Source organism: Emys orbicularis, chromosome 2, assembly GCF_028017835.1.
Source record: "Emys orbicularis isolate rEmyOrb1 chromosome 2, rEmyOrb1.hap1, whole genome shotgun sequence".
NCBI lineage: Eukaryota > Metazoa > Chordata > Testudines > Emydidae > Emys > Emys orbicularis.
Window position 1 is genome coordinate 88,099,806 of NC_088684.1, and position 1,001,734 is coordinate 89,101,539.

General features: G+C 41.6%; 3 protein-coding genes across 3 annotated transcripts; all 3 read left to right on the plus strand.

Annotated features, from left to right (window-relative positions):
- Positions 1-24,283: 24,283 nt before the first annotated feature.
- On the plus strand, positions 24,284-25,180 carry LRRC30 (leucine rich repeat containing 30). The gene has a single exon (XM_065397710.1). It carries the CDS (start codon positions 24,284-24,286, stop codon positions 25,178-25,180), a length of 897 nt encoding a protein of 298 aa, XP_065253782.1.
- A 144,491-nt stretch (positions 25,181-169,671) lies between these two features.
- On the plus strand, positions 169,672-882,174 carry PTPRM (protein tyrosine phosphatase receptor type M). Its single transcript, XM_065399529.1, has 35 exons — positions 169,672-169,819; positions 352,904-353,026; positions 442,542-442,813; positions 453,130-453,208; positions 458,606-458,721; positions 492,127-492,301; positions 503,715-504,008; positions 590,559-590,867; positions 595,400-595,509; positions 602,069-602,270; positions 609,553-609,655; positions 637,843-638,116; positions 639,251-639,287; positions 644,390-644,464; positions 668,462-668,594; positions 675,512-675,541; positions 747,249-747,400; positions 751,619-751,693; positions 751,940-751,966; positions 756,422-756,433; positions 757,259-757,446; positions 805,014-805,101; positions 812,803-812,879; positions 816,010-816,046; positions 843,814-843,911; positions 856,488-856,604; positions 861,030-861,184; positions 861,486-861,621; positions 862,189-862,338; positions 862,859-863,032; positions 865,655-865,786; positions 870,717-870,842; positions 873,156-873,319; positions 875,293-875,428; positions 882,121-882,174. The coding sequence occupies exons 1-35, from the start codon at positions 169,672-169,674 to the stop codon at positions 882,172-882,174; spliced, it is 4,578 nt and encodes a 1,525-aa protein (XP_065255601.1).
- A 53,771-nt stretch (positions 882,175-935,945) lies between these two features.
- On the plus strand, positions 935,946-976,249 carry RAB12 (RAB12, member RAS oncogene family). The gene is made up of 6 exons (XM_065398745.1): positions 935,946-936,189; positions 955,410-955,470; positions 968,995-969,133; positions 969,676-969,765; positions 972,545-972,649; positions 974,139-976,249. Exons 1-6 carry the CDS (start codon positions 935,961-935,963, stop codon positions 974,250-974,252), a joined length of 738 nt encoding a protein of 245 aa, XP_065254817.1. The 5' UTR covers positions 935,946-935,960; the 3' UTR covers positions 974,253-976,249.
- Positions 976,250-1,001,734: the final 25,485 nt, after the last annotated feature.

A 1,001,734-nucleotide genomic window follows, 5' to 3' on the forward strand; every position in this document is an offset into this window, starting at 1 on the left:
AAGGAAGACAATTTCCGTATCAAATTAGCTTTTCTTTTCTATGATTCTCAAGAGGTTGAACATCAGACACTTGTTCACAAATTGCTTTTGGAGAGGATCTTACAGCTCCAGTTATATTGTGAACTACAGATGACTGCACAACATCGATCTTAGCAAGATTACTAGGAGCCGTATGTGACTATACAGGTAAGGCATATACAAGTATTGCACGAAGTATCAAGCAGTAAGTTCACATTCTAACACATGAACCCCAATTGGTACCAGCAATACATCACAGAAGATTCAATCTCTTCTTTGCTTTGGCTGTCATTTTTCTGACTTGTGGTCCAAATCTTAGTTCTGTATCCAAGGTCACTCCAAGGTATACTGGATTCTTCTCAATGTCAATACATTCTCCATCCAATGTCAGTTTCAAACTGTACTTAAATCTCCTATGATTTGTGGTAAAGTAGATTGACTTTGTTTTTGCTGGATTCAGCTGAAATGTATTTTCCTTTGCCCATCTAGTTACAATTTCTAAGTCCTCATTCATTTCATTTTCCAATACATCTATTTGACAACCAATGATACGAAGCACCATGTCATCTGCATACATGTATACAGATGTTTTCAAGCGGCATGACTGTTCAAAGGAGGACAGCAGGAAAATAAGAGACTTTAAATTGAGTCCTGTGGAATGCCTCCCTGAGTGGCCTTGTCTTCAAAAAAGGAACATTTAGTCTATTATTTTCCTATACTATAGGAAATCTTTTATCCAGAGGTACATTTTACCAGATTCTCATCTCACTGTGTTTAACTAAGAGCTTATCATGCCAAACTCTATGAAATGCTGCACTGAGATTCAAAAAGACTATGGTGGCTTTTGTTGGAATCCATCAATAACAATCTGACAGAAGGCCACCAACAGACCCTTAATTAAGTGCAAGGGCCTGTATGCCATTTGGGTAGGTTTTATTTTCTCTTCTTTTAAAGGCCACCACAGAAGCCTTGATTGTACCATTCTGGCTTTAGCCTTCTTCCCAAACTGCTTTATCCTATGGCCACAGACGAGGCCCAGCCCAGGGGTTGTAAAAGGATTAAATATATATGTACTAGTGTAAACAAAGAAGATAAAAGAAACAGAAAACAGCAGCATAAGCACAAAATAAAGCTATTCATTATCACACAATATCATGTACTTGAGATTATACATAGAAATGTTTAAATTCAAAACAGACAAATAGGAAAAAATCAGTTCAAGGACAGAATAAGAGTATAAACAAAATTCCTATGCCTGCTATAAAATATTATCAAGGGCATTTAAGCCTAGGAATAAATAGTGTTCAACATCTGTCCATTTCTATAGGCCAGTCATTTACTAACACCAGGAACTTCTTACATTTCAGTGCAGACATGAAGGAGGAAAGCAAAACATCCGTAGAAAGAAAAGTCAACAAATTTCCAGAAGAAAAGTGTCATATGTCTTAAAATCATAGAAGTCAGGCTAAAGAATCCTCTGTGCAGGGCCATAAGCATCAGTTGGGGGCCAAGAACAAAGGACAAAATGTTGGTAAAGGAAAGAGGAGCATATGTGCAACACAAAGTCCCACCTGGTCACAATCCTAAAATATATGTTAAATGGATTTAATCTTCTCCCCAAAATTCCAGCAGATTGAAGATTGATCTCTTAACTGCTATAATAAATGAGTCCCTGTTTCTTTTTCTTTTTAATTTAATGGCCATCACAACATTCCAAATGAAGCTAGCTACTGCATATTGAGACACAGCTCAGAACAAAACCATCAGACCTGTTACTGTTTTTTAACTAAGCATCTGTGTAAAAACCCTGCAACTGGAGAGTCTGGTCTGAATGAGTATATTTGTGTTTTTCCCCATAGTACACTGATCCAGATCAAATTTCCCTTGAGCATTTAGCTCTATTTAGATTAAAAACATAACATGTTCTATATCAGGGATCGGCAACCTTTGGCACGCGGCCCATCAGGGAAATCCGCCAGCACATCCCTCGGCCCACGCCACTTCCCACAGCCCCCATTGGCCTGGAACGACGAACCGCGGCCAGTGGGAGCTGCGATCGGCTGAACCTGTGGACGCTGCAGGTAAACAAACCGTCCCGGCCCGCCAGCGGATTTCCCTGATGGGCTGCATGCAAAAGGTTGCCGATCCCTGGTATAAAGTTAAACTGAGAGGCCAAGATTTTAGCGCTGGTCGTGTAAACATGGCCTTCAGTGGCATGGCTGCATAGACACTGCCTACATTGACAGAGGGTTTTTTCTGCTGAGTAGGTAATCCATCTCTCCAAAGGGGGGTAGATAGGTCAATGGAAGATTTCTTCCATCAACCTAGCCACGTCTACCCCGGCTAGATCAGCTTATTACAGTGCTCAGGGGAGTGCTCTTTTTCACACCCTTAAGCAATGCAGGCGAGGTCAACCTACATTTTAAGTGTAGACCTAAATAAGTGGGCTGACTTTAGAAAAGTGCTGAGCACTCTACATCTCCCATTGATCTCAGAAATTTTGAAATCTTGTTTTTTAGATTCCTGAATATGCACTTGGAAGCTTAATTTCATGCTTCTCTTCTTGAAAAATTTTAGTAATCAAATTTAAATGAAAGAGCCTATGTAATTTAGGAAAGAATGACATGTTCATAAGCCTAGCAATTTTTGAATTATCTTAATTAATGTTTCTGACTCTTGCAAAAAGTTCCTTGCTCTCGTTTAGGAAGCCATCACCCCCATCTGGCTTTTACCATTTCAACCTTTCCAAGCATTAAGTCTAGAGATAACAAGAGGCTAACTTAAACTTCATCTAAAATTTAAGGGCTAAATTGGCTTCCCACAGTAAGGGGCAGTACAAGGTGTTGTGCCCTAGTGGGAGCTCCTGGAAGCGTAATTCTAGTACCAACGCTAATTCTGCTCCCTGTACCTCACTAGTTCTCTCTATATAGGCAGAAGACCCTATCTTCCTATTCCCCCTCCCTGAGGATACAACTGGAGACCCACTCATACCTCCACAGATGTAAGAAACCCTAGTGTGAGCCAACAGCTCGATCCAGAGACCTCCTTGTACCCCAACCTCCCCCCATACTAGTTAGACTCCCTTTTCTGACCACAAGCCACCCAAATAGGTTGGAATCCTCAGTAGGTTGCTCATCCTCCCTTGTCCACCCCTCAATCTACCCATATCCATTCTCCTAATTTGAGCTGGATACCCCTACCCGGAGGACAGTGGGGATTTTATTACAATGTAACAAAATATTGTCAAGGGACAGAGTTAAGGCTGGTGCTGGAACTTTAACTAAAGCTTTCTGGACTTTTTTAACTTTTAACTTTTTAACCTTAGCTTGCATTACTACAAGCTTATGATGTAGGAATACTGAATTAAATTCAGGTCGTCTGTAGGTGTATTCATTTAGTAGTGCATTGAAGAATAACCTGATTGTCAAAACTGTAAAAAATCAGATGTGTCCTTCATAGAAAATAAGAATTATGAGAACAGAGTTCATATAAAATCCTTTGTCACTTGCTAACATGTGAAATGGCTATTTACATAGATTGGGGCTGATTAGCATTTTACATTGCCTTTGCATTGTAAATAAGTACACAAGGTGCAGGTACACAAGTGGCCAGTCAATCCCAAATTCTATAGATTCAGAACTGTTTATCAGTTGAGTCAGAAACTATTATTAATTACAAAATTTTACTGGGGAGAGGGGGGATTGAGAAGTTGGAATTGCTTAGGTCCTAAATTGTCTCACAAGAAAGACAGCCCTGTCCTTACAATGTTGTCAAAGTAAATATTACACAACTGATGGATGGGTTGATAAGATGGCTTTACTCATTCATGAAGATAGTGTTTCCATGTAAACCAGGTTGTTAATTAGAGGCTTGTTCTGGAGAGAAAGATACACAATGGAATCAGTTTGAGGGGATAACTCAAGAGGTGGGTTTTCTACTTGGGGATTTATCAGTGATTCCATCAGGAGATGTCTGCAGTTAGACAAGTGAAAACATTTTCAGGTGTTTGTGAATTATCTCTAAAGGCATGTCAGCTGTTTGTTTACCATGCAGAAATTCCTGTAACCTTAATCTTAGATAAAGTTCCTGAGTGTACACTTCTGATTTGCTCTGACAAAATCTGCTGCTTCTAGGTGTGGAGGAGCCATAGGTGTCATCCTCAAGGCAGCAATTAAAATTCTTCCCCCTCTAAAAACCACAGCTGTACTTCCCTTGGGCACTTTTCCTTCCATCCCCATGCACCTGAAATGGTCTAATCAGGAACATGGGAACTTCAGTTAGGGGCACCATCAACTTGAAAATCACACTTGTGCCTGAACAATTCTGTTCTGACTGTAGTTACAAAAATATTTTCTCTATTTTTTTAGTTTATTGCATCTGAGAGCACTAAATACACAATCAGTTTCACTGTTTCTTCAGCATAGTTAATTAAGTAGTTTTTCTCTTACTTAAAAGACTCATAAATATCAGTGAGGAGCAGGGAGAAAAGAACTATAAATATTGTTACAGGAACCTAAAAAAGGTAAGAACATACTAATTAAAGATGTTGTGTCAGACACTGATTTTTTTTAAATTAGTCACTTCCAAAATGTTCAAGTTGTTGTAATGTCAAGTTTATACAATGGTTCCTAGTAAATACTAATTATATTGTATAGACTTTATAGTGCCTTTCATCCTGAAGAATTGCAAAATACCATAATGCATATAGCTCAATTAGCTGTCCAGAAATGCATCCACCACTGGGATGAAGCACAGCTAGAAACACAGGAGAGAAAGTAAAGAATAATTATGCTGTAGAGATAGAAGCATACTGGTAGCATGTGACTTAAGAAATTTCCTCATTCTCATTTTTAGCCGCAGTTCAGTTTTCATTTTCTGATCATTGTAGTTAGGACAGCTGTGAAAAGTCTGTTATGGTGTATTATTCTTCTGCTAGCATAAAATATTTTATTTAGTTTCAATTTCCAGGTCCTGTGTTCTGTTTCTATCCACCCTGGAAATCTTATTAAGCATATAATTTCTGAAGATTTTGGAGTCTCACACTAACAAATTCAAAGAGTGAGTGCATTCTGGGAATTTAATTCTGCAGTTATTTTAAATGTCCACTAGATGGCACTATTAAACCGTGGCCTTAAAAGAACTCTTCAAAATCTTTTTCAAAATAACACCTGTACCTGTTTTACTGAAATAATCATAACTAGATTATTAACACACAAATTTCAAAATCCACTTACACATAACTGTCTAATTTTGGTACTTTTTGCAGCCTGGGCAATGAAAATCAATGCAGTCAGCTTCATTTTTATTGACAGGACTTTAGGAAGTGTCACATTGGCTCAGAACCATCTAGTCCAGTATTCTATACCTCATCTCTGACAGTGGCCAGTTCTAGATGCTTCAGAGGAAGATGAAATCATGTTAATGAAAAAAAATAGGAATTTGCTTGACTGAAGGGGAGTTTTCTCCCTACTGAACAAACATTGTTAGCTGATGTCCTAAGCATGAGGTCTATAACCTTTGTGCATTTTTTATCCAGTCTAATGTAGCTCATCTTCAACAAATGTTCTCAACATGCACATGAATGACTAAAGATTCAGAATTTGGAGCACTAGCTCCCCACAGAGTGTCAGTCTTACTCTGAACGCTGTTCAGTGGGATTGCATCTTTGTAAGAAACTGTCCCGTGAAGGTGGAAGTAATGCAGATGGGAGGGGAATGTGGATGGATGTTGTAATTAATGTTCAAAACTGACAATTACTATTTATAACATGGTTTCAAATAACATGCTAAAGCTTATGGAGATGCAGTATCTTTTGAAACCAGGTGCTTCCTACCTGCTGAGCAAATAGTCACTGCCTTCTTTCATGTGCCACTTTACACATATCTTCCTGCATTGGTGCTGAAGCAAGAGGTTGGTTATAAAATAAGAATGATTTAAATATAACGATTGTTAAACTGAATACACTACTGTATTCAAAATATGTTTACTGAAAGCTTACTTTCCCAGGGAACTGAATATTTTGTGTCTCAGTAAGTTTCCAAATGGAATCATCTTTTGTAAATAGCAAGCTCTCAGCCATAGGGCAGATGACACTGACAAAGTTCAGGCAACAGTTTTGGCCCCCCGTTTTAAGCATCTCTTAAAGAAACAGTAAAAAGGACAATGTACACACAGTTCAATTTCTTAGATCGATTCCTCCAGCCAAAATAGCAATGAACAAAACAAAACTCAGTGGGGCTTAAGTCACTCAGATGATATTAAAAGCCCTAGCCTTAGTAACAGTCTGATTAGAGGAACTTTTAACTTTCAGATATTTGGGTAGTGTTCGAATTCTCTGAACTGCACTTTCCTGAATTATTTATTACCCGCTCCAAACCTTATTTCTTCCCACCATGATAAACACTGAGCCATAGCTCTTCCTGAAAATGCAGATCGTTGACACATTTTTAACCACGTAATAATTATTTTGGATACAACATTATTAGTATCATACTTACATCTTGTCATTAGATTATATGACTGCACATATATTTTAGCATATGAAAGTAATTGTTCTTAGATAATGTTTCACTCACTCCTTTGTGCTCCTCTGGGGAACCAGTGCTGTAAAACAGAAAGCATTCTGAAAGAAATTGTCAGCTCCAGAATTTCACAAATGCTGATGCTTCTACTCGGATGGTATCGTTTGCTTTTAAAAATCCTTGAATAAATGAGCATAACACTTTTATGTGATATTTACAATGTCATTTTATTTCCTAGATTTAGTCAATTAGTCAGAAATTTTCAATTAATAAATGAATAGCATAAGTGCATAGACAAAGTGGGTGAGGTAATATCTTTTATTGGTCTATGTAAGCTTCAAAGCTTGTCTCTTTCAACAGCAGAAGTTGGTCCAATAAAAGATATTACCTCACCCACCTTGCCTCTGGGACCAGCATGGCTAACATTGCAGGTGCATAAATGAAATAAGTTTAGCAGTGCATGGAAATCTTCATCCAACAAACAGATGTGACTCATAAGCCCCTATCCTTGCAGTCTTCCCTGCCACACCAATTCAATGGGTGTTGAATAACTCTAAACTATCAAAAATGTCATTATTGTGTTAAAATAAGAGGAAAGCAGCTACACAAATGTGATTTCTATGTTATCAACAAACATAGAGCAACATCCCCTTCTAGTGTCAGAAGTGTGGAAGTGAAAGCTTATTTTAACAGATACCAATCTGATGACTTAACTGTAAGAGCTTGTGATAAAGTGCCTAGGTTTTTAACTTGGAGATTGTGAATGTTTTTTTGAGATTCAGATCATTGGGCCAATTCAAACCTGGTGTAAACAGATGCAACTTGAAGCATCAAATGTGTGATACCTGTTTACATTGGTTCTGAATTTGTTTTTCATACCATGAGCCAAGTGGCTGTTAACTCAGGAATCAGAACACAAAATGCCTTAATCCAACCATGGAGTCCTCAGCCTACCTAACAGCAAGGGGTTGTATTTAAAAAAAAAAAAAAAAAAAAAAATCTCTGAATTGGTATTTGATACTGGAACAAAGTAGCATATTTTAACTTCAGGATCAAGGAGAAACTTGGCAGTGATTTGAGTTTGCACATTAGACTTTTTCTGCTGGAGATATGCGTTCCCAATCAGTCTCAGACAAACAGGTGAAAATGAATATAGTGGATCTCATCCTAAGGGCAGATTCATGCACTGGTTTAGGGAAAGACAGGCAGCTTGAATGTTCCCCATTCAGGGATTGGTGCAACCCCTTGCTTCATTGTCCCTACTCTACATTGATGCAGAATAGCCAGCATGCATATCTGCCTTGGCTATGCCTCATCTTCTTCCCTCCTGTGGCCCACCTCTGCTCCTGGTCAGCTTTGGAACATCTGAGGAGGTGGCACAGAGAGCTAGAGAGCTTTCCTGAGTCGTTTTATGTGTGCTATGCATTGTCAGCATTGTCTAGGTCAACAACGAATCAGGCCTCTAATCTTTATTTTCCACATCACATCATTGTGAGTACCTGCTCAAGGTAGTTACATGATTAAAGTAATGGGAATATTGTAGGTTAGGATGAAGGTGATCTGGTGGTGTGTCTTGTGAACATTGTGCAGTGCTCATCTATATTCATAAGCTAGAACTACAGTCTCTTGCTTTCATGTCGCACTAAGGGCTTGCTTCTGAGAGGTGCCGAGGGCCCCAACTCCCAGTGAAATTACAGGAATCTAAAGTGCTCAGAACTTTACAAGAATACTTAGCATTGTGCAGAATCAAGCACCCACCAACTAAATAAAACACTTAAATGTTCAGTGACTGAAGATCTGGAGACATGGCCTCAAGCTGAAAAATGATGGAAAAAGAGAATGACTTTCAGCAATAATGGTAAAGTCACATTAAGTGAAAATCATCTGAATACAAGTGTTCACACCTTGCAAATTAGTTATAGCCAGCCAAATAAATGGTTAAACTTTCCATGCAGCACACATCTCATGTACCTGAAGCACTTCAGAAATATTGTTATCCATATTCTTTTTCTTTCAAGCTTGCTTTTGGATTCTGGATGCCTTTCTGTGCGAAAGGAACATTGTCACACTAAAAAATGTCTTGTAAACAAGAAACAAATACCTTTCTTTAGTTGTGTTACTGAAAATCCGTAGATGATCACAACTGAAAAGTTTTAAATCCACTTAGGGTTTTTAATGCTTTATTTATTCTTAAAATTTCTCTATACTTGAACAATGAAAATCAATGAAATCAGTTTAGCTTTTTATCATTAATTACACTCTCAGCATGTCATCTCAGCCAACATTATATTTGTTTAAAATGTGTAATTTAGAGAGAGAATTCCTGATGCCCTGAGGTCTTTCTAAAACTCTGTGATAGATTCTGCCGCACTTACTTATCTGCATGAGGACCTTATTATCCAACTGAACTACTTAAGGAATATGGTATTCTTCAACATAAGTAAAGGTATCAGAATCTTACAGACACACCCTTTTTTCTTTTTTCAAAACAAAAGGCGAAATTTTTAAAATTTAAGAAAATCTGCCTATAAGTAAAGCAACTAAATAAGGACACCTATGCATCTAATTTTAGGCACCCACAGTGGAAAACTTCAGCCTAAATTTCAGGCCAAATTTCAATGTATAACATCATTTTATGATGCAAAGATCTTTTAGAGTCTTGCTAAATTTTTGGCCCTACTATACTTATCCTAAGTGTCTATCTAGTCCTCCTTTCACTTCTTAAGGAGTTAACAATTTACTGCAGCTTTTTCAAAATACAAACGTTTCATCTTATTGAAATGTTGATTCCAAGCAGTTATTATTGCTCTTGAGTGAGTTTAATTTGCAAGATGGTTCAGATTTCTATAGTTCACATTCACCTTTTCCCTCTCATTCAGCTATGCAATCTTGTTCAGCACAAACATTCTACCACTCATATAGGAATGGGCACATCCTTTGACTTATCATCATCTGTGATTTTTCCCTTGACAGGTGGAAAAATGTGAAACCCTATTTTCTTGAATGGTTCCCTTACCATCTGAGGCTAAGGCTTTGTCTACACTGCCAATTGAAGGACAAAACTTTTGTTGTTCACAGGTGCTTAAAAAAGCGCCTCCCTCCCCCTGAAAGAGAAAAGTTTTGCCGTGGCAACTGGAAGTATAAACAGCTTGTTGTCCGCAGGAGCAACAACCCGAACCCCGCTCGTAGGGGGTGGAAGCATTTTGTCCACAGAAGTGCCAACAAACAGCGTTTACACTGCCTGACTTTTAGCGACACAGCCATATCGCCAAAAGCTGTGTAGTGTAGACAAAGCCTAAGTCTACTCAACCATTCATTGATTCTGGAAGCAATGGTAAGGCCATTAGTTGTGTCCACTTAGACTCATAGACTCATAGACTCATAGACTTTAAGGTCAGAAGGGACCAATATGGTCATCTAGTCTGACCTCCCGCATGATGCAGGCCACAAAAGCTGACTCACCCACAACAGAATCTTCCAGCCTGCGACCCCTGCCCTATGCTGCGGAGGAAGGCGAAAAACCTCCAGGGCCTCTGCCAATCTACCCTGGAGGAAAATTCCTTCCCGACCCCAAATATGGCGATCAGCAGAACCCCGGGCATACAGGCAAGATTCTACAGCCGGACCCTCATTTTACCCGCGATGGCCCGTTAATGCCTGTTTGACTAAAATCACATTATCCCATCAAACCATTCCCTCCATAAACTTATCAAGCCTAATCTTGAAGCCAGAGAGGTCCTTCGCCCCCACCGTTTCCCTCGGAAGGCTGTTCCAAAATTTCACCCCTCTGACGGTTAGAAACCTTCGTCTAATTTCAAGCCTAAACTTCCCCACGGCCAGTTTATATCCATTCGTTCTCGTATCCACATTACTACTAAGCTGAAATAATTCCTCTCCCTCCTTGGTATTAATCCCTTTGATATATTTAAAGAGAGCAATCATATCCCCCCTCAGCCTTCTTTTGGTTAGGCTAAACAAACCGAGCTCCTCGAGTCTCCTTTCATAGGAAAGGTTTTCCATTCCTCGGATCATCCTAGTGGCCCTTCTCTGTACCCGTTCCAGTTTGAGTTCATCCTTTTTAAACATAGGAGACCAGAACTGCACACAGTACTCCAAATGAGGTCTCACCAGCGCCTTGTATAACGGAAGCAGCACCTCCCTGTCCCTACTAGAAATACCTCGCCTAACGCATCCCAAGATCGCATTAGCTTTTTTCACAGCCACGTCACATTGCCGACTCATAGTCATCCTGCGATCAACCAGGACTCCGAGGTCCTTCTCCTCCTCCGTCACTTCCAACCTATGCGTCCCTAACTTATAACTAAAATTCTTGTTAGTCATCCCTAAATGCATCACCTTACACTTCCCACTATTAAATCTCATCCTATTATTGTTACTCCAATTTACAAGGTCATCCAAGTCTCCCTGCAAAATATCCCGATCCTTCTCCGAATTGGCAATACCTCCCAACTTTGTGTCATCCGCAAACTTTATCAGCCCACTCCTACATTCGGTTCCGAGGTCAGTAACGAATAGATTAAATAAAATCGGACCTAAAACCGAACCTTGAGGAACTCCACTGGTGACCTCCCTCCAACCCGACAGTTCCCCTTTCAGTACTACCCGCTGCAGTCTCCCCTTTAACCAGTTCTTTATCCACCTCTGGATTTTCATATCGACCCCCATCTTTTCTAATTTAACCAGTAATTCCTCGTGCGGCACAGTATCAAACGCTTTACTAAAATCTAGGTAAATTAGATCCACCGCATTTCCTTTATCTAGAAGGTCTGTTACTTTCTCAAAAAAGGAGATCAAGTTGGTTTGGCACGATCTTCCTTTCGTAAACCCATGTTGTAATTTGTCCCAATTGCCATTCACCTCAAGGTCCTTAACTACTTTTTCCTTCAAAATTTTTTCCAAGACCTTGCATACTACAGAAGTTAAACTAACAGGCATGTAGTTACCCGGGTCACTTTTTATCCCCTTCTTGAAAATAGGAACCACATTAGCTATTTTCCAGTCCATCGGTACCTCCCCCGAGTTTACAGATTTATTAAAAATTATTGCCAAGGGGCTTGCAATTTCTCGCGCCAGCTCCTTCAATATTCTAGGATGAAGATCATCCGGTCCACCCGATTTAGTCCCATTTAGCTGGTCAAGTTTGGCTTCCACCTCTGATACTTTAATGTCAATTGCCCCTCCTTTATTCCCCTCTGTCCCGCTCCCTCTATTCCTAAGCCCTTCATTAGCCTTATTAAACACCGATGCAAAATATTCATTTAGATATTGTGCCATGCTTAGATTGTCCTTAATCTCCACTCCATCTGCAAGCTTCAGTGGCCCCACTTCCTCTTTCTTTGTTTTCTTCCTATTTATATGGCTATAAAACCTCTTACTATTGGATTTAATTCCCCTCGCGAGGTCCAACTCTACACGGCTTTTGGCCTTTCTCACCGCATCCCTACATGCTCTGACCTCAATAAGGTAGGTTTCTTTGCCGATCTCTCCTCTCTTCCATTCTTTGTACGCTTTCTGTTTTTTCTTAATCGCCCCTTTGAGACGCCCGCTCATCCAGCTGGGTCTAATTCCCCTGCCTACACTTAAGGATGTTCTTATAAAACCTGACATGCTTATTAATCACAAATTTGGTACACATTCTGCCTCAGTCTTCCTAGGGTCTGCTGTTGTTTCACTTACGTTGTGAAGTCAGACTTTTAATACTTTCAGATCAGTATTTATGTTGTATATTATCGCAGACCATGTTTAGTATTTCCGTATTAAAATTTGTGCCCATGGAAAAGTACTTGGTTCATTTCCATTTGTATTATATATAGTTCACTCCAGAGTTAGGTAATGAAAAAATGAAGTTATGCAAGTTCAAGATGATGTGATGAACAGACAGGGTTCACTGGTCCTAACAGTGGCTTGAATATCCTATCTACAACTGTAGGAAGAAATATTACTCCAGCATCATCACACCATTATTTGATGGTTGGGGAAAACAAAATCCTCATAAATATTTTTCTCTTGCCAGTCCATACTGCCACTCTTTTAAAGTGATGCTGATAAGATTTGTAGGCCTGAAATTAGACCTGACTTAACTCTTAGAATGCTGGTGTTTGCCGGGCTGCTACCTAATGAAATGGGGGCGTTCAGCATTGTGTCAAATTGGCCTGAATAAGGAGTATGTAATGACCCTAAAACTCAGCCCAGGTTCATAGACCAGTTCACCAGAGTTCATGAATGTTGAGCAAATCCAAATCCTGTTTGGAGTGAGACTTCTCCTTTCAGGATTTTGAGGGGGAAAATCAACATCATTCTGTTTATAACTTCTTCTTTTTCCAGGGATGATCTGTATTTGTTCAAACCCAGAAACTAAAAGTGAAACCCATGAAAGGGTTTCACACAAATCAGCAAAATGTGCACATAGTATGCTGTGAACATAATCTGCTGTATTTTGCACAAGGAAGGGAGGGAGGAGTCGGCTTCTGTGTAGGGAGCAGGAGAGGTGGATCAGACTTTTGCCATGGCTGGTAAATCTTTCATGACAGATGCACAGGAGCTTCCACTAACACACAGGCTGGCCCTATTTTATCATTTCTGCTGCAAGTATTTCATGAAGTCCTTCTGAGCCTAGAAAACAAATGGAAAAGAAATCCTCTTATTTTTGTATGAGTGATTCATCCTTGGTTTTCGTTAAGTGACATTCCTGTTCCTTTTAAGCAGCACGTTCTTTTTCCCCTTTTGTGTAAAAAAACAAACAAACCTTGCCTTGTTGTTGGTTGACCTGGTTACAAGTTATAGCTCTTGAGACACCTATTTATTTCCAAGGCTGTTGAATGTACTGTTCCACCTCCGCTAGAATCATTAACTATAACATATCTTCCAAGAGTCCAGTCACTCTAATGAAACTCCATTGACTTATGCCACAGTTAATCATTTGTGCTGTTTTGCTGCAGAACAATTTCATATTTTATTTCCTCTCTTAGGAAATTGCTCATTTAGATGTTCTTTAAAAGAGAGGACCGTTTTGTACAGGCCTTCCTTTTACTGTACTGGTTTAAGATGTGTTTGTTATTTTTCCTTTGATTTTTACTGTTCTTGCAAGTTATTTTTCACATTCTTAGGCCATAGTCTTTCTGCCTCTGTTAGGTTCAGAGTGTCCTCACCTCCCCTAACATACATCAAGAGTTAAAAACACACCGCACCTTGCACGATCAGTCTCTGTATAATTTCATATAAGACCCCAACTCACATCATGAAATTTCAAATATCAGTGTCATACCACTGACACTTAGATGTATTGCTCTGCTGATTCCTTTAGAACTTCTATTTGCTCATTCAAACCTTTTGAAGCCAAGTACTGTAGTCAATGTGTTTTTCTTAAGTTACAGCTCAATAATTTAAAAGTCAAGTTAGTAACTGTCAGCATTCAGTCTTCAAAAAATGGCCTTTCATTTGACAGTGTCTCTGATAAACCAGAACTGAATTGGTGGTATGCATTTTAGGGGATTTTAATTGGATTCTGTTTTGGCATTTATCAGGCATATCAAGGTAAATGCATTGAGTTCCTTTTTATATCTGTAAAATGTGTATAACATATGACTCATTAATCTGGGATTAATGTTCCACAGCAGCTTTGAGTGAATTAACTTCTTGATTCTTTTTATAATCTTTGTTGTAATGTATTGGAATTGTAGTTGGAACTTCCTAAACCCCTTCACACTGGGTCCAATTGATTTACAGTGCTGGCTTCCCAGTTTTGATCATGGCTACGAAAAAATTCTGGGTTTCTCAATTTGAAAAATATGCATTTAGTTTTCAGTACAATAGCAGTCAGAGCCAGATGGCTCATTTGATATTTTATTTAATTTAATCAAATACATCACAGCTTCTTTTCAGTCCCTAGAGACATTACGGTGTATGGTAACATTTTCAAAAGCACTTAAGCAATGTAGGAGCCTAAGCCCCATTTTCAAAAGTGATGTAGGCACTTAGCAGCTTAAGTCCCATTGACTTGCACTAAGGGTATGTCTACACTACGAAATTAGGTCGAATTTATAGAAGCTGATTTTTTAGGAAGCAATTTTATACAGTCGATTGTGTGTGTCACCACTAAGCGCATTAAGTCGGTGGAGTGCGTCCACAGTACCGTGGCTAGCATCGACTTCCGGAGCGTTGCACTGTGGGTAGCTATCCCACAGTTCCCGCAGTCTCCGCCGCCCATTGGAATTCTGGATTGAGCTCGCAATGCCTGATGGGGCAAAAACATTGTTGCGGGTGGTTTGAGGTACATGTCGTCGGTCGCCCCTCCCTCCGTAAAAGCAACAGCAGACAATCGTTTCGCGCCTTTTTTCCGTGTTGGCGCCATATTGCTTTCACCAGATGGTGCAGTAGGACTGCTAACCGTCGTCATCAAACAACCGCTTCCGCTGCCACTCTGGTCTCCTGCTCTGGCCGCAGACAGAGCAATAGGTCAGAAAAACTGGCATTCCAACCACTGCTTCTGCTGCCATTCTGCTCTCCTGTCTCGATCGATAGCGAATTTCTCCATGTTGGCTGTCATGGGCTCCCACTTCTGCTGCAACTCTGCTTTCCTGCTCTCATGAATCCACCTCACAGGTCCTCTCGTCGTTCTCTATAAATATCTATTCTCGTGGCATCTCTCTCTAAATATCTATTCCATCATCCACCGCTTCCGCTGCAACTCTGCTCTCCTGCAGATGCCATACCATGGCAAGCATGAAGCCCGCACAGATCACCGCGGCAGTTATCACCGTTGTGCGCATTATCCTGCAGTATATGCAGAACCAGAACCTGCAAAAGCAGGCGAGACGACGGCAGCGCGGTGACAAGATGATGAGGACATGGACACAGACTTCTCTCAGAGCACGGGCCCTGGCAATGTGGACATCATGGTGGTAATGGGGCAGGTTCATGCCGTGGAATGCCGATTCTGGGCCCGAGAAACAAGCACACACTGGTGGGACCTCATAGTGTTGCAGGTCTGGGATGAATCCCAGTGGCTGCAAAACTTTCGCATGCGTAAGGGCACTTTCATGGAACTTTGTGACTTGCTTTCTCCTGCCCTGAAGTGCAAGAATACCAAGATGAGAGCAGCCCTCACAGTTCACAAGCGAGTGGCGATAGCCCTCTGGAAGCTTGCAATGCCAGACAGCTACCCGTCAGTCGGGAATCAATTTGGAGTGGGCAAATCTACTGTGGGGGCTGCTGTGATGCAAGTAGCCAACGCAATCACTGAGCTGCTGCTATCAAGGGTAGTGACTCTGGGAAATGTGCAGGCCATAGTGGATGGCTTCATTGCAATGGGATTCCCTAACTGTCGTGGGGCGATAGACCGAACGCATATCCCTATTTTGGGACTGGAGCACCAAGGCAGCCAGTACATAAACCGAAAGGGGTACTTTTCAATGGTGCTGCAAGCACTGGTGGATCACAAGGGACATTTCACCAACATCAACGTGGGATGGCCGGGAAAGGTACATGACACTCGCATCTTCAGGAACTCTGGTCTGTCTGAATGGCTGCAGCAAGGGACTTACTTTCCAGACCAGAAAATAACCGTTGGGGATGTTGAAATGCCTATAGTTATCCTTGGGGACCCAGCCTACATCTTAATACCATGGCTCATGAAGCCATACACAGGCACCCTGGACAGTAGTCAGGAGCTGTTCAACTATAGGCTGAGCAAGTGCAGAATGGTGGTAGAATGTGCATTTGGATGTTTAAAAGTGCACTGGCGCAGTTTACTGACTCGGTTAGACCTCAGCAAAACCAATATTCCCATAGTTATTACTGCTTGCTGTGTTCTCCACAATCTCTGTGAGAGTAAGGGGGAGACGTTTATGGCGGGGTAGGAGGTTGAGGCAAATCGCCTGGCCGCTGATTACACGCAGCAGACACCAGGGTAGTTAGAAGAGCACAGCAGGGCGCGCTGCGCATCAGAGAAGCTTTGAAAACTAGTTTCATGACTGGCCAGGCTATGGTGTGAAAGTTCTGTTTGTTTCTCCTTGATGAAAACCCACCCCCTTGGTTCACTCTACTTCCCTGTAAAACAACCGCCGTCCCCTCCCCGCTTCGATCACTGCTTGCAGAGGCAATAAAGTCATTGTTGTTTCAAATTCATGCATTCTTTATTAATTCATCACACAAATAGGGGGATAACTGCCAAGGTAGCCCAGGTGGGGTGGGGGAGGAGGGGAGGAGGGAAGGACAAGGCCACACTGCACTTCACAACTTATTGAATGCCAGCCTTCTGTTGCTTGGGCAGTCCTCTGGGGTGGAGTGGTTGGGTGCCTGGAGCCCCCTCCCTGCGTTCTTGGGCGTCTGGGTGAGGAGGCTATGGAACTTGGGGAGGAGGGTGGTCGGTTACACAGGGGCTGAAGCGGCGGTCTCTGCTCCTGCTGCCTTTCCTGCAGCTCAACCATACACCAGAGCATATCAGTTTGATCCTCCAGTAGCCTCAGCATTGCCTCCTGCCTCCTCTCACCACGCTGCCACCACCTCTCCTCTTGCTCCAGCCATCTATCCTCTCGCGCGTCCCTCCTGTCCTCGCATTCATTTTGTGCTTTCCTGGACTCTGACATTGTCTGTCTCCACGCATTTTGCTGGGCTCTTTCAGTGCGGGAGGACTCATTGCAAGTGCATTTTTTTCGCCTTCTTATCTGCACTAGCCTCTGGGATGGAGATGATGGGGGAGCATTGAAACATTTGCAGCTGCGGTAGGAAAAAAAAGGGAGGGTAGTATTTAAAAAGACACATTTTAGAGTACAAGGTTGCATTTTGCCTCTTATATTGAGGGCCTGCCGGTTTGGTGTGAGAGATCACACACGCAGGGCCAGGCAACAGAATTCGGCTTGCAGGCAGCCGAAAGCCACAGTCTTTTGGCTTCTTTAAGTCTTCAGGGCAAATTAATCATTAAATATTCTTGCTTTTAAACCATGTATTATATTTACAAAGGGACACTCACCAGAGGTCCCTTCTCCGCACTCAAGGTCCTGGAGCCCGCCTTGGGAAGGTTGGGAGGGTATTGGCTCCAGGGTGATAAACAGTTCCTGGCTGTTGGGGAGAACGGTTTCTCCGCTTGCTTGCTGTGTGCTATCTTCAACCTCCTCCTCCTCCTCATCGTCATCCTCGTCCCCAAAATCCTCATCCCTGTTGCGTGAGACTCCCCCCTTGCAGGAGTCCATGAACAGGGGTGGGGTAGTGGTGGGGGCACCCCCGAGAATTGCATGCAGCTCATCATAAAAGCGGCATATCTGGGGGTCTGACCTGGAGCAGCCGTTTGCCTCTTTGGTTTTTTGGTAGGCTTTCCTCAGCTCCTTAAGTTTCACGCGGCACTGCTGCGGGTCCCTGTTATAGCCTCTGTCCTTCATGCCCTTGGAGATTTTTTCAAATATTCCAGCATTTCATCTTTTGGAACGGAGTTCGGATAGCACGGATTCGTCTCCCCATACAGCGATCAGATCCAGTACCTCCCGTTCGGTCCATGCAGGAGCTCTTTTGCAATTCTGGGACTCCATGGTCACCTCTGCTGATGAGATCTGCATGGTCACCTGTGCTGATCAGCTTGCCACGCTGACCAAACAGGAAATGAATTTCAAAAGTTCCCGGGGCTTTTCCTGTGTACCTGGCCAGTGCATCTGAGTTGAAAGTGCTGTCCAGAGCAGTCACAATGGAGCATTCTGGGACAGCTCCCGGAGGCCAATACCGTAGAATTGTGTCTGCACTACCCCAAATTCGACCCGGTGATGTCGATTTCAGCGCTAATCCCCTCGTCAGGGAGGAGTACAGAAATCGATTTTAAGCACCCTTTAAGTCGACAAAAATGGCTTCGTCGTGTGAACGGGTGCAGGGTTAAATCGATCTAAGGCTGCTAAATTCTACCTAAACTCGTAGTGTAGACCAGGGCTTAGACTACTAAGTGCCTAAGTCACATTAGAAAATGGAACATAGGCTCCTAAGTCATTTAGGCTCCCTTGAAAATTTTTACCCCCAGTCTAGTAAAATGAGCATGGTGCCAGGAGTTCTTGACCTGCAGTGTGGTCTTGAGATAGTTTCTTAGCTTTTCCTTGACTTGATTTCCCCATCTAAGCTATGGGGATAATGCTACTTACCTTCCTCACAGCGGTTTTGTAAGTTTACTAGTAAATGTTAGTATAACACATTACAATGTTAAGTGTTGTTTTTGTGATGCCATGCATGTGTGTGTGAGGTCTATCTCAGAATATCAGCTCCAGCAATGCTATATGCCAAGGAGACCTACATCCCTCAACAGGAGCAGGACTGGCCACTGGTCAAACAGCGTCTAATGTGAGCCAGAATTCAGAATGCACATAAAAGGCACTTTGCTCAAAATATTTATACTTTGTTCCTCTGAAAAACCTACTGAGTATTATGACAAGAGTTCACCTCCTCCATAATGTGGAGTGGAGACTACTAATGAAGGCAAAGATTTTCAAAAAGTAACTACCTGATCTTGAAGGCTTCAATTTTTGGATTTCCAACTTGAAACTCTTCGAAGGAGTCTAGTTTTCAGAGAGACGGGCTCAGCACTTTCTAAAAATCAGGACTCTTTAAGGTATCCTAAGTTGGGCACCAAAATATCAAGGCCTTTGATACCATTACTTACTTTTTACAATCTTGGTTGAAGATATTCTATGGAGCCTAGGGAGGGGCCTCTCCTAGAATTTTTTTTAAACCTGTTATTTGGTGCAGCCTGAAATTCCTTTTCAAAAGTATTATAATAAACAGAGATAAAGCATCTATGGCAGGGATGATGTAGCAACATCCAGAGAATGAGTAACTATACCCAATGCAGGGAATTCACTTCAACATTACCTTCAACTTGGTGGCCGAATTTTAACAATTGTGTCCTGGAAGTTCCACACCTGTAAGTTCTTAAGTACTTTGGAGTAAGATCTTTTAGTCTGGTTTCCCTGTTCCTCTACTTCCTTCATGGTCAACTAAAATTCTGTTAGTTCCCATATTTTAACAAGGAAATTGTTCCATCCCTATGGTATCTGTTACATTTTCAAAGCAGATGGGAAAACAAATAGTTCTAATGACATTTACTAATTTTATATATTTATTGATAACAGGCAGGTAATATAGTACAGTTTTTTTCACAAATATGGGCATTCAGTAATTATAAATATTATTTCAGATTTCAATAGCTCTTCCACATGATGACCTCAAATCACTTTACAAACAATAATGAATGCATCTTCCCAGTGACCAAGGATGGGCTGTACTAATAGCCCCACTTTACATGTGAGGAAACTGAGGCATAGACAGATTAAGTGGTTTATCCATGGTCATGCAGGATGGGAATTGAACTCAGATCTCCTGACCTACTGGCAGTTTAATATTTTTTTTGTTTTACTTTTAAAATGCTATTTCAAATTTAAAAAAATAGAAACAAAACTAGCTGTTATTCCCTGGGATGGAAGAGGCATTGTTGGTACCTTGGTTACCTGGAAGAATAGTGCCTTTGGCGCTATACAGAAGCTCATTTGGATTTATTCTGTAGTACATATGTCCTGGATAGTCTGAGCTTAACTTCTGTTATGGCAGCGAAAGACTTGGGTTGTCTACCAAAGCTCTTGTTAAATGAGCCCCTACAAGGGAACTCATTCACCTCCAGTTCCAATTCTTCATGTGTCAGGGGAGCAGCCAACTTCCCATGGGATCTTACTAAAACATTCCAGTAGAGATCCATAGATATACAGGTGATAAAGGATCTCAGCAGCACCACAATTAAAAACAAATTAACAGGAAATCTGAAATTGCCTTCAAAGTTGTTCCTTTTTTTGTGTCACCTCTCATAAATTGCAAATGGCCTTTGAAATGCGACTGGACATTCTGAATAGCTATAATATCGACAAACCACTGTAAAGAAGTCACAGAACTTGTAGGTGGCTGTAATTCCATTTTTGGGATCTAAGACTTGAGGATAGCCTTGGCTGTAATAATTGTGTTGTGACTTTAAAAAAAATTATTTAGTGAAATGGAAAACAGGAGTACAGTTATTCAGTGGTTGCTACTGTGTTTATTATGGACACTTTCCTATTAACAATCATTGCTAGCATAGGCATTCCCATGGTACAGCATTCCTAGTGGACCTGTAATGAGCAGGCAATGTTTACCTGAAACATTCCGTCTGGTAGAGAAAGCAGAACCTGTTTAATCCTGACTTATTGAGATAAGATAATGAAGGAAGGTGAGAGTGGATCTCTAGAAACAGAGGATCTAGAGTGTTGGCTGAACACTCATGAGGTGGGAATCCTAGGAACAACTGAGCCTGTGGCAAAGGCTCAAGCTGAACTTCAGGTTATCTTATTAATGTATTTGTAAGGAACTGGGTGAATTTTTGGCTTCACACAGAATGTGGACTTTGCTTCAAAGTAGGCTGAGAAAGGCATAAAAAAATTAATATGAAAATACTACAGAGGTGGAGTATGGTTTTAGCACAAAATGTATAGTATTGAAATTTTCTTTAGAACATTGGCCTTTACTCTGTGTTTCAAACTCTCATAGTTTTATCATGTGTCTTTATTATGCTATTTAATGTTTTACTTAAAGCCCTGGCTCCTGCAGACAAGTGATTATGTGAGAATCTCAGCTTTCATTTGAAAACTAAGTACATTTTTAGGTCTAATGATTCCAAGAAAAGCTTGAAAATGCGTCTCAAGTGAATGCTAACAGCTCTGAAACAGAAGGCAAATAAAAAGAACCCAGCATTTATTTTTATTTAAAAACAAGCCTATCTTGTAAGTCAGTCTCAGGATTTTTGGGGAACCTGTCTCACGATTTTTGAGAGTTCAGGGTTAACAATACTGCTTATTTTTATTGGATAAACAAGCATATCCTAGTTACGTACTATGTCACACAGTCCCATGATCGGGGATTGTCTTGGTATGCTCTTATTTGCCCATCAGTTACTGAGATCTTTATCAACCTTTTTTTAGCATGTTCTTACATCATAAGGATTCTTAAACCCAGCAAGTTTTGGGACATTTCTTCTTCATGTGTTGATATTTTTGTTTAATCCATAACTCACTATGGGCTAATTCCTGCTACTTTATTTATGCACAACTTTCATGGATAACATTCATCCTTGTGCAGAGGGCTAGCATAAGGCCTGTAGGTCATTTCAAGTGTATTTTAAGAGGTGTAAATAGGTGATAAGTGATATAGACCTAGGGCTGGCCTTCTCAAGAGGGGAGAATTTCACCCCATACGAGTATCCTATGTAAGTAAAAGTATCCTTGCTGTTGATGTGGAATAATGCATTAACCAGATAATGGGTGTTGAAGCAAAGAGGGGTTAAATTTGACCAAGTCTTTCTTCTATTAATCCCAGAAGGCAATATGAAATTCCTCAAAATCTTTTGACTAGGACATAATAGTTTCCCTCCAATAGGAGGCGTAGACTTACTCCTTTCAAGCATTGACTTAACCATAATGCAGAAGAGGGGAACCAGGATCATGTCTGAACAAAAACATTAACAGGCAGGAGACAATTCTGACTAGAAATTCAGTTGTGGACAATACAGATGTGGCCAGTGTTTTCTTATCCTGATCTCAAGAAAAGAGCTTAATTCAGTTATCTATGAGTTTCCTGTCTCCCTGACAGTGAGAGTGCACTTAATTATCTATGGTTCTGTTGGAGAATACAAGAAAAAAGATTATCATTATTATTATTGTGTGCAGTGGTTATATGACATTCAGAAGCAGGAATAGTGCTGGACAATGGAATCTGCTGAGGTGGATTCTTTTTATCCCCGCTGCTGCTGACTGAATGGTAAATAAAGGTTCATCAACATCATGGCAGGAGTTACCGTGGGAATGAAGTAGAACAGGGATTATAATGGGATTGAAACAGGATGGTGAGGTTCTTCTGTTGACCCACTGTGTTAGGTGATGGTGGACCTGTGTGTGCAGCTGCTCACTGAGCCCTGAACGCTTCCTGGGCAGGTAGGTGCCACAGACTGGAGATAAAGGAGAAGGAATTGGCTCTCTGATCAAAAAAATCTATGGGGTGGAGCAATTTTAGGCCTGTGAGGGATGCTTGGACAGTACTTTGTGTTTGTTTTGTATTCGTTTTTTAATAAAGCCGAGCTCCAGGAAGGGATGCGTTTTGATCCCACACTGTCTCTTGATTATTTTGGAGCTGGGTGGAAATGCCACTTGCGTATGCAATTATGAGTTGCTGGTTCAAACTATTTGATTTGGGCCCAATTAGTAGTGAGGGAAAACTATTACTTACCAAATGGTAACCTGTGGATCATGTAGAATTATGGAGAAGTTTCAGTCTAGTGCCTAGTGTACAAGTTTCCATATTACAAAATCACTACCAGGGCACCACAATGTGCATCCTCGTTGGCAGTCTCAGTAGAAAGGACAATGGCTGAGCAATGAAACTGAACCACTCACTCGCCCCTTCTAGGGGGTCCATCCTGTTCAAACTTCAGCACATTATTGCAACACTAAGAGTATGTCTTCACTCCAGGGTTAATCCGGGCTCTTACTTGGATGTTGTCCATAACCCCACTCCGGTCCACACACAGCGCCTCTCGCCTGAGTTCAGGGGTGCTTTCAACCTGAGCTACCTGGCATGGCTGGATTAGAGACAGGTTTCACTTTCACTCAGGCTGGTAATCCATCCACACAGGCTAAATCACTCAAGTGTTGATGTCCTCCAATGCTTTCCCACAATTCCTCCTGTGTGCTCAGAAAGACAGACAAATTCTCACATAATCTTCTGGGAAAGAATCAGAGCGATTCAGCTTACTCAAGCACAAAAGAACCGTGGGATATGTCCCCAGAAGTCCTAGTGACACACATGGATGCGTGCAGCACCAGTGACTGCACAGTAACTTGGGTAGGAGTTTGACCCCAGATGTGAGTAGCTGTAATGCACCCAGGTTAACTGTAGTGAAGATATATCCTAAAGGGCAGCTCCACTTCTGCTATGCATTCTGTACCCTTTCTGTGGATAAAGAGAGGACTGTCATCACCATAGAGGGGAAATAGGCCAGTAACTTTCACAAGCACTAAATTCATTTTAGAAAAACAATAGAAAGGAAAACAAGATGTGAAGATTCTTCACCAGCCCTTCTGTGGAATGTAAAATTTGCTACAGGGTTCTAAGCTGTTTAATGAGGCCAGTAGGAGTCAAAATAACTGCTTCTCATCTGAATGAATTTGGTTGAGTTTTCCCCCCCTTCCCTTCTATGTTTATTTTATTTGGTTGGTTTGTTTGTTTGTTTTTTAAAGTCACTCTTGTTAATTATCCTGCATGCACCAGATATCCAAGAAAGCTGACATAGTAAAGTTATATACAGCAGCTCAGTGACCTCTTTGCAATGAAGATAATATCTGTCCAATAAAGCCTCGACAAAATGACAGTGACAGCTGCACTGTGGTATTCAATTTGAATTGAACAGGTCTGTTCAGCAGTGTTGGGAGCAAGTCTTTCATTACAATCTGCAGCACCAAGAAAAACAACTTAAACCCATCCTAAAAAAGTGAAAATTTCCCTCCGCAACTGCAGAAGCTGGTTTTGGTAACCAGAAGCAGGTGATCTTCATAGTCTTCTCTATATCTCTATGGTTTGATTTTTTTTACTGTCTTCAAAAGGCTGCAATCCTCTCTTCACTACTGATTTCAGAAAGGAAGGAAACCTCACTTCTTTCAAAAGCAGCAGCAGTCTGGAGTGTTATGGGAGCTGAACACTCGAAGGACAAGCATCAGAGAAGAATGTTTTTGCTGAGGAAAGGTCAGAGACTTCCTGCATGGGAAGAAGCTCTTATCTCAGGAAAAGATCCAAAGTCACTGCTGAAGCGTGGATTGCGTTATGTCAGTGTGAGCCTCATAATGAAGGGGATGACAAATGTGCCTGATTTTTTGTGGGGCTTGTCAGAGGTGCAGAAATTGAACCTTTCACACAACCAGCTGGTGGTTCTTTCTCCGGCTTTGGGGAAACTAGACAGATTAGCAGTGCTGAACTTGTGTGGCAATCGCCTCAAGTGTCTGCCTAACGAGACCGGGCTACTCAGAAACCTGAAGGTTTTATTTGTCGATATGAATTGCCTGAGTGAAGTGCCAGCAGAGCTCAGTCTGTGCACAAAGCTGGAAGTTTTGAGCCTTTCGCACAATTGCATCTCACAACTCCCTTCAAGCTTCACTGATTTGACAAACCTAAGGAAGCTGAATCTGAGTAACAATCGTTTTGTTCACATCCCCTTATGTGTTTTTGCATTGAGGGGTTTAGATTTCTTGCACTTAGGCTCCAACAGACTTGAAAACATTGCAGAAAGTGTCCAGTACCTGGTAAACTTGCAGATCTTTATTGTAGAAGATAACAATATTCGCACCTTGCCACGGTCTCTCTGCTCCATCACTGCACTTGAGTTACTAAATGTAGCTTACAATTCTATTCAGACCCTTCCACATGATCTCTATCTGCTGCACAGATTGCCAAAAATTGCTTGGAATCCAATGGATAAAGGGCTCCATATTTCACATAACCCATTGTTCAGACCACTGCCAGAGATTGTAGAGGGAGGACTGGATGTGCTCTTCAACTACCTTAAAGAGAAAAAGCAACACAACTAAACTTGCACTGTGTTTGGGATTAATGCTGTCATCAAGACTCAGTCATGTCAGTGCACTTTCTTAATCAGTGGTTTCCATTTCATAACACAGGAGACGATAAAGACTAAAGATGGTTTCAGTAGTTTGCTGAAAGCATGTGAAATCTGACTATCTAGTTTAACGGTGCATAGAGTGTATTTTCTAAAACATCGCTCTCTGTAACTTTTTCAGTATTTGTTGTGTCTTTTAGGAAAAACTGGTCAAAATTTTGCTCTTTATTATAAATAAACAAATTAATGCAGGCCATTAGCATTGTAAAGGGTACATTTGTCATCTTTCAGACTGCAGTAATATTAATATAAATGGGATTTTCTGTATGTGGTGTGCATTGCACTTTAATTCGTGTTCATTTCTTCCTACACAGATAAACCACTCCACAAACATGCACTGCAATCTAAGTGACTTTCAAGGGGGAACATTCAATTTATTCACAAAAGAGATTTGCTAATATGTCCCAAACTCTATTAACGGTCAGGCATTACATTATTGGTGTGGTTCAACACCATATGGCTATTGGCCAGGATGGGCAGGGATGGTGTCCCTAGTCTCTGTTTGCCAGAAGCTGGGAATGGACGACAGGGGGTGGATCACTTGATTACCTGTTCTGTTCGTTCCCTCTGAAGCACCTGGCATTGGCCACTCTCAGAAGACAGGATCCTGGGCTAGATGGACCTTTGGTCTGACCCATTATGGCTGTTCTTAAGTTCCACTTTACAGCTATGAGCTAATCACTATAAATTACAGGTAAAGTTTGAAGGCAATTGGGGGATCTCCCAGTTGTTCAGATCAAATGTCCTCACAGGTAAACAAGTCTCCCACCCTCCCCACCTCCCAACATAAAAACTTGCCCACAAAGGCTCCCAGGGCCCCTACAACAGTATTATTACAGAAACCTGGACCATCAGAACTTCTAGGTGGAATTTCACACATGCTTTCATGAGATATCATCATTCTACCAAATGAAGATTGTCTGAATAAGATGTGACTAACATTACTAGATGAACAACTGCACTTTCCATACTTTCCATACTTTCCTGCAATTTGAGCCATGAAGTAACTTTATTCAGGAGACAGAATATATTTTAGGTGAACTGAAAGTATTTTTCTATCGGGGAAGCACTATCCATCCAATCATCAGCTTGTGAGAGCCTCAAAACCAACTACTTCTGTAATTTTCAGCATTAGCAGGGAGCATAAAAGTCATGTCTGATGTAGTTCTATATATTGATCTTTTGTAAATGACCTTCATTAAAATTTCATACTCAGTAAGAGCAGATAATACACAAGAGCTGTTAAAAGTTGTTCAACCTAATTCTCCTCTCAAACCAGTATAAACAGGCTTGGCAGAATTCAACTTTAATTTTTTTATATAATTTTGACAGAATATCACTTATTTTTAAGCAATTTTTCAATTTTTATCTATTTAAATTTTCAGTTGCAGGAAGTTATGGGGGGCATCAAACAATAATTATTTAATGACAGATAGATTCAAAAAGTTAAAGCTTTATAACCATTAAAACACAAATTGTCAACATCAGGTTTCAAATCATACAAAGAAAATATCCTTCAACACTAATACATTCACAATTCTCACTTAGCCTAGCTGTAAATATCTGTTATCAATGGAAATATTTTGTCATTGGTTTGTGTGTGTATGGTGCATTGGACATTTACCGATAAAAATCTAATCCTTCCAAGCCTTAATATAAATCTGGAGTAACTCCACTGAGGTCAGTGGAGACACACGGGTATAAAGCTGGTAAAAATGAGAGAAAAAGCAGGCCTACTGTTTTTTAAAAATTTAATTAAGAAAATACAGAAAAACTTTGAGAGTTTCACTTCTTATGTCAAATCTCAGAAATCACTGGTTCTTAAATTTAATTTGTTCTCCATCTGTAGTTGTGGGGGGTAGATCCTGCCCCCCCAGTAAAGTTAATGGAAAACAACTGACTGCTGTGAATAACCATTTGTTTCGCTGGCAGCAGGAACGGCCTAATATCAACAAACAGTTAAATAATTTGTGGATACATGCAATGTACTTTGTAAGTTGTGAAGCCAACAGCTTCAGCTGTTACCCTAGTGCTGAGGTACAAATGCAGTATTGAACATAAAGCTAAAGATTCTGCTATTTAAAGGGATGAGAACTGGTTACCATAATTTTTGATGTTGGTATGGTTTGCATCTCACGTGGTTCTATTAACAGAGGAATTTCAGCGCTATGCTCAGCAATTGCAGTTTTCAAGTGTACAATTAAGGATTAAACCCTATGTTGCTAGAGAAGGGAGAAACCTTTCTAAAAGGCACTTCGGTTTGAGGAGTAATACAAGAAAATGAACAAACCTGCTGTGTATCAGACAGCAAAATGTAGTCATTACTTGATTTGTTAATGTAAAATAGGGTTGATGAATACGTTTACTGCATACCCAGGCTTTACATTTATTTAGTTTTTTACTCAAGTATCAGGATATATAGTAAGTTCTGCTTTTTATGAACTTTTATTGAGCATAAATTTTTGTTTCATACAGTGATAAGTGAAGCAATACTGCAATTATTAGTAATGAGAGATAAATATAACCCCTGTTTTTATTTCAGGCATGCATTATTATACTTTTAAATGTCCATTTCACAAGCTCTAAATCTTCCACTGCATGTGAGTGTTGATAGCCTTGCATTAGAGGTCTACAGGAAGGTTAAATGCCTGTGACATTAACCACCTGGAAAGCCCCCCTCTCCCCCCACCGTGTATCAGTAGGCAAGGATACTATGACACTAATTTATACATGAGATGAGTTGACTGGGATCGCTATTCACAGTAATTTATATGGAAGGTGGAGAGACTGGTCAAGATGTTTTGTGCCTGAACTACAACTCCCATGAAGCATCACAGTGGCATTTCCCCAAATAGACATTTTTGGATTTCAACCAAAAGCTTTTAAATTTCAACTGAAAGGTTTTGGATTTGGGTTGAAAAATCTCAGCATTTTCTGTCAATTTTTTGTTTTGTGTTCATCAAAATTTTTCTGAGCAGCTCTAGTATATATATGCAAAATCACATGGCCTTATTCATTTTAAACTGTGCTAAGGTTTGAATGGATTGCGTTCAGTTCCAATTATTGTACTGTAAGTAATTTAATGAAAAAACAGTAAACAACAGGCTTTTAGACTTTAAGGCCAGAAGGAACATTGTGATCATCTAATCTGACCTCCTGTATAGCACAGCCCATAAAACCTCACCCACCCACTCACCTAATATGCCCATAACCTGAAGCTAAGTTACTGATGTCCTCAAATCTTGATGTAAAGAATTCACATTACAGAGAATGCACTATTCACTGTAGTTCAAAGCAGCAAGTGACCTGTGCCCCAGGCTGCAGAAGAAAGTGAACTCCACTCTCCCTCCCATGATTTCTGCCAATCTGACCTTGGGAAAATTCCTTCCTGACCCGAAATATGGTGATCAGTTAGACCCTGGGCATTTCACAAGACCAGCTGGGAAAAAACTGTCTGTAGTAACTCAGAGCCCTCCCCCTCTGGTGTCCCATCTCCAGCTGTTGGCTAATTAGCTAATAGTTGCAGATGGTCCATATGCCATGGTAGGCAATCTCATCTTATCATCCCCTCCATAAACTTATCAAGCTCAGTCTTGAAACAAGTTAGGTTTCCACCCCACCACTGCTCCCCTTGGAAAGCTGTTCCAAAACTTCGCTCCTCTGATGGTTAGAAACCTTCTTCTAATTTCACGCCTGAACTTATTGATGGCCAATTTATATCCATTTGATCTTGTGCCAGCATTTCTTCTTAACTAAAATAACTCCTCTCTCTTTCTCTAGTGTTTATTGCTCTGATGTATTTACAGAGAGCAATCATATCTCCCCTCAGCCTTAGTTATGTTAGACTAAACATGTCAAGCTCCTTAAGTCTCCTCGTCCTGTTGGTATCCAGGAAGCTCCATCCGCCCACTGCTAAAGGACCTCCCCACAGCCTAAGGGGAGGATCCACAGGTCCATGATACCAAATAATTGCGGGGGACAACCAATGAGATAACAGGAACGGGAGTGAGGTCACAGGGCTAAACGAAGGGAACCTCGTGTAAGATAAGTTCTTCATTCATCTGATCATTCTAGTAGCTTGTCTCTGCACCTGTTCCAGTCTGAATTAATCTTTCTTAAACATGGGAGACCAGAATTGCACACACAGTGTTCCAGATGAGGTCTCACCACTGCCTTATATAATGGTGATAACACTTCCTTGTCTCTACTGGCAATACCTCACCTGATGCATTGTAGGACTGCATTTGCCTTTTTCACAGACTCATCACATTGGCAGCTCATAGTCACCCTGTGTTGACTAATACACCCAGGTCTTTCTCTGACAGTCACTTCCAACTGATACATTCCCAGTTTAAAGCAAAAATTCTTTTGGTTAGTCCCTAAGTGCATGACTTGCACTCCTAAATTTCATCCCATTTCCTTTACTCCAGTTTTCAAATTGTTCAAATCTTCTATTCCTCCTTCCTGTTGGCAATACCTCCCAACTTTGTCATCTGCAAATTTTGTTAGCACACTCTGACATTTTTATTGCCATGCCCTCCCATTCCCACAGCTCAAAGGGGAGGAAGGGGAGGGTCAGGTGATATTGGTTCTGTGTTCCTGGGTTGCCCTGCTGGAGCCAGCTCTAGGGAAATTGCTCCCCTCACCCACCCAGGGGGGCAGGGGTAGAAGCTGGAGGTCACATGATGCCTCTACAGTGGCGGGGGGGGGGGGAGGGCTGTGTCCCTATGGAGCCCTGCGCCGGGTCATTTGCATTGGTCCCTCACCCTGCGTGTGGGAGGAGAGGCTGCAGGTGTATTGCAGCTGCTGCAGGAGCACATTGCTTTTTGTGTCCAATTCCAGCTTCTGGTGGGGGGACAGAAAAGGCTTGTGAGGCCTTAGCCAAGGTACAGCCAGCATGCTGGCAGGAGCCACTCAGCGGGACCCAGGCAGAACACCCATTCCCTTCTGCCACATCCCTTCTCCCCCACCCCTCTGAGGCAAGGCGGCAAGAGTCGGGGCGTAGGTAGTAGGGTGCCTTCTTGCAGGCACAGGAGGGATCCAGCCCTGCCCTAATGGAGTCTGTGATGCTGGCAGACCAGGTGCCAGCTAATGTCCAGGACCCTGGGCCTCACTAAACACAGACAAAAGCATAGCTGCAAACCCGTGTGTCACTATTGTTAACATAGATATTAGAGTTACAAGAATGTGGTTAGTGTTTTGAGTTTCAGAAGCTACCCAGAGCATATGCAATGTTTGGACTTGTGGGCACCCTATGGTGCACTGGGCCCACAAGAGGGTAACCAGGATGGCAGCCGGATCTCAGTTGGGCTTCAGGACCGAAGCTGTTCTCGTCCAGAAGAGGCATTCAGTGGGATCAACCCATTGCAATCGGCTAGAAGTTCTGAGGAATGATGGCATACACCTGTCGGATGGAGATGCTGACGTTCAACTGCAGCATGTGGGCAAGTGTTGTGATAACAGACAGTGCGGCTGGGTGAGAAGTGACCAAGCTAGTCACTGGCACCTCCTGTGGTCAGTTCCAGTGCGGTTAACATGGAATATCCGTAGCCTTTTTTGTATCTATAAATGCTACATTATATATAAAATCTTTTTGAGCGCGGGATTGTTTTCTAGCTCCACGAGGAGGGTTACAGGGTTTCCTCCAAGATCTAAAATCAGTGCAAGGCTTTGGACAATTAAACAGCTCCAGAGAAGTACCACCTTTGGGTGGACAATTATTGGCGTTTGAGCAATCATCCACATTGCCTAGGTCCCTAGAATTTTGTGGACCCTCTACACCCCCTTGGTGTATGCTGGTATCACCTGGTGTTCCGGTAAAACACCAGATCTTAATGAACTAAAAGATGTCCACTAAGAGATGTCCTGCATCACTGTGGAGATGCCTTGAGTGTTGGATGTAGAGGTTTTATGAAAAGTTACCATGCTCATGCAGGATTATCTCCAGTGCAATACTTCAGGAATCACGAACTAATCCCACTGTGAGGATTGAAGAACACCCAGGGTTAGGCCAAGGTGTCCCTAAATTCCCTAGTACCAGCGTTGGCAAAATAACCCTAACTCCCATAATAACCCTGGACCTTCGAGTGGGCGTGCCCCTCAACAGGGTTATGCGTTTGAATCCCATGTAGGGGCCCGGGACCGTGTTCCTTTCTTTTCAGATACCGCACAGAACAATTCACGCCTGCAGAGACCCATGTCACCACTTCCCAAGTCAAAAATGAGGACTCAGTTGTAATGAGGTTTAAGCAGACACTTGAGGCTCAACGATGGGATATCCGGAAATTCGACCCCACGTGAATGAGCTAATAATGGGAGGCCATGGCCCGGCACCCTCAAACCGTCCAGTGGCCTCCATTAACTCATTTCCTTCTCTCTGGTGGACAGCCTCCAGGGAGATAGAAGGAAAACCTGTAGATTATTTGTCAAATTACTCGGCATGACACCAATCGGCCCCGAGCGTAGTCATAGCCCCTTTAGGCAGGGATACAAGCGGGAGACCCACAGTATCTGCAGTGGTAGGGGGCTGCCACAGGAATTTTATTATAGATACTGGGGCAGCAATTAGCATTATCCATGTTAAGGCTCTTAGATCCTCTTCTCTGTCATTAGGGCGTACAAAAACACTTGCAACTTTTGCAAGTAATCAGGTTGTTACCACACTTTCTATACCCATTGAAGTACAGATAGGTCACCTAAAAAAAGTTCATACCTTTGCATCAATGAAATTAGCAGACCCAGGAAATTGCCTGTTGGGAACTGATTTCCTATATAAACAGGGATGTGTTCTTGATTTGGGTAACCAATCGTGTCTTACTGTAGAACAGGCAAAGGATGACTCAACAGTAATCATACCTGAGTGTGACATGGCATCTCCAGTGAAGAACTCTGAACCTAAGGGGTATGATTTAAACAAAATAGTGGCTAATCATGCAAACCAACCTGAGTTACAGGCGTTACTTCACAAGCATGTAGATGCCTTTGCTAAACACAAACATAATTATGGATGTGTGGCAGTCACTATTGTTATAAAGGGAGATATATCAGTCCAAAGACAATATCCTTACCCAGAACAGGCAAACCCATACATAGAAAAGACTATCAAGTCTTTACTGACACAGGGAGTATTACGTAGATGTATTTCCACTGCCAATTCCCCTATTTGCCTGTAAAGAAACCAGATGGTTCTTGGCGTCTCACAACTGATTACAGATGCCTGAATCAGGTCACACCCACTTGTGCCCCTACAGCCAAGATGCCAAATTTAATCAAGTCCTTTGATCCAAAGGCTGTGTGGTTTACTGTCCTTGACATCAGTAAAAGCTTTTGGACATTACCATGGGCACGCATTGCACAGTACTGTTTTGCATTTAGTTTCCAGGGAGTCCAATATTCCTGGACATGTTTACCCCAGGGGTATAAAATTCTCCAGCTTTATTCCATGCACAAATGAGGTGGGTACTGTCGCAGTTTTCCAAACCAACTGTTTTATTTCGATGTGTAGATAACCTGTGTTTAGCAACACAGACCAAAAAGGAGCATCTGGAAAAGCTTAATGAGCTCCTACAGATCCTAAAGGAAGCAGAGCTAAAGTGCAATCCGGCCAAGGCACAGCTAACAGCCAACCGTATCTCTTTCTTGGGTCTCACACTGACAAAATGGGGTAGGACCCAGGCGCAACAGAAAGTAGATGCAATCCAAACATTGCCTTTACCACAGGACCCTTTAAAATCCTTTTTTGGGTTTAACTGGGTACAACTAGGGTGACCAGATGTCCCGATTTTATAGGGACAGTCCTGATTTTGGGTCTTTTTCTTATATAGGCTCCTATTACCCCCCCCCCCACCCCGTCCCGATTTTTCACATTTGCTGTCTGGTCACCCTAGGTACCACAGGGATTTCATTCTCAATTTTGCTTCCATTGCAGGTCCCTTGTACCAGCTATTAAAAAAAAAAAAAAGGGTGTCTGTTGGAAATGGACTGAGAAACACACGGAAGCAGTATCCCAGCTGAAACCGGCCATTGTCAAGGCTCCGGTGTTGATCATTCCAAATCCTGAGATACCCTATAATCTGGAGGTAGTGGTGAGTGTTAATGCGTTAGTGGCTGTGGCGTCACAAGAAAGGCAAGGGGAAATCAAACCTGTGGCCTATGCCTCATGTTTAATGTCATCAATTGAACTTAAGTATGACAATTGTGAAAAGTACCTATTGGCAACCAGTTGGGGCATACAACACTTTTCTTTTCTAATTGGCCTCACCCCGATCATATTACACTCATCGCACACTCCCCTTCAGTTCTTACTGTCCAATAGGGTAAAAGATGAACAAGTCTCAAATGCTTGCCTAGCCCACTGGACATTGCTACTGCAAGAAAAAAATATTGCAGTAAAACCTATTAGGACACCACCTTTGCTACCAACTACCCTACTGTCTCAAGGGGAACCACATGTGTGTCCCAATCTTGATCAATTGGATCTAAGGGGGGAGGAAAAACAAAAGCTTTTCCAACTGTTGATCCAGGAGACAGATTCTGTTAATTGGTATAATTTCTTTGTTAACGGTTCTAGTTATTACCATCAAGGTAAACTTCATACCGGATTATAAAGAAATGCAGAAATTGGATAAAAACATAGTGAAAGTGATCCTAGAGCTTTCCAAAACAGAAAGAGAAGGGTCGCTAATAGTAGATCCTTTGTACAAAAGATATGCACCATTAAAATCTCAGGTGTATGAAGGTCCTTGGATGGCTTTGCAGATTGACTTTGTAGGTCCTTTGCCAAGGACTCAAAGAGATAACCAATACCTATTAGTGATCGATCCTTTTTCAAAGTGGGTAGAAGCATTTCCTCTTAAAGCCAATAGTGCAAAAGCCACCGCCAAGGTCCTAGTAGAGCAAGTCTTCTCTCGATGGGGGATCCCTGCAAAGGTAAAATCAGACCAGGGATCACATTTCACTGGACAGTTCTCTAGGGACTATCTTAAATTAATGAAAGTCATGCAGAGACTACACATCCCATACAGACCATAATCATCTGGGATGGTGGAACGAACCAATCGGACTATAAAAGTGATGTTGAGGAAACTGGTTGATGCCAATGAATGTAACTGGACACTCTCATGCCTCTAATTTTAATGGCATTGAGAGCAACACTGGCTGCATCTACTGATAAAACACTCTTTGAAGTGATGACAGGCAATGCAATTACCAGAACATTTAATTTGGCACACCAGTGGCACTCAATTAGAGGAAATAAAAATGGGTACCTACTTGCAAAATCTGTAAAAACATTTACATCAAATCCACAGCCAAACTGGGAAATCCAAAAGAAAAAGGCAAAGGCTTACTTTGACAAAACCAGAGAGAGAATACTTGGGAAGTTAAAACCCAGTAATGTTGTTATTGTATAAATCACCAAAACATGGGCTGTGTACCCAATGGATCAGACTCTTCCGAGTCATCGATAAACTCAGTTCAGCAGTGTATAAGATTAGAATAACTGGAGGCAAGCATAATAGAGACAAAATCTATCATATTAATCAATTAAAGCTGTATAGATCATCCAGGTCGCAGGAGCAACTTCCTTCTCAGGACTTAAGTGAACAGCATCCGACAAAATCGCGACAACTGCAGCAAATTGCAACCATGAAATGGACATTGATATTTCTGATTTGCTACACCCTTATCGTTGCTCTAAGGGTAAGACTGAGCCAAAATCACAACTTTGGGACTGAACTATTACAACCCCATGAAACCAGACGACATGGTTGTGCTCAGTTGCCTGAGCACGTGAAACAGGCCATACCAACACAAAAGGAACGGACTATTATACTCAACCCAGGACTTATCCACAGGAAGAGCAATTTACTTTTTATAATATGTATGACATAACCCAACTGTTTAATAAGACCCAAGGTAAAATTAATCAGCTGATCACTTTAAACAATGATCAGCACAGGGATCAACATTTAGGAAAGGAGATTATATGCTCTGTATATGGGGAATACGTCGTAAATGCAATCACTGATGCATTATGATCCTTAAGAATGGGAAAGGTTCCTGACTTAATTAAAAAAGAGCAACTGTTAAGTTGGTACTGTCCCAAGTGTTTTCAAAAGCTGGAAAAGGAACGAGCCACATGTTTGGATTCATGACAGCATTTGTCAGTGGGTGCGATGAGAGAGATAGGATCTGTGACACCTCACCCCAACCAAGACGGTTGTTTTTCTTTCTAAAGATTGTATGATGGCACAATCCTTGTATGTCTCATTCACAGTTTGTTACCAGTGTTTGACCCAGACAAGGATGTGTACAGACAATTGGTTGCTGTCCATTTTATAGGTTACCTCGAAGATGACATCTATTGGGAATGCATTAATGCACCTCCCCTGGTGGTCTATCACATTCCAATTCAGACTTGGAAAGTGCCCCAGATGTTGCTCTGAAAAAAGGGCCTCAGTACACCTGTAGGTGTAACGTGTTTGAAACAAACACTGTTCTGTGTGGACTGCAGGGAGAGAAAATACGGAATTCATCATCGTCATGCCTGATGAGGCTGACCAAGTGGAAGACTCCGATAGAGAGGGTGACCTATGCTGGAAATAAGCAATTTTGCATGGTTACCAACCAAAAAAGGTACCAATATAGGCCCTTGGAGTGTCCTGTCACAGAACCAAATTTTTGTTTTACTCCAAAACAACCTACTTTGACAGGGAATTAAGCTATTTCCCCATTCCCACTTTTGAAAACATTACTATTATTCAGTCTGACCCAGCCTATCATCTTTATGAAAATGGCATTAAGACTGTCCCCATAAATACTTAACCATCCTACCTGTGTGACGGGGTTCATTGGTGCAAACCACCCCGTCAAAGGGGGGCGTGTAGCCATTAGGACTAACCTGCTTGCTTGCATATATATATATATATCTTTTCTTATAGTTTAAGTATTTGATATATTATAATAGGTTTATAGATTCATATAAAAAATAAGTTTGGCTGTAATGCAAAGGGACCTACAGGCCATATCCTGTATGTTAAGCTAAGGCAAAGTTAGCACATCTATATTAAGACTTTTTACCCAGAAAGTAAAGTTGACCTTTATCTTGTTACCTAAATAGATAAGTACCCACGCCTATGTCTAAGACCTTTTATCTAGACCAATAGACAATGGAGAATGGCATAGGGGGGTTTTCAATGTTGTACCCACAGACTTAACAGGTACACCACAGGGAAACATATGTGCATAGATACATGTCATCAATACGCACATACATACTAGCCTATGGAGTAAGCGTACCCTAACATTTTGTGGGTGAGGAATGAAATGTGGGCGTAGGAGGAAGGATTTCCGGCACTTGTGCCCTATAAAAGAGGTGACCCACCTCGCTAGAGTATTCTCACTTACATTCTATTTCTACTCTATCTCTCTCTATCTATTCTATTTATCTACGATGACTACTATTATTAATAGGCTATACTTGTTCTTCTTAAACTTTAAGTTTCAAGGGAACTAGGCTAAGCTTGGCTTCCCTAAGTTTTTATTCTTAGTTTGTTTATTAGGTTTTGATTTTAAGTTTGTTAGTCAAGTAAACCCTAAGTAGCATTAGCTTTTTCTAAGCACTGCATCCCTCACTCAAGAATTGAGAAACCTGAACTGCAAGGCTGGTCCTGTGTCTCTTATCACCAGGTTAGCAAGGAAGGGTGTGAGTATATTAACCAAAGTTTTGTAGCATATAATACTATATTATCATATGTATCTTTTGAATAGCAGTAATGAAATTGTAACTGATTATTTTACCATTTACTTACTATTTCATTGATTTTAATAAAAAGTCTTTAAGGCTATATCTGTCTCAGTGTGAGCTTCCTGTCATACCCCCGAGGGTCCTTTGTAAATTCTGTGGGGCCTGATTCAGGACAAGAACTTTTATCTTCTGATCAAACAGATTGGTGAGCCAAAGACCCATACTAATTAATATTAATGATTAATTATTAATTAACTAAATTAAATAAGAATTAAATTGATCAATTACATTGATATTATTAGTGCACCCTAAATCAGGCTACAGGCACATCTCAGTATAATAGTCTATTGAATTTTCCATGATGCCAAGATCTCACATCTGTCACAAGGCAGAAGCAATACGACAAAATATTTTAGAAAAGACAGGGATCTACTTTTTCATCACTGGGAAGGAGCTAAGCAGGCCAGTTAGAGCCATGAGGCAACAGCATCCAAAAAAACCCCAACTGCTGGCCTGATCTATGTGCTGCACATGGTCTGGGACTTGATCCCACCACCATTAGACACAACTCTGCCTTTGGCTGACTTTCTGCTCTTCAAATAATGGCTCCTAGCCTGCTGGCTAGGTGACCTGTAAGCCTGAGCAGCTTTTCCACTCGCATCTGTCACTCGCACATGCTGTACAAAGGCGGTTGCTGGGTATATGTCAGCTGGCTAGCAAGCAAAGAAGTGGTGCTAAAGTGCAGCAAACCAAAATGGGAACCTGATCCTGTAAGCCCCTCATCTGTTGAACTCCCATTGAAGTCCATGGGTATTTCATGCACCTGGGGGGCATGAATCAGCGTTCATGTTGTGCTTCCCATCAGTACCCAGGCTGGGCCAGAGAAGCTAATGATCCAACCAGCATACCAAATTCGGTGATGAATCCTGGTCACATACCACCTGAGGCATGTTGTGCATATGCTAAGAAGAAGAGTGCACCTGAAAGGCTCCCAAGATTGGGCTCAAGGCATATACAGCATGTTGTCAGATGCTACCGGTGTGGTGCTCTGCTCTGTTCAATGTTGATATCAATCGGCTGCGTGCGTGTGTTCCCTCTGGGTGCTGCCCCAGCTCTGCGCAGATAGCTGACACAGCCGATCCCAAGAGAACCCCCAATGACCACAGACTCTAGTAAGGTACGAAGGCACGTCGGCCAGGTTTATTGCCTTTAGAGATACACAGTCTCCAGCTCCTGGACAAACGAAGTCCAAGGTGCTGCTAAGGTGCGGCTAGCCAGTACATATGTGCTCCCTTGACAATGGACTCAGCTCAGTCAGTGGCGGGACTTTCCAGTGCCCCCTAGGCCGGACAAAGATATCCACTCAGGGAGGCATTCTTATACACAGATACAAACAAGTTACACATCACTCCTGACGTATTGAGGTGCAACCCCTCTACGTAGCAAGGTACAACCCCACTACGTAGTAAGGTGCCGCCTCTCACCTTGTACATGTTGGTTCGAACAAAACAACTCTATCCATCATATTCCCCTTTTGGCCCTGTCATTGGGATGGGTCAGCTTGTTCCTTGTTGTGTGTGGAATGTACAAGTATGCGAATGTTCTGATATCTAGTGTTCAGTACCTTTTAGGTATGTTAGGGCTACCATATGTCAGGATTTCCCCGGACATGTCCAGCTTTTCGGTCTATAAATAGCCGTCTGGGGGGGATTTTTAAAAATCTAAAAATGTCCGGGATTTCCCCCCCCCCGGTCGGCTATTTATGGACAGAAAAGCGGCAGCCAAGGGCCGCTCAGTAGCCAAAGCCCCTTCCCGGCTCCCCCCATCCCCTGCAGCCCCTGCAGCCTTACCACGCCGTTCGGCCCCGCAGCTGTCTTCCCCCTCCTCCCCTCCCCTGAAAGCTCCGCCCACCTGCTCCTCCCCGTCCCCTGCTTCCCGCGAATCAGATCTTCGCGGGAAGTCTGAAAAAAAGCAGGGGCAGGCGGGAGGCAGCAGCAGGTAAGCTGGGGCTGGGGCTGGGGCGGGGGGGATGCGAGGAGGAGAGCTCTGGGGAGGCGCGGCCCTGGCCGAGTGGCTCCCTCCGGCCCGGGCCGAGCGGCCCCCGGCAGCCCCAGCGGCTCTGGCCCTGGCCCCAGCGGCTCCAGCCCGGCTCGGCTCGGGCCCCAGGGCACCGGCCCCGGTTCCGGCTGAGCGCGCCGGCCCCAGCCCCAGAGGCTCCGGCCCGGCTCGGGCCCGAAGGCGGCGGCCCCGGTTCCGGCCGAGCGTGCCAGCCCGGCCCTGGCTGAGCGGCGCCGGCCGAGCACCCCCGGCCCCAGCAGCTCCGGCCCGGCTCGGGCCCCAGGGCACCGGCCCCGGTTCCGTCCGAGCGCGCCAGCCCGGCCCCGGCCGAGCGGCGCCGGCCAAGCACCCCCGGCCCCAGCAGCTCCGGCCCGGCTCGGGCCCCAGGGTGGCGGCCCCGGTTCCAGACGAGCGCACCGGCCCTAGCCCCAGCGGCTCCGGCCCGGCAGGGGCCCCAAGGCAGCAGCCCTGGTTCCGGCTGAGCGTGCCAGCCCGGCCCTGGCTGAGCGGCGCCGGCCGAGCACCCCCGGCCCCAGCAGCTCCAGCCCAGCTTGGGCCCCAGGGCGGCGGCCCCGGTTCCAGCCGAGCGCACCAGCCCCAGCCCCAGCGGCTCCGGCCCGGCTCGGGCCCCAAGGCGGCAGCCCCGGTTCCGGCCGAGCGTGCCAGCCCGGCCCTGGCTGAGCGGCGCCGGCCAAGCACCCCCGGTCCCAGCAGCTCCAGCCCAGCCCGGCTCGGGCCCTAGGGCAGCAGCCCCGGTTCCGGCCGAGCAGACCGGCCCAGCCCCGGCCGAGCACCTCCGGCCCAGCCCCAAGCCCCGCAACCCCGGCCAGAGCACAGCCTGATTCCTGCGCTCTTTAAAGCCGGCGCTGGTCAGGGGACAGGGAGGGGGGGTTAGACAGGTCAGGGGTTCTGGGGGGGCTGTCAGGGGGGCAGGGGTGTGGAGAGGGGTCGAGGCAGGCAGGGAGCAGAGGGGGTTGGATGGGTCGGGAGTTCTGGGGGTCCTGTCAGGAGGCGGGGAGCAGTTGGATAGGGCATGGGAGTCCCGGGGGTCTGTCTGGGGGCGGGGGTGTGAATATGGGGTGGGGGTGTGGATAAGGGTCGGGGCAGTCAGGGGACAGGTAGGGTCCTAGGGGGGCAGTTAGGGTGGGGGGTTCTCAGGAGGGGGCAGTCAGGGGACAAGAAGCAGGGTGGCTTAGATAGCGGGTGGGTCCTAGGGTGCAGTTAGTGGCAGGGGTCCCAGGAGGGGGCAGTCAGGGGACAAGGAGTGGGGGGGGTTGGGAGTTCTGAGGGGGGCAGTCAGGGGGTGGGAAGTGGGAGGGAGTGGATGGGGCGGGGCAGGGCAGGGGCGGGGCTAGAGCGGGGCTCCTCCCCCCCCCGTGTCCTCTTTTTTTGCTTGTGGAAATATGGTAACCCTAGGTATGTATCTTCTTGCCGCATCAGCCCTTTCCTTGCCAGCTTCTGTGAGCAGGGCCTGCCTCTGGCTCACAGCTTCACTTTGCTTTATGTTAGCAAAGTCTTGACCATTACTTTAGTTCAGGCCTTAGGCCTCATACTGGGCCTCTGAGAGCAAGGTTTATATCTCAGGGCCTCCCCTTATTACACAGCACATTAAGACATGTTAGGAATTTAATTTACTCTCTCTGGTTGCCTGTTCGTATCAGAATCAAATGGGGCTGGGGATAGTGCTCTCATTAGCTATTGGTAGTCTAGTTGCAGTATGGATCTCACTGAGGTTGCATAAGCCTTTGCACTTTGGGGAAGAATAGAAAAGCTTCTATTCACACACCATGGTGAGACTTCTGATTTCAGAACCCTTTCAAGACTCAGAAATAGACCTGAACTGGTTATTCACTGTCAGCTGAATTTCCTTCCAGGCCCAAGAGAATAGAATATAAATTAAATCACTGTTTAATATAATAGAGGAAACTAAGGAAGAGCCATGCTACAAACAGTCTAGCAAATAACATGACCAGAAGGGTAGTTTAATAAATTATAGCAGTAACTTGGTAATTTGCTGTCAAATATATGAAATATTAAACAAGATGTAACAATCCCTCCAGTAACGTAAAAATGATCACATTTGTTAAACTAAAGGTTTCACTGTTAACACAGTGCGATGGTTCAACATGCTGGAAGGCTGCTTTCTAAATCAGTGTCTCCTGTGGTAAAAGAAGGAGGGATCTCAGACATCATGGAAGGAGCTCTTTTGTGTTCTCCCTAGTGGCATTTACATTTTAGCCCTGCAGCAGATTGAGTCACTCTGCTGCCTCACCCATGATACTTCCTAAATTAACGAACACTACATTTAGGGATTCCTGGAAGGCTTATCTCTTGTCTAATATATCATTAGCTGAACATATAATTTCTGACATAATGTGCACAGCCCTTCTCAGAGAGCAAGTCTCCCACAGGTTAAATATGGCCTCATAGTGTAATTTTGTATCTGCACAGGAATTACAGCTAAATACAATAGAAACTATTTACCTCAGGCCCCATAGTTTCTGTGCTTTCATCACCACAGGCTCGTGGTGGAATTGCTGGTCCCTTTTGTCATCATTTCTATTTGATACTATAAAAGAAAACACCCCCACCTTCAGATAAGAAAGCTGTTATTTCAAAGTTAGGATACTTGTTTCTATATCCAAAGCTCTTCTGGCTGTTTCAAACACCTACCTTGTTATTACCTCCAGGCCAGCCGCGCATCTCCATGTCACCGCTCAGCATAGTGACAGGAAGCAAAGCAAAGAGAAGAGCTGCTGATAGAACAGTTCCCATTGGAAAGTAGCTGCTCATTTATATGCTTTCAAACAGTCATATTTTGGTCAAAGGCGTTTTCAATATTGAAAATCAACTACCTTTTCACCTCCTAAGCCTTTTCCACACTAGAAAATTTGACCCATTGCTGATGAAAGACGTGAGCAACTGGTGCAGCTGAACCAGTACTGATGACGGTTGAACCACCACCATAGGTAAGTTGTGCCCAGTTTTATAAATCTTCCTTGAAACTTGGCCTGAGTTCACCCATTGCTCTGCTTCTGAAATAGAGCGATCCTGTTAGCACCAGGATGTCAGGCTAGATTCAGGTAACACCAGCTTCTGATGACTTAATCCCAGGCACAAGGCCACAGCAGCAGAAAGCTGTGTTTAGAAAAAAGCATCCTTCCCTTTCAAGGGGGATTCATGGAGACCAACACAGACCTTAAGGCGGCAATGCTGGCTGAGGAGGCATAGCCGTAGCACACAGGGGCTATAGTGATTCATCACAATGCAAAGGCAACCTCCACCATTGGGGTTCCTGTGGAAATTTTAAATTGCTTTCTCCTAGCAGAATTACTGGGGAGTGAGGTCGTGCAAATGTTGATCCCCGATCAGTGGGGAAGTATCCATAGTCTGCACTTCCCAGCACAAGCAAGAGTTATTTGAGTCCATCGGCTGTCAGGTTAGCCCTGGGTAAGAAGCCATGTCACCATCCCCTCCCAGCTGTCTAGCAATCAAGAGGCAAATGAGGCAAGCCATATCCTCTTCTTATCTTTCCTGACTTACAGGGCTGGTCCACACTAACCCCCCAGTTCGAACTAAGATACGCAACTTCAGCTATGTGAATAACGTAGCTGAAGTCGAAGTTTCTTAGTTCGAACTACAAGGTACTTACCGCAGGTCCACACGTGGCAGGCAGGCTCCCCCGTCGACTCCGCGTACTCCTCTCGTGGAGCAGGAGTACCGGTGTCGACGGCGAGCACTTCCGGGATCGATTTATCGCATCTAGACAAGACGCGATAAATCGATCCCAGAAGATCGATTGCTTACCGCCGAACCCGGAGGTAAGTATAGACGTACCCACAGAGGAACATCCTTTTTTTTGGAGGTGGGCGGGGAGGGGAGGCTAACTTCCACCTGCAAAGTTTTTCCATCTGCTGACCTAGGTGACAAGCAAGCAAATCCATTTACAGGGCTTCCGTTACCTCCTTCATGAGTGGCCACCACTGGCTTTATGACCATCTTAACAAAGACGTATTGAGCTAAATTCAATCTTAGGGCATGTCTACACTGGCAGAGTTACAGCACCGGGAGTTACAGCGCTGCTCAGAGAGCGCTGAAGGGAAATCACTGTTGTGTGTTCACATTGTCAGCTACCTGCGCAATAGCATGTTCACACTTGTGGCACTTGCAGCACTATTCGGAGCAGTGTACTCTGGGGACCTATCCCACAGAGCATTTCTTCCTCTTCTGCTGCTTAGGGTTGTGAGAAGACGGAGGGGGTTGCAGGGCATCCTGGGTCCTGTCCCAATGCCCCGTGATGCACTGCTTCGCATCCCAGAAATCTCTGTGCTTCCGTCCGCATTTGGTGCCATCTTTCAACGGTTTGTGTACTGCCTGCTCTGCCTTTTTGGTCTGCAGGAATGGATCCCGAACTGTTGACCAATATGCTGTTCACTCTGACCAACACATCACGGGTGGCAGTGGAGTTATTCCTTAAACTACAAAGGCAAGAGGAGTGCGACATTGTTCTCACCACGAGTATTAGCTATGACATGAGATTGCTTGTGGCATTCACGAAGGTGCTGACCACAGCGGAACGCCGCTTTTGGGCTCAGGAAACAAGTAGTGAGTGGTGGGATCACATGGTGATGCATGTCTGGGATGACGAGCAGTGGCTGCAGAACTTTCGGATGAGGAAAGCCACATTCATAGGATTGTGTGATGAGCTTGCCCCAGCCCTGCGGCACAAGGACATGAGAATGAGAGCTGCCCTGTTGTTGGAGAAGCACATGGTGATTGCACTGTGGAAGCTGGCTACTCCAGACTGCTACCGATCGGTCGCCAACCAGTTCGGAGTGGGAAGGTCAATCCTTGAACTCGTGTTGATGGTAGTGTGCAGGGCCATTAATCGGATCCTGCTCTGAAGGACCGTGACTCTGGGCAATGTGCGAGACATTGTGGATGACTGCACAAATGGGCTTCTCTAACTGTGGAGGGGCGATAGATGGCACCATATTCCAATTCTGGCACCAGACCACCTAGCCACCAAGTACATTAATCAGAAAGGGTATTTCTCTATGATTCTCCAGACACTTGTGGATCAGCATGGGCATTTCACGGACATTAACGCAGGCTGGTCTGGACTCATGATGCACGCATCTTTCGGAACAGTGGCCTGTTCAGAAAGCTGCAAGCAGGGACTTTCTTCCCAGACCAGAAGATCACCGTAGGGGAAGTTGAAATGCCCATTGTGATCCTGGGAGACCCCGCCTACTGTGGCTTATGAAACCATACGCGGGGCAACTTGACAGCAGCAAGGAGCGGTTCAACAACAGTATGAGCAAGTGCAATGAGCAAGTGCTTTTGGCCGTTTAAAGGCCTGCTGGTGCTGCCTCTATGGGAAGCTGGACCTGGCCGATGACAATATTCCTATGCTTATAGCCGCATGCTGTACCCGCCATAATATTTGTGGAGGGAAGGGTGAAAGCTTCACTCAGGGCTGGACTGCAGAGGCTCCGAGCCTGGAGGCTGAGTTTGAACAGCCAGAGACCAGGGCTATTAGAGGAGCACAGCGCAGGGCCATAAGGATCAGGGATGCCTTGAGGCAGTAATTTGAAGTTGCAAGCCACTAATATTTGTTGCAGTGCTGTAAGACTAGGAGGTGATTGTGATTGGTGCAGACGATGCAATATGAAGGTTTAACATAATTGTCTGTTGTTTTGCAGGGCTCTGTTTGCTTTCAATTAATAGAATAAATATTGCTTTCAAACCAACACAATTCTTTTATTAAAAAACAACAACTGGAGGAGAGAAACAAACAAACAAACAAAAAAACATCAGCAGTGAGGGGGATGGGGGAAGGGAAAGTCCCAGGAGGAGGTGGGGTCCTGGAATGGCTAAAGATTTGTGTATGTCCAGGGATCATATCCAACCTTCTTCTCTGGATTACAATGCAGCAGGTACTGTACTTCAGCAGAGCCAAACTGCAGAGGGAAGGGTGTTGAGTGCAGTGGGTAGTGGGAGTCCACAGTGCTGGACTGTGAGAGGGGAGGAGTCGAATGCTGCAGGTACAGACTGGAGCCAGGAGGTTGATAAGAGTGTGTTGATGGTGTCTGGGGGGAGCATGGGAAAGAGTTTTGAGACAGCGGCTACAGGGGAGTGCGGGCGCGGAGGTACTTGGTTTGCAGAGCTAGTATCGCCTGGAGCATGTCTGCTTGGCGCTCCATAACATTTAAGAGCTGCTCCATGACTTCATTCTGGCGTGCCGTGTTCTCCTTGAGGTCCCTCTTCTTGCTGTCCTGCCACTCCTTCAATTCCTGTTTCTCGGCGGTGGAGTGCATCATAACATCACACAGAAAGTCCTCCTTAGTTCTTCTTGGCTGCTTTCTAATTCTGCACAGCCGTTCAGCCGCCGATAACAAAGAGGGAGGCTGGGCTCCCAAGGTCATCTCTGTGAAGTTTAAATGCAACATTTTACAGAAGCAGTATTGTTTGCAACACACAGAACACTGATTCAGTGCTTTAAAACACAGCCAGTACTCACACGCCTGTCACTAACTGGCTGACCCCAGGCAAGCACACATGAACCACAAGACCCCAAAATGGTGAGTAGCCACAGGGGCAGGGTAAATCACTCTTCCTGGACCCTGCTGTACACTGGGCATGTGGCTCTTGGGGAGAGACAGCACTGTAGGGGGGCCTGATAATCATTCCTGTCCCCACATTTTCCACAGGAGGTGATCATTATGGAAGATATCTCGCTGCTGAGGGTGAGCAGGGAAGCAAGGGAGGGTCTTCTCCAAGACTGCGCCTTCCGCTCTGGCCCCTTTGTAGCTTGCCTGTGTGTAGCAATGGTCCCGTCCCCTCCCCGTGATGGCACAGTGGCGCGGGAAAGTTACTGTTAATGGGGCAAGAAACAGAGCAGCTCTGCCAAAGAACCTGTGGCAGCAGATTGCCCAGTATCTCCATGAGAGTTTCCTGGAGATCTCTGAGGCAGATTCCTGTGAAGTGAGGGAGTCAATCAACAGCCTGTTCCGCCACTCAGACTAGGCATGAAGTGGGAGACAAGCCTGCTTTCTGCAACCCTCCTGCCCCCAACAACTCGCTTCAGCGATTCCCAAAATCAAATCCACTTACCAGAGGCCTCCTCTCCTGTTTGCGCTTCGCCAGCATCCGACAGCTGAGACTGGGTAGCCTCTTCTGGGTTAGAAAAGAGCTCCTAGCTACATGTATCTCTGACCTCCAAGTCATCTGCCTCTGGGTCCCCCTCCCACTCCACATCCTTGTCCAAGATTTCCTCCTCCAGGCTCGGTCCACTCTCGACTGGCATGCAAGCCAATGAAGTATCCACAGTGGTCTTTGCAGTGGAGATGGGGTCACCACCAAGTATCGCATCCAGCTTTCTATAGAACCGCAACTCATGGGCGCAGCACCAGAGTGTCAGTTTGCCTCCCACGCCTTGTGGTAGGCGTTCCGCAGCTCCTTCACTTTTACCCTACACAGCAATGTGTCCCGATCATGGCCCCTTTCTGTCATAGATCGTGAAATCTGTCTGTAGGTATCATAATTCCCATGGCTGGAGCGCAGCAGGGACTGGACAGCCTCCTCTCCCCAAATGCTGATGAGGTCCAGCAGCTCGGCATTGCTCCAAGCGGGGGATCGCCTGGTGCGTGGAGCAGGCATGGCCACCTGGAAAGTTGCGCTGAGACCACTGCATGCATCACCGAGCAAACAGGAAGGGGACTTACAAAATTCCAACGGAATTTACGGGGTGGGGATGAAGGTTGGTCACCTGAGGGCAGGGCAGTAGAGTTCAAAATCTCAAACCTCTGAAGATACCCATTACCAACAAAGCCTCCCATTGGAGACTTGTGGGGTTTGAAACATAACAGTCTGTCATCCAAGTAAATAATTGATGTGAAGCCTCAAGATTTGATAGCTACTTCAGTCTAAAGGAGTTAAAGAGACCGAGATATTGTCATATGAAAGACAGTCATTGGAGGTATTTTTGGTACTTCCTGTAAGGCAACATATGCTGAGTCTTCATGTCAGCCCTTGTTATCTAGTTGATATGCATAAAAATGGCTGTGATGCTTCCCGGGGGTACCCAGGGTAGTGAGGCACCTCATTACCATCTGCCCTTAGCATGAGGAAGCTTTCTCTGTGCCTACCGTGAGTCAGCTCCCTGACTCTCCAAGCCACAGGCAACACAAGCACTCCCCTCTCAGCCCATGCAGGCTTTGCTGTCCCTCTGCAAGTAAGTAATAGGCACACACCAATCCTTGAGCACTCTGAGCGTTTTTATGCCCTCTGCCAGCTGGCACTGGGTCACAGTGACACCATGAGGTAATGCATTAGTTATTATCACCTGCAGTGACCTTGAGTCAAATCCATTTGGCACCCAGATTAAAAGTGAGTTTGATGGTCTTCTAGTTCCAGATGGCTATTTCTCTACATCACCTAAACTTCAGCAAAACAGGCAGCTTCTCCTCCATATGAGGATTCCGTCTGTTCAAAACCTCTACTAAAAGAGTCATATACACAATGTGAGGCCTTTAAAGCAGTCATTGTTTTATCTCTGAGCAACTGGGGCATCATGCCACTGAGAAAATTAAATTAAAGTAAACTAAGTTTATCTTCATCCCAATCCTATGTGTCATTCACAGCTGTTAATTTAACAGTGTAGCACTTCTCCTATCTTCCCCATGATCCATCCTGGGGGGCACTGTTTCAGTGTCCCAGACTGTGGAGTTCAAAAACACTAACAGAAGCAATGCCATGGGGGCATCCACACTTCACTAATGAGTCCACCAGCAAGAGCAAACAGAGAGGACACACCCAAATGACGGAGCAGACTGCAGATTAATAGAAAACTGAAGAGCTTAATACTCGTAGTGGAAATGTCTCAGGGCTCTTTCAAGTCTACATAATGAATGAGTGCATGTACAACTGTTCATGGTATCAAAAAGAGCAGGTATCGGAGGACATCTAGATTACATCTTCTGGTATCCCTTACAGTGATTTTTAAATAGGGCTGTCCAATTAGTGTGCATAGTTTAGCAGGATCTATTGAGTTCAACACCCATTGTAGCCAAAGATGCAAGACTACGCCTACTGGAGGTGTCTTGCATTCTTGGTTACACTCATTGTACCCTGTCCATGCCAGTGGAACTACTTGGGAAGAGGCTCGGGAGCTGGTTTTGACATTATCAAAACCAGCTCATTTTCCTAAGATTCTGATCAAATTCCATTACTGTTTGAAAGTAGGGAGGTGGTTTAAAGTCCAAGGAAATGGGAATTGTTGTTGTTTTAAGCAGTAGGAAAAGACTGTTTGCAAACTTCTTTTTAGCAACAGCTAAATCAGCTGAGAGTCTATACAAAACTAGTGTATCTCATGAGTCTGGACAAGAGGAAAGAGCTCATCAGGGATAACAAGTCATCATAACAAAAGCAATAACATGCTGGAGAAAATTTGGGTATTTAAGCAAATCAAAGGGAGCAAGTCTAGTAGTATTTAGAGCCCATGACTGGGAATCAGGAAGCCTGTGTACTATTCTAGCTCTGCCACTGATTCTCTATATGATCTTGGGGAACTCCCTTAAATAGGCAGGGGTTTGAACTGAAACCCAGAATACTACTCCCCTAGAGTTCAAGTCCAAGCCCAAATCAAATTTTGTGGCTTGGGCCAATCTCTATGTCTAACCTCCCCATGCCTTAGTTTCCCATGTAAAGTGATAATACAGACATTTGAGGAATGATGTGAGACTTAATTAATATTCACAGAGTTTTGAGGGCTGCAGATAAGTATCATATTCATTACTAGTTAGTTTATGTAGTTACAAGACAAAATAAGGTTTTCTATAATTGTTTCAGGACATGTGTGATGGGAATGGATGCCTTACAGGCCCTGAAGGGATTAATGTGGGCCTGAGAAGCCAATTATGTTACCTGGCTGCACCTGGAGAGAGATCCAGGGTTAACTAAACATGAATAACAGATCATTTAGATCTGTGGTTCTCAACCTGTGGGCTGCTTGTGGCCCAATCAGCACACAGCTGTGGCCCATGTGACATCCTCAGGGCCATACAGGTAGTATGTATAGTGTGTGAATGTGACCCACATAACATATAGAGAGCTGCATATGTGGTCTACAATGGTAAAGAGGTTGAGAACCACTGATTTAGATAATACTTAGTCCTGACATGAGTGCAGGGGATTGGACTAGATGACCTCTTGAGGTCCCTTCCAGTTCTATGAAACCCAGCTGGGCAGGAACAGGCTGGTTATTATAAAGAGAATAAGTCTGGTGTGGAAGTGGGCTGTAGAGAAAGGAGTCAGGAGTTGGACTCTGGGAGCAGGAGGTGGTGAGAAGGAAACCCAGGGGGAGAATAAGCCCTGGAATTCTAGCCCTGAAAGAAGGGTCAACTCAGAGAAGTTGTGGGGAAGAAAGTCTGAAACTGTGGGTAGGAAGAGGCATGGGGAAACAAGAAGAAGAATTAGGACTGTGCAGACCTTGGTTGCTGGTTGTAGGCTCCCTGGGCAGGAACCCAGTATAGAGGAAGGGCCTGGGTTCCCCTACCAGGTGCTGGGAAAGTCGGCATAAAGCCCCATGATGTATGGGGATAAGGACATTCAAAGTCCTGAACCAAGAAAGTGCATAGACTATGGGATCCAGAGTTGAGTCTGAAGACCAGTTGTAATAACCTGGGACTGTTATTTGTGGAACTTTGTTACCCTGGAAGGGGAAGACTGTATAGTGACCTGCCTGGAGGACTGAGTCCTCACAAGCAGTGGAGAGAGAGAGAGTAGCTGATGGAAGAGGTTGCCAGATGGGGTTAAAGCTAATTTCCTAGAGGAGGCACTCCTGTGGTAAGTGAACCCCTTTACAACGTGTAACATACATAAGTGCTCAGATACCATGGTGATATAAGCAGTTTTTATGCATTCAAGTAAAATACAGATATAAAATAGCCCCAGCTTTCCACTGTTTCTGAAAACAAAAGCTACCCCCTATTACAAAGTGACAGAGTTATGGAAGTGGAAAGTGGTTGGTCAGCAGTTGTTTGGTTATTTGTGCAATTGCTGGTATGCCTCTCTCTGAGGTGCTAATTTCTGGCTAAATTGTATTTTGTGAGGATCGTGTGTGTGTTTTGTTTTGTTTTTTGTTTTTTTAATACACCTAGGGAAAGTAATTCACTTTCATTAATAGACTATTGTTATTAAAGACACTCTTTAAAAATGATTTCCATATAGATTCAGCGTCTTATAAAACCCCAAACGCCTACAGTAGGTGAGCCCAATATAAATTACCATGCAACTGCCAGTGGCTTGACCCTGCCCTGCAAAACTCAGTGTAATTTATTGCTATATCATCATGTCAAATTAGCTACTGTAAATGCACCCAAACTGTTATAGCATAGCATTAAAATCTGCCTTGTTCATATAAGTTTGAGCAGCAGATGGTGCTCTTGTTTTAGGAGTCCTAGTTCATACTGTAACTGTCTTTTTTCCTTTGTGGGAAGTTTTTCCTTTTGGGGTTGTTGGTCTTTGTTTTTCCCCCTTGCCAAGAGTCTACTCCATTTTCTTTAATCAGGTTCATTTGCAATCCTACTGTGCTGCTTTACTCCTGGAATAGACAAGTCTTTTTTGTGTGTGCATGTGCTTTTCTATGCACTAGGGTGGAGATTCACTAGAGTGTTTGGCTAGTACTACATTGATTCCTAGCAGTTGCTTCATGTAGTGAAAACATATTTGCATAATTTATTCCCATTGGTTTCCTTGTACGCCCAATTTAATTAGTTTGTAACATTTCAGTAGTGGTTTTTCTTGGATGTTAATAAAATGCTGGGGAAGCTGGGCATGTTTCTCTCTCTCTCTCTTTTTTTTTTTTTTTTTTAACCCCACCCCCCCTTACAATGCTACCAGACATTTATCTGGTTCCATAACTTTGTTTCAGCACATTTCTTCATTTGGAATTTTTATTTCAGAAGCTCCTGATGTTTATCTCCATTCACTTTACAATTCTTATGCACAATACTTTGAAAAAAAGGGCTAAATTTTCTATTCTTTTGTTTCCTTTCTCATGAATCATTTTAAATGCTAAATTAGTTTGTTTTCTTTGGTGTGTGTTTTTTTTAATTGGAGAGATTGGTTTTGTTTTATATTGATCACATGATCCAGTTGTGGGGACCAGAACCACTGACTGAAGTGGGGGTACTCAAATAATTAAGAGTTTTCAGGATCAGGCCTGAAATGGTAGAGATCTGTGGTGCTCTTTTGGCAAAACGATTCCCTGTCATTCTGTAAATTCTGTCCTTTTGTCTTTGAGTTAACTGAAATAGAATTTAGAGAGGGACTGGATGATCTAATTTCCCCATCTTCTTGTAAGTGCAGGGTTGTTATCCATAGCACACAAATTGGTACATCTGTTAGACTGAACTATTGTTCCTTTCATATGTTTCCAATTAGTTCCTTCAGCATAGGAAGGGTCTCAAATGTGTGTGGTGGGGAAAAGATTACAAAAGACACATGAGGCCAAAAGGTTTATACTGAGTTGAACAAAATTAACACTGTGGGCCAGGTGCTGCAGTCCTGACTCTCTCAAGTAATACTATTGACTTCACTGGGACCTCTCAGATGAGTAAGGGATGGAGAATCAAGCCTGATACCTTTATAGACATGCTCCTTGATCAAAGAGGTGGAAAACAATGCAGTCTTCAATGACATTTGTATATTAATATAAAATGTGTAGTCTCTACTTCTCTAATATGCATGAAATGAGCACATCACTCATGGAAATTAACCAATAACATCTTACGTGAACAAATAATGCAATGAATATATTAAAAAATAGGGATAATGTCAGTTGGCTAGAACTCTACCATAGACATTGGCCTTTATTTGTGAAACAAAAAAAAATATAAATCAGTGCTGTAGCTGTGTTGGTCCCGGAATATTAGCGAGTCAAGGTGGATGAGGCAATATTTTTTAGTGGACCAACTTCTGTTGGTCAGGACCTGAAGATGAGCTCTGTGTAAGCTCCAAAGCTTGCCTCTTTCCACAGCTGAAGTTGGTCTAATAAAACATATTGCCTCACTCATCTTGTCTGTCTCATTGTTTGCTATAGCACTTTTGAAAAGTTGGATTCTGATTAACTTTGAAGATAAACTTGTTCTCTGTTCTAGCCACTAAAACATCACTTGATAGGATTTTTATGCATTGGCTATACCTTTCTGACTAAGGTGGCTATTTAAGAAGTTAGTCATGACAACATATGATCTGTCCACATCACCACCCACATATTTCATCTATAATGTCTATACAAAGGGACTAAAATATTATTTTCAAGCCTCAAGAAGAGTTCTGTAATGTTTGGTTCCAAGGACAGGAAATAGTCTGGCTGGTTCTGATTTAATCTCAGGCAGTTTGCCCTTCTCTTGTGGCAGGAAACATTAATATTTCTATACCTCTCAAGCATACTGGATTTTGCGGGATGTTCTGTATTTTTGCTGAATCAGGTTACCTCTTCTACTTAACTACAAAGTCAGACAATGTTCTGCAGAGAGAGACAGACGGAGGCCCACAAATTACCCTGTAGCAGAAGGAAAGGTACACTTGAGCTGAAAGCCAGGCGAGCAAGAGTCTTTAAACCTCCATTCTACAGACTGCTGTTTCTATTTGCTTGCCTTTTGTTGCAGACAAGAGCTTGTACCTGCAACCGAGAAGGCTGTCCAATATTGCTCTTGATTTTACAAATAAGTTAACAGATTGCACAAGGTTACTTCTGGCAGAGCTGGAAACAGAAACCTAACTGTAAAATTTTCAAAAAATCATGAAGTGACTTAGAAGCCTAAGTCCCATGGAAAGTCAATGAATCTTTGGGCTCCCAAGTCACTTTGACACTTTTTTAAAAATAAATTTTATCCTGTGACTCTTACATTTGACACATTCAATCTGAAAGGCAGTATGGCTGACTGGATAAGATTTGGGTTTCCAATGTATGTGTTTTGGGTATCCTATCTCTAGCTAAAAGACCACAGTGTCCCTGCAGACCTAGGGATAGAACCCAGGTTTCTTGGTATCCTATACCTGTGCAACCTATTGGCAAGTATGTGTCACATCCATTTCAAAGGGTCTGGCTCACAGAGGATAGCAATTACTCCTATAACTGAAATGACTAAAAAAAATTGTGCTAATGATCTGAAGAACTATGGTTCAAACTGTACTGAGGACTTATGAGGGGCAGGGGTTTATGGTTGCATATGATAGAATTTTTGCTTTCTTTTTAAGAAAGTAGTTCAATTCATGCAGTGACAACATCCTTTAAAACAGGTTTTATAATTAAAATCCATTATATCATGTGGAACACCAGTATTTTGTTGCATTGTGCACCATAATTTACATCAGCCATTTGTCTCACATTTTGATTGCTGGTGCTACACACTGGGAGAGCTGTAGGTTGAGGTGTGTAGCTATTTCTATGTGGTAGGGACCTCTCTTTCTTCCATTTCTTAGTTTGAAATGTCACTGGCATATAAGGTGTTTGGAGGATACTCTTACATCATGGGATGCATCCTAAAGAACAAAACAGTTTAGCAGTTATGATTTGTATACATGTGACTCACTTCAGGGATATGTATAGACTATATAGGATTAGATTCACAAGGGAGAATTAGGTTCCTAAAGCCAACATTTAGGCACAACAGGCATTCATAAACTACCACTCAGCGGCTGCCTAACCCTGTAGGCACCAAGGGACTTCAGGCACTTTAGTTTTCACTGTTTGTCCCTGGAGTGGGGCACCTAAATGTTAACAGCTGGGAATACACATAGCCAGCTAAGTTCTGACACTGCCCTGCAGCTTAGTGCTTAACTCACAGCTAAACCCCAGTGGGATTTACAAATTGGGCATTTCCTCACTTATCTTGCCTACTGGGTCTGATCTAGTAGGTGTGCTGGGAGCATACCTAACTGTGCATAAAGGATCTCGGAGGAGGAGCAGCCTCTCTAGTTATCCAGCAATTAGAGTTCTCAGATGGGATGTTGGAGACCTTGGTCACATCGCTGCTCTATATCAGGCAGAAGGGTGGTGCTGTTTAAACTCAGGTTTCCCACATGCTACGTAAAAAGGCTAACAATTGGGTTATTTGGGAGGTACCATGTGAGTCCCCCAACCAGTGGGCTCTGGGTATTGTGGAGCAGATTTTTCTCATTTCTCCTATTGAAACTGTTCCATTGTATATAAAGAATTAATATTCGTTGGAACAGGGCCTGGACCGTCCCCCACCCAAGTGTCAAAACCACTTAGCTATAAAGTCATTCTCACTCGAAGAGATAGGTTCAAGTTCCTATTCCACAAAAGGGGACTTTCCCACATCCCAGGCCAGTGCTTTAACCAGTGGGTTATTGTGTATAACAGTGGGAAACTCCGCCTCGATATTTCCCCCCACACACAAAATCCCCCACATTTACTTGGTTGAAGGATCCAACTACAGAAGAACGCTCACAGCTGTGAATTCTGAATGGAGTGCAGTGCCTTTCTCTAGGCCAGACTTAGGTGCCTAACCCCCTTTGAGGACAGGGTTTAGGCTAAATCCCTGTAGATGGCATTTCTGACTGGCTACTGGAGGTGGCTCCCTGTTCAGTGTACTGGTTCCTCTGAATGCCTTGTGTTTAGGCACCTAACTCCCACTATGCCTGGGCACTTAACTCAGGCAGTCTGTCTCCAAGTTGAACAACCCTAAGTCCCTCTTATGAATCTAGACCTATAGTCTTCCAAATATAGTTAATTTTTTCATAACCTTCAAGATAGCTTTCCTAAGCAATTTCATGATCATGTTGTCCAGTTCCATCACCATCCTAGTGGATTCCCTGGCCTCTATTTAATGTTTCAGTCTAAAGTGACTCTTTTAGGAACTGTTTCCCCATCATGCTTTTCCTGAGCTGATCCTTTAAATTTGGCAGAACCCAGCAATTGCAGCTCTAAAGTGGCCATTTTGCAATTAGGTGTTGCTTGCTGCCCCCCCTCTCATTTCCAGGTGGTATATACTTGTGTTTTTTCCTTTTATTGCTGAGGAGGTGGAACACTCCCAGCACTTTATGGTTAACTCTCTCCCTCTGGGTTGTCCTCTTCTCTTGTTGCTCTTGGTTAAAACTTTCAAAAGCGCTTGAGTGGTTTAGTAGGCCAAGTACTATTGACTTTCTGGCTCCTAAATGCCTACCTCACATTTGAAATGCAATTTAGACTTCTAAGTCACAGCTGCTTTTGAAAATGTACCCCTTGTTTTAACTCAGTACCTGCCCCAAGGGGATACAGTCTTAATTTTCCTTGTAAAACATGACACAGCTGTGGCATTGTGTAAGAAATAACTAGTAACCTTCTTAATGTCGGGTTTTGTTCCCTTCAACTCACTTTTACTTTATCTTTATACATGATGGGTCTGACTTCATTTGTAGTCAGATTACAGTATTAACTGCAAAATGCAGCCTTGATTTGGTCCAAAGCCTAATATTATCTGAACAATTTTGACAGCGAATGGGCTAAACTCATCCCATTGATTTCCATTGGCCTTCTGACTTTGCTGAAACTTTTGCAGCAATATTAGTGGTGACATTCCATTAAGTCCTCTGCTTCTATGTATCTTACTGCTGTGTATCAGTTCTTTCGTTATCATCTATAAATGTCATAAATGAAGTTAATAATTATCCTAACAAAACTGGAATATTTCTCATACACCATGATGTGTAATAGAGCTTGTTTTTCTTTCAGATCATATTTAGAGATGAGCCCACACCAGAATTTTGGTTCTGAACGTCCCCAAACGTTGGACTAGGCTCAAGATCAAAACTTTCTTTTGGGATGCAATTTTCATGATGGACCAAAGCCATGAATCTTCCCCAAAGTTGAGTGGGAAGGTGGAGGGAAAGTTCAGATTTGAACTTTAAGGCTCAGGCTGCTACCTGTTTATAGTACATGGAAGTGTTGGTAGAAGGCAATGTGCTGCTAGAGGAGCTGTATTTCTACAGGATATAAAACTTGCGCACCTGTGGTCATTAAAGATGCTGGCTCTGTTGGCCTTGTAAATTTCCAACTAGGTATTTACTAGTGCAAACACCATGTACAGGAGCTTGCCAGAATGAAGTTGTTTTATTTAACAACCAGAGTGAAACAAGCTTGCAAATCTGGGCTCGGGCATTCACACAGCATCTACTGGCAGCCCACTTCAGAGCCACATCTCTCCTGGCAAGGCCCCTTGGCCTCCTCATATCACCTTTTGATTTAGGGGCAGGAGTGATTCAGTGTTCCTGCAGTAACAACTTAATACGCTCATGTATGCTCCTAAATATTTGTTTGGTATTGATAGACTGTTGCCATGCACTCCCCAGACATGGTTCAGCATTAGACTGTAATCTTCTACTTAGGCACTGAATAGGCCCACCACAGGCAGTGGCAGTGCAAGCTAGAAGTTACTTTGATTGAAAGGTCAAACACTTAACAAAAGAAGTCCCAGTTAACAAGCTGCAAATGTTTCTCAATCTTTTATCTTCACTACAATACATTCAGAGTCCATCTTTATCTACTAGGCAGCGTATTTACTTGCATAGTAAATTGAACTACTTTAAACTTTTGTGTACCCTGGGGAGTTAAAGAAATATGGTCTGTGTCACCAAATGCTTGATCTACTAATGCCCTCTGGCTTTGACAATAAATTACCTTAAGTTTGGGCTGCCAAATGCATGCTTCTCTTAGCACAAATAATTGTGTTCAATCAATGTGCTAATTTGCCTGTTTGTATAAGGCGCATTGTTACAAAATATTCTATTAGCTTGTTAGAATTTTCAGAAATGTGCATTAAATCAGGCAATCTTGGGGTAAAAAGATGTGTTCCAAAGGGTTAATAGCTGATTGTACCTGCAGTGGGTGTCTGCTCCAAGAGAAGACAGTTCTATATGAAACCTAAATGGCATCTCTGTAATTCACAAAATGTGACTTTTCATTTAAAGTATGTCCTTTCCTCTTATGTACTTCAAAAGATAATTTGACACATCTTTCTTAGCAGAGGTCTAAGCCTATCAAAAGAGGCTGAACCTGAATAGTGATAAATTGACTTGTTTTTTTTTAAATTGCTCCATCACTGGCCATCAGTGGAGTTCTACTTCATTCCTGTGTGAAAGTTTCAATCAATTCTGAAGGTTCATTAAGTCATCCTAACTCATTTTTTAATAATAAAACCAGTTGTACTAACATAATGCGCAAGATAATCCATGTGAGTTAAGATGAGTCCACTGAGTTCATTTTAGTTCTAATTAGAATCTGGAAATACATTTTCCACAATATGTTAAATGGGTTAATCTTTCAAATTACCTACTCAGACCATATTAGTTCTGTATTATAATTGTGCCTTTCATATAAATATCAATATAAAAAGGATTACTAACTTTAGTCGTTTATCACAAGCACTGATCTGGTACCTGTGGGAGCGATTATATTAAAGCTATTAAGCATATAGGGGGCATAAAGCTGCTTCTATTAAAATCAATGAGTTTTGCCACTAACTTAAATGGAAGCAAGATTGGACCTATGATCTAGGTAGGTAAGATGCATCCTTATAACTCTAGTGAATATTGAAAGGACACTGTCAGTAGAGAGCCAGTTCCTCCCTTCGCTTAACACAGATGCCACTCCCACTGAGGTTTTTTTTTTTTTTAATCTCTCACTAATAGAGCTAGGTGAAAAATTTATTTTTATTTTTTTTTTTTTTTAAATTCACTGGCAGGTCCAAAAGAATCAATTTGGGGGGGTGGGGGTCAAAACAAATCCACTGAATTTTTGGGGCAGTTTTTTGAATTGAGAAAAATCAGGGGTTGGGTGAAATAAATCAACCTGAAACAAGTGCGAGTGGCTTCCGATTTATGTTTTAGCTTAGTGATTAAGGCACTCACCTGGGATGCAGGAGACGTGGGTTCAATTCCCCCTTCTGCCTGATGTGGAGTGAGGATTTGAATGGGGGTCCCCCACATGCAGGAGAGTGCCCCAACCATTGGCATAATCTGGTTTGGATCTTTCTCAATCTTTCCTGTTGAAGTTGTTCTGTCATCTATAAATCACTAAATGGTCACTGGAGAAGGGACTTGAACATGTTTCCTATATTGTAGGTGAGTTATTCTAGTCCCCGCTGACTATTAATGGTCACTGGGAATGATTATGTGGCAAGGGCACTCTCTTGTAGTCAGGTTGTTTTGTTATCTTTTGCATTTTCTCTATCTTGGACAATGAAACTTCATTCATATATTCAGTTGCCTTTCAATTTCCTGTTCTCATGCATTAGCATAATGATGCAGTGGTTGGATTTTTGAAGGGGATTTTTTTTTTCTGAAAGCAAACAAAAAAGAACCTTGCCTGTTACCTCTGGGATTAAAAAAGAAAATTCATGGAAGTGTTTGTATTGGTTTTAGACTTCATAAAAAAAACTCAATTTGGGGAGTAGTCTGGTTTAAAAATATGCAATGACCAAATGAAGAATAGCCCCATATTATAGTTATATTAAAAAAAAGAAAAAAGTGCTTGTAGGATGCTTAAGAAAAATCAACATCTTGTATACAAATACCAACCTCTATCAAATGTATACTACATTTGTCATGTGTTTTCTGTTTCTATTCACCCCCCCCCCCTTTTTTTTTTATCCTGCAGGTGTCCCCATGTATGTTGCATTGTAAGCTGATTAATTTCATCCATTTTGGCACAAATCAATTTACAACTCCATTTGTTTTAGTATTGTATTACAAATCTGTTTTTCTGGGTAGGAAGGGATTTTAACTCGTTTTCCTCCTCTTCCCTCTCCCCCGTCCCAAAAAAAAAGCTGCCTACAGCTTTTAAACATATAATCATGCATAGACATGGACTCGCTATTTTTTTTTCAATCAAATGCCTAAAGCTGTCTAATTTTGCATAAAAATCAATTATTTCCATCTCAACTTTTGTCTTCTCCCTCAAAGGAGTAGGATTTAAAAAGCAAAAAGTATCCTCAGCTGATGTTGTCTTTGTTTTCAGTTCCTTTCTTTCTTCAAAACCATTTACATCTGCAGCTTGTAGCATCTTTATCCCCACCTTTCAGAGACTCTTACTGCTATCTCTGGAGGTTATCCCTGGTTTCACTGTGGGAGAGTTAAAAGGTACAGGAAATCATGTATCATTAGGAACAATACAAACTTTTGTTTACTGAACACTTAAGAAAAGTAAGACTGAGGGGGAGGATGCTCTCAGCCACTCCTCCTGATATCCCAGAAGAACAATGGAACATTATTGAGCATAGACTGTACATGGTGCATTCTAATTACATTGAAAGTACTGCCGAGGCACATAATTTTTTTGGCATTTTCAGGCCTAGGGTGTAAGTTGTCTATTGCTTTTAGGAACAGCTTTGAGATATTTGGCAAATTGATCAATCCAACAAGTTGTGACTGCTGCTTCTGAGAACTGAATATTATCACAAGAGCTGCCTGTTTCATACTGGTGATGTACAGTAGAAACCTTGGGAATGGAGGTTGTCTGTAACTCTGAAAAAGAGGTTATGGACACAGCCACATGAGGGGTTGCAGCTGCAACCGTGGGGAAGTGGCGGGGGGGCGAAGTCGGGGCTTCTGACTCTCCAGGTCGGGGGCTCAGGGCTTCTGCCCCAAGGGTGCACTGGGGCTCAGCGTGTTAGACCTGGGGAGAGTTCTGGGGCTCGGGGCTTCAGCACCGTGGCTCTGCTCCTGGCTTCTGCCCCATGGGGGGTGCTGGAGCTCAGGGCTCCCCAGGTGTGGAGCCAGGGCCCCAGGGCTCAGGGCTTTAGTACTGGGGCTGAAACCAGCACTGCCCTCTTAGCTAATGCCCTGAGCCCCAGCACCTCCCGTAAGGCTGAAACTTGGAACAGAGCCACGGGGCTGAAGCCCTGAGCCCCTGTGCTCCCCCCAATCTAAAGACCTGAGCCCTAGTGCTCCTGAGGGTGTCCCGCCCACACCCAGAGCTGTGATTCCTCCCCACCCACCCTGGGGCTGCAGCCCTGAGGCAGTACAGTATTTACTCTGGTGTTTGTATCTTTGAGGGTCTACTGTTTTTGTTTTTGTTTTTAAGAGTAGCAGCAAATCCTACAACCCAACTGACTACTCTGTGGAATTGTAACATAGCTATTGTCAGAACCAGGAGCAGGCTTGCACAGAATTCTTCCCCTCTTCTCACCACAATTGAGTCCCATGGTCATGGCTTTCACAGGGGCAAAAAGGCCAGCCCCAGGGACTGTGAATAACCTGATTTTTTTTTTTTTTTTTTTAAGTGATGGTCTTCCCATACTACTCAACACTTTGTCGGTTTTTGTTTTCAAGGTTGCCTTTGCAATGGAAAGGGGTAGACACTAATTTAGATCGATAACTAAGATTCTCCTTTGTTTCCGCAAAATGGGGGAGAGGTACCTAGGCACAAGCTTTGAAGGCACCAAGAAGCCAGCTCTGGCTATTGTTGATTACTGCAAATAGACAATAGCTTTTTTACCCTTAGAAACCACAGCATTGCTTTATTTAGTTTTACTCTTGAGTTACAAAGAACATTGCCAGTAAGTGCCTTGTACCAGTGTGGATGTCGAAAAACTTAGCAAGACTGCTGTAACCATCCTTTTTAAACCATAAAAGGACTGCATCATCAGGACAAAGCAGATCCATTTAAAAAATAAAGAAAGGAATGTCACTTCCTTGAAGACCTAATAAAATTAGCCATGTGACACACAAGCAATGTCCAAACAAGAGTCTATTGTTGCAGCTGCTGGGGATACATGTGTCACTGCTCTGTTAGACTTACATGTGGGACTACAGCAAATTGAAAGGAAAATTGGATCAGGTTATGCCAAGTCAACCAAAGAAATGTATTGTCTCCTTAAATGCACCTTTTCTCTGCCCCACTTTTTTCTGAATAGTATACAGATCCTTTGTTATACTGTCAGCAATGTCTGTATTATGACTTTTGTAAGCGTCATGGTTCCATTGTGACATTTCATCCCTGTGAGGAACTCAGATGAGATTTAGCTTCATAAAGTTTCCTGCTTCTCTAGAAGGGGAGTTGAGTTGTGTATAACCTCCCCCCGCCTGCATTGAAGGGAGCTTTGAAGGTGGACATTAACTTGTGCAGCTTATCATTTTGTTGACATTACCGATATCTTTACCAGTGAATATTTCTGTCCTTAACCTTCTATGGTTCTTCTGCTTAATGTGACTTCTTATACCATTTGTTGCATCATATAATCAATATTGTGCCTTTTTGTGTATTCCCATTATAAAAATTGTTCAGCATTTATTTTCAGTCCCTTTCTCCAATTGTGTACAGGGAATTGGCAACAGGGGATGGATCATTTGATTGCCTGTTCTGTTCATTCCCTCTGAAGCACCTGGCATTGGCCACTGTTGAAAGACAGGATACTGGGCTAGATGGACCTTTGGTCTGGCCCAGTGTGGCCATTCTTATGTACAGGCTAGAGAATTTTAAACTATGTAATTTCATGAGATTATTTTAAAAAATGCCATTGTGGTGCAAACCGGGAATTGAGGCTGTCATATTTGGCTGAGGGAGGTGATGGTATGATGTAAAACAGAATCAGCTCAATAAGGAGGGGTAGAGATATGCAGAGGCTCGAGCGTTAGGATAAGAAGCTTTTGAATGCAATGCATTGCAGAAAAGGAAACTGCAGACCATTCCTCCCCTGACAGTAAAAGCCCAGCTCTTCAAGGTGAGCAGCTCCCAGGATCAAAGTGTGGGGAGAGGTGCAGTCTACATTTTTCAAAAATGATCCTGCATGCTTTGACTTTTGGGTGCCCAAATTAGACACCAGAAAATGCTGATCATCCACCTTCTAAACATCAGGTCCCTCTAGGTTGCGTCTAGATGGGGACCCAAAACATGAAGAACCTAAAGCCGCAGGATATTTTTGAAAATCTAGGGTGTGCATGCAGTGGCCACAATGAAAATATTTCCACCAGTTTGTACGTTTTAACCTGCTTGAAAGATATTTCCTGTGTATATAAAACAAGGAATATCAGTGGCAACAGTAAAAACTTTCAAATGATGTAATCTTTTGTCCACTGTGCAGGTGTATAATAGACAACACAGGTAGCAACATCTATAGTTATGGTTGCCCAATACTTTCTATTATGACACTGTTTTCAGTTACTATTAACTCAGCCAAACTTTAACCTTTCAGGCTGAAATTTTCCATGCCAGCTACCTGCCTCAGTCTGAAACTTTTTGGAAAGCTTCAGCTAAAACAGTTCAGCTGATTCCAAGAATGAGATCAGAGGAAAATGGTTTTGTCCACTGTAAAACAATTCTTAATTGTGTTGTTTTGAAGCTCTAGCACCTCTTTGATTTGGAGGAAGGGCTTGAAACTTGCCACGGGGCTCATTTGGTGTAAGGCATGTGCCCTTTACCATCCCTGTGGAAATTTGGCCAAGTTATAAGCCTATGAAAAATAGCAATTTGTACATGCTCAGTTTAGCTGCGGAACTAATTGATTCTCTGCCATCTGAAGATGTTTCTACTACTGAGCATGCTTCAGACAGACTTTCCCTGCAATTGCTGCACCCCATTGACCGAAATATCTGTGGCCCTGGGCACAGGAACTGAGAGCAAGGAGAGGGTCTCCTGTTTTCCTCAGTGTTCACCCTGCTGGCACCCAGGCAGCATGCAGGGGGCGGAAGCAACCTTGAATGCAGATAGTGTGAGGAATGGAGTGGGGAGGAAGAGTGAGGATAGGAGCCATGTGGGGACAGGATTGGGGGATGAGGAGTAGAGGAAAAGTGTTGGAGAGGGGCAGGAGCCAGGGAAGAGAGATGGGAACATGAGCAAATAGCTGTGAAATCCACTGGCAAAGTGTCTCCATCCCCCTTTAGTGTCTGAGTCACAAAAAGGATAACACCCTTCTCTACTGCTTCAGCAAACAGAGTAACTGGTAGCAGTAGAACTGTGCCTCGGAGCTAAAGATCCCAACCCTGCTAATGACACATTGGGGGGGATAGGGGATGGTGATCAGTATGGCTTCACATGGAGGCTGTTTTGTTTTTTGTTTTCAATGTTTGAGGTTTTTAAAAAACTTTTTAAAACTGTTAAAAGAACACTAAGGCTGCAAAGTCAAGCACTCAAGTTAGGAAATGCCAGAATTAAGGTTGCCTGTGTAAACTTAATTTGCCCCCCTTGTGCATATGTATAATGATAGTATGTGATCATGGAATGAAAGATTCTTTTCCACATGACCCCTACCTTATTCAGTTTACAGGATGAAGAGTACTCATGGAAGGAATCAGGGTATGTGGTGAAGGAGACTGTTATCTGTAAAAATAACAGGAGTACTTGTGGCACCTTAGAGACTAACAAATTTATTAGAGCATAAGCTTTCGTGGGCTACAACCCACTTCTTCGGAAGAAGTGGGTTGTAGCCCACGAAAGCTTATGCTCTAATAAATTTGTTAGTCTCTAAGGTGCCACAAGTACTCCTGTTATTTTTGCGGATACAGACTAACACGGCTGCTACTCTGAAAACTGTTATCTGTGGGAGTCCTGCCTGATTTGTTGCAGATGTTGAAAGATGTGGAATGAATGAAACCGGGGACTGCAGGAGGGGAGAGGATGGCATCATGATTGCTGCCCTGAAGAAATGGATTAATCGGTCTCATTGTGTTTCTGCCACAGAGTTCCTGTGTGATGCTGGGAAAGCCACTTAAACTTTTCACAGGTGGTCACTAATTGTCTTCCTCAATTTCTGGGTGCCCAATTTGAGACACCTGGGCCAGACTTGCACCTCTAAGTGCTTGGTGCATCTGCAACTGAAGTCAGTTGGAGCTGTGCTTTGAACATATACAGTGCTATAAAAATGCAAAGTACTCTGAAAAATTGGAACCTAGGCATCTGAATTTGGGCACCCAAAATTAATGGACACTTGACAGTTTTGTATCTCCATTCTCCAGCTGTAAAATGGGGAGGATAATACCATCTTATCTCACTGGAGTGTTGTGAATATAAACTCATATTTGTAAAGAACTAAGATGATACAATGAGAGCAACTTAGAAAAGCCCATGAAGAAATTAATAATTCTGTATTCAGTGCACGGTTTGGATGGTGTGTAGTAAATAATGCATGGGGCCACGCATTGAATGATGAGGATAAAAAGATTTGTGAATAGCTATCCATTCAATGTACAACAATTGGAAAAATAGTGGAAAAATAGTATATGATCAAGTAACTAAAGACAGTAGCATAATGCAGATGCACGAGGAGGGCTGAAGATTGCACGGACAACTGTAAAATTGGCAAATAACTTTGGAGTGCTTGATTTTTTGCAACCTTTGTTTTTATGTAACTTTTTTAATATAACATGTATACAATCAATCCATATAATTACTTCCTTGGTAGATGGGTATGGGGGGGTGTATATAATTTTTTTAACACAATGCAAGTATTCATCACATCCACTGAACAGCCATGACCTTTGACTTTCAATGTCAAAAATGTAATAGTCATTCAGTAAGTGTCCAAAACGGAATTTGGAAATTCTGTGCCTTCTCCTAAGTATGACATAATCTCGTATTTGTCTCTCCTGCGTTTTTCACTGTGCTTTGTCATGACAGTCCTTTTTATATCTGTTTACTTAATATAATTTCAGCCTTCAGAACTCAGTTGAAGTCTGACCACTTTAATTTCATTGTTTTCTCTCTCTAGTGACCTAAATGTCATTAGTTATTTTGTTGTTTTTCTGGGTTACATTGCAAGAGGTTAACTTGTAGCCAGACAATTTTATATCTTCATAGCATCCCCATTCTGTTTCTTTTGTTTCCTCTGAGCATGTCATGAGAATCTTTTATGAAAACTTTTCTTAGCTCCATTAACTTGTGAGTGACAAAGAGGTATGTTGTGAAATATCATTTGTTACTTTAGGAATAATAAGCCCTTCCAGAAACAAATGGAGGTTGGTGCTGTGGAAGAAAAAAACGATTTAATAATGCTTAGCACTCCAGTTCTTAGACTCTCAATGTCTAAAACCATTCAGAATGGTATATTTAGAAATGCCCAAATGATTATACTTTGTGGTGTATTGAAAACTGTTAAAATTGCAAGCTCCTCAGGTTTCACCCTGATTTTGCAGGCTAGGGGGTTCCATAGGTAAGTATGTGATCAATCAGTTCTGCAGACAGCCTAGAATAAGATGGCATGAGCTCTCTGTTTTAAGGGTTCTTGAGCAGTTGTCTCTAGCAAAAACAGATTAGCATTTTCTGTCAAAGAGGAAGGATTATTTTAGTAAACTGGTTTGTTTCTCTTTTGGGTTCGTGTATTCTAAGAAATATAGTATTACATTGACATCTTGTGTTTTTTAATGTCTGTGTGTGCACTGTGAACTTAACACAATTCTCCAGAGATGTTGTCTGTTTCTCACTGTCTGCTCCCTAAGTACACATAGCACGGAATCCTTGGCAAAATTTACTAAAATAATCCGTCCTCTTTGACAGAAAATGCTAATCTGTTTTTGCTAGAGACAACTACTCAAGAACCCCTTTTAAATACCTTTCATTATCTATTGGAGAAAACATGGCCAATCTCTTGTAACTCCCAGGGTGGTAGGATTTCATGGTTTATAGACGGCAATGTCCTGGGAGAGCCAAGGGTCAATCCCATCTTTAAAATGACAGTGTTGGAGCTGAGGTAGGAAAGATTGAACATTTCTTAATAAAAATCAATCCTGTTGAGGAGTGGGAAAGATTGAGGGTGATTTTTCCCAAACTGGGTATCCATTAAGTGCTTTAATACATGTTTGTTGTACATATTCTCATCTCATTTACCCCCATATAATTCCAGAGTAATTCTGATTTCAGTAAAGTTGCATTAAAAATACCCCAGTGCAACTGAGGAGGATGTCTCTCTCTCCAGAATAACAACAAGGATTACTTTAATGAAATGATAGACAGAGTGCAGTGTTTCTGATTATGCTAATACAAAATTGAGCGAAATCCTTCAATATCACATGTACATGAGCAGCGGAACAAAATTTCTTACATGCATGTCAAACAGCAATTTCTTTCCTTTCTCTTACAGACAGGTTTAAAAGGAAAGATGATGAAACAAAATGACAGCTGAATCTGTAATGTCTGCATTACCCGTCATTGCAGCAGTGCCTGTGTACTAGTGATAGGCATATTCGAAATGCCTCGATAGATGAGATTGTATATTTGTTTTTATTTACCCAAAAACATGCTTGGTACCTTATAAAAGCAAGCTAAGGATGTAATTTCTGCCCCAAAGATATCTAATTTATGTCTAGGTACTAGAACAGCCTTCTAAGGGGAGTAGTGGGGATGAAAATGGAAGGGGTGGTATGATGAGATTCCCTGCAATGGCATATGGCCTATCCATGACTGCTATTAGTAAATATTTCTAATGGCCCAAAATAGGACACTAGATGGGGATGACTCTGAATTTACTACTCTGAATTTACTACAGAGAATTCTTTTCTACGTGTCTGGCTGGGGGATCTTGCCCACATGCTTAGGGTCTAACTGATCACCATATTTGGAATTGGGAAGGAATTTCCCCCAGGTCAGATTGACAGAGACCCTGGAGTTGTTTTGCCCTTCCTCTGCAGCATGGGACATGGGCCACTTGCTGGTTTGAATTAGAGTAAACAGTGGATTCTCTAACTTGAATTCTTTCAATCAAGATTTGAGGACTTCCGTAACTCAGCCTGAGGTTATGGGCCTGCTACTACAGGAGTGGGTGAGTCAGGCTCTGTGGCCTGCTGTGTGCATAGGCGTGCGCAGCACATTTAATTAAGGTGTGCACCCAGGGAGCCCTGCCCTAGTCCCGCCCCCACCTTGCCCCCATCCACTCCCTCCTACTTCCCACCCCCTGACTGCCCCCCTCAAAACCCCCAACCTCCCTGCTCCTTGTCCCCTGACTACCCCCTCCAGAGACCCCCCCAACCCTCCCTGCTCCTTGCTCCCTGACCCCTATCCACCCTCTGCTCCCTGTCCCCTGACTGCCCCACCCCTTATCCAACCCCCCTGGCCCCGGACCCCTTACCATGGGGCTCCTAGCAGCATGTTTGGCTCTGCGCAGAGCCAGACATGCTGCCCCGTGGGAGCTGGCAGCCCTGCCCCTCAGAATGCTACGCGTGCAGCAGCATGGCTCCGGATGAGCAGGGAGCGTGTCTGCCTCCCCGCGGAGCCAAACACTGCCCCGCGGGAGCACGCAGCCCCAGCCCCCAGAGCGCTGCGCACATGGCTGCATGGCTCCAAGGGAGGGGGGAAGGCAGGGGAGGGGCCGGCGACTTGCTGTGCTTGGCCGGGCGCTCCGGCTCAGAAGCGCGGACCCCACGGCTTGCCACGCCAGGAGAGTGGGGCCATTTTCCCACCTCTGCATTAGGGTATGCCTGGGCACACCCGGCACACCACGTGCGCATGCCTATGGCTGTGTGCAGGAGGTCAGACTAGATCAGGGGTTGGCAACCTATGGCACGCGTGCCGATTTTTTTTTTCAATGGCACGCTGCTGCCTGCCAGGGTCCCGCTCAGCCTGCTGCTGAACCCTGGCAGCAGGCTGAGCCGGACCCCGGCAGGCAGCAGCATGCCATTAAAAATCCTGCCGGACCTAGCCCGATCTTCTCCGACCCCCCGCCTACCGCTCTCTCTGGCGGGGGAAGGGGGCAGAAGCAAGCTTGGTCCTGCCTGCTGCTGCTGTAGGGCAGGCTCCGCCAGCAGCCAAGCTTCCCCCTCCCCCGCCTCTTCCCCCAGTGTGCTGCGTCGAACCCTGCCTCCTCTCCCTCCCTGCAGCCGATGGCCCTTGCGAGGGAGGGGAGAAGAGCAGCCTGAGCGCCCTCGCTGCTCAGACTGGTAAGGAGGCGGAGAAGAGGCAGGGGGAAGGGGGGGGGTAGGAGCGAGGCCTATCCCTCCAGCCCCCTGCCGTGAGCCGCTCAGGGGGCTGGGAGCACCCCCCTGATCCCAGCCCTCTGCCCTGACCCCTGCACCCCCCTTGCACTCCAGCCCCCTGTATGCCCCCCACAACCCCATCCCTGACTCCTGCACTCCCCACACATACCCAGCCCTCCCCCCCCAAAGTCCCCTGCCCTGACTCTTGCATCCCGACCCCCCACCCTGAGCACCAGGTTGGCAGCGGGGCCAGCGGCTGGGACCCCAGCTGGCAAGGGGCTGGCAGCCAGAATCCCAGACCGGCAGCGGGCTGAGCGGGGCCGGCAGCTGGGACCGTGGCTGGCAGGAGCCAGCGGACGGAACCCCAGACGGGCAGCAGGCTGAGCCGGTTGGCCCGCTGCTGGTCCCGGCCCCCGGCCCCGCTCAGCCCACCACTGGTCTGGGGTCCCGGCCCCCAGCCCCGCTTAGCCCGCTGCCGGTCTGGAATTCTGGCGGCCGGCCCGGGGTTCTGGCTGCCGGCCCCTTGCCAGCCGGGGTTTCGGCCACAGGCCCCGCTCAGCCTGCTGCTGGCCTAGGTGAACGGAACCCCAGACTGGCAGCAGGCTGGCGGCTTAAGATCAGCATTTTAATTTAATTTTTAAATGAAGCTTCTTAAACATTTTGAAAACCTTGTTTACTTTACATACAACAGTAGTTTAGTTATATTATATATAGACTTAGAGAGAGAGAGAGACCTTCTAAAAAACGTTAAAATGTATTACCGGCATGCGAAACCTTAACTTAAAGTGAATAAATGAAGACTCGACACACCACTTCTGAAAGGTTGCCGACCCCTGGACTAGATGATCATGATGGTCCTTTCTGACCTTAAAGTCTGAGAGGTGAGCAAAACATGTTGAGACCATTCACTCTGGCCTGGCGCTTGCCCCTTTTTGTGTTCTCTTCCTACTGACCTTGCCTTGGAATGGTGGAGCCTTACTCATACCACTTATAACGAATGTATTTTAAGCTTCATGCACAAATATGTGTACTAGCAATGGTGTATTTTATATTGGATAGGAGATAGGGAACCCAAATCCACTCACTAGAGTCCTTGCACAGGCAATTAAATGAGCCAGACAAGGCTCTGATCATACCTCTTGCAGCCAGAACCATGTATTCCTATACACTTACTGTGTGCAAATATGATGAGACAAAACTAAATCCAGACTCAGCCAGTTAAATCTTAACACAGCCTATTTTTTCTAGGAATAGTGCCACAGGCAAGGCTCATGTGTAGGGCTCAGTGTCTTCCGCGACCTCCATTACAGTCACGGATTCTGTGACTTTCTGCAACCTCCGTGACTTCTGCAGTGGCCGGTGTTGCTGATCCCGGGGACAGCCACACCAGCTGCTGCTGGAGCGCCCGGGCAGCCCCGTAGCCAGCCGAGCAGCAGTCCTCGGGGCGGCTGGAGCAGCTATTGCTGCCCGACGGGCCCCCGGGCAGCCGGCCAGAGCAGCCCCATGGCACCCTCGCCCCCAAGATTTAGTCACAGGCATTTTTAGTAAAAGTCATGGACAGGTCACAGGGATGTGATTTTGTTTGTTTTTGTTTATTGCCCATTACTGTGACTTTTACTAAAAATACCTGTGACTAAATTGTAGACTGAGTCATGTGTTCCAGTAGGAAAAGGATTGACATCGTCTAAAATTCCTAGTGCTTTTTTTACTTGCTCTCTCTAAACTGGTAAGGCTCCTTTAGCTATTCAAAGCCACAGTGGCTTCTGTAAACCCTCCTTCTGATTAGATGAGTTTTATGCTAATCCGGTCGGGGAACAGAAAATAATACCATGTGACTCTTTTATGACCAATGACAGCTAACAGCTCAAACATGGAGTATCACTCACACCAAAGTGTTCATGATCAATCATATGGAAACATTTATTTGAGTAATTTAAGGTAATACCTTAACTGGGGAAAACTGCAGTCTTTTCGCAGATTTTCTGCAAATAGAAAAAGAAGTTAAGTTGATCCTGCAAAGATTTATGCAAGTGCTTAGCTTGATACATTTTGGGTAGTTCATTGGAGTTGGCAGGACTATTCAGGATCTGGGCGTTAATTTATAAATTATTAGCTCATGCTAAATCTTAACCTGTGCTGGTGAGAGAACAAAGACACTCTTCTTCCAAAGCCTGCAGGCTCTCCCCTTAGTAGTTAAACAATTCTCTCCTTTGATTCTCTTAATGGCAGCCCTCGCATTACATCCCAAAACAAATATTGTTTGCAGGCTAAGCAGATCATTTCTCCACCCCTCCCCACCCCGACCTTGTGCACGCATACACATAGCTGGCTAGTATGTATGCTACAATCAGTAACACATGCTGACAGAGTACGGGATAGAAGATTTAGGTGGAAGTGAAGTGAGCTCGACAATGTGTTCCATTACCTTGGCTGGCTGAATTTCTTCACCAGAGGATGTACTGGCCAACATCTCTGTTCTCCTTCACTGCAGAATTTAGCTCATAATAATCAGTTTTTGTATGTTTTAATACAATATTGACAGTCACATTTCTATACAACCAATGCAAATTATCATACTACACCATTTCTCTTTCTCCAAATTTTTCTATTCTCTTCCTCTACTGTTCTATCTTTCCTTCCATGTCTTCTTGCCTCAGTCATATTTTTGTCTCTTATCAGTAAACTTTTCTACAGTATATTAGTGTCTTTAACAATGTCAGGGACTTTTCCCTCTAAGATTCTTTTAATTTCTCCAGAACACATTTCTCTCTTATTCTCTCCATCTCCATTACACACACCCTCACCCACTTTCTTTTATTTTTCAGTCTGGTTTAGTTAAAACTCCTCTCCTAGGGTAAAGAGGGGGGGAAAGTTTATCTGTTTCTGAATCTCACCTGTCTTCCATGCTCACTCTCAACCCCCTCACAATCTCACTTTTAATCCTCCTTTCCCACTCTGCCCTGCTGTTCTTCTAATAGGTCCCCATATTCCTACTCCTTTTGTTCTCAGTTCCTCTTTCTGTCTCTCTGCAATCTTCTTCACATCTTTCTCTGACCCTTTCTCTCTCTGCTTCCAGTCCACGATCTGCCCTTTAGATGGGTGGCAAAATCTCCTTGACTAATGGGCTGTACAGTGAGTGCAGATTGAATTTCTGGACCATGACTTTCAAAGAAAGCTGCTCCCTTCTCTAGCGGATAAAGGTGTGCTGTTGCAGGTTTCTGCCATCTATTATACTTTTAATCACACAGCCTGATTTGGAGGTGACAGTATCACTTCTATTTCTTTAACTTGCTGTTTTTCGTCCTCTCTCATGGCTCGATCCTGCAGACACTCAAGCTTGTGCGTAACTTTCCTCATGAGTAGTCCCACTGAACTTATGTTTGTACGTGTTTACAGGATCTGGTGCTTGGCTACTTCCTCATGAAGACAGAAGATGCTGTTGGTCACAATCAAAGCAAACAGAAGGTCTCTGCTTCATGCAAATGACATGGAAAAGATTACTTTTTAAAGGATAAACACAGACAAATGTAGAACTTACTCCCAGTACACCTCTTACATGGGCACAGTACAGGTGTGGTGGTTTTTGTTTTTTGTTTTGAGTGGTGTTTTTTTTTTTTTTTTTTTTTTTTTTTGGTAAAAAGGTAAAAAACCTGCAATCATTGACAGTGTCCTTTAACTTCTTTACCAAAACTAATAATAAAAAATAGATTAGCGGGGAGGCTCTCAAAGCTCTTGGACACTGAATAATAAATCGAGAACTGGACTGATGTATCCAATCACATGTTCTCAAACTTTGGGATCTGGATTTGTTGCTTGGGCCCATCTCTATTAATAATAATTTGCACTTGCATTGCATTTTTCAGCCAAGGATCACAATGTGCTTTACAAACGCAATTCCATTTTACAGGTGGAGAAACTGAGGCAGTTAGAAGCTTCTCTGCATATCAGGTTACATAGCATATCAGAGTCAAATTGGACCCAGGACTCCTTTAAAAAAGACACTTTCACATTATCTAGCAACCAGTCTCAAATCTGTGCTAGCCAGTTCTGGGGGAAAACCCTCGAGATTGAGAACTAAGAGTTTGGCTAGTAGTGTAAATATGCTATTTCTTAGATCAGTTAACATTATTGCTGATTACTTGTATCACAGGAGTCTTTGGCTGGGCCTCTGTCTTAAGTGCTGTACAAACACCATGAGCGTCTCTACCCCAGGGGTTCTCAAACTTTTTTTTCCTGGGACCCTCTCTGAAAATATTTCAGTCAGGGATGACACCCCACCAATACCATGCCACCCTTACTTCGCTGCTGCTGGCAATAGCGCTGCCTTCGGAGCTGGGTGCCCAGCCAGCAGCTACCACTCTCTAGCTGCCCAGCTCTGAAGGCAGTACTGCTGCCAGGCCCGCCAACAGCAATTCCAGGCCCCAGGGCACAATAGTCAATGCACCCCCACGCGCACATAAGCTGCACCTGTGTAGACGTGGTCCGCCTGACATTTGGGCGGTGCTGCACCCACACTGGCTGGTGCCTACGCTCTTCCAGCACTGCCAGGGCTTCCACATGCCTGCCTGGGTTGCCAATTGTCTAATCATGCAAACCCAAATACCTTTGCCCTGCTCTGCCCCTTCCCTAAGACCACACCCCTGTCCTGCCCCATCTCCAAGGCCCCACCCCCTGCTCACTCCATTCCCCCTCCCTCTGTCACTTGCTGTCCCCCACCTTCACTCACTTTCACCAGACTGGGACAGGAGGTTGGGGTGCAGGAGGGGGTGCGGGCTCTGGGAGGGAGTTTGGGCACAGGGTGCGGGCTCTAGGCTGGGGCAGGGGGTTGGGGTGCAGGAGGAGGTCAGGGGTTGGCACTTATCTCCAGCAGCTCCCGAAAGTGACCAGCACACCCTTCTGGCAGCAGCTCCTAGGCAGCGGGTCCAGGGGGTCTCCACGCACTGGTGTCCGCAGGCACTACTGCCCACAGGCACTGCCCCCACAGCTTCCATTGGCATTGGAGCTTGGGGTGAGGGCAGTGTGTGGAGACCTCCTCCCCCCCCCCCCCCAGGGGCCACAGGGATGTGCCGGCCGCTTCCGGGAGCAGCACGGAGCAAGGGGAGGCAGGAAGCCTGCCTTAACCCTGCTGCACTGCCGCCGGTGGCTGGGGGCCCCCGGGCCCTTTTAAATCGCCCAGGCCCCATGGCAATTGCCCCCTTCTCCCTGCCCCCATCGGCAGGCCTGGCCGCTTTCAGCAGCAGAGAAGTAAGGGTGGCAATACCATACCATGCCACCATTACTTCTGCACTGCTGCCAACAGCAGTGCTGCCTTCAGAGCTGGACACCTAGCCAGCAGCTGCTGTTCTTGTGACACCCTCCCCCACACACAATAGTCTTGTGACCCCCCCCTTTTTTGGGTTTGGGGTCCCTGTTTGAGAAACACTACACTACCCAGAAGTGCTTACAGTCTAAATAAAGGATAGTGCGAGGGGAGATAGGCACAGAGATGAACAGACTTGCCCAAGGTCATACACCAGGTCAGTGGCAGAGCTGGGAATAATACCCTAGTCTGCTGACTCCTAGTCCATTGTCCAGTCTAATAGACCTTGCTGCTTCCTCTAGAAATGCTTTATTTCAAGCACTCATTTGCTGGTCTCCATGCAACTGACAGGACATAAGTGATTGTTTTTCTTCTCAATGTTCTAGTCCAAAGAATCTCACAAAATAAAAACAGCTTTCAGTCCTGCGGCTAAGGCTTCTTAAGTAATACACAGCCTTTATACAGAATGACAGCTTCCTGTACGTGCATGCTGCTAAAATGTATGAGTGAAAGATGACTTTGGAGATCCTCAGAAGGAGTAGCTCAAGCAGTTTGTGTCCTTCCACAGACAGAATGAGAAAATTACATAGTCAGGGACAAGGTGAAATCAAAACTGTTTTTTATTTGGCTCTCTCCTCTATTGTTAGGATTATTATCTCTACTGTCTTCAAACTGTAAATCTGGCTCTCCCCTTAGCCATGTCATTACAATGTTGGATTTTTTTGCAGGGGAGGGAGAATCTAATTTGGGCAGAACAAAATGACAGACCAATATAATTGGTTTAAAGGGGAAAGGTTCCTTCCTTTAAATAGTATATTTTTAGGAAAATAATGTATGGGGACAATCAAAAATGTGTGGTGGCTTTCTGGACTAAAAACAAGGGTTTAATTAAATATCTAACCCGGAACATATATTTGTTCCCTGCTTATAACAGTGTAGTTACAGGGTTTATAAAAATATCAAGATGCTGTAAAAAGTTTCAATTCAGGCTGCAATTTTTGTCCTCCCCATTCTGTGTAATTCCAGGAGCAGCAAAACCTGGTACTATGGTATTAAAGGATATTTATACTGGAGTGACAAGTTTAAAAACTATAATTAGAGACATTTGGGTGATAGTATACAGTGAATCCTACCAGCAGTGAAATGACATATGAGCTTATCTTTGCTATTGATGGCAAAACCATATAAAGAGGAAACTTGCAATGTAACTCATTAAGGGGAAGATTTCCAACTTGAGATGATACTGAGAGCCACAAACCAAGCTGGCACCTTCATGGTCTGCATTACAGATTTTCTATTTAGCTGGACAACGGGAATCTGCTGTTACAATTATGTCCACAATTACAACAGTCTTGAGTGTGCATTGCATTGTAATGTACTTGTTTACTTTATCCTGTGCCTCTTGCTTATGGCAATAGTATATCAGTATGGCCAGGAGCCCAAGTCTAAGTAAATCGTTGTGCCTCATTATTTGGTAGAGCTGTCCTTAAGATAGATGTAGGTGAGAGTCACAGGAATTTAGTTTCCCTTCTGAGATCGTTCCACTGTAACTCAGATATCTGTCTCCAAAGAAAATCCCCTTTCAGCAGAGCTCTATAATTCTATAGCAGATATGTCTGTACCTCAATCATTTAGTCTGTTGAGGATACTCAGTCACATTTAGTAGCACAGTCATAAGCTACACAATACAGCAGAACAGACTTTTTCCTCTCTTTGTAGAAGATGAGTTGAGAAAACTAACCGCACATTGCTTATATTTTTCCTATCCTCTTTCAAAAATATGTGAATCTCTAAACAAAACTGTCTAGTGTTCCTATGATAGGTGCAATCAGCTAGGACTTTGCATCTCTCAGTTCAGTCTAGCAGAAATGTGCCAGCCATGAAATGGCCAGACAATCCTGGAACTTTAAAGGAGAGCTCTTCAAAGGCACAAAAGGGAGTCAGATTCTCCACTCCTATGGAAAATAAATAGGAGCAAGATGCCTAATTCCCCTTTGCGCCTTTGAACATCTAACAGTTCACTTGTCCTGAAGGCTGAATACCAATAAATACATCACTTTGTGCAAGATACAGTCCTGAAAATTCCACCAGACGTATAGAAAAGGAATGTATGTGGAGGGGACTCTTTCCCTTTGAATAGTGGTCAGCATCTCAAAGCTGGAAAGCCATGAATGTGACTTGATCATTCTGCTGAATTATTTATAAAATAAATTGTGCAACCTTCACTTTGTCTAGTTCGGATCAGAAAGTAGACCAGACAGGCCATGGGACAGTAGCAGGATGGCTACTGTGCAGACAGTGGAGGTCTACAATGTGGATAGTTGCTAGACACAATTCCAGGCAAAGCAGTGGTTGGCATACCAGTTCCCCGTTAGAAACACTTTGTGAATATAAGGTGGTAAGGGGACCACAAGGTGATTTGGATGCTCTGTTCCTCAGCTATAGATCATATCACATTGTGAGGCATATATGTGACTATCTGTCACTACATGATAAATGTTAAATGAAATTCCTATTAATATTTTGCTAAAATGTAATAGGAAAGTGCTGTTTTCACATAGCTGTATTCACTCTAAACTGTTACTTAATGTGTCATTAAGTCGGATCAAAAGCAAGTGTACATTAGTTTCCCTAACACAGCTTATATTTGACTGAAAGCAACTGGAGTACACCTCCTCCCATCCAGCCATGCCTGTTATCACTATTTTAGGGCTATTAATTCACTGCAGTATACTTTAATGTGCTATATGTGCTTAAATATGGCACTTGGATGTGCAGTAGTATTTTGCTTAATTAACTTATGGTCCCCATCAGTGTGAGCATTTTCAGAAGTAATATCAGTTATGCTATTTTCAAGTTACATTTTTTGTTCTTGCTGATAGGATGCCCTTTTCTCAGATATTAGTAATACCCATTGAATCGTAATAACACCTTTGTAGTCCATACAACACAAACATTATAACTAAGAGATGAGCCCAAACCCAACCTAGTTACCTTAGACCTTAGTCCATCCCATGCTTTGCTGCTCATTGGGCTACCCACATTTGCCATCCTTGCCTGTCAACTGCCCTTCTCTCCAAATCTTCCCATTTCATACTGAGGTGCTTGATGTTGTTCAGAACTGTTTGTTTCCATGTAATTCGCAGTCTTCCTCTCTTCTTGCCTTTTCTGGTTTCCATTCAAGGGCGGTATTTGTTAAGCGTTCTTTTTCCATTCTTAACACGTGTCTCAGCCACTGATCTCGTCTTTTGTAGATTATTTGAGAGGGTGCCTTGTCCAATAATTTTTCTGACTTCATTCATCTTCCTAACTCTATATGTTGTTCCCAACATTATTTTCAGACATTTGTGGTGAAATGCATCCAGCTTTTGTGTCTCTTTCTTGGTAAATTGCCATGTCTCTCTGCTATATGTTGTGATGGCGATAACAATTGCTTTGTACATGTTCAGTTTTGTCTTGAGGGAGATGTTTTTGCGTCTTCCAAATGCAGCGTTTGCCTTCCCGATTCTTCTTCTTATTTCCTCATTACCCAGATAATGATGTCAGTCTTAGGCAGCAAACTCTTGCTATTCCAAACCGGGGCTTTCCTGAGCAAAGACTTAGGTTCCAAAGTATGTGGTGGTTTTGAATCATCTTGACTTTTATTGGGAAGTATACAGATTCATTTCTAGGATACTGAATTCTTTTGGCATTCCTTTCAGCAGCAGTTAGTTGACAATGGCCCCTTTGGTAGGAGCTTGAAATTTAAGTGGGTTCTGTGTATTCAGAATATCCCAGACCAAATTCTGAACTCACTTACTCCTGATTTGAGTAACACCTCTGAAGTCAGTGGAGCTATGGACTTCACAGAAGGGTAACTGACAGAATCTATCCCTCAGTAGATCTAATGAGCAAAATTTGACTCTTAGATCTACACACTGGATCTAAATTTTGATATTCTGCTCTCTCAACACTACTCTTGACACCAGAGCAGAATATCATTGTCAAGATCCACCATGCAGTCTGAAAGGAGATTTCATCTGCAAGGATTTGAAACACGGGGGGGTTCAACTCTGATCTCTCTTACGTAGGTATTTTTAATGCGTGTCACTCCATTTACTTAAGTGGAGATCCTCCTAACTTCTGATCCTAAGAGCAGAATTAGACCCAGTAAGTGAAAATATGCGCTCAGTTGTTCAAGCATAACTCTTATTGACACCTATGGGAATTGTATGTGCACATCTGGTGGTAGAATTTGGCCCAGGGTTTTGAGATCTTAATATTTACAAAACAGATTAAGTGCATGTCACTGACACAAATATATAGTTTTAATACTGCAGGGTTTTAAAAATTTATGTTCATTCATATATCAGTAAAAGTGATATATCAGTAAAAGTGATGGAAGATCTTCCTAGTTACTGTGCTTATTTTCAGAGAACAATGACATCATTCAGAAAAACACTCTCATCTGTGTACCACTTGCACTGACTTTCATCCAGCACCACAAAGGTTTTCAGGATAATATGTTCTTAATTTGCCCCCCTCTCTATATTTTTCTGATCTGTGGCTGGTATGATCAAACAATTGTGCACACACTTTTCTGTCACCTGCGCTGTAAAAAAATATTTTCTATGTATTTTTTTTAAAAAAATAAGCTTTAATGTGTAACCAAGTTTGTGCTCTTCATTCTAGATTTCCAAGAAAAAAGTACATGTAATGAGAGGCCAACACTAATATTAAAGAAAGAAAACAATATGAGATACATTGTCAGCAAAGTCTTGCTCCCAAGTACACATGTAGAACTCTGAGGAAACTCTGGGGTTGCATTTGTGTAACTGGGAGCAGAGTTTGGCTTAAGGGATTCATCCCATTACTAAAAAAACTATAACGATTTGATCGTACATAGCACAAATGTGGAGTATTGCATGTAGATGTGGAGATGCAAGATAAAAAGTGATAAGCTGCATGGGGAACATGGGAGACTACCACTGGATGGCTGCCAAGTCACTCCTGCCTAATAGCAGGAGTAAGGTCCAAAAGGGTTGTTGGTGATCCCTCAGCGTTCGAGAATGATTGTCTTCCATAAAATGATAGCCAGTGATAACTGGCGGATCCTCAGGTGGCTAATGAGACTGATCTGGGATCCACAAAACTTGTCCCAATTGGGGAAGACATTTCCCAATGGAAGGGGAAGATCTCAGTTGTTGAGTTGGGTTGCGGCACGTTCTTTCCTCCTTTCCCGTTTACTCTGTTAGATCTTGAAATACTGAGATCCTTGCCACAAGGTCCTTTTTCCATTTTGGTCGGTCAAGGCCTTGGGTTTCCCATGAGTTTGTCAATATTGCACTTCTTCTTGTTGGCTGTGAGGGTGTCTTTGAAGCACTTTTTTGGGGGGGGGAGAGTGCCCCTCGTCCGGTGGCCACGCCTTTGGGAGTCAATTCTCTGGCATTCAAAGAACATGACCAGCCCACCGGATTGGGTGGTGGATGATCATAGCTTCAGTCCTGGAGGTTTTGGCTTGGGACAGAACATTGATGATAGTGTGTCAGTCAATAGGGTAATACACAGCCAAATGCCTCATTAGCATACTGATGATAATACTTAAGCCAATATGTTAGGGGTCGGCAACCTTTCAGAAGTGGTGTGCCGAGCCTTCATTTATTCACTCTGATTTAAGGTTTCGCGTGCCACTAATACATTTTAATGTTTTTAGAAGGTCTCTTTCTATAAGTCTATAATATATAACTAAACTATTGTTGTATGTAAAGTAAATAAGGTTTTTAAAATGTTTAAGCAGCTGCATTTAAAATTAAATTAAAATGCAGAGCCCCCCGGACCGGTGGCCAGGACCCGGGCAGTGTGAGTGCCACTGAAAATCAGCTTGTGTGCCACCTTCGGCACGCGTGCCATAGGTTGCCTACCCCTGCAATATGTCCTCAGACGTGCCTGTTCTTTGGCCACTCTCCTGTTTTTAACCCTGAACACTTGTGAATAAAGGCATGGGTACACTGGGATCTGGAAATTTACTGCCACTCCTTGTGAAGGACTACGCTCAATATTTAACTTCACTTGTACTTATGTGCACTGAAAAACAACATCTTTGTGCACCATGTAAAGATCTGAGAGGAATCTCAGATTCCTGAGGTCAGATAGTCCTGAAGTTATGGCATTAGACGGGAACGTGGGAAATTTGGGTTCTAATATATCCTGTGCCATAGATGTTCTGGGACAAGACACTAAGGGTACCGTTTTCTATTGCTCTGCGCCTTGTGTAGTCATTTACATCAGTGCAAACTGAGTGTACTATACTGCCAAACAATAAAGGTAGTACTTTGCACTGATGACTACACAAAGTTCAAGACAATAGTGAATGGGGCCCTAAATCTATTTCTGCTTCAATTCCCCATTTCTCACATGGGGCTAATACGTCACTGTCTCTAACAGGGATTTAACATTTGTCGTTTAGATTATATAAGTGCCTTGGAAAACATTATATATTAATGAGTTCCAGGGTCAAGGTTCAGGATCTCATTTAACAGTGCCAGTCATAGATTTTTTTTTTAAATAGATCATGCATCTTCACATTTCTCATAACACACTTCATATGTTTTGTTTTGTTCTCCCCCCCCCCCCGCCCCCCAAGGTTCACTTGAGCTGCCACCGCTCTATTCTTCCCTCTTCTAATTTTGTTCTCTCATCTCAGTTCTTTTTTCCCCTCCTTCACCTCTCCTCCCTTTTATCACCCACTCTTGCCTATGTCACCTTTCACGTCTCTTTTCCATTTTCATGCTTCTCTTCTTCCCATCACTCCATCTATCACTTCTGAAAAGCCTGCCTCATGTCCCTTGGGCTGGCCAGTGAGTTCCACAGCTCCAGGAAGGTGACCTAGCAGCTGTTAAATCTGACCGAAAATCTCCAACCAATGTAAACATGATTGGATTTGTGATGTTTTTTTTCTTAAGGATTTGGGACTCAAGCCCTTAGCTGTAATGCAGCATATATGTATATGAAGAGGGCTGAATCTTCAGATAAAGTAATTCAGCAGTGTGCCCAAAAATAGTGTCTTAAACAGTGTAAAGTTATCTGTTTGCTAAAGTACCATAAAAGAGTATACTCCATGGATTCTGTAGCAAGTATAGATTTGAGCTCTCTTGGCTTATTGGAAAAAGGAGGCAGAATAATAGAATTTGTTCTGTCACAGAAGAGTCTCTTGTGCTGCTAATCAATTTTGTGGCCAAACTTGCCATTGTGATCTGAGGCGTTAGCTCTGCCAACTCTTCTAATTATCTCTTTCCCTTCTCCTTTAGTAGCTTTTTCAAAGGATATGAGTTTTCACATTGTCAGATTATGCAATGCGGTGAATACCACACCATAAATGCTTTACAAACATAATACAGCATAAATGTGTTACAAGTGCAGTCTCTTGCAATGGTAAGTGAAAGGCAAAATATGGATGTTCTTAAGCTTCAGAGTTGTGGTTTCGTTATGTAACCCTTTCCTCCCTTTTCCGCACAGGTTATGAGGTAGCAACAGTGCTTAATTTGTAATGAAAGAGATGCCAGGGCTCAAGTAATTAGGTCCCAGGGCTCAAGCAATTTTTTTACATTCATACAGCAAGCCCAGAGATGCTGGGGATATGAAGTGCCAAGCCTAGAGGTGCCAGGGCTTAACCCTGGCAAGCCCCAGAACAAATTAAGCTCTGGGTAGCAGATTTTGTGCTCTATGATTAGGTTAAGAACAACTAGAACATATGAGTGCCATCATATCTCTTCATATCTTCCACTGACAGGTAGCATAATAATCCAAGACCAGTTAGAATACTTTTACCCATCATGCACTCTGTTATATTTCCCTGAAACAGCACTTTTCAGAGGCTCTACTACAGGGGTGGGCAAACTACAGCCCACGGGCTGTTTTAAGCCAGCCGGCGAGCTCCTGCTGGGGAGCGGGGTCTGGGGCTTGCCCCGCTACGGTGCTCTGGCTGGGGCGCTGGGTCGGGGGGCCACACCACGCGGCTCCCAGAAGCAGCCTCATGGCCCCGTTCTGGTGCAGGGTCGGGGGGCCGCTCCACGCGGCTCCTGGAATCCACAGCATAGCCCTGCTCCAGCTCCTATGCGCTCCAATGGCCCCCTCCAGCGTTCCAATGGGAGCTGCAGGGGCGATGCCTGTGGACGGGCCAGCGTGCAGAGCCGGCTCACCATGCCTCCATGTAGGAGCCAGAGAAGGGACATGCCACTGCTTCCGGGAGCCGCTTGAGATAAGCACCCCTGAGCCTCTCCCCAACCACCTGCCCTAGCCCTGATCCCCCTCCTGCCCTCTGAACCCTCGGTCCCAGCCCAGAGCACCCTCTTACACCCCCAACCTCTCATTCCCAGCCCCATCCCAGAGCCCGCACCTCCAATCAGGGCCCTCACCCCCTCCCGCATCCCAACCCCAATTTTGTGAGCATTCATGGCCTGCCATACAATTTCTATTCCCCGATGTGGCTCTCGGGCCAAAAAGTTTGCCCAGCCCGCTCTACTAGATATAATGGCAAAGCATCAGCCAGCAAGCATATAACCAAACTCTTCGAAGTTCTGTCCCCTGGGAGCAACACTTCCAGGATTAATCAAAATATAGCAGTACCTATGCACTGATGGCAGCTATCTAAGTACCTACTCTACCTGTGGGCCAGCATGTGGTGGTATGATTGACGGCACAATGTCTGCTTTGACTAAAGGGAGATATAATGTATGTCTAGAAACTAGAGTTCTAGTTTCAGAGTTCTGTTTTATACATCACTGCAGCATAGCACTTGGGAAACACAGAAGTAACACGCTACAAACCTAAAACAGCACTTTTATTGAGCAAAGAGATGATTCCCAAGAGAATCTGATGATTAGCTGGCTAAGTCAGGACATCTGCAGGATGTAAGAATAATAGAAGGAAGCTGGGGTTTTGGCTACCACGTTTATAATTAGCAATTGTAATGCTCTTAGTGGCGTTCTCCTGAAAGAACTTGAATATTCATGTTGAGGCATAGCATTATGTTTCAGTGCTTTTTGTAACGATAGCCACTTGCATAGAGTCAAGCACACACTCATATTAGGAAGTCAAAATGAGTGTTCCAAATGCTTCCTGTTGAAAATTGTAAGGAAAGAGGTTGTTTGTAAGAGGGGGGAGAGAAGCATATCATCCAAGAGCTCACTTCGGCAGTTAGTTTCCTAAGTAATAGTGCTGTTTGTGTCCCATTTCTCACTGTCTATGAAAGGTCATGCATTCATCCATCTCTTGTTGATTGGAATTTCATATGTAGCTAGTTTTCAGTCCCCAGTTGAGACTGTAGCTCATACAAGCTGGAATTGGTACCCCACTGAACTATGATCACTTTAAAAAAAAAATCTCAATGCCTTGTTTAGTTCTATTCCTTTCACAATTTAATAACATGCATATCTTGCTCCCTCGATCAGTGCCTCTGCCCTCTAAGTTTGTCATGCAGGAGAGCAAAAGTGTACAAGATGCACCCCATGTCCCTAACAGCAAAAGAAGGTACATTAAATAGAAAGTACCAGTTGTGCCTCTGCAAAGCAGTGGAAAGGTTGCTCCCCTATCTGCAGCTTTATTGGGCATAAGCTTTCATGGGTAAAAAACCTCACTTCTTCAGATGCATGGATTGAAAGTTACAGATGCAGGCATTATATAATGACACATGAAGAGAAGGGATTTACCTCACAAGTGGAGAACCAGTGTTGACAGGGCCAATTCGATCAGGGTGGATATAGTCCACTCCCAATAATAGATGAGGAAGTGTCAATTCCAGGAGAGGCAAAGCTGCTTTTGTAATGAGCCAGCCACTCCCAGTCCCTATTTAACGGTGTTAAATTTGCAAATGAATTTTAGTTCTGCTGTTTCTCTTTGAAGTCTGTTTCTGAAGTTTTTTTTGTTCAAGAATAGTTACTTTTAAATCTGTTATAGAATGTCCAGGGAGATTGAAGTGTTCACCTACTGGCTTTTGTATGTTACCATTCCTGATGTCCGATTTGTGTCCATTTATTCTTTTACGTAGGGACTGTCCAGTTTGGCCAATGTACCTGGCAGAGGGACATTGCTGGCACATGATGGCATATATAACATTAGTAGACGTGCAGGTGAATGAGCCCTTGATGGTGTGGCTGATGTGGTTGGGTCCTCTAATGGTGTCGCTAGAGTAGATATGGAGCCAGAGTAGGCAACGAGGTTTGCTACAGGGATTGGTTCCTGGGTTGGTGTTTTTGTGTAGTTGCTGGTGAGTATTTGCTTCAGGTTGGGGGGGTTGTCTGTAAGCGAGGACTGGCCTGACTCCCAAGGTGAGTGAGGGATCGTTTTCCAGGATAGGTTGTAGATCACTGGTGATGCACTAGAGAGGTTTTAGCTGGGAGCTGTACATGATGGCCAGTGGTGTTCTGTTACTTTCCTTGTTGGGCCTGTCCTATAGTAGGTGATTTCTGGGAACCCGTCTTGCTCTGTCAATCTGTTTCATCACTTCCCCAGGTGGGTATTGTAGTTTTAAGAATGCTTGATAAAGATCTTGTAGGTGTTTGCCTCTGTCTGAGGGATCAGAGCAAATGGGGTTGTATCTTAGGGCTTGGCTGTAGACAATGGATCGTGTGATGTGTCCTGGATGGAAGCTGGAGGCATGTAGATAAGTATAGCGGTCAGTAGGTTTCCAGTATAGGGTGGTGTTTGTGACCATCACTTATTTGCACTGTAGTGTCCAGGAAGTGGATCTCTTGTGTGGACTGGTCCAGGCTGAGGTTGATGGTGGGGTGGAAATTGTTGAAATCCAGATGGAATTCTTCAAGGGCCTCCTTTCTGTGGGTCCATATGATGAAGATGTCATCAATGTAGCGCAAGTAGAGGGGCGCTAGGGGACGAGAGCTGAGGAAGCGTTGTTGGGCCCCAGGCAGAAGGTACCACAGCATAGTTAACTGCTGCCATTGATGTATTCCTAACAGCTGCAGTTATGGTTGTCCATTGCTCTTATACTATTTATATATGAGAATTCAGGATATCGTGCACTCTACAAGAGGGATTCATTATCCGAGAATGGAAGGGTACCAGGAATCCATACATCAGATATAAGAACATGTGGCCTGACTGTGATGAAGAGGTATCTGATGCAGAACCAGCCCACTTGTTAGTGCCATCTTCAGTGAGTGTTACTGGCATCCATCTCACAGTGCAGCCAGGGTGAGACCCATCTTACCAGTTGGCCATACTTCCTATGGCATTGTGAACCTACTGGTCCTGTCTCCTGCACGCAGTCAGCCAGTAGAGGGATCTCCATCTACAGCACTAGCCATATGCTGATACTATCTTTGGTCCTGTGTTGTCCAGGGAACTGACTATATCACTTGTGGAGACTCTCTTCTTTATAAAGAATTTGACATGGAGCACTCTTGCTAACCATGCTCACGGAAGTCTCCATGCTTCCATTTAACTGCCAATCTGTATTTGTATGTCAGGTTCATCACCATGATGTGAGTGCCTATCATGCCCTGCAGAGTGTGTTTTGGGGAGACTCTAAGGATCAACTTCTTTAATATTGTGAGCATATTTTTGTGTGCATCTTTCTCTCCTGACTACGTGTTTGCTCAAGTGGATGAGAACCCAATATTTTGGTTTCACTTGTTTTTGTCACAGTGAGCATCACCTGCACAAGCATCAATTGCAGACTCTCTTTTGGCTGGGCCCTAATGTGAAAGCTGCTCAAGATGGGATCATTAAGCTCACTCTTTTAGCCATATTGTTTTTCTTAATATGTGTCTATGGATACTTGGTGGCAAGAGAACAAAATACCAAACATATCCTCTGCCACCCTCTGCAAATGGTCTGACTCCTTCTGAAGCTACTGCCAATGATGCCTTGTAAACTAGACAGCCATTGCATTAGCTTTGCTGCTCCTCCCCAACTCACACTCCAGTCTTTGGTCTGGAGCTAATGGGCGTCACCATTAGGATGCTCCTTAAGTCCCATCAGTTTGAGGACCAGAAATCTGAAGGTCCACCCTTGCTCTGGGCTGGCCTCTAAGTCTACAGCACTGTGGTTCTTTTTTCATTAGCACACAACATGTCTATTCTAAATCCCTCTGTCTTTCTCCAGTGAGTGCTTTATCATCACACACAAATGTCACAGGGATGGCTTTTCCCCTTGCCATTTGTACAACCGTATATTCTCCAAGATTCAATTAAAATTGAACTTCAAAGCATACTGATACAGACCATCAAACCTACTTTAAGTGAGGCAAGATCTGCATATGCAGAAAGGTTAAGTAAAACCAAGACAACATAATGACAGTTGAGGGTGTTCAGCAACTCTGAAAATCAGTCACTTATTTAAGGACCCAGTTCAGCATGTTCAGTTTTATGCATGTGAGTGTTCCCATTGGCTTCAAGGAGATTACTCGCAATTAATTTGCCACATGGGTAGATGCCTTGCTGAACTGAGGATCCTGGTGCCCAACTCTATTTAGTTGCCCAACTTTACGTACCAACATTTTAAATTTTTTTGCTTCAATCTTTTGAATGTTGGCTTGAGTTGGGATTATTTTTTTAAAGCAGCAACTTGAAATCTGTAGCTTTACAAATCCACTTTCAAAAGTTTGGAAAGGAGACACGAGTGAAAGGAGGGGAAAAAGGTCATTTATTTTTAGGAAAAGAAACTGTAGAAAAAGCATTTTCTCCCAGCATATAAAAATCAACAGCTCATACTTGTTCAAATTCTAAACATTTGCAGATAAACATTAGCTTGGTGTTTGTTCAAGACTTACCTTTAATTCTAAAGTAAAAAGGACTTAACATTGAACAATATTTAAATTTTGGATTGTGTTCATATATGCAGATGTGCAACAAGTGAAACAGTTTCCATCCTAAATAATGGGATGACACTGGAAGAGAGAGAGAGAGTTCAGAAACAACATGGCCAGATTCTCTCTTACATAGAATCTAACAATGTAAACAAATTAGGAAGTTAGATTTTTTTTTTCATTCAGATGAAATAACATTTGCACAGAAGAAGAAATAATCCAGAATTCTCATGGATGGCAAAAGGCATGTAAAAAATCATTCTTGCCAATAACCCTCCTAGGGGCTAAGCCAAGACTGTTGGGTGTAGCTGGAACCTCAATTACAACTGCTGGGGAGACTCTTCTTTCTCAGACAAATGCTGGCTGGGGGTTGGTGGAAGGAAAAGGAGTGGCATCCTGTCGGTGTGAATTTCCCCGAAAGTAAAGCAGTGATGGCAGAGCCAGGAAAGATGCTTTTCTATGATAGATCCAGTGTTTATTGTTTTGTACAATGTGGTTAGGATTCCTAAACACATCATTCATGCTGAAATGCATTGTCTTATAGAAAATGTTAATACATGGATTTGAGTTGATAAATGGGTTTGCTCATGTGTGGGGGAGATGAAATAATTCCCAGAAGATGCTGTTCCATGTGCAGGAACATAGTTCAGAACTGACTATTTCTATGTCATTTGTATCAAAAAGCTGCATAGTACTGTTGTGTGTACCTAAGACAGCTTCACTTAAGGAATAAGGATGCATTTCCCAGTTCCAAATAACATAAAGACTGCAGCAAATGTGGTGTTAGATTCCTTTCTATCAGTATGAAACAGACAGTTGCCTCTTTAAAGTATACTATGCTTACAGGTTTTGTTGCTGCTTACACTCCACTATAGTTCAAGTTTGAGGAGAGAGGAAAAGCAAGGGGAAAAAGTGATATCAGGGCCAGTTTGTTACAAGTAACTCCCAAATATTTGGATACAACCAAACCCTGGTTTGGCAACCCATGGGTAGAGAAGTATCTTGTAAAAACACATACACACTACTTACATATACAGACAAAATCATACCCTCTCTTCACTGGAGCTAGCTAAAACAGGATTTTCAGTTTGCAGGGAATTTTGAAATTTAGGTAGAACTTGCAATTTTTCAACAATTTGTTCAACCAAACTATTTTCATGAAATATTTTCACCTATATAGTAGCACTTTGACTAATGAGTGAAAGAGTGCATTGTGTAGGTAGGGACCAGGGAGCATAATGGTAGTAGTCTGTGTGGAGAAGCGGAAGATTGTGCTTTGACTCCTGGGTTGCCAGTTTCTTGCTCCTTGAACTTGCATGATCTAGGAGGAAGAGAATGCAAAGGGAAAGACCATTTCACATTGCCCAACAGCAAATTGCCTCTGTTTATCTGGGAGACTATTTCATAGAAAATAATTTACTCAATACATTTACCTATTTTTCTATTTGAAAACTGTCCACAAAAAAATCAATTTTTCACTTCTCTTCAATTATTCAGTGAAGAACTTAGTGTGCAGATCATTCACAAGCAGATAATTGTTAATTTTCTATGTGTGGATTTTTAGCTAGTTTGATTGGGAACACCGATCATAGTACATTTCCTTTTCTTGATTGAGCACAATCCTTTGAATCAGGTTTCTGTTATGAATATTCACAATTATGCATCTGAAATTTGCTTTCCACTTAGGGTGACCAAGTAGCAAGTGTGAAAAATCAGGATGGGGGTGGGTGGTAATAGGCGCCTAGACAAGACAAAGCCCCGAATAGTGGGACTGTCCTATACAATCGGGACATCTGGTCACTCTATTTCCACTAATATTCTGCGATACTTGTGTAAAATAAGCTGTTTTGGCAAATGTTCCTGCCCAATCCTGTGAGACTCTTCATGGATGTGATAACAAAAGAAATGCAAAGCAAATTTAATTTAAAATCTCAAATGTATATTTATGGGAAAATTTTGCAGTGTTTGCCTAGTTCTGGAGTCCAATACTGTTCCAGGGTTAGAAGAATATTAGCCATGATGTGGTACTTTCAGGGAGTGGTCAAACACAGAACATAGGGAGTTCTCAAGGCTATGTCAGGGCAAAAGCAACATCTATGTTCTGTTGGTCGTGTTACAAAAATAGCTTTCAAAAGTGATGGTATTTCATTTAATATGGATTTTTTTATTCTAGCTGCTATTCCCTGCATATTTTTTTTACAGAAGTAATTGTGGATTTGTTTCTGCATTTGAATTCTTTTGTATTCATATTGTCTCTAATAGTACGTTTTCCAGAAGAAACATTTTAGAGAACTCTTCTGTTAAATAACTGACAGTGAAGTACACTGGGTAAATATCAAATTCAAACATGGGGGAATCAATACTTTTTCTCCTCTCTGCTCCATATGTGGCTCCATGCCTAACTTACTCCACACTCTTCAAACTTTGCTCTGAATACAGATTTCTTGATCTTCATGGGTTTTTCTATTATGCTTATCACTATAGTATCTGAGTGCTTCACAAACATTAATAAATATATTCTCAAAAAGTCCAGTGAAGTTAGGGGGATGGAATTATCCCCATTTTACAGATGGGGAGATGGGGCACAAAGATTAAGGTCAAAAGTATTCCCCAATTTTGGATGCTCAATCTGAAATCTAGGACCTGATTTTTTTTCAGAGTATTTGGCTTTATATAGCATTTTGTGTTCAGAGCACAGCTCCCACTGACTTCAGTTGAAGCTGTGAGTGCTCAGCACTTCTGCAAATCAGACTCCACGGTTTCAAATTGGGCACCTGGAAAATGAGGAACACACAATTAGTGACCACATGTGAAAAGAGTTTGGTATATGCAACTCGCCTTGCATCACACAGGAACTCTGTGGCAGGGATAGAATCCAATTCTCCAGGGCAGTATCCAACTGCTTGATTGACTTACTTATTTACTTCCTAGCTCTCCTCATGGACCAGGACCCCCATTGTGCTAGGTGCTGTACAAATACAGAACAAAGAGACCAATCTCTCCCCCAAGGAGCTTACAATCGAAGTATAAGACAAAAGATGGATATAAGCGTTTTGAGGAGCAATTTGAAGGAGGATAATGAGATTGCTTTGCACATATTTACAGGGAGAACTGCCCAAGCATGAGGGACAGCCTAGGGGAAAAGCACAAAGGTGCTTGTATGAAAATTTAACATGTCAGACTCTATTGCACATCGTGTGCCAATTGGAGGTGCTTGATGGCGAGTGAGTGATAGGGTGGGGATTGACTGTGAAGGGCCTTGAAAGTAATGTAAACAGCTGCTGTCTGATGTGATAGACAGCAGGAGCCAGTGGGAGGCAGGGCCGGCTCCAGGCACCAGCCTACCAGGCATGTGCTTGGGGCAGCACCTGGAGGGGGGCGGCGCTCCGGCTAGCCGGGGAGAGCGGGGCTGCCCTCCCCCGGCGCTCCGGCCGGTCGGGGAGAGCGGGGCCCGTGGCGGGCTCGCTGCCGGGGAGCGCGGAGCCGTGGCTGGCTCGCTGCCCTCCTCCCGGCGCTCCGGCCGGTCGGGGAGAGCGGGGCCCCGGCCGGGCTCTCCGCCCTCCTCGCGGTGCTCCTGCTGCCGGGGAGAGCGGAGCCGCGGTGGACTCGCCGCCCTCCTCGCGGCACTCCGGCCGGTCGGGGAGAGCGGGGCCCGCGGCGGGCTCGCCACCCTCCTCCCGGCGCTCCTGCCGCCAGGGAGAGCAGAGCCACGGCGGGCTCGCCGCCCTCCCCCAGGCGCTCCCGCCGCCGGGGAGAGCGGGGCCCCGGCCGGATCTCCACCCTCCTCCCGGTGCTCCGTCCAGTCGGGGAGAGCGGGGCTGCAGCCGGGCTCGGCGCCCTCCCCTGCCGCGTTCCCCACCGGCGGGCAGGGGGGGCGGCGGGAGGCTTTTTTGCTTGGGGCTGCAAAAAAGCCAGAGCCGGCCCTGGTGGGAGGCATGCAAAGAGGAGTGACCTAGTCAAGGTGACGGGCTAGGAAAACTCTTTTCAGTGGTTTGCTGAATGGATATTAGCTGGACAAGACTGCATTTGTCAAGGCCAGAGAGAAGAATGTTGCAGTAACTGAGTGTAGCGTGGTGGTTACCCCGGTCCTGCCTGAGGGGTTTAAAACAGCCCTGACAGAGGACTGGGGCAAAGGGAAAAGCTACTGGGCTGATTGGGGAAGTAGCCACAGCTGGGCCATGCCCCAATCAGGCCCCAGCTGGCCTGTATAAGAAAGCTGGGAGCCAAGAGCTCAGGAGTCTCTCTCTGCACTTGGAGAGAGAGAAGGGCCTGGCTGCAGGGAGCGAGAGACAGAGTACCTGAGTGGAGCAGGGTTGGGGACAGGCTGAGGAGCTGGGGAGCTCCAGCCTGGATAGCCCAAGGCTGCGGCCTAGTAGGAGGCCAAGGGGTACTGGGGGTTGCAGAGGGCAGCCCATGGGTAGGCCAAGGCAGCAGGTCCAAACCCAACCTTACCTGTGATGAGTGGCCTATACTGCAGTCTGCCCCAGGGAACGGGGGCTAGATGATGACTGGCAGTGGCCTTATTCTAAGGTGAGGTAGGGATAGTGGGTGGGGGTTCCCCAGGGAGGGGAGACCCTAGTACTGAGGGGTGTACTGTCAGGGGGCAGCACCTCAGATAAAAGGGCACCGGGGTCCGGGAGGGACACAGGGGCCAGAGGACAGGTGGATCACTGGCCTGCAGGGGGCGCTCCAGGACGCTGGAAGAGCTAATTCCCGAGACGACCAGCAGGGGGCGCCGCAGGGGTGAGTCCGCTCTTCTACACTGAGGTACAAGATAATGAGAGCTTTAGCTGTGTGGATGAGTGGGAGAGGCAGTACCTTGGAAAGGTGATGCAGAAAGAATCAGCAAGATTTAGATATAGCCTGTATGTGAGGACCAGATCAAGAATGATGCCCAAAGTACGGGCCTGAGCAACAGCCACGATTGTGGTGTTGCCCCCAGGGATTGAAAGAAAAGGTAGTGGGAAGGGTTTTGGAGGGGCAGAAAGTGTGGTGACAACCCTGATTCATCCCAAGATCTGGTCTATCCCATGCACTGAAGGAGGCAGGGGTCCCGTGGGGGAAAAATACTATGTAATCATGTAACTAATTATGTATAAGGCTAAGATTTGTCATGGATACCTTTAGTAAAATTCATGGACAGGTTATGGGCAATAAAGAAAAATTCACGCAAGCCATGACCTGTCCCCGACTTTTACATAAAATATCTATGATAAAATGGGAAGGGGCTGGGCAGCTGCAGGGTGGCTGGGAGCTCCCAGGCCCCCATCACCCTGGGGACTCAGAGCTCCAGGGCCCCCTGCCCCCACGACTGCGGGCGGCTGCGGAGGTTCCCTTGCTGTTGCCGCCGTGACCAGGGGGCCGTGGGGGTCCCCCGGCTGCCCATGGCAGCTTGGAGCTTGGGGGCCTGCTGCCTCAGACGGCAGGGGTACCTCATAGCTCCCTGCCGCTCTGGGAGGCAGCGGGACCCTGCAACTCCCAGCCACTGGGGATGAAGTCATGGAGGTCTTTGGAAGTTGCGGATTCCGTGACTTCCGCAACCTCTGTGACAAAATTGGGCACCCTCTGTGAGGTGGCATATGCACAGTCTTCTCACACATAAGAGCTGAGGGGAAAAATCTTCCCCCAAGGTCATTGCTAGAATCCCAATTCTTCAAGTCCTAAAAAAAAAGACGCTTCTTGTCTCACCTAAACTAATAGCAATCTGTTCTTGTTAGTCTGTCATTCTTCTGCGAGGAGCCTTGCAACCTCTTCATTTTATTCCCCTTTCTCTCACTCCTGAAGAAGTAGCACATCCTCACACCAGGGAATCTGCACAAATCAATTTGTAATGATCCTCTTGTCGGTCATTCTGGCTGCTTTCTTTTGCAGCCTTAAAATTAAGTAATAGCTAGCCTATTATAACTTTAAAGGGAACTGGACAAGGAACTGGATTGGAATGCGATCATCTGAATGCTGTGTGGGCATATTGTGCCTGATCCTGCTCTCATGTCAATGGAAGCAGGATCAGTAAAACCTTAAAATCAAATCCTAGCCCCATGGAAGTAAAAGGCAAAACTCCCATTGTCATCACATGGGATGAAATCCTTTGCCCCACTGAGGACCTTGTCCTGCATGGAAAGGGGGAGTCAATGTCTCTGCAAGCAAATTCCTGGTCCTGTGGAAGGCTTTTTGTGGGAATGGAGATCCATAGATGGGGAAAGGGGTGTAAGGGGTAGTGGGAACAAGTGTTCCTGTGGTTAATACATTCATAATAATTCAGGGTTGAAGCCCCTCCCCCTTCACAGGTGGTTTTGGGGCCTGCTGACAGCTGGGGAAGATCTCTTCCCCATCCCCTTCAATAGAGGAGTTTGGAGGAATCTGTGAAATATTGCAAATGTGTCTCTCCTCTGCCTCCCCACCAGTTGATATTTGTGTGGGATGAAACACTGACATATTGAAAGACAAAGGTGCACATTTTGAAAGTCACTTTTCAAGGAGGGGAGAAATCTAAACCTTTCTCCCTTTCCTTGCCATCTTGATGCTTATTCAGAAAAAACAGTCTGCCTTTTTGAAGTTTACCTTAATAAATAACTGGTTTCTAATAGACTGAATCATGCAATAGGTCTGTTCTCTAAGCCATGTAGATGGACACTGACTTCCAAACTGCTGCACTAATATCATCCAATAAAATGACTAAATTGCTGTAATTTGGTGTTATATAAATTGTTATAGAACATAAATGCCTTGACATCAGCTGTTTTAAAAATTAAATGTACTATCTCTGTCCCCACATGTTTTGTATCAGAAACTGTTACTTTGTGACAACATTCTGTTCCGTCAATATCCTCTTTGTAAGTACATCCTAAAGGTGTGAATAAGCGAGAATTGCCTGGTCTAGGATTCTGATATCGTCCTGGGCCTGATTGATCCTGAAGTTCTGGGGGGGAGAGGAAACCTCATAATGTTCTCACACCATGATTAGGGGGATGGGAGGAGATTGGATGGATTTTATCCCCAAAAGGTCAGTGTTAAAGTAACATCACTCATTGTTCTGTTGGACAAGCCCCTCTCTCAGCTCACCCAATCACTGGACAAACAATAAGGAGGATTCTGAGAGAAGTAACTTAACTGGGTGCACACTAAGAGCAGAGATTGGCACATGAACCTAAGAGTTCAGTAAGAATAAATGGCAGAAATGAACTAGTCAGTCAGGCCTTCCTTGTTCTTTTGCTTGGACTACACAGTGATGAATAGCAGGCAGACCCAACACTTCATTTTAATTTAAACTTTTCACGGGTGAGTTTTGCTTGATGTCAGAACATAACTCCCACTAACACTATTCAGAGTTATGCCTGGGCACCAAATATGCCCCTCACTGTCCACCAGATTGGTTTACTGCAAGAAAACAACATACACAAGCAAATCTCTCAAATGGGACAGGCTCCTAACAGAGCTATGAATTCTCTTAACATTCAGAAAAACAGCATTAATAACCACCACCATAAACTAAACCTAAAAACTGCAGAAATAATAATAATAAAAAATATTTATTGAGGGAATGCATGAGCTGCACTAGTAAAAGACCCTTCCTTCAGATCATCAGGTCATGAGTTTTGTGAGCCTGAATAATGGGCACATATCCAAAATAATAACAAAATCACATCACACCGTCACGACCATTAGTTTTCCCCTGGCATTCCTAAAGGTGAATTGCAGCAAATATACACATTTTAATATGTTGCAACTACTATGTCTTCTACTATGAAAGGGAGTGAATTTCATAATATTGACTGGAAATCATTCTTTATTTTAAATTAACTTTAAAAAATGGTCATAGCAAATGGACCTGCCACGGTATATAGACAATAGCATGGTGCTTATTGACACAACACCACAAGAAGAATAATCTGCCAACATTGGTGTCAGTAACATTAGCTGGCTAGCAGTGCCTCCATGGTCTTGACTGGGCAGCAATCATACCCAAGAAAATATAATAGCGTGCTTAGCAGTCTAATCATCCACTTTGCATTATTGAAATTCTGTGGAAGCAAAGATTTAAGTCCCCACTTCACCCTCGCTGGTCAATTTGCTCTTTAAGTCTTGTGAATTAGATGCATTGAATACCATGCTTTCAGATGGGACCTTAATAGCAGACATAAGGAGCCTGATTCACCACTGATTGCTCCTTGCATAGTCATTTATACTTGTGCAAAGTGGGTGTAAAATATTACTAATCCACATTCTCCACTCCCACCACTGGTACCATCTTATCTCTGCTTTACACAGGTGTAGGACATTCAAGTGGCAAGTAGCTGAGAACCAGGGCCCTGTTATCTCTTCTGGGTGGACATTAAAGAATCCATGTCACTTTCTAAAAGTGTAAAAGTTTTTTCACTGGTAGCCTTGGCCAACATTTTCCCTACTTCCCAAAATTGTATTGAGGTTTACTGTTAATGTTTAAAACACACATTACTGTGATGCCTAGAGGGCCCAGTCAGGCTCAAGGCTAGATGTTTTACAAGCATGTTCAGATCAGAGTCACAAAATTTACTCTCTAAGGAGATGAAATCTGTGAAGAAGGGGAGAGGAAAGGGAGGGAAAGCAGTTAAATCTACAATCCAAACAGTTTGTGCGCATTTATCATTAGTATAATAAATAGACAACCATGTACCAGCTAGCTCAACCTGGACATCATTAACTGGATTCCCTATAGGTGTCATGGTAGAGGTGGATCTTCAGCTCTCTCAAGGCAAAGAGGGTCTCCCTGATTGCCACCCTTCTGCCCCAATGGTCAGAGAAGTTGTCCCTTAATATTTATTGAAGTAAATGGAGTTTTGCCATGGATTTCATGAGCTTCAAGTCAGGCCCATAGTTTGTAATGTGTGTTGAGATGAAAAGAGCTATATAAATGTCATTACCATCATTTCTGTTTTCTATGATTCTGGAAATCACCCGGAATAATTATCATTGAACAGGAGGATGCAGTTTAGATTTTAAAATATAAATTGCGTTAATTGCCAATAATGTGAGATTTGCTTCCTTTGATAGTAAATTATTTAAAAAATAGTACAGTTCTACTAGGGAACCAGTCCTGAACTTTGGGGTCATTCAGACCAGGATCTGAACTTTGGGGTTTAGGGCTATCACTAAATAACACTAAACAGAAGGTAAAATAACACTATAAACATGAAAGAAATACAAAAACAGCAACATATGGTACATAATGCAATCACAAAGCGGACCCCCACAAATCCCTAATCTACCCCAACAAGAGAGCCCCAACTGACCTTTTAATAACGACACAGTGAAAAACAGGATATTTTGTCTGATCCACTTTGAGGACCTCAGGGTTTGTTAGTAAATCATCAAACAGAAAAACTATTACCAACACTTGTACATCTAAATGTAATTGTTTGTCTTGTTTAATGCTTTAAGTTACTATTTGTAACACCATATACAGTTCTAGCTTAATTCCCAAACTCAGACCAGGCAGTGTGGCCAAAATCAGATGTCTGAAGAAGTTTCTGTTCCAGTGCATTCAAATCATAACCTACCCTCTCCTTTAAGAGTATATAAGAGGTGAATTAGAACAACAGGAATGCTGTCATTAAGGATTTAAGAAGGTAACCAAGAATTAGATATTCATTTCCCTTTTTGGTTATTTATTTAGTACCAAGCTGTAAAAATGTCAGATGTAGACAATCCTTCATTTGACATTTCTTCACTTTGTTCCCTGGTGAGGAATCGATCCCAGCAGGGACTTAAACCTGAGCCCTTTAGATCCCCAAAGTAGTAGTTCTACCTGCTGCGTTAAAGGAGTATCTTGGGTAGCTAAAAGCAATGGAAAGTGCTGTCATCTTCTTTCAAACATCAGGCCATAATAAAGAACAGACCATTACACCCCCCCCCCATTTTCCTCCGCTACAACAGCAGAATGTTGCACTTTGCTGCAGCTCATGCACTTTATTTGTCCAGGGCTTCATTTGCTATTTTCTTTCTTTGGTTAACATCACAATTTACAAGCAGGTGCTCAGGTACAAAGTGAAAAGGTAAGGAGAGTCTCTGTTCTTTGACACTGGGAGCCGTGATCAGCATCCGTATGAGTTGCAACCATAGGCAACGTGTCTCGTTATGGAGAGATACTAATTCTCCCTTAACTAAGGTTGAAGCTACGATCCATTATGAGCCCAATTTTGAGCCATCTAATATTTTGGCTAAAAACTAAACCAAAGTGCCTGAAACTCCATTTGCAAGATCTCATGTCAAAATAATTTTTTTTCCCCTGGAAAATCCAAGGTATTTTGGAGATGAATTAAAAAAGCAAAATCACCTTGCAACTTTGAACATTTACCTTTGTGTATTTGTCTTAACTGCAAATCAGCCTGACCAATTTGTTTCAAGCTGCTTGCCTTGGTAAGGACTGGTATTTCTTGGGATGGGGAGTGCTTCAAGGTAGAATTATTTAGTTCTTAGGTCATCTATACCAAACTTAGGAGCTTTGCAGAGTTCTCAAAGCCACACATTAACTCTTGGAGCTTAGGCAGCCTAGAATAGCTGAATGCAGGTTTCCTAGTTTTCTGTGATGATGCATGCCTATCTTTGTCTAACTTTACAGTGATGAAATGGCATGTCCAAACAGATATGTACATAGACACATTGTTTTTCTTGCATAACAAGCAGGACACTGCAGGATTTTCAACAGGCAGAGCTGAGCAGAGGGTGGTGTTTCTACCCACCATCACAGACCACACAATTCCCTTGAAGTTTGGAACCCTAAGCTACCACATCTCAAGATCTCCATGGACATGAGTATGCCTTCAGAGGCCCACTGACTTCGAACAACTGCCCTCCTGGCCTCTTTCCCCAGGCAGCATGATTCCTTCAGCTAAGCTGCCAATAATTGCTTGCCCGTGCAGCTATGCTGTATCACTTGCAAAAGGACATTGGATGGAATATCTGCAATATCTTTGTCAATATTACTGGGGCAATAGGAGTCCCAATCCTAAATATGTAAATCTCCAGTGGCCAGAAGGGGACGGGCACAGGCACAGAGATACATGCTGCAGAATGGCACTCATCCATTCCAGTCCCTCCAGCTGGATTCCAACTTCTTCGTCTCTCCTCTTTGCTCACAGAAGCAGAGAGGAGAATCTGTTCCACAGAGACCTGTGAGAAAGAAGGACAGAATACAGCATTACTTATGAGTGTACTTCTCCCTACCCCAGCCCTGGAATTTATGGGTCACTGACCTTGAAATAAGGAATACAGTATTTCCCGTATTGTGCCTCTGTTACTGACAGATGTCTCCACTTTTCTTTTCTGTGCCTCCATTAGTCCCATACCTGTGCCAGTGGCCCCAGTGGTTTAAAAGCTCTCAGGTTCCCTGACTCTTGGGGGGCGGGTCCAAAAGAGAAAAGATATAGGTAGCAGCAAAGATGGGTGCAAACTAATGGAGGGGGTGAAGTGGGAGTATGGCCCCTAGTCCTGCTCCTCTGGGTACAGCTGAGTGGTGGCACAGAGGAGTTTTTCCCCACTGCTCTTTACTGGTAGAATGGAGCAGGGGAAGTTTACCCATGTTTTTCTGCTCCTGACCATCACTGCTACCCAGCTATAGGTGATATTTGCCTGTGCTCTGCTCCAGTTGCCACTGCTGCTGTTGCCCAATGATGGAAACTTAAAAAAAAATACATGTAAATATCCACTGGTGGCATCTGGAACCAGCTATACAAATAAAGTTCTGCAAGGGGCCACCACCAGACAGGCTAATGTTGACAGATAGTTGGATTCAATATAAACAACTCAGGCATAGGGTCCAGAAAGTAAACATGTGTGCTCTCCTGCTTCATGTGGGATAATGAGGAGTACTCTTAAAAACTTGAGTGGTTTTTTAACCTGGGAAAATAAATAGTTAAGGGCTGTGTGAATGCCAGCAGTATTGCCTTCTGCTTCCTTTTACTTACTATAAGACACATCTTGAATAGCAAAATGAAGTTAGTGAGTGTTCTAAGACCAGTGTATACTTTTATAAGGGTGATCACTGAAGTTGTGTCCACACTAAGGAGGAAGAATCCCTCATCACTTTGAGTTATGCTTATTTTAGGCCAGGAGGGTAAGACTTGTTTTGGGCCTGGGAACTTATCGTTGCTGTAGGAGAAACTCAGATCCCTGAATCTCTGCTTGGCAAGTAAATATGTGCCGTTGCTGTGTGTGTATGTGCCCCCCAGACTCATCAGGCTGAGAAGCAGCAGAAGAATGGGGCACAAGTTGTCCACTTATTATCTTGCTCCACCCCACAGTGCAGTGACCCCACTCCAAAAGTCCTCTGTAACGGGAGCCATGGAGGGGCCTTTGGGGGGTTGGTTTTAGGGGCCACCAGGGCTGGTTCTATGGTTATGCATGTACATTCTCATTTCAGTCACACTGGTGTCAATCCAGAGTAAATCCACTGAAGTTACCCTGCATTGTCACCAACGTGACTGAAATGAGAATCTGGCCCTCTGTTAGCTCCTCTTTTGAACCATTTTCGCCATAATTTCTGAGATTCAGCTCATTTTGTTTTAAGAGGTGATTTGTCATTTAAAATAAGCATATATAGTTACTGATTTGGGATTTTAAGCAGTTTTATAACATTTTTTAATAAAAACTGTTCAGTTTATCTTTAAGCAAAATCTTAAATTCCTTTTTGAAAGGATTAGTTTGTTTTATTTCTTCTTTGGGTTGGCTGATTATTTCTGGTGATAGCTGGTTATTAGCATTAAAATAAACTTCAGATACAACATGTATTATATTCTTTATCAAGCTGCTTAATCTGTACTTTAACAGCTATACACTGGCATCTCTTTAATAAAAAAAATTAATGGAAAAAGTAGCATATTAGTCTACATTAACCCTATTAGAAGAAATATGATAAAACTGAAAAACATAGCAGTTGTGTACGTAAAAGCAATTTCATAGCTAAGTGAAAAATAATTACATTCAACTATATTAAAGTTGTGCTATGAGCTAGCTCTTCATATATTCAGTTCTAAATACACTAATACATTTTTGTGGAGTTAGCAGTCTGGATATCATTGGAAATCAAAGGTATTCTCATTTACTTTTCTGTATTTATGTTTAACTCATCTGCAGACTTGTATCTAATTAAAGCAAAAGCAGTTATGCTGTAAATAAAATTGTCCCCCTACCCATTCCATTAGTAAAGGCATAACACGAAAAATATTACACAATTGTTTAGAAAATATCTTACGTGCATTGCTATAAACCTGACTTATTTTCCTTGTATAAAATGAGGACTGTGATGTTACTTGTCCTTCAGAACACTGGATAAATGTATTAAACTTGACTTCAATGTCCCCCTTTAATAATATTCCTGTTGCTAGGTAACAGACCCCACAAGCCCTATCTTTGGGATTCTATTCATACTCTACCCAAAGCCCCTGCTCTGGCATTCGTGAAATTTTGCTTACATTTTTCATTGTTTTTTCTGCTATTTCCCCCATTTGTTTTTGCTTACAGAATCCAATTTTGCAAATGAGGTGGTACATATCATGTAACTAACCAGCTGTATAAAATGGAGACTTCTTTTAAATGCACAGCCTTGGTGTATACCCAAAGGTATTGCTGGAATAGCTTTTTCTTTTTTAGTATATGTCTCAGAGTAAGTGTTACTATGCATGTGGTTGCATATGGTTGGTCACCATGTGTTAAGCATTTACATACATTGCTGTATTCCTATGTACAATTGAAGAGTCCCCCCCCCACACACACACACACACCTTCATTTGACACATCAGGTATTCACTACATTCCATTTATTGCAAGGCTGTGCCTAGTTGACAACTTTTATTACTTTATCTGATGCTAATTTAGATGATTCAACTGTATGTGTGAGACAACCCATGGATTTATTAGGGAGGGGGAAAAAGGGAACTCTGTGCTCTTGTTTATTAGGATTGTAACTAGATTGCACAGTATCCTGGGGGAAAAAACTAGTAAAACCAAAATGATAATTATACTTTTATAATTATATAGCTATGGCCCTAGCTGAGCTTATCACCTCTCGAATATAGAAAAAGATACTTTAGAATTAATGAGTGGTTTTTGATCTGTCTGGTTTTACAAAGCACAAGTAAGTAGGTTCCCTCTAAAAGTCGTGAAAGGTGGTAGAAAAGGGTGGATTCAGCATTCTGCTAGAGGAGGTGTTCTTCAATATCCTCCAAGGAAGTTTCTAAGAAACAGGATTGAGATTTAAAAAAAAAAAACAAAAACCAGAAAAAAAAAAACCTTCTACGCTTACCCTGTTTAACCTTTCACATATCCCTGATTCATCACAATCTACAGAATGTTACTGGGATGCTTTTCCCTTACAGTATCAGACTTCTGACCTTGCAGTTGCTGTAAGTCAATCACCCTGACATATCCTGATGTACCATGTTATAAATAAAGGCGACTTGCTCATCCACTGTCAGAACTGCCAGTACCATTTACCCTGATTGTGTAGTTCTTACCTGGGCAAGATTACCACAGAGTTGTGACTGTTTATCACTAATGGCCTGATTCTCTTCACACTGACGATGGTATAAATCAGGACCAATGCCAGTGAAGTCAATGAAATCACACTAGTACAAAAACAAGTGTGAGTGAAGAACCAGGCCCCTAGCAACAAAAAATAATTTTTTTTAATTTTTTTTTTAATCTGCTGATGTAACCCTGTTGACCTCAGTGGTATTCTGTCAGCAGAGAATTTGGCCCCAAGTGTCTGCAGACAGTGGGAATTATGCCTGAGAGAGAACTACAATATTGGTTTAACTGGCAGAATTCCTGAAGAATTTTCAATCCTAACCTACCCACATTTTACATGATATTATTGGCTTGTTTTTCAGTTCTGCATGTTGGTTCCTTAAACTATGTAATATTACATTTAATTGTATCACAGAGAGGGCATTATTCAGGCCTGTAACAGCTCTTCTTCCCACAAAGAAAATTCCACTGAAAAGATATAGTTTTGAGTCAACATCCCTGATAGCTCTTGCTATGGGAATGTTCCTATTGTTTTGAAAGCAGGATCCTGATTTTTCTATTCCTGGTTATGGGCCTCAGATTAATCATTATTCAGGAGCTGAAAAGCTTGATTTATATCACTAATAAGTATGTACTTGTGTTGCTGCCAATGCGTGCTGTTCAGAATGTACAATGGAGAGGCTGTGAATTGATATACACAAACTGTAGATCATGCTGAGCTCAGAAAGGGGACAACATTGTAAAACAAATCCGCATCTCAGAGTGTGGTGCTGATATGCAAATCCCAGTGACAGTGATAACTGCCCTTTGCACAGTAGAAATTGCCCAGCAAGTTTCCTTCATCCAGTGTTTGACTGGAAAACACAAGCATTTTGTCATAGATCTTGCAAACAAATCAAAGCACCACCTGAAAACCCTGGCTTCAGAAAAGACTAATTGCTCCATTGATATGGTTTGTGTTTGGGTGAGGTTGTTGAGGTAGCAACATATTTATAAGCCAAATTCAAATACAGATTTAGGCAAAGTTTTTGTTTCCCATGGAAGGGCTGATCACCACTTCGTCATTGGAATTAGTGTGACTGTCATTCATTAAAATAGGAGTACCTGCTATTTCACTCTGGGCCCAGTGACAAGACTAACTAGCAGCACGAAAAAAAACTGAGATACACTCCAGCTGTCCCTTGCAGCTCCTCCCGTACTAAATATAACTCTTCAGCAGTTTGAGTTTTCAAAAAGAATAGAAAATGCCAAGCTTTACATAGGGTTAACAAATTTAACTGGCAATTAAAAAAAAAAAGAGGAGGGGTCTTGAAAGAGGTTGGTTTTCACAACACAGCACAAGGTACAGCATTTGAGAAGATGCTTCTGTGCAGTGAGTTAGTAAGAAATTTTACAGACATAATTCAAGAATCTTTTTTGCTATCCTCTTTCAAACTCTTGGTGTGATGCCTACAAAAAACTTAACAGTTAGGTTGCTGGTATGCTGGGGCCGCTGCCTGCAATTTTGACCAATATAGTCTCATCATGTCCTTGTACTCATCCCTCTGCTTATCCATCTGTTGTCTCTTGTCCTATAATTAGATTGTAAGCTCTTTGGGGCAGTTACTATCTTTTTGTTCTGCATTTGTATAGCCTCTAGCACAATGAGTCCCTGATCTGGGGTAGGGTTCATAAGCACTACAAGAATACAAATAACTTTTATACCCCAAACTCCTGTTGACTTCAGTTGGAGCTTTGGATAAGCAAGAAATGCAGGATTTGGCTGCTGGAAATTTAAAATTCCACCTGTTTGTGTCGAGGGTTTCCTAATTTGTAAGGTGAACTTCAAGAAATATAATTGCGTTTACCAAAACAAAACTTTATTTTCTGCAGGGCTGACTTGTTTTAAGGTTCCAGGACTGTAAATGTGATTCAAGCGCATTGTGGGTGTGGTGGTGTTGGCTCCTCCCAGACCTTACTGAATGAGCAGCTGGGCCCACAATGGAGCCACACCGATCACCAGTTCCATCTGCAGGATGACCCTGTGCCTCCACAGCAGCTCCAACCCCAGGTGTTCCTCTGTTCATGCAAGCTCCACTGTGCAGCCCACTGAACTGACGCTCAGCCCACAGAACTGACACTCTGTGAATCCATTGCTACCTAAAGGAAAGGTCCAGTATTCTTCCTGGTCAAGTCCCCTTGATGCCTAGGTTTCTCTACAGCAATTGGGATACATTGCTGAGAAGGAGACAGGCTGAGAGAGGGAGATGTATCCATTCTCTTGCAACGCCACGGGGAATTTTTAGGAAAGTTGATATGGTTAGAGATTGTATCAACTTCCCTGCAGAGTCCCCTGTATGTTACCGCTCCTCCCAGTATAAGGCCTCAGGGCTCTAGAACCCAGGCCTGCTGCTGTCATGACCATTCCTTGCTCCTAAACTCCTGACTTTGACTTTTCTCTTGATTTTGACTTTGCCTTCTGACTCAAACCCTGAAGCCTGAGTCAGATGCTGATCCTTCGTATCGACCCTGGCCTGGAGCCTTACTATGCACATCTCCACTATTCCCTGTCTCAGGTTTGCCCCTGCTCTGACCGTTGATCCTGACTGCCTGTGTTGGGATCCTGACACCCAGGGCAGAGTCATCCCAAAAGTGTAGCTCTAATGAAGTCACATTGCATGGGAGTTGAAGGATGGTCAGGGAGTCGCAGACCCTGGGACCTAAGTGCAGATGGCCCTGAAATCCCTGGAATTAGGGGGTAAATGCTCCTGATGGGAGAATGCAAAGGAAATTGCCAGAGGAACCATGCAGTCACCCTCCTCCGAAGCCTTTTTCATAGGGGCATGAACTAATGCTGGAATGGTTTGCAGCTATCTGCACGGACACGCCACCTCTCTCATATTTACTGTAATAAAAGAACAGGAGTATTGTGGCACCTTAGAGACTAACAAATTTATTAGAGCATAAGCTTTCGTGGGCTACAACCCACTTCTTCGGATGCATATAGAGTGAAACATATTCAGTCTATATGCATCCGAAGAAGTGGGTTGTAGCCCACGAAAGCTTATGCTCTAATAAATTTGTTAGTCTCTAAGGTGCCACAAGTACTCCTGTTCTTTTTGTGGATACAGACTAACACGGCTGCTACTCTGAAACCTGTAATAAAAGAAACGCCCATTCCCTGTGACTTTACACTTAATTCTGGTGAGACTAGTTTTCACTTTCCAAAATGATTATAACTGGGAGGTTTCTGGTCCTCAACTAAGCCAAAGTGTTTGTCACCCTAAAGGTATTAGGGTCAAATAGGTTCTGCCTTCAGATTTACATGTGCAGTGTCCATTTTTCTTTTCCACACTGCTTTTCTGGTAGTACAGATTCTGCCAAGCACCCTGCAGCGAAATAAATACAGCTGGGAGCATCAATTAATGCAGCTTGCAGGAGTACTAATTTAGGCAGCATAATTGTTTGGGGGTCTGATGCACAGGAGGGTGGCTTTTCTGCTTTCCGTTCCTCACCTTACCTTCAAAACTCTGGAAAATCCAAACTCCATTTTGTACCTCTATAGGATCTGTTGCCCTGTCAGGTGGGAGTGATTCAATTAAGCCAGAACTTCTCCTCCTCTGATCCCCCTGGGTTAGGATTCACCCTGTCAAGGAGAATCTTCTATAAACCCTGGACCCGACTCCTGAAAGTTTACTGGCTTCTTCAGTGGACTATTTTTCTTGTCCAGTTGAACACAATTTTGTAAAGCAGAATAATTTTGGTTCTACAATCCTAATTCTCATTTCTTTTGATCTTTACAGTTCCTTCCTATTGTGAGCCAAATAGTAAAGATATTAAAAGCTTTTCATCAGCATTCAGTCATTGGGAGCTTTGAATCTTACAGTGATAAAAGAAATCAACACAATATAAAATAGCCTCTTGCTTTTGCCTCTTGGCTGTCTCAGTTGAATAACCTATTACTCAGCAGTAGAAAAGGAACCCCTGGCTTTCATCTTGGCATCGATACTTATGTAAACAGCCCTTAGGACAGATCATTAGATTTTTTTTTTTTTTTTTTTAACTATCTTGCTGGCTGTTTCGCTATCGATTTGTCACTTCATCCAAATTCAAGGGAAGCTGACCAGTCCTGTTTTCACCATAAATTCAAAGCTGATTACCTATTCAGGGTCATCAAAAGCTACAGCTCTGAACCTGATGTTTTCCTGGAAGATGGCCTTATTATTTTCTTGGAGGCTCTTTGTCTGTGGTTATTACTTTGGCTGACTTAATAAATAAGAGCCATCTGGAGGCATGGTTGACCGAGTTTGCACCTGCGTCTACATCTGCACTGTCTGGCCAAGTCAGGTGCCTGTTCACTTAAAAGATCCATCTCTGTTTTGAAAAAAAGGAAAAGAACAGGAGAGGAAGGACATAAGACTATTATTACCACCTCATTGCAACAGCAGGTGCACCAGATGGTTCACAAAGTAATCAGGGTGAAGTGGGAATGTCAAGACTTCGGGTGGTGTGGTCTGTAAATTATCAAATCAAACTTCATGAAAGATGGAGTTCTCTCTCCATTGGCAAATCAATACACATTTAAACTGCACTTCTGATCCATTTCCTTACATGTAGGAACCTTGCAGCCCGTGAAATCTGGTCAACAGACCACACTTAGTAGGCAACCATCTGTCTTAACAGCCAGCCCCAAAGTACCTCCAGGCCTACTGAGTACAGTTATACTCCACATTTATGAGAAGACCATCTCTACTAAGTAACATTTTTTCAGTTCCTTATGTGGTCAGTCAGGACAAATTTCATTGTACAGTATTTGTGGTAAACTGAACAGAGCTTTCTAGCAACCTAGTTATCTAACACCACAACATAAACCCCAGCCTAATTTCCTCCCCAAGCTTGATTCTTCCTACAGTTTCCCTTGGGGTCCTCCTCTGACTAACCTTTGTTAGGTTCGAAAGACACACAATGTCCTGCTGGGAGCCTGCTGGACCCACCTGCCAGCATGCCAATCTCAATGTAAGGTTACAGCATTTCAGCTTCGGATGACTCAACAGAAGAGCACTGCATTCTCACACAGAACACTTGTCTGCCACCCTGTTACAGGCTGACACTACCCAGCTATCATGTGTCCTTTCCCATATCCTGCCTTTTTTGGGGAACTCACCCAAATTAACCATTCTAAGCCATTCGATCTTCTACTTACCTCTCCCAAATGCTCACATACCCAGCCCATGCTGACTTTGTCCCACATTTCAATTCCTCCATCACACAAAAGTCCCTGGTGGCTCTGCATTACCTAGAGCCTGATTCTTTCCCTTGTGGCAGTAGCAGCTCCAGCAGAGCCCCCTGGGCTCCTAGGTCCCCAAGCATTACTGGAGGGTTTGATAATAGATCCTAGACTCTTGAACACTTTCATCAAGGAGATCAGAAAGAGCCCCACCCTTACTGATTGCAGATTATGTTCTGGAACATAACTCTTTGCTAGAGTGAATAACCATGGTAGAGTAACAGCACACACACTCAAAAGTAGCAGCCACATGTATGCCTAGAATAGGAAGGAGCTCAATTTCTAACACTATACTCAGAATTATCTGCCCACAATTAGATACAGAGTAAGATGGAGCACCATCTGCCAACCTGGGCAACTCTTATTTTGTTTTTTGTACAATGCTTAGGAACTACCATGATAGGTGCTTTAGAAAGACTTACTGATAAATAGAGAGAGAAAAGTTTTCATGATGGAAGTTATGTCTAAGATGGATGAACTATTAGCCTGTTGATATTTAATACAAAACTTCATTATTGAAAATAGTTTCACTGTCAGCTTATCTGCCAAATGATCTCTTGCTACAGTACACACAGGAACACGGTACTTGTAAAAGAGCAGTTATATGGTCTTGAGATTTACCTTGCCAAGTTCATATGCTTTGCACAAGCAGAATGTAATAGCCACCAAATGTAGCAGAACCCTGTTTGCTATGAGATCCTCTGACTGGTCCAAGTAGAGGTTAGACATCTAAAGGTTTCAGTAGGCTTACTCCTAACTCCATGCTAAAAGATACTTTAGGTGGATTGTAAATGCATTCCTATGCTGTTAGCTTAATTATGAGCCCTGTACATCTAAATAAGGGCTTAAGTCTCATTTCCTACTCCTTGCATCTATTCAAATAATGGCTGATTTTTGCGTAATTATCTAATGCCCTAATTAAAATTTTGAGTAGGCAGTCAGATAACTTATGCGTGCACATTTCCTATGTCCTGGTGGCTATCCACTGGGATGCTTTTTTGCTACACTCTAATTAAGTGGAGCCAATTTTCACCACAAGTACTTCTAAAATTCCCTTGGCAAACTCAACCTAAGCAAAGTCTTTCCCCCACCCCCAAAAAAAGTGGGTAGGGATACAAGATGCTTTGTATCCCATAGTTACTCATTTTGGAGTCTGCACCAACCATCAAACAGGAGTCATAAAATGTTAACTTGAGAAAACAATACGTCTTTGAAATGTCTTCATAGTCATTTCCTTGTAAAATATGTCTGAGGCAATTCCTTCAGTCTCTGTGAACCAGTTTTTGAATTTTTTTTTTAGCCTTTGTTTGTAGTATCTTCATAGGAACTTGAAAATACAAATTTTCCCTATTGCTTTTGACTAATTCCTTTGTAAATACTGAAGTTTTATGGGTTTCTGATGTAGCAGAAGCCAAAATGATTTCCTGTCCACAAGCAGCATTAGTGATATCAGCAGGAAGGGAGCATAAGCAGCACTGAGAACAGTGTTTTTAGTCATCTATGGCTATTGAGAAGAAAGGGGAATTCATACATTGCAGTTATTAGTCAGTGTAGATAAACCTGTAGTTAAAAGTAAGAAATGGGCCAAACCGATTCAAATTAAAATTGCTTAACTTTTGGCTTTGTTCCCTAAAGTTAACCAAGGCTGACTTTGCACTTCTTTAGTTCTTTTTTGTTTGTGTTTTAAAGATTTGGGGTTCTGCTTGTTCTCTTACCTTAGATATAACAGGAATATCTAATTTTAGCTTCCATGGGTTCCCCCAACAAAAAAACCCATGGGAGTACTAGAAAACTGGGCTGGGAACTATTTCAGTCCTCCGTGGAAGAGGCACGGAATTTGATTTGTAACAAAGAAAGCTTTGGAGGATAGTTCCATCAATGGCTTTAGCCAAGATGGACAGGGATGGTGTCCCTAACCTCTGTTTGCCAGAAGCTGGGAATAGGCGACAGGAGATGGATCACTTGATGATTACCTGTTCAAACAACGAGGAGTCTTTGTGGCACCTTGTGCCACAAGGACTCCTTGTTGTTTTTGCTGATACAGACTAACACGGCTACCACAAAGTGCCACAAGGACTCCTCGTTGTTTTTGCTGATACAGACTAACACGGCTACCACCCTGAAACCTGTTCTGTTCATTCCCTCTGGGGCACCTAGCATTGGCCACTGTCGGAAGACAGGATACTGGGCTAGAAGAACCTTTGGTCTGACCCAATATGTCCGTTCTTATAATGTTTTCTCACAAATGTTTGTTAGAAGTTTGAGTTAAACAAAAGGAGGCTAGATTCACCCTGGAATGCCTGGCTGTAAAAACTGCAATCTGCAAACAAATGGAATGAATAAATTATTAATAATGAAATATATTTCACTTGGCTCTATTTGACAATGTCTCTTCAGAACACATGATTTGACTAATCTATTCAATATTGTTCCTACTTCATTGGGATCAAATCTTCCTACTGATGCTTAGATGGCCTCTATCACTATAGTATCTAAGCACTTTAAACACTCATGAGGTAAGGAAGTATTATTTATCTCCATTTTACAGGTGAGGAACTGAGGCATAGCGAGAGTCAGATCCCTGCTGCACTACAAATATTTATGTATTTGCTTAATGTCACTCATGTGACTAGTCTCACTGAATTCAATGGGACTTCTTATATGAATAATGTTAAGCATACAAATGAGCCTTTGAAAGATCAGAGGCAAAGAGACTTGCCTCAGGTCAAAGAGAGAGACTATGGAAGAACCCACTGTGGCCCAGTTTAGTACTTTAACCATAAAACTACCCTTCTTCTCTGACTTCAGTGGGAAGCTTTCCTGAGTATGGACTGCAAAATCAGGTCCTTATAATGTTATCAAGAAAATACACTCATTGAAAAATAACTCCTTTACTAATAAGTGAAAAATGTAAAAATCATATTTCCTTTTTTCCTGCCCAAGGGCCCTGTTTGCTCTGCATACCTCACCTGAAGATTCTGTACCCTGTATATGTGTGGGACTGGACAAACTTAGCAGTGGGACAGAGCTGATGTCATTGCGAGGCCTGATTGGACCAACAACAGCTCAGCAGGCCAGTGGAAGCAGAGCTGATGTAATAGAACTGAAACCCAGGTAGCTACTCATCAGCATGGGACCTGGTGAAACAGTTCTCTCTGGGGTGAAGCAGACTAGTGGAGGATTGCCATCTCTTGACCACCACTGTGTTAATTAGACCTGGGAGTGGGGCTTGTGGTGTGACAAAGCGCTCTAGACTTCAATGAACCAGACAATGATTATTTCAACTGTGGGGCTCACCCAACTCCTGATGAACTGCTTGGGTTTTTCCCCAAATAAAATTATACTTGTGGTTCCAGGTTCCCTGAGTGCTCATGAGTAGGGAAGAATCACTGAAAAGGTGACGAGGGAGGTTTTGTTTCAATTTCCCATAATTTTGTTTTTAAGTACCTGTATTGGACCTCGCCCTTGTTGCTTCCATTGACACTAGTCAGGAGAGTTGTATAAAAATATTTTGAATTTTACCTCCATTTAGATCTTCCTAAATGTTGTTATACTATATCCATTATTCTCTGTCTCAGTTATGCTGATCGGAACTGCCTAGGTGTGGGGGGGGGGGAAGTAATGTTAGTCAAAAAAAATATGGTTCTGGTTTATAGAGTAACTATTCATGAAGAAAAAAGCCTTGAAACATTTCCAGAACTGGAGGCACACAATTTATTTTTCCTGCTGGAACCCAGAATAACTACTGCTTTGTGTCATCGTTTTATAATCCTTATGTCAATAAACATAACTGTGGCTAGCAATAAAAATGATACAGGCTCAGTCAGGCAGTGCTACTCTGGTGAAACAAACTTTTAAGTTGGTTAATATTTTTAATCGTGTTACAGAGATGATCTCAAAACCCCAAATATTTATCTGACCCTCTCTCTTCTCGAACACTGTGTTCAGGCTGGTGGGATTCAGATAAATAGAACCTGTATCTGAACTGTGCCTGGTCTTGGTCTGGAACTTGGAAAACTAAAACTCAACCAATGTGACTTTGCAGAAACTGAGAAGCTGCACTTGTACAGAGATGGGCCAAATGATATTGCAAATTTCAGAGACCTGTTCACATGACAACATAAAACCCAGGAAGTATGTCATATTTTTCCAGTCTGCACATCGATCACAAACTACTGATGGTCCAAATCCCTCAGAACACTAGTCCAAATTGACTTCTAATATTGAGGACACAAGGGGGTGAGGTAATATCTTTTATTGGACCAACTTCTGTTGATGAGAGGGACAAGGTCCATTCCGTTTAAACTGCTTCACAAACTTCTGTAATTGTCTGGTCTACAGTATCTATTACACATACACGATACACTGCATTTTTACTTTTCACTAATTCTTTTTATTTTTTACTTGTAAGATATGGCAATGGCACTGACTGCTGATTAGTTCCATATTAGTAGTTCATGTTTGGGTTATTAATTTTGGCAAATATCACTTTTTAGTACTATGTGTGTGTGGTTACTGTGGAATGCCAGATAGTGAACAGTTGTTTTGACTTTTGCCCCTACCAACACAAATTTGACTGTTAATAGCATGTGATGGGAATACCAGCTCTTGGGCAATTGACAGGGCACATGCTTCTGCCTTCTTTTTAATGCTGTGACTAAACTGCCTTATCTTTGTAAAAGGTGTTGAGATGTGTAAAGGCTACCAGCTGCTGCTTAAGAAGGGCAATTACTGCTCCTGGAGAATTAGGAAGATAAACATATATGAACCCTCACTGTTTTAAACCTCGGTCATATGGGTTCCCGGGAGATGAAATCCAGTTGGAGTTCCTCCCTTTCCACATTGTCTGGGTCTGGGAGGGCAGCTGAGGTTAGTCTGTAAGACAGCTCATTAAGACAGGTGGTCTCTACTACATTAACAAGCTCATTAAACCAGCTTCTAAAAATAAAGGGAGTGGAGGCACAGGGACAACAAAGTGACCCAGATCCACAGAGGTATTTAGGCTCCTAACTGCTATTTATTTCAATAGAAATTAAGAGTCTAAATACCTTTGTACCTCTGGGCAGTCTCACTGGTCCAGCGGGTCTTCTTGTTTATGAAAATCGGATAAGCAAATCTTGTCATGGGTTCCACTGTTTGTTTTACCACTAATTCTAGTTTGGTGCATGAGACAGAACGATCCTCTGGACAATCATCCTTGGAGTCATAAAAGAAAATAATTTAAGTCCAAAGAAGAGAGTTTTTTTCATGTCAGCTATTTGTACAGTATATATGTTCTTGGACTCTGATGCAGACCCTAACCTTCCACATTATCTTGTATTTTTGATTAGACTAAGTATTACATCTAAAAATGCCTTATACGACACATGGATGTGTCTGGAGACTGTTGGACAGGCAAACTGAAATGGTGCTTTTTAGAGATGGTGTCAGTTAATTGGTGAGGTTTGTGATGATTATTTAGGAACTGGGGTGTAATTAGCTAAAGTGGTGGATAATGGAAGATTACCGGATATGTGAAAGTATATTTAGGTACCTGGTCAGGTGGGAGAGATGGATTGAATTTGAGCACTCTCGGGCCCAGATTTTTTATTTTATTTTTTTTAAATTTAGGGATGTTAAGGACTTGCAGCCACCAATGAAGTGAGTCAGAGTTGTGTGTGTGCTCATCAGCTTTGAAAATCAGGACAAAAGATTCATTTTTAGGCTGTTATATGTTTTTAGCGTGTGTATTAAAATTAAATTAGGAACCAAGCATGCTGCTGTACATGAAATTAGATTTCTGTGACTTTTTGTAACACATGACTCTTTCTGCATTGCTTAAAAATGGATGGGGACTAGACGGCATTCACTAGAAAAATTAATGTGCCTGAAAAAGTTTTTAAAAACCAAGTTTCCATTCCATCTAGAAAATTAACTTCAGGCAAATAAATGTTAGGTGTAATAATAGAACACCAACTATAGCAAGAATATATCATTAATTTTTAGTAATTATAATGTCTCTCTGGGTTTGATTTGGAAGAACCCTTACGAGACTTAGGAGATAAGATCCCACGTTTTAGATGAGCATAGTGGAAAGGCACACTTAATTAGCAATGCTATAGTCTGAAGTCTAAGGATAACCAATCCTTACATTTTGTTTTCTTACATTACTGCAAGAAGGAGGCCATGCATGATTTTAATCAGTCATGATGCTATAGGCTAATACAGAGCAATAGAGAATCCCTGCACTTTTTACCCCATATAACATGCAGGTAGGCTAGCAAAGAGAGAACATAAGAATGGCCATACTGGGTCAGACCCATGGTGCATCTAGGCCAGTGTCCTGTCTTCCGACAGTGGTCAGATTAAACTGATGAGTTCTGACTTCTTAGTCACTGTCTGAAATTAGAGACACTGTCAATTTAAAATCACACTTCCATCTGAAAAGATTTGTTTTCTGAATCTGAAAGCACTTTGTGAATCAGTTTCACCATTTGCTCCGTATAGTCAACCTGTGTCCCCTGTTGTTCGTGTGGATTTTTCACATAGCAACAGGAAGGGGGCGGAATTAAAGAAATAGGAAAACTTGATTTCAGAAACACACAAATTTAGCCAGTGGGTTTGGTGATGTCTCCTTAAGAGATAAGGGCTCTTATCAATATCACTTTTTGCTCTGCTGGGCCCGCAGAGCTGACTGGGGGAGCAGCCAGTAAATCAGAAGAGGGGAAAAGGAGAGAACTGCTTAAAGACGTGCATGCATCATACATACAGCCTGGACAAAATGACTGATGCAGTTTTCTTCAAAATCTGTTCCTGAAAGAGCAAACGTTTTCCCAGTTTGATCAGATTCCCCATCTTCAGTTCAGGGTGAGTTTCAAGTTTTACCTGTGCGCATTTCCCCCCCGCCATATGTGCTTTTCTGTTTTCTTTTTTCACTTGCTAGATCGTTCTTTGTTTTCTCCTTTTGAACATAACAGTAGTGCATTCAAAGGAAAAAAAGGCAAAAAGAGTGAAGACACCAATAAAATAAAGAATACCTCATTGAGTTTTTGCTTTCCGTTCTGTAGAACAGTCCTTTTCCTTATGGTGAAAGCTTCAGAATTAAATTGAGGAGGACCACAATCGGAGTGTTACTGAGCAGGCATCCAGATGGAGACAAAACTTAACAACTTCATACATATAAGCTGATTTAGGCCCCTGGTACATGAGCTCTGTCCTTCCCTCTCCCGCACAGTGCATGTAACCCTGGCTCTTGTTACACCGACTGTCCCAACAGACAGCTTGACATTCATTTCACAAAATGCCACCCCCAAAACACATTTTCAAAACTTTATTGATGATTAGAGAGGAGAGCTGAAGACTTAACATTTGAATCAAACTAAATAGCTCTTTACTGGGTTCGCCCTGAGCTGTCATTGTCGATGAATCTACTAGAAGAGTCACAATGGGTAATCTGAGGGAACCAGTATGCTGCAGGTTTTATGCTTCTGCAGTGTCTCGCACGCAGTTTAGAACTAATCTAGGGCATCTTTTTTTTTTTAAATAAATTAATGTTCTGTGGGATGTTCACTCCTTGATCAAGTTTAAGGATGGAGTGATAGTTATGGAGTCCCCGGGTCTACGCATTTAACAGAAACAGTGCCACAGATTTCATCATGTGGCTCTGTTCATGTGCCTTAGTCCTAATATGGAAGGACCTAGGCTAGATGTGTGGAAATAGCTCATCCTTCAGATCCATTTAGACTTTGACAGGAAGCTCTTGGTTGAAACTGTTCTTTGTGAACTGGACGCTTCCACTCAGTGCACATATTCAGTTGAATAATCCACCATTGATAACTTGTTCTCTACTGGTCTGTGCTGAATCTGAGCCACTGACTAAAAAGTGAAGGGTTACATAATCCACTACTAATCCCTATTCTTTTGCATGAATACCTTTGTTAGGAATTCTGTACAAAAGATTTTCAAAACTAGGAAACTGAAGCTTAATTTAGGCTCCTAAACCCATATTTTGGTACCTAAAAGAGTGGCCTGATTTTAAAAATTGCTTAGCACAGGGGAGCCAGTGTGGTCCAGTGGATTGGGCACTGCACTGGGAGTCAGAGGACCTCGATTCTATTTCTAATTTTGGCATGGCCTGATTCTGTGTCTGTGCCTTGGTTTCCTTTTCCACCTTTGTCTGTCTTGCCTATATTGTAAGCGATGTGGGTCAGCATTTGTCGCTTACTATGCATTTGTATGGTGCCTAACACCTTGAGGCCTCTAGTTGTTACAGTATTACAAATAATAACTTAATTAGATGCCTAACTGTGGGTGTAAAAACTTAACTTCAGTTCATGATTCAAATTTGGCAGGGAGTGAAGGGTATTACACAAAGCTCTGCCCATCTGAGTTGGCAAAATGAGATGCACTCACAGTAGATTATACAAAATATAATCATGCATGCTACTGTCTCACATGCTTTCATGAGAGTTGAAATAATTTACAATGTTGATATTTGAAAATATCATCTTTGACACCTAATTTCACACCTTTCAGAGCCATAGTTTCAGGTTTTCTGCGGACTCAGGTAGATGTTACTGCATTTAGTTCACATTGTCAAGGTTTTCTTTGCAACAGTAACAACTAGAAGACTTTCTTGAAAGCGGAGATTCTGAAGCACAAGGTGGCAGAATGGAAAAAGTGTCAGTATCCGATACCTCTGCATACCGGCCCAATTTGATCCCAGATGGAGTTTCCTATTTTTTGTTAGATATTGGCCAATAGTTTTAAATATTGTGTTATTAATCAATAAATTATTTGTTCATATTATAACTTATGGATGTAAATATTGCAACTGAGGTAAAATAATCCAAAACAAAAACTGATGTGCAAAATCATAATCTACCTTCTGGATACCTTAGAGCAATAGTGAGAAACATCCTAATAAGAAAAGGGGACGCTCACGCATAGAATTCACGTCACTGGAAACAATATGAAGTTGTGCATTTATACTCGCAATAAAAATTTGTATACTGGACATGTTCAATGTGGAGAGATTAAAGAAGAAGGATGTATTACAGTTTAACAACCAACGGTCATTAAAATATAGTATGGTTTTCTGCAAGGTTTTCCTCACAGAATTCTGGCAATTTGAGAATGAGGGAGAGAGGAAGGAACTTTTTGTATGGTTGTAGGCATAAGTCAGTGTTCATAAACATACTGTTTCTATTAAAAGGAAGAAAAGATTAATAGTTCTAAAATGGCAAATTTTAAATGAACTATAATATTAAATATGAATTTATTTCTAAATACAAAAAGGAACCATAGCATTACAAACATTCTGAGATCTCTTACTACTACAGGTCATCTTGTACTAATAACATTGCTTAGCATTCAAATTCTAGTCAATATTTACTTTCTGTACTTCTAAAAGTACCAGCAGGTGATTGTTTTCTGTGTATATCTCTGGAGATTTATTTTTAACAGCAAACCACATTTCTACAAATAAAGATTACCTAGTTGCTCTTTACATAGACACTCCAAATATGAGCAGTCATGCAATAAGGTGTTATTTTCTTGGTGTAAGTACCATTTAAACGTAAATTGCCTCTGAAGAGACTTCAGTTATGTTTTTCTTCTTGTAAGGTAACCTTCTAATTAAGTGGATGTCCTTTAAAACATGATGGTAAGTGTTACCAGACTGCAAGGCACATCAATAACATGCATCTTAAATTGAAAACATCTGTTAGTCTTTAAACAAAAATAAAAAAAGCACCGTTCATGGCCATCAGTGCTATCAGGTGCTTGTTTACAGCTAATATCCTTAAGGAAAACTAACTGAAACCTTGACACAATGATGGAAACTAAAATAGAAAACTGACTAGCTGCCTTACTTCATTTCCGGTCTAAGTGGCTGGAGTAGCAGCGCTATTCAAAGCATCTTCCTGTGTGATATAGTCAAAACTTAACAATGGTGCATGTGGAAAACATTTAAACAATTTTTTTATAGTTTAGACTATACATGTCATTCTAAAACAATGTTCAGCTATTTGTTGTTCTTGTTTGGCAGATCTTTTAAAGTAAAGTTCAATAACATGCCTGCATGATAATCAGTGTTTCAGTAGTTACAGAAGTTATACACATCAAAGATTATTTTGGTGTGTGGGGGGGGGGAGTTTATGCCCCTGGTTTCATTTTAAACCCAAAGTCATATGAAAGCAAATTCCTCCATTATATTTTTCCTCAGTGTTGAAGGGGAAGCCAGGAGGAGGAAGATTGTCAGTTTAAAACATTGGGAGAATGTTAATGTCATTCCTTTACTTGTATAGCAAACATCTGGAACATCAGGACTGTGAGTATTCATTGCAAGAAGATCTCAAACAATTCTGTGAAATGTCTATTATAGAATACTGTATTTGGAGTCTATACTGTAGCTGTTTGAATTCATGAGTGACTGACTGAATTATAGCAATCCTGGTATAGTTAATCATTGAGAGGAGCAAAGTAATTTTGATAATAAAATGGGCTGCGATATATTGCCATGCTAATGTGTAAGGCTATGTCTACACTACTCTCCACTTTCGGGGGTTTGTAGGGTATGCGTAGCTACACGCTGCAGTGAAAAGCAGGCTGCATCCACAATGGGGATGTGTAGCTGCACATGTCCGTAAAAGGCTCTGGCAAGGGGGAGGCTGAGCCTTTCCTTGCTGCCTCCCTCCTGCCAGAGTCTTTCTCTGAAGCCAGAGTCTTTATGGGCAGCAGGGAAAGGCGCCAGCAGGAGGAAAGCAGTTGGGAAACCACACAGCTAAAAATAGCAGTGACTTGGGAAGGCGTGGCTTGGGCAAGTAGAGAGCTGGGTGGGCTGTGTATTCAGCTACAGTAACTCCCCACTTAACATCCTCTCGCTTAACGTTGTTTCGATCTTACATCCCTGCTCAGTTACAAAACATGCTCCATTTAAAGTTGTGCAATGCTTCGCTATAACGTCCTTTCGCTGCCTGCTTTGTCCACAGCTGGCAGCCCCCCATCAGCTCCCATACGGCCCCCCACAGTGCCTCCCGCCCACCAGCAGACCCTGCAGATCAGCGCCTTCCCCCTCCTCCCCTGCCTCCTGCCCACGGCAATCAGCTGGCTTGCGGCATTCAGGAGGGAGGGAGGAGGAGCGAGGACTCGGCATGCAGGCTCCCCCTCCCTCCCCTGCCTCTCGAACGCCGCAAACCAGCTGATTTCTGTAGGAGGCTGAATTTTGTTGGTTGTCATGGGATCAGCCATTAATTAGTATCTTTTGTTGTTGTAATTTTATGATGAGGGGTCTAGTGTTTGAATAGGCAGCCTGGCTTTTTTTCTGTAAATCAAAATAAAAAAATAGAAGTAAATGGGAGATATGTACATACATAGAATCATAGGGTTGGAAGGGACCTCAGAAGGTCATCTAGTCCAACCCTGTGCTCAAAGCAGGACCAATACTCCCTTTTTTAATTTATTTTCCTCCCAAATCCCTAAATGGTCCCCTCAAGGATTGAACTCACAACCCTGGGTTTAGCAGGCCAATGCTCAAACCACTGAGCTATCCCTCCCCCCATGAGAGAATAGAATTTGGTCCATATTACACAGACAACAGTTTAAAATATCCATGGTGATTACTAGAATACCTTTGTGTGTCACACTGTAACCTTTCACTAAAAACTGGAAAATGGTACAGTGCTCAAACATAAGGGAGGAAAGAAATCTTCACTTAATGATATACATTGTAAAATATAATTCGATCTGACAAAGCAGCACTGACTTAAAGACAGCAGTGTTAGTGAGGATTCTCTTGGGTGATGTCAGAAGATGGTGATTTTGTGGAGTATAAAATGTGATGGAGGTTAAATCCTTCTGGTCTTACTCGTGCAAAATGCCACTCATATCAAATAGGAGGGTTGTATGAGTCAAGGAAGCAGAATTTTGCCTGGAGAAAGTAAGGACTTCCTGCCTCCAGTGAACATATATTGACTTCAGCAAGAACTGGATTCGGTTTAAAAAAAAAAAAAGTCACAGCTGGTTAAAAAATAAAGATACAGAAGAAGCAATTTTTGCCTTAAAGATGACATTTCTTCAACTCCAACCAAATACTTTATCCCTGTGCTAAGATAAAATACCAGCTAATCTGTCTAAGCAGCTCTCCTTGGTTTAACCTAAGCCATCTTTGAATATGTAGCATGATTGTTCCAGTTTTGTAAACAATAACAAACCAATACAAAATGCTTCCCACCAGGATATATTTTTCACCTTAACATCACTAAGCAAAATGCTCAAAGCAGTTTTTCCTTTCAGTTTGAAAAATTAAAAAGCTGTTTGCTGTGTTCTTTGGTTCCACACACTCCTTTAGTGTTTTCCTCTGGTTCTGCATGCAGCAAGTGCTTCCTGCATTGCCAGCTCTACTTTAAGATGTGTGCAATGAAGCTGCAAGTTCCCCTTGCAATTTGTGACCTTAATACCATTCCTGGCATTGAATACACAGTTCGTAACATAAAGAGAGGGAAGAGTCCAGGAGTGGACGATGTTTGGCCGGAATATCTCAAAGCAGGGGAAGATACTCTCTTCAGACCGTTGGTGCAACGGTTCACGTCAATAGCAAGCGTGTTCCAGATGCATGGAAGAAATTAAAAACAATACTATTGATGAAGAAAGGCGATCCAAAAGAACTGAGCAACTACCATTTGATCACACTCCTCTCACGAGTGTATAAAGTCTTCACCCGCATCATACTCAATTGGATTAAGAAGGATCTTGGAATGCAGGAAAGCAGAGAACAAGCTGGTTTCTGCTCAGGGTATTTGACAATTGATCACATCTACTCAGTTCAGCAGCTCATCGAAAAATGCTAGGAATACAAAGTACCATTGTGTATTGCATTTGTTGACTACCAAAAGGCATTCAACGTGGTCGAGATTAACGCTGTACTCAACATGCTCAATGAAATCGGAATTGACCGAGGTACATCAACCTACTGGAAGAAATTAACCACAATTGTTCGACAGAGATAACATTATTCAATGTCCTCTGCATTATTACTATATGCAGAGGAGTCAGACAAGGTGGCACAATCGCACCAAAGCTGTTTGCAGCAGTACTGGAGTCACTGTTCAAGAAATTGAACTGGGAAGAAGGAATCAGAATTGATGGAGAACAGTTAACTCATCTTCTCTTCGCTGACAACTGTGTAATACTGGCAAAGGACACAGCAGAACTAGAGAACAAATTGCAGCAACTGCAAACACTTTTGCATGATATCCGGTTGGAAGTGAACACGTCGAAGACGAAGTGGGTGCAGAATGGGCATTGTGCAGAAGGAATCATCACTGTAAACAGGAAAGAAATTGAGGAGGTCGACAAATATATTAACCTGGGTCAGCAGCTGAGCAGAGAGAACTCATTCGAAGGGGAATGCAGTAGGAGGCGAAAGGCGGGGTGAGCAAGTTTCAACACAATAAAGAGTCTCTAACCGATGATGAGCTGCCCATGAAGAAAAGGAAAGAACTGTTTGACTCTACTGTTCTGCCAGCAATGATATATGGAGCAGAAAGCTGGTCAACAACGAAAGCGGAGGAAGAAAAATTGGCTGTTACCCAGAAAGCAATGGAAAGGCGAATGTGTAAGATATTGCTCCATGATCATATACCAAATGAGGAGCTCAGAAGGTGTACAGAAGTGACCAATGTAATGCAGGCAATGTACGATGCAAAGCAAAGATGGGCCGGTCATGTAGTCCACAGGCAAGACAATAGGTGGACAACCCGCATCCCCGGAGACCACAAGCGACCACTGGGCAGACTGAAAATGTGCTGGGCCGATCCTATGACAAAACTATTTGGCCAGAAATTGAAAGAATGTGCTCGTAACAAAATAGAATGGTATGGCGTCGACTTGCGTTCGTGGAGGGACAGACGAGGACAAGCCGGACAAAGGTGAATGCCTTTCCTAAGCACTGGCACTTCAGGCCTGGGAGATTGCAAAAATGGAATTGCTAGATGTTAACCCTCTCATTAGCCTTGACAAAAGCACTGACCTCCACTACTAGCTTCCTTAACATGGTTGTCATCAAACTAGACTCCCCTACCGACTGGCCGAGGTATCTCACCATAGTCACTCCCTTATCTTCCTGCCTGCTTGATTCTTTAATTACAGTATACATACCAAATATATACTTCTAACCCCCCAGGTCCCGTTGCTGGTTCTGACACATTTCTCTTTACCTATCCTGCCTGCTGTACCTCTTGAGAGACTGTTCTCTATAAAGCCTGGGGTTTAGCAGTGGGGGTTAGCATGAACATTCTAAAAAGTTTCTTGCCACCAAAGTTATGTGAAGCTCTTGAGGCATTTTTCTGTTATCACACTAGTCAAAGTACTGAAACAGTAGCCTCAAGGAAGGCTTTCCTTATCCTTGCATCAGCCATTATTTCTGCTGATCACTGATATTCTTTCTGAGCCTGGCTTCAATATGCTGGACACTGTTCCTCCTGGCTCGTGCTTGTCCTTTGACTGCCATCTGACCATGGTCCCCCATAGCTTTCAGCTGTGTTCATCCAAATGCTTTTTCTAAAATGTAAAATGCTGGCCTCCAGCCAGCATGTCTCTTACTTGTGCCATGGCCCAGACCTGAACCACTAAAGCTTTAACAAAAGCAGAAGAGCTCTGTCTCAACTGGAATAAAGTGTCAAAGTTTTCCAGAATGGAATGCTGGACCTTTTGGGGGCAAATCTTAACTTGTACTCTTCACCAGTTGAATATTAACCATTAAAATTTAAAACAAGCTATGTTCATGGCAAGGAAGGAAATGCCTTTTGTGAGGAAAAATCTAAACAAACTCTAGGAATAGTGTGTAATTTTTTCTTGTACTTGATTTTATTTTATTAAAGCTACATATTTTTGCTGAAAGACTAAAGCAAATTATATTGTGTATCTGATGGGGCGGCCTTTCTGCACTTTTTAGTGTTGTTCTGGGAACATGGCATAATGACAGCTGCTTGCACTTCAATGAAAAACACTCCACATGGCTTTTAGTTGTAAACCTGTAATCAGCCCCCCCGGCTCCCCAGGGCAGAAGGGGTTGTTGTGAGTTCTTCCGCACGTTTGTAAGACTCCTCTCTATGCAAAGATCTACATGCCCAGTGGAATGTCTGGCTTTTGCAAATGGTGTATACACAGTGGCAAAGTGTTTGCTTTTGATGTTCAAAAGCAGAGCCACCATTTTAACAAACCACTCTGCGATAAAACTGTTATGCTCAGGGGAATCTGCTTCATAAAATCCCGTTGAGAGGGAAGGGGGATTGAAAGCCAATTATCTACGTGCTTATTACACTGTGAGATTTTGCTTGATATTGCCATGAATTTACAAGTGGAGAAACTCAAATGAGACGGGGTGTGTGAGGTAAATTCTTTCCCTCCCCTTTCCAAATGACATCTTTACTGCAGTATTTTTATATACAATATTCCTAGCAAGCTTTTACAAGTATAAAGTGCTGCTCAAACATAATGATGATGACTACAATTTCCTGTCTTTGGCTCACAGAAATTGGAGAGTTAAAGGATCTCTGATTGGGTCATTTGCATGCTGGGGATTGGACCAAGGTGGATCCCTACACTATATGGTATATTAATTTTTTTTCCTCCCTGTGCAGTAGTCATCATGAGTTCAGTGTGAATGCGTGTACCCATGGGAGCAATAGGAGCGTGTGATGCATAGATTTTTTTTTTCCTATTTGTGGGGGAAGGAAGTACTAGAGGTATCATTGAAAGAGAGAATTCCGGGGGATTCATGGAAGAAAAACTTTTCTGTATGAATATGACATGCATGTTTACAACGTGTGACATAGTAACATGGTCCGACTGGATGAATATGATTTAAGAGTAGGTAGTGAATTTCTCCCTTGACCACTTTGAGGAGGGAGACTGTTTTATGTTTTTTTTCCCTTTCCTTGCAACGCGCTAAGCTTTGCTACTTAGTTCTCAGAAATATCTTGTTCAACATACAGTGGACCATAGTTTGTGAACCATTAGTACAGTAAGTTTAATTCATGAAAATGTAATTAAATTGGTTAATAATTATTCTTTAAGATTTAGTTTCATATAGTGTTTGTGTATAAAATTGGACCAGTTCTTTTCTCTTCCAGGCTCTTAGATATTGTCATATTTGATCAACTCTATATTTTATCTCCCTCTCTTGTATGGATTCTGGCACAAGCTTTGGAAGCTGCAGCTCTGTTGGTGGAGAAGTTGATCTGTTGACTCCTGCATAACCCTCAAGATGTTTCAGTGCATCTTAGTTAGCAACTTTGGGTCACAAATGTTGGCATTTCATATGATGTTCAAGGATGATCATTAACGAAATTGAGGAACCTATTCCTGGTGCCAGGTGTCCAACACTGTCAGTGGATGAGGAAGGGAATAAATGTGTGGATACGTGAAAGAAGGCAGGTAGATGACGAAACATTTGGTGAGTGGAAAGGAATAAGTGCGTGAGAATGTAAAGAGAAATATAATGGGCAGAGAGAGAGACGAGGAATAGAGCTCACACTGAATAGAAATAAAAAGAGGAAGGCAGAGGATGTGAAAGCAAATCAGGTAGGATACAGAACAGGAAATTGTGAAAATACACTAAATTAAATGTAAAGGCATTGGGCCTGTAGGGACAGGGAATACATAAATATAGATAAAATGCATAATTGTGTTTGTATTAGGATATAGGTGATCTTCAGAGTTCACTCATGGCTTCTCAGAACCCCTGATGTCAGACCAGTTAACACTCATTTGTTATCTGGGATGTTGTCTCTTGAAAAAATTATTGATGTGGGGTAATTTCACCTGAGACATTTTCAGTGGGAACCAAAATGTTCTAAAGTATAATGTTTATAATATAGCATTCCTGCTCACTGAAATACCTTAGGAATATTTCTTCCTATGATAACAAGGTAAGAATGCCCTGAGAATTGTTTTTAGCAGCATTTCATTCAGTTCCTGACTAATAAAGATGCAGATGAAATTCCTCACAGTACAATCTGGACTGTTGGACAGCTGTGTCCCCTTAACTCTCCAATTAGGGTGTCTTTAACACTGATTTGCTGTGAGAACAACCACTCCTTTATACCTGCCTCTGGAGATTTCCATTACTTGCATCTGAAGAAGTGAGGTTCTTACCCACGAAAGCTTATGCTCCCAATACTTCTGTTAGTCTTAAAGGTGCCACAGGACCCTCTGTTGCTTTTTACAGATTCAGACTAACACGGCTACCCCTCTGATACTTCACTCCTGGTCTGTTTACACACAGCTTCTAGCATTCAAAATCACTCCCAGATGAATTATATGAGTGCTTCTAGCTAGCCACTCCCGAATTATATTGCAGACTGACACCAGCAAATTCCCAGTTCCAGACTTGTCCCCAGAAATATGCATCTTGAACTGCCCAGCTCTTAACATTTGTGCAGTACAAGCTCATAAAAGATCCATCATTCCATTAATAGAAAATGATATGCACAAACCCTGTTATGTCAAATGGAGGTTTCAAACACTTCAGTCCAAACACACACTGGTTTAGATAAAACAATAAAACAAGTTTATTAACTATAAAAGATAGATTTAAAGCGATTACAAGTAATGAGGCATAAAAGTCAGAATTGGTTACAATGAAATAAAAGGTAAAACACAAATTAATATCTAACTTAACAAGCTAAGTGAATTCAAAGCGAAGATTTTTCTCACCATAGGCTTGGAGCAGTCTTACAGGCTGAAAGCGTTCTAGCCAGGACCCCTCCCCTGGTTTAGTGATGCTCCTTTTGTGTTTCAAATGTTGTTGATGCTGTGAGTAGAGATGAGGGGAGAGAGGTAATTTGTGTCCACTGTTCTTCCTTCTTATAGCATTTCTCTTCTTGAAGAATCATCTCCAGCTTGGGTAGAGGCAACAGCAAGTCTGTCTGCCAAGATGTAAATTTCTTGCTCACACCCTTCTTCCTGCCAAAGAATGGCCTCTCAACCCAATAATAGTTCCATTGATTATGCTGATACGTGGCTGAGGTACTGGCTAACCTTTTATCTCTGAGGAACTCGTTTGGGCTGCTTTTCTAAACTTGGAGTACGTATCAGCATTGTTGTACTGTAAATCTTACACACAGTGTTGCTACATACATTTTACCAGGACAATAATGTTCAGTAGATTGAGTTTTCAAATGATACCTCACAAGGCATACTTTGTACAAAATGTATTACAGTCTTGTAAAAGTGGTGAACATAGGAGTACAATCTGTCACACCAGAAAATTTATATGGAGTGAATTTTGTTTTGAAAAGTGGGTCTTCAAGAGGATTTTGTACTATCTGCAAATTCACAATTAGAATGTGTGATTTGTCAGGGGCAAATAAAAATAATGGAAACAAGATTTCAGTTATATTGTGGTCACAATACTTCCTTCTCCCAATTTTTTGTTCTATTCACTAATACATTCTTCTGACACTAGTTCCTCTCCGCTATAAAACTTTTCTTCTCATTTTCATATTCATACTGTTATACGCTGACTCATTATCTTCTCTGACAATACCATGGTCCTAATCTGGTGTGTCTTACATAAAACCTGGCTGCACTAATAGGGATCCTTAACTAGATGCTTTAATAACTACAATAGGAGAAGTGTCAAGTACAGTATAAACAGCACAAATTAATAACAGCATCCGTGGTGTTAAGTCTCTTAAGTCTATTTTCCAAGCATTTGATAATCTTTTCCTGACTTGGACAACATGACTCAGGAAAGTCACACCAAAATGCATGATAATGAGTTAGAGAAGGAGGAAGCTAAGGAAACAGCAGATTTAAAAAACAAGGCTGCTTATGAATGTCATATGTTGAAATAAACAACATTGAAAAAACAGAGAATGTTGTGCTAATCAAAGAAGATAGCAAAATAACTATCATTCAGGGTGTTTCAAACATCTTTTTATAGCCACTCTTTTTCTGCAGTGATTCATTGTTTTTTTTCCTTTGATTAATAGAAAAATATGTTCAGTGCCTCATGCTTGTGGATGAAGACTAATGCAATTAGATTTATTTAACCACTGAGCACTGAAGAAGCATCTGAACACAAATTTAATGCTCAATTGAAAAGTAAGAAAACATATAGTTAGACCAGAACTAGATCCTGTTCCAAAGAGCTTATCACTAACTCTGTATTAAACATTAAGAATAATATCTTTGAGCTAGATTCTGCCATATTGACTCAAAATAAATAATAAATAAAACTGGTTTGTGAATTTTTTGACAACCTTTTTTTTTACAAAAAAAGTGCCAATTCATTAAAACCAAAATTGTTCACAAAACGAGATCAGTTTTGATTAGTTATTCAACTAAAATAAATGTGGGGGGGAAATGTGGAAACATCCAGTTTTGACATTTTTGAATTGGAAAGTTTCAGTTTTTCAAATCAAAATGACTTTTCATTTTGAGATTTTAGTAAATTTATACTAAAGAGGGTTAAAAAGAGATCAGAATATTGTGTTTTCATTTTAAAGTAATCAAAATGACACATTTTGATTGACTGAAAGTGAAATTTTTGGATTTTCAGTTTGTGAAATTTTGAGATTTTGACTTTTTCCATCCTGAATCAGGACAAAAATTTCGATATGTCGAAAGTCTTCCCAGCTCTAAAAATCTTACTCCAAAAGAAGTCCCACTAAATGCCTGGGAAAACTTGTGAAGTAAGGCACTACTCAGTCTGAGTAACTGTGGCAGAATCTGACCAATATTAGCGAAGGTTTTGGAGATGCTATTTTTTGATAACTTAAAGATACGTAGTTTCTAAAAGAACAATTTGATAGGTGTGTCACTGTGAATTTGTGAAAGGTAAATCTTCCCAGACAAATCAGATTATTTTAATGAAATAACTGTAGGCCTAGGTAGAGGGGGGAAACCAATAGACTTAAAGTATCTGGATTTTCACAAAGCTTTAGGAAAATTTACATGTAATGTCTTGTATCATAATCCTTTCAAATAAGGGTCAGATAATAAAATAAAACGGATAAGGAATGTTGAGATCAAAAGCAGTTGAAATTAAAGGACCTCGACATTTTTGAGGAATGGAGTCCAAGAGAATCCTATCGTGCGACCAATAATTTTAATCATTTAGACAATGCTATATATATATATATATATGATCTTTAAGGGTCTGATCCCATTGAAGATAATGGGACTGTTGCCACTAACTTTAGCTGGGGCCTGATTGTACGTCCAATCTGCAGATGATACTAAGAGAAGAGCAGTGGTAAACTCTGAGGACTGTAGTTGTTTTAGGATGATCTTGATAACATAGGCAAAGCAGAGATGGAATGTGAGATGAAATTTAATATCTCTGAACACGTAAATGATTCACTTTACAAATAATCTCAGAGTTAAGCATAATTAAAATGGCATTTGATTAGCTAATACTGTGGAGGAAAAGGACCTGTGTGTGTTGATAGATCTAGCACTTAACATTATGGTCTGTTATGCAGAAACAACCACAAAGAAAGCTAAGAAGTTGGCTTTAGTAATTTATATATGTCCAGCAATCCTGTCTAAAGGCTGTATGAATATAGAGCCAGCTCTTCAGCTGATTTATAGCAGTTGAGGATCTGAACCCTATTGTCCAATTCTGATTACCTGTTAGCAAAACTGAAATTTTTTTTCTCTTGAGAGGAAGCTATTAAAGTAACATGAATTAAATATTTAAACTAGATATGAACTAAATAAAATTAAGCTTGATACTTGTAGAGGTTTTTGGACAGATCTTAAAAATCTGAAAGGAATTTAGTTTAAACAAGTTGAGAGGGAACATATGTAACAAGCTTAGAGTTATGTTGTTTTACAGATGGTGTGGTAGAACAGACTTGCAGATCAAGTGCAGGAATCAAGAACTTTTAATATTTTTAAACAAAAGACTCATAGACTTTAAAACCAGAAGGCACCATCGTGACCATCTAGTCTGACCACTTGCACATCGCAGAATCTCACCCACCCACTCCTGTAGTAGGCCTATAATCTCAGGCTGAGTCACAGATGTCCTCTAATCTTGACTGAAAGACTTCGAGTTACAGCGAATCCATCATTTACTCTAGTTCAAATCAGCAGGTGTCCCATGCCCCGCGCTGCAGAAGAAGGCAGAAAATCCCTAGGGTCTCTGTCAATCTGACCTGGGTGGAAATTACTTCCTGACCCCAAATGTAGTGATCAGTCAGAACCTGAGTATGTTCCCACAGTCAGAGACCGGGAAAGAATTCTCTGTAGTAATTCAGAGCCCTCCCCCTCTAATGTTCGTCTTTGCTTATTGGAGATATTTGCTAACAGCAGTCGTGGATGGTGCACAGGTTATTGTAGGCAGCCTCATCATACCATTCCCTCCATAAAGTTTTTATAGTTCAGTCTTGAAACAAATTAGGTTTTTTGCCCCAACTACTCCCCTTGGAAGACTGTTCCAGAACTTCACTCTGATGGTTAGAAACCTTCGTCTAATTTCAAGCCTAAATTTATCGATGGCCAGTTTATATCCATTTGTTCTTGTGCCAAAGTTACCCTTTAATTTAAATAACTCCTCTTTCTCGCTGGTGTTTATCCCACTGATGTATTCATAGAGAGCAATCATATCTCCTTCCAGTCTTCATTTTGTTAGGCTAAATAAACCACGTCCCTTAAGTCTTCTCTTGTAAGGTAGGTTCTCCATTCCTCTGATCATCCTATTAGCCTTTCTTTGCACTTGTTTCAGTTTGAATTCATCTTTCTTAAACAAGGGAGACCAGAATTGCACACAGTATTCCAGATGAGGTCTCACCAGTTCCTTGTATAATGGTACTAACACTTCCCTGTCTCTACTGAAAATACCTCACCTGATGCACCCAAGGATTGCATTTGCCTTTTTCATGGGCGCATTACATTGGTGGCTCATAGTCCTCCTGGGTCAACCAATATTCCCAGATCTTTCTCCTCCTCTGTTGATTCCAACTGATACATCCCCAGCTTATAGCAAAAATTCTTCTGGGTCGCTAACTGTGTGACTTTGCACTATTACATTTCATCCCATTTCTCTTACTCCAGTTTTCAAGGTTGTTCAAATCTTCTTGTATGATGTTCTAGTCCTCCTTTGTATTGGCAATACCTCCCAACTTTGTGTCATCTGCAAATTCTATTAGCATGCTCCCACTTTTTGTGCCCAGGTCATTAATGAAAATGTCAAATAAGCTTGGTCCCAAGACTAATCAATGAGGAATTCCACTAATAACCTCCCTCCAGCCTGACAGTTCACCTGTCAGCATGATCCATGGTCTCCCCATTAGCTAGTTCCTTACCCACCTTTCTATTCTTGTATTAAGTCATAGAATCATAGATGATTAGGGTTGGAGGAGACCTCAAGAGGTTATCTTGTCCAACCCCCCTGCTCAAAGCAGGACCATCCCCAACTAAATCATCCGAACCAGAGCTTTGTCAAGCCGGGCATTAAAAATCTCTAAGGATGGAGATTACACCACCTCCCTAGGTAAGCCATTCCAATGTGAAATAGTGTTTCCTAATATCCAACCTAGACCTCCCCCAATGCAACTTGAGACCATTTCTCCTTGTTCTATCATTTGCCACCACTCTGAACAGCCTAGCTCCATCCTCTTTGGAATCCCCCTTTAGGTAGATAGCTATTATCAAATCCCACCTCACTCTTCTCTTCTGCGGACTAAATAAGCCCAGTTCCCTCAGCCTCCCCTCATAAGTCATGTGCCCTAGATGCCTAATAATTTTCGTTGCCCTCTGCTGGACTCTCTCCAATTGGTCCACATCCTTTCTGTACTGGGGGGCCCAAAACAGGACGCAATACTACAGATGTGGCCTCACCAGTGCCGACTAGAGGGGAATAATCACTTCTCTCCATCTGCTGGCAATGCTCCTACTAATGCAGCCCAATATGCCGTTAGCCTTCTTGGCAACAAGGGCACACTGTTGACTCATATACAGCTTCTCGTCCACTGTCATCCCCAGGTCCTTTTCTGCAGAACTGCTGTTTAGCCCGTCAGTCCCCAGCCTGTAGCAGTGCATGGGATTCTTCTGTCCTAAGTGCAGGACTCTGTACTTCTCCTTGTTGATCCTCATCAGATTTCTTTTGGCCCAATCCTCCAATTTGTCTAGCTCACTCTGGACCCTATCCCTATTCTCCAGCATATCTACCTCTCCCCCCAGCTTAGTGTAATCCGCAAACTTGCTGAGGGTGCAATCCATCCCATCATCCAGATCATTAATGAAGATGTTGAACAAAACCGGCTCCAGGACCGACCCCTGGGGCACTCTGCTTGATACTGGCTGCCAACTAGACATTGAGCCATTGATCACTACCTGTGGGGCCCGACAATCTAGCCAGCTTTTTATCCACCTTATAGTCCATTCATCCAATCCATACTTTTTTAACTTGCTGGCAAAAATACTGTGGGAGGCCATATCAAAAGCTTTGCTAAAGTCAAGATATATCATGTCCACCACTTTCCCCATATCCACAGCACCAGCTATCTCATCATAGAAGGCAATCAGGTTGGTCAGGCATGACTTTGCCCTTGGTGAATCCATGTTGACTGTTCCTGATCACCTTCCTCTCCTCCAAGTGCTTCAAAATGGATTCCTTGAGGACCTGCTCCATGATTTTTCCAGGGTCTGGGGTGAGGCTGACTGGCCTGTAGTTTCCCAGATTCTCCTTCTTCCCTTTTTTAAAGATGGGCACTATATTTGCCTTTTTCCAATTGTCCAGGACCTCCCCCAATGGCCACGAGTTTTCAAAGATAATGGCTCATGGCTCTGCAATCACATCATCCAACTCCCTCGGATGCATTAGATCTGGACCTCTGGATTTGTGCATGTCCAGTTTTTCTGAATAGTTCTTAACCTGTTCTTTCACCACTGAGGGCTCATAGATCATAGAATATGAGGGTTGGAAGGGACCTCAGGAGTCATCTAGTCCAACCTGCTGCTCAAAGCAGGACCAATCCCCAGAGAGATTTTTACCCCAGTTACCTAAATGGCCCCCTCAAGGCTTGAACTCACAACCCTGGGTTTAGCAGGCCAATCCCTCCCCCCTGCTTACCTCCTCCCCATACTGTTCTGCCCAGTGCAGCAGTCTGGGAGCTGACCTTATTTGTGAAGACCGAGTCACATCTTCTCCAATTTAGCTAATAATTTCCCATGTGGGACTATATCAAATACTATACTGAAATCTAGGTAGATTAGATCTGCTGCATTTCCTTTTTCTAGAAAATCAGTTGTCTTCCTAAAGAAAGAGATCTGGTTGGTCTGGCACAATCTACCTTTTGCAAACCCATGTTGCATTTTATCCCAAAAACTGTTTACTTCTATATCCTTATCTGCTCTCTTTTTCAAAACTTGTTCTAGGACCTTGCATACAATTTGAGGTCAAACTAATGGGCTTGTAGTCTCCTGAATCACTTTTTTCTTTCTTAATTATAGGTACTATATTTGTAATTCTCTAGTCATAGGGTATATTCTATATTCTATATACTATATTCTGTAGTTTACAGATTCATTAAAAATCCTTGCTATTGGGCTTGTAATTTCACGTGCCAGTCCTTTTAATATTCATGGATGGAGATTATCTAGGCCCTCTAGTTTGGTCCCATTAACCTGTTTGAGTTTGGCTTCCACCTGAGATGTAGTAATTTCTATTTCCATATCCTTGCTCCCATTAGCCACCCCACCACTGCTCCCTAGCTCCTCATTATCCTTATTTAAAATCTGAAGCAAAGTATTCATTTAGGTGTTGGGCTATACCAAGTCTATTTTTAATCTCTGCATTGGAGGACTATGAAATTTCATGTATCAATTAGGCATTGAGATCCATCCTGTGAGATGAACATCCTCTGAAGTGTTGAGAATCCTTAACTTCCATTGATTTGATTAGGAATTGATGGAGAGTACCAGCACTTGAGTGATCAGACACACATTCAGTTTTGTGCTTTGGACTTGTCGACCAACTACCCTTTCTTGAGGTGTAATGTCTCTGCTCTTTAGAGATTTAGCACCTCGTGAACTGCTTGAGGAAAATGCACTTATAACTTCTTTTCAGCTTTAAGTGATGAGAATTGTGTAGATATGGCATGTCCAGTTCAAATGCTGGGTGTAAGTTGTATATTCTTTTTCTTCTTCCCTCTCTCTCTCTCTCTCTCTCAAATTTGCACACAAATTTCATTCCCTAGAATGTTAGTACAACAGCTGTTTGCTGGTGGAGCAAAAACTCGATTAAAAATCTACCAATTTTACAGCTTATTACTGGACACAATGAGAAAAAATTAGTTAGCACCCTCTATAGAGCAGCTTATAATGACAAAGTGGTCCTTGGCTGCACAGAAAGAAATAGAGGACAAAAATACTAAAGCAGTCACTTAAAAATACAATAATTTTGCTAAACTACTGATCTTCACACACACACACATATCTGGGGGTAAGCAGCCTTAGCCACCTCTATAAGTACTTCATTAAATTAAAACAAGAATCATGATGCTGAAAAAAAATTGCTTACGTTTATTTTAATTAAAATTAAAATCTTCAGTAGCAAAACAAAAATATAGAAGTACTGAAAATAAACATAGAATGTTTTCTTATATAATTCCAACACATTTTAAAGGTAACTTAAATAATGTTAGTATTACATGAAAAATGACAATACAGTTTAAAAATCTGATTGCATTACAGATTTTTTTAGGTTAATAGGCACACTTAAGGGAACAAGTTCTGTAAAACTCCATTGACTTTAATGGGACCAGGACTTGACCCAGTGGAAGTTTTCGTTGAATAATGAATGAGTAAAGAGCACAATGTAAGGCTTTTGATTAACATATGTGGTGCTCATGTGGGAGAATGCTAGTTAGCATAACATAATTTTTAAAAACACTTCAAATATCTGTGCATATTTCATAGATGTGTCTTTGTGTTCGTTGTATTTCTTTTATAACAAGCACCATATTGCATGGTGGGACGTTGCCTTATTTTCATTTATTTTGAGATCTCTAAATGTTTGCCTGTTAAATTGTGCATGTATAACATTTGCAATTCAGTTGAACTCTCTCAAAACATTGCCTCAGTTTATCCCACAAGAATGCTTCGGCAAAAGTCTGAGTAAATGGGTAAGATCTATGCTGTTGCTGAGGTCAACAAACTCCAACTTTGGTCAGACAGCAGCAGGATTGAATTCTGGATATTAGAACTCTCCCCTATAACCTCCGGGTCTACTGTCCCCCAGATTTTGAATACCGAGGTTATTAGTAGAAGCACCCAGAGGGTCTCTCTGAGAAAACTAGGACCCAAACCATGTTACACACCAGAATCGATATCATGAATTGCACCTGGAAGTGAAATGGGAATCAGTGTAGCCTTTGGAGAACAGCTCCTCTTAGCTAAAACAGTTTCCCTCTCCTGGAACATGCTCCCTATCCCAGTGCAGCAAATGCTTGACATCTCCTTTTTTTCAAATCCACCCTCAAAAATCACTTATTCTACAAAGCCCACAAATGTAAATAACATGAGTAAAATTATGACCTATCCATTTGTGTATATAATTTAAAGATGACAACAAGAAAGAAGTACTCAAATATGGAAACATTCCCCTGTCCTTCTAATGTGGTTTTTTTTTCAGTGTTTTGATTTACCTATTCAGACTGTATGTTCATTGTATTGCTTTATTTGTTTAGGCTGTAAGTTCATTATGCCAAAGACCATGTCTTCTTCTCTGTCTTGAACAGTGTCTAACCTGAAGCCAATGTTAAATGGTGCTGGCTGGGATTTTCAAACAGGCCTAAGGGAATTAGGTTCCCAACTCCCATTGACTTTCAATGGGAGTTGAGCACTAAAGCCTTTAGACTTCCAACTGCTATCATTATTAGTTTGAGGGCTAGCCATGTTCTACAGTAGCTTAATCTGAATAACTTTTGAAGTTAGCCCTATGTAGTTCCCATTGCAGACAACCAAGATGGAGGTCCCAAAGCATGGTTCAATATGGGGTTCGTTACATATTACAAAACTTATCAGAGTAAAAGGAATGTGTGGCTAATAATGCTACCTGATTTTCCGGTGTAAATGTAGCTCCAGAAGTAACCTCTGTTTGCAGAGATTGTTACTAGTAAGGTAGGTGCACTCTAATCACAAGGGCAAATACACTTGCTATGCCCTTTATGATCTCCCAACCAAATAGCATCACTTCTTCTTATCTAGACAGAGTTTCAGCCAGCTCACTCTTGTCCGTGCTTTTATCTTGTTCAAGTACTGCAACAGCCAAGAAATCTCACCATCTGGTCTGATATGGGGGAGAAGGAGGTGGCGAAGTGGAGGTTATCAGTATACTGCTGGTACTGAGGCCCAAATTGTCTCTGTATTCCTCTAGTGGCCTTCTCTGTGTTAGTAGACATCTGTGGGATTGCAGGATAGGAAGGATGAACAATTGTCCAAAAAGGTCTTTGGGAATTTCTTTCAGAATGGAATGAACAGAACCACTGATGCACGACTAAGGAGGGTGACTTAAGTCTATAAATGTTAGAAAGGTGTAAACATTACAGAGGAAGATGCCCTAGCTATGACAATAGTAGGTGGGGGATAATTTATATTAATTTTCTATGGTATTAATTTTGTATTTAATTTGTATAAATTTTCTAACATCAGAAAATAAGTCTTTCGGTTGGGACGTTCCTAGAAGATTTGAAGGTGGCTTCCTATACCATAGCATTCCTTTAATCATTTTATGTTTATTTTATTTCTTAAGATTGGTGTTTGAAAACAACTAATAATAATTTTCTGTTAGTATCATCTCTGTGGAAAGAATTCTCACAGTTTTTAGTGATCACTCCAATCCTCAGGAGAGACTTGTTGGTTCATTTCCTTTTCCCAATATAACCTCATACTGTCAATATTGCCATGTAGTTCTTTAGGAAAATGTATATACCTATTTGTTTTTAATGGAGATCTGATTATCTTATAATATCCTTACACAGCCCTCAATTGAAGATAAATCTAGTTTAAATTGTTTTTATTTCTTACAATTTTGTAAATAGTATCATCAGTACAATATAAGAAAATAGAAAAACATAATTGATATTTTTCTTGCAATTGTGTGAAAGATTTTAATTATTTTAATCAAATTTCTTATGTATTTTAATCTATTTTCCCCATAATTCCCTTATTTTTTGTGAAATTAATATCTGATATACTTTAAATGGTGATCAATTAAAGGGAGATGCCTATTTAGGATCTTTATGAGTGCAGCCAATAAACATATTTAATCACTGTTTGCAAAAACTTATATTATTACAGAAATGTGGTTGAGAATAAATTGAGATAAATGGAATAATTGCATTAATTACAATTGAATTATTTGATGAAATGACAAGTGGGATAGATTTTTGTTAAAAAGCCATTGACCTCCCATAACCAATTACTTTCCTGCTTCAATGTGCTCCTTCATTTTGTATAACAAACAAACACTTTCTTTTATGCTTATATGAGAAAATGATTTGTATTATCACAAACTTTTTGGTAAGGAAACTTTTTTTTATAATTAAAACATTGCTTTGTCTCTTGGAAAATCTACATTCTGAGAAATAATCCATTAACATGGCTTTGACACTCATCCAAATATAAACCCAGTGAATGCTTTGAACATAAAGCCAGGCTTTATGTTCATTACAGCATAGTAAGTTTGCGATTGGCTTTCTTTTAAAGCCATAATATTCCATCCTGTTTCAGATGCATTTGACTGAAATATCCTATCCATGATTCATAAAAACGTTTCATTAACTGATTATAGATCTCATCTCTTCCACAGGAAAAATGAGAAGTGCACCTCTTCTGACCTAAAACTCCCATTGCACAGATTGAGTGATACTCCAAGTGTTACTATTCCCTGTGCAATTGCTACTGAATCTTAGAGCTACACAACTGAGAAAGGAACATTCTTTTTTAACCAAGAGACAACCATACTTTAAACAGAGGCTTTTTCCTAGTCCTCTTGAAAAACAGAAATGTTGGGATGTTTTTAAATGTACAAATTGCTATAAATGGACTGATTTTCTAGGTAATCGCATTACAGAGCAAACAGATTTACATTAGCAGGGACGCCTGATTATGAACCTCCCATTGGTGAGCAGCTATTCATATGTGTATTCCCACTGAAGTCCCCAATGGGAGTAAAGGATTCACAGTCTGACACACATTGGACATTATGGGTTAGGCTGGGAGTTGAGACAGCCCTGAGCAAAAGGTGCTAGCAGCACCAATCCAGGAGTAGCCCCAGGAGGTATTGTGCTGTAGAGATACTCCTCTGAGTCATAACTCCTTCCCTGCTTTCTCTTTCCTCCCTGGGGTAAAGGGGTAGTAATTTTCTGCTGGCCTATAGAAGAGCTAAATTACTAATCACCTAGCATTCAGTGCTGGCTCAGTTACATAGATCTAAGATCTTAGTCACTGATGTAAGAGTATAAGCAGGGGGCAGGGGAGAGGTTCTTACTCCGTTGTCTCTGTATGTAATCAATCAGACTCTTCCCCTTAAAAATTATATAGGGCCAGATTCAGCCATCCTTGCTCAGCTTGAGTAGTTCCATTGATTGTCAATGTGGTTACCTGTGGACTAAAATACTACTCAGCATGAGTAAGGGTAGCAGAATCTGGCCATATGTATGAAACACACATTGTATTTTTAATCAGTCCCATTCTCTGCTAAGCTAAACCCTCTGATACAACAAAACCAGCTGGGTCCAAAATGGTTGCACTTTACTGATGCAACTAGGCCCACTCCATGAGTAGTGAGTGGATTTGACCTTAGTAGTAGACTTTTTAAAAACTAGAATCCAAAATCTAAACAGACAATAGGATCTCACAGCTGCTTATAGCTATACCTGTCAGCTCTGTGTTTACTTTAAAAGTTTCCTTTTAAGTTTCCTGCTCTGTTACACCACTGCAGCCCAGTTTACTTCAACAGAATTGCACCAGTGCAACTGAGACCATTTGACCGAGTGTTACTAAGTATTCTCAGTGAGATGACTGAGGGTCTCGTTCATACACTAAAAGTATGTAGCTTTTTCTTTTTTCTTTTAGAAGCCAAAGTGAATTTTAAAAATGGAATGGTTTCTTGGTAAATGTTTTGCAGACCATTTTGCCCCGATTAGTTGTTATGACCTTGAAGAAACTAGATGAAACCACAAAAAGACAGACTATTCAATCTAATTGTTACAGTTCCTGGAAAAATAGCTACTAAAATGTTGCTTTTTTTAAAATCAGGAAAAAGGGAACTGAAATGTATAACATTATACAAAACTAAGCATTGCTCCTATCCTACGCAAGTAAGTACCAATTACTTTCAATTGATCCTGAATCAAATAAGGACTGCTCTTGTATGTCTCATGCCAAGAATTAGATAAGGTTTTCTCTGCCACAAGATCTCATAGGCAAAGTACTGTAGAAGTGCTTTCCTTCACAAAAAAAGGGACAGACATGTTAAAACTGTGAATACAAGATGAAAAGAGGCTCATGAAAAAGGAATATATAGGGAATAGGCATTAGGCTTAATATCTGTAAAGCAAGCAAGCAAATGAAGTGCTAGTAATTAAGGATGGAGACCAGTGGTTACATATGATAAATTATTTGGCAGTGGCTATTTGCTTTAAAACTCTCCCCCTGAAAGGGGTGTATTTATTATTCCAGAAAGCTTATGCAGGGTCAAGGAGAAACTCCAGCTGAAGGTAAGATGCAGTGACTGGAACACTTCCCAAATGATTTATTTTGCAAAGGCTACATATTATTTCCAAACTGTTTGTTTTATAAATTACTGGTATAATTATAATACATACTAAATTCATAATTGTTTTGTGTATTTATTTTGTATACAGTGGTTTCCCAGTATTGATTTAAATCAAATTCTGTTTGACTTCATATTACAAATTGTTATTGTATAAACAGTTGTTTAAATTTTTCAGTTATGAATAAAAATATCAGATGGATCATTTAGCTGTTCCTACTACCTGTAATTCAAATTTACCATACTTTGAAACTGAGTCAGCAGTGATACATGAGACAGTCCATTTAAACTCATGTCCAGTTGCCAGAATTGTCCATTTACTGAGCAGTTAGAAAGCATTCACAACTCACTAAGAGCATTTCTTTATCTTTATCTTGAGATGACATCCCATTAAATAAGACTATTAAGAGGTACTTTTTTCATTATATTGCAAATAAAGTTTGGAGGTATACTGCATCTTTTCATTGCTATGACTAAATCCAGAGTAAAGGTAAACATACAAGCTAATATTTCCAGCTGAGTTGACTACCTCCTAATTCTGTCTTTCAGCTAGGGAACAGGTACCTTCCCAGTAAGATCAATTTTAGGATACATTAACACTAATCATCTCAATAAAACCATACTCAAAGTCTATAGACAAAGCAATACTTACCAAAAAGGTATTGCATCTTATGAACTTCCAAATTGTGCATTTAAATACTTACAAAGCTATTTGCACACATGTTCCATTTGTAACATTCATGTTCCATTATGGCTTCATGTTTTCTCCCCCACCCCACCTTACAATCATTTCTCATATGAGAGAAAGGCCAGTTTCTTAATGGGGGGGGCGGAGGTAATATCTTTGTTGTTTAATCTATAGAGGCCCCTGATTGATGTTCTCACTCTGCTTCCTGACTGCAGGTAGAAGCTCCACTCACACCCTTATATAGCAGCACTCAAGGCCAGCTTGGCTAGGAGCAGCTGCTGGAAAAGGCTGCAGTAACTCTAAGGCCTGGTCTACACTACGACTTTAATTCGGATTTAGCTGCTTTAATTCGAATTAACGCTTGACCCGTCCACACAACGAAGCCATTTAATTCGAATTAAAGAGCCCTTTAATTCGATTTCTGTACTCCTCCTCGACGAGAGGCGTAGCGTCAAAATCGGTATTGTTAATCCGAATTAAGGTTAGTGTGGCCGCAATTCGATGTTATTGGCAATTAGATGTTATTGGCTACCCACAATGCAACGCTCTGGAAATCGATGCTACTACGGTAGCTTGGACGCACACCACCGAATTAATGGTGCCTAGTGTGGCCGAATACATTCGAATTTATAAAATCGGTTTCCTAAATTCGAATTATATAAATTCGGATTAATCCTGTAGTGTAGACATACCCTAAGAAGACACGGTGAGGATAGCAAAGATACATGCACCTGTATCTCCTTGACTCAAATTGGCTTAGAAGAGAATTTTTATCCATCTGTGCTGGATAAAAGAGGCAGTTTTGGAGTGCAGAGAGTAAAGCCCAGGCAGCACCAACCATAGCTTTCTCCCATTTCTGGAAGTGGGAGTCACAGCCTTAATTTTCTATTGAAATATAGTAGTTAGGGCAACTCTTTTGTCAACGCTCATTGCCTGTTTGTTCTTTCAACTTCTTCCTTTGTGTTGGCCCACCGCAGCCTGATGACCTCCTCGCTTGTTGGAAGCAGATACTTCTGTACTTGCCTCTTGATTGAGAGTGAGAGAATAATTTTCCCTACAGCACCTCTCGTCAGAGATTTATAGGGCTTTTTTTCTCTCTGGGATGTCGGCATGAAATTACTCATTCATTTTTCGATTTCTTTCATCATAAAACATAATTTACAGACACACCCTAGATCCTCTGCCTCAACTAGTTCCATCGCTATTAAATTCTGTAATTTCATAATGGTTTATTCCCTACTTCTTACAAATAAAACTAAAGAGGAAAAGGTTTGATTTTTGAAATATTTGAATAATTTGAACATTTGGTTAATTAGAAAAGGGTTTTTTCACTTTAATATTCTGCTTTTTAAAAGTGGGGAGGCAGAGATTAATGTGTGTTGTGCTTTTAAAAATAACATGTAGAGCTGTGTCTAATTTTATGTGACTGGCACATTGGACCTCAATTCTTTTAATTTTCTCTTCTCTTCTCTTTTCTCTTCTCCAGTACCACATTCTGCAGTAAAGAGAAATGTCTATATTAACATTTGTGAAAGGAAAGCTAGTCATAAAAGACCTAAGAGTTTAGGCACTCAGTTTCCCCTAGGATCAGGTCCCAAATTTACAAACACAGACCCTGATCATTCATTCTTATGCAGATGCTTAACTTTATGTATTGTGAGTAGTCTAATTCATGTGAATATGTATTTGCAGGATTGGGTCCCCATCCTGGCTCTTGAAACTTGCTCCACGCTGGGAAAAATTTGCAGTAATGTGGCCTGCAGAAAACCACCCAGGAAATCATTAATAGAATAAACTATTTAAACTTCCTTAGGTTTTTCTTTAACATTCTTGAAAGAAGAAACTTGGGAAGGGAGGTACTGTTACTTTTTCCTTGTTTGCCTTGTTACCGCTGGGGAAAAAAAGCTATCAAAATGTTTAAAATTAATGCATAATCATACAAGATGGAAAACCTCTTTTAAAAATAAAGCTGTTAAGGAATCCAATGTAATTCACCCATGAGCAAAGTGAAAGGTATTGACCCCCTTCCACATGATGTTAAACTGGGGTATATTCCCAGTTATGTTTTGTAATTCTGAGTAACAATCGTAAGCGTAAGTCTGACTGTAGACTAAACTTCATCTATGGATGTCTGGGTAAGACTCCCTTGGAAGTAGAGTGACCAGATAGCAAATGTGAAAAAGGGGGATGGGGGGTACTAGGAGCCTATATAAGAAAAAGACCCAAAAATCGGGACTGTCCCTATAAAATCGGGATATCTGGTCACCCTACTTGGAAGTCAACAGGGAGCTGTGTTTATATCCAAAGGCCAAACTTTGTTCTAAGGACAGTTAGTTCTTCAGCATAAGGCACTCTGTGGTTTTAATTTCAAAATGAAGGTGAAGAATATTTGGCCACTGTAGAGATTTGATTGGTGGCTTTAATAGATGCAGATGAGTAACCAGCATAGCATATACTACATAATTGTCTATATGCTTTTTGTTTAATGCAGGCAAATAAGATGATACAAATGTAGCTACTAATTATTTTTCCAATAACTGAAACAATTAAATTAGTCTGTCTCTTTGATGGTTAAGATGGATTTTTTCCCCCAAGGCTATATTAGTTTGCCAGGATGTACATCAAAAGAAGTTCATGAAGTCCAGATACTATATTTATAGACTTTATAAGTGAGGGGGACAGTCACAATACACATGGCAAAATCTCAAGTAAGCTATGATACCCCTTCCCCTTTTGAAGGGGTAGTGAAGATAAATATACTATCTCAGATCTCACTATGTTGAGAGTGAGATGTAAGTGCCATCTTTTTGCTATTGTTGTCTCACAGTTGCAAACCAAGAATAGATCACTATGGAAAGACAAGGGCTCTGTCTGCAACAGGGAAATTTTAACATTTCTTATAACACCATTGAGCGTAGATGGGCTGATGATTTTTTTAACTGTGTATTATGAAACACTGTTCAGAGCAAATTTAGCTGAAACAATGGTAAAAATGGTAGCAGTGGCCTGCCTATGCTAGGGTTCTTAATGTTGCTAACATAGTAGAGTTGAACTGGTTTTAGCAATGGTGGGAAGTTTTTTAAAAAATTTCCTTAGCATATGCAGGATCACAGATAAGGAAAGTGAAGAGGACAAATAAAAGAAACTGTTTTTGGGGGGTGTTTAAGACCCTGAATTAGTGCCCTCCATAAAGGGGATGGAGATTAGTCTTTCTGAATAATTGTATGTTTATATTATAGGTTAGTGCTCAGAAGATGTGAATTTTAAATCCATGGATGGATAGAGCATGTATGTTGTTTATACAGTAATTACCTTATCCTAAGTCGACTTAAAGAAAATATCATAAAAATAATATAACAGTGATACAGATATCAAAACAAATCCAAGAATTGTTGATGATGATTGGACTGGAAAACAGGCCTTGAAATTTAAAATCTTATTATCCCTATCACAAGGAGTTGTCCAATGCTGTGAGTCATCTAGAGCAGGGGTCAGCAACTTTTCAGAAGTGGTGTGCTGAGTCTTCATTTAGTCACTCTAATTTAAGGTTTTGCGTGCCAGTAATACATTTTAACGTTTTTAGAAGGTCTCTTTCTATAAGTCTATAATATATAACTAAACTATTGTTGTATGTAAAGTAAATTAAGGTTTTTAAAATGTTTAAGAAGCTTCATTTAAAATCAAATTAAAATGCAGCGCCCCCCGGACCGGTGGCCAGGACCCGGGCAGTGTGAGTGCTTGCGTGCCATAGGTTGCCTACCCCTGATCTAGAGCAATCTTTTTAATGTTTTGGACAGTGGTGTTTTTGTCTTTGATAGTGCAGATCTGAAGGAGATAAACTAGTTTGGTTTCTGGTTGGAAAATGTTCAGGATTAGTAAAAGACGCACATCATGGTGGATCCTTCAGAATTTGCTTCTTTCGAAGGCCTTGAATTAAGCAAATGACTCCTCATGAGCAATGCTCTTGGATCAACACAGCTTCTAAAAATGTATGGGGCACCCTTTTTCCAGGGTCTGAGCAGACTGCCTCCATAGCAAGCCAGCTCTTGTCAACTAGGGACTGAGTTAAGACCCAAACTTTGATCCTTATGACCACCCACAATTGTAATGTAAAGTTTTGTAATCCTGACTATTTATTTTAAAAACTTGCACCTAAATAGATTAAAAATAGTACTAACATACTAGGAATGAGATCCTTTACACCATGTAAAAGTGCCAGAGAAGCATAAAGGGGGCCCTAAAAGAGCTGGTTGTGGGTTGGGAATGATTGCTTATATACAAGAACTGCAGTAGACAGCTGTAAGGCTGGCCTCCAAGGACCAGCCTGCAAGTCCTGGACGGTAGAGGGGTTGTGTCAGGGACAGGACTGGGGACAAGAAGAATGGGTTGGGGCAGAGCCACAGCACACAATGCTGCTGAAATTCTGAGTGGTGCTGTAGCCTATAGGGTAGCCCTGGGCGGATGCAGTCACACAGACCGCAGGGCTTTAGTCAGGATTGGGATGGTTCAAAGTCATCTTAGCCCTTGCTCCCACTCACGTGCAAGTTCTGTGCTGCGCCTCTTAAAGTCAAGCACAGTCTCTCACCCTTGGGCCCCAATCCAGCAAAGTACTTAAACGTGCATAATTTAACGCATGCATATAGTCCCATTGTCCTTTGGAAACTGTACAGAGGCCACCAATTTATTTCACACAGACCACTAAACAAAGAGCAGATGATAGTATCTAAAATTCAGCCTAGACAAAGAGATGAGTCTTACTGCCCTATTACCAGTTCCCTTAACTCTCCAGTCCCCCAGCATCCTGTATGTTTCTCTGGTCCCTTTTTGATTCTCACATACTTTTCAGTATACTACTGTTGTAATATGCTTCAGATCTGATACATAATTTTCATTCTACAAATCAAATTCAATAGGCTGTTTGGCCCACGCGGCTTCAGACTTGTTGGTTATTTACAAAAACTATGCATAATTAAATTCTGTCTCACTTTAAGCCCCATTTTACATATTCAGCTACTGTTGTCAGGTTCCTTTTCATCCACCACCTTCTTATCCTTTTTTCCTTCTTTCCCTTGTTTGTTTCTCTTTCATTTCCCCTTTTATTTTTTTCTGTTCCCTTTGAACCTGCTTGTCCCCCTTGATCTTCACCCATCTTCTGTTCACATTCTTTTCCATTTCACATCTTCAGGTACAAACAACATATGTTTTCACACACTCTCCTCCTTCAGCATGCTCCCACTTCTTCAGCTGAGTCAAACCTCATTCACATGGTGCCTGGTCCTGTTCTTCAGTACTATTTACACTGAACACTAGACACAGTATCTTAATGAGATAAATTCAGATGGAAACAAAGCATATGGTTGGAAGGAACAGTGTGAAAATGTGGTTATGAAATCATCAGTATGAAAATTAATTTAATTACATTATTCTTATCATTCTATGTTCAAAATGATCATTTGCCTTGAGAATAACTTCCCCTCCGCATATATGACATTCCTGACATATGCTTAATACATAGGTTTGTGTCTCACATATGGAAAATCTTTGATTTTGTCATGAAAAACACAGAGAGATTAGCTAAATGAAGTCAGAACAGAACAGCAGAACAGTTACGTGAATAACGTAACTGAAGTCAACGTAGCCTACACTGTGCTGTGTTGACGGGAGACGCTCCCACGCTGACTTACCTTACTCTTCTCGGGGAGGTGGAGTACACAAATTGACAGGAGAGCTCTTTCCCATCGATTTAGCATGCCTTCACCAGACCCTCTAAATCGATGCCGATTTAGCTCTGTAGTGAAGACGTGCCCTAACAGTGAATGATCCTGCCAGGACCTTGCAGGTCACATCTATAGCCATCTGTTTTGCTTACACTCATATAATATGTATTTGTGCATGTGTATAATGTGAGTAATGCACACATGAATCTGTGTTAGTGCTGTTCATAGGTGTTACACACAACTAGCCCTGAAACTCACTCTATGATCACCAGTCTGTTGCAAGTGGACCCAGTCGCTCAGTCCCACGTGCTTCCAAACCAATTGGGTAGAGTCTAGTCACTGTTTCTAGCTCAGGGACTCTAGGAAACACTCCTGGGCTCCTTGTCTGCAGCCCCTCCTCGGGGTACGGGAGGCTGGACAGCGGTGTCCCTAGGCGCTGAAACCAGTGTTTGAAACCTTCCTATACCCCCTTCCCCAATGTCACTTACACACACTTCCTTGGAGCTCCATCTTGGTTGTGGGCTCTCTGGGCTTATGTCATAACTATAAAGGGAAGGGTGACAGCTCTCCTGTGTACAGTGCTATGGAATCCCTCCTAGCCAGAGACTCCAAATCCTTTTACCTGTAAAGGGTTAAGAAGCTCGGGTAACCTGGCTGACACCTGACCCCAAGGACCAATAAGGGGACAAGATACTTTCAAATCTTGGGGGGGGAAAGGCTTTTGTGTGTGTCCTTTGTTTAAGGGGTTGTTCGCTCTTGGGACTGAGAGGGACCAGACATCAATCCAGGTTCTCCCCATCTTTCTAAACAAGTCTCTCTTATTTCAAAATTGTAAGTAAAAGCCAGGCAAGGCGTCTTAGATTTACTTTGTTTTCTCAACTTGTAAATGTACCTTTTACCAGAGTGTTTATTTTTGTTTGCTGTACTTTGAACCTAAGACAGAAGAGGGGGGTCCTCTGAGCTCTTTAAGTTTGATTACCCTGTAAAGTTATTTTCCATACTGATTTTACAGAGATGATTTTTACCTTTTTCTTTAATTAAAAGCCTTCTTTTTAAGAACCTAATTGATTTCTCCTTGTTTTAAGATCCAAAAGGGGTTTGGATCTATATTCACCAGGAGTTGGTGAAAGGAAGGAGGGGGGAAGGGTCAATTTCTCCTTATTTAAGATCCAAGGAGTTTGGATCTGTATTCACCAGGGAATTGGTGAAGGTCTCTCAAGGCTACCCAGGAAAGGGAATTAGCTTTGGGATGGTGGCAGCGGACCAGAACTAAGCTGGTAGTTAAGCTTAGAAATCTTCATGCAGGCCCCTACATTTGTACCCTAAAGTTCAAAGTAGGGATACAGCCTTGATAGCTTATTTAATCTATTCAGAGACAACACAGCAGGAAAACAAGGAACACAGGTTTAGGAGAGAAATTTCTTAATTGCAGGAACTTTATACTTAAAACCACTCGAGAGTTACAGATCTTTGAAAATAACAAATGTCCTAAAACACACCATCCCTTCTGTGAATTTGTGGTTCACCAGTATTTCAGGCTGGGCAGAGTCCTCCCAGCCCTCTCATCCTGAATGTTGTTATGAGTGGCGATGGTTGGCAGAGCAGAACCAGCTCTTAAATGGGGCCTCCAGCTCTGAACCATGTGCTCAAATGGGGAAGATACAGATCCACTAGTCATGATTAACCCTCCCTCCCCTGTGTAGAAACATCATTGTTCCATAGGGGTGGGCCAGTAGTTCAGAATCAAAGTTTATAGGCTTGATGGTTCTTATGCCTCTAGGAAATTAGGTCGGTATAACTGAAAAATCCACACCCTCTGAGCAATGCAGTTAAATCAACCTAATCCCTGGTGTGATCTCCTTTGACCTAGCTAACCCCTCTTGGGGAGGTGGATTACCTATGCCTAGGGCCCTACCAAATTCACAGCCATGAAAAATGTGTCCTGGACCATGAAATCTGGTCTCCCCCATGAAGTCTGGCTATTATACGGTGTTGGAGTATAGCCACCCTTACTTCTGCACTGCCTTCAGAGATGGACAGCCAGGGAGCACTGGCTGCTAGCCAGGCACCCAGCCCAGAAGGCAGCACCACCCTTACTTCTGTGCTACTGCTGGCCGCAGCAGCACTGCCTTCAGAGCTGGATGCCCACCCAGCAGCCACCACTCTCCAGCCACACAGCTTTAAAGGCAGTGCTGCTGCTAGCTGGTATGGTATTGCCAGCCTTACTTCTCTGCTGCTGCTGTCAGTGGTACTGCCTTCAGAGCTGGGTTCTTGGCCAGCAGTCATCACTCTCCAGCCACCCAGCTCTGAAGGCAGTGCAGAAGTAAGGGTGGCAATACCGCAACATCCTATAATAGCCTTGTGACACACACACACCCTGTGACCCTCTTTTGGGTCAGGACTCCCATGGTTTTAAGATTTAAATATCTAAAACTGTGAAATTCAAGATTTTTAAAATGCAATGATTGTGAAATTTACCAAAATGGACCATGAATTTAGTAGGACCCCACCTATGCTGATGGGAGAAGCCCTCCCATCGGTGTGGATAGTATCTTCACTGAAGTGCTACAGCGGCGCAGCTGCAGCATTTTAAGTGTAGACAAGACTTTCAACAAGGTGTCAAACCCCTTTGTCTGGATGGCTGCATAATAGCCTTCCCTTGGGCAAGTCCAAACTAGTCCATTCCCTTCAACACACAGTATAAACAGACTCCATGATTTAATATAGTTATAGCCCCACCCTCTCATAATACTAAAAAAAAATGTTTTCCATGTGCTATAGAGATCTTTTGTCCTGTTTATGCACTACTTACATCCCTTTCTTAATATTGAAAGTAATTTTCTGCAACCTATTTTATTGGTACATGAGGATGTCCATAAAATTTAATTAAGTATATAAAATAGTTTTATTTAACACAATTTAATACAATAATCAATATAAAAATGAGTATTGTGCACCCATAACACATGATGGTTCATCTTTATTATGACCCTCACATTTACCTTTAATCCTGAGTGGAGCCAAGAGAATGCCACTGGGGTATTTGTCTATTTCTCTCACCTTATGAATTCCCTAAGTTCTTTAAGAGAAATGTTATCATCAGAGAGCAGCAATCATATAATATATATAATCAGGGTTTTCTGTCCATTATGTCTGGCAGGGTGTTCTCTAATAATTTTTTCAAATGGTCTGAGTTCAAAAGATCTATTAAATGTTAAGGGGGGGGGACAAGGGGAGGAATTATTTCAAAAATTCTTTTAATTACAGTAGCTTCTAAATTTGCATTGTTCTGTGTCAGTCACATCTGTTTCATGTCCCCCCCCCTTCTTTATTCTAGGCCTTTGTTTCATTTCCCCCTCTGTCATTCATCCCTCTTTGATTCTGTTTCTGTCCCAACTAGTTCCTGTGTCAAGCACTCTTGCCCTTGGTTTCTGTGATTCTCTTCCCCTGCTTTATTTCTTTCTCTTTGGTCCTTACTTTTCTCTAGTTTCTCCTTCTTTCCCCACCCCCACACCAGCTTTGTCAAAAGAAATGAAATCACTGAAAAGAATTAAGAAAAATGAGACAAATTACTCTCAAGGGCATCAAGAGCTGCCCAGAAAAAGTTCTTTCTTTGTAAAAACTAAATTGTTCAATGAATGTGAGGGATGTATTCACTTACATTTATCTGAGATGGATATTACTAGTATCGCTGGAGCTCTGCTGTTAGCTTAGAAGGTCTCATGGCGATGTGACCAGAAACAGAATAAAAAGGCATAAGAACATTTAGGTCAAAAAGGCATTTGTAAAGGTTAAAATACAACTTATGTAAGCTTTCAGAGAAAAGTCTTGCATTTGGTTTGAAGAAAGTAATTTCTAGTGGGCAAAAATAATCTTATACTATGACATAAGGTACGGGTTACTTTGGTTACTCTTTCAACCTGCAGAGCAATAGCTTTTTATTACAAAGCTCAGTGGCAGCCATTATGTTGACTATGACAAGCTTGTGACCTAAAATAATACCTATTCACCTCCTATCTTATCAGTATTTTAAATAGTAACTGACATGGTGTCATATGATACACAAGTTGGGCTAATAAAAAACTATTAATCTATAAAATTTCAATCCTCTTCCCCAACTATTCCCAAATCCCATCTGATAAAAACATAAAATCAAAAATATCCATGTATACACCTCTACCTCGATATAACACTGTCCTTGGGAGCCAAAAAATCTTACCGCGTTATAGGTGAAACCGCGTTATATTGAACTTGCTTTGATCCACCGGAGTGCGCAGCCCCCCGCCCCCCACCCCCACGGAGCACTGCTTTACTGCGTTGTATCCGAATTTGTGTTATATCGGGTAGCTTTATATCGAGGTAGAGGTGTACAATATAGATAATTTACAGGTATTTTTTGGTAAGTTGCTAATAGGACCGCACACAAGCAAAATCTGAACTCAGATCTGACCAGATTTAAACAAATCAGATGTTTCCTTTTGATACCCACATAGTATATGCTTAATCATGTTACTACAGCAAGCATTTTAAAACTTGCTTTTACATTTTTTGCATTTACAAACAGGTTCTGTCCTCACTTTGAAGGACATAACCTGTTTGTAAATGCAGAGAGGCAGGAATCGAGATGAAAGGCTAATGCAGATAAGACTCAGATGGGCTCAGGCCTTCAGGGTTAGACAATACAGTGATAAAATGCCAGAGCCATGTCTACATTAGAGCTACAGCCAGCGAAGCTGCATTCTCTATGAATTATGAGTCTGAAAAATCCTAGTGTAGACAAGGTCTTATCCCACTGGGGAAAACTACACATGCAAGCATGAAAAAAGGAAAGTTGTCTGATTTCCCTTCTCAATTTCTTTATAGTTTCTTCACCTCACATATTGTGTCCATTTTTTAAAGCCTTTAAGAAACTTATCTAAACAAGGAGAAAAGTAGAAGCAGCTAAGTTCTGGTCCAGATTTGATTTTTCTTGAGGTGTTCAGATCAGAGAACTTCTAGTTCAGATTTGCTTCTATTTTGAAATGAAGATTTTTAGCTTACATTATCTGGGATCTGATTATGACCCACGAACATAGGTTGCCTAACACTTGCAATTTTAAAAATCCTTCCAGCTATATTCTGAAGAGCTCTAGTATCTCCATGGCTTGCAGCAGAACCTTGAAATTTGTCAGGGGGATAGTTCTGGGGTCATGGAAGTGACTTTTAAACCGGCAACCTTAATTCAGATGTTTCTTGACTTCTTATAGGTAGCTTGATTTTGAAATTTGAGTAGCATTCTTTTAGTGTCTCTTTTTCTGTAATACAATATATAGTTTATAAATAGACTGGAGTTTATGGTGACAACATATTGCTTCTTGGGTATAGCACCTGCCACTCTCTGGAAATAACACACCCTTAGCTTATGGCTTCAGACAATAGCTGGTCCGGTTTTGAACACGAGACAATAATTTTCCACAGTAACCCTCAACTCTGTTGAACATACCGTTAAGAAGAAAACAGAATTGTTTCAGTTGCCACTGAGGTTCATCTCTCTGAGACCTGTAAATGATGGCAGAATTTGGCCCTTTGATTCTAGTTTGCAAAGGCTGAATGTATCTTAATAGATTTTCTTTATGCTGGTTCTGACACATGTGTAACTCTCATTAATGCTAATGTGAGTTATACTTGCTTATCAAGAGGAAATCAAAACACCTACCACTCTGTAGCCTTCCTGTGCACAGAATTCCCATTGACTTCAATGGGAGTTCTGCCAATAAATGGCTGCGGGATTAGTCCCAAGTTTGAAAAGCGAAGTAATACTTAATGATTTGCACATCTGCAAAGCCTTCCTGGCTTTTATTTTGTATTTTATTGGTGTTTGGTATTTTATTTAGTAATCACTCTTGTTTCACTGGAGTCGTTATTTCAGACTGAGAGGAATCTATACTAGCATTATGAGTTTTAGGGCATACATTTGTATGTATCATAACTCTTAATTTATACTTAATAAAATAATTGAACCATTATTATAAAATCAAATATTAAATAATAGGGTTTTTTTAGTATTGTTAGTACCATAGTGAATGCAGCAGGAGAGTTAATAGCATTCATGACCACAACAAATTGCAAGTTATCGTTCCAAATGGCTTTGACAAATCAGTGGAACAGCTGAATTCCTACTAGTTTTGTTATTTATAACTTGTTAAAAATTTTCACTGCATGCAAATACTGAGCACATTTCAGTTCTTGTCTTCTCCTGTGTAACACCTCCTTGCTTACTCAGAGCCATACTATTTAAATAAGCTCCCATTATTGTCGGTGGAATGACTTCCTATAAGGAAATATTTGTGTCCCTTCATTGGACATCTGCTGTTGGTACTAAAGCAATCAAGGGGAAAAAATGACTGCATGAAGCACATTTAACTTTCATGCCTCTTCATCCTCCCGCACAAGTGAACACCAGGCAGTGCTTCAATCAAAAGTATTATGGAAGGATTTTCCCTTCCTACCCTAAAAAAGCAGTAATATAGAAAAGGAAGACAAAATGGCATATATGAGGATGATTGATTTTACATTAAGACAATTCAGTTCCAAAGAGCTTTACCCATCCTTCACTATTACCGTTTTGCTTCCAAAAAACGAAATACTTCCAAATGCAATGATCTTTTCTTTTCGACAAAACCGCACCTGACACAAATGGCATAATTTGAGAAAACCACAGGGTTTACATCTTTAACCTCTAAATTTATCCCCTCTCAACTTCATAAACCTTTTAAAATAAAATATAAAGTCAGTGCAGGTGGTGGGATTAAGGGTTGTAGTGACACCTGTGCTTCCTGCATTTCCTCTTTCGTCACTGATGTGTCTGCTTGCTCTGAGTTGTTTTAGATTAGATGGTTCACTCTATATGCATCCGAAGAAGTGGGTTGTAGCCCACGAAAGCTTATGCTCTAATAAATTTGTTAGTCTCTAAGGTGCCACAAGTACTCCTGTTATTTTTGCGGATACAGACTAACACGGCTGCTACTCTGAAACCTTAGATTAGATGGTGGCACAGTGCTTTGCAACGGTATGAATTGTTGTTAAAGTAGTGCTCATGGAAAAATCAATGTTTTCATGAAAGATAGGAACAAGATATAAAGTGCACTTCCTTTACTGTTCAAATATAACAGCGAGAAACAAAACAAAAAAACCCACCTACTTCAAATTCCCATAGGACCCCATTTAATTACATGTCATACATCCTATGAAATGATTGCATCAAACCAGCTGTAGAAACAGGTCTAACGGTGGTGTTGACAACATGAACGTAACATCTCTGGAGAAGTGTTAATCATGAAAAAATTGAAGTAACTTTCATTCTATTTGCCACAGAGTCAACTTTTTTAAACAAAAGAGAGCGAGAGTTAGGAAGAGAAACAAAGTAGCTGCATATTTTACTTCTTGTGTTTCCTAGAATTCTAATTAACCTGCAAGCTGTACTTTTTGGGGGGGGGGGAACACCATCTTATGCCAGGGTACATAGGCTGATATACAATGCTAGTTTAAAGCCATAGAAAAAAATCTTTAGAAGTAGACAAACCCTAGACAAGTCCATTAGCTGAGTGCTAACTAATTAGACTAAGTGTGGCTGCTTAGCTAGCTACTGCCGTTATACATCTTAAATAGAATGAACCTCAGACAGAGACATTTTTTTCTCCTGTCTGTGAAAGGAAAGAGTCTGAAAGTGATGGAAACCACTGCAAAGGTAACATCACTGTGTAGCAGGAACACAAAGACATTTGGGAAGGCAGTTTTCTTGCCGCAACTCTGGGTGTTACCAATTAAGGGAAGTGTTCCAGCCATTAGAAAGCTGCAGAGAACTCACCCTTAGATATAGGGATTTTCTTCATGGAGATATAGACTACTGTAGCTATTGCAGAATAATTATGCTAGTATAGCTATACCAGTACAACTCCCTGTGTGAGCACTCTGTTCTGGAATAAAAGTGACTCCGTTCCAAAATAATGATTCTGCGTTGGAATTTTGAGAAGTCTGTTTGTCTTATAGTGCTAATTTCCCAAAATTATATTCTTTTCAGTCTTATTGGATGAGATAATTGGAGGTAGAAACATTGTTAAGCAGTGACGGTGGCAAACCAAAGCTCAACTAAGTAGAAACAGGCAGAACAATGTAGAGCTTTGAATGTGGTGAAAAAAATTTACATTTGTTGTGGATGGAGACCTGAGGAGGAGATGAAAATAGGTGAGTGACATGATTTTATCCATAGGCAAGGTTATGACATTAGGGCCTCTATTTTGTATGGGCAATGCCTGTGCTTGGGAAGCCAGACAGAATATCAGACTATGGTTCTGTGATATTTTTGAGAATGTAAAGGACAATAGACCAAGATTGGACTCTCAGTCTGTGTCATGATAAAGTAGTTTTAAATAAAAAGTAAAAACCCACAAACCTGTTCAACTTTTGTAGACAGCTAAAGGGGCTAAAGGTCCTGCCTTAAATGTAGGACATCAGAATGAGAGAAAGGATTTGAGTTGGCAGTGGATGCAGCTTCCCTAAAACATATTCAAGCAGGATCTGGTGTAAGGTAAATTTCTTCCATCTTCATTCATGGGAATATATACAGGGGTTGATTGAGGCTACACTAGACCTGGATCAACCAAAAGTTTGCTCTCTAGCTGAGTTAGTCATGAAACTACCAACTGCTGTCTGCTCACACCTCACTCAAACTCACCCATGTTCTCTCAAGTCACATCATGACAACCCCTGAGATGATGAGTTGTTCCATGGTGCATTTCCTCTCTGTCATAAGCCAGCAGCAAACAACAGTGCTCTGTACCACCTGCTGCTCACTGATCCACTCCTGCATCTGGGCCCTGTCTTAGGTCTCAGACTGTAAGATGTTGATCTCCCCTGAATATTTCAGCTCTTCTCTCAACTAATTTGTCTCCTCTCCCCCAGAAAACTACATATTGGTAACAAGGAACTCCTAGGTTCCCAATGAGTCAAAGTTAAAGGTTGTTCCTCCTTTTCCTTTTGGAGATTTTTCTTAAAGGGACCTCTATTTTTCACTTCAAGATCCAGACATAGTTTAAGAATAAGTAAAGAAATGACGAGTAGGATTTTTCTAAAACATTCTTAGGGGGTTGGTTTTTCATTAAAAACAAACAATTAAACCCCGATTTGTTCCTATCATCCCCACCCCTCACACTGCTCACATACCATCAAGAGGGAGTGAATAGGGAAAGGACTCTTTGGTACAATTATGTCTTTCATTTTGCTTGCACAAATCATCATCGGTACCAAGAAGGCATCCAGTCATGTTGCACATGACAATATTTCAATAGATTTGGCAAAGCTTGCTGTGGTTTGAGCACTGCACAGCCAAGTGAGAGACTTTGGAACAATTCCAATGCCAGCAGGCCCTGGTAGCAATAAGCAGGAAATATGATCAGCCTTTGTGGGTGATGGAACATCTTGCATCACTCTGCAGTGATTCTTTTAGATGAGCGAGGAGGGACCTTGGACTCCAAAAAGTGTTCAGTCTAGCATTCCACATACAGGAAAAAAGACGGGGCCTGAGGATGAAGATGATTTTTAAGAATCCTTCAAAAAAGAGAGACTTCACTATATTTGATACTACTAGTAGTAGGCTTATTCAAAATACTGAGCACTTATTTGAATCATCATCTTCATCATCAAAACACTTCACAAATATGAAGTCATACTCACTACATCTCTGGATGTATGTAATTTGAGTACAATTCCTCTAGGATAACTGGGATTTTATTTTAAATGAGCTGGGTGAATAACAGATTTTTCAGTTTATTGGCAATTCTGAAGAAAACCGCAAAAATGTTTGAACAAAATGTTTCTTTGTTTTTAAATGTTTTTGAATTTTCTTTTAATAAAATTAAAGAAATATTTAAACATCAAAACATTCCATTTCAAAAATGTCAAAACTATTTTTATTTTTTCAGTTTTTTAAGGCCTTTTTTATAGACTAAAACGATTAGGCAAAACTGACATGAATTTGTGAAACATTATGATGTTGCTTAATCTGCATTTTTCGATGAAAAAAGATTTGGCCAATAATTTTGCCCAGCTCTAATCTTAATCTGGGGTTGGTTAGGATTTTTATCACTGCATCATGGTAACACATGGGATGAAAATCTGTACTATTTAGACCTTTTTTCCATCAAGGTATGTCAGTATATGCAGCTGCTACTAAACATCTAACCGCAAAAAATGAAGTGGGAATACTCTGTTTACCAGTGCTATTCTAGACCCCTGCCTTCCCATTCCTTCTTCATACTTTGCACTGTAGTACCATCTTAAGAATCAACCAATTACTGCCCTTCCATAAAGCAATTGTCACACAAGGTGGGATATGATAGTGAAAAGAAGTCTCTCCTATTTGCCCCACAGTGTGCAGAATAATTTAGGGCTGTGTATGTGATGCTATCTGCCACGGATCTAAAAGATCAGGAGACAGTCCTGTAGATTGCTCTCCTGACCACTTGATCAACATTGTCATGAACCAAAAAAAGGCCGGGGGATGATCCAACATAATGTTTGGGCCTTCCTCCAATATTTGAATAAGAATCTCCAATTTTCTATTTGTGTTGTAACATGAGCAACAAAGAGTTCCTGCTTCATATCTTTATAGGAAGGGTGACTTCACACTATGATCATGTGGGATGGCCTTGATGTCTTATGGGATTTGAGATATGTTTATTTGTTCTTGTGCCAGTGGCACAGAAAGGATAGTTGTATGTGAGTATCCTTAGCACCTTAAAGGAAAACTGCAATTGGGTATAAATAAATACATTCAAGATAAATATTTACAGTATAAGCATGTGTCCCGCACTGAAACCTGGGAATCTCCCCTTCCTGTTAGTATCAAGCACCTGTTTCTATTCCTGCACTGTTGTGAGAAATTGGACCGTAAGTAGTATATACCTCGATAGTATTCATCACCATGTATTTTTGACAGGTTCCCGTGCCCCATTTTGGGCTTATGTCCCACCCTCCATTCCCGTTTCCGTTGGTGTTGAGGTTTGGCACCATCGGCCATTTTTAATTTTATTTGTATTATTTCTGTGTTTGAATAGGGGGTATGTTGCATGCTTGTGCTTTGATACACTTGATTGTTTAGAGAAAAAGGTTGAAAGAATAGAGTGAGAGAGCTTAAAGGAAAGGAGGGTTTTTTTAAAAAAAGAAAGCTTTGGTTAGGTTTAGTAAGGAGAGATGATTTTAAAGGCCTAGTTTGGCATGTTATTAAAGAATAGAAAGAGAGAACTTAAAGAAAAATAAAGATTTTTCTTTTTAAATACTTAGTTTGAAAGAATAGAGGCAAGTTATTAAAGAAAAGAGAGATTTTTGGTTAGGTTTAGTAAGGAGAGGTGTTTTTAAAGGACTAGTTTGGCATGTTATTAAAGAATAAAAAATGTTGAGATAAATGTAAAAGGTGTATTAAATATAAAGGTAGGTTAGAAAAGAGCATTTCAAAATATTAAATAAAAGAGAAAAACATAAAGATAGGTTAAAAGAACACACATGGCAAAAAAGGAAATTTTATAAAGCAGAGACTGTTTAGTAAGCACATGGTAAAAATATAAAGGAAGGTTAATAGAAAAGCATTTAAAATATTAAATATAAGGGTAAATTAAGAAAAGAGCATTTAAAAAGAGTTAAATAAAAGAGAAACATATAACAATAAGTTAAAAGAGAGAACATGGCAGGAAAAGGGAAAAGAAAGCCCCTTTGCAAAGGGCAAAGATAGGCAGCACGTGATTGAATCAGAGAGAGAAAGAGAGATCTTACCCATGTGACTGTTCCTGGGGAAAGAGGGAGCTCTCAAGGCTCACAACCCCTCTGCCTAGTTATCTCCGCTTTTGGATCAGACCAATCAGATGCTGTTCTACAGCTGCGTCATAGAATACATTTTCCTGAACCAATCCTATAGTCCCAAGATTTGTAAACAAGAGCCATCCCCCTCCCTTCCTCTCACTCGCCCCGTCCCCTTTAACTGCCTTATTCTTATCTAAAAAAAAACAGACCCCAAGCATCTTTCCTGCCATGTAGCACTTTTACACAGGTGCTTTAAGAAAGGTTAAAACCATAAACCCTTAGTAACAAACAGTTTTTAAAAGTTTTTCCCTATGCTTTTGGTGAGGACAATTTGAAGCTGCAGCCAAAGCAGCGTTGTTAGCCCGTGAATTAGAGATAAAGAAGGCTGTTAGATGTCCAGAATGTAGCGATAAGAAGTTTTTCTTTTTAAACTTTTGAACAAAAGCACGTAAAAGTTATATTAAGTTTTGTAAAGGAATAAAGCTCTATTTTTATAATCACTTGAAAAGACAAGCCTATTTGAAGAAACAGCTTTTTATTATAGTTGTTTTAAGAAAAAATGAGCACGCAGAAACACCCCAGGGTTAAAACCACAGTCAACCAGTTTATCAAAGTAATTTATAGTAATAAAATTTTTTTCACCTATGCTTTTGCTAACATTGGTTATTTTTTAGTGAGGACAATTTGAAGCAACCTTTTTAAGTTACTGGATTAGAAAAGAAGAAGACCACTTTCAAAGACAAGCCTATCTGAAGAAACATCCCTCCATTCATAGGCGCCGGCTACGTGGGTGTTCCGGGGCTGGAGCACCCACAGGGAAAAATTAGTGGGTGCTTTGCACCCAGCGGCAGCCAAGCTCCCCTCCCCCCCCGCCCCATCTCCTCCTCCACCTCCCCCCCCTGAGTGCGCTGTGTCCCCACTCCTCCGCCTACCTCCCAGCGCTTCCCGCCTGGCCACTGCCAAACAACGTAGCAAGCTCCAGGAGGGAGAGGGGGGAGCAGGAATGTGGTGCACTAAGGGGAGGAGGCAGGGAAGAGGCGAGGCCAGGGTGGGGATTTGGGGAAGGAGTCGGAATAGGCGCAAGGAGAGGGCGGAGTTGGGGCAGGGACTTTGGGGAAGGGATTGGAATGGGGGCGAGACAGGGCTGGGAGGTAAATGTTATCTCTGCTCCACTGCGTCACAGATGCTGTTTTTGCTAACAGTGGCTTTGCTGCAAAAGAATGCTGCTTCAAATTGTCCTCATTAAAAAATGACCAATGTTAGTCTAAAACATAGGGGGGAAACTTTTTTATCACTATAAATTACGTTTATAAAGAGTTTGTCCATGCTTTTAACCCTGGGATGGTTTCTGCGTGCTAATTTTTTATTGAAACGCATGTGTAAAAGTGCTAAATGAAAGGATATGTCTTCATATAGGCTTGTGTTTTAAAGTGTTGATTCCTTTACAAGATTTAATATAACTTTCACGTGTATTTGTTTTATCTTTTAAATTTATCTCAAAATTTTTATTCTTTAATAACATGCCAAACTAGACCTTTAAAAACATCTCTTGTTACTAAACTTAACCAAAAATCTTTCTTTTCTTTAATAACTTGCCTCTATTCTTTCAAACTAACCCTTTAAAAAGAAAAATCTTTATTTTTCTTTATTTTCTCTCTTATGAGGGCAGGGGACTGGACTCGATGACCTCTCAAGGTCCCTTCCAGTCCTAGAGTCTATGAATCTATGAATCTATATATTCCTACATTTAAAAATAAAACAAAAAACTTGCATTTAGGATTGCTCAGCTGCATTTCCTGTCAACATAATTAGAATCTAGGAAATCAACAGTTAAATCAACATTCCCATTCACCTCAATCTCATCTTGCATTCCTTACCATCCAAGCAACATATTACTGTTACCCCTTTTGAGTTGACTCAAGCAGTTAGCTAAAATTCAGGGTTTTGTGGGTTGTTTCTGTTAGGGGTAGCAAATGATGATGAAATCAGGTATTTCTTTGATGCAATCGTGTTTATTTACAAAAAATGTACAAGTCCTGTTTCCCTGAACATATTAGGATTCAAAAAGCAGGAGACATTTTCTTTGCTGACTGTTCCAAGCCCCCTTTTAGCCAGTATTTAACCCAAGCTTTCTCTATTAGCTTTTGCTCATGATCACACTACCAATGCTTCTGTGACCATATCTGGCATTTCCTTGCTGCCTTCTCTGGGTATGTCTACACTACGAGAGTAGTTCGATTTTACTTAAATCGAATATGTGGAATCGATATTACAAAATCGAACGTGTGTGTCCACACTAAGGACAGTAATTCGACTTTGTGAGTCCACACTAACGGGGAAAGCGTCGACATTGGAAGCGGTGCACTGTGGGCAGCTATCCCACAGTTCCCGCAGTCCCTGCTGCCCATTGGAATTCTGGGTCGAGCCGCCAATGCCTTCTGGGTAAAAAATGTGTCGAGGGTGCTTTTGGGTAACTGTCGTCATCCGTCCGTCACTACCGCCCTCCCTCCCTGAAAGCGCCGGCGGGAAATCAGTTCGCGCACTTTTCTGGTCAGTGACAGCGCGGACGCCACAGCACTGCGAGCATGGAGCCCGCTGCGACCATCGCTGCAGTTATGGCCGTTGTCAACACCTCGCAGCTTATCATCCACCTTTCCCAGAGGCAGATGCAGAGAAATCAGGCGAGGAGGCTACGGCAGCGCGGTGAGGACCTGAAGTCTGAGAGTGGCACAGACCTGTCAGAAAGCACGGGACCCAGCGCCGAGGACATCACGGTGGCAATGGGTCATGTTGATGTTGTGGAACGGCGATTCTGGGCCCGGGAAACAAGCACGGACTGGTGGGACCGCATAGTGCTGCAGGTCTGGGATGAATCACAATGGCTGCGAAACTTTCGCATGCGGAAGGGGACTTTCATGGAACTTTGTGAGTTGCTGTCCCCTGCCCTGAAGCACAATGACACCCGGATGCGAGCAGCCCTGACTGTCCAGAAGCGAGTAGCCATAGCCCTCTGGAAGCTTGCAACGCCAGACAGCTACCGGTCAGTCGCGAACCACTTTGGCGTGGGCAAATCTACCGTGGGGGTTGTTGTCATGCAAGTAGCCAGCGCAATCGTTGAGGTACTGCTCTCAAAGGTAGTGACCCTGGGAAATGCGCAGGTCATCATAGATGGCTTCGCCGCGATGGGATTCCCAAACTGCGGTGGGGCTATAGATGGAACTCACATCCCTATCCTGGGACCGGACCACCAGGCCAGCCAGTACATCAACCGAAAGTTTTCAATGGTGCTGCAAGCACTGGTGGACCATAGGGGACGTTTTACAAACATCAACGTCGGATGGCCGGGCAAGGTTCATGACGCTCGTGTTTTCAGGAACTCAGGTCTGTTTAGACGGCTGCAGGAAGGTATTTACTTCCCGGACCACAAAATAACTCTTGGGGATGTGGAGATGCCTATAGTCATCCTCGGGGACCCAGCCTACCCGCTAATGCCCTGGCTCATGAAGCCCTATACTGGCGCCCTGGACACTGAAAAAGAACTCTTCAACTACCGGCTGAGCAAGTGCAGAATGGTGGTGGAGTGTGCTTTTGGCCGTCTCAAGGGGAGATGGAGAAGCTTACTGACTCACTGTGATCTCAGCGAAACCAATATCCCCATTGTTATTGCAGCTTGCTGTGTGCTCCACAATCTCTGTGAGAGCAAGGGGGAGACCTTTATGGCGGGGTGGGAGGTTGAGGCAAATAGCCTGGCTGCTGATTACGCCCAGCCAGACAGCTGGGCGATTAGAAGAGCCCAGCAGGATGCGCTGTGCATCCGGGAGGCTTTGAAAGCTAGGTTCCTGAGTGAGCAGGGTAACCTGTGACTTTTAAGTTTGTGTACAGAGAAGCTGAACCTGCCCCCGTTTCTTTACCCACTAAATGTTCAGTATCCTCTCCAGTTACATACCCCGTTCCCCCCCTTCCAACACACGTTTAAAAATAAAATCACTTGAATTTTGTTAATGAACACCGTTTTCTTTATTACTGTTTTCGCGGGAAAGTGTTGAACCTGGGACGCAGACTGTGGTGGGGAGCGGGTGTAGTGTAGTGATGCAAATGACGCTTCTAAACTCCAGGAATGACAGGCTCCACAGTGGTGGACTGGTGGTTTCAACAGAGCCTGCCACCCCTCTTGTTCGGGACTCTGTGTGTGGGGGGGCTATGTGACTTTGTGGCAGGGGGAGGACGGTTACAGATCCCCTGCTGCGTGGCTCTGTGATCCAGGATAAGGACCGCTGCATAAGATCTCTAACTGCCCTCCCCCGCCACAAAGTCACAGAGCCTCCCCCCCCCCCCCCCAGAACATGAAAACCACCTCCCAGACTGACCAGGGTAATTAGTGACTGCAATGTGTGTGTGCCCTGCTGCTGAACCTGCCCCCGCCTCTGTACCCTGGTCAAGGTGACTGTCCTGTCCAATTACCAACCCCCTTTCCCCCCTTCAGATAGACTTTCCTCTAAAAGAACATGATGGAAACAGTAATTAACAGAAACTTATTTTTTATTAGCAACTACACATGAAACTGGGGGGTGAAACTTGGACGGGGGCTTGGGTGAGGCGGGAAGGAAAGGACTTTTCAAATTTTGGGGAATGAGAGCCTTCTAGTACTACAGCAGTCTGCAGGGGTGGAGTGAGAGTTTTCACGGACTCTGCCGCCCCTCCTTCTTTGGACTTTGGGTGAGGGGCGGATGGGACTTGGTGGCGGGGGAGGGCGGTTACAGATAGACTGCAGCGGGGCTCTGTCCTCCTGCCTCCGGTCCTGCAGAACATCCACAAGGCGCCGGAGCGTGTCCGTTTGCTCCCTCATTAGTCCAAGCAGCGTTTGAGTCACCTGCTGGTTTTCCTGCCGCCACCTCTCCTCCCGTTCCATGTGTGATCGGTGCATTTGGGACAAGTTATCCCTCCACTGGGTCTGCTGGGCTGCCTGGGCTCGGGAGCAGCCCATAAGTTCCGAGAACATGTCCTCCAGTGTCCTCTTCTTCCTACGCCTAATCTGCGCTAGCCTCTGGGAGTGTGATGCCAGGCTAGGTCGGGAGACAGTCGCAGCTGTGGGAATGGGAAAAAGGGAGTGAATTCCTCAGAAAGATAAATTTAGTTGTGAACAAAGAACATAGTCTTTCTCTGTGAAGAAGACCATGCACAGCACCTATCACATGCGCACTCAGGACAAGGTCGAATTTTCGGCCTTTGCATTCAGTGCCTGGGGTCTTGCAGTACAGATCAGAGAAGCGGGGCAGGACACCGGAATTTGTGTAGCAGGCCGACATGGTAAGCCGTAGACTTGTGGCTGCTTAAAACTTTAATAGTAGCACTGGCCTCCTTTCACATTGAAAGCAATGCCAGTCCCTGCTGCCAGCAATCCGGCAAGGATGAACGCTGCCCCTGTCCCACCCCCTCGCGGCTGTCCCAGGGAAAGATCCCTGTATGCTGCCCCTCTCCCGCCTCCACCGCGTGGCTGTAAACCGCCGGTTACAGTTCTGTAAAGGAACAGGCAAGCAGTCCCAATATTAACATTCCCCTACCTAATTCAAAGCAGGTCACCATGAGCGACATCACTCTGATGAGGATTTCAGAGACGGAAAAAGAAAGGATGCTTCGGGAAAGCCTGCAAAGACCAGGGCCGTATGCCGCCATGCTCTGCAGGGCAATGATCCCGGAGTACTTGCTTGTCTCCTGGCGCGGAAATGTTTCCTACTACGGAGGACACAATAAGGCCGCTCTCCCCAGGAACCTGATGCAAAGGCTTTCCAATTACCTCCAGGAGAGCTTCGTGGAGATGTCCATGGAGAATTTCAGTTCTATCCCCGGACATATAGACCGGATTTTACTGTAGCTGCACTGGCAGGGACTAAACAGTAGAGCGGCTTGGGCAGAACAATCATGCTAAACCGGACATTGTTAAATTTTTTTCAGTAGTTGCACTGCCAGGGACTGAACCGTTAAGCGCCTAGGGCAAAGTAATCATGCAAAACCCATTGTTAATATTGTTAATATTCCTGTTCTGTTAAAAATAAATGTTTACATGTTTAAAACACTTACTGGCTGATCCTTCCCCTGATTCTGTGTCCGGGTTAACGGCTGGGGAAGGTTGGTAGGGGATCTCTGTAAGGGTGATGAAGAGATCCTGGCTGTCGGGGAAATCAGCGTTGTAAGCGCTGTCGACTGCCTCATCCTCCTCATCTCCTTCCTCATCTTCCCCGTCCGCTAACATGTCCGAGGAAGCGGCCGTCGACAATATCCCATCCTCAGAGTCCACAGTCAGTGGTGGGGTAGTGGTGGCGGCCGCACCTAGGATGGAATGCAGTGCCTCGTAGAAATGGGATGTCTGGGGCTGGGATCCGGAGCGTCCGTTTGCCTCTTTGGTCTTCTGGTAGCCTTGTCTCAGCTCCTTGATTTTCACGCGGCACTGCGTTGCATCCCGGCTGTATCCTCTCTCTGCCATGGCTTTAGAGATCTTCTCGTAGATCTTTGCGTTCCGTCTTTTCGATCGCAGCTCGGAAAGCACGGACTCATCGCCCCACACAGCGATCAGATCCAAGACTTCCCGATCAGTCCATGCTGGGGCCCTCTTTCTATTCTGAGATTGCATGGCCATCTCTGCTGGAGAGCTCTGCATCGTTGCCAGTGCTGCTGAGCTCGCCATGATGTCCAAACAGGAAATGAGATTCAAACTGCCCAGACAGGAAAAGGAATTCAAATTTTCCCGGGGCTTTTCCTGTGTGGCTGGTCAGAGCATCCGAGCTCGGACTGCTGTCCAGAGCATCAACACAGTGGTGCACTGTGGGATAGCTCCCGGAGCTATTAGCATCGATTTCCATCCACACCTAGCCTAATTCGACATGGCCATGTCGAATTTAGCGCTACTCCCCTCGTTGGGGAGGAGTACAGAAGTCGAATTTAAGAGACCTCTATGTCGAACTAAATAGCTTCGTGGTGTGGACGGGTGCAGAGTTAATTCGATGTAACGGCGCTAAATTCGACATAAACTCCTAGTGTAGACCAGGCCTCTGTCTCTGTCTATCTGCATCTACTACACACACATGCAGACCCTTTCAACAATCAATAGCCAGTAACCTGCTTGGCCTGTGTTTTTTGGGCAGCAACTCCTATATATGCTGTATTGAAATCTGTTTTAAAATAAATTACAAACTGTCACATTAAATTTCAGGGGGTTTCTTGCTCCTGCTCCCAGTCTATTGGGGTCTGTAGGGAAGTGTGCAATCTGGGCCTAACCCTAGTAGCAGAATCAGTCTTTACACAGACAGCCTAGAGCAGTGGTGGGCAAACTGTGGCCCGTGGGCCTCAGTTTGCCAACCACTGGCCTAGAATAAGTAGGGATGAACTGTACCTCACTGTCTTAGGGAGCATCCTGCTTTTTCTCTCTCTCTCTCTGTGTGTGTGTGTGTGTGTGTGTGTGTGTGTGTGTGTGTGTGTGTGTGTGTGTGTGTTTTAGGTGCCTATGTGATATCATTCTGAATTGTAAAAAGTAAAGCCGTGTTACATTACAACCTTCCAGCAAGAGTATTTTATGTTTGTATCTAACTTTTCCTGTTTGTGGAACAGAAAATTGTTGTTTCAAAAATCTATTCCATAAAAGAGCTTGTTTCTTACATTTATCCTGAAACAAGGGAGTCAGTTATTCTCACCATCTTCAAGGCGCTTTAACCCAACCCCAAGCATTACATTATCAAACACATCTCATAAGAACGGCCATACTGCGTCAGACCAATGGTTCATCTAACCCAGTATTCTGTCTTCTGACAGTGGCCAATGCTAGGTGCTTCAGAGGGAATGAACAGAACAGGTAATCATCAAGCCCAGGTTAGGGACACCATCCCTGCCCATTCTGGCTAATAGCCATTGATGGACCTATCCTCCATTAACTTATCTAGTTCTTTTTTTGAACTCTGTTATAGTCTTCACCTTCACATCCTCTGGCAAAGAATTCCACAGGTTGACTCGGTGTTGTGTGAAGAAATCCTTCCTTCTGTTCGTTTTTAAACCTGCTACCTATATTTGGGGCTTTTTCTTATATAGGCTCCTATTACCCCCCCACCCTCTGTCCTGATTTTTCACACTTGCTGTCTGGTCACCCTACTTCCTTATTTACTTTCTCCACACCAGTGATGATTTCATAGACCTCTATCATATCTCTCGTTAGTCATCTCTTTTCCAACCTGTAAAGTCCCAGTCTTATTAATCTTTCCTCATATGGAAGCTGTTCTATACCGCTAATAATTTTTGTTGCCCTTGTCTGTACCTTTTCCAATTCCAATATATCTTTTTTGAGATGGGGTGACCACATCTGCACGCGGTATTCAATATGTGGGCGTTCCATGGATTTATATAGAGGCAATATGATATTTTCTGTCTTGACAACTACCCCTTTCCCAATATTGTTAGCTTTTTTGACTGCGGCTGCACATTGAGTGGATGTTTTCAGAGAACTGTCCACAATGGCTCCAGGATCTCTTTCTTGAGTGCTAACAGCTAATTTAGATCCCATCATTTTATATTTGGGATTATGTTTTACAATGTGCAGATGTTTTGCATTTATCAACATTGAATTTCATCTGCCACTTTGTTGCCCTGTCACCCAGTTTTGTGAGATCCCTTTGTAACTCTTTGCAGTCTGCTTTCGACTTAACTATCTTGAGTAGTTTTGTATCATCTGCTAATTTTGCCACCTCACTGTTTACTCCTTTTTTCCAGATAATTTATGAATATGTTGAACAGTACTGGTCCCAGCACTGAAGTCCATAACTATTTCAGACCTCAGCTAGACTGAGAGAAATTACCTGTAGACATATGAGAAATGGCCTGAAATAAATTAGATGAAATTCAATAAGGACAAATATAAAGTACTACACTTAGGACGGAGTAATCAATTGCACGAATACAAAATAGGAAATGACTGCCTAGGAAGGAGTACTGTAGAAAAAAATCTAGGGGTTATAATGGATCACAAACTAAATGAGTCAACAATGTAATATTGTTGCAAAAAAAAGTGAACATCATTCTGAAATATATTAGCAGGGGTATTGCAAGCAAGATGTGACCTGGTATGCCTGGAGCAACCCTCACTGAAAATGCCAAGGTCAGGGCAGGCTGCAAAAAGGAGAGCAGATATTCCCCAAACTGGTGGCTAACACTGAAGTTAAACTCACCAACCAGTCACAAACTGCTTGAGATCCCTCACACTGGTTATCAAGAAGCTGAAAAAAGAAATCTCACAGCCCCCTTTATTGCATTCCAGTTCTCTGGCTCCAAATCAGCACATAGGTCCGGTACAGTGAGAAGTTATTTAAAAACTCTGCACACATATACAAAATGTTCTTCTGACCCCAAAGTGTCAGCCACGTTACCAGGTCAATATTAGTTTGGATGTTACCCAAAATACCATGCTGCCAGCCAATCCTTTAATGTCTCAAATGAAAGGTTTATTATAAAGAAAGAACGAGAATTGTTAAATGGTAAAGTAGTCAGATACATACAGAGACTTTGAAGTCCATATATCAGGTTCTTAGCAGTATTGGTGAGTTCACAGGCTTGAAAGTCCCTCTGGAACAAATCCAAAGCTTGGATGGGTCATTCAGTCCTTTGTTCATTGCTTCATTTGTACAAAAGTTACTCCAGAAGCAGGAATGAAGACAAAATGGAGAAGATGCAGCTTCCTTTTTCTATCCGTTGCCATGTGGCTTGTACTTCCTTTGTCCCAAACACAAGCTTCACAGCACAAGGCATGGAAAAGACTTAGAGTTCTGTCCATAGGCATGTCCCTACATATCTTGCTGACTCATAAGGTGTATCCCCTGGCTCTTTTCAAGAGGTTCATTGTACAGCTGATGACCCTTCATAGGGCATCAAACAGGCTAGGCAGTGTTGATGCCAATCTGTGTGGGGGTGTCACCCAGCAACCCAGCACAAGTTTTGAAATACAGATATATTATACATATCTATAACTCACAATACAAAGCTAATACAAACATATAAACAAGATTATCATACTTGCAAATCATAACATTTCACTGACACCTTATATGGCATACCTAGCACGATTTACTGCAATTTTATCATATTGGTATTAATAATATAAATGGTCATCCATATTCCATACAGCATCACACAAGACATGAGCACTGATAAGGCCTCAACTGGAGTATTGTGTCCAGTTTTGGGCACCACACTTTGGAAAAGATATGGACAAATTGGAGAAAGTCCAGAGGGGAGCAACAAAAACGATTTCAGGTCTAGAAAACATAATCTACAAGGAAAGATTGAAATAATGGATGTGTTTAGTCTGGAAAAGTGAAGACTGTGGGGAACATGATAACATGATAACAATCTTCAAGTATATAAAAAGTTGTTATAAAGAGGAGGGTGATAAATTGTTCTCCTTAACCACTGAGTTCAGGACAAGAAGTAACAGGCTTAAATTGCAACAAGGGAGATTTAGGTTAGATATTAGGATAAACTTCCTAAGTGTAAGGGTAGTTAAGCACTAGAGCAATCTATCTAGGGAGGTTGTGGAATCTCAGTCACTGGAAGTTTTTAAGAACAGGTTAAACAAACACCTGTCAGGTATGGTTTAGATAATACTTAGCCCTTCCTTAGTGCAGGGAAGTGGACTAGATTACCTGTCAAGATCCGTTCCAGTCTTACATCACTATGATTTTATTTGCAGTTAGGTTAATTGTGTGTAATTTGCATATGATTAGGGTGAGGTCAGAGTTAAGATGGTGTATCTGAGTTTGATTTTGGTTGGTCATGTGTTGGAACTGAAAGGGAGCAGGGTGGATTGATTTAAATAATTGATTTTAATCATGCAAGCAGGAAACCTTGATTTAAATAACTGATTTGAATCTTGTTTTGCATTTGTACTTTTAAGTTATTTTCCAAAAGACAATTTAGTCTTTTTGGTGGTATAACCATTAGAACATGCTGGTTTGCAACCAAATATAGCATTTACACCAAATTTGATACTTCTTTTTGCAAACCAGGAGGATAGGCTGTATCTATACATATTTATTTAAGCAATTATATAGCTTAACATAAATGTATTAAGTTTTTTAGTTTTTACATTTTTATGTTAGAAAATGGTGAATGGTACATTTCTTATTTACTAGATGCTTTTTAAAAATCATGATTGGTATCAAGCTGCATTTGGATGAAAACTAGAATGAAAATTAAAAATGTACAAAATTTATTACAAATAGTTTTATTTAACCAATAAAACAATCTTAAATGTCCTGGATACATATTTTTTCTCTTATTAAAACCTATTTTTCATTTAAAATTAACTGATATATTAAACAAATGAAATATTAACTGCAGTTAGTGAAATAACACATTATTTCTGGTCAACATGGGCCAGATTTTCAAAGGTATTTTGGTGCCTAAAGATGAAGATTGGCAATTCTGAAAATACCACTAGGCCCTAACCTGCTTAAGTATCTAACTCACATTGAAATCAATGGGAGTTATGTGCCTAGACTGTTACAGGGCTTTTGAAAATCCCACCGACCACCTATCTGCGTTTTTAGTTGCCTAAATACCTTTGAAAATCTGGCCCCATGTCCTTCAGAATTTTGGAATTAGTAGATCTCATATTTTCCCACCTGGTTTTAATTTGGTGCTTGGAAGAGAAAAACAAACTTCCACGCTTGTTTCCTCATTGGTTTCTTGAGTTCGAACTAGTCCAAATGAGTGAGTAGTTTGAACTTCACCTGTTAGCTAAACTGAACCCCAAAATAATTAAGACAAAATCTTTTCTGCACAACAGAAAATTAAAGTAACTACATTTGGAAAAAAATGTAAATACCAGCATTTGCTCCACTGTATAGAGTGAGAATAATATAATTAATGCAGTATATGACATTGTGACATTTATAAAGGTTGAGTAGATTTCAAAAGATAAGGTTTCTCTCTCGTTCTGTATGTAACTGTATGTAAAAAACAGCACCCTTTAACTCATTACAATTTGAGGGGGACTCATTGATGCAGCATATTATTGTTTTTATTTATTTAAATGATTTTTAATAAATGTTAGTTTTACCCTTAGCATAGGTTGTCACAGTTTCCAATTTAATTTAAAAAACCACAGTGTACTTAATTGAAATTTTAAAAGTCCAGTTTAAATTTAAAAGATTGATATATAAAAAAGTCAATTTTTATCCACCCAGACAGGGAGTTTGCTGTAGAAAGGAGGCGTATAAGTGTGCTTGAGTATTATGAAATTAAAGTGGTGATGAATGCAAGTTTAGGTCAGTGTAGATGAGAGATTGGATTAACAGGTGATTTCCTGGATTTTAGTGATTCGGTTGATGTTAAATTCACTCAAGATGCATTTGCTTTTAACTTAAAGAACTTCTTTGCATAGAAATGTCTTGTTGTTTTCAATAGCTATATACACAAATCAAAATACATATGGAAACAAGGCCAACATTTTCAAAAGAAGCCTTTCCTTTGGGGTTTATGATGTTAGAGCTGTTTCGCTTTTGGAGCTCAGAACAGACAGGATCTTTTTTGCACAACTCCTAAACTAAGTAGGACAGGTGGGTGAGAAGAACAGTGGTGTCTAGACAAATAGTCCAAATTATAGAAGCTACATGTGCTATTGCCAATTTGCTCAGAACCAGCCAAACATCAAAGTTTTCAGGAATGAACTGTCTTCTTTTTTAAAAGCTAGGAAATTCCATACAAATAAGTGAAGAAAACACTCAGAATTCAGTTAAACACTCACATGCCAGGAACTGGATACAATTAATGTTATTCTGCTGCCTTGTGACAGTTTTTCAGTTAACTGCCTCTTCCCCTAAAATCTTAAATGCTACCTAGGGAATGTATTGGACAAGGAATTTGTCAATAACGATATACTGAGCCATTAATTGTGACAATTAAATTAGTTTATGTATAAGAAAATGGGAAAAATGCAAGGTAGCACAACTACACAAACTTGTAGACAAAACTGTATAATATAGTCAATATTACATGAACATGTAACTAAAATATATTGTAACCTGCAATACACAAGGGGACAGAATTAAGGCTTCATCTGCAACCAGGGCCAACCCTGCTAATTTGCATGTAAGTGACAATAAAATCAAGTCTAAGTGTGAATAAAATTATACATATATGTTTGCTGGCTAAACCTTTTTTGACTTTTTAATGCTTAACCGTGGAACCTTAAAGAATCTGTGTGAATTTAAATTTGGCACATTTAAATTTTGTATAAAAATAAAGCTTCTATAAAAACTAGGACCAATAAACATGTTTCCACAATAAAAAAAAATTAAAAACATTTGTATTTAATCAAACATCTCCTGTGCAATGTTTGAAATCTAAATAATACATCAGGGAAAGTGAAACTGACTATAAACAAAATAACCAGATTTTCATTGTCAAAGCTGAGAGATATGCAAGAAATAGAGAATGAATAGTGACCGGTAAATTGAATTTTAAAAATTATTTCATTTTTAATAGTACCCAATCTTGTAAACACTTAAGCAAGCACATGCTTAATTTTACTCTCATCCGTAGTCACACTGAAGTTAATGAAACTTAGCTCCTAGGGGCAAGAATGGTCTTTTTGTGCTGTGTTTTGTACAGCATCGCTCATCATGCTGGTCCATGACTAGGGTTCCTAGGTGCGATGGTCATTTAAATATTAATAATAATACCCACTAAAGAAAAGCACCTGCAGAAATGGTTCTAGGATTAGAGTTTTAGCAGCAGCCTACATTAAAAAAAAATGTTTACAGTCTGGCGTTTTAGTACATGGAAACATATTTAAGACGTTTTAATTTCTTTTTGAGAAGGACTCTTTGCTCTACTTAAAGGCTGGCATCCACATTTGCAGTTTTCCTGTTTTTACATAAAAATGAGTGGCCTGGAACCAATTTTTCCTGCTGCCAGGATCTCCGTTTAAAAAAACCCCACTAGTTGTGGTCGCTTCCCCCCCTCCCCCCGGGCTTTTGGTGCCTCGGAATAACACCAGGCCAGTGCATGTGGGGAAGGTGGAGACTGGCTCAGCTGTCAAAGGGCCAGAGCTTCAAAGAAACTGCGCAGCACAGCAAGGGAGTGCGGATTAACTACTGTGTGGGATGTGTCCCCGGCTCGTGGTGTGTTACGCTGTATTAATCATTCGCATCTGTCTTCCGCTGGGGCGTTAAGAGGAACGAACCTCTCCGCACTTTTCCCTGGACGGGGCCGCGGCTGCCCTGGCGAGTGGCAGCCGAGGAGCAAGTTAACGAGGGTTTGGGGCCGTGCTGAACCGCGGGCTTCCCAATCCCCCAGCTGAGGAGAACTTTTCAAGCCTTCCTGCCGGGCACCCAGGCGCACAGCACCCAACCCGGCTTTGGGGAAGGGGGAAACCCCCACGCGTTTTCCTTCTCCTCCCCCCGCAGCCGCTCAGCTCGCCGCCCAGCCCCGGAGCTGCAGCCCGGGCGGCACTCGCCCTCTAGCGGGGGCCAGGCGGTGCTGGCGGCTGGGCGTGACTTCAGCGCTGTCTTTAGCCCGCCTGCCGGGGGCACCGCGAGGCAGAGAGGGAGGCGAGCGAAGCGCTGGGCGCCGAGGCTGGGGCTGCGCAACAGGACGGAGAGCGGCGGGCTGGAGGAGGCGGGGACGGGACTCCTAGGCAAGGGCAGCGGCAGGACTGGGAGGCGGCTCTGCAACCCCCCCTTCCCCCGAAACAGGAAAACAGCGCCCCAGAGCCAATCCCTCCCCGCCGCCGCACCCCGCCCGGCTCCAGCCTGCCCCCGGGAGCCGGATGGGTGGGAGTGGGGCGCCTGCGAGCGCCCAGCGGCTTTGCACCTCGCGGAGCCGCGCGCGGAGCGGGGGAGACATGGGGAAAGTTGGAACTTGCCTGCTGACTTGGGCTGGACTTTTGCTGGCAGCTGGAGCGGAGCCCTTCACAGGTAAGAGGAGCCTCCTCTTGCGGCTCCCCCCCCCCCGGTGTCCCGCTGGCTGGGAGGCTGCGGTGGGGAGCTGGTTTGCCCGCGGGGTGTGAGCCTAGGAGCGGTGGTGGACGCGAGCCCAGCCCCGGGAACCAAGAGAGGGGGAGGAGGGGAGCTCAGCGCCGACCGGTCCCGTTAGACCGGCCGCTTCGTGCCCCGGTGGAGAACAGAGAGGGGAAGGCGCTGAGTTGTTTGGAGTCAAGCGGGACGGAGCCCCCCCGGCGCACCGCACCTAGAGGCGGCAGGGGAGCAGAGCTGCGGGCACGCGGGGGGGGGGGGGGAGGTACATTATTTTATTACTGGGGGATCTTCTTTTCCTTGGAGTCTCTCCAAGTTTCCTGCCGCCCGGACTTACTTGGAGGCGGAGGGGGGTGAGCGGAGTGCAAACGGGCTGTGTGTCTTCCTGGGCACATCCTGGCCGGGCACGAGTGCTACAAGGTGACAAGTAAGGGTGCAGCACGCTGCGCTTAGCGGAATGCTGGCAGCCGGCTGGGCTGGGGCTGGGGCCGGGGCCGGGCTGGGAGGGAGGCGGGTAGGGCTTGCTTGTGGAGTGGGTTGGAGTTGGAATGGACAGCCGAGCAGTCGCTGAAAATTTGGGAGAAAGAGAACTTTTGATATCCACCAGGCAGGTCTGAGAGCCGCCCCCTACCTCCAGAAAACAACGGATAGACGGGCAATAGCAGCTTCCCAGCAGCGCGCTTCTCCCCCCCCGCCCCCCGATCGCTCTTCTTCCTTCTCTCCCATCAGTTTGTCCCGTCATCAAAGCTGAAGCTTCATTATTAACTCTAAAAATTAGCACAGCGTTTAAGTGCGATTGTGCAGTGACAGTGGTTGATCAGTCTAAAAAGCAGGGGACGGCCCCTTTTAAAAGCACAGAAGAGTCTTCAGCCTATATTGAAAACCCTAGGAAAGGGGGAAAACTGCGTGTCCTAGACATTCTAGGTTTTTACATCCACGGTGCAGCTCCAGAAAATAACTCCTCCTGATGCATGCCCTTTTTTTGTTTTTAATTGCAATTTTAGGTTTGCCCTTCAACATCATCGGTCTATGTTTTTCCTCACCCATCCATAACAAAATCCATCATATACTTTAAAATGTGTATTAAATAAACCTATAATTCTGGGTGGAAAGTTGGGTTGTGAAACAGTTTTGTACATTTATTTAGCACGAATGAGTAACATCAGTTTTCTTTTTTTTTTTAACTTGAAATTAGTGCATCTAAGACATCTGGCCTTCACTACATGCTAAATGTGCTTTCTGGTGGGGAGTAGTACTCTGCTTGACTTATTTCTGAGGTTGCTGGGTGGTTTGTATTTTGTATGTTACATGTTGCTTGCATGCAGCCCATAGTACAGCCAAGTTTTGTGCTTAAAGGATTTTTTAAAAATAAACTTATTCTGGTTCAGTGATACATTTCCAGGACACTATATATTCAGGCTGTTTTTTCTCTAATTTCTTTGGAACATTTGCAGATAAGCCGGAGGGTTCTTTAGTGGGGGGGAGGAAATGTTCCCGAGGATTGCATTAGGAGAATATCTCTTCCAGTAATCTTGTTAGGATGAGGCTATCCTCTGCAGTGAGTTATAGAACTGAACTCATGTATATTAGTGCTATAACTCCATTAATGTTGGAAATCTAGTGTTCGGACTTCATAGAATCATAGAAGTGTAGGACTGGAAGGGACCTCAAGAGGTCAAGTCCAGCTCCCTGCGCTGAGGCAGGACCAAGTAAATGTTGACAACAAATCTCTCTTTATTAAGATAAATCCATAATGTGCTCCATACCTGCATGGTCTTATTACAGTTTGTTTAAAGGTAAACTAGGGCAACTATCCTTTTGTTGGATTTTTAATTTAGTTGCATGCAAGGATGTGTTAATACTTGCATTAGGGTCAAAATTCAAGTGCTGTTCATCATGCTTCAGTACAGTCCTGCCTTAGTCTTATTGTTGTTGCTCTTGGTTATAGTATTAGTTTACATTACCACATGCTAAGAAGAAGATTGTGATGTGGAACGCAAACTATTCAGAAATGTCTTTGTTGCTTTAATGTCCTATCTATAGAGTTAGTTCAATTGTATAGCACTCTCCGTGAACTGGCTGGGTTTTGGAGTGTTGCATGAAACTTTTTTTTTTTTTTTTTTAAAAGCTTAATGGGCCAGTGGATATAACTGAGCACAGAATTTGGCCTACTCTATATGGTTATTTTTTGTGTATATGTAAAGGTAATGCATGAATTACCATACACTTACTAAGAACAAAATTGATGATTTTTTCCATTGTGATACTGCACCATAAAAAGTGTCTGGGCGTTATTTTTGCTCTTTGTATGCCCTGGGAAAAAATGGTTGCTGTTATTTTTGTTAAAAGCTTGATGCATCAGTCCCATTGACGATACATTACAGTACAGTTTGTCTATGAGTTGTGTAGTTGCCTATCTCCTGCCACAAAAGTGAACTATGTGGTCACGTTATTAAAAAACCAAATAAACCATATTTTAAGCAAAGAATAGCAATGGACTGGAAAAGTAATCTTTGCAAGTAATTCGTTCATCTTTATTTTTGCACTGACTTATTTGTACAGAAGTTTGTTCTGATGTCTTCTTCAGTGTTCATCTTCTTATCTGGGAACTAATCACCAGGAAAAAGCAAATCTTTTTGTTATTTAAAGTCTTGAAGCTTTCAAGTAATCTTCTGAAATTAGCTTAACAGTTAATAAAAATGGGTTTTTCTGTGCCGGTCTTAATTGATGAATCTGAAATTCTAGGTTCATCAATTCAAGATGAAAATGATCGTAAGAACTAAAACTCAGGAAACAATAATGAAGATATCTGATTTAAAAAGAAAACATTGGTTATTTGGAGCAGTTAAAAACAAACAAACCTAGGATTGTTATTCAAAAGCATGATGTAAATTGTGTATTAGTCCTTACAGTAGTCTTTTTTCTTTTTTGAGAAGCACTTTAATTTTTAAAATAATTACTTCCCTTAATAATTTAACAGGTTTTTCTTCTTCATTTTAGTTTGACTGTGTATTTAATGGCCCTATACGAAGACTGATTTCTAAAATTACAAAAGTTTGTAAACACCGAGACGTAGGATTATTGTGGTTTATATGAAATCCTAATTTGAATTCATAGTATTTCTTTTTTCGTCTCTTTGGTAGATTACTCAGACTAGAAAAAACAAACTATTTCTGAAAATGATATAGGTCAAACAAAAATATGATGCAAGCTGTAGAGTTACAAAGGATGTTGTAAGCCTAAATGTCACCTTTTATATAAAATGAAAGGTCTAGACATGATGAGCTCTGTCAAATATAAAAATGCTTAACTGAAATTGAAGGTAGAGACATGTAATAGAATTCAAAATCTATGCATTTTTATAAAAGCATCACATTTCTCATAAACTTAAATACACACATCCTTCTAAAATTGGTGCTTTTTGCTTATAACCCAAACTTGTCCTAGAGAGAGGCCTATTATTAGATTGTACAGTTTTTTTGTTATTATTGTAGAAATTGACTGTAAAGTTGTATGTCAACTAATTTTTTACCCATAATTGTTTTTTCACCTCTGTCTGATGAGTCCAACTGCAATTTAAAACAACAACAACAAAAAGTCTGGCTGAAAGGTGCGTGTAAGTAGGTCAGGGGTAACTTATCTGGTGCCAATACTAACTCTGGTTATGAGGAAAATAACCTGAAATAAAGTGCCTTACAAAAATTGGAAATTATTGCCTTGCATATCACATTTTCATTTCTTTGGGCAGGGACTATGTAAATAGGAATCTCATATTTTTCACAATAAAATCTGCAACAACACACAGTAATCAGCACTTACAAGGCAACAGTTGACTCACTGGGCTTTAAACTTCATAGGGATAGTACTGATGTTTGGTCATTGAAAAGAAGGAAGATATACTCAGATCCATAGGTGCTCTCTTAGCTGAAATGAAAATTCTGGTACAGTGAAATATGTAGATGTTGATAGAACATTAACCTGATTTAAGTTTGTTTTTTGCTTTCGTAAATCAGGCCAGGCCTACACTTGGAAGGCTTTACTAGTATGCTATACCTGTACAGCGCTTCTGCTTTGGATGCAGCTTATACTGGCAAAATTGCACTTCTGCCAGTGTAACTTATTCTAGTCCAGTGCCCGCCTGCCCCTCTTCCCATTCCTTATAGGTGAAATAAGCTATACCAGCAAAAGTGTAGTTCTATCAGTATAACCGTGTCTACACTAGGGGTTTCTGCTAGTTCAGCTATGTCATTCAAAGATCACGTCTCACTACATACACCCTGGCCAACACAGCTATGCCTGCAAAGGTTTGTAGCGTAGACCAGGCCTCAGTAAACCAAACCAAAGCCATTGCAATCTAAGGTCCTGCTGCTGTTATCATTTACACATGTGACTCCTGAGTTATCTCATTGATTTCATTGTGGCTACTCATGTGAGTAAAGTTGCAAATGTATGTAAAAATTTGAAGGATCAGGCCCTAAGTGCATAATTATTTAAAAAAAAAATTGAAATCATAAACAAGTGATCTTGAGTGATATAAACATAAACACATCTTTTGCTTCCCTGTAAACTGAAACAATGCTTGTGATGTTTCATATTAAATAATTATTTAGGTATTAAGCTTTAATGTTTTATGTGAAAGAGGTATTTCTACAAAAATAAAGTGTTCATATTTTTCTAACCATTATTGCTATTCTGACCTTGTGTGCCTATCATAAGTTAGTAATAAAACCACATCAGTCTAAGTTTTTTGTGTTACTTATTAAAAATTAAAGCTTTTCTATTAAGTCATTGATTAAGATGGTGGTGTTATTATGATAATAAATGGGAGAAAGTATACCCTACAGGATATTACAAGGAGGTTATGACATTGAAAAATTCCTATAATGTCTCTTTGGTCTCACAGTTGAATCATCAGAATCCATGGGAACAAAAATTACAGTTTCTTGAAACAATCTAGCAGGATATAATATTTTTGAAAATAGTATTTTTTTTTAATGCTCATGGAAGCTGCTGGATTGACAGCAGTAGGGACTGAATCCTCTGTCTACCCACAGAATATGTGCAGGGTGAATTGAGTAAACTTCTTCACACCTCTTCCAAGTCAGGGTCAAATTACATTACTGGGATGTATTGAAGGTAGTTCATTTTCCATGCGTATTCAATCATCATCGGGGATAATGGATAAGTGTGCCAACCAGTTGTGATGCGTGCACCTGCCCTGCTCACTAGAAATTGGACTGAGACAATCCGCTCACGTCACATAAATCACTGAGCACGCATCTGAAGATAACTGGTATGGATTTGATTCCATGGACCTGATCTAAAGCCTATTGAAGTCAGTGGGATCAGGGCCCATAAACCAGTCCTCTAAATCACTTGTAATTTTATATTAATGAATCATTTGAGAGAATTTTTTTTAATTTAGGGGCTATTGCCAAAATACTCATTTGATGTTTTAATAATCTTGCCTTGGGTAATGACAAACATCTAGAACTATGAGACTTCCTAAATGTGACATTAGCACTAAACAGTTTAAAAGATACACCTCTACCCCTGTATAACGAGACCCGATATAAGACTAATTCGGATATAACGCGGTAAAGCAGTGCTCCGGGGGGGGGGGGGGGGCTGGGCACTCTTGTGGATCAAAGCAAGTTTGGTATAACGCGGTTTCACCTATAACATGGTAAGATTTTTTTTGGCTCCCGAGGACAGTGTTATATCGAGGTAGAGGTGTATATAGCTTTGAAAATTCTATCCATGGTAAGCTATTTGTGTACTGTTATAATAAAATTAAACCTTGATATATTTTTTTTTCTTTTTCAGTTCACTGATAGTGTAACCTTACCAATGCATATGTTAAGGACAAAATCTTTCTGACAAGTTTGGATTCCTTTTGAAAAATAATTCATGTTAATAATAATTCTACTGTTTTACTTCTCCCACCCCATTATTTTCAGTTTCCCCCCCTCCCTTTTCTGATTTCACCCATGCAAAATTACTGGTGTTTTTAGTTGTAGTGTTTTGCCTGCTGTGATCTGTTGCTGATCACTAGGTGTAGCTGCATCACTAAATCCACTTTTTCCAAGCAAAGAAAGATGAAGGATTGTAAACTGGGTTTTCTGAGCTAGCTCGAAGTGTAGAATACTGTGTCTTTGTAACCATATAAAACTCTGATTTGACAGAAATTTGCTAGCACAGGTTTGAGGTTATACAGGTTAGCTGTTGGTTAATTTTGCAAAAAGGCAGCTTTCTTGGAGTATGTTCTAGTGATATTCAGCATTTGACTCAACAGAAAGCAGAGAATGGGGAATGAATATGCCCGTGTAGTAAATGCAGTGCTTATAATCAGATTACAAAAAAGTGCTAATATTTGCTAGTGGCTTAAATGTAGAAGTAGTAACTGACAAGAATGTCTTACAATACTTCCCTGGCATACATGTAAGGTTACATTTTATGCGTCTGGATAGATTCGTAAATCCATCTTCAATAACAGTTTAAGTATTTGCTCAAAGTTACTTTTTTTTTTTTTAAAAGGTTGATGTCCTGACAATTGAATTCTAAATTGATTTTGGAATGGCTGTGGGGTGAATATTGAGTGTTGTATGGGGTTTTAGTCATGTGAGTTCCATTAAGTTTACTAAGAATCACATGGGTAAATCCCTGCCTGTACTGTGCAACAAAAAATGTAGAGAGAAATATATATATTTTTTCTCCTGTCTATGTAAAGGATTGTTTATTGACATTTCTAAGGCTAATAGTAGAGCAAATCCAAAAGACTATTTAAGAGCTTTATGGAACTTGAGTATCTGTTAGCTGCAGGGAATGGGAAATAGCGTCTGTTACTCTGCAGTGACCCTTTGCAAATTAAGGAGTGATGTCCTGGTTTACTGAGACAAAATAATGGTCATGTTAAAGGGGAGTTCTACAGACAGTAGAATTAGAGTTATGAGGTTGGGGGGAGGGGGGAAATGTGAGATTTCCAGAGCTTTGTGAAGGAATAGGTGAGATCCACTGAGGGTGAGGGAGTGTATAAAAGATCTCTTATATCAGGGGTAGGCAACCTATGGCACGTGTGCCGAAGGCGGCATGCGAGCTGATTTTCAGTGGCACTCACACTGCCCAGGTCCTGGACACCGGTCCGGGGGCTCTGCATTTTAATTTTAAATGAAGCCTCTTAAACATTTTAAAAACCTTATTTACTTTACATAACAACAATAGTTTAGTTATATATTATAGACTTATAGAAAGAGACCTTCTAATAATAATAATAATAATAATAAATAATAATTAATGGAGATATCCCATCTCCTAGAACTGGAAGGGACCTTGAAAGGTCATCAAGTCCAGCCCCCTGCCTTCACTAGCAGGACCAAGTACTGATTTTGCCCCAGATCCCCAAGTGGCCCCCTCAAGGATTGAACTCACAACCCTGGGTTTAGCAGGCCAGTGCTCAAACCACTGAGCTATCCCTCCCCCCCTTTAGAACGTTTTTAACGTTCTAAAAACGTTAAAATGTATTACTGGCACGCGAAACCTTAAATTAGAGTGAATAAATGAAGACTGGGCACACCACTTCTGAAAGGTTGCTGACCCGTCTTTTATATAAAAGTATTAAATAACAGCTAGAAAACATGCCTTGAAATGTTTTTTTTATTATACTTTTTACATATTTTTATTTTCTTAATTTTGTACAGGCCTTGTCTTTTTCTTAGTATATAAAATAGTCTTGAGGATTAGTCAAAACTTTGTTTTGCAACAGCTTTACATAGTAGCAGTTGGTTGGTTTTTTTGCATGTCATTGTGTGATAATGTTAATGATTAATGTGTAGAAAGCCATGAAAACAATGTCCTCCTTAAGCGCCTTATTTTCTGCACACAGTTGGACTCTGTTTCTGAACTTGGGTGTCCTAATGCAGCACCACAAGCTGTAGCTACCTGAGGGATTTTTTTTCTGCAGTATGCAGCTATTCTTATTATAACTGTCCTTTATGACATTCTTTTGTAAGGCAATAGCATGACATGTATTTTTGCTTTCAACTAAGTAATATCTAATTACTTGTTTCATCACCCTAGCCATCTATTTCGGTGTAATTTCTCCTACCAATTGCTTTATCTCTTAATGTACTCCTATATGAAATATAATACATATTTTTTTTATCAGCAATTTGTACCATATTTATTAAGAGGGAGACTTCCTACCGGACTTGTGCTTCTGAAGTCCTTAGATGCTTTGGAAAATGTCCCTAAATTACTAATTAATATAATTCTTTGGCTTTATTAAAAAAAAATGGAGAGAATGGATTTGACTTTAAAGACCTTTTGAAACTTTGTGCTGTAACTATACTTACATAGATTCTTTATTTATAATAACCATTTGCAGTCATGCTGATTTTAGGGTAAAATTCTGCCCTTGAAATAAAAATAGGAAAAAGTCAGAGAGTTTCAGCATACTTATGCACCCCAAGAGAATAACGGAATTTATAAAGTATTCTGCCCTGTGATATTTATCATGGATCTGGTCTTGTGTATCAGCCTGTGGTAATGAAGAGGCTAGGTCACTGACTCAGAGCGATCCAGATGGTTTGGTAAACTGGGCACAAGCAAACAATATACGTTTTAATATGGCTAAATGTTAGGGACAAAGAATGTAGGCCATACTTGCGGGATGGGGGATTTTATCCTGGGAAGCAGTGACTCTGAAAAAGATTTGGGGGTTGTGCTGGATAATCATCTGACCATGAGCTCCCAATGTGATGCTGTGACCAAAAGATGTTATCTTGGGATGCATAAATAGGGGAATCTTGACTGGAGTAGAGAGGATATTTTATCGTATATTTGGCATTGGTGCAATCATTACTGGAATTACCGGTTCTGGTATCCACAATTCAAGAAGGGTATTTATAAATTGGAGAGGGTTCAGAGAAGAGCCACGAGAATGATTAACGGATTAGAAAACATGTCTCACAGTGAGAGACCCAAGGAGCTCAATCTAAATAGCTTAACAAAGAGAAAGTTAAGGGGTGACTTGATTACAGCAAGGATTTGGAGCAATCAAATTTTTGAATTGCTCCGCTCCGGCTCCACTCCAGCTCCGGGCAAAAACCTACTGGTCTGCGCTCCAGCTCTGGGCTCTGCTCCAAAGCCCTGGATTACAGTCCATAAGTATCTACATGGGGAACAAATATTTAATAATGGGCACTTCAGTCTAGCAGAGAAAGGTAAAACATGATCCAATGGATCTGGAAGTTGAAGCTAGACAAATTCAGACTGCACATAAGGTGTGAATTTTTAATGATGAGAGTAATGAACCATTTACCAAGGATTGTGGTGGATTCTTCTTCACTGACAATTTTTTTTAATCAAGATTGGATGGTTTTCTAAAAAGATGTTCTAGGAATTATTTTGGGGGAAGTTCTAAGGCCTGTGCTATACAGGAGGTCAGACTAGATCAGGGGTCGGCAATGTTCGGCACGCGGCTCGCCAGGGTAAGCACCCTAGCGGGCCAGGCCAGTTTATTTACCTGCTGACGCGGCAGGTTCGGCCGATCGCGGCCCCCACTCGCCGCGGTTCGCTGTCCCGGGCCAGTGGGGGCCGCAATCGGCCGAACCTGCCGCGTCAGCAGGTAAATAAACTGGCCCGGCCCGCTAGGGTGCTTACCCTGGCGGCCCGCTAGGGTGCTTACCCTGGCGAGCCGCGTGCCGAACATTGCCGACCCCTGGACTAGATAATCACAATGGTTCCTTCTGGCCTTAGAATCTGATTGGCTTTGACTGAATAATTAATTTCCATTTCTAATACATATATTTCTATACTTTATAGATCATTGTAATCCATCCCCTGGTTTAGAGACCCAGTTCTTCTAGAAATAGTGCCTGGTTCACATTTTCCCTTAAGGCAATATTTTGCATTTCCCTTGATATAGCTGAAAGCATTTTGGGTTTTTTGGAGTTTTTTTGGTGGTGGTTTTACTTGTTTAAGTCATTCATCTGAACATCTAAATGAGCTGATCCTTATAAATTATTCTACAGTGGTTGGTATTAGTTTGTTATCACAAAATAAACCCACAATCACCAATTTGATGATGTATGAATACATCTTCAAGTTTTGGTGTAAACCATTGTCTTAAGATCAAACCGTCTGTTTTTCAGGATTTACCATATGGAAAAAAAATATTCAATACTGGAGAAAGGCAGAATGCTGGCTGATGATGATTTAAATGCAGAAGTTGATGCCATCTCCTCAAGATACATACTGTCCTCCATCTGCATTAGTACTCCCACTGATGTCAGTGGGAGTTCTTTAAGTGGGCTCAGGGCAGCATGCTACTCTCAGATGTGTGGCTGCTTCCAATTTTAATGAAGTGCAGTTCAGAGCTGATTGCCACCAAATTGTGCTAACTTAAAAAGTATGGAATATTATAAAGGTTGATAGGCCACTTTTTATATCTGGTTGCAATGTCTGTTCCATCCTCTTACCTGCAGTTTTGCTTCATTCCAAAATACAGATTTCAATATTACCCATTTCCTCCTCTGTCCTCTGACACATTAAAAATAAAATAAATTAAAAAAGGCCAGAAGCACAGCACTCACCAGCAACTCTACAGTCTGTTTATAGAGTGCTTGCGAAATAGAGAGAAAATATTTGTGCAAGGTTATTTCTTTCACCTTGGACTTGCGGTGTGTGTGTGTGTACGTACATGTATAATTTAAATTATGGTTACCTTGATGTTACCATCAAATTAAACACTAAAATGCAGTATCTAAAAGTTGTTTACTAGAGGTTTTTTTTTTGGAAGTTTGAAGTGCTGCATGATAAATTGTATAATCCCTTTTGTTTTATAGTTTAAGATATAATGTGAAATCCTGGCTCCATAAAGGCAATGGGAGTTTGGCTATTGGCTTCAGTGGGTCCAGGATTTCTCACAGAGTTCATAAGCAATCCTAGAAATTTTGTACTTATGTATGGGGAAATAGGAAATAGAAGAAGGACAGACTGACTCAGACATATGTAGGAACTAAAATATTCAGTAGATACCCTCTAACATTTGAGAATTACTCTAGTTCTTTTTCTCCTTTGCCTACTTACTCTGGTTTTTTTTCAGTAGATTTCAGGAAAAAAGGGGCTTTCAGCTGTCCCATTTGAACTGCATTTTCCCTTTGACTTCTCCTTCAGCAGTGGTTACTAAAACACAAGCCAGCCTTTCATTACAGAAGATGGATTTAATGGTGTCTTCTAAGGATAACTGTAAGGCCGGGGTAGTCAAATTTTTTGTTGTCAAGGTTCAAATTTCTTCATCGAGGTCCAGGCTCCAGAGAAAATAATAATAATTAATACAAACAATAATGGTAACAATAAGTAAATAGAGTTCAGGGTCCATTCAACAGTAGTTGGTGGTCAGGATTTGGCCTGCAGTCCTCTTATTGACTAACCCTGCTGTAAGGAGTTCTGCTGTTGATGCCCTTTTTTTATGTATCTCAAGAATATCCTCTTTGTGGCATGCATTCTTTTCAGCACTGTCCCAGAAGACAAAACACAAGGTTGCTTGCACTTTTAAAACTATTGGTTAGGGAGGTTCCTGCTAATGGTTAACAAGCAAGTCCGCCCCTGATGTCTCTTTAAATTAACAAACCAAAAACCCCACAATGAATGAGCAAGTATTTATTTAAAAATGAAAAGTTGAAAACAAGAAGTTTAGTGCATATCATAAATTGTATGATATGACTGTACTCTGTTTATGGGGACAGTATAGGACATGGATTGAGGACGGCATACAAGGCCCCCGAGAGGTTTCATTTGTTTTTACTTTCAATACTGTCATTGAGAGTTGCATACGTATACCTAGGGCAATAAGGGCTTTATGTAGATTAGGCTGACGTTTTCAGTTTTGGATTTTGAAGACGTTAGTCCCTGCTTTGATTTACACTACGGTGTCTTTAAGAAAAGGTAAGTCCTTTAAAATAAATATACTGTACATTGAAACATCCTGAGGTCTAGAAGCAGTGGTGGATTAGCCAATTGGGGACCCCTGGAAAAATGGGTGCCCCTGTGCCCCGACTTGCTCCACTTGCCTGCCTGGCGCTCCTGCCAGGGAGCGGGGCTGGGGCACGAGGGCTTCCCCTACTGTGCCCACCCAGTGCTCCTGCCAGGGAACAGGGGAAGCCTCCGCATCCCGACTCCACTCCCCGGCAGGAGTGCCGGGCCGCAGGGGTGGGGCAAACCCCTGCACCCCGACCCCGTTTCCCTGGCAGGAGTGCTGGCGGAGTGCAGACTGTAGGCGGAAGGGGTGGGGAGGGGCCCCCATTTGGCCTGGACCAGGGCCCCAGAAACCCCTAATTTGCCTTTGTCTAGAAGCCCAGGACTAATAGAAGTGTGATCTGGGTGAGTAAGATATTGGCTTTCCTGCCTGCTAGACAAGGGCAATAGGGGAGACTAGGGCAGGCTGTCTTGACATCAGGCACAGCAGTATTTAGTGGGCCAGTCAGAGAGAATAGTGGCTTTTGGGGCTGAGAAGGAGTGGAGCAGAGAATTGAGCTTTCAGGTGTAGGAGAAGCTCAGCAGAGCAACAGAAATCAGCTGCCAGTCAGAAGAGTGAACAGGAGGCGGAAGGGCTGGGCGGAGCAATAGAATTGAAATGCCAGTCAGAGGAGAGGGAGATGTCCTATGCACAAGTAAATGGGGACAGTAGGAGCAAGGACAAATGTGCTGCTGAGTATTCCTGAGGGAGCCTCAATTTTAGTGTGTTTTTCGTTAGTTCACCAATCAGAAGTCTGTGGTGACTGCGGGAGGGGAAAGATTGAGGTTGAGCTTTCAGCTAGTCAGGTAGCTATCCTTGCCAGAAAGTTAGGCAAAAGTTTAATTTGCTATCAAAGCCAGAGTAAGTAGTAAAATAAACTACTGTCTGATTTCCTGCTGGTGCAAAACAACCGGATTGATTTTTAGGAGGGAGGTGTCCTCTTTCTAATACTTTATTACAGCCTTTCCGTTGAAGACATAGCTGCTGATGTTTGTGCAAAAAAAGATTACTTTTAACATCAGTCGTCAATTTGTCCACTAAGTATCATACATGTTGTTGTTACACACAGACTGTTTTAAACACAGACTAGATGATCATAATGGTCCCTTCTGACCTTAAAGTCTAGGAGTCTAATACATGTGTATAAAACGCACTGTTGGATGATTTTTAAAATGAAGTATTGAAAAATGTTTGGAACATATCAATTTACCTAAACAAATATGGACTTGAATCAATGGAGGATATTACTGAAGTCCTGCAAAGGAAGCATCAGGAGCATGACAAAGGAGAGTATGTGGGTAACTTAAACATAAATGCATTTTCCACAATTACACAAACATTTAATTTTTCATTAATTTGCAGTAATGTATAGGAAGTAGGAAAAGCTTTCTGGTGAGGGCTGGTCTTTTGTAAGTGGATAGTACAATAGCTTTAGAATTGATCCTTTACATGTATGTGAACTCACTGCTGCTAGTGTGGCAGCAGAAAATGTCTTTATCCACCAGAATCTCATATGACTAGATTGCTCTATGAAATGAAACGTCTGGAGAACTTAAAGTGTACCATCTTATTTTGTGTCTGTGTAAACCAGGGGTAGGCAACCTATGGCACGCGTGCCGAAGGCGGCACACGAGCTGATTTTTTCAGTGGCACTCTCACTGCCTGGGTCCTGGCCACCGGGCCGGGGAGCTCTGCATTTTAATTTAATTTTAAATGAAGTTTCTTAAACATTTTAAAAACCTTATTTACTTTACATACAACAATAGTTTAGTTATATATTATAGACTTATAGAAAAAGACCTTCTAAAAACATTAAAATGTATTCCTGGCACACGAAACCTTAAATTAGCGTGAATAAATGAAGACTCGGCACACCCCTTCTGAAAGGTTGCTGACCCCTGGTGTAAACCGTTTTTAAACATGATTTCAGCTTGAGAGATTTTTTTTAAATACTCTCCAGTTTACAGAACACAGTTTTCCTTAATGGAGTCTGATTTCAAGATTAACACCTATGGAGTGAAATACTCTACAGTTGCTTTCTATAGTATCTTAAGGCTTGTCTATGCTTGGAAATGTACCAAAATAGTTATTCCATGATAAGTCCACATAGGAATTTATACTGAAATAATTATTCTGGACTAACTATTTTGGTACATTTCCAAGTGTAGACATGCCCTTAGGAATGAATACAGAAAGTTAAATGTATGACTGTTGGCTGATGGATTCACTAACAGATCTGTTGCTGAACAATGATCCGTGTACATTAAATTTATTCAGGGAAGGAAACAGTTATTTTCTTTGATGTATAAGACTCATAATCTGGGACAACTGATGGTAATACCCATGGGGTTGGAACAGCTTGAGGTGCTGTGAACTTCAGAGCAGCAGGGCCGGCTCTAGACCAAATGGCACCCCAGGCGATGAGCGCCTTTGACGCCCCCCCTCCATTTGTTAAACTTTTTAATACCTTATTTTTTTATTATATTTGTAGCCCATTTCACGACTTTGATGCATGATTTGCATGCATGATTTATCCCTTTCATATAAGATAAATTTGCACACTAGGATCTGTAAATCTGTATTTATTCATGCCCTATATAAGCAACTAAAAAAATTGTTCCCTCTAAGCTTATAGAAACTTTTTAATTTCAGGAATAACTGAAATGTAGTAACATCAAGAATTTGAAATGAGCACCAACATTGGGTGGACCAGTATTAAATAGTGTTATAGTAGGTGACAGCCTCAGAATGTTAAGGCTAGTCCTTTAGTTCAAAATTTTGCTTTTCTCGTCTTTGCCCTTATGAACTGAAGCACTGCATCAGAGAGATTCAAAGCGATAAAATAACAAGCAACGTCAGTCTCTCATCGGCCATCATCGATCGAAGATATGTTTTAATGAGCCCGAGCTTTGAAAAGCTGAGCTCACCACTCACGACTGTGACCAGCAGTGTGAGCAGAATTCTCAAAGCTATCCACACATTAGGAAAAGTGTCCTTCAGCTCTGCATCATGAATGAATTGGAGAACATGGAATGGAGAGTGTTTCCTGTGTGGCAAAATGTGATGGAGGTTGTCCAATTTGATATAGAGGTCTTTATCATTGACGTCTGAACATTCCCCATGTGTCAGTCTCCGTTGAAAGTCTGTACAATTGTTCAAGAGTGTTTTCCTGTCTGCTGGCAGCTTTTGAAGGCCATACAATCCCCATCCCAGGTCTTTTTGTGGTGCTTCATTTGTCCAAACGTTTCTTCGATGGACACTTGAACAGTGTCAATGAGCGTGCAAAAAAACTCCCTCTTGAATTTTTCTTCTGAGTTTCCCATCGCCTCATCTCTGCCATTGTAACCAAACTGTCTCTTCTTCCGATGAATACACATTTCCTTGAAGACAGGCACAACTCTTAAATGTTCTGCCATTTCTTTGGCAGCAGTGATAGCATCTTCAACTTTATCCCTGTAGGCCACAATGAAATCAAGGCAGCTTCTCATCAAAATAGTAGCAGTTGTGATGTCCATCAACTGAGTTTGTAATGCCTTGCTTACAACATTTACTTGTAAAGGATATCATGCCAAACCACAATTGAGACTAGAAATTTGAAGTCCGTGATCTGGTTTGTCAGGCTTTGCGCCTCATGTTAGATTTTGGCCTTGGCTTTACTCGACTGCACCAGTTCCATCAGGGTGTTGTAAACCTCAATCACTTGATACCTCACTGGCCTTACACTGGCAATGCGGCTTTCCCAGAGAGTGTTACTTAGCGGCTTCATGGTCAGCTTTGTAACCTTGTCCGTGAGGTTCTTCCACCTGATAGTTGATGCTGAAAACAGGACGTATATACTTTGTAGTACTCCGAAGAGAGATCCTGAATCTAAAGAAGATGACGCTGCATCTGACACAACCAGGTTGAGGGAATGGCAGTCATAAGGCACTAAAAAAGCTCTTCAATTCAGCGCAAGGATCCTTGCCTGGATGCTATTGTTCATGTTCTCATCGTTGTTGTATCTTTGGCCGCGGCAGTCCCGAAGCTTTATTTAATTCTTATTCAAAACGTTCATAAACAATTCTGTTAGGACTTTTCCAGTAGAGTCATCTGCAGACTGGAAACAGAAAAGTGTTCCTTTACTTGGATACAGCCATCCAGGTCATCAACAAATCCTACTGTAAATGACGTCTTTTCACTGTGACTAATGTCAGGCGTGCAGTCCATTATTACGGCATGGTACTTCATTTTGCTGAGTTGCATCAATATGCAATATGCATCAATATGTTATCAATATGTTATGTTATATGGTCGGGTGACTTTTCATGTTGCTTCAGAGCATCAGCTAAATTATGCCAGTAACTGTACCCAGAAAGTGCAAGGAATAATTTGGCATTCTTGTCAAATATTGTGCAACAATAACAGAATACTTTGAGTTGATTTTGAGTAAATTAGCTAACACTGATTCAGTTTCTCACCATTCTCGAGCACTCTTTCGCAGTGGGACTTTGAGAAGTGTCACTTCTGCTCATTTACTGGAATTGTCATATCTTTGGTTTTATGGTGTGTGTTTCTCCCCCCCCCCCCCCAGCCCATTCAAAATTGTATGATCAATATCGGCAGAGTTTAGGATCGCCGGTCATAAAGCTGGATCTGATGTATCGATTTGTGGTGTGCAATTTTTCTTAGTGCTGTTTCTGTTATCATGCAAGACTAATTCATCTTTATCCTTTCTCCCCTTTTCATGTAAACCAGATTTTTCTTTGTCATTATTCTCCTTTTCATGTGAGCCATGTTCTTCTTCATCACTCTCCTTTATGCCACCAGGAAAACTGGACGATTCTCCATCACTTTCTTCACATTGCCATTCCTTATCTTCAGGTAAATATCTGTTAATTCCTTAGTAATAGGACTTCCATCATTTACACTTTGCGCCTCAATTTCTTCTGCACTGGGATGATCACTACTGCCTGATTTAACTTCCAGAATTAAACTAAACTGAATAAAGGCCACTTTAATTCTGATTAACAGTGTTCCTCACACCAGGGTTTAATGCAGTTTAACCAGTCCACTTCAAATTCACACCTTTAATTCATATTCATTTTCCTGGATGTCTCTGTATAGACAAGCACTGCGTTTTATTTTGAAAATTTTTTTCATTTGTTTCTAGGTCTGAAAAGATGAGGGCATCTACAGACTCCTTCTGGTGCTCACTCTGAGCTATTTTGGAGGTGTCAGCCATGTCTGCTGCATTACTTGTTAGGTCAGAACACTGAAGGCAATGGCCTAAAACTATTATTTGCTTGTCAATCATTGCCTGGAACACATTGCAGAAACTGAGTCAGTAGCTGATGGAGCCTGAGTTAGGGATGTAGTTAAGGAGATTGACACAGGCATATTTGTCGATACATTGTGTGATGGGTTGGATCACAGAAACCCCTTGTGAACTGCCAACTGATGTGCTGAGACTACCTCTGAGCCTGTTTTCCCTGGCACCTTGAGACTTCAGTACCCTGCCTGGTTGGAGCCAGATACGCTAGCCTGCTACAAACACAGACCCAACTCTGAGGGGGGAGGGATAGCTCAGTGGTTTGGGCATTGGCCTCCTAAACCCAGGGTTGTGAGTTCAGTCCTCAAGGGGGCCACTTGGGGATTTGGGGCAAAATCCGTACTTGGTCCTGCTAGTGAAGGCAGGGGGCTGGACTCAATGACCTTTCAGGGTCCCTTCCAGTTCTATAGATAGGTACATCCCCCAAAAGCTGCAGGCTTAACTGAAAACAGTTCCTGTCTCCAACACTCAGATGCCAAGCTCCCAATGGGGCCCAAATCCCAAATAAATCCGTTTTACCCTGTATAAATTGTTTGCCCTTTGTAACACTGATAGAGAGAGATGCCCAGCTGTTTGCCCCCTCCCCCCCCAGGTATTAATACATACTCTGGGTTAATTAATAAGTAAAAAGTGATTTTTATTAAATATAAAAAGTAGGATTTAAGTGGTTCCAAGTGATAACAGACAGAACAGAGTGAATTACCAAGCAAAATAAAACAAAACATGCAAATCTAAACCTAATACAGTAAGAAAATGATTACAGATGAAATCTCACCCTCAGAGATGTTCCAATCAGTTTCTTTTACAGATTAGCCTCCTTCTAGTCTGGGTCCAGCAATCACTCACACCCCTGTGGTTACTGTCCTTTGTTCCGGTTTCTTTTAGGTATCCTTTGGGGGTGGAGAGGTTACCTCTTGAGCCAGCTGAAGACAAAATGGAGGGGTCTCCCAGGGGCTTAAATAGACTTTCTTTTGTGGGTGGAGACCCTCTCCTCTCTCTGCAAGCTGGAGTTTTGGAGTCACATGGGCAAGTCACATGTCCATGCATGAGTCAGAACTTTACAGGTGGCAGCCATTGTTCACATGCTACCTTGAACGTCCCCAGGTAGACTTCTTATGTGGATTGGAGTCTTCCAAAGTTCCATTGTCCATTAAGTGTTTCTTGATTGGCCACTTAACTTGCAAATTCCTTTCTTAAGAAGCTGACCAAATGCCTTACTAAGGCTGCTTAAAATCAAACAAGTACACAGCCAATATTCATAACTTCGAATATAAAAATGATACATGCATACAGTATATTCAGTATATCATAACCTTTGCAGAGATATGTTGCATGGCATATGTAGGATAAAACATATTCCAGTTATGTCATATATACATTCATAAGCATATTTCCATAAAGCATTATGGGGCTCAATGTCACACATTGTATTTTAAGATGGGTTTAAATCACCATTGTGACTGAAGTCTCTTGATGTTTGAGGCTTTTTAAAAACTAGGAAGTGCTCTTCTGGAACTCACAGCAGTAAAAGATAATCCCGGCCCTTATGTCTCTGAATTTGAAGGAGTACAGATTTCTGGATCTTCAGGGGCAAAGCTACCGAAAAATCAGATCTCTATACGTTAAGCTGTCATTAAACAAATGGATGCCAGATTCACCAGAAACCCCCATTCTCGTGATTTCAATACTTTGACTCGACATAGTGGTCTAGCAACAAAAGAAAGAATTGGCCATTATAGCAATCTGCTACAGCACTGTACAGTGGTTTTGTGGGGGTGGAGCGAGGGTTGCTTCTAAAAGTGTGCTTTAATACCATCTAATCCCCAGCAAATAACATGTACATTTAACATAGCTGTTAGCCAGCAGGCCATCTTTTAAGAATATACTGGGTAAATGCCAAGTTGTGTGCAGCTCAGTGTGTCTCCTATCTCCCCTAGCTCCCATTCCCTCAATCTGTTCCCTTCTGATCTTCGCCACTGTGCTAGCAAGTCATTTGTACTGCTTCCTCCTTCTCAAGCTTGTTTGAATGTGAGTCAAGGTAGCAATGAAAATAGAAGAGGCAACCCCCCTATGCCTTCAGTGCTGGTGCTCTGAGCTACATTTAGCCTCTGGCAAATGGGAGGAACTGCAGGAAGGCTGTAAAGGTCTCACATCCTTCTGAGTGTGTGAGTCCAGTGACTGCAGGAACGCCTGACCGTACCGCCAAGTAAGTGATACTTGGTTACCCTAGTATCCCTAGTGAAAATAATGTTCTATCGAGTAATACCACAGTGATACAGCATGGTTTTTCTACAGTGAACTTAAATCAAAACTTAAATCAAAACAAGCACATGCAAGGATATGATGCAGGTGCAAGACTGTATTCTTATTCTTTATTATTTGTATTCCCCTATAAACTAGGGGCTCTAGTCCTAGACCAGGATCCCGTTGTGCTAGTTTTTTTAATTGCTTGAAAGGAACACAGCCCAAGTGAACACTGAAACCCAACAGCAGGCAACACTAGTGGAGCACTAGACTAGTTACTGTAATGTATGACACAATCTATGGACATTATTGGTGGTGATGCATTTTATTATTATTTTCACTTGAACGTGAAATAAACTGACATACTGACGTGCAAACTCAAGATTGGTGGTAGTGGCATTTTTAATGGACACTAAAGCAAGCACAAAACTAAGCATATAAGACTCGAGTGAGAGTCGGACACACTATAAACAGAATAAAAAAATGAGGAATGCTCACAATAATCCTAAACAAAGCATGTGTAATGCAGAAAAATATCTCTAGACAATCACAGCAACAATACTATTTCATTCTAATAAACTTGTGAGGATGATAACACAGCCTGAAAATTGGGACAGCTACATTTTTTTGGACATCCACATTTGGAGTCTTAGCTGCCTGGGAACAAGTGATCAATATTTTCCACCCTTCTCAACCTGCATTGAAAATTCAGTCAGAATTGATTTCTGAGGACTAAAGTGGTGGTAAGTAATATCTGTCTTATCAAAGTTTGGTAGAGGTGACCATTGTGGGCTCTATAAAATGGGATTTTTAGTGTAACTTTTTATTTTTTCACAGAGAGGCTGGTGAAAAATCTAAGATGGACATACCTACTACTTACTTTTGAAAATGTATAATAAATTTTATATACAGACAATTAAAAAATTGTTACATTGTTACTTAGTTTTTATTTATGTATTTATTTTTGCAATATTACAATTGGATTTCTTTTAAGGCTAAAACCTCTTAGGTTACTTTGGTCTGTGTTAGTAGTATGATTTTAAAACTGATTGTTACGTCCGTTAGTAATACGTTCCATATTGCTGTTTAATTTGAGAGAGACCTTTTTACAATATGTATTTTGGCCAGTTCAAGCCGTTGCTTTGATAGATGGGCTTGGGAGTTTCCAGTTTCCATGCAGTATAATCCAAACTGTTAATGTTTCCCATCATTAAATGGTAAGTAGAGTAACAGGAGGAAAATATTGCTTCACAATATTCTTTAATTGTAAAGATATTCATATCTGCCTGTGCAATAGAGGGAGCAATCTATTGCAGCATTCAAGCTTAAACTCCTTTTTGAGAGCAGAAGATTTCCTCTTAATCCTCATATTGGCTGGTGTTTCTCTGGAATTGTCTTTGCTGGAGTGTTAATGGACTGGTTAATTTGTGAGCTACATTACTAATTGTATTAAGGGTCTAAACCTTATTAAGCCTTTGCGTAGAATTAGATCACAGAGCTTTGGGAAGTTGAATACTGATTGGTCGAAGAATGGTGGAAAAAATTAGCGAGCTTCTTTACTCTAATCAATGTAACAGCTAAGAAGGAACACGAAGGGAGGTTGCTTAAAGACGCTGCAGTGAAACCACAACATAGAAACACTGTCTTATTTTCTTAACTGAGTAATTATAATGTAGATCTCTCTTAATCTTTTTTTGGGGAGTAGGAATGGGGTTTAAACTGTATGGAAAGGGGTGGGGAAATGAGAGACTACTATCCCTGAGGCTACACGATGTTGGTGTCAGTCTACACTGAAAAGATGCTATGTAAAAAGTGGCACCTTGTGTGTATTCAAGTTTCACTTTAATGATGAGGAAATTTTACTACCATATTTCCTGTAGAGGTGGCACAGCTCTGAGAGAGCTAACTGAATTCTTTTGTTGGCTCACATATTACTGACAGAATTGTAAATTCCAGTTGCAGGGAGACTTGGAATTATTTTCAAAGTGAACTCTGTTACCTGTGCCACCCCACAGAAAGCAAAAGGCTTTTCTGCATTTAATTGAGGGCAAATTTTGAATACAGAAGTGTTGCACAGATGTCACTTGGGCAGTATTTGACCTGCAGAAGCTTTGGGCTTGTCCACATACACGCGCACACACTTTGTGCAACTTTTATATATATGATTGTTCACTGCCCTACTGTGTATGCAGTTACATCAGTAGAAAGGTGCTTATACTGGTATCACTTGTACCTGTAAGGGAAGGGAAATAATCTATATTGGTATGTGGCACCTTTATACCAATACAGTAACTCCTCACTTAACGTCATCCCGGTTAACGTTGTTTCGTCATTATGTCACTGATCTATTAGAGAACATACTAATTTAAAGTTGTGCAATGTTTATAATGTTGTTTGGCCGTGGGGGCTTCGAACCAGGTTGGGCCGGCAGCTCCCCTCCACCCACTCCCCCAGCGCCTCCCGCCCACCGGTGGCCCCGCAGATCAGCATCCCCCAGCACTTTGGAAAGAACAGCAAGAGGAGCAGCTGGACGAACCACCCTCTGACTCTACTGCCTCAACCAAGCTTCACAATCATCATTGCTCAGCACAGTATTAAATTGTTTAAAATGTATACTGTATATGTATATAATGTCTTTTATCTGGCAAAAAAAAGTTCCTTGGAACCTAACCCCTCTCCCTCCCACCCCCCCCCCCCTTTTACATTCATTCTTATGGGGAAATTGATTTACTTAACATCGTTTCGCTTAAAGTTGCATTTTTCAAGAATTAACTACAACGTTAAGCGAGGATTTACCATATAATTGTGTCCAGAGTTGTACCGATATAACTGTTTTGGTAGATAATCATGCCCCTGTGTGTAGACCAGGCCTATATGAGTGGTGACAATGCATAAACCAGAAAGAACATAGCTTGATTCTCAGTCCCATGTGAGTTTAAAGACCTAGCAGCTAGAAAATACATTTGTACTTGATATGAAAATTATTGTTGTGCAATATGTGGAACCTGAAAATGCAGAACCACACTTAAACCACTGAAGTTTTTTCTGAATTACTTTAGTTTGCATGCTAGAGACTTGACTGTATTATATGGTGCACCTTACCATATGCTGCTTTGAACTTGAAAACAAAATTTTAGAATATTTTTAAAAAGACTGGCCTGTACTTTCTGCATTTTGAAATAGCATTAATGAAATCTGCATGTGAAAATTCCAAGATCAGGCAGGGCTACTGTGCCACTGATACACGGGTGTAACTTCCATTAATGGTGTGCATGCAGGTTATGCAAGAGGGAGCAATCAGGACTCCTCCTTGCCCCTTTCTACAATGAAAAGGTAAGATGCAGCCTGAACAGCATCAGGCTTTACTAATGTTACAAAAAGATAGGAATAATCTATAACCTGTTCTCATTTATCTAAAATTATCTCAGTCCCACAAGCATGTAATACTTTTACTGTTGCAAGTTACTGAAATTAATATGCGGCGGCATTAAATGAAAATAATAAACAATGTAACTCATGTTAAATGAATTCTACATCTTCTTAAAGCTTCCTATAGTTATTTTGTTCTCAGTTTAGGCGTGCCTGTGGTGAGAAAGGGAAATGAGAAACTGCTTGCATGAAATCATTGGTTGGTTGGTTCGCTTTGCCCTTGTGTTGGTTCTGTGAACTACAGACAGTACATTTATACAACTGTGGGGATATCAGTGTGTTCTGGGAGCTCTGAACCAAGTATCTTATGGCATCTGGCACAGCCAGCTTGAACGAGGACTTCTGAGGAACATCCAAAATGGGTGTCCTAGTGAAGTATTTTGGAAGATGAAGGACTTTGAAATATTGTAAAGTTGCCTAGACTCCTTGTTGTTTTTGTAGGCTTAGTCGCTATTATTTCCTCTGCTTGCATGGACCACTTGTTGGCCATGACTCTTACTTACGTGAAGTGCCAGTTTTGGATCTGATCATAGTGTGCTAGCTTGTGGGATGATGTAGACTTGGGATCCTGGGGTGTGTGTGAATGCTTGGAGAATATCTGAATGTTTAAGGTTGCCCTTTACTATGTCTGTGTGAGGTATGGCTAGACTGTATAGTGAGAGTCTACCTTAACTGATCTGTGATCCTCCTGGACAGGTAAACAGAGTAGAGCACTTACTTAGGCTTGGTCTACACTAAACCCCCAAATCGAACTAAGGTACGCAACTTCAGCTACGTGAATAACGTAGCTGAAGTTCGAAGTACCTTAGTTCGAACTTACCTCGGTCCACACGCGGCAGGCAGGCTCCCCTGTCGACTCCGCGGTACTCCTCTCGTCTAGCTGGAGTACCGCAGTCGACGACGAGCACTTCCTGGTTCGACTTATCGCGTCCAGACAAGACGCGATAAGTCGAACCCAGAACTTCGATTGCCAGCCGCCGAACTAGCGGCTGGGTGTAGACATACCCTCAGTGTGAGGAAGTCTATTGCTTAGACTGTAAACTAAGCCATTGTGCTAGAGGTGTATATAAAAATAAAACCCTGTGAAGGCATGTTACTGTGTTTAAAAATACCCCTGAGATAACAGAAGAGTTTGAGAATTAATATACCTTCCCCAAGTATAGTGAAGCTTTTGTAAGAACATGTTTTTCTGTTTTCTGTCTACCATACAAAGCACCGGAGTATCTTACCCGGAGATCCTGATACCTCATTGTGAGGCAGCTCTGATGGATCACAGAGGCAAGTTCTTAGGCTGACCAGGCAACACAGATGAAACACATTTTCAGTGACTCAGGCTTATATAAAAGCAGAAAGACTCTTTCCTACCACAAACCTTAAAAAATTACAAAGTCTCTCTTCCTACTAGGATTCTTAGAAATCTTGTTTATCCTTTATTCTTTTGGCTTATGATGTTAAATGTCATTGTTGAACAGTTAAATGTGCCTTTCGAGGCTGCAGATGAGGTACATGCTTTATAAAGCATGATGATGATGTTCCTTGTGGTGTGTGTTTATATATATTTGTGAATCAAAGGGAGGAAGACTTTTTCAGGAAATGGGATGAGCAGGTAGAAAGGGGCTACTAAATTTCACCATAGAGAAGCACCAGGGATGAAGGAATCATTTGCTGCTGCTAGTCTCAGAAAAAGCAAATGTGATAGGGGATGCCGTATGCCTGTATTCTGAGGCTGTAGTGGAAGAGGAGGAGGGAAACTGTTCACTGACATCCATTGTCAATAGTAGCTGCTCTGGGCAAACAATTAAGCAATTTGTTAATTGATTTTAGCTAGCTTTCTGATTATGTATGCTTGATTATCACATCATTCTTGGATATTGAGAGTGGGGCATGAAACTGCCTGTGGAACAGTAACATTATAAGTTCTTTTGTATTACCTCTCTTTGACATTCGTTAAAGCATTTCAGCTATGATGCATTTTACTCTGTAAATGTGAGACAGATTTGATAATGACTAACCTTGTGCTGAAAATGGGTAACACTTTTCTAGAGCATTTGGATGAGGTCTCTTAGATTCAGAGGGAGAAATACTTTATAAGTTGGACCTATTGAGTTTTTGAAATATCTTATTAATATATGCCCTAACAAAGGGTACGGGGGAAAGTACAGGGGATAGTGGATAGGTTGAGGGAGACTAGAGGTTGTGAAGGGCTTAAATCAGTAACTAGATTGGAAAGTACTTTACTGAGTCTGGCAGAAGGAAGTGTTAGGCTGCTGTTCCTGACTGTCCCTGCTCTATGCAGTGCTGTTATACCTATGTTGGTCACAGGATGTTGGAGTGAGGGTAAATATCTCTTATTGCAGTGGCTCTCAACCTTTCCAGACTACTGTACTCCTTTCAGGAGTCTGATTTGTCTTGCATACCCCCAAATTACACTTCACTTAAAAACTACTTGCTTACAAAATCAGACCTAAAAATACAAAAGTGTCACAGCACACTGTTTCTGAAGAATTGCTCACTTTCTAATTTTTACCATATCATTATAAAATAAATCAATTGGAATATAAATATTGTACTTGTACTGCTCTGTATACTGAAATGTAAACAAGTCATTGTCTGTAGGAACTTTTAGTTTGTACTGACTTCGCTAGTGCTTTTTATGCAGCCTGTTGTAAAACTAGGCAAATATCTAGATGAGTTGATGTACCCCCTGGAAGACCTCTGCATACCCCCAGGGGTACGTGTATCCCTGGTTGAGAACCACTGTCTTATTGGACCAACTTCTGTTGGTGAGGAGAGAGGCAAGCTTTTGAGTTTGTCCCTGTTGGTCTTTCTCATGGTGGCTTGGAATCTATAATGAGCTTGATAAATTGAGCCTGGATTTTCAGGGAAGAGGATGTATAAAACACAGGACTGGGAGCTGGAGATGGGTTCCATTCTCAGCTCTCCCACAAGCTTCCTTTGTGACTTTGGGCAAGCTACTCAAGGCCAGATTTCAAAAAGTGACAGAGTTTGGTTACCTCAGCTTTTGGCTGCCCCAAAATGGAGGTGCACAAAATTAATGTTTACGTTGAAGAAATTGACTTTACCAGATGTATGCTTAAGGCTGCTCATCTGTAAAATACATTTTTTCATAGGGATATTGAGGCATTAATGTTTGTAAAGTGCTTTGAGACCTTTGGTTTGAAGAATACAAAGTATTACTGTCACCATTCACCTCATACTATCTAGTGTTCCATATACTCATAGCTCCTTTTGTGTTTGTTCTCCAGCTACAGACTGCATTCTCTTTCTCCGTATTTACCTTCTACATTTATTCTCTCTGGGCTTGTCTATGTGGTATGTTAGTGCACACCAGTTGGGGTGTAAATTCTAGTGCGCATTAGTGTGTCATACATTAACTGTCTGTCTGTGTGAACCCTGCTGGTGCGGACTAAGGGCAAGTGCACTAGGGAATTTTTAGTGTGTGCCAATAGAGTCCACATGGACAGTTAGTATGTGATATGCTAGTGCCTGCTAGAATTTACACCCTAGCTGGTGTGCACTAATGCATACTGTAGATAACTTTTCCCACCCCGCCCCCCCGCCCCGCATCCTTCTCCAGAAGATTTTGCAGTCGGTCTCCTCTCACCCTGAGTGAGCTGCAGCACTGACCTTTTTATCCCCTGAATATTGTGTCCCTTGATGACTTCTTCCTTAAATTAAAGTATGATGAGTTTCTCTTTTGCTCCCTTAAAACAGCTGTGGTGGTATGGGAAAGGATATAGTGGGAGGGGGTCATCAACAACCTTCTCATTTGGCACACTGGTCTTCTATGATGGCAGAAATTCAGAGAAAGGGCACACACAGTTTTATGATAGCTTTGAACTGCTTAAATGTTGCAAGTTTGGAATGCAGCTGTTTAATACAGAGATAGGGCTTTACAGAGCTCTGTTAAGTGCTAGGTTTGGAAAATCAATAGTAAAATGCTGTGTACGTATTCCTAAACTACATCAAATGGCAGACTGTTTCATTCTTGCCTGTAGCAATTGAGAGGAAAGAAGAGGAAAACAAAAATGCAGGCCATTATGGTAATTAAACTCTCTCCCCATGCCCCCTCCAAATTATTTTTTTTTATTTTTGCCTCCATCAGAAAACTAGAATTTTGTACCTCACTGGTGAGAATTTCAATTCATAAAATAATGTGTGCCACCCAATAACTCAGTTTTCCATAGACTGAATAAGTTTATCATCCCTATAAAAGTAACTGCCATTTAGTTCCTTATATGGAGGATCCCATGTCTCCAGCCTGATTGCAGTTATCTTGTTACAGTCTGCTGACTCCATGACTCTTCTTAATCCTGTCCTGCACCATTCTCCTCCTTTTCAGAATTGTAGCAGCTGTTGATATCCTGGGTTGGCTTGCTGAAGGGCTTATTTGCCAATGTAGCCCAGCATTTCATGGAAAGGGCAGGTGATGTAGACAGCTCTGGAGTCTGGTTCTTCTCTTGGATTTGATCTTGTTCCAGTACTGCTTAGCACTATAGTTAGTGCTCAATTGTACAAACTTCTGTGACACCACATTTTAGGTCTGGTTGCAGACAAAAGTGAGTTCCACCTGTGTTGTTTGAGTTGCTTCAGATCCCAAGCTGATCTCGGATTAGCCAAAGGTCAGTTTGAAGCTTGAGTCAGTTTTTTTTCCCCCTCCACTGGAGCAGGTGATGGAGAAAGCAAAGGCTGGGGATAACTGACATTTGAGTTAGGCCATCTCTCAGAAATGGTTGCTGACAACCAGGTGCATACTGTAGCTATAGGAAGCGCTGGATGTTCTATATTAGTAAGGCACTTCCTATTGTCACAGGCAGAATTGCCCCATTGGAAGTCTGATGCAGAAGTACAGAGTGCTGAGAAGCCCTGGCCTATATTGCTCACTACAGAATGCAAGGCTCTGAATTATGAGATGAAGTTGGAAGGACTGGCTGAAGCAGAGCTGCTGTAAACCATGAAGCTTCGCATCCATGCTAGGGGAAAAACCATTGCAGGCTGTATTGATTCAGACAGAACTGAGCTAAAGAATTTTTGTTCTAGGAGTTTTCCCAGAAACCATTATAATTGACACTTGTGAAAGCTAGGGACAATTTGTATGTGGACACACAGCACCATAGAAGCATTGCAAACTAATCGCTTTTCAGACAACATTGTGTTGTAATGACTTTTTGCCTAATGTAGACATACTTGTTAGTCTTTATGCTACATTTAGACCTTGGGATGCTGTGAACTGTGGTCTTGGGAGGGAATAGTTGTAAAATTTAAAAATAAATGGCTGTTCTGCTAAATGAATTTTCAAGTGGCATTCCGGAGACAGGCATTCAGAGACCGGAATGTTTGGGGATAGACGTGATAGTGCAGCAGAGCTACTCCCTCCCCTTGAGGCTTTTGGGCAGGATGGAGAAGAAGCAGTGCATCCTGAAGCCTTGTTTATGGTCTTTCACTTACTGTTAATAAAATGAGGATGTTTTAAAAGGTTTCCATAATTAAAATGCAATCCTTGAGTATGGCGTATGTTCAGAATAGTCTAAAAACCAATTGCCTTTCAAGTAGCTTAAATCATTATTTATAAGCAAATGCTGCAGTGGACTTGGTATTTTGTCTCTCTGGTATTTTGAAGCTGTTTTTCATTCAGAAAGATGTTAAAAATGTTGGATAATGAATAAATGAAAGTAAAACTTGTGGTGAAGCTGATAAGTGTACAAATTGACTGTTTAGTGACTAATTACCAGTGCGGAGATTTTTGCTGCCCTCTTTTTTCTTAATTGGCTGAATATTTATAAATTCAGTTTATTTCTGAGACAGCAAGCTTTAATGGATTTACAGAAATTTATCATAAAAAGCTTCAGAATTAACATAATAAATAATTATTGCTTCCAGGGTTTTTGTTGCTAAGATAATAAAATGTTAAAAAGCAAACCACTTGAGTAGAAAGTAATTGCACTGACAAGCACCACACAGCTAGCATTCACAATAAAGTAAACCTTCCCTCAATGTCAACCTGATTTGCTACCCACATAAATGCTTCCTCACATTATGGAAATGTGCTTTTCCTATCAACAGAAAAGAATAAAACTCCGGGCATCTAATTAATCTTGTCTGACGTTTGATTTCATACCCAGGTTAAAGGCAAAAGGCAGGTGGGTCTGTGTGTCTCCTCCTGCCCTCTCCATGTGCATGACCACAGGCAAATCTCTCCATTAATGTCAAACTGCATCTGTGTGTCTCTGTGTCGCTGCCACATGTCAGTCATTAATGCATTAGTGTTACTTGTATTCAATTCATATGCACTGGGTTTTTTTTTTTTTTTTTGTCTGGAGGGCTTGGTAAATAGGGAACTACAAGCTGCAGTTATACATCACTAGCTTTTCACCTTGACTCTCCCTGTAAAAGAAGAGGGACTCTGCTCCTGAATAAGAGAAGGATTAGAAATTGTAATTTATGGCAAAGAAAACTAAGTTTGTGAGACTAAACAGAGAAGAGCAACAAAACCAATTTAAGTTTTGTCATTTTCATTGACTGTACATTCTTGCGCTGTATATGCTTGAGAACATTTTAATATTAGGTAATTCTGTATTGCCCACAGTGTTTAACATGATGTTGTTGAAAGGAAGGATTTTATTTTGAGTATATTACAGCATTGGACAACTAGTCAGATATATTAAGGCTATTTTGTCTTATTCTGAAACATCAGTTAATAGTCGTTGCCAGAGGAAGGATACCAGATTTGAAGGGCCAGTGGTCCTACCTGGTATGCTAAAATCTCTGCACCTCTGTTGTGAATTACTAGATATTTATTGTGTTATCTTAAAATGACAATGTCAGGTAGTTAAGTTCCAAATTATAGGCTTTGTCTGTTTAAAAAGAAATCCTAATATTAAATGTCTTCATTATATTTAAAATAAAAAAGCTTCAGTGATGAAGATTTTTCGCATTAAAACATTCCCCTACAGCGTTTGCAGCCCAAATGCTACAGTATTCTGCTATTGCTTAAGAAATCTGAAAGTGACCTAGCAACAACAAACAGCTGAGTTCCACTGACACTTTTTGCATTTCATCCAGTAGAAGAAAGTGGCATCAGTTGTGAAAAGTAACTTAATTCTTTAACATACTTTTATTTGTAATAATCTAATATTACTCTCTAATATAGGTAAGAAAAGTGTGTGCGTGGGTATGTGTAATCTTCATTTTACTAGTCTGCATATAGACACAATCCTGTTTTGCAAGAGGTGTGTAGTCCCCTAAATTTGCATTAAAATCAGTGAGAACTGAGGATGTTCAGCATCACGTATCGAGCCCTTACTCAATCTGAATACAAATAGTGGATGTATGGGGTTGTCTCTGACAGGATGTTGAGGTGTTGGAAAAGGTATCTGGAGCCAGGCTAGGAACTGGCTTGCCTCGGAGGGGTATAATGAGGAAACCAGGGAGTATGTGGAGGGAGGTGATGGTTTATGACTATATTAGGGAAGATGTGTGTGGGAGAGGGCATCTGAGGAACTTAAAGTCAAGCAGAGGTAGCAGGGGAGAACCATTAAGTAGGAAAAGGAGTCCCTGAAGCTGAGGAGGCATGTTAGGGTGGAACTGACCAGTGAGCTGAAGAAGATAGGTGAACTCAAAGGTTAGTTAGCTGAGAGATGGAGCAGTAGGCTTGGTTTGGAGCTGGCATGACAAGAGGGGTGAAGTTCCCTTAAAGAGACTTGAGAGTAAATGGCATAGCTAAAACAGCATAGGATTTTTAAAAAGATTTGTTCTATTTAAAAACAAAATATATGGGAATCACGTTCTTCTGAGAGGTGCCAAACTGAATCAGATTCAGTGACTATTACATTCTTCACACATCTGCTGAGATGGCCAATAAGAATGCGAGTTGTGGTGTAAATTTTTGTGGTGTAAACACCATTATCCCCTGAGAATTGAGACCACCAGCTCATTTCAGTGAGGCTATATGCTAACCTTCAGAGGATAGTTTTAGATGTCTCTCTCTCTCTCGGTTCTTACATGGTTACCTTCACCATAGTAACTGTTGACCTGAGCTGTGTTTGAGCCTTGGATCTACCTAGAGTTCAAAGATTCTCTATCTCATTACCAACCTCCAGAACCAACTAGTGCTCACCTGTTGAGTTTCTATTAAATATTTATTCTAGTGTGAACAATTTTTAGTGTTCAGTTTTAGGACAATAAATCCATATCTGGCTTATTGTTTTGATATAAAGTACTATTTTATTGAGAAAAAAGATTCCAGCATATGTTAAAGCTAAAAGTAAAAACCTCAAGGATTTGTTTGGATTCTGAGCATCTGTTGTGTTCAATATATATAGCAATGAGCTCGTTCTTAATAGCTTTTTCCAGTGCTCATAGAATTATATATAAAAGCCCTAAAGGGTGCCAAAAAGTTAACTTTGAAGTTTATTTTTTCAGTCTAGTTTTGTTTGGCATAAATATGTCTTTACTAAAACCACGTATTATTGTTTGAATAATGAATTGATGACGTGTCTTCTGTAAGAGAGTATTCATTGCAGAAAGCAGATTTTAACTTCTACATTAAAAAAACAAACAAACAAACAAAAACCCACTTTGAGCTAAGGCATATTTTTGCTTCTGAAGAGCAAGGATTCTCAGATGTTACTAATAGCAGAGTATGTGCAGAGGACCACTCCAGAAATAATATTTTTTTGGAATACAATCTTTATTGGATAAAAATACATTTAGAAAGTAAACCAGGAACAAATAACAAAACCCTGAAAAAGAGAAATATGCGCGTGCTCCAGAGGAAAATTGGGGCATGGAGACCATGGACTTCTAATTTATTTTTGCCTGTATTACACAAAGGCAAGGAAAGAAGAGGGTTTTTTTGGTCACTGTTTGCTTTGGGACTTCTACTCTGTGGGAGAGATTTAAAAAAGAGCATTTATGGCTCTGGACAGGTTTTGTAAACAATGGTATAAATACATTTTCCCCTGTCACAGCTGTTCCAGTCAAACTAGATGATGTTAAACCATTCCCAAACACTTTTTTGTAATGCCATTAAATATTCTTGCTACAATTGGATTCTTCTCACTCCAAGAGCGAGAGAAGCCTAAACCTGCCTCTGTACGTTGAGACGAGATTATTAAAATCCCAGAGAGGCAGGCCTGACTAGACTTTGTTCAGATCCCCGGCACACTGGACAATTCAGGGATACTAATTAATTTGGGGCTACTCCTTCTTTTGTAATTTTTTTTAAACGGTCTCCTTTCTCATCCACTTCCTTTTGTTACTACTTTTCTTCAGTTCACCAATCTCCTGGCTCACCTTCTGTAGGACATTTGTTTCTCACCTAGAGTGCATCCAGTGATGGCACAGACTATGCACTTCTAGGGGATTAAAATTTACATTTTGAGAACTCTTGCTTTTAGAATTACTGTAAAAACATTTTTCTGGTAATCATTGAACAGTGAAAAGGTTATGGGTTATCCCACATTTAACTTAATTACCATGACAGATTTCTAATTAGGAGTTGGCATAGTAGCTGAGATTTCAGGAATGAATACAATAAATTAATACAGCCTTTCTTCCTTTCTAGAAGCTCAACAGGGTCTGCAAAACAGACATGAGTATCAAAATCTAAGATTGTCTGTTTTGCTTCTAAAATAATGAATATATTAAAGAAATGTAGTGAGGACACACCTCAAAACTGAGCAGTGCAGGCTAGTTTATTTTCAGAGCTCTTTTAAATATTTTAAATTGGCTCTTCTCCCACCCGCTATCTCATGCTGCATATTTTAAGTGTGTCCAACATTTTTATCTAATAAACATATAAAATAGAGATGAAATTATTACATGGCTCTGCAATTTATTACGTGGCTAGAAGTGGCATTGGGGTGGATGGGTATGTGAGAAAATTTTATATTTGCTTGACACAGTTTTGTATACTGTCAGTGCAGTGCAAAAGTAGATTGGTTTTGAATATGAATTTTATACTCGGATAAAGACTGGATTTTAAATAATAAAACATAAATTAATTTTAAATACACATAGAACTTTGAATCAGATAGGGTTGCTACACAAATAAGTTAACGCACAATTTTTTATTTCCCTGCATATGTAGATTTAAACCATCTTGCAGTACATATTCTCTTCTCCACCCACCCACAGGCACATACATTGCCATTACCAAAACTACAACACTTACTGCAACTTTAACGCTGCTTCCTTCAAGATGCCTTTCTCCAAACACCCGGTTATCAAACTATTCTCTTCTAATGCTATTCTGGTATGTCTCCACAGCAGCTGGGAGAGTGCTTCCAAGCATAGGCAGACAGACAGACAGCCACGAGCTCTGCTCAAGCTAGTATGCTAAATATAGCAGTGTGGCTGCAGTGGTTTAACTGCATCATCCGCACCCCTGAATGACCCAGTTAAACCAACCTAACCCCTGATGTGAACATCTCCACGTCAATGGGAGAATTCTCCCGTCGACCTCGCTATCACCTCTCGGGGAGATGGGTTACCTGCACTGACAGGAGAAGCCTTCAGTCGGTGTAGGTAGTGTCTTCACTGAAGTGCTACAGTGGCACAGCTGCAGTGTTTTAAGTGTAGACAAGCCCTTAGTGTGGGAAGGGGAATAAGCTAAGAAAATAGTCAACATAGGTTGAATGTTCAAAGCAACTTAAGATGGAATTACAAAGTTGGAAACTGTAAAGAAATCCTTAAAAAAGTTATACTTTCTTAAAACAAAGGCAAGAGTTAGCTTCTGTCTTCAGTGGACTCTCAGCCCAATTGCTAAGACAGAAAGCCTCTCTTTTTTTTATTTTTAATTTTCATTAGAAGTACTGAAGTAATTTTTGTGTTAAATTTATAAATTACTTTAACTCCCTTGTAGTAGAGAGCCAGATAAATTGTGAACCATTGATTTCTTGATTTGATCATTACATTGTAATATGATTAGTTTAGGGAAATTAGAAGTAAATTAGTGACATTTCTCAAACATGTATTTGATATTTGTTTATTCTTTTAATAAATCCATAAAAGCACACTGAACTGGTTCTTCTCTCAAAACTTCAGTATGGGGAAAGAACCTATTTAGAGATAAAGGTAAACACACTGAGTAGCTCCTGGCCCTGTATCTTAATTATTGGATTAAAATCCTATTACCACAGTGAGCAGTACTGTGAGGAAACAAACGTATATTTTCCCCATATTGTCTTCAACGTCTATTATTTGGTGTGGGTGGGAGAGGGGGAGAAATTGAGTGAAGCAAGAAAGGAAAAGACCTAATGAAAGTAAGAGATGCAATATGTTAAAATGTTTAGTTGTAACATATTTCAAAGTTTGAACAGCTGTTGTTTTTTTTCCCCTCTGGGAAGACATGGTGACACAGGTATTTTTCATTCTGGATAGTAGGCTTGGTCCTGAGGCTAGTAAGTGTTAGGCCAATTTTTCAAGCACTGGTCTACACTTCATTTTTAAGAGGACATGTTCCGCTATTTGGTGACAGCTGTGAATATTTTTGTTTTTAATTTAGAATTAGGGAATACCTTACAGAAGTTGGAAAATGGTTCCGATGCTTTTTTAAAAAATCCTTTTAAATTGGGCAAACACTTTTTTTTTGGTTTGCCCTGACCCAACACCCTATTCATGGTTTAATTGAGCATGAAATTAACATGCATTTCTTTACTTACTTAGTTTGTGTCCTCCATGCTATCAATAAGTGTAACACAGCACTGGGAACAGATTGTTAGTTGACTCTGCATTTTTTTTTTTATTATCTAGGCCCACCATAAACTAGAGTGATTGTATCTTTTTTTTTTTTTTTTAAAGGTAAAAAGTTTTAAAGGGGGGGGGGGGGGGAAGGCATTCAATCCTGTGCTCAGTCAAGTTGATATACATTGTTTACAGGCGAAATAGCAGATTTATTTTTTTTCAGGGTAATGTGTCATTTGTATATTTACCACCTTTCTATTTGATTTCATAGAATCAAAATATATTCTTCACTATAGCTGGTGAGGAAAATGCCACTTCTTGTGGGCAAATGGAAAAAAAAAATCTCATTTTCATCAAAATTTCCTCTTAAAAATAATCGCTTTTTAAAAATGAAAACCTGAAACTAACCTCCTCCCCCCCAGAATTTTTAGTAACCTTTTTGGTTTTCAATTAAATCAATATCATCCCAATTTTTGAAAACCAAAATGTTTGCCAAAACTTTAGTGTTCAGCCTTTCTTTTAATCAAAAAAGTTCCCAGTTGCAATTTTTAATCTTCATCAAAAGTACTTTACAACATATTTTCCACCAGCCACACTAGTCTGTTGTAGTTAACCTGTGTGATCTGAGATGTTATTTAAATTAACTGGCACTTTAATGGCATCAATGAAAGAAAGATGTCAGACTTGTCTTTGAATTATCTGATTTAACTCTTTTTCATACTTTAGTTATTTTCCTATGGTTTTCATTTCTGATTTAATTTTATTTTGGAATTTATAAATAGGATGAAAAGTGGTTTGTTTATGGACGGTTATAAAATATGTGTACTCTTTCTGCCAAGATAAAAATACAAAATTGAGTAGTGAAATCAACTGTTGATATACTTGCCAGTCACAGGTTGTTTCCAGCCTGAAACAAACTGTCAAACTTCAGTCCTGAGTTAAAATTTTAGCAGAATTACATCCCAGCCCCTCAAAAATGTAACATGTAGTAGAAATGTAAAACGCCAAAGTGGTTTCAGTTAGAATCATAAAAATGTAGGGCTAGAAGAGACCTTGAGGTCATAGTTCATCTCCACCTGATCTGAGGCAAGACCAACCATTCCTAGTCCATCCATGACAGGTGCTTGTCTAACCTGTTCTTAAAAACCTCCAAGGTAGCGATTCTGCAATCTCTGTACATAACCTGTTCTAGTGCTTAACTCCCTTTACAGTAAGATTCTCTCCTCTCCCCCCCCCCCCCATATCATGCCTATATCTCCTTTGCTGCAGTTTAAGCCGATTATTTCTTGTTCTACTCTTGGTGGACATGGTGAAGAATTGATCATCTTTCTCTTTATGTATTTAAAGAATTACATCTCCCCTCAACCTCTCCTCTGTGGACAAAAAATGCCCACTGCTTTCAACTTTTCTTCATAGGTCATGTTTTCTAAACCTTTTCTCATTTTTGTTGCTCTTCTTTACACTCTCTTCAGTTTGTCCACATCTTTCTTTAAAGAAGGTGACCAAAACTGAACACTGTACTCCAGCTGAGGCTTCGCAAATACTGAGAAGAACAGGTCAACTACCTCCCATGTCTTACGTATGACACTCCTGAATGACACTTGCCTTTCACACAGCTACATCACATGGTTGACTTGTATTCAGTCTGTGATCCACTATAATCTCAAGATCCTTTTTTTGGAATACCACTGCCTATCTATTTATTCCCCATTTTGTAGTTGTGCATTTAATTTTTTCCTTCAGAAGTGTAGTACTTTGCACTTGTCTTTATAGAATTTCATTTTGTTGATTTCAGACCAGTTCTCTTAATTATCAGAATAATTTTGAATTCTAATCATGTCCTTTAAAGTGCTTGCAACTCCTCCCAGCTTGGTGTCATTTGCAGATGTTATAAGCATACTTTCCACTCTGTCACACGAGTCCTTAATGAAAATATTGAATAGTACCAGATAGATGCTTGCAGGATCCTACTTTATATGTCTTTCCACTTTGACAGGGAGCCATTGATAACTACTCCTTGAGAACTGCCTTTAAATTAAAGTAATTTAATTAATTTAATAGACCATATTTCCCTAGTTGTTTTATGAGAATGTCATGTGGGACTGTCAAAAGCCTTACTAAAGTCTAGATATAGCACATCTTCTCTTTCCTCCCTATCAACTAGGTCGATTACCCTGTCAAAGAAGGAAATTACATTAGTTTGACATGATTTTTTTTTCTTGACAAATCCATTTTGGTGATTCCTTCTTATCTGCTAGATTTGAACAAATGGATTAATTGCCCTGTTGTAATTTAAGGAAGACCTATATTATTACTTTGCATATAGTTTGTAGAAGGCAAACTCAAGGAAAACTGTTTCACTCTCATGTACGATTGTATAAATCAAAGAAAAAACAACTTTGTGTATATATAGTCAGACTATGGAGGCTGCCGGTAGCCCTTCTTACATTATGTAGTCTGACATAGCAATTAACTACTTTCTTAGATGGAGTTCATATTTTCATTGTACTGTTAGCTGATAATATTGCTGACAATGAGTGAAACACATTTTTGGGTTTCACATGGATGACTGTATAGTGGAAGTTTTTTTACTTGCTCTTCATTCCTCTGCAACGGCACATTAATCTACAGCATTATAACTGGTGTGTTTGATGTGAGTGTGGTATTGTCCTTTAATGGGTACATTTAGATGAAGTCAATTATTTGCAGGCAGAATTCTGTGTTTTGCAGAGTATCCTTTGTATATTATGAATAAATTACCTTTTCATTTAAAATATTTATTAAATACATTGGTTCTGATGCAGATGCAATGGTACCAAGAGCAAGTAAGACTTATCTTAGAGAACTCCTCTGTGTATATTTGTACATGTGTGCACATTCTATCGTTTTCTCATGCCTATCTTGGCCTCATTTCCAGCCTTAGAAGAATCTTCATCTGTACATAATTTTTGAGGTACAGATGTGAAATTGATGATGATGATGATGAGTGAGGCAAAAGCATTCATTCGCATGCCACTAACATGTCTGTTCCTTTCTATTAGTGTGTTTCAGCCTCTTATGAATGTGTCCAAAAGATTATTTCCCCTTAAGATTGTTTTAATCTGCTCAGCAAAGAGAACAGGTGAATTTGAATCTCCAGGTTTGCTGTGACCGTGGCTTTGTTATTCACCAGGATAAAGATAATGCAGCAGTTTCTCCTGAAAACTTTCTCACCTTGTAGTTTGGCCAAAGTGACCTTCCTTCCTTTGACTCCTGAAATGAGAGAGATGTCAGAAGGGCTTTGATCATGTATCAGAAAGTGACCTTTAAACTAGAAGAGAGACAAGGTGGATGAGGTGGTATCTTTTTATTGGGCTAACTTCTGCTGGTCAGAGAGACAAGCTTTCGAACCACTCAGAGCTCTTCTTCAGGTCTGGGAAAGGTACTCCCAGCATCAGAGCATACTTTGAATGGTCCCTTACAATGACACTGGGAGTTCCTTTCCCAGACCTGAATAAGTTCTCTGTGTATCTCAAAAGCTCATCTCTCTCACCAACAGAAGTAGGTCCAGCAAATGATAATACCTCACCCACCTTGTCTCTCTAATATCCTGGAACCGACATAGCTACAGCTACAAACAAACTATAAGGTAGTTCATGGGTACCAAGAAGGTATTGAAGACTTCTAAGAGTCTCTGCCTAGTCATAAGGATGCTGTTGGCATACTGCTATCTGTGCGGTGACAACCTCATGGGCTTAAAAAATGGGAAACCTCGCCCTAAGCCAGTTGTTTACGTGTCCCTGAATGCTTTTTTCCCCTGTTACTATGGATTTGATGTGGAGGAGCTATAGACCTCACAGACAGATAATGCATTCTAGGGTTCATCAGGATTTCAGTTTCATTTCATTCTGTGTTCTGGGGTTTGGTGCTTCTGGTGGGGTTAATGCTGTCTGTAATTGTCAAGGCTCCTTCCCCACTCTGAACTTTAGGGTACAGATGTGGGGGCCTGCATGAAAACTTCTAAGCTTAACTACCAGCTTAGATCTGGACCACTGCCACCACTCCCAATGTGCTAATTCCCTTCCCTGGGTAGCCTTGAGAGACTCTTCACCAATTCCCTGGTGAATACAGATCCAAACCCCTTGGATCTTAAAACAAGGAGAAATTAACCATCCCCCCTCCTTTCTCCCACCAACTCCTGGTGGATCAAGATCCAACCCCCTTGGATCTAAAAACAAGGAGAAATTAACCATCCCCCCTCCTTTCTCCCACCAACTCCTGGTGGATCAAGATCCAACCCCCTTGGATCTAAAAACAAGGAAAAATCAATCAGGTTCTTAAAAAGGCTTTTAATTAAAGAAAAAGGTCAAAATCATCTCTGTAAAATCAGGATCGAAAATAACTTTACAGGGTAATCAAACTTAAAGAGCCCAGAGGACCCCCCTCTAGCCTTAGGTTCAAAGTTACAGCAAACAGAGGTAAACACCCTAGCAAAAGGTACATTTACAAGTTGAGAAAACAAAGATAAAACTAACACGCCTTGCCTGGCTGTTTACTTACAAGTTGAAATATGAGAGACTTGTTCAGAAAGATTTGGAGAGCATGGATTGATGTCTGGTCCCTCTCAGTCCCAAGAGCGAACTCTCCCCAAAACAAAGAGCACAAACAAAAGCCTTCCCCCCCCCCAAGATTTTAAAGTATCTTGTCCCCTTATTGGTCCTTTGGGTCAGGTGTCAGCCAGGTTTCCTGAGCTTCTTAACCCTTTACAGGTAAAAGGATTTTGGTGTCTCTGGCCAGGAGGGATTATAGTATGGTACACAGGAGGGCTGTTACCCTTCCCTTTATAGTTATGACAGTGATATTGGAGAAAAACTGTTTATTTTCTGTATCCCATAATATATCATCCTTAACATCTCGCTTCATTTGCTGTAGTGGTAGCAGAGCCAGGAACATCCTTAGTATTAGATTTTTGTAAAATATTTACTGTACTTTGTTTTCCTTATGCATTTGTGTGGGATTTGCTGATGCTTTACAGCGTATTTTAATAAGTGTTTCAAACAGATTCAAAGTACTTATTTCATTTTATTGTGTATTAATTATATTCCGCTTCACTTTTGGTGTCGTCATTTCCCATGAGGATTTGAATAGAATTTGTTGAGCTGGTCAGGCCTGCTGGTTGTGGTTTGTCATGTCATAGTTTTCCCCCCACAACAATCTGCATTTGTTGGTTGGAGGATTGGCTGGAATTGGCATATTATGGGATTGGAAGAAATCAAGTTAGTAGAAAATAGTAGAAGTTAGTAGTGATTTATGTTGCCAAAACATCAGTCCTTTGGAGGAAAATGCATAAACATTACAGAGTACAATCATTCTGTATTTTTTCTGTATTAAATTAAACCTTCCAAGAATACCTTTTTCCTTCTTGATATTATGCAGTCCAATGCTGATCTCTTAAATTCACATGAAATTACCTGGAATTAGGTTGTTCACCTCTTAAAGTACCTACCTTTTATTGTACCCATTAATCTGATCTTCAGATGTGTATGGGTAGAAATAATATTTTTTCCCCTATTTAGTTCCTCTGAAGACCTCAGAGTGTTTTGTAAATATTAATTAAGCCATGGCATACACCTGTAAGGTACAATAATTGATCTATTACAGATTCAGAGATGGGGTAACTGAGGCACAGAGAGGCTGTGACTTGCACACTGTTACACAAGAAGTTGTGGCAGAGCCAAGAGCAGCATCCAGGCCTCTTGCCTTCAAATCTAGCACCAAGTCCATCTGGTTTTTGCCATATACATTTTTTATGAAGGCTTCCGTATAGTCACTTTTATCTGAGGATCTCCAGCACTTTGGCAAACATGAATTAGTTAAGCCTGTCGTCATCCCCCAATATAAATGCATTGTTATATGGTCACAGGTAATTCCTGCTTTATTTCATTGAGTGTGAAGGAAGCACACATCATCTGCATAATTGAAATGATTCTGTGATCTGTTCCTTTATAAATGCATTACTGGATGCAAAGGAAAAACAAAACATTTTCTCAAGATGATGATGATGTGGGTCAAGTAGAATCTCCTTAGGGATCACTGCAAAGATCAGTTTCTAATATTGATAAAACCAGGTTTAAATTATCCTGGCTGTGCTAATATTAGCCCCACCAAACTGCTGGTACATTATGTATAGTTTTAAATCTTCATACAAGTTGCTAAAAATAAGTGGCTTTTTTAGGAACAGTTCTTCTAGTAAACCGTGTCACAAGTAGCCACCACTGTGTTTCTTCTAGCAAATTCTAGGTGGTTTTTAATTCAAGTATATTAATAGGCTCTTAATGCTTAAGATAGGTTGTTTATTTCAATTTCTAACTAAATTAAAAATGACCTATCTCAAGCTTCAGGTACTTTTTAACAATAATTGAAAATACACACTATGTAAAAATGCAAATCCAGGATCCAGTCCTCCTGCTTTAACAAAATTTAAACAGGCCAGAATTGTACACATTGAAAATAGTATATTCTCCTGGATAACCGCACCTAAACATTCTCTTTCCCTCTCCCCAAATCCTCGCTTAAAACCCAGGGGAGACAGAGGTACGCAGAGATTTGGGTGCTCATCTGAAAACCTATGAAACCACTCAAAGGATTCTGTGACTTCTCACATGGACATACTTGTTTGAAGAACGGGATGTGTGATTCTTGATAGTTACTGCGCTTGTACAGGTGAAGGGGGCCGGTAGCCAGCTGTATACCTCCAAATGGTTTCCGTAGAGGTGGGGACCAGGGCCCATTTGTGCTTCTGGAATCTTTAGCTAGGATGCAGGACTATTCTCATTCTATCATCTTAAGGGGCCACCCATTCTTTTTCCCTTATGTCTTTCCTCTAGATGAGAGAGTGAGTTTGGGTATTCCACTAGCTCCATTTAGTTTATTCCTTGTCTTGTTTCAGTACTTCCATTTCCCTTTTCTTCCCTCATCTTGTCTCTGTCCACCTGTGCGTTCCCTACTTTCCGTCATTCACTGCAGGAGAGGAGACATGGATAGTGTGTGTGTGTGTGTGTGTGTGTGGCTGTTTTTCCCGCTGCCACTCTTCCATCTCTATGGTCCAGTCTTCCTCTCCAGCAGAGGACAATAAAGCTGAGGCAGGGAGAATTAATAAATTAGGGCTATGATTTTTTTATGGAAATTTTTAACACATTTCATGGCAGAGGTGCGGGGTGGAGGGGAAGATGAGTCACTGAAACGGGAGGAGCAGCGGGCCTGGGGGTGGTGGGAGTTGGAGAACAAGCTTTCCCTGCAGTGGCAGCTCCTGTTCTGCAGGGCTGGTCCTGGCTTCCTGCTCCGGGTGTTACAATCTGGCAGGCATAGTTAGTCACAGTGCCACTCAGGTTTAGGATATCTGCCCCAACATAGATGGAGATGCAGGTGTGGAGGGTCAGATTTGATTGGCATTGCAATCTAGCTTACATGGTCGCAGTGCCACTCACATTTGGCCCTCTGTCTCCATCTATAGAGTGGTGGATGTGCCAAACCTGAGTGGCATTGTGACCATGTGGGCCAGGTCACAATGACTGGAGCTGGTCCCAGCTCCGCAGGACAGGAGTTGCAGCTGCAGGGTCATGGACTTTATTTAAATGATTACTGTAAACCCAGTGAACTCCACACCAAGATAGGCAGTAGTGTTATTAAAGCTTGACCATCTTAAAGTTTGTTATACCTTTCATCTTGAAAGTTCAAAAACACTTAACAAACCATACATTCAGGACTCATTTAGCACTCTACTGAGACACAGTTCCCACTCAGGTGAAATAGGGCAGCTCTTTCTGTATTACAGCGAAGAGCAATGTTCTATTTATACTGGTAGCTGTCCAGGTTTGGAGGAATTACAGGTGGAATACTATTACCACGGTTATAAGATAGCCAGGACACAGGGGCTAACACCTCAACTATAACAAGGAATGTGACTGTAATAACTATGACTATAGACACTGATAGATCACAACCACTTTCTGATTGGCGGGCTGGGGCTTTTTGATGATATTGCATTTATGCATAACCAGCAAAGGTGCACCGCTGGGACCTTATCAGTGAAACATATAAAAACAATCTGTGCCAATTGAGTTAAATGGGGTTAAATGTGATGATGGAGTCTGGATCATAATGTATGCTGTAGAGTTGGTGAGGAGGTACAGAGTAAGGGATTGAAGGAAAACGTGGAAATTTTAAACATTTAAACTCCTTCCCCACAGAGTTCCAGATCTCAGTTTCAGCAGCAGTTTGTAGTCTGCCAACCACTTTTAAGTCACTTTCTAGTGTAAGACCTAAATTGTAAGGTGTTCCAATACTCCAAATTTAGGAAATTTTTATAAAACAAAATGGTGCTGAATGGGTAGCTAGATTTCTGGTTTTGGGGGGTATGTTGTGAAACCCTAATGACGAAGACCTATAGAATTCTGTAGCATGGTTAAACACTGTAGAAAAACTGTTCATTGTTATTTTCTATAGATTTTTATGGATACCACTCTACTAAATTTCTGTAGTATCCTATAGTCAATATTTCTATTATACTCTATTGGACTTTATTTTATTGAATAGGGAAACAGTCCAGTTAATGTAGGGTACCTTAATTTTTTTTAAAAGCCTTACAAATATATTTGAAATAGCAGGAATTTATAACCATTTCCCTGTTACTTTCCCATGCTTTTTTACTGGAAGTTACTTTTATAGAGGAAGGTTATGTTGCATAAACCCTCTCAAAACATATTTTTATTTATTTTTTAGTTGAAATCTGTAATGAATCTTTTAGAAGTATGTTTTTAAAAAAAATGTTCTAGGCAGGTGACCAGATTTTATGGACCTCTGTTGTGTTCTGACAATTTTTGTGTGTGTGCTGGATTAAACTAGAAATGGTATGGGAAGGACAGTGGTGGAATTTTTCTTAGTTTTGTTTTAATTGGACAAGTTGTGTTAAGTTGGCTATAAGATTTTTTTTTTTTTTTTTTACAAGCCTAGTCCAAAGTATTTTGCTCAATATTTTTACTCTCCATGTAGCTAGTGTGAATTACTAATCCAATATAATAATCATTCCTTATTGGCAGAAAGTCCTGACAAAGAGATAACAAGGCTGACATAACTCAATAAGAGTGTTGGTTTTGTACATAGGAAGTGCTTATCCCATATTTACCTGGTGAAGTTCTGGTTTGCTTAAGAGGATTTTTCTATTTGCTGAAAATAGTATATGAAAGCAGATACTTCTTGGTGTTGAGCACATTCTAGAAGTTTAAGATTAAAGTATTTACAGTTGGACTTGATTAAATAATAATGTGTGCAAAAATACACTTTTTTCCTAATATAGCTAAAGAATATTTCTTCCTTCCTTGTTTTGTTCCTTGTCCCACAATATTAGTTAGAACAAACAAAACAAAAAAAGTTAAAGAATTGTTGGCTTCATGTTGGATTTATTTTCCTACTGAAAAGGCTTGTGAAAGCTCCCTTTCTACCTTAATAGGGCTAGATTAGGAGATTGCTGAGGTACCCAAAGCTGGAGATGGCTGCTCTTTTATGTAGATAAATCTGATTAAAGTAATAAATATTTCAGGAATGGATTTTGAAGCCATACAACAGGGATTCCATCCCCCCCCCCCCCTCCATGCATAGTTAGTGGGGTGACCATACAAATCCTGTAATTTGGGTGCAGTTGTATCAGAAGTAACTTCATAGAGTACATTCAGAAGGTCACAATGTTTTCTCTATTGCAGGAGGGGGTGGGGGCTATATATTTTATAGTACTGTGGCAGGGAAATGCTCCAGCAGCTGGGAGGCAGAGGCTAACTAAACTGCTAAAAATAGTAATATAGATGGGGAGGCGTGGCTTGAGCGAATAGAGATTTAGTAAATAGTGTGTGTTTACTTGTCTAAGTCATGCCTCACGGGCTACACCGCTATTTATATTCATGTAAGGGGGCTTCACACATATGTACACGACATGCATATGCCGCTGAAAGAAGCATGCAGTGTAGATGTATCTTAAGTATTAACACCATAAAGTAATTTGTCTTTATTGGGCTTCTGTATGAATGTAGATAGGATGATCTATTACTAATCGTATTTTACCTGCATGGAGAAGCACGGCTATATTGTACACTTACTATCGTCAACCATCAAGTTGTAGGAATAAACCATGTCCTAGGTGGAAAAAATGTCTTGAAGCAAGAAGGACAAGTTTGATTGTTTTATTTTTTGGTCAGGTTTTTTTCATTTCTTCTGGACATTTTAAACCTTTTCAATAAAGGAAACTAAATAAAAATTATTAAGGCTTAGACTGGAAAATGCCAGACATCTCAGAGTTAGTTTCCACTTCACCCCATCATATTTAATATGTGATGCATATGTATTGCAGCACTCACTATACAGTTTACTCTATCTTAAGACCGCTGCAGAAATTTAGCACAACAGCAGCAATATAAAACCTATATTTGGTCCACTACATGAAGTGTAACAGAACAAAAAATGACTAATTATTTTTAAGTGTCTTGACTTGAATAAAAAGAAGAATAGCAAGTTTTCAGCCCATGTCTGATCGCTTAAAATAGGAAGGAGAAAATGCAGACCAAATGAATACTGGAGAAACCCAAGGCTCTCAAAGTTGCTTTAAGGTCTGTTGTGTTTTATGCTCAAATTAACAGTAAGCAATTGTTAAGAATGTAAGTATAACTATATTTGTAACTTGTGCAGAGGTCTTTATAAAATTTCTATTTTAAATTCACTCTAAATAAAAGGCTACACCATGTTACCTATTATTTAAAAGAAATATAACTTGCTTCCCAATAACTATGGAAATGTCTTCAGTTCCCATGTTCATTTTCTTGGCCCTGTTTTGGATTATTAGCCACTCTCTTGTTGGGGAGCATTGTTAAAATGGCAGATTCCACTGAAACTATTCACAGCTATGAAGAATATGGAAGAGTGACAAAAGAATTTTTAAAAACTGTTTTGACAATTTGTGATCTGGGAGAATGAGCATAGGGCTGGAAGTCAGAAGGTCCTTTTTAATCCTGGGCTTGCCACTGATTTGCTGTCCACTGTTGGACAATCCAGTACACTTTTCTTCCTCAGTTTCCTGAACTGTTAAATGTGAATAATTACCCAACAATCTCTCACAGAAGTGTTGAGCATGTTGTTAAATGCATGTACTGTGCTTTGAATATGTGCAGTTCTGTATAAATGCTAAATATTAACTGTAGGGTTACCATACGTCCGGATTTCCCCAGACATATCCAGCTTTTTGGTTGTTAAATGGCCGTCCGGGAGGAATTTTTAAATATCTAAATGTCCGTTTTTTTCAATATTTAAAAATCCCTCCCGGCCGGCATATGGATGCATGGTAATCCTGCTGGAGCAAGCCTCTGAGCGCCCGTCCCAGGGACTGCAGGGCTCGGAGAGGTTCGTCGCCGAGGAGCCGCTAGGGGTTCTGTTGAGCTCGGCACCACGTTCACAGCTGGGCACTCCTTGAGCCCGGACCCATCCGGGGCCCCCCGACCCCAGCCCCGGGTGGGGAGTGCCAAGGCCCTGACGCCCTGCCCTGCCCGAGCTGCAGCTGCGCTGGGGAGTGTCCAAGGGCTGCAGGCAGCGCTGGAGCCGACGGGGCTGCCGGAGGATGAGTCGGAGCTGGCCCCGCACCAGCGGGCTGAGCGGGGAGTTGTCCCGGGAGACGTTTCCCTGGGCACCCAAGTCCGTAACCTCCCTCCGTGTGGCGCCGCCAGCACGGGTGCCCTCGGGTTCCCGGCTTTCTGCCGGCCGGAGTGGAGCCTGCAGGAAAACTTCTCCCGGGACAACTCCCTGCTCAGCCCGCTGGTGCGGGGCCGGCTCCGACTCATCCTCTGGCAGCTCCGGCGCTGCTTGCAGCGCTCGGACACTCTCTGGCGCGGCTGTAGCTCGGGCAGGGCAGCGTGTCAGGGCCAAGCCCTCACAAAGGAGGCTGCCCGGCGAGGGGGGGGGGGGAACAGGGGGTTTCCTCCCCTCCCGTCCGGCGGCCGCATCGCGCCCGCCAAGGCTGCAAGCGGGACAAGGGAGCCTCCCACAGCCACGGCAGGAGGGAGGGAGGGAGATTCCGGGAGTGGCGGACCCTGCAGCCCCTAGGGCCAGGTGCAGCTCCCCAGCTGGAGCTGGGAGGGGTTGCACCAGTGACTTCAGGCAGGGTCGGGGCTTCCACTCCCTGGTACCCCACACAAGTCAAGAGCAACTCTCCCCTCCCCCCTTTAGTGAAGCAAGGGCAGGGGCCAAATTTAAAACTGGATCCTGCCACATCTTGTGTGGTGTGGGACCAACCCTCTGCCCCTCTGTTGTGTGGACAGAGAATATGGTGGGGGCAGTTAGGGTGGGGGGGGTCTCAGGAGGGGGTGGTCAGGGAACAAGGAGCAGGGAGGCTTAGATAGGGGGTGGGGTCCTGGGGGGCAGTTAGGGGCAGGGGTCCCAGGAGGGGGCAGTCAGGGGACAAGGAGCGGGGGGGGGGTTTGAGGGTTCTGAGGGGGGCAGTCAGGGGGCAGGAAGTGGGAGGGAGTGGATGGGGGTGGGGCTAGGGCGGGGCTCCCCCCATCCTCTTTTTTGATTGTTGAAATATGGTAACCCTAATTAACTGTCCATTTCTTCGCTCTCCTACATTCCATCCAGCCTACCATTGAAGTTAATGAGACTGTATGTGTTGCAAGGGAGATCAGGATTTAGCCCTAAGTCTCTAAGGTATAGCTAATCACTACAGTTTCTATTTAATGTGGATATTCTTTCTTTTGTCATCTCAAGTACGACCCTTAAGGTATCACCAGCAGTGTTTTGTCTTCAACACCGCATAAGATTATGGCAACATTTTAAAAGAATAGTTTTTGTAATTCTACCATGAGGCTTCTCTTGTCAATTAAGGTCTGTTGCAACAGAAAGTAATTATCCTTTTCCCCCCCAGTCAGTTGATACTTGTTCTGAACTCTTTCTTCAACATTACTGAACTTTTTGTTGACAGAAAATGTGGACTAGAAGATAAGTATTCTTACGACATATTCCATTCAGGGAGTGACAAAGTGACTGAATTCTTGAAAAAGCTTAATAATGTACATGGATATGAGTTAACGTGGCAGAAAAAATTTTCACTGCTTTCTAAAGCATGTCTAAAGATGCCATCTTCAATCTTCCAGTAGTTGATTTAACATTATATTGGTTGCATAAAAGAAAAGGTTGGAACAACTAGTATTTTTACAGCCATATATGCAGTTTTGTTAGACTTGTTCTTCAGTGATAGGTCAATTTTGTTTGATTTATAAAGTTACTTATTGACAGAAAGAAATGAGGAACAGCTACTTTGGCTCACCTTAATCACCCCCTAGGTCTCTCCCCAACATTACTAAACTTCACTTTTGTGAAATCTCTAATGTGTATTATACAAAATATAGTTGTTTGCTAACCAGCTCCATAGACCTTATTAGGCTTTTCTATTCTGCAGAGGCAGTAGCTCTGAAATACAGAAACAATTGCATTAAATCCTTGCCTGGCAATTCTGTGTGGGATTGAGTATTGAAATGCAGCAAAGCAAATAATGAAGGCATATGTTTACCTATAATTCTTTTTACCTTGGGAGAAGGATTAAATAGGAACAGTTTGGTTGTTGTCAAATTCTTAACAGTTGCTTTCAAGCATGAAACAGTCCCCAGGCTCTCGGAGGATTTACTTAGCAGTTTGAATAGAGAGGTCTTTACTGCTAATGGAACTGAGATGGCAGGCTTAAGCAATGGGGTGCTTTATAGCCTCTTTAGCCACTTGAGAAGATGTAACATCAAATAGCTGAAATCATCCTGGTCTCCACTGGTGTTTGGGAAGTTGCACAAAGATTGTTGAATAAATAATTCAGAGTTGTAAGAATGTCTGGATGCCAGAGTGTTGCAAGTATCTAAAAGCTTGGCTCACAGAAGAGGTAGTACCAGGGGACATTCTGTAGTTTTTACTTGAGCTTTGCCCGAGGGAACATTTACTGATGATTTAAAAAAATGAAATAAAAAAAACTCTGTTGGGATTGACTGAGGTTTGTACAGAAGTATTTCGCTGGGAACTTTCACTTTCAAAAATGGTCTTCGTTAAAAAGAATATTTTATCTTTTGTGCAGATGGCTGACAATTACTGTATTTTTCAGTTTTTATGTAAAAAGGAAATACTGAATACATAGCGTATAAAGTACGGTATATTAGCTATTAAATTCCTGTTCTATATAATGACAAACGTAGTACGCAAATTGTAATGAGCTCTTTCATAAAACATCCAGTAATGTAGGTAGATAAACTGTGATCAGGTATTCATACCTGATACCATCTGTAAATCCGATTTCTACTTGTTTTAACCTTGCAGTTCCTTATAAATATTTTTGTGCATAGTTGGGGATCACAGTTCTGTAGAAGCTTTAATGCAGGAACTTGCTGGGCAATTAATTTGAGATTACTTTGGCCTCCTACTTTGGAAGATTTGAGAGAAGGTTACATAGTCTCAGATAACCTCATCTTTTTCTCCTGATAACTCCCGTGTTCATACTCTGATCTTATGCCAGGTGTATATTTTAGCTTCTCTGGTTCTACCCTAAAAGCCATCAGGTCTCTGCTACTGACGGGGTATTTCAGTGAGGCGAATATGTTGTTTCATAGGTTCATAGATTTTTAAGGCCCAAAGGGACTGTTATGGTCATCTAGCCTGACCTTCTGCATATGCAAGCCATAGTATCTTGAGAGCTCAGTAGACTCTGCCTCAAGCTCATAACTTCTGTTTGAGCTGTAGCATATACTTAGAAAGGTATTCAATCTTGATTTTAAAGACTCCAAGTTATAGAGAATCAATCACATCGTAGGTAAGTTGTTCCAGTGGTTAATTATCGTCATTGTTAAAATGTATGCCTTATTTCTAATGTGAATTGGTCTAGATTCTGCTCCCTGTCACTGGATCTTATTATGACTTTTTGCGCTAGATCAAGGGCATCAAACTCACTTCATATGACGGACCTGATCCAATACCCTGCTGCTTGGCATAGGCCAGTGGTCGCCAACTGGCCGATCGTGAACGACTGGTATCGATCCTACAGGAACTCCCAGTCGATCGCGATCTCCAGTGGTGCAGCGGGGCTGCCGTTAAGGCAGGCTCCCTGCCTGTCCTGGGGCCCCACAGTGCTCCCGGAAGTGGCCAGCTGTCCCCGCAGCTCCCATTGGACAGGAATGGGGAGCTGTGTCTAATGGGAGCTGTTGGGGTGGTGCTTGCAGAGAGGGACAGTGCACGGAGCCATGTGCTCCCCGCCTCCCTCCCCAGGGGCCGCAGGGGTGCGTTGGACCTGTCTGGGAGTGGGGTGGGGCTGGGGTAGGCAGGGAGCCTGCCTTAGCGGCAGCCATGCTACACTGTGGACCGGGAACCACCGTAGGTAAGTGCTGCCCGGCAGGAAGCCACACTCCAACCCCCAGCCCTTAGCCCCCTCCTGGAGCCAGTACTCCAAGCCCCTTCCTGCACCCCGAACCTCCTCCTGTACCCCAAGCCCCAGCCCTTGGTCCCTCTCCCAGAGCTCGCACCCCTCACCCCCTCCTGCACTCAAACCTTCTGCCCCAGGCTTAGCCCAGAGCCTTCTCCAACACTGCGAACCCCTTGGCCCCAGCCTGAACCCCTACCCCAGCCCGGTGAAAGTGAGTGAGTGAGGGTGGGGGAGAGCGAGCGACGGAGAGAAGGGATGGAGTGAGCGGGGTGGGGCTTTGGGGAAGGGGCGGGGCCTCAGGGAAGGGGTGGGGTAGATCCTGGGTTGCCCTTAAATTCAAAAAGTGATCTTGAGCTGGATGAAACTGTTCTGTTGGCCGTATCTGGCCCACAAGCTGTACGTTTGACACTCCTGTGCCAGATTAAAAAGCTGTCTATTGTCAGAAATCTCTTCCCCAGCTAGCTACTTGCAGACTGTGCTCAAATCATCTGTTAACGTTTTCTTGGGTAAACTAAATAGATTGAGCTTAGGTCTCTCGCTACAAGACATGTTTTCTAGACCTTGAATCATTCTTGTAGCTCTTCTAAGGAAACCTCCCTCTCTTTCTGAAAATAGCAATCTTCAGTGCACAATCTACCTACCTGAGGGGAGTGGGGGGAAGGAATTTCATTTGAGAATTTGTCTGCCTCTGAACTTCAGGGATGCAGTGTTGACAATCCCAAGTGTTCAAAAATCATGAGTCAGAACCCCCCAAATAATGAGATTCTCTTGATTTATAAGCCATTTAAAATGTTTTTTTCTTTGCCTTCAGGTTTTTGAGCCTTTAGGTTATACTTGGGCTATGTTTTTTCCATTTTTTTTGTCCACAGCCACAAGGGCTAGAAACATAATTTAATTTTTAAGTGACAGTTAAGAGTCTGACTCCAGAAGCTGAGGCATTTAGGGACAACTCCAAATATTGAGCAGAGGAGTGATAAAATCATGAAAGTTGGGAACATTGTATCTGGTATAGGCACTACTCAGATGTTGAACAAAGGCTACATCCAGTGTTTCCTCAGGCCTGGCTTGTTTCACCTAATGTGGAACTTTTGCATGCTAACTTTGACAGAAATTGAAACCCAGTATCAAGTTCTGGCATCCTAGTCTCTCTGCCAGGATTTATCCAATTACTTTTTAGCAAAACTTACCTTCTTGGGAGCTGAAGCAGAGGTAGAATCTATAGTAATTGAAAAAAATTTCTTCCCTCTGAGAAAGGGCAATATTGCCTTAGGGGGGCACCCTGAAGAAAAGGTGAATGGCTGCCTTAAAAGTTGTTGAAATCATTCATTTCTCAAATGTCGAACACTGCATGCACTTTACACTGCAAGGGCCCTGTCAGAATGGTAGGATAAATTAAAGGCCTCTGTGCGGGAGTGGAAAAATAAAGTCCTTCTTCCAGCGCCTGAGTCTCTAAGAAGTTTCTGCCTTTGTTAGCTTTTTAGTTGCATTCCTATATTTTTGTGCCTAAAGACAACCTTCGATTAGCGATCCATTTAGTGGCCTTTCACTGTGGAAGGAATGGCATCTTTGTTCAGGTCAGCAGACCTACTCCTGATATGTTGTTCTATTTACTTGTCTTTTTAAAAATTAGTATCTCTTCAGGGGTATTCTTGCCCAATCTTTGAAAGATTTTGCTGAACCTAAGGATTGCCTACTTTCTGTTATCCAAGAAACATTGTTCCATGCATGTCTTCCGGTCACAGGCAACTTTTACGGGCTTTTCTTCTCATTGTAAAGATACAAGGGCACAGTTTTCCAGGTCAGCCATTCCTTTTTCTCATCCTTTAGATGAGGCAGAGTCTCTTAAAGCTCACCAAGTATAAAATGGGACAGACTACCTCTCTCTGAATCTTTTGGGAGCCATACAGTTACAGAAAGTCTTACTGCCTGCCAGTATTCCTGTAAAAGGAACAGGGTGAACTGCTTGTAATGACATCTGTTTGGAAGGGGATTGGTAAATTCTGGAAAAGAAATCTAGTGATAAAGTGCAGGTAAGTTCTTACGTGCCATACATTGTTTTGGAATGGAATGCTGTGAGGCTGCCCAGGACCAGTTTGGCCTGAAGTAATTTAGAGCAGCCTCCCATCTTCCCTAAATTTGTCACTTTGTAATGGCCCTCTGGCTGAGGTTCAAGGTGCTGAAGTTCAAGACCACCTCTGCTGCAGAGCAAGGAGTGACACAGAACTACTCTGCTTCAGCCCAGAATCCACTACTTCACAAGACTCCTTAAATGGCCAATTGTTGCAGCTCTAAATCCCCTTTTTGCTGCTATAACATTGCAAAGGGGCCTATGCATAGATTAGTATCTGGCCTAGTTTCTGGATATAAATGTTAAATCCCTAGTAGAATGGTAATAATTTAAATTGATTGTTACTTCAGTTTATTGCTTTTCCATAATATTATATGTACATTTACATTGAGACTTTCTTAATTATTATAAAAAGCCATGCTTCAGTAACTACCCTCTTTGCAGATTATTTTTTATATACTACAGGGTAATTTTTTTGTTACTTTCTCTGCATTTTTTAGTTGTGCAGTTTCCCAAGTTAATTGACTCTCTCACACAGGGCTTGTTTTATTGTAGAGACTAGCAATGTTTCATTCCTAACTTTACTTCCTTTATAATGTTTTGGATGCTGTGGTGTCTTTCTTCCAGTCTGGGATTGCCTCAAAAAGGAACTATTTGTTAGTAATATGATTATTAGCAGATATTAGGGAAGAGTGTGCATTGCTATTTCATAGTCCCATATCTGTAAAACCTGTCATATTTCAGCTCCTCTTCAAGAATGCCTAGGATGCTCCCGAACCTGATTCTTGTGGATGCCTTAAAGACTTAATCCTGTGAAGTATCTGTGGAATACAGTTATTAATATAAACAGGATTTTGTGTAGGCAGAAGTATAAGGCCTGTGTAATTCTTTTTGCCATATCAGGGCCTTAAAATTAAAGGGAGTGAAGTAGTCTCCTTGTTCTGATGTTGAGTGGCATTCTTTGGTGTAACATCTTTTATTGTTGGATCTGAAATTTCTACTTTGCTGAGGGTTTTTGAGGTATTTGTGAAGGTATTGGATTTTTTTTTATAATGTCAGTTCAGTTGGTCACTTAATTTTTTAGAGAAGTATTCTTTTGAATCATCTCATTACAAGCTAAATGCTGTAATGTCACTTCCAAACCTGTGTGCAATATTATAGAGACAAGGTGGTTGAGGTAATAACATTTATTGGACCAACTTCAGATATTACTTCCAAACCTCTCATTCTCTCAAAACTATTGGCTACTGTATAAATGTGGTAGGTAGCTGCATTATGCGGAAGTAGAAATTGTATCTATTTTCACTTATGATAAACCATAGTATGTGTACGTGTGTGTTGACTTTAATATGTCTTAGTGATGTATCTATTACCTGACTCTCTAGTTAAATCTGACGTAAATGTTTAATTCTGGATAAGTGAATACCAGTTGGATGTATCTGAACTTCCAAAGTTGCCAATTTAGGTCCATTTTTATTTATTTGTGTTGATTTAACAGTAACCACTCTCTTTTAATTGTCTTTGTATCACTGCATGTTATGTCATGTGTGTTTTATAGCGCTACTATAGAAGTCATGTGTGGACCTTTTGTTTAGGAAAGACAAGGTCCGCTTCCAGATTGCTGCACTGGGCAGCACAGTATGGGGAGGAGGTGAGCAGCCCTGAATAGTGAAAGAATAGGTTAAGGACTATTTAGAAAAGTTGAACATGCACAGGTCCATGGGGCCAGATGCAATGCATCTGGGGATGCTGAGGGAGTTGGCTGATGGGAATGCAGAGCCATTGGCCATTATCTTTGAAAACTTGTGGTGATCGGGGAGAGGTGCCGGACAATTGGAAAAAGGCAAATATAGTGCCCATCTTTAAAAAAGGGAAGGGGAATCCAGGGAACTACAGACCAGTCAGCCTCACCTCAGTCCTCGGAAAAATCATGGAGCAGGTCCTCAAGGAATCCATTTTGAAGCAGTTGGAGGAGAGGAAGGTGATCAGGAACAGTCAACATGGATTCACCAAGGTCAAGTCATGCCTGACCAACCTGATTGCCTTCTATGATCAGATAACTGGCTCTGTGGATATGGGAAAAGTGGTGAACATGATATACCTTCCCTTTTAGCAAGCTTTTGATACGGTCTCCCACAGTATTCTTGCCAGCAAGTTAAAGTATGGATTGGATGAATGGACTCTAAGGTGGATAGAAAGCTGGCTCAACGGGTAGTGATCAACGGCTTGATTTCTAGTTGGCGGCCGGTATGAAGCGGAGTGCCCCAGGGGTCGGTCCTGGAGCCGGTTTTGTTCAACATCTTCATTAATGATCTGGATGATGGGATGGATTGCACCCTCAGCAAGTTTGCGGATGACACTAAGCTGGGGGGAGAGGTAGATACGCTGGAGGGTAGGGATAGGGTCCAGAGTGACCTAGACAAATTGGAGGATTGGGCCAAAAGGAATCTGATGAGGTTCAACAAGAACAAGTGCAGAGTTCTGCATTTAGGATGGAAGAATCCCATGCACTGCTACAGGCTGGGGACCGACTGGCTAAGTGGGAGTTCTGCAGAAAAGGACCTAGGGGTTACAGTGGAAGAGAAGCTGTGTATATGCGTCAACAGTGTTCCCTTGTTGTCAAGAAGGCTAACGGCATATTGGGCTGCATTAGTAGGAGCATTGCCAGCAGATCGAGAGAAGTGATTATTCCCTTCTATTTGGCACTGGTGAGGCCACATCTGGAGTATTGCAGCCAGTTTTGGGCTCCCCACTACATAAAGGATGTGGACAAATTGGGGAGAGTCCAGTGGAGGGCAATGAAAATGATCAGGGGGCTGGGGCATATGATTTATGAGGAGAGGCTGAGGGAACTGGGCTTATTTAGTCCGCAGAAGAGAAGAGTGAGGGGGGGATTTGATAGCAGCCTTCAACTATGTGAAGGGGGGTTTCAAAGAGGATGGAGCTAGGCTGTTCTCAGTGGTGGCAGATGACAGAACAAGGAGCAATGGTCTCAAGTTGCAGTGGGGGAGGTCTAGGTTGGCTATTAGGAAAAACTATTTCACTAGGAGGGTGGTGAAACACTGAAATGGGTTACCTAGGGAGGTGGTGGAATCTCCATCCTTAGAGATTTTTAAGGCCTGGCTTAACAAAGCCCTGGCAGGGATGACTTAGTTGGGGTTGGTCCTGCTTTGAGCAGGGGGTTGGACTAGATGACCTCCTGAGGTCTCTTCCAACCCTAATCTTCTATGATTCTATCAAGATGGTAATCCGATATTATGAAAACTTGATTTACTGGTTAGTTTTCTGCTGTAGCAACTCTCTTCACTCTATGCAGTTACCCTTTAATTATGACAGCAGATTGCTCAAAAAAACTTCTTGGCTTCAAAAAGAAATTGAACTAAGACTAAGAGTCTAACTTGTCCATTAAAGGCCAATTTCCTTCTTTTGTTCCTTTCTTCATTTTCAAGAGCACCTAATCTGGATTTTAGGATTTGGAAATTGTTACATAGATTCATACGTTAGGAAATCAGAAGGGACCATTGTGATCATGTAGTCTGACATCCTGCATAACACAGGCCATAGGAGAGTCCACCTTGGTAAATTTGTTCCAATGGTTAATTACCCTTGCGTTTGAAATTTGCCACTTCTAGTCTGACTTTGTCTAGCTTCAGCTTTCAGTCATGGGATCGTGTTATACCGTTTGTTTGCTAGATTGAAGAGCCCTCTGTTTGTGTTCACAGTGTAGGTATGTATAGACTATGATCAAGTCATCCCTAACGTTATCCTTTCTAATCTGAACAGATTGAGTTCCTTGAATCTGTCAGTCTAAGATGGGTCTTCCAATCCTTTATTTGTTCTTGTGTGTCTTCTCTGAACCCTCTTCAGCTTATCAATAACCTTCATGAATTTGTGGAGCACAGAACTGATACTGTATTCCGGAGATGGTCACACTAGTGCCAAATACATAGGGAATAACCTCTCCGTTCTTACTCAAAATTCCCGTTTATACATCCAAGGATTGCATTGGCCCTTTTGGCCACAGGGTTGCACTGGGAGCTCAGATGATTATCCATCATGATGCCCAAGTCTTTTCAGTCACCACTTCCCAGGATAGTTAATCACCCTGTATGTAAGGCCTATGTTCTTTGTTCCTAAGTGTATCACTTTACACTTTGGATGCATTAAAAATGCATATTGTTTGCTTGTGGCCAATTTACCAAGCAATCCAGATTGCTTTGCATTGGTGTCATGTCCTCTTTGATATTTACCACTCTGGTAACACTAAAAGAACAGGAGTACTTAGAGACTAACAAATTTATTAGAGCATAAGTTTTCGTGGGCTACAGCCCACTTCTTCGGATGCATATAGAGTGGAACATGAGTGTGTGTGTGTGTGTGTATATATATATATATATATACACACACACACACACACACACACACACACACACACACACACACACAGAGCATGAACAGGTGGGAGTTGTCTTACCAACTCTGAGAGGCCAATTAAGTAAGAGAGAAATACTTTTGAAGTGATAATCAAGATAGCTCAGTACAGACAATTTGATAAGAAGTGTGAGAATACTTACAAGGGGAGATAGATTCAATGTTTGTAATGGCTCAGCCATTCCCAGTCCTTATTCAATCCTGAATTGATTGTATCTAGTTTGCATATCAATTCCAGCTCAGCAGTCTCTCGTTGGAGTCTGTTTTTGAAGTTTTTCTGTTGTAAGATAGCCACCCACAGGTCTGTCATTGAATGGCCAGACAGGTTAAAAAGTTCTCCCACTGGTTTTTGAGTATTATGATTCCTGATGTCAGATTTCTGTCCATTAATTCTTTTGCGTAGAGACAGTCCGGTTTGGCCAGTGTACATGGCAGAGGGGCATTGCTGGCACATGATGGCATATATCACATTGGTAGATGTGCAGGTGAACGAGCCCCTGATGGTATGGCTGATGTGATTAGGTCCTATGATGATGTTACTTGAATAGATATGTGGACAGAGTTGGCATCGGGCTTTGTTACAAGGATAGGTTCCTGGGTCAGTGTTTTTGTTCAGTGATGTGTGGTTGCTGGTGAGTATTTGCTTTTGGTTGGGGGGTTGTCTGTAAGCGAGGACAGGTCGGTCTCCCAAGATCTGTGAGAGTATAGGATCATCTTTCAGGATAGGTTGTAGATCTCTGATGATGCTCTGGAGAGGTTTTAGTTGGGGGCTGAAGGTGACAGCTAGTGGTGTTCTGTTATTTTCTTTCTTGGGCCTGTCTTGTAGGAGGTGACTTCTGGGTACTCGTCTGGCTCTGTCAATCTGTTTTTTCACTTCAGCAGGTGGGTATTGTAGTTTTAAGAATGCTTGATAGAGATCTTGTAGGTGCTTGTCTCTATCTGAGGGATTGGAGCAAATGCGGTTATATCTTAGAGCTTGGCTGTAGACAATGGATCGTGTGGTGTGTCCTGGATGGAAGCTGGAGGCATGTAGGTAAGTGTAGCGGTCAGTAGGTTTCCGGTACAGGGTGGTATTTATGTGACCATCGCTTATTAGCACAGTAGTGTCCAGGAAATGTCCCGCTTGTGTGGATAGATCTAGGCTGAGGTCGATGGTGGGATGGAAATTATTGAAATCATGGTGGAATTCCTCAAGGGCTTCTTTTCCATGGGTCCAGATGATGATGTCATCAATGTAGCGTAAGCAGAGTAGGGGCGTTAGGGGACGAGAGCTAAGGAAGCGTTGTTCTAAGTCAGCCATAAAAATGTTGGCATACTGTGGGGCCATGCGGGTACCCATAGCAGTGCCGCTGACTTGAAGGTATATATTGTCCCCAAATGTGAAATAGTTGTGGGTGAGGACAAAGTCACAAAGTTCAGCCACCAGGTTAGCTGTGACATTATCGGGGATACTGTTCCTGATAGCTTGTAGTCCATCTTTGTGTGGAATATTGGTGTAGAGGGCTTCTACGTCCATAGTGGCCAGGATGGTGTTTTCTGGAAGATCACTGATGGATTGTAGTTTCCTCAGGAAGTCAGTGGTGTCTTGAAGATAGCCTACTTACCGCTACACTTACCTACATGCCTCCAGCTTCCATCCAGGACACACCACACGATCCATTGTCTACAGCCAAGCTCTAAGATATAACCACATTTGCTCCAATCCCTCAGATAGAGACAAGCACCTACAAGATCTCTATCAAGCATTCTTAAAACTACAATACCCACCTGCTGAAGTGAAAAAACAGATTGACAGAGCCAGACGAGTACCCAGAAGTCACCTCCTACAAGACAGGCCCAAGAAAGAAAATAACAGAACACCACTAGCTGTCACCTTCAGCCCCCAACTAAAACCTCTCCAGAGCATCATCAGAGATCTATAACCTATCCTGAAAGATGATCCTTTACTCTCACAGATCTTGGGAGACAGACCTGTCCTCGCTTACAGACAACTCCCCAACCTAAAGCAAATACTCACCAGCAACCACACATCACTGAACAAAAACACTGACCCAGGAACCTATCCTTGTAACAAAGCCCGATGCCAACTCTGTCCACATATCTATTCAAGTGACATCATCATAGGACCTAATCACATCAGCCATACCATCAGGGGCTCGTTCACCTGCACATCTACCAATGTGATATATGCCATCATGTGCCAGCAATGCCCCTCTGCCATGTACATTGGCCAAACCGGACAGTCTCTACGCAAAAGAATTAATGGACACAAATCTGACATCAGGAATCATAATACTCAAAAACCAGTGGGAGAACACTTTAACCTGTCTGGCCATTCAATGACAGACCTGTGGGTGGCTATCTTACAACAGAAAAACTTCAAAAACAGACTCCAACGAGAGACTGCTGAGCTGGAATTGATATGCAAACTAGATACAATCAATTCAGGATTGAATAAGGACTGGGAATGGCTGAGCCATTACAAACATTGAATCTATCTCCCCTTGTAAGTATTCTCACACTTCTTATCAAACTGTCTGTACTGAGCTATCTTGATTATCACTTCAAAAGTTTTTTTCTCTTACTTAATTGGCCTCTCAGAGTTGGTAAGACAACTCCCACCTGTTCATGCTCTCTGTATGTGTGTGTATATATATCTCCTCAAAATATGTTCCACTCTATATGCATCCGAAGAAGTGGGCTGTAGCCCACGAAAGCTTATGCTCTAATAAATTTGTTAGTCTCTAAGGTGCCACAAGTACTCCTGTTCTTTTTGCGGATACAGACTAACACAGCTGCTACTCTGAAATCTGGTAACACTGTTACCTTTATCGGCCAATCTTGTAATCTCATTTTTAAAAACCTTGTTAGTTTGACAGGATCTGTTTTCCATAAATCCATGCTGTTATATAAATAATATTCTTTCGTTCTTTATTAATCCAGTGCCATATCAGCCATTCCATTACTTTGCTTGGGATTGATTGTCAGGCTGACAGGCCTATAGTTACCCAGGTCATCCCATTTACCCATGTAAAACATTTGCACACTAGCTTTCTTCCTATCCTCTGGAACTTGTCCCAGTGTTCCAACGCTTCTTGAAAATCAACACAGACACTCCATAGGGCTCCTCAGACTGTTCTTTTAAACCTCTTGGATGTATGTTCCAGACCTGCTGATTTTAAAAATGTCTAGCTTTAGTAGCTCCTCTTTACCATCTTCTTAAGTTACTATTGGAATGAAAAGTGTATTATCTTCATAATATTAATACATCATCTGATTTATGTAAGATAGTTTCAATTTCCTATTAAGATTGAAAATAGAGAAAAAGCTGGCAGAGCAGTTGCAGAAACTAAAATATGATCTGTAAAAACGAATTCGATCAACTTTTATAACTTGGCATTATGCTGTTACTGATGTTTTTGCTTTATTTGCTTCAATAAATTATTCTAATCTCTGGTGGTTAAAATTTTTTTGGGCAAATTCATTGGTCAAATTCTGGCTTTATTTCCACCAATGTAAATCTGAAATAATTTCATTAACTTTAGCCAAATTCCTCTGGATCAATACTGCAGCAACGAAGATTAAATACATGGAGGTAAATGAAATTACTCTGGATTTATAGTGGTGTAACTGTATCAGAAATTGTAACTGGAATCTGCCTTAGTCTTATACCCTATTGCCACAAAACAAATTTACTTCTTTATTTGAACACAAAGGTCAGGAAATATTACACATTATTAAGGATTATATTGGATGTAGTGTCTTAAAATAAATCTTGAGATGAGAGAGAATTTGAGAGTTAGAATAGGCATTCTATTTTTTCCTAAGTTATCTTTTCATATAAGGGAGATACTGAAAGTGAGATGCTTGCTTTTCAAAATCATGCAGTAGAGTTGTCTGGTCTTTGATATCAAAGCACTCTAGCACTTCATTGTTGTTTGTTTCTGTCATAACTATAAAGGAAAGGATAAAAGCTCTCCTGTGTACAGTACTATAAAATCCCTCCTGGCCAGAGACTCCAAAATCCTTTTACCTGTAAAGGGTTAAGAAGCTCAGGTAACCTAGCTGACACCTGACCCAAAGGACCAATAAGGGGACAAGATACTTTCAAATCTTTGGGGGGGGGGGGAAGGCTTTTGTTTGTGCTCTTTGTTTTGGGGGTTGTTCGCTCTTGGGACTGAGAGGGACCAGACATCAATCCAGGTTCTCCAAATCTTTCTGAATAAATCTCTCCTATTTCAAACTTGTAAGTAAACAGCCAGGCAAGGCGTGTTAGTTTATCTTTGTTTTCTCAACTTGTAAATGTACCTTTTACTAGAGTGTTTATCTCTGTTTGCTGTACTTTGAACCTAAGGCTAGAGGGGGGGTCCTCTGAGCTCTTTAAGTTTGATTACCCTGTAAAGTTATTTTCCATCCTGATTTTACAGAGATGATTTTTACCTTTTTCTTTAATTAAAAGCCTTCTTTTTAAGAACCTGATCGATTTTTTCCTTGTTTTTAGATCCAAGGGGGTTGGATCTTGATCCACCAGGAGTTGGTGGGAGGAAGGAGGGGGGATGGTTAATTTCTCCTTGTTTTAAGATCCAAGGGGTTTGGATCTGTATTCACCAGGGAATTGGTGAAGAGTTTCTCAAAGCTTCCCAGGGAAGGGAATTAGCTTTGGGAATGGTGGCAGCGGACCAGATCTAAGCTGGTAGTTAAGCTTAGAAGTCTTCATGCAGGCCCCCACATTTGTACCCTAAAGTTCAGAGTGGGGAAGCAGCCTTGACCGTTTCTTTCACAATTTTTTTAAAATATATTTTTAATATTAAGAATTAAATTAATCAATGATAGGGGACATTTTTTTTAAAGCTCTCTGATTTTAGTAGATTACCATTATTGAGTTAATACCATTATTTAGTTTTAATGCAGATTATTTTTATGCCATGCTTTTTGTCCAAGATCACTTGCCCCAGGTAGTAACTTGAATATGGTCAGCTGGTTAGTCTGTCTTCTCCTATTTTTGTTTTTTGCTTTTGCTTTTAGTTCTAGCTTAAACCAAAAACAGGATTATTGAGTTGACAAAACATGCTTTTTATGGTTATGGAGGTCCAAAAATCAATAGAGAAGAGAAGAAAACAAAATACACAGCAGCTTGTTTGTGTTTCTGTTCAGTTACATTATTTCTTAAGACTTTCCTAAAATAAGACCCTAATTTGTGCATGTAAGGAAAATTTAGAAATGTTGATGGATGTGCATTTTTTAAAAATACGGACGAGAGCTCCGCTTTAGGCAGGAGAGGAAAAGGTCATGTAGCTTTGCTTCATAAATGAGTTATTTGGTGCCAGCAAGCTGGGCAGCAGCTATAATGAAACTCTCGGATTAGCCTGAATTGGTTCCCTCTGTTTCAGTACTTCAGGTAATGTTGAGTAAAAAAGAAAAATCGAGTCACTTAAAATGCTATTTAAAAGGTTAGCATTTGCAGACCGCTACTATGCAGAGATATCTGAGATGCCATAGCTTCCCACTTTACTTAGAATAGTAAATAAATGTGGTGGCTGTGTGGCATCAAATGGAAAATTTAGACTTTTTAATGGTGAGCATTGTAAAATGCAGAGCTAAAACTCTGAAAGTTGCGAGTCAGTCATGTTCCATACCCCAAAGAGATTACAAAGGCCTCTACTTTGCTTCCAGTCTGCCATCGGCATGTCCATTCCAGTTCTTTACCTCAGAGAAAGGGGGGGAGTAGCTGGAGTATGCAGTTTGAAGAGGCCCCTACTCAAGGGGAATTCTCCTGTTAATCTGGCCTTAACTCCTAAGAGGTGTGAGGACAGATTCTCCAGAATACTGGATTCACTTTGTGCTGTTTACGAAGTGCAAAATCATCTTAAACTAGCTGGAGATCCCCACAGAAGAATTCTATCCAGGAGAGGGACTCTCTGCTGGTGTGAAGGTGGCCTGCATTTCTTACACCAGCTTCCTTCTCCAACCCCTCCAGTTGAAGCTGGAGGAAAGGGGGTGGGCATGGGAGCTGAGAGGGACAGGGTTTAATGCAGCTGAACTCCAGTACTCCAAATCTTACGCAGGCATAAGCTCCATTATGCCACTGCAGAAGGTAGAGTAAGCCTTCTCCTGCTCTAACTTCAACCAGGGTTGGGAGGCTCAGTATCAAGGAGCTACAACTGCCTCTGTGTACAGGCTACTCTCTGCTACTTCTGAGCACAGTTCAGACATAATGGCCACTTTCTCACCTCATCTGTTCTTTCTGTAGGCGTTCTCTTCTCCACAGACACACAAATATAAACATTTTAAACTGGTTGCTAAATTTTTTAAACTGAAAATTTACTGATTTAAGAGCAGGTTCTCTTAGAACTTTGCTAAGGGCAGGGCTGGCTCTAGGCACCAGCAAAACAAGCTGGTGCTTGGGGCGGCACATTTTTAGGGGCGGCATGGCCGGCCCCAGAATGCCGCCCCTAAAAATGTGCCCCGGCCGCCCTAGCTCACCTCCGCTGCTGCCGCTCGCGCGCCGCTGCTCCCCCTCCCTCCCAGGTTTGAGAGCCTGGGAGGGAGGGGGAGACTCCGAGTGGCCGCGGCGTGCGCGCCGCTTCTCCCCCTCCCTCCTAGGCTTGAGAGCCTGGGGGGAGGAGGCAGGGATGGGGATTTGGGGAAGGGGCGGAGCTGAGGCGGGGCCGGGGGTGGGGTAAGAAAAAAACGGGGGGTGGGGGGCGGCCAAAATTGTTTCTGCTTGGGGCGGCAAAAATCCTAGAGCCGGCCCTGGCTAAGGGGTTGAAAAAATTATTTAATTGTATTCCAACCTTCATTCTATCCCTTCACTTTTCTAAGTATTATTATAGCTCAAAACCACCACAGATAATATGGGGTAAATCTTTCTCGCTTGAAAGGCTGTGAACGTAGTGGAGTGGCTGATGTTCTGCTGAGCAGAGGGTGAGGCAAGGTGTGGGGAGCTTGTGCAGGACTTTTGGTAGACAAGGCAATGCACACAGATGCATAAGAAGATTCCTCCATCTGACCCCTGTGAAACTGCAGTACATGCAGCCCAGGGCTCACTCAGTGTTTAGGATTTGAACCAAAAAAAAGAAACCAATCTCTTGCCTCAATAGATGATTCTCAAAGGAGATACCAGTATGCAAAATTAAAACAGCCAGGGATTGCATTCAATACAACATTTATTTTCCCCCCGTTACCACAGTCTTGATTAGGAAATGGTTTAAAATAAAATTACAATAACATTAGTAAATACTGTTACATCCCAATAATGTTAAAGATACAACTATTTGCAATATTAGTATACTGTGAAATATATACATTCTAGCAGTTCAATTTGTAAATTCTAATTTATAAAAAGGCCAATACTTCAGTGCAAAAATTTAACAAAAAATCCCTACTGAAATCCCCCCCCCCCCCAAAAAAACCAAACAAACTGCAAACCCTGTCTATATTTTAGTACTTTTGCCTTTTTATATAAAGACTGGAGATTTGAAATGAATTCATTAACAATTCGTCTAAAACAAATTTTGAGCTTCTTCCAATAGCAACTTGGTTGATATCAAATTAGCTAAGATTGCATTTAATATAATTGCATATGTTTCTTGTTCATGTATGTAAAACTGTACAGAATATCATATAAAGGTCTGCAAAAAAAAAATTATGCTGACAGGTCTTATAAAAAATGTGAGCATATTTCTTATTTAGCAGTTGCACTAGGGAGTTGATCTGTTTAGATTAGTAGCTGTATAGTGAAGTATGTACTGTATTTTCCCTGTATAATACACTTTCACGTAAACTACTAAAGCAGAATATGTATAATATAATAAAATAAAAATAGCTGTTCCCCAAATATATGTAAATTGCAAGATGTATATAACCAGCTTTTATAGAATCAACAGCAAGTTCTCTATTTTGTATCACCAGTATGCCATTTTTCTGCTTCAATATGCTGTTCTAATGCCATTTCTGTTAAGGACGTACTGTAGCCTCTGATGCATCATGCTAATCCCAAGGTTTAAACAAATGATTCTCCATTATCTCTTGCTCTTAGAATGTGCTGCATCAGAAATCTGTTGGATTAATGAAACACTGGTACTGCTAATTGCTGACATAGGAGTATTCGGGGCACTGAGGCAATCATAGGAATGGGGAAAAAAAGTTTTCATAGCTTCCATGTGCAGTGTATTTAATCAGTCATGCTAATTTCTAGAGTAAATAGTGCATGTCTCTTGTGAAAGATCTCTTAAAATTGTTCGTTCTCACTTGGTCTCAAATATAATATGCTTGTTCCACATTAATGGTTGTTCAGGTTAACAGATGTACTAAGCAAAAAAATTGAAGCTTAAAGGGGAAAAAGGGCGAAATGTTCTTATATCCATTTCCTGTTACAGTATATTTAACACAATAAGAGTAATGCCGTGTAACTGATGAGAAGAGTCCTCAGCTGTAAAAAGTAGGGAGCCTGATCCTGAAAACTTTGGGAATATTTGCATGAGTAAATTTTCAGGATCTGGCCTTTGGTAACCATTTGTCCAGAGTAAACATCTAAAGTTTTCCTTTGAAATGAAACAGCATTTTTTTGTTTAACCTGCATACTTCTTGAAAGGCACTTCACCTTACCAAGGAGTGTAAATCCATATGAGCAATTTTGGTATTTTACAGGATCTTTTAGGAGAGTTTATATAGGGTTAAAATATGTGTGTGTGGTGTGTTTGCACGCATGTACGTATTTATGCTTAATAATTATAGGCCAGGACTTTCAAAACAATGGGTGCCTGAATACAGGCTTTTCATTTAGGGTTGCCAAATTCCTGTTGGCACAAAACTGCACGCCCTAGCTCTGCCCCTTCACTGAGGCTCTGCGTGCCGCTCACTACGTTCTCCCTCCCTTGGTGGCTTGCTGTCCTCCACCCTCACTCACTTTCAATGGACTGGGGTTGGGGTGTGGGCTCTGGGGTGGGGCCAAAAATGAGGGGTTCAGTGTGCGGGAGGGGGCTCCGGGCTGGGGGGGTGGGACCAAGGAATTTGGAATGTGGGAGGGAGCTGTGGGTTGAGGCAGGGGGTTGGCTTGTGGGAGGGATGAGGGCTCTGGGCTGGGGGTGCTGGCTCTGGGGTGGGGTTGGTGATGAGGGGTTTGGGGCGCAGGAGGGGGTGAGGGCTGGGGATGGGCAGAGGGATTTGAAGTGTGGGTTCAGGTTGTGAGAGGGAGCTCTGGGTTGGGGCAGGGGGTTGAGGTGTAGGGGAGTGAGGGCTCTGGGCTGGGGGTGCAGGCTCTGGGGTGCAGGAGGAGGTACAGGCTCTGGGCTGGGGGATATAGGGCTCCAGGTTTGGGGGGGCTCGGGCTGGGGGTTGGGGTCCAGGAGGGGTTACAGGCTTGGGGATGAGGGGTTTGGGGTGCAGGAAGGGGCTCTGGGTTTGGGGGGGCTCGGGGCAGGGGTTTGGGGTGCAGGCTTACCTCATGCGGCTCCCAGTCAACGGCGCAGCAGGGGCGCTAAGGCAGGCTGCCTGCCTGCCTGTCCTGGGGCATCGAACTACGCCCTGGAAGTGGCCAGCAGGTCCGGCTCCTAGGTAACGGGAAGGGGGTGCAGGAGGCTCCGCAGTGTGTGCTGCTCTTGCATGCAGACACCAGCTCCCCAGCTCCCAGCCAGTGGGAGTGTGGAGCTGGTGCTTGGGGCGGGGACAGCACGTGGAGGTCTGTGTCCCCCCAGGAGCCGGACTTGCTGGCCGCTTCCGGAGCGCAGCGCAGTGCCCCAGGACAGGTAGGGACTAGCCTGCCTTGGCTCCTCAGCACCGCCAACCAGACTTTTAACGGAGCTGCCAGAGTCCCTTTTTGACTGAGTGTTCCGGTCGAAAACCAGACACCTGGTCACCCTATTTTCATTCCATACCTAGGACCTTAAGTGTCCTGATTATCAAAAATGTCTCAGAGGCTCTCGTTGAATTTATCACGTATGTGCATTTTTTGGGTGTCTAAATATGGATTTAGAAACTTAACTTTAGACACCCATTTTTTTAAAATCTCAGTCATGATGTGTGTCCACTGTATGCAAAATATATATTACACACCACATAGGCGAAGATGAAATACATATGATGAATTGCAAAGCCATGTAATAAACACATTGATCATGTACCTCTCTGACTCTCACTTTGCCTCTGCCCACTAATTTATCTCCTCCAAGACTGTCTTCTGATAATTTCAAATCTGGCCACTTGAAAACTTCTGCCATTTAAAAAAACAAAAACAAATTAACATTACCAGAAATATTTTCTCCCCGCCCTCCCCTCCCCCATTCCAAACGTGGGATTGTCCCCAAAATTATATTAGGATGGACGAAGTTCAGACCTCCACCAGTGATAGTTTTTCTAGACGATAAAGATGCCATGATGTTTTTAACTAAGGATAAGTATATGCCCTAAGTGGTCCTGGTATGGATTATGAAAAATCTATCATGATTCTATAGTGCTAGAAATGGAACTGTAAAACAGATGTGGCATGAGTGCTGATAAGTGTGATTTTCTTGGGGTGGGGGTGATCCCCTAATCGTACAACATGAAATCAGAGTTACAAAAGGGTATATTACTGTCACATAGCCTTGCACAGTTGGATTGATGGTAAATTAAGCATCTGAGTTTACAGGTAGAGGGATAGAAAAAAACAACAGTATCAGTGAAGTGTTTAAAGCTCTCTAAAATGTTCCTACAATATTTTTCTGTTATATATGTGGTATATTACAGGGGGAGCTGGTGGCAACTCCTGTATTTAAGTTGCCGAATACTTTCCATTATAAAAGTTACTTGTAACCTTTTTATTTCTTAAGCTCTTACACCTTTATTGCTTCCCACAGACCTTTGAAATTCTGCAGTCAGAAAGCTCTTGAGGACGATAGGGGTCTTTTTTCTTTGTCCCATGAAATTTTGTCCAGCTTTTGCTGAGCTATAAACTGTTCTCTTGTGCTATTCAGGAACTTTAAGTACATGGTCACATACTACCTTTCCACGGGACTGTTGCCTCATTTTATACACAGGATAGATGAAAAAAGGAAGAGGTTGCACAGGTAACCTTAAATCTGGCATTTTAGCTTTTGAATTGCAACCTGACTTTACATCTAAACAGTGTTCTTCTAACGTAGGTTCTTGTTATGTGATATAGAATATTGAATGACACTACAGTGATTTCATTGGCACATATTTTGGATGACTTGCATAACTTATTCTAGACTTCATCAGTTGTGAATAATTTTTGAATACTAAATTAATGATTATAATGGGGTTCCCACTCACTGCTAGTGTGCGTCCCCATGTTTAGGTCTGAGAAAGTAGCCCTCAGCATCAGGTGCTGCCTTCTGCTCTCTGGTAGCTCTTCAATAGTTTCTCTTCTGGTAACTTGGTAGTCTGGCCAGGTCACTGTTTAGTCCACCCCTTCTGGGGTTACCAAGTCCAACAGGACTACTGTCTCCACTCCAGACAGTGTTCAGCCCCAGCTCGGGGCTCTGTGCCACAGTACACTAGTGCCCGTTGTACGAGGTTCTAGCCCAGGAACCCTATAACCAGTAAGCCAGGTTTGCTCAGTCCCATCCCTGTTGCTGTTCCCCGGGCTCTGTCCTACCCTGCTTCTCTATCTTCTTGCCTGTTCCTGTACCAGTGGAGCTTACTCTACTCCCCATGGCTACTTCACTCCCTTGCCAGACTCCTCACTCCAGGGTGGGATCGCTGGGCATACTCTCCCCCTGGACTTCCTCCTTGTCACTCTCTACCTCCCTCCTCTCAGGGAATGACTGAGGTTCCTTCTCTTGCAGCCCCCTTCTGCTTTCAGTGCCCTTCCCCAGCTGGGCTTTGCTCTTAATTTACCCCGACTCTCCCTCTCACAGATGATGCCAGGTGACCTAATTGGTCTCTCAGGCCTTCATTAACCCTATCTGGGCTGGTGTGGGGTGCACACCCCAACTTAATGATAGAATCTTTTTCACATCATGTATTCTCTTTATATAGGGTGTACTCATGTATCCACGCACACTATAATACTGTGTGTGTAGATAGGTAGCCTGTGTGATGGGTGTGTCTCCTCTGTCATTCAGGCAAGTTGCAGCCAAACTGGAGCCAAGACATGCTTAGTCCTTCCTCTCCATCAGGAAGACAGTTTTCTCCCACTTCCTCTCATGCCTCTTGCTTGAGAAGCTGCAGCTAGTGCCCTTTCTGTTGCGTTGTCCTCAGTATCTGGGGCCTTATGGAGCAGAAGACTCCTCTAATACGTTGGGTTTGAGGGGCAGAAATTGCACTACTGGTGTCTCGCGCCTGTTGTCTATTGCAGGTCTGCATTAGGCAGCATGCCCTGCTACTGCCAGGCCCAGTGGGAATATGAATGGGACCAGAAGTGATGAAATGCTTCAGCCACTTGTGAAGCAGCCAGCCACCACCAGGAATTGGAGTAGCACAGCCCAAGAGGAGAATATCAAGAAGACCCAGTGGATTTAGACTTTGAAGGAGAAATCAGCCTTATGGAGGAAAGAGAAACCAAGTGTCTTGGTCCCTCTACCTTCTTGTGGAGAGAGGTCCTCCGTCTGATGCCATAGCATGGATCAGTTTTATGTTTGCTCATTTCCCCCCATCCCCCTCGTTAAGCAATCCCTTCATTTTCATTCCGTTAACACCCATCTTTGTTGACCTCTGCCTTCCCTCACTCATCTCCAGAACAAAAAAATAGCTTCTCCATCTGCCCCTTGCCAGGGAATCTCCATAGGAGGAAGTATTATACCCAGATTCTGATTGCATTTCCTCTCGCATTTTGCCCTCTTTCTCAGTAGAGCAGATGTCACAAGAGGATAAAGCCAGTCTCTTCTAGCTTTCCTAAAGAGAGGTTCATCAAAGCCTCCAGTTCATTGATATATCTTCAAAATGGGCATGGTAATGGGCTTACCACTCCTGCCCTTCTTATAGAGTTCCTGCTCCCTCTTCTCACTCCTCATCCCAGCCATATCCCTGTCTCCCTGGGTCTTCAGAAGAAGGGTCATGTGCTGCATCACATTTTGAGATAGGAGCCATCTCTATCTCTATCCTCCTCAAATTCCCCTTCTCGGGGACCATAGTTAGTTTGGTTACCTCTGACGTGCTTTCTCTCTCAAGAGTTTAGATACCTCGTCTTTCTCTCTTGGGGGGGGGGGCTGCAGAGGGGAAAAGGCCACTGGATGTACCCTTACCCACTGGATTAGAGTATTTATGCAGCACTATTAGTCTTTAGTTGATTTTCCGGGCCCAGAAAACCTTATAGTGCACCAGGAAGGTGCCTTCCCCCCAGGAGGTAGTTTTTTTTGATTTTTGAGCTTCGCTGTGTGACCTTACGGTGCTCAGTTTGCACCTTCTTTAGACACTGCCAACTAGATAAATCCATGCTGAATTACACACTTTTTGGCTTCTATCACTTTGGTTTAATCTCTTAATATTCTCCGTTTTTTAAGTTTCCCACTCAAGGTATGGTCATTACTAGTCAAACTCATTTTATATTCTGATGTCAGCATCGTCAAAAAAGAAAACATTTCTAACACATTCTGGATGTTTTCTGTATACCAGTATGTATACTCACCCAGGACATCCCAACTGATGAAACATGCTCAAGCAAAGTGGCTAGCTAGCTATGATTGTAGGGCAGTCTTACTAATTTTTTTTCCAGGTCTGGAAGTCGGATAAAGTGGTCTAGAGCAAAGAATTGGTTTCCTCCTTTCTTGGCTCCAGATAGGTTGCCACCTTTCTGCTAGATGAGAGAAGAGACACATCTTTGTAGATAGTAAGTGTTCCCACTTCATGAAAAATGAATTTCTTTTTAGAAACTAACCTAGATACAATTTAAATGTAAAAATAATACTATTAATGATTAAAACTTGGCACAAAATTTGAAAAAGCTGCAGCTCTTGACTATGGACTGACAGCTAGTTTAACAAAACCTTTAAAGGTTGACATCAAAACTTACCTGCTTTTAAAATTGTCTTTGGAGATTAGCAGTCTACAGCTAAAAAAAAATGTCTATGGGCCAATTTTTTCTTCCTTGTACAATTATCTGAATATACACAAATCCAGATTCTTGAAATTTTAATCACTGGGATCCTGACATAATAATTTTTTCCACTCCATGTAGAATTGACTAGTTTTATGTCTTTCAAAATCACTGATCAGCCAATCATGTATTTTAATTTAAGCAGTGACTTGAAATTTGGATCAGAATAGCAACAAGGAAATAAAGTAACAGAATAATTGGGTTACATGGTAAGGGAATAATTTTTATTTCTAAGTTACACCCAGGACAACTTCCTTCTTGAGTTCAGACCTGAGCTGTACTGGCTTGCAATTGACAAATTTCTTTAACTCTTCCACACAGAATGTTCCAGATGTTAAAGGTGGCACACTCATACAGTTGCCACAGTAATTTAAAGCTTAAATACCTCACAGCTAGTTCAGTTCCTCTATTATGGTTTGATATGGAAAATCTTCCTGATGGTGGTTTTTCATGACCAAAAATGGCTGAAATTCTGTGTCTTCATCAGTAGTAAATTACGTCCAATATTCATATAGTGGTACTGTAATACAAAAGTCTAATTTTGGCGATAAGCACATTTTTCTGAGGTTATATTTATTTTTTATATCAGAAGAATGTTGCAAAGGTGATATTAAAGGAATCTATTATCCACGTTCAGTATTCCACAATAGAAACTTCATGTTGCTTCTTGTTAGTGTTTTTTAAGAGTTCTTCAAAGTGAAACAGATGAAGTGAAAATATCTGCTAACTTAACTCGTCTACGGATGAAAAAGAATAAAGTAACTAATGCAGACACAGAAGGCCCCATATGTTGTTTTTCTGATCTGTTGACTTCTTTGTTGTCTTTGCTCTTACAACAAACACCTATACTAAAATATTGCTTACATCTGTTTTTACATATCTATTTTCCCATATTTTGCATTGTTCCAATAATGCAATCCCATTTGCTTGTTTCAATATCAATGAGATTTCATTTTTAAATAATAGCTATTGCAGGATTAGAAGATATTGTCTATAGATTAAAAAGTGAATTGATAATTTGTTATGAAAAAACGAGAAAGTACAATTACATGTTGTGTGACAGTTTTTTAAATGTGCACTCCTGTAGGTTAAAGAAGAACCTACAGGATTGTAACTTCATTAGGAATGTTCTCCATACTAAAACTGATCCTTACATTTTTGTGTAGTGAAATATTTTGTTTTTTAAATATGGCAATTTATGAAATCTCATAAATGTCTGAAAATTAAAATTTGGGAATTAATTGATGTTGTGGAAGAAATTTTCAAGCAACTAGAATTCCAGAAGCCCTACAGGTTGTAGTCCTATTCTGCCAGTGAATAGCAGGCTGCATAACTTCTGATGTTCATAACAAGAGATTTGCTCGAATGCCAAACCCAGTGAGAAATATTCCTGAGTTGGACACAACTCCGTTAGTACATTCTAATCCTATTCTCCCAACACTCCTGAATACCAGTCTTGAGCAGAGAATTCCAGTTGTATGGTGAACTGGTGAAATGCACAGTGGGTATAACAGGATGGTACTACTAGATCTGTATGTCTGAAAGCAGTTTTCTAAAGGTAAAAAGTGAACTGAATGCACCACTCAAACCCTGGTCTATTTTCTACAAAAACTACTATCCATGCAAGCTTGGTTTATATGACATAACATCAAAAAATGAGCATTTTCAATCGATTAATGGAGTAAGAAGAATACAGTGGCATAGCCCCAGAAAGTGAAATAAACCTACTTGTCTTTCATAGAAACGTCTACTGCGGGCCTTTTTATCATTTTTCTATCTAAAGTGTAAATCTCATGACTTCTAAAATATTGATAGTACAGTTTTGTTAGATTAAATTTTGGCAAACTAGACAGGAAATAAACACAATAGTACCGTTAAAAATTGCTGTGTTCTCTTTGGTGCTGCAACTTTTTACAAAAAACGGGGGAGGCGGCAGGATTCAGTAGATCAGCTATTAGAGAGAGTCAGTGTGTGCGGGGATGTTTCCTGTTTTAACATTGACTAGTGATTTTGATGTGTGACCTTAGGCAAGTCACTTGCCCTCACTATATGATAGGGGTGATAACTTTACAAATTGATTAATAAGTATTTTGAGATCTACAGGTGAAATGTACCATATATTGTTAAATATACTTTGTGCTGAATACATTATAAGGCTAATAGCAGAGGGAGAGAGCAATTTAATAATATAGGCCAGGAGGAAAATATCCCTTGATTAGGATTTAAACAGGGATGAATCGAGAAAGTAAGGTTCTTCCTTATGGCAGGAACCAGTGGAGAATAAAAACTCCTGCCAGCAATGTCAAAGTTGGGGAAAAGGATATTGAGGAGGCCTGTGCACAATGGGTGGTAGGGGAGAGATCAGATCTAAGGGGCAGGATTGAAGCACTACATGAAATATTTTATAGACTAGGCCAACTTTGAACTGGATTGTGATGGTAATGGGGAGCCAGTGAAAGTATTTGAAGTTGGTATGAAAATATCATATTTCCTGATATGAGAAGCAAAAAAACAGTAACCAGCATTCTCCACATGTTGAACTGTCTTGGGCTGGTAACCTAGGAACATAAAATTAGCCATACTGGCTCAGATCAGAAGTATATCTTTTCCAGCATCCTCTCTCTGACAGTAACTAGAACTGGATGTTTCAGGGGCTAGCATGGGACTCTACAGTAGACAGACGTGGAATAATCTGTCCGCCCTCCCCCCACACAGGTTTCATGCTGATCTCTGGTAGTTACTGATTGGCATAAGCCTTGAAGCACAAGGTTTATATCCATTCTAAAGAGTTGCCCTTTTGGTTTTTAAGTATCGTTTGGCTACGGAGCAGGTGAATCACAGGCCATGGCTGAGCAAAGCTAGTTGCTCTTCATAGGGAATTTGCCTCAATTTCTGATTTCTATAGTCCAGGTTCTGAGCCCATTCAGTTCATGAGCTCTTTACTAAATCTGCCAAAAAGGATGCCTGTTAATTTTTTGTGTATGATGTGGAACTGGGCAGAGAGTACCAGCTCTCTTATCATAGGTCACCAAACAGCTCATTGGGTGTTAATGACTGTAGGTCCTCATTGACCTTTGTCAGGCTAGGTTTCCAATGGCCATTGTGAATGGTAACACACTTCTCAGGCCGTACACTAGCTATAAACAGAATATACAGGCTGTCTCTTGTCACCAGTTGTTACATCTGTCTGCCTAGAAAATTATAACGGTTGTGATTGCAGTAGTTCAAGAAGTGGAGATGATTTGTTTCTGTTGTGTTGCCCTTTATTAGCAGATCCACCGCTTGGATGGTTCTGAAAGGTATGTGTCATTCAGGACAGTGCTTGTGAAGCAGTTTTGATGGCTGTTCAGTTTCCAAACTCTGAAGAATTGGGGAGAAAAATATAATAAAGCATCTGATGATGTTTTAGATGTACTAAGTATTTATTTGAAAAAAAAGAAACTGCTTATGAAGATAGTCTTTTGCACATCACCCATCTTTAAAAAATATATTGGAAGTCAGACTCCAAGTGTTTTGGTCCATTTTCGAACACTGCTAATCACTTTAATAAATGCATACAATGTACTGGACTATTTGTCTCAGAATTAGTCTCATTCTGATTTTTAGTGTAATTATTTTATCAGAGAAGATTTATTACAATTACTTGCTGTGGGAATAATTATAGTGGCACAAACAGAATTATAAGTTCAGTGCATGACTAAGCAGGCAGAGGTTCGTTAATGGAGACAAAATAATTAGAAATTCTCAGGAAAAAGAATTAGAAAATACCTGAAAGAGATGGCCTTATGTAAAGTCTCATTTAAATAAAAACTAGTTGACAGAGCAAAGGTATTGTAATTCAGACTACTTAATTAAAATGGGGTGCTTTGCTGCTTTTAGAAACGTTTGTCTCCTTTTCTTTAGTTTATTTTTCTATTCAACAAATAAATTAGATTAACATTCACAAATCTACTTCTGCATTTCTGGTAAACTTTCCATCTAATGTAGTTCTTCTAGTAATTTCAGCTAGAATTAATATCCAAGCATAGGAAATTGCTCTTTGCAAATAGAGCAGATTTTCAAGGTTCTTTATAATTTTATTAAAACTCCATTATTTACCATTATTCCCTTTTCAGGCTTTCTATCTTTTCAAACCATGCTCTAAGGGGGAAAAATACCTATTTCACTGGGAAAAACATATTATTTCTTCTTGTTTTTAGTACTACTCCCAGATCATATCTCCTAGTAAGATTTAGAATAGCTATTGGTAGTGTAGTTTCTAGTTCCAGCTAGACTGGCTGCATCATGATTTGTAATAGCTTGTGCGTGGAACAGGGGCAAGCCACTGTTGTTGTTCAGCTGTACTGAGCCACTAAATGTGCATGTGAGTCTTCAAATCTTTAGCCCACTAAAGCTTTTGAATTATTTAAAAATTCAATTGAATTGGTTGAGGACTTCTATGTAGTGTAAATCTTTGAATCTCTAGTCTTTGTTTAATTCTTTAAATTAGTATTGCAGTATTAATGCTTTCATTATTTGGACATTAATCTGCTGATTTCTTGTTGATTTAGTTTTATTAATGGATGCATTCAGTGCCCCCAATTAATGACTTTTACTATTGACTCATTTTTTTGGGAGATGGTGGGCAAACCACTCACTGTTTTTTAGATTCCTGTGGAGCTTTCCTTTAGACTCTCTCTTGCAAACTTATGCATTTGCTGGTGTTTTATGAAATACAAAAGTCTGCCCATTGCAGAAAAGAATATTATTCCTTTTCAGCAGCAAATTAAACTGCACTTTTATTACTGGCACTCATAACCAGGTTGCTTGTGTTTAATGTTTTTTCAGTTTTTTGACCTCTCTGTTCTGCCATTTTGGTGTTTATAACTTCATTTAAATGTTTCATTTTTATCTGCCCTTTCTCCTTGACATGCACATTATATGCTGCTCTTGTGAATGTTCTGTTGTTGTTACCACCCCAGTATAGTGATATACTAACGTACTTCTATGCTTTGTGAGCTGCACTGGTTGGCGTTTGATTTCCAAGAGAAGTTTAAAATTGTGGGTCTGACCTATAAAGCGCAAAATATTTTTGCACTTGGTTACTTGATAACCGCCCCTCTCTTCCTGTGTGTTACTGTAGCAGGGCTTTTCAGTGGAGAATTTCTGAGTCTGCAATGGGTTGGGTTTCCAGAGCCCCAGGTTTGGTGACCTTTATGAAAAGCTGCAAAACACTCTAGTCCTCCCAGGCTTTTCCTAGGGAATGAGGGCTTATCTGGGAATAAGTAGATCAGTGGAAAGGGCTGTGCCTTTGAGCTGGGAAAATTTTCTTTAGGAGGTCTGTGTTTCTATGATTTGAGGTCTGTTTAATTTTTGTATATTAAATGTTTGTAATGCACATAAAATACTGGATAGGCACAACCTGGAATAAAGACTCTAAACAAACAGTAGCACTTTCTTCTGGATATTTCCTGTACTGGAATTTGGTTTCCTAACCTATGGTTCCTGGAGGAACAGAGCTAGTCAATATAGTTCCCTTGCTTTCACTGCCTCCTCCCAAAATTCAGCATCTAATCAGAAGAGGGAGTCTACCTCCACAAAACGGCTAGAATTTAGGGATGCCTCTGTATATGTATGAGTGCATTTACTACTTATACTCTCTCTGGTTTTAATGGGACCAACAAAATCTGTTTAAATTAAATTGAGTGGAACCTCTCTTTTGCCTTTTGAATTCATTGACAACCATATAATATGCTTCTGCCCCCTTTAAACCATTTGATTAGAAATAATGGAACCACTTCTACAAAGTTATGGCTGATGGGAGGCATATATTATTATTATTGATTGATTGATTGTAGAGATACTCAAATTCTCGATCAGAAGTATTTGTACAGCATCTGCCTCAATGTGATCCTGAAGATGCAATCCTTGTAATCTAGGAAAATGTGAGGTAAATTTGTGAAGGAAGTTTACGGTCTCCAACATAGGCCTCCTGGTGCACCATCCAATAGAGAACTTGCATATTCCCATTGAATAAACAGAAGCACGTGTCTTACTCCAAACCCTGTATACCAACATCCATCACAATGATGGCATAGCTGCCTGCCTCAAATATTTACAAGAGAATAGATAACCCTGAGAGATTCACCCCAAACATATTGCCAAACTCATCCATTTCATCCGCACCATAACCATTTTATATTCGCTGGTCAGTATTGTCCTGATATAATGTGTGGCAACATTGTATGTGAAGTTATAAGATTCCCCTGTATGATGTTATTAACACATGTTCCAAACTCTACAACACTGCCCAAACAGAAGTGGGCAAACAAGTCTGTCCTAAATAAAGGAATGCGTAATTTCCTTATTTGCATTTAAGCAATAAACCGAGTAATCAAGCAGGGATGGAAAACAATGAAAGTTCAAACAGGTGGGGAAAAAACAGGGAGAATACCTTTCACATAGACTCTTTGTCTCCTGGGTCTCAGCTGGAAATGTTTTTCAAGAGGGGGACTGAAACTATAAAAAGGAGGGACAAACCTCCCAAGACACCCTTTTCTCTCCTCCTGCCTATTGCATTCACAGCACCTGAAGAGAGACAGGAAGCAGCCATTGGACTTTGTGCTAGGGGTCCTGACCTAAAGAATTTTGTCAGTAAGACTGCTGAAAGCATATGGTGAGAGAACTTTTTGCTTTGAATCTAAGGCCTGGTCTACACTAGGAGGTTATGTTGAATTTAGCAGCGTTAAATCGAATTAACTCTGCACCCGTCCACACAACGAAGCTATTTAGTTCGACATAGAGGTCTCTTAAATTCGACTTCTGTATTCCTCCCCAACGAGGGGAGTAGCGCTAAACTCGACATGGCCATGTCAAATTAGGCAAGGTGTGGATGGAAATCGACGGTAATAGCTCCGGGAGCTATCCCACAGTGCACCACTCTGTTGACGCTCTGGACAGCAGTCCGAGCTCGGATGCTCTGACCAGCCACACAGGAAAAGCCCCGGGAAAATTTGAATTCCTTTTCCTGTCTGGGCAGTTTGAATCTCATTTCCTGTTTGGACATCGTGGCGAGCTCAGCAGCACTGGCAATGATGCAGAGCTCTCCAGCAGAGATGGCCATGCAATCTCAGAATAGAAAGAGGGCCCCAGCATGGACTGATCGGGAAGTCTTGGATCTGATCGCTGTGTGGGGCGATGAGTCCATGCTTTCGGAGCTGCGATCGAAAAGACGGAATGCAAAGTTCTATGAGAAGATCTCAAAAGCCATGACAGAGAGAGGATACAGCCGGGATGCAACGCAGTGCCGTGTGAAAATCAAGGAGCTGAGACAAGGCTACCAGAAGACCAAAGAGGCAAACGGACGCTCCGGATCCCAGCCCCAGACATGCCGTTTCTACGAGGCACTGCATTCCATCCTAGGTGCGGCCGCCACCACTATCCCACCGCTGACCGTGGACTCTGAGGATGGGATATTGTCGACGGCCGGTTCCTCGGAGATGTTAGCGGACGGGGAAGATGAGGAAGGAGATGAGGAGGACGAGGCAGTCGACAGCGCTTACAACGCTGATTTCCCCGACAGCCAGGATCTCTTCATCACCCTCACAGAGATCCCCTACCAACCGTCCCCAGGCGTTAACCCGGACCCAGAATCAGGGGAAGGATCAGTCGGTAAGTGTTTTAAACATGTAAACATTTATTTTGAACAGAACATTAATATTAACAGTGGGTTTTTCATGATTTGTTTGCCCTAGGCGCTCTACTGTTTAGTCCTTGCCAGTGCAGCTACAGTAAAATTCGGTCTATATGTCCGGGGATAGAGCTGAAATCCTCATGGGACATCTCCATGAAGCTCTCCTGGAGGTAATTGGAAAGCCTTTGCATGAGGTTCCTTGGGAGAGCGGCCTTATTGTGTCCTCCGTAGTAGGAAACGTTTCCGCGCCAGGCTATCAGCAAGTACTCCGGGATCATTGCCTTGCAGAGCATGGCGGCATACGGCCCTGGTTTTTGCAGGCTTTCACGAAGCATCCGTTCTTTCTCGGTCTCTGAAATCCTCATCAGAGTGATGTCGCTCATGGTGACCTGCTTTGAATTAGGTAGGGGAATGTTAGTATTGGGACTGCTTGCCTGTTCCTTTACAGAACTGTAACCGGCGGCTTACAGCCACGCGGTGGAGGCGGGAGAGGGGCAGCATACAGGCATCTTTCCCTGGGACAGCCGCGAGGGGGTGGGACAGGGGCAGAGTTCATGCTTGCCGGATTGCTGGCAGCAGGAACTGGCCAACGCTAGGAGCATTGCTTTGAACGTGAAAGGAGGTCAGTGCTATTATTAAAGTTTTAAGCAGCCACAAGTCTACGGCTTACCATGTCAGACTGCTACCCAAATTCCGCTGTCCTGCCCCGCTTGTCTGATCTGCACTGCAAGTCCCCAGGCACTGAATGCGAAGGCGGAAAATTCGACCTTGTCCTGAGTGCGCATGTGATAGGTGCTGTGCATGGTCTTGTTCACAGAGAGAGACTATGTTCTTTGTTCACAACAAAATTTATCTTTCTGAGGCATTCACTCCCTTTTTCCCATCCCACAGCTGCGACTGTCTCCCGACCTACCCTGGCATCACACTCCCAGAGGCTAGCGCAGATTAGGCGTAGAAAGAAAAGGACACGGGACGACATGTTCTCGGAACTTATGGGCTGCTCCCGAGCCCAGGCAGCCCAGCAGACCCAGTGGAGGGAGAACATGTCCCAAATCCATCGATCACACATTGAACGGGAGGAGAGGTGGCGGCAGGAAGACCAGCAGGCGACTCAAACGCTGCTTGGACTAATGAGGGAGCAAATGGACACGCTCCGGCGCCTTGTGGATGTTCTGCAGGACCGGAGGCAGGAGGACAGAGCCCCGCTGCAGTCTACCTGTAACCGCCCTCCCCCGCCACAAAGTCCCATACCCCCCTAACCCAAAGTCCCAAGAAGGAGGGGCGGCAGAGTCCGTGAAAACTCTCACTCCACCCCTGCAGACTGCTCAAGTAGCAGAAGGCTGTCATTCCCCAAAATTTGAAAAGTCTTTTCCTGCCCGCCTCACCCAAGCCCCCGTCCAAGTTTCACCCCCTAAGTGTGTAGTTGCTAATAAAAAATACGTTTCTGTTAATTACTGTTTCCATCATGTTCTTTTAGAGGAGAGTCTGTCTGAAGGGGGGGAAGGGGGTTGGTAATTGGACAGGACAGTCACCTTTACCAGGGTACAGACGCGGGAGCAGGTTCAGCAGCAGGTCACACACACATTGCAGTCACTAGGCACCCTGGTCAGTCTGGGAGGTGGTTTTCATGTTCTGTGTGTGGGGGGGCTATGTGACTTTGTGGCGGGGGAGGGCGGTTAGAGATCTTATGCAGCGGTCCTTATCCTGGATCACAGAGCCACGCAGCAGGGGATCTGTAACCGTCCTCCCCCTGCCACAAAGTCACATAGCCCCCACACACAGAGTCCCGAACAGGAGGGGTGGCAGGCTCCGTTGAAACAACCAGTCCACCAGTGCGGACCGCTCTAGGAGCAGGAGCCTGTCATTCCTCGAGTTTAGAAGCGTCCTTTGCATCACTACACCCGCTCCCCACCACAGTCTGCGTCCCAGTTTCAACACTTTACCGCGAAAACAGTAATAAAGAAAACGGTGTTCATTAACAAATTTCCAATGATTTTATTTTTAAACGTGTGTTGGAAGGGGGGGAATGGGGTGAACGGGGTATGTAACTGGAGAGGATAGCGAACTTTCACTGGGTAAAGAAACGGGGGCAGGTTCAGCTTCTCTGTAAACAAACTTAATAGTCACAAGTTACCCTGCTCACTCAGGAACCTAGCTTTCAAAGCCTCCCGGATGCACAGCGCGTCCCGCTGGGCTCTTCTAATTGCACGGCTGTCTGGCTGGGCGTAATCAGCAGCCAGGCTATTTGCCTCAACCTCCCACCCCACCATAAACGTCTCCCCCTTGCTCTCTCAGAGATTGTGGAGCACACAGCAAGCTGCAATAACAATGGGGATATTGGTTTCGCTGAGATCAGAGCGAGTCAGTAAGCTTCTCCATCTCCCCTTGAGACGTCCAAAAGCACACTCCACCACCATTCTGCACTTGCTCAGCCGGTAGTTGAACAGTTCTTTTTCACTGTCCAGGGCGCCTGTATAGGGCTTCATGAGCAGGGCATTAGCGGGTAGGCTGGGTCCCCGAGGATCACTATAGGCATCTCCACATCCCCAACAGTTATTTTGTGGTCCGGGAAGTAAATACCTTCAGGAATACCTTCCTGCAGCCGTCTAAACAGACCAGAGTTCCTGAAAACACGAGCGTCATGAACCTTGCCCGGCCATCCGACGTTGATGTTTGTAAAACGTCCCCTATGGTCCACCAGTGCTTGCAGCACCATTGAAAAGTAGCCCTTTCGGTTGATGTACTGGCTGGCCTGGTGGTCCGGTCCCAGGATAGGGATGTGAGTTCCATCTATAGCCCCACCGCAGTTTGGGAATCTCATCGCGGTGAAGCCATCTATGATGACCTGCACGTTTCCCAGGGTCACTACCTTTGACAGCAGTACCTCAACGATTGCGTTGGCTACTTGCATCACAACAACCCCCACGGTAGATTTGCCCACGCCAAAGTGGTTCGCGACTGACCGGTAGCTGTTTGGCGTTGCAAGCTTCCAGAGGGCTATGGCCACTCGCTTCTGGACACTCAGGGCTGCTCGCATCCGGGTGTCCTTGTGCTTCAGGGCAGGGGACAGCAACTCACAAAGTTCCATGAAAGTTCCCTTCCGCATGCGAAAGTTTCGCAGCCACTGTGATTCATCCCAGACCTGCAGCACTATGCGGTCCCACCAGTCCGTGCTTGTTTCCCGGGCCCAGAATCGCCATTCCACAGCATCGACATGACCCATTGCCACCATTATGTCCACGGCGCGGGGTCCCGTGCTTTGTGACAGGTCTGTGCCACTCTCAGACTTCATGTCCTCACCGCGCTGCCATAGCCTCCTCGCCCGATTTCTCAGCATCTGCCTCTGGAAAAGGTGGATGATAAGGTGCGAGGTGTTGACAACGGCCATAACTGCAGCGATGGTCGCAGCGGGCTCCATGCTCGCAGTGCTGTGGCGTCCACGCTGTCACTCACCAGAAAAGTGCGCGAACTGATTGCCCGCCGGCGCTTTCAGGGAGGGAGGGCGGGAGTGACGGTTGGATGACGACAGTTACCCAAAACCACCCTCGACACATTTTTTTCCCCAGAAGGCATTGGCGGCTCGACCCAGAATTCCAATGGGCAGCGGGGACTGCGGGAACTGTGGGATAGCTGCCCACAGTGCACCGCTTCCAATGTCGACGCTTGCCCTGTTAGTGTGGACTCACAAAGTCGAATTACTGTCCTTAGTGTGGATACACACGTTCGACTTTAATGTCGATTCCACATATTCGATTTAAGTAAAATCGAACTACTCTCGTAGTGTAGACATACCCTAAGGTAATTTGTTAGGCACCTGTAAGCATTTTATTTCATTTTTCTTGTAACCACTTCTGACTTTTATGTCTCATTACTTAGAATCTCTCTCTTTGTAGTTGTTAAACTTGTTTTATTATTTTATCTGATCCAGTTTTTTCATGTTGAAGCGTTTGGGATCTTCACTTGGGGTAACATATTAATCCCTTAACAGACTCAGTATATTTGTACTGTGCAGGAGAGGGTTTGGCTGTACAGGACATATGTTTCTGGGGAGAAAATCTGGGACTGAGTGTGTGTTAGGGTCATGCTGTGGTAATTTTTAAGATTGGTAAGAGTCAAGGTGTGGCTTGCTGGCTGCAGTACGCACAGACATAGCTGGAAGTGATTTACATGCTGGAGGTGTTTGTGAGCAGTCCAGATTGGAAACTACAGCAGCAACTCATTGTAAAGGGTGCCCCAAGTTACAGGACAGGGGTGACCCAGCTACTGATTGGTCTGGATTGTACCCTGCTATGTCACAGGGGTGAAAGCATTTCAGTGTGTTAAAATTAAATTGACAGGGTTAATATACCAATTTTATTTCAATATTAAACTTTAATGATTTCTTCTGTTGTATTAACCAGCTATAACTTTATTTATGAGGAGTTCCTGGCCGAGGCTCTCAGGGCAGTACCTAAACTTTTAAACAAGTACAGTAATAATAACATCATCATGGAATATACTTTAAAAATCAGAGGGGTGCTTTCCTAAAATCAGGCTAAGCATTTTAGGCTCTTGCAACCTAATCCTGCGAACACTTACTGCTGGGCATAATGCTAATGCATTTGTGTTTTCAGGATGGAGCCTTTCTTTGTAGCACTCATACTGCTAGAGTCACCAGTTTAATTTATGCAGTTGCCATTTGGCATTTAAAAAGTGTGTGTGTGTGTGTGTGTGTGTGTGTGTGTGTGTGTGTGTGTGTGTGTGTCTGTATTTATATTTTCATGACTTATTCATGGTAAGAATGCTCCTTTGGGGCTTTCAGAGTGCTGGGCTGAATAGAACACTGGCATTTCTCATTAAGATTTTTTTAAAATATAATATCAGAATTAGTGAAACTTCTTTGCTTTCAAACCATTGTGTTAGTTTAAAAAAAAACCTTTTCTATTAAAAGAATTTTGCTGCCTAGAGAAAAATGGAGGTATCCACCCTAATATTGCTGAATTTAGAAGGAACCACTGAGGAATTTGCCACTTAAGTCTTCTGTGGCTTTCATCTTCTTGTAAATTATTGTTGTCTTCTAAGATCATTGCAAGTTGACATTATTTTAAGCAGTTTGCATGTGGTCAGTCAAGCACATGCTACTATTAGAGAGATACTGTTATGATCAGATAAGGCTGAAGCTCAATTACTTTTACATTTGGGATGCCATTTATGCGTGTAGTAATAATCCATTAAATGAGAAACAATTTTAAAATGTGCGTTGAGAGTAAAGCTCTCCGGCTAAGAAAATCTTTCCATCTCTTATGGATGGTGAATCAATAATTTCCTGCCATATAAAAAGTGTTCGACAAAGAAGTTTCCATTTTAGTAGAGTAAATTGAGAGAATCCCTTCTCGGATAGAAATTTTGTGTGATCAGTCTCCAAGCTGCTTCCTCCTTCCCCCCACATTTTTGTTTCATTTAAGGCATGGAGTCAAGAAAGAAAGAAACTCCTGAGAATATCCCCAGTTTCAGATTTTTCACAATCAGGGAATCCTCTTAAGTTTCTTCATATATAGAGGTACTTTTTTCAGAAGGGTGTCCTCAGGTTTGTAATCACACAATTTGTACCCATCTTTTTCTATTCTGTTCTATTGTTTGAGTTTAGGATCTTATATGAGGTGCACTCTGTCTCTTCAGTCTGGAAGTACACACTTTTTTTGGTCAGAAGAAAACTTCTATGTTAACAGAGGACCTAATTTAATTGGGACTACTGCAGGATTTAAGATACTCCATTTCATGAGTACAGGTGGCAGAATCCGGCTAGAGAAAGGTCAGGTTTACATCCTGTATTAGTCAACTCACTCATCTAATATCTCCCACTATACCCCAACTTGTTATTTCATAAAGGAACAGCAAATCAATACTAACATCTAGGAGTTGGGTGTAAAATGTGCATCATTGGGTGTTCAGGCCCAAACTTCCTTACAGGTAGATTCCTGGGTCACACTTCAGGTCATCCAAGTTTGAGAACATGGTTCTCTGTATAATAAGGAGGTTTTTCAATTAAGTAAAACTCTCTTCCATCGAAGGTGATATGATTTTCAACAGAAGCTTTCTTTTCCATGCTGGTGAAATGTAGCTTTACTTGTAATGAATTTATCTTAATCTGCAGAATCTTAAAATTAAATAAAATATGTAGAATGGGTAAGGAAACTGAACCTGAACTCCACTGCATGCAGTATCTTTAAGGGAGGCACCAGAAGAAGCAGCGTAGGTCTACCAGCCTTTCCAGGGCTTCCGCAGTAGATTATTTAAAATTCAATAGCTGCCTCAGAACAGGTGTGAATGTAGATAGCACAAAATTCCTGCGTAGAGCTTTATTTTTCTGTGTGGTGACTGCGGAGGAGAAACATTGGAATAGAAGATTTCATATACAGCATTTGCTGTGGACTTGGAGTAGGTGGGATTCCTCTGTGATATGAGAGTGAAATTGTGTGGTCAGTGCTTGTAGGAACCAATCCCTGCACAACAAAGTAACCCAGCCAATCTCAAAATATGTGATGTAGTGTACAGTAAATGCAATGTAATGTGTAAATGTACATAAAGGGAGAGGTTTATTGTGTAACTTTAGATGTATGGTATGGCCTATACCAACCTGCTGTGCTCGAGTCTGATCAACTCAGCAATAGCCTTGCAGCATGCCAAGTAAAAATGCCTGAATGACTATTCAGTCAAACTGAATTATTGGGAAGCTGAGTGGAAAGAGCTCTTGGAGGGAATCCCAACACATAGCCTATGATTCTTTAGCTGCTTGACTGATATGATCAAATAATAGGGATAAAATTATTGGGGGGGGGAGAAGAGAGAATAATAAAATAAAACGTTCTGTATTACCCCCCCCATTTTAGAATTTTGAAGCTCCTACACTTGAATATATGTCACAGATCCCTCCACTGATGTACCTGTTTATAGGTGAAACTCGTTGTCCTTGTCTGTGTATGCCTGGTATATAGGGTGACCAGATGTCCCGATTTTTATAGGGACAGTCCCGATATTTGGGGCTTTGTCTTATATAGGTGCCTACTCCCCCCGGCCCCCACCCCCGTCCTGATTTTTCATAGTTACTATATGGTCACCCTACTGGTATACAAACAGTACCTTTGGAATATTCCAGAAAGAGAGCCCAAAGAATAAGACAGTACTCCAATAACCATTTTATCTCCTGTGTATTCATTTGGGGGGAAGGAGGGTGGTGGTTCATCCTGCAGAAAAGCATGCAAAAACATGACCTGTCTTGCGAAGTGACCTTATAGGAAAAATTCAATAGACTCATTGGTGACAGTATCAGATTTAAAGTGACTGCTTTTGCCAGGTCACCTGTGCCAACAAACAATTAAGATTCTGGAGCCTATTCAAAAATCCTTTTTAGCTAACAGCCATAATTCTAATAACTGTATACTGGAGGCCTGTTGACTTTTGTCTGGCTGCCTGCTTAAAGCATCTGGTAATTGGATATGAATCACCACAGCCAGAGCATTCATGTTTGTATTTTCAGCATCCATGTCACCTTCTTTGTTAAAGTGCCAGCATATGTTTGGGCTTCAGTGGGTTGATGCGAGATTGGAAGATCACAAATTTTGCACCAAACTAGCAACAAGCTTTATAGTGCCATCATCTCCAGTCATAAATAAATGAAATGTAAAATGCAACATGAACACAATGAATGATATGTGCATAGACAAATCTTAGGTTATTTTAAGTTTAAGATTCCTGTAGCAGCCAGAATTCATCCCACTCATGCATGTGTAGGATAGGATTTTCCAAAGCTACCAGTGTTGGCCTAACTCTGCTTCCACTGAAGTCAATGGGAGTTTTAACATTGACTTCATTGACAGTGGAGTTAAACCAATATTGATTACTTATGAAAATCACAATCTATTTTGTGTTGTTGCATATAGTGGGGACTTCTACACTTTGTGCACGTGTGTGTGCACAGTATGTGATATTGAGCATAACTTTTAAAAATTCTTGACTCTTCTGTGTTTAAAATGTCAAACTTTGTTTCATTTAAAGTATTTTCCCCCTCGATATTTCCAGAATATATAAATTGATTGTACATTATGTGCATTATTTGCATGAGTTGAATATGTATCCAGTTTTAATGAACTCACAATCCAAACTTTAAATCCAGTTGGACCTGTTGAGTTTCACCTGGCTTCACCTCACGTTAAAACCATGAGAAACTGCACATCTACACAATTTCAGTGCAAGACCACATTATTATCCAGAATCCTTTAAAAAGTTAGTGTATGTATTTAGGCAACTTTTTGATAAATCTGGTTTGAGATTTGAGTTTGTAACTGAAGATGAAAGCAGGTTAATTTCTCTTGTGTTGGTTATTATTTCAAACAATTCACAATACTTTATATGCCTTCTCTGATTTGCATTATATTCACATTATGGCATCTTTGTAGACTTGTACTTCTTGCACTTAAAAAAACAACAACCCAGCTATAAAAAATGTTTAGAATCAAACAAACAAAAACCAATAACACCCCATTCTCCAGCTTTAAATCTCTTTAGGGTGTAGGTAGTGGGGGTGTGTGTGTGTGTGTGTGTGTGTGTGCGCACGCGCGTGCTCCTTTGCTGGGTATAAGATTTCTGAATTTAGAATTCTCTTCAGGGTGTCTTCTATTTGCCATGTGCTCAAACTTCCTCTTCTTCCCACCACCATTTTTTAAAAATAACTCTTCAGCATCACTAGATGTACCTAGCTGAGATAAGATGGTTGAGATACCGAACATGTCAGTGCTTACACGATTTTCAAATGCTAGTACACCACTGGCTTTTTAATTAGCATTGTCTTGCTTCCCTGTGCTACAGTATCTCTTTGGACCATATAAAGCATACAATCCATTAGTTCTCCTCCAGCGTATAGTCTCTGTCTACTGCCAAGGAGACCTAAACTGACATGACAGCAACTTTACCTTGTTTCAATGTCACTACTTTTTTTTATCATCTTTAACTATGTCACTGTAAGCTTCTTTTATTCCAGTGCTATGGCCATTTCCCAGGGTGACTGTGAGAATGGTGAAGGCACTCCTGTTTCCATATTCTTTATATTTACATTAGGACTTCCTTTCACTTTCCCAGCCCATATTTTTATTTCATGTGCAGATGGCCATTTGGGCCAACCACCTCTGGTTAGTCTTTCAGCCATCACAAGTAGTTTAAAAAAGAGAGAAATGGGGCAAACCATACTCAAATATGTACCCCCCTCCCATGCTTTTATCCCTCTAGAAAATGCCTGTTCCATTGTTTATCACTTATAAAAGTGTATAGCCTATATTCTGAAGGCTATAAGTCACATCAGATTTCAATATCTGAATTTCACATTGACAGGAGGCAGATTGCAGTGAAGACCATAAACTGACAGTTTAGGGCAAGCATGCTATTGCCTCAGGCAGTCAATGATGTAGCCCACTCCATCCTTCTGACTTAGGTCATTCATCCCTCCTGAGGTGCCTTGTCCTTTCTGATGATAGATTGAGAAAGACAAGCAGCACATGGGTAGACAAACACCTCACCCGGGCACTTGGTGCCATTTAACAGTTTCCTCCTGCTTTTGACATTTTCATTTCCCTTCTTCACCCCTCTCATCACTAGATGTTTGTATCTTATTTTCTATGCACAGCACTAATGTAAAATGACAGAATACATATACAAGCTCCATTACTCATGTGCTTTATATTCTAACTAAATTACATAGTGAGTCTTACACTAGCTGAGCCATGAAAGCAGCATTTTACAATTTTAATTGTACATTGGCTTCATGTAAGCATCATTCAAAATAAACTGAAATTTGTATAAAACATAGCTGGTCAAAATATATACAGGTATTCCAATCATTGCTTCCATAGCTCTGTTCTGATCTTAATTACTATCACAATATGCTTTATTTGAACACATACTAATCTTACAAGTTATCATTCCCTTGTTTATTACATGTAATTACTGTATTTGTATCCAGCTTAAGTGGTACAGTGGGATTTTAATGGAGAGATAAGAAATTGCAACGCAAAACAAATTCCTTGTACGACTTGAGACATGAGTTTCATGAATTTTCAAATGTAACGTTCTGTTGTGGATCACACTTGCTTTCTCTGAGGTCTCAGATGTAAACTCATTTCAGTAGTTGCAGGTGTCTTGAAGAGCATATTTTTGCATGCTGCTTTTTTTTGGTTTTTTTTAAAGATATGCATCAGTTTACTAACTTTATTTCATTAAAGTGGAACATGCAAAGCAAGGCTCAGTTTTTTGTTTGTTTGTTTGTTTTATCAGCCATCTACTATCCATAGACCATAAGAAAGGTGGTGGGCTGGGCCACCAACAAAGTCTAGGGACAGTGCTTTGGTGTGAAGCCGGTACTCATAGTTTTCTTAGGAAGTAGCTGCAGAGTGGGGAAAAAACTGATATAATTATGGTCCGTTTCACTGGTACCTACAGGGTTTGATAAGCAGCAGTAAAACTGGTTAGAGACTTCAGCTTCACTCTGCTGCCACTTGGGAAAGCCTTGAACATCAGCAGACAAACTGGAGGTATATGTTGATTAAAATCAGAGTGCCTCTGTTCATTATTTCACGTATGGAGATTTATCTTTTCATCTTATATATTTATTTTTAAAGGAAAGCTTAAATTCTGTGGAAACTGATGGTTTAGATCAGCACTCTCCAGAGAAGGTTTCCTACTTCACAGTATCAGGAGGTAGCCGTGTTAGTCTGTATCCACAAAAACAACAAGGAGTCTGGTGGCATCTAAAGACTAACAGATTTATTTGGGCATAAGCTTTCGTGGGTAAAAAACCTTGTGAGGTAACTCCCTTCTCTTCATGTGTCGTCATATAATGCCTGCATCTGTAATTTTCACTCTATGCATCTGAAGAGGTGAGGTTTTTTACCCACGAAAGCTTATGCCCAAATAAATCTACTTCACAGTGTTGAGGGTGAGTACATTTTCTCCCGCCCCCTCCATCCCCCCAAGAACTGATCCAGAGACGCACGGCTATTGTTGGGAAAGAAAATAATACTGATCATGGCTCAGAGTATTTGAACCACACTCCACAAAAAATTTCAAACGTCATTAGTAGTTGACCACTCAGTCTGAATTCTAAGAAAATGGAGGCTTTTGCTCCTGTTTTCTCTCTACAGCTCTTCTCTTCTTCATTTGCTGAAATTCATATTGTGACAAAGTTTAGATTGCTTAATTATCTGCTCCATTATCTTGACTCACAGCAAACATCTGGCCCTCAGGCTGCATGTTAGGCACCCCAGGCTTTTTGGGGAAACTTAATTCAAGCTTCTTTAAAACACTTCAGGAATATGTATGATCACATTTTATAGCAATCAATTTGCAGACATCTAGAAGATAATAAGGTGATAAGTAAGAGTCAGCATGGATTTGTCAAGAACAAACCATGTCAAGCCAACCTAATATCTTTCTTTGACAGGCTAACAAGCCTTGTGGATGTGGGGGAAGTGGTAGATGTGGTATATCTTGACTTTATTAAGGTTTTTGTACTATCTTGCATGACCTTGTCATAAACAAACTAGGGAAATACATCCTAGATGGAGCTCCTATAAGATGGGTGCATAACTAGTTGGAAAACCATTCTCAGAAAGTAGTTATCAGTGGTTCACAGTCAAGCTGGAAGGGCATATCGAGTGGGGTCCCACAGGAATCAGTTCAGGGTCCAGTTCTGTTCAGTATCCTCACCAATGATTTAGATGATGGCATAGAGAGTGCACTTACAAAATTTGTGGACAATACCAGGCTGGGAGGGGTTTCAAGTGCTTTGGAGGATAGGATTAACATAACAATGGCCATACTGGGTCAGACCAAAGGTCCATCTAGGCCAGTATCCTGTTTTCCGACAGTGGCCAATGCCAGATGCTTCAGAGGGAATGAACAGAACAGGTAATCAAATTCAAAATGATCTGGACAAACTGGATAAATGATCTGAAGTAAATATTATGAAATGCAATAACGACAAATACAAAGTACTCCATTTAGGAAGGAACAATCAGTTGCACACATACAAAATGGGAAATGACTGCCAAGGAAGGAGTACTGTGGAAAGGGATTTGGGGGTCATAGTGGATCACAAGTTAAATATCACAAGCGCAGATTAGGCCTCAACTGGATTATTGTGTCCAGTTCTGGGCACCACATTTCAGGAAAGAAGTGGACAAATTGGAAACAGTCCAGAGAAGAGCAACAAAAATGATGAAAGGTCTAGAAAACATGACAATGAAGAAAGATTGAAAAAATTGTTTTTTTTTAGTCTGGAGAAGAGAAGACTGAGAGGGACATAAGTTTTCAAGTACATAAGAAGTTGTTATAAGGAAGAGGGAGAAAAATTGTTCTCTTTAACCTCTGAAGATAGGACAAGAAGGAAAGGCTTAAATTGCCACAAGGGCAGTTCAGGTTGGACATGAGGAAAAACTTCCTAACTATCAGGGTAGTTAAGCACTGGAGCAAACTATGTAGAGAGGTTGTGGAATCTGTCACTGGAGGTTTTTAAGAGCAGGTTAGACAACCTAAACCACCTGTCAGGTATGGTTTAGATAATATTTAACCCTGCCATGAGTGCAGGGTACAGTACTAGAAGACCTCTGAATGTCCCTTACAGTCCTATGTTTCTATGATAAAACCCTGATTGTCTTCTCCCTGTGAATGCAAGGTGAAGATGAAGCTGATCAGCTGCAGGTTTCAGTTGCTGGAGAACTCAATCAGTTTCTGAACATCTTTTCAGGGATGTGAGAAAAAGATAATTTTGTTAATTTATTTGTGTGTGTATACACATATATACATGTACATAATATAATATGCATGCAAATTATGTGCATCCATAGCTCTCCTGCCAAGTGGGCAGTGTAGCTTTAAGAACATGAATGGCCATACGGGGTCAGACCAATAGTCAATCTAGCACATCCTGTCTTCTGATAATGGCAAGATGCCAGATGTTTCAGAGGGAATTAACGGAACAGGGCAAATATTGAGAGATCTATCTTGTCACCCAGTTGCAGCTTCTGGCAGTCAGAAGTTTAGGGAAACTTGGAGCATGGGGTTGCACCCCTGACCATCTTGGCTAAAAGCCATGGATAGACCTATCCTCCATGAATTTATCTGATTCTTTTTTGAACCCAGTTATACTTTTGGCCTTCATAACATACCCTGGCAATGAGTTCCACAGGTTGACTGAGAGTTATGTGATGAAGTACTGCCTTATGTTCGTTATAAACCTTTTGCCTACTAATTCCATTGGATGAACTCTGGTTCTTGTGTTACGCGAAGGGACAAGATGCATGTAGATACAGTCATATAAATTAGCTCATTTTCAGTGATGCTAAATTAATCATTGAATTAAATAAGAATGTTTTACCAACTTGCAAAAAATGATCAATGAAGTTTTCTTCCTCCATATATACCCCAGGCAGGACCAGATTATGTCAAAGCCTTAAGGGGAGGTGCTTTGGGATGAGAGGTTAAGAAATATAATGGAGGTTAGTACATCCATTGGGTTGCCAGTCATCTCTTACGTTGTTGTGGCTATGTAATCCCTCTGCATACTGACCTGCTTGTGAAAGAGATTGTGAAAGTTTGAGAAATGCTACAGTTAGGTCTGTATTGCATAGTGGTTTAGTGTGCCAGGAGGTTCAGCTGTTATACATGTGGATGATGTGTTCATTTATTTCTAATGCCAAACTCAAGAAATATTAGTTTCTCACTATGATGAAGCTGGTTTTGGTCAGTATGGTATCCATTTTATCTTTTTGTAGAAATTGCTTGTAAGATTAAAATTCAAACACATTCAGACGATGCTGCTAATGTACTTTCAGTATTTATCTAGAAAAGCTGCTTGTTTAAAGTGTGCGAATGAATGACTTGAATATTTATAAGCATTTCCCTGTGTGTTAAAAAGGAGGGATAGATAGCAGGATTGCTTCAAGGAAAAAAAAAACTATTTGAAAATTATTTTTTATAAGAAAACATGTCACTTATACATTTTCCAATTTCTTTGCTATTTGGCTGTCCTACATTATTTAGAACATAAAAGGTATTAATTTTAAAAGACTGATCTCTAGAGAGAGCCAACTATCCTTTCTAATAAACCATAGTACAGTGTGCCTAGCAGGAGTGTTTGCAGATAATATTTCTGATTTCATTAAAATGATTGCTGAGTTCAGGTAGCATTCATACAGACACTTGCACTATTATGTAGACATGAAGCAAGATATTTAAGTTGAAGGATTTAAACTTCATTAACAAGTCAACAGACATGGCTGTTTATACCATGTCTAATACCTTTACTAGTGTTGAATAGCACCTTACTCTTTTTTAGCATTGTGTTTTATGGAGTAAGGTACTACACCTCTACCTCGATATAACGCTGTCCTTGGGAGCCAAAAAAATCTTACCGCGTTATAGGTGAAACCGCATTATATTGAACTCCCCCCCCCCCACCCCCCGGGAGCACTGCTTTACCGTATTATATCCGAATTTGTGTTATATTGGGTCGCGTTTTATCGAGGTAGAGGTGTACTTGGCGTGGGTAAAGAGATCAGAATCCGGTCCTTAAAGAGTTACTGCTAGCCTAAGAATATTTGTAAGATTCTTTTCCTTTGCTTTGTTACTAATACCAGTTTAGAAAATGTTTCTCTTTCCCATCAGCGTTTGACTTTTTCCTGCCTTGAAATTTGTTTCTCTTCCCCACAAATATTTATGAAAATTGAGGCACCTTGTATATATGTCCTGATATTTGTCTATTCTTAGGTACTACAGTCATGCTCATGTGCTGCTCTACAATCCTAGAGCATATGTACACTTTTTTTAAATCATTTTTTTCTTCTTTTTAGATTGTGAATGGAAAAAAATCCAATAGTTGCTCTGTTTGTTAGATTAATATTATATTTAGAGTGTATGGGAAATACTAGCTCTCCTGTGGAAAATGTCTTCAGAAAAGGTCCTTGAGGAAAACTCAGATTTTCTTCCGTTGAGGAGTTCACCCACAATGCATTTGCTTAGTGGTGGGGAAATTTGATGCCATCCTCCACCCTAGAATAAGTAGCAGGTACTAACCCCAATCATCGTGGCTCCATCTAGATATCTGTGGAACTTGGACAATCCACTGGATGCTCTGTGCCGGCACACCAGTATTTCTTTGAAATTCCGTTGTCAGGACCTCACCTGCATGCAGCTGCCCTGCAACTCTCTTTAAAGGAGGGTTCATCAGTGTGGAGGAGGCACTTTCCAAATATTAATGCAGCTTTAGTCCTTCCTAAATGACTCTCTGCCTCAGTTTAGGACTAGTGGGCTCTGGGTTCCCTGTGCTCCTTGGGCTGATGGCAGGTGTCAGCCTTTAGCTTGCTGGCTGCTGGAGTTGTATTGGATTCTTAATGTACATTGTTGCCGCCTAGTGGCTATGTGAATAAATTAATCTACATAACCTATGCTTTCTAGGACTTGTAGAATTAAAAGGAATCTGGAACCATTCTCTTTCAAAAAGAAACACACTGCATCAGGGAATAGTGTTGTGTTAAAAGTTGGGCTAGGAATTGGGTAAAGAGGAGAAGATGGGTGTCAAGAGGAACAGATAGTTACTAAATAAACCCCACAACGGTCACCAGGCCTCCCCATTAAAAATGTACCTTCACGTTACTGAATATAAACAAGTTGGTGAGGCTTGGAAACACTTCTCTTCCTCTAGATATGGAGTCTGGGGGGTTCTCACTGTTGAGATGGGTTTGTGGCTGGTGATTGCTTGGCTTCTCTCTCCACCCAAAGTCTTCTGCAACCAAGCTGTTTCAGCAGTAGCTACCTGGTGGGGACACTCCCAGCTGGGAGATAGAGAAGAATGAGCTGCATGTTGCCTGGGAAGAAGCCCAGCTGGCTCTGTAGAAGACCAGAGTACTGCAGTATTTGTTTACACAATCAGTGCAGGGATGGAATTTGCTAACCAGGCCATCTCTTAGATCTGCAGCTGATGAAGACTTTAAGGCAGTCTCAGATTTCAAGCTCTTGCCAGGTTATGAGAGGCATATGCTGTTACTCTCTGCTTCTTTTGCAACCAACACAAGACTAGATTTTAAAATTATTTTATCTGTGTGATGACAGATTGTTCAGGGGTGGTGGAAAATTGGTGTTCCAATGGCAAGCTAAGTACCATCTGTTTCTCTTGTCCAGCATAAGTTGGACTTCAGATGTTACATTTTTCCCTTGCAGTTTCAGATCAAAATTAGGGAAATGTATACATCTTTTCTTGGCTCAGATAATGCGGCTCCCTTCATGCAAAACTGAACCCAATGCATCTTGAAACATCCCTTGCAGTGGATGGTGCTGTAACTTCTGAGTTAATACAGAGCCTAGTGTATTGTTGGTACTGTGAAACAACAAATAATCATGTTTTGGAGAAGAATCAGGAATTTAGGTTTGATATCAGAATTTTTAGTTCTAGTCTGAGATAATTTACTATTGTAATTGATAAATATTATTTCTGGGTATATATGTTGTATCCAAATCATTCTAATCCTGCAGTGGCCTGCTGTGGGTTCTGCACACCTGGGGTTGGGGTAGCTTTATGCGCCGTAACCATAAGGTAGCTTTATGCTCTGTATCCATTGGCTACTCTGAGTTTTATTGGTTTGAGCCATTGTTGGCTGGGAGTTTTCTGGAACACAGTGTTCTCTGGTCTTGCCCCTTCTTGTCTTGACATGTGGCCTATGCTAGGAGGGGCTAATTACCAGCTGAGGATACCCCAGCATGGGGGAATCATCAGGTGCCCATTTAGCTGGGAAAAGCACAAAAGGAGGGGTCTAAGCAAGGAGCAGGATTGATCTCTAAATCTGTTATATAGTATGTTATGGATTTGCACTGGAACACTCTTCCTCATAATGCTCTAGTTGTCAGACTTTTGGTACTAATCTTGATCGATTTTTTTCTTGCCCTTCCTTGTCCTCCCTATTACCGTATACAACTTTGGTGTCTTATATCAGATTTGGGTGCATTCATGTTGTTGTATGAGAATATACACTTTTTTTATTTAAGGAGAATTTTTATCCTCCTTCAGTTTTCAAGCTTAATCTGCATTGATTTTTTTCAGACTGTATGCTTCAGGATTGGGGGATGCATGCTTTTGCCTTTTTTTCAAGAAATGTGGCTTTGAATTAACATGTTTTCATGTAGTTCATTTGGCACGCACAGGGCATAAGGGCCCTGATTCTGCAACTAGTTTGGCATGGGAGGGCCCCTAGAGTCATAATTTCTAACCAATTTAAGCAAATACCAAGGCATGAGGTCCAGCAGCTCCCATTGGCCTGGAGCAGCGAACCGCGGCCAGTGGGAGCCGCGATCGACCGGACCTGTGGACGCAGCAGGTAAACAAACTGTCCCGGCCCTCCAGGGGCTTTCCCTAAACAAGCGGCATCCCAAGTTTGGGAAACACGGGTTTATAAGATCAGATGTTTATTTGTGCAATCCTTATCTTAGCAAACTGTGACTCTAGTCCATTTCACAATCAGTAGAGGCAAGAGGGAACTTTTAGAGGTAGTAGTCTTCCAAACTTGAAGATTTTTTGGAAAGGAGGATTAACAATCTAACATACCTGGAACTTTTATTTAGGATGAATACCACTCCAAACCCTTTCCCAGCAGCAATAATGCTTCCTAACTTTTCAACTTGTTTGCTGTCTTCTTGTTTATAAAATCTGGTTTTTATTACATATTCAATAATTAAGAACAGCAGTACTGTACTGCTCTGAACAAGACTGTTTGTTTTTATCTGATTGGTTTGGAATGGTAGGCAGAACCAAGTCTACTTAATATTTAGCTTAGTCAGGGGGCTTCAAAGGTATAAAGTTTCCCTAAGTGGGAGTCTATTTCACCGTGAGTGGCAGACAGAGGTTGGGCCTCAAAAGGCAAGATGCTTGTCTCAATCAGCCAAAATCCCGGGTAATAACATGTTGAGGATGTTCTACTGGCAAATGGTATTACAGTGAGGGAAGAGATATTGCCCCAGTTTGGACTGGCCTCATCTACTGCCTTCCTTCCTATATCCTGTGTTAGGGAATCAGGCACTGGGTTTCAGAGCCACTTCATCCTGCATGAAGGTGCCTGAATAGCATTTCTTTTAAACAGTGTCTCTAGCACATCCAGGCATGCAATGAACATAACCTTTACTCGTTGTGTTTTTGGATAGTTGCTACAAAAATCAACAACCTCAGCCTGAATTTATTGACCTTCTGGGCATGTTGCCAGGCTCGTCTGCTCAACTGGACATCTTTGGAGGGCAGAAGCTGTTGGAGTGGGATTTTTTGCCTGTTGAGAAAATGAGGAGTGGATGGAGGAAGGAAGAGTGCTGCTGTTTTCATTGGGTTTTGTTTGTAATTTTTTTGTGCAGTATTTTAATTTTTATCAAGGACACCTCAGGGCTTTGGATGGGCATTTTTCGGCATATGTAGCTTAAATCAAATAATAAACAAAAAACCAAATTGCAGGTATACATTTGTTAATTTGACACAATTTTGAACCATAAATAGAGAATTTATACATGAAAACTTTAAATACAATGTTTCAGAGACACTTGTCCAAGTTCTCTGTTTATACAGCAGTTCTCTTATGGTTAAGACTTGTTTACTTATGTTCTAATACAGAATATGGCCTGTTTATAAATATGTATGCTAGGCTTAAAGCAGAAGAATGTTTTTATTCCTCTTGTATACATGCATAGTAGCTCTTTCATTTTGGGTCAAAAGTAGAACTCAAACTGTCTGCACTGCAGAAAAAGAGAAAAAAGATGATTTTCTTTTTAGTAATTGCATACAGTACAATTTTGTAGCAAATGGGGTTTTCAATAGACAAATGGTATTAAATGGTTCTAATGAGTGTGTGCATTCTGGCTGAAAATAGAATTTTGAAACTGATTCAAGTTTCTGTGCTTGAAATGATGCTGTACGTTATCTATGTAAACTAATGCAAAAATTCTCTGCAAAGCACATTTTTGTTTCAGCAGGATTGCTCAAAATAGTTTCAGATTTATGCTATATATCATATTAAATCCACTGTTGGAAAAAAGATATTGCCTTTACCAGAATTCAGTTTTAATGTACAAAATTACAAAAATGTAAACACTGTAAAGATCAATACATACAGTAGTTAGCCAATAGCTCCCAAACTGTAAAGGAAGTTTGGAGTTTCAGTACTTTCATGAATTATTGAATGGTACTTGGAGAGGCAGACTTAAGTAAATTAAAAATATTTGGCCTTTTTTCATAAGCTTTTGTTAACTGAGTGAGACCCTCAGTAAACCATCCATAGGCTGGGAAGAAAAGACTGTTTGCATAGAAGTCACTTACCAGGCAAAATGTGCCCCAGAATAATTTGGAGCAATAGTATAATAAATGCATGGACTTTCAGAGCTACATACAAACTGCATGCAAAATGAATAATAAATGTATAATAAATTATTCATAACAGCCCAAAGGTATAATTATTCAGTGAAGTGAAAACTAAGAAAATTAGTTCCTTATTAATATTTGTTTATGGTGATGATTATTTTTATTTATTAATTTTTATGCAAGATTTTAATCCTAAAATCTTTGGGGCCAGTTTCTATAGAGCATATTCATAACTTACATGTATTTTTCCTCCACGTTATTGAATACAAAAACATGAAAGACGTATAAAATATATATTCAACATTTTTGAACAAATTACATATTTTATTTCACTAGCACCCTGTTTAATCTTACATTTTCAAATAACCACCTCATTTATCTCAAGTGAGTGGAGAATAAAGACTTTCCACATTCTGTCACATGCTGTAATGCATAAGGGAACAGTAGAAAAGCCATAGGTGAAAAGGTTGATGAAAGTGAGGAACTCCAAACTGCAACATATAAAATGTTAGCATAGTATATGGAAAATAAAAAATCCTTTGCATAAAAAGCATGACAAGTAGCACAATATGCCTTTAAGGTCTGAACCTGTAAATACATATGCAGGTGAATAACTGACTGACATGAATAGTCCTATTGAATTACATTAATCACATGTCTAAGTGCTTGGAAGTTGAGCCCTATATCATCCACACACCAAAAATTACATAATTTACTATAGCGATTTCTCTACTGCATGTCAGGATCCAGGGTGAAGGTGGGCGGGACTAGTGGCAGGAGGTTGGTAGGCAGTTCAGAGTCAATATCAGGATCAGTAGTCGGAGCTGGAGACAGGTTGGAGATCAGGCTGAGGGTCAGTACTGGGTATCAAGGTCTGTGTGGGTATTGTGGGGTTCAAGTCCAAGTCAGAGCTGAGGTCAGTGCTGGGTGGTCAGGAATAGAGAATGCACAGTGGTTGTGGCAGTTAGCTAATGATCCGCCTTATTGCCTGGACAATTCTTGGAATACCCATTGGGGTTATATAGGGTGGGGAGCCAAGCAGGTGCCACGAGGCTGCTGCTTGTTGAACTCCTTGAGGTGGGACTTCCTGTAGTCTGTGTCTGCAGTGGGTTGTGGGTAGGGGAGCACAAGCTGGTTACTGCTGGGTGGCAGTAAGAAAGTGTTTGTTGCCTGGCAACTCTGCAAGCCAGTGTTGTCACTGGGATGCCAACCTGAAAAGCAGAAATTAATTGTCAACATTCAAGGTTTTGTCTTAACTTTTTTTTATGAACAAAATGTCAAACACAAGCAAGGCCATTAAACTCAGAGGACGCATTGAACAAGAAAACATTCTACAAATACATTAGAAGCAAGAGGAAGACCAAAAACAGAGTAGGCCCGTTACTCAATGAGGGGGGAAAGACCATAACAGAAAATGTGGAAATGGCAGAGGTGCTTAATGACTTCTTTGTTTTGGTTTTCACCAAGAAGGTTGGAGTCGATTGGACATCTAATATAATAAATGCCAGTGAAAATGAGGTAGGATCAGAGTCTAAAATAGGGAAAGAACAAGTCAAAAATTACTTAGACAAGTTAGATGTCTTCAAATCACTAGGGCCTGATAAAATGCATCCTAGAATACTCAAGGAGCTGTCCGAGGAGATATCTGAGCCACTAGCAATTATCTTTGAAAAGTCATGGGAGATGTTCCAGAAGACTGGAAAAGGGCAAATATAGTGCCAATCTATAAAAAGGGAAATAAGGACAACCTGGGGAATTACAGACCACTTAGCTTAACTTCTGTACCCGGAAAGATAATGGAACAAATAATTAAGAAATCAATTTGTAGAAGATAACGAGGTGATAAGTAACAGTAAGCATGGATTTGTAAAGAACAAATCATGTCAAACCAACCTGATAGCTTTCTTTGACAGGGTAACCAGCCTTGTGGATAGCGGGGAAGTGATAGATGTGGTATATCTTGACTTTAGTAAGGCTTTTGATACTCTCACATGACCTTGTCATAAACAAACTAGGGAAATACATCCTAGATGGAGCTCCTATAAGATGGGTGCATAACTAGTTGGAAAACCGTTCTCAGAAAGTAGTTATCAGACTGAGAGACGACATAACAGTTTTCAAGTACATAAAAGGTTCTTACAAGGAGGGAGAAAAATAATTGTTCTTAACCTCTGAAGATAGGACAAGAAGCAATGGGCTTAAATTGCAACAAGGGCAGTTTAGGTTGGACATTTAGGAAAAACTTCCTAATTGTCAGAGTGGTTAAGCACTGGAATAAATTGCCTAGGGAAGTTGTGAAATCTCCATCATTGGGGATTTTTAAGAGCTGGTTGTACAAACACCTGTCAGGGATGGTCTAGAATTAATACTTAGTCCTGTCTTGAGTGCAGGGGACTGGACTAGATGACCTCTCGAGGACATATGATTTTATGAAGTCCTGGATAGGACCGAGTTCTTTTCCCAAGTTATGCTCGAGCAACCTAGCTGACTTTACTGGTTTGAGACTCTCTAAGCCTTACACTACCCAACAAATGGTATAAAGAAATATTTCATCGTCACTGTTCTTTTATTAAACATGAGCAGAAAACAAGGCCACCATGTATTAGGAAATAATACTTAAAATTAATTTCAGACACTTGAATCTACAGTTTCCCAGCATGCTTTGTAGTTCTGGCAGTAAACATCTTTTCACATTTTCAAGTATGACAGAAAGCTAGAACTTTATTTTAAATAAGTGTCTCTACAAATCGGAGTTTTCCTTTCCTTTGTGTTGTTTTCTTCTATTTGGGTATAGCATTCATCTGTATTTCACAAAAAATGTGCAGCATACTGTTCTAGCTGAGAGAAATCAAGTTACATTGATACACATGGTTGTGTGTGTGTGTGTGTGTGTGTGTGTGTGTGTGTGTATATATACGATATATATATATATATATATCGTAACCAATTTTGATTATCCCACTCATTGGTCCTTTCGCAAATCAGGCAACTACTATATTGATTCTAAACAGGAAGGCGAAGTCTCCCTTATGTATGTATGTAATATAAAAATAATTTTCTTCCTTATGCCAATGACTCTACACAAGCCCTCTGAATCCATCCACGGATTGTGGACTAATGCCCATCACTATCTTTAATTCTGTAAAACATAAATATACCAGTGCTCTTTTCCCTTTTCCTTTTCCTTCACCTCGGTTAGCTGCCTTCCTCCTCTGGTGGTTCATTTTTTAGGGCACCAGAAAGCAGAAAGATTTAGAAGCTTAGCCTTTAATTATTATATGATGTGTAATAACACAGTTGTTGCTGCAACAGTTGTATGTTCATATTTGAGAATATTGAGTGATTATATATGTCAGGGGTGGCCAACCTGTGGCTCCGGAGCCACATGCGGCTCTTCAGAAGTTAATATGCGGCTCCTTGTATAGGCACCAACTCCGGGGCTAGAGCTACAGGCGCCAACTTTCCAATGTGCTGGGGTGTGCTCACTGCTCAACCTCTGGCTCTGCCACAGGCCCTGCCCCCACTCGACCCCTTCCCGCCCCTGAGCCTGAGCCTGCCATGCTCTCGCTTCCTCCCTCCCCCCGAGCCTCCTGCACGCCACAAAACAGCTGATCGGGAGGTGTGGGGAGGGAAGAGGAGGCACTGATCGGTGGGGCTGCCGGTGGTCAGGAAGCGCTGGGAGTGGCTGAGGGGTAGCTGATGGGGGGGCTGCTGACATATTACTGCAGCTCTTTGGCAATGTACATTGGTAAATTCTGGCTCCTTCTCAGGCTCAGGTTGGCCACCCCGATGTATGTAATTACTCCAGATTGTCATTAACTAAAATATCTGTTTAATAAAGATGAATAATTTGATCAGTATCACCCATAGTTATATGTCTGACTTGCCATAAGTCACTTCTATAAATCAGTTGGATGAAGTTGCTATATCTGTTGGTCAATTATTATTTCAGATGCATAAAAAAAAATTGTAAAGAATTTCCTTCCCACAAAAATGCTTGTTTGAGATTTCAAAAATGTGTCTGAAACAAAGCAACTCATTGAAAAATCTAAATTTTTAATAACAAAAAACCAACACATTTTACAACAACTTTGATTAACATTTTGAGATGGGATTTTGGATTGGTCAGTATTGGTTGTGTCAGCCGACCTGCAAATGAAAACCACGTAAGAGTGGCAGAGCCAATTTTGAGTCAGATCCTAGGGAAATGACCCTGTGCCCAGCTTTCTGCAGAAATAGGAGAAAGAGGGTAGAAAGATAACAGAGAGAAGGTTTTGAAATTTTCTGGTCCCTCTCTCAAATGCTGCCTCAGTGCCCAACCTGGAAGTCACTGAAACTACTTGTTGGAACAGAAATCCATCACCAAATGTATTAGATGGGGAAGAAGCCTCCTGGTATTTCCCTAACTGAAGAAAACATCAGTTAAGATTGAACAGGGATTGCATGGTGTTAGAAACCCATATGGCTTGGTGGGGGATCTTCTAGGTCACAAAAGCATCCAAGCTCTTTCCAATGTTCCACATAATTAGATTTACTTGTACTTTGTTTATGTTGAAGCTGACTTAGAGTTGGTCTGCTTCTCAATCAACAAGTAACAATAATGGCCATTATGGCCTTATCCTTAAATTTTCTTCCCTTCTGCTGTATAGCAAAAAAATCTGTTATGAAGTTATATATCTCCCTGTGTGGTTAGTGTAGGATCTGATGTAGATCCCTGTGATGCTTCTGGAGTTGGAAGCAAAGCATATGGAATTCTGGTCATTTTCATTCCCATACTAACCTCCTCTCTCTCTTTGTTCATTTGTATTTGCGTCACTATTAGATTAATTAAGAGATTATTAATATGTCAATATTAGAATTATATATATTATTTTCTCAGTGGTATTCTGTCCTTCCCTGTTTTCCCACCACAAACCAAATTGTCCTTAGAGGACTCCTGTTGCACTTAAGAATTAAATTTTTAATGCAAAATAATTTCATTTTAGATGTGAAATTTGGGAGCTCATCTGTAGAAGTAGTATCAGAAACTTACTAAATCCTAAATTTTGGGGACTCAAATTATATGAAACTTGTTTGCACAAGTAAATTCGCCAAACTTCATGACAGAATTTTCAGCAACTTCAGCCAGCCCAAAATATCACCTCTAAGTTGTATAAATACCCCCAAAGGTTCACTGTGAGAAATTTGTCATTTATCTTAATATCATGACCTGAGTGCCACCAGCACTAAGAAAGTTGATGAGTGAGAGATTTAGATTCTGTGTCCGCAGCTATGGTGACATGGAATACTCCATTCTGAACTCCTTTACTTTTCAAGGACTGCCTTTCAGAAACAGTACAATAGTACAAGACTCTTTTCTTATCACTTGACCTTTAGTTGATGTGCTGTTTCCCCCCCCCCCTCTGTTTCACCATTTTACAGAATTCTAAGTTTTTTGGTGAAAGTTCAGTTTCAGCAGCCTTTTGTGGGCAACGCACACACGCACGGTTGGATTGTATTTAGCTACATCTCTCCCACTTTCTGTAACTCTTACTTTTGTTTTTGCATTTAACTCTGCAGTGTAATGAATCTTGTTCCCTTGTATTTCTTATATCAGTGTAGATGGACAGCATCCTTGGGAGGTTATGGAGTCAATCTGGCATTTAAAATGACTGCTTAATGCTAGAGACATATGTATTTTTCTTGCCAAGGCTTTGCTTTTTTGGGGGGGTGGGGCACAGAGCGTTGTTAGTCATGCTGACTATTTTGATAGATACACTTAAGAGTTCTATTGTATACCCAATATCAAACAGGCTCAGTGTGTTGAGGATAGTGTTGCATGAATTGTGCTTCTGTCAGTTTTTCTTGGTCTTTTGGCTAAAATCCAGCACCTGGCTCATGAGACAACTCATGGTGTCTGACACCATCAAGTGGTCCAGAGACATCTACACGGAACACATCACGGGACACTGCCAGTACCAGGTCGAGTAACCGAGACCACCGACCAGGGAAATAATCCACTTCCTTCCCTGACGAACCAAGGGATGCACCCCACCCATGTACTTATTCTCTACACCAATATCGACTTGGACTCTTAATATATTCCATGGGTGGCGTACCCGAGCCCAGCTATCCACTGACGCTTTAAAAACTCCCACACCCCAATCTGGATCTATGCTGGTTATGTATGTACCTCGTGAACCTTGTAACCGATACTCGCAATCCCCCATAACCCAAGCCCGACCCCAGATGTACAGTACCTTCCCTCTTAACTTGTGTAAATTTGATTTCAAACATTAACTTTAATAAAAATTTTAAATCAGTTCAATATCAGATTTTTTTTTATTTATTTATTTATTTATTTATTTATTTATTTATTTATTTACCAGGGAACTGTATCCTCTATATTGCAAGGAGGTGGACTCAATGATCTAATGGGTATTTTCCAATAAACTATATTCTGGTCTTCTCTGGCTCCCAAGAACAGTTTTTAAAACGAAAACCCAAAAATTAGGAAGCCAGGGTATACTGTTCTATTTGGGATATAGCTTCATGAAAAACTGTATTCTGAATTTCAGCCCTGTTCCAAAGTCCACTGAAACAAATGGGAGTTTTTCCATTGACTTCAGTGGTTTTGGATGAGACTTGTTTTATGATGAAAAAGGGAATCCTCTTACACTTTACATGTAAATTACATGTGAAATTCAAATAATGTTAGAAATTTCACCTTTACTCAAATGTGTATCTGCATGAATTAGGAATGTTCATTTAAGATCTCTGAATGGAACAGACTCCAAGTTACATATTTTTTTTCATAAACCAGAGCCTTTTAGGAAGAAAACAGACATTACAAAAGTAAAAGGTAAACTAACTGACTGTTTCTGAAGTTTAACTAAATTTGAAAGCAAGTCTTAAATTCTTACTATGTTGCAGTCTGGTATCTTTCATTTGTTGACTTATTTTTCTTTCCCCTTCACTTTAACAAGTGATCACATGCGCACCAGCTAAATGTCTAATAAATCTCCAGGCAAAGCTGGGTTGTCTTGTGTGGGACTGACTTTAAAAATATTTGATGGAACATTGCTTCAGTCTCTGAATACTTGTCAGGTTGGATTTATTACAGCTGCTCCCATTACAAAGATGTGCACTTTGGTCCTAAGGGATCTTTCTCTTTTGGTATATAGTCCTAGCATTGTGGTGTCACAGTCAATCAATTATTCACTTTGACACTCTCAATCTGGCAGAACATTAAGAGTCACTTTTCACAGTAACTTTACTTTCTTATTTTTTCTTGTATATAGAAATTTTTCTCTCAGTGCAGAGCCCATTTACATTTCAAAGTGGGCGGGTGCCTATTACACTGTAATAATTGGAAATGAAATCTCAAAGGCTTTTTGAAGAATCAGACAGCGTATTTTGAAAGAAACGAATAAATCAAATGTCAGGTATTTTTTTTTAATATGTGTAATATCTAGGTTATGTTTGTGGTATAGTAATACTATGAAAATATTTTAGTTCAACCAGCAGTTCAGTTTTATGTCAGAAATATGAAGTTGGCTTAGTAGAAGAAATAGAAAAATAGTGCCTTTGACCATATTACTGTCAGATCTTTAAAATGGAAATGGTTGGTAAGCAAAATTATGTTGGAGGTGAGATGAAACTCTCCCTGTTAAACTTTTCTCTGATTCACAGCCTAATTATATGTATACACAGATGGCTAAGTATATAGACTCATAGACTCATAGACTTTAAGGTCAGAAGGGACCAATATGGTCATCTAGTCTGACCTCCCGCATGATGCAGGCCACAAAAGCTGACTCACCCACAACAGAATCTTCCAGCCTGCGACCCCTGCCCTATGCTGCGGAGGAAGGCGAAAAACCTCCAGGGCCTCTGCCAATCTACCCTGGAGGAAAATTCCTTCCCGACCCCAAATATGGCGATCAGCAGAACCCCGAGCATACAGGCAAGATTCTACAGCCGGACTCTCATTTTACCCGCTATGGCCCGTTAATGCCTATTTGACTAAAGTCACATTATCCCATCAAACCATTCCCTCCATAAACTTATCAAGCCTAATCTTGAAGCCAGAGAGGTCCTTTGCCCCCACCGTTTCCCTCGGAAGGCTGTTCCAAAATTTTACCCCTCTGACGGTCAGAAACCTTCGTCTAATTTCAAGCCTAAACTTCCCCACGGCCAGTTTATATCCATTCGTTCTCGTATCCACATTACTACTAAGCTGAAATAATTCCTCTCCCTCCTTGGTATTAATCCCTTTGATATATTTAAAGAGAGCAATCATATCCCCCCTCAGCCTTCTTTTGGTTAGGCTAAACAAACCGAGCTCCTCGAGTCTCCTTTCATAGGAAAGGTTTTCCATTCCTCGGATCATCCTAGTGGCCCTTCTCTGTACCCGTTCCAGTTTGAGTTCATCCTTTTTAAACATAGGAGACCAGAACTGCACACAGTACTCCAAATGAGGTCTCACCAGCGCCTTGTATAACGGAAGCAGCACCTCCCTGTCCCTACTAGAAATACCTCGCCTAACGCATCCCAAGATCGCATTAGCTTTTTTCACAGCCACGTCACATTGCCGACTCATAGTCATCCTGCGATCAACCAGGACTCCGAGGTCCTTCTCCTCCTCCGTCACTTCCAACCTATGCGTCCCTAACTTATAACTAAAATTCTTGTTAGTCATCCCTAAATGCATCACCTTACACTTCCCACTATTGAATCTCATCCTATTATTGTTACTCCAATTTACAAGGTCATCCAAGTCTCCCTGCAAAATATCCCGATCCTTCTCCGAATTGGCAATACCTCCCAACTTTGTGTCATCCGCAAACTTTATCAGCCCACTCCTACATTCGGTTCCGAGGTCAGTAACGAATAGATTAAATAAAATCGGACCCAAAACCGAACCTTGAGGAACCCCACTGGTGACCTCCCTCCAACCCGACAGTTCCCCTTTCAGTACTACCCGCTGCAGTCTCCCCTTTAACCAGTTCTTTATCCACCTCTGGATTTTCATATCCATCCCCATCTTTTCTAATTTAACCAGTAATTCCTCGTGCGGCACAGTATCAAACGCTTTACTAAAATCTAGGTAAATTAGATCCACCGCATTTCCTTTATCTAGAAGGTCTGTTACTTTCTCAAAAAAGGAGATCAAGTTGGTTTGGCACGATCTTCCTTTCGTAAACCCATGTTGTAATTTGTCCCAATTGCCATTCACCTCAAGGTCCTTAACTACTTTTTCCTTCAAGATTTTTTCCAAGACCTTGCATACTACAGAAGTTAAACTAACAGGCCTGTAGTTACCCGGGTCACTTTTTATCCCCTTCTTGAAAATAGGAACCACATTAGCTATTTTCCAGTCCATCGGTACCTCCCCCGAGTTTACAGATTTATTAAAAATTATCGCCAAGGGGCTTGCAATTTCTCGCGCCAGCTCCTTCAATATTCTAGGATGAAGATCATCTGGTCCACCCGATTTAGTCCCATTTAGCTGGTCAAGTTTGGCTTCCACCTCTGATACTTTGATGTCAATCGCCCCTCCTTTATTCCCCTCTGTCCCGCTCCCTCTATTCCTAAGCCCTTCATTAGCCTTATTAAACACCGATGCAAAATATTCATTTAGATATTGTGCCATGCTTAGATTGTCCTTAATCTCCACTCCATCTGCAAGCTTCAGTGGCCCCACTTCCTCTTTCTTTGTTTTCTTCCTATTTATATGGCTATAAAACCTCTTACTATTGGATTTAATTCCCCTCGCGAGGTCCAACTCTACACGGCTTTTGGCCTTTCTCACCGCATCCCTACATGCTCTGACCTCAATAAGGTAGGTTTCTTTGCCGATCTCTCCTCTCTTCCATTCTTTGTACGCTTTCTGTTTTTTCTTAATCGCCCCTTTGAGACGCCCGCTCATCCAGCTGGGTCTAATTCCCCTGCCTACTGACCGTTTCCCCTTTCTCGGGATACAGGCCTCGGACAGCTCGTGCAACTTCAGCTTGAAATAATCCCAGGCCTCATCTGCCTTTAGCTCTCTAAGTATGTTAGCCCAATCCACTTCCCTAAGTAGTTGCCTTAATTTATTAAAGTTGGCCTTTTTGAAATCGTAAACCTTAGTCACAGTCATAGTTTTATTTCTGTTAACCCTTCCATTTAGTTTAAACCAAATTAGCTCATGGTCACTCGAGCCAAGGTTGTCCCCTACAACCATTTCCTCAACGAGGTCCTCACTACTCACCAGCACCAAATCTAAAATGGCATCCCCCCTCGTCGGTTCAGCTACTACTTGATGAAGGAATTCATCTGCTAGCACGTCTAGAAACATCTGAGCCCTATTATTGTTACTAGCATTTGTTCCCCAATCTATGTCTGGGAAGTTAAAGTCCCCCATGATCACACAGCTCTTATTAGTTTTTACTTCCTTAAAAACATTAAATAGTTCTCTGTCCGCATCCAGGCTAGATCCCGGCGGTCTATAGCACACCCCAAGCAGTATCTCAGGGGAGGCTCTAGTAGTTCTTTTACCCAGTGTAATTGTTGCCCAGACAGACTCCGTCTTATCCATTCCATCACTTATTATTTCTTTACATTTTAGCTCATTATTGACATACAACGCCACACCCCCACCTTTACCTTTTTTCCGGTCATTCCTAAACAGCACATATCCTTCCATACCTGTACTCCAGTCATGACTACCATTCCACCACGTTTCGGTTATTCCTACGATATCAGGTTTCATTTCTTGGACCAGGAGCTCCAATTCCTCCATTTTGTTACCTAGGCTTCTCGCATTGGTGTATAAACATCTTACCATATGCTGTCTATCTTTTCTCCCATTAGTTGTGCACTTTGGTACGGACCCCGTAGTGTCCATCCGTCCCCTCCTTCTTATGTCCAATTCCCTACCCCTACCTATATCTGTGCTTTTCTCCTCGCCCTCTTTTTCAGTGTTGGAATCTGGCGTGGAGATCAACTGGACATCTCCCAACCGTCTCCCCCAAGTTCCTAGTTTAAAGCCCTTTTGATGAGATGAGCCAGCCTCCCTCCCAGAAGTCTATTTCCTTCCCTACTCAGGTGAAGTCCATCCCGCGAGAACAGCTGTCTGTCCCCGAAAGCCTCCCAGTGGCCATACATCCCAAAGCCCTCCTTATAGCACCACTCCCTTAGCCAGCTATTTATCCTCACAATCCTGTCTGCCCTTTGCTGTCCTTCTCTAGGAACAGGCAGAATCCCACTGAAGATAATCTGAGCCTCGACTTCCTTAAGCGTCTTCCCCAGCCTGGCATAATCTCCCTTGATTCTCTCTAGCGAGAACCTAGCCGTGTCATTCGTTCCTACATGAAGGACGATCAAGGGGTTCTTACCCGCTCCTTTTAGGATCCTTTTCAACCGCAGGTCCACATCCCGTATCTTAGCGCCCGGCAGACAGCACACCCTTCTGTTTTCCGGGTCCGCCCTGGTCACAGGCCTGTCTAACCTCCTCAGTAAGGAGTCCCCAATCACATAAACCTGCCTTTGCCTTTGTTTTACAAACAAAGTCATTGAGAGTTGGGTGAGGGGAGAGGTGGAAGATCATCTAGAATAAATTAAGAGTTAAGATCATAAAATAAGTTAAGATCATAAAATAACTGAACTTGGCTTTTGCTTATGAAGATTTCAGCATAAAATTTAGGATGATTCTGTATAAAATTACCGCTAGTATGCCATATTGTTTTAGTAATTATGATTGTAAAACTATTTTTTAAGTTTTTTTTTTTTTTCTTTTCTTTCTGTAACCAGTTCCAAAATCTCAGCTCAGACTGATATCAGCAGGAAACAGCAGTTTTAGTCAAATGAGTGGAGTGGGCCCTCAGAGGGGATTTCTCAGTAGCAAGCAGAAGTGATTGTATTCATTGTGTGCAGTTACTTAAGTAGTGTTAAGTGACTAATATATACATTAAACATCTCTCTAAAATCTCCTTCCAAAGCACATGCATTCACACACAGTCAATGTAATTCTTTGTATGTAGAAACTATTTGCTCATTTTAGGGTGAAGGCAGTATATGCTGTTTAAATTTAAAGCAACATTATTAAACCAAAAGACGCATGGGAGCTTATTGATTTTTTGGTTTTTCTACACTGCCTCATAGTTGCAATTACAGAGATCTATAGCATGCCTACCAAAATGCTGCACTGTAACTTCCTCATGTGGACACTGTGGGTTCAAACTAAAAGGTTCCTAGTTCTCATAAATGTAATCTTGTTTAAAGAGGATTGCATTAATGCAAACTAGGAAACTTATAGTTTGCACCCGCAGCATTCATACAGGGGAGTTACAGCACAACACTTTGGTGCATGCTGCTATTCCCACCCCCGTAGTCCAAACTGTGGGGCTGTGTAGATATAGCCTCTGTCTGGAAAAAAAATAGAAGAGCTAATTTCTTTTCAGGGTATCTACTGCCACATTTCATATCTTAGGAAGTCTCAAAAACAAAAGAGTCTCGGCATGGTTCAGGGTCAAATATGAAGTAAGCACGTTTGTTACTATCCGTAATAAAAAGGATATGATATGAGACAAATGTTACATAAAATAGAGGGCTGTTTTACTTCCCCACCCCCAACACAAAATTCTTTTCTATGCTTTTAGGCTCCAGAGTAAGGTCAAAACAGCAGAATCTTTCAGTGTTTGTGATCAGTGATGGTTTTTAAAGTTCTTAAAAGTGGAACCATGCAGGGCTGGTCATTTCCCATTATAGAGTGGACTGACTTAGCACCGTGAGGTCAGTCAAATGTTCTTTCACTAATTTTCTTCTGTTCTCTGCCTTGGGGTAAAAAAAACAAAAGTTGACTTCTTCCCAACCCTTGTCAGGCATATCAGTGCTGACAAGCTTGAAAGCAATTATGATCATGACACACAGCACTGAACCTCCTCTGCTTCATGATCAACTGCGATGCATATTGACCCACTTTCCCTTTGGATGGCAAATCCCTCATTTCTTGCTCGTAGTCAGATAAGTTAAAGTTTTGTTTCAATTAAACAAAAACCTCTCTGCTGAACTACTCGAGTCTCTTCTGGAACCAAGTGATTTTGATTACAAATGAATGAGTGTATTAGTATTTTTTTTTTCCTTTTGCATTTATAAAAGCTTCTGTGGGTAACCATCCCAGAAATGAGAAAAACAAAATAAAAACAACAATACAATATCAATAATTGTTCATCTCAGCTTTACTAAATATTCATCAGCAAATATAATGATAAACCTAAACCCCTCCAGCCCTCAATGTACTTCATCCCAGAATGTGCGGGGAAAAATGCTGATTTCTACATCATGTACTCTTGGCCAGAGCAACTATGAGGCTGTCAAGGAGCCGCACAGAACCTAATGTACCTATGCTGCACACCTGGGTTTCAATGGTGGTTGCACTCCCTCTGTAAGGGGCACTGGTGTATGAGCCACCAGCTCTTACAACTTCTTCCTACAACCTACCAACACTATCTCAGACTTGTATTGATTCAAAGTTAATGTTGTTCTAATATGTTTGCATTTCTTTTTAAATTTAAGGAAATGCATGGTTGAGGCATCTAAATAAGCTTAACTGTTCTGTAGTGATGCCATTCAATAACCATATGATTATAATTATGGCATTTTAGTATTTGTAGTCTGAGATTAGGTTAAACTATTTGCTGCCTTGATTTTTTTTTTTTTAATCCTTTCCCCCTGATAAAGTCACAACAGGGCAGAGTTAGGGTGGTTCTTAGTGCCTTAACTGTGTATTTCCATACCTCAGCATGTTTGGATTTCTTCAAATGTAACAGGTTTCAGAGAGGTAGCCATGTTAGTTTATATCCGCAAAAACAACGAGGAGTTTTTTAGCCCACGAAAGCTTATGTCCAAATAAATTTGTTAGTCTCTAAAGTGCCACAAGGACTCCTCGTTGCTTTTAGATGTAACATTAGCTTGGATAACGCACACAACCCACTAAATTCCAAACACACCTTGCTGATAAACTTGTTTCTCACCAAGCATTTACCCTTTTTTATTTGCAATACCCAGTCTCTAAGCATCTGCGGACCAATGAAACTGTTGCAGTCAAGTTACATATACCATATATAGCTGCATAAAGCACAGTGAACATGTTTTAAAACATCTCCACCTGCTGAACGGCTGAGGTTTCTCATATCCTCTATCTGTGATATTTAATGTAGATAAAGTGCTTGGGATAGGAGGGCAAAGTTAAGATTGTGTGGGCTATTAAATGCTTGGGTAGGGGAGGTTGTTGTTAGCTTGTTGGTTTGTTCTGTTTTAAAGTATAACCTTAACTTGAAAATTTCTGGTTTCCATATGTTGGTTTATTTTTAAAATAACATTCTATTAAGGTTACTTCTCTTAAAGGGATATTGTAAACTTAAGAATCACACCTCTGGCTGCAAGTATTTTACCTACTATTGTTTAAACATAATGCCTTATTAAAAATAATGCATTAAGACAAGTATGATGGAAAGAGATTAGAGAAAATTTTGTTCCGTTTATTTTGTGCATTTAACAGCACTTTATATGTAGCCAGTCCCACTATTTCCTGTGTATAGTGTTAGGTTTCCCTTTTGTTTGTGTGAGTGCTTGAACACCACATTAGGGCACAGATAAAATCTTTTTTTTAAAATGATTGTAAAACCACAAAAGCAGGCATTGAAAGTCAGGGAGAAGTGCTATTACCTAAACCTACTCTAAACTCATTTTTGTTATTTGCCAAATTTCAAGTTGACAATAACCTTCTAAATTATTGAGAGATTTACAAGCTGAACTTCATGTAATGAAATTGGGAGCTAGGGGGCATTTTGCTTCAGAGAAACTTTATGATCCCCTACTATGCATAGATGCACTTTTTCAGGTAGAAAGCTCATTTTGCCCAGTTCTAGGGCTGTCACCTTTTCTGGTATGGTTACATTGTATACTTAGTGCATCTCATGTGGTAACAGGAGGCATTAAAAACAGAAGGTTTGCTGTGCAACTAATCAAGAACTATGTAGGCATATGGTTTTTTTTCCTTGCAAAATGATTTTCAAGAATGTTGAAAGACTCCCATTTTTAGGCATGCCCTAATATTCTCAACATAAGTGCTCCATATGTGGCAAGCACACATCAGACATATTAATCAACAGCAGTGTCTAAGAGGTTTTTTTTTTTTTTACTACTACTAAGTATATTTTGGACTGACTCTTTTTACTGCATACCCTCATAATTAATCTGAGATTAGAATATTTAGAGCATGTTCTTTGCTGGAATGACTCATTAACTTCCTTGGAGTTACACCATCAGAGAATCTGGCCCTTAGTTTTTAACTTTAATAGAGTGTCATATCAACTTGAAAATCACACAGCTGAACTATGGTATGATGTTGATATTTCTACTGCTGTTTAATTTTCCATTACGATTTTGAATAAAAAGTTACACTTACTATATTTTTGTAAGCTTTACTATTGGTCATGGTAAAGCTATGCCTTCAAGCTCATTCATCTTTTTTCTCAAGTGACCTTAGAGTTTCTGCACCATGTGATCAGGCAGTACAGTGATGAGTAAGGCTACGATTTTGTCAGATATTTTTAGTAAAAGTCAGGGACAGGTTATCGGCAATGACCAAAAATTCACAGAAGTTGTGACCTGTCCCTGACTTTTACTAAAAACATCCCTGAGAAATGGGGAGGGAGCTGTAGGGGGTCTCCCACCTCTGGTGGGGGGCTGTGAAACTCCGGGGGATCCCTCCCGCCCTGCAGAGCAAGGAGCTGGGCGGGGGCATCGCCCCCAGTGGCTGGGAGCTGCGGGACTGGGCTGCTGCAGGGCCACAATGTCACGGAGGTCGCAGAAAGACACAGAATCCATGACTGCCAGCCAGCCTGCAGTTTGCTTCTTTGAGGTTCAGTGTCTGTATCGTATATTCATTTGGATTGGAACGTTCATAACTGGGGCATCTAATTCTTTCCTTCCTCTGCTGCAACACAGTAGCAAGATTGATTTCATTCTGCCAAACCAGAATCCCTGACAGATAAATATCAGATTCGGCCTTGCATATGGCAACAGATGTAATTGTTAAAGGTTAGCCAGGAAAAGGAAATTAAAATTTTCTCAACCGGCCAGGTGACTCCCATGAAATGTGAAATACACAGCATAGATCTATTGGTGTACACAAATCTAAAGATAAAACTGTTCACGGTTAGATACTGCAAATTTAAAATGCCTAAAAATGCATGTGTGCGTGTATATAGGTTTCTTTTGAGTCCTGGGACTATTGCATTATTTTTAAAATTACTATTTCAAATCATTGAGGGACATTTAGAAGTCCCTGGAGTACTATTAGCTGTCCCTGCTTATTTCATTTTTTGCAAATGAAGTTAGTGATAAGCCAAGAGGGACAATCACAGAAATTATTTATACAACTCCAAGATTTAAAGTGGCATTTTTCACTAACCAGCAAATGTATTCTAGACAGGCGAAGTTCAGTATACTAGTCCAATTGCTTTCCTGTTTCTTCGTTGTGAAAAGCAAATGCAGAAAGCTTGCTTTTTCAACTTGGCAGAATTTTATTTTTATTTTTTATGATTTTGACAGATAATGTCTGTCTAAGCATTTTTTCTGATTTTTATCAATGTATATGTTCAGTTATGCAAAATTATGGGATTTAAGCATTTTAATTTTTTTATCTAGTTAAATTTTCAAAGCTACAGGAAATTATGGATGGGGTCAGACAGTGGGGACATCATACAATAATTATTTAATGATAGTAGATGTTGAGATTCAAAAAGTTAGTTTTATAACAGTTAAAACACAAATTTTAACATTACATGTCAAAATATACAAAGTAAGTATCCGTAAACTCCAATAAGTTCTCAAGCAGTATTCTTACTTTGCCTATTTGTAAATTTGTATTTTCATTGATGGAAGTAATTTTCATCAGTTTGTGTGTATGGTAAAATTGACATTTACCAATAAAAAATCTAATCCTTCCAAGCTTTTTACACATTTGTAGAAGCAAGCTGAAGTAGATAAGCATTCATCTGCTACTTGTTTGAAATTCCATAGGTTCTCACTCTAGTCCAGGGGTAGGCAACCTATGGCACGCGTGCCAAAGGCGGCACACGAGCTGATTTTCAGTGACACTCACACTGCCTGGGTTCTGACCACCGGTCCGGGGAGCTCTGCATTTTAATTTAATTTTAAATGAAGCTTCTTAAACATTTTAAAAACCTTATTTACTTTACATACAACAGTAGTTTAGTTATATATTATAGACATAGAAAGAGACCTTCTAAAAACATTAAAATGTATTACTGGCACGCGAAACTTTAAATTAGAGTGAATAAATGAATACTCGGCACACCACTTCTGAAACGTTGCCGACCCCTGCTCTAGTCTCTCGTGCTTATGCTTTGTGGGAAATGTTGACATTTTGCCATGTGATTTTTACTTGAAAACCTGTACTATTAATTTCATAGATTTCATGGCTAGGCTGATTCAACATTCAAAAATAGCTTATAGTTTAAAGTGCAGATCAGTCCAATGCTTTTAAGAAGATGAGCACAGCAAATGATTAAGATTACCAACCACAGCATTTTGGGCTTGATTTTGATCGGAGAGATCACCTGTGTTGCCCCCAGTGTATGATTTGAGGATGGAGCTGAGCAACTTCTGCTTAAAGTAGCTGTGACAAGAAATGTTTGTCCTCCAAAACATGTCTAATATACCTGGAAAATGGGAAGGTTCATCTTTGTGCATCAGTGGTATATTCCTAGTAAAAACAAATGTAGCTGGTGGCACATCTTGTCTCCTCGATTAAAAAAAACAACTAAGGATGTGATTAATTCATGATTTTGGTTTTTGCCATCAGACAGTTAATGACCCTGACATTCCCACACGACAATACTAAAATAGTAAGTTTTTCTTTGAGTGCTGGTTCGCACATGCACTCCATGCACCTGAGATGAGAGAATTTGCAGGTAGTGTCTGTTGGTTGATGGCTGTGCCTTGGCACGCCATGAGCTCAGCACCGAGAGTATAAGGGGAGGTGTGGACCGACCTCCTCACCAGTTCCTTCTTACCATCGCATTGCCTCAGTCTGAATCCTCTGTGTCTAAAGTTGTTTTGCCATTTTATTATCTGTAAATATATAATAAGTAATTCTTAGTGCTTTACTGTTTTAGTGCTTTAATAGTCTTATAGTTTAGAGTAGCTTCCCCTCCACTTCCTGGGACCCTTCCTGGTGACCCTTCAGAAGAACTACTATGCCCAGCATTCCAGGGTTTAAGAACTGCATCTCCTGCCCACACACCACCTTGGTCAGCAATGCCCAAAAGTGCTTGCCTTTACTGCTTTGGCGAGGTTTGTATCTCTGCCAAGCACAGCGTCTGCTGCTCCTTACTCCAAACCCAAGAGGGACGAGAGCTTCACTGAGGAAGTACCTCATGGAGATACCCCAGTTGGATCCATGTCTGGAGGATTCCCCCCTTGTACATTGGCTTGAGTCAACAAGTTGCACCACGCTGAGCATGCGCCCCAGAGCTGAGGCCAGAGTTGTTAAGCCCAAGGACCCATTATGCTGGGCCTCTCATAAAAGCAATGGTCACTCTCATAGGCACAAGACTAGGTCCCCTTTCATATCTGCTCCCACAATAAAGGTTCCCTCCCTGACTCCTTCCAAATTGGGTGAGTTCCCATGCACAGGTCCTAAGGACTTAGGCCCTCCCCCGCCTCCTGAATATGAAGGTGCGGCCTGTAGGAGAAAGGATCTGGCAGTACTGGCCTTGGTATCAGCTCATAAGCCAAAAGATTGGCACCCACTGGCACCGATCAAGAGTTCCAGATAGGACGACTCTTCTCTGATGGTACTGACTTGGCAACTAGGTGGGGGGTCTGGGTCTGGGTCCCTTCCTTCCCTACCCCCAGCCCAGTTGGGACTAGCAGTTAAGCCTGGTGCAGGGTAGAACCCCAGCCATGGCATCCCCATCGTGATTTACCTCTCTACCCGCTGCTCTGGGCACCCGAAATGATGTGCCCGTGCTGCTGGGGAGGGGCACGTAACCTCATTTTTCTGTAGGGAAGCAAAGAAATCTGCGGGGTACATGAATTCTGCATGTATGCAATGGCACAGAATTCCCCCAGGAGTAATCCTATGAGAAATGCCTGGGCTTATTTCTCAGCTACAAGGAACTCTGTTTTAAGAAGTGTGTATCTCTTTTGTACTGTTAAGAGGGGAATTGCAAAAATACTGGGGAGAAGAGTTTATGGGGAGCTTTTAGTTACCTTGAGAGGATACTAGCGACATCGTAGACTATATTCTAATTAATGTTAGCCTTTTGAGAATAATTTAGTACGTGATCAGCATAGAACTCTCTCTCAAACTGAACATATACTTGTGAGTTTGGGGGTGGGTGACTCTAAAAATTTGAGTGGGTGGTATTTTCACACATGCTTGGGGGAAGGAGTTTTATAATTTAGTTCAGGATTTGGTTGTGTGCATACTTTTTGTGGGGGGGGGGAGTGAATTATTATTTTAAATCTGTGACCGCAAGACTAATGACTATTCCTGGTCTCTCTCAAGTTCCTATAGAGCCCCCATTGGTGTAGAATCTGAGCATCTTCCATTCTTAACATATTTATCCTCACAACACCCTGTGAGGAAGAGTAGTACTGTTATCCCCATTTTACAGAGCCAAGGCAGAGAGAGACTAAGGTCAGGTCAACACTGAAACCTTTTTCCAGCATAGCAGGGTCAGGTAGGGGTATTTATTTATTTATTTATGATGTTTCTATGTTTGCAAAGGCCCTGCTGTAGAAGCAGTTCTTCGAGTGCTTGCTCATGTCGATTCCAAGTAGGTGTGTGTGCGCGCTGCGTGCTCAGTCACTGTAAGGTTTTTTCCCCTGGCTCAGGAGCCTCCTGGAGTCGTGCCTTCATTGTGCTGCATATAGGGCCCTGACGACCCATCACCTTTCCAGTTCCTTCTTACTGCCAGTGATGGTCGTTTGGAGCGTTCTTTTCTTTCGTTTCGAACAATCCCCTAGTAGACTTTTAGTTCCTACCTGTAAATAGTTTAAATAATTTAGTTAATAGTTTTTAGTATAGTGTAGTGTTTGAACCCCCCTTGTTAGCTGGGGTTCTCTTCCCCATTCCCTTCCCCTTGCCGGGGCATACCTCGATCCAAGGGGTTTAAGCCATGTGGGGTTTGCCAAAAGCCAATGCCAAAGGGACTCCAGACTGAAACTGTTGCTGATGGGAGGCAGCCCTGCAGCCGTAGTTGGAGTCGAGCCCTGCGGACCTGGCATCGGGTACTTTGGCATCAGTGAGTAGCACAACGGCTTTGATCAGGGAGGTTGCGGCACTGAGGAAGGTCTCTGGAGTCAGAGAACCTCAGCACCGGCACTCCCCAGCACCAAAGACTTGCTTGTGTGCGGAGGCCCGGCAACGCTTGCAGTTGCCAGTGCCTTGCAAAAAACACAGGAAGACAAACAGGGCGCTTGCCCACTTGAATGACTGAGCATGAGCCTGCTAGCGGAGTGCGACCTGTGCTGAGCCCGCCGCCCTATCCGTGCCTAAGGTGGTACCATTGACTCCAGGCCCACAGAGGGGTCTGTCGAGTCTGGTGCCAGTAGAGGAGGGTCAAGTGGAGGACTTAGATCTCCCTCCATGCCAGAGACCTTTGAGGCTGCCAGGGACCTCATAGTTCTAATGGGCCCACACTCTCCTGACCAACGCGAGAGGTCTTCAGTCCTGAAGCCTCCGGCACCACAAAGACCTCCAGTGCTGTCCAGGGGTGACGCAGCACTGCTTGCCCTCACCCCAGCACCAATCCCCAGCATTGTCCAGCAGCGCACCAGCATGGTCTCTGCACTTGGACTACTCAGAAGCAGAGTCCTATGTATCTAGGAGGAGCTGGCACAGAGAGGAACGGCATCCCCAGAGGTCAGAGATGGGATAGTCTTTCCCTCCTGTGCCGTGGCCAACGCAATGTCAGATGGCAGCGCAGAGGCCATTTTGGATCCCATGGATGTACCAGCAATCACAGTCCGGGCTCACTTGCAGACATGTTCCTCCTTCCCTGGAAGGACCACCTGTTCTACGCGTTCCCACCTATTCGGCTCATCCACAAGGTTCTACTCAAGATCCGGAGGGAAGGAGCCTCAGTGATACTGATAGTGCCCATCTGGCCCTGCCAGCACTGGTGCACCATGCTTCTGGAGCTGTTAGTGGACACCCCAATCACCCTACCTTCCATTCTGGACCTGATAATCCAGCACCATGGCCAACTCCAGCATCCCAACCTTGAGTCTCTCCACCTCACGGCTTGGAAGCTGCATGGTTAAACCTGGTAGAGCTGACATGCTCAGAACCTGTTAGGGAGTTCTCCTTGGCACCAGGGCGACCTACCTGGCCAAGTGTAAGAGATTCTCAATCTGATATTTTCAGTCGTACCTCTCCAATGCAATCATCAGTACCCTTTGGCCTGGTCTACACTACAAGTTTAGGTCGAATTTAACAGCATTAAATCGAATTAACCCTGCATCTGTCCACACAACGAAGCCATTTTTGTCGACATAAAGGGCTCTTAAAATCGATTTCTGTACTCCTCTCTGACGAGGGGAGTAACGCTGAAATCGACATTGCCAGTTCAAATTAGGGTTAGTGTGGACGCAATTCGACGGTATTGGCCTCCAGGAGCTATCCCACAGTGCACCATTGTGACCGCTCTGGACAGCAATCTAAACTCAGATGCACAGGCCAGGTAGACAGGAAAAGCCCTGCGAACTTTTGAATTTCATTTCCTGTTTTCCCCAGCGTGGAGAGCTGATCAGCACAGGTGACCATGCAGTCCTAGAATTGAAAAAGAGCTCCAGCATGGACTGTAGGGGAGGTACTGGATCTGATCACTGTGTGGGGAAACGAATCCGTGCTATCAGAACGCCGTTCCAAAAGACGGAATGCCAAAACATTAAAAAAAAAATCTCCAAGGCCATGATGGACAGACTATAGGCTGAGCAAGTGCAGAATGGTGGTTCACTCTACTTCCGTGAAAGCCAACCGCCCTCCCCTCCCCCCTTTGATCTCTGCTTGCAGAGGCAGTAAAGTCAGTGTTTCAAATTCATGCATTCTTTATTACTTCATCACACAAATGGGGGGATAACTGCCAAGGTAGCCCGGGAGGAGGGAAGCAACGGGTGGGGTTGTTGTACGGGCACCCCCTAGAATGGCATGCAGCTCATCATTTCTGCGGGATGTCTGGGGCTCTGACCCGGAGCGGCCGCTTGCATCTGTGGTTCTTTAGTAGGCTTGCCTGATATTCTAGGCAGCACTGAATCTCTATTAGACAAAACTTAAAGAGAATGACCTGGGGAGTCATTCCCATTTTTGTCTAGGCGCCCCCGACCTACCTCACGGAGGCCGGCCAGGAGCACCCATGACAGCAGCAGATGGTACAGTATGACTGGTAACAGTCTTTGCTAACCTGCAAAGGCAAGGAGCTGCAGCTGCTGCTGCTGTGTAGCACTGTAGTACCGGGTCTGTCAGCAGCATCCAGTAGACATATGGTGACAGTGAAAAAAGGCTGAACGGGCTCCCTGGTTGCCGTGCTATGGCGTCTGCTCGGGCAATCCAGCGAAAAGGGCGCAAAATGATTGTCTGCCGTTGCTTTCACGGAAGGGGGGATTGACTGACGACATTTACCCATAACCACCCACGACAAATTTTTGGCCCCATCAGGCATTGGGATCTCAACCCAGAATTCCAATGGGCTGTGGGAACTGCGGGATAGCTACCACAGTGCACAGCTCCAAAAGTCGATGCTTGCCACGGTTCTATGGACAGATACCACCGAATTAATGTGCTTAGTGTGGACGTGTGCACTCGACTTTATACAGTCTGTTCCCAAAAATCGACTTCTGTAAAATCGGAGTAATTTCATAGTGTAGACATACCCTTTATCTTGGACTGTCTGCTACATTTAAAGCAGCAGGGCTTGTCGATCTTGTCAATAAAGGTTCACCTGGCCACCATTTCGGCATTCCACCCAGGAGTGGCAGGCCGCTCAGTCTTTGCTAACTCGATGGTGAGTTGTTTTCTTAAAGAACTGGACAGGTTATACCCGCAAGTTCAGCAACCGATCCTGGCTTGGGACCTCAAGCTGGTGCTTTCGAAGCGGATGGGGCCTTAGTGACATGGTCATTACTCTATCTGTTATGGAAGGTGGCTTTCCTGGTCGCAATAACTTCAGCTAGTAGGGTGTCTGAGCTCAAGGCCCACACATCTGATCCTCCTTACACACTGTCTTTTACAAGGACAAGGTGCAGCTTCAGCCTCACCTGGCATTTATCCCTAAAGTTGTCCCTCAGTTTCATGCCAATCAAGACATTTTTCTTCCAGTCTTTTCCCTAAGCCTCACGCTAACAGCTGGGAGCAGAGGCTCCACTCCCTGGATGTTCGGCGGGCATTGGCCTTTTATATCGATCGAATGAAGCCATTTGGTAAATTGAACCAGCTGTTTGTCGCAGTAGCAGACAGGAAGAAGGGCCTCCCAGTGTCCTCCCAAAGAATCTCATCATGGATCACGTCCTGTATCTGAGCATGTTATGATTTGGCAAAGATACCTGCCCCATGCTGACAGCACATTCTATCAGAGCACAGGCCTCCTTGGTGGCATTCCTGGCCTGGGTCCCGAGCCAGGAGATCTGTAGGGCAGTGACGTGGTCCTCGATCCACACTTTTACTGCTCATTATGCCATTACCCAGCATGCCAGGGACGATGCAGCGTTTAGCAGAGCGGTGCTTCGATCAGCGAGTGTATGAACTCCGATCCCGCCTCCTAGGTAAGGCTGGGGAGTCACCTGCTTGGAGTCGATATGAGCAAGCACTAGAAGAAAAAATGGTTACTTACCTCTCAAAATGCTGTTCTTTGAGATGTGTTGCCCATGTCCATTCCAAGACCTACCCACCTTCCCCTCTGTCGGAGTATCCGGCAAGAAGGAACTGGAGAGGAGGAGGGTCGGCAGAGGCCTATATGTGGCACCCTGAAGGCATGACTCCAGGGGGCGCCTGAGCTGACCCAACAGGTAATGCTAGGGGAAAAACCTTCTGGTGACTGTGTACGCGGCGCACGCATACCTACTTGGAATGGACATGAGCAATACATCTCAAAGAACAACAGTTATGAGAAGTAGGTAACAGTTTTTTATATGGACGTAAAAGTGGTTTTGCCAATACAGCTTATTTCATTTGCTGAAATGGTATAAGCCAGTGGTTCCCAAACTTGTTCCGCCACTTGTGCAGGGAAAGCCCCTGGCAGGCCGGGCCGGTTTGTGTACCGGCCGCGGCCTATGTACTGGTCACCACTTCCAGCAGCTCCCATTGGCCTGGAGCAGCGAACTGCGGCCACTGGGAGCTGCGATCGGCCGAACCTGCGGACGCAGCAGGTACACAAACCAGCCCGGCCCACCAGGGGTTTGCCCTGCACAAGCGGCGGAACAAGTTTGGGAACCACTGGTATAAGCTATATCTGCAAAAGCACTTCTTTGCCAATATGAGCTGAGTATACTAGGAGAGTTTTGCCTGTATAGCTATACCAGCAAAACCTTTTAAGTACAGGCTAGGTCAAAGTGAGTTGCCCAGGATCACTAGCAAGTCTGTAGTACAGCAGGGAATTGAGCCCTGGTCTCCCAAGTCCCCAGATAACACCCTAACTGCTGGACCATGCTTCCTCACCCTGGTTCTCTAAGTTGTTTGGCAGACCTTGAACCTCTGAGAAATGATGGTATTTGTATATAAAACAAATATTTTGTGTTATCCCTATAAACAACACACAGTCTTCCCTAGATTCATAGTCAAAAAGGAATTCTTTGCATACACATCTTTCACCAAACTGTGAGATCTAAATTTAAAATCCAGTACTCAGGGATATCATGTGGATTTGTACGCTCTCCAGAGGATTGTGTTCCATAAAACAATGAAGAGATTACGCTTATCCATGCTTATTCCATCTGTGACAGATGTAATAGTAATAATATTTTTATTTAAGTCACCCAAGTATAATCCAATGCAAATGACTAATACAGTAGAAATAGTCTTCAGTTTATTTTAATATTTCAGAATACCATGTGTGAGAGAACAGAGCTGAATGGAAGTCACTTATAAAAATTAGAGGTTGTTGAGATAGCAGCACTCGTTTTGGCATGTAGCATGACTTTCACTGAAATAAGACATGTCAGAGTGATTCATCCGTTGATCCACGTCACAGCCTTGGTGGCATGTCTGCCAAATAGTCAGCTTGCAATATGCCTTTTACTTCGTACTACAAAACATGTTAACTGCAAAAAACTGTACAGTGAGGAGGGAAAAGAAAGGCACAAGACTAATCTCAATTCCCACTGTGTGAGAAATCCTCAGTAGGTGTATTGTTAGCATAGCTGTCTCTACCACCACCTCACCCCCAGTACGCTTACCAGGATTGGAGTCATGTTGGGGTAGGGAGTGTGCCCTAGAGCACAATGTGCTCCAGCTGTCCTCAGTTGGCTGATGGCCCTTGGTATAGTTTAAAACAGGTGTAATTTAAAGCTGGTGTAGAACCCTTTTCTCCATATTTTGCCAGCTATGCATAACCGAGTGTCTGGCCCATGGTATTTCTTGCTCATACATGTGTTTGGTTAGCAGGTTCAACCAAAGATTTTTTTGTTGGTAATGCTAATGTCAGTCACTATTGGTTTATGCTTGTATATGTTTCAGTCAGTAAAGAAATAGTTTATAATCCCTATTTTGGATTGGAGCTGGTAGAATGAGATGCATGGTGAACAAATGCATGTAATACAAGAGTACTGTATTCTGTGTATTAGTTAAATATAGAGCATCTTAGACAGTAGTATAGGTATTGACATCCCATTATTGTTATGTAAATAATTTATTTAGTGTCCCAAATTTCTTCATTGCTTTATAAACATAGTAAGGCACATTTCTTTATCCACAGCAATGTCCAGATAAAATGGCAAGATAAATTGTGTATATTGTGCTACCTTTATGATTTTAAAGAATATATCTTTTTTTGCCGTATGATTTGCTTCTCTATTTGGGCCTTTTCCTAACAGAATTCAGATTTGAACCATTCATTATATTTTTTGTATGTTTTGTAAAATTAGCATGATTAATAAACAATTTTTTTTCACTTATGGCTAATATTCTGATCTGAGAGTTTGGGTGTCCTATTGTAGGTCCCTTGTAACGGGATTATGAAAATGTATCGAGAATGCGTTAAAATAATCCTATTTCTGTCATTTTGCAACAAAATATTAATTTAAAAATAAACATGTGTCTAACATACATTGAGTTGACAGTTTTATGGGTAAGCTATCATCATGTAATAGCATTGTACCAAAAGCTGCTTTTCTTCATAAGCCCTTATATTTAATCCCTTGAACCAGCAAGCAACATGCTGCCCAGGGAATTAACTTCAGATTGAAGATAAAGAAGAGGCCAAAGTTAATGACATCTAGAGAAAGGAACTGAAAGATGTAATATAATTCCAGTAGGAGCATGACAGTTTTGTAAAGCAAATATTGTTTTGCAAAGAACAGCTAGTGTAGAATGAAATGTGTTGTTTACACTCTACCAAAAAAATATGGTTTTGTATAATATGACCGTAACTAATGCTACCATAAACATATTTTGAAATCAAGTTATAGTGGTCATGCTGAGAGTGATATTGGCCAAAATGTTGCTGTTTGCACAAAATTGTTTAAACCGATGATGCAATCTAAGGCTAATACAAAATAATTACAGTGGAGGGACTTATATTTTCCACTTCATATTGTGAGGGTTTTTTAAAAATAAACAAACAAAAGCAACCCCCCCCTCCCAAACTATAGCCTTCTGCTTTACTAGAGAAGTACAAAATAAATCTAACTTAGGTTTGAAATTTATGGTGTCAGGTACCATATTATAAACACAAGAAAAATGTTAATATAATTGTCCCAAGAAAATATTCTAAATTTTAGTAAGTATTCTGTAAACTGTGTGAACTAAAATTTAAAACTGTTGTTTCATTGCTTTTCGATAACATTTGATTAAATATTTCATTTACATACTAATCTCCTTTTGGTTCCTAATAATTGATTTGATGGCTGCAAACCTGCTAATAGATAATGATGATAAATTGTGGCAGAATCTCCTATTGTCTTAATTGCTTTAAGAAACCTTTACAATGTTGAGTTTGTCTAGAATAATTTAATTTCAGCCTGATTGTTGCTAACACATGTAGCCTTTAAAGATGTTGAAGGACTGGCTAGAATGGCTAGCTCTTACAAAATGGTTCATTTTAGGTTTGCTTTGTCATAATTACAGATTCTGCTCAGATATATTTTTTCCTAACTGTAAATAAAAGAGAACATATTACATCTCTCTTTTTTTTTACATTTATCAAGTGTAGCGGGATGAAAAAAGGTATGTGATTCCACTGCTACCGCCTGAGGAATCCAGAGCTGCTGTATCCTACAATGTGTGCTAACAAAAACTGGACATCTGCCCAAAACAGAGAGTGCTATCTCAGCCTCTTCCTCTTCTTCTGCTCCCTCATCAGTCAGCATCACTTCTCTTATCCAGACTAATCTGTCAGTTTGGTCCCTTCCAAGTCTTCACTACTTTTAGATATTGGGATCCCAGCATCTGGATAAATGGGTATCTCCCACTGTTAATGCTAAAAACCTAAGTTCTTTGGACCAGGGTTGGGTTTTTTTTTTTTTTTTTTTTGGTTTTGTGTAGTCCTTAGCATGCTGGGACGCAAACTGCTATTGGGGTTCCTAACTGCTGCTGCTAATACTATTAATCGTACTGTCTTCCCCAAGTGGACATGTATGCAGAATAATAGAATGAAGCCTTTCAGGCCCTCAGCTTTACTTTTACCTCTGAGGCGGTCGTTTCAAGTCCAGGTCTTGTGGAAAACTTGTGCAGAGGTGATGTGTAGATTGGCCTGTTGGGGGTGGGGAAGGAGAGGGGCTCAGTCATTCTCTCCCTGCACCTCCCCACCGCATGTTCGGCCGCTCTCCCTGACAGCTGGGTGGGGAGCAGGACAGAGCTGATTCTGCCTGAGAGAGCCTGGCTGGGAGACAGGCTCTCTCAGGCAGAAGCAGCTCTGTCCTGCTCCCCACCCAGTTGCTAGGGAGAGCAGCCGAAGGTATGGGGGGGAGGTGCCGGGAGAGAAGATCAAAAAAGCCTCCCCCCCTCAGGTAACGTGGGGTGAGGAGAGTGCTGCGGTCCCGGGCTGGGCGCACGGTGGGGGGGTGTCACTGGGCAGGGGAGACACATGGGACAGTTACATGTCCTCCCCTTTAGCTTGTCCCTCCCGCCTCCCAGTATGGGGAGGCACCTGTCTATGAGCTTGTCTACACTTCCCCGCAGTTTGTACGGGAGGGTTGTGAACAGCAGTGCGCACCAAAGTGCTCCACCGTAACTCCCCTATGTGGATGCTGCAGGTACAAACTTAAAGTTTGGAAATGTGGGACTGTTTACGTTTGTGGCCAAAGCATCCACACAGGGGAGTTAGTGCAACACTTTGTGCCTGCTGTTCACACCCTTGTAGTCTGAATTGCGGGACAGTGTAGATTTGCCCTAAGATTGCCTTTGCAATGCAGAGCTATTGAGGTCAGGAGTAAGACAGCTATTTCCCCACAGTTAGTATTATTATTATTATTATTTTATTATTGCTGAGATGATAGGCAGAAGAGACCTTGGTTCATCTCTTTGTTGTCAGGGTAGAAGTTAAGGATGTGACGGCACTTCTTGACAATAGTAGATGACGACCTTGGTATCCTGGAAACCTGCTTGACTACTCCAGTTCACATATACCAGACTATGTGTGAGCTAAAGCTTTGGTTGATGTGTATTAATTGTGTTTTGCTTGTATGGGTTTTGCATTACTGGTATCTGCTGTAAAGCATTGACCAGTAAAGCATTAGGGGATACAGTGAGTTTAAAAAGCACTATGCAAAATCAAATTTTAATTCTAAAAGTGTGCACAAAATCCAGAAGTATAGTAAAACGATTATATAAATACTTAAAAATATTAAAGTAATGCAGCTGTCAAGATAATATTCTAGATAGCAAGGCAAGAAAAGACAGTAGGATCATCCCATTCTCATCCCTAAAATAATAATTTTTTTGTCCATTCAGTTTTACCTTTCAATACGAGAACTTGACCCTTAAAATACATGTATACCATATTTAAACTAGTAATAAATCCTGCCTGTCTTCCCAATGAAACGAATAAATGAGTACTGTATTTTGGTAGGAACTGTCACTGTCAATGAATGCTGTATACTAAAGTGCCCACATTAGGAACATTGATTTTAATCTACAAAAATGTTACATACTTTAATCAACACCACCTAAATCTCTTTTGATGATAGATCTGCTACAATATTGAGGATTAAGTAGGACAGTTTATTAAAACACAGAGTAAGTGATCCATTGCGAGCTTTTTCAATCTCAGTCAGTAGACTAGAGCTGGTATAAGTACTACACAAGGGAACAGTTTAATGACAGAATCCTCTTATCTGAGGAATCAGGCAATAAAAATAGTTATTGTCTGGATGCATCTAGTTTAGCCTTGCTGTTAAGTACCATGAATAAGAATCTGCCTTTTTAAAGAATAACTAACTTATTGTTTAATGTGATAGGGCTAAGAGAGTGGGAACTGCTGCTTTTTTTCTTTTGGGGAAGGTAGCAGGGAATGCCTTTTTGGACATACCAGCAAATAGTTTATCAGACATTAGAGTGGAAAATGCTATGGTTTGTCTTAAAACAAAATTTTAAAAATTCTAAATATATTGGAGTAGACCCCATTGTGCTGAGTGTTGTACAAGCACATATGAAGATATAATTGCTGCCCCTACGAGTTATCCCACAAAAAGCCCACTTGTGAAGTGCTGTATTCCAATAGCACAGAAGTCCCCAAACTATGGGGCGTGCCCTCCTAGGGGGGTGTGGATGAACATTGGGAGGGAGGGTGTAGCAGGGCCCCTGCGCCACGTAGCTCCGCTCTGCCTCCAACCTTGGCCCCTGACTGCTGTCCAGCTGCAACTTCCGCTCCTGGCCCCGGCTCTGGCCCCAGCCTTGGCCCCTGCCTCGTCTCTGTTCTGGCTCCCGACCCACCCCCAACCTCTGCCCTCTTGCCCCTGTCCACACCCCTCCCCCCCCGAGCGAGCCGCGGCCCTGCTCCCCGACAAGGTTCGGGGGGGAGGGGAGGGGTGTCGCAGACAGCGGTAAGGGGAGGCACGACATGAGAAGTTTGGGGACCACTGTAGTAGCAGCATGTTATTTATACCAGTGCTCCTGGGTCTGTAATAGCTGCCTATTTGTGGTAGAGCTGGGTGAAATTTTTCAGACAAATAGTTTATTCACTGAAAAATGCAGTTTCGGATCAACTGAAACTAAACGTGAATCTGACACACATTTGCCAAAGAGCTTTGGCCAAAACATTTGGAGAGGGGGCTAGATTCACAAGGGAACTTAAGTACCATTCATGGAGGAAGAGAAGGAATTAAATATTCATTGGAGCAGGGACTTTAACCCAGATGTTCCCACTCCTAGGTATGTCCCCTAACCACCACACTATACAGTTATTCTCTCTCTGTCTTAGTCACTATTTAAGTATTTATACACAGTAGAACAGCTTCAGCTGGAGAGAATGAGAGAGACCCACTCCAGAATATCCTGTAAACCAGCCACTGACCTTTGGAGGTGGGTGACTCAAGTTCCAATTTCTGCTCTGTATTAGACAGAGTGGGGCTTGAATTTGGCTCTCCCACATCATGGGTGAATCCTATCCTGGGTCTCTAATCCTTTTCTTCTGTACCCATTCCTTGCAACACAGAAAAACAGATTAGTAGAATATTCTGGGTTAAATAAAATCATTTTATCTCTAAAACATTCTGCACTTGCATGCTGCTAGTAATGACAGCAGTCATAGTACATTCTCTTCTTTCAGCTTTCTTTTAGGGACATAGTTCTTGCCAACAAATTCTGTAAAATTTGAAGTTTGTGAAACTTCAGGCAATCACTCCATCCACGTCGTCCTGTTTTCATTCTATTGGGGTAGCCAGTTTTTAAGGCATATCTGTTTTACATACACTAGTTACTCTCATAACATTTCTGTTTGAGCCAGAAGACAGGAAGGCTCCCAGCACACAGAAGAGGAGCACGACTGGCACTAGGATCCAGGAGGTGGCGTTCAGCCGCAGAGTCAGTGGAGCTGACATGCAGCCTCCTTCAGCTGGGCAGCTCTGCGCTTGCAGAAATGAGGGGGGCAGTTGCATGTATACCTGTGTACCCCCATGCCCTTGCTTCTGGGGGGACAGTCCCCCCCCAAAAAAAAACTGTACCTATGGTTGTTCCCCCGTGGTTTCCCTTTGCTTCCCTGCCGTTTTCTGTGGGGGGCAGGGTGTTTTCTGCAGGCATGCAGTCCCGCAGAATTCCCGCAGAAGTAATACGCGTGTAACCAAATTAACCTGTAGTTGCTAAATCCTTTTCATGTCTTGTAACTCTATATTACCTTTACATTAGGTATGCAATTATACTCAATTGACATTAGATCAAAAGGCATGTATTTAGCATTTAGGTATGAATTTACTTATTGGAGAATTGTTTGGCTATCACATTGTGTTTACAAGACCTAAGCCTTAGGGCTGAAGCATTCGATCTTCAAAGCAAGTGCCATTGGGACTTTTCACAGACTCAAATATCTATTCTTTGTCAGAGGAAAGCACATGCTAGGATGGGGTTTCTGTGAAGACACCTGTCAGCTTGCTTTCTGTGTGAGAGAGCTATAAATATGGATTCATGAGACTGATCCAACATCTCTGATTTGCTGAATTCTAAATGGGCGGAGTTAGAGCCAATGGAGTGAGATGGACCAAAAAAAAAAGTTTTTGGAGGGACTTTTGGAGAATTTAGCAGACATTATATCTGTGCTGACAACTGGATTGATTCTGATTCCACAGTAATGTATTTTATCTGCTTTGACCTTTTAATAACTCTCATTTCTTTTCTTCGTTAATACGTGTATAGTTTAGTTATTAGAGAATTTGGCTACAGTGTTGTTTTTGGTGAGATCCTGAACATCCAGTGCCTGGAGTGAATGACTGGTCTTTTGGGACTGAAAGAACCTGATGTGTGGTGTTTTTGGTTTTAATGACCTTGCATCATAAAATCCAGTTTGCCTAAGTAATAAATAGGGGCTGGAATGCCAAGGGGATTGTCTGTATTCCATGGTAAAACTAGTGTCATGATTCAGGAATACACTTCATTAATGGCTTGGTATATTCTACCATTAGATTCACCATCAGTTTGGGGTTGTCTGCCCTATTTTCTGATAATCTGTCCTGAGTTTGGACTTTCGTGGCTGTAAGTCACTCCAAGCACCGCAACAGTGTATACTGTGTGCATGTAAAGAGTGCAAAATTGAAGAGGTCGTCATCATCATCATCAGAGCTTATCACTTCCAAACTGCAGCCAAAATCTGGTGGTGGTATTTGAGATAAATAGGTCCTCAGGAGTACAGGATGTTGACAGAGGGCACTGCATCAGGCTATATTCAAGTGTTTGACTAGGCTCTCCACATTCACAGTTGGCATCATTCCTCAGCTTCCACTCTCACTTGATTTAGAGTAGACCACTGTTTTTGTTTGAGGTCAGTGCATGGAGGGAGTTGTCCTTCAGGAACCAGATTCTCTGAGATCATTGGCATTTAACCACCTCTTGCATCTGAAGAAGTGAGGTTCTTACCCACGAAAGCTTATGCTCCCAATATTTCTGTTAGTCTTAAAGGTGCCACAGGACCCTCTGTTGCTTTTTACAAATTCAGACTAACACGGCTACCCCTCTGATACTAACCACCATTTTGTTACTCTGTAGACTTCCACAGTGATATTTTGGGCTAAAGGATTTTCAGAGGCAAAGTAGTTTCTGGACTTCAGCATCTGGATTGGTGGGATGTATCCAAGCAGTGGGTGTTTTGGATCACGTGCCTGTTTTTTCATCTCACCTTTTTACTAAAGCATCATGCCTCATTGGTGGTGGTGCAATCCCTGCAAGGCAGTATAGCAAGAGTGTAGGAGTCAGTTTCAAAGACACTGTGTGATGATCTTACAAGATCAATTAAGTTCAGTATCAATTTTGTGTGCATGGCTCCAGTGTGACCACACTGGGACACAGTACTTTGCAGCTTAGGACTAGTCTTGCCCTGTGTTACTCTAGTGTGAAGTGCCCCAGTGTCGTCATGCTTCAGCCAGTTAAAAAGGTAATAAAAAGGCCTTTATGAATTGCAGCAATTTCTGTGCCAAATTTTAATTGTTAACCCAACCTTTTTGGTGCCAGAATGTTTTTATTTTTAAAAAAGCTATTAATTTATTCCAGGTCTCTCAACGATCTGCCCTGTATACTGTCTATGGAGGCATGTTGTTAACTTTAACGCGTTTTTAGGAGACATTACACTAAATATTGATGGGGATGGGAGCAATACTTCCTTATAAGCAATGTAAATATAGCTGTCATTTAGGTTCCTGATATTCTAAACCACTTGTTTCATCTTTGGGCTTGATTGTGCTCCTCCTGAAGTCAATGGCAGAAATGTTTGTTATGGGCTGGACCCCTGGGATGTCACCTGGTGTGCTGGGATGACACTTGAGTCAGACTATTCTGCCAGTCTGGGCCCCCTTTTACCTGGCCTTGCTGAGCTAGGCTCCCCTGTCTATTCCAGCCAAGCACACAGGCAGGCCACACCCGGATGCACAGAGAGACAGAGATCTGCTCCTGGGAAGGCTCAGCTTAAGGGACTTGCCACAGCACCCCTTGGAATGTAATTGAATGAAATTCATCTCTTCCCTCAATGTGGAGGATGGTATGCACAACTTCCCTCCCTCCCACCCTCTGGGTTAGAAATCACATAAACTGGGTTATATTGTAAACTAGAAATTAATTTATTAACTATAACAGGTGTATTTCAAGTAATTAAGGAGGAAGCAGACAGAACAAGGCAGATTACTAATAAAATAAAACAGAGCACGCAAACTAAGCTTAATACACTGGTTACATGGAAATTCTCACCCTAAATGTGGTTCTAATATTCTTCACAGGCCAGATGCACTTCCAGTGTGGGTCCAGTTCTTTTCCTCCAGTTCAGTCTTAGTTGTTTCCAGCAGACACCTTGGGTGGGGTAGCAGTGGAGAACTGAGGACCTGGATTACCTCACTCCCCACCCTTAAATAGGATTTGCAGAAAACAGGAGTCCTTTGTTTCCCAGTTTGAAACACCCCCCCACCCCCCAAGCTTCTTGTGGAAAAATACAGAATTGAAGATGGGTTCCAGTATCAGGTGACATGGTCACATGCCTCTGTAGGGCCCCTGTAGCCATTCTTCCCAGCTGACCCACACGTTCACAGGAAGACTAAGCTCTTTTACAGTCCATTGTGTCTTGCTGATGGGCCATCAGCAATGTAGGGCTTTTTCATTGTTGTACCTGAAGTGTTAGCAGGGGGTGTCACCCAAAGTAACATAGTTGAAATATAGATACATAATCAGTATTCCTAATTTCAGATACAGATACGATACATGCATATAAATAGGATAATCATATTCAGTAAATTATAACCTTTCCAATGATATCTTACAAGAGTTATCTTGCATAAAGCATATCTTAGTTATGTCATATTCCTACCACAAGCATATTTTCATAAAGAATATGGAGTATAATGTCACAGTGTTGTTTATTTTTAATGTTTTAAATGAAAAATGGCTTGTGCTGACTGGTAGGTTCTGAAAGTTACTGTTCAATGCTTCAGCTTTTATGTCACTGTTCATAATGAAATTTGATAGTCTAATTAGCATACTTGTGTAATTTATGGCAGAACTCACATCACTAGGTAATCATCATCATTATTTGATATCTTCACTGAAACAAATTAGCGTTGACAGGAATATTGACACAGCTCCTATCAGTGTTTAAGACAAATATGAAATACTGATTATTTTTTTAATGTAAAATTAGTTCCTGTATACATTCTTTTCCATATCCCGCCATACAACATTATTGATACATTAAAATTCCAGTGTCGGCAATAGTCTTATACTGATTTAATCATTTTAATGGTTAACTTTGACATTTAACGTGATCATTTAAATATCCCAGGAGAGTGTTTGATCTTCTTGAACAGATTTATTTTTCAGTCTGGAAACTATGCACATCTTTTAAAATATACTGTTCTAGGTTTGGCTAGCCTAAAATCAAATAGGTGGAGCTCAAGCCTTTTTTAATGAGAACAATTTAACCATTTTTTTTCATAAACATCTTTGAATATTTTGTTTAATTGGCTTATAAAATTACTGGTATGTTTAGTTTGCAAGCCTGATTTTTCCTAAAAGGAATGTTAATACCCATCTTTGCTTGTCAAGACTTCTTGGTTTAAGACCAAAACTGCAAAATGACTAAACTTTGCAGTTTTGGTCTTAAACCAAGAAGTCTTTAATTTTTCAAAGCAAGAGATTTGTGTTCATATACAATACCACATGAGATTGATAACGTTGGTAATTATATGAATTGTTTGTGTTTTATGGTGTCATGATGATAATGTATGGAAATGTGTAGCTTCATCATCGAATGTAAGAATATAAATGCACTGTGTAGCTGTGATATCTTTTTTCTCATAGAATACTGTATTTCCATATTTATCCTGTTTATGCTAATCATACTGTTGCCATATTTTCATTTTAGCATATTTCTATTCAATGCCCATACATGTGGCTGTTTTAACTTTGAAGTCTTTATGTTCGCAGGTGATCCATAGAAATACAAACAAGGCATTGTAGAGGCAGTATTTCATTACTAAAACTGAGAGGTGTCAGGCATAATTACTTAGACTAACATCTGGAATGATTTATTGTAGGGAAAAATGCCATGACGGTTAGCATATACAAAGCTGTATTATCCATATGTGTAAAGCTTTATAATTATTGCAAGTTAGGTTTGTATTTGTAAGAAAAAGGCATAAAATCTAGCAAAGATAGTTTGAGTAGATCTGCTGTAATGATCTTTTTTTAGTTGAGCTCCATAGAGTAGTTTATCAGAAACAAAGTAATAAGCATCATCCATCTGTAAAAGTGTTTGTGAAAAAAGGTACAGGTGTACTTGCATTGGGAACTAATTTTCACAAGTTCTCCAAAGAGCTACCCTCTACCCCGATATAACGCGACCCGATATAACACGAATTCGGATATAACGTGGTAAAGCAGCGCTCCGGGCGGGGGGGGGGGGGGTAGGCTGCGCACTCCGGCGGATCAAAGCAAGTTTGTTATAACGCAGTTTCACCTATAAAGCGGTAAGATTTTTTTTTTGGCTCCCAAGGACAGCATTATATCTGGGTAGAGGTGTACCTGTTCCTTTGGCCTTCCTTTATCCACCGGAAAAAAAATAAGCTAGTTTTTACTTTCACAATTTTGGGTGCAATACAACTCAGGACTCTGTTCAGAAGAAAATAGATCTGCTGTCAGTGTGGGGATGGAGAACTTAGTGGTGAGCATTCCACTGAATTAACCAGGAGAAACCACCTCCATTTGTGGAGCCATTTTTTCCCAGCTACATGATTGTTTACTGTACAGAACTATTTGTAAGTAGTGAGGCCTGTTGCTAATGGGTTCTTTGCCACTAAGGACCTGTTGTCATGATCTAGAAAAATTAATTGACCTTTTTATAAATTCTAGCCTATACAACTCCAGACAGTTGTATGTAGTTCCTCACTACCGGCATGTGGGGACAAGGATATGCCTAGGGATTCAATGTTAGATTGCAACAGTGATCCATCTTTTCTGTTTACTTGACGCAGGGTATGTGGGTATTGTCGCAGAGAAAGAGTGGAATGGTAGCCCATAAACAGTGTTCTATGTGCCTAGAAAGGAAACCCTTTTTCTTTCCTGAATGAGATTTCCAGTCACTGTATCACAGAATTCTGTGCAATCTGAGTTTCTATTGAGCAAAGGCCTTGCATAGAAGTGTACTTCTTTCCAAAATCAGTCCCCAACACAATAAAAAAATATGTACTGCCCTGTGTTCTATATAAGCAGTCTCTTCTCCCTTTAATGGCAAGGGATTCACATTGGCAACTCCCATTAACAATAATGTGATTATCCTCGTAAATCCTCCACACCCCAAATGTGTACTTAGCAGCATCTCTTTAAAGCAGTTGGATTAGGTTAATAGGTTATAAGTAAGAGCATTGGAGGGATAAATTGGATATTTTAAATAATGCTGCTGTTTTTCCTCAACATTAGTTAAAAGATTTTTATTTTATCCTGCTTTGTTATTTACATCAATATTGTCACAGGTATTCACTGCCTCTTGTGCTTTTTTCGTTTGGATTCTTGATCTGCAAGATGGCAAACTGACAGGATGACCTCAAGTACTTACTGAGGTCAAATACTGGTTAAATAAGAAGAAAAAAAACTGGCAATCTTCATTTTTTAAGTGTCTGCTCCATTCAGCTATTAATTAATTTATTCTCTTATTAAATTCTATGAGGTTTCTTTTCAAAATTTGCTAGTGACAGAGGACATGGAGTGTTATGTCATTCCTTTGGACTCACTCCAGTACGCACAGGGTGATACTGGAATGTATATAAATTTCAGAGTAATATTTGGTCGCATGTGAATTTGCCAAATCAGCTTTCATAAAATTATAGAAAAATTATCTCCATTCATTTTTTATTTGAAGTATCTGAAATATTCATATTGTAATTTAACATGATGTAGGCTCACTGAGTATAGACGAAACATTTGTACTGAAACCCGTATGTTGTCTTTGAATGTTGCTGTGAGTTAGCAGTTAAATAGTTGTCCCAGCATCCTCCTGTTTTGATCTCTACTGTAAACGCATGTTTGCAGATCTTCCCTTAGCAGGGGTTTAATTATCAAACACAAATATGTCACTGGGATAACTTCATTTATTCCATTATATATGGACGGGCTAGAGCACCACACAGCATTTCACATGGGTTCCTCACTTTCACCTATTTCGCTCCCTTTAAATACATAATGGGACTTTCAGTGGTTTTTCTAAGAAAACATTTGTATTCAGTAAAGAAACAGAAGAGCCTTGAAAAATCTGCAGTCTTTCCAGTCAAAGACACGAGTGCTTTCTAATATATTGAGAAATTCATGTCTATATTGTAATTCCCAAATACACAACTTCATTAAAATGGAATTAAGGTTGTTAATAGGCCATTAATTTAAGACATAGTAGAAAATTGTACTGTTTAAAAAAATTGAATTTCTTGATGTTAAATGACAAAGTCAAGCTTAAAAACCAGTTTGAAACTGAAGTACTTAAAAATATTCTCCTCTCCTCCTCCCTGCCCCCAACCAAAAAGCTAGAAACTCTGGACATAGACAGACATTAGCTCTGCCCTGTACTCTTGCCTTAGAAGTGGGTAACCCCCCCCCTACTTTTCACATGAAGTAAATTGTCTTCCTTGTTGCATGCATAGATCATAATACTGTGGTCTGTTTGATGAAATAATCTGTACTTTCCTGGCCTATATGAAATGCAGCATTTCCAGGTTTCTCTTGCAGAGGCTTGTTAGGCATTTCAGGTCTTCATGTGTCTATATTCAGGAAAGTACTGGAAAATTCAGTCTGTGGCCCATATATTGAATGTGTTGTCTGAATAGTTTTGGGAATATGAAAGGGATAGTTCTTTCCCTCAGTAGAATGGTGGAAAGGAGAAAGGCCTAGGATGGTTGTCACATTCTGGGTTGCAATCCAGACCTGTGAGGCACCCTGAAAGTGTGGTTGCCTCGCTATGCTTTGCTGTTGTAGCTCCCAATCTGGGCTGTTCACAAACTTGTAGATCGTGTGTGTGTGTGTGTGTGTGTGTGGCTGTAGCCCTGGTCCAACAGGTCTGAACCCAGGAGCCTGTCAGCAGCACATCAGCCACACTCTGGCTTCCACCTGCCTTGGTTACTACTTGCAAGGTGACCCCAACACACCCCTAGTCTCGAACTTTCCCAAACATTGTGTTCTGCACTGTCCAGCCCTCTTCTTGGCGGTTCATATATTAAAGTTCATTGCTCTTGTATGGAGTCGATATTCAACAGTTTGTTACTTAACTGGAGTTATCAAACAGTTCAGTTTGAGCACAGCACTGGATTGGTTTAGATTAAAAAATAAAAAGTTCATTAACAAAAGAGAATAGGATTTTAAGTGAATACAGGTATAAGAGATTAAGTTAGAAATGGTTACAAGCAAATAAAAGTGAAAATTTACTAGATTAAGTTTTGGGTCAATGCTTTATTTATGATGGACTTTCTCTCCCATGGTCTTCAGATGGTGACTGACCCTTTCCTTGGTCAGGATCTCTCCCAGAGGCCCAAAGGTGCTGATGCCTTTGTCTTTCTTAGGTCAAAGAGAGAGAATTTGGGGTTTTATGCCCCTTTCTTTTATAGGTTTTGAAGTGGATTTTTCTGAAGATTACTGCTCAAAGCAAACTTGATTCATACAGTGAGGCAGGTGACATGGAGTCTAGTGATGGAGGCTCCATTGTCTTTCTCCCCACCTGTGTTTGCTGAAATGCAAGTTTGCTCTGTCTCCTGCCATCTTTCCTCCCCTGCTGTCTTGTTGGCCCTGTTTACTACTTATGTGTAAAATTCCTTTGTTTAGGATAGACTTATTTAACAGGCTTTGCCTAGGCAGGGCTGTGGTTTTGAATAGTGCTAATATCATATAGGGCGATTTCATAACTTTACATATAATGTTGCTACATACATTTCACCATGATATTTTTGGCAAGTGAGTTATTAGTTTTCAAATGATACCTTTCAAGGCATATTTTGTACAAAGACTATTACAATAGTATGTAAGGTGTGAATACAGAGGTGCTTTTGGTCACAGTGGTTCATATAGGCAGGTAATATGTGCGTAGTACAACTGGTGTGCCCGGTCTGTAGTAAGAAGAGCAGTATACATGAAGGTATGTGGCATTTTCAGTTTGATAATGGTGATCTGTGGTGCAGAGCTGGAAGTAAGGAGTAGTTAAAGATACTGTTGAGATCTCCACAGAATATTTTCAGAAACTCTGATGTCAAGTTTTGTGAACTATGATCTGAATTCCTGCGAGTCCAAGAATTACAGTAGCTACACAATGAACTCTTGGAAGATGTTTATCAATCACTGGCAGAAAAAATGGGGGTATGGAACTATGGCAGAATCAAAAGGAATTCAGTGAAGACTACAGTCTAATAATTTGACCAGAGCTTCCCCTCTTTCAATCCACACAGTAGAAAAAGAATAAGTAGAATGAACCCTTGCTTTCAGAGCAGGTGAATCCCCTTTTGCTGAAAGGCTTTCAAGGATAAAAATGCTATTTCATTCCAGATGGGTGAATTCAAGATAGAGACATAATTGATGGGTTAAAAAAATATTTTTCTAAAAGGAAAAAGTACTCTTACTATAGTGGAACATTCAAGTGGAGGAAAAACAATCTACGTTACCAACCAATCAGGACTGCAGTTGTTCTGAGAGCTGAACGAGCTAATATATTTAGCCAGACCAGAGTGCTTTAAAACTTTGGGAAATCCTCGATGGTAGTTGGGTGGGAAGAAGATAATCATTTATGAATACAATGTAACCTTGATTTTTACAAAGGTTTTGGAGATGAGGTGGAATGAAACATTTATAGTAACATGGGTTTGGATAATTGGAATTCAGTCCTGTAAAGCTCTGCAACTTAGTTTCAGAGTTCCATAAAACACAGGCTCCTGCAGGAGAGGAGTTTCAATCATTGCAACCACAAGGGAAATAACTGACCTTCAGTTAACTGAGGAGTGGAAAATTAGAGCTGAATTTTATGTCAAATTACATACACCATTTATAAATAATCACAGCAGCTGTAAATAATTGGAATGCTCTGTCCCTAAATCTGTACCTTTGTGGTGGGCAGAAGCGGATTCCAAGCTTTGAAATTCTCCTCTTTTAGAGGTGCACCACAACCTGTTTCCTGGGAATTTTTTTTTTATATGGTACAAGACAGATTTAAAAAAATTGGGACCTGTTGCTGGGGTGGTGATGTACTTTTTCCATCAAGAGGTGGAAGTGCAAGAGAACAGGGCAGACTCAATTTTGTCCCCTTGTAAATTTTGTAATCTGTTTTCATGTTTATAGTGTAGTCTCAGATATCACAACCACAGGCATATCTTTCTTAAAATGTAGTACTCAGACTCTGATATTTTTTTCCGAACATTTCATTTTTTTCTGTCTCTTTATTGTCATGGAAAAAAAGATGAGATTATTTCATCTCATTCATGGACAGTCTCCATGGACAAAAATGCAGTCCATCGTGTGGCTGTTTAGACTTGAATCTGTATTTTGAAATGATACAAATCCAACAAGTTTGTTGCCCACAAATTTTCCTAGACAATTAGAAGGCTCAGGTTAAGAAATTTTTATTTTTATTTTTTTACTTATTATCAAAAGTAAAGAAGAATGAAAACAACTCTCCCAAAAGCTTAAATAAGACCGGCCAAATACAAACTTATCACTTAAACGTCCAAACAAAATTAAAAAAAAAAAACCCTCTTTAATAACCTTCTTGTAATCCTTTAATCCTGTATCTTGGGCTTTGTGTATATTACCAGAGCAACTTTCTTTGATTACAGCATCATCAAAGAATAGCATTCTGATGTTCTATAGTACATAAGGGACATTAAGGAAGTGGGGGGCTTATATTAATCTTTCTCTTGCTGTCTCTGCTTGGGCTCTTGTAAATAGTAGGTCCTTTTCAAATGTACTAGGAGGCAAGAGAAGGAGGGAGAAAGAACTAAGAATGGATGTTTAGGGGTTTAGTTATGAGAATTTTGGGACTCGCATATCTTATCACTTCACCAAAAAGCTCTTTAATGTGGAATAGGATTGAATTCTGGAAAAATGTCTTGTAAATCCAATCCGTTCAGCTATAGTCTGAGAGAGCTTTTCTCTTGGGTGTGATGGGACACAGTACAGTAATGTTGATCTATACCAAGTTATTGGGAATGCAGATAGTTGGAGAAATGAGAACATTTTCAGTGAAATGAAAGAAATTGTTAAGAAATGTTCTGATTTTTTTTTAACGTGGAAACTGTGTTTATCATAGGTACTGGATTTTTGGTACTGAATGCTTGTTTTAAGCGTGATGGAAGCACTAGCTTTGTGACTATAGTAGATTGAGTTCCATTTTCCCCTTAAAGCAGGGATTCCCTCTTTTTTTGTTTTGTATTGAAAAATACAGCATGTCCTGCCTAAACTTGTAGCACTGTCAGATTACAGAATGCATTTTCTAATGATTCACAAGTAGACAATAGGATTGAGACCTGAAGGTGAGAGCTCTCTGGGAAGAAGAGTAACTGCCAATCATGATACTCTGGGACCTGTCCAAGAGGAAACACAAGCAGCACTTCATACATAAGTGTTAGTCACTAGTTGGTCTAACAGTGTTGGCATGTATGGCCTGGCAAGATCATCCATCAGTGCAGCCAGCACAATCTCCATACCATACTCAAGTCTGAAGCCTGGAAGGGGTCTAAAATGTTGGGTGAGGTGAGGTGTTACTGAAGTTAGTTCAATAGTCCCTGGTGTGGCACTTTCCTTCAAGGGGTTGTTGTCAAGTATATTAATATCAAGTGGTGGTTTCTTGAGTGCTGCTTGGGCTGTCGTGTTTAAAAATGGTCAGTAGTTTTCTCTCTTTGAGAGCAACATGAACTATTTACTACAGTGAATGCATCACTGCTCCTGGACTCCATACTGACTTGAGCTAACAAACAGCTCGAGGAAATGGCTTCATTTCTTTCAGAATCCTAATTTGCATTTCTGGGCTCAGCTCTTTCATATAGGGTGATGGGATTGTCCCCTTCCTCCTTGACTTTGTTTTATTGAAGCTAGAGAGACTCCCTTGAATTGGTTATTCTTTCTTGAGAAGAAGGTTGAAAGCTCCTCCTGATGGGATAGATCTTCTGAAAACAATCCAGGTTGATTAGGTCATTTGCTGACCCTAGCAGTTCTGCAGATTGGGAATTTTTAAAAGTCATAATGGAGGAGAATCCCTCCTTCACAGCTCTGACATACACTTACTCTTCCATAGTATACAATACTCAGAGAATGTCTCACGTTGTCTTCATTCTACTTTCTTTCCTTCCGATTCATCTGTCTTAGGTCACTGTAGGGAGACTGTATGTTTTACCCTTTTGTATTCTCTTCCTCTATCAGTGGTTGTGAACAACAGATAGGTAATATTCTACCAACCTGTCAGTGAAGTACTGGTCTCGTGGTTGGACAGCTGTTTTCACCAAAGACTTCTGAAAATCCGCTGGACCCAGGAGTTTCAGAGGGCAGACTAGTTTCACTGTGGTTTCACATTCCAAAAATGAGGGTGTGAATATCCTTACATATGTTAAGAAAAAAGTGATAGTAAGACTAGCAGGGGGTATGATTGTGGTAACCCCAACATCTACATGTTGAAGATCTGTCCATTGTGTGTCCAGCTGTGTACACGGTCCATCTGAGACAATCCTATGGCTGCCATTAAGACCATGACACCCTCCATCTACTGGTCTGAGACCTCATCCAAATAGATATTAAATTCATCCAAAGCAATGAGGGGCAGATATTCAAAGGCACATATGGTAATTAGGTGCCTGATGCTAGACACCTAGGTTACTGACTGCCATTTGTGCCTTTGGAAATCTTTGTCTCAGTGTTGGAGATTTCAGTATTAGGGCTTGTTTAAAGGTAGCGTTAGTGCAGGGCAAGCTGGGGTTGTAAATCTACTGCACGCTCACCTGCCGTACACTGAGTGGCTGCGTGGATGCTGCACCACCTTCCCTGCTCTGTACTGATTTGGGCTGCGCTCCGTCAGCTGGAGTGAACTGTGAGAGTGCAGGCTTTTGCGAGATGACCAGACGGGTGCTGGTGATACAAACACGTTGTTCAAGATTAGATAATAGATGGTGCTTGTTTTATTGATTAACCTTACAATAATCAATGGGAGCCTAAGTGTTTTATGTTGTTCTCCTGTTGAAGTGTTATATGTGAAGTGGGAGGTTAATGCCAGTTTCTGCATCCTTGTCTGGGGGCTGCTCCCTTCCTGGAGTGTCTTCTCATGCAAATTGTGGTGAGGTCACTGAGGAGTGTCTTCAGTTCCCACTTCTAGAGTGTTGATCTCTTGGTCTGCCATAGCCCAAATACAAGAAAGAGATGTTTAAACTTTTTAATTTTATTTCTCAAGAACCTTTTCAGCAGTTGTACTCTATTAAATTTTATAAACATTTTATTTCCTTTCCTGACCCTTACGGTAACTGAAATGAAACAAAGTTTGGATTCCTAGGCTTTGTTTGATATACCTTTGTGGCCACAACTCATATACAGGATAACCGGCAGTAAGGAAAGCCCTTGTGAAAATGAATGTGCTTCCAACTTCTTCATAATAAATTACCCTATTCTAAAAGACTGAAAACTAATCTAGTTCTTTCTGTGTAATTTACTAGAGATTACAGTTTTAAGAGAATAACATCCTTTGCTAAAAGGCTTTTAACACATTGTTGACATAAATTGCACTTTCCATCCTTTTGAATTAAAGTTTCAACCTAATGTTACCTTTTCTGGGCTTTTAACCTGTAAACTATTACAGAGACAGTGTAACGAGTATTGAAACACATCCAGATTATTCAAAATGGGATTAAATTAACTGTGGCACCTCACTTGCCCTTAAGAGGCAGGGGAAAAGTCATGTATTAAATGTCTGTGTATAGTAGAAAGATTTTTTTCAATGGTAATAAAGCCCACATTATATGGGTTGGTGCTGAGAGTACAATATGATTAGTTTAGTTCAAGATTAAAATAACTGAGATATTAGTGCATTTCCATGATAGGCTTTCTAGCTGGAAAATGTTCACTGCTGCTTTTTATATTTTCTGTTCCTTCATAACAACTTAATTTTTGAGCAATCTAAGCTTATATTCAGTTTTATTGTCTCTAGTCAGTTGACCTTCTCCCCTCTTAAGTTTCCGTCTCAGGAAGAAAGGATGTAAGGACTCTTTTTTAGCATCTCTTGACGCTTGAGTTTAGCCACAGCAGAAGTTAGGTTGCTTAGGTGAACTGATGCAAGAAGGGTGAAACCTTGCCCTAAATAACAATTGAGATAAACTTGCTTTGCAAGACCTCAGACCCATGTTATTTCTAAGCTATCACTAAATTTAGCACACTGTTCCAGGGATTCATTTTAGTTGCTCCTTCACCATCTGATTAATTCATTGAGGATACTGGGCCTTCAGTATCAGGGAGTAGGCAGAGTTCTAGTCCACAGTTGGATTTGGGGTGGGAAGTAACATAAATGTCACTCAAGAAGCGATGAGATATTCCAGCATTTTCTGAACTTTTTCAAATAGCTGTGAAAAGTAGGGATATGGCATATCCCTCTATCACCTACAATTTAAATACTGGTTCCGGTTACACAAGTGTGGTCAAAGATAGAAATGGTACTGTGGTAGCATGATACCTTAAATAGATAACCAGATCTGTGGCTACAAAACTTCCACACACATACATTGCATGAGAAAGTCAGGTGTCGACTGGTCTAGAGAGGAGATAATGCCAGATGTTTGTCATCAGTCCTCTATTCTTCAAGCAATCTTGGCAAGTGAAAGAACAGCTTTGGCCAGTAAGCAGTTACAGCATATAGTCTGGAAAGCATTGTGTTACAGGCTTGAACAGCAGCCCCTTTTGCTTGTTAGCAATTATTCTCGGTTATTACTGCCGGGAGGGAAAAAAAGTTGTGCTCATTGGGTGGGTAAAGGTTCACAGTAGCAATTTAAGCCCCAGTTTGGTCCTCAAACTACTTCGGTCAGTGGCCCTCAGGATCCATCAATTAAATTAAATTGCATGTTCTTACTAACAAGCTGCTATATGTGCTGCCCCCTTTCCCCCTCAAGCTATTGTTCTTGTAAAGCAAGTGGTGAACTTGACCCTTTAAATCTCATTATAACATATGATGCTCACAAGAGTAGAAGTACCAAATAAGCTTTGTAAGTGTTTTGTGTCCCTTAACTGGATATATTTATCCCCTTTGATAGTGACCTATAAACCCATTACAGGTGCCAAGGGAACTTTAAAGTCACTATGACCAACATCAGCCCCTCAAGTCTCTGATTCAATGCTGTGCCTGAGCTCCACACTCCAGTTATCAAGTAGCATATCTGGAGTCTCTCCATTCATGCTGCTCTTTATTTCCTGGATAGCCAGACTGTCAGTTTTCCTGGTCACTTGTGTCCCAGTTGACAGTTGCTGCCTGTGCAGTGAGATTCCAAAGTAAAACTTTGCTGCTAGCAAGTTTCACTTTGCCAGAGTCACTAGCTCTAAAGCAGCATGGAGGAGAGGAGCAGAACCATGTGTTCTCCTGTGCTGTGAGGCAAATTGAGACCCACTAGTAAATTACTAAATTTTACTTTGCAATCCTACTCTGCAGAAAGGCTAGTAGGCTGTAAAGCACCTCCCAGCTGCCAATCAGTTGCCCACATTTCCCCTGGTCCATCTAATGGCTAAGCAGAAAATAGATTTGGGGGACGGGGACACATGCATTTTGGGCTTCTCTGGTTCCCTGCTGTCCAGTGAAAGGTCGTTCCCTGCTAAAGTTGGTCAGAGGACAGTGGGAGGCTGAGGGAGTGATAGAAGGTAGCGGTGAGGTGTGGAGGAGGGATGGAAGAGAGAAGTGGGAGAAAAGGCTGCACAGTTTGGGGAAGCAGGAGGAAGAGAGAAACCAGAAAGCTTGACAATAGAACAGAGGGCCTGTTCCAACGATATTTCCAGCTCCTACTGGTGGTGTGGTGCCAAAGTGGGAAGTCAAACGCTGCTCTAAGGAGTGCCCTAACACATGTTTCTTTATTGACCCCCCACTCTGGCCATGTTGATCTGTTAAAAAGATTCATTATCAAATGCTATAGTGCAATAAAAACTGTTACTCCTATTTTTCTTCAGAGATTTTTTTTTTACATAGTTAGTGTAGGCATGATTTTGAATGAATTTTAGCTAATCAGAAAAAATGCTGGGGTGTATCCTTTAGTTTTTTTTCCCTCCCCCTAAATATCAAGGAAGTAACAATGATGAAATCGGAAACATTTATACCCAGTATAGGCTCAACTACTTAGGGTAAAGTAAAAAATACAGCAATTTTTTGAGATTGTTACACTACGTTCACATGTTGATTGTTCTATATATTGTTGAGGGACCTATTCTGTAACATCTTTGGCCTTCGCCACCTTTATCATAATTGTGGGATGTCAGAATCCCACGTTTATCCTTTATCATAATTGTGGGATGTCACGTTGTTCTGATGGAGATTGATTTAGAACAATTGTTGATTGGATGTTTTTCATGAAAACAGGGAGATGCATTGAAATACAGTAATGTACATAATTCATCTATCATAATTTAAGAAGTGGAAAAGATGAAGACAAGCTGCCATCCATCATATCTATTTAACTGCTCTCATGAGTGAATTAAATTGTATTTAACAACTTTTACCTTAACTGAGTTAGAGAATAATATAGAATAAATCACATTGCCTTCATCCACTTATTACTTTCTGTTTATTGATTTACAGTGGAGAAACTTGTTACAAAACATTTCATTTGTGGTAGAGGGGTTTTCAAAAAAACAAATTAAATTTGTAAGTGTGGAGATAGTTTTATATGTGTAACTTATGAATAACCGGAACAGAACATGGAAATCAGGAGCAGTAGTATTGTAAATGCAAATAAATAACTGAGGGCATCCTAGAAATTTACAAAAGTTACTGTACAAAGATGAGGCTTTTACAGCTGTAAAGACCAGGACAAATTTTACTAGGCATAAGATAGTGAGCTTTATATCACGTGAAGTTCTGCTGTTTTGAGAGTATGTAGGGACCTGAATTCAACTTTTATTTTAAATGAAAAACATTTTAATTAAAGTGTCATTCTCCCCTGAAAGGTGACAGTGTTTTTGTACCCAGCAGATCTGCTTCCATGTGATGCTGACAGAGAGATCTATTCATTTCTTCCGGGCAAGAGGGGGGGATGTGGCCACCTGATTGGGTGCGGGGTGGTGCTCTACAGCTTTCTGTATTTTCTGCAGAGTGGGACTGAAAAATAGAACTTAGTCTCAATTTGTCTTGCATCTTGCGGTTCTCACAGCACAGGAGTACACCTGGTTCTGGTCCTCTCCCCTGTGCTTCCAGTGCCACCAGCTCTAAAGCAATGTGAAACTTGCTAGCACCCACAGGGCAGGCAGCAACTGTAATCTGGGGAAGTAAGTGACAGGGAGAATTGACAGTCTGGCTATGCAGGATATAAAGAGCAGTATGAAGGGAGAGACTCCAACTATGCTGCTTGATAACTGGAGTATGGAGCTCAAGCAGAGCACAGTATTCATCTGGGAACAAAGCGTATAGGCCATACTTAGAGGATGGGGGACTATCCTCGGAAGCAGTGATGCTGAAAAATATTTTGGGGGTCAGGGTGAATAACCAGCTGACTATGAGCTCCAAGTGTGATGCTGTGGCCAAAAGAGTGAATGTGATCGTGAGATGCATAAACAGGGGAAACTCAAGTAGTAGAGAGGTTATTTTTAGGGCTGTCAATTAATCGCAGTTAACTCAAAAAAAGTAATTGCAATTTAAAAAATTAATCGCGATTAATCACACTGTTAAACAATAGAATACCAATTGAAACTTATTAAATATTTTTGGATGTTTTTCTACATTTTCAAATATATCAATTTCAATTACAACACAGAATACAAGGTGTACAGTGCTCACTTTATATTATTTTTGATTAAAAATATTTGCACCGTAAAAACAATAAGCAAAAGAGTATTTTTCGATTCACCTCCTGCAAGTACTGTAGTGCAATCTCTTTATCATGAAAGTGCAACTTACAAATGTAGGGATTTTTGTGACATAACTGCACTCAAAAACAAAACAATGTAAAACTTTAGAGCCTACAAGTCCACTCAGTACTACTTCTTCTTCAGCCAATCACTAAGAGACAAAGTTTGTTTACCTTTACGGGAGATAATGCTGTCCACTTCTTAATTACAATGTCACCTGAAAGTGAGAATAGGCGTTCGCATGGCACTGTTGTAGCTGGCATCGCAAGATATTTACGTGCCAGATGCGCTGATGATTCATATGTCTATTCATGCTTTGGCCATCATTCTAGAGGACATGCTTCCATGCTGATGATGCTTGTTTAAATAAAAAAGTGTTAATTAAATTTGTGACTGAATTCCTTGGGGAAGAATTGTGTGTCTCCTGCTCTGTTTTACCCACATTCTGCCATATATTTCATGTTTTAGCAGTCTCGGATGATGACCCAGCACATGTTGACCCAGCACATGTTGTTCGTTTTAAGAACACTTTCAATGCAAAATGCACAGAAGATACCAATGTGAAATTTCTAAAGATAGCTACTGCACTCGACCCAAGATTTAAGAATCTGAAGTGCCTTCCAAAATCCAAGAGGGATGAGGCGTGGCGCATACTTTCAGACGTCTTAAAAGAGCAACACTCTGATGCAGAAACTACAGAACCCAAACCACCAAAAAAGAAAATCAATCTTCTCCTGGTGGCATCTGACTCAGATGATGAAAATGCGTCAGTCCGCTCTGATTTGGATAGTTATCGAGCTGAACCAGTCATCAGCATGGATGTATGTCCTCTGGAATGGTGGTTGAAGCCTGAGGGGACATATGAATCTTTAGGGCATCTGGAATGTAAATCTCTTGTGACACTGGCTACAACAGTGCCATGCAAATGCCTGTTCTCACTTTCAGGTGATGTAAACAAGAAGCTGGCAGCATTATCTTCTACAAATATAAACAAACTTTTTTGTCTGAGTGATTGGCTGAAGTGATTGGACTTGTAGGCGCTAACGTTTTACATTGTTTTATTTTTGAATGCAGGTTTTTTGTATATAATTCTATGTTTGTAAGTTCAACTTTCATGATAAAGAGATTGCACTACATTACCTGTATGAGGTGAATTGAAAAATACTATTTCTTTTGTTTATCATTTTTACAGTGCAAATATTTTAAATCAAAAATAATATAAAGTGAGCACTGTACAGTTCGTATTATGTGTTATAATTGAAATCAATATATTTGAAAATGTAGAAAAATATCTAAAATATTTAAAGGTATTCTATTATTGTTTAACAGCACAATTAATTGCGATTAATTTTTTTAATCGTACGATTAATTTTTTTAATCACTTGACAGCCTAGTTATTTTACCTCTTTTTGGCACTGGTGCAACCACTGCTAGAGTACTGTGTCCAGTTCTTGTGTCCATAATTCGAGAAGGATGTCAGTAAATTAGAAAGGGTTCAGAGAAGAGCCACAAGAATAACCAAAGGGTTAGAAAACATGCCTTCTAATGATAAATTCAAGGAGCTCAATCTATTTAGCTTAACAAAGAGACGATTAGGGGGTGACTTGATTACAGTTTGTAAGTACCTACATGGGGAACAAATGTTTAATAACGGGCATGTCAATCTAGCAGAGAAAGCGCTAACATAATCCCGTGGCTAGAAGCTGAAGTTAGACAAATTCAGATGGGAAATAAAACGTAAATTTTTAACGGTGAGAGTAATTAACCATTGGAACACTTTACAAAGGGATTTGCTGTCACTGACGATTTTAAAATCAAGATTGGATGTTTTTCTAAAAGATATGCTCTAGGTATTATTTTGGGAAAGTTCTGTGGCTTCTGTTATATAGAAAATAAGTCTAGATGATCACAGTGGTCCCTTCTGTCCTTATCTGTGACTCTGTACATTGAGAGGATTTCTTATCTTTTCAATATAGAGCAGTGGTCTCAAACACATGTGGCCCGTGGAGTTATTTTCTGAGGCCCGCCAAGTTCCCCGCCCCCCTGGAGTTATTTCCTGTGGCCGCCAAGCTTCCCTCACCCGCTGTTCCCTTTCGCCCACAGCGTGCTGCGTCCCTGCTCTTCTGCCTACCTCCAGGTGCTTCCTGCCACCAAACAGCTGTTTGGCGGCACTTAGCACTTTCCAGGAGGGAGGGGGGAGGAGCGGGGAGCCGTGCGCTCAGGGGAGGAGGTGGAGAAGAGGTGAGGCAGGGGTGGGGATTTGGGGAAGGGGTTGGAATAGGGGCAGGGACTTTGGGGAGGGGATTGGAGTGGGGGCAGGGAAGGGGTGGGAAGAAGTGGGGCAAGGGTAGGGCCTCATGGAAGGGGTGGAGTGGGGGCGGGGCCGGGCGCAGAGTGGGGGGGTTGTATCTTTATATGAAAAGATATCAGTGGTAGGCCCTTGGGCCAATGTACTAGTCCTCATGTGGCCCTAGTGGTGGTTTGAGTTTGAGATAGCTAAAATGGGGCTTAGCTGCTGCCTCCATTTCCCTTTTCTGTGCCTGGCCAAGCTAAAAATCCTTCCCCTTTCAGTGTAAATAGAGTCCACGAGAGAACAACCCAAGCTAAATAGAGGGACATATATGTCGGGTAGCTATTGACTATTTTTCTTGATTTGTAGAGATCGTCATTAGATCCACATGTCAACAGGCCTTAGATAAGTTAAGGCATCTTCCCTTGTTCAGGCACTGCAGAAGATAGTTGACACTGACAATAGTTACTGCAGTTTGTCACCTCTGAATCCCAGGCCTTACCAATATATATTTATTCATGTATATAAATTGCAGACCTCATCATCCACAGTGGGATACACTGACAAGGGAGAGTAACACATACTACCGAGAGGTTACTACAAGAGAAACCACCCATATTAGCTCTGCTGGACTACAGAGGAAACCCCACATCAGTTACTGGAGTTAGCCCAGCTTGTGGGCTGACACACTAGAATAACATTGCCAACTACAGAGTTAAATCTTAATCCTGTGGCCATGTTAACAGGATGTGAAACACAACAAACATAAGAGCTCCCAGGCTTTCATCTTTAATCATTGGAATGCAGCCCTATGCTTAGACTTGGAGACCCACCCGTAATGAAGAATTTGAAGGGTCACATATCTATTGGCACGAGTCTATACTTGGCATGTAGGTAAAGTCAGTCAACTGAACACATTGTCTTGAAGGCTAAAGTGTGATCAGACCAGGTTGTGTGGCGAAGCTGGTGACTCAGATGTATAATTTGTTCTTAAATATTAATTCTTGTTAAAGGTTGCTTATACAGAAGTGAAAAAAGAAGGGAAATATGAGAATTTTTGTACTGGATGTTTCAGTCTATCTCTGCAAGCCAGTCAGGATGGGATTATGGAGGTCTTTAGGCAGAAGCTCTGCAGTGAAGCAAATGGAAACACAGACAGAATAGCTGTAGGGATAATCCTTTTTTCTGTATTCTGATAAAGTCCCTTGTTTGGTGTTGTAAGGGAGTGACTTTATGATATTTTATCATTGTCATGGGATAGATCTGCACCTGGAGCCATATTTTAGCTTGTATAAATCTTATAGATCAGCATAGTTTTATGGATTTCAGTGGAGCTGTGATGACTTGCACCAGCTGAGGATCTGGCCCTTGAAGTTCTAGGTGGAGCTACATGTTCACCAACCATAATGCGCACAGTTTTGTTTCTAAAATGCTGCAGTTGAATTGTGGAATGGATTCATAAGTTATGATACAGTGCTGCAGCGCCTCTTTTATATTTTGGTCACGATGCAGAGCAATCTCTACAAAACATACTAATTACAAGAGTAGAGAATTACAACTTGTGGGTATTTAAGTTCCAGTTTTTCTTGATCCTAACATTATCTCAATAAACTTGAATTAACATAATTTTGTTTCATCTTAACACAATAATACCATCCCCACAGACTTGCATTGACATCGACTTAGGGACTTTACGTTATTGTCCTGTGTCATTAAACTGAGTGCCGAACGAGCATTGCCATAACAAATATATCTGTATGTGAAAAGTGCTTGTGCATTTTCAGTAGATATTCATGAAACCTTTTCTGGTGCTCTCAAAACATTTTTACAAAACTTCAGGCTCTTTGTATTAAGAACCTGATCCTTCAGTATCTTGAATACGTTCATCTCTGGTAATGCAGTGGAAGTTGAGTGCTCAGCTCCTTGCAAGATCAAGCCTTGTGTACTTATTTTTTTCCTTTGATAATTTAAATGTGCATTTAGTTACCCTGAAAGGAACTGGATTAAGAACTCCAGAGTGCCATGCAAGCTTTTTGTTCCTCTACCAGCATTTCTCAGACCTCAACCAGAAGCTCCACCATTCCAGGTGAGAGGGTTGTTCAGTCTTCATGCTCATTAAATACTGTGCTTCTCTGCTGAGGCTGAAATAGTGTCTCTATTTTGGTGGTAATTTTAAAAAGTTAAGACTTGTAAAGGAAAATATTTGTAAAGGTCTCCAGGAAATTTTTTGCCTCTAAAATTAATAATAAGCTTAATGGTTTTAATTTTTTTTCAAAAACTGATTTTAACACAATTTTTTGAAATAGGTTAACTATTACATCTTGAAAATGTATTCCCATTTTACTATCCCCAGGCTATTGTGACTAACGCCTCTCTTGGTCATCTACCTCTGTCCTTTCACACTCTCTTTCAGTGAGTCATCTTATTCTCCTCTCCCTCTCTTCATAGGGATCCCATCTATACTTCACTTCTCTTCTTCTTTTACATCCTTTTCCTGAATGATCTCCTCTGCTCCTCCTTCCACAACTTATCTTTATGATGGTGACTCACAAATCCATTTCTCCACTTCTGTCCTGTGTTCCTCAATCCAGTCCAATTTACTGTGGCCAAAATTGAACTCATTATCTTCCTTACCAAATCCTTCCCACTCCCCACCTTTCTTGGTTACTGTTGGATACCCCCATCCACCATGTCAGTAAGGCCTTGTACATAGGGGAAGGGTCAAAGAGTACCCCTATCTCGTTCCATACATCCAAGCTATCTTCAAATGTTGCCCCTTCCTCCTCTGTAACATTAAGATCTGATATTTTCTTTTTGTTCACAAAGCCACAACTCTCATGCAGCCCTTCATTATTTCCCATCGTAATTACTTCTCTGATACCCACTTCACTTCTCCCTAGTCCATTTAGAACTCTGCTCTTAAGGTCGTCTTCCTTTCCTATTGTCCAAACGATGTTACCCCTTCTCAATTTCAGATTCCTCCACTTGTTGCTCACTGCATCAAGTTCAGGCTTCTTCTCCTCTCCTTTTAAGTCCTGTCACAGATTTGTCCCTCCAACTTTGTCTCTTGCTGCATCTCTCTAACTCTCTTCCCCCCACTTCTTCTCGGCCAGTGACGTTAGCTTTGTCTACCCACTCTTGGTTCACTTCTCCAAAATTGTCTTTGTGACTCCTTCCATGCTGTATGGAACGTCCTCCCTCTGCTTATCCTGAAGGACATTGTTTCAAAAATGAAAAACAAAAATCCCTCCTCAAGACTGACTCATTTGTGATGTGTTGTATTTTATCCAACTGAATAGGTTGAGGGACACTCAGACATAGTGTTATAACTAGAATTAACAGAGCGCCTATGAGCCCTAGTCATGGTCCAAGACCCCATTGTGCTTGGTGTTGCATAAATAAAGAGCAAAAAGATGGCCCCTACCCCAAAGAACTTGCAATCCAAGTATAAGTCCAGAGACAACAGATGGGATAGTGGAAACAATGGGACAGTATTGCTCAGCATGATAGGCAATGGTCTCAGCACATTTGCAGCCTGTTGTCAAGTTAATTGTACACATCATGGCAAGGAAGAATTTAAAGGAGAACAAGGAAGTGGGCTTTACACTTCACCCAAACATGAGGTTAGGAATGGCGGCATGAGGAGGTGGAGGTGGTGTTGGGGACAGGTGTGGGACATGGAGAGGACAGGGATGGATGGAGGGAGGGCTGGGGCTTGGGCAAATGTCACCAGAGATATGAAGGAGGGAGTGAGATATCTGGATTTGTGCTGGTGGGAGATTGAGATGGAGAGGGGAAGAGGGGCAGGTAGAGGGGAACATTAGAGGGGTGAGGGTAACAAAGATGGAGTTAGTGTGGGGGAGGAGGAGGATGGATGCCATGATGCAGAAGAGGAGTGTGGTGAGAGCTCATGGGTCAAGGACACTCTCTCTCTCTCTCTCCCCCTCCCCCCCCCCCCCTCATGTAGCTAGAATGCATTCTTACCCTGCTAGATATGGGCAGTGGTATAGCTGAATGGATTTATTTCTTTAGAAAACAACCCTATATATATAAATCTATGAATTATATAAAATTTGCTTCCATTGTATGCCTCCTTTCTACCCTCCATAAGTTGCTTGTTTCTTAAGGCATGTTTACATTAGAAATGTAAGTCAACGTATATTAAATCAACTTACAGCAACCGGAGTAATTACTTTGGTGGTGCATGGCCACACTACCCTCCTTGGGTTGTTAGTACGCGTCCTCAGCAGGAGCCCTTCCACTGATCTAAGAGGGTTAGTGTGAGGAGCTGAGAGCCTGGTCTCTCAGCTCTGCTGGCAGTTCCCTGCTGGGAGCCCAGCTGCCCCACACGCTCCTGGTGGGCTGTCCTCCACGCTTCCCATTCCCTGCCTTCAAATCAGGGCCTGATAGCTATTGTACATGACATGGAGTCCTGACGATATCTTAACAAAGGGATTGGTTTGTCCCAGCTAAGATAATGCTGGTCAACTGAGAAAGCTTTTATGTATGCCATGACCAAATACAGCCATTGGGCTCTTCCGTGATGAATAGGGACATTCCTCAGGTCAGCAAGGAAGAGCTGTTTTTGCCATCTATTTGTCTTAATATGTTTATCTTTATATTGGTGATGTAAGATAGAGGATAGGGGATGGTATAAATATAGGTCTTCCTGGCCTCAGGAACAGATCTGTCATTTAAGAGCAGTGAAGGAGCAGACATGGAATGGAATACTTTCCCCCCCCCCAAAAGTATTTAATATAGTAAAACAATAGGTATTGGTGCAGTAGCAAGAACCAACTGAAAATGGACCAAAACACACACTTTACAGATTGGAAGGATAAAGAATGTCATGTGCATAAGGAAAGGATAACCAACATTAGCACAAGAAAGTGATTGCTTCACCCTGTTGACACTGTTTTTTATTGCTGTTCATTTACTTTAGTGCATGTACTAAGGTTAAATAAAAGTAGACAGGAGCAAGTGTTGTTAAACCTCAGGGAGCCCATGAAAATATGGCTGGCTGTGTGGTTTTTTTTTTTTATTTATTTAAAGGCTCCCATGGCAACCTTGAGCTTTCCTATGAATAGGGCAGCCTACCTTAGACAGGATCCATGATGATGCAGCACATTCACACCTGTGAAGGTCATAGATATGTTTTGCTAAATAGGACTTAAATTTATGGAATATTCTGTTAAAGTTTAAAGTACCACTGAGGTAGCATTGGTGGTACTATCAGAACAAATAAAGTGGAAATTGGCAACGTTTCTGTAACTGCTTTTTTCAGTTTTGTAGAACAGAAACTTAGTATAAATCTTTCCTGAGAAAGTTTGCATGTAGGAAGTTCCTGTCTGCATAAATGTCTGCTTAGTCAGTTATTTATTTTTGTCAAGACCCATTGTAGTTCTGATGTGCATTGTTTGAAGCTCAGCACATTTATAAAGAAATGTTTCCCAGAAATACTGTTAATTAATTCTTACTACAGATGAGTTGGTTGCGAATTTTTTTCCACAGAATTTTTTTTAAAAAATATGATGTGGGGTAGGATCAAGAGGTCACATAATTTTAAGTAACAACAAATTGGCAATTGTTGAGATCAGTGGGGGCACTGAATAGGAGTCACCTAGTTTGGCATGGAGGGCATTCTCTTCTATATACCCTCTGCTTTGGAACTTACTCTCCTTGCCAAATCCCAAATGAGTTTCCTTTCCAGGCATTATGCGACACCCTCTTTTTCCTGAGGCATTTTGGGAGTGGGGGGGACTGACAGGTTGGGATGGAATGAATAGTTCTGCTTTGGTGTTTTGGCTGTTGTGTGGGTAGTTTCAGAACTGGTACAATTGCTAGTGAAATACTGTCCAGCTTTCATATGTTGAAAAATTGGAGAGGGTTCAGAAAAGAGCCACAGGAATGATTAAAGGATTGGAAAACCTGCCTTATAATGATAGACTCCAGGAGCTCAACCTGTTTGGTTTATCAAAGAGAGGGATTAAGATTTTTATCACAGTCTGTAAATACTATGTGCTAATTACTTATGCTAAACTATCTGTTTGATCTTATATTTAGCTGTGATACTGAGTGTCTTTCCGAGACCTGAGGAAGAGTTCTTTGTAGCTCAAAAGCTTGTCTCGCTCACCAACAGAAGTTGGTGCAGTAAAAGATATTACCTCACCAACCTTGTGTGTCTACCCGGGGAATAGAAATTTGATAGAGGGCTCTGCAATAGACTAGATCTAAGGCACACCTTTAACAGTGAGGGTAATTAACAATTGGAACAACTTACAAAGGTTGTGATGGATTCTCCTCTGATGAACATAGAACAGCTATGTAATAATCTAAGAATACTGAGATGTAGTAATTTTATCAACACTGTGTGACCTGGCTGGTGATTTTAAGGTTCTGACTTTCATGTCTGAATGTTTAATCTGATTTAGTAGGGGGTAATTTGAAAAACAAGCAGGAAATGCAATAGCTATCAATCAGTAACCTCCCATTGAACGGGTGGAGGGGTGCAAGTACAGGACAATGACATACTCCCAGGCCAAACTGATATTGTTCTGCCAGTGCTGGGAACTGAGAGATCAAACGGTCATAAATAGTTGAAAAGCCCAACACAATAGAAATATGGGGGGAGGGGGCAGGGGATCAAGTGTCAGGAGCTAGTTGGGGGCAGGCTGACAGTGAGAGTTTAAAGAAGATGGGCCTTCTCCCAGAGCCAAGGAATGGTAAGCCTTAGGAAAAGTGAGGCCTGAGTATAGACTAATTTATTATTTCAAGAAGCTTTCTTTGAAATGCTTTTGTTCTAAATAAGTAATACTTTGCTTTAAGAAGGCTGTTTGGTTAACATAAGAACATAAGAACATAAGAAAGGCCGTACTGGGTCAGACCAAAGGTCCATCTAGCCCAGTATCTGTCTACCAACAGTGGCCAATGCCAGGTGCCCCAGAGGGAGTGAACCTAACAGGCAATGATCAAGTGATCTCTCTCCTGCCATCCATCTCCATCCTCTGACGAACAGAGGCTAGGGACACCATTCTTACCCATCCTGGCTAATAGCCATTTATGGACTTAGCCACCATGAATTTATCCAGTCCCCTTTTAAACATTGTTATAGTCCTAGCCTTCACAACCTCCTCAGGTAAGGAGTTCCACAAGTTGACTGTGCGCTGCGTGAAGAAGAACTTCCTTTTATTTGTTTTAAACCTGCTGCCTATTAATTTCTTTTGGTGACCCCTAGTTCTTGTATTATGGGAATAAGTAAATAACTTTTCCTTATCCACTTTCTCAACATCACTCATGATTTTATATACCTCTATCATGTCCCCCCTTAGTCTTCTCTTTTCCAAACTGAAGAGTCCTAGCCTCTTTAATCTTTCCTCATATGGGACCCTCTCTAAACCCTTAATCATTTTAGTTGCTCTTTTCTGAACCTTTTCTAGTGCTAGAATATCTTTTTTGAGGTGAGGAGACCACATCTGTACACAGTATTCGAGATGTGGGCGAACCATGGATTTATATAAGGGCAATAATATATTCTCAGTCTTATTCTCTATCCCCTTTTTAATGATTCCTAACATCCTGTTTGCTTTTTTGACCGCCTCTGCACACTGCGTGGACATCTTTAGAGAACTATCCAGGATGACGCCAAGATCTTTTTCCTGACTCGTTGTAGCTAAATTAGCCCCCATCATGTTGTATGTATAGTTGGGGTTATTTTTTCCAATGTGCATTACTTTACATTTATCCACATTAAATTTCATTTGCCATTTTGTTGCCCAATCACTTAGTTTTGTGAGATCTTTTTGAAGTTCTTCACAATCTGTTTTGGTCTTAACTATCTTGAGTAGTTTAGTATCATCTGCAAACTTTGCCACCTCACTGTTTACCCCTTTCTCCAGATCATTTATGAATAAATTGAATAGGATAGGTCCTAGGACTGACCCTTGGGGAACACCACTAGTTACCCCTCTCCATTCTGAGAATTTACCATTAATTCCTACCCTTTGTTCCCTGTCCTTTAACCAGTTCTCAATCCATGAAAGGACCTTCCCTTTTATCCCATGACAGCTTAATTTACGTAAGAGCCTTTGGTGAGGGACCTTGTCAAAGGCTTTCTGGAAATCTAAGTACACTATGTCCACCGGATCCCCCTTGTCCACATGTTTGTTGACCCCTTCAAAGAACTCTAATAGATTAGTAAGACACGATTTCCCTTTACAGAAACCATGTTGACTATTGCTCAAGAGTTTATGTTTTTCTATGTGTCTGACAATTTTGTTCTTTACTATTGTTTCAACTAATTTGCCCGGTACCGACGTTAGACTTACCGGTCTGTAATTGCCGGGATCACCCCTAGAGCCCTTTTTAAATATTGGCGTTACATTAGCTAACTTCCAGTCATTGGGTACCGAAGCCGATTTAAAGGACAGGTTACAAACCTTAGTTAATAGTTCCGCAACTTCACATTTGAGTTCTTTCAGAACTCTTGGGTGAATGCCATCTGGTCCCGGTGACTTGTTAATGTTGAGTTTATCAATTAATTCCAAAACCTCCTCTAGTGATACTTCAATCTGTGACAGTTCCTCAGATTTGTCACCTACAAAAGCCAGCTCAGGTTTGGGAATCTCCCTAACATCCTCAGCCGTGAAGACTGAAGCAAAGAATCCATTTAGTTTCTCCCCAATGACTTTATCATCTTTAAGCGCTCCTTTTGTATTTTCATCGTCAAGGGGCCCCACTGGTTGTTTAGCAGGCTTCCTGCTTCTGATGTACTTAAAAAACATTTTGTTATTACCTTTGGAGTTTTTGGCTAGCCGTTCTTCAAACTCCTCTTTGGCTTTTCTTATTACACTCTTGCACTTAAGTTGGCAGTGTTTGTGCTCCTTTCTATTTGCCTCACTAGGATTTGACTTCCACTTTTTAAAGGAAGTCTTTTTATCTCTCACTGCTTCTTTTACATGGTTGTTAAGCCACGGTGGCTCTTTTTTAGTTCTTTTACTGTTTTTCTTAATTTGGGGTATACATTGAAGTTGAGCCTCTATTATGGTGTCTTTAAAAAGGGCCCACGCAACTTGCAGGGATTTCACTTTAGTCACTGAACCTTTTAACTTTTGTCTAACTAACCCCCTCATTTTTGTATAGTTCCCCCTTTTGAAATTAAAGGCCACAGTGTTGGGCAGTTGAGGTGTTCTTCCCACCACAGGGATGTTGAATGCTATTGTATTATGGTCACTATTTCCAAGCGGTCCCGCTATAGTTACCTCTTGGACCAGCTCCTGCGCTCCACTCAGGATTAAATCTAGAGTCGCCTCTCCCCTTGTGGGTTCCCGTACCAGCTCCTCCATGAAGCAGTCATTTAAAGTATCGAGAAATTTTATCTCTGCATTTCGTCCTGAAGTGAAATGTTCCCAGTCAATATGGGGATAATTGAAATCCCCCACTATTATTGGGTTCTTAATTTTGATAGCCTCTCTAATTTCCCTTAGCATTTCATCATCACTATTACTGTCCTGGTCAGGTGGTCGATAATAGATCCCTAATGTTATATTTTTACTAGAGCATGAAATTTCTATCCATAGAGACTCTATGGAACCTGTGGAATCGCTTAAGATTTTTACTTCATTTGAATCTACACTTTCTTTAACATATAGTGCCACTCCTCCCCCTGCACGGCCTGTTCTGTCCTTCCGATATATTTTGTACCCCGGAATGATTGTGTCCCATTGATTGCTCTCAGTCCACCAGGTTTCTGTGATGCCTATTATATCTATATCCTCCTTTATCACAAGGCACTCTAGTTCACCCATCTTATTATTTAGACTTCTGGCATTTGTGTACAAGCACTTTAAAAACTTGTCCCTGTTTATTAGCCTGCCTTTTTCTGATGTGCCAGATTCTTTTTTATGTGGCTGTTTATCATCTGATCCGGCCCTTACATTATACTTTTCAGTCCTCTGCTCCTGACTATAACCTGGAGATTCTCTATCATCAGACTCTCCCCTAAGAGAAGTCTGTGTCCGATCCACACGCTCCTCTGCAGCAGTCGGCTTTCCCCCATCTCCTAGTTTAAAAACTGCTCTACAACCTTTTTAATGTTTAGTGCCAGCAGTCTGGTTCCACTTTGGTTTAGGTGGAGCCCATCTCTCCTGTATAGGCTCCCCCCATCCCAGAAGTTTCCCCAGTTCCTAATGAACGTGAACCCCTCCTCTCTACACCATCGTCTCATCCACGCATTGAGACTCTGAAGCTTTGCCTGCCTACCTGGCCCTGCGCGTGGAACTGGGAGCATTTCTGAAAATGCAACCATAGAGGTCCTGGATTTCAGTCTCTTCCCTAGCAGCCTAAATTTGGCTTCCAGGACATCTCTCCTACCCTTCCCTATGTCATTGGTACCTACATGTACCACGACCACCGGCTCCTCCCCAGTACTACACATAAGTCTATCTAGATGCCTCGAGAGATCCGCAACCTTCGCACCAGGCAGGCAAGTCACCATACGGTTCTCCCGGTCATCACAGACCCAGCTATCTACATTTCTAATAATCGAATCTCCCATTACTAACACCTGCCTTTTCCTAGAAACTGGAGTTCCCTCCCCCGGAGAGGCAACCTCAGTGCGAGAGGCAACCCCAGAACCATCTGGAAGGAGGGTCCCAACTACGGGAAAGTTTCCCTCTGCTCCCATTGACTGCTCTACTTCCCTGGGCCCTTCTTCCTCCTTAACAGCACAGGTGCTGTCTAAGCGGAGGTGGGACAATTCTACAGTGTCCCGGAAAGCCTCATCAACATACCTCTCTGCCTCTCTCAGCTCCTCCAGTTCCGCCACCCTGGCCTCCAAAGTCCGTACATGGTCTCTGAGGGCCAGGAGCTCCTTGCACCGACTGCACACATACGCCACCCGCCCACAGGGCAGGTAATCATACATGCAACAGTCGGTGCAATAAACTGGATAGCCCCCACTCTGCTGCTGGGCTTCTGCCTGCATTGTATCCTAGTTAGTGAAAGGGTGGTTTACAGAAGGGAGTTTTGGAATGTGGTTTGGTTTATAGGTTTTAGGGGGGGGCCACGGGGATGGGGTTACGGCTGGCGAGGGACTCCCACTCCCTTCCCAAACTCCCTTGCGAAACTCCCTGTTAGCAGCCCCTGGTCGCTTGTGCGCGGCTTTATAAAGCCCTGGCCTGAGTGAATGCCCCGCCCACTGATTAAGGCTCAGCCAATTACCAGAGGCTTCGAGCTTTCAAACCTGCCTCCAACTGCCAGCCAGAGCACACGGTCCCTCAAACAACCAAACACAAGCTCAGCACACAGCAAGTAACCCCCAAACACAAACAAACACACACTACAGACAGTCACTTACCCCACAGATGCTGTATTAGCTCCTCCTTCACCTGGAGAACTCCCTTGCGAAACTCCCTGTTAGCAGCCCCTGTTCGATCGAGTGGTTACTGATTACCACTGCCATTGCTCCCAGAAGGAACAGAATTACAGGGTCTGAACATAAGTCAGACCTGCTGAGGTAATCACAGTTGAGGATTACAGCCCAGGACCCAGGCTAAGAGTGGAAAACCACGTGATTCCACCTCAAGAGTGGAAGCCCGAGACCTGAGTAGAGTGCACTCAGAGATCAGGAGGGGTTAGATGTGCAGATAGCCTGTTAACTGTGACATCTCCATCACTTGGCAGTTTTTAAATCAAGAGTGGATGTTTTTCTAAAAGAGATGCTCTAGTTCAAACAGCAATTAATTGAGGGAAGTCCTATGGCCTGTGTTATGCAGGAGATTAGACTAGATGACCACAATGGTCCCTTCTTGCCTTAGAATCTATGAATACCTCATAGTTTATTGCATATATATGTCATATGTTGGACTGAAACTTAGTGCACAAATTGTCAGCACAAATTCAGTTTTCTAACCCTCTCCATCTTTTTTCCCCCTTCTCAAATAAAGATCAGACAAAACCAAATTGTCATTAAGCTTTTAAAAATTGTAATGGGGAAAAATGCATCTCACTAACTTTAGATACATTTTTGAAAAGAAAAGTTTAAAAAACAATAAACGAATGTTGCCTTTTCTTGCGTAAAGTTGTGGGACGGTTATAGTTAAGTGGAAAAGTCTGTGAGTTAGTATAAATCAGATGGTATAAAACAATGGAACTATGCTCATTTACATCAATTGGCAATATGACCCTAAGGTTTACCAAATAATCTTGTCTAGTGAGTGACATTTAGGAGCCCACATAGGGGGAAAGGTGATGGAGGACATGGCCTTCCAACCCCAATGATGTCATGGGGTCAGTGAGGTCATCCTGCACAACACCTGATTCTTTTTACAAAAGATCAGACCATTAGTGATACTCTCCTTGTCACCCCCCGGGTCTTCCCAGTAGTGTGGTATAGTGGTTGCACTCTGTCCTGCCATGTGGGAGATTCAGTATTTCATTCCTTGGGCTAGCAAAAGTGTCAGTGTTGCGGGGAGGGTGTATTCAGAGTCTCAGGTTCACATGCATCTCCTAGCTGTCCAGGCACTGTAGAAATATCAAGAGTTTCCTAAGTTAATTCTTACATATCTCTCCAGCAGATTAAAGATGAAGTAAAGTATAATTATTACCAGAGATAATGCATAAGAATGAAAAACCAGCAGCAAACTAAATTGAAAAATAGAATGTTATTTATACCTGTAGTGCTGGGGAAGCATGTTGTGCTGACTGATTTAACAAGCAGACTTGGAAATCTGCTTTGGGTCTGCAAGAGACCAGAGGTGGTATTGATGTAGTGAACTAATTACAAGTGTGCTGAAGTTGCCTAGTGGAGGTTTTTTGAGTGTTTCGTTGTTGTGGTATCTCCTGCTGGTTAATTCATTGAGTAGCAGAGGTTGTGGTGGGCGTTTGCTACAGACCACTGGACCAGGAGGATTAGGTAGATGAGGCTTTCTTCGGACAACTAACAGAAGTTTCCAGATCACAGGCCCTGGTTCTCATGGGGGACTTCAATCACCCTGACATCTGCTGGGAGAGCAATACAGCAGTGTACAGACAATCCAGGAAGTTTTTGGAGAGTGTTGGGGACAACTTCCTGGTGCAAGTGCTGGAGGAACCAATTAGGGGCCGTGCTCCTCTTGACCTGCAGCTCACAAACAGGGAAGAATTGGTAGGGGAAGTAGAAGTGGGTGGCAACCTGGGCATCAGTGACCATGAGATGGTCGAGTTCAGGATCCTGACAAAAGGAAGAAAGGACAGCAGCAGAATACGGACCCTAGAATTCAGAAAAGCAGACTTTGACTCCCTCAGGGAACCGATGGGCAGGATCCCCTGGGAGGCAAATATGAGGAGGAAAGGAGTCCAGGAGAGCTGGCTGTATTTTAAAGAAGCCTTATTGAGGGTGCAGGAATAAACCATCCCGATGTGCAGAAAGAATAGCAAATATGGCAGGCGACCAGCGTGGCTTAACAGAGAAATCTTCGGTGAGCTTAAACACAAAAAGGAAGCTTACAAGAAGTGGAAACTTGGACAGATGACTAAGGAGGAGTATAAAAATATTGCTCAAGCACGCAGGGGTGTAATCAGGAAGGCCAAAGCACAATTGGAGTTGCAGCTAGCAAGGGATGTGAAGGGTAACAAGAAGTGTTTCTACAGGTATGTTAGCAAGAAGAAGGTAGTCAAGGAAAGTGAGGGACCCTTACTGAATAGGGGAGGCAACCTAGTGACAGATGTGGAAAAAGCCACAGTACTCAATACTTTGTTTGCCTTGGTGTTCACAGACAAGGTCAGCTCCCAGACAGCTGCATTGGGCAGCAAAGTATGGGGAGGAGGTGAGCAGCCCTCAGTAGTGAAAGAACAGGTTAAGGACTATTTAGAAAAGCTGGACATGCACAATTCCATGGGTCTGGATCTAATGCATCCAAGGCAGTGGTAAACTTCAGCCGGTTCGCACCGGTTCGCAAGAACCGGTTGTTAAATTTAGAAGCCGGTGTAGAACCAGTTCCTAAAGGGGCGGGCAGGTGAGCAAACGCCAGTCCGCAGGCCACATCCGGCCCGCGGGACTGTCCTGCCCGGCCCGCCTGAGCTCCCAGCGGGGGAGGCTCCCCCAGCCCCTCCCCCACTCCCCCCCCTCCTCCGCAGAGCCCCAGCATGCCGCACTGCCGGTGCCAGCGCTCTGGGCAGCTCTGCAGCTCCTGCCGCTTTGAGCGGCATGGTAAGGGGGTGGGGCTGCGAGCCCCAGTGGCCACGTGGCATCCTTACACAGCAGCATGGTAAGGGGGCTGGGCCAGGGCTGGGAGGAGGGGTTGGATAAGGGGCAGGGAGCGGTTGGAGGGGGCAGAGGCTTGGGGGGGGCGGACAGGGAACGGGGGGGAGGGGGTTGGGTAGGCGTGGGAGTTCTGGGAGTCTGTCAGGGTGGTGGTGGATGGGGTCGGGGCAGTTAAGGGACAGGGAGTGGGGCGAGTTGGGTAGGGGGTGGGGTCCTGGGGGGCAGTTAGGGTGGGGGGTCTTGGGAGGGGGTGGTTAGGGGACAATGAGCGGGGGGGGGTTGATGGGTTGCGGGTTCTGACGGGGGCAGGACGTGGGTTGGGGTTGGATGGGGGTGGACAGACACAGGCACGTGGGGCTTGTACTCACCACGCGGTTCCCTACCGGGTCTTCGGCGGCACTTCGGCGGCGGTCTTCAATCGCTCCGGGTGAAGTACCTGCCGCCGAAATGCCGCCGAAAACCCGGAGCGAGTTAAGACACTCCCCCCCCCCGCCGCCGAACTACCGCTGAGGACCTGGTAGGGAACCGGTTCTTAGGATTTTGGGAGCTCATCACTGATCCAAGGGTGCTGAGGGAGTTGGCTGATGTGATTGCACAGCCATTTGGCCATTATCTCTGAAAACTCATGGCGATCGGGGGAGGTGCTGGACAATTGGAAAAAGGCAAATATAGTGCCCATCTTTAAAAAAGGGAAGGAGGAGAATCCTGGGAACTACAGACTGATCAGCCTCACCTCACTCTGTGGAAAAATCATGGATTAGGTCCTCAAGGAATCCATTTTGAAGCACTTGCAGGAGAGGAAGGTGATCAGGAACAGTCAACATGGATTCACCAAGGGCAAGTCATGCCTGACCAATCTGATTGCCTTCTATGATGAGATAACTGGCTCCGTGGATATGGGGAAAGCGGTGGACATGATATAGCTTGAGTTTAGCAAACCTTTTGATACGGTCTCCCACAGTATTCTTGTCAGCAAGTTAAAAAAGTATGCATTGCATGAATGGACTATAAGGTGGATAGAAAGCTGGCTAGATCGTCGGGCTCAATGGGTAGTGATCAACGTCTCGATGTCTAGTTGGCAGCAGGTATCCAGCAGAGTGTCCCAAGGATCGGTCCTGGGGCCGGTTTTGTTCAACATCTTCATTAATGATCTGGATGATGGGATGGATTGCACCCTCAGCAAGTTTGCAGATGACACTAAGCTGGGGGGAGAGGTAGATATGCTGGAGGATAGGGATAGGCTCCAGAATGACCTAGACAAATTGGAGGATTGGGCCAAAAGAAATCTGATGAGGTTCAACAAGGACAAGTGCAGAGTCCTGCACTTAGGACGGAAGAATCCCATGCACTGTTACAGGCTGGGGACCGATTGGCTAAGCGGCAGTTCTGCAGAAAAGGACCTAGGGATTACAGTTGATGAGAAGCTGGATATGAGTCAACAGTGTGCCCTTGTTGCCAAGAAGGCTAATGGCATTTTGGGCTGCATTAGTAGGAGCATTCCCAGCAGATCAAGGGAAGTGATTATTCCCCTCTATTCGGCACTGGTGAGGCCACATCTGGAGTATTGAGTCCAGTTTTGGGTGCCCCACTACAGAAAGGATGTGGACAAATTGGAGAGAGTCCAGTGGAGGGCAATGAAAATGATTAGGGGGCTGGGGCACATGACTTATGAGGCGAGGCTGAGGGAACTGGGCTTACTTAGTCTGCAGAAGAGAAGAGTGAGGGGGGATTTCATAGCTACCTGAAGGGGGGGTTCCAAAGAGGATGGAGCTAGGCTGTTATCAGTGATGGCAGATGACAGAACAAGGAGCAATGGTCTCAAGTTTCAGTGTGGGAGGTCTAGGTTGGATATTAGGAAAAACTATTTCACTAGGAGGGTGGTGAAGCACTGGAATGGGTTACCTAGGGAGGTGGTGGAATCTCCATCTTTGGAGGTTTTTAAGGCCCGGCTTGACAAAACCCTGGCTGGGATGATTTATTTGGAGTTGGTCCTGCTTTGAGCAGGGGGTTGGACTAGATGACCTCCTGAGTTCTCTTCCAATCCTAATCTTCTATGATTCTAAAGCCTCCAGATAGGAGATATTGTTCTCTTTTCAGCCAAGAGGTAAAGTGCTGTACTGATAGCTGCTACTAAGGGAAGGTAACTTCATTCTTATAGGCAGTTTGGATACCTAGAGTTGAGGCATAGGGCTGAATAGATTTGGGATGTGTCTATGGGAGCCCTTTAGTATCATAGTCACAGAGTGGAAAGAAACATACTTTTCAATTTAAAAAGCAAAACTAAATATAAAATACCCCTTTCCCCTCCCACCCCCCAAACTAAATTAAGCCCTACAATTGGGTAAAAAAGTTAGGGAGGGAACCTGTAGATTAAAAATTATATCTGTATTATGCATAGTGTATTTCAGCAGGCTTTTTGTTTTATTTCTTTCGGTGTATAAAATTCTCAGATTGGCACCCGTTCTAATGGGAAAGGGGATGGAGGGCACTATTCAAAATAAAATTCGTAACATACATTGTCACCTGTTCAGATACAATGGGCTGCTTACCTCACTTCAAAAATAGATTAAAATACCCCCCACCTCCAGCAAAAACACTAGTAATAAAGTATAATAAAATAACAAACATAATGGATACCAGTATTTACTGTAAACTTTGTTGATTTAGAAAGTATATTTTATAATATATTCTGTTTAAATTTGGACATAAGAAATATAAAATACATAATGTTTATAATGTATTTTATATTTCTTATCATTTATAAAAGTATTTTAAAACTGTAGCACCCTTACTGTGGAAGGGTTTACTGTTTGTTTTTAATTGTAGGATAATTGAAAACCCTTATACTAACAAAATTAATATTGCTTCTTTACTTAAGACTTGAAATGCATTCTGAAATGGTCTGGATTTCTCATCCCAGATAATATGCTGTTATCTAGCAGGATGCACTGAGTGTTCTTTAACAACTGCAAAACTCATCAACCAAATGGAAAAGATTACCCGTGAAATCAAGCTTCAAACTTTTATTTTCTCACAATCGATAGGAGAGTAATGCACTTGGATTTATTATGATATCGAGATTGACTATTTAAATCCTTTTTAAAGTTCAAAGCATGAAACAGACTGTGTGTACAAGTGAGCCGCTGTGGAGCTTCTAAGCAGGGGCTTAGAAATTGGGTTAGACTGAAATGCCCCTCCAGTCCCATATGGGTTTAACGGGAAGATTTCAGGCTCAAAAAGACAGGGTTTGGGGAAGCATCAGGCATTGGTTTCAAATTACCTGAGATTGCTTTGTGGATTTTGTCTTCTGGGAGACAAGAAGACAAGATACTCCTTAAAGATGAGCAGCACTGTAGAGGGTGATTGAGCATCGAGTACACTTGTGGTTTTTAGCTTGAGGAGTTTAAAGATGAAGATATCTGTTTTAAAAGCTGATCTAGCAGATGAAGAGGAATACTACCAGGTTTCTCATTGAAATACCTTATATATGTATTGTGACAGGGTCAGGCCAGATGGTTACAGGAGAGTGGTAGAAGGCAGATATATTAACCTCAGATTAAGCAGGTCCCTTTTCCCTGGGTAAGGTAACAGGGGCCGTTCCAGAACAATCAGGAACTTGCTGGAACCAGTTAAGCCAGGCAGGCTAATTAGGACACCTGGAGCCAATTAAGAAGCTGCTAGAATCCATTAAGACAGGCAGACTAATCAGGACACCTGGTTTAAAAAGGACCTCACTGCAGTCAGTGAGGGGCGTGTGAGGAGCTGGGAGCAAGAGGTGCGCTAGAAGCTGAGAGTGAGTAGGCGTACTGCTGGAGGACCGAGAAGTACAAGCGTTAGCAGACATCAGGAGGAAGGTCCGGTGGTGAGGACAAAGAAGGTGTTGGGAGGAGGCCATGGGGAAGTAGCCCAGGGAGTTGTAGCTGTCATGCAGCTGTTACAGGAGACACTAAAGACAGCTGCAATCCAGAGAGCCCTGGGCTGGAACCCGGAGTAGAGGGCGGACCTGGGTTTCTCCCCATCCCCCCAACTCCCTATTTGATATAAGAGGAGTTGATCTGGACTGTGGGTTCCCACCAGAGGGGAAGGTCTCTGGCCTATTCCCCGACCCATTAGGTGGGCCAGCAGAGACTGCGGGGGGATTGTTCTCCTTTTCCCCATGCTGGCCAGTGATGAGGTTAGCCGAATGAACGCAGGTTTGTGCCACTAACAAAAGGAGCCAAACTGAGGACTACCGAAAACCTCTGAGGCGAGTGTCGGAGCAAATCTGCCAGAAAGCACAGAACCCACCAAGGCAGAGGAGGAACTGTGTCACAGTAAATAAAAAGAAAATTCATATAGTGTTTTTGACAACAGCAAAAAAAAATGGATTCAGTTCAGAATGTCCCGTGTGTGAATGAAATGGCTGAAACATCATCTTGGATTTGATAGCATTGCAAGCCCTTAGTTCTTCAGTCTAGTGAAATCAGAACCATAGCGAGAATGTGAGAGTATTCATGATGTAAATGAATACAGATGTTCAGTGGAAAGATGATGTATGTCATTATAATTACTGAAGGACAAAGTGCCATTGATCTCCACTTGAATATCATGACTGACTACTATATCTGACCAGAGCCTAACATGAAAGTTACCTTTCCTCCTCACTTAGCTTGTAAACAGCACCAAAGAACAGTTGCACCCATATTGTACTTTGAGGTGAACACATTGGTGTGCTCTTCCTAAATAAGCAGGAGATGCAAATTCGACATGATTTTGCAGTTAAACACAAAATACATACATACACACAGATACACCCACAATTTGAAAAAAAAAATTCCCTTCACCTTTATTATTTGGTTTATCTTTTCTCATCATTTTGTTTAGACTGTCCTTGCTGTATTCTGATTTTGGTGCAGCCACACTGTATTACGTAGGCTTCATTTTCTTTTCTTTCATTTGACTTTATACACCTCATTACATTTTGGACGCAGTTACATTCTATAGTGTTGGATTTACTTTGTTCTTTTTCAGCTCCTAAGTTTTTGTTTCACTTCGTAATCATTCACATGACTGATGGATGGCAGGAGAGAGATCACTTGATCATTGCCTGTTAGGTTCGCTCCCTCTGGGGCATCTGGTGTTGGCCGCTGTCGGCAGACAGGATACTGGGCTGGATTGACCTTTGGTCTGATCCAGTATGACCATTCTTATGTTCACTTGTACATTGTAAGCCTCTTCTATACGGCTTTAATAGTGGGATTTAATAGTTCTTCTGATCCCAAAGGGCCAGCCACACACCCAGGTGAGTATATAACTCAGATCTTATCCAATAATCACTCTGTTGCCAATCCTTTAGTATCTAAAATCTAAAGGTTTATTTATAAAAAGAAAGAAAGGTGAGAGTTAAAATTGGTTAAAGGAATCAAATACATACAACAATTGCAAAGTTCTTGGTTCAGGCTTGTAGCTGCTGGCTTAAGTCAAGTCTCTGGTTACTTCCAAATCATTGGACGGTCCTCAGTCCCTTGGTTACAAGTCCATAGTCCAGAAGTTTGAGCAGGAAAGAGGCAAAGTGGAGGTGTTTCCAGGGCCTTTTATAGCTTCTGCCACGTGGAGGGAAATCGATTGTTTCAAACGAAGCCTTCAGCACAGCTAGTGGAAAATTACAGGTAAAAGATGGATTTTGGAGTCACATGGAAAAGTCACATGTCCATGCATGATTTCACTTAGGGCTTGTCTACACTGGCAATTAACAGCACTGCAACTTTCTCGCTCAGGGGTGTGAAAAAACACACCCCTGAGCGCAGCAAGTTGCAGCGCTGTAAAGCACCAGTGTAAACAGTGCCCCAGCACTGGGAGCTACGCTCCTTGTTGAGGTGGGTTTTTTTACACTCTCCCAGTGCTGCGCCGCGACCACACAAGGCACATTAAAGCGCTGCCGCGGCAGTGCTTTACGTTGCCAGTGTAAACTAGCCCTAAGTCACAGAAGAAGCCATTACATATACCCCAGACAGAATGTTCATAGGACACTCCATTCAGTGTAGATGGGTGTTGTCCATTGTGAGTTAAGTGTCCTTTTGATGAGCCACTTACCTTGAATAGTTCCTTCACAAGGTGCTGGCTAAACTCTTTGTTGGTGTTTCCCAGAAGCAAACTCTTTAGAAATACAGGTACATAGTTAATATTCATAACTTTATATACAAAAGTGATGCATGCATGCAAATAGCGTAATCATATTCACCGAATCATAACCTTTCCGTAGACATCGTACATGCCACATTTTGTACAAGATTTGTTGCAATTATATACTGGTGGAATCTCCTTCCTTAGAGGTTTTTAAGGTCAGGCTTGACAAAGTCCTGGCTGGGATGATTTAGTTGGGAATTGGTCCTGCTTTGAGCAGGGGGTTGGACTAGATGACCTCCTGAGGTCCCTTCCAACCCTGATATTCTATGATTCTATAACAGTGGTAGCAACAATGATCTACATAGTCATAGTTTAATCAGATAATGTCACAAGCTGCTAAAGTTAGACTTTTTAAAATCAGCAGGTCTAGATAATTTGCATCCAAGAGGGTTTTTTGTTTGTTTGTTTGTTTTTTTAGGATCTGGCTCAGGAGTTCACTGACTGTTAATGTTTGTTTTTTTCCTATGTGTCTTGGAACACTAGGGAAGTTCCAGAAGACTGAAAGAAACTTTTGTTTTGCCAATATTTAAAAAGGGCAAATGGGATGACCTGGGTAATTATGAGCCTGTCAGTCTGATACTGATTCTTGATGAGATAGTGGAGTGGCTGATATGTTACTCAATTACTAATAAATTAAAGGAGGATAATAGTAATGTCAATCAACGTGCATTTATGGAAAATAGATCTTCTCAAACTAACTTGATTTTTTTAATGAGATTACAAGTGTCGTTGATAAAGGTGATAGTGTTGATGTAATATACTTAAACTTCTGTAAGGCATTTGATTTGGTAGCACATGACATTTTGTTTAAAAATTGGAAAGAAATTAAATGGATTAAAAGTTGGTTAACTGTTAGATCTTAAAATGTAGTTGTAAACAGGGAATCGTCAGAGCATGTGTGATTTTATCATTGGGTTCCTGCGGGTATTGGTTCTTGGCCCTAGACTGTTTAACATTTTTATTAATGACCTGGAAGAAAACAAAATAATCACTGATGAAGTTTGAAGATTACACAAAAATTGGGGAATTGGTAAATAATGAAGAGGATAGGTTACTGACACAGGGCTATCTGGATTACTTGGTAAGCTGGACCAACTAAAAATGTGTTTTTAATATGGCTAAATGTATACATTTAAGAACAAAGAACGTAGGCCATACATAAAGGAAGGGGTGGGGGAACTGTATCCTGGGAAGCAGTGACTCAAAAAGATTTTGGGGTCATGGTGGATAATGAGATGAGCTTCCAGTTTAATGTTTTGACCAAAAGGGCTGATGGGATCCTGAGATGCATAAACAGGGGGATCTCGAGTAGGAGTATAGAGGATATTTTACCTCTGTGACACTGGTGTGACTGCTTCTGGAATACTGTGTCCAGTTCTGGTGTTCACAGTTCAAGAAGGATGTTGATAAATTGGAGAGGGTTCAGAGACGAACCACGAGAATGATTAAAGGCTTTGAAATCGTGCTCGTAGTGATGGACTCTGGGAGCGCAATCTATTTATCTTAAAGAAGGTTAAAGGGTGACATGATTACAGTCTGTAAGTATCTGCATGAATTATTTAATATTTAATAATGGGCTCTTCAAGCTAGCAGAGAAAGTTGTAACATGATCTAATGGCTAGAAGTTGAAGCTAGACAAATTCAGACTGGAAATAAGGTGTAAATTTTCAATGGTGAGAGCAATTACCCATTGGAGCAACTCACCAAGATCTTAGAAGATTCTCCATTATTTAAAAATTGTCAATCAAGGTTGGCTGTTTTTAAAAAAAATATCTGCTCTAGGAATTATTTTGGGGATGTTCTATGGCGTGTGCTATACACGAGGTCAGACTAGATCATCATCTCTGGCCTTGGAATCTATGAATCCATAAACAAGCAAAACATGCATGTTTACATGCATGATTTACCAACTTAGCCTAACATTTCTCCAATTGTAATGAATGGGAGAAGAGATCAGCACTAACCGCATCATTTTCCTCACTTTTCCTGTTTGTTTGTTAAAGTGAGATAACAGTCATACACAATTGACGGAGTTGGGGAATAGGAAGTAGCATTATCCAGTGGATAGATTTCCAGCTTGGAAATCAGGAAATCTGGGTTCTATTCTTGTTACTGACTCATTCTGTTATTTTTGTCAAGACACTTAATTTCCCTGCACCTCAACTTTGTACATTTGGGGTAATATTTACCCATCTTCATAAAGCACTTTCAGATCTATTGATGGAGAGCTGTATAAGTGCTAAATATTAGACAACTCAATGATAATTATTATATCAAGACTTCCCCTAAATGTGGGGGGATGGATTATGTACTTCTTACATATGCTTTTGTCATATATTGCCTCCTGGTATTTGGTTGAGGAAGTTGGGTTTTCCAGGAAGGGAACGAAGGAGCAGGTTTATGGGATGGGCTGGAGAAGCATGATCCCTGATTTAGTGAATGACTGCCTGTACATGGAGGGAATCCTGTTGTATTGAGAACTGCTAGCCTAGAACTACTATGCACATAGTCCCCTAGCAAAGAAAAATAAGTCATTACATGGGGTTGAAGCTAAAGCATCACTGAAATGCATGTATGTATAAATACAAATAGCAGATATGTGTAGTTCTTGAATTCATGGAGTTATGAATCAAAAAGGTTTTATGTGGAGTTTCATTGTTCTTGGTCACTTTATTGAAACCAGATATTTAGGATCATCTTCTTGATAAAATCCTTTTAAAGGAATCGTAAAAGATCAGAATCTTCTGTTGTATTTCTCGAATTGTATAAGGCTTCCCCCCCCCTCCAACCCATGGCAGAATATCTTTTAACTTGTGAATTCTATTTTGAAGACATTGCATGATATTCCTCCTCCAGATATTTGTAGCTTAGTGTTTTTGGTCTAAGCAATTGAAGCAATTTATGTGAAAGAGCTTTTGGTATCTGTGAAATATGGCATTGTCATTTATATGTAACAAACAAGATACAAAGCATAAGGAAGTTTGACTTTGATTTAATCATTTTGTAGAATTTATCAGAACTGAATATTTTTGTAGTTTGGGACCATTCCAAAACATATGTTGATCACTTGCCTCCAGTTTGACCCTCTTATGCATGATTGATTGATTTTTTTTTTAAGTTGCCTGTATGGAGGGGTTTTTGTATCTATTTATCAATTAATTATATTATATATAAAATTTTGAAAGCTGATCTGGCAGAAGGTGTGAGGCTTTGATCACCATTTCTTTTCCTTGTTGTTCATTTTGATTATTTCAGTTTGTATGTTCTTTGTTATGTATTACAGTTTATGTATGTTCTTGCTGTGCTTTGTTTCTTTCCTTGTTTTTATTAGTCTCAATGAGTTTCTTATTTTACGTTTGTTGTGTATATTTTATATATAAATTTAAGTTGTTTGGAGATCAATTTGTTTGACAGATTATAACTTTTACAACTTTTAAAGTAGTATTAGTTGCACTATATAAACAAGTAAAATAATTAAAATGATATAAAATGGAATAAAGTCCTAAAAGGCTATGATGGCTTTTGTTTTGTACCAATAACTTATCTTTGTTAATATTAACTTGTAATTTTATTAAAAACCTACAAACTTATGTTAATAGCTAACATGATAGCCTTTCATACTATTAATCCATAAAACTCTGAATAGATCCTGCGAATATCTGTGTTTTTAATAATTCTTTCAATACTAGGAAAAAACCCTATAAAGTTCTTTATGGATTTGAGGATCTGTCTGTTTATTTTGGTGCATGTTCTGAAAAACCCTTCAGGTCTGACTACTTAATGGAGGATAGGTCTATCAATGGCTATTAGCCAAGATGGTTGGGGAACAACTCAGTGCTCTGCCAGAAGCTTGGACTGGATGTCAGATGATGGATCACTCAATAAATTGCCCAGTTCTGTTCATTCCCTCTGAAGCATCTGGCACCAGCCACTGTCAGAAGACAGGATACTGGGCTAGACAGATCATTGGTCTGACCCAGTATGGCCATTCTTGTGGCTGTAATATACAGCTATTACACACACAAAATTGTCAAAACAACTTAATAATGAAGGCTGAGAAGTCAAGCACTCAAAGTTGGGAAATCCAGAATGAAGGTTGCCTGTATGCAACCTTAATTTGGCATTCTTGTGCATAGGCATTCTGATACATTCTTGAATTATATGATTGCATATTATTTTTCCCCACAATAATTCTGCCTCATTCAGTGCACAGAGCTCACTTAGTGAGCAGCCATTCATCATTTCCTTTATCCTCATTGTTCAGTGTGTGGCCCCGTGCCTTATGTACAGCACAGTATTCAAACCATCTCTGGAGAGGGAGGCTATGTCTACATAGCCCCATGTTTCAGACGGCAGGGGTCTGAATTGCTCTAGTGTGCTGCACGGAAACTCCCCCATGTGGATGCTGTGAGCACCAACAAAAGGTAGCTAGTTCGCATTAACATAGTACTCTTTTTAAACATTGAGGGGGGGGGGGGGGTTACAGTGTAGCATGTAACCATGCACCGTAATTCAAAACCCCTTCAGTCTGAACTGTGGGGCTGTGTAGACAAGCCCTAAGTTAATCATTTCATTATGGGTTTTTCTGTGGCACTCATCACTACAGTAGCTGAGTACTTCACTTAATTTATCTTTGCAACACACTTGTGAGGTAAGGGGGGGGGGTATTATTTTACAGATAGTGAGCTGAGACACAAAGATTAAGGTCAAAAGTTTCCACTAATTTTGAGTGCTCAATTTGAGACCTGGTTTTTCAGAGTACTTATTATATAGCACTGCATATGTCCAAGGCACAGCTCTCACTGACCTCAGCAGCAGCAGCTGTGAGTGCTCAGCACTTCTGCAAATCGGACTCTAAGGTATCAAGGCACCCAGAAAGAGGAACACACAATTAGTGACCACCTCTGGAAAATTTGGTTTAAGTGACTTGCCTAGCATCACACAGGAACTCTGTGACAGAGGGATGAATAGAAACCAGTTTTCCTGAACAGCATACAACTGTCTTAATCATTAAACCATCCTTTTTTCTTCCTGCAATCCCTTACCTCATTCACTGCACGCCTTTCAACTTGTGCAACAAATGAGGAAGGGGGTCCTGCATAGAAATAGCCTCCTTTACTATCTACTCCATCACCAGAGTAGATTCATCCTTTGATCTGGGTGAGGCAGGAGTCATGTGGAAAAAAATGCATGCACACAAGAGGGCCAAATTAAGAGGCAACCTGGCAGTTTCTAAAGTAAGAGTTTGATTTTTGCAACCTTAATAATGTTCTTTTAACTAGTTCATGTATAATTCCCTAGTGTGTGGTGTGTTTTTTTTTTTTTTTAAAGCAAACAAACTAATTTCATCATGGGGTATCATATTGACACCCACATAAGACATGGTTCATAAGAGGGGACGGAAACATTCGATTCACCAGACCGACTTCTACCCCTTGAGATTATGGAATAACTGATAGCAGACGTAGGTTGTTATCCTGTATATGGACCAACACTAGAGAGTGATGAAATACTTCACCAATGGGGTTTACAAATATTTGCTGATAGCAGGGGAATGGAGAGACTCAGGAATTTTAGTTTCCTTTTCCAGACACTGGAAAAATATTTGTGCAGTGGGCATAGACTCTTCTGCCTGTTTGCACCAAGTCTGATCCCTTCTGCCCTGCTCCAATTCGTTGCATCACGTCTTGTCTCTTTTCCACTCCTGGTTCTTTGTCCCAATCCCATTCTCCTGGCCTCCCCTAATCCTTAGGTTTCTTGTCCCAGTCTCCTTGCCCAGCCAATCCTAGTCTCCCCCTCTGGATTTCCTCTGAGTCCCAATCTCACTTCCCCCGTCCCCAATTCCCAGTCTTCATGCCCAGCTAGTTGCTGTTCCCCCTTCCTGGCTTGCCTGTCTCCCATTTCCCTCTCCTCACTGGCTCTCAGGCCTAGTCTCCCTGCCCAGGTTTCTCATCCAATCTTAGTCTTCCCCGAACCCCTTCTTTGGCTCCACCCAGTCTCCACCATTCCTGGCTCTTTGTCCCAGCCTCACTAGATTCATTAGTCCAGTCAACTCCATGACCTCCCCCTGAATCTATTCTTTTGTCCACTCTGCATTTGAATCCGACAGTTTCTTCTCCCATGCTGCCTGGATGCCAGCATGAGAGTCATTGAGAGCACAGGCTCCCTATTCTCAGTTCCAGGGCCTAGCCCATCCTGCCCAAGACAGCCATTACAGGGAAAGGCCATTATAGGCAAAGGCCAGCTTCACCCCTGGGCTGGAGCATGGCAGATGCACTGTGGGGAAGGTGCATTCAATCTGGTCAGCACTAGGAGCTGAGAGAGCGTACTCAGTGGTTTGGTAGCATGGCACATGCAAAGTCCAGTCAGCAGATGTGAGGGGATGAAGTATGCTTAGTGAGGGTGCAGTCTTCACAGATTTTAGTTGCTAAAACTCATGAAGTCTCTGAGCATGTGCAAACTGATTTTTTTTTTTTTGAAGTCTTATAGTAACTTGGACAAATTTGGGCAGATTTTCACAGGGGCTTTATAGTTGGTTGGAACATTGCTGAAATACACTGTTCCTTAGTTGAAATGTTTTGCAGAGACATATTGGTTTTGACAACATTTTGAAAGGGGCGGAGGGTGGGAGAACAGACAGGACGGCAACAAATGTTTGGAAATTCTGGGTTGATTTTGATGCTCTTTAATGAAGCATCAAAAATTGGATTCTCCACTCTACCAGCCACTATGTGAAGCTGCCAAAACCTTTCTACAGCCCCAGAACAAGTCCATGCCCACACACTCCCACCCACACACCCCAGTGCAACTCCCTAGCATCTCCCAGCTGTGAAAGTCCTCCTGCACCCCTGAGGACAAAGCTTTCCACATCAACAACGGCATCCCAGGCTGATAAAAACCCTTCCATGCTCCTAGGACAGCTTTTGTCCCCACCCCAGTCCCGCCTTTGTCAAAACCATTCCTGTACTCATGCAATCCTACACGTACACAATACGAAGAAAGGTGTCCCAATTTTTCATTTGAAAAATCTCTCTGCCCCATCACCCATATCCACATTATTCACTCACTATTAATCTAGAAGTAATCAGGCTTTTATTTTATGCAACAGATTTCTTTTCAGATTCTATAATCAGTAATTTATATTAGAGTATTGTTAACAACTCTGGACATTAGCCCGATATTGCAAATTAAAGTCTTTGCATATTTTGAAAACCCAAAATAGAAGTGGTTATTTAGTTTAAAAAAGGATTGCTGCACATGCTTGAGACCTCTCTTGCAAAATGTTTATAAGGATTTTTTTATATGCGTACTTCATTGCAGACATGTTACAGTTGTATTGACACATTTGAGGCTGTTGCAGTTTGTTGTGACAATTATCTGTGAACTAAGACATCTGGAAAGTCCTTTTAACTTGATAGGCTATAATAGCACTGAAGGAATATATTGTTTTGTCAAAAATCTGCATTCCACGTAGGTCAGTAAGCCACATGCCTAAATACAAAAGTCTGTTGAAAATTGCCCATTCACCTAGCCTTAATTAGGACAATCTAAGGGCGATCATTGTCTTTGCAAATTTGACTAATATAAATAATTTTGAATCATGTGAATTTTGTCACCTCATCCCTTTCTCCATATCTTAAATAAATATATTAAACAACAGTCCTTGCACAGAACCTTGGGGCCCTGCACTGTTGTTTTGCTATGTTGAAATTGGCCTTTGATTTCTGTCTCTTAGCCAGTTTGTAATCTGTGACAGTACTTTACTTTTCACCCCATTATTGCTTAGTTTCCTAGGGGCCTTAGTTATTCTACAATTCCACAGTCACAGAATTTGCCACACAGAATCCACCATATGTTGCAGAATGTTCTGCAAAATCTAAGATTTATTTATGTATTTAAATGAAAGTTTCTAGTCCATTACGTGTGCAAATAACCCTCTAATCTTAAAAATGTCAAACAAATGTAAAGCAGTGAGTGTGGCATTGTCTTGTCTCCCTAAGTGGGGAATCCTAAACGACAACTGTGAGGTATGATTTGCCCTATTCTCTTCAGTAGAGCTTAATGATGGCACTTTGTCAATATTGTTAACTGTTTCCCTGCTGTTCAGTTTTAATAAATTATTCAATTAATGTTTGGTCCTCTCTGTTGAATGTACTGGTGGATATTGGGACAGAGAGGAATGGGTTGCTGTCAGAAGTTCCTGGGATGGTGTAATGGGGGACACTCGCTTCTTGAGTGCTTCAAGCTGATGCAGGGCTTTTCCTGCTACTGGTGCCCTGGGTAGGTTATCAACCTCATTAGGTAGGTCTTCAGTGCTCATCCCTCCATCTGGGTCACACAATCAAAATGCTTCTTAGGTAGCAAAAGTCCAAGAACAGTCTGTCTGCCCTTATGAGGGTTTTCAGCCTCGGCTCAGGACCCTTTAAATTCAGGCCTTCACTCAAGCTTCCAAACAAGCCTGGTCCCCTTCTCAGGCTTTACACCACTTAACCAGTGGTCAGTGAGGTACACAGGCCCACCCACTACTCCGGGTTCCAACCCAGAGGTCCTATAGACAGCAGCCACATACTGTTTAATTAAGTTCATTGCTGCTACTTCCCTTAGCTTCTTCCCACCTGGCCCCTTTAATCCTGAGCTAAGGAGTGAAGATAAAGTTCTCAGATCCCCTCTCTCTCAGCTTAAGCAAATGCAGCCAAAACCAAACTTGGGTAGTCTCTTGAGCTTCTGTGGCCAGCAATGCACACCCTGTTTTGCCCCAATGGCCCTAGGAACTGAACTGCTCAGCCCCTGCAGTGCCTTTTATCTGAGCCTGCTGAGCTCTGATTGGTTGCTTCCATGCAGCCTCTCTAGGCAGGCCTGGAGGACCCAACTTTGCTGTTCCTTTCCTGGTGTGGGGTGTAGTAGGACTGCGGGGACTCCAGCAGGGGCTGCAAAGGCACTGGGCACCCCATCACAGATAGGATTCCCTTCCCCTCTGCCCCCCCCCCAAAAGTCCACTGGCTCTGCGCGCCTGTCACTGAGGAAAGAGGAATTGCTTCCCCTCCCCATTACCAAAAGCCACCAATACCTCATGGGTGCTAAAAGCTCAAATTGTTTCTCATGTCTTCTCTTCTGCCAAAAGCCCCAAATATCTTTGAACCAGCTGTTAAACCTTTATCCCCTCCCAACAACTTCTACAGTGTAGTTGTGTTTCGACAACACAACATCTGTGCCACATTAAACATTGAAAATTTGAGGACAACAAAATGTAAATTAAAATTAATATCAACTAGGACATAAATAATGCTTTACTTGTATTATTCATGTACATGTTTAATTCAATAAACTGAAAAACTGAGTTTACCGGTCTCTGCCACAGAATTTTCAGTTTGCTTTTCATAGAAGTGCTGCAGAAACCCAGAGGGTCTTACAGTGAAAATTGGATTTAATTTGCCACAGAGTATTTGGGTTCTTGGTTATGGTGCATTGTGTTAGCCTGCATATTTCCCTGGCAAAGCAACTAACATTTAAGGCTGATACTCCTAGCCATAACATGTCCCGTTACCCTTACATTTTGTAGCATATATTTGGATAGAACACCACAAAGAGGTCTGATATCCCTGCGTTATGTAAACACAGCAGGAACAAGGCAAAGTGTCTGGCTCAACTTTGAATTTTTTTATTTTTTTAGTTGGGTTGTCATATTCCCAACCTGAATGCCTTTTTAACATTCAATATTATGTTGTATCCTGCTATACAATAAGCCTAATGTAAAATATATACCTTGAAAAAACTTAATTCTTGTTGGAAAAAATGAAGTCAGTAATAGCTTTCATTTTATCTTAACTTTCTGGCTGAATCCAACAATGTATTCAAGATCTGCAATAAATTAGCCATGTAAAAACAGAAATTTTTTTCTCAAGAAATAAAGAGTTCTACAGTTGCACAGTGGCATAAAGTGAACCGGATGCAACACTACAATTACTGGGGACAATTTTATTCATTCTGAATGCCACAGCTTTTAATATCTACAAGAAACAATAAACCCTTTGTCCATTAAATTTTTCTCAAGAATCCACAAATGTGTATAAAAGCAGTACAAACCAGAGAACCTTAATGAAACAGACACATCCTATTTTCTTTAAAATATTTCAGTAAGTCTAGAAATAGTACTTTTAAAATATAGTTCAGCTTGTAGACATTTTAATGCCAGGGTAACATGGGAAAATTGCTTTGCTTGATTAAATTATATAACTTTTAAAATAATGTTTCTGCTGTGCTCAGTCACCAAATGTGATGTGATTAAAGTTAGGATGCATTTTATACACCTTTATCATTTTTGTCAAACTCAGTTAAATAGAACAACAATGATTTTAAGTAAAACATATCAAACATCCTCTAATTTGTTGGTTGCAAGTGTTTTTCTAGAACAGTGGAAGAAACATGAGGAACTAAGGTTGTTTGGGAATATTGATGCATATTTTTCCTTGTTGTCTTGTCTATATCATGTACAATTTAATTGAACATCAGTGCAGAAGGAAAGCATTCAGTTTTCATTTTGTGCAGATAGAAACCAAGTATAGTAATAGCATTGTGCCAAAACAGGGAGTAGAAAGATGGAGAGCTTGACTAGTAATGAGTGTAAAGATACTGTTGTCAGCTGTTTTGGCCTATTTATGAACAGCTTCGCCACATTTCTAACTAAATTATATGTGAATATCAGAATTACCTGCGAACAAATAAAAGCCATTCCGACTGCCATGGTTCTTGATTGTCAATACTTTGTTCTCTCATTCAGTTATGCTCTCCAGCTGTTTCCCAAATATTTTCAGTGTTTTTAGTTCAGCCTATGAAACTTCCCCTGCACCCAATATACATATCTGACGCACAGTTTTTTAATCTACAAAACACTTCCTAATAAGTCAATTTTTGTCTAACTCAATTTATTAATCTATGTCTTAGCCTCTGCATTGGTTTGCAGCTGGTAACATGGGTTGACATCTATGCTATGAAGGATCTTATGTACTTCAGTCAGTTGTCTACTTACCTGACTATTTAAGGCTAGACTATCTTCCAGTGTGATAATTTGGTCACTATGGCAGGGTAGAATGTAAAAGTTCATATTAAGTCTTCCTCTTACATATAGTCCATGTGTGAAGATTAGATTAATTTAACTTTTAGAAGAGCTAACCATATATAAGGTGATGACTGTCAAGTGTTTGGGTATAAATGCCAAAGATGAAGAGCAGTTATTTGGGGGAACACATACGGTCAGTAATGGGGGGGGGGAAACAATAAAAAAATCAGACTTCCTGATGTATGAATTTGCAATAGTTTAACAAGAGAAATGAGAGAAAACAGTAGAAAATATATGGTGAGGAACGCTCCTGCATTGGCAGAGAAAGATGGCCTGGATGGACTTGTAGGTCTTTCCCATCTTCTTCAGTTCTGTTTATCTATATTTATATGAACTTCATAACTGGAGAGAAGGGGAGAAACATCTAATGGCAATATGAAATTCACAAAATCTTCACTTTCACAAGTATTGGACTTTGTAGGAGCTCTGTTTTTATCCTGGGTTTAGGAAGAACGAACATTTTTATGTACCATTTCAATTCATAAAGACCTTTTCATAATGAAGAGAATTAAATTGATATACCATAAATTTTTCAACTGTAAACCCTAATGTAGTGCTAACTTTTTATTTGGTCTCATGTATTCTTCCAGGATTTACTTTGTAAATCGTCCCTTGAACCATCCCTGGCTTTCCTCTGGATCCCTTTCTGAGGGACATTCCCTATAAAAATACATGTATATTTTTCTCTTCAAATAGTGACATGCAAGGTCAAGTCTGCTTTGCTCTGTGTCTGAAACTAGGCACCTAGACGAACTTTACTACAGCAAGTAATATTTATGCAAACATTGGAGCATATGTCCTGCAAATGACTGCATAATAGTTTAAACCTTCCCACCAAAAATGTTAGATGTCGCTTAGTATGCTTTAAACAAATCTGTTTTACTTCTGAATTTGTTAAACTTGGTAAGAGTGACTTAAATCTGTTGTTGTCAAGGTGAACGATTGTGCTGTAAGTTCTTTAATGAGTTTTTTGGTCCTAGTGGAATATCTAATTTAGACTTGTACTCCTAAAAGTGATACAGAAAGATACAGTGTCCATTGGTGCTAATTTCCTTGGCATACCTAGAGCTAATGAATGACTCTTCTACATGGCATGGTTTAGAACAGCGTAGATTGACCTATGCCTCTGAACTAGGGCATACACAATATGGTAAGTGAGATTCACAATAAAAGGAAAACAGATGGCAGTATTTAGGGGGGGGGGGGGAAGAGAAGCTTTATTGACTGTTCATTAATGAAAAATTAATTTTATAGTTATAATTCTCACAAAATGTGTCTCATTTCTCAGTTATGAGCCAACAGTATGTAATAGGAAGGCAGTAGTGCACCTAGGCTCTTCTTGCGGGTTGTGGGAAGACTGTTTTGCTTATGTTTTGGTTATTTTTTCCATAACTCATTTATTTCCTTCTAAAGTATTTTGGAAACTCTTTAGTCATGGATTTAATTATATTGTAGGAGCAATTTAGGGACTTCTTTTTAAGGTTTTGTATCTATATTTTGTTTGAAGCTCCCTTTTCAGTGAAGCTTGGCAAATTTAGGTCTCTTATGTCTGTACAGACTGGTCTCAAAATTGAGGAATAGCCCCAAAGTTTAGTTTCATATGAACAAGTGCATCGCCTGTTTTAATGTGGACTGAAGTACGCACGACTCAGGCTGTATTTTTTTTCCACAAAGTTTCATTTTCGTGGAGTAAAATGGCAGACGTCAGGGGGCAAGATAGCATTTTATAAACACATTTTAGTGGCCTGAATGGACAGAACTATGTTAAGAATGCTTACACACCTAAGGAAAGAAACAAAGAATTTCCATTTCCTTTTGTGGTTGCTGAACCCTTACTGTGTTCATAATGATGTATTCTCTAGGAGGTTGGGAAGTGAAACAGTACTATTAACAAAATAAAGCTCTAGCAACTATAAAAGTGATCAGACATTCTAGGTTTTCTCTCTTCTATAAGCTTGATATTTTATTTTCCTCTGCTCTGCCTTTGAATGGTATAGTCCCCTGAAACAAAGATCCTGCTCTGATGACTGGACAATTGAGGAGGAAGGGAAGGAAAACACAGAAACAGTACTGTTTTTTGGGGGAAATTTTTTCCAGAGCCACCAGTATTTTCTTCTCCCCTGCTTGCTCTCAAAAGATGTGATCTTCAGGTTCAGGTCTGTTGGCTCCAGCCAGTGCTCAGTGCTGAAGGCATGTGCCCTCAGATTGTTTTTGATTTGCATACTTGGAGTTCTCTTCTACTTTTTTTTTTTTTTTTGTACTGGACAACCAAATAGTAAGTGAAACATTGACTGAAATTCTAAATTTCATGTTTGTCCCCTCTGAGATTAGTTTTCCACAGCAAAAAGTCCGTTTCCTATTTTCTGTGAATCTATCATGACCATGAAATAGTCATATGATTATTTATTCTAAGAAAAACTCAAATTCAGCTTGGTATCCAAGTGATTCGGAAAGGAAATAGAACTCATCTGATATTTGCTTGCTTGATTTAATTTGTACCTGTGCATTTATTTTACAGGAGGTTGTTCCTTTGATGAGCCATTTAGCTCCTGTGGATATAGTCAATCTGATGATGATGATCTTAACTGGGACCAGGTGAACACACTGTTAAAGCCCTCATCTGATCCATGGATGCCATCAGGTTTGTTTGCAGTTGAAACTCCTTTTCTTTCATTTTAGCTTATAGCACTGTGTGACAGTGCGATTGATAAAGCAATGTTCTATCTAAATCTTATTGCAATTGTAGTACTTAGCTCTTCAAAATGATTTGGTTAACTGCAAAATGAAATTCTATTTTGTTATGCTTAAAACTGTAGGCAAAAAGTTTCAAACTTTGATACCTGTAATTAGGGAAGAGAGAAGGAAACTAGAATGAAGGAATAAAAATTAATATATAGTAGTAGTAGTGGAGAGAAATCTTTTAAAAAGGAATATTCAAAGGGGAAAAAATCTTGGCGGGAAAACAAAAATGGTTTTAAGTATTTAAAAAAAAAAACAAATTGAAAGGTAATGCAAACTGTTTTGAAGAGAAACTCAAAAAAAAAAAAAAAAAAAAAAAAAAGCCTAAATAAGGGGCCAGATGCAAAATACTGAACAAAGTTCTGCTTATTATATGTGCTGTATGCACACAGTATTTAAAAAGCATTTTGATTGTGGTATCTCATGAAGGCAATGTGCTGTGGCACAATGGGACCAAATTTCACAGCCACAATCCCTAAATTCCAATGCAATATTTATTTTATTCTATTTCCATGAAATACTCTTTTGCCTGTATCTCCTACCCAACATGTAAGCATTCAGAACTGTGCCTCAGGGTTGAAAATATTCATGGATATAAAATTCATCACTGATTATTTTCAAGGATGCCCTCCTCTGGGTCCCAACTGTACTCCCTGACTGCCAACTCCTGTGATGTTGGCTGGGTAGCTTGGCCCAGAATCTCCTTTTCCTTTTATATACTGAGACTTCATGTGGTGATTGCTATCCACCTACGAATGCCAAAAATAAAAACATCACCTCCTGAGTGCAGTGGTTTTAACAGTACAGCACTTCCTCTGCATTAATGAACAACACCAGCTATTATATATTATCCTCATACTATATTAAGAAAATTATTTCTATTTTAAATATACCCAGATGGTTTGATAGCCTTTCAGACTGTTATTTCATTAATGTCCAGATAATTTAGTGCCATAACGTCTCAGTACTATACCCTAGGGGTTGAAATCCCATTAATAGTCTTCTCTTTATAAGAATAAGAAAGTGCTATTAAAGTGTATTTTTAAAAATAAATAAAAACTATTAAAGCAATCACTGCATGAGCAAAACCTGAGCATACATAAGTCCTTTAGTACACACATCTGTTGTTCAAAGACCCCTTCTTCAACCTATCATAATAATTTGAATAAGAATAATTAGACCCTTCTTCAACCTATCATAATAAGTGATATAAAAGGAGAGTTTAGAGTCTAATCGACACTGCTGATTCTTAGTATGTTTATAGCAGTGGTTGTCCAATGTATTTAATTGGCCAGACCACTTTATCAAAGAGAATTATCTCGTGGGTCCTAACTTCCCATCCAACATTACAATTCTGCACTGCTTGGTTCCAATGCTTCATTCAGTGTGACAATGGATGTGTAAAGTATGTGCTGACTTTTGGTTATCTACCATGCACCCTTCCCTAAATAAGTCCTCAGAGCTCACCAAATACGTGAGGGGATGGAAAATACTATCAGCCGGTGAGCAGGGGGTTGTTGGATGGAGAGAAGAGAGTAGGAAGGGCTGGGGAAATTTGAGGGGCAGATGTAAGTGATAGTGTTAGTTTACTCTGTGATAGAAATGCACGTGGCTGGTTGAGGGAAGGGGGGAAGCATCCTTAGGAATCTTGCAAAAACCTGGGATTTTGGATCTACAGCAGATATATGGATCTTCTTCCTAGAAAACAAGAAGCAGGGAAAGCCAAGGTGCTCTCTGGATATATATCTGTCACTGCCACTTATGTATTATTATGGACAGAATCAGATCTGGTGTTGACACTTGCACTGAAATGCCTTTCCACTTTCCATTCAGTTTCCTATGTCTAAAGTAGAACTCTTTAAAACAAATGCTCCTGTTGACTGATTGACTACTGGGATTTGACCTTCGTGTTAGATAGAGTTCATCATACTTGTTTAAGGATATTTTAGAAGATTCCTTATAAAGTTGGTTCTTGTCCACTAGCCCTGCCACTTGCTATATAAACTTTCTGGAGCATTTCATTAATGCATAGTACAATTTCTCAAACAGGTGCTAATGCAAAGGAATCAATATCTGAACACTTGAATTGCTTGCAGTACAAACCATATATTGTTGTACTCAGAGTGGTCATGTTGCTAACAGTTCAACATCTATTTGAGGGTTTCTCCTCAACTCTCCCTCTTTCTGTTTGTGTAGGGGAAGAGATTTCAGGAAGTTTCCCCAATTTGGAGGTATTTGGAACACCTCAGACAGGTTTTTGCTCTCCTACAATTTGATGAATGTACTTTTCAAGGTGTTCAGTTTCCAAGGATAAGAATCTAGTTAATGTAGTGTGACAAAGTTCCTCCTCTATCTTGGTGGGTCCTGCGCTTATTGGCAGATTTTCTTGCCTCAGAGATTCACCATGTGGGTTGGGGAACAGCCCAGAGACCTTCCCCTCTGGAAGAACCCACAGCCTAGGTCAATTGGGAGGTTTGGGGGGAACCCGGGCCCGCCCTCTACTCCAGGTTCCAGCCCAGGGCCCTGTGGACTGCAGCTGTCTATAGTGCCTCCTGTAACAGCTGCATGACAGCTACAACTCCCTGGGCTACTTCTCCATGGCCTCCTCCAAACACCTTCCTTATTCTCACCACAGGACCTTCCTCCTGGTGTCTGATAACGCTTGTGCTCCTCAGTCCTCCAGCAGCACACCCTCTCACTCTCAGCTCCTTGCGCCTCTTGCTCCCAGCTCCTCACACTTGCACCACAAACTGAAGTGAGCTCCTTTTTAAAACCCAGGTGCCCTGATTAGCCTGCTTTAATTGATTCTAGCAGCTTCTTCTTATTTGGCTCCAGGTGTCCTAATTAGCCTGCCTGCCTTAACTGGTTCTAGCAGGTTCCTGATTACTCTAGTGCAGCCCCTTCTCTGGTCACTCAGGGAACAGAAAACTACTCATCCAGTGACCAGTATATTTGCCCTCTACCAGACTCCTGTACCCCACTGGTCTGGGTCTGTCACATATCTCCCCCCCCCTGCTCAACGCCAAGGGGTTGGGCAGCTTGGGACGCCAGACAGTGCACACGTGACAAGCCATCGGCGTTGCCATGACGGCTCCCTGCTCTGTGTTGCACACGGAACTGGAAAGGTTGGAGGGATAAGAACAATCTGATCACCCTTGTGTTCTTCTCCTTGTTCCACTGCATCCATTGAAGAGGGGCATGGTTGGTCACGAGGACAAATCTGCGCCCGAGCAGGTAGTAGCGCAATGTTTCCATGGCCCATTTTACAGCGAGGCATTCTCTCTCCACCACTGCATATTTTTGTTCCCTTGGAAGGAGTTTCCGAGTGAGGTATAGAATTGGGTGTTCCTCCTCCCCGACCATCTGTGATAGAATGGCCCCCAACCCTACTTCCGATGCATCCGTCTGCAGGATAAACTCCTTGGTGAAATCAGGGGCTATCAGTACGGGGTTACTGCAGAGGGCAATCCGTAGGTCTGTGAATGCTTCCTCTGCTGCGTCAGACCATCTCACCAGATCAGGTCCACGGGCTTTCACTAGGTCTGTCAGGGGGCTTGACCTTGTGGCAAAGTGGGGGATAAATCGTCGGTAATACCCCACCACACCTAGGAACGCCCGGACTTGTTTCTTGCAACTTGGTCGGGGCCAATTTTGGATGGCCTCTAACTTGTTCACTTGGGGTTTTACCAGACCTTTTCCCACAATGTAGCCAAGATATTTGGCCTCCGTAAACCCTACAGCGCACTTGGCAGGGTTTGCTGTAAGGCCAGCTTGCCTGAAGGTATCGAGGACTGCCTCCACCTTCTCCAGGTGGGTTTCCCAGTCTGGGGTATGAATGATCACATCGTCCAAGTAGGCAGCAGCATAACTATTATGCGGGCGTAATAGCTTGTCCATGAGGCGCTGGAAGGTAGCTGGGGCCCCATGTAGTCCAAAAGGGAGGACAGTATATTGAAAAAGACCCTCTGGTGTAGAGAACGCAGTCTTTTCCTTTGCGTCTTCTGCAACGGGAATCTGCCAGTACCCCTTTGTCAAGTCTAGGGTAGTCAAGTACCGGGCATTACCCAGACGGTCCACTAGCTCAACTATGCGAGGTATGAGGTACGCGTCGAACTGGGATACTTCGTTTAGTTGCCGGAAGTCGTTGCAAAATCTTGTGGTGCCATCAGGTTTGGGCACCAGCACAATTGGGCTGGACCACTGACTGTGGGATTCTTCGATGATCCCCAACGCCAGCATTTTTTTTACTTCTGCTTTTATTTCCTCCCTTTTTGCCGCTGGCACCCGATAGGGCCTCATTGTTACTCTGGCCCCAGGGTTCGTGACCATGTGGTGATATGTCTCAGTTGTTCGACCCGGTTTTGTTGAGAACACATCTTGGTTCTGGAAGTTCATGTCAGACACCTCATTCTTCTGGTCTGGTGTTAAATCGGGAGACACTCTCACCTGTTTGGAAGGCTTGTTTTCCTGGGTTAGGTCTTTTTGGACTATTGTGCATGTCTCTTGTGCATGCCAGGGTTTCAGAAGGTTAACGTGATAAATCTGTTCTTGTTTTCTGCGTCCTGGCTGCCGCACCTTGTAGGTTACTTCCCCCACGGGTTCAACCACCTCATAGGACCCCTGCCATTGGGCCAGAAGCTTGCTTTCTGCCGTGGGTACCAACACCATAACCCGATCCCCTGGTTGGAACTGTCGCACTTTTGCCTGGCGATTGTAATGGGTTCGCTGGGCCTCCTGGGCCTTCTCCAAACGTTCCCGTACAATAGGGGTAACCCGGGCTATCCGATCTTGCATCTGCATTACATGCTCTATTATATTTCTCCCCTCATTGGGTTCTTCTTCCCAGATCTCTTTGGCGATATCTAGTATGCCACGGGGGTGACGCCCGTATAATAACTCAAAGGGGGAAAACCCAGTTGAGGCCTGTGGTACCTCCTGGATAGCAAACATAAGGTAGGGTAGTAGGGTGTCCCAATCCTTCCCGTCCCGACTTACCACCTTCCTTATCATAGCCTTGAGGGTTCGGTTAAACCTTTCTACCAACCCATCAGTCTGCGGATGGTAGACCGAAGTTCTCAGGGTATGTATATGGAGCAGCGTTCAGAGGTCCTTCATTAGCTTTGACATAAATGGGGTTCCTTGATCGGTTAATATCTCCTTCAGTAGCCCCATTCGGGCAAAGATCCCCACCAGCTCTTTGGCTATAGTTTTAGAGGCCGTGTTCCGCAGGGAGACGGCTTCTGGGTAGCGAGTAGCATAGTCCAAAACAACAAGTATATATTGGTGGCCCCGAGCTGTCTTCTCCAGGGGTCCCACTAGGTCCATCGCTATTCGCTCGAAGGGGACCTCTATGATGGGAAGGGGTACTAAAGGTGCCCTCAAGTGGGGATGGGGACTGTGCAGCTGACACTCCGGGCAGGAGGCACAGTACCTCCGCACTTCTTCATGTACTCTGGGCCAGAAGAACCGTCGTAGGACTCGTGCCAGGGTCTTCTCTACCCCCAAATGCCCCACCAAAAGATGACTATGAGCAAGACTTAATACAGCGTTCTGGTGTTTTTGAGGTAATAGGATCTGCTGTACCTTCTGCCCCTGTACTGGTGCACCCCGGTATAAGAGATCCTTCTTCATTATGAAGTAGGGTCCTGGTCCCTGGGTTTTTCCTTCCATGGGGACCCCATCTATTTCAGTCACCTCCTTCCTAATGTTGTCATACCTTGGGTCTTCTGCCTGGTCCCATCCAAAATTTCCTCTCCAGGGGCTAATCTGCCCAAGATCTAGGGGCCCAGTCTCTGTTGCCTCTACTGGTTCAGAAGCATTAGGGTGGGGGTCAGACTCAGGTGCGTCTCCCTCCTGCGTGGCCTCCTTTTCAGCTGCACGGGTCCGCCTACCTACAAGAGCAACCCTCTGGCTTTGGGTCAGTATTCGGGTTCCCAAGGCCTTAGCTGCCCTTCTTTCCCTTTTTGTCTTTTTACCCTGTCTGGGAGTGGAGAACAAATCTGGGGATATTTCAGAGAAGATTGGGGGTTGACAGTCTGCTGTGGATGCCTCACCAATTTTAGGGTCCCCATCTTTCTCCAATCCCCCTACTGGGAGTAAGTTTCCAAACCCTGGGAAGTACCTCCCTATGAGCACCGGGTATGGGAGTTTAGGGACTACACCTGCTGCTACCTCAGTAGTGTTCCCTTGGATCTCGATTTTTACTGGGATGGTGAGGTAGTAACTAACTGTCCCATGGACACATGTTATCCCCGTACGTTTAGCCTGCAGCAGCTGACTACGCTTCACGAGCTTCCCTGAGATAAGCGTGATAGCACTCCCCGAATCAACCAGTGCCGTGGTCCCTACCCCATTTAGTTTCACTGGTCTGGTATACATATGTGGGGTTAGTGAGACCCCTACAAGGTGGATTAGGGAGCATGGATCTGCCCAGTTCCCCAGGTTACACTGCATAGGCTCCTCAGCATTGGGACACTGTGCAGCTATGTGTCCCCACTCCCCGCAGGCCTAACATCTGTATGGAGCCCTAGGCGTTCCCCGGTCTCTTGGTTTGGACAGTCTAACATCACGATCCTCTTCTCCCTCAGTGCTCCTACTCTTTGTGGCCTCTGATGGGCCTTCAGCCTCTCTCTTTTTCCACCTGGGCCCTCCTGGTGGCCCAGTCACCTGAACTTTAGGGCTTGGTGCTGCTAGTTTAATCCGGGGTGCCTCTTCCTTAACTGGTCGGGTCAGCTCCCTCGCTGTCCTTCGCCTCTCTACCAGGGCAACAACCTCGTCATAGGTGGAGGGTTCGTTCTGGCTTACCCAGGCACGAAGGTCTGGTGGTAGTCCCCTCATGTATCGGTCGATGACCAGAACCGCTAGTATCTCTTCCGGACTCCGGGACTCTGTTTGCAACCACTTTCGTGCGAGATGGATGAGGTCATACAATTGGGACTGCGGGGTTTTGTCTTCCTGGTACCTCCAACCGTGATACTGCTGGGCCCGCACTGCTGTCGTTACCCCAGATCTGGCCAGGATCTCTGCTTTCAGCTGGGGGTAGTCTGCCGCAGCCTCTTCAGGTAGATCATGGTAGGCCTTCTGGGCCTCCCCACACAGGAATGGGGCAAGGATGCCAGACCACTGATCTCGAGGCCAGGCCTCCCATAGGGCTGTCCTCTCAAAGGCCAGAAGGTATGCCTCTACATCATCCTCCCGTGTCATTTTCTGCAGCCAATGGCTGGCCCGTATGAGCCGCGTCTCATCATGTCCGCGATTCAGCTCTGTAAGGGACTTTACCTGGTTTACCAGTTCCCGCAACATAGCTCGGTCTTGAGCAGCCTGGTCCATCAGCAGGCGATTAGTCTCTTGCTGCAGCCGCACTGCCTCCTGTTGGGCGGCTGCCTGGATATGGGTAGCCTCCTGCTGGGCCGCCGTAGCTTGTATCAGTGCCCGCACTACATCATCCATTGTGGTGGGAAAAAAATAAACCCTCTCCTTTTTTTTTTTTTTTTTAAATCACCCTCCTTCTTCCGCCGTGCTGTGCACCCCAAGATCCCACTCTTGACACCAGTGTGACAAAGTTCCTCCTCTATCTTGGTGGGTCCTGCGCTTATTGGCAGATTTTCTTGCCTCAGAGATTCACCATGTGGGTTGGGGAACAGCCCAGAGACTTTCCCCTCTGGAAGAAACCACAGTCCAGGTCAATTGGGAGGTTTGGGGAGAACTCGGGGCCGCCCTCTACTCCGGGTTCCAGCCCAGGGCCCTGTGGACTGCAGCTGTCTATAGTGCCTCCTGTAACAGCTGCATGACAGCTACAACTCCCTGGGCTACTTCCCCATGGCCTCCTCCAAACACCTTCCTTATTCTCACCACAGGACCTTCCTCCTGGTGTCTGATAACGCTTGTGCTCCTCAGTCCTCCAGCAGCACACCCTCTCACTCTCAGCTCCTTGTGCCTCTTGCTCCCAGCTCCTCACACTCACATCACAAACTGAAATGAGCTCCTTTTTAAAACCCAGGTGCCCTGATTAGCCTGCCTTAATTGATTCTAGCAGCTTCTTCTTAATTGGCTCCAGGTGTCCTAATTAGCCTGCCTGCCTTAACTGGTTCTAGCAGGTTCCTGATTACTCTAGTGCAGCCCCTTCTCTGGTCCCTCAGGGAACAGAAAACTACTCATCCAGTGACCAGTATATTTGCCCTCTACCAGACTCCTGTATCCCACTGGTCTGGGTCTGTCACAGTAGGTAATGTTATTGTTAGAGAAAGGAAAATGACTTGTATGTAATATAATTTATCATATGTCACTTGACTTGATTCTTTGTCCTCCTGCCTTCCTGTCAGAGTGGGAGGTGAAAATCCTTGATGTTTTAACTTTCTGGTTATCTAGTTACATGGATATTTAATTTGGGAATAAATTATATTGAGAGATCAGGGAGCTCTTTTCTCTCCATTCAGAAAGGAAGTGAAATGTTCTTGGAGTTTTGGACAAGAACATGGACAATTGCTCTCTGGAAAGGACATACATACCGATGCTTCGAAAGGTCAAAAACCCCTTTGAGAGCGGAGGAATTCTCATTTGCCAAACAATAAAGGCAACAGATTCAAGGGCAGAGATCCAGTCAAGTAGTATCAATTTTTTCTCATCACTTGGTGTAGAATTTTTTTCTTTTCTTCTTGTTCAAATTGTTTTCTTGACAATTTTAATTAGTTTTCAGTTAGCCTTGAACCATGAGTTATGCGAAACATTAAAAAAATGGATTTGAAGTAGTTTGTCAGCAGTTTCTGAGCTACATATTTTAGAAAAACTAATTTCTGATGGTAATGAATAGAACTTCTTAGATTAATGGTTTGTGGGGAATTCTTGGCTTTCACAGCAAAAAGCTTTATGCAACAGTATAAAAATACTAGACTAAAACAAGTACACTCAGTTCAGTAGTCCCTTGGCAACAGCAGAATTAATGTATGTGACATGGCTAATTTTAGGCAGTATGCTTCAGTGAGTGAGTTGATGTCAAAATGTAACATTTCATATTAATTAGGTGGCAGTGGGGGGAAGCACACCATTTAGTTCTTGAATTAGGTATTTGATTTATTTTACTCCACAGAGACTATTAAAGGTTAAGATAGCTCTACTTCAAATAGATAGCTGTTAGCTTTAAGCAGTAAACTATTTAAATAGGACCAAAAATAAGAAGTGTTATATGGCAAAAAAAAAAAAAAAGAAAAAGGATTTTTAGAATTCCTAATATTTACCAAGATTCTTTTCAGATGTACAGTGTTTGTTGTAAGATCTTTCTGAACTGTATTAAAAATAAAAGCTGGAATAAAACCCTAGCACAATGGGGTTCTAATCTTAATTGGGGCCTTGGCGTGCTACTGCACTGCAAACATAAATAATGAATTAATTGTTACTAAAAGAAATAGGTGCATTCAGTGCCCTGTTTTATTTGGAAACTATCATCAATTTACTATAGGGCTTAATCTGAAAATGCATAGAACAGACCAAGAAAGGAATGAAATTTGTGCATTTATACACAAAATTACACTGGTCTACAATTTTTGAGAAGTCGCCTGCTTCAGAGATAAAATGTGCTATTTATTATGTATTTTGATGTGCTGAATTCAAATATGACGATTAAAACAACTGATTGGCTACTGTTTCTAAGATATTTAAGTTTTTACATTTTATGTCTATGTATATTGTGTAGATAGTAGAGTTTTAATCATAAATTGTAAACCTAGGTCTTTTCATGTGTTTATGGTTGCTTTACATGATAATATTTCACCTGTCCTGTTTATGTAACCCTTTAAAAAATTAGCAAAAGGGTTATATAAATAAAATTTATTATGAAACAAAAGGCAAAAAACTATTATGTACATAGTTTAGTCCTATTCAGTGTCTACTCGGCGCTTCTTGGCTTGTCTCTTGTATTCATTAAATGGAGCATCTCTTGTCACTGTCCAGCAATAGTCTGCAAGCATTGATGGGCTCCATTTGCCCTGATAGCGTTTCTCTATTGTTGCAATGTCCTGGTGAAATCGCTCGCAGTTCGGTGGAAAAAAATCTAGATGAGAGTGCAAAAAATGTATCTTTAGTGACATATTGCAACCAAGGCTTTTGTATGCCTTGAGGAGGTTTTCCACCAACAACCTGTAGTTGTCTGCCTTGTTGTTTCCGAGAAAATTGATTGCCACTAACTGGAAGGCTTTCCATGCCGTCTTTTCCTTGCCACGCAGTGCATGGTCAAATGCATCATCTCGAAGAAGTTCACGAATCTGAGGACCAACAAAGACACCTTCCTTTATCTTAGCTTCACTTAACCTTGGAAATTTTCCACGGAGGTACTTGAAAGCTGCTTGTGTTTTGTCAATGGCCTTGACAAAGTTCTTCATCAGACCCAGCTTGATGTGTAAGGGTGGTAACAAAATCTTCCTTGATTCAACAAGTGGTGGATGCTGAACACTTTTTCTCCCAGGCTCCAATGACTGTCGGAGTGGCCAATCTTTCTCGATGTAGTGGGAATCTCTTGCACGACTATCCCATTCGCAGAGAAAACAGCAGTACTTTGTGTATCCAGTCTGCAGACCAAGCAAGAGAGCAACAACCTTCAAATCACCACAAAGCTGCCACTGATGTTGGTCATAGTTTATGCACCTCAAAAGTTGTTCCATGTTGTCATAGGTTTCCTTCATATGGACTGCATGACCAACTGGAATTGATGGCAAAACATTGCCATTATGCAGTAAAACAGCTTTAAGACTCGTCTTCGATGAATCAATGAACAGTCTCCACTCATCTGGATCGTGAACGATGTTGAGGGCTGCCATCACACCATCGATGTTGTTGCAGGCTACAAGATCACCTTCCATGAAGAAGAATGGGACAAGATCCTTTTGACGGTCACGGAACATGGAAACCCTAACATCACCTGCCAGGAGATTCCACTGCTGTAGTCTGGAGCCCAACAGCTCTGCCTTACTCTTGGGTAGTTCCAAATCCCTGACAAGGTCATTCAGTTCACCTTGTGTTATGAGGTGTGGTTCAGAGGAGGAGGATGGGAGAAAATGTGGGTCCTGTGACATTGATGGTTCAGGACCAGAAGTTTCATCCTCTTCCTTATCTGACTCAAGTGAGAATGATTCTGGTGCATCAGGAACCGGCAGCCCTTCTCCATGGGGTACTGGGCATATAGCTGATGGAATGTTTGGATAATGCACAGTCCACTTTTTCTTCTTTGACACACCTTTTCCAACTGGAGGCACCATGCAGAAGTAACAATTGCTGGTATGATCTGTTGGCTCTCTCCAAATCATTGGCACTGCAAAAGGCATAGATTTCCTTTTCCTGTTCAACCACTGGCGAAGATTTGTTGCACAAGTGTTGCAGCATATGTGTGGGGCCCACCTCTTGTCCTGATCTCCAATTTTGCAGCCAAAATAAAGGTGATAGGCTTTCTTAACCATAGTGGTTATACTGCGCTTTTGTGATGCACTTCACCACAAACATAGCAGAAGTTATCTGCACTGTTCACACAAGTACGAGGCATCTCTGCTCACTTTGGCTAAACAGAAATGTGTCCCTTTGCAAAATCAAACACTGACAAATAAGAGAGCACGACACTGTATGATTTCTAGAGCTGATATAGGGCAATTTGTTCAGCAGAGTGATGTAAGCTTCGTTATGATTGCATCATCCATGACTTCTAGGAATAACATGATGCAATTCATATCATGTATGATGCAATACCAGCTTCAGATTGCATCATTCATTGTTTTGCCTAAAAAGCAAGTACTGTCCAAACCCAGTCATAGATTTATTCATAGATCCAGTCAAAGATGTATTTTAGTCATTTCTGGTTTAAATTGAGATCCCTTCCCTTTATAACTCACTTATCCTCCGCCATTCCCAAGTTAAGGGTCGTATATACTGACCCAATAGCATATCTTGAAAACTAGAGCCAATCAACAATTTTAAGCATCATTTTCGTTCTCAGTGACCCAGAATTAGTAAAGTTTGACTACATTTATTTCAGAAGCATTTTGGCTGTAGAGCAGTGTTATATGGCCTGAATATTTATTAAGCCTCCACCATCTGTTTAAAGTGTTGAGTCAAGTGTATGAGGAGTCAGCTGGAATAAGCAGATACTTCAGTAACTTATTTCAGAAAAGATGTTATTGTTCACAGGATGAAGATAAATTAATTTAAACTGTAAATTTGACTTCACAATTAAATCATCTTATTCCTGCATTTTAAAATGCTATACCAGTGGTGGCCATTCCTTCTCTCTAATCCTCCGTCTCTCTCCTCACCTTCTTACTTTATGAACTTTTATCTATTATAAATGATATTAGAAAACCAGATTTGATTAATATTCAGTAGTTACGTCTATGTTATACTAACTGCATAGCCCGACTGAATTCCTGCCCCTTGTTACTTTGACATAATGGCACGCATACCTTACTGAAAATTCTACAAACTATTAAATCCTGTTATAGCTGCAGGAAAACGTATGAAGATTATAAGAAATTATTTTGGACCAGTGATCAATATCTGACCTCTTACTAGCAGACTGGGTTAGGAGCAGTTTTCATTTTAGGTTAGTTGTCCCTTGGCTGGGATTCCTGCTAATATGTTCCCTAGAGATGCCACCTCCTCCCCCCAGTGTGTTTGTACTATATAATGAAATAACGTTCTTTCTTCTACAGCCTTTCTTTATCCAATTACAATCTGCTCTCTGCCTGATCTCAGGCTCCATTCCCCTTCCCACACCCGTTTACTCCTTTTCTCTCTCTCTCTTGCTTATGTTCTGTTTCTGTCTTTCACATTCTAGCAATCCCTTCGTGCTCTCCCCCTGCCCCCACCACCATGCACACCTTTGCTGTTGTCCTGCCAAATTCATCATGGAGCCTCAGTGTTCTGAAGACAGCTGCTTGCTCCAAACTCATTATCTCTGGAGTTTCCTTGGAGGAGCCTCAGAGTGTATGGCATAATAATAATTCTAATACTTGGCCACTTTACGGTGCTTTACATTATTGTCAAAGCAGAGTACAGAGATTCTTGAATTATCACATGCCCCTGACATGCATAGGAATGTACATAATACGTGAGATTTGTAAAGAGCAGCTGGCCCTGCAATTATGAAACCTCACAATGACACTTGCTGGGTGACCAGAAAAGTAGGGAGGGAAGGCAGAACTTGGATCAGGAAGAGAGAAGAGAAGAAGAGGAGAGAGCAATGTAGGCATTAGCTGAATGGATAAAGAATGAGGGAAAGTTAGGATGTAGGCTGTAGTTGGGGGATCTATGTCAATGAGCTGACTGTACTCAGATGGAGGACAGGAAGCGGGATCAGATTCTAGATCAGAGGATTGAGAAGGAATTAGATAGGGATTTGGAGAAGTGGGATGAAAGAGAATATTCAGATGGCTCAGATAAGAATCCAAAGTTGTTCAGGCTCTTCTGAATCAAATAATGTTCCCCTGTTATCAGTTTGCATGCTGCAGATGTGACTCTTGTCACTAATTGTGTTGTAGTGATAAGTATATGTATAATTGTAAGTGAGAAATAGAAATATTACCAGTAGTGTGCTTATGTGTTTGGCACTTCCTGCATATAATTTTCACTAATGTTTTGTAATGAAACACTTAATTCAGTTGTGCGTCCTCCTTTATGCTTCACAGTCCTTCCTCTGTTCATTTCCAAAGTGTAGTGGAATAATTTCTCTTGTCTGTGGCAGTGGTTTGATGTCGATGAAAGAATGTTATTGAATTCACGGAGTGACTGACCCCTCATTCTGTTGTGATTTCGGATTGTTCAAGATCAGTTGTAAATCATGCCTTCACAGGCTACCTTTTGGATACTCAAAAGGTGTTTTAAGCTTAACAACCCTCATGCTATTCATGAATGTGGTATTGGTCAAATATTGGGGGAAGCATTTTGTCTGTACCTTGTGAGATGAAAAATATGTGATTTACATAGTTATATTTGTTTTTGGATGTGGTTATATGCTTATTTGCATCATGTATACATACCACTGCTGAATGCATAACAATACACATACCATTAATTGGCAAATTCACAATGTTTGATGCAAATGATTATTTTAAGTAAGTGGCCTGTTGATATACAGCTAGCTGATATTCCATACAATGAGATAGTGATTACATTAAGTCTTTAATATTAAGGACCTTTAAGTGGTTGAAGTTACAATTACACAAAAATATTTATTTTTATGTGGGAATGTCATTATCCCTCTCTGGAAGGTGGATAAATCCAATAGAAATCAATTGATTAGTCTACTATTTTAAATCCAAATAGTGTCTAACCATAAAATGGTTATGGTACTTTGCTTTGATTACAAGAACAGTGTTTTAGCATTTAATATATTTTCTCAGTAGGTTTTGTTTGCCTATTTAGCAGCAATGTTCCTGCTTTATTTAAATTTTTGTAGCATAGGATTACATATCACCATATATCTCTTATGGTGAGATGTTTCTCCTAAGTAACTTTAAATAGCTATGTTCTGAGGTTTGTTTAAATGTTATCCACAGAAAATGTAAATTAATTAATTTTATTTTTCATGGAATTTAAGATTTTACAACATTGGAAAATGAAGCATGTTATTCTGCACATGAGTGGTACCAATGCAAGCTTTCCTGTATAGCCTAAAACGGAGTTCCTTTCTAACACCCAGAAAGTAGTTCACTTTACGTATCTAGTCAATCTTTGGAGCCTCTGTTGAGACTGCCAATAAGGGTGCCACTAACAGTGGCTGAATTTGTCATGTGATGACACACCTGAGTCATGAAGTATTGTTTTTGTGACCCTATCCAACACCTTCCCGTTGTTTCCTCATTTACTTGAGGCTTGTCTACACTATAATTTGTAACCTGCTCAGGCCAGGGACGTTGTCTATCTGTTCTTGGAGGTTTCTAGCATACCTTTGGTCATTGTACAAATAATTTAATATTAAAAGCAGTCACCCTTATTTTCATGGGGCGGGGGAGGAAACCATTACAGAGATGACCAAATTTTTATTTTCTGAATAGTCCACTTCCCTTTGCTAGAAACTTTTTTTTTTCTTCAAATTGCATGAATTCTGTTTAACTTGTATAATATACTGGTAACTCTAGCCCAGTTCAGGGGAAATTGGTATCCTCAATTATTTTCTCTTTTGTAACATTTGCTAAAAATAGCTTCTGACCAGAGCACAGATGAGTTCATGTTTCACTCTGAATCATAGGGTAATAGATTAGTTCCCTTCATCTTCAGGGCCTAGATGTGATGGTGATACGTAGGGCTGTCAAGCGATTAAAAAAATTAATTGTGATTAATCGCATGATTAATCCCACTGCTAAACAATAATAAAATATCAAAAAATATTTAATAAATATTTTATTTTTGGTATTTTCAAATATTGATTTAAATTATAACACAGAATACAAAGTGTACAATGCTCACTTTATATTTTTGATTACAAATATTTGCACTGTAAACAAACAAAAGAAATAGTATTTTTCAATTCACCTAATACAAATACTGTAGTGCCATCTCTTTATCATGAAAGTTGAACTTACAAATATAGAATTATGTACAAAAAACTGCATTCAAAAATAAAACAATGTAACATTTTAGCACCTGCAGGTCCACTCAGTCCTACTTCTTGTTCAGCCAGTCGCTCAGACAAACACATTTGTTTACATTTGCAGGAGATAATGCTGCCCACTTCTTGTTTATAATGTCACCTGAAAGTGAGAACAGGTGTTCTCATGGCACTGTTGTAGCTGGCGTTGCAAGATATTTGTTCCATATGTGGTAAAGATTCAGATGTCCCGTCATGCTTCAGCCACCATTCCAGGGCACGTGCGACCATGCTGATGATGGGTTCTGCTCAATAACAGTCCAAAGCCGTGTGGACCGACACGTGTTCATTTTCATCATCTGAGTCAGATGCCACCAGCAGAAGGTTGATTTTCTTTTTTGGATTTGGGTTCTGTAGTTTCTGCATTGTAGTGTTGCTCTTTTAAGACTTCTGAAAGCATGCTCCAGACCTCGTCCCTCTGAGATTTTTGGAAGGCACTTCAGATTCTTAAACCTTGGGTCGAGTGCTGTAGCTATCTTTAGAAATCTCACAAATACCTTCTTTGCATTTTGTCAAATCTGCAGTGAAAGTGTGCTGGGTCATCATTCAAGACTGCTCTAACATGAAATATATGTCAGAATGCTGATTAAAACAGAGCAGGAGACATACAATTCTCCTCTAAGGAGTTCAGTCACAAATTTAATTAACACATTATTTTTTTAATGAGTGTCATCATCATAGAAGCATGTCCTTTGGAATGGTGGCTGAAGTACGAAGGGGCATATGAATATTTAGCATATCTGGCATGTAAATATCTTGCAATGCTGGCTACAAAAGTGCCATGAGAATACCTGTTCTCACTTTCTGGTGAAATTGTAAATAAGAAGCGGGCAGCATTATCTCCGTAAATGTAAACAAACTTGTTTGTCTTAGCGATTGGCTGAACAAGAAGTAGGACTGAGTGGGTTTATAGGCTCTGAAGTTCTACATTGTTTTGTTTTTGAGTGCAGTTATATAACAAAAATAATATACATTTGTAAGTTGCACTTTCACAACAAAGAGATTGCACTACAGTACTTGGATGAGGTGAAGTGAAATATACTATTTTGTTTATCATTTACAGTGGAAATATTTATAATAAAAATAATATACACTTTGATTTCTATTACAATGCAGAATACAATATATGTGAAAATGTCGAAAAACATCCAAAATATCTAATAAATTTCAATTGGTATTCTATTTGTTTAAAAGTTCAAGTAAAACTGCGATTTATTGTGATTAAGTTTTTTAATCGTCATTAATTTTTTTGAGTTAATTGTTGGAGTTAACTGTGATTAATCGATAGCTCTAGCAATAAATGTTACATAAAAACATAAGCTAGAGATATTATCCAGCAGATTGAAGCAATGGCGCTGATTCTTCTCTCAATTTAATGAATATAATTTAGGAGTTGCCCCATTGAAATCAATGGAGTTATCCCAGCGTAAATGAGAGGAGCCTCAAGCCCAGTATGTAGTTCTTTTATCTTTGTCATGTAAGCTAGTTCTCTTTCTGTTGCTCTACTACTAGAGGTTTGTTTCCTACCTAGCGATGGAATTGCTCCTCCCCCCACAACCCACTTTGGTTATGATGGCTTCGGCAGATTTTCATTCACTTAATGTCCAGCTTCCTTTTCCTGCTTGCCTAGGTCAGAGTCCTCACTATTTACTCACAACTCTCATCATAAGGCTTTTATATGTTGTAACCATTCCCAGCAGGTTGGCGCAATATTTTCCTTCTCTAATTCAGGGGATGGTTAGGCACAGAGCATAAGGCTCTTTTCGGGATGTGGGAAGGACACTAAAATCATATGCAGTTGATTCATGGGCAACGATCACTGGTTTTTCTATAGGTTGCCTAAAAGGCTAGTCATCTTTCAGATCTGGACAGGATTCTGCCACAGATGGCAGTGGTTAGCAAGCAGTTTGTAATAACCTCCTGTCATTAAAGGACAAAGTAGAAACCTAAGAGGGATCCTCAGTGTGGTTCTGATAGGAAGGGTCCTTAATATTTTCAGCCTCTCTCTAAGGTCATGTCTGCACTAGAAGCACTATAGTGGGATAGCTACAGCGCCATAGCTAAGCCTGTAGCGTAGATGCAAACTGCAGCTACAAAAGGTTTTTTTCCATTGCTGTAGGAACTGCACTTACCTGAGTTACAGTAGCTAGGTTGACGGAACCATTCGTTCATCAACCTAGCTGCATCTGCTCTAGGGGTTAGGTCAGCGTAGTTACAACCTTTGGGTTATAGATTTTTCATAAGCTTGAGCACTGTAGCTATGTTCACGTACATTTTAAGTATAGACCAGGCCTAAGATTATCTCTTTGTTGCTTTCACCAGGCCCATTGTACGCTCAGCTCTCATTGAAAGGGAGGGGCTGAAAACAGGAAGAGCCTTTGTCATTTGAGGAGAGGAATGAATTCTTTCTTCAAACTCCTTGCTGTTCTCTGACATCTGTGGCAGAATTTTCCTGTTCTGTCCTAAGATGAAATTTGCTAATTTTTCCAGATGAGGACTCCTCTCAATTAAGCAGTTGGCAGAATAGCCTAGGGACTATTGCCTCTGAAGAGACTTTGTAGGATTTGTATCTTCTTCCCTATGCCCCAAAAGGACTCTTGTGCTCTGGAGTTCAGTCACAAATTTAATTAACACATTTTTTTTTTAAAACAAGCCTCATCAGCAGGGATGCATGTCCTCTAGACTGGTGGTTGAAGCATGAAGGGACATAAGAATCTTTAGCACATCTGGCACATAAATATCTTGCGACGCCAGCTACAACAACGCCATACAAACACCTGTTCTCACTTTCAGGTGACATTGTAAACAAGAAGTGGGCAGCATTATCTCCTGCAAATGTAAAAAAAAAAAAAAAAAAAAATTTGGTCTGAGTGATTGGCTGAACAAGAAATAGGACTGAGTGGACTTGTACGCTCTAAAGTTTTACATTGTTTTATTTTTGAATATAGTTTTTTTTGTACATAATTCTACATTTGTAAGTTCAACTTTCATGATAGAGATTTCACTACAGTATTTGTATTAGGTGAATTGAAATTTCCTTTTGTGTTTTACAGTGCAAATATTTGTAATAAAAATAAATATAAAGTGAGCACTGTACACTTTGTTCTGTGTTGTAATTGAAATCAATATATTTGAAAATGTAGAGAACATCCAAAAATATTTAAAGAAATGGTATTCTATTATAGTTTAACAGCGTGATTAATCGCACAATTAATTTTTTTTAATTGCTTGACAGCCCTAGTTTTAATGAGTCTGACTCAAGCTGCGAAAAGCTGCGCTCACCACTCGTGATTGACCAGTAGAGTGAAAAGAATCTTCAAAGCTGTCCACACATTAGGAAAAGTGTCCTTCAACTCTGCATCATGAATGAATTGGAGAACTTGGAGAGTGCTTCCTGTGTGACAAAATGTAATGGATGTTGTCCACTTCAACGTAGATGTCTTAATCATTGCTGTCTGAATGTTTCCCATGTGTCAGCATCTGGTGAAGGTCTGTACAATTGTTAGTGTTTTCCTGTCCACCACCAGCTTACTAAGAAACCCCAGGTCTTTCCTTGGTGCTTCATTTGTCTGAATGTTTCTTCGATGGACATTCGAGCAGTGTCAATGAGCGAACAAAAAACTCCCTCTTGAATTTTTCTTCTGAGCTTCCCATCACCTCATCTCTGCCCTTGTAACCAAACTGTCTTTTCTTCCGATGAATACGAGTTTCCTTGAAGACAGGCTCAATTCCTAAGTTTTCTGACATTTCTTTGGCAGTAGTGATGGCATCTTCAAATTTGTCTCTGTAGGCCACTACAAAATCAAGGCAGCTTCTCATCAAAGTAGTGGAGATCACGATGTCCATTGACTGAGTTTGTAATGCCTTTCTTACAACAATTACTTGGAACAGGATAGTGTGCCAAACTACAGTTGAGACCAGAAATTTGAAGTCCGTGATTTGGTTTGCCAGGCTTTGCGCATCGTGTCAGATTCCAGCCTCAGCTTTACTCAACTGTGCCAGTTCCATCAGGGCATCGGAAACCTCAGTCACTTGGTACCTCCCTGGCCTTACACTGTCAATGTGGCTCTCCCAGCGAGTGTCACTTAGTGGCTTTATGGACAGATTTATAACCTTGTCTATGAGGATCTTCTCTCTGATAGTTGATGCTGAAAACTGGACGCACATCCTCTGCAGTACTCCGAAGAGAGATGCTGAATCTAAAGATGATGATGCTTCATCTGACATAACCAGGTTGAGGGAATGGCAGCCACAAGACTTGAAGAAAGCTCTTGGATTCAACGTAAGGATCCTTGTCTGGATGCCACTGTTTCTTCTCTTCATGTTCACGCCATTGTCATAGCTTTGGCTGCAGCAGTCCTGAAGCTTGATTTTACTCTCATTCAAAACAGCTGTTAGGCATTTTCCAGTACTGGAAACCGATAGTGTTCCTTTACTTGGATAGAGCCATCCTTGTTGTCAACAAATCTTACTGTAAATGACATATTTTCACTGTGACTAATGTCAGGAGTGCAGTATGTTATCAAGCACCTTTCTTGCCATAAGGTCAATCAATCAATTCGTTTTGAATTGTTTTGCTGCAGTAATGGTACATCACTTCATGAACTACTTGACGTAGGTGCTCACGCATAACATCATCGTATTTCCCAAGGAGCTCTTCCAAGCCGAGGAAATTACCATTATGTTCAGTGAGTAATTTATCCGATGAGCCCTGAAAAGCCAAATTATTCTTTGCAAGGAAGAGGGTAATTGCGATCAGACACTCGAGCACGTTCCTCTAATGCTGGGTTTCTATCTTAATAATGCACTGGTTTTCTGCTTCTGAGTCTGGACTCGACTTATATCCATTTTGGAGTAGGCCATAAACGGGCTAGGTGACTTTTCATGTTGCTTCAGAGTATCAGCTAAGTTATGTCAGTAATTGTACTTGGAAAGTGCAAGCAATGATTTGGCATTCTTCTCAAATACTTTGCAACAAAAACAGAACACTTTTACTTGAAATAAACTGCCAACTAGCTAATACCGATTCAGTTTCTCACCATTCTCAAGCACTCTTTCGCAGTGTGACTTTGAGAAGTGTCGCTTCTGTTGATTTACTGGAAACGTCATATCCTTGATTTTGCCCGGTCTGTTCAAAATTGTGCAATCAATATTGGCAGAGTTTAGGGTCACTAGTCATAAAGCAGTATCTGATGTATCGATTTGTGGTGTGCAATTTTTCTCACTGCTGTTAGTGTCATCATGTGAGGCTGATGCTTTGTCATTTCTCTCCTTTTCACGTAAACCAGATTTTTCTTGGTCATTACTCTCTCTTTCATGTGAGCCACATTTTTATCATCCCTCTCCTTTATGCCACCAGGAAAACTGGACGATTCTCCATCACTTTCCTCACATTTCCATTCCTTATCTTCAGGTAAATCTCTAATTTCTTAGTAATAGGACTTCCATCATTTTTGCTTTGCCCGTTAATTTCTTCTGCACTGGGACGATTGCTACTGCCTAAAGCCCAGTCTGTTGTTCTGTTTCAGATATTTTCCCATCAAATTTGCCCCTTGCTGCAAACTAGATTGCAATTGAGCTTTTCGCTTCTAATACTGAGCTCGTGAAGGCTTCTTCAGGGGTGTAACAGGTCCTCTGCCCGCCCCTCTTCCTGGGGCCCACTGGCTGCCCCAATAAAGCACAGAGAGGCTTCTCCTTCTGCAGCACCTGTGGCTTTATTTACAGACTTCTCCCACCACCAGTGATATACTGTATACAATTTGCAGGCCTTACAATCTCCACTTCCACCCAGAGCCTGCCCTCAGCCCGGAGACTGACCTTCCCCTGGCCATCCCCCCCTTCCTTCTGGCTGCCAACCAGCCTTTATAGCCCTTGAACCCTCAGGCCCACAGTTGCAGCCAGTTCTAAAGGCCAGGCACCAGACTTCTCCCCAGCCCCAATCTATTTCCCTTGATTGGGGCTGGCTGAGCAGGGGCTAATTAGGTGCCTCTGCACCAGCACCCTGCTACAAGGGGCATCTTTTTTTTTTTTCTACTGGGGAAAACAGACATTATTAGGAAGAGCAAAAGTCTATGTTCCACGGTCTTAGAAAGTCATCAAACATTATGTGTTAAGCATGGCAAAAGAATATAAAAGAAATACTGTTACTTGTTGTGTAAAGATGACAGAGATATGTATTGAATCCCTATAATTAAATGTCCTTTATTAGTTAGTATTTAAACTCTTCAAGTTGTAAAACACAAGTACATTTTCACAATTACACAATAAAACAAGGTTCACAGTATCACAGCTGAGCTCTCACTTCACTTCAGTTATTTCTTGTATCTCACTGACTGACTGACGATGCCCCACCCTTTACATACCCATGGAGGCATGGCTGACAACCTTCTAGGAGGTTTGAGGAAAATGTAGTTCTCAAAGTTTGGAAGATTCCACGAGATTCTAAAAAGGTTGATAACATTCTAGGAGGTTAGTGAAAAATGAATCCACATACAGAATACCTGAAACATGTTATTTCAAACATTCTATTTTCCCTTTTGTCACTAACCACGAAAACAGCACCCCGAGCCTGGTACCCCTGGTTGCCTGTGTCGTCTGTCCCTAAATTCGGCCCTGGAGCTCACTGAGCAGGAGTCACAGAACCTTGCAAGTTCAGGAGGGAGGAAAAATATCACTGTATTACCTATTTACTAATTATTCTAGTGGGGAAAAAAATCTTAATTCGTTGTAAGGCTTTTCTTTCTTTTTGCCACATTGGTTAGTCCCATTAGATTTTTTTCTCATGGATCCTTCCATTTAGAAATAAAGGAATGGGCCAAAGCCCTTTCTAACTAGATCTGGCTGAAACTTGGGATTTTTGGTTTGCAGGAAATTGACATTTTGAAATTTCCCATGAACTGGAAATTCCATTAATTTTTCATTTTGTAAACACTGACACATTTTTTTTCTAAAACTAAAATATGCTCCCAGCCACCTTGGCATTTGTTAACTGAAATTGACATGATTCTTGTTAAGAATCATGTCGATTTTAAACAGCAGCTGTCAGGGCTTCCAGAGTCTGTGACTCCGAGGCAGCTGCACCATGCGGACTGTGCTGGGGTTCTCAGTGCTTCTGGGCTCCCATGGCTTCCTAGCTGCCCACTCTGTGGCGTTAGAAAGCCTGGTATGGTGGGGCTGCCCCAGAGCCTGGGATCCCCAGTAGCCTACCATGATTCCATCAGAAACATACCTGGTTTCATATCTCTAAGGTGCCACAAGTACTCCTCGTTCTTTTGCTGATACAGACTAACACGGCTACCACTCTGAAACCTGAACCGGAGATGTTTCTGCAAAAATTCCTCACCAGCTCTATTCCTAACATCTACAAGTTTACTAAAAGAAGTGTGTAACATGACCCCTTCCATTTCCACGGCTCAATCAGTTATTTCCCATTGATCTTTTAAGACAGTTGTTCTAGATAAAGGGCATATAGTCAGTCCTACTCATAGTCAAAATTCAGGTGAACAGAAGATGGCCTCAATCACTCCCCTTTACAAGCAATCAGTATAATTCGCCAGGGAGCCATTTCCTTAGCATATTATTTTAAGGCTTACTGCAGAAATTAAAGAGGGAATTCTTACCTTAGTCGGATTTGTGGGAGATTAAAAAGATTTTGTTCATCCCTCTTTATAGCATTTAATGTGTTGTTAGGTGTTGATGATTGACAGTATTTTTGTTGGCATTTGGAGCTGTGGCTTTAGGAAAAGCAGCCAGAAAGTCACTGTCTGTGAGTTGGGGCAGAGGTCATTGGATGCTGCACCATAGATAGGCTTGGTAGAATTCAATTTTTATTTTTCTAGAATTTTGATGGATATCAATGGTTTTTATTTTTAAACTTTTTTTTCTATTTTCATCTATTTAAATTTTCACAGGAAATTATGGGTGGTGTCGTACAATGGGAGAGGGGCAAACAATTTTTTTAAGACAGATGTTGATATTCAATAAGGTAAAGCTTTATAAATTTTAAAATGAATTTTCAACAGCGCATGTCAAAATAAACCAAATATTCTTAAATCAAACTTTAATTTCACAAGCAACATTTTTCTTACTTTGCATATCTGTGAATTTCTATTATCATCATCAATGGAAATACTTTTTAGTTGCTTTGTGTGTGCGATGAAATTGACATTTATCAACACTTACTGATAATCTAATCCTTCCAAGTCTAATCACAAAGCTATTTAATAAATCTGCCATTCACAGAGTGCTTATTATTTTGGGTTGAATTTGATATCACTCTGAAGTACATAGAGAAGATTTAAAAAAAAATCTCTACTTCCACATTGGTGCCAAAGACCAAGTCCTTACTCTGCCAAATAATTTATAACATCTTTAGGAACAATTTCTTTTTTTAGTTTTTAACGTGTTCTTCCTTTTCTTATCAGTAGGTTTCTATGTTCCCATTATTTAATTAACATGATTCTTTTTATTTGGTGCACAGTACCCTATATGATACTTTATACTCCGTAAAAATGCACAACAAACTGTCTGTACAAGGGAAAAATATTGAATTTAAAACATTTTCTTCACTTACTATTTGTGCATACACAATATTTTTCAATTCAAAGTAATCGGCTCAGCCCAAATCACCACAGTTAGGCGACTATATATATTAATTTTATAATATAAATATCTCACAATATCATCTCTAAGCCTAGACTTCTAAACTTTAGCTCAGCTCCCAAAGTCTTGATCATTAATGTGGAAGTGTATCACGTTTAGTGTTTTCACTGCTCTAGCTTAAAGTTCACACAAAAGGGACCAATTTTATCTTGTATTAAATTTAAGTTACCTTGTATCTGAAACCAAGACATTTTCCAAAGTGACAAACTCTGAATTCCACTCTATGTTTGCAGAACTTCTCCAGTCGTGGAATAAGCAATTAAAATGCTTTCATGAATTCCATATGCTGAATTAAAGAGCTTAATACTTTTGTGCTGTGTGTTAAATCAATGTAGTTATTTTCCCTACAAACTGAAATAATGCAGTCTTCATCTAAAAGTCACAACATTTCTAATCAGCTGCATTTCAGTAGCACAATGACAAGAAAATATCGTTTGGACCTCATGGAAAATGTAATGATGTACACAATCATTTAATTACAGGAAAGCAGGTGCAGGTAATTATCCTAGTCATAATGTTGCGATAGTTAATAACGTCAAATATCTAATAATTCCACACATGCAATTCATATCCGTAGTTCTGCTTCATGCATATTATGATACGTGGCATGCATTTTTTAAAAACATGAGCAAATATGTATCTATATTAGAACATTGACATTGCAGATGCTCATTATAAGAATCAGGTCAATATACTATATATTTAATTGCTATATATATGTTTGCATTTTTAACTATTAGAATATTGAACCTATTTCTAAATCTTTGTATTATTTTGGTTTTGTTTCCCCCCTTGATTTTGAGGGAAGAGATCTTTATCTATCAGACTTCTCAGAGTCCTTTATTCTTCTTCGAGGGATAGCTCATGTGTATTCCACAATAGGTGTGCGTGCTCGCCACGTGCACCAGTGCTGGAAGTTTTTCCCCTAGCAGTACCCGTAGGAAAGTGCCCCTAGCGACCCCTGGAGTGGCGCCTCTATGGCGCAGTATAAGGGGCACTACGCACTCCCCCCACCCTCAGTTCCTTCTTGCCGCCAGTGAAGGTGCATTGTTCATTCATAGTTAGTAGTACCTATAGTTGAAGTAGCTTAGATTAGTGTTAGTTTAGTTTAGTACGCCCGGGTCGGGGTGTGCCCTGGGCTTTAAGTCGTGCGACACTTGCAGGCGGCCGAGGCCAGTGAGTGACCCGCACGCGGACTGTTTACGCTGTCTGGGGGAAACCCATCTCAGCGATCGCTGCAAGATTTGCAGGTCTTTCAAGCCTCGGACCAAGAAGGAAAGGGACATTCGACTCTGAGCTATTCTGATGGAGTCGGCGTTGACGCCCACTCCAGTGAGCCACTCCAAGTCGGCACCGGGTACTGTGGTGTCGGTGCACGGCAACCCTTCGGTGCCTTCCGCCAGTCAGCACCGCTCCCCATCCGCAGGGCACACCAAGAAGGCTAAGAAGAGGTCTTCTCCGCCGAGGCACCGGAGCAAGACCGGGGGAGAGACTAGACCCATGTTGGGTAGTTCTTGGTCCCCGTCTTTCTTCAGTCCTCTGACTCAGATTGAGCGGAGTAGCCCAGACTATTCGGCGCAGGCTCTCCCGGATGTCCGGGTGCCCTCCATGCCAGAGGCCCTGCAAGCGGCCTGGGACATTACGTCTCTGCCAGTACCAGGGGCACTGCCACCGTTGGCTCCCCGGTCCAGAGGCAAGCCACTGCTTGGATCTCCGCAGTTGCCACCTGGTCGGTACTGTTCGCAGTCAAGGGAATGTTCTAGATGCTGTTCGCCACTCAGCGACCGCCCCATGTGCAGTCTGCGCCGGTCCCCGTCGACCCCGACCAGGTTGTCTGGCTGGGTTCCGACTGAGCGAGGTTCCAGGCACCGCTCCACCTCGAGGGACCGTAGACCTCACGAGGGGAGCAGGCCCCATCGAGACCGAGACAGACGGCACCAGAAGTCCTAGTCTCAGAGAGGCTACTGTAGCCCGACGCAATATGGGCGTTGACGCCGTTCCCGTTCTTCGTCTCGCTCCAGGACCCTGCCGCGGCACCACCGTTGCAGATCTGCCCGCTGGAGCCGATCGCGGAGCAGCTGCTACCGGTGTTACCGCTCCTTCACGTCGGGATCACAGTCTCGTGGTCGGCACTGTTCCCAACGCCACCGCTCCTTCCAGTCCAGGTACAGCGGCAGGTCGTACGCCAGCCTGGCCTCCCTTCATAGTCGGCAGTCGATGGGACAGGCTAGTCAGGCTGAACAACCTGCTCCGCCGGTGCCACAGCAGGTGCAGTGGCACTGGGCTCCTTGGCCGGCACCGTGGTACCAATGGGCCTTGTGGCCCCCGACGCAGCCCCTGGTGGGGGGCTCGCTCGGTGGCCGGAGCCTCAGAGAGACCGTTGGCCTCCCTTTCCCAGCCTCCCAGAAAGGAGTCGGTGGGGCATGCATCTTGAGTTTCCCTGCCCGGAGGGCGACCAAGTGGTGGCACCTCTGGTACTGCTGGGTACGCAGAGCACTGCACCCGCCTCCTCATCCTCCCCTGATGAGGCAATTACGGCCCTTCCTCCATCTGTTCTGCCAGAGGACTCTAAGGCCCACCAGGAACTATTGATAAGGGTGGCATCAAGCCTCAACCTTCAGGTCGAGGAGGTGGAGGAACCCTCGCACTCCCTCTTCAACGTCCTCTCGGCCCCAGCACAGGGCAGGGTGGCCCTCCCACTCCACGAAGGGATGGCAAAAATTTCAAACGCCTTGTGGCAAACCCTGGCTTCCTTGCCCCCCCCCCCCATCTGTAAGACGGCAGCATGGAAGTACTTTGTGCCCGCCAAGGGGCATGAATACCTATACACCCACCCTGTCCCCAACGCCTTGGTGGTCGAGTCGGTCAACCACAGGGAGAGGGAGGGCCAACCAGCCCCTACTCCGAAAAATAAAGACTCAAGGAGGCTGGACTTATTTGGGGGAAAGGTTTATTCGTCCTCAAGCTTCCAGTTAAAGGTGGCGAACCATCAGGCTCTCCTGGGCCAATATGAGTTCAATCTATGGGGCTCATCGCCCAAGTTTAAGGACTCCCTCCAGGAGTGTGACAGGAAGGAGTTCAAAGCTCTGGTGGAGGAGGGTACAGCGGCTGCCAGGGCAACCTCGCAGGCAGTGTCGGATATCGCGGATACAGCTGCAAGGTCTGTGGCCTCTCCAGTGTCCATAAGGAGGGCGTCGTGGCTCCTGCTGTCTGGGCTGTCCAGTGAGGTGCAGAACTCCTTGCAGGACCTCCCGTTTGATGGCAAGGCTCTGTTTGCGGAACAGACGGACGTGAAATTGATGGCCTGAAAGATTTCCGCACAGCTCTTAAGACACCTGGCCTCTACGTCCCGGCTCTGGCCAGGACCAAGTTTAAGTCTCAACAGGCTCCCACTCTAAATATGAGCCCCCTTATAAAAAGTCACGGGACTATAAGAAACGCCCACAGAGGAAGTTCGTCTGCCCCCCAGGCTGGGCCCTCCAAGGGGAAATGTCAGTTTTGACGGGACGCCCGGGGGTGACCTACCAGTTCATACCAGGGATCCACCCGCAATAAAGCTTCCCTTCTCCAACCGGTTGTGTGCTTTTTTTCTCCCAGAGTGGTCACGGCTGACTTAGGACTGTTGGGTCCTCAACACCATCTCCCGGGGCTACACCCTCCAGTTTACCACTACCCCGCCCAACCATCCTCCGTCCCTCTTCGGTGACCCCTCTCACGAGGCCCTGCTCGAGCAGGCGGTGGGGTGGCTCGTTGGCTTTGGAGCGGTGGAAGTGGTGCCAGTAGAGTTCAAATGCAAGGGGTACTACTCCCGCTATTTCCTTATCCCAAAGGCCAAAGGGGGGCTCAGGCCCATCCTGGACCTGCGAGGCCTGAACCAGTACATGGTAAAGCTCAAGTTTCGCCTGGTCTCTCTGGCCTCCATCATCCCCTCCCTGGATCCCGGGAACTGGTACTTCCACATTCATATGTTCGAGGGACTCAGGCGCTTCCTCCGTTTCACGGTTGGGCAGGAGCACTACCAATTTACAGTCCTCCGGTTTGGCCTGTCCACTGCTCCCAGGGTATTCACAAAGTGCATGTCTGTGGTGGCGGCCTACCTCAGACATCATGGGGTCCAGATTTTCCCCTATCTGGATGATTGGCTGGTCAAGGGCTGCTCCTGGTTGCAGGTGTGGGATCACGTGGTGCTCCTCCTGTCCACGTGTGCCACCCTGGGCCTGTTGGTGAATGACACCAAGTCCACGTTAGTCCCGGTGCAGCGCATAGAGTTTATCGGGGCAGTCCTGGATGTGACTTTAGCCAGGGTCTCCCTTCCACCGGACAGATTTGAGACCCTGAAAGGCCTCATCGACACAGTCACAAGGTTCCCCGTGACCACAGCCAGAGCGTGCCTCCAGCTCCTGGGTCACATGTCAGCATGCACATATGTGGTTCGCCACGCCAGACTCAGGATGAGGCCCCTCCAGCTCTGGTTGGCCTCGGTGTTTTCCCAGGCCAGAGACAGGATGGACAAAGTCCTCACTGTGCCCGAGCCGGTGATCGCCTCCCTACAATGGTGGTCCTTCCCGGGAAACATGCTCCACGGGGTCCCGTTCAGGAGCCCCCATTGGTGGAGCTGGTGTCCGACACGTCGGACCTGGGGTGGGGAGACCATGTGGGGGACATTCAGACCCAAGGTCTGTGGTCAGCATAGGATCTTGCTCTTCAGATAAACGTCAAGGAACTAAGGGCAGTCCAGCTGCTGTGCGGGGCCTTCCGCTCACACCTGGAGGGCAGAGTGGTCAGGGTTCTCACAGACAACACGGTCTCGATGTTTTACATCAACAGGCAAGGCTTCCTCTGCCAGGAAGCCCTCAGGCTGTGGGACTTCTGTATAGCTCACGACATTTGCCTACAGGCCTACCACCTACCGGGTGCCCGGAACTCGCGGGCGGATCGCATGAACCGAGAAGTCTCCTCTCGGCACAAGTGATCACTACACCCAGAGGTGGAGCACAAGATTTTCCAAGAGTGGGGAACTCTGGACCTGTTCGAGACTTGGCAGAACCGCCGGTAGCCCCGGTTCTGCTCTGGGGGGGGTTGGGAGTGGGCGCCATTTCCAATGCCTTCCTCCTGTCCTGGTCGGGCCAGCTTCTCTATGCCTTCCCCCCGGCAACGGCCACGGTGAGGTGACTGCCAGGCTCTTAAAAGTCCCATACCAACGTTACCTGAGCCAAGCCCGGGCAATCAGGAGGACCCGGGCCCTGTCCGTTTCTATCTTTTCCAGGACTTTGCCTTCTTTTACCTGGAACGGACTAAGTCTTCGCTGCTGTTCATCGCCTCGGCCGATCTCCACTCAGCGGCTCTCCAACTGGATCATCTTGTGTATCCGTACCTGTTATGACCTGCCGGGAATCCCTGGGCCGTCAATTGTGAGGGCACACTCGACTAGGGCGCAAGACTCGTCGGCTGCCTTTTTAGCCCATGTCCCCATTCAGGACATTTTCAGGGTTGCCACATGGTCTTCCCATTCAAATGTTCACCTCACATTATGGAATTGTCTCCCAGACCAGGGAAGATGCTGGGTTCAGCCGGGCTGTACTCTGTCCCAAGAGTCTGTGAACTCCTACCCACCTCCAACAGATATAGCTTGGAATCACCTATTGTGGAATACACAGGAGCAATCACTCGAAGAAGAAAAGACAGTTACCTTTTCCGTAACTGGTGTTCTTCGAGATGTGTTGCTCATGTCTATTCCACATCCCGCCCTCCTTCCCCTCTGTTGGAGTTGTCTGGCAAGAGGGAACTGAAGGGGGGTGGAGCACGCAGCGCCCCTTATACCATGCCATAGAGGCGCCACTCCAGGGGTCGCTAGGGGCGCTCCTCTACGGGTACTGCTAGGGGAAAAACTTCCGGCACCTGTGCATGTGGCGAGCATGCACACGTATTGTGGAATAGACATGAGCAACACATCTCCAAGAACACCAGTTATGAAAAGGTAACTGTCTTTTTTTCACCCACTCCTATATTTCATACCTCTCTTACACCCCACAATCAACCATCATAACTATCAGATTTCCAGGGGAAGGTGATTGGACGTGTTCTCCTTCAAAGCTCTTTAGTGCAACACTAATTGACTAGTTTAATTGCTGTTGAGCAACATGAGGCACTCAGTTCTCCACAGCACTCCAAGTCCTTCAGGCCAGAAGAGAGAGAATAACACAGAGAACTGAACTGGGGTATCTGGCATTGCAATGCAGATCTCTGTCATTGGGACATAGTCAGCCTTTATCTGGTGTAACTGAAGCATGCACTGTTTCTACATACAGCTAAAGGCACAGATAAGCACTCATTAATTGGGACATTGTGATGGGGTGCACTCACCCTGCACTGGATGGGGAAGGGTTAACTCCTCATGATGGGCTGAGGAAGCCACACCCCCATTTTCCTACTGGGCATGCTTGAGGTGTAGCACCTGTCTAAGAGGGAGCAACCCAGCTCAGTGGGGGCTGGCCGCCGGAGAGGAAGGATGCATGCTGCAGGCTCCAGCTCAGGAGCTGCCGAAGACCCAGACTGCAGGAGCTAGAGACACCGAGACTCAAGGAGGTGCCCAGATACCCGAGGATGCCACTCGGAAGTCAGAGACCCCGGGAACAACACAACCCGAGGAGACCAAACACTCTGAAGACGGCTGGATCAGGACTGCAGGAGTCCTGGTAGGAAGTAGCCCAGGAAGGGACTAGCCATTGTCCCTACAGCAGTCAACATGTTTCGGGCAGATCCTCGCTAAGTGGCGAGGCCACTTGCCACTATCAGGGCCCTGGGCTGAGACCCAGAGGAGCAGAGAGGGCCAGGGTTTCTCTACCCCAGCCGCCCCCCACTTGGGAGGTGGCCCAACTCTATTGACTCCAGTCCCTAAGCCTAACAGCCCTGTGTACAAGGGCAAACCTATTGACTCTGGCTGCTAGGCCTCACTCCCCTGAGAGTCAGGGTATTGATATGGACTCTAGCCGCTAGGTCTTACTGCCTGGGGAGTCAGAAGACCACTGTTAACTGACTCCTAGGCTGCACAACCCTACAGTAATGAGCCAGTTGGTTGACTTAAACTCTTAGGCCTCACTGGCTAGATGCAGAAGGCGGCTTGAGGGATGGGGTGCACTAACCCTGCACAGGACAGGGACCTCCACCCCATCACTGAGAGAACTGATTTATACAGTAATAAAATTGTATTTTTATTTTTTGTTTTATAGTAGTGCTTAGGGGTCTGCATTAGGAATCATGGTCTTGGGCACTATTGTCCTAAGTGCTATACAAACATCTAACAGAAAGACAATCCCTGCTCCAATGAGTTCACCATTAAATGTTTTGTTGTGTGATCATATATTCTGTGTGTGTGTGTAAAATGACATTAGGGATATAAAATATTAAACGGTTAAACGATTATCCGATAAGTATTAGTCTTACCGTTAATATATTGCAGTTACTGTTTAAAACAGATTGGTAAAATAATTTGTGACATTGTAATACCTAATGTACACATTAAAACGTCATAGCTGTACCAGCAAATATATAGCAATTGTGTCGTGAGAATTGGGTTCTAAGTGTTCTAAGTGTCATTATTTTATGTGGGCCTTATTTCCTTACTTGTATATTTTTCTGCGTTTCATAATGTATGCGGAACTAGGTTCCCCATTTTTAGGACCATTGCTATAGAACTGATGTCACACTTTGATAGCTTAAAACTTCAAACAGCATCACGTAGGTTATCACAATTTTTGATAACTACTTTACCAGAGCAGTAAGTGCACCCATAGCTTGAAGATGGAGCGCTTGAAAAGGAGTAATGCCTGGAATTATTTCACAAAAATAACAGAAGACACGGTTATATGGAAACTGTGTAATACAGAGCTGAGGTATGCAAACAACACCGGAGCAATGCTGAACCATTTGTAGCTGAAATATCCGTCTGTTTCATGGGGAAAAGGTCAACATTTGTTTCTGGCAGTTCAAGAAAATGCAATACACAACATGCCAAAAAACTTACGGAGTTGTTGTGCACCATGATCACTATAGATATGCTGCCTGTAAGTGTCATTCAGGGTACAGGTTTTAGTGCATTGATGAGTTTTGTAGAACCTGAATACCATGTGCCTGTGAGACAGACTTTAACCTCGTGACTAGAGAAGTGCTATGAAGACTGTGTGAAGTCTCTGGGAAAAATTGGAAAACATCAATTAAAATAACTTTCTACCATCATAATATAGACGTGGGGTAGATTGTGAACTTGTTAACGATTAAACAGTTAACCAATATAATTTTAATAGTTTAAATGGGTACTTTTTAAAATGATATCCCTAAATGACATACAGTTCATTTTATGAATACCTAGCTGTTGTATGTGCAATTTTGTTTTTCTTGGCATATTTAATTTTAACATAAAGTATACAATGCAATAATGACAATCTAAATTAAATTGTAGTGAATTGCAAGTCTGGTATTAAAACATTCGGGTTGTTTGGATTTGGGGGAGTTCTGATGCTGTATTGTTGACTGACAGTTTATATAATAGATATTGTCACTGTTATACAATTGCAACAATACTTATACAAAGTATGTTAAGTATGATTATCCTGTTTATATGTATGTATTATCTTTGTATCTAAAGTTATGAATATTGCTCATTTATTTGTGTCTTACTCATGTTGGATTCCTGGGTAACACACACCAGATAAGACTTGCATTAGAGCCAGACAGCTGTGTTTTGATGTCCCATTAGACACTTCACTCTAAAAATTGGCCATCGAAGAAATTCATTCCGCCCAATAAGCCTTCATGTGGATGCCTCAGCAAGAATATGGGTAATGGCTGCCCTTGTGAGTCATCAAAGCATGTAAGAACATATGCTCATGTGACCCTGCACTTCATCTTTAAACCAGCAACTTTACATGCACCCACGCTATGAGCTTTGTTTGAGCCGGTAAACTTCTAGGCACATAGCAAAGGGTATAAAAGATCCCTGAGAATTCCATTTTGCCTCTTTCCTGCCCTTATTCTCTGGACCATGGACTTCCAACGAAAAGAAGCATTTTGAACTTTGAACTGAGGACCTTCCAATCTTTTGGAAGTTGCCAGAGAGACTTTACAAGTCTAGTCCATCACTGCTACAAACTTATGTGTATATATATGATCTATTAACCATTATTAACTCTTCTTCCTTTCTATTATTAATAAATCTTTAGTTTTAGTCACTAAAGGATTGGCATTAGCATGAACATTGGATAAGATCTAAATTGTATATTGACCTGGCTATGGGTTTGATCTCTTGGGATTAGAGGACCTTATATGTGATTAAATTGGTTTTCAGTGACCACTCCTCATAGGCTTGGTCTACACTTACCCCCCAATTCGAACTAAGGTACGCAACTTCAGCTACGTGAATAACGTAGCTGAAGTTCGAAGTACCTTAGTTCGAACTTACCTCGGTCCACACGCGGCAGGCAGGCTCCCCCGTCGACGCCGCGGTTCCCCCGTCGACGCCGCGGTACTCCTCTCGTCTAGCTGGAGTACCGCAGTCGACGGCAATCACTTCCTGGTTCGACTTATCGCGTCCAGACAAGACGCGATAAGTCGAACCCAGAACTTCGATTCCCAGCCGCCGAACTAGCGGCTGGGTGTAGACATACCCATAGAGTCCAGTGTCCAGGTGGTGAGACAAGGGCTGGAATGCCTTAGGAGACAGCACCTTTGATTTCCTGTTAACCAGTGTGGTGAGACAGAAGTTTACTTTTGTTACTGGCTTGATATAATTTAGCAATAGAATAACCACCAGTTTGGGGTGAGTTTGCTCTGTTTCCCAGCAGTTTGTCCTGAATCTGGTATTCTCAGCTGTGACCCACTGAGGCACAGAGACAGGAGTGGAAGGTTGTTTTGAGGGTTTACTTTTTGTGGAAGAATATCAGCACAGGCATTTTACTTATTTGAGTTAATAAATAATATTACTGGGAGCATAAAAAGTGGTGTTTCTCTTTATTTTTTGTCTATTTAGTACAGCAGAGGCAATAATTGTATAATTTAGTAAGAAATTTGTTATTTACATAGTACTGTTTACATAGAAGAAGAAAAATATTCTGTTTTACAAGGGTATATTACAATGCATATTGAATTTAAAATGTCCATACTGAAAAAGTCAATATGTCTACTGCCAAGCTTATTTTTTAAATAATGTAAAGTGTTGGAATGACTGATCTTTAGGTCCTGTGTAAGGCTGTGGAGAAGCTGTTAGAATATATCTTGCATGAGTTGTATGATGTTTAGTAAAATGAATGATTGGGATTATCTGCACATAAAATTCATCTATTATGTTGCATTCCTATGAAGCACAGGCACTGAATGGCACCTTAAAAAGATGTACAGCATTACAAGTCCCAACATTTCTGTATGTTAAGCTATAGATTTCATTGTGTGCGCAACCTGCCTCTAATTAGCTCCGTGCAGCTCCCGGAAGTGGCCGCCAGGTGCTTAGGACACATGGATGGCCAGGGAGGCTCTGCATACCTCCCCTGCTCCTAGTGCTGGCTGCGCAGCTCCCATTGGCCAGGAACCGCGACCAATAGGAGCTGTGGGGGCAACACCTGTGGGCGTGGCGGCAGTGTACGGAGTCTCCCTGGCCCCCCATGCACCTAGGGGCTGCACTGCAGGGACCTGGCAGCTGCTTCCTGGGAGCCGTGATAAGCACCACTGGGATCCTGCACGTCAAACCCCCTCCCGCACCCCAATCCCCTGCCCCAGCTTGGAGTCCTCTCCTGCACCCAAACTCCTTCCCGGAGCCTGCTCCCCGCATGCCCCCCAACACCCTGTCCCAGCCCTGAGCCCCTGGCCCCACCCCAGAGCCCATACCCCCAGCCAGAGCCCTCCCCCCACACCTCTGTCCCATCCAGGAGCCCCCTCCTGCACCCCAAACCCCTCAGCCCAGAGCCCTCATCCCCTGCCCCCCAACCCCCTGCTCCATCCCAGAGCCCGCTCCCACACCCTGAACCCCTCATCCCCAGCCTGCACCCCCAGCCAGAGCCCTCACCTCCCTCCCACACCCCAACCCCCTGCCCCATCTCAGTGAAAGTGAGCGAGGGTGGGGCAGGGTGAGTGAGTGACTGAGGGAGGGGGGAATGGAGTGAGTGGAGGCAGGACCTTGGGGAAGGGGCGGGGCAGGGGTGTTCAGTTTTGTGCGATTAGAAAGTTGGCAACCATAGCATCAAGCAGACCATGAAAGATCTTTCCCAACATGGATTACTTTTTGAATTTTATTGCCATGAACAACACATTGAAAGTTTACTCAGTCATGTGAGTTTAAAGTTAGGATCTATCTGCAGATGAAATACTTTGTAGTTAACCTTTTGGTTAATTTACCTTATAAGTTCCAAGAAGAAAGCGGCCAAGAGTTTGTCATCTTTGCTGAAATACAGATAGGCTTTCGGAAAGGTTTATTCTCCATCTGTTCTTTGTTGAAACTGCAGAGCCACTGCTGGCACTAGAGCACTGCCATTTATTTGGGTTTTAAAACTTATAAATGGGACCAACACTGTTTCATAAGGGAGCACAATATCTCTGAGGCAAGTGCATGGAAAGTACTGTGGTATAATCTTGAGTCAGGCTGAGGCTCCAATTTTATTTTTCTTAAGAAGTCAAAGTGATTGAAATTATGTAACTAGAGGCTACTACTTTCTTTAGACCATTGTGTGTCCTCCCTAATGACTCCTTTAATCATGCAGGTACACATCATCATTATACCAATGTCTTTGAGAGCCAACTATTTTTGAGTGCTACAGTAAGGCTGATTATAATGAAATCTAACGTAGTTAAGAAGCCCAAACAGCATAGTCCTGTATTAGAGAGAAGTTTTAGATGAGAGATCCTAAAAATGAGAGCAGAGTTTAATTTTAAAAGGGTTATTCATTTTTATCATCTTCAGGAGTTTGTCCTCTTCCCTGTTCGCAGCTTACATGCTTTAATGCTTCTTGAGAAGAGGTATTATTTGGCAGATATTTCATGCTGTTCTCCATTGTCCACTTAAAAACCTGTGTGTGCTTGTGTGGTCAGGGCACCTTCGCAGTCTGGCTTTTGATTATGCTGATTATGCTACCCCCAGACTTCAGTATTTCCATAAACCATTATGTCTGTTATTAGATACCATTTTTCTCTGCCTAAGTGTTATTACTTCTTTGCATATTACAGTTTCTTATCTAAAGCTTTGTGTTGATTTTCTGCATTTTAACATATCAATGAAATGGAGTCTAGGTAGCATGGACTGTCAGATTCTCTGAAGCATTCTGGGAAATCTCTGTTGGCTTTAGATGGCTGCCTAAGCTTTGCTTTTGCCATTAAAATTCATCCCTTTGTTTCCCGTCATTTAAAGAAAATTTGATGGAACAGTCGATAAGACTAAAAAACTGCATACATTAGTATTTATGACTGTATGAATTCCAGCTCTGGAAAACTCGACTAATAATTGATTATTTTGAATATATCTGGCCATAGGCTATTCTGAGCCAGATATTTTGGCCTTACCCTGAAATGAACATGTGAAGCAGTTCAGCCACTTAAAGAGCCCCTACAGTTTCACTTTGCTTGCAAATGTATTATTTACATTAGAGATAAACAGTTATGGTTTGTTCTTCAGTACTCAGCACAAAGCTTCACAAGATGTGCTTGCTTCTGTGCGAAGGTCAAATATGTGAACAGTATGTTTTTTAGAAATGGATACACTCTTTGCAATTTGTATTTAATTAAGTGGAAATAACAGTGGATAAGACTGAATTTTGTCCAACGTCTGATATTGATTCTTTGTCTACAATGCTAAAGCTTATCTATAGCATTTTAATTATAGCATAATAATTAAAAGTATAATTACTGTTTTTCTTTGTTCAATGCATTCTTTGTGTGGTATCACAAAAGCATTTTGCTACAGTTAGATATTCTCAATCTTCTAAAAGAGCCAAATCTTGTTTTTGCAAGCAAAATTGCTAAATGAAAGTGAGTCTTAACATATCCTTTTTTTTCCCCAGAGGTAGGTAAAGCAATGTGTTGGCGTGAAGTATTGTGGTATCACTTTTTTTTCAAAAAAAGTTCTCTCTTCACAGGAACTAAAGAATAGCATAATATCCATGGAAATATGGAGACTTGTACTTGAACTCTGTCTATCAATATTTCACTGAATTTTTATTAGTACACTATAAAAAATTAGGGCCCAAACCTTAATTGAGCTTACCATCACCAACTGCTATTGACTTCACAGGTCTTGATTATTGCAGAATCAGACCATTAATTAATAATGCTACAAACCTCAAGTACTATTAAATTTCCTTTTGAGTTTGTTGCTGCTACTATGGAAGAATGAACTTTTTTTTAAATAGACCATGGCAAGATGATACTTCTCTGGTAGACCCAAAAGGTAGAAAATAGACGGTTGTTCTGGGGTCGTGCTGGTTGTATTTACAAATCTGAACTGGACTACAGACATGTAAATGTAACTTCGTGGTAGTAAATGAGTTTTATTAAGACTCTTGAAATGTTGCTTTTTTGGGACTCTCACAGGAATATACTTCTGTTTTCATGTGAGTGACTTTGGGAAAAGGGAACTATTTTTGTTGTCAGTAGTTTTGAAAAGAATTACCCTACATATGTCATTATTCAGCATGCACTTCTTGTAAATGTGTCTTCTCTCTACCTCTCTGGACAAGAGTATTGTTTGATTTTGTTTTGACACACTGGCAGAAATCCACACACTAATGTTAGGACACAGGGCAGAAACCAATCTCTTCAGTCCCTCTCTGTCGTTTGCTCTATAGAGTTCAGATTAACTATTCTGTCCTTCCTGCTAATGGTCCTTCCTAAGGTTTCTCTAGTGCACTAGTCCCCAAAATATGGGGTGCGCCCCCTTAAGAGGAAGAGGGGAACATTTATGGCGGGCCCCTGGACCAGCCCCCCTGGAGCGGTGGAGAGGGAGCACCTCCCAGCCCCAGCTCCGCTCCGCCTCCTAGCCCCAACTCCGGCCCCCAGCTGCACTCTGCCCCCTGCTCTCTCCACTCTAGCACCAGGTTTTCCCCCATCCCCAATTCTGCCCCAGCTCTGCCTTCACCCCAAGCTCCTCTGCTCCTCTTTGGCTGTGCAGTAATGGAGGGGGGTGCGGACAGATTCCATCACTGGTAAGGGAGGCATGAAAGGTAAAGTTGGGGCATCACTGCTCTAGTGTGTCCTTGTTTCTTAACAACAGTTGGTTTCCATTTGACAGCTTCATGTGGGAGTCTGCGTGTTGACATCCAGAGTTCTTGCCCCAGATATGTCCAGCACTGCCTTCTGATTCTGAGGGAAACACTCTGGTTGATTTCTTTGATCTCTTCTTTGGTAATGAAGTATTTCTAACCACTGCCCAGAATCATTCATAGGCACTCGTTTTTGAAGGTGTCTAGTTTTCTGTCTAATGTTTTGGTAGATCTCCAGCTCTCACATCTCTGTTAGCACTGAGATTACCTTTGAACTGAATATCTTTGGTTACCAAATGTTGTTGAGCTTAGTAAACGCTGTGGATGCCTTTCCTATCTTTGGTGTCACTTCCTTCTTGAGGTCTCCGTTGGCTGCCCAGAGGGATGAACTGTTTTACTTTCTTGATATTTTTGTTGTCTAATGTGATTTTACTGTTTGTCTGGGTTTCAAGGATATTTGTTTTAGTATAACTAATTTTGAGCCCCACTTGGGCCAGCTATTTTTGCCCAGTTGTCAGTCTTTGTAGATTTTCAGGGGTGTCGCTCACTAGCGCAATATCACCAAAGTCTAGTCTTGTATGTCTTGCCATCTACCTATGCTATACCACTGTTTGTGTTTATAATACTTCATTATTCAGTCAATGGCAATGCCAAACAACACTGGAGATAAAATGTAGCCCTGTTTCACACTAAAGTCCATGCTGAACCACTCTGTTGTCTGGTTGTTCACCCTTACAGAGCACTTCAAATCCATGTACATGACCTTGATGATGACAATAACTTTAGCTGGGATTCCTTAGGACTGAAGAATATTCCACAATGTCTGTCTGTTCAGATTGTCAAATGCCTTTTGACAATCAATTAAATTGACGAAGAGGGGAGCTTGCCATTCTATACAGTCTTCTGTGGTAGTCCATAGTGTGAATATCTGATGTATACAAAATCTCTTGGTTCTGAATGCAGCCTGTTCTTCTCTAAACTTTGCATCCATTGCCTCTTTTATCCTGTACAGCGTCACACTGCAGAAGACTTTCCTACAACAGAAAATAATGTAACTCCTGTCCAGTTCGTACAGTTAGTAAGATCAGCCCTTTTGGATATTCTGACAGTGATTTCATGTTTCCACTGATCAGGTGGGGTCTCCCAAATTTCATTGACCAGCTCTGTCAATTTCATTACAGTGGTGATATCAAGTACTTTTAGCATTTCTGCTTAATTTGATCATATGTTGCCGCTTCATTATTTTTCAGCTTTTCGACTGCAGCCTGTACTTCTGACATTTCTATTGGACCTATGTTAATGTCAAGTTGATCAGGGTCATGTGTTTAATCAAAAAACTGAAGTGGGGCTGGGTCTATTGAAGACTTTTGACATGCTCTGCCCATCTGTTTTTCTGTGGTACCTCAGTTGTAAGCATTTTTCCATCTTTAGGTTTTATTGACCCATGTCCTGTTCTGGAATTTCCACATGGGGTTTTAGTTGATAGGAAACCACAGAGCCATTTGCCAATCATAGCAGCAGCTTCAGCTGCTAGGTCTTCAACTTATCTCCATTTATCTTTCCTTGTTTTGCTTTTCACTGCTTTGTTTCTTTTTCTTATACTCCTCCTTTGTATCTTCTGGTAGCTCATTGGGCTTAGAATTCAGGAGTTTTCCTTTCAGTACTTTTTCTTTTCCTCTGTGAGATGCCACGTCTCGTGGCTTGTCCAATTCTTTCTCTGTCTTTGTTGATATCCAACTGTGACTGCTACAGCTTGAATTGCTTTGTCTTTGAGCACTGCCCATTTTTCTTCAGGTGCAGTCTGTCTCACTTTCCTCCATATCTGGCAGTGGCTCAACTCTGTTTCATAGTTCAAGTTGGAATTTCTCACAGTACTCTTTTTTGTTTTCAGTTCTGTAGTGTTGGTTTTCTTTACTTCTTTCTGTTTAAAGTTGTTCTTTCTCAATTTTCATTTCAGTTTAGCAATGCAAAGATTGTGGTCACTGCTACCCTCTGCTGCTAGATACACCTTACAATTTGAATAGATTATCTGAATCTCAGACCTGGTCTACACTGGGTGAGAGGGGATCGATCCAAGTTACGCAACTTCAGCTACGTGAATAATGTAGCTGAAGTCAACGTACTTAGACCTACTCACCGCGGTGTCTTCACTGTGGTGAGTCGACTGATGCCGCTCCCCCATTGACTCTGCCTGTGCCTCTCGCGGCGGTGGAGTACAGGAGTTAACGGGAGAGGGCTCGGGGGTTGATTTATCACATCTAGACTAGACGCGATAAATCGACCCTTGCTGGATCGATCACTGCCTGCTGATCTGGTGGGTAGTGTAGACATGCCCTCAGGCTAATGCAGCTGTGGTCAGTTTGATTTTTCATTTTGCCGTTTGATGAACTCTGTGTGAAGGAACAAAAGTTACTTGCAAGAACTAGGTTGGACACCAAGCAAAATTCAATGATGTCAATGATTTTGGTTGATGCTTCCCCTCTGCTTTTTTCATTCCTTGGTTGCCACATCCTAATTTAGCATTAAAGTTGCTTCTCACAAAGAATAAGTCATGCTTAGGTATTCTTTCAGTCAAACGTTGTGGAACACATCTTTATCTTCATCACTATATTCTTCTGTTGGAGCATACCAGGGTGTGATTGACACCTTTAGGAATCTCGTTTGAAGTCTGGCATATATGATATGTTAGTTTAATAGGTTCCCAGTTGATGAGTGATTTTTATTCAGAAACTGTCATAATGAGCCATACTCCCTCTGAGTGTTTGGTGACTACAACCTACGTAATGAGTAAATGAGATGCTTCTTCTCTTGCTTGAAGCACTTCTTATCCCCACCTATCACTCTATCACTGAATGCCCAGGATTTAAAGGCTATAGTTGTCCATCTCTGTCATGATCTGCAAGATCTTTGATGTCTGAAACATTGTCTTCATGCTCCAATAACCAACTTTTTGCCACCACCAAAGTTTTCAGGGTCCTGGCATCCAGAGACTGGCTTTCACCAGGAGCCTTCATGCAGCATGAGAGGTCAGCAGTGTTCATTTTTACCAGAATGGTAGCCTGGTTCCGTTTCTATTACCAGTGAATGTTTTTGAGGGTAGGTGTGGCTAGCTTTGCACTCAACCTTTCCCACTTTATCTAGGCTTGGGATAAGCATCCACATCAAGGTGAAGCAGGTGGGGTTATTGTGAAATACAGGTCTTTTGTTCTCAGTTTAAATCAACCAATTTATAAGCTAACCAGTTGTGTGCATTTGGTTGTATAATTATGCCATGCAATGCTTAATGCCAAGCTGCCTGCAGTGATTCAAGAGCATGAGTACTAACCTCGAGGCAGACTTTTAAGAACTAGGGCACAAATTTCAGATTCGTTGTGATCTATAGTTAGATATTGCCCGCCCATTATCAAGTGTAAACTTCTCAGGCACTAGAACAGCCTTAACATGGAGTCACAGACAGTCCCCGATCTAGCTTGCCACCCAGGTGAGCATCCCTTTGTGATAGATGATCCCTTACACCATGAATCACAGCAAAAGTCAAGTTACTCCCAGTCCCAAAGGACCAGTCACTTACCCCAGGCCAATTGCACCTTAGATCTCACACCAAAGATTACGCTTGTAGACAATCTTATAATAAACTATATAAAGATTTATGAAGTAGAAAAAGGAAACGAGGGTTATTTACAAGGTTAAATCAGATAAACATAGATACCTTTTGAAACTTAAGATTGCAGCTCATTTGTGTAATAGAAGCTTTTGTGAAAAGCAAGCCCCTTTAGGGCTGACCCAGGCTAAGTACTGGGGATGTCTTGCTTGTGCCTAGTAAAGCTTGTCCCCCAGAGTACAAGCAGCATAGAGATAATCAGTTCCTTTTGTTTAGGGTTTTTATCGCCCTTCTGCCATGTGCTCTGAGTTGCAAACTCAGCTGATGAGAGGAATCCACTTGAGGGGCTCATCTTTATGGGGGGAGGAGAGGCGTGTAAGAGCAGAGCAACAAATTCTTTTGTCCTCTTTAACGTTCCACACCAGTCCATCTGATGTTGATAGGTCTTTCTGTGGGCAGGATGTAACTCCTTCTGTTGCAGATAGTCACTTCACACTAGTTATTGTCTCTCTCTCTCCTGTCTGGTGATTTAATATTCAGAGGCTCACCGTACAACTGCTCAAATGATATCTGTACCCTATATTGTGAGGTATTACGAGTGAGATTAATACATGCAGCAATTCACAATGATTAAATAAAGTATTTATTTTGTTTATCATTTGCATATTCACTGAGCCAAGCAATAGCATTATAGAGGCCAAGTGGAGCTCTCAGAGCCCACCGTTGAATTTAGTTAGCGGGCACTTCTCGACAATGTGTATCATTGTTTGTTTGATCTGTGCCCACACTTCAACTTGGATTGTCTCGAAGACCCCAACGGTACTGGTTGGCTGCACGGAGGCCTTGACCAATCTGCAATTGATTAAGAAGGGCTGACTGATGATGTAGCAGGTTGAAGCCGGGTGGGCGAGCGGTAAGGTCTGTGACGAGGAACTGATTGGTTAAGCACCAGTCCAAACACATTCTTATAATTCTAATACCTATTTTAACAATACTAACACACACACAGCTGAGCTAGACTGATTCCAGCTATGCACTTTTCAGCATTCCACTGAGGCATAAGCACCTTGGCATGAGCTGGCACCTGGTCTGCCAGCGTCATGCTTAAGAATTACAGCGTAACTAGTGTATCCTACTGTCAGGTGCCAAATCTGTCCATACACAGAGCTTTAAAAAAAATCAAAACTTAAGAAGTAAAAACCCTCACTGGATTGTAAAGTTATTTATAATTAAGCATCTACTCTGGCTTTAGCCACTATTACAAATTTAAAAAATACTTAATATAGAATAAAAATCACAATACTGGAATATCTACTGTATATCCTATATGGTATAAACAAACAGCAATGGTCCAGATCCTCAGCTATGTAAATTGGCATGGCTGAGTGAAGCTATGACAGTTTTCACTAGCTGAGAATTTGGCCTAGTAGTATTTGCCCACTACACCTACAAATACCTATAGGGGCCACCCCATAGGGATGTGAAAGTATATTGAAGTGCCCTGTGCAGACAGATATGTGATCTTTTCTGCTGTTCCAAAAAAACAAAACTGCATGAAAGATCTTCTTTTTAGTGAAGTTTCTATAGGTATTGGGAACTTAGGCCTCTCCTATGAGACTGGCCATCCTCAGATGGAAATGAGTGCTAGTAGACCTTTAAACAGAGACTTGATGAGATCTAGGAGAGTCTTTCAACTTTTATAGAAGTACCAGTAAGATGTTGAATTAAATTAAGGTGGGTTATAATTTTTTTTTTTCTGGACATGGAAAAAAATATTGATCAGCAATAAAATTACACTTTCGACTAAAGAAAGATTTAATTTTGGGGAAAACTACAAGTCAATATATTCAGTAATTTAGGAGTTTGAAAGAGTTAAAAATGACTCATTGCCATCCATTGGCAAGCCCACAGATTCTAGTAGTGGTTCTTTGGTCACCCTTGCTGCTTTGGAGGCACAGACAAACTTGTTAGCTATGGATGCCAGCTAAGACCGTCTCACAGAAGTACCAGGGCTGCACAGGATGTGATAATACAGGTCCCTCTGCAGAGTATGAGGACCGGGAAAATTTATTTTTTCCCCTTCACTAAAATTCTGTTTAATTTTTACACTTCTGGGTAGTTTTTAATCAACGTGGCTTCACTTTCTGATGTGACTTTGTTGGTTTTTGAATTTCTTCATGATGCTCCTGCACCTTTCCCTTGCTACAGGAATGGGGCTTGCTGCAAATGGCAGACTTGCTCAGCAAGGAAACCAGGGGCACAAAAGGCCTGTGCACTGAGTGTAGCTTCTTGCCTTGTTTGCAACCAGGGGAACTCTATCATGCAGGGTACAGGTTTGACTCCAAAAATCCCCATGTCTTGCTTCAGAGCTTAAGTCAGTCTATTAAATCATATCCTATGTGTGGGACAGATTGTCCCACATCTGCCTACTGCATGGTTCTCACACCTTCCTCTAAAGCGTCTGGTGCTGGATGCTATCAGAAACAGAGTATTAGATTAGGTTATGATCAGGCTCCCCAATCTGTAGCAGCTGTCAGTGGGGGAAAAGAGGCAAGTTGTTCTCAAACACTTCCCAGACTGTGTTCAAAACAGATCTTTTTTTCAGTGTGTAAGGCTTCTTAATTAACCACGTCATGTTGTAAAACACTTTATTGCTCAAGTGTGCAAGAATTATTGTAAATTACAAATCCAGCTTTTTTCCTTAAGTGATGGCAATATTAATGAGATTACAAATAAAACATTCTCAGCACAAATACACAGATGTGACTTTACTAAATCAGTTCTCCTAACTAAACACAGGCATAAGAACGTCCATACTCGAGACCAAAGGTCCATCTAGCCTAGTATCCTGTCTTCTGATAGTGGCCAATACCAGGTAACCCAGAGGGAATGAACAGAACAGGTAATTATCAAGTGATCCATCCCCTGTCAACCGTAGGTAAGAAAGAGAACTTGAGAAGGAAAAAAGACAAAATAATAGGTTCTCTGATTTATAGTCCATTGGTAGGTGGATGATGATTATTGTGAGCTTCCGGCCAGGATCTCTTCCTTCGGGTAAGCGGAATCCTTTCTCCATCAGAAGTCATGTTAGAAGTCTGGCTTGAGGATGCATATATTTAAGTTTTTCTACTCTCCTTGTATCAGGAACCAACAAATTTTGCCAGATGAGCAGACAAAGAACAAATTGTAGCCTGGTAAGGATATGTTGGTGAAACATCAGGGTCTGTGGTCAATAGACTTTGTTTACCCTTAGGTTGGAGTAGAAAACAAAGAAAAGGCAAAGGAGTAGAATATAAGGCAAAACATCTAACTAAAATGGTGTTGAGACATTCAGAGTACTTGAGGTAGTATAATGCATATAATAGTTCCAAGGAAAACTACAAAGCTTTCTTGAACAGCTCTTTTCAGGGTTTTCCTGTTTTGGTTTTTGTTGTTGTTTGTTTTTTTTTATTTTATCCAGATGACTGTGAGCAGTGTCAAAATGTGTCTCTCTTACTGGTCCTGAAATATAATTTACAAACCGTCTGAAACCTATCAATGGAAGTTCAGTTTTCAGAACAAAGTTCCACAAGGTTCCAGCATGTATTGGATGGTTCTTTTGTAATTCTACAAAAAAAAATCACATACTAGATAGTAAAATTTAGGCTTAAATCTATTTAAATCTCCTGGAGGTAGGCTATGGCAGTGATAATTGAGCTACAATTAACTTTTAACCTAGGGAAGTTAAGACCGCGTTTCCAGAAGAAGATTAAGGATGAGCAGTTGCAGACTTCCTTCTTCACAGTCTCTGCTTTTTTGCGAAACTCTAGCTGTTATGGTTGCTGTGGAGAAGAGACTAAATTAACTTGAAGTTATATGATATGAGTTGTTGAAGAAGGAGTTATAGGATAAGTGTGGTTAAGTGCAATTGTGCAATGGGGTATGTTGTGGTATGAAGACCAAATGCACATCTGCTTCTAGGTTCCCAAAGGCCTGTACTCCTGGATAGAAGCTCCACCCAGACTGCTTGTTGGAAAGTTTTGGGGGTATTTAATTTGAAAGTTGTCAGATGGCACCTGTGGAGAGAGTGAGCAGTCACAGGGATGGAGTTAGACTCTGATCAGGAAGGGGAAACACTGCTGGGCTTTTATAAGATTAGGTTTTCCCTGTGGGGTATGTCTACATTGAAGCTGGGAGGTGTAATTCCAAACTCGCGTAGATGTATACATGCTCTAGCTGGCACGCTAAAAATAACAATGTGCCCATGGAGGCATGGGTGGTTGTTTGGGCTAGCCACCAGAGTCCAAATCTGTTCAAGATCCTAGGTACATATGAAGGCAGCTAGCTTGAGCTGTGCCTGGGCAACTATGGCCACGTTGCTATTTTAGCATGCTAACTTGAGCAGAGCTAGCGAGTGGCTGTCTGTCCAAGCTGGGAATTACACCTCCCAGCTGCATTGTAGACATACCTCAGAGGGAAAACCTAATCTTATAAAAGCCCAGCAGTGCTTCCCCTTCCTGATCACTTGTTCATTTCAGTGGGTGTTCTCTTATGGCAGTTATGATACTTTTTATATCAATATTGCTAACTATTTCACTGCTCATCAAGGCATGTAAAACAGGAGAGAAGGTATCATAATGAAGCTCTACAATAGCATTTCCCACAGGTGGGCTAAGGAGATGTATAAATTGAGATGTATAGGCCTTTAACAACACATGGTGGGTTGTGGTAAGGGGGCATGATTGATTTCGTTTTCTTAAAAGGGGACTCAGTTTTCAAAAGTATGGGAAACACTAGGTTAAGGAGAACGTCCTTGGAATGATTCTTTGCGATAGTTTCCACACGTTTTCCATCCAATGTATTATACATGTGGTATACAGTTCTACAGCCATTCCATACCCCATTTTGTCACTTCCAAATACACATCATTCTTGCCTTGAAGTACCATATTAGATATTATTTCAATGGTAGTTCAAGAACTCCATTGTCTGTCTCTCTCAAAAAGAAGCCTTCTTCTCAAGAACACGTTCTCAGGGTGCAACTAGATAAGTCCTAGGTTAGTGAAAATCATGTAATCCATTAGAAGCTACATGACCTTCATGCCGTGTGCTTTCTGTCTTCAAGTTTGTTTTCTAAAGACAGAAAATAGCTTACCTCCATTTTTTATTTTCAAAGATTGGTTATTTTACTGACAAGATGCTTCCTAGCAGTAGGCCAATAAAAGTATATCTTTACACCACACTTCCCTGTAGTTGACATCTGTTCGACAGCTAAGGTTGTGCATTTCTTCTTGCCATGTAGAAAACAGCCTCTCTACTTTTAGGGTCAGGCAAAAAAAATACAGTCAACTTACTGTCAGTACATTTAACCCTCCACATTAATGGTAGAGTGCATATAAATATCTCCTCTGACATTTTGTAACATATCTGTCAAAGAAATAATAGCAAGCCCCAGTAAACTGTAGGCTGAGAGGATCTGGATTTGTGACCGTGCCATGTCTAAGCTTGCAAAGGGTGGCATAGAAGCTTTTCCTATTCTATATGAACTCTTTTTGACTCTTCTCTTTGGCTTTGTAGTGAGACCTGAGGGCCAACAGCACAAATCTCTGGCCACATGTGCCTGTCCGTCACATAAGTTCCTTTTGGTTTCCACTTTTACCATCACTGCCATTATCAAATTATCCCCTCCTGACACACCAAACATACACAGTTAGTATTCGGAGGGGATAGTGCAAAATTGGGCTGTGCAGAAAGGAATGATAAGAGGGTTTCTGATGCGTTTGGAGGGGGAAGTTTGGTAAAGGATATCCAGATAGTCTGGCATCCCATGAGTAGCAGAATTAAAGTTGTGGTCTGGGATGCACAGTAATTATGAGTGGAGGAATAAAGTGTATGTACTATTAGGTGGCTTAACTTATCTTTTCCTTGCTTTTGTGGTTGTGTGTGAGAAATGTTGTGCAACTATTTCATAACTTTAGTGTATTAGTAAATCTAGAGGGTCACACTTCATAGCTTCTGTAGGCCAAGCTCACTGCATATACCATGGGCTCCTTGCATCTTTCCATTTTCCCTGCCTCCAAGCTCCAATGTGTCACGTTCCCATCCCCCTCTCTTTAGGGAGTCCCCGCAAGTCCCCCAAGCTTCCCCCCTGCCTGAGGTTCTGTGTGCCCCCATTCCCGTCTTTCCCCTAGGGTCTCTGTGTGCTGATCCTTCCAGGCTGTCAACATGTTAAAGTATTTAGAGGATAAGGGTGTTCTGCTGGATGGTGTTAATGGGTGCCATAAACCAGTTGTGGCTGTGCTAAACAGATGATGGTCTCCATGTGTCCCCCATTTTCCCCACTCTTGGTTTTCTGATTCCCCCCCCCCCCCAAATGTCTAGGGTTCTAGTCTTTGAGGCTTAGAAAATTCCCTGAAATTTTGGAATTTGTCAGACGTAGCATTCAAAAGTTGCAAAGTTGAGTATAAGGCCTTTGCCAGATCAGCCGGCCATTAATATGATTGGGATGGAATTTAAATGCACACAGAGTAGAAAACAGTTTTGAGAGGGAGAAGCTGACCAGCTAATGTTCACAAAGCTGCTCTTGCTGCAGTCCTGCAAGTGGAATTACCCTGGAGAATTGTAAGTTGCTCTGTTTCTGCTGTTTAATCCATCTTTGTTCAAGCTAATGTCCATAAATGAGTGGCATTTACCCTTCCCACATAAAAGTTAAAGTCTGCATAATTGACTTTTTGTAAGGAACTTCAGAAAGGCTGAGAGCAATGACATTCACCACCTACTACTACTAGTATAGCCCAGTTCGTTGGCTCAGCAGTGTCTGCTGTGGCTCTGCGTATCCTTTTAGGGTGCTTAGGGCAATCAATTCTGCATAAACACAGTCCCAGTATCCCACTCCGGCTTTCCTCTAATTGCCCCTTTCGTGATTACTCCAGATAGGTCTCCCAGTATTGCTGCCCCTCCCACTCATCCACCTTACTCTTCTGCACTTCATTGTGGGGCTTAAATAGTGCCGAGGGCATTGTATGAGGCCAGTGAACCTAGATGAATTTTCATGGTATAAATAAAAATGGACTATGAAAGACTTGAGTCCTGTATCCACTCATTGCCCTTCTAATGAGGAAATAACCTACTCCAGGAGTTCGAATGATTCTTGGCACATCATTCACAGAATGATCCATTTGGCACATCATTCACAGAATCCATTTAATATCCGCCAGGGAAACTTTTGTGTTAATACATTGGAATTTAATTTGAGACTTATTTTAATACGTTGTGAACATCTACTTGATGATTCATCAAATGATATGCAAATTCCTCTTCATAAGATTATTTGATGCTGTGTGGCAGTTTTGATAGTATTGCATAAGAGAACATGCAATTTTTTCCTCACTGGAATTGCATCCTGAAGTGAAAAAGAGTTGTAAGGTTGTATATCGATCTTGCTGTGTAAGGATTTATGCTTTAGCTTTAATGAAAGATATGTAGAGGATACATTAACTTGAAAATAAAGTCCATTATTTAGTTAGCTTTATCTTTAAAATAGCTTGTTCTCTTGCCCAGTGCATATGTATAGTAGAAATATAAACAAGTCACATAAAATAAGGCCATGAACCTTCAACACTTACATAAACAGTATTAATATATTTACATATGTGAAAAGTCCTACTGAACTCACTAACGTGTACAGTGTTTGAAGTAGTGGGCTTTTAATCATTTACAAAATACAAATTACTGCCATTCATTTCTTCCTATCAGGATTAATAAATACCTTTTCTCTCCCCACTTCCCTATAATATCCATGTTTTGAGGAAAGTCATGTAAACTCTGTCATCTTGCTTTAGTAAATACCTTTGTAAGCTTTAAAGCCATTAATATTTTGGGTCTTAGTTACTTTTGGACTGATACGATTCCTCTGCCAAATTTAAACATCAGTTTACTGTATTTTGAACAAATTTGACCCACACAGTTGAGATACTAATTCATTGTAGGCCTTGAGACTGACGGGATTTCTTGCATCAGCTTGTATTATTAACTATATCTAGTTTGTTCATTTTTTTTAGAGACGAACAAACAGAAAATAACTAAAGCTGATGGTGACCATGACGATAACTTGGAATTAAACAGTATAAAATATTTTTAAACTTCTCTTTTACACTAGTATCTGTAATATTTTGTTTCAATTTTAAATAGGGAATATATCCCCTTTTTGCAAGAAACAGTAACTTTAGACTTGAATGTACCAGTATTGTTTTAAAATAAGAATATTATATTGTTTTTATTGTTCTGGTTGTCCATCCATTTTTTTTCCTACTGATGAACCAATTAGAATGGACACTAATTGAAAGTTCATGTTCCACAGATGCCAGTGTCATCATTTAATTTGTCATGTTGGTCAGCTGGTGTCTGACCTTTCAGTCACACACATCATGTGGCTTTTTTTTTTTTTAAATCAGGGATGTAACTAGTTTACTTTGCAAGTTGCCTCAAGATGAGTTTCAGTGATTAAAGTCTAGTTGATGTGCTAGTGGCATTTGGCAACTGGGGTTTTGAGTTGATTCTTGTTTTGTTTCCTTCTTTCATTTGAAACAGAATTGCATTTTCTCATAATTATAGCGAGGCAAGAATAACTCCTCTTACACTGGTGCTGAGCAGGGCAGAAAGGCATAACAAAGACATGGAAACACTCTCTTAAAAATCTGAATACTGAAATATGATTTCACATGCAAAATAACCATAACTGGCACAATATGGCATATTGATTGCCCTGTCATACGATAATGGCCCATCAGATAACAGTAATATACTTAACACTTGAATTGCTTTATTTGTCTGAGGATCTCAAAGGTGCTTTACAAAAATTAATTATGCCTTACAACAAACAATGAGATTCAGGTGTACTATGCATGTGATACAGATGGGCTAACTGAAGTACACAGGTTAAGTGACTTGCTTGAGATCACACAGTGAATCAGTAGCAGAGCATGAAATAGAGTCCAGAGGTACTGATGCCAATTCATGGTTCTAAACTCTATAACACATTGCCTCCCACTCAGTAACAATGATGCTGTCATCCAGTGGCATACTGAGCGTGATTCAGCAGTCCGTACTTAGTGAAAACTCCCGGGGACTTAAAAATTGGTCTCAGGGGAAGGATTGCCTGAGGATTAACTCCAGAATTGGGGTAATTATTTACTTGGTGTGAGATGTATTTTAAAATGGATACTTTGCATTTATTGTTTAGTAATTACTGACAAGAACTATAATAGAAATGTAACATTTAATCTCGGTGCACAAAAAGCTTAAAGATCATCGGTTTGATTGTAATCACCTATTTATTTCTCGCTGGTTTGCCTGTACGTACTCAAATTTACTCTTGATTTACACTTATGCAAGATCAGAAGCAGGCCTGCCTTTCCTTTGAAGAGCTTCTTTAATTGCACTCATGTTGTGTGAAATGGGATTCCTTAAATTGACACTAGAATAGACTGAGCTTCAAGCGAAATCCAGCCTTTCTCTCTGGATATCATTTCCTTTGGGGGTCAGACATAAATCTTAATGTCCTGCTATCACTTGCTAACAACACTTTGCTCAATCAGGATGTATAAGTTCTCTTTGAAACTTTAATGAAACAAACAAAACCAAAACCACACTACATATTATCAATACAATGTATTAATTATAAAAATAATCATCTTAAAACAAATTATGTAAGTAAGGGGTATCTTGTGCCATTTAATAACAACCCAAACTGAGGGGCAGTTTGGAGCCACACAATGCCAAGAGGAGTTTCTTGCTATCACAGCCATTTTGTGGGGGTATCTTCATTCCCCCACCTTTGTGACCAACCATTATCATGGGGGAAAGAGGCAGTGCAATGGCTCTGTTGTTCTATGCTCCCCCGAGGGAGCAGGAAGAGAGAAGTTCTGGTACTTTGCAGGGTGCCTGGTCTGCAGTTCTGTTTGACCATTGGCCCACAAAATGTGAGGGGAGGCTCCTTACTCTCATCCTGCACCATTGTGGATCTGTGTAAAGCCAAGGCAGAATCTGGCTGTAAGATATGACAATAGAGGTTTTCGTTTTTGTGTGTGCAGTTCAGACAGCTTGCTATACTCCCAACCCCTTGCTTACACAAGGAGAACTTGTTAAAAGGCTAGAGAGTTGCCTCTACTGGAATCTTCATTTTTTTTAACTCTCTCCTATCTGAAAGACTCTGCATAGAGAAAAAGGCCCTGATCCTGCATGTGACTCCATGCAGGTGGACACATGCATCAGTACATAGTCCCACTGAGTTTGTTGGTGCTCTTCACAGATGTAGGAATCTACCCATGTGGAGTCAATTGAAGGATTAGGAGCCCAGGAGTCCTAAAAGATCATAAGGGCGCATGGGAGACCAGGACATGACATGCCTTCTTCCCCAACATCTATCTCATCTCCTAAGTGAGGTGTTGTGTGTTTGTTTCCCTGGGTCATCTGACTCTGACAAACCATCCTTCTCCTACTTTTAATTTTTGGATTGTGTGTAAATACTAGAGCTGGGGTGGAGATTTTTCAACAAAATGTTTTTCTGAGGGGGAATGAATGCCATTTTGTCAAAACTGAAATGTTTTGTGGAAACATTTTGATGAAATTTCATTGGGAATGGCATTTCTGCTCAGACTGAGAGAGAGAAAGAGAGTGTGTCTTTCTAGCCTACTGGCTAGGGCACTGGTTTGGGATATGGGTTCTTCCCCCCTCCTTCCCCCCCACCAATGTAGAACAAAACAAAATTTCAAAACTTCAACATGTTTTGTGAAATGGAATTGTTGTTTTCTAGCCAGCTCTGGTAAACTTAAAGGGTCATAATTTAAAGTATCAAATTTGTCCCCAAATTTAGATATTGTAAAAATAACCCTTTACATAACCTAAGTTCAGTAGAAATGTTTCTATTGTGCTTTTTAAGCTCTCAACTAGCTTTTAAAATCTGTTTAAATATTTATATGACACCCCCCCCCCCCACCCACACACAAACACTCTATGATCTTACTTGAGCTCTTCCATGGTATCCAACCTTAAAAAAAATGACATGCAATGTTTGCAACATCCAGATCTGCTAGACTTCTACACTCCTTAGGAGGTTTTAAAAAAGAGAAGGTGGGGTCTGTAGGTTGCAAACACTTCAGGGTTGGTTAAGCTTGGGTTCTACCCAGGCACTAAGGCCTGGTCTACACTTACCCCCCAAGTCGAAGTAAGGTACGCAAATTCAGCTACGTGAATAACGTAGCTGAATTCGACATACCTTACTTCAAATTTACCGCGGTCCACACGCGGCAGGCAGGCTCCCCCGTCGACTTCGCGGTACTCCTCTCGCCGAGCTGGAGTACCGCAGTCGACGGGGATCACTTCCTGGTTCGATTTATCGCGTCCACACCAGACGCGATAAATCGAACTCGGAACTTCGATCCGCAGCCGTCGAACTACCGCGTAAGTGTAGACTAGCCCTAAGATATTACCTGGATGGGAGCCATATCAATATCAAGTGAAATTGACTAGGACGAAAGTGAAAATGACTAGCCTACATGTATCCTCCTAACTGAGATAAATGGAGTGTAATAAACAGTCAGCACTATTCGAGTAGCAAATTAAAAAAAAATTAGGCTTAGGTGTTGGGAAGGGAAGGTATAAGTGAGGGAATGTGTGGGTTTGCTTTTTTTAGATATGATCTCCAACCTAAATTTCCTTGTAACGGTGACTAGATATCTCAGAATATTAGTTACTTCTGGAGGTGCGTTCTTTTAAAATTGTTAACAAATTGATCATTACCTCTGGGGCACCTGGCATTGGCCACTGTCGGTAGACAGGATACTGGGCTAGATGGACCTTTGGTCTGACCCAGTACAGCCATTCTTATGTTCTTAAATGTTGTTTGTGTTTCTGAATGTGTGTAACATGGTTGGAGAGAATAAATCACTTCCCATTCTTTCCTTTCCTAATTGTAGTGATCTATTCATGCTCTTTTGAGAACTCTTAAGCAAGTGTTCTGCCATTTTCACCAAAATCTGACAATACACAGAGATTTGAGCTTTTTCTGATGGATTGAACTGGTGAATTTATCTTTAAAAAGAATTTGCTTTTATCTTCCATGAAATAAAATTGATGCTATAAAGACTGAGAACTGGTGATTTTGTGGATAAATCACTATATTTATATCTTTCAGAAAGTCATTTGAGATTCCAAAGATATGTAATTTGATGGTCATTCGCTAATCCCGAGTAGAAAACAGGTCATCTAACAGGTGTGTTTCATGGGTAGTTGATGGACTGTGTGACGGGATGATGCACTCAGCACTAGGATGGCACCTCCTTCCGGTCACTTGGGGGATTAGCTTGCAAGGTCGACACCCCTTCCCGTGTTTACAAGCCATCCTCCGCCTCTGTGTCTGCGGCCCCTCTCTCGCGACATGAGCTGCTGCTGTCTGTTGTGACTCAGACTTCTGGCCAGGTCATTACACATGTTGTCCCCTTCTGGGGTATCAAAGACTTCCTTCAGCAGCCTTCCCGTTCACTGCCATATAGTGCCACTCCCTCAGTGGCTGGCAGGGGAACCCAGACCTGCCCTGTATTCCAGGTTCTGGCTCAGGGATGCTCTAGCCAGAAGTCAAGGTCTGTTCCCTTCTAGACCTTACTGCCTTTCCCTGATCCTTTCTGGCCTCTCCCCACTCTGGGTTTGCCAGCCCATCTCCCTGGAAGTGATTGTAGACTACCTCCGTGCACCCCCTTTCTGCTGCCAATTTCCTGCCTTTATAGCCCCAGCCCAGATTGTTCCTCCTCAGTTGGGCTCCCTCACTCAGTCAGGGAATAACTTAGTCACCTGATTTCCTCTCAACTGCGGCCTGTTGGGTTAATTAGCCCCCTTCTTGGTCTTCATTTAACCCTTTCAGGGCAAGTGTGGGGATGGACACCCCATCACAGACTGTGTGTAACCGATTTGAATATTAAAGTAGTAAAAATCCTTTTCCTCAGGGGGCCATCCCTCCATATTTGATTTCATTGGTGCTCTGGTATTATATAAAACTGTACACTTGTGTCTTAATCACTTTCAATGGGAGTTTACAGTCTAAGTCCCTGATCCTGCAGTCAGATCTGCCCAGGTGTATGTTTCCATTTGTGCCGTTTCATTGATGTCGGTATGGCTCTCTGCAGTCTCGGGTTCAACCACATGGACCCAGTTCCAAGATTGGGGCCAAAAAGATGAACATTAAACAAAGACACATACATAAGAGACAGATAGTAGATATAATTTTTCCCCAATAATTTTTATGGAAAGTAAGATGACAATGATAGATCTTGGCAAAAAAATCCTGTTTTTCCCAAGTGGGTTTGATTTGAATAGTGAAGGGGACAGATAATGGTGCACTGATATAGGCAATTAATTTCAGGCTTGGAAGAAGACATGAAGGTAGAAGTAGAGGGAAATGAAGGGGGAGTGGTTGAGTCTGGCATAAATGGTGGAGTTAAAGAAGTGAGGTGGAATAGAATATAAACTCCTCGGGACAAGGACCGTCTTTTTGTTCTTTCTTTATATGGCACTTAGCACAGTGGGGTCCTGCTTCATGACAAGGGATCCTAGATGCTATGGTAACACAAATTAATAATAATAATAATGTGCTAAGATAAGAATGATGATATAATGGGGAAGATTTGGGAAAGCAAGGGCGAGAATCTTATTTTACATTTACCAAAAGAAGTTTAAGTGGCAATCTCCATTAGAAATAAATACATTCAGATAATAAAATTGAGTGGGGAGAATGAAATACTTAGAGGTCTGATCCCACAAGCACTCTTTGTCAGGACTTGCAGAGTGTTTATAGGAACTTTCTTTTCCATTTCTGGTTTTGATTTTTGTTTTGAAGGATCTGAAAGTGGTAGTTATATACAGAGATGACACATTACCATAGGTGAAATGTTTACCCAGGACTGTAAGACAGCCAAGACAATGGCCAGCTTTAATCCGACAGCAGTTTTTCAAATCAAGTTTAAAGATTTTTACATCAGTGAAAACTGATCTTATAAATTGTAGTCAATGGTGAGTAAATTTTCATTCCAGACCTTCCTTTCTCTTTGAGATGTGTGACTGACAAGAAAGAGAATTACAGAGAAAATGAACCAGTAAGATTATTCTTCTAAATCTGCCATGCCTACACTGCAAAGGCATATAGAGTTACTGCACTGACCATTGTTTAGAATGCATTTCAGTATTTTTCCCCTTGACAAAATATAAAGCGAATCCTAATACATTGCTCTCATTCACCAAAAGAGGCTGAAAGTTAAATTTCATATTAACAAAATAACCCCCACAGCTAAAGGAAGTGCAAGATGTAATTTAAAAAAATGTAATGAGAACTTACCTCCCATTGACATTTTACAGTCATTGTCTTTTCCCTTTCCCAGTATGACCTCTGAATTTTATTACTAAAATACAAGAATAGGTGACCGAGCATTAGCAAAAGATGAGAGGAAGAGGTACATTTATAAGACCAGTCTGGTACTCATTCTCCCTGACCTCTATTACAATAATTGTATCAGCCAGTCCACCCACTGAAGTGATAATGAAGTAGCAGTAATGAGGATTTAATAAAAATCTTACGTTTTTCTTTCAGCAAATTCGTGTAAAATTTTTAAAGCTCAGTGAGTTTTACCTCCTGTACCATGACAAATCTTATCAAAGAAGATGAGCACGGGTGGGAGAAAAAAGACTAGTTGCATTTAACTGTTAACTACTCTTTGTAGAGTGAAGGCTGTGTGACTGCTGACTAAATGAACAAGTCTAGGAATACCAAGTTTCAGGTTACCTCCTAACTGGGGAGCATTCTTTGAAATAAGCATATTTTCAACTGATTCTAAAATGAACATCTGTATTTGTATTAAGACCTATCCAGGGAAGTGCAAAGGCAAAATATTTATCAGGTGGTATTTGTTTGAGTATCCAGGGTCAATGCAAATTTTACTATCAGAAAAATAAGATTTCTACGTGTTTGCTTTTGTAGAAGATCATACATCTGTAAATAAATGGGCATTCTTTACTGTGCCATTCAGAATGCTTAGCATGGCACATCTATATCCCAGCAAACAGTTTCAGAACACTAGTTTCTGAATAAATATTAACTTATTTTGGTAGTTATATGTAACAGTATATTTTAAAGCATTTTGCATTTATTCTTAAAAGCCTAGTCTCTGACCTGGGGAATTCCACAATCAACCAACAGGTTGCAAAGATTGCTGACATATAAAAGTGTGAATTGGGGGTGTCTCACCCATTGCACTCTCTGGCTTTTCCACTTGTGCTTGACAAGCATAAAGAAGGAATGTAGAATAGGAGGGCTTGGTAAGGATGACAAGAAATGGGGTGGTAGTAGGGAGAGATGGACACACAAGCATCCAGAATTATTACAGGTCCTTGTTTGAGAGGATGGTTATTTTCTAGTACTAGGAAGTTTTTTTGTTTTTCAAGCTACATTGTGGAATGAAGAAGGGACTGGGAGCCAGGAACTCTTAAAGGGACATAATCAAATTGAAAGCTAGTCAATTAAACAAAAAAAGAAACTGAGGGCTTGTGTTCATGGGAGGTTTAGTCTGCACTAACTTGAGTTAGACAGATGTGAAAATGCCTGAGTACACATGACACAATTCCTTAGAGTGCACTAACTCCGCATTTATCATGAACTGTGGAGTCCTCTTTTAAAGTTGCATTTGAAGTGAGCTAGTGGAGTGAATGTGAATTGAACTAGAATTGTTCATGTGCACGCAATGCCGCCATGCACTGTTTTGGCAGTTCTCCAACTGCTGTCCCACACTGTTTTGTGAGTGTCCATTATTGACTTGTCCATTTGCACTCTACCAAATGGCTCCTGTCCCATTTAAAAGCTGGAGAAATGCCAGGATTGGCCAGTTTACTCCTTGATTCCAGTACATCAGCATTACAGTGATATTACTCCAGCCGCCATTATAACATGCTTGGAGCCATGCTGAGACCCTAGCTCTATCTCAGCATCGGTGCAGCAAGCTCTTAGGGCCAGCCACTGCAATAAAGATGTGTTTTGTGGACGTTGCTAGTGATATGTTCTTGAGGGATTGCAACCGGGATGCTGACTAGCGCCAGATAAGGAGCAAACAGTTCAGAAGAACTGACACTATAACCAGGGATACTAGGAAATAATCTGGCTGTGGAGACATAACCTGTCCATTTTTTGAGAAGCTGGACAGGATTTTATGCAATTACACCTTTACTGAACCCAAGGAGGTTGTGGACTCAGCCTTCCTAAGGACAAGCAGCAAGAGTCCTCACCAGAGGAGAGCAATGAAGAGTTGCCCCTGGAAAGCTAGGATCTTTTCAGGACTCAGGACCTGGGATTGACTGGGTAGGAAGTGAGCCCAATTCCCAGCCAGAAACCAAAGCTGGGACTGAGGAGGCAGATTCTATTCAGGAAAACCTTGGACTGCAAGTATCTGTCTTTACAATTTATTATACTATACCGCTGTGCTAGCTGCTGTTGCGGGTGCCTCACTTCTGCTGTCATTTTTGGCTAATGTGAGCTAGGAAACTTTCAGTCTCCAGCCCCTGCGCCCCCTTTGTTACTTGCCCCCCATCCTTGTCCACATTTTCAAAATGGCAGCTAGACTGGCTGGGTAATCAGCTTCAGTCTTATGCCATAGCCTTGATCACTGACTGTTTACAAGCCCATGATATGGAGGGCACATACCCTTTTTCCTCCCCTCATCTGTCCTGCCCAACTTAATGCCCACTCTCAACACATTTGCTCAAAATAGTGGCTAGCAGAATGGTGCAGCCACACCCTCTAGCCCACCTCCTCTCCCCTTACATGGCATATTCAAATAACGAAAACGGTTGTGAAAATTCCACAGTTGATTGACACAGTGGATATAGGCAAAACATTGGTTAGTATTCTCAGTTTACGTGAAGCAGACATAGACATTGCATGCCCATAAAGGCATTAATATTGCAGCTCCCTGCTGGGGTGTTTGTATGTGTGCATATGTGTATATATACATATATGTGTGTGTAATTATCTATCTATCTATATTTCAGACATTCGTAAAGGGAAACAAGTAGGGCTGTCGAGATTAAAAAAATTAATCACAATTAATCGCACTGTTAAACAATAATAGAATATCATTTATTTAAATATTTTTGGATGTTTTCTACATTTTCATATATATTGATTTCAATTATAACACAGAATACAAAGTTTACAGTGCTCAATTTATATTTTTGATTACAAATATATGCACTGTAAAAAACAAAAGAAATAGTATTTTTCAATTCACCTAATACAAGTACTGTAGTGCAATTGCTTTATCATGAAAGTTGAAGTTACAAATGTAGAATTATGTACCAAAAAACTGCATTCAAAAATAAAACAACATAAAACTTTAAAGACTACAAGTCCACTCAGTCCTACTTCTTATGCAGCCAATTGCTCAGGCAAACAAGTTTGTGTACATTTCCAGGGGAGAATGCTGCACACTTCTTGTTCACAGTGTCACCTGAAAGTGAGAACAAGTGGTTGCATGGCACTGTTATGTAGCTGGCATTGCAAGATATTTACATGCCAGATGTGCTAAAGATTGATATGTGCCTTCATGCTTCAACCACCATTCCAGAGGACATGCGTCCATGCTGATGATGTGTTCTGCTCGATAACAGTCCAAAGCAGTGCGGACCGACACATGTTTATTTTCATTAGCGGAGTCAGATGCCACCAGCAGAAGGTTGATTTTCTTTTATTGGTGGTTCGGGTTCTGTAACTTCTGCATCAGAGTGTTGCTCTTTTAAGACTTCTGAAAGCATACCTCATCCATCTCGGATTTTGGAAGGCACTTCAGATTCTTAAACCTTGGATCGAGTGCTGAAGCTATCTTTAGAAATCTCACATTGGTACCTTCTTTGCGTTTTGTCAGATCTTCAGTGAAAGTGTTCTTAAAATGAACAACATGTGCTGAGTCATCATCTGAGACCACTATAACATGAAATATATGGCAGAATGTGGGTAAAGTAGAGCCAGAGACATACAATTCTCCCCCAAGGAGTTCAGTCAGAAATTTAATTAATGCATTATTTTTTTTAACGAGCGGCATCAGCATGGAAGCACGTCCTCTGGAATAGTGGCTTAAGCATGAAGGGGCATACCAATGTTTAGCATATCTGGCATGTAAATACCTTGCAATGCCAGCTACAAAAGTCCCATGCAAACTCCTGTTCTCACTTTCTGGTGACATTGTAAATAAGAAGTGGGCAGCATTATCTCCCGTAAATGTAAACAAACTTGTTTGTCTTAGCGACTGTCTGAATGAGAAGTAGGACTCAGTGGACTTGTAGGCTCTAAAGTTTTACATTGTTTTGTTTTTTGAGTGCAGTTATGTAACAAAAAATCTAATTTGTAATTTGCACTTTCACAATAAAGAGATTGCACTACAGTACTTGTATGAAATGAATTGAAAAATATTTTTTTATCATTTTTACAGAGCAAATATTTGTAATAAAAATAATACAAAGTGAGCACTGTACACTTTGTATTCTGTGTTGTAATTGAAACCAATATATTTGAAAATCTAGAAAAACATCCAAAAATATGTAATAAATTCCAATTGGTATTCTATTGATTAACAGTGCGATTAATACTGCGATTAAGCGCGATTAATTTTTTAACCACGATTAATTTTTTTTTAGTTAATTGCATGAGTTAACTGTGATTAATCAACAGCCCTAAAAACAAGTTTACCCTTAGGGATAATATAGTTGTACAGCTCTTAATGGCTTTTCACAGATGGATATGGGGAGAGAGAGCGAGCAGTTTAAACGATCCGTGCAGAACCCTATATTTCTCTGCACTTTCAACATGTCTGCAGAGAAGATAAAACCCAATGTAAGACTGAGAAAGTGCTCGATTGTTGATCCAGATGTGGAATAGCTGCATGGTAATTGACCCCAGCATAGCTCACAAATCCCTTCCATTCCTGCACCGCTTCTGGGGTCCATCTTGGCAAACAACTTCACAGCATCTCTCACTGGTCTGTCCTTAGCTCTATTCAAAAAGGCAATCTGCCTCCTAGTCACATCCTCAGTGTAAAGTGTCAGAGTCAGGACAGCCTAATGGCGATTACTATCCTGCTCACGCCCAGGTGCCTTCTGCTAATCCCTCTTAGCCCCTGTATCTCCAAGGCACAGCCAAATTGCAAAGCCAAACTGGGAATGTAATTCCCAAACCCCACTGCCTCCATGGCACAAAAGCAAACTCAAACTGCGTACACTACACTTCCAAAACTCCTAATCTAGCCCTCCTCATGTACATACCACTTACCATCTTTGATGTGGTTTCCTCCCCAAGACTGTGAAGAATCTCAGGGAGGAGAAATCAGAAATGCATGTTAAAAATGCCATCTTAGCCTCTCTGGAATGTGAACGATGAAATGTTAGCAGACTCCCCTCAAAAATTAAAAGCAGTGGAGTGATGGAGGTTGTTTTTAAGTTCAGAGAGGAGAAAAAAAGACAAAGCAAGTCAAAGAGAGCATTGCAGTAGCCAGAGAAGGTGTTTCTCCAGTGTCTTTGGCCACTGCAGAAACACAGGGACGTGCAGAGGTAACAGAAGTAGAACGCTCTGCTGCAGAGCATGCTGCTAGCAGGCACACAGACAATCCAGTGCCCTCAGCCAGGACTCAGCCATCTCCTGCATCGCCTAGACAATATGGGGTACTGGGAACACGAGCGAATGTTCCCTGTTGCACCCCTGCTGCCACCCAAAACTCAGTGCACCGAGAACAGTCACACCTGGGAGCCCAGCATATTTGAGTCATCCCCCCAATAACTTCAAGCCTCACTGCTCCACACCAGAAGGCCCAAGAAGAAGCAGAGGCAAGGTGTGCGTACCTGCTTGCAAATTGGAGCTCCCACTCGTTGCTGTGTTCTGCCTTCCACTGCACTGTGTCACTTTAAAGCTGTGTTTTATTGTTGTTTTAATTAAAGGTTTATTTATGCTTGCAAGATAATAAATTGTTGTTTAGTAATGAAACCCATTAAATTGATTCATAAAGAATTTGCAATGCATTGTATACAAAAAATCTGTGACTTTTGCATAAATCAGATTTTTTTTACAAAAGTATAAAGGCACAGACAAGATGAAATAAGAAGTTGCCACTTTTCTACCACCCTGTGAAGGAGTTGAATCAGTTCTAGAGCCTCCACAGAGCCAGGAATAGCTGTTGTCACTCCATCAGGGTACCTTCTGCTGACAGTTGCTGCAGTGGTCTGTCTCTTCCTGCAACTTGGCCCTCCAGCTGGGTCACTTTAAAGTCTCTTTCCTTTGGAATTAGTCAATGAATGGAAAAAGGAGAATTAACACAAATGAATTGTCCCAAAATTGGGTCAAGGTTCTCTTCCGTCAGAGGGTGCTTGTCGGGCTGTGGCCTAAACTAACTTCACAAGTAATAGAGGGGAATGGTTCCCTCTCAAGGTGGCCTGACAGGAAGAGGCCATGTGGCAGCGTTCATCTGGGGCGCTCCTACCTTCATCAGCCCTCTCTCCAGGAGTGTAAGACTGCAGATCTCCATTCCTCCTAGGTCTGCCATTAACTGAGCTGAATTTCTCCCTCTTAAGCGCCTCCCTCCAATTCTCACATCTCTGAGGTGCGATGTGGTGGAGCCACCTGAGTCCATATTAGCTCATTAACCCTTCGTTGTCTGGTATGGGGTTTGTATACCCCGTCACACACCCATAAAAGCAACTGCAATGTTCACAAACCATTTATCCACAATGGGATAACAGCTAGAGGTACAGCTGCACATTTTCAGCCCTGAGACTCAAAGTAAGAGCAACAGGCATCCCTGACAGTACTGTCCTGGCTGTTCCCATTTTGTAGCGGACACCTCACTGGCTGCTCAAACTACTAAGTAGGTCTCTGTAGCCTCCCACCCATTGATACAGCTTTCTTCTTTCTTCTTACAAACTGTGCAAAATACAACATGCAGCTATAATCTTAGGCAAGTTTTTTTGCTGCAGCTTCTAACCTAACCATTAATAATCTCCTGAGCATTACTAAGTTTTATAACCCAGCGCAACATTATCTTTTGCATGGCATCACATGCCTGCATAACAATGGCTCGAACAGTTGATCTTTCTATGGTGAATTGGTTGGACTGATAACATTTGGGGGTGGTCAGTTCCTGATGACAGTAGCAACCCACTTTTCCATATGGATAGGTCACTGCAGGTTGGTAGGCTGTCACTGCAGCTCCGGGGCCAGTTCAGTGCAGAAGTCAAAGTTGCCTTCACCATCCTGAAATTCTCCCGCCACTGCTGATCACCCAGGTCTAGGATGATCCTGGTTTTCTGAGCCCAGAAACAGCGCTGCACTGTGTGAAGCTGCACCAGGAAGAGCTTGTGTAGTAGCAGCTGCTCGGGGTTGTCCTTGTCCTCCTTCCTCTGCTGCTGCTGCTGGAGGAGCTGCAGACACATTATCTGCTCGGTGGTGCAACAGGTGAAGTCCAAAACTGAAGTTGCTCAGTGCCGGGAGCTCAAATACAGCCCAAGCAGCCTCTGTGTATTTGTGATTACCAGCATAGCGGCATGGAGTGTTGTTGGGTCTGTGGTGGCTGGCAGCAGTTCAGAAATGGTGCTCGCCTGTCCAGACGGAGAGGAAGCATGGGACATAGATCTGAACCATGAGATTTTTAGAAATGGACTCCCAAGTCCCAGAATTCCACTGGCTTCTGTGCATCCCACTGCGCACTGTGGGGGAAAAAAATCCCAGAATGCACACAGCATAAAAGCAAAGAGCATAAGGATACACTCCCAGAATGCCGTACGCACCAAGCCCCTGCCATGCGTACACAATGATGTGAATGGAAAGAGGGCACAGCAGTCCCGTGTGCACCCTATTAGTACAGCTTCCTATTGTGCACCAACTAGTGCGTGTCAACTCAGTGTGAACTAAACCCCCCATGTAGATAAGCCCTGAATATATAGAGAAAACTGTGGATTTTACTGTACTCAGAGTACTGTCAAAACAAGGAAAACTGGGGAAAACATTTATTTTGTCCTCTGATCCTTACTAATTATAGCAATTTTACCAGTTAGTTGTAACAGTAATAGTTTAAAAAATAATTTGGACATAAATGTGATCTTAAATTGATGGTGTCCCTTTTAAATTCTAATCCTGCCACTGATTTGATGGTCCTCTTTGTCACTTGTGGTAAAATTTTCAAGCTTGGGTTTCTAAAGTTAGGTTCCTATTTAGGTGGCCTGATTTGCCAAGGTGCTAAGTCTTGACAGCTCTCATTAAAGTCAATGGATGCTCAGCAACTCTGACAATCAGCCGCTTAAATGGATATTTAAATGTGGCCTAACTTTAGACTCCCAAGTTTGAAAAGGACAGAGAATGGAAAAAGATAAATAGTGGTGTCTCCCAGGGGTCTGTACTGGGACCAGTCCTATTCAACATATTCATAAATTATCTTGAAAAAGGGGTAAACAGTGAGGTGGCAAAATTTGCAGATGATGCAAAACCACTCAAGATAGTTAAGTCCAAAACAGACTGCGAAGAGTTACAAAGGGACCTCACAAAACTGGGTGACTGGGCAACAAAATGGCAGATGAAATTCAATGTTGATAAATGCAAAGTAGTACACACTGGAAAACGTAATCCCAGCTATACATATAAAATGATGGGGTCTAATTTAGCTGTTACCATTCAAAAAAGAGATCTTGGTGTCATTGTGGATAGTTCTCTGAAAACATCCACTCAGTGTGCAGCGGCAGTCAAAAAAGCTAACAATGTTGGGAATCATTAGGAAAGGGATAGATAATAAGACAGAAAATATCATATTGACTCTATATAAATCCATGGTACGACCACATCTTGAATGCTGCGTGCAGATCTGGTTGCCCATCTCAAAAAAGATATATTGGAATTGGAAAAGGTACAGAGAAGGACAACAAAAATGATTAGGCATATGGAACAGCTTCCATATGAGGAGAGATTAATAAGGCTGGGACTTTTCAGCTTGGAAAAGCGATGACTAAGGGGGGATATGATAGGGGTCTATAAAATCATTACTGGTGTGGAGAAAGTAAATAAGGAAGTGTTGTTTATTCCAAGAACTAGGGGTCACCAAAAGAAGTTAATAGGCAGCAGGTTTAAAACAAACAAAAGGAAGTATTTCTTCACACAACGCACAGTCAATCTGTGGAACTCTTTGCCAGAGGATGTTGTGAAGGCCAAGATTATAACAGGGGTGAAAAAAGAACTGGATAAGTTCATGGAGGATAGATCCATCAATGGCTGTTAACCAGGATGGGCAGGGATGCAAAACCATGCTCTGAAGTGTCCTTAGCCTATTTGCCTGTAGCTGGGAATAGGCAATGGGGGATGGGATGTATCACTTGATGATTACCTGTTCTGTTCATTCCCTCTGAAGCATCTGGCATTGGCCATTGTAGGAAGACGGCATTCTGGGCTAGATGGACCATTGGTTTGACCCATTATGGGTATTCTTATGTTCTTATCTGGTGCAGAAAGGAATTCCCACAGAGTAGGTCAGAAGTTGTGCTAAGTATGTTTTTGCAGCATTTGTTCCCTGTAAAAAAATTACTTTAAGAATTTGGGTGCAAAAATTAAAGTTTCTCAGTACAGTAAGATAATAGAATCTTTAAAATTTGATACGTCTTTCCTCTGATTACATTCTATAAACTATTAAAGCTGGGAAACAATGAATTTGCACATATTCTCAGTATTAAAGTAGCTGTGCCTCGCAGGAACAGAGCGAAAATTACAGGAGACAATTAGAAATTGTGGTGTCATCATATTTTCAATTAATCAAACCCAGCTGTGTATTAGATGCTGACAAAATAAGGAAGCGAGATGAGACGAGAGATTAAAAACACGTAATGAAGTAGAGACTTTGTTAAAACTCAGTACTTACAGTTCTCGTTTGCCTTAAAAGGAATTTGTTTTCCAGTTTCAAGTTCCTGTTTCTAACACAAGCAGAATAGCAGTCTGTGTGAAACATACTGAGTATTTATTGAATTATGAAAAATAAGTGAGACTGACAATTATTCACACAGGATTTTCATTTTCCTTTAATATTTGAATGTAGTCTGGTTTATTATGGCAGGATTTTTCAAGTGACAATGTAATGTTTTTAAAAAATTTGTCTTGTTCTTCATCAGCATTTTTATACAGCTTATTTTAGATTAAATGAAAAAGGCTTTTAAAATAACAAGGAAAAAACCTACAGTATTTAGGAAGTTCCATTAACATGATTTATATTTACAGAAAATGAATGGAAGTATGATGGAATTATGCTTTAAATATCATAGGTCACTCAAACTTAATAGACTAAATTACAATCAGATGCAGTGAATATGAATCAGTTGGTAAACTACACTTTTAGTTGAATGTAAAAATACAAAACCATTATTTGATCAATCAGTGGTGCATAGAGTGCCTACTATTAAACTATTTTCTACATTACTTATGTTTTTTATGGTTACCAGGATACAAGATTAAGTTTAACAAGGTCTGCTTGTGCATAGCAATTTAAAGGGATATTAAAGGGATCTGAGATCCAAGTTATTGATTTGAAACGGCTGTTAATAATGAGTGACAAGCAGGTGCTATTAAAGAAAATTTGTATTGAAAACTTGCTGCACATACCATTGTTGTGGTCCGCCTTGAACTCTCTGGTGAAATCCATTGCAAGGGGACAAATTACTTGGCCACAAAAAAGGTTTCACACTATTCATCAGCATTTCAACCGCCATTACTTAGAGAAATTGACAGTTTAAACTACAACTTAAAATTCAAGCACAAGTTGTGGTTTATATTTAATGAAGTTTGGAATTGTCTATTGGTGTTGTCAGACAGCTGTTCAATGATAGGATACCATTCCATCCATCTTTAAGACCACAGAGGCTACTAAGAAATAGGAAAAATGCAAAGCTGTTTGTTGTTCTTGTTGTTTGGATTCTCCTTGTCTCTAGTTATCCGGTGCCCATTTTAGAAAAAAACATTTAAAGAACATTATAGGCTAGGAAAAGCTATTTAAAACGCTCTTTTTTCCAGATTTGCCCAAATCCCCAACTATTTCTTTTGAACCTAATACTTTATAACATCTGGGCTAATTAATTATAGAATGGGTGAAATTTTCAAATGTACCTAAGTACCATTTTCACCTACTCTACTTTGAAACGGAGCTAGATCAAAGTGCATTAAGGAACTGTCAGTAGGGTGCACATGGGCAGTTAGTGTGTAGCCAGTTGGGATGGGGTAGATTCACACCCCAGTTTTCCGTAAATAAATGTTTGTGTAGACAAGCCCTAAGTGTCATTGGAAGTCAATGTGACTTAGGTTCCCATATGCTTAAGTTGCCTCTGAAAATGGGATTTAGGTTTCTAAGACACTTAAACGCTTTTGAAGATTTTTACCCTTGATCATGATAATATTTAGTTCTGGAAAGATTAAACTAGATGTGGAATTTAATGTTCCTACAACAGCTATGACTTAGGACCCGATTTCGGAAGCATCCCTGTTCAGGAAGGCCTCTTAGGCACATGCTTAATTTTAAGGCCCATTTGTGTTTAAGTCCCATATAAGTCAAATTAAGCATGTGTTTAAGTGCTTTCCTGAATAGCATGTTTCACATAATTAAATTCTTGCTTCAATTAGAGCCTTAGGTCTTGATTCATTTAAAAAAAAAAAAAAAAAGTCTTCCCTACTGCTTTGCTGAACAGACTTCTTCAAAAATGAATATACATCTTCAGGGCTCATGAAGTGTGGCAAATGAGTGGATTAATATCTTGCTGAATCATGTCCAGATTAATGTACTAAGTGTGTTTTTCTCCAGCAAACTAGAACCATATAAATTGACATATTGAATAATATGGTTGAGGAGTTGCGTAGAGAATAAACCAATATGTAATCCCATAAGGTAGATCTGTCCATATCTTTGTGTAAATGGGTAAAATTATTTAGCTTCTTTTAAAAAATATTTGTGTCATTAAGGATGAGTCCAAATTGATTCTCACTGAATTGGGGATTAAAACAAAAGCATAATAGGATATGACTCTAAAGTACTTCTGCAGTGGCTGGGAAAAATCTCCCAGAAAGATTTTTGGATGAGAAAACTCATGGCTTGTGAAAGTCTGGGATGTTGCTACAATGCTGTAAAGTATTATGTGAATAAACATATAGATAAAGTGACAACCTGGACAGTGTATATCATGTATGGTTTAGGAAATGACATCATATCTGCTAGATAAGAACTTGTAACGTTTCATTGTACTGTAATGATTAAGGTATCTGAAGAAAAAAAGAACAAATAGTTACAGGGGCTCTTTTTTCTGTTTACTTTTTATGGTGATGTTTTCTGTCAATAGATTTTTATAAAGTTTAGGGGTGACTTTTCAGATTGCTGCAGAGTCTGGAATAGTTCACCTAACCTTATTTCATAACATAACATCCTCATCTATTAAATTATTTTTTTACTTAACCCTTTTCCATTGCATATTATAGCCTATATGCTGAACAACAACTAAATTTATATCTTTTTACTTACTGTGTCGTCTGGAAGATAGTACAGGAAATTGGGAATCTGAACTCTTGGTGTGTCTCCCCTTCCCCTTGTTGTTTTTCCTCTGCCCAATGAGAATACACACATAGAAGGCACCTTGTGCATGTAGTTCTGCACTTTCTGTTCTATAGAAAGTGGAGCCAGCTGCTTTTGTGATCAAGGCATCTGTGCATTGGGAAAGATATTTCAGAGCGGGCGTGTGTGTGACTTTAACCATGAATCCAGGGGCTACTTAGGCACCTTTAAAAAAAAAAAAAAAAAAAAAAAAAAAAAAGCCTAGAGTTTTCAAGATGACTTGGAAATTAGCTGATAGAAGCACTGTATCTAATTCTTATGTATAAAAAAGAGAATTAAATAAATATTAGACCCACTGAGCTCTAATACTCACATCTTGTGTTCTCACATCTCAAATCCCTTAAAGGTTACTATTTAGGTTTAAAATTTTAATATATATTCTTACTTTGTTACTAACTCTTGAATACAACAATTGAAACAATTATAGAAAAATCTAAATTACTCTCTCACTCTTTTGCCATTCACCAAGCTTGGATTAGAATAGATCATTTAACGTTGAAAACATCCTACTAGGCTAAAGCCCCATGAGTTTATACTCCAACTTCTTGGGGCTTCACCTCACTACAAATAATAGACTCGAAACTCACCTTAAACAGGAGTGAAACAGACACTTTTTCAAATCACTTTTTCAGTATTGCCAATCCCAAATGTTCAAAAATCATGAATCAGGCTCACCAAAAATCATGAGATTGGCTTTAAACTAGGGGCTTCTGTAGGCACAGCTTGGATGACACCTCTTCACTCCAATCTCTTTTGAAAATAGCACTTAGGACTATCTACCCAGTCACAACTCTTTCAGTTAGGGGTGTGTTTATTTTTAACTGAAATAGCTATACCAGTTAAATCGCTAGTGCTGACACAGTTGGTATAGGTATAAAGGTGCCTTATATCAATACAGCTGACTCCCTTTCCTATACAGGAATAGCTATTCTGGTATAAATCATCTTTATATGGCTATAACTGCGTCCCCACTAGTGCAAAATCTGTTGTACCACTTAAACTATCCCGCTATAACTGCAGTTGTATGACTTTTGTGGTAAACAAACCTTAGTTCCTCTTTCCATTGGGGAATAAGCTATACTGGTACAAGCACTTTTACACTGGTATAACTGCACCCACACATTAAAAGTCACATTATGTCACACTGAATGTCAGTGTGACATAAGCTCATAAGTCACTTAATTATTTTGGAAAGTTTTATTCAATGAATCTTAATTAGTGTTTGTAAAGTGTTTTTGAATTTTTGGAATTAAAACGCCATAAATTCCAACTGAATATTGAGTTCTATTAAGTAGTATAAAAGTTAACTGGGAAAAATACTTTCACGCAGTAGTCTAGAAGAGTAATGCCTTTTAAAAAAAGACTTTACAGATGAATGTTACTAATTGTAGAACTATGTACATATCTAAACAATATATCTAACATAAACAACATATCTAAACTAAAACAATCTTGTTTGCAGTGTTGTTGTGGCCATGTTGGTCCCAGGATATGAGAGACACAAGGTGGATGAGGTAATTTTTTTTTTTTTTGGACCAACTTCTGTTGATGAAAGAGACCAGGTTTTGAGCTACACAAAGCTGCTCTTCAGGTCTGAGAACTGAAGACCTTCTGGGTAATAAAACCGCCATGGCTGGTCATGTCAGCTGACTCAGGCTCGTGGGGCTTGGGCTGCAGGGCTATAAAATTGCACTGTAGTTGTTAAGGCTCAGGCTGGAGCCCAGGCTTTGGGAGCCTCCCCCTTTGCGGGGTCCAGAGCCTGGGCTCAGAAGGTCAACACTGCAATTATATAGCCCTGTGAGCCCGAGTCAGCTGACACTGGCTAGTGGGGGAGGGATAGCTCAGTGGTTTGAGCATTGGCCTGCTAAACCCAGGGTTGTGAGTTCAGTCCTTTAGGGGGCCACTTAGGGATCTGGGGCAAAATCAGTACTTGGTCCTGCTAGTGAAGGCAGGGGGCTGGACTCGATGACCTTTCAAGGTCCCTTCCAGTTCTAGGAGATAGGCTATCTCCATTTATAAATAAAAGTGTCAGGTGTTCTAGTACCGTGTAGACATACACTCTGAAACACAAGAAGAACTCTGTAACGCGAAACTTTCTCCTTCATCAACAGAACTTGGTCCAATAAAAAATATTACCTCACTTATCTTGTCTTTAAAATAATCTTGACTTTTATATGCTAGTTTGGGGGGGGGGACGGGAGGCTTAAAAATGAGTATGCTCGATGTATCAGAAAAAAAGTAATTTTGGTTCAAAGAGAAGCGTTAAGCATTATATTATAGTCAGAAAACTAACACTGATAAAACCTATTATAAATCTATGGAGCATGTTTTCATTCCACCTTATTTTTTGATAGATGGGGGAGATTTCTTGAGGGTTATCTTTGTTCAAACTCATAAAAAAAGGGAGTAAATTACTCCTCTATCAGAATGGCCCCTGAGGCTAATATGCTTATAAAGTTACTGATATATCAAACAAGATTTTCAGAAGGCTTTGTATAGTTGTAGGATTTAGTGCCATAGACAGTCATTGTGTTTTGTTCCTATATTACAAGCCAGTGACAAACTGTCAGCTATTGAGTGCTTGTGGAAGTGGAATTCGAAAAATGGATGTCATTTTAATGTGCTATGTGTTGCAAATACTAATCCGAACAATGCCTTATTAGTAGTTTATACACCTGACAGTATTATGATGGCAGTCTGCCATTATCAGTAGTTGGGAAATTGGTAATTAGCCAAGTGACAGTAATCCTTCCATGGATACTATCAGCAGAAAGCATAATGACAGCGTGCTCCTGAATGAATAGTAACTTACTGCTGGGGTAGTTTGAAAACTTGAACAGTATATATAGATAAAATCATTAGTCAAATATTAACCCAGGAACCCTAAGCTGAAACAAAATTGAATTTCTATAAAAGTTGTAAAGCTCACTGTCTTCCTGCCTCAAGAAGCTTTTTGTATTAACCTCTGTGTTTAACAAAGCTTTCAGCCTGTCATTGGGAAGGGAGGGAAATAACAATAGCACTTAACCCCGTTCTTGAAGATGTCCCCTTTTAATAAGGATAACATGCAGCTTCATTCAAGGTTCTTTTGTTATTTCCCCAAAGGTTGTACCATCTTCTGAGAAAGAGAGTTTGCCTTGGGAGCTCACCTGGTACATGTTAAAAGCATTCTGTTTGATTTTCCTCCTGGGTGTATTGTTTAGTAAGTTCCTTGCTTGGATAGGTTCGTTCTTTCTTTCTTTCTTTTTTTTGTAAAGGCATTGTTATGATGGAACAATGTATATGTGCAGCCACTAGGAGAGAATGTGGGATGATGTAGCCTATGGTATTACCCTTATGCAGCTGGTAGTCAGCTCTACAGTATTTATCCCTGAAACAGGTACTGGAGAGAAAACTGGCTCATCCTATAAAAGCATAATATATGCTGATAAGTAAGGGAAAACCTTGGAAAAGATGGGCAGGAATTGTGCTTGCATTTCTTATTGTGTGCAGTGTGTAACCCACACAGGCTCTGAAAGGCTAAATGTGGGCCTGAGATGCCAATCTTGCTACCTAGCTGCACTTGGAGAGTGGGCCAGGCTTAACTTAACTGATGATAAAGCCCAGCTGGGTGGTTAGTATACAGAAAGGAAGTTGAAAGAAGAAGGGAGTTGTAGGGAGAGAGTCTGCAATCATTCCCTGAGATATAGTGATGAGAGGAGGAAGCCCAGGCAGGGAGAGTTAGCCCTGGGGACTTTGCTTGACTAGTGAAGGCAAGCAGCCAAGAGAGATGAAGCAGCTGTTGGGAGTGGAGTGGGAGGGTGGGAGTGGGGGTGGGGGGAGCCCTGATAAAAGGTCTGGATTTGGACATTGGATTGAGTTTGGGATTTTTGTTAGGATATTCCACAGGAGGGCCCTGGGAGTCCTGGCCCAGAAAGAAGAATGAGCTGAGAGAGGCTGAGTAAGAGAGAAGCCCAGGGAGGCAGCAGCAAGGATTTGTGAGGAGTAGACTTTGGCTTTGCTGGCTGTAGGATCTCTGGGCTGGAAACTGATGCGTGGGAGGTCCTGAGTTCCCCTACTAGCCTTGGGGGGAAACAGTGTCATGAAGCCCCCCCCCCATATAAGGGGAAAGGATAGTGGAAGCCCTGGGGCAAAGGGGTGCAAGGCGCATGGGGCCCAGACTTCATAAAAGGACACTAGACTTTTATTTATGGGACTCTGTTACCCTGGAAATGGTGCACTAAAATTATGACCTGGCTGAGTCATAGGAAGAGGCGGTCCACCAGAGGACCAGAGAGGCCATTGTTGGGTTGTAAGATGGGGAGAGATCTGCTATGCCACATCTGACCATGAGGAGGCACTCCAGTTGTGAGTCCAGCCCTTCACGCTAGTCTTTGCCAGAAAGATTTGCAATCTCCGGATCATGCTGCAGCTGGCCTTCTCCTTGGATTAGGGTTGCCAGGTGTCCCGTTTTTGACCAGAACACCCACTTGAAGAGAGACCCTGGCGAGTCCGGTCAGCACTGCTGACCGGGCCATTAAAAGTCCAGTTGGTGCAGGACTGGCAGGCTCCCTACCTGGCTCTGCACGGCTCACAGGAAGTGGCCGGCATCTCCCGCTGACTCAGAGGCACAGGAGCGGCCGCGGGGGCGCTGCAGGCTGCCCCCACCCTGAGGGCCAGCTCAGCAGCTCCCATTGGCCGGGAACAGCGGCCAGTGGGAGCTGTGAGGGTGGTGCCTGCGAGCGGGGGCAGAGATTACCGATCAGTCTTATGGTGCCCTATTAGACCAAAGTTTTTCCAATCCTTTTGCAAAGGTTGGGGAGACCCTCCGTTGGACAAAAGATTCTGCCTTTTTTGCTGGATGAGAAAGAAGGACCCATATCAGGTTAAGCTCATCTTTTTATACCCAAAGCCCTTTATTTGTCTTCTAGTCTCTGAGAAACCCAGGTTGAACTGGTATATGCAGACAACTTTGGGGGTACTACTCTAGGGTTTTGTAATCTCAATGACTCACTTTAATAACCTCCCACTTTTTAAAGTTTCTGTTGGCGCTGTGGTAACCCTCCCCCGTGGAACAGAACACGATAATTTTAACTATTCATAAATGTAATACTATATGGTCTGCGAAGACTTACCATGTGATTTCAATATCTGTCACAGTATACATCAAGCCCTAAATGGTGTCGAAGCCAGCTATCTTTGAGAAACTGCTTCTCCACCCTGTTTTCAATCATATTGGCTGAGATCTCTTGGATTCTTACTACTGTCTGTTCCTGGAATTGTGCTGTTTAGGACTGTTGGCTAAACAGTATTGACAGGGCTGATATGTCAGGTTCTGGAGGGGTAGTGGGAGGAGGTAGATCAAGTATCTAGAGTACTATGTCCTGCTTTGAATAGGTGGCAACTTTCTTGACCTTTGTGAAATCTCTAATGACATCATCACGTGGACTGCTTGCTATGTGACACTCTTCTGAAGCGGCCTGATATCTGAAGAACAGCGTTGCTGCAGGGGGAAGTTGAAGTCTATTAGCCAAACGAGAAACCCATCAACTGCTCTGCAATCTCTCCAGTGGTATTTTTAGAATTAAGATTTTTTGATATCTATCTTTCTGCTCCTGTCTCCCCATGCTAATACTCTGCATTTCCTGCATCTTGGGTTTCTCCCCTGCCAAGGAGCCTAGAGTGCTGTGCTTCTCTTCCTCTATCGTGACTACACTGAGAAATGTTTAGAATTCTTCTGCCAAAGATGTTAGAGTGCTGTGCACAACCACAGGTAGCAAAATGTACAGTGAGGAAATTTTCTTTCTTCTTCCTGTAGGAGAGGTGAATGCACTATAGGCCAGGCTCTGTAATTACTGAGTTGGCTGGATTGGAATGATGTTTTGCAGAGCAGTCTTTTGTGCCCTGTGAGAATCTCTGTATAGATACAGTAATTCCACACAATGCAGCTCTCAAAGGTGCTAGTGTACTGACTAATTTCCTTGTATCCTTAGGAAATGCATATAGTTGTGTTGACTAGATTTTGCATGGCAGGTTTATAGATTGCAAAATGCTATATTTTTTCCACTAAGTGTTTCCCTCTCTTCCCCATTGGGAGTGATGTCTTCAGTTCTAGGAGAGAGATTACAGTTAAACTGGAGAAATTGGTACCCTTTGTTATTTGTATAAAATCACTGTGCTGAATTTTGATCATATGCTACATATTTTGGAGGTTCATGCTATATATTTTGGATACCATTTACAAAGAATCAGTTGAGTATGCTTGCAGCATCACTTGTCAGCGCTTTCTATGCTCCTAGAATATCTGTTGTCAAAAACCCTGCAGGAAGTGAGAAAATTACCTCTGGGGGGAAAAAAGCATATCCATTTAATCAGAAAAATGATCTTACTTGAAAATTTTAAAGTTCATTTAAATGTAGAAATGTTACCGAGTGTATATATTGTTATGCTGGCAGTGTTGTTAGTTGCCAGCAACTGTGGTTTGATGTATTTGCAATTGCAGACCTCTTGAAGCTGATGGGCATGCTAGCCACTTTTCATTAAATGAGGGAGCATTAGATGCTGCTTTTTTTAATGCTGCTTTTTTTTTTTGCCACCTGAAATAATAGAAGCCTCTGCCCAAAGCACTGGATCATTTGGGAAGGCCTGTGCAAGAACTAACGCAGGTAGATTAAGAGGAGTTCCATATATTCATAGAGTTTCAGGCCAGAAGATATCAAGTAGTTTGAACTCTTTTATATTACAGGCCATTAAATTTCACAGTTACCAAAGTATTGAGCCCAATAACTTGCATTTTGGCTAAAGCATATCGTTCAAAAATGCATCCAGTCTTGATCTGAAGACATCGAGATGGAGAAACTATCACTTCCCTTGGTTGGTGGTTCCAATGGTTAACCACCCTCACTGGTAAGAGCGTGCCTTATTTTTAATTTGTCTGGCTTCAACTTCCATCATTTGGTTCTTGTTATGCCTTTCTCTGCTAGTTAAGAGCCCTTTAATTCCCTGCATTTTCTCCCCAGGAAGGTACTTATACAGTGTAATAAAATCACGTCTCAGTGTTCTTTGTGATGAACTAAACAGATTGAACTCTTTAAGTCTCTCACTTTAAGGCATTTTCTCCAGTCCTCAAGTCTTTTCTGCACCCTCTCCCATTATTCAACATCCTTCTTAAAATGTGCAGACCAGAACTGTACACAGTATTCATCTCACTAATGCTAAGGTAAAATCATCTCCCAACTCCTCTTTGCTACTCACCTGTTTATATTAAGGATCACAGTGTCCTTTTTGGCACATCATCACAGTCGGAGCTCATATTAAATTGCTTGTCCACTATGATCCTTTTCAGAGCCACTGCTTTCCGCATCCCCCATTCTGTAAGTATGGTCTGCATTCCTTGTTCCTAGATGTATAACTTTGCATTTGGCTGTATTAGAATATATTTTGTTTCAGTGGGTACAGATTACCAAGTGATCCAGTGGCTCCATGTGACTGCCCTGTCCTCCTCATTATTTACCATTCTGCCAATCTTTGTGTCATCTGCAAATTTTATCAGCGGTGATTTTATATTCACTTTCCAATCATTGATAAAAATGAACAGCTTGGGGACGAGTACCAATCCTTTGCTTCGCCACTGGAAACATCCCTATTTGATAATGATTCCTATTGACGATTACTTTTTAAGGTCAGTCAGTTAACCAGTTCTTTATCCATTTAGCGTGTGCTTTGCTAATATTATATAGTGCTAATTTTAATCAGAATGGTGTATAGTACCAAGTATGTGACATCTACACATGTAACCTGTATCAACCAAACTTGCAATCTCAAAGAATGAAATCAGGTTTGTTTGTCAAGTCCTATTTTCCATATAAAATACTATAATAATAATAATTAATAATACTATAATCCATGTATTCATACTAATGCTAAATGTTTTCTTAGGGCATCAATCTTTTTGCAATCCTTCAAGATCATAAAAATAAAGCATGATCATGGAATCTCATTCTGCTCCTCAATACTACCCAGATTGAACTCTTGTAGAGAATAAGCCTTCTGATGGCTATTATTGCCAATTAGCTCCCAACTCCAAATTAAAAATTCATCTTTCTTTAACGAGACCCAGTAGTGTACTTTGAATTCAGAGTGGCAGTCCTCACAGTTTTCCTGGAATTCATTCCCTAGGTAAATTAGGAAATATTAGGAAAAGCATCATAGTCCAGACCTCAGGAGCACTGAGAGTCTCCGGGCAGAATAGTCATGCCTCCTGTACTGAGATCTGCTGGATGGCCACGTCCCCCCAATACATAAGTTCACCAAGTTCTGCAGTCTTAGTATTACACCTTTTCTTTTGGCAGAAGTCTTCCCCCTGCCTTACTGCCCAGAGGAGGATAGAGGTAATGTTTCTATATAATCAACCTTATTTTTGGATGTCTACATTTAAAGGATGATCCTCCTTCTCACCCTGTAGGCACACTGCTGTGAAAATCACATTGTAATGGATCTGTGGCCCTTAACATGAAGAAGAATAGGAAGATATAGAATCATAGAAGATTAGGGTTGGAAGAGACCTTAGGAGGTCATCTAGTCCAGGACCAACACCAACTAAATCATCCCAGCCAGGGCTTTGTCAAGCCGGGCCTTAAAAACCTCTAAAGATTCCACCACCTCCCTAGGTAACCCATTCCAGTGCTTCACCACCCTCCTAGTGAAGTAGTTTTTCCTAATATCCAACCTAGACCTCCCCCACTGTAACTTGAGACCATTGCTCCTTGTTCTGTCATCTGCCACCACTGACAACAGCCTAGCTCCATCCTCTTTGGAACCCCCCTTCACGTAGTTCTCCCCCAACCCCCCCCCTCTTCTTTTTTGAGGACTAAACAAGCCCAGTTCCCTCAGCCTCTCCTCGTAAGTCATGTGCCCCAGCCCCCTGATCATTTTCGTTGCCCTCCGCTGGACTCTCTCCAATTTGTCCACATCCTTTCTGTAGTGGGGGGCCCAAAACTGGACACAGTACTCCAGATGTGTCCTCACCAGTGCCGAATAGAGGGGAATAATCACTTGCCTCCACCTGCTGGCAATGTTCCTGCTAATGCAGTCTAATATGCCGTTAACCTTCTTGGCAACAAGGGCACACTGCTGACTCATATCCAGCTTTTCATCCACTGTAATCCCCAGGTCCTTTTCTGCAGAACTGCCGCTTAGCCAGTTGGTCCCCAGCCTGTAGCAGTGCATAGGATTCTTCCTTCCTAAGTGCAAGACTCTGCACTTGTCCTTGTTGAACCTCATCAGATTTCTTTTGGCCCAATCCTCCAATTTGTCTAGGTCACTCTGGACCCTATTCCCACCCTCCAGCATATCTACCTCTCCCCCCCCCGCTTCATGTCATCTGCGAACTTGCTGAGGGTGCAATCCATCCCATCATCCAGATCATTAACGAAGATGTTGAACAAAACTGGCCCCAGGACCGACCCCTGCGGTACTCTGCCAACTAGACATTGAGCCGTTGATCACTACCCATTGAGCCTGACAGTCTAGCCAGCTTTCTATCCACCTTATAGTCCATTTATCCAATCCACACTTTTTTAACTTGCTGGCAAGAATACCGTGGGAGACCGTATCAAAAGCTTTGCTAAAGTCAAAATATATCATGTCCACTGCTTTCCCCATATCCACAGAGACCGTTCTCATCATAGAAGGCAATCAGGTTGGCCAGGCATGACTTGCCCTTGGTGAATCCATGTTGACTGTTCCTGATCACCTTCCTTTCCTCCAAGAGCTTCAAAATGGAGTCTTTGAGGACCTGCTCCATAATTTTTCCATGGACTGAGGTGAGACTGACTGGTCTGTACTTCCCTGGTTTCTCCTTCTTCCCTTTTTTAAAGATAGGCACTATATTTGCCTTTTTCCAATTGTCTGGGACCTCCCCTGATCGCCGCGAGTTTTCAAAGATAATGGCCAATGGCTCTGCAATCACATCAGCCAATTACCTCAGCATCCTCGGATGCATTAGATCTGGACCCTTGTGCATGTCCAGCTTTTCTAAATAGTCTTTAACCTGTTCTTTCACCACACATACGTCTGTGCTTACCTGAAAATTTCCCTTTTTTTGAGTAATAAAGTCCACAAATCTAGTCCACCTTGGAGGCAAATGGATTTTCCAGAATAGAGATGGAAATTTACATCCAAGAATTTGGGTTTGTTGTTGATAGATGGAATTTACCATGCTCTGCGGAAGGGGAAAATGTGCTTTTTCCTCAGAATATATTTAACACAATCTATAATTTAGGAAAGTAGATCTGAATAATTCTGTTTGTGGAAGTTATCTCAATTGGGAGGGAACTTTAGGAGGACAGGCCGTGCTGTCCGTGACTCATAGTTTGTTTCTGCTTCCAAGCTGTAACAGGTTGAAGTACCCATTGTGATGGATCTGTGGACCTTTTTACTTGAAAAAAGGAAATTTTCAGGTGAACATGAATACATTTTCCTAGTCCCATTTCAGAAATATGATTCAAGAGCAGGTAGGTAGACATTCACACTTTACTGTTGGATTTTAACAGTTGCTAGAGGCTATTTACTAGTCAACTTCTCTTTATTCAGGGCAAAGTGGAATGAAGAACTTGGAATCTCTCTCGGGCTAGGTCTACACGGGGGGCGGGGTCGACCTAAGATATGCAACTTCAGCTACGCGAATAGCGTAGCCGAAGTCGGCGTATCTTAGGTCGATTTACCTGGCCGTGAGGTCGGCGGCGAGTTAACCGCTGCCGCTCCCCCGTCGACTCCGCTTCCGCCTCTCGCCGCGGTGGAGTTCCGGAGTCGACAGCAGAGCGATCGGGGATCGATTTTATCGTGTCTATACTAGACGCGATGGATCGATCACTACCCGCCTGATCGGCGGGTAGTGTAGACGTATCCTCAGGGATGAAATTTGGGAACAAATCAGTTGCTTTGTAAAATGCACTTCTACACAAGTCTAACCCCAAAGCAAAATGTTGAACATATTCTACAGGACACCAGACAGATTATAAGACATCAACCTCCCCAGAACTGCTGAAAACACAACTGCTTAAGTGCCTCACTAAACACATCCTTTGGGACTGCCGTGACAGTCCCATGAGGGCAACCCTCTCCACCTATATATTAAAAGCACTCAATTACTCATTCTGTTTAAAATCTGTCTTCAGTCTGGGTGTGGGGATGATCTATATTCCATCTCATCTTGCCTTATATGAAACAGTGTTACTGAGACAATGGAAAGAACTGCATCCTCCCCCAGTTTCAAAGAGTGGAGGTTGGATTTCTCATCTCTTGTTAAAATGAAAAAATAAGTCACCTACACTAGAAGAGCCAACCTGAACTTGTCCTCATGGTCCTGGGAGATGGTGTAAGACATCTTCACATTACAAAAGCCCTACCAGGATCAGACTACAATTTAGGTTTGCATCTCCAGACTTGTGGGTCTCTTCACTTGCTACCCTTTCCCCCATCTCTTTCTTCACTCTAACTTCTTTTCATTTCTCTTCCAGTATGATCTTCATATTCTTTTTTCAATTTTTAATTCACACAGAAAGCTACATTTTATTAATTGCAGATCATTAACCTTAGATTGTGAGCTCTTTGGGGGAGGGACTGTCTCTTTGTTTATACAGCGTCTAGCGTAGTAGGGTCCTGGTACGTGAGTAGGTCTCATAGGCATTATGATAATAAAAATAACAATACAATACAATGATACTCTAATGTGGGGATACTCTTACTTTTTTGGGGAGGGTGGAGAGGCACTACTAGAATTCTGGATCAGTTTGAAACTGTAAATGCTTCCCTCTAAGTTTATCCACACTCTGTTATTTTCTTTCATAATCAAAGTCTTTGCACAGACTTTGTCCAAACTGCTTTTTCTATAAATGTTTACAGTGTTTGATTCAGAAGAACTTTAAAAAAACCCATGGAGGATAAAAGTAATATTAGTGTCATAAGAAGCACTGAGAATGTAAACAGTCTTCGAAGAGTAAGAAAACCAAACAAAGGCTATTAAGATAAACAGTGAAATTCTTTAAATATGTTGGATGATTGAAGAAAAGAGAGAGAAACATTGGATTTATTAAGATGGCAGTAAAGTAAGGAATTATTTGTACTTAAAAAATGACTAAAGACACAAATGGTGGTTTCTCATTTGTATTTGATCAACATGTTAACAGTGCATTCATGAGGATAAAATGGAGGAGATTGAGGTTACTGAAAGTGGTAAACAGTTATTTGGCTTAAAATCAAGATAAAACAATGGGTAATGATGGATTGCTTCTGTGTGTAGTATAAGTGATTAAAGATAAAATAGTTGAACTTTTAATTGTTTACAAAAAGATTTAGTATTTGAAAAACTGAAGGATAGTAGCTTTGGAAGCTGGTGAGAAGATGAGTCTCAGCTTGGTAATTGTTATTTTAAATAATGTATTATACAGGGTTATAAACTGTAAATTTATTAAATAGAAAAATGGTACCAAAATAGGGGTAGTGGTTAAGAATCAGATGGTGTATAAGTGTTTTACAGGATAACCATGATAGAATAGGTGTATATGATGAATTGTACTAGGACAGATCTTTAGTGGCGATATACCAATTTATACCAGCTGAGGATCTGCTGCACGGTATTTCAGTGGAAAATGATGCTCCTGAGTAGAAATAACGTCCAAGCTAAATGTGATTTAAATAACACTGAATTAGTTAATACTTGTTGTATTTCTTGATGTGGAAAGGAGAGGGAGTTTAAACATTGAATAATCGTTTTGGTTACACACTGCAAATTTTCTTTTAGATTTATGTTAACTTATGTTGTTGTGTTTTTTGTGTGTGAAAAACTAACTATTTAAATGGCAGCTAAAACTTCTTTGCTTATTACTACTCCACATTTTTTACCTCTGCTGTGCTGCTGCCAGCACCACATTTATTTAAAAAAGCTCTGTTCTGTTGTAACAAAGATCGTGACTTGAAATGCAGCAGTGAAGAAAGTTGTGATTTAGAACAGTGTTTGTTTTTCCAGAACGCTGTACATTGCACAGAACTGAAAGCCAAACAAAATCTAACCTACCAGCTTCTTGAATCTAACCTTTTCTAAATCCACGTCTCTGACTTTACTTCTCTGCAATGCCACCAGGATGCCAGACATTTTTATTAAAGATAATAATGAATAATTTTTATTATAAGTAAAGCTATGTATTTAATCAAATGAAACCATTTTATTCATGTAATAAGGTAGCTCAGCATGCTTGATTTAATAACATCCTACTCACCAGCCTGATCTAGACACTTCATAACAAAATATTTGAGTTGAAGTTCATATATGAAAAAGTATCTGAAGACCAGATCTGTTTCGCTGTTGTGTTTAACACTCTTCTTTTAAATATTGAGAGCCAAACCCATCATTCAATCATGCATGAACAAATGATACCCCAATATTTCACCTACTGCATTACCATTTCAGTAAAATTACTTTTCCAGGGTAGATTTCATGTATTGTCATGGTCCAGAGGGAAAACTGATCACTGTACAGGAGTCATGAAAAACCAACAAAGCAGATTTCTCCACTCTATAGGCATTTTTTTTCTTGCATGAAAAATGGTGCTGCATGCAGTTTTATTGGATTTGACATTCCAGATATAAAAACTGTCTTTCAACAAGTTAATGTGACACTGTGAGAACTTGCAGAAGTGACTGCAAAATATCTCTTGTGCCATTTCCATCATTTTTGTAGGAGAGTATATTGCTATTCCAGTTGTCAGATTATTTAGTACAAACTAGACCCATTCACTGTTCTTGGGCCACTCCATCTTTTGGTCATACCTTTTTATGTAAGAAACTCAAGCAGAGCTTCTGTAAATATAATTTATTATTTATTAATTGGAATAGCTGGTGAAATAAAGATTACAGACAGGGTCTTTGCTTCCTTTGGTACTTCTCTCACCTAAAACTTCCATTGATGATAATGAAAATTACAGGGATGTTTTGTGTCTAGAATAGATGCTTTTGTTTGCTCTTTCTTTAGTTTTTGTTCTCTTTCTTATCTTTCACCTTTTTGGAGGTAATATTTTGATGGTTTTCATATGAAACACTAAACTTTTCAGTGCTGAATGAAGAACCAAGTACTTGCTGAATTACTGCTGAAGCATATGCATGTTTTGAAAACAATTGTTGAACCACTGATTTATGGTTTTTTTTTTAATTCATCCATTATTTAATTTATTTAGACTCTATAGTCAAAATGTTGACTATAGATGAACAAAATACATGGGTGACTCTATGTACACCTAAATAAAAGCAGTCTGATTTTTCACAGATGCTGAACGCTCCTGTTTTGGCTTCAGTGGGAGTTGTTGGTGTTCAGTACCTCTGAAAAGCAGGCCACTTTCATTTACATATAGGTGTCTAAATATGGATTTAGGTGTCTTGTACTAGAAACACACATTTAAACTTTTTGACTTAATTGCCATAATAAACCTCATATTTAAACATGAGTATTACATCTAAGTAAATAATTTATTGTAAACCAAGCACTTCTGTAGTTGTTGGCACATTTGCAATGTTTTTCTACTAAAAATGCACATTGAGTATTATATTTTTCCTTTGGGTAACCCAATAAATTTCGTATTTTCTTACAGGTGATCTTTTCTTAATAATGCATGTTTCTGTCTGGATGATACTGATGAGCAGTCAAGTTAATTTAATGCAGTGCCGTTCTCATATTGCATCTTCTGTATACTGTACAATATGTGATAAACCTTTCTGTAGAGCTGAAATGCCATCTCTCTTGCAAAGTATGCCATAATTTTTCATTCTTTGTAGCTGAGAAAGTCAAGACTGGTTTGCTTTTGCAGTCAAAACAGTGTGTTTATCCACTAATTTATCTAATTTATCCACATACACAATATTTATATAACCATCTGGCAGAGCAATATTTTAGCAATCAATGTAACAGATGAGAATAGTAAAAGTTGATAGAGAGAGCGAGAATTTCTACATGACTTACCTTTGAAGATAAGTTGATTAGGTTTTCAAATGCTTCATAGAAAATATTTTAATGGGTTCAATTTGCATTTGTCTTTCCTGTATACACTTCGTCTATGTTTTAAGAAAAATTTATTTAATGTTTTCTTTCCAAACCTTGCCAGTTTAATAGCATGAGATTATTCTCACAGGAGATGCAAGATTTAACTAGATATACTTATTAAGGACCAAACTCGGATGCGTTGTCCATGGTGGTTCTTGCACTGATTTCAATGGAGTTGCTTCTATTTACCCCTGATTTTGAATTTGTCCTATGTCATTTTGCAACCATCAACGGTGATCTTTTTCATATCAGAGAAGGTGCTGATGAAAAATTAGCACTGTACAATAATGCACATCTTAATAAAGATATAGACCGGCTACCTGACAGATCTCAAAAAGTAGGTGGCAATTGGGAATCATCAAATAGAGATGTTTCAGGGAGCGGGGGAAGGGGTTGCACAGGGATTGGTACTAGGCCCAATGTTGTTCAACATTTTCATCAGTGATCTGGAAGCAAATATAAAATCTTTGCTGATAACATTGGTGGATGACGCATAGATTGGCAGAATAGTAAATAATGATAAGTGATCTGGATTGCTTGGTAAGCTGGGCCCATGCAAATAAAATGCATTTTAATACTGCCAAATGCAAAGTTACATATCTAAGAACAAGGTCGTACCTACAGAATGGGGGATGTTATCCTGGCTCTGAAAGAGATTTAGAGTAAGAGTTGACAAGCAACTCAACATACAATCCTATTGTGATGCTGTGGCAAAAAGGGCGAATGTGATTGTTGGATAAATGGGGGAGTGGTGATTAGGAGTAGGGAGATGATTTTACTGCTGTATATAGTATTGGCAAGACAAACGGGAATTCTGTGTACGGTTGTGGTCTGCACATTTTAAAAAGGATGTTGAAAAATTGGAAAGGGTGAAGAAGACCGAGACGACAATGATTTGAGGTCTGGAGAAAATGCCCTACAGTGTGAGATCTAGAGTTCAATCTGTTTAGGTTCTCAAAAACAACACTGAGAGGTGACTTGATTAGTGTACTTTCCTGGGGAGAAAATATTAAGTACTAAAGGTCTCTTTTATCTAGCAGAGAAAGGCATAAGAACAACAGTCAGACAAAATCACATTAGAAATAAGGCATGCATTTTTAGCGGTTGGGTGATTACCCATTGGAACAAATTACTGAGGAAGGTGTTAAATTCTCCATCTCTTGATGTCTCCAGATCAAGACTGGGTGCCTTTCTGTAAGATGTGTTTTAGTCAAAAACAAGATATGCTTTAGTGAAACACAAGGTGTTTGGCTCAATACAGGGGGTAACTGAATGAAATGTAATGGCCTGTGTTGTACAGGAGGTCAAACTAGACAATCCTCATGTCTCTAAACTCTTTGAATCTATATAAAAAGTTTGCACTGTGAGTGTGTATACTGGTCCTTGAACAGAAAGATGGCTTCACCTTCAAAGTTGTTGGTCATTAATACCTTCACAGGTGGGAAATCAAATAGTCCCATAAGACCCTTCTGAAGCAGGCTGCCTGTCATGGCTCTATTACACCACTTGTATCTCATTTCCTGAAACCATTAGTTTAATCAAAATATTAAAAGGCTGAATTTACTTTACTCTCAGCTACTTCTTGCCTCATGAGTTAAAAAATAATAATTGCCAAATAATTTCTAGATAAGCAGCTGAAACAGCTCATCTAAATGTCATACTATAACTTAATTTAGTTTTCATTAAAGATTCACTTTTCTTATAAAGGGAATCACATCCCTTTTCTAAATGGAACCAATAGGATTTCTTCTGTTTATTGGAAAGTTCTTTATTGCTTGCTTGTTTCCTTTTAACAAGTTGGGTCTCAAAAGTCATTTTCACTATGGGTTGACATTGTCTCTCTTTTCTTAGTCCACTGATGATTGTTCATGTGTTTCAAGTAATATATAACTCATCCATTCAAGCTTTGGAAAACTAAGTGATTCTAATGTAGTCATATAAGAGTTTTATGATTCGTAATACTTGAATGTAGAAAACTGTGCCATGTTGTCACAGAAATGCTTGGATGAGCTTTTTAAATGATTTAAGAAAATAAGGATTATTTTTCTGACACTGCAAATGGTAGAATAATGTGCAAATCCTCCTCAGTTCTTTGCTAACGCAGCCCATAAACACTTTAAACATTGTTTTGCTGGTTAAAAGAAATTATATCCAGATTTTTTTTTATTTAAAAGTCTAATACTTGGAATATACACAAGTATAAGTTGAGCTGCATACTGTGTGTCCTGCATTCTGACAGAATGAAAATTAATCACTAGATACTAAGAAAACAAATCTTGCCCTCCTCTCTATTTTTAAGCAACAATCTAGCACACAGTTTTCAAATGTAGCCGTTTTGTTTTCATAATTGACCATTTGTGGGGGAGAGGCGTACTTTTTCTTGTAACCCTTCCCTTCAATGTTATCAACATGGAGAAAATGTGTTATCAAAAATTAATAGAGCCTGCCTCTGTAGGCGCTTGCCTACTTGTAATTCTTTACGCATCAGCACTTCAGCCAATCAGCAAAGAACAGGAGCTGAAATCAAGATACTTGTGCATTGTGACAGACCCAGACCAGTGGGGTACAGGAGTCTGGTAGAGGGCAAATATACTGGTCACTGGATGAGTAGTTTTCTGTTCCCTGAGTGACCAGAGCAGGGGCTGCACTAGAGTAATCAGGAACCTGCTAGAATCAGTTAAGGCAGGCAGGCTAATTAGGACAACTGGAGCCAATTAAGAAGAAGCTTCTAGAATCAATTAAGGCAGGCTAATCGGGTCACCTGGGTTTTAAAAAGGAGCTCACTTCAGTTTGTGGTGCGAGTGTGAGGAGCTGGGAGCAAGAGGCGCAAGGAACTGAGAGTGAGAGGGTGTGCTGCTGGAGGACTGAGGAGCACAAGCGTTATCAGACACCAGGAGGAAGGTCCTGTGGTGAGAATAAGGAAGGTGTTTGGAGGAGGCCACGGGGAAGGTATCCAGGGAGTTGTAGCTGTCATGCAGCTGTTACAGGAGGCACTATAGACAGCTGCAGTCCACAGGGCCCTGGGCTGGAACCCGGAGTAGAGGGTGGGCCCGGGTTCCCCCCAAACCTCCCAATTTACCTGGACTGTGGGTTCTCCCAGAGGGGAAGGTCTCTGGGCTGTTCCCCAACCCACATGGTGAATCTCTGAGGCAAGAAAATCCGCCAATAAGCGCAGGACCCACCAAGATAGAGGAGGAACTTTGTCACAGCATATTATGTTGTTATATGCATAAAAAAGCAAAGAAACAAATACAAAAAACCCATAATACTAAACAAATCTTGGTACATAAATGTAAAAATGGTTGAGCGCTAAACAGTGTCTGGTCACCTGCCTTTGCGCTCAGATGAGGGCAGGAGCCTTCTCCCTTCTGCTCCTTTGTGCAGAAGACAACTGTGTTCCCAGGTATTGTGCTTCCTGAACCGAGGCACTGAAGAAATTTGTATTCCTATAGATAGGGTGTGTGTATGCTACAAGTGCTACAGCAGCACAGTTGCTGCTACATCCCTGAGCGACATAGCTTGGTTGACCTAAGTTTTTTCATTACAGACCAGGTCTGACATAGTAAAGGATTGGAACATTGGTACTGTTCCATTGCACACCAGCTGACAGAGGGAGGGAACACATGTTATTAGTCCAGAAGCTAAAATAATCACTGCCCCTCAGTGTACTCCCACAGTGAGTCCAGAGGCATTCTACCTGTGTCCAGAGCAGGCAGATTTCTTCCTGTTACTGTGTCTGACGCAGGGTTCCTCTCCTTCCTTAGCCATTGGCATGCACCCACCCGCCTGCAGCATTGATTATTAAGGCCACAGAATAGCCTAAAAATACTTCAGATTCCTGGATGTGTACATGAAAGGAATTAAATATAATGAAATCTGAGAGTCACAAAAAAACAGATTTTTGATGGAAAAGCATTAGGATTTTTTTCCCTCTGCTGAAACAGAAACAAATAAACAAGCTTCTCCATGAATATATGGACAGCCAATATTCAGAGTCCTGGGAAATTTAAATTTAAATTAATTAGAAATGATGGTATGGACCAAATCTTTGCTCACTTTAATCAGGCAAGAAATCCCAATGACTTCCATTCATGTTAATAAAGCAAACAGGCCTTGGCCCAATGTGTAAAAGTATTTACTATTACATGATCATATTATGCAATAATAGTTTACAAGGAATGAATAATACACGATCAGTTCAGATCCTTCATTATCGCAGTTTATTGTAGTTTTTATCAACTTTGGAGACTGGATTATTTTTGTCTAGGATGAAAATGATTTCAGGATTTTTGCTTCTTTAATAGTTTAACACAGCTAGAAAACCAGGTTCTTTAATCTTCATATCTATGTAAGATACATGAAATATCTAGGGTAAAGTTTCCAAGTGTGCTAAGTCCCATTTTCAAAAGATTACTTAAGGAGTCTGTCTCATTGAAATAAATGGAAATTAGGCTCCTAAATTCCTAAAATCGTTTCTAAAGATGTGATTTAGGCTCCTAATTTGCTTAGGCAAAATGAATCCTAGTTTATTTTTGTGAAATTACTCGATCATCCATTTACACCTCATAGTTTCAATGACATATTCATTTTCATGTTTGGGGGGAACATAATTTAAGTTCCGTTATCTTAAATGGTCTTTTGTCAGATTGTCCTCTACTCAGATTATTCATTCAATCATATTTGAAGTCCATCCTTGGAACAATAACATAAGTATTGGTAGACAAGCCTCCATGTAGGGTTTAAGTTTTAGTTGTATACAAAAATACGAATTTCTGGAAGACCGTTTTTATCATTCTAATCAAAGAGCTCTACAGCGGTTGTAGCTTTTTTTTATCTATTCATCAGTAAACCGATCCCTTTCTTCCAATTTTTGCTTCAGTGGAATGAGTTTGTTACTGATGAAACGAAGAATCTTTTTGCACAGTGATTAAGATCATGTGAATGCTGTTTAAATCACTTTAGGAGTGCAACCTATATACTTTACTGATCTGTTATTTACTTGTTTGTTTACTTAGAAATTCAAACACAAACCACTTTTTTAAAGCTTAATTAGCATGTCTGATCTTTTCCGTTCTACAGTCTTGATAGGCCAGAAGTGTCACCTCGATGAAGGTGAAATTTCATCAGTCACAAAAGTGTGGTGGTTCGAATAGGGGCCTGGGGTTCAGGAGATCTTTGGGCCTGATCATCCCGTCATTTGTGCATGCATAATTCATCTTGACTTCAATGGGAGTCATGTACCCACAAATGATGCAGTGACTGGGACACTGGATTCCATTCCTAACTTCCGTTGACTCATCATGTGGCTTTGGGCAAGTCCTGTAGCCTTTCTGTGCCACAACCTGTCAAATTAGGAAGATAATACTTACCATACTTCTACAATACATACTACACTTGGAAAAGGTCCTTCAGATCCTTGAATGAAAGGCCTTGTATAAATGCTAAGTGCTATTATTAGACATAGAGGAGAATTGTTATTTTCCATATTTAAATAGGGGATGATGGTGGCAGTAAACAGACAAAAACTGTTTCTGAGACTGTGGCTGTTTATTTTGCAGGATCTTTCATGTTGGTGAACACCTCTGGGAGGTTTGCTGAACAAAGAGCTCACCTCCTGCTACCCCACCTAAAAGAAAATGACACGCATTGTATCGATTTCCATTACTATGTTTCAAGCAAGAGTGGGTCCAATCCTGGTTCTCTGAATGTTTATGTGAAGGTCAATAATGGTCCGCTTGGTAACCCCATCTGGAACATGTCTGGAGCAGCTACTGGCACTTGGAACAGAGCAGAACTGGCAATTAGCACCTTTTGGCCTAATTTCTATCAGGTACATTTTATTTGTTGTTAAACATTGTTGTTAAATGTTTCTCATATTGAATGAATTTGCAGCCTAAATTTACAACTTGCTTTTTGTCATCAGCAAGACTGAATACAGGCTAAGATGGCCTGATTAGTGAGTAAAATCTAATGTATGTTATGTTGGTCAGTTTGTTTTAATTGATCTTTTCTGCAGTTGATGCTAAATATATATATTTGCTTATTTTAATATTTAAGAATGGATGATTTGTCATTGATTTCAATGGCCCAGGATTTTACCCATTACCTGTACATCAGGAATATTAGAATTTAGTAACAGAAGATTTTACAGTGTTAGGCTTGTTTGTTTTGCTTTATATTGATAACACTCAGTTGTGGCTCTAGAACCAGATGTGTCCGAGTCCACAGGCCTGAATTGCAATTTCAGTTTGTAATTTCAGTTTTTGAGAGAATTTGATTACAGCAGCATTCTTCTGATTAGAGCCTAAAGGTGAAGTAGTAGGAGCTTAACATGGCCATTTCTTAAGATGCTACCCCTCTGTAGGAAAGTTTACCATGATTCCACAAACACACACATGTACACCCTATACCCTACACCCCAAAAGGATGTGGGGGGAAAGGGGATTTTGACAAACTTCTAATAAAATATTTCTGTACCATTAGGATGAGGCTAAAATGCCATGTTGATAGAGATACAGGCAATCTCAAAAGACATTAATGTGCTCTCCCTATCTATTTAATCTGCATCAAATTTCAACTAATATATTTTAGCTAATTGAAGTCCGAGGAATCAAGATACTTCCAAATAGCTTTTTTCACTCCACTGGGACCAGTTTAACAGAAGCCTGTAGCTCAGGCTACCTAGATAACTGCAATATGGCTTTTCAGGCTTAGTCACAGCCTCAGGGGAAGATCCTCAGCTTTTGCAAATTGATGTAGCTCCAGTGACTTGAATAGTTACTCTGATTTACACCAGCTAAGGATCTATCTCTCTGTTCCCAATTGCTGCGCCATCTCCTGTCTCTTTGGTTGCATCCTCTCTGTCATAGTCTCCTCAGCTTCCCCATCACAATTACAATCTCCACAGCTGTTTCTGTACTCTTTGGTGTCACGCCTACCTTGGTCCCACTGCTCTTAAAGCTTCCCCTCTAATGAACTCCTTAACCATTCATCTTTTGTCACAAAATCCCTGGGAGTGGGTTTTCACATCCTATCCAGAACTTGGGTGTCTTTCCCAGTGACCCACCAGATGCTGCAGCATTTATTACTCCTCACAAGGCATCAGCCATCTTGTGTCTGCTCCATTTCCTAGAAAGAACAGGGACAGGAAAAACCCATAGCAGAATGTGCAGTGGTCTTGCAACAATAGTTATGGAACCCCATTACTTGGCATATATAAAAGATGATGGGACAATGTACAAATAAATAAGTACTGCAGGAAAACATCCTGCATTGGTATAGGGATGGACTAGGTAATGTAACAATAGTTTTGGGGGTTTTTGTTTTTATAATCGTAGCGATACCTGCCTACATGACAGTGCTATACAATTCCAATCCATTAATAGGATACCCACGGCGTACCTACCAACAAATAAATCAAAATTAAGCCATAAATATTAACACAGGCTACATGATAGTGTTTTAAAGGAATAGTATTTGTACAATGCAGATCTCTTAAAAACATTTTTGAGTCTATTTTCCTGATGATTCATGAAAAATGTAGGCAAGTAACTCCCACTAATGCTAACTGAATAAAAGCAAGACTGATTATTGTGGAGTAAATCCAATTCTAGTCATACACCTTAGTATTTATTTGGTATTTAAAGTGGTTTTATCCTGCATATTATTAACATAAACACAGGCAAAGCATTTAAAAGATTTAATAATTAGCATTTTGTTATATTGTGTTCCTATAGTTATTCGTGTTATTGGCACCTTTTATGTCAGGTTTCCATTTAGAAATGACTCTTTAAAAGTACAGGCTCTGAGCATAGTAATCATTTTCATCCAATATACATTTTCTTTGTACCAGGTAATTACTTGTGTAGGTTTTACCCTACATGGCAAACTACTGTACTAGATATATAAATCACTTTGATAACCTGCATCTAACAAAGCTAATTATAGGTTAATTACTTGTCATTTAAACTTAAATTGTTAAGTATTCTGATTAAGATATATTTAATTCCTCAATTAATTCTTGTTCAAATTGCTGCTACTTGAAGCCTGCCCCTCACTTAGAGCTGCACCAGTCAGGAAGTATTGGCTATGTGTTTTCCTCAGAGGGCAACAGAATAAAATATCTGGTTTCTTTAAGTATATATGACCTGCTTGCTACCTCTTTAATAGGAGAAAAATCTGTTATTTCATAGTTATTTTATGTTGTCAGACCAGTGTGCAGTATTAAAATGTGCTTTAATTTTTTAAGCATAAGTAACTGTGCAACTCCATAGATTGTGAGATACAATATCCCCCAGCTGAGTTCAGGTTGGTGAGTTTCTCAGCTAACGTTGCAAATCGTCAGTTAGACATACTGTTAAGGCTTTGTCTATGCTACAGAGTTTCGTCGACACAAGTTACCTCTACAATCAAAAACTTATACAATTACGTTGTTTGTGCATGTTCACAGAACGTTCCTTCTATTGATGGTGTGGCTGATCTGGTTAGGTCCTGTGATGGTGTCGCTGGTGTAGATAGCCAGATCAGCCACACCATCACCGGTTCATTCACCTGCACGTCCACCAATGTAATATACGCCATCATATGCCAGCAGTGCCCCTCTGCTATGTACATCGGCCAAACAGGACAGTCCCTACGTAAAAGGATAAATGGACACAAATCAGATATTAGGAATGGCAATATACAAAAACCTGTAGGAGAACACTTCAATCTCCCTGGACACACAATAGCAGATTTAAAGGTAGCCATCCTGCAGCAAAAAAACTTCAGGACCAGACTTCAAAGAGAAACTGCCGAGCTTCAGTTCATCTGCAAATTTGACACCATCAGCTCAGGATTAAACAAAGACTGTGAATGGCTAGCCAACTACAAAAGCAGTTTCTCCTCCCTTGGTGTTCACACCTCAACTGCTAGAAGAGGGCCTCATCTTCCCTGATTGAACTAACCTTGTTATCTCTAGCCTGACTCACTCTTGCTTGCATATTTATACCTGCCTCTGGAAATTTCCACTACATGCATCCGACGAAGTGGGTATTCACCCACGAAAGCTCATGCTCCAATACGTCTGTTAGTCTATAAGGTGCCACAGGACTCTTTGCTGCTAGATCCATCCTGTCTCTTCAAAACTGGCTGAAATTGTCATTCACATCATTACCTGAATGTACTGTACTTGGTGCTTGGGAATTTGGTTTAGACCCTGTACGTTATAGTTTATCAGGAAGGACAAAGAGTGAAGTTTCTTGTACAGTAAATGTCACACTCACGTTCACATGTGGCTTATATGTGGCATCAGTTGGGCTTAATAGATTTAAAACTAGAAAGAAATGTTATAACTGACAAAAAATTTAAGCATTGCCCTAAGTCCCAAGGGCTTAAAAAAACAAAAAAAACCACTTGTTAAATTGTGTCGTTTATTACTAGAAATTTTGAAAAAGATGCACCTCTGGCTGGGTCATCCAAGTTTTAAAAATTGCTTTGTTTTAAACTTAGTTACGTGTCCAACAGTAAGCAGACATTTGACCCAAGTCCTATCAGTAAGAGTCTGCCATCAGTTCTGACCTACCCTTAAAATCAGAGTTGCTGGGCAGTTGTCAGAGAAATAGGACAAAATAACCTGCATAAATACAATTCATTTCACTAGCTTTAAATATTATAAGCCCCATTTTCAATGTTTGGCATAGAAAGACATCCTCCTTTGGATTGCTCAGGTTGGCTGTAGGCACTTAGATGCTACTTTATGTTCAAATTTGGAAGCAGGATGATATTAGATGGGGAGAGTGATATTGTAAAATACAGCCAAAGAAGAGAGCTATGGGGAGAGGAGTATAGTATATACATAGGGGAGGGGTGTGGATGTGCTGTAAACAAAGAAACCAATACCTGCCCTGGGATGTAAAGCTAACAGGAATCCCGCAGGATTATTGATTTTTTTTTTCTACTTCTTCTATATCCTTACATTAAGTAGACTTCTGAATATACTTTATTTCCTTCTCTTTTTCAAATAGATATTTTTAAATTATGTGAATTACGAAGTGTTTATAATGAGGTACAGTCCACCTGTCGACTAAAAGTTTTGTAATTTCTTTGCAACAACAAAGGCAAGAATTTACTAAGTGAGGTCATGCATTAGAGGTAAAAATTACTTATTCCTTTTGTTCTTTGGAACTGGCAAGTTATCTCCAACAGCACATTTTCACTAGTAAGCATTATGATAAGCAAACTCCCTTTCTTTGTTCACATATAGAAGGGGAAGTGGCAGAAATGAAAAGTTAATTTTGCTCTTCACTGAAGCAGGCAGGATCAGGGACGGTGTGATGTTAAACCGCTTCACTATTTCCTGTTTGGCAGGCATCTGAGGAATAGCCTGATGTAAAACATCTCTCAGCCAGACATTCAGCATAGTGTTTCATGAGCAAATGAAATCAGTGTTTTAACCAGTTGTTTCCGAACTGATAAGGCAGCAAAATAATTTCCAAAGAAACAAAGGACTATCCTGTTTAGTGCAGATTGCTGTGCTAGAATGTTGTTTTATTTTGACTAATGTGCCTCATGTATTGTCTTCAGATATTGTGTCAGCTGTGATGAAATGCAAAGTTGAGAGTCTAGAGTGAAAATGTTTACATTCTTCAGACCAGGCAACTCATCAAGTGGAAAATGATGAAAAAACTGTACATGGTTTCACAAGAAATACAGGATGAAGTAGTTAGTCTGTTTCGTGTTTTTTTTTTTTTTTTTTTTAAATGAGGGTGATAAAAATTCAGAAATAATTAGTAATGGTGTAAAAATACAGCCAAAGAAGGGAGCTAGTAGGGGAGGACAAGTGTAGTAGAAAGCATAGGGGAGGGGCAAGGATGTGCTGCATACAAAGAAAGCAATTACCTGTCCTGGGATGTAAAATTAAAATTCCCCTACAATTACCATCCTGTTTCCATTCTGCATTCAGATTTTCACTTAAGCATATAAAGCAGCATTTAAGTGTCAGCTGCCAGTAATTGCAAACTTCTTAGATACACAATTTGAATACTGGGCCAAATTCTAATCTCAGTTACACTATTGTAAATGTGAAATAACTCCCCAGAAGTCACTGTAAATTTCCGCCAGTGTAACTGAGATCAGAATCTGACCTATTGTGTTTAAACCTTGTCACCTAATGAAGGCATTCACCATCAAATGCACATGCATAACTCTGTGGAGTAAGCTATGGCCTTCCAGTAGCTCCTTCACAAAATGACCCCCCAGAACACTTATGTACTTTGATTGGCATAACCCTCTGCATGTGAAACTGGAAACCTCTAAAGGGCTGCTGTTTGACTCCAAGGCCTGGTCCACACTAACCCCCCACTTCGAACTAAGGTACGCAAATTCAGCTACGTTAATAACGTAGCTGAATTCAAAGTACCTTAGTTCGAACTTACCGCGAGTCCAGACGCGGCAGGCAGGCTCCCCCGTCGATGCCGCGTTCTCCTCTCGCCGAGCTGGAGTACCGGTGTCGACGGCGAGCACTTCCGGGATCGATCTATCGCGTCTAGACAAGACGCGATAAATCGATCCCAAAAGATCGATTGCTTACGGCCGGACCAGGAAGTAAGTGTAGACCTGCCCCAAGTTACATTATGGTTTGATCATATAACTGTCTTTACACTCTGCTACCTGAAATGAATAGTTCCTCAGTTCATATGATGGGTATTATATAGGGAGGCAAATGTTTATACATCTGTTAGCTAACTCACCTATTTACATTTAGAGTCATGTTTTCTTGACAATAGACATTTAGGACAAACCTGCAAGCATACATGTGCATTTCTGCATGTACTTTTGTTCATGCAGCTACTGTGATTGTCTGCACAAAGAGGGTGTTTTCACACACTGACAGCTACTTATATCCCTTACCAGTTCTTTGATCTACAATAATCTATTTGCAAGTGCGATCACGCTGAGCCTATGCTTGTAATGTTTTTAAAAATCTGGTCTTTAACTCTAGTATACATGGACAACCAGCATGTTTACTTGTGGAAGTGGAGTATTTATTGTTTAAAACTCAGTGTGACTTGGGATTTATAAACTCATTAATGAGTTTTATACTCTGGTGTACTAGTATATGTGTATTAGTAATTTTAAAAATGTGTGATCTATGTAGGGTCAAATATCCTGCTGGTGTAAATGGGCAAAAATGGAGCCGTCCTCATTTACACCAGAGAATTTTGGCCCATAATCTTCAATCATTAATCAGAGTATAAGGGAATACTAGTTACTGATGCACATGCTAATATTATTTTAGAACACTGTGAACAGATGAAAATTATACTGTGAGAGGGATTTGCAGCTTTTTGTAGCACGTGTCATGTCTTTGAATAAAGTGAAAGGCATGTCAGTGACGCCTTTTCGGCTGAGGTATGTCACTGCTGGTTGTGGTATCTCTTTCACTTCACTGACATGCATATTATGTGTCAAAAAGGACTCAGTCCTGTTTCTATTTAAGATGGCAGCAGTCTGGCCATTGACTTCAATGGGAGCGTGATCTGGCCCAATGTATTTCAACTAGTACTACTATTGATTGAAACCTAACGCCTGTGTGACAGTAACTGTAGTTCATCAGAGAGTCCAACACTGCTTTTTTCATTATATACGATGGGACCTTTATGGTATGTTATCTGGGAGTATGGTAGAATATTTTAGATCACTCAGTGTGTCTCTGGTCTGTTATAAATGTCTTGTTTAAACTGTCCTAATCTTGCAATTTCTATCTATGAAATTGCTAGAGAGCTTATTTTGTATTTAGAAGCTCACAGCTTTGTTTGTTTATATGCATATTGGAGCAATCAAGAACTTTGCTCCAGCCTTTCATATAGGTTCTGGACTGAAGACTACTGACCATTGTAGTGTTTGGAAAATGTCCCCCTCTTCTTCTCCCCCTCCCCCGGAAATGTCAGCGCAAATGAAAACAATTTCAGCTTCAGTGAAAAAAATATATTTGAAAACTGGAAAAAAAACTATTCAGCAATGCCGCTGTGGTGCCTCAGTAGGAGTTGTATTTTGGGTGCCTCTTGCTCCCATTCTGTATTGGCCGGGCTACCTTGTCATACTATATTTCCCATGATGCACCATAGTCTCTCTGATCATAGGAGTCCATGGCCAGGATACCTCCTGGGAGATGTAATCTGTCTAGGGAACCCAGCCCATAGTGGAGTACTTGGGGCATGAGACTTGCAAACTACAACTCTCGTGAGGCAGCGCAGCAGCTTTTCCAATTACAGATATTTGGGGTTTGGGTTGGTTAGTTTTTCTATGAAAAAATTTACTTTTAAATGAAAATCAGACACTTTTAAAAATATATATTTGGTTGAAAAACCAGCTTTGCATGAATAGTCTTGTTGGGATATTTTCCAACAAAAGCCCTATTGGTCATTTATTTAAGATGTGTGTATCTGCAATCTCCTCCAATACTTTCCCAGAGCTCAGCTAGAAATCTGCGTATGTTAAAGGACAAGATTTGGAGTAAGTTCCTCTGCTCTGTTGAAACACAGATACAACATGTCTTCTCCCCCCCCCCCCCAAGGCAGTTGGACCAGAGCATAGAGCTCTGAGTTCTATGCCCGACTCTGCTGCTGGATGACCTTGGGGAAGTCAGTTCCTCTCTCTATGCCTTCATTGCCCCATCTGTAAAATGAGGATGATAATTACCTCCTTTGCTAAAGCACTTTAAGATCTTTGTATGCAAAGTGAACATAAGAACATAAGGATGGCCATACTGGGTCAGACCAAAGGTCCATCCAGCCCAGTATCCTGTCTACCAACAGTGGCCAATGCCAGGTGCCCCAGAGGGAGTGAACCTAACAGGTAATCATCAAGTGATCTCTCTCCTGCCATCCATCTCCACCCTCTGACAAACAGAGGCTAGGGACACCATTCCTTCCCCATCCTGGCTAGTAGCCATTAATGGACTTAACCTCCATGAATTTATCTAGTTCTCTTTTAAACCCTGTTATAGACCTCCTCAGGCAAGGAGTTCCACAGGTTGACTGTGCACTGTGTGAAGAAGAACTTCCTTTTATTTGTTTTAAACTGCTACCCATTAATTTCATTTGGTGGCCCCTAGTTCTTATATTATGGGAACAAGTAAATAAGATTTCCTTATTCACTTTCTCCACACCACTCATGATTTTATATACCTCTATCATATCCCCCCTTAGTCTCCTCTTTTCCATGTGCTATAAAATAGTTGGATACTACTACTCTTTTGCATTGTTTTCTTCAAAAGATTTCTCGAAGGATAGTTTTGGTGGTGGTGGAACCAATTTTGTGTTTGTAGGACACTGTTTCCTTGAAACTTTAAATGGGCTTGCACTGGATACTGTAGGAAACAGTAGGAGCCTATAGAAACCTGTACAACTCACTTTATCAAATGGAATTGTGTGAGGTATAAGTGAGGGCAGAATTTGGCCTTAGTTTAGAATTAGATATTAAGGGTCACTAGCTGTAACTGAAGAATATTCTTACATATATTTTTTTAGCAAAAATTGTTTTATGGAGTTTTAAATTGTCAGTCTTTCTCTTTTGGCCATGGTAAGTTTTTGTTGTTGTTTGGACCCACAAGGAGAATTCAGAAAAACATGCTGAGATTTTAGTTTGGACAGAAGGAGACTGGTTCAGTGTCCAGAGGTAGATTTGTTATAAAGATGATGGACCTCTGCCCAATGAGACCCCCATCAAAAAGGGGGAGAAGTTGCAGGAGCACCAAGTGAACAAGACACCAAAGGAGCAGTTACAGAGGTAGGAGAGGGCAGAGCCAAGAAAGCCCAGAGTTGACAGGATTTCAAGAAGAGGAGTATGGTCAACAGTGTCAAAGGAAGCTAGCGGGTCACGAAGGAAGAGGATGGAATAAAAGCCCTTATATTTGTCCAGGAAGAGTTCATTAGGGACCTTGGTGAGAGTTTTTTAGTGGAGTGTAGGGAAAAGAAGCCACATTTGTGGACTGGGGGTCCCAAATGGAATTATATGAGAGGAGTTTAAGGCTGCTATTCATTCAGTTAGTATAGAGATGAAGGGCAGAAAGAAGGTGGAGTGAAACTTTTACTGGGAGTTGCGACTAAAGCCGGGTTTTTTAAGATGGGACAAACCAATTCATGTATCTGTTGTGAGGACAAAGAATGATGAAGAATACTGTCACCTCAAGATTTTATTTTAAATTCATGATCCTTGATTTTATAGTGTTTATTCAACAGCAGAAAACCCATTATCTTGTTTTAATATTATACTAGCTCCATATTGTCATTGTGACATATTGCATTTTGTATTGGACTCTTGTCATTTAAACCATTGCAGCAAAGGAACATGGTACACTTGTGTCTTTATGCAACTTCTCCAAGGTCAAATATAGAGTGTACCTGTGAAATGTCTTCCAAACTTTTTTTTTTATGTTTCTTGAGCACAGTAGAGAAAAACAATTAGGGATAAATTTCCAAAGAAAAGCAGGATTAAAAAATAGCAGGATTTGAGCATGCATCTCCTGTGTATTACTTTGAAAAAGTACCCATTAATGCCACTGGCATATTTTTTTCCTGTTCCGCATAAACAGACTTGAGTTGTTCAAAGCAAGGGCTGCCAAAGTTTGGAGACGTTTACTTTTGAATGCTCTTAATTCAGCTGACAAGAGCAGTCCATTTATCTTGTGACCTATTTATAGCCATCAAACAAACTGTAGCCAATAGATCTGCTTTACTTAACGTAGTACAGTAGGTGGAAGATTAAGAGCATGTCTAATGCACTCATGAAAATAGCCATGCATATGTCTGATACAGTTCACTACAGAAATGTGGCTATACCGTATAATTGTCATGTATTAAATATAAACAGGTTTGCACTATAAAAGGCAGAAAATCAAAAGTTAATCTGACTGCCTTGTAGATCCAATAGCTTTTGGAGTCTCCTTAGTGTGTTGTTTAACCCAGTGGGGAGTAACATTGTGAAAATGCGGTTTATGTTCTGGTCCTAAATTATTTGAAAGATGCATTCTTGGCTTTTTGTTATGAGGTCTCAACATACTATTTAAATAAATACTTAGTTGTCTTATTTTTCCATAGTAATTTAATGGATATAAGAGACTTTATTTCCACTGTGTAATTACAGAGTTCTCTCTTCACTTCTCAGGTTATTTTTGAAGTGGTCACTTCAGGTCATCAAGGATACCTGGCTATTGATGAGGTGAAGGTTTTAGGACATCCGTGCAGTAAGTGCATATGTGTAATTTTGTAACAGTCTTTCTAAAACGTATTTGAGACATTATTCCAATATATGTCTAAAGCAAAGGAAACAGGAAATGTCAATAACAATTCCAGTGTTATAAAAATTTGTTGACTATCAAGCAACCATTGTAAGCATTAAGGTGCTGCACATTATAGCTGTAGAGATAATTGCTTAGACAAGTTTTGTACAGTGCCTAACATGATGGGACTCTCAATCCCTGATTGGGGCCTCTATGTGCTACTCCAGTACAAATAATAATAACGCTGACCCATGCCAACCCCGCTTATCAAAGATCACAGATTGAGGCTGCAGGTAAAGTAGCAAAGAACTAAACACGTGTGATTTCCTTTAGACCTTTTCAACCAGAACATTTAACTGGCTATGTGTCTGTTGCTTTGTTCTGCAACACTGCATAATATACTTTCCACAGCACTGTTATTTGGGTCCATAGCTTAAAGTTCTGCACATTTTTATTTGTTTAAAATGTGTTTCCTGTAATATTCTCCCCCAGCTTACAGGTCTATAGTCCATACGTATACGTAAGTGTTTAAAGAAAAGTGGCACTGTAAGAGTACTACAAATAAAATGCTTTATACGTAGCAATTTGTCATGGCTTTCAACAAACTGCCCAAGTAAAATAAAATTATTTAGAATTGTTAAAGCTTATTAAATTCAACTAATAAAGATGTATTAATATTTAATCTTCTGAATTGAAGATTGTAACCTATTATTGTGCATAAGGTTGATGGGGGTGGGGGACTGCATGTAATTGGCAAATACTATCCCTGCAAGTATTCCTAATGGTTTGTAAACAGGCATTGTGTCATTTAAAATAAACTGTAGTTTATTGTTGAATATTGGAGTGCCTCATAAAAATGGTTTTAGTGTTTAGTGGCAGGAAGACATAGAAATATCTTGAAATGTGGAGATGGCTATGCAGAATCATCAGCTCTCTTATTTCTGATTCACTTAGGCCTGGTCCACACTACCCCCCCACTTCGGACTAAGGTACGCAAATTCAGCTACGTTAATAACGTAGCTGAATTCAAAGTACCTTAGTCCGAACTTACCGCGGGTCCAGACGCTGCAGGCAGGCTCCCCCGTCGATGCTGCGTACTCCTCTCGCTGAGCTAGAGTACCGGCGTCGACGGCGAGCACTTCCGGGATCGATCCCAGAACATCGATTGCCTGCCGTCGGACCCGGAGGTAAGTGTAGACGTACCCAAAGTTGTAATAAACGTAGAAGGTTCTCAAGCTGCTTGTACAGTATTTGTGCTTAAACTGCATTTTGAATTTGTATCTGTAATTCAAATAGGCTAAGTAGTATTTTGTCATGTTAATAATTTTGCCTGCAAAATATTTGAGTTTTGATCTGTGCGCTTATAGTGATCAATCCTCAAAGCATGCATGTACTTCTTATTAAAGCAGAGAGCAGAATACACCCCCAGTGCCCAATGTACTAGCATAACCAATGAAACTCGTGTTGAAACTTAATTACTTTAATGAAACAATTCTTTAGTAAAGTAATTAATTTAGGATATGAAGAATTCATTATAAACATCGAAACCGTTATGGTGTATACTAGAAAATTAAAAATATTGTGTTAGAATTGTTAGTGTGTAAATTTTTTGCAAAACAGATAATGCTATTCATACACTATACCAAGTTTTACAATGTTGCTGCCAAAATAAATAAACTCAGAGTAATTATCTTCAAATTTTTAAACAAAAAAATGAGAATGATAGAAGTTAGAGGTGGAAATGTAGTTAATAGGTAGTCCTGTAGATCATGACCTGATTGCATTTTATGTGGGCAAACAGAGGACAGTCCCAATCAGTAAATATGTATATATTTGGTGCTTCAAAGGGAGTAATTTCCCAAAGCTGAGGAAAATTGAGTGAAATGGATTGAGTGGAAAAATATACACAGAAAAATATGAATGAAAATTGGAGTTCTTTAAGAATTTGTATTAGATGGCCAAAAAGCTGTGATTCTCCAATCAATAAGAGGACAGCTTTAGCAAAAAACCCATCCTGGTTCAATGATGAAAGGAAGGCAGCAATTAGAAATTCAAGCAATATATCACAAACCAGAAAAAAGAGGAAATTAAATAGCAATCAATATAAATATGAAGTTATGGTGGGTAGAAAGTTGAGAAGGAAGGCTAAAGACAACAGAGGGGAAAAAATCCATTTTCTAACGGGGCTACGGAGAAAAAGGAGGAGGTTAAGTACACCTCTACCCTGATATAACGCGACCTGATATAACACGAATTCGGATATAACGCGGTAAAGCAGTGCTCTGGGGGGGGGGCGGGGCTGCGCACTCCGGCAGATCAAAGCAAGTTCGATATAACGCGGTTTCACCTATAATGCGGTAAGATTTTTTGGCTCCCGAGGACAGCGTTATATCGGGGTAGAGGTATATATTAGGAATAAATGAAGTCCCAGTAATGGGATAAGCCCATTACTATATTGAGATGATAAAATTGTTAATGGGGCAGAAAAAGGCAGAAGTGTTCAAAAATAGATCTGTTCTGTATTTGGAAAGAAGCAGGATGATGTACTGGTATCACATGAGGACAATAAAATACTTTCCAGTCAATTAGTAACCAAGAAGAATGTTAAACAACATCTACTAGGGATAAATATTTTAAATCAGCAGGTCCCAGTAACTAGCACCCAAGACTCCTAAAGGAGCTGGCTAAGATCATCTCTGGCCACAGCCCTCTGCCCAAAAGAAGCTCGCTCGCTCTCTCTCTCCGCTTCTTCCCAGAACCACACTGATCAGTGCTTTTCTGGTCCTGTCTGCCTCTGACACACATGACTCCACCTATCAATCTCCCTCTACTTGCAGTCAGTCACAGAGAAACTACCGGCCACTTAGCCTGACATCAATCCTGGTCAAAATAATGGAAAAGCTGGTATAAAATTCCAATAATAAAGAATTAAATGACAGGATAATAATTTAATGCCAGTCAATGTTGTTTTATGGAAAATAACTCTTGTCAAACAAACCTGATTTCATTCTTTGAGGAGATCACAAGTTTGGTTGGAAAAGGTAACTTTGTAGACTTAATACACAGCAAATTCTGCTTAATAGCAATCCTGATACTAGCAACTTCTGGTTAGTGGCAACATTTTGCTGGGAATATTTGACCAGTGTTAATGGGATTCAGATATTGGCAATGGTATGCCGCTTACTAACAACTTTTTATGAGACAGGCCCCAGCTGCATGCAGATTTACAAGGCTGCAGGTGGGGAATGAAGTACTGAGACTTCCCTAGCTGCAACCCCACAAACCTGCCTGTGGTTGGTGCTCAGCCCATCCCAGCACTTCTTTCTGAGGCTGCCACCCAGCAGGCCTGCCCACACACAGGAGATAAGAGGCTGTGGGCAAGGCAGTAGAGAGGAGGAGGTTGCAGCCTGGATGTCAGAGCTGCACAGTGCCTCTCCCTGCACTCTCCAGGTTGCACCCTGCCATGGAACTGCAACCAGTGAAGGAAGGGCTGGGATGTGCTGAGCCCCAGTTCCCAGAGAGCATGGGGAGAGGTACAGCCCCAAGAGGCCCCCAGGACTCTGCTCCCTGTAGAAAGCCCTGGCATCCTGGTTGCAGCCTAGCCTCCCCACTGCTTCTCTGCCTTCAGGCAGGTTTGCTAGGCTGCAGCAGCCAAGAAAGGCATGTCCCAGCGCTTCCTTTCCTGACTGCTTCCTCGCAAACCTGCCTTCTGCTTATTAGCAGTAACAGAGGCAGTAGCTAGGCCAACAAAAGAATTCTTCGGTCAAACTAGCGCTGTCTACACTGGGGGTTAGGTTGGGATAGCTATGTCTCTCAGGGGCATGGATTTTTCTCACTCCTGAGCAATGCGTAACTACTGTACACCAATGTAAAAATCCTAGTGTAGACTAGGCCTACGTCTTTTCCTTTGAACTCCCTTCTCCACGCCTGACGTTGGCTGCAAGTTAATGGGCCAGGGTCAAATGGGTCTAAAGGCTCTCTTTAATTCTCTCCTTGCCAGTGTGGAGCCTAGCTGCCCCGTTGGTCCCCTCATTGCTAGTGTGGTGCCTATCTAGTTCTTTATTGAGTCTGGTTTTAAAGGGATGAGGTTCCACCACTTGTTTGTGAGACAAGTACTTGAATCCCGCACCACTGAAGTCAATGGGAATTTTTCCATTGACTAGAATGGGAGCAGGATCAAATCCCTATTATGAAGTCTAATAGCTTTTTCCACAGACATTTTTCAAGTATTCATCCAAAATTTCTTCCCGTTATTCTATAATCCCTTGTGCTGACATCTAAACAATTCTTGAATTAATATAGATCTTTCTTATATCCCCTGTTATGCTTATGATTACCCAAGTTATGCCTACAAAGTTCTTTTAATGTTTTTTTTTTCAAGTCGTCACCTTAATGTAGTTCATCTGGTAGGTCTCCAGTTTGTTGAAATATTTCTAGTACTGAGGTGGCTATAACTGAAAGCAGTATTCTAGGCCTAGTTCAGCTACCACAGTAGTCAATGGAAAGATTCCTCTTGACTTCTTTGGGAGCTGGATTGTTTGGAACTATTGTCTTTCTCAGAGAGAATACTCTCTCTAATTTCTGATTATTTTTTTCTTCAGTGCAATTGACTTTTTCTAGTAAAAACAAAAAACAATATACTACGTGTACCCAGTTAGGTTAAATTGAGATAATTCTTCTTTATGTAGATGTCTTACTGAAAGAGTATTTACAGACACATTGCTTTTCTGTTATTGGGGGTGTTTTCCCAGCCTAAACTGGAAATAAGTATCAGCATACAGCAGCTACTGTGTTTTGTTTTCCTCCGATATTCTTCAGAAGAGCTGTCTTTAAAGAATATAGCTCTTCTTGGTGGAAATGTTATGCTAGAACTGTAGCATACCAAACAATCATGCTAAAATGCATTATCTACACACATTGTATCTAGTTAAAAGGAAAAAGTAGTTTCCTTGACAACATAATTTAACTTTTTACTGTTCTTGTCTAGTTGTTAGTATAAATAGCTAATATGTTTTTGTTCAAAACATCAATTAGATTTCAGTATAACCTTTATTAATATAGAAGTGTTAATACAAGAGGGCTGCTGAGCTAAGATAATTTGCACCGCAGGAACAATAAGATAGCACCCTTCTCTTTTGTTGTATCCCAGATACATGCAAAACGGAACGAAGCTCACTTAACAGTCTATAGTATCTTCTACAATTAGAATCAAATATTTAAAACACTGGTTAGCACTTTTTTTTCTCCAATGTAAATTTATTACTGGAACATTTTAAAACTGTATATATTTAATAAACTAGTATGAGTCCATCCCAGTCACACTGTGTGTTAATAACTCTATCCTTTTTTCTCTTCCATCAGCCAAAACCCCCCATTTCCTGCGTCTTCAGAGTGTGGAAGTCAATGCTGGACAGTTTGCCACTTTTCAGTGCACTGCCAATGGTAAAACGAATTCAGGTGACCGGCTGTGGTTACAGGTAACTTATTTATTTTCTTTCACAGTACAATGAGATTTTTGAAAGTATGATTCAGTCATCCCAAGGAGTGGCACAAGAGGAGAAATAATAGCTTAATCTCCTATCTCATCAATACTAGCCTAATGGATTTGATAATGGATTTGAACCTTTCCATGGTATTTGTTCTTTTGCAGTATCTGATATTTCCTCACATGTCAATTATGAGTGGTGAACGTAGCATGAGCAAAACTGTGGTAGCTCTGTTACCACTGTGTGGTAATTAAGGGTAAATGCTCACTTTTTCCATAGTGACAGCTGTGCCTTTTGTCAGCAGCTGCTGTGACTGACCTAGCTGTAAGTGGTGATGTTGGTGTGCATCTATTAATCAGAATGCTCTATAGCGCTGCCTATATCCAATATAGGATGCCCTTTGTTAAAACAGAATTGCTTTGCATAGATTCATATATTTTAAGGCCTGAAAGTACCATTACGGTTATTTAGTCTGACCGTCTGCATATCATGGGCCATAGAACCTCATCTCAGTAAACTCCGCATCAGGACCATAACTTCTGTTTGATTTATAGTGTATCTTTTAGAAAGATATCCAATCTTGATTTAAATTGTGGACTTTCTCCTAACTTTGCTTTCAATCCAACCAGCCTTCTCTATTTGTATATATAAACCGACATCAAACAAAAGTGTTCTACGCTTGATCCCTTTCTCTCCCACTGAGTATTCTGAAGCTAGCTGTCCACATGATGCCATACCTCCAGAATTTTCCCTTTTCTGCTTCACACATCAGTCTGGATTTGAACCTTGAAGTGGGGAAACACCAAAAATCTAAGTTACCTGAAGTCATAATGGCAACAGTGGCACTCTGAGAACTTGAGTGCTAGAGGGAAAAGACTGTGTCTGTGATAATCAGATAAAATTGCAAGATGGGGTAGGGAAAATTAAAGTTATAATCGATGGAGGGGAGAGAGATAAACTTCTTTTTTGGGGGGGGGGGGGGGTTCTGTCACCAAACAATTTCAGGCCCTTTATGTTTAATTTATGAACTTTAATTTATGAACTGCACCAAGTGTGTAGGGATTTCAGAAACATTTAAAATGTGTGGGATGTGGTAAAAAAGGTAAAACAATCTCATTGGAAGAGGTTTTACTTGTGAGTAAATGGCTAACCATCCACTATACCCACAAAAAGCCTAATCTGATACCCAGAGAAACCAGTGGAGGGGGCAGCCTTTTCATTGACTTGAGTGGGTGTTGACTCAAGCCCAAAAGGAGCAAAATCCACACTAGAGGCAGGGTCCCTTGACACTAACTCTGTGGCAGAAACCCTTTTGATTCTGTGGGAATATGTATCAAGTTAATTGGTTTTGTATTTCTGTCAGAGTGGAGGATCTGAACAATACTCATGCTTCTAGGGCTTGAGCCCCAGCCCCAAGAGCTATGTGATTACATCAGAATCTCAGCTTGCATTACACACACTAAAATAAATCTAACCCTTCTTGTTGTGGTGAGAAGTTTGAAAGGGTTACCCGACTATAACTGATGCAATAATGTCGGCCTCAGTCTGCAGACAGGTTTCAGAGTGGTAGCCGTGTTAGTCTGTATCAGCAGAAACAACGAGGAGTCCTTGTGGCACCGTAGAGACTAACAAATTTATTTGGGCATAAGCTTTCGTGGGCTAGAGAGACTCCAACAATATCCCTGAGAGCTGTGAACATCCCCATTGAACAGTACAGAGGTTTAAGTCCAAAATTCCACTGCTCTGGGGGGGACGTCTAGCATGCCTGCACACACACATATTAGCGTGGCCACCTGGTGACTACATTTTACAATTTAAATGTGCAGGCTTCATTAGTCCTTGCCATTGGAGGGAGGTTTCTGCATACTATACTCACCCAACTAGTATGCAGAACCCTACCTCCAATGGCAAGGACTAATGAAGCCTGCACATTTAAATTATAAAATGTAATGAAGGTGTGAAAATATTAGCAGGTGGTCACCTTAATGCATATCCAAACAGAGGACTGTATGTGTAGCAGGAGGAAAGTGTAGCAGGTCCAGCTCCCACAAACAAGCAGATAAACCCCAGCCATTGGTGTGAGTACACAGGGCCTTCCTCCCCAGCCATCCTGCCGATGACTATGGGGCACTTTTGGGCTTGAAGAAGGGGCCTAATGCCACTACACCAGTCTTCTTGGGGCTATGGTGGGCACAGGGCCATGGAGTGAAGCCACTAGGACATTGTACTTCAGTGTGCTTAGGCCCCAGTTTGCCTCAATCCAGCTCTGTGTACAGCTCTGTGCAATCTGTACCGGACAGAGCACTGACTGGTACCCACGACTCATTGGCTTGGCCCCTGACTGCCATGTTCTCCCTCTAAGACACACATGTTGTTTGAGCTGGGATGGTCCTGATGAACTAGGAGACCTGTTGTTCATGGCTTCGCCTCAGTGAAAGCAGCACAGGAAGAGGAAGCAATAGCCAGGTCTGGCAGGGCAGAAAAAAACAAAATATTGGGCACCTGGCTGCAGCAAAATGGCAGATTCTAAGGCCAAAAATGGAATTCTGTGACAGTTGGGCAAAACAGACAAAAACATATCCTTGTTAGAGAGAATATAGTTTGACAAAAACGTTCCTGTAGAGCTCTACAATGGGTTGCTATTATCATAGTTGATGCTGATTGTACATTATCTGACAGAACAATTAATTTAATTTAGCTATCTGACTGTAAAATATCCTTCATTGCAACAGTATACTTTTGTTGTAATGCTTATCAGTCCTTAGGTTTGTCCCATGTTCTACAGCTCACACTTTCATATTTTCCTTTAAATACAGTAGAGAGACTTTTTTTTTACCAACGTTCAGACTGCAATGGTGAATTAATTACTGCCATTTTCTTTAAGGCCCTGACCTTGTAGAAATGTGTGCACATGCTCAACTTTATGCTGTGAATGTCCTATTTGAGTCAGTGAAACCAGTCAATGGGTGGAATTTTGCCATTGACTTCAGATGGGCTGGGATTTCACCCCATACCTCTGCATAAAGTTGGGCATGTGCAGTCTTTGCAAGATTGGAGCTCAGTTCTTTATTATTTTACTTTGTCATAATCATAATTTCCATTCAATAAAATAGCATGGACTATTAATTGCACTGTGGTAAATCTAGAGTAACTTTACTGAGTTCAGTAAAGACACTCCTGATTTAAATCAGGTAACAGAGAGAAGAATTTGTCTCCATATCCAGGATAAGAAAACATAGTTCTTCTGCCTCTTATTTTTGAATGTCCACTTTTCATTCAAAGTGGTGCATGTCATTTAGCCTCAGCGTAATGAAAACTGCAGTTCCTTGCTGTTGACAGATCAGGAATTGTGTAAATTCCAAATGCATTTTTGTATATGAACTTTACAAAGTTGACAGGAATTTCTGGAACGTTTGGATTAAATTTTTGTGCTTACCTGCGAGCTTCCACGGTTGCAGACCTATCTGCTGCTACATATAATAACCATGACCCAAATGCAGTTCCAGTTCTGGGAGGCTGCTAAGATGTTTGCTATGTCATCGGATTTTTCAGGTTCCAAATTCTTAAATAGTTAAGTATATTTATCATAGTTTTGTTTTTCTACCACCACAAGGTAGAAGGTCCCAAGTCTGTTACTCAACTGCCACTATTTAACTCATTATTGTGACAAACATTTTTAGATATTTTGAGTTTGAAAGCCAGTATATGAAAGCTGATTCCACTTTTGCCTTGTGGTATAGGAATGGACAAGGTGATTTGCTTAAGTAAGAAGCAAATCCTTTATCCCAAATGTTTTGTATGAGATTTAAATGTAATTTTAATTTAATTAAAGATAATTCTTTTTTTCTACTTAGTTCTGGCCAGAACTGAAAGTACTGCAGTACCACAAGAAAGGCCATAAATTCTGCAAGAGCAGCCTGACTTGACTTGGGCAGTACCAAACATTTAATGAAATAACCTGCTTTCCAGCACTGTGATTTCCCTCCCGCCCCCGAATCAGTAGGCTAGGGTAAGATTCAGACAAACATCTACAGTGAAATCTTGGTCCCATTGAAGTTGATAGGAGTACTGTCATTGACTTTAATAGGGCTGAGATTTCACCCCTATACTTTTCCCTACTTATCCAAAATGTCTTAATGGGGGTCAAAATGCATGTGGACACAGGAGATCCGGTGGATATAGTGTATTTAGATTTTCAGAAAGCCTTTGACAAGGTCCCTCACCAAAGGCTCTTAAGCAAAATAAGCAGTCATGGGATAAGAGGGAAGTTTCTCTCATGGATTGGTAACTGGTTAAAAGATAGGAAACAAAGGATAGGAATAAATGGTCAGTTTTCAGAATGGAGAGAGGTAAATAGTGATGTCCCCCAGGGATCTGTACTGGGCCCAGTCCTATTTAACATATTCATAAGCGATTTGGAAAAAGGGGTAAACAGTGAGGTGTCAAAATTTGCAGATGATACAAAACTACTCAAGATAGTTAAGTCCCAGGCAGACTGCGAAGAGCTACAAAAGGATCTCTCAAAACTAGGTGACTGGGCAACAAAATGGCAGATGAAATTTAATGTTGTTAAATGCAAAGTAATGCACATTGGAAAACATAATCTTAACAATACATATACAATGATGGGGTCTAAGTTAGCTGTTACCAGCTAAGAAAGAGATCTTGGAATCATTGTGGATTGTTCTCTGCTGCTGCACATTGAGAGGATGATTTTAATCCAAAAAGCGAACAGAATGTTGGGAATCATCAAGAAAGGGATAGATAAGACAGAAAATATCATATTGCCTCTATATAAATCCATGGTACGCCCACACCTTGAGTACTGTGTGCAGTCGCCCCATCTCAAAAAAGATATATTGGAATTGGAAAAGGTTCAGAAAAGGACAACAAAAATGATTAGGGGTATAGAACGGCTTCCGTATGAGGAGAGATTAATAAGACTGGGACTTTTCAGCTTGGAAAAGAGGCGGCTAAGGGGGGGAGATGATAGAGGTCTATAAAATCATGAGTGGTATAGAGAAAGTAAATAAGGAAGTGTTATTTACTCCTTCTCATAATACAGGAACAAGGGGCCACCAAATGAAATTAATAGGTAGCAGGTTTAAAACAAACACAAGAAAGTATTTTTTCACGCAACGCACTGTCAACCTCTGGAACTCCTTTCCAGAGGGTGTTGTGAAGGCCAATACTATAATGGGGTTCAAAAGGGAGCTAGATAGATTCATGGAAGATAGGTCCATCAATGGCTATTAGCCAGGATGGGCAGGAATGGTGTCCCTAGCCTCTGTTTGCCAGAAGCTGGGATTGGGTGACAGGGCATGGATCACTTTATGATAACCTGTCTGTTCATTCCCTTTGGGGCACCTGCCATTGGCCACTGTCAGAAGACCGGATACTGGGCTTGCTGGACCTTTGGTCTGACCCAGTATGGCCATTCTTATGTTCTTAATGTTCACTCATTGCTAGGGTTCAGAGGTAGGATTCACGAGGGGAAATGATGAGTTGCAATACTCAGCACCTGACTGAGGAATTCCTAACTCTGAATTAGGTGCCCAGGCTCCCTATACAATATATGGAGAGAGTTAGGCCCCAAAAATGGGATTTACAAAAGCCAGCATGCTAGGCAGGGAGACGCTGAAGTTACCCAATAGGAAATGCCAAGGAGAGCCCTAAGCCCTGCCCCTAAAAAAGAGTCCGGTGCCTAAATCTGGACTGGAAGGAGATGCCTATCCACACTTGGATTCACACCCACGAGCCCTCTCCTGGAGTTGGGCACCTAAGCCAGGTCAGTTGTTTTCAAGAAAAATGGAGGAAGAGGGGGTGCTTACTTATAACCTTTAACCCAGTGGTCAGGGCACTCGCACGGGTTGTGTGAGACCTGTCTTCAATTCTTTCTTCTGTCCTTTGTGGAGGGGGGATTTGAACTTGTCTCCTAACTGGTGGGCGATAGGGTGTTCTGGGGTGGGTCTTGCACAGTCTAGTCTATTGAAGCTGTTCCAGTGTGTGTAAATAATTAAATATCCATTGGAGCAGGGTCCAGAACCAGTCTCTCCCATAACCCATTGGAGTGCCCCAACCACAGGGCTGTAGAGTCATTCTAATTCTCTTTTTGGCCCAGTAGCTGTTTATCCACAGTGGATCAGTTCCAACAAAAGAGTTTGAGAGAGAATATCCAGAATATTCCACAGTTCAGTGGTTAAGGGAATTCCCCAGGGTTGGGATAAGACCCAATTCTCTACATCTGGCAGAGGGGAGAATTGAACCCATGTCAGAGCCCTACCCTCTGGGATAAAACAGAGGCAGCACCTCTGAGCATGCCTACCATATCTGGCCAAACAGGTGAGAAAGATTGGGGAAATGTCTTATTTGTGAATCCAGCTGAGGCTTAGATATAAGTTAGGTGTGAAGCTGCCGGGTGGTGTCAAGACTGAGGTGGCTGTTTGAACTCTCGGCTGCCAAAGTGTAGACCCCTTGGGGAATTCAGTGGCAGAAACTTAGACTCTAGGGGCTTTCAGCACCTACAGGGTTAGGCAGCAGCCAAGCAGGGGTTTTGGCACTTTAGGGTATGTCTACACTGCAATGTAAGCCCAGTGTTAATAGAACATGAGTTAGCATGCCCTGGCTTAACCTAGGGATTGCATGTCTACAGTTGTTTGTAACCGCAGGTTATGAAGTGTTGAACCCTGAGTCCTAACCTGGGGCTTCAGAGTGTGCACTGTATAGTGTGGGCCAAGTCCAGCCACCCATATCCCAGGCTTCCTAAAATGTGGCCACTCTAGACCTTTGTTCATGGTACAGTGTAGGAAAATTTGACTTTCCAGAGGACAAACAAAGTTGGCCTGTAGAATTGTGGAATACTTTTGGCGCACTCCCAGAGTATAAGTCCAATGGAGCTGTGTCTACAGTGCAAAGTAATAGGGCTTGAACCCTGGGTCCTCGCTTGACTCAGGCTTGGACCCTCCACTCCTGTAGGATACTGGGTACGAGCCCTGGGTTAGCAAAATTTGTCTGTAGACAGAAGGGAGGTTAGGCTTGAGCCTGAGTTTGTACCCTGGGTGTATATTACTGTGTAGATGTACCCTATGCCCCCCTTGTGACTTGCTCTCTGAGTTGTATTTTCCACTGCTCCTGTTCCAGATTAGTATAATTTTGCCCTTCTTAATTGTCTTGGATTCTTTCTTTTTTCGGGGGGTAGAGAGGAGGGCTGAGGGGATGCAGTGATCTTCTTTCAAAATAGGGATTATATGTATCTTGTTCTCCATGTACTATTTTTGTTTGTTTTCTGAGTCCGTTTGTTCTCCTTGGCTTTGCTCAGTAGTTGCTATCAACTACACTGATTGTCTCCATTTAAAGGTCAGCAAGGCTTTGAAGTACAGTACTCCAGTAAAATTCCTGGGGAACACCAGTTCCCTTTAAAGTACACCTTGTTGATATGGGGTTTTATATTTTAGATGTGAAGGTGAGGAGAAACCTGGTGGTCTAGATGGTGCCAACATTTTTCATTCCATATTAATTACGTTGTCTGAAAGATAGGCTGTGGCCATCAGGTGACAAATACCCAATTCACAGATAAGAAATCACTGGTTTTGGCATTATGACTATGTACTGAAAACAGAAAAACAACTAACCAAAACATTTGAAATTGAGAGCCATATCCTCAGCAGGTGTAAGGTGTAGAGAGCTTTGCTGAAGTCCATTGTAAATTGATAATTGAAGTAGTTACTATTCATGCTCTTAATTTTTTATGGGTTATTTGAAAACATTCATAATACAAACATTATAAGAATTGTACAAGTCTTATATCAACTGTTCTGGAGAACTGTCTTGAGATATTTTAAAGCACTTACTTCCACCCACAGTAGAAAAAATGTTTTCTTTAAAATTTCCATTAGGATGTCTCATATGGAGATAGAAATTCACATCACATAATGCCATTCAACCCCACATAAAACCATGCGTGCCTATTACAGCAGTGTGTGGGAAAATGCATATAGAACTCTCGTTAGCTGGTATGTGGGTTGCACACCCAATTGTCCCTGCACCATGCTATAAGTTTCCTTGATACAACTCTCACATCACAGATAGTAAATTATCTCCACAGCTTGTGAATTCATATCTATCTCTGTTCACTGACTATTCAGCGGCTTTCTATAAGACTTTATGGTAATAGGCTGCCACTTGTGTAACAGCATTGATTGTGAAACAGAATAACATACATTGCCTTTTTTTGTGAAAACGTAGGGCATTGTCGGAAAGCAAATGATGCCCATTTAGTTTTTTAAACATTGATGCACCTGCAATTGTAGGGTTAAGTTGAGGCACCATTTACATGTTTTGGGGTTAGCCATTGTTGAAGAACATTGGATTTGCTTTCAAAACACTTGTTTCAAAACACTTGCAGTGACCATCACCCGATGTTTCAAAGAAAGGGGGACAAAAAGCAATTCATGTAATCAATTGTGCAATGATTTACATGAAGGAAAAAATACTCATCCTGACCCCTTTAGAAAATCATCATGTAGCCTGAAGCACAAGACTTTACCTGCTGTGCATGCAATTGTGAAGATAAATTATGAGTAACGGAGCCAATATAACCTCAGGTTAAAGTCAAATGAAGGAAATCGTGAATATAATATATTCATGAATATATGGAACCATATCCAAGTTCTAATTGTTTTTCTTCTGTTGTCACCAGCATTTAGTTAAAAAAGTCATTGGCTAGATCATATGCACTATGAATTAAATATCCTCATTAGCTGATGCGTTGAACGTAAACACACCACAAAAGTAAATCTGATGACACTAATGAAGGAATGTTTATGATTAGCAGATGTGTCCCATCTGCTTACATTTTCTTTGTCACATCTGTGGACAACACAGGTTATTGCTAGTATGTGACTAGTTTTTCTTTTGTACTGAAATAATAAACAAAAATGTGATTCTTATGCATTCCATATGAGATTATTTTTGTTTTAAACCATTCTTTTTCAAAAGTGCAAACTTCAAGAGTTAGCACCAATATTGAGTTAGATATATGCGTGTAAAGCAGTAGGAAAGTCAAAAGAAAGGAGATAGGGTGTAAAAAGGAAGACAACATATATGTTTTTCTTTTTCCTCTGCTAAGGTATATTTCTAGACTGAGGCAACATTTCACAATGGGGAAGAAATGAACATGCAAATAGATGACAGTGAATCAAAAAACAAAGTACAAGTAGCCTCGGCAACATCTTTTGAAAAGTCCATATTATTATTAATATTTAGTAAATTGCCAGAAGAAATACCAGTCCTTATTGAGGGTGATGGGTGGGACTGATGGGGGGGGAGTGATGGGGGTGGGGGGGAATTTTAGAAAATAGCTAACATTTGATGCAATCTAGCCCCTTCTAAAGGCATGCTTCTGCTTTCCAGAGCTACTTTTGAGATAGAAATCTAAATTTTAACTTGCAAGAATGAATTAGCAGCAAGCACAAAAGGGGCTGGACTTAATCAGAGCCAAATAAATCACTACCCTCTAATCCCACCTTGTAGTCAAACAGTGATAACTCATAGAAATTTAGGGCTGGAAGTGACCTTGAGAGTTCATCTAGTCCAGTGATTCTCAAACTTTTCCAGTCATGACCCCCTTACCAGTAACAGAATCTGCCTGTGCCCTGTCCCCGTTACTGCATAGCCAAGGCTCCCTCAACAGTGGGCTGGAGGTGGAGCTGGGGGTAGAACTGGGGAATAGGGGAGGAGCTGGTCTGGGGGCAGAGAGGGAATGAGGGCAGCGCTGAGCAAGGGGCGGAGTGGAGCTGCATCTGGGGGCAGAGCTGGTCTTGGGGGTGGAGAGGGAGTGAGGCGGAGCTTGTCAGGGGACTGAATGGGGTTGGAGGTGGAGCTTGTCTGGGGGCGGAGCGGGGCTGGAAGTGTGGCACTCCCTCCCTTCCCCCCCCCCCCGTGGGTGTGCCCTCCTGAACATGCATCTGCAGACATGCCAAACCCGTGAAAAAAACACGGAAATTGGGCTTGTTTTTGGCTTAATTGGCTTGTGAGTTGCTTGTTGGCTAGCTTTTGGCTTGTAGGTTGTTGCTTGTTGGTTTCTGCTCCAAAGAATGGGGGTGCTAGAGCACTTCAAAGAAAAGGTCACCAGAATGTTTTATCGTGGACAAAACGATGTATTTTCCCATAGCCTCGTTCTTGGAAATGGCTGAAATCCCACACCCCTCAAAAATAAAATAAATAAATAAAATCAGTATGAGGCAGACACCTGGCATGGAAAATTCTTATCCTCCTGGCTAATTACTAAATGGTGTGTGTGTGTGGCGGGGGGGAATATATATGAATATATCCTAGTGCAGTACACCAGTAGAAGAAGCAACCACTAGTTAAATTTTCACAAGCATTATGTACCATTCAAGTTCTGTATTTTCAGTCCTACTCAGAACTTTTTGAAACTTTCATCCATATAGTTGAAATTTTCCTGGATCAGTCTGGAGACATCTAAGCAAAACTGGTTCAACCATTTTGAGTACTAGGTGAGTGGAACAACACCATTTCCCCTACTTATAAATAAAAACTTGTGCAACCTCTTTTTGAACAGTTTCGTAACCCAAATGGGTGGCGACTTTGCATAGGAGGTAGTCATAAGTGAGAAGTTCTTTTGAAAATTTTAGTAAAAAAAAAAAAAAAAAAAGTTGTTTTGATCAAATTTGATTTGCGTGCTGCACAGTTCTTTCTTTTCTGCTCATAAAGGGCTTAATCTTACAAAGTGCTGAGCACTCTTGCCTTGATCCAGCAAACTTTTCTGGATTGGGATCAGATTGCTTTCAGGATCCAAGCCCAAAGTGTGCAGCTAAGGAAGGATATGCAGTGCATTGGGTGTCAGCTAACTTTGCTGCGTCCCTGAAAACATAGTGAATTTGTGTGTGTGGCCAGAGTTTTTGTGTGTGGTCATTGCCTTTGTCGGTGTGCATGGTAAATTTTCATAGGTTCCGTTGACGTCAGTGGAGCCAAGGCGATGTGTGTCCGTTGAGGATTTTGCCCAGAGTATATCCATTGCATGATTTCTTTCTCTTGTCTGTTGTTCAAAAGACATGCAGTGGTTCCACTGTTTTAGGAACCTCTGGAGCCATGTAGAAGTGGGGAAAGCTTGGGCCTAAGTGAATAAAAAAAAAGAGTGGAAATCTTAAAATTTTCTCTCTTTAAGCCAGATACTTAATGTTATTTCAATTCAATTTTTGTAGTTTATTCCCTCTATTTTTTCAATGGGTTATTCTATACAGTCTGTGTTTCTTGCATTCCATATGTTTTTCTATTGGCGTCGTTAACTGCATAGTATTCTTATTGTATAATGAAAAAAATAGCTTGTTTACATTTGGATAATAGAATAACTTGCATGTAAATTAACACAATGCTACTGTGTAGTGATTATCTTTTAAAATGCAGTGATATTTAAAATCAGTATTCAGGTGCTGTTACATTTTATAGCATAGCTGATAGGAAATAAGTATTTCATAGGTTTTTTTGTGTTTGTGTGTGGGGGGGGGGGGGCGGGAATTTAAGTGGTTGGTTTGTTGCCTTTTCTCTCCCAATTTTAACCTGACTATCCTGCTGTTAATTCCTATTTGTGCCACTGTTGAGTGCTTTTACACCCTCTATTTCTTATTTAGTTTCTGTGTCAGACACAGAGGGGGAGAAAAGGAAATGCTTAGCAATCAGAGCAAAAGGGAAAGATCAGCAAAGCAGAGGGGATAGGCTTGGCTATCAATGAAGACTGACCTATTAAACCTTCGATCATGTTTGAGTTTCAGCAATTTATGTGGGAGAATAGAAAATAGCTAGGAAAGTGTCAGAAATAGAAAGGCCTTTGTTAGTGCGGAGGCTACAGAGCTCTACTGAAACTGAAGTGACAATGTAAAAAGGAAAAGTCACTTTCCTCATGATTGGTGAAAGTGAACCAAATAAGAATGATGAACAGGTATTTATAGAGTATTTATAGTGCAATGTATTTTATTACCTGTATATTCTTATTCCTCACTCAATTTTATTTTATATTTCAAATAATATCAGCAGTCACATGTAATATTCTCATATTAGTTTTTTGGTTTATATTAATGCAAACTATGCTTGAGATTTTAAATGCACAAATTAAATGTGGTCAAATTACTTTCTCTGTTGAGAGTAATGCATTTTCCAGTTCTCTGTCCCCTCCAAGCCAAAGAGAGGTATAAAATAGAGCAATGTAGCGGATCAAACACTTACATTAACATTATTCAAACTTTGTGTGTTTTTTTAATATATTCATATGTATACTCAGTCACAAATTGAAATTGCATGTCTGTTTTCAGAATTTGTGCAATTGTTGAAACATTGGTAGTTTTATTTTTTCACTATGTTGAGCTCTGAATGCAAGCATCTGTATATATTTGCTGAAACGCTGCACCTCAATAGAGTATATTTAAAAATAAATGAAAAGTCACATGCACTTGGCATAACTTTCAAATACTTATAAAGTTACTTTTAAACATAATTGTTAAAGTCAGAAACTTATCCTTTGTTGAAGACTAGTGGGTGTGCTGTCCTTGTGTGATGGAAGTCCTGTAATTATTCACAAAAGCTAATGCATAGACAGCAGCAATGCAGGTTTCAATATGATGCCCTACCAATGTACCCAAACCTTTACCTGGCTCTTACTAAGAGGAGAATCCAGTCTGTGTTTCATTTAGTGTCTGTCTTCTCTACCAAGACCCTTGGCAATAGAATCATTTTTTTTCAGTTTTGAATGAGAGATTTATGAGATACTTGTGCATTAGGTATGCGATTCAGTATAGCTCATTTCATAGAAGCTACTAAATAATTCTCAGTAACAAATTTTAGTCACTACCAGTTTGAGCTCTGGACTCAGGGCCTAATCCAGTGCCCAATAAGCCAAATTTTGAGTCATTGATTCTCAACAATCTGAGTCTGAAACAGTAAAAATAAGCCATTTTGAATAATCCACAAACAGTTTTGAAAAATTTCTTTATATATTTATCCTTCATCCACGGTAGATGTTGACGCTAACAACATTGGGGCAGTTATAATACAGTAAATTCACCCTCTGTGGTCTTTCAGCCAAGTTCTAAACTACAAAAGGATAACCTAGACTCCCATATTGTCGCTTGATACCAAGTAGGACGTTTGGGATAATTTTTGACCCCATGTAGGTCCACTGCTGGGCTCTGACTCTGTATGAACTTCTCTCTGTAATGAAACCCAGGACTCTCTTTGGCTCTGTGCCCCTAATATGTCTGTCCTCAGGGTAGTTGGAACCTTCTGGCTACTCTCCTAGATAAGAGAAAAGATTTTCACCAAGTTCACATTCTCAGTGCACCACAACTAATCTTTATATAATAACATTTCAGGAATGTCACTCGTATCACTCTGAAGCCTAAAATGTCTGAGTGTATGTAAAGTAATGGAAACAGCTACAAGCATGTTTGAGGGCTCTTTTTGTTTAAAATATCACCAGGTTGAATCATCATGGCGGTGCATGGTCTTTTAGTGTCCAAATTTTTAAATTCTCAGCCATTTTCAGCATTTTTACACATGACTTACAAATTACACCTGTGTGATAGCACAGGCTTTCAGCTGCTAGTTAGATTTGTATGTTCTTTGGGGCAGAGACCTGGGGGCTTGTTCTGATCTCACTACCGTAAAAAATATGGAGTTACACTGGAGTAAAGCTAGTGTAAAAGACATCAGAATCCGGCCCCTTGTTGTTTTACACATTTTGGCTTTTTATAAACATTTATTGTGCTTTTGGATACTGTAAAACAGACAATAGTTTCTGCCTATAGTACTCAAGGTCTTTCTACTCTTTTCAGAGCCCATGTATCAAAAATATTAGACAAATCTCTTTCTGTTTCCTCTCCTTTTGCAGGGAATCAGTCCCCATGAGTTAGCCAGGGGAAATTATTCAGATGCATTTCTTATAATTCCACCTTTATGTGGATTTGGTGAATCTTTCATTGATGCTTAAGACTTCTGCAACATGGTTTCTAAAAGTAGAAAAGCTAGTGATACTGGAGACAAAGGAAATGTATAGACTTCTGTGACACTTCCTGGGGTACCCAGGGCTGTGAGGCACCTTGCTACCATCTGCCCTTAGCTTGAGGAAGTGGATTCTGTGCCTGCCAGCGGTCAGCTCCCCAACTCAACGGGCGACCCAAGCAGTCTCCTCTAGGCCTACACAGGCCCTGCTCTCTCTACAGGTTATCAGTTAGGCACACTCTAACACCCTGAGTCCTCTGAGTGTTTTCCTGGCGTGCCCAGTCCCTGTTCCACTCAATCTCACAGATTCACAGATTTGGTGCTCCTAAGTGAACACTAGACCCCAGTTTATCACTTACACCTCAGATCACTGTTCTGCTTAATGCAAAGCGGTTACATAAGTTTATAGTAAAAACAAATAGTGTATTTAACAAAGTAGAATGATTTGAGTGATAGCAAGAAGAATTGCAAACAAAGAGTTACATGTGAAATTAATCATAACATACATTCTGGAACCTAGACTTATTTAACTAGATTCTTTTCTGTCTTACAGAGCAATGCTTGTCCAAAGTCCTTCCTGCATCTTACAGACAGGTTTGGCTGTGATTTTCTGTTCATGAGACAAACACGCCTCCTAGGTAAAAGATGCAGGGTGTCTCTTGGTACCCGTAGATACATCAGGACAGTCCTTTGTTATTTTTCATAAACAGCACACCCCTTGCTGATTGTATTTTTCCTGTGACTTTCCTTTTGTCAATTTTCAGTCAGCATCTGGCTCCATATGCAAATAGACACATATTGCACATACAGTACACCAGGGGTCGGCAACCTATGGCACGCGTGCCAAAGGTGGCACGCGAGCCGATTTTTGATGGCACACGGCGCGGGCTGAGCCACTCAGCCCGCCGCCACTCTGGGGTTCCCACTGCTGGCCCCTTGCCAGACGGGGTCCCGCCGCCGGTCCCACTCAGCGCCCGCTGCTGGCCTGGGTGAAGGAACCCCAGGCTGGCAGCGGGCTGAGACCTAGGCTGGCAGCGGGCTGAGACCCCGGCTGGCAGGAGCCAGCGGCCGAAACCCCAAAGCGGCAGTGGGCTGAGCCGCTCAGTTGCTGCTCTGGGGTTCCGGCTGCTAGCCCTTGCCAGCCGGGGTCCCCCCGGCCGCAGCCCCACTCCCCTTGCTTCTGGTTGGAGTTCCAGTGCAGGTCCCCTGCCAGACAGGGTCCAGGCCTCCGGCCCTGCTCAGTCCTACCAGCCACCAGCTCCACTCAGTTCAGCTGCCAATCTGGGGTTCCAGCCGGTTAACAACGGATCACTCAGAAGCCTGTGTGCAGCTTAAAGTATCCAAATAGGTGCCAGACATGGGAAAACTCAGCACGGAAAAGCAAGGCCAAGGGTCACCCTAAACTGATAAGATCTGCATTTTAATTTAATTTTAAATAAAGCTTCTGAAACATTTTGAAAACCTTGTTTACTTTACATATAACAGTAGTTTAGTTGTATATTATAGACTTATAGAGAGACCTTCTAAAAAACGTTAAAATGTATTACTGGCACGCGAAGCCTTAAATTAGAGTGAATAAATGAAGACTCGGCACACCACGGCTGAAAGGTTGCCGACCCCTGCACTACACAGTGACCAAACAAGGAGATGAATGTCTGCTACCTCCTGCTTGAAAGGAACCTGTTTAAGACATGTCACCTCTTTGTTACTTGCCTTAACTTCAAGGCTTTGAGAACATAATTTCCAGTATAGATACATAACTTCTTAAATATTATCTGTATATACACATCAAAATGATTATGATGACCATTGGGCTACTGGCTGTTGGTAGAGAACTTACATGCCACCCTTTGGTGAACTAAGTAACTAACTAAGACCTAGGGGATCCCTGTAAAACTCTGTGCAGCCTCTGTGCCTTCAGCCAGTTGTCACTTGAGAGATTCCTGAGTTACAACTTCATCCTTCGCTATTGTTAAAAATACAGGTTATATGAGAAATAGAAAGTCATCCAGGTTGCTACAGGAAAAATCTGTACCAGAGTGTCTCCTGCCTTCACTGTCTTATTCACAGCACAGACAGGTTGCCCAAGGACACCACCTTGCTTTCTCTTCAGAGAGTTAACAGGTGTAATCGCTAGTTATAAGGTACCACACAATATTTCCTAGGCAAGCCAACTTTATTCTTAAGGTCAAAAGCATTACGGAGAATACTTATTAAAAACAATAAAAACCTGCACACATGCTAGTTAGCTTACCAGACCTCACCCCAACTCTCACATGGGCTCAGGTAGGAGCATTCCTTCAACACCCTAGCCTGGGGGTTTCCTCTGTGGTCACAGATTCATCACAGCCTCTGCTCAGAAGTAGCACAGTCTTATGGGGCCTCAGTAGGCCCAGTCCTTCCAACCCTTCCCAGAGGACTGGGGCCCAGGGGACTGCAGGGGTCCTGTCTGTCGCTGGATCAGGAAGAAGGCCCTGAGCCAGTTTAAAACCAGGGTGTGTGTCCCCCCCTGGAGAAACCAATTTGAACTAGTATATTCCGGGGCTGGCTTCAAAGGTCTGTTAATGGAGAAAGTACACTAGCATCCCCCCATCCCTACTGGAAAGGGTACATACAATGCCACAATAATACATACACAATTGAATTGTTAATACAATGTACCCCAAAGGCATTAACCCTAATTCAGTTAAGTTTATCTTAATTCTATAAGGTTTGTTCGGGCTATTACTTGATACTGTCAGTCTGTCACATGGGGTGGTGTGAAATTTAGCTTAAAGGTCACTTTCCTCCTGATGCATCATCTTGTCCCTGCTAGACTGGCAGCAGAGAGAGTGAATGGCATATCAGAGCCAGTCCAGAATCTCACTGTCATTGGGGTGATTAAGATTCTCCTGACAGTGTATTGAGGTACATCCCATTGCTCAGGTGTGAACAAGGGCCTCGAACCTGAAATATCATCAACATACCACTCTCCTGCTCTGCTCTGACCACCAGCTCATTCCGGTAAAAAGGAACCTGCTCTTCTTCCTGCTGGGGTAGTGAACAATCAAAGCTGGTTCACCCCCCCAAAGACTCCTGAACTCTCTAGGTCAGGGGTGGGCAAACGTTTTGGTCTGAGGGCCACATCTGGGTGGGGAAATTGTATGCAGGGCCATGAATGTAGGGCTGGGGCAGGGGGTTGGAGTGCAGGGTGTGGGAGTGGGTCCGGTGTGCAGGAACGGGCTCAGGGCAAGGGGTTGGGGTGCAGGAGGGGGTGCAGAGTGTGGGAGGGGGTCAAGGCAGGGGGTTGGGGTGCAGGCTGTGGCCCAGCACTGCTTACCTTGAGCAGCTCCGGGGTGGTAGCGGCACGCAGGGGGGCTAAGGCAGGCTCCCTGCCTGCCCTGCGCCACTCCCGGAAGTGGCCAGCATATTTGGCAGTGGCTCCTGGGGGTGTGGTGGGGTGGGGCAGGCAGCTCTGCCGCGTGCTGCCCTCACCTGCGGGTACCATCCCAGAAGCTCCCATTGGCTGCAGTTCCCCGTTCCCGGCCAATGGGAGCTGCAAGGGGAGATGTCTGCAGGCGAGGGTAGCACACAGAACCTTCTGCCCCTCCCTCCCGCAGGGGACGCAGGGATGTGGTGCTGGCCTCTTCCAGAAGTGACGCGGGGCCAGGGCAGACAGGGAGCCTGCCTTAGCCCTGCTGTGCCATGGGGCTGGCAATCCCGCGGGCCAGATTGAAAGCCCTGATGGGCCAGATCTGGCCCGTGGGCCGTAGTTTGCCCTCCCCTGCTCTAGATTTTCAGCTTGCCCTAGAAGGGCAAGCCACACAAATACAAGTGCAAGGCACCAGTAAGTTAGTTCAACACTGCAATCATCTGGTGGCCACTTCAATTGATACCTCTTGGTCCCAACCCACCCACCTGCCACCCCTCAGTGTGGTTATCAGATGAGCTACAGCTTGTGAAGTGGACAGACAGAAAGGTAGAAAGCCAGTGGCACAAAATCCGTTTTGAATCCATCTGCCAGCAGCACAAACAACTCCTGCAGGACTGCACCACTTCAATAAAGGAGGGAAAGAAGCCTCCTACTCCTCCACAATCTGCATGGCAGAATTGCAGCCAGCAGAGCTGTTTCGCATAGTGAACTGGTGAATCAACCAAGACTGCGTAGTCCAGATGCCAGACCTGAGCATCAACAACTGTGAAGTGTCAACATACTTTCCGTTGTAAGAACGATACTCCCAACACTGTTACAGCCTCTGTCCAGTAACCCCCTACCAACATTAAAAAAGTATGAATTAAATTGAGTCCAAAGGGAAGACTATAGGAAGGAGATACGAGTAAAATTTCTTGTTACTATGTCTGGTTCCATAATTCAGTTTGAAACACCTTTGTCAAAAATGGTTTCAGAGTAGCAGCCGTGTTAGTCTGTATCCTCAAAAATAACAGGAGTACTTGTGGCACCTTAGAGACTAACAAATTTATTAGAGCCGAAGAAGTGGGTTGTAGCCCACGAAAGCTTATGCTCTAATAAATTTGTTAGTCTCTAAGGTGCCACAAGTACTCCTGTTCTTTTTGTCAAAAATGTCAGCCTCCCGCTTACTTCTTACTATTTATTGTTATGATTATTATTTTTACAGTGCCAGTATTGTCCTAGGTACTTTTGTCCATCTCCGGACCTGTCTTGCTGTGGATAAGTCAGACATCCAACTTCCCACGCCCATAGGGATGGAGTGACCTGTAGCTTGCTCCTTCCGCTCCAATAAGTCTCTTTTTCAGGAGGCAACTAGGTGGCTCACTGTCTCCCAGAATGTGGCTGAACAGCATGCTCCATATTTCTGATTTATCTTATTGTTCCTTGTACCACTCCCCCTTGCCCCCACTTTGTTATATCAGAACCCAGTAGCGATTTTGTTGGGTCTGCTACTCTGATGAGAACTTGCATATCCGAATATATTAAAAGGTTTGAATGTTCTCATCCCATCCCTCCTTCTCTTCCCAGGAAGTTAACACTTCTTAGTGAAGAGGCTTGGGATGTCAGGTGTACCACATTTTAGCTACCCTGTGATGCACTTAGATGGAAGAAGCAGGAAAACATCTGCAATATTCTATTTAGCACTATTCTAATGAATGAAATCTTTAGCAGGAAACCCTCCCCCTCACTCCCCCCAGCCTTTCATGAAGTCGATATCTATAGAGCGCCAAAGAGGACAATTATAAATATTTTTATTTTATTTTATGCTCGCTTCCTAGACAGGTGCTGATCCCAGTTCTCAACATTTTTAATAAGTAGGTGAAATATAATGTATTTTATATTTCAGAGAACCAGCCACGACTTGAGGTGTTGACTACTTATTAATGGCATTTTATTAGCTGAACAGATTTAGAAGTGGACAGATTTATTAAACATCAGAAATGTTTAACAAAATTATATTCTGTTTCTGCTCCAAAGGTGTACAGGACTGCTGCAACAATTTTCCTTACAAAGAAGCACAAAGCTCATCTTTTTGGGGAGCAGGGAGTGGGTACATTTTCTAATTGTATAGTCTTTCTGGATAAGCTAGAGTTATCGACATGTGGGTTTGCTTCTATTCTCTTATGTTCTATTTAAAAGTGATGGAAAGAGTTTCTTTATAATTCCAATAAGCATTAAACATTTAAGAAGTTGTAACACTTTTCGATTATACTGACTTTTTAAAGACCAAAAATGTAAATTGTTCAGTGAGCACTTTCTTTTAAAAACACATGGTAGTAATAAAAAAACTGGCTCTTGTCAGCATGATACCAAGGAACTTTAGTACATAAACTCAGAGCAGCTATTTTGGGGAAATTACACTTAGCTTAACGACTCCAGAAAATGCAAGAAAGCCCTTGATACTTTCCTTTTGTCTATTTAATTTCATCTTCAGATAGGATGATTGGGATCACAGTGTCATCAATAAATATTTGTTAATCAGACTGCTATATCTGTAACTTGTATAGTATTATCTGATTGCTTTATTGAGCATTCATTTGCAGATGAAAAACACAGACTTAGAGATAGCATTGTAATTTGGGGAGAAAGCTCAGTGACCAAACATTAAAATGTTGGATTTTGAAATCTTCGCTGTATAGTCCCCCCAAATAATGTTTTGTCTGAATATCTGATAATTACACTTGCAGAATGCAGTTCCAGCTGGCATCTGAAATAGACTTATCCCAAACAGGACAGTAATATTTAGAATTTCCATCTTTCAAGGTTGGCCTCATTAGTTGATTGAAATGTACTTGTTAATATATGCATGTGGAATAAGCATGGGATAATCAATCACAGGATCTGGTTTTTCTATCTAGATCGACAAACATTTGTCTTGGTTATGAAAGCAATTCTAGACATTCAGAGGTCCAACTATCTTAATTATTAGAATGAAAACAACTCTAGAAAACAATTTTGCTGAGGAATTAAATGACTGCTTGATTTATATTATATGCATGGTTTAAACAAAATTATTTCCGGCACTGCTGCTGTTAGTAGTGACCCCAGTGGTATGAATTTAATAGTCATTTTACAAATGTGCATATTTGAAAGTAGGATAATGCAAACTCTTTCTTTTATTAAATAAAGGAAAAGCTGCTTACTCCACCTGTATGAATATAAAGGATGATTGACCTAGCTTTCCTTTTAAGCCTGAACTGGCAGAAGAGTTTAAAAAACAAAAACAACAACAACAACAACAACAACAACAACAAAAGCCTTGAGATTGATTAATTTACTTAAACTGCTGGAGTTAACATCCTAGAATGTCAATGTCTTTACATTTATTGCTCTGATTTTTGTTAAAACTTTTTGATGGGTTTAATGTATATCTTGTTGCTGGTAAAATGCTGTTCATTTACGTTAATTCATTGCATAAAGGAGACTGTAAGTCTAATTTAACCATCAGCCTATTTCGTCTCATTCTAGGTTGGCCAAACTGAAAATTGTGTGCGTTTTAAGATCCTTCCAATTTTCTTTTGTGTGACTTTAACATGTTGCCACCATTACATTTGGGGTTTCAGCCTGTGTATGTCCTCAAGTTAAATATGATGTTTTTCCACAACCATGAATACTAAATAATGAATGCTGGAGTATTTGGTTTAACAGAAATCTTTGTTCTAGTAAGTGACTCATCAGTTAAAACTTAGTCATCCAGGGTATGTCTACACTGCATTGTAAACCTGGGTTTGCAGGACCCAGGCTCCTGGGCTTGGAGTTTCTAAGCCCATATTTGAGCATCCAGACTGTATTGTAAACCTGGGTTTACAATTGCTGGACTTGGATCTCCTGGCATACTCCATACTGCACTATGCAGACCTTCTGACTCAGGTCTGCAGCTTGAGCTGTGTCCACACTGCAAAATGACAAGGCTTGTACCCAAGTCTCAGTGGGACTCTGGCTCTGATCCACCCCTCCTCCCCCATTAGGGTCCTAAGACCTTGGTTCTGCGTAGGGCCCTACCAAATTCACGGCCATGAAAATTCCGGACTCTGAAATCTGGTCTTTTGTGTGCTTTTACCCTATACCAGAGGTTCTCAAACTGTGGTCCGCGAGCTCCATTCAGGTGGTCCATGGATAGTTCCCTCTAAGGTGCACGCCTGGGTGGTCGCACACGAGAGAATGAAGGGCTATCCACCTAATTAGTGGACCCATGCAGGCGTGGCTCCACTAATTAGGTGCCTGGACCCTGGAGAAGATGCACATGTAAAGTGAGGTGGTGGCCTTGGGGGGAAAAGAGACCCCCCTCCTTCCCAGCCCCAGCTCGGGGGCTGATGGGATGGGGGAGAGAGGGCACATCCATTACATTATCCATTGCACATCCACTGATATTAAAATATGAGTTGTGTGCTTCTATTTGTAGAACAAAAAATGTTAATTATTCAGGGTTTTTTTTATATAGCGTTTTTTATCCTGGAGTGCCCTTTACAATGCTTTCCTGCTGTAGCTTCCAGCCTGGACTGCTCACAAACAGCCTTCAGCATTCCAGCTGTGTCTCTGTATGTGCAGCAACCAGCCAGCCACACCTTGGCTCTTACTAGGCTTGGTTATGCTGCAGGGTGACCCCAAAACACTCCGTCTTAGATTTTCCCTCAAATGAATGTCATGTATTGCCCAGCCCTCTCCTGAACAATAAAAGTTTATAGAAATGTAATATGCACACAACCTGCTATCACAAACGGAGTTTCCCAAACTGCAATTTAAACACACTCTGGGGTGGGGTTGAGGATGACAGGGTTTGGGGTGCATGAGGGGGGCTGCAGGATGGGGGGTGGGGCTGAGGGGATTCGGAGTGCGGGAGGGAGCTGTGGGTTGAGGCGGGGTTGGGGTGCAGGAGGGGGTGAGGACATTGGGCTGGCAGGTGCTGGTTCTGGAGTGGGGATGGGGATGAGGAGATATGGGTGTGGGAGGGGACTCTGGGCTCGGGCAGGGCTTTGGGGTGCAGGAGGGTGCTCTGGGTTTGGGGGGCTCAGGGCTCGGGGCGTGAGCTTACCTCGGGAGGCTCCCAATAAGTGGCACAGTGGGGGCGGCTCCCAGTCAGCCATGCAGCGGGGGAGCTAAGGCAGGCTAGTCCCTGCCTGCCCTGGCACCGCGCTGTACACGCCCCAGAAGCAGCCAGTAGGTCCGGGTCCTTGGGGCGGGGGGGCAGGAGACTCCATGCACTGCTCTTGCCCGCAGGCACTGCCCCTCCCAGCTCCCATTGGCCGGTTCCCAGCCAATGGGAGCTGGGAGGGGCAGTGCCTGCGGGCGAGAGCAGTGCATGGAGTCGCTTGCCCTCCCCCTCCCCAGGACCCGGACCTACTGGCTGCTTCTGGGGCGTGTACAGTGCGGTGCCAGGGCAGGCAGGGGTGCAGAGCCAGTACTTGGGGCAGGGGAAGTGCGTGGAGCCCCTTGCCCCCCCCCCGCTTAGTACCCGGACCTCCTGGCTGCTTCTGGGGTGCAGCGCAGTGCCAGCCAGGACAGGTAGGGACTAGTCTGCCTTAGCGCCGCAGCACCGCCGACCGGAGCCGCCAGAGTCCCTTTTTGACTGGGTGTTCCGTTCTAAAACCGGACACCTGGTTACCCTAGCTGTTTGCCAACCTCAGTTTGGAACATGTTAATAACACCATACAGTGGAATCCTATAACTTCAGTGTTGGCACACACATTTTGAGGACAATATTGACCAGCAAATTATGAGTTTTCAAATGATACCTTATAAAACCTACTTTGTACAAAGATTATTACAATAGTGTGTATGGCGTGGGCGCAGGTACATTCTGTCATTGGTTTAAAAAAGTAACATTTGGGGACCTCAAGAACCCCTTCAGACAGGAGCGCCGCCAGCTTTTTTGCCGCCTTAGGCGGCGGAAGGTCCCGCCCCGAAATGCCTCCCCCATAGAGGCAGCGGAAGGTCCCGCCGCCAAAATACTGCTGCGGTCACCACCCCCCAAATTGTAGTGCCCTAGGCAACCGCCTAGGTCGCCTAATGGATTGCACCGGCCCTGCCTCCAGAGCATTTAGTTTGTTTGCTTTTTTTCTGACGTGTACTGAATGGAATATTTAGTAAATAACAAAAAAGAAGTCTGCAGTGTTTTCAGTAGGGAAATATATTGTATACTTCATTTGTTAATTGTACCTAGAGTATTTCAAATAGTCTTGGGATCCCACTGTATCATAGACTCATAGACTTTAAGGTCAGAAGGGACCATTATGGTCATCTAGTCTGACCTCCCGCATGATGCAGGCCACAAAAGCTGACCCACCCACTTTCCCTTAACTCAGCTGTTGAAGTCTCCAGATCGTGATTTAAAGACTTCAAGTCGCAGAGAATCCTCCAGCTTGCGACCCCTGCCCCATGCTGCGGAGGAAGGCGAAAAACCTCCAGGGCCTCTGCCAATCTACACTGGAGGAAAATTCCTTCCCGACCGCAAATATGGCGATCAGTAGAACCCCAAGCATACAGGCAAGATTCTCCAGCCGGACCCTCATTTTACCAGCGATGGCACGTTATTGCCTAATTGACTAAAATCACGTTATCCCATCAAACCATTCCCTCCATAAACTTATCTAGCCTAATCTTGAAGCCAGAGAGGTCTTTTGCCCCCACCGTTTCCCTCGGAAGGCTGTTCCAAAATTTCACCCCTCTGACGGTTAAAAACCTTCGTCTAATTTCAAGCCTAAACTTCCCCACGGCCATTTTATATCCATTTGTTCTCGTGTCCACATTGGTACTGAGCTGAAATAATTCCTCTCCCTCCCTGGTATTTATTCCTCTGATATATTTAAAGAGAACAATCATATCTCCCCTCAGCCTTCTTTTGGTTAGGCTAAACAAACCGAGCTCCTCGAGTCTCCTTTCATAGGAAAGGTTTTCCATTCCTCGTATCATCCTAGTGGCCCTTCTCTGTACCCGTTCCAGTTTGAGTTCATCCTTTTTAAACATAGGAGACCAGAACTGCACACAGTACTCCAAATGAGGTCTCACCAGCGCCTTGTATAACGGAAGCAGCACCTCCTTGTCCCTACTAGAAATACCTCGCCTAATGCATCCCAAGATCGCATTAGCTTTTTTCACAGCCACGTCACATTGCCGACTCATAGTCATCCTGCGGTCAACCAGGACTCCGAGGTCCTTCTCCTCCTCCGTTACTTCCAACCGATGCGTCCCCAGTTTATAACTAAAATTCTTGTTAGTCATCCCTAAATGCATCACCTTACACTTCTCACTATTAAATTTCATCTTATTACTATTACTCCAATTTACAAGGTCATCCAAGTCTCCCTGCAGGATATCCTGATCCTTCTCCGAATTGGCAATACCTCCCAACTTTGTGTCATCCGCAGACTTTATCAGCCCACTCCTACATTCGGTTCCGAGGTCAGTAATAAATAGATTAAATAAAATCGGACCCAAAACCGAACCTTGAGGAACCCCACTGGTGACCTCCCTCCAACCTGACAGTTCACCTTTCAGTACTACCCGCTGCAGTCTCCCCTTTAACCAGTTCTTTATCCACCTCTGGATTTTCATATCGATCCCCATCTTTTCCAATTTAACCAATAATTCCTCATGCGGTACCGTATCAAATGCTTTACTAAAATCGAGGTATATTAGATCCACCGCATTTCCTTTATCTAGAAAGTCTGTTACTTTCTCAAAGAAGGAGATCAGGTTGGTTTGGCACGATCTGCCTTTCGTAAACCCATGTTATAATTTGTCCCAATTGCCATTCACCTCAAGGTCCTTAACTACTTTCTCCTTCAAAATTTTTTCCAAGACCTTGCATACTACAGATGTTAAACTAACAGGCCTGTAGTTACCCGGGTCACTTTTTTTCCCTTTCTTGAAAATAGGAACCACATTAGCTATCCTCCAGTCCAATGGTACCGCCCCCGAGTTTACAGATTCATTAAAAATTATCGCTAAGGGGCTTGCAATTTCTGGCGCCAGTTCCTTCAATATTCTCGGATGAAGATCATCCGGTCCGCCCGATTTAGTCCCGTTTAGCTGTTCAAGTTTGGCTTCCACCTCCGATACTGTAATGTCAACCCCCCCTCCTTTATTCCCCTCTGTCCTGCTCCCTCTATTCCTAAGCCCTTCATTAGCCTTATTAAAGACCGATGCAAAATATTCATTTAGATATTGTGCCATGCCTAGATTATCCTTAATCTCCACCCCATCTACGTTCTTCAGCGGTCCCACTTCCTCTTTCTTTGTTTTTTTCCTATTTATATGGCTATAAAACCTCTTACTATTGGTTTTAATTCCCCTCACAAGGTCCAACTCTACACGGCTTTTGGCCTTTCTCACTGCATCTCTACATGCTCTGACCTCAATAAGGTAGGTTTCCTTGCTGATCCCTCCCCTCTTCCATTCTTTGTACGCTTTCTGTTTTTTATTAATCGCCCCTTTGAGACGCTCGCTCATCCAGCTAGGTCTAAATTTCCTGCCTACTAACCGTTTTCCCTTTCTCGGGATACAGGCCTCGGACAGCTCGTGCAACTTCAACTTGAAATAATCCCAGGCGCCATCTGCCTTTAGATCCCTAAGTATGTTAGCCCAATCCACTTCCCTAAATAGTTGCCTTAATTTATTAAAGTTGGCCTTTTTGAAATTGTAAACCTTAGTCACAGTTTTAATTCTGTTAATCCTTCCATTTAGTTTAAACTGAATTAGCTCATGGTCACTCGAGCCAAGGTTGTCCCCTACAACCATTTCCTCAACGAGGTCCTCACTACTCACCAGCACCAAATCTAAAATGGCATCCCCCCTCGTCGGTTCAGTTACTACTTGATGAAGGAATTCATCTGCTAGCACCTCTAGGAACATCTGAGCCCTATTATTGTTACTAGCATTTGTTCCCCAATCTATATCTGGGAAGTTAAAGTCCCCCATGATTACACAGCTCTTATTAGTTTTTACTTCCCTAAAAACATTAAATAGTTCTCTGTCCGCATCCAGGCTAGATCCTGGCGGTCTATAGCACACCCCAAGCACTATCCCGGGGGAGGCTCTAGTAGTTCTTTTACCCAGTGTAATTATTGCCCAGACAGACTCTGTCTTATCCATTCCATCAGTTATTATTTCTTTAGTTTACCTCATTGTTGACATACAATGCCACTCCCCCACCTTTACCTTTTTTCCGGTCATTCCTGAACAGCACATACCCTTCCATACCTGTACTCCAGTCATGACTACCGTTCCACCACGTTTCGGTTATTCCTACGATATCCGGTTTCATTTCTTGGACCAGGAGCTCCAATTCCTCCATTTTGTTACCTAGGCTTCTTGCACTGGTGTATAAACATCTTACTGTGTGCTGTTTATCCTTTCTCCCATTAGTTATGCAATTTGGTACGGACCCCGTACTGTCCATCCGCCCCCTCCTCCTTATGTCCAATCCCTTTCCCCTACCTATATCTGTGCTTATCTCTTCACCCTCCTTTTTAGTGTTGGAATCTGGCGTGGAGATTAACTGGACATCTCCCAACCATCTCCCCCAAATTCCTAGTTTAAAGCCCTTTTGATGAGATGAGCCAGCCTCCCTCCCAGAAGTCTATTTCCTTCCCTACTCAGGTGAAGTCCATCCCGTGAGAACAGCTGTCTGTTCCCGAAAGCCTCCCAGTGGCCATACATCCCAAAGCCCTCCTTATAGCACCACTCCCTTAGCCAGCTATTTATCCTCACAATTCTGTCAGCCCTTTGCTGTCCTTCTCTAGGAACAGGCAGAATCCCACTGAAGATAATCTGAGCCTCGACTTCCTTAAGCGTCTTCCCCAGCCTGGCATAATCTCCCTTAATTCTCTCTAGCGAGAACCTAGCCGTGTCATTCGTTCCTACATGAAGGATGATCAAGGGGTTCTTACCTGCTCCTTTTAGGATCCTTTTCAACTGCAGGTCCACATCCCGTATCTTAGCGCCAGGTAGACAGCACACCCTTCTGTTTTCAATGAAATAGATTTTGACTGTTAAAACTGAAATAATGTAATATGCAGTGTGCCAGACTGGGCCTGTGTTTAGCGTTATATCTGCAAAAAAGAAACCCTGGTTCCTGTGCCTTTTCTTCAGATTTCAAAATTGGGGTTAAATTTCCCTACATGAGTGACCACTGTGTTACCTGTACTGTTTGGTGGTGATTTTGTGCAATGGCTCAGAATGTGGCTCACATTTAAACAAAAAAGAAAAAGAAACGAAATAAGGGCCCTTGGCCATGGACGGTACTGTAACCAAGGAGCCTCTTGCGCTCATGCACCTCTATGTAAGCATTATTGTTTCAAAATTAATGTAAATCTTGAATGAAGCAATGCAAAGCAAAATGCACATGAAGATATTGAAAATGTCAATAGAGTAAAATGCATTTTGAATTTTAGCTCCTTTGAGAAATAAGCTACTCTATAAAATTATCCACTGTGAAATAAAACGCCTTTTCTCCCCTGCCCCTCAAAGTAAATTCTGCAAATAAAAACAAGAAACTATATAAAAAAAATGTATTTCATCATTGCAACTTGAATTTTTAACCCAAATTTTTAATGTTAATAAAACCTGGAAAACAGTCCACATATAAACTAAGAAAATTGTATGGAGAAACAGAATCATTAGTGTGCTGAGAAACTTCAGTTCTGCTGTAGTAAAACCTTTAAATAAAATGCGTTTAAGCCATATAAAGCAACTCTGATCATACATTTGGATCTTTTCCTCCATTTTTGGTTGTTACAGTGACTGCTTGTTGGATATAGTAATAGGCAAAATGCCTGACGGTCCCCCAAAGGATTATGAAGGTGTCTGTTGTAAAAAGAAGAACTTATTATGCTATGTTCATTTACCAGTAATGATACAGCATAGCTGTGCTAAAAGAGAATGTTAGCTCTAGCTATATGGTTAGCACTGTCCATTGTTAATCTAACTCTTCTTTATACAGGGTATAGAAATACTGAACTGTGCCTATCCATTTAGCAGTTGCTGAAGGAGGGCTTTTTTTTTTTTTTTTTTTTTTTTTTATTACTGTAGTCTGGTAGGTATTTAACTCATCATATACTTTAATTCATTACCAATCCTCTCTGTTCATGCTGCACTACACTGAATAACCCTCTTTTCCATTGGCTGGCACCCCACTAGGCCAAGGGTTGGGAGGCAAAGGGGAGATTACTATCTCTGTACTGTACTTTTTCTTTGGATAACAGGAATGATGTTCCCTGGGACATCAATCTAACACTATTCACTGACACTAAATTTCCTTTGAAAAATGATTTTTTGAAAAGGATGAAAATGAAAAATTGCTGTGTTTTTCCCCTGAGATCTACTATGGAATCTCATGTTAATTTATTTCATCACTGTTTGAGTTCTGCCAGTCTCACTAAACTGGCAACTTAGAACTAGAGCTCTTTAAATAGGAAAAAAAAAGTTTAAAAAAAAAAATTCAGTTAAGGTTAATGTTTACTAATATCCTTTTAACAATATTCAATAACTGTCTTAATGTTCTTCAATAAAGTTAGCAATAAATATGTCGTGTTCTGGAAGTCATTTGTGATTTTTAGAGCAACCAGTAACAACCTATTTGCTGAACTCTGTATTCCTGAGGGAGCTGAAAATGTGCAAAATCATCTCTAGCCAAACTGTGCTCCATTTGATGAGTTTCGTGTATAGTGTTTATTTGAGCAAGAGAATGGAATAGATTGCACTCATGAAATGTGCTCTATGCTCCTCTAGTTTCAGTCAAGGTTATTGATCTAAGAATAGCTGATGTGTACCTTAGGGCTAAAACTTCCCACACTTGATCAAATCGTTTCCCCTTTTTTGGGGCAGGAAGTGGGATATTAGAAATCAAGCAAATTAGCTTGTGTATGAGAACCCACCAGAGGCTTAAAGGATGGTAGGATCCCAGTGGAACAATGGGTTATAAGTTATAATAAACTCTGCAGTTAGTCTCTCAAATGCATAAATCATTCTAGTTTCTCATTTTACATATCCACCGAAAAAGATATGAAATGTGCCCTTTAGAACTAATAGTAAGACAATTTTCTTCTTGGACTTCCCATATTTTACTTTGGGTATGTCTGAACCACAAAACAGACATACAAAAGGTATGTGTTGTTAACTCAGGTTAGCTAACCTGTGTTAGCTAAATTGGATTAAAATGACAGTGAAGACACAGCAACTCGACTTAGAGCTCGGGTGAGCAGCTTGAGTTAAAGCCTCTATGGGTATGTCTGCACTGCAGCTGAGCAATGTGATTCCTAGTTCAGATAGACAGACTTGTGCTAGCTCCACTTGACTTAGGATATATCTACACTACCCACCGGATCCGCGGGCAGCAATCGATCCGGCGGGGGTCAATTTATTGTGTCTAGTCTAGACGCGATAAATCGACCCCCGAGCGCTCTCCAGTCGACTCCTGTACTCCACCGCCGCGAGAGGCGCAGGTGGAGTCTATGGGGGAGCAGCAGCAGTCGACTAACCGCAGTGAGTAGATCTAAGTACGTTGACTTCAGCTACATTATTCACGTAGTTGAAGTTGCGTAACTTAGATCGATCCCCCCCTAGTGTAGACCAGGTCTTAGTGTGCTAAAAATAGCAGCGTGGACAGTGTGGTATGGACAGCAACTCGGGCTAGCGTCTTTCCCCCCCCCCCCGGGTTGGGTGGGCTTGGAGTCAAGACGCTAGCCTGAGCCACTGCCAGTACTGCAACATCCACGGTGCTATTTGTAGTTGCTAACCCAAGCTCAAGCTGCTAACCAAATTAAAAGATGAGTTGCCATGTTTTCACTGCTATTTTAACCTGCATTAACAACACACCTTTTTGTGCAGTATAGACATGCCCTTTGTGTATATTACAATCTGGTCTGTATTGGAGGAGGAATGGAGTGGCACAACCCCAGGAAGACCTCCAAGGGGACCAGTCCTGGGGGGAAAGGGGAAGAGTATGCAGTAAACCACCCTTTTGCCTGGTCTAGCTTTCTCTCCTCTCTCTGTTTGCTAGCTGTGCAAATGGATGTGAAGGTTATGTAAAGTCGTAATCCCATCTCTCCTGACCTCCCTTTGGAGTTCATATGAGGGATAAGGACCTGAGCTCTACCAAGTGCAGGGAATATGAATGTGACTTGATCCTCCATGAGGGCAAAAGGCCAGTGTTTGGGAGTTTCTTATGGACCTCCCCCTTCACTGTTGCAAGGACAGGGTAATCTAGCCATCTGTTTCTTCTCTACTCCTGGCATCTAAAGTCAGTGAGTAAGTAAAATGTATTTTCTCTTCCCAGAGGCTAAAATTACCATCCTTTTGCTGTTTCTCCTGCAAAACAAACTGTTCACCTCATTATGCCATGAAGAATCATCATGTTAGCTAGAAATAATTTTCAATATACTTCAATAGTTCTGCAGTTCTGTTGTAATTGAGACAATCCTGTAAACTTCAGGCTGGTCAGGAACGTGAGTCTAAGCCTGTTATCTGCTTTACCCACAACGCTAGCCTACTTTTAAAGCGTCCCAAAGCAGTCCACAAGATGAATCTTCCAGCACGTTTTTTTGTGCCTGTCTGTCTTGTGTCTAAATTATATTTTTCACATTTGTGAGTAGGTTAGAAAGGAAGAAGATGTAGGTGCTGGGTACACAGAACTCTACTTGAAATCAGTGGCAACTGTGATTGCTCAGCAACTCTGATAATTAGGCCTAAATGACTGTTGTGTTAAAAATGAAATTAGTACTGCACTTAACATTATTAATTCCTTAAATTCCTAATTAATCTTATCTGCTAACTTCCTAATCTTTCTGCCAGAATGACATCACAACTACCGTAAGCAAAGGGAATGAAAATAGTGGTTTAGCTTGAAATGGTTCTTTCTGAGCTTTGCTTACAGTAATTGTGATGTCACTCTGGCAGGGAAAAAGATTTCTAGGAATTTTAAGGAGCTGGTAATTGTCTCAAGTCGTGCTCAGGTATGGGGCTAAATAATTTTTAAACAATGGCACTCTCACAGTTTTCCACTTCGGGAATCTTACATAGTTTTAAAATTTTAAATTACAATGCTGTCACCACAAACTTACATTTAAAAGAGAAATGACATTATATTACTGTACTCATTAAAATAATGCAAATCGTTATTTACTGTGTAATATCCTGCTACGTTGGCATTAATACTGTGATTAACATTGACTCTGGCTTCATGAATTATGTACAATAGCCAATTTTAATGTGACCATTATTTGCAGCTTTCAATGGCTATTAACAGTATTTTAAGGTTACTTTCAATATGTTGACAACTAAACACAATAACTAACAAACTGAGCTCAGCATTTCCTTAATGGGTCTTAAATTTTGCAACACAAACTACAAATTCCTAGGATAGAAAACAGAAAGGGCTAGCTGTCTTAGATAGTTCATAGGGCAGGCCTCATACAGTTTTGTAGCCTGCTCTTTGTTCTTAAATAAAGTCACAGGAACATAACAAAAACAACAAATACAGTTAAATGGTATAGGCCGCTGCATGCCCCTCTGCAGAAAAAATGGCACCAAGGGCCTGAAACGCTACAAGATTCTGTGACGGGTTGGGTCACAGAAATCCACTTGGGACTGCCACTTGATGTGCTTAGACTGCCTCTAAGCCCATTCTTCCTGGCAGCTTGGGACTTCAGTACCTTGCCTGGTTGGAGCCAGACACGCTAGCCTGCTAAAAACACAGACCCAGGTCTGAACCACGTCCCCCAAAAGCTGCAGGCTTAACTGAAAACAGCTTAAGAAGTGCTCCTGTCTCCAACACTCAGGTACCCAGTTCCCAATGGGATCCTAACCCTAGATAAATCCGATTTACTCTGTATAAAGCTTAAACAGGGTAAACTCATAAATTGTTCACCCTCTATAACACTGATAGAGAGAGATGCACAGCTGTTTGTTCTCCCGGGCATTAATACTTGCTCTGGGTTAATTAATAAATAAAAAGTGATTTTATTAAATATAAAAAGTAGAATTTAAGTGGTTCCAAGTAATAACAGACAGAACAAAGTAAATTACCAAACAAAATAAAACACGCAAGTCTAAGCCTAATACAGTAGGAAACTAAATGCAGGTAAATCTCATCCTCAGAGATGTTTCAATAAGCTTCTTTGACAGACTAGACTCCTTCCTAGTCTGGGTCCAGCAATCACTCACATCCTTGTAGTTACTGTCCTTTGTTCCAGTTTATTTCAGGCATCTCTTTGGGGTGGAGAGGCTATCTCTTGAGCCAGCTGAAGACAATATGGAGGGGTTTCCAGGGGCTTATATAGTCTTTTTCTTCTCACAGCCACAACATGGGGTCTCTAGCCACCTGGGCAAATCATATGTCTCTGAATGATTCAGCTTTTTGCAGGCCAATGCCATTGTTTACATGTTAGTTTGAACGTTCCCAGGAAAGCTCAGATGTGGATTGGTGTTTCCAAAGTCCATTGCTAGTTAAGTACTCCCAATTACTTGAATAACCCAACCCCTTCACACTGTGTTGACCAAATCTGTCTTATGTGCTTCCTACAGCAAACACTTTAAATACAAGCATAGAGCCAATGCTTATAACTGCAGATATAAAAATGATACATGCATACAAATAGGATGAATATATTCAGTAGATCATAATCTTTGCAAATATAAGTTACATGGCATATGTAGCATAAAACATATTCCAGTTATGTCATATTTACACTCATAAGCATATTTCTATAAAGCATTATGGGGTGCAACATCACAGATTCCTCTCAGGGTTTTCTGTGAATTCTCCCACTAGGGGAATGATGTTTCCTTTCAATCCTGTGGAAATGCGGAATAAGAAAGGGTTCAGCTCTCAGAAACTCCAGGTCCCTCTCTTTTGAGAGAGGTTGGAGAAATAAAGTTGTTTTTCAATAAATGTTTTTATTTTAAAACAACATTTTTACTTTTGTTTCTTATTCTAGGGCATTTATGTAAGGGATGCACCTTTGAAGGACATAAAGGTGTCTAATGATCGTCGATTCGTAGCTCTTTTTAATGTGGTGAACGCTACAAAGCGAGATGCTGGCAATTACCGCTGCATGATTCGCACAGAAGGAGGAGCTGGAGTATCAAGCTATGCAGAACTGATAGTCAAAGGTATTTCAGAATATAATATGTATTTATTTCTAATATGTACATATTTGGTGTATGAAATAAGAGCATGCAATTGTTAAGTATGTCACCCATAGCCCATTAAAGCCAAGGAGAGACTCGGTAAAAAAAGACCTGTGACTCAGACCGTTTTTACGTAAATCTCAAGATTCTGTCCTGCTCTTAAAGACTGGTGGGAAATGCCACACTGGAAGGTTATTTATTAAATTCTACTACTGCTTGTGTACTAAAAGCATTATTTAAAAATATATGTATTTTTAAATGTACATTTAGATGATTCTTCTGAAATGGAATGAATGTTCCTTGCAATCTATCTCCTATGTGGTGGCTGCATCCTAAAAATGTATTTAGTGTGAGGTATGAGAAAATAAAGGACAACTCTTAAAATATAAATATTCAGCATATGGGAGGTTTTAAAAGAGCAGGAAAAGTTCAAAATGTGAAATGAATGTCTATGAAGATGACCAATTGCATCATAGAAAACAGTGCTAATACAACTATATTGTGTTCTATTTAAATTACACTTTGCTTACTTCTTTTTATATCAAGTTTTTGAGAGAATATATTTGGGATCTTTTCAGAGAAATACAGATTCTATAGCAGCTGGCTCTTGGAACCTCTGCAGGGTACTCTAACATGGAGGTTGATCCTGAGTCTGAAGAGTACTTACCCATAACAATGGTCACCTAATCTGTTCATGACTCCCACTTTCTAAAGGGTGTAGTCACAGATAAGGCCAAATGCTATAGATAGTGAACAGGAACCCAACAGCTAAAATGGGGCAGGGTCAGTTCTTGTATGACTGATATGCCATTAACTGATATGTTTTATAAAGCTCCACACCACCTAAATGTGTTACATCTCTCTGACTGACAACTCCATACCTATCAGACAAGAAGAGGGCCTGGGACTGAAGACTGACTTATCGTCTTTCTTTCCTTTCACCTCCAAAGAAACTAAAATTTTATTTGGTGGGTGAATGGGGACATAGAGAGTGGAAAGCTCATTGTATCCATACTCTAAACTTGTGTATCTGAGCAGGGATGGGTGTAACATAGCCTTTAGTACAGGAGTTGGCAACCTCTCGCACGCAGCTCACCAGGGTAAGCACCCTGGTGGGCTGGGCCAGTCTGTTTACCTGCCGTGTTGGCAGGTTCGGCCGATCGCGGCTCGCACTGGCCGCGGTTCGCCGTCCCAGGCCAATGGGGGCTGCGGCCAGCACATCCCGCAGCCCCCATTGGCCTGGGACGGCAAACCGCGGCCAGTGGGAGCCGCGATCGGCCGAACCTGCCAACGTGGCAGGTGCCAGAGGTTGACGACCCCTGCTTTAGTATATGGGGGGGGGAAGCCATTAAAGAGCTGTCAATTAACCCCCAATGGTATGTTATTGTTGTACATTATTATTATGGTAAATATGAATATTGCCTGGTTAGTGAACAAAAAGTTTGCCATTAAATAATGTATCAGGTCTCCACACATCAAGAAGAAAAGACAGACTGTTGTTCATACATCTTCTGTCTTTTATATGAAAGTGAATAAAAGTATCGACTGCTTCATTTAAGTGAATCCTAAAAGGAAACTTTTCAATTTACCTAACTGTTTATTCTGATGGAAAAGACTGAACAGAGTCAGTGACTTGTCATTCTGTGTGTTCAGACTACACAATATCCTCATCTGTTTGTCAGGGAATTGGATTGAAATGTCACTTTATCTCTGTCTAATGTGAGCCATGAAATTGGTCTTGTCAGATCACCTGCTTATTGTAAAAAACAGCAGCTCTTTTCTAATAGGTGACATAAAAGTAATCAAACACTGGACAAAAAGGAAAAGAGTGGGGTGGAATTGATTAAATGTATTTGGTAAAGTAAATTAGTCTTCTATATATGGTCCATGGGTTGAACTTTTCTAATAGTAGTCAGATCCAATATAGATTAATTTTAGGAGAACAGAATGAACCTTTCTGAGAAGGGCATCAGATTATTAGAATACGAACTGGTTATTGAGTTCAAACAAGGTAAATGTAGGTGTCAGACTGGTTAGAAGGAGGTTTGTTAGGTTTTTAAGTAAGGGCAGCCATCTGTACTGTCAGTGGCTCTTATTTCTGCATCTTGTCAAACAGAAGATTTAGCACCTTGAATAGAATTGAATGTGTTTTGGCCCTTTAGAAGAAAGAGTGTGTTCCAAAATTGAGAGCAAGATCATTTTGAGACCAGGGCAAGATTTAAGAAATTATTAAAGACTTGTCATCAAGGGTGTCAACAGTTGTGAAATAGAGAATGCTTATGTATATCTAAGTGTTTATATTCTCTTTATTTGCTTGCCTGCCTGTGCCTGTTTTTCTCTCTACCTGTCTCCCATATAAGGAGAGCTGGTAGCACTGCCCGACACTTTCCAATATAAGACCCTGTCTTCAGTTGCTTATAACTTTGCCAAATGTTAAAATTTTGAGCTAAAAATTTCCATACCAGTTTATGAACTACAAAGAGGGATGTCAGCCTCTGCCTCTGTGTTATCTGATTTAGGCTCAGAAATCAACAATCTAGAACCATTACCTGCTACTCTTGATTCCAGAGTTGTTGGGCCGTGTGGGGGCTGCTCACATATTCACAAAACCGGATATCTGGGGAGCTTAGAATTACTTCTGTGTCTGAAAGGGACAACCTCTTGGAGCCTTATGGCCATGTTGAATATTTAGTGATGCCATTTGGACTGACTAATGCCTCAGAGTGGATCCAAGACTTAATGAACGATGTGCTATGAGACCTACTGGACCCGTTCATGGTGGTATACTTAGTCTGAGAAGATCAATATATTATCTATCTGAACCAAAATGCCACTCAGGTCCACACAGTTCTGGAGAGACTATAACAACATGGTCTCTATGCTAAATTTGAGAAGTACGCATTTGATCAGACCTCAACTGAGTTCCTGGGTTTCATCCTGTCCCCAGAAAGAATCAAGATAGATCCATGCAAAGTTCAGCCTGTCTGCAAGAGGGCATGCCCCCACAATATGTGTGACCTACAACAGTTTTTAGGCTTTGCAAACTTCTACCGGAGGCTCATTTCAAATTTTTTGAAACACGCCAAGCCCCTCGCTGCCCTATTCTGGAAAAACACCAAGTTCCATTGGGTGCCTAAGGCCTAGGATGCATTTCAGGAGTTGAAGCTTGCCTTCTCCACTACAGTATTGGCTTACCCAAACATAACACAAGCTTTTGTTGTAGAAGCTGATGCCTCTAGTATGGCAAATGGGATAGTCCTCTTCCAAAGGCAAGGACGCAAGCTAATGCTGCACCTTATTGACTACTACACAAGGATGCTTACCCCCTGCTGATCAAAACTATGAGATCTTGGACAAGAAGCTCCTGGCAATTAAGACCCCTTCCAAAAGTGGTGACACTAGTTGGAAGGGGCCCTCAATTCAGTCCAAGTGTTTACCAATCATAAGAACTTGGAGTACCTGTGCAGGACCAAGACCCTAAATCAATAACAGCTTTGAACATAAGAGTGACCATACTGGGTCAGATCAAAGGTCCATCTAGCCCAGTATCCTGTCTTCCGACAGTGGCCAATGCCAGGTGCTTCAGAGGGAATGAACAGAACAGATAATCATCAAATGATCCATCCCCTGTCGCCCATTCCCAGCTTCTGGCAAACAGAGACTAGGGACACCATTCCTGCCCATCCTGTCTAATAGCCTAGATGGACCAATCTCTATAAAATAGAGATCTTTATAGCTTCCTGCCAAGTTTGTGCCCACACCAAGATCTTACGCCAGAAACCTTGTGGTCTCTTCCAACCTCTGGGCACCCCATCTCTGCCCTGGGGGGCCATTTTATTGAACTTTGTGGTGGTTTCATGACCAGTCTCACAGTAGTAGATCAGTTTTGTAAGATGGTTCACTTCATTCCCTGAACGGGTTTACCCTCCATGGAGGAAACCACCTGGCTTTGGATAAACAACATAATCTGTCTTCATGGGCTCCTGGATCACATCACCTATGACTGGGGGCCACAATTTACTGCCTGCTTCTGGCATGAGGCCCTGCATTTATTTGTGCGCACCTGTCCTCTGCCTACCATCCTCAATTGACCAGCTAAATGGAAAGAATCAACGAGATCCTCAAATACTTACGATGCTACATCAGTCATTACCAGGATGACTGGTCTTCACCATTATTCTATGCAGAGTTCTTGTACAATAATGTGGACCATGTATCTGCACGCCACAGCCCCTTCTTTATCAACTACGGGTACCACCCCCGATTTCACCCACGACTATCCTCATCCTCCCCCAACGCATCTGCCTCAGACCTAGTACAACACATCCATCACATCCAAGAGAACGTGAAGGGACACCTTGACAAGGTCAAGGGGGGAATACAAAAAGTGCATGGACAACAGGTCTCCATCTCCTATTTCATAGGGCAAAAAGTATGGCTTTCAACAGAACTCCTCTGTAGTCAAACAGTATCGGAAACTAGACTGCCAGTTCCTTGGCCTGTACCGGATTTGGCTACAAAACAGCATGGTCACTTTAGAGCTCCTCTTGAGCCCATAGAGTCCACCCCATATTCCATGTCTCACTTCTAAACCATACACTGAGAACACATTTCCCCATAGAGCCCAACCACCACCCCCATTGTTACAAGTACAGGTCAAGAGGAATACATTGTTCACAAAGTCCTTGACTGTAAGATCAAGCAAGGAAAATTATGGTACCTGATTGATTAGGAAGATTACGGCCCAGAGGAATGCTTGGGAGCCAGGTGAGAACGTTCACGTTCACGCTTCTGCCCTGGTTTGGGCCTTCCACGGGAGCTACCCTGAGAAACCCAGATCCATGTCCTAGAGGAGAGGGTGATGTAATGACCCCTGGGTCTCGAACCTGGACCTATGCTCCAGTCCTCCAACTGGCAGCCTATAGCTTGATGATAACTCTGCCCCAAGGTCCTATTGGTGGAGTCCCAGAGCAGCTGACTGGCCACTGGCCCTATTTAAACCACCGACAGGAACAGGAAGCTGATCAAACAACTGGGCTCCACTCTGCTCTGGACTGTGTGCCTTTTGCTTCCTGCTCCTGCTACCCATTCCTGCGACACTCTAGCCATTCCTGCTTCCCTGGCTTGATTTCCTGGTATCCCAACATAGCTTCACTCCTGGCATCCCAACCTCCAGTTTGTCTCCTGCCTCTCACCACTTGGTAGACCAGGGACAATTTGTATAATGGAGGTGCTGAGAGCTATTGAACCAAACCACTTCAATGGAATCCACTTCAAGCCAGGGGTGCTGCAGCACCCCCAGCACCTGTGGTAGACCTGACCTGGCCTCATTCTCACCTCATGGCTCTGATCTCCAGTTTGTCATCTGCTTCTGACCTCCCGGTATTCTGACACAGCCAGCTCTTGACTCCTGTCTTGTGACTGCGCATTCTGGCTATGACTATTGGGTCTGGCTGCCCACGAACCAGCCATGACACTTTGAGCTGTATTTTTCTGGAAAATTTAAAATACCACAGTTGAATAATTTTTGAGAATGAGGCCAGGGAAAAATACATTGTTTTGCCCATGTTAAAAAAATTCTGGTGACCTTTTTCTTTGAAAAGCTGTAGCACCTCCATGCTTCAGAGAGGGACTTGACATTTGGTGAGACCTCAGCTGAAGTATTGTTTCTAGTTATGGGCCACACACTTTAAGAAAGATGTGGAGAAATTGGAGAGAGTCCAGAGGAGAGCAATAAAAATAAGAGGTTTGGAAAACATGACCTGTGAGAAAAGGTTGAAAGAACTGGGAATGTTTCGTCTCAAGAAGAGAAGGCTGAGGGGGACATAACAGTCTACAAATATGTAAAAGATTGCTATAACAAGGATGGTGATCAATTGTTATCCATGTCTTCTGAGGGTAGGACAAGAAGTAATCAGCTTAGTTTGCAGCAAGGAAGATTTAGGTTAGGAATTAGAAAGCTTTTCCTTAACTATAAGAATAGTTAAGCACTGGAACAGGATACCCAGGGAGGTTGTAGAATTCCCATCATTGGAGGTTTTTAAGAACAGATTAGACAAACATCTCTCAGGGATGGTCTAGGTATACTTAATCCTGCCTTAGTGTTTAGGACTAGATTACCTCTTGTGGTCTCTTCCAGCCTGTGTTTCTATGATCCTGTGATCAAGGTGAAAAATTGCAGGGCTCAGTGAGAATATATCTGTCATGTAACTTTGACCACCTCACCTGTTCTCTACCTGCTGAATCATCTTGATGGAACTAACTCTGAAATTCCAAATCTTTGAGTAACTTCAACCAGTTGCTATTTAATTTTTTTTTAAAAAAAGAACCCTGCTTAAGCTCCAGAATGTGCAAGATTCCATACTGGGTAGTAACAGCTTCTTTTAACACAAAAGCGTGACTGCTATGAAGTCAGATATCTTGCAATCCTGGAACAAGCTCTACTAAGTAATCATTGGTGTTGGCCACCATTATAGCATCTATCTAAAGCTTTCCATAGATCTGCCATCAATGGACATTAACTTTTGGTGCTGTAACAGGAGAGTGTTTGGTATTTCCTCTTCTTATATGGACATGCCCCGTCACCCTCACACCACTGGCTTGGAATTCCCCAACTGTTCTCATGTCCAGAGTTGTTAAAGCAGTAAATCTGCTCCACGAAGAAACAAACTTTCTTTATCGGGCTGTATTGATATTTACCGTAATTTTAAAAGCCAAACTGAAAAGGGTGTTGCAGTATCGAATAGCTTGGTTTACTTTACATCCATAAGAGTTGAGTGAGAAATAACTTTTTCTAACTTAAACAGTTTTATTGCCCTGGTATTGCTACCTGCAAACTCCCCACATCCCACAAAATAAATCAGTGTATCTTAAATATACATAATTACTACAGCCATTAAAAAATGTATCATTTTGGTTAAGCCAACTATTTTCAAATTAAGATATAGTGCACCCGTATCTAGAAGGCTGGGGAAATATAGATGAGAAAATAATTAGGATATTTAGTGAGACCCTATTTGATGGCCACCACTAAAATTGCCTCCAAGGGAAAAAAGCATGCTGCTGCCAACTATAACATATGCAGAGTCTGGTACTTAATTGAACAATTGATCCAAACTCTTCATTGTCATACATAGAAACACCCCTTCTAGTGAAAAGGAGGAAAAGCTAAACTATATGAAGGAATAACTTGGGTAAAACGATGGTCATTATCAGTTTATTATATAATGTTTAACATTTTAACATATGCAGAAATAATATAGCCATTTATCTTTCATTTCAGTATCCTCTACTACTTCAATTTTTTTCTATTACAGTATATACTTAACTTCAGGACCCTTATTTTTTTAGCCAATTGTCAGTTAAATATAAGTGCAATATGTATGATGATAGGTTCGTTTTATACGTGTTCAACCTTTAGCTGGAAGATTACCTTCAGAGTAAAATCGTGATATGTGCAGGCTTTTGCTGGAACCACACAACGGAATTTAACCTATTTTGTACTTTGGTCATAGGGGAATGAAAAAATACCCCAGGGGATGAAAAAGCAATAAAATAATGTCTATTTCAAATACTTGTAAGACTTTAAATGAATTGGTGTAAGTACTGACCTTTATGACCTTACTCCTGAGTTTGCATTTTGATGGCAGTTGAACAGCCATTACTAGCATTTGAAACTCGAAAGTAATTAACTGTTCTTTCAGCATGGCTACATAAATGGCTTAGAATGCTCTATAAAAGTTCCATTTCACGTCTTGGTTCAAGAAGGAGCCTAATGATTTAAATTGATGCTTAATCATTTTGAATTAAGTCAAAACTATTTAAAGATATACAGTTTCTGCAGGAAGCCATAGTTATATATTTCAGAAACAATAATGTCAATAAAACTACACTAAATTTCTAATCCCCAGAAGCTGAAGCTAGAGTTTGTCCTATATTGATGCTGACATATAATATAGTTTTTCTTGATAAAAATTAAAAGTTTATAGGATGTTGCTGTACTCTACATGTAGTAGTTTACCACTATGTTTTAAACTGGATTTGTGTGTCTGTACTAAGTAGTAATCATTTGTAAGCATCTTTGGAGACCTTTTGGACTGTTGTCTAGTTTTACCATGTTTTTCCTTTGGGAATCAGTGGGAATATCTCATTAAGGTGAAAATAGGTAATGTATCTTGTATCTGCCCGTTATGTGATGTCATACTTCAGCATGGCATTTACTATCCAAGTGCAGTCATTGTTTTTGCACAGATCTAGGCCTGGCAGTAGCATGTAAAATAGGGGTTAAAAATTTATTGGGTCTATTTTCCAATAAAGGTATAATATAGATCTCTTGCTTCTCTGTCCATAGGAGAAAATAGACTTTACTTATACTTAGTGTACATCGCGTGTTCTTCAGTAATAAATTAAGTATACTTATCCTACTTTTTGTAAGAGAAGTCCATGTTTGTTATCGAGGCCTCATCTACATTACAGAGTTAGGTTGACATAAGACAGCTTACATCAACCTAACTCTGTCAGTGTCTACACTACAATGGTGATCCCGCCGATATAAGTCACCGACTACGTTGACTTAATAACTCCACCTCCATGGGCGGCGTAGTGCTTAGGTCAATGTAGTTAGGGTGATGCAGTGTCTGTGTAGACACTGCACTACTTACATCACTTGTTGGCTGTCAGCCCCATATGGGGCTGACAGCTGGAGCCCCTCTCTCCCAACGCTAACAGCCCAAGCTGTGAGCCCTGCATGGGCCTCAATTTCACAACAGGGAGCCTTTCAGCAGAGAAATTGACATTCTTGATGTTTTGTCTCCGGCTCAGACTGTCAGACCTGGGGTGAGGGTGCTCCAGCTGTGAGCCTGGTGTCAGCTGGACACAAAATGTGAAATAGCAGCAGCCATGAAACTGAAAAGAATGTCAATTTCACTGCTGGTAAGCTCCCTGCTCTGCAATTGAACCCTGCACCAGCTCAGGCTGTCAGCCCTGGGGCAGAGGGTCTCCAGCTGAAGCCCTGTGCAGCTGTCAGTGCCCCACACTCCAGCAGTCAGTGCTCCAGAATACCCCACTTCAGTCAGTGCAAGCGCTCCCGGTGAGGATGTGCACCACTGGCGGAAGGAGGGTAGTGTGGACACCAAAAGCCAATTTAATTACTGCGGTGGCTATGGGTCAATCTAGCTTAAGTGGACCTAATTTTGTAGTATGGAGAAGCCCAGAGTTAAAACAGGATCTTGACCAGCTTAAATAGTCAGGAAATCATTAATGTTTCACTGCATTCCTTACAACCTCATCCTCACCCACTGTTTATCCCTTTCCCTCCCTCACTTAAGCTTCCACTTTGAGGCCAATCGGAAGTCTTGAGAGGGACTCGCACACAGCCTCTTTATTTTAAGTGATACATTAACATATTAGCAAGTGTTCATCACAACATCATATAGAACTGAAACTGTTGTGGGAGAACAAGCATTTACTCTTCTTTGTTTAGGTACTGTACACAGAATAAGAAAAAACAAAAACCTGCTTGCTCTTCATGGCTTAAGTATGCTGGGCCAAATTCTCCTCTGTTACACTGGCATGATTCCATTCCAGTGAATCCGATTAGCCACTGTGTTACAACAGTTTTACCCTGGTAGCCCAGTTGAAATGAGTGGAGTAACACTGGCATGAATGTGGAGTAACTTAGTGGTGACTCAGACTGATTGTGTTTTGTGTAGGAAAAAAATGAATGCATCATTATTTACCTTTCATATGAGAGATGGCAGCCAGAAATTATAGCAGTTACCATATACACTTGTTCATAAGCAGAATTTTTTTTAGTAAAAAAGGGAAGCATCAGAGAAGGGGGTCAGCTTATGAACGGGTATAGCGAGGGAGAGGTGGGACACAACAGTCCCTCCCCACAACAGATGGAGCAAGAAGAGGCAGCACAGCCAGAAGGGAAGAGGCGGGGCCAGAGTCTCTCCTCTTCTGGCCACACTGCTCTCCCCCCAGCCTCCGAAGCAGCTGCAGCTCCGGGGCTGGCAGGCTGTGGCCGCGCCGCCCAGCCTGCCAGAGCAGCTCCGGCCCGGCCAGAGACATCCTCACCTGGCCTGCCCCAGCTAAGGTGGGAAGGGATGGGATGAGAGTGTGGGGGCCCCAGGCTAGGGGTGGGGTCATGTGGGGGGTGGTTACAGGGGTTACTCCCCTGAACCCCAGCTTCTGCCCCCCCCCCCAAATTTCCCCACCCATTTCTGTCCTGGCCCATCAGGGTAAGCCGCTGGCAGGCCGGGACACTTTATTTACTAGGTTTACCTCCGTGCCTGCAGCCGCTTGAGGTAAACAAACCATCTTGGCCCGCCAGCAGCTTATCCTGATGGCCCGGGAGCCAAAGTTTGCTGACCCCTGAATTATAGGGTCGGCTTATGAATGGGTCATAAAAAAAATTCCATTTTTACTTATCCGTCTTGGGGGGGTCGGCTTATAAATGAACTGGCTTATGATCAAGTATACACGGCACTTAGTTTGAAAATGGAAAGTGCTATATATCTGCTTAGTACTAGTACACCGTAACAAACTTTTTTTAAAGTATTTTGAAAACAAACTGTTCCCCACCTCACACACATTTGGTATATGAGGTGGCAGTATCTCCCTTTTGCAGTTAGGGAAACCAGGATAAAATGATTTGCCCAAGGTCATTATGCAAGGTAGAGTCAGAATAAGAACAAGAACTCAGGAATTCCTAGTTCCCAGCTCTGGGCTTGCTCAGGTTGACAACACTGCCTCATATTAGATAGAAAAGTGCAGGATACTGAACCCGAATGAACAATTCATCCACTCCGCTCAGCTCAGAAGTCTGAAAGTTTACATGGGGAGAAGCACAAACTAAATTGTTGTGAAAATAAATATTCTCATTTCCTTTTCATCACAAATGATATCACAATTCAGCAAGATGGCTGCCATCAGAAATGGACTCAAATATCCATTTTAATTAAAAATATTACTTTTGAATACAAGTCACAGGTTACACCTAGAGAGAGATGTCTTAACATGTGAACTTGGGTTCATCTCCCTTTTAAATTGCAAGTGAAAAGATGCTGGAAATGCATACAGTTAACATTTGGTGTATAGGTAAAATAATTTCAAGCTGTTTGGAATGTTTATATAAATGGAGTCTATATGTTAAAACCTTTCAATAACATAACATGAAAAAGTACATTTACCAGGTCTTTATGAGTAACAGAGTTTATATGTTGTGATTTATCCTTACACAATAAATAGGTAACTCTGACATTGTTTATCATCTCTTATATTTATGTTTCTTTGGTATTTTTAAGGCAGACTTTCAAATATGGTTTAGTGAAGATTGTTGTTTGAATGTTTTGGAAGTAGAAATAACTTTTTACAAATTTTTTTGTTATAGAGCCACCTGTTCCCATTGCGCCACCTCAGTTGTCTTCAGTTGGTGCAACCTACTTATGGATACAGTTGAATGCTAATTCCATCAATGGGGATGGGCCCATCATTGAGAGGGAGGTAGAGTATCGCACTTCAAGTGGAAGCTGGTATGACAGACAGCCAGTAGACTCCACAAGCTACAAAATCGGGCACCTGGATCCTGATACAGAATATGAAATCAGTGTGCTGCTTACAAGACCGGGTGAAGGAGGTACCGGATCCCCAGGCCCAGCTCTCAAAACAAGGACAAAATGTGCTGGTGAGTACCAGAACGAAGCCAGAAAATTGTAAACAGTTTGCTTGGGTTGAAACCAGCAGGCTACTTTACTAACAATTGTCACTGTATAGCTTGAACTTGCATGACGCAGAAACTAAGTCCAGAATACTTATAAGTATAAACCATTTAGCTTTTGCGAATGGTGACCTTGAAGCCAACCTACGGAGTCATGGTACATTAAATCATACCTGTTCGTGCCTGGCAATAATTAGTGCAGAATACAGCGCAGTTTCAAAGCAGCAGACTTTCCTGATGTACAGCACACTGTTGGGCTTCCTTCATTTCATGATATCCTACTTGCATCAATGCTAGCTTTTATCCGTTATTTTCTGAGCTCACATTACAAGCTATTTTTTGGCATCAGTAGCAGATTCATAAGTCTGTAGATGATGTGGAAAAATAGACTTCATAATAGCAAATGCGTTTATTGTTGTGTCTCCATTAATATATGGGATTTAACTAAGGGCTGCTTTCTCAGATGGCTGTCAGTGGGTCCTTTTGTTAAATGAGATACAGTGATTTATGTTGTTGTATAGAGAGTTTGGCTCTTGTATTGTTAAGTGGTAATCAGTGGTGCTGATGTGCTTGTAAATGGATACAAAGCAGGGCTATAGTAGAAATACAATTGTATAATAATCCTGTAGAAAAGTAGCAGTGATATTAGCATTGTTATTTATTTGCTATTCAGCTATAGGAAGAATAAATGAAGGATAGTGAGATACAAAACATTTTTGATGTCAGCATTTTCATTGTCATTTTTTATGAGACTTAAACATTTGTTTTAAAAATTGAGGAGTTTTCTAGGGTGAAGTTAAGACTATGGGGACAGATTTTGAGAATCAAATTTCCCTTTCAGAACATGAATTATAGTAAGCAAATTTGGTTTGCGCACACGTTTGTTTCATGTGAACTGGGGTACATGCAGATTTGCATATAAAAGTATAGTGGCCCATTTGAGTTTGGCCTAGACATAGATCATTCTGAGTCTCTACTAACACTGGAGATGAAGGAGGAGAGAAGGACATACAATGCGATGGGCTTTAAAATTTTTAATGTGAATTTCTCCCCCAAAATTTTGAATCCCCCTCACTACAGTAAAGCTGGCAGGAGGAGACGGAAAGAAAAACTCCCGAAGAAAAGGAAATGAAACCACTGGTATGAATTAATTTATACTAGTCTTCAAAGAGTTGATGTATATCTTGGTCTTTTTTTAAAGATACAGAAAATAACTAGGCAAATCTCCATTGGACTTCGGTGATAGGTACTTCTCACATAACTGTCCAGGCACCAGCAAGTGATTAAATAATGTATTACAAATAGAGACAGTATCCAACAATGTGCAGATTATTCTGTATGTGATGTCAAATGTAGACATAGTGACTTTTTCAGCTTCCTAGTAATATGCTATTGTCTCCAAACTATATTCTAAATAGTGGCTGATTTGTTGTTTTTTGTGTGTGTATTTGTTGGTTTGTATGTTTTTTTGCTTAGAATGTTTAGAGTGGGGTTTTTTTTTTTTTTTTTTACAATCCGACTCTCCCCACCCCCCCCACAAAAAGGACTAAAAAAGCAACACAAAGTATCTCTGTATTTCTGATCTCCAAGATTTTCCTCATTAGAATATAATAATTTTAGGACAATAAATATTTTGGCATAAATTCCATTACAGAGTTCCTTTAACAAGGGCCTCTAGTCCAAGATGCCTTTCCTAAGTGAATAAAACATAATTATCTTTCCAAGTTATATATACTCTTTTCAGGCTCACTCTAAGTACTTTAAAACTAATCTATTTTTCTTTATATTTTGATTTCCTGCTTCTATGAGAAGAAACCATAGTGTCAGATGAGTTAGTGAGAATTATTGCCCAGAGAGTTACATGGAGAATACAGAACTTTAATTACATGTAAATTCATCGTATGTTTTCTGCTGTCATTTCAGTGGTAGGTATTATGGAGCATTAAGACAAACACCCATTCACATAAAATATTCACTGAAAGTGTTTTATTATCAGGTAAACTATTGTAATATATCCCTATTATTTGTGATTTCATTAAGCTAACCAGTAACCTGCTGCATTCCTTTCTCAAATGAAATGCATAAAGTGGAAGCTGAATGAAAAATTGAAATTATGAATGACAATATTAAATCTAGCTCCACAAATTGGCTTTTTTATGTCTGGAGATACTGCTTTGAAGGTGTAGTAGTTGTTGGTTAACTACTAGTGAGCGACATGCTAATAACTGGCTCAAGGGGTTAAAAAAGAGATGCTGATAAACTAATAACAAAGTAATTAAACTGGGTAGGAGTGAAATTATGCCATTCTCAAATATGGACCATAAAATGAATAATACAGGAGGCTTTTAAGAGAAGAATCATTGTATCTTTGTAATTGCTTTAATAATTGTATGCTGCTTGCCTGTTCCCTTTGGGTCCAGAGTACTACTTTGAGACTTGAAGCAGCATGTTAGACATTCAATAATCATAATAGTTCTCCAAAGTGCTTGAACTATGTTTTTATTTTGGCAGAATGAGATTTCGGGGACTTATAATAGACAAGTGCTGTCTCTAGCTCTAGTAAATAAAAGCATCTATAAATAGAATGGAAAGAAAATAAAGAAAAGCAATCGCTCCAAAGTTGGCAGTATCATCCACAGTGGAGCAGTATTGGTATGCTTTGAAAAGTGCTTTGTTTCCTTGTGATGAAACATAATATAAATGCAGATGATTTTTCTGTCAAGTGGGTTGAAGAGATGATGTTTGGACTTGGATTAGGGTTAGGCGGTGGTTTGGAGTTCAGATTGGAGAAGAGCAATGGCTAGGGTGCAGGTGGTGGCACTGAAATCTCTTTAATTTCTTGCTCAAGCTTTCTACATTTGAATCAGATCCAGAAAAAAAGGCCCTTGTTAGTTTTGGGTCTGACCTGGCACCAAAACCTGCAGGGGTCAGTTTGGAGTTTAAAACTTAAATCATAAGCCACCACACTCCAAAAATTTGACATGGGTGAAATGGTGGCTGCTGCTAAGAAAGCACCAACTATATTATTTATGAGAACACTTCTGTTATACTGTACATCACTGATTATTCTCATGTTTTCTCTCTCTACACACACACACACACACACACACACACACACACACACACACACACACACCCCTATACATATATGGAATGTGGGCCAATTATTATTGCCATGAGAATTAACATTAGTTTTGTGCCCATACCACAGTGTTGAGGAAATTTAAATAAGGCAAAGTATAGTGAATTTCCTCAAAATACCGGTACATAATAAAGCAAAATATATGGCCACTAACATTGCCCCCCCATTGTACAGTAACTCCTCACTTAAAGTTGGCCCGGCTTGTTTAAAGTTGTGCAATGCTTCCTTCTAACGTCATTTGGCAGACGCCTGCTTTGTCCACTGCTTGCAGGAAGAGCAGCCCATTGGAGCTAGCTGGTGGGTGGTTGGAACCAGGGTGGACCGACAGCCTCCCTATCAGCTCTCCTTATCAGCTCCTCGCTCCCCTAAGTTCTCTGTGCAGCAGCTGCCCAGCAGGCTAGCAATTGCAGCTGTCCCTCCCCCCACTGCCATGTGCTGCTCCTGCCCTCTGCCTTGGAGCTGCTCCCAGAGACTCCAGCTTGCTGTGTGGGGGGGGGGAGGGAGAGGGGGGGAAATGTCAGGGTGTCCCCCTCTCCCCTGCTCCTGCACCCCGCTTACCACATCTTCCATAGAGCAGGGGGGACAAACGACAGAGGGAGCTTCCAGGCAGCAGCAGCTGCAGTCTGATCCAGTCTCAGCTTGCTGACCCGCTGCCGAATTTCTGCCAAAGACCCGGAGCGGAAGGACCCCCGCCGCCGAATTTCCGCCGAGGGCGGCAAAATGCCGCCCCCCAAATCCTGCCACCCTAGGCGACCGCCTAGGGTCGCCTAGTGGAAGCGCCGGCCCTGCTGTCTGCCCTCCCTCCTTTCCTGCTGCCTTGTACAGTAGAGTGTGAGAGTTAACCCTTGAGGGCTCAGCCAATTGCTAATTCATCATTTAGCAGTAAGGCATTCCCTGGAAATATCCCACCCTCTGACTCCTCCACCTCAACCAAGCTTCACAATCATCATCACTGTGTACCAGTATTAAATTTTTTGTTTAAAACTTTAGTGTGTGTGTGTGTGTGTGTGTGTGTGTGTGTGTGTGTGTGTGTGTGTATGTGTCTATATAGTCTTTTGTCTGGTGAAAAAAATTTCCCTGGAACCTAACCCCCTCATTTACATTAATTCTTATGGGGAAATTGGATTTGCTTAACATCGTTTTGCTTAAAGTCGCATTTTTCAGGTACATAACTACAATGTTAAGTGAGGAGTTACTGTACTTGGGTATTAAAATGCATGCTATCTGTTATCCCTTCCTTGATTACATGCTTTTTTTGGGTCCACGGCTATAATATTATTTATACATAATTTGTTTTAATTTACTTTTTTACATGTTTGTTTTAAAAAGTGTTATTAACATACAGTATCTCCCATAAAACAGCAAAGAAATCCTAATTTCCATCAAATACTTAAATAAACAAGGCACATAATCATTACATAGCAACTTGAGCATATAGTAGATCTTGTTTCTTTAGCATTCTGCCATATAGATTCTGTGTATTGAATACATTTGAAACAACAAAAAGGAACAACCCTAAAGAACTATTTAAGGTTTTGGGTCATCTGTTTGAAATGAATCCCATAAAGTTGATGTCCCAGAAGGTCAGCAACGTATGGAAGTTCCATGCTGATAAGCCAGATAGTTTAAAAGAGGGTAAATTTGCTCCGGTTTAGAAATGGGAAACGAGAGTAAGCATTCCACCAGTTAGCAGGCTATGGGGTTTCTAGGCAGCATTTTCTCTCCCTTTTCGGAGGACAAGGGCTTGGGGCTTCTTTTACAAATGAATAGTGAATGCAAGAAGAATTCATTCTGATTTACTCAAAAAATTCTCATTTAAAAAAATGCTAAATTATCCACTTTGTATTTTCTGTTGCTGTTCTGTGCTTTAAGTTAAAAATCCACACTTCCTTACCAGTGTGGGAAAATTATTTGGGAGCTGGGAAGATGCTGTTGGAAAGCGCGAAGGTGAGGAGGAAAAACATCTTCCTCCCTCCTGTCTGTGATCATGGAGCAGCAGTACTGCTCCCCCCCAATATCTAATGCAGTAGGTGCTTTTAAGCGGTTGCTCCCTCCCCGATAGCTAATGACCCCAACTCTACTGGTCAGACTCTGGGTGTTAGAGCCATTTTCTGCCCATTTCCATCCCCCAAGGGATTAGAGAGGAACCAGTGTCTGCCCTGTGGGGCTAAAATTCTGCCTGCCCCTCATGTAGGCCACATAAGTGGGTGGGGAAAGATTCCATGTGCTCTCTCACACCATTGCACGTCTGCATGAAGTCCAGGTGGAAGCTGACCCATAATTATATTAAGCTGATTACAGACAAATGAAAAACTTGAATATTAAGAATGTAAGTATGCAAATGTCAGTATATAAAAGGCAATAGAATATGAACACAAGAAACCGTAGTACAGAATGAAAATATGGAATACTGTGTTAAGAGAAAAATGTGATCCACCAATAGAAATAGGGCTGTCAATAAGGTTATGATTTAGGACTGGTAGATTCCAGAGCCAATGTAATCTCGTTCCTGAGATGATCCTTTTAGAATGAGTAACATGGCCATTCATCTAAAATATTCTTAACACCTAGATTTCCAAATTTATAGTACTAGCTACTGGTATCTGAGTTAAGGCACATTTTCATATCTAACATCAAAGTGTCTTTGTAGCATCCTTTTTATTGTTCTAAGAACAACAGATGTTTTAAAAAAAAAATCTGAGTGTCTGCCCATAGTTATCACTGGGTCTCCTTAGCTGGATTAGATTTCTTGGAAGGAACAAAAAATATTTTTCAGTTTTAGCCATTAATATATACACTGTTAAGTACACTTTAGTTTGTAAACTAATATAGTCAGGAAGGGTTTTGGGTTTGTGTATTTTTGTTTGATTTTTTTGGTCCAGAAAGGATGTTCTGGAAAATAATGTTTATATTGGACTTTGTTAGCTGCTAGCCCTACTGTATACTCAGAAAATACATGTAAAGCAAATGAGTGTAGTAACTATTTAATCAGTCTTGATTGGCATTTTGGATATTAAAATTAATGCATTTTGAAAATAAAAATCAAACTATCTGTCAGCTGCTGTTTGTTTTGACAATTTCTAGAGCCATTTTATTTGCAATCCCCTTTTAAAAAAAAAGTCTGTTCAGTAATTCACTTCATTACTGTTGTACAGTGTTCAATTTTAAGAAGATGACCTGAGGTATAACTGGCATATTTGGCCAAGTAAATGACAAAATATAACTTTTTATGACCTGTGCATAATTATGGATTGGTTTGAAATGACAACTGGCTAAACTTGTACTATAATTACTTTTCCATTATAAAAGTTTCATCTTTTTATCTGACATGTAAGGCTAGATTGTGAAGAGCATTCATTTTTATAAAAGGGAGAATTAGAGAGCTATAATTTATAATTCAAGATTATCAATATAAGCATTTATTCTTTCAGAAGAAATTTTCACTGCCAAATACCACTCTGCATCGTTAGTTACTTAAAAAGGAAACTGTCAATTCCTTGGGCATTTATTTAATTGATTATAAAAGCAGATGAAAAGTATTGGTTGTTTAATCATGGCATGCAATAACTCAGAGTGACACTTTGCAGATAGATTTCATTTTTTTACATGAGCCTGGTCTCTGTCCCTCTATCCACAATTAATGCTCTTCAGCCAGAAGTTGAATCTCTGTGAGGGTCCTCTATGGAGGCTCAGGAGACCTGTGTTTCTATTCAAATTAGAGAATCAAAAATGTCTCCTTAGTCCAGACAGAGATTAACCTTAGGGAAAAAAAGTCTGATTCCAAAGATTGCATTCTACATTCTTGTCTTTTCTCCAGTATTGCAACCTCATGACATTCTTCCTTTGGAAGTTGCATGCAAGTGATGTCTTTGGATAGACATCAAGTGAATATGGTCAGGAAATACAGGCTTTCTCAGGATACCAGTAAGCAAGGTGCTCTAGGACCAGGGATTCTTAAAAAGTTAAGAAGAAGTTTAAAATTGAAAAAAGGGGTAAAAATAATGACTACAGAGTATGGTGTCTTTGTCTGATTATCGTAGGATTTTTTTTACTAGAGTTTTTATAGGGATTATATATATATATCTCTATATAGAGAGAACACTGTACAACAGTTGGCATCACAGAGACCTGGTGGGATAATACGCATGACAGGAATATTGGTATAGAAGGGTACAGCTTGCTCAGGAAGGACAGGCAAGGAAAAAAGGGAGGAGGTGTTGCCTTGTATATTAAAAATGTATACACTTGGACTGAGGTTGAGATAGAAGTAGGAGACAGACTTGTTGAAAATCTCTGGGTAAGGGTAAAAGAGGTAAAAAAAAAAAAAAGGGTGATGTCATGGTAGGGGTCTACTCCAGACCACGTAACCAGGAAGAAGAGGTGGATGAGCCTTTTTTTAAACAGCTAACAAAGTTATCCAGATCACAGGACTTGGTGGTGATGTGGGACTTCAACTAACCAGACATCTGTTGGGAAAATGACAAAGCAGGGCACAGATTATCCAATAAATTCTTGGAATGTATTGCAGACATTTTTTTATTTCAGAAGGTGGAGACAGTTTCTAGAGGAGAGGCTGTTCTAGATTTGATTTTGACAAATAGAGAGGAACTGGTTGAGAATTTGAAAGTGGAAGGCAGCTTGGGTGAAAGTGATCATGAAATGGTAGAGTTCATGATTCTAAGGAATGATAGGAGGGAGAACAGCAAAGTAAAGACCATGGATTTCAAGAAGGCAGACTTTAGCAAACTCAGGGAGTTGGTAGGTAAGATCCCGTGGGAAGCAAGTCTAAGGGGCAAAATAATAGAAGACAGTTGGCAGTTTTTCAAAGAGACTTTATTAAGGGCACAAGAGCAAACTATCCCTCTGCATAGGAAAGATAGGAAGTATGGCAAGAGACCACCCTGGCTTAACCAGATCTTCAGTGGTCTAAAAATCAAAAAAGAGTCCTACAAAAAGTGGAAACCAGGTCAAATTATAAAGGATGAATATAAACAAATAACACAAGTATGTAGGGACAAAATTAGAAATGCCAAGGCACAAAATGAGATCAAACTAGCTAGAGACATAAAGGGTAATAAGAAAACATTCTACAAATACATTAGAAGTAAGAGGAACACCAAGGACAGGGTAGGCCCGTTACTGAGTGTGTGTGTGTGTGGGGGGGATAATAACAAAAAATGTGGAAATGGCAGAGGTGCTTAATGACTTTTGTTTCGGTTGGTGGTGATTGGATGTCTAACGTAATGAATGCCAGTGAAAATGAGGTAGGATCAGAAGAGGATAAAGTAGGGAAAGAACAAGTTAAAAATTACTTGGACAAATTAGATGTTTTCAAGTCACCAGGGCCTGATGAAATGCATCCTAGAATACTCAAGGAGCTGACTGAGGAGATATCTGAGCTATTAGCAATTATCTTTGAAAAGTCATGGAAGACAGGAGAGATTCCAGAAGAGTGGAAAAGGGCAAATATAGTGCCCATCTATATAAAGGGAAATAAGGACAACTCGGGGAATTACAAACCCACCAGCAGGACAAAAAGCAATAGGCTTAAATTGCAGCAAGGGAGGTTTAGGTTGGACATTAGGAAAAACTTCCTAACTGTCAGGGTGGTAAAGCACTGGAATAAATTGCCTAGGGAGGTTGTGGAGTCTCCATCACTGGAGATTTTTAAGAGCAGGTTAGACAAACACCTGTCAGGATGGTCTAGATAATACTTAGTCCTGCCACAAGTGCAGGGGACTGGACTAGATGACCTCTCGAGGTCCTTTCCAGTCCTATGATTCTGTGATTCTATATCCTGATGGGGCTTCTAGGCATTACTAGAATACAAGAAATGCCTCAGTAAAGTTTAAATTCCACAATGGGATTTTGGGGATTGGGTAGTCTTTCAGACTGCTAGGTCCTAAAATAGGGCTATTAAGATTGTAACATAGAATCATAGAAGTGTAGGACTGGAAGGGACCTCAGTAGGGCATCTAGTCCAGTCCCCTGAATTCAAGGCCATGACCATGTATTATCTAGACCATTCCTGAGAGGTGTTTGTCTAACCTGTTCTGTGGAATCTCCATCATTGGAGATTTTTAAATCTCCCTAGGCAATTTGCTTTAGTGCTTAACTTCAGAGACTGTTAGGAAGTTTTTCCTAATGTCAACCTAAACCACCCTTGCTGCAATTTATGCCTATTGCTTCTTGTCCTATCTTTAGGTTAACAAGAACAAATTTTCACCGTCCTCCTTGTAACAATCTTTTATGTACTTGAAAACTGTTATCGTGTCCCCGCTCAGTCTTCTCTTCTCCAGATGAAACAAATCCATTTTTTTCAGTCTTTCCTCATTGGTCATGTTTTCTAAATCTTTAATCATTTTTGTTTCTCTTCTCAAGACTTTCTCCAATTTGTACACATCTTTCCTGAAATGTGGAGCCCATAACTGGACACAATACTCCAGTTGAGACCTTATCAGCGTGGAGTAGAGTGGAAGAATTACTTCTCATGTCTTGCTTACAACACTCCTGCTAAAACAGCCCAGAATGCTGTTCACTTTTTTTGCAACAGTGTTACATATTTAGCTTGTGATCCTCCTATAACCCCCATATCCCTTTCTGCAGTACTCCTTCCTGGGCAGTCATTTCCCATTTTGTATGTGTGCAATTTAGTGTTCCTTTCATTTTGAATTTTACCTGGAGGTGAATTGCTATCCAATTCAAGGCATGCAGTATCATTATATATGCTAATATTGACTCCCCTAGAGCGTGATATAAGAAGATGCATTTTGCTCTAGGTGAAGCTTCCAAATTCCTTCAAAGGTCATCCTATGTAGAGCACATTGTAGTAATCCAACCTGAAGGTGATTTAATTATGATAAGGTCTTTATCGATAAGGAAAGGCCTCCTGTCTAACCTTAGATGAGGGGAGGGGGAACTTAAGAGTCACAGGCACAGATGCTACTTGAGAATCCAAGAGCAATATTTGTCCTAGCAACACCTCAAGATGAAAAAAACTTATTGTTAAAAGGTCCAACATCTTCAGTAGAAGGCACCAACACAGCCCATGACCATTCTTCCATGTTTAGTGTACCAACTACCAGTGCTTCTATCTTATCTGGAATGACCTTCATATAGCTTGTTCTCATAGAAATTTTGATCTTGGAAGCAGCTCACAACCTTATAGTCCTTCCTAGAGAGATTGTATACGGATTGTATATATCGTTTGGATGACCAGATAGAACCCTGTACCGCAGACCCTTTGGAGGGGGAGAGTGATAATCAGTACTGATGTCAGAGATCTCATAGAAGAAGGAGTGAAGCCATTGTAAGGCCACCCCAGGCATTCCTATAAGGTTTTGCAAGTGTGGGTGTGTGAAAAACATCTCAGATACTTTGAGAATGTGACATTACTGTAAACTGAAAGGTCAAAATCACACATTTTTTTACATAAGTATATTTAAAAGATTGTCATAACCAAAGATCATTCATATACATTTATGCATATGTATATATGTGTGTGTGTATATATATAATATGTATAAAATGCATAAATGTATATGAATGATCTTTGGTTATGACAATCTTTTAATACACACACTCTCTCTCTCTTTACAATTTAAAGGAAAAACTCTATGCCAATAAAACACTGTTGTCAAAAGAAGATTCTTGCATATGTAGAACATTTGTTGTTTGATTCAATATTTTCCTGGTTTTTTGTGTGTATATGTGTATGTAGATTAATTGTTTTAACAGACATATGTATATCTATCTATTTCTGTGCTATTAGTAGCAGAAAATAGTTGTCTGAATTTTCCAGAGTTAATTTATTTTGTCCTGTATTACAGTGTTACAGTCTGTGCTAAACTGCTAATGTGCAATGTACTGCTCAGTACATTGAACAACCGATTTGAAAAAAGGTTATTAACAGAGTGATAATTTTCAAATACTGTCTAGTACATTTTTCATGATAAATTACTTCTGCCTCTACTACCATTCTACTGTTAATCTTTTAACTAACAAATCACTGCTTATTAAGCTGTACAGTGCATGTTTTCTTTCCTCTGTTGTGCCATCATGATGGATTTTAAGATATTACATGACCTTAAGGCCTTGCAGATTGCTGTTCCCTTTACCTTAATGACAAAATTTGAAGGCCAGATTTTATTAATTAAATTTTTACTTTTTTAGCTGAGATCCTGGGCTCTAATCTCTGCAAGTTTATTTACTACAGGAAATACCTTCAATACTGCAAGTTCAGATATTGCCTAATTGCAAATACTTAAATCCCAGTTCTTCAGTTGGGACCAGAGTCCACCACCTGGATCTGATTGCAGGCCTCAGTTATAGCGATAGGGCCTGAGGTACCAAAGGCAACCGGGAAGTTTTAAGGGCCACTACTGTAGTTAATTTTCTGTTATCTTCTGTAACAATGCTAGTCCTTTGCACAGCGAAGAGAGAGGCCAAATGCCAGGTTGCAGTGCTCCTGTTTGATTTTAGTGTGTGTTGGATCAAACCCTTACAGATCCTGCTACAGCATATGCCTTTCCAGTTACATATGGGGCCATAAAGGAGTAAGATCATCCACCCAAGGGAATTTACCCTGTGCTGGGGCAGCATAGGCCAGTGGCAATAGCCCTACACTGTTCCCCTCACACTTGTGGCTTAGGGTTGGGCCATGGGCGGGAAGGGACATGTCTGCTACAAGAGAGGAAGGGCTGAACTGAAGAATATCTTCCAAGAAGCTCTACTGAGCATATGCAAATAGTGATTTTTCAGAGTCTTAAAGCTGTTACATCTGGGCTGATTCTCATGGGGACAGCAGAAGGGTCCTTTCTCATCCAGGACCATTTCTGTGACAAATCTAAAGTCCCTGATCCAAACCCTGGAGAATGCTATAGCTCTTAAAAGAAATGATTGGAGGGGAATGTTTAACATTGACACAATGTCCCCTAATCTCATTTCTTAGAAACCCCTGAACTCTTTGCTCAGTGTTTCAAAAAATAGCCAGCCGGAGGCAGAGATCAAGCAGTCCAAATGATAGTGTCTGGCAAAGTATATAAGTGACTAAAAACAAGTAATAGGCAAACTTAACTATAGGCACTGCTACCATCTCTCTCTCTCATAAATATGTATCTAATGAGCTAAGATGGTAAACTTAATAGTGATTTTTGTATAATAATATATGTAATATTACTGTATTATGTAAACATCAGTTTACATCAGTTATGAAACATCAGTTTCAGGCTTAGCAACTTAGCTCAGCAGATATTTGACAAAATAAATGTAGCTGCTATGCTTTCCAGGAAATTGTGTGATGCTAAAGTAAAGTAAAACAATAAGATAAATGAAACCATAAAAAGTATCAATGAAATTCTATGCTTCTATTCAATATATGGTGTTAAGAGAACGTGAGGTGTTGAGAGATTCTTATATGAAATTAAAATGAAACCACCCAGGTTGGTAGACACCAAATGTAATTTGATTTTAAAATCCGTATATGTTTGGACAATCTAATTTTTCCCCAAATCAACTCTTAATTGCTCATCTATTTCTTAAAACAAAACAATACTAGTGCAGTCCTACAATAATAAACCAGCATGCACATGAGATAGAGGAAAACTAATTTTGCTAAGGTGTGATAGGTTTCAGTTCTAGGCTTCCATGAACAACAGTGCTAAAATCTTTTTTTTTTTAATGATTTTGAAAAAAAAAATCTTGACAGTGTTGCAAGGCTGTCATATTATATGGGAGATTCTGGCTACAGACTCATCTTCTCCCACAAAGACAGTAGTAGCAATGTTGTGTTGTAACACAATGTTGAGGCATTGCCCTGAAGCACCACAATGGGATGATATTGCATGGGTTCAAAGGAGGATGTGGGAGCAACCATGGGCAAATAAGTTTTGGGTGTCACCCATTCAGAGCAGAAGGACTGATGTTTTTTTAAACATTTTTCCTAAAACTTGATTAAGAGAAACAGAGTAGAAAACTCTCAACAACTGAATAGCTTTAATAAAATTAAAGATTGAGATGGTCTAGAGTGGGGGGGGGGGAAGGAAGAGAATGAAGGCTTGTACTAGTTTTATATGAGAGATGGTCATTCTCAGTGGGAAATTAGAAGACTGAGAGAAAATGATCCAGATAAGCGTCTCGCTTTCCGGAAGCTCACTAACCCAATATAATTAATGTAATGTAGTGGAATCTCCAAGTCATATTCTTTAAATTTGTAGCAAGATGTCTGTGGAAATAGGAGACATTCAGTAGTTAACTAGCACTGTAGTAGTTTCTAGGTTTCTTTTTCATTTGTGGCCTGGGCTACAAAAATCATGTGCCGCCTTCTCTCTCCTCCCCACCCGCCCACAAAAGTCTTTTGATCTCTTCACATTCCCCTTTGTATCCACAAGTTTGGACAGAACTCCGTGTACGAGCAATAGTACACAATAAGATGTGTAGTTATATTCTAGAGCAGCATCATGCTGATAACTACCTGAGGTATATGGTTACATGTGCAGTATTTTTAATGAGATTATATTTTGTGACTGGATAATGGTGTGTCACAGAAAAATAACTGCTGAGGCAAATTGAAAGCATTCATCAAAGATGAACGTGAAAAGAAAGCAGAATTTTTTGTTTTCAAGGAAGCAGAAAGTAATCTGATTATAGTAGATAATTCTACTCCACTGCTGTTATTCCAAGTAATTTTGTTTTTAAAAAAATTAAAACAAGCCAATGAGACCTGGGTAATTTTGGTTTATACTGGTAACCCAAACTGGCAAATTTCCTTGGATGCTTTATAAGAAACTTTGGGCTAAATTATGTCCTAAAACCCTTTGTGGTCCCAATGACTTCAATGAGGCTGTGAGTGATGTGAGAGCAGAATTTTGCTCCTTCTCAAGTCATGTCAAGAGCTCCTTGACCATAGTATGTAAACCATTATCTGTGAAATTCTTCACTACACCATATGAAAGTTTTCTTGTCTTTTTAAGAGAGCTAATCTCTTACCGTAAATTTTCAAATTGAAATTTTCTTTTGATTAACTCCCATCTCAACCTTCCTAGGGTTTCCATATATATATTTTAGACAGATATGTGTTAATGTTATAGTAGAGACTAAACCTTTTGTATGAAACCACTTTGACACTATTTTTTGAAGATTTTTTTAAAAGGATGGTCAAGGCTTGTCCACGTTTGATTTGACCTTTTTTTCTTTCTTTTTCTTTATTTAGAATCTGGTATAAGATAAGATTATATTTGATGGCCCAAATGGAAATAAGATTTGTTATATCTTGTGGGTCAGATTCAACTCTGTTCTTCTTTTGTCTTACGCAGTGTCTCCTTTACTGGAAAGTTTGTAACCTTGATAGCCCATTCTCTGTGATCCTGTACTAACCTCTCTGTAGTTGAATAGTCCTCTTGATCCATCCAAAGTCTTTTCTTTCCTTGTGTTCTTTGGCCATTAGCTTTTCTTTCTGATGCCTGAAAATATGCTCACTGAACCTCTCAAAACGCACCTCACAAATCAAATATTTCATTTCGTGGCACGTCTGACTAGGATTTGCTGACTTCCAATAATCACCAATATTTTTTTCACTGGTTATGTGGTCCCTTCTGATCAGATGTTTATTCTTCCAGAATGTCGTTTCTGCGCTTGGTGCTAACTTCAATATCTGATCTTCCATCTTCTGTAAGATGCTTCTTAGGTAGAAGTAATTTCTCACGATGTACCAGTTTGCAGTTCACAGGAATCTTGCATGTTTTCCCAGAATCCTTACATACCTTCATTGTTCTTGTCTTGCCCACGTTCAACTCTAGACCATATTCTTTGCCATATTCATATATAATCTCCACCAACTTCATCAGACCTTCTTCTGAATCAGCCAACAGCATTGTCTTCTGCATAGCAAAGGTTATTAATCCATTCTCCATTCATTTTAATATCTTCTGTTTCTTCATTAATTTCATCAAACGCTCATTATAAATGTTGAATAAAGTTGGTGACACTATACAACCTTTTCTCACTGCTCTTGATCTCTATTAGATTTTCATTTTCATCTACCATTACAATTACCTTCTGATTCCAGTATAATTGTTTTATTACTTGGAGTTTGTAGCCATCAGTCCCTACAGATCTTAATTTGTTCAACAATTTCCAGTTGCAGATTCTGTAAATGCTTTTTTGTAAGTCATTGAAACACAAATATACCATTTTCCTCATTTCAGCTGATCTTTGTAATATGAACTTCAAGTCCATAATGGTATTTTTCGTGCCCTTGCCACATTTAAAGCCGTATTGTTGTTTGTTTATTTCCTTATCAGTCTTTCCTTGTATTCAGTCTGAACAACTTACAAAAATGTCTTAGAGGCAAGCTTATACTAGGCTGATTGTATTAGGAAAGTGTGATGGCTTAAAAAGAAATAAGATTTATTATATCTTGTGGGTCAGATTCAGTTCTCAGTTACATTAGTGTAAACCAGTGGAATTGTTCATGGAAGTTAATGGATTTATCCGAGAAACCTGTCTATTTTAGGACACTGGGTACAGATGTTTATAAATTATTTTTTCTTAAAGCGGAAGCTTTCACTCTTTGAAAAACACGCTTTCTTACTATTCATATAATAAAGGTTTAGTCTGCTGTAATTTAAAAGTATGGCTCTGGTGCAGCGAACACTTATTTGTTTTTAATTGGATCTGAGCCCATATTTTTTAAATTTTATAGTAGATTAAACTTGTTATTTTAAGAAATCAGTAGCACAGGTGGCATTTCTAAATTCTGTGGGAAAAAAAAAAGTCATCCAAATTTAGAACCTACTGATGGCATTTCATCCCAGTTTTAGCTGCAAACGTCTAATACATGCGAAGAAGACTGACAAGAAAGGAAAATCTCAACACTGGAAAATAGACAGAATTACGAGCAGTAAATTGCTATGGATTTCATGCAATTAAGGTGAAACACTGGGAAAGAAATCAGTGAGCCTCATTGCTAAAGCGTAAATTAGCAACAGTGACATAACAGTAGAATTACATCTTCTAGAACAGAGGTTCTCAACCTTTTTCTTTCTGAGCCCCCTCTTCCCTCCCCCCCGCCCCCCAAACTTGCTATAAAAACTCCCCGGCCTACCTGTACCACAATAATTTGTTTTTCTGCATATAAAAGCCAGGGCCAGCGTTAGGGGTTAGCAAGCAGGGCAGTTGCCTGGGGCCCATGCCACAGAGGCTCCCACAAAGTTACATTGTTCAGGCTTTGGCTTCAGCCCCGTACAGTGGGGCTTTGGGTTTCTGCCCTGGGCCCCACCGAGTCTAATGCTGGCCCTGCTTGGCAGACCCTTGGAAACCTGCTTGCAGCCCCCAAGGGGGTCCTGGACCCCTGGTTGAGAACCACTGTTCTAGAAAACTGGGGTCTTAATCAGGCAAACATAGTTTTATTACTTCGTGGGTTATTTTTGTGTAACTGTTCTTACTAGAGAAGGGTCTTGATTTTTGTCCATTACATTTAATGAAAAACACTAAAAGATGCCCAAAAATTATGACTGAATTGCATGTGGTAAATATATATTATATGATTTTACAGTGTTCAGCTACCCAATTGAAAACTGCATTTCCTCTTACTGTACCAATAGTTGTATATATCTTAGGGTTACCATATGTCCTGTTTTTCCCGGACATATCCGGCTTTTTGGTAATCAAACCCCCGTCCGGGGGAATTGCCAAAAAGCCGAACATGTCTGGGAAAAATACCACAGGCCAGGCACTTCCCCTCCCGGGCTCTGGCGGCTGCTGTGCTCCCTACCTTGTCTCTTCTGCTCTGTTTAAAGCCGAGCTGCCCGAGCGCTACCAGCTTCGGGCAGCCCCCATGCTTCCGGACCCTGAGCCACCGGCCGGGCACTTCCCCTCCCGGGCTCCGGCTGCTGTGCTCCTCTCCTGACTCTTCGGCTCTGTTTAAGAGCCGAGCTGCCCGAGCGCTACCGGCTTCGGGCAGCCCCCATGCTTCTGGACCCTGAGCCGCCGGCCGGGCACTTCCCCTCCTGGGCTCCAGGGGCGCAGGGTCCAGAGGCATGGGGGCTGCCCGAAGCCAGTAGCGCTCGGGCAGCTCGGCGCTTACAGAGCCCAGGAGTTCAGGGAGCACAGCAGCCGCCGGAGCCCGTGAGGGGAAGTGCCCGGCCGGGGACGCAGGGTCTGGAGGCATGGGGGCTGCCCGAAGCCCGAGCGCTACCGGCTTCACGGTTTGCCGGGCAGCCTCCAGACCCTGCGCCCCCGGCTGGGTGCTTCCCCTCCCGGGCTCCAGCTGCGCTGGGGAAGCGCCGGCCAGGGGCGCAGGGTCTGGGGGCTGCCCGGCAAACCGTGAAGCCGGTAGCGCTTGGGCAGCCCTTTTCGCGTGGCTGGGAGGGAGGAGGGGGAATGCGGGGCGCTCAGGGGAGGGGGCGGAGTTAGGGCGGGGACTTTGGGGAGGGGGCGGAGTTGGGGTGGGGAAGGGGGGGGGCCAGGGCCCTGTGGAGTGTCCCCTTTTTTAATTTTTTTAATATGGTAACCCTAATATATCTACACATCTTTTTAAACGTGTGTTCAGTCATACATTGTTATGCACTCAAATAGCTATGAAAATATATTTATTGTAGGCATATATTGTTGCTTGCCAAATTAGACTGGAAATTACAGTGACTATGCTAAGGTGATTGACCTGTTTTTTATCTTCTTGAAATACAGTCAGTTCAGCTCAAATGCAGTGATTTTCACTTTACATGTAGCTGACACTGAGAAGAACAAAGCTGTGATTTCAGCCAGTTTTCCTCTAATAAAACTGGGAGGGGGGAAAAGCCTGCAAGGGCTAAAGAAATAAGTACCAGGAGAGGGGGAGAGAAGAGCCAAGGGAAGGGAAAAAAGCCAAGTATACTAGAATCAAGGGAAACGCAAGATTGAAAAGAGATACAGGAAGTTCTCTGATAAGTGCTTCACCAGCCATCCTTATGATCAGGTAATCCATGCATCTATCAGAGTTCAGCGGTATTCTGCAAGCTGAAAGCTGGATAAAGTCTAAATAGTTTTCCCTAGCCACTTGTTTGCCTCCATTCTGAGCAAGAATTTAGTCTTTTGTCCCTACTTTTCAAGTTTTAGGCTTACTTTTCAGCTTACAGTGGTGGTGAACAGTGAGCAGAATATCTTCTCTGCCACACTGTAGTCTAAGGCCTGGTCTACACTAGGAGCTTATATCGAATTTAGCGCCGTTACATCGAATTAACCCTGCACCCGTCCACACCAGGAAGCTACTTAGTTCGAAATAGAGCTCTTTTAAATTCGACTTCTGTAATCCTCGAAAACGAGAGGAGTAGCGCTAAATTCGAAATGGCAATATCGAATTAGGCTAGGTGTGGATGGAAATCGACGGTAATAGCTCCGGGAGCTATCCCACAGTGCACCACTCTGTTGACGCTCTGGACAGCACTTCGAGCTCGGATGCTCTGACCAGCCACACAGGAAAAGCCCCGGGAAAATTTGAATTCCTTTTCCTGTCTGGCCAGTTTGAATCTCATTTTCTGTTTGGACAGCGTGGAGAGCTCAGCAGCACTAGCAACGATGCAGAGCTCTCCAGCAGAGTTGGCCGTGCAATCTAATAGAAAGAGGGCCCCAGCATGGACTGATCGGGAGGTGTTGGATCTCATCGCTGTCTGGGGCGATGAGTCCGTGCTTTCAGAGCTGCGCTCCAAAAGAAGGAATGCAAAGATCTATGAGAAGATCTCTAAAGCCATGGCAGAGAGAGGATACAGCCGGGATGCAACGCAGTGCCGCGTGAAAATCAAGGAGCTGAGACAAGGCTACCAAAAAACCAAAGAGGCAAACCGACGCTCCGGATCCCAGCCCCACACATCACGTTTCTACGAGGCACTGCATTCCATCCTAGGTGCGGCCGCCACCACTACCCCACCAGTGACCGTGGACTCCGAGGATGGGATATTGTCCACGACCGGTTCCTCCTCGGAAATGTTAGGTGACGGGGAAGATGAGGAAGGAGATGAGGAGGACGAGGCAGTCGACAGCGCTTGCACCGCTGATTTCAACGACAGCCAGGAGCTCTTCATCACCCTTACCGAGATCCCCTACCAACCGTCCACAGCCCTTACCCCGGACACCGAATCAGGGGAAGGATCAAGCAGTGAGTGCTTTAAACATCTAAACATTTCATTTTAACATAAGTGGAATATTTATATTGTTAAGAATGGGCTTTTCAGTCACTCAGTTAAACATAGAAACTTTTATTTATAACAAAACAGGAATAATAACTATTTCAGTAATTTGTTGTTCATGATTTATTTGGCTTAGTAAACTTTTTACTACTAACTATGTATAGAAAATCAAGTACTGTCCGGATATTCATGATTAGTCCACAACACGGCCCCTCCACTCTGTAGTCCGTTATGCTCAACTTAAAGGAAAAGGCGGTCAATGTGCCCGGGAATGGACAGACAGTCCTCCTGGGATAGCTCCGCATAGCTCTCCTGGAGGTACCGCTCCAGCATGCGCACGAGGTTCAACGGCAGGGCAATCTTGTTTGGTCCCCCGTGGTAGCACACGTTCCCACGCCATGAGTCCATGAGGTAGTCGGGGATCAGTGCGCGGCACAGCATGGCGGCATATGGCCCAGGCCTCTGCATGCATTCACGCAGCATCCTTCCCCTCTCGGTCTCCGAGATCCTCATGAGGGTTATGTCACACATGACGCCCTGCTTTAAATTAGGGAGGGGAATGTTAGTATTTGGACTGCTTTACAGCCACGCGGTGGAGGCGGCAGAGGGGCAGCATACAGGGATCTTTCCCGGGGACAGCCGCGAGGTGGTGGGACAGGGGCAGAGCTCATGCTTCCCTGATTGCTGCCAGCAGAGAGTGGCCTTGCATTCAGTGCGAAAGGAGCCCAGTGCTACTATTACATGTTTAAGCTGCCACAAGTCTACGGCTTACCATGTTTGCCCGCAGCAGAAGTAGAGGTGTCCTGCAACGCTTCTCTGATCGCAACTGCAGGACCCCAGACACATAAGGCGAGGGCCGAAAATTCGACCTTGTCCTGAGTGCGCATGTGAAAGGTGCAGTGCATGGTGTTGTTCACAGAGAAAGACTATGCTCTTTGTTAGCAACTTCATTTATCTGTCTCAGGAATTTACTCCCTTTTTCCCATTCCCACAGACACATCTGCGACTGTCTCCCAACCCAGCCTGGCATCACACTCCCAGAGGCTAGCGCAGATTAGAAGAAGGAAGAGAAAAACTCGTGAAGACATGTTTTATGAACTTATGGAGTGCTCACGAGAGCAGGCAGCCCAGACGACACAGTGGAGGGAGAACTTGTCACAAATGCACAGAGCAGTCATGGAACGGGAGGAGAGGTGGCGCCAGGAGGACCAGCAGGCTACTCAAACCCTGCTTGGACTAATGAGGGAGCAAACGGAGACGCTCCGGCGCCTAGTGGATGTTCTGCAAGACCGGAGGCAGGAGGACAGAGCACTGCTGCTGTCTATCTCTAACCGCCCTCCCCCGCCACCAAGTCCCACACCCCCCTCACCAAAAGTACAAAGAAGGAGGGGCGGCAAGGGCCGTTAAAACTGTCAGTCGGCCACTGCACACTGCTGCAGCAATGGAAGGCTCTCGTTCCAAACTTTGAAAAGTCCTTTCCTACCCATCTCACACTAGCCCATGTCCAAGTTTCCTTCCCCCCCCCCCCCTTTTCATGTGCGGTTCGTAATAAAACATCTGTTTCTGTTAAGTACTGTTTCCGAGAGTGTCTTTTGGAGGGGATTCTGTCTGAAGGGGGGGAAGGGGTTTGTTACTTGGACAGGACAGTCACCTGTAGCAGGCTACAGAGGCGGGGGCAGGTCCAGCATCAGGACACATACACAGCACAGTCACCAGTTACCCTGGTCAGTCTGGGAGGCGGTTTTCTTGTTCTGGGGTGCGAGGGGGTTGATCTGTGACTTTGTGTCGGGGGAGGGCAGTTAGAGATCCTATGCCGCGGTCCTTATCCTGGATCACAGAGCCACGCAGCAGGGGATCTGTTACCCTCCGCCCCCTGCCAGAAAGTCACTTGGCCGACACATACATCCAGTCCCGCCCAGGACTGCTGGCAGGCTGCGTTGAAACAACCAATGCAGCACTGCGGAGCCTGTCATTCCCGGACTTTAGAAGCATCATTTGCATCAAAACAGTAAGCCCGCCCCCCGCCACAGTCTGCGTCCCCGGTTTAAAACATTCCCGCGAAAACAGTAAAAAAGAGAACCTTGTTCATTAACAGAACAGAACAGATTTTATTTGTTGGGAAGGTGGGGAAGGGGGTATGTAACTTGGAAGGATAGTCAACAGTAACTGGGTAAAGAAACGGGGGCAGGTTCAGCATCTGTGTCCACAAAGTAAACAGTCACTGGAGACCCTGTTCAGTCAGGAACCTGGCTTTCAAAGCCTCCCTGATGCACAGTGCGTCCCGCTGTGATCTTCTAATCGCCCTGCTGTCTGGCTGGACGTAATCAGAAGCCAGGCTATTTGCCTCAACCTCCCACCCCGACATATAGGTCTCCCCCTTGCTCTCACACAAATTGTGGAGCACACAGCAAGCAGCTATCACAATGGGGATATTGGTCTCGCTGAGATCACAGCGAGTGAGTAGGCTTCTCCATCTGCCCTTGAGACGGCCAAAAGCACACTCCACCACCATTCTGCACTTGCTGAGCCGGTAGTTGAATAGTTCTTTCCCTGAGTCCAGTGCGCCAGTGTAGGGCTTCATGAGCCAGGGCATTAGCGGGTATGCAGGGTCCCCGAGGATGACTGTAGGCATCTCCACATCCCCAACAGTTACTTTGTGGTCCGGGAAGTAAATACCTTCCTGCAGCCGTCTACACAGACCAGAGTTCCTGAACACCCTAGCGTCATGAACCTTGCCAGGCCATCCAACGTAGATATTGGTAAAACGTCCCCGATGGTCCACCAGTGCTTGCAGCACCATGGAAAAGTAGCCCTTCCGGTTGATGTACTGGCTGGCCTGGTGGTCCGGTCCCAGGATAGGGATGTGAGTCCCATCTATAGCCCCACCGCAGTTTGGGAATCCCATCTCGGCAAAGCCATCTCTGATGAGCTCCACGTTTCCCAGGGTCACTACCTTAGATAGCAGTAGCTTGACGATTGCCCTGGCTACTTGCATAACAGCAACCCCCACGGTAGACTTGCCCACGCCAAACTGGTTAGCGACGGACCGGTAGCTGTCTGGCGTTGCGAGCTTCCAGAGGGCTATGGCCACTCGCTTCTGGACAGTCAGGGCTGCCCGCATCCGGGTGTCCTTTCGCTTCAGGGCAGGGGACAGCAACTCACACAGTTCGAGGAAAGTCCCCTTCCGCATGCGAAAGTTGCGCAGCCACTGGGATTCATCCCAGACCTGCAGCACTATGCGGTCCCACCATTCCGTGCTGGTTTCACGGGCCCAGAATCGCCGTTCAACAGTATCAACAAGACCCAGTGACAGCGAGATGTCCTGGGCGCTGGGTCTCATGTTCTCAGAGAGGTCGGAGCTAGTGTCCGACTTCATGCCGTCACGGTAGTGCCGTAGCCTCCTCTCATGATTGATCTGCAGCTGCCTCTGGTACAGGTGGAGGAGAAGCTGCGAGGCGTTGAGAACTGCCACAACTGCAGCGATGGTCGCAGCGGGATTCATGCTCGCACTGCTGTGGCGTCCGCGCTGTCAGTAATCAGAAAAGCGCGCGAAATTATTTCCCGCCGGCGCTTTCAGGGAGGGAGGGAGGGAGGGAGGGCTTGAGTGACGGACGGATGACGACAGGCGCCCAAAAGCACCCTCGACACATTTTTTTACCCAGAAGGCATTTGGGGCTCGACCCAGAATTCCAAAGGGCAGGGGGGACTGCGGGAACTGTGGGATAGCTGCCCACAGTGCACCGCTTCCAATGTCGACGCTTGCCCCGTTAGTGTGGACTCACAAAGTCTCACAAAGTCGAATTACTGTCCTTAGTGTGGACACACACGTTCGACTTAGTAATATCGATTCCACATAGTCGAATTAACTAAAATCGAAGTACTCTCGTAGTGTAGACAAGGCCTAATTGCCATTCCTTTATTTTTAGCCTCAATTACTACGTGCTGGCTTGGGCTGAGAGGCAGAAGTAGTAAGTATGGGTTCAAGTCACAAAGTTGGAATTCAATACTGGTCAGATAAATTAAAAAACCCTGTTGTATTCCTCCCTTCCCCTTCTTTTCTGTAAATTTTGTTCCTATATGATACACCTCTACCCTGATATAACGCTGTCCTCAGGAGCCAAAAAATCTTACTGCATTATAGGTGAAACCGCGTTATATCGAACTTGCTTTGATCCGCCGGAGCACACAGCCCGGCCCCCCCTGGAGTGCTGCTTTACCGCGTTATATCGGGTCGTGTTATATTACTTGGATAAGCTATGGATAAGCCACTGAAGGCCAAGATCAGATGCTCTGGTGCCAAAGTAGGCTGAAAGACACCGTGACCTCCTATTTAAAGTATTCTGCCAATGAATAGCACTTCTAAATCACTAGAAAAACAAAACTGGAACACATCCAGTTAGCAGCACAGGACAAAAAGGGCACTTGATCACTCCCAGTGTGTTGTATTAGCTCATACAGAGCATGAACTCAGCTTGCAGAACATGAACTCAGTGATGCAGCTCCCTGTCTCCCTTCATCAGCAGATGACCCATCCCCAGGAAGCGTATATAACCTGGAGAAGTCACCACCTGCCAAAGTTTAAGCCTCACTGACAGTATCTTTGTGAGTTGCAGGCACTTCTGCTGCCACAGAGTGGCTGGCCCTTTAAGGGGATTTGGGACCAGCCCCACATGTGACTAATCAGTTGTCTCCCAGCTGATGCTCTGAGGCTAGGGATCAGGTGACAGCTTGATGATTGCCTGGTCCTCAGAACTGATCAACTTACTGGCTTTTAAGCTGAAGAGCTGCAGAAAATAGGAAGGCTTCAGCAGTAGAAGTCGTTCAGTATGGACAGATCTTTCCCACAAAGACTGAATATATGGGCCGTAGAAGTAGCCCCACTGTAGCACTACTTCTTGAGTTGTAATTTAAAAAAAATTGAAGGCCTGAGGGCAATACTGGATTCAAAGTCCTTTGTCGGATACTGGATTCCATCCCCTCCACCAGGATGGAAACTTCAGTCTTCAACTTAGGCTCCAGGAGATTTCCTGACCTGAACTGGTATGTCAGATGCACATGTTTCCACACTGGAAGTTCCTCAGGACATGTATTAGACTCTGCCCAAGGGTTTGCAGGATGATTTGGTACTTGTCATTGTGGACTTAAGGGGAAAAGGAATTCACTTTGTTCCATTACTTGGATGACACTTTCATCAAGGTATCATCCAAGAAAGACGTAATTCAGAGTGCACGCAGCGTGATTTATGAACTCTATGCATTGATCTGCCATAAATCTAGACAAAAGCAATCTCATCCTCAGCAGGGCACTGACTTATCTAGGGGTTCAGATAAATGCCAAAATAGACAGAACTATTCTTTCAGAAGCCAGGTTCAGAAAATTGCAAGGTACTACAGCATAGACTGCCAGAGATACATTGTATTCTAAGGTCATTGGGAATGATGATTTCAAGCATAAATAATATACAATGGACTATATGCAGGGCCGGCTCTAGGCACCAGCAAAACAAGCTGGTGCTTGGGGCGGCACATTTTTAGGGGCGGCATGGCCGGCGCCAGAATGCCGCCCCTAAAAATGTGCCCCGGCCGCCCTAGCTCACCTCCGCTGCTGCTGCCGCTCGCGCACCGCTACTCGCCCTCCCTCCCAGGCTCTCAAGCCTGCAGGGCCGGCTCTAGGATTTTTGCCGCCCAAAGCAAAAACAATTTTGGCCGCCCCCCCCCCCGTTTTTTAATTACCCCACCCCCGGCCCCCCCTCAACTCCGCCCTTCCCTGCCTCCTCCCCCCAGGCTCTCAAACCTGGGAGGGAGGGGGAGATCTCGAGCGGCCGCGGCGCGCGAAACAGCGCCGCTGCTCCCCCTCCCTCCCTCCCAGGCTCTCAAACCTGGGAGGGAAGGGGACACTCCGAGTGGCCGCGGCGCGGGCGCCGCTTCTCCCCCTCCCTCCCAGGCTTGAGAGCCTGGGGGGAGGAGGCAGGTAAGGGGTGGAGTTGAGGCGGGGCCGGGGGTGGGGTAATTAAAAAACGGGGGGGGGCGGCCAAAATTGTTTTTGCTTTGGGCGGCAAAAATCCTAGAGCCGGCCCTGACTATATGACACATGCAACTATTTGAACATTGTTTTTTTCAATGAGATCACGCCGAGAAGTCCGTGAGTAGATGAGATTCAATGCATAACATTCCACCCCATCAAAGCCCCGTCCGTCACATGCACGGTGATTTTCTGTTGGCAGACTCCAGCATCCTGGGATTGGGAGCATAGGTGGAAAAGTGGTAGTACAGTAAAAGCTGTGCTATCCGGCACTTTACCAACTGGAAAGCTCTAGAAACCGACATTTTAGGGTGCTGGATCCAGGTGGAGCTCACCTCGGATGGCTCCCCGCAAGCGGCAACATATCCCTGATGCTCCCAGGAGGAGGAACGGCCACAGGGGCTCTGTGCACTGGCCCCGCTTCGCCCCAAGTGCTGCTCCCCAGCTCCTATTGGCTGGGGACCATGGCCAATGGGGGTGGCGCCTGCGGCTGGAGGCAGAGCGCAGAGCCGCCTGGCCGCGCCTCTGCCTAGGAGCAGCAGGGACATGTTGCCGCTTGCAGGGAGCTGCCCAAGGTGAGCGCCGCCCGGATCTGGCACCCCAAAACCCCTCCCACACCCCAGCCCCTCCTGCACACAAACTCCCTTCCTCCACTGGTAAGTGTAACTCTTAGTTAACCGGAATTTTTGACTAACCAGCACCCCACATTCCTTCAACATGCCAGATAACAAAGCTTTTACTGTAGTAGGAATTTGGACAACACTAAAAGAAGGCTTCAAGATCTGGTAGCTTAAAAAACCCCATTAAATCTCTGAGAAAACTCCCTAATGAGGGGTCTTTCAGATGATAGTTTCTTGGTTTGAACTTCAGCTAGTAAATTTCTGCAGAAAGGGACCAGATCCAGGAATACAAGCAGTGAATAATACCCTTTCTTAATCTTGGGAAAAAATTTGCTATACCCCTCACCTCCAATTCCCCTTCTGATGAGACTTCTATAGAAAAACAGAGTTGAAAATAGCATATAACTGGTCAGAAGACCAAGGTAGCTATTAGATAGTTGTCCATTTGGGAATTAGGCAAGATTTTGGCCCAGGGCTTTTCTCCTTGATCACTGCTCAGCTTCTTTTCAGTCTAACTGCCTTGCTTTTGAAAGGGAAGCTTTGAGGAAGTTTGGATGTTCAGAAAAAGTTGTTTTTGCTATCCAGTCTTCTTGAACAACTCCACCCCCCCCCCCCCCGTTTATTCTTTGGTAAGAGGGGGAATGCTGAAGGACATTTTCACTCTTTGTAAATCCTGTGACCATATGGATAAGAAACCAAGGTTCCTCTAGGTTATGATTTGAGGGCTTTTTGATATAACTTGTCAGAAAATACAGAAGTGATTTCTAAATATTGTAATAACGGTAGTAAATTCGTTCTGCTGCTTCATAGAATCAAATTATTCACTATCTTAGTATTTGCATGAACACCAATTTATAAGTGTTTTCAAATCTCAAATGTGTCATGAATTTTAGCATAAATAAATGTATCCAGTATATAGTGTCTCAGGATACAATTATACATAATTTGAGGATCACTTCTAATGGAAGACCAGAGGAAGGGGTAATATGGTCCCATTGTTACTGTAAGCTGCCAGCCATAGTATTTTCATATCACAAAATCAACATTCTGATGTACTCAGAAAGCAAATACGCCCTTTGTGTGTGTGTGTGTGTATGTTGTACTTTCCTGTTTGGAACACACACCAAGTTTAGAGTAGTTAAATGTTTCATGGAAATCAGAGAGTATCTATTGCCATCTCCTTCATACCAAAATTGACCTATGAGTTCAAAGTTTGTATTTCAGTTAGATGCTCTTTCTGAGAGAGATTGTAATGACCTTCAAACCACTGAATTACTTGCTGCAGATAGTGGAGTGACTGAGGATTAGTTAAATATTTCAAAGTAAAAGCACCACAGCTTGCACTAACCTATACTGTAGTTCTTCAAAATTTCCTAAAGTTCATTCATTAAGACTGTTATTGGAAGAACAGATAATCAAATTCAGGCCCTTCGTATGTTTCCCTGATGGCTAGTTTGTGGTTGGTAGATCTGCAAATGCTTCTACCATCATAAAAGAAACAATTCCTTAACTTTAACGATGCCTGTAGTTAAATGTGGTTCCAAAACACATAGCACTAATGATGTAGAAACTACTTACAGTATATGACTTTCCTTTATAACTTTATATCTTGTATAATAGGACCAATATATGTTTTAATTCTGGATCTCATTTTCATGTGTTTTTATCATACCTTGCATTGTCATCAGCTCATCATTTTCTTTTTAATCAGTAGGTCTCTGATGTTTTCATCTTGTGTTGCCTTTTTCCTCGCCCTCTAATGAAAGAGGTGGTTAGTGCTCCCGACAGGATGCATCAGCACATTGCAAAATATCTAGAGCCCAGTTCTGCTTTCGCTCTAGGATACCTCCACTGACTTTAGTGAAGTTACTTCTGTTGGTGTTGGGAGGAGAATCAGGTCCTAATCTCCAATGGCCACTAGTGCAATACAGCTATTTTGCCTCAAGTCCAGATCTTGGTAATGAGCATCTCGTGTAACGTGAACATTCTAGCAAGCAGAAAAATAATTTTTAGTACCACTTTATTTTTAATTGGTATTCCTAAAACAATGACCGACAACTTTGTGTATTGCTTGTATAGTTTATTTCATTTATAGTTTTTTCTTAATTTCCTATTCATGCTCCATATTAAGGAGGAGGCTAGAGTTTTTTTGTTTTTTAGTTTTATTATATAATGAGCCATATGTTAAACATGAGAAAAATGAAAGGGATGAAAAGAGTGAAAATTTTTCTGATTCTCTCATATATTTGGATAAAGGATTTAGTGATTTTTGTGGAAAGGTATATGCCAAAATGTTGTTAGCTGCATGAAATCAAACTTTAAAGAACTTGTAAGATCTAATGAAATTATATGTGTGTCTGTTTGTTATTGTATTGTTTGCTGTGATTTGACTTCAGGCATGAATTGACTTTCAAATAGACAGGAAAATAGAAAAACCTCTGATAGCCCCCCCTTTATCAAGAGACAAGGCAGAGAACAACTGCTTTGAGGTCTGTCCCTGCCTTGCCCCCATCTGCACCCCCCAGTGAGGCATATAAACTGGTTTGACCAGTTTAAGGGACCAAGGGTATACACAAAAGACTTTGGGGTTGAAGAAAGGGACACATTCCCTATAGGGAGGAGTCAGAGAGATGCGCGCGCGCTCTCTGTCTCTCTCTGTGCTAGAAAATACTGTCACCTTAGGGGGGTGCCCTCAGAGACCGTAGAATAGGGTCAAAGGTACAGATAGCCCTGAACCTTGACACAGACCAAATTGCTATATTTACTGTAAAATATTTGGAACAATAACTGATTATTATATAGAAAGGTTCTCAGGTTAAAAAGTTTTCTCGTGAATGCAGGCCTTTTCTAAATTTAAGATAAAAAGTACATGCAGCAACTACTGGGCATAATTTCTGTTCATTGTTTGACAGACAAAATATATGTTCTGTATTGGTAATGGTTGGTTAGCAGGAAGCATTTAGATATTTGTATTGTGAAGTTTCCTGGCTAGCCTTCCTGCAATTTGGTCTATTCAAAAATAGAGGTTACATTATGTACAGAACAAAGCAGTGATTAAAAGGAAATACCACCATTGTTAGAGTGTTTTATATGTCCAATGTTAAACTAATTTTATTTTAGAGACAATGAGACTAAATATTTTCAAAGATGAAGTATAATGGATCCTTTCTGAGTGGCATCTGGTTCAGGGAGTATTCAGTAATTTGCTCTGAGTGGTTTTAAGAATGGGGCAATTGAGCTGTAAATCATTTGAGCATCATATCTGCTTGGTGATGAGGGAAAAAAGTGTAGTTGCTTCTAAAAAAAATAGATGAAAATTTGGAGAGTGCAAATCTGCTCTGTTTGTATTTTGTAAAGTTTATAAACTGTGCAGTCTATCAGTAAAGTTAGATCCAGATCCTGCGAACACTTAAGCAGTTCCATTGAAACAAATGGGATCTAAACTCAGCTGAATAAAGTTATAGACCTGTATAATAATTGCAGATTCAGGTCCTCACAGTGCAGTTATGCCGTCTTCTGCATTTCTAGTTTGCCATAAATATGTGTTTACAAACAGGATTTCTAAAGTAAATGAAACATATCCTCGACCTTTATTCATGAACATATAGCATTGTTTATACACATGAGTTTCGTATTCAGAATTGTGTGGCTGTATTGGGAGAAAAAATCATCGAAACTTTAACACAAGGTTTCTAAGTAATCTCAGACTGAATATGCAACGTGTTTCATAAAACATCTAGACTGGTTTTAAAGGATCTGTGCTGCAGCTAAGCAGCATGGACAGATCCCCACTAAATTCAGTGGGTCTCTACATAGGCATAGGGCTCCATCTCCACAGTCAGACTGTAGGGCTAGAGTTTTTGCTAAATAGAAGCTGCATAACAGAAGAAAAGATTAAATTAGGAAGGAGAGAGCAAGGATGACATAAAATAGAATTGTTAGGTTCTCAGTTCTTAGATGTTACAGGTTGTGTTAGTGACACAGTCTTTTTTAAAAAACAAAGAATAATTTGGATTTAATTAGGTTGTCGTGGAAGTGTGTATCATTGGAATGGCTGTGGAAAGAAGCAAGTTTTGATGTGGGAATTTGAAGGAAGAGTGGGATGTTGCATGGCATATAGGATCTGAGAGGAATTCTAGGTGGGCAGCATATAATTATTCATTGAATATATTGTACTCCTCTGGGTTTCTTGCTTCTGAAGTAATATTTCCACGCAATATTAATTTAGATAATGTGCATTTTACAATGTAAGTCATGAGAAGAATATAAGGTATTTTGATATGTGCTCTCAAAAGAAGGCTGGCCGGCAGGGTAAACTAGGGCCTGCTTACACACAGGTTTCAAAGGTTTAACTAAAGATCTGCTTTTAAACTGATTTAGTTTAGCTATTTGCACAATTAGCTCTTATTTAAGTTTAAATCAGGCTTATAGTGCTTGGGGTGTGCTATAGACCACCAGGATCTGATTTGGATATGGATAGAGACCTCTTTAATGTTGTTAATTAAATAAATAATACTGGGAATTGTGTGATTATGGGAGGTTTTTAACTTCTCAGATACAGATTGGAGGGCAAGTGCTACTAATAATAGTAGAGCCCAGATTTTCCTGGATGTGATAATAGTTCTTGAGCCAACAAGAGGTGATGCCATTGTTGATTTGATATTGGTGAGTAGTGAGGACCTCATAGAAGAACTGGTTTAGAGGACAACCTTGGTTTAAGTGATTATGAGGTAATTCAATTTAAACTAAATGGAAGGATAAACAAAAATAGATCTGCAACGAGGAACCTTGATTTCAAAAGAGCTAACTTTAAAAAACTAAGGGAATTAGTTAGGGAAGTGGACTGGACTGAAAAACTCAAGGATCTGAATGTGGAGGAGGCTTAGAATTAGCTTCTGCAAGTTTGACTTAAAGTATCTGAATCCTGCATCCCAGGCAAGAGGAAAAAATCCAGACCAAACTGGAAGAGCATCTCAAACAGGTGATTAAGAGAAAGCAGAAAGCCTAGATGGGAGGGATCAGCAAGGAAAGCTGCTACTTGGAGGTCAGAAAGTGTAGGGATCAAGTGAGAACTGCCAAAAGCCAAGCAAAGTTGGACCTTGCAAAGGGAATGAAAACCAAGAGTAAAAGGTTCTGTAGCCATACAAATAAGAAGAAAACAAAGAAAGAATAAGTGGGACTGCTAAGCATTGAAGATTAGCTAGGCATGGCCCAACAGCTAAACAAATACTTTGCCTCCGTTTTTAATAAGGCTATTGAAGAGCTTAGGGGTAGTTGCAGGGTAGCTAATGGCAATGAGGATATGAAAGTAGAAATTACCACATCTGAGGTGGAAGTCAAACTCAAAAAGTTTAATGGGACTAAATCGGAGACCCCAGATAATATCCATCCAAGAATATTAAAGGAACTGGCACATGAAATTTCAAGTCCAATAGCAAGGATTTTTAATGAATCTGTAAACTCGGGGGTCATACCCTATCACTGGAGAATTGCTAATATAGTTCCTCTTTTTAAGAAAGGAAAAAGAACTGATCCAGGAAGCTACAGGCCTGTTAGTTTGACCTCAAATGTATGCAAGGTCTTGGAACAAATTTTGAAAGAGAAAGTAGTTAAGGACATACAGATGAATGATAATTGGGATAAAATACAACATGAGTTTGCAAAAGATAGATTGTGACAGACGAACCCGATCTCCTTCTTTGAGAAGATAACTGTTTTTTTAGACAAAGGAAATGCAGTAGATCCAATTTACCTGGATTGCAGTAAGGCATTTGATTCAGTTCCACATGGGAAATAATTTGTTAAATTGGAGAAAATGGGAATTCATATGAGAACTGAAAGATGGATAAGGAACTTGTTAAAGGGGAGACTACCGGTGGTCATGCTGAAAGGTGAACTGTCAGGCTGGAGGGAGATTACTTGTGGAGTTCCTCAGGAATTAGTCTTGGGACCAGTTTTATTACTGTGTACGGGGAGATTTTGGTAAACCAGTACAGTGCCTGAAACCACTATGGCTTATTGCTAGAAGCAGCCTAGTCAGCAGTCTCAACTTAACCAAGGCAGCAGGAGAGGGGGATTTTGGGTGCCACAAAAAGGGCAGCTTGACCCCGCATCCTTCCTGATAAGAATTGTGTTGAAGTTGCTGATACATGCATTTTAGGAGAGCAGGATGTGCCCCAGGAATGTCTATTGGGGCCTCAAAGCTGCAAATTCTGGAAAAACTCTGGGCAAGCAAGAGGTTCCTTCTGATGGTTAATCAATAATCAGAAGGAACCTCTTGCTTGACCATTGAAACTGCTTACTTAACAAGTTTTCTTTAAGGGACATGTCATTCTGTTACTAATGTATAAATAAGGGGGGAAAGTTTGAGGTAGTTGGACTCTTTTGGGACTTGTTTGAACTCTCCCTCTGGATACATCTTGTGTTCCCCACCGGCAGACAGAAGATTTGGCCACCGGAAGCCTCCCGCTGTGTCACTTGAGAGCCACACTCAGCTTTGGTAATTATCAAGGGTTGGGGGTGTTTTACTAACCTGTTGTGGACGTGTGTAAGTGCTTGAGACTAAGTAAAGTTTAGCTTTAAGTGAAAGCATTCTTGTGTTGTCCTGTTTGTGCCAGCCATCTATCGATCGGTCGGACGGCCGTGTCTCCCCTGATTTATTTCCTGACACCACCTCGCACAGAGTAAAAGTTACCGAGAGCTTTGGGTTGAAAGAACCCCGGGTAACAACTGATCTTAGCCCAAAAAATTGAGTGTGCTAATAAAATGTGTGGGTTACATAAAGTTGGAAGGTATAGCCAATATGGAGGAGCTCTGGATGACCTTGTAAACTAAAGTAATAGAAATGGGATGGAATTTAATAGTGCAAGATCATGCATTTAGGGACTAACAAGATGATTTTTTGCTATAAGCTGGAGAGTTATCAGTTGGAAGTGACAGAGGAGGAGAAAGACCTGAGTGTATTGGCTGATCACAGGATGATGACTATGAGCCATCAATGTCAATGTGATGCATCAATAGTCATAGTTATGACTATGAGCCATCTCATGACTTGAGTCAGTTACACGCTAGATGTCCAAGCTCTTGTGTAACACGCTCCATAGTTTAACTTAGAATAGGACAAACAAGGTTTTATTTAACTGTCTTAGGTTATGTCTCCACAGCAGCTGGGACCATGCTTTCCAGCATGGGTAGACAGACACGCACAATCTCTTTTTGAGCTAGTAAACTAGACATAGCAGTGTACCCAGAGGTAGCACAAGACAGTAGCTCGAGCTAGCCACCTGAGTACAAATCCGCCCAGACCCAGGCCACTGTTTGTGCTACCCCAAATACACTGCTATTTTTAGCATGGTAACTAGAGCAGAGCTAGTGCCTGTCCGTGTACCGGGAATGGGAAGCCTGCTCCCAGTTGCAGCATAGACACACCCTTAGGCTAGGTCTACACTACCCGCCTGAATCGGCGGGTAGAAATCGACCTCTCGGGGATCGAATGATCGCGTCTCGTCGGGACGCGACAATCGATCCCCGAATCGACGCTCTTACTCCACCAGCGGAGGTGGGAGTAAGCGCCGTCGACGGGAAGCCGCGGAGGTCGATTTTGCCACCGTCCTTACAGCGGGGTAAGTCGGCTGCGATACGTTGAATTCAGCTACGCTATTCGCGTAGCTGAATTTGCGTATCTTAAATCGACCCCCCCCTGTAGTGAAGACGTAGCCTTAGATTCTTTTACACCCTTTTCTAGCACAGAGAGAGATGGAAAAGTACCAGAAACTGTTTCAGTTCACAATACTTCATGGAAAAGAACAGAATGCAAGTCTTCAAGATTTGTTTTTGTTTTTCCAGAAAAGCAATACTAAGTTTTGGAATTACTACAAGGATATTAATAAATTTCTTCTGTTTGAAGTTTAACAAATATAATCAAGATCTTAGAATGAGATTTTCGGCTCCTTTTTCTTTATCTGTTCCAAAAACAATATCTAAAATTTATTTTAAGCTTAACAATCCAACATTTCACCACCTTTCTGTGTCACCCTTTAATTTTCCTATAGTGTGTCAGCAGCTGTTTATTGATTTCTTAGACATCTATTTTGTATTGTACAGGACTGAACTGTCGACCTCCTACTGTACACATCTGATACTCTGCAATTTCCATGATATGTAGGAGGATGATCTGATATTGGCTGTTAACAGGGCAGCAATATTAGCATCTCATTATGCAGGCACAAACGTCTTACACAATGTCACTCTGCTGGTTTACCAGATACCCAAATTATAGCAGACTAGAAACAATTAATCTGTATTTTATGGATCACTTTCACAAAAAAACATTTGCTAATTCTCTGAGGGGCCCTGCAGGGCATTTTCCATCTAAAAACCTTGCAATCCATATAAATCAGGTTGAATACTAGGCAACAGTGCAAAAATTTTCCAGAATGGTACCAAAATAGTACGTCTTTCATGCAGGTTATAAAGATATTTCTAGACAGCATTAAAAATTAGAATGCTTTACCTTCTTAGACTATTTGTATCATACGTGCATTAGTATTTTCGAGCCCCTTCCAAGTAACGTTTTATGGTTGGCTCATATGCCCCAAGAGTCTTAGGATGGTACTATCAGTTCAGAGGCTCTAAAAGTTAAGACTTCTGAGGAACATATGACTGTGCCCTTCAAGTAGACTACTGTAGTTTGTGTATGCAGGGTAGAATGATTAAGGTAATACAGTTTTATTTTGATGTTGTACTTTTTCATTTCTTAATTAAAACACATGGGGAATTGAATCTGATTATATTCTGTGATTATGGAACAGACACAAAAGAGGTTCACTGATACAGTATGCGTAGCTCTATTCTGGGCCATCAGGTTTGGCAAACAAAAAGCTCCTATATACACCTGCAGAGCAGGAGCTGTATAATCCTGATGCCCCCTCCCCTCCTCAGCTGCCATTTTGAGTTTGCTGCTTAAAAGGAGAGAGATTCCCCAGGGCTTTTTTTAAAACTGCAGAAGCGTATTTGAGCAAAGGCAGTGCTTGAATATAGCTCATTTAAAAAAAGGAAAGCAAGCCTTTAAAAGCTTTAAAACAGCCCCCATGTACTTGGTCCTTCCTCGAAGGAATAAATTCAAACAGGTGGATGGGATTTCACAGCTCATACAAAACCATATAAAACCCTGCATTTTGTTCTGCTGGTCTGTGACGCTTTAAAAACAAAGATATTGTAGTGTGGACAGGCATTATTTAAGTTTCCACCCACATCTTTTTACCAAATACCTCAAACCAAGTCTGTGGGACCTATCTTTATTCTAGTTTTGATCCTCTTCTAACCATAGACTGCTAGTAATGCCAGGACATATGACCAACTGAGGAGGCAGACAGAGACCCTCTGGCAACAGGATGAGACCAAAGTGGTTCTATTTGTGACTCATCAGGAAAAAAAGTTAAGCAGGGGGTTATCAACACTAAAATTTGCAACACCTCAGTAAAACCAGAGCAGGTCCCAGGGTGGATTCTCCTATTTCAGCTTAAGCATGGCTTACTTCGGTTTAGCTCAAACCTGTTCCTAGTTGACTTAAGCTAAACTGAAAGGGACTCAGACTCATAGATTTAAGGTCAGAAGGGACCATCGTAATCATCTAGTTTGACCTCCTGCATACTGCAGGCCAGAGAACCTTACCCACCCACGCCTAACCTCTAGCTGAGTTACTGAAGTCTTCAAATCATGGTTTAAAGACTTCAGGTTACAGAGAATTCACCATTTACACTAGTTTAAACCGGCAAGTGGCCCATGTCCCATGCTGCAAAGGAAAATGAAAATCCCCCAGGGTCCCTGCCAATCTGACCTGGGGGGGAATTCTTTCGCAACACCAAATATGGCGATCAGTTAGACACTGAGCACATGGGCAAGACCCACCAGGCACATACCTGGGAAAGAATTCTCTGTAATAACTCAGAGCCTTCCCCATCTAGTGTCCCATCTCCAGCTGTTGGGGATTTTTGTTACTGGCCATTGCCAATGGGCCAAATGCCATCATAGGCAGTCCTAGCATACCATCCCCTCCATAAACTTATCAAGCTCAGTCTTGAAACCAGTTAGGTTTTTTGCCCCCACTGCATCCCTTGGAAGGCTGTTCCAGAACTTCACTCTTCTGATGGTTAGAAACTTTCATCTAATTTCAAGCCTAAACTTGTTGATGGACAGTTTATAGCCATTTGTTCTTGTGTCCACATAGGTGCTTAACTTAAATAACTCTTCTCCCTCCCTAGTATTTGGGACCACCGGGCGTCCCCCATGCCAGCAGCTCCTCCGGCGTAGTTGCTGTATCACCCACAGCCCTGTCCTCTGGCGGGGCTGGCTGCAGTACAGACAGAGGACACCCTGTGTGGAAGGACTTGGGTGGTACAGCAGCTGTGCTGGGAGGAGGACAGACAGAGCTCCCCCTCCCCAGGTAAGGGGGGTGGATCATGGGGAGGGGATGGGGAGAACGTGGAGGTCCTGGGCTGGGGACGGGATGGGGAGGAGTCACATGGAGGGTCACTTGCCCCCTTGGGGGGGGATGCACTGGTAAGAAATGGATTCCACTTGCACCACTGCCCTTCTCTGCATCTGTTCCAGTTTGAATTCATCTTTCTTAAACATGGGAGACCAGAACTGCACACAGTATTCCACATGAAGTCTCACCAGTATTTTGCATAATGGTGCTAACACTTCCCTGTCTCTATTGGAAATGCCTTGCCTGTTGCATCCTAGGACTTTTTCGTGGATGCATCACGTTGATATTGATGGCTCATAGTCGCATCACATTGATATTGATGGCTCATAGTCATGATATTGATAGTCATAGTCAATCACACATCACATCACGGACGCATCACATTCTCAGCTGTGCAAAAACATGTGACGGGGGGAAAGTCTAGAGGCAAAATTTTGCTCTCAAATCTGTACTCCTAAGATGCGTGGATCTCCCAGTGGGACATCAATTAAAGTTCTGCAAAATGAAGGAAAGCAGCATTTCAGAATAAAGCTCCACTAATTGATTCATACGCCCCTGCTGGGCAGCGGTCTTGAGCAGGTGTGTCTGGTCTGGGCTTTGGAAACAGCCAGGGGGAGCTGTAAATCATTGCCTCAGGGAGCAGGGCTGCGTGTGCATGCAAGACTCTGTCCCTCTTGTCCACTATCATGGTGTGCCTGGGGATGGACAGGGCTGGTGGCTCCTACCATGCTGGGCTCCAGCAGCTAGTCCGAGGGGGTGGGGTGGGGAGAGATGGGACTTCCTCTTTCCCAGCACTGGCTGCTCATGGAGACTGGTCAAATCCACCCCGGGGAACCTCCCCCCCCAGCTGCAGGAAGGCTCTACACCCTACCCAACACTGCTCCCTGTCCCCATCGCTCCCCAGCGGTACAGGGAGGGATCACTGTAAATGGAGCTTTCCCCCTGCCACCCAGCATCTGCCCAACCTTTGTGCATCCAGATCCTCCCACCGAGCCTCACCCCTGCATCTGGACCCCCTGCTGAGCCCAGACTCCCTGGTTACAAATAATACACACCGTTCAGGAAAAAGAATACTTCATCCCATCTGCTACATACTGTGATAATTGTATTTGTGTCATTGCATTCATGTGGTTTCCCTGTCACAAACTCATTTAACAGAGTTTCTTCATCAAACAGTGCATCCTCATTAATTGTCACATTGGGGCATTTCTTCTGCAGTAACTCGACTACTGTTTCAGTCTCGGATCTTAAAGGACATTTCTTTAAAAGCAGACGCTTCAAATCGTCAGTATGCTTTCCCCATGCACATATGTATTCTATGGATGTATCGAAGAAAGATTTTGATACATTAAGATAGCACTGATGTGTCACGACCCCCACTCCTTCTAGGTCTCTAAGTAGTTTTCTCACTAAAACAGGCACAAAGTATTCATACCTTGCAACCAACCCCTTTTTGAGATTAAGATATCGGCTAACCCTACAGCATAGCAATCATCTCCCTCAGTCGATTTGATTGTGTCATGAAAAAGTGTCATGTTTGCATGGATAAAAAGCAAGCCAGAGTTTGGTATATGGTTCTTCAGATATTTTGTGAAGAACTACTGGGCACTTTTGCTCTGACAAGAAAAATGACTCCAGTTACTCAAAGTTGAAGGATTGTCTCTAAATCAGATAAGATTATCAGCAATCTGGCATTATGGTATCCCAGTATAGAGTCATAGAATATCAGGGTTGGAAGGGACCTCAGGAGATCATCTAGTCCAACCCCCTGCTCAGAGCAGGACCAATCCCCAGACAGATTTTTGCCCCAGATCCCTAAATGGCCCCCTCAAGGATTGAACTCACAACCCTGGGTTTAGCAGGCCAATGCTCAAACTACTGAGCTATCCCTCCCCCCCTTCCAGTATTCTTGTCCCATGTACTCTCAAAAACTTTTCTGTCTTTCCACACAAATAGTGAAATATGAAAATATCCAAAAATCTTAATTAGGATCCTCTCAATGTCTACCAGGATTGTATCCTTTGCAGTTCGGGCATAATTGTGCACGACGTGAGCAGGGAATCCAAGGCCAATCACTTCCGTTTTTAAACTTGTCTTTATTTGCTGTGCAAATTTTCTCTTCCATGTCTGCATCGGCCGCCAAAGTTTGTGTTTGTATTACCTGCTGAGAATGCCGCAACCTTATTTTCAATTCCTTCTTGATAACATAGAATTTATCGTTCTGATGTCTCTCCTTCAAGTTTGGTAAAATCCACAGTTTAATTTGCACACATACACTGCCGTCATAAGCCTTGAAATAGCGACGTAAGACAGGAAGCAACTTTACATGTCCATGATTCGATGCATCAGCAGTATCTTTCCAGTCGTCAATTTGTTCATCATTTGCCCATGGAGCAAAAACATTTACAACAGTTGCTTCACACTTTGTCCACATACTTGAGAATTTTGGGTTACTGAATGTTATTTAAATTGGAAGTAAAGTCCATTGACCTCTGAACTGTGATTTTTGTCTAACGGTATGATATGTATATATTTCTTCTTGCAAAGCCAGGTCATACTCTGTTGGCTCAACCTTGCAAAAAAAAAATCAGTAACAGAACTTGAACTGTATGGTTAGTGGTACCTTCGTGTTATTTCGTAGATGTCCTCCCTCCACTCAAAATGGAATATACTAACTGGCATATTGAACATAATACAGATGTTTCTTTTCTCGTTGGTTGAAAATATGGAAAATCTTTTTGAAGCTGGTTGTTAAAGCAGCATTTACGCTTCTTTGACAATGCCATATTCACTTTGCACTCAAACACTGCTTCAGTGCCTCTGGTGCAGCCCATAACTCTGTCAAGCAGCAGTATTATAAAACTTTGCTGCCGTGAAACACCACTACCTAGAACCAGGTAGGTGGTAGTGGAACTGACAGCCATCCAGCACAAAAACAAAAAGTGGAACTACAACTACTCCAGAACCCACAGAGCACCACATCCGGGAGAAACCGTGACATGAGGACCCACCACATGGATGCCACATGACAGCCCAACATCATCACTTTATCAAGACTACCCCTAACTAGAGGTGAATTATCTGTACTCCCCAAGGGACTGAATTTCTGCCCCACCACAGAACCTGATACCATATGAACATTTGGAGAACTAAAAGAATTTTCGCCAACTCTGCCTCAAAGAATTCTTTCACAGCAATGACGACATCACCTACAATTACCACGTCCCTAGCGACAGTCATTATTCACACCTGGAGTTGCAGCTAGCAAGAGATGTTAAGAGTAACAAGAAGGGTTTCTTCAGGTATGTTAGCAACAAGAAGAAAGTCAAGGAAAGTGTGGGCCCCTTACTGAATGAGGGAGGCAACCTAGTGACAGAGGATGTGGAAAAAACTTATGTACTCAATGCTTTTGTTGCCCTTGTCTTCACAAACAAGGTCAGCTCCCAGACTACTGCACTGGGCAGCACAGCATGGGGAGGAGGTGACCAGCCCTCTGTGGAGAAATAAGTGGTTCGGGACTATTTAGAAAAGCGGGATGAGCACAAGTCCATGGGGCCAGATGCGCTGCATCCGAGGGTGCTAAAGAAGTTAGCGGATGTGATTGCAGAGCCATTGGCCATTATCTTTGAAAACTCCTGGCGATCGGGGGGAGGTCCTGGCTGACTGGAAAAAGGCTAATGTAGTGCCCATCTTTTAAAAAGGGAAGAAGGAGGATCCAGGGAACTCCCACAGTATTCTTGCCAGCAAGTTAAAGAAGTATGGGCTGTAAGGTGGATAGAAAGCTGGCTAAATCGTCGGGCTCAACGGATTGTGATCAATGGCCCCATGTCTAGTTGGCAGCCGGTATCAAGCGGAGTGCCCCAAGGGTCAGTCCTGTTCAATATCTTCATTAATGATCTGGAGGATAGCGTGGACTGCACCCTCAGCAAGTTTGCAGATGACACTAAACTGGGAGGAGTGGTAGATACGCTGGAGGGTAGGGATAGGATACAGAGGGACCTAGACAAATTAGAGGATTGGGTCAAAAGAAATCTGATGAGGTTCAACAAGGACAAGTGCAGAGTCCTGCACTTAGGACGGAAGAATCCCATGTACTGCTGGCTAACGGCGTTTGGGGCTGTATAAGTAGGGGCATTGCCAGCAGATCAAGGAACGTGATCATTCCCCTCTATTCGGCATTGGTGAGGCCTCATCTGGAGTACTGCATCCAGTTTTGGGCCCCACACTACAAGAAAGATGTGGAAAAATTGGAGAGAGTCCAGCGGAGTGCAACAAAAATGATTAGGGGGCTGGAGCACATGACTTATGAGGAGAGGCTAAGGGAACTGGGATTGTTTAGTCTGCAGAAGAGAAGAATGAGGGGGGATTTGATAACTGCTTTCAACTACCTGAAAGGGGGTTCCAAAGAGGATGGATCTAGACTGTTCTCACTGGTAGCAGATGACAGAACAAGGAGTAATGGTCTCAAGTTGAAGTGGGGGAGGTTTAGGTTGGATATTAGGAAAATCTTTTTCACTAGGAGGGTGGTGAAGCACTGGAATGGGTTACCTAGGGAGGTGGTGGAATCTCCTTCCTTAGAGGTTTTTAAGGTCAGGCTTGACGAAATCCTGGCTGGGATGATTGAGTTGGGGATTGGTCCTGCTTTGAGCAGGGGGTTGGACTAGATGACCTCCTGAGGTCCCTTCCAACCCTGATATTCTATGATTCTAAGAGCAGAATTTTTTTTATTATGGCATCATAATACCATATCTGGATCAAGATCCCAAAAGCTAAGATTAGAAGCAATTGGTTCTTTTTGAAGCATGTTTGGAGATGCTTAAAGCAACGAGGGTGAGGGGAAAATACAGCAATATCAGAGCATCTAGATATGTTTTGATAGTTCGTTTTATTGCTGCTTTCCAAACAGTCGAATCAAAAACCTGCAGAGAGCAATTTGCATGCTCCCCAGTGCATTTTCTTCAAGGGATGTAGGATTGCTGTACTGTGTTTGGAATCAAAGTTCTTCTTTGTAAGCAAAGTTTAATACCAATGAGATGAGTGTGAAATACAATAGTTTTTAATTGCTCAAAAGACCAAGAAAAAAGTGTGGAATTCATATTCACTTCTTATCAAATTGAGAGAGATGAAAGAGTGCTACATTTGAAATATAAAAGTAACTGCTCTGTCACTTTGTCATTATGTTAGCGTGTGTGTCCGTGTGCACACAATAATTTCTCATTCGCACCTATCATTTATATTTTTAATAACATACAGTCGGAACTCTGTTTTGCAAAGGTAAAGCGAGTACTTAAAAGATAAATGATAATTTCTGGTTAGTGTGGAGGCCATTCTTTCATTTGCCTTAATGTTTTGGGGTGAGTGGAGAGGGAGTGGAGACAGAGTGGAGAATAGAACTAAAGGAAAACTAGATAAAGAAGAGAAACCACAGGCTAAGGCATGTGAAGAGAGAAGTTTGGAGGCTGGTGATCCTCTTGGTGGTCACACTTCCTCCCAGTCACTTTCCTTATACTTACACTACTCTGTTCCTCCTGGGCATGTCCACCTATCACTTAAATGATAATAGACCAGGAACGGGTTTGTGTCAGTACGATGTAGGTCACTCAAATGAGAATGCATTATTTAAGGGTTAAAGTAAGTAAAACATCCCTGGCATAATTGTTCATTTCATATTTTTTCATCTTTCCTCTCCCCATTGTTCATATACTCTGGGTTTTCAGAAGTCTGGGTTTTCAGAAGAGTTAGTGTGCTAAAGTAGTCAGCAGCTATATAATTAATTTGCATTATTTTTCCTCTTGCCGCTAACTTTGCAGTTACCGGTTATGTACATTAAATGTGTTTCCTGCATAACTCTGACAGTCTGAATGCTGTGTGAGCTGTAACTTTAGGAATCCTTTAAAAATAGTTGTTGCTCTATTAACTCATAAGAGCATCATATAAGAACTGTCATTCTGGGCCAGACCAATGATCCGTCTAATCCAGTATCCTGTCTCTGACAGTGGCCAGTACCAGATCTTCAGGGAAAGTGTTCAGAACAGGGCACTTGGAGAGATCCACCCCGTCTTCCCCTCTCGGCTTTTGGCAGTTAGAGGTTTAGGGTTGCCCCGAAGATGGGGTTGCATCCCTGATCATTGTGACTAATAACCATTGATGGACCTATCCTCCATGGAACCTATCTAGTTCTTTTTTTTAACCCAATTACACTTTTGGCCATCACAATGTCCCATGGCCATGATTTCCACAGTTTTATTGTCTTGTGTGAAAAAGTATTTCTTCGTGTTTGTATTAAACCTGCTGCCCATTAACTTCATTGGGTGACTCCCCTCCCAGCTTTTGTGTTGTGGGAAAGAGTAAATAACACTTCTCTATTCATTTTTTCCACACCAGTCATGATTTTATAGATTTCTATCATATCCCTGCTTAGCAGTCTCTTGTCTGAGCTGAACAAACCTAATCTTTTTAGTCTCTCCTTGTGTGGAAACTGTTCCAGACCCTGGATCATCTTTGTTGTCCTTCTCTGAACCTTTTCCAATTCCACTATATCCTTTTTGAGATAGGCCGACCAGAACTGGATACAATATTCAAGGTGTGGGCACAGCTGGGATTTATATAGTGGCATTATGATATTTTCTATCCCTTTCATATTAGTTCCTAACATGCTGTTTGCTTTTTTGGCAGCTGCTGCACATTGAGCTGAAGTTTTCAGAGAACTATCTATGGTGACCCAAGATCTTTCTTGAGTAGTAACAGCTATTTTAAAACCTATTGTTATATATATGTATCTGGGATTATTTTTCCAATGTGCATTACTTTGCGTTTATCAACATAGAATTTCGTCTGCCATTTTGTTGCCCAGTCACCCAGTTTTGTGGGATCCCTTTGTAACTCTTTGCAGTCAGCTTTGGACTTAACTTGAATACTTTTGTATCTGCAAACTTTACCAGTTCACTGGTCACTCTCTTTTCCAGATCATTAATGAATATGTTGAACGTCATTGGTCCCAGTACAGATACTAGGAGGGACTCTGCTGTTTTCTTCTATCAGTCGTGAAAACTGACCATTTATTCCTACCCTTTGGTTCTTATCTTTTATTCAGTTACTGATCCATGGAATGACCTTCCCTTTTATCCCATTACTGCTTAATTTCCTTAAGATCCTTTGGTGAGGGACCCTGTCAAAAGCTTTCTGAAAATCCAAGTACACTATATCAACTGGATCACCCTTATCCTCATGCTTGTTGACCCCCTGTGATGGGTTCAGTCACAGAGACCCCTTTGGGACTGTCACCTGATGTGCTTAGACTACCTCTGAGCTCATTTTCTCTGCCAGTTTGGGCCTCCAGAACCCTGCCTTGTTGAGCCAGACATACAAGCCTGCTGCAACACAGACCCAGGGTCTGAACCACGCCCCCAAAGCTGCAGACTTAACTGAATACAGCTTAAGAAGTGCTCCTGTCTCCAGCACCCAGACAGCCAGCTCCCAATGGTATCCAAACCCCAAATAAATCCGTTTTACTCTGTACAAAGCTTATTACAGGGTAAACTCATTAATTGTCTGTCCTCTATAACACTGATAGAGAGAGATGCACAGCTGTTTGCTCCCCCAGGTATTAATCACTTACTCTGGGTTAATTAATAAACAACAGTGATTTTATTAAGTATAAAAAGTAGGATTTAAGTGGTTCCAAGTAATAACAGACAGAACAAGGTAAGTTACTAAGTAAAATAAATCAAAATATGCAAGGCTAACTTAATACACTAAGGATCTAGTTACAAATACTAACTTCTCACCCTAGATGTTATCTCAGGTACAATCCTTTTCAGACCAACATTGTAGTTTATGGCCTGGGTCTAGCAATCACTCTCACCCCTGTAGTTACAGTCCTTTGTTTCAGTTTCTTTCAGGCGTCTCTTTGGGGTGGAGAGGCCATCTCTTGAGTCAGCTGAAGACAAAATGGAGAGGCTTCCAGGGTCTTTTATATTCTCCCTTTTGTGGGTGGAAACCCCTTTGTTCTTCTGTGCAAAATCACAGCAACAAGATGGAGTTTGTAGCCACCTGGGCAAGTCACATGTCCATGAATGATTCAGCTTTTTGCAGGCTGACGCTATTGTTTACATGTTAGTTTGAACGTTCCCAGGAAAGCCCACATGTGGATTGGCGTCTCCCAAAGTCCATTGTTGGTTAAGTACTCCCAATTATTTGAACAGACCCTTCACAATATGTTGGCCAAACCGCCCTTATGTGTTTCCTACAGCAAACACTTCAAATACAAGCATAGAGCCAACGCTCATAACTTCAGATATAAAAATGATACATGCGTACAAATAGGAGGAATATATTCAGTAGATCATAACCTTTGCAAAGGTATGTCACATGGCATATCTAGTATAAAGCATGTTCCAGTTATGTTATATTTACACTTATAAGCATATTTCCATAAATATATAGAGTGCAACGTCACATACCCCTCAAAGAATTCTAGTAGGTTAGTGATGCACGACTTCCCTTTACAAAAGTCATGTTGACGCAGATCACGTTTATCTATGTGTCTGATAATTCTGTTCTTTACAGTAGTTTATACCAGTGTGCCTGGTAATAAAGTTAGGCTCGCTGGCTTGTAATTGTCAGGATCGTCTCTTAAGCCCTTTTTAAAAATCGGCATTACATTAGCTACCTTCCAGTAATCTGGTACAGAGGCTTGTTTTACTGAGAAGTTACATACTACCATTGGTAGTTCTGCAATTTCATATTTAGTTCCATCAGAACTCTTGGGTGAATACCATCCGGACCTGGTGACTTATTACAGTTTAATTTATCAGTTTGTTCTAAAACCTCTTCTGTTGACAATACTTCAGATTTGTCCTCCAAAAAGGATAGCTCTGATGTGGTATTTTCTCCACATCCTCTGCAGTGAAGACTGATGCAAAGAATTCATTTAGCTTCTCTGCAATGGCCTTGTCTTTTTTGAGTGCTCTTTGGTCATGAAGCAGCCCAACTGCCTGTTTGGTAGGCTTCCTGCTTCTGATGTACTTAAAAAAATTGTTACTGTTAGTTTGTGCATCTTTAGTAAGCTGCTTCTCAAATTCCTTCTTGGCCTGTTTTATTATACTTTTACACTTAACCTGCCAGAGTTTGTACACCACCTTATGATCCTCACAAGGATTTGAATTCCAAATTTTAAAGGATGCCTTTTTGCCTCTAACGGCCTCCGGTACTCTGGTGTTTAGACATGGTGGCATATTTTTTATCCTCTTATTGTCTTTTCTGATTTGGGGTATACATTTATCTTGAACCTCTATTGTGGTGTTTTTAAATAGTCTTACTGCTGCTTGGAGGCATTTAGCCCTTGTGATCGCTCCTTTTAATTTCTGTCTAACAAGCGTCCATGTTCTTGTGTAGTTCCCCTTTTGATAGTTAAATGTATACATGGGGGGGGGGGGGATTATCCCCCCTACAAGCATGTTACTTACCAGCTGGTTCAGCTATAGTTACCTTGTGGATTAGCTCCTGTCTTCCACTTAGGACTAAATTAAGAATTGTCTGTCCCCTTCTGGGTTCCAGGACTAGCTGCTCCAAGAAGCAGTCACTTATGGTGTCTAGAAATTTTATCTTTGCATCATGCCCTAAGGTAACATTTACCTAGTGAATACGAGAATAGTTGAAATCACCCATTATTATTGCACTTTCATCTTTTGTAGCCTCTCTAACGTCCCTTAGCATTTTGCAGTCCCTGTCACCATCCTAGTCAGGTGGTCAGCAGTACATTCGTATTGCTGTACTCTTTATTCAAGATGGAATTTCTATCTATAGAGATTCTATGGTACAGTTCGTTTCATGTAAGATTTTTACCTTATTTGACTCTATGCTTTCTTTAACATAATGCTACTTCCCCACCAGCACTAACTACTCTGTCATTCCTAAATATTCTAAACCCTAGTATTAGTGTCCCATTGATTATCCTTATTCCATCAAGTTTCTCCACTGCCTATTATATCAATATCCTCATTTAAAGCCACACACTCTAGTTCACCCATCTTAGTATTTAGACTTCTAGCACTTATATAGAAGCACTTGCCAATATTCAGTTGCCTGCCTTCATGCATTATATCTAAATGAGATTCTATTTTGTTCCTAAACTACTGCTTTGAAGGATGTGATTGAGGGTATGTCTACACTGCAGTTAAAAACCTGTAGCTGACCTGTACCAGCTGACTTGGGCTTGTGGGGCTTGGGCTAAGGGGCTGCTTAACTGCAGCGTAGACGTTCCAGCCCAAGCTCTGGGACCTCTCACCTCGCAGAGCCTAGAGCCCAGGCTCCAGCCGAAGCCTGAACGTCTACACCAGGGGTTGGCAACCTCTGGCACGTGGCTCGCCAGGGTAAGCACCCTGGCAGGCTGGGCCAGTTTGTTTACCTGCCGCGTCCGCAGGTTCAGCCGATCGCGGCTCCCACTGGCCGCGGTTCGCCGCTCCAGGCCAATGGGGTGGCGGGAAGCGGCGGCCAGCACGTCGCTCGGCCCGTGCCGCTTCCCGCCGTCCCCATTGGCCAGTTGGAGCTGCGATCGGCCAAACCTGCGGATGCAGCAGGTAAACAAACTGGTCCGGCCCGCCGAGGTGCTTACCTTGGCTAGCAGCGTGCCAGAGGTTGCCAATCCCTGGTCTACACCACAGTCAAACAGCCCCTTAGCCCAAGCTCTGCAAGCCTGAGTCAGCTGGTACGGGCCAGCTGTGGGTTTTAAATTGCAATGTAGACAACACCCTGAGTTATTCATGTTATTAACTGGAATTGTATTGTCTGAATATGTTTATTTTTTTATTTGAAATTTTGCTGTTTATTTGTAGGGGTGACATTTTGATTAGTGGAGTGTCTTAGAATAGCATCATCTTTTTCTTAGCTTTTTTCAGGAAAAAATACAAACATTTGCATGCTGTCACTCTTAATGAAGAAAGTTGCACGTTTATTACAATCAGAACTGTTAAGATAAATGTCTTTTATGGGTACAAGTATCAGGGGGTAGCCGTGTTAGTCTGTATCTACAAAAACAACAAGGAGTCTGGTGGCACCTTAAAGACTAACAGATTTATTTGGGCATAAGCTTTCGTGGGTAAAAACCTCACTTCTTCGGATGCATAGAGTGAAAGTTACAGATGCAGGCATTATATACTGACACATGGAGAGCAGGGAGTTACTTCGCAAGTGGAGAACCAGTGTTGACAGGGCCAATTCAACCAGGGTGGATGTAGTCCACTCCCAATAATGGATGAGGAGGTGTCAATTCCAGGAGAGGAAAAGCTGCTTCTGTAATGAGCCAACCACTCCCAGTCCCTATTCAAGCCCAGATTAATGGTGTTAAATTTGCAAATGAATTTTAGTTCTGCTGTTTCTCTTTGAAGTCTGTTTCTGAAGTTTTTTTGTTCAATGATAGTGACTTTTAAATCTGTAATAGAATGACCAGGGAGATTGAAGTGTTCACTTACTGGCTTATGTATGTTACCATTCCTGATGTCCGATTTGTGTCCATTTATTCTTTTGCGGAGGGACTGTCCGGTTTGGCCAATGTACATGGCAGAGGGGCATTGCTGGCACATGATGGCATATATAACATTAGTGGATGTGCAGGTGAATGAGCCCTTGATGGTGTGGCTGATGTGGTTGGGTCCTCTGATGGTGTCGCCAGAGTAGATATGGGGACAGAGTAGGCAACGAGGTTTGCTACAGGGATTGGTTCCTGGGTTGGTGTTTCTGTGGTGTGGTGTGTAGTTGCTGGTGAGTATTTGCTTCAGGTTGGGGGGTTGTCTGTAAGCGAGGACTGGCCTGCCTCTGAAGGTCTGTGAGAGTGAAGGATCATTTTCCAGGATAGGTTGTAGATCGTGGATAATGCGCTGGAGAGGTTTTAGCTGGGGGCTGTATGTGATGGCCAGTGGTGTTCTGTTATTGTCCTTGTTGGGCCTGTCCTGTAGTAGGTGATTTCTGGGTACCCGTCTTGCTCTGTCAATCTGTTTCCTCACTTCCCCAGGTGGGTATTGTAGTTTTACGAATGCTTGATAAAGATCTTGTAGGTGTTTGTCTCTGTCTGAGGGATTGGAGCAAATTCGGTTGTATCTTAGGGCTTGGCTGTAGACAATGGATCGTGTGATGTGTCTTGGATGGAAGCTGGAGGCATGTAGGTACATATAGCGGTCAGTAGGTTTCCGGTATAGGGTGGTGTTTATGTGACCATCACTTATTTGCACTGTAGTGTCCAGGAAGTGGATCTCTTGTGTGGACTGGTCCAGGCTGAGGTTGATGGTGGGGTGGAAATTGTTGAAGTCCAGGTGGAATTCTTCAAGGGCCTCCTTTCTGTGGGTCCATATGATGAAGATGTCATCAATGAAGCGCAAGTAGAGGAGGGGCACTAGGGGACGAGAGCTGAGGAAGCGTTGTTCTAAGTCAGCCATAAAAATGTTGGCATACTGTGGGGCCATGCGGGTACCCATAGCAGTGCCACTGACTTGAACGTATAAGTTGTTCCCAAATCTGAACTGGTTGTGGGTGAGGACAAAGTCACAAAGTTCAGCCACCAGACGTGCTGTGGCCTCATCAGGGATACTGTTCCTGACGGCTTGTAGTCCATCCTCATGTGGAATATTGGTGTAAAGTGCTTCTACATCCATGGTGGCCAGAATGGTGTTTTCAGGTAGAACACCAATGCATTGTAGTTTCCTCAGGAAGTCGGTGGTATCTCGAAGATAGCTGGGAGTGCTGGTAGCGTAGCAGAGCTCTCTCCTCAGACCCTACGCTACCAGCACTCCCAGCTATCTGGGCTTGAATAGGGACTGGGAGTGGCTGACCACCTGACTAGGCTGGCTCATTACAGAAGCAGCTTTTCCTCTCCTGGAATTGACACCTCCTCATCCATTATTGGGAGTGGACTACATCCACCCTGATTGAATTGGCCCTGTCAACACTGGTTCTCCACTTGCGAAGTAACTCCCTGCTCTCCATGTGTCAGTATATAATGCCCGCATCTGTAACTTTCACTCTATGCATCCGAAGAAGTGAGGTTTTTACCCACGAAAGCTTATGCCCAAATAAATCTGTTAGTCTTTAAGGTGCCACCAGACTCCTTGTTGTTTTTATGGGTACGTTATGCCTCAGTTGTTTACTGCTAAATTAAATGTAAAATGTAAACTGTTGATATCAAAGTGGGCAATAATGTAAGAGAGAGCTAAATATAAGAGGTTTGGGTGTTTTTTTTTTAACTTGCAGAACTGGACTAAATTAAGACGTCTGTCTGTTTATCTATCTACCTGAAATGGAATATGTGAACACACTGATGCAGATCTATACATACTGTCAAAAAATCTTCTGTGGCAAATATATGCCATTCTCTGTGACTGCTCACCCTTTACATTGCATCCCAGTGATGTATTTCTGTGAATCCAGAGAACATTCGTCAATTACAAATATTCACTTCACATGCTCTGGTTGCCAACCAGTGCCTTATAGGAAAAGGGCTTTACTCATCTCTGTCCTTCACGTTTCATTTCTAAGAGTGTCATGTGGTTTCATCTGCAGAACTCATTCTGATAAGCTCACTGAACTGAAGAAATTGTCTCCTTTCAGTAAATCCACACTTGCACATGTTGTTTAGAGCACTCGCCACTGACTAAATCACAGTATGAAAAGGCATAAAATTTGTACATGACAACAAATACAGTGTATACACTTCCTTCTACACTGACCCCAATCACTGCCTTAACAGAATGGCCTACCCCACAGAGATAGCACATTCTAGACAAAATGAAAAATCGTTGTTCCCAAGCTCTCTAGTTACTTTTTTCCCATTTCATTTCATTCCCAGGAGGGAAAAAAGAGATTAAACATGTCTCAAACCTTTGGCTGGTATATGTTAAATAAAGTTATTCCCTTGTCCAAGTTACCCTCATAATGTGGCTCAGTTAAAGAATACGTGTCAGTGTCGTATAAAAGCAAACCAAAATCTGACCAATAGAAACTGGAAGAGAGGCATATATTATATTTTGGAGCTGAATTGATGCCAATTTAACCTCATTTGATAGTGGAATTAACTGAAGGTCAGATTCTGCAAATATCAATCTGACCCTAAGTTAATCAATCGAACTATTTGCAGGGTGAGGTGCTGCTCAACTTATGTAAGGACTACAGAATTTGGCCATATATAGTGTAAGTCAGTAAATGACTTTTGTAGAGTTTGTCCTGTTTTCTTGCAGAAGATCCATTGCATCAAAGAACAGAATACCTTGATTTCCTGTTCGAAACATTTCTTCCCTGGATGCTTACTTGCTCCAAAATAGAAACAGTTCTGATTACACACCACAGCTGCATCAGGCATTTCTGAGATGGAGAACGTACTTTGACCCAAAGGGACTTTTTATCAGACTCACAATATATACCATCTCTGAGGGAAAATGATTGATTTGCATCAGTTATCATGGAGGCAGAAACCCTGTGAGGATATATGTACAACTTTGTTCATAAAGTCATACTCAAATCTGGCCACAAAGCAAACATTAAAATCTAGGACATCAAGTAGACATTTCCTGGAGGATCGTTTTCGGGTGGGCAGCTTGTGACAGGTAAAATCTGGTTTCTGTGATAGGCTTGTCAAGCAAAAACTACAGTAAATGTATTGTATCTATGTTCATCACATCATTATAGTAAAATGACTAAATATTCAACACACCCTATGAGGGCACTCAGTGGAAAAGTACCATCTCTTTAAAACAAAGCACTGAATGGATGGGAGTTAACCACTGTTGAACATCTTCTGTTACTTCTCCATCCCTTCCATATTCTAGCTTGTGTCTGCATAGCTAAAATCTGTGACAGTCAGAATTGCAGCAGTAGTCTGCACTCTAGTGCTATAGCTGCTATGTTATAGTATGGGGGAAAGGATAGCTCAGTAGTTTGAGCATTGGCCTGCTAAACCTAGGGTTGTGAGTTCAATCCTTGAGGGGGGCCACTTAGGAATCTGACACAAAATCAGTACTTGGTCCTGCTAGGGAAGGCAGGGGGCTGGCCTCAATGACCTTTCACGATCCCTTCCAGTTCTATGAAATAGGTATATCTCCATATATTAAAGAGTTAGGATTCTATACCTTGTCAGCCCATTGAATGCAGGGAATCTTAAGCCTATGTGAAGATGAAACAACACTTTTTGGGCTGCAGACTGCCGTATCTTGGTTCATATTTTACATGTTGTGCTATAAGAATTATGTCATTGCTTCTTGTCTTGGATGACGACGATGGGTTTCGTTACGCATGTCTCCTTTTTTGTATACAGTATCTCTGTGATCTTTAAGGTGATAATGGGAGGGTGCTGTTTGTGGTTTTCTATCATCTATGAAACTTGTACCTTTTTGTGATAATATAGTTTTGGTCGACAGTATTTGGTGATAAAGAGCATGAATTGATGAAAAATAGAGTCCAGTTGGTATTCAATTGATCATCTGAGGATATGTGACTGTTTGGGCAAATGTTCCATAAACCAGATATCCATCAGTACCCGATATTTTGGCCAGTCTTATCAGTATCAAGGCCAGTTTGTGTTTCTGTGTTTTACTACATGGGTGGAAGAATGGGAGAAATGCATTTGGCTTTGTTACATTGGTCAGTGTACCAGGTGAAAAGGGGAAGGAAAGAGTTGTTTCATTGCATGGTTCTGTGGCCACAGAACAAAAGTCTCTCCACAGGTAGATCCATAATATCCACATTCACTAAGTGGAAAGGAAAGAGATCCAAGTGAGATCTACTCTTATGTAGAGAATTGCAGGAGATAAGGGGATCTGTGCATGGATCTCCTTGGTGAGAAGATTTTTCCTTATAAAATAATTTTGCTAAGAATTTCACTACATATAGAATGTTGTTAATTAGAAAAATCCCTAATGGCTATATTTTAAAACTTCTATCTCAGCCTGGACAATTTGTATATGTAACCTGTTTAAATCCTTAAGGCATCAATGGGAGAATACCACCCATTCTCTTGAACATTTAATGACAAAACATATCTATCATTTTATTTAAATAGTGTCATATATTGAGGGCAGGCTGCTGTTGAAAGCCATGTTACATATATATATATGTGACTGGTTCTTTTTTAAAGCCTTTTTTGAGGAATGTTTTCTCTGAATGATTTCAGTCATTTTGGGTGGGTTTGTTGCTTTTTATTTCTGCTTATACACTAGTCCATTATCCTCTCTGGGAAACCAGTGTTGCATTTTAAACCAGTCAAGTGAGTCGACTAGATTTGGCCGTGTACGTGTGTGGAGGGCTTGAAGAGAATGACACAATTGATTCCTTGTATTTATCTCCATTATCCCCCTTTGCTTTTGATAGATGGCCATTCAGAAGTTGACTAGTGGGTGAAGACTTCAGTGAAATAAGATGCTAATTGTTACGAATATTAAAGGTCTCTGTAATTGTTTTTACTATCCAGTCTCGAATGAGACATTATTGTTGTCATTCTAATGGGGTATAACTAGAGGTGTACAATTTACATAATACAGCAAAGTATCAGAAATTTTTAGCAGGTAGCAATGAGGAAATGTTTTTGTTGTTGGTTTTTTTCCCCCCTCTTCTTTGTCACAGAACATTAAACCTCCTTTCCTCCAGGCAAAACCAGCCATCTGCTACTTTGGCCTACTTTATGAAGAAATGAAACTTTTAGTGACATGACATTTTTTTAAAGCTTCATCAGAATACAGGGAAAATATTAAATAGATGGTTTTCAGGATTTCACTAACTTTCTAGTTTCTTCTTAGTAGAGGGCAGTGTTGAGCTGCAATTGGGCACTGGAAGCCCATTCTCCTCTCCTTACTCTGTCCTTTGTGGGGAATGGGAAAGAAGACTGCGTTTTTGCTTTGGGGTTGAAGGAACCAGAGTGTCCCCTTCTACTCTTGCCAAAGGAGAATGCCCTTGGCACCAGTCTGGAGGACCATGAAGCATTGGCATTAACCAGGTTTCAGAGTTAACAATTTATTGACATGAATGATGCATAATGCCCCTCTGAGACATTGTGTTAGGCAGTTGGCAGACTCAGAAAGACAACACTTCATCTGATTACAAGCTGTTCACAGGTTAATGGTAGTTTTCACAATTGTAAGGTCTAGAAGCTCTGAGCTCAGTTCTGGCTAGGATTGATTCTGTGAGTACAGTATACCCAAGACCTGCCATACACTCTTCTTACTAGATTGGAGTTCTCCATTCACCCAATGTACCACAATCTTCAAGGAGTTCAAAACATTTACATATAAAACACTGCTTTCAAGTATTTCCAAGAGGAAAATACTTTTTACCTTGTTTGGATTGTACAGATTATGGGTAGAGTCCATATTTAATATCTTATTTCAATACTTTGCCTGCTTACAAGAACAGAACAAACAAGTACAGTGAGGGGACAGTTTTAGTCAAACATATATGTACTCAGTTTCTCGTTCTTTTACTAAAATTCTTTGTGAGCAAATAGGATCTTATTTTTAAGGGCTAATCCTCTCCAGTGCCTCATTCTGAAGTTGTAATCTTAAATCTGTGGCATAATGATCATCTGCACAGCAAATAACTTTTGACACAAACAGAAGGGATAAGGCCTTTAAAAAAAAAAAAAATTCAAAAGAGGTGACAATGCGTGACTTTGACTCTTTGAGGAAATTTACATATGACATGATCCTTTTACTCATTGACTGAAATTTGACCCTCCCTTTTATAACTTGAACATGACCCAGTGACACAGTATTCTTAGACAGAAGAGTATCATTTTCAAATGCTGTATGCAACAGAGCAATATCACATCAAAGGCAGCCATATACATTTCAATTATTTGAGAACACCAGCCCTCAATTACTATGCTGTACTGGTATATGAGCAGTTACTTAGTAAAAGCCATAAAACTTTTCAACATCAATGGCTTGTTTTAAAAAAAAAAAAAAAAAATTCTATTCGTTCTACTCAGTTTTAGGGTAGCATATTTTGTTTATCTGGAAACTGAGAATAGTTTTTCTGTCAAGATATGATTGACATTTTCAAATGAACAGCATTAAGATTCCAACAACAACCCAGATTCCTTACCCAACTTCTTAACTGTCATAAGCGCTTAGTAAGCTGGAAACTCTTTTACAAGTTTTATAAACCCATGAGAATTTCTTAGAAAATTATTTTTAAAAATGGAATGCCCTCTATGAATATAAAAGTACACCAGGTTTGGACATTTTGAATTAGCTAATTGAATTACTCCATAGACTCTTGGGACCTACTTAATATACACCGTCCAATTACATTTTCTGTTGTTTTTGTTTTCCCCCCCACTTGAGTTGGGATATTGATTCTATGCATTATTCACAAGAAAATTTTCAGTTTTATCCAAACATAAAAGACTATAGCAGCTTAGAAGAATAAAGCAGAGCATAGGATAGATACAGACTGCAATATACAATGCAATACATACCATACACTGTAGGAATGGTAACTTACCTCCTTATCCTTTGTTTTCCGTATGAGTGACAGAGCTATAAATACATTACTTGCACTAAAACCCTTGTCAAAGTTAGCAGTGCAAATAACACTCACATATCTCTTATTTGTGTTTGTGTACACACACACACACACACACACCATAAAATATACTTCAATTTGTTTCTTCAGCGTTGCAGTAACCTGTGCACTGGCCGCTTTCCATTTTATATTTTTCACTCATGCAGTGCAACCACATTCCACCTTATGGGTCTGACCCAAGGCCCATTGACCTCAATGAGTTTTAGATCCAGTTATATATGAGAGTTTGATAACATTGACTAGAGTCAGGCAAAACTGAGTAGGCACTATGCAAATATTCTCACAGTATTTCAGTACACCTCATTTGTTAGTCATAATACTCTTGTCAATGATTTTTTTTAAGTCTCATGACTACAGATGGAGACAACCAGGTTGAATTATATGGTCCTTGTATAGTACTACTTTTAAAGTTGTATTATGTACTGTAGGAAATAAATAGATTACAAAAATGTATAAGTGAGAAAAATGCAGAAAAGGTCTTTACTGTGTAAAATGTCTGATTGGGGTGGTTTAGTTATAGCTATATCAGTCACTAATTGAAAACAGTGCACATTGGTTGCACTAAAATATTTCTCAAAATTAGTTACATATGGGTAAATTTATTTTACAAATTGACGTTTTGAACATGAGTGGTAATTGTATTTTTTCTTATCCTAATGAGAGCAGGTTAGCTATAATACAAAATCTAATCTTATCTATCTATCTAGTGTGATTTATGTGTGATTTTTTTCAAGAATCAGGGGTGGGTGTCAACTGGAAGCGTAAACTCTGGCAAGTCAAGTGGAAAAGTATAAGGCAGGCAGGCCAAGGAAGAATTTGAAGATCAACTAGCCAAGGACACAAATAGCCATTTTTTAAAAGTACATCAGAAGCAGGCAGCCTACTCTACAGTCAATGAGGCCGCTGGATGATCGAGGTGCTAAAGGAGCACTCAAGGAAGAAAAGGCTGTTGTGAAGAAGTTAAATTAATTCTTTGCATCAGTCTTCACTGTAAAGAATGGAGAGGAGATCCCCACACCCAGGCCATTCTTTTTAGTTGACAAATCTAAGGAACTGTCTCAGATTGAGGTGTCAATAGAGGAGGTTTTGGAACAAATTGATAAATTAAACAGCAATAAGTCGCCAGGACCAGATGGTATTCACTAGAGTTCTGAAGGAACTCAAATGTGAAATTTCATAATTTAAATCAGCTTCTGTACTAGCTGACTGGAGGGTAGCTAATGTAACACCTATTTTTTAAAAAAGAATCCAGTGATGAGCCTGACAATTACAAGCCAGTGAGCCTAACTTTAGTACCAGGCAAATTGGTTGAAACTATAGTAAAGGACAGAATTATATGAGACACAGACAGACACAATATGTTGGTGAAGAGTCAACCTGAAAATGATTGGGTATGGAACAGCTTCCATATGAGGAGAAATTTAAAAGACTGGGACTGTTCAGCTCAGAAAAGAGATGGCTAAGGAGGGATAGGATAGAGGTCGATTAAATCATGAATGGTGTGGAGAAAGTGAATAGGGAAGTGTTATTTACCCCTTCACATAACAAAAGAACTAGGAGTCACCTGATGAAATTAATTAAAACAAACAGAAGTACTTCTTCACACAACGCGCAATCAATCTGTGGAACTCATTGCCTGGGGATGCTGTGAAGACCAAAAGTGTAACTGGGTTCAAAAAAAGAATTAGAAAAGTTCATGGAGGATAGGTCCATCGGTGGCCAATAGCTAAGATGGTCAGGGACACAGCCTCATGCTCCAGGTTTCTCTAAACCTCTAGCTGCCTGAAGCTTGGACTGGACAAGAGGGGATGGATCACTCAGTAAATTGTCCTATTCTGTTCACACTCTCTGAAGCATCTGGCAACTGTCGGAAAACAGGATACTGGGCTTGATGGACCATTGGTGTGACCTGGCATGGCCATTCGTACGTTATGTAGAAGTAGCCTCTCTTCAGCGTTCCTGGATTACTTGGCAACACTGGAAGGATTCCACTCCCTGCCTGTTTTCTGTCCTGGCTATTAGAACTGGGTGTTAATGTTATGCGTATTTGGTATTTTGAGCTTGTCTTATGCACCATCAATAAATACTGGTTCATTTCAATTGCTCTCTAAAATTTTGTCCAGGTAGTTACTATGCTTTATTTTTCTTTGAACTTAAATGTATACATGAGAAGCTGGATGTTAGTGCTTATTTTACTCAACAGATGTTAATGACTTCCTTACATCTTCATCTTCTTGAAGATCGTGTAATGTAACCAATTGGAAATGAACGCTGTAAATTTACAGGAAGGGATTTCAGTGTTGCTGTAATCAATATTTTGCTGATAGTGCTAACAGTTTATTCCTATGAAATATGTTGGCTGTACGGTGGAAAATCAATGTCTGGAAATGAAAAACCAGTGTCAAGTTCGACAGGGACATCATATGTCTGATGTTTGAAGGCCAGAGGGTTCTGTCAGCAAACACAGCAGTAATTCTGCCAAATACAGTATGCGAAGAATTAATGAAAAAACCAGGAACAATGTATCCTCTGAGCCTGTGTTCTTAAGTAATGTATTGATCTATTCTTGTTATTATCCCACATCCCCCATTTACTTTTAAGCTGCAATTCATAATACAAAACATATAGCCTCTCCCTTCTCCTCTATAACATGTTCTGAGAGCTGATTTTGTTTAATCATGGAGTGAGGCAAGCAAATGTAGTCTACTTGGTGTTTTTAACAAAAGTTCTTAGTCAAAAGAGAGCTAGAACTGTAATATCATGCAAACTGTGAGTAGGCACCATAGAAGAAACTTTAAAAATAGCTGAAGTAGGCTTTTCTTTGCATGCATAAAATGGAATAATGCCAAACGTAATATGGAAAATGTAGCCGACTTTTTGTAAAACCTCTGATCTGAGACAAATAGGCAGCATCTCCGGGATAAATGTATACACACTTCTTCTGAGCCATAGGAGCTAAGTGAGAAGTTAAATCAGATCTAAAAATGTGATTAAAAGCTGAAGAAAAAACCAAAGACAGGTTGACTTAAGAAAGATTGAAATTAATATTTAGTGGATCAAAGTGATCCAATTTTGCCTTATTCAGCTTCTACATCTAAAATGAATGGCATTTTAAAAAAAAAAAAAAAAAAAGCAACTGTACCATTAGGCACCATTCATCTTTACTGTGGTATTACCTGTATTCCTATTTTCAAAATATTATGGTAAATGTGCCAGCTGCTGGCGACAAATATCCAGTTTATAATGGAGTATAATGTATGTATAACTATTTCATTATGGGGAAAAAGTATGCCCTTAAAGTAAGGTCTGCCAGGCTCCACTGCTGCTGTAGGAAATGGAGTGGATAGAGTTCTAACAATCACAGAACAACTGCTCAGACTTTTCTTTGTGCAGTCACTCACTGGGAGCTCAGCCTCCATCACCTGCCACAGTGGTGGAGTCTAGTGTGTAAAGGGAGAAGGGAATGCAGCCATTCCTTCACTGCCAACTGCTGGGAGCCCTCAGAGCTCTGCCTCCACTACCTGTGGCAGCTGAGGAGGCTGTTATCCTCAGTTCTGCAGTGGGATAAGTATCCAAACCAAGGCAAAAACTCCCTACCAGCTGAGGAGCACAGGTAGAAGATCTGTAAATTATCCTGCCCCAACTAAAATCAGAAGTTCACATTCATGTGTACCCACTAGGAAATGCAAACACACTCCTCCATGCCACACATACTTTGATCTGTTACTCCAGTTTCACCTTTACAAGAACTACTGTGCAAACCCTTGACAAAATTTTAGCACAGTGCGGCCAGGCCCTTGAAATCTGTAGGTCTGGAATGCCTGCTCCTTCCATGGATCTGGGTCACAAATATACTCCCAGCTGTTACTAAGATGGGGAGCTGAGACCTGAGAATGCTATGCCTGTGGGATAGCCCTCCAAACAGGCACATGAGGCTACTTCTCCTAATATCCTTACCCAAAATACCAGTAATTATGGCAGCAAAAGCATCAAGCTTCTGCTGATGAAGCCAGAGCTGGCCACCAACAAAATCAGTATCATTTGTAAACAAATTCTGGATCTTTCCTGCCCTCTCCAACCCTGTTCTAGTTGATCTAGTCCCCAAAGGAAATTCAGGAGAATACAAAGCAAGAAAAATTCCATAATGAGCCAAAAAGAAGAAAATTAAAGGTGGAGAATGATTCTATGCATATTCTTATTTATTATTTGTACTACCATAGCATCCAGGCGTCCTACTCATGGATCAGGACCCATCTGTGCTAGGCAGTGTACAAACACAAAACAAGAAGACAATCCCTTCCCCAGAGAGCTTACAAGAGATGTTACAGATGGATATGGATTGGCCAACAGGTGAATTCAAGGAAACAGTGAGACAGTATTTGGTTAGCGTGATAGGCAGTGGTCTTAGCACACCACTGGCCTAACTGTTGTCATGTTTTTTGTAGGGATCCTGACAAAGAAAAGTTGTAAGGAAAGTTCTGAAGAAGGATAATGAGCTTCCAGATTAAATGAATCCCAAACATTATTTCTTAAATCCAGGGAAGGGAAGAGATCAGAAGACTCATGAAATCTACTGGGGATCTCACTATAGAGAGCTCATTTACCTCGGAAGCATACATTTACATTTTACACTATATAGAATACACTAGTATTATATTAGTCTATTCTGTAGTAGAGTGAGAACGTAACATTTTTGTTAGTAAAGGAATCCAAGTGTTCCACAATAATTTGGAAAATCTATATTCCTGCAGAAGAAATTCAGATGAACAGGTTGCTTTGAAAAGCCACTCACAATTGTTTGGGTATGACATGTTAGATGCACACACATTATTTTCAATTATGCTTTTCTTGAAGATAATGCCAGCATAATTTTTGTTCCATTCCATAAAGAGTACCTAGCTTAGTTTTAAAGGCATAAAGCCTTCCTGATGTATGTACAGCCCTTAATGGAATATCCTAAACCTGCAAATCCTTGGAATTTTCTCTTCAAGAGCTAAGTAATCACCACATATTTAAATAGAGTAGATGCTGACAATATTTTATCACACTAGAAATCATCAATATGAAAAATTAAATAAGTTTAATGTACAGTAACTGGAAGCCATCAAGTGAAAATACATGTAAAACAGTTAAATGAACAGGAAAATATTCTGAAAACACTGCTATACTGTAGATCTAAGGACCTCCAGTCCTTTGTCTTTCTGTATTAGCACCAGTAGATGAACAGTTTGCAAGCCGTTCAAAATCCCCTAGTGGTGTAGCTTTGTCATTTGTCTTCTGTCTTCTGTTGAAAGGATAAATTCATTTCTTTTTGCATTCATACGGCCAAATTGTGCCCTTGGATATGTGCATATGGCAGCAGTTTGCCTGAAATACAAGATGCAAGAATGTGGTTTAATTAGGTCACAACTTTATTCACTTAACTCATCTGGGAACTATCTGGCAATAACTCGTACAGTGCAGGCCATTATTCCTTCCTTAATTGTTTCTACCTGGTGGAGGGCAGCTCCCAACCTTCCACAGCTGGGTCCCAGTCCACTGCTGGGACCTCACTACCTTTCCTTCATATGAGGGTTAAGCGGCTGGTGAAAAGGTATTGTCTTCTCGCTGTACAAGACATTAAAACCCCCAACTCCATTCCTCGGTTTCTTTAGGAAATGCCTTCACCACTTTTAATTCCAGTTTATGAAGGAATAGGGTTGCCAGGCGTCTGGTTTTCGACCGGAACGCCCGGTTGACAGGAACCCTGGCGGCTCTGGTCTGTATCACTGACCAGGCCATTAAAAGTCCTGTCAGTGATGCAGCGGGGCTAAGGTGGACTCCGCGTGGCTCCCAGAAGCGACCGGCATGTCTGGCTCCTAGTCTCGGGGGCCAGGAAGGCGCCGTGTTCTGCCTCTGCTCCGAGTGCCGGCTCCGCAGCTCTCATTGTCCGGGAACCAATGGGCCAATGGGAGCTGCGGGGGCGGCACCTGGGGGTGCGGGCAGGGTGCAGAGATCCCTGACCCCGGCACCTAGGAGTTGGACATGCCTGTCACTTCTGGGAGCTGCGCGGAGCCAGGGCAGGCAGGGAGTCTGCCTTAGCCCTACTGCACCGCCGACCGGGAGCCACCTGAGGTAAGCAACGTCCGGCCGGAGCCCACACCCCACACACCCTAACCCCCAGCCCTCAGCCCCCTCCTACACCCAAACTGAATCCTGGAGCCCACACTACAACCCCCCCGGCCCCCCTTCCTGCACCCCAAACCCCTCATCCCCGGCCCCACCCCCGAGTCCACACTCCCTGCCCCAACCTGGAGCCCCTTTCTGCAGCCCAAACCCCTCATCCCCAGCCCCATCCCAGAGCCCACACCCCCAACTGGAGCCCTCATCCACTCCTGCACCCCAACCCCCTGCCCTAGCCTGTGAAAGTGAGTGAGGGTGGGGGAGAGCAAGTGACTGAGGGAGGGGGAGATGGAGTGAGTGGGGAGTGGGTGGGGCTGCGGGGCAGGGGACGGGGAAGGGTGTTCGCTTTTGTGCAATTAGAAAGTTGGCCACCCTATCAAGGAACCAGACCCATTGTGGAATGAATACCAGCACCAGATATCAGCGACCTGCTAAATTGTGACAACTTGTACCTTGTCTCCTGGCCTACACTGCCAGGTCCCTGAACTGCTATGTGGGGAAGGTGAAAAATCCCACCCCAACCAATTGGATGGCAAGGGAAAAATTCCTTCCCAGTCTATAAAAGTACTAGTACAATGCCACCAGCAGACCAGAAAAACTAGTCCTACTCTGATTCCAGGGATGGGAGGGTGGGAGCTGTTCATCGTGTGTGAGAAGGGACTCAAGGAGAAGAGACAGGATTTATATACTCTCCCCTAGGTTCTTAGGGACCATTGGCTTAACTGAGCCCCACCACTCTGCCCCCGAGCTCAGGTGATGCCTTCCTCCAACTCCTATGGTGGAGGGGGTGGGAGGGAGGAAATGGACCTTTAAAGGAGCCACTACCCTTTTTTCCTGCCAGTTCAGACAACACTCCCCTGCTTTTGAGGTTGTGGGTGTTCCATTAGGCAAGTCATTTGCCATTTGATGGAATTATTTGCATTTTTGCTGCAACTAAAAGAATTTCAGTTAAAAAAACAGTTATTAGTAAAATCTTTCTAAACAATTGTCTGTATTTTATCACATGTTGATAAGACATAAAGACAACAGAGAGCAGTTTGTTTTATCCAAAGGATTTCTCTGCTCTTTGCTTCACACATACTCCATTAAAAAAGCTCTTTACTTCAGTAACAGCCTTTGAAAATTGACTTTATTTACAGCAGCAAAGCAAAAACCTCTTTGCTAATCTCTGCATTTGAAGTGGGTGAGTGAGATCATCCATTCGCTCTTCAGATTAGGGCGATTAAAGAAAAACAAACAAGCTATTGTTTTCTCCCCAGAAAATAGTCACCAGGTACCTCTTATAAACCTTTCTATGAGGAAAGAGGATTTTCTGTCCTTTCTGGAATCTGAGCCCATTGGCCTTATCTAAACTCCACCCTACTACCTTTTGATATTTTTAAATCACATTCTATGTAGCAAAAACAGTCCCTTTTAAAATGCTGATTGTGACATGAGCTAACTAGAGATTGGGAGCATTACTTCCAGCCATTACAGCCAGCCCGAACTACTGCTGCCAGACCATCAGGATGACTTTAATATTCAGTGTATAATGTCTTAGGGGCCAGATCCTGCTGAGTGCTTTTTCACACGTATAGTCCCATTTACTTCAGTGGGGTTACTTGTCAATAAGGAAACTCCTGTGAGAAAGAATCGAATAAATCAAGCCCATTCATTTGGTTTGGAGCAAGGAGGTCACGTTTCCAATATATTTTGTGGAAATTTAGTTTTCAATAAAAACAAAACTGCTTTAATCTTGAGGTTAGTAAATCCCCTATTCCCTGTTCAGTGACTTTTTTTTCATTTCTTCTTGGTCCTTTCTTTACCACTTCAGGCAATGACGCTTAAAATCATCCATTCTTTTAATAAACTAAGAAACTACTTGTGAAGCTCATGCTGCTCTCAGTAGCGTTTTATATAATGGCTATGGTATTTTCAAATAACGTAATTTTATTTTATATACACCTAATTTTGGAGACAAAATTAGTGTATCAGCATATTCTAATCTTAAATTTTGTACAACAGCACAGAACATGCCTTTTATATTAATACAGCATCTGTTAGTGTTGTACAAAGCATCACACTTAATGAACAAATATACTGCTAGCGTAACCCTACTTTTGCAACCAATGTTCTATACATTACTTTTCAGTTTCTCTACCTGGAAAATATACAACTATACTAATTTCTACATTTAATATTAAAAAGCATTTAACAGATAACACAAGAGTGTTAGGTGGAGGTCAGAATTGTTTCTTTGATTACTTTGGTTTTTAATGGACCGGATCCTCGACTGGTATAAATCAGCGTAGTTCTATTGACTTAAATAGAGCTACAGCAATTTGTGAGAGCTGAGGATCTGGCCCATTGTTTTTTAGAGATGTATGTGATCACATGCTTTTGTTTTGAATTACAATTAGCAAACTTAACTTTGAGTTAATAATTGTGTGTGTGTGTATGTAATAAATTGTTTTTAAACTGAGTATTAAATTGAATACACTGAGCTCTGTGTATGCCACTGTTGTAGGTAGATAGCCTCCAGAGTATTTCAGATGCTCTTCCTTGATTCTTCCTCAGCTGGTTGAATAGAGAAAGCTCAAACAAGCTGATTTTCTGGGACATTTCAAACAGTGCCTTAGGCAAGAGTAAAATATTTGCATATATATTTAGTACATCCTTTATATATGCATATATGTGTGTGTGTGTGTGTGTGTGTGTGTGTATGCATATTTTATGTGTGTATCTATACACTCTATATTAAAGTCCACTAAATTCATTTTTCTGTCTTCTCCTTTTCTGTTTTTAGAAATACCCTTACATTAAGAGAAGAATAACTACTTGCCATTTTTAAATTTGAAATCAAGTGCAAACTATGTCAAAGTAAATAGGGACTTCTACTGGTATCTTTGAAGAGATTTTGTTTGTTTGCCCTGACAGGAAAAATATGTCAGCATCTCACAGCCACACAGCTAATAATATAGCCTGCTCTACGTACTGTAGGACTAATGTATTCATAGCTGTAAATAATACGGTTTTAATTCCATCAAGAGGTTCTAGCAACATCATAAACAACAAGAATGAGACTTGGGTCATTTGTTCATGTCATCAGGTGCCATGGATGGAATTACAGCCTTATTTTATGTTGATTCTGGGGAGACCCTTTTCTGTATGGTTAGTGATAAATGCTATGAAGCTGCCATATACCTCCTAGCTGCCATTTGTAATTAATTTGTGTATGTGTTTTTAAACTTGCTATTGCAAATATATCTAGAGATTTATGCTAGGTGAATAGTATAAACTGAAAAATAAATATGGTGGACCCCATTTTGGATTTCCCCCATCTGAAGATGGAATCTTCAAGGTCACATTTGCAGCCTTTTTAAAAAAAAAAATAAAAAAAGCAAGCAAACAAAAAACTTCCCTATTATGGAAGCTTTTCCTTTCTGAATCAAAGTGTGAGATAGGGATGTGCAAAATCTGTAACACGTAATGTTATGATACTTCTCGCTGAGGATTTGTTATGTGATGGGAAATTGTGAGCATTACGTGTCTTTCTTACCTATTTAACCTGTAGTAGTAGTAGTAGTAGTAGTACATCCAAACTATAGGTCTATTGAGGGCAAACCCTGTCCTCCTCCACTTCCCCATCACTGATAGGTTTGGCTTCAGGTTGAACTGGTGAGGTTCTTGTGCATGGGGGCAGAGGGCTGGTGCAGGGAGCATATACAACACAGAGCCCTGCGTGAACTCACTGTGCATCATCATACTGGGGAGAAGCAATTGATTTATAACTTCATGGATCCACTGGCTATTCCCCCTGTGTATTGGGCCACTATGCAGGAGTAGCCACAGTAACTCTTCTACTACCCCATGGCCTCTGGAAAGGATTTCTTTCCCACATAGAATCATAGATATGTAGGGCTGGAAGGGACCTTGAGAATTCGTCAAGTCCAGCGACTTGCACTGAGGCAGGACCATGTTAAACCTAGACCATCCCCAAGACGTGTTTGTCCAACTGTTTTTAAAAACCTTGAAGGATGGGGATTCCATAACCTCCCTTGGAAGCCTATTCCAGAGCTTAAATGTAATTATAGTTAGAACATTTTTCCTTATATCTAACCTAAATCACTCTTGCTGCAAATTAAAATCATTACTACTTGGCCTACCTTCAGTGGACACGGAGAACATCTTAACCCAGAAACCCATGTGTCAAGCCTGAGTGCACACTTATCTCAGGCAAACTGATCTGGGGCTTTCTAGATGGCCTTTTGCATCTCTTATTTTCCCCAGTTCTGCAACATTCTTTGTCGGTGACTCAAACTTGTGTTAGGGAAAAGCTTGTGCAGGGAACTGCACTGCCTCAGAATCCTGGCCCCTTGTCTTCAGTGCCAAAAGATGTGTGTGTGTTTTATATTCACATAACTATCTCAGTGTAAAATCCTAGTGAAAACAAAGCACACAGGTAGTTTTTACTTCAGTTTAGCTAGGCAAGGTATAGGGTTGACCTTGACACTCCCTTGTCTACACAAGAACATTCCCTTCCAGTCCTACATTTCTATGATTCTGTAGTTAGCGATCTAGATTTAAAAACACACTTTTTTGCTGTTAGACATAGCCTTACACTTCACTCCCAACAGGCAAACATTTTTAATAATTCTTTAAAGATGCCCCAAATCCATTCAAATGCAGAAATAATAAAACTCTTTCATAGTTCAGATCACGTACAGAACCAGTTACTGTGAATGGGATGACATCTGGCTCCCACATATTCTGATACCCACAGTAGCTCTAGCAATTGATGTGTTCCTGCCAGATGGACGTTTCTGAGGGTATGTCTTCACTTGCCGGTAGATCAGCACTGCCGCAATCAAAGTGTCGATTTAGCGGGTCTGGTGAAGACACGCTAAATCGATGGGAGAGCACTCTCCCATCGATTTGAGTACTCCACCTCTCCGAGAAGCGTAAGGGAAGTTGACGGGAGACGCTCTCCCATTGGCACAGCACAGTGAAGCCACTAACAACGTCGACTTCAGTTATGTTATTCACGTAACTGAAGTTGCTCAACTTAGATTGATTTACCGTGATAGTATAGACCATCCCTGAGAGTCCTCATTTCTATCAGAAATAACTTATCTGGCTTGATTTCACAAAGGAACAGATAATCTGATGTTACAGAGAGGGAGAGCAGAGTAACTGTGTCCCCTTTAAGTCAGTGGCTCTCAACCTTTCCAGGCTACTGTACCCCTTTCAGGAGTCTGATTTCTCTTGTGTACCCTCAAGTTTCATCTCACTTAAGAACTACTTGCTTACAAAAATCAGACATAAAAATACAAAAGTGTCACAGCACAGTATTTCTGAAAAATTGCTTATTTTCTCATGTTACCATATAAAATAAATCCATTGGAATATAAATATTGTACTTACATTTCATTGTATAGTATACAGAGCAGAATAAACAAGTCATTGTCTGTATGAAATTTTAGTTTGTACTGACTTTGCTAGTGCTTTTTATGTAGCCTGTTGTAAAACTAGGCAAATATCTAGATGAGTTGATGTACCCCTGGCCTAGGAGACCTCTGCATACCCCCCAGGTGTATGCATACCCCTGGTTGAGAACCATTGCTTTAAGTTACAGTCAACTAGCAATTTCACTTTGTGTGATTCCATTCAGGCCAGGGATACATTTGGTCCAGGCTAAACAATGTTAGCACTTTACATAATGAGCTGTTGTTTGGATTTCCATACCTCATCTGTGTGTTATAGCTTTTACCTGCTAAGCAAAATAAACTTTTTCTATTTATTGTTAGACTCAGGAGGAGGGATAGCTCAGTGATTTGAGCATTGGCCTGCTAAAGCCAGGGTTGTGAGTTCAATCCTTGAGGGGGCCACTTAGGGATCTGGGGCAAAAATCAGTACTTGGTCCTGCTAGTGAAGGCAGGGGGCTGGACTAGATGACATTTCAAGGTCCCTTCCAGTTCTAGGAGATAGGATATCTCCATTAATTAATTAATTTTATTTTATTTATATTTATAACGCTTGGTTGCAGGTGCGTGCATAGCAAATAGGTTGAAATGGAGTTGTATGCTATGCTGTGATGAGAGCATCTTGTGCCTGAACTCTCAGAAGGCCTGATTTTTGCAACCATTTCTCACTTGGGACTAACTGTTTCTGGAGTAAGGTACTGGTCAGTGTGAGTAAAGATAGTAAAACCACGCCGCACTCTTAAGAGTTTGTTGGTGTTAATATGCATTAGGACTTTGAAGCTTCTTGGAAGTCTTACTCACTTTCCGTCCCTCACTTAATTTAATTTTTTATTAAAATAATTATTCTGTAGCATCTGTACCAATTTAGTTAACAGAAATAGAATTTTTCTGCATCACTACTAATTTTGCAGACTCTCAGAAATGTTATCAGGAGAAGTATTTTCTTTCTCGGATACTGGTTTCTTAGATGTCTGAATTGTCTTTTCTAATTTTTTAGAGACTATTGCTCTATTTAATTATCATGGGAACATGCTACCACTTTGTTATTGCTGAAGCAGCTTTTTAAGTTGACTGGCTTATACTACAATACTTACTAAACTGTGCATTTGTCAAAAAATTAAAAAAAAACTGTTTACCTTTTAAATGCAGATCTGCTGGATTGTAGTCTTCTCTACTATAGTCCTGATCCTGCAGTCCTCATGCAGTCAAAACCCCCACTGCAAGCTGGATCAGACACTAAATACCGTATGTACTCGTTCATAAGCCGAATTTTTTTAGTAAAAAAGGGAAGCATCTGAGAAGGGGGTCGGCTTATGAATGGGTATAGAGAGGGAGAGGTGGGACACAGCCCCTCCCCCCAACAGAGGGAGCAAGGAGAGGCAGCACAGCCAGAAGGGAAGAGGCGGGGCCAGAGTCTCTCCGCTTCTGGCCATGCTGCTCTCCCCCCAGCCTCCGAAGCAGCTGCAACTCCGGGGCTGGCAGGCTGCAGCCGCGCCGCTCGGCCCTGCCCCCCAGAGCAGGCTGTGGCCACGCCGCTGGAGCATGCTGCGGCCGTGCCACCCAGCCCAGCCCACTGGAACATGCTGCAGCTGCGCTGCCAGGTCTGGCTCGCCGGAGCAGGCTGCGGCCGTGCTGCCCAGCCTGACGGAACAGCTCCAGCCAGGTCAGAGACATCCTCCCCTGGCCCTCCCCAGATAAGGTGGGAAGGGATGGGATGGGGAGAGTGTGGGGGTCCCGGGCTAAGAATGGGGTCAGTGGGGGGTGGTCACGGGTTACTCCCCTGACTCCCAGCTTCTCCCCCCAAAAAAATTTCCCCACCAGGTGCTGTCATGGATGTCAGAGTAAGCAGCTGGTGTGCCGGGACACTTTGTTTGTGCCTGCGGACGCTCGAGGTAAACAAACCATCTCGGCCTGCCAGCGGCTTATCCTGATGGCCCGGGAGCCAAAGTTTCCTGAACCCTGAATTATAGGGTCGGCTTATGAACGGGTTATAAAAATTTTCCATTTTTACTTATCCATCTTGGAGGGGTCAGCTTATAAACGAACCGGTTATGATCAAGTATATATGGTACTTAAATGACGCAAAGCAATCTTAATTCATCTGCTCCCCTAAATTAAGGCTCTTGTCTTCTGTGACATCAGATGTTGTTGCCTCCTCATTCATTCCTTGGCAGCTGAGTTGCTTAAATTTACAGCTCCTGTATGTATCAGGTTGGCATGTTCTTGGTGAAAAGTATTCATCACTGGAATGTATTCCTGTTTTTCCCCATCTGAGAGACCCTGGCTTTTTGGTTTTTGGTTTTTAATATTTATCTTTTATATAAGGCTTTTCATTAGTTGATCTTAAAGCACATTGCAAAAGGAGGTCAATACCATTATCCGCATTTTACAGATGGGGAAATTGAGGCACGGAGGGGTGAAGTTACTTGTCCAAGGTCATCCAGCAGGCCAGTGGCAGAGTCGGGAATAAAATCATGACAGTTCAGTGCTCAATCCACGAGGCCGCACTGCCTCCAGAAAGAGTGTCCATTTACCCAGCTATTTTCTGAAGAGTTGGTTGAGGTTGTTGTGGAGAATGAGGTTTTTAGTGAGTTGGGAGTCTTTTTTATGTTGACAGAGTGTCAATTTAAATATTTATCTGTGTTTATATGCACCTAGGAGTTGCTCTTGTGTAGAGGTTCCTCACAAGGCCCTATGCACCACTTAAGTGATGCTCAGGGTCTCATATGGGCACCTCTTCGGTGGTGTGAATTTTACCCCCAGAGCTTAGGACTGGGTGCATTTTAGAAATGTAAGTAAATAAAATAGCCTGAGTTCTTCAGTTACAAACCAATGTTTCTTTGTATCCATAACATGGGAAGAAAAATATAAATTCTAGTCCGTTGAATTTTTATAGCCTTTGAAGGCCACTATCTAAGTGGTCTTAGTTAAACAATACCAGCAAACAAAAATATATGTTTAGGGACAGTTGCATCAGGATATACCCCATCCACCCAAAATCTTAACAATATGGAAATAAGTTAAGAGGAAAGGCTTGTGCATTCCTTTCTACCTTCATCTTACCTACAGTGCTATCAGTAACACACTCGAGCACGCCACAAGATTTTCACTTCCATCTCCAACAGATACTAAAAGGCAATACCTATCCCAACTTCATCAGGCTTGTACTCTAAAATAAAACTTTAACAGTGACATTGTATGCTTTTATATCAATTGTATCAACAGATTAGCACCATCTAACTATCCCACCTTCCATGTATTTGGGATATTTCTGAAGTCAGTGTTAAGATATTTGATATGTGGTTTCCCCCCTGGAAGTGAGTGCTGGCATTTGTATCACAGCAGAATTGTTGTCAGACTCAGCGGGTTCAGCTTGTTGCACAGACTTTCAGTTATGGCTAAAAAGTTATAAAATGCCTTATAGGCAAACATTACTGAGGTATGACTGGTGTTCAAACAATCAGAACATGAGAAGTAGCAGTGTGGATGGACTATGCAGATGCCAAAGTGTTTTAGATTTTTTGCAAAAGGGTTACAAAGAAAAGAGAGACGCCCTTTTGGCACATTTTCATGGGCGCGATTTTTGAACTCTTATTATTCTCTCTCTGTACCAATTCGTTTTTCTTCAAACCACAATGAAAAATTAAAATAGTGCCCAAAGTTTATAATCTGTTTTTTCCTGCCATTTCAATGATTTTTTTTACAAATAAAGGTTTAAAGCCCCTGTTAAACTGAACACTTCTGATCCTACCTTAAATATGGAGTTACGACCAAGACTCTGTAATTAATTCTTCACCTTATGTGGCTAAATGCTTGGAATATATCCCACCCACATCCCCCATTCTCTATCCATAAATCCCATTGATCTTAGTAGAAGTTATGCACCAGCATAGAGAGAAGACTGGACCTTAGAGCAAAGTTGATAAATATAATACAAAAGAATATTCTTCTTTGAGTAGTGTCCCTCAGGGCGCTCCACTATAGGTGTGCTTGCATCCCTGCGCTGCTGATTGGAGAACTTTGGTAGCAGTGTCTGTTCAGCCTGCACATGCGCGATTCCCTGCCTTGTGCCCTGCTACCAGGGTAGTCAGCAGACCCGGGTGAACCCCCCGCAGTTCCTTCTCAACTGCCCCGGCTAGAGACGGAGCGATTAGCAGTCCGTTTGTGATCGTTCTCTTTACTCTCTTCATTAACATTTTTAGTAGCTGGTTAATCTCCTTCCTTCTTAGTTGTAGATTTTCTTTATTTTCTCTTTTAAAAAAACTTAATTTTTCCGCTTTGTTGGGGACCCCTACCCCCATCGGGGTATGCCTGGCTCACTGGGCTTCAAGAAGTGCCTCTCATGTGAGGAGGCCATCCCTGTGGTGGATAAGCATTGGCATTGTATACGCTGCCTCAGAGAAGACCACATTCCTCAGAACTGTGGTCTCTGTCAACAACATAAACCCAGGTTAGGGAACTGAGACAGAAAATTATGCTGATGCAGGCAGCCCTTCTGCCTTCCCCAGATCCGTGCCAGGAATCACTCAGAAGGTGCGAATCTTCCCCACGGCCCTTGATATCCAGGGACTATGGGTCAAAGAAATCAGTCACAGACCCCTCATGTAAAGGCTTCTAAAAAAAGAGCTGTGAGCCCCAAGCTAGCCAAAAAATATCGCTGGCATGTTCAGTATCGTCAGAACTGAGACTGTCCAAGCATGGTACTCAGCTCACGAGGGTCTGGAGCGGCAGGTACTATTGATGCACCTAAAGACCTGGTGGGGTGCCCGTGGATAAGGACAGGAGCGGGGAGCACATTAGAAGCTGCTGTAGGTATGAAGGATACCTTCGGCACCATCAATAGTGAGCCACTCAGCACTGGAGTGCTCAGAATGGGCAAGATCCCTGACTCCCTCCATACTACTGTCAACACCAGGTCGGTTGGCACCACAAGCGTTCTGGCACTCAAGAGAACTTTCAAATCAGTTCCTGTCAGCCCTGAATGCAACTGACACAGCAGCCCACTCCATCTCCACTGTGGTGGTTATGCGGCGAGCGTCTTGGTTGCACTATCTGGCTTCCCTAAGGAAGTGCAGACTGCTATAGAAAACCTTCTCTTCAAAGGCATCAAACTGTTCGCCATAAAGCCTGACGCGTCCCTCCATATCCTTAAGATTCCAGGGCCACTCTCCACTCATTAGGGATTTGAACTCTTGAACAAAAGAGAAAGTTTAGTCCACAACCTCAACATAAATCCTGCACTTAGCAATTACCAACCCAGCATTTCTATGACTAGACTATAACGGTTCAAAAAAGAACTAAATAAGTTCATGGAGGATAGGCCCATCAATGGCTATTAGCCAGGATGGGCAGGGATGGTGTCCCTAGTCTCTGTTTGCCAGAATCTGGGAATGGGCGACAGGGGATGGATCACTTGATGGTTACCTGTTCTGTTCATTCCCTCTGAAGCACCTGGCATCGGCCACTCTTGGAAGATAGGATACTGGTCTAGATGGACCTTTGGTCTGACCCAGTATGGCCATTCTGATGTTCTTATGAGTCTCAGAGAAAGAAATCCAGAGACTCATCAGGTTATGTCGCAACCATCTACCTCAAAACATCAGTTTGATGTTGATTGAGGTGTCAACAGACCACTCCCCTCAATCGCTGCAGCTGACCAATGCATTGCATCAATTTGGTTACTGACTTGCCCCATTCAGCAGCAACTGGGAATGTATAACATTAGACTCGTGTTGTGATAGGGCACGAGTGGGGAACAGCGCATGTGTGGGTGAATGGACATTGCTACCAAAGTTCTCCTATCAGCAGCACAGGGATGCAAGAGCACCTACACTGGAGCACCCATAGGGACACACATCTCGAAGAACCATCGTTACTGCATAAGGTGAGTAATTGCCTCTTCATCCAAATAATGATGGTTGCACATATTTATATAGCATTACATATCTTGAAACCAACTATGGTGTTGAGACAGTAGTCAAAATTGTAGTAATCATTTTGTTCACCATTGTCAATATTAGATGTGTAAATACTTTCTATACTTGAAGCAATCAGATTTGTAATGGTTTCAAATGATATATTCTGCTACACAGACTGAACAGAGTTAATATAGTTCAGAATTCATATAACAAAGTAGATGTCGGAATGAGTAACTTTAGAGAGTAAGACAAGCAATTAATGTTTATAAAATCCCAATAAATATATAGGGTAAGGTTTTCTCCATTGATTATTAGCAAAATGATATTATGAATATCATAGTCACATTTATGGTGAAATGTAGCTCTATGAAATTATTTATTCCTGCAAATGTAATTTTTTTAAAGATGTATTTTTGCTAATAGCAGATTTTTAAAGCTTCTATTTTTCATAAGGCAGTTGATTGGTTGTCCAAAAACATCAAGTTCATGTTGGCTGTATATTATACTAATAACTAGACTTTGTGTGCATGTGTGTACTAAATCCAGTTACACCATTCTTACATGCACATAAATTGCTGAGAAGAAAAACAAGCATCATCATCATGATGCAAGACCATAATAGGGTATTCTGAAACCATTTTACAAATGCAAAAGCTAAAACTTTTCTAGTCACCCCCCCCCCCCATCTTTAAAGCTATGACTAAATTTTGCATTACAAATAAGAGCTTAAGTACAATATTGCACAAGCAGGAATTTCAGTACATACTGTGTGCAGTTTCACATTAAATACTTACTCACAAATTACACTTTTCCCCCCTTTGCTTTATATTGGATATCTTTCTTTAATTTAATTCTTAAAAATCATAGGCCAAGTCCTTGGCCACTCTGTGGCACAAAGCTGTCTGATCCAGCCACTTCGGAATTTCCCGCTGTAGAGAGGAATCCCCAGATGATATAGAGCAGGGGTCGGCAACCTCTGGCACGCGGCTCACCAGGGTAAGCACCCTGGCGGGCCGAGCCAGTTTGTTTACCTGCTGCGTCGGCAGGTTCGGCCGATCGCGGCTCCCACTGGCCGCGGTTCGCTGTTCCAGGTCAATGGGGGTGGCGGGAAGCGGCGCGGGCTGAGGGATGTGCTGGCCTTGGCTTCCCGCCGCCCCCATTGGCCTGGGACGGCGAACCGCGGCCAGTGGAAGCCGCGATCGGCCGAACCTGCGGACGCGGCAGGTAAACAAGCTGGCCTGGCTCGCCAGGGGGCTTACCCTGGCTAGCCGGGTGCCAGAGGTTGCCGACCCCTGATATAGAGTCTCCCTAGTGGTTCCTACACCTGCAGAGCTGTGGTTATTGCTGGATAAAAAGGGCACATAGCCAGGATACCCCTCACAATGACCTGAAGCAGCCAGAAAGGCCTCTTGGGATTGCTGGCAACCAACAAAGATTAGAGCAGCCTTCAGATTGCTTTGATCTTCACTGGATGCCACCACACAGCACCTATGCCCACCTCGCTCCTGGTCTGCACTATGTACTACTCAGTTGCAGCTCATGATCTGATGGGTTTGTATTTCAGACAAATGTGTGTTATTTATAGAGTATGTATAAATAATATTTATTAAATATTAAAGTGTTTTATTTTGCACATCTATATTGTCTTATATCTAAAGATTTCCGTGCTCTTTACAAACATGTTAACTTACCCTCTCAGTTCCCCTATAGTGTAGGTAGATTTTATCCCCTTTCTACAGATAAGGAAACAGAGGCACTGACTGATTAAGTGATTTCCCAAATATGGCAGGGCTGTTGCATAGCTTGGGGGGAAAGAATCAGGCCTTGTGCTTCCCAGTTCTGTATCTTAATTTCCAAAATTGTCCTTCCAGGCTTATGAGAGGAATGCTAGGCCTTAATGAATAAATGCTGTAAAATTTCAACAATGGTTGGATTTACTCCAAAACTACACCTGACAGATTTGTAGCAGTTATCTTGAAGTTCTTATCCGGATGATTTTTGCATACATATCCTATGCAGGCAGGCCAGAAACCTCTTCTAGCAGAAGAAAAAAAATTCATTTGCAACAGATGTCAGCAATGTATAAGTTGAAAATAGAGCAATATAAAAATAGCCCCTTTTGTGAAGTGTTTGTTTTTGTATTACTTCATAAATGGCCTTTTCCTGAGTAGCAATTACTTTCCATTAGTTTAGTTCAACTGAGAAAAAGAGTTTAATGGACTTTGGATCATGGGTCACTGATGATACAAGCAGATAGTTGCCAGCATTATGTAACCGCTTTCATATACAGTCCAGTAGCTTCACTCCACCAGTCAAACCTTGGTGGCTGTGCACTAGTCTCCCCTTCCACCCTTTCGTCAAACTATGCAGGGCTTGTGATCAACCTGGAGCTGCTTTTATCATAATGGTAAAGAATCTGTCAGTCTTCAAGCTATTAAACTTCCTGCTAACTGTAACCCAGACCTGGCTTCTTTCCTCTTTTGAGGCTTCCAGGTACATTTTTTCTTTTACCAACTGAGTGTATCCCCATTCACCCCCACTTTTCTGAATCTTCTATTGCTGCTTCATGTCTTTCTCTGTCAGGTGTGGTTCTAGAATAAATCCAACCATTGTTCAATTTATTTGACAACACTAAATTTGGAAGGGTAGAAAACATAGCCAACTGCAATGTGACCTGTAGAGATTTGAGCAGTGGAGGTTTCAGGCAACAAGGGAATATTTGGTCTTAATAAATATTAATCTTACACCAATAGGGAGGAAATAACACAGGTTCAAGACTGAGAGTGCGGGACAAGAAGGGCATTACCTAACTAGTGACACACATCACATGAAAGCAAGCATATTTTCATCTGTCCTCACATTCTTTTGTGAACACTGTTTTAATATTACCAACTCTCACCATTTTACCATGAGTCTTAGTATTTTGGTGTTTTTCTTCAAGTCCTAACTCCTAGGGTACGTCAACACTCCAATAAAAATCCCATGGCACTGAGTCTCAGAGCCTGGTCAATTGACTCCAGCTCGCAGGGCTCAGGCTGCAGGGCTAAAAATAGCAGTGTAGACGGTTGGGGTCAGACTGGAGCCCAGGCTCTGAGACCCACCCCACTCGCTGGGAGTCAGAGCCTGGGTTGCAGTCCATGCCCGAATGTCTACACTGTAATTTTTAGTCCTGAGGCCCGCAAGTGTGAATTGGTTGACCCAGGCCAGCTTTGGCAGTGACGCGGGTTTCTTATTTCAATGTAGAAATACCCCTAGAGTGATGTGATTATATGGGAATCTCAACTTCCATTATTTTAAAGAAGAAAGTTTCTAGCCACCATGGTTGTGGAGAAAATCTTGAAAACGTGACCCCTTAAAGGCTCAATCACCAGAAGGCAAAAAAATCCCCAAACCCAAAATGTAATTATTTTTAAAAGTTCATTATTTTTAAGCTAGTATGATTTTTCAAGGCCTGATGCATGATTTTTGACTCCTTAGAGTCAGCAATGCTGCGCTAGTAATGGGATGGGGGAAATGATCTACAAGGGCTCTCTTTCATAAGAAGTGGTCTAATACACAGAAGGGAAGGGAAGAAAATTAAAAAATAGTTTTAAAAGGAATTAATGTTCATGTTAATTTTATTTAAAATTTAAGTTAATTGAAGCAGCCTAAGCATTGTAAATATTCCAGCTAAAATAGCAAAAAATACATGTTTTTATAAAAATGCAAAAAAAATACTCTTATCAAATGAGCTGGCCTGAGTGAGGAGTCAGAGTTCAGATCATAGTCTTACTCCCAGTTTTGTTAGGGGCTCAGCATACTCCAAAGACAATGTCCTCCTAGTGGTAGGGGGGGTGGGATACCACCTTTCATTACTCGGTAGCTAGTAACCCCCTGGCAATTGTATGCTCCTTGTTGATAGGCTCCAGAAGAAAAGTCCAGCCCTCCCAGAGGATGAGATGTGGGGGAGGCAAAAGGTGTAAAGTGTAAGGGAACCTTAAGGCTCTGAGTCTCAGAAGCTCTTAATCCCCAATAAATAAATAAATGTAAAATGTAAGTAGTTGTGGGGAAAGAGCCTTTGCTGTGTAGTGAATAGAAAAGTTATTTTTAATCTTGCATTTTCTGAATCCTACAGTAATTCTCTCTCATTTTATCTTGTATCTAGATGCTTAAAACAGTTCATATGTAATTACATAGTAGGGAAAGAAAGAATGTTCTGTTCACTTGCGACATATGTATTTTAAAGCCAAAAGTATCTTTTATTAGTTGAGCCAGAGAATCCTATTCATTTATCAGTTTTATCTATTTGAGAGTTATTTGTCAAGGCTGATTTCATGCTATATCTCTTGGTTAAGGTTGATTGCACATATTAGATTAGAAAAATTTTAAATATTCTTCCTATATGAGTAGCATTAATTGGTGGCATTTTCTCTTTTACATAGATTTATATGACCATGCAGTCCTGTCACTTAGGTTCAATGAAGTCCTGTCTTAAATCCCCAATTTAACTAACATTGCTGTGGATAACAGCTCTGAATTAATTTAGTTTGTCGGTAGCAACAGACTGCAGTGATAGCTAGAACACCCTGCTACATCATTTTCTGACTGATCTATGAAACAGCCTCTCCCATTTATTTTTTAAACAACATAATAAACAACCTCTGTGCCTCTGCACAGCCAAAAGCCAAAGTCATTTACACCAGTGTTTATAATTTGTTCCAGGTGATTATCATAGTAATTTGAAATGTTGTACCTTAAAGTTTAACCCCCCCCAAACAATCACCGCTGTAATAATTTATTGAAATCAAGTTTTTCTGTTGTTTAATTGGGAGTGCAATATTGCATGTTGATTTTTATACTGTTAGTGTCCATATCATCCAATAGTATAAGTATGTATGAGCCATTTCCATCTTACTGTGCACTGTGGATGGTGCAATATGAGCTTTATAAAACAGTGTATGCTGGCCCATGAGTGTTCTCAGTATTCCTTAACATGTGGTGAGTTTAAAGATGTGTGCCTAATGAGTGCACAGTGGCAGGGCGAGAATGGCTTTCATAATTATGGACTCAGGGCCTGCATTATCTCTAGTATAACTTGAATGGTTGTTTTTTTATTTCTAGCTGCTTACACATTTTGCCAAATGCCTTAACCCAGAGGGTCAGCCATCAGTATTTGTCAGTCAACAGAGTTTGACCCAAAGGGCCAGATCCTCGGCTAGTATAACTCAACATAGCTCCATTGATTTCAATGAGTCTATGGCAGTTTACCTGAGCCAAATCTCTACTGAAGACTTGACAGTCATACTATGTAAGTATGTTCTTGAGCAGTGGAGTCGCCTTTGTGCTGTAGTAGTTCTTCCTAATTTGCGCTGAGAGAGAATTATCAGAGCCTTTTTATTTCTTGTTCATTTGCATATTCACCATGGCACCAGGGGTGCATTTGGGGTAAATTGTCACTGACATACGTGTGAAGTGAAAAGTATATGTCTGCACTCCTTTATTTTTCATTTATCAGTTAGACGCCTGTTTCCTTCAAGCAAAAGAAAAAAAACCATAAGAGCACATGCTTGTATTCGAACTCTCTAGAATTAGCTTGTCATGAAATGTAAAACTAATGTGTACTTGTAAAAACCACTGCAGCATTCTCCTCACTACTGGCTGATGTCTAAGTAGATTTGGAAATGAAAGGGGTTATTATAAAGTGATTACTGAATAGCTAGGTATGTCATTTTAAACAAGCAGCTAAATTCTCTGTTACAGATTCAAAATGTAATCTTGTTTGTATCAGGCATAGTTAAAACCTGATTTTGATTGTAGAGGAGCAATCAAGCAATGGAGGTAATTTGAGAAAAATATATTGAATGATGTTTTTCTTTCATTCTTTATTAAAATACATTAGAATTTAAATGAGTCACTCTCTAAAATATCACTATAAAATGGCAATAACAAAATAAATATTAGAGTCACTTGGCTTTGGTTCATATTTAAATTCTACTATAGACTAAAAAGTCCTCAACAAATCAGTAGATGTCTGATGGAAGAACATACTGAAAAGAAATGACATATATGAAAATACTGCTGACTTAAAAAGGGAATTATTGATGATTACACCAATATTTTACGACTGCAAATTTCAGCCTGGAGGACACATGCCTCAGGGGTATGTGCAGCCATGAATTGGAGGATGTGAGATGAAAAAGGTTAGAAAAGCTGTTTCTTGATGGGATTTTTTTCACTCTTTCATGTTTCTCTGTATTGAGCAATTTTGGTGGTATATTATTAGATAGCTCCATTCAGATATAACATCTGCTTTTTGTCAGTAAAGGGCAATCTCAAAAGCTTGCATGCTTATTATGTATCTCTAATGGGCCTTCTATACATGGCTAGACATCTTGGGGAGACCAGGATTCTGTCATCAGATTTCCTGGACTTCCAGCTTCTGGCCAAGCTAAACATACTTCAAGAAGAGTCTTCCTTGTGGTATGTCTGCATTAATGCTTCTGGTCCAGGATGGAGAAAAGAATTGCAGAACCATGTGATAATAAAAGTTTTTAAAACTTTTTTGTTCAAACTCTTTCAAATCTCAAAGGTCAGTTCTCAGGCATAATGAGTGAAGATTCCAGTTGGCTCTTATTTTATGAATTTTACTTATTTTTTCAGTTGGTTTAGCTGAGCCACAAGTTTGTATTTTGCCACACTTTCTATCCCCAGATTTTGGGACTGGCCAGTCTTGGGTATGTACTGAAAGAAGCCTACATGGGGTGCTCAATTCTGGTGGGGAGAGGTTTCTAATCCTTGTTCTGAAACTGTGATGCTTTGTGACCTTGAGCAAATCATTTAGTATCTCTGAGCCCTCGTTTCCTTATATATAAACTAGGAGTAATCATATTTAGTTACATCATACAGTGTAGTAGGGGTATAACTAAGTGAAGTTTGTAGATCATTTCGGTGGCAGATGTAGGAATATATTGCAGGGATCTCTGGCTCCCCAGCATAGAGTCCCCACATCAGCAGCAGTGTTGCGAAGGCTTCGCTCGTTAGCTATGGGATGGGCAGACAGGAGGCGCTGGCCTCTGCTCCCACAGAGCCCTGGTCACCTAGAGATTTGGCAGGAAATCCCACCCCAGCTTCCGGCTGCCAACTCTATTCCAACTGGAGGACGGGATTGCCGTTTTGAGAAGGGATTGTGTGGGTTGCAGGAAGAGTGAGAGCAGTGCTGCTGCTACAAGGACAAAGCAGGACAAGAGTCTGAGCTTGGAGATGGGGCAGTGGCCCAGGGAGAAGCCTGAGCATGTAGTCCTTATGAGGCTGCCCTGCACGTTAGAATCAGCCACTGCTCTAAAGGAAGGAGGTACCCTAATCGAAGGCTGAGGCGCCAAGGCTGGAGGAACTGTCAAGACTGTTTATGACTGATGAAGGGAGAGTTCCTTTACGGCATTTTTGATTTACGCCATACTCCCATTAACTAGTTTGTTCATTTGTTTTCCCAATGACCACGGGGCTTCTGTCCATGCTAATAAAGGTGTTGGTATAGCTCTGTGTATGGGAATGATTCCTTAGTGAGTCCCTACCTCCCCAAATGTGGTAAGAGTCCCTAGCAGAGAGGGATGCTCCCATAACACAGGCCTCCTCTCAGTAGGGTGACCACCCATCCTGAATTGGGCAGGACAGTCCCAAAATGCAGAGTTCAAGTCCCGGTCCCGGTCTGAATGACCCTGGAACAGTGTTTGTCCCAGATTCCGTGTGGCGCCGCTCCACAACTGTACGAGGCTCAGGGGTGGTGCCCACATCTTCTTTAGCCCCCTCATCACCACAAGGCCTCGCCCCCTGCTCCTCCTCTCCCCCCTGAGGTGCTGGCCAGGCCAGAAGCCGGAGCCTGGCAGTAGTAAGAGCTGCCCAGGGAACCCAGGCTGTTTTGGGGAGCATTCAAGAGCATTGTGAAAGTGAGGCACCTGGCATTAAAGTAGGAGGAAAGGATGATGACTGCATTTCTTCTAGACCTCTGCAGTGAGACTGTTTGAAGCAGTACTTTCCATAGGCATGTGTAAGAAGTAAAATGAGGATCTTGCTTCTGTGTTATGGATTGAGTCCCAGTGATTTTTGTGTGTTCTAGTGAGGAAATGTTGACATAACCATGGTATGTAGCAGTCCCCAATAATGGGATTGGTAAAAGTCATAGAATATGTTCACTAACACAGAACAATTTGCTGTGTCAGGGAGGTGTGTTCTGTTGACACACAACTTTATCTGGAATGGTGAATTTGGGAACAGTTTTTACTATACTGTGAAATAACAAAAAGAAACAAGTAACTGCTGCTATTTATTTTGCTAAATTAATCCATCTTTTTTGCTCCATATGAGATTCAGCATTGTTAGCAGACTTTAAAAGTCACGTCAGGGAACACTGAAGAATGGTCATGTCATAGAGATGAAGGACAGTGTAATATCCCTTGCCCACACTTTCCAGAGAAGCAGTGATAGGGGATGGAATAACAGAAATCCTTGTAACTGGAGAAACCATGCTGAAGGTTAAGTGGTGAAGACAGAGAGGGGATAAAATAGGTTTGAAAGAGGAATTGTCAGATTTTGTTCTTTACATTTTGACAAAATAGTCCTAGGTAAAAGAAAGGGAAAATGTGATTTGCAAAGAAGACTGACACTACATTTCATGTTCCTGATCTCTTAAAATAAAAGACACTAATTAACCTCTTTAAGGTAGCATTCATCCTATCCATACTATTAAAATCCTCTTATAGGATGTCTGTGATTAAATAACAGTAATTCTTCCAAATTAATGACCAGATCCTGCAAATCCTTAACTGCCTTCTTTTGTAAGTACTAATCACATGAGTTTGCAGAATTGAACCCCGTGGCCAGATATTCAGCTCATGTAATAGTGGTGTGTTTCTATTGAACTAAATAAAGTGATGCCAGTTTACACCAGCTAAAGATATGGTACATTATTTCATTTCCCATCCTGCATTCTCTGAGCTTCCTTGGCAGATTAAAAGGGTGGGAAAACTCAGGTTTCATCGTAAGAGCTGTTAAATCATGTACTATTTTAAACAAAGGAAAGCTCTTTTTAAAATGTCTTGTTGATGAACACACACAAGAATAATTACAGTATAACAATCAGTCCATCACAGTTGAATGTGGTCTTTCATGAAACCATTTTCCCAGGTTTGTAAACAGCTTCAAACAGCATCCTTTTCAAGCATGTACAAATTAGAAAAAGTCAGATTAGAGGAACTGAAGGGTAAAATATTGTACATAGTAATTCAATCCTTGCTGTTGACCAGAGTTTGAGACTCCTCATAAAAATTGAGACTTTGTAAGAAAGAAAGAAAGAAGTTGCTACATTTTAGCGATTGTTTCAGGAGATACACCATATTCCCCTGCCTATTGTATCCCTGTATGCAAGGTAAAGAGTATGAGTTTTTTATTATTAGAATCTGTTTATTTTAATCTTTTTATTTAACTTATTGAGTTTATCTGAAGAGAATTCTGAAATCTCCATCTCTACTTAGCAACCATCTTCACAGCTACAATGTGGCCCTGATCCAACAAAGGACTAAAGAGCCTGATCTCACTGAAATCAGTGGCAAAATCCCATTGGCTTCAGTGCTGCAGAGCAAGCCCTTAGAACATATGCTTCAAGTTAAACATGTGAGTAGTCCCATGTTTAAAGTTAAGCACCTGCTTAAGGGTGTTCCTGGATCAGGGCCACAGTGAGCAGGAGCTTGCAGGATCAATTCAAGACCAAGGTGTCTCTCTGCTTATCTCTTCTCCCTCACCCCCAGAATTCTAGTATCTGAGTGCCATACTAAGATTCATAAAATTATGCTCAGCACCCTCTGACACACAGGGAAGCTTCATTTCCCCCCCCATATTATAGGTAGGGAACTGAGGCACAGAGACATTAAGGGTATGTCTACACTGCAATAAAAAACCCACAGCTGGCCAGTGCCAACTGAGTCAGGCTTGCGGTGCTCGGGCGAAGGGGCCGCTTAAGTTCAGTGTAGACGTTCGGGCTTGGGTTGCAGCCCAAACTCTTGGATGCTCCCACCTTGTAAGTGTGGGGCAGACGTCCCGTGCAGGTACTCCATAGAGGAGGCATCCAGTGACCATATAAATGGCCTGGGAAAGAACTTTAAAAGGAGGTGCTGGTTAAAGGAACAGAACAGGAGGGAGGGGGTTGAGGCTTCTATGAATGGTATGGCAGGGAGCCAACCACCCCTTTCTTATAGCCCACCTTAAATCTTCTACAAGGGTGGGGGGGGGTTGATGGTAAGGTCCCAGCCATGAATGGCTGGGGTACCTGGATGAAAAATGAAGAGGGGGCTGGTGGAAGCCTCTGGACAGCTATTGAATGAACATGGAGTTGGCTGCAATGTACACTTTTAGTCCCAGACATCTAATAATAAAGTTACGTCCTGATTAAATCCATATCAAGAGTCTCCTGTCCTTCTTTTCGGTAGAGCCAGACAAAGTGCTGTTGGTGTAATAGGAGGTAATGTTTGGAGTTCCAGAGAAATGAGCAGTGAATTGAACCTGCAATGGAAATTGCTCCTATCAGTCAGTTTCTGCTCCATATTCTCAGGAAAACACTGCTGAATGTAGAAGATGCTAGGATCACTGATTAAATGGGATGCTAAAGTGCCAGGGGCCAGAACTGGGTTTGCTGGTCCCTCAGGTCAGAGCTGCAACTGTCAGACTTCACTGCTTGATACCCAGCTGAAACTGGCAGAAAGAGAGCAGTATGAAAAATGCTGCAGGCACCATCAGGGGGATTGGTAAGAACTACCTGACTAAACTTCAGGCATGACAGACAGTGCACTCCTTAGGGAAGCAATCCTACTCTCTTATCATGAGTCAGTAGACCCAGATTGTCCCAGCTTGCCTCATGATTCATGCCAATGGGGCCTATCGTAATAGCCAGAATACTGAGGAACAACATAATGTCAGTTTATCCAGGGAGCTGCAGTGTGAGTAGAAGGGTTTAGCTTTGTCATCGCCACAAGAAGAGTTTTACCAAGTGCAAAGAAAACAAATGTTTAACAATTAGTTGTAGTCTTCCATTTGGGACAATATAACTAATTACCCTATTACCTAACCCTGTGAGATTTATATGTTGCATATAAAATTATAGTAATGGCATGTAAACCTTATGTTGGAAATACTGTATTTGTCTTCTAGTCTAAGAAATGTGGTTTGAATTCTGATTAGCACTGAGAATTATGAAGTTGCCAATTTATGCAATACAGTGTAGTTCTAGGACAATGGCCTTCATGAGCTGCAGGGATCATCAATGCAGCTCTCAAGAGCACAAAAGCAAATGTCACTACTGAATTTCTAATTTGTGCTGTTTCACTTCATTTAAAGTTGGGAATTGACCCATCAGAAAGAGTGAATGTAAAAATCCCATTGAAAACTAAAACAAGGTATGATTATCATAAAATCTTAGTTAAGTTGAATCTCAGTTTTACAAAATAGCAGCAAAATTCATACCATGATTCCTCTTGCGTTACTGCACCAGAGTGCATCAGTCATTCTCCTAGTACCCTGAATATATTTCACTTCAGATATCCAAAGGATCAAGTGAACACACTTCCATATTATTGGAAGCCATGTGCTGTGCTTTAGGTGTTAGTACCATATAGATGAAAATGTTACTTTAGGTATATACAATGTAGGGCACTTCCAGATTAGCTTCGCGCTTACCTGTTGGTGCTAAGCTATTTTGGATCTTGATAGAGTAGCTGTTTCCTTTGACCACTGTATACTGGTCCACATTTTAGTTAACAATGAAAAAATTGACCTGACGTTTGGGTTTAAAACACAAAGTGAAATCAAACCCTAGTTTCCTTTGGAGTTCAAAAAGTTCTAATCAGCATTTTCTTCTAGTTTTTCATACCTGTTGTGTACACTTAGTTGGTTCCAACCACAAATGGCAGTGGAAGTTCCAAAATGTCAGAAGAAATGCTGTTCTTTCTGTATTCCCAGCTCAATCTGAATCAAAATGCTGGAAACTGAGATAGGAATTAAGAGAAGAGCACCTTTTCTCAGGAGATTTCTGGCTAAATTGTGTAGACATAAAAGTTTAGCAAAATGTTGGCTTATCCAGACTGATTTTTTGGGGGGCGAGGGAGGGTTATTTCTCACTAGTCTTAATGTGGTAGCATACAAAACTTAAACCCAATGGTCCAAATTCACAGCTGGAGTAAATGACCTTAGTCACTGAGTGAAGTGAATGGAGTCATACCAGGTTACACCAATTGAGGATTTGGCCCAATGAGTCTAGTCACTGGATGTGGGGTAATGTATTATTTAGTTAAAATCATGCTGGTGTCTGGTTGCCAGATAACAAATGCAATGTGAAACTTATTGGCTACATAAAAAATATTCTGCAAAGCTAGTCAAAACTATGTAGTTCATCAGCAATTAATAAATGAATATCTGAAAGATTTAAAGGAAGCAGGGGTTATCTATTTTTTCACAGCAATAAAAAGCATGAAGGAGAAAACATTAAGATCTTTGTGGGTTATACAGAGAGCATGCAATATCTTAACACCTTTTCTTGAAGGAGTTAAGGTAGAGATGAATAATATCTTTCAAGAAATATATTTAGCATGCAGGGATCTTATTAACAAGTAAAAGTGATGAAATTTTGAGGAAAGTGTTTAGAACATTCTTGGTGAAGACATGTTGATTAATAAACATAAGAGAGGGACGATGCATATTAATTTGTTTATGTATGAGAGGTTTCTAGCTCATTAAAACTCTTCTGAGCATTTAACTAGTGAAGCAATAGATAAAGCTAGACTTTGGCTTTAATCTTGTTGAGAGCTCCAATATGAAAAAAAAGATTATTGCTAAATATGTGTAATAGCTCCACTAATGACGTGTTTTGCATACATAGTTAATTCACTAAAAATGCAGGGCAAGTGCAGGCCAGCATAGTGCTGTTCTGTGATGGAAATTTGGGTTCATTTCCCATCCCAGTCTCTCATTGCTTGTGCCAGTGTGAGTGGAGAGAGTGTGATTCTCTAAGCAGCATCCTTTGATCAAGTAGCAGCTAGTCTTCCTCTGCTTTGCATGCAGCCATATATCCCTGGGCTATGATCTTATCAGATCAGAAGGTTATCAGATCAGAAGGTTGCTTTTGTCCAGATGTTGGTTTGGAGACCCAAGGGAAAACCCAGGTGTGTGACTCAGGTTTCATGTTTTCCCTCTGAATCTTTACTGAACAAGTGTCCTAAAATGGTATCTTGTGCTGCTTGATTTACCATCTTTTGGATGAGATATAAAACCAAAGCCTTGACTCCTAGTGATCATTAAAGAAACTATGGCATATTTGCAAGAACTAGGAGTATTTGCTTCGGGTCCTAACTGGATTGCTTGTTGATTAATTGCATTCTGTCTAACTGATTGAAAAAAAGAGAGATGAATAAAGAAATTACTTTTAAAAATCAATGTTTTTCTGTATAAAAACTCTCCTTGGGGAGAAGTTTGTCATTTACTGGAAAGTTTCCCTTTAAAATTACCTTCTGCTTTATATATTTGCTTTACTTTTCAATGTCTTTCTTACTTTAAAAGTGCTAGCACAAATATAAGAAAGTGAATATATTAACTAACATACTTCTACATTCTGTAAAGGCAATTTGACATCATAGAGGTTCTTTATTAACATTTGTTTCTCAATTTTCATCTTTTCATTTAAACATATATTTAAAGGTTTTCGTTATACTCTCTTTTTATCTGTCTTGTATTGTATCTTCTCTTGTTTTCTTTATCAAAGATACTTCTCCCTTCTGTGATCAATGATTGCTCTGATTTAAAAAAATCAAAATATAATAAACAAATCTGTTTTTATTCTCCTTTCACACTGTCCTAGCGGTGTGTGTATATTCACAAGGATATAATACAGAACTGTGTATCAGTTTCTTCTTTTAGACTGTAATATGCACAAATAGTACATCACAATCATATGGATATTTTTACAGATCCCATGCGTGGGCCACGAAAACTAGAGGTTGTGGAGATCAAATCCCGGCAAATCACTATTCGTTGGGAGCCATTTGGATACAATGTAACACGTTGCCATCGATATAACCTCACAGTCCATTACCGCTACCAAGCTGGAGGACAAGAGCAAGTCAGAGAGGAAGTAAGCTGGGATACGGAAAGTTCACACCCGCAGCACAAGATTACCAATCTGTCACCCTACACAAACGTCAGTGTAAAACTGGTTCTCATGAATCCGGAAGGACGAAAAGAAAGCCAAGAACTTGTTGTACAAACTGATGAAGATGGTGAGTTTTTACATTTACTACTTTGAACAAATATATTAAAAAAATATTCAGCTTCCAACCATTAAATCTCATTATGCCCTTTTTTGCTATATTACTATCAGAAATCTCTTCCATATGGGCACTTATATACCATGGTCAAGTCAATTCTCTACCTTCTATTTGATAAACTAAAGAGATTTTCTTGTCTCATTATAAGGAATGTTCTCCAGATCTCAAAATACTTTTTGAAACTCTTTTCTGAACACTTTCCAATTTTTCAACATCCTCTTTGAAATGTAGATACCAGAATTGGACATAACAGTCTTGCTAATGCTCTGAGCAGAGGTAATACCATCTTCTTAATCCTACTTGATATTACCCTGCTTGCATCCAGGGATTGCATTAATTCTCTTTGCTACAGCATGCCACTGGCAGCTCATGTTCAGCTGTTATCCACCATAACTCCTACATTCTTTTCAGTGTCACCGTACTCCAGGATACAGTCTTGCACCCTGTAAGTGTGACCTGCATTCTTTGTTCCTAGATGTATAACCTTGTTTTTGGCTCTATTAAAATGCGATTTGGAAAGTGACCCAGAAAGCTTTGTATAACTGATCTGTCCTATCATTATTTACCACACAATTAATTTGTGTGCCATCTGCAAATTTTTAATGCAATGATTTTTAATTTTTTTGAGATTATAAATATTACAGACAGCTATTGCATTGGGCCAGAAACAGATACCTATAAAACTCCACTGGAAGCACCCTTATTTAACAATGATTTCCCATTTACAATTAATTTTTGAGATCTACCAATTAACCAGTTTTTAGCTATTCGATGTATGCTACACTGATTTTGTATAGTGCTATTTTTTAAATCAGACTTATGAAAGGCACATGACATTCTACGTATATTATGTCAACAGTTATCTCTATCAACCAAACTTCTTATCTCATCAAAACTTGTATCAAGTTTGTTTGACGAGCCCTATTTCCCATTAAACTGTGTTGATTGGCATTAATTATGTAACATTCTTTAATTCTTTACTGATTGTGTCCCATATCAGCCATTCTGTGATTTGCCCGGGATTACCAGCCTATAGTTATCCAGGTCATTCAGTTTACCTTTTTTAGGTATTGATATAACATTTACTGATTTCCAGTCCTCTAGAACTTACCCAGTGTTCCAAGGCTTGTTAAAAATCAGCACCGAAGATTGAGAGAGCTTTTCGGCCAGTTCTTTTAATCATTGGTGTCATATGAGGACTGCAATTATCATGACTATATTTGTTGTTATAGTATTTGTGCATGCATTTTTGCAAATACAGTTCTAAAAACATGGCCCTAAAATGCATAGAGAGAGAGATCAATAGACATTTGCAGTAAGCTCTAGTAGCTACTCTGTATAAATCCATCCATAATGCAACAAGGAATATCATTAGCCCAAATCATTATCATTGTACTGCTCTGTGGTGCATTTTTAAAAGAGACACATGATTGTTTCCTGTATTTCCATTTACATGAATAGCTTGCCTTTTAACAGAGGAACACTAAAACATTTTTTCTGGCCAATCAGTTGTTCACTGCAGAATTGCAAAAGTCCTCTTATTTCTCAAGAGAACGTGGCTGTTCAGGGATGAATTACTCTGTTGTCTTGAAGTAAAGCCCCTTTTTTCTTGCAGTCAGGATACTTTACATATTATGAAGACCAAAAAATTACATATATTTGCTATTTCCAAATATTCTTAGTTAGAAACAACAATAGCAGAAGACTGAAAGGTTCAGATCCTACAAAACCAAATCAAAAACGTATATATCTGTAATTATGTCAGGAAAGTTTTAGTGTTTGTGTAGATCAAGGTAATTCCTTAAACCTAAAAACCAAGACCCGACCCCTACTAATTTATTGCAGACCACTTCTGCCCCCTCCTCAAAAAGCCAAAACACCATGCTGTCTTTTTATTGACTGCTGCATGTCTCAGCAAAGACAGGAACTGGAGGAAACAGAATTTAAACCGTTTCAAAATGTACAATTACCATGATATAGAATAGCCCATAAAAGCCCTGATCCTAGAAATTGTTCTGGAAAAACTTGGAGATTGGATCTACCGTAATTGCAAAGAATACACTCCTTTTTCTTTTAGGTACATTTACCCGTGCTCCAAAAAGAGACTAGAAAGAGAGAGTCCTTTAATTTAAGGATGAAATGGCCCTTTTTCTTATGCAGCCATTTTTACAACATGTTATTTAACAAGTTATTTGATAAGGTTCAGCACTCTTTGATTTTCTATTACAAATAACTTATTGAAAAGAAGGCGTAGAAGAAAGGTTTGTATCTACACTGAATTACACTGTGCCATGCATGTTGATTTTGCAAGATATTTTGACATGCACCCGCAGATTGGAGTAAAGGAGCAAGTTTTTACCTTGCAAAAGTAGTCATGTTCCAATACCTAATAATTTTCAATTTACAAAGAGTCATGCACGTCATAGAAATTGGAGTTAGGGCTTGTCCACAGAGACTGTGAGGGCAAGCAACTCTAGCCTGCTGTGCATTAAGGAGCCGTGTGGACCCTGTTACTGCACACTAAAAGTTCCATAGTGCCCTCTGCAACAGCACTATGTCAGAGTGCACTATGAAACTTTTATTATGCGGTACCAGGGTTCACTCCTCGACTTAGTGCGTAGTAAACTAGTACTCTATACGTTCACACTGTGGCTTGCCACGCACTAACTCGCCATATGGACAAGCTCTTAGAAAAGACATACTCCTCTAGTCCACCTTTCTGACAATACGGGACCATTCCTTAACAGTGTATTTTTTAGTCAGATTCAGTTTTAAATGACCCAATGGAAATGGCTTCTGCCATTTCCTTTGGGAGAGTATTCCACAATCTAATATAATTAATTATGAAATAGGGTCATCTCAAATTTTCCTTTTCTTGCTTTAATCCCATTACTCTTAATTAACCCCCCAAAACATAATTTATCCCTCTCCTTAGGGTTTACACCCTTCAGACATTTGTAGATGGTGGTCATACTGATTTTCCTTACTCATAATTTAGCCAAGCTATGTTTAGTTCTCATCTCTTTCCCCAATCACTTTGACTCCAGATCTTAATCAGTGTTGGTGCTGTTCTCCAAATTGCCTCCACTTTGTCAGCAGGCTTCAGATAGTGAGCTGCCTATACTGAAGTCAGCATTATATAGATGTAGTCTTGCCAGTTCATATCATATAGGGGCAAGCAAATTGAGAAACCTTCTTCTGTGGCCTCAGAGTCCATCTTGGCAGCAGAACCTGAACAGTTCTTTTGTGTAATGGATGGATCTGAGGAAGCATGGGGTAGCCTGCACGGAGTGGAGTCCTGTTCCACACAAGCTTCCAGTCTGGCAGTGTGCAGGGATGGGAGGGGTTAGTGAATAGCTAGACCATGCATGGGGAGGAGTTAAGGGATTCATTGCTAAACAAATTATCTCATTATTTCCCCATTAGGGAAGACTGAGAAAAAAATTTCAATCATTGGGTACATAGCCTCCACCTTCTATCCTCATGTATCTGGTCAGTGCCTGGCACAGCTACTTAGGTTGGACTCTGGATCCTTGTGCTACACAGAGGAGTGCGTATACTCCGTGTGCATTTTCCTGCTCGGAATACTGTGTTCTGGGGGTTCTACTAAGGCGAGTGTGGGAAAGCAAACTGCTGCAGAGGTAGGAGGAGGCAATATTAGATACCTGACACTTCTGATAATGCTGATTCTTCAGTCTTGGGGGTGTCATGCAATAAGAGGCCTTAAGAAAGGTGCCCGGTCTTCAGATTGTCGTCATCACTGTTTCCTACCGCCCACTCTATTGTAAGGCTTCAGTCCTAATGACAGCCAGCATCGTTGTCCAAATACCATGTGTGACACTGTAGCCCTTATACAGGCTAATTACAGTACCTTAATCTACTACAACAGTACCTTATACCTCAATATATTTATATATGTTATAGGTGAGCGTTTCATATATTTGTAGTTTAGGAAATTTGTAGGATAGTGGCTAAGGAAGAGGTACTGAAAATTGACTTGTAAACAAGACACTTCACTTAAATCCTAGCAAAAAAGCCAAATTCCCCACCTTTTTCACCAATGATATTTTACTGGAAAAGCCTTATGTTCCCTGCTGTTTCTCTGTTTTAGACTGTAGTGTTCTGCAAGTGGCACATATGTTTGTACTTCTTCCTTAACAGCTGTATCCATTAACAGTCGAAAACCTCATTGATAATGTTAGCTTCGTTCTATGGGGAAGAGATAGTGACTGTTATTTCCTAACAGGCACGTAATCTGTTATACCCCTGTTATAGCCAGGGAGAAAGAGAGAAGAGAAAAGGGTTGCACAGGATCTGTTTAACAATTTGCCAAAGAGTATTTATACCTGCAGCATCTCCTGCTATACTCAACAGGGGATTGAAACCTGATGAACTGGTATCATGCCTAGAGAATGTAAATGTTAGTTTGAGCATCTCTATATGCTACTTTCCAAAATAGTACTTTTTTCTTTCCTTTCCATTAGTCCCAAGTGCTGTACCACTTGAATCAATCCAAGGAAGTACTTTTGAGGAGAAGATTTTTCTTCAGTGGAGAGAGCCAGTGCAAACATATGGTGTGATCACTTTGTATGAGGTAGATATTTTTTATCATGGTTTCTCACACACACGTTTTTTATCATGGTTTCATTTTTACCCACAATTTTGGTGTATTGGCATCCTGTTGATAAAAGTATTTTCTTGAAAATGTTTGTAGATTTCAGAGCCCAAACTCCCATAAAAAAGTTGTGTAGTATGTATCCAACAAATTGTGTTGTGCTTGGTTGATTGTCCATACTGCATGTCGGACTGAGGCACATAAAGAGGCAGTGTGGTCTAGTGAACTGGGCATTGGACTAGGAATCAAAAGACCTGGATTCTGTCCTTGGCTGCCACCAACTTGCTGTGTGCCCTTATGCACCTCACCTGTCTATGGCTCTGATCCCACTCTCCGATCCCACTGTTATCTGTCTTGCCTCTTTCGATTGTAAGCTCTAGGGGCTGAATATTAGTTATATTCTGTACTTATTTATTTAGTCCCTGATACAGTAAAGCAATTAAACGTGTGCTTAAGTCCCATTGACTTCAGTCGAACTTAAGCATCCTCAAGTCCTTTGTCAAATTGGGGTGACAGTTGATAAGAGATTTAGAAATGGGAGGAAAGGCACTAAATAAGTTTCAAATACACCTCTACCCCGATATAACGTGACCCGATATACCATGAATTCGGATACAACGCGGTAAAGCAGTGCTCCGAGGGGGGTGGGGCTGCGCACTCCGGCGGATCAAAGCAAGTTCGATATAACACGGTTTCACCTATAACACGGTAAGATTTTTTTGGCTCTGGAGGAGGTAGAGGTGTATTACCTAGGCTGAAACGAAACACACTATAAAATACTGTATTTCTTTGAGAAATTTGGCCATGTCTTGGACATTTACAGGAAACAATTCAAAAATTAAAAGAAGAGCATAATTGGTAGAAGATAATTAAAAATGAAAATGATGATTGAGTTTATTAAAAATGCAGATATTTCTTTGAAAATGGTCCCAGTTAGAACACAAGCTGACAACACAAATAAAATCTAATGCAGGAGAAAATTACTGGAACCGAGGATGGCACTGGGTTACTATACCTGAGGATGCCACTTGCTAACCCTGTGAGATATGTTCTATTTAGTAATATAGATCAAATATTTGAATGATAGAAGGGTAGATCTTAGAGTGAATTGTTAAAAAGAAAAAAATGGAAGAGATAATAGTAGTGACAGTCATCATCACATTTATGTTGGACTCATTTCAGGAAGCCTATTGTAATAGAAACAAGCAGGTGCAATTTAAAAAAAAAAAAAAAGAAGCTAGCATTTTTAATGCAAATTCAACAAAATTACATGTTGTTGGGTTTCTAAAAATTGCTGTTCTTCCTCATATGGAACCTTTGCCTGAATACCTTTCAGAAAAAAATGACAAAGGACTGCACAGATTAAGCTGTCAGACAGTAATCATTGTTAAACCTCTTACCTGACCTTACTACTAAATTGGTATTGAAATGCTTAAGAGAGAGAGAGGAAGAGAAAGATACAGTAAAAGAAAAGAGTTAATTTGAATGCTAAGCTATTGATGCTGTTTTGCAGGCTGTTTTATTATGAAAGGTTATGATAATGTATGGCTTGGTTTTGGTAGAGCTAACTTTCATAATGTCGCAAACTAAACAATTGCACATCTTCCTCAATGATCAGAATGTTTTAATTGATACATATTTTAGTATCTTTGCTGATTTTACACCTGACTGGTACAGAAATATGTACAATATTGTCAAACTTTCTGCCTAAAAACACACAGGCATAACCTTATTGCTGAGTAATTTGTGCCCCGTGGCGTAGCTCTCTCCTTAATACATGCATGTAACTTACATCAACTGTAGTAGGTGTTGCATAGGTGCGTTCATTGAAAGGAGAATAATAGACCAACTCTGCACTTGTAATGTTCATGGGAAATTTCAAGCTTCTGCATTTCAAAACAACTCAGAATTCTAACAATGAAAAAAAGAAATAGATCAAATAAAATATTAATACCTTTCCGTGCTTGGTATTAATCAAAAGTGCAGTTACAGTGGGAATAGGATAAGCAACATAAATCAGATTAAATTAAGAAAAAGTCATATTAAGTATAAATACTGATATCAGCAGTTTGATTCAGTGACACCAGGTCTTGCTCTTTCTGCAAATCCCGGTTAAGGTGGTGGACCTGATCAGGTGGCTGAATACAAACTACAACTCACCAGACGCGATTGAAGACTCCTATTTGCTTGCTTGGGTCTAGTTCAGTGGCTCTCCAGCCTGTTGCTTATGAGTCTGAGATGTGACACAAAGTGCTCTGTTCCTTAGAGGCACTCTGGATCACAGGGGAGCACTGTGCCTGATGTGGTGAAGAAAGTTTTCTTAACCCACTTCTAGGGCAAAGGGAAAAACCACACAAAGTTATCATCTTCTTAGATGCCAATGAGAGGGGAAGAGACTGGAATTCCCACTATAAACAGCAGGACAGAGAGAAAATATAGTGTAGAGATGAATAAGATCTTCATGATTCATCAGGCTTTTATGCAGTTGTCTTCAAAAATACCGTAGAACCTCAGTTACGAACACCTCAGAAACTGAGGTTGTTCGTAACTCTGAAATGTTCGTAACTCTGAACAAAACATTATGGGTTATTTTTTCAGAAGTTTACAACTGAACATTGACTTAATACACCTTTGAAACTTTATTATGCAGAAGAAAAATGCTGCTTTCCCTTTATTATTTTAGTAGTTTGTTTGACACAGAACCGTACTGTATTTGCTTCTTTTATTTATTTATTTTTTTGGTCTCTGCTGCTGCCTGATCGGGTACTTCCGGTTCCAAACGAGGTGTGGGGTTAACTGGTCAGTTCGTAACTCTGGTGTTTGTAACTCTAAGGTTCTACTGTAAAACAAACCTGAATCTGCCTTTAAACTAGGTGAAACAATCTGCAACTTCCAGGTAGCCACCTATGTTTCTGGTGGAGAAAACTGTGGAATGAAAATATCAAGGGTCCAGTTCACCACTAGTGTAATTAGGTGCAAATCCACTGATTTCAACACTGTTTGAAACTCAGAACCTCAGTGAGTAAGAGACATAATTTGGAAGACAAAATGGTTCTAACATTGTCATAACTAAAGGGAAGGGTAACAGCTCTCCTGTGTACAGTACTATAAAATCCCTCCTGGCCAGAGACTCCAAAATCCTTTTACCTGTAAAGGGTTAAGAAGCTCGGGTAACCTGGCTGACACCTGACCCAAAGGACCAATAAGGGGACAAGATACTTTCAAATCTTGGGGGGGGGGGGAAGGCTTTTGTTTGTGCTCTTTTTTGGGGGGCTTGTTCGCTCTTGGGACTGAGAGGGACCAGACATCAATCCAGGTTCTCCCCATCTTTCTAAACAAGTCTCTCATATTTCAAACTTGTAAGTAAACAGCCAGGCAAGGCGAGTTAGTTTTACTTTGTTTTCTCAACTTGTAAATGTACCTTTTACTAGAGTGTTTATCTTTGTTTGCTGTACTTTGAACCTAAGGCTAGAGGGGGTTCCTCTGGGCTCTTTAAGTTTGATTACCCTGTAAAGTTATTTTCCATCCTGATTTTACAGAGATGATTTTTACCTTTTTCTTTAATTAAAAGCCTTCTTTTTAAGAACCTGATCGATTTTTTCCTTGTTTTTAGATCCAAGGGGGTTGGATCTTGATCCACCAGGAGTTGGTGGGAGGAAGGAGGGGGGATGGTTAATTTCTCCTTGTTTTAAGATCCAAGGGGTTTGGATCTGTATTCACCAGGGAATTGGTGAATGTCTCTCAAGGCTACCCAGGGAAGGGAATCAGCTTTGGGATGGTGGCAGCGGACCAGATCTAAGCTGGTAGTTAAGCTTAGAAGTTTTCATGCAGGCCCCCACATTTGTATCCTAAAGTTCAAAGTGGGGAAGCAGCCTTGGCAAACATGTTGTGAGGGTTTACGCCCCTCTTTACAAGGCAGCACTGCCTAGTGGCCAAAGTCCACAGAATTGCTATTGGTCACAGGACAGCACGGCCTAATGGCCAGAGTCCATAGAAGTAGTCCTCGTTGCAGGGCAGCACAGCCTAGTGGCCAGAGTCCATAGAATAAGCCCTTGTTGCAGGGCGGCACAGCCTAGTGGCCAGAGTCCATAGACTTGCCCCTGGTTACAGGGCAGTAGGACCTTACTACTGGCTCCGCGGGGGGCTCCTACCGAAACACGCTGAGGCTCACTGGGGGCAAGGTACCAGTCCGTCACACACACACACACACACCCCCGGGTCGCTTCCTACTGGCTTGGGAGTTTGGGTCTCCCACGAATCCCAAGGTTCTCCGGGGGTCTCCAGGTCCGTTGCCTCCCCTGGTTTCTCCCGCAATAGGGGTTCATGCCGGCTTGTAGAAGCCTCCTTCCCAGCAGCTTCAAGAGTGTCAGCTGGTCCTCCGCAGGAGGTCAGGTCAGGTCCTTCCCCTGCAGCCACCAGCCCAGACTGAGCTGAATTCCCTCCTTTTATACTCCCAGAGCACTTGGAGCATGCCCAGTGCGAACGGGGCGGGACTTCCTCCATCAGAGCTACTGGTCTGACGCCGCTGGGGCTAGTGTGGAGTGGGGCTGCCCTGTCACACATGTGTAGACATGTCTACATAAAGCTCTTTTTATTTCCGCCCCATTTCCCACCATTGCCAACATCAGTGCAGCAGTCCAGTTGGTGGCAATGAAAGGAGTGCTACCTGTATGCAGGATTCTAGCCAGCCCACCAGCATTTTAAGCAAGGTTACCTAAACCTGGTAAGAGTGAAAAATTGCTGTCACTCCTTTTTCCATGTTAACCTTCCCACTGCTGCTGCCATCTGTAAAGGTGCCCTGGTCTCAGCACTGTTGGGGGAATTTTCAGAAAAAAAAATCTTGAGTAGGTAAAGCTTTACTGAATGATAGCAGGAGTGTAATGTAAATACTGCGAGAACAAATGTATGCTTAGTTTCCTCAAGCAAGTCACTTTTTGTTAAACGAACAAGTTGCTTATGAGCTGTGAAAGAGCTTGTGTTTTTGTAGTGCATTCTCCTGATAGCTAATCTAGTACAATAAACATAATTAATAGCTATAGCTCTACCACAGGGGTCACAGAATCTGTGACCTCCTGTGTATTTTAAATAAAACTGGGCTGAGTCATTGGGAAATCCAGCTAAAAACCACCATATCTGGTGGCTCTACCACTCTCTCTGCCTCCCCACAGACTCCATGGGAGGAGGTTTTTTTTTTTTTAGATCAGTCCTTGCTCAGGGAATTTCAGGAGACTAGATTAGTCCTAGTGAAAGTGTAGCCAAGTTTTTTGGGGGGCACTAATACCTGTCCTCAGCATTTTATTGACACTAGGCTAGATGTATTATGTAAAATTACATTTTTCACTGATTCAGAGATTTTAGGAAATTATAGATATTTAACTGCAGTAGGAAGGATTAGTATTGTACCTGAGTGAGTGCCAGTTCCCCATCTATAAAAATTTAGATAATACCTCACAGAGATATTGTGAGCATAAATAAATTAAACATTGTGAAGTGATTTGTGAGCTACTGATGAAAAGAATTATATGAGGAATAATAATATTTTTATGTACTTTATCTGTCATTCAGGCCCTTGATTAATATACACAGCATACACTTTTTCTTCATGTTTCTAGCTAAATATTCCTTCAGATAAGTATAATAATGTTCTATAAATATAACAATGTCAATTTTCATTGTATATAATAGCAACACTGGAGTTACGTATAAATCTACTTATTTAAAAGCAAAAAAGGGGGGAATCAATTTTACATTTTTTTTAATGAGTTCCTTGTTTTTAAATTATCCTGTTGTTGTAGGTCATAGATGTTAAGTTGCCAGTAGAAACACTGCACAGTACTTTACTTTACTGTGAACTTGTATTGCTATTTTAATGAAAACAAGTAACAGTATTTGAAAGGAAGGAACGAAAAATGAGGGATATATTTTGCTGATATTTAACATATTTTTTTCCCAAAATGGGAATCTGAGTTTCATGCAATGCAATCACAACCTGAAGAATTACAATGCAGCAATTATAAGACATGAGCTTCAGACTGAAGCATAAGTGTCACCCACTTTGTGAAGCATTCCCTTAAAACTGCCCTTGTCATCTTGTGAGGCTAATCTTATTCAGTGCAAAGTGTAATTATATTCAGACAGCTTAGAAATGAGGCTACACCTTTGTCACTTGCGTATCTGTTTTGGCTTGTTGTGTTTTTTTGTTGTTTTTTGTTGTTGAAAACCAACAGTAATATGGTTTCAGAAAAATGACATTGTGAAAGCCAGCAACTTAAAGGTATTAACTTAAGCCTGATCCCATCCTTTACAGTTGTAATCTAGCTGCCTTTAAGTCCCTGTATCTATAAAAGTAATAACTCATAACAGTTTTGGCTGAGTTCCTGTGTCCCTTCATTGGATTCAGGATTTGAAGAGTATAAGGGAGGAAGATTGCTTATCATAAAATGTCTGACAGTGCATACATCAGAAGGGTTTATGGGATAAAGATACAATCTTTGTCCATCTGCTCAAGATATTTTATAACTTTCCTATTCTTTTGCAGATCACCTACAAGGCTGTCAGTTCCTTTGACCCAGAAATAGATTTATCGAATCAAAGTGGGCGAGTTTTGAAGCTAGGAAACGAAACTCATTACCTTTTTTTTGGACTGTATCCTGGGACCACCTATTCTTTTACCATTAGAGCCAGCACAGCCAAAGGATTTGGACCTCCAATCACAAACCAATTCACAACTAAAATATCAGGTATTATATTAAAGTAACGATTATTTCTGTTTTCTTACTATGATAACCATTATTTTCTTTGTTATTCACCTCTCTTTTAATGCTTTACAGGCAATTTGTCAGAAAGCTAAAATCAGTTTTCTTCCTTGAAAGCACCAGACAAACTGATATATATTTATGTATTTGAATAATTTTCAGGTGCTTGAAGATCAGTTAGAACATACAGTTTTTGAAGTACTGGTTCAAAACCATGCAACTTATCACCCAAGAAAACATGTGATTTATATTCCTTTGGAGTCAGTCCCAGCTGCTGCTTGTTGCAAAATTTTGCATAGGGTTTTTTTGGACATGAATCTGAGACAGTTTCATTCAGAGCTCATTCAGCCTCAGCATGATTCTAAATTAGTACAGTAACAGTGCTGGAAAATCTCTTTAATGTGGCATGAACAATTGAGAGTACAGCAGAAATGTTCCATGTCTAGCACTCGCTTAGGAAGTATAGTGAATTGCCACGCTGCACGCATTCCTAACAGGCATGTTGACTGAGGCAGATTTGAAACTGCATTAGACAAGAACATCAGGACCTGTGGTTTTCAGAGAGCAGGAAGACACAACTTCTCTAAAAGCCCATGCACGATCTCTTAAAGCCCCCAAAGACTCAGGAACATTTTATTCCCTTCGTTGATGGAATGCGATCTTACTGCATGCTCTAAAACACCTATATAATTGATGACAAAATGTGTTCCAAATCTGTAGTGGAGGTGTCCTTATACTCAGCTTCTCTACCATGTTTCTGGGAATTAAACTGACAGTCAGTAATGAACTTGAAGCATGGTCTCAGACCAATATTCACTCCCCAAAAATGCATTAGCTAACTTTCCTTTTTGGAAAATATAAAGCAAGCTAATATGTGTACAGTATGTTTCATCTTGTGTCCCTATTACTCCTATTCTCCCCGCATCTCATTGTAACTTTTTCATCTTTGTGGTAGAATGAACAGAGAGCAATGCAAAAGCATTAATCAGAAGCACAGTAAGGAATTTATATTTGGGGAAGGGCAATAAATGCAAGTTGGGAATTTTTGTTATTACTGTACCTCGTAATTGTAGGGATAAATTCATTGGATGATTATCAGCTAAAAAGCCTTGAACATAATAAGCACTGGAATTTAAAGACTAGGGATCCAATTCCCCCACCCCACCTCCCATTGTCTGCAAGAAATCAACAGCACTGCTTGCATTGTAAGATATTACTCAATGTGAGGGAAGGGTGGCAGAATCAGGCCCTATGAGAATAGAGAGAAAGAACAGAGTATTGGAAGAGGAGGAGAATCTAGAGAGTTAGGAACAGTACTGAAAGATTAGGATAGTTATTCTCTCTTAAATGGTGGTGAATCACCATGTAACTCCCATTAACATCAATGGGAATTACACATATGCATTGAGGGTAAGATATGCCCCATGAAGCTGCACCAGCTGGTTCCATGAGCACATCAGATCTCCCCACATCACCAGCAATCGGCAGGATTAGCCTCCCCTCCCCCCCCTCCCCCCCCCCCCCATCTAGGTAGGGTTAGGACTACCCCTGTTTTTTGGTGGGACACCAACAGAGAATGCCTATTCCTGGGATTTTCACAGGAACCCAAGGGACTTAGACACCCAGTCCCCGCTGAATTTTAAATAGGAGTTAAGCATCTATTTCCTTTAGGCTTCTTTAAAAATTCCAGCCTAAAGTCGTGTGGGAAGTGGGGATGATTCAGTAGGTGACACTCTTCCCTCTGAGTCAGTCCTACACCAGTGTTCCAGTGTGAGGTTAGAGGACGCTTTGTGCTGTTAGTACCCTTCTCTAATGAGATGTAAAACCAAAGTGCTAAGATCTCCTAGGACTTTTTAAAATTGTCCTGGCCAATTTCCAATGTGTGTAATTACATTTTAATCTCTTAAATCTATACTGCATTTTCAGTAGAATAAGATATACTTAACTTCCTATCCTAATAGTGGTGTTATGCACTGTTAAACAGTTGCCATGTTTCATCACAGAATTGGCTGTTTGTCAATGATGGAAAAAGTGATTCCTGTGTAAATTTGTGGTGTTTTAGGCAGGCCTGGTAGCACCACCTACTAAAGTTGCCTGACACTTCCCATTATAAGACCCTGTTTTCAATTGCTTATAAATTTGCCAAACTTCAACTGAGCAGGCTAAAATGTTCTATGCTGTCTGACTCAGGCTGGTTTTTTTTATTATTTTTATTTCAGCAAACATGGTTCAGCCATTTCCAGGAGCAAAATTAGGAAATAATGCATTGTTTTGCTCAAGTTAAAGTTAAAAAATTCTGGCAACCACTGTGCTTAGTAAATTGAAATTTGGCAGGACGGGTGGACTTTGTGTCAAAGATGTGCCTTTTACTGTGAAAATCCCTCCACATTTGGCCCAAATTATAAGCCTTTGAAAAATCACAGTTCATACATGCGCCATAGAGACTTGCGAGAATTTAGCAATTAAAGTCTCTGAAGATTCTGTCCTCCATTGAGCATACTTGAGTCTGTCATAGTTCCTTGTGCTAACCAGACTGCGCGTTCCCAAGGAGTAGCTGAGCATGCTCCAGCCCAGGCTGTGGGGGGCTCAGAAAGACTTTCTGTGTAATGTCTGCACCCAGCTGCTCCAGGTTAGGGTGGAGCCAAGCACCAGAACTGAGAACAGGAAGCCTGTCTCCCCTGTGCTCTCAGTGACCACCCTGCTGACATCCAGACAGCATGGAAGAGGAAACCATCTAATTTGAATGCAGAGGGGACAAAAGCTGGAATGGGGGGAGGGAAAGGAGTAGATTGGGATTAGGAGTCTGCTGAGACTGGGGCTGGGGGTGGGGGAAGAGAAACTAGGACTGGGAGTTGGGGAGATTGAGAGGCAGGGACTGGGACCAATGAGAGAACTGGTGGTAGGGGACCAAGAGGAGAACAATGAAATTAGGCAAGGAGCTGGAGGGAGGAGAGAGTTTGGGACTGGTTGAGCAAGGAGACTGGTACTAGGACCAGTGTGTATGTGTGTGTGGGGGATATTGGTGGTGAGGGGAGGACAGACACAAGGAACTGGGATGTGGCAGGAGAACTGGGACAAGAAGCCCCGAGGAGCAGAGGGGAAGGGAAAGACTGGATGAGAAGCCCAGGGAAGGAGTTTGGGAGCCTTTGAGTAGGGAGGGAGAAACAGATCTGACAAAGAGCCAAGAAGGGGAAACTGGGACTGACTGGGAACAAGGAGTTAGGGCGGGTGGGGTCGAGGACTGGCCCTGGCTGTGCAAAGAGACAGACACTGGGTGTGGAGAAGAAAACAAAGTGGAATTCGGGGAAATCGGAACGCAGATGATGAGCCGGGAGGGGGAGTCTAGGACTGACTGGGCAAGGAGACGGGGATGAGAAGCCTGAGGTGTGGAGGCTGGGGCTGGGGGGCAAAGAGAATGGGACTGGGATACAGAGCTAGGAGTGTGGAAGTGATAAGACTTGGACACAGATAGGTTGGAGGGGAAGGGGAAGAAGGAGTGAAGCTTAGGGGAAATGAGCTGAAGAGTCTATGCGCACTCCCTTCCAGAGCCTGGAATGGAGCTGATGGTTCCTGAGTCTTCCCATTTCTCTGCTGTCAGCAACTATCTGTGAAAACCACTGGCAAAGTGTCCCATCCCCCTCTAGTGCTAGTCCACATAGAGGATGGCAACCTCCTACTGCTCTCAATTACTTCATTAGGTCAAGTAGCAGAGATCTGTGTGGACCATCTGAGGGTTCCAACTCTGCTGAGAGGCCACATGGGAGTCAGTATGATGCCACATGATGGAACTTCTGTTTTTTTCAGTTTGCTTTTTTAAAACCTGGGAAATTACATGCATGACAAAACTATGCTAAAAGAACATTAGTAAGGTTGCAAAGTCAAGCATTCAAAAGTTAGAAAATGCCAGAATTAAGGATGCCTTTGCATCCTTAATCAGCCCCCTTGTGTATATGCATTATGATATAGTCTATTTTTTGCACAAGACCCCTGCCTCATTCAGTGCACAGTTGGACCTGTTCTAGGGACGAATCAGATGGTATAGTAATGAAGACTGTTACCTGCAATACTCCTTATTTTTTGCAGAAGTTGGAAGGAGTGTAGTGAATGAGGTAGGGGATTGCAGGAAGAGAATGGCTGATCTCATGGTTAAGGCAGTTAAAGGTTGCCCTGGAGAACTCAATTCTATGTCTGCCTCTGCCACAGAGTTCCTGCGTGATGCTAGGCAAGTCACTTAGACCAAACTTTTCAGAGATGGTCACTAACTGTATGTTCCTCATTTTCTGGGTTCCTGACTTGAGACCCCGGGACATTATTTGTGGAAGTGCTGAGCACTCATAACTGCAACTGAAATCAGTGGAAACTCTGCTTGAATATATAAAGTGCTATATAATACTAGGTACTCTGAAAATCTGGTCCTAGGTGTCTTCAACTGGGCACTCAAATTTAGTGGATACTTTTGTCCTTAATCTTCCTGGTCTCAGTGCTCCATCTGTAAAATGGAGATAATACCATCCTCTCACTTCACAGGCAGTAGCGTAGCTAAGGTGGGAGCGGGGCAGCAGCCACTCTCCCACTGAGCAGAAGTGGCGCCTTTTCAATTTCTTGGCGCCTGTTAATTTTTACTCACCCGGCAGCGCTCGGGGTCTTTGGCGGCACTTCGGCAGCGGGTCCTTCACTCGCTCCAGGTGTGTTCGGCGGCACTGAAGGACCCGCCGCCGAAATGCCATCGAAGACCCATGGAGCGAGTGAAGGACCCACCGCCAAAGTGCCGCTGAAGACCCGGAGAACCGCCCCTTCAGTAAAAGCGCTGCCGGGTGAGTAAAAGCGCCGCAGCGGGTTGCGCCTTTTTTCGTGATCGCTCCCCCTGTTCATTCCACCTGGCTCCGCCACTGCTCACAGGACAGTTGTGAAGATAAATTGATTAATGTTTGTGAAACACTCGGATAGATGAACACCATGAAAAACCCATGGGGAAATTAATAAATTTGTCTTCATAGTAGGTTTTGTGATGCTGTGGCCAAAAGAGCTAATGTGATCCTTGGATATATAAACGGGAATCTTGAGTTGCAGAAGAGAGATTATATTACCTCTGTATTTGGCAATGGTGCAACCAATACTGGAATGCTGGGTCCACAATTCAAGAAGGATATTGACAAATGGAAGAGAGTTCAGAGAAGAGCCATGAGAACGATTAAAGGATTGGAAGATGTGTCTTAAGTCTGGTCTACACTTGGGGGAGCGGGGGGGGAGCGATCTAAGTTACGCAACTTCAGCTATGTGAATAACGTAACTGAAGTCGACGTACTTAGATCTACTTATCGCAGTAAGTCGATGGCTGACGCTCCCCCGTCAACTCCGCCTATGCCTCTCGCCCTGGTGGAGTACCGGAGTCGACGGGAGAGCGCTCAGCGGTCGATTTATCGCGTCTAGACTAAACTAGACACGATAAATCGACCCCCGCTGGATCGATCGCTGCCCGTCGATCCAGCTGGTAATATAGACAAGCCCTTAAAGTGATAGACTAAAGGAGCTCATTATGTTTAGTTTAGCAAAGAGGCAGTTAAGGGGTGACTTGATCACAGTCTGTAACTACCTACATGGGGAACAGAAATTTGATAATAGAAGGCTCTTCAATCTAGCACACAAAGCTATAACAAGATCCCAATGGCTAGAAGCTGGAGCTAGACAAATTCATACCTGAAACAAGATGCAATTTTTTAATTGGGTAATTAGCCAGTGGAACAATTTACCAATGGTTATGGTGGATTCTCCATCACCGGAAACATTTACATTAAGATTAGAAATTTTTTTTAAGATATGCTGTGTTCACTCAAGAATTAATTCAGAGAAGTCCTGTGTTATGGAGAAAGTCAGACTAGAAATCACAATGGCCCCTTCTGGCCTTTTAACCTATGAATCAGTGAATAGTGTGCAGTAAATAAGGCCTAGTGCCAAACGTTGAACAGTGAGGATAAAAGAAAATATTGAATAGCAATTGAACACTGTCCAACCTATGCACAGAATGATGCAAAGTCCTTAATGACAATTTAAAAAGTAACAACCACCACCTAACTAAGGCCTTGTCTACACTGGGATTTCAGGCACCAGTGTAGACAGTTTGCACCAGCACAGCTTACTCTGGTTTTAAACTGGGATAAACTGCACTAATGCTAATCCTGTTGCACTGTTGTAAATGGTGTCTACGCTAAGGGATGGTCTCACTAGCTACACGAATAGCTGAAACGTCCATGGTGACAAGATCTGAGGGTATCTCTGATGTCCCTCCACAAGAGGGTATTTCTTGATGTAGCAAGAAAGTTGGGCCTACATTTTCAAAAGTAATTGGTGATTTTTGCATGCTTCAATTTTTGGGTGTTCAAATTGCCAACTAAAAAAAAGTTTTGACCCATAAAGACTGGGTTCTCAGCACTCTGAGTGTCAGGCCCTTTGAAGGTATATCAAGTTGGGTAGGGTTACCATATTTTGAGCCTCCAAAAGGAGGACACTCCACGGGGCCCCGGCCCCGCCCCCAGCCCCAGCCCCGCCCCCGCCCCAACTCCGCCCCTTCCCCAAAGTCCCCGCCCCAACTCCGCCCCCTCCCCTGCTTCCCGCGAACATTTGATTCGCGGGAAGCCTGAAGCAGGTAAGGGGGGTGTGGGGGGAGGAGGCGCGGCCCAGTCTGGCCCCCCCGGCGTCTCCAGCCTGGGTCGGCTCGGGCTCTGGGGTGCCGGCCCCGGGCCAGCCCCCGGCCGAGCACCCCCGGCCCGCCCAGCACTGCCGGCCCCCGGCCCCCAGCTCGGCACCGCCAGCCCGGCCCCCGGCTCGGCACGGCACCGCCGGCCCCTGGCCCCGGCTCGGCACCGCCGGCCCCCGGCCCAGCACCGCCGGCCCCGCATGTCCCGATTTTCCCGGACATGTCCGGCTTTTTGGGATTTCCCCCCGGACGGGGATTTGGAGCCCAAAAAGCCGGACATGTCTGGGAAAATCCGGACGTATGGTAACCCTAAAGTTAGGTATCCAAACTGACTAGTTGCTTTTTGAAAATGGCCATGAAGTGTGTTTTTTGTTTCGTTTTTATTGTAGTTCTGTGTTTTGTTTTTGTTTTTTCTGAAGTCATTTACTTAATTATCTGTTATTTAACTTGTGATGTTGTGCTAGCTCTGTATTTTAAAGAGATCTTTATATGTGTCAAATCGATTTTTAAAATAAACTGTTAAAACAAACCTAGAAATAATTAGTCTATTTTGCCTCTTGTTTTTTCCCCCAGCACCATCTATGCCACCATATGAACAGGAAACACCTTTGAATCAAACTGACAGTACTGTGACAATCCTGCTGAAACCTGCACAGAGCAGAGGAGCTCCTGTCAGGTATAAGGGGGGAAGATCTTTACAAAATTAAAATTAAATCGATTAATTTCTTGAATGTGTTTTCTGGGGATTTTCTACACAGAAATCATAGTCTAAATCCATGTCTGTATTAGTGCTAATTAAATTAAATAACTGAAGAAAATGAAAGTGCTTTGATGTTGAGTGTTCGGGTATTGTTTAAAGGATTTGATCCAGATGCAAGTGGCTTGTTCTTTGAAGATAAGGAACAAAGCCACAGTGCTGTTATGTGGGTGGCTTCTTTACTTCTTTAAGGTAATTGCTTACTACAATGTTATGAGTTCAAGGACATAGCGCGCTTTTTATCCTGACTTGCTATGTTTTTATATCTGCTCTTTCTGTTTACCTCAGGATTTACTTACCACTATTTAAGACTTTTACTAAGTTAACTAATACAAAAAGTGGATTATAAAATTAATAACATTTAACAGTTAGACCAGTTTGGCAGGAAGAGGAAAGAACACAGAAAAATCAATAGCTCAACCTTTTTTTTTGCAAGATTAGGCTCTTTACTTCTGAATTATCAGATAGATTCTAAAACAGTAAATCCTATTGTTACTGAAAGAAAGCATTTACATCCATAATTAAGAACTGTCAAGGCACTTTGATGATGTAGTTTTTGATAATTTTTGTCAGTTTCAGAAGTATGGTTCTGATATATCCAGACATGAGTAAATTGAACTATTCCACTGCACATTATTATTTAATATAGTTTATAGCAAGGTATCCTACCTTTAATTAGATTATTTTCTGTTTTCTGTAATATATCTATTTTTGAATGGTTGAATCCAAAAATTTCTATTGGCATAGAAAGTACGCTTATTAAGTTTGCGGATGATACCAAACTGGGAGGGATTGCAACTGCTTTGGAGGACAGGGTCATAATTCAAAATGATCTGGACAAATTGGAGAAATGGTCTGAGTTAAACAGGATGAAGTTTAACAAAGACAAATGCAAAGTGCTCCACTTAGGAAGAAAAAATCAGTTTCACACATACAGAATGGGAAGAGACTGTCTAGGAAGGAGTACGGCAGAAAGGGATCTAGGGGTTATAGTGGACCACAAGCTAAATATGAGTCAACAGTGTGATGCTGTTGCAAAAAAAGCAAACATGATTCTGGGATGTATTAACAGGTGTGTTGTGAGCAAGACACGAGAAGTCATTCTTCCGCTCTACTCTGCTCTGGTTAGGCCTCAGCTGGAGTATTGTGTCCAGTTTTGGGCACCGCATTTCAAGAAAGATGTGGAGAAATTGGAAAGGGTCCAGAGAAGAGCAACAAGAATGATTAAAGGTCTTGAGAACATGACCTATGAAGGAAGACTGAAAGAATTGGGTTTGTTTAGTTTGGAAAAGAGAAGACTGAGAGGGGACATGATAGCAGTTTTCAGGTATCTAAAAGGGTGTCATAAGGAGGAGGGAGAAAACTTGTTCACCTTAGCCTCTAAGGATAGAACAAGAAGCAATGGGCTTAAACTGCAGCAAGGGAGGTCTAGGTTGGATATTAGGAAAAAGTTCCTAACTGTCAGGGTGGTTAAACACTGGAATAAATTGCCTAGGGAGGTTGTGGAATCTCCATCTCTGGAGATATTTAAGAGTAGGTTAGATAAATGTCTATCAGGGATGGTCTAGACAGTATTTGGTCCTGCCATGCGGGCAGGGGACTGGACTCGATGACCTCTCGAGGTCCCTTCCAGTCCTAGAATCTATGAATCTATGAAAAGAAGGAAGGTGCAACCTTATTTACTGTTTAGATCTTTTTTGAATGAGACATTTTCTTTTGGGAACTGTGGCAGGGCGCTGCAGGGGAAGCCCTGATCAGCTCCTGCCACTCCAGCCCCAATCAGGGGAAATGGGTTGGGGCTGGGCCACTGGCTAAGACTGGCCTGGAAACTGGCCACACCTGCTAGCCTCGTTAACAGGGGCTAAAAGCTTGGGAGGAAGTGAGTCCAAGAAGGGGGGCGGAGACCAGGAGGGGGAGAGTAGGCTCCGAAGGCGCCAGGAGCCTGCTACCCTGTTGCCACTGAGGCCAGTGCTAGGACAAATCTATAAATAATTTGTAAATAGTTGGAGTCTGGTGGTGGGGACCGGACACAGGAATAAAGAGCACGGGTGTGGCATCAGCTTGAAGTGGTCCTGACTCATTGGGGAGCGGGGCCAGGAGGCTGAACCCAGCGGGGCGCAGTGAGCAGCCCCATTACAGGAACATACAAAACAGTTGAGAAAAAATGGAAAGCAATAAAATCAGATCTTATCTGAACTGGCCTGTTTTGCAGATTATACTAGAACTGGAATCACATAAATTTTCCCTCTTTCTAGCTTTCCTGTTTCAAACCATTTTATTAAATAACTTTGGTTCATCTCATCTTATTTCTCAATGCTGTAGTACAGTCCTGAATATAAACATCAGGATTAAAATGGCACAAAGTAGTTATGTTACTACATAAACAGAAGCTTGTTAGACCGTAACTAAAGAACGGGTTAAATTGCTTTTATCTAGCCTACTGAATTAAATACAGTTGACTCCTGGAAGTATCGATAGGTTGAAAATCTCACCCATAATACAAAGGCACTAGTTGGGAGATTTTAAAATGCCAAGTAAGGGGATAAGTGGTTAGGGAAAGAGAAAGAGGGAGCCGCAGAATCAGATGAACACATGACAGCAAGTTTACAAAGCTCTTTTGCAACAGCACCTAAAATAAAATAGGTGCATATGCCAAACCAGTAGTTTAAATAATGAGTGAAAGAGGGAATAAAAATTAAAGTGGGAATTTCTTTAATATTATTTAAAGTTTTATTGTGCGTTACACACTCAGATATATTGTCATTGCATTGTTTACAGAACATGTTCTGGGAATGGATTTTATTTTTTTAATCTATATTAATCGGGTGTTGAAAATTCAGCTATACTTCATGTATGCACTTCACTAAGTAAGATGGTTGTCTATTGATTCTGTTATAACCACCCTGCTTCGTTGATGCAGATTCTTGGAATTGCACTAAACTTTTTAGTGTAAATTGTTGTTGTCATTTTATTGATCAACACATCAGCTGCGTCACATACAATTATTTAATTCCTGCAGTGGGTAGGGAAAGTACAGAATCTAGTATTCAAGTCACTGATGTTAATACTTGAGGTAACTAAGAGCTTTGGTTTCTTTTCCATGATTAAATATTTTTCTTTAGTGAAATATAAAAAGCTTATTTTTTTACCTTGTTTAGAATCCCCTCACCCATGTTCACAATATACAAAAGAAATGCTTATTGTTTGGCAGTTAAAGGACATTTCAAAAAGTAGACTTTGTAGACATGTTAAAGAGCCTCTATTTGCCACTGTAAAGTTCATGTTAATCAAGGAAACCGAGCTGTACGTCAATTTTTAAAAAATCACACAATTTAACATTCTTAAAATATATTTTAACAGTTATAATACAGTAAATTATTATACAGGTTGGTTGTTTTGTCTTCTGTTTTGCATTTGTGTGTTTTATGGCTGTTACTTTGTTTATTTCCAGGTAATTATTTTTTAGTTATACACCTCTAGCCCGATATAACGCGACCCGATATAACACAAATTCGGATATAACGCGGTAAAGCAGTGCTCCGGGGGGGCGGGGCTGTGCACTCCGGCGGATCAAAGCAAGTTCGATGTAACGCGGTTTCACCTATAATGCGGTAAGATTTTTTGGCTCCCGAGGACAGCGTTATATCGGGGTAGAGGTGTATTTCTGTAAAGAAATAATACATTCAATAGTAATTAATAATTCACTTATTTATCTGTTGATTTAGCTATATTGGTGTTTAGAATATTTGTGATTTACAAGACTTTTTGTCCTTTGAGTTTCTAAAGGCTTCTGGTTGAGTGGAATTTGTCTGAAAATGTTTATTATATATAGGTCTCTTTTTGCAAATTTTATATACATACACACACACGCGCGTGTGTGTGTGTGTTGTGTTGTGTTATGTAATGTGAAAGCAAGTACATTATAAAAAGATATATAATATTTTAAAACCATACCCACAAGTGTGTATGTTCTGTAAAGTATATGCTATTAAGTATACACTAATTTAGTTGGGGATTGGTCCTGCTTTGAGCAGGGGGTTGGACTAGATGTCCTCCTGAGGTCACTTCCAACCGTGATATTCTATGATTCTATGATACATTCAAACTCTCTTCTACACAACAGTTTTGCTTTCATCTTAGTATGTCCCAAACTGAGCTTGCTAAATGTATCAGGAATCCCAAAGACACTGAAATGCAGGATCAGATCCTCAGCAAGTGTTCATTGGTGTAGTTCCATTAACTTGGATGGAGCAACACCACATGGTAAGGACCTGGCTCATAGTGAGAGGGAGAAAGTAATCCTCAAAGATCACATTTATGTATTTATTAACTATAGGAGGAGCTGGTAAAGACTCTTTTATATTCAGGTTACCCTACACTTTCTGTTATAAACCATTCTTGTGACCTTTTTTGGAGACGTCTAATACCTCCATCATTTGCAAAAGGCCTTTGAAATTTGGCAAGGAGAAATACCCCAGGCTAAAGATGTGCCTTTTGTTTGTCCTATAAAATTCCATTAAGGTTAGCTGAGTTATAAACTGTTAAATATCACCATTTACCTTCTCTCACTTGTGTCATCAGCAAAATATTGCCAGCATGCAAAAAAATAAACATAAACAAAACCCACTAACCTGAACATGAACATTGTAAAGATTTGGGACCATGCCACCGCCAAAGCATCAGCACAAACTGCACTGGGAATACCTGGCAGCTGCCAGAGCAGCTATAGTGGCAGACTTGGGGAAAGAAAAGACTAAGGGGAGGAGAAAGCCAGGACAGACTGGGCTCCTTCCCACCATCTGACCACACTTTCTGGAGCCAGTATATGGCCCTAGCAAGTCGTCATCCTTCTGGGACATTACATGGGACATGAGCTTTCTCAACTCAAAAGTGGGGAGGGGGGGGGGGGAACAAGGAATGATATACAAAAAGGCCATGTTAAAATAAAGTTATTTCAGTTGCAAAGTCAAGCATTTGCAAGTTAGAAAATGGCAGAATTAAGGTTACTGGTACAACCTTCTGCACAAGCATTATGATACAGTCTTCAGTTTTACGATCGCATACCATTTTTTCCAAAGGGACCCTGCATTATTCACAATACACAGGATGGACACACAAGGGAGCAGAGTGAGGTTTATGGGGAAGTGTAAAACTGTCATTTCCTGCCTTTGGAGCACTTGTCTTTGCAGCCTTCCTAACGTTCTTTTAATGTAGCTTTTTTGTGTGTAATTTACATTATATTTCAGTCTAAACAAAAGTTCACAGCAAAGGCTGTCCATTCAGAACTTTAGTTGCCATTGAAAAATCCCAAAGGTGTGCCAAAACATAAATTGTCCAAATCAGCAGCATAATTCTCCCCATATAAATTGTCCACCACCCTACTACAAGTCTTCTAATATAGGACCATTGTAGCACCTTTTAATGAGGGGAAAGTGACATAAAATCTTAGGGCCAGTTTCTGCCTGGCTCTTATGAGAGGTTTACGGTATGGGGGAACCCCTTTTTGCACCCCCTGCCAGTCCACTCAGAATTACAGCTTGTTCAGAGCACAGTGGCTGCTCTATATTTACTACCTGGAAGTACAACGTTCCTTGGAGGTGATAAAAAGGAGAATCCCCTACATACACACTGGCAAGCACAATAGGCTGGCCAAATGTATAGAAGTAAATAGCAACACACACAGCAGTTGGGCCGCAGCCACTCTGTACCCAGAAGGTATTCTGGCTCCTCATGGCAGAGAGCATCTTAGTTCTCCCTTTGGAGTGATGGAGCTCCGCCCTAGCCCTCATGTAGGGCTGTGCCTAAAGGGCACTGTGGACCCCCTAAAGAAGGGGAGAGAGCGATACCTAGGTCCAGCTTTACATGAAATGAGGTCAGAGAGCAGGATGCAGTTTCATGCATGATTTGTGTATGCAGATACCACAAGTGTGAGCACAAACTCAGGGTCCAAGCACATAAGCATTTAGACATTTGAATACTGAATCACATAGTCAGAGGCCATGTTTGCACATACAGTTGCCCAGTTTATATGCAAAAGTGTGGTAATAGCACATGCATAAGAAGGCATCCAAATGAATGCAGATTTAACTCTGACCTTTGGCCCTTTACAAGCTTATCTTTGCTACCTTTACTGATTTATTTATTTGTAATGTCCCACCATTCTCACTGCTGGCAGTGTATGAGTGTTAGTGCAATGGTGATAGATCTCTTAAAAATGCTATTATAGACATAGCTGAAGAGGGAAAGACATAGACCCAGGGAGGGAGAGATATAGACACCTAGACCCAGGGAGGGAGAGATATAGACACCTAAGGAAAATAATTGGTAGTCTCTATAAGGTCTTCCTATTAATATGGAAAGCACATGTCTGCCTTTTACAAAGCACATTGAAAAACATTTTAGATATCAATTGACAGATAATAGTTATGATTATGTTCAAATACTACTACTAAATTACTAAAATTCTGAAATACAGTATTTTAAAAATGCTATATGCTGAACATACAGTAAGACTCTGCAGTCTAACTGGCATCAAGTGAGTTTGATTTTCTTGTAGAAATGTCTGTTCTCTATTTGCCTATCACAACCTTCCCTGCTGTTTATATTTTATTTAGAATGCATAATTTAAGAGTTTGTAAAGGTGTGTAGTTGAGTGCTGGTCTGTGCTCAGCTCCTGCTACTTGCCATTGTCTGCAAACTGTATTTCCAAATAATAGTTTTACAACCTGTAAGTCAGCCAACAAGCTTGCTTGAGCAAGTTTGAGATAGAGAAATGATGGAGCTTTATTGATGCTCATCATTGGCACTTCTTTCTGACAAACAAGTATTCTTATTTACAGCTGAAAGGTCAATCTCAGTTTAATTGAGGGAGCAGTGCAATAATTGCTTATGCTGTAAAAATGTTGTAATCCTTTTTTGTTATATTCTAGAACTTGCTTTGAATTTTTACTGTGACTGGAATTAGAATTTTTGGTCCAAGTTGCTTAGGTGCTTTTACAGAAGCTCATGTGTTACGCTGGCTTGTTTTGAAATTTGCATGATCTTTTTACTGCAGCTAGTCCCAGGATCCCTTGGCAAATGAGACTTTGATTCCTTAACTCCTACAGGCAGGGCCAAGTGTCACTAACAACTCCACAGATAATGGTACCTGTCATATATTAACATGATTATTAAAACTTAATCTATAACAATTAAAATAAGATAGATCTTAAGCAACTCCAGTGTTAGAACAGGATGGGTAAAGTACATCTTAAATCTAATCAGATAACTTTTCTGTTTCATATAGACCTATGAAAAGTCAGAGGGGAGGGCAAACCCAGGGTTGGGGGGTGGGGACTGCTCCCCTTCCCCGATAGTAAATGACGCTCCTTTGGTTTGCTGTCTCTTGAGTGTTAAAGGGAGTAAAAAGTGATAAAAACATGCTTTGTCCATTATAGTGAGCAGATCAGTCTCTGAATATATACACACAGCAGTGCCAGCTTTACAGTTGCTCTTCAGAATAGGACCACGCTTTAAGCACTGAGTCATTACAGCCCACATTTTTAAAAGTGCACACACACTTCTGTGCCTGCCTGACTTCCATGCACATAATGGTCAGTGCATGCACACAAGTCCACTGTTCAAAAAACATAATAGAAAGATGCTGTTGCGCTGTGTTCCTGCATTTGTCGAAGTAAAGCAGGGCTTTGTTTTGTTTTTTACTATATTATCTGTAAGGATAAGGCTGTATATTTCAGGTATTCCCTAAGTAGCTGATGAACAGGATTGCATGGGAATGTATCTTTCAACACTGTTTCTTATTTGTTTGTTTGTTCCCCTTTTTGAAGAGATTTATCACACTAACTGTTTGTAACATCAAACTTGTTGTTCTTGTTTTGTTTATTAATGTTACCATGGCCCCATTCTGAATTAATGCCACGTTGAGCTTAGAACTGTCAGACATATAGAGTGATATGATCCTTGTCTTGAGCAGCTTTCAGTCTGTTAGTGTTACTATATAATATACATGCGCCCTTTTCCCAGTTGAGCAGTGGGATTTTGCACAGTGTGGTTTATGTCCCACGGAAGCCATCTTTTCCATAAAAACAATGGTAGCCAAGAAAATTAACTTAGTCTTTACCATGCAATTATTGTTACCCAATGATGGGAAGAAATAACCTGGGTCACTATTTAATTTTGTTACCCACAACTATTTTTCTTTGTTTTCAACAAATTTTCCTCGAGAGGTTAACTTCACCACGGTTTGAATCTCATTAGTTTTTCTTCTCTCGAGGGTCACATTCCAAAGTGAGGTGAGGTCCCAAGTGAAAGGAATAGAATAGTTTCTAGTGAGCATTCATCTACTTCACAGAATCATTAGATGTTATATTTGGAAGTCATAGCAGGCTAGGCACTGAGAAGCTAGAGGTGTTGCCCATCAAGTCCAATATGCATTGACAGTATTGTGTAGAGATGTTCTTTCATCTTGTTTGGCTCTTGCAGACTCACATAGTTAGTTTTCATGAACATTAACATTCACTGACCATTTTAAAATGAAGAAAGAGAAAAGTTTGATTGCAGTGATTGTGACTTAAAGCAAATGCATTGTACTGCATTGTGTACTCTGAGATTATCTGACAAAATGTCTACGTACATTCCAAATGTTAAGATAATTTTAAAATACATTTCATAGTAAAAATAGATCAAGTGACTGAGAAAAACCTTGGCAACAGATTCACATGGCCCATGGCCATTTTCACCATCAGGCCCAAAATCTTGTGTGATTTTCTTAGTTTCAGGTTCTATTACAAAAGCCCAGCTCTAATAATTACTGAGTATTAGGCTGAATTTCCTATAGGTATTTGTCCTTCTACAATGGCACATTTTTATACTGCAGTAGACCCTGGACTTTGTCTTCTACAAATAATTGTTAAGTGTTTATTTTGTTTTTCATTAGTGATAGAGTGCTGTGTTTGTGAGTAGAGTGCTCACAGAGTTTGCTGGACTTATAACCTTGGCATCAGCCAGGCACAGCACAAGTCTTCCTTGATCATGGGCCTCAGATTGTCAGTTCCAGGCCTGAATCTCTTGCCTAGAAAATATCACCCATGCGTAACTGTGCGAGTTTCTGTGATATGTTCAAAAGGATATGTCATAACTATAAAGGGAAGGGTAACAGCTCTCCTGTGTACAGTACTATAAAATCCCTCCTGGCCAGAGACTCCAAAATCCTTTTACCTGTAAAGGGTTAAGAAGCTCGGGTAACCTGGCTGACACCTGACTCAAAGGACCAATAAGGGGACAAGATACTTTCAAATCTTGGGGGGGGGAAAGGCTTTTGTTTGTGCTCTTTGTTTAAGGGGTTGTTCGCTCTTGGGACTGAGAGGGACCAGACATCAATCCAGGTTCTCCCCATCTTTCTAAACAAGTCTCTCATATTTCAAACTTGTAAGTAAAAAGCCAGGCAAGGCGTCTTAGTTTTACTTTGTTTTCTCAACTTGTAAATGTACCTTTTACTAGAGTGTTTATCTTTGTTTGCTGTACTTTGAACCTGAGACTAGAGGGGAGTCCTCTGAGCTCTTTAAGTTTGATTACCCTGTAAGGTTATTTTCCATACTGATTTTACATAGATGATTTTTACCTTTTTCTTTAATTAAAAGCTTTCTTTTTAAGAACCTGATTGATTTTTCCTTGTTTTTAGATCCAAGGGAGTTGGATCTGTATTCACCAGGAGTTGGTGAAAGGAAGGAGGGGGGAAGGATCAATTTCTCCTTGTTTTAAGATCCAAGGGGTTTGGATCTGTATTCACCAGGGAATTGGTGAAAGGAAGGAGGGGGGAAGGATCAATTTCTCCTTGTTTTAAGATCCAAGGGGTTTGGATCTGTATTCACCAGGGAATTGGTGAAAGGTTTCTCAAAGCTTCCCAGGGAAGGGAATTAGCTTGTGGGAAATCGTGGCAGCGGACCAGATCTAAGCTGGTAGTTAAGCTTAGAAGTCTTCATGCAGGCCCCCACACTTGTACCCTAAAGTTCAAAGTGGGGATACAGCCTTGACAGGATATTAAAATATGGCCACCAAACACCTATTTGCTTATGACTCTGACAGGTTCTTTCCCTCAGGAGAGCCCCATTTCTAAATGAGAATAAGGTTGACGGGCAGTGCCCAGCATCAGTATGTAAAGCTTGGTTCAGGCTTTTTGGTGTGCATATAGACCTAGATGATGGCATTTAGCCGTGGACCCCCACTGAGGGCAGTGCAGATTCACATCACTACATCGCTCCAGGGAAGTTACAAAGGGATTGTGCCTCCTGTGTTTAGGGGGAGGGTGCACACTTCTTCATCCCTTTGGAGGCTGGTATGAATAAACCAAGCACACCGCCTTTTATTCAACTGCTAGGAGCTTTCTCCATAGATCCATACGTTCCCAGGCCAGAAGAGGCCATTGTGATCAACTAGTCTGATCTTCGGTATAACACAGGCCATAGAACTTCCCCAAAATAATTTCTTGAACATACATTTGAAAAAAAATTATTTAATCTTAATTTAAAATTTGTCAGTGATGGAGAATTCACTACGACTCTTGGTAAATTGTTCCAATGGTTAATTACTCTCACTATCTTGCAGAGGTCTTGTGGAAAGAATATAGCATTATGTAATTAAAATTAAAGACTGAATCATAACACAAACATGTAAGGAGGCAGAATTAAGGTTGCAGGAGCAAATTAAATTCTGGCATTTCATCACTTTTAACCTAAATAACATTATTTAATATAATTGTTTTGTATTAAAGTAGCATCTTGAGCAGACATTTCAAGCAAACAAGTCAGTGTCCTCATTTGATCACAAGTAAAATTAGGAAGAAGAGGAGAAACTCTATGTGGAGGGAGAAAAAATTAGCTATTAATGTGCTCCCAATGAAACATTACCATTGTATGTTGAATAATGTTTCATTTTGCTGAACATTAATATGAAAAACTTTCTTTTCACAGTACTGTTTATTTAAGCAGGTGGAGAAATCAATGGCATTTCCAACAAGTGTCATGACAGTAAAACATTGCTAAGTAAGAGCTAATCTGCAAAACCAGCTTACATTAAATGACATAAAGAAACATTACAGCCACTTACTGGGCTGTACGACTGACAGCATGTACTATTTAGAAAGGAGCAATAGAAATGCTTCATCTTAACATAGATGCTGAGAATGGTAAGATAGATGTCTAAGGCACTATAGAAGTGTTGAATTTGGGAAGAGATTACTGTGGGGATATATGATGGGGGTAAAGGGATTAACTACATTCTAACCTTTAGAATCGAAACTGTTTTCAGGATTAGCATTACAGGGCAGTAGCAGCAAAAGGCTACAACCTCATCTGTATTTAACAGCTGTTTTGATCCTAAATTATGCACAAGCTCACATCTAGCTGGGAAGAGCTGTAAGGGGTCATGCTGGCAGAAACACCTCTGCTCCTCCTGTGTTCCTGCCTGCAGAGAAGGAATACAAAAGTCAGCAATAACTTACCACAGCAGACATGCGAGTCTGGGGAAGAGGAGACAATGCCTCAAAGATCAGCTGTTCCCCAGGACCTGCTTATCTCATTCCATGCTGCTGGACGGTGCCCTGCAGAATCTCCACAGAGGAGCATTGTTAGACTCAAAGGAAAGGGGAATGATGCCACAGAGATGCCCCAATCTCCAATTCCGGTTTCCTGAGCTGGGATCCACTGGCTCCCCATACTTTCCACTTGTGGAAACAGAGACTATGATATGGCCCTAAGTTGAATAGAGGGGAAGCTGTGGATATGTGTACACTGCAGTTAAACACAGGTGGGCTGGCCCATGTCATCTGACTTGGACTTGTGGGGCTCAGGCTGTGGGGCTATAAAACTGTAGTGTAGACATCTGGGATTGGGCTGGAGCAAGCAAGTCCCTTTTTCTATGCTACAGCACAGCATAGCAAATTAGAGAACAGCCTTGAAGGGGGGGAGGTTTGTGAGAAGTGTTCCTTCTCTACTCATGGCCTGCTAATTCTGATGCATCCAGTTATTGAATTCTTCAGCCTAATTTGAGAATAACTCTCCAGCATAAATGTGGAATGGCAAATAGGCTCAGTGCTCCAGTGTTAACATTACATTTGAAAATCTATTAGCTAGGCTCCTGCTTTTGAAATTATTTCTCCATTTCTTTATGGTACGCAAGGAGTTTGGTCCATCTGCATGTGCATTATTTTGCATTTACATGTATGTCTTAATAACTGCCTTCTGCTTAAACATGATATGTCCAATTTCCCATAGCTATAGGTTTGGGTGTTGTAGCATTTGCAAAGCTTCCGTATCTCATGTGCCTTTCCCAAAGCACAGTTGCATCACTGTAATAGTTTTAGTTGTTGAAAAGCACAGGCGTAAAGCAGCAGTTACTAAAGTCTGTTTCTTATAGGTTGCACATTCTGAGTATAATGGAGGTACATCAGATATTAATACTTGTTCTTCGTGGCATTCACCCACGAAAGCTTATGCTCCAATACTTCTGTTAGTCTTAAAGGTGCCACAGGACCCTCTGTGGCTTTTTACAGATTCAGACTAACACGGCTACCCCTCTGATACTTGTTCTTCTATAGTAACTTTCATCAAAAGGTCTCAAAACACGTTGTTTGAGAAACAGTACCATCAGTTCATCTAGATGGGTGGTATCCCATCTCTTACTGTGTCTACTACCAGAAAGGTGGGGAAACAAAAAAATACCTATAATGTGCATGATCTGGGACTGAAGATGCTTCCTGTTTCCCTAAGACCATCACTTTATTTCTTAAACCACAATTTGCACTGCCACAGATTTTGTTTGCAGTCTTCAAATGATCCAACCCCTTCCCAAATCCAGCCACAATATGTAATTATTTGACCTCGAGATTTCAGGGTGAATTCCTTAAACTGATTACAGCGTAAAGTGGTATTTCCTAGAGATGTGTATAGATCTCAAAATTAATTATTCTGGAAGTTTGGATTTGTGACCAGGCACATTCATCCTATTTAGATTAATGAAAAAAGAGAGCCTCCCTGTTGATTGCTGGAACTTATCCTCTGTTCTCTTAGTAGACCCTGAATGCTTTTTCTCTTCCTACAGTTGGAGGGGAGGAAAAGTGAGTCCTTGTCTAGTCCCTTCTATCCCCCACATTGTGGAGGTAGGGGGACAGCATTGAAGAAAGAAGACCTGGTGGGGTCCTTCTCCCTCTTCTCTAGCTTCTGTAGTTGGAAGGAGGTGGGAAGAGGCTGATCACCTGCATGACACTGACTCTTTTTTGTTAGGAAATGCACTGGCTGCACTATTCAGGCTGAGCTAATGGAATTCCATCTAGTCTATTCAGCAATGGATCTCATGGTCTGAAGTTGTCCCTGGGCCTCCTTGGGCATGAAAAGTAGTCAAACTGACTGCCCCACCTTGTGAATGTTGGCCAACATTCACGAGTTCAGAACAGCACCACTGTGTCATAAATTTGTGACAGTTTGTTTTGTTTTTCCTTTTGCTTCTTCTGAATGATCTGCACTTTAATATAACTGAGCATTCATGTTCTCCTTTTGTGAGACAGAATAAAAAGAAAGAACCAATCAGTTTCCACCAGGCTTTCAGTGATTTGAATACTTCATCCAAGTCCTCTACCTCGGTTCCTTTCCAGGCTAATAATCCTAGCTGTTGCTTTCTTTGTTTCTTTTGGTTAACCAGTTTTTAATCTACAACAAGACTTTGCCCCTTACTCCATAGTTGTTGGTTGTTTTGTAAATTGGTCTTGGCAACCTGAACACTTGTGAGTTAAACAGTGTCATGTTGGCTGATAAAGCACTTTGCTTGCTGTAACCATGGTGCATTTTTCTACTTGTATTTATACACTTGCCTTTTTTCTTCTCCTTTAAAAGGGAAGTTAAGCAAAGAGCATAAAGCTGATTAGAAAGCTTTGGATTGCTCTTTGGATTGTTGTAAGTGTCACAAATGTAAATTCACGACAAACATATTTTTTGGCTTGGTTCCTATAATTACTGCCACAGTTTCAGCAAATCTCATTGAAATTGAAAGCATTGTTAAAACCCTGAAGTGTCAAGTATTCATTTTTCTGAAAAGAAAAATCTTACTTTATCACATAATGACACATTTCAGCTTGCAATAGTAGGTAAGATCACACGGCTCTCATGATTAGGACCCTACCAAATTCACGGCCATGAAAAACACGCCACGGACTGTGAAATCTGGTCTCTTGCGTGCTTTTACGCAAAAGGGAGTTGCAGAGGGATGACAAGATTATTTTAGGGGTGTCATGGTATTGCCACCCTTAGTTCTTCACTGCCTTCAGAGCTGGGAGGCCAGAGAGTGGCGGCTGTTGGCCAGGTGCCCAGTTCTGAAGGCAGCGCCCCACCAGCAGCAACGCCGAAGTAAGGATAGCAATGCTATATCATGCCATCCTTAATTCTGTGCTGCTGCCTTCAGAGCTGGGAGGCCAGAGAGTGGCGGCTGAGGGCCCCTTTCTGCAGGCAGCTGTGCAGAAGTCAGGGTGGCAATACCATACCATGCCATCCTTGCTTCTGTGCTGCTGCTGGCGGCGGCTCTGCCTTCAAAGCTGAGCTAGCAACCAGAAGCCGACGCTCTCTAGCTGCCCAGCTCTGAAGGCAATGCCACCGCCTGCAACAGCACAGAAGTACGGGTAGCAGTACCACAAACCCACCCCCCACAATAACCTTGCAATCCCCCCCCCCCCAACTCCTTTCTGGAACAGGGCCCATACAATTACAACACGGTGAAATTTAAAATTTTAATATCTAAAATCATGAAATTTGCTATTTTAAAAATCCTATGACCGTGAAGTGTGCATAGGATTTAGATGTTATATTGTTTGAACTGATTTGGGTAACTTCTGCCCATAGTTACGCCAGTTTATAATCTAGCCATATTCTATTAAGGCCCTCATAATGCCAGTGGACTCTGCACCCAGGCATAAATCTCACTGACATCAATGATTCTCTCTACAGAACTAAGAGTCCTTCTGCATAGATCAGATTGCATCATAGGGTCCCAAGTTAGAGGGTATATTAACATATATTGTATTTTTTTATTGGAAAATTAGAGACATGCATTTTCCATTGTGGTCTGTGGGAGAGGTGGGCCATTAGTATACTGTCACATCTGTTTGAAAACTCACTTTGAAGGTCCAAATCTTTAATTGGGCCACCATTTCTGCAGGCTCAGAATTGGCAGTGCAATTTTGCTCAAGCTAGTGTTGGAATTGCCTGGAATAGCAGGGGACTGGACTTGATCACTCAGGAGGTCTCTTCCGGTCCTATGTCCTTATAAGTCCATGATTTAGATTTAAGTGGCCTAAACTGAATCTGTAATGTTCTACTATCGATATTTTGCAAAGTAATCAGGCTTTTTAAGAAGGCAAAACCACATTTGCTTCAGTTCTGCAATGAGCATCAGCCTGAGCTGACAGGATTAAAGAAGTTTAGAATCAACTGCTCGTTTTATATCATTTACTGTGACCCTTTTGGATAGCATGTACAATATTTGATGTTTAATTATAATTGGTTTGTCCTTGTGTTTGTTACATAATTTAAATTATTGAAATATGATGACTTGAAGGAAAAAAATTAAATGCAGAGATAAAGAAATCTTCAAATTAATTAGGAAAATATCAGCAGATAAGATCTTTCGTCCAGGGATAATTTACTTGAAATTCTATGTCTGATGTGAAGATTAATAGCAGATTGCCTTTTAGGGAGCTCTCAGCCTGATTCTAATGTCCAAGTTGTTCTTTAATTATCCAAAACCTCTATAACTAAAGGATTTTTTCACCCTGCCCTTTGTTCACAATATGGGACTGTAATTGAGTTCATATTTCTCACCCAACCTTTCAACTGTAATTAATATTTTATTATATCAGATTTTATCACTAAATAGCCTAGCAGCAGAGTATTGAGTCACACATGCTCACAAAAAAGGCAGGAGTGACTTATTGATGCCAAGCAAGTTCCTTATAATGAGTTATGGTTGAGAGAATACAAAATACATTCACAGTACCCAGCTAATATTCCCAAGCAATGTATGACTTGACTTATCTTGATCAAACCAGGACAAAGAGAAATTAAATTTAGGAAAATTGAATATTCAGCCTGGTGGATCTATTTAGGATATCAAATATGTGGAGCACCTAACAAAATTGTCTGTGCAAGACCAGGTATCTGTTTTCATTATTACATTTTATGAACAAGACTAGTTTGTCATATGTTTTTTGTATGCAAGTTATTTGAGGTTTTCTAAGCTGTGTTAACTACCTCCACAGTGTGAGAAATGTAAAAATCTGAACATTGAGTGCTGTGCCCGTTGTTCATCTTTAAGCTGGTGTAAACCAGAATAAAGGGGAGGGTTTTTTTAATAAGGATTTGAAAATGTAAACAGTTTTTTATTTATGAATAGTAGTAAACAGGACTGGGGGAAATGAGTCATTTTTGTTGCCTGAAATTTAACAACTTTGGAGATCAATGGTTTTCATCATAAAACCATCCACATAGTTTGGGCATAATTGACATTCCAGCTCAGGGGAGAGTCTGCTCAGGCACTAATATCTGTATCTCTGCTATGAATAGGTGATTGCTGAAAAAAATCAAATTAAAGATAGAGGTCACTGGCAGAACAGATCAGAAGAAGCTCTGTGCTTGAGAATAGACTATTAATTCTTTGATACCAGCACAAGTCCCCACTCCAAAATATGTATAACCGCAATAAAACTTTCTTCTCTTTTTATGTTTGTATACCAACTGGCTAGCCCATAGGATAATGGTGTAAGGCCTAGACTTTCCTTTACGCAGAGCTTTGTAAGGGCAGTTTGTAACTGTGCCTCCACAGCAATTCCTTCCATGCTTCTGCCTTGTTTCCAGGAGAAGTAATCTTCTATAGCCCCGGAATGTTGAATGGATGGTCTAGTGGATAGGGACCTGGAGTGGGATGCAGGAGACCTGGGTTTTATTTCTGGCTCAGCTACAGACTTCCTTTGTACTCTTGGGTAACTCATTTAATCTACCTGGTGTCTCAGTTCCCATCCACAAAATGGGGATAATATTTCACTGTCTCACAGGGATTTGTCAGGATAAAAATAATGATCAAGAGGAACTCAGATATAGGGATGAGTGCCATATCATTTAGCTTCATAGATAGATTACCAGATGCAGATTACTTCCACTTCTTCCTCATTCCCCAACATGCCAGCCAACAAAGCTCTGCTTTGGAGAATAGTGGCTCCATGAGCATTCTTTTCCACCCCTTCCTGGCCCCCACACACCTGAAGCTGTGATGGGGTAGGGTGCACAAGGGAGTGGGAGCAATCTTACATCCTCACAACCATATACATTTCAGAAGGCCTTGAATAGCTAAAGCCCACTCTGTTTTACTTAGGGTTCAATCCTGCACTCAGTCAAATTAGTGGGACTGCGCATGTGCTTAAAATTAACTGCTTAAGTGCTTTGCTGGACCGAGGGTAAAGCGCTCATCACATTGTGGGATTGAGTTCTTAGCTTGTATGTAGTTTGAGTAAAGACTTTAGAGAGGTAAAACTAAACAAACAACCCGCACTGACTTGCCTACTTAACCTGTGTGCAATTGCGTACCAAAGATCATAAACTTGCATCATTGCCTTGAAATAGACAATTATCTTTGATTTTTAGAACAAGTAATTCTATTGGAAGGTAGTAATGCCACATTATGTTTCACTTTGTGAGTAATCACCTGTCTCTTTAGATCAGCATCAGGTAAGAGTTCTAATGTTCTCATACCAAAAATTCCATTCTGCCCTTGTCTATGCGTAGGAATTACAATACCTTGTGTGCCAATCCATATTTGAAAGACTAAGATGCCTGATAAACATAAACAGAACTTTGTCTCCCTTAAGGGGAAAAAGAGTGGGGTTTTTATTTATTTATTTATTTATTTTTAGACACACAGTACACATCCAGAAATAGACTGGTGTTGTGTGTTAAAAGGGAGCTAGACCTCAGGGAAGTATTTGTGGACAGGTGGACTAGCAGGTGTGAGGAGCCCTGTGAATATATATATTGAGCAGCCCAGAAAGTATTAAATAAGTCATCCTGGGTACTATTGTGGAGGTAATTCTTGGGTAAACTTCCCAAGAAAATCTTTTGAAAAATATATGCCATGGTGCAGTTGTAACCCACACACCTCCTGGGTGTGGTGTTCTGTCCCATCTAGTGGCACCGAGACCACTTAGAGAGAGAGAGATTAATGAGTCTGCTCTACAGCCTTAGCTAAGGGCCATTATATGGCTTTTAGCTCATGCAGTAGAAGCTCATGCATTTAGCTCCAGAGGTCCGATGCTTGATCCTGCCCGCCGACGACCGGGGTCTGTTGGCGTTACACAGTCAGATACATTCTGAAGGTAAATATGATTGAACGTTCTATATGTGTATTGTATTATATTGTCACTTATTGGCAATCAACTATCTGTAGGGTACATTGTTTAAAATATAACTTTACTATGTCTCCCTTGCTTTTGTTTTACCTTCATTTCCTTCCTTTACTCCACTTTTTCTTTCTTTCCTTTCCTATCATATATCATGGGTTATTCCTTTCATAATTTCAGTGTCCTGTTCTCTTTTCTCCTCTCTCCTTTATGCCTTTTCCTCTTTCTTTTGATATATTCTGGTTTCTCCTTCCTTCCTTCCTTCTATATTCTGTTTCTCCATCTTCATCACTCCTATTTCTTATTCCTTTCCTACCCATTTTTCTTTTATCATATCCCTTCAATCTCGCTTGTGTCTCTTTCTCTCCTCTATGACCATGGTCACTCACTGCAAACCCATAGCCACTTAGCCATACACCCACCACCTCCTCACTCGGTACTTTTCCTCTGGTAAAAAATACACTAGCAGATCTCTGGTGCCCTCACTCCCCAGCTCATCACTTACTGCCGTGCGCTTCACAGGTAACAACTTGCTAAATTTCATTGATTCGACATAGATGATGGTGAGCTAGCTCTTCAGCCTAGGAAAATCACTGACTCACCAGGCAAATGTTCAGTTGCCCCATGAGCAAGTCTAAGGCAGCTTATACATATAGGCTTGAGGATACTCTGTGGCCACGTGTAGATATTTGTATCAGTACAATGTTAGTGTATAATGCTGCCATCCACTGCCATTATCATTTTAAGTCTGCTTGTCACATACTTTACACTGGTTTAAAAGACTACACAAAGCACAGGGCAACAGAAAATCTATCCCAAAAAATACACATTTCCCTGATACTTGGGATATTGAGGTACAAGGAACAAAACCTGTAGGATTCATTAGCAAGTGTGAAAAGCACAAGTCATGTCGAGGACATCTGAGTGGCTCAAAAGTGATTAAGGGGACGTGATTAAGGGGACTTTAATCCTTGTGACCTGAGTTCTTTGACACCACCTTCTTCCTTCAGGTGAAGAAAGAATGAATGAATAAGAGAGCTTACCTTTACCATAACAAAGCAAGAGGTTTGAGTATGTGTGCTCAGAAGGTGGGAAACGGTATATAATGAAGATATACTATTTGTATGTCCTTCTTATGAATATATAATTTTGGAGAGAAAATGAGTGGTTCCCTTCAAGTATACAAAATTACCACTACAATCTCCTCCCTCAAATCTCCCCCCTTTGTCTCAATATGCATTCAAAATAATCCAGTTATTAATGGCTCGAGAGGCAGATGAGGTTAGCTTGCACTTACTTTATATTTTTATAACTAAAAGAAAACAATTCCAAGTGTGTAAATGTGTGTAGTAATTGCAGAGATTCATTTGCATCCCTCTCACCCTATCCTCCATTACTCATTTCACTTCTTAGAGTGTAAGTTGTCTTCTGTTGTGTTTGTAACAAAAGGGTCCCCTATTCTGACTGGGCACTACTATAATATTACATCTTTAAAACTAATTAGTATTTGAGGTTGTTTTCTCAGATAGAAAAATTGTGTGCGCCCATCAAGATTTTTCTTCATCGGGGTCAATGTTTTTTAAGATGACCAGTTCTGAGACCCTGGCAGACCAGTGAGGGATTGGGTATCAATTTTAGAAGCTGGGGCTGGTCTACACTAGAAAATTAGATCAACCCACATAGTTAAGCCAACGTAATGCCCTGGGTAGACAGCACTAGGTTGACGGAAGAATTCTTCTGTCGACCTCGCTGCCGCCTGTCAGGGAGGTGGATTTACTACAGTAGTGGGAGAACCCCTCCGATCGCTGTACTAAGTATCTCCCCTGCATTGTGCTGCGTTGCCATTTTAAGTGTAGACATAGCTTAAGTCTCTGATGCTGCAAGTGTAGTTGACAATAAAGCCACATTCTGAAACTTTTACTCATGCTCTCATTCAGCAAGTAGTCCTGCTGATTTCAGGAGCATGGTTCAAGTAAGTAGTCAGATACTACTCAGTGTGAATAAGGGTAGCAAAATCTGGCCCTAAGACTTCACTGCACAGTTAACCCAGTGATTGGCATCCCCACAGCAAAGCTCTACACATTAATGTGTCCTCACTGTTTATGCCAGGGGTCAGCAACCTATGGCACGCTTGCCGATTTACAGTGGCACGCTGCTGCTGGCCTGGGGTCCCCGGCCCCGCTCAGCCTGCTGCCGGCCTGGATGGATGGAACCCTGGGCCGGTGGCCGGGACCCCGGCTGGGAGGGGCCGGCGGATGGAACCCCAGACTGGCAGCGGGCTGAGCGGCTCAGCCCACTGCTGGCCTGGGGCCCCGGCCGCCAGCCCCACTCAGCCTGCTGCCAGGCTGGGGTTCCATGCGCCGGACCCTGTAAATGTAAAATGTATTACTGGCACGTGAAACCTTAAATTACAGTGAATAAATGAAGACTTGGCACACCACTTCTGAAAGGTTGCCGACCCCTGGTTTATGCACTTGTCCATGTGTGTCTGGGAGCACATCCCATGGTTCTTTGTGCTGAGATGCTCTAGGTCTCTTTCCCAGTCTCTTTTGTCAAATGCAGAAGAACTTGTCTGTGCTTCGGGGGAAATTGTGGGAAGGGAGGGCCATCAGCATGTGAGTGAGTTAGCTTGCACTGCAAAGTGGGTAGGTTCCAGCCTGAGTTAAACTGGAGCCTAGATTCTAACCCCCCAAACTGACACCCAGTTCAGCTAGCCCAGGCTTAGCACTTCCAATCCCAGGTCAGTGTTTTTTTATGGATGGTAGGGGAGGTTGGGCTAAAACCCAAGAAACAGCCTGTGTTAACTGTTCAGTGAAGACCTACTGTGATGGTCTTCACTCGTGGGGAGTGATGCCCATTGTTCAGGGTCTTAGGCCCTTTGACATGGAGAGGGGTATGGTATGGGAGCCCAGGCCCTCCCACTCCACTGGGCTCTGGCCCAAAGCTGCCCCGTGAGAGTGATAAAAGGGTCTGACACCCAGCAGCACCTTAAGGCTGCCCCGCTTGGGCCACTTCCTACCACCTGACTGTTGTCCAAAGTTTGCAGTATGTAACAGGAAAGTGTGAAGGGGATCAGCTTACCACATGGCACCTCTTCGCAGTCGGGCATGGCATGATAACTCTCTCCCTCTTGGGGTGGCAGCTGCTTCCTCTTGTGCCTTGGCCCTCTGGCCAGGTCATTTCCAAGTCTCTCCCTTTCAGGGATAGTCCTTAAAGAAAACACGGGGAATCCGTGCAAATAAACTGGGTTAGTATGTGAGAGGACATAGCCTAAGTCTGTGCCTCCCTCTCAAGGTCTATCAGGAGCAGCTCCTCCCTTCCCTCAGAGAGGGACTTTCAGGCAGTTGGTAATGAGAGATCCTGCCTTTCCTCAGGCGCTGCAAGGTAAAGGTCCTTTCTCTTCCCTGGCCTGCTCACAAGTGAGCTGTTCTGCTCCCTTTTAACTCCTCCTTCCCAGTCTGTGCATCTTTTGCAAGTGTGGCGGTGCGGGGCTGGCTGAGCCCAGAGCAGCTCCTCAACCCCTTGTTAGCCCAGTGTGGGCTTTGTATACCCCATCATTCATACCCTAAGTGATTTAGCAACATATTACTAAAGAATTCTCATATTTGTGCTTCATTGGGTTGGCAAGCGAGGCAACTGTGGTTCAAGGGACCTCAGGAAAAATGAGTCCAGTGCAGTGTCATACTGTATGTTTTGAGAGTGCTTGTAAACTGCCCTCTGCCACTTACCTGTTAAACAGGTTCCGCTCTACTTTCCAAATAATCAGTGATTAGTAGCCTAATTCATGAAAAGGATTATTTTTCCTTCTAGGTTTGATTTGCCCACAAACAAATTCACGTTTTGGGAGCTACAGCAACCTGAGTGATAAATTATGATAATGTAGCCTAAAAGCAGGTGTTTGATAGAAAGCCTGCATTTTTCAAAGGTTCTATTATAATTAGGTATGTTATTGTTAGAGTTCTAGACTAAGGAGTCCCTGATCTCTGTCAGTGGATCAGTGTGCTTAGTTCCCCAGAACTATGGATACATCTGTCAGGAATTATAGGAAAGAATTAAACTATAGTATGGACAATGTGTCATTAGGATCAAGAGATATTAGTCAAGCCTGTCTTACGTTACTTCTTCTTTGAGTACACTTATAGGAGAAAGAAAGTAGAAAAACTGTGGGTCTGTCCAAGGAAAAGTGAGAATGAATCTTTGCCTATGTTAGCTGTAAATGGGAATCTTGGGGGGGAAATTCAGAGTTCGGGGTTTGTAAGGCCTGGCAAAGACATTCAACTCCAATCTGGCATAATTGGCTCTATGTGAAGAATATCTGTAGATTCAGAAATCCTTTATCCAATTGACTTTTGACCACAGGGAATTCGTTAGTGACCATATTCTCTGTCCCTGTCTTTGTAATATTTTGAATTATTAGTTTCCTGGTTAAGCAAAGCATCCAAATTTCTCTGACTACGTGCTTTCGTCTGAGATCTGGCATGTGGCTGTCCTGAGATCTCTGTAATCTGTCTAGGTTTTTCCAAGTAGAAGTTCACTTAGCATTGTTAGTTTGTTCTCAGAGAAACTTCTGGCAGGTGTCATAGCCAGTTTACCTTCTATAAACAGATTAACTATCCAAACATGACTTTGTAACCAAGCAGCCTTTAAGAGGCAATGGCTTGCTTCCCATTTCCTTTCATCAAGATGTTTCTGTAATAGAGTCATAAAGAAGAGGGTGAGCTAAACTACCAGAGACCTCAGTAGCTGTGCTAATTCTGGAGACAGAAGGAGCAGACATCATTTCTTGATGTTAATTTGTTACAGATTTCTTTTTGGATTCTTAGGGATTGCTCAGGGCCAAGATCCTGGCATCAACTTTGAATCCTAGAAAGTCTAAACTTGGAAAAGGGGCTAATGTAAATATTTCTGTATTTAATGGAAACCTTAAAATTCATGGCAGATGAACTGTGGCCAGAATATGCAGTCTTCAGAGCTCCTCTGACTCTTCTGCAACTAAGATATCATCTAAGTAAATAAGCATTTTAACTCTCAGGGCCCTTGGGAGACGAATAATTGGTCGCACTCTTGTAATGAATGCCCTTGTAGCAATACACAGGCAAAATAACTTTACTTTCCACTGGTATGGTACTCCTCTACAGGAGAACCTTAGGGATTTCCTGTTTGTATGCATAGGAAGGCTTTGCTTGGATCTATTTTTGCCAGAAAATCCCCTTTGTAAACCGTGACTTTTAAGTCTTTGAGACTATCCATGCGAAACAGTTTGGCAGTCATAAAAAGGCTTAAGGGTTTTGTATTAAAAACTAGATGCCATCCCCAATGGACTTGGGCCTCTGAAGATGTAGCTTATTTAGGCCATCTGAGAATTAACTTTTGGCAGTATCTCTAGGGTCTCAAACTGAGCCTTCTTTTATCTTCTCAATTACAGCTATTGAGGTATTTCTGCCTACTACTCCTCGCACTAGAATGTAGGTGAAATATACCATTAGCCCTCTGACTCTCACTATAAGATACAGGGAGATTTAGTCTTTCCCAGATTTGAATAAAACACTTCAGTTTTCCTGCTGTTGCCTGTAACTGCACTGGCCAAAGATGAGGAAAGACTTGCTGCAAGTGACTGCAGAGAGGCTGCCTAGAAGGGGCTAAGAAGGTTTGAGTTGCTTACATTACAAGTCAATAAAAAACACCTTTTTCCTGTACCATCATTTTGTTGTAGTGGGATCATTCTGTTCAAGACTCAACAGGTGATTAGCACTGAATACTATATTTTTTTAGTCCCTTTCCTGCTTGTCATGGGGCACTGACCATCCTATGAACATAGAGATATGACAAAACCTATGGAACTTGTAACTTTTGTAAATCATCTTATTCCTCTTTTTACTTCAGACATACGGACAAAAGTGACAGGAATTTAAATATGCACATCTTTAATTACAGGAACATCTTTCTTCTAAACAGACAAAAATCTGATGGATTCAACCAGTTAAAAACATCGAGGCAGGTTAAGAAATTGGAAACTGACATTCAGTAATATTAATTGCTTAAGTTTTTTGATTTGGAATTACTTTTGACTGAACTAGAACTGGTAGTTCCATAGTTTTCAGGTGACATAAAGCTCGACTGGTAAATTGTAAAGACTTGTTAAGGATCCGTAGTTTCATACTGGTATCAAAACTGCTTCCTTGAGTGGAATAAGTACAGAATAAGTTTGCTGCTTTGTAATATTATTTTATAATTACAATTTGATTTTTTATGCCTAAGCTTTAAGGCCCCAGTTCGACAAGGTACTTGAGTACATGCCTAACTTTAAGCACATGAACTCACACGCTTAAAATTAAGCATGTGCTTAATTACCTTAATGAATTACCCTACTTCTTTAATTCATTCTTCTGAATATTGTCAATAATATAAGTTGCTGTGTTTAACCTCTTTCTCTTCTTATTATACTTGATATTCGGTTTTCATTGGTAACATTTAGAAATTTAGGAGAAGTTTTGAGTGTCTACTTTAGTTTAAGCAACCCAGAATTCAATAAATTTGTGAGAAGCCAAATACATTAAAATTACCAAACCAATAAGTATTTTATACAATACCCAAAAGTCCACACAAGACCATAATGTATATAATTTAATTTTTTAAGTTTGGAACCTTTTGGGGGTATTAAAAAAAATCAAAATTGCAAGAATTGTTTTCCCCACGTTTTTCAAAATTGTACATAACATTTGAATCCTCAAATTAAAGAAAAATCTCAGATGCTCTTCTCTAGATTAAATATGGTGTCATTTGATTAAAATGAGATTTGAATTCTACTTACAGAGGCTTTAGAGTCTTGTAGTAGAAAAGCATAGCACAAACTAAACTTAAAATTAAATTTCATTCCTCAAGAAAGTTAAAAATAAATAAATAAATTAAGTTTTAGTTATACCGATATCTAGTATATTTTTTGCACTGTCTACTTCAGTGTAGGTTTTATTTTCCTATCCTAGGTAGGTAGATTTTATTCTAGTTAAAATGTAGATGTATGAATGGAAAAGGAATAATGCAACTTTAATATATTAGTCATATTTTCCATTTTTTTAGAGGAAAAATAGAGTTCTGATTCAGTGCTTGCTCAGTTCACTAAGCTTGAACCTTAAGATCCCTTTTCAGCATTAGCAATTCAGTTGTTACATATTAAAAGAAAGCGGTTTTAACAGTAAGATTTTGAGCAAGGTTTTGGATTGTAATTGTAATTGGTGAATTTAAAAATTCATTAGCAAGATGATCTCATTTATACAAATATAAAACATTACTCATAAAGTTCTGTCAGGTTGCCATTGACTCAGGTGCTTATAATGTGTTAATTTACAACAGAGAGACAGCAATGTGTGGAAATTGGGCAGCAGATAGGATTTAGATATTTTTCATTAGCACTTGGACTTTGATAAAGGGGAGCAGAAAAGAGCTGCTTGACCTTTCAGTTCTTAAATTATTAAAGAGCAAATAGATTTGAGGTCTGGATGCTTGCAAATCTAATTTGTCTTGTGGAGTAAGGATGAAATGACATTTTGGGTTGGAAATTGCTCCAGTCAACTTAGTTCTTTCTTTCATGTATCTGAAGATGAATAGACGGAAAGCATTGACAATGTAATATACATGGAGTAGTGCATGTAGTATGACTGATACGAACTTGCCAGAGTAAAGACACATGTGAATGACAATTTTGTTTCTAAAACAATTTCCAGTTATAATTGCTGTGTGGAAAATGAAAAGAATATTTATTTTAAACAAAACTCAAGCAGGCATTTAAAATTATCCTGGCCTAAGGTCCTGGATTTTTTGGTCCTGGACTGGTGCAGAAATAGCACTGTTAGACTGAAGGGCCAGAACAAGTGTCAGGTCCAAAGCTTTGCAGTCCATCAGTAACAGCATGTCAGACATCATTGAGAACCATGGATACTTACCTTTTGAAATGGTATAAGGCATGAATTTCTAACTTCCAAGTAGCATAAAGCAATGATCTCTAACTATGGAAACTCATATCAGTTGCTAAATCATGTCAGAAATTAAGTCGAGGGAAAAGCAAGATTGTAATCAGAGTCATGTGATTTTAAAATGTGACCAACTAGAAGTAGAAATCCTTTGGTGGTCCAATACAAATGTTTGCTGGACCAGTTTAAAAAAAAAGGGGGGGGGCTGGTCTTAAACTAGTAATCAGCTGTTTGGGGCAGGGACAGCACCTAACACAATGGGGTCCATTACAAGGACTCCTCGGTGCTATAGCAATACAAATAATTAATAATAATAATCAGAACAAAATATGGTATCTTAATTTATCAGGGAGACTGTATCCTCCAAAAGCATATGTAATGTTGTGGCTTTGTAGCAGTTACATACTTAAAATGTAATTCATGTATTAATACATACAAACTACACAAGAAAATGCAGTCAATTATTACATTTTAGCTACCCTAAAAATACAAAAGCTAGCCTTACCAACTCCCTTCCTGCAATCTATGATTACTGTCCTCCTCATGGAGATGAATAATGATCAAGAGTCATTAGTCCTCAGGGAACCAATAAAGTTGCCACCAAATCCTCTTTAGAGAGATGGGTTTCCCATTCGAGAAATTTGGAAGCACTGTCTCACTGCTTTGAACAATTATAAGAATGTTATGATTTCACTCTTTTCATGTATATTCAGAAATAATATTTCCTCGGTTCTTGTTTGAATGTCCATGAGCTTTTACATTTGAGGAAGATGGGCAGTTTCTTCTAGGCCCTGATTCATCAAAGCACTTTAGCACATGTTTAACTGCTTTGCAGAATACAGATGGACTTAAACACATGCTTATCTTTAAACATGTGTTTAAGTGCTTTGATGAATCAGAATTATGACGACTATACAATTATGGGAATTTATGCACTCACTATTAACAGAAAGTTTATGCAGGATTAGGCAATTAGACTATTTAGTATTTTGTTTCTGTTTTGTATTAGTGAATGGGATTTCTGTTTCCCCACTGTTATCAGAGTTACCAAACTTCAAATATCACTAACAAAATAAATGTAAAACAAATTTTGTACTTTAGCCATCAAAAAGTATATTCTTTTTGCTCAATAAAAATCTGCTACCAAAATCTTAAACAGATTTCCACTTTATTATATATTTCATAAGCAATTGTAATGCCAACAGTTAAGCAAATATGATTCCCTGGCTGATTTTTTTTCCTATTTATCTCGCCTTTCTTCATCTGTATTGATAGTTGTGCTTTTTTTTACGCAAGTTAACAAGTTAAAGGATTGAATCCACAACCTCTTATCTACTTTTTGTAAACAAAATACTTGTTCACCATTTTAATACTGATCAAATATGTTTATATGTATGTTCCAACGAGGAAGTATTCTGCATTATTTGTATGTTCCAACGAGGAAGTATTCTGCATTATTTTTCATATTTCAGCCAATTTTATTTTCCAAAGAGAAATGAGGTTATTTGGGAGGAGAAGGGGATGTGTACTATAAATGTCTAGACCTGAGTATTGACAGTGTGTTTTTATACTATGTCCTTTGCCTTCAGCTGTCATCACCTTTTCCATAAATATTTGTTGGTGTGATGATGTGATTTGATAATGAATTGGCTGATCCAGATGTCTTTAAATAACCCATATTTTCTCTCATTCTTTCTTTTCCGATTTCTTAGTGTCTATCAAATAGTTGTTGAGGAAGAGCGCCCTCGCAGGACTAAAAAGACAACTGAAATCCTGAAATGCTACCCGGTGCCCATTCACTTCCAGAATGCTTCGCTTTTGAACTCTCAGTACTATTTTGCTGCAGAGTTTCCAGCCAACAGTCTTCAAGCTGCTCAGCCTTTTACAATTGGTGATAACAGAACCTACAGTGGTTTCTGGAACACTCCTCTTCTACCTCATAAAAGCTACAGCATTTATTTCCAAGCTGCTAGCAGAGCCAATGGGGTAAGTCTTATGACAGGTGTTGTCTGATGCAATATTAGAGTGTAAACAGATTGTTGGTTCTGGACTTTGTATTGTTCAATGTAGTTGCTAATGAGAGAATGAAGAAACAATGAAATTTAACAAATTGAGTTTAAAAAATAACAGTTTCATAACCAGTGTTGCATAATTATTAAGGACGACAGAAAAGGGAAGGGAGGAAACCGCATACTTTTGTCAATGGAGAGTGGGTCTGATAGCGCATCATTGCCACTAATACCACCGTTCTGCTTTATTTTCATTTCTTACTAATGCTTCCAAAAGTTGGCCAGTGTTTCTGTCTAGCTGCCTTTTTTTAAAGAGGAAAATGCTGTGGCTACTTTGGTTAAGTTCAAGCCCAACTTGATTTTTGCTTTAATAGCACATGTATTGTTGGCCTGTCCAATCACATTACCTTGGTTTATAATAGTTTGAACTTCCATTTTCACTTTTGCTTGTCTTGACTGAATTAGAAACAGACTCTTCCCCCCCCCCCCCGCCCACCCCCCGCAACAGTAAAAGAAAATAAGTAGATGGAACTGAAATGAGAAGTATGTACAAAGGCCCTTGCAGATCATGTTTCATCTGGCTGATTCTTCCTGGAATTGTTTTCCATTTCCTGGGCAGACATACCCTTCAATTCCTGATAAGCTTTGGCTGTCTCCGTTGACAGCCTAGAAATGTTTTCTGCCAGATACCATAATGGCCACTTTTTCACAGTACACTGGCAGTACAGAAATGTGAACACCATTGATTATTTTCTTTCTTAAATTGTCTAGTATGATGCTTAGTACTGTATTTGTAAGAAAAAAAAAATCTCCCAAGGTCAATGAATCACCAAAGAAAAAATGCTGCATACATCATGTCCTATACATTTATTTAATCTTCTGGTGAATGTTAAGTGAAGTATTGATGGCACACGGCCAAGTGTATTGTGTTTTAGTTGTCCATAGCATGAAAAGTGCATTGGAGTCATTTTGGAGACTGTTAAATGTGTGATCAAACACACAGAATGGACAGTTTAGATCTTATCAACAGTTTAAAAATAGAACAATAGATGGTTTTCTTTGTTTTGGATACAGCACAAGAAATGACCTTTTTCCTCTTTATTTGACACAGGAAACCAAAATTGACTGCGTCAGGGTGGCCACAAAAGGTATGATTAAATTGTGTCAAATTTTCTGGATGTAAATCTGTTGACCTCTCTTTCATACATTTATGCAAACCTCCAGAAATGTTTACTTGGCTAAAAGGACATCTCTGAACCTGACACTGTATTTTAAAGTAATCACTCACATGTCTAGCTGAGACTTAGGAAGTTTTCTACAAAAGCAAAAATTTATTATACATTTTTAGTTGCCTACATGAACAAGTTTTCTTTTTAAACATACGCTGTGGTTTTTATATGATCTCAAAATAAGTATTTTTGACATTTGTGTATTTGTATATATAATAGGACTGTTAAAGTGCTGATAGCAGAGTACCGACAAGCTGCTTGCACATGTGAATAGTGAAAAATTACTCTTGCCTTATAAGCAATTCTGTTGCTTGAATTGCTTTATAAAAGAAAAGTGGAGGCTCTTCACAGACCAGCTCTTTATACTGCAGTGCCAGTACACTGTACTGCCCAGTAGGAGATACAAGTTCAGACAGCAATAGCTATAATCCTGGTCCCCAAGTAGAAAAGATTAGTCATATTGCTCAGGTGATATGCTTTAGCTTGGGAGACTGGGGGTGGTTTGTGTGTATCTGAGTGTAGCCACACTTCTTTAGTACCTCCACTGAATGACAAGACAGAGGCCTGAAAGAAAATTTGGGGATGGCAGTTTAGAGGTGGAAGGGTAGAAAAAGGAAGGGTTTGGGTGCCTGGACAGCCTGCAATAAAAATGTTTCATAAGCAATTGGTCATAATCCAGTCTTGGAGAATCACACATCTCAGGTTAAGTGACTCGACATAACTTCATGTAGCTTAGCACAATGGAATGTCCCGGTTGCAATGCAGAATCAACATGTGGAGATTTTACAATTCGGCAACCACAGGTGTCCTTTTTTCGCCATACCTAGATAAGGTAGATAAGACCCTTATTATTTTGAAGTAACAGAAATATCAGCATGTAGCCCCTCACATCTGTGCCTCAAAACTTAAACTAAGGGTGGACTGCCACCCTCCGTAATCCAATAAATGGAATTTTGGTCACTCTTCTCATCTAGTTCCCAAATATCTGGAAATGGGGGGGAAAATCCCTAGTTTTCAAGTTACTGAGCCCATTGCTTAGTAAATAATTACTAACTTTCAAATATCTTCATTCTAATCAGATGAACAACAGATGAATTTCAGTGGAAAGTAAAACACTACACTGTTCTCCAGTAGCATAAATGAATCCAGCAATTGATTAATTTACACCACAAATCATGATAAATGATTAGATGAATTTTTTATTACAAAACACGTTTTTTAAATTATTTGGAGATTTTTATTTGTAATTGCTAATGAATGTTCAATCATTTGGATCACTTGATGGAATATTTGTAACGCTCATTTTGAGAGGAGAATTGCTTTGTGCAATGAAATTGCTTTCATAGCAACAGACCATTTCAAAGTAACCTATTTGTTGAAAGGGAAGTGAGAAAATGGAGCTCTTATTTTAAACACGTCAATTTGTTTTATGTTTTGAAAGCATATTTCTGAGTACTTTGTAATATCTTTGTCAAGCCTGTAAGATTGTTAGAGAGATAAGAGGTGAGGACTTTGAAACAAGAATTCCCCAAGTTGGGCTTTGCAATCCTAAATGTTCCAAATTTTAATGAGGTGCTGCTGTAAAGCATTGTTTCCTGGGCCACTAAACTTATAATGACATAATCAGAGCATTTTCACTGATTGCTCAAAATGACATGCAGAGTCTGTTTATATTTTAACATGTAATATATAATTGTTTTATCTATAGTTTAAAGGTCACATTATGCCTGAATCTGGCAAGGTTGCTTAAGGAGCAGTGAGCCTTTCACCCCTTGGGTTTCACACAAGTGCTAAGTAGAATAGCAGGACCTCTTATCCTTGAGGTGCAAATCACCTCATCTGCCATGGGGAAGAAGGGGGGCCATGACCCCACACCCTTGTCTACACTTGTCTGCTGAATTGGTCTACCATACACTGGGGTGCTGTGTGACCCATGCAAAGGGCTGGTGTAACATGCACACTTCCCCTACTCTGAGGAACTGAGAGGCCTGTCTGACAAGAGGCTCGATCTCTGACCGTGATTTCCCTGGATCAGTAAAGCTTTACACTGCTTGTAACTATACAACCTGGTGTGGTTATTTTAATACATATAAAGTGCTGTTATTAGACAACTATAGCTGTGTTGTGTGGTTGTGTTGATATACGTATTACAGCGGGAACTTGTGCTTCCCATAGAAAAGGTTGCAAAACAGTCTCCATTATCACATTTGTTTTAACATATTCCTGTCTTTCCAAAGCATTTGTATTTTGTGCTGAAATCATCCTTGTGGACTGAAATTTGAAGATTTTTAAAGATAGAGCAAAATCTCTTCAGCCATTAATCATGAATATAGGTGGCAGAATCTGATTCTCAATTGAGACCTAATGTTGCAGCCATTTACAGTTCTTACTACCCTGCAGGCTATCATATTCTTTAAGGCCCTGATCCCGAAAACACTTGCATATGCACTTAACTTGAAGCACATTAATAGTCCCATTGACTAAACTTCAACTGCTCATGTGCTTAAAGTTAAGCACATACTTAAGTGTTTTCCTGGATCAGGGCCTGGATCATAAAATGTATCCTGTAAAACACACTAATCTATATGTACAGCTGTGCAGTACAGCCAGGTTGCTGTTTTTCTCCTAAATTCCACCAGGACTTGACTTGATCATGGACTTTAAAGCCTTTTCGTTATTTCCCACCCTCCCCCCAGGTGTCTCAATTTAAGATTATTCAAAAGTTTTGTGTGTCCCTCAAGACATTCATGTAGTTGAAATTGTGGTAGAAAATGGATTGAGTTTTGCAATAGTTAATCCATGGTATGTTGGATGCTTTTCTCATTTTTGTATACTTTGTGGGAAAGGTGCAGAGCATTCTTGCTCTGATCCAGCAAAGCACTTAATCAAGGACTTAACTTTAAGTACGTGTAGTCCTCAATGAAGTCAATGGAATGTCAGCATAAACACGAGGAGAAAATGTCTTTTGTGCAAAATATCCTTTTACTTGAAGACTTTCTACAAAATATGGCCTTAACCCTATATACCCATAGCCATGTGTATTCCGATGCAGGTTCTATGTCTTTATCTGGCTAATACTTTGTAATTCTATTATTTTAAATCCTTAGTGCATAACAGTTGAAACAAACCTCTTGTAAGCATCAGCTCTTTACAAATGAAACCTATATTAAATATGACTTTCAGAGATCATATAAAAATCCTGATTGCAATGATTATAATGTTATTTTAAGATCAGCATACCGGGTTCTGTATAACTGAAGCGCCCAGTCCTGCTCCTTTAGAAATCAAATGGAGTCTTGCCACTGACTGCACTGGGAGATGGATTGGCTCCATGTTTCTTTTTATATGAGTATGGTGAAGAGTTTTCTGGTGCTGCAAAATAAGTCTCCTGTTATTTTTATGAATATTCAGTGTACATACAAATGTGAGGACTGAAGGGTGCCTCCTATGTGAGATAAGATAATTAAAATAAAAACAGGATAGATTTTCATGCAGGTAACAAAAATGGCTTTCATATGTCTGCTCTTTCTTTAAACTAAATGATGATAAAATCTGTGAAGAGAAGGTTGAAAAACACCAAAACATGCTAACTATGCAATTATCAATGTTGTGGTGATTCTTGATTATATTAAGAATGTATTTCCTGATATGACTTGTTACAATGTCTGAATAGTGACCATTTTGGCATCTCCTAGGATTCCAATTCTCAGACCAAATAGAAAGAGAGGTTATTATTCTGCTCTTGCAACATTGGGAGGCTTTCATTAATTATGAGAGAGAAAAGGCTATTATAATATTTTAAATCCAATAGCAACAGTACTCTAGCAGCTACTAACAGCACTGTGTTTCAGTGTTGCAGAGGGGTATTTCAAAATATTATGCAGCAGCAGTTTTGAGTTTAATTGTCTGCAGATGGTAGATGATCTATTTTCCTCACTCGTTGCCACATTTCTAATAGCACCCAGGCTGTTCTATGTAAATTAGTGATCTTTCATATAATCTTGTCTTTAATTTTCCAATATTTTTCTTTGTATCATTTTCCAGCTGCATCATGTTGGATCTGACCTTTTAATTTTGTTAAGTATTTCTTAATCTATATGTACCATACTGTGTTTAACCATTTAATGACAACTCTAGCGCTTCTGGCAAACAAAGAATCAGAAGATTTCATGGTGAACCACAATAATACTTATCTGTTGGTATAGCCCTACAAAAACAAACACCTGCCAGGATTAGTTTAGATATACTCTGTCCTGCCTCCATGCAGGGGCCTTAACTAGATAACCTCTTGAGGTCCCTTCCAGCTGTACATTTCTATGATTATATGAAGGAGTCAAGATACTTTAGGTATGTAGGGAATTCTACTTTCGCCTTTCATTGTTTTAGTGGGAGAATAGAAACTTGTTTATGCCCAATCTAGCAAACAGTTACACACGTGTTTAATTTAAAGCATGTGAAAAGTCAGTAGTACTGCTCGCATGTGTAAGTGTTTACATTTGCAAAATCTTCTGTAAGGAAGATTCAGGAAAAAATGTGTATTAACTTTGATTGAAGAATATTGTACTGGAAAATGATATTTTAAATAAACATAGGAAAAATGTACTGTGAAAGTTTAAAAAGCAAAAAAGAAATTGGTGCGATTTACCTTGACAAATTAAGGTTGGAGTCCTCTGAATAAGCACTGAATTTTTGCAGCTTAAATCCAATGATGTGGCCAATGGAGCCAAGCCTCAGTCTTTAGTTAATCAGATTTGTAATTTCTAAATAATACACTTTGATTCCTTTTTCTAGATGAAGGTTACATAAAAAAGCTTATTAATATCACAGAATAACCAAACTAACAAATTAAGAAAAGATGAAGAGGAGCTTTTGTGGTTTTTTGTTTCCTTGGTTTTGGTTTTGGGGTTTTTGGGTAAAACTTTGAGACAATAATATTGACCAAGATTCTTCTTGCTAGCATAGCTTCAGTCTGGCTTTTTTTTCCTCATGCATGCTGACCTGGAAATCTTCCTTTGCCTTAGCTGCGATAATCGTGACTCAGCTTACAACACCATACATTCGCATCGCCCCTGCTGCAGGCGACGACCAGCTAACAGGTCAGACATTCAAGTATAGACAAGTCATCTTGCACATTTCAGAGTCATTTTCTTTGTTTCGTTTTCCCTCCATGTAGTGTTCATTTTCTGCTCATAGATTGTTTACCACTATGTAGGGTTTTGTGGGTTTTTTGTTGTTGTTGTTGTTGTTGTTGTTCAGCTACTACTACATCCATTAAATTAAGTTATATGCTTGGCATCAAAGACTTACACACTTATATCCATGTATGTAAAACAACTCCACTGCATGTTTCCATTGTGTGTTTGATCTTTGGGATGCTCCCTCAAGCCTAATGTTGTAAAGAAATATAGCTGTCCTAGCTTTCCTGCAGCTATAATATTAGTCAGGGTTTTTATATAAGTATATATATATATATAAATATATATATATATGTGTGTGTGTGTATCTATTTTTTCCTGCATTATTAGATCAAGGCATTGTGGTTATCATCTTGTCGATTTATTTGGGGTCAGAGAGGGACGCTTTCATAAATCAGAAAATATTGTGGTGGTTTTGTTTTTTTTAACTGCAGAGTGGTTTGAAGATAGTTGCATCTAACAGTATTTCAATATATATAAAATTAAAGATAAAGAAATAAAATTTAAACAGTGGTAATTGCATCACTGATGGGACTTAGATTTAAAAGAAAATGGCCTACAAAGTGACATACAGAAATGCACAAAGCTATAAGGATTTTAAATCTAATTTACAAAATGAATTCAGTACACGTGAGATAGTTATTAGGCTATGGTTTGCCCAAAGGCCAGTTCAGAATGTAGCAAAAAATCCGCATATGGGGAAATGATTCATTTTCTCATAAAATAAACACACTCATAAAGCTTTTGAGGAATTTGGAAACCAGTGTATTCTGAAACAGAAGAAAAGTGCATTAAATTATTTTAAGGTGAGTTTGATAGAATATGTAATATAGGAAGTTAGATCTACTCCATCAACATGTAGTGCTGTGATAAACCCATAGGCATTTCCAAAATTACTAGCATAATTACTTGGGAAGGATCCAGATGTTGCTGTTGGAAGGGAAGAAAACAGTTCGAATGCTTTGGCATCTGGATACTGTTACAGCCAACCAGAGAGAGAATTAAATGATACCAACATAACATAGAAGGGCAGATGATCCACCATAGTTGTGTATATAGATTTATATATTATTTATGATTATATAAAACTCAAGCCTTCACTTAAATTAGGAGAAAATTATGAAATGTGTGTTTGTAGTAGTTGATAAAATGTTAACTGATTTATATACAATTATTTCTATTGAAAATAAGGAGGAAAATGTGGTAAGATGATGCAGGGGGTAAGGAAATACAAGCTAAATTCCTTACCTTTTCAAAGCACTGTCCACAGGCATTTTCAAAACTCAATTCTCTGGGTTCTTTTCTGGAGAATAAAAGTAAAGCTTTGAAGAGACAAGGAATGTCTCTTCCACTTATTTGAGCTTATTTGAGATTCAACAAGTTCTGACGACTTTGGCAAAGAATGAAATGCGTTTATGTAGACGTTCTCTATTTTGAGGATTAAAGATTTTTATTGATGCAAAACTTAGTAGTTACAGAAACTCAGTGAAAGATGTCCGCTGTGCAAGAGAGAAATGTTTACAAAGTTAACACAGAGAACCCGAGATACCATAGTTGTAAATACCAAAGTACTTAATTTGCTGCTTTCTCACTGGATACTTCGTAACAAAACAAAACAAAAGTGGCTACGGCCACTCCTAGTAACCCTCATGCTTCAACTGCCTTTCAGATCTGCTGTTTTTACAGTTTTTCACATTTTCATTTACTGCACAATAATAATTTGTACAGTAGAAGAAAAGATATCAAATAATGAGTGGGCGGCTAAAAGGGAAGAAGTGTCTGCTTGTTTTCCCTGAATAGATGCCTCCCTAATAGTTCTGCTGCGAAGAAGAGTGAAGGGCAAACAAGCAATCAACCCTGTCCACAAACCCTGTGAATCCCAAGAGAACAGCAGGAGGCCAGGCTCATCCACACAGAGATGTGGGCCTCCATGCCTTCTCTGGGTCTCCAGCAAATTCCTCTCTCGGTGGCAGTGGTCTGACTCTAATAGAACCAAGTTATAAAGACTTACGCTCCCAGTTTTCCCTTTAAGGGGGATTCCCACTTTTGAGGGGGGTGAGTCCATATTTAATTGTCTCCCTCAGCAATGCTGGGCATGGGGAAGCAGGGAACAATGTGCGTACTCCTTTGGGACATCCGCTGCCCTTGTACCGACTTCTGGGTTGTGAAGGTCCCTCTTTGGAGAGAGAGGAAACATTGTCAGAGGTGCTTGAGCACCCTTTCTGCATGGAAGAATCTGCCTGTGGAGAGTCTTCTCCATGTGGGGATCTTAGTGATATGATTGGATGATTGATTACTGTGAGGCTTGTATTGTAAGTCAGGTTGCATAGCATTTTCTGTTACAACACCCTGTTTCCCCTACTTGTCTATTTCAACATATAACTTTTGAGATTGAAAATAACCATGCTTGTTTCCACCCAAAAGTGATTTCTGTTTTTAATGGGATTTCCATTTGTTTTTGAATTGTGGGAAATGGAAGGAAAATGCTTCTCCCATAGTTTAAATTAAAAATCCTGACCACCTTCCTAAACACTGGTAAAGCCAGCTTCTCTTCCTGCTCAATCCCGGTTCAACTCAGCTCTCAGTACAAACCTTCCCCCCCACCCCCCTCAGCTCTTTCCCTCCTCTATCAGCAACCTGTCCTGACCCTCCCTGATATAGTGTGTCTCTCATCATTAGTCTTTTACGTTGTCCTTCTCCCTTCCCACCCACCCCCTTTCCTATATATAAAAGAAGAGGGCTGCCAGGTGCAGGAACAGCCCCCATTCACCTTACATGTCTTGTCAGCCTCTGCATGGCCTGGATCCTACCACTGGAGGCAGCAGCAAGTGGCGGTTCTCCTTTAGCTGCTGCTAAATGCCTTGGATGAAACTGGGGCTACATTAGTACCACATAGTGTGTTGCCGAGGCAACTGTTCAGTTTTGTCAGCAACTGGGGAAAATAGGCAAATAAAGCTGACAGAAATGATCAGTGAATACATTATCATCAGTAGCTGGATGATGCAGGAACTTTTTTTTTTATTATTTTAACATCACAAAAATAATTAACTTAGTTCACCCATATGGTCAGAAGAATAGGGAGATATTGCAATATATTGTATCTGTTCATCTTATGCCAGTGGAACGGATTTCATATACGTGGAACAGAAAGCAACAGAGGGTCCTGTGGCACCTTTAAGACTAACAGAAGTATTGGGAGCATAAGCTTTCGTGGGTAAGAACCTCACTTCTTCAGATGCATCTGAAGAAGTGAGGTTCTTACCCACGAAAGCTTATGCTCCCAATACTTCTGTTAGTCTTAAAGGTGCCACAGGACCCTCTGTTGCTTTTTACAGATTCAGACTAACACGGCTACCCCTCTGATACGTGGAACAGAAAGTGTTTCTTACAGACCAATTATTATATTGTCTGGCCCTGATTTTTAGACTGGCCATAACATGGGCTCCATGTTTGCACCTACAATAGTTTGCAGATGTAATTGGTGTCATTTACAGGTTTAACTACCTGATTGTACCTGCATATTATGTAGCTAGGCATCTAAATGGCATCAGTTGTACTTGCAGTTATTTGCAAATTGGGGGCACGAAAAGGGAGGGCACGTTTTAAAATCCAGCAAAACAAATATAATATTGTTGAGTTAAAACCTCGTTATGTGTGAACACGCACTTCATTTGAGTTAGTTGTCAGAAGCCATTAAGGGGCCATACCTAAAACAAGACATAATGGAGTCTGCCCAGAAACTAGCACCATGTGGGCAGAGGGTTCCACTGGCTGTTGTTCTAACCAGGTGCATGTGTGTGTCTGTGGATGTGCAAAAAGTCTAGTGAAGTTGTTGGGGACGGGAGGAGAGAGGAAGAGCAGACAACAAACAGAGAGGCTCGGAAGCAGGAAGTAAGCCAAGAAGCAGTCTGTAAGCACAGTGTGACCGTGGAGAAGCCTGCAGTAAGGTTCCAAGTCTGGTGCTGGTTAAAGAGGCTTGGGGCTGTGAAGAAGCTATCCCCTGTGTTTTGGTTCCTCCTGCATTTGGAGAAGAAGGACTTTGTACATTCTTTGTAAATAAACATGGTTGCATCAAAGAAAATACCAGACTTCATTGTCCATTTCTGCTCCAAGCTGGAACATCCCCAGGGCCCCAAACTTTGACTAGCTGCTCAGGTTAAAAAGGGGCAATACTATGAACATAGTAAAACCCCATTTTCCAACCACCTTTAACCAAAACTCACTCATGCGTGAATCTAGGGTAAGCTCCCTCATTGTAAATCACTTACCTAGTAACTCCCTTACTTATCTGAGCTGCTCTGTAAGTTTTGATGTTTTGAAGGTCTCAAAATATTTGTGATAGACAGGTTTGTATTTATATATATTTTTCATTTTCTATTGAAAGTTGAAGATGAAATTCATATCTTCTCATACTTAGGGAGAAAAATCAAGGACAACATGAAAAATGTCATCTGAAAATAAACACACAAGAAATTAGTGCATAAATTATGTATTAGAATAAAATGAGAATTATTTGGGGATTAAAGCATAGTGACACATAAGAGAAGACTGTAAGCTACTGTGCCTTGCTTCACCATTTTGTAAGTCACTTCATTCAATAGCTTCAGAATGGCCATATTTGGTTTTCAGTGGGTCCTCATCTCTTTTCCTCCTGCTTCCATTTTAATGAAATAACATGCTTGGAATTATGATTAAAATGTTACATTTTTGAATGCTTGTTCCTTAATTGTTGAAAAGTGTCTGGGCTACTTACTTTTAAATTTAAAAAATTTCATTTATGATTTAGTAGCACAGACACCTACTGTACCAGATGCTATTCAGATTGATTTCCATCAACACACTGTGTTTATCATTCACTGTTTGTTACACATGCAGCTGGAAGGCTAAACTTTGTGTTGCACAGTCTTTGTAAATGAAGTACCTATGATGATTCACATTCAAAAAAAGATACATCAGAGGCTTTTTGTAATTTCTTGCTAGAATAAAAATACTTTTAAAAATTAGAAAAACTAAAAAATAGTGAAACTCGTAAAGCTTAAATTAATTACGCCATAGATAACTGAAGGTCTAGATGAACAGTGTAGTTTAGAACCACGTTAAAAACTGATACAAAACTAATCCCAATTGTGATTTTTTTTCTGCCTTATGGAATTATTGGCCTAATAACATTTAGAGATTTATCAAAATGTGAAATTCACTACATGAGAATTATTGGAATACACTGGGCCAAATTCTGCTCTCAGTCATTACAATGTAAACCTGGAGTAATTCCATGGAAAGTCATTGAATGACTGAATTGAGATCTAGATTAATTTTTTTTGTGTCAGTGGATTTACTCTGGATTTACACTAGTATTACTGACAGCACAATTTGGCATTAAAAGTTTGTTAAAACAAACTATAGCACTGTAAATTTGGGAAGGATTATTTTCCCATTTATCTGTGTCATTAGACAGGACCTGCTAGGAGGAGGAGTGACATTTCTCCAATAATTGTGATAACAATAATAAAAAGAAGTTAATTTGTCATTCTGTTTAAAATGTTGATCCTCTACTGGAGCATTAAGTAAGCAGGTCAGGGGATCTACACAATCACCAAATGTATGTTCCCTTTTCTCTGCAATCCCTCCAGCAGAGTGCCACCCTAGCAGCAAAAATATGATGGATCTTAACTGAAGTCACATGTCATCTATCTAGTGATTCATAAAAAAATGTCCTTATGAGTTACTCAAATTGAAGCTGTATATCCCCTTTCCCATATAGAGACCCATTCATCCAGATCAGTTTATTTGTCCGAGTCCCCCTCCCATCTTTTCATCTGGGTTGTTTTCTTATCAACATCTTTTTCAGTCAAAAAGGTATGTAGGTCAGACGGAAAACTTTTTGTTCCAGCTTGCGTCTGGGTCAACTCCTCAAATGTGGTTAAAGGTCTAGATAGAGCTGCCTTGTATCCCAATTTCACAATAAAATATTTGACTTGTAAATTAAAATACAGGATCTTTATATTGTTTACATTATTACATATCTCTTGGTGTGATTTCAAATCAAGACCAAGGAACAGCTGTCCAAATTCAGTAATCTCAGCTGTTACCCACAATGAATAGTCACTTTGCTGTTTCCTTGAGATAAACTCCAAATTATTAATTAAAAGGAAGAGGGCCTCGGCGATAGGAATTTAAAAAAATTATCCAAAGCTGCTAAGGTGGTCTAGATGAATTGGATGATTCTTTTATTTTTGGAGCCCTAGATATCTTTTTAATCAAACAATTACTATGAATAGCTACATTTGAGTTCCAGTGTTTGAGTTTTACCCAGTGTTTGGATGGTTTCGCATATTTTAATTGAGATGTATAACAATAATAAGCCAAATTAGGGAAAGCTAGTCCACCCCACTTTGTAGACTTATACAGATCTATAGAATACACCCATTGTCTTTTGTGTTTCCACCTGAATTTTAATATTGCAACCCGCCATGTTTTTAATATCATGTCAGGGATACCAACAGGGATGCACTGAAACAAAAATAATAACTTTGGGAGGACATTCCTGTTTACTGAGGCTACCCTACCTAGCCCAGAAATTTCATATTTATTCCATTCCTCCAAGTATTTTATTACTGTGTTCCACAGTGGAGGTTAATTGCCTTAAAAAATTTAAGTTTCTACACCATATTTATTCCTAAATATTTTAAAGATTCCTTTACCCATTTAAATGTATGTATCTGACAACAGTTAGATGTGACTCTTTTGGGAAAATTTAATTCCTAAAGTTTCAGATTTATCATAGTTTATTTTGAAGCCTGAAACCTGCCCAAATTCAATTGTCCTATAACTTTTAATGAGGCTTCTGGATCCTGCAAATACAACAAGGCATTGTCAGATACAAAGCTATTTTGCATTTGGATGCACCTTACCAAGGTGCTATTTCTCATCTTTTTTGCAAAAGACTCCATTGCCAAAGCAAACAGGGGGGATAACAAGAAACCCTGTCCTGTATCCTAGACCAGTGGTCCTGTATCCTAGACCTGGGGACCTAGTTGAAGAAAATTGTTGATGCCCGCGACCCAACAGAGCTGGGGATGAGGGGTTTGGGGTGTGAGAGGGGCTCAGGGCTGCGGGGTAGGGCTGAGAATGAGGGGTGCAGGGTGTGGGAGGGGACTCTGAGCTGGGGCAGGGGGTTGGAGTGCAGGAGGGGGTCAGGGCTCTGGGCTGGGGGTGCAGGCTCTGGGGTGGGGCTGGAGATGAGGGGTTTGGGTGCAGGAAGGGGTTTTAGGTTTGGGGGGGCTTAGGGCTGGGGTGCAGGGTTTGGGCATGGACTTACCTCCTAGGCAGGGGGGCCATGGGGCTCCGCGCGCTTCCCACCTGTCCTGGCACCGCAGACCGCGCTGCGCCCCGGAAGCGGCCAACAGCAGGTCCGGCTCCTAGGCACAGGCTCCGTGCAACTCTCGCCCGCAGACACCGCCCTCCTCCCCACCCCTGTTCCCGGCCAATGGGAGTGTGGAGCTGGTGTTCAGGGCACAGGCAGCGCATGGAGCTCCATGGCCCCCCTGCCAAGGAGCCGGACCTGCTGCTGGCTGCTTCCAAGGCGCAGTGTCGGAAAAGGTAGGCACTAGCCTGCCTTAGCTGGGCAGCACCATTAACAGGACTTTTAATGTCCCAGTCGGCGGTGCTGAGCAGAGCAAGGTGACCCAGTGCCTTACATGCCGTGACCCAGTAGTGGGTCGCGACCCACGGTTTGAAAAACACTGCCCTAGACATATTAAAAGGAGGAGATTGATGATCATTAACCAATGCAGAGGCTCAAGAATAAGGAGATAGGGATGAACTGCCAATATAAAACTGATTTCCATAACCAAACCTTATCCAAATCTGTCTCAGTTACTCCCACTGCAACTTGTCGAGGGTTTTTTCAGTGTCCAAAGAAAGCAGGAAAAATAGCTAGAATTAACGTTATAGATCAAATTCAGAGTTCTTTTGATATTATCAGATAGACGACTACCAACAACAAACCCAGATTGGTCAGGGTGAACATATATGGGCAAGATGACAATTTGTTTGCTAGTATTTTAGCATCACATTAATTAAAGAAAGAGGTCTGTATGATACACATCAGGCATGATGAGATTGTTATGTTATCTTTGAGTTCACTTATTCTGAAAATTTTCCACCATCGATGACCTTTCTCCAAATTTGGAATGGTTATGACAATTCTAAAGTCAAACTTACTTCAGGAGGGGAGATCTGAGTCTCCTGCTATTTTGTTATTAACTTTACCTGTAATATAAATCGCAGCATTAAATTAACTGTAATGTTATACCCATTAAGTATACTTTATCCACATAGAGTAAAATATCCTGGGGGCTATACAGCCCAGCTTCCATTTAACTATATTCCTTTATCATTGTAACCACATGAATATAATATGCATTATTTATTTAAATGTCTTAGCAAATTATTTTCTTTGGGATCTGGACTGCTTCTTCTGCTCTCATTTCTGTCATGGTGTATTCCTGCTGCATCTGTTTCGAGCAATTCCGGCTCTCTTCGCTCTCACCAATTCCCAGTGATTTGTTGGTGACCTGTGGGACCGATGCCTTTGATCCCATTCAGATTGTTCTTGAGCTGATTTGTCTATTCCAGTGTCCATAAGTACCTGTTCCCCTTCTTTTGGATCTGAGCTGGACATATTTGTCTTTCCATGTAATGGATAGTCTAGATTGGAACCCCCATTTGTATCTTCTATTGTTCTTTCTAAGAATTGTGGTAATCTGGCAGAGTTCTCTTCACTTCTAAGGGTTGAGGTTGCAAGATCAGGGAAAATTTGTATTGGCTGGTTAAGAATCATCTGTGGTTCAGTTCTCTCCCTCATTGCCCTCAGTATTTTATCCTTGTCTTCATAGTAGTGTAGATCGACAATCACATCTCTAGGTCTGGAGCCTGCTGGGGGCTTGGGGAAAAGGGATCTGGAAGCCCTTTCAATATGAATGTAATCCTTATAGTCGAGTTTTAATATGTCATGGAAAATATTGTTCAATGTGTCCAGCAATTTCTCCCTTCCGTCTCCTCTGGAATACTTTTAATCCTTGTGATGTCCTGGCATTCTCTATTTTCCATGTCCTCCAGTTTTAATTCTGTTCCTTTTTATCTTTTTTAATTATTTGGATGCTTTCATCTAGATTAATAATGCTGTCCCGTTGCTCGTTGAATTCTGCTTCCACTTCTGATATTTTCCAATTAATCTCATTAATTTCATTTTTTATATTTTTAATGTAAGCCTGGAACTCTTCCCTCATCTCCTTATTCATCTTTCTGATTTGTAACAGCAGGTCTTCAGGTCAAACTTAGTGACAGATGCTTCTCCACTCATCTCCATAGTTTGTTTGCTGGAGGGGGAGTTACTCTCTTTCATGGTCATGTCTTTGTTTTGTTTTTTTGGAGGAAGAAGGGTGGGTGGGGATCTTTATATTGGAGGATTTCTGTCCTTTCACACACACATTTAGGTCTACTTATCTTTCCTCAGTGCTTGTTGCACCTCCCCGATTCACATGTACTGTGACATGATGAAACCTGAAGCACTGCTTTGGGTAACTAAGAATCCACACTTTGTTGACAATACAACACCGCTATTTACAGATGTTACTGCAGGATGAACATAGCCAGGAGCTTATTCTTGCCTTGATACTTCTACATAGCTCCCATTTGCATCTATGGGAGTTATGCAGAGTTATCAAGAGGAGAATGAATACCTTCTATTGTGAAATGTTAAAGCAATGTACAGGGTCACTTCCTTCCATGACAAGGAAGCAGTGTGAGCGAAGATCTCCATACTGAAATTCTTATCCCATCTTTCCTTTAGAGCTCCAACATTTGCTATGCTGGTAGTAGTTTAAGGATTCTGATTGTCCCTGTTCAGCTGGGCAGAATGTAAAGTGAGAAGAACATTTTCTACTTTCTGCAACACCAACTGAGTGTATTTTAATGGGCTGGAGTGTCGCTTGTGATTTATTGCCCTTTTTGTTCTTTTATATGTTATATTTGTCATTTTTGCTATGGCAGTTTCATTTATAAAACAATATAGTTACAAGAAAATGTTAAGGCGTGCCATGGGAGCCACCTTTTTTTATTTTTTTTGCAATGTACTACTGAGTCAAGTGTCAGGCATTCTCCTTCAGAAACAGTGCCGCAAAAGCAAGTAGTATTTTAAACATAGGCAAGTTTTCCATGTGTAGCACAAACCAAGCAGCTAAAATTAAACAATTATACTGAGGGAATATAATGATAACACTGATAGCTATTGTCACCAGAAATGCTGAAGTACAGCATCCAAGTGTAAACCTGCTCCATTTGTATAAAAATAGGAATCCGAATTGATTAGAAGTCAATTGATAGTGTAAACCTGCTCCATTTGTATAAAAATAGGAATCTGAATTGGTTAGAAGTCAATTGATAGTGTAAACCTGCTCCATTTGTATAAAAATAGGAATCTGAATTAATTAGAAGTCAATTGATAGTGTGGTAATGTCCACAATATTAAGAATTTTGTTTCATTATTTTTATTGTAATAAGGATTTACTACGCGGTTTGGTGGGAATAAAATAGTAGCCTTAAATATGAATGTGGTATTATAATTACAGTAACAACTAGAGGCATCAGTCAGGGATACAGGGCCATATTGTAATGAGTTACTATTATTTGAACAATGACTGTGTGGAAGGTTCTGTCATCAGTGGAATCAATACAGTTCTGCTGCATGGTTAGGAGAATAGGGAACAAGATTTGGAGAACCCACGCAAGGAATCCTCCTTAGGTACTGCATACATATAGTCTACCAAAGGGACAGATTGACAGCAAGGGTAAAGAAGAATCACAAATCTACCAGCCATTCTCCCTACATGAGGATGTGGTAGATGCAACCAGAAACAAGCCTACTACTGCAGGCCATAGAATGTATCACCAGGAGCAGATCTACTGCTGCTTTGTGGCCTGGAAGAAGATGGTAATCCTTTCCCAGCCCCCAGAAAGGACTTTAGTCCACAACCCAGTTATTTAGTCTTTGCGCTGGAGGAAAGTGAGCATTAGTGCATTTGCTCAGGAGAGCTGAAGATTGATGGATCATATAATCAGTATGGAGGCTGTTTTCAATCCCTTAAAGACACAGCTAACTGATTTGGAATTTTGTGGATTCCAGACCAGGTCTCAGAGAAGAATTTGGCCTTACGTACTTGTAAAATGTCTGTTTTTGGCACAAAGGTAATTGAAGCCACCAAAACTTGCCCATTTTGTCCATTCTAATTTGAAAAAAAATCAGTTCAGTCAGTAATTTGCAATCCACTGTGGAAAAGGTTGTTATTTTTTTCCTTTCTCATCATTGTGAAAAATGGAAAGGTAAAAAACTTGAAGTAAAAGCAAAAAATATGAATGAGCTGAGCACAACAGTATAAACTATAACAAATTAGAGACATCTCTACCATTTGTATGGTACAGATTGACATTGTGTCTCATCCAAAATGTGTGAGCTTCAACAACAGACTGGAGTAGCAGCTAGTACAAATACAAGAGAATAAAATCATGAATTAATTTTTAGAGAATGTTTATGTATCATGTAATCTGCAATTTCACTCTTTATATGAAAAATTATGCCTCTGATTATTGCTTTCCAAAATTGAACATGTTCTGCATTACCCCACAGTAGAAAATTAAGGCAAGACAAGGGAAGAGTGAGAAATTCTGAAATGTAATCAGGATATAAAGAAAAGAGTGTGAATTCAATTTTTTCCATCTGTAGTTTTTGACTATATTCATAAATTGTAAACAATAAGAAAGGCAATTTAAAGAGAACTTTGGACCCGTTTGGGTAAGATAATATGTAGTTCTGAGGTTATCAGTACAAAGCATTAAGAGTGTACTACAATAAATAGAGGCTATAGTGTATAGAAAGGGGCAGCAAACAGGAGGGCATTACTCTTTTGCTGTAACCAAGAGGACGAAAGGGCATGCCACTTTGGGCAAAATAATGTTATGATAGTGTTATCATATGACTCACATGGCTTCTGGATTCCATGAAAAGTATTAAAATTTTAATACATAATATCTATGGCAACATTAGCTCTTTGGAATAATTTTTCAACACTATGCAAGACACCACCATTATTGTTAAGGGGAGTTGCACACCTAATTCCCCATGCTTTATACTGAAAATGTGCGTCTTTAATAATGGGAGTTAGACTGTGATAATAGATGACTTTAGAACACTGTAATTGTTAGGGTGGCCATTAAGTAAGTGTGTGTGTGTGTATTTTCAAACATATTTCTCCTAAACTTTAAACGTTCATGTACTTTTTCGTCATTTCACTTCCCATTATTGCTGAAAACTAAGAAGTTTGTATGTAAATAGAAACATCTCAAGTGAGCCAGGGCTGATTTACAGTTTTGCATCAAAACCATATGGATTTTGCAGTCTCATGGTTCTGAAGACAAACCGGGCAAAATGCAGCAATTTTGACTAAGTTCTGCTTTCATCTTTTCTATTAGTTCAGACTTGAAACTCAAAGTGAAGCACAGGAGGAGATGCAAACTTGTGTAAGTCCGAACCAAAGAAATTATATATGAAAACCCTGTGAAGCAAAGTACCCATATTTCATACAAGCCTAGTTTTGGTATCATTGAATAAGACAGCTTCTGTTTATGACTAATTATTGTGATAATTAGCAGTGAAGGGAAAGGAGCTATAGGAAAAAAGTACTATTTAAAGTATTCTTGCTAAAATGTGATAGCTTAGAAAGTTTCCCCTGGTCCCTAAAAGACTGCAACCAATTTATGAGAAATGAAGCGTAAATCAGTAATAAGCAATTATGCATTCAGAGGGGTCTATTCTTGTTGATACATTTAACATTGCTTCAATTTGGACAGCTCTTTTATTGCCAAAACTGCAAATGTTTCTGAGATTTGCACAAATATAGCATTAGTCCTGTAATCTAGCTACAGAGGCAGATTTCTGTGGGATTATTTTCCCCCCTCCCTTATACTTTTTAACTCCAGTTTCCCTTCCCAATCTTCTCTTTTTCTCATCCTAAAATTGGATGAAACCTTCTACAGCAATGTATTTTAAACTTGAAATTGAATGGGAATGAAAAGAATAATGAAAAGATATTTTGTCTTTTTGTCCAACATTTTAAAAAGGAAGTCTCTTGCATATTTTTATTCTATCACAGATAATACTTCCTTGCTCTTCTAATGCTGTGGCCTCCATTATGCCCTCCTCCAAGGAAACCCACAAGTTGGGAATGGAGGAGTCAGGGAATTATGAGAGACTGACTTTGCAACATTACTAGTGAAGCCTCTTAATAGATGGCAAGTAGGCTGGGGGTGGTGATTGTGGAGTAGACAGAGTGCAGACTTTCAATCTATACATGGGGTAATGACAACTTAGATTGGAGATGAAAGGCTGTCCAGTTTTAGAGCTGGGGGACTCAGCACTGCCCTGCCCTGCTGCTTCCTGCTACCCCCCGGCCGCACAAAAATAGAGCTTGCTGCCATTGACAGTGGGATTGAATGTTCTTTGGATTTAACTCTCATTTGGCAATCTGCAGGGGTATCCGAAGACAATTCTCCTTTAGGTGAAAACCCCAACTTCCTAGCCACAAAATCCCAAAGAATTCCAGTTAATCAGCTTCTATTGGATACCAGGTTCTTTGCCTGCACTCCCGTGGCAGATCTGCTGGACGTGGTCTCTTCTGTTCATGGAAGCTTTGGGAACAATCTAGCTACCTGTGTCCATGCTAGCGGAGCAGAGTGTCTTGACTGGTTAAGTTTCAGCCTGTGCAGCTCGCTGAGATTCCAGAGGTGTGGGAGAACTGTATTCCACAGCCTGTGATCTGGTCCCATGTGTTTCCCTCCTGGTGATGGCAAACTGAGGTAGCAGAGGGTGAGCTCCTATTGGGGATTGCCATTATCTCTCCTAAAGAGAGCAGAGTGCCAGTTATCCTTGAGGAAGCTGTCATGTACCCGAGGCTCAAGACACATGCTCTTGACACTGACAATCTGGCTAGCTGTAAACCCATTTTAAATCTTTTTCTGTGTAAGACAGTGGAGAGGTGGAAGCAAGACAAACTCATAGGATGTCTGATTTTCTTGACCTTTCTTCTTCTAGTTTCAGGCCTAGGTTTGGCACAAAAACTTTCTTTGTGTGTTGGTCAATGATCTCCCCCAGGCAATGGGTGAAGATCAGATGTCCAACCATGATGATGATCGTTCTAACTACTGCCTTGGTAGCACTGACCATAAGGCGGTGATGACTTGCCCGTGGACCATAGAAGGAATGGGTGGGGTTACTCTGGACTAAAGTTGATTCCTTTCTTTCACAGGTGAATTTGGGATGGTACATTTCTGCCCCAAGAGGTCATCTAGGCAAGTGCCCCAAGTTGAGGGAGGATTAAATATACCTAGACCATCCCTGAGAAGTGTTTGTCTAACCTATTTTTAAAAACCTCCAGTGATGGGATTCCATAACTTCCCTAGGTAACCTATTCCAGCACTTAAAAACTTTCTAACTATAAGGATAGTTCCTACCTAAATCTCTCTAGCTGCAGATTAAGTCCATTACTTCTTGTCCTACCCTCTGTGAACATGGAGAATAATTGATCACTGTCCTATTTATAACAACCTTTTACATATTTGAAAATTGTTAACAAGTCCCCCCTCAGCCTTCTCTACACTATACATGTTCAGTTCTTTCAACCTTTCCTCATTTTGTTTTATAAATCTCTTATCATTTTTTGTTGTTCTTCTCTGGACTGTCTCCCATTTGTTCCTATCTTTCTTAACGTGATGTAGTTGAACACTTTACTGTGCCTTGGAGCAGGGCCCTTTGTACACAGAATAGGGCCAAATTCCACAGCAACAACCCCTATGTTTCTCAACAACATTAACTTATTTTATTATCATGAAATATCCTCCCCTCTAGTCCCCCATGCCTTTGCTCTGTCACAAACACACACAACTATGGCACACAGATGAAAATGCTAATTGATGTACAATTTGTCTTTTCTTCTTGAGGATTGAATGTTTCCCAGAGACAACTCAGCTACCTGGGCCTTGGTTCCTGTGATGTTGCCCGGGTAGTTTAGTCTAGATTAATCTCCCCATATGTGCCAGGGAAGTGGGGAGCTTATAGCTGGCTGCAATGACACATCTCCTTTCTTCAGGTCCCAAGTGATATGCTGTTCTCAAGCCAGCTTTCCTCACCAGTCTGCACTTCTGGTTTCCCCATTTCATGGGTGCATGCTGGACTCCAGTTCTGGTGGAAGCCTGCAGTGTGATAAAATTAACTTTTCCTCTGGAGAAAGCTGGACAGCAAGAGGCAGGCAGGGTGACAAGAAACAAAATGGCTAGCTACAGCAAACTGGCAACGTTTATGGGAAAATTGCGGAATTCCATAGTAGCTTGGTAAAATGCCAAATTCCATTGCTTACAGAATCTAAGTCCATAGGGCAAGACCCTGATTGAAATGAACAGGGCAGTTTACACCTCTTAGAGTTATTGTTTCAAGCTCCCAGCAGACTCACTTGGACATCACGGCGACAGTTTGCAGGGTGTTGGTGTTTGAGTGGTTATCTTCGCAATCGAAAGAAATATTTATTTCTAATGAAAGCTCAGATTCTAGATTACCCTTCTGTGGAAGGTGGTGAAATCCATGGCAAATAATGTGGCAGTGGAATCATGGAATGCAAGTGACCTGGCATTTGGAGCATGAATGAGAGCTAGCTACCTAAGTCTAAAGTGATGGAAGTGGATTGTCATAGCCTCCTATTGTCGTTCCGTGAGTCCCCTTGATTGGAGGCATGATCTCACCATACAACTCGTGTGATTGCAATTCATGGGGTCTTGTTAGACTTCTGCTGCACTTAGATGACCAGGTAGCAGCTGTAAACCCAGCTGCTTCTTTTCATATGCAGTTGGCCAAGAGGCTTTTACCTTTTATTTCTGATACAGACTTTGCTACTATAACCCATGTTTTTGTCACTTTAGGATTAGAGTCCTGTAGTGTGCTCTTCAATGGCTGACACTTTTTGGCCATGTCCACCCAAGAAAAAAGATACGTTTTATCACATGATAAAATGCACTTTTTTCCTTGGCCTTTAAGGCCTGTAAAATTATTTGAAAATTTAAGCTTGTGGAGAATGGGGCTTCCTGCTTTTCAGCAAGTTATCTGTACAAGAGCACAGCATCACAGCTCTATGCCCTGCACTGGCTGCTTATTAGTTTACTGGTATAGTGTAGGGTGTTGATTATGACCCACCAATCCCTAGTGGTCTGAGGTTTAGCTACATGAGAGACAAGATCTTCCTCCTTTTACCCCCTTATTTCCAGCACAGGGGAGTGTTTGGGACTATTTTATCAACTTGTGAAGAAGGGAATCTTTAATTTTTGTTAGACTTTCTTGTTGATAAAAGGAGCTATTGGAAAGTAATTTCTTTCCATGAGGAAAGGGGCATTATTGTGGGGCATTTTCTGTTCGCTTTTCCACCCTGTCCTAAGATTTGGCAATTGTAAACCAAGAAGTGGGTCAGAGATTCTAGTACAGGGGAGGGGGGTTGTTAGTAAGAGTGGAATACGTTTTTTTTGTTTTGGTTTTGGTTTTTTGGGTGCTTTGTTGTGTGGCTGGTTGTTTGGGGAATAGTCGGGGTTGATTTAGTTTGAGGGGCTGTTTTAATTTTCTTCCTTTTCTTTTTTGGTCTTAGTGGATTGGCTTTTTAAAATTATGTGTAGGCCCCTGAAGTTTTAAGGAGGGGTGTTTAAAAAAATAAATAAATAAATAAATAGCCCCATGACAGGCGGTAAAGCTAATCACAGGAGTGTAGATCAGGGTGAGGCCAAGGGATGTACATCACGTTGGCAGTTGGGTTTGGTTATGGCAGCTATGAATGTTATTTCTTATGTCTACCAAAAGTATAAATGTTTAAAAAACAAACAAACCCTACTTTGTGCTCACATGCGCTAAAATGAATCACCCAAAAGTGAGTTTACAATTACAACCAAATTGAAAATCAAACAGATTACGCACATCCATCAGTGACACTTTTGCATTTCTTTTCGTGCTGTTCTCCATTCTTTTTTTTACGTCTTTGCACCAGTGAGGAATGTCATAAACAAAGTTAATAATTCATAATTAGTGTTAGGAAGCTGCTGTTATTTTGATAGGCCTTTTCTGATAGACTCCTTCTGCTTAGGGACTCTGAATTTAATTGTATCACATGACTCGACACCTTTATTCAGGGTCTGTTCATAAGACATATTTTCATGAGCATATGCGCATACACACATGCCCCAGCATGACTTTTACTAAAGTACAAAACTCTGTTAATGAAGGAAAGACAACTGAGCATCAGTATATAGTGTAAAATAATCACAAATAAAAAAGCAAATACTCTGCCATGAAAATTAGGGCCCTGTTCTCCCTACACAGTGTGTGAGTAACTCACCAAAACAGAAAAGATCGAATGGGAGGTATCATGTTATAGGGAGGGAGAATCAGGATACAGAGATTTCAGCACTGACAGTTGGCTCGGTACTAAACAAAACACAGAGAAAGACACATTTCTTGCCAAGCAGAGAATACCATCTACAACTGAGCATTTGGCAAGGGAACAACAATGCAGAAAGGGGAAATACTGTAAAAAGAAAATAGACCTTAAGCCAGTGAGTTTGCAAAACTAATATATTCAAGACATGGGCTAGAAAGGGGGAAAAAATCGATCAAAACCCCCTTCTGTCACAAATTATACCCTGTCCAGGGTCTATCAACACCTCATAACTTCAAACATAGGGACAAAAAAGCAGTACATTTTTCAAAGAAGAAATAAGGATGTTGATATGAAAGCAACCAATGAAGTGTGTTGGGGTGGGAGGCTTTCTACCGTTGCTGGAATTCTGCTGGGAGTAATGAAACAAAGACTTTTGTGAGCAGAATACATGCTGGTTAGCAGATGAGGACTGAATGTCAGTTGTTTACAGTACAAACAGACTAGCTGGGGTGATAATTCATTTAATCTACACATTTGTATGTCTTTTGGATCTTCTCCAGTACAGTCTAAAATCCTGGCGTCTGGACCAAAATTTAAACTCAAATAGCAAGTGCTTTGGACTTGCTTGTTGTATCCTTGTAGCAGTGCCTCTTCTGCCACCGACTTAGAAATTAGAGTTCAATCATTCACTTTCATGAAAAAAACCATATGAGGGGGAAATTGGCATGGAGTTTTCTAGCCAATATCCTCTCAAGGAGGGAGTTAGTTTTTTATCAGCCCATGGAAAAGAGTTGGCCTCCTAAGAATGTGGATTCCAAGGTTCAACAGGGATCCCTACTCTGTGGATCTCTTTGCATTCACAAGGAGGACCTACCTCTCTACAATGCTCTTTTCCCTTTCAGCAGCATAACTCAGTCAGGAGAAAGCTATTGATATGCTTTTATATTTTATCACAGCCTAACTCTCTACCACCAACAGCAAAGTTACCTGGTTGTCTGGTTTTCCCACAAGCATCTTCACTTTCCTGCCCGCCAGCATGAAGCGTCCTACCCAAACTCTTCCATAAAGACACTGCCTTGTACTCCTTCAGGCCCCACCTCAAGACCTACGGTGATGCTTACAGAAGTGCCAAGTCATAACAGCTAGCTGGATAGGCAGAAGGAATTATTTATACCCATTGTGCCCTGTGTAAATATATTTTCTTATAATTGTTTCCCTCCCTCTCCCATTTCTTCTGATAGTTTCTGACATTCACTTGTTACAGCTTGTCTTAATTAGACTGAACCTTTTTGGGGCAAAAGCTTGTTTTGCTCTGTGTTTGAATTGTTCCTAGCACAATGGGGTTCCCAATCTGATTTGGAGTTTCTAGGTGCTACTAAAATATCAGTCGTAATAATAATAATAATACCTTCCCCACCTACTCTTGTGCTTTGCTGTGTCCTTGGAAGCTTTGGGGGTCTTTAAAGCCAAATTTTCTGATCTTTTCAATCTTGTTGCTATGTGGCAGTGACAGTAGAGCCCTTGGAATGGATAATCAAAGGCAGCACCACATGTCTGTGCCTCCCATTTTGCATGATTCCAACTGCCTAATCACAATGCAGCTGTCACACAGGGGTATAACATTTCATTTCCCTGACCTGCTCTGTGAAATGAGTTAAAGGTAGGTGTTGAAAAGCGATAATACTTGGATCATGCTGCCTGCATAATAATTTGATTGCATGCCTCAAAAGAGTATGAAATCTTGTAGGTGTGATTATTAATTTTTTCCCAGGGAGAAGCAGATGGACATTTACCAGTTTCTGTGTAACACAGGTCACTAGTTAAAGAAAAAAAATCATGGGCTGGTTAATAACAGGAAAAGTAAGTTTCATTGGAGATTGAGATGGTCTAGGCTACCTGTGTTATTATCTAGGAGGTGTTTAAACTTATCCATACATCAGTCAAGGTAACACCTGTAAATGAAATTTATCTGGAAAAAATTTGGAAATGACTTACTGAGCAAGTACGGTTAGAGAGCATAAAGATGCAGAGTGGAAGTAAAGATACACCCAATTGGTCAGCCTTGAGTGGGAAATAAAGTGGAGATCAATCTGCTTTAGTTAAAGGAAGGGATTATTTGTTGATGTAAATAAACAGCAGAAAAATCTTAGAGGTTTTGAATGAATTGCTTTAGTCAGAATAACTGAAGTTGTTTTGGGCAGTTGTTTTTATCCCATTCCTTTGTTGTGCTTGTTTGTAAGTATGACTGGTAGGCCATTGGGATAGGATTATTTTAATTATTGCTTATTAATATACAGTGGCCCAGTTATCTCTCTTAGTAGACATTTCATAAAAATCCCCAAACAAGCAAGTTCAAGCTTTATTAATTTAAAACAAACATAAGGTGTTTGTTCTCTCTCTCTCTAATATTATTTTGATTTTATCTGGTGGAGGGCTCTTTTATTATTCAAGAAAATTATCAAATTTGACAAGCAAATTCAAACAAGTTTACATTCTATTTGAAAGAATTAGATTATATTTTCGAGTTCATTCAAACAATTTTCTTAACTCCAATTTTAATAAGGCATGAGTAATACACTACTTATTTACCCTTACTTTACAAGCAAGAGGCTATTATTGTTTATCATTATTTATTAACCACTAGCATTGTGCTTGTCTCTTTACAGACCACAGGGAATGAGGCAGCTCCTGCCTAAATAGATAAGCAAAATTATTCAGACACAAAGGGGCAAATCCTTCCCACAGCACCTAGACAGAGTAACTTGGCTGGGCCCTGGGAACTCTGTTGTGGGAAAGAGAGAGGAATTTTCCACCAACTTCTTCAAGCCATGGAACAGTCACAGGATTGTTTTGCAGGAGTTAATTCAAGAATTAAAAGTAGCTGAGGCACTAAGTAATAGTGACCATAATATTATTAGGTTCAACATCCTAATGGGAAATAAGATACCAAAAAGTGACATTAAACTTGATAAAGGGAGACTTTAATAAAATGAAGAGGCTAGTCAAAAAGGCCCTAGAGTCAAAAGTAAATGAAGTAAAATCCTTACAGGTGGCATAGTTAAGAAGACATTAACTGATTCCTACAAGACATGTGTACCACTGAACAAAAACAAAATCAGGAAGCATGATGTAAACCAGTCTGCCTAGATGGCAAATTTTGAGAGGTTATTTGAGCCAAGTAGCGATCTTTCAAAATCTGGAAATCTAACCCCAGTGAAACCAGTAAACAGCAGGCAATATGTAACAGGGAAATTAAGAGGGATAAGATGGATTTTGAAGAACAAATGGGTATAAAAACAAACATGAAATTCTTTTAATAGATCAGAACCAGGAAGCCTGGGAAAGAAACCCACTGGGTTCACTGGATCACCAAGGGAGAAATTAAGGAATAAAAGAACATTGCTCACAAGCTAAATGATTTATTTGCATCAGTCTCCACCACAAAGGATGTTAGGGGATATACCTATACCACACTTTTCTGGTAATAAAAAATGAGGTACTATCACAGATTGAGATGTCAGAAGAAATTGATGGAGCTAATTGATAATTTAAAAAGTAATAAGTCACCAGACCCAGATGATATAAATCTAAGAGTTGTGAAAGACATTAAGTATGAAGTGGCTGAACAGCTAACAAAAATATGCCATCTCTCATTAAAAACAGCTATGATACTGGAGGATTTGAAGGTAGCAGATCTTGTAACTATATTTTTAAAAGGTTCCCTGGGTGATCTGGGCAATTACAAACTAGTAAACCTTATATCTGTACCTGCCAAATTGGTTAAAACTGTAATAAAAATAGTGTAATAAAATGCCAGGACTGTTAGATCATGATATAACGGAGTATAACCAGCCCAGATACTGTACAAGAAAATCATGTCTCACGAATTTCTTAGGATTTGTTGTACTTGATGAAATAAAGGATACAAGAGAACCAGCTGACGTAATTTATTTAGATTTTAAATAGGCCATTGGCAAGGTCTCTCACAAGAGGCTACTAAAGAAACTAATAGTCATGGGGTGAGAAACAAAGTATTGTCATGAATCAGAAATTGATTAAGAGACAGGAAAAACGTTTATACTGTATTTTTTATTTCAAATTTCTTAGAAATAATAAAACTGTCATACAACTTTATACAATTCTCTGCCAGAGAGTTTTTAGTGTTTGCCAGCCACTGGCAACGCTTCAGTTCTGTCAGTTTGTTGATGTTTGGCCTCAGTGACTGAGCAGTTGAAACCTTCAGGATTGCAGCAAGGTGTGCATCAGATAGCTGTGTTTGGTATTTTGACATTGTGGAAAAAAGTGACGCTGCTTCCATGGCTGACTCTGCCTGGCGACTAGTGATGGTATCTCTGTTCCTCTCCCCTAGCCAGTGGGAGCTGCAGGGGGCGGCGCCTGCAGCAGACATTGCCAGTATCGTGTCTGCATGTGTCTCACCTCTGCGGGCCGCAGTGGGGAGGTTCTCGGGCTGGGACTTTGAGACCCCTGGCTTAGATCTTGCTATTGTTTCAATTCTCATTTCCCCTTGCTATAAACTCCATATCTTCCCTTGTCATTTATTTCACCCTTGATTCAGTGTTTCCCACCTGCCATTTTCAGCTCAACAGCTGTTTTCTGCATTAAGAAGGTACAGTAGGTATCTTCTAAGTACCTAGCACACTTTGAGTACTGTATAAATTATAATAATAGGAAGCTTTTTTAAAGAAATCCCTCATATGATACAGGGGAATTAAAAATAGGATTGTTTAGAACAAAATTTTATGCATATCTGTTACAGAAAATATAGAGCCTGATTCCGCTATCCTTACACATACTGAGTTTTACTAGTTCAGAATTCCCATTTATTTCAGTGGGACTATTTCATAGTAAGATATTAGCCGTAGTAAACATAGTGGAATTGGGCCCATAGATAGTAAATATCTCTAGCCCATTATGTTTACAATACACCCTGGCCAGAATTTTCAAACAAACTTAGCACCCACAGTTGGTTCCAAATATTCGGAGGGTCTCAGCTCACATTTAGGCACCAGTAAAAGTGGCCAGATTGTCTCATCTGATGCACTAAGCTCTTTCCAAAATCTGGTCCATAAGTGTCTCAACGGGAACTGCTGGATGCTGACCACCTTTGAAAATCTGGCCCTGATTGTGGGAGAGGAGCAGAGGAAAATTTGGCCTCAGGTAAAATCCTCATCTTAGCCATTTTTCATAAATGGCTACTTGTTTATGTTTATGTTGTCTACTTGAAAATGTAAAAAACATCCAGGACAAGTAGACAACAACTGTGCCTTTCAGTGCCCCTAATGAAACCAGGAGACTGTGATGGGAATGCTAGTTCTATAATATTATAGTTTAATTGCATTTTACCTTCCCTGCTTTCCCCATCCAAAAAAAAAAGCTGTAATAAGAAAACTGATAAATAAATTCCTATTGCTAGGACTATCTGTCCACTTTGTAAAGGTGACGTGGTGCCTCAAATGATAAATATGTGACATTTTGATTTTTAAAAGTGTAAGTTCTCAAAAAATATATATTCAGTTTAGTGAATTGAACATTATGTCCTTAACATTTTTCATCCTGAACTCATTTAGTGGAGGAAATGGATATTTCATCAGACATGGATTTGACGTTCCATCACATTATACAGTAAACAATACAAATGGTGGGTTTTTTTAAATGGGGAAGCTGGAAAAGCTAAGACAGTAGCTGCTGCAAGGCACTGGTTATCTCATTTAAACAGATATTAAATGTGGGTGCCAGTGGTGTGATCATCAGCTGCTTCCCACTTTGTGAATAAATTGCTTAGAAGGAGTCTTTTGCTTACCAGATGTGACCTAGATTTAGATTTCCAAAGGCAAAAAAAAAAAAAGGTCTATTGTACAAAAAAACAATTGCTGGTAAAACGCGTGGTAAATGAGCTTATCTCACTTTTCCAGGTGTTTAAGCTAATATGTTATGGAATTACTGCTTCATTTATGAAAAATAATTAAGGAAGATGTTCCAGCAAATCAAATTAGGATAAAGGCTTAGGATAGTTATTGTGGTGTTAGCAAGTTTTTAAATGGCAGGAAGAACAGGGAGCCAACACAGATAATAAAAATATAGAAAATTGTATGTGTGAAGAGGGTCTTATAAAAAGGGTCAGGCATGGGTGTAGTATCCGTCTTGTGCTGTGGTTTAGCAAAATATTGTAGAACAATATGAACAATTACATTCCTTCCAGTGCATATGAGACCAGTTTTTTTTTTTTTAAATCAAAGCATTGCTGTCTGTCGGCTCTGATAAGGCTTATTACTATGTATGTTAAATGTAACAGGAGAAGAAAGTGTAATGTGTTTATTCTTTCCCCCCCTCTTTTCTTTTAAATCCGCTACCTTCATAGGAGCTGCTACTCGAAAACCAGACCCAGAGCCAGAGAAGGAGACAGACCATACTGTTAAAATCGCTGGAGTCATTGCAGGCATCTTGCTGTTCGTTATTATATTTCTGGGGGTTGTGTTGGTAATGAAGAAAAGGTGAGCAGTTAATATATGTTTTCTATGTGCATATTTGTGTCAGAGCATCTCCTACAGCAGTTTTCAGTGTGATTCAGGTAAATGTATCCAGCCACCTTGCTGCCCTTTACCACAGAGTTAAGGAAATGCTGCTTATTTTCCCTGAAGCCTTGTGGCATTTTGTAAAACTGTGCTATATGAATTTTTCATCTTGCAGCACTTTTTTATGAATTAAGGTTTGTGGCTTTGTTATAAAAGAAAAACAACCGAAGGTTAATGATTCTAGCATTGTACATATTACTACTGCATGATGGGCCCAAATAATGTAAGAACAGTATCTCTGTCCCAGAAGGGCAAGCCTCGTCTCTATGCAGCAGCTCAGCTGAAAGTTAGATATTAGATGATTCCCCACAGAAATCTGAGAAAGTTGCTCATCTTGAATATGAAAGAAATGCTCCGTCTAAATAGAAAGGGAATGGGGGAGCTGAGATGAATTGTGGTATGGATTAAGTCTATATTGTTCTGTGCAGATTTCATTCCATGAAAACAAATGAAAATGGTTCTCTTGGAAAGATGCTGGATGTTTCCAAAAGTAGGTTTAGCACACATGCGTTTGGGTTTTGTGCTTTGTACATCATTAGAAAACTGCTATAGCAATAGAGGTAGCTGCCTCTGTTTTAAATGGAGAAACCTACTTCCTTTCTGAATACCATCACAGCGTAAAGGGGTGAGGAAGGGAGAAAACTGCAAGTTTCTAGCAGCTAGGACATTGAAAGTTTTGTTGCCTATGTTGGGAGAATTTCAGTAGTAAGTTGAATCAAGGTTTGGCCATCTACTCTGAGGTATGAAAGAGTTTGCAGCTCTGGTGTTCGGGTTGGGGATAGTTGAAGGAGTAGGTGAGTAGGGTTTGGCAGCTTGAAGAGGGGTTGGACTATGAATGTTTGTCCTTTGAGTGCTCATCTCTTACCCTTTTCTTCCAATCTACCTCCACTTAACTTCCCTGGAACTCCCCTCTGGCCTCCCAATCACAGTCCAGTGTTCCCTTCCTTAAAGGAAATTCAGGCCCACTTGTGCTGGCCCTAGTCTACTGCTTGCAGGCTGGCGATTGAACTGTGTGCGTACCAGTAGTGTGTAATAGGTCTGGGATTTTTCCAAACCTGGAGCACATTGAGCAATTGGTGATAGTGCCAGGCTTGGAGCACCTCAGATGCACATTTAAATAGCTGGCAGGCAGGTCGTGCACTGGGACACAACACAGAGCCAGCTGGGCCCCAGTTTTCTTTAAGATAGAGTGGGGGCAGTGGAGGGAAGAAGAGAGTCCTGGAAAGGGAATTGTGAGCTCCCCCAGTGGAGGGGGAGTGACCACTACAGGAACTAGACGAGGCAATGAGGGACCATCACAGAGAAGAGAGGAAATTTGAGTCCAATCTAAATAGTATCTGGGACACTGGAGCAGTCCTGCAAAACCCAGACATTCCCAGTAAACTCCTGGGTTTATAATCCTGTGTAGCAAGAGTAAAATCTTTTCTGAAATGCAGTACCTTCTCCTTCCATACATTTGCTTTTAATTCTTTGCTGCAATCATACTTTCCATTTTAACTATAAAAAATGAGGCCCAAAAGCCCCTCCCTGGAGCCAGACATAATGCTGGCATGCAGTGATTAGGGCTTTCCACATTGCTTTGCCAGTCCTGCATCACTTAATCCTGACCTACATGCGACACCCTTCTTAGTCCAGTTCTGAGCCTCTCCTGAGCCCAGATTGCCATTTTTTAACAAATTGTGCCAAAGTGTAGAGTAATTCCAGTTAAGAGAGAGACTCCTGCAAAGGCTCTTCTTGCCTCCCAGGGAGAGCTGGCCAGGAGCAAAGGAAGGGTTGCTTGGGTCCTGCTCCCTCCACAGTCTTTCTGTTGGTAAATGTTGGCCCCTCAGCTGCTCCAGCGGTTGTTGCTTTGCTGAGGCCTTTTATAACCCAATCCCTGGGCAATGGGGAGGCTCCAGCCCCATGTAGTTGGTGGCAAGTGTGGGTAGAGCACTCGGTTCTCTTCCCCCTCTCCCCATTGACATCATTTGGGACAAATGTTCTTAGTGATTGAGACAAGTCTGCTAGTGATTAAACGGAAACCACTAAGGCCTATTTACAGTAACCGTGTCCGGGAACTCTGTTAAAAAATGTTGTCCCTTGACATTGTTAGAACGCCATTCTATCTTGTAGTGTAGATGGGACTTATGGATAACTAATGTTTAACCATGTCCCTGAACCACACTGCAGGCTTGAACAGAGACTGTAGAGTACAGTTAGGACTCATCTACATTACAAGATGTAGCCAGCTTTTAACCAGATATAGGGATGATTGTGTTTTGTCCAGGTCTCCTAACATATAGTTGTAGCATAGACAGACCCTGAAATGATTGCACTTATGACCCAAGTAAAACTTGAACCAGTTATTCAGTAGAGTATCAATTGGCTAAGCGACCTAGGGTCCCTATGTTTCACCTAGGTTCAGTTACTGTGTATATATTATGCATTCAAAGAGAATGTATAATTGTTTTGCAAGCTAAGTACAATTGTAATGTAAGGGCAATATCAGTATGTCATAAGTTTTATGGTACTTTAACTACTTCTGAGTGAAACAAATTTATCAATATTGTACCATGTGATGATTATACTTCTTGATAATTGGGCATCAGTTACTTCAACGGGAGTTTTAACTGAGTAAGGAATTCAGGACTGGGTCCAAAAATATTACCTTGCATTTCTGTGGAACTTTGCATCCGAGAACCCCAAAAGCACTTCATAACCCTATATTAATTAAATCTCCCAATGCTCTTCTAAAGTGGTTCTTAAATATTATTCTCATTTTACAAACTGAGGCACAGAGAAATTAAGTGACCTACCTAAGAGCATATAAGGAATCTGCGGCAAAGCTAGGAATAGTGCCTAGACTTTTGTCTACTAGTTTGATGCACCAACCACTAAACCCTTCTTCCAGCATAAAGATGCTGGTTGCTCTAATGGCTACTACAATGGGTAGAGGGACCTGGGTCATGATTGCGATATCAATTTACAGTGATGTCCACGAAATCAGAATCAGGCCTGTGGAGTGTCCTGCTCTCAAATATGATCTGTCTGTCTCACTTAAGACTTGGTCCAAAGCCCATTGAAGTCCATAGGAGTCTTTCCATTGACTTGAATGGAATTTGAATCTAGCCCTCATTGCACAGTTTCAAGCAACTTACCCAATCTCCCCCTGCCTCCAACATTCCTGCATTGAAAATTGCAGGACCTCATTGACAACTACATGCATAAAGGAAGTTTTGCTTTCACTGGCAAATTATAAAAAAAAAAAAAAACACAGTGGAATGAAAGTGATCGCAATATTCCTGTAATGTTTGGTAAACAATAATAATAAATAGGAGTGCTTTCCAAAATTGTATTAAGGCTGTTGGATAATAGCAGGGAGGGAGGGATGGATAGATAAAAGGCATAATTCAATCTACTGTATTGTCTATCTGTTCTTTTCTTTTTTTAATTATTGTTATTTCAATTAAATTTCCAAAAAGTATGGAGGTTGAAAATTTAGATTTAATGGGAGAGGTTTGCTCGAGGGTGTGTTTATTTGGGATGCAACAATTCCAGTTTGTGCTACCATCTTGTTGCTGCTGTGGGAGTGTAGTAAACCAGTGGCTATTAATATTTGATTGTGTCAGAAACTGCCTCCGTTCTCCACAACAAAAAAGGGTTGTTTTCTTGTGTGCTTCTTTTGTTTCCACTCTGAGATGCACATACGCCTGAGCCTTCTAATAGTTTCTAATGTATGTATCTGTTTAAATGGATAAGGAATGCTTAGTGCTACTCAAGAATGCCCTTTCCACTCTCTGGTGCTGAGCTTGCAGTGCACTAGTCCAGGGGTTCTCAACCTTTTTCTTTCTGAGCCCTCCCCCTCCCACCCCCAACATGATATAAAAACTCCATGGCCCACCTGTGCCACAACAACTGTTTTTCTGCATATAAAAGCCAGGGCCGGTGTTAGGGGGATAGCAAGCAGGGCAATTACCCAGAGCCCCATACCATAAGGGGCAACACAAAGCTCAGTTGCTCAGGCTTCAGCTTCAGCCCCAGGTGGTGGGGCTCGGGGCCCCGGGCTGCAGTCCCACATGGCAGGGATTTGGCTTTCTGCCTTGGGCCCTAGCGAGTCTAATACCAGCCATGCTTGGTGGACCCCCTGAAACCTGCTCATTGTCCCCTGGGGGCTCCGGACCCCTGGTTGAGACTAACTGCACTAGTCCACTCCCTTGATGTAGCTCAGATTGTTCTAATTTCCACCAGCTGCCAACATTTCCCAGCAGTCAGTATGGAAACAAGGGATAACTCAGGTCAAGGGGAAGACCCAACCAGGCCCTCCTTTCCCTTTGCCATGCCTTCTATGCCAGCTGTAGAAGAGGGGTGGCGCAGAAGCCACTATACTAACTATGCCACCTGGGTTAACCTCCACTTATAAAACATGCCAAAGGACCTATCCACATATATCAAAAGTAAAATGGAACTCAGTTTTTAAGGTTGCTTTTCTAAAACTGAGATTTTTCCAAAGCATGGACAGTGTCTTTGCTAAATGATCTAATGTTTTTGTAAGTCTTAGTTTTCTATTTCTTAAATTACCCAGGTTTAGAACATTATATTTTTATAACGAATTTTCTCTTTGCGGCACCTCAGAATTGTTGGGGATTTAAAACTTCAGAATCTAATTTTCAAGGAGTCTCATCTTCTAAAACTTCTTGCTCACATTATAAGAACTCAGTATAAAAATAACTTGAACATGAGACATTTAATTTTTCTCCTATTATATCAAATTGTAATTTGATGTAGTCACACAAATTAAAGCACCTGAGTTTTCAACATTTTTTAAACAGAATAATTTATCTCAATAACATGTTTGGCAGAATTATGCGTACAAGCACCAGCCGTGCTGCACTGATTAATTATATTTATTGTTGTTTCTAAAATTGCTATATATCTTTTAGATGTATGAGAACATTTGTACTAATTACATTAAATCTCTGTCACGGCAACATATGGCAAGGAATAGGGTTTGCGGTGTCATGAGATTCTAAATGGGAGCTAGATAATGAATAATTTCTGAAAAGAGAAGGGGAAAAAAAGATAATTATGATTATACCTCATACCAAAACAACCTCCTCCCAACACAATATAAGTAACCAGAACCGTTTTCATACAGCCCAATCCTGCACCCTTCCTGCAGGCACTGAATTTAGTAGCAGATATACCTGAGTAAGAAGTGCAGGATTTTATCCATAGCCTTCCTGTTACCGTATTCTTGGTTCTCTTTTTAAATCCAGTTTTAACAGGTGTGCATTTTGCAAATGTGCCACATATGATTAAATATTCAGTACCAGCCTTTTGTGTTTAAACAATACTGTTAAGTATCAGAAAAATGGGAATAAAAACTGGAAAATATTTCTGAAGGCATCCTCAAACAAAGAAGATGAGAGAGAAAATGTGATGAAAGCCTAGTTTTCAAAGGGATGCCTGCAGCATGTAGCCTAAGGCAAGTTAGCATTTGTGGTAGTCCTTTGGTAGGCCTGTTTACAAGTTTTTGCCATAGTCAAAGCACTGTATCTGTGTGCTGTGAGAATTACAGATGCCTACCCAGTTTATTTCAGTCTTTTATCTTACCAGTACATTAACATTATTTGTAGCTATGGCGAGGCGATGGTTTTTGGAGAATAAGCTTCTTTTTAATTAGAATCAATATTTTGAATCTGAGCAGGGTGAAATTCATCCCTTTGTGGAGGGCTTTGCCCCTCCCTGCTTTCAGGAGCCTTGATCAGGGAGGGAGAGAGGTGCAGCAGCAGGCGGCGCAGCTGGGCAGGAGGCCCTGTGCACTCTGCCCACTGCAGCAGCGGGTTCCTCACTGGCTCTGAATGTGGAGTGGAGGGAATCATTGTGAGGGAGCTCAGGTGGGAAAGAGCACTGGATCCATGCTTACATGGATGAAGAGGCTTGGGATCCAAGTGGCCTTTTGTAGTATTCCCAGAGGCAGAAATAGGAGAGGTGCAGGATTCTGCCCACAGACTGGGGATGGATTCTGTCTTCACACCACCAGTAAACCTCCACTGTGATCCCTGAATATAGTCCTTTTACTTGGGGAAGGAGTGAATTTCACTCTTTGTGAAGTAATATAGCCAAGGTTATAAAAGTAATTCTGACACAAAGGGACAAGGAAGTTATTTCATTTTTCTTCTGCAATGAAATGCCTAATGAAAAGTGGAAACATACTTTGACAGTTTATTTGGCTTTCTGGAAACAAGCTTTGGGTGACAAGTCAGGCTAATCATATCCATGGTAGGCTAAGTTTTAATGTCTCTAAGGAACGAGAGCAACTAGAAAGAGCCTCCAAAAAAACTCCACAGTACTCTGCCAGGAAGAGAAGCTACTTTATAAGCATTCTAAGACTTTTCATTCCTAAACTTCTAACTAATGCAGTAGAGATGCCATGTCCTTCCTAAACCAATTAATACAATGTGAAATAAAAGCTTGTTTAGCACCTTACGTCTCTGTGTGTGTGTGTGTGTGTGTCTGTGTCTGTGTCTGTGTATGTATTATATGGATGTATATAATACATAACTATTATGTATCTAATATGTTACTTAGCTGTTATACTTGTTTTAAACTGTCTAATTTAACATTTCAGTGAGGTATTATGTATTTTACTGCTTAAAATTTTATGTAGATTTATGTCATATCTGGAATGGACAGATATTGCATGATATGCCTGAGATGCATTTGTACTACCTTTCATTTGTGTCACCACTTCTGGTCTCAGTTCATCTTGATTTTTCATACATTAATATTTGGCTTTTCTTTCCTTCCATTTCATCTTTTCCACCACTGCCTAAATCCTTCCACCATCATGGCAGAAGAAGCTATCACTCCTACACTTATTACCTGTAAGTAACTTCTTTGTGCATCATCAGAGACATGCTTTCTGCCATGTTGTTCCATGCGTGAATAGTGAATCCTAATGATGGAACTTCAAAGTGTTTGAGTTTCACAAAGGAAGTTTTACAGTGCTAAAAACAACTAATAATGGTTAATAATTTCATGTCATTTTAACCAATTTGACATTTTCTTATGGTTTCCTTTGCCTCATACTGTGTGTTTCAGTATTTTTGAATACAGTAATATGATTAATTTTTTTAATTGAAAAATAGTGGTAGGCATCATAAATCTCACTGGCATTTTACAAATATTTTTGGAAGACAAATTCTTTTTAGGACTGATTTAGGGTTTTCCTTCTCATTTGTCCTGCTCAAAATATTGTGATGTGTGGACGTGTGTACAAGGATTTGCATCCATTTGCTCTGCAGATTTTCCTTTTATTTCATAAATAAAGATGGTGCATAAATGTCAAGAGTTGCCGTTCTTTGAGTGGATCTAAAAGGCACAACACCGATTTAACAGGAAGTGTATGAGCTTCAGGAAGTATATGGACCTGAAGAAAGATAGTTTTCTATATATAAAGAAATCAAGTGTTTTGATGCAGTCTTTAATAGTGTAATCACATAATACTTTTTTTCACAGGACCCGTTTCATTCATTGCACCCAATGAATGGTGAATGAGATACGGTTGTGCAGTGGATGAGGCTATGGCCTGTAGGAATCTTACCTCATTCTCAGCAGAGGTTGGAAGGTGTGTGTATTGATTGAATCAGAGGGCAGTTGGATGGTCTGGTTTTTAAGGCATAGGTTAAGACTCAAGAGACTGGATTCTATCCATAGATCTGTCACAGACTTCCTATGTGATGCTGGGCAAGTTGCTTAAACCATCATTTTTGGAGACTGTCAATAAATCTGTGTTTTTCAGGTACCCAATTTGAGACATGTGGGGCCTGATTTTCAAAAGTGCTCAACACACAGCACTCAAATTGAAATGAAGTACCCAACTCGGCACCTTTGAAAAAAGCCTTAGGTGTCTGAAGCTGGGCACTCACTGAGACACCCAAAATTAGTGGACTCCTTAGCAAATTTTGGCCTAAATCTCTCTCTGCCTCAGCTCTCGATCTGTAAAATGGGAATAAAAATACTTTCTATCTCACAGGAGAGTTTTGAAAATAAATGTATAAGTGTTTGTAAGATATTCAGATCTTACAGAGATGAGCACAATAAAAGAGTTCATGGGGAAATTTTAAAAAATCTGTATTCGATGCATGGTGGGGGATTATACAGCGAATTTAGAGGACAGAGAAAAATGCTGAACTGCTGCTTCATTCACTGAGCATCCTGTATATTAATGGATGAAGGGGACTTGTGCTTAAAAAACTATGTAACTAAAGATTGTATCATAATACACACAAATTGCATAGGTAACCTTAATTCTTAACCTTAATTCTGTCATTTCCTAACTTCCAAATGCTTTACTTTGCAATCCCAGTTACAATCTTTCAACAGTTTTTGGTATGAAAATAAGCACACTTGTGATGTATAGTGTGTATAATATAGATTTAGTACACACATATGTATGCTTGGGTTTACAAGTATATATGAATTACTTAAACAGGGATTAAAGATGGGACAGATCACTCTCAAAGTTTGTAAGCCAAAATTATTACTACTTATTTTACCTCCAAGTGTGCTAGGCCCTTCACAAAAGGCACACAAGAGATACATTGCTATCCCAAAGATTTTACAAGCCCTGATCCTGTAACTGGACCCACACAGGCAGACCCTTGTGCCCACATAGCTCCAATTACAGGATAAGGACAAGTCAGGATGTAATATCACACAAAGGGACAATATGGATAATATGGATATGGGTGATTACTCAGCTTAGCCATATGTATATCATGATTGTTCATATATTTGCTTGTAACCCACAAATGTATGTAGGCTCCGCTGCTGAAGTTGGTTTTTAGACTTTAGAAAATGTTGACCTTGAAATTGTCCATGTAAGACCTAGTTTCCTGCCATGTTATTTTCTTTTATGTTCATACGCAGTACAGAAAAGTAAGTAGAGAAAAATGGGCACTGGGAAAGGACCAAATTCTACACTGCTTTACAGCATACGTAACTCCCACTGAAATCAGTGGGTTGCAAGTCAATACAGAATTTATGCCATTTTTCTTAACTGATCTAGGAAAGTGGAAGTAGATATTGATTTTAGCACATGGTTTATTTTTAAAAGAGTCCCCAAAGAATCTGGGTTGAAGTATGGTGCCATCCTTAATTTATCATCAGTATTCTGGGTATCATATTAAAGTTTACTGATCAGACATTGCAAGCATAGGATGTGACATCCATCCAGTCACATCATCCAGGAACCTATGTACTAAAATATATATCATTGTCTTGCATGCAGCAAAGTTTCCTCTCTTCCTAATGACCTGCCACCTCTAAAACCATTCTAATATTTTTTTAAAATTGGCAGATAGCTTGCACTGCTGCTGGATCATTAGAGGTGTTAGCTACAGCTGTGCATATTTGACACACAACATATCATTTTATCTTGTATTTACTAGGTAGCCAGTCAAGAGATGTCACACAGGAAGGAGTTGAGCGCTGCCATTAATAATAATCTTTCTCCATAATAGGCTTTGGTGCTTATGCCAGAAACATTCCTCCCATTATTCCCTTGGCCGAGTCACTATTGTATTCTATACCATTCACCACAATCAGGGAGCAAATTGTTTGGGCTGGAAGCGAGTAGTTAAGTCTGTGTGAGTTCTTTTGTTCATAAGATTATAGAACATTCTGTAGTAGTTAACTTTGCAGTAGTTCCCTGGACTTAACTGTCTAGTCCATGTGGGAGAAGTAAGAATAGATAAGCTGCCATTCGTGATGTTCATGTATAATGACTAGTTTCCTCAAGATGACAACCAGCACAGACATAATTCTGTTTTCTCCTGACATGTTTTGATGGACAGAACCCCAATGACATTAGTGAGAGCAGTAAAATTACATTAGTAGCTTATTATGTAACTCCAGTTTAGCTGATGAACTAGAAAAGCCTGTAGATCACGTAAGAACAAGTCCCATTGTTCTGGCCATAACCATTAACTTTTTTTAAGTCTTTTATTTTGTTTGAGATTAGACCAAGGCCATATCTATCCTTTGAGTTTAGCAATAGTGCCTAGAAGCCAGGATGCACTGGTGCAAACCCCAGCAGTAGATAAGGAAAACTGTTGAGTTTACCCCAGTTTCTGGCTACTGGCTGATTAACTGGGCATATTCTCAAGTATAGATGAGGCCTGAGCTTGGGAACAGACTAGTAACTGATTGCACTAACCAACTGCAATGAGTTAGGAAGATATTACATCACCAGGTAGCCACACATAAAATGTGTTCAAAATTCAAATGACATGGCTGCAAAGGTAACGTTTCTTGTTGCTGTTGACCGCTAGGTTGAGATTAATATCTGAGATGGTTTGTTGTGAAGGTGATTTAAAATTTAAATATTTACTCAACATAATTGCATAGAACTGGATGGTTGGGTTTTTTTGGTTTCTTGCTAAGAACTGTGCCTTATCACAAGTCATTTGTGATATTGTAGGTAAATGGAAATAAAATCTTTTCCCAATTTGCCTAAAAATGAAAATCATTCCGGGCTTTAGATATTAGGCCAGTGATTTTCAGCTGATGGGACATGACCTAAAAATGAATTGCAAGGGTTGAAAACAAAATATAAAACAAACAAAAAAGAAGCAGTATTAACACCTCCAGGAATTAAAAAATCATAAGTCAAACCTCCCCCCAAATAATGAGATTTAAAAAACAATAAATGTTTGGTTCTTACTTTTGCCTTTTTTTTTTGTGTGTTTTTTTTTTTGTTCAGCCTTTACAGTTCACATTATCAAGGGTTTTTTCTGCAATCCATCAGGGCTAGAAACTTACTTAAAAATGAAAGCTAATATTCTCATGTAATCCCATAAATGCAGGAGTTGGGACTTTAGGAAAAACCCCAACTATTTTGAGTCTCAAATAAAATCATGGGAGGAGTGGGCATCACTGGCTGCATCTAAATCCCAGGGGTAGTAGGTCCCATCAGGGATAAGTAAAGGAGAGAGAAAGAGAAGTTCTCTTCCCTTCTCCTGCAGCCCAGCATTGCTACATCTCTTCCCCCTCCCATCTGCCTACATGGGGCTCAGCCCTAGGGGAAGAGGCCCTTTCCCCATAGCTAAACATTGTGTGAGAAAGGGGGACAAGAGGCAAGAGAACCCAATTTCCCCACCTTGGGCTGGCCAACTCCTATTAAGAGCAGCACAACTGTCACCAGCCCAGTACCTAGCAATGTTCTGCACCATGCATACACCCAGTGCGCACCTTACAGATCCTCAGTCCCCAGAAACTCTCCACCTAGAACCCAAAACCAATCACTGTGTGTTTTAATTATTTTAATCACACAATTCTTTACCATTGGCACTGGCCACTGTGGTGACATGATACTGCACTAGATGGACCACAAGTCTGGTCCAACATGAAAATTCCTATGTTCCAAAAATAGTTCTGTATCTTTGCCCTGATAGTCTTGTTTGGCTCAGAGATGGTCAAAACTACTCACCTGTAAAAATTCAACTTCTTCACTCACTCTCAAAAGCATTAGTAATAGTTAATAAAAACATATGAAAATCACACCTTCCCACTCATAAAAATAGCACAATAAAGGGCCCCACTAAGACACAATTGTCCTCTGTTGCCTATTTGAGCTCCATAGCCTGGGAGGTTGTTCCTTATTGAGCAGGCTCAAAATATCCCCTCTCTGCCATATTTAAATGCTGGATTTAGGCCTTCTGCATGAGACCTCTGTACAGAAGCCAAATCTGTGACTCTTCCTAAACCTATCATGACTTTCACAGTATCTGATGGCACAAAAGACAAAAATAGTTGACAGAAGACCTTATAATCTGCAATATGAAAATATCCAAAATGTGGCATTTAAGATCTTGGGAATGACATGAGGCCACTTACTGAGCATTTTAGGAATTGTACAGTGGTCACACTTAAAACCTTCCATTTATGTAGAAAATTTCCACTGGTGCTGGAGTCAGTTCTATATTCCCATCCTCAGTCACACATTGGAGTTGCTCCTAGAACTCCAGCTGGCTGCAAATTCCCAGGTGAAGGAGAGAATTAGAAACAAAAATACTGGAGTGTGGGAGGAAGTTACATGAGCTAGCATCCCTCTAACTAGCTATAAAACTTGTTCCAGAGAAGAGAGCTTTTGGAAGAAATTATCTCCTGAGGTTAGAAGAACATGAATATGTTGAGCTGACCATTAGATCTGTTACACCAGTTGTATATTTACAATGTCCACTTAGAACCCCTGTAAGATACCTACAAAGTTTATAGATATTGAAGTTTGGTTCTTTAATAACAGCTCTGTAACCACAAAAAATGTGATGTTGGTGGTCAGTGAAATCATCAGAATCCTGTCTTGCAAGCTAGTCTTCCAGGATTTGGGGATGTTGTCCCATACATTTTGGTGCAGATGGCTGCAGATGTCTATAATGACATAAATTGAAGTGTTTGCTGAATCAACAGTGTCTACAATAACAAATGAACATGTTTCAGAAAATCCTTATGCCTACTACACAGAAAAAATACATACTGCTGGGCTATTTGCTGTGTGTTTCTATGAAGAGGCACAATATCTACGTCTTAAATGCAGATAATAAGAAATCTCAAAACTAATATGTTTTTGTCAATTAAAAAATCACAAGAGTCTTCCTTCCTCTTTTTATATATATATATATATATATATATATATATATATATATATATATATATATATATATATATATATATATATATATTTTTCCTTCTGCTAATTCCCGGCTTCTTCACCATTCCCCCAATCAAATAACTGGATTGTTTTACAGCCACATATTACATACATGTTCCCACACAGAAAATATACACAAAAGAACCAGCCAAATGCCATTTAAAATTCAGAATACTATTATATAAAAGTTTGTTTTCTTTAAGATCTTTCTGAATTTTTTAGCAAGTTTTCTCACCCAGAGCCACGGTTAGACAAATTAAAATAATTTTTATGAAGTGATACAGAGATCATATCACAAAATGAGTTGACTTGGAGGAATAACTTTGCTTTAGGTCATCTTTTCCAGGGAACCTTTAGATTCATACTCTAAACTTACCCCTTTTACATCAACAGGTAGGTGGGCACTGCCATTTTCTGGAGGTACTCCTCCAGACTACCAAAGTATTTTAGCCCAGTTCTCTTGAATGAGAAACCTTAATCTGCAGTGTGCTAGATTTTTGTTATACTACAGAGTGAGGATTGATATCAGAGTTGATTGATTGCTATGCTGGTCATACAATTACATTTAGTTACAATCCGTGCTCCCTCAGTGTCAAGCAGTAAATTTTCAGATGAGCTGAAGGTGGGTTTTTTTCCTCTTCTTAAAGAGCCAGTCTCAGTTTACATGTATTATTTTTTGTATGTACCACAGCTTTAGAAGCTAAACTACAGTAGTATGTTGATAGAAAAGGGACTTTGCTGTCTATATCATTTGTTCTCTCCTCATTAGTGAAAGTTTAGTCATGTCTTTCAATCCAGACTAATATAATTGAACTTGGCTCAATCAGTGTCACCACTTCATCAGTGTGGGCCATGTTCACTGTAAAGGTGTGGAAGAAAGGACTAAATACATACTTCTGTTCCTGCTGGTGTTCAGAGTTTGCTAAGACTTTTGGTTCCCAAATCAATCACACTTGGATACACCAGCAGTCAGTCTGGGCAGACTATTTTGTTGAATAGAGCCTTAAAAGAGGACATTATACGCTGAATAATATTCATTCACTTTCCTCAAGGCTAAAATAGAAACACCCCTAAGGTAAAAAGGACAATTGACTATTTCATGCCTTTCTGTCTCTGACATCTCATTCTGGATTCACAGATAACTAAAGCACAACTTTAAAATCTTTCACTGCAAATCTCAACAGTGCTTGGGGATTTTTTTTTCCTGTTAAGTATTGGTATTTGCTGTCTAAGAAGGGTAATGTCCTTGAAAACAGGTGCTCCTTAGTCCCATAATATGCTACAACACTGATGCTATAAATGTCTTAGCACCAAATAGGCTATACTGCATGGTGAAACCACAATTTGCTAAGTAATTTTTGTTGCTTAAGGACTGTAGTTTTCTAATAGATTGAGTTGTTAGTTTGCAGGGTGATTTAATGAAATATCGAACCATGTGCCATCAGGTGTCTGCTGAGTAGGACAATGAGGTAAATGTTGCTTTGTGTGCAACTGAGACTTCTGTTTTAAAAAAAAAAAAAAAAAAAATAAAAAGGTGGGGGGAAGTAATATTGTGAAACCAACCTAAAACTTCTTTTCATTAATATACCATAGATTTAGTCTCTTGTATTATACAGCAAAGAGCAGCTATAACATGATGTTGCTGTCTCTTGAATGATGTCAGAATAGGGCACTGAGTTTCTTTAGTCATTAGTATTGTATTAGCTTTCCGGAGTAATTATATTTTTGTTTGAACTTTTTAGTCTTTAATCCGTTGAATACCCCTTGAATCCCATAAATGATGCTTTGGCTGAAATACTTTTATTTGACCGTATCAGCAGGGGTTATAACTAGATTAATGATAATCTGTCTCAAGGTAGCATCTGTCAGTATTCTCTCATTTCCTCAAGGAAAATCTTCTCAGTATAAAGAGTTTGTGCATCCTTTTCCCCCCCCCCCCTTCTTTTCTCTTCTTTTCCACTTTTCTTCCTTGAGCTTCTTCTCTACCATAATGCAACTGAAAAGGATACAGTGCTACTGCAAGATCCTCAGTGAAGGACAAGGGCCATTTGCTTTGAATGGCATGCACTTCCTGTTTTTCTCTCTTTCATTTTTTTTTTGCTATTGTTCTCCTGCGATGAAATGTCTTACTGGGACATTGGAGAATTAAAAAAATGCTTCAGTCACCCTCATCTGCTGCTTTCACAACAGTTGGGCTAATTTGTCATTCTGACCCTCTGCTTCCATTGTGAGCAGATACTTCAAGATTCTGCCATTAGTGAACAATTTTCTTGCACATTTCAAGAAAATGGCTCAAACTCATCCGAAGCGGAACTTTAGTGAAGTCAGTGGAGGTACTTCATAGATGGAACTGGCCAAATTGCCGTTCGCAAGAACTAAGCAGGCAGGCAGAGTGGAAGGATAGTATGAGGTGATCACAAATCAAAACACAACTTTGTAAGTCTTATCAGCCTTGACAAAGTGCCCCAATAAAAAAAGAAATAATTTTGCAAGAATTATCATGGTGGTTGGAAGCAAGCTTATTTTTCAGTTATGATATACGAGGAGAGTGAAATTATCAAATACTTTATTTTACTGCTGATTTGAAATAAGCTACAGAAAGAAATTCATATTACTGTCAGAAGAATCTTGCATAGTTCTGGTTAGTTCTTGTGCCAACCCAACAGCAGCAATGATCCAAATAAGAGGAGGCAGCATCTGGAGTAGAGGAGAATTTTATAGAGCTTATGCCAGATAAAACCTACTACTACCTGTGCTGAGCTGCAAAGCATATACAGAAGCCAATTTATTTTTCTTTTTAGTGACTGAAACTCAGGATGGCTTCTGCTGAGATTTCTCACATTAATTCTAAAATCTGAGATACAACAAAGTCAGATGTTGGGCCACATGCTTAGGTGTTCCTAAGCTACACTCAGCGCATCTGTGGGAGGGGATAATTTTTCTCCCTCTTTCTGGTCCTCTAATCTTAGGGGCACAAGTTAGAACAGCCTTGGGGTTACTCTAACTTGTCTGAAAGAGACTCAGTACACCCGAAGAAATCATTCTCTAGTCATGCTCTTTACACAGGTTGGGGGATGGGAGGAGCATGTGGTTAGTGCCATTTGAGCTTGTTTAAGGCCACTCAGAGATTAACCTTGCAAAGTGTTGCCAGGCAGTACAAGCAGCCAGAATAGGGGCAATGCATCTAGCCCACTGTGTTAATGCTTATAAGAATATGCCTATCAGTTACAGTAAGTAGCTGATTAGGATAGACTTGCATTTAAAGTCTTCGTTCACCTACTACAAACATTTCCTAGATTATTCAATATGCACACAACAATAAGATTATCATCATTTTCAGGCCCAATTTTGCCTCAGTGTCAGTGGGAGTTTGGCCTTCAAAAGGACTGCAGGATGGTGGACTGTAATATTCTAAAAGGATCAAATGAAATAATGAAGTGGTTGACATTTATTTAGATTGTAAAATGTTGGAGGCAGGGACTGTTACGTGTACACAATGGGGCCCTGATCCTTAACAGGGACATCTAGTTGTTATCACAATACCAGTACTACTGTTACTACTAACAATGAGACATCATGGACATTATTTTAATATTCTATAGTCTACAAACTGTACACCAATTTTTTTTTTAAAATGGTAAAATGAAAGTCCAGCGAGGGAAACCAGCTCTTGTTGCCTATAGAGACTGAACATATGCTCCCAGCAGGAATATACTTAGATGTACATTGAATAAAGTACTGCAACTCTGCCTCCCTTTTGTTGGATTTAGAACAGTAAGACTGGAGTACTGTACATTGGTTAAATGTTCTTTGCAAGTATCACTCTCCATCTACAAACAAAATTACTTTGTGTTCTAATTTACCTTTAAACCCTACCTTTGTCTCCCTTTTTTCTCCAGCTTTTTTTCTCTTTCACCACAAATCTGGGGCAAAATCAGTACTTGGTCCTGCTAGTGAAGGCAGGGGGCTGGACTTGATGACCTTGCAAGGTCCCTTCCAGTTCTATGAGATAGGTATATCTCCAAGTTCCACCCTCCTAGTCTGCAATATTCAAGTTTTCCTGCATCCTATTTTGTTGACTTTGTCCCTTTTCATCTTCTCTCCTCGCTGTTCCTTCCTCCCTCCTCCTTCTCTTTAGCTGTTCTCTTTCCTTGGGCTCCTTTCCCTCTTCCTGCAATCACTGTCATGTTTATTCTGATTGGAAAATATTATCTTCAAATCCACCTCCTTCTCTTACTTCCATCCTTTCCCCTGCTGCCCTTTGTCTCCAGAGTCTTAGAGTATGCAGTCTGCTAGTGCATCCTCCACTTCCTTCCCTCCAACTCTTTCGTTGAGCCCTTTCAAATTGACTTGTGTCTAAACATGACATCCAGAAAAAAATGACTAATTACTTCTTCCCAGGTTGGGACCGCATTGTGCTAGGCACTGTACACACACAGAGTGTGTGTGCCCCAAAGATCTTTCAGTCTAAAAACAGGTAAATAGCTGGAATAAGGAATTATTAATATTCCGGTTTTGCAGGTGGCTACTGAGGCACAAAGAAATTAAATTACTTGTCCCAGGTCACATAAGGAGCCTGGGGCAGAACTGGGAATTGAAACCAAGTCGTCCAAATTCAAAACCTCATCCCTTTAGCCACAAGATCACCTTTCCTCTCCCCTTATTCTTTCTGATCTCTCTCTACTGTAGTTTTTTGTAACAAAAGAGGCTATTTAAAAGAGCATTTAAGTGGAAAGAAAATATTTTACTTCAAACAATAACATGGGGAATGTAATTATTTTTACTATATACTGTTGAATGTCATATACTTATTTTTAATAAAGTAGAATATTGGGTAGGTACTGCTAAGAATATATCCAAAACCTAGAAAAGCAAGATGATATTCAATTAATGCCACATCCGTGTACACTCTGTTTACTCCCAACGGTTTACTCCTAACATGTATGAGATTAGTGTGTAATATATGTACTGTGGACCAAATTTCCACTTGCAGGCATGGAGCACTTCTCTTTGCACTCTATATATACATGTAGAGAAAACTGCCTGGGGAAGGGGAAAGGGAATTCACCCTGAAAAATGCCAGGTGCCAGTGCTGCTACCGTTCTCCCGCAGATTTTATTATGGGAGGTACAACTTTTAATTCTGACTGAGGATTTTAGAGCCCACCAATGTATCTCCCAGTCAGCCTAGACTACATCTCTATGGTGAAATCATCTCCCTTTGACCTCCTATTTACTTCAATGGGAGCCTTGCTCAGATAGGGAGACTTAGTTACTGTCAAATGCTGCTTACAGGAGGTATAATGTTTGCTGATTATATTATATGAACCATTATAATATTGCACCTGCCTTCTCTAGAGTAATAACAAGGACTTGTCTCCAATGCATTGAGTCCATCAATTTTCATTACCTATGTAAAAGAAACCTGTAAGATGTCTACAGATAAAAATATTTATCGCCTCACATTTTTTGTATCATGTTGTCATCCATTGGCTGGTATTGATACGAAAGTTATGTGACAAGCAACAACACTACATGATTTTAAGCATTTAAAAGGAAAAAGAAAAAATTTAAGAAATATTTTAATAAATGATTTCTACTTACTTTAATTCCACCCCCCTTCAAATTGGTAGAAGGAATAGTCCTCAGAGAATAATACTTTATCGGAACATTTCATATGTTAAAGTTAAGGGAATTTTGAGCATGGTATTTATGAGCTAAAACCCTAACATCTATAAATCTGTAGATATCTATAAATATTTTAACATGCATTATCGTCAGTTTAGACAATACAACAATTCAAATGTTTGTGGCAAAAAGCAGCAACATAAATGCAGTGTATTCACCCATTCATGATGAAAACTTACGAATTCAAAGTATACTCCAGCTGCTTCTGTAGGAATCAAACATTTGGGGTATTATTTGGGGACACTAACACATTAACATAGAATTTTACAAATGTAGCAAAAGTAAGCAGTGCATAATCAGTAAGGGTCTTTTAGAGAGGGCATTTGCAAATAATTTTGCAACATTCTTTACTAATGTAAGCATGTCAGGCTACATCTTGAGTCTGGCTAATATCCACTCAGCAAAGGACCCATGAAGAAGAGGGGCAGAGTTAAGACTACTGGGGCCAGATAGGGACTGGTTTGTTTCTCAGTTAGAGTACTGTCAGCGCTGCTCTAAATTGGGCCCCACTGCAATAACTGTATGAGGGCAAGTCAGCCGCAGAGAAACCCCATGATTCTCCCCTTCCCCCAAAGCCTTGCTTCCTTTTTGGGATATGGAAAGCAAGCAAGTGTGGCACAGGAGCAGCATTGGGGAATCCTTACATAACAAGCTTTTGCCCCACAACCTCTCTGGCTAATGTCATTCCCAAACTCCTCCTAGGATCTGGCCCTCAACGGTTAGGAGTTGAAAAAGTTCAGTATTCTCACAGTGAAGTTAACTTAGCCACGTCTTGCATCTGAAGAAATGAGGTTCTTACCCACGAAAGCTTATGCTCCCAATACTTCTGTTAGTCTTAAAGGTGCCACAGGACCCTTTGTTGCTTTTTACAGATTCAGACTAACACGGCTACCCCTCTGATACTTAGCCACGTTGCCCATTCTGTACATTTTTAGGTACATATGTAACAGCATAATATTTATTGTAAATGTATGTCGCCCAGTCACACCAGCACTGAAACACACAAGTAACTTTTACATACAGGAAAAATTCTGTTGAACTTAATAGGTCTGTTCACATGCATAAGTATTAGCAGCTCAGAGTCTTATTAAAAGGAATGTTCAGAATTCAATATTGCCGTCAATATTACTGTGGGAACCTTAGCTCAGAGATCGCCTGAAATTTGAACAGTAAATTTGTACTGTGAACATTCCTGTAATGTGACATTAACATATGTTTTTGTGTTTTAATTTCTCTGTTGATTTTTAGAGGAGAAAAGTGTCCTGGGTTAACAGGTCTAAGAAACTTACAGGTGCTTACAGAACTGATATGCTTTGCAGGAGAGAGGTTCCCTCATGTACAACTTATGAGCTTTTTAAGGAAATAAATATTTCAGTACAGAATCTATATGTATTTTGAAACCCACCTGGGGGAAAGTTTTCTACAATGAACACTTTCTACAGGTATATTAGCTATCCATTCAGCAGAGTGATCCCTGTGTCGTGTCCCTTAGCTGCATTTGGATTCTGCATGGATTAATAGGGGCTGTTAGTGGAGATCAGACTGCATAATTCTGTCCCAGTCCTGGAAGGTGCTTGCAGTTAGTCCTGTAGCTGTGCTGTCAGAAAAAGGATAACTGCTCATGTGGAGAACTTGAGTTCTCAAACTCTTACGGTGGGATTATCAAAAAGCATTCACATTGCCCTAACTCTGCTCTCATTGAAGTCAATTGTAAAACTCCCATTGACTTCAGTCAGAGAAGGGCAACACCGAGCAGTTTTGAAAATCCCTCCCTTATTTTGTGACTTACTTTAATTTTTTCCCCCTTCAAATTGGTAGAAGGAATAGTCCTCAGAGAGTATTACCTTATCGGAACATTTCATATGCTAAAGTTAAGGGAATTTTGAGCTATGGTATTTATGAGCTAAAACCATAAAATTTTCTTAGTGGGAAAAGGTGGGTTTATACTTTTTCCATCTTTGCCCACTGAAAGCAGTTGAAGGAACTTTGCTCATATTTTCAAAGATATTCACCTCTGAGTTGAAACCAATCATGGACAATTTTGACTCCAAAAAGGAGAGTTTTTCAGTTTAAGCCACTGAAATAGGGGTTATAATGAAAGCTCTGATGAAACATTAACTATAACAAGTACAATCAAGAGTCCTGTAATATGTTTACTTCTGTTAGAGCAAAACAATGCCCGCCTATTAAGAATAACTTTATATATTATGATTGCCTGTTATTATTTGAATCATAGCCTTTGTTATTTTCTTTTATTCAAGAGAAAGGCATTAAACCCAAATACTTCCTGAATGTGCCTGTTGTGTGAAAGCTTTAATTAAATCTACAAGTAAAGCTTTAAAAGAACAAGAATCAAATTAATTGCAACAAGGGCCATGCATTTGTTTCAGTGACAGTCCTTTGCGCTTCGGAGAAAAGGCAATCTGTGTACCCTTATCTGAATTAGTAAACTCAATATCACTTTTCATTAGGATGGTAGGTCATTGTCATGTGTTTTCCATCTGACACTGTTTACATGTTAATGGCCTCACAAATAGTCTGTTCCAACTACTTTTTGGTAAGATTCCAAAGCTGTAAATCCATGAAGTGGAATAACTGTCTTCTGCTTTCTGCACCATTGGGTTTTGTGAGTTCTTCTCTAGATTGAGCTTCATAATTAGGCAGCAGCATAATTAAGGCAAATTCAATAAATGCAAATAGGGCAAAAGGATTTATAGCTGATTATAGTTGTTATGCCATACTTGAGATTAATTAATTTATAAGCATCATTATTATTTGACTTTTCAATGATGCACAGTCTAAAAGTAGAAAATAATATTTGTTCTTAAGAAAAATTTCATTGCTAAAGTTGGTGAGTGCTGGCTCATTTAGAAAATAATGGAGAACCCATATACATTTCTAGACAAAGGTTCAACAGAACATGCTGCTTCAGTTGTTTAGTGTATGATGGCTTTGAATCACAAGCTGATGATGATGAGATTGAGAGTGTGTGTGTGTGTGTGTATTTCCCCCCCAGTAAGGTAATCAGCATGCTGCCTAAAATCGTATCCTTAAAAGGAAATGTCATATTTACATCCAATAATTTGACTAGACAAAGGAAAGCTTTACTGCCTTAAAATCTTGGAGTATTAAAACCTAGCTCAAATGAGTAAAACAAATTGAGCAGGAGAGCTTAGATGTGATTACCTAAAAATATCTAAAACAAGGGCCCATTCCTGCACCATGCTAAAGTATTTCCAGAAAGGTGCTAAGTGCTTTGAATGCCCATTAACTTTAGTTGGGGATCAAGGCTACTCAGCACCTTACAGTATCTGGGCCCAAGTTAGTGTGGCTCAGCCGTACTGAAACAAGAAGTATTTGGAAGCCTGTTTTACACTGGTCTCTAACAGGATATAATTAGTATTGCAAGACTTACATTTTATGGCTGTCCCTGTAGAAGCCTTGGGAGTTGCTTCACAGGCAGAGAGTAATGGTTTCTACTTTTCTTGTTCACCTAATATGCAAAACAAGTTTAACTATGTACTGTCCCATCCAGTCTGCTGCGTATTCTTGTACTTGCTTTTCACTTGCTAGTTACTGAAGGTTAAAATACAGGAATCCATCCTTTCCGTGCTAATTTAGCGGCAGACATATAGTGTGTACAGTCCACTGTAAAATGGAGTCAGATATTAATGATACTGTCAATTGGATAGAATTGCTGGGGCTCTCCAAAAAGCAAATGATGTAAGATTAAGGTCTGGGGGACTCTGAATTTCCTTTCAGCACAGCAGAGCATTAATAAATCACTGTTTTGGGATATGCAATGAATTTCCTGTTATACTGCATTTTATACAAACAAATATGGTTGCAGATTGTGTATGAGCAGGATGTACATTTGATTTTATTGTGTAAGTTAACATTGCTTTTATTCCCTATATTTAAACATTAAAAATCATCCACAGCTAGATTGTACCCTTTCCTTCTGCAGGCAGAGAGTATGCCGATCTGACAGAAAGGGTTGGGCAGAAACTCACTTCCACAGCATTGTTCCCCCTCCTTGGGACCCCAGTGATACCTGACTGGGAGTTAACGTTGCTTGAAGCAGCTTTTAATTCCCTTTGGATCTCTCCATGACTAGTACTATGCAGCCACAGGAGGAATTAGCCAGTAGCTGAAAGAGAGAAAGCCAGACCTTTCTATGGACACCTCTGCTTCTGTGGGACTACAGCTGTCCCATAGGATCCCTGCTTTCTAGAAGGTTCGGATTTTCTGCAGTCTCCACACTCCCCCAAGACCCCTTGCACCTGAGTGGATGATCACTTAATAATCCTCCAAGGTTGACCTTTTGGAGTTTACTGGTCTCTCTGATCCTCTTCCCTGGGTTTCTTCATGGTATAGGAGATCTGTCTCATAATATCCATTGCTTTTTAAGTGAGCTTACAGAAAAGCAGCATGTTTTAGTTGTAAATAGCATGAGAGGAAGAGGCAGCAGTTCTAGGTTTATTTCTGGTTCTGCCACTTGCTCCCTGACAAGATCACTTACCCACTTAGTGTCTGTTTCCTCATCTGTACAATGTTGATAATGCCCCTCCATAAAGGAGTCTTGTGAGGATTAATTAGAGCCTGATTTTCCGTAAGTTCCCATTGACTTTGGCTGGGGTTGAGGGTGCTCAGTACTTCTGAAAAGTAGGCCCTTATGACTCGGTTTAGATTCCTAGTTCCAGTCATGTTGGGAGGCAAGAAAAGATGGGCACCGCCTGAACAATAGCACATGGAGACATTATACATACTTAGGGCAGAAATAGTTAGAAGTGCTTCCAGGGACACTATGCACTTGCTAGTAGCCCTTGCTAAACCTTTAGGAGAGATACAGCGTGTGTTCCATCCAGCACTGGCTACTTTGCCACCTCTTTATAGGAGGTTTTCAATACAGTACTTCTAGCTGGTACACCCCCTTTGCACTAAAGCGCACTGACTGCATTATTATAGCTGCGTCCTTCATGAGAGCATTAGAGGAGAGAGGTTCTATATATATTTCCCCCCACCAGGAGCAGTTATAATGTGACCCTTTATGTTTGTACACTTTGAACATATAAAGTGCTATATAAGTGCTAGATGGATTATTGAAACCCAAATCAGTGGTGGGCACCTTAGAGATAAGTATAATAATGAATACAATAATAATTTAACCTACTGTCTTGTTCACATGTGCATAAATAAAGACATTAAATGTAGTATACCATTTATAGGCTGTTAATTTGCTATCAGATTTGAATAAATCAAATAGCCATGGGATGAAATTAAGATGGAAAAAGTCGTATGAAATTAGCTACATTCACATAGGCATTACTTATAAAAGATTTTGCTATGATTAGAGAAAGACCTGCGGCAAGTCAAGCAAATGAGATCAAATGACCCACAGAAAGAGAAATTAACCTCAACAATAAATAAAAGGTTATTATCCACTACGAGCACTCCAAGACAAGCTGCTCTTGATTAGTCATATCTTTCACTTCTGGCTATAGGCCATGATTATAGCTGCCATTCAGATTATGGATGAAGGCATCTTAATGTAGAATAAAATACTGCTGCATATTTACCCCGTTCTTTTAATGTATTTTCTAGTATCTAATCCACTCCCATTGCTTTTGTCACCATTATCCTACCAAATTCAGCACCATTTCTATATTTTTTGACAAACAGATTTGTCTGTTTGATGCTGTTTTCTATCACATTTAATCTGTGGTAGCTGTTTTTAATCTCTATGCCATTCCAGTGGGTTAAAAAAATTGCTTAGTACACTTTAATTTGTTGATTTTTCCTCTTGGGGGATTCCTGGGACCTGAATATTGTTCAGTTTTGCCCTGTTTCTCCCCTCAGATGTGGTATCACAATAGAGCTCCCAGAAAATGTCTGAATGAGATGTTTTCTGAAGCCCAGTGAAGTCACTCCTGGTATCATCCAGAGCAGGTTGCTAGAAATTATTCTGCCCTTCCTTGTGTCAAGAGTTGATCACACTAATCATATTGTTCCCATCCCCTACATAATGCATCAAAAGAAAAGAACTCATTTTTTACATTACCTCCACATGTGGTACTGCTAAAACACCAAGCAAACACTTCGAATGCTTTATAATACTACACAATTTGCAATACTCTGTCTCACTTACAAACAAATTGACTATTCCAGCAAAATTGTTCTCAGATGATCAGCAAAACTCTTATTGTGAAGAAACAGAAAAGCATACAGTAAAAAGTCTGGCTTAGACAATGGAAATAAAGTGTATGTGTAGCAGTACTGTGAAGTACTGTTCCATAAGGAATAAATGTAGGAAAAGTTTAATCTATTTGGTTTGGCCTGCAGAAACTCTTGAGAGAGACTTTTCAGTGTAAGGAAGCGCAGTAAACATACAACTCCTCTTGCCAAGTGTTAGAGATCTGCTTGTATTTGAAGATGGGTGCATATTTCCTGCACTCTTGCAACAACCCTTACAATGGACAGAGCTAAGAAGCAGGAGGTTTTTATTAGGCTCACCTACCCTTCATTTTAGAATGACTTTTCATCACATTTTCCCATCCCTTCCTTTCAGCCATAATGATTGCTTCACTCATTTAGCATCTTGAAAAGGCTATTACTGAGCGTTTGTGCACTTAGTAATATGGAAGTGATGAATCCAGTTTTGGTGGAATTGTCTGATATGAATGTGAATTTGCTTAGTAAAACAATAATTTTACTAATCTAAAAATTATATTTTAAAAAAGTAATAGAAAGCCTCTGTGTTCATTTTGTTTCTGTGTTTAATGTCTGTGAACTATATCACTTTTCAGATTTCAGTAGGAAATCTGCTTAATTTTCATAGTGTCAACAGATAATTTTAAATTAAATTAAAGCAAATATTCTGTGGCACTCTGCCTTGTCACGCACACTTTAACAAACCAGTTCTTAGAGAGCCCTATTTCTCTGTGTAGGTGGCTTGAGTTTAGAAACAACAACAAAACATTACTTTACATGGCCAATCTATTCTCAATCAACCAGGAGCTTCTCTCTCTCTCTCTCAAGGTACCTCTCCACTGCAATTAGACACTTGCAGCTGTCCTGTGCCAGCTGACTCACTGGCAGGGGGGAGGGCGGAGGGGACTCGGGCTGCGGGGCTGTTTAATTGCAATGTAGACTTCCGGGCTTGGGCTGCAGCCCAAACTCTGGCACCCTTCCACCTCAGAGGCTTGTTTTAACCTTGGCAAAGAACTCCAAATTATATTATTGATAGTCAACAAAAACTTTCACTGTGTTTGAGGCATTAGCTCAGGGAATCATGTGGACTCTGTCTCTGGCAATCTGCCACCAGCACAGTTGGATTTGGTGGGTCCATTGTATTTCCCGTAGAAATGTATTATTTTTTTTAAATTGCTGCCCTAAATGTTTGAGACAATGCAAGGTACTGTCCTTGCCCAGTAGAGCTTACAATGCTCCCCCCTCCCCCCCCCCCGTTTTTTTAATCTTTAGTGGTCCAAGAAAAGGTTGTGTAGTCTTGTTCTGTATTTCTGCTGTCTTTCATCACCTATTATTTGTGGGCCAGAATATTCATATACGTTAGGGTAGCTAGGGCAAAAAATTGCAGAAGAAATGTTCCTTTTGTGTTTCAAGCCTTCTGATTAGTTGTCAAAAGCTCCCAATCAAAATTAACTAATTATCATCTACCATCATTTCTTTTTAGTCATACTGGCCTCCAAAGTATTCATGCTACAGGACCTCTGGACTGTGTACTCCTCCATAAGTACTTATACACCCTGCCTGTTTGTGAAAAGAGCAAAATTCTGTGTACACTGTGCTCTTTGGTTAACCCTTTCACCAATTCTTTTATAAGCTCCCAGACACTTGGTTTCAATACAGTTTTCAATAACTGGTGGTCTATTTCTTTGAGAAATTTCCACTTTACAGATATTACAGTCAGCTTTAGCAGCATTACTTTGCCTCATTGAGGGAAATTACCATACAGTGCTTCTCTTTATTGCTTATTCTGACCTTAGAGCTTCAAAATAGAGATCTTGCACCAAATAGGCCAAAATAGCTGTTTTTAAACATTGAATGACCAAACAAGAGCCGTGCAGGACACACACACAGGACGAAAGATAGATTTACACAGCAACAAGAAACAGTCCAGTGATTATGCAGGATTTGTACATTTTTAAGAGTCGTCATTCACCTAACTCTGAATAATCCCTGAGGAGCTGGATTCATGTACCACTTTTAGGTATTGCTGGCCCTTTACTTACCAATAAAATGTTCACAGAATCTTGGCCACACTCACTTCTCCAAAAGCACCTGTTTTGTCACTCTGTGCCCTAGAATGCTGGTTATCCCCTTTATAAAATAACTTTTTGTTCTGTCCGTGGCTGTGAGGGGGACAAAGTTACACATGTGCCAGTTTTGTGTCATGTGTACACAGACCATCCCCAGGCAGTCAGATGTCAAGGCCAGGTTAAATAGAAAGGCCAAAGCTCTAGAAGTTCAGATATGTAACTTTGCTCCATCTAGCAAAAGTGACTTGGCAGCTGCACTTTGTAGTTTCTTTCTTTTGGAATGTGTGATTTTGCTTTGATACCAGCCCTTAATCTATTATTAATGCAGTTGTATGTAGATCAAAACTGAGATCCTTAGTCACATCAGAAAAGAATTCTAGTCTATTTTTACATAATTTGATGTTCAATCCAGAAGGAAATGAAGTGCAAGGACACTAATGTGGGGTATTGTACATGCCTTTTCCTCTTTTACAAACTGTACTCTGTGACTCTGAAGATGAGTGTTTGTGTGTGCTGTCCATATGGTACAATAACCCTCCTTAGATTTTTATCTGGAGAACTTGTAGGTAATAAGTATCTCCTTCCCCCCCCACCCCCTATGGTGAGTTGCATCTTTTTATCAAGCTTAAGCATTAGAATCTGAAACTTTCTTGAATGACATCTAAATAAACTTTTTTTATGCTAAAATGTTCATCATTAGCCTGTATTCACCAGCTTTTCAACATTAACAGGGTTGATTCAGTCCCTCAAATAACATCATTATCATATGTAATTATAGCAAGGCTGTTCATGCCATTGTAGTTAACATTATGTCAGCACTTCCATTCTAAATCCTGTTTTTTCACGGGTTTATGACTGAGCCATAAAATTTTGCTTCAGGAAGAAGTTTGACCTACTACAGCTTCACCTTTGAACAATCATTCTGTTCTTTCTTTGTTGTTGTTGTGGCTGTTTTTAGTTTAGGCATTTTGCTCATTTGTAATTCTGGAAAACAAGCCGCTCATCTCTTTAAACTGCACTTTTGTAACTCAACACTTACAATTGTAAGATGAAACTTTGGAATTCCCTCATGGATTGGATTGTAATTGGATTTTAATTCTGCTTTTTAATAATTATATATCAAGGCATATGCAATAAATTTTGCCAGCTTCCCTGTAAGAAGCCTTTGTAACAACATATACACATGAGAAATTAAAGATGGCAAGCTGTTAATGTCTGAAAGTTGGCAATAGCACCGGCCTAAATATCCTTGTGGCGGGGCGACGACTCACCGGCGCGGCGCCTCCTGCTGGTCGTCCTGGGAATTAGCTCTTCCAGCCCGGAGCGCCCTCTGCAGGCCGCTGTCTCGCCTGCCGCTGGCCCCCGTGTCCCTACCAGACCCTGGTGCCCCTCTACATCAGGGTTCTGCCCCCAGCAGCAACCCACAATCTGGGTCTCCCCAGCCAGGGGAACCTCCTACCCCCTATCCCCACCTTGCCTCAGTGGCTACTGCCAGTCACCATCTAGCCCCCGCTCACTGGGGCGGACTGCAAACCACTCATCATCGGCAAGGGGGGTTGGACCAGCTGCCTCTACCTATTCCAGGGCCACCCCTCTGCAGCCCTAGTACCCTTGTGGGCCTTAACTCGGCCTGCAGCCTGGGGCTTAGCTAGGCTGGAGCTCCCCAGCTCCCTCTGCCCTTCCCCAGTACTGCTCCACCCTAGGTACCCTCCTCAGCTTCCCAGGCAGCCACGTCCTTCTCTCTTTCTCTCTAAGAGGCTAGAGAGAGTCTCTCAGTCTCTGGCCCTCAGTCCTCTTATAGGGCCAGCTGTGGCCTGATTGGGGCGTCGACCCACCTGTGGCTGCTTCCCCGAATCAGCCTCACATTTCTCTGCCACAGCCCTCTCCAGGGCTGCTTTAACCCGCTCAGGGCAGGAGCAGGGTGACCACTCCGCTACAATCCTGTTCATTATGGACCATACCATTATTTGGAGGTGTGAGCCCTTCCTGCAGTGCCCTCTCACTGCCTCCTATATGCTGACTCCACTTTCCTGCACAGACACACTCGGGAGCCCAGGCCTTTCCTTTCAGCCTCTAATCTGCCTTTCTGCTCTCTTCTCCTGCTGATTCCCAGTTTAACGAACATGTTGGTATCTTGAAGTCCTGGGAATCGGAGCACAGTAAGAGGAAATATCAGGGACATGGAGGAGATGCCCACTAAGGGAAGGCAGGTCCAGTTGAAACTTACTGCAAGTAAAAGTCTCCATCTGACCCTGTTCCCGGGCCAGAAAACTTCTCTCCCAGGACTGGACTCTTAAACCCAGGAAATAATTAGCCAATATCCTATGTGTAAGCAGGGGAATGGTCCTGCTATTGTGGGGAACTTTCCTGGCTTATACACTGCCCTGGTGAAGTGAGCTAGTGAAAGGATCTGAGTCCTCGCTCCCACTCCCTTTACCCCAGTGGGTCTCAAACTTTTTTTTACTGGTGACCCCTTTCACATCGCAAGCCTCTGAGTGCAACCCCCCTCCCAATAAGTTAAACATACTGTTTTAATATATTTAACACCATTATAAATGCTGGAGGCAAGAGGGGTTTGGGGTGGAGGTTGACAGCTCGTGACCCCCCATGTAATGACCTTGCGACCACTGAGGGGTCCCGACCCCCAGTTTGAGAACCCCTGCTTTACCCGGAGGCCTGCCTGACCTCAAGGGCTCCCCTTCCACTCTCCCGTGTGGCAGAGTCCTCGGAACCCCAACAAGCCTGGGCCCAGGATTCCTGGGGGGCTCGACCCCCAACCGTCTCGTGGTCACTTAGGACAGGGGCTAGGGTGTCCCCACTCCAGGGTGCTCTCTCTGCACTGGACACTTCCCTGACCCACTGATCATTACATACAGTTCAAAGCAAATACAATTTATTAAACAGCAACCAATTCAAAAAAATAAGAAAAAAAAATGTCTCTTTATTGCTCTGTGGCACGGGGACATCACAACCAGCCATCTCTGGAATGTAAGGAAGTTCAGTCTGTTCCTCACATGTCCCAGGCCTCCTTCTCAGGCCCTGGCTGTGCTGCAGGGATGCTGCAGGTCAGACACTTGCTCTGGCGGTGGCCACACGCCCATAGGCTTCTTTCCAGCGTCACCCCCCCCCCCCCCCGTCGGGGTTATGATCTCCCTCTAAGTCTGGCCTGCAAGGCGTCTTGGCTGGGGGCGTTTCCCTGCACTGGGTCAGCTGCTCAGGGTCCACCTCGCTTTCCCCAGCTGCTCACCGCACCTGGCTCCAGACTGCTCCAGCGCCAGCCTGTCTCAGCACTGCTGCTCTGCCTCCAGCTCCCTGGGCTGCTTCTCTGGCTCTGGTTGCTACAGCTCTCCTCCCAGCACAGGTCTGCTCTCCGGGCTGCTTCTGTGACTCTGCTCCCAGCTCTGAGCTGCTTTTCTGACCCCTTTGGCTGGCATGGTTCTGCTTCCCAGCTCAGCTTGGGCCCCTGCTCTCTCCTTAGCTCGGCCCCACTTGGTCCCAGGCTATTCCAGCTCACCCAGAGGATGGGACCCACCCTGGCCTCCTGACTCCCTGATTAGCCTGCCCGCCCTTGTCAATCAGACTGACCTGGAGCATTGGCCTCTCCCCATTGTTCCTGGGGACTGTCAGTCTCAGAGTCCTGATTTCCCATCGACCCTTCCCCTTCCTTTTGGTACGGGGAGAAAGCCAACCAAACCCCCCCACCCGTTGAATTTTAGGAAGGGACCAATAGTAGGGTTACCATACGTCCGGATTTTCCCGGACATGTCCGGCTTTTTGGGCCTCAAATCCCCGTCTGGGAGGAAATCCCAAAAAGCCGGACATGTCCGGGAAAATAGGGAGGGAGGGGCCGGCGGTGCTCGGCCAGGGGCCGGAGCCGCTGGGGCCGGCAGTGCGGGGCCGGGGGCCGGGGCCAGCGGTGCGGGGCCGGCGGTGCGGGGTCAGGGGCCGGGCCGGGGACGGCGGTGCGGGGACGGCGCCCCAGGGCCCGAGCCGAGCCAGGCAGGAGACGCCGGGGCCAGAGCCTCTTGGCCTGGGCCAGCCGGCCGCCAGAGGGAGCAGCTCAGCCGGGGGGGCCGGACTGGGCCGCGCCTCCTCACGCCCCCCAGCCCGCCTGCTGCCTGCCTGCTTCAGACTTCCCGCGAATCAAATGTTCGCGGGAAGCAGGGGAGGGGGAGGGGCAGGGGGCGAAGCATTCAGGGGAGGGGGCGGGGCCAGGAAGGGGCGGGGCTGGGGCGGGGAAGGGAAGGGGCAGGACTGATGGCGGAGTTGGGGCAGGGCCGGGGCCCCGTGGAGTGTCCTCTTTTTGGACACTTAAAATACGGTAACCCTAGCCAATAGTCCTCTTATATACGGTTTAAAATTACTGGTGATTCAGGAGTACAGATATGCTGTGGGAGAAGAGAGAGCTTAAACCTTTCTTCCTCTTCTTCAGATCACTGTGGCCTGGCTCAACCCATGCACATCCACACAAAGTGCTGCAGGTCAACTGACTGACATTGTTGCTGTGAATAGGTTGGCGTGGTGTGAAACTAAGACCTGTGGCCCAAAGGTCATGATTATTTTATGTAACATAGACCAGTGCAAGGCAATGAGGTGTTGCATGGTGGAGTGCCAACTCAGTTATAATATTATGGATGTCTGAGAATTTCCTACAGTAGCTAATTTACCAATGAAATACATAAATTTAGCAACATTTTTTTCCTATTTGCATTTTGGACCTTGTATGCAGATGGCAATTTTATGCTTATATCTAATATCTATAAGAATTTTCCTCTGCCTGATTTCTTTTCAATGTCTCTTTGCAAAGCATGTCAGCTTTTCATCTTGGAAGCTAAAAATAAATGTTATACCAGAATCAGAGGAGATTGAAATTAGGGGTTGATTCATAAATAGAAAAAAGAAATTACACAAGCTTTCATTAATTATTCTATGGGTATTTTTTTCTTGGTGGGAATGAGTGTGTTGAGCATCTAGTATTTTTTCTAAAAAAAGTAAAATATCAAAAGCTATGTGATTTTGCACATTGCATCTGTATACTCCACAGCCATGTGGAATCTCTTTTTTGGTGTTACAATTGTAAGAGAAGACAGCATATCCACAGCTGGAATTTTTGCTCCCCTTCATTGTGGCAGCAGCAGCTGTTGTCTTCCTTTATAGCATTAAACCAACCCATAATTTCGAAGTAAACTCTGCCAGAAATGTGAATGTGAATACCGATATTTTATACTGAACGGGGTCTCTAAGGCTTTCTGAACATCAGGGCAGAGTGTTAGAATGCAAAACCAAATGGTATTCTCACATCGCTGTGGTTTCTATGAATTGTTTATACTTTACCTCTAGAATAATAGGACAGCCTCCTGTGAGATTTACAGGTGGTAAATGAGTTAACAATGAAGACATAATAAAGTGGGCATTACCCTGTGCTGGGAAAAAGTAAAGCGGACTAATCTGTAATCCCTTCAGTTATCCTGAAGTTAGTGGTGGTGTTGCTATATGTAGTTGTATTCAGGAAATGCAATGTTCACTTCATTGTTGAGTATCCTATTAGTGAGGTTAAAAGCAGAGGTGCACTGACCAATGGTTTCATTTCCACAAATAATATGACGTGGTGTCATAAAAGATTGCATTTCTATAGCACAGCGGTTCTCAATCTGTGAGTTGGGATCCCAAAGTGGGTTGCCACCCCGGTTGCCAGGGCTGGTGTTAGACTTGCTGGGGCCAAAGCCCGAGCCCCACTGCCCGGGGTCCAAGCCCCACCATGCAGGGCCGAAGCCTGAGCCCCACCTCCTGAGGCTGAAGTTGAACCACGAGAGCTTTAGCCCTGGGGGGCAGAGCTCAGGTTACAGGCCCTTTGCCCAGGACTGAAGCCCTTGGGGTGGCAGGGCTCAGGTTTCAGTCCCCCGCTTCTGGGGTTGTGTAGTAATTTTTATTGTCAGAAGGGGGTTGGGGTGCAGTGAAGTTTGAGAACTGCTGCTTATAGCAAATTCCATTAAGGATTTCAAAATGAATTAAGCTTCACAAAGCCCATGTGAGTTACTGTAGATAAGTAGTAATGTACATATTTATTTACATCAGTGGCACATCCAAAAACAGAATCCAAGAATCTCAAATTTCCTGTTCAGAAGTGCAGCCTTTTAGCCAAGTGTGACCCACAAACTTCTACAGTGAAGCACTTTGCTCCCCACTCAACTTTTTGTATATGGAGGTGTGGCCTGCAGATGCTATTAGTCCTGACATGTAATGCTCCACTTTGATCCAATAGAAGATCATTTGAGTCATGATGAAGCATTGTGTACTGAGACCCATAGTATCTGACCATCGCACCTAACTATTAAATATGAAGGCAGCTGCAATCTGCTTCATTTTATTCAGCCTAAGTGCAGCCATTATTTGTTAAAAAAATCGTTGTTTAAAATCAGACATGTTAGTCTCACATATAAGATTATGTCAGATCTAAGAGTAAGGTAAATAAAACAGAACTGCATAAGAAGCTAGCATTCAGCTAGTTCTCCGATAGTTTACTTTTAGCAAACTGGCTTTCTTTCCGAAAAGACCAATTAAATTGGAGAAAAGCTGACTCCAGCTAAAACAGCTTCTGATTAAGAAAAGCAACCTACCATGGCAATTTTGTAGTACTGGTTTGTTTTGACGTCAACTATTTTTCTCTTGACAACTGTCAGTGAATTCATGTTCACGTGATATTTACACTCATTATTCAGCTGGCAGTTAAAAGGCTATTTCTGATATCAAGCAGCTATATCTCAGCTTCCAACTCAACTGAACCCCATTCCTTATGCCTTTTGTTTGCGAAACACCTTGCTTCACTTTGCAGACATTCAGAACATTTGGTGATACAGTGAGACTGCAGTGTGGTTTCAGAGAGATTTTTTTTTCATTGCCTGCAAAACTGTTAATCGCTTGAAGACCAGTTGCATAAATGGGATTTTTGCAGCAAGTGTGTCCGTATACTCATGCCAGCCAAGTGGAAAGTGAATTTTTAATACATTTTGTTGTTGTTGTGGAGATAGATGTCAGCAGAAGAGTAACAAAAAGCAAACAAAACAAAATAAATCAGATGGAGGATGTTGCAGACACCAATGTAGTACCACAATCAACACCCTATACTGAAAACAAGTAACACAGCAAGGAACAGGATGCTTTCAATCTGTTGCATAATAACCTACCGGGGCAGAGTGTGCTGGAGAAAAGCCTAGAAATAAACATACTTTATGAATAAGAACTTCTTGGCTCGTGGTAGCTATGGGTATTTATTAGGCCTTATTTATTTGTTGTGACTATAGCACAGGAGTGATTTTTGCCTACTCTGTCTGGATATACCACAGGCAGGAAGTAGCATGACCAGAGCCAATACATCCAAATTATTCCATCTGTTGAGACTAAATGTAGAACTCTACTCCATGAATAACATCTTTATGATGCTTTTCTTTTAATTTCATTCTGTTGAAATAGTGCTTTTCCTATGCTAGTGTGTGCTAATAGCATGTGCTTAAAGTGATGCAGTGTTTAAATGTGTCTATACTCAAGTTGTTTTCTCTCATTTATAATATTCGAGCAGCAAGAGCTTCCCATCCAGTGAGAATATAGTTTCCTCTCAAATGCATGTTTCATTCTGACATAAGTGTTGAAAGGAAGAGTCAATTTATTTCTTATTTATCTGTCTAATCTGTCTCTTTATATTGTATGTATCTGAGTGCCTCTCCATTCCTGATAGAGATAATGCCCTTGTTTTTGAAGGAAAACAAATTTTCAATCTAAGTGTATCTGTACTTCTTTTCTGGTCACATAAAAACCTTTGGTGTGAAGTCAGTCAGAACAAAATAATATTCATTATCAGGACATTTAAGGAGAGCAGGAATGGAAGTGGCCTCTCTCTGAGTCTCTGGCTCCAGAGGGGGTGATATACCACCTGCAGCAGGTTCCCGCTGAATATCCAGATCCAGGGAAGAGCATAGCCATCAGGGGACTCCTTCTGAAGATCCTTTTTCAGAGCACAGTCCTCCTTTATTCACATGTGGCCTATAGAAAGACTGTTTCTCTATTGGATGTAGCCCGCTTTCTCCATTCAGATCATATAAATTCTGGGCCAGCGCCTCAGCGGGTGTAAACAGATGTAATTCCATTGATGTCTTTTCTGTCAGAGCTGTGTAAGACATTTGGAGGTGCCTTTGAGAAGGAAGCCACAGTGCTCAGAATCTGGCATTGGACCCAGTAGAGAAAGAGAGGCTAGAGCAGTGGTCTCCAAACTTTTTTGATCACGCACCCCTATCAGTAAAATAATTTTGAGCACGCACCCCCTGCCGCGCCGAAGCAAAAAAAAAAAAAAAAAAAAAGGCGCTGCTCGGACTCCCACCCGAACTGCCAAAGCGCAAAAAAAAAAAAAAGGTTGCGTACTGAGTCAGTTCCCTCTCCTGGCTTAAGTCAGAGCACCCTGAAGTCTACTCTAAGTTGTATTTTAGCAGACCCAAGTGGGTGAGGTATAGGGATGCCCTGGCCATGTCCACTTTGCTCCAACCCCACCCCATACACCAGCACTAGGATTGGGGATAGCATCTCATCTGGCTCTGTATTGCCAGAAATTTCCCCCTCCCCACCCATTCTACACTGGGGCAATTGTCTTATGACTAATTATGCTAACCTTAAAGATAGATTCCCTCAGCAGCATGGCACAGAGTGGTCAAAGCAGGGGCGGCTCCAGGCACCAGCGCACCAAGCGCGTGCCTGGGGCGGTAAGCCACGGGGGGCGGCCTGCCAGTCGCTGTGAGGGCGGCAGTTAGACTGCCTTCGGTGGCATGCCTGCGGGAGGTCCGTCGGTCCCGCGGCTTCAGCGACAATTCGGCGGCAGGTACATCGAAGGCGCGGGACCGGCGGACCTCCTGCAGGCATGCCGCCGAAGGCTGCCTGACTGCTGCACTTGGGGCGGCAAAAAACATAGAGCCGCCCCTGGGTCAAAGAGTGGTCACTAGCTATCTGGCCTGCTGAGTCAGAAAATCATGAAAGCCATCTTGCCAGAATAAACAGAGAAAGATTACAAGGAAATCCTGTATCAATTCTGTTAAATATATTCAGCAGAGAGTCCTGGAACTGTTACAATACAGCGAGATGCTGGCATAGTCTAAGAGCCCAAACTCATTCCTAAGTTCTCCTGCTGGGTCTGTTTTTGACTCGCTCTGTAACATTGGGCAAGTCACGTAACCTCTCAATATCTCAGTTACCCTCTCTGTGAAATGAAAATAATAATATTACCTAATAATGATATCTGGGGCTCCATGAGAAATCAGACATGTATCACCTACAGTGGTGGTTAATTTACCGCAGCAGTTCAGGTACGTCCCATTCTAATTATATGGAATATCACAAACACTGAAGTAAGCATCAGTTTTTAAAGGTGTTCACTGTATATCCCCCACAGATATGTTGTGAGGAATCATCCATTAATCTTTGTCCTGAACTCTGAAGATAGTTAGCACTCATATAATATTTTGTATTTTTTTTATTTATTACTGGGCATGGCTATCAGTTGTAAGTGAGAGCCAATTGTATGCAAGGTTAGATAAAAGAAATAATTTTATTTCAATTATATTAGGGCCTTCAATGATTCAAAGAAGGTTCATTACTAACAAAGGCTATTCGTTTTCACTATAAATTACCAGAGTTTCATGCGCCAACCCTGCCCTCAGTGTTCAGCTAAACACCCATTCTTCATCATCACCAAAAATGCCGTAAAGCTCTTTAGTTTAATTGATTGCGTAGTCATGTGTAGCTGGCACAATAGCATGAGACACCATATTGGTACATGAGGATATTGGCACATTATCTATTAATGTGTGTGCTGAAGGGTGTTTAAGTATGTACCACAAGGTGCAATACAACAAGCCCAGTGGGATAAATTAAAGAAGTTGCCAGTCTTCACTTTGACTCTTTGACTTCATGTTACAGCTTGAACATTTGTTAAACAATTGTGCTGCCTGGGAAGTGCAAGTGAATGAAAGGTGGCCACTGGAATGGATTTGAAGTGACATGTCACAACTTTATTAACTTCGCCCTGGGTAGGGGCACTATATACTCACCCATTTCACATACCAGGCATTTCACAGGGTAAAGTACATGGTTATAGGGCATACATATTATCAATAATGTGGGGTGAATCCCTCAGCCTAGTCCTCAGCTCACTTCTGAATCCTCTAGCCCTCCCCCTTGTGAGGGGGGTACAGGACCTCAGTCTCTGAAGACTTCAGGCCTCCCCTTCTCCTTATCGGCACAGGGTCCACCAGCAAAATCCCAGGTCTCGTTTATCTCTTTATTCTTTATGGTTCGCCACTCCAGGCCAATGGGGGCTGCGGGAAGCGGTGCGGGCCGAGGGATGAGCTGGCCACCACTTCCCGCCGCCCCCCATTGGCCTGGAGCAGCGAACCGCGGCCAGCGGGAGCCGCGACCAGTCAAACCTGCGGACGTGGCAGGTAAATAAACTGGCTCAGCCCGCCAGAGTGCTTACCAAAGGTTGCCGATCCTTGGTCTAATGGATGGGGGGAACCAGTAGATCTGATATATCTTGATTTTTAGTAAGGCTTTTGACACAGTCCCTTGTTATATTCCCATAAGCAATCTAGGGAAATATGGTGTGCATTAAATTACTATAAGGTGAATTGAATAATGAAGCGAAGAGTATGCTTATAAAATTTTCAGATGACACCAAGCTGGGAAGGATTGCAAGCACTTTCCAGGATAGGATTAGAATTCAGAATTACCTTGAGAGAAATGGAAGAATTGGACTGAATTCAACAAAATGAAATTCAATAAAGGTAAGTGCAAAGTACTTCACTTTGGAAGGAAAAATGCACAACTACAAAATGGGAATAACTGGATGGGTGGTAGTATTGCTGAAAAGAATCAGGGGGTTATAGTGGATTACAAATTGAATATGAGCCAATAACGTGATGCAGTTGCAAAAAAGGCTAATATTGTTGTATTATTGGGTTATATCAACCAAGTGTTGTATGTAAGAAACGAGAGGTAATTGTCCTGCTCTACTCAGCACAGATATACTCAGCTGTAGTACTGTGCCCAATTCTAGGCCCCACATTTTAGGAAAGATGTGGACAAATTGAAGGGAATTCAGAGGAGAGCAACTAAAGTTGATGATAAAAGGTTTAGAAAACCAGACCTGTGAGGAATGGTTGAAAGAATTGGGCATGTTTAATCTTGAGAAAAGAACACTGAGGGAGGGACCTGATAACAGTTTTCATATATTGAAGAGGACTGTGATCCATGCTTCTCCATGCCCACTGAAGGTAGGCCAAGAAGTAATCGGCTAAAGCTGCAGCAAGGAAGATTTGAGTTAAATATTAGGGAAAACTGTCTAACTATAAGGGTAGTTAAGCTCTGGAACAGGTTTCCAAGGGAATGTCATATTTGGAGGTTTTTAAGAACAGGTTGGAAAAACACCTGTCAGGGGTAGTCTAGGTTTACTTGGTTCTTCTTCAGCTCAGGGGGCTGGACTTGATGACTTCTTGATGACTTCTTCCAGCCCTACATTTCTGTAATTATTTTACACCTTGTTATGATCATAGAATCATAGAATTGTAGAACTGGAAGAGACCCCAGTAAATCATCTAGTCCAGTCCCCTGCACTCAAGGCAGGACTAAGTACAGTAACTCCTCACTTAACGTTGTAGTTATGTTCCTGAAAAATGCGACTTTAAGTGAAATGATGTTAAGCGAATCCAATTTCCCCATAAGAATTAATGTAAATAGGGGGGTTAGGTTCCAGGGAAATTTTTTTTTGCCAGACAAAAGGCATTATATACATTTTAAACAAGCAATTTAATACTACACTGGGGGGGAGTAGTGTGCACGTGCTGTGTGTTTACCAACATACTGTACATACAGTACAGTACTATAGTTGGGAGGTGCCCCCGCCTTACCCTACACAGGCACAGCCCACTGGCACTGGAGATGAGGCAGGCAAGGAGGCTGAAGGTGCTGTAGGCTAGGAGAAGCACCTTGCGCAGCAGCGGCAGCTTCCCCTACGCTGCAAGCACCAGGGGCGGGGGGCTCAACCCTCGGCCCGCCTACTCTCCCCCCTTCCCCCAAGCCCCCATTCTTGACCTGCCTCTTCTCCCCTCCGCACCTCCTCCCCCTTTACTTCCCACGCTGCGTCCTCGCGTCTCCCCCCTCCCTCCCCTCCCTTCTAAACGCCGCAAGCCAGCTGATTGCCTCCAGCAGGAGGCAGGGGAGGGAGGGGGAGCCTGCACGCAGAGTCCTCGCTCCTCCCTCCTGCCCCTGAAACGCCGCAAGCCAGCTGATTGCCGCGGGCAGGGGGGGGAGGAGGAGGGAAGGTGCTGATCTGTGGGGTCTGCCGGCGGGCGGGAGGCGCTGTGGGAAGGTGGAGGGGTGTAGGGAGGCTGCCAGCTGTGGAGAAAGCAGGCAGCCAAACAACGTAAGAGTGGAGCATTGCACAACTTTAAATGAGCATGTTCCCTAATTGATCAGCAACATAACAACGAAACAACATTAACCGGGACGACTTAAAGTGAGGAGTTACTGTATTATGTACACCATCCCTGAGAGGTGTTTGTCTAACCTGTTCTTAAAAACCTCCAATGATGGAGATTCCACAATCTCCCTAGGTAATTTGTTCCAGTGCTTAACTACCCTTACAATTAGGATGTTTTTCCTAATGTCTAGCCAAAATCTCCCTTGCTGCAGTTTAAGCCCATTACTTCTTGTCCTGTCCTCAGTGGTCAAGGAGAACAATTTATCACCCTCTTCTTTAATAACAACCCTTTACGTACTTGAAGACTGTTATCATGTCCCCTCTCAGTCTTCTCTTTTCCAAAGTAAACAAACCCATTTTTTTCAATCTTTTTTTGTAGACTTGTTTTCTATACCTTTAATCACTTCTGTTGCTCTCCTCTGGACTTTCTCCAATTTATTCACATCTTTCCCAAAGTGTGGTGCCCATAACTGGACAAAATACTCCAGTTGAGGCCTTATCAGTACAGAGATGAGTGGAAGAATTACTTCTTGTGTCTAGTTTACAACACTCATGTTAATACATCCCAGAATGATGTTTGCTTTTTTGCAACACTATTACATTTTGACTCGTATTTAGTTTATGATCCACTATAACCCCCAGATCTCTTTCTGAAGTACTCCTTTTTAGGCAGTCATTTCCTACTTTATATTTGTGTAATTGATTATCCCTTCCTAAGTGTAGTACTTTGCATTTGTTCTTATTGAATTTCATCCTGTTTATTTCAGACCATTTCTCCAGTTTAAGATCATTTTGAATTCTAATCCTGTCCTCCAAAGTGCTTGCAACCCATTCCAGCTCGATATCATCTGCAAACTTTATACGTGTATTCTATATGTCTTGATCCAAATAATTTATGAGGATATTGAATAGAACTGGACCCAGGACAGATCCCTGAGGGACCCTATTCAATATACCCTTCCAGCTCGATTGTGAATCATTGATGATTATTCTCTGAGTATGGTTTTCCAACCAATTGTGCACCCACCTTTAAAGTAGGTTCATCTAGGCTGTATTTCTCTGATTTGTTTGTGTGACATATCTCAATTTTAGTAAGGCTTTTGATACTATCACATCTACTGCTTCTCCCCATCCACAAGGCTTGCTGCCCTGTCAGAGTAGAATATTAGGCTATTTTGACATGCTTTGTTCTTGACAAATCCATGTTGACTCTTACTTATTTTATTTTTTTGTGTGTGCTTACAAATTAATTATTTGCTCCATTATCTTAAGCTGACTGGTCTATAGTTCCCTGGGTTGTCCCTGTTCCCCTTTTTATAGATAGGTACGATATTTGCCCTTTTACAGATCTCAGTTACATCTCCTGTCCTCCACAAGTTCTCAAAGATAATTGCTAATGGCTCAGAGATCTCTTCAGCCAGTTCCTTAAGTATTCTAGGATGTATTTAATCAGGCCCTACCAACTTGAAGTCATCTAACTTGTCTAAATAATACTTAACTTGTTCTTTTCCTATTTTAGCATCATATTCTACCCCATTTCACTGATGTTCATTGGGTTAATTGTCCAATCACTGCTAACTTTTTTTGGTAAGAACTGAAACAAAAACGGCATTTAACATTTGGGCCATTGCTTCATTTTTTTGTTATTGTCTTTCCCCCTCATTAAGTAATGGGCCTACCCTGTCCTTGGCCTAAGTTTTGTTTCTTATGTATTTGTAAAATGTTTTCTTTTTAACCTTTATGCTCCTAGATAGTTTAATCTCATTTTTTGCTTTGGCCTTTCTAATTTTGTCCCTATGTGCTTGTGTTGTATTTTTTATATTCACCCTTTGAAATTTGTACTAGTTTCCACTTTTTGTATAACTCTTTTTTTGAGTTTGTAATTGAAGATCTCCTGGATAAGCCAGGGTGGTCTCCTACCATACTCTCTATCTTTCCTACACATTCAGATAGTTTGCTTTTGGTCACTTAATAATGTTTCTTTGAAAAACTGCCAACTCTCCTGAACTCTTTTTTCCCTTTGACTTGCTTCCCATAGGATCTTACCTACCAATTTTCTGAGTTTGCTATAATCTGGCTTCTTGAAGTCCATTGTCTTTATTCTACTGTTTTCCCCCATTCCTTAGAATCATGAACTCTATCAATTCATAATTACTTTCACCCAAGCTGTCTTCCACCTTCAAAATCTCAACTAGTTCCTCCCTGTTTGATGGAATCAACCCCCGAACAGCCTCTCCCCAAGTCACTTTCTACACCTTCTGTAATAAAAAGTTGTCTCCAGTGAATTCCAAGAACTTGTTTTATAATCTGTGCCCTGCTGTATTATTTTCCGAACAGATATCTGGGTCCCCAATCACTACCACGTCCTATGTTTTGGATGATGATATTTGTTTTTTAAAAATCTCAGCCACCTTTTCTTTCTGGTTAAGTGGTCTATAGTAGACACCTTCCATGACATCACCTTGTTTTTTTATGCCTTTTAATCTTACCCAGAGACTTTCAACAGTTCTGCCTCCCACTTCTATCTCAACCTCAGTGCAAGTGTGTACATATTTGATATACAAGGCAACACCATCTTTCTTTTTCCCTGCCTGTCCTTTATGAGCAATCTGTACCCTTCTATACCAATATTCCAGTCGTGTGAATTATCTCATTGTCATAATTGTGATTATTCACTAGTATTTCTAGTTCTTCCTGTTTATTCCCCACACTTCTTGCATTAGTATATGGACATTTAAGATGTTTGTTAGATTTCCTCTTATCTCTCCTTTTTCCCTGCTGTGATTATCCACGTTCCCCCCAGATTCTGACCCTTCATACAGTTCTCCATGTTTTGGACTTATCTGTGGGCTTTTGTCTCCTGCCCCCCCTCAAACCTAGATTAAAGCTCACTAGGTTAGTCAGTCCGTATCCGAAGATACTCTTTCCCTTCCTTGATAGGTGGACTCCATCTCTGCTCAATAGTACTTCTTCTCGGAACAGCATCCCATGCTCGAGGAAGCCAAATCCCGCCTGGAGACACCATCCGCACAGCCATGTAATACTGTGATTGCATTATTTCTTGATGAATCTGTAGGTACTACTGGTCACTGCTCTGAAGCTTTTGTTTTTATTTGTAGAAGAGAATTAGTTCTCATAAGGCATTCAGGGTCATGTTTTGCTTTATTGGAAGTTGATACACTCATAAATTTATAATCCACATGGTGTTCCAGCAATATGTTAATTTTGAGTTCATAAGATTAATCGGGCCACATGCTGTCTTGTGGTTCCACTAATACAGTTTTGAGTAACATCAGCATTTTCACTCATTTCATTTGCAAACAAGAAACAGCCCTTGCATGACACTACATTATGTAAGCAGACATAACACAGGCAGATATTTTGATCATTGTTAAATTGCAGAAGCCTGAAGAAATAATGGCCTGCAACTGCAGTTGGTGAATGGGGTAATATCCTTACCAGGGCCGGCTCCAGCATTTCTGCCGCCCCAAGCAAAAAAAAAAAAAAAAAAAAAGCCGCGATCGCGACCGGCGGCGGCAATTGGAAAAAAAAAAAAAAAGCTGCGATCGGCGGCGGCAATTGGGAAAAAAAAAAAAAAAAGCCGTGATCGGCGGCGGCAGTTCAGCGGCAGATCCTTCGCTCCTAGAGGGAGTGAGGAACCTGCTGCCCCCGAATTGCCGCAGGTGCCGCCCCTCTCCCTTGGCCGCCCCAAGCACCTGCTTGTTAAGCTGTTGCCTGGAGCCGGCCCTGATCCTTACATGGTGAAACACTGCACTATCTCATATATACACTAATTTTATAAGTATGGGATTTGTCATCTAGCCAAAAAAGATTTCTTTGGGGAGACTTTTTTTTTTTTTTTTTTTTTGCAGATCTAAAAGTCCACTATATAATAATTAAAAGTAACTAAAAACAAAAGGAAAGTTTAAGAGAGCACTGAGTTTGGAAATGTCTGTACCTTTAACAGAAAGAACCTCATTACAATGTTGCAATTAAGGACACAACAAAATCCTAAGGAACAGATTGGCCGGTATGCTACAACTGCTTTTGGGACACTCTGGTGATACAAATCAACAATTAACTCGATATAACATCCCAGTTAAGCCAAGTTTATGTCTGCTTTGCCTTGCCACAGTAACACAAAGCAGCTGGTGCATAACAGTGGACTGGTCCTAAATGTGCGAAGAAAATGAAATTTAGGGTTAAGAGTTAACTATGACTTTTGTCTGTTATAAGGCCATGGGGGATAGAGGGATATTATCCTGGGTACCAGGAAGAACTTAAGAAGGTAAGTTATGCAATGTCTGTATGCTCAGCTTTGTACATTTCTTGAGTACTCTATAGTGGTCAGCAGGTCTGTTGCAGCCTGGTGTAAAACTGAGAGGATAATCAAGCTCCAAAGGTCCAGCTACAGGGAATGCAGTTCTGTTTTGTGCTTTGTTTCAGGAGTGGTGGACACTATTTTTTTATTTTACAATGACTAAATCAAATTAATCAAATTTAGGGCCTCATCCTGAGAGATATCGAGCACCCACAACTCCCATTAAATTCAGCTGAGGTCAGCAGGGAGGGCAGATAGTCAGCATCTCTCAGGTGTAGGTCCTGAATGAGGAAAAATATTATTCATAATAAAGATAGTTAAGACCCAGGCAGACTGCGAAGAGCTACAAAAGGAGCTCTCAAAACTAGGTTACTGGCAACAAAATGGCAGATGAAATTTAATGTTGATAAATGCAAAGTAATGCACATTGGAAAGCAGAATCCCAACTATATATATAAAATGATGGGGTCTAAATTAGCTGTTACCACTCAAGAAAGAGATCTTGGAGTCATTGTGGATAGTTCTCTGAAAACATCCACTCAATGTGCAGCAGCAGTCAAAAAAGCAAACAGAATGCTGGGAATAATTAAGAAAGGGATAGATAATAGGACAGAAAATATCATGTTGCCTCTATATAAAGCCGCATCTTTAATACTGTGTGCAGATGTGGTCGCCCCATCTCAAAAAAGATATATTGGAATTGGAAAAGGTTCAGAAAAGGGCAACAAAAATGATTAGGGGTATGGAACGGCTTCCAAATGAGGAGAGATTAATAAGACTGGGACTTTTCAGCTTGGAAAAGAGACGGCTAAGGGGAGATATGATTGAGGTCTATAAAATCATGACTGGTGTAGAGAAAGTAGATAAGGAAGTGTTGTTTACTACTTCTCATAACACAAGAAGTAGGGGTCACCAAATGAAATTAATAGGCAGCCGGTTTAAAACAAATAATAGGAAGTATTTCTTCACACAATGCACAGTCAACCTGTGGAACTCCTTGCCAGAGGATGTTGTGAAGGCCAAGACCATAACAGGGTTCAAAAAAGATAGATAAATTCATGGAGGGATAGGTCCATCAATGGCTATTAGCCAGCATGTGCAGGAATGGTGTCCCTAGCCTCTGTTTGCCAGAAGCTGGGAATGAGTGACAGTGGATGGATCACTTGATGATTACCTGTTCTGTTCATTCCCTCTGGGGCCCCTAGCACTGTCCACTGGTGGAAGACAGGATACAGGGCTAGATTGACCTTTGGTCTGACCCAGTAGGGCCATTCTTATATTCTTTAAAAGAATGCTAATGATATACCATTCGCTGGTGAAAAGATAAACCATGTTCACCATTTAAAGGTCCTATTCTGATCTTTCAGACAATGCACACAGACATGTTGCTTAGCTTCAGGGAGTGTATAATAATATGCCTGATATTTTGTGCTTTAGGATATGTCTATACGGACATTAACTCCCACAGCTGGCCTATGTCAGCTGACTCAGGCTTATGGGGCTCGGAGAGGGGATCCCATGAGGGGAGAGAGTCCCAGAACCCAGGCTCCAGCATAAGCCCAAATCTCTACACCTTAATTAAAAGCCCCATAGCCCAAGCCCTGCAAGCCTGAGTCAGCTGACACAGGCCAGCCGTGGGTGTTTAATTGCAAAGTAGACATACCCTTAGAAAGCATGAACTGAGTTCAAATGTTGTCAACGAGCCAGCTTGATTTTTGGTTTTGTCTCCTACTGACCAGAAAATTATGATCTATCTGGAATTCTATGCTGTTTATCACATAGTGCTATATACATTACATTTGAGTGTAAGTCTTTTTGGTTGGAATAGGTGACAGGAGAGAAGTCACATGATGGAATTGGTAGTTTGCTTCTGTCCTTGACCGGTTGAGATGTCTCATGTGATCAAGATGGTTAGTCTGCGTTACAGGGTTTACTCGCTCCTGGAGCACCCCTTTATGGCTGTATCTGGGATTAGCTCTGCCCGGTCTGACCAGACCTGGCTCCAGCTTTTTTGCCTTCCCAAGCGGCAAAACAAAAAGAAAAAAAAAGATAAAGTCGCGATCGGCGGCACTTCAGCAGCAGCTCAACCGCGCTGTTTCATTCTTCGGAGGCAGGTCCTTCGCTCCGAGAGGGACCCGCCGCCGAATTGCCGCCAAAGACCTGGACGTGCCGCCCCTTTCCATTGGCCGCCCTCAAGCACCTGCTTCCTTTTCTGGTGCCTGGAGCCGGCCCTGAGTCCACCACCTTTCGCTCGCTCATGCTATGGCCCCTCTTGCTCTATAGGAGTCGCAGTGATTCCTCTGCATGAAGAGCAACTTAGCACCTGGGACAAGCAAGCATATTTGCACCCCCTACCTTTTTTTATCATTTTTCCGCACACTCCCCAGCTTTGAGCCCTGAGGAGCTGCCCCGCTCACCGCATCCGGGCTATGGCCCTGTTTTCATGGCTTATCCCTCTAGCCAGGTCACTCTACAGTTTTCCCCTTCCAGGGTAACAAAGTCTCACCAGACTAGCTATCTAGGTGCCATGCCAGGCATTCTTACCAATCAGGACTATCCTGCTTTCCCAGTAGCTATCAGGGGAACCCAGGCCTGCCTTCTGCTCCAGGTTTCAACCCAGAGACCCTACAGTCAGCAGCCAAGGTCTGCACCATCTCACCCCTTACTGCTGTTTCCCCGGGCTTTTTCCTACACTGCTGGCTTTCTTCTCCCACCACCCCAGTGGGTAAACCCCCTTCCTCGGGGTCAGAATCCCAGGGTATCTGCTCCACCCCCTACCCCACCCCCGGGGTTCTTCTTTCTCTCCTCACTAGTGCAGAGAGTGACTGCAGACTTCCACACTGCAGCCCCCTTCTGCCTCCCTTCTTGGCTTTATACAAGCCCTGCCTACTCCTCCCCAGAAGGGCTCCATCTTCAATTAGGGCTTGTTAGTCAAATCTCCCCCCAGGTTCAGTCTGCAGGGTTCATTAGCCCCTTCTGAGCCACCTTAACCCCTTTGGGGTGGGTTTGGAGTGAACATCCCATCACATTCCAGTTTGACATAAATCATATTCAGTTTTTCCTTTTAGGTGAACACTCCGATCCTCCTGTAAATGTTTATGGGCATGGGTGGAAATCTGACTGGCAAACCAGAGACCTAGTACGTTATATATACTGTCTCTAAACCTCCTCCTTTTATTGGATACTCTCATTATTATTGATATGTGGCCCAGTTCTGGAGTCCTTATCCAGACAAAACTTCTAAATAAACACTGTAAGACTGACATATAATAATAGATAAAATATATCAGATGTAATTATTTTCTTGCATAATTGCAACCTTAATAGGGCTTTTTCTGTGAGGAATAATAATTATCATGACTGTAGGGCTCCCATCACCCCAGTGTCTGCGCATCTCACAGCCATAAATGAATGTATCCTCACAATGCACACCTGTGAGGTAGGGGTTATTATCATACCATGTCATTTTACTCATGGTGAACGGAGGCAAAGAGAGACTGACTTGCCTCGGGACATACAGGGAGTCTGTGGCACAGCCAGGAATTGAACTCACATTGTGCAAGTCCAGCGCCTTAACCACACGTCCTTTCTTTCTCCCTCCTAGGATATTGCACATATTATCAATGCTTTTTCAAAATACATAGTCATTCTATTAATGGTTGATCTGGAGGTGAAGAGGCAGCACAATATGCTAGTTGAGAGTGTGGTCCTTAGATCTCTGGAGGGTGAGGGTGTGGGACCACGGTTAGTGCAGCTCTTTGCATTATCTTGGACAAACAGTTTTCACCATGAAGAGGAGAATAAAGTGTAACTTCTACATTGAGACAGATCAGGTCTATTTCATCTCAGTCCCTGCTAATTTAGCTAATGTGCACCCTTCCTTGTGAATAGCCATTTCCCCCGCTCCTCTCTGGGCGCGCACACAGTGTGGTACTAATCTAAAGCAACCCCAACGCTAAATCTTCTGACAGGAGAACAATAACCATGAATATCTGTCTTAAATGGTTTACAGTATGTGGCTTATTCATTTGAACTACATGAAAATCATTATTACACAATGCAAATAGAATATTTTCTTAAATGGTATAGTACCTGTACTGTAAACATGTTGTGTAAACTAAACTCCACAGTGTTGAAACCACAGTTTCCAGCTAGAAGTGTTGATGTAATAAATAAGCAACTAATTACATACTCTAAATAACACAGAGGATATTTCTAGCTGCTAACGTGCAGTCTTTTCAGATTCCACTCCCCCATAACCCCATCTTGCAGGTTGTTAAAAATTGTGCTTTCAGAACTAACCTTCATTATGTATGTAGGAGTGGTTTATTCTTTTTTTCCTCTTAACTGTCTATGAATTTTATTCGCAGTAAACATGCTGTCATGAAAATGAGAGGAAAAGACACAAAGGAATTTCACTGAAGTTGAAAGTGTCCTCTTCAGAGTATTTTACAATCATTCTCTCCAGAATAAAGAGACCCTTTTTCACAAATAAGAACGGCGGGGTGGGGGGGCTTAAAACTTCAGACAGTCTCTGATCCTTTAAGCTGCCTTGCTACTTTTTCTGAAGCACCAAAACACAAGACAAATGCAATTAATCTGTGTTGGGTGCCTAAAAAAATGATAGTGAATTTGTGGGTTTTTTTGTTGTTTTTGTTGTTGGCTAATATTTATCCTAGATTTTCTGCTTGGTTGTTTACATTCCCTATTCTCAGAGTTTTCCGTGTGTGCGCGCGCGCGTGTGTGTAATTACTATAATTAGTGCCTACCTCTTACTGCTCTTCCCAGAGTTTCATAAATAGCCATCTCCCTAAATATGACATTTTTGATTGATAGTCACTCACAACACTCCTGGATGTATTTTATCCTCTCCTTTGTGTGCGCTGAATAGCATGGAGGGGTGAATTGAGTCCTGACATTTTGCAGTGAAATAGGCTTGTTTTCTTTTTTGAATCCCTGTAGTTGTTTAGTGAAATGCTGCAGCTGAGTTTTGTATTATTATTATTGATATATAAATAGAAGGAAGATTAGTTTTGAAAGCACAATCGCCTCCTAGAGAATACAAAAACTGGGAAAAAACAGGAAAACCTGCACCTTGATGTCAGTAACAGCTTTGAGGAGGGAAAAAAGATTCAGAAATGAAAGGAAATGGCCCGCAGCCCAATAGTTGCAACAGTGAAGTGCACCATTAATGGTATGAGAATGGATAGCATTGTGATAAGGAAGGTCATTTTTCTGTAGTTCACTTCACTTAAAACTTGTCTAAAACTCAATTTGAACTCGATTCAGAGCAGTGATTGGATTGAGAGCTTCACATCCATAAGACGTACTTGACCCACGTATGCTGATTATTCCACCTATGCTGATTTATTCTTTTTAGCATTGTTTCATCTTTCATCCTCCGTTACTTTTACTCCTTTGTATTTCCTCAAATACTTCCTTGTGCTCTGTAATGCTCAATGCTAGTAATAGTAACAGCCACTGTACCTGAAGCATTTTCTCAATGTTTTATTCTAATTTTCTTCAGTATTTGACAACAAACAATGAAAACTCTTAAAATTCTATCTAACTGCTGAAGTTGCTATGACGTATACCGCATTTTTTATGGAATAGTGTTAATGCTATTATTGACCAAAACATTGTGTGGTTAAATGGTTCCAGTTTATTTAATTTGCTTGTCAATTAGATAATCATTAAAGCCAGAGGGACAAAATTTATTCAGTGTAGAGAAATTTTAAGACTGTGCTGTAGTATTTAAAGAACTGAGATATAAAGGCATTTAAAGAATGAAAATGTGGCAGGAACCCCTTCCATATCGCAATCTCGGGAGTAGTCATTTGTCATTGAAATAAATTCTGCTACTGTCTGAAACAGGCAAAATGAAATTTATCAAATGTGACAATTTTGTACTATTAAATCAGCATTATCTGCCTAATGGTTCATCCATCACAAACATTCACGTAACATATATACAGCGTACATTATTGACAACTGTTTTGCAAAATTCTGGCTCTTTTTAACTGATTAAGTGCCATATGCCAAAGAAAAGTGCAAAAGAACAGGCACTTTAGAAATATCTTCATCCTTTGGGACTGGAGGAGATTTCTCCTAAATAATTTAGTCAATCCCTCTGCCCATAGCAATGCAGAGTGCAAGGTCTGTTTCCATTATCACTCTATTGTTTTAAGCACAATAATATTTTAGAATTATATAGCATCATTCATCCCAAAGGCTCCCCAAACTCACTAGAGCTGCAATACAGCCACTTCTTGGATGGGACACAGCAGCTAATTGATGCACAGCAGAGTGTATAACTTGGGATGAAACAAGGGGAAATTTTGGCTTAAGATACTAGGGCAAACATCTATACTTTATGTAAAGTGCCTTGTGAGCTTGCTGACAGGGTGTCAGCTATTAAACCCACACATAATTGTTTGCTACTTAATTTATCTACTTCAAGGATGATGGTGTGAGGAGTCTACCAAGGTGGAATTTGAACCAGCTGTTCTAGGGACGCCTGGGTATTCCGTTCCCAACACTTACATTAGTAAATCATCCTTAAGAAAACACAGCCGCATTTTTTCCCATTACAAACCAACCTAATTGGATTTGCAAATAGATTCCGATGAATAATGCTGCATAGGAGCGATAGTTCAATAATACTTGTTAATATACAGCTACTACAAAAGCAAATTCCATCTTAACAAATGTGGAGTCCATCCAGTATTCCTGCAGAGAGTTTACATGCAGAGATCCTACTCATGTTATTGAAATCACTGGTGTAAATTTTCCACTCCCCCTAAATGTCAATGGCAGAATAGAGTCTCAAGTCTACTTTTAGTAGCTTTAAGGAAAAAAGCAATTTACAATACAGTAAGGTGCTACAGCACACCTGAGTTTGTGAAATGAAATCTTTAAAATGAAGAAATTTTAAAATGAGGCCCTGAGCAACCCCACGTTGAATGTGAAGTAGTAAAGTCAGTAAACTATGGCATCTACAGTTTGCATATAGTGTGGGCTTTCAATCAGAAAAGGTTGATTTTAAGGTTCAATATTAGGCATACAGAATGTCACATCACAGCATATCATATTATATTGCACTATACCATTAGTCTGTGGGATGCAACATGATGTACACGCATTGTCAATTGTTATACATGCATTCCAAAATAATTGACCTATCCAAAACAAATACTGTATTTTTAGTTTATAGCTATACTACCAAAAATGAATTCTTCTGTTTATCCACAGTTAGCTTTCATATATAATTGCCTTCCTGTTCATCTCTGGACATAATGTTGACATGTATAATATGATGTAATCTCATTTTAGGTATATACTGAATTTCAGTTTCATATTTGGTGACATTTTCCTTCTTCAGAAAATTACATTTCTGAGAGAAGCTTTATGGCAAAAGCTTAGAAATCAAGGTTAGATTTGTCAGCTCTAACAAAATATTTGCAATGGCTCACAGTTAAGAAGTATACTAGATGTTTTGATGGCAGAGTCAAACAGACTAGACTAATAAGGTTCTATCAGTAAGACTTTCATAAGTCCTTGAATGCCCATGACTTCTGTTGGCTAGACTAGACCTCAAGACAGTGATACACATAGAGAAATGAACCTATAGGACTGCCAAGAAAATGTTGCATTCTTCTTAGTTAAATACAAGATAGGCAAACCAAGAACTTTGTCTTAAAACAAATCCAGCACACACTTTGTTCACTATGAAATTAGGCTTAGTGTTAAAGCTTAAATGCTGGAAAAACCTTTAACACCATTCAGAGGAGTGAGCATTTCTGGCAAACCCTTCACATGAGACATTTAAGTCAACGTCTGTTCTGTGTCTGATGTCTGTCCAGATGGATGTTAAACTCTCATGTCATTTCTTGATAAGAGTATGATATAATACCACATCACTATTGCTGTGCAGGGACTGCTGCTCTCTTGCCTACAACAGTTTTCATAAACCCAGTTCATCTCTTAACAGGCCTAGGAAGATGGGAAAGTAAAGAGTAGTTAATAAATGTAGCCCAGCTACCAGAATGTATTACTTTCTTTCCTGTTTATTCATGGAGACACATATCACAGAATCCTGGCTGGGTGAAACATCTGTCCCAGTGGTGGTAGAGCTCTCTTCAGATGGCAAACAGAAAACAACAGCTCTGACCAGTTTCAGTAAAACCTTGTCACCTTCATGTCGACCAAAAGCTTACAACAGATATCCTTGAGCCCCTAACACTCAGAGAAGGCAAACTCTACCTAAGTTTTGATCTGGGGGAAAACAGGGGAACAGTGAATGCTCATGATCTATTTACCACCTCTTCCAAATGGAGGCCACGACTCCATTTTCCGATTAGAATATAAGACTTTTCCCATTTGGTCTCCATAGGAGATTAATAGATCCTATGGCATTCCAGAGCTCACTGAGGAATAAGTCCTCCCTTTTCCTGATCCATAGTGAAGTTGGTCTGGTGAGGCACTGTCACTAATGTGATGGTTTCATAGAATCATAGAATATTAGGGTTGGAAGGGACCTCAGGAGGTCATCTAGTCCAACCTGCTGCTCAAAGCAGGACCAATCCCCAGACAGATTTTTTATCACAGTTCCCTAAATGGCCCCCTCAAGGATTGAACTCACAACCCTGGATTTAGCAGGCCAATGCTCAAACCACTGAGCTATGCCTCCCCCCGAATACTCCCTCCACCCTAACAGCCCAGGTAAGACACTTTGGTTTACCAGTGACCTTAGGCAGATGAAGAGAGAGGGAAGAAGACTAGACTCTTACTGGTTGAGTTTCAGAGAGTGTTTGTTCCCCTGCAACTTAAGTTTTCTATTGCTGCTGTGCTATGGTGGATGCTCTCCTCTTCTGCCATTCCAAATCCCATTTCAGTCGTTAAGTCATTTTATGGAAGGAGCTGTTATCAGGTGTGGTCAACCTCATAAGGCATCCGGGTGATGAGATCCAAGCAAGAGGGAGCAAGTGCACTATATCATGCTTTCCTGAACTACAACTAGTATCACAATCAGAGATTGTGCCACTGCATGTAGCCCAGCCAGCCTCATGCAAGCTTGATGCAAACACGACCTGGCTGTTTAGTTCCTGTAAGGAATTCCTAGGCCATCTACTAGGCAGGACTGTCAGTACCTCCCACAGAGAAACCAAACTGTTGTCAGCCCTCATGCAAGATATAGTTGGAATTTTGCCAAAGAAACTACATCTGGGAGCTAGTGGAATAGCCAACTGCTTCTTGGTCTCTAACTTCCCACTTCTGGGAAAGATAACTCATAATTAAAAGATTTAATTATTTCCTTACTTTCTGGAAAGGAGTGATCACATTCCAGTAAAGTAATCAAATTAAAAATTGGTTCAGAAATTAAGTGTAAAAGTACTATTTTTAGTATTATTCAACAGTTTTATATAGTACGGTATAATAGTAAAAAAAAAAAACAACAACCCACCCTTCCATGGCTTTTGTCAAACATCTACATAAGAATGAAAAATAAAAGTTAGAGATGTTTTAGATCACAACGGATTATGGCTATTTGGTGCCAAAGAAATACTATACTTGTGCAGTTGGCATATGGATCTTTTCATTATGGCAAAAAGCTAACAATGAAGTGCCACAAAGTTCCATACTAGGACCAATGTTGTTCTGTATATCTATTAATGATCTGGAAAAGATATATACAAATTAAGTGCCAAAATTTGCAGATGACACAAAATTACTATGTAAGTGAAGTCCAGGGAACACTGTGAAAGAACTTCCATGGGACATAACCAAATAAAGTGAATGGACAACATGGTGGCAAATGGATTTCAGTGTTGATAAATGAAAAGTAGTGCACATTGGATGAAACATTTGAAGTACTCATATACTCATTATATACAGCTGTTCAGTGACGACCTTAACTCAGTGTGCAGCTGCTGTCAAAATGCAACAAAATGTTAGGATATATAAAGAATGGAGAATTATATGGAAAATATTAGGAGAACTATATGGAAAATATGCCAATTCTATAAATCACTGGCTTCTCTTCATCTGGAATACTGTGTTCAGTAATGGGCACTGCTTCCAAAAATGGATACTGCAGCATTAGAGAGGGTTCAGAGACGGGCAACAGTAATGATTTAGGAGTATGGAAAAATGCTTATATGAAGTGAGATTGAAAGATTGGTATTGTTCAGATTAGAGAGGAGACAAATAAGGCAACATGATAGAAATGCAAAAAATAATGAATGGTACAAGAAGGTAGATCAGAAGCTTTTATTCTACATGATTCATAGTACAAGAATCAAGAAGACAATCAATTAAATTAAAATGAAGCAGACTTTCCTGGAGGGGGGCAGACTATCCCACATCTGCATTCTATGGAGTTTGTTGCATTTTCCTCCAAAGAATCTAGTTAGCACTGGCCGCTGTCAGAAAAGAGATATAGGACTAGATGGGCCACCGGTCTGATTCAGTATGGCAAGTCTTAGGTTTTTATGAAAAATGAGGTTCGCTTATCAAAAATTGTGGTTCTGAATTGTGAGACTGTAGTGATTATCTCCATAACTTATCAATGTTCATAAACCACTTCCATAACTTTGTATAAATAAAATGTAAAATCTTGTAACTTTCCATTTTGAATGCTACTTACCTTTTCAAATATTTGCTGTCAACAAGGACATTCAAATAATTTGTTTACAGAATCAGATTATGCATCAATAGAACAGCACTCTTTTGAAGTGCTATACTGCTATTAAGAGAGTTTTTATATGCAAACATATCTTATGAAAGGGGAAAAAAACCTTTGAAATTTTGGACTGAAATTTTGTGGCTTATACAGACATCCTTCCATCTAGAGTTTGAATCCCTGCCCTTTCTGGAGACCCTGCCTTACAAATGTATTTATCTTTCATTTAATACCTTGGCAAGGTCAATAATATGTATAGATTTTTTTTGTCCTGTTTTGAGATGCTAGCATGAGTCAGGGACATGCTAGCTTGGTGTGTTATAAAATGTTCCAGTTTATCTTTAGTTTAGCCTGCGATCACTGAAGACTCTACTTTTCCATTGGGAACTGAATGTAAAATAACTGAACCAGATTGAAGCTGGCAGTGACTAATGAAGTCTTGTTAAAGAGTCAGGCAAGTCGGTGGGTTACCACATAGCATGGATTGAGATGAGAGTAATAGAAGCCTTTCTATTAAGTTTGTGTTCTTTTTTGGCATTTTAAGTGTTTTTGCAGAAAAGTTTAAGAAAATATTTCCAGATACATATGTCTAACCCTTCCCCCTCCCTCCCACATGCAAATTTGTTACAGTGGAGATAATTCCAAGCTTCCGTGTTTAATGAGCCAGTCTGGTTGCCTAAAGGTGTTCAACATAATAATAATGTTAATCAGTCACACAAAATTTATGAAGCTGGAACACCAGTTGAAATTAGCATGAGTCATTTATTTCTCTGAGAGCTCCCCCTACTTCAGCAATTTGACGCTATGGCTCCATTGTCATATGCTCTGACACAGGAAGTCATCAGTACTATAAATACTTAGGCTATGAGGAAAAAATTATATACAGCACAAATACTGTGGTTAGAAAAAGTTTTTGGTACATCATTTATTTATTTATTTTTATATATAATATGTGTGTGTGTGTGTCTTTGGGTGTACATATAGGGCTAGAGCAGTGTTTCTCAACGACTGGTTCATGGATCGGCGCTGGTCCCTGAGATCTCCCTGACACACTTTAGGAAGGCAGCGAACCGGTCCCTAGTATCAAAAAGGTTGAGAAGTACTGTGCTAGAGGACTAGAGTGGTGTAAGGAGGAATACAAACACTTCCACCTAGGCTAACGACTTCGAGTTCAGGCATGCAGGAAAAAGGAAGTGGTAGAGCCAAGGCTCAGTCCTTCCAAGCCTCACATCCCCCAATGGGACAGCCGAGCCAGGGCAGGAATTGTCATAATTCCTGCTGAAGGCCATCAACAAATTACTGCCTCACCTCACCCCACCTGGAGCAAGGAGACAGCAAGGAGCAAATTGGCAAAGCTACAGTGTAGATCATAGTCTGTTTTTTCAGCAGTGCCGTAGCAGTTCAATAAACCACAGCCATGGTGCATTACGTTTAGTCTGAAATGTCTGTTTAATGAAGTCTTTATTAAAAAAAACCTTTTAAAATATTTGTAGATGACAGCATCTAATGGTAATATAGAGACTTTAGTTGGAACATTTTATGAGTGAAAGAAACTGACTCAAGTTCTCCTTCCAGTTTAACTCTCCTAGCCTGTGTGCACAGAGAGCAGCAAGATTTGTGTTTTCCAGCTCATTAAACTGACAGCAGAAATTAGCTTGTGGTATTAAAAACTAAAAAGTTAAATCACATCTACACGTGTCCTTTATGCAGTGGGGCATGTGGAAATGTTTGATTTTAATGTTTGCTATAATGGAGAATTTAAATTACAATGTTTGTCAAATCTCTAATCTTTGTTGCAGAGTGGAATATTAATTACGCTTTTAACTATGAGAGGTAAATAAAATGAGCATCCACTGCCTGCCTAGGGGTAAATTGCAGATTACTGACAACGTGACATGGCGTACTAAATGTCAGTTTTGTCAAACAAATTTAGAGGAACAGTTAAACTATTAGCTTCCTGTTGTTAGAGGGTTTTTTTTGCCGTGAATGACTGTTTCAAGCAGCAGGGGCATTGTACCATATGGAACACTAACGGAGTTAAATTGAATAAGCAAGATGAATGAGAAGATACCACTCAGACACACCCAATTAGTTTATAACTGTCTATTAACTTCTGTTGGGGGTTTTTGAATAAACAATAGATTAACTACTACACACCTTTCCACCCCCCACCCCGATTTCTAAAACCAGCAGACAGACAATGTGATGATGGCATATAGTGTAAAGAAAACAAAACACAGCTTCTTTCTCTTATTTTTACTCACTTTTGCATAGTGTTTCATGACTCAGCCTGTGTGGTGTTGGCAGTAGGTGTGAAAAATAAAATGGTTCATCTTCAAGAAGCAGATCAAAATAGTGTGTGTGTGTGTGTGTGTGTGTGTGTGTCTAAACTCGCTTTGCAGAATCACATTGTGTGTCTTGGGCCCTCATTTAATTTCACCCAGGACACATAGGGTAGCACCAGCACATAGGTGCTGCAGGAAGTGAGGATGGTGAATCATCTGGTACTCAGAGGGAAGCGTTAGGGTTCTAAACACTGCTCAAGAAAGAACTTAAATATTTAACTACTCTGTCTATTCCATACCCATCACTACTTTAAACAATTCAGGGGCCTCATCCAGCAGTCCGACCCTATCCAGCAAAGCACTTCGCTTATGTTTAATTTTAGGTATGGGCTTAAGTGCAGTTGAAGTCAATGGAACTTAAGGCCATTATTGTTATATAATTTAATATTCATACTGCAGTAGTGCCTAAAGACCTCAGCCAAGTTGGGCCACATTGACACACTGAACAAACATCATAAATGAGAATCACTCTCCCAGAGAATTTACAGTCCAAAAAGACAAGACCTAACAGGTGGAGGAAACAAACGGGTGTGTTGGAGTGAGGTTGGGAAGATGGGGTAAAAAATATAATAGGATGTGCTCATTTCTTAGCCAGTCAGTAATAGTGACCACACCTGCCTCCTGGCTGTCCAGGTTGCTTTTTATTTCAGCATGAATACTGAATAGGCTTGGTCTTAAGTCTTTCCTTAAATGCTGTGCTTCATGGGGACCATTAAGTCTGTTCTGAATCAATGCCCTGGTAAGGTAGTTGAGGCAATCTGCTGCTTGAAGTGCCATCTTTTGGATGAGATGAAAAAAAGTGAAGTAACCGCCACTTGTTGTCATTCAAAATTTCATGGCACTTTTTGAAAGTGTAAAAAGTTCCATTGTCCTGACCAAATTTCCATCTAGGTAATTAGACTCTTCTTGACTGAAACACTCCCTGCACTTGAATATGATATTCTTCTTCATCTGCCTGTCCTTAACTGGCTCTGCGCTGTTAAACAACTGCGGCATTCCACCCCAGATGTAGCTACATTGTAAGGTGGGTGAAGAATCTTCTATGTATCCCTGTACCTCACAGGGTTTGACATGAGGCTTAATTAGAAAATATCTATAAACCATTTAGAATTTTACCAATTAAAGAAGCAGAGGGAGTGCATAGTCTTAACATCATTACTGTCTTAAATTGCATAGAAACATATACTTCATCTATCACTGTCTAAATCATTTCAAAGTATGGTGAAATGTTTAATTCTTCAGCATGCTTATGGCTTACTGTGATGAAGCATAGAAACTGCCTGCCAGCATGGCATGGGTTAAGAAGAGCCTTTGGGACCAGCTAGTCCTGCCCCGTTATGTCTGCAGTCAATGCCAGGCCTGGGGGGGAGGGAGGATGGGAAAGAGAGCCAGGCCCACTTCAGGACTGACTGGTGAAGAGGCAGAAACTAGCCACTCCCCTGCCTGAAGGGAAGGATCGCAAGCCTGCTAGCCAATGCAGCCACCAGGGAGTACGTTCTGTTTCCCAGCCAAGGGAGACTGTGGAGCCTCCAGCAATTGAGGTTACTGACTGACTGGAGCCCAGAGACATTCTGGGGTTTAGCATCACCAAACTTATGGCTGCCCTGCCCAAAGGAGCCCCAGATCCACGAGAGGGAACTACGAGTGGGAGGCAAGCCAGCCCAACAAATTGGATGATAGGGGCTACGCCCCAAACTGAAGGTACACTGGTACGAAGTAGTCCAGGGCAGTGGGTTTAGACTCCCTGCTCGGAATGCCCCCTGTTCAGGGGTCAACTCACACTGGGACCCAGTGGAGTGGGAGGGCCCGGGTCTCCCTACCCGCACTGCCTGAAAGACTGAGGAACCTTGACCAGGGAAACAAGGGGCTGGAAATCAGGCGTGCCAGCCACTAGATCTCCAAGCACCCTGTTACATTTACTAAACTAAACTGTGCAGTCTTAACATTATTTTACTGTAATATGCAATATGTGCACACTTCCCTACCTTTCAAAAGCAGGTATTCTTCTGGTGAGGAAGTATCATTCTTTTGCTGGTTGGTTGGTTCGTTTGCTGAAATTGTATCTCAACAGACAAAACAGGTGTCCATACAACTTCTTCAACTTGCATTTCACTGAGCATTCTGATATTGCAAAATTGTCGTTTATCCGGCCGTTTTTGTAATCTGGGGTTTGCATAGGCACCTGTCATTTTGTGTATCTTGGAAACCAAAGGGTCACACAGCACCAATTACCATTACTAGGGAGTCACCCACATAAGCTACTCTAGTAGAAAATGTTTTTAAAGAAAGCCACCATGTAAATAGGCTACATATGTCTTTAATTAATTGCACAGATGTCTACTCATGCTTAAATGAATAATTTATTTTCTGGTTATTAAAGAAACCAGCATAATACTCATCCAGTGTTTTCACTCTAAATGTTACCAGTAAATGTACACAGTAATTTCTGTATATGGTTTAATATAACTCTTGTAATTACCTACAGTGCAGCACTTACATCATCTTTTCAATAGGAGCAAAATATTAGCTAATATATTAAAATAGGTATAGTGAAAACTTGTTTTCCATGCCATGTTTGCGAATAAACGTTAACCAAGAGTTGTCCATTTAATACTTAAAAGAACGCTGCACTCGTTCTGCTCAGCATGGCATTGAAATTTCACAGTCCTGAAGTCCTCATTCAGGTAAATCTGCCATTGAAGTTAATAGAGAGAAGTAGTTCTCTTACTGTGTAAAGAAAGAATTGTATTTGAAGATGTCACTTTTCAGCGAGATGACTAGACAAAACAGGAAATGTCAATTTGAATTAAAACAGAAATTGAATCAAAAATACAGTGTTCAATTTCTATCTGCCTGGAAAGGTGTTTTGACACACGACCTTTCAAAATTCTATCCTTTGAACCAAATGGGAAGTTAAAGGGACACTGTTTAGTCTTTTTATGTTAGGATTGTGACATGTTTGAAGTTATGCATTCTTATTTATTTAGGTTTAGAAAGCAAACAAGCCTCCCCTCCCCCCGCCATCTCATCCTCTTGGTGCTTTCACATCATTTAATTTTCCAAATGAATATCTTAATAGATTGCACATCCCATGCCAACAATAAATATAGAAATATTCCCCCAGAATGCATGAAAATGACATAAAACCTCTTCCACAGCAAGCAGAATGATATTTTTAAAATTCCTCCAATCCTTATCCCACTCCCTCTTCAAAAGCCATGGAAAAGTTGGCTTTTGTAGTCTGTGACAGAGCTGGCCGAAGAACTGATTTTTTAATTGGCTGACAGTTCTGAAAAATTAAAATAAATAAATAAATCGGTTTGGATTGAACCAAATCCAAAAATGGCAAAAAAAAAAATTATTTGGTGAAGTTCAAAAAGCAGTTTTGGGTTATATTATCAGTCACTTGCCTTCTATAAATAAGATTCAGCATCTCTTCCATCTTCCTCTCCCAACACGTCAACATTATCACATTGCTGTTGTCCTGAGGAACTACTCTTTGTTGCCCTTGCACCCCATTTTTTAACCTGACAGCTTGAAAAAGAGTAAGTGTATTTGGGGAGAAGGGGGGAGATAAAGAAATGAACATGTTTTCATTGTGTTTCCTGGCCACAGGTCTGGGGGCCTCTGCATTTTAATTTAATTTTAAATGAAGCTTCTTAAACATTTTAAAAACCTTATTTACTTCACATACAACAATAGTTTAATTATATATTATAGACTTGTAGAAAGAGACCGTCTAAAAACATTAAAATGTATGACTGGCACGCGAAACCTTAAATTAGAGTGAATAAATGAAGACTCGGCACACCACTTCCGAAAGGTTGCCGACCCCTGGTCTAAGGTCTTCCCAAACCACCAGTTCCCTGGCCACCACCTTCTCAATGAGTTGGCCTCTCAAAAAGGAAATGACAGACCTTCCTTGTAAGGAATAGTGTTACAGGTTTGCATGTAGATGGGAGGGAGGAGTTATCACTATTCAATAAGAAAAGCTATGTAGGTTAATTATTTTCAACAGGAGCGATCAATTGAAAACACTAAATTGCTACAGGGATCTTGTTCCTTATTTGAATATACAAATTTAGGAGGCAGATTATGCAAAGTAACCTATATTCCAATGGCAGCCACAGTCGCTCACTAAGTGGTGACTAAACAATCTTGCTAGAGTGAGCAAATCCTTAGGGTTACTCACATAAAATGATACTCAACATGAGTAGTGATTATGTAACCTGGCCTAAATAATCTGTTGAACGTTTTACATTTTAAAAAATAACTTTTTAATTAGATCTGCGTATGGATCTGCATTTCTGTCCAAGCTGTTTCTGAGGTGCCTATCGCCAAGTTATCTTTGGCGATTTAAACTTTTCTACGTGTATCTTGCACCATTTTATGGAATTTAATAGAGCTTTGCAAATCCACGGATCTTTATATCTGCAGGTGGGGATATCCGCAGACCATTTTTGCGGATCGCAGCTTGGATGTGGAAACAAATTTTGTATCCCTGCAGAGCTCTGCAGCACGTGCTCACCAGAATGGAACGTCTGTCACCCAGCCCTGAGGCTGCAACTCTGCTCTCTGAATCATGCAGCAGTGGCAATGGTCCCCTGGGCATTCTGGGAGTTGTAATCCCCAGTTTGCTCAGATGGGGGGGGGGGGGTAAACTACAACTCCCAGAAGGGAGCTTGACCATGTGCTCCTGCACAGTGAGCCAAGCACAGCATGTGTTAGAGCTGCTACAGATGTGTGGAGGTATCCAAGCCCCACACACAGGGCTCTATTAATAGAGAATTATATGCCTCGTATTATTCTCTATTAAATTCTGTAGGATTTACATCCTTGTTAAATTGTTAGATTTTTCAATAAAGGAAGTGTAATTTTTTTCTTGTAACTGTCACATTTTGCATCCTTATTCTATAAATATTTAGAGCGCTATTTTTAGCACCAACACATTCTCTTTTTAATACATGAGTGGAAAAGGAGTAGTTTGTAATGGTCACAGCAGGCAACCTTGGCTTCTGGCTTCTGTTCTTGGCTGTGCTGCTACCTCCATACAAGAGTTTGGGCAGGTCACATTAACTCTCTGAGCCTCAGTTTACTCATCTACATTACATAGGTGTTGTGAGCTTTAATATTTTAACATGTCTAAAGAGCATTATGAAAATGCCAATTATTATTGGTACAGTAGAACTTCAGAGTTATGAACACCTTGGAAATGGAGATTGTAACTCTGAAATGTTCGTAACTCTGAACAAAACATTATGGTGGTTCTTTCATAAGTTTACAACTGAACAGTAACTGAACACAGCTTTGAAACTTTACTATGCAGAAAAAAAATGCTGCATTCCCTTAATTTTTTTAGTAGTTTATGTTTAACACAGTACTGTACTGGGTGAGCTTTTTTTGGTTTTTTTTTTTTTGTGGTTTTTGTTTTTTTGTGTCTGCTGTTGCCTGATTGTGTACTTCCGGTTCCAAATGAGGTGTATTGTTGACTGGTTTGGTGTTCATAACTCTGAGGTTCTACTGTATTATAACAGCAAAACCTTCTTTGCTAACATTCTTGAATGATGCTCAAGTATTTCAGTGGCTTGCAGGTGCCATTATCTGAAAAATGTCACATTGTATTGCAACCAGTGATAAAATAGGTACAATTGCTGTGAAAGCTGCAGTTAGCAAAAGAAAGGGCTATGGCATTATTTACAGCTTTCTCCCTGTCTCCTTAAAAGGATTTAACAGTTCAAGATCTGTTCATAAGCTTCAGAGTTTTTCCCAAGAAGATAATTACTGGTGTTCGTATAAAATGCCCACCTGCCCGCAAAAAGCCATTTTTAATATAAGACAAAGTTGGCGTTCGGGTTGTTTTTTCCTTTTTTTAAAAAAAGAGAAAGTGTGTGTGAGAGAGTGTGAGTGTGTGTGTGTGTGTGTGTGTGTGTGTGTGTGTGTGTGTGAGTGTGTGTGTGTGTGTGAGAGAGAGAGATCAGTAGACCAGCATGATACTGTATAAAGATTTTCTTGCCAGGAGTTTGGGTTATCCACATTACTTATGAATGGCAAAACCTGATTATCTCACTCATGTCTTATCATAAACAAGTGAACATTTTTGTACCACATCACCATGTGTTCTGTATACACCACTGACTTTAAAGAAAATCTATTTTAGAAAAGTTTTAGGAAGTTTTCTTGGTACTATTCCTTGCTTTCTTCTGCCTGGAAAGCCAATGATCTTAGTATTTGCCCACAATCAGAGAGGTAGAAAGATTATAATCAATACATCTTGACATAAAGCTGCTGCAGCCAGCTTCTACACTACATATGGCATAGTGAGCTTCGAGGGGTGGTAGTTTGCGAGCTGATCTCTGCAATACTAATCCTCTGTTACGCACCCCAAGCCAGTGATGTATTTTAGAGCAGCCCAACAGTTACTGTAAACATCCTCAAGGCCAAGGCCAAGCATAGTGCAGACCTGCCCTCTGGATCAGGGAATCATAACCAGCTCCGTATCACTCCATCCCACCTCCCTTTTCCTGCACAAGTGAAACTTGGGCATAAGAGGGAATCTAGCCCACCATTTCTGACGCTGATTGTCACAAGATATCAGATCTTAAACCTATCACTAGTACATGCCTGAATATTGTCCATTCTGGGCTTTGGGTCAGTATGAATTTGGGGGCAAAGTGGAGGGGGGAGTGGATATTCTCTATTTATGGAGGAGGAGGAGGATGCAATTCGGTGGCAGGTTGGTTTTGAAAAGAAAAACTCTGAATGGATTGAAGCTGCTTGAGGGGCTTGGAATGTTAGAAAATGGCCTGGGGAGGGTAGGGGATGGATTAAGGAGGACAGGCAGTGAAAGGTGCATGATAAAGATGGGGTGACATTATATAAAGTATTATGAGTGTAAGATTGTGATAGCCATATTATTCATCATGAGTGACAAAGCCATGAGTAAGTCATGCAGGTTATCACATCAACACATATTTTGTAAGTGACACAGGAAATCTTTTAGAAATATTTTAGAGCACTTTAAAACATTTTATTTTGACTATATTTTATATCCCTGCACCTGTAAAACCAGATGCCATCGTTATTATCAGTACCACAGCATAGGGTTTGGGGGAATGCCAGAAATCTCTAAAAGAAATGAAAATAGCTTTTTGCATTTAAAAATGTCAGTGTTAAACTCTAATAATTTGTACCCCTTCAAGGCTTAGAAGCAAGTATTGAGGCTCATTGGGAAGCTGGGAATCTCCCTCTCCAATAGTATAAAGATCCCATTTCGAGCCCTGCAAGATATTTGACTTATAGGGCTTGTCTACGTTAGTTCGCTGCAAGCTGGGTGAATCTAGCCTACTCTAGCCTGCTGTGGTCTGTTTGTGTGCACCTTCCTGGTGTGCATTAACAGTCCACTAATGGACTCTTGCATCTGAAGAAGTGAGGTTCTTACCCACGAAAGCTTATGCTCCCAATACTTCTGTTAGTCTTAAAGGTGCCACCGGACCCTCTGTTGCAGCCCACTAATGTGCTTTCATCAAGTCCCGTTTCAAAGAGCTCTAGATCAGAGTGCTCTAATGAACTGTTAATGCACATCACTGGAGTGCACACACACAGATCAGGCCAGTGTGGGGTAGATTCACACCTCAATTTGCCTCATTCTAATTGTTCATGTAGACAAGTCCTAAACCTATGAGATTTTAATGTGGAGAAAACCTGTCACTACAGTAGGATTGAATCTTGCCCAACCTAGGCATCAGGCAGCAATAAATCGTGGGATTAGGGATTTCACACTTATGGGAAGGAGAAGGAAACATGTCTGTGATAAACTGATTTATTTTAAAAAGGCAACTTTTTGATGCTCAGGAGTTTGGACTGTTAGAGTGAATCGCAAAGAGATGGGCTAATGGGCAGAATGCAATGAAGCAGCCAAGGTGCATGATAAATGAATTTATCACATGAGCTCTCCAGTTTGTTACAAAGTTATCACCTCCACAAATGTGGTGTAATGGAGGGCAGAACATTATCGCAGAACATATTTGCATTGGTTTAAAATGCCTTCTATCTAGCTTTGCAAAAGGAACGGAAAGCTGGGCACCTACAGTGTACACCACCCCTAGGAGTTTGAGGCTATGCTCACAGTTGACAGCTACAGAATAAGAAGGTAGCTTCTTTCATCATTAATCAGTTTTTTTCTCAAATGATCATTAGTTCCAGGAAGAGAATTTCAAAACCTGTCATAAATGTATTTGTGTGAAAAACTTTCATGTTTTGTTGTCTGGCAATATATATCACACCACTACCCCCTGTGTAGGACTAGATATTTTCTGTTTATTCACCCTTTATTGAGGTCAAATGATAGTACCAAAAGGGGGGGGGGGGGAACTCTTGCAATGTCAAATGTGAATTTTAAAAAAAAGTTTTAAAATGGTTTTCTAATAATTTTTTAAAAAGTCATGCACACAGTCTCTAAAAATCACCCTGCACTTTACATAGTATGTGGAATAAATCTTTTGCTATCTTGATATGATATGTACAACTCATTTCCCTATGAATTTTCTTTTACTGAGTATCTTTTAAACCAATATTGTGTACATGTGTGTGCATACAAATAGAAATAAAGCATGCTCATTGACTATATATGAATAGAATGGCATGCTTGTTAACAAAAGGGAGACACAGGTTTAAATGCAATATTTGGTTTATTGCTCTTTCATAGAGTTGGTCTATATATTTTCCTTCCTGGGGGAAAGTCCAACATTTCAGAAAAGAAATAGTCCCAAATTGGGACAAATAGTAAACGTTTTCCACACAACAGAAATTCTGAAAAAAAATATTCAGAAACATAAAAAATATTTCATATTGATAATGTCCAATTTTTGTTTTGAAAATGTTAAAACATCTAAAATATTAAATATAATATTAAAACTTATCAGCGAATGTAATATAAAGGTCAGAACTCAATTATATTAAACTATAAAGGCAAACCAACACATTTTGATGTTATCAGAATGAAATGTTCCAACAGTATTGAAACAAAATGAGAAATTATTTTTAAATATTCTCATTGAAAATTACATCAAAATTGACATGTTCATGCAAAACATTTTGGTTTCAATGAAACTGTATTTTCCCACACAAAACTGTGAATTCAGAATATTTCAACCAACTCTACTCTCTAAGCTCATAGGGTGGTTGTAATAGGTGGGATATAGATGGCAATAAAATAAATAACTAAACAAGGCATGTTTCTAACATTATCTCTAAAATTTCATTTGTATGTGTTTCCCTAGTGTTCGTTCGTTCGTTCTCTCTCTCTCTCTCTCTCTCTCCTGTTTACATTGTATACCTGCCAAAGTAAGGGCTGTGTCTTTTGTGATTGGAAAATGCTTAGCAAACTTTGGTCTCTGCCATGTTCTAAATGATAACTATGGCCCCAATCCTGCACAGAATTCTGCATGTGCTGCTGCTCAAAATAAAGTATTGAAATGCATTCTAGCTATGGATTTTCACTGCACTCTTTTGGAGTTTAATGAGGCCTGCTGACGAAGTTAAATATTTTACTTATTAGGTTAGTCTTGGAATAGTGACCTCACTGCACTTTCAGTGGTGGGGCCGTTATGTGGCTGATCAGAAAAGGGGTGCTCCCCTTTAAGGACTAGAGAGCCAGAGAGTGATTTGGTGCAGCAGCTTCATGCTGGGAACCCCAAGTGACCAGAAGTGAGAGGGGGCGATGAATGTCCACACAGGTACAGCAAAAGCCTTCTTTTACTTGGACCAGGTGGAGCAGCACCCAACCTCCCTCCCAAGGAAGTAGTTTAAATACCAGGTTTTGTCATGATGCGCTGTGGGCATTACACTAGCTGCTCCTTTCTCAGGGGCTGGGAATGACTGCACCACAACTAAGGTGGTGCAGAGTTTGTCTGGGCTTACCCAGGAAGGGCAGCTCTGCTTTGAGGGGTGGGGGGAAGAAGGAGGTCAGAAACGGCTGTTAAAAAAAAACAAAAAAAAACGGTGCTCAGTGGTCAGCTTTTCAGCAATGACTCACCTCCCCACGCACCCCAGGAATGTGCATAATGGTATGAAACCTGGGTGGGGCAAGTCTCTGTTCCACGCAGCAAGGAAGCCAGCACCCACCCTCCCTCCCCTAGTGGAGGCGAATGGCAGGCTGGGTTAGGACATGCTGTGCACATTACACTAGTCACTCCTTTTAAAGGGGGGCTGGGAAGGAATTTTTCCCGCACCACCAGAATTGGCTTTGGTGGAGTGTGGTTTTTTCACCTTCCCCACAGCGGGTGTGAGGGAGAACCTTTTCTGGTGAGAAGAAAAGGTGGTAGGCCATATGTCGCAACTTATTTTGTAAGGTTGGGCAGATGTTCAGTGCAGGTACTCCACAGGGAGGGCAGCCCATGACCAGATAAATAGCCTGGTACTGGATAAAGGAACAGAATGGGGAAGGGGGTTGGGGACTCCTCTGATTGGTACGGCAGGGAGCCAACTCCACCCACCCCACCACCCCACCCCCTGTTCTCATAGCCCTCCTTAACCCTCTTACGAGGGTGGTGGATGGTAAGGTCCAAGCCATGGGTCGGCTGGGGGACCTAGATGGAAACAAAGGGGGCTGGTGGAAGCCCCAGAAAATTGATTTGAATAAGCATGGATTTGCCTGCACTGTATACTTTATCTGCCGGGTAGTCCTAGACATCTGTATAATAAAGTTTCAGCCTGATTAAAACCCATAACACGTCTCCTGTCCTTCTTGCAGTGTACCCACACCCAAGGAATTTTTTGTCTCCCCACCAAATTGGCCAAGGTGGGGGCGGGGGTTGCTTTCTCCACAGTAGTTTAGTTGAGGCAAAAATGAGACAGGGGTTAGACTATGATGTCACAACTCATTATGCAAGCTTGGGGCAGATGTCCAGTGCAGACATTCTGTAGGGAAGGGATATGGTGATTTAAAAAAATGGATTGGTAAAAGATTTAAACAAAGTATGATTTAAAGGAGTGGAAGTGGGGGAGGTTTGGGGCTCCTATGACTGGTACGTCAGGAAGTCAACTCTCCCCCTCCCTATAGTGCCTCCCACCCCCACCCAAAGCATTCAAGGGTGGGGTGGCAAGGTTTGCTGGGAACCAGGATGGGTAAAGGGGGAGGGCTGACAGCAGTCCCCGCCCCGCGCCCTCCAGGTTTATGTGAATGATTATGGAATTACCTGCACTGTGCAGTTTTATCTGTCAGTTACTCACATACATTTAGGAATAAAGTTGCAGCCTAATTAGACCACATCCAGTGTCTCCTGTCCTCCTTCAGGTGTAGCTGCCAATAAGAGATGAGTGGCAGTAAAATAACTAGTGCTCTAGCTTTTAACTTAACTTTTAACGTTTCCATTAATTTTTTTGTATTCCATTCAAACAGCTCCTACCTGATCATATTTTTTTGTTTTTTCCAACTGGTTCATTTCAATAAAAAAGTAAATATTGCAGCTTGAATTGTTTTTCATTGTGACCAAAATCATGCAATCAGTTGTGGGCAATGCTGAAAACTAAAATTTGTCACTTGTCATTATGTACTTTGTGCAGTTTTCCCATTTCTGAGTTTATGGGTAAATTTCACTAAGGGCTATGAGCAGTGTCTCGAACCAGAAACAGTACAGGCAGGATCTGTCCAGACAGAGGGGAGAGATAGCTTAGTGGTTCAAGCATTGGCCTGCTAAACCCAGGGTTGTGAGTTCAATCCTTGGGGGGGCCATTTGGGGATTTAGTTGGGGATTGGCCCTGCTTTGAGCAGGGAGTTGGACTAGATGACCTCTTGAGGTCCCTTCCAACCCTAATAATCTATGATTCACATGTGGCTTTGCAAATGTTTCACAAGCCTTTTCTTCAAAATCCCTGCCCTTTTAACCCAGGATCTTTCATGAGTAGCCTGTCAATCAAGCTAAAATGTATAGTGGTCTTTGTATGTGGACAAAGACTAAGATGTGACCACGACATTCATTTTCACGGTTACCTAAGTTAGCAGTTGAACTCATTTCAAGTAAAGGCTGATGTACCACTCCAGTGCACCACTATCACCAGTTTGCCCACTCTCTTTGAGACAGTCCACCAGTGTTCCCACTCGGACAGACACTGCATTAGCAATGAAAGAAGAGCTGTCAAAGCAGTAAGGTCAGTGTGGGCCTAATCCTATAACTTCTTTAGGCAAATTCAGATGAGATCAGATGCCATGGGTGTTTGTGCAAGGCAGAGATCTGGGATTTGGAAGAAAACAGCCGAATTTTTAATGATGTCATTATAAATCAATCTCAAGATTGTTGTGAGTACAAGGATCTCAGAATTTAGTGGGACCAGGACAAGAAATAGAGGCAAGGCCCATCTGTGGGTTGTTTACTGTTGCAGTTATGCCACTTCCTTTCTTTTTTCCCATGGTTGTCTTCCCCCCGTGATGTTGGAACAACTTTTATAGTGGGGGTGCTGAAGATGGAAACCATGTATTTGGGTGGTTATTACTACTTGAAGCCAGGGGATGGGGCAGCACGCTTAGTTCCAGCACCTGTGTCTTCCCTTCCGGTGTTTCCACCTACCACCCCCCTTATTTTCTTTCTCTTCTTCCTGTCCCCATTGTTCTCTCGTTACATTTTCTTAAGTCATATATTATTTTGCACATGCGTGCCAAATAAAATTACAATTTTATTTATTTATTACAACACTTTATTCCTTTTTCTTACTAAGTTTCTGAGACCTTATCTAGCATTAACATAGCCTGTTCATTCAGTACAGGCAAAGTGTAGAAAAGATAGCTAAAAATCTGATAGGTGATGTGTAAAAAGGCATGAAGTGGTCAAAATAGAGGGCCAAATTCTGTCCTCGGTTATGGTGGTGTAAATCCAGGGTAAGTCCATTGACTCAAGAACTTTAAACAAGTCAGTACTCTTTTTGCACATTGGAAATTAACATATTCTTGCTGCTTCATAATTTAAGTATAATCCTCATGCACACACACTTTCTTTTGGCCTGTCAGTTCTTGTTCTGATGTGAATGAATATATTTCTTTGTCAGCGTGGCATAGGGGAACAAAAAATGAAGGTGGTAGTATTCTTGAAACACTACGGCTGCAGAAATACTGTATTTCAAAATTATAGCAGTGGCATGGCAATTTTTATCAGAGAGATAGCATGGCAGAAATGAAATGAGCAATGTTAGCACTTGCTGTGAAGCAGGAAATTGATAATGAAAGAGGGGACAAGGCATCAAAAATATATAATAATCTACCACATCGCTGATGTCAGGCAAAGACCTGGTCACTGTCAATCTCTTATGATCCGTACTACTGTACACCATGCTGTTGCAACTTTGCTTTGTTATAATGTGTATATATTATGTGTGCTGGACTTCATAGGAGCAAGGTTGCTTAAATGATCTAGTACAAGATTACAAAGGAGATCCTAAGTCAGGGACAATTCTAAGACAGACTTCTGCTTATCTTTGTTTAATTTTTCTTTACTACTCCTCTCCCTGTGGCTGTTCTGTAGAAACATTGTTCCCTTGAGGGTGGGAGAACTAGTAAAGCACTTTGCAAACCTAATCACCAGGTCTTGCTGCAAAATATTGTGCCTTTAAAAAAATGTTTCTCCTAACTCTCTTTATTTGCTGTCTGATAGAGTGTTGACAGTACACAGTTTAATGTCAGTGTGAAATGACATTTCTGAGCATATTCCATTTCAATATATAGCATATAAATGTGGAATTGAACAACATAAGTTTGTTATGAGCAGAGCTTCACTATCATTAATGTCAAATTATTCCAATTTTTCCACCTCACTTGATTTCACCTGCTTCATATTTCTGTCTCTGTCTATAAAAGAGTCTATCTGGAATTTTATTGTTTCGCTGAGAAATATAAAGCTGAACAAAAATATTTATTACTTATGATGGGAGATATTGTTTCTATTGTGTAATGCTTAAAAACCTTCACCATTTGGGGGTAAATTAAGTTAGGTGCCCAGGTTCCAAAGTTTTGCTTTCTGGAAGGAGCCTCTTAAAATAAGCAGCAATCTAATAAATGTAGACTGGGAAACTGTTTGCAGCTGTTCATACATTCAGGGTGTGCCCCATTTAAATAACAATAGGATGATAAGGAATTCTTCAGATGGAATTATTATTCCATATGTAGTTGTTTTAAAACAGTGGGTCTCAAACTTTTTTACTGGTGACCCCTTTCACAGCAAGTCTCTGAGTGCAACCCCCCTAATAAATTAAACACACTTTTTTATATATTTAACACCATTATAAATGCTGGCGATAAGCAGGGTTTGGGGTGAAGGTTGACAGCTCATGACCCCCCATGAAATAACCTCGTGACCCCTCGAGGGGACGACCCCCAGTTTGAGAACCCCTGTTTTAAAACATTTGAGCAGGTTGCTTTTAAAATTGCATTTATAAATGGAGTCTGAAAAATGTTTTTAAAAAAACATTCTTTGGAATAATGTATAAAATAATATTTTTGTAGTGACACACAGGATTCTAAAATAGTAAGCCAAGATCAATGCTGGTGCAATGAAATGCAATTCCAATGGCTTCTATGTAGTTGCACATATTTAAGCTCCCATTGAAGTGAATAGGAATCTTTCCATTTAACTTAGAGGCTTGTATCAGGCTCCAGGAATTAATTTGGTCCAATGTCCTTTGCACAAGTCTTGCACTGGCCCAGATCTCTGGAATTTTTTGTATAACATAAAATAATCAAATATCTCATTTAATTCAATTTATCCACATGTGTATGTACTTTGCTGGATCAGAGCTAGCGTATTCAACACCTGGCTGGATTGAGTCCTGTTAGAAAACTTTCTCCAGAGATGATGTGTCTTTAAATCACGAAAGAGGAAATTTCCATATAGTATGCAAGATTAGTGTGGCAGAGAAGTGTTTGAAATTTTTGGGTTTTGCTTTGTGGAATTTTTTTGTTTGGGGAGGTTTGCTTTTATTTGTGCTCTAAAGATACAGATTTTGGTGTGAAATTTTGTATTTGTGACTTCTTTTCACCTCGTATAAAAACAAGGTGAGCCCTAAAACATAAATATGAGTCTGAAGAAATATTTGTCTTGACAAACCACCTATTTTCAGAGAATTTCATGGCACTCCTTCCCTACATTCTTGTCTTATTAGTCCTCAACTCATTACAAAGACTAGTTGCGTATCTTACAGAATCCTGCCAGGTGGGGTCCACCTAAATGTCCTAACCAGCTGTCATCATCTCCTCCTTAGAAGTAAACCTCTCTTGACTTCAGTAGGAGCTACATATGTCCAGGAACTGTAGGATCACGTAGAAAAAAACAACAGAAAAAGAAACTTAGTCCTTTCATGTACCATTCCCCACATATCATCTCTCTATTGGCATTTATACTATGGTACGTGACCTCTTCTCACTTTGATTTAAAAATCATATTTTTGTGAAGTATTGACATCAAAGACTCTTGACTTTGCAATAGTTTCTGACTCTTGAAGCTATGTGCTGAAGAGAAGGCCCGTCTCCTGTAAAAATTGTGACTCAGAGGTGACACATGGGGGGGTTTCCACACAGGGTGATGTCCCCCTTTCTCCCTGCCCAATTTGTGCCGGGGTTTATATTTTTATTTCTTTTGTTGCAGGGAGTGGGTTCAAAATACCTGCTTCCCCACTATCAACTCTAACGCATTGCCTCTGCCTTGTGTAATGTTTGTCATTTCCTCTTGTATTGATAGTGACGCTGCTTATGGAGTCTGTTTGTAATTTTTGCTTTCCTTGTGTAATATTGCTGAATTTGCTTCCTGGATAATTAGAGTGGAAATTTGCTTCTGTGTTACTTGCCTCCCTTGTTTATTGCATTCTCTGCTCTTCTCTGAAGAAAGAGGGGAATCTTTAGAGACTAGGCATGAGGTTACTTTGCTGTAGAGGAGTTCGTCAAACATTCTATCTCCTTTGTCTCCACATTTACTCTAGATCTAAGAGAGTGAGGGGTGAATGGTTATATGAACCATCAGGGGTTTGTGTCTTTCTTACATCTTGTGTAGTTAGAGGCTCCTGAGATTCATGTGGCTCCATGCAAATATGGGATCTGCAGAGATTAAAGCATTAGGCAATATCCAGAGTACCCGAGTGTAAAAATTTGATGTTCAGCTTAAGTTTATTTGCTTGAGTCCAGGGGATTTTTTTTGCTCACATTACAAAAGTCTAACTGTTATATATCAAATTTTTGAAATAGTTGTTTCAGCTTTGATGTTTTCCCACAAGACCTGTATTCCAGCATTAGATTCAGAATGTTTTTATGATAGTAACAACTGTACAGTACCTCTCAATCTGTCATAGCCTAAATGTGGAACAAAAACTTAAAACGAAGGACTGAAAAAATATTAGTGCAAGAAGATAATAATGTCTTGGATTCATTCTCAAGGAAAATTCTGCGTTGTAGGATGTCAAGTTGTACTGTCAAAACAATAATACAAGTGAGAACTTTAGCTTTCTTGGGGAAGGATGCAAATTTCAGTCTAAAATAAAGGACTCTCTTATAATGGCAGATGATTGTGATGTACACTATCAATCAGATCTCTTTTTATAATGCTGTTGAGTAACCAGAGTCAATGCTGTGACTGTCAGTTCGCAGATATCGATCCATATCCCTGGAATGCAGTCTAGGACAGTCATATTGCATGACTTCTCTGGGAAACTTTTTTAAAAGCTGAGAAAGTCTTGTGGCCCAGCAGTTACTCACCACCATACAAGAAATCTAAATATAAGTGCTGAGCTTGGGAGCAGTTAAGGGCTTTGTGGAGATGGATAATGCTCATTACTCTGGTTATGGGGAAAGGAAGATGACTGAGATTATCTAAAAAGATAGATAATTATATCGATAATTGGTAGACTAGTACTGGAGTTCCCTCACTCTATCTTCTAGACCAAAATCATGTGCATATTTCAGGGCCTGTGTAGAAGTAGAGAGACAGGGAACTCTCTCTCTGGAGACCTGGTGTGGTGTGTTCTTGGACAGGAGTATTTCCCAGTGGTCTGAGTGACACAGAAATAAAGAGAAATATGGCTCATGAATGAAACTGCAGAGGTCAAATTTAGAAATCCTCATTGTTACCATCTAGGTTGTAGATTCAGGTCCCAGCCTGGATACTTGGAGAGTGCACTGTGGCCAGGAAGGAGGTCTATGCACTAGTAGTTTGGGGCTAGAGAGGATATGCAGAAGGAGAGACAACCACTGCCCTGCCTACCCTGCTGCATCCTTGAAAAAAATTTGAAACCTTTTCAGTAGTAGTCCATTTATTATGGTGGAGAAGTCACCAGACCATAGTTAGGGTTAATCAGGATTTTCAGTTTCTCAGGGTAATGATTTCTTAATATTTTCTAAATCTTTAGGGAATAAATAAAACTTGAAAAAATAGAGATTATAGTTTTGAAGTAGGTCTAATTTTCTATGTATCTGTTATATATGTGACTCTTTTCCTGTGAAATACTGTTTAAAAACAGGTCAGAAAATAGATTTGGGATCAAAGTGTTTCACCATCATCTCCAGTGTGTATTATTTTGAAATGTGGGTACTTTTATAAACTGCAATTTCATACCATTGTGTTTATAAATCAACATTCTTTATAAGGAAGAAATTGGCAAATGATAAAATAGATGCCATTTTCATGGGTGATCTAAGGACTTCTATTCAGTTATTAATGTATTAGGAAATAAATATCCCAAAATAAATAGATTATAGATTGTAAGGAAAATATTGTTCTTTTCTTATGAAATGGGGAGTGAGGTAGGAAATGCAGGGATATTCGTCAGTTTCCTGCTGTTGTGTTTATAAGATACTCTAATGTTATTCATAAAGGAATTTCTAGATAAGCCAACATTAAATTAAAATTCAGAAATGAAAACTTCATTTTAACATGAGTTATGGTTGCTCTTTATCAACCCATAAAATAATTAGGAAATAGATCGTAAAGGAGTAAATTTCAACTACAAGTTTAGAATAGGGTATGACAACTCATATGGAAAATTTGGAAAGAGGCCAGCGGAGGGCAACAAAAATGATTAGGGGTCTGGAGCACATGACTTATGAGGAGAGGCTGAGGGAACTGGGATTGTTTAGTCTCCAGAAGAGAAGAATGAGGGGGGATTTGATAGCTGCTTTCAACTACCTGAAGGGGGGTTCCAAAGAGGATGGAGCTCGGCTGTTCTCAGTGGTGGCAGATGACAGAACAAGGAGCAATGGTCTCAAGTTGCAGTGGGGGAGGTCTAGGTTGGATATTAGGAACCACTATTTCACTAGGAGGGTGGTGAAGCACTGGAATGCGTTACCTAGGGAGGTGGTGGAATCTCCTTCCTTGGAGGTTTTTAAGGCCCGGCTTGACAAAGCCCTGGCTGGGATGATTTAGTTGGGAATTTGGTCCTGCTTTGAGCAGGGGGTTGGACTAGATGACCTCCTGAGGTCCCTTCCAACCCTGATATTCTATGATTCTATGATTATTATCTTTACAAATCACACTCCCATGTAAATTCCAACCAAAAAATGTAATATATTTGGGGGGGGGGGGGGGGATATCTAATAATAAGCATGCTTGGAACAATTATGGTTAGTGATTAACATATTGTTAACATGGTTGTTTTTACACTTAGAACTGTTTTAACTTATAAATGGGATTGCAGTCCGCTTTCTAAACCATATCAAAAAGGGCACTGGCAAGAACCACCCTAAACATGAGGAGGTGTGAACAACCCAAAGGGAACTAGGTTTGGTTATAGAAAGTTAAAGTATAACGATATTTCTTCATACCTGGAATACTTGGCAGAGCTTATAGAAAGCTTTTGTTGGGAAGGATAGATACAAAGTTAATTTTTATGCAAAGTCTTAATTTAAATCTTATAATTTTAATAAGTACCTTCAGTTATTTCAATTTGTATTTTGGTAGAGATAAGGATGGGTGTGTAGCAAGGTCTCAGTTGGTCCGCAGAGCCGCTGGGGACAGTGGGGAGGTACTGCCTCGCCGAAAGGCCTTGGTCACACCTCTCCATCAATGAGGAATTAGTGAAGGGAGGTGTGCCGTCGCAGTTGGTGTGACACAGGAGTATCAGCCAGAATCCGTGGCATGCCCCTCAGACAGGGGAGCACCGGCAAGAGTCCGTGACGTGCCCCTCAGGCAGGGGAGCGTCGGCAAGAGTCCGTGACGTGCCCCTCAGGCAGGGGAGCGTCGGCAAGAGTCCGTGACATGCCCCTCAGGCAGGGGAGCGCCAGCAAGAGTCCATTATGTGCCCCTCAGGCAGGGGAGCGCCAGCAAGAGTCCATTATGTGCCCCTCAGGCAGGGGAGCGTCGACAAGAGTCAGGGATGCGCCCCGAGGTGAGGTGGCAGGGGTAGTGGAATGCAGGCCCACCCAACTCCAGTGCGTTCCAGGCCAGGGCCCTGACAGTGGTGGGGGGAGAGGGTCCTGCCACTGGGTCAGCGGGGATCCGTCCACAACACACTGATCAAACACTAACTCAACCCACTGTCCAGTTTTGCCCCTGGGCTACTTCCTACCTAGTCTCTCAAGTGGGTCTCTCTGGTTCCTCCAACTCATTGGGGTATTCAGCCGCCGGTAGCTCCAGCTCACCATCAGCATTGGGCTCACTTGGGCTCGGGTCACTGCTCGGCTCCTCCAGTTCCTCGGGGTACTCTGCTGCCGGCAGTCCTGGTAGCCCAAGTCCTTCTTCTGGGTCAGGTTTCCCCTGGTCCAGGGCATCCCCTGGTTGGGCAGCAGGGTCTACAGGGAACAGAGAACAGCCTGTGTCTGTCTCCCTCCCTGGTGCTGCCCTGACTGGGCTAAGGGCCCTGCCTTTTGTACTTCCTATTTCACCCCTCCCCTTTCAGGGGCTGAAGTAAGTTTGGCCTGGCTCCGCCCACTCAGACTGAGAGAGTGGCTCTTTACCCTCTGGTTCAGAGGGAGGCCATCCCGGCTCCCTACAGGGGGTATGGTTTTATAAAGACAATAAAAAATATGATTTGTCAAATCCTATTCCAAACTTGAAGTTTAATCCTTAACTTTGTATTTCCTAATTTGTTATGGTTTGATGGAGAGCAGCTGGGATCTATAACTCATGTTTAAACAGTGTTTTGTTTCTGAATTTTAATGCAAACACATATTTGTGTGGAGTATATATTCTGTGACATTTGATTAATTATTTAGGACCAGATTCTTATTCCTTTACTAAGACTGAGTAGTACCTTACTCGGTGATTAACTCTACTGATTTGAAAGGGACTGTTTGAGGTACTTCCTAGAGTAAGGGTGGCAAACCAGGCCCTTAATTTGCCAATTTATTTTATAACTTTAAAGCAATTAAAATTGTTTAACTAACAAATAACATAAACCATATAAATAAGCTCTGCCATTTATTCTTCCAAATAACCCACACATTTTAGTATGATCTATTATTAAGGGCCAATTTCAGACACTTTCTCATGCTAAATAGCATCTTACTCCACAAACAGTTCCATTGGCTTTCAGGGGACCACTCATGGAGTAAGGGTATTAGAATCTATGTCAAGATTCCGCTGCCCTTACTCACGTTGAATAGCACCTTACTCCAGGAGTAGTGCCATTGTAATCAATATGACTAACAGTGGCAGATTTGGGTTCTTATAGCCTACGTCACTTTGAAATGTCACTCAGTTGTGAAAACCAGCATATGTGAGAGTAGACTCAGGCCCAGGGTATATGATCTAAATCAATGGTATATATTTATCACTTATTTAAAAATATATACTGTACACTGGTGATAATACAGACTGAGGCTCAGGAGCTGCAAATGGCTCTGTAATGTGTCTCCTGCGACGCTTTGCAGCACATGATATTAAAACACCGTGTGCTTTAATTATTAACCAATCAGGATGCTTTTTCTTGTATTATTAACCAATTGTAATTGATAAAATAGTAATACTCAGTCATTTTGCTGTGAGAATTTATAAATATATATATTTATAAATATTTAGTTTTTTTAAAATATTATATAATATAATATATATATCTATATATATAATAAAAAGTAAATATTTCCCCTGTCATACAGTTTAAATATGAATATATAGTACTATAGTAAATGAAACAATGAATTCACACGACTGTGGCTCTTTGAAGTAATGTTGATCACTAATTTGGCTCCTGAACCATTGAGGTCTGAGTATCACTGCTATACACAGAGCCAGCTCTGGCTTTTTGGCCACCCCAAGCAAAAAAAAACAAAAAAACGGGACAGCCAGAATGGCAAAGGAAAAAAAAACAAACCTGCGGCCAGAGCCAGGGTGCAGGGGGACTCCCTGTGCTGCAGATGTGCCCCGGCTAGCAGGGGGAGGGAGAGATAGGGGGGAGAGAGAGAAGGGGGGCGGCCAGGGCTTCAGCGGGGCGCTGCCGGGGCCGCCTTCCGCTTGCCGGGAGGGCTCCGCGCTGCTCCGGTCGGCTGGGAAGAAAGGACGCGGACTGCCCTGCCGGGCTTGCTGCCGGGCTTGCTGTCCTCCACGCCGCCGCCCCCTACAGGGCGGCCAGAGCGGAACAACAACAAAACAAAACAAAAAAAGAAAAGAAAAGAAAAAGCGGCCGTGCCGCCCTAGGATTGGGCGGAATGCCGCCTCCTACAAGCTGCCGCCCCAAGCACCAGCTTGCTCAGCTGGTGCCTGGAGCCGGCCCTGGCTATACACAGTCCAATTATAAAAGTACCCCACCAGTTGTATCAATCTGAGATCAAGACTATCTTTTGCCCCCAGATCCAGTTGCTTTCAAGATCTTGGTCACTAAGGGTTTTTCTACAAAGAAAGAAAGAAAAAAAAAAAAAGACCTGCAGCATTTCCCTGGAACCAGGTGCTCTTCTACACATGTAAGAGTATCAGAAGCTGGCCCTTGATTAACAGATGATATTTAATAAGTGTTAAGTTGATTAAAATTGTCTGAAATAACACTAATGATTGTAAAATGTTATTCCATAAAATAGTTACAAACTATTAAAAAAACAGCTATTCTATGTGTGCTTACCAAGTTTTATTTTTCCCTCCCAATGTTCATTTCTTAAGAAAACTGGCTAAAAAGCGGAAAGAGACATTGAGTAGTACCCGGCAGGAAATGACAGTGATGGTGAATTCAATGGATAAAAGCTACACTGAGCAAGGCACCAACTGTGACGAAGCTTTCTCTTTCATGGACACGCACAATCTAAATGGAAGATGTAAGTTCAAAATGCTCGGGGATGCAGCAGTCTCTTTTATTTCTGAAGGGGGAAGGAGGGTGGAAATGGCTCTTAAAATACTTCTCATTACCCAATCAATTCAGTGGACAGGTTATTCATTTGTGGAAAATCCATGGGATCCAGTATCTCCCACTGTGCAACACATCACAGCATGTATTCTAATGAGCAGGACTGTCAGACATCAAGAATAGGCTTCTTTAAAAATAATAAGGATAATTGAGCTTTTCTGTCTTTCCTTTTCTTCCACATGAACAGCAGAGACATTCTGCAGCAGGTGTGGATTTGCATTTCCCCATCTGTTTATTGTGCTGAAAGTTTTATATCCTTTATGCTGCCCCCACATCCTTCACCACCACCACCCCATTTTAGGCAAAATTTATTTTTTTAAATGTCATCACTTATTATCTTTGGTTGTCCCAAAGCTCAGTTTATCAGTGTTATAGCTGTCTCATTATATCAGGTGCCAGATGATGCTTTCTCACTTGCTAGTGCAGAGAAAGAGCTAACTGAAATTAATCAGTGTGGAGTTTGATAGGCAATTCTCCAAATGTCTCGTGTTTGTGATATATCCTGAAAATGAAATTTTGGGGAGTGAAATTTCACACATTAAATTTTTTACTCACCTGCAGACCTTTGTTTGGGGTAAGAACTGTGCCAGGACCATACTACAAATAGAACAGTCGTTTTCACAACTGCTGAACAGGAAAAAAAAAAAAAGAGAACCAAAAATGTTTACATGAAGTAACACAGCAAAAACCTTAAACAAAAATGCCATTTGTTGGGGTTTTGGGTGGTGTTTTTTTTTTTGCATACCACAATGTTTGCACAGTTTGCAAATTTATCAAAGTTTTAATTTTGTTTCTCATATTAACATTATACAAAGAGTTGTTTCTGCTTTTCAATAATATGCTTAAGATTTTATCTTTAAAGAGCTCAATCGTGCAAACACTTTCTACTAGATTTATGCAATGAGGCTTCTCTCGATAGTGAGTATCAGGCTCAAAGTTTAGCACTTGCTTTTAAATAGCACTTTTTTGTGGTCTAGTCTTAGTTGCATTACTCATGGGAACAGCCCATTGCAGTCCCTGAGATTAGTTATAGATTTGAAGGCCAGAAGGGCTCACCAGATCATCTAGTCTGACCTCCTGTATATCACAGGCCACCACCAACACCCAGGTCCCATACTTTACTCAAGAGAGTAAGGGGATCAAGATTTGGCTGTATCTTTATTCACCAAGATATATTTTTTCTGTGGAGCTATTAGATGGTCACAAAAGCAAAAGTACGTCTTACAGTCTAGGAAACAATAAGTACTGGAGGCCAGATCCTCATCTTTTGTAAATCATTGTAGCTCACTTGAAGTCAATGGAACTCTGACATTTTACATTCACTGAAGATGAACTTTAAACGCAAACTTGTCATAATGAATGTGGCTGCCACAGGAACCAGGCTGGCAATGTAAACAATTTGTATTGATCTTTTAGTAAGGACTCATTCCTATGAGGGGTTCAGAGCATCCTCCACTCTCATTACAGTGTGTGGCCGAGATCCTGCCTTGCATTAGGCCAGTTTTGTTCTGACCAGTTCAGCCAGCCCCCAGCAGAAAAGAACCCTTGCCACTGCTTCTTGACTACTGGTACAGGGGATGTGGCCACAAGAAAAGGGGACCAGTCATCCCCGGCTGCACGGAACATTGACAGCCAGCATAAATAAGAACAGCTTTCAGGTTGCTCCACCTTATGCAAGGGACAAGCACCTGGCACCTGGAGGGTCCAAAGACTCAGGAACAAAGATGGTGCTCAAGCTAGCACTGAAAGAGAATTTGAAATTTCTCTGCTCTGTAGCTGCCTGGTCTCCACATTTGTCCTTCAGATCCTACCTTGTTCAATGTTTAGGTCTCTGAACTTCTTCGAGTGATTGCTCATGTGTGTTCCACAATAGGTTATGCTGCACGGGGCACCGATGTCAGAAGTTTTTCCCCTAGCAGTACCTGTAGGGGAGCGCCCCTAGTGACCCCTGGAGTGGCGCCTCCATGGTGCGGTATTAGGGGCGCTGCGCGCTCCCCCAAGCCTCAGTTCCTTCTTGCCTGCCAGTGAAGGTGCTTCGGAACTGCTCTGCTCCAGCTTTACTGTAGCTCGTCCCCAGAACTGCTTGTTCGTTCAGTGTACGGTATTCTCCCATGCTATAACTGGCCGATTCCTTAAGGGATTGGATCGTCTCTTCCTGTATGTTAGGCCCCCAGTCCCACAGTGGGACCTAAACCTGGTGTTGGCCTGTGTCACGGGCCCCCCATTTGAGCCGCTAGCTATGTGCTCCTGGTCGCACCTTTCGTGGAAGGTGGCCTTCCTGGTAGTGATCATGTCGGCTAGGCGGGTCTTGGAACTCAGGGCCCTGACCTCCGAGCCCCCGTACACGGTGTTTCATAAAGATGAGGTCCAGCTCCGCCCACACCATTCATTCCTCCCGAAGGTGGTCTCCGCCTACCACATGGGTCAGGACATTTTTCTGCCAGTCCTCTGCCCCAAACCCCATGCGTCCAGTGAGGAGTGCCGCCTCCACACGTTGGATGTGAGACTGGTTCTGGCTTTTTACCTGGAGCAGACTAAACCATTCAGGAAGTCCTCGCAGCTGTTCATCGCCTCGGCCAAATGCATGAGGGGTCGGCCAATCTCCACTCAGCGGCTTTCCAACTGGATCGCCTCGTGCATCCATACCTGTTATGACCTGGCGGGAATCCCTCCGCCACCAATTGTGAGGGCACACTCGACTAGGGCGCAGGCCTCGTCGGCTGCCTATTTGGCCCATGTCCCCATTCAGGACATTTATAGGGCTGCCATATGGTCTTCAGTTCACACGTTCACCTCTCATTATGCAATCGTCTCCCAGACCAGGGAGGACACCAGGTTCGGCAGGGCCATACTCCGTCCCGAGAGTTTGTGAACTCCTACCCACCTCCAACAGATATAGTTTGGAATCACCTTTTGTGAAATACACGTGAACAAGCACTCGAAGAAGAAAAGACAGTTACCTTTTCCATAACTGTTGTTCTTCGAGGTGTGTTGCTCATATCTATTCCACATCCCGCCCTCCTTCCCCTCTGTCGGAGTTGTCTGGCAAGAAGGAACTGAGGGTGGGGGGAGCGTGCAGCACCCCTTTATACCGTGCCATGGAGGCACCACTCCAGGGGTTCCTAGGGGCGCTCCCCTATGGGTACTGCTAGGGGCAAAACTTCCAGCACCGGTGCTCGTGGCGAGCATGCACACCTATTGTGGAATAGACACAAGCAACACATCTCGAACACCAGTTACGGAAAAGGTAACTATCTTTTCTTGAGAATTTACTAGGATGTCCAGAATATCCTTACATCTAGTGGAATAACTGAGATGGAGCTCTAGTGTAATGCACCACAACTTGCATCAGCCACGAGGGTTGCATGTGCAATAACCTTTGCTTAAAAGTCTTTGACGACTCTTTGGCTGAACATCCCTTGATGTTTTATAATTAACAGTCTGTTACCCACTGATTATTTCTGTCCCTTTAATGGTAATGCATGTGTTGTATGTCATACTATGGAATTAAGTCAGCTTAGATTGTTTCATTTAACACCCTTATAAAATTACCAGTGTTTACATCTTTAAATACTAATACCAATACTGAAATGTGAATCACTGGTTGAAAAACACTATCAGAGAAAAGAAATAACGTTCAGGAAACAATACTGTATTCATATATGTTACCCACCTATCTGAACTATTAGTAGTACAGCAGAGTAAAAAATGAATTGTAGAAGAATATTTGGCTATTCTATTTGTGGTATTGTTAGGTAACCCTTTTAATTCTCAGAGCTACTGTAAAAAGCAAATGCTGTCATTGTTACTTGCTTATTTGAATATCTGCATTCAGTCTTACCTTTGAAACATAAAAATATGCTAGCCATCAATGGAAAACTTCACAATGATCAAATTGCTTTATCTGATCAAAATTATTTTCAGAAAATTGGTCCATATTAGCTAAACCAGACTAGTAATTACACAACATACTTTCTGGTCCCATTGAAATCATTGGGAGTTTTGCCATTGCCTTCAAAGGGAGCAGGATCAGGCCCTAAATTAAATCAATTGCATATGCTTATATTTCCAATCTGAAACAGCCAAATTTCTCTTTGCTGCCACTGACTAGATTTTCTTCTCTTTACAGCTGTATCCTCCCCCTCTTCATTTACAATGAAAACTAACACATTGAGCACAACAGTGCCTAATTCTTATTACCCAGGTAACCAGATTTTTATCTTTGTTTCATCCCTTCATAATGCAATGCACCAGTTTCCCGCCTTAGAAATCAAAATGTATATTGGTATTATTTTATTATATATTGCCATAGGAGCGTTATACATTGTAACATATTATAACTAGTTGCTTACTGTGGCTTTCTGCAGGAAAATTGGGGATCATTTATCAATCATTTACTGTTCTCTCTCTTTTTACCTTTCTGCATTGACCTGCTTATGATGTATGACAGATCCATTTGTGCCAACTGCAATTTTAGGTGAGAACATTTTCCTTTATCAAAGTTTATTGCAGAAATAATTTAGAAAGGTGCAGCTCTGGGTTACAGAACATAGTATCTAAGAGACTAAAGCATTGGGTTTTCGGGAGGGGGAGCAAGCTTTTCTGCCATGAGAATGCTCAGGACAGTGATCGGACTGGATTCCTACCATCACGGTGCAAAGTTAGGGAGGAAAAGGAGAAAAATTGCTTTCACATGTGGTTTTATGAAGAAATGTTTATGCATGTATTTGGAATGATACACAAGAATTTGATTATCATGGCAATTAAAATAGTTTCTTGTTGTTTTCAGTTTTATCTGTGAACTGAAGATGTCACTTTTGTAAAAATAATGTTTTCCTAATTAAGGATGAAATAGAAAATCAGTCAAAATAAAGGTCTGGCCATCTACCAGCTATCATTTCTTCTTACAATACCACACGGTTTTCTGACATGCCTGTCACAGTGAAGTTTCAGAGAAGTTGGTGTTTTGAACAGCAAAATGACAATATGGCACTTCATAAAAATATCGTTTATTATGTGTCAGGTGTCACAAAAATGAATAAAATGGTAGCACTGTAGGACTAAATGCATTTGAAGTATGAAACATTTCCACTAGGAATTTAGAAAAAAACAACCCTCTTATTTGTGCAATATAAAAAGAATGAAGGAAAATGGCATTTTCAAGCTGTTATAATAAAAGTAGCATGAGACGCTATTGCATTTGCAATGAATAGTAACAAACCTGTGTTATGGCTTGTCCTTTGTTACTTCCACAGTACTAACCTTCACCTAAACAGAGATTTTAAAAAATTAAATAAAGGTATAACAATGCACTGTAGCAAGAATTCCAACCCAAGTGTTAAGCTGCTTCTTTAGCGCTGTCTTTACAATGGTTTATCTTTACAATACATATTTTTCTTCCTCTTCCCTTTTCTCCAAATCACTAGGAATTTGTATACGAAGTATAATGCTTACATGTCATTTTCTGGCTTTAAGCAGTTGCATTGAGGTAAAAGAAATTAAGTATAGTTAAGTGACAGTTACAGAGAGCTGCAGTTTAGGAATGTGATTTCTGAAAAACTAATGTAGCAAAGTTATTGTGCTGGAGGGATAATTAGGAAAGCTCATTTAAATATGACATCCAAAGGAAAAAAAGTGTGCATTTTTATACTTTGTGTACATCAGGGAGAATGTAACGGTAGTCACTGTAACAATGTAATAATCTGCATGCAAATGAAATTTGCAGAGCCTTTTAACTGCCTGAGATTTTAGATTCCTTTGTGCTTTCAGTTCATTCAGCAACTCATCCAGTAGATGTTCTGACCTTGTGGGTGGTCAGGAAGAAAAGCATTGTTGCCAGGAGAAAATTTTAGATATTTCTATCAGGATTATGATAAGCTTTGAAAATGGATTCTCAGAAACTTTTTCAGTGATTTGTTGGACCGTAATGACAATGAGAAATCTTTGGTAGGTTTCTCTAAGGAGAAATAATATTTAAACAAACATTTCTGATATAAAAAAATGCATTTGGGGGGACAAAATCTCCTCCTCTGAAGCTGTAAAAGAGAAGTTCTTGAGTTAGCTAGCTAATGTATACAATCTGTATTTACTCTCCTCAGAAGTCCTCCCATTATTTTGTTGTAGAAAATAAATTCTTTTGTTGCCTTCCATGTTAAAGGTTAAGTATCCCTTTTGGTTGGTGTTCCGTTCAAACAGAAGTAATCACCAGAAAGCTGCATACATACATGTATTGGGCTAGAGCTTTACTGGTCTAAATTAGAGCAGCTCTGCTTCAATCAGTGGAGCAACACAGATGCAGATCTGTCCCGTGACATTTAAAACAACAATTAATTTTCAAGTCCATGTATTTTAATACATGAATGGCTGGCTTCTTACTGCATGTAATGCCCAATCCTGCAGTCCTTCCTTATCCATTGGGAGTTTTCAGGACATAAGGGACTGCAGGGTCAAACTTCTAGTTGGAACCAATTGAGCTGGTCTACATGACCTACTGGGAAGTAGTATGACTGTGATTATTGTTTAGTTTTGTTACTAAAGGGATCACAATACACTTACATTTTCCAAAATGTTATGAGAGGAAACTTAGGGCTTGTCTTCGCTACTGCACTAAATCGGTAGCTCTGCCATCAATGCAGCAGCGTCGATTTAGCAGGTCCAGTGAAGACACGCTAACTCGATGGGAGAGCGTTCTCCTGTTGACTTCAATACTCCATCTCAATGAGAGGCGGAAGCTATGTTGACAGGAGAGTGTTTCCCGTCAACATAGCATGGTGTAGACACCACTTTAAGCCCATTTATGTACCGTAACTAGCATAACTTAGATCAACTTACAGCATTAGTGTAGACAAGGCCTTAGACTCAATATGCAAATTAGCATCTTCTCAACCTATTGAAACAATTGACTGAATTAATAGGAAACTTTTTAAATGAAACAAATGGCAACAATCTGACTTCTTCTCAACTATTCAGTATTTCAATAATTACTAATTTTCAGACAACTGAGAGAAGCTTCATGTTTAGCCTAACCACTTAAGTGAAATCTTTACAAACAATCCCTTAATATTCCTGGGTTGTGTATGGCTAAATTAATGTTCAAAGAGAGGCAACTGGTCTGGAAAAGGCAGGGTAGATAATGCCTGCCTGTCCTCCTATGTTCTGAACAAAACTCAAAAAAAAAAAAAAAAAAAGCATAAAGTAACAGAAGAAAAGAAAAGGAACTCAACCCAGATACTCCATTGGTCTTGCAGTTGTCTGCAGCACCCATGGTTCTGATAAATGCTGGCTAAATATGCATTTTAATAGTTCTCAGACAGTACTGGACAAATATATTGGAATCAATAACTGGATAATATAATGGGGATCAATAACTATATTCACCAGCTAAACTAAATAAGCTATATGGTGTGGTATGACCACCATGTCAGTTGGCAAAAGCAATTGACTCTTACATCTGAGATTCTCTGTCTTGCTATCACTTTCAAAGTCAAAGCAAGAAGATAGCAAATATTGTATTTCTAGTGGATTTATATTGTACCATCCAAGCCAGGGAGCATAACCTTTTCATTTAAAGTAACTTTAAAAGATCAGTCCCAAACATGGCATAATAGTTTTAGTCTTGAAAGGGTGGGAGCTAGATGAGGCAGAGAGGCAGTGGGAGGGAGGCAGGAATGAATGTTCCATTTAGTCCACAACACAGAGAAGTGCCCTGGAGTGAGAGGCTTATGGGCTGAACTGTCTCACTTTCACAGCCCAGAGACCCTGACATTTGATAAGATTTGCCATCTGAATATTTAATACGAGTTTCAGAGTTACGGTGATACCTTAGTTTGAACAAAAATAAAACCTATAATCTAACTCTACATAAATTTTACAAAAACCATACAATCAACTTCTACACTTTTTTTTGTCTTTTGTGTCTTAGCCGCCTTGTAGTATTCAGGTGCCATTTCAACAACAACATGCTGTAACTACACATGTATATCGCCTTTCATGCCATGCATCCCAAGGTGCTTTGCAATACAGTTTTACTGCATGTTAGGCAAAAGTAGCCAAATTTAATTATTAAAAATGTAAAATAATTTTCTGCTATATTGGATGAGGTTAGTAAAGTGGCAGGAGACATAGTGAAATATCCATATTCATATCCATATTGCTACATATTATTTTAAGTTTAGGTGCATTGTTCACATTTTAAACTATTCACTGTGGACCAGATTTAATCTCCGTTTCATCAGTGTAAGCTGACTGTAACTTCATTGACCTCAATGAGTAACTCCCTTGACTTTAGTGGAGTAACTTTTGATTTACACCGAGATCAAAAACTGGCCCTTGATGAGCAGATGTAGCAATTTGGGTGTTTGTGTGAGATCTTGGGGCCTTTTCTTAAAGAAAATGTTGGGAGCTCTATGCTATAATAAATTTAACTAAAGAATATGGAAACCATATTATTTTAGCGGTCCCCTTTTATATAAAACATTTTACACAGCAGTCATTTTTACAGTATTTAATTTCATTAACCATTTCCCATAGTTAGTGTGCAGGCATTGCAGAGTATTTTGACCAAATTAAAACACTATTTTTGTTATTTCAGTTAACTAAAACAAAATACTCTTTGAGAAATACAAAATTTTGGTCTTCCTTTTTTTTCAGCAAAGAAAATATTTTTGATGATACCTACTCCTCAGACTTTTGGGGTTTTTTTCTTGTCAAGTATTAAACACATTTAAAAACTCCATGAAAACAAGGGGAAAGTGATATTGCTTCTTGAATCGTGCCCTCTTTCACATAATCAGTGACTCAGCTAGGATACCAAGCTGTAAAAGTTAAATTACAAACATAAAATTACCTGTAATTATTAATGTAGTACTGTTGCTTATGCCCTGTTTCCTTTTTCTCCTCCTCTTTTTTCTCCTGATATGGTTCTTCTTAAAAGTGCCAATAAATGGTAAGTTGCCCATTTGCCCCATCAAAGAGGTGTGGAGGGGGCGGGAGAGTGTGTGTTTCATACAAATTTTGAGCAACCCAGTGGGTTCTGTTGCGTGTTGGCTTGCATGTCAGTTGACATATAACATTTTATGCCTAATGTGATGGCCCATGATATATTGTGAAGTTGTTGGTTCTGCAGCATGCTAAACAGCCAATCAAAACATTTACCCTAAGCAGATGATCTCTTGCATTTGTCCTCTTGTATTTTGTTTCCAAGTGTTGTATCAGATCTACATTTTCATTGCAGTCCTAGCTTAATGAACCATAATCCATTTTGTGCATTTTTTTATTTTGCTCACACAAAACATTTGTTCTGAGTTCACAGTGTAAAATCTAATAGTTCACTAATCTAAGAAGAATACAAGTCCTATTTTATTCCAGTGGGACTTGATGAAGTTTCAAGATGAAACTTCTCTACAGCTTATAACTGAATGCCTAAAGAATTTAAATATTGTTTATAATCAGTTAGTGTTTAAAACAATATTTATTTATATATATATATATATATATATATATATATATATATATATTTAAAACAATATATAGTTTGGACTGTTCTGCAATGCTTACATTGTAGAAACATGGACATTGCCTCATTCCAATCAGTCTTGAAATCTCCCTGGGTAATTTACTAAATGGATTTATCTTTTTTCTGGCACAGCCCTCATAAATAGTGGTTATATTAAAGTTGGTGATATCAAAATCATCCTTGAAGAAATCGATGTATTTTATACTTTTAATAAGTGGAAACAACCTGGTATATTGTTCAGTTTTCTTTTCGTAGATGAAACCCACACGATGGCCAGTGACACAAGCAGCTTGGTCCAGTCACACACCTACAAGAAGCGAGACCCAGTAGATGTGCCGTACCAGACCGGACAGCTTCATCCAGCCATCCGTGTGGCTGACTTGCTGCAGCATATCACGCAGATGAAATGTGCAGAGGGCTACGGATTCAAAGAGGAATACGAGGTAAGTGCCAGATCTATTGGCCAGATTGTTGTGCCTTCTGTGGTGCCAGCTCTCACCTTTCTGCAATCTGCACCACAGAACAGGAAAAATAACCACCACACACAGAAGGCCTCCTGTAGTGTGGACAAAGGATGTTTAGAGAGAGGCACCTTCTCTACTGTGCTAAAATGGCACTGACAGTATTTTATGTGTAACAAGTCAGAATGAACAGTGAGATGTAAAAATACAGCTTTACATTCTGTATCTAATTCCAGTTATCCATGAGTATATTTTGAAAAGCCCAGGACACTGTGGGATCAAAGAGCCCTCTGTTATGAGTTTTTATTTTCTCCTGAATAAAAGTAGCATTTCAAAGTGTGACATCATAGCACTGGCCAGTCAGAGTTGTCCTGTAATGTGACACTGTGCTTTGAAATACAGGTTCCACGGGTGGTCCTGACTAGTGCATGCCAGCAAAGACTGTAGGAATATAGCACATCATCAAGGCTATGGGAGTCCCTGCAATGCCAGCTCTATGTTCTTTGTGAGATCAATGAAAAAGGCAAAAAATAAAATCTTTCCTGTCTAAAACAAAGGCCTGGTCCACACTACCCCCCCACTTCGGACTAAGGTACGCAAATTCAGCTACGTTAATAACGTAGCTGAATTCGAAGTACCTTAGTCCGAACTTACCGCGGGTCCAGACGCGGCAGGCAGGCTCCCCCGTCGATGCCGCGTACTCCTCTCGCTGAGCTGGAGTACCGGCGTCGACGGCGAGCACTTCCGGGATCGATCCGGGATCGATTTATCGCGTCTAGACAAGACGCGATAAATCGATCCCAGAACACCGATTGCCTGCCGTCGGACCCGGAGGTAAGTGTAGACGTACCCAAAGCATTATAAATGACTGCCTTAAGCTTAGCTATGCTCTAAAATCACAGGAATGGTACTCTCACGTTCCAAGTCATGTGGAATTGAATGATCAGAGATTTCTCCATCAAGAGTCCCCTAGTAAATGCAGACCTCATTGGGTTCCTTTATATTCTACTTTGTTCCATAATTTAGTGTCTAGGTCACAGAAATGAATTTCCTTTACACATTTCCTTCTGCCTTTTTAGGACAGAGTTTAAGGGGCTGATCCTGAAAACTCTTATTCATGTGAGTAGGTTTTACTTATAGTGGATGGGATAACTAAGAAAACTAGAATTATTCACATGTTTAAGGGTTTATGGGATTGAGCCCTAAGAGCTAGCAGAATTAAAAACATAAATTCAGGGGGAACAATTACATATAGGTTGGACAATAAATTGGTATCAATAAAGTTCTGAAAGAATAGCTAGAATACACAATGAATCTGTCAGTGAAGTGTATGAGAATTCATGCCATAATTTGCATTGAGTGCTTAGGTTGTATGGTGATGGACACAAGATGCAAACTTGGACAGATGTAGATACTGGTAGGCAGGTGAGTTTTGAAGCTGTTATGGTCTATTTCAAAATACTCTGTGATCTTCTAAATACACAAATGATGGCCTATTCTGTGACCCAGCCTAATATGGCCCATAGTGGCCGTACAAGAGAGTAAGACCCCACCAAGCCCTCCCGTATTCCTCTCCACATCGTGGCTCAGCAGAAGGAAGGAGAACAGAGGCTGCATGCCCAATACCCCTCCCTTCACCCCTACAAGTTGGCAGAAAGGAGCAGAATGATATAGGTGCAGCTTTGGCTTCTCAGCACCCCAGCCAGCAGAGCTGAGGTGTTTTGAAGGAAGGAAGCTGCAATTCGCAAAGGTCTGCAGTAAATTACTTTTCACCTCCCATGCACACACAGCTCCTTCTCACGGCTCTTCTTGGGGTGTACACAGCTATGCACTGCCCTTAGAGACTCACTCTAGCCCTGCGTGAATATAGTACATGATGTACCATATTTAGGCACTTTGAAACTATAGGTTAATGTCTTTACCTAATAGACTAATACAGACCCTTTGAGTAAAGACCCATCTACTGATGTAGAGTACGCTTTTTACAAATGAGCAATGGTCATGTTTTTCAAGTTTGTTGTGCCCTGCCATGCAAAATGTACGTTATGACAGTTGTTTAAATAAAAGATGTTTCTGATAACTGCTGTTTAAAAATGACAATTGAAAATCTTTGTCTTTGGAAAAAACTTTGTTCCTCAGCCTAGACCTTGTATACCAATTTTAAGTGCAGAGGAAACCTACAACTAATTTATAAAAAGTTCTGTGAAATGGAATCTATAATGGAACCACTGACATAGCTTTAACTACAATGGATCAAATGATGCTGCTGAAAAATGGTTTCCAGGAAAATCACTTAATTTTAAACTTTCCAACCTGATGGATGACACCCAATTACAGGCAGGAGGTGTAGTCATGACTAATGTCTGTAGATAAAATACATCAGTGTAGTCTACTGGAGATGGTGGAAGAGTGGGACTTGAAATATTGCAGCACTAGTTGCAACATTTCTGTTTCCATGTGGAAATTGTTTATGATCAGAATAGACCATAACAAGCCATGGAACAGTCCTTCTGTTACTGAATTTCTTAGGATCATTGACGCATAATTGAAGTCTTAGGCTGCCAAACCTATTAAAATATTTACCTTTGTCTTGAAATTATCTGCAGAGATAAATGCACACTGTGCACATAGTTCTTGCTACAACCTAAGCAATAGGACTGACTTTCTGGAATCTGTCTTCCATGTGCAATAAAAAACTATCCCGAACTTCCAGTCCTGCTGAGACTGAGGAGCTCCCTGTTTAATCTGATTTTCAGATTGAGACCTCTTCTCTTTGCCAAGGCTGGTACAGGCATATGGAGGGATTTATTACCATTAAATTATCAGAAAGAAAACTGTCCAAATGAAAAGAGAGAAATATTTTGGCAGGGGATTTGTTTGGAATGGACTTTCATAGATGATTTTCCGTCTAACAAGATAGCAGGATTACATTCTCTCACCAGGGAAACAACTTGATTCCAAAGACATTCAATCAGGATTCACAATGAAAATAAATACGTTGAACTGAGCAGAAAGTAATGTAGCACATTACCAGCTAGTAGCTGTTTAAGGTAATAAAAGGGACCAAAGTATTAACTAGTATGCTTAGTTATAAGTGCTTTAAAATAAAATTTAACAATTAAGGCTATGATTCAGCAATGTGCTTAAGCACATGTGTAATTTTAAGTCCTATCAATTTCATCCAGAAGTTTTTGGAGTGACATAATTGATGTAAGGGTAAGAGTTGATAGGTCACCTCTAACCAAGAGCAGCCTGGTGCAAGCAGTGCCTGTGCATTGTTGATAAATCAGTCGATTGCTTGACCACACTTTGGTTCATTATTTCGTTATGAAATATACTCAAGAGACCAAATTACCAATGCCAGTCAGGTTTATTAATATGGTACAGGAAAAAGATTCTGTATGATACCAGTCTCCCAACAGCAGTCTAGTGCAGCAGTGTTACATTCACCTTATGCAGAAGGTGTGCTCCCTTACATTACTAAAATCATCTTTTTGTACCCTGCTTGTTTACCAGAAAATGGTACTATATATGTCACCTGAAACTGGATTCAGTTTTCAGCTTTTTACCTTGTTTATTTCTGGTACAGTGGTGTACCCCTTCATCTTTCTTCTCAACACATGCATTCCAGGTACTAAGGGGCAAGAAGGCACTCCCCTTGGTTTGTGAGGGTAACTCCCTTTCTGTTGCTATGAGGAAACAATTATATGTCCTGACACTGAAAGTTTTCCTATCTACTTAAGCCAAAGCTTACTTCAGCTAATGCAAGGTGTTATGAGATATTTAGCATAAGTGAGCAGGATTATGGTACAGGCCAGTTTAGGCTATATAACTGTACAATATTTGTGCTTAATATTGTCGGTACTTAATGCACGCTGTTATAGGATATATATTTATATGTTAATCAACCGCATTTTGGGCATGATCTTGCAAGATGCTGAGCAATCATGTGAGATCCTGAGCATCCTCAAATCCCAAAAAACACACTGGGTGTTTGAGGGTGTCGAGCACCCTTTTGCCCCAATCCTGTGAGGTGCTCAGACTCCTCAACTCCCATAGACTGTGGGCTTTCAACAGCTTGCAGGAATGGGCCTTTCATGATTATTAATGAACAGAAGTACGCTATAAGGACCCAATCCTGCTTCTGCTCTAGCCAGTGGCAAAACTGCCATTGACTTGACTGGTGCAGGATCCGACCCTGAATCCCCTAGTGATTCATTATGACTATGTAAGGGTGAGAGCCAATACAGACATGTCTTTAACAGTACATCTATAACAACTTCACTGTCCAATTTCCCTTGTGTTTCTCAAGTTTCAAACCTTTATTTATCATCTAGTGGAGTGTAGATGATTGTAAAGGATAGTGCAGAAATCTTTAAACTCAGAAGCAATTGATACATATTTCCAAAGAGCTTAGTACACAGTAGATCTTTAAAATCCTTTCAGTCTCCCTGCCGGACTTTAAAAAACAGAAAGTTGAGATTTTGGCTTGGTCTGGCAGTGTCAGATAGTGGTATGGTTTCCCATACCCAACCTACTCCAGCACAGCTTTATTAGAGCTCACCAGTTCTAGAGTAAGAGGGATATTATTTACCCTTGAAAAGTCTCTGTTTCTTATCCCAGTATTCACTCTGTCATCATTTTCACTAATTATCTCCTCTCCACATTGCAATAACAAAAGATAAGAGTGAAAATGATCTCTGTATTTTTTTCACTGTGCCTTTGTCCTCCTCTTCTACTTTGACTTCATAGTTCAATAATACTTTTCACTTGCATGGTGCCTTTCATCTGAGACTGTCAAAGTGCTTTAACATATTAAGCCTCACAGCGCCACTGCAAACTATTGTATGGATCTGCTCACTCCCTCCTGAGAAAGTAAACTTGTATCCATTACAGGAGCCCAACACAGCCTAGTAGTATTGGTAGGAACTTAAAACTACTCTAAACACAAAGTTTAGTACGATTTTAACTAAAATTATTTTAAACCCCTTTTGTGGATGCTCTTATATCGATTTAAACTTGGCTTATATCTTCTCAATGTAAGTTGATTCCTTACCAAATTAAGCTAAATTGACATAAGCCAGGTTTAAATCAGTTTCAGAACGTCCACGCAGGAGTCCACACTGGTTTAACTACATTGATTTTAAAACAACATTAACATAAAGTGCAGCTTTGTGTGTAAACAAAACCTTAGAAAATCAGTACCACATTATACTCAAATAAGGGAAGTTCTGAGCTCCCATTGTCTGAATGGCAGAGGTTCCTTTAAAATGCCAGGACTTGTAAATGGGACCCTTTTCAAGCTTCCCTCTGTTGCTAATCCTGATGGAATTGCATTAGGGTTGCCAGGCATCTGATTTTCAATCGGAACGCCCAGTCGAAAAAGGACCCTGGCATCTCTGGTGAAAAGTCCGGTTGGGGGTGCAGGGCTAAGGCAGGGTCCCTGCCTACCCTAGCTCCATGAGGCTCCTGGAAACAGCCGCCAGGTCCTTGTGGCCTCTAGGTTCATGGGCAGCCAGGTAGGCTCCGCGCGCTGCCCCCATCCCTGGTGCCGGATCCGCAGCTCCCATTGGTGGGGGCAGCACGAGGGCAGTGCGTGGAGCCTCCTTGGCCGCCATACACCTAGGGGCTCCAGGGACCTGGCGGCTGCTTCCTGGGAGCCCCGGTAAGGACCGCTGGGACTCCGCACCCCAACCCCCTGCCCCAGCCAGGAGTCCGCTCCCACACCCTAACTCCCTCCTGGAGCCCAACACCCCATCCCCGGAGCCCACACCCCGAGTCCTCACCCCCACCACACACACCCCAACGACCTGCCTGTGACTGGGATCCCAGTGGAGCCAGCTGAGGTCACTCAATTAGGGTGAACTGCAAAGAATGGGGCAGACAATCCCCAAAGCTGGTGGATATTCCAATACTTAGATTTACCAAACCAGCAGAAAACAGCTTCTATAATACCTTACTGGTCACCCAGAAGCCAACAACACAGTTTCCTTAAAGCAACCCAACCTTAGGCCTCCACCCAAACACCCAAGTCAAATATGATGAGGATTACTGAAAACTTTTTTCATCATATAAGAAAGTTCTGCCAATCCCAAAGCATCGGACACATTACCTCCCAGGCTAATGAATATTCCATATCTTACCCAAATACATGCTTACAGCCAATTCTTAACTAACCTAACATTTATTAAAAAAAGAAAAGAGAGAGAGTATTGGTTAAAAGATCAGTATACATACAGATATGAGTACAGTTCTGAGATCAGATTCATAGTAGAGATGGTGAAAGAGTTCTTTCAGAATTAGTCCATAGGTTATAGTTCAATGTCCATATTCAGGGTGATCCAGTTAGGACTGGAGATCTCAGCCTTTTGACTTAAGCTTTCCCTGCATGAAGCATCAAGCAGATCTGAGATAAAAAGGATCAGGACTCAAGGAGTTTTTATAGAGTTCCAGGCCTTTTCTTGGTCAGAGTCCTTAGGCGAACAATAGGCAATCATGGAGACTTTGAAGTAGACCTATTTCCTAAGCATCACCGGTAATTAGCTACATGGATTAACATAAGGCAATTGCTTGTTTTCCACCATTCACAGGTGATTTGCCGTACATTTCAAAGAGAGAGGAATACAGTTCATTTAAATGTTAAGACATCCTTTTGATCTCTGAATTAACAGAATACAGCATAGACAGGGACTGTTTGATTACATTGTTAACCTCTACCAATATATATGTAAACATACAAAAACATAAACATTATCTACCAAAATATCTTTAAGGGTTGAATTTGGGTCAATTAGCCTGCAAACTGCTTAACCCTTTCTGGCCATGTGTCACAATTTGTGTAAGATTTGTTGAAATTATATAACAGTGGTAGCAACAATGATATTTTAATCAGATAATGCCATAGTGATATTTTAATTAGATAACACCACACTGCCCCAGCCCTGAACCCCTCATCCCTGGTCCCACCCCCAGCCAGAGCCTGAACCCCCTCCCACACTCCAAACCCCTCGGCCCCACCCCAGAACCTGCACCCCCAGCAACAGTCCTCATTCCCCCTCCCCGCAGCACAACCCCCTGCTCCAGCCCGGAGCCCTCTCCCATACCCTGAACCCCTCATTTCTGGCCCCACCTGGAGCCCGCACCTAGAGCCCATACCCCCCCCATGTTGCAATCCCCTGCCCTAGACCGCAGCCCTCTCCTGCACCCTGAATCCCTCATTTCTGGCCCCATCCAGAGCGCACACACCCAGCCCAGAGCCCATACCCCCTGCACCCCAACCCCCACCCCAGCTCGCAGCCCTCTCCCACACCCCGCAGCCCTCATCCCCAGCCCCACCCCAGAGCCCGCACCCCATACCGGAGCCCAGGGCCATAGCAACAAAGAACGTGGCCCCCTCCGAACGGTGGCCCCCTCCGAACATATATCCAGGCGGGGCCCCTTACAATGCAGAAACTGGAATGCGGTATTTATTTTGCCACTTTTAGGGGCCCCCTTCCTTGCGGGGCCCCCTCCGGTCGGAGGGTACAGAGGGCGCTCGCTATGCCTCTGCCAGAGCCCTCACCCCCTCCCACACCCCAACCCCCTGCCCCAGCCTGGTGAAAGTGAGAGAGCGTGAGGGAGAGAGGGTGCAGAAATGGGCAGTAAAAATGACTGAGGCATAGAAAAATTCTCATATAAAAAGAGATTTAAAAGTTTGAGATGGTTTATTTTAGCAAGAAAACAAATAAAAGGAGATGTGATCAAAGGAAATAAAATTATGACTGGCACAGAGACGGTAGATTGGGAATTTCTGTTCACCCTCTTTCTTGTTACGGAAACATTCAATGAAATTGAAAGGTGGCAAATGCAAAGGAAATTCAGATGGAAAATGCTAACAGTTCATATTAAGAAATACTTTTTCACAAAGTGTACAATTTGCCTGTGGAACTCATTGCCACAAGATATCATTGAGGCCAAGAGTTTAGCAGGATTCAAAATAGGATTTGACATTCATGTGGATAACGAGAATAGCCAGAGCTATGGCAGAATGTGGGAGGGAGAGCTCAGTGGTTTGAGCATTGGCCTGCTAAACCCAGGATAATGAGTTCAATCCTTGAGGGGGCCACTTAGGGATCTGGGGCAAAATCAGTACTTGGTCCTGCTAGTGAAGGCAGGGGGCAGGACTTGATGACCTTTCAGGGTCCCTTCCAGTTCTATGAGATAGTTTTATATATGGAGATATACCTAAGACCTTTGGAAGGGCTATAAATCCTCAAGCTTCAGGGCATAAGCTAACCTCTAAATATTGGAGGTTAGGAGGAAGCTTTCTCTGAGTGGCAGGCTATCCCATAACTGCCCACTGCAGGCTCTCTCCCCTGAAGCATCAGGTATGGGCTACTGTTGAAGAAAGGATACTGCACCAGAAGGCCAATAGTCTGATATTCATCTTTCACATTAGTGCTTAAAGCAGAACATAACCTCTTTCCTGTTGTCTTTGTCCCTCCACTCCATTCATAACTCTTCTTCCTTTTTGTCTGATTGAAGGACACACATGCTGCCGGAGAACATTTTTAAGTGTTGTGCAGCTGGGAACCTTTTCTGAAATCCTGGAGATAGCAGGAAAAAGTAGTATTTTTTGTTATTGTTAAGCTGAAATAGCAATTGACAGGACCCAGCTGGTGCTTCAACTCTACATGCATTCACTGTGACAGAGACAGCCCTTGTCTCACCTCCAACCTGCACACATTTCACATGCTCTTTTCAATTCTTATTTTATATTCTGCAGCACCAGCTGAGTCAATCAATTGCCACAATCAGCGAAGGTTATTCTCTATCCCACAGGATACAAATAACAAAACAAAAAAACATGGGAACATAGAATAGGAATGGAGATATTGGCAAGCACTTTAAATACATTAAAGACAACAGCAGCAGCTGCATCTTGCAGTGTCTGGAGAAACCAACTGCTTTTTTTGCTTGATTTCTCCCCCTTTGATGATGATGATAAAATCCATCAGCAAAGTATGGAGACTTGTCTCAAATAGTGAGAATTTGCCCTATTATTATGAAAATTATTCTGAAAATTGTCAGCAACACTTCTCCTTAAAGATCATGCTTTGGTTGCTCTTTGTTTTTAGTTTCCTATATATTTTTATTACTTTTTTTCTGTAAATAAAACATATTATGCACCCTGCTTATTTAAATCACAAAAGAAAAGTACATCTTTCCAGCTCTGTATTTGTATTTATCATATTAATCTTTGTGTAATCTCGCATCTCTGAGAGTGAATGGTTTCCAGCTCTTGTTGAACTTGTTCATTTTTTTTCATAAGTCCAAACATTAGACCTATCAGCCTGTTTTGTAACTGAATCTCTGAGGCCTGGTCTCCAATTGAAAGTTATAATGGTATTACTATGTCAGCTAGGGGTGAGATTTTTATTTTTTTACTGATACAATTATCCCAGTAGAAGCCCCTGTGTGAACACAGATATACTGGTATAAAGGTGCCTTATATGAGTATAGTTATTCCCCTTCCCATTTGGGAATAGCTGTACTGTTTAGAGCTGGTCGGGAATTCTCCGATGAAGCAGAGTTTCATTGGAAAATATCAATTTGTCAGACTGAAAACTTTTCATGAAAAATCCTGGGCACAGCAAACTTTCATTGAACCACAGGCATCTGAACCCTACCTGGTTTCCTGGTGGGCTGCTTGGGACTCTGGGCTCCTTGCTCCATAGAAGCCCCACCAAGCAAACTGCTCTAGGGCTGGAGATCTGGGACTTCCAGGGTTTGCAGCAGGTCCACCACGCCAGAGCTTCCAGGCTCCCCGTTGTGGAGCCAGGAGCCTGAAACTCCTGGGAGCCCGAGCTGTAATTGAGGCTCAGCTTCCAACTTCACAGCAGGGAATCTAAAAGCCCTAAGAACCTCATCTTGAGCTGAGGCTATCAGGGTTTCCAGTATCCCTGCCACAGAGCCAGGAGCTTAGAAGCCCTGGGACAGGCTTACCCACCATGTAGACGGTGTCCAGGGTCAGCGGCTATGGAGCAGCCTTGCCATGCAGACTGCCTTGGGGCCAGGGATCAAGAGCTTCCAGGGTCAATAGCTCCAGGACAGTACTGCCATGAAGACTACAGTGGACTAGGGACCCCCAAGGACTTCCATACTCCTGAGCTAGTTGGTGCCCCAGGATACCTGACTCACTGAATAGCTGTGGTGAAACTGTAAAGAATGTAGTTTCTGTCAACAGCTGATACAGTCCTGGGTAGCATATTTCATCTCAGAAGCACCTCAGAAAATCTTGAGTTTCAGCCAGCACTAATTTTGATGTAAAGTTATATCAATCTAACTGCATCCCCACTAGGGGAGTTGTACTGTTTCACTGTAGACAATGCCTAATTCTCTTTCTCTTTTAATTGTTTGTTTTTTAATAACTGTTCACAACATAGTGGATAGTTTCTAACTCTTGCAGGGCAATAAACATTCATTGCCATCAAGGTTTCATTTTTAAAGCAGTTGATAAATGTCTAGTTTGTCTTCAGTTTAGAGGATAAAAAGTCCTTCAACTTGCTGAATTTCCATTAGCTTCTCAGCCAGTTTGTGTGGTCATTTTGCACATGCAAATACAGATCTTTGCTTGCTAGATACGTATCTTCCTTTATAGTCAGTGTGTGTGTATCTTTACATCATTCATAACAAATTGCCTTCTTGCACCATGGCTGCTGTAGAAAACTGTCCAGTGATCTTCTCTAATACTGACAAAGTAATTTATTTGAATAAGGAAAATAGTATTTTCCCTAAAACTTCTCTCTCTCTCTCTCTCTCCCTCTCTCCACTGTTTAGCTTCTACCCACACTCTTCTGGGGTTTCCTGTTCCACTCTCTCCCACCTGCCTTCCTGCTGCAATGTCAAATAAAGTGTGTATATATATCCCCACAGTTTTCTCCCTTTGTTTTTTGTATAAGCAGTTTTAACAAGAATTAATTTTTTAGCAAGAAACTATAGATCTACACAAGTCACTGGCTTCACTGCTTGTCACTACAGCAAGGGAAGAGACTGTTTGCATTGAAATCCCCTTCAAATCCTTGTCAGGCCTTGCTCTACTTCCACACTACTGGTCATCTTGTAGGCTTGATAAAGGTTTTGTCCACTTGAGTCATTTGGATTATATAGTTGCAGAGGTGTATATTCCCATACCTTAACTCTAGGACTCGTCTCAACAGAGCTGTCTCCCCAGTGCTGTGCCATTGCTACTAGTTTGGGTTTGGAACCATTAGAAAATGCCTCCTATTCTTCTATAATCAGTAGCTGGAACAGTCTCAACCGTATAGGATCATGAGCAGCCAGCAAGCCCAGGGATGATAACAGCTAGTTTTGGCCAATATTTTCTTCACACAGTTTTATCAGGTTTATGCTGAGGTAAGCTTTGGGCTGCATTCTGAGGTTAAAGAGGAAAGCCTGGGATCTGTTGAATTTAGCACCTGTCATCCTTATATCCTTTAAGCAGAGACATTTACAATGAAGATTTACCTGTAAGGTTGGCAGTGTTGATCTGTTCCCTCCTTGATGCGTAAGAATTATGGTATGCTAATAAGTAAATGGGCCGATTTTGTCTGATACCCAAGTGCAAACTGTATCCAGATTTATCAGCACTAGAGGCTATTTTAATTAGCTCTCATTAGTGTTGTGAGGCTGGTAGCCAACCCAAAATGGCACTCTTAAGTACTTCCATGTTATGCTAAATTATCAATAGGGCTCCTCAGCTAAGCACCAGCCACAACTAAGGACATTGCTGGTGCATATTCTGCATTAGACTGTCACTTACCTCACATACCTTGTCTCTAAGCAATCTCTAGAATTTGAGGGATATCTTGTCTAAGCCTTTACTGAGTATTAACAATACGAGTGGCTTGTGGGCTGTCAATGACCTTGAAATTTTCAAGGCCCTGCAAATATCTTGGGAGCCTCTCATATGCCTCTACACCCACTAGAGATTCCTTCTTTGGGCATATCAGGTGTCAACGTCTGAAAGCCATGTGAAGCAACATGCTACAAGCTCCTCAGCTTTTTTCCCTGTTCCATAATGAGTCAATTTTAAGCAATTAGGTAGTGGTATTTCAACTGTAGCATTGTCTTTTTATGGACATACCATCGCCCCCTCATTACCTTATGTCCCAAGAACCACAGTTGGGTTTCTTTGCACGTACACCTTTCTTTCCTATTAGTCTTGCAGACTTAAAACTTGTTTTATTTTTGCTGTTTTCTTACTCAGATGTCTCCTAATCTAAAATGCCATCCATAGAAACTTTTAGTCCCTTCAGGCCATGTAGAATCTTGCTCAATTTCCTCTGGATGCCAAAGGGGATGCAACAAATATCTTCCAAACCGCATAATGAAAATTGTCAACTTAGCACTGAGAAGAATTTGTCAGAATCCAGTATCTGCACGAAGTAACTCCAGTTATCTTGGAGATTATATCTTCTGTAGTGGGAGAATAAACCTTTTCCTTCTTCCTGCTTCTCCAAGCTCTTTAGGTCTACACCCATACAAATGCTAACCCTCCAAACCCCAATCCCCCCTGCTTTTTTTTTTTTTTTGTAACAAACACCAAAGAGAGACACCACTCAGTTGGTTCAGTAATCTATTACACACATTTACTTCTCCATCCTGTTTTTCCTTCACTTTGAGAAGCAGTAGGTTTAACAGTCTCCAAACTATCCAAGCACATGGAGTACCCCTCACCATTTTATAGATCTAATACTGGTCCTTCTTTAAGCAGGTCCCTTTTGCTGAACCAGCACTCCCTGGGTTTTATTCATTAGTGTTAAATTCATATTCCTTGTCTTTTAGAATAAAGTGGGTTTCAGATTTACCCAGGCAATCTGTGTGTCCTCTCAGGCTGTTGAGCACTACTTTAAGGACTAGGGTTGGGATTCACAAGGACTTACGTACTGCAATGCTGAGCTTTTAGGCACCCTGCCACCAAGTGGAATTCATGATCCCAAGTTGGACACCTAGGCTCCCTGAACAATGCCTGAGAAGGGGATGCACAAAAGCCAGCCAGAGGGAGTTAGGAACCTAAATCCAGGCCAAGAAGAGGCACTTATCTCTGTTCAGTATTCACAGCCCTGAAGCCAGGTCCTTCTTCAAGAAAAAATGAGGAGGAGGAGGAGGTGTTTCCCCCACCTTGTAATGTTCATCCCCCGTGGTTAAAGTAGTCACCCAGGGGGAGGACAGTCTGCAATATTCCTAATGGAAGTCCATTATACTCCACCCTGCCTGGCTAGCTCTGATGGCCGATACGTGTGGTGGAACATCCAAGGTTATGTCTACTCCCCAACTTCTTTTGGAACATTCCACCCAGAACATCAAGGAAGTTCCTTATTTCCTCTTCCCTATTTCATGATAATGTAAATGTGGCCATAATCTACATAAGAGCGGCCATACTGGGTCAGAGCAAAGGTCCATCTAGCCCAGTATCCTGTCTTCCGACAGTGACCAATGCCAGGTGCCCCAGAGGGAATGAACAGACCAAGGCAATCATTGAGTGATCCAACCCCTGGCTTCCAGTCCCAGCTTCTGGCAATCAGAGGCTAGGGATGCCCAGAGCATGGGGTTGCATCCCTGACCATCTTGACTAATTTTTTCCCCATAGGACGGTACAGAAAAGTCATTAATCTTTATTTCCAATGGATGGAACAGCTCTTGGTAAAACCACCCATAATGGATTCTTATGACAGATAGGAGCTCAACATTTGTCACCAGCATATAGCATATAAAAATGAATGGTTGGTGTCTACAGCAAATAAAAGACGTCAGGGGCCTGATACTGCTTCCACTGCAGGAAAAAAAATTCCATTGTATTGAATAAGAGGACTCAATTCAGGAAGAAAGCTCCTAAGTATGTACCTAAGTCTGAATGAAGTCAGTCGGACCTAAGCATGTACTTAATCATAAGCATGTGCTCATACTTTCCTGAATCAAGGACTAAGTTAGTGTTTAGATTTGGGAGTTAAGTTTGGACTCATCTTTACTGCTTAAGTAATCATCTAACTAGAGCTGGCTGGGAGATAACAAAGTCCCACAAAATATTTGGAAATTTCAGTTTTTTCTCTGTGCCAAATCAGGATACAGAATCATAGAAGGTTAGCGTTGGAAGAGACCTCAGGAGGTCATCTAGTCCAACCCCCTGCTCAAAGCAGGACCAACCCCAATTAAATCATCCCAGCCAGGGCTTTGTCAAGCCGGGCCTTAAAAACCTCTAAGGATGGAGATTCCACCACCTCCCTAGGTAACCCATTCCAGTGCTTCACCACACTCCTAATGAAATAGTTTTTCCTAATATCCAACCTAGACCTCCCCCGCTGCAACTTGAGACCATTGCGCCTTGTTCTCTCATCTGCTAACACTGAGAACAGCCTAGCTCCATCCTCTTTGGAACCCCTCCTTCAAGTAGTTGAAGGCTGCTATCAAATCCCCCCTCACTCTTCTCTTCTGCAGACTAAATAAGGCCAGTTCCCTCAGCATCTCCTTGTAAGTCATGTGCCCCAGCTCCCTAATAATTTCCGTTGCCTTCCGCTGGACAATATCCATTTTGTCCACATCCTTTCTGTAGTGGGGGGCCCAAAACTGGACACAATACTCCATATGTGGCCTCACCAGTGCCGAATAGAGGGGAATAATCACTTCCCTCGATCTGCTGGCAATGCTCCTACTAATGCAGCCCAATATGCTGTTAGCCTTCTTGGCTACAAGGGCACAATATTGATTCTCATCCAGCTTCTCATCCACTGTAATCCCCAGGTCCTTTTCTGCAGAACTGCCGCTTAGCCAGTTGGTCCCCAGCCTGTAGCAGTGCATGGGATTCTTCCATCCTAAGTGCAGGACTCTGCACTTGTCCTTGTTGAACCTCATCAGATTTCTTTTGGCCCAGTCCTCCAATTTGTCTAGGTCACTCTGGACTGTATCCCTACCTTCCAGCATATCTACCTTTCCCCCCAGCTTAGTGTCATCCGCAAACTTGCTGAGGGTGCAATCCACCCCATCATCCAGATCCTTAATGAAGATGTTGAACAAAACGGGCCCCAGGAAAGACCCCGGGGCACTCCGCTTCATACCAGCTGCCAACTAGACATTGAGCTATTGATCACTACCCGTTGAGCCTGACGATCTAGCCAGCTTTCTATCCACCTTATAGTCCATTCATCCAATCCATACTTTTTTAACTTGCTGACAAGAATACTGTGGGAGACTGTATCAAAAGCTTTGCTAAAGTCAAGATGTATCATGTCCACTGCTTTCTCCATATCCACAGAGCCAGTTATCTCATCATAGAAGGCAATCAGGTTGGTCAGGCATGACTTGCCCTTGGTGAATCCATGTTGACTGTTCCTGATCACCTTCCTCTCCTCCAAGTGCTTCAAAATGGATTCCTTGAGGACCTGCTCCATGATTTTTCCAGGGACTGAAGTGAGGCTGACCGGTCTGTAGTTCCCCGGATTCTCCTTCTTCCCTTTTTTAAAGATGGGCACCATATTTGCCTTTTTCCAATAATCCGGGACCTCCCTCAGTCACCATGAGTTTTCAAAGATAATGGCCAATGGCTCTGCAATCACATCAGCCAACTCCCTCAGCACCCTCGGATGCACTAGATCTGGACCCATGGACTTGTGCATGTCCAGCACCTGTTCTTTCACCACTGAGGGCTGCTCACCTCCTCCCTCCACCTGCAGCAGTCTGGTAGCTAATCTTGTCTGTGAAGACCGAGGCAAAAAAAGCATTGAGTACTTCAGCTTTTTCCACATCCTCTGTCACTAGGTTGCCTCCCCTATTCAGTAAGGGTCCCACACTTTCCCTGACCATCTTCTTGTTGCTAACATACCTGTAGAAACTCTTCTTGTTACCCTTCACATCCCTTGCTAGCTGCAACTCCAGTTGTGCCTTGGCCTTCCTGATTACACCCCTGCATGCTCGAGCAATATTTTAAATATTCCAAAGCAGAAATGTTCCAGAGCTTCTGAAACAAAATATGCTCCCCAGAATCCCATGCTCCTTGAGCTAGCTGACTCTTCCTCTGCCTTCCTGGCAGGCTGTCCTGAGTTCTAGGTTGCTCATCTACCTGCTCACTGCTGAGTGAGCTGTCGGGCTGCCCCACTCCCTAGGCTCCATGGGCTGCTCACCTCCCCCTCTGCTGAGCTTCCCATCTGCCTGCCTGGCAGGCCCCACTTCCCAAGCTGGTCAGCTTCCCATTTGCCTGTGTGGTGGGCAGCCAAGCTGCTCCAACTCCCCTGCCTCCCCATCTGCCCATCAGGCTGGGAGACCAGGTAGCGGGGCAGCTCACCAGGCAGGCAAATGGGAGCTGGGAAGCCCACAGCCCACTGGGCTGGCAAATTGGGAAGACAGGCTGTCAGGAAACCCGGCACTGTTTTCAAGTGAAAATTCCCACAGAATCGACATTCCCCACGGAAAGTTTCAGTTCTGTCAAATCAGAAAGTCTGATGAAAAAGTGTTCCATTGGAAAACTTTCAACCAGCTCTACAGCTAACAAACTGATTACACAAGCATGGGAGGAAATAGAAATAATAAGTAGAGGGTGCCAATTACAAAAGCGCTTTACAGGGAACACAAGGCAGCAGACTGTGTAAGGGAACACATTTTCAAACCCTGTGTAGACTTACCAAGACTACTTTAGCTCATTTAAAACAAATGCATTATACAGAAATATATGCATAGTTTAGGAATATAGTAGATGAACTATTGCTAAATTAGAACTCTTTTAGCAGCTAAATTATGTTAATTTGATTTAAAATGTGTTTCTCTAGCTTTTAAACAGCCAAGAATAATGTTCTGGTTGTGAAATTGGCAATGGATTAAAATGCCTAATTATACATAGTGAATAAATACAATCCATATAAAACATGCAGGGTGTATTTATAATAAATGATGAATATGTTATAATTACATTTAACATTATTTGCATAATTTAAAATGGAATAAATACATGAATGATTTTTATGTCCTTTTAAAGGGCAATAATAAAATATAAAGGAAGTTCTACGCTTATATCGCGTAAGAAGAAATGAATAATATCTTGAACATTAAAGTACAATGTTTTAATCTTTGTACTTAAATTGGACCAACCCATTTTCACAGGTGCAGAAGGAAAAACATGTCAGCAGTTTTAAAATAGTAAATAATTACTGAAGAAAGGATTATGGATTCTGATCAAATATTAAGTGTTTTATTTGAATAATTAATACATCAGTCTGGGGCATATATAAAGTAGTTATTCAGCAATTTTCATAAAACAAACATTTTCCCCCATGTCATTAGCATTTCGAGTTTTACCTAAAATTGGGAGTATTGAGCAGTAAGGTGGTTCGGTGGATTTTTCATCTGGAGACCTAGGGCAGGGGTGAAAATAAGTTTGATGAGCTCATCCTACGGTGTTATTCACAAGGGGGACTTATGCGCCTGTCACCATAGGTGCCTACGTCCAACATTTAGATGCCACTGGCATTCAAAAAATCATCATTCACCTGCCGCCTAACCCTGTAAGTGCCTAGCGCCCCGAAGCCCCCACATTTCCACCATTAAAATCCCCAAGGTGCCTAAATTTCAGCAGCGGGGCACATGCACAGCCACCTCAGTCCTGATGGCACCAACTGCTGGGCACCTAAAATGATGCCTAAGCTTCAATGGGATTCACAAATGAGGCTATCCCCCACACCTATCATACTCTTTCGGTCTGATCTGGGAGGTGTGCTCTGCTTTTAGCCCAGCCCAGGACTCAATTCCCCCCTCTGCCTCATTTGGAGAAGGGATCTGAACTTCAGTCTCCCCCTTCCTAGAAGAGGCCTGACGACTGGGCTATACTCCCCCTGGCACAGCTTCAGAGCTCCAAGAAGTAGTCTCCTTTCAGAATGCCACCTGTTGCTCACCTTGGAGTGGTGCAGGTCCTACAGGGCACAGTACAGTCTCCTTACACCTCAGTTCAGCAAGGTACTTAAGAATATGCCTCACTTTAAGCTCATGAATAGTTGCTTTGAAGTCAATGGGAATATTTATGTGCTTAAATACCTTGTTGAATCAGGCACTTAGAGTTTGGCAAGAGAGAACATCAGGTTTTGTATTTGGCTTTACCTATGGTGGTTTATAGGTTGTTTATAGGTTGTTTTCCATCGCAGAAATGGTGATGTGTCAACAAAGTTTGAATTTTAAATAAGACAGGCTGAAAATCAGGGACCCAGTTGTGCAATTCTTAGTCTGTTTTTATGCAAAACTCCCATTGATTTTAATTAGCTCATGCAGAGCTGCAGGATCCAGCCCTGAATTAACAGGCAGGAAGGACAGTAGGTGACTCAGAACTGATGAGAAAATTTTACAGTGCAAAGCTCTTTAAGGTTTTTATGTCCTTTCAGGATGCCTCTGAATCCGCGTATAACTGTCAAGTTGAGACATTTCCTTTTAATCTTGAGAAAGAGTGGATACAACTGTTCTGCTGTCTAATGTGATATTGGTATTGCCCTTCAAAGAGCTGACAGCCATTATTCATTGCCAGGATGTATTGTGTGCATTAGACGTCTTTCAGAAAGTTCCTGGTTGATTTAGATTTTTATGTCAATTCAGCTGTGGTTCACTTACCTTTGCTTTTTGCTTGTGACTGTTACAAAGTTTTTTGGCTGCGTATTTGGTGGGAATGGACAAAATACTACATGTAAACCACCAGGGTTTTCCTTTGCTGTGGCAGCCTCCCTGGTGCTCGCTACTTGGAGTGGCTTCTTCCATCTCCTTGCATGAGTTGGGTCCTGGATTCTTTTTTGGGGCCTGGTGACTCCACCCAAGATAATTCCCTTGTACCTTGGGAATAATGAATACTGCTACCACTGCTGGCAAGGAGTATAAAACCCAGTACACATGAAACAATAAAGTACATCAACACAAACTCTAGCAAAAGAATGGCACACCCCAAAATAACTGTACAACAAAGGGGGACTTTATTGAGAGCAGGAAATATAGGATCTGGGGGGAGGAAAGCATTAGAGTTAACTAAGAAGTACTAAATATCAACAAATCAACCAGTTCACCTCCCAACCCGAGCTCCCTCCCTGGCACCTTCCCAGGCAGATGGTACACTGGGGTGGAGGCCTGCAGCACTGTGAATGTTGGCCATCTTAAACAAACAAACACAAAAAAGGGGGCTCTTACAGTGTCTTTGTCCTTCGGGTAGGGCAGGGTCCTCTCCTGGCTCCCGGGTCTCAGCTGGTTCTCGGTAGCCAGCGCCATGTTGGACCTCTGCAGAGGTGCTGGAACAATTTGTATAGTGGGAGTGCTGAGAGCCATTGAACCAAACTGCAAACCCTGTATATGATGGAAACCGCTTCAAGCCAGGGGTTGCAGCCGCAACAGCCCCAGCACCCCTAATTCCAGCACGTATGGATCTCTGCCACTCTGGGCACTGGTCTCTGTAGGGCTAGATCTCCCTGACCCAGGCACTAGATCTCACAGCAGTTCAAAGACTCTCTTTGGAGGAGGAGTTAATCAGAGACTCCGTGAGCTTTTTGCTCCTCTCCACACTCCCAAGTTCACAGCTCAAAACTGAAACTAAAGGCTAGTCTCTTTGTCTCTGAGTCAGGCTGTTTCCTTCCATGCAGAAGCCTCCCTGTTGGCCTCAGCAGGAGTTTCTAGTCCAGTCTCTCCCCGCCCCTGACTCTGAGCATGCTGGGAAATAAAGCAGGCTCTGCTAGTCATGACTGTTGTAGTCCTTAGGGTAGGGGCACAATCCAGAATTCCAGGAGCTGGCAAAGTCCAAGTGGGGGTTACATACAATATTTAGTTTTATTGAAATTGTTTGTTTTTTCACTCATTGTCAGGTTCTCCAGTAAGTTGTGCTGTTCTGCATTGCTCCTACAGCACACGGCAGCAATAAATAAACCTAGCTTAACACACCACGCGAGGATCCCCCTGGGTAAGAAAATCCTTGGATAGCAGCATGGCACCTCCTGTGCCGCCACCCTCCAGTGCAGAGGGCATTGCTGGGGGATGGAGGTATGGCTAAGTTGTAAATTTGTTGCTGATCCCAGCTGTCGCAAAATGGCCCCTTAAGGCTGTATTTGTGCCAGGGATCAGTGTAGACTCTGCATTGTTAACAGGAGTAAAATGTAAAACGCACAAATGGTTCTATATACACACAGCAAGCAGACATGTGATGTAAAAAGATGCTGTTTACACGAACCCTGGTAGAATGTTGTGTAGCCCTAACATCGCTTTAATTTATAAAGAACATGAATAGTTCTTTAACCTTAGTTAGGGGATTCTCCTATTTTTTCACTTTCTTCTGTTAAACTAATGCACTTTTGAGTCACAATGTTGCCATGAAATCTAGGATGGTGATTTGCTAAAGGAAAAGATGTAAGACAAATTCAGCAGTAAACTGATTTATATATAAAATGCATATGGCTGCCTAACAGCCTGATCCTGCCACTTTTGTGTTGAGGTAATTTCATTTACATGAATGGGGAAGTTTAAGAAGGATAGTACTACTTTAAAGTAAGTAAAGCTGGCAGAATCCAGTCCTGATGTAGCCCAATGAACCTTTTCCTACCTTTTGGAGAGGAAGAAGGGGGCAGTCATATCACTTTGGAGATGAGACATAAGTCAAGATTAGGCTCCAAATAACAGGGAAGAGTTCACTTGATATTTGGGCCAGGGCAGGCATTTCAAATCTAAGCAAGTTTGATATCTTACTGTTTTGCTAGTCACTGTATACACATTTCAGAGGGCACAAAGCTAAATTGCTAACCCTAACCCTGACCTAAAAGGGAGTTGCAGGAGGGTCGCAGTATTGCCACCCTTTACTTCCGCACTGCCTTCAGAGCTGGGTGGCTGGAGAGCTGCGGCTGTTGGCTGGGCACCCAGCTCTGCAGGCAGCAGTGCAGAAGTAAGGGAGGCAATACCATAACATGCCATCCTTATTTGTGCGCTGCTGCTGGCAGTGGCGCTGCCTTCAGAGCTGGGCTCCCAGCCAGCAGCCACTGCTCTCCAGCTGCCCAGCTCTAAAGGCAGCGCTGCTCCCAGCAGCAGCAGCAGCACAAAAGTAAGGGTACCACAACCCCCACTACAAGAACCTTGCAAACCCTCCCCCTCCCACCCCCCCACACACACACAATTTCTTTTTGGGTCAGGACCCCATCAATTATAACACTGTGACATTTCAGATTTAAATAGCTGAAATCATGAATTTTACTATTTAAAAATCCTATGACTGTGAAATTGACCAAAATGGACCGTGAATTTGGTAGGGCCCTGCCTATGTGCTGACTTTGCTGATGTTTAGTATTTACATATAGCTCTGTCATATAAAGCCTGGCTCTAAAAAAATGTTAAGCTATCTCAGAATTTAATTTTTTCTGTAAGGTTTTATTGTTTTGGGGAAATGTATTTTTTGGCTTACTTTTGATTGAGCCTATGTATTTGTTGGCTTTTTTGTGCCATGCTTTCAATACTAGTTCATTCTTGTTGTAAGTTGATTGATTGATTGATTGGCATTATTGAGGTACAGGGCGAGCACAGCTGGGAAGAAAACTGCTTTCCTGTTGATATAAATAACAGCATGTTATCTTTTAGTTCAGGTGTGCTACAATACAGATCACAGAATTGGCATACATATTTTACAAGAGAATGAGTGGCTGGATCTTATCAGACAATAGTTCTGCATTGTGTATTAACCCTTCGTACACTGCAGATAATCATACTTGTCTGAAGCTTCTGATTCTTTTAGCAGCACACCCAACACAACCTTCTCTCCCGGCTACAGAACTCAACCACTGCCTACTGGATATTTGCACTCACCCAACCCACTTCCCAGATGCAGAAATACTCCCACCATTACTGCTTCCTACAAGATATGAACCCAGAAGCCTCCAAGCTGTTAAAGCTTCCCTTCCTCTGCATTCTGTCCTGGATGTGGGCGTGGGATCTCACCCACCTATTAGCTGATTGATCTTCGAACCCAGAAGTAGCACCATAGACTCTAAAACTGAGGGATTATGAGGGAAACATTGGTAGATAAAAACCAAAACTACCATAGTTGTTATTACTTCTGATCTGATGCTTCGCTATGTAATAATCAGCTTACACATATCACAAAGCTCTTTTAGAGTGGCTGAATGGACTGTACAAGGGAGAGGGATAGCTCAGTGGTTTGAGCATTGGCCTGCTCAAGCCAGGGTTGTGAGTTCAATCCTTGAGGGGGCCATTTGGGGCAAAAATCTGTCTGGGTATTCATCCTGCTTTGAGCAGCGGGTTGGACTAGACCCTTCCAACCCTGATATTCTATGATTCTAGCCAATATATTGGTGTGCTTGAAAAGGTTAGCAATGCAATAATGTAAAATGAGATGACAGGGTAGCTCTCCTCCACATTTCTAGGCAAAAAAATACTAAAAATATTCTAGCTAATATAGCAAAAAAGCTACCACTAAAGAGGTCCCAAGTTACAGGGGACTTCCCTAAACTGTATAGTAAACTGTTCCACATAGAGTTCTGGCTACCCTTTGCAAATAGGTATATACCTTCTAACAGGTGATGGTAGTATACACACAAAAAGCCGCATCAATTTATGCCAAAACTCTGGCTAGCATAAGTCCAAATATTTGCTCATGTATAAATCAGTAAAAGTAGGAAGTCTAGATACCAACAGTGATGAGTACAATATAACTACCTAGAAGGAAAGCTCAAAATTCCACTTAACAGCCACCCAGTACCAAAAAAGCATATCAATGCTAACTTTGTTGTTCTGTTTCAGATATAGCTTTAATTAAGTGCCATGCACAGAGCAATCCAAAAGTTGTTTCTCTATATTCTATTATATAGATTTGCAAGTCTCCGACAGAAACTACATCTCCTTTTCTATGCTGAACTTTCACTCCTACATCACCTGTGGATGTATATTTCAGCCTGTGCTTTTACAGTCAGAATTGTGGTGTAATGATTAGTTTGTGCACAGCAGAATTAGCCACTCTGTGTGCACAATTATTTTCTTTTTGGTCCATAATCCTGTTTATTTCTCCTGCCAGAATTTGGCCTGTAATGTTTAGGTTTCTTAATATACTAATATCTGTGCAAATTTGGTAATAGAAATTTCATAAATATGCACTTTATTAGATTATTTTAAACAATGTGTAATTGGTTTAATGAGAAACAGATGCCTGGAATCTTTGTATTGCCTTAAAAAAGAAATATTTATACAGATTCATTTTTTTTTTAAGTATTTTATGGAGGGATGAAGAGAATAAAGGCATCTGGTGTTGTACAGCTGAGCTTTTATAATGTTGGTTCCCATCATTAATCTAACTTGAGTGCACGATCCTAATGAAAGGAAATGCAGAATACAAATGTAGAGTAGCAATGTATATAAATCTTGAAATGTCCATGGATTGCTGATAAATTGCTATATTTTGCTAAGATTATGCAAATAGAAACTGAAGAGGCAGTTTGCACATAACGAAAGGTGTTAAGCCTCAATCTTTATTACTGAAAGATTGTTTAGATATTCAACAAGAGTAGAGTCCGAACAAAAAGTCTAACAAGGTGACATGTTTGCAGAGCTTTCTGATATCAAAAAAGATCCTCATCATAATGTCATGGGTGTGATATACCTGCAGAACCTTTATTATTCCCTTTTTTGTTCTTGAAGCCATGCATAATTCACATAAGATTTTTCACAACTGCTCTTTACTTTTACAACTAGTTCTTACACACTTGTGGAGGAAAATTCATTTTAAAAAAACAAATCTGGCTATATTAACTGATGTGGAACTTTCCATTGTCAGCCATTTAGCTTTGTGCCCTCTGTTAGCAAAACTTGCTCTCATGTGTAGTGTGCTTAGTATTTGTCCATTCCATTCCATTAGCCATCCTTCCTTTTATGTTTTCTCTGAACCTCAGGTCTGATTCACCACTTTCTTACACCCTTGGGCAGTCGTTGATACCAACGCAAAGTAGATGTAAAATGCTACCAAACCAGAAAGCAACAGGAAATTTGTGCCTTTGTGTTTTGAGGCACTTGAATTGCCACACCACAGCTGGTGGATGTTGGCTTTGCTATCAGTCAACCATATACCTATTCCATTGTATTCCTATCAGGAGAACAACCTGAATATTCTCTGATATGAGACTTGCCCATGATTTTCCATATCTAGCCATGAAAGGAGCCATGGCTTTGAACTTCTGCGTGAATGGTGCAAAAAAGGGACAAAGAATAGGAACTCAAACTGTAATGATTAGAGCCCTTTGTTATGTTTGATAGTAAACATATGTTTATAAGACCTCTAGAGTTCCTTTATCAGACTGTAGAGAAATTCCAGCTGCGTAGAGTGGTGTGGAATTGGACATGTAAAACGTCCAGTATAATAGCATTGCTAGTACTTTCTGTTGCAAACTCTCACTCATGCAATTTGTTCTGCCATTGATCTGACGACAAGGTAGTAATACCAAAAATCTGATGTCAGAACAGTGATGTAAAATGTTTTTGAGGAAGTGACAGCTTGTGTAGATGGAATATTAAACCAAAATGTTTTTCTCCTTCACTGTTAAAACAACACACTACTTCTGACTCTCTAGAGAAGGGGGATGGAACCTTTTTTCTATCAGGGGCCATTGACCACCGAAAAAATCAGTCGTGGGCCACACACAGCCCCGGGGGTGGGGGGGTGCACAGCGGATCGGGGCTTCCCCCCGCAGTGGGAAAAGCTGGCGCTCGTGGCTCCAGCCCTGTTGGGGGGGGCACGGAGGCTCAGGGCATCCCCTAGGCTCCAGGGTGAGGCCAGAAATTAGGGTGTTCAGATGCGGGAGGCGGTGAGGGCTCTGGCTGGGGGTGCAGGCTCTGGGGTGGGGCTGGGGCAGGGGATTGGGGTGTGGGCTCTGGGAGGGAGTTTGGGTACAGGAGGGGGTTCCAACTTAGGGCAGCGGTTGGGGTGCAGAGTCTGGGAGGGAGTTAGGGTGCAGGAGGGGGTTCTGACCTGAGGCAGGGGGTTTGGGATGCGGGCTCTGGCCCGACGGCGCTTACCTCACATGGCTCCCAGTCGGCAGCACAGCGAAGCTAAGGCAGGCTCCCTACCTGCCCTGACTCCACACTGCTCCCAGAAGCGGCCGCCATGTCCGGCCCCTAAGCAGAGATGCAGCCAAGTGTCTGTGCGGTGCACGTTGCCCATGCCTGCAGGCACCGCCCCCGCAGCTCCCATTGGCCATGGTTCCCACTCAATGGGATCTGCGGAGGCGGCGCTCGGGGCGGGAGCAGCGCGCAGAGCTTCCCTGATCGTATCTGTGCCTAGGGGCTGCAGGGACATGCCAGCTGCTTCCGGGAGCTGCGCGGAGCCAACCGGACTTTTAACAGCCTGGCAACTCTAGCTTTCCCTCGCAGCGGGGCGAGCCGGCGTCAAGGCTCGGGGCTTCCAGCCTGCGGTGCAGAGACTTGGCGTGGGCTGGATGAAATTAGGCAGGGCCATAGGTTCCCCACCCCTGCTCTAGAGCCACCAGCTGAGTCTGAGTCAATGTCAACTGCCTGTGATTTCCCTCCCTCTCCCCCATTATATATCTGAATATATTGTGCATGAGGGATAAGAACAGGGATATATTTTTTTCTTAATCTTTATATTATATTAAAATATATATCCTACTAAGACATTTGAAAGTTCACAACCCACATAGGGTTAGTTTCAACCAATGGAATAATAGTACAGCATGTAAAATACAAGATCACTAGAGCCCTGGGCGGATACAAAATTTGTATCCGCAACCGATCTGCAAAAACGGATGTGGATATCTGTGGTTATAAAGCAGATATCTGCAGATTTGCAGGGCTCTAAAGATTACCACTATTTTGAAATCCCTTTTTTGCTTTTTCTCAACCACCTGAAAGAAAGTAAGAAATGTAACAAAGACAATCCAGAATTATAATTAGCTTAATAAAGTATCCTTTGACCATATGGGAAACAGTAGCAGAAGTTCAGAGCTCCAGAGGTCCCATACAAAAGGTTACAAAGCCTCATTAACTAGTTTATCCCACCATTTCTTTTAATTGCAGAGGACATGGTGTTTAGAATCATCCAGTTTGGATATTCACCTGCATAAATGAGCTTCTGCTTACTATGGAATTTATCTAAGAGAGTATCTTCAAAATTAAAGTACTCACAGCAGAATTCTAGAAAAATATGTCCGCTTGCCACAAAAGTCTGATATATGGAGATTTCGGTGACATCATGCAGACTTCTGTGGAAGTTGATACTGTGCATGTGGATGTATGTGTAGGGGACATCTCCCAACATCCCACTGCTTTTCTCCATGGATTTTCTCCCTTCAAAAGGCCCAGTAGCAGGCCAGCCTTTCTTACTGGCCTATATGGACTGGATACTACATCTTCCAGAGTGTATTAATACTGCTCCTGGGTCACTCGCATGGGCGGTGGGTATCAAAAGCAGGGGAAGGCTGAGCCTACCCAAACTGCCTGCATGGCCCTGCCCACACTTCACCCCCAGGGCCCTCCTGCTTCCTTCCCTGAGACAGGAGTTCCAAAAGCAGGATTGGCTGGAGCACTCCTCTCACTGTTGAGGCATCCAGCTGCTGTCATGGACTTCATTTTTCTTCTCCGACCAGAAGAACAGGGCAGGCTGAAAATTATAGTCACTAAGGCAGATAGAATGGTAACCCAGATGTTGGCAAGGCCTGTTGGGAAGGAGGCTGGTGTATAAGGATCTCATTTCCCTTAGAACAAGGAGAAGCTCAGAAGGCGCTGGAGAGGGTGAGAGGTCTCTCTGAAAGGAAGAGGCAAGTATCTCCGCATACTCACACCAACAAAAAAGTGTGATTGCAAACACTGGTGACTTTGAGGCAGACCCCTCTGGAGATGGCAATGTGGAGAGTAAAACACGCTAGCAGCGAAGTGATTTCATTTGTTTCTTTGAAAGGACACTGCAAGTGTGGCCCTTGTGTGTCTCGGCCTGTCACATTGTTCTTACTTTCCTTATAATATGCAACATTATCTATTGGAGAAAACAACAGAATGTGCATAAAACTCCATATGTGAGTTCCAGGGAACCCAAACTTTGCTCTTGTGGTTTATTAGATGTCATGTCTCCCCTTAGCAGAATTAAAAACATATTATGCAAGCTTGTTTTTTCCTTCTCGTTTATCCTTTCTGTATTACCTAGAGGGGGCCATGTACGGGAGCCCTTGTGGTTCATTGAACTAGCAATCTCTGGATAGTGCTTTATTGGTTCCGAAAGTTCAGATCAGTTGAAGGTATGTTACAATTTAGCTGAAGGTAGGAGTCTTTCATATTTGCTTTCCAAAACTTGCCATTTATGTTTGCTTTTGTCTCCTGCTGCTTTTGGCTTTCTAATCTCCATAAATGTTTTCTGAGCAGTAGACCCCATCTTCCAGGGAGTTTTATTACTTTCAAGATGTTTCAAGATGTTTCTAAACTTTATGGTTCTAAATCAGGAACTGCATGTCTGCCCAGAGGATTTTAGGATGTTATCAAGTTTCTTCTGCTAGGGTCAGCTATTAATTTGAAAAAGTCAGCAAGTTCCACTTTTAGCCACTTTCCTTTTAAATTCTGAGCTCGGTGTATTTAGGGTGTTTTCGTTTTGTTGATAAAATAAAAATAAACAATATTAGGACTTTCCTTTGGTTTATCTAGAAGTGTGTCAGAATGCAGTTCTCTCACAAATGTATAATGTAGGCCACAGCACTGAGACAGTATTACTCACTCAACTAGAATTGTTTTCCCTCACATGGGGAGGCTCTCCAAGAAGCAGATAGCACAGCTATTATAAAAAAGGGAAGGATCCATTCAAGTAAACCTAGTCACACAAATTACAATATGGTGCAAAGGTTGCGTCTATGACCCAACATCTATGACCCAATTTCAACTGCCTTTGAAGTGAATGTGAGTCTCCAACTAATTTCAATGGGAGATGCATTGAGCCCATTCAATACATAAATAAAGGAATATTGTACTTTATTGGTTATATCACAAACATTAGCAGCCCCAAAAGTAATAATTATAACAAAAAAATATTATTCAGATCTCACAATTTGAATTAAATAAATACACACTTTTGTAATGTTCTTTTCTTGCTAGTTTAAAAAAAAGCTTTATTGTGGTTATATTTTAAACCCATTGCCAGCTCTTCCCTTTTATTGTATGGAGGGGAAAAATTAGTAACTCCTTGTATACTTTTTCACAGCACATTGTAGCTTCATGTTCGGCTTTAATGACATTTCATTAGCTCTTTGAAACTGTTCCCTCAGGCAAGCTTTTATTATTTGTAAAGTAATTCAAACATCACAGTGCAACTCTTCGGGGATGTGGGGGACAGGCTAGAGTCAAAAAAGTATTCAAAATCTTCTGTCAGAATTTGTCCTGGAGTTGAAGCTAAAATGCCTACTAATATCCAAATTAGTCATACCAAAGAGGAATTCTAAGATTTTTAAACATGTTTTCTGAACCCACTTATCAGTTAAGATTCCTGGATTTAATATAGAAATCTGAGAACTGACAGATGTCTGATTTCCAAGAACTGCTCTGGAAGGAGTGCTTTGCTTGTCACAAAGGCAATTTGAAGAGCATTTCTGGTGGAAAGTATAGAAATGTAACAGCCACAAAAGGTTTTCAAATTCTCACAGAACATGTATGCATATGTACAAACACACACTCCGACCAACTGAGCATAAATGGTGACTGGACCCATAAGGAAGAGGGGTGCAGGCAGGGAGAAAGAGGATGAACAAAACACTGCTGACTCACACAGGGCCCTCTAAGGAGGAAGTTAAAGATCCACAGGATGGCTGGGTCAACTAACTTTCCTGTTGAACTCCCTTTAAGGCAGTGGGGGGAATTCAGGGGAAGCCATGGACAAGAAGCTAGACTGGGCAGTGACTCCAAAGTTGAGTGTGGGTGGGCCTGGCCTCTAATAGATAGTTAATATTTGTTCTGTGCTTTGAAGATGTAACATGCCAAGGATTATTAATGAAACTCTGAAGGCCAAAAGAGAGGCAGACAATAGTTCAAACAACCCCATCTGCAGTAGTGACTGCTTGGTGTGGACCTCGAAACAATGAGATACAGACACCATAGTAGGATTCAGTACAGAGGCTTTTATTTAAAATTGTTATCTAACTGAGGGCTTGTCTACACTACAAAATTAGGTCGGATTTATAGAAGCCGGTTTTATAGAAACCGGTTTTATGCAGCCGACTGTGTGTGTCCCCACATAAAATGCTCTAAGTGCATGAAGTCGGCGGACCGCGTCCACAGTACCGAGGCTAGCGTCGACTTCCGGCGCATTGCACTATGGGTACCTATCCCACAGTTCCCGGAGTCTCCGGCACCCATTGGAATTATGGGTTGAGATCGCAATGCCCGAATGATGCAAAGCAGTGCCGCGGGGGGTTCTGGGTACATTGCGTCACGCCCCTCCCCCGCCGTCACAGCAACGGCAGACAATAGATTCGCGCCTTTTTACCTGGGTTACCTGTGCAGACAACATACCACGCCAAGCATGGAGCCCGCTCAGCTCAGCTCACCGTCACCATATGTCTTCCGGGTGCCGGCAAACGTGGGACTGCATTGCTAAACAGCAGCAGCAGCTTACTGCCTTTTGGCGGTAGACGGTGCAGCATGAGTAGTAGCCTTCATCGGCGCTCGGGATGCTGGTAGCTGTGGGGCTGGCAGCCGTAGGGCTGCATTGCACCAGCCCCTTGCCTTTTGGCAGTAGATGGTTTATTACGACTGGTAACCGTCCTGTCAGTATTGTCTGCTGAGCATCCAGAAGAGGCCGAGGGCGATCTGGGTGCTCAGCAGATCTGCAAGAAGAGCTTTCCTCAGGTCTGAAAGCAAGTAAATTTACAGGTTGCCTGAAATGCTCATAGATTATTGTAGCCTGAGCGCCTTTACCGATCCTTCTGGCTACTGTACAGCAGCAACCCCTTGCCTTTAACCGTCCTCGTTGGACAATGATGGTTACCAGTCGTAGTATACTATTTGCTGCCAAGTATTGTCTGCTAAGCACCCAGAAAAGGCCGAGGGCGATCTGGGTGCTGGCAGACATGTGGCTGGCACACGTGGGGCTACATTGCTACACAGCAGCAACCCCTTGCCTTTAACCGTCCTCGTTGGACAATGATGGTTACCAGTCGTAGTATACTATTTGCTGCCAAGTATTTGCTGCCAAGCACCCAGAAAATGCCGAGGGCTATCAGTCATGCTGCACTGTCGTCTTAAGATGTAAAAAATAGATTTGTTCTGTATTCATTTCCTTCCCCCTCCCTCCGTCAAATCAACGGCCCGCTAAACCCAGGCTTAGGAGTTCAATCTCTGGGGGGGGGGCATTCTGTGTGACAGTTGTTTGTATTTCTCCCTGATGCACAGCCACCTTTCTTGATTTTAATTCCCTGTACCTGTACGCCATGTCGTCAGTCGCCCGCCCCTCCCTCCCTCCCTCCCTTCTTCCCCTGGTCTTTAGATACTAGTTTCGCGCCTTTTTTCAGACCAGACGCCATAGCTAGCACTGGGATCATGGAGCCCGCTCAGATCACCGCGGCAATTATGAGCACTATGAACACCATGCGCATTGTCCTGGAGTATATGCAGAGCCTGGACATGCCAAAGCAAAACCAGGAGGACCAGCTGAGGAGGAGGAGGCGATTGCAGCGCGGCGACGATAGTGATGAGGAAATTGACATGTACCTCTCACAAGGCACAGGCCCCAGCAATGTGGAAATCATGGTGTTACTGGGGCAGGTTCATGCCATGGAACGCCGATTCTGGGCCCGGGAAACAAGCACAGACTGGTGGGACCGCATCGTGTTGCAGGTCTGGGACGATTCCCAGTGGCTGTGAAACTTTCGCATGCGTAAGGGAACTTTCATGGAACTTTGTGACTTGCTTTCCCCTGCCCTGAAGCGCCAGAATACCAGGATGAGAGCAGCCCTCACAGTTGAGAAGCGAGTGGCGATAGCCCTGTGGAAGCTTGCAACGCCAGACAGCTACCGGTCAGTCGGGAATCAATTTGGAGTGGGCAAATCTACTGTGGGGGCTGCTGTGATCCAAGTTGCCAGGGCAATGAGAGACCTGGTGATATCAAGGGTAGTGACTCTGGGAAACGTGCAGGACATAGAGGATGGCTTTGCTGCAATGGGATTCCCAAACTGTGGTGGGGCGATAGACGGAACCCATATCCCTATCTTGGCACTGGCGCACCAAGCCACCGAGTACATAAACCGCAAGGGGTACTTTTCAATGCTGCTGCAAGCCCTGGTGGATCACAAGGGACGTTTCACCGACATCAACGTGGGCTGGCCGGGAAGGGTACATGATGCTCGCGTCTTCAGGCACTCTCTTCTGTTTCGAAAGCTGGAGGAAGGGACTTTCTTCCCGGACCAGAAAATAACCATTGGGGATGTTGAAATGCCTATCGTGATCCTTGGGGACCCAGCCTACCCCTTAATGCCATGGCTCATGAAGCCATACACAGGCAGCCTGGACAGGAGTCAGGACCTGTTCAACTACAGGCTGAGCAAGTGCCGAATGGTGGTGGAATGTGCATTTGGGCGTTTAAAAGCGCGCTGGCGCAGCTTACTGACTCGCTGTGACCTCAGCGAAAAGAATATCCCCATTGTTATTGCTGCTTGCTGTGCGCGCCACAATATCTGTGAGAGTAAGGGGGAGACATTTATGGGGTGGGAGGTAGAGGCAAATCGCCTGGCCACTGATTACGCGCAGCCAGACACCAGGTCGGTTAGAGCAGCACAGCAGGGCGCGGTGCGCATCAGAGAGGCTTTGAAAACTAGTTTTGTGACTGGCCAGGATATGGTGTGAAACTTCTGTTTGTTTCTCCTTGATGAAATCGCAGCCCCCCACGCACCCGGTTAACTCTACTACCCTGTAAACCAAGCACCCCAACCTCCCCTACCCTCCCCTCTTCAAGCACCACTTGCAGAGGCAATAAAGTCATTGTTACTTCACATTCATGCATTCTTTATTAATTGAGCACACAACTAGGGGGATAATTGCAAAGGTAGCCCGGGATGGGTGGGGGAGGAGGGAAGCAGCACACAACTAGGGGGATAATTGCAAAGGTAGCCCGGGATGGGTGGGGGAGGAGGGAAGCAGCACACAACTAGGGGGATAATTGCAAAGGTAGCCCGGGATGGGTGGGGGAGGAGGGAAGGAAAAGGACACACTGCACTTTAAAACTTTAAAACTTATTGCTGTGGAAATCATCTAGGGTGGAGTGATTGGGTGGCCGGAGGCCCCCCCACCGTGTTCTTGGGCGTCTGGGTGAGGAGGCAATGGGACTTGGGGAGGAGGGCTGGTGGTTACAGAGGGGCTGTAGCGGCGGTCTCTGCTCCTGCTGTTGGTTACAGAGGGGCTGTAGCGGCGGTCTCTGCTCCTGCTGTTGGTTACAGAGGGGCTGTAGCGGCGGTCTCTGCTCCTGCTGCCTTTCCTGCAGCTCAACCATACGCAGGAGCATATCACTTTGATGCTCCAGCAGCCGGAGCATCGACTCTTGCTTTCTGAGTACAAGCTGACGCCACTTCTCCTCTTCAGCCTGCGTTTCAGCACACAAACTCTGCTCTTCAGCCCGCCACCTCTCCTCTCGCTCATATTGGGCTTTTTTAAAATCAGTCATTGACTGCCTCCACGCATTCTGCTGTGCTCTGTCAGCGTGGGAGGCAGTCTGTAGTTCAGTGAACATTTCGTCACGCGTCCTTCGCTTCCTTCTTCGAATATTCACTAGCCTCTGTGAAGGTGAAACATTTGCAGCTGGTGGAGGAGAAGGGAGAGTTGTTTAAAAAAGATACATTTTTGAGAACAGTGGGTACACTCTTTCACTTTAGATTTTGCTGTTCACATCACACAGCACATGTGCTTTCGTTACAAGGTCGCATTTTTCCTCTTATATTGAGGGCCTGCCTGTTTGGTGTGAGAGATCACTCACGCAGTTCCAAGCCACAGATTTCAGCTTGCAGGCAGCCATGGTAAGACACAGTCTTTTGGCTTTTTTAACCTTGTTAACAAGTGGGGATGGTTTAAAACAGTACTGCTCTCATTAACCATACCAAGCACCCGTTGGGTTGGCCATTTAAAATGGGTTTGCAATGTAAAAGGAGGGGCTGCGGTTTCAGGTTTAACATGCAGCACAAACCCAACTAACTCCCCTCCCCCACACACCCAATTCTCTGGGATGGTCACTTCACCCCTCCCCCCCACCGCGTGGTTAGCAGCGGGGAATATTTCTGTTCAGCAGAGCAGGAAGGGGCACCTCTGAATGTCCCCTTAATAAAATCGCCCCATTTCAACCAGGTGACCGTGAATGATATCACTCTCCTGAGGATAACAAAGAGCGATAAGGAATGGATGTTGTCTGCATGCCAGCAAACACCGGGACCATACGCTGCCATGCTTTGTTATGCAATGATTCCAGACTACGTGCTACTGGCCTGGCGTGGTAAAGTGTCCTACCATGGCGGACGGGATAAGGCAGCCCTCCCCAGAAACCTTTTGCAAAGGCTTTGGGAGTACATGAAGGAGAGCTTTCTGGAGATGTCCCTGGAGGATTTCCGCTCCATCCCCATACACGTTAACAGACTTTTTCAGTAGCTGTACTGGCCGCGATTGCCAGGGCAAATTAATCATTAATCATTAAACACGCTTGTTTTTAAACCATGTGTAATATTTACAAAGGTACACTCACCAGAGGTCCCCTGTGTGCCCACAGGGTCTTGGGTGAGTTCGGGGGTTACTGGTTCCAGGTCCAGGGTGACAAACATATCCTGGCTGTTGGGGAAACTGGTTTCTCCGCTTCCTTGCTGCTGTGAGCTATCTATGATGTTCTCTCCATCCTCATCTTCCTCGTCCGCCGAACCCGCTTCCCTGTCTCCAGCGAGGGACTGATAGCACACGCTTGGGCTACTGGTGGCTGCACCCCCTAGAATGGCATGCAGCTCCTCGTAGTAGCGGCATGTTTGCGGCTCAGCCCCGGACCTTCCGTTTGCGTCTCTGGCTTTGTGGTAGGCTTGCCTTAGCTCCTTAATTTTCACGCGGCACTGCTGTGCGTCCCTGTTATGGCCTCTGTCCTTCATGGCCTTGGAGATCTTTTCTAATGTTTTGCCATTTCTTTTACTGTTTCGGAGTTCGGCCAGCACTGCTTCATCTCCCCAGATGGCGATCAGATCCCATACCTCCCGTTCGGTCCCATAGAGCTGATGGCAGACATGAAGGCCATGCCCACCACCACTACACCCTCAAATCTGTCAGGGGAACTTGAGTGGAAGACAGAGTCCCACTCTGCTCCACTCCTCCAGGCCAGAGGTCGGAGACATAGAGGCAAATCCCACCACCGTGCATCACTGTGCCCAGCAGGAATGTCCTAGCACCCCACTAGGTTACAGGGACCTTAAATAGACCCTTTCTAACTCACCGACAACACTGGAACCTTCTAAAGTTGAGACAGTTGTAACCTAAATCCCAAAACCAGACAACCTGGATGCCAGGAAGAAGGTGAAACAATCCACATGCCCATTTTGCCATATAGGAAAAATCTCTTCCAGATCCGTGGAGCATACTTCATCATGCTCCGCCACTAGATAGGAGAAAATTACCCAGCCCCACCCCTACCACCGCATGACAGTGGCAGTGGGTGGGCAGAACCCAGGCACAGCATGTGACACTCCACCATGTGCCCTTCAACACAAGGAAGGGTTGGGGGAGAGAGAAAAAGTAGCCTACACACAGACGGAAGGCAAGGTGAGGGGTCATGTGGAACACTGCCTCAGCTTCTCCCTGATGAGATCTCTTCTCCCAACTCTCCAAGCCGTGAAGGGTCGCGCCACAGTCCCCAGTCCATCAAAGCTGCAGCCTGGGTAGCAGGGTGAGCATTTCTCTTTCGTGCCCAATGTCATTATTTTAGTCAATTTATATGTTATTCATTTGAAAGAGGTAGAAAAATTTAGATTGAAAGTACCCCTAAAACCTTTACCCATATAGCTTGAGGTACATACTGTGCATTATATGTCATCTTGACTCCTGCACCTCTCTTTTTAAAAAAAAAAAAAATATCTCTGCACCATTTTGTAGTCACATACTCTTGAGTTATGCAATTGAGATGTGTAATTACATCCTATGGAAAATGATATGGGGAGGGGGAAGAGGTTATAGAATTGCAGACCAGGTTTCTTATTCAGGAAAAAAACTGATAGCATATATGTGAAGTTCAATTTCTTTCTGCATTGCACCCATAGAGGATGTTTCTGCAGAAGTAGTTGGTATTCACTGGAGCCTGTGCAGTTTCATTTGTATTGTTTTATAGATATTTTACTGCCATGAGTGGTGTCTAGGTTCACTGCCTTTCTCCAGAATGTATTAGACAGGATAGTCAGAGACAACACTTTTAATTACATATTAAGCTGAATAAAACCAGGAGTTATTTATGAAAATCCCAAATACAGTACAGAAAAAACATCAACTCAAATCCCCTAAAAGCATGAATCTAATTCCATCAGCGGAAATAAGTACTGTTTGAGACTAACTACATTTTATGTACACAAATTGAAAATATATCCTGTACATTAGTTACAGTATAAATGTGCATATGGTGCCCAGAGGGTTCTTCCTATAAAAGAAAGATCATAAAATCCCTTCAACATACTATATTCATTGCATTAGCAATAAATCTGGAAGATGAATTATGTTAAGTTACTGCTAACTAGTGTGCCAGGGAGTAAGTTGCTAAATTAGAATTTTAATTGTGCTTCCTATTGCAGTCTTCATATTAATTCACATTGAACCTCATTTCAAAAACATCCTAAAGAATTTAAAATGGTATGAAGCTAATAAGGTCCTATAAACCTTAAATAGGATTCTATGGAAATTACTCCAAAAATCCACAGAATTGAATAGAGAATGCTTTCCTTATCTACAGAAGTTTTAAACCAAACAATAAAATGTAATGAAAAGTATATTGCTGCTCTTGAATCCTGTAAAAAGTGTCAGATACTAAAGCAATAGCACCAGCATAAGAAACTAGATGCATACATAAGTTAGTTTAAAAATTATGTAGAAAGTGTATCATTCTCTATTCATTTCTATAGGATTATGATTGGCTGCCTGGGATGGAACACACTGAGAATGCCACACGCAGGGCAGACTGCAAGAATCAGGGCAGACGATCCCCCAAAACTGGTGGTTTAGTCTATAATTAGATTCCCCAAGCCAGTAACAAAAGAGCTTCTGCAGTTCCACACTGGTTAACCAGAAGCCAAACAGTCGCCCTTAGCCTTTCCAACTCTTGGCACCCCTCCAGACAAACAGGTCTAATATGTGAGAGGTTACTGAGAACCCAGTTCACCATATGTGAAGTTCTGCTAATCAAAAGGATCAAACACTTACCTCCAGGTCAATATGTATCTCAGATCTTACCCAAATAGCACGCTGTCAGCCAATCCTTAGTAAACAAACTAAAGATTTATTAACAAAAGAAAAGAAGAGAGTTATAAATGGCTAATATGTTATATACAGACAAATGATTGCAAGGTCCTTATATCAGGTTTGTAGCAGTGATGAAATAGACTGCTGGCTTGCAACAGTCTCTCTAGTAACTTCCAAAAGATTGGATGGTGCTTAGTCCATAGTTTAAGATACTCCTTTTAGTTGTAAATCCATAGTCCAGAGAATTGGAACAGGGAAGAGGCAAAATGGAGATGTCTCGGGTGTCTTTTATATCCTCTGCCATGTGCATGGACATTTACTGTCACAAACAAAGCCTACAGCCCCTGTGTATGGAAAGTTACTGGCCCAACATGGAGTCCAGGGTCACATGAGCATATCACATGCCTCTACATGTTTTGCTGAATCACAGGGGGTGGCCATTGGCTCCTGGCTGTCTGAGGCATCCACAGGAAAAACCACTGGGAGAGATGGGTTTCTTCAATGGCCCATTGTGAGAGCTGAGTGTCCTTAATGGGCCATCAACACATAGATTTATATCAGGGCTAGACAGCTATCTTGTGGGTGTCAGCCAAGAACAAAACACATGTATGAAATACAAATACATAGCAAATATTCATAACTTCAGGTACAAAGATGATACCTGCATATAAACAAGATGGTCATACTTAGCGATTTATAACTTTTCTGTTGATACCTTATGTAACATACTCTCTATAAGATTGATTGCAACTTTGTGCTCATGGTGACTGTCTTAGTGTAACTAGTCATTTTTATACAGCATCACAAGGACTATATCATGAGACTTGCCCCTACTGTCATTAAGTGAAAGCATATAATCACTCAGAAAAATTTGTTTTGTGCAGTAATGTGAGAATTACAGAAGTCAAGCATGGGTGTAGACAGCCCCAACATGGCCACCTATTTGAGACTCGCACACACCTCCATTGGGCACTGATGATGAAACCACTGAGCATGTTCAGAATCTCTTGACTCCATTTTGCAGGGATGCCTTAAGCAGGCTGATTAGCAGTCCAGGGAGCTCCAAAATTTATGGCTTTAAAAATATAAAAATAAAAAGATGAATTGAAGGCATTTTCCCCTTGAAGAAAGACCACCTTGATGTAAACTTATGGGAAGTACCATATTTTGTTCTTATTGTGTGTTTAAACAAAGAGAAAAGTGACTGAGTTGGTAGTTAATCTGCAGTAAGTCAATGGAGAGAATGTAGTTCAGCTCTCAGGCCATGGCTACACTCGAAACTTCAAAGCGCTGCCGCGGCAGTGCTTTGAAGTGCGAGTGTGGTCGCGTGTCAGCGCTGGGAGAGAGCTCTCCCAGCACTGCAGGTACTCCACCTCCACGAGAAGATTAGCTTACAGCGCTGGGAGTGTGGCTGAGCGAGAAAGTTGCAGCGGTGTAAAGCGCCAGTGTAGCCATAGCCTCATTCTTCTTCAAGTGGTGTCCCTGTGGGTGCTCCGATTAGGTGTCGATGCGACACCTAAAGCGGAGCACCCACAGAGAGAGACATCTCGAAATACTTCCGTTACTGCACAAGGTGAGTAACTTTCTCTTTTTAAAAAGTTAATGCCAGTGAGGGCTATGAGGATTAATGCTCAAAAGAGTTGGGATTTTTGCTGTCTTCCTCATTAAAGTGTTTGTAGACTAATTGAAATATGTCTGGCCTCGACAAGTTTTTTTCGTAGCTCAGGTGAGTCTACGTCTAAAATGTGTGCAGTGCACACCATTTCTTTTGAATCAGGCCACATAGGAACAACCAAGCGGTGTCTCTCTGTAATTAAGGTTATAACTGGAGGTCTGTTTTAAGACAGATTTTCAGCTCCCCTCATACTCCAAAAATAAAATACTAACATTTTCAAAATTGTATTAGAAAGTCTCAGCAGGTAGAAGAATTTTCCCAGAAAATGTCAAAGATGCTGAGGATGGTTTTGAAAAGGTATCATTTGCTATCCTCAGTCAGACATTATTGTTTTTTAATCCATGTACACCCCTCAGTTACAATAACATGGTGATAAGTGCTTTATAAATGATGATAGGTCGATTACATTGATTACAGAGATTTTTACATTGGCTTGTGCAACAGACAGTTTAAGGACAGTCATAGTAAAATGTTTAAAAGATTCTCAGTGCTTGAACACTAGACATGGATTCTCAGTTATTGGAGCTGACTGAGAAGAAAAGGCTGACAGTAAATATATTCTCCTCTGGCCCCATCACTATCAAATTCTCTTTCAAAGACCGAAGCAGTGATAGTGGAATGAAGTATTGCTTGTGCACAGTGGGGCTGCCAACATTGAGTGTGTGTGACATTCCTCACGAACATTTGGGGTGATGTACAGCTTGTAGACCATCTGTTTCAATAAACTCTTTCGTCAAAGCTACTTAAGGAGTATGCATGTTGGGTTTTAAAACACTTTTAATAAAACCAACAAACCAACCTGGGAAATTCCAAACATTTTTTTTCAAAATCTAGTTGAGGTTTTCAGGTGGCAAGCATACTTATCTATCGCACCATTTGCAAACCTCTGAAAAACAAAGAAATGAAAGGCCAAGAACATCATGAAATCTGTGCTTGCCACATAATTACATAAACACCCTGATCCTGCAAACACTCATACACCTGCTTAAAATAAACCACATGTATAAGTTTTGCAGGATCTGGGCCAAGAAACATTCTTTGTATAAAGAATATTCTATCATGAGACCATAACCTTAACTCTGACTCAAAATAAATGCAGTTCTGTCATCTGTGATCTCAAAATATAAGCTCAACAGCTGTCTAGATAAGATAATAAACTGCTGCATACTATCTCTTTCAGGAAGCAGCAAACTTAATAGCCTCTGAGTGTTCATTGAGAGGGCAGAAGACTGCAAGATACATCTCTGAGGAACTTGGCCGTTGGGTTTCTCTGATAGTTATCTGCTAGGCCAGTGGTATTCAATCTTATTAAATTTGCGGACCCTTAAAAATTTCTAATTGAGGTGCGGACCCCTTTAGAAATCTTAGACATAGTCTGCAGACCTCCACAGAACACAGGTTGAAAACCCACTGTGCTAGGCAAAGTTTAGACTGGCAGAGTCTGAAGAGTTTGCTGGCTGGGCAGACAAGCTGGTGTGTCAGGGAGTTGATACATACTTTAGCAGCAGCAAAACTCTCAACTGCTGAGTCTGAGAGGTAGCACAGTAACTCACAATTCCGGGAACCGCACTCGGTTTTCACAGCATACATTGTGAGTGGCACAATGATCAGCATCAATGCAAGTCCATATATATACATGGTTGTATCATATATAATAACACTGTGTACTTTTTTATTAAACTACATACGAACCTTATCAAGAAACAGCTATGTGAAGTACTTAACCAAAAATTTGTTCTGTCAGTTGATAAAAAAAAATGTACTGATATTTTCCACTTAACAATATCACTTTTAAAAAATCAGATACAAAAAATCTTACATTTAAAAGCAAATCGGTGGATCAGAGTTAAAGTTGTGCTGTAATGAAATATGCATGTCTTCGTACTTGTTGTGAATAATGTGTTTATTATTCAGGCAGCATAAGATTTATGATGGCCTTAACTTTTCATTTCCTTGCTTTTCAGTACTTTCATTTTGTAAATGATGTGGTAGGTACTTACATTGTCGTCACCTAGTAACCCTAGCTATTTTTTTTTAAGTCTTTTGGCTTTGTAATAATAGTAGTAATAATAATAATAATAGTCATGTAACATTCTTCATTGGAAGATCTCAAAGCACTTACAAGGTAGATTCATTTTACTACCCTTATTTTACAGATAGAAAAACTGAGATAGAGAGCAAGCGAGTTGCCCAAGGTGACAAAGTCAATGACAGAGCTGTGAATAGTACCCAGATCTCTAGACCCTCAATCTGCCCATAAGACCACACACTCACATCTCTATCTTCCAACCCCCACCCCCTCCAACCATATTTTTAGAGAGGTTCCAACATTTCTACCCTAGGACTTTCTAATGACATAGTTAAAAAGTCATCAATAAAAGTCAAAATTTACAACAGTTATCTCACAGTCTTGTCTGAGATATTGCAATTGTTTCCTAGTGTGAGCAGCACAGTGCATTAACTCTCAAATGTTTAATTTTTAATGTTGACTATTGCCGCATTGATTTAAAGCAAGCAGAGCCATCCTAGATGGTTGCTGCTTTATTGATCACTCCGTATCCATGTTACATACCACCATCATGGTTTTTCTTGTTGGTGAAAAGTTACAAATTTGACATTTTCATACTGAAATTTTCACTCTAAGAAAAGGTAGTTTTTTGCATAGGCAATGCGTAAGGGAGGCATTCTGGGTCAAGTGCCCCCACAGATTTCTGCTTAGCCTGTCAGGCGCGGAGGGGGCGAGGCAAAGAGGGGCTTTATCCTTCTTCTGCTGCGCCTGCCCCCTGGCACCCTCAGCACCTGGCCCTGGCAGCTGGGCCAGGCGGGAAGTTGAAGGAGTGGGACCAGCCACTTCTAGAGGAAGAGTCCCCCCTTCCTCCTGGCACATTTCCAGCTCATTTGGCCCCTACCCCAGCATCCAGGCCTAGGCTCTTTGCAATCATTGGTGAACTGAAGGATATCTTGGGGCATTTTTCTGGCTAAGGGTCTACTGTTAAAGAAAATTATTAATACTGATGCCTTAATATGGACAGTTGCCATGATACCCTGTGCAGTTCAGTGAACTTCTGTACAACTCTGTCCCAGGAGGGCAACGTGCTTAAAAGACACTAGAAAAAAAAAAGACACTGGAATGAAGCTTGTATTTCTCACAAGTAATTAAAGATCTTGATAGAACACTTGTGAGTGATTTGCTCTTTCCTTTACCTATGGGACAAATATGATCTCTTCTAATCCAGTATGGATTATTGCTTTGTCTCTGGGTTTGTCTACATGGTAGGATAATGCTTTGTAGGTTACACATTAATTGGGCTGTATAATCCCTGCTGGTGCGCACTAACAGTTGCATAGTGCATTTTAATGTACTGTTTCAAACACACTATGTTAAAGCGCACCAGCAGGATCTGCGTGGACTAATTAATGCACAACATGTTAGTGCGCATTAGAAATCACAATCCTCATACAGCACATTTTCCCCCCTTGTAGACAAGCCCTCTGCTTATATATAGTAACATATTGGGAATCTAAGAAATTGTACAACAGCTGTCTTTTGCAATAACTGTTTATTTTTTCTGGTCAAGCAGTGCAATAGTTACCTCTTTCTTCCATTTATCTCACCTCTCCAGTCATCACCATAGGACTAGAGCAACTCCCAAGAGAAAACTTAACAGGACAGGGTCAGCATAAGTGGACATTGTTCTTCCATTCTCCTTAGAAGTTGCTTGATTTTTTTTTTTTTTTTTAATTTATTTATTTATTTATTTATTTATTTTAAAGTAACATTTATGGAAGAGAAAAACAAAACCCCAAACAAAACATTTTGGTTTATTTGTAGATCTTTTTTAAAAAAAAATAATCAAAACAATCTAAAGCAAATTGAAAAATGTAGATATTTAACATAAACATGTATTACCCACAATGGGAATAGACTACGAAAGCTCATGGTAGGAATCAGGATTTCTCAGTGTGATGCAAAAAACCCTCTGTCTGTTGGTGTCACAGGGCTAAGGAGACAGCCCTTTGTATTTCCTCGGCAACTGTCTAAATTCAGCCCTTGTGCAAGAGGATAGAACTCCACTAAAGCCACTGGAATTGTGCTTGTTTACATGAGGCATGAATTTGGCCCATTGTGTATCTATCATATAACTTAATAGCTCTCTAGGTTATTTATTCAAAGTGCTCATTTGGGAGCTGAAAGTTCTTGTCTCCCATTGACTCCAGCAAGAAATTAAGAGCTTCTTTGGACTCTTCCTCCCTTTACTAGTGTAATTCATGAAGGATTTCACGGATTACATACTTGAAGTATGAAGAAAAAGGAGACAAATGGTAGTCCATTTTATAAGCACTTTCTAGCTCTTTAAGTGACTAATAACTCGCTGTGTCTTGGCAGGATAGAAATTTCACTTGTTTCCCCCTGTCTGACTTGGGAACTTTACTGTTTTACACCCGAGGTCAGTAAAGCACTTAAATACATGCCCTGGTGCTGTACTGAATCTGGATTTAGTGAACATTCAGATAACAAGATTAAAACATGGGTTGTCACCATCCATTCTGACAATAGGATTCCACATTAATCCTATTAACGTGGCCACTAAAAACCTTAAACTCAAAGCAAATATTTCAATATAAAATGATATTATCCATTTGTGTTACATTACATTACTTTTATCAGGGCCGTCCTTAGGATTTATGGGGCCCTATGCAGTATTATTAAACTGGTGTCTCTATGCCCGACAGCAGCCCATTTAAGACTAAAGATGAATACTCAGATTGTGCATCTAAAAATCTATGCAAGGATTTTTTAGAGATGTAATTTTATAATCTTCAGCAACACACTAATGAAATACTTTTAGAGCAAATTTTAAACTAAGGTCCTGTAGACTAACATGTTCTGAGTAAATATTACAGTAATGCACAACTGGTTTTGGATATGTCCACACTGGCAGAGTTACAGCACTGTCAGTTACAGTGCTGCTCGGAGAGCGCTGAAGGGAAACCACTGTTGTGTGTTCACACTGTCAGCTGCCTGCGCAATAACATGTTCACACTCGCAGCGGTATTCAGAGTGGTGCACTCTGGACAGCTATCCCACAGAGCTTAACCCACCCCTTAATGCCGTGGCTTATGAAGCCATACACGGGGCAACTTGACAGCAGCAAGGAGCAGTTCAACAACAGGCTGAGCAAGTGCAGAATGATTGTTGAGTGTGCTTTTGGTCATTTGAAGGCCCGCTGGTGCTGCCTCTATGGGAAGCTGGACCTGGCCGATGACAATATTCCTATGCTTATAGCCATGTGCTGTATGCTCCATAACATTTGTGAAGGGAAGGGTGAAAGCTTCACTCAGGGCTGAACCGCTGAGGTTCAGTGCCTGGAGGCTGAATTTGAACAGCCAGAGACCAGGGCTATTAGAGGGGCACAGCGTGGGGCCATAAGGATCAGGGATGCCTTGAGGCAGCAATTTGAAGCTGAAAGCCACTAATATTTGTTGCTATGCTTGGGATTGCAGTGCTTGTAATGCTAGGAGGTGATTGTGATTGGTGCAGACAATGCAATATGAAGGTTTAAGATAATTGTCTGTTGCTTTGTAGGGCTCTGTTTGCTTTCATACCAACACAATTCTTTTATTAAAAACAACAACCGGAAGACAGAGTAAAAAAAAAACCACATCAGCACTGAGGGGAATGGGGGAAGGGAAGGTCCCAGGAGGAGGTGGGGTGCCGGGACAGTTAAAGATTTGTGTATGTCCAGGGATCATATTCAACCTTCTCCTTTGGAGTACAGTGCAGTGGGTACTGTACTTCAGCAGGGCCAAACTGCAGAGGGATGGGTGTTGAGTTGAGTGGGTAGTGGGAGTCTGCAGTGTTGGACTGTGACGGGGAGGAGTTGAATGCCATGGCTACAGACTAGAGCCAGGAGGTTGATAAGTGTGTGTTGGTGGTGTCTGGGGGGTTCATGGGAAAGTGTTTTGCAACAGCAGCTGCAAAGGAGGGCGGCCACAGAGCTGCTCGGTTTGCAGTTTTGGTATTGCCTGGAGTGTGTCCAGTTGGTGCTCCATAACGTGTAAGAGCTGCTCCATAGCTTCATTCTGGCGCACCGCATTCTTCTTTTGGTCCCTCTTCTCGCTGTCCTGCTACTCGTTTTTCAGCCGTGAAGTGTATCATAACATCACGCAGAAAGTCTTTCTTAGTTCTTCGTGGCCGCTTTCTAATTCTGCACAGCCATTCAGCCGGCAGTAACGAAGTGGGAGGCTGGGCTCCCAAGGTCATCTCTGTGAAGCCAAAACACAACATTTTACAGAAGAAGTACTGTTTGCAACACACACAACACTGATTCAGTGATTTAAAACTCAGCCAGTATTCATATACCTGTCACTAATTGGTTGACCCCAGGCAAGCACACATGAGCCACAAGACCCCCAAAATGATGAGTAGCCGCAGGGGCAGGGTAAATCACTGTTCCCGGATCCGACTGTACACTGGGCACGTGGCTCTGGGGAGAGCCAGCACTGTAGGGGGGGCCTGATAATCATTCCTGTCCCCACATTTTCCACAGGCTGTGATCATTATGGAAGATATCTCGTTGCTGAGGGTGAGCAGGGAATCAGTGGAGGGTCGTCTCCAAGACTGCGGCTTCCGCCCTGTCCCTAATGCGGCTCGCCTGTGTGCAGCAATGGTCCCTCCCCCTCCCGCCCTGTGACAGCACGGTGGCGCGGGAAAGTTACCGTTAATGGGGCAAGAAACAAAGCAGCTCTGCCAAAGAACCTGTGGCAGCAGATTGCCCAGTATCTCCATGAGAGTTTCCTGGAGATCAGAGGCAGATTCTGGTAGGCTGACCAGATGTCCCGATTTTATAGGGACAGTCCCGATTTTGGGGGCTTTTTCTTATATAGGGTCCTATTACCCCCCACCCCCTGTCCTGATTTTTCACACTTGCTGTCTGGTCACCCTAGATTCCGGTGAAGTGAGGAAGTCAATCAACAGCTTATTCTGCCGCTCAGACTAGGCACGTGGTGGTACATGCATCATACAGACACAAGCCTGCTTTCTGCAACCCTCCTGCACGCAACAACTCGCCTCAGTGATTCCCAAAATCAAATCCACTTACCAGGGGCCTCCTCTCCTGTTTGCACTTTGCCAAGATCCAACAACTGTAACTGGCTAGTCGCCTCCGGGTAGAAAAGAGCTCCTGGCTACATGCATCTCTGACCTCCAAGTCATCCTCTGCCTCTGGGTCCCCCTTCCCCTCTACATCCTCGTCCAAGATTTCCTCCTTCTGGCTCGGTCTGCTCTCGACTGGCACGCGAGCCATCAAAGTATCACAGTGGCCTTCTCAGTGGAGGTGGGGTCACCACCGAGTATCATGTCCAGCTCTTTGTAGAACCAGCAGCTCGTGGGCACAGCACCTGAGCGGCGGTTTGCCTCCCGCGCCTTGTGGTAGGCGTTCCGCAGCTTCTTCACTTTTACCCTACACTGCAGTGTGTCCTGGTCATGGCCTCTTTCTGTCATGCATCGTGATATCTGTCCCTAGGTATCATAATTCCTACAGCTGGAGTGCAGCAGGGACTGGACAGCCTCCTCTCCCCAAATGCTGATGAGGTCCAGCAGCTCGGCATTGCTCCAAGCAGGGGATCGCCTGGTGCGTGGAGCAGGCATGGCCACCTAGAAAGATGCGCTGAGACCACTACACACATCACCGAGCAAACAGGAAAGGGACTTTCAAAATTCCCAAGGAATTTACGGGGTGGGGCTCACAGTTGGTCACCTGAGGGCAGGGCAGTAGAATTCAAACCAATGGCCAGAGAGGCAAGAACAGTCATTTATCAGGGGGTAGCCGTGTTAGTCTGTATCTACAAAAACAACAAGGAGTCTGGTGGCACCTTAAAGACTAACAGATTTATTTGGGCATAAGCTTTCATGGGTAAAAACCTCACTTCTTCGGATGCATAGAAGAAGTGAGGTTTTTACCCACGAAAGCTTATGCCCAAATAAATCTGTTAGTCTTTAAGGTGCCACCAGACTCCTTGTTGTTTTTGAAGAACAGTCATTGTGGGACACCTCCCGGAGGCCAATCACAGCACTGTAATCGACCAGGGTGTCTACACTGGCACTGCGGTGCTGTACCCCTGGTGCAGAAAGCTCTACGCCTCTCGTCGGGGTGGTATTTTTACAGCACTGCAGCTGCGCAGTTTCTGCGCACTAAGTGGCTTGGCAGTGTGTACACCTCAGGAGTTACAGCGCAGAAAGCTGCTTGACTGCGCAGAAACTTGCCAGTGTAGGCAGGGGCAGTACATTCAGAAACTGACCATGTATACCTGGGGGTTGGCAAATGCCTGTTAAATGGCTTCATTACCACTTGAATGGCTCTTTAACAGTTTCAGTGTTGTGCTAATAGGTCTGGCAGGCTGGAGGCTTTTTCACTGTTAAGTACTAGATCCCAGACTCAGGAGGCTGCAGCAGTCAGCTGTGATGGGAGCCTTCAGGAAGGGTCAGAACAGAGATAGGAAGAGGCGGGAGGGTGGACACTAAGACCCAGAGGTGCCCCAAATTTTTGGGTGCCCTATGCAGCCGCATATGCCTAAGGACGGCCCTGACTTTTATGGACACAGTGCACACAAAGACATTGTGTGAAAGTCATTATTTTAGAATCCGAGCTGCACATGAAAAGTGGGTAAGAGAGGATTGTTTTTCTTATGCCAAGTGGTGTATTTTATTAATATAAAAAGATATTGTTAGCATCTTTACTTTTATCTAATATTCAGCCAGCCTCTGTACTGTATTTAATAAAACTAATACAAATAATAAGATTGTATTTTTCATAAAATTACATCATTTTTCTTTTCTGACAATCTAATAAGCTTGGAGGTGTTGTAAATAATGTTTTTAATAAAAGGCCAGTTGAATGCAAATTAAGAAAAATGCCACTGTTGTGTTAAGAGACTGAATAGCCACCTATCACCAGGTAAATGTGAAACTGTTGGTAATATATTATTAACATAGGGTCAAATTCTGCTATCAGTAATATCACTGGGTTTATTCCAGTTTTACTCTGGTGTAACTAGGAGCAGAATTTGGACAATGCACATTAATTAGTCAATTATGCTTAGCATTACAAACACGGAACTTTTGCAAGGTTAGCTAACTCTCCTCGCACAAAAATCATTCTTGCTGATGCACACTTTATTCTTGTGTCAAACTCTCCAAGTAAAACATGGGGCTGAAAGAAAGTGCTGTTCAAAGAAGAGCCTGGTATCATTATCAGATAAGCAAATTAGTTAAATGTCGCTTTAACAACTGTAATTTTGGCTGTTGTAGTATTTCTTCCCTGCTCCATTGCTTTATCCTTTACTCTTAAGGTTCCTGTTGCTACATACTGAATTTCTTAATGTCACTTTCTATCTTTTTTTTAAATAGAGTTTCTTTGAAGGACAGTCTGCACCCTGGGACTCAGCTAAGAAAGATGAGAACAGAATGAAGAATAGATATGGGAATATCATTGCATGTAAGTGTTGGCAGCATAATTGTGCTACTGTGTTAACTTCCTTTTAGCTTCTGGGAGACAAGGTGGGTGAGGTAAAATCTTTTATTGGACCAACTTCTGTTGGTGAGAGAACCAAGCTTTCCAGCTACACAGAGCTCTTCCTCAGGTCTGGTAAAGGTACTTAGAGTGCCACAGCTAAATACAAGATCAAACAGATAGTTTAGCATAAGTAGTTAGCACGTATTCTGAGGGACCATTCAAGGTGAAGTGGTTACTGGCTTGAGTGACAGGGAAGATAATAGTGTTGTCCAGAGTGATTGGAAAGATCAAAAGCTCAACTTTTGACCATGTTGAGCTTGAGTTGACAGCTGGACATCCATGAGGATATGTCAGAAACACAAGCCACGATTTTGGTGTAGATGACAGGAGAAGGATAGATCTCTGGGTCATCATTACAGAGATGTTAATTAAAGCCTCATTTGTGAATGAGATTACCAGTGAGGAGGAAGAAGAAGAGGGGCCAAGTACAGAAGCCTGTGGGAGCTGAGTGAAAGTTGGGAAGAGGAGGATCCTCCTAATGAAACAATGAAAGAATGATTAGAAATGTAGGAGGAGAACCCGCAGAGGGTGGAGTTTTAAAAGCTTAGGGAGCGCAAGATTTCGAGACGAGGACCATGGTGGACTACAGTAAAACACATCAGAGTTATGAACACTTGAGGAATGGAGGTTGTTCGTAACTCTGAAATGTTTGTAACTCTGAACAAAATGCTATGGTTCTTTCAAAAGTTTACAACTGAACATTGACTTATCACAGCATTGAAACTTTACTTTGCAGAAGAAAAATGCTGCTTTTAACCATCTTAATTTAAAAAGAAACAAGCACAGAAACAGTTCCTTACCTTGTCAAATCTTTTTTTTAACTTTCCCTTTATATTTTAGTAGTTTACGTTTAACATAGTACTGTGCTGTATTTGCTTCTTTTTTTGTCTCTGCTGCTGCCTGATTGCGTACTTCAAGTTCTAAATGAGGTTTGCGGTTGACTGGTCAGTTCATAACTCTGGTGTTCGTAACTCTTGAGGTTCTACTGTATGTCAGTGATAACCACAATTCAAGGAGGATGGAGTACTTGTTCTGAGTTGTGGTCAAGAAGAAGTCATTATAGACGTTGGTGAGAGCAGTTTCAGTGAAATGGGGTAGGCAGAAGTTGGGTTGAAGAGAGTCCAGTGGTGGAATCTGAGGAGAAGAACTCTAAGCTGTGCTTGTAGTCAAGGAGTTCTATGAGCTTTAGAGATGGAGGGACAGGGGACAGTAGCTGGAGAGATCAATAGGGTCAAGGGGAAGGGGTTAAGATGAGTGAAACTAAAGCATTGTTTGTATTGCTAGGGGGAATGAACCAGATGAGAAGGAGAGATGAAGAAGAGAGGTGAGATGAAGCAGAGGAGGGGTGAGAATGGGGGAATTATGAGATGGGGAAGATGGAACGGGGGATACAGGAAGAAGGAAGACACAATATCTCAGCTTCAGTAACAAGGAAAATGGGGAGAATATGTTGGCATAAGGAAAGAGGGGGAGGATGTCCTGTCAGAGCTTGTGAATTTTCTCTTTGAAGAAGTTAGCAACATTCTTAGCAGACATGATGGGAGGCTTTAAATAGGGAATTGAAGGTAAGGAGAGAGTGAATCTGTAGTAGAGGAAATCAGCATGGTCATGGGTCTTTCACCAGAAACACTCAGCAGCAGGAGTGGAAGAAGCAAGTGGAGGAGGGGAACCATGGCTGGGATTAGAGAGATGGGCCCTTTTGATGTGTGAGAAGTGCCAAGTAATCCGAGTGGTGGAGAAAGTCAATTACTAAGTCAGTGGGAGAGGGGGATGAGAGCACAGGAAGGAGGAGGCTGATAGCAGATGAGAAGTCCTTGACATTAATGGACTGGAAGTCATGGAATGGTTGGTTGGCAGGTCAAAGGAGATGATGCTGAATGAGATGAGGGGATACAGAAAGAGTTCAGTGATGGAGACATCAGAGGCAGAGAGCGTGGGCAGTCTGGTGAAAACTAGATCAAGCAAATGGCCTTTTTGATGAGTGGGAGAATTGATCTAAGGCTATCTGTCAGATGAAGAGGTGAGGGAGAAAAGGGATCAGATAGGTCGGCATCATGGAAATTGAAGTCTCCGCGAATGAGTATGGGTGCAAGGAAGAAGTAAGGTAGGAACAGAAGTGAGAAAAGTGGTAGTTGGGAAATAGTCAGGTTCCCAGTGTTTGCTCTTTTGTACAAAATATATAGTTCCCAAAAACCTTAACATTCACACAGATGTCAATTTATTTCCTTTTTAACTATAACTCCCTTTTTTTCTAAATCTTGTAATCTTTCTCCTAGAAAATTGGCAATCTCTACGTAGCTGAAAATAAAAGAGCAAAGCTGCTGAATTTCATGTACTTTACAATGAACACTAAAGTACATGAAATAAATTACACTAAAATAAATTACACTTTAACACTAAAATACACTTCTTTAAATTACACTACTATGCAGAATCTTAATGCTGACCTGATACTTCTCCATGGAAAAATAACACATATAGGTCACTGGTGTATGATGACTGACAGACATGACTGTTGATGTTGCTAAAGACAGAATTTTATGTTACAGGGTGTAAAAGGATATTCACTTCTTGAGCCCCTCCAAGAGGCAGGGTGCAGTACCACAGTCCTTTTTCACGCCTGGCACTTCCTGAAGGCTGACCTCGGTGGGTCTTCAGTGGCTTGGCCCATTGGCCAAGTCACAAAGTCCAAATGAACCTCTTCTGGGATTTTAAAGAGTCTAATAACTAAATAGTCTTTTTTTCCCTCAGGTCTTCAGCTCTGGCTTTGGAACCTTTAAATTCATCCCTTTGTTCGGGATCCCCAACAAGATCTGTACCCTTCTTGGGGTTTATGCCACTTTGTCTGTGGCTGGTTGGGAACCCGGGCCTACAAACTATTCTGGGTTCCAACCCAAGGACCCTGTACACAGCAGCCATGTACTGCTCACTCTAATTCATCACTGCTGTTTCTCTGGGCCTCTTCCTACCAGGCCATTCTGTCTATAGTCCTATCTCAGAGCCAATTTCCTCAGGTTCTTCTCTATCTCCATGCCAGAGAGGAGCACTCCTCTTCTCTCCTCTGGTCCCAGCCAGGAACTGACCTGCTAATGCCCTGCAGCCTCTTTTATCTGAGCCTGCTGAGCTCTGATTGGCTATCGCTAGCCCTTCTAGCCCTTGGAGGACCAGGTCTTTCTAGCTTCCCAGATGGCTGCGTCCGTGAAGCCACTCTAGGCAGGCCTTGAGGAACCACCTTTGCTGCTCTTTTCTTCCCCCTTCGCTCTTCCTAGGGCAGAGTTTAGTAGGCCTGTCATAGGGAGTCACAAAAGCCAGCTACATCCCATCACACAGGGTAATTGAGACAAAGGTGGTGTGGGTATTGTTCTTCTGGACATGTTGGAGACCTATAGTACTTCTTTATAGATGGGTGGAGCCTGTTAATGAAAATAATGAATGTGATGTTTAGATGTTAGAGAAAGATACGTTAGTTGGATATTTGTGTAGGTGGATACCCTTAAAGAATCCCAAATGTTTTTTTAAAAGTTTTTCTTTGTGGGAGTATATTGCATAGAAGTATCTGCAATTGATGTAATTATTATTTAGTTATAAAAATGCCCATAGTGCAAATAAGAACAGGTTCTTAATAACAGAGATATGGAGATCCGTATGCCTCCTGTTCCTTTACAAAATTTTATCTCCTGACGTGACAATAGATCCACATTTTTAGTCAGAATTTTGCTGCATCAGGCACCTCTTTTAATGTGTTCTAAACAGCCTGTCATTTTGGGTCCCCAGTTGAAGTAAGTAGAAGACTAGTAGCACTACAGATCTGGGGTAAAGAAGTGATGACTAGCAGAGGGAAAACAAGTAAAAGATACTAGATGCACGAAACAATTGTAATTACAAGTAATACTGAAGACTCTCTAAGAGGGCAAATGTTACTTTAGATTGTATCTCAACTTACTTTTAATATGTAAATCGATATTTAAGAAACAGATAGTTGGATGGAGATGAGTTATCAATAAAACATACTATTTATGTGGCAGTAAGAATTTCGAATAATACAAATTAAAATTACAACACATTATTTACGTTGAGGGGCAACCTTTTTAAAAGAGCCTCTAAAATTGTGCCCACAAATGTGCTGTATGTTAATTAGTTTTATGCAAATGGGTGCATGGGCAAAATTGCGGAGAATAATTTTAGAGGTCTGCTTTTAAAATTGTGTCCCTAGGTTATTATCAAAATATTGGCTTCTGCTTTTAAGGCATTTAAAAAAAACCTCTTGCTACACTGTATTTAAGAAGTTAAAAGTACTGTAGATGGCTTAGAAGCCATATATTCTAGGTATATTTTTTGCAGTGAAACATATGTTGTTTTAGAATGTGAGTTTAATGTAGGTTTTTCAGCGCTTTTATCCTCTCTGTTTCAATCCTCCAAGATGCCATCATTATGCTATTGTTTGTAGTCAGTATTGCTTTGTAAGGAAATTAAAGCAGTAGCACCAAGCTGCCAACACAGAGGGAGCTTGTCAAAGTAGCAGTGTACGTTACATTACTCAGGTGATGTACATTTAATTAGATACAAGCCTGCCCCATTTACAATGAGAAGGTGGCTACAGCAACTTGTGAGCTGCTTCATCATTATGCTAAATGCTGACCACAATCTAATCACCTATACAAAATGTGTTTCTTCTTTATTAAATATAAATGTCTTTTTTTATGTTGTTTCCATGTTAAGAACCAAAAAATGGCTTTGAAACTGTTAAATGAATCTTGTGCTTGAGAACAGTGTTGTGTCTGTATTTACTGTACAGTGGTTACTTATGGGCGTAGGTAATATTCATTTGTCCCTTAAGAAAGATTTCTATTATCTATAAGAATTTATTTTTAACCTACTGCAGCCCTGATCAAATGAGAAAAGAATATTGACCAAGATTTTCAAAAGTGACATGATTTTGGGTGCCCAACTTGAGATGTCTTTGTTAGGGGCCTGATTTTCAGACACTCGGCACTTTCTGAAAGTCAGGTGTCCATTCATGTGTTGTAGGGGGAAAACAGGGCACACAGAATCACTTTTGAAAATATTGGCCACAGGCTGGTGTGTATGTGCATGTGCACATGCATAAGGGGCAGGATGAAATGATCGTGTTCATACTTAGAATGGAAAATGTATTTCAGCATAAGGAATTTTGAAGATTGAAGTGGTTGGTGGTGTGATCAGTGCAAAATTAGGTTTGATATCATAATAGAGGGTGACCCCTCCCCCCCACCATGGGTAACACAGTGACAATGAACTTGAAATGAGACTGTTTAAAAGCTTTGAAGAAAGTAGTTAACATCAGACTGAAGGGTAAAGGAAAAACGTAAAAACCCAGATAATCAGCCTGGAGGCTATTTAAGAACAATGTATTAGAAGCACATATAGCTTGTGTATCTCTGAGTCAAAAAGCTATGTGATTAAGCACACACATAAAAAAGTGCCTGTTTTATATTTGTTAAAAAATCCTTTAAAAATCAGAAAACAGGCCCAAACCACACAAATACTGTCTGGGATTTTCAAAGAGATCAAGGAAGTTAGCCACCCAAATCCCCCCAAAAAGCGAATAGAAATTGTGTAATCGTCTTTCTTCAGCCCCTGTAGTATTCCTAGCCACTGTCTATGGAACACAGGTTCTCCTAAGTAAGATGCACATGTGAAGTAACAAGGGGAAAGAGATTATATGAAGATAACTAAAGATATGAAGCTAAATAATTTTTAAAAGACTTCAAATCTGAAGTAATAAAAGCTGCATCTGTGACTGAAAGCTGGCCATCATGGAGAGAGAGGAGGAAAAGAAAGTAATGAAATAGTGGAGAAGTTGATGGACATTTAGCATTGGACTTTAACAGGCTTTATTAGTTGGCTGTAGGGAAAAACAAGGACATTTATATTCTTAAAATATGTATTTATGAGAAATCTAAGTGTGGCCTTCGCAGAGATTGAAATCATAGAGGAAAAGTCAGCAGGTAACTTGAGAAGCTCGAGTGAAAGAGGTCAGTAGAATGGCAGGTTCTCTTGAGGGTGTTTTAAAGGAAATAAACATGAAATCATGGAGATACGGAGGAGGATATTCAATTCTAGTCCAATCCAGCTTCCATTGAGGGACTTCAGTGGGAGCTGGATCAGGCACAAAATCTATAAGCCAGCAAACGTGCCTGAAGATTGGAAAGTTGTTAATGTGGTATCTTTTTAAAGTAAGATCCTGGGAATTAAAGGCCTATGAACCTCACCTCAGTTTTGCAGAAACCGATTAATAACTTAATTAAGCATACAATAGCACAGCACTTGGATAAGTGTAACTTGATAGGTCAAACAAACATGGTTTCTGAAAGGGAAAATCAAGCCTCTTCAAATTGTTAGATTCCTTTGAAAAAGGTAATAAATACGCAGATAAGGATGACCTGATGAACATAATTGACCTGGATATTCCAAGATTTTTTCATAAGCTCCCCACTTAGAAACTATTAATTAGAAGAACAACATAAAAGGGACAAATGTGTAAAAACTAGCTAAGTAATAATCAATTGTAGGGAACCTTGGGTTGGAATTTGGTTCAGATTTATTTAATATATTAGGACTAGAAAGTCTCTAGGGACAACCCAGAGCTGCAACACCCTAGGCAAAGTGCTGGGAAGGAACTGTGACTGTGAGAGTCACAGACTCTCTTCGCTCCAGGGGCGCAAGATGGGAAGGAGCCAAGGGACTGCCTACTCCCTGACATTCCCTGCCCATTCTCCTACCTTAGCCATCCCTTTCCCACCCACTTGCCCTGGCAGGAGGAGGGAATATAGGACATGAATCTCTCCGATACTCGGAGCCATAACCCCAGTGAGTCTTCCATTGTCCTGCAGGGTGGTGAGCTTGGGTCCTTCTCCTTTCAGTAGCCACATATTATTTCATTATTTATTTCTTTAGTGCTTAACTACAATAGAGATTCCCCCATACAGAAAACATTAGGTGCCCTAACAACGACTTATACTTACAACAACATCATGATGACCACCTAATAGCACTACGTACTCAGATACAGGTAACCTCCTTTCTAAAGAAATCACTGAAACAACATATAGAGGGAGTGAAACTGATTTTTATTAGCAAATATATATATGATATACCAAGTTATTTTTTAGTCTTGGTTGTTTTGTCTCTTCAAATAATGATCTCCCACAAGACCTTGTTATATGCCTTACATAATCACTATGCACTGATAGCGGGAAAATTTTGCAAATGACTGAGCTTTTGACAATTGAGTGCTGTTAAATGTATTAATGAGAGGCAATTTGACTGTTGCAAAAACTGTTTCACATTCTCCAGGAGGAAAGAGCAGTGGTTTGAATATCAGATGTATTCAGCTCCAAAATCATTGGGAATTTTGGGGTTCATAAATGATTGAAGTGCAAAGTGGAAAGGTTTTACTGTATAACATCTAATAGCTCATTTTGAGCCAAAACCAAAAGACAGGAAACTTGAAAAATGCAGACTTTGTCATTTGACTTTAAAGTAATATGTGTTTTAAGGGTTTCCTTTGGAATGTGACCTTATATTTTGTGACTATTAAAAGCACCCCAAACTACTTTGTTTTATCTGTTGTTCCCATTTCAGATGATCATTCTCGAGTGAGACTGCAGCCCATTGAAGGAGAAACAAACTCAGATTACATCAATGGAAATTATATTGACGTACGTATACTGATGTAGTAAACAAAGTTAACATCGCTGTTCAGCCAAACATGTGGTCCATATTATTTTTACACTTTATTGACCATTTCTTATAACTAGCATAGCTGATCACAGTTTTGGCTGCCAAACATTATAGGAAACCACAGTCATGGGAATCCACATATACAATAAAGAAAAAATAAAACACCAAATATTTGCCAGTAAAAAAAATGAGCTCAGTCATTTCTTGAAACTTCCACACTCTGGAGTGAAATTTTGCCACCAACATTACGTGGCTATTTTGCCTCCTGATGCTTATGTGGACCAAGGAAATGTTATTTATATTGTCTGTCAACATCTTGGCATAATTCCACATTTAAAAGAAAGCTGTTTGCATATTAATGTGACAAAACTCTGTAATTCCTAATGCAGTGATTTGCAATCTCTTGTCATCGCTACACTTTTAAGTCGCCTTCAAAGTATAGTCTGCAGCTGTTAACCAGTACTTCTAATGCAAGCAAGACATTTCATTAAATATGTAGGGTGTTTAATTATTGAAGACTGCTTCTTTGTTCATTCTGCATCATGTTAGCTTAATGTTTTACATTAGAATAAATTCTTTAAGAGACAGCATGTTTTTTGGTTGAAAAGATAAAATCAAAAGTAGAATTGAAAATCAAGAAAAAGTCAACACTGTGTAAAGCCTGAAATCTAGAGATGAAAACTTCAATAATTTTAATGTGCATGAGGAACACTAGACGTGAGAGTACAGAAGAACTGCTGATTCTTAGGCAGCAGCCTACATTCCGTGATTTCTTCTTCCCCAGTGACACCTTTTAATGAAGGTGTCACAGTCTCCGGTTCACACATGTCCACCAGGTATGACAAGGGAATTTAGTAAAAAAAAATTCTCATACAGTATAGAACAACCAAATTAATCCTTATTCTTATATAACAATCTTTGGGTTATCTCTTTCTAATGATATTTAGGAGTATGTTTCAAAGGCAGTCAAATTAGCATTATATTTCTACCCTATTCTTTACAGTTTCAGAAACTAACACATTAACCATGAGGTAAAGATAAAAACAGAAACATTTCCATTTAAAAGAGTAATAAAAGTGTAGACAGAAATTTGTGTAATAAAAAGTAGAGATGGACCCAAATTGGGGGGTTGGATTGCGATTCCAATTCAAACTTTCCCAAGGTTCAGGGGTGTTCAGACCTCAGGTTCGGGGTTTAGTTGCTTATGTATAATTCAGATTATGCTTTGGATCCAGATCTGAACATCCACAAAATGTGGGGGGGCGGGGGAGGGTTTGGATCCCATGCTCTTGTTCAAGACCCTGATATAATGGCTTCATGTCATGTCTTCCTGCTCGTGGAAAAAAAAAAAAAAAAGCAGAATGGATTTAGTGGAACAACTGTGTGGGCATAGAAGACACTACCGGTGAGGGTTGTAAGGACATAAAGCTTCCCATTCCTTGGAAGATAGCTGTAATACAAAGCATCCAAGTTTCTTTGGATCATCAGAAATCAGTAGGCAAAGTGGTCAGGGCCAGCTCCAGGCACCAGCTTAACAAGCAGGTGCTTGGGGCCGCCAAGGGAGAGGAGCAGCACCTGCGGCAATTCGGGGGCGGCAGTTCCCTCACTCCCTCTAGGAGCGAAGGATCTGCCGCTGAACTGCCGCTGCCGATCGCGGCTTTTTTTTTTTTTTTGCTTGGGGCAGCAGAAATGCTGGAGCCAGCCCTGAAAGTGGTCATAAACAGGGAGACACCGTGGTTGTTTGTTAGCAAGAAAGTATTCAAGATTCGATTGTAAATGGCAATTTGTCTGTCCTTAGTTTCACAGATGTAGACGTGCAGCCTGTCTCATGCAGGCAGATTGTAACAGATGTCATATCAAAACAATGGAGTTACAATGGGAATGGCAGCTTCATAGGCATTTGCATAGAAAAAGCTTTGTTTGTATAGTGAGACATTCCCTTGAACTAAATCTCCCAGTGCCTGTTTGGTTGGTAGTCTGAATGAATCCAACCCCGCAGCTAGTAGATGACGAGAGAAATGCCAACTCTATCCACGGTCGTACAAATAAGTCTCAGTCCTTAGGCACTCAAAGTTTGCCTCAGAATGGCATATAAAGGAACCACTTCAGTAGTTCTTGTAACATTTTCTGTTCTCCAGGGTTCTTCAGATTACTTCAGTCTTTGTGTCTCACTTCACTCCTTACCCCTAACATACTCTACACTGGCAAGCGGATATGGAGTATGAGCTATAACTTTACATTTCTTCCTTTTGTTACTTGGTGTCATAACCTAACCATTATTTAAAGCTTTTGGTATTAATATTGATATAACTGTCTATAATGATGTACTGTTACACGAGTTAAATCCTTGGCAATATTCCTGTAGCATCAGAAACAAAAATACTATACAAATTCTGTTGTTTCTAGTTTGCATCCTATCAAGAGCCAATATTCTTTGTTATAAAGAATGCCTAAGTTGTTAGTGTTGATTGCTCAGTCAGCATATGATTAAGTTTCTCTTGCCTTCACAGAAAGAAACCGAGAATTCCTTTTCAGTGTAATTCCTATTTAGAGCTGGACAAACTATTTACACCAAGACATTTCTTCATAGATTTTTACCCTTTTTCTGTTCAGAAATCATTTGTGAACAGACCACAGGGCACAGAGAACCTCTTCCCTCCCTAGCGTGCACACGCAGCATCCATGCTGACTATAAATCTAGCGCTCTCTTAGCTGCTAAGCAGGGGACTAGCATTGCACTCCGCAGCACTTCACAGCTCGAGGACTTGGGGATGTGTCCAGGCTACATACTTGTGCCTAAGTTTATGTTGCTCCTTATCAGAGAAGCCAGTAAGGAACTTCCAGAACATACTAAGTCAGTCCCCTACCCAGGCACTGCGCAAGCCAATAGCTCAGGGATCCTCCAGTCCAGACAACATAGTTACTTCTTGTGCCCCCGCAATATGCCTCTCATTGGAAAGGCCAGAATTTGCCCCTAATATGTAACTTTTATTGTTGTGATATTCAGTAGGGTTATGAACACTAGTCTCTATGACATGATAATCATACCAGCACATGATGGTGCATTGCACTGCAAATTGACTCAAAACTTTTTTTCCATTTTTTTAGGGTTATCACAGGCCAAATCACTACATTGCTACCCAAGGTAAGCTAATCTCACTTTATGTATTTCTTGCTGGTTGTGTGAACAAAAAACTACAAACATTCTTGAATTATGGTTTATATTTGTAATACATATTTTTGCCACAATAAATAATAAATACAAAATTACTCTATGAACCCAGATATGGCAAGCTGCTTTAATTCAAACTCTTCAACTTCAAGATCTTAGTGTCGAGTTGTCTTTACATTTGGGTTCAGTAGTTTTGTGTAGAAAAACAAACAATATCTACCCTTACTTTTGGCTTATGTTACTCAGTAGGACTTGCTAAAGGACAAGTAAGTAGTGAAAAAGATGACAGGCAAAATTTTCAAAAGTGCCTAAGTGACATAGGAACCTCCTATCGGAGTTAGGTGCCTAAATATCTTTTAGTATCTGGCCCCTATGTCCTATTGAAAGTCAATGGAACTTAGGCTTCTAAATCAATTAGGTGCTTTGGAAAATTTTACCCAGCAAGTTTTAATACAGGACCTAAAGACACACTAGACTTGCAATACTTTGAAAAGAAAATAGGATTTCTGAAAGTCAGATGGCTTTTTAGATTGTCCTTTAAATGTTTGCTTGTTAAAATCTGACCATTCCTTTTGTTAATGTACAAAAAGATTGTCAACTGTTAACTTTATTCATAGACATGACTTGCCCATTTTGACACAGTTCTTATTTCACTTTTGGCCAAGATCAAACCTGGAAAGTTAAATGAGAAAGTTAAGTCTGCAATGGTTGATTAATTGTCATGGTTTGACAGTTTCTGCTGCCATGCTCAGGAAAGAGCATTGGATAGAATACATATGAAAACTTAATTACCCTTCCACAGCTGAAAGGAATGTCTCTCCATGTTAAATCTTCTACAGAAGAGGTTCTCAACCTTTTTCTTTCTGAGCCCCCACTCCCCAACATGCTATAAAAACTCCACGGCCCACCTGTGCCACAACAACTCTTTTTCTGCATATCCAGTAGATTAAAAGCTAGGGCTGGCATTAGGGTGTAGCAAGCAGGGCAATTGCCTGGGGCCCCTGCCACGGGAGGCCCCGCAAAGCTAAGTTGCTTGGGCTTCGGTTTCAGTCCAGGACGATGGGGCTCGGGCTTTGGCTTCAGCCTCGAGCCCCAGTGAGTCTAACGCTGGCCCTGCTCTCTAGCTTATTTTGGCGGACCCCCTGAAACCTGCTCCCAGTCTTTATTCAGGCCTAATCTTGGGTCATTACAAAACCTAAACTTAATTTCCCCAATACTAATTTCTCCCTACTGTTACTCACACCTTCTTGTCAACTGTCTGTAATGGACCACTCTCTTACCACTTCAAAAGTTATTTTTCCTCCCTCGGTATCCTGCAGTTAATTGATTTATCTCATTAGACTGACCTCACACTTGGTAAAGCAACCCCCATCCTTTCATGTATTTATACCTGCTCCTGTATTTTTCACTCCATGCATCTGATGAAGTGGGTTCTAGCCCACAAAAGCTTATGCCCAAATAAATTTGTTAGTCTCTAAGGTGCCACAAGGACTCCTCGTTGTTTATGCTCTTTTCAGAGCACCACCTAGGACAAAAAGGTTTCATTTCCCATGTATTGGATTTAGAAAGAAATGTGTACCTTTTTAATGACATACTGTTGAGACAGATGAAGATCATAGCCAGCCACCTCAAATAAAAGCACTTCCTTTGACTGCTACTGCCACTTGAGCAGCCCAATCTCTGCGGCCTCCAGCCCCTCGCCCTTGGTCTTACCAAAGGGAGGCTATTTCAACTCTTCCCCACCATCTCCCCACCCACAAACCCGCTATCGCTAGTTCCAAATGTTCTGCTCCTTCACTGCAGCCTCCAGGGTGTGAAATCATTGGGACAGGGTACATCAACTTGACTCCACCCAGAACAGTATGATTGCCACAGGCCTTAGCATCTTAGGCAGTGTCTCTCAAACTGGGGCCGCCGCTTGTGTAGGGAAAGCCCCTGGCGGGCCGGGCCGGTTTGTTTACCTGCCTCGTCCGCAGGTCCAGCCGATCGCGGCTCCCACTGGCCGCGGTTCGCTGCTCCAGGCCAATGGGAGCTGCTGGAAGCGGCGGCCAGCACCGCACCGCTTCCAGCAGCTCCCATTGGCCTGGAGCAGCAAACCGCGGCCAGTGGGAGCTGCGATCGGCCGGACCTGCGGACGGGGCAGGTAAACAAACCGGCCCGGCCCGCCAGGGGCTTTCCCTACACAAGCGGCGGCCCCAGTTTGAGAGACACTGATCTTAGGGAACCAGGGGAAGTCTTTTTGCTTTTTGATCTTAGGGAACCAGGGGAAGTCATTTAAACTTGCCACTGCAGCCACCCAACCACAGTGACCCATAGCCCCTAACCTCCCTACTGGTGGACTGGGGAAGGGAAACAAGGATATTTTCTGGTGTTGGTTGCTATGGCTAGTTTTTTATACCGCTCTGCAGGAGAGTATAATTGTTCTGTTTGTCCTTTAATTTATGCTACTGTTAGTTATTGTCTCCTAAAAATGAAAACAGTAGCAACTATGGTTGGCATTTTATTTGCAGTCCAGAGTATAGTTGCTTTCGGCAAGGGAGCAACTGGAGGGCCTTCCTGGGAGTTCATTACAAACCATTCTGATACTGAGTCATTCTCTGAAGCAATTTTAAATGCTGTTTTACCAGTCATTGCAGTACTTGAATAACAGATACTAAACTTGAGACCTTTACTCAATGGGCTTTCAAAGCAGAGAATCAGACACAAGAATGTGGGGAAAAAAACTATACAGTTTATTAAAGAAAATTGTGGTAACTTGAATATGGACTAGCTATAAATGCTCTTCCACCCCCAAATCCCACCCAATATAGTGGTAAAGAGAAATAGTTAGAGAGTGAGGAGAAAGAACAAAGACAGCGAAAACAAGTCTTTCAAAATGTAAAGAAGAAATTACTATTTAGGTTGCAATCTCTTTGGGGCAGAGACTGTCTTTTTGCTTTTTGTGAATGTGCAATGCCTAGCACACTGGGGTCCTGGTCTGTGATTGGGGCTCGTAGGCGCTGCTGCAATACAAATAAATAAAATTAATGTAAAAAAAATCTTACCAAGGGAAAAAAGAGAATAGAGACCAACCTGATACAAGTTCAAATTGGTTTTGCATTTGGATCTGATTGTGGGTTTTTTTGTTTTTTTTTTATGGACGAGAGCCTCTAAAATCTGTTTCTCGCATGAATTTGGACCAGTTCTCCAGCATCCTAACTTCAAGCCAAAACCTCAAATCCCTAGTGTGATATTTTCTCCTCTTAAAATAATTCAACGGAAGGTGTGGTCTTGATTTTTAACAGTGTTGGCAAACATGCTGAAACCCAGCTTTTACACTGGATTAATTATAATCCTTAAAAGAAATCATATATAGGGGAAAAGGCATTTGCTCCATACATTAAATTTTGTTTCTCTTTGTCATTTTCAGTTGTAAACCTGTCACTGAGCATAGCTTTCAGACATAGCCAGAGGTGTTTATATGCTGTCTTGGAACAGTTTTTCTTATAGAAAAGTACAAACACGTGGATGTGATAAAACATTTTGAACTGCATGTTTAATTCTGCGAAGATACTTTACAGCAATCTTAGGAATCCAACCTCCCTCTACACTACATTATCTTTTACAGGAAGATACCATTAAAAAAAGTCAGTTCCATGTCTCTGTGGAGTTAGTATGATTGATACTTAATTGTCCTAGTATTTTTCTTCAGCTGCATTAAACATACCAGGTGTTAATGAGCAAATATAATTGTATGCAGCTAAAAAGTGGAAAATCAGTTCATAATAGGCTACCAATCTGGTTTTAACAGAGCTGGGAGTTCCATAATCACCTGTTTATTAGAGTGTTACTATCTTCCATGGGACAATGTGGGTGAGGTAATATCTTTTATTGGGCCAACTTCTGTTGGTGAGAGGGACAAGCTTTCGAGCTACACAGAGCTGCTCTTCAGGTATGGGAAAAAGGTACTTAGTGTCACAGCTAAATACAAGGTTGAACAGATAGTTTAGCATAAGTAGTTAGCACATATTCCAAGGGACCATTCAAGGTGAAGTGGCCTGTTAACACCCCTGTAGACCAGGGGTCCCCAACCTTTCAGAAGTGGTGTGCCGAGTCTTCATTTATTCACTCTAATTTAAGGTTTCGCGTGCCAGTAATATATTTTAACATTTTTAGAAGGTCTCTTTCTATAAGTCTATAATATATAACTAAACTATTGTTGTATGTAAAGTAAATAAGGTTTTAAAAATGTATAAGAAGCTTCATTTAAAATTTAAATTAAAAAGCAGAATCCCCCGGACCGGTGGCCAGGACCCGGGCAGTGTGAGTGCCACTGAAAATCAGCTCGCGTGCCGCCTTCAGCAGGCGTGTCATAGGTTGCCTACCCCTGCTGTAGACCATCTTCCATGTTAACCAGAGTTTGGTTTATAGACCCTTATCTTCCATCCTGGAAATGCATACACCAATGCTGCTATTCAGTTGATTAGGAGGCAGATGCATTTTTATAAGAGCTAGCAAATGAAGTGTGTTTTCGTTAATATCCAATCAAGGGAACTTCTTACTGCACTTCAAGTGTAATAAATTCAAAACCTGCAATTTGGATTAGAAAATCAGCATCTCTCTCTCTCTCTTTTTTTTTTTTCCTCTTAATGCCATAACCATAATGGGACTGATGGGCTGAACTTGCCATTAATGAAGACATTTTGTGGTCTGCGTAGTTGGTACCAACAGATAAATAATGCACTTGGGTTACCTTGATAATAAAGAATCCTTTGTCACAACTCAACACAGTGGGTCATGTAGGGCTAACAAGCAGGTGCAACTTAAAAATCACTGCTTGCTTTTTTCCTCCCTTTTTTTTAATATGGATTTAATTCTGTAAAGTTCATTCACAGCAGGATGTCTGAACTGTACAATTTACTAGAATCTAGCTCTGTTTCCAGGAGATAGATAGATATTCAATGAATTTTCACTAAATTCTTTTAATATGAGTATAAGGCATAAATTTTTATACAGTATTTGGTCACTCCCATACTACTCAGTTTTCATATTGCCAATGGACCATATCTGACCCTGATATGCAGGGGAAAAATTACTGATTCCTTCTATTTTGTATTTAATTATTTTCTGTCCTGTGAAGTTCATATAATAAACTTAGTATTAACACAGCTGTTTCTAACAAGTCTCTAGCAAAGGTTTTATAATGTTTCTTCAGCTAAAGCACTAGTATTACATTCTGAATGCCAAATTCATGTTAGTATAGTTCTTCTTCGAGTGCTTATTCATGTCAATTCCAATCAGGTGTGTGCGTGCCTCATGCACGACAGCCGGAAGATTTTCCCCCTAGCAGAATCTGTAGGGTCGGCCTCGGCGCCTCCTGGAGTCGCGCCTTCATGGAGCTCAGTATAGGGCCCAGCCAACCCAACCCCCCCCAGTTCCTTCTTACCGCTGGTGATGGCCAGCTGGAACTTCTCTCGCTCTTGCTTCTGCAAGCGCCTTTAGCAGTGTCCCACTGTGATTTGTATATAGTTAGTTTTCTTTGTTTCTTAGTTAGTAGTAGTAGTACTGTTAGAAGTCGTTTCTCGAAGTTTCCATTATGGGGGTGCCCCCCACATTTCGTTCCCCAACACCAGGGCATGCCTCAGTCGCCGGGGTTCAAAGCTTGTGAAGTCTGCGGTAAATTGATGCCAAAAAGTGACCCGCACGCTTCTTGTTTAAAGTGCCTTGGCAAGAGTCACCAAAAGGACAAGTGCCGCATTTGTAAGGGGTTTTGTCCGAGGACTCTTAAGGATCGCGAGCAGAGACTCAGAATTATCCTCATGGAGGCAGCCCTCCGCCTGCAGTCCGACCCTCCGATCACTGCGCACTCCACCACTGTATAGCTCTTCCAGGGCCGCCCGGGGGGGGGGAAGTGGGGCAATTTGCCCCAGGCCCTGGGCCCTGCAGGGGCCCCCACGAGAATATAGTATTCTGTAGTATTGCAACTTTTTTTTTTATGGAAGGGGTCCCCGAAATTGCCTTGCCACAGAATCCTCTGGGCAGCCCTGATCTCTTCCTCTTAGGTGTTGTGGCTTTGAGCCTCCCAGCACTGGTGGCGGGTGGCTTTTCCTCCTCAGCATTCGGGTCTGTTGCTCTCTACTGTTGCCAGTACAGTATACTAGTTCTTGACCTCTATAAACTAGGTCCTGGATGTGGGGTGGAACACTGTCTACTGCTGAGGTGGACTTTTTAGTTTGTGAGTTATGATGGGAGCTTTATATCACTGAAAAGGGGAAATTCCTACTGTGTATTGTAAACAGTGGCAGCCATTAACAAGTCAGCATTTATCAACAGTTACCACACAGTGGTATCTGAGAGTAGCAGAGTTTTTCCCATTCTATACTTTAAAATCAGAGATAACAGTAATAACTGTGTGAGAGCTGTTGGTATTTTAATGGTTTCCTGATTAGTCTAGTCCTTGTGCTAATAATCTAGTGTGGTGGCTTTGTACACATGCTAGAGGATCAAATGTTTCCCCCCTTCTCCCTCTTAGTTGCAGAAAGCCCTAAATCTAAAACCTCTGACAAACCATGAGGAGACTGTGACAGGGTGATCTGCCCCTTTAAGAGTCAGGGAGCAGCCAGCCCTGTTCTGGAGAGAAGACCAGCAGGCAGGTTCTGTGAACCAGCTGACCCTGCTGAACAGCATAGTGATTGATTGAGTCTGATGATTCCCAGCTGAGAGATATAAATGAGGACCCCAGCTCCACAAGGGAGCCTCGTAGGAGAGTACGGGAAGTGCACCTTCCTGTGGCTGCAACAGAAGGCTATAAGAGGAAAGCCAGGCCCTGTGGACCCTCCTTGGCTGGGAATAGGGTTGCCAACCCTCCAGGATTGGCCTGGAGTCTCCCGGAATTGGCATTGATCTCCCGGTGGTCATTGAAAGCAATCCAGGAAATTTTAATAGGTTATTTTAAGAAAATGACATTACGTCGTGTTGGGGAGAAAATCCCAGAATAGCTTCAGTCAGAGTTGGCAACCCTAGCTGGGAAAAGTCCAAGGTCATTCAGCTACTGGAGGCCAAAGGGCCCTCAAACTCAGTTGAGAACAGGACTGTTGCTTTTTATTATTGTTCTACATTTCTTTTTGTTTATGTGTTGAAAAATAAACAGAGCCCTGAGATAAAGGCTACAAACAGAACTGGGCATGGTCGATTGTTTGCACCAGGCTGACAGTTAGACCTACCAGCATATAGAAACCAGCAGTGCCTTTCTTCAGCTCAGTATGTGTGGTCAGGATGGATTATTAGCATGGGAGGAAAGTAGCCAAGGAATCCATCCCTAGGTAGATGCACAAACTTCAGCGCCCCCAAGCATAGGGGCCCAAAAGGCTTCAAAAACCCATGTAAAATATGGATAATAATACTTCTATGATCACCTTTTAGAGATATTGTGAAAACTTAAAAAGCTTTTTAAAAATGTGAACAGGCTACAAAAGTGCTAAATATCAATAATTAATTATATATTTGTGAGGAATGAGTTTCCTGGTCTCAGACATGCTGTTTCTTTTATTTGATTGCTGGTGTTTGGCTCATGTGATATTGATGCAGTACAGTTAGTGAAAACAAAAGCAGACCCTCCTGTGAAGAACAATCAGAAATTGGAGGAGTGCATATATCCTGGCAATATTTATAGATCCCTGATTCAACATCATGTTGGCTTTATTTCTCTGTTGTGAAGCCAACCTAGAATATTGAAGAAAGATTCTTACATATGAATTTACTCCATGCCAGAATTGTGTAGAGAAATATACAAGATCTAACTCCGTTGACTTGGAGGAAGCAGCTTTTCAGCTGAAAGCAATGAGACTGTTTTGTCATATCATTTACACAAAGGGAGATGATTCAAGGCTCTGGAAAAAAAATTCACTCTTACAGAAACTAGAAAAATATTTTTGTGAGAAGTAAAATATTTTAAAATGAGACTATAAGCCAGTTTTTGCAGGCAGATAATTTACTTTTATGACTTCCTGAAAATCTAGATAGTGAGCATGTTGGTCTTATGAGCCAAGGCCCAAATAAACTTTAAAAAACAAAATCCTTGGCAGACTGTGCTTCTTGGTTCAGAAGCCTCTCAAATCTCTAGTGGACTAACGCATGTCCTGAAGTATCTCTTTTTGGCTGAAAGTTTTGTCCAGGAAAGAACTGTACAGCGTGGATTTTAGGAATTTGTATTACTCTAGATGTGTCCATCTGAGTGTGTTTCTTGAAAAACAATTGTCTGATTATTTGGTTCCCCTCCTGGCTGAAGAATGCTGCCCTATTTTGGGATTGATGAAGGAAGGGACGGAAAACTCTTGGTGCAGTACTTCTAATGTGCCTGTCAGTCATTATGTGTTAGGGCATAGAAAGGAGTAGAGAAAGACAGCTTGTACAGAAATCATAAACTCAAAACTTCTGCTTCCCCACTGTGTTCTCTAGGACCTCTCTGAATCCTAGTTTTCCAGCCAGGCTTCAGCAGTCTAGAGGAAGCCTGGCACTTGATGTGAGGAGGCCTTTGGTCACCTCATTTCCTGAAAAACAACAGTTCATTGAGTTCAAAAACAAAATGTATTTCCTTTTCCAACAACAAATACAACAATTTTTCTGAACCTGCATCCAAGTCTTTGAAACCTGTCATCTTTTTTTTTTTTTAATTCTGCAACTTCCATGGCAATTACATTCTTCCCAAGTTGTGATAACCACCGGCAGATATAGTACTTTGGGTGACATCAAAACGCTGCTTTTGTATAGGCTGATTGGATTAACGTTGTATTTCTTGATGCATCTGCATTATGTCTTCTGTGCAGCTGCATGTTGAGATGAAGGCTTTGTAGAGCTTCCCTCTGCAGCTGCTAAGTCTCATTCCTGGGCAGGTATGCTCATTTAGTATTTTCTGTATAAGATAATACTATCCAGGCTACACAATTAGAATGGTTCCCCTTATTTAAGCTCCCAGTACAAGTTTAAGAAACATGCCACCTGAACACATAACACACAGATTTTGACTACATTCATTCACAGTGTGTTCTTTTGGAAAAAATATAAGAAACAAATAGCCAGAATGAAATCATATTGTGAGTTAAAGAAAAGTAATTATATAATTATCCCCTAATGCTTATGCTTGATTCGACCAGCTGAATAAGTTAAAACAAAAAAGAACAAAAGAAAAGAAAACTCTTAGAATAAGTTGTATTGTCCACTCCCCAACGAACCCCTCACTTTTGGGGGGACAAAATGACCTTAAAGCTAACATCCATTGTTAATATCGATGAGTCTCCATTACATGATGGTACTAATTCCCCAATCCAACAAATCATTTACTTCATACTCTCAAGCTAGATACTTGTTGTGTGCAACATCTTCTTTACAAAATAAATTCCTTGTCTTTCAGAATCTTCTAGTTGAGACTTGACCATTTGGAATATGTGGATGATCAGTAATTACGCAGAAGACAATACTTTTTCTTCTGTGAATTAGTATAATTGAGACAAATAGATTAGTAAGAGTCCAAAAAGGACTGAACATTTATTATATGAATAAGTAAAGATTCTGCAGTTATACTAGCCAGGATAAATTTGCAAAGGCTTAAATCAATTGCCAGCTAAGGTCAGAAGCCGGAAACTTCCTTTCGTGGTCTAATTCAGTCCAACTGGCCAGGTGTATTATGTACAAAGATTTTATGCCTTCACCTGCATCCAGCATTGCCCACTGTCAGAAACAGCATCTCTGGATTAGCTAGACCACTGATATTGTTGGCTTTCGCTATGTTCCCACAGTATAATGTTTCTGAGTAGTCAAAAGATATTACAGAGAACAGCAGTTTGTTCTTTGGAAAATCATATGACATTTCCATTTTATTTTATTGATACAGAACAAATAGAGCTGGTATTGTCTTAAATAGCACCTGCCAAAAGTGCACAAGCAAAGGCTGGCCTTGGATTTAATAATATATCTAAGTGCAGCTATGTCTTTTGTGTGAACTGGATGGAAATATTAATGTGGGCCAGGGATAGCTGATATTGCCATAAATGGCTAGGGAGTTGGCATGTTGTGACTGCTACACATTATACCAAACCTAGTTTGTTCACTCCAACCCTGTCCTCCATTCTGTTGCCTCTTATCATGTGCTTAGATTGTAAACTCTGGGGGACAGGAACACTCTTTTTATTTTAATGTGTATACAGTTCCTAGCACAACAGAGTCCCAATCTCTTAACTGGAGCTTCTAGACACTACTGCAATACAAACACACACAAATAATTAGTGAAGAGAAATTTGTGATATTCCTGCATCCGTTTGTAAACTAGAGGTAGGCAAAATATAGGGAAAAATTAATCTATGCTTTATTAATATATATATACACCCAGTTTTGTGAATTGGGTAAATATTTTTGTTTAAGGATTGTGAAATTTGTTGTATAAATTTTTCAGGAGATGTTATTCAGTCACTTCTATTCTAAACTGCCAGGGAATTCAGAGTAGCTATTTAGTTATGCTAAAGACCCATTCCAGGGTGAAGTGAAGACAGATGCACACATTCCATGAACCACTGGTGCCACAGCTCATAGCTTCAGTACATTGTAGAAGGCACATTATGGGCTAAGTCCTTCCATGTTCCCATGGAGTTGGAGGAGAGGCAGAGGATTTAGATTCTGCGTAAGCTCTAAGGAGCTAGTGCACTGGCCCGGGCCATGCCCCTTGTCCAAATGAATTGCAGTTGGGGAGCCTTAGTCTCATTGAAAGTCAATGGGCCTTAGGCTCCTAAATTACTTAGGCACTTCTGGAAATTTAACCCTGTGTCTAGTTACCAAAGTCAATTAGACAACAAAGGGTTCTGGCTAGCTGGGTAGTAGTATGTAGGGCTTGGCTCCTGCTTGATAATCAGCAAAGTACTCTCCACAGTGCTTGGCTGGTGTGTAATCTTGGGCTGGTCAGAAGCAGGGCGGCTCCAGGCACCAGCGCAGCAAGCGCATGCCTGGGGCGGCAAGCCACGGGGGGCGGCCTGCCGGTCGCTGTGAGGGCGGCAGTCAGGCAGCCTTCGGCGGCATGCCTGCGGGAGGTCCGCCAGTCCCGTGGCTTCGGCAGCAATTCGGCGGCGGGTACGCCGAAGCCGTGGGACTGGCAGATCACCCGCAGAAATGCCGCCGAATCCGCGTGACCGCGGACCGCCCGCAGGCATGCCGCCGAAGGCCGCCTGACTGCCGTGCTTGGGGCGGCAAAAAACATAAGAGCCGCCCCTGGTCAGAAGGAGTTTTTTTCGAAGAGGGTACAGCAGACAGTATCTTGCTGCACAGTTCAGGGCATTTATGTTAGATATTAAAATTGCATTCAGAGTTTTCTTGAAACGCCATGTTAAGAAGATTTAGTAAAATCTGTTTCTTATTAACAGTCTATATAGGGTGTGCAAATCATGAAAAATTCAGCTTAAAATTAATAGTTAAAGTATAAATCCTAGTTAACTCATCTGAATCAGATCAACTGCTGTGGAATTATGATATTACTTTTTTTTAACATTATAAAATAGGAGCAGCAAATCATTTTTAAATGTCAAAAAAGAAACTGGGGACTAAATAAAGTTAAAGTTATGAGAGAGTTTGATTTGTGATAGAACATATTTTAATGCCTAGTGTGACAGACCCAGACCAGTGGGGTACAGGAGTCTGGTAGAGGGCAAATATACTGGTCACTGGATGAGTAGTTTTCTGTTCCCTGAGTGACCAGAGCAGGGGCTGCACTAGAGTAATCAGGAACCTGCTAGAACCAGTTAAGGCAGGCAGGCTAATTAGGACACCTGGAGCCAATTAAGAAGAAGCTGCTAGAATCAATTAAGGCAGGCTAATCAGGGCACCTGGGTTTTAAAAGGAGCTCACTTCAGTTTGTGGTGCGAGTGTGAGGAGCTGGGAGCAAGAGGCGCAAGGAGCTGAGAGTGAGAGGGTGAGGGTGTGCTGCTGGAGGACTGAGGAGCACAAGTGTTATCAGACACCAGGAGGAAGGTCCTGTGGTGAGAATAAGGAAGGTGTTTGGAGGAGGCCATGGGGAAGTAGCCCAGGGAGTTGTAGCTGTCATGCAGCTGTTACAGGAGGCACTATAGACAGTTGCAGTCCACAGGGCCCTGGGCTGGAACCTGGAGTAGAGGGCGGGCCCGGGTTCCCTCCAAACCTCCCAATTGACCTGGACTGTGGGTTCTTCCAGAGGGGAAGGTCTCTGGGCTGTTCCCCAACCCACATGGTGAATCTCTGAGGCAAAAAAAATCCGCCAATAAGCGCAGGACCCACCAAGATAGAGGAGGAACTTTGTCACACTAGTTTCAAACTAGAAGTAAATGAATCTGGAGAAAATCTGTTTGATTATGGTTTGTCATGCTGTTCTGGTAAAATCCTAACTCACAAAGCACAAACTAGTACCTATTAGAAAAGAAATAGAATCCATGAAGAAGGGAATATGTTTTCTAAGCACTTTTTTTTGCAGGGAAAGGGAGGTCTGAAGAGATATTTCTCTAGTGTAAAGCTCTCTGAGGCAGAGACTGTGTCTTTTTTCCTGTTTATTCAGCACAGTCACACTGTGGATGGTATTGGAAACAAAAAATAATTAATAGCCAAGTGTGCCTTCCACAAATTCAGCAATTAATAGGTAGCACTTTAGCTCTTAGTCATTACTTAAGGCCAAATTCTGCCACATCCTGTGTAAGTACAGTTGGACAAGACCATATGAATTACTATACCAGATGGCGTCAGCCCTATTTGAGGACTTATGTGGGACTTAAGAGGTGCAGAGGCCTTGTGCTGGGCCTCAGCACAGAGGGGAATTTCACCCTTGGGGACTTCTTAGTTTCCTTAGTAAACTCTTGTGAGCTCTTTGAAAGTCCTAGCCCAACTCCAGTTGTGCCACCCTCACACAGGTGATGCTAACAACCTCACCACTTGAGTGAGAACAGCTCCTGGAGGAGACTCAAGAGATGGACCTGTTCCAACAAGGGCCTCACCACAACAACCTAGTCCTGACAGGACTTCCATGGCTTCATGGAGACCCTCCCATACCCAGGACCCATATTCTTCACTGAGGGAGCACTGTTACCCATCATATGGTCCACCTACCTATGCTTACAACCCTGCATGATCACACTGGGGCACATTGGACACTTACCATTGGGTCTCAGATTCTGACCTCAATCTCCAATATATGGAAGCTCCTGGTTACAGACATCTGGGGTCCCTAAAGAGATACCGGCAACAGTGCAAAGCCTTCCTTCGAAGGGAATACCCTCTTCAGTGAGAAGACAGATGAGGCACTCTACTCACTGAAAGATTCTTGCACCAGCCTCTGCTCATTGGGTGTGTATATATACCCCATCTTTATGGAGAGAACTCTCGAGACTACAATAACAGAGATACTAACTACCACCACAGCCATTGTTCTACTAATGATCCTACGAGCCACCAAGAAAGCACCGAAGACTGCAACAATGCAAGCTCTCTGCTCCATCACCATCTTCCCTTCAGACTCATCAGCCCTTTAGAAAGGCATTTTGTCAGATGGCCCATGAGCTTTCAACCAGTTCTTTTGGTAGCAACTTTCCCATCATTCAGCCATCACATAACCCATTTCCTTTCATGACAGATCTTAACTTCAGACAAATGGGTTTAAACGTTATTTTCACTGGCTATGCCATCGAGTTTCAGTCTATCCCACCTCCCAGACCCCTCTTTCCCTCTTCTGGGACTCCTCTTATTATTTTAAATCACAGCTTTTGACATATTTTCTGAAAAGGTGTTTTACTATGATCCCAGTTGCTATATAAAATTGCACCATGGTTCAGAGAAAATGTAGAAAGTACTTATGGGATAATTATCCAATCAGATCATGGATTGGCAGAACATTAGTAATTCTGTAGTTTTGCATACAAATGGAGCCTCATGCTGTGGAACTATCCTTATATTATTCTATTAGCAGTTGGGAGGTTCCATTTTAAGATTGCATCAGGGAAAGACACTTTCCTGAATTTTTAATTATACAACTTTGAATCTGGTATTTTGTTGCTCCACTAATTATTTTTGTTGATTTCATACTAAATTGTCAAGATACCTTGGACTGTACTTTTTCTATTTCTGATAGGCACTGTTTCCTTGTCAGTGCATTTGCAAAAGGAACTATTCATCTTTGCTATGGAGTCTTGAAATCAGAACTGTTCATTAGAAACACTATAGAGTACATTGAATTTACCAGTGGGGATCATATACCTTTAAAGAAAGAGGGCCAAAGTGTGAGTCCCTGAATGCATATGTGCTAGACACTAGTAATAGTGCAAGGGACTGTTACTCTCTAGTGCAGTGGTTCTCAAAGCCAGTCCGCTGCTTGTTCAGGGAAAGTCCCTGGCGGGCCGGGCCGGTTTGTTTACCTGCTGTCTGCAAGTTCGGCCAATCGCGGCTCCCACTGGCCGCGGTTCGCCGCTCCAGGCCAATGGGGGCTGCGGGAAGCAGCGCGGGCCGAGGGATGTGCTGGCCGCTGCTTCCCACAGCCCCCATTGGCCTGGAACGGCAAACCGCGGCCAGTGGGAGCCGCTATCGGCCAAACCTGTGGATGCAGTAGGTAAATAAACCGGCCCGGCCCGCCAGGGGCTTTCCCTACACAAGCAGCGGACTGGCTTTGAGAACCACTGCTCTAGTGTGTCCATGCAGTAGGCAATCAAAGTACTGCAGCCAGTTTTCCTTAAGTGAAAGAGGGAATGCAGCTATTGCTGCACACCCAAAGCAGAAGGGCCAAGGATACGTTCTGAGTCATCTCATGCCCCATGTACCTGATATCGCATGGAGGCCAGCACTGGGTGTGAGTAGGTTCATTGAATTTCTTTTAAAGGTTTAGTTTGTGCTGCTGCTGAGCTGTGAGTCTCCCTTCTGGCTTCTGTCCAGTCAGGCCCAATGCCTCTGGCAACATGTGATAATAGCAACTATGTCCCATGTTCTGCCCCTGGGGAGCCGTCAGAGCTAAATGATATTTTCTTAATCTCAGCACACTTCCAGCACTAATATCCATAATTAAATTCTGTTAACATGGGCACCAAATGTTATGAACCTGCTGTTGTGTTAGAGGCAAATGTTATAGAAGTTAACAGGAACATTTTTTTAAGTACGTCAGAAGCAGGAAGACTGCCAAACAATCAGCAGGGCCACTGGATGATTGAGATGCTAAAGGAGCACTCAAGGAAGACAAGGTCATTGCGGAGAAGCTAAATGAATTCTTTGCATTGGTCTTCACTGCAGAGGCTGTGAGGGAGATTCCCACACCCAAGCCATTCTTCTAGGTGACAAATCTTAGGAACTGTGCCAGATTGGGGTGTCAGTAGAGGAAGGTTTGGAGCAAATTGATAAATAAACAGTAGTAAGTCACCAGGATCAGATGGTATTCACCCAAGAGTTCTGAAGGAGCTCAAATAAGAAATTGCAGAACTGTGGTGTGTAACCTATCACTTAAATCAACATCTGTACCAGATGATTGGTGGATAGTTAATCTGATGCCGATTTTTAAAAGGCTAGCCTGGCAATTACAGGCCGGGAAGCCTAACTTCAGTACAAGGTAAATTGGTTGAAACTATAGTAAAGAACAGAATTATCAGACACATAGATGAACATGATATGTTGGGGAAAAGTCAACACAGCTTTTATAAAGAGAAATTATGCCTCCCCAATCTATTAGAATTCCTTGAGGGTATCAACAAATGTAACGTATGGACAAGGGTGATCCAGTGACTGTAGTGTAACTTGGACTTTCAGAAAGGTTTTGACAAGGTCCTTCATCAAAGTCTCTTAAACAGAGTAAGGAAGCATGGGATAAGACGAAAGGTCTTAGATCAAAGCTGGTTAAAAGATAGGAAACAAAGCATAGGAATAAACATTCAGTTTTCAGAATAGAGAGAGAGAAATAGAATGGTGCCCCAAGGATCTGTAGTGGGACCAGTACTATTTAGCAAATTAATAAATAATCTGGAAAAAGAAGATAACAGTGAAGTGGCAAAGTTTGCAGATGATACAAAATTGCTCAAAATAGTTAAGTCCAAAGCAGACTGTGAAGAGTCACAAACCTGGGTGACTGGGCAACAAAGTGGCAGATGAAATTCAATGTTGATAAATGCAAAGTAATGCACATTGGAAAACATACTCCCAGCTATACATACAAAATGATGGGGTCTAAATTAACTTTTACCACTCAAAAAAGAGATCTTGGAGTCCTCATGGATAGTTCTCTGAAAACATCTGCTCAGTGTGCAGCAACAGTCAAAAAAGCTAACAGAATGTTAGGAATCATTAGGAAAGGGATAGATAGTAAGACAGAAAATATCCTAATGCCACTATATAAATCTATGGTATGTCCACAGCTTGAATACGGTGTGCAGTTCTTGTCATCCCATCTTAAAAAAAAAAAAAGATATATTTGAATTGGGAAAAGTACAGAGAAGGCAACAAAAATGATTAGGGGTATGGAACAGCTTCCAGAAAGGAGAGATTAAAAAGACTGGAACTGTTCAGCTTGGAAAAGAGATGACTGCGGTGGGATATAATAGAGTCTAAAAAATCATGAATAGTGTGGAGCAAGTGAATAAGGAAATGTTATTTACTCCTTCAGATAACACACGAACCAGGGATCACCCAATGAAATTGGTAGGCAGCAGGTTTAAAACAAAGATAAGGAAGTACTTCTTCACACACTGCAAGTCAACCTGTGGAACTCATTGCCAGAGGATGTTTTGAAGGCCAAAAGTATAACTGGGTTAAAAAAAAAAAAGAATTAGATAAGTTCATGGAGGATAGGTCGATCGGTGGCTATTAGCCAAGATGTCTAGTGACACAATCCATGCTCTGGGTGTCCTTAAACATCTGACTGCTAGAAACTGGGACTGGACGATGGGATGGATCACTAGATAAATTGCCCTGTTCTGTTCACTCCCTCTGAAGCATCTGGCACCAACCATCCACAACTGACAGAAGACAGTGTACTGGGCTAGATGGACCATTGGTCTGCCCCAGTATGGCCATTCCTATGTTCTTGTTATTTATACTGTATCTTTTAATTTCTTATCTAGAAAATGAAAAGCCACTAATGTGAAATTACAAGCCCCAGTATGAATAGAAGCTGGGGAAATTTCTGGTTCAGCTCAAAACTTTTTTTTTAAGTGGAGAATGCAGCTGCTCCTTTTCTTTGTACCAAAATCCCAGACCCAAATCCTGTGAACTGTGTGGGGAACTAAAATCCCAGATGCAAATATTCCATTTTAGAGCACTCTTTACTAGAAACACAATACTTGACAATCCCAAATCATTGCAGTTGTATTCATGTTTCAGTAGTAGACATTAGGTAAGGCTTATGATCAGAGGTGAAAGTAAGCCGGTACGCCCCGGTACGGCATACCGGCAAGAGCCGGAGCGCCGTACCGGGGTGGATCAGCTTCCCCTGGCAGCAATTTAAAGGGCCCGGGGCTCCCAGGAGTGGCTGGAGCCCCGGGCCCTTTAAATTGCTGCCAGAGTCCTGCTGCCAAAGTCCTGGGGTAGCGGCGGCAGGGCTCAGGCGACTATTTAAAGGGTCCGGGGCTCTGGCAGCAGCTATCACCCCGGCCCTTAAAATAGCCGCCGGAGCCCCGCCACCACCTCCCCAGGGCTCCGGGGACGATTTAAAGGGCCCTGGGGGGTAGCGGCTACCAGAGCCCGGGACCCTTTAAATCGTCCCCGGGGCTCCCACTGCCACTACCCTCTGGGGCCCTTTAAATCGCCACCCAAGCCCCGTTGCTGGAGCCCTGGGGTAGCGGTGGTGGGGTTCTGGCGGTGATTTAAAGGGCCAGGGGCTCCCAGCTGCCACTACTGCAGCGGAGCTCCGGTCCCTTTAAAGCTCCGCAAGAGGCCGGGGCCCCGGGGTAGCAGCGGCAGACAGGAGCCCCCTCCTATGGTGATTTAAAGTGCCCGGGGATTTAAAGGCCCCACCTCTTCTGGTAGAGGCCATGCCTCTTCCGCTTGAAGCCCCACCCCCTCCTAAGGACTCCGGAGTACCAATAAGTCCTTTAAGTTACTTTCACCCCTGCTTGTGATGCCCACTGGCTCCATTTGCTTTTTATATCCATACAGTTTGATACCAGTTTACTTTTTGCTTCTCATTTCTTTCTGAACTTCAATATTTCACATTCCAGGTAAGTTTATCTCTTAAACTGTTCATCTGACTCAGTGAAAAATATCAGTTGTAGGAATTGGATCATATAATACCAAGTATAACAGAAGAAAGATGTAGAAAGTCTCTGTGTACAGTATATCAGTTGTTAGTGTTTAAACTTTTTTTTTAAAGCTCCATGATTGTTCACCTCGTACTATGTGTTTATCCTTTGGGGCTACTACTGGTAAACAGCGAATGGTAATTTTTCATGAAATTGCTTATATCTTTCAGTTTTCTTCACTACTTCATTTAAATGTTTATTTATATTTTTACTTTCCTTTGCTTTGCACCTTCTGGTAGCATCAAGCAAGAGCTCACTTGCTGATTTTCTTCACATTAGAGATCTTTGATACCAACTACAATATTATGTAGCTAATGTAATGTGCCAAAGGCTTAATGTTTTAGAAATACAGTACCTTCCCTTCAGACCTTTTATGACCACAAGGGGGCAACTGCTGCCAAATAACCTTATTGCCTATTGTGCAAACATCTAAACTTGATGCTGATAACAATTATAGTCTCTCTCTCTTCCCCGCCCCCCCTCACCCCCATCATGAGTCTCTGGAATCAAATTGTGCAGCTCTTGATGACAATAAATTCTACACCCCTACCTGGCCACTAATGCTTTTCAGTTCTGTCTGGTGACAGATGACAGAGTAATAATTTATTCAGGTGTCAGAAAATAATTTTAAAAATGTCAAGAAGAAAAGAAAAATAGGGTAGGAAAGAATTACTTTCAAAGACTTTTAACTAGGTATTCTGTCCCTCCTCCTCCCCGCTCCCCAGCAATGTCCTGAATCTGAAAGAAGTTTGGAGGCTGAGTGGGTGGGTGGATGTAACAGGAAAACACTTATAAGAATAAGCTGACTCCACTCCCCCACCTCTTACTATGGCAGAGAAGATGGAGAAGAGCACACCTGACATTGCAGAAGACGACATTTCTTGCATCACTCATTCCAAGAAGAATGTGAAGCAAAACTAAGCTCAATGCAGCTGAAGAAGAGTGAATGAGGAAAACAAAGACAATGAATTATGTTTGGAGGAAAGATTAACCCTGTTCAGTTCCTTCTGTAGCCATAGTTGTTGTAATTAGGATTCTTGTTCTCATGAAAACTTTTTTCAGCCTCATTTATTTATTTCCCTCCTTCTTCAGAACAGAAAATGAAAAAATTTCAAGACATAACTGATTCTTAGGATCTGTTTCTTGGCTTGATTTGTGAGTTCAGTACCTGAAATACAGAAGTCTTGAAACCGACAAGGAAAACTCTGGTTACTGAGAAAAAGATTCAAGTCGAGTACAAATAGTTGCAAAATATCCCAGAACTGTCAATGAGCTGCTCTTCTAGACTATAGCCCAACTGCCCACTCCCACAGTTGGTCCTGTAGAAGGGGAAAAATTATTCTAAAAATACTCTATCTCTTCCTGGGTCACCGCTTCAGTTACTCAGGGATGGTGGCTTCACAGAAGGGGAAGAAAACAGGTTGCTTAGACAGAGGATCTGTAACCCCAAACCCCACAGGTGCAGTGAGAAGGTAAACCACTGCATGATCTTGAGGCATCCCATTCTCTTACAACAACAGCGTGGACAGCTGCTTTGCTGTGCTTCCATTTACTCCCCCACTGCTAGAGCTGGTTGAAAATTGGAATTTGTGTCCCATAGGAAATTTGGATATTCTGACATTTGTTTTTTTCCCCTGACTTGGGACCCAAAAAAAAATGAAATATCAAAAATATGAGATGCACTGTCCTAGGGCAGAAAAGGTGGGGGAGTTGCATTGTATGTAAGACAGCAGTATGACTGCTCAGAGCTCCGGTATGAAACTGCAGAAAAACCTGAGAGTCTCTGGATTAAGTTTAGAAGTGTGAGCAACAAGTGTGATGTCGTGGTGGGAGTCTGCTATAGACCACCAGACCAGGGGATGAGGTGGAAGAGGCTTTCTTCCGGCAACTAACAGAAGTTACTAGATCGCAGGCCCTGGTTCTCATGGGAGACTTTAATCACCCTGATATCTGCTGGGAGAGCAATACAGCGGTGCACAGACAATCCAGGAAGTTTTTGGAAAGTGTAGGGGACAATTTCCTGGTGCAAGTGCTGGAGGAACCAACTGGGGGCAGAGCTCTTCTTGACCTGCTGCTCACAAACTGGGAAGAATTAGTAGGGGAAGCAAAAGTGGATGGGAACCTGGGAGGCAGTGACCATGAGATGGTCGAGTTCAGGATCCTGACACAAGGAAGAAAGGAGAGCAGCAGAATACGGACCCTGGACTTCAGAAAAGCAGACTTTGACTCCCTCAGGGAACTGATGGGCAGGATCCCCTGGGAGAATAAGATGGGCGGGAAAGGAGTCCAGGAGAGCTGGCTGTATTTTAAAGAATCCTTATTGAGGTTGCAGGAACAGACCATCCCGATGTGTAGAAAGAATAGTAAATATGGCAGGCGACCAGCTTGGCTTAATAGTGAAATCCTTGCTGATCTTAAACACAAAAAAGAAGCTTACAAGAAGTGGAAGATTGGACAGATGACCAGGGAGGAGTATAAAAATATTGCTCAGGCATGCAGGAGTGAAATCAGGAAGGCCAAATCACACTTGGAGTTGCAGCTAGTAAGAGATGTTAAGAGTAACAAGAAGGGTTTCTTCAGGTATGTTAGCAACAAGAAGAAAGTCAAGGAAAGGGTGGTCCCCTTACTGAATGAGGGAGGCAACCTAGTGACAGAGGATGTGGAAAAAGCTAATGTACTCCATGCTTTTTTTGCCTCTGTCTTCACGAACAAGGTCAGCTCCCAGACTGCTGCACTGGGCAGCACAGCATGGGGAGGAGGTGACCAGCCCTCTATGGAGAAAGAAGTGGTTCGGGACCATTTAGAAAAGCTGGATGAGCACAAATCCCTGGGGCCGAATGCGCTGCATCCGAGGGTGCTAAAGGAGTTGGTGGATGTGATTGCAGAACCATTAGCCATTATCTTTGAAAACTCATGGTGATCGGGGGAGGGCCCGGATGACTGGGAAAAGGCTAATGTAGTGCCCATCTTTAAAAAAGGGAAGGAGGAGGATCCGGGGAACTACAGGCCAGTTAGCCTCACCTCAGTACCTGGAAAAATCATGGAGCAGGTCCTCAAGGAATCAATTCTGAAGCACTTAGAGGAGAGGAAAGTGATCAGGAACAGTCAGCATGGATTCGCCAAGGGCAAGTCATGCCTGACTAACCTAATTGCCTTCTATGAGGAGATAACTGGGTCTGTGGATGAGGGGAAAGCAGGGGATGTGTTATTCCTTGACTTTAGCAAAGCTCTGATTAGGTCTCCCACAGTATTCTTGCCGGCAAGGTAAAGAAGTATGGGCTGGATGAATGGACTATAAGGTGGATAGGAAGCTGGCTAGATCGTCGGGCTCAACGGGTAGTGATCAATAGCTCAATATCTAGTTTGCAGCTGGTATGAAGCGGAGTGGCCCAGGGGTCTTTCCTAGGGCCCGTTTTGTTCAACATCTTCATTAATGATCTGGATGATGGGATGGATTGCACCCTCAGCAAGTTTGCAGATGACACTAAACTGGGAGGAGTGGTAGACACGCTGGAGGGTAGGGATAGGATACAGAGGGACCTAGACAAATTAGAGGATTGGGCCAAAAGAAACCTGATGAGGTTCAACAAGGACAAGTGCAGAGTCCTGCACTTAGGACGGAAGAATCCCATTCACTGTTACAGACTAGGGACCGAATGGCTAGGAGGCAGTTCTGCAGAAAAGGACCTAGGGATTACAGTGGACGAGAAGCTGGGTATGAGTCGACAGTGTGCCCTTGTTGCCAAGAAGGCTAACGGCATTTTGGGCTGTATAAGTAGGGGCATTGCCAGCAGATCGAGGGACGTGATCATTCCCCTCTATTCGATATTGGTGAGGCCTCATCTGGAGTACTGTGTCCAGTTTTGGGAGAGGCTGAAGGAACTGGGATTGTTTAGTCTGCAGAAGAGAAGAATGAGGAGGGTTTTGATAGCTGCTTTCAACAACCTGAAAGGGGGTTCCAAAGAGGATGGATCTAGACTGTTCTCAGTGGTACCAGATGACAGAACAAAGAGTAATGGTCTCAAGTTGCAGTGGGGAGGTTTAGGTTGGATATTAGGAAAAACTTTTTTACTAGGAGGGTGGTGAAGCACTGGAATGGGTTACCTAAGGAGGTGGTGGAATCTCCTTCCTTAGAAGTTTTTAAGGTCAGGCTTGACAAAGCCCTGGCTGGGATGATTTAGTTGGGAATTGGTCCTGCTTTGAGCAGGGGGTTGGACTAGATGATCTCCTGAGGTCCCTTCCAATCCTGATATTCTATGATTTTCATAGAATGGAAATTTCAAAAAAAAATTCTTTTGGAAATGTTGAAACATTTCTTTTTGACATTGGCACTTAAAACAAAAGGTTTCAGCATTCCTGAATTGAAATGTTTCATTTTGGCTCGATTCCACATTGAACTGCTGTGGAGTTTCATGGAATTCGTAGGTCAGGGACCTTATGTAGCATTCTCTTCTGTAGGCCAGCCAAAGTGTCCCAGGATGCACCAGGGTCACATAATTCATGGTTCAACGCAGTGGTTTGTCCCAAGGTTCAACAAACTGACCCAGAACAAGTTTTGATGCCATTTTCCAACAAAAAATTGAAAAATTTCAACAAAATCAAAATTTTCCTTTGAAAATTTTTGATTTTCCAGGAACTATATTTTCCCACAGATAAAACATTTTGATGGAAAATTCCCAACTAGCTCTACCGATTACAGCTTCCCATTGCTACCCCTTCTTGGGGAGCCAAGGCCAGGAGAGGGGGTCAGATGAGATCAGTACTAACTAATATCTGATATAATATGCCCAATACTCCCTACTCACCTTCTCCCAGCTAGTCCCCATTGTTATTGTGTCTTAGGGCATGTCTACACTGCAATGTAATCCCAGGCCTAGTAGAACTTGAGTTAGCAGACCCTGGGTTTATTAACCTAGGGCTTGAGCATCTGCCCTCATTTGTAATCCCAGGTTAGGAACTGGTGAAGTGGGGGTCCCAACCCTGGGGTTCCTGCACCTATAGTGCATTATGCAGGCCCAGTTCCAACCCCCATATCCCAGGCTTCCTAGGATCCTCCCAAAATATGGCCGCTCTAGCCCTTTGTTCATGGTGCAGTGTGGGAAAACTTAACTGTCCACCAAACTTAACTGTTCACAGAGCAAAGAAAATCAGCCCATGGAATTGTGGAATACTTCTGGTAGACTCCCAGACCACAAGTCTAGAGAGGCTATGTGTACACTGCAAAGCAGTTCTCTTGAACCCTGGGTCTTAGCTTGGCTCAGGCTCGGACCCTCCGCTGACGTGGGGTCATGGAACCCTGGGTCAGCACAATTTGTGTGTAGACAGAAGTGTGGGTTAGGCTTGAGCCTGAGTTTGAATCCTGGACTTACATAGCAGCCTAGACGTACCCTGCAATGTATATATCCATTTTAAAAATTAGGAGCAGAAAGATGGAAAGGTTAAGTGACACACTGAAGGCACAGAGACCGCTGCTGTTAGGGGGCATCGGAGTGTAAGGACAGAGGGACAGAAAGAGGAGTGGGGGGAGGTACTGAGACTTAGGGGGGTGGAGCTGAGTCCAGGCTAGGAAGGAGAGTTCCAGGAGTTCCTACCTGCTCCTGGGCCCATTCCAGCTCCTCTGGCTTCCTGCTCACTTTTCCTGGCCCAATTCTGGGTCCTGCAGGAACCACTCCAGACCCTCTGGGTCCTGCTCTTGCCTCCACCTTCCTCCAGGCATACACAAATTTACATGAAGGTGAGTCCCCACAACATTGTCATTGCAGGAGCTCTAGCCCCATGTCCTTTCCCACCCCTGGGTCTGTCACCACTGGTTGGTGTCAGGTCAGGATTAAAGCTCATAAATTCTTGGACCATTGTGCTATACTCAAACAACTAGACCTTGCCTCTAACAATGAATTACAAGTCACCCAGCTAAGATGTTGGATATATCCCTTGGAAGAAAGGGTAAAAAAATCACGTGGACAGTTGATGAATTAAAGATACACCTCTACCCTGATATAACGCTGTCCTTGGGAGCCAAAAAATCTCACCACGTTATAAGTGAAACCGCATTATATCAAACTTGCTTTGATCCGCCGGAGTGCGCAGCCCCGCCCCCCCGGAGCGCTGCTTTACCGCGTTATATCCGAATTCGTGTTATATCGGGTCGCGTTATATCGGGGTAGAGGTGTATTTGGAACTAGGGCTAGATTTGTTTTGTATCATGTCACAATGCGCTTCATGTTATGGGGGCACCCTAGCAGGATTCCATAATTAAAACTGCCTTGCATTTTCCTTTGAAGTGGGGATTAAATCTTCTAAATAAACAGGAATTCTAATGAATAGGGAAAAGAAACCAAAAGCTGGCTGGCTCGCTGGCTGGTCTCAGTTACACTAAGGTCATAGGCACTAATGACATTGGGCTCAGTCCTCAAGTGTATTGAATTCATGCTCGGCATAGCTGACAGAAATGAGGGAGGCAAAAGTTGCTCCGAGTTACCTTTATGCCTCCTCCGATCCTGAGCTTGGGGTGGAGAGACTGAATTGGCCCATGACATATATTACAGCAACCACAGGGCTGCTCTAATTTACACTCATTGAAACAATTGTAGAGCACATCACTCACCAGTCCAACCCCCTCCCTGGTCCCTTGGATATTCTTAGTTGCCCCATTAGGGAAGCTGCCAAGGTCACTTTCCACCTCTCCAGCAATACAAAGCAACTTAATGGAGCCTGGGATCGGTCCCATTATGTTCTGACTTTTTTTGTCTAGAAAGCTATATTGAATCTTACATTACATAAAAATACAAAAATAAAACAAACCACAAATTCACCCATAATGTACACGATCAATGGAACATAAGAAAATGGAGCACAGATCAATCTTGAATAATATATACAGGATACTTATGAGGTGAGATATTCAGCTTCAGGAGTCCAAATGCTGAGGAATAATTTCAACTTGTCATGTTTGAGAACACAGTATTTCTCAAAAGTATCAGATGTTCTGCATTTTAAATTAAAAAATGGACTTGAGTTTTTAAGTCACACCATCAGCTTGTAATCTAGCACAGTTCAAAAACTGAAGTAGAAGTAAATAGATTCAGGTGCTACACCTGCCTCAAGACTTTTTTGCTCTTACAATCACATTTTCCGATTATTTTAAATGCCTTTTTCTCCTGTAATGTTATGTGAAACACCTACACAAGTAAAGGGAAAACTGACTGCCCCTAGGGAAAACAGTGAAACTGACTATACACAAAGTGCTGTCAAATGCACAAAGCAGACAAGGTGCAGAGAAGTAGGAAACATTTTTTTTAAATAATCTCTGGGTATTAAAGAAAATAATTATAGTGCTTTTAAATGTCACATGTAAAATTAAATTTTAAAAACATTATACAGAGAAGTGTGGTTTTTAAGTTGACATTGTCTTTGTAAAACATTGCACTCTAGCTCAGGGGTGGGCAAACTTTTTGGCCCGAGGGCCACATCTTGGTATGAAAATTGTATGGTGGGACATGAATGCTCACGAAATTGGGGTTGGGGTGCAGGAGGTGGTGCGGGCTCTGGGGTGGGGGTGCGGGCATTGGGGTGGGGCCAGAAATGAGGAGTTCAGGGTGTGGGAGAGGGCTCCGGGCTGGGACAGGGGGTTGGGTGCGTGGGGGGGAGGGGAAAGGCTCCAGCTGGAGGTGCAGGCTCTGGGGTGAGGCTGGGGATGAGGGATTTGGGGTATAGGAGGGTGCTCCAGGCTGGAACCAAGGGGTTCAGAGGGCGGGAGGGGGATCAGGGCTGGGGCAGGGGCACAGGGGGGTGAGGGCTCTGGAGTGGGGCCAGAAATGAGGAGTTCAGGGTGCTGGAGGGGGCTCTAGGCTGGGGCAGGGGGTTGGGGTTTGGGAGGGGGTCAGGGATGCAGGCTCCGGGTGGCGCTTACCTGAAGCAGCTCCTGGAACCAGCAACATGTCCCCCCTCTGGCTCCTATGCAGAGGTGTGGCCAGGTGGCTCTGTTAGCTGCCCAGTCCACAGGCACCGCCCCTGCAGCTCCCATTAGCCGCAGTTCCCAGCCAATGGGAGCTGCAGGGATGGCGCTTGGGGCGGGGGCAGTGCGCACAACCCCCTGGCTGCCCCTAAGCGTAGGAGTCAGAGGGGAGACATGCTGTTGCTTCCAGGAACCTTGGCACGCACACGCGGAGTGGCCTTGGATCCCGTTCCCCAGCTGGAGCGCAGGAGCAGAGCAAACCCCAGACCCCACTCCCTAACAGGAGTTCGAGGGCCAGTTTAAACCAGCTGGAGGGCTGGATGTGGCCCCGAGGCCGTAGTTTGCCCACCCCTGCTGTAGCTAGTCCATTGAGGTGTGATTAAGTGGTATTTCAATTGCTGTAAAATTATTATTATTTTATAAATATAATGTTCCAATTCTGAGAGTAGGAATGACAACTTTCCAAAGAAGCTTCACACTGTCAAAACTTATCACCTGGACACAACCCTTTAATTTAATTGAAAATTAAATAAATAAATCAAGGGCTTTAGTAATGCTTCAAGCATGTAGATCTCTCTTTTTTTGGAGAGGTAAGGTGGATAAATTTGTCTATTTGTCTCTTAATGAATAGACTAATGGCACTCTCCTGAATAAGCAACTAATTGCTTACTGCAGTATAGAGGTTCAGTAGATGATTCACTGTGGATGCTAGATTTTTAGTAATTGGCAGTATTTTATAACTGTTTATTCTCTTTGCCTTGAAGTGGTTTGAGATCCAAAAGTTGGGATGAATACCATGTGTAACAGAAAAGATGTAGAAGTAAATGAAATTAGTGACGTGGGTGTTCTGGCAATTTTACATTTCTGTCATTACTATTTACAATACTGTACTACAATGGATTGACTCTCCACTTTTAGCACAATGCTCCAAGACCTGAGTGTACAGGGTTTTGAATTTTAAAGCACACTGATTTTTCAAGGTCATTCCTCAGAATAAATGCGGCAGAATAGACTGTTGTCATGTCATGCCAGGGATCTTTACCATTTCCCCCACTATTTTAAAAATGATATACTGCAACTCAAAAAAACTATAACCTCTGCTTCACTTCAGAAAGTACAATTTAGGTGTTGGACTAATTTGATAGTGAACACTAAGAAAAATATTTGAAACCAGAAAAGGCCATATAATCCATTGAGGCTCATTTTATTCCATATATACTTTCCCCAGAATATCATCAAATTGTTACCAGAAAGAGTAATGTTATCCATTTGTCTAATGCCACTTCTGGGTATTATGGTGATAAATATCTAAATGTTGGAGAACTAACTTTCTTTCACAGCACTATTTCGGGGGGGGGAGGGGGGGGCGGGGAATAACTTAAATGCTGGTGGGCTGGGTAGTGAGAGAAATTCAACCCTAAATGAAAAATATGACAATACTGATATGTACAGATAAAAACAGTCTCTCAAAATTCCCTGGAGATAAGCTTCCAATCCCAAGACTTTCAGAAAATAATCTTTCCTTTGATATATTATTTCAGGACCAATGCAGGAGACGATATATGACTTCTGGAGAATGGTGTGGCATGAGAACACAGCCAGCATAATCATGGTAACAAATCTAGTGGAAGTAGGAAGGGTAAGTAATTTTTGTACTTAAAATGATGAAAGACTTTTGAGATGTTTACTTTTGGATATTAAATAACAGACCCACAAGATGCTTGTACACAGACTATAGCACATAAAATATTTACCGCTTCTTCTACTAAAAGGTGTACCGTTAATTATTTTTAAAATGGCTTGAAGGCTTGGCTTTGATAATATTTGATAACATTTGGCCAACAGAGGCAAAGTATTATAACTTTATGTGCATCTAATTATTAATAATTACAATAAGCATCAAGGAAACCCTTCTGAGGCAACTTACATAGTCTTCTTTCAGATTAATTCTGGAACTGATTGTTCAGACAAGAGATTAAATTTTGAGACTGCACATGTTGCACAGAACTATGCGGCAATACATTAGATAAAATCCATCGTGTTTTTATTCCCCTGTTCCCTCCCCACCCCCCGTAAAAAATGACTCACCTTCTTAACCAGGAACTTAATCAAATTGCATGTCCAGGTCATAGTCCTGTGCTTACTTGAGTTTCTAGGTGTGGCTCAGCACAGATAGGATTTAAATTTGCTTGGATGTGGGAATAATAAGATGATGCTGTTTTACCCTGTGCGCTGTAAATGGAACAATTAGCCTAACTCACAAGTGCACTGAAATCAGAAAATAGAATCAGTGTGCTGACCAGGAGTGGGGTCTAGGGGGAAAAGGAGGGGCCTCAGGGGAAGAGGTGGGATGGGGGAGGAACCTATACTCCTGCTGGAGTATCCAATTTTTAAATATTACAATGTTGGCCACCCTATCTTCTGGTCATGTCTTTGCTGCTAATATGATTTTCAGCAGGTATTCAAAAGAGGCACTCTCTTTTTAAAACACACCAATAATGGACCATTTTATTTTACTACTGGGTCTCTGCGCTAGCGTCAAATCTTAGCTAGGATTTTCTAAGGGAAATTCAATAAGATTAGGGCACCTAACTCCCCTATGTCTCATTGAAAATCCTAGCTGAAATCAGCAGAAACATTGGCTACTCTAAGTCCAGCATTTTCATTAACTGCTGAAGTATGCGGAAACAGTACATATATTCTAGTGTGAGCCAAAATGGTTTTGATGCATGTTTTTAATTTCTTGGTAATGGGGTGGTTGACATTTTCTGCTGAAAAATGTTTGTATTATAGGGAGATCAATTTTTAGGTATTATGCATCAGATTGTCAGATCTAGCCTCTTGTTTGCAAGTTCAGTTTTACATTCTCAGTTTATTGTACCTGTATTTTGAGTCTATGGTTAATTGTTAGTTTAAATCCTACCGTTTAGACATCTTGGTGCCTCAGACTGCCCACAAATCAAGTACCAGTACTGTACTTAGAGATCAAAATGATAGGATTTGTGACTGCAATTAACACCAGCTACAAAAACACAGGTACCATTAATTGCAGAGGCAAAAAGAAAGACTAGGCTGACGCCACTTTAAAAATCCAGTCCCGTGAATCAAATATAGGCTTAAACAATGTGACAACTACACTTACATTCAAACCAAAATGAAAGAAATATATTTGTAATAATAGTACACGCTTAAGTATACTTAATTTGTTGGAGCTTTATACCTCAAGAAGGGATATTTTAAGGAGATAGTCCTTCCCCCCACCTTAGGGCTTGTCTACATAAAGACACCCAGAAAATTAATACAAATTAACTAAAGCTGTGAATTTGAAGTAGATTAAACTGCATTAAACCCTGTATGTACACTGTTAATTCAGAAGTTAGATGGCCTTAACTTGGTTTAGTTAAATTCACTTTGGAAGTCAATTAAACTAAACTGAATTAAGGCCCCTTAATTTCTGAACAAGGGCGTTCACAGAGGGGATTAATGCAGTTTAACTAACCCACTTCAAATTCACACCTTTAGTTAATTTGTATTAACTTTCCTGGATGACCCCATGTAGACAAGCCGTTAGAGGCAAAAACAGCTTATCAGATGAAACAGTATATTGTTATCTTAGAATCAACTTTCTGAAGCATAAACTCAAGTGGACTATCAGGTTTCACTCAGAGGAGAGAGTGAAGATCTTGGTCATAATCCTTCAGCCCTCAACAACAGTCCTTGCTAACTCAACACATCCCCTCAGCTACTTCTACTGTCAGGGGCCCCATTGTGTTTCTGCACAGGTAACAGCAGAAATCCCAAAGGCAGGCAGGCAGGCTGCAGTGCCACCATGCATCCTACGTCATGTGAATCCCACAGGGCCCACGGTACAACAGTCCAGCTGGGACACAAAGTTGCAGCTTGCCGAGATATATATCCACTCGATAAGGGAGCAGTAGTTAATCGCCCCTGGGCTTTGCCCTATAAGTGAGCACATGCCCCATTCCAAAAATGGGGCTGTCATCACCAAGGAGATAAATTACAAACATGCCATCTGTCTTTCAACACCTAGCACAAAGGGCTGTGCTACCTTGATTACTAATGATTTTAATGGGGCTCTGTCCTTGAATTGTTGTCATCATTTTCTGTTTTGACAATAGGTCAGATTCCTGGAGGGCAAACCCAGTAACCTTTCCTGACTTTGAAGTTTTACTTTTTTGTTGTGGTTGGTAGTATTAGATTTACAGATTTGTTTACAGACCACTTGTCCTATTTAAGTTGAAAAGCAAGGGAAAGTACCTTATTTTTAAGGAAAGAAGAACACCTATTTAACATGTTCCTCACATAATGTGCGTCCTTCATGAATTAATCACTAAGAGGGTGTATGTGTATTTGTTTACCAAGACTGGCTGGATAGTCATTAAATCAGTACTAGGCACTTGCTTTTTGCCCTGGAGCATTATGCATCAGGGCTGTTTTAATTGCTGGTGGAGGAGCCACCATGAGGCTTTCCCTAATGCAAGCACCTGCTGCAGATGACTCATTCCCTGCATTCCCCTCCGGCAGGGTCTGGGTATATCTGCCAATACCTGTCATTATCTCAGACACACTTGTCAGAACCGTGCATCCCTTTAAGCTCTTGTGTGTTCCAGCAAGGGACCCTTGTCAGTTTTTCTGGCACCTGCAGACTGCTGTGCACCTGGTATTTAAATGGCACAGAAATGTGTTTTGATTGTTTTCCCTCTTTAATGAACCTACTTGAGGGACATTTAGCTCTTTATCTAGTAGCCTGTTACCCAGTCACTCACATTTGCATTGTTTGTGTGGAGACTCAAAACTCACTTGTGTTGTTATATCAATCCATCTGCCAGAAGTCTTATCACAAAATCTGCAGGGCTCCCAAAGGAGACTTTTGCACTGGTCATTTAAGCTAATGATTTCTAAACATATTTAGTCAGTTTTATGAAGACCTCATTAGAATGTGACTGTTTATTAAAAATCTAAATGAGGTCTCACAATCATTTAGGAAAATCATTGTTGAGTTGCCATGAACAGTTCTCTGATAACAGGTGATGAAGTGCTTTGAGGCAAAGAGAGGTTGAAGCAGATGTGAGAGTCTCGACCAAAAAAACTACAGGTTCTTTAATAGCATGTATAAAAAGTCTGTTTCCTCATTAGGTTGGTATTGGCCAGATTTTCCATTTAAAATGAAGTTTTGCATAAAAGAAATGACACTCCGCTTAAGGAATAAGATGCAGACAGTTTTAGGGCCAGAATCAAAATTTTCCAAGCCACCGACTAGGGGGCAAAAAATAAAGCCAAGACCTCATAAAAATGCTCCAGTGAGACAAAGCTATTCCAAAATAGTAGGCTAATCTGAGAGACCTCTAATTTTCTGTTTAAACTGTGTAACTACTAAATTGTTTGTTATTTTACTGAGTTGGAGTTAGCTTAACATGGGGATTTTTCTTCTAGAAACTGGTATGTTTATCCAACAAAAAATGTGATGATTGGCAAACATAGACAACAAATCATCATTGTCACTTCTCAGAGACTGCATGTAAAGCTTGATCCTCCCATTGAAGTCAATGGGAGCCTTTTCACTAACTTCAGTGGGAGTTGGATTAGGCCCTTACGTGAGAATCATATTGGCCAAAGTCCCCTTCTGATTCTTGTTGGAGACCTGTATAGAATCTCACACCTTGAAACATCACTTCCTTCCCAAAAGCTTTATGGTGAAGGTTTGGAAAGCTGGTGAGTTCTGCTCATGTACCTGTATCAGTTTCTTGTAATATCCTCCTTTTCACTCATTGAACTGTTACTGATTTTTTGGTGGGCATCCAATTTGGCTTGTCACATCAATTTACATTAGATTCTTTCAGGAGTCACTTTCCACACCCTTTTGCTTGATGGAGGAGTTTGGAAATAAAGAAATGATGAAAGCAATCATGAAACCCAACAGAAGCAGCTGATATATAAATTCACTGCTAGTCCTCATGTTTTTCTATCATTATTTTAGTATCATAAAATATTTACCAACAGGTGGCAGCAGAAATAATTATGCAAAATAAAACCAAAGCAGAAGCATCATATTAGAAGCATAATAATTAATTATAGTGTCACTGTTATTATCAAGAACTAAAAACAGCAAGTTCTGACAATATTAATATACAGTACACAAAAAATTAGTTTGGAAGCAGGCAGGGTTGCAATAATGTAACATACCTGAGACAAACACACAGAGCAAGGAAATGAATAGTTAAGCCAGTAACCCTCTACTCCTTACCCTCTACTCCTTCATGCACACCTTAACTTTACCACAGCTACTGTATACAACAGACTATGCATTGCAACTTTAATTCTGCCCCTCTTCCACACATATGCACACACTCCTTTATTGGATTATTTTCCCCCAACAATAGTAGACGTGGTTGTTTGGTGTAGTAGTTGGTTGTACTGGGACACAGCAGTTTAGTGTTTGCAGAATGGCAATTAAAAGTGATGATGAAAGGCTGGCATCCTTGTGAGCGCAGAGTTAAGGTTGCACTACATGGTCTGTGTTGTGTGGTAGTTGTGGTAATAGTAGGGTATGGAGGGAGGAGTAGAGAATATGTGCAGTTAGATGTTTTAACTTTTCATTTCCTTGCTGTTATGGATTTGTCTTGGGTATGTTATGTGTGTAGCAATCTTAACTATTTCACAGAAATGTGTTTGGGGTATTAATATCCTAGGGTGTTTCAAAGTGTAAGTAAGAGTGGGTACATGGGTGAGGCTAGGCAGACCTGTATGAAGGTAGAAGATTTTACCTGCCAGCAGCTGCACGTGAGCCCTTCTTAACCAGTGGCTGCCCAAGAAACTATTGTAGGGTAAAATCTGACAGGAAAGGGTGGTTCCTATTAGAGAAGATTTTATGTATACCCAGCCCCCATCAATCAAGTATCCATGCACTTGGCACTCATCAATCAAGCTTGGGTGCACAGCAAAAACATTTTTAATTATAATGTGAATAATGGTTAAAAATGATCCCAAGTCCATAATCTGTTTTTTTTTTAATTAATTACACCAGATCTACTCAGGATCCACATATTTACCATTTCTTGTTTAGACAGACATTGGTTCATAAAAGATATCAGTCAACAGTGAAAAGTAGGACTGCCAAGGACAAATATTAGCCAGATCCCAATTCCAAAGACATTGTATTATAAATGTATAATGAGAAACCAGACACAAACTACATGTAAGATTCAATGGGCATAAAACTAACCAGGTGTGAAATTTCACAGCAATTAGCCACCCACTTTTAGAGTAAAACAGGAATTTATAGTCCACAATTGAATAGAACTCTAACCATAAAGCCTCCATAATATTGCATTAATATTGCATTTCACATGCAAAAGGTTCCCAAAGCACTTTTAATACTTACCACATAGTATATGCAAACTATATGTGGGATTCATTTAACCCACTACTGAAGTGCAGCCACTGCTGGGGTGAAACACAATAACTTTAACAGCACACAAAATTCTACATTAATATTTAGGTTAAAGTGTAGAATATTTTATCTAATTGAAACTGCAGGGAAATTTAATAAGACTTATAATTACACAGGTTGGAATTAGTTCTGGATATTGGGGTTAATACACTTGTTCTTATGAGAAGTGTCATGGATTTTTTAAGGACCATCAGTGACTAAGATTTCTTTTATCTCTGAAGATGGAAACCAAAATATAGAGATGGGGGGAAAACAACAGATGCATTAAATCCAGTCCCTGTCTCCAGGCCCTCTCTAATCTGTGTTCTAAGACTAAAAATATTGTAATTCCCCATTTAGTGTTTATTTTATTCATAAATATATTTTTTCCTGGTAACTTCTATACATACTCAGTGGTGGTGGTAGTTGTTTTTAACAGAACATGATGGCAGATATGTTTTTTAACAGAATGCCAAACAAAAAAATTATAAAATCTCGTAATTTAAAACCATTGTTAATCTGGCAAATCAGGGAATAACATCATATGTCTAGCAGTCTAAACACATTTCTGCTTTCTAAACTTATAACCTGAAATAACAAGTTGGCCTTATTCCATCATGCTTAGCAGGGGAGGAGTCCTCAGGGGAAAGAATTGGCTGTTACTCTCCAGGAAACTAAAAGGACTCTTTTGTAATCCTTTAATAAAGATGTCCACAAATCAACAACATGTGCCTCATTGAACAGAGCAGCAGCATACATGTGCACAACATTGCCCGGTGTAACTTCAAGCAAAGATGAATTCAGTTTTCAGTGTTTTGTTGCATTCCCTCGTTTGCAGTAGAACGGATGCTGTAGAAAATATTCCTCAATTGAGATTAATATCTTAATTCTCACTAATCCAATTTAGACAGATCAATTTGAGAAGTAAACACAAGTGGTTTAAGGAAACACAAATATATGGATAAATGTGTTGGGGCAGATGTTTGGATACAGCCTACATGCACAGAGCAAAAGCTAAAGGATGTAAAGATGGCTTGAAAGCTCATCTTTTCACTGCCTTGAGCATCTGTTTGTCTTAGGTACACCTCTACCTCGATATAACACGACCCGATATAACACGAATTCGGATATAACGCGGTAAAGCAGGGCTCCGGGGGGGCAGGGCTGCGCACTCCGGTGGATCAAAGCAAGTTCGATATAACGCGGTTTCACCTATAACGCGGTAAGATTTTTTGGCTCCCGAGGACAGCGTTATATCAAGGTAGAGGTGTACTTATACGACCCTCATCACCGTAAAATATCTGCATGTCTTACAAGCTTTAATGTATTTAGCTTTATAACACCCGTGAGATAGGGAAGTACTATTGTCCCCATTTTTCAGATGGAAAACTGAGGCCCAGATCCTCAAAGGTATTTAGGCATGTAATTCCTGTTGATTTCAGTGGGAGTTAATTGCCTAAATACCTTTGAGTATCTGGGCCAGAGAGACTAAGTGACTCACCCCAGGTCACACAGGATACACCACACAGTCTGTGGTGGAGCAGGGAATTGAAGTCCCAGGCTAATGGTCTAACCCAGGGGTCGGCAACTGTTCAGAAGTGCTGTGCCAAGTCTTCATTTATTCACTCTGATTTAAGGTTTCTTGTGCCAGTAATACATTTTAACGGTTTTAGAAGGTCTCTTTCTATAAGTCTATAATATATAACTAAACTATTGTTGTATGTAAAGTAAATAAGGTTTTTAAAATGTTTAAGAAGCTTCATTTAAAATTAAATTAAAATTCAGAGCCCCCTGGACCGGTGGCCAGGACCTGGGCAGTGTGAGTGCCACTGAAAATCAGCTTGCGTGCCACCCTTTGGCACACGTGCCATAGGTTGCCTACCCCTGGTCTAACCTCTAGACCATCCTTCCTCTTTCCAGTGGACCACAATCCATAAATGTAATGGTCCATTGGACCATCCTTCCTTATGATGCTGCTGCTTTGTGCTCGACCAGTTTCTCTAGGAATAATCTTATTTGCATAAACCTTTTATGGCCACAAGGGTCAAAATCACCCCAAGATAAGCAATGACATAGAGGCATCCAGCCACACCAATTTCTTCATGCTGTACCAGCAAAGGGGAGAAGGCATGTGGCATATGAACCCTTTTGTCAGCTCTAAGTTGGATTAGAAATAGAATGATCTTCCCTGGGCCTGCTCACCCTGTTTTATGGCTAGATTATGCCAGCAGTGCAGCACAAAGCAGCCACACCGCACCAGAGGCCCTAGGCCATCGTATAGATTTTAGTTAACTAGATAACATTCTGTTTTTATTTTTTAATAAATCATTTTGGCTCCAATCCTGCAACCATTTAAGCACGTGTTAAACTTTATGTATGTTTACTCAATGTGCCGAATGTTAAGCAAGCACAGAAGGACCTGATTCTGATCTACACTAAGGCCCTTCACATTAATGTAAAGTGCATTCAAGAAGATAGTGTAAATGGGAATCAGGTCCATAAATGTTTGCTGCATCAAGACCTTTATTTGTTTGAAGTAAATACCTTTACAATGAGGATAGAAAAGATTTTACATAACTATAAAACATACTGCTAGTAAAAATACCAAAATGTGTAGGTCAAAAATTTTAACAGAGCCTCTTCAGTTACTGCATTTGGATACATTTCTTTGGTTTTTGTATAAATATTTTGAACATATTTTAAAGCACAAGTTGAACAGAAGGTTTGGGTATATGATACAGATCTATCTATCTATCTATCATATACCTACACCTTCTCTATATATGTATATATAGTTAAAATAAATACTAAATGTATTATATTTGGTTTTTTCACAACAAAATAAAAACACCAATTACAATAGGTTTTCGCACCAGTAAAATACTGATAAATGTCAGCCACAGGATAGAGAATACAATTTTCAGTGCTCATATAAGTAGAACAAAGATTGAGAGGTAGCTTTGAGATTATCCCACATTTGTTTCTAATCACATTGCCAAAAAATACAGGTGTACTCCCCCTAGAAGGTAAACGTGTGATTGGAGGGAGGTCATGACAGTTCTATGGGCATAAAACCCCAGGTGCACTTCTCCATCTGTTACATATGTATTTATTTTACTAATAGCTTTCGGGATATGTAAGCAGATCATCATCTACTTACATCTCAAAGACAGCAAAATAGGGTAAAGTTAGAGCCTAAATGATAAAGATAAGGGTGGCAAGTTGTGCTCACTAGTAAATATGGCAAACAATATGGGAGGCTTATAAACAGTGAAATGGAATAGTGATTCAGCTTGACTGCTTTGAAACAGTGTATATGGCCTTAGGCAAGTAACATGCTCTGAAACTATGGCCATGAAAAGCAAGAACCAGAATTCACTCATCTTTGGAATAGGAACATTACAGAACTGATATGTGAACTGGCAGGGAAATAAACCTCATAGTTAGTATTCAGCAGTTTAAATAACACTGATCATTCAGATTTCCTAATTTGCTTTGATTCTAAAATATCCTTAACAAGATGTCATATAGCTAGCTATTGCCCATGCACTGCATGGCTTATTGTTAATGCGGAACAGGTTTATACATTCTAATTTAAAATTAATCCTGAACTAAGTAAAGATAATAAAATAAAATAAAATAAAAATTTTAAATGGAATCTCATGGATGTAAAATGAAATAAGCCATCTAAAGTCATCTGTGAAAACTTTTTATACTTTTTACTGCTGTAAATCAGGATAACTAATCTTACTCTCTGTGGCAGAGCTGCATGGGGTACTGAAGTTCATAACCTCTGTGCAGGATCCCCCAACCCTACCACAACTGTTCCATTGGGTCATCTTAAGTGAGAATTCAAAAGAAAACAAAATCCAGCCATTAAGACAAAAGAAAGGGGACGTGTGCATCACAAAATCTGCCACAGAAGTGGTCCTTTTAAATGTCCCTATTCCTTAATCATAATCCGGGCTGTCTAGACTGCACCTGTGACCTGAAGAAGAGCTCTGTGTAGCTTAAAAGCTTGTCTATATTCACCAACAGAAGTTGGTCCAATAACTTTGTCTCTCTAGACTGCACCAAGTTAGAAACATGCGTGTTTTCCTTCAGACCCAAGTAGTTTAGGTGAATCTATGTTTTAAATAGTTTATTTTACTAACCTTAGCTGTTTTGAGGTGGCAGGGACCCATCTGAAAGGAGCTGAGCTAAAGTTAGAAACATGATGCTCAGTAGTTGTGTTGTGACTAGGACCACTGCTGCAGCTGCTTCCTCTTTCATACGTGCCTTGGACATGTGTATGTGTATCATATTTCACCCATGAAAAAGCTACAGGCAGGAAGAGGAAATTAAGGTCAGAAACAGGGCTGTCAGTAGGCTGTACCAGTCTGGTGACAATGTGAAGAGGTGCTTACTCTTCACAGGACACAGGAGAACATCTTCACCATGTGGGGAAAAATGCTATTTCAAATAGTTCCCTAACAACAAATGTAAGGGTTCACTCAGTTTGAGTCAGGGATTTGAACAAAACCAGTGGCCTGGATTATCAAATAGAACAGACAGGTAGATAAACAATGAACCACCAATATGTTTCTGATGGCTTCCCTTTTCCTAACTTCAGGGCTTTTGGAAAATCTTCTAAAAAAGTATTATAGACAGTAGAATAGAAGTACCAGCACTATGAACTGCATGCAGCTATTTTTAATGTTTTAAATGGTGTGTGTTCATTGCTGGCAACAGATATTTAAATACATTTCTCCAGTGAAGAATGAGACTAAATATAGTGCCTATTTTTATTACTGTTCTATTCATTTCCAGTGTAAAATTTGCAGTAACTTTTTTATGCAGCCAATCAAGAATTTATGCAAAACTATGTACTTGCATATATTAGAAGATTAATATTTAATTTCTCCTTGGTGAAAGGAAGGGAGAAACATCATATGTAACAGATACATAATAGATGCTGGTCCTATCATTTAATGCACTACTGGAACATGTCCATATACAAAAGTGATGGTTGTGATATAAGAACCCGAATAGAGAAGAATAGAATTTAAATATTTAACTAATTAATGTGTAATGTTCCTCACCAACCATCTCATTGAAAAAAAATTGGAGAAAGGGGACAATTTTTCAGTACAGTAACTCCTCACTTAACGTTGTAGTTATGTTCCTGAAAAATGCAACTTTAAGTGAAACTATGTTAAACGAATACAATTTTCCTATAAGATTTAATGTAAATACAGGGGATAGGTCCATTTCCACCTCTATGGCATTTCTTGAAAACGTGCCCATTATTGAAAAATGTAAAGCTGCTAATTGAGCTTCTATACGTACGTAAGCTGAACATTACGCAGTAACTCGTGATACTGCTTTCGATGCTGTGTTTGGCCCAGCTCTACTGTTTTCCATATTGGACTTGACTCCAAAGCTCCCTCCTCCTTAAAGGGGAACTGCTCGGTAATCACCTACAGTGGAGCACCTGTAGGGACACTACTCGAAGAAGAAACAATGGTTGCTCACCCTGTGCGGTAACTGTAGTTCTTCGAGATGCGTGCCCTATGGGTGCTCCACTACCCACCCTCCTTCTCCTCTGCTTCGGAGTTCTCTGCTATAGGGCTTTGCAGTAGAGAAGGAACTGAGGGCAGTTTGCCCGCACGCTGCTATATAACAATGGCATGGGGCATGAGGCTGACTAGCACGCATGCGCGGGCTGAGCAGACACTGCTGTGAGAAACCTCTGATCAAAGGCACTGGAGGCACAAACGCACCTAGAGCAGAGCACATAACTCGAAGAACTACAGGGTTGAGTAAGGGTGAGTAACCATTTCATCACAATACACAACTCTCCTCACCCCACCCACCCTCAGAAAGGTGAGTAGCACAAAAATGCTTCACATTTTAATTTTACATACTTTGTGCAGATTGTGCTAGGCTGAACTGGGGTGCACCAAACCCCGGAAACTCTTGAATAGAGTTCATGCAAGCCGTCTCTCCTCTTTCCTTTCACTGGGATGCATTCCCCAAAGCCCACTGAAGTCAATTATTGTTCGGAGTCACACAGAGAGTCAGTGTTAAAGCCAGGAATAGAATCTCTGGACTCCCAGTCCTGTGCGTTAGCTATATGACCACCTCTGACCAGTTCTTTTGAGAAGTTAATTCTAAGTTGGGAAAATAGATGCTTTTTCTTTCCAACATTAGACAAACCCTTATGTCTGCAGCATGCATTGTCATTTTAAAAGAATGCAAGGTATTTTTGAAACAAGTAACAACTGCAGGTGGAAGAAAAAATCCAGAGGAGCTTGAGTTTATTCAAGCTTCTATTTGTAGCTTTTCCCTCTGGATACTCGCTGACTTGGAAAGAACAAGAAATGAATAGTTATTGTAACTGAGCTATGCACAGTGTAAACATCCTTCATGCTACATAGAAATTTGCCTTATTTTACTGAATATTATTCCCACCTAGAACCCCAAAACTGTCTTTTAAAAAAGGTATGTCCTTTAAATCAATGGTGAAGTGGTTAAAAAAAAAAAAGAAGTAGGATAATTAACCAAGCTAAACTATATTCCCCAAATGAGAAGTTGGCAAACTCCATTTACTCACATTTACCCTCAGCTACACTACTGCTTTAAATACACGGACCATTTCCTTGTGTGAGCAGCCTCACTGTTTTATGGGTGGTTGAATTTGATATCGTAAATCACTGCAAAAGGTACAGAACAGATTCAGATGCTGAAAAATATGAACCTTAAATTCTTTTGTATTTTTAAAAGGTCAAATGCTGCAAATACTGGCCAGATGACACAGAGATATATAAAGACATTAAAGTTACCCTAATAGAAACAGAGCTCCTGGCTGAATATGTGATTCGAACATTTGCAGTAGAAAAGGTAAGTTTGGAAAACTGTATTTTCTAAATATGATGTTGTTTTCCCATACAAGTTAAATACATGTAATTTTGTCACTTTGGAAAGATCCTAGATTTCACTGGCTAACAGGCAGCCCATTTTTCATAGCATATTACTTTTGGGTAGTCTTCCAGTGCTCCCTTATGGAAGATTAGATTTTCCCCTTTCTTTAAATGCAGATCCTTTCTGCCTTGCCCTGGCCCAGACTTGAAATGGAAACAGAAATTGCATTCCCTTGGGGCACTAAAGGAGGAGAGGGCTCTGACCCACCCATCAATTAAACAGGACATTGATGTTGTTTTCCTGTCTTCTGTTCACCACAATCAAGCCAGTCTGTGTCAAAAATAAGTCTTTTCATATACTACTATTATTCAGATGTCTAGCATGATTATAACCACTGTAGTCCACTGGTCCAATATATTTCCTGGTCTTCAGCAGAATTATTTTAGAATGAAGTAATTTTTTTAACAAGACTTTATGCGGGGGAGATCCTTTACAAGCACAGTTACAAATGGCATACTGTATTGTCATTTAGTTGATTTGAATAATGCCATTAATTTGGTTGTCACTTAATTAACAGGTACTGTATTAAAATCAGGCTGTTGTTTCAGACGGTTTACAGCCTAGAGAGACAACATATAAAACTACCACCGGGTGTGCCGGAAGTAGTGACAAAAGCAGCATGGTTCAATGCTGAGATTTAGCATGCATTCTGAATGTTCCATGATTTTTGTTCACTCACTAGTGTGTCTTGAATATCAAATAAGTCATTTTCAGTTATGTATTCCTATTTGCCGTGGCATCAATTTTCTTTAAACCAAGGTTTTAAAGGTGTTCCCATCAAGTTACTGAATCATCTAATCTCAGTTTGTGTTAGCGCATCTTGTCCATGATCTCACAATGCATGACAAAGGCAGATTCAGGAAGATGAGCAATGAATTTTTCCTATTACATTCTTCAGCCTAATCGTTAAATATACACCAGTCCAGCAAACAGAATCTAATATTAGTAATACTTTTTCCTCGGCTCATTCAAACCTGATGTCTCCTACTATTTAGATTTTTTAAATAAACAGATGAGAAGCAGGTGGTTAGACTTTGAAGAAGATGTGGTTTGGGTGATTTCTATTCATCAAGTTCTAAGCTCATGCTTTGAAGTTAGCTTTTTGCTTCTTAGTCAGGACTGTGGAAAAAAAGACATGGAGGATTTTACAGTTACTCATGACCAAAAGCTCATGAATAAGTGAATTGAAACAGATAGGGATAAACAATCCTATTTTATTTCAAAAAAATTTCTCCATTTGAAAATACCTCATTTAGACATCAGTTTTTTAACAATAGGCAGCTTTTCAATAAGCTGATAATGCAGCTTCTGTGTGGTTCAGAGAGGAATATGTTTGTTTTCCCCCCCTCTGTTATTTATTTTTTTAGTTTTCCTTATTGTGCTGAACAGTCAGGGCTACCCATATCCTCCACCATATCCTCTTTCCTGAATTTAGATTGTATAAAATGTTTCTGACCCACTTAGTTATTTTTAGGTCATTTATTTAGTTATTTATTTAGTTATTTATTTATTGTTAGGTCATTTTTTCTGTATGGTCCTAAAAGAAAACTAAGGGGGTTATTTGTTGGGGAGGGAGTTGATTGTTGCATTTTTAAAAAAGAAATGACAGTTCAGTTAATTTCAGGGTGTAGTGGTTGTAATCCTGCTCCTGTGTAATTTAGAACTTAAAGAAACTTAGGCCCTGATCCTGCAAACACTTTCATATGTGCTTAACTTTGTGCACATGAGTAATTTTTCAGGAACTACTAGTCAGTGGGACTACTCGCGTGTAACAGTAAGCAGCTGAGTACGTGTTTCAGGAGCAAAGCCTAAATTATTAACAGTCTAGGGATAGTTTATAATATGACAGACTTTTCATCCCTTTGATTTCAAAGAAAAGGTGAAAAATATTGTCTTTCCAAGCTGAGCATATGCTTTCATGATTCACAAAGTTGTGATTCTGTTTTGGGTATAAAACCCAGTAGGGAGGTTACAGAGAGATGAAAATGGGTCTTTGTAGATACAATAAAAATAACTCATTATAGCAATATGCTATATGCAAAATCCTTTCTAAAATAGTGGAGCACTAGCACAAATGGTAGACAAAAATTACACTTGAAATATTTAAGTGTGAATCCATTGGGTGTATACAGCTCACGTTTTGAAGGTACATTGTCATTTGCACTTGCCAGACAAGTAAGTGTGCTTGCAGACAGGCAATTACATGAACAGCTACCTATTCTGCATGTGCAAATGGAGGTTTTGCATGTGTAATGGATGTACACTTAAATTTTGGAGGTGCAATTTAGGTGGTATGTTGACTACAAATGTTAAAATCCTTTCGTAGACAGGGCAATTTGTATTTTAACATATTAGATGGTAGGGCATCAGCCTCCCTATTAATGTGTGTGAAAGTATAAATTGCCTTGTCTACATTAGGGTTTAAAAACACATCTTTTTCCCAGTGAAGACATAGCCTAAAACAGAACACATTCAAATTTGGATATATTTTCCTAACCATTGCTTGTTCCTGTTGCAAACATACATGAACCTTAGGTAATCTCTCAAAATGATCCATTTTCCTTAATTTCCAAGTCTCTGTCTCCCTGATCTTGATCCTGCTCCCACTCCCATTGAAGACAATTGAGGTTTTGCTATTAGCATAAGTGGGAATAGGAATGGGCCTTCCGACATATTGCTTGTTTTCAACAGCCCCTTTGAGATACAGATTTCCTAAGTGTTGGAAATCCCTGCCCTGGTTCTTGCATACTATTAATAAAGCTAAACAACTTTATACTACTTCATTACCATGCAAATAGAGTTAGGCCTTTTATATGCAAAGTAGTTCAAGACAGAGAAATATAGCCTTAAGAAGAAGAAACACAGAATACCAGATATTAAAATAATCAATATTTATTCCACAGCTAACCTTTATATCTGTCCTAGCTGGACACCACCTGTCATAATATTGTTTGCTTTTTAAATGTATATGGTGGCCTCTGGTGTATAGGTTTGTAAAAGACTACATTATACTGGCAAATACACAGGGCTGCAATTATACAGAGGAAAAAGTAGATTTAATAAAATCCATCTACTTAACTAGATGCCCTACAGGTTGATATTGCAAATGACAGTAGCAGCATTTGGTTTCTCTGCAAATACAATTCCAATAGGCCCTCTGTAGGTATGTCTCTATATACATGTACTATGGGGCTATGTCTTCACTACCCGCCTGAATCGGCGGGTAGAAATCGATCTCTCGGGGATTGAATTATCGCATCTCGTCGGGACGTGACAATCGATCCCCGAATCGATGCTTGTACTCCACCAGCGCAGGTAGGAGTAAGCGCTGTCGACGAGGGAGCCGCGGAGGTCGATTTGCCACCGTCCTCACAGTGGGATAAGTCGGCTCAGATATGTCGAATTTAGCTACGCTATTCGCATAGCTGAATTTGCGTATCTTAAATCGACCCCCCCCCCCAGTGAAGACGTAGCCTAGGTGTTAAATTACTAAGGGCTAAGTGGTGGTTAGCCCTTAAGTGGCTGAGCAGTGGAGGGGAAGTAAAGAGCCTTCTCCCTATCTCCAATGCTGCCCACATAAGGGCCACCCAAACTGCAACCTTTGTGGTTGGAGGAGCACACACAGGTGCTGCTACTACTGGGTTGCTTCCCTGGGAACAAGGAATGAGAGAAATGAACATCAGAAATTCTAGGGTGAAATCCTGACGTCACTGAAGTCAATGAGAGTTTGCCACATGATTTCTGTTCCTGGCTTTGTTGTTGATTTACTCCCTTAGGACTAAATTGTTAAAGCTGTTTAGGTGCCTAAAGATGCACAGGGCCGGCGCTTCCACTAGGCGACCCTAGGCGGTAGCCTAGGGCGGCAGGATTTGGGGGGCGGCATTTTGCCATCCTCGGCGGCAATTCGGCGGCGGGGGTCCTTCCGCTCTGCGTCTTCGGGGCGCTTCGGCGGCGGGTCCTTCACTCGCTCCGGGACCCGCTGCCGAAGCGCCCCAAAGACGCAGAGCGGAAGGACCCCCGCCGCCGAATGCTCTGAGGAGGAGCACTGCTGCCTAGGGCGGCAAAAACCCTGGCGCCGCTCCTGAAGATGCAGGTGGGCATTTAGTGGAATTTTCAAAAGCACCTGAGCAGGTTAGTATTAAACCGACCTATTTGATGCTAAGGTTTTGAATCCAGTTGAAAATCCACACCTCATCTTGCCTTTTAAAGAACTCCAGTAGTTTTTTTTAAGCAAGGCCCAAGTTGTTAAACTCATGTTCAAACAAAGTCTCTCTCCTAATTTCTTCCCCATTTTCATTTCTACATTTTTTTTCTTCTTCTTCTTGTTTATTTGATTCTGGACAGAGAGGTGCTCATGAAATCCGAGAAATCAGGCAGTTTCACTTCACAGGCTGGCCAGACCATGGCGTACCATACCATGCAACAGGACTGCTGGGATTTGTACGGCAGGTGAAGTCCAAGAGCCCACCTAATGCCGGCCCACTGGTTGTACACTGCAGGTAAGCAGAATGAAAATGTCTGCTTTCCGTTTTCCCACTAAGACTCTGGGCCTCATTCCTCCCCCGCTACGTTGTGTAATCACTCCATAAGTAATTGAAGCCATAGGAGCTACTCATAATAAAGTAAAGTAAAAACATAAGAAAAAATGGCAAAATCGAGCCTGAGTCTTGCAAACCCCCATACACAGAACTCTTGTTGACGTCAGTAGGTATCCCACACCTGAAGCACTTGCAGAATCAGACTCAAAACCTTATATTTTCTAAGAATTCATACAGCATGGACTGTGCTCTTTTATTTTAGCGCTGGTGCTGGTAGAACCGGATGCTTCATTGTCATTGACATCATGCTAGATATGGCAGAAAGAGAAGGTGTCGTAGATATATACAACTGTGTCAGGGAGCTTCGATCTCGAAGAGTTAACATGGTGCAAACTGAGGTATTGGCATCTTTCTTTGACTGTTATTGTATCATTTTCAGTGAAAGTACTGCTCTTCATAACATACGCTACCTGCCACAACACATGGAAAATACCTCATATGGTGCAGTGAGGAACAACAAAGCCATTCAGTATTTAAACAAGCAAACATATGGGTGGTACCTTATTGGATTCTGATTTTGGGGGTGATAAATGCTTTTAAAAAGATAGTTTGGGGGATATTGTTTAGTCAGAGCTAAGATCCGCCACTTTGGGTCCCATTTATGAGCAGAAGTGCCTGTGGAGCTGTGCAAAAAGAAAAATGCAAGATGAGGCCACTATAAAAACCGTTTTTGTGTGTGTGTACAGGTTGGTTGGCTTATTTATCATAACTGATTGGGCCCAACCCTTGCATAGCTTTTTATGTATATAATAGTATATGTCGTGAACTACTTTTGCTCCCTACGAACTCTACTCAGTGTACATTGATGTTAATGGGAGCTTTATAGATTATTTACTGTTTACTTGAGCACTAATACTTGAGGTGTGCTCCCTCTAAGTCAGTAATTGTGTTGACTGCTTTACCAGGAGCAGTACGTATTTATCCACGATGCAATACTGGAAGCCTGTCTTTGTGGAGATACTTCTATTCCAGCTTCTCAAGTTAGATCTGTGTACTATGAAATGAATAAACTGGATCCTCAGACTAACTCAAGTCAGATCAAAGAAGAATTTAGGGTAAGTCATGAACAGCACAACGTGGGTACATGCAATATGGCTCCGTGTCCCATGCCTGTTGAAGTCAATGGAGACCCTCCTTTGATTTCAGTGGGGTTTGGATCAGGCCTATGAGGGAAGAACTACAAAATAGGGCAATAATATGTCACAAATTTCTGTTGAAATATGTAAAATAATAAAGATATCCAATAGGGCAGTTGTAAAGTTCTCTCTTTCCTCATAAACAGAGGTTGGAATCTTATGTGGTTTCCCTCCTTGACCCTTTCTCCAGAATACAGGTAACCCTACAACCATCTTTCAGGTTCTTCCTTCATATGTGCTCATGTTCAGCAATCAAAGGTTTTTGCTTCTGAACCCAGCTGTTCATTTGTTCATTTGTTTTTCTTATGGTTTTTTTACATTTGTAAATTCCCTTTGAAACTGTATCCCAAGTTGATTTGAAATTCTATTATTTAAATATTTTAGGATTCGTTCATTGATGAGCTAACCTTGCTCGTGTATTGTTTATTCTTTTTCATAGACTCTAAACATGGTGACTCCAACACTGCGTGTAGAAGATTGCAGTATAGCACTTTTGCCCCGTAACCATGAAAAGAATCGCTGTATGGATGTTCTGCCTCCAGATAGATGCCTGCCTTTCCTCATAACAATAGATGGGGAGAGCAGTAACTACATTAACGCCGCACTGATGGATGTAAGTCCCATTATATCATTAATAATAAAGCAGGAATAAACTCCAAACTGGAAAATCCTGGGAAGCGCAGTCAGCACCAGACCACTCAAATCCTTCCACTTCCCTTTCAAAAAATGACACAAAATCTTTAAACCTCTGAGTACATTTAGGATCCCTCATATGTTATGTCACAGCCAAGGTTCCACAACCACACAGAGAAAGCCAGCCAGGGAGTACTGACAAATTTTAAATGTCTGCATTTCTCGCTAGCTCTTGAATTTTTAACCATCTGGCCTAAGAGAAAAAGAGTTACCTATTAAGTCACCAAGGCAGCTAAAATGGGATAATAGGGTTTGCAGCAGTATTTTAGTTCCCTTTCCTTCTAATTTACGCAGTAATTAACAGAAAAAATAATTGCCTGTCAGCACAGATAGCACACAAGACATTACTCCAGTCGTTCTATTTACATCTGTCTGAATGAACATTTCCTGTTCAGATGATGAAAAAATGAATATTTTTAAATGCAGTTATGGTAATTTTAATAGTGCTAATGGGATATCAGTAAAAAGACACTTAAATGTGTTTTACACTCCCTAGAGATTTATAGTATATCTCTGACATTTTAGAACTGGAGTAATTAAAATGGTGACACACACACATACAACAAGAAAATAGTGTTTAGGAAAGAACGAACACATTTGAAATATTCTTTCTGAAAAGTAAAGCTTCAGTAATGATAATAGTTTGCAGTCATATAGGACTTTCCATCCAAGATCTCAAAGTATTTTACTAACGTTAGATAAGGCTCAAAACTAGGTGTTGTTATCTTTGTTTATATGAATAGGGAAACATGCAACAAAAGCTTAAATGGCCTGTCTAGGTTCACACAGTGTCCCGGGTCACACAGGAAGCCAGTGGCAAATCTCAGATTATAATATCTCCTGTCTTGCCATTATACCACATCCCATCATAGAGAGGTCAATATTATTTTGTTTTGTAAATAAGTACTGATCAAAAAAGAGGATTCCTTAGTATTAGCTTTTGCAGCTACTTATCTTATTATGAGCTGTTTACCTTTGATATCAAATTGTTGGGCTGGATCCTCAGATGTACCTGAGCCATGCTTGGTGCTCCAGGGCAGGGGAGTTAGGTGGCTTTCTGCCACTTTTCCATCCTCCTAATCTTGGAGACGGCCGATGCTTGGTTCAGCAACTCCCCCTCCCTGCAAACATCTTAGAGAAGCCTTGGGACTCTTATAAACTGTGCTGACTAGTCTGGCCACCTCGGGGCTGATCCATTTCCCCAGAATCGTTGGTGCACTGTGTGCTCCCCAGAATAGTCCCTACATTGGGGCCAGGAGCAGGTGGTTTGCTCTTTCTCATACCCCAGTCTCTACCAGCCAGTGGGCCAGGTGCTCAGTTGCTGTCTCCTCCCGTTGTATCAGTTGAGATGGAAATGCAGAACTGGGTGTCATCAATGCACTAAAGGACCATAACCCATGGCTCCTCATCAAATCCCCTGATGGCACCGTATATGCTTTGAATAAGAGGGGTGACATTTTGAATCCTGCATCACGCTACACAAGGGTGAGTTTGGTGAGCAGTTGCTCAAGACAGCCCTCGGCGACCTTTCAGCCAGGAAGGAATGGAGCCATTCAAGAGCAGCCCCCTCCAGTTCAGCACATGACTTCAGGCAAGTCAGCCCCCTCTCATGATCATTGACGGCAGCTGATTGATCTACTAGTTACAGCGTGGATATCTAGCGATTATCGATGGCTAAGAAGAGATTACTGACCAAAGGAAAGAAGGAGGGCACATTTGGCACCATTTCCAAGGCTGTAACCAGAATGAAACGCTAGATTCTGTGAGAGTCCTCTTGCCCCATTAACCTTCTCAGTTACCCTACCAAAAAGGGAAGATTCAAACAGCTAGCCAGATTGCCAGTGTTGAGCCATAGTTTCTTGAGCACAAGCTTCCTTCAAAGCAGATAACAACATGCCTTTCTTAATGGAGACATTGACAAGCCTCGACCAATAACAGACTAAGTACTTCCATTATGGCCTTCAGCAGGAAAGAAGGGTCTGGTTCTAAATCATAGGTTGTGGACGAAAGTTCACCCAGTGCCTCCAGTCAGTGACATGGGCCAGTGTTTAAAGAGAGAATGAACCTTGCATTTGCCCCTTAAAGATATTGCTTTTCTGCCAGTTAGTCTAGAATTTGAGCAATATTTCTTGAAACAATAACTAGGTATCACCTTACACAGGAATCACTCACATTAACAATCAAGTACAGTCAATGTAGATTAATCTGTCTGTCAAAAACTCAAAACAAATCTACTGCTTCAGATTTTATGGGTGCTACATTGGAAGCAAGAATCTCTTTTTTTCCCCCCCTTCTGTATGCCCATGGCATAAAATTTTTAAAAATATGATCTGTTAAAGCCATTTTGTCTCCAGATGTAAAATTTCAGTTTATTAGATTGCAAGCAAACATCTCAGGGAAGATCTGAAAACACTGTTTGAGTAATCTTCAAAATAACAATAATGCTTATTTTCCTAGGGTTTGGGGCCATTACTGACATTTTGCTGGATGGATTTCTTCTCTTGTCACTTTCATTTTATCATATGTTGCTATTGTTTTGCAGAGCTATAAGCAACCCTCAGCTTTTATAGTTACCCAGCATCCTTTACCAAATACTGTCAAAGATTTCTGGAGGCTGGTCCTAGACTACCATTGCACATCAATCGTTATGCTGAATGATGTGGATCCAGCACAAGTAAGTCCTAGAAAAAGCTCCAATCAATGTACTTTACAGAGTAATGCTTGTGTTTATGTAATACATGTGTGCTTCAAAACATCATTAGGACATAATTAGGTTTATAAAACATCATTCACAAACACTAGAAAATTGATTCATAGCTCGGGGATAAGCAAAGGGGCAGGAGGGAGGAATGAATGAGGCCACCATAAGTTGGTCCACCATAATGTAAACACAAACACACACACCCCTAACTGCTTGGGAATTGGTAATAGGATGTGGAACCTCTCAGTTCTAGGACTTGGCTCAAAATTTAAAACAAGTTCATAGTGGCCAAAAGTGAACAGAAATTCAAAGCTTTCCCATGTTGCTTGCCTGAAATGAGTCTGTGGTCAGTCATTCCCATCACAAAAATCAGCATCACATTTGGCACAAATTGGATCTGTAAGTGGCAGCCTCAGTGGAGAGGACAAGAACTAAACAGGAATGGAGATTGGACTATCTTCTCCGTAGAGGGGCTCTCTCCAGAACAGGGATGAGGCAAATGTATGGGGCATTTTTAGTTAACTTACAATATAGTTGCTCATTGTTTGTTAGAAAGATATATCTGTTCTTTTAAAAAGTGGAGAACTTGAGCTTTTCTGGCCTTCTGATATTGCAACTTTCTTAAGCATTGACTACTTTTTAACACCAGCATTAAACGGGAGCAATGCAGTGAACAAGACCCTACTATATAAATGTTCTAAAATGCTTTTGATATTTGGTTAAAGTAAGGCCAACATTAATATGTTGTAATATGCTGTATGTGATGTTTATTCCTGATGTGTTCAAGAATCTTTTTTTTAATAAGTTTAAGTCATACACAGAAAAATGCTCACTTTTATTTCATGTTTAACATGAAGTTTTTGTTTTAAAAAACAAAAAAGTTTTCAACCTGGGCTTTCAAAAAAGTGCCTATAAATTCCAAACACTGTCTTAAATACTAAACTTCTGAATCCCTAACCACTCTTACCTGTCTAGAAATTAAAGACAAAACTTCTATTCATGAGTCTGAGGTTATTTTCAGCGTGAATGAGGAAACACTCTGAGGAGTCAGACTTTTAGTAACTGCTACACCAAGTTTTTGAATTTGTAGGCTGTGTTTTGAATGTATAATAGTGTTTGGCTATTTTAGGCATTTATTGGCCTTACTCACTATTAAAAGCTATTGGGATATATAATGTGTCAGGTAATACACCTGTCTTTGCAATTCATTAAACTTTTTTCTCCAATGTAAGTGACAAGCTTTTCATTAGGAATAAATCTCAAAACTCAAAAAGCAAAAAGAAGGGAAAAGAGGGCCCAGTTTATTGAAAACCACGCATTGTCATTCAGCTTTATTACTAATTATTATCATAATAATTATTTATGTATTTATTTCTATATAATGTATTTGCATCTTACCATAATACACTACATCAGATACTCTGTTAGAACATTAAATAACATAGGTAAGAGGAATCAATCCTGGTGCACTCCTGATTCTGCTGGAAACCAGTCTGTAGTACAGCCATTAACCCTCACATAGCTAAACGTACCATGGTAGTTTGTCCACTAGGAACATTAAGTCCTCAGGCACCCCATACTGGTGTATCATTATTCACAGGGGTGATTGGTGCACTGAGTCAAAACCAGCTACAAGGTCTACAAACATGATGTTAACTGTCTTTTGTTGCCCTAGTCGTTTTTCAGTAACATTTCACAGAGCATATATAGCAGAGATTGTAAATTGACCAGGACGGAAACCACACTAGTTATCTGTCATTTTTGGTTTAAGGCACAATTTCAGTCTGTTCAGTTGTATGGTCATAAACACCTTCCCTGACACTGACAGGAGCATTATTCCCCTATAATCTGAGCAAACTAATCACTCTCCCTTTTGGAAAAAAGGGATGATACAGCCCCTCTTCCAATCCAAAACTGATTGAGGCCCAAGTAGGAGTTGCAAAATTTAGGCTCTTGAGTATGCAGATGATATTTCCTTACTTGAAATGACTACTGACCAACTATAGCTAATGCTGGAAGAGCTACAAAAAATTGCAAATTCTATGGGACTTCAGATCAATGGTGATAAAACCAAAGCTATTCATGCTTCGTGTAAAATGGAAGTGAATGGCCTGCTGATGCTGCATGTAGACGGCAGTGACATTGAATGGGTGAATAGTTTGATCTATCTGGGTAGTTGGTTGACAGCAGGAGGTTCTATAACCAAAGAATTCACATGTCAAATTGATCTTGCATCAGTGGCATTTCAGAATCTTCACAGGCCTCTGTGTGGCAGGATGTCTCTGTGACATCTAAGGGTACGTCTACACTTACCGGAGGGTCCGGCGGCAGGCAATCGATGTTCTGGGATCGATCCCGGAAGTGCTCACCGTCGACGCCGGTACTCCAGCTCGGCGAGAGGAGTACGCGGCATCGACGGGGGAGCCTGCCTGCCGCGTCTGGACCCGCGGTAAGTTCGGACTAAGGTACTTCGAATTCAGCTACGTTATTAACGTAGCTGAATTTGCGTACCTTAGTCCGAAGTGGGGGCTTAGTGGGGACCAGGCCTAAGATACGAGTGTTCAACACAATAGTGACGACAACCCTGCTATGTGGAGCAGAGTCATGGCCATTAAAAATAAAACATAGGAGAGGAAAATAAATAGTTTTTAATGGCAAAAGTTATGGCACATTCTTAACATATGTTGAGATGGTTTTGTCACAAATGAAGAGATATTTAGACGATCCCAGGAAGTTGCAGTCTTGCCCCAGTTGAGAACAAGATGATTACAGTGGTGGGGTCATGTCCAGCATGCAGAAGCAGGTATGCTTTTATAGAAGGTTTGTAGAGCTGAGGTCGAAGCAAGTAGACATGAGGCCGACCACAAATGAAGTTGGAAGATGAAATTTAGACAGATTTAAGAAGCCTCAATCTTCCCGTACTGACTCTTGTCAAAGGAAGATTTGCAAGGAACCATTCAAGATAGTCCATTTTATGAATGGCCACGGCTGCTACATCGTAGCCATGTGGATCTGCTGCAGCTGCTGTATATATACTACAGTTTAGGGGGAATTCCTTGCCTTCCTAAGAAATCAAACCCTAAGCCTCTACCCTAAAAAAGTTGATACCATCAATACATCCAACCACTCACATTCACAAAAAAAACCTCAACCCAAATGTCCTACATACTTGAAAATCATGGATTCCTACAACTGCTGTGCCAAACATCCTTAGCCTTTATATGATTTTTAAGTATTTTTCAAAAACCCATTGGAATGGTATTACTACATAATGGAAGGACCTACAGTGAGTTGTATAGCATGTTGGAAATCTACATTAGCTATCTGTATTCATTGTATTTTGTTACTCAATACAAATAAGTGTATTTCATAATGAAAACATTATTAAGATTCAGAGCAGAGTCTAAAAGTAATTTGCTCATCAGTGTGAGCTGTGAATGTAGAGTGTTTTAAAAAAGAAAATACATTTTCCTAATTGGATTTTTTTGTTTTTAATTTGTTAAATTGAACTGATATGCAAATCAGACTTTGTCCTATTTTTACTCTGTTTTAAATGGCCACATTTTCCTAAAATGCAGTAATTTGTGAGTGGCTCTGTTGAGGGATGAGTGTTATAAGAAGTGCAAAACAACAGCTGTAGCATGTCTGATTTGTCAGCTCAGCTGTGGATCACCAGCAGCATTACAGCAGAATGAAGACCACTGCTACTTTTTTGAATAAAATTAAGTTTTAAAATATGAGATCAATGCTCCTGCAAGCAAGCATAAGTTTGCTCATTCACATACTTAATTTTGCTGCATGCCTGGCCATGAACTTCTATAGATATCCCTGGTAGGTGAGGTAATATATTTTATTCGACCAGTTTCTGTTGGTGAAAGAAAATCTTTTGAGCTTATACAGAGCTCTTCTTCGGTAAGCTTGAAAACTTGTCTCTTTCCCCAACAGAAGTTGGTCCAATAAAAGATATCACCTCATCCACCTTGTCTCTCTAATGTCTTGGGACCAACACAGCCACAACAACACTGCAAACCTAAATATCCCAGAAAGTGAACACACTATATAGAGGGCAATTCTGAGAATCCCCATCAAAGTGTTGAATTAATCTTTAAAGTATTAGGGGTAGAAGACCAAGTGTCAGGTGATTCATTTCAGGATTAAGCCATAAATTTTTTATTGGACACTTAAATTGTTCAAGATACATATTAATATTCTTCCGTGATCTCTAGATATCCACCACTAACGTATTTCTGGACATAAGTGAGTTCACATTTTCTACTGCAAAGTGACATTCACAAATGTAAGACTGACTGGTCACTGAAAATTTCAAGCAATGCTGATTTTAGCCAGTTCACTGGTCTGGAGCTAAACTGAGAACAGAATTTAGGCTCTGGAGTTTTGAGAATAGCTATGCCTTTATAACAGCAATAACACATTCCGCTGTGGTTATGAACTGGTATCAACACACTTAGAACACTTTAAGATATCAAACCTTTGGTCCTGTACTCGCAGCACACCCTAAATGTGATGTCGTTCAACAGCATCCCCACATCCCATCATATCTGAATGTTGAATTGATGTTGAGTGTCAAAAATGTGCAACTCCAAACACCAAAGAGTTAAGAATACAGCAATGAGCCATATGAGGTTCAGTTACTTAAGAATTTATTTGGTTAAATTTGTTCTGCAAAAGTAAAGTTGGAATACTGAAAAAACTGGCTCAGAGAGTGGGAAACTACAATTTTATAATAATGTGTTTGAGAATTTTTGTAACACTTTAAAAAGACAAAAATATAAATGAAACAATCCATAGTTAAAGACAAGAAAAATGCATTCTCCAGGGACGTTACAAGATATCAGTGTTCTTATAAATAACTGTGCTTGTCTGTGATTTTGATCTCCTGTAGTTGTGTCCCCAGTACTGGCCAGAAAATGGGGTGCATCGACATGGTCCCATTCAGGTGGAATTTGTATCAGCTGATTTAGAAGAAGACATAATCAGCCGGATATTCCGAATTTATAATGCAGCAAGAGTAAGAACCTTATTCAGTTTCTCTCTTTTTTTTAAACTTAATAATTTGGATTGAAGGGGGGAAATGTTAACTAAGAAATCTTTCCTTCAAATATCCAGTTAGTTTTAATCAGGACTATATATTAATAAAATAAAATGTGTATAACTCAGTAAAATTGAAGGTAATGAGCAAACCTTACTGAGGTTATAAAAGTAAAGGTTAAACATGCAAAAGCACCTCACACTCCAAAATCTGTTTGAGAACAAGCTTATATATATATGGTTCATACATAGAATCAGAATAAGGCCATGTACATGTAATCAGAATAAAGACATTTTTCTACCATATGCCTTTTTTATGTCTCTTACATTCACATGAGAAGAATACAGCATTAAGATTGTACTGTTAAGCAGGATTTGCTTAATGTTAACATTTGATTAATGTTGTTACAGCAGTTAGCCCACATTGCATATTTTGTTGTGCATATAATTCTGTTTGTTTTAAAATTCATTGTGTTAATTTATTGAATACATGTAACAAAAAATAAAAACCAAGGGCTTTATGAGCAACTTTACTTTGATGCAAGAATCATGACCTAAAAATGAGTTGTGATTTGGGTACCTTAACTTTGAAGTTCCCAACTTGAAACAACTTAAAGGGATGTAATTGCCAGAAAGCACTGAGCACCTAACCCTGAAAAACAGGTTCTTTTAACGTGTCTCAATTTGGGCCTCCAAAACTCACTAGGTCATTTTTGAAAATGGAGGCCTTTAACATCTGCATTTTTTTACACTTGTACTTGAAGAGTGCAGCCTTATCATAGTCTGCACTGAATGTCCTGGCGCTTTAAATAAAGAAAAAAACTAAATGCACCAATACCCACTTCTTTGAGAGATAGGCTTGTTTCTTGTAAATACTGTACCAAGATCTCTATGAAGTGCACACTCCTTTAAGTGCACCTTTTAATATATGTGCATTTCAAAGAAGTGAGCACTTTATCAAGATACTAATGTGGTGTGATTATGTATTGCAACCATACCTCCTGAAGACAGCAGACATCCACTTAAGCCAGGTTGAGAGAGACCATGAAGCAGATCAGGCATTCCATCCCATTCAGGCAGAGAGGGCCCAGTGAAATGGACTGGCCCCTCCTCCCAAAACTGAGGAGACATTGGAAAGAATGGGCAGCACTCCCTAGTCAGTCTGTGAGGTCATGGATTGCACTGAGGACCAGTCCTCCCCAGAACAAGCAAAGACAAGTCCTGTGACCTGCTCCCCCAACAAGAGAGGAAAGAGCCAAAGAGGTACCTGGAGCCCTACTTCCCAGTCCAGGGAGCCAGTGAATAAGCCTGCACTCCCCAGTCTTTCAGATTTCTGGGGCCTTGAACTCCCCAGTGATTTTTGATGAGTAAAATCCAAGAACCCATGAAATGTTAATAGGATGTTTGATTTAATAATCACTGATCAATATTAATCCTATTTTTAGGGGAGGGGCAGTCAGAGGGAAGGGACCGGCCGGGGGTGCAATAGGTTCCAAATTTTGACAGAAAGCAGGCACATCCTGTATAAGCCTTGAGTACAGGGGACTGGACTTGATGACCTATTGATGTCCCTTCCAGTACTACACTTCTATGATTCTATGACAATCAAAATTTACTCTGCCTCAGCTCTGCTGTAGTCCCTTCTCTTGTTAATCTGACACCCTCTCTATTACTACTGTGTAACAGCAATAACAACAACATTGTCATGTAAACACTTCTGGGTTTTTATTCCATGCATTAATTGATATAGCAAAGCCACTCTTCAGAACTATTTATCTCGGGAGTTTATGCATAGCCCAGTTAATAAAGTGCACTTTGATTTTTTTTAAACAGAAGTTTATTTTTTTCACTCCTGCTTTCCTCAAAATGGCTTGAAAGATTTTGCTCAAACTTTCTTTTTAAAATGAGAGAAACATGGGAAGTTTCTTCCAAAAAGCTGAAAGTTATGAGCATGTGAAAAACCAGAGGTTATAATTGAAATTGTATTGTGACTCTCATTTTGCTATCGAGTGACTACTATAATATTAAATCATCATTTACTTGACTCTTGCAGCTGTACCATTGTTCTGCTCTAGTCTCTTTGTATATCCTGCTATTTAAAACATCTTGTGCTTAATAACTCTGTTGGAGATTAAAAGCCATAACTCTCAAGGGCAGTTGAAATTACTTTAGTAATTTGTAAGCAATGATGTCCTTTAACAACTTTGATGAGAATGTTTAAATTGTATGCCATTTGAGTATAATGTAAATAATGCCTTCGCTTTTTTCTTGCTTGTTGTTCGGATCTTTGCAGCCCCAAGATGGGTATCGAATGGTGCAACAGTTTCAGTTCCTGGGATGGCCCATGTACAGAGATACTCCAGTGTCCAAACGTTCTTTCTTGAAACAAATACGTCAGGTGGAGAAATGGCAGGAAGAATACAATGGAGGAGAAGGACGTACAGTCGTACATTGTTTGTAAGTATTTGAAGGTAGGAAAGCAAGGGGGTAGTATGAATATTTACTGTACTTCAAGTTTTAAAGGATTTGCATGAAGATAAGAGGCATCCTTGTAATTTATCCCATAATCTGGAATTGAATTACACCAGCACCTCATTGAAAAACAGTGGAAGCTCATGAAGGTTTATCATTTGTGGGAAAGTGGGGTTTCCATTCATGTTCTTTGGGAGAAATCTGAAAGCCTCTTGCCTGAGGGCCTTGTATACATGCACGAGGGCCTCAAGTTTACACTGCTCCATGTGGAGGTACAAGTTCTTAATCTGCCCACTATTCCTCTCTTAGGACTTAGAACCTGCCATGTGCTGTTTTCCCTCAGCTCCCACAGAGGATTGAGTTCTCATTAATTGAGGCTGCAATTCTGGAAAGCATTCCTGTTCAATTAAGCATTGGTTTAAGTGCTGCCCTGATTAGTGATGGAATTACGCACACTCTTAAGTGCTTTCATGAATTGGGACCTAAATTAGAAAATAACTTTCTGACCGTTCTGTTTATATGTAATACAAATTAGTAACTACAGATGAAAACTGCAAGTTTACTACTATTGCCCACTTAAACACTGACCTGCACAAGTCATTCAATCTTTTTGTGCTTTAGTTTCCCCATCTGTAGAATGGGGATAATGATACTGACATCAAAGGAGTATTGTGTGGTTAACTAATTAATGTTTTGAGATCCTCAGCTGAAAGGCCCTTTTGAAGTGCAAATTACTGTTATCGCTATAGTTGCTGATGATATTAAATAGTTGTACCACATCATGCACGCGTCACTTCCAGGCAGCAGAGAAAAGAAAAAAGCTCTGACATAATCCTTTTAAATGACTTTAGTTTAATGAAAATTCTCAGAGTTCCACAATATCAGCCAATGTTTTGGCAGCAGAGAGCATTCTTTTCATACTGCCTGGATGTGACAGATGTGCGATTTCGTAGCTTCCTTTGAAAATCAACCATTTGTGAGTGCTGGTTTGAAAGACCCGCTAGCTAACTAGTCTGCACTCTGGTAATTATTAAGGTTTATTATTTCCAACGAAGTACTCTGATTAGAATAGTGTAGAAATAATAGGGTTTCCAGAAAGAGATTCTCTTGAAGATTAAAAATAGCTGAAGATAAAACACTATTAAATACTATATTTGATCATGCCTATGAACATTTATGCCTGGCTTCTAGTTAGCAAGTCAGTGTGGGTTCTCATCTTCTAAAACTATGGATGATGGGGGAACATACAGTTGTAAAAGCACTCATTCCCATGCAGTGAATGTAATGCCTGTACCTAATGCCACAAGGTACAGGTAAAATGTAGTGGGATATTGCAGCACCACCTAATGGCTATGTTAAGAGTACAGCTATCAATACAAATTATAAGACAACTTGGGCAGGGCTTTTACTGTTACCTGGGAACCTTTGAGTCCAGAAATAAGGCACCATAACCTAGAATAGAAAAACTTGTAACCAGCTCAAAACCAGACTCCAAAATCTGTTTAATGTTTTAGCATTTCTGAGTCTGAGTCTCATTACACTAAGGTTGCTGTGTAAGTGTAAAGGGGCTCAAATTGAACAGAAATGTAATTTACTGCACTTTGCACTGCCAGAGCAAGGGAATGGAGCCTTAGTGTGAATGAGAATCAGGCCCCTCTGTCTCTATTCTATTTTCCAAATAGTTACTTTGTTCTTCAGATTTATGAATTAATAGAAAAGACTTTGAAACCCTCTGTTACCCTCAGGCTTCCAAGCTGATGGATTCTGTAGCATACGTGTTGGATAATTCAGCCTATTCACTTTAATTAGAAATTGCATCCTTCTTAGCGTTCAGAGGCATTAATAGCTATTGGTTCACCAGTATTTGCATCGCACGTCTTGTGAACATTTAGACACAGTATGAGAACTAGTAACATACAGTCATGAGTAATGGAGCCATTTTATCACTTTTATTGTAGAAACGGAGGTGGCCGCAGTGGGACATTTTGTGCAATCAGCATTGTTTGTGAAATGCTTCGGCACCAGAGGGCAGTTGATGTATTCCATGCTGTGAAGACACTGAGAAATAATAAGCCTAACATGGTGGACCTTCTGGTATGAGCTTTTTTAACTGCACCACTAAATAGAAAATGTTTCCTTTTGTCATAAAACTTGGGGAGATTTCCAAGATTTTCAGTGGGAGTTGTTGAGAAAGCATGCAAGTTGTTTTCAAAGGAAATAATGAAATCATTTCACTTGTAAGAGTATTTTTACACTGCTTTCTTCCCTAGGAGACTTTGTCTCTGTTCATTTGAATTTTTGAAATAGTTTAAAACTTTCAAGAGAACATCTTTATTAATTTGCCTTTCTGGCAATGTGATCCATGTGGAGAGCAGTCATCGCACAGCAGAAATAATAATAATGTAAAATGAAATGCCAGATTTTCAAATTATATATTTTATAAATAGCTTAATCGCCTAATATTTATCAAAGCCATGAATTTCAGTTTGACATCCAGAATATTGCATTTAATTATGGTTGCTCTACCTCATAGAGAGATTAAAGGAGTTCAGAAACAAGGGGCCATGTGCAATTATTTTCTTAGAGTGTTTTATTGAATCTTTTAGATGAAGAATTGCAGAAACACTAGCGGCTATGACACAAGTGCTGTAGGACAGCTTAAATCAGCAGGCTGTTATGTTCTGCTTTGTAGTTCTGTACTGGGAGAAGGATGTACACTTCCACCCAATTCAATGTGACGGTCTCAGGACCTTCAAAACCTATGTAGAAACAGGATATTGAATTAAGGGGGACAGTGCCACTGTACTTTATGGCGGGGTGCCTTAAAAGCACTGCTTTTAGAATCTGGCTTTTTAAAAGCAGATTCGCTTTGATGACAGATGTAGTATTTGTGTAACTTCAGGAATCATAACCCAGTATGAGTTAACTGTGTAAACTCTGGACAATAGGGGATTGGTTAATTGGGACTGAACTGTGTTTGGGCATCTTTTCTACCCCAAAATCCCAAGGAGGAGGCAGGGAGATCCCACAAAACTGTGACACCCTCACCCTTGTACTCTTAGGAGAGATCTCCACTCCCAGTCTGCCCTCAGGTTTGAACACCTTGAGGAATAGTGAATGCTAGTGGGTTGGCCAAGCTACTTAGGAGTGATGTGCTAGGAAGAGGGAGGGTTTCTGCCTTCTGTGAGCTAGGACCAGGTCCATATTTTTGGCTGCAGCAAATCCCAGTATGCCCCACCTCTCTTTTGAAGAAACCCCTTCTCCTCTGACCTACCAAGGTGCCCCACCTCCACTGCTGTGAATTCCTATCCCTCCCTTAGGCCAGGCACCGGTAAGAGAGAGACATCTAGCTGGGTCCTGAGGTGAACCAGCACTTTGCCAGCAGCATGAGATGAGCAGGGAGTTTGAGGCTGCCACTATGAGGAGGCAAGCTAGCAATGTAAGACTGTCAGTCATCTGGAGGTGAGGGACCTTCCAGCTTTCGTGATGTTGGGAGCGGGCCATTCATTTGGCTCCTGTCCCTCAGTTTAGAACTCTCAGGACACTCCTAATTTTTTATTTGCTGGATTTAAAGAGAAATGTCCTACTTTTCCACACAGTCCGTGTAGATGTGGATTTGTGCCTGGCATGACTGCTGTTCTCAGGTCTCTGTGAGTTTAAGTCAGAGGTGACTGGTAATTGCTGATCATGGGGGGGAAGGGGCACAATTTCAAGGTTCTGGTGGTATGCAGCAGGGTTCAGGGCAGGTACTCAAGAGACAAAAGAGTTTTGATTTCTAGAGCTACTTTTGATGTTCATATTTTACGATACTATGTAATAGCCGATGGAGATTGTGCTAAAAGAGAGCAACACACGAAGAAGCTCTGGATTGCACTGGTGTGTTATATCGGTTTGAAGAACAGAGATATTTGCAAACCAATCAGCACCCAATAATTATGTCAGGAATCAGTTCTAATTTAACCTTATAGAATTATTTTCCCTCTCCATTTGAATCTGCTCTCTCTTCTGGGTTTACAAGGAGACATTGGCTCTCTTGGGCATCACAAGTATCAGAAATCTCATGCTAACCCTCCTGGTGGCTATGATGTCTCTTCTGGCATCTGACTCTTCTGGTATCTATAGTACCATAGAATGGTGAATATGGGGCATCATTAGCAAACCTGGAAAAACAGATTTCATGGCAGGCAGACAGTTGTTTGAAAGAATTTTTGGAAAGTAAATTAAAACAGATTTCTGTGATCAATCTCCTATGCGCAGCCCAGTTAGCAGGGACGTTCAAGTCATGTTTCTGAGCTTCCCTGCAATTCCATTTTCTCTTTACAGTTCACTTTTAACTAGAGATGGACCCAAAACTAGGACACAAAATCCAAACCACTCAGAAACACGGGTAAGATCAGATCTAGGTCCAGATTTCAACTTCACAGCTCAGGTTTATTTTTATAATTGGGCCAGTTCAGAGCTCCAAATCCCAACATTCTTGTGAAGTGGCTTCGGTTTGGACCATTACTGAGCTCCCACCCACCTCCCCATTCCCCTTGGCCCCGCTGCCTCTTCCCCAGACCCCCACCAATCCCCCCTGCCCCTGCTGCTTCTCCGAGCCCCTCACCCATTCCCCATCACCCCTGGCCCCCACTGCCTGCCATGGGCTCCCCAAGCACCCATCCCCTCACTGCCCCTGCTGCCTCCCCACTCATTGCCCCAAGCTCCCTTCTGTAGCCTTGCACACACCCCAGGCAGGCTCCACTGTTGAGCCTACTGCCAGCCTAATGTCACTTCCCTGCTCTAGGTGCCACCTAGCGGAGCTCAGTGGGAGCACATGGTGTCGGTGCCTTTCCCCAGCACATCCCACACAGCTGTGCTCAGCCCAACTCCCACCTGGCAGAAGTCTGTGGGGGCATGTGACCCCGCGTGTGTCTCCCTCCCCCTCTCCCCCCATGCATCACCTGCGGATAAATTCATAGATCTCGGTGATCTCTGATTCATTTATTTCACAGGAATAAAAATAAAATGGGGTAGAAATATACAGTTGTAGAAAATGCTAGCTATAAATCGCAGTTTGGGATGGGCCTTCAAGAGCAGATTTCTCAGCCAGAGAATGTACCCCCACATTGGTCTCCACACTTTTTTTTATTTTATTTTTACCGAATAGCAAATATTTTTTATCAAATACCAGCTTTTTTTAAACAAATATGTATAACAACAATAATGCCTACCTCTTCTACAGTGCTTTTCATCAGTCCATCTCAGAGCGCTTTAGAAAGGTCAGCTTCATTATCTCCATTTTACACATGAGGAAACTGAGACACAGAATGGTGAAGTGCCTTGCTCAAGGTGACCCAGAAGGCCGTGGAATAGATCCCCAGTCTCCTGAGTCCCAGTCCAATGCTCTGCAGGAGGATATAGTTTAATAAATGGCAACAATTCAAATGAGTTGGTTTGAAAATGTGCATGAGGACCAGCATTGTGTAGTGGTGGAAAGCAGCGACTTAGTGTCAGGAGATCTGGGTTCTCTTCCTGATGTGGCCACTGACCATTTGCTTTGTGACCTTTAAGGAGTGAAAAAGTTTTTTCTCAGTTTCCCCATCTGTAAAATAAGGATATTAACACTTACCCACCTTTGTAAAGTGATTGCCATTCTTCACAGGATATCAAATCTATAAATGCACAGGATTGTTAGTGCCACAGTGTTTCATGAGAGGAGTTCCAGGATTGCTGTATAAATATTGTTACACATTTTCTCACTGGATTAAGGATACTCTTTGTGGTGCGTATTTACAGGTTCATCTCCTAAGTTCATTGAACCTTTCCAATTTCCTGGGACCACAAAAATCTGAGTGACACATTCATCTAACAAACAGAAAATTCATGAAATTCTATAGTTATAATATACATGTAACATTTAGCTCTAGGGTATCTTTACTGAAGCATGTCAAAGAGTTTCATAATAAACATTACTAGGTCTACCAATATGTGCTCCATATAAATATGCCTCTCTGAAGCTAGGTAACATAAAAAGGTTTTTAATATTTATCATCAAACAAATAGTAAAATGTGCAAAGGACACAGCAGTGGGCATGGGGGAATAATAGTGTCTATTCTATAAGGCAGTTATCTAGGGCTTGCATTTACTGGAAATGCCAGTTATTCTGCTGAATCAGTAAATCACTATAAAATGAGCTTGGAAAAAATGAGAGTGGTTGGCTGGTTGATCATCGGCCCAATGTGTGTTCCATAATGATAACATGACTGTGATTTAGTCACCTACACATATGCAGTAAAATAGTAAAGATATAATTTACCCCATATTTCTGTTTTTTTTCCCCTTGTTCAAAAGAGATCCAAATACACCACAGTTTATGTGACCCTGCAGGATCTTAAAACCTTCAGTACACTCATTCACAACCATGGTGGTTTAAGTCCAAACAACTTCGTTCCTTAACTTTTAAAGTGGCAGCTGCAAAATGAAGGCACCAGGAAAATACATCTCTTTGTTTTAAACAATTGCTGTTGGCTTTTTTTCTTCTTCTGTTCTGATGCAAAAGTAGCTATTGAAATCATTCAGGTACATGCTTTTCTCAATAAACATGTGACTCAGAGTTGCACGTGTGACTTGAGTGGACAAGAGACAGAATCCCCTCAAATGTTTGCTTCAGGCAAAAGAAGACTATTGCTGAAGTATAATGATATCCTACCTACCTATGGTGTTCAGCATAAAGGTAAAGGCTGAGTGCTGTCAGCCAGCTAGCTATGTCATTATTACTACACAACAGCACATGAGCTGTCATGTTTTATTACTTAATGAAAGTGCATATGATAGAGGCAGTGCTTACTCCATTGACAGAAAATGATATCTAGTTGGCGGTACATTGAAACTTAATTTTTGGAAATCAGAACAGCTCACACTTAGATTTAGTGGAATAACAGCCATGTTCTCATCAGCTTTTTGTTCCATTTAAATGTTTATAATTTTACAAAATAAAGTTAGCAGAAACATAAAAAGAAATGGACACAAAACACAGAACCCTCAGAGTTACCTACCACGCCTTGTACAACTGCTCAGAAGACTAGAATGTGCCTCGCCTATATGTGGATGAGCAGCCAGCAGGGAGGTATAAGACCCAGGCCCTTGCAGTCCCTCTGTGTCCCTGGAGGTGCAAAGGGGACGTGCAAAGTAGTCCTGTCTCTTCCTCCACCTCTGTGACATGCACACACCATTTGCTCACCAGGGCAGGGGTGGCAGGTTTGTATCATTTTTGGTGGTGCCCAGAACGGGTCCAAGTCCCCCCCACACACATACACCTGCCTAAGGCTCTGGGAGGGAGTTTGGGTGCACGGTGCAGGCTGTGGGCTGGGGTAGGAGGTTGGGGTGCGGGAGAGGGTGAGGGGTGCAGCCCTTACCTCGGGCGGCTCCAGAAAACGACCCGCACACCCCTCTGGCAGCAGCTCCTGGTGGGGGGGCTCAGGGGGTCTCTGTGTGCCACTGCCCACAGGCACCACCCATGCAGCTATTGGCCACAGTTCCCGGCCAATGGGACCTGCGGAGTCGGAGCTCGGGACCGACACACTCCCCCCCTTCCCGGGGCCATAGGGCCATTCCAGCCACTTCCAGGAGCGGCGCGGAGTGAGGCCAGGCAGGAAGCCACCTTAACCCCGCTGCACTGCTAAATTGCCCCAGGGCGGCAGGTGGGGCCAGGAGACGCTCCGGGCAAGCCATGCGGGGGCAGCAAGCGGGGCCGGGGGAGACACTCGACCCCGAACATTGGTGGAGCTGGGCCCCCGGGCCCTGAATATTCCTGGAGCATGGGCACCACAGGCCCATATAACTCTCCGCTCCTGCACCAGGGTGCTTCTTCAGGGATTGTGCTGGGTTGCTCCCCTAGTTCCAGATGGCCCCACCTCACTATAAGCACAGGCCTGTGTGCAAAGACAGTTTGGTAGCTGAAAATACCCCTTATGTGGCAGTAAAACTCAATACCTCATATATGTGCTTCAGTGTGAGAGGAAAAATAACTGGAGTGTGGGTTTGTGGGGATTCTGAATTAGGTGTAGAGGAGGAGTAATAAAAAAAACTGAGGCTATGTCTTCACTACCCGCCGATCCGGCGGGTAGCAATCGGTCTATCGGGGATCGACTTACCGCATCTAGTGAAGACGCGGTAAAATCGATCCCTGATCGCTCTGCCGTCGACTCCGGAAATCCACCTTGGCAAGAGGCGGCAGCGGAGTCGGCGGCAGCGCGGCAGCGGTCGACTTTCCCGCGTCCTCACCACCAGGTAAGCCGACCTAAAATACGCAACTTCAGCTACGGTATTCACGTTGCTGAAGTTGCGTATCTTAGGTCGGACCCCCGCTGTAGTGTAGACCTAGCCTGAGTGAGTTCATAGACAAAAATAAAATAAAACTTATGAACTGGAAAACAGTAGAAACCAGGCCTATTTTAACATAAATTTTACCACAAAGGAATTCCAATATCTACTGCATATGAGTTTTTTGACAGGTTACTAAAGGTTTACAAGTCAGTTTGTTTACTGGTTTCCAAAGTTCCCATTGTAGGCATGTTTGCGTAACTAAATTGTTATAGTATGATCAGCAATGTCAGTTACTGTATGTACTATTGAATTAATAGTGTGAAGCTTTTCTTATCTAAATACAAATTGCTTTTGCAAACTCATTCACACTGACCATGTCTGATAGTAAATAATTGTAATAGAACAGAAATACTGAAGTCCTTAATTAAATTTCTTCTGTGAATGACTTTGTGGGGGGTTGTTTCTGTTGATTTTTCAGGATCAATACAAATTCTGCTATGAAGTGGCTTTGGAATACTTGAATTCTGGCTGATCGCACAAACAACAGTGACAAAGCTCCTCTCACCACCACAAACAAAGCAAGTTGTTTCATGATATTTATGTATATGAGATGAAGACTTCTCAGTGTTATGCTTCTATTGCTTTGTATAATTGGCTCTTTTTAAGAGCTGGAGAAAGTGTTTATAAAAACTGCTTGCACTGCCCAATTTCCACTGTAATGCCGCTGCTTGATACACATCAAACACATACACAAACACATGGTTGTTGGATGCTGCATTTATGCAAAACCATCAACTTGGTAGAGCAGCATAGTCATCTGGTAAATTAAAGAGCACAATTATATTCTTATGAAGGAATTTGTATTTTTCTGTTATATTTTGTTGCCTGTGATCCTCTGTTATTGTCACAGCCTAGTGTACATTTCTGTTTTGTGGAGAATGCTGTCTAACATTCTGATAATATATGATTTTAGTTATATTTGTATTCTAACACATGCATATTAAATGAAGCATATGTAGCTTATTTGAACTAATGGATACACATGTAACAAGCCCCATTAACTTTGTTGAGTTGCAGTTTCTGTCCAGTTTGTATCATTTCAGAGGCAGTCTTGATAGAAATACAGTTAGAACGTGCAAAATACAGGATGCTCAGATTAATATATCCAAAGCTTTTTTCATTTGTCTATATTGTAAATATTTTTTGATTTCATCAAATTATTTATTCATTAAAAGAAATTTTTTGTGAAGCACGGTGAGTGACAATCATTTTTATTAAGCCCTGGAAATGCTTAACTGTATGATATTATAAACATTTGTTTACCTTCTATGGATTCTCAGCTCAATAAATAATTACTTACATGATAAAATCTTGTTTAATTTATAGTATTTCATGGCATGTAATTGCCTTCAGTTGAACCCCATAAAAGACTCCGTTCTCAAAAGTGCTGAGCCATCTCTAAAGGTAATTTGGCACATCAAGAAGCAGCAACAGCACTCAAGCCAGTGACTGTAATGCCCCATACAAAATAAATAAAAATAAAAATATTTTTACAAGGCAAGTGCACACATTAGAGATCTGGAAACTGGCTTACTTTATAAGAGGAAGGAGAGTCTTGTGGTTCAGTTCCGAGGCCTGCCACAAGCTTCTTATGTGACCCTGGGTTGCTCTGTACCTCAGTTTCCCCATCTATAAAATGGAGATGATAATACATCCCTACCTGGCAACAATGAGTGTTGTGAGAATAAATTAATTCATGTTGGTGAAGTGCTCTCATATTATGATTATGGTTAAATAAGTAAATAGAGCTTCCCTGTTAATTGGGTCACTGCCTGATCTGCCCCCTGATAGCTTTTTGTAATTAAAAGTCATTACTTTCATGGGGGGTGGGGGCTATGGCTGGTTCCTCTTTGTCCCAACTACCCACCAGTGTTTTCAGAGGGATGGGCTGAAGGGAGCTGCTGTGCATACATGGATGACAACCACACATTAAGTGCAGCAGAGAGCCAGCAAGAGGGCTAATTCAAGATGGAAAAGGTTCCACAGTTTACTGCGCCACATGTGAATCGTGAGTCTTTCTCTTCCTCATCAGGATAAATCAGACATTCCAGGGTAATTTACTGATTTATACTGAAGTCTTCCAAAAACCTAGGCTAAGCAACAACTATGTAGGAATCATGATAGAAACTGGCTGGCTGCCTTCAAGGTGTAACATTTTAGTCCTTAGGATAGTGATCACTGCTAATGAGCTAGCCATCCTCAGGGCCCCTGTGTCTGTGAAACAAAATTTATTGGATGGCCCTTCTACCCAGCTGAAAATCATAAAATCTAAAATGAAATCTCTCATAAAAATCCGATAGCAGCCAACACAACCTCCCTAAAGAAAATTTTTACAAAATATATGGCGGTACCAGAGAAACAGTGTTAGAAAAACACACTAGCATCGTGAAGGATGATACCCAGGGCCTTACCAGGGAGATATCTCTACTCTGATAGCTCTGAGGCTATTGAAGAGTTGTATGACAAAATGGAGCACCTGATGTACTATATTTTAAGCTACATACTATAGCTTGTGTATATTTTCATGTAGCTATTATAATCTGCCATGAAACGATAACTTCATGGGCATAATCCTATACAAATAATGTATTGATGTTGTATATGCACTTTTTGCATGCCAGCTCATTTTACCAGATGTGCAGGCCAAGATAATACACATGCTAAGGACATATGCTTATAATGTGTGTGTCCAGTTTTTATTGGAAGTTCATGAGAAATGTAAGTAAGAAAATTCTAACTCCAATACAATTACAGGATTTGTGTACATATTAGTGCTAGTTTGGGGAGCTGATTTCTCCAACTCCTAGGATGTAAAAGATATATAAACGGGTGGAGAGGTTTAGTAATTTTTTTTTATCCATATTGTCAGATTTATGGGCTTCCTATGATGTGAGAGGTGGATGATTTTGCTAAGCTTTCTGAAACTGGTGATGATGAGGTGTGGAGATGGGGAAATCAGATGCAGGTAGCTATTTCTGGCCATTTTTACAGCTACCTGGGCTCCTTTTCAGCAAAAATGGGCAAATCCATAGCATTTTTGTTTGATGTAGCACCTATCCAAAATGTAGGAACTGCACAAAATTAAAGAACATAAGGTAAATAGCCCTAATAGAATTTAAATTCAAATATAAGGACACCCATAATATAGCTCACAAAAACATATACCACAATAATCAGGACATCACAGTTCATACATAATGTGCCCATGAAGCTGGCCAAATCTCCCATTTTTGTTTTGAATTTCTGCCTCCGTTGGGTGTGTTTGTCAGTATATTTAACAACACTGCTTTTTATTTCATTGTGATGTGTGGTTATTTCTCTCTAAAATACACATATTACTGTATATGCCCATTTTATTTTCAGTTAAGTGCTTTAATAAAGTGAAATAAGAATTAAATCCATTTTATTCTTTTAATTGTGACAATTTTAATAAGGAAAAGTAGAATCTGGTACCCATTCAGCTTCAAACTCAAAAGCTTAGTTTTGGAATTATGTAACATTAAATATCAAACCAAAATCCTAACACTGAGACTTATTCATCCCAAAATATTCATACCAACAGGAATCATTGAAATTTAAGTACAAGGTTCAGTTGAGTCTGGGTTGGTTATTGTTCTCCTCTGAGGATGACTAAATAATAGAGAGAGATATTTCAGCTCTTATTTGTAACTTTACTTGTGGTTTAACAGCTATATTCGTTCAGTGAGTCAAATGTGATTTAGCTGCTTTGCCTCCCATGAGTAACATCTCCAAGTGGTAGCATTTTTTGGCTGTAGAAAATAGAAAGCTATCTAGGTAGATCACTGGGAGAGGATGGCCATGTCTCTGGATTTTCTTCTGCCTTAAACACAGTTTTACTTTTATAGCTGTTTTTAAGACTATTATATCAGACAGGAGCCTTGTTGAACATAAAAACGCTTTACACATTTTTTTTAAAGCTTGCAGTACTCTAATAGAAAGGAATCTAATTGGAGCTTTTGAGGAGTAAATTCCCCAGGTGGGATTTCTGAGAACTACTTAAACGATTAAGCTAGCAACAAACCTGTTTTTAAGTAAATAAAACATATTGGGCCTGATTCTACTCCCATTTACTCTAGTTTTACACTTGTGGAACTCTATTGAATGGAGCTTACTCCTGATTTACACTAATTTGAGAGCAGCATCAGGCCCATTTACTGTAGGTCTGACTTTCACTGACACACAGACTAGATCAGACTTTCTAAAGAAGAGTAAAGTCTAGGTTGCATGTGCACAGACTAGTATTGTTGATTTGATACTAGTCAAGGATTTGTCAACCATGTAACTTTTGTACAAAGTAGCAGTGAAGAGAATATAAAAGCCAGCAGAGCAAATGGACAGCACCTGAAAAAGAATGCACAGTTCATTTGCATTTGTTGATCATTAGTTCTTCAAGACTTGCACTGAGGCCTAGTATTCACACCTCCAACCCCAGCTCTCTTCTGCAGTATCTTGATATCTGACTTGTCATAAATAGTTATTAGAGTCATAAACCACAAAAAAACACCATACTCAGCCCTGCTGTTTCAGAACCTGACAATTGCAAGCAGACTTTTATGTGGGGGGGAAAATGTCTCCAGTTTGGTCATTTGTTTATGAGAAGTCAGTGGATCAGCTTTGTGGTTGGGGGAGGGGGGGTTAAGCACAGAAGCATGATTTTTAGCTGTCTGTGACTTGTTAAAGCATTTAAAAGGTTGGATGTCAGTCACTAACAGAGACCCCTGTTCTCTGTCCTGTCTATGCAGAGTGTACGTGGAAATTAATATTTCAGGCTTACCCACAGCCTTTTAAAGCAATAGCATTTTGACTCCTGAAATTGTTACTGTCCGTTTGTTTAACAGCAGACTGATCACTGCGAATTGTATCTATAAAACCATACTAGTTCTGCTAATTATTATTTATTATGCATGTTAAATAGTGCAGAGAGGACACAGCTGAGATCAAAGCCCTGTTGTGCTGGGCACTGTACAGGCACATAGTAACAGCCGTTTCCGGGCCAAAAGAGCTTACAATCAAAGCCTCCAATCCTGCAACTTATTATGCATATATTCAATTTTACACATGTGAGTAGTCCCATTGAGGTCAGTTTTACTGCTCACCTACATAAAGCTAAGCACATGTGTAACTGATGGGGACCTGGGGCTGACACACTTTGGCCCCAAGTCAACAAGAATCAGAAGAGTCTGGAACTGAATTCAGCACTGTCATTGTATTATACTCCTCATTACAAGCCATTTGTTACTTTTAATCACACAACTGAAGATATAATGAAAGGGAACTTGAGGTTCAGCTAGCAGAAAGCATTTGAGGCAGGAATCTGTCGTATACTATGTCTATAAAGTATCCAGAACATTTTAGGTGTTATATAAAAATAAAAATTACTACAATTAAAAATTGTTTGCTATGTTGGTCCCATGATATTAGAGATACAAGACGGGTGAGATGATATATTTTATTGAACCAACTTCCGCTGGGGAAAGAGAGGTTTTTTTGGTTATTTTTAGTGTCTAGCAAAGTTGTGAATTTAAGATCCCAGGCTCATTTTTTGAAGGTGTTGTTCAGGTTTCCTGTGAGGATGAGAACTGAGACATCAGAGTTGGAGTGATCATTTTGTGAAACGCATTCATCCACAGGTGATACGGTATTTTGTCATGTATCATGTCTCTGGGTGAGTTCATTCAAGGTCATAGTGATTGTCTGATTTCACCCACATAGTTGTTACTGGGGCAGTTAGTGCACTGGATGAGGTACACCACATGTTGTGATAGGCATGTGTAGGACCCATGGATCTTGAAAGGTGTGTTCTGAGGAGTATTAATCACGGCAGCAGAGGAGATGTGTCTGCAGGTTTTACATCTGTTGTTATTCTGTTTTGAATTGGTAGGTCTGTGGGGATCTTTTTTCTGATGACGAGCTTGGAAAGGCTGTGGGGGGATACTTGAAGGCCAGAAGGGGTTCGGGAAAGATTTCTTTCAGAATGGGATCCCCATTGAGTATGGGTTGTAGTTCTTTGATGATACCCCATTTGGGTTCCAGTGTGGCGTGGTAGGTGACACCTAAGGGTGTGTTCAGAGGGGAGTATTTTCCGTATTGAAGCAGGTTCTCTCTGGGTATTTAGATGGCCCACTCCATCTGGCGGGGGGGACCCTGACAATGATATTTTCATCCTCTGGACAGATGATCTAAACTCCCTCATAGATTTCCACCACAACGTCAACAACCACCATCCTTCCATCACACTCTCTCTAGAACACTCCCGCACCAGCATCAGCTTCCTGGACACCACAATCAGCTTCAACAAGGGAATCCTACAAACAATTATTTACCAGAAACCCACAGATCCCCACACCTACCTTCACAGATCGAGGAACCAGCCCAAACACACCAAGACAGCTGTTATCTACTGCCAGGCACTCATATACCACAGAATATGCTCCAAGGAGACCATTAACTACAGTGAGAGTTTGCACACCATGCAGGACTGGGGACTCAGTGCTCGTTTGTTCCATTTGGTGTAAGAAATCATAGTCTCAAAATATATCTGTTCCCAAGTTGCTGTGTTTTGTAACTTTTTCGAGGCTCTGCAGTGTCTGTGGTCAAATTTTATGGCAGCCTCTACTCAGATTGGACTAGTCCTTTGTGTTGTCCCTGAGCAATCCTGATTTATAGTGTGTGGCAATCAATATAAAATATACAGCCCACTGGGGCTGAGAAGTTTTGGGAGTGAATTATAGATACTGCCTTGCCTTGCCACATGAGAATGGAAATGAAATTTGATGTAGGTCCTTGAAGGCTTCATTATCTGCTACTCTTCCTTAGTGTTCTTTATACTTTGCAATTCTGTGTGGACTCCTGTGAAACTCCTGCAAGCAAGACTTTAGGAGAATGACCTTTGCTGGTTTTATACAGTAACTTTCTTAGTAGCACAAACAACATAAGACTAAATGTATCCCTGTTGTATCTCTGTTAACTTCAATGGAGTTACAAGAGGGATAGATTTGAATGCAGCCACTTCCATAGATGTTTTGGGTTTTATTAGATTAAGTAAAACCATTAGAACTAAGAATATATAAAATAAATGGACAATTGCAACTCTTCCATAGATAATTACATAGATCATTAACCATCATGTATCCCTCTTATAAACTACTGAGTTAAAATGACTCATTCGCCCTGTGTTAATAGTGAAATGTTAGGCTTAATGTCTGATGAGACCCAGGTCTTCAATCCTGTTCTAATCAATAATTGGTATTATAGTTATAAGACATTAAATAATTTAATCACAGGAATTCTGAGGCTGATGTCTTTATTTTGCAAGTTCAGAGTAATCACATAACAGTAAACAGTTCTGTCATACTTTACACAGTCTGTTACCTATGAGCTTCAGGGCTGAATTTTCTTTTCTTTCCACTAAAATGGAGATTTCCCTCTTTTTGGATTCAAACTTGTCAGTAAATTTAAAGCCCTTCTCTGTTTCCCTATAAAATGCAAAAGAACAACCTTCATTTTCTTTTCCAAGTCAGTGATACTCCTGTGCTGAAAACAATTAGCTCCCTAAATAACACCAAATGTTAGCATTGCTAAAAACATCTGCTCTTTGCTTGTATCTCTTTTAACACATTATATTATATTTTTCCATACAGTCTTGTCTCCACTGAATGGGAACTAACAAAAGCTATTCCATTCCACAAAATTGGAGATTCTTCAGACCGCAGCAATTATCGTCCCCGGCTCTATCCCTCCAGCTGTGTCTGAAATCACTGAGATGATAGTACCTGGACAAATCTGTAATCCTTTCAATAAAAATAAACAAATGAATCCATAAAAATCTGGTTTCTGACACCTTTATGCAACCAGTGTTGATCTCTGCTTTATTTCTACAGACAATACCCACTCAATTCTTGAAAAAGGTCACTATGTAGAAGCAATCTTTATTGATTTGAAAAACAAAATTTTGATACACTAAACAGTACAGTCTTACTGTCAGTACTCAAAGCCTACTGTCCAGCTCATATTTCACTTTCATTTGTACCTTTCCTTCCTTACCATTACCAAGATGAGTTTTTGCAAAGTTGTTACTCTGAGTCTTTCTATATCACAACGATCACTTCTTGGCCAACTTTTGTTTGTTCTTTAATAGCAGTCTTCCCAAATGTTTGCACTCGGGCTAAGATTTTAATTTATGATGATGGCTTTGTTCTTATTCCTAAACTTCTTTCCTTTTGTCAGCAATATCCTGGGCCAGATCTTCATCTGGGATAAGTGAGCATCAAAGGCATTCATCCTCTGCATTGTTATATCTAGCATACACCTTGAAATCTTTCTTGCCAATGCTATCTTTCAACATTCATATTGATTACATGGGATTTCTGCTTAACTGAATCGCTTGTGAAGAATTACACACTGGCTCATAACTGGTACTGCTAGTAGAATTGTAAATTAATTTGTTACACTTCATCTGGACTAGTGGGATATAATTTGGTCAAACCTTTCACATAAAACCATTAAGTGCTTTTTATAACCAAGCAGCCAGAACAATAGCACAATGCAATTTTCATGCTCAGCATTGTAAAATGTATTAAGGCGATGCTGGTTACTGCTGAGAGGCAGACAGGCAAGAGCAGCATCTTTCCATTACAATTTATAAATGTTGACACAATGTGGCACCAAATTATTCAACAGACAAATTAACTTAAAATATTCATACATGCAACAGTAGGCCAAATAAACGGCATATTCTAATGCTCCTGGGTAAACATTGAAGGTTTGCTTTTGCTTTTAGGATACCCAGTCTTTAGACAACTTTCAATACTTCCAACAATCTGATAAACAAGGTGCTGGCAGCATTTAAACAGGATCTTCATTCTTTGCACAAACAAGAAGGCATTGCCCCACCTCCAACATGGACCAGTGCCTACCAAGCACAATTGAGAGTTTATTTTCAAATGAAACACACGCACTTAGCGATGAGTAAATTTAAAGTATATTCATCGTGATAAGGATAACTTTAACAACTAGGGACATTGATTTTTTAAAAATATTAAATTAAAAGTGCTCTTATCGATTAATGGGAATTAATTGATAATAGTTCTACCTGGATAACTTTAACTTTTACCAGGTTTCCTAACCTTTGTCCAGTAAGTTTTTGAACAGGAATGATCTTTGAGAGCTGCTTTTTAAAGGGTATTAGTAACTTAGCAAGTTTCATTCATCACAAATCACACCATACTATTAGATATGTTACCATATGTTTAATTCACAGGTGTGGGCATGTGAACAGATTTTTCTTGATAATGGTGTATGTCTATTAAAATTCTTTTCTGTTTGATTCAACTGCCAGAAAAGCAGTTAAGCCTTTCTCCACTTACATGCATTCCCAGTGATATCTGGGTTTTGGATTTCCTTGGACTGCAGTGACCTGATGCAGTGACCAGGATATGACTTTCTGCACGGAGGTTACAAGGAAGCCATGGCCTTGATTAGGAGAAGTGAAATATCCTTCTATGCCCGACTCTTTACTTACGCATAACTTTTTGTAACTTACAGTACAAGAAAGAACCCCAGGTAATCTGGCATAGTTGTTGCATGTGACCTCAGCTGCTCTGTATGCGCAATCTTTTAAGTGTGTTTACCAAATGCTGGCCTTGGGAGAAAGAGATAGAGACAGGCCTGTAGAGGATAAGTGACACTGATGGAATTTCAATGGGCAGCCAGTGCAGCATTTGGTCCCAGGACACAGAGTGAATTTCCAAGCAATGAGGACACTTGTAAATCCTGATTTGCCTTTTGCCATCCAGTTTTGTGTCATATAAATACGGTATGTAAAGGATGAAAATAAGTTTGTGGTGCAGACGACTTTGTAACTGTTATGATTTTGATTTCTATACTGCATCTTTTCATTTCTGTCTGCAAAGACAGATGTCCGCTGTCTGCAAAGGCAGCTGCCATTTTGTTGGACAGAACTGATTCAGCATGATCCAGAGGAGACACTCTTTGTCTTCTCTCATTGACACTTCAGATTCAAGCTGCACCACTGACCCCTTCAGTGGTCTTCATCTGAATGAACCCCTCCAGGTCTTAGGCCTTGAGCCCTTACCTCCTTGGGATGGAGACTAGTTCCACAATTCTTCTGCTCTATGCCCAGCTGCTGGGCTACTGTACCCCAGGTATCAACTGTGACTACTCAGCAGGTCTGACTGATTTTGGCTACCTGTAGTTCTTTCCTTCAGGAGCAGTGACCAGTGGTGAATACAGTGACCCTTCTTAAAACAAAGCATTGTTTAATCCCAACAGTAGGAACAAAGCATAACAAGAGAGAAGGTTTTTTAAAAAACAACAAAAGGCCTACAGGAAGGTTTATCTTACCTAAAGGCTTCTCTTCTCTTAGTGGAGACCCTAGACAGGCTAAGCATCCTTGACACCCGCCAAACTTTTGAGGTCTGGGGGACAGTTTCTCCCTCCATAGCCCTCTGAGTTCTTGAGAGAATGTGACTGTGTCTTTAAACCCAAGTGAGTCTTTTAATCTCTCTCTCCTTCATGGCTCTTGGACATTCCAGGAGAAATGTGTTTAGCAAGCCCAGAGTGGGCCTAGCTAGCATATCACAGCAAGTGACTCCAGCATTGTTCTGGTGTTTTCCTGCATATGTGCATATCAGGAACCAAACCCTTTCCTGGGTACATTTCCTGACAAACCTGATAGCAAATTAACCAATATACACATACAGTAACCAACACAATAACCCAATCAAGACACCACATTCATAAATTATTACAGGCAGCTCCAAATCCATCACACCCAAACTCTGCAGCTTCGGTGGAGCCATGGAGTTCAATGTGCTCTCCTCTTAGGCTGTATGAGGTGGTGTTGGTGTTGGTGTGTGGAGTGGGCAGGCGCTGGCACCAATACAAAATATAAACAGCAGCTGCAGCTAACCTTACCAGCCTTTGGTAGCTTTATGGCAGGACTGTAGCAGCCTCCTGCAGCCAAGGAAGCACATCAGAACCAGTAGCTTTGCCATTGTCTCACTGCCCCCACTGTGTTCTGTGACTCTTCACAAAGCATGGACTGGAGAGAGAATGCTGCCTTAGGCAGCACTAACTCTCAGCAAATTTTCTTTCACTTTGTGTGGGTTCATGCCAATTAATGCAGCTCTTCCTGGTTCCTCCTCACCTTCGGTCCCACCTGCTTCTCTCACACAGCCCAGGAGCCATGCAAATATTGTGTGGAGAGCCAGGACATATCCCACTTAACCATTGCAAGGGACCATATAATTTCCTCCTAAAATTCCACATAGCCACACCATGCAGCATTATTCCTTTGGGCTAAATTCCTTATCTGCAGCTTCCATACAAGTGTACAGAGTCTATGCTGGCAATGTGAGATATGAATAGCTTAATTCTCTTCCATTATTTGCTGTCAATAAAGGTACTGATAGACCTGCTCAAAAAAATTCCCTCAAAATGTTTGTTTTTTTTTTCAAGAAAAAATTGATTTTCAACAAAGGTGGACATTTTTGCCAAAAAAGTCAATTTTTGTTGTAATATTTTTATTTTTCATTGAAAAATCAAAATCTTGAAAACTACAAAATGTTCAGCTTGCAGTTTTTCAATGAAAACTTGAAAAGTTTGAAAGAATATTTTAATTTTCACTTAAATTTTGCACAGGAAAAAAAATTTTTGTGACCAGCTCTAGTGACTGGGCCCCAGTACCAGGACTGAGAATCACACTTAGGTTTCTGATATAGTTTCCTATGAGCTGATGCAGAATGCCTTGATACTGAAACAGAACCAGCAGTATCAGTCCCAAACATGTTTACAGTATTAAAGAGACTTAGAGATCTGTCAAGCTTAAAAGTTCAGTCTTTATAGCTGAAAAGCATTTAAAGTCATCTCACGCATTCCTGTTTGCGCAACTTAAGAAGTTCTGGGTGCCCAGGGATGAAAGAGAGGCCAAACCGCTTCAGCCTTTTTCATAACATGACTTCTCCTCCCAGGTATTTGTAAATGAAGCCACACACCCCACTCCTCCGCTGGAACAGTGAATGTTATTAACTGAATGTCGTCTCTCATTTGTAAGAACTCTTCAGTCTTCCAACAAAGCATCCCTGTCCACAGCCCCTGCAGAGTGCTCCAGGGCTTCCATAAAATGCTTTCACTTTTTGTGGCATGAATGCAAGCTGAGGAGCTCGTTTTGTGTTATGACACTCCAAAGAGTAGGACTCACTCTTCCAAACTAAATCTATTGCAGCAGTTTTGTGACACTAAAAAAAAAAAAAAAAATGTCACCAAAAAAGTGTTCTGGATTTTGATTTTGCTCACCTTAATAATAACTTCATTCAACAGCTATTTCAAATTGCCTAAGGTCCATTCTTGTACTGTATCTTCTGTGGCACCTGTGCTGATGATCTGCGTGCATCACCTTTGCAATGTATCCATCCTGTATTGGAGAGCAAGAGGCAGGGACTAGAAATTGAACCCACGTCTCTCACACATCAGTGTAGTAGGGTACAAACGCTGTCTCGCGGGATGGTAGCACCAAATGCTGAACCCTTCTGAGCCAGAAAACTGTTGAGTTTAAAAGTTTAATATATGCTGCTGCATAATTCTAGCATCTCTACTATGCAGGTGTGACATTACTTATTTATTTGAAAACCAAAGTGGTAAATTAGAGGAAGTAGATTTTAATCAGAGAGGAGCCACTGGAATCTTAAGAGAGCTCAAGTTAGCATCATATTGACTATGCAATTGACACAGAACCCTCAGCCCCCTGAGCAAGATGGCTGCCCACAAAAAGCTGCATGTCTTCTTGACTTTGACACCAGCTCATAAGTTTTTAACAGCCCAACTTTCCCTTGGAGGGTCTTAAATCACACCCAGCCATCATCCCCTCCCAATGTAAGAGCTGATCACTGATTCTCATCAGACACCGGCACAGCCTTGGCTTCTTCAGCACCCTACAAATAGCTGCTGAGTAAAGCACTTCTAGAGAGAGAAAGTGAACAACAGTCTGGAGCATTTTCCTCCCAGTGTCGTAGTAAATTCATCAGCCAAGAGAGTTCTTTTGTATCCAAAACGGAATCCCATTAATCTCTGTAACAGAAGAAAATTAGTCCCTTTGTGTGGCAAGGTTTTACTTATCACTCATAGTTTGCTGCTGTACTTGCACAGAGATTGGTAAACACCTGAAAAATGAGTAGCAAAAGGTCCAAGGTCCGTAGAACACAAATTGCTATGACAGTTACACAAGAATAAAAGGCACTCTCCACATCTGCAAATGGCTGTAATCCATAAAATTGCAGGTTAAATGCTAACAAAAATCAGATTCTGTGTGAGAAAATTGTGTTTTAAAATAGACATGAAAAAGCTTGGGTAGCTTCATAGTCCAGTGGCTAGAGCCCAACAGGAGGAATCAGAAGACCTACCTCTTGTCCCCAGCTCTGCAACTGGCTTACTGTGTGGCCTTGGGCAAATTGCCTAACCTCTCTGCACCCATTCTTCCACTTCCAAATTGGGGATAACAACACTTCCTCAGTTTGGTAAAGCACTTTCAGATCTCCTGATGAAAAAGCTCTATATATGGTAGGAAGCATTATTTATTATTGAAACCAAAGGGAGAACGTCAGAAGCTGTATTTGAAGTGAAGTCTCATCAGAACTCAGCAGAGAGAAGTTCTTACCCCTTCCTGTTCTATAATGTAGGTCCCCTGTATGTGCAACCTAAAGTCACGTTATTTTTTTTGTACCATATGCATTGCATATTTAATGTACTATCCATAATTCCCACCTCTTCAAGTCTCTTTTGGCATCACAGCTTTCAAGTTATTACTAGTGACTCCCTCCCATTAAATGCTGTAGACTTATTTTGAATTTTCTTTTCAACTGTATTCACTTGTATCTGTTCAGGTTGATTTTACTGATAACTCCTGCACATATTTCTAACCCTGATAAGTCCCTTTCTAGTATTTCTTTATTCCTACAAATGCTTATACCACCTCCTAATTTAATATTACCTTCACATTTCATTAACAGATCATTGAGATGTTAAATAAGACCAAAACAAACACCAATCTTTGCAGAACCCCACACTAATTTATTGCCAATTATCATTAGCCCTTGTTTATGGTCCTTTGTCCTGTCTTCAGTCAACATGGCACTTGTCTCCAAGCTAAACTGGTATTAATTTTTCAAATAAGACTTTGTGACTCATCATGTCAAATGTTTTGCTGAAAGCAAGATGTATTTAATCAACTAAGTTCCTTTCATCCACTAATTTAGTAATTATATAAAAACAACCAATTTAGTGTGTGTCACATAATTTGTTCTTTATAACTCTGTGCTTTTTTCTCATAGTTCTATTATCTTCCAGACATTCATAGATGCTTTTTTCCCTGTTAGTATTCCATTATTTAACTAGGAATTGAAATGAGTCTTACCAGAGGGTATAGTCCTACAGCTTCAAAATTCCACTGGTCCAGTGGGAAGATAGCGTCTTTCTTACTGGAATATAATGTTATTCAATGGAATTCAATCTTCAAGGCAGGCAATGTCCTGTGGGATTAGGACTGTAACTACCAGGATCATTCTTCCTACTTTTTTTAAAATACTGGTATCACATATACTTTTCTCCAATCTTCTTGTACTTCCCTAGTTCTTCCTAACTTTGCTAGTGCCTTCAAGAATCCCAGAGTGCAGTCCACTGTGCCCCACTGGGCCTTTTTTTTTTTTTAATTCTGAGGGTTAATATGTAATATTTCCAGAATGGTGATGTCTTTCAATAACATATTGTAAATGGACACTCATTGCAGAGCGGATGTGTTTCCAGTGGGATCCTAAGTTATTTAACATTTTTATCAATGACCTGGAAGAAAACATAAAATCATCACTGATAAAGTTTGTATATATGAGAAAAATTGGGTGAGTGATAAATACTGAAGAGGACGGGTCACTGATACAGAACGATCTAGATTGCACGGTCAACTGGGCGCGAGCAAACAATATGTTTTAATATGGCTAAATGTACATGTATACATCTAGAAACAAAGAATGTAGGTCATACTTACAGGGTCCTGGGCAGCACTGACTCTGAAAAAGATTTGGAGATTCAGTTGAACATAAGCTCCCAGTACGAGGCTGTGGCCAAAAGAGCTCATGTGATCCTGGGATGCGTAAACAGGTGAATCTCCAGAAAGAGCAGAGAGGTTATTTTATCTCTATATTTGGCACAGGTGTGACCACTGCTGGAATACTGTGTCCAGTTCTGGTGCCCACAATTCAAGAAGGATGTTGATAAATTGGAGAGGATTCGGAGAAGAGCCACAAGAATGATTAAAGGATTAGAAAACCTGCCTTATAGTGATAGACTCAAGGAGTTCAATCTATTTAGCTTAACACAGAGAAGGCTAAGTGGTGACTTGATTACAGTATGTAGGTATCATCATGGGGAACAAATATTTAATAATGGGCTCTTCAGTCTGGCAGGTATAATACAATCCACTGGCTGGAAGCTGAATCTAGACAAATTTAGACTGGACATAAGGTATACATTTTTAACGGTAAGAGTAATTAAGCATTGGAACAAAGTACCAAGGGTTGTCATGGATTCTCCATCACTGGCAATTTTAAAATCAAGATTGGGTGTTTTTCTAAAAGATCTGCTCTAGGAAATATTTTGGGGAAGTTCTATGACCTGTGCTATACAGGAGGTCAGACTAGATGACCACAATGGGCCCTTCTGGCATTGGAATCTATGAATTGATTAACTTGATCAAACTTCAGTCTGGACTGGAATTCCAGCAGACAGCAATTTTTAATACAAATATTTTTTGAGAAAAAAGATTTCTTGTTTCTTTCCACTGACAGCTGTTGTGTATTAGAACAGTCTAAATATGCAGAACGTGCAGAGTTGTTTGGTTTTGTAACTGGGAGGAGTGAAGTTCAATCTTAATCAAGCTGTTTCCTCAATTTTTGCATTTTGTATAAATGAAGCAACCATAAAAAATAATTGTATGGTGGCTGAAATCATCAATGAATTCCAAATATGCCATGCTTTTCAGTTCATATGACTGTAGCTTTTGCAATCTTATGTGATCCTTAGTCTTTTATTTCTTAGGGCATTAAGCAGTTGGGTTGTTTTGCACATAGGGTTTTAGACTGTATTCACCAGTTTGTAATTTTATCTATTGTAGTTCAGTTTGATTTCACCTGTGCTGATCACTGGGGCAACCTTAACCTGCTGAGGATGATCATTGAGTATGGTTAAGGGGATATTTCCTTTGGAAGCCCATAGAGAACACAAAATGTGATTAACAATTTTCAAACCTAGTTACTCAAGTGGCAGGTCTGAAATCGAGCTTTTTACATCTCCAGTTAGGAGCACTAGCTGATCCCAGCTTTGCAGATGGGCAAACTTAAGGCTGGGTTGATATGTTTAGCATCTTGCCAAAGAGTTGAAGGGAGCAAGGAACTTTGTAGCAGGGGCAACTGCTTCTTGAGCCAAAGGTCACCTGCATCATCCTGCCTCCATCCTCCCTCTTTAGGGCCATTTAAGAACTCACCCAGCTCAAAAAGAGGTTCAAACAAGTCCCAAGTGGAATCCTTTAGTCTTCTGGGTATGCACAGACCCAGCTCCCAACCCCACTTCAGTCTCTCACCCACTAGTCCAAAATAACACACAGTCTTTGAAAAAAACAAAACACAAACTCATATACAGTCTTTATTCCAATTTCAGCTAGGCACAGCCCCCTCCTCTCTCAGGGTCTGTCTGTCAGATTCTCCCCAACTTCTTGGGCAGGGTCCCTCCCTACCTGGAGAGCTTTCTCCTGCTTGTTGTCCGGCTCAGCTAGTCTCTCAACCAGCCACCTCCAGCAACTTTCTGCTGCCTTTTGTATTATGCCAGATGATTCAACCCTGGTTCTCCAGCCCTTGGGACAAGCCACCCTGTTACAAACTTTATTTGTGATATCACCTATAATTTTCCCCATATGGCGACTTGATTGCTTTAATACATGGGAAGAGCTTACCCAATGACTGGGGAAGTCTTGGTGGAGGAAAGATACAGGATTTAGCTCTTTAATGAGTGTTCTCAACCTGGAGATTGAGGCAGATTTCAGGGTTTTGTGATGACCCTCTCTTTCTATATGACTAGCGGGGAGGGGGACAAAAATTTTATATGTTGTTACATGGGGTCACAATGTGGAAAAGGGAGAAAGAGCCACTGCTCTGTAACACTCTTTGCCCCTTTTACTTCTTTGCCTCTCTTCCTACATGAGCTTGCTCACCATTCTCATTTAATCTCCTCAAATAGGTGACAGGCCCCTGACCTGAATACTTGTACCCCAGCGAGCTGATTCCCTGAAATCTAGTCAGATCTAAGAGGTAGTCATGGATACTGACCAGAGACTGATGCAGTTGGAGGAACAAATGTAATAGCAAGAGGAAAGAGAAAGGACTTGGAATACGGAGATTTTTGTAGTCTTGTTGCTATAATAATTGGAATAAGATGAAAAGGGGATAGAAAGTTCCCTTGAAAAGATCTGTCAACAATTTTTTCCAGGTTAATTTTTCTCTAAATTTTATTGTGACAAGACCTGGGATATTTCATGTGAACTGCAGGGTCTGCGATTACAGATTAGGATAATGTTCATGTCCAACACTGTGTTCTATTTCTACATATTTCTTCTTTGCTTCACACCTGTGTACAGACCATAGGCTGCAGCACAGCTGGAATTCCAGAGATGTTAACAAATTTTTAACCTCCAATGTCTTTGCCAGGAAATTGTGAGATTCAATGTAAATACCATAATGGCTTATGTACATTAACTCTGATGACAGTGATGCCATGTACCTGGCTGATGGCTGGATGTGATGTTCCCTGTGAGCTTCTGTAAAAGTTCCCTGTTGGGCAAGACACAGAGAGCCTCTTCCCTGATCTCTTTGTCCTGTTAACCAGGCTCTCAGTCGTTTGCTTTGCAAAGTTCTTGAATGGCATAAGTATGTTTCTGCATACTTATGTAGCATCACTGCACTTTTCTTTCTCCACTGCTTGAACTCTGTTTCCCCTGAAGGCCCTGTTCCCCAATACATGGCTTTCATTAGTGCTGCCCACTGTGCTAAGAATTTTGCCCAGAATGTACAAAAAGATGGAAGGTGCTCATTGCTCTTAGAGATAAAGGCAACAAACTATCAATGTGTAGATTTTCCTTTCTTGTGCTGGAATGGCTAGACTCGATACTTGAAATGATTAAAGATGATTAGTGTGTCCACTAAAGCATTTACTACAGGTTTTCCAACTGGATCCCATCTGATTTTTATTTAAGAAAAAATAAAATAAAATAAAAAATCCATAATTTGGATGGCTTAGAATGAGGTGCTGATTTATATTTATTTTAGTAGCAAAATCCAAGCCTTTATGAAGGGGATAAAATCCCACTGAGAATGAGTGACAGAGCCTCCCATAAGAGGCTTTAACATTTTATTTATTTATAAGTATGTATTTGTATTCACTGTAATGCCAAACAATTCCAAATAACCATGGTGATTTAAAATATGCCATTAGTAAAATAGAGGGAATATGTTAATAGAAGTCTGTGTAGAAATACAGTATTTGGAACATTATTTATGCAAATAACTTCCAGGGTTATTGTATGACTTGTCATTCTCCCAAAGGGCATGTTATAATGGTTGTTGACTGTCTACCCACAGATAAAACACCTAATCTGAAACAAACTGGAAAGTTGAGGATATTTGGGTACAATTCAGATATGAAGCCAAGTTCAGATATGGCCTGGGTGTAACTGGGTGCAACTCCATTGACCTCAGTGGAGGTGCAACCAGTTACATCTGATTAGATTCGAATTTGGCTCATAGTTCCATGAAAGTTTCCCCATGCAGTTCTACCAATGTATCTGTATCCCAGCTTTCAATAGCTCTGCTATTACAATCCTGGGCTGCTTTTGTTCAGCAATTGCCATTTGTGCAGTTTGTTTTGTGATTAAATAAATATTAAGGACTAGGATAAGAGATCATAATCCTAGTAGGGTTACCAGATCAGAGGATGAAAATATCGGGACACATGGGGGGGGGGGGGGTCCGCCGGCGGAGCAAAAGAAAAAAAAAAAAAAAAAAAAAAAGACGAGTGCTGCCGGCGGAGTGAAATATCGGGACAAATTGCGTCCCGACCAAAGATCGGTCAGGACACGGGACAAACACCTAAATATCGGGACGGTCCCGATTTTATCGGGACGTTTGGTCACCCTACCTCCTAGTGCGTTGAGTAGGGTAAATTTGAAAAAATGAATGGGATAAAAGAGGATCAAACCAGCATTTTGACAAATCAGCCATATCTTCAAAAGTTCATGCACCGAACTTCTACATGCACAACTGATGTGTGCTTGCCAGTCAATTGTCTATGCATATCCACATGCGTGCATAGACGCTGAGTTGTGTACATGCATTGCCTGACCCAATTCCTGGTGGACAAAGGATGAGGCTTCAACCAACTCTAATGCTGCAGGACATGGGTAGATGGCAGGAGATTGGTCTATGGGTCTGTGGCAGGGCAGGGGTAAAACCCCCGTTTAAAGCCCTGCCAAAATGCTGGCTACAGCCTGCTCTCTGGCCTGTAGGCCAGGTGTAGAGATGCAGGTACTCAGCAGGGAGCCCAGCTGCAAGCCCTAACGAGGGCTGGCTCAGACGAACATGCTGGGCTAAGTAGTGACAGCTGGGCTGGGGCAGGAGAGGGCTATAAAAGCCCTGGGCAAACCTCAGTAGGGAGGCTAGCCTGGGAGGAGACAGGCGGGCAGTATCGCTGTCTCCTTGCCAATAAGGAAGCCTCAAGGGCCAGGAGACCCTGGGGAGGGTCTGTGGGGCACTAACTGTTGGGGCATCTGGGAACTGCACAAGCACTGTAAATAAAGACACTGGGGTGATTCAACAAAAGAGGGAGTGAACACTCTTTATTAAACCAGCCTAAACACAGGGTGCAGGCACAAAAGTGGGAGAGCCTGCGCCAACCCTGTGACAGGGTCCAACAATAAGAAGAGACTATGGAGCCAGGAAAGCTAGCTATTCACGGTGAATTGCTTGTGACAAGAGGAGAGAGGATGTGGATACTTAATAGCACCTTCTTTCCCAATGACAGGATTTTTAAAAAGTGATCAGCACTGCCCTAACTCTGCTCCCATTGAAAACCCCACCCCAAATTTATTTCTCTTCCTATTTACATTCTTAACTATAATTTACATGTGGCTCTGGTACCTGATGACAACGCGAGCTGGATACATCAAAGATAACAAGTAATTTTAAATAGTGAGTAAATGGAATTCTTATATTCCTACTTTTCAAAATGCAATCAGTAGTTAGAGTGGCAATTTGCTACTATTTTTCTATTTAGAAAACAAGCACTTGTGACCATTGAATTGTGGACTCATTAGCCACTGTACATATGTGTGTTTTTATAAATGTGAAAAATTTAGTAATTATCACTAAAACTGTTTGTTAAAGTTTGAAAGGAGATAAATGATTAATAGGAATGTCATTTATTCATTACACTTAAAATATATATATATCTGCTTGTCACCTTGATGAATTCAGTTCCTTGTCTCATCTCAGCTTATTGACATCACAGATGAAAAGAGCTTGCTCACTACATTCCTATTTGAGTTTTAAAACCTTTACAATGGTTTATTGATGAACTAAATATTTTAAAAATCTAGCGTTTTGATGCTTAATACCATAGTGACAATAGCATTTTGTTTTGTTGTTAAGCTAACAATTTGTATGGCATTGTTGATATCTCAACATTAAGCAAATCAAATACATTTTTTACTATTATAATTCTACCGTTCCGTGGGCTCAGTGCACAGCATTCCATGAATGTACTAGCAGTGCTGTAGACTCCATTCTGTTCAAGGCAAAGATTTTCCACTGAGGTCTCAGAAACCTGGCCTTTGCCGCTGTATGGTACAAATATAGGCCCCCCCAAGGCTGAAAACACTAAGGCAGGTGAGTAAATTAATCTATGTGAGTAATCCCATTGAGGACTGCTTACCTGTCTGAAGTTATTCATGTGCCTAAATGTCTGGGGGACTGGCATTGTTGGACATGCTATACCTATATTTGGTAACATACAATATAGAATACTACTATAGTTGCTTGAAGAGATTTTTTTCAGGTGTTAAGACTGCTGCCTAAAATGCATCTTCACTGGAAAACAAATGCAAAGCTGACGAATATACTATATATATTGTGGTATTCCATTGATTTCAGTAGAACATCTGAAAAATGTAGCAGAACAGCAGTGACCTAGCTAAACCATTCCTCCTGGAACACCAATATCAGTAGTTTAATAACATTGCATTGAAGGTAGGTCTAAAAAAATATGTAAACATGAAAGTCAGTCTATGGATATGAAACCAGAGGAGCAATTCTATTTGATGCACAAAACCTACTGTGTGTCAATGAGGTGTAACGGCTGAGAATTTTGAACACCCCCCAAAAGGCAGTGAATTCAAAATTATAATGCCCCCAGCAAATATTACTTTGGGCTGCTGTAAAAATGTCAATGCTACTAAATGTATGTTGTATGTGCAATTGGCAGGATGCACTAATGTAGTTTTTTGCCCTGCATTTCCTTGGTTTTTACTAATTTCAGCCTTTTCCTATGTGGGTATATTAGGGAGAAAGATGGTGCAGGGAGCCTTTCCACAGCCCATTCCAGTGCACTCGCTCAGGACCATTATTTCCTGAGCACTCAGGAAAGAGGGGCAGTTGAGGACATCTGATGATGAATCAAAATGGCATTTTGACCTTGGTATTTTACACCTTGATCTGAACACCATCAAGATGGAGCTTGCCAAATCTCTTCTGGAAAGGAGTTACCGCAGTCCCAACGTCCAGTATGATTGGTTCCCTGTGCCTGAGAGTCAGAACCTGGACCTGTCCAGCTGCATCGTCTCTGTGAAGCTGAATTGTCCCTGTGGACTATCCCTGTGCCACTGAAATCATCACCAAGATTAACTGTGTTACATTCTTCAGTTACAATTTGACATGTCTTGGTGAAACTTCTCAGCTGTAAAAATATAAACCCTCAGGGATAAAGCTGGGTCTTCAGTGCTACATCAGCTGCCTAGAAACATAACCTCTACCACGTGGAAAAAAATGCCACCTCTCCTAGCATTGATCAGTGGTGCAACATCATGCTAGAAACAGCTAGAAATATTTGCTTTGACAATCCATGCATACATACATAACCAAGTATGCAGCCTTTTGGTGAGGTGTATGTGGATTAATAACATTGCTCCACCGACATGAAATACATTGGCTGTTGCTTTGATGCCTTGAGAACATTATTCACTACTCATATGCTGAATAGGGGCTTGACTATATGGGGACATTTAGGAAAAGTAATCTGAATTAACTAAAGCTGTAAATTTGAAGTGGATTTTTCAAACCACATTAAATCTCGGTGTGAGTGCAGAATTAAAGTGGCCTTAATTTAAAGTGAATTAAGCTAAACCAAATTAAGGCCACTTTACTTCTGAATGAGGATATTCATGCAGGGTTTTAATGCAGTTTTACTAATCCCCTTCAAATTCACACCTTTAGGCCTTGGCTACACTCGCAGATTCACAGCGCTGCCGCGGCAGCGTTGCCGCGGCAGCGCTGTGAAGCGCGAGTGTAGTCGCGCCGCCAGCGCTGGGAGAGCTCTCTCGCAGCGCTGCAAGTACTCCACCTCTCCGAGGGGAGTAGCTTGCAGCGCTGCGAGGGAGTGTGCAGCGCTGCAGGCGCTGATTACACTGGCGCTTTACAGCGCTGCACTCGCTGCGCTCAGGGGGGGTGTTTTTTCACACCCTTGAGCGCAGCAAGTGCAGCGCTGTGAATTGCCAGTGTAGCCAAGGTCTTAGCTATTTAGGATTAAATTTCCTGGATGCCACCATGAAGACAAGCCCTCAGTCAATAGAAAAGACCAAAAAAGTACATTTTTTTTTAAAATCAAACATATCATCTCTGTAAGCAATGGAATGCATATAGGGTGACCAGACAGCAAGTGTGAAAAATCGGGACAAGGGGCGGGGGGGATTTTGGCACCTATGTAAGACAAATCCCCAAATATCAGGACTGTCCCTATAAAATCAGGACATCTGGTCACCCTAAATGCATATATTGTTTTATTTCCTGCTCTCTCATCTTGTGATATTAAATGATGTATCTTTTTTGTGTCATTTCCATATAGGATAATGGCCAATCATTAGTGCTTTATAATCAAATCGAGTTAAGAATACCAATGATGAATCCATGCAAATTACAAATCTCATGATATGTTGATATGTCTGGATCCCTAGAAGGGCACTCCTGTTGCTTTATTTTAATTCATGTGATATTATTATTATTTTATTTTAATTCACTAAAATTACTAATTTTTGAGCACATCCAATTTGTACTGTAATATTGCTGTTCACTTTGTATTATTATTTATTATTATTTTGTGATTCATTCAATCACAAATCAATCTATAAAAGATACCGGCCCTCTAATTTGACCTGCAAAGATTTGGGCAGCATAACCTAGCATGGGATCATTACACCTGTACTATGCCCTAACCTCTTCCAACAGCCTCATTGACATACCAGATGTAATGAAAACTTGGCAGTCCAGAAACATCTCTCCCTTAAGGGGAAATCAGTGGATTAATATGCTGACTGGACAATTCAGGCTATACGGATTTAAGTGTAAATCTATGTTGTCCAATATTGTAGCAAATGTTATTTTATTTAGATAATGGAAACCTTTGTTACTCTCCTTGAAAATTAAATGTGGTATTTACAGTCCAGTAGCAAGAACTTGTGCACCCTGAGATGTACAGTTTGTAGTTTGCTGTGCAGGGAGATGGGGTGGTATTTCTATAGAAATGTGTGTCTATTAGCTTTTGCCCTAGGGAAATTTTTCAACAACCTCCCACTCTTACCAACACACTGGTTCAGCTTCATTGGCAGTTGCATTGTTGGGAGCTTTAGTGTTGACAGGCCACCAGTGTTTAAGCACTATGTCAATCAGACCTGCTCTGAGCAGAGTTCAATGACACACTAGCAGCAGTCCTTATACACTAAAGCTCCCCATTGGAGCTGACCAAGTATTAGCAGTAATGGGAAATTTTTGTAAAATTAGACAAAGCTTTTGCACACATTGCTACTTAGGTTAGGAAGGAGCACGGTATTAAGCCAAAAACCTTCTAGCATGCAGGTATTGTTGTGTCCTCTGCTGAGATTGCTGCTGCCAAGGAATGACCATAAGGAGGAGCTGGTGCCAGCGACAACAGTGCTTATCATGGGGTGTAGGTGAAAAGAGAAACAGTCCCATCTCCTTATCTTCACACTCAAAATGGGGTCTAATGGAAAGGAACTTGCACAGGTTAAAGAATCCCGCTCATCTTCTGAATGTGTGATGAAACTATTTCAGCAGGCACAAGGTTCTAGGTGCAGGGGTCACTCCAGTAAGAGGTTGCACTGACAGCCATGGGACCTGTTGAGAAGGAAGTAGACAGAGCCTATTACCTGATTTCTTACAGGCTACCAAACAGCCAACAGGTAGTTACAAATATCAGGCATTACCTACCTGATGGCAAATGTCTGTAACCTCAGTTTCATGATTCTATATCTTTAACATAAATAGTTTACAGTAATCAGAGATACGCCCAAACCAAAACACCTGATCCAAACACCCTAAATTTTGGAGAAATCCAAATCCAAACGTTTTGCAGCTGGGATCCATCACTAACTAGAAGTTATAAATCTGAGTCTAAGGCAATGATCCTCTTGTGTAGTCCATTACCAGTAATATGAGCCATTAAGAGTGGTGTACATTAGATCAATGGCTCCCAAGAAATGACTGCACGGTTCTAATGATGAGGAACTAAAATCTGAAAACTGAAGTATGCTTTTAAACTTTGATACAGGTATTTCCACGGAAGTGCTGAGCCCTGTTGTCGTGCTACTTGCTAATAATCTGTAGGGTGAAGAACTAAAGATGTTTTGGAAAGTTAAAAAGTTTGTGATTAATCCCCAGAATGTCTAATGCATGCCTCTTGAGAGACCACCTTTATTTAATTGGGAAAGCAGAAGCAGGGCCTATTGAACATATACTGTGGACCATATTTTTATTGGGCTTATTTTGTGCACATGCAAATTCTATCCCCACACTTATGCATGCATGCAAAACCTGCATTTGTGCATGTAAATCTGGAAGTTAAGCACAAATTAATAGATTTCTATGCATGAGTGTGGGTTTGGAATGTGCTTATAGTTCTTCCAATCTGAAAGTATAGAACAAGAAATATATAAACAAAATCTGGAAGTTAAGGACATAATTAACAGATTTCTGTGCACAAACGTGGGTTTGGAACATGCCAAAGTTCCTTTCAAACTTGTAGTAGATAGCAAGAAATGTATAAACAAGGAGCAATTACTCAATAGCTTCTTGACATTTACTGGATACAGATTACTCCAGAACGCTAGTTTGGCTATAAATTTCAGAAAGAGTCACTTATAGTATCACTCTGCAATTTAAACAAAATTCATATAACATATCCTGTAAAGTATAGGTAGCTGTGACTGGTCAATGTTGCACCTTTATAAGGAACTGTTTTACATTCTAGTTTCTCCCTTAACTAGGGTGACCAGACAGCAAGTGTAAAAAATCGGGATGGGGATGGGGGAGGTAATAGGTGCCTATATAAGAAAAAGCCCCCAAAATCGTGACTGTCCCTCTAAAATCGGGACATCTGGTCACCCTACTCTTAACATAGTAGCATTATCCAGTGATATATCTGGTACTATGAAGATATCTGAGATGAGTCAAATTCTCTTCAGTTCCAACAGCACCACGTGCTGGTCTCTGTGTGAACTATATTCAACTACATTTTTCAGTGACTTATTTTATCAGCTATAGAACTAACTGCACCAGTATATTTGTTGTTAGAGAGCCATCTTGTGGTACAATATGTTCATACACATCATTAAAGTACAAAGCTGCTGCTCAATAATTGCAGGTTTATCAATGGGGGCTCTGGTCTCTATATCCTATATATAGGTGTTCTTTACAAAGCCCCTTGAAAAATTGAGTTTTAAACAGAACACCAAAACACATCTCAGAATTCCAGCTGATTATGGAGATCACTGAAGCTTTATGATAGCTGGAATTTTTAAAATGTGTTTAAAATAAGTCCCATGAGTAACATGAGTTTTTGTCAGCAGAACAATTCAGGCAGTGGTATTATTTATCTGGGACAGATTTCCCTTCCCAAAAAGCATGAATCCATATTGCAGTAAAAATACATAAATAACACACAGTGTAAAATCTTCACAGCCTTTGGAGGTCTGGTTTCTAGAGGAAAAACAAATCTTTTTCATAAACCAAGATGAATCTTCATCTTTAAATAATTTTTTCCCTAAAGGTTAAAATAATCCTCTAATATTTTTTTCTTCAACATGCATATTACCATTCTCCTGTCCTTTTCTAAGCTATAATTATCTATTGTCCTTTTATTGAAAAGAAAAAGAACAGCATGTAGCCAAAGGATCATAATTGATCCATCCTCTGCCATCAGTTGAGTCAGAGAATATGAAAATGTAATTATAGGGGGTCCTAAGAGAAGCATATAATAATTAACATCTTTTCTTAAAAGTTCAGTTTTATATTTAAAATCATTTTATTTTTCAGCACAGTGTTATCCAAGTGAGTTCTGCTGGACTCGCGAGGTAAATTGTAGCTTGTCTTTCTTACCTGAGGTTTGCTCTATAGAATCATAGAATATCAGGGTTGGAAGGGACCTCAGGAGGTCATCTAGTCCAACCCCCTGCTCAAAGCAGGACCAATCCCCAACTAAATTATCCCAGCCAGGGCTTTGTCAAGCCTGACCTTAAAAACCTCTAAGGAAAGAGATTCCACCACCTCCCTAGGTAACCCATTCCAGTGCTTCGCCACCCTCCTAGTAAAAAAGTTTTTCCTAATATCCAACCTAAACCTCCCCCACTGCAACTTGAGACCATTACTCCTTGTTCTGTCATCTGCTACCACTGAGAACAGTCTAGATCCATCCTCTTTAGAACCCCCTTTCAGGTAGTTGAAAGCAGCTATCAAATCCCTCCTCATTCTTCTCTTCTGCAGACTAAACAATCACAGTTTCCTCATCCTCTCCTCATAAGCCATGTGCTCCAGCCCCCTAATCATTTTTGTTGCCCTCTGCTGGACTCTTTCCAATTTTTCCACATCCTTCTTGTAGTGTGGGGCCCAAAACTGGACACAGTACTCTAGATGAGGCCTCACCAATGTCGAATAGAGGGGAATGATCATGTCCCTCGATCTGCTGGCAATGCCCCTACTTATACAGCCCAAAATGCCGTTAGCCTTCTTGGCAACAAGGGCACACTGTCGACTCATATCCAGCTTCCCGTCCACTGTAACCCTAGGTCCTTTTCTGCAGAACTGCTGCCTAGCCATTCGGTCCCTAGTCTGTAGCAGTGCATGGGATTCTTCCATCCTAAGTGCAGGACTCTGCAGGAACTGTAGGAAGAGGAGAAAAACTGTAGCGGAAGTAGAAAAACACTAGGACACAATGTGGGAGAATCAAATGATTTGCCAAAAATCATAAACACTGGACATAATTGGCTAATAAACTACGGCTGAATATTTTTAGCCTAGATTTGTCCTAACCAGGTAATAAATTGTCCATCCTGAGGGGAGCCAGGATCACTAGTCAGTGCTCCTATTTTTATGCTGCCTGGCCTGAGCCACAACTAGTCAGGCATTATTCTCCTTTCCTCCATCCTCTAGGGGAAGACAATAACCCAGGCATACATCTTGTGGCCCTCCTCACCACCAGGGCTTTAGGTGGTAATAGCACCCAAAACCCACATAAGAGCTGGGGGAAGAAGCAGCTGGTTTGGCTGGGAAGGCCTCTGAGGCTAGGTCTACACTGCAGCGGGGGTCCGACCTAAGATACGCAACTTCAGCTACGTGAATACCGTAGCTGAAGTTGCATATTTTAGGTCGGCTTACCTAGCGGTGAGGACGCGGGAAAGTCGACCGCTGCCGCGCTGCCGCCGACTCCGCTGCCGCCTCCTGCCGAGGTGGATTTCCGGAGTCGACGGCAGAGCGATCAGGGATCGATTTTACCGCGTCTTCACTAGACGCGGTAAGCCGATCCCCGATAAACCGATTGCTACCCGCCGGATCGGCGGGTAGTGAAGACAAAGCCTGAGCCTCTAAATGGGAGACCCTGGAGGAATAAGGGAACTGGCTAGCTGCTGACAGTATCAAACATTAGAGGATTTATCATCCTCCTCCTCCTCAAGGAGACAACTAAAAAGAAGGAGGAAAATCAAGGAACTGCTGAGGGAAGAGAGGTCTTGTGGAGAGGGAGTAGTCCTTCAGGATGGATGATATTTGTATTTGTGGTTTTGAATAGCCAAATACAGTGATCCCCAAATACAGACATTACCCCAATCTGAATGCTGAGATATTTGTCCAGCATTACAAAGGGACTATTTGGGCTAAGAAAGAAGCTGTGAGGAAGTGGGGGATGTATGAAAAAATCTATGTATGAGCTACCTTTCTGGACAGCTTAGCAATGGCACAGGGCTAAGACCCTTCAGTAAGGAGCCTGTCTCCAGAAACAGAAATGGTGAGAATCCTGAGACAACTACCTTTCATTTGAGCTCAGGCACCACCCAGGACCTGCCATCAGCACAAGGAATGTCAGAGGAAACCAAATTCAAGCAGTTCCCTGCCTCAGACTTCTGCCATTCATATATGATCAGCTTAATGGTCAGTGGGTGGGGGTCTACTACATGAGCCATAAACAGGCACTTTGGTTTGGAAAAAATGTCTATTTCTTTGATTTGTTCAACTGTTCACACAGCTCATTTTTTTTGTCTTAAGTGAAGCTCGGTGTATTAAAAACACCTTCACATGAAGGTACTCATAAACTCATAACCACAGATGGTACTTTGATGGGGTAATATAATAGCGCATATAGATTTTTTGCCACAGGGTGATAGAAAAGAGCTTAACTCTTTCCCTCTGGCTAAGGGAACCATTACAGTTGCCTGCCCTCAGGGCAGGGATTAGCAGATTGCATAGCTGGACAAAAGGAATAAATTCATTTTCAATAGCAAAGGAATAGTGTTGGAGGGATTTGGGGATTGACCCTGGCAGACTGGAACCAGGGAAGAAGTCTGGAGCTGAGAGATGAACCAGGATGTTTTCCTCTTCCTCTGGAAATAGATTGAGTGAGTTTCAATTTAGAACACTGCTTTGTACTTGGCGGGAGCATGCCACCTTTTAAGAGCCTGAGCTCTTCGCTGGCCTCCATAGAGTGGTAGGGAGGCTGGTCAGAGGTGGAATTAGAGCACATAGTACTGATCCTCAGCCAGTGGAATGGCCCCTCTGGGGCTGCTGCAGCTGGCATAATTTAGAGCAGAAGTTACACTGGCAGCCATTTTGGTCCCTGACAGCCCAAGCATCAGGACGTAGAGTTCCTTCCTTCATCCTCATTCAGCTGTCCCAGCTATATGAAGTGTGACCATCTAAGTTCTATGAGCCTGCTAAGTGTGGCTATCTGCTGCCCTCATTTTTATATCAAGGCAAAGTACTTGAAGACTACAGCCCCACATACAATGTTCTATCATCACTTCAACAGAAGCGAGTCAGCTCAAGACGGAGCATTGCACATTAACATTTTGTCATCTCCTCAAATTGTACCTTCAGTAAGAGGTGGGTGCCTGCATTTTGCTCCATTTTAATGCAAATTAAATGTAGCCAGGAGATTCCTGGGATGTTGTCAGTACAGTCCTCAGTTAGACAAAGTCTGGGCACCCTTGACATTGTGAAGCCTGTGTCTGAGGTTTAAGAAAAGAATGAATCAATCACGGTATGAGTGATTATTTGCAGTGTGTGTGTGTGTGACACATGGCTAGAAAGGGTTAAACATCCTGCAAAATAAATAACCCTCATAAGACATGTGGGGAGATAATGTTTTTGTATTTTGTGTATGAATAGGGTGGACAATGTAATCAACAGTCCCTGTCTATGCTGTATTCTGATAATTCAGAGGTCAAAAGAACATCCTAGCATTTAAATGAATTGTAAACACGGGATATCCTTCGGGATTGGTAGAACCTTTTTTTTTAATCTGATGAAATAAGATTTACAGAAATTTTCATCATATTTGACATGGGTACCTGGATGGAGGCCTGAGGCTGGATCACTTTAAGGGAACTGTGTTGTTTGGACTTCTGAGTAACCAGTAAGGTAATAAAGAAGCTGTTTTATGCTGGCTTGGTGAATCAAAGTATTGGAATATCCACCAGCTTTATGGGGATTGTCTGCCTCATTCTTTGCAGTTCACCCTAATTGAGTGACCATAGTTGGCTCCCCACTGGGACCCCAGTCACAGTGGCGTAGTCGTGCTTGGATACACATTACCACAGGTTAATTGGGTTTTTGGATCAGAACCACATGCTTGTCAAAAAATTAATTTTGATATTGGAGAGTTTAAGGGTTAAAAATCAGTTACAGTGAGTGACCCATAATCAAGATCCTGACAGAAAAAGCCTGGAAGAATTGTGTTCACAGAAGGGGTTGTCTTTTAAGAAAAAGGCCCCAGAGCAGGAACTGAAAAATCTGTTAATTGCCAGTGATAAGGAAGCAAAATGCGTGCAGTAAGAAACTTGCAGCAGTCTGAACATGAACAAAAAATAGCTGATATGGAAAGAGAAGCCGCTGAAAGAGAATGCCTGTGTTTTGAACATGAACAAAGAATGGCATATATTTGATTGCAGGAACTAGAAGCTAAGGCAAAAGTGGATAGACTTAAGCTCCAACTCAAAAGAATAAAGGAACAACAGGAACTGTATCATCCTGAAAAGCCAGCTTCTCTGAACAGCAAGGATGGGGATAAAATCTATCCAGTTTGTAACAATGTTGGTATGTTGTTTGACTCTAAGCAGTTGTCTCTGTGTAACCAAATTTACCCCAACACTGCCACCTTTTATGTAAATGCTTTTACTGTAAGCTCGGGTGAAGGTAACCCCATAACTTGTGCAGAGAATGTAAAAGTCAATGGTAAAAGCTGTTTAGGGCAAATTACAGCTTCTAACATCACTCTTGTTAAAGCAGATCTTGTCAAAGGGGAAGATTATTTACCAGATAAGAGTGTGAATATTGTAATCCTCTATGAGTTTACTGTAAGTGTGCCTTTAGCCAGAATCAATCTTGAATGGAATGGTGTTAAACATGAAGTTATAGCTGGTGTAAGGAAGCTATTACCTAAGGATCTTTTGATTCGGGATGATATTAAAGCTTTGTTCAGTCAGGTTGACATAAATCAGTCACAGGAAAGAAATAATCCTGAACCTGTGTCTACTAGGGGCAAGGATTTGCTTGTGGAGGGTTTCTCCAAATATTTGTCTGAGGAAGATAGCTGTTTATCTGTGCAAAGAAGCAGTGAATATGTGTAAGAAATTTCTGAGTGTCTGTCTGGTATCTCAGAAGTGAATCTGGTATTAGACAGGGCTCAGGGAAATGTTTCTCTAGAGCAAATTAAAGTTGGTGATCAGGTTGAAGCCCTAATTGAGGAAGAAAAGGGTAGATTTTTTATGGATGATTAATTGTTGGCAAGTAAAGTTTGTGAATGTAAGCCTGAAAAAGGTAGAAATGATTTGTTTAAAGCAGCTCAGTGTAGTGAGGCACTATTTGTGGAAAGCAACAGTTCATCTGTTGAAGGAAAAACTGTTTCCAATTGTTTGCTGCAAATAGCAGTGTGCCTAATGAAGGAGAATGTACCTCCAGTCTTTTGTCTGCGGAGCGGACAGAAAGCACTTCTCAGTTTATGCTACTTAAGAATTTGTAGCAGAGTTGGTTCTGGATAAACTAAGGCCCAGGAAAGGAATGTTCCTAATTTTGTGTCTGCTAGGAATGATGACATTGCAACTAGGTTGCGTCCAGTTGATGTCATAAATAGCTCCCAGAGACCAAGCAATTCTGGTGCTTCTATTTTGCCTGTTGCTAGTGTGTTGCTGGGTAAAGATATGACAACCTTGTCTGATCAGGTTGACATAGCCAGGGCACAAGGAAAGCATGAAGGTGATTTGACTATGTTACCTGCTGACAGTGTGGAAACTAGAAGCATTTTCTTCCTTGTTACAAATCTTTTGATTATGAAGTCTAGCAATTTACCTGCAAGGGGGTTGTGTAAAAATTCTCCTGTTGGGCCAGGGGTGATTCTGGATGTAACTGTAAGTGAAACTCAGAAGAAGTTTGGTGATTTGTCTGTTGTGCCAAAGTCTGTTCTGGACATAAATAAAGCTCAGAAAGAATCTGTTGCAGTGCAGGATATTGCAAAGGAAAGGATTTTCTTGGTGAAGTCTTGAAAGTCTGTGAGAAGGAATTGTTTCCATTGACTCTTCCATTGTTGATAGTAAACTGTCTCTCTTCTGAGGAAAATGTGTGGTGCCTAATGGCCAAAGTCTTTCAAATGTGTATGAATCCACTGGCCTTGGTTTAGAAAGACCCAGTGTGGATAGCTTTGAAAAGATTTCAGATGAAAAAAAATTGTTAGCGAGTTTAAACAGACCTATAAGCTTAACCAGCTTGTTGGGGAGACAATGTTGTTGGAACATTAATGTCTCCATGTTGATTCTTTAAGTAAGCAGTCTGTGACTCAGGTACTGCGGAAAGATCGGGTTACTGGTTTTTCAGAGCAGAACAACCTTATAACTGAACCCACAAGAATGCAGGGGAGAGCAGGCAAACTCTCATCTCTAGATATTTTGGATATAACTTGTAGTCTCTTAGGCTTGGTCTACACTTACCCCCCAAGTCGAAGTAAGGTACGCAAATTCAGCTACGTGAATAACGTAGCTGAATTCGACATACCTTACTTCGAACTTACCGCGGTTCAGACGCGGTCCACACGCGGCAGGCAGGCTCCCCCGTCGACTCCGCGGTACTCCTCTCGTCTAGCTGGAGTACTGCAGTCGACGGCGAGCACTTCCTGGTTCGATTTATCGCGTCCACACCAGACGCGATAAATCGAACCCGGAACTTCGATCCCCAGCCGCCGAACTAGCGCGGCAGTGTAGACATACCCTTAGTGGACTTGACATCTGATTCCATGTGGAATCAGAGGTTGGTAGAAGGACAAAAGAACCTTGAGTCTAACATGCTAGTGAAAATGGATGGTATCTCTTTAAGACAGAGTCCAGCCTTGGAATTGGTAAAGCTTGAGGATCTGAAAACTAGTAAACAAGCTAGTGTCTGTGTTGATGCAAATTACCTGACTGGGGGGAAACAGACTTGCCTGTAGCTGTTAGCAGAAAGGCCACACCCAGCCAGTCAATGGATTCTGTTAAGCAAAAGAGCTCGGATTTTGACTGTCCAGAACAGGAAGGAAGGGAATAAGTTTATTATGCTAATGGAAGCTACAGGTTAACCCTAAAATACCAAAACACCAAGGAAGTGGTTAAACTAAAATCCTATGTTAAGGAAGACCCTAAGGTCAAGAAAAAGCTATAAAGGTTCAAAAGGGGTATTGAACAAGCTGACCCAAAGAATGTTTTATCTCAGGGGTCGGCAACCTTTCAGAAGTTGTGTGCCGAGTCTTCATTTATTCACTCTAATTTAAGGTTTTGCGTGCCAGTCATACATTTTAACGTTTTTAGACGGTCTCTTTCTATAAGTCTATAATATATAACTAAACTATTGTTGTATGTAAAGTAAATAAGGTTTTTAAAATGTTTAAGAAGCTTCATTTAAAATTAAATTAAAATGCAGAGCTCCCCGGACCAGTGGCCAGGACCCGGGCAGTGTGAGTGCCACTGAAAATCAGCTCGTGTGCTACCTTTGGCACGCGTACCATAGGTTGCCTACCCCTGTTTTATCTAAACCAAATACTTGGCATGACAAAAATGATTGTAAGTGTACACTTGTGATAAAACTGATGCTATTGCTAATGATTGAAACTAACTTGTTGCTGATACCAAAAACTGTAAAAATGTACAATGTGCATGGTCTTTTGGAAAAGCCCTTGAACATGTTAAAAGTGGTACATAATAGAAACCCTTCTGATTATGCTGTTTGGTTCAACAAGAACACATTTTGTGTTAAAAAGCCTAATAATGTTAACGTTTCACATGCATAGACACATTTCTAAAACTTTCCATAGCAGAAAAACCACTACAAGCTTGAACTGCTGTGCAAAAGGGGAAACTGAGGTACAACACCTCACAGCCTTCATGGCTGAATGCCAGAATAAGTGCTCTTTGAAGAACGTTAATGGCTATGTTAAGTCAACACATAGACCAAACCCTGGAATCACTAAAGTGTTTCACAAAGTATGGACTAAATTTCTGGCTGGGACCAAAGCATGCATCAATAATTTGGCCTTACAAAGAATTCAACATAAACACAGCTCATATCAATGTTGGAAGGTCCTTAAGGTGTATCCAGGAGCTCTAATTTTGCCCTTCGACACCAGTTTCACGTTGGGGGTGGGACGCATGGCTAGAAAGGGTTAAACATCCTGCAAAATAAATAACCCTCATAAGACATGTGGGGAGATAATGTTTGTGTTGTTGTTTATTTACATATGTATGAGTAGAGTGGACAATGTAATCAACAGTCCCTGTCTATGCTATATTCTGATAATTCAGAGGTCAAAAGAACATCCTAGCATTTAAATGAATTGTAAACACGGGATATCTTGGTATTCATCTCTCTTTGAAATGTACTGTGAATGGTGGAGGAACAAGCAAATTGCCTTATGTTAATTCTATAGCTAAGTACTGGTGATGGACCTCCTTCAAAGTCATGCTAATTACCTTTTGAACTCCCAACTTGTCAAAAGACATGAAATTGTATAAAAGATCCTTGGGTCCTGATTCTGTCACCTCAGATCTGCTTAGGCTTCATCAGGGGAAGTTTGAGACGCAAGACTGAGGTCTCAGTTATGCTGGTACGTCCTGAATAGGATATTTGGACATTCAGAAATAGTTCATAGGTTATAGTTCAAAGAACTCTTTGCAACTACCAAGCTCACCATCTCTGCTATGAATCTGAACCTCAATGAATTGAACTCTATGTCTGTCTGTCTGTATATTGATCTTTTAACCATACTCTCTCTCTCTTTTGTTTTTTAATAAATTTTAGTTTAGTTAATAAGAATTGACTGTAGCATGTATTTGGGCGAGATCTGAAATATGCATTAACCTGGGAGGTAATGTGTCCGATACTTTGGGATTGGTAGAACCTTTTCTTTTCTTTTCTTTTCTTTTCTTTTCTTTTACAGAAATTTTCATCATATTTGATGTGGGTACCTGGATGGAGGCCTGAGACTGGATCACTTTAAGGGAACTGGACTTTTGAGTGACCAGTAAGTTAATAAAGAAGCTGTTTTATGCTGGCTTGGTGAATCTAAGTATTGGAATATCCACCAGCTTTATGGGCATTGTCTGCCCCACTCTTTGCAGTTCACCCTAATTGAGTGACTATAACTGGCTCCCCACTAGGACCTGGTCACGGTGTGAAATAAGGAATTGTAGAACTTCTGTTTTGCTTCAGTGACCTCTTAGAGGCACAGATCGTAAGCTAGTGAGGCAGCCATAATTCAATGAAAAAATGAAAATGTGAAAGCAAGTAGAAAGTATAAACAATGTTTTTCAGCAAAAGCAAATTAAATAATTCACAGAGTTATCTAAATTATTAGATGGGTTGCTTGTCCTTTTGCTTGCTAAATTGGACATTTTCTCCATATCTGTAACCATTCTCGCTTTCCTTCATCATGATAAGTAGGTTTCATGCACCATTAGTTATCAGGCTTATTTCTCAGAGAATGAATATAGAATTAACATGGGTACAGTGATTCCACACTGATATTTTAAATAATTAATTTTCTAAAATGCAACCAAAATGGAGAAGAAAATTTCATTTACAAATGGGATAGTTTAAAAAAACTGTAAGCATTTTCCTCAGCATACTAATCTCATGTGTGAGCTAACTGCACTGGAACAGGGCCCAACCCTTCTCCACTGAAAAGAATGGGAGCAGATCCAAGCACAACATCTGAAATTAAATTGGTCATTTCTAAGCCTGCTGCCAATGCAGGCCACCTGGCACTTGGACACGCCCACCAAGCAGGTCCCGCTGTCGAACAAACTCCAATGAGTAATTGAAAAAAATCATTCTACAGGTATAACCAAGATGCTTTCAAGCATTTGGAATTCTAGGTTTCCCGTCTGGCAGAAGATTTTCACTGCTAGCCACAACCAGATAATATCATTATTCAATGCATCCTCTGGGCAGCCTCTGTCACCAGGGCTCCTAGGTATGTTTTAAAGTTGTCTTTCCTGGTGTAAAAGCTGGAGAAGGCGGTGGTGCAGATAATTCTTGCCCTCCCCAAAGCATGAATTCCTTTTAATAATAAGCTGCCCCCACTGGTGATAGAAGTTGCAATTTGCACATCTCTGTGTATTTGGGGCAGGGGTGAACAGACCATTGTGTTAACTTGCCACCTTGTTTACTACACATCCAACATATGCCATTATCTGTTAGTCCACGTTTGTATAAATGTTGGAGGATCCAGTAGACCTGAGTGTTGGGATCTACTGCTCAAGCCCTGCACAGGGTGGGTACATCTGCAACGAGACCACGATAGGTGTGTGGTCCCTAGCCTGCCCCAAATCTAAGAAACCAAAAGTTTCAGAAACGCTAATATGAATGCTATGCTTGTTCCACATAACAGATACCTGCCATTGTTAACCACCCAGCAATGAAACTGAAGGGACAGCTCACAGAGGCTGTGGTTAAATCCTGGACCCATGGAAATCAATGTCAAAGCTCTCAACAGCTTTAATGGAGTCAAGATTTCACACTGTAAGTGCCAACATGGCATGCTTTATTTTGAGTCAAGTGTCTTTCTCAGTTTGGATCATAGACTCTTTTTTGGTATGTGTAAACTCCATGGCTTCCATCTTCTTGCTAAAGATGAGGGAGGCTGAAAGCTATATTGAACACTTCAGTGGGCTGCATATAGACTCTGGTAACCCTTGCTTTAGGGTTATACAAGGGCAGTTACTTACAACCAATTTGTGTCTTGAGAATATATCTCTTAAAGAGTTCCACCTTCCATACAGCCTTACTAGACTGATTTTTCCATGTTTGATTATCTCTACATGAAGACTACTAACCAACGTATTTTATCATTTGCTTCAATAGTTTTTAACATTTTAAGACAATATAGGGCCAGATTCTCCCCTTATGTAACTCCATGACATGGAATTACCCTGGGGATGAATTTGGTCCATTTGTTTTATAAAGATGTTTGACTGTGGATCCAATGGGCTTAATTCTTAGTCAAAGTAAATGGGCTAAATTCTATTGAAGGCAATGGAGTTGTGCCCATTTACACTAGCAGATAGTTTGATCCAGAATCCAGGGAGAGAGATTGGAATTATAAATGTCTACAACTTTTGACAAGGTCAACCTCTCCTTCTGCATTGCAGTTTAATTTCTGTTTTTCCTGCAAATAGAAGCAAAGCATTGTTTCAATGCCTCCTTTAGCCAAACATTCTGTTGGTATAATCATGGGCTATACCATTAAAACCAGATTTACAAATGTATTTAGGTGCCTAAAGATTCAAATAGGTGACTATTGGGATTTACAAAAGCTCCCAAGCAAGTTAGGCCACCAACTCCCATTGATTTTCGATGGAAGATAGATGCCTAAACCTGAAGGGCCTAGTAGGATTTTAACAAGTGCCTAGCTGTATCTTCAGGTGTCTAAATATATTTGTAAATGTGGCCATTTGGTTCTCCATGCATAGAAGAGAGAGCTCAAATGTTTATGTCTAGTTAATACACACCACATTGGGAATTTAACTAACTTGCAGATTGTTTTCAGACAACGTTTTTGTCAGAATAACAATAGGGGTACCATATTTAAAAAATAAAAAAAGAGGACACTCCACGGGGCCCTGGCCCCGCCCCTTTCACACCCCCGGCCCCGCCCCAACTCCGCCCCTTCCCCGCCCCAACTCTGCCCCTTCCCCGCCTCTTCCCCAAAGTCCCCGCCCTAACTCCGCCCCCTCCCCTGTGCGCCCCGCATTCCCCCTCCTCCCTCCCAGCCACGCGAAAAGGGCTGCCCGAGTGCTACCGGCTTCACGGTTTGCCGGGCAGCCCCCAGACCCTGCGCCCCCAGCCGGCGCTTCCCCAGTGCAGCTGGATCCCGGGAGGGGAAGCACCCAGCCGGGGGCGCAGGGTCTGGAGGCTGCCTGGCAAACCGTGAAGCCGGTAGTGCTCGGGCTTCGGGCAGCCCCCATGCCTCCGGACCCTGCTTCCCCGGCCGGGCACTTCCCCTCCTGGGCTCCGGCTGCTGTGCTCCTCCCCTGACTCTTCGGCTCTGTTTAAGAGCCGAGCTGCCCGAGCGCTACCGGCTTCGGGCAGCCCCCATGCCTCTGGACCCTGCGCCCCCGTAGCCCGGGAGGGGAAGTGCCCGGCCGGCTGCTCAGGGTCCAGAGGCATGGGGGCTGCCCGAAGCCGGTAGTGCTCGGGCAGCTCGGCTCTTAAACAGAGCCGAAGAGTCAGGGGAGGAGCACAGCAGCCGCGGGAGGGGAAGTGCCCGGCCGGCGGTATTTTTCCCGGACATGTTCGGCTTTTTGGCAATTCCCCCCGGATGGGGGTTTGATTACCAAAAAGCCGGACATGTCCGGGAAAAACCGGACGTATGGTAACCCTAAATAACAAGTCCGTTCTTCCTTACAAATAGGGCAAAAAAGTGGCATCAGAACAATCTTCAAATGCACCTAACAGTGGGAATGTTCCTCTGCTCATGCCACATTTTATTTTAATAACAGTTTTATTTATATCATACTACTACTACCACATTAGCTATATTCTCTGTTTCTAATATTGCCTGCCTGATTTCCATGCTTATCCTGCTCCATCTTTTAGGAAACAATAATACTGATTTGTCAATGGCATCACAACATCACAATTACAAAAAATGTCAACCCATTAAGAATAAGTTCTGCATTTCTGATGGTCTGTGGCTAGCTTATTTGCATGCAACATTTACTATTGGCATCTCTCTGCTGGGCACAGCTTACAACCGCTAAAGACAGACTTGTTTAAATCCGCATTTTTAATTGCTTCTTTCTATTGTAATCATGCAGAAGAATTTCTTTTTCCATTCCTGCTAGTCTTAATCTTTAGCTGCATGCACAGAATTAGCAGGTAATGAAATGTATTAAGAAGGGCTGAGTATTTAAGATCCCAACTTCACTTGTTATTTAAAAAGCAATGAATGGCACATTTAAGATAATGATGAATGGGAAAGCTAAAGCTAGATTAAAAACTATCTTTTAAGTGACCCTTAATTTGATTTTTCAATTTTTGGTAATCACCCAGCAGTAAATCCCTTATATGACACTCAGACCAGGATATTATAAGTTATTTCTGTTTTCCTCTCTTTAAAATTGGAAGGGCTATTTGCAGAAGTTTGACTGATACCCTTTTAATTCTTTGTGTGAGTTGTTAAGGCCAAGCTGATAGGGTGACCAGATAGCAAGTGTGAAAAATCGGGACAGGGGGTGGGGGGTAATAGGAGCCTTTGTAAGAAAAAGCCCCAAATATTGGGACTGTCCCTATAAAATCAGGCCATCTGGTCACCCTACAAGCTGATGTAGGAAACATTTCACCCAGTCACACAACTAAGTCCTCTATAATACTTTTAATTTTACTCCAAGTTCCTCACAAGTTGCATAAGGAGGCAAAGACTCCAAAAGTTAGCCTAGGAGCTATGAATATTTTCAGTCAATCTACTGCACAAATTCTACATGAGGCAGCACCTGTTTCCCCTAGTGGCCATCCATTACCATTTTTTGGATCTTCACATAAAACAAAAAACTAAAAACACATACCAGATTTCATATGCAAAAGATATTTTTAAGTTCTTCATTTCTTGTTTTCTTCATCTCTACATATTAATGGAGCATTTAGAGAATGTGTCATTTAATATTTCTCAGTTATCTGTACAAAGTGGGGGAAAAAACCTTATGTTTTTAAAAGCGGTTGATTACAATGGAGCAGAATGTTAGTCTCTAAGGTGCCACAAGTACTCCTGTTCTTTTTGCGGATACAGACTAACACGGCTGCTACTCTGAAACCAGAAAAATATAGCCATTCCAGATTTTATAAAAGGTCCATCACTTTTTGTTGGGGGAAAATAGTATGAATGCCAGCATCTAATTATGGTCCTAGATTTTTAAAATCGATAATAATTGGTAATATTGCTTGTCAAAGCTTAGGCCAGCTCTGGATATATTTGTTAAAACAAACAATTTGAATGGCTCCGACTGCTCGGTCTAGCCACCCATGACCCAACCATGACAATGCATCTAGGAACAAGGAATGTAGGCCATACTTACAGGATGAGGAAACTCTTCCCTGGGAAGTAGTGGTTCTGAAAAAGATTTGGGGGTTGTCATGGATAATCAGCTGAACATGAACTCCCAGTGCTATGCTGTAGCCAAAATGTCTAATGCAGTGGTTCTCAAACTTTTTATCGGTGACCCCTTTCACACAGCAAGCCTCTGAGTACAACACCCCCTTATAAATTAAAACCACATTTTTTATATTAAACACTATTATAAATGCTGGAGGTAAAGCAGGGTTTGGGGGTGGAGGCTGACAGCTCGCAACCCCCACATAATAACCTCATGACCCCCTAAGGGGTCACGATCCCCAGTTTGAGAACCCCTGGTCTAATGCGATCCTTGGATGCATACACAAGGGAATCTCGAATAGGAGTTGAGAAGTTATTTTACCTCTGTATATGGCACTGGCACAACTGCTGCTGGAATACATTGTACAGTTCTGGTGTCAACAATTAAAGAAGGATGTTGTTAAATTGGAAAGAGTTCAGAGAAGAACCACAAGACCAATTAAAAGATTAGAAAACATACCTGAAAGTGATAGACTCAAGGAGCTCAATCTGTTTAGCTTAACAAAGAGAAGGCTAAGGGGTGACTTGATTACAATGTATAAATACTTACATGGGGAACTTATATTTGATAATGGGCTCTTCAGTCTAGAAGGGAAAGATATAACATGACCCAATAGCTGGAAAATGAGTCTAGACAAACTGAGACTGGAAATAAGGCATACATTTTTAACACTGAGGGTAATTAAACTTTGGAACAATTTTCCAAGGGTTGTGGTGGATTCTCCACCACGGACAATTTTAAAATGAAGATTGGATGTTTTTCTAAAAGGTAAACTCTAGGAATTATTTTGGGGAAGTTCTATGGCCTGTGCTGTACAGGAAGTCAGACTAGATGATCACAATGGTCCCTCCTGTTCTTGAAATCTATGAATCTATAAATCGATAAATAAACCTAACTGTTGTATACCTTTAAGATACTGCTACCCCTTTTTGACCAGAGAGGCTAGTCAAAATAATTTGGGGCCCCTAAGGTGTTCCAGTTGGGAGTAGAAATTGATGATGGAGTCTGCTATTTTTGTTGACGCAGTTCAATTATTTACAAGGAATGTACAAAGTCCTCCTCCAAATGCAGGAGGAATCAAAACCAGGGAATAGCGTCTTTGCTTATAGCCCCAAATCTCTTTTGACAGCACCTGACCCAGAAGCTTTATCTCCAGCTTCTTCCAGAGTCACACACTGTGCTTGAGATGTACGTCTGTCTCTCCCAGTCTGCTTTCCTCCAGCTTGTCCTCGCTCTGTCTCTGTCTCTCTCTCTCTCTCACTCACTCTCTCTCCAGTTCCACCAAACAAAGACCCAGCCCCTGTATTTTAGAACCCTTGAGTTACGAGTTACGTGATTTAGCTTCCACTCTGTGTTTCCAAGTGTCTGGGTCTTTGGGTGCTACTGCCATTGTTTCAGACACCTAAGTATAATGGCTTATTTACATTTATTCTGAATGAAGGGTGACAGCCACACCTGATCCATAAGAACATTTAGCCCAACCCATAACAACATGAATGATGTTTCATCAAATAAATGTAGTCAAAGATTGTATGATAATTAGTTTTAATATTCTTTCAAGAATTTGCTTGCAGATCCATGTGTTTTGGGGATGTTTTCCCCCTCTGATCCCAATAGGAAAGAGGTTATTTCTGAGTCTATTTGAAACTCTGCTAGAAATAGGATTGAGGCAAATATGCTTACATCAACAAAATCGCTCTTTAGAGTATTCAGTGCTTTTCTATCTGTTATAGGGCTCAGATCCAGACTCAACAATAGCTTGGGCCAGATTCTGATCTCAGTTACACCCGTATAAATCCAGGCTGACTCCACTGATGCCATTGGCAAGTGTCTCTATGCTATCCCACATAGGCTAGCATGAAAGGCCATGATATGGATGGGCCAGGAAAGGGCCATGAGATCCACATTTAAAGCTGGTACAAGGGGGCTGTGGCAACTATTTCAGACATTCCTTGCCCCAGGTTGGAGGAAGGATTTCACCTCTCCAACTCTGCTTCAATCCAACTGCACAGAGCAAGATTAATCAAGCTTTAAGGATAGGGTGACCAGACAGCAAGTGTGAAAAATCGGGACGGGGGTGGGGGGTAATAGGAGTCTATATAAGAAAAAGACCCAAAAATCGTGACTGTCCTATAAAATCGGGACATCTGGTCACCCTATTTAAGGACAGGGAGAGGGTGGGGTGAAGAAATTTAATTCAATATCTCATACGCATGTGTTAAAAACCTTTAAAACCATCATTTTCTTAATGTATGACTGTCATATTACATTTAAACTAAATACAAAATTGGAAAGTTCAATTTAAAGCATGACTATAGAGTTAAGGCACCAGATCTGGCCCAATTCTGATCTCATTTATACCAGTGTAAATGTGAAATAATTCCCTTACATTAATGGAAGGGTAAAGTGTGCTCCTACATGCTAACACCTGCACAGAGGATTCAGCAAAATCCCCTTCACAGAGTTTCCTCTTGGTCCATTCATTAAGAGGCACAGTTAGGGCCCCCACCAGAGCAAGTAGCGCTCCAGCACACAGCTCCTTTGAGCTCCGGGGATCTTTTGTGCGTATGGAGTTATCTGCATCTCTAGACCTCCTGCAGCTCTTCCCAACCTCCCTGGAAGAGTATCTCCAATGGAGGCGGCCTGCCAGGGCTTGCTTGTAGGAAGGAAGAGAAGGCGTTCCCCAGCATGCAGGCAGCTATTGTGTTTGTGCTTGGATTGGCGGGGGAAGGAGGGAGACACACAATATGCAGGGCCGGCTCTAGGTTTTTTGCGGCCCCAAGCAAAAAACAAAAACAAAAAACTCAGAGAGCGCAACCGCCGAAACAAAAAAAGAAAACCTCCCGGAATGCCGCCCCTGGAATTGTGCCGCCCCAAGCACATACTTGGTTTGCTGGTGCCTAGAGCCGGTCCTGACAATATGTGTGTCTGTTTCCCCTCTTGCTGTAGCTTGGCCTACTCAGTCCCCTTCCCCAGCCCGCCTGCTCTTTACTCATGGATCCCTGCATGCATGGAAATCCCTCCATGATCACAGGGAAGGTGTGGAATGCTGCCATGTTGGCTGCTGATCTCCCCACACCTTCTGCATAATGAAAGTTTTTTATACACAAGGTCTGTTTTGCATACGGATCTGCAAGACGTGATGTGGCCAAAGGTACAGGTGTGACTGAGATCAGAATATGGCGCACTCCCTCACACACCAACAGCATTGATAAAGGGCCCCTACTCATTTCATTGTATTTGCACGCTTTTTTAAAAAGTGCAGTGAAGGAGCAACCTCTTGGCATCAATTTTTTAAGCAGAACTCCCCACTGAAATCAATGAGGAATTGTGCTTAAAAATCAATAGCCTATTTTAAAAAGTCTGTTTTCTAATTTTTTGTTTTTTTATTTCATCCTACTTGATCTGACATGTTGCAATTGGATGATGAATGTTCCATATGTGTACAGAAATGTGAACATAATGTTAGTATTGGATTTGAAAAAGAAAAAAGATATTAAAAACAAATATGATGGCTTGATATAATCCAAGATTATTATCCCTTCAGGTCTGGATATGGGAGTTGCTGATGCTACTGGCTCAGGAAACTAGTTCTTACTGATACAATAAGCAAAATATTCATGTCTGGAAACAAACCAATTAAAGTTGTGGTTTTATTGCTCAGAATAAACACCAGTCAGAAAAAAACGTCTCAAATTTACAAGGGAACAGTATTTAATAACTGCAAAAGAAGAAAAAATATAGTATTAATGACATTTCTCAGCAGATGAAACAGACATTTGTTTGTCCAGTGTATCCAGCCAAGTACAATTGTGAAGGCATCTAGTATTTCATAAAAAAAACGAGGAGTACTTGTGGCACATTAGAGACTAACAAATTTATTTGGGCATAAGCTTTCATGGGCTAAAGCCCACTTCATCAGATGCATGCTACAATACAATACAGTATTTCATATTTTCTGGTGTAATACATAGCATAGAAATGGGAGAAATCCAGTAAATGATACCCAAAGACTGTATTGCAGAAAATAAACAGTGAACTTCATTTACTTTTGGGGAGCAATTTTCAGCTATTCAGAATGTAGAGGTTTCAGCTCATGCTGGAAATGTGTTACATAGTAGTCATGGCCGTCCTCAAGTGTGAAAATATCTTAATCAAATCCAAAATCAAACTGACACATTAGGATGAAGTATATTTGAAAAATCTTATCAGTAAAACTGGACAATTTACACTAAGCCAGCTCTGTAAGAAAGCACTAATTGCCATATAAAAATAGTCTGCAAGGAAGATCTTTCTGCAGCTAGAGATTACCTGTGCAGCATGTAGAAATGGGGAATTGACAATATCATAACTGAAGAATATTGGCTTCAGAAGACATATTTGAAATACCATTTAAGTGAGGAAATATGTATCTAGTGGAAGAGATACCAAAAAGAAGGAAATATCTATTAAAGATCATTTCCAATCCATTTACACAGTAACTATACTGATTTTAGACATCAATGGCTAAATATTAATATTCTTAAAAGGATTTTTCCATGATGCACAGTATTTATAATACCAACCCTCTGATGAAAGAAACCTCCATCATCTCACACAGAAAATGTAGAAATGATAATCTGAAACTTTTAAAATCAATGTAACATTATGCATGATCAAAGATTTCTGGGCCAGCTCCTCTCATATGTAAAGCACTCATTGTGAAAGGTTAAACATGGCATGCAAGTGTTATATGCCAAACTGAGGGGAAATGTGTGGGTAATTTCCCTTCCCACTAAAGCTCATAAGAGCCCCATTTGTGGTTTTACAATTCTGGGGAGGCATAATGGAGGCTGAAACCAAAGGCTTGCCACTCTCCACAAAATCATCTCTCTCTGATAGTGTGGCATACATGAGGCAACTTTTTGCTTAGTGGAGATCTAGAAAGGGGGAAAAGGGGTTCATTTAAGCAATAATGAGCAATCTACCCAACTGGTATTTAACCAGTGAGCAATTTATGGGCATGTAGTAAACTCTGGGATGCATACTACTTTAGCTGTTCTACATCTTATTTTTCTGTTGTTATAGGTCTCAAACTGCAGGTGGAATCGGTATCATTGTAGTTAAAGCACTAAACTTGAGCTCAAGAGATCTATGTTCCATTCTCAGTTCCACCACTGACTTCCTGCATGACCTTGGGCAAGTTACTGTGCTGGAGTTTCCCATCTGTAAAATGGGGATGATAATACTACTTTACTGTTTCACAGGGGTGTTGAAAGAGAAATCCATTAATGTTTGTGAGGGGCTCAGATACAAGGATGAGGAGAGTCACAGAAAAGTCTTAGCATATAAACCAAGTGCTATAATTGCCCTGGGAAGGCATGCGACTGAAAGGATGGTTGGGGAATTGAACCCTGACAGGATTTCTGCCTTAAGGAATGGTCTATAATAGGAGAACGTAGGAAAGCTGTCGTATGTCTGTTCCTTTTCAAAAATTCTGTTGGCATTTTAAAAGTTCAATAGTCCTTGTTCTGCTCTTCCAAGCTGCTGTGCAAATGTTGTCAACTCTGCCCCCAAGCTCTTATCTGCTGTCCAGTACTGATTTGATTTGTAATGACAATAGTGCTACTCGCAGTGTAAGACCCACTAATTTATTGATTTTTTCCCCCCAGTAAATAATTACAAAGAAATCAAAATTCCATCCCTTCTTCTGCATTTATTTAGTTTTGGTCTCATATTTTTTTCAGGGCCTCGTATTTTGGTTATTGTATATATGAAATGTTTTAGGATTTTAAAGTGTAAATTATTGTCCTTGTCTACACAAAAGTTCAACCACATTACCTATACTAGTATACTTAAAGTGGTACAACTACCCTAGTATGGCTGTAGTTCTACCAGTATAAAAGTGCTTATACCGGTTGCAGCTTGTTCCTATATGGAAAGGGGGGAAAGCTATACTGGTATAAGGCACCTTTATACCAATGTAGCTATGTACACACTAGGGGTTGAACTGGTATAACTATTTTGATTAAACAAATTACACCCTTAACTGAAATAGTTACAATGCGTGCAGATCAGACCTAAGTCCTTCATTCCTCCCATCAAGACAAATTTTAAAATTCTTAAAAGTCAGAGAAACTTGCCTGAGCTAACATGAACCGATTTAAACTCTAACCAGAAATGAGTTCTAATCCAGATTAATCTATTTTCTGGAGACTAGCTTTATAGTTCCTTAGCTCCATCTAAATTTGGCTCAGACAACCTTTCCATATCTTTTTGTAATCATTGTAACTCCCCTGCTACATTCCTGGTGACAGATGGTGCACTGTGAGGATAAAAAGGCAGTAGCATGCAAAGTCCCCTGCTTCTCCTGATCCAAAACGGTCTCCACAGCAAGTACTGACAGCTTCTTCTAGTTTCAAAAAAACCCAAACAAACAAAAAAACCTCACAACAGGGACATAAAGACAATTCCACTTCTGAGGTAAGAGTGCGTGTTCTGTTTTGTAGTATAAGGAAGGATGAAGCCACATCTGCAGTGTACCCTCTCCAGATGCTTTCTCCTTCTGGCTTTACCTGGGGGTTTGATGCTACTGATTTTAACATGAGTGGGATACCTTACTATGTTACTCCTTTAACAGCTTTCCCTATGGGGCTCACTCACCTGCAGTGTTGGATTGTTCCATCACATATTAAACCACACATGTGGTCTTGACAGCTGTTTGCTGTTATCTTGCCATTGGGCAGCTTCATCCCTGACAATATTCAGCACTGGAGATAATCAAAAATTCAGAAAATGTTCATAATTATTTGTTAAACACTTTCATTAAAATATCATATATTTGAAAGATTTCATCCACTGTATAACCTGGATGCAAAACAGCAATTTTTTTTTCTTTTTCGAGTTCCATTAACTTCCTTTGTTCACCTCAGCCTAGCCCATCTACCAGGACTATCACCATACTCTCCAAGAATGCTGGCTCTCGACTGGAGTGTTCCCTTCTCTGTCAGCTATCTCATTATTGTATTCAGTGTTGTTGTAGCTGTGTCGGGCACAGGATTTTAGAGAGACAAGGAGGGTGAGGTAATATATTTTATTGGACCAACTTCTGTTGGTGAGAGAGACAAGCTTTCGAGCTACAGAGCTCTTCCTCATGTTTTGGAAGTTCTCGGAGCATCACAGTTAAATACAAGGTTGAACAGATAGTTTAGCATGTGTGCTAACTTCTTATGCTAAACTATCTGTTCGGCCTTGTATTTAGCTGTGACACACTGAGTACATTTCCCAGACATGAAGAAGAGCTCTGTGTATCTTGAAAGCTTGTCTCTCTTGTGACGTTGTGCAGTCTATATGGTTTTATAAAAACATGATAATAAGTGAATATAATGTAACTGGGATAGTTTTTTAAAAATATGGTAATAAATAAATATAACGTAACTGGGATATGCTTCATGCAAAAGGTCTCTTGTAAGGTATCATTGCAAAGCTTATAATCTACTGAGTGTGATCATCCGATTTGTATAAATGTACCACTCTTGTATCTAAAACTAGAAATATAAAATATAACTCTGAGGGCCTATTGTAATTATGTAAAGTGTGGGCCATTAATGATGGTTTGGAATCTTGATGACTCCCATTGTCTGCAGATGGCTGTGTTTACCTGTGAGTCTTCCTGTATATGTGTGTGCTGGCAAGTGGGTAATGAAGTCTTGCAGTGACATGTGACCATGTCACCTGAACTGGAATCCATCTTTAACCTGGTGCTTTTCCAGTGAGGGGGGGGTGGAAACCCAGAGGGACAAAGGGTTCCCGCCTTACGCAAAAGATATATAAAGGTGTGGAACAGAACAAAGGAGGGAGAAGGAGCCATCATGAAGAATCCCCTAGCTATCACCTGAGCTGGAACAAGAGCTGTACCAGGGGAAAGAATTGTGCCCAGGCCTGGAAGGTGTCCAGCCTGAGAAAAAAACTTACTGAAGCATCTCTGAGGGTGAGATTATCTGTATTCAGTTTGATTAGACATAGATTTGCACATTTTATTTTATTTTGCTTGGTGACTTACTTTGTTCTGTCTGTTACTACTTGGAACCACTTAAATCCTACTTTCTGTATTTAATAAAATCACTTTTTATTTAGTAATTTACTCAGAGTATGTATTAATACCTGGGGGAGCAAACAACTGTGCATATCTCTCTATCAGTGTTATAGAGGGCGAACAATTTATGAGTTTGCCCTGCATAAGCTTTATGCAGGGTAAAACGGATTTATTTGGGTTTAGATCCCATTGGGAGTTGGGCATCTGAGTGCTAAAGACAAGCACACTTCTGTGAGCTGTTTTCAGGTAAACTTGCAGCTTTGGGGCAAGTAATTCAGACCCTGGGTCTGTGTTGGAGCAGACGGGAGTGTCTGGCTCAGCAAGACAGGGTGCTGGAGTCCTGAGCTGGCAGGGAAAACAGGAACAGAGGTAGTCTTGGTACATTGGGTGGCAGCTCCCAAGGGAGTTTCTGTGATCCAACCCATCACATCTCTCACCAACAGAAGTTGGTCCAATGAAAGAAATTACCTCACCCTCCTTGTCTCTCTAATTATCTCATGACTCATTTTCACCTTCTCTTCTGAATATTATATGGTTTAAATGTGGGATTGGGAATCTGGAAACCTGGGACAAAATTCTCATATCTCTTCACTAATTTTGGGTGCCTTTAGACTAATTTTCAGAGGTGCTGAACATCTCCAGCTCCTTTTGTCTTCAGTTTAAGTTGTGGGTGCTTAGCACTTCTGAAATGTCCAAGGTGTCTCAAATTGGGTATTCAAAGTCATTGACCACTTCTAAAAAAATATGGACTTGGCTTCTCTAAGCCCAGGGCCAAAAGACTTAGAGGGATGGAACTCTCTGCTACCTCTATAAAGAAGGAGGGAAAAGACCAGTGCTGGCCAGCTTCATTTACATGAACTATAATATTGCTTACCCATCTACTCAGTTCTGTTGCTTTAGCTGGAATTTTTTTATGTTTTGATTGTATAAATAATAGATTCCTGTTACTGATCTCATGGAAGGGCATAGCAATTGTGTAGGATATGTCCTAGTGCGAGAGGGTCACCCTAATGTATGGGTAGACTTTGATTTGGTAACAAAATCCAAATTCAACAGAGAAGGCTGTGTGTGATGGATTCTTGGGGTACCCAGGACTGTGAATCATCTAATTAACCCCCCCCCCCCCGCCCCCTCGCTTGCCTTAGCAAGACAGACACTTGCCTGAGCTTAACTGGGTGTCATCTCCCTGATACCACTAGTGTGTTAGCTACCCAATCTTCTCAGGGCTTTGACAGCCCTCAGTTTGCCTTGCAGGTTAACAATAGGTACCCAGCCCCATGAGCCCCTCTAAAAATGTCCCCCTGTAGTATCCAGTCCATTACTTGCCAGGTAAGCTGTTCTCATAGGAACAGTGTACACACAGCTTGACTGGTACAACTCAGGATCAGATCCTTTATAACATCACACCATGGAGCTATAGTGAAGCAATCATATGTTTATTATCAAATATTAAGATTTAAGAGATAGTGAGTAAGAATAATAGGAACGATAGGTTACATACAAACAAAAACATAGGATGCAAAAAACTTATCGATAGTGACCTTTCCTTTAAATAAAGTACTACAAAAGATCCAATCTCTTGCAAAGCTGGTTGGTTTTCTGTCAACTAGGATCCAAATATTCATGAACAACACTGCTCTTCAAGGGCTTCCCTTGATGAATGGATCACAAAAATGTCTTTCTACTTATATTTCCCAAAATTCATTGTTTTTGTCCCCGGAGTGAGGATCCCCTGTGATTCCCTTCCTGGTGCCCGGGCTCCAAGTTATCTTCACATCCTCCTGTTGACTCCATATGAAAAACGGGACTTCCGTTGTGCTGGCTTCCAGTGCTTAGTCTACATATAAATCAAAGCAGACAAGTGAATCTACATCCCTTTGTCTGGCAAAACTTGTTTGTCCACTCTGCCTGGGACACAGATTTTAACACATCTTTTCAGTACATATACACAACTCCTTAAATATCATCCATACACACATCTCACAAGGATTATAAGGATCAGGGTGACATAAGTTCTTATTAGATACATCTCACTTTCCTCTCGCTGGATAAATACTATGAAAGCAATATGTTGGCTGTAGTGAGTTTGTCAGGCCTGTCAGAGAACAGTGAACACTTTATCAGATGGCATTGAGCATTTCTTAGGGTCACAGAGGGGCATGGGGGCAAAGGATGTGATCTAGAGACTAGGAGTGCTTTCTAAGGAGCAGAGACTTTCTCCAAAGGTCCTATTTTGTTCTGGTTCCACACCTAAAGTTTCTGCACCTTGTGTTGCATCAACTGGTGGGATGATGCCAGAATGGACCAATGGTGGTGGCAGTGCAGAGACGGACTTTGCAGTGAGACCTGACCTGACCCAACTAGCAGCAATTCATAGCTAAATTATGCACTGCCCTAAAAGAGAGCAGCAGCACTGAGCTAATTTTGCAGCACCAGACCAGTGTAAGCTGAGTTTGTATCACAGCACTGAACCATGTAGCCCCCACATCAGCCTGGCACCTGGCACAGCAGTTCTCTCTGTACTGGGGTAGGCCAGTGGAGCAGAGCCAACCTTGATGCTTCTCTACCACTGAGTTTAATAGGACTTATAAGTTGGGTTTTAGGTGGGTGGCATTTGTGGTGAACTAAGAGTCTGGATGTTATTAAGCCAGACAATTTGGAACCATGTGTTGACCAAACTCCTGATGCATTGCTTTGGGTTGCTCATTTTCTTGTATGTAACTATATAGAGAAGTTTCTCGTGTTTCTCTTGATTGTCTTTTCCTTTCCCCTAAATACTTGTGGTTCCATGTTCCCAAAGTATTGAGTGCTTGTGAGTGGGGAAGAACCATCTAAAAACGTGACTGGGGAGGTTCATTTTAATTTCCCAGAGCATGACATAGAAGTGTGGCACTGGGTGGGGGTGAGAGTGGTTGTTTTATTCATTTTTAGAAAAGAACCACTAGACAGATTGAACCCAGCCCTTGCTGCTGCCATTGGTACCTGGCAGAGGGGTTATACTTCTATTCCTGATTAGATCACAGGCAGATAGAATGAAGGAAAGCTATGGAAGCTGCATTAGAGCTAGCTGACTGTGCTCTGATAGCTTCAGGCGGCGGAACACCTTTTAAGTCCTAATAATTGTATATACATACTCTGTCCATTTGGCAAGCCTTTGAGCTGGGACAGACTGACCCCTAGTTTTGCCCCCATTCCCACAGACTTTTTGTGGTGAATATACAAATTATGTGATGAATCAGCTGAGCTGCAATGGGTTCTCAGAGGGCAGCAGGAGGAAATAGGCTAAGGGTGAATCTGCTGTTGCTCTTGTCCTGCTCAGGAAGGATGCAGGTTACCATGAGAAGAGAGGGTCCATTGCACTTGGCTAGAAGTTGTCAAGGTCTGGATCACAGAGGCAGAACATCTGGGGGGGGGTGCCCTGGGAAGAGTGGGGTGGTTGCAGACTACTGGCAAAGTGCTCTTTGGGACCTAACAGCTGCTAGAAGAGGAAGTGTATGCAGTACTTGCCTGAGACATGATGAGACATCTGGCAAGCAACTAGGGACTGTTTCAAGACAAAGTTTGGCAATCACAACACTACAGAGACCCCATAAGGGGACTACAATTATCATGGCTTAAAACTGCAGACTGACATCTCTGGATGTGAATGAGGCTTGGGGACAGAAGAATTGCCTGATCAAGTTGGAACGAGGAATTTGGAATGAGGCTACAGGACCATCTTATCTTTATAAAACAGAATGTAGGGAGGACTGGCCACCAGGAATGCTGTCTTCACAAGGATTGGTATGAAGATCAATATGAGAGAAACCCCCAGTAGCTTTGGGAAAACAAGTTTAAAATGGTGGAGATGCTTCATGCGCCAGAGACAATACATAAACAAACTCTTTCATAAACTTGATCGCAGTGGGGTAAGTTCCAACTGCATCAGCCTGACAGAACTTTGAAACAGTTTTGAGTGCTCCAAGATAAAAGTGATGGAGGATCATCTCAGGTCTGTTTTCTTTCCAATTGCCTAGTTGGAGAATCTCTACCACTTTGCTGAGTAGGTTTTAGTGTTCAATGACTGTGCACTGCAACCTTAATACCATCCCACTAGGAATGACATCCTTCCATCATCACCTTTAAAAAACTACGTTCTCCACCACAATAATATTCTGCAGCAAACAGCCACAACTGCTAGTATTGGAAGGGAAGGAACTTGGTAAGTGTGGATAGACTGGACCAGAGTTAAGGTTGCAGTGTGCATGGTAAGTGGTGTACAATAGTTGTGAGAAGGTTAAGTAAAGAGTAGGTACTTTAAAGTGGCTTTTCACTTGGTTGTTTTTGTGGGTTTGTGCCACATATGTTGTGTGTAGCAATCCTAACTGATTCACAACCATAGTTTTAGTGTATTAATTAAATTAAGAACTATGAAGGCACAATTAAGGACTTCTTCAGGGGGCTGGGAACACTGATCGGAGAAGATGAAGACAGGAATTGAGAGCTCAGAAGCCACACTGAGCACTCTGGTTCAAAAAAAGCATCTTTACCAAGAAAAAAAAAAATCCCCAACTCACCCTGGCCTTTTGAAATACAATTCTCCTGCTAGAAGAGAGTGTGCTAGATGTGGGCGGGGCAGATCCCAGGTGCTGTATGCTGCAGCCTGTTTCATGTAGCAGGTCACACCAAATAATCATCGTGGGGGGCCCCCTGTGCCCTTAAAATCTGTGAATCAGCCAGGAACTCAGAGATGTGATTTCCAAAGTTAGCCATGTGCAAACAGTTGTGTGCACTTAAAGAGACAAGGTGGGTGAGGTAATATCTTTTACTGGATCACCTTCTGTTGGTGAAAGAGGCAAGCTGTCCAGCCACACATAGCTCTTCTTCAGGTCTGAGAAAGGTGGAACAGATTGTTTAGCATAAGTAAGGGCCCATTCATGGTAGACTGACACTGCAGTACTGCTGCAGGTATAGGACAAAAAGGGGGTTAGTGGGTTATAGGCTGTTGTAATAAGCCATAAATCCAAGGTGTGGATTTAAGAGCTGTGTGGCTCCAAAGTTTGTGTCTCTCCCCAACAGAAGTTGTTCCTATAAAACCTCACCAACCTCCTTTCTCTAATATCCTGGGAGCCACATGGCTAAAACTACACTGCAGGTGCACTTAGAGTACATGGGACATGCTGATCCCCATCTCTGGCTGCTGCACTTCCAGCCAGGGGCAGGACGAGGACCCCTGGGGCTAGCTGAGCTGAGCACAGGCAGCACCAGAGGTTAAGTGCAGGCCTGGTCTAGGGGCTTTTTCTTATATAGCCTCCTATTACCCCGTCCCGATTTTTTACACTTGCTGTCTGGTCACCCTAGCATGTCCCCAGGCGTGCCCCACGCTGTTAGCTACACACATACAGCAGCGTGTTTATTTCTTTTAGCCCCCGCGGGCACTAAGTGTGTGTGTGGGGGGGGCGGTTTCCCAGCTCGGCCCTCCCGCGCTCTAGGGGGCGCTGCTCCCCTGGCGGCGGGCCCCGCTCGCTGCGGCGCGGGCCGCTCGTTGTCCGGGCGGCCGCGGAGTTCCCGTTCCCCTCAGGCCCGGGGCAGCGGCGCGCGCGCGGGGAGCCGGGTCGCGCAGGAGCCGCCTGCGGTCATGGAGCCGGGCTCCGGGCTGCAGCGCAGGGGCGGCGCGGGGCGGGAGTTCGCGGCGGGGGGCTCCCCGGCGCTCTCGGGGCCGCAGTCCCGCCGCAGGAAGCAGCCGCCGCGCCCGGCCGACTTCAAGCTGCAGGTCATCATCATCGGCTCGCGGGGCGTGGGCAAGACCAGCCTGATGGAGCGCTTCACCGACGACACCTTCTGTGAGGCCTGCAAGTCCACCGTGGGTAAGAGCCGCGGGCGGGCGGGCGCCGGGCTCCCCCTCAGGCCCGCCCCCGCTTCCCGGGAGAGCGGCCTGGCCGGGCCGACGGGTTCGGCACGTGTCGCCCGGGCCTGAGCTAGCGCCGCCCCTCGCCTCCTGCGTTGCCCCCGTGCCAGCTGAGGCCGGGCTCTGGCAGTGCTCCGCCTGCCCGCCCCTCGGCCCGGTGCCCTGGCGCTAAACACCCCCCACCAGCCACCTGTCGTGCCTCCTCGCTGCTCCCCTCGGGCCCTCTCCGCGCCCCTGCAGCAGCCGCAGCCCTCCTCAGCCACACGCACGTACAGGCCTCTGCCGACCTTCACATCGCGGGGGCATAGACACTAGTTCCCTCCTCCTGCTCCCAGCCTCACTCCTCTGAACTCCTCTAACTCAGGCGCGTCACCTTCGGCCCCAACAGCCCCTGGAAACGTACCGTGAGTCCTGAACCGAGGAGAAAGGCGAGTAACACGTTAGAAAACTCCCAGAGAGCCTCTTCCCGGGGAGTGGGGTGGGCGGGGGTCACTGGTGTTGAGAGAAGTTTAGAGCCCTTGCTCCTCAGGATAAGTCTGGCACATGTTGCGATCAATTCCAGACCCTTCAACTGTAGTCTTAAAAGAGACGCTCAAACCCTTAATGATGCTCTTATAATAGGAGATGGATGTCAGGGCCTCCCATGTGTCATGTTAAAAACGCAAGTATTTTAAATGTCAAAAATAAAAGGGTGCCTGAGTACCTAGGAAATTGAATGTGGATTCAAATATTGGTTCAAATATGGGCGCTCAGCATATGGTTCTAGATCTATGGAAAGCTTTAGTTTGAGATTGACAATTAGTAACATCTCTTATGTTGTGCATGTAGTTCACTGTCTTGGACAGCAAATAGCAGACCAAACAATGTGTTTTATAGCAAATCTTTCTATAAAGTTTAGTCTTCAGTAGGCACCCCCTTCAAGTGGATTATTTTTTGGTACAGGAGGGTGAAGGATTATGGGAAGGAAGAAAGAATCAATCCTAGAGCAACCTGAAAACAAATTTTAGTCTGCCTTGTTATTACAGGCCTATTTTTGGAGCTGAACTTTCAGTGTTGTGACAAGGTGGTTGTTAGGCGAAGGCTATCTTTCTGTAAAATGTGTGCTTAATTGCAGCTTGGAGCCTGAAGAGTTCTAAACATCTGATGGAAAGTAATAGTGCTGCTTTTTAGAAATAAAGAGGTATCTTCCTCTGACAAATTAATTCTAAAATGGTTGCTGTTACAGTTTTAGTGTTTATTTTGACAGTTTTAATGTTTATTTTGACAGCTCTTTTATTCCTTCCTGGTTTCTTTGAAAAGCTAAACTTGGTAGTGCTTATGGTTTTCTGTTAACAACTGTTAATATATATGTATAAAATACATTGTTCTGAAGCTAGGAGCACAGGTTCTGCTTTTTGTTACAAAACCTTAAATGTGCAATATAAAAGTGCCAGAGAGGTATCATAATCTAAAGAGATGTTAATATAGATTTGATTTTGGTGGTGTTATGAAGAAACACTGATAGCTTCCATAACCCATGACAAGCTTATTTAAGGTTAAGGAAATGGGACTAGGATTAGAATTTATCCTCTGTAAAGCGGTGCCTACACTGCCACTTTCAGTGCTAAAACTTTAGTCGTTCAGGGGGGTGAAACCCCCCCCCCCCCCCCCGAGCGATAAAAGTTTTAGAACTGAAAAGCGCCAGTATAGATAGCGCTTTATAAAGCTACCACTGCTTGTTCGGGGTGGGGGGTTTTTTATCGCCGGGAGAGCTCAGCGCTGCAACGTGGGCAGTGTAGACATACCCTTAATCTCCTCCAGTGATGAACAAGGTGTATGCAAGAAAACTTGTTGACCTATGTTAAGCACTCTTTCTGGATGGGATTAACAATAAAACCCTGTTGGTCTTCCATGATGAGTAAGGGCAGGCAAAAAGTACTGGAGGGAGGTGTGCTTTGGAAACTGGTCAGTTTTTATCTGAGTAGTGAGCAAATCTGATTTGCTAGATAAACCAGTGATTCAAGCACAAAAGCTTCCTAATTTTAGCAAAACAGGAAATAAATAATGGTGTGGTTACAAAAGATTACAAAATATTTGATCTAAAAAGTATAGCAACATCTAAGGAGCATAGGAAATCTACTTGCACCAAACTACATGTAGAAATACTTGAAAATAAAAGCATTATTTTGAGCCTTCATGACTAAAGTTTTAAAGTTGAGAGCTGTTGAGAACTCTAAAGTTAGTAGAACACAAAGAGCTTTTCATAGCCCCAAATTAACGTACTAAAGTTGCCCCTTAATTCTTCGTACCATATAGCATTGAGTCTTCAAGTTGGGAAGAAAATACAGGATAGAATAAACTCTACTTTTATACTGATGGTGTAAATCCAAAGTAACCCCATACTGAAGTTAAACTGAGATCAGAATTTGGTCTTCAATTGTAATCATCAAGCACCTCCCTATTTTTTCCTGTTATCACCTCTCCAGGGAGAATGATTTTCTGAAAATCTTGTGACTGATCCAGCAGGACGTGCTTCCCTGTTTTTGGTGGGGGTTGGGGGAGAAGTTCTGTAAATTGAATGTGCTTTGAGCTCAAATTTGGGAGGAGAACGCTAGATGTAACTGAAGGAACAGATACGCATGGGGGAAGGAATTTAGTGATGATATTGTAAATCTGTATTTAAAATAGTTTGAACTCTAGAATAAAAATTCCCTCCTTTTTTACTTGATATTGACTGTCTCAGCTCAGCTATACACTTATGTTTATATTTAGCTGTACCAGTGTAAGCCAAACAGACCAAAGTTCAAAATGTTTTCTTTAGCTGCTTAATAATTTCTTAAGTGAAACTTGTAGGCTGTTCAGGGCACCAGGCTGACACAAAGGATTTCAAATGTGATTGATAAAATGGTTGGGTGTCTCAGGTCTGTAGGAGCCAATGGCTGCTCTCTGCCCCTACTGAGGGATGTTATGGGCACACTGGGCTGGTGCATTTGGAGGGGAGGAAGTGATTCATTTGAAAAGATAAGGCATTTTAATACTTGTTTACATATTCCACAATGCAAAATTAGTTGACTAAATTATAAATTTCTGTTGTATAAATTATACAACAAATCTCACCTCAAAAGCACACTACTTCTGTGAAGTATCAGAGGGGCAGCCGTGTTAGTCTGAATCTGTAAAAAGCAACAGAGGGTCCTGTGGCACCTTTAAGACTAACAGAAGTATTGGGAGCATAAGCTTTCGTGGGTAAGAACCTCACTTCTTCAGATGCAAGTAATGGAAATTTCCAGAGGCAGGTATAAATCAGTATGGAGATAACGAGGTTAGTTCAATCAGGGAGGGTGAGGTGCTCGGCTAGCAGTTGAGGTGTGAACATCAAGGGAGGAGAAACTGCTTCTGTAGTTGGATAGCCATTCACAGTCTTTGTTTAATCCTGATCTGATGGTGTCAAATTTGCAAATGAACTGGAGCTCAGCAGTTTCTCTTTGGAGTCTGGTCCTGAAGTTTTTTTGCTGTAAGATGGCTACCTTTACATCTGCTATTGTGTGGCCAGGGAGGTTGAAGTGTTCTCCTACAGGTTTTTGTATATTGCCATTCCTGATATCTGACTTGTGTCCATTTATCCTCTTGCGTAGTGACTGTCCAGTTTGGCCAATGTACATAGCAGAGGGGCATTGCTGGCACATGATGGCATATATAACATTGGTGGACGTGCAGGTGAATGAGCCGGTGATGTTGTAGCTGATCTGGTTAGGTCCTGTGTTGGTGTTGCCAACTCTGCCCACATATCTACACCAGCATCGAGGTTTGTTGCATGGGTTGGTTCCTGAGTTAGAGTTGTTATGGTGCGGTGCATGGTTGCTGGTGAGAATATGCTTAAGGTTGGCGGGTTGTCTGTGGGCGAGGACTGGCCTGCCTCCCAAGGTCTGTGAAAGTGAGGGATCATTGTCCAGGATGGGTTGTATATCACTGATGATGCGTTGGAGAGGTTTAAGCTGAGGACTGTAGGTGATGGCCAGTGGAGTTCTGTTGGTTTCTTTTTTGGGCCTGTCTTGTAGCAGGAGGCTTCTGGGTACACGTCTGGCTCTGTTGATTTGTTTCTTTATTTCCTTGTGTGGGTATCGTAGTTTTGAGAATGCTTGGTGAAGATCTTGTAGGTGTTGGTCTCTGTCTGAGGGGTTGGAGCAGATGCGGTTGTACCTCAGTGCTTGGCTGTAGACGATGGATCGTGTGGTGTGTCCGGGGTGGAAGCTGGAGGCATGAAGGTAGGCGTAGCAGTCGGTGGGTTTTCGGTATAGGGTGGTGTTAACGTGGCCATCGCTTATTTGTACTGTGGTGTCTAGGAAGTGGACCTCCCGTGTAGATTGGTCCAGGCTGAGGTTGATGGTGGGGTGGAAGCTGTTGAAATCATGGTGGAATTCTTCCAGGGTCTCCTTCCTATGGGTCCAGATGATGAAGATGTCATCAATGTAGCATAGGTAGAGAAGGGGCGTGAGTGGACGAGAGCTGAGGAAGCGTTGTTCCAGGTCAGCCATAAAAATGTTGGCATATTGTGGGGCCATGCGGGTGCCCATAGCGGTGCCACTGGTGACAATATATACCTCCAGACCACCTGCTGACCTGGAACAATGCTTCCTCAGCTCTCGTCCACAGACTGATGGTATAGTTCTTGTTATCCTTTTAGGGATAGCATCGCCACTTTCCACTGACACCAGAGATTACTATAACGGAAAGAAAATAGAGAATAAAAGTATTCATCTTTCATAATATTAGCACATTTGACAGCATTGTGTAATTCAGTTTTCATTGTTTCCCTGCATAGTCAGTGACTACTTTAGGAGTTCCTCACACAGCAACAAGAGAGTTTGTGGGATATTTTTAATAGGAAAATGTGATTGGAAAACAGCAAATTGTCAGGATTCAGGGGTCTTTTAGGTCTTCTACGTGAAACTACATTTAAGTTCTGTGTAGGTGGTTTTTAACTTAAAATCTAGTCAATTTTTTTTTTAACATTTGTTCATTTTACTTATTAGTAATACTTGGTATTATCCTGAGCTGAAATCTTCAGACACTGGATAATTATGATAAAATATATTGATACCAAAAATGTTTTAAATATTAGCACACACAAGATTTATTCCCCCCCCACACACCCCTCCAAGCAATTTGAAGCAGCAGATGATGAAAGATTTGTACTTAAATTTCACTCCTGCCATTTGTCACCTCTATAAAACTCCATGCTTTCAGAGGCCTTCTGTCTGTCTAGCTCATGGGTTGGGGTTTTTTGTGTGTGTCTTGGGGGGGATGCAGAGGTCTAGAACACTTGCTCTCAAATGGAAATTGGTGAGTGGGTTGAGTACAGTCTTGTGTGACTTGTTGCCATCTGACAGGCAGAAGTGCAAAGGGCTCTCCAATAACTGATGTGATTGTAGCTGTGAGCTAAGAAAGAAGACAGTAATTCTGTGAGTTCAGAGAAGACTTGCTGTAGATGAGGAGTCTCTTTTTAATGAAAAATCAGCTCAGTTTGCATATTAATACATTTATTCAGTTAAGCTTGATTCTAGAAATGGTTTATATTACTATAATGTGTTTAATATGTTAAGTAGTAAAATCAATCTGGGTGTGTAATAAACAAGTGGTGCACCTGGTAGTATTTTCAGGTAATGGTTAAAGAAGCAACTTGTATTTGCATGTTTAATGCCAGAAGAAACAGTGTTCTCAACTTTTCTTCTGGTAAAATCCAAAAATCCAACAGGACAATTGTTCACAAACAGAGCTGGTGGCATGCTTACTGCAGAAAGTTTAATCAATACTACCTGTTATAACACTTTGTGATGTAAGTAATCTACGGACAGATGTTGTCATGGTATTTAGGAATGTATAATGCAAGGGTTAAGTGTGGGTCCCCCCCAAGTAAATACACAAAATAATTTGTTCTCTTTAAAAACCTTTCTTGTGTTGATTATATTGGCACCATGGGACAGTCTAAACAACTAGTAGCCCATAATTGGTACATAAATGAGAGCATGTAAGTAAACCAGCAAACCAAGTTTAGTGCTCATTTTAATGACAGTAAATATAGGGGGCTCTAAGTTAGCAAGGAGTGTGGAATGCAGCTGTCAAACTCAGTCCAGGCTGTGAACAGCTGAGATAGTGTCAGAAGCAACAAAACATGCAGATGATACTCAATTATGGGTTTGTATTTTTATCTCTGGAAGCTGAGAATTATATATAGTGAATTTTTTTTACCCGTGACTGAAGTATAATAATCTCTGAGGTGAAACCTGGCTGCTACTTAACATGGCAGCAATTCACAATTTAGGACAAGAAGTGAATAAGTATAACCAGTTGAAAGGAAAAATATAGGTACCCCCCCCATCTGAATTTGGCCAGTGTTGGGGCAAGTCCCCTCCCCCATATTCTTGCACAAAGTACCTTGAGATCATTTTTGACAAGTATTACCCAGTTAAAAAAAAGTGTATTTTAAATGTTAGATTTCAGATTCAAAGTATTGAGTTCATGGCATGAATAGTTTCCACTTTTTTAAAAGCTGGGCAATGCAGTTGGCTTAAAAGTGTCTTAACAAGTTTTCTGTTTGGTCTATGTATTGGGAACCCAGTAATTTATCACAGATGCAATTTCCTCCATCACAAGTTTTGGAAATACAAAAATTCATTCAAGTTAACCCCTAAATCTAGTTAATACAGGAAGTCTGCAACTCATCTTTTCCTATTCCCATTGCCAAAATGTTGGTACACTTCTTAGCCTAAAGTACTGTAAATCTACTTCTGCCCCTGTTCTGCCATTGCAAGTTAAAAATATATTTGAAGATTTACTTTATAAAAAGCTGTTTAATGGTTCAAACATTTTGGAAATCAGTTACACCTTTCTGTTTAGTGTGTAATGTCATAGTGAATATATTTACAAGGATGTTGGCCTAAATTTTCAAAAGTGACTAATGACTTTGGGCATCTCAATTTTTGGGTGCTGTACTTGACACCTATTACTGTAGAGCATAAAGGCCCTGACCAAGATTGAATCCTCATTGTGCTAGGCACTGCACAAACTTTTAAGGGCAGTTCATAATACCTGCCACTAAACTGGTGCCAAAACTGGTGCAGGTATAGTTAATACATTAGTTTTCATCCATTAATCATTCTTGATCTTTAACCTGTTTTGTGCTCTTTTAAATGGGTGGTTTCACTTTAATTTATTTTAAAAATAACTAATTAAAAGAACTTTGATAAAGCAAATTTTAAAAAAAATGGGCATACCATTTTACATTTTTTTTAAAAGGTTTCCATATAAGTTTTCTTCTCCTTTGATGATTACATGAGTCATTTCAGTAAGGAAAAAAGTAAGGGCCTGATTCAATGCTCATTTAAGTCAATGGTAGTCTTTCTATTGACCTCACTGCACATTGGATCAAAGCTTTCGTATGGTTAGTTTATAGGCTTTAAATTTAATCTATTCAAATAATTTTGAATTCGCCTGCTCTGTTGTCTGTATTTGTTGCTGCTTTACTCTCCTCCTCAAAGTCACTTGTGTGCTGAAATGATTCCGACTGCCTTTTTCCTTCACTACACTTGTTACCTGCCCTTTTTAAAATTGTTTTCAGTAAATCTTAAATAGTAAACGTTTAACGAGAGGAGCTCCCCTTAGTCCTTTTAAAAAACTAAATAAATTGTTGTATGTTAACTAGGGGAACTATCCCAACTATATTTTTTCAACTGTATTTTTCAGTTTGTGCCTTGCTTGAGAATCCTCTTGCCCCAAAGCCAGAATAACACATTTTAATCTGCCCTGGTCCAGGCTTTGGCTCTAATCAATCTATGTCATACGCAACAGTATCAAATGATTTTTCAATAACAAGATGTATCATACTAACCATACTCACTGATTTCCCTCATTTTGACTGTCACTAATGCACACAATATTTTTCAGCAAATTTCACACGCATGCTGTTACTTTTCTTGACCTATTCAGTCACTTTTTAAAAGGATACTGTCAGTTTTAGTTCCACACATAACATGCCCATTAGAAGTTGTATATTGAGGTATCCTAAAACCTGATTAGTAGTTCTTAGAAATGTGATCATTGTGAAAGGTTGTATGGACTCTTGTAACGAAAGTATGGTTTTTAAAAATGCACATGTTGATCATTTATAGGAATCACTTTAATACAGAGTTCACATGTTTATTCTATCAATAATAACCAGTATATTCTCTGTTAGGTTTTGAAGGTTTTAAAGCATGGCTTAATGCATAATCTTGTTATTTTAATAAGGGATTGCTCAAGCTTTTAATCATATTTTGACAAACACATTCAATTTGCAGGAAAAATCACTTGATTAATAGAATTATCCAGGACAGCACGTTAGGCAAGTTTCCAGAAAGAAATACATTGAATCAATACAATGTGAGAACACTTAATAATTAATAAATATAAATCAGAGTCTCAAATCTGCACTTCTTACTCATGCAAATCTCCCTTTTGAAGCTCCTGGGAGTCTTGAATGTGTAGGCAGTACAGATTTGGATCCCAGTGGGTGGCTTTAAGATGGCAAACGTTGTGTTGGTGTTTGTAAAATAAGGGCATCCAAAACACACAGCCCTCAATTCCAATATGCACACAAGGAAAAGACATTTCGGGATTCTTCATTTCAATTTTCACAGTGAGTAATATGATTTTATATTAAACATATTTATTGCTTGTGGTACACTGAAGACTTTGGTGAGGGAGGAGGGATTTTTTTTTAAAAAGGGAGGGGAATTATAAAAGCCTGTTGGCTCTTCCCAAAACATCACAAGCTGACACAAAGTTCATGCCTTATTTCAAAGTAAGCGTAAGCAGGTGCACCTGCTGTCTCCTAACATAGCTTGCGTACATTTGACCACTGGTTTATGATGACTAGCATGTTAGGCTTTTAAAATACAGATTGGGTAGAGTAAGGATCCTGACGCCATATCTGGGCACCTTCTTAGCATATGCGCAACGTGCCTCAGGTGTCATGTGACCAGGATTCATCACTGAATTTGGTCTGCTGGTTGGATCATTAGCTTTGCTGGGCCAGGTACTGACGGGGAGTGCAACGTGAACACTGATCCGTGCTCCTCTTTGGGCACCTAAATAAGTATAAGTGGCCTCATTTTCAGTAGTGCTGACACGTGCCAAACAGCTCCCTCAGTGAAATTTAGATGAGTATAGTTAGTAGCATAGAGAGCTTACATGAACTTTTTTTTTTTTTAAGGATCTTGTTCAGATTTAATATGCTTTTTAATACAAACAGTTATCAAGTGTTCTGTTTTATTAGATTATATCCTGTGCAGTTCAGTTTTTGCAGTGTGTTTGCCTAATTAAGCACCCAAATGCCAAGGTGGCAGACTAAATTGAAGTTTTTGTTGATGTCTTTTGACGCAGGTCATGTTCTGATCTGTTGCTGCTATTTCCTCAGGTTTGGCTGCATTTGTCTCCTGTCTCTACTCCTTCTTCTTCTTCAGTAATATTTTGATACTTAGGCTATAATTTAAAAAAAAATTGGGTATATCATGCACCTTTTCATGTGTCAGTTATTTTATTTTATTTTATTTTAAGGTTTGAAGAATTTTCTACCAAACTCAAAATCTGTGGTTAATTCTGCTCTCCTGAAAGTGTGTGATGGGGACATTAGAAGGAGCCTGTAGAAATCAGAAGTTTATATTTAAATTTTAATCACTGAAATATGGAATCAATTAGCAAAGATGTTTTGACTGATGTTTGAGGAGACTAGGAATGGTTTATGTTGTATGCTATCCTTGTTCCCTTACCGTCAAAATGAGGTATACATACACTGACAGAAGATATTTTTAAACAACATTCTTGTAACAGTACTATTAATGTGGAAAGCAACCAAGAAATCACAGATCTGAATAGTTTTTCCCCTTTTTTAAGTTTGCTCATTCAGAAATTTTGTCTTTGTTAATTAAATTAAAACTTGCTGTAGTCAGTGATTTAAGTCACGCAAAATTTGGTCAACATAAATGATTCCTGAGGTTTTAATACAATTAAATGTAGTTTTAAGATAGTGTTCAAATTAAGTGGCAAGCACTGGAGTTGGTTAGAAATGCCAAAAGTTCTGTGGGGGACAGCTAGATGTACTGTTAGTAATACTGATGTTGCATTTCTGTGCTGTATAAAAATAAAAAATCAAGCCGACCAAAACAAGATGTTTCACTGCACATGCTTCTCCTCTAGGGAAAGAGAATGAGACAATAGACACATGATACATGTGTAGTCACTTTGCTTAATGCACTGCAGGATTGTGCTCATATACAACAGTAATGAGCGCGATATAAAAACCGATTTAGAATAGAGCAGAAATTGTGAATTAAGCTGATTCCAAATAGTTTTCTAAGGCCAAAATTATCTCGCCCTAATTTACATTGGCATACAGCCACCACAGTTATTAAAACACGTGTGTGTGTGTGTGTGTGTGTGCGCGCACATACTTGACTCATTGTGTTGGAGGTGTACATCCTCACCAAAAGCGCTTGTATCAATTGTATTGTCAGTGTGGGGCATTGTGGGATGGCTTCTGAAAGCCGGTAACAGTTGACATAAGCAATGCAGTGTCTGCTCTGACACTCTGTCAGCCTAATTACATCGACCTTGAATCCATTCTGCCTGGGCAGGTGGTGTTACTTAATTGGCGTAGAGAGGGACTTATGTCAGCGGGAGCCAAATTTAAGTGAAGAAACTTCTACAGCTAGGTTGACGCAAGGCAGCTTACGTCGACCTAACCGTGTAGTGAAGACCAGGCTTAAAGATAACCACGCAGGCTAAAATAAATGGCACATTTCAAGGGCCAAAATATTATGTATAGAAGGGATAATAAGAAAACGATGGAAGGTTTATTGTTGTCCAGCAGTTTTGATTGACTTCTTTAAAAATTAAACTTTGTCATGAAACCAAGCAGCGAAATAAATTTGATACTGAAATTAGTGTTTTAGTCTTCTTTAGAATGTTTATAAACAGTTTTAATCTTAAGTATATAATATATGATCTTAAGGTTTTTAAGACCCATTGGTATGTTTGAATATACTTCACATTATAAAGTGTTCTCTTTTTTGATCTTTAAGTTACCGTCATTATAATGATCACTTCTAAAATATTCAATATTTGGCTCCCTGGATTGATGAACTAGCTAAAACAATGTCCTCTGATTTAAAGGTAACTTTCACAGGAAAAGAAAATTGTGCCCTCCCTTTGCAGTGTTGTTATAAATGGATGGGGGGAGGAGAGGGGGGGAGTTTTACCTCAAAAATACCAGAACTATCAAGTCTTTTCTTTCCATGTTTGCTGGAGCACGCCTTGGAGGATTAGAGAAATGTTGGGAGCTTTCTCAGCATTCAGTTAAAAGGGTGAGGATTGTTTGTTTGAACTGAATAGAGAGTTAACTTAAAATTTCTTTCCCTCTCAGTTGGTTTTCACTGGGGATCTCATCTTACTAAATTTTCCAATTTGAAGAGCCTTCGAGCAAAAACTGCTAGGCAGTGTCTAATATTTCTAATGTAAAAAACAAGTCTTGCGTGGGGAGGGGGGGAAAGACATCTTAGGTTGTCTTTATACATCATGAAGAATCAGAGCACTTTCTCTTTTGCAAGGCACCTTTTAAATTAATATTAAGAGAAGTATTTTGAATAGTTCACGTTCCATGTGAGAGGAGTTATTTTACTCCTGCTTCAGTCAAATTTTTACCATTAAGGAATTTTAATTAAACATTCCTTGCTCTTTTTAGTTAAAAAAAGTTAACCATATTTATAATGAACTCAGTCGACTTATCAACTTCATTTTTCACAAACTGTATTTTCTTAATTTATCAATGGCAAAACATTAAGGGTATAGAACCCTGCCAAGAGTTAGGGTATGTCTACACAGCAAATGAAGGTGGCGTAGTGTGGGTAGGCATAGCTGCGCTAACATTAATTTAGCTAGCATAGGTAATAGTAGTAGTGAAGATGTGATGGCATAGACTTCAGTGCATGTTAGCAACCCAAGTACTTAAAGTGAGCCCCTGGGGGACTTAGTATTCAGATGGCTACAATGACACCTTCATTTGCTGCGTAGCTTTACCCTTCGACAGATAAACTGAGCAAGCATTGAGTGTCAGAGTCCAAACTCAGGCTTTGCCTACACTGGAACTTCGTTGGCAAAACTTTTGTCTTTTTGGGATGTTAAAAAAACACACACACACCCAGAACGACAAAAGTTTTACCAACGAAAAGCCCCGGTGTGAACAGCGCTTTTTCGGCAGGAGCGCTCTTTTGCCGACAAAGCCGTGGCTGCTCATTGGGGGTGGAAGTTTTTGTTGGCAGGAGAGCTCTCTCCTGCTGACAAATGGCAGCTACACTGCATGCCTTTTAGCGGCACGGCTGTAGTGGCACAGCCATGTCGCTAAAAGCTGCGCAGTGTAGACAAAGCCTCAGGATTAAAAGGCAGAGGAGATGCAATATTCCTACTCTGCAGAAAAGCTCATTTTAAATCCTCACCAATGACATTAGGAAGGTACACAATTTTGGAGCAAAGCTCTGTTAGGTTTATTGCATTTTTCTCATGAGAAATATCCATAGAGGGACACTTTTTTTTTTTTTTAATTTTGAGTAAAATGCATTTCTTAAACTCTGCCTAAAATGAGTAGTCATGTTTTTATAGCACTGATCCATTTTAGGACCAACCACTGCATGAATGACTAAGAATAGTCTAACTATACCATCAGCCAGTGTTCACATAGCCTAATCTAGTTTGTTTTGTAATGACCAGAGGCAAACTGACAATTTGTAAATTGGCACAATGTCAAGAATACTGTACCAATTGGCACTTGGAAGTTTCAATTGCTGCTTTTTAGATTTCAGAAGTGTAATGTGTTTTGCAAGTCATATTTTCCAGAGCTGATTACGCAAAGTAAATATTATTTGTATATGGCTTAGTTAGTACTTGAAAGAGATGGTTAGATTTTTTTCTTTTACTTTGAAGGTGCTGTGTTTGATAGAAAATCATTTCTAGTGTGTGGCTTAAACATGCTGTACAGTTGGTTCAGATTTTTTGGTACCATATTCAGCAAATTTTCTATAAATAACTATGCTGTCAATAAATCGCAGTTAACTCACGATTAACTAAAAAAAAATTAATAGCAATTAATTGCAGTTTTAGTCGCACTGTTAAACATTAGAATACCAGTAGAAATTTATTAAATATTTTGGATGTCTTTCTACATTTTCATATATATAGTATTCTGTGTTGTAATTTAAATCTAAGTGTATATTATTTTTATTACAAATATTTGCACTGTAAAAATGATAAAAGAAATGGTATTTTTCTGTTCACCTCATACAAGTACTGTAGTGCAATCTCTTGGTCTTGAAAGTGCAACTTACAAATGTAGAGTTTTGGGGGGGGGTTACATAACTGCACTCAAAAACAAAACAATGTAAAACTTCAGAGCCTACAAGTCCACTCAGTCCTACTTCTTGTTCAGCCAATTACTAAGACAAACAAGTTTGTTTATGTTTACGGGAGATAATGCTGCTGGCTTCTTATTTACAATGTCACCAGAAAGTGAAAAAAGGCATTTGCATTGCACTTTTGTAGCTGGATTGCAAGATATTTACGTGCCAGATATACTAAACATTCGTATGCCCCTTCATACTTCGGCCCCCATTCCATAGGACATGCTTCCATGCTGATGATGCTTGTTAAAAAAATAATGCGTTAATTAAATTTGTGACTGAACTCCTTGGGGGAGAACCCCTGCTCTGTTTTACCCACATCCTGCCATATATTTCATGTTCTAGCAATCTCGGATGATGACCCAGCACATGTTGTTCATTTTAAGAACCCTTTCGCTGCAGATTTCACAAAACACAAAGAAGGTACCAATGTGAGGTTTCTAAAGATAGCTACAGCACTCGACCCAAGGTTTAAGAATCTGAAGTACCTTCCAAAATCTGAGAGGGACGAGGTGTGGCGCATACTTTCAGAAGTCTTAAAAGAGCAACACTCGGATGCGGAAACTACAGAATCTGAACCACCAAAAAAGAAAATCAACCTTTTGCTGGTGGCATCTGACTCAGATAATGAAAATGAACATGCATTGGTCTGCACTGCTTTGGATTGTTATCGAGCAGAGCCTGTCATCGGCATGGATGCATGTCTCCTGAAATGGTGGTTGAAGCATGAAGAGACGTATGAATCTTTAGCGCATCTGGCACGTAAATATCTTGTGACGCCGGCTACAACAGTGCCATGAGAATGCCTGTTCTCACTTTCAGGTGACATTGTAAACAAGAAGCGGGCAGCATTATTTCCTGCAAATGTAAACAAACTTGTTTGTCTGAGCGATTGGCTGAACAAGAAGTAGGAATGAGTGGACTTGCAGGCTCTAAAATTTTTTACATGGTTTTATTTTTGAATGCAGTTTTTTTTATATAATTCTACATTTGTAAGTTCAACTTTCATGATAGATAGATTGCACTACAGTACTTGTATTAGGTGTATTGAAAAAAACTATTTATTTTGGTTTTTACAGTGCAAGTACTTGTAATCAAAAATAAAGTGAGCATTGTACACTTTGTATTCTGTGTTGTAATTGAAATCAGTATATTTGAAAGTGTAGAAAATATCCAAAAAATATTTAAATGATATTCTATTATTGTTTAACAGTGCAGTTAATCGTGATTAATTTTTAATCGTGTGATTAATCACGATTAATTTTTAATCACTTGACAGCCCTATAAATAACACTTACTTAATACAAGTGTTTTTACAATAAGAATCAAATTAACTTTTGAATTTGAGAAACAGATGAGGTTGCAAAAATTAAAACTGGAATCAAATGACTCAAACTTCCATTGGCTTTCAGAATGTTCATTTTTATGCGGAAGTAAATTCCACATTGTACAGAAGCAGCAGCATAATCTGGTGGTGATAGAGTTTTGCATGTTTGTGGCCTTGCTTAGGGTTACCATACGTCCGGATTTCCCCGGACATGTCCGGCTTTTTGGTGCTCAAATCCCCGTCCGGGGGGAATTTCCAAAGAGCCGGACATGTCCGGGGAAATAGGGAGGCATAAGCCAGGGTCCGCCCAGCACGATCCGCCGGGTCCACAGCGCAGCCCAGCTGCCCCAGCTACAATGCTCAGGCGGGGAACGTGGGGGCTCGGGCTTCCCTCGCGGGCAGGGACCCCCCGGCCACTGGGGGACCCTTCCTGTGGCCCCGTTGCCCCGTGCAGCTTGGAACCCGGCGCCGCGGGAGCTGTTTCCGGCGGGGACAGACAGGCCGGGGAACGTGCTCGGCGGCAGAAAGGAAGCTGCAGCCGGGGCTGCAGGGACCCGCGCTGCCGAGCGTCTGAAGCCCCCAGCAGGCAGAGGCTGCTGGGGGAGCAGGGCAGGCGGGGGCATAGAGGCTGCAGGGGCGGGGGGGTGCAGGGGCAGGGCAGGCAGGGGGCGCAGAGGCTGTAGGGCGAGTGGGGAGCAGGGGCTGCAGGGTGAGTGGGGAGCAGGGGTCACAGGCTGCAAGGGCAGGGGGGCGCAGGGGCAGAGCAGGCAGGGGGCGCAGAGGCTGTAGGGCGAGTGGGGAGCAGGGGGTCACAGAGGCTGCAGGGGCGGGGGGGTGCAGGGGCAGGGCAGACGGGGGGCGCAGAAGCTGCAGGGGCTGCAGGGTGAGTGGGGAGCAGGGGTCACAGAGGCTGCAGGGGCAGGGCAGGCGGGGGGTGCAGAGGCTGCAGGGGCGGGGGGGCTGCAGGGCGAGTGGGGAGCAGGGAAGCACTTAGCAACCCCCAACCAAGATCAGAGCGGGAGGGAGGAGGGGGAATGCAAGGTGCTCAGAGGAGGGGGCAGAGTTGGGGTAGGGGCTTTGGGGAAGGGGCGGGGTTGGGGCGGGGCTGGGGGTGGGGAAGGGGCGGAGTTGGGGCAGGGCCAGGCCCCCGTGGAGTGTCCTCTTTTTTCAGTGTTGAAATATGGTAACCCTACCTTGCATATACCTTTAGAGTTTGTCTACACATCATTTTGTAGCCTGCAGGAGTGAGCTTGCTAGCCCAAGTTGGGTGAACAAACTTGGGGGCTAGCAGGGCTCCCATTGGCTCTCTAAAAACAGCTGCAGAGATAATGCTTGGAAGTTGCAGCTCAGGCTGGAGCTTTAGTTCTGAAGCCTATTGAGGGGGCCCAACTAACTTTTAAATGTTAAATCACTGGAATAATTCTGTAGAAGAATTCACTCCTCCACTGTGCACTTCTGCATCCTGTCACTTGTTTCCTTCAAGACATCAACTTACAAAGCTCCTGTTTGGAAAATGATGCACTTCAGCAAACCAGCAGCACTGTGTTCTTTCTGTTGCCTTTGTGATTTAGAATGTTAAATGCTAATCTAGCATTTGGCCCCCCACTCTGAGCTTCCTGCTCTCCTTTTCTACTCAAGCAAATGGGTAGATTCTTGTAGTGTTTGGCAAAAAAGTTGACGTACTATTACATTTCTCAGGATTGGAAAACACTGAATGTTGAAATTAAGAACTCAATTTAAAGAAAATTCACTAAATGGTAAGTTGTGAATAGAATGTTACATATTAGACATCATGGTTAGATTGGGAGTTGTGTTCTAGATAAATTTAAGCCAAATTTCCTTGTTTCTTGAGTTAGAGCTTTGTATGTTGATGTAATATTTTAAAATTATTATTTCTGTAGCACCTTAATTATCCTCTACAGACAAAATAATGATACTTTGGATGCTTACATTTTGCAGATTAAAGAGGACTGTCAAGAAATTATATTTTAAAAAACAACTTCTGAATTTTATAGAATCCTTTATAACCCCCTTACTTTAGGGTTTTTTTTAAAAGGATTTGACAATGTCTGCTGAAATTTCAGGTTGCATATTATAATTCATCTTATTCCTTACTGCTTGTATTGCAGTAGCGTCCTGAACTCCCAAAGAAGATTTGGGGTCCATTTTGTTAGATGTAAACATGAGAAGTCACATTCTTTGCTTTGAAGAACTTTACAGTATACCTTAAGATGCAGTGAGTGTGCTAAATATTTGGCAGGAGGTGGGAGGAAGTATAAGGGTAAAAGTAAGAGGTTCTTTGTTCTGTAGTCTAGCTGTGTGTACAGTTTGATATGAATTCTTTTTTAAATGTACGTGTTCTTTGTTTAAGCAAATAGATATTGTCTATCCCCCTGGTTCTCAGCCTAGCCAGACTAAAGTAGGGTAGACTAAAATAGAGTTGAGGGGATCCTTCTTGTTTCTTAAAATTTAACCTTGTATATTAAAATTTGGTCAAATAATTATATTTGGCCTCCCTGTTCTGCAGCAATATAGCTAAATCAGCTAAGGTAAACTGCTGTGTTGACGGAATAGCCTTTAAGCAAAGCTCTTAACTTTAGAATATATTCCAAATTTGCCATGTAACAGGTTTTAGACCATTAGTCATGAAAACCAATGTTAAAATATTTTGGTGTGTATCGAAGTCAAGTGTTGTAAAACTGGCCAAATTCAGCTTTTTTTTTTTTTTTTAATAAAAGTTTTATAGTCCACTCCTCTTCCAAGCACTATTAGCTGGACACTGGGCAATTGGCCAATGCAGTCTTTAGAAAAACAGCTTACCAAAATATTTTATCTCCTCTATTTCTGTTGTTTTACCCTACTGGTTTACACTGTTATGTGAAATAATTGGGGTTGGAGGGAGAGTTTCTGACACTGTATACTTCTTCATTTCTGTGTAAGTTTAATTGTATTAGTCTGAACCATCCCCTCCTGTCTTTTCTTTCTCTTAAATGTAGTAGTATTTTGTGGGGGGTTTCAAGAATAAGATTTAAAGGAAAATATCTTCATACAAAATGACATTAAGAGAATGGGACTGAAACTGACAAACAAGAAAATGTATGTAAAATATCCTGGAACACTAAGCATATTGGCACTTCACGTAGTTGAGGAGGTATCCTTGTGTGCTTGGGTTTTATGGATTTATGGGGCATTTTTATGTTGTCAATTGCCTGTTATTTTTCTATCAACTTAAATTTTATTTTGAAATATTACTTTGCATATGAATGTCTTGCATGGATTTATCGTTAAGTAATATTTAGTGTGCACTCTATAACTTGGCAAATGTTTTGGGTAATACTGGACCACAAGGTCATATAACAGGGTTTCTCAAGTTGGGGGTTAGGACCCCTCATGGGGTCGTGAGGTTATTACATGGGGGGTCGCGAGCTGTCAGCCCCCACCCCAGACCCCGCTTTGCATCCACCATTTATAATGGTGTTGAATATATTTAAAAGTGTTTTTAATTTATAAGGGGGGGTCGCACTCAGAGGCTTGCTGTGTGAAAGGGGTTACCAGTACAAAAGTTTGAGATTCACTGCCATATAACCACTATAATATCAAAGTACTGTTCTTTCTAGTTGATTTGTGAGAGATCACCCATAGAAATTGCTAATTAACCCTTCACAATATAACAACAAAAAAATTGAAACTGGAGTATTTTCACTCATAAGAAACAATATGTTTTATATTTCACCCCCAGATATGTTCTTGCACAAAGAAAGTATGGGAAGCCATATTTCAGAGTTTAGCAACGTCTACAGAATATACAGCTGTCAAATTTATAACAGAAACACTGATGTAAAAGCCATTGATAATATTTTAAACCAGGTACAACTCCAGGATAAAAACATAGAGCACTTTCATCTTCAGAGTGCTTTACAAATACTAACCATCAACACCTAGAAATAGCTATATATTATTCCCATTTTACAGATAGCAAAATTGAGGTGCAGAGGTTGACTCTGTTCATGACATGGGAGGAGTCTGTGACAGAATCATAATTAGAGCTTGGTTGTTCCTGGCAATCACAATAAAACATCAATAGAGGGGAAGGAAGTGATCATACCCTATTTTTTTCCTATTCTGTCATTAGAGCTGCTAGTGACAATATTGCATAGCTTGAAAAACATTTTCAACAGTGGTTGGGCTGAATAGCTCAGATTATATGAAATAACTCTATTCCCTCCCCCTGCTGGCCCATAGTGGTGTAAATCCCTGTTTGTTCAAAGTGTTGTGAGTGTATTAGTATAACATATGCACAGGTACAAAAAAACTCATTTTAAATTACACCCTCATTGCTTTTGCTTCTTATTCCTCCTTTTCTTTTTGTTTACTGTATTTTATTTATAGGTGTTGATTTTAAAATCAAAACAGTAGAGCTAAGAGGAAAGAAAATTAGATTACAAATCTGGTAAGTAAAACAAAAATGCAACCAGCAGTATGTTTTAATTTTTGTGTTTCTAGCATGGATCAATATGCTTGTTTAATATGATTAATTGTTATAAGCTGGTTTAGCTCTTATCCTTCTGCTCCTTCCCTTACAAATCTGTTAGCCATTTATTTTTTTTCAAGAGCAAGAGGGGGGATGATGGATGATGTAATAAATGTAATATTACTGTGCTGACACAAATATGCTTGTGTTACAGAGATGTCAAAGCCTTTCTTTAGACAAACAAAATAGCATAGGAGTAAACAAACCAACCAACCCCCAAATCCAAAAGTTATAAAGATGATCATCCACTTTCTTCATAGTAAACATGAGGAAGCTACTAGAAGGGAAGGAGGGGAAAAAATACCTCTAGTTTCAATTTCATTCACTCATATGGAAATCACCTCAGTTATAACTGCCATCCTAGAGTAAATGAATCTATTTAGCCTTTTCTGAATTCTTTATCAGAAATTTCATATAGTAGGTGCTCTTTCTGTGACATTACATGTAACAATGTAATTACAAGTAAAACACTAATTTACAAACAAAAAAAGTATGTGTTAACAGTTATGGTATTAATGTCCTCCTGTGAAAATTCAGTTTGGACTGCACATTTTTTCTGTTCAGGGCAAGGTTACATACTTCTTGGTAAGAATTGCTCAAGTGACTTTATTTATCAATAATGATAGTACAGTGCATTCAGTTAGAAATTGTTAGTCCTGAGAGATCCCTTATGATGCACAATAGCATGATACAAATCACAGTTAGGAGAGAGTAAACCAGCTATGTTAATGTAGATTCTAATCCTATAAATTATCTAATAGCTTTGGTGTATTAACAGTGCTTGATGCATAATTGGCATTAGAGATCAATTGTTATAGATGCTAACAACCCATAGAAAAAGCAAATCAAAGCACATAGGTTGTCGAAATGACACCAGTGGGATTTTCTGGTAGTATTTCATTTTTAATTACATAGATGAAGTGAGTTTAGCTTACTAACGCCTCTTGGCAGGTCACCATCAACTCTGTTTGTTGCGCCATGTGTTTGTCTTGCTTCCCTCTGAGTTAACTGCTGCTGCATCTTTGGTATCATCAGTCATCTAACACTTGAATATTACTGGCATGTCTTCATCCCTCATCTGCGTCCCTGTTTGGAAACCTATGACTACAGAGCTGGTGGTTGAGCCACCACTGTTAGCCAGGGCCTACCGAAGCTGACAGAGGTAATGCAAATTTTTTATGTCAAGATGTTATTGTAGCACTGAATGTGAAATGTATATAGCTTGTCAGACATGCTCTTAATGTTGAATAAATGTTTTATAGCATCAGTTTTTTGTCAGAAAAGATATCCTTAAACTCCTTATCATTCACACTTATTAAGAATATCTTTGTAGACTTTTGTTTGAAAATATAATTAAAAAATAAAGGTAGAGGGATATTAAAGTGTGGCCCTTACTCAGTTGCTGAGGCATGCCTAAAATGGTCACGTAGCATGTAATTTAATGTAGAAATGAAATACATAAGAATTGGCTAAGTATCTGAATTTATACCAATATACGTCAGTTATTACAAGGAAGCATCAATACACATAGTCCCAAAGTGTCTTTCTCCTTGATTCTCACTATTAAAATGTCTTTGCTGTAATTAACCCTTACTTAAAAAAATAAAGCAATCTCTGGACATACATATAAAATCATGTTGGAATACACTTGTTATATTAGCAAAGAGAAAAGATAAATTCACAGTTGTTTCCTACAACACATTCTCGAGTGCTTTGCCTGCCTGTTTATAAATTACATTTAAAAAAAAGTACATTGCAAGAACATTAAGGTTGCAAAATCAAGCCCCCTTGTGTGTATGCATTATGATACAGTCTCTTACTATGTGATCACATACTATTTTTTTTCCCTACAGGACCCCAGCCTTATTCAGTGAATTGGTAGCAGAGGCAACACATAACTATTGATTGGAGGGGTGGCACAATTTAAAGGGTTGGGAGGGGCACTGGATCTAGAACACCTTGTCTTTTGGTCTAGAACAGAGGTTTTCAAACTGGGGGTGTGCTCCCCTAGGGGGGCGTGGAGGAATATTCGAGGGAGCGAGCAATAAGTCCAGGTGGCTCAGGCCAGCCCCATGTGGTGGGGCTTAGGGAGGGATCGCTACCCGCCACCTCCACCCCCTCACTCATCTTAGAAGCTGTAGCTAAATGGAAGATACGGCAACTCCCACTGCAGTGTGAGGGGGGCAGTTTTCCCTGTGTAGAGCCCCTGCACTGCTATATGAGTGGGAGAGCAGCTCCTGCCCTGGAAACAGCCATGGGGAGTTCACCCCAGGGTGGTCTGGAAAGTAGGCAGTGGGAGGCACTGGGACTCCAGCAGCAGGGAAGGAGAAGCAGTCCCATGTAGCAGGGGGTGGGAAAGGTCAGCCCCTAGCCAGCTGTATGGATACATGGTGAGGGGGAGCTGCTGCCTCCTCACTGCTGGGCCTCCTGGCAAGAGGCAGCCCAAGGCCTTGCCTATTTTCCCCCCCACCCCCCCGCCCTGTGGGGCAGAGTGTGTAGCGGCCTCTCTGGATGGGTCCCCCTTGTAACATTTAGCTGTTGCTAAATGGAAGGCAGAAATCTGGGGGAGGGCATGGGACCTTGCGTGCCCCCACATGTGTTGTCTCTGGTAGTTTGTTGTGTGGTTTTTTTTTTTTTTTTATCCTCCTTGTATTGTGTGTGGCCACCAGCCTTGTTAATGCAGTTTCCAAACCCTGCACTGACTAAAGAATTATTAATTTCATCCTGGGTGTTTCTATAGTACTCTAAGGCCAGGTCTACACTACCGCGGTAGTTCGACAGCTGGCAATCGAAGTTCCGGGTTCGATTTATCGCGTCTGGTCTGGACGCGATAAATCGATCCCGGAAGCGCTCGCCGTCGACTGCGGTACTCCAGCTCAGCGAGAGGAGTACCGCGGAGTCGACGGGGAGCCTGCCTGCCGCGTGTGGACCGCGTCTGAACCACGGTAAGTTCGAACTAAGGTATGTCGACTTCAGCTACGTTATTCACGTAGCTGAAGTTGCGTACCTTAGTTCGAATTTGGGGGTTAGTGTAGACCAGGCCTAAGTGTCTTAAATGCTTCACAAATATTAATGAATTTTTCTTCACAATACCAGCAACCTAATTCTGCCAATTCCTAGCTTTTGAATGTTTGACTTTGTAACCTTAATGTTCTTTTAGCATAGGATTTTTTAATACAATTTCCTACATTTAAAAAAAACTGAAAAAACAAAAGTTTTATCATGTGGAATCATATTGACCTCCAACTTGGGTTATCAGTAGGTTCAGACCTTCACATCTACAGCCATAGACCTCTGCCACTTGGCCTTATGGAGTAACTGGTAGCAGTAGTACGTTGAGTATGTGGATCAGGCATTAGAGGCAGATGACATACACCCTTTGCCAGTGGGTTTCACAGTTATTTGCTGACAGCAGAGGAATGTGGAGACTGAGAACTTCTTTATTTCTCCCTTTCTCTCATTTCTCACCCCCTGCATCCCACTCTGACTGCATCCTCCTTCTCTTCCTTCTTGCCTGGGCATGAGCAGAGTGCTGGAGAGAGTGTCTCCCTGGTCTCAATTCTGGTGCCTGAAACTATAGTGGCCCCCTCAACTGCAGAGAGGAGCAGTTGCAGGGAAAATACTGCTCTGTCCATACAATCCTGAACTGGGACATGCTCAGTCTATGGAAATGGTGTTATATGTAGTCCAGTCAGTGCACAGATGCTGTGAGAAGATGGAGTGTGCCCACTGCAAATGGAATCTTCTGGGAATTTAGCTGTCAAATGCTATGAGTATCTACTGAGCATGTGCAAACTGTGATTTTTCAGATTTGGGCAGATTTTCACCCAGTCAGCAAAAGGCACATCCCTGACATCAGTGCGACCCCTCTGCCAAATTTCAAGTTTCTGCTCCAGTGGATTCTAGACCTGCTCAGTAAAATAGCTGAATGATTTTTTTTTTTAACATGGGCAAACATTTCCCCCTAACCTTTTTCTTCTAGATGGCTGAACCATATTAGCTGAAATGTCCCCCCCAAAAGTTCAGCCTGGGCAGACACCCAGCCTGGGAAATGTTAGCCCAGATGGTTGCTTTTGCAAAGTTATAAGCAACTGAAAATGGGGTCTTACTATGGGAAGGATCAGGCTACCAGCTCCACCTATAATGATCATAGGCTTTCATCACTTCCCTTGGAAGGCAAATCCAGAGGCTTAGATGTTGGGGACTGGAGGGGATTATGGTAGTCATGAAACCTTCAGAATCAGGGTCTCATGTACAAACATAAGTTCCCCACCTTGAAGAGCTCACAATCTAAATTGCTCTTAAGAAACTTTTCTTGATATATAGTCTAAATTTTTATTTGCAGTTTCACCCATTACACCTATCTGTACATCCGCATGTGCCACACTGTACAGTTCCTTTTCATCCTAGGTGTAAATTTAAATAATTATCCTGTCTCTTCACACAGCCCCGGTATATGTATTTAGTGAAAATGAATCATTATTACACACTTGGTAACTAGCCATTTCATATTCCTTATCCTGTCCACAAGTGTTGGGTTCAGCAGGTGAATGTGTGGAATAGACAGTAAGAGAAGTAGAGCTGGCTGAAAGGTGAAAATAAGAAATTCCTTCCCATGGAAAAAAAAAATTTCATTCCAAATCAGAAAAAAACCCTCAAATGTGTTGGGGTTTTGTTTTGTTTTGGCGGGGGGGGAGGGGGGGCGGGGAGTGGAGAATTTCAGAAAAACTCCTTTTGGGAGAACTGAAATGTAATTTTTCAGCTTTCTGCCTGCGCACATGGAGGGTGAGTTGCGGGCTTCCTGGGAACCAGCCAAGCAGGTTGCCAGGCAGCCCAAGAAGCAGGAAAGCCTGAGAGCTGGCCAGGAGTGGAGCAGGGTACTTAGGCAGCTGACAAGCCAGGTAGGTGGGAGAGCAAGCTGGCAGGAAACCAAGCAGTTTTCTAACAGGTCAGATTCCATAAGTTTTTGATTGAATTGACATGGTCAGTGTTGCTTCTATTGAATCATCCTTTTTAGATTAGAAAACTGTTCCATCAGAAAACTTATGGCCAGTCCTAAAGAGAAACCATGTGCTGAAAATACTTCAAGATGCTCATAGAGTTATGTAGGTATGAAAATAAACAAGCTATGATGTAACATAATTAAAACTTATCAGCCTATTCTGGGTTTTGGGGGGGAGGAGATGCTCATTGGGAAAAAAAAAAATTCTTTGTTTTCATATGAACCCAATACACCACTTCAAAAATCTTCTCTAGCTAAAGATTTTTATTTTTCACTATCAGAAAAGCATGATGAAACCCATTTTTACTTTGGTTTAAATTACTTCCTCCTTCCACTGCCATCCCGTGCCACCCTCCAAAAAAATTTAGTTGGCTTCTGTGTGTGTGCACGCGCGTGCGTATGTACACATGGAGTGCATTTGTATTAAAACAAAAATAGTTGTCTGACCTAAGCCATTAAATCCAAATTAAGACTTTCAGGGGTTTTCTAACAATATCTGATTTACACTTCTAAATTACTGTGTATGTTAGAGTAATGAATATAGAGGGAAAGAAATCAGACTCTTAACAGCATTTGTACATTGCTTTTATGTTTTAAATTTTCCCTTGTATGACATCTCTTTTGCATGATGTCTCTCATTTTTTTGTCATTAAGCAGAAAGACAATGATGGGTGGATTCTTTATTTGCAAAATCATAAATAGTTAGGAATAATATTACAATGCATGTTTGTGGTTGCACATTGGAAAAGAAATAAAAACATTTTTCCCATTCTCACAACTTCTTAGTTTGGGATGAGGAGTTGGAAGTGGAGAAATAGCATTATATAGACAAAACACAACATTTTAAAGTATAACTGAATTCCTTAAAAAAAAAAAAAAAAAAAAAGACACCAAAAATTTTACTTAGCTAGCTGCAATAGCAATACGTGCTAGGTATAAAAGTACCATAGATGTAAAAGCAATATTTGTAGCCCACGAAAGCTTATGCTCTAATAAATTTGTTAGTCTCTAAGGTGCCACAAGTACTCCTGTTAATTTGACATCCAGAATGTCTCAGCATGTTCAACATATTAGACTTAATTCAAGACTAAGTTCACCTCTACCCCGATATAACGTGGTCCTCGGGAGACAAAAAATCTCACCGCGTTATAGGTGAGACTGTGTTATATCAAACTTGCTTTGGCCCCCCAGTTCCTTGTTCCCTGACTGCCCCCTCCAGAGATCCCCATCCCTAATCACCCCCAGGACCCCACCTCCTATCCAACCCCCCTGCTCCCTGTCCCCTGACTGCTCCGACCCCTATCCAGACACCCCGTCCCCTGACAGGCACTCACCGCAGCGGTGGGAAGCGGAGCAACGTGGCCCCAGCCCGCTCCACTCCGCCACCTCCCAGCCGCGGCGCTCCGCTTCCTGCCGCCAGTGAGTGCGGGGAGGTTGGGGAAAGGACGCCCCCCCACACTCACCGGCGGTGGGAAGCGGAGCACCGCGGCTGGGAGGTGGCGGAGTGGAGCGGGCTGGGGCCGGGCTGCTCCGCTTCCGCCGCTGCCGGTGAGTGCGGGGGAGATCCCTTCCCCCGAGCGACACGGCTGGGGCCGGGGCAAGGGAAGCGGAGCGGGCTGCTCCCAGCCCCCGCTAAACCCCCAGGCCACTCTGGGACTGCGGGGCCCCCCAAAGTGCCCCCCCACAGCTCCTGCCTCCCAGACCCTAGGAGGGGGAAGCCCCTGACCATCCCCGAGACCCTCTGCCCCTTATCCAACCCCTCGGCCCCGGCCCAGCCCGGCACCCTTAACACGCTGCTCAGAGCAGCGTGTCAGAACTTTAACGCGTTGTATGTGAACCCGTGTTATATCGGGTTGCGTTATATCGGGGTAGAGGTGTTCTTTGTAGTGTAAAAACTTTTATTCCTGCCTCCAACACTCAAACTTACTACATTAGACTATACATATGTGGCTGCTTGGACTTTTGTTTAACTTTAATGCCTGAACCCTAGACTTACTCTGTTCGGAATTTTAAGAGGATACTAGTACCTGCTTCGTCGTCTCCACCACCTCTGGCCCCGTGTCCCTCCCAGACCCCGGTGCCCCTTACCTTGGGTTGCTGCCCCACAGCAGTGCTCCCACACTCTGGGTCTCCTCTCCCAGGGAAACCCCCTCCCCCTATGCCCACCTTGCCTCAGTGGCTACTGCCAGTCGTCATCTATCCCCCTTTCTCTGGGGCAAACTGCAGTCTGTAATGGCCACTTATCATTGGCAAGGGGGTTGGACTTGCTGCCTTTCTAGCCCAGCTGTCTCCCTGCTGCCCCAGTACCTCCTTAGGCCTTCCTGCCAGGCCTCAGCATGGGAGGTAGCCAGGCCTGAGCTCCCCAGCTCAGCCTGCCCCTTCCCCAGCACTGCCGAAGGTACCCTGTCTCTCCCAGGCAGCTGGGTCCTTCTCACTCGGCTCCTTGCTCACAGCCCTCTTATCAGGGCCAGCCAGCCTCCCTAAGCTGGTCTCACTCCTTTTATCCCAGGAGCGGGGTAACCGCCCTGCTACAATAGTATAGGATAAAAGCACAGAAAAGACCAGATTTCACAGTCCGTGATGCGTTTTTCATGGCCGTGAATTTGGTAGGGCCTTACTGATAGAACATTACAACATACAGAAAATAATCTCTCCACCTGGCATTTGGGATCCCTCAGCATTTTGAAATAAGTTCTTCTGAACTTGAGAGGCAGGGGGCAATATTCTAAATTTATTGCTTCTTGAGGTTACATGAATTCTATTTTTATACAGTCTCACTTGTAGTAAGGGGAGAGCCCTTTTAATAGAAAACTTAGTAGATTTTTTTCCTTAAGGGAACTGCAGAAATCCAGCACACTTTTGAAATCTGAATATCATTGAGCTCCATCATTTGCATGTAAACTTATTCAAAGTGCTATTACAGAGTAATTGTGTAACTGTGTTTCTCTTCCACTGTACATGTTTTTCCTGCATGTGAATGGGTTCCCACCAATACTTCAGAAGCACTCCTGGTGAAACTTCCCTTTCTTTGTGCTCCAATTATTAAACCTCTTTAGTGCTATACATTATTAGACAGTCAAGTGAGTACATTAGTTCACTTCTTTCTGTGCAGGGATGAGGGACACTAAAGGAAAAGGAGGAAAGAATTCTTTTGCAGCATACTTTAGAGACAGTACCTATGGATATGTTACGAATGAACGTTCCATTTAGGCATAGTTTTGCTATACAGAGAAATAATGCTAGTTTCGAGTATAATTCCCTGCAAAATTAATAGATGTAGACATCGTTAGTTTCCTTCTCCTTTGTTGATATTTTAATATTGGCATCAAATTTTGGCACTTGCATTCTTGCTAATTCATGTTACAGTAACTGAAAATAGGACCAAAATTCAACAAATAATTAAATCACACAGTTTTTGAGTTTTATTTTTTTAAGCCTGATTCAGCAAGGGACTTACTTACATGACTAACTTTAAACGTATGGAACTATTTATGTGCTTAAAGTTAGATGTGTGTAAATACCTTGTTGATTCTGGGCCTTGGCACAGAATTGTGTTTGTGTTCCATCAGAGTGCTAATTTTTAGAATAACTGTTTCTCAGGGCTTTAGGGTTTTAATATTTCCACACTATATAACCTTCTTCCTTCCTCTTCCCATCATTTTAGCTCTTTGGAGCTTGGGTTTTTCTTTTAGGAGGAGGGGCTTATATTTATACGGTTGTTCTGGATCACCTTTCATTTAACTCTTGAATTTATAGAATTGAAGGATTGATAGAGCAGGAACTCAGTGTTCAATTAAGTGAACAAATGCCTTTTGAGAAAGCTAGAAGAGAACATGCAACTACTTGGGTTAAGCGATTCAGTGTAGTTGTTCTACAGGCTATGATTTAAAGAAACCCAGAATGTGTATTTTTAAAACCACTCAAGTCTAGCAGGACAGTGTTCTGCCACAAATACCATATCTTAACTGAGCAGAAAATCTTATCTTTTGACAGTTACTATCAGCAACCAGCTCTAACCATATAGTAACAATAATATTTCTCTATAGCATTCCTGCCCTCCCACCTCAATTATGTCTGGCATTCAATGTGATGGAACTAAAGGGATTCCTGTGACGGGTTGGATCACAGAAACCCCCTTGGGGCTGCCAACTGATGTGCCAAGACTACTTCTGCCCCTGCTTTCCCTGCCAGCTTGGGACTCCAGCACCCTGACTTGTTGAACCAGACACACCAGTCTGCTCCAACACACATCCAGGATCTGAACCACGTGCCCCAAAGCTGCAGACTTAACTGAAAGCAACTTAAGAAGTGTTCCTGTCTTTAACACTCAGATGCCCAACTCCCAATGGGGTCCAAACCCCAAATAAATCCGTTTTACCTTGTATAAAGCTTATACAGGGTAAACTCATAAATTGCTCGCCCTCTATAACATTGATAGAGAGATATGCACAGCTGTTTGCTCCCTCCCCCTCCCCCCAGGTATTAATACATACTCTGGGTCAATTAATAAGTAAAAAGTGATTTTATTAAATACTGAAAGTAGGTTTTAAGTGGTTCCAAGTAGTAACAGACAGAACAAAGTGAATTACCAAGCAAAATAAAATAAAACACGCAAGTCTATGTCTAATACAGTAATAAAACTGAATACAGATAAAAATCTCATCTTCAGAGATGTTTCAATAAGTTTCTTTCACAGACTGGATGCCTTCCTAGTCTGGGCACAATCCTTTCCTCTGGTACAGCCCTTGTTCCAGCTCAGGTGGTAGCTAGGGGATTTCTCATGACTGCAGCCCCCTTTGTTCTGTTCCACCCACTTATATAGCTTTGGCACAGGGCGGGAATCGTTTGTCTCCCTGGGTCTCCCACCCCTCTTCTAAATGGAAAAGCACCAGGTTAAAGATGGATTCCAGTTCAGGTGACATGATCACATGTCACTGTAAGACTTCATTATCCCCTTGCCAGCACACATCTATACAGGAAGACTTACAAGTGAAACAGAGCCATCTACAGACAATTGTCCTGGTTAATGGGAGCCATCAAGATTCCAAATCACCATTAATGACCCACACTTTGCATAATTATAGTAGGCCCTCAGAGTTATATTTCATATTTCTAGTTTCAGATACAAGAGTGATACATTTATACCAGGGGTAGGCAACCTATGGCATGCGTGCCGAAGGCGGTATGTGGGCATGTGAGCTGATTTTCAGTGATACTCACACTGCCCGGGTCCTGGCCACCGGTCCGGGGGGCTCTGCATTTTAATTTAATTTTAAATGAAGTTTCTTAAACATTTTAAAAACCTTATTTACTTTACAAACAACAATAGTTCAGTTATATATTATAGACTTATAGAAAGAGATTTTCTAAAAATGTTAAAATGTATTACTGGCACGCGAAACCTTAAATTAAAGTGAATAAATGAAGACTCGGCACACCACTTCCGAAAGGTTGCTGACTCCTGATTTATACTAATAGGATGACCACACTCAGTGGATTATAAGCTTTGTAATGATACCTTACAAGAGACCTTTTGCATGAAGCATATTTTAGTTACATTATATTCACACTCATCAGCATACTTTCATAAAATCATATAGAGTGCAATGTCACAATTCCCTTGTTTATTGACATGAAATGACAGATGCAATTCTACAAGAGAGTCATTTGGAGAAGTCTCTTCATAAGCATTGAGACGATGTTTTCCATATGTGGAGATTCAACAATCTTGACTGGTATTTTAAAGCGTTTCCCATATTGAAATGTCACAGGGACTTTGCGAAAAAATAAATTTGACCCTGGTATAAAGATAGGTGAACTTAACATAGGAGAAAATAAACTGTTGTAATGGTGAGTAATAGCTGTATGTAATTTCAGCTGTAGAATATAGAGCACTTGCATTGCTTTAATTAAAATTAGTGTCATTAGTGAAAAGAAAGCAACCAATTAAATATATAGAGGTAGTCTCATGTATCATTGGAACCAAACAGGTGATATGTTTTTGCTTCTTGCAGGGTATCAAAGTTTAGTGTGGGTAAATTTAGGTGTGGATTTTTTAAAAAAATCAGAAGATAGAAATAGTAGAAGACAGAACTGATTTCCCCCCCCTCACCGTTGTATGATCGTGCCATCCTCCAGCTGCAAAATACTGGTCATGACGATCTAGCAGTTTTATTTTTTCACAATTCTTGGTGTAGCCTATCTGAAGCTGAGGCTTCAGTGGACAATCATCTGGATCACGAAACTATCTGTACAGAGTTGATGATAACTGGTATTGTGGCAGTTACAAAAGAAAGGCCAAGGATTGACTTGACTGAGCATTAATGCTGAATTACCTGTCAGCCATAGGTGTGATCCATAGAGGTTTTGGTTGAGACTGGGCAGGGGAAAGGCAGTTTTCTCTACAAATGTATGTCCTGTGAATATGCTGTGGATAAATAAAAATTACTTTCTCCGAGACGGTCAGTTTGATCTTGTGAACCTGACACTTTTTGAAATACTCCAAAAAAAAATCCATCCATGTTATTAAAAATGTTTTGCTCTCTAAGGCTTCTCATAATGAAGTCATACAATGCCTGAGTACTAAATAGAGTTGGTCAAAGATTTTCATGCTGGAAGTCGCCCTCTCCCTCCTTGGAAAATACAATTTCATCAAAATTTAAATTTTTCACAGGGGGAAATGTACATTGTTTTCCCATGGGAAATTTCTAAATGAAGTGACATTTTATAAATTAATTTTTATATTTCAAATTTTTTCAAAACTTCTCATGGGAAAACTAAAATCTTTCTACAAAATTAATTCAAATAAATGTTTTTAATTAAGAAACTTCTCACAAGAAGAGTTTGTTTTTGACCAGCTCTCATACTAAACTTTAAAAAAATCCACTAATTTTGGAGGCCCCTGTTGAAACCTCTAAACCTTGAATCCATTAGAGCATTTTGTAACCTACTTTCTAGCAACAGGACTAACAACAATGAAAGTTCTGGGATAAAAAAGCTTCAGGCATTTTTATTAACTTGTCATGAAAAATCTGCTCTAAGCAGGCTTTTTGGTGATATGGTTGAAAATGACTCAGAGCAGGTTTTCATGATACGGTGAAAACACCTTGGGTCTTGACTACACAAGGACATAAACTTTCTAGAAGAAGTACAGCTGCTGGTAAATGCACCCTAATTGAAGCCCCCATCACTTTTGAGAGCCAGGCCATAGGTGTGTCCAGTTGGGCATCCTGTGGTGGGGTATTTAAACGCCACACTGGAGAGCAGGGTTTTAAGGACCAGCTTTGAGCCCAGGCAGTCCCGCCCAGACAAGCCTGCGCAAGCTGGAGGCGGGGCTTTAAAAAGAGGAGTGGAGCAGCTCAGAAGCAGGCAGTGGAAGGAAGGGAGCAGGCAGCTGTGTTGTCCAGACCTGACAACACAGACCTGTGCAGAGCTACACAGAAGAGTCAGGTGACTGAGTGTGCAGGTCAGAGACTAGATTGAAGTGATTTATTCTGTGAAGCTAAAGATGACTGGGGTAGGAAGTGGTCCCAAAGGGGTGGGGTGGGGCTGTGTAGTACCAAGTGGTGCTGCCCACCATTGGGCCCTGGACTGAAACCTAGTGAAAAGGGTGGACCCAAGAGGACATTACAACAAGAGCCTTCATGTACAGTGAGAGGCCAGCTGGAAAAGATGTTGCCTGTTCAAGAGCCCAGTCCCCAAGATCCCTGTGCTAAAGGGGAGGACTGGAAACCCTTGGGGTGGAAGCGCTGAAGGACGTGACTGTGTTTCAATGGGGAGACAACCTGCCAACCTCGTCCTGACCACTAGGCAGCGCTGTCGGTGAATGTGCACCGTCTCCACACTCAAAATAAGTGGACACTTCAGAATTTAGAACTTGGTCTTCAAGCTCACACTGTACTCAGTCATATATGTGCCTCAGAAAGTACTACCGTACATCCTCATGTTATTGGCTTACTTTTATCAATAATTTCTGCAGTTATTTTCTGCACTGGTTTTAAAAACATGGCTTAATTTTTGTGGTTGATATGAAAGCTCTTAAATCTTGTTAATCTGTGAATTGCTGCTTGAGCATGCATCCTTTTCTTTTTTCACTCTTCCAGGAAATATTGTTTGTAATTTTTTTTTCACCTGTTGATCTGTTTTCATTGGACAACTCCATTCTCAAGGACATGTAAAACTGATTCATGGCCTTGCTTTTCTCAGTGAAGTTAGTGTGGGACAAATAGGTCTGATATAGAATTGCTTACTTCTTCTGATCCAGTTGTTGTTAACCCGGCTTACCTGGTGATGTCTGAAATTAGTATTTATAGAAGGAAACTAAAAATATGGAATATGCCTGTAGAATGCATGATGTGTTTTTTATTAAAATCCAGGTTAGCCTAGTCTATGCTTTGTGAACTGGTAAAATACTTCCACCAATGTTTGCTGCTACTCTTTAGGGACACAGCAGGTCAGGAGAGATTCAACAGCATTACCTCAGCTTATTACAGAAGTGCCAAGGGAATCATATTGGTGTATGATATCACCAAGAAGGAGACATTTGAGGATTTACCAAAATGGATGAAAATGATTGATAAGGTAGGCTCCAATTTCTCTGAAAATAGAAAATACAGTATATGTAATGCTTTATGAAAGGGACACTATTAAATTACATTTTTACAGTGTGGTTTTGTAATAAAACCTTAGAAGATTAAAAACTTAAATTCTTTTGCTATGGATTTCCACTTCATTCTTTTAGCAAGCATTTATTTTGTGTGCTTATTCTTATTCTTCTGCTTACTTCTGTGAACTAAAATTGCTGTCATCAGTGTTGTCAGAAATGTGCATAGATTTGGGCACCCATCTGTGCACTGGAAAACCATGCATTCTGTTTACCTTCTTTGCATTAAGGCCACAATAGTCCCTCTATGGGAAACTCAGGTATATTTCTCATGCGGTATTATGGAATGCGTTTAGAAGCAGAAAGAAATAAGGATATATATCCTTGAGATAATGCTTGTACAGAGCTTTGATGATACAGAACTCATGCAGGTACTTAAGTATTAGTTTTTACTAACAGTGTAAAAATCTTACGTTTGTGGATGTAGTTAACTAGAAATACCGTATTTTTCTGTATTCAGTATGCCTCAGAAGATGCAGAGCTTCTACTGGTTGGAAATAAGTTGGACTGTGAAGTTGACAGAGAGATTACTCGACAACAGGGAGAAAAGGTAAGAGCAGGTGGAATCAAATCATTAACATCCTTTAGTGATGGTGAAAGAAGGTGGTTGTGGGCTCATATTGGAATTGTGAAGAATGTACAGCTGTAAGTTTGGACTGTGCTGAATCTTTTGCAAGTTTGAGATAAATCTAATGATGGTTGAAATTCCAAGCCAGGCAAGCATTGAGTGGAATCACATTGCCCCTTGAAAGCTACCTGACTCTTTGAGGGGAGAGAGGGAGAAGTTAATTAGGTAAAAAGGAGAAACCTTTTTTTCTAACTTAGTGTTTGATTAAAAACAACAGTTGTACTGCCTTTGCTATAAACAAGTACCTACAGCAGGGACGCTGCTTTGATGTTGCATCTATGATACTACTCTCCTTCATACCCTTAGAGTTATAGAAGATATACAGTGTTTTAAGCATACATTATTCTACCAAAATCTGCTTTTAAGCTTATACCAGGTATTACAGAACATATTCAGGTATGTTTCTTTAATGTAAGGAATATCATCTTGCCCTAAAGAAACAGAGGAAATTAGAAGGTACTAACTTGGGCTGGATCCTCAGAACCCCAAAGTAGTATGAAGTGTTGGAGAAATCAGCTGAAGATTCCCCTCACATCCTCAGCTGATGTAGAACGGACTATAGGCTGCCCTTTCCATTCCCTCGCTGAAGGGGAGGGAGGGAGGTTGTGGCACCTTGTGCTCAGGGCCAGCAAATGACCTCTGGGGGCTTGTTACAGCTGGTGTAGGTTAAAGCATCCATTAAACTGCTCTAACTTATATGAGGGACCAGAGTAGCTCCTGACTGTCCCGAGATTAGTGAAGCACAAAATTGGCTTTAAGCGACTTCTGTATTGAGCACAGCTTGGGCTAGACTCGAGAATTGGCTCCTTGTCTGGATCATTACATACCTAGTATTGAGTCAAGTGATCATGATCCATTTCTTCCTCACTGGCATGACTTCTCCAGGAATCTTAAACTCCAAAAAGGAAGAGCATTTTCTTCTGTAAAAAGAAGTATAGGTGAATGCACCTAATTTCCACTGTAATAATTTTCCAAGGGGGACTTATCCATTGCTGGACTTCAGTTTAGGTTCAATCTGCTATTTCATCCTCTTCCAAATTGCTCCTGATCACTTCAAGCTGTGAGAAAACCAGACCATGAAATCAACCCCTGGCATCTCTTCCAGTAGGTTACTATCCAGGAGACTAACCATATGTACCCACAGTGCTCAGGGTGTGTAAGGTTGGTTTTCTATGGAAGAGAATCGTTTGAATGTCTCCTGAAATTTTAGAGACATCAGACCAACCTGGGAAGATTTTGGAATGTGAAGACAGCTTTTCAAAATCCAGGCTTTGACAATGCACAAAATAAAGATTATGTAACCTGTCATGCTATCCATGTGTTGGAAATGAGCACAAAGGTGCTGCTGAAAGCTAATGCACTGTTGACATTGGCTCTCCATATTTGTTAATTGGGGATGGGGGGGAAGAGTTCTTGTTATAAGATGTAAAGTATTGTCATGGCATGACTTCTGGAGGATACTGTGGACAGAGCACCGGAGGGGGAGAGAGATTTCTAAAACAGACTGCAGTAATCTTAGGGGAAATCCAGATAAATACTAGCTGATAGCTGTTTGATTAAAAAAAAAAAAAAAAAGTTTCGCCTTGTGTTTTTACTTGAAAAACTCCTCTTCTGATATTCTGGAATTGTTTAGGGGCTAAGTATATAAGTGCATGATGTGAAGGCATAAAGGGACATGTGAATAATTTGTCCTTTGGAAGAAGTTAAATATGTACACAAATATTTTCTGAAAATTTGGTGTATTAATGCAGCAGACCATAAGTGCTGCTTAGCTCAAGGCACTAAGATTGAAAACCTCTTTGTAGTTCATTACCAACTTATATAAAAACAAAGTAACAAGGGTACTCTTAACTGAGCATCTTCTAACTGCAATTTTGAAAATGCTTTTTCTCGTGTTTGAACCTAAGTGTGTGTGTATTTTTTTACATGGATGTGTCATAGAATAAGAATTGGTAGGCATGGTGTTCAGGTGAGATGATATTAAAGTTCTGGTGCATGGAGTCCCTGAGAGCTTTGCATTTTTCCTTTTGAATTTCTTAGAGCTGAGTGGAGGTATTCCACTTCAAAGAGGATTTTGCTATTTCCAAATCTGATTTCATTCCAATTCAGAACAAATTCCCACAATTTTGAAATCCTCCATGGAATGAGATGGAACCGTAGCCCTGGGTTAAGTCTGCCTGGCAAGCTGTTCCAAAGCCATGGAGCATATATGCTTGCATTAATCCTGGCATTTTCTAGTGCTGCTAGTTTCTCATTTTCAAGAGCATCAACTTCATCTAAAAGCAAATGAAAAGAAATAAAACAAAACAAGCCTAAATATATGAACTGAAATGTTCTCTGTATGAGCTGTGTATTCAGCACACTAAGTGTCACGTTTTTGTATGTCTGGTTTCATGGTTGAGCTAACATTTAGCTTTTCATTAATGACATTTCATTATTTGGTTTTCAGTTATTTCTTGATTTCGTCTTGACAGTAAACTAACGGAATGTATTAAAGACAGCTTAAATTTTTACACACTGATTACACTCTTCAAAACAGAATGGGAAGAGAAAAAATATCTTGCAGAACTGAAGTTGACTCAAATGGATCTAATGTGACCCTAGATTCAGTTTTGCTCATATTTTGTCAAGTACAGTTTTTCTTTTAATCTCTTAAAAAAAAAATCCAGCTTCATGTAGTTACTTTATTTATTTCCATCAGTTTGCACAGCAAATAACTGGGATGCGGTTCTGTGAAGCAAGTGCCAAGGATAATTTTAATGTGGATGAAATATTTCTGAAACTTGTAGATGACATCCTGAAAAAGGTAATATGTATGTACTGTGGAGATGGGGACTATATTTAACTACTGCTGGTACCAGTATTTGTTCAGAGCACATAATGGCAAGTAAAATTTTGACTTAGTTTGGAGGTGCCAGCATGCAGCTTGAGAACCATCTGCTATCCTTCAGCTCTTCAGTAGCAGCTAAACACTGCACGGCGGTTGAAATTTTTGTGTGTGCTTCTCTGCACGGTAACTTCATTTTAGACCATAGTTCAGTAGCTGACTGCATTTGCCTGCTTCCATTTGTTGCCATACGTTAATTGAGACTGATTTGGGGAATTGACTGAGGACAAAGCAGAAATAAATGTTCATCCTTAAATTGAAATGAGAGATAAGAACTACAAAGGGCTGGAAAAACAAGTAGTCGGCAACTTATATGTCGACTAGCGAGAGAGAATCATCCCTGGTATGTTTGCAGACCAGAGCTTCTGTCTACAGCATAGTCCAGAGGCTAGAGCATCAGAGCAGAGAATAGAGACCCCGTCTTCTGTTTACTGCTGGCTTCAATATAGGAGAGCCTTTCCCTATCTATACAATGGCTATAACTGTTATCCACCTTCGGAAAGGGCTGTACAATCCTGGCTGAGTTGTGTTATGTAAGTGAGTATTATTAGTATCAGTGTAAATCATGGTGAGCTGTATTTCAAAAAATTATGGTCACCTGATAGAAATGTTACTTTTTGTATTTTCAGACACCCTAAAACAATGCAAGTGTCATAGTCTTTCTCTATGGAGATAGTTTAACACAAATGAGGCTATTCTTAGTCTGAACCACTACGTTAACACTAGAAGGCAACAACTTCATTTTATGTATATTACTTATTAGTGTACCTCTTTAAACTACAGGATTATTTGTGATCTTGAATCTTATCCATGCAATCTGCCATACACAGTTCCTTATAGGTGGTCTACAATACTACTTAGCACTTCTGAAAGAGCTATAGAAAAATTAATCCATACCCCAAGAGGTAGGCAAGTATTATCCTCATTTTACAGATATGGAAGCCAGGACACAGAGAAGACTGACTAATTTGTCCAAGGCCACCTAAATTTGAGGCAAAATTAGGAATTCCGCAGATTTAATTTGATCTCCCAGCATTATGTTTAATTCAATAAATTGCACATGCTTCACATAGATAACGCTTCTGGAATATTAAAAACTTTAAAATACATTCTCTATAATTGACAAACTGGCTACATGAAAACTTCTCCCCAAATTAAGTATATTTCCTTCATAACATATGAATTGTTCCATGCTTCTATTTGTCAACATAGCAATACTGTATTTTTAACACTGATTTGTAACTTTTTCTTTCTCTTTGAAAGTGGTAATTGAAATATTTTGATGTTGGGGTCCTTATGTTAATATTTTAGCTGAGCATTAGTTCTGCAGCTTTTCTTTTCAATCGAAATAAACTAAAAAGTTCAGTGTAGGTAATCATTTATAGACTTTTTTTTTTTTTTTTTAAAGATGCCTCTGGATATTATGAGGAATGAGTTGTCCAACAGTATACTGTCCCTGCAACCAGAGCCAGAAATCCCACCTGAACTGCCTCCGCCAAGACCACATGTCCGTTGCTGTTGACTTGTTGCTTCATACAGAGTGGGAGAGAGAAGAAAGTGTCTGCACTACAATCATTTGGCAGTTTCGTGTTGCACTTTGTTTTTCAAGTCAGAACTACACACTTATTTGTAAATATGCAAATATGCAATCCTGTGTAAGATTCAGTTGCAACAGTTAAATATTGCCCCTCTTCCCCAAAATAGTATATTTCATTCATCACCGTAGTGTTATAAATATTGTACAGTATATGGGGAACTGCCACACTCCAAGTCTAGGAGGAGGAGAAATTAAATCTATACTTATTCTTGACATAAATATTGTAATAGTCCTTGTTATTATAAACAGGCAAGCAGAAGCTCTTCTTGTATGAAGATAAGTATATGGTGCTTTGCTAACTATTTTAAAGATGAATTTTTTTAAAACTGAAAACGTTATGTACAAAGCTTCCATAACCTTCATTGTTTCCTTTAATATATTCAGATGATTTTTTTTTTTTTTTTAGGGAGTGGGGTGGCGCTGTAGCATCTTCAGCTGACTAGATCTACAGCAAAGCTACTTGTAATTTCCAGCAATCTGTCTTCTTATTTATTATGTTTAATAGTAGACCATTGCTTTGTGTATTAAGACATCACATTTGGTGCAATTCTAAGGGTGCAGTGTCAACTCACACATTTAATTTTCTGCTTAAACATAAGCTATGTTGGAAGAAAAGTGGAGATGTATTTTGAATTCTAAAAGATGGTATGAAAAGCAATGCTGCTGTCCTAGACAAATTCTTTTTAAAAGGAATTTAATACGTTTTCCTGTGTTGAGGGAATATATATGTGTATTTGTCTGAACATCTAGGTGGGTGGGAGGGGTTTATGGAAAACCATATTTTTCCCTAATGGTGGAAATTATTCCCATCAAGCATATACTGTGTTAGGTTTTTGTCTGATAATGACTTTGTGAACTATATCTTTGGTATATCTTTTATTACAATGCACTGTTTAGTTTAGTCGTGGTAAATCAGTAGTTACATATTCGAATAACTTGGTGTGTCCTGAATGTTGTGGTATTGAAAAGCATTGTGGTCTTTCTAAACTAATGAAATGCAAATAAAATTTTGTATTTATGAATGACAGCGGAGCTGCACCTGTTATTAGAATGGCAAATATACCTGATGGTGGACAAAAGGTAAAATCAGTGATATAGAACAGTTTTTTTTAAAAAAAATCCTTATAAAGATCTGATTCTCAGCCTTTACATTTATTTTTCAAGATAGGAAAAACAAGGCGCATTAATAGCTTGCCTTGAATACTGCTCTATTGGGATGATCTAGCCAAATTGGTATTCTATCATGGCATGTGACTGCTTTTCGTGACATCTTGGGAGGCAGTAGCAAAACTATGTATGACCCATGGGGACACAAATGTAAACCAGTCTTTTGCAAAATATAGCTTATCACTACTTTTTTTATTCTCTGGTGTCTGAAATATCTTACCAATTTTGCCATTGTTCCACCCTAAACATTTACACAGACATAATAATGTATACCCCGGACTTCTCTGGTTTCTCGTGAGTTTTCTGGAAGGAACAAAGCATTCAAAATAATTGGTAATTTATACTTTGCCCAAAGGATCTTAGAGCTGTAGGGCTGCTGAATAAGTTATTACATTCTGCACACAATACTGTGCAGGGAACACATCTTTTTGGCACATACAGTTTCAACTAACAAACTAAGGAAGCCTGGTTGAAAATTGTACTTATGTCTTCTGCCACCTTGTGCCTAAATGGTTAGCTGTTTTTACATAGTGAACTTGTGGTTTACTCTAATACTAACAGATGAAATCCACCATTTTCTATAGCATTTGTAGGGTTTCTGAAGGTACTGTGGGCAATAGCAAGGAAGGGAAAGTTATGGAAAAATAAGTTTTAACTTGACAACGATTATTTCAGCTGACTTGTTTTTACCTGTATTTAGAAATTTGTTGTGAATTTTTTCTGCAATTTTTGAATTTAATAAAAATTAAGAAAACTGACTTAGATAAACTTTTTTTATCGTGTAATTATGTACTATTGTTTCTTTATGTAATGGAGGCATTTGAATACAGGGCTGTCCCTGTTGTGACCTTTGAGGGTAACTGTAATAACTTTCATTTATTAATTGAAAATGTTTCCTGAGCCTTTGACTGTGATTTTTAAATAGTCTGCATTAACCTGATGGTTACAGGGAGGACAGAAAGGACACTGCCTCCTACCACTTCCTCTGTAGCTTTAGGAACACCTCTGTGAGTCAGGAGCCCTCTAAGCCAGCGTTTTTCAAAGTTCGGGTTGCGACCCAGTACGGGGTCACGGCATGTCAGGCACTGGGTCGCTCTGGTCAGCACCGCCAACCGGGACGTTAAAAGTCCCATTGGCGGTGCTGCCCAGCTAAGGCAGGCTACTGCCTACCTGTTCTGACACCGCGCTGCGCCCTGGAAGCAGCCAGCAGCGGATCCAGCTTCTAGGCAGGGGGGCCACGGGGCTCCATGCGCTGCCCCTGCTCTCAGCACCGGCAGGAACGTAGTGCCTACGGGCGAGAGTTGCGCGAAGCTGCTTGTGCGCCTCCGCCTAGGAGCCAGACCTGCTGCTGGCCGCTTCCGGGGCACAGCGCTATCCTTGGTGCCAAGACAGGCGGGAAGCCTGCCGCTGACCGAGAGCTGCTGGAGGTAAGTCCGTACCCCAACCTCACGCCCCTGCCCCAGCCCTGAACCCCTCCCCTGAAACCTGGAGCCCTTCCCACACCCCAAACCCCTCATCCCCAGCTCCGTTGGGTCGCGGGCATCAACAGTTTTCTTCAACTAGGTCCCCAGAAAAAAAGTTTGAAAACCACTGCTCTAAGCAGCTGCTGTCCCTTCCCTGCTCTAGCTTCTCAGTAGATCCTCTGCTGGCTGGCTGTTGCACTGGACAGGAGGGAGAACAGAATTGATGGGAGCGTAACTGGTTCTGCCTAAGCCTAGCTGAGCACCTAAGAAAGGACTGCTCCCCTCCACTACACAACTACCTGGGTATCCTGAGTGGAGGAGGGGGAAGAGAAGCTGGGAACCAGCTACATGTCCCTGATTCTCTCCTTCAGATCCCCCACTGGTTAGAACAGCTGTCATTTGCATCAGCTGATTCATTTCTCAAGGAACCATGCACCAGCCTTGACTAATTGGGGTCATAGCACACATTGCCATTTCTGCTCCCCTCAGACACCTCTCCACCCCAGTATGTTCTCTGCACTAGGTGCTGCAGGGAGGGGAGGCAAGGCAGCCAGTTATGCTAGCTCCTTTGGCCACTGGGGATTCCTCCATGCTGGAGGAATCAACTAGTGCAAAGGCAGCAGAACCCCACCCAGGAGTGCCACAAAAGAGTGGAACAGGGCAGAGAATCTGCCCCAAAGTAATTATGGCCCCTTGACCTCTTTGCAATAATGGGTTAAATCTTGGGTCAATTGAAATAAATGGGTATTTTGCTACCAACTTCAGTGGAGCTAGGATTTTGTCCAACATGTTCTACCTTCAGATTGAATCGAATGCTACTGTTCTAATAGCATTGTAAATCTCACATCTGTGATAACTGAAAAGCATGTTCTGAGATAGATGCAACATTTCGTTGCATTTACTATAATGGACTTAGAAATTAGTTGCCTAGTAGGTGGTACTCAGCCTCTGGCTTATGAATACATAATTTCTTTATATCTAGATGGGAGGAGAGTTCTGAATCTGGAAAGGCGGTCCTGAAATTTCTTTGTTGAAACAAGGGTTATGGTTTGGAAAAGGTTCACAGGCCTATCAGATCTCTAGTGACAATCACAGCTATGCTGTCTAGACACAGACTCTGTTCTATTAAGAACATAAGAACCGCCATACTGAGTCAGGCCAAAGCCACTTGCAGCTCATGAGCCTCAGTCTGAGTATCACTGCCTTAAGCCATGCCCTCACTACCACTTATGTCGCTCAGGGGCGTGAAGAAAACACCCCCCTGAGTGACAAGTTTTGCTGGCATTAATTGTCGATGGAAGAGCTCTCTCCTGTCAGAATAGAGCAGCTATGTAGGACATCTTGCAGCGGCATATCTGCATCAGTACAGCTGTGCCAGTGTAAGCTCTCTAATGTAGACATAGCCTTCAAGTCTGCGGACCACAGGGTGAAAACCACCAGGTTTAGTGCAAGTAGTTTAGTACGTATTGTAAGGGACCAGTCCAGATAGACCCGTTAACACCTCTGTAGTACATAGGACAAAAAGAAAGGGTTGTTAGTGGGTTACAAATTGTTGTAATAAGCCATAAATCCAGTGTGTCTGTTCAGTCCATGGATTTTTGGTGTATAGCAGAGTAATGAATTTAAGCTCCTCTCAAGTCACAGGGCAAAAAGAGGTAACAAGCTACTGTACCTTGAATGGTCCCTTACAATGTGTGCTAACTACTTATGCTGTTCCACCTTGCATTTTGCTGTGACACTGGGAATTCCTTTCCCAGACCTGAAGAAGAGCTGTGTGTGGCTGGAAAGCTTCTCTGTCACCAATAGACGTTGGTCCAGTAAAAGATATATTGTGTCACCCACCTTGTCTCCCTAACATGGCAATAAGCAGTTTGCAGTGGTAGGCAAAGAGTTTGATCTTTATCTTCAGTAAATCAATTCCCAGGCTCACCAAATCAAACACGAAAGGAGGATGTTATCTTAACGGATGGTATTTCCTCCCTCAAATACACAGATGTGGGGGTGGGAAAGTGGAAAGCTAATGTGGTACATATCTGCACCTCCTCTCTCTTTCCCTGACCTGCCTGCCCTCCTTCTCAACCCCAAATGCATCAAGCAGAGTTCAGGAAGGAAATCAACTCATTTGGAGGAGTGCAGAGAATACTGAGGGCAAGTCTACACTACAAAATTAAAGCAACCTAAGTTACATCGACATACCGCCACTGCAGTAATTTAATCGGTTTTACACGTACACACTACATTCCTTGTGTCGGCAGTCTATGTCCTCACCAGGAGCGCTTGCACCGATTTAACTGCCAGCGTGGGACATTGTGGGACTGTTTCTGAAAAGCAGCAACAGTCAATGTAAGCAACGGAGTGTCTACCCTGACACTACATCAACCTAACTACTTGTGGAGGTGGCATTATTAAGTCAGTGTAGTGGGCAAGTTGCATCGGTGGGAGCTACATTTTAGCGTAGGTTGACATACGGCAGCTTATGTTGACCTAACTCTAATGTAGATCAGGCCTGAGTTTAGACTAGGAACAGGAATCTGTTCAGATGTTCCTTGCGCTCTAGCCTCCTCCCCCTGGAAAAAGTGGGGCCATTGCAGATCCTCCTGCTCTAGCAGATCTTATGGTATATGGAAAGGCAGAGGGACTAGCTGAAAGGTCCGTGATTCTGGCATCAAGAGCTAGCAGTACTGTCCCACCAGACAACAGATACAGATTTTGTTAGCTGGGTTAATCCCTGGATTCCAGGACACTTGTTCTGACTAATTAAAACTCCTTGCCCAAATCAGGGTTGCAAATTGGAGGATGGGCCTAAGTATGGGAATCATTCAAAAAGGAATAAAGAGTAAGACAGAGAATATCTTATTGCCCTTATAGAAATCCATGGTACGCCCACATCTTGAATACTGTGTACAGATGTGGTGGTCTCATCTCAAAAAAGATATACTGGCATTAGAAAAGGTTCAGAGAAGGGCAACTAAAATGATTAGGGGTTTGGAACAGGTCCCATATGAGGAGAGATTAAAGAGGCTAGGACTTTTCAGCTTGGAAAAGAGGAGACTAAGGGGGGATATGATAGAACTAGGGGCCACCAAATGAAATTAGTGGGCATCAGGTTTAAAACAAATAAAAGGAAGTTCTTCAAGTGATTGTTCATGTCCATTCCAAGCAGGTGTGTGCGCGCCGCCGGAAGATTTTCCCTTAGCAGCGTCCGTAAGGTCGGCTTGGGTGCCCCCTGGAGTGGCGCCTCCATGGCACCCAATATAGGGGCCTGCCGACCCTCCACCCCCTCAGTTCCTTCTGACTGCCGGTGACGGCTGGCTGGAACTTTGCTGCGCTCTTGCAGCAAGCCTAGCTGTCTCAATTCGTGTATATAATTCTGATTCTCATAGTTTTATAGTTAGTGTTAGTTGTAAGTTAGCTAGCTGTTGGGGGGTTCCTCTGTCCCCTCCTGGGGCATGCCCAGGTCCCCAAGGTTTAAACTCTGTGCGGTCTGTGGGAAGTTTATGCCAAAGAGTGACCCACACTCTTCCTGCTTGAGGTGCCTCGGAGAGGGCCACCAGAGAGATTGGTGCCGTATCTGCAAGGGGTTCCGTCCCAGGACTCTCAAAGATAGAGAGCAGAGACTTAGAGTTCTTCTGATGGAGGCGGCCCTACGGCCACACACGGACCCCGAACCCGCCGACCCAGCGCCTAGCACCTCATCCTCGGTGCGCAGCACTCCGGCACTTCTAGTAAGGGAAGAGGCCCAGTCTAAGGATGCCAGGCCCCGGCACCGGAGAGACTTGGGACATAGGAGGTCGGCCTCCATGCGGCACCGCTCACCATCCCCGGTGCCCATGAAAAAGAAGAGGCCAGTGAGGGGCCGGTCACCCCACCAGGACCTTAAAAGGCCGGTGGCGTCCACAAGTGTGGTGGGACAAGCTGCGCAACTGGAGCCTCCTCCCAAGGTTGCGCTGACTCCTGCCCCTGTTGGGGTCCAGTCGAGTCCGGACCGGTCCAGGTCCCTGGACCATTGCGAGGACGTGCACCTCCCATCGACACCGGAGGCGTTGGAGGCGGCTTCGGACCTGATGAGTCTGCCAGTGCTGGCCTACCCGCGCTGAAGGGAAGAGCCGCCAGTAACTACCCGGCCCCCGATCCAATCAAGGGGCTAACCGACCATGATGGCGCCACAGTCCCCGCCTCGCACCGTTCCGGCACCGCCGGCGCAGAGGGAAGTGCCTCCTCATTCCCTGGCCTCGCAGCACCGCTTGCCGGCGGCCGTGGGTACTGCCCCCCTTTAGTGTTCATACTCAGAGACCTTGGAGTCGGAGGGGGAATCCTATTGCTCCAGCAGATCAAGGAGCCGGAGGTCAGCTTCACAGAGAAGTCAGCAACCTTACCCGGTGCCGTGGCAGCAGCATTGGCAGCCGCCTTCCCAGTGGCCTTTCTGAACTCCCTGGGCAGGTGCACGGTCCACGCTCCAGGTCTGCGTCTGTCTCCGTAACATCGGTAGCTCCAGCGCAATTGCCTCTACCAGTGGCACCGCCGTTCGAGAGGGGTGTGCCACCTATTCAACAGGATCCGGCACCGCCTCGTCAGACACCAGCACCGATAGGGGCCATGTCTTCGATGCCGCAGGCACCGCCCAGCACGCCTCATCGTTTGGCGTTGACCCCAGTACCGGTCACGGTGCCGCCCCCTCCATCTGCACTGGCCACGCAACCCGAGTACCGTGTGCTGTGGGACCCTGCAGAAGCTGAGGGTAGCGAGGAAGGTCGTCTGCTGGCGACTTCCTCCTCTTCCTCGCCGGACGAAGCCATTGCGGGGACTTCGACGGCACTGGCTCTGGAGGACAACCGGGTGCTTCAGCAACTGCTCAGACGAGCTGCCCAGAGCCTGGCTATTCAGGCTGAGGAGGTCGAGGTGGGTGTGGACCCGGTAGTTAACATCTAAGGCCAGGTCTACACTAACCCCCCCACTTCGGACTAAGGTACGCAAATTCAGCTACGTTAATAACGTAGCTGAATTCGAAGTACCTTAGTCCGAAGTTACCGCGGTCCAGACGCGGCAGGAAGGCTCCCCCGTCGATGCTGCGTACTCCGCTCGCCGAGCTGGAGTACCAGCGTCGAAGGCGAGCACTTCCGGGATCGATCCGGGGCACTTCCGGGATCGATCCGGGATCGATTTATCGCGTCTTAACCAGACGCAATAAATCGAACTCAGAAAACCGATTGCTTACATCCGGACCCGGATGTAAGTGAAGACGTACCCTTAGCTGCCTCGAGCCCATCTAGGGTCGCTTTACCATTAATCAAGCATGTGATGTTCTTCTTCGAGTGATTGTTCATGTCCATTCCAAGCAGGTGTGTGTGTGCCGCGTGCACGCCAGCCGGAAGATTTTACTATAGCAGCGTCTGTAGGGTCGGCTTCGGCGCCCCCTAGAGTGGTGCCTTCATGGCGCTGTATATAGGGGCCAGCCGACCTTCCACCCCCTCAGTTCCTTCTTACCGCCGGTGACGGCTAGCTGGAACTTCGCTTGCTCTTCAGCAATCATGGCAGTGTTCTGTCTTAGTTGTAAATAGTTAGTCAGTTTGTTAGTTTAGTGTTAGTTTAGATAGATAGTTGTTGGGGGTTTTTCCCCAAAGTTTTCGTCGCCCCGTTGGGGCATGCCCGGGTCCCCAGGGTTCAAACTCTGCAGGGACTGCGGGAAATTCATGCCGAAGACTGACCCACACTCTTCGTGTTTAAGGTGCCTCGGGGAGAGCCACCAAAGAGACAGGTGCAGTATCTGCAGGGCATTTCGCCCCAGGACTCTCAAAGATAGAGAGCAGAGACTTAGTCCTCCTAATGGAAGCGGCCCTGCGGCCACAATCGGACCCTGGGCCTGCCGATCCGGCACCCAGCACTTCATCCTTGGGGCACAGTGCCCTGGCACTGGCGATAAGTCGTGAGGCCAAAGCCTCCAAACCCAGGCACCGGAGAGAGTCAGCACACAAGAAATCAGCCTTGGTGAGACATCGTTCACCATCGCCAGTGCCGGTTAAAAAGAAGAGGCCGGTGAGGGAACATTCCTAAGGAGCCGGCGCCGTCCACAAGTGCTGCGGGACAGGCCGCGCCGCAGACCCATTCTGCTATCCCATTGACTCCCGCCCAGAGAGGGTACGGTTGAGTCCGGACAGGCCTAGATCCCCGGACATCATAGAGGAAGTGCACCTCCCATCGACGCCGGAGGCGTTCGAGGCTGCCTCAGACCTCTTGAGCCTCCCGGTGCCGGTGTCACCGCACCGGTGGAGAGAACCTCCGGATTCTGCTCGACCCCAGTTACAATCTCGGGGCAAACCAGCAATGCTATCGCCGCGCTCCCCACACCGCGCCACCCCAGTGGCACTGGCGCAGAGGGAACTTTCTCCGGTCCGGCGGCATCGGTCCCCGGCGACAGTAGGTACCGCCCCTCCTATGTCCTCATACTCGGAGACTTCTGACTCGGAGGCGGACTCATACCGCTCCAATAGATCGAGGAGCAGATGATCGTCCTCGCGTGCGAGTGCCCAGCCTTACCTACTGCCCAGCCTTACCCACTGCAGTGGCAGCAACAGTGGCAACCCCCCCACCCCCAGTGGCCGTTCTGGACGCCATGGGCCTACCACCAGTCTGGGGGTCAGGCGTATGGACCCCGCTCACGGGCTGCATCGGTCTCCTCGACGTCGGTTGCCCCGCCGCTAATGCCCCCACCACCGGCACCGCCGTCTGACAGGAGTGTGCCACAACGGGACACGGCACCACCTAGTCAGGCACCAGCACCGACGGGGACCATGCTCCCAACGCCGCAGGCACCGCCCAGCACGCCTCGTCGCTCGGTGTCGACCCCGGTACCGGCCGCGGTGCCGCATCCTGAACCCGCACCGGCCGCGCAGCTGAGTACCGTGTGCCGCAGGCCCTGGTAGAGGTAGAGGGTATAGAAGAAGGCCCTCTTCAGGGGATCTCCTCGTCCTCGCCGGATGAGGCAGTGGCGGGAACGTCAGCGGCACCAGCTCTAGAGGATAATAGGGTCCTCCAACAGCTGCTTACGCGAGCAGCCCAGAGCCTCTCGATCCAAACGGAGGAGATTGAGGTGGATACTGATCCGATGGTGGACATCCTGACCCCGTCGGGCCCATCCAGGGTAGCCCTGGCTCTCATAAAGACCATTGCGGACACAACCCGCACCTTGTGGCAGACGCCAGCCTCATTGGCCCCCACGGCTAAAAGGACTGAGAGGCGATATTTTGTTCCATCCAAGGGCTATGAACATCTTTATACACACCCTTCCCCGGACTCCCTAGTAGTAGATGCGGCCAACCAGAGGGAACGCCAAGGGTTCCAGGGAGCTACGCCAAAAAATAGAGAGGCCAAGAAGTTGGACCTGTTCGGGCGAAAGGTGTATTCGACAGGGGGTCTGCAGTTGCTCATAGCCAATCAGCAGGCCATAGTGAGCCGGTATGGACACAACAAGTGTTCGGCTTTGTCTAGGTTCGCGGAACTCCTTCCCCAGGAATCGCGAACTGAGTTTTCAGCCCTGGTCAAGGAGGGAAAATTGATTACCCAAGCTTCCCTCCAGGCAGCCTTGGATGCCGCCGATTCAGCCTCGCGCAGGCTGGCGACTGGTCTGGTCATGAGGCAGGGAGCCTGGCTTCAAGTTTCAGACCTCTCACATGAGGTCCAACAGACAATCCAAGACCTCCCCTTCGAAGGGCCCATGCTCTTCTCGGAGAAGACGGATAAGAGGCTACATAGCCTAAAGGATTCATGGGCTACCCTTCGCTCACTAGGCCTACACACCCCGGTCACTCAGCGTAGGCAGTTCAGGCCGCCACAGGCCCCACGGCCGTACCAGCTTCAAAATCGCGTGGACGCATTGCGCAGAAGGGCAAGGACAGGCAGAAGGAGGCAACAACAGCAGCTCTCCGGCCAGTCATCTGCCCCACCAAGGCCTCCACAGGGGCCTAGACCACCATTTTGATGGCCCGGTCGAGGACGACCTACCAGTCAGATCCTACCAACCTTACCTTTTCGTCATGTCTGTCCCCCTTCTATCGTGCGTGGGCCTGGATCACATCGGACAGTTGGGTGCTTCGCATGGTAGAGAGGGGATATTCTATCCCGTTCTCCTCCCTCCCGCCCCACCAGCCCCCCTCCCCATCCCTCTTCAGGGGCCCCTCTCACGAGCAACTTCTAATTCAGGAAGTGCAGTCCCTCCTCGCAGCAGGGGCAGTAGAGGAGGTTCTTCAGGAGCTCAGGGGCAGGGGCTTCTATTCCCGCTATTTCCTAATACCGAAAGTGAAAGGGGGCCTCAGACCTATTTTGGACTTGCGGCGTCTCAACAAGTTTGTAAAGAAGCTCAAGTTCCGCGTGGTCTCCTTATCCTCCATCATACCTTCCATGGATCCAGGAGACTGGTATGCTGCCCTCGACTTAAAGGACGCATACTTTCACATTGCAATAATCCCTCAGCACAGCCGTTACCTCAGATTTGTCGTGGGCAACACCCATCTACAGTTTACGGTTCTTCCCTTTGGACTGTCAGCAGCCCCAAGGGTCTTCCAAAGTGCATGGCAGCCTTCCTGCACAAGCACGGTATTCAGGTGTTTCCCTACCTGGACGATTGGCTCATCAAGGGCCGTGCCAATGCACAGGTGGAGGCTCAGGTGGTCTTCATCAGGCAGACCTTCCTCGAGCTCGGCCTCTTACTGAACGAGGCCAAGTCCACACTTTCTCCAACCCAAAGAATCGAATTTATAGGGGCGGTTCTGGACTTGACACATGCCAGAGCATACCTCCCAGAAGCCAGGTTCCAGACTATACCCAACATTATTCGCGGCCTCCTACGTTACCCGACCACTACAGCAAGAAATTGCCTCAAGTTGCTAGGGCACATGGCAGCATGTACCCATGTGGTGAGCCACGCCAGACTCAGACTGCGTCCGCTCCAGTCCTGGTTGGCAGGGTTGTATCGGCCAGTCAGGGACTCCCTAGAATCAGTGGCGACGCTACCTCGGCCAGTGTTGGACTCCCTCCAATGGTGGCTCGACCCGTGGGAGTGCCTTTCCTCGGCCCCGAGCCCTCCCTATCCCTGGTAACGGACGCATCGGATGTGGGATGGGGTGCACATCTGGGCGACCTCAGGACCCAAGGCCTTTGGTCACGGGAAGACCTTTCGTTACACATCAATGTCAGGGAATTACGAGCAGTGTGCCTCGCATGCATAGCCTTCAAATCCCAGCTGGCGGGCAGGTGTGTTTCTGTCCTCACGGACAACACTCCAATGATGTTCTATATCAACAAACAGGGTGGTGCTCACTCCTCTCCCCTGTGCCGGGAAGCCCTCGCATTATGAGACTTTTGCGTATAGAACGTAATTCACCTGACAGCATCCTACCTCCCGGGGACGCAGAACGGGCTTGCGGAAGCCCTCAGCCACTCGTTCCAAGGTCACGAGTGGTCTATCCGCTGGGATATAGTACTCTCAATTTTCCGGCTCTGGGGTCATCCCCAGGTGGACCTGTTTGCCTCCAGAGAGAACAGGAAGTGTCGCCAATTCTGCTCCCTCATGGGACGCAGTCCGGGGTCTCTAACGGATGCCTTCCTCCTTTCTTGGGCAGACGGGCTATTTTACGCCTTTCCCCCGATTCCTATGGTTCACAGAGTAATCCTCAAGGCCCGCAGAGATCACGCTCGTGTCATCCTGATAGCACCGGCGTGGCCGCGCCAGCTCTGGTACACGTCGCTCCTGCATATGTCTACACGGGTACCCCTCAGGTTGCCCTTACTCCCGGACTTGATCACACAGGATCGGGGTCGCCTGCGTCACCCGAACCTGGAGTCGCTCCACCTCACAGCCTGGATGCTCCATGGCTAAACCCCGTGGAGATGCAATGCTCGCACCAGGTCAGGCAGGTCCTTCTCGGTAGCAGGAAGCCCTCAACAAGGACCACGTACTTGGCCAAGTGGAAGCGCTTCTCCCTCTGGGCCAAACAATGGGGTCAGGCTCCCTTGCTTGCCCCGGACCCTCTCATATTGGACTATTTGCTACATCTGAGACACCTGGGACTCTCCCTCTCTTCGGTTCGAGTACACCTTGCTGCAATCTCGGCGTTTCACCCTGGAGCGGGGGGTACCTCAGTGTTTGCGGACCCACTCGTTGGTCGCTTCCTCAAGGGCCTTGACAGGTTGTTCCCGCACATTCGTCAACCTGTCCCTGCTTGGGACCTCAATTTGGTCCTGTCCGTCCTCACAGGGCCCCCCTTCGAGCTGCTGGCTTCATGCTCGCTGTTATATCTTTCATATAAGGTCGCGTTCTTGGTGGCTATCACATCAGCCCGGAGGGTGTTGGAACTCAGAGCACTGACATCTGACCCTCCATACACCGTCTTCCATGAAGACAAGGTCCAACTCAGGCCGCACCCAGCGTTCCTTCCTAAGGTGGTTTCCCCATTTCACGTGGGTCAAGACATTTTTCTCCCGGTGTTCTATCCGAAACCGCACTCCTCGGCTAAGGAGCGTAGGCTGCATTCCCTGGACATTCACAGGGCCCTCGCGTTCTACGTTGAAAGGACAAGACCCTTCAGGAAATCAACCCAACTTTTTGTTGCCGTGACCAACAGGATGAAGGGGCTCCCGGTCTCTTCACAGCGGATCTCCTCTTGGATCAAAACCTGCATCCGGGAATGCTACAATCAGACTAACATTCCAGCCCCCCCTATCACGGCCCACTCCACAAGAGCACAGGCCTCTTCCGCTGCGTTCCTGGCCCAGGTCCCGACGCAGGAAATGTGTAGAGCGGCCACGTGGTCCTCAATCCACACTTTTACGGCACACTATGCCATCACGCACCAGGCCAGAGACAATGCAGCCTTTGGCCGCCGCGCAGTACTCCAGTCTGCTGTGACATCCGACCCCACCGTCTAGGTTCAGGCTTGTGAGTCACCTGCTTGGAATGGACATGAACAATCACTCGAAGAAGAAAAAACGGTTACTCACCTTTTTGTAACTGTTCTTCGAGATGTGTTGTTCATGTCCATTCCAATACCCACCCTCCTGTCCCTCTGTCGGAGTGTCGGCAAGAAGGAACTGAGGGGGTGGAGGGTCAGCTGGCCCCTATGTACAGCGCCATGAAGGCGCCACTCCAGGGGCGCCGAAGCCGACCCTACGGACACTGCTATAGTAAAATCTTCCGGCTGGCGTGCACGCAGCGCGCACACACCTGCTTGGAATGGACATGAACAACACATCTCGAAGAACAGTTACAAAAAGGTGAGTAACCGTTTTTTCATGTCCATTCCAATACCACCCTCCTACCCCTCTGTCGGAGTGTTGGCAAGAAGGAAGTGAGGGGCTGGAGGGTCGGCAGGCCCCTATATTGGGCACAATGGAGGCGCCACTCCAGGGGGCGCCCAGGCCGACCCTACAGATGCTGCTAAGGGAAAATCTTCCGGCTGGTGTACACGCGGTGTGCACACACCTGCTTGGAATGGACATGAACAACACATCTCGAAGAACAACAGTTACGCGAAGGTGAGTAACCATTTTTTCTTCACACAGCGCACAGTCAACCTGTGGAACTCCTTGCCTGAGGAGGTTGTGAAGGCTAGGACTATAACAGGGTTTAAAAGAGAACCAGATAAATTCATGGAGGTTAAGTCCATTAATGGCTATTAGCCAGGATGGGTAAGGAATGGTGTCCCTAGCCTCTGTTTGTCAGAGGGTGGAGATGGATGGCAGGAGAGAGTCACTTGATCATTACCTGTTAGGTTCACTTCCTCCGTGACACCTGGCATTGGTCACTGTCGGTAAACAGGATAGTGGGATGGATGGACCTTTGGTCTGACCCAGTATGACCATTCTTATGTTCTTATGGGCTTCACTGTCTCTTTCAAACTAATATTTTCCATTTAGTATTACAAGTATGTCTAAAATCAAAATATTGCATATACAGCATGGACCCTAACACATCAAGTTTCTCATTGTTACCATGGCTAGTTGTCAATATACTATTGCATAAACCTGGGCCTTGTTCAAGAACACATTTATTCTTTCCTTGTGTCTGTAATTTCCTAAAATATATATGTGTGTTCCAATGACAAGTGTGTCTTCAGTCTTTGGAAGGTTGGTATCTTTAATCAATTGTACTTATGTCTTGAATGTGAACTGTAAAAATAAAGTATACAGCTTTAAGGAAATTTAATAGGATCATGCAACATAATAGGGTAAAACATAAAGCTTTTAACCGTACCCGGATAACAAATTAACGTTTTGATTCCAGAAGGGAAATAAGCTTTGAATGGCATGTGCACTAATGCAGAATGCCCATTAGGGGTCACTGGAGTGCTACATGTAAAAGAAGCATGTACAATGCACCCTGTTAAACCAGGAGCTGGTTTGTACTTTTTTACTACATTGAAAGCAGAAGTTCAGATGCTTTGAAAGAAGAAGAATATTTCACAGTGGTTTTTTTAAATGTCAAAGTAGTGAACATTTGTAAACTCTGAAGATACTATGGCGAAAACAATGCAAGTATTGTAGTGATACAAGGAAATTTTTTTTTTTTTTTTTTTTAGGAACTGAACGTGAAAAGATCCTTTCTATAAACAAAGAATTGTGTATGTCCCTTAATATATCTCCTCCTGCTGAATAGATGTTTTAGCTAGTTTCCAGTGAGCTGTTTCCTATTATTTAATACTAAAATCATGAGTATACTTGCTGAAGAGTAATTTTTGAACTTTTCTAAAATCTAAATTCATTGGTCCTTCTGTGCCTCTTGCGTTTCCTAGTGCATGAATCTACCAAAAGTGAACAATCCTGCAAGTGACTTAAGTCTTGTGATTACAGAATAATAGGGCACAACTTGTAATTGTAAAGTCTCATCATTACATTTTTAGGATTGCTACTCAATGTGAGTTAGTAGTTATTGGTGACTTTTTGAAACAATGTTTTTTCTTTTGGCTATCAACAAAACATGAATAATGTACTGAGGGTGAAGGATGCCATTCCATAAGAACACAAAATTTAAATTTGTGCTTTGCATTAATTATAGGTACAGTAAAACCCTGCTTATCCAATCTAACTGGGACTAGGGCCGGATCAGATGATCAAAAATTCGGATAATCATGAGAATGGACAAAGTTCTCTATCCATTATTTTAAGATGTGGAGTTGTTTTTAAACCAGCTGACCCCTCCCGGAAAAGCATTAAAACATACTCCCCATCCCCCTTCTTATCTACTTAACACAATATACAAACAATTAGTTGTTGTAAACAATGTTTTGGTCACTTATTACCAGGAAAACTAATCTGAGTTTTTAACAAGTTGTATTGATCAATTTTACACTCTCTAACCCTGAATGTTATAGGGACCATCTACAAAGTCTGTTTAATGTTGCACAAGTCACTATCTCTATTTAGCTTGTTTACACATAACATCAAACAGTACCATTTTTTAAAAATCCAAACATGATCATTCTTACAAAGCATTAAAACATAGCCCCCTTTATTTACAGTGTACATGAACCGTCACTTCCAGTAAAGTTTTTAAAAATGCACTAATGATCTTTTTAAATTGCAACAACAGCAATACTAATGGTAGCAACTACCTACAATAACACTATGTAATCTGCATAAAGTATCCAATTAAAATACAGTACAGTGTACAGCACAGTGGTAGGTACATCAGCACTCATCTTTATAATGGCTGGAAAAAATCTGACAGTTTGTGTTGTTTTAGTTGAGAGCTTCTCTTCTTCATTGCACGATCATGGAGTTGGTATCAGGCTGTTGTTCCAAGTACTGAAGGAAGAGCTTCCTGCTATTGCAGCATCACGGTGAGAAATTTTTTCCATCAATTCTTCCTCTGCAGAATCTTCAGCTTCAGCATGTAGTACAGTCTGCATGATTTAAACACCATCCAGTAACTGACGGCCAGGGTCATTAGCATCATTTTCAAGCCAATCTGCAACATCATCTTCATCAACTTCTGTGCAGCCAGTAGTCTGTGGAGGAGGTTAACAAATGCACTGGTCTCTTCTTCAGCTGCCAATGCTGCTGTTGCAGCTGCAAGTTAACTGTCCTGAGCATCAGCAATAACTTCAGGCCACAGATTTTTCCAAGATTGATCTGGGGATGTCTTCCCATGCTTCTGCAACCCTGTATATAGCATCCTTTGATATTGATATTTTTCCAGTGCTGCAACATGTTGCCTTCATTCTCAGATGCTTCATCAGACATCAATAGTCAAGTAAGGAGATGCTGTTTATAGCGCCGTTTTAGACTCTCCAGCACGCCTTGGTCCATAGGCTGCGTAAGAAATGTTACGTTTGGAGGGAGAAAAAAACCCAGAAGATCAGGTCATCTTGGGAGGTAAGCCCTCTGTCATTAGGGTGAGCGGGTGCGTTGTTCAGTAGTAAAAGAGTTTTCGGTGGGATGTCGTTCAGATGAGCCCGTACATTTGGTACAATATTTTTAAATACCAATCACAAAACAAAGCACTGTCCATCCATGCTTTTCCCTGTGATTGGTAGATGTTGGGCAAAGCATTCGTGTTTGCATTTTTAAGTGCATGCGGATTCATTGCTTTACCGATGACAGTTAACAGGAGCTTGTGTGTACCACTGGCATTAGCACAGGCCAGGATTGTTAAACCTTCTTGGTTCAGTTTTAGCCAGGTGCAGATCTTTCCGTTCTGGCAGCAAGTGTTTTTGATGGCAACATCTTCCAATACAAACCAGTCTCATCGTCATCTCAGTTGTAAACTTGTTTCGATGACAAGTTGTGCTCGACTAAGATATCTTGCAACTCTTTTTTTTTTTTTTTTTATAAATAACTCCTGAATTGGCAGACAGCTTTTCCTTGGTGACTCTTAGTTGTCAGATGTTGTAACACTTTTTAAACCAACTGAGCCATCCCTGACTAGCAGAGAAACATCCGTCCCCTCCTAAAGTTTGATTAAAGCTCTTAGCCTGCTTGCTTAGTAAAGGACCATAAATAGGAATGCCTTCCTCTCTCGCCTGTATAACCACCAGTAAAGGGCTTCACCTAGACCAGTGTCCTTCAGTTGCTTTGTGGTCTTACGGGATGCAGAGTTATTCATGCTTTGTTTAAGAATTTGCTTGGCATTGTGTTTGATGTCCGATATTGTGCTTTCTCCAGTGTTATAATCTAGGGCTATTTTTGCCAGTGACTCTCCTTTTTTTATTTTATTAATCATTTCTCTTTTAGCATCCAATGACAGTACTACACGTTTTCACGTAGTAGTCGTCATTTTACAAGGTTGAAAAGGCACAACTCTTACAGTAGCGTTGCCATAGAGGTGATGTCAATTTCCCATAGTCCTGTGTGCATGCTGGTTGTTCAGTTAATATGGAGAGCTGGATAACGGAGGCTCGGCTAAACAGGGTTCTGCTGTATTTGAAGATGTCCCTTTCAGTACCTTCTTTTGTTGTTCAGCATTGTACTAAGAGACAGAGTATTATATTATCATAGAAGTTAGAAATGAATATTTTGTCACCAGGGCTGGTTTGGATAGAAAAATATAAATATGTTATGCCAACCCCTTTAAGATGATCAGTTCCAGCTGAGGGAATCCAGTGCACTCTAGTCCCCATCAGGTAAAGTAGCTATGAAATATTTAACTAATTTTTTCTGAATGCTAATTTTATATTTTCTCATTTAAGATTTTAGTTTCTTTCAGAGGAGTTGGCTTGTTCACTGTATCTCCATTGTCTGTGTCACTAGGGAGAGGCGAATCTATTTCTTTCTGGCATGAAAGTTGCTATCTCTTCTGCTCATGATGGGTTTCTCCTGCCAACACGGAAAGCAGTATTTAATCAGGACATTGGCTCTCACTCTAAAGCTCTCTCTCCTGGTTCCTACAGTAAGGGTAACATCAGCCATGGGTCCCTCTTGACATGTCACTATGGACAATACTTACTACACGTCACAGCCCTAGTCAAGCTCCTCATCTGGATATTCACCAGGCTGGTGTGTTTAGATCCCCCTACACTGGAGCCGTGTGCTCTTAAGATCTGTGCTTAAGCTTAGTGCCTCAGTACTGTTTCGTTCTTTGTCTCTGGCACACAATTACCCATCCACAGAAGTGGAAACTTGGAATCCAACTACGTTAGGCCCTCAGGACCAGTGTAGTCCCACCACCAAAGGACACCCTTGTTGCTTCTGAACAGCCTTTCCCAAAGCTACAACCTTGTGGGCACTCTGATCTACAAGGATAGGGGATAGTTAAAACACCTAAATAACACACAGATGTTGCAAGAGGTTCCAAAAACAATCACACTTTACTTTAGACAGCATAAGAAATACATGGACCTAGACAAGACAATAAAACCCCTATATGCCGTTTCTTCACCACTCTTCAGCATTTGGGACAGTGTCCTTTTAGTATTCCAGGTCCACGCTCTTGGACCTCTCTCCTCATGTCTTCTCAACTGGAATATGGACTTTTCCCTCTCAGGCCTGGTCTACACTATGACTTTAATTCGGATTTAGCAGCGTTAAATTGAATTAACCCTGCACCCGTCCACACAGCAGAGCCATTTATTTCGAAATAAAGGGCTCTTAAAATCGATTTCTGTACTCCACCCCGACGAGCGGAGTAGCGCCAAAATCGATTTTGTCAATTCGAATTAGGGTTAGTGTGGCCGCAATTCGATGGTATTGGCCTCCGGGAGCTGTCCCAGAGTGCACCATTGTGACCGCTCTGGACAGCAATCTGAACTCGCATGCACTGGCCAGGTAGACAGGAAAAGCCCCAGGAAAATTTGAATTTCCTTTCCTGTTTGCCCAGCGTGGAGAGCACAGGTGACCACAGATACCACAGATACCTCAGCTCATCAGCACAGGTAACCATGCAGGCTGATAATTGAAAAAGAGCACCAGCATGGACCGCACGGGAGGTACTGGATCTGATCGCTATATGGGGAGAGGATTCAGTGCTAGCAGAACTTCGTTCGAAAAGACGAAATGCCAAAACTTTTGAAAAAATCTCCAAGGGCATGATGGAGAGAGGCCACAATAGGGACTCAGATCAGTGCCGCGTGAAAGTCAAGGAGCTCAGACAAGCCTATCAAAAAACAAAGGAGGCAAACGGTCGCTCTGGGTCAGAGCCGCGGACATGCCACTTCTATGCCGAGCTGCATGCAATTCTAGTGGACCGTGGATTCCGGGTGGGGGATAGTCTCATCAGCTACACCTGAGGATTCTGCGGATGGGGAAGAGGAGGAGGAGGAGGAGGACGAGCTTGCAGAGAGCACCCAGCACTCCGTTCTCCCCAACAGCCAGGATCTTTTTCTCAGCCTGACTGAAGTACCCTCCCAAGCCTCCCAAGCCAGTAGCCAAGACCATGACCCCATGGAAGGGACCTCAGGTGAGTTTACCTTTTAAAATATAAAACATGGTTTAAAAGCAAGCGTTTTTTAATGATTAATTTGCCCTGAGGACTTGGGATGCATTCGCGGCCAGTACAGCTACTGGAAAAGTCTGTTAACGTGTCTGGGGATGGAGCGGAAATCCTCCAGGGACATCTCCATGAAGCTCTCCTGGAGGTACTCCAAAAGCCTTGCCACAAGGTTTCTGGGCAGTGCAGCCTTATTCCGTCCTCCATGGTAGGACACTTGACCACGCCATGCTTGCAGCAAGTAATCTGGTATCATTGCCTGACAAAGCCTGGCAGCGTATGGTCCCGGTGTTTGCTGGCATTCAAGCAACATCCGTTCTTTATCTTGCTGTGTAATCCTCAGGAGAGTGATATCGCTCATGGTAACCTGGTTGAAATACGGGAACTTAATTAAGGGGACAGAGGTGGCCGTTCCTACTGGGCTGTTTGCCTGTGGCTGAAAAGAAATCCTTCCCTGCAGTTAGCCAAGCACGGGGGGGGGGGGGGGGGAGAATTGGCCCTGAGCTTTTCGCGTTTGGCTAGCAGGGATAGCTAGATGTAATGTGAATAGTGTTTTTCACCATGAAAGAGTATAAGCATTGTTCTGTAAAATGTATCAGTTTAAAAACTTCTCTCCTTTCTTTCAACCCTCCCTCCAGCAGCTGCAAATTTTTCAAGCCTCCCTCCTCCGTCCCGAAGGCTATCTCAGATAAGGCGGCGTAGAAAGAGGACGCGAGACGACATGTTCACAGAAATAATGGAATCCACCCGCAATGAAAGAGCTCATTTGAATGAGTGGAAGGACACTGTATCTAAATTTAGGAAAGATGCCAGTGAACGTGAGGTCTTGAGGGACGCTCGAGATGAGAGGTGGCAGGCTGCAATGCTGGGGCTGCTGCGTGAGCAAACGGACATGCTCCGGCGTCTGGTGGAGCTTCAGGAACGGCAGCAGGATGACAGAGTGCCGCTGCAGCCGCTGTATAACCTTCCTCCCCCCTCACCATGTTCCATATCCCCCTCACCCAGACGTGTAAGAACGCGGGGGGGGGGAGGCTCCGTGCACCCTCCCACTCCACCCCAGTGGACAGCCCAACCAAAAGGCTGTCATTATATTGAATTTGTTCAGTGGCCTTTTACTTCCCTCCTATCCTCCTCCCAAACCTCACCCAGATTACCTTCTTGGTTCTCTCCCTATGTTTATAATCACTTAATAAAGAATACATGATTTTTAAACGATAGTGACTTTATTTCCTTTGAAAGAAAGCTGGGGGAAGGGGGAGGGTGGGTTGCTTACAGAGAATGAATGAGTCAATAAAGGGGGCTGGTTTTATGAAGGGAGAAACAAACAGAAATTTCACACTGTAGCCTGGCCAGTCATGAAACTGGTTTTCAAAGCTTCTCTGATGCACAGCGCTTCCTGGTGTGTTCTTCTAATCGCCCTGGTGTCTGGCTGCGCGTAATCAGCAGCCAGGCGATTTGCCTCAGCCTCCCACCCTGCCATAAAGGTCTCCCCCTTACTTTCACAGAGATTGTGGAGCACACAGCAAGCAGAAATAACAATGGGGAGATTTCTTTGGCTGAGGTCAGAGCGAGTTAGTAGCGATCGCCAGCGACCTTTTAAACGGCCAAATGCACATTCTACCACCATTCTGCACTTGCTCAGCCTGTAGTTAAACAGCTCCTGACTCCTGTCCAGGCTGCCTGTGTATGGCTTCATGAGCCATGGCATTAAGGGGTAGGCTGGGTCTCCAAGAATAACTATTGGCATTTCAACATCCCCAACGGTCATTTTCTGGTCCGGGAAGTAAGTCCCTTGCTGCAGCCCTTTAAACAGAGTAGTGTTCCTGAAGACGCGAGCATCATGAACCCTTCCCGGCCAGCCCGCGTTGATGTTGGTGAAATGTCCCTTGTGATCCACAAGTGCTTGCAGCACCATTGAAAAGTACCCCTTGCGGTTTATGTACTGGGTACCCTGGTGCTCCGGTGCCAAGATAGGGATGTGGGTTCCATCTATCGCCCCACCACAGTTAGGGAATCCCATTGCAGCAAAGCCATCCACTATGACCTGCACATCTCCCAGAGTCACTAGCTTGTGTAGCAGCACCTCAGTGATTGCTTTGGCTACTTGCATCACAGCAGCCCCCACAGTAGATTTGCCCACTCCAAATTGATTCCCAACTGACCGGTAGCTGTCTGGCGTTGCAAGCTTCCACAGGGCTATTGCCACTCGCTTCTCAACTGTGAGGGCTGCTCTCATCCTGGTATTCTGGCGCTTCAGGGTAGGGGAAAGCAAGTCACAAAGTTCCATGAAAGTGCCCTTACTCATGTGAAAGTTCCGCAGCCACTGGGAATCATCCCACACCTGCAACACTATGCGGTCCCACCAGTCTGTGCTTGTTTCCCGGGCCCAGAATCGGCGTTCCAGGCCTATAACCTGCCCCATTAACAGCATGATCTCCAAAGCACCGGGTCCCGTGGTTCGATAGAATTCCATGTCTATATCCTCATCACTCTCGTCGCCGCGCTGCTGTAGCCTGCTCCTCGCCGCCTGGTTTTCCAGGTTCTTGTTCAGCATAAACTGCACGATAAGGCGCGAGGTACTTACAATGTTCATGACTGCTGTCTTGAGCTGAGCGGGCTCCATGCTTGCCGTGGTATGGCGTCTGCACTGTTCATCCAGGAAAAAGGCGCAAAACGGTTGTCTGCCGTTGCTTCCTGGAGAGGGGGGAGGATATACCCAGAACCACCCGCGACAATGTTTTTGGCCCCATCATGCATTGGGATCTCAACCCAGAATTCCAATGGGCGGAGGAGACTGCGGGAACTATGGGATAGCTACCCACAGTGCAACGCTCCAGAAATCGACGCTAGCCCCGGTACATGGACGCACACCGCCGAATTAATGTGCTTAGTGTGGCCGCATACAATCGAATTTATACAATCTGTTTCCCAAATTTGAATTATATAAATTCGGATTAATCCCGTAGTGTAGACATACCCTCAGTCTTCAGCCAGCTTCATCTGACCTTGACTGGTCCCACAATAAAAGTCCTCTGCCACCAAAAGCCTGTGCCTTTGTCTTTTTAAACCTGTGCTCTGACCTCTGTCCCTTTCTTCTCTTCCTTTGGGGATTTTCCACATTCCACTCCCTGAAGATAAACATGGACAAACTGGTTTTTTTTCCAGCTCAGGCAGCCTCCTTAGTGTTAATCCCAGAGCCCTGGCAGGGTTATGGGTACAACTTCTTTTGTTGGTTTCATGGCTTCTTTGAGAGAGGATGTGTGATATGTGTCAGGGACCTTTTCAGCCCATGGATGACTCAATACACATTGGACATTCAATTATGAAGTAATTTCATAAAATTAATCAGAATTCATAAATTTGCATAGGTTCCCCAAATTGTCACACTTCACATGCCATTGTCCGTTGGTAGGAAGTCCCAAAGGTGGCATAGGATCATGGATCCTAATAAACTGCCTGGAACCCAAAATCTGTCAGGTTCTACTGTATTGGGTCCCCGCTCAGAGAAAGTGGTATGCAATATTGCAAATACAAGGAAATAAGTAATTCAGCAGGACAATCATAGTGCTGGGGTCTGCCAGGGTAGAAAGAAACCTGGTCTTTGACAACATTGAAATAGCCAGGAATCTAAAATACAAAACAGACATCTTCTCCAGGAGGCCTGGGAACTGCTCCCAAAGGTGTTTCTAGTTATACACCAGAAGCAGGACATATTCCAAGTGGAACTGTTAGCCATCTAGGGAAACTAAAACGTCCAAAGCTGCATCTGCAGATCCATAGGCTTGCTGGCCCTCAGAGAACAGTGGCTTTGTTGCTTCTATAACATTTTGGTTAATTTCCTTCTAGTCCTACAGAAGATGACGTCCTGGCCTTAGTTATCCTGTTGGTCTCAAACTGATCAGGAGACCCTGCTATCCAGAACCGCTAGACTTCTATAATTCAGGTGCTTTTAACATTCCAGCTGTCCTGCAGAAAGCGGTTTTCCCTTGCCTCCAGGAGTTCTGTGTTCAGTGCAATTTATGCTAGAGGACAGGAAATCTTTAGTGGCAGGCAGAACTTTATGGCTCCTGGACTGTACATAGTCCAGGCTTATAGGAAAACACAGAAGTTGCACTGGCTTAACTTAAATCAACTAAAAACAGCATTAGTTTAGTTACACTGGTGCAAATCTCTGTATGGCCATGCTTATTGGTTTGAAACTGGTTATATCTGTTTAGTTTGTACCAGTAAGCTTAGGTCTCGTCTACGCACAAATGTGCACCAAAATAACTAAATTGGTTGTAATTCATGCTTTGTGCAAGTCTGTGTGGACACTTATTTTGGTTTGAGTGTCTTATTGATTTTATCCTGTCCATTTTACTGACTTAAGCTAAATCAGCGTAGTACACTTTTACTCTGAAATAAGTGTCCGCATACAGAAGTGCACTGAAATAACAAATGGTGTGAATTACTACCAATTTAGTTATTTCTCTGCAAGTTTATGTGCAGACCAGGAAGCTAAACAAGATTAAAATGGCCAAAAATGGGAGAAGGGGGGCTTGCACCACTTTAACAGAATTGCTTTATAATCAAACCTTTATTTAAATTAGTGCAACTTTGTGTAGACCAGGTCTAAGGGTGGGGAAAAAGCAATGTGAGTTAATGCTAACCAAACAGGTTAAAAGGAACAAGGACTCTATATGCTATAGAGAAAATGAGTTCATTAATAAATGAGAAAATTAATCAAAAAGGGCTGTGATGGTTTTCTTTTCTCTCCTTTTTTAAAATGTCTTCACCTAGGAAAAATGAACCATGGAAGTGAGATAGATATTGTGGGGTCCCATTTGGCGTGGATAAAGCACACGACCAATGTGGTTGCAAGCTGAACTCTGAATCTGTTTATTACAAGCTTTCTTTTATAGTCTTTCTAAACATTACACAACACAATTAGGCTACAATCACCCATCCACCGATTGGACAAGAAGGAGATTCATGTGCTCACCACATGTATAGCCCCACACCGATTGGTTCAATTGTTCCTTACATAAGGCCTCATCTTATATAACCACCAGGGGGCCTTACATAAGGCCTCATCTTATATAACCACCAGGGGGCCTTACATAAGGCCATGATTTATTGCCAGGCAAGTGTCCCATCGTGACCCTTACCCTCTCATGGAACTTTACATCCCCACACCTCCCCCCTTTTTCTTAAATAAGGAAGTACAGCATTATTAGGTGTCTAGGCTGTGACAAACAATAAGTGCAGGTCCGGTGTCACTACTGGATAAGCCTCGGGCGCAAATTTCCCATCTATATGGGCTTCCCTAATAAGTTCGTGCCAACGCCTTACGGGGTCCGGGGGGCCTGAGCCGCCCGGGATATTGTTCGAAGAGTATGCCGGAGGCTTCGGGGCAAACGGGTTGGTGAATTAACTGGTAGATGAGAAACTGTATATGGTCATCTGTTAGCTTCTGGCACTTTACAATGTTGTTCAAGTCAGCACCCATTAAATTTGTTACAAGATACACTTCATAAGTTGCTGGTATAACAAAAACCCGCGTCTTTGTCCCCATTTCAGTAAACGGGACAAAGCGTCAGAGGGAAGCTTCTCTCCCTTTTTTATTTTCAGCGATGCGTAATAAAATATGCACCGTCTCCTCTGCAGACAAAGCAGAGCCCATTTTGTGGAATGCAAATAAAATAAATAAATTAATGGAGATATACCATCTCCTAGAACTGGAAGGGACCTTGAAAGGTCATTGAGTCCAGCCCCCTGCCTTCACTAGCAGGACCAAGTACTGATTTTGCCCCAGATCCCTAAGTGGCCCCCTCAAGGATTGAACTCACAACCCTGGGTTTAGCAGGCCAATGCTCAAACCACTGAGCTATCCCTCCCCCCCTAATGCAGCCGCTCACCTATGAGCTCACAAACGTCTCTCTCGGACGACCAGGAGCCGGTATCCTCCGGTACCTCCTGCCGCGGCTGCCATTGAATGCAGCCGCTCACCTGTGAGCTCACGAACGTCTCTCTCGGATGACCAGGAGCCGGTATCCTCCGGTACCTCTTGCCGCGGCTGTCATCGAATGCAGCCGCTCACCTGTGAGCTCACGAACGTCTCTCTCGGACGACCAGGAGCCGGTATCCTCCGATACCTCCTGCCGCGGCTGCCATCGAATGCAGCCGCTCACCTGTGAGCTCACGAACGTCTCTCTCGGACGACCAGGAGCCGGTATCCTCCGGTACCTCCTGCCGCGGCTGTCATCGAATGCAGCCGCTCACCTGTGAGCTCACGAACGTCTCTCTCGGACGACCAGGAGCCGGTATCCTCCGGTACCTCCTGCCGCGGCTGCCACCTCCGCCTTTTCTCACCGAACGCTTCAGTCGGCTGTGTTTGCATACGTGATAGGAGAATTTGGACAGTCTTTATCTGCATCCCCAATTTCTTCAGTTTCCATGGCTGCATCCTCACTTTTCAGATGTTTTTATATATTTCATTCTTTTTGTTCTGGTGTAAGGTTCTTCTGTATGTTTACGTTTTTGTTTCTTTATATGTGTTTGTTTTTCTTCTTCATTATGATTACCATTTCCATTTCTTTCCACCCGAGCTGTATTATTCCTCTCATGCTTTTTCTTCTTCTTCTTCCTCTCTGCATTATTGCTTTTGGAAGTTTCCTCATTTTCATCTTCAGTACCTTCCTTTTCTTTCTTAGGCTTTAATCGGCTGCCTCGATGTCCAAGCCGAATCACGTCGGGGTCACCATTTGTGGGGAACGGATAAAGCACACGACCAATGTGGTTGCAAGCTGAACTCTGAATCTGTTTATTACAAGCTTTCTTTTATAGTCTTTCTAAACATTACACAACACAATTAGGCTACAATCACCCATCCACCGATTGGACAAGAAGGAGAATCATGTGCTCACCACATGTATAGCCCCACACCGATTGGTTCAATTGTTCCTTACATAAGGCCTCATCTTATATAACCACCAGGGGGCCTTACATAAGGCCTAATCTTATATAACCACCAGGGGGCCTTACATAAGGCCTCATCTTATATAACCACCAGGGGGCCTTACATAAGGCCATGATTTATTGCCAGGCAAGTGTCCCATCGTGACCCTTACCCTCTCATGGAACTTTACATCCCCACAAGATATAAATTCTTATTTATAAGAGATACTTGGAAAAATGGAACACACATGAATTGCCCCATGTGGATGGTAGCAGTAAGGAAGTTAGCAAACAAACTTACTCTAGCTCTGAAAAATATTTTGGAAAAGTCATAAAGAATTGTAAGGGTCAAAAAGAGAAGAGAAGTGCACAATTACCCTCTAGTAAGTCAAGCTTCAAACAAATAATTATCCGAGAAAACAAAACAC

Excerpts from the sequence above, each read along its gene's own strand:
- LRRC30 (XM_065397710.1), top strand. The coding sequence starts at position 24,284 with ATGGGAGCTGAACACTCGAAGGACAAGCATCAGAGAAGAATGTTTTTG.
- PTPRM (XM_065399529.1), top strand. The coding sequence starts at position 169,672 with ATGGGTGGGAGTGGGGCGCCTGCGAGCGCCCAGCGGCTTTGCACCTCG. Across the intron at positions 812,880-816,009 it reads TCAATGGAAATTATATTGAC|GGTTATCACAGGCCAAATCA; the intron begins GTACGTATACTG and ends CCATTTTTTTAG. Across the intron at positions 861,622-862,188 it reads TTAACATGGTGCAAACTGAG|GAGCAGTACGTATTTATCCA; the intron begins GTATTGGCATCT and ends CTGCTTTACCAG.
- RAB12 (XM_065398745.1), top strand. The coding sequence starts at position 935,961 with ATGGAGCCGGGCTCCGGGCTGCAGCGCAGGGGCGGCGCGGGGCGGGAG. Across the intron at positions 936,190-955,409 it reads GGCCTGCAAGTCCACCGTGG|GTGTTGATTTTAAAATCAAA; the intron begins GTAAGAGCCGCG and ends TTTTATTTATAG. Across the intron at positions 969,766-972,544 it reads CTCGACAACAGGGAGAAAAG|TTTGCACAGCAAATAACTGG; the intron begins GTAAGAGCAGGT and ends TATTTCCATCAG.